General features: G+C 44.0%; 2 protein-coding genes and 1 pseudogene across 3 annotated transcripts; 1 reads left to right on the forward strand and 2 right to left on the reverse strand.

Annotated features, from left to right (window-relative positions):
• Positions 1-5,753: 5,753 nt before the first annotated feature.
• Positions 5,754-6,899, reverse strand: LOC307113448 (hyaluronidase-3-like; annotated as a pseudogene). The gene has a single exon. The product of its transcript is annotated as a hyaluronidase-3-like (transcript).
• Positions 6,900-114,603: 107,704 nt separating this feature from the next.
• On the forward strand, positions 114,604-931,728 carry CACNA2D3 (calcium voltage-gated channel auxiliary subunit alpha2delta 3; the record flags this gene model as incomplete). The annotated part of the gene is made up of 38 exons (XM_079795466.1): positions 114,604-114,725; positions 115,363-115,444; positions 282,644-282,760; positions 346,203-346,262; positions 421,643-421,805; positions 466,315-466,446; positions 475,570-475,630; positions 475,724-475,874; positions 487,598-487,672; positions 532,354-532,443; positions 541,279-541,392; positions 625,562-625,640; positions 635,380-635,513; positions 682,865-682,882; positions 701,926-701,997; positions 703,313-703,393; positions 712,005-712,079; positions 738,434-738,517; positions 746,524-746,595; positions 746,855-746,916; positions 748,331-748,398; positions 752,231-752,276; positions 752,433-752,530; positions 755,205-755,298; positions 758,852-758,947; positions 760,475-760,596; positions 763,533-763,613; positions 828,957-829,018; positions 829,996-830,040; positions 838,957-839,019; positions 843,888-843,958; positions 857,399-857,474; positions 860,638-860,690; positions 862,196-862,251; positions 873,358-873,469; positions 929,161-929,271; positions 929,458-929,545; positions 931,636-931,728. 38 exons carry the CDS (start codon positions 114,604-114,606, stop codon positions 931,726-931,728), a joined length of 3,279 nt encoding a protein of 1,092 aa, XP_079651592.1.
• On the reverse strand, positions 782,066-791,287 carry LRTM1 (leucine rich repeats and transmembrane domains 1; the record flags this gene model as incomplete). The annotated part of the gene is made up of 3 exons (XM_079794962.1): positions 782,066-782,499; positions 788,056-788,652; positions 791,188-791,287. 3 exons carry the CDS (start codon positions 791,285-791,287, stop codon positions 782,066-782,068), a joined length of 1,131 nt encoding a protein of 376 aa, XP_079651088.1.
• Positions 931,729-1,153,433: the final 221,705 nt, after the last annotated feature.

Consider the following 1,153,433-nt stretch of genomic DNA (forward strand, 5'->3'; position numbering starts at 1 on the left):
GTTAACATATTTTCAAATAAGTTTATGCCAAATTCTTATGGATATTGCCTGCAGCTCCCTAATAAAGCCCAGCTGTAGACCTGGAAACTTAGTCTTTGAACATTTGGAAGCAACTCTGCAGGCTCCTTCCTTTGCTTGAGACACATCTGGCCACTGAAAAATAATGTGCCTTTGTGTCTAATCCTTCGGGCCTTCAAAGGAACTATTTCGTGGAGTTGAGCTTTAATGTATCTAAAGGTTCCCCAACAATCTCTAAGAGTGAATACACCTCCTGAAAGTCACCCATAGCTCCCTCCAAGTCCCCCATGAGCCATTTGGCAGTACTGCCTTAAGGTATGGCTAAATATTCCTCTCTGTGTGTGTTTAACTGGAAGCAGATAGGTTTTCAGGTGGTAGTTAGTGTCTCACATGGGTCAGTTGCATAATACCTGTTCCCGATATGAAACTAATTAGCCACTTGGTATAAAAAAACAGACTAATTAATCACTGTAGTCCTGCTACGCATAGGTAACTATCTTGGAGTATAAATAACTCTCTAGACTTTTTTCAGTACGTGAGTATCAAGTTTCATATTTTACAAAAGTGAGATTATACCCTACACACTGCTTTTAAACCTGCCTTTATCAAATACTACTATATTGTGGACTTCTATCCATATTGTATCCTTATAAAGGGCTACTTAGGTTTTATTATGTGAATTTCATATATTTTTATTTACATAGTTTTCTTCTGCTGGACTTTTAGGTTTTAATCCCAGGTATGAGCTGGGATTAGGGTCAGCCTTGTTTATAGAACACTCCAAAGGGTGGTGGCTTAAACACAATGCTATTCTTTCTCCTAATGTACCAAAGCAGTCCAGAGCAGGCGGGTGTGGCTGGCCGGCACCCAGAGACTCGGCTTCTTCTACCTTTCCGCTCTGTCATTTTCCTGGAGAGCTTCCATCCTCAGGGTCACTTCTCGGCCCCCAATGCCTCCAGGAGCTCTGAGCATCACGTCCAAGTTCTAGGTCGTGCAGAGGAGAAAGGAAGGAAGGGTCCGAAGGGCTCCTCCCCAGGTAAGTCAGCTGCCTTTAAATAGCCTCCCTCAAGTCCCATGCAGCACCCCCACTTTCCTGTAGCTGGGCAGACTCAGCTGCAGGGCGGCTGTGAAGGGGGGTCAGAGAGTTCTACTGCTAAGGAAAAAGGGAAAGAAAGGGTCTCGAGTAGCGACTAGTGGTTTCTGCCACACCAGTTTTTTTGCCCTTAAAATCAATGCTGTCATCTATCTCTTCTAGCTAAATATTTTCACACATCCATGATTATTTCCTTAGAATTTATGTTGAGGAAATAATTGTGTCAGGTCAAGGGTAAGCTCATTTAAAAATGTTATCTATTTTTTGTTGTTGTTGTTATCACAAAAGCAATGCATGGTTCTTGAAAAACAATCCAAACGTGGTAGAAACATAAGCTGTTTTAATACATAGTGCCACTCTGAAATGTGGTGCCAATCCACATTCGTTAGCAGTGCTCAGAGGGGGCAGTTCCCTCTATTCTTACCCGTTCTCTCTTGCCCTGTTGTCTTATCAACAAATCTGATAAGTAAAAAACACGTTAATTTGTACTTATTTGATTTCTCACCAGTTACCTGCTGAGATCCTTTGCCTAGTTTTCTAAGTGCTCATTTGAAAGATAACTTTCAAAGGTTCCTTTATAGATTGAATATTTGCTTGGTGATTATCATATGTTCTAATATTTTTTCAAGTTGCACTTGCCTTTAACTTTATTTACAGTGTTATTGTCTTATAACATGAAAACATTGTATACACTCAAATCTATCTTTTCCTAGAGGGCTTCTCTATGGTGTAAGTGCTACCACTTACAAGAAACAAATACTTTATATTTTCTCGGGGAACATGAAAAAGTTCTGTGTTGGATTGGAATTAAAGTCCAAGTGTTGAGAGCCAGCCATGTTAAGCAGGCAGTCGGTGAGGCGGTGGTCTCCCTGCCTCTCTCCCAGCACAGGGCCTGTGCCCATTACCTAAGACAGTGATCGGCAAACTGCGGCTCACGAGCCACATGCGGCTCTTTGGCCCCTTGAGTGTGGCTCTTCCACAAAATACCATGGCCTGGGCGAGTCTATTTTGAAGAAGTGACGTTAGAAGAAGTTTAAGTTTAAAAAATTTGACTCTCAAAAGAAATTTCAATCGTTGTACTGTTGATATTTGGCTTTGTTGACTAATGAGTTTGCCGACCACTGATCTAAGACAACCCGAGTGTGTTCCATCAATAAAGCCTCCCCTTCCGCAATGGTTAGGTTTCAGAGGACTGATAAGTAAACAACGTATTTGTTTTACTAGAATTCTATTTTTTCTTTAACTTACATTATGCCTAATTTTAGGAAAATATTTCACAAACTAGACACCTAAACATTTATTAATTCAAATTGAGCCTCCCAGTGCCTGAGAAGCAGTGTGGAATTGTGGGAAGAACATGAGCCTAGAAGCCAAACAGCCTGAGTCAAACTCCTACCAGCATTTATTGCTTTTGGAGCTCTAGGCAGGTTACTTGACCTGGATGGGCCTCAGTTTATCTGGGCAGTTAAAAGGATTAAAGAAGATAGGCAAAGTTAAAACACCTGACACCACAATTAGCTCACAGTGATGGCGACCATCAACAGACGTTTCCCTAATCTGCCCAGAAATGAAAGCATTTAAGTGTATTGGTAATTGGTATTATCTTTGGTACTAAGAATTTCTTTACAATAAAAATAATCACATGGTGTTTATTTTTGTGTGTGTGGGTTCACATTTTCAAATATTAAAGTAGCCAGAATATAACAGGACCTCCCTGGCTTTCCCTGCTCCTTTCTTTCTGCCATGGGGTCAGTCTTATATTCCCAGAACATCCTCTCTCCTCTCTCCACCCTCAAAATCAATTCCAGTTAATGGGAGGTGAGGGTGGGGTGGGGCAGATGGGTTAATACACATTACCCAAGGCCAGGCAGCCATCAAGCCATTGATTCCTTCTCTTGACTTTTAAGAATTAAAATTGTTCAGATCTCTCAGACTGAATAGGATCTTACACATCCTCCAGGAGGGGAGGGCCAAGAGTTTGTGTTTATGCTCTGGCTAGACCTGGAGAAACTGAAGCCCAAAGGAAGAAAGGGCTTGTGGGGAATTTGCAGTTAATGGCGGGGCTGAAACCAGGGCTGCAGGTCCAGGTGCCCCTTCTGCCCCCCACATCCCGTCCTCCACGTCCTTCTGCGCTGACGACCTGACACGGTGAGTCGCTCCCAAGCTTTGGCATCAGAGGTCAAGACATCCATTAGTTGCAGCCTTGAGAAGAGCCGTTTCGTATCCAGGGGGAATAATATGCCAGATGAATAGGAACATTAGTGATTTTCATTTGCTGCGCACTAATTTCTCTTGAGAAAGGTAAGCAGACTTTTTAAAGCCACAAGCTGGCAGATTTCATTCTGTGCTATTTCTGAGGTCTTGGCAGAAGAGCTGACTCTCCATCCCAGATCTCTGAGAACGCCACAGAATCTGGTGCAGGGTGTTCCTGTGAAGTAAGATTTTGACAAGCATCCACAGTATCTGGGCGATATGGAGGGGAACGGGAGCATGTGCTCAGGCCCCAAAGTCCACGTCGGCTTCCATCACTGGGCTCATGAACAGCCAAACAAAGGACTCCGGGAAATCATGGGCAGGGTTCTTGCCGGTGAGGTGGGTGTGGAGGGAGCGTGGACGTGAGGCCTGTTAGACGTGGGTGACCTGCCACGTGCCAGCCAGGGTCTCCCAGCTGTGGAGAGCATTGTTCATAAATATCAATTACCACTTATCCATCGGGGCCTGGCAGGTTCTATGAGTGTCCAAGCAAAATAGCTTTAATAATTCCATCAGTGGAATTCACTCACCTGGAGTTTTAGTTTAATCCCAGGAAGCTCTTGTAATGTGCATTTGGGTGATAAGTGGGTGGGCTGTGGTGCATTTGGGAAAACTGGTTTGATCCAAAAATTTATTAGTAAATTTAGAATAGAAAAAATTATTCTGGCACTAGACAATTTCCTCTGGCTTTTTCTTTTGGAATGCCCAAGCAGTTTAGTGGGTAAAACGCTCTTGGACACAATCCAAAGTTCACATTCGCTGTATTAGAGAGAGGGGCCTCTGACCCACTCTCCCTGTGCACCCCTGTCCCCTGTGTCTTATCGAAGTGCCTGTCTTCACAACGATGAATGTTAACCGAGGAGCCGGAGCCCCAGGTCCTGTGGCTGGAATTCTAACATTTCAGGGTGCGTCCAATGAGTAATCTGTGTTTCTCTGAAAGAGTTAATGTAGACTGGCCAGTGTGCTCAGTGGATTGAGCATCATCCCATGCACCAAGAGGTATTGGTTCAATTCCCAGTCAGGGTACATGCCGGGTTGTGGGCTCGATCTCCAGTAGGGGGCATGCAGGAGGCAACCAATCGATGTTTCTCTTTCATTGATGTTTCTATCTCTCTCTCCCTCTCCTCTCCTCTCGGTCTAAAATCAATAAAAAAACACATATTTAAAAAAAATAGTTAATGTGCATCGCAAAAGAGACTTGCTCAGAGAAGAGGTGGGGACAAGGGAGTTCAGGAGAACAGCATGCTATATGCTTCAAGCACGAGTCCTCCCAGCAGGCCCCTGGACCTCATCTGAGCCCCGTGGAGAGGGCGGCAGGCACTAGCCAAGCAGTCGCTTTCATTAGGACTGAGGCCTGTGGCAGAGGACAGAGGACAGCACAGACCGGGACAGGAGTGCCACAAGGAGCTGCTTTGACATAGTGAGAGCTCCAGGGAACTTGGCTCTGTGTCGGCACCCAGAGGGAATTGCTCTGGGCTCTCTTCAGCTAGCACCCTGGCATGGACAACAGTGTTCCCGTGGAGGGCAGCCAGCAGCAATGGTCGGAATGAGTCTGGCCCTTTCTTGGTTTTGTGGAGAGTTGACATCAACTAGGGGCTCAAATAGAACCAAAGGGCTGTTTGTGACTCAGGCAAGACACCTCAGGATCTCTCAAAAGTAACTAGACAGGACTTAGTGTGGACAGGGGCCAGAGAATTTGGGGCCCTGTTAGTGAGACTTGCTCAGAGCCTGGGGAGGCTCAGGCTCGTCTGCGTTCTCTTCCTTCCTCCAGAACAGGAGCCACCGAGGAGTGTGAGGGACATGGGCAGTGGTGACGGGGCTCTGGGGTTCTCCTCAAGCTGTCCTTGAAGTTGCCTGCCCCTTTCACGGCTGCTCCCTCTTTTTCTCTGCTCCTCCCTTTCCTTCTGCACTGGCCTTTTGATGTTGCTGTTGACGATTCTCCTAACTGTTCTTTCCCATCGCACTGACTCAGTTTCTCACATCCGCGCTGGTGCTTCTTCGTCATTGTGGATCTTCTGTGTGTGTGTGTGTGTGTGTGTGTGTGTGTGTGTGTGTGTGTGAAAGAAAAAGTGGCTTTCTGATGCAAGCAAAGGACAGATAACAGTTTAGCACATACAGACCTTGGCCAAGATCTTGGGGCCCACCTGCCCTTGGACAGGTCTCCTGCCACGTCTCCACGGATCCAGTGGTGTGTAGGAACAGAGCCCTGGGCTGGCAACCCTGACCCTGGGGAACCCTGTCTCTCTCTGGGGCTGCTTCCTTGTTAGGAGGGATCAGCTAATCTCATAGGGCCTCTGCTTTGAAATGGTGTAAATGTCTTTTTCTGGCCGCTTTCACTCCCCAGGGATCCCATGAAAAGTAGGGTGTGTGCCTGGGAGGACTGGCTAAGCTAAATACAACAAGAGTGGGACAGAATCCTCCAGGACTGAGAAATGGCAGTGGGGACAAGAGGGTCACAGCAGGTGACACCCGGCTTTGTACTGTTTTCAGGCCCAAGTTCAGGTCTAGGCTCCCAGCAGGTGGGGTCTGCCCAGCCCCAGTGGCAGGGGTAGCTGAAGGCCTCCCAGGCTCCGAGGCTTCCACCTGGCTGCAGGTGCAGAAAGGCTTCCAGCGGTCCTGGGTCTCGCTGGGCACAGCACCCGTAGCGGTGGCACCGTGCCGACTGCAGGCTGTGGCCACCCTGGTCACATTGATCACATAGGGTCCCAGTGTGTCCACCAGGGAGTCATGAAGATGCCAGCACTTCTCCTGGAACAGGAACCTCCCAGAGCTCTGGTGTGTGAGGCAGGCATGGGCCAGGACAGGCAGGGATGTGGGTGCCCAGCGCCTGCCACACGGAGGGCCTCCTCCAGGTGGCATTGGACAAATGCCTGGTGGTGAGCAGGCGGCAGCCTAGGTGGGAGGTGGATGCTGGGGAACAGGGCTCCGGAGGTGGCCAGAGCCAAAGCAGTTGGGTTTTGTGGGCAGGGGTGGCTGGGTGGCAGTGGCCCGTGTAATTGGAAGCCATACTGTGCCAGCCATTGCCACAGGCCAGGAAGCGATAGAAGCCCCAGAGCCCATGGGGCTGCAGTGTCTGGCCCAGCCACAGTGTGCCCTCCATCAGTGCACGGGCTGCTGTTCAAAGCCAGTACAGACCTGTGGGGCTGCTCCTGGGGGTCTAGGTCGGGGAATACCGGTTGTGCTCAAGCCCATGAGGCTGCCTGATAAACCCGGGGGCGTGAGCCGGGGGAGGGAGTAGCCCCAGTTCCAAGCCCAGAGTGGACACTACTCTTCCCAGTCCAGCACTGCCAGCTCCCAAGCTGCGGTGGATCTGGTAGGCAGCCCGTGGCAGGTGGCGGCCAAGGAACAGCCTGAGGGACACCCCATTGTGAGCTCTGCCTCTGGGCCCAAGGTAGGAATAGAGGTCGAGCTGGTTCTTGTAGAAGATGGTGATGTTCTGGCCATGGGAACTCTGGCCATGGTTGGCTGTGATGCCCAGGGCCTCTAGTGGCAGGTGCATGCCAAAGTGGGCCCCTACTGTGTGCTGAAGGTACATTCTACAGCACGGAGAGGGAGTGTCCAGGGGCCTGCAGCAGGGGCTGGCCACTCCCCAGGCACAGGGCCACCCCAGCACCAGGGCTGGGCTAGCTGCATGTTCACGCCCCAGTAATGGAAACGTGTTGAAGCTGGATTTCAGGATGCTTGGTGTCATCATAGTAGATCTTGATGCCAAACCCATCCCTGCCAAGGTAGTGAGCCCTCTCTCTATTCGAGTATTAGGCTGCTCATACTTTTGCTCCCTAATCTTCTTACAGCCTCCCCATTCAATGCACTTAAGAACAGACTACTGCCAAGCAGAGTAACAGGACATGTGAACAGTTTTGCAAAGCGCCTCATGAAAGAGTAAAAGAGGTTCATCTCTAATTCCTTGGCTATTGGAGGATTCTCTATTCCATACCCCTTTGCTTATGGCTCATTTTTCACATTCATTTAAAAATTTCACATTCTTAACTCTTTAGCATTTCTCCTTCCAGACTGGAATTCCATGAAACAATCCAATACTCTCAGGTTTTCCTTATGAAACAGAAGCAGTAGCTACTGTTTGTTTAAACTTAGAAAAATCAATGATTTTAAATTGCAAATTCAGTTAAAATTTACTTTGCAGTAATGTTGTAGGATAATATTGCCAGAGTTTGGAAGCAGAAAGCAAATGAGGCAGGAAAACAAGATAATCGAGAGGATGATAGAACAGGATCTCTGATTAGTGAAGCACAATTACACGGAATAAATACAGTATCGATTTTGTGTAAACATCACCCACAGAAGGGGAAGAAAGGAGGGTGCTTTGTCATCTTTCCTTTTTCATTTATATTTTTCAAGATATTTTCAAGTTCTCTCAACTGTATTAGTTTTTTGAAAAAATACAATTCTGATTGAGATGATTGATATTGCTTTACATGCTCCAGCCTTCCTTCTTTGAAAATATATTTCTTCTGAGCCCCCATAGCTCTGTGCCAGGTCCACTCTTAGCCTATTTTTCACTGTCGGTCGGCATGATGTTATAGGTATTTGTTGTGTTCATGTCTTTACTCCTTTGCTGAATTGTGAATTTATTCAGAGTAGACACATACTCTCTGTGCTTTATCAACAGTGAATTCCTTAGTGGCATGAGTAGGTGGAGTTCTTATTTTAAGAATATGTTTTTTTAAATGGAATTATAAAGTAATTTTATAATGAGAAATTTTCATGTGGAATGCATGTCTTGGTGACTCTGAGATAAAGAATACATACTCCATTTATATCTTTAATAATTTTTAGGAGAAAAACATGGATCTTTCCACTGTAAACTAGTTTTTTTTTTCTTAGTTACTTATATTTGTTTATTGTTCTTAGGGAATATGTTAAATTTACACACACACACACACACACACACACACACACACACACACACACACAATTGAAAGGAGTGGGGATCCCACTGTTCCCTGTGAGAGGGGAACAGATGTGTCCCCAATTCTAGCATTGAATAGAAAGGTTTGTTGTTCCCAGAGGGCTGGGGATCACAATTCTCAAGGGATGAGTTTGGTGACAGGGGCCTCTTGGTGCTTAAAGGCAGGAACCCCCTGGGAGAAGGGAGGTCTGGATGTGGCCCTGGTTGACCAGCAAGCCCACCCAGCTGTACTTGTCCAAATGAGAACACAAGAGAATACGGAAATGGTTCTGTCTCTTTCTCTACTTTTTTGGTGTTGGATGAATCTGAATCTGTCTGAGGATTCTTCACCTGGTTTTTAGCATAGCTCTTTTGAACTCAAGGAGTCTTTGGAAATTTTGTTGTATATGCGAACTTAAAGAAAGATTCTTGGATATTCCTTTGGAAGACTGTTGCTAGGGGAGGAATTCCTAACTTCATTTAAATTATACACTCTGTCTTGTTGTTTCTTAGATAGACAGTAGGTAGAGCAGAGGCAGGTGCTCAGGGCCTGTAGCCAGATCAACTTTGGATTAGGCTCCACCACACACTTGCTGTGTAGAGGCCAATTTACCATGAAGCTGGTAACTATTCAGTTCTAGGGTGTCTTCCTTCCCAGAGGGGCCCCAGCTAATAGTTAATTAGTGAAGATGACTGTCTTTGCCAGTCTGACTACCTCTTGGCCTCCCTTTACTTTGTGTGGATGGTACTGGAACGGCCCAGGTTATTTTCAGGATCTGGCTAAGGGCAAGTTCAGTAAAGAATATGCCATTTTTCCCTGGCCGGGTGGCTCAGTTGGTTGGAGCATCATCCCATACATCAAAAGGTTGTGGGTTCAATTCCTAGTCAGGGCACATATCTAGGTTGTGGGTTTGCTCCCCCTTTGGGGCTCCCCACGTGGGAGGCAACTGATCAATGTTTCTCTCTCTCTCTCAAATTAATAAAAACAGTTCCTTAGGTGAGGATTAAAAAGAATATGCCATTTTAACTGCAATTTGAAAATTCATTTTGAAATGTGTCAATAGAACAAGTGAGAAGTTATAGTCTTCTGATTTGAACAAAGGTGAATTGTCCTTTTTTTGTTTGGTCATCTTTAAATTTAATTAAAGAACTGAAAGAAAATTCATAGAAAGATAGAAATGTGAAATAGAAGTGACAAAGATGAACAATAAAATCAATAGACACCGAGAAGCAAATTATAACAAATTTTCAGATCATTTAAACTCATTAATTAGGAAAGAGTAATTTTATTCACTCATTTAGAAAGAAATATTGACTAGAAATAATGAACAGCACATGTTTTGATAATGCAATTAATGAAGAGGAGTGAATATGAGCATATTGGGAAAAGATTTAAGCTATTTGCTTATATGACACAGATCAAAGATCACATGAAATTCATAGGTCACTATAGTTAGGCAAACAGGTTCATGAGTGTTGTCAACTCAGTGATGTTGATTCAAGATTAGTCATTGACAAGAAAAGTTAAAATACTTTAAAATCTTATGGCTCCTATATGAAAGAAACTTGATTGAGCTTTTATCCGAATTTGACAATCCTAAGGACTTACCTTGTAGCATCTGTAATGAGTTGTGAAGCTGGAAGATATTTCCCTAACTATATCAGGGATCCTCAAACTTTTTTAACAGGGGGCCAGTTCACTGTCCCTCAAACCGTTGGAGGGCCGGACTATAGTATAAAAAAAACTATGAACAAATTCCTATGCACACTGCACATATCTTATTTTGAAGTAAAAAAAACAAAACGGCAAAAACACCCGCATGTGGCCCGCGGGCCGTAGTTTGAGGACGCCTGATCTATATACACTGAGTGGTCAGATTATTATGATCTCTGAACCCATAATGATCTGGCCACTCAGTGTATATCCTATATAATAAAAGGCTAATATGCAAATTGTCCCCTCGACCAGGAGTTCGACCAGCAGGGAGGCCGGCCAACTGCCCATGTCCCCTCCCCATGGCCAGGCTGGCCGGACCCCACCCATGCACGAATTCATGCACCAGGCTTCTAATATATATATATACAGTATATGCACTGAGTGGCCAGATTACTATGTGTTCAGAGATCATAATAATCTGGCCACTCAGTGTACATAAAACCCTAATATGCAAATAGACCGAATGGCGGAACAATCGAACAACTGGTTGCTATGACGTGTGCTGACCACCAGGGGGCGCACTCAGAACATGGTGGGTGTCAGCAGCAGGCAGCAGAGCACGGAACATGGTGGGCATCGGCCATGGTGGGATGGTGGAGCAGGTGAATGGGGCACCAGACCAAGGCGGGGCGCCGGTTGCTGTCATTAGGGCGAGCCTCTGGTGGTTACTGAAAATTCTTTGCTCCCACATGCCATGGTCCCATCAGGCGCTCACACCTGTTGCTGGTGTTGGTGCCGGCCCTGCTCACACCTGCTGCCGGTGCTGGAGCCATCGCTCGCATCCGCTGCCAGTGTCTGGTGCAGGCTCCGATCACTCGGTGCCATCAGCGGGTGCGAGCAGCGGCTGCCATCCCAATTGCCCCTGAGGGCTTCTCTACCTCCCCCTGATCCTGAGAGGCGATTGGGGCAGCAGCCATCGCTTGCACCCGCTGACAGTGCCGGCCCCACTCGAACGCGCTGCTGGCACTGGGCCCAATTGGTCTGCGCTGTCAGTGGGTGTGAGAGGGGCTGGAGCTGTCAGCGCGTGGGAGTGGTGGCGGGAGTGGGGCTGCTGGTAGACAGGGGACTGGAGGCTGTGGCGGGAGGGGCCAGGCGGTGGCTCGGAGGATGGGCTGAGACCAGCCCTGTGCCCACCGCAGCCTCTTAGCCCACAGTTCCTTTCAAGGTGCAGGAATTCGTACACTGGGCCCCTAGTCAATAATAAAAGCAAGTTTTGATCAACCACAATACAAGAAAGATGAATTATCTTTCGTTCTCTTTATATAAAATATGTAGCCAAAAATGCAAGAAAAAAATATGGTAGAGTTATATCAGGCAGATGACAAAAATTCCTGTGATTTTTCCAATTTTATGATATTTGTAATACTTTTACATTTGTAATTTGTGGCAATTTCTTTCCTCATTCTAAGTCAGTAGTTTTCAACCATGTGCTGTCAAGAATTTTTAAAACATGCAATACCTGACTATTTAGTTAGGGGTACTGACCTCTTTTTTTTTAGATTATCAAATTAAAAAATGACAACAACCAGCACAACAATAGCCATCAGGTGTGAATGCTCTGTCTTGGGCCATAAATATATAGGTTATATAATAGAGCTGCATCTTATTGGTCATGTCACATAACAAGGTTGCATCTGATTGGTTAATTCTTGGTACTAGAAATTCTTATATACAAATTTAGACACCTGATTTTTTAAAAAGTCACTTTGGAGCAAAAAGGGTAGGTAGCTCATTATTATATATTTTGTTTAGTAAATAAATCAACATTATACCAAGTTGTTGTTTTTTTTGTCAGATTAGTGCAGGGTTTTCTGCACTAATAGCCTCCCAAAGCACAGCTTTCTAAAGCTGGCGAGGGGTCAAGAAAGGAGGCAGCTTGCACGATTCCGAGGACCAGAGGGCTGGTTTTCCACTTGGATTCTTTGAGTCCAAGCATCTGCTGAAATTTATTTATAGGTTTACAGAAAGGGTCTTGGTTATTCTACAGCAGAAGCCCAGTGTCCTGGCTTTGGTCCAGCTTTTGAAAGCTGAAATGTTTGACTCTTTTTGTTTTATTTTAAGACTGTGCTCTACTGGTGGAATCAAATGAGGAAGCAGTGAGTTGTGAGCACAATGCTTTTTTTTTTTTTTTTTTAAATATAGATGACTTGGTCAGAAGTCTGAAAATCTTTCCCAGAATCTCCTCTTGTGCTGTGAATCTGTTTCTGACACCTAACATCTCACCGACAGACTGTCAGTTCTGGGGGCTTCCTCTTGAACAAACCCAGATACAGACTCTGAGCCCCTTCAGGGCAAGAACCTTGAGGGCAAGTCCTAGAAGCAGCAGGGTGCCTAGTACTTAGTAGGTGCCCAGTAAATATTTCTCAAGTGAATGAATGAATGGTGAATGAATGAAGGACCATCTAAGTCAGTGATGGGCAACCTTTTGAGCTTGGTGTGTCAAACTTCGCCAAAAAACTGAGCATAACTCGGGTAGTGTGTCACTTTGAGGAAAAAACTAACTCCAAGACTCTAGTCACAAATGTTTCATCCTCAGGAGCAGCAAATGTTTCATCCTCGGCATGCGGCCGCGTGTCATCAGAAATGGCTACGCGTGTCAGTGCTGACACGCGTGTCATAGGTTCACCATCACTGAAAGTCAACAGCATTTTCAAGATGGAGAAGGAGGCCTCTCTATCAAATAAATTTGTATGGTATTTATTTAAGGCATACTAAGGAAGACTCTGTTAAACGAGGTTTATTTAAAAAATAAGTGTGTTTTGAGAGTAAACCAGTTCACATGTTGATATAGAATAAAGTGCTTTGCAGCTCTAGGTGCATTTTCTCAAATGGGAAACATTTAAATACATGTCAAGGTAATTGAGATGTTTGGTAGAAGTTAGTAGAGGCCCATAATTTAGCCCATGGGATTTATAAGACAGAGAGCCTGGCCTCTAAACCCAGTTCTGACATATATAGGCTTGTGGTCTTGCCTAAATTACCTAAGCTCTCTGAATTTTCTCATTCCTATAATGGGAATAATAATAATGACTTCATAGTGTTGTTGGGAAGAATGACTTAGATAATGCTTGGTACAGAGTAAGTGCTGAATAAAAACTTCTCTGCATCCCCCCTCCTCCCTCTTTTCTTCCCTGCTAAATGACCTGGGCATTGGTGTTTTCTCCTGCTCACTTCCTCAGTTGATCTTCCCCGGAAGCTAGTTAGAGTCTGGGCAACTTTCTGGAGGTCACTGTTCAGCCCTACCTGACAATAACATTTTTGCATAACCTTTGGATAGTCAAAGAGGAAACACATAAAGATTTATATCCCTATGTTTCACGCACGGGTCCGGCACTTACAATTTTGCTCATTTAATGAGTGACCATTCCTTTCCCACACCCTCATGCCCCCAGGTTGGATTTCACCAGCATTTCAAGCCCTCTGGGATTGCTCTGTGCTCCTTGTTCTCCTTGGAATGCAAGCCTACTTTTATTTTCCTCTTCAGAGATTTTACTAGGTGAGAAATTGACATTGAAGACAGTTTCCTAAGGGCTTGGGCCTTGAAGGTGACTGACTTTTTAAAATCTATTTGTGACTTCGAAAAGCCGAGCAAAACTCACCCTAATGGAGAGCCCACACACTCTCAAGCGGCCCTTTCTCCTGGCTCCTCCATGACAATCCAAGGTTAAGCTCATTCGTGATGATGGCTCAATTTTGCTCATTTTGTACATTATTTATGTAACATGCGGGTTGTGAGGGAGTGTGGATGTAGATGATTCATAGGCACAAGCAGTTGGAAACAGATTGCAGAACACAGCTCCTTTACTGGGGTGTCCCCCACCCTCCGCCCCCCAGGCTACTTCATATGCTACTTCTTGCATGCCCTGCAGTGCTACTCAGGCTACATGCAGTCCTTGCTTTTCCCCCTGCCCCCCCCCCCAAACCCCCATGGAGCAGGAGGCACACTGACCCTTTAGACACTCAACCTGCAACAGATTCTGGGGACACACCCACCTCGCAAGATGGAATTCTCATGAAAAAAATCTAAACCATAAAAAAGCAGAAGGAATTCTGAAAAAGTTATGATGACTACTTCAGTGCCTATTTTTTGAAATATCAAGTTCTTAAAAAAAAGTTTCTTATTTTTGTGCTGTTGCCCCTGCTTTTCTCGGCTGTGCCTGGCACCTGCCTGTTGGGAAGCCCGATGCCTGGCAGCATGCTGTTTTCTCATGGCTAAACGGCAAAGGAACCTCTTCTCAACGTTTTAAAAGTTTTGTCTCACCTGGAAGACCTGCTTTCAGGGGACATTCAACATTGTCTAGTACACTGGGGAGAACACAGACTGTGGATTTAGACAACCTTGGTCAGGTGACCGGTTAGATCTGTGTATCAGTTATCTATTGTGAAGGTAATGCCGTGGAACAAAACCCGCCAAAACCTCCGTGGCATACAAAGCATTTATTGCTCATGCTTCAGGGGTGGTCAGCTGAGCAACTCTGTTGATCTTAAACAAGCTTATTCAACACTAGCTGACCACTGATCCAGGACGGCCTAGGCTGGGGTAATGGGGTGTCTTGACCCTGTGCCACATAGCCCCTATCCTCCAGCAGGCTAGTCTGGGCATACTCCCTTGGCTTGGCAGATCAAGAGTGAGAATAGGCCCAGTCACACAAGTACTTTAAAGCCTTGGATAGTGCATGATATTTGCTAACATCTCATTGGCCAAAGAAAGTCAAACGGCTGAACCCAGAGTTGGAGTAGATGGACATACATATTTACATGGCAAAGGGCTTAGAAACAGGAAGAGGCGAAGAATTGGGTTATTTTTATAATATACTACACTGAGTGACCATGGGAAAATTAACTGACCTCTCTGAGCCCAATTTTCCCTTTCTTTTGAAATAGAGCTCATGACCCCTAGCCATGAAGCTTGTGTGAGGATCAAATGAGAGAACTGGGTTGAATAGGTGTGATTAATGGCTATTTAGGCTTACAAAAGTGCTATGAAACTTGAAACTGATATTAACCAGTTTTCCAGGCTAAGGAGGATAAATACACATTTCCATTAGCAGATTAGCTATTGCATTAGTCAGGGTTCTTTAGAGAAATAGAATCAATAGGATGTATCTCTCTCTCTCTCTCTCTCTCTCTCTCTCTCTATATATATATATATATATATATATATGTATATATGTATATGTGTATATATATATAGATATACAGACTCAGATATATGTATATATCTGTGTCTGTATATCCATGTCCATATCCATATTTATATCCATATCCATATCCATATCCATATCCATATCCATATCCATATCCATATCCATATCTGTCTGTACAGAGATATTTATTTTAAGGAATTGATTTTAGAGGCTTCGTGGGCCCAAAATCTGATGGGGAGGCTGGCGGGCTGGAGATTCAGGAGAGAGTTGCAGTTCAAGTTCAAAGGCAGTCAGTTGGCAGAAGTCCATCTTGCTCAGTGGAGTCTTGGTTCTTTTAAGGTCTTCAGCCATTTGGATGAGGCCCACCCACATTATGGAGGGCAATCTGCTTTACTCAGAGTTCACTGATTTAAATGTTAATCTCATCCAAAAACTCTCTCAAAGAAACATTCCGCATAATGTTTGACCAAATATCTGGGCACCATGACCTAGCCAAGTTGACATACAAAATTAATCATCACAGGTACTAAAGATATGGGTCTATAATTAATTGTGCATTTAACATATTCAACGAGTATTTAACGACTGTTTACTATTCAACGAGTATTTAACGACTGTTTACTACTGGACTCTTTAACGACTCTTTACTATGTGTTTACTATGTCCATTGGAATATAGCAGTAATAAACAATTAGCCCTGCCTTGAAAGGACTTTTTGCATGTATTATTTCATTCAATCCCCACAAAAACCTGATAGGCAAGCATTTTTGTCCCTGTTGTACAGATGAGGAAGACGAGGTTTGCAGAGATCAAGTTAGCTGTTCATATAGTAAATGCAGGGCCTAAATCGAGTTCTGCCTGATGCCAAGCCCAGGCTGCTGGTGGCTTCGCCTTTCACTCGTGCCTTGTACTGTGGCTTCTCCCAGACAGGAGCGTGGAGGAGGAGCAGGACAGAGTGAGCCTGAGGTCAGCCTAGAAGGTGACATCAGGGGAAATTTGGGAGAGCTTTGCTGCTCTCTGAGACACACATGCCCACTTGCCCCTGCTGGCTGGTATGTGCGGCCAGTTCCTGAGCCTCTGGGGTATAAGCGCAAACAGGCCACCAGCGTTATCCTGGAGTCTGCAGGTCTATCCTGCAAGTCCACCTCAGCACCGTCATCTTATAAAGGGACAAACGAGTGTGTCTGTAGGTAGAGAGAGGGAAGATGTGAGCCCTTTGCAGGAAAGCCACCTCTCATCCACTTTGCTCAGGGACATGCTCCGGGTATGTACAGACACATACATATAATATTTTCAGATTTTATCTACTTCCAAACTGCTCACAGCATGGGGTGCAGATGGAGCTATATGCTAATGGGTGTGACGAAGCAAGCTCCCCACATAAGGATTGCACCATGCATGTTTAGAGTAAGCTATCTGCTAAGGGACTTCTCTCCCTAGCAGTTAGCTCTGGGCCACACATGGCTATGCACCCATGAACCCTTGGCCTGGGGTATGCTGGCCAAAAGCCTGACCTGGCCCACAGATGAAGACCCTGTGGAGGTGGGGGGGAAGGGGGCGCTTTATATAAGTGGTTTTTAGACAGATGGAAGATTTATTTTATGTAAGAAGCAGTCTTTCTTGAGTAGAGATGTAGGTTCTTTTGTAAACCTGTGCTAGAAAAATCTTTGTTGCCGCCACTGCTGCGTTTCTAAATGCCCCATTATTTCCATGATAATTGCTCATCGGAGTGTTGAGCTGCATCTGGGCCATTTATTGCTTATACAGAGGCGCCACTCAGTGCAAGTTCACCCCCCCCCCCATCCCCCGCTTCTGATGATGCCACCCGAAGGGTCTTGAGCCAGGTGGAAACTGGAGCAGTGGTTTAGAGAACGGACAGGTGGATGTTCACAGGTGGATGGGGCAGTGGGGAGACTGAACAAAGCCAGCTCAGAGCAGCAGTTTAAAGGTGTGCCCATGGATGGTGCAGCTTCTGGAACCATTGAGCTTTGTATCTTGGCCTCGTTAGAGTCCACCATTGAGAGAACCCTCTTTCGTGGCCCGTAGCTCAGGGACCTTAAAGGGAGGAGAGGCCGGTCTCCTGGATATGCTTCAGCTGAAGCATTCTGCGTGTAACAAGGAAAACACCGGCGTGGGTCATGTGTTTCCTGTGCAACCGTAATCAAGGTGAATTACTTCCGCTGGCTGTTTATCAGTGATAAGCAAGTGAAACCGGGTCTTCTCCATCAGGAATCAGGTTATGTGAGCTCGCTGCTCTGTAGGATGAGATTTTCCCAAGAAAGAACAAGGAGGTTGGAACTAGTTATGTGCCGAGAGGAAGGAAGTATGGGAATGGGTATTCACCTTGGGTATGGGTTTTTGTAGGCACTGGGCCAATTTTGTTCATCTCTGCATAGTCAGTGCACTGCACTGAAAGGCACACGATAAACTACATGTTTGATAGATGGATGAGTGACCATATTTAGACCAGCCAGAATGGAGGCAGCCTCAACCAAAATAGTCCTTACCAACTGTCCACAATACAGCGTGTGACTCAAGTTCCTGGGGACGAGTATCTCAGGGAACAAGGAGGGTCACCGAACTTCTTGGCTTTTGTCACTGGTCCCTCCCCGCTGCCAGTCATAGAAAATTGAAGTACACGTTTCCTTCTCTGGCTTGTCCATCTGCATCCTTGGAACTCTGCCTTCCCCTGTGAGTAGCCCGTTGTTTCTCATCTCTGCTTTTGCATGCGTGTTGTCACCTCTGCCTGGAAAGTCTCCCCCACCCACCTGGTGGCCTCTCATGTGGCCTCCACTCCCAGGTCCCCTGCTTCTATATGGTACTCGGGTGGAGGGGGCCCTCAGGCTCCAGAGCCAGCCTGCTTGGATTCCCACGCTGGGGCTACTTGTGACTTTAGCAAGTTGCCCAAGTCACCTAATAATTCTGGACCTCCATTTTTCATCTGGAAAACAGAAAATAGTACACAGATCAGAGGATTGTTATAAAATTAAATTACTGAGCACACATAAAGTACAGAACAGAGCCGGGACACAGCACTATGTGCCCGTCAACCACCATCTCTATGGTTCCTTCTCTTCTGTACCCTAGAGCTGCTTTCTCCTTTGTCACCCCACACCACTTTGTTCTGTCTCTTTCCAGCTTATCGCCTTGGCTGGCCCACTTCCTTATTCAAGAGCTCTCAGGGGCTCCTCAGTACCCACCTAAATGCATTCAAAACCCCATAGCAGAATTCAAGGCTTTCCATTTTCTAGGCCAATCAATTTTGACAGCGTGTTTTCCCCACACTTCCTGTGCCACCTCATCTTCCTGCCTAAATGTGCTCTCTGTTCCTAAGCAAGTTCTGGGCCCTCTCCCTTCTTGTTCCAGCAGACCTGTCCTTCTGTCCTTCCCCCACCTCCAGGCCTGTCCTTCTGTCCTTCCCCTACCTCTGCCTGCCCAGACTTCTGTGCATGGGGGTGGGGTGGGGAGCAGCAGCCTGCAGGCCAGGCTGGCCTTCCTTGATCTGCAGGCTTCACATACTCTTGGCTTGGTTCTGGAGGTCAGACTGCACTGGCTTTCAGAAAGGCAGTGCATCCTTGGATCATATTCCGTATTTCACTTGTAGAAAAGTGAAACCCATCAGCTTTCAAGCTTATAAAAGGTTAATGCTCCCTCATCGCCCACAGTGTCCTGATTTGCCCGACTCCTTGTGACGCTGGTTTCATTACATGGAATTTGGTTACTGCAAGGGCCAGCAGGGGTCATCTTGAGGGATTTTCACTTAGAAAATATGAAGGAGACTGCTTATGCTATGGGGGGGTGGGGGGAGTCACTGAATCTTATTGTCCCTGAATACATATCGCTTTTAAAGTCACCATTTAATGATTCAGATGTAGCAGAAAATAATTATCATATAATGTTAGCTGAAAGAAGTCAGAATGCAAAGTCGCATTAACAATATGATTATAAGTATGTATGAATCTCATGGGTTAGGACAAGAAGAGGCTGTGGGCAAGTGACAATGGCTTGGTTTGTTGGGGATGTGGGATTAGAGACAACTTTTTCTTCTTTTTATAATTGTGTTAAAGTTTCTACTATCATGCAAAATTAAAATATCATTGGGATATTATATTAATAACTAGTGCCCCGGTGCATGGATTCGTGCACATTGAAAGGAAATTAATTAGAAGGTGGCTGGCGGGGCAGGACCGGGTGAGACTGGCTGGACACACTCTGGAGCCAACCTCCCGTGGTCCCTGCCCGACATCCCCCAAGGGGTCCCAGATTGCGAGAGGGCAGTTCTTGGGTGATACACCCTGGAATCGGGCTCCCTCCTCTCAGGTTTCGGGGTGCATCACCCAAGAACTGCTGCTGCCAAGTCACCACAGCTCAGCAGCTCCTGCATTGAGCGTCTGCCCCCTGGTGGTCAGTGCACGTCATACCTACTGGCCTGTAGGATGGTTGGACGGTCACTTAGTCATATATATATATATATATATATATATATATATATATATATATATATATATATATATATTAGAGGCCTGGTGCACGAAATTCATGCACGGGGGTGGGGGAAGGGGAAGGGTCCCTTCAGCCCAGCCTGCATCCTCTCCAATCAGGAACCCTCGGGGGATGTCCGACTGCCTGTTTAGGCCCGATCCCTGGACCGCAGGCTCCTAACTGCTCACCTGCCTGCCTTCCTGATTGCCCCTCACTACCCCCCCTGCCAGCCTGATCACCCCTAACTGCCTCTGCCTGCTGGCCTGATCACCCCTCACTGCCCCCCTGCCAGCCTGATCACCCCTAACTGCCTCTGCCTGCCAGCCTGGTTGCCCCACACAGCCTGCTGTTCAGTCGTTTGGTCATCCCTCACTAACCCCCCTGCCGGCCTTGTTGCCCCACACAGCCTGTTCGGTCGTTTGTCTGGTTGTTTCGGTCATGATGGCCCCTGTTTTTTTATATATATGGATATATAGATATAATAATCAGTGCATGACCAGTTTGAGCCCCAGAACTCTGCATCATCTCATTTAATCCTCCCAGTACATCTGTAAGGCAGGATGTGTAATCCCTGGTAAATGGGGTGAGGGAGTAAAGGAGTCTCCCCGAGTGTCACAGCCCCCGGGGGGATAGACAAGCAGTCTGCACCAGGCCCCTCTCACTTTCAAGCTGTCCTCTCAACCACTGCTTCTTTCTTAGTAGAGCCAAACCAAACAACTTTTTGTGAATCAGTAATAAAGCTTATTATAGAATGAGCAGAGAATACTGAAAAGGACAAAACACTAAGATAAAAAATAGTCTGCGGTGTGAACTCCTGGAAACCCATAGTTGACCTTTTGGACATACCTTCCAGGGCCAGTAACTCCTGTTAGGGCTGTGTTTCTCCTGCAAATCCTTCAAAGGAACGTGGAGGATGCTTTTCTTATCTGGGAAGTGGAGAGGAGGGAGAAATACTTTGTTCTTAAGCCTTAGTCTTGAAACTAGAGCTTAGAAAATCATAAAACTACTGGTGGGTGGCAGAATTTCCTCTCTCGACAGCTAAGATAAGAATGACTGAGGAACTGCAGTTTCGGATGGAATGAGCTAATGCCACCAGCAGAATTAGGCAGTGTCAAGGGCAACATTATGTTCGCGTGGCTGTTCTAGCTCTCATACTTCCATGGTCTAGGGAGTAGATATCTTCCAGGAACCCTTGAAAATCATTTTAACTAAAAATTGAGCTTTAAACAACATATGCATATCTGGCATGAAGAATGGAGACCACTTCATCCTAAAAACTCTATAAAATTATAAAGCAACTAGGTGGTACTCAGAGACTCATGGTTTCCCTATATTATTGCTGCTATCAGGAGATAATCAGACTTTACTAATATTTTAATTTGATTAAAATAATTAATATCTTCCATACAGTTTAGGTTTATTTAAAAATAATTTCTTTATTAGTTCAGCAACAACTGCAATCTTCACTGGGCATTTAGTTCTCTCATACTGACAAATTTACAATGAGTTTGTGTGATGAGAATGCTACTGAGCCGATAGTTATCTTTTATTCATTCATTTATTCATTTATCTAATTCATCTAGTAAATATTTATTGAAAAGTGACCATTGGGAAATCCCTCCTTCTGCATTTGTTATAAAATTATAGTCAAGGACACTGCCTGCTATGTATATTAATGTCTATGTATGAAATCCATGTGAAAAGTTTATTTTAGAATTAAGTTCCAGAAAAACACCTTAGCTTACTTGAGTTATACCAAGCTTTCTCCTGTCTGATAATAGCCATTTATTGTTGTGTTTCCCATTTTTCTCTGGCTGCCAGAAAGTTCAGAAGATGCCTTTGATCTTAATCACAAACATCATACAAACTTCATGATTGGTATATTCAGCCCCTTCTCCTTTTTATGGCCCCTATTTTCTGCTGTATTAACCTTTGTATGTATCTGTTCCTTTAATACCCCTCCTCAATTCTTTTTAAAAAAATGGTGAGGGGGGGGTATAAATTCAAGGCACAATACTAGATATCCTCCTCAAATGCCTATCAGTTGGTACTAGAAAAAGGTGATGGTTGCACAACATTGTGAATGAAGTAAATGCCACTGAATGGTACACTTTAAAATGGTTACTTTTATGTTAGGTGAATTTTACCTCAATAAAAAATTGAAAAAGAAAAGCATATGGGTGAACAACGAACTTTGATGCTGCTGCTGCTGCTGCTGATGGTTCCAGTTGAACACAGATTGTTTTCCATGATGGCCAGTGGGAACCATGGGAAAGTCATTCAGGGAATCTGCCTCGTTGCTTTAGAAGAACAATGATTATCATTGGCACCTGTAAAGGCAATGGCCCCACTGGCTTTGAGAGAGTGAACGCTCTTCCCTAACTTCATTCCTTATCTGGACATCTTAAAAAATAAAACAATAACAGAACAGTTTGTTATTTTAAAACTATATAAGCAGAAACATTCAGTGTGGGAAAACCACAAGATAATAGTAGTAATACACCCATAAAGTCACCCATATTTCCAGTAGCCAAGTAGAAGCACTGTTAACTTTTTGTGTGTACCTTCTAGACTTCTGTATTGATCTACCAATGCATGCATTCAGTCATCCATCTAGCTATTTTTTTTTCCAGAGAGTCGTCCCCAGGACACATCTCATGATTAAATACATTTCGAAAATGGGTCACCCTAACACCTCCTCTTGGAGATTCATGATGTGCATTAGCATATTCAAAGATTTGAGAAATTTACTAATAAAGAAGTTCATTTCACTGTGATTTATTTAGAGTTTTTTCCAATGTACTTGAGCAAGGAATTCTTATTTTCTTAACTCGGGGAACTAATGTAGTGTTTCATGGAAGCCAAGGAAATTGAGGAATATTTGCTCTTAAGTCCAAATCATATTTAGCCTATGTAGTTATAGTAGAGCGACTGTCTGAATTGATTCTAGGGTGTAAATGTCTCTCCATGTGAGTTACATTCTCCTAACACACAATTTTTAATGACTGCATAGTATTCTATTGTATGGGTGTCCCATGGCCTGTAGAATCAATGCACCATTGCTGGAAGTTTGCATCTTTCCCATTTTGACTCTCAGAATGAACATTATTGTTGTCTATTGATATCCCATCATATGAAGCTTTGTTTACTTGTGGAGTAGTACCTGCACAGATTCTCATGAGTGGTTGTTTTCTTTTTAACCTCTAGTTTAAGGAACATGATAGTGGGACACTCTGGAAAGAGAAAAAAAGAATAAATAGTAAGGGTAGAGACAAGGGATGGTTTTGTTGCTGAATTGGATTTTTTACAATTAAAAATTTTTTAAATATCTTGTGTGTCTGTGCCCATAATTCTGGCCTAGCTTCTGGCCACTCCAGGAAGGGCCAGATGTTCTGGGGCTGCTGAGCTTAGGTTTCTAGGGTTTGTACATCTGGAACCTCAAGTAAGGGTTAGGAAGCTCATGGAATGTGGGAGCAATTTGTGAGGAGCGTGGAGTCAACCTTTCTATGAGCATGTTCCTCATTCTTTTTTTTAAATTTTCTTTATTGATTAAGGTATTACATATGTGTCCTTATCCCCTCTTTGCGCCTCCCCCCACCCCCCGGCTCATGCCCTCACCCCTCTGTTGTCTGTGTCCATTGGTTATGCTTATATGCATGCATACAAGTCCTTTGGTTGATCTCTTCCCCTTACCCCCACCTTCCCCTACCTTCCCTCTGAGGTTTGACGGTCTGATCGATGCTTCTGTCTCTGGATCTGTTTTTGTTAATCAGTTTACCGTATGTTGTTCATTATATTCCACAAATGAGTGAGATCATGTGATATTTATCTCTCTGACTGACTTATTTCTCTTAGCATAATGCTCTCCAGGTCCATCCATGCTGTTGCAAATGGTAGGAGTTCCTTCCTTTTTACAGGAGCATAGTATTTCATTGTGAAGATGTACCACAGTTTTTTAATCCACTCATCTGCTGATGGGCACTTAGGCTGTTTCCAAATCTTAGCTATGGTAAATTGTGCTGCTATGAACATAGTGGTGCATATATCCTTTCTGATTGTTCCTCATTTTTAAAGTGCAGGGTAAGCCCCACTGGTTTGGAGGAGTTCTTGGTGGTACTGGAGGTGATTTTTAAGGTTGCTTTCCATGGGAATGGATCACAAGATGAGAAAATCATTCCCTTTTATTTTCTCTTTTTAAATCCTCACCTGAGGATATTTTTTCCGTTGATTTTCAGAGAGATTGGAAAGGAGGGTGGAGGAGGAGGAGAATGAGGAGGAGAAGGAGAAGGAGGAGGAGGAAAGAGACAGATGTGACATAAACACATCAACTGGTTGCCTCCCACAGGCACCAAGACTGGGGCTAGGGATCGAACCTGTAACCCAGGTACATGCCCTTGATCAGAATAGAACCCTTGAGCCTTTGGTGCACAGGCTGACATTCTAACCACTGAGCAATGCGGGCCAGGAAAGTCATTCCCTTTTCAATTCTTGCTCAGTCTTCCTATTTTTTTAAGGAGCCAGTCTCAGTTTGGTGCAGGGATATCCTCAATACCTAACATTGACTTCTCTTTCTGACAAGAAGAGAGCAGCCCTCAGGGTCAGAGTCCATGCAGGCTAAAATTCAGTGCCATTGTTTTGTTTTCACTGTACTTATCTTTAAAATTTATCTAGTTATCTTCTGACTAGAAGCCCGTTGCACGAAGTTTCGTGCAATAGACTTTTCCTTCACCTGGCTGCCGGCACCAGTTATCCGCCAGCAGCAGTTTTCCTCTGGCCACCCGCCGATCAGAGCGCCTCCCGCCAGCACGATCGGCCACCCTGAGAGGAACTTCAATCAGGAGGCGCTCCGATCTGCAGGTGGCCAGAGGAAAACTGCTGCTGGTGGAAAACTGGTGCTGGCAGCCACGCAATCGGCCACCCCGAGTTCCGCCACCAGCGTCTTCCACTGGCCCCATGGGTCCTTCTGCAGCGCCGGCCGTTTAGGCCGGCGGGAGGAGCGGGGGGCGGGGACTCGCGAGTCCCCGCCCCCCGCTCCTACCGCCAGCCAATCGGCCACCCTGAGTCCCGCCCCCCGCGCCTCCAGCTGGCCCAATCGTGGGCGTAGCGGAGTGATGCAATTTGCATATTACCTTTTTATTATGTAGGATAAGAGGCAAGATATCCTGATAAGGTTTCTTTAAAAATAAATGTAAGAAAATGGAAAAAGCAAGTAGGCATTAAGAAAAATTATAAATACCTAGAGGCCTGGTGCATGAAATTCGTGCACCCAGGGGGGGGCCCTCAGCCCAGCCTGCACCCTTCTTGCGGTCATGGAGCCCCCAAGGGATGTCCGACTGATGGCTTAGGCTATCAGTAGGACATCCTTAGTGCTGCGACAGTGGAGGGAGAGGCTTCCACCACCGCCACTGCACTTGCCAGCCATGAGCCTGGCTATGAGAGTGACTGACCAAAAGGGGGCAGCTCTGCATTGAACATCTGCCCCCTGGTGGTCAGTGTGCATCATAGCAACCAGTCATTCTGCCATTCGGTCAATTTTCATATTAGCCTTTTATTATATAGGATTAAGAGTATAAGTGATACTCTGATATGGCCAATGACATGAGGTTTGGGGGGAAAGTGATCTGATCCCCAGGTCTCATGATCACTGGCCAGAGTGAGCTCTTTACAACTGCCTCTTTATGATGATCATTCATGGATCCATGTCTGGGCCCTCAGACTGGTTTTCTTGCTTCTCTCTTATCTGCTTTCAACTGTCTGGGGAACTAAGGGAGACTTCAGACAGTAGGGACATGTATTTGGGTCTTAAAAGTAAGTGAACACATTTTCCACTTAATAGAGAGAGGGTACAGAGACCCTCAGGGTGGCTGACCTCCTGCAGAGGTCACAGTCAACCTTTCCGTCATCAGAAGGGAAATTGCTTCTAATGGGAAGCAATAGCACTTGCAGCCAATAAATACAGAAGAATTCATTGAAAAGCAGTTTGGCCAAGGAAACTATCTGGGAATTGGAGAAATATTTCTCCTTTCTTCTCTGGTATTTGGGGCAGGAAATAGCCCTCACAGAGCCCAGCAAATAACTGCAATAAAAATCAAAGCCCATGCACAAGACTGAGGGGAGATGTCAGCTTCGAGAAGGGAGAGAGAAAGGACTAGAAGTGGAGCGGAGCAAAGAAATGTAGGTTTAAGCCCATGAGGCACAGGTGGGATTTTTATATTAAGCAAGCGAAAGACTTCAGGGGGAAAAGCAGGCCAATTTTACTTTTTATGACAGAATCAATAGAATTTAATCAAGTTTTGAATGCAATCAGAGTGAGATGAGAAATACCAAGTAGGTCTTTGTAGGCAGTTACCAGAACATAATCGTGTCCGGAAGCGATTAGGGGAGTGATGTTCCACATTTCCCTCCTGGCCCGCCGGGGAGGGAGGCTCTGAAGTTAAGGAAGGGTGACGTCCCTAGAGTTTGGATGCCCAGTTTTATGTTGATTTTCTCTTCTCTGTAGAGGTCCCCTGGGGGGAGGCTTTCAGCTTGGAAAGGAAATGAAAGAAAGATGTCCTATTGGAGGAAGGTGGTGAGGTCTGTCACAGGTCACTTTGTGGGACGCACAGACTCTCATAACAGAACACTCAGCTGGAAGGTGATGAGAACTGGGGACTCCACAGTGGTTGGGGTTCAAGGTCCTTCATAATCCCTCTGAACACCCTGCCCACGTCACCCCCAAATAATTCAAGTCCCAAACAGACTGCTTCCCATGCTAATGCCACTTCAGGCTCCCCAAATAGTCCCTCCCAGTGCAGCCACTCAAAACAAGAGTGCCGCGCTAGCCCCCAACCAGGTGCCCCTCCTTAACACCCCTCTCGATAGGAATTCTGGAACCACTCCTGGAAGGTGATCTAAATTCATTGATCACCCAAGAAAAAATGTGAAACTACTTCCTGACAGTGGTTCGGGTGGCTACTTTAATTATATTGGCTCTGACTTAGGAAGCTTTGGTGCCAGGTCCTTGGGGGCATAGGGCTGGGTTGGAACCGTGTGAGAGTCTAAGTGGATGACACAGATACCTAGTCAATAATATAAGCCAATCCAATCAGGTGGTGACTCCACCCCTAACCCCACCTGACCTGGTGTGTGGAAGTCAGAGGAGCTGTTACTCACTTCGGTTGGGACGTGGGCTCCGGAAAAGAAGTGACAGTAATGAGTGGTCGTTGTTTCTTCATTGATTTTAACACCTCACGGTAGTCTCAAGCCACACAACCCCCAAGGGAGGTGTTATTACTTCAGGCACATAGTAATTGCTCAAGAAACATTTGTGAACATTTGGATGAATGGATAATGGAATGTCTCCTGTGAGGAAACTGGGCCTCATGGAAGAAATGATTTGTCTGAGATCACACAGCTCATAAATAGCAAAGCTGGAATTCAGACCTAAGAACCTCATTCTCTTTCTATCACACACAGCGTTTGCTGGGTGGTGGAGTGGAAGGAGCTAGAAAACTCAGACAACTTGATAGGAGCCGCCAAAGGCTGGGATTTTCAGAAGAGAGAGTAGTTTTCTCATCTTATGGGCAAGTTCACATGAGCCAGTGAGCACACTGCTAATTTTCAAAAATATTTGTCTTTAAAAAAACAAAAACAAAAAAAAACGATGGTACTCTATTTTCGATTTCTCAGCAGGTAGCCCTAAGTGCCACAATCTGGATTAGCCCTTTAAAAATAGTCTCCTTTCAGCCCACCTTGTTTGAATATTTGATTTAGAAACAACTAATGAAGTCCGTTTGCCATATGGGTAAGTGAACTTTTTTTAAGTAGGTGTTTTGCATCCCTGCAGCTCCAGGAGCTGTTGTCATAGTAACGTTTCCCCCTCGACTTGCAGAATGCACAGTCCATGGAACCAGTGGCAATGTAGGTCACAAGTGGAAAGGGGTTTGGTGGCTTTCCCTCAGTGCCCAGTTTGGCATAGCCGGGGATTGTTAATGGGGGGCGGTATCCAGAGGGGCTGGCATTCCTCAGACTGTTCTGTACCAGGACTGAGTTGGAAGAGGAGGGGGCGGGAAACAGGAGGCGCAGAAACAGGGGAGGCAGGCAGGAGCTGTGCTCCTGCCAGGAGGTTGGAGGGCCCAGGATGATGTCCCAGGTCGCCGCTGAGGGAGGAGGATATGTAGCATTATGCTAAGTGAAATAAGCCAGGCAATGAAAGACAAATACAACATGATCTCACTCAGTTATGGAAAATAAAGAGCATTATAACCTGATGAACAAAAAGATAGACACAGAGGCAGTAAAGCATCGAACAGACTGTCAAATTACAGCGGGAAGGCTGGGGAGGGTTGGGGAGGGGGGGAAAGAGATCAACCGAAGGACTTGTTTGCATGCATATAAGCTCAACCAATGGACACAAGACACTGGGGTGGGGTGGGGTGGGATGAGGGCATGTGACAGGGGGTAGGGGAGGCTGGGGAAGGTCAATGGGGAAAAAAAGGAGATATATGTACTACTATGTGTAATACTTTAAACAATAAAAAAAACAACAACAACAAAGAACTCCCTGCCCCTGCTGCCTGGCGGGAGTGGGCGCCCCCTGCAGTCCAGACTCCATTCAGGGTTGGTTTATGAAGGCCCACATCAATTATCAATATAAAAGTGGTGGCTGCAGGAGACCTGATCTTTCTATACCGGCTGGAACTGTGTTCAAGGAGCTTTTACTGATCCATTCATTTGTGTGGCAAATGTCTACTGGGTCTCTTCTCTGCCCCGGTGCTGTGCTGGCCGCCCAGCTCCGTGGGGGTGCAGTCTGTGCATCCGAAAAGGGCACTGTGATTGGAAGGACTTGAGCTTGGTTTAATGCACTATTGTTGCCATCTTGAAATTCTTAATCATTTTTGAACCTGGGCTTTCCATTTTCATTTTGTTCTGGGCCCCACACTGAGGGTACAATGTTCGACCGAACCAGACACAATCCCTGCCTTTCAGAAGCATGTGATACAGCGGGAGAGACAAACATGGACCCAAAGATGACACAGATCCATGTAGAATTACAACCGGGAGCTGAGCCACGAGGGACAGGAATGTGATGCCAGGAGAGAGGATCATTTTACAGCTATATGGTTTTACTGGACTACGTTCAGAATAGAGACGGTTTAAATGATAGTCGAAAGGATTTAAGTTTGTGTTACTGAAAGTGAGAGTGCTGTGGGAGACTAATGTAGGCTTCTGGGAGGAGGGCAATTCCCCCTCAGGGTTATAAAGATTAGGGGACGTCCACCTGTCAGGGCAGGTGCTTTGCATGCAAAACTTCTCTCTCCCTCTTTCTAAGAGTTTTTCTTCTAATTTTTACTTTCACATAATTTCAGACGTACAGAAAAATTGAAAGGATAGTATAAAGTGTTCCCATATACCCTTCATCCAGGTCATTCAGATGTTACATTTTACCACGTTATCTGTCTGTCTGCTTATCTATCATCCATCCATCCATTGTCAAAAGGAAATTCAGAGAGCTTTACTAGACATGAATAGTTTATTGAGCAAGAAACAAAACGTTCATGAAGATGAACAAACTCGAAAGTGGCACGAAGCTCAGAGGCATGACATTACAGGATGGCTTTTAATGTGAAAATGGGGAAGCTGTTTAACCTTTAAAGTGATTGGTTATTTCAGTAGGGTTTTCCAGATGAAAGGGGTTGTTAACAGTGATTCTTATATCATTTTAGGAAGGTGACTTAAGTTTTGTTTATGATTATTAGAGGCATTTACAAGAAACAGCCTAAGTTTTGCTTACAATCATGAAATAAGCTAGATAAGGTTTGCTTATGGGACTTAACTTGCTTTTTTTCTGCTAGGAGGATCTTCAAACCTGGTCTCCATTTTATTTTATTTTATTTTAACATCATCCATCCATCCATCCATCCATCCATCCATCCATCCATCCATTTAATCTGTCTCTCTCCCTACTTTTTAATCGTAAGTTGTAGATGTGATATAATGCCCCTTTGCTGCTAAATACTAAAGTGTCTATTTCCTAAAAACAAGATTACTCTTATATATCCATAATACTGTTATCAAAACCAGGAAATAACATTTATGCAACATTACTGCCTCTGTACAAATCTTATTCAGGTTGTGCCCATTATCACAACAATGTTCTTTATAGAAAAAGAAAGCCCTGTATCACATGTTGGATTTCCTTGGCTTGTCTATTCAGTCTGTTTCAGTATAGATTAGTTCCTAGTCTTTCTTTGTTTTCCCTGACAGTGGCATTTTCGAGATTACCGGTCAGTGTTTTTTTAAAAAAATCAGGTGTATTGAGGTATTATCTTTATGCAGTAAGATTCACCCTTTATATACGCACAGTTCCCAGGCCAGTTATCTTATGGAATGGCCCTCCCTGTGGATGTGTCTGTTACCCCAGGGCTAGATTCAGACTATGATTCTTTAGCAGAAATGCCGCGGGAGGGATGCTGCTTTTTCTCAGCGCATCATGCCAGGACGCACATGGTGTCAATCCCTCCTTTACTGATGATGCTATTGGAGACTGTGTTACTCCCCAGACTTGCCCCACCAGCGTTCTTATCCATGGGTGAATCTTGCTGGAAAGTTATTAATATGGGGGTTGCCAAATGGTGATTTTTCCAATTCCATAATTTCTTTTACATTTCTTGTTGTCGTTCTGCTGTAAGGAAGACAAGCTTTCCCCCAACTAATTAATAAATTAATTGAGTGTGGGCTTATTCATTCTTATTGTATTCAATGGGTTATACTCTTTAATTACCATTACTGATTGTGATGTCGACATTGTCTCAGATTTGGCCCCTCAAGCTGGGCCATGTTTCAACATGTTCCTCCTCATTCTTTGAGCACTTCCTTACTTTCTGCCATCAATGTTCCAAGGTCATCTTGTACCTGCCCTGGTGTCCTTCATTTCCCCAAAGAAGGCTGCACATCTCTGAAGGTGCACCTGTTGCCTGAAGTCATTTTGATCTTCAGATTCTTTCCAAATTGGTGTGGTCGGACCTAGTGGAGACTGGATGTAAAATTTTAGTCAGGATACTTACCCGGCTTGTTCTCTCTTGGTTGAATTTGAAGCAACTTACCAAAAAATTCCTACAATAAAATTTATGAAATAGGATTTCAAAGGGGGAAAAGAAAAGGTGAATAAGAGGAAGAAGAGAATGATGCCAGCCACAAAAGTTGCTGGGTTTGCCCGGAAAAACTTGGCACTCAACATCCTGGCAGCTAAATTACAGAAGGAACTGCATGGAGAGAAGATGCTGCTCACAAAACACCTCTGGGACTCTGCAAAGGCAGGTTGGCACGCATTGCACTGTGGGAATAAAGAGCCTTTCGGGATGGCAGTCCATTCGGGCAGATGTGGAATGAGCTGCGGAGAGGAAGCAGCAGTGCCAGGATTTGTGTGTGTGTGTGTGTGTGTGTGTGTGTGTTTTAAGTACTTTGGGGTATGTTCTAGCTTTTGGACCAGCACTCAGCGGGATCCACAGTTAGAAGAGAAGTGTTCTTTAAGGGCCCTGCAGTCCCTCCTTCACTCATTCACTGTCTCGCTCAGTGATGTGCTGTTGAATATTTACTAAGAGATGTGCAGCCATCAGGCCCAGGGGAGGCAGAGACACCTAAGATCCAGACTCTGACCACTGGGTCCAATAGCCCCGGAGGCCTGACCCCGAATGGTAGGATCCCGGGTTAAACACTAACCATGATCTGAGAGGTGCTGTAGGAGTTGAGGGGCAGCTGCGAGACTTCTCTTCCAGCCGGGGTTGTGTGTGTCAGGAAGGCGCTGCTGTGTTGTTAAAACAGGGAACTTCAGATCTGCAAAGGGGCTGTGAGAGGAGTGCTGGCCAGAGGCCCCATTAAGGGCTGGGATTTCTCCTACCCTCTTCTATCAAATGACAGTTCACCCACGAGGTCCAAATGACAGGGGACCTCATGGTTTGGACTTCGTGGGTGAACTGTTATTTGATAGAAGAGGGAGGTCAAGAGAAAATGTGCAAATGAAGGGAGTTGTCCATGGGCGAGCAAGTATTCCATAGTTCCTTCACTCATTGATTTGTTTATTTAACAACTATTGTTTGAGGCCTGTTATGTTCTTGGCACTGTGATAGATGCTGGGTGTACAGTGGTGAGCAAAAATGTACTCAATTTCTGTCCGCATAGTGCTTGAGATCTAATGGGAAAGACAGACCTTAATGAGATAATAAACAGTTTGTTCTAAGTGCCATCATGGAAGGTACCGAGCCCTTCCAGAGCAGGAGGCCAGGCCTGGCTGCCTTCAGGAGGTGACAGTTAAGCTGGGTCACTAGATGGGGCAGGAGAGGAGCATTCCAGGCAGAGGGAACAGTGTGTGAAAAGCCTGGAGGGCTCAGAGAACATCTGAAGAGAGTCAGGCTCATGTGGCTGAAGGGCAGAGAGCGAGGGGCCATGATGAGAGCCCAGAGGTTGCAGGTGTATGGCAAGGGGTCCTACAGAGGAAGGGAGGAGAGAAGCATGGGGGTGGGGAAGAGCTGAACTGATCACATCACAAGGCAAGGGGTAGAGGTGTGAGCCTAGACAGATAACTCTAAAGATGAAGAAGGTGGGGACAAAATGATGAAATAATAGGAATGCTGGTAATAACAATAAAAATAGCATCTCCTCTTTGTTGAGTGGCCCTTTGACAAGAAAACAGACCCTGAGATCTTCGTGTTAGAAAGCAGGGTACAGGGAAGGCAGGGTTATTGTCTATGAACACAGAGCTGAAAATAACCTAGGACTTGATTCCATTTCTTACTGTCTGTCCTATGGAAACACTCTCTCTTGTATGAGGAGACACACCCAAGGATATGTATTGAAGCAATGCTTATAGTTAAAAAACAATCAGAAACAACATAAATGTCACTATGGGGATGGGTAACTTGGAGTACACCCTCACCATGCTAGGCTGTGCAACAGTGGGAGAAAGGATCAGGTCTCTGGGCTACATGGATTGTTTCTAAGACGTATGACTGGAAGGAGGTATGAGGCAGGACAATGCGTCAGGATGATACCCTGATATAAATGGAAAAAAAGCGCAGTTCTTAAAAAATACTATCCTTTATCCCTTGTGAGTATGTATATAGTACTTAAATGCCCAGAAAATTGGAAGACTTTAGAGCAAACCTAAAACAGCAGTTACCTGGAGAAGGGGAGGGTCCTAGGATTAAATAGCATTAAGGGGATTTCAGCTTTATCTATAATGTCTTAGTTTATTATGGAAACTTCTACACTAATAAAAGAATAAGATGCAAATTGACCGTACCTTCACGACACCCACCAGCCAATCAGGAGTGAGTACACAAATTAACCCAACAAAGATGGCAGGTTAATTTGTATATGTCCTGCCCTGCCCTCGGCCACTCTGGGCCTCTGGGCAGCGTGGGAAGGCAGAAAAGCGGCTCCAGGCCAGAGCGAAAAGATGGCTCCGGCCAGAGTGAAGGCGGTGCTGGCAGCCAGGGGAAGGAAGGCCTATTCTTGCACAAATCTTCATGCATCGGGCCTCTAGTTTAAACATAAAAATAGGACACTGTAATAGACCCTCAAGTACCTGTCACCCACACATTCCTACTTCATGGATTATTTTTAAGCTCATCCCAGACATTGTATTCCATTCATAAGCATTTCAGAAAGTATCTCTAACAGATAAGGACACTTTAAGAAAAACATAACCATAATACCATGATCATACCTAAAAGTATTTATAATAATAAAAGCATAATATGCTAATTAGACCAGACAGCTGAACAACCTTCTGGACATCCTCCGGACGACCTTCCGGATGAAGTCGGGGCTGCGAGGGCTGAGGCAAGCCGCCACAGCTGTGAGGGCCGAGCCCCTTGTACGAATTTTGTGCATCGGGCCTCTAGTTAATAATAATTTCACAGAATTATCAAATGCCCAGTCAGTGTCCACATTTCCCTGCCTTGTAATTGCAAGTTGTTTGTTCATATCCGGATCCAAATAAGGTCCAGATGTTGCAATTAGTTGATATGTCTCTCATGTCTTTTGGTGCATTTTTGCAATCTATCTCTGGGATAGACTGCTAGGAGTGACTTTGTCAGGTCAAATGATAAGGGCATGTGTGATTTTGCTAGATGTTCCCGAATTCCCCTCCACAGAGCTGTAGCAGTGTGCCCCCTGGCCACAAGAGAGCCGGCCCGTTTCCCAGAGCCTCCACAGCAGACTCTATTGTCAAACTTTTGGATTTTGCCAACTTGATAGATGAGAAGTGGTATTTCATTGTAGTTTTCATTTCTTTAAATTAAATTTCAAAAAAAAAGGGCTTAGGGAGGATACTGAGTCTGTAGAGGAAAGACGCAATTTGCATAGAAATAATACTATCACCTACAACCATGCAGTATGTATGTTATTTTATTTTACTGAATCCTCAAACCATTAACAAGAAATGTGGAGTCATATTGTCTTTTAAAGGGAGGAAACTGAGGCACGCAAGGGGTGAGTACGCGCGTCTAGGGCCCCATGGCCAGGAAGTGGAGACCAGATCTGAGCCACAGTCTCCTGCTTGGGGGCTGTTCTGCTCACCTGAGGACAGCGCAGCCCCAGAACGTGAGCATCCCCGTGACCCACTCCTGCTTTCCTGTTTGGGGACAACTTACAGGGCTTCTGGCAATGGCAGTCACCTGTCCTGGGGGCTCGGAGGGTCAGGAGGAGGACCTTGCGGGCTGTTCCTTGACCACCAGCAGCTGGTTTCATGGCTGCTGGTGGCCACGAGGGCTCAGGCTGAGGAGGATGCGACCTGGGCAATGGGAACTCGAGTTCTGAGGAGCCATGCGTGCAAACTGTGCCAGTGCTGGTTTGGAACCCCTATTCTTAGGATATTAGAAAATCATGCTTTTCCTTCTCCGTGTGTGTGTGTGTGTGTGTGTGTGTGTGTGTGGTGGTGGTGGTGATGGCAGTCTGTTTTTTTTTTTTTTGGGGGGGGGGAGCGGGTGAGGAGATGAAAATAAAACAAGAATGGATTTTAGCAAAGAGGAACTAACTCAGAAACATGCACCCATCAAATCCAGACTTCTGAATGAGTGTCCTGTCCCACCTTTGATGGGCTCACGTTGCTACCCACACGAAGTATCTAGTTTTGGCATCATGTTACTCCAGCGAGTGAGGGTGGCAACTCTCAGCCCAGCCACTCCTCAGAGGAGGAGCCTGAGCGCAGGCTCCCCAGGGCTCCCCAGGTGCGGAAGAAGCCCGGGCAGGATGCAGAGCCTTCGGGGAGTGGTAGCCAGGATCCTCCACAAAATGGAATTGGCGCAGAGTTTGACTAATAGAGGGAAAAGGTCCTTTTCTTCATCTTCCATCCTCACTCCTCAGCACCGGACTAGGTACCGGGAATACACAGAGATGGACACAGGGAGGGGGAGAGGGAGACATACGATTGGGTGACTAAACTGAAAGGAAGTCACGTTTCTCCTTTAGCACACATGTGTCCACACACGCACCCACCCCACACAGTGCAAAAACGTTGAGCTGAGCCTCGGAGGAGATGGATTTGAATACGGTACAGTTCCTTTATGGCTCTGTGATTTGGGGCAAGTCGCCTTCCCTCTTTAAGTCTCAGTCTCCTTATCTGGAAGACGGGGCCCATGATACTTCTATCACTGTGGAGACAAAAATGGCATGGTACAGAAGGGCCAAGTGATGTGGGTAGGGCAGTGCTGGGGCACATAGTCAGTGCTCAGGAAATGCTGATAATATTGATCCAGTAAGCCTCAGGGACTGCTAGAAGTGAGGGTATCGTGGAGGTCCAGCTTTCATTCTTCTCATTAAGAATGGGAGGTTTGGGTGGGGAGGAGCACTGTGCCCTGCCTTGCTCTGATTAGGTGCCTAGAACCCAGCTCGTGACCCCATTTCACTGGACCAGGCCAGCCCTGGACCTTCACGCACACTTGTATCTTCTCAGCTCACGCCAATTTCCTTTCTGTAAGTTCCTAACTCACAAATCTTTTAGAAAACAGAGCAAAGAACTGCCTCTGTGCCTTTGCCTATGAAATAGATTTTGAGTCCTTTGCTTTTCTCTAATAGGTGGGTTTTAGGTGTTTTGTCCACCTCCCATGTCCTATCGACCATGAATGTCTGGAAAAACATACTTCAGGATTGTAAAGAGAGAGGCCAGTTTAGTAGAGATTCCTCTACCCCTCTATGTACCTCCACTCCTCACAAAAAGATAAACAACAATGACCCTTCCGCCACCAAATCTAAAATCCTGGCCTCTGCCTTCTCCCAGGATTCTGGGAGAAAGAGCTAGAGAATTTCTCTGGGCTCTGGCAGGAGTTCACATTCTTTCGTTCTTTCTTTTTTCCCCCTTTCCTTCCCTTTTTTTTTTCCTCCAGTAGAAGCTCAATAATTCTTTTTGTTGTTGTTAATCCTCACCCAAAGATGTTTTTCCAATCATTTTTTTTTTTTGAAAGAGTGGAAGAGAGGTGGGAGAGACACAGAGAGAGGAACATCGATTGGTTGCCTCCCACATGTGCCTTGACCAGGCCCAGGGATTGAGCCTGCAACTGTGGTATGTGCTCTTGACCAGAATCGAACCCGGAACCCTTCAGTCCAAGCACTGACACTCTATCCATTGAGCCAAATCGGCTAGGGCTCAATAATTCTTAAGATCCAAATTTAGAAGTTTGTATGGAGAGCCCTGAGAAATCAGTAGTAAGACAGCCAGGCTTTCTAACCGCCCCCCTCCCCCCAAGCAATCTAATAAAGCTATTGCACAGTCATTTCCCAAGGTCAATTTTCAGCTTTTAATAGTTTTAATGAGCTATTTAAGAGGCTCCTCAACTTGTGTGCATCCAAGCTTGCCCACATTTGGGAGTAGGGAGGAAATGAAAGGAAGATAGATAGAGGATGTGGAGTAGATAGAAAATGTGGGGTCAGCCCTGGGAACTTGGGCACAGGAAGGGGACCAGCTCAGGTTAGCATCTCTCTAGGATGTCCCAAGGATGCTAATGGGAGCACTGTTTCACTCTTGCTATCTGGTCTAAATAACTCAGGGACATAAGAGTTAGTCACCACTTCTACCTCCAAGGAGGACCCCTGAGTGCCCCCTATACCTTGGACAACTGCAGGGAGGTGAAGGAGAAGGCGGAGTTAGAGAATGACCATTAGGGCAGTGGAAGAGATGAGAGAGAGGAGCCGCGGGTATATAATAAGTACGTGAATTTGTTGAAGGGGCTGAGGAGGAGGAAGGAGAGAGAAGAAAAAGAAGACAGCCCCTCATGGGGAGTGATGCCCCAAACACAACCAGGGGCTGGTATGAGGTGGTCTGTGCTACTAATTACCATGGTAATCATGGCAGTGCTAGTGATAACCAACACTATCCACCCACGTTGACTGTGGCTGAGCACGTTGTAGGTAGATCTTCAGTCTTTCAATTTTCACCACTGCCACGAGGTGGGTTCTCTACTGTTCCCAGGTTACGGCTATGGAAATGGAGGGGAAGTCACTGGTCCAAGGTTACCCAGTTTGTAAGGCTGACTTGCATCCTGACAGTCTGACTCCAGAACCCAAGATTAGCACCATAATCCTTATTTTGTACATTACCTGGGGGCAATATGAAGATTTTAGAAAGATCCAGATACCTACCCAAAGAAGGAAAGCCCTCCTCACAGTCAGAGCCACCTGAGCGGTGTGTTGTATGTGGCAGAGGCAGAAGCCATTCTCTCTCTTTCCATAGAAGTGGAGTCACAGCCAGGCCTTGGCTGTCCTACCTGCAGTTAGATGTGAACAGGTGACCTGGCTGTTGGCCATGGAACCTGAGTGGAGCGATGTAGACCAGCCATGGGTGGCAGCGGAAGTGAGCCCTCCATACTCTAACCTTCCTGCTGGCTGGAACCTGCATGTCTGTCCGTCTACCCAGCATCAGCCATGCTGCGGTGACAGTGTCGGAGGTGGGAGTGTGAATGGAAGGAGAGGTGCCCACCTCCTGCACTAGGCATCTTGGCCCTGTCATGTGTGAGAGAAGTAAAATTCTTTCTTTTACAGGCCACGGAATTGTTGCGCCCTTGGTTACAGCAGCTTTCCCTGAGTATTAGAGTGTATTTCCTTCTGATTTCCTTCCTTATGAATATTTCTACAGTCATTTTTTTCATGCACTGACCCCCTTAGTTCATTTCCTCATATTTTATGATCCTTTGTTGGGAATGGTGAGCCCAGACTCACCATCAATTCCAGAACAATATTAACTAGAAATGGTCAAACCACACACCACCCCTTTCCATGCCTCTTCTTTGATTCGGTCTCAGGCACTCGGTGGGCAGAATGCAGTTCCCACAGTATCATCAGATGTGTCTGAGGCTCTCGGGACTTCAGGACAATGCAGCCATCTCTCTCTGCTATGTGCAAGACTGAAACCGTGTGCTATGATGTCCAAGGCCCGGTCTCCTGGTTTCCTCATTATGAGCTTGCCCTCAGTGTTAAGTCCTAATGAGGGCCCAGTATTCCTATTTTATAAATTAGGACTGAGACTCAGAGAGGATGTGGTTTTCTGGGCCTTACACATGGTCAAGAACCCACACCTGGTCAAGGATGGACTGTGAGGACCAAAACTTGGATGCAGCTCCTTTGATTCCAGTATTTTTTAGATATTTAACAAATTTTTCTTTTTCAAAATGAATGCATCCTTTTTGTACACACTATCAACACAGCAGTTAGAATAAGCCTTTAAAAACACAAGTCATAAAAAGACAAATAACCCAATTTTTTAAATGGGCAAGGATTTGAATAGACTTTTCTTCAAAGAAGATATACAAATGGCTAATAAGCACATGAAAAGATGCTTAGCATTATTAATAATTAGAGAAATGCAAATCGAAACTACAATGAGATACCATTTTACACCCACTAAGATGACTATAATTTTTTTAAAAAAAGGCAGCAGCAAGCATTGGTGAGTATGTGGAGAAAATGGAACCCTTATACACTGCCATGGAAATGCAGAATGGTGCAGCCGCCCTGGAAAACAGTTTGGCAGTTCCTCAGAACGAACCGAAAACATACATCCACACAAAATCTTGTACACGCATGCTTATAGTAGCATTATTTATTATAGCTCAAAAGTGGAAACAACCTAAGTCTCCATCAACTGGCTTCCTCATTATGAGCAGATAGAGAAAATGTGGTATGTTCATACAATGGAATATTTTTTGACAATAAACAGAAATGTAGAACTGATACAACATAGATGAACCTTGAAACTATGCTAAGTGAAAGAAGCCAGTCACAAAAGGCCACACATCGTATGATTGAAATTACATAAAATGTCCAGAAGAGGCAAACCCGTAGAGACAGTGACTGCTAATGGGTATGCACTTTCGGGGGAGGCATGAAAATGTTTTCAAGTTAGATAATGACGATGGTTGCACTACCCTCTTAATATACCAAAAGTCATTGAGTTGCATACATTAAATGGGTGAATTGTATTGTATGTAAATTATATATCTCAAACCTATTAAAAAGTGTAACTTGGATTCTCTCACTCTTTTGCTCCAAATCCTCCCAAGGAGCCCCAATTTCCTCAGACCCACATCCTGATGACTCATATCACCCTACAGCGCCCCAGGTGACCTGGCCTCCAGTGTCCTCACCTGCACAGTCATGCTGGCCTCCTCGCTGTGCCCAAGGTGTGCCAGCATGTTCCTGCCCCAGGCCCGTTGCCCTGTTGTCTCTCTGCTGGCAAAGCTCTTCCCAGGTGCCCTCCTGGCGAGCCCCTTAATCTGTAGCACCTTGTCCTGGAGGCTTCCCTCTCTGTGTAGGCTCACAATCCCACCCTCTGGCCCTCCTCACCATGCTTCCGCTTCATTATTTTATTTAACCTCCTATATGATTTATTATTTATTACATTTTTTTTTGTTTGGATCTCTGTTAGAATATAAGCTCCATGAGGCCTAGAATTTTGTCTGTCAGTCACTACTATAGCCCATCACCCAGACAATGCCTGGCACATGGCAGGTACTCAATAAATATCTGTTGAGCCGAAACCAGTTTGGCTCAGTGGATAGAGCGTCGGTCTGCGGACTGAAAGGTCCCAGGTTCAATTCCGGTCAAGGGCATGTACATTGGTTGCGGGCACATCCCCGGTAGGGGGTGTGCAAGAGGCAGCTGGTCGATGTTTCTCTCTCATCGATGTTTCTAGCTCTCTGTCCCTCTCCCTTTCTCTCTGTAAAAAAATCAATAAAATATATTTAAAATAAATAAATAAATATCTGTTGAACAAATGACTGAGAAGATACGGGGCCAACATTGTTGACTATTCCCAACTCCCTTCTTCCTTGCCCACTTCCACTGATAGAGGCTGAACAAGCCTGCCCTCCCTGTCCCAGTTTGCTTTCAGTTGTGGGCATCCATAGCACCAACTCAGGAGAAGGCTGCCAGGGAATTTCTAGTGAAATGTTTATTCCCCAACAGAAGGAAAGAGGCCTGGTCTGCATCTGCCCTCTGCTTATCACCATTGAATGCTGGGAGGTGAGAGTATCTTTTTAAGAATTTGTTCTTTTTCATTATCTTTTTATAAAGTTTGAAATAGGATTATCCTCTCTCCACACCATTTGATAATCTGCTCTTTCCCACATCATGGGTCATGGACTTCTTGTCTGTCATTCTCATCTCCCGGGGGGGAGAGCTCACTTTGCCACTGTCTGTTCACTCATTCAGCACTTATTTAGTGAGCACCTACTGCAATGACTGCTGGGCAGCACAGATCAAAAACAGCGGTGTGGGTGGGGGTCCAGAGAGGCTGGGAAGGAATGATGAAGGGCTGGTCCTGGTGTCTGGGAAATCTTGAAATCTGACCCGGGAAGCCTGCAGGGAGGGATTTCAGGGACTGGTCCAGGAAGGAGGAGCCACTCAGTGGTCACAAGGCCACAGAGGCCACAGGGGACCTTTCTGATCAAACCCTCCCTGCTTTGATTGCAGACACTGGCTCTAGGTTTGCCTCCACTGGGAGCTGTCTTCTTGGCAACAACACATACCTCTGGGAGGAGTAAGCTGGGGGGTGGTTTCATTCCGGTGCTTTGTGCATAATGCAAATGTAATTAATCATGTCTATGGTGGTTTATAATTTAGCATTTTTTCATTTTTAGCAGCCTAATTAAATTCATTTAAGCTTTATAAGTAGTTATTTTAGAATTTTGCTTTGTACCCCCACTGGTGGAGTGCTGAGAACTCACCATAAATATGTCTCAAGATGGCTACTGCTGTTTTCAAAATGAAGCTTAAAGGCTATTCAAGTGAAAAGTATTATTATGCTACTACATCTTAAATTAGCCATTATACAAACTGGAGACCTGTTCCTTGTTTCTTTCTTCTCAAAAGCCTTAAAGTTCCCTGAAGCATGGGCACGGGCGCTCCTGGGAGGTCTTTACCCAGGGTGGGTGGCACACGGGATAGTCTGTGCTCTGGGACACAACTTGGCCGAGTGTTCAGCTGTCTGATTTGGAAAGGAAACCACACACACTCTTCTCTGTCTCTCAGACAAAAGCCCATTTCCGGAGGCATTGTGTGGAGCTCATTTTAATGGTGTAGTAATTAAGTTAGAAATATGTGGTGCTTATCCCTTTTATGAATGCTCTACAGGCTGAGTTTACAAATTTTCTCTTAAAGTCAGAGACACGTTTAAGATAAGGATTCAGAAAAACTATATTAATAATTTAAAAAAATGCAAAGGAGGTCAGCAACATGCCATCTTTCTGCCACAGAATTGTCAAAGATTTATATCCATGATTAGCACTGGATGGTCGCGACGTTGGTAGAAGTTTACATAGGTTTTATCTTTCTGGGAATAATTTCATAGGAACAAGAATCTGTATTTTGGATACTTTTTTTTTCTTTTGAGGGTGATTTTTGTGAAACCTTTGAACCAGAAATCCCATCCCTTTACCTGCAGAGGGTAAGCATGTATGTAGCTAAGAGGATTCTCATTCATCCAGTTATTACATATAGTAATACATAAACTGTATAGTAATTATATAAAGTGAATTAAAGTGATAATTCACGTTAACTCCCCCAAAGAGCCATGTTGGAGTGACAGATAAACCTCTTTGAGAAGAAAAACATGGGTGCCCAAAGGTCAGCCCAGAATCAGAGAGCTGGGTTCCAGGCCCAGCCTCACACCTATTGGGCACTGTGTGACCTTAGACAAGGGGGACTGATCTCCTCCCTTTCTTCTTTTCGCTGCTTTTATTTGTTGCAGAAAATATCTCATTTGCTCTCTTGTTCATTTTCTGGCCCCACACTTGAGACATCGGCTTCTCAAGCATAGGGACCAGCCAGGGCTGTGGACCACTGTGTTTGTGGAGCTCAGACTGACTCCCTGACCTTTCTGAGCCTCAGTATCCCCAAACACAGATAGGGACAATAACAATCCCTGCGTACCTGTGCTATGTGACTTTAATACATGGAAAGTGCTCAGAACAGTGTCTGTAAATGTTCAATGGACAATGAATAAGGATCACTTTTGCAGTCTCCCAAGATCCTGAGAATAACTTGGTAGAGAGTCAGGTTAATGGAGAGAAAGGAAAGAGGAGGGGTGAGAGCATCTCTCTCTCTTTAAAATAATCTATATATATAAAAGCCTAAGTGACCGTTATGACCGGTCAACCAGTTGCTATGACACGCACTGACCACCAGGTGGCAGATGCTCAACGTAGGAGCTGCCCCCTGGTGGTCAGTGTGCACTCACAGTCAACCTCTCGTGGCCCTTCCCCCTGGCTGGCCAACCTCCTGAATCCCCTCCCCCCACCGCACCCCCTGACTGGCCGGCTAACCTCCTGGGGTCCCTCCCCATGGCTGCCCGACCCCCCTCCCCCATAGGCCTCGATCGCTGGCCAGGCCGAGTGACCCCACCCATGCACGAATTCGTGCACCAGGCCTCTAGTGTAAAAATATCAGGTTTAACATGCAGAGCCAAGAAAACTGACGATGCCAGATACTGCATTTAAATTGCACTGTCCTTTGAACACCCAGCAGGAATAAATTGCTGAATGCAGGAGAACATCTCCAAGGGGATTTTCATTTCTGCAGCCTTGGACACTAAGTCCCAGCTTGTTCTCCATCCTGGCTTAATTCCACTCTGCTGGGAGCGGAGGGTGGGAAGGCCACGTCTCTCCAATAGTCCACGGTGACTCAGGACTTCCAGGAACTTGAGCCCATTGATAGTCAACTTCATGTAGAACTAGTTCTTCAGGTAAAGGCTTTGTGAAGTCATGGTATCCCATGTGAAAGGCACTGAAGATCTCACCAGCCTTGCTTAGAAAAAATCCCCCCCCCTATGAACATGAGTAAGGAAGGTCACCACTTAAAGCAAAATTAGGTGGTTTTTTTTGTTTGTTTGTTTTTCATTTGGTTTCCATAATTTAAGCAGTAGAGGGCTTTCTGACCAAAACAATTGGGTTAGACGCTTGCATCGATGCCCAGAGGAGGAAGGAAAGAGGAGTTTGGCCTTTCACTGAGGCAGGGGTGTTGGAGCTGAAGGGGACCCAGAGACCTCATTCCCGTCCATTAGTGGAGCAGGACATTGAGACCACAGAGCAGTGTCTGGTCCAAGGGTGTTCAGCTGGTTTGGGCAGAGGGGCCACTCGTTCCCAGGTCCTCAGACATCAAGCTAGTCCTCTTCCCACCAAGTCCAGCTTCCCAATCTTACAGGTGAGAGAATGACAGCAGGTGAACAAGCCTACCTGTGCAGAAAGAGCCTTAGCCCGAGAGGAGCGGCTGGAAGTACCTCAGCACCTGGCCTCGCACACCTGTGTCCCTAGTGCTGGAAACGCATTTAGTATTGGCAGTCAGTTCACCAAAACACCTGCCTTGTTACGCCCTCAGCTACACTTAATTTTATTATCATTTTATTATTTAACTTTCCAGTTGTATCTAAGGATAATAAAATTTTATTTTGATATTAGGCCCAAGTGGTGTTAAAAGTTAACATTAGAATTCTCCTTGTCCTTTAGAGAATCCAGGGCAGTGCTCAGGGAAGACCATACATTTCATTCCTGGGGATGGTGGTAAGGAAGTGATGGTGTTGATGATGGTAGTGCCCATGACGGTGTTGTTGGTGGTAGTAGTGGCAGTGATGGGGTTGGTGGTGATGGCAGTCACAGTGGCAGTGAGGGTGTTAGACATGAACTTGAATGTGGTAGGCAAGATGAAAAATCAGATCTTGGGAAATGCAAAGGCAGTTATTCTGGTTGCTTTTCCAGAATTTGTCTTTTCCCTGTTATTTCTCTCTCTCTCATTATCCCCTCCTAATTCTTGGTATTACAGATACCTCCTTACTTCAGATCTGCTTATTATGTCTAGAATAAAAACATATTATTAGGATGGCAGATAATATATCTTTGCTTTGCTTTATAAATCAGGACTATGTTCTATTGTTATGAGGCAGATGCCTGCATCCTATAAAACACAGTCTTTTCAGAGCAAGGCTCTTAACTCTCCAGGACTTCTTTTCAACTTGTGTTGTGCTGCACATGACCTAACAAGCTGCAATTGTAGGACACCCCAAATGGGGAGACTGACAACTGCCGTAATAATGACCCACGGGAGATGCCAACCTCCTGTCACCATTCCTTCTTCAGCAATTTTAGCTCCTGGGGGATGAATCCTGCCTTTTTCTCCTGCTGGCACTAATACTAGAAAAGGTTCAATCCAAATGGGCATCAAGTTGGTGTATTTTTGGAGACACTGACAGGGCTGTTATCATTGTCAAGACCGACTGTTAGCATTGTGTTTGCATGTAGTCTCTGGTTGCTGTCTTGTTGTATTTTTTGTTGTTGTTTTCAGAGCTGTGTGGGTGAGTACATTGATAGCATGCTGATCACATTTCCAGCCTGCCATGGGGCTGTGAGGGAGCTAATAGACTGGATGAAAGAAGAATGAGCCAAAGCAATGTTGACAGACTAGGAAGCAACCTGGCCCATGACAGAGACCAATGCAAAGCCTAGTGCTTGGGTACGAATGACACATTGCTCAAGGATGGCAGGTAAGAGACTCAGGCCAAGGACCTGGGAAAGATTCATGAGTTGTCACAGTAACCCCAAGGTGAGATAAAGCTGCCAAGAAAGTGACATTGGGGTAGGGGTGGTAGAGTGAAGAGGAAACAGCTCTGTTCTGAGTAGCCTTCAGCGAGGGCTTGGGTTGAGTTTTCTTCACCACACTTTACAAATAGGGATTGTAGTAAAGAGAGAGGTTAGGATGGTGGGGCTGAGGTAGGGATATGAAATATTATATGAACCTCAGCTGAGGGATCCTAGGTGTCTGAAGCTCTGGTGAGCTGTTGTTGGTTAAAACATATTCCATTATAACTTACAGAAATCTTAACTAGCAGTGGTTGGTGATAAAAATGAGTATCTCATAAAACCAGATGTGTGGAGGTAGGCCACTCCGGGGTGAGCAACAGGAGCTTAGTGATATCATCCAAGACCCAGGCTCCTTCTAGATTTAAGTTCTGCATCATTGGCAAATTGGCTTCTCATCCTTAAGTTTGTCACCTCATGGTACTAAAATAATTGCCATTGCTCCAAGTACCACTCGTCACACAAGCATATTCAAGGCAGGGAGAAGTAGGCAGGGTAGAGCCAGGGAGCTCTTCTCAAACACATTACACACTGCTGTCATGAAGCAAAAACTTTTCCAGAAGTTTCCTAGAAGGCTTCCCTTATATCTCATTGGCCAGGTTGTGTCATGTGGCCATCCCTGTGGTCCTTCAGTTTCAAAAACTGACTAGACCTCAGCTCTGTGGCTGGGGAAGGGATGTCGTTCCTTGAGCATATTGCTGTCCAAATCATAATGAAGCAAAATCGGTGATCTCTAGGTCCAGAAGGAGGAGGTGTGGGAAATGGCTGTTGAGTAGGCAACTCCATGTACCTGCCACTGGGCATAGCTTACTTTTCTTTTTCTTTTTTTTTTTTTAATATATTTTATTGATTTTTTACAGAGAGGAAGGGAGAGGGATAGAGAGTTAGAAACATCGATCAGCTGCCTCCTGCACACCCCCTACTGGGGATGTGCCCGCAACCAAGGTACATGCCCTTGACTGGAATCGAACCTGGGACCTTTCAGTCTGCAGGCCGACGCTCTATCCACTGAGCCAAACTGGTTTTGGCTTACTTTTCAATATAAGAAGGTATTTCTTCTTGGTATGCCAAAGAGGGTTTTGTTTGTTTGTGTTTTTTTTTTGAAACTCAGATGTAAAATTTGGGCAAATGTGTACCAATTGGTAGAATTTATGAGGAGGCCAATTTTTAGTCTAATTCAAGTCAAGATTTCCTGATAACTGTAGTTTTCCAGAAATGGAAACTGCTCTTCAATGGAGATGTGAAGCAGAATTGGCATCTACCTGGGAGGGATGTGGTAAAGGGGATCCTAAAACCCATGGGGGTTAGCTGGCGGGGAGAGGGCAGGCATTTATACTGACCCATGAGTTTGCTTCCAACCCAGAGAGCCTATGATTGTAGTAATTAGTTTTTCCCCTTTGAATGTTCATTAGATAATTATGCTAATTGGAGATAATGTTTCTACTAAGCAAGGTATAATTGAAGTTGAACCGTCTGTTTCAGCTTTAGCATCAGTGTATGAGATATAGAGTTTGCCTTGGACTTGGGCCTGTACTTTGTAGCCGTTACTTTGAGCAGGGAGGACACATTCTCTTCCCTGAGTTAGGTTATGGCTATCGTGCACCCTGGTCCACTGACTGGCATGGTAAGTACCAAATCCCATGGCTCCATGAATCTTATTAGATGGAGGCAGAGTATCAACTGGGCAGAACCACCCTTTTCCCTTTTATTTTATGCCCAATAGGGCAGCAGCAACCCCATATGGATCAGGGTATCAAGGAGAAAAGATGAGTACATCTAACTAAGATAACTTACTAAATTTCTCTCCAAATGAGAGATTTCTAGTGATTTCCAGGGTTTGTGGCAAACACAATCTCTTGTCTAAAGTCTCTAAAAGTTTCTTGGACGTTGTTGTAGATTTCCTTGTTATCTCTTAATAAAAAGAAGGAATGGACTTGGAACAGACACCTTTTGAGCATGCCCATCCCCTCTCATCTTTGCAACCTGTCCTGTCCCTTCCTAGTATAGTCCCAATGGTTCAGTTTATCTTAGGGGACACTGCTTCCCTCTCCCCAGGAGAACATGAGTGTTCACCTGGCCACTCAGATTCTTTCCTCAGGAAATTTAGAATTGGGACACGGAATAGCTAATCACTTTCTGTTGGATGTTTAGTATGCAAACAGCTTGGTCACCACCTCCTACCAGCGGCTCAGAGGAGCCTAAAGCAGAGCTGCAGAGAGACCACGTGGCCAAAGGCACAGAGAGGCTGAGGCATGGCTGTGTCTGGCTGTGCAATCTTGCCCTACATTCAATGGGAGAAGATTACACATGTGCTCAAATGCCAGGAGCAAAGGATCATTGAGGGTCATGCCTATAGTTTGTCTGCCACATTACTTTTACTTTAACTTATATTTTTTACAGCTCTCTAGTAATGCCTGAATTGGAGTGGTTGGCTTAGGGTAAGGCCAAAATGGCACCTTGAAATGGAGACAGCCAAGCTCACAGCTCAGGGTAGGGCTTGCCTGATCCCCACTCCCAGATGCAGGAGGAGGCTCTGGACCAGAGAGAGGGAAGCATGGATCTGCTCACCTTTCTTTGCCCCTATTTTGCTGGTTTCCCCACCTGGGACGGAAGTCCAGAAAAGGGCCCGAGAGGTGGCACGAGTACCTGCCACACCTGGCAGCAGGCAGTTCAAGATCTAGGAGACCTTGGGTATGGTGCACATGGTGACTAGCTCTCTGGGGGATGGAGTGAGAGATGGGAGGTGTTAGCTGCAGATTTCATCCATTCGTGTGCCGAGTGGAGAAGAGGAGGCGAGGTAGAGAGTTTTACTTCTTGCTTTGGTCACTAGACCTCACATTTAGACAACTTGGTGTAAGGATCTGAGTCATCTTTTTTGTGGCTGCTTAGTATTCCATTGGGTGGGTGGACTGATGGAACTTGATCTCTAGGGCTTTGGAGGCATGCCAACCTTTGTTTGAAGTGCATCTTTTCTGGAGGACTCCAGGGTGGGCCCAGTCATGTCATGTCATCTGTCACTGTGGAAGTATGCACTCTAAATATAAGCCTCTTCCAAACAGTCTTTCTGAGCGTGGTGCTTGTGTATTCCCAAGGACTCCCACAGCCAAATAGGCCTCCGAGGCCTTCCATTAGCAAGGATGGCTCCTGAGAGTCTCCATGGAGGTCCTGGGGCCACTGAAGGGAACGCAGCCAGGCCCCGGCCATTCCTCCAACCACTGAAGAGCTCCCTGCGTGTGAAAAGGCAGGTATGTGAAACCTTGGTGGACATCCCTGCATTAGCTCATCTTCCACCCATGAAATGAGGTGTTCTTTCCTTTCTCACGGCTTCACCTTCTGCCCTCTACACTTGCTTCCGTTTCATGTTTGGCTTGGTCTTTTACTGTGCACCCTATGATGGCTGTTGTCTGTGTCATTCATGCCACTCCAGGCACAGGAGATAGGCATTCTTTCATTTCCCCTTTGCTTTATTCAGTTTTAATAAATAACCTTTTCCCTCATGTGTCTTTTTTCCCTACAAAATCCCAAATCATATAATGCGACGTCTGCATGCAGCTCAGTTCCCTTTCACGGCTCTCCTGCTTATTTCAAGTGGCCATAGCTTTGACTTCATTATTGGTAATGCTTGTCTTTGTTTACGGAGGTTTCAGTGTACACCAGGCCTGTGCTGAGTGCTTTGTAGGAGGAAGCTCCTTGAAGCATCACCACAGACAACCCTGTGGGATATTTTGTCATCTCCTTTTACAGAGAAGGAAACCACGGCTGAGAGAGGGCCTCCCTCAAGGTCACCTAGCCAGAAAGGCGTTGGATCTGAAGCCAGGCCTGCTTAGAAAACCCAGGCTCTTGAGTCCTCTGCCTCGTGGAATTCCTGCCCTACCTCCTCCGCAGGTTCACAGTGGATCCTGCTAAGAACAAGGTTACGGACTTCTCAGGAGGATGAGGAGAAATTGGAGAGCCTCCAGGGAAGGTCCTGCAGAGCGATCAAAACCCTGAGAGTAAGACTGGTGAGAAGGCTCAGAGGAGGAGAGTAATTTAATCTGGAGAAATACATTCCAGGGGCTAAATTAATGGCATTCCATGATGTCTTCATGAGTATCAATGAAAATATTTTAAAAACAGGAGTCAGTCTGCTAGTTTATAACACAATGTCAAAAGAATGACTTAACTATAATTTTAGTTAATGAATTCAACAAATACTTAGTAAGCAACCACCATGGAAGAGATTTAGAGTAAACAAGACAGGCAAGGAGCTTCCTCTGGCAAGACTTGTATTTTGGTGACAGAGGTGGGAAGGGAGGAAAGAGAGACCAATAGTGAACAGGAAAATCATACACAAATAGGAAGCCATACACAGACATTCCAGTCCATGACACATGCCATGAAAACGCCAGGACAGGAGGGCGGGGAAGCACGTCTCTGAGGATGGGTTTCTGTGAGGAGGGACGTCTGAGCTGAGACCTTAATGTCACGTGAAGCTCTGGGGCAGAATGTGCAGGTAGAGGAGACATACAAATAGGGACAAGTTTGGCAAATACAGGAACAGAAAGCAGGCGGGTGCGGCGGGGGGCAGAGGAGTGGGGGGTGGGTCCATGGGAGATCCAGCTGGAGCTTCATCGCTCAAGGCCTCAAGGAACTGATGGGCAGAGAAGCCCCAGGTGTGAAGGAGCCCTCCCCAGTGGTCAATGAGGATGGGTCATAGGAGGCCCGAGTGAGAGGTGTCTGGGGGAGAGACGCTTGGATAGATAGGGTGGGAGAGGTGGAGAGAAGTGGACCTTTGGGGTCTTGTATTGTTAGCAATATAGGAAATCATGGTGGATGAAATGTGAGGGTCGGGTGGGGGTGAAGGTGAGAGGAAGAGAAGACTTAAGCATGACCATCAGGGTTTTGCAAAGGAGAACCAACTATTAATTTTGTTGTCATTTTACTAGGACAGAGAAGTTTTGAGGGTGTTTAGCTGGGGAGTTTGTAGGCTGATACTCCTGGGTCATCAATTCTAGGTAACATTTTGGGTCTCTGTTTATTTTTCTAGGGAGAGGATTCATACCTCTTCCCTGTTTCTTGGAAGGGAAAACCTCCCTTCCCACCACATTTTGCAAGCACGTCTGGTTCTTGGCAGAGTCCAAGGTCTCCTGACACCTCCACCAGGGCTCTCCAGTGTGTGAGCTGTCTCATGGCAGAGGCAGGCAGAGGTCTGAACAAAGACTGAGTCCATGCCTCCTAACCTGGACAAAACGAGGGCCTTTGCTATTTAGAGATCAGTTCTCAAAATTGGCAGCCTCAGCTCCAGCCACGTTGTCGCCGTCTCTCTGTCCAGCCCAATAGAAGATTAAGCAGATCTGCTTCTAAGAAATGTCCCCAATACACAAGTGTCTATGAAATGCAAGTAAGATCCAGGTGTGACTGGAACTCAAATTAGGCAGCAGTGAGGTATGTGTGCTGATCTATTTTGGGGTGCAAATCACTAGGATTTGGGGCTTTGGGAAGGTGGTAAACTCCTCTGGGGTGTGTTGCATAATTGTTTTCTCAGTAAGCCCTGAATTACAGTCTGTCAGACAAGATCTTGAACAGAAATCTCTATTGTGGCAATACCGCTATGTAACTTTTAAAAGCAGGAGTTCAAAGTATTAGAGTAACCAAAGGTGAAGTGAATATGTGTATCTTTTCAGTTTTGGCTTGCTGCGCTTCAGGCACACTTTTATGGGCCAGTCTCTGAAGGTCAGCGAAAGGAAACAGAAGAGAAAAAAGAAATTCCTAAAAAAAAAGCTTGTATTAGGAAGACAAAACCATAATGTTTCTAAAAGTGTGGACTGAAAAAGTGGAGATTTCCTTCTGGAAATTTTCTAATGAAATCAAAGAAACTTTATAATGACCTTTCCTGTATCCTGGCAAGCAAAGGCACAACATGATGAAATTATTACAGTGATGATGCCCTCCACCCAGAAGCTTAATGTAATGGAATGGAAACTTAGATGGTATCTATTGCTACATTCCTTGCAGAATCATACCTGCCTCAAGAGCTGAGGCTGTCTTTCATGGAATGGTGTACTTTGAGCCAAATCTAAGCTGATAGAATTTCTAGGACAGAGAAATGTCTTCTCAACCAATCTTAATCCACCAGAATTTTTAGATGTACTTTTTTTGTGTGTGTGTTGAGGCAGGTAGTTTGTCTCAAAGAGACCCCTGCTTAAAGGAATATATGTTGATGCAACCATGAATTACATTATCAGGTTGGTTGGCTGACTGAGTGGTTGGCAAAGATCTGAAAGAATGAGCCATTCACTAGTTAAGTTTTAAAGAATTAAGGAAGGCAAAAAAGTCTTGAGGTTGGGGGGCAGTCTGAAAATGGAGAACCTTCTGTAATGAGGAGCACTGGGGTGGCTATTTGGGGCATAGGAAACCAAGCTAGTCTCTTGGTCTGGCCATAGTTGGACTGGTCAAAGCGTTGTTTTTGCAAATTGCTTAGTTTCCTTTAAAAGGACGTGGACACTCGGAGTTAGACAGTTTGTTTAAAGCTTTGGGCATGGTGTTTACAATCCAGGAGTGTGGATTGGGGTCTTACATGTTCAAATGGAGAAGCTGGGGTCTGCTGCTAGGTGGCAGTCTCCCAGGCATGGGCTTGCAAAGCACTTAGAATTCAGTCACTTCCGAAGAGACCCTTGCTCCCAGGAAGAGATTATTATCCTCATTCAGGTCCTGGAGAGGAGCTAGTCCATCTCCATTTCTCCATTTCCAGCATAGCTAGCCAAGTTGTAGAACTGTGATGAGTGAATCAGCAAAGTACATTTTGGGAGTAAAATATTCACTACCTGAAAGTGAATTTACCTCTAAGAAAGGATAGTTTCTCTTGTTCTCAGAGCTTGTACAGTTTTCACTGGATGTATGGTTAGTTTTAGTGCCCTAGCCACAGAATGTTGGGAAAATATATTATACTCTAGGGACCCTCAGATGACTAATATCAGTGACTCCTAGAAAACTCTAGGTATCATTGGCGTTATAGTAAAAGATAATGAGAAGAAAACAGGAATCTAATTCTTGTTAGACGTTATCTCTAGACTAGACTGGTGAGTAAACTGGACCTACGAGTAAACTGCAGCTTAACTGCTTCCCCAAACTAGAAACAAATGGAACTAGGGTTTGAAGTCAGGTCCATCTGACTGTAACACCAGCCACATTTCTACTGTCCTATGCTTGATAAGAACAAACTTCACTAAGCTGGCAGCTATGGCGGGGGCAGGACAGGAAGGTGCTTCTGGCATCTGGGGAGGGAGGTATTCCTCTTCATTCCTTTTTGAGACATTTAGTAACATCCGTGTTCACCACATCAGTGGGAAAAAGCCCTTTGTTTCTTGCTCCCCCCATCTGTCCAAGTAGGCGGTACAACCAGATAACTTCCCAAGACCCTCCTGGCCCCGACTTAATGTATGTCTGAGCAGAGGGCAGCCAATGGGCAGTTCTGGCTGTGTGTTAGATATGGGTTGGGTTTGTCTTTGTATCACAGACTGGCCAGGTGGCCACCAAATCTCTTTCCAGGCGTGCAGCTGAATTGTATTTCCCAGCCCCCTTGCATCTGTGTGGGGCCATGTGACTAAGTTCTCTCCAGTGAATGCAAGGGCAGATTGATGTATCATTTTGAGGCCAAGGCAGCTGAGAGCAGTTATGCCTTGTCCAGCTCACTCTGTTCCTTCCACAGCAAACTTGGAGACTGTATGACAGGGACAGCAGCATTCCGAGATGGAAAAGCCTGCATTTCTGAGTCAGTGCTTGGGGGAGATCTGCCAAGGGAGCTGCCCAACCAGAACATCTCTGCATTAGACTTTGCATGAGTAAAAAATACAACTTATTGTTAAGCCACAGGTATTTGGGATTGCTTGTTATAACAGCTAATGCTAATTACTCCAACTAATGCAGCCACCCAGTATCCATTCCTTTTTCCCATGGAAACAGCATCATTCTCTCTCCATATACTCCAGAGGATATATAAGTAATACAGACCTGGCCATTCAGAGCTTTGCATCCCCCCAGCCACAGAGACTAGTTTAGAAATGGGCATTTGAGCCAAGCAGAGCCTTTGGGGAAGGATCTTTTCTGCTAGATTTGGAGCTGTGATTAGAGTGCAAGCTGGCGAGGTCTACCACATGAGGAGAGAGTGGCCAAAGAAGAAGGCAGAGCCAAGTGACAGGGAGAGAAAGATTGGGATGATCTGTCCTAGGGTTCAGTCACACTGGATTTGCCCCAGGATATTCCAGTTGCCTGAGCCAATAAATTCTCTCCCTCTTTTCATTAAACCATTTGTTTTTTGTTTGTTTGTTTGTTTTTGTCTCTTGTCACCAAAAGAATTTTGACTTATATAGGCAGCAAAGATGAGGAAGGACTGGATGAAAATAAAACAAAAGCAGCTCTGGATTCAGTGACGTGCTCACTATCATAGGTTCATTTTGCAATCAATTTTCTAAGTCATCAATCCTTATCCACTCAATTTTAGAACAAGTGAATGAATGAATGCCCATGGAGATTGGAGCCATGGAGAGAGTGAACTATGATTCAGCCAAAACAATAGAGCAGTTAGTGAAAGGTCTCAGGGTTACAATATTACCTGTTTTTTTTAATATGACTTCAGAAAATGTGTTGTATTAGAACAAATGATTATAATTTTAACTTACATAATGAATATGTATTGCAATACAGGATGTACAAATAAATGCAATACCTGTAAATTATGTGATGGTTTCTTTGACAATCAGCAGTGGTCTATAGTGTGAATTCTTCCTGAACGCTGAGGTGCAATTATCATTGCAGGAGTGATTGTGCCATTAGAGTTAGGCTCAGTTTGGAAGTGTTTGTAATTGTCAGAGAAGAAAAGTGGCCTTCAAAAGGTAGAAAATTATATGCACATTTCAATAAGCATTTTAAGTACTGAGTTCTCCTTGGCCCATTTTCAAATTCATATGAATTTTCATCGTTCCATTCTCAGCCAAATCCAGAATGAATGAATGACTGAATGACTGAATGAATGAACAACAAAGTCACATAATTTGGGATTTAAAACTCAATGCAAATTGGTTAAACTCTAAGAGAGCAAGAGTCCTTAATACTGAGAAGTCCAGAAGACCAGATGCCAGGTCACTATTGATCCAGATAGTAAAATGACGTCCTCCAAGATCCATTTCTCCCAAACCCTCAGGTTTTCTTTAGGGAGCATCATCACCATCTGCAGGCTTCACACAGCAGTCCTGGCAGCCAGCTTCTCTTGGGCAGCAGCAAGGTGGTTACAGGACACTTTACCAAAGAAGGTATGTAGAAGGCCAATGAGGACATGGGAAGATGCTCCACATCACATGTCCTCAGGGAAGTGCAAATTAAAACCACAATGAGATAGCACTACACACTTACTAAAATGGCCAAAATCCAGAACACTGACAACACCAAATGCTGGAGAGGTGGTGGAGCAACAGGAACTCTCATTCATTACTGGTGGGGATGAAAAATGGAACAGCCACTTTGAAAGACAGTTTGGCAGTTTCTTACAAAACTAAGCATACACTTACCATACAATCCAGCAATCATGCTCCTTGGTACTACCCAAAGGAGTTGAAAACTTATGTCTACACAAAAACTTGCACACATGTCTATAGCTCCTTTATTCATAATTGCCCAAACTTGGAAGTAATCAAGATGTCCCTCAGCAGGTGAATGGATAAACAAACTGTGGTACTTCCAGACAATGGAATATTATTCAGTGCTAAAAAGAAATGAACTATTAAATCATGAAGAAAAAACGGAGAAAACTTAAATGCATATGATTAAGTGAGAGAAATCAACCTGAAAACGCTACCTACTATATGATTCTAACTATGTGACATTCTGGAGAAGACAAAACTATGCAGACAATAAAAAGTGGAGTGGTTGCTGGGAGGTCGCGGGAGTGAGAGGTGTTAGGAGGGGTACAGAGGATTTTTAGGACAGTGAAATGAATCTGTATGATACTATGTGAATACATGTCCTTATACATTTGTCCAAAGCCATTGAATGTACAAAGAGTGAACCATAATGTAAACTATGGACTTGGTGTGATAATGACCTGTCATTAGGTTCATTGATTGTAACAAATATCTGACTCTGCTGCGGGATGTTGATAGTGGAGGAGGCTGTGCATGCATGGGGGTGAGGGTATATGGGAAATCTCTGTACCTTTCATTCAATTTTTCTATGCACCTAAAACTGTTCTAAAAAAGTCTTTAAAAAAGTAGCTCCAGGGTTTAGTATCATTGCAAGGCACTCTCTGCAGGTGGAGAGAGAAGGTTTCTTGCACTGGTGTTGCCAGAAGGATTCAGTGATGCCTACTCACCCCCTTTTGTTTCACTGGCCAATTACTGTAGCTTGAGGGTCAGGAGTTCTGGTTTGCCCAAGCCCATGTGGGCCACAGGCTGATGGGGGTTCCAGGCTCACCAAAATCACATGGCTGAGCATGGAGGAGGGTGGTTTTCCAAAGGAAATAGGGGGAGCCTATCCCCCTATTTGGAAGACAGTTTGGCAGTTTCTTACAAAAGAGGGTGATTGAGTGACGGGTAGCAGTTCACAGATATTGTCTATAAACAGGAAGTTCATTTTCTGCAGTGACTCTGAATATCCCCCCCACCTTAGCATTCTGTAGCATTTCTTTGAGGAGACATTTGTTTCATTTTGGCACATTGAACTGGTCTCAGAGGGATGTAGAACATCCACAGTGAATATTACTGAAAGAAAGAAAGGTAAAGAGAGAGAGAGGCTATTGGTAACAGTAGCACTTGCTGTGATAGTAAGTCCCCATATTTTTGTCCCCACAACAGAAGTTAGTTCTGACTTCTCTACAGGTGCTGGGTTGGCAGGTGATTTTTTAGTCTGATTCAGAGATGCAGGTTTCTTCTGTCTTGTGCCTCAGCCAAAGGCCTAAGAATTCTTCACTTGAAGACAGTAGATGGGAAAAAGAGTGGGGCATAGCCTGTAGGAGATTTGTATACACATCACTTCTGCTCTCACTCTCCTGGGCAGAACTCAGTCACAAGGCTATGCCTTAACTGCAAGGGAGACTGGGAAATGTAGTCCAACTGAGTGAATTGAGTGTGTGTGTGTGTGTGGGGGGGGGGGGGGGGGAGGGTGAAGGGGGCTGGGGCACCTAGAAGGAAGGAAAGGGAGACAATGAAAGAAATTCCATTCACCTAGTACCATGGTCGGCAAACTGCGGCTCGCAAGTCACATGCGGCTCTTTGGCCCCTTGAGTGTGGCTGTTCCACAAAATACCACGGCCTGGGCGAGTCTATTTTGAAGAAGTGGCGTTAGAAGAAGTTTAAGTTTAAAAAATTTGGCTCTCAAAAGAAATTTCAATTATTGTACTGTTGATATTTGGCTCTGTTGACGAATGAGTTTGCTGACCACTGACCTAGTACATTTGCTGGTAAAGAAAACCTTTATCTAAATTAAAATGTATTACTGAGACAATGGGTGAGAGTAGCTGCAGATGACATGGCACAAACATAGTAATTCAAAACTTGACAAAGTTGATCTATATGGAGCTGACACGCACAAATGGCAATTTCACATAGTTTGACTTAATGACAACTTGACATGGAATCTGGCAAATGGTGAAGCCAAAAACATATTGGGGAGCACCTCCCATTGAATGTCCTGAGATATTTATTTTTGAGACAACTTTTTTTGAGGTATATTTTACAAATGATAAAATGCTGGCATTTTAGGTGTATAGTTTGATGAGATATAACAACCCAATTATATTTTTGATGAGGACAATGTGCAGGGAAGTAGGTCTATGCTACCACTATACAAAGGGGAGTGTTGAGGGAATGTCCGGAAACTTCTGTAAAACAGATTCTTTCTTTGAGTTAACTAATAGTGAAAAAGGAGTTTGTCCAAAATAATTAGAGGATTGCTTCAGTTTGCTTAACCAGGAGAGATGTGACGTCAGCCTTTGAGTAGCCAGAGTAGGTCTAGGCTCCAGAATGAATGTGAGGAACAGGCTCCTGATAAACCACACACTTTTGTCTGATCCTGGGCTTTGGTGTCTGATAGATCTGGGGTTGAGTTCTAACTCTGCTACTTTCAGTTCATGTTGACCTTGGGTATTCTGAGCGTCACTTTTCTCTTTTGCAAAATGGAACTAAAAAGGGCACCTACCTGACTGGGTTAGTATGAAGATGAGAAGAGATAATGCATGAAAGCACTTAGCACAATGACTGGCACATAGTAAGCGCTCAATTTGCATTAGCTACTATTATGAATTATTTATTAGAAAAATACCCGTTCTTGGAAAGTCTCTGGTTTTGTACAGCACATGCCACTGAAAGGCTCCTGAAGAAATCATGCTCCACTTGACTGCTGCATCTTTTTTTCCTAATTCACCATCTTATTATTTTTTATGAGATGTTTGAATTCCCCGTGGAAGCAAGAACCATAGTAACAAGCTTTCAGCTTCATTTTGCTTCTGAGGTGATCATTAATGGAGTTATTTTGATACCTTTTTATTTTTTACATGACAGCCTTAGACTGTAACTACAAATGCCTTTTCAAAATTCCGTGATTTATTTTTCTGTTCAGCTGAACTGCTGTGTCTTCTTCTTTCTATGTTTTTGATGAATGGGTGATGTTGTCCTCAACCCTCCTGGGCACAGCAGAGCCCACCCGATGGCTCTCATCACGTGGAACTCAAGAGAAGGAACCCCTAAAACATGCAGCACAGCCTCTGCTTCCGGGGCCCACGTGCACCTGCGAAGGGACTAGTGTCAGGGAAATTTACAAAGTCAGCCTCTGATTATAAAGATTCTTCCTGATGGAGGAGAAAAAAAAAAAAAAAGAAAAAGAAAAAAGCACATTCACTTCAAAGAACTCCCGCCTGATTGAGGGGAGAAAAAGTAGCCTCTCTGCTTTGATCTTTTCACTGGGAGAACAACATGAAAAGAAAAGAGAAAACAAGGCTCAAAAGATGGGCTTTTGTTGAGAGCATCATTAGGAGTGTTTATTGGCTGCGGCAAACCCAAGTCCCAGCCTGGGAGGCGGAGGGTTGGTTCTGGGCCACACTCCTTTCCAAGTGAGGGAGCCGGCCCGTGGCTCTCAAACCCCCTTGACCGCTGGTGAGTTCAGGCTTTAGAAATAAACTGGGATTTTTTTTTGAAGGCTTTGGTTTGTTTTCCTTTGGTGAGCATTGTCTGATTCTTTTCTACGTTTGAAGAGAAAGCTCTTCAAAAAGCTGATGAAAAGGCTTTTTGCACATCAGCTTCTTCACAACAACATTGGGATGAATTAAGTGCAAACAAATCAGGATTCAATGAATTACAGTTTCCCTTTAAAATACAGAGTTGAACAGATTTAAGGTGACGAGGGCAATGTATTGCAAAAGCATCTCTTCAAACCCAGAATTCTGAGTGGCAGTCAGCAAGCTCGGAGCATGGACACCACTTCTCAACTGGGGTGTCTGGCCTCCATTCCTTACAGGTAAACGGTCAAATTTTGATGAATGTGTGAAGTTAATTTCTTCTACAGTGAGGAAATTCCCAACACAGCAACACTGAGCAGACAGAATATAAAACCGAGGGCACAGCTAGCTACTGCCTGCTAGGAGGAGGTCAAAGGTGCCATTTAACTGTACATTGGCACCAAAGACAGATTGTGTAATTTGGGGAATGTATGAGATTTTTGCTTCAGGTGCATATAAAAGAGTGTGGTCAGGGCAGGAAGCAGTTCTACTCAAACCCTTCTGCTGTGACTTCCATGAAGCTGAAGCTCAAGGGACTGGGTGCCTGCCCATTGCCTAACACAGCGCTAGCACAACAAATCATAAAAGGTGACATGGAAGAGAATGAATGAATCAGTCCCACATTGACAAAGGGTGTTGATATTTGTCAGAGAAACAGAACCAAGAGGAGATGTTTGTGTGTGTGTGTGTGTGTGTGTGTGTGTGTGTGTGTGTGTATAATTATGATACACCCTATATAATAAAAGGCTAATATGCAAATTGTCCCCTCTGGAGTTCGACTGGGAGTTCAACTGCTCGCTATGACATGTGCTAACCACCAGGGGGCGGCACTGAATGAAGGAAGGCCCCAGTCAGCAGCCAGGGGAAGGAAGGCCCTGGCTGGCAGCCAGAAGGCCCTGATTGGCCCTGATTGCCAGGCAGGCCTAGGGACCGTACTCATGCATGAATTTTGTGCACTGGGCCTCTAATCCTATATAATAAAAGCCTAATGTGCTAAGTGTCTGGTCATGCAGTCATCCGTTCAACCAATCAAAGTGTAATATGCTAATGATATGCTAAGGCCCCTCAACTGCTTGCTGTGACGTGCAGTGACTACCAGGGGGCAGACAGTCAACCCGTCAACCAGTCGTTATGATGGGCACTGACAACCAGGGGGCAGTTGCTCTGACTGGTAGCTTAGCTTGCTGCTGGGGTCTGGCCAATCAGGACTGAGCAAGATAGACCAGACACACCCTGGAGCCCTCCCGCGGTCCCTCCCAGGCTGGCCAACCTCCCATGTCCCTCCCTGGCCCTGATTGTGCACCAGTGGGATCCCTTGGCCTGGCCTGCACCCTCTCGCAATCCAGGACCCCTCAGGGGATGTCAGAGAGCTGGTTCCAGCCCAATTCTGCAGGCCAGGCTGAGGGACCCCACTGGTGCATGAATTTGTGCACCTGGGCTTCTAGTATTACTATAGAAGGAGGCATTGTGATGAATTGGCTCGTGCCATTTTGGAGGCTGATCTGCCTTCTGTAAACTGAAGACCCAGGAAAGCTGATGGCATAATTCAGTCTGAGACCCCCAGGCTTGAGAACCAGGGGAGCTAATGGTATAAATCCCAGGCCAAGGGCAAAAGAAGATGAATTGAGATATTCCAGCTCAAGCAGTGAGGCCAGGGGAGGGGGATAATTCCCTCCTTCTGCCTTTTTTTCTATTCAGGTCCTCACCAGGTTGGATAATGCCCACTCACATTGGAGAGGGCATCTACATTACCAAGTCTACCAATTCAAATGCAAGTCTCACCCAGAACTACCCTCCCAGGCACAGAATTAATGTTTAATCAGGACATTCCATAAAATTGACACATAAAATTCACCATCACAGTGACCAAGAGACTAGACTCTATCAAAAGGCCCCCTCTAACTAGGCCTTTTGATCACTTATCCAAATGATCACTTAGTAAGTTATGTAATGTCTAATCACTGGGGTATACACCTGAAACTAATATAATATTATATGTCAACTGTAATTGAAAAATAAAAAATAAAAAGAGTAACCTGTCTTTTCCTATCTTCTATGATGTATACACTGAGTGGCCAGATTATTATGATCTCTGAATGCATAATAATCTGGCCACTCAGTATATATATATTAGAGGCCCGGTGCATGAATTTGTGCATGGGTGGGGTCCGGCCAGTCTGGCCAGGGGGAGGGGACATGGGCAGTTGGCTGGCCTGCCTGCTGGTCAAACTCCTGGTCAAGGGGACAATTTGCATATTAGCCTTTTATTATATAGGATATACACTGAGTGGCCAGATTATTATGCGTTCAGATATCATAATAATCTGGCCATTCAGTGTATGTTTTCCTGCTTTGCTTCTCCTCTTGGCCTACAAGCTCACTGAGGACTAAGTGCATGTCTCACTTGGTTTATCCCCCTAGAATGCCTAGTGCATGACATGTGACACTAAATGATTCTGGACTCATGAAAAAATCCAGGCCATCATCCATCATCGTCTTCATCATCATCTTTTTCTTCTTCTTTATTGATTTCTTTCTTTTTTTGTTAATCTTCACCTGAGGATATATATTTTTTCCATTGCTTTTTCAGAGAGAGTGGAGGGAGGGAGGGAGGAAGAGGAAGAGAGAGAGAGAGAGAAAGAGAGAGAGAAAGAGAGAGAGAAAGAGAGAGATGTGAGAGAGCCACATTGATTGGTTGCCTCCCACAGGTGCCCCACCAGGGCAGGGAGGCAACCTGCAACCAGGCCTTTGACCAGGATCAAACCCATGACCCTTTGGGCATGGTCTGTCACTCTAATCACTGAACAACACCGGCTAGGGCCATTGATTTCTTTTTATGTCAAGATAGGGTTGTGCTGATTTCTAAGTACTTTTCTAGCAGGCCCCCTGGAGGTGCATATTTGTGCTGTGCGTCTGTCTGAGAGGAGTCTGTGTTGGCCCCTCTTCTCTAGCACTTGCCACTGGTTCTGTTGGTTCTCTGGGCACATCCTTAGGCCTGGGCACCTTGAGGTGCAATGCGGAAACATGTATCAGGAAACAAAAGCTAGTGTCTAGTAGTTAAATCACTTAGCAAAAATGACTAGTTCAAACAATATCCAATAAAAAGAGGGTCTAAACGTTATATTGAGTCTTGTTGGAATACTCTGTGTTGACCTGTTGTGGTCAATGTTTTCTGTGGAGAATGGCCCCATTCTTAAATTTCACGTTAGTCCTTCATTGCTCTGAACAAGATAGCAGAGAACACGGCATGTGAGGAGGGTGAGAGCAGCCCAGTAATGTCAGTGCAAAGAAAGATCTATCTTGCTGCAACAGGTCTTGCCTTTGAAAAGAGCCACAGATACCTTTATTGCATTATTTCTGATTCTTTCCTGGTTTTAAGAGCTCCTGTCTCTCTACATTCTCTCTCCGCCTTTCTGTTAAAAGCATGAAGTGGAGATTCATGGAGCCCTGGAGCCAGCTCATTTGTTTTGAGATAACTCTTGTGAATACACTTTGGGTGAATAAATTGAAATAACCAATAGCTATTCAAAGGGAGAGAGATGCTTTGAGCTGGGTCTGAAATGAATGATGTTTGGGGCCCCTTTAAGGAAAAATTATCCTAGAATCACACTCTTACCACTACCAAAAAGTGGACTTTCACTGATTATATTATAATATTACTTAAACATAGATTGCAGAAAAGTAAATAAAACTTCCTAAGTTTGTAGTTCTTATAAAACTATAAAATAAAGAACAAATTTACAGGTTACATTAAAATCAAACAGTAAAACCAATAAAATTTAGATTACGGTGAAAGATGATGTAGTTTTTCTAGAATGAAATCATTGCTCAAAACAAGTTGCTGACCACCTTGGCTTTTGGGTGCGCCATTCTTTCATCCCTAGCCCTGGACAAAGTAGTGCCATTTGTTGGCAAGACAAATGGAAGGACAAATGCAAACTTGGGTCTTGGCTTTGCCTTGTACAGGTTAGTCATCCAGGTGATACAAAAATGCTCATACTAATATTTTTATCATTAACATGAAAGCCCAAATTTAAAACTCCCCTTTAGAAATTTCACAGGTACCCATACAATTATTCCAGTAACCCAGTAAATATGAGTTTAGAGTTAAATCACTTAGTTCAAGCTTATAATAAAAAGGCTTTGATTATAATACAATGACCTTTCAGCATTTTTTAGGATGATTTTGTACTTTTTTAAGGAGTTCATTGAGCTTATTTATAGTTTATCAAATAGGGAATGCGTGTTTCAACAGTAGCATAAAAGGCCTTGAAGAAATTCAACATCTCTTTTCCTTTTATTTTTGTCTTTGTTTTATACAGTCAGTATAGGCTTGGTTATGTGGCAGTAACAAACAAACCCCAGAATTGCAGTGGCTTAATTTAGCAAAGGTGCGTTTCTCCAGGTCTAGTTGGGAATGGGCCTCTGCTCATTGTGGTCACCTATGGGCTCAGGCTGATGAGGTTTCAACTTGATGTGTGCTTCTACCCTGTCTCTGACTAGAGAAGGGGATGTTATGACTCATGCTCGGTTCTCTAACCTTCAACCTAGAAGACAGTCACCACTTCCATATATAAACCATTGGCCATGGGAAGTTATGTAGGCATCCTAATTTTAAAATAAGTGCAGTCTATCTTGTGCTCACAGAGGGGAGAACCAGAATGTTTGTGACCAGCCTCAGTGCCCCACTAGCTCTTCCTTGATCATCTCTCACTCGTTACAGATGCAGGACCTGCCGGGGGAGATCCTGTCTCTGATGTATCCGGTAGGTCGTCTGGCTTTGCTCTCTCTCTAAAAATGCCTCTGCCTTCTTAGAGAGAAATGGTTTATGCAACATAGGGAGGTCAATGTATTACCTTTAGGAAAAAAGGGAAGAGGTGCATAGTTGAGCAAAGATTGAACAAAAAGTGCAAATTTTATGTTTAAAAGTAATTAATAAGAATGATACCATCTTCCTTCCTGGAATAAAGCTTATCTCAAATGGCACTGACAGCAGGGCGCTGAGCTTTGGCATTTGAATCTTGTAGTAGATACTAGCCTGCAACAGGGCTCCCAAACCCTCTAGGCGTACATAAACTATTTAGGAGTACTTGGTAAAAATCACTTTTTTGGTGACTGTAGTTACTGAGAAAAGACCTCCGTGAGTATTTAGTATTTTATTTTTAAGTAGCAGTGGGGATCAAAGATAATTATGCATGTAGTTTGTATTTAAATAAGGCACATGAGTGGAAATATCACTTAATTTTCCTCTCAGAAATCAGTTTTCAGTTGTGATGTTGAAATGTGCTATTAAAAGTACCTCATGCTATGATAATTAAATATTATGCTTTCCAAAGATGCTAAATGATATCTCCTGAGGGTCTTAAGATTTGCAAGTGTCTATATTTTATATAATGGGACTTAAAAATGAGCAAGATCAACCAATGAACTTGTAGGCATATATGCATAACCATGGACACAGACAATGGGGTGGTGAGGGTGGGACAGGGGGAGGACAGGAGCGGGCTGGAAGAGGTTAATGGGGGAAAAGGAGCATCTATGTAATACTTTCAACAATAAAGATTATAAAAATAAAATAAAAGTTAGATATACTCTCAGGATATTTTATTCTATCATATGACCAATGATACATCCTTAGCTGTCTGGATACAATCGATAAAAACTAGCTATGTTTCTCTTTTACAACATAATGTATTCCTTTTGGCCATTATATTAAAAAATAAAAATAGATTATGATTAGTATAAATTTAGATAAAAAACACAGTTATTGCCTTTAATTAAAGTAAAGTATATAGTGTAGATCAGGAAGTACTGAATAACATTAAGAATCAAACCAAACCAAATTAAAAATCTATTAATAATTTTCCTATGTAGGAACAGTTGTTTCACATAGTATTTTTCTTATCAATCTTTTAGGGGTGTGTGTGTGTGTGTGTGTGTGTGTGTGCGCGCGCGCACCCACACGTGTACTTCATAAAGTTGGGATCATGTATAAGGAATTTTACGTTTTACATTTTTCATTTAGCATTAGAATATTTTGGGTGATGGTGGTGAGAAATGTACCAGGTCCCATTCCATAACTTTTTCCCCCAGATAATTATGTGCTCTGCACCCGAATCCCAGAACACTGTTCTGCTTGGGATAAAGGCGGTAGTCCTTACCTGCAGAATGTATACAGTGGGATGCTTTTGGAAGCAAGTGTCAGAAAACCTGGCTTCCCTTGGCTTGAACAACAAGGGCATTTATTATCTCACGTTATCGGAAGTATTGAGGTAATTGAGGTTAGGGTTGCTTGATTTAGTGACAACAATATAGTAAGGACGATAGTTCTTCCCATCTCTCCTCTTCTCTGTCCACCCAGATGGCTTCATCCCATGGCTGTCAGCAGCACTGAGGTCAACAGGCTTCCTTCTTCTTTTTTTTTTCTTTTCAAAATATGTTTTTATGGATTTTTAGAGAGAGGAAAGGAGAGGGAGAGGGAGAGAGACATATAAACATCAGTGATGAGAGAGACATTCATTGGCTGCCTCTTGCATGCCCCACAATGGGGATCCAGCCCACAACCTGGGCATGTGCCCTGGCCAGGAATTGAACCATGGCCTCCTTGTTCATAGGCTAATGCTCAACCACTGAACCACACCGTCTGGGCAACAGGCTTCCTTCCTTATGCTTAGAGGGAGAGAGAAAGACCTCTTATTACTTGGGGGTCTGACTGGTCCAATTTAAGTTATCTTCCTACCCTGGTACCATTAGTAGTTGTCTCATGCATTGCTTAAACATGGGATCTGGAAGGATTTACTGGAACCCATACCTGGAGCTGAGGATGGTGTCATCTGCTCATGTATCACATGGGCTATAGGGGAGGAGGCTCAATACCTAAACAAAATTGGGATTCTATTGGGAAAGGTGGGATGGATGCTGCATAAGCATCCAACATTGTCCAGCGAATGGGCCCCTCACAGTGTCACTCCTGCCTACTCTAGTCACATCTCCACGCTCACTTTGCACCATGTTTCTCCATGTCTTTCTTTTACTTTCTTCCTTTTAGCTGTTATTTTTTTAAATTTTATTTTTATTGTTGACACTGTTTCTATTGAGGTGGTTGTATTCTCTACCTCAGGTCTTTTGCACATGCTGTTTCCTCTCCTTTTTCTTAGTTAACTGCTACTCATCCTTCAAATGTCAGCTCAGTTCCCACTTCCCCCAGCGAGGTGAAATGTTAGGGAATTAAAGAGTTTGTATGTTTTGAACCTTTAATATATGTGAAGAGTATTGTTTGTTGAAATGTTATTAACTCACTAGATTTCAAAGAATTAATTTCAAACTTCTATAATAATACAAATACAGATGGTCATGGGGGGATGTATAGAGGAAATCCTTTTTGTACAGAAAAGAACCACTGGTTAATATTTTCCTGTATCCTTTAACACTCTTCGTATTATTTTAATGTGTGCCCCTATCTCATTGCCTGAGCATACCAGATCTAACCTTAAATTGTTACGACGTTCACTTTCCCCCCATCTCTTCCTATGATTAAGTAATGCTCAAATGACCATCTCTTATACACAAAATGATATAAATCCACATTCCAGGTTATGTCCTCCAGGCAGATTTCCAGAAATAGAATGACTGGGATCTCCACTTTTAATGTCCGGCTTTGAAAGCCTCTGTGAATTCAATATTCTAACGGTGTGTTGGCTCACTGCGATTCTGAAATGTGATCAGACCAGGCAGAGGAGCTGAGGTGTCTAGCGCAGGGCACGGCATGGATTCTCTGGGGATGCTCTGCCACAGTGCCTGGTGTGGGGCATCGGGACGAGTTGTCAGCTGGGTTTGTAAAACATGGGGAAATTTCTTGCTGAGACCCCGGTGTGTGAGAACCCTGGGAAACCCAGGTGAGGTCCGTGTCAGCAGCTCGCCTTTAAACATTGGACTTGGAATATGATCAATCAGCAAGCCACAAGGGAGGAAGTATAAATAAAACATGTCCCTCTCAAAGAGGGCAAAGCTGCAATTTGCCAAGTGCACTGTAATTGTTTCTGGTTAATTATCTCAGTGGTGAGCTGGGAGCACCAAAGGCCCACATTTACATCCACCATGTGGATAAAAATAAGGCCAGTCCTTGAATGGTGATTCTGATTTTGTTGTTGAGATGTGGAAAGTTCCCTTAGATAGTAGGAGACGGATGGTGACTTCGGATAGCTCCACTTTTTGGGTCGCCAATTTTTATCATCGTTATTGTAAGTAATTACAGTAATATAATTATTAACAATAACTACTAATAATTACAATAATCCTTACTAAATGCAGGCGCGGAGCTAAGCACTTCGCATGCATTAGTCACTGAATGCTCGCAAGTAAAAGGGAAGCTTACTTTCCTGATTTTGAGATTTGGCAACTGAAGCTTTGAGCAGTTAAGTGGCTTGCTCAAGGTCACACAACTGACATTTAGCCACTGCAGTAGACAACTCGGTTCCTGCCTATATTTCCTGTGACCACTTTTACCAGTCAGTGCGCCTGTCCCCAGTGCTAGAGGGACTGGTCTTAGTAGTTCACACTTGAAGCCTTTCTGGGGTGTTGTCCTTCAGAGACTGGAGCCACTTTACCTGGAAGTATCTGGGTGTAATCACCCCACCCTGGAATAGCCCAGAGCTAATAACCAGCCAGGGAGAGGTACACATGCTCAGCAGCCGTGTTGTATGTGGTTCAAATTCTGTGATGCAGTTTATTCTCTCGAGTCCTCTGTAGGATCAGGCGATGGCTAGAGTGACCTAAAGCACTCTTGCTTAATTTCTTCTTCCCTGCCCTCTCCTCCTCCCCTCCCTCCCAGGAAGGTTCTCCTGCAATCGCTCCCCTAATAAATGTCTTCTACACAAATTGCCTCTCAGGCTCTGCTTCTAGGGAGCCTGACCGGACACAGCCACTGTGTTAAGTTCGCTCCCGGTAAGTGTGTTGATTTGCTGAAAGAATCCTTCCCACCGAAGCAGTTACCACCTTGCCTTGTTGTGTGACCTTGGGCAAGTCCCTTCCATCTCAGGGCCTAATGTCCCTTTTCTGCAAGATGAGAGGGCTAGATTGGATGGTCATCTCTAGTCCTGAAAGCCAGTAATTCCAGTTTCTAAAAATCCATTTGTTTGTAGAGAGCTCCATGGCTATGCCCACAAAAAGGACATTTGGCTTGGCAGTTTGCTCCTGGTAGTACGACTCTCAGAGAGTGTGAACTTACTCCTCCCCACCCCCTCTCTCTATCCAGACCACAGGGGGCTCTGGAAGAGACAGGAGGCCACTGGAGGCTTGTGTGTGTGACCTTATGGGCTGACCTCCTTCCAGTGTTCCATTCAACCTGAAATGTCTTTAGAAGGAAATGGTATTCCCGAGGCGAGGCAACATGGACAGCCTCCCACAAGAGAGGCAAGTCCCTGTTTGGGGTGGGGACAGATGAGCACAGAGAATAGATCGTCAGCTTTATCAAGATAGAGGTCACTGGTGACTTTGACAAGAGTGCAATTCCCCCGACTGGAGTGAGTTGAACAGAGAATAATAAGAAGGGAGGAAGTGAAAATAGAGGTGGGGATAGGCCATCCATAGAAAGTGGGAGGCAGTATACACAGCCCAGCTAAAGGTTGGTGCACTAGATGTGGGGGTGATAGGGTCCCTCACATCTAAATGGTTTTCTAAATCCAGCATAATAAGCCAAGAGGGAAAACTGGATGATTTAAAGGGAAAGGAGAAGTTCTGAAAATAGTCTCAAGGGCTGGGAAGCAGATTTATTAGGGAAATTGTTAGGCAGTGGTAAGATACAGAGTTAATGTAGTTAAAAAGAGACCTGTTAACGTGGTCTTTCTCTATAGCCGAATTTAGCTGCTCAGGTGCAGAGTGGGGGTGGGCTGGGTTTAACTAGGTTTGGGGTTTTGCTTAAGTAATTTGCTAAAAGGGGTAGGGAGGTAGGAAATTGGGTGTAGAGTGAAGGAATTAGTGTAGTGATGAGCTGTCGTATCTAAGCAGAGAAGTGAAGACAGAAATGACATGATGAATAATAAAAAAGCAAAAAGGTTAATGGACTGGAGCTTCTGGTGGGTTCCAAGAATGTGGGTTATTGAATGAGTGAACTGGAAGCTCGGGAAGTGATGTTCAGCAAGTAGGATGGATGAGCTCAGATGTTGAGAGGGTACAGATATTGGAAATGACAAGGCCCATGGTAGGCTGAGGGATGTGGCTGAGGTGGGGTTGAGGAAAGGTCAACAGAAGTAAAGATCAAGGAACAGTGCTAGGATGCTAGGGGATCAGCTGTTTAGGTGTTGAAGTCACAAGAATGATGAAAAGAGTAAAGGTGGAGAAGAAGATGATGAACAAGGTGAAGAGTCAAAATAGTATAAAAAGTCAAAAGAACCTTTAAAAATCTCTTAAAAATGAAGAGAGAGGATAGTATGGGCTTCCCAGAAGTTGAGGTTTTTTGAGAGAGAAAGGAGGGGAGCAAAGAGGACAGGTACTCCGCCTTTGGAAGATAAAGCAGTTCTCACCAGAGGGACATGCAAGAAAGCTGTGCTCTTGGGGATGGCCAGCTTTCAGAAGCAGGCAGTGCTCTGTGGACTCCCTTATCTCCCGACCAGACAGTGCTGCCATCAGGGAAAGAGCAATTGAACAGGAAACCACGCTAGAGGGCTTCTATCAGAAGATCATTTGTTAGGCTGTTGTGAAGATGGAATATTAGTGCTCGGCATCAATTCTAACCTCCTTCCAGTGTGCCTTCCTGACCTGCAAAGGCTGGAAAGTTGAAGATGGAATTTCCCAGACTCCCTTGCAGCTAGGTTTCCAGATGTGACCCAGCTACCATCAAGCATGTATTCTCAGGTGGGATTCAGGAAGTAGAAATGAGCAATAGTGACAGAGCTCTGTGTAGGGGCTTGGGGGGTGAGGTGTTCACTGGCTTTGTGTCTATTAAGAGGCAGAGTACAGGGCACACAGTTTGGTGATGCAGATTGCAGCTGGCTGTGCAGTTGTGGAATTGGCAGAAGTAGTGGAGACTTCCTGACTATGGTGGCCCTCTGATCATGGTTGTGTGGATATGGGATCAGCAGTTGTAATGGAAATTTCCAGATCAGGCAGTGCTTCCTTGTCATAGAAGAGCCAGCCAGCAATCTTTTGGGCAGTCCAATTCTGCAAATCTAGAATACTTAAGTTGTTTTTTTCAAGTATCTAAAGATTCTATAAGCCATCTAATACCCTGAAATAACCCCCTTCTTTTTATAATTGATAGAGTATGTTTTACACTCTGCAACTGAACCCTGGTGGGTGTACAGGCCTAAGTTAGATAGTGGAAGTGAAGATGCCCTTTAATATAAAGTAGGGAGCTCAACATAAACCACTGGTGCTAGGGAATAAGAATTTCCCACGAGCAGCTCTTCTTAAGAACTCACTGCATGCCAGGCATCTTCTCAAATTCTCGCAGAGGCCTGAAGAGCAGACATGGTTCTCTCTATCGTGAGGATGAGGAAATTAGAGCCCAGACACGCTGTTTCCTTTCTAATGTCACACAGCTGGGAAGTGGCAGATCAGGTCTGCTAAACTGTCAGTACTGCACGCTGACTGCTCTACCTTGGACACAAGGACCTGGAAAAGTTCCTAAGTACAGAAAAGTGATTTTTTGTGTGAAGGAATATCTCTAGGGGCATTTTTCCCTCTTAAAATCTTTAGTAACAGCTGCATATTCTTACAGCTTCTCAGAGTCCTGTCGACAGTGTAGTGAGGAGACAAACCATGTGGGAAACATCTAGAAAAAAAAAACTTTAGTAAAACTGGAGCAACTTTATTATATGCAAAACTAGTCATGATTCTGTTTTGTCCATCATATTAAATGAGAAAGAGTCCTCAAGGGTAAGGATTTGAAGATGAGAGAGAAAGGCTGTTGGAATGAGCTCCCAATAACAGGGATGAAAAGAGGGAATCCTTTCAGCAAAAGAACCGCCTGGGAGCTGCCATCAGAGGTGCTGAGCTTGGCTATTCGGAGGGTGATGCGATGGATGCTCAGATTAGGATCGGAGTTGTAGGCAGAAGAACAAAGGAGTCATGGGCTGAGCGAAGAAGGGGGAGACGGAGGGGAAAAAGAGCCAGCACCCCTAAGAAGGTGCTCTGTGCAAGAGGCGCCATCTCAGCTCAGAATGAGGAGAGTCCCCAGCAGACTGCAGGGGGAGGGGAGGGGAGAAGCCACGGAGGAAAGCGGGTAGGAAAGGAAAGCAAAATAATGAAGCAGAGAAGGAAGACACCGAGAAGAAAGGCACTTGAGAGGTGGTGGAGCTTTAATTGGCTCCTCTCAGCTTTTCTCTGTCAGAGAAAACTACGATTCCGACGCGTCTGGTTTGGCAGAACAGCATTTTTGTTCCCAGCCTGGATCTGATTGTCATGAACCCAATTCCACCACAGCCTCCGGGGGCCCCCCATGTCTTCCTTGAAGGCAGCAGTTTCATGTCACTCAGCTCTTGCTTTTCTGTTTCTTTAGCTGCTAATACCACAGGGACTTGGGACCAGGATACATTAGGCTGGACCAGCTTGCAGCCTTGGGATTTACCCTTCCTCTCTGAACTTCAGCTTTCTCATCAGTGCAAAGAATGGCAGTAGTGCCTGCTGTGTAGCTTAAATGAGATAATGCGGTAGAAGGGCCCTGCAGAGGGCTTGGAACATGGGACGTCCTCAATAAATGCTAACTCTTGTTACCATTATTTAGCACCCTATGCTTTCCCTCTATACTCTTCGCTTGTGAGACAGAAACTATGAAGACTTAGAGAATCTGGGTTTCTACTTGGCTCTGTCACTTACTTGTTATGTGATTTGGGAGAGTCTCTAGACCAGCGGTTGCCAACAGGTGGTCCACGGACCACTGGTGGTCTGTGAGGTCCAAAAGGTTGGCGACCGCTGCTCTAGACCACCCTGGGCCTCAGTTTTCTTATCTCTAAAGAGCACAGATAAAAACGTTAAGATGAATGATGTCTATTCTTGACAGGATAGTGTAATTTATATTCGGGTGGAGATACTCTCCCAAAGAGTGAATTCCTCCCTCTGTGCAGGTTGGAGCTGTCTTCATCTGGGGCTTTGCGTTGAGCTAGCGGAATCCACAAATCATTCAACCAGGCTTGTTTGTGCCAGGCATGGGGTCAGACACCCAGGTGACAGTAGGCAAGCCAAGCCCTGAGCCTTGAAGGGCTCATGTTTAGTGGAAAAAATAGGAAGAAATACAAAGAAGTCCACTGTGGTGCAGGCAATGATGGCTGATGCACAAGACAGAGACAGTATAGATGATGGACAGACCCACCTGCTGCGGGGGTGGGGGAAGGCTTCACAGAGAAAATGAGGGAGAGTCCCTTCCCTGTTCACAAAACTAATAGCATGTTCAGTAGAGAAAATATAGAAAAAATGGAAAAGCACACAGAAAGAAATCCTGCTTTGGTGCATGTATGTTCTTCCTGTCCTCTGCATGGTATGTGTGAGTGTGTCCATATCCAGTATTGGGGTTGCATCTGCATACTATGTTGTTTCTTGTTTTTCAATTTTAGCAAAATGCCCTGAATGTGAGTAGGAGCTGGTTTGAAGGTAAACACCGAAGACAGGAAAGGGGTGGGCGACTTTCTGAGCAGCTGGGACAGCATGGGAGGGAGTGACTCTAGCTTTGTACTTGAAAGTTGGGGCATTTCTTTCCTACTCACAGCGTACCAGTGAGGGGAAATGAGGCCTCTGCTTCCACATATCTGAGTTTCAGAGTGTAAGGTATCTAGCAGCATCTGGCTCTCTATTTACTCAGCAATAGTGAAAAACTTAGTTCTGAAACCAAAATAGCCAGAACTCTTCAAGTGGCCCCCAAGAGAAGTGAGATGAAGGCGCTTTGGTGTAATAAGAGATTTGAGCCTCGGTGTAATAAGAGATTTGTGGTGTGCCAGGCCTGCCGTGCCCACAGCCATGCTTCAGGTGAGACTCAGGCTGTGTGCGTCCCAGGGGGCCACACCTGTGATTCCAGGCACTGCCTATTGGACCATTGAGCACCACCTGAACTGTGCCATCTAGATGTGGGCTGGTCCCAGGGAGGCCAGCTCACCTTTGACATGCGACACTTTCCAATAGGGGCATTCCATCATTTAGGGGTTCAGAGTTGGGTCATGGGGCTCAGCTGATGGTTTCAGTTCCCCACCAGGCCCACCGCGTTCTGAGAAACTCCAGTGAGCCTGCGGCCATGGGGCCGTTCCTGCAGCTAGCTGCCTCACTCCCTGCAGCATCATTGCACCACACCCCATCGCTGGGATAACCCATGTCTGACTCTTCCTTGAAATCTGAATGACGCAAATGCAGTTGCCTTTCCTCACCTGCTAGTGTTGTGCTGGACTGGCTCATACCAGCTCACAAGAGCTGGTTGTTAGATTTTCAAGAATTCTACCAAGTGGTTTTTAAGCACAACCATTATTAAACATTACATTAGATACACTTGCAACTAAATAAATTATATTAAAAACAAAGGCAATAGATATTCAGAACTCACCACTTCCTAGTTCTTTCATGTGCTTCCTCTTGGGGTCATTTACATCTGTCTGATATGTGTCATTGTCGCTGTGGCACCTCTCTCCCCAGATCCACTTTCCGGTGACTTCACACTGTTAGCCTGAAATCAGGCCTGGCCAGAGCGCACCTCAGAACTCGGCAGGTGTGACAGGTCAAGACTTTCCTCCTTAAGATCTGGTTGTTAACATTTACTGCACACCGCTGCCCTCAGGCGCTGGAGAAGGCGGCTTCCTAGCGGGGTGCAATGGAGAACAGAAGGCACCTCAGTTCCACCAGCAACTCAGCAGCCTGCAGACTGGAAGCTGGTCAGCATTCTCACCCACTTACTAATAACAGTCCTCCTGCAAAGGTTCTCAGCCTGTTCCTACCAGGCAGAGACACTTGATTCACCCACAGGCCTATCATCATTACTGTGTTTCCATTTGACTCTTTACAACTTAATTAATCTGGAGCAGCCAGGATACCATTCCCTCTCCTTCCCCCTCCCTGCCCCGTCCCCCTCCCCCTCGCCTCTCCTCCCCCTCCTCCTCCCTCTCGCTCCCTCTCTTCCCTAAAGCACTGTCTAAGCCAGTGATGGGCAACCTTTTGAGCTTGGTGTTTCAAACTTCGCCAAAAAACTGAGCATAACTCGGGTAGTGTGTCCCTTTGAGGAAAAAAACATTATTTCGCGATATTTATAGTTTAAATAACATAAATGTTTCATCCTCGGCATGCGGCCGCCCTAGCGGCCGCTTGTCATCAGAAATGGCACTGACACGCGTGTCAGAGGTTCACCATCACTGGTCTAAGCCAAACCCAGACAAGTCCTCAGTGCTTGGGCCACTTTCAGCTAAGTGCAGATGGAGTGAGGACCAACCAGCTTTGTGGGGAAACAATTCCACGCTTCCTCTCACCCCTACTGAGACACCTCTGCCCTGCCAACTATGAACCAGAGGGATGCGGGCATTCCACCTGCTGGCTCCCTCCACCCAGAGGAATAGGATGACATTACTTGTGATGTCCTGGAGAATGTAATTAACTGGACTATTCCGAACTCCATATCCACAGCTGGGCTGCCAGAGTGGGTGGAGACAGCAAAGTGCCAGCAGCTTTGAAATAAGACCCTGGTTATTGCAGAGCAGTAACGTCCCTGAGCAATGAACAGGGAGGCTCAGCATGCTGTGTCCAGTCATCCTGAGCTGCTGCAATGGGCCAAGGAAGGGCACAGACATAGCCCAGGTATGGAGCTGGGAATGGTGGGAGATACACAGAGATCTTTCTGGTGCAGTGGAAAGCAATTTGCTTTTATTTCTGAAATAAATTCACAGATGCCAAGTGACCTTGAGGCTTGGCAGTACCTTTTGCAAACAGATTCTGCAATGCAAGAGTCCTGGCCCAAGTGGGAGGGGCCTCCGTGTGCAGGTGAGGTCGAGGTGATGGGCATTGTTTGGAGCAACAGTCAGGGTCGGCATCCCGGCTCTGTCCTTACCATCTTACCAAGCCTCAATTTCATCGTCGCACACAGGGATAAGAATAGTAATTCTTGCCATATAAGGTCATTTTGAGAATTAAGTGAAAATGTAAAATGCTTAGGAGAGGGCCTGGGACCTTGCAACTACTCAAGAAAATATTGGGGTTGGGGGACAGGGATGGAAGAAGGACACTTTGCACTGAACTTTTTTTTTTGTACTGGTTGAGTTTTTTAGAGTATGTGTTTATAGTACCTATTGTTTTAAGGTGAGAAAAAAATAATGCTACACAAGCAGAGTTTTAATGGATTGGGAAAAGGCTGAGAAAGGTCCACAAATCTCCCTCTTCTCTAAATATCATTTTACCTCATCTGTGAAATGGGGCAATAATAGCACCAACACCAGGGGTGTTTGTGAGGATGGGGTCAGCCCAGTGCCTGGCTTGCGGCCCTTGCTCTGAACTGTGCCTGTCCTCGTTAGTGAAAGATGCATGACCTGAGACCCGCATACGGCCTGTTTGTCTAGCCCTGGGTCTGCCTTCCTCACAACAGGTGGATCCCTGAGGAGGGAGGACAGTCCTCAGCGGGGGAACGCCTGCAGCCGGTCCTGGCAGGAACCTCAGGGCTCAAGGCTGAGTCTGAGCCTCGTTGGCAGGATGGCTCAAGTCTCCAGTGTTACCAGTTCCTGGAAGGGGGTCACCAGGCAGGTGCTGCTGGCTTCTCCTGACTCTGATTACCTGCAGGCAAGGATACGAGCGTCAGGAGGATTAAGGGGGCTCTGGGATCTTTTTGTGTGGCAGGGAGGAGAGGTCTGGCGGGAAAGGTAGGAGGCACAGACTACATGTGGGAGGGAAGACTTGGACAGCTGGAAAGCTTTACATTGGAAGTCACAGCAAACCTACTACACCCTGCCCGAGGGAACTGAAAAATCCAAAGGCTTGTTAGTTTCAGGCTCAGTTGGATCCAGGAGCTCAAAAAAAAAATGTTACCATTTCTGATCTATGTTCTCTGTGTCCACTTCTTCTCAGGCAAGATGACTGGTCTGCACCCTGGCAGGTTCAAGCCCAGTGCGGAAGGAGGGTTCAATTCTTTCTCAAGCATCACCACAGAAGTCTTACCACATCTCTGACTTATTAGGTTCCAAGCCAATTCCTGAACCAGTCATTCCTGCCAGAGGAATTTGATCAGAGATTGATTAAACTCCACCCAAAACTCTTGGGCTACAGTGGGAGAGGAGAGAGTTCACCAGAGGGAATTGGAGGCACCATTAGCTGGAGAGGGATAAAGAGGTGGAAACCCAGCAGTGTCCGCCACACGGGCCAGCCCAGAGTCAGGTGTTCATGGTGGACTGTCCATCTGCTGGGCTCTTTGATCCTGCGGCTTTGGTCTGTCTGCTGGCTTCAGGGTTGGCCTCAGGTCATAGCACCACCCTCCACTCTGCAGAGGTAGCCAGGGACCTCACTCTCCTAGCCTTCCAGGAATGGCATCTTCACTCTTCTTCCTCATGTGTCAGTGGGGGCTCATGCCCGGTTCTCTGGGGGACACAGTGCCGAGGAAAAAGGCTGCCCAGTAGTCCTGGAGGGTGGACTCTACCCCCAGGCTTTGTGACTTCTCTCCTCAGCCAGGATCCCTGTGCCCAGACTGGGCAGAGAAGCAATAACACCTCTTCTTTCATAGACTCAGCTGGCCTGGCCCTGAGTAGCAGCAGTGACCAGTGGTGACAGGTCCTCCTTATGCGTTCCAGTCCAGAGATGACCTGAACCCTCAAAGGGCTCTAGTGGAAGGAGAGGAGTGCTAGGAGGAAGGCTCACGTACACACGAGATGGAATTTACAATATTTCTCACCATCCTGGTGAGTGGGAACTGGGAGTTAGATTTGATTTGACTGATAATGTGATCTTTACATCAGTGTTTGAGTAACATTCGGACTTACCTGGCCAGGATTTATCGAGCACCTTCATTAGACACCACACTGGGTCAGATGCTTTTACATAAAGAATCCTATTTGAGGGTCTTTAGAGATGGTGATGCCATCTCTTTTGTTATTATGTTCCCTTGTTTCTTAGTCCTGGTAGAAAGGGAGTTAGTTATTCTGTACCACTAACCAAAATCTTTCCCTTTCCTCTTAGCCTGTCCTCAGTGGGGGGTGGAGAACAATTCTTTTTTTTTTTAATTAAAAAAATTTTTTTACTTACATTTGACATTCAATATTATATTAGATTCAGGTGTACATAGTGAGTAGATATTTATATAACTTATGAAGTGATTCCCCTGATAAGTCTAGTATCCATGTGGCACTATACATAGTTTTACAGTATTATTAATTATACTAGAGGCCCAGTGCACGAAATTCTTGCACTGGGGTGGGGGTCCCTCAGCCCAGCCTGCACCTTCTCACAGTCCAGGACCCCTTGCACCGCTGCTTCTGGCTGTGGGAATGCACTGACCACCAGGGGGCAACTCCTGCGTTGAGCGTCTGCCCCTTGGTGGTCAGTGCGCATCATATCGACTGGTTGTTCTGGTCATTCTGCTGTAAAGGTCGCTTAGGCTTTTATTATACAGATTCCTTCTGCTGTAGTTTATATCCCCATGACTAATTTATAACTACCAATTTGTACTTCTTAATCCTTTCACCTTTTCCACCCAGTTCCCAAACCCCCTGCCATCTGGCAACCATTTGTTTTTTCTCTATAGCTATGAGTTTATTTGTTTGTTTCTGTTTTGTTTGTTTGTTTATTTTGTTTTTTAGATTCCATATACCAATGAAGTCATGTGGTATTTGTCTTTCTCTGCCTGACTTAATTCACTTAGTGTAATATTCTCTAGATCCATCCATGTTGTTGCAAATGGTAAAATTTTATTTTTTATATTCCATTGTATATATGAACTACATCTGCTTTATCCACTCATGTATTGATGGACACTGGGTTGCTTCCATATCTTGGCTATTATAAACAATGCTGTAATGGACATAGGGGTGCATATATATTTTTGAATTAGTGTTTTGGGTTTCTTTGGAGAAATAACAAGAAGTGGAATTGCTGGGTCATCAGATAGTTCTATTTTTAATTTTATTGGAAGAATTTTCATACTGTTTTCCTTAGTAGCTGCACCTATTTACAATCCAAATAGTGAATGAGGGTTCCTTTCTCCACATCCTTGCCAACACATGTTTGTTGATTTATTGATGATAACCATTTTGACAGGTATCAGGTGATATCACATTGTGGTGTTTGTTTTTTTATTTATTTTTGTTAATCCTTACCTGAGGATAGTTTTTCCATTGAATTTTAGAGAGAGTGAAAGGAAGGAGGGGCAGGGGAGAGTAAGAGAGAGAAAGGAGAGAGAGAGAGAGAGAGAGAGAGAGAGAGAGAGAGAGAGAGAGAGAGAGAGAGATATCAGAGAGACACATTGATTAATTGGCTGCATTCTGACCAGGACTGGGGATTGAATCTGCAACCTTTTGGTGCTCGGGCCAACACTCTAACCACTGAGCACACTGTCCAGGGCTCAGTAAGGATGAGTATTTTTTTCATGTCAATTGGCAGTCTGTATGTCCTCTTTGGAGAACAGTTTTTAGTCTTACTCATCCTGTTTATATTTCTTTGTCTTTCTCTTCTAGGCTATAGAAGCAGGGTCCGGTTATGGGTTGAATTGCTTCAGCCCCATAGACCCCGATAGACCTTGAGCTCCTTGGAGGCCCTGCCTCATCTCTGCTGTAATCCCCAGGCCTGCACAGCATCTCCCTCAGTGTCTGTGGGACAAGCAAGCAGGTGCAGTCTGTAACCCTGATGTGGTGGCCTCCCAGTGTTTTTAGGCTGCTTTCCTTGGGGGGTGCTCCAAAGTATTTTCAATATTATTTCTTCCTAGAAATTAAGGAAATGACTACATGTGAGCTCAGCTGGCTGTCTGCACTTTCTCTTTGAGCAGAAATTCCTTTGATGTGTAAACTGCCCCAAATACCTTCCCCATTTTGTGTCTCTCCCCCGCCCCCTCCCCACACCATCTGAGAAACATCTCCCTACAATCACTCCCTGGCCAATAACACCAACTGAGAATCAAAGAACATTTTTAATGAAAAAGACCCTTTAGGTCCCTCTTCCTGCAAATCCACTGCAATAATTTGAGACTGTTCGTGACATTTAATCCCTCCTAGATATTCCAGTGCTAGAGGGAGGCTGTTCTTGCAACACAGTCTCAAATAGTAAAATCTTTTTACATTTCACCTGTGACCTTTCCTTTCATAGAATGTCAACAATATATATAAAAAAATGTTTGAAGTTTCCAAGACAGATTTTGGTGCTTGGGTAACCAACATTCTTGCCATTATTTGCATTTATTATTCAGAAAGTGTCTTTGGAGTACCTTTTTATAAGGTTAATTTGCAAGTGCATGCCTCTTTTGTACTTCATGCTATCTGAGCATGGCACACACTCTAAAAAACCCTTTCACATTGTGATACGATTAAGAGGGATTTCTTAAATTAAGCATCTTGACAAACTGCTCTTCCTGGGCGAAGCATGGAATGAGTGGCTGGCATTTGAAAAACAAGTTAGTCAGGAACAAAGCAAGATTCACTTCTGCATGGAGGAGTAATAAATACCCCTTGGCAATCGTGTTTGGGAACCTACACCTAAGAATTTTTAAGTACCTACGAGTGCCAGAATGTTGTCTGCCTTATCTCATTTAATCCTCATAGCATTCCTGCAAACCAGGGGCTATCGTTCCCATTTTACAGATGAGGAAAGTGAGGCTCAGAGATATCAGTTCACTGTCCTTGGGTTAGTAAATGGCAGGGCAGGGTCCTGCTCTCAGCACTGCCTGAAGGCACAACCAAGGCTGTCTCCCCTTTGTTGCTCTGTCATTCACAGTGGAGGTGGTGATTGGGTGACATGAAAAGTCCCACCCAGCCCAGCCAGTGTGGTTCAGTAGATTGAGCTCGTCCCATGCACCAAGGGCTCACCTGTTTGGTTCCTGGTCAGGGCACATGCCCATGTTTCAGGCTACATCCCTTGGGGTGGGAACGGAGAGGTGTGCAGGAGGCAGCTAATCAATGTTTCTCTCTCACACAATGATGTTTCTATCTCTCCCTCCCTTTCCCTTCCTCTTTCTATAAAAAATCAATAAAAACATTTTTGAAAGCCCCACCCAGACCACCTGAATTAGAATGGAGGAGGGTGCACCTGGGCATCTACTTTTAGAAGCCCTCATCATCTCCCATGATCCCACGTGCAGCCCGGGTTGGTGGAGAAAGACTGCCCTGGGAGATGGGTATGTAAGTCCATGGCAGCCCTTGGCCAAAGTGAGGAGGTGTAGTTTGAAACAGTTATATCTACCCCTGTGGACCTGAGTGTAATTATGCTGCTTAGGCAGGGAGAGAAAACCTAAATAGTTTGGAGTTTGGGCCCAAGAATCGTAGGCAAGATGTGCTTTCTGTCAGGAAGAAAAGCTTAATAGACATTATTAGTTTTAGTCCCCAAATCTCCTCTCCCTTCTTCTGGTGATGGCACACCAATTGTGTTTGGGGAACCAGTCATCCCTGCCTCACTATGAATACTTGAGGTGCTGCAGACATGGGCACATGACCCAGGCCTGGCCAGTCAGGACGTGGTATCCTCCAGCTCAGTGATTGGTTCAGGATGGGCACATGATCCACACCAGCCAGTCACATCCAGTCAGGCAATCTGAAGATTTTTTTGCTTGGATTTCAAAAGAGATGCACTCTTTCTTTTTTTTCCTGTTAGACTTGGGTCTGCAGGAGCCTGGAGCTGTTGGGAGCTTTCTTGGTTTCACAAGGGAAGAGCTTCTCTGAGAATGGAGCCAACATCAATAAGACAGGGCTGAGCGATAGAGGGAGACCAAGCCCTGCATTGTTTGAGCCTTAAGCCCAGCTGAAGCTATGCTTATCTATTTCGGGTATGGGAGATAATAAAGCCCCCTTTTTGCTTAAGAGGGTTTGGGTTGCGTTTGTTTGTTTGTTTTGTCACATCTAAAAAGAGTTCTAACTGGCCCAGGATGTCAAACATCAGACTCACATAAGTTTAAATAAAGGAAATATGTCTTTCTGGTAGTAATTACATCTAGCCATTCATCCCATAAATATTTATTGAGCTGCAGCTATGTGCCATTCACTCTCCTAGGACCGTGGTCGGCAAACTGCGGCTCGCGAGCCACATGCGTCTCTTTGGCCCCTTGAGTGTGGCTCTTCCACAAAATACCACGGTCTGGGCGAGTCTATTTTGAAGAAGTGGCGTTAGAAGAAGTTTAAGTTAAAAAAATTGGGCTCTCAAAAGAAATTTCAATCGTTGTACTGTTGATATTTGGCTCTGTTGACTAATGAGTTTGCCGACCAATGTCCTAGGAGATTCAGAAGCAGCTCTCAAGGGACAGATGGCTGGATTGAAAGAAGCAGAAGAAAAAGGTAAAACAAGCTGGGAAGGGAAGATGCCCCCCAAAATGTAGATCATATGCTAGGGGCACCCAGTGGGGAATGCTCACACCCAAGGGAAGCTTCTCTTCTAAACAGGATTATATCATCCTGCCTGCTGGATCCCAGATGCTCAGCTCAGTGCCCGGCACAGGGTGAGCACTCAGTGAATCCTTAAAGGATGAGCGGCTTTGTAAGGGTATAACACTAAGGAGTAGGATAGTTGAAACCTTGAACCAGGCCTCAAGGCAGAAAGCTGAGAGATCACAGACCCACCCCTGCCCATAGTCATGCTGACTGGGTGGTCTGGTGGGAAAGGGGATGCTTTACTGTTCAAGAGTAGAGGCACGAACTCAGTTCCAACTGCATGTCCGGTACCAACTGATTCGTTTAGCTTATATGGGAACCGCCCCCCCCCCCCCCCCCAGGAGTGTTCTTTGTCCTTGGGGTTCTTGATAGTCCTTTTTTAAAAAAAATAGAAGTATCATTAGTGATTCTTTTCCTGATTATAATTTTTTCATGCTTACAAAATTTTCATGGATTATCTAAAAGTGTAAAGAAGAAACAAACTCTCATAATCCTACCACTGAGGAATAACCACTGTGAGTGCGTGCGCACACACATACACAGAAGCAGACTGACTTAATTCACTTTAACGTTATGTCATATCGTTCCTTGTCAACAAACAGAACGTCAGGTAATTGTTGTAATGGCTGCCGAGTGTTTGTAAGGATGAACCAAAATTAATTGAACCAATTTTCTGTGGTTGGACACTTAGTTTGATTCCAGTTTTACATTATTATAAAAATGCTGAGTGCATGAACATTCTTACAGTGAAAACATTGCACATTCTGAATCATTCCCTTTGCATAAATTCCTGGAGGTGGAATGGCTGGGTCAAAGGCATGCTTTTAAAGCTCTGTGACACCCATCGCCAGTCTGACTTTTGATATTTACTCTCAAAAGAGCCCAGTCCTCTATCCTCTCTCCAATCCTGGGTGTTCCCAGGATTCTTTCACGTTTGTCCATCTGAAGGACAGGGAGGTGTACAGCTTAGCCAGCAGCATTGGGCAAGGGGGCATGTTGGTCTCACCTGTCCCTTCCCGTAAAGCTCCCTGGCAAGGAAACCTTTCTCCCAGACATGGGTCTGACCAGGCAGCAGCTGCCCCTCCAGCCCACACACTCCACCGCCTTCTGAACCCAGCCCCTAGGTTTGGAGAGACCAGGAATGTCATTTTCTCCATCTCAGGTTCCCAGAGAATTGCCTCCTGCTCCCATTAGGACCAGGCCAATGTTCCTCTGGGTGCTTGGGATGCCAGGTTCTTGACCCAGTGTGGAAACAGGACTGGGAAAGCGCAGGTCCTGTTAGCTGACTGGGGAGCACTGGGATTATCAGTCTCTTGGGGCCAGCAGGGTCTTTCGTCATGCCACAGTCCAACCGCTTCGAAGACACCCAAGGAAATCAGGGATGGTTGTGGCAGGAGTTTTGTTAGAACATAGGCTAGTGTATTCTTGCCACAATTACTGTTTCCCCCCTCTTCGTCCCCATGAAAATTTAATGCTGCACTCTCAGCAAGGAGGCTGCTTCTTAATTGCCGGGCACTCCCCCAACTGAACCATCTCCGGGGATGCCAAAAGATAACCAAGAACAGACCCAGTGTGAGGAATAAGCCCCCTTCTCCAGCAGGGGTGCTCCTGGGAGTCGCTGCAGATTGAACCCAGAACCAGAACCCCTCGTTCATCTGACAACTAATTCTGAAGGCCTGCTCTGAGGCACCCCCTGGGCGAGCTCAGAGCTAGTGCAGGAAGATCACTGCTCTTGGTTCTCTAAAGGCATTTTCCCCAAATTCCTAGAGCTCAGTCATACTAAGGCAAAGTGATGCAGTGAAAAGTTCCAGGCCTTGGAGTCACGGGGACGTGGGCTCCATTTTTGTTTTAATGTTGCCAACACCCATCATTTCTCCTCTCTGAGCCCCAGTTTCCCCATCTGTGAAATGGGAATGGGAATGATCCCAAACTTCATAGAATTGTGAGGATTCAGCAAAGTGATGCATGCAAAGTGCTTAGCACAGAGCTTGGTGCACAGGGCACTCAATAAATCTTAGCTCTATTTATGATTATAATCTGCAAAGTGGAGAGAATAATGCCAATCAAACAGAGCCATTATAAAGGTGAAATGAAACGAGGCTTGTTAAGCACCTGGTACCTAGAAAGTTCTCATAAAATGGCAACTGTGGGGCCCTTTCTTCATGTTAGAACTGCGACTCTCAAGGGGTGAGAGACATGGAGGGCCAGGAAGACTCGGCTCTAAGGGAGCTATTGAATTTTTGAAACTAAAGTTGCAGGTTTTGACTTCTGGCTGTTGTTAATCCTCACCTGAGGGTATTTTTCCTTTGACTTTTAGAGAGAGTGGAAGGGAGGGGGGACAGACAGAGAGAGACATGGATGTGAGATGTGAGAGACACATCAACTGATTGCCTCCCACACACAGGGATCAAGCCTGCAACCAAGGTACATGTCCTTGACCAGAATTGAACCTGGGACCCTTCAGTCTACAGGCTATTGCTCTATCCACTGAGCCAAACCGGTTAGGGCTGCAGGTTTTGACTTTCAAAGGCAGTCTCCTCTTCTTGAAGACTCTCCAGTAAACGTGCCACAGGGAGGAAATAATGGCTATTTAAGAACATGAAATGTCTATAGTTGCTTTTTGAATGACAGGGTAGTGGTAGAATTCATCTGGAGAAAAAGAGAGGAGAAAAAGCTTTGGGAGATGAGAGAAAAGGGGCCCCTGACCCAAGAGCCCAAAGAGACTTCAACCAGTAAGGGACAGTCTTGGTCAGGGGACAGTGGATGGATTTTCAGTACCTGCCCATGCCCAGCATTCAGTTTGAGGTCCACCTCCCACCCTGACCCCGTGCTGTACTTACCTTCTGCTGTCTCCAGATTTTATACAGGTCTGTTATATACAGAGCACTTGGGAAATAAAAGGGAGGTGAGGTGGCCTTGCTTATGCTTGGGAGAAGGGGCTGCAGATGTGAGCTCTGAGCAGGAACTAAGAGAAGGAGGGGACGGGAACCTGTGTCTTTGAGTTCTCAGGGGAAACCTTTGGACCTGTCACCAACAGTGGGATGACAGTGTGAGTTATCTTAGTTGGATATTAAAGCAAAGGATGCTTGTCCCTGAAGGCGGAGGAACTCAGATAAACCTCAGGAAGATTTACTTATTAAGTAGGTTTCTAGGAAGATCTCCTGGAATCCAAAGTACTTGAAAACAAAACAAAACAAAATGCAACATATGTATGAGTATCTGGAGAGTCCATGGTGCCAGTTCTTTTTGAGAAGCCAAGGCTATTGGCGATTTCTGCCACAGTAGAGAGATGAGCTTTGACGACTCAAAATTGTGTGTACACCAGCCTTGAATGTGGTTTCCAAAATGCCTTTCCAGTCCCAGAGGGACCAATTTGGCACTTAGGGCACACAATTTTTTGTGCCAACTCAGGCTTTGGCACTGTAATCAATGAAGGGGAGTTTCATGATGAATTGCAGCACAATCTTGGGGTATAAATTACCTGTCACTTAAAGCACAAACTGGAAAGTCCTCCTTATTTTGCCAGTTGGTTATGTAAATATCCACCAGCCCTGTCCAGATATGAGCCTCCTTGGGGCAAATGGATATTTGTTTAAGAGACAAGAATGTCCTGGATTTCCCCCCTTCAGTAATCTGGCTGGATGATTTCCCCCATTTGGCACTGCATGGAATTGTTAAATACATTATTCGGCAATATGGGAAGAAAGAAGAGGGAAGAATATGGAAGGTAGAGAGAAGACTTATGAATCTATGACCTTCAAATTAGGAAAAGGAAAATGGGAGAAACAGAAGCAACATTTAATTTGAAGGAGGGAAAGGAAATAGAAAGAGGGATTATTATGCATGAGAATGTGTAACAATCATGTAGAAATAGCTGCTATTCTGTGAGAACCTACTATGTGCTAGTGCTGGGTTAGGAAGTATGCCAAGTATGGCAAGCAAAAGCAGGCCTGGTCTCCATTCTCATGGAGCATACCTACCTCTGTGGTCTACACCAGTGGGGTACATTCCCATGGCAAAGTCATTTTTACTAATAGGATGGTACCACTCTCTTCCCAATCTTTCCCCATTAGTCATTCTGGAATCTTCTCCATTCTTCCATCCCATCAGACTCTCCTGCTGCCTCTGGTCTTTGCACATACTCTCCATGGCTGGGGTTGCTCTTTGTCTGGCTATATCCTTTTCAACTCAGCTGAAATGATTCTTCCCCGGCCCCAGATTAGATTCAATCCTCTTGTTATATCCTATATAATAAAAGCCTAATATACTAAGTGTCTGGTCATCTGGTCGGCCGTTCAACCAATCAAAGCATAATATGCTAATGATATGCTAAGGCTGCTCAACTGCTTGCTATGACGTGCAGTGACCACCAGGGGGCAGACAGTCGACCAGTTGCTATGACGTGCACTGACCACCAGGGGATAGATGCTCCGACCGGCGTAGGTTAATTTGCTGCTGGGGTCCGGCCGATTGGGATTGAGCGAGATGGGCTGGACACGTCCTGGAGCCCTCCTGTGGTCTCTCCCCAGCTGGCCAACCTCCCGCATCCCTTCCTGGCCCCTGATCATGCACCAGTGGGGTCCCTCAGCCTGGCTTGCACCCTCTTGCAATCCGGGACCAATCGCTATGGCACACACTGACCACCATGGGGCAGACGCTCAATGCAGGAGCTTCCCCCTGGTGGTCAGTGCACTCCCACAGGAGGAGCCTCCGCAGCAGTCGGACATCCCCTGAGGGCTCCTGGACAGCGAGAGGGTTCAGGCTGGGCTGAGGGACTCCCCCAAGTGCAGGAATTTCATGCACTGGGCCTCTAGTATTACCATATTTCCCTGTGTGGTTTAATTAATCTTTAGTGACCACTGGTCTCAGGTCTGTCTCCCCCACCACTCTGTGAGTCCATAAAGGCTGGGATGGAGTCTGTTTTATTCTCTAATGCTTAGACCTGGGCCTGGCACATGATAGATACTCAATAAACACGGGGAGGTGAAATATTTTTTCCTTACAGCCCAGCAGTTACAGGTCTTAATTTAATTTTTGGCCTTAGATTGCCCGACCTTTTTCCCCGGCTTCTGTGACATATAGGTATTTATTGACGCATTTAGATTTACCCCAGGACTAAGGCAAAATAAAGGAGAAATTCTGCTAAAGAAATAGGCGACTTTTCTTCTGACACAATGAACAGGTCTTAAGAGAATGGAAAATTTTCTTCGAGGGGAAAAGTGGAGCATTGGTAAAGATGTTGCTCTAAATCTTAGATGTGGAGAGACACTCCATTTTAAACTCAATAGTATTACCTTTAGAGTACAATGCTTTCTGAAGGCTTGAAGCCCAAGGACACTGAATAAGAGGAAATGTAAGCAAGTAAATATGCTTTCATGATGCTAAATTCCTGTGGTGTTGCTATCACTGCAGGCAGATGGGTTTCTACATAAAGTGCACACATGTGAGTGCCATGTTGCACGTAGATTTACTGGTCGCAGGAAAACTGACCACTGCCATAGCCTCCACCACAGAGAGCCAACAAAATGAAGAAAGGTCTGGTTTAATGTGTTCCAGAAACTGAAACTGCCGGCGAGTGGCCTGCAAAGGGTGCAACGTCCCTAAAATGATAGTCACTCTCTTTGTGGCTGATTTCATTAAATTGAGTGGTTGCTAATACCACTGAGACTAACCCAGTGAGACTCTTAGGAGCATGAAAAGAGGTTCACGGGCATTTGAAGGCCCACAGGCCAGGATTGCCGACCTAACTCTGCAGCTTACAAAGGAGGGAAACTTGGGCAGGTCCCTCATCCTCAAGCCTCACTTTCCTGTAAAATGGGTTTGATATCAGCCCCTAGGATTGCTGTGTACACGCCCACAGGAGAAGCTGCTTTGTTCCCTCTGCTCAGGGTGGGTGAGGACCACAGGTCCCACCCTAGACAGTCCAACAGGGGCCCTCTAGTTAAGTTCTAATTTTCAGAGGATTGACAGGGTCAAAAAACCATTTTCTTTCACTGTTGAGGTTTGGTTTATTAGATGCAGGGGCCTGAGGGGATTTCAAGGGCCATTAGGAAGTTAAATACATAATGTCTTGGGTACAATGCAAAGAGACTTCTGCGGATCAAAATTTCCTCCATCTAAATGCACTTAAGAGCATTGGGGGCAGGCGTAAAGGAGATTAGAATGAGAAAAACATTGAAAAGAAGTGGGGAGAAGCTCTGTGCCAGGATAACCAGGAGAGAGAGAGAGAGAGAGAGAGAGAGAGAGAGAGAGAGAGAGAGAGAGAGAGAGAGAGAGAAAGAAAGAAAAGCTGCTTCACCCACCAAGACCAGGAGACTCAGAGTCCACACCTGTGGCTCCACTTAGGGGTGGTGAGGTCCAGGATCTCAGGCTGCACAGGGTGGCTAATTCTCCTGCGTCTCAAGCCCATCGCTAATTGACCTGCAGTTTTCTTTATTTCCTTGTTAATAGCTTTTCTTCCCAGCTCCATCTGGGACCCTCCCAGCAGGGCACCTCCCAGCTCTGTCTGCCTCTTCAGCCTGCAGTCCCTCACTGGAGTACGAGGAGGGAGAGGCGGCCTTAGGTAGGATGTGCCCGGACTAGACCCGCAGAACGCCCCTGATGGCAGCAGCGAGTTTTCCTGGGAAGATGCCTGCCCCTCGCTCCCAGGTCCAGTTCTAAGAGATTAGGAAGCACTATCCCTGCTTTTAATAAATGAAGGAGGCAGAGCTGTCGACACCCCATAAAATACAGAGACTGGACAGCAAGGCGACTTCTGCCAGCCTTGGACTATTATTCATGGGTTCTCTGATGAACACATTCTTCCTGAGAATCTACTGTGCGCTGGGCTCTGACCAGCTCCGTGTTGCTGAGTTCTCATTGGGCCTGCCATGGAAGTGTGACTTGCAGGAATCTCCTTCAGGGTACATGCATCTTACCCCGAAGTCAGTGAAATGGCAGGGCCCAGGGAGGTCAGGAGTAGCTCTGGCTCCCACAGGGACTATTCCTGGGATTTTTCTTGGGGAATCTAATTCCTTTACTCCCATAAGGTTTGCATAACAGTGACTTCATTCTGATGAGGTGGGGGAGGGGCTCCTGGACCTAAGTCCATCAATACATCTTAGCCCTGGCCTAGGGGATTGGAGTGTGACCAGCCTGGGCCAATCAGCACCACATCCAGGACCATGATCCCTCAGTTGGAGGAGAGAAGCTTTCTTTGACCCAAGTGGGAGACATTAAGAAGAGATACTGAGCCTGGAGGCTAAGGGAAGTGGGGAGAAAGCCGGCCTCCAGTGGCCGACCCGGGGTTTAATCATTTTATTTAGAGCTACCCACTTTTTTTAAATGGAAGGAAAATTTAGATCCTTATCATAAATGGCAAAATAGTATTGTTTGCCATAAATGAGTATGTTAAAGACAAATTCATATTATTAAATTATGGTTTGGTTCTGTTCCTAGCTACAGTTGTCGAGCCTAAGGCTTATTCTCTTTTTCTTAAAATTGGATTCTAGCAAGTTATTAGGGAGAACTCAAAGACAACCCCCCAAACAAGGCTTTCTCCTTGAGTGATATCAAGAATTGAAAGAAAGTTTATTTAACATTTCCACCTTCCACTAGAACCATCTCACAGGCTGCCCGAGGTTGTGTTCCACAGGTGAGGCAAAGCATCTGTACTTAGTCAAGATGATAGAAACACGTGAAATATGGTAGGTTCTTAGAAAGATCTGGCCGTTTTGGAGTAGCCAGCCAAGGCCGCACTCTACAGCTGGTGGCTGTGACTCAGGAGCCCATTTTCACCACCTTTGGTGTACACTTTATTAATTTAGCAAGTATTGGCGTAATGCCTGTGAAGGGCCGGCTTTTCTAGAAGCTTTGGATTCCTCAGTGAACAAAACAGACAAGAATCCCTGCCCTCATGATACTTATGTTCTATTTCAGACAGAGACAATAAATAATTAGCATAATAAATGAGTAATCATATTATTTTGCCCCACAAAATCTTTATGAAATAGGAGTATTATTAAATGACTAGAGGCCCGGTGCACAAAGTTCGTGCTCAGGGGTGAGGTGGGGAGTGGTGTCCCTCAGCCCAGCCTGCACCCTCTCCAATCTGGGACCCCTCAAGGGATGTCCAACTGCCCATTTAGGCCCTATCCCAGTTGGATTGGGCCTAAACGGGAAGTCGGACATCCCTCTCACAATCCAGGACTGCTGGCTCCCAACTGCTCACCTGCCTGCCTTCCTGATTGCCCCTAACCACTTCTGCCTGCCAGCCTGATCACCCCCTAACCACTCCCCTGCCAGCCCAATTGCCCCTAACTTCCCTCCTCTGCCAGCCTGGTCACCCCTAACTGCCTTCCCCTGCCAGCCTGGTTGCCCCCAACTGACCTCCCCTGCAGGCCTGGTCCCCCCCAATTGCCCTCCCCTGACTACCCAGTCACCCCTAACTGCCCTCCCCTGCCAGCCTCATCGCCCCTAACTGCTCTCCCCATCTTGTCTGGTCCCCCTCCCCAACTGCCCTCCCCTGCAGGCCTGGTCCCCCCCAACTGCCCTCCCCTGCAGGCCTGGTCACCCCTAACTGCCCTCTCCTGCTGGCCTGGTCCCCCCTAACTGCCCTTCCCTGCAAGCTTGATTGCCCCCAACTGCCCTCCCTTGCAGGCCTGGTCCCTCCCAACTGTCCTCCCCTGCTGGCCATCTTGTGACAGCAATCTTGTGTCCACATGGGGGCAGCCATCTTTGACCACATGGGGGCAGCCATCTTGTGTGTTGGAGTGATAGTCAATTTGCATATTACTCTTTTATTAGATAGGATCTTGTCTATGATAAAATTAAGGCTCAGAGAGGTTAAACAATTTGTCCAAGACCACAGAGCTAGTGTAGGAGCAGGAACAGAATCATGATTCTTAACTCTTAGCCCAGTGTTCTTTCTATTAAATTATCACTCCTGGGAAAATGAAGGACTCAATAGAGTGCCTGGCACTGTGTCTAATACTTAGGGGCATTCAATAAATATTTGAGTACATATTTGTTGAGTTTTTTGCTGCCTGGCACTGTTCTAAGTCCTAGCACACAAAACTGACAGGCCCTGCCCTAATGGAACTTAGTGTTGAGAGAGAGAAATGGAGAGGTAGTCATCAAATATTATATTAATATTAAAATTAACAAAAATGTTAAGAAGTACAATTTGGCACTTAAAAAATAGTCATGGTTGCCCTGCCGGTGTGGTTCAGTGGTTGAGCATTGACTTATGAATCAAGAGGTCACAGTTCAATTTCTAGTCAGGGCACATGCCTGGGTTGCTGGCTCGATTCCCAGTGTGGCAGCTGATCAATGATTCTCTCTCATCACAGATCTCTCTCTTTATCTCTGAAATCAATAAAAATACACTAAAAAATAAATAAAAAATAGTCATGGTGATGTAAAGTGTAGCATAGGGAATATAGTCAATAATATTGTAATGACTATGTATGGTGTCAGGTGGTACTAGACTTATTGGGGGGATAACTTCATAAATTATATAATGTCTAACCACTAATATAATATTGAATGTCAACTTTGAAAAAATAAAATAAAAATGAACATATTGACTGTATAATATACAATCTAATTAGATCTTAGTATATAAGCTAAGCTTTAAAATTGCTTTTAAAAAAAAAGGAAAGAAAAAGAAAGAAAGGAAGAAAGGAAGGAAGGAAGGAAAGAAGGAAAAGAGGGAGGAAGGGAGGGAGGGAGGGAGGAAGGAAGGAAGGAAGGAAGGAAGGAAGGAAGGAAGGAAGGACTCATAGACACAGACAATAATTTGGTGATTACCGGGGGGGGGGGGGGGGGGGGAAGGGGTGGGATGAGGTAGAAGAGGGAAAAGGAGGGATAAATGGTGATGGAAGGAGACTTGACTTGGAGTGGTGAACACAAAATATAATATACGGATGTTGTACTATAGAATTGTACACCTGAAACCTTTATAATTTTATTAACCAATGTCACCCCAATAAACTCAATAAAAATTTGTAATAAATAAATAAAATAAAAAAATAAATAAAAAATAAAATTGCTTTTCATTTATTAAGTGCTTATTGAATGCCTACTAGATGTTAGGCAGAACTATAGTCCTGTTAACTTTTATTCTAGGAAAGTGATTTAGCCCTTTTGTCACATATTCCTCTTCTGTATACTATTAATAATGGACAAGCAAACTATGCCAAACATTGGGCTTTATGGGGAAACTTTGTTTGGACCCCTATCTTGTATAGGATTTATACCTTCTTGGTGCTCAAAAGTGTACAGAGTAAAAAGGGAGTGTCCAATTGTACTTGCCTTTTAGACAAAGGAACACATAACCCCACCATGCCCATTTGGTGGATATGGAAAGAGAGACAAAAGGAAGGGAAAGAATCTTGCTAGGCTCTCTCAGAAAGTTAGCTATAGAGGGGGCTTAGGTGGTCTCACTACCAAGAGCTCTGCTCTGTTTCCCTGGCTGGGCCAGGGGTGAGCAGGAGTGGAGAGTGGTGGATCGGGAGATGTGTAGCTTAGGATACTAGTAGATCACCTCTTTCTTAGGGTTTAGGTTATTTGATTCAAGCAGTCAGCCAGAGGGGTATGTGTCCAGGCTAAGAGCACAGTCTTGAATAATGTTGACTTCCCTGCTCTGCCACTTGCCAGGGCAAGGACTAAACCCCTCATGATCTCGGCTTCCTCCTCTTACAGTACTTGTCCCCATCCAACGAGTTGTCCCCAGGACTGGATGATGTTATCCAGGGCAAGCAGGCAACATAGTACCTGGCTCGGGTAAGTGACAGTGGATATTAGCTTTCACTGTTATTCTTTTATAAAATGTATTTTCTCTTGCATAAAAGTAGACTTGTGAATTGTACTTTTGTGGCTGAAAGCATGGCTTCTTCAAAACATCTACTTAATAGGTGCGAAGGACTCCATAGATTGTAAAACGCTGTCTTGTACTCTGCATAATGAAGCAACCGGTTGCTGCTTAGTACAGCCTCTCTCAGGCTTTCCTTTCAATTGCAGCCTTCTAATGTAGTGGTGATTACATGGTGACTGTGAAGGCTGAACTGAACTCATCTGACCTGCTCCTCTCTAGCTAAGGACTGCTGGGGTTTTAGTAGAATTCTTCCCATGAGCTGGCAAGGGCACAGCCCTACTTTGGTTGGCTGGTCTTTCAGCATGAGAGTCCTTGCTGGCTTCCTAGCCAGAGCTGGCTCCCTGGGGAGATCGACCAGGTTGTTCCCCATCCCTAGTGGGGCCAGTTGAGGCACAGCTCAAGAGTTCAGCCTGGTTCCCAGCCTGCCTTGCCCCGGCAGACCCGTGACCCCACTCAGGCTCCCAGGATAAAGGCCTGGCTCTAGAGCACAGAACAGACCCCTTTGGCCTCCCGGGAAGTGAGCTGGTGAGTGAGGATGGGGGAACTCTCACTGAGAACATGCATTTTTCTGTGGGTACCGCTTGATTGTAACTTTTAAATATGTTAACATTTAGTTTGTGGGCTTTTATTTGTACTCTTGGTCAGTTCCCATGAGTTTAGAGCCAGGCTTACACCCTGACCCCCAATAAAATCTCGTAGACCTATTGGATTGTTGAGAGAGGGGTACAATCTTAAGGTAGAAGAGACAAAGAGGTGGCACTTTTATTATATATCTGTTGTGATCTCTACCTTGGCATCCCTCCCCACCAGCTCGTAGATGCATCACCATGGCACCAACTGCCTAGACAGTTGACTGAATTAGTATGGAGACCATATCATCTGAAATAATTCTGAATTAGCTGCTAGATAGAGCCCAGGCATTTCAATATGCATGTGTCCATGGGAGAGATGCTCTGTCAGGCATGAATTTATTGGCTAGTGTATTAGTTATCTATTGCTATATAACAAGTTACCCCAAAATTAGTGGCTTAAAAAACCACATTTATCATCTCAGAGTTTCTATAGTTCAAACATCTGTGTGAACGGAGGTCTCTCACAGGCTACAATCAGGTGTTGGCCAACACTGCAGTCATGCCAAGACTCCGTATCAGAAAGATCCACTTTCCCAGCTCACCCACATGGTGGTTGAGAGGGTTCCATTTCTGGTGGGCTACTGGACTCACTGGCTATTGGCAGGAGGAATTCCTTAGTTCCTTGCTCTGTGGGCCTCTCCAGAGGGCAGCTCAAAATAGCTTGTTCTATCAGAGCAAGAGAGAAGACAAGGGAAGGAGTATGAACAAGAGGGGAGCTGGTTTCATAAGTGACAATCCATCACCTTTGCCACATTCTACACCTTAGAGAAGCAAATCCCCTATATCAAAGGGGAGGGGATTCCACAAAAGTATGAATACAGGAGGCAGAGATCACTGGAAGCAATCAGAGATGGCTGTCCATCATAGTTAGTTCATTCGTTCATTCACTCAGTCAACCTAGATCTTCTCAGGCACTGGGCACTGGCGTTCTCACTCATAACACTGAAGCAGTTTATCTCAGGTACTGAGATCACAATGTCACGTTACATGGGGGATTTTTAAGGATTAGAAAGTTAGTTTAGTATTATGGCTACTTTCCTAATTTATTCACCTTCACTCTCTTGGAGGGAGATCACATGACTTCATTATCTTGTGTGTAGAAAATCCTCTTCCCGATGGAAAATAAAAATGTTTCTCTGATTCACTGTGTGAAGCCAAGGCGTCTATTGAAGGAATAAAAATCCACACTACATACATGACAACTGAATAAGGAGAGGAATCTGTTTAAAATAAATAAGATGATGTAGGTTGATTCACCTAACCAAATTATGGTTATTTCATTAACTCTTCAATCGAATTCCAAATCCTCATTCTATTTGCTGAGGTAAATTTGTTTAGCACGAAGCCTTGACATCCTTTAAAATAATTACGCTCCTAAATGAAAGTTTAATTTTTAATCATCCGCTTTGCTAAAAGAGAAGCAAATGAGAGGATAATATGACAATTTAAAGGATTTGCAATAGATCCCTGAGCGCTGGAGAGACATGAATTTCTCCTGAGTGCTGCTGACTAGTGGAGGAATTTTAAATATGGTAAATGTTTGCTTCTTTAATGGAAACAAAACCAGAGGCAATTAGAAGCCAACAGAGACGAGGAAGGTCAATGCTCCCTGATCAATCGCTGACCTTAATGGGGGCTTCGATCTTCGCCCCACCCAGTCCTCTCTTCAAGGGAACTTCTGGACTCGAGATTCAGGGTGGTGCAAATCCCATTAGAAAAAAGGGCCATATCCCAGCAAAACAGAATAAAAATCAATTTCATCTAGAATGAAAGAGCTAGCCGCTCCTGTATATTTGCAAATAATGAACTTGATACAATAGACTAGTTAGTTTGTTTCAACCAATGGCTAAATAGTATGACTTTGGTTTGTTTGCTTTTTTTATTTTAATCCTCACCCGAAAATATGTTTTTATTGATTTTTAGAGAGAGAGAGAAAGGGAGAGAGAGAGATGTGAGCGAAAAACATCAACTGGTTGCCTCTGTGAGCCCTGATTGGGGATCAAACCCGCAACCTCGGTACCTAGGTGTATACCCTGACCAGGATTCCAACCCACAAGCTTTTGTTGTATAGGACAACGCCCCAACCAACTGAGACACCCAGCCAGGGCTGGCTTGTTTGCTTTTAAATCACTTTCCAGCAGTTGAATGTAACGTCTGCCAGCTCCGGTTAGGAATGTGAATTTTTGTAAGAGATGTTTCAACCAGAATTCCCAAACGATGAGTGAAAAACAGAGCCTCTCTCAGTCACTCTCCCGATGACGGGTCTGGTTAAGGGGGCTTTACTCCCTCTTCGTTGTAAGTCTTTCAAAAACCGAGGTTTTTCTCCCTCTCCAGAAATTGTGAATTGTATTGATGCTCTTTACCTCCTCACATTCCTCATTGCTTCACATGGCAGAGGACACATTTTAACGCCAAGTGTGCTTATTTCCTTGAAATCAAATGAAAAAGGCACAGAAGGGAAAGGTACTTGAGATTCTGTTTCGCTGAGCTGTTTCCCAACATCGAGCTCAGAGGTGAGGGCTCATTTTGCAGTGGCTCTGACTTTTAACCTGTATCTTGTTTGTTTGATTAGCTGTCTCTGACCCATTTAAAACTAGTGAGAGTGCAGTAACATTCATAGTTGTCAGTCTTTAAACGTTCATGCATGATTTTTTAAAAAAGCTTACTATTATTATTATTTATTGTACCAAAAACCATATAGCACTGGTAATATAAATCAAAAGGAAAGAAGAAGTTCATCCACAATCCTATTTAAATTTATTTCATCATTCAAGGTGCCTCCCAAATCTTGGTTATGCATAAAAGTATTTTTTCACACAGTTGTAAAAGTAGGATAGATAAGGGTTGCATTTTACTTTTAAACTTAAGGTGCCATACACATTTTTCATTACTTCATTTTAGTCCTCACAACTAAAATGCTAACATCTGCAAATATTCCTTTGAATGGTGAGACCATTTTCATTTATGATTATGAACATTTAGATGAAATATAGTATATAAATATTGTTACAAAGTGTATTTTTATGGCATAATTAAAACATTTTTTTTTTTGGATTTTTTCCTTGGTATAAAGTCCCAAAAGTGAGGTCAAAGGGGCAAGAATATTTTTATATTTTCTAGCAAATTTGTGTCCTTAATGAGTTGCACTCATTTGCACTGCACATTGTCACCATATCAGTTTTACCTGTGAGCACCGGGAATTCTCATTTAAGTTTTTTCCTCCCTGGATGGTTGGAAAGTGGGTGCATTTGGATGTCATCGCATCAGTAGACAAATGCATGTTATTTCCTAGTCTTCGCTCCTGCTCTCTGGGGGAAGAATGCGAAGATACTTCCTTAGAGTCTTAACTCATCTCTTAAACTAATAATTAGGAAGCAACCCAAGGAAATACTATTTAGACATGTCAGCATAAGTTAATTCCTCATGTTCTTTCATGTTCTTTTGTCCATTTTTAGCTGTGACATTAGAGGCCGAGGAAGCCACAGCTGGGACTGAAGGGGGCCACAGTGTTGCCATTTCCAAGTTGTTCATCTGGGGCCCTGTCATTCCTCTGTGTCTTTGTTGATGCTCTTCATTGAGCCTGGAAAGTGCTGTGCTTCTGTCCCCAATTTAATGACTGTGGTAGGCAGAATTCTAAACATGGCTCCCGAGAGGCCACTGCTGTAATCCCCAGCAGCCATTGAGATGGTGAGGGATCACTCCCAGGATGATGCTCTTTTGTATGGCACAGTTGACTTTGGTGGGTTTATCTGGGTGGGCCTGACCTAATCCCATGGGCCCTATTAAAAGCAGAGAGTTTTCTCTTCTGGTAGCAGAAGGGGATTAATAAGTTTGAAGCACAAGGGGCATGTGACACACCGTGGCGGGTTTGAAGATGGAGGAGGCCACGTGCCAAGAAATGTGGATAATCTTTAGGAGCTGAGAGCAGTCTCCAGCTGGCAGACAGCCAGGACATGGGGACCTCAGACCTACAACTAAAGGAACTGCATTTGGCCAACCCAAAGGAGCAGGGAAGTGGATTCTTCCCCAGGGTTTGTGGGTAAGAGCCCAGCTGGCCTTAATGTTGGCCTGTGAGACCCTAAGGGGAGAACCCAGTGGGGCCCACCTGGATGTCTGACCCACAGAAGTGTGAGATAAATTTTCAACTGCTAGGTTTATGGTAATTGGTTACTACAACACTAGAAAAAGAATGCAATGACATAGAAAGAAGGTTGTCAGAAATGGTAGAAATGACCTCTCATCAGCTTGCTGGGCTCCATAGATTCCATGGGAAAGAACTGTGACTGATGCCAGGGCAGCCTGAATGCCTCTGCTGCCGGGGCTTCAAAAGTACTCCTTTCCTGCTACTGCTGGCTCAGTGGTTGGCTCCCCAGCCTGCTGGCCGCAGCTGTGTTGGTTATATAACTACAGAATTGTATGTGTTTAAGTATCATGTCAACTGGGGATGTAAAAAGTGAACATGAAGTGGGTCCATCTTTCTATGAAGATGAACGCTTCGGGATGACTGGGTCAACGGTGGCCACTGAAAAACCCTATGGAATTAGCTGGGGGTGGCAGCTGAAACACCAGAAAAGAGTTGTAAAGTTCTAGAAGGCTTCTGCACTCAGATTGAGCTGTAAATATGTCTAAACTCTCCCTTGTGGTAAAGAATTTGAAGCTAGAAGTGATACATAGTGCATGATGAAGACAGCTGACAGGGCGTTCCCCTCAGCGGCGTCACACCCAAAGGAACAGCCTCAGCCTGCATCAGAAGAGTGGTGAACGAAGAAACAGGATTCCCTTTTTAAGTTAAAATACAATGTTTCAGGCATTACTTTTGTTGTATTTGATTATTACTCCCATTGATTAAATTTTTTCCTGAACAACTATCAAGTACTTCTGATTATGTCAGATAAGAACTTCCGTTGTAATATCACAGCACACGTGTGTGCACACATGGCTGGTTAAGCCGTTTACATCTCAAATTATGAAACACGATCACATTTTTATGAAAACCACATTCCTATAAAAACAATGGGAATACCACTGGTAGTTATATTTGAGCGGTAGGGTTATGGGTATTGCTTATGTATATATTTTCTATAATACAAACATATTACTTTTGAAATAAGGCAATAATAAAATAGTAGCTCTTCGCTATCTTTCAAAGTCAAGGTCTAAAAAAATCCCCTCCGTGATGTTTTTCTGGATTCACATGAAGCTTCATAAATTGCGTATTTCTCTATGTTTTTATAGATCCTTACTTGTACTTCTGGCTTCGCACTTAATTAGTTCTGATATTTAGCATGGCCAATTGTGCTTTTCCCACTTGTCTGAGAGCAGGGACCATGACTTATGAATATTCATATTCCATAACATCAAGCACAGTTCCCACCCTTTAAGAAGTGTTCATCCAATCAATGAATGAATGGTGTGCTAGTGTAGTCACAAATATATCAGAAACTGAAAAAAAATGAAAGCACTCTTAGAGCCCTTCGGTAAGAGGTTTTAAAATCATACTCTGACCTACGTCACCCAGATTATGTGTTTTAGCATCTTTTTTTTTTAAATATATTTTATTGATTTTTTACAGAGAGGAAGGGAGAAGGATAGAGAGCTAGAAACATCAATGAGAGAGAAACATCGACCAGCTGCCTCGTGCACACCCACTACCGGGGATGTGCCCGCAACCAAGGTACATACCCTAAACCGGAATCGAACCTGGGACCTTTCAGTCCGCAGGCCGACGCTCTATCCACTGAGCCAAACCAGTTTCGGCTGTTTTAGCATCTTATAAATACGGTATTGTCTTTGCTTTCAGATTATATAAAGGCCTGGAGTCGAGCTTTTCTGGGCAAAATGAGAACAGCTTTATGAAAAGCAAAGACAAACTCACACCAGTGTTCAGGCCCCACACTGATGTTTGCCAGGCTCTGGAAGACTCTACCTATTGGAGGTTCTCCTGACATTTCCCTCCTAGACAGCCTGTGAGCAAGCCCTCTGTGCCTGTAGGGGGGCATTTGTGAAGCGTTTCCGAGTCTGCACCTCCTGCAAGCCGACCAGGCTATGTCCTCATTTTGTTAGTGTGATTGCTGAGAATGGAGTGGTCTATTAAAAAGTAATGGTCACCGCTGCCTGACGGATTTGCTTCTTGCAACATTAGTGTCATGGTGATGGATTAGCAGAATCTCCAAAGTGGAAAGGCATGTTTCCGCAAATATTTTGTATAAACATAAATTCACTTGCGAACGTTACTCATTTTCCTTTTATTTTTAACTTGCTATCCTTTAATATTTGCCATACCTCTCTCAGCACATGCAGCCCTTGCTGGATCAGTGACTGTGGGAGGGCCAGAGAACCTATGCCATGTTTATTGAGTTTTCCCTCTGCTTCTGAGCTGCTTGTAGGAGGGGAAGAGAAGGAAAAACAAAAACAAAAACACAAGGCAGGACCTAGCAACCTCACTAGGCTAGAAAAGCTCTGAGAGGCATCGTTTTTGCTAGAAAGGTAAGTCTGTGTAGTGATTTGAAAACTCTCTGCCATGGGGGCCTCTGGGGAGGAGAGGTGGGAGAGTAGAACAGGCAGAGCAGAGAGAAGTTTTAGGGCAGTGAAAATACTCTGTATGATATTATGATGATGGGTATATGTCACTGCACTTTCGTCAAAAGAGTGAATCCTATGTTAACTATGGACTTTGGGTAATTATCATATGTCAATGTAGGTAAAAAAAGGCACCATTTTGGTGAGTGATGTCGGTAATGGAGAAGGCTATGCATGTGTGGGTATTGGGGATACAGGAGTAATCTCTCTACCTTCTTCTCAATTTTGTTGTAAAACTAAAACTGCTCTAAAAAAGTCTTTAAAAAAAACCAACCTCCATTTCATTTCATCTTTCACTGTAAAATTAAATGACTGCTTCTGTTGCCTTCCAACATCTAGAAGGACCAAATCAAGAAATGATTTCTCCCACTAAGGCTGAACTCAACAGATAGCTGAACTATCATGTGTTTCCAGGGTTTGGGACCAATACACTTTCTATTAAAGACTTCATAAAATGCATTTAGCTGGAGATAAGGTTTGTCTGCCTGGGAGAGGAGATACATTCAGAAGCTTGCACAACAGGCCAACAAACCTGATAAACTCAGAATCCCAAGAGATTGGGATGCCACTGGGAGAAGGGCTGAGGGTAGTGAGCTAAGAAGTATTAGGGACCTGGAAAGAGGAGACACACACCAGTGATGACCCTTTCTCTATGTTTGTGGAACCCTGTTTTCATTATTCCTGGTTCTATAGATACCCATCTGCTGGTTTTGCCTGCCCAGGATTCATTCTGCTAGTAGCTGCTCTCTGATCTTCTTTGAGGAAGGATCTGTTTACTACTTAGATTTAGGTCTGGATGAAATTGACTTCAACTCTGACCTCAAGGATGGGCAGGTGACCCAGGGCTGACAAGGAAAGCCACACCCTCTTCCAGTCCAGTATAGAGATGGAGCATCAGCCACTCAGCAGATATTCAATTATTGTACGTTGAGTCATTTAAGGAGTCTTCCTTCTATACATGGAGAACTTTCTTGGTTGCATCATATAAAAATCTTTCTAGCAATACGCCATTTATTATGCTTCATATTCGTCTCTTTTGTTGTTGTTTTTCAATATTAGAGAGTTTGTAATGCAGTTGCATTAACACACACACACTAGTGTAGCAGCCTGGGGGTGGGGGGAGGTTTAAAGATAGTTAACCAGCTGGGAGAAGAATTCATTGTCTAGCTTAATATTTAGAGATATGTGAAGGCAGGGTACTTTTAGTGGTTGAGCATTCTAAGATAAATGAACCTTATAAGAAATGAGACTTGCAAACTGGAGTCCAATGAATTGCTTCAACCAGATCTGGTTAGCTGTAAACATCATTAACTTAAAATGCTTTCTCTTACCCCTGTTGTCTGTGATAAGATGGGCCTCCTAAGTGGGAAAGTGCTGTTCTGTCACATTTTAACTCCTTCTGGGGTGTTAGAGCTAGCTGAAATCAGGCTTCCTGCAAGCTACATTAAGCTCGTGTTCCTTCAGGCCAGAAGGGAAATTGTGATGTCTCTTCCGGGTTTAGAGATTTTCAAGCCAAGGCAGCTTTCTTCCTAAAATCAGGGCTTTAATAACAAATATAAGAAGATATAGATCAGTCTACTTGTATGCTATTTTAAAGGCATTTTTTCCTAATATTTAATGCCCTCCCCATTACATTCTTGATGTCCGAGATCAAGATTTGCAATATGTAGATGTTAAAATATGTGTGATGTTGAATATAGAGAGGGTGATTTTTGTAATGAGTTCTTTGTAATGAGTTCTTCTCAAATCACTCTTTATATTGCCAGAAAACATTTTATGGACCAAGTTTCTTTAAGTCAATAACATTAAAAAAAAAAAAAGGAAAAAGGAGAAAAATGGTGCTGATAATGGAAACTCTTCTAGATTTTAAAAAGACTAGCTTTTAGAAATGAAATGATCAGTTGGTCCTTATGTGGATCCTAGTTGGAATAAAAATATGCAAAGATACCTTTTGGGGATAAATCAGATAAATTTAAATATGGTCTAAGTATTAGATGATATTAAGAAAGTATAGTTAATTTTGATAGAGGTGAAATTTTTTTGGTTATGTTAGAAATACATGCTGAAGTATTTTGGGATGGAATGTCATAATGTCTAATCTATATATATAAAAGCCTAAGACACCGAACAACCGAACCACCTCAAATATGTCAACCGGTCACTATGATGCGCACTGACCACCAGCGGACAGACGCTCAATGTAAAGGGCCGGGCTCCCTCCTGTCTGGATAGGGCCTGTGGGGATTGGGATTGGGCCTGTGGGGATCTGGCCTACAGGGATCGGCGCTGCGGGGACTGGGCTCCCTCTCTCTGGATTGGGCCTGCAGGGATTGGGTCAAAACTGGCTATCTGACATCCTGGATTGTGAGAGGGTGCAGGCCAGGTTAAGGGACCCCACCAGTGCACAAATCCATGTACCAGGCCTCTAGTTTATTTTTTAAAAGGTGAAACAAGAACAGCAAACTATTTATTAAATCTAGGTTATATTTATATAAGTTTCACTAAATAATTCTCTGTTTTATGTGTTTGAAATCTATATATATATATATAAAACCCTAATATGCAAATAGACCAAACAGCAGAACAACCGAACAACTGAACAACTGTTCGCTATGACGTGCACTGACCACGGGGCATTGTGGAACAAGGCAGGCCTCGCCTGCAGCAGGATGGTGGAGTAGGTGAGCAGGGGCGCCAGACCAAGGCAGGGTGCTGGTCACTGTCATTGGGGAGAGCCTCTGGTGGTTACTGAAAATTCTTTGCTCCTGCGTGCTGTGGTCCCACCCGACGCTCGCACCTGCTGCCGGTGCCTGGTACGGGTCCCAATAGCACCTGGGGGCTTCTTCACCTCCCCCTGCTCCTGAGGGGTGATGGGGACAGTAGCCGCCGCTTGCACCCACTGCTGGCACTGGCCCCAATCGCTCCGTGCTGTCAGCGGGTGCGAGTGGGGGCGGTGGGTGGCAGCGGGAGCAGGGCTGCCAGCAGATAGGGGACCGGGGGAGAAGGGGCTGGGTGGGGGCACAGAGGATGGGCTGAGACCCGCCCCTGTGCTCACTGCAGCCTCGCAGCCCACAGTTCCTTTCAAGGTGTGCACTGGGCCCCTAGTATAATATAAAGGCACTTTTTTTTTAAAAGGATAAATAAATTTTTAGTGGATTCCTTTCCTATACCTATTTTAAAAAACCAATATGGACACCATCTCTGAAGGAAACTTTAGAATAAAACTACAAATATAAATTAGGTAGATTTAACACCGCTGTAAAAAGTCCTCTGCTGTTGGAATATAAAATTATGCAGCATTTATAAGTAAAAGTTCATGAAGCTCTCTTAGTTCATCTATGTTCTGTGGGTGGGTGGGGATAAATGAATAATAAAAGCATTGCCTGTTGAAGGAATAAAATGTCAACTCATAAATTAAACTCCATGAAAATTATTTAAAGTACTTGTAAGTATAATAGGTTCACCAGAAATGGTTCTCATTTGCATGATAGCATTTCCTATAAATGAGTAGAAAGTAATATATGGTCATTGTAGAAAACACAGATAATCCATAAAAAGAAAAGGGTCCCATAATTTTACTCCCTGTTATTAATATAGGATATTTCTACACAGCATTTTTATAAACATAGGAATAGCTCTATCTTCCTTCTCTCCCTCCCTCTTTTCCTGATCTCTTCCTCATTTCCTTTCTCCCTTTTTCATTAGACATGGGATTGAAATGGAAATGAGAACAGAAACAGGAACAGTGGCCACACCCAAGAGTGGAATCCACTGTGAGGAAAGCACTCCACTCCTAGAATAAAGCTGTCTTTACTTTGGTAACTTATGGTATTTTAAAATAAGTTTTTAAAGAATTCTTATATGAAAGGGTAATTAGCCCTTTGTCTGAGAGATGAGTTGCAAATATCTCCAGTCTACCAGTTGTCATTTTTCAGTGTTTCACAACTTTATTATTGCAATTGGTCACATTTATGAAGATTTTATAGTTAGAAATAGTTATAATACAAAAAGACAGCTATCACAATGCAAGGTGGTCCATCAGCATCTCTTAGAAACAACAGTCTTATTGCTGGGCAACAATATGGTACAGAGAAATCTCATAACCATAAGTTTTTTTTAATTGAGGCATAATTTACCTACAACAAAATGCACAGAGGAGTTTTGGCAATAGTATTCACCTGTGCAAACACCATCCAAAACCAAATATAGAACATTAGCATCACCTCCGAAAGGGTCTTTGTGTCCTTTCTAGACAATGACACGATGCCTCCCCACTAGGCAAGCATTTTTTGATTTGTCATCATAGATTAGTTTTTGTTTGTTTTTGGACTTCACATATTTTGGAACCATTATAGTATATACACTCATTTCATTCACTCATAATCTTTTTGAGGTTTATTCATGTTGATTGTTGCATGTATTAATGATTCATTTTTTAGTGCTGTATGTAGATTCAAGTTTTCTTACATTTGCATTGTTTCCTTGAATTATATCTTTAACTATTTGTTCTATTTTCATTGTCTTGGGTTTCTTCTCTGAAGACTACAATCATATGTTTGATCATCTTGGCCTGCCTTCAATATCTCATTTTCTAGCTAATATTTATTTATTTATTTATTTCCATTTTATTTTGTTAGTTTTTGTAAGTTTTATTCTTTATGTCCCTTACTTTATTTTCTGCAGTATATATTCTTCTTCATGTCCCTTCAATTTTATATTGATTTCTTTGGTGATTTTATCTTCTTCATCTAATTCTTCCCTGAGTTCTGCGAGCTTATGTTTCATCCCCTCCTGTTGTCTTCATCATCTTTTCCCCAAATGCTTGTATTTTTTGTTGTGATTTTCCATCATTGGAGGGGGATTGCTTCTTATGTTTTTAAAGTTCACAGTGAAATATTTGGTAACGGTTTTCATCTGCTCTATGGCAACATTTTTATGGTGAGTGTTTTTTGTTCTTTGATGAATTCTGCTATTTTACATTTTTTTTTTTTTTACATTTTAAAGAATAGACTCTGTACTGATGTTGGCCAGTTGTTTCTTCTCCTCCCTTTCCTACCCTCCCTTGTTCTACCTCCTTCTCTTCATCTTCTCCCCCTTTCTCCCTTTATTTCTTCTTTCATTCGTCATTGAATTAGTTGATTTTCTAGATCCATAACTATTTTCAAGAGCTTTAAGTATGTGTTTATGGGTAGGAGGTCTGGGGATAAACTGAGTTAGCTTTCCTTCACAACCCCAAAACTTGTCCCTTTTCTGCTGCCGTGACGATAGACTATTCAATGTAACATGGCTGTGTGATTCCTTGTGCAGTACCATATCTTTTGCTTCAAGACCATGAGTCTTGGAGAGCTTCTGCTTTCAATTTTGTTCAACTTAAGTTCTGCATCCATTGTTGCCACATGGATGGAGTATCTGCATTTAGGAAGTGCTTTTAACTCTCAGGCACTTGTGATTTCTGGTGTCTGCTAATGCTGGGACCCCTCACCTCTCTGCTCTTCTGTCCCCCCATCCTCAGCTTCTGCAACACCTGCTCCTGTGGGCAGTCTGTACTTGTATTTTGTACTCTGCAGACTACACCTGCCTTCAAGTTTTGATGAAAATGGAGTTTATGGATAAAAAATATCTTTGTTGATTTTTTGAGTTCTCTGAGAAAGGAAAATGGCTGAATTGATAGAATTATGTTTATACCAGAAGTCCCTCTTTTCTCTGTGGGTCCAGACTGCCTGCATGGTTTCACAGAGACTAATAATAATAAAAGTACAAACCCATCTGTTACTGTAAATGTGACTTTTGGCTATCAATTTTTATAATTAATATATAGGTAAGGGCTGGAAGAATGACTTATAAAATAAAATGTAAACATTATAAACCTTGACAATGTAAAAATTGTTATATACTTGCCAAATATTTCTATTTGAGGTAGAGAGAACATAAGAGGGAGAGTAAATACACAGATTGGAAAGTAACTTCCACTGTGGTATGTCCAAGGATGCTGGCTAACACAGCATTGGGGAGTAAAGTTAACCCAGTGGACAGGAAACTCGACGAGGGCACAGCCTGCTTCACACACTCTCACGTCCTCGGCATTTAGAATCACAGCTGCATATGGTAAGGGCACCACAAAAATGGCTATGCTGATGACTAAGCAAATAAAAATGTAGAAATATAAATTATACCATTTAGAGTTACAATGATAATCACAAAAATAACTAAAACCAGAAATTGTTTAAAGTCATTTTCTTTGGAAAGAAAGAAGACTTCACATCTCATTTTTTAATTTTCTGTATTGGTTGAAGCCTTTTAAAAATTATGTTTACATATTGTTTCTATCATTTAAAAGAAATGATTGAATAAAAAAGAGGGGGAAAAAACTCAAAGCAATCTCACTGAAATAAGTATATTTGAGGAATTTTTAATTGATTATGTGTTTTCATTGGTAATAACTATATTAAAGCATTGGATTATTATTTGAATATATATATTATATAAGTGAGCTGAGGATTTAGAGGTCCTCTTTTCCCAATAGGAAGTTATGTTTAGCTCTTACTGCCAACCTTAGTTCATGCTGAGAGAGAGAGAGAGGGAATTATTGACAATGAACACTTAAAGCAGTGGCTAATCTCATTCATATTTATATTTGCCCTTGGAATGTGTGTGTGTTTATGTGGGTGTGCCAAAATAGATAGATCATTTATCAAACTAAATTTTTTAAAAATCTTATTTAAAAATTGACTTATTTCCCAAAGTGTAGTCTTATTGAGTAGTGGGAGGCATTGCTGAATGGCACTGGGGATGGGGAAGCTGACCTGGGATGAGAAGTTGAGAGTGGATCATTAAAAAATTGGCTTCAAATAGAGGCTTTACCATATATATTTGAAACCTGATTATATTATGCAAAATTTAAAATATCATATTTATACCAGGGTAAACAATTTACTTTTTTGAGTATTGATATTCCTGGAATTTAAATATCTTAGGTCTACAAAACATGGTTATTTAAACAAATGTTTTAAAGTATAATAGAAATTCACACGATTGCAATTCATCATTTCAACAACTGTTGTTATCAGTGAAAGAGGGAAAAGCCCAAAATGCACACACTGCAAGGAGGTCAGGGGGCACTGCCTGGGCCACACCGCCAGCTGGGCCTGCTGACGTGGTCATCTTTCTCAACTTGGAAGACATGTATCACTCCCTCCTGTCAGGTCTCAGCTCTGAGGAGTGACCTCTTCTTCTCTTGCTCATTCATTAGCACTGACGGGTCTTCCTTTCCTGCTTTATCATGATTTAAAAAACAGGTGATCACACACAAGTCATCTTCCTAGAACATCTGTGATATTGGATGCTGATTGTGTTAATACCTCCAGATATACTAACTTCTACTCTCTACACTTTTTGTAAAGATTAAAACAAACAAAAATGTTGAAAATAAGAAGTGAAATGTTTTACTTTTATTTCCCAATCCTGTTTTCTAGAGGTAACCAGCATTAGTAGTTTAGCAAGTGACTTTCCAGTTCGTTCCACGCTTACACACTCAGGATAGATATAATTGTATACATATACTAGTATACTAATGGCCTGATGCATGAAATTTGTGCAAGGGGCTCGGCCCTCACAGTCCTGGCTTCAGCTGGAAGGTCATCCAGAGGGTTATTCTGCTGTTTGGCCATCTGGTCTAATTAGCATATTACTCTTTTATTATTAGAAGATACTAGTGGCCCGGTGCATGGATTTGTGCACATTGAAAGGAAATTAATTAGAAGAAATATTTTAATGTCGCTATTTTCCCTTTCTCTATAATAGCAGTGTCAGAGATGAAAGAAAATTAGTAAAATGTATATGAAAATAATATATAAATTGATTAATAAACAATAACAACATGATATAACAACAACAAAGACATGATATAAAAACAACATTGATAAAAACAATGACTGATAAATTGATTAAACTTATTCTAATATCTCCCTGTATACCACATTAAGAGTAAAAACACTTTCAGAGTGCTTGACTAATTTCCCTTGTGAGGAAGGATTTACAACTTTAATGTTACACGCTCATCGAACTCGAGAGAAAGCAACACATAACTGACCATGTCTGAAAACGGGTTCAGGTAGGAATATTCCTACTCTGTCTAGAGTTTGTCCTTGTGACTTATTAATAGTCATTGCAAATGCTGGCATCATGGAAAACTGTCTTTGAATTAATTTAAATGGGAGGCCAGTGTCAGACAGGGATGCCAGCTTCTTTTGGTTTCAGAGATACGTTGTGCCAATGGCTGGTCTTCAGACATATTCTGTCGACGACGATGCTTTCTTTCAGCTTCGGAATGTCAACAAAAACAACCAAATTCATGATTGACAATGACAGATCAAAACACACATGTGCGATTGGAGCCAGCGAGAGCTTTATATGTATTGCGAATGTGTGAGTTAACATCTATTTTTAAATTGCCAGTGCGCATCATATGTACCGGTCGGTCGGACGGTTGGATGAACATACGGTCGGTCACTTAGCCTTTTATATATATAGGTATATACCCCATACTTGCATCTATGCCTATATCTATGTTTTAAAAAAAAAGAAATGGATTTATACTACACATTGTTCTACAACCTGTTGTTTTTTCCATTTAGGACTTGCACTTATCATCGACAGCTTGCCATATGGGCACTTCAGTTCATAGAAGTCACCTTATCCTTTTTTTAAAAAAAATTAATTATGTTTTGAGAGAGAGAGAGAGAGAGAGAGAGAGAGAGAACATGGATCAGTTGCCTCCCAAATGTGCCCTGACCAGGGATCAAACCCGCAAACCTGGGTATATGCTCTGACCGGGAATCAAACCCATTGAACCCGCCACCTTTTGGTGTACGGGATGACGCTCCACAACCATCTGAGAAACACCAGCCATGGAGTCACCTTATCCTTTTTAATGGATTTATGACATTTCCTTATGTGATAAACTGTGATTAACTTAACCACTTCCCATTTGGTGGGCACTTACAAACCTTGACTCCCAAAGAAATTAATCTGATCCTGGAAATATATTTTCTTACACCCCTGACCTCCAGAAAGCACCTGCCCTCTATGAAAACAGGCAACTTTGGATGCAGATAATTAGAAGGTGTGTTATGCATGAACACTTGCTTCTTTTTCTCCATTTGGCTGGGTGGTTTAAATGTAAATCACAACGAAAATAGTAGCCTCAGCATATGTTGCAACTGTTCACTTAAGAGCTCCTCATTTTACATGAGCATTCTTCTCTTACCCAGAGAATGGTGGCTGAGAAGTTGTGCCATTAGGCATGTGAGTGTAGCTGTGTGAGTGTGAAGCCACTGTTCTTCAGGGTAGAAGTTGGTTTAAAGCAGCGGTCGGCAAACTGCGGCTCGCGAGCCGAGCTGCGGTTTGCCGCTCTGTTGACTAATGAGTTTGCCGACCACTGACCTAGACTCTCAATTCCAATAATTACAGGCTGTTGTTGTTCCTTGTGATTAAACCCCTTCCTACTGCCTTTTGCAGACAAGACAGCTCCAGTGTTATGATTATTGCACTAACATGAACACTTATGTATCCACATACATGCACACAGAATCACATATACAGGGTGTCCCCCCAAAAAATGTGTCCACACTTTAACAGATGATAGCTCAACTTTGAAAATGAAATGTACTTTAATAAACACTGTCTTTATAATTACTCAAAGTAAGTGTATACATTTTTGGGGGGCACCCTATATATACTTACACCTATAATCATACATATAAAGCAGTCACACACAGTCACATACAGACTCACACACAATACTGATACATTATACTGATACATTATACATTTACACCAAGTCATATTCTGCACATACATACATATATGTGTGATATACTATGTATGTATGTACATACACGCACAGAGAATTACTTTATTTAGTAAACCATTGTGGGGTTCATAGTGTGGGGGTTAGGCGTGGGCAGGGAAGAGCTGGAGGAGAACAGTCTTGCGAGCTCAGTCCCCACCCCTGAGGAGGGGTGGACAAGCCAGTTCTGACCTCTGTGGCCACAGGTTCTAGTCTTGGGCGAGCTGCTCCACAGCCAGCTGCTCCTGGAAGGACCTTCCTCTGGGCTGGGCCTGTGCCATCGCCCAGGACAAGCTTCTCAGAGTTGGGAAGGGCTCTTAGGTGGAGGGGGCACATCTCATACAAAGCACCTGCATGCCCACCCATTGCCATTTTCTGTGTTGGGGACTCAAAAGCCCTGTTTTTTGTTTTTTTTCAATTCAGTGGAAGAGTTAGAAATGTTTGCAAGGACCATCTAGTTTGGTTGAATTCAGCTGAAGCTGCTTTAATGCCTGTTCCCTGCTAGAGGCGTTAACAGTGAACCCCACACCACTTCAGGGCCATCTTCCCCCAGGGCTGCGTTTCAGACACACCCAAACTGCTCCCAGGAGTAGAACATTCTTCTGTGGTCGAAGGGGTCTCCTTGGCACATACCTGCACCCTGAGCTCCTCTGAGGGGCTAGGAATAATGTCACTGTTACACAGTAAACAGAATTCTGGAGAGGACAAGTAAGTTTCTTCCCCTGACAGCTTAAAAAGCAGCACTCAGCACGGCATTTCATAGTGTTTTTAAACTTGAGAAATCTCCCCTGTCTCTGCCTCTCGTCTTCCTCCAGCCAGCATCCTCCCACGGAGATGTTACTGAGGATTTCTCCTCAGAGGAACAGCTTCCTGAGTGGTTCCTTCTTGGCGAATCTAGTGCCTTCTTAAAGGCCCTGTGTCTGGGGTGAGGTGTACTAGCGCCCGAGGAGGAAGGAAATCAGCAGGACCTTATGAGAAAGGTCCTGCTTATGACGTCCTTTCTAGTCATTCCGCCCATGTTTACTGAGTCCCCATAATACTAAAGTCCTTGCTGAAGACATTAGAGTCAGAATGATGAAGAACCTTGGCACATCCCATCCAATGGGGAGGCGCAGTGTAAACAAATCGATCACTCTATCAGCAGTGATAACTGCTAGGAGGAAGATGCAGCAAGGTGAGGGAACAGAGAGGCGTTGTGTGAGAGCCAGTGTATGTTTTTCTCTTTTACCTGGAGTGGTCAGGGTCAAGTTCTCCCCACGGAGGAGACATTTCAGCAGAGACCTGAATACAGTGAGATAAAGCCATGGAGCCATTTGGAGGAAGAGTGATCCAGGCGGAGGGCACAGCACATGCAAGGGCCCAGGTGGGAGCAAGCTCAGCATTTTGGGAGCTCCAAGGAGACTGGCTGGAGCACAATGCGCAATGGGGAGAGGAATGGAAAGTGAGGCTGGAGCGGGCCAGTCAGGGGCCTTGGGAGCCTTGGTAGGGAGTCTGAATTTTAATTTAAAACAGAAACCATGGGAAGATCTCTAGCAGTGGAATGCCTATGATTTGATTTTTTGTTTTTTAAAAAGGAATGTATTAGAAGGAATGCCTCATTAGGAGTCAGTCAAAGGATTCTACAGAGGATATGATGGAAGTCTGGGCCAGGCAGTGCGATAGGCACAGAGAGATGGGTTCTGTTTGAGTGTGTGTGTGTGTGTGTGTGTGTGTGTGTGTGTGTGTGTGTGTTGATGGTCAAGCAGGGAACTGGGCTTCAGCCAAGGGCTCCATGGCTTTGGCACTCTGAGGCAAAGTGAGAGCCAGAGCAATGCTTGCAGAATGAAAGTAGGAACCAACATTTGTGGAATATTTAGCTGCACTAGCCCGTTTCATTCTCCTCATGTCTTCGTGGAAATGGCTCTGTGGTTACCGTCTTTGGCCATTGAGAAAGGGTGGCTCAGAGAGGTTGAGTGACTTCCCCAGCTAGTGTGAGGGTGATCCATGACCTGGACTTAGGTTTGTTTGACCCCCAAGCTCTATACTGTACTTTGAGTGAGAGAAGCCTTGTGCTTGCAAAAGTGGTGATACAGATCCCCACTCCACGTCTTGCCCCAATTTGAATTACTGAATCAGAACCTCTGGGGGTTTGAGAACCACCTCTGTAGGGATCAAGGACTTCAAGTGTTTCTCACATTTCTTCCCAACGATCTATCCCTCTCTCCACGCCAGCTCAGGCCCCAGAATCTGAATTGTTACAGAGCTATGAACATTTGTATTCTGTTGCTTTGAATAAGTACTAGTATCTCATTCACATGGCTCAAAAATCCAAAATGACAGAAAGTGACAAATAAACATTGAGAAATGTCACTCTCAAACTCATCCCCTCTACTTTGTTCTTCCTAATCCCTCCGCAGGTAATAACTATTAGTAGTTTCTTGGTACCTTCCATTGTTTTTAAACAAATAGGTATCATTTCCCCCTTTCTTACACAAAAGTAGCATGAAGTATACACTGTTTTGTACCTCACTTAAAAATTTAATAAAGCTAAAGATCTTCCACATCCATATGTAGAAAGTATCCTCACTTTTAAAATTGCTGCCTAATACTCCATTGTGAGGATACACCAGTTTCTTGAACCAATTCTGTACTGATAACCAAGGGTTGTTCCCAATCTTCTGCTCTTAGAGATAATGTGATGATGAATAACTCTATATGTATGCCATTTAGTAACTGTAAGATACATTCCCAGAGGCAGGATTGCTGGGTCAAAGGTTAAAGCATTTGTCATTTTGCTTCTTTGGGGTTGAACCATTTTGTATCCCTACCAGCAACATCACAGCCCTGTAGCTGGTGTCTTTGTAATCCACAGTAGTAGAGCTTACGCAGTTAGACCCAATATCCCCCTCACCATCCAGACATGAAATTCTAGGACAGCATAACCTACTCAAAGTCAGAATTAAAGAAAAAATCAAAATGATGCTTTATCTGGTAATATAAAATAAAATAAATAAAAGCAATTTATCATAAAATAAAAGGTACTTCACTATGTGAAATGCTCATGCAAGACTGCACTGCAAGATGTAAGAAGTCATTAGATGCTTGTGCCTACATTTGGACTAACTGGATGCCACACCCCAAGTGAAGACTGACACTGATGTGCTAGTGATTCAGGACCTGTGAGCACAGTTGCCATTGGAGAAGTGATTTTCCAAAATGGTAAAACAAACAAACAACCCCCTTGGTAAGGTTCTGAACAAAACAGAAGACAACCTTCCCTTTTATTTACACAGTAGTTGCATTCCCGGAAAACTCAGTGTTTATTAAAACCATGCAAACACTCCTTTGTGTTTATATATAAAATGGGCTTACGTTCTCGATTCAGGTGATTATAAGCAGCCTTTTCTCCTACCCCAATGTCCAGTGGGACATTTGAAAGTCCCATGGGACACAGAACAATTCTTCCTTGTGTGGCACTGCCCTACCCTCATCCACTAAATGCCAGGAAGACCCCCAGCCATGGTGAGGAAGTGAAAAGTCCCAACTGTTCACTGCCTTCTCCTGCCCTGAGAACCGCTGCTGTGGGGTCTCCTCTGGAATCCATTCCATACACCAGGATTCGGTGAAGGTTTCTGAAAAAGTCATCTCCGTTTCATCACGTTCTCTCTGTTCAGACCCCGATGGTAGCTACTCATTGTTGCAGGATAAATGCAGCATCCTCAGCTGGGACAGCGTCTGCAGGTTCATTAGCTGGATTCAATGCTTCAACTGAGGGTTGGGTATTGAAATATAGGACTTTTGTTTGGAGTAGGGAATGTTTAGTGGGATCCATCTTAAATGTCTTGTGCATAATGCTCTGTTGAAGATAGTCTGTGTGTAAGTTTCAAATGCTCAAGCTGCCACTCTCCTGTGACGGTGATGCCCTGTGTTAGGGCTCCTCTCCTGGCTACTCTCTAGTTGCCTGTGACGTTTTAATGCCTGGGTCGGGCTGGTGGACCCTAATGACTTCGTGATAAAATGTTCTCATGACCTTGGTGCCCAGGTGGCTCTCAATATTGTGTAGCAATCCAATAGTTGTTCAAATATGACTAAGCTGTATTATTTTCTTGTGCCTCAATTTTCCCATCAGTGAATAGGGATAACGATAGGACGGCTGCTACAGGTACTATTTTGTCATATGCTATGTTTGACCCCTTGTCAAAGTTTATGATTATGCATTTACCACGGTGGCTTTGGGAGCAAAGCCTGTCTCTGCCTCTATATATTAACTCTGTGAAGGCAGGTCTCTGAGCATATCCTACCGTCCTATCACTGGACAAATCAGGGATTGCATGCGGGGTGTTATGTAGATACCTTATAGGTAACGGATTGGAGTCTTTCACTCACTCATTTATTCATTTGTGGGGAGGAAAAGACTTATGGGCTCTGACAGGAAAATTACTTTTCTTCCAGCCCCCCCCCCCCCCCCCCCCCCGTTTAAGCGGCAAAGCCATCCCGACTGCTTGCCCTGGGGTCAGGCGCACTTGGCTTCATTGGGAACTGCTAGCATGCTTCCAGAGATGGGAGGTGTGCACAGAAGCGGAGAATTCATTATAACCGGTTAGTCATCCGTGGAGATTGTAGACACTGCCCGTGGGCAGGGCGCACCTGGCGCTTCCTGGGTGGGGCCTGTTCCCCGCGCTGCGCCCCAAGGTGGGAGCTGGAAGGGCCCACGGGAACCTGGGGGGCGGCGGCGGGGGCTCAGTGGCCCATGTCCCCGCGCTGCCAACTCTGAGATCAAGCCCAGCATCTGTTGGGGGAACTTTTTCCAGGGACTGCTGGGCAGGATCCTCGACGACACCACCGGGCGGAAGCCGCAGCCCACCCTTCCTTCCCTGAAAGCTGAGGGTGCTGAGGTGGCAGGCGGGGCCAGGAGAATGCGGGCCCAGGTGCCCAGGCCGCCAGGAGACCCCGCGAGGTCTGGAGCGCGGCTGGTCCAGGATGACTCAGCCTCGCTAGGGGCCGTCCTGACTGCGGGCCGGCGCGAGCGTTCCGCAAAGTTCCCACTCACGCCCCAGACTTCGCGCGGGGGTCAGGGGGCCCTAAAGCCGGGTCCCGAGGCCTCGGGAGAGCCTGGTTCTCAGGGCGCCGGGGGTACCCCGACTTCTTTCACCTTGCCTTTCCTCTGCGGGCCGCCCCAGTGAGCCTCCACCGGTGGCTGGGGTCCGAGTGGGTAAGGGGTCCCCTGGCTCTCCGAGGGATCTTTCATTTCCAAACCAAAGGAGTCTGCCCGTCCGGAAGGACTTGGCGCCCAATTTGCTCCCTACCCGCTCCCGACACCCCGGCCCCGTCACTCCCGCAGCCCTGCGGACGCCGGCCTGGCCCATCCCAGTGCCAGCTGTTCGCAAGCCCTCGCCCGGGTTCGGGCTCGGCGCGTCAAGGCGGCTCTGCTGCGGGCCCGCCGGTCCCCGCGCCGGTTCCCTGCACCGCGGCCGCGCGCCGCCCTCCGCGCCTTCCCCGCCGGCGCTGCGGGCCCAGGAGCGCCGCGGGCGGCCGCGCAGCCGTGCCCCCGCCGGAGCCCTGAGCCCCCGGCCCCGTCCCCACCCCACCGCCCGCGGGCGACCCGGCTCCTTCTTCAGACTTTTGCTTCTTCGCCCGCCTTCTTTCAGGAAAACTGCGCGGCCGGGTGGGGGTCGCGCTATCTCTAGGCTCGGCGGCCCCGACCCGCCGCCCCTGCCCCGGACCCGGCGCGCCGGCTAGGAGCTGTCACCCACGAAGTGCGGGGCGCTGCGCCCGCCTCGGCCTCCCTCCGGCGCCCCCACCCGCCCCGGCCCGAGGCGCGCCCCGGCGGCGGACTGCGGAGTTGGAGGAACTCGGCGGCCGCAGTGGCCGGGCGGGGCGGGGCAGGGCGCGCTCGCTGCGGCCAAGGACACCCGAGTTGGCGAGTCCCCGCCCGCGCGGCGCCTCCCACCCGCCCTCCGTGGCCGCCGGACTCCCCGGGTCCGCCGAGGCGGGGCCGCGGCCGCCGCTGCGAGAGGCGCGCTTCCCTCCTCCTCCTCCTCCTCCTCTTCGCCTGCTCCCCCTCCACCTCCCTCCCTCCTCCTCCCCGCCCTCTCCCCACCCCGCCCGCTCCTTTTTCTGCTCCTCAAGTGAGCTGGGCGCGCGAGGCAGGCGGGCAGCGCGGAGCAGGCAGCCCAGCGCGCAGCCCACCGCCGCCCCGCGCAGCTCCCGCGGCCGCTCGTGTCGCCGCCGCCGCGCGTGGAGGGAGCCCAGCATGGCCGGGCCGGGCTGGCCGCGCCGCGCCTCCCGGGGGCCCCGGGCGCTCCTGGCCGCCGCGCTCCTCTACGCCGCGCTGGGGGCCGCGGTGCGCGCGGAGCAGCAGATCCCGCTCTCCGTGTAAGTGCAGCTCCCGCGCCCGGGGAGGGGACCCGCGACCCGCTGTGCTCAAGTTTGGGCGCCTGGCAGGTGCGGGCGGCAGGTCTCGCTGGCGTCGGCCTCGCCTCTCGCACCTGCAACTCCTTCCAGGAGCGGAGCGGAGCGGAGCGGGCGGTGAGGTTGGGGTGGGACCCTCCAGCCCCGACCCCCGGGCTGGCGAGTGGGACCTGGAAGAGGCTCACCTCAAGTGACAGCGCCAACTTTGAAGCCTGTTTACTGAACCCAACTTCCACGGGCCGTTTGTTTACCCCCATCGTTGCTACCTTCACTTCTTTTGGGGGAGGGGGAGGGGTGGGCTTCTTCCGACTAGTATGGGCCAGGTGATACCCATTTGGCGTGGGTAAGTTCTCGGGCAATTATTCAAATAAAACCCAGTGATCTTTTTAGACAGCCTGGGAGACTTTGCCCGTTTTGAACTATGTGACCCCCGGAGCCGCCTCCCGCGCCGCGCTCTGCAGTTTGGTGCTTTTTCTTTCATTTCCCCCCCTCTCCAGCGTCTCTCTCCGGGCTCCTTCAGCCACAGCCCGCGGGTGCGTGTGCGTGCGCGTTGGCTGTGACACGGGTGTTCCATTGGTTCCTGTGCCCTTTTCCCTTGCAGGGTGAAGCTCTGGGCCTCGGCTTTCGGCGGGGAGATAAAATCCATTGCTGCCAAGTACTCCGGCTCCCAGCTTCTGCAAAAGGTAAGGTGTCTGTGGTGGCAGGAAGCAAGCGAGGATTTTTCCGGCACAGAAAATGGAGGCAGTTTTAGTTTTCCAAACAAACGTGAACCCCCCGGGGAGCATCAGTTAGCCGAGGTGTCCCTGACCCCCGGTTTCTTGGCAATGCCCTGTGCGGTGACTTCTCCCTACCAGGCTGGTTATTTTTAGATGACACTTGATTCTAAACACAAAGAAAAGCAGGGTACTCACGGGCACTGTCCTGGCTGGGGCTCTGAAACTCAGTGCTTCTGCACAGCTCTCCTCTCCGTGTCGGTACTGCTGCTTCAGAACGAGAGCAGATGCTCCTCCAGCCAAAAAAAATGCTAACTTCATCCAAGGGGCCCACTCCGTGCCTACGTGGTGGCGCCTTTCACCTCGCCTGCCTGTGAGTCTGGGGTTCAGTGGATCAGAGAGAGACGCTGCCCTATTGTTTGTCATCCCTGCAGTTGTACAATCCCATTATTCCCCAATCGTCGAGACCCAGGGCTGGGATGCATTACATCATTACAGATAAGGAGAATGAATATGGTTATCTTTCCACTCAGCTGCACTGCTGGGTAATAACCTAGGAGAGTGGTCCGCAAACTTAAGAAATTGGTCTGCGTCCATATAATTCTGGAGAGTAATGAGAATGGAGAATTGATTATTAGGCTTTTATCAGGAGCGGCATCAATTTTAATCCAGACAGACAGCATTATGTTTAAAATTACATTGTGAGATATATGGTCCTTTGCCCTCCTCTCTAAGAAGAGAAGAAAGAAAGAAAAAAAAGGTCTGGGAATGAGAGATTAGAGGGGTTAAAAGAGTTTCAAGTTAACAAATCAACAGGATTAATCCAAGTATTCTCTTAAAAATAGAAAACAAAATTGGCCTTGAGGGGATAATTCTCTGAAAATGGGTGCAAACAGCTTAAATTGTTAAGTTAACTTTTAAGCATTTTAAAATGTGCTTTTTGGGCCAATGTAACATATGTGTTATGCATGCTGCCTGGTAACCAAGTACGTATTTTATTTATGGCATACCGCTTCAGAGAGTAGCATTTTTGGGGACAGTATATGAAACAGTTTGTCACATGAAATTTAAATATCGTAATAAAATGCCAGCCCATAATAGAATGTTACTCTGGTTTAAAAATTGCCAATAGCCATACTCTTTTAAACGGTGCAGATTGTTTGCTCAGCTCCATTATTTGGGAAAGGAGTTCATTGAATTAAAGGCAGTTGATACAAATTTGAGGCTCTGATGTGCCCTTATTGACGATGGTAATTTACATACATGTGAACCTCCTCTCAGTAAGAATTGCTTCTTTTGCTCGTATTCTTTTACTCTGGACCAGTCTGTACCCTGCCTTGGCGTTCTGCCCATGTGTCAGATGTGTTATGTGAAGAGTTCTGGACTATCGCATTGTCTGTGTATTTTTCTTATGCTTTTCAATAAGAGAATGTTTGTATAACTTTAAAGAAATAGTTCTCATCTGCATGTTGTAGTTGAGTTGTAGCAACTCTGAAAGCACTACTTCAGAGCCTGTGACTGTTTTCTTGGTTGTGCTTATATATCCTCTCTCTCACATTTTGTAGGAGCACATGAAATATATATATTTTTCTTCTCTCTGAAGTGAAAACACACACACACACATTCAGACACACTGCACAAAACCCCATCAACCATATTATTGGCTTCTCTATAATAGCAAATTGGAAACAGTTAAAATGCTCCTCTTACCTTCTCATCAGCATCCTTTCTGATAGTGAATTCACAAGCCTAGCTTTGCTTTTGTCATGTTTGCAGCTTGACAATTGTATAATTATTTCCAGCTGTTTATGGCTTTGTTGTCAGTTCTTGCTGTTGCCTGGCATTTGGTAATCTGATGCGAGGAAGGTGAGGTGTTGCTTAGCATTAGGTTCCAGGATGGGTATCTGCTCTGGCTCTTGGATTGCAATCACCAGCCATGGAGTCCAGAGGTACCCAGGGCTTTGGCCTGCTAGGCAAGTACTTCCATGAATGATGGGCAGGGCACATTAGATAATGCACATTGGGGAGCATTTTTGCAGTTATCTTTTGGCTGTCTTATTCCATTGCCCCCAACTATGACTATTTTAATAATTAGCAAAGAACATTGATTTAGAGAGTTCAGAGGATGAATGAGAAAAGATCTGAGGTGCTCAGAGTGTGGGAGGCATAGCATCATTTGGAAAAGCAAGGAGTCGGTTGCCTTTCTCTTCTTTATTTTCAAGTTTCTGGCCGTTTGCATGAGAAATTACTTCTCTAAGTCAAAACTCTATGCATCCTTCCATTGCAGCATTGCATCTTTAACAGTTAAGATACTCTCAAAATGACTGAGAAAACTTGGTTGAAAAATGCATTAACACTGTATTAAGAGGACTCAAAGGTGACGATGCTGTGTTGCATAATAGACTGTAATTACATGTTTAAGGCATGGACATTGAAACTTGAATTTCAGTTAAGTGAGGTATACTGCAGGCCACTGTATAATTTTATGTACTCTATTGTGTAGTTTCTCTAATTGACATTTTATGCTGTGATTGATGTAGTATGTTCATTTTTTATCATGGGACTTTAGGACTTTTTGCACTAAGGCAAAAACTTTATAAAGTAGTTATTGTGAACAGAAGTTAAGTAATAATTGGCCATCTATTTTAACGTGTTTGAAGACAGGGAAAACTGCCATTTTGGTAATAGGTTCTTATCAGGTAACTTAATGGGAGGTAGCAGAATTATCACTGACTTCAACATAAATACGCATATTTAATAATGTGCCTCATTGTTGTGGCTTTTTAAAAAGGAGAATATTTCATTAATTGTTTCTATATTTCATACCATCGCTCTTGCTACTTTAGCTTATGATAATGTATTAGGTATTGACTGCCAGACTTCTCTTATTTTTTTCTCCTTTTTGTCTTTGCTGAGCACAGGAATAGCAATCTATTAGTTCCTTACAAAGAGGAAATTTTTTATTTTATAAAATGCAGTAGTCCATGTTTTAGCAAAGTTGTGTGTTTCCAGTACAGAATGGGGGAACGTGGGGCTTGGATGTTGGAGCTGGAGTGAATCTTGAGAGGCTTTCCCGTGGTTTAGGAGAGCGGGCCCTGGAAGGAAGGTGCTGGTATGTGGCTGTGTGCCTGGATGCTGCCTTCCTGAGCTGCAGATACTGCAGGGGTTTCGATTCACTTCACCCTTTAATTAACTTTTCTATTTGACATATTCATGCCAGGATTCAGCTCCTCCATCTCGCTTCATTTTCCCCAAAGAATGTGCTTTGTTTGGGTTCTTTGGGGAAGGAATGGCTTCATTACCCCACTAATACCGGGATTCAGTGGGAGGCATTCTAGTCGGTCAGATAACCTAGGCTGTTAAACTCCCGGATCCCCAGCCCTAACATTCACAAGAAAGGGCATTAAACTGGCATGATTCTCATTTCATCCTCCTTGGGGACAATTTGGTAGGAGCTGGGTGTTTCATTCTATTTAGTCCTGCATTCAGGGAATGCATGTTCATGGGAATGAAGGGTTCCAATTGCATTTTCCAGAATTGTGTGGATAAATACACAGCAGAAATATAGGTAATGTGTGTCTGTGGCCTTAATGCTGAGAAAGAATTGGCATTTACCTTGGATGCCTCATGCAGCCCTTCTTGGAATGTACAACTAGGTTTTTGTGTTATCAACTATTTATTGAGAGAGCGGCTTTAATACACAAACTTGATGTCTCTTTCCACAGGGCAGAGTCAGCAGAGTAAAAGGCTAGCTCTTTAAGCCATTTTGATAATTATGACTTTTTTATCAATGTGGGAATCGATGGACTTTTGAATAATTAAATAGGAGTAGACACTTGTCAGGAATTGGGGAGCAGTGCTTGCTGCCCTTAGGAAGCCTGAAGCTCGCCCTACAGATTGCTTTTATGGGGGAGGTACCACTTAGCTGAGAATTTTTGTTGAATAAATACAGTTATTTGTCATCCTGCAAGATTAATGCATTCACCCGATGCTGCCGATGCTTTAAGTCACGGCACCACTTCAATTACTGGACTTTTCCCTGGCAGATTATTTTTCAAAGTCTTGAAATCTCGGAAACGACAGTTTTCTTTTACTTTTTAAAAATATATGTTTTTATTCATTTTTAGAGAGAGGAAGGGAGAAGGAAAGAGACATCCATCTACTACCTCCTGCATGCCCCCTACTATGGATTGAGCCCACAACCCGGGCATGTGCCCGAACTGGAATCTAACCGTGTCCTCCTGGTTCATAGGTCGATATTTAACCACACCGGCTGGGCGGAAATGACAGTTGTCAAACTTTGAGGGCAGTTTATTGGTGTCATTAGCCCAATCGTCAGGACATTAGCAGGGCAGGGTAAACCAGTTAAAATTCAGTGTGAGCATCTTCCCCAGGCATATATCTACTTGCATCTATAAACTGGTACATGGTCACTTGCTGTTCAGAGAAAGTTCTTTTTTTTATGGCTTTGCTCAGTTTTGGTTTGAGCCCCTTTTGTTCATTTCTTTTTTTTTCTCAAAAAAATTTTTTTTTTCTGCCAGGTATACTTCTGCTCTGCTTTTTCTCTCATTAGGAACTGCTACAGCCTCTTGCTCAGATTTACGCATGCTGGTCAGATAAGGGAAATGAAAATACAGGCATGGTGCTCTTGTCAGAGGCAAACTTCAACTTTTTATTTCCACGTGCTAATCCATTGTGATCAATTACTATGGTGATATCAAACTGGTTTTCTTTTATATTGTATTTTATCTTATTTATTCTAATACCAGGGTGCTGTTAGGCAAACACATGAGTACCACACCACCTAATTAATAATTATGAAATCTGTCAGGCACAGGCAAGCACAATTAATGTTTCCAGTCTGTGATAAAGACATAGCTGTGTATCAGGATGAATAAAACCATTACCCTGAGCACCTACCCGGTGGTGCATTGTATTCAAATAAGTGCAAGTTTGGGGTTCAGCCTTTTTCTTTTTCAGTTTTTGATTGATCCTCACATGGTGTTTAATGCTCCCACTTATGCTGGTCAATGAATGGCTTGGGGTGTTGGGCTTACTTAGAGAAGCGTGCATTCTCACAGGGATCCTTTGCCTCAGGTCTGTCATTAATCCAGATTTCCCAGTGCGGGTGCCCACTAGTGGCCCTTTTCTTTATCCAAGCACGCACCTCTGAGGCCTTTATTTCAGGCACCGCCCTCGTCTTTTGCATTCACAGTGCTTGTTGGAACGGGCTCCGGAGTCCACAGGTTGTGTGTTCCTGGGACACTATGATGTGACTTAGAGGTTTGCTATGGCTGAGACTGAGAAAAAAATGAAATCGATGTTATAAATGCCAATCTATGAATTCGCATATGAGATTCCCCCCCCCCCCCCCATTTTAAGGTAATTTTTATACAAGAGACACATGGCCTGTGTTTCATCTCGAGGGACTCGAGTGATGCTTTTATGCATCATTCAACGAGAGAAGCTCCTCAGACCTGGCAACACATAGAATCCTCATCAGCCCTCTTTGGTCCACACAGCTTCTCCTTCAAGGGAAGAAGATGAGGTAGAGGAAGAGGAGGGTGCTTGCTGTCCCTGGATTTTCCCGAGTAGTTAGAGACCAGCAGACGGAGGGGGGTTGTGTCTGAAATGTAAAGCCAGACTTAAGGGCCCCTCTTTGACACAGTCCTCTACCTGGGCCACACCCCACCCTTGGCAGGCTAGGCATCTGCATAGCTGAGGTGTTTTAGGGGATTTCTACCTGCACAGCCAGCACATCAGCTTTTCAGGAAAAAGTTACTTTACAAATACAACTTTGAAAAGGGTCTAGTATGTTTTCAATACTAGTAAATGGCAAACATTTCCATTTTCACTTGTTTTGAACAACCCTTTCTGGGTGCTCATTCCAAGGCAGTTTAACTGTGGCGTTACATTTATAGGGTGTATTAACTTTATATGTTGCGTAGCTTCCCAGTTACCCCCAATCAAGATTATGAAAATAACTCAGAAACCAAACGATTAGTGGGCATTTCAAGGCCAAATTGGAAAGGAGAGCATTATCTCTCGACAAGAAATAGTTGGCTATTTCTTCACGTTGTGCATCTGCTGATGGAAAACTGTACCCTCCCAAGGTTAAAAGAGCTGCTATTCATGTAAATGCCCTGGACAGGCAAGCTGGGCAGGGCTGTGGATGGTCTTGGGTTATCCATTTCTCGTGAAGCCACTGCCAGTCGATATTCGGGGCTTGCACATGTCATTGCCATTATACTTATTAAGTTTGTGTGTGCATGAGTGTGCCAATAAGAACGGATGCTGCTCATAACAGAATGTGCCAGATGCTGCCTGCTGACAGGAGGACTGTTCTTGTCCTCTGTGCTGCTGGAGAGCAGGGCCTGAGGGAGCACACCAGGGAGCTAGGACAGAACCGAGTGACCCGGTCCGCCAGGAGTGCATTTGTCCAGCATCTGAGATTTTGTAAGCAGCTGGAAGCTTAGGATCTGCTTAGACCAGGACCAGCTACATAATTTGCAGGGCCCAGTGTGAAAGGAAAACATGAGACCTCTTGTTAAAAAATTATGAAGACTTTCAAGATAATAATAGAGCATTAAAGCAAGCCGAGGACTCACTGGGTCCGGGAAAACCCACTGTGTGAGAGGCTGTCCTCAGTTTGGCTTTCCCCCTGCTGAGTCACTGGTCCTCTCAGTCTAATGTAAGGTTCCTGGCTGCATTCAGTTCAGGGGGCATCCTTTGCTCATCTTTGTTGTAAAGGTGGAGAGCATAGAGCATTTTCAGAGATACACATCTTTGGAGACACAGTGTGGTTAAAGGTCAGGTCACTGGCCTAGGAGCAGTGGCATCATCCTTTTATGTTTTCTCTAGGCATTTTATCTTAATCTATAATAATAAAAGCGTAATATGCTAATTAGACCGGGCAGCCCAACAACCTTCCGGGCGTTATTCTGGATGTCCTTCCAGATGACCGGACGAAGCCAGGGCTGTGAGGGCCGAGCCCCTTTGCATGAATTTTGTGCACCGGGCCTCTAGTCAAATACTAAAAAACAGCATTCTCTGGGCGTCCCTGCATTCCAGGTACTGTGATAAGTACTTTACATATGTCATGCCATCCAGTTCCCCCAACAACCTAAGGAGGCAGGGACTACCAGTCACCCCATTTTACAGATTTAGAAGCTGAGGCTTCAGAAGTTAAGCAGCCTCCCCAAGGTGACCAGGCTGAGCTTGCCGAGTCCACGGTGCTGTGGACTTTCCTCTTTGTGTGCTCTTCTTTGACCTCAGTTCCCATTTGAAAAAAATGTGAATGTACCTGCACTTCTCTACCTCCTGGGTGTTTGGGAGGATTAAATGAGATAACATCTGGGAAATTACTTTAGAAACAATTAGAGCCTAGGATAACAGCTGAGAGGACGCGGCTTGGCGTCAGAACTTGGATGTAAGTCCCAGATCTGCCATTTCCTAGCTGGGTCACCTTGTTTTTTTTAACATTTCTGAACTTGTACTTGCAAATGTGAAAGGAGATCAATACCTTTTACCTTACAGGCTGTGGTAAGGATTCAATAAAATAAAATATTCAATAAAATATTCAGAGCATCTAGCACAGTGCCTGGCACATAAGCGCTTCATGCCAGTGAGTTGTTGAGGTGATGATTGTTTGCATGACACAAATACCAGGTCCTCGGATAACTCTATTGAGCACTCATGGGGCGTGGCTCCACACATACATGTGGACTGATTTAGCAAGCAAGGGCATGAATGGGTGAGTGCTGGGTGCTGGAGTATAGGCAGGTGAGCCCACCTGGCACTTGATGGGGAGGACCCCGTGAGACCAAGTACTTCAGAGTAGGAGGAGGCAGCAGCAGACACAGCCTCTGTCCAGATGCTAAGTCTTCTGGAGGTCAGCACCCTTCTCCCTGAGGGCCGGGGAGTTGCTCAGAGGAGCCCTTCACACAGGGTCTTCCTGTCACTCCTTCCTGGCTCAGCCTGCTGTGTAGGTGGTGGGCCAGGCCGAGGAATCATCACCTCAGTGTGTCTGCTGCACTGCCCAGAGGGACAGCCCGGAGCACCCAGCAGCTTTTCCTGCTGTAAAGAGCACCCAGCAGCCACTGCAGATATGCATTAATCCAGATATCCTCTAGGACAGCAGGCCGGGCATTTCCTCCTGTGAAAATTCTTCTTGCTGGCTTTGGGGGACACTGAACTTCTCCCGCCTAGCTCCTGGGGAGCAGTGGAAGAGGCCAGCCGGGGAGCAGGCATCTCGCTGGGGCAGGGAGTCTTTCCTCCAGTCAGGGAGGGAGATGCTGCACTGCACGCGGGCCACCATCTGTCATCAGGAGACACTGAAGGGCATCCATGTTCCTCGGTTCTTCCCGCTGGCTCTGCCCGCCCCCTCTTCAGAGCTTCCTTGACACGTTCTGTTGTTGTGTTTTGGCCTTGGAGCATCTGCCGTCCTCTGCTGATCTCCTTAAAGAGTTTGACTGAGTGACACTTGCCACCCCTCTTTGTGTAAACATAGGTACCAGCATCTTGAAATCGTGAAGGGGATACTATTGTAGTCGCATAACTTTTAAAAGTGGTTTATGCATCAAGCCGTTCTAATGAGCACCCAAAGTCAGAAGTCAATAATGAAAGAAAGCGAGGTTGCACCATTTTTACCTTGGTTTGCTCATCAGCAAAACAGAGCTAATAATGAAAGCCCCTGTGTCAGAGGGCTCTGGGAGGATTAAATGATATAACACATGAAGAGTTTAGAATGATACGTGGCACATGGGAAGCTGCAGCTCACCAGCTACTCTCTCATTTATAGAGTCTTGTTTCATTATTAATGAGGAACAAGAGATGCCTGGAATTGTAGTCACTTTGATCCCATGATGAGTTCATAAAATTAAGGCAGTATGTGTCACCCACACTTAATGTGATGGGCACAATGGCAAACAATAACATTTATTATGTCCCTGAGGAGGTAACATTCTTTTTGCCTCCCCTCTCTTTGCTGCCCCCCCCCCCCCCGCCAAATTTCCTCATCCTGTCCCTCGCTCAGTAAAAGTGCCCAGTTGTGGGATTCAAGTTTGTTCCTGCTATACCATTGTATTGTAATTTGCAAAGCAAGGTGAGAGTCAGAAACACCAGGCAGGCTTTTGGTGTGTCCCTACGCCATCCATACTGCCTTTTCCATTGCGCTGCGTTGAGGCAGAGGCGGAAAAATATTGTAGGAAGGAACAATAGGTGTGGGAGGCAATAAATCCATTGAAAGTAGGAAGTCTGGCCACGAGTCATAACATACAGCTTTGCTCTTAGCTTCCTACCAGTTTCTATTATCAGGGAAACTTCTGTTAGCACAATATAATTGCATCATGTACAAACAGCTCGGTAGGCAGAGGGTTTTGCCCCACTGACCAATAAATGGTAGTCGCCTGGCTTCTGGGATGGTCATGCTGAAGTTTGAACGTTCTTCCTCGGTGCTGGTCTGGGCTTCTTTCGGAATGTTACACTTTTGCACACTGGCTGAGGGCACACTGCAAGGGGATCACTATCAGGCAATCTTTAAAGGTGCATGGTATGTGTGTGCGTGGGCTAATGTGTGTGTGTGAGTGTTTTAATATACATGGGTTGTTTCCTTTTGTTGATAAAAACTGGTAACCCCTTGAAAATCCCAGGGTCTGTGTCCAAGTATCTCAGAACATCAGGAGTCATCTGGTCACCCTGAAATAAGAGGTAATCCTCTCAGGAAAGGGCTCAGAGCTCACTAACCTTTTTAAAATACAACCAGCAGCACACATTTCTCAGAACAGGAATTTCAGAATTACAGACCCATGTTGGATTTCCTACTTCAACAGCAAGATCTTCAGGTTTTTTTTTTCCATGAAACAAATACCCTATGAATGACAGGAAAAATACGTAAAGTTAGAAATTAGAGTTCATTGATTTTAAAAGTCTTTAAAGAGAGGTGGTTGGTCTTGGAAGGGCAGAACTGCGAAGGTGTGAGAGTCTGGATCAGAGTCAGACTAGTCTGGGTTTGAATCTGATGCTACTGCTGACTAGTCATCTGACCCTGACAAGTCAGTCACTGAGCCTCAGTGTTCCTACCTGTCAAATGGGCACAGTGGTACTACCTTCTAGGGTGGAGTGGAGAGGTATGACTGAGGAGCCGCACACAGGATGCTTAGCCAGGAGTGGCTCCTAGGAAGTGTTTAGAAAAGGTGGGCTATCGTTACTGTTGGTTACTGTTGTTAGGATTATTATTCCACAGTAGCTGCTGCCATGTAACAGGGCATGTTGCCATTGAAGATAGCAATTTGTTCACGTGGGAAAGAGCTAATAGGCCATCCACAGGCCTCGTTTGTGACCTCCACTAACACTGCCCAGCACAGAGCCCCATCAGTGCTCCTTAGGCAGTAATCCCAAAAATGATGCAGGTACTTCGTATTTTGTGCCATGTACTTTATTTGTACTATTTCATTTAATTCCTCACAACTACTTCTGAGGTTGCATTTTCTTTTATTTGTTTATCCTCACTCGAGGATATTTTTTTCCCATTGATTTCAGAGAGAGAGTGAAAGGGGGGGAGGGAGAAAGAGAGAAAGGGAAAGAGAGAAACAAACATCCATGTGAGAGAGAAACATTGATTGGTGGCCTCCACTTGCACCCTGACTGGGGCTGGGATTGCACCTGCAACCCAGGTTCATGACACGCCCTGACTGGAAATCAAACCAGCTACCTTCCCGTGTGCAGGCCAACGCTCTAACCCACTGAGCCACACCAGCCGGCTGAGGTTGCATTATAGAAGTGCAGGAATGAAGACAGACAGCGTGACTTTGCCTCAGGCTGCATCACTCCTGGTGGCAGAGGCAGGTTTGGAGCCTGGGTCATGTGAATCCTGGGCACCTGGGCTGGGGTCCGAGGAAGGGCATCTGGATACCTCCCAGGACCAGCATTTCCCTGAGCTTTCCTTACAGCCTGGTGTTGGCTCCTCCGGGTGGTTGTTGGAGGCTTGCTCCTGCTCTAATCCTTTCCCCAACTGAATTATTAAATGTTTGGGTACATAGTCATTTGCTTTCATAATGCAGAATTAAAAGGGCAACGGCTGGACCGAGGGGAGGGCCCAGTAAGCCCTCTAGCTTTTTACAGTTCTCTCTTTTATTACAATAAGATGATGCTACTGATCTTTTGATTTCAGCTCATTAGGTCTGACTCTTAGAAGCCTTTCTGAGAAGCTCATTGAATTTGGTTAAATTTCCTTTTGTGCGTTCCCCATTATGGTAATGGATGGTTCTGTGGGAGAGCCAGCGTGGGCTCTGGGACGTTGGGACAAGACTGATCTGGCTTTGAGATCCAGCTTAGCTTCTTTTCAACCAGGCCTCAGGACCCTTATCTGTCAAATGGGGTCACGGTGAGGATTCGCTTTGTTGACATGTAACAGACTTAGTGCAGAGCTGGACATTCGGAAAGTACTTCGTAAATTTTAAGTCCTTGGTCCTTGCTATTTCCATTCTTCCTCTCTCTCCTGAATGTTGGATGATGCTCATTTTTTTATTTCCCTCTGGGACGCTACTGTTCTGTTTTTCCGCATGAGTGACAGCTAGCTTGAAGGCCACAGCCCTTGCACTCACCAGGGTCAGTTTTATTTTGCATGGAATGAGTCTGGCAGATCCGTCCATGCCCTCGGCAGGCCTGGGGATGGATGATATCCTGAGGACCCCTTAATCTCTCTCCGTGGGGGGGGGGTGTTGAGAAGGAGGCAGGTAAGCTAGACCTTAAATTCCCGGTGGGGGGGGGCAGGCTTGTTCTTTCGGGGAGGAGAGGGTCCTCTTTGGCACGTGGCACAGAGCTGTCTTCGGGGTGGGCTTCAGGGGCTGTTGTGGATGCGAGAATGTACAGATGAACAAGGGAAGGGCGGAGGGGAGCCTTTTCCCGGTGCTCACACACTAGTCATGAGAATAAGAAAGCTGTTGAGCACAGGCCAAGATCAAGGTCCTGCACATCCCTTTCTTCATTTAATCTCCAACGCTGGGTCTTATGGGTCCCTAGCATCAGGCGTGGATGCCACCAGAAGTCGGGGACTGCCTCCCAGCTACAGCAATCCAGCTCTGAAGCCCTGCGAGCCTGTCCCTCACCCACAGCCCCTGGGTGCCAGCAGGGACTGCCAGACAGCCTAGCCAGCTGGTCCTCACTTCTCCCAGCCGGCAGCCTCCTCTCGTCCCAGGAGCATCCCAGCCCATCTCGGTCAGCACCCTGAAAACACGGCCAGGTCTCCCCCAGAAGCCTCCCAGCCAGGCTGAGGGGTCCCGGTGCCTCCGCAGCCCCAAGGCCGGCAGCTGCCACGGGAGCACCGCAGTGCTGGGCGGGTGCACGCGGAGCACCAAGCGAGACTGATGGGGCCGCGCAGCCGCCACCCTCAACCTGGGGGAGGCAACTCTGCACAGGCAATTAGGAAGCGGCTGCAGCTAATTCCACGGAGCGCGCCAGTGCCACATTCCCAGTGACATTCTGGAGGAACGTGGATTTAATTTCTGTCCCCGTCACCTTCATGTAGGGCCGTTACCTGGCCTTCTCCGAGGCCCTGCCAGCTTCAAGATGTTGCACGTTGTTTGCTGAGCATGATTTCACCTTCTTAGTGTGGCTTCCTTTGATTTTGTATTTGTTTATTTATTTATTTTTCACATCACTGGGACTGGGTTTCTGAGTGTGTGCGTTGCAGGCAATCAGAGCTACTTCTTCGTCTGGTGCACGTACCTGCAGCATCCACAGAGCAGCGCTACCCACTCCTGGACCGCATCCTGGCTGCGCCCTACATGGCTGTGCCCGGCGCCTCCGTGTCAGAGGAGACCTTGGGAGAGGCCGTAAATCCAGGCTGGGTGATTCACATTTGCGTTTGCGTCCTGCAGGTGCAATTGCCTGCTCTCTCCCCCAGGCCTAGTCCCAGGAGCTGCCTAAAGCCTGCACCAAGCACAGCCCCTCCGAGATGAGGGGGAGCAGCTGGCTGCAAAGTGGGAATTAAATTATATGGGTTTAATGGGGGGCAGTTTTGCCAAAAGATGTTTAGCTCCAGCCCTCCTTTCTCCCAGTGTCAGACCCAACAGAGTATGGCGTGTGGAGGCCTCTGGAGGGTTCCTGCATCCAGCTCCTCCCTGGGACGTTATTCTATGGGGTCTGGGGGGCTTCCAGGATGACCTTTGCTCTGCGGAGCACCTCGGGTCATATCACACCTGGAATTTGCCCTGTGGCCTTGCAGTGACCAGAATCCTATGCTCACGGCTGCCTTCCTGCTGCGCCTGGCTACTCACTCAGACAGGAATGGGAATGAGAGACCTCAGGGCTGGAGAAGGTCGTCCTGAGAACCAGCCCCTCCCCTGTGGGTTGGGAGACTCGCTGGCCTGCCCCAGGTGTCACAGTGAATCGGGAAGGCTAGCCGGGGTCCTGCATTGAGCCCACAGCGGGAAGGAAGGCACCATGTCAGAGGACAGAGAGGGGCAGCCTCTAGCCCCCTGTCGCTCTGCTCTTGTCCCACACCTTTCCAAGCTCCCCTGCTGGACTGCAGGAGAAATTGGTTTGCAACCTTTCCTGGGATTACATTCTCTTTTAAGCCAGACTTTTACCTATAGAAAATGTTTCCCCAATGTATCTCTTTTTAACAGCCAAAATATTTGTCCCAGCGTGTCATTGGGGGAACATTCTCCTTATGAACACTACCTGCATATGAGAAGCAAGTAGAAGACAGAATAATTAGCCAAATGTTTATTAAGCACTGATAACCATCTGGAAACCTGAGGCCCCAACTTTCTCCTTTTGCACAATAGAGGTTCAAATGACCAAATGCTTCATTTGGGGTAGAATATTATGGTTTGAGAAAATCTTTAGCCGTCTTCACAGACCTTTAACCTAATGTTGGAAATATTTTCTTCCTTCCTCCCCTCCTTTTCTTCCTGCTTCACCAGATACCTACTGAATACTCAATGAGGCGTGCAGAGCCTGTTGGGTACCAAAATCCCTTTGCTGTTGTGGCGACCTTTCCCATCCTCACCCGGCATGCCTCAGGGACAGCACACTGCTCCCAGTCCCCAAACACACCAGGCCGTGCCATGCCTCCATGCCTCGGCCTGTGCTGTTCTTGCTGTCAACACTGCCCTCCCTGTGGCCCTTGTCTGGCGCTGGAGCCTGACTCTGGAGGATGCCAGACTTTAGCATCAGAAATATCACCCAGGGAGCTGGCTAAAATGCATTATTCCAGGGTCCTACCCCAGGAGATTCAGACTCAGTAAGCTTGGCCCAGGGCCCAGGAACCTGTATTCTAACAAACTAGGTGACTCTGATGCGGGTGGTCCATGGACCAGGCTTTGAGAAATGTTGCTTATTTCTGATTGTTGGGAAGGCTGCTGGCTTGCCCTAAAGAGACCCACTCATTCCCTGTCTTTCCTGCTGGGAGGAAGCAAGCACACCTTCCCATCATGGTTTGCTTCTGCATCTGTGTGTGAAGTCTGTGTTGTCCTGGGCCAGAGGCTGTGGCTGTTCGGCCTCTGACCCCAGCCCGATGCTGGCCCTGGATGCAGCCTTCCTCAGTGTACCTGGCATGAATGGAACTTTGGAACAAGTCAGGCATTTTAAGTCAGAAGGTACCCAGGAGCATGTCTGATTGTTGAAGCAGTTTATTTAGAAGTCACTGAGCAGACTTGAAGTGGCCGTTCTCCAATTTGTGAGATGGAGGGGAATTTGTTGACCTGTCACCGGTGGCTTTTCTTCTCACCAAACAGGTGAGAGGGACCTGTGGTTACTAAGCCTTTCACAAAAGAGGGTTAGTATGACAGGCGTCATCTGCTTCCCATAGAAGGCTGCTCCTGATCTGCCTGGTACAAGAATTGCTCCCCCAGGGGGTGTATTGGGCACAAAACTGCATTCCCCCCCCCCCATGTCAGCGGCTTTTAAACTTTTTTGACCATGGCTCACAGTAAGAAATACATTGCAACCCACTGCACACAACTTCACATGTGAAACACAGGTTTTATGGAACATTACTTAGCCTTACTCTCTGTAGTGTAGTCTGGTCTGTTCTATATGATTATACTCCTTTCTACTATTCTGTTGTGTTGTTCTGCTCTGTTCTATTCTATTCATTTTAGAAGGCTAACTGCGAACAGTAAATTGATCCCGCAAACTAATAAATGTGCTAAGAAAAAAAGTGCTGTAAATGTTACTAGGGTAGATTATAGGTTGGTTCAGTTTTATTCTGGGAACTACAGCATTGATCTTTGAGACTAAAGCTGTGTTTCCCCCAATTAAAATGCTAGGTGGTGATAGCTAACATTTACCAGCCAGTCACAGTGTAAGTTCTCTATATAAATTGTATTTCACCTTCTCAACAATCCCAAGAGAGAGGTGCTCTGATGCCCCACTTTGTAGATGAGAACACTTAGGCTCAGGGAGGACCCTAACTCCAGGTCACATTGCTAATACGTTGGTTCTTGAACTCAGAGCTGTGTGGCTGTGAGCCTCTTTGCTTAACCTGTGTTTGCATTTACCTCTCTCTTCCTGTTGCCAGCAGCCACCTTAGTTGGTCCTAAATGTTGCCACTGGGTTCCTATGTGGACAATATGGGGGATGGCACAATGGGGAGCCATGGGAGGAAGTGTGAGAGAAAGGGAGGAGAGTGGAAGAGGGAAGTTTGGGAAGCACAGGGTGAGCTGTGGTCTTCAAAACTTCTGATATTATACCTAGCACTTACAGAATTTACAGAGCGTTTTTACATTTGTATTCTATTGGCCACTTCCTATTACTGTGTCCACTGCATCTGGCATTTGTTATTGTACCTGCTAGGCAGTTTGTTTTCTCATCTCTTTCTCTGGCCAGGTCATCTTGGCATGCCCAGGACCTGGCCCAAGGAGAAGTCTCACGAGCGTTTGGTGAATGTGCGAGTGCATGAAGAGATTCTTTATTTTAATCCTTACAGCTAGCCCATGGTAGTGTTCTATGCTAGTACTGCATTTGAGGAACTGGGCCCGAGATTATGAAGCTAGTGATGGAGGAACACCACCCCTGGGTGCAGATATGACTGTTATGTTCCTATTCATTTGTTTTTGGAAAATTAATTTGGTTATCCCACCTCCCCAGAATTTACTTTCCTACATCTGGATCTGGGTTTGCTGAGCTTGGTTTCCTAGGTGTTTTTTGGTTATTTAGGTGTGATGTGGCTGGACCAGAGGTCACAGGGCTAGAGAGGTCAAGGCCCTGCCTGGGAGTCTGGGTCCAGGTTCCAGCTCTGGCTGCCACACGGCTTCTCCCTGAGCCTGCCCTCCACCAAGCTCCAAGGGCCCTCAGCGCCGACTCAGCATAGCCAGGGGGGCGGCAGGCCCTGCCTCAGTTCCCAGTCTGCTCCACTGGGAGAAGGGTGGCACTCTTCATTCAGTGCCGGTAGCCATCTGTCCTACCAACATCTGCTGCCCTTGCCTCTGTCTGCACCAGCTCCTGCTCGAGTAGAGGGAGGTGGGACACTACTGGTCCTACCTCAGGAATGTAGTGGGGGCAGTGACTCATAGCAGAGCCAACTCTGGCGAAGACAAGACAGATGTAGCTGAATGGCCAAGAGAAAGCAGGGCCGCACCATTGTTGGCGGGGGCAGAGATGACACCCTCTCTCAGTACATTCTCCTTTACATTTTTGCCGATGTTATTTCCCAGGAACTGTTGTACCAAAAGCCCTGTTTTTAGAGTTGTGTCAGGGAATGGAGTCATCTCTGAATATAAAAGGCAAAAATAAAAGGGACTAAAATATTTGACATATGATGAAGTTCTGTGATATTTTAGACACTGAGTAAATTGGTATTTATATAACCTGATATATTCATTTCCCCTGATCCACCCTCCCTTGAATGTTGACTTAATAACATGCATGACTAAATCACGTTAATTGCTTTAAACTGCCAAAGTGGAAAAAAAAAAAAAGCCAGCATTTGTTCAACAAGTGTGCCGTGTTCTTTCCTGCTGGAGCCGGGGAGGAGCTGAAATCTCGGGGGAGGGAAGGCTGATACGGACCAGAGCAGCTCAGGAAAGGGGGCCTGTACATCCCGAGACCACAAGCTGACGGAGCCAGACCTAAGCCGTGGAGCTGAGGGTTAAGCTGCTGGCACCTGGCTATCGGTTCGAATCCTGTGGATGGTAGATAGCCTTGAGCAGCTGCTTAAATTCTTATTTCACATTTTACCCTTTTGTAAGTGATCCCCATCTCACTGGATTGTTGTGAAGGTGACGATAGAGCATGAATATAACATTTAGCTCAGTGTCTGGCAGTCATAGGAATTCAGTGAATGGCAGCATCCATTGTTTTAATTCTTACCATTACGTTATGCACCTGCCCTCTGAGGTATTGCCCCATCCAGAGGATGTCAGCCCCCCTAGAGCAAGACCTTTGCTTGCTCGTTGCTTTATTTTTGGCTTCCATAATAATCTCTGTAGTAAATATTTGTGGAATGAGTGAATGAGCGCAGCAAATGAAGGAACTTCAGAGGCTGAGAAAACTGAGGCCCAGAGAGGTCGGCCAGATTGTAAAGGACAGAACAGAGATTCACGCCAGGTCTGCTTGGTCCTCAGCCATGGCCATCAACTAGTGGGGGCTTGTTGGCTCCCCTCTTTCATGCTACCAAAATTCCTAGGGGGAATACCATCTGTCCCTGCGATCTGAGGGTTAAGTGTGTGTGTGTGTGTGCGCGCACACTGTGCATGCACATTTTCCAGCATGGCATCCGCAGAAGGTGGGTTATGTTAGATGTAGCCTTATGATTATTTAGAAACTAATTATTTGGTCAGTTTTCATTCTGGTAAGCTTTAGCTCTTTTTAAATTCTTTTTGTTAATTCTCACCCAAGGATATTTTCCCATTGATTTTTGGAGAGAGTGGAAGAGAAGGGGGAGAGACACACAGAGAGAAATATCAATGTGAGAGAGACACAGCAATTGGTTGCCTCTTGCACGCACCCTGACCAGGGCCAGGAATCGAGCCTACAACTGAGGTACGTGCTCTTGACCAGAATTGAACCCGGGACCTTTCAGTCTGCAGGCCGAAGCTCTATCCACTGAGCCAAACCGGCTAGGGCAGCTTTCTCTCTTGGAGAAAAGCTCTTGAAGAGCTCCTGTGTTCTGAGTCACATCGCAGAGTCCGACCAGGATGCTGAAATAGCCCATTCCCATCAAGGCCCCATTCGAGGTGCCTTTTTAAAAAAATATATTTTTATTGATTTTAGATAGAAAGGGAGAGAGAGATAGAAACATCAGTGATGAGAGAGAATCATTGATTGGCTTTCTCCTGCACGCCCCCTACTGGGGATTGAGCCCACAACCTGGGCATGTGCCCTTGACTGGAATCAAACCATTCAGTCCACAGGCTGACGCTCTATCCACTGAGCCAAACCAGCTAGGGCTCGAGGTGCCTTTTCTGGGACTTGGTAGAGGAGAGCTTTCCCACTGACCCTCGTGTGTATGCCGTCTTTCTCCTGCATATTGCAATGGAGATTTAAACCTCCCTGCGCACTGCAGAATCCCTCCGACTCCGGGTGCACTGGGCTATGGAGCGTCACCGCGTCTCCTCTTTCTCAGGTCTGTTTTGCAGGCAAGACTACGGGGTTAAGTGAGGACGAGAGGGAGCAGAAGGGCTGGAGTGTGAAGAGGAGCACTTTCTGTTCTTTTAAAAAAAGTCCTTGAATTAAGCCCTTGAATAGTGCAGTATAGATCGGAGAGATGATGGCTATTATTACTTTGCTTCTTGTGTAGCAGGTATTAGTCCAGGATGTCAAAATACATCAATAGCATGTTTCTTTTTCCATTTCTCCACTTCACGTGGAGGGGGAGGGGAGAGCATTTCCAGAGGGAATATCGCTGCCTCAGAGCGTGCTGGGCCCAGGCAGGAGCACGAGAAAACAGTGTGCACTTGACAATGTCTTTCATTTACTCATCATTCATTCATTCCTCACTCAACAAACATTTTTGCATCTTGCTACTCCATTCCAGGTGTCATGTTTGGCTTTGGCGGCTTATAGACAAGCAGGCAGAATAAGATGCAGTCCACACTCTCATGGAGATTACCACCTCCTGCAAGAATCAGGCATTTCTCAGAGAATTAGACTAACTCATGCAAGTCTCCCTATGGTGACCTGCTCTGGTCCAGAGGAGGCTTTGCAGAGGGGATGAGTTTTAGCTGAGACTGGAGGAAAGCAGGAATTCATATGACATGGAAGTAGCAGAAGGGACCCTGGACCCTTTGTGATGCTTCCTCACCCATCCTAGCCCAGCTCCACCCTCACCTGGGCCTGTGCTTCAGCTCCTTGTATGAATCTAGGACTCAAAGCTCATCCCATACTTACTTCTCAGCCTTTGCTTCTCTTTTTCCTACTGCCCTAATGTACCCCCTCACCCCAGAGCTGCCTGTAGACTTCTCAGTCCTTGTGCCTGGTTCTCTAACTCATCAAACGGGTTTGAGCTCCTGCTTGGCGGGTGCTCAGTGCTGGGCCCGCAGCTGCTGCGGCCTTCAGGAAGCCTTTCCCGGTCTCTGTCCTCCTCTGCCTTTTGCACCTCTCTGTGCTCATCATAGATGACCTTGGCTTCTAATCACTCTGGTACCACCATTGGGTCTTCTCCTCAGCTCCACAAGCTCTTTGAGGCCCTCATATCCCTTTCATTTTTGTTTCCCTCAAAGCTTCCTAGGACAAAGCCTTGTGATGACAATGATGATGACGATGATGATGATGATGATGATGATGATAACAACACCCTGATGCTTGTTGAACATTTACCACAAACCAGATGGCGTTTAAAACACCTAATACATATGAGCTTATTTAATCCTCCCAACAGCCCTGCGAGCAAGCTCCTCTGTGATTATCCAGAGTTAACTGAAGAAGTAAACTGAGTCATAGAGACTGTTAATTAACTTTGCCAAAGTCACTTGGCTAGAATGTGATAGAGCCAGGTCTCCCGCTTGGGCACCGTGACTCCAGTGTCTTAACCATCACACCTCACCTTCTTCCTAGCACGGCCTGCACCTGCCAGGTTGTACATGTGAAATGATTGTGCTGGTTAGTGACATACAATACAACGCTCTGGCAGAGTGCACACAAGTACAGCAACCCTGAGTGGTAAAGGAGTAACTTGCTAACACTGGCCCTCCAGGTGCCGCAAGAGGTAGGGTCCTGACTAGGTTCCTGTGCTCTGGAATTTGTTCCTGTCCCTCGAGGTAGGGGGCAAGGTTGATGCATTGGTCGCACCAGCAGCCCTGCTGGGCTCTGACCAGATTCCTTTTCCCTGGTTGGTTTTCTTCCCAGGACTGAAGAAGGCCCTAGACCAGGTCCAATTGTGTAGGTCCTAGAAATGCCAGGGTCATTACTATAGGTGCAAATTCTTTGTGTGACCACAGGGCTTCAAAAGCTGGCAGAGACAGGAATTTCCTCTCACTGCAGTGTTCAACCATAGACGCTGGATGAAGTAACAACTGTGATAAACTATAACATTTTAAATTGCCAAGTGTTGTCTATTTATTGTGGGCATTCTTGGAAATACAAATAAAAACAACTGCTATTCTGGCCTGATCACTGTTAATATTTTGGTGTATTTCTTCCAGACTTTTTTCCTTTGAATATGTTTACGCATATATTTATGCATATATATACGTATTTACTTTACATAAATGGGATCATGTTGTACCAACTATTTTATAATGGCAAGACATTCGAAGTGGATTTGGGCAGTGTAGGGACAACTTAAAATAATTCTTTTTCCTACAAAATAAAATTTGTCCTATTCTTTGAAAAATTGGAAAATACTGAATAATACAATAAGAAAAACTTATTTCTCACCTTAAAATGCAAGAATAATAACTGCTTTAATGTTCTGCCACATTTCTTCTAGGCTACTTAAAATTAGAATCAAACTATAGATATGACATTATTTTGCCCCCTCTCCCCCTAACTTTCTGGCATGGACATGCCCCCATTTCATTTAGTATTCTTCAAAATGATGTGCTTTCTGGCTATAAAACATTTCACCACGTGGATGTGGTGTAACTTATGTCACCTTCCCTCAATGTCGGGCACAAACATTGATGCCAGATCGTCCCTCCTCTCCCCCCCCCCGCCCCCCCCCACACACAAATACTGTGTAAACAGTGCTTTACTGAACATCCCTTTGTCTCTGCCTGGTTCCAAAATTTGGATCATGTCCCTCAGAGCCATCCTTGCAGGGGACATCACTGCTAAAGGGTGTGAGTTTTAGTAGCACTCTCTGTTCTTGCTGCTGCTATGTGTGTGTGTCTGTGTGTGTATGTGTGTGTGTCTGTGTGTATGCACATGCTCATTTTCCTCTTTGTTTCTCTCCTGTAGCATCCAGCTCTGTTCCATGGTCCATGGCTTAAGCTCATCTGATAGCATTGGTTGGGCTGAATTTATTTTTTCTTATATGTGCTATACAATCAACACAGGGCTCAAAGCAAGACTTTGGGGTCAGGCATATGTGAGTTCAAATCCTGATTCTGCTGCTTACTGGATGTGTGGACTTGAGCAAGTTATTCATCTGCCCTGAACTTTAGTTTGCTGAGAGAAAAATGATATCTAATTATGAAGTTACTAGTGGCCCGGGAATTTGTGCACGGGGGTGTGTCCCTCAGCCCGGCCTGCACCCTCTTCAATCTGGGACACCTTGGGGGATGTCTGCCTGCCGGTTTAGGCCTGATCTCTGTGGGATTAGGCCTAAACCAGCAGTCAGACATCCCTCTCGCAATCCGGGACCACTGGCTCCTAACTGCTCACCTGCCTGCCTGCCTGATCGCCCATAACACTCTTCCTGCCAGCCTGCTCACCCCCAACTGTCCCCCCCGCCATCGGCCTTCTTGCCCCCAACTGCCCCCCCTTGCTGGCCTGACTGCCCCCAACTGCTCCCCCTTGCTGGCCTGATCACCCCCAACTGCCCCCCCCACCAACCTGCTTGTCTCCAACTGCCCCCCCCCCCGCCAGCCTGATCGCCCCCAACTAACCACCCCCCCCGCCAGCCTGCTTGACCCCAATTGCCCTGTCTGCAAGCCTGATCACCCCCAATTGCCCCCCCCCTGCTGGCCTGCTCACCCCCAACTGCCCCCCCCCCCCGTTGGCCTGATCACCCCCAACTGCCCTCCCCTCCTGGTCTGATCGCCCATAACCGTCTCTGCCTTGGCCCTGCCACCATGGCTTTGTCCGGAAGGATGTCCGGAAGGTCTCCTGGTCTAATTAGCATATTATCCTTTTATTAGTATAGATTGCGAGGATAAAGTGAAGTAGTATGTGCCAAGTGCTTAGCATTGAACACATAGTAAAGTCTCAATAATGGCAAATGTTCATTTGTACCATTTATTCCACTTCACTTTGTAGCTTTTAGGACTGTAGGAATTTGCTTCATATAACAAAACTACTGTTCATATTAATAGAACTTGAAAATAATGTAGAGATCAGTTGTGTGTTTTATTACTGTCTGTGTGGTTTAGAGAGAGGTCTTAGGGTATTGAGTGTCATTTAGGGTGTCGGGCATCCTGTATCTGTTTACAGGGTCCCCAAAGGAGTTTGAGATTTTGGATTGGCTTCTAGCCTAAAAAATCTGGCTTTAAAGAGATAGACCATGATCTAAGTGTTGGCTGGGAGTGCAAGCTGCCTCCTTAATCTCCCAAATGCAGTTGTTTCAGCAATCAAATAAATTAGAATTAACAATGACTAATTATAAAATGAGGTACGTTGCCAATTTTGTAGCGGCATCTAAACCCCAGAGTAAAGGGAGATATTTGTAGACATGACTTGTGCTGTGCACAATGTCAAGAGGCCAGGGGGTTGAGTTTTGATAATAAAAACATCCACGATGCTATGTCTGGACTTCTGGAACCTGGATGCCAAACTAGAACTGTTTACCACTAGCTTGAACAACATGGGCTGTAGCCTGGCCGGCGTGGCTCAGTTGGCTGGAGCGTCGTCATCCCCGTGCACTAACCGTGCACTGAGAGGTAGCCGGTTCCATTCCCAGTCTGAGCACATTGCCCAGGTTTTGGCTTCGTTTCCGGTTGGGGTGCATATGGGAGGCAACCAATCAATGTTTCTGTCTTACATCTCTCCCTTCCTCTCTCTCTAAAATGTCAATAAAGACATATAAAGAAAAAAACACCCTAAGGGCTTTTGTAGAATTGTGCACCTGAAACCTATATAATTTTGTTAACTAGTGTTACCCCCAGTAAATTCAATTAAAAATTAATAAAGAGAAAAACAAAAAATATGGGTTCTTGACACTGTAAAGAAAAACATACATTTTTTTCTTTCAGGGAAGTGTTCCCTTATCCATTTAATATCACTAAAATTTATAAGAAAGAAGAGGAACAATTCTAGGTGCTTTCCGAATGCTAGGTAGTGGGAAATAGCAGAGCCCAGTCTGCCACTGAATACCGCCATGTGCAGGGGCTCTCCGGGGAAGGGATAGGAAAAACACCAACAGAACAGCAGGGGAAGAGACTAGACTTCTCTGTGAGTCGGAGGGTGAGGCTGGAGGATGTGATGGTTAGTGCATGTTCCTGTTTGTGGGCCGCCACGTGGCTGTGGGGAGATGGAGAGCGGCCTGGTGTGGCCAGGTGACGATAGCGTCCCTTCACCTGGTCCCTTTATGTGAGTGATGGTCCCTTTTCCATGCCACACAGTGCCCTCCTTGTGTACAGCAGGGCTCCAGGGAATCTCTGAGACTTCTCAAGAAATAAGATGCTGGTTGCACCCTCTTGGAAGGGGGGTTGCTTTGGGGATGAAGTGACTCCAGGTGGCCCTTTGTACATTGCCTTGGGGGCTGAGACCTTGATGTGGGTCATCAGCTCTGCAGCCCTGCTAGGGACCTGTGTGGCCACTTCGCTGCGTGGAGAGGTTTGGAGGTGGCCCAGACTCCCTAGAATATGCTCAGTGCCCTTGCCTTACCTGTAAGCTGGACCAGCAAAGCCCACCATTCAGAGCACTTGGGTCATTGTCACACCGCTGCCATGGGTTAAGCAGCTGAAGTCCAGCGAGACAGAAACTGACCGCACAAAGCCAGACCGGGCCCTGTGATTCCCACCCTCGAGTCCCCTCCAGGTGACCGATGCCCTTTGAGGCTGGGATCGGCTGGCTTTCCAGTCCTTTCTCTTCCCACTGATGCTCTGTTGTTCTTTGATGTTATGCAAATCTCTTTTCTCTTGTGGAAGCACATCCGGCTGAGACAGTTTCTAGCCTGGCGGGGAGACATCGCTCCTTTTTCCTGCTGAGGACAAGCCCAGAACCCTGTTGTTAACGCAGTGGGAGCCCCTTGGAGCAGACAGGAGGCTGTAGCCCCATTTTCTCTGTAGAGGAATTCTGACAGGGGGCTTTGAGGAGACCTGGCCCCAGGCTCTCCTCCTGCCAATGGCTGGGGCTGCAGTTTGCACCCCCACCCCCCACCCCCTGTACCCTGCATTTCAGAAGCTGCGGCATTCTTCATCGGAAGTGACTTTAATTGATAGAGTTTTCTCTGGGCAAAGCGGTGTGATCTTCCCTGAACTTACACTGTTTAATTTAATTCTACCCACATCCTTCTGAGGTGTCTCTGCTCCTATTTGGTCTGTCTTGCAGGTGGGGCAACCGAGGCCCCAGAAGCCAAGTAACTGGCTCAGGGTCCCACAGTTAGTAAGCTTGAACCTGGAGAGGCAGAGGCAAGAGGGTGACTTAAATAGCTTGACCTGGAGCCTGAGGAATTTGAGGAGACACAGGAATTACAATAACAGCAAATGATGTTGGAACCTGTAATTAATTGCTCACCACTGCATGAAAGCATCAAACTCGCTCACTTAATCCTCCTGAGGACCCAAGGAGCAGGTGTGGTCGTCCCCATGGCCCCGGCCAGGAGCTGTGCTTGGAGAGGGCAGCTGGCAGGCCCAGGTCACACGGGGAACAGTCCGCAGGGTGGGTTTGTACTCCGATCTGTCCAACTCCAAAGGCCTGACTTCAGCCCCTTGCTATTTTGCACTGGGCTACACCCAAGTGCTTTCCTTGTCCTTGAGGGCTCTGGGCTCCCCCCTCTGGTAAATACAGAGTAAAGGAAGTAAACAGAGTAATAAAGTCTTGATTCATCTTGCTGTGAGAATAGTTCATGTCGCAGAGTATGTTTAGGGAGAGGTGTGGCAGGAGAATTCTTCCAGAAAGGTATGGCGCCAGCAGGAGTGGTATCCTCTGTGCCCTCTTCCCCCCAGCTGGGCAATGGGGCCTCCTCACTCCCTCACAGGACAGGGCAGCAGGTCACAGGGTCTCTAGGGTCTCTGTGATGGCATCTGGCTATGCACCCAAGATCCTTCTCTGGAGCTTTGGGACATCATCCCTTGGAGGGCACTTGACCCTGGGTGCCCAGCAAAGTAGGTGAGGGCTTCCCTGTCCCATGTCTTCTTTGGTCCCCACACACAGCCGGACCCATGACTTTCCCGCCAACGACTGGGATCTGTTTCCCTGGGGGTCAGGGAACGTCCCACCCATGGGTCTTTGTGAGCCACCCGAGCCTCTGAGTCACTTGGGGAGACCCCAAAGGACTCCGCATGGGGATCAATGTTGTGGGCCCCTCTGTCCTCCAGTCGCCTGGTTGGCCCCCCTTTCCCTGCCTGCGATTGCTGCAGTTCGTCACAGGGTGGCAGCAAGAGTCAGATGCGGAGGCTGCACTGGGCTCCCTTGTAGCCAGGACAGAGCCTCTGGCCTCTGTGGCTCCTCCCGCCTCTTCCCAGGCAGGACCCAAGCCCGGGCTCAGCATCTCTCATGGCCTTTTCTTGCCTGCATTGCAGGTTTGGGGAAGAATGAAAATTCCCCCTTTTAGTGAATAATGCTAATCATATACTTTGATTTCTAATTAGTCCTTTCTGTATCCCAAACCCATACTGTTCCAAGAGAACCAGTGCGCAGCTACCAACAAAGATACAAAATCAATTCAGGGAGAAAGCTGGCTTGAGGGTACAGCTGTGAGTCCCCTGCATTGTGTACTGGCTCTGCCACTAGGGCACGTGGCTTCGCTCTTCATCTGTAAAATGGGAAAATCGATAGCTTCAGGGTTATGAGGGCAGGGCCTTCAGTGATTGGGAGCCAAACAAGGAACACAAGGAGAGGAGCATTTTGTAGGGCAAGGATGACAAGCTTGGTTCCAGACATGTTCAGTTTCAGGTGCCCACAGGACATCCCAGTGTACCCGCTGGTGCTCTGTGGTTTACCAGAAGTCCGGTAAAGGGGAAGATTAATTTGGTGCCTGACTCTTGAGAAAATGCACTTTGTATTATTTAAGTAACATTAGGGAGTCTCTCTTATTTATAATGTTTTTATTTATTATTTTCTTTTAGTTAAATTGAATTTATTGGGGTGACATTGGTTAATAAAAATTATATAGGTTTCAGGGGTACAATTCTATAATATAACATCTTCTGTATATTATATTGTGTGTTTACCACCCCAAGCCCAGTCTCCTTCCATCACCTTTCATTCCTCTTTTCCCCTCTCCGACCTCCCCCCAATCCCCTTTCCCTCTGGTAATCAGCATACTGTTTTCTATCTATGAGATGTTATTTTTTTCTTAATCCCTTCACTATTTTCACCCAGACCCCCTCCCCTCTGACAGTTATCAGTCTGTTCTCGGTGTCTATGATTCTGTTTCTATTTTGTTTGTTAGTTTATTTTGTTCATTAGATTCCACATATAAGTGAAGTCATATGGTACTTGTCTTTCTCTGACTGGTGGAACTCTCTTAAAGAAATCAATTTTTCCCTCCCCCCTTTTATCCCTCCCTCTTTCCCTCCTTCTCATGTATATATGGAGACACATACAAACGTACAAAGAATAGAAGCAGATTTGACTTTCTATGGGAAAGTTCAGTTTTCAGGGTCTGCTTTTCTATGTAGAAAGAAAAAAGAATGTTGGTCATCCCTGGGGAGAAAAAATAAAACAAAAATATGAAAATCCCCTAAAACTCCGGAATTTGTCATTTTCTAGTTTCTCCCTTTTAGTTCTTACTTTAGGTGTTAAAGGTCTAAGCTTTTGGGAAATGCTCTGAGGATTTTTAAGGAAAAATATAATGGAAATGAAAGGCAGATGGGATAGTTTTATTCTGGGGCAGGAGGAGAATGAGAATGAATGAGACCCAGGCATGGGCAGGGTTTAAACAGGCCTGGGTACCCCATTCTGGTCTTGCTTCTTCAACACAATGTGCCCATAGTGCCTAAGCTGGGATGATTCTGATGTAGTTTAGAAATGTTATGAGGGTTCACCAAATAATCTGGGACATAGTAAATTCTCAATAAATGGTAACATTATTATTATTTTTATTATTGTAATTATTATAACTCAGTTCCCTTATGTGGTAGAGCTAAGGTCACATTTTCCAGGGAGAGGCACAAGTCATATATTACAACAAAAACATTACAGAGGAATAAACAAAGTGATGATTACAATTCATTTAGGATTGGGGAATATTCTAAGCAGAAATAGCTGTTGAAGTAGCTATAGAATTGGTGCTTCATATGTGATGGATTAATGGATAAGTGGATGGAGGAAGGGATAGGAAAAGGGATGGGTGAATGCATGAATGAATGAATGAATGAATGAGATGGATGGGAGAGGTATATAGACGGAAGGATGGGTAAATGTGAGGAAGGAGGGAGGGATGAATGGAAGAGGGGTGGATAGATGGATGGTTGGGTGAAGGACTAAATAGATGGATGGGTAGATGGGTAATTGGGTAGGTAGTTGGTTGGAGAGAAGGGTGAATGGTTGGTTTTTAGGTGGATGGATGGGCAAATGAATGGATGTTTGGAAGGATACTAGTAGATGTATGAATGGATGAGTGAATGGATTACTCTTACTGTGTTTTTGCAAGATTTGTCTACACAGGTTGAGAACCGCTGCTGTAGAGCCTAAGACCATCGGAAAACACAGATATTTACATTACGATTCATTAACAGTAGCAAAATTATAGTTATGAAGTAGCAACGAAAATAATTTTATGGTTGGGGGTCACCACAACATGAGGAACTGTATTAAAGGGTTGCGGCATTAGAAAGGTTGCGACCACTGGTCTACACCATTCTAACAGGCTCTTTAGAGCATTGAGTCAAGTTTGCCTTGGGGTTGGTTACTTATGCCCTTGATATTTGTCTCAGGACACTGAGCTCTTGGTGGTCAGGGACCCCCTACTTCACCTCTGTCCTCCATGTGGCCTGGAAACAACATGTAGTGGTCAGTATTATGCTTGTGGGAAATGACATTAAATGAAACATTCCCCTCTCAGGAGAGGGACATTGTCCTGTGGCTAAGTTTATGCCAAATGCCACAACTGGAATGTTGTGGCCATTGAGCTTGTACCTGTTTCTTTAAAAACTGCATTTCTATCAACAGGTCCTCTTATTTGGTAGGACTTTAAAATGGTGCTCACTTAAAAAAATCCATTAGTGTTTGGCTTCTTTTCAAAACCTCTTCTGATTAAATGCACGTGAACCCCAATCTCATACAGTCTAGCACATAGTAGGTGCCTCCGATTTTGTTTGAAGCGTAAATAAATGTTTCTCAGAGGTTGATCATGTATCCACATTGTGTCCCAGGGAAGTGGGTGGGGGTGAAGGGGAGTGGACAAACTGAGAAAGAGGTGAATCACCCAAGGCTGCAGAGAGAGAGAGGCAGAGGCAAAATAAAACTTCGGAATGTAATTGTCCTGTCTTCTCTGTTTAATTTTTAATAGTGTTTATAGAACAAAAACACATGGGGAAACTATTTTAAAGAGACATTTATAGATATTTTTAAGTGCAGCCTGTGATTGATCTTTTTAATACTAGAAGAATTTTTATCTAAGTATGAGGGAAAAAATGTGTGGTTATTTGCCTCGGTGCTTACTTCCTGGGAGCATATTGCTGAGGTCGACCCTCGTTGCACAAACTGTCGGAGAAGCAAAGAGGTCCCTTGGGAGGGAGCTTAATGTACGTTGGACTCATATAGGTGGTGCAAGCGATGTAGCCAGGAACCCAAGGTCTTAGGAGAGCTTCATCACCCTCTGTTTCCTCACGTGCTCGTTATATTGTGTAAATAGGCCATAGGTCCACTGAGACCCCATTCTTTTTGGGAGAGAATGCAGGCCGGTTCTTCTGTATTCAGTACCCACAGGCTGTTCAGGGCCCGGGGGATTGGATTATAGAGACACATGGTAAGTCTGTGACTTTGGGAAAGTTAAGTCTCTACTCTGGGCCTCAGTGACCACACCTGTAAAATAAGGTCAGTGTTCTTCTGGGGAAGGTTAGGATCACATAGGTAAGCACTGACCTCTACGTTTCATACAGAAACACAGCAATGCCAGCAGCCTACCCGAATCCCTTAGTTCAAGACAGTGACAGGAGATAGGAAAGGCGAAATGCAAGGACTCCAGGTTTGAGGGGCTTGTGGAATAACTTAAATCTCATTTATTCAATAAATATTATTGAATACCTGCAGTGTGTCAGGCACTGTGATCATGCTGTTGTTTATGAATGATAAAGATGACAAATGTGGTCTCACTGAATTTAGTTGGGGAGGGGCTGAGGAGTTGATTGGGTAGATGCTAAATAAAGGAATCCTACCTAATAAAAGAGTAATATGCAAATTGACCCTAACTCCACTGCACCCACAAGCCATGCCCACAAACCACACCCACCAGCCAATCAGGAGCAAATATGCAAATAAACCCAACCAAGATGGCTACAGCCACAGAGAGCAGGAGGGAGGCTTGGATTTCCCTGGCAACAGAGTTAGCCAAGCTTTCCAGGCCTGCCCTTGCTGGCTTAAGCCTCCACTCAAGGCTACAAAGTTTCAATTATAGAAGGTAAACAAATCCAAACAGAAATGGCGGCAGCTACGGAGCTGGAAAGAGCAGGAGGCAAGGATTGCCCCCAGCAATGGAGGAAGCAAAGCTTCTGCAGCCCTGGCTGGCCTAGGCCTCCACTACAGGCTACAAAGTTTCAATTATAGAAGATACACAAACCTCAACAGAAATGGCTGATGGCCACTGAGTGAGCAGGAGGCTTGGCTCCGCTCCAGGCTACAAAGTTTCAATTGTAGAAGATACATAAATCCCAGATACCAGGGCCTCTGCTTGGGTCTCCAAGGGGTGTGGCCGGCCTGCAAACCACCACAGGCCCTTCACCCAGGCCGCCCCACACCCCAAGGGAACCCCCACCCTGATCTGGGACACCCTTCAGGGCAAACCAGCTGGCCCCCACCCATGCACCAGGCCTCTATCCTATCTAATAAAAGAGTAATATGCAGATTGACCATCACTACAACACACAATATGGCTGCCCCCATGTGGTCAAAGATCCTGCCCCCATGTGGACACAAGATGGCCAGCACAAGATGGCCAGCAGGGGAGGGCAGTTGGGAGGGACCAGGCCTGCAAGGGAGGGCAGTTGGGGGCAATCAAGCCAACAGGGGAGGGCAGTTTGGGTGGGTGACCATGCTGGCAGAGGAGGGAAGTTGGGGGTGACCGGGCCTGCAGGGAAGGGCAGTTGGGTGGGACCCAGGCCTGCAGGGGAGAGCAGTTGGGGAGGACCAGGCCTGCAGGGGAGGGCAGTTAGGGGTGACCAGACCTGAAGGTGAGGGCAGTTAGGGGCAAACACGCTGGCAGGGGAGCAGTTAGTCATCAATCAGGCTGGCAGGGGAGTGGTTAGGGGGTGATCAGGCTGGTAGGCAGAAGCGGTTAGGGGCAATCAGGAAGGCAGGCAGGCAAGCAATTGGGAGCCAGCAGTCCTGGATTGTGAGAGGGATCCCAGATTGGAGAGGGTGCAGGCTGGCCTGAGGGACAACCCCCACCCCCGCCGTGCATGAATTTCGTGCACCAGGCCTCTGGTAAATATATAATGATTAATGAAGAGAAAACTTAAAGGGGCTGAAGTGCATTTTTTGAACTTTATAATATGACCCACAAATTGATTGTGTGTGTGTGTGTGTGTGTGTGTGTGTGTGTTTGTGTATAGCAGTTGTTTTTTCCTATATGCACATTGTATTGTTTTACTTTTTTTATTTAAAAAAATGGTAGTTCTGCTGCCCTGGACTGTGTGGCTTAGTTGGTTGGAGCGTCGTCCTGTCCACCAAAGGATCGCAGGTTCTATTCCCAGTCAGGCACATACCCAGGTTAGTGGGTTTGATCCCTGGTCAGGGTGCATAAAGTAGGCAACCAATCAATGTTTCTCTCTCACATAGGTATTTGTTTGTTTGTTTGTTTGTTTTCTCTCTCTCCCCTGTCTTTCTCTCTAAAGTCAATTAAAAAAAGAAGTTCTAACTCACTAAGTTGATTTTATTATTTATTATCGGGTTGCTTGTTGCCTGAACAGCACTTAACCTTTCCTGCTGGGTTTGGCTGGTACACTCCTCATGCTAAAGTGTGATGCAGTCTGAACTCGTTCAGAGCCTCCGTTTTGGCAGCATGGACATTCAGCCAGTGAAGAAGTAGAGGCTACGTAATGTGGTAGACTACAACCAATACTGATTTCTAGACCCAGCCCAGCTTTGCAGCTGCCAAATATGGGGATTTGTTTCACTATATGACTACAGATCACATATGTATTTCAATCTCTAGAATAAATGAACCAAGTGGTTCTTTTAATCCACATGCCTAATTTGAATGCTATTTCCCATCCAAATCATTGTTTTCTTACTTCAAATTCAAACAATTTCACTAAGGTTCTATGTACTAGGTTTTAAAAAGCAGAAAAATATATCTAATACTTCTGTAGCATTTGATATGTACAGGCACTAATCTAAACACTTATATGACATAGCTCATTTACTACTCCTCGTAACCTGATTAGAGAGGTACCTGTTTTACAAATGAGAACCAAGCACAGATTAAGTAACGAGATTAAGATCAAGGTGATGGAGTGAGGTTCGAGCCCAGAGCTCTTAGTTTAAACGCCCAGGATCTTGTCACAGGTGTGCAGTTCTATAGTGTCATCAAAAGAACCTGCTGCTGTGATCTTTTTCTTCCTCTGTGAGGTTGATGTTATGTTTCCTCCATTTCAATCATTTGGTTTTACCTTCATGGGTTTATCTACTATTTACTGTTTTCCTATCAAATGACTTACTTTTTTCTAACTTCAATAAAATTGTTTAGATAGAAACGTAGAAGCACTACAGATAAATATCAAACCATTATCACCTGCCATAATGGAAGCAACTGCTATGAAACAAAACAATGGGATTGGAATCCAGCTGGATATTTTTGCTTGTGGAAGGCTCTTTGCTTGAGTCCTGTTCTCTCTTAGAGAGGGACTTAGGAAAGGTGGTTTTATTGGTCAGGCTATGCTGGGCTATGCTGCAATAATAAGTACACCTTGGAATCTCACAGAGCCGGCTGGGGGTGGACAACACCCCAGGGCAGTGTCCATCCTCAGTCCCCATTCAGGGCTGCAGGTCACTTCCTGTCTGGCTCCCGCAGCACACCATGTCCTATCTGGTTGCTGCAGAAAGGGGAAGAGAAGGAGGAGAGGGGACACACATAACTTCTGCTCAGATCCATTGCTGAACTAGTTAGCCTCAGGCTAGCAGCAGGGGATGTTGGGAAATAAAAAGGGACACACGGGTAATTTGTTAGAGGTAACTTTGCATAATATAACATTGAGGTTTCTTTTTTCTTAACATGGGCAAAAGAACTAAAGGCAAGTTGTAAGGAGGAAACCTCCTCTGTGGCATGGGTGGATGTTATTTAATGTTGGGTTATCTGTCAGTCCGGTCTGCAGGGAAACCTGGGTAAGCAGGTCCTGTCACCAGAGCCAGGACTATGGGACAATTGAGGAAGGTCATTCAGGAGCAGGGCGGCTTCCCGGAGCTAATATTCAACCTGAATTAATTTTGTTTTAGAAATAGTTATCTTCCAGAACTTTTATTTGCTGTAATTTAAAAACACATACAGTGTCGCTTTATTGTCCCACTAATCTACTTTTCATGTGATCTTACTAAGGTTTTGCCAAACACAGTATTATCTTTAGGAACATAATTACCAATATTTGTTTATAGTTTGCTTTTTGAAGCTATGCAGCCTGACTTACGTGCTTATGTTCTATCCCCCTAGCTGAGTGAAAGCTCCATGAATACAGGGAACTTTTCAGTCCCTTCTTTGCGTTGGGTTGAGTCATATTGGCACAATCTGAGTTAGTGATCTGAGTACAAATAGCTTACCTATATGATGAACCCAGGAACTCCAGTAGGGGAGTGAGGACATGAAAAAGAAGACAATAAAGGGTGCTTTATCAAGCCAGTCACCGTGTGGGCACCTGCCGTGTAATATGCTGGGGGCTCTGGGAGACAGTGCAGTACACACTCTATGGAATGATCAAGGGTGAGGAGCTGGGCATTTACACAGGGATGCCTGTTAGCCTATGTTTGAGAGCTGCTCCTGGGAGCGGTCATTCCTGGCAGTTGGGTGGACGTTCGTGGGGCATCTTGCCTCTGCTACACCCAGAGTGTCTAATGGTCAGCCTCTTTGACTCCCAGGAGCCAGACTCCGAGATGGCCCTCATTGCCCCAGGTCTTCGTGTTCTTATAGCATCTCCTTCACTGAATCAGGGCTGGCCCTTCCTGGCAGAGGTGACGATGTGTGATCTCTGAGGCGTGGGCTTTGCCTTGGTCTCTAGGATTCCTTGCTCGGGCGTAGCCCATCACTGTGCTATCAGGGGCCCATGGAGGTGAGGCCGCTGGCTCAGAGGTAACATTGATTTGATGGCCAGATGAGTGAGCCACTTTGAAAATGAGTCCTCTAACCCAGAGAGTTTCATCTCATGGCACCCATAAACTAATTACCAAAATTCTGCAGTTCACCAAAAAATATAATATCTGACAAAAAATAGGTATAATTTTGATTCATTTATATAAGACAGCTATTGTTGTGTTGACTGTTGTCATTTTTTAATTTGACAATCTAAGGGAAAAGAGGTCAGTGCCCCTGACTAAATAGTCAGGTATTGCACGTTTTAAAAATTCTTGCAGCAGACCAGTTGAAAGTTGTTGCTCTAACCTTGTGCAGCCTTAAAGTGAAGCATCCCCAGCTGAGATCGCATGGCAACCACTTGAGAGACCCACACGTGAGCTCTGCTCAGCTGAGCCTCTCCCCAACTCCTGACGCACAGAAGCCACAAGAGACAAGAAATGATCATGACTGTTTTCACCCACTAGGCTTTGGGATGACTTGCTATGTAGCAATAGGCAACTAACATACTCACCAAAGCCGTGGAGCGATTTGCAAGTCAGCAGAGGTCTCTCGCCCTGTGCTGGAGGGAACCACTCTTCAAGTGATGGATGCTGGACATGTTTTATCAAAGATGGTGACTTGGGTGGGAGCAGAAAGAAGACAGGGGAGACATTCTCTTGCAAGGGCTCTTTCCAGTTAGCGATTTCCTGAGAATCATTGCATTCAGAAGTTCTTTGGGAAGTGGGGAGAAGCAATATATAATTTTGAAGAGAGCTGCCTATTTCAGAAGGAAATTGCCACGCAGGGTGGGAAACAGAGCAGCTCTGGGCCCTGGAAGTGCCGAAGATCGTCCCCGCGCTGTTGTCTGTAATCTCTGGCTCCTGCCGTCTGGCTGCTTAGAGCTTTGCGATTCTTTAGCAGGGCCTGGGGCGGCATTAGAAGCCCCCTGGCTGGCTACTTCAGTGTCCTTTTATTTGTCTTCTCTAGGGGGTGTATTTTTCATACCTGTTAATTTAGGTCCTTTGTGAGTTGTTTCATGGCAGACGCCTTTTGTGGAAATGTTGTTCCAGGCCGGCTGGAAAGTGTTTTCAGTATCGATTCCATCTTTGAACAATATACCGGAGTTCACTGCTTGCCAGGAAAAAAGGACTCATCTCGAACGTTCAGAACAGTGTGCAGTGGGCGTCCTGTGCCAGCCGTCCCAGGCAGAATCCTGTGGTGTATCTTCTGTCCAGGACAAACCACCGTGTGCTCTTTACATAAAATCTGATCTCTCGAATAACAAGAGTGCAGATGCAGAGCTGGCTTCTCGGAATCAGATGGCTGCACTCAGTCTTCCAGGCGGGGCCGTGTTTTTCCTGTTGCTGTTTTTGAGGTTTGATCGAGGCCCCACACATATCTCTGCTGGGCTTGCTTCTGTGCTGTGTGAGGCGGTGGAGAGAGGACACTTTGTCTTGGGGAATGGGTTTCATTTGATCACCCAGCAAGCACTCCTAACACTTTGGTGCTTGAGCTTGTGTCAGTCCCACCATTTGCATCAATGCAAAAAGAATAGGCTATCTGTGATGGTCACTAGTGATGGTCACAAATACTGCATTTGCCTTCCCTCTGGGCACGTGTTAACTCTCACTTGCCATGCTGTTAAGGGTGGCAATATCACTTTCCATTGGCCAGTGGGATGTAGGTGGATGTGATGTGTGTCACTTCTGGGAGAAGTCCCCGAGTCCCGTGTCTGATCACCCTGCATTGCAACAGCATTTATTTTAGATGGTAGAAGCTCTGTCTAGACTCTAGCCCTTTGTTTTAAATCATCCCTCTGAACCAAATCCTCTTCAGGTCATCCTAATTTTCTGGTGGATCCAGCCATCACTAAACAAGTACATGATCACTCATGAACATTTGGAAAATGAGGGAATATAGAAAGAAGGAAAAAAATCTTAATTTTATACCCAAACACCACTGCTATTAATATAAACATTTTTTTTCAGATTTCTTTCTTGCTCAGTGCAGATTTTTTAAACTTGATTATAGTCATTTGGTATGTATAATTTTATGTCCTTTCTCATGGTTGTTATATCATCCACAGTGTTATTACACACTCTTCATAAGGGTCCCTTTTAATAACTATATAATAGGGGATACAGTTTAAATGAAAAAACTTAAGCGATAGAATCAGAAAAAATTATCTTCCTTGTAGTTGCAATATATCCACTATTAGAGAAGGGAGGGGGTAAGTTAAAAAAAATTAACGAATTTCTCACTTGTGCCTCCCATGTACACTACCAGGCTTGTGCTGGATGCAAAGGCAAATACGACGAGTCATCATGTTCTTATGGGCCTGCTGCTGATAAATAAATGTTTATTCTATATGTAATCTTCTTGGGACTAGTTTGGTTTTGTTACCACTAAGTTCTTTGTCTTACTTAGCTCATGGAGCCTGTTTTAAAAAACAACACTCACAAAAATTTTTCTTCTCTATGAGGAGGACACAAGGGGAGTGCGCTTTATAAAAAAACACACACAAAATTTTGAATGCAAAACAAAGAATAGCACATTATTTAATTTAACAGTTGAAAGTGTCACTTATGTAACAAACATACCACAAACATTACAAAATCCAGAACATAACATAACATTATTATTACTATTTTATTTTAATTAACTGCTGACATGTTTTATAATTATAATAAAAGAAAGATTTATTTTTTTCCTACAGTTTTTGGCAGAATGTTCATTGATCTGCTTTTCATCCATTTTATATGGAGAGAATAGAAATATGATTCATTCTTTGTTTTTGGCAGTTCTTCACATGGGATGCCCAATAGAATAATTTGGAAAGTATTAAGAATCCCGAAGCCCAGGATGTTCCCTAAACTACTTACTTCAGAATTGCTGGGACCCAGGCATTAGTCTCTTTTGTAAAAGCATGGGGTGAGAACCATAGTTAAGGATGGATGATGGAAATTAGACTTTTATTACTGATGGTTCAGAAAAGTTTCTTTCAGTTTCGCTACTCATTACTGGTATTGTCATATATATTTTCAGTCTTGTCATATTTGGGAAAAACCCTACCAGTTTCTTTCATACACGGTTTGTGAGATTTTAGGCCATTTAAGTTTTCTGTGCAGTGACTAATCTTAAATGTTCTTGCAATTGAAGACACTCACTGACCAGTTTGTCATTGGTGCTATCATTCTCCAGGCCTTTTACAAGTTTTATGCTATTTTTTTTTTATTGAGGTCAGTATTTTGGGCCAAAAGAGTAAGAAATTGAGTGGCCTGAAGAAATGCGATTGGATGAGACCATTTCCGCTGAAGGGAGAGTGTGAGCAAAGTGAGGTCCAAGAGGCGAGTCTTGTGTGAATTGAGGACAGTGGGTGAGTGGAGCAGCTGTGGGCAATGCCACCAGGAAAAGGAGAAGTCTGGGTGCAAGTAGGAAAACGCCACATGCTGGCCAGCACTGGGGAATGGACAGCCTGCTTTTAAGTTCAGGGATTGATAAGCGTGTGAAAGACAATATCATGCAGTGTTAAGAGTATTCCCTTCAGAGGCCCCTAGTTCTGTCAGAATTACTAACCAGCAATGCCTCTAATGGAAATAAGACATGCAGATGGCCCTCTGTGCCCAACCTCCATAGATCTCCATCTCAACTTCCTCTTCACTGCATCCCAACAATCCCCTCCCCACACCTGTGCCACCTGCTGGGAAGAGGAGTGTGACAGAAGACAAGAGGGAGCATTTGAGGTCACAATAACTTTTGTTAAGTTGACAAAAGCATACTTCATGGCTAATCCATCTCTGCTTTTGTACATGAATTAGTAACTGAATGTTACATGTGCTGGTCAAATCGAGGCCTAAAAAGGAAAAAATAAGAGCTACTGATGGCAAAGTTTCAGCCCTAGGACCTTAAGAAACAGTTCAAACTTTTGTGCCTTTTCTTCAATTTCATTGTATGAGAAATGATTGTAGCTTTTTGAGACTGTAGCCTCACAGCCTGTGGAATATCATGATATTGAAAAGCATCATTCTTGGGTTGCCATCCTGTTTCCACTGAGTTCCCTGCCAGGAGGCTCCTTTAGGAAATTAGCAAAAGCTGAACCAGAGCCAGCCTCCTCAGGATTTCTGAGTCTCATCAGTCCCTGACATTAAGACAGCGATGATTGCTCCTCAGGGAGTAGCCACTGTGGGTTTTTATACCATCCCAACCATGGGTTCAGAGGTTCATGGGCTCATAATTTGGGTGCACATTCATGGCCATGGTCATTTCCAAGATGTATGGAGCCCCAGGAATCCTGGAGGGGTTCAGGTCAAGGCAAAAGATGGAATGAGTCTTAATCTGCAGGCGAGGATGTGGGGCCAGAGCTAATCTGTCACTCAGGGGTGTTTACTAAGTGGGTTCATCTGTGTGGCATAGAGATGCTTCAGTTACTATTGCTAAGTAACAACACCCCCCAGAACTTGGTGGTGAAAAATAAGCATTTTTCATACTCATGGATCCTGGGGTCGGGGATTTGAACACGGCAGAGTGACTTGTTTATCTGGGACCTCATCTGGGAAAACTTGAAGCCTGAGGATGACTTGGTGGCTGGGAGTTGGAATCATCTAGAGGCAGCTTCAGTTATGTATACATCCTGGGACCTTGGCTGGGCTGTCAGCTGGAACCCTACATGTGGCCTCCTGTATAGTCTCTCTGTGTAGGATGGCTTGGACTTTCTCATAATGTGACAGTCGAACAAGGAAGTGTGTTACTTTAGGATGTAGACTGAAAAGTCGGTTGGCATTACTCTGCAATGTTGTGAAGGTTCAGTCAGTAAAGGTCGACCCAAGTTCAAGGTGAGGGAGTGATAAGGTTTTAAAAAGAACATGTAGTATGGGAAATGTCCATCTTTGGAAAACACAGTGTGACTCAGAAGGTCCCAGGTGCTTTTCTCCTGAAACATATAACCTAGTGGGCAAGGCCGTCAGGCATTGAATTATTCAACAAATATCTGTTGAGCACTTGCAATGTCCCAGGTTCTGTCTTAAGCTATGGGGATTCAGAGATAAATAAGATGGACATGCTCTCTGACCATGGAGCTTCACTGCTGGTGGCAGAAACTGACAAGAAATAGTTAAAATGAATATGAAATGTAATGCCAAGTGGTGGTAAGTAGTAGAAAGAAAACTAAATCAGGTAAAGGTAGAGGGAACAATGGGAGGCACTATTTTAGATAGGGCTGTTAGAGAAGGCCTCACTGATTAGGTACATTATAGGCAGGGGAGAGCAAATACAAGGTCCAGAGGCAGAATATTGTTGGCATGGTTGAGAAATGGCTGGGAGGCCAGTATGGCTGGAGCAGAACAAGTGAGAAGAATGGTTGAAAATGAGGTTGAAGTCTTAAGGGTCAGATGTTGTAGGGCCAGGCTGTGGTGATGACTTTGGATTTGATACTAAGTGCAATGGGAGCTTGTCAGCTTTTGCTGGGTTTTGCTGCAGTAACAACCAAATCTCAGTGACCTACAACTGCAACTGTTGATGATAAGTACTGTGAAGTAAAATCTCAGGGGAAGCCTTAAGGAATGGCTGCAGTCCACCTTTCAAATTTTCAGTCAAGACCCACACGGTTACTTGACCTTCAAAAGCTGACTAGCTTTGCTGCACATCCCCTTTATCCCAGGATCTAAGTGGAGGGAGTCACCTTTCTCTGGGAGAGTGTTGTCCTAGTGGTGGAAGGAAAGAGCGATGGTAGAATCCATGATAGCACATAAAGCTATTTCTTTGAAGTGAGCATGCCACTCCTCACATTTCATTGGCCAATGTCTGTCACATGGCCGAGCCTGATATCAGTGGGGTGGGAGTGCCAGCCCTCCCAGAAGGAGGGGTAGAAAACAGTTATAAACAAGCACACTCTGCCTCTGAGACCCATGGAAAGTTTTTGAGTGGTAATGACATCTAATTTGCCTTTTCATAAGATCCCCTGGAGAAACAAATGTAACACAGCTACTGAACCGAGAGAGAGGTAGGAGAGTGCTGTGGTGCTGTGGTCCCCAGAGACCTACACCCTGAGGATGTGTCAATGCAACTACACACCCAGCCTTCAGGCATGATGTCAGGTGTTCCAGGAGGTGCTCAGCCCTTTCCTACACAGACCACAAGTTCTAGTTGAGGAAAAGACTAGTGAACAGTCAGTTTCAGTATAGTATGGTTGGTTTCTAGATAGAGGTCAGCCCAGAGGGCTTTGGTAATACCGACGAGAGTGCCTAACCCAATCAGGAGGTCAGGGAAAGAGGAGATTTCTTGGTGGAGACTCAGCATCAAGTAGGAGTTAGCTGGGTCAGGAGGAGACGCTGGGGAGACAGGAATAGGATACGCCTGGTAGAGGGACTAGCATCAGCAAAGACTCTCAGGTGAGAAGGATGCTTCATGTCACCTTTTCTGTGTGTTAGGGGAATCAGTTGAGGCCGAGGTGTCCCCTGTCTTTTCTGTGGGACTTTATACCCTGCCCTCCCAGTTCTTTTTGTCCTTCTAGGAGCTCCACAAGTTTATCTGGTAGGCGTATTGATTCCACATGCATTACACCGGCAAGTTTCAAACTTAGGAAACTGCCTACTCTACAGAAGTATGGAGCAAACAGTTCCCTGTCATGACCGGGGATTAACACACTGGGCGAGCTCCCCCTGAGATGGGACTTCTGCCCACATTCTCCTCCTCCTAGGCACTCAATTGGAATTACCTTTGTCATTTTGGTCTCTCAACTTCGCAGTTTCCTTTCAGATTCATGTATCTGGCCTTTGTTCAGACAGTGCCTAAGCCTTTGTCCTCCGGGGTCACTTTTTAGGTTATTTAAAAGTTCAGGCAGGGAAGGTATGACAATCTTCTAGTCCTTGCTGCATTTCCCGGAGGTGGATACTTTGTGCCAAGGCTTGGCGTATCCTTACCTTCTGCCCTCTGTGTGGTGTACAGAGGCGTGTTCATCTCCTGAACAGTGAGAGCCCCAGCCCTGCCAGTTCCAGGCTGTGAGGCCTCAGACAAGCCACAGACCCTGTCTGTGACTTAGGTTGCTCTTAGGGTCCTTGTGCGGATTTAGCGAAATAAAGCGTGCAAAGCACTGAACCAGGGCCTGGGTAAACAACACGCATCACCTGTTACCACTGCTTTCACCTTTCCTTGAAGTCGAGTAGAGCAAGGAGCCAGAAAACCTGGTTTTTAGTCTCAGCTCTGGCTCTTAAGTAGCTGGGTGACCTAGGGCAAGATGCTCTTCTTTTCTGAATCTCATTTTTCTCTTCTGTCACACAAGATGGATGAATGAGATCAGTCTTCTTGAACAGAAACTTCAATGGCATTTGGGGAGGCACAGTTCCTGGTTGTGTGGGATAATTCATGGTTGTGTGGCATGATTCCTCATTGTGTGCCCACACTAAATGCCAGTGGCCTCCCCCACATTGTTACAAATCCAAATAGCACCCTCTCTCACCAATTATTTCTGGCTGTCCCCAGGAGTTGGTGATAGTACTGCCCCTGGTTGAGAACCCCTGAACCAGCTCATCCTGAACTCTAGGCTGTCTGACGTCCTGTACCAGTGGCAGAGTGAGGATCCAGCAGGGCAGATAGACAGGGCAGTTCCCTGGGGCCTCCATTCCTGTGATCCCGAGACAGTTTCATTTCCTCTGACTCAGAAGCTTCTTGGCCCCCACATATGGAGGAAGCAAGGGGTTTCCAACAGATAAAAACACAAACCTGATTTTGTCCTAAGGATCCCTCTTTGTCCCCTGGTCACATTCTTGGCAATTGATATATGATGCCCTCTTGGGAAGGTGGAGAGGCAGCCATGTGATCACTGAAAATACATTTGACCTCTACTGATGTAACTTGAAGTATGTGACCTAGAAAAAGGATCCACAAAGAGAGGTGCCTCGAGTGTTCTGCTGAGAGAGGAGCTGGGCGTGCAATGACCGCAGCTGAGCACCTGCAGTCCTCGTCGCCTTGTTTGCCAAGAACCGTTGAGATGGGCAGGGGCTTTGTTCAAAACCTTGAAACTCGCAGTGTGGATCCATGTGGAGCTGGCCGCGTTTCCTTTTAGCCTGTCTCAGCATTTCAGAAAGGAAGGTCAAGGCTGGAAATTTGACCTTGGTGGACTTTTCTTTTCCAGCTGGTGCTTTGCGGTCCTGAGGGCCATTGGCAGCCCGAGTCCATCATGTCCCTTTGCCCATTTGTTCTCCTGAGGTTGACAGCCCTAAATTATAATGCCGCTTGCCGAATACCATTAATCTTAAGCAAGCAACTTACTGCAAGTTATTAGCCGCTCACCTTGAAATTCTGTGAATAGAAAAGAAAAGTACCCTACTGTCCAGAGCCCCTTATTAATTGAATATGTGCTGGAAGAATACAGAGAATGCCATTAACTTCAAGATAGGGGAGTTTGTTGCCCCCTTTTATTTTTGTATTTTATCCTTGGATGTTCTTCTAATTAAATTACTCAAATTTGGTAACTTGGGGGAAGGTTTTCCTTTCTTCCTCAATACCTTCAATCCCAAGCATTTTAGTTAAGAAGCTGTTAGTGATGCCTCTGCCTCCGTGGTGCTTCATTTATAGAAGATGGATTTTCAAGAGTTTTTATCAGATAATTTTCTGAACCTTTGGGAACATTGCTAATGAGTTTTCCTGAGATAGTTTGTGCATCTCTTTAGTGTGGAGAGATGAAGATTGCCGACTTAATAGTCTGAAGAATCCCGACATCTTTATTTATATTTGAATGATATATTTTAGGTCATTTCTCCTATCAAACATATCCTGGTGAAAGTTAACATTTTGGGGGAAACTTTTTGAGTTATAACATTACCTGGGTTACAGGATTTTTTTTTTAATTATAAAAAGTCTAGTAAGATAGTTTTGAGAAAGAGAATTGTGATTCAGTCTTTGAAGTTTCCCTCAATCCCTATATAGAATTAGAATTTCTACTTACACAGTGTCTGCTGGTTCCTGTTTTGCACTTCATTCTCTCTACCTTGTTTTCTTACTGAGTTCTTCCATCATCTCTTTGAGTTGAGACACCTGTGTTCCCCACTAGATTGTAAACTCTCCAATAGTGTTTAGATGTCCTCAAGTCAGGCACATAGTTGGCCCACAGTAGAATGTTTTCAGTAAAGGTTTGTCAAATGGGAAAATGTGTGATTTCCTTAGCCGTACAAAGGCATTGGTATGCACCAGAGTCAGATTGGACCTGATAGCCTTCAACTCTGATGATTCATCCCCAGCTTTCCGCCTTCCTCTCATTGAGATGTGGCATCTCTGTGGGTTCCTTACACCCCCTTTACCAGTTGTCATCATACATAACACAGTCTGAGGAGACATACAGTGACAGCTCAAGCTTGGGAAAGAGTACATTCAAGATGGTGGTAGGCTCCAGTGGTGTCTTGGTGGGAGGACCGTGCTCAGATCTGTGGGTTATTGATTAAGTATGGAGCCAATTTTTAGAACCAGAGAGCGTGGGAGGCAGGGAATGGGGCCTTGAGCTCATGCTGTTCATCACCTTCATTTGGTGGTGGGGGAGATGCCCCAGAGTGAGGTTCTTTTGTCACCGTTGTTAGCTACTTAGTGAATAGGAAAAGAGCAAAGGGAAGGCCATACATTATAAGCATGGTCATCTGGGCAACTTCACTAGGACGCTACAGCTTCATACTCCCTAGGGAACCACTGGTTCATTCCCTACAGATCACTGGGGATAGGAAACAAACAAAGGGGGAGATGAGCATATGTGCAGTGAAGTCGAGGTGACATAGGGAAGGTGCTTGCCTGTCAGTCTAGCATGGGAAAGGGATCATTGGCTAGGAGGGTGAAGCCACTGCAAGCGTGTGAAATCTTGGAAGGGTAAAATCCCCAGTCACAGAGTTCCTTCTCTCTTGAGCTCTTCTTGTGCCCTCTCGCTTTCTTGTTCCATGACCCACACTCGCTCCCCTCCTCCACCACCACGTGGCCTTAAGCAGCTGCATGGCCCATAGCCATGGGGACCCCAAATGCAATGGACTGTAGCTGGGAACACACGCTAAGCTAGCCAGAGGCTGGACTTCAGTCCATCTTTTCATTTTGCCCTAATTTCCTTCACTCCTTTTTTCATCTTCATTTCTAATCCTTTCTCTTCTTTCCTATATTGTCCTTTTTAGTGAACCCTTCAATAGAGCCAACACAGGACTGTTATGTTTGACTCCTTATGACAGAAGGAATAGATCTTGAGAGGGGGGGAAAGTTAAGGCGAACAATGAAAATGAGGTCAGTGGGAGCCTCCTGCACAGAATCTGGGACACTGTAGGTTCTCCATAAATGTTTGTGGAATGAATGAGTTTGTAACTTTCATTCATTTGTGCTGACATTATTTCACATTTACATAATGGCGAGAAGGTTCTGTTTTGTTTATCCATGCAAAAATATTCTTTGAATTTTCTCTCATCTGATTGGGGTGCTTGTCTTTTAAAATGTGAATAATCTAGAAGTAATGTTGCATAAGTCAGGGTGATTTCAGGATGGGAGTTGTTTGCAGTTTTTAAATGGAAATCCCAGATTTGGAATGCAAGAATGCTCACCTCCCACGATGCCTTGGGTGCCCGGGAGCTGCTTCGTGAAGCCTGGCTCATTCTATTTACAATCCAAACGAGACTCCAGGCATGTTTGCCAAAGTCCGCAGCCTTCTCAGCGCTCCTGCCAGTGTCCATGTGGTTGGCCCAGGAGCACCTGGCCAGGGCTCTACTTTCAGAGCAGGATTGTGCACTCGCTGGAGTTTGCTTATACAAATGAATTCACAAACTGATGCAAATTAGAGAAGAAAGGAAGGCCCCTTCAGGTGGCCTGGGCCAATGCTCCTGGACTCCCAAAGGCTCAGCAGAGCAGATTTTGGGGCCTTAACCTTCTTTAATTTCAGTGCCAGGGAATCTGATGTAAGTGCTTCATCCCGAGGACTGTATTCTGAACCCTCACTGTCCTGGCAGGAAGTCCTGGACGCTGGCTTGAATTTCCCTCCCAGTTTTTGTATGCACTGCCTCGCACCCAAGATGATATTGAAGTGGACAGTTCAGGATGGTCAGGAATATGATCAGGAATCTGAACAGACAGACGGGATTGCTTATTGTGGGAGACTTGTGAGCTGTTAGTGTGTTGTGGAAAGAGAACCCCGGAGCACCATTGGTCTTAAAAACACAAAACTGAAAAGCTTAAAAACAACACGAACAAAAACACAGTAATTCAAATTTCAGCAAAAGAATCAAGGCTGAAAAATAGTGCCTGAACCAGTAAATAGAATAGCAGCCTGACCAAGGAGCTGCCTTGCTCTCTGGGTGGCAGGAGACAGACCCAACTCAACCAAAGGGGGTCTATTTGGGGGATATAAAGCTTTTTCATGGACTCCAAAGACTGAAAATAATGCCCCGTGGTCCTTGGAAAGGACCCGAGTTACATTTTGTTCAGTGGGCCATCATTTCTGATTCTCCTTCATGCATTTATTATACAGTTTATTGTTGCAATTCTGTGAGCTGGACACTTGTCCCCATGGAGTTTACCATCTACTGGGAGAAGCAGAAAATAAATAACAAAAATATAAAAATAAGTACAATTGTGACATACAATAAAGAAACAGAACAGTAATAGGGAATAGTGTGTGTGTGTGTGTGTGTGTGTGAGAGAGAGAGAGAGAGAGAGAGAGAGAGAGAGAGAGAGAGAGACAGAGAGAGAGACAGAGAGAGAGACAGAGAGAGAGACAGAGAGAGAATGGTGATAGTGGTGATGTGGGGGGGGGGCATGTTTTATATCAGGTGGGAAGGAAGACCTCTCTCTGAATGTTAATGGCAAAAGGGCACCAGTTGTTACCTGTGAAGTTGGACCTTGGTTTAGCAACCTTGGTTTTTGAGTTTGGCTAAGAAAATAATTCAGAGCCAAGGAACTCAAATATAAGCAGAAGTTATTTAGGAAGTCACAGGGGGAGAAGTGAGCTGTGGGAGAAGTGAGGCCGCTGGACTGCATGGGCTCAGGAAACAAGTTACAGAGACAAAAGAAGGCCCTTGGAGCTTAGGAGAGAGAAGAGCATGCTCTCACACTGGGTCTTTCCTCTTAAGGGTTTTTATCTGTTCTCTAAAAGAAGGGATTTTAGGGGAGGTCTCAGGAGGATCTCAATGGAATATCCATCAGCTTTCCAGGTATGTCCTTTCAGGATTGTGGTCTCTAGTAATTGGCCAGTGCTGATGTCAATCATGCCATCATCCTACCTGGCCTTGCTGTTTTTCTGGGCCTGGAGCTGAAATACAACCGAGATCTCCATGTTATCTCTAGTTTGACCAAAACTCTGTCTCTGTGGTCAACAGACCTGAGGCTTTATTCCTAAGATTATTTGATGCAGTGAGAACCTCATTGTCCTGAGGGCTTAATGTTCAAGGGAGTGGTCGTGCAAGGGCTTGTATGAGTGTCCTATGAGGCTATTCTCAGGTCCCCTTGTTCCTCCTCTAAGGGGGTTTACACATGACTAGTGATGCTCTGCTCAAGTCTGTCTAACTGCCTACTCTAACATAAGGAGGTGGCATTTTAGCCAAGATCTGAATGGTGAGATTGAGTTATCCAGGTAAAGATGGGAGGGAGAAAGTGGCCTGGGAATGGGCTATTACAATAACAGGCTTGGCCAAGAGACCCACTGAGAAGGGGACCAAGACAATTTGCCCTTCAGGCAGAGTTTTCCACATCAGATCCATTAGGAGCACAGTTTGCCTGTTCCTAGTACAAAACAGGTTATAAATAAAATTCAAAGCACAATTAAAAGTTAAATAATGTACGTGACAAAAATATCCCTGCTTAAAATTCTGGGCATCTGAGACACAGTTTGGAATTTCAAAATATTGCTGCTGTGGACCTCTTCGGTATTGATAATTTTGTCCTCGGAGAGTCAGGAAATATCCCTTTCCCCTCCCCCTCCCTCTCTCCCTCCCTTCCTCCCTCCCTCCTCCTCTTCAGCAATATCACCTAAGAGCAGATCAGTGAGTAAACCTTTCTTCTATTGGAATCAATTTTGCTCAGTAAAAGCTTTTTATATGAAGGCCAGCAAGTGTCCATTTTAAAGCTCCTATTCTATTTAAGAAACCAAATTTTGTCAAACCTGAACTCAGCTGGAAAGATCAGTAGATTTTATTATTTTTGCCACGTCAATAGATTTGTCTTTCTTTAGACTTTGTCAGATATTTTAAACTAAAAATATAGATGGAGTCATTTTAATAAAAAACCTTTTACTGAATGATTGGAGACCTTGCGTATTGATGGAAAGACTGGCCAGGCCATCTGACTATGATTGCGGGGAAGGGGGAGGGCATGTGGATCAGAAATTCCTTAAAGGACCTTGCAGTCTAGAGCTTTGAGGATTATCTATTTTAGCATGTTTGTGGAACTGTTTTTGAGCCCTTTGTTTCCTTTTCAAAGATTGTAAGCATTTCTTAGGAATAAATGAACAGTGAAGTTATTGATGAGGGCTTTTCTGAATTCTGTAACTGCATTGTAACTTACATGTTGATACTTGTCATGAGAGATCAATTAGTTTGCTGTGCCAAAGCGATCTTGAGGAGGTACTGTGAGAGGAGCCCAAGCAAGAGCTTCCGTGACTTCTTCAAGGAATGAGCTGAGGAGGCTCTAGGTACATCCTGGCAGGCCTGGCACTTGGTGGTTGCAGTTTCTTGGAGGCGGGGCTTATCCCTGGCAGTGGGATGTTCATGCTGGGATGCATTCTGACCTGCCAGAGGCCATTCTGACATACAGCAAAATTACTATCGGAGAGGAAGTGTTACCGGGAAGTTGGGGTATCATCTTCCCCACTGAGTACTGAGGGTGGAGTTCTTACGATATCTGGAGAAAAATAATTTTCTGAGACTCGCATGGGAGGATGAGTGACTTTTATTTGCGTGGAATCACATCGCTGTGTTTCTAAAGTCCCATTTCCCTTAGTCCAGTCCTGGGAGAAGTGCAGCTGGGGGTTCAGTGGAGCTAAAAGCAAAGCCAGTGTCCAGAGTTTCCATCCACGTTGCAGCCAGTCCAGCTGAGCATCAGGCTCATTGTAGTCAATTCGTCCATTGTGTGTGGAGCCATTTGGGCAAATGCAGGGGAGCAGGAGCGTGAGAGCCCCACGAGCCAGGAGTCAAGCGAGAGGAACAAAGAGGAACCAAGAGAGCACACTTCTCTGTTCAGAGGATTAAGTATCCCAAACCTTCCCACACTTGCAGTGGCCACACTTACTCTGGCCACTGACCTCTTCCCAGGTGTGACTGACAGCAAGCACCTTTGCTAGTCCCCCCAGCTTTATTGGGCATGCGTCTATTTCTCCCCTGTCCAATCCCTTCCTCCAGTGATCTGCAGGGAATAGACCGGTAGCTCCCTGAGGAGTAAAGCTGTAGCTTCCTGACAACGTGGCCCAAGTGACATAATATTTGGCCTTCCCTTTGCTCCTTTCTTGTTGTTAATACTAGGTTAATTACAACTGTATCAGAATGGCAGGTTGCTTACAAATCTCCGTATTCCACTTACGAAGTATTTTATGTCCAAAACTGTTTAAGAAATGATCATCCAAAAATGAAGGTTAAAGAAGTGCAGATGATCCAGTAAGGTGGGACTCACAAGTAGCTTAAAGGTTTAAAACACGCGGATATCCAGCCAGAGTCTGAGCAACAGAGCTCTTTCTCTTCCATGCAGAATGCTTCCATGCAGAATGCAGACGGTCAAGGACTGGTGGCTGTTAAAGAAATGCAGGTTACTCCCGTGGGGTGTTTTCCCATGAACTTTGCATTATTCTAGGCTGAAATCCTGGGTTGCTGGTGTCTTTCCCTATGCATCTGTCCTTCTATGCCTTTTTCTCTTGTTCTGTCCATCTCCCTCTCTCTTCTCTTCTTCCGGTCTACTTGCCTCTCTGACGTTCATTTCTGTCCTGTCCTTGAGAGTCTTTCCTTCCTCAGCCAGAGTCCAGAGAAGATTATGCTCTGTCCTTCCTCTTCTCCTGACCTGTGGCGTACCTGCTAAATGGCCAGTGAGACAGCTCTCTGGCTTCCATGAATGGCCTCTCTTCGGAGAAAGCACCGCGGTCCATCAGACATGCCCAGGGCACACAGGCCTTTGCATAGCTGAGGGATCCTTGGTGATATTTGCCCTGCGGTTCTGCCCTCCAGTGCCTGTCATTAGGCATCCAACACCTCCCCTCCTCCCTTCCAAACCTGCGATGCTGTTTACTCTGCCTGGGCTGCCAGTGTAAACCTATGTTGAAAGGTGTTCATTTGATTTGGCAGGAAACATGCTATTTCTATCAGGCCTGTATGCTTGTGTTCTGCTGAGCGTTTGACTTGTAGTCCTTGGCAAGCTCTGGCCCTGCACACAGCACTGCTACATGCTAGTTGGACATGGCAGAATTGTGGGGTTTTTCTCTTTGGCTTCTAAATATAGAGCTCCCGCTACATACTTTGTACATTAAAAGGTGGTTTCACTGTCTGAATGGCCCTTTAATGTAGGTTGGGGTGATGTAGATCCAGTTGGGCAATGTTTTTGGCACCTACTGTGGGCTTATTAAGGGGTGGGGAACCTTTCTTCTGCCAAGGGCCATTTGGATATTTATAACATCATTCACAGGCCATACAAAATTATCAGCTTAAAAATTAACCTGCCATATTTGGTCAAACATTTAATTAACTCACCCCTAATGCCTTGACAGGGCCAGACCAAATGATTTCTTGGGCCTTATATGGCCTGCGGGCTGGGCGTTCCCCACCCCTGGCCCTAGTACCTATTATTGACTACATAAAGAAGGCGGCTACCAACTCTATATAACATATTTTGCAATTAAAACCTCACGTTCTATAATAAAAGTGTATAAGTTCAGTTGAAACATGAAATTCCTGATATTTGACCATTTTTTGACCTGCAAAAATGGCAATTTCATATGGCTCAACTTAGTAGTATTGAATAGGAGGAGTGGGCTTGGTTTAAAAGGATTTGCTGCCCTATTTCATTAATTCATTTATTCAAGACACATCTATGTTTCCTATGCTTAGCATTTTGGGTAAGTGTTGGCTGGGGTTACAAAGAGAAATCAAGTCTGTTCCCTGCCCTCTAGCCAGGAAGACACTCAACCAATTTGAGTGCAAGTGTCAGGCGTTCTAAGGAAAGTCTGTCCATGTGTCAGGGCCCTGAGGGATGACTGACCGTGAAGTTCTGGTTTGCCTGGGACTGTCCCAGTGATAACACAGAAAGTCCTGGGCAAACTGGGACCGGGTTATGTGGGCATCCTGCAGTTGTGGCTCCATACAAAGATAACAGCTCTGTTAACAAGTTTATGCCTGGAAATAAAGCCACCCCTCCAACCTGGAAGAGGCAACAAAGCCCATTAGCAAAGGAAAAGCTCTGTGAAGTCTCAGTGGAGGAAGCTGTTAAATTTGTTTAACCAGGATTTCTCTAATTTATTTGACCTTGGAACTCCTTTTGTATTTAACATCCTTTGAACATCTTTGGGTTCTCCTCTCTTTGTACTTTGGGGAAAAATTGCATCATTCTCTATCCTAAAGTGCACATTATTACCTTATATTATTAGTCTGATCCATGATTCACGCAACAATTAGTATTAAAATAGCCCATCACAAGGAAATTTAGCAATAATGCAATCTTGGGATTAAAAGGTTTTTCAGAAGGGTTGCTAATGTGTTGTGGAGGGCTGTGAGTTACCGCAAGGCTATTTTTCCTGGCTGACAGGCAGTCAGGCTGGCTGCTCACCTCTTTCTACAAGTGTGTTCTTTGCACCAAAGTCTGAGCCAAGTTGTTATGGAAACGGAAACAGTCTCCCCGTCTGAGAGCAATGCCTTGCTAATAATTAGAGAGCACGGCTGAGCAAACTTTAGTGGAAATGATTAATCTTTGCAAAGTACAGGTAAGCCTAGAAGATTGAACAGGTGTTTTTTGGCCTTTGCACTTTTCATCCCTAGAAAATTTTAATTTGGAAAGAGCTGAGCAAGCTCAGGTTTTGAGTCTTTCCTTACTTTAAAAAGGAAAGTCATCCCTAATATTATGGCTACTGGCTTTATATTTTTAAAGGACATCCCTTAAGCCTATAGAATTTTTCAGACTGTGGTTTGCAACCCTTTTTGAGCTTGTTAAAATGCAGATTTCTGGGCCTCTCTCCAGTTCCATTGAGTCCGAATATCTCAAATATTCTGTAACAAACTCTCTGCTGAATTTGATGCTTGCACCCTGAAGTTAGCTTTGCTCTAGGAATCGGGAAACTTTAAAGAGCCAGATAGCAAATAGGTTGGGCTTTGCAACTCTATTGTAGTGTGACACTAGCCATAAACAATGCCCTAAGAAATGGGCATGACTGTGTTCCCATATGACTTTATTACAAAGACGGCAGTGGCTGGACTCGGCCCTTGGCTGTAGTTTGCTGACCCTGCTGTAGGATCTGCCAAATACGGCCCATGTAATGGGACTGCTACTTTCAAAGGCATTTGTGCAAAAAGTCAACCACCCTTCTAGATATCTTCTCTTCTCACCTAAATACAGACAAAAGGAGAAGAAACCTCTGCTGGGGAAGGGGAGGGAGGGAGTTAGGAGTGATCAGATGGAAAACCATTCTTCTGTGGTTAGGAGTTTTAAAGTGGGTTGGACCTTCTTACCGCCCTAGTAATTGTGGATGAGATGATTTCCTGGTTTGGGGGCTAGGACAGAAGTGAATTGGTGAACTTGAATCTGTTCTGAAGAAAAATCTCAGGTTTTTCTTGAAGGAGGAGATGGAAGTTTGGTAGTGATGGGAGAGGGGTTGATTTGAAAGGTACTGTTTCCCTTCTTTTTCTCTGCCCAACTTGCTCCATATGGCTTTTTTTTCCTTCCTCATTTCCTCCCTCCCCCGCCCCCCCCCCACCCACACAAATTCCTGCTCTGTCTCTCAGGCTTGGCCTTTGGAGTCAGAGTTGGATTAGTATCTATGCCCTGTATTCATAGAACATTGGACTCTTCTCTGGGAGTGCAAATAAGTTCAGCAACTTGAGATTTTCTTGCCGTTTTCAAATGCTGCCATGGTACATTCTGTGTTACAGTTATGGTAGCTAATTGTTAATAGCTTTTAGAAGGCTTTTGGAGTGAAAGGGGGCCTTGTCCTTTTTTTTGTTTTCTTTCCAATTTGAATGCCTTTAATTTATTTTTCTTGTCTAATTACTGTGATTAGGATTTCCAATGCTATTAAATAAAAGTGGTAACAGTGGACATCCTTATCTTGTTCCTGATCTTTTTTTCCTTTATTGATTAAGGTATTACATATGTGTCCTTATCCCCCTATTGCCTTCCCCCACTCATGCCCTCATCCCCCCACCCCCCGTGTCTGTGTCCATTGGTTAGGCTTATATGCATGCATACAAGTCCTTTGGTTGATCTCTTCCCCTTACCCCCGCCCTCCCCTACCTTTCCTCTGAGGTTTGATGGTCTGATCGATGCTTCTCTGTCTCTGGATCTGTTTTTGTTCGTCACTTTATGTTTTTCATTATATTCCACAAATGACTGAGATCATGTGATATTTATCTTTCTCTGACTGGCTTATTTCGCTTAGCATAATGCTCTCCAGTTCCATCCATGCTGTTGCAAATGGTAAAAATGCCTTCTTTTTTACCACAGCGTAGTATTCCATTGTGTAGATGTACCACAGTTTTTTGATCTACTTATCTGCTGATGGGCACTTAGGCTGTTTCCAAATTGTGCTGCTATGAAGATAGGGGTGCATATATCCTTTCTGATTGGTGTTTCTCGGTTCATGGGATATATTCATAGAAGTGGGACCACTGGGTCAAATGGGAGTTCTATTTTTAATTTTTTTGAGGAAACTCCATACTGTTTTCCACAGTGGCTGCACCAGTCTGCATTCCCACCAGCAGTGCACGAGGGTTCCTTTTTCTCCACATCCTCTCCAGCACTTATCATTTATTGATTTGTTGATGATAGCCATTCAGACAGGTGTGAGATGGTAACTCATTGTTGTTTTGATTTGCATCTCTCAGATGATTAGTGACTTTGAGCATGTTTTCATATGTCTCTTGGCCTTCCTTATGTCTTCTTTAGAAAAGTATCTATTTAGGTCCATTGCCTATTTTTTGATTGGGTTGTTTATCTTTCTTTTGCTAAGTTGCATGAGTTCCCTATAAATGTTGGAGATTAAACCCTTATCGGTGATAACATTGGCAAATAGGTTCTCCCATGAAGTGGGCTTTCTTGTTGTTTTGTTGATGGTTTCTTTTGCTGTACAGACGTTTTTTATTTTGATGTAGTTCGTTTGTTTATTTCCTCTTTAGTCTCCATTGCCCTAGGAGCTGTATTGGTAAAGATATTGCTTCCGCATATGTCTGAGATTTTGCTGTCTTGGGAAGTATGGCTTTGGGGTGAAATGTTCTGACGATGTCAATTAAGTCCATCTAATCTAGTGAATCATTTAGGATTGCTGTTTCTTTACAGATTTTTTTGTCTAGAGGATTTATCCAGTGATGTCAGTGGGGTATTAAAGTCCCCTACTATGATTGTATTGTTGTCGATCTCTCCCTTGATATCTTCCAGGAGTTTTTTTTTTTTTTTTTTTAATGTATTTGGGTTCTCCTGCATTGGGTGCATATATGTTTACCAGGGTTATATCCTCTTGCTGTATCGATCCCTTTAGTATTATGAAGTGGCCTTCCTTATCTCTTGTTATGGCCTTCACTTTGAGATCTAATTTGTCAGATATAAGTATTGCTACCCTAGCTTTTTTTTTTTTTTGGGGGGGGGGCTTGTTCTTTATGGGTTAGAACTGAGCATTAGAGAACACTTGTACATACTTTGTTGTGTTACGTTGGGTTTGGGGTTCAATTGTCCCAACTGCATACATCCAACCAGATTATGAGCTTTTCCGCTTCCCTTGTTTGAATATTCTGTTTTTCCAAATGGTTTGCTTAGTTTCAATTTTTTAAAAATGTGTTTAAGGATGAAATAGTTCCTCTGGACAACAGATATGAATGCACAGACTAATGCTGCTTTCAGAACGTATTTCTGTTCACATCCTCAGGCTTTTCTTCTTTGTGTCACAGCAATTCCTTGCTATTATCTTATTTTCTGATTTCGTTTGAAGGGATAATGATGGTGGCCAATTTGTGCATTTTATAATGTTTTAATTCAGTTCTTCTCATACTGAAGCTTATGCTGGGAACATAATGGCACACACACCTGAGTTGTTCTCTTTGATTCAGCCTTAAAATCTATTTCCCACATGGTTTGAGTCGGTATATTGTGGGATCATTAGTTTGTGTAGCATTGCGATGTCATTGTCAGCTCTCTGTTACCAAATACAAGAGCATTTTCTTTTGACATATTTATATCCAGTTCCCAAACTACTTTGTATTAATTTATGTGCTTTACATTTATCACAGGTGATTTTAACCATTCTCCTGTTCATTGTTGTTTATTTTTTAACAACCTTGGCTTTATATGTATTTTGAAATACGAGCATTTATGCTTTGCTTCTCTTATGTACCATTTTCCCTCTTGATTTTTTTTATTCCTTTTTTCTAAATATATTTTTACTCTTCAAACAAAAAAAAAACCCACATGTACTCAGTGCTTTCTGCAGGCATCAAATATTCCTCCATCTGCATGGGCTTGTGCATAGCCTCCTCCCTAGATGCTATGTGTTTCCTTTAGTTGGAGGTGAACAGTTTTGGGCAGCTTAGTGACGGCTTGGGGAGCATGGAGTCAGGAATCAGAAGAGCTTAAGTTTTGGTGTCCCCAACTCCCTGTCTGGGTGACCCTGAGCCTAAGGTCCCTTCTCTGCAATACCTCCCTGGAAGGTGTCATGCATGCCAACTGTCTAGTTCAGTATATGTCTGGCAGAGTGCCCATAAGCGTGAGCTGTTACCATGATAACGAGAAGGTGGATGAATCCCTTCCCATCACTTAAGGACAAATACCACCTATCTGAATATGCCAGTTCCCATGAGCCCTGTCCATTTCCAACCTGAAATGCTGAGGTTGGTTACATTTTCAGCCTGCAAACTCAGGTTCTTTATCTGTGGCTTGCTATTTTGGGTATTGGACCCAGAGTGATTTCATAGGAAGGATTTGGCAGGATGTTGGCAGTTTTCTCGGTGACAGAAATGGTAGGTGGGACATTGCAGGACCAGGTTGCTGCCTGTCCAGGAAGTGTCTCTCAATCTTGCTGTGCGGTGGGGGCTCCTTGGACTTTTTGATGAGATAGTCAGCTTTGGAGAATTCTTGGCCACAGAGAAGAATCATGTCCCCACACTTGCTCCTTCCCATTGTTAAGCTTCCATGAGAGTTACGTTTTTAGGAAACATTTTTACTTTCATCAGAGAAAACCATCATAACCTGGTGATGATGCTATTACTGAAGTTGACAGAGGGCCTGAGACAAAGCCGTGTGACAGGTGTGGAATATCCTACTCCAGGCTCCTGTAATTGCTGCGGAGACAATGTTTTCTTAATTTCACTGGTTTCCCGGATGATTGGATTCTTGCTTCTCTGTCCCCTACTGTTATCTTTAACTTTAAGAGAATGTTGCTGCTTTTGTAGCTCATGAGCAATGTATATTCTAAAATTTCAGCTCTATGAAATTGGTGGAAAACTAGGGAAGGAGAACTTTTTAAAAGGATTACCTTCTTTAAAAATGTTACCTTATTTCCACTGATCTGTCATCTGTTTCCATGGAAATAGAATTAGGAGATAGTTTCTGACGATCATTTTCAGTGCTGGCTCCTGATTCCCACTCCAGTTTCCATAGAGATGGAAACAACACTGGTGAAGACAAGGTAAAAAGGATTATAAAAGTGAGCTGCCACGTGGATTGTGGTCCAGACCTATTCTGGCGGTTGCTGCATGTTCAGTTTGGTCATGACCCTCTGTGACGCTGGTACTTGCTGGAAAACCAGTGGTTATTACTCAGAAAATGGCCTTCGTCCTAAGCTGAGAGGCTCTGCTGTTTTCCACACTTCTCTTTGTCTTCTAGAATCGGCTTTAGAGCCAGCCCCAGCCCCATGGATCCTGACTCCCTGCCTCCTTTTTAGAATGGGCTTGAAAGCAGTTGAGACAATCAGGCGTTGATTGCCTGGCAATGCTGGTATCTCTGGTCTCCCAAGGTGGACAGGACAGGCAGAGAGAGACGCTGGCTTTTGTGTGCCAGGAGTCCGGCCTCCCTGAGTCCACACACTGGCAGGCACTTTCGCATTTTCTGTCGCTTTCACAGGCAGACACAGGAACAGAAAGGGCAAGGTTGCGTGGCGCTGTCACGACCTGCGCTTTGCTCTTTCTGAGGGCTGTCTTGGTTGTTTGCCTGGAAATGATGAAATTGGCTTTATGCTTTCACTGAAGTCCAATCAGCCTGTACTTTTCACAGAGCAGTTAGTTGGGAACCGATTGATGCCATTCACAGAAATAATGTGTCAAAATAAAAAATGGTGTCCTTTGAAGAAAGCAGCTTTAAAATGAATAAGGATGAAATAGGATGTTCGCGTGGGTGTCCCCTCCTTTGGATCCAGGGTTTTTTGTTCTGGGCTACAGGACCCCAGAGTCTGGAAGGGTTGGGCTATCCCGTGAGGGGTTGCTTTCCAGAATCTCTGGATTCCTGTGATGGGAAGAAAATTAGGGGACAGTCTTGAAGGTTCCTTTGCATAGCAAGCATGCTTCTGGAACTTGAACACGCATGCTGATTGGAGTTGGTGGCCTGTGGTGCCTGTACCGTCTCTGCCTGCACTGCCAGCCCTTTGAGGGGAGAAGGAGAGAGTAGTGGCTTGAAGCTCCCCCCAGAGAGGCTGCACATACGTAGCTCATCCTGGGAAGGTCATTTGCTCTTCATCAGAGGGCAAACCCCTTTGTGATTTCGAAAGAAGAAAAAATGGGGATGCGAAACAGCCATGAAACACAGAGGATTAAACTGTGACTGAAGGAGGGGACTTGACCTCATGTGTCTCTGTCGGCACCTCAGGAATTGCATGTGGATTGTTGACGTGCAGAAAGATCTGGAAAGCTGGGATTCAGGCATCCTTGCTCTCTTCTTGCTCCCCTTCTATGGGAATCCTGCTGCTACCCAGCTCTGCCCCAGGCTGACCTTGACTCTCCAGGGTGCTTGGCTGAGCCATCTGCACCTGCACCCCTCCTGCCCGATGGTGGAGGAGCCACATCTGGTGGAATTCTCTGAGATCCTCCAATTTCCTCCTCTGGGTCTGCAGATTGGACCCATCTTATGGTCAGGGCCATTTCCCTCTGTGTTCTGGGTTTTCTTAGCTTTAGTTTCTGAGATTTTTTTCCCTTCCTTTTTTTTCTCCGTTCTGTGTTTTAACTTATGTTCTTCCTCCCCCCTCCACCCCGCCTTGCTTTTTTTTTTTTTGTTACACCTTAATCAGGAAAGGAAAATCTTCTAGAAACGTGGATGTAACATGAAGAAAACCTTACATTGACGTAGTAACTACATATCTGAGACCTCACTCAAAAGTTCCAGGAGGTGGGTGGAGTGAGCGAGGCTCAGTTTACCAGTGGGACCGCACACAGGCTAGTTGTCTGCACACTTGCTTTGTGCCAGATGGGACACCAAGTGTGTGAACTCACTTAGTGCTCAAGATCCTGAGTGGGCACACCACTAAGGTCTGTCTTGGGAGTGAATATGTTACCATCTGCATTTTACATATAGGGAAACTGAGGCTCCTGACTGGAATCAGCCCAGTTCTGTGAACCGCAAGGCCTACACCCACAGCCAGTGACATTCATGACCTCGCTGCTGACACTGGAGGCTTCCCTCAGTCCAAGGAGACCCGGCCACAGAGCCTCCCAACCACCAGCTGCTCCCACTCGCACATGGAAGCACTCTATGTGGTTATTGTCTTCTCTTCCTTCAAGGCCCAGGTCATGTGTCCTTCCTCTTTGGAGTCTTCCAGGAACCATGTCTGCCTCCTTCCTCAGCAGGCCTGGTTGCTCCCCTGCCAGTTGATGTGCAGGGGTGTGCTTGGTCTGTGACCTTAGAGCTGGGTGTATTGTAAGCACTAATTCTGTACTTGCCTGCTTGACCTCCTGGCTTAGGAGGCCCTTGAGGGGAAGGGCTGTATCTTCCGCCCTAATATTCAGCAGGTGCTAAGTACGCAGAAGGAGGATACCCAGTGGATATTAGCTCTGAGCAGAGTCTGTGAGCTGGTGGACCATCTGGTTGACCCAATAGTGATGAATAACAAAGGCTTCTTAGGGTCCCTATCCACCCCCGCAACCAGGTATGGCTGGACTCATCCCTCTTCTCTGTGACTAGTGGATGGTTCCAGCCTGAGTGGAAACAGCAGAACAGCTGACATTTACAATATTCACCGTTCACTTACTGTGTAAAGGGTTTGATTGTAGGGTCGTTAATCAAGCTGTCAGGTGGAACACGAAGGTCTTATTTATTATATAAGAAGGTATTTTATAAAGAAATTGAGCTGTGGTAATGAATAGGTATTGGGCACCAATGATGTTGCCGCTATCAATCAAGATATTCATATTTAGAGGTAACAGCGACCATGAGGGATTGTAAAAGTGAATAAACTTCCCCAAGGATGAATTATACCATTTGATGATTAACTTTCCATTAAGTACACTGGCTGTTTACAATTAGACTTTTTAGAAAAGTTAGAAACAAATCTGTATTTAAACAACAGTTACGATTGAGCATATCAACAAAGAGACATTGCTAATACTTTAAATTAATTATGAATAAATTATTGTGTATAAAATGTATTCTCCTATTAAATACTAGAGGCCCGGTGCACAAAATTCGTGCAGGCGGGGGGGCGCTGTCCCTCAGCCCAGCCTGCACCCTCTCCAATCTGGGACCCCTCGAGGGATGTCCTACTGCCTGTTTAGTATTTAATAGGAGAATACATTTTATACCCAATAATTTATTCATAATTAATTTAAGTATTAGCAATGTCTCTTTCTGTTGGTATGCTCAATCGTAACTTGTTTAAATACAGATTTGTTTTTGTATTTGTTTCTGCCTAAAAGGGCAGTTGGACATCCCTCTCACAATCCAGGACTGCTAGCTCCCAACTGCTCACCTGCCTGCCTTCCTGATTGCCCCTAACCGCTTCTGCCTGCCAGCCTGATCACCCCCTAACCACTCCCCTGCCAGCTTGATTGATGTCTAACTGCTCCCCTGCCAGCCTGTTTGCCTCCAACTTCCCTCCTCTGCCAGCCTGGTCACCCCTAACTGCCCTCCTCTGCAGGCTTGATCGCCCCCAACTGCCCTCTCTTGCAGACCTGGTCCCTCCCAACTGCCCTCCCCTGCTGGCCTGATCACCCACAACTGCTCTCCCTTGCAGGCCTGTTCCCTCCCAACTGCCCTCCCCTGCTGGCAATCTTGTGCCGGCCATCTTGTGTCCACATGGGGGCAGGATCTTTGACCACATGGGGGCAGCCATCTTGTGTGTTGGAGTGATGGTCAATCTGCATATTACTCTTTTATTAGATAGGATAGAGGCCTGGTGCATGGGTGGGGGCCAGCTGGTTTGCCCTGAAGGGTGTCCCGGATCAGGGTGGGAGTTCCCTTGGGGCGTGGGGCAGCCTGGGCGAGGGGCCTGTGGTGGTTTGCAGGCCAGCCACGCCCCCCGGATACCCAAGTGGAGGCCTTGGTATCTGGGATTTATTTACCTTCTACAATTGAAACTTTGTAGCCTGGAGTGGAGCCAAGCCTTCTGCTTGCTCCGTGGCTGCAGCCATTTCTGTTGGGATTTTTTTATCTTCTATAATTGAAACTTTGTAGCCTTAAGCGGAGGCCTGGGCCAGCCAGGGCTGCAGAAGCTTTGCTTCCTCCATCGCCAGGGGCAACCCTAGCCTCCTGCTCTCTCCAGATCCATGGCTGCCGCCATTTTTATTGAGATTTATTTATCTTTTATAATTGAAACTTTGTAGCCTTAAGCGGAGGCCTGGGCTGGCCAGGGTGTGTGGAAAGCTTGGCTTCCTCCGTCACCGGGGAAACCCAAGCCTCCCTCCTGCTCTCTCTGTGGCCGCAGCCATCTTGGTTGGTTTAATTTGCATACTCGCTCCTGATTGGCTGGTGGGCGTGGCTTGTGGGTGTAGCGGAGGTATGGTCAATTTGCATATTACTCTCTTATTAGATAGGATGTCCTAATCTATTTCATGAGCTTGGAGAATCACGCGATTTGTTCCAGTGCCACAGCTGACGGGGCAGGGTTAGGATTTGAATTCATCACCTGTACTTGAAAATGTTTTTCAGGTGCTTCACCATAAACTGTCTCATTTACACTTTAAACAATTTTGTGGACTGACCCAAGTCCCTCATGTATGTTATTGACATAGGCGTTGGAGTCGATTCCCTCTTCTGTCCCAGTGATGTTGTGATGGCGTCCCTCATGGCATGCTTTCAGGGGGTATGGATGGCTGTCCTGGCCATAGTAAGCTGTCTGAACAGGTGAAATATTTATTTATTTTTAATCCTCACCCCTGAGGACATATTTTCCATTGATCTTTAGAGAAAGAGTAGAAGGGAGGGTGGGAGAAAGGGAGGGAAGGAGAGAGAGGGGGGGGGGGAGAGATTGTTGTGAGAGAGACACATGCACTGGTTTGCTTACCACTCACACCCAGGGTTGGGGATCGAACCTGCAATCAATCAAGGTACATGCCCTTGACCAGGAATCAAACCCCAGACCCTTCAGTTCGAGGGCTGATGCTCTAACCACTGAGACAAACTGGGCAGGACAGGTGAAATATAATTTTTAAAATGATATTTCAGTGGCTTTAAGCAAATACCTAAATTTTGAAACTGGTTTTGATACCTTGAATAATCTGATGGGCCTGGGAATGTGTTTACAGGCAATAATATTTATCAAAGTTAGCCTTTATTTTGCCCCAAAGCAGAAGTTATAATTTTAATGCAAATACTTATGTTTTCTACCCAGGACTGATGAACAATGAGGGGTTTTGGGTGAGTCACTTAGCAGCACAGCCTCTCCCAGCACCCACTGAGAACTCATCAGCATTCAGTAGCCCTGCCAGAGTGGAAAAGTCTATTTACTTTAAATGAGATTTTGCTTGATTGCTATTTTTATTTTGAAAATCCAATTTTAGCTTTTTGTCTCACATAATAATGAGTTTTTTGATAAATATTGTCACCCTTTATTGTAAGTGTAAAGGAGAGGTAACAGCTTTGTGCAATGAGCTAGTGCAACGAAATCCGATGCTAGGAACCCGTTTGTCATTGGCACAAACAAAGGCATTTCTTCTTCTTGGACAGGAGGAGGATGTTGATGGTCACTTTGGAGAAATTTGATGCTACCTTTGAAAATCCAGAGACTGAAGTCCGAAGTGAATGTTGCCACCTTATTTGATTTGAAGTGGTTAAAATTGGATGACTTTCACCATTAATTCTGGTTGGGTTTCACTTTGCTGTGGCTGAGTGCCCCACGCACGCTGTGGAGGATTAAGGGGAAGGGGTCCCCTGGTGATCACTTCCTTACTGTGGGTTTCCTTTGGGATGGCAGAAACTGCTTATCGTGGCCCAGGACAGAAAATAAATCCCAAAGGCGCCATACAGCTCAAGTGACAATTTGAAAATAACAGTCGGAGCAGTGCATAGAAGCTGAGGCCCAGATTCACTTAATAAACAGAGGAACTAATCTGTCAGGCATTGGATGGAAAGCCTATTTCTAAGTTTATTTCACAGCACATTATGACAATATTTTTTAAAATCACGATTCATCTCCATTTAAAAGATATAATCTACATATACTCATGGGAAATACTCAGAGACAAAGCTTTGCGATTTTTCCCCCCTGAAGCTGACCTTCTGTGTCCCCCACCGACCCCCAGCCAAGGGACATTTTTCACACTGTGAAATGTAATTTATTGGACCCGAACAAAATTGGAATAAAAGCCATCATCGTTATCAGTGAATAAGAAAGTGAGGGTTTAGGAGAATCAGGGCTAAGAAATTCATTTATTTTGCTGTTCAAAAATAAATATGCTGAAGGAGATGCAGGGAGACCCCTAATTCCAAAGTATTTGCACCCATTTCTGGTTTACAGTACAGAGTGTCAGTTGAGAGTGATGGGCAGTTGTGGAGTTTATGTTGGCCCACACACCCCCTCCTTTGGCTGAGGAGCCTGGAGCCCAGAGGGGAGAGGTCACGTGCTGAGAGTCAAATGGCTGGCCAGGGGCAGGGCTGGGTTTGCATCCTGGTCTATATACTTGGTGACTTCGCTTTCGACTCTCTTAAACTTTTCTTTTGGGAAGCCCATCTTTTTTTTTTTTTTTTTAAATACCACAGTGTATTGTGTTCTTTCAGTGTCTAGTTTCACATTCGCTTGAGTCTAAGAGGAGCTGCAAAATAAATGATCTTCAGTGGGGACTTCAGCAGTGACTGATGGGGACAGTTCTCTCGTCTTGAACTTGCTTCTTTTCAATTTAGGGAACGTGGAATTGCCTATACGACAGAGTCACCGGCCTTTCCCAGGGCACCTGTCCCTATGCATTTGTGATGGTCTTCTTAGATGAGACTCAGTTATCAGAGGTCAAGTTCATGGCGGCATTGGCTTCATGAACACAAGAACATGTCGTCAGTCTCTGAGTTCAGGAAACAGATGCTCTCACAGAGCTTGGGGAAGTGGAGTGGTCAGAGATTCAGGGTGGTTGGGGAAAGCCAGAGCCCTAAAAGGTTGCGTCTGGACATTTGCCACCCACCTGACAAACCTTTGAGGGCAGGTGCTGCCTGGGTCTTTGCTGCCTCCCCAGGATACAGGCATTTATCCCCTATTTGAGAAAATACCACCCACTCCTGTGATTGTTCACTGTGTACCGGGCTCTGTACAGGCTCTGTGTGAAGGTCTAGGACCTTTTATCTCCAGAGCACAGAAATGAGGTCTGAGTCACTTGTCCAAGATCACCCACCCAGAGACCCTCAGTCGGCTTTGAACCCAGGCTCTGCCCAGCACCCGCAATATGGGAACAGGACATGTGTGCTCTGGGGCTGCCCCCTTGCCCACCTCATCTTCCCTTTGCTCTTATGTCTGATTCCTACATGAAAAGAGCCATCACATGTACAGTACGTTATGCTTCACACGGGTTATTATTAAACCTGGTGGAATTGAACCCATTTTGGGAGATGAGCTCCTCTCCTAACCACGATGCCTGTTCCCCTCCTTTCCTGGCTCACAGTTTTATTTTTCCTTTGATTCAGAGTCGTGAATGTGGGTGAAAATGGAGGGAGGTTTTCTCTGGAACTGGATCCCGAGTTTTCTGGAGCTAATAGCAGAATGCTATAGTGTTTCTGTCTGTCAGCAACATTCAGAGGCGAGAATCACAGCCTCTAGCAGTTCCGGTGAGGAGAATGGCTTCTAAGGGCCAGTGACTTAGGTAGTAGAGCCTAAATGGAGAGAATTCTTCTGCAGGGGCCCAAGACAAAGCCCTCTGTGCCCGGAGCAGGAAGGGTTTGCATATATTTCCTATAGGTTCTATTCATAAACGTTGGGATTTTCTGTTGACAAGGCAATAATGAACCCACTGGTTTGGAAGGTGAGGTAATGGGAAGCCTATTTTACCAGCCAAGCAGGTGCTATGTCAGTATCACAACGTTGTGATTCTTGTGCTTGTTAGACTGTAGTTCTTCCAAAGGCTTCACAGAGTCCAACGGTTTCCTCGTTCTGCTTTGTCCTGACATAAGCTCTAGAGGATCCACAAAGAAACACTTGTGCTAGAATTAAATGACTTTCCTGTAGAAGAGAACTTCACAAAAAGCTTTTTGAACAAATAACTTGGGGAAATTCTACTTTCTCAGTTTTTTTTTTTCTTGGTGATTGTGCACTAATATACACTGAGTGGCCAGATTATTATGATCCCTGAACACATAATAATCTGGCCACTCACCGTATATCCTATATAATAAAAGGCTAATATGCAAATTGTCCCCTCGACCAAGAGTTCGACCAGCAGGCAGGCCGGCCAACTGCCCATGTCCCCTCCCCCTGGCCAGGCTGGCCGGACCCCACCCATGCATGAATTCATGCATCGGGCCTCTAATATATATATTTTGACTGGCCAGATTATTATGCATATTATGCGTTCAGAGATCATAATAATCTGGCCACTCAGTGTATTTAAGGCACTGAGAAATCCTAAGAAAGAAACCTGTTTCATTTTACCCTGGTATTTCCCAGCCTTTGTTATTGGATTTTAATTTGCCTGAAGGGGTTTTAGATACTTAGAAGTCAGTCACATAACATCTAAGGGTTGAATTATATTTATTTATGAGCATATTAGCCTACAGATTAAAAGCCAAATCCTTTAGACTAGGGATCAACAAACTTTTTCTCTCATGGGCCAGATCGTAAATATTTTGGGCTCTGTGGGCCATGAGGCCTGTTGCAACACTGGACCCTGCCCTTACAGCATGAAAGCAGACACAGATAATACATGAACGGATGGACATGGTTGTGTTCCAATAAAACTTTATTTATAGAAACAGGCAGACTAGATGTAGTCTGTGGGTCATAGTTTGTCCATCTTGTGTCAGACCCCTGGTCTCCGGATCACCCTGCTGCTCTCCTGTGTCATTCCTTCTGGCTGTAAAGCACTCTTGATTCAATAACTGCTACTCAATCTCCAAAACTTGGCTCAGGCACCCTTCCCCCAGAAGCCTCCTTGGACTCCCAGGACAGCCCCATGTCTCCCCATAGTCTCAGTGGCCTCCTCTATCATAGCCCTAAGCAACTAAGCTGTCATCACTCATTTCCTTCACTGCCCCCACCCCACTGGGAGCCCTTAGGGAAGAGGCCTTATTGCTAGTGTGTAGCTTCAGCTCTGATGCAGACACTCACTGTGAGCTTGTGGGATGAATATGATGTGATAACTTGACACAGCATTTTGTTTTTGTTTTGTTTGGGTGAACTCTTAGAGTTAATAGTAAGTACAGCAGGAGGAAGCGCTCTTTCCAAATAAAAATTTCAAGTATCCCCCAAGACACGGATCATTTGGATAAATCTGAGGATGAATTCCACATCCTCCCAGGATCTGTGATTCTCTGGTGAAGGAAGGAAGAAATGAGGTTCCTGTGCACTGTGGTAAATTATGCATAAGGAACAGAAAAGCTGAGTGAAAATGATAATTTAGGGGGCAACGGGGATCCATTTGAAAGATCTGAAGGCGTATTTTTTCTCCTTCTTTCTCCATGTATTGCAGATTAAATGATATAGACCTTTTTTCTTTTTTCACCCAGGCCTTTAAAATATTTTTTTTCTGGCAATTTCTCTTCATATTACTTGACTGCTCTAATTACATCTCTAGTTTTAAGATAATAGAACTGCATTTTTAATGTGCTCTCTACAGTATCTCGATTTATGATGTGTCTTCTTTCTTACGCCTTCTAAAAAATTTTAACTGAGTTAATATTAAAATAAAGTAGGTGAATTAAAAGGGAAGGAGCCTTTAAAATCTCAGATCCAACCCAAATGCTCACTCAAAGGCTGGCCTCTCCTTCTCTGAGGCCAAAATAGACTTGCTCTCACCTGCCTTCCTGCTGGGAAGCCCCACTGACCTCCAGGTGTGCCCATGACCCTGAGCTGGCCTGGTGAGTGAGGAAAGGAAGGAAAAGACTGGCTTGATGTCCCATAAGGTTTGAATTGCATTCCCCTAGAAGAGACACCATGACTTTCCCAGAGTCCAATGCTGAGAGTCCCATATCTCTCAGCAATTTGTCCCCCTTCTGCTGCTGTCCCCAGGAGCCCTGCAGGGTGCAGTGACTTTCAGAGTCCTAGCAGGCAGAGCAGGGCTTATCTCAACGCCACTGCTGACGAATGGGGTCACTGGACATCTTGGCCTTCAGCCTCTGGATGACTCCATCTGTCTGGAGTGATTGATTGACCTCCTGGGTTATCTTCAATATTAGCCAACAAAACTCCATGTACACAGTTGACTATTAAATACCACCGTGCCTATCTCTCACTCTGATCTTAGGGACTGCATAAAGGAAATTGCAGAGATTTAAAAGTCTTGACAATGGAAATACTTGGTTAGCACAATCGTGTTATTCATTAAACACAGGCCCTTTCTTCAAGGAGGTCATATATGACTAAAGGACGTGGACACACAAACCCAGGACTGTGGGACTGGGGGATAATGACATGTATAAAGCACTGTGGGGGTTTGAAGGAAGGCATCACTGTCTGTCTGTCTGTCTGTCTGGAATAGGGACTAGACAGTCAGGAAGAGGTTCCCAGGTGAGGTCATGATTAACTGGGGTATTTAAGGATGACCTGGTATTCACCAAATTGAAGAGCAGGGTGCCAGGAGTTCCTCCTAAAGAGAGTAGAATTCCCCGAACATGGCCAGGTTTGCAGATACAGAATTAGGGGAGTAACAGGGGATGTGCTTCTCCAACCAGACACTCAGCAGAATATTTAGTGTAGTTGTTTCATACACATGGAGCTCATCATATAGATTCCTAAACGTAAGTCATGGTTGCGATTCTCCCATCTTTCTATTGTTACACTAACTTCTGTTAAGTATAAAGATGAACTTAACAGCCAACCAAACAACTGAGTAGCAGGAGAGGCTGTGTAGGAACCATCAGGAAGGGACAACCCTGCTGAGAGCAGTGATGTTTCAGCACTGAGGACAGCGACACAGCATTTTCCAACTCCTGGACCTGAAAAGTCCTTTGCTGATGATTCATAGGTGTTGAATGTGGTAAGGAATGGCATTTTTTGCAGAGTCTGTTTTATCATGCCTTCAGGACTGCACCCAAGCTTGGTCAGGCCACCATAGGTTGGACTCTGATACCCCTGTACTGGAGGCCAGGTGCCTCAGGGTCACATTCTCTTGGTATAGACCTCCTTGGCGTTGGGATCAGACCACAAGGGTTCTCTCGAAGCAGGTGGAAGGCCATGCTCGCTGTGTTTTCTGCCAGGCAGTTGGCTCAAGGTTATTGTGTTTCTTGCAGTTCCTTTACACATGAGGAATTTCTGTGCCTTTTCCGGGTCATAGGTAATGATCACAGGGCCCCTTCTCTAATAGACCTGCAGATCCCAAATTTACAAAATGGCTATTTTTTCTGTTTATTAGTGGATTGAGACTAGTGGTGAAATTCACTGCCAAATTCTGTAGGATATAGAGCGTCACTCATTTAGTACTTGGCAGGTCACTCGGTGTCATTTGTGGTGTTTGTCCCCCAGAAACTCAGGATGATGGACTTGGCCTTTGACTGACTTTGGCAAGTCTGTAGAATTTTCTCCACCTCCCCTTAATGTGTCCAGCCTCAGTCAGAAGTGAAGCTGAGGTATCTGAGCCTCCAGCCAGACTTTATATTTTATTGGAAGCATTAGCTAAAGCAACCCCTTTACATTTACTTTGGAAATGAGGGCTCAAATGTATTCAAGAATTTTTTTGGATCTTTGTGACTGTAAACTCTAATTTTTTCATTCCAACTTAGCCAGGCTGTTGACTGGAAAGCTTTTGTGTGTGGAGTTGATTCCGCAAAGAGACTGAATGGATGCTCATATTTGCTTGTATAGTCATAGCTAGAAAGATGCTCTCCGTGAAATGAGCCCAGTGATTCTGTGTGTGGTGCCTCTGGTCTGAATGGGCTTGTTCCTTGAAAAAAAAAACCCACACAAAACTGCACGTGATATTTGAAAAGAAACTCCCTAGAGTTAATTTTGCTCATGGACCTTTGTGGGTCACTGCTGGGGTTGGCATAATGAGGGCACGCTTTATGAGTGTGCCACCTGTGCAGTCATGCCAGACCCTGTGCTCAGAAGGGCCCCTGTTTGGTTTAATGTTCTGTTGCCAACCTTTTGAAGTTCTTAATTTTAGAACAAGGGGCCTCACATTTATATTTTGTACTCAGTTCTGTAAATTTTGTAGCTAGTTCTGACATAATCTAGTGTGGAAAGGGAATAACAACTGGAGTACAGGGACATTGTAGGATCCATAGAGGGTACAATGGATTTTAATAGGTGTCCTATCCATTAATATAGGTTGTATAACTGTCCTCCACAGTACATCGTTTTAGCATAAGGCCAGGACAGAAAGAATGAAAGTTAAACACAAAGGCAGCAAGTGGTCTTGTGACTCATAAACCAGTCTATTTCTCACCCCCCACTCAAGGTCTCTGTGGACCCCACTCAAGGACAGTTGTGCAGAACTCATATGGAGCCATAGCACAGCCTGCTCTGGCGGGTGGAGGGCAGCCCATACCCCTATCCCATCTTTTGAGATCTAGAGCCCAGGAGGCAACTAGCAGGGCTCACAGTCCTGTTGGGTGGCAGCAGGTGAGTGTCCCACATAATGCTGAGCAGGCTGGCAAGCTGGGCATCTCTGGGCATAGGGTTGGCAAGTTACTGGGGTGAGGGATGCTTCTTGCCCAGCTTCAGAAGGGAGTTGTCTGGAGCTGTGGGAGTTTGGAGAGACCTGCTGGAAGCCCTTTCCCACTCCACTGGGCACGAAGGAAAGGCCAAGTTAGCCAGAGGCCTGATCCCAGCAGCTGGACCTCACAGCCAGCTGCTTACTGTCTGCTGAGTTCAGGCCCTCTGCACCTTCACCTTAGATGCTTTACAAAGCTAATTGTTTATTCTTATAATATTGATGAATACACACAATTTTCTACCTTTTAATTGTTACATACAATAATCCATCCTCATAAATGCTTTCCGCAGTATTCCTAACTGGAGGTGGGGTTATTACAAATTATTAGCAACAGTTAAGGTGAGGTACCCAGAAAGAAAGGGGAAATGTTTCTTAAAACCTCATCCCTGTACAGAAGGCAGAAAGGCAATAGGCGAATACAAGGTTTAGGGCCTCCTGCCCATGGTTACAAGGTTATGTTCAAGATAAGTGACACCTCTCCCTGCCCTGCCACCAGCACACACACCACTTTGTTCCTTCTGAAATCTAGAGATTTCAAACCTCCCATCACTGTCACCTTTGGTTTTTAGCTTCAGCTTAAATCTCTAAGCATGTCACTATCCGAGTTTCTGTCTTTAGAAACCTTTGAATGTGAGCCTCAAAGTGGTCCTCCCAGTGTGCTTTCTCATCTTCTCTTGCACAATGATGCCATCGGCAATACACCATTCTGCTCCCAGGAAAAGCAAATCTCTTTCATCTCACTTCCCTTGTTTGATGATATGGGACTAATCTGGAAACATTTTAGGGCCCTTGGTTGTAATGGCAGAGGTGTTAAGGTCCAGTGGACCGAACACAGGGCTGGCATCAGTAGAGTGGGGTTCAGATCCTGACCCTGACACTTGATGGTCATCTGATCTTGGGCAAAACATTTGACCTCCTTGGGCCTCAGTTTTCTTGTCTATAAAATGGGGATCTCAGTCTAAAATAAAAGAAAACTCTCCATGACTGTTCTTAGGACCATGGGGGGCAGTGTCATAATTTGGTGTAGTTTACTTCTTCTTCTTCTTTTTTAAATGTAGTTTTATTGATTTCAGAGAGGAAAGGAGAGGTAGAGAGAGAGATAGAAATATCAATGATGAGAGAGAATCATTGATCGGCTGCCTCTTGCATGCCCCCTACTAAGGAACAAGCCTGCTACCTAGGCATGTGACCTTGACTGGAATCAAACCTGGGACCCTTCAGTCCACTAGCCGACCCTCTATCCACTGAGCCAAACCAGCTAGGGCATGGTGTGGTTTGCTTCTTGACTGAAGTTGGTGGAAGCTGAATTAAACATTCCCTTTATTGCGTTGGATTTGTTTTAATTAATTATGGTAACCCCATTCACGGACAGTTGTGCAGAACTCATATGGAGCCATAGCACAGCCTGCTCTGGGGGGTGGAGGGTAGCCCTGGAGCGTGGACGCAGCCATCTCCGTCCTCTGAAACAGAAGCAGAACTTGCGCAGCTTCAGTGAGCAGGGACAGTGTTCTGGGACAAATGTGCAATCTTCACTGTCTTTTTGTAATGCGAGAGCACATCAGATTAATGATTTTAAAATGAGTATTTTTCTGCCTTCTGGCCATATTTAATGTTCTAACATCTTTTATCTTTTTCCTTTTTTAACATCATCGACAGCCACATCATCATAATACTACTCAGTTTAGTAATTTAGGTTTTATACTCACGCTGAGCCAGCCAAACCGTTAAATGGGCGTCGTAATCGGGTATCCAGGGAGCTCCTTGGAAGATGTGCTGTTTTCGGTCTGTTTCCACATTGAGCTGACCGAGTACGTGGGACTTGGAGACACGTTCTCTGTTCATTGGTGTGTGTTGTGTACTGGTGGGGATCCAGCCTCCTCTGTGGACAGTGTGACTTTGGAGAGCTGGGTTTGGGTGTCAGGATTTAGCAATTGGGGGAAGTTATAGAAATTATATAACTGATATTTAGGGATAATGTTGGATTTTGATACCTGCCTTCTGTTTCTTATGTTACTATGCAATATACCTAACCTGCTATTTCTACCCTGAATATTGAAGTGGAGGGTCCTTGGATACAGCTACATGGAGGGGGTTTGCTTGAGGGGATTTGGATTATTTTGGGACCCGCCCACTACCTTCTAGTGCATTCATGCTCTCCCTGTAAGTTTTCTTTAGACCGTCTTATGCCATCCAGAATCATAAAACCTGGGAAGCTGTTTTTTTTTTTTTTTTTAAATTCCTTGTCAGTCAGCAGTGCTGAGTGATTCAAGAGTGGGTGGTCGTTCATCCTCCCACTTCCAGAAAGTTCTTTTAAAGACTGCTTGGGGGTGGAGGGGAAGACTTTAGCTTGCTTTTTTTTTTTTTTTTAACACAAATGATGTGTTTTGAAAAAATATATCACCGTGATGAGTTTATGCTAAGGGAAGTGCTTGCTGTTACAAACAGTGCTTATTTTTCTTTCTGCAAATTGGCATTGGCACTTACGTTTCTCCATGCCCCACGTGGGTAACAACTTTTGACTGAGGTGGGGCTCATGCCATATGCACATGAGTCTTCGGTACCAACATGGAAACCACATCAATGCCCAAACAGACTCTTGGGGTATTTAAAAAATCACGGAGGACACGGCGAGCACATGGTTTTGAGTGTCGGAGCCTCAGTCAGGTCCCAGCACCGCCACCACTTTGGGGTCTTGGGCAAATGACTCTTCTCTGAGTGTGTTTCTTCCCACACTAAGTGAAGTGTGGAATGAGCACAGTAGGCAGGAGGCTGCCTTAGCTCCCCACCAGCTTCCCCCACAGCCAAGGTCTGTGAGTGCGCACACCATGCTGGTTCTGGCTGTTCTCTGGGGACCTCCAGGTAACTCAGGTGGGAGTAGCGGTATGACAGATGCACCCCGATGTCTGCAGCTGGTGTGAGGGAAAGCCACCTCTCATTGAGCAGGTATTATGGAGCCAGCAGACCTGCTTACCCCTACGGGGAGTTGTCACTAGAGAAGGGGCGGAGGGATCTAAGAATTATGGGCAGTGAAATAGTGTTAGTTAGTTGCAGCCCCATTGGACTCTCCTTCCAATATCCTTCCTCCTGTGACTGATGAGGAGGCTATTCGTGATTATAGTAAACATTTACTTAGCACGTAACCTTGGCAGGCTTTGTGTTAAACGATTCACATTTAATCTCTACAACAACCCTCTGAGGAAGGAGCTGATATGATTGAACCCATTTTTTTTGGATGAGGGCATGGGGCTCGGAGGGATGAAGTGAGCTCCCTGGTCACGTGGTGAATTGGGGAGGCTGGTTTCAGCCCCGGTGGTAGGACTTTGTGACCCTTGAATTCAGCAGCTGTGGCTATGGCTGTGGCTATGGGACGGAAGCAGGCAAGAGTGTATTTGTACACCTCCTTGCAAGTTGAATACTGCAGCCAGCAGCTTTTCCAGGGGCCAGTTTTTCTGGAACTAACTAACTAGCTAGGGTTTCTACCCTGTTCCTGATGGTGACCTCAAAACATAATGATAATAAACATTAGAACCCTAATTTCTAGGCACTATCGTAAGGATTTTGCAAACATTATCTCTTGGGTCTCGATAACAGCCCTATTAGATAGGTAGCGTGGCTATTCCCATTTCCGGATGAGGAAACAGAGCTACTTACCTTAGGTCTTGGGACCATCTACCTGGACAGCCTGTCCCTAGAGCTCCCACCCATGACCACCAGTCTGTGCGCACTCTGGAAGGACCCCCAACCTGGAATGGCTGTTGCAGGGCTGATTTAGAGTGTGTTGCTGGGAACATCTGCTCCATGGCCTGAGAGACCTGGGTTCACATTTGGTTTCCCCCACTTACAGAGTATGTGGCTATGGGCAAGTGATTGCTTTTCTGTGCCTTGGTTTCCTCTTGAGAGCTCAGTGTCTGACCCTCTGTCAGCCCACAACATACGGGAGCTATCCTTATATTCACGATCAAGGAGCAGGGGCACAATAGTGGAACTATCGCCCAATGGCCAAAGCCAGAAACCCACAGCAGTTTTCTCTCCTGCCTCTCTTCCACGTCCCCATCTTTGCAGCATTTTCCCTGGAACATTCCTCCTGGCTGTCCCTTCCTCTCTACCTGATTACCACATGGATTAGGCCCTCATCCATGAATCTCTTGCCTGCCTACCATTGTATATCCTCTGATTCACTTCCCACATGGCCACCAGGTTACCCTGCCAGCAAAGCACATCTGACCCAGTCATCTTGCTAAAAAGTCCCAAATGGCACATGGTAACTTACTGCCAGCTTTTTTTTGAACCTTAGAAGGTATTGGAATCATTGGGGGTCTAACATGCAAATTTGGGTCCTACACCTAGAGATCTAGTCCTGGGCCTGGGTCAGCCCAGAAATCTGTTGCCTGGCCGTTGCCCCAGGTGATTCTGATGCGTGAGATCTGGGCTGGAACACTGACCCGTGAGGATGTAGTTCAGGTTCCTTAACAGCCTCTGAGCCTGGCTTATTTCTGCCTCTGTGTCTTTGTGAGGCCACCCCTCTGTCCCCTGCCTCTGCTTACCCTTTCACCTGGCTTCGTGTTTGAAGACTCAGCTCTAAGAGAGACTGACACGAAGATGCAATGACAGTGTGAAGCACCATAATATCTAGTATTCATCAAAGGCTTATCATGATGATAAGCTTTTACAGGTCTTCACCCATTTACTCCCATAGCCCCGGAGGCCAATGCAGTGATGGTCTCCACTTTTATGGAATTGGAAATCCAGGTGTTGGGAGCTTGAGCTGCTTACCCCAGGGAGGAGCCCAGGTAGTCCAGGTCTCGGTGTGTCATTTGGGGTGTGTGGTGGGAGTGCCGTCTTTTGGATTTTGCAGCACTGGCTTGGGTTGTCACATCACAGTGATTGGAGGACACTGCTGACATTCAGAGTGCAGAGCTCAGGGATGATGGGCATCCTGAAGTGTGTACAACAGCCCTGTTTATGGGAACAGCATCCCACATCCCTCACACCCAGCAGGGAATTCTGTTGGACATTCATTCGTGCAGGTGAAAACCCTGATCATAATGATTTGAGCCTAGAATGTAAGTTAAACACACATTGTTTTATTTCATGGTTTTAATAAACAATGAATTTTTCTAGAGCATGGCTACCATAAATCACCAAGAGTTATTCATTGTTTTTGGAGTAGTCCCAGCATTGACAGCCACATTAATAGCCATTAAGACTCATGTCAAGGGGATGCAAAGTACAGCATAGGGAATATAGTCAGTGTCAGATGGGTAGTAGACTTTCAGGGTGATCACTTCGTAAGTTATAAATGTCTAATTATTGTTGTGCACCTGAAACTAGTATAATATTTTATGTCAACTATAATTGAAAAGTAAAAAGGCACACCTGTGTCTGCCCATGTTTGTAGCTGTTGAACTTCTGGCGATTCTACAGAGATTCGACTGTTTATGTTTTTAGTATAGTTGTGCCTTAGTGCTTCACTACTGAAATATATATTATTTTATTATAAACCGGTTGCCTTTGATTCTCTCTTATATTATAGGTCAGGAATATGATATTATGTGAGTTTTCAGGATAGTAAAGGAGACATCACCAAATGATTATTGAAAAAGGAGGTGTTTGGGTTCATCAGATTAAAATCCACTTCTCTAAACGTCAGGTGGGAGGGCAATGAGTTCTCAGGAGGGGCATCGAATGGATGGATCCTCCTAGGAAAGTGGTTGAAACAAAACTAGAGCGTGGACTGCCTTTGCTAGACCTCAGCTTGCCTTCTGCCCACACATCACAGCCCTGCTGGTTCTCTTTGAGATGTTAATTTGTTGCTATGAAAATTATCTTGTCACTGACAAAGGGAATCTGGAAGAATCAGCTCTTCTGATAAAGTGGTTCCTATGGTATCTGCAGGGCTTTGTCAGTTTGTAAGTTATGAATATGTATGTCTCAGAAAAAAATTCCTCATTTAAATTGCATTTTCTGTAATTTCTCACTTAATTTCACATGGAAAATAATGACATTTCCAGCCTTTGCCTAGGTGAATGTCTTCAGAGATGGCAATTTTTGCTCAGAGGCTGAAAGGTCACTGGGATTTACTGAATCGCACGTGGATGCCGTCCTGCTGCTGCACTTGTTTTTATATAAAATAACGTATGTGCCCGATAGAGTATTGACTGAACATAAATGCCAGACCTGATTATGGTAAATTAGACCTTTTGCATTATTTATGAGATCCAATGTAAAACGTGTTTCCCTTTCCCCCACTAATGTTTGTGTAAAAGCTGTTGTAGGACTTGTAACAATTTAAAAATTTATTATACAAATAAATTTGTTTATGTTTTAAGGTCAATTCTAGCCCAGGTTTCCTCATCCCCACCCATGAATTCTTCAGGCAGAAAAGGTACCTGTTACAAATGTCACTGGACATGTCTTGGGTGGTCTGAGTCCCGGAGAAGCTGAACGTGGGGATGGCAGGCAAAGTCTTCATTTTGGCCCCACGTCGGCTGGTCCAGGCCATGGTTATTGGCGCATCTGTAGGAAAGTGTTGATATCTACAGCATGTCCTCATCCCTTCTCAGTTTCTAGGGAAATATGTAATGCCTGACTCCAGTATGGATCCACCTTCATCATTTTTTCCATATAAAAACTTACCAGAAGTGTTTTGCTATTTCCCTCTGGTGTTATACTGATCTCTTGAGGGAAGCAAGCAGGATGAGCTCACAGATGAAATGTCTTCCTTGAGCTGTGTGTGTCGATTTTTTGTGGCAAGTCAGCATGGTAACATCTTACACTTGTTTAGACTCTTAGTTTCAGAACTGCTTCTACATATAAGCGTCTATCTTTAATCTGCAGGCTGCTGTCCTACACGTGGATATGGGCTCTGGGGGAGCAGGGCTGAACAGGGGGGGTCCCTGAGCCCATTCTTTCCACATTCACACCTCCATTTCTTAGCTTTCTGCACATTCTTTCACAGGTTATTATCTCTCCTACCCCATTTCCTCACCATCTCCACCCTGAAGTTAAAGGTTTCTCTGCCTTTGGTGTTAGAGACTCACTCAGGGACTGGCTTTGATTAGTACAGTGACATTGTACGTGTCTTTGGATATATTCACAATGAAAGTCCAACAGCATGTGTGAAGTTCCAAGGAAGGAGAGATCTCAGAAGCTAAATTGATGCCTCTTTCTTGTCAGACTTTTCTTTTTTTAATCTAAAAGGCTGGTTCTGTCCTTTTCCCGAGCATAACAAGGAAGGGGTGAACCGCCGCTTTTGTGTGTCTCTGCCTTGGTAATGCCTACAAGAGCCCCCTCCTGATAGGCTCCGTGTGGCTCTGCCCTGCGACCAGGACCACAAGAGGTCTGAGGCAGTGAACCCACCACACCTGAAAGGCCCGACTCCTGTTTGCTGGCTTAGCCTTTCCAAGGGCACTTTACTGTGTCTGGAACCCTCTTCATGTGAACCCACTCAGCCTGGGGTGAGGCCAGAGCCTCTGGCTTCCCGTGGCCCTGGGCACGTCTGTTAACCAGCTGGAGTATTGGATGGGCCTGCCACTCTGTGGGGCTCTATTTGCTGACTTAGACCATTTGCTCACTTTTTTATGCTTCAGTTCCAGTACGTTTGGACAATGAAATTAAATTGGCCCGTTTCTAGCACATTAATTGGCTTTGTTCTCCCGCTCTGGCACGGAGCCTCACGTGGGATTATTTAAAAGGAAGACTCAGCTGGGAGCACAGAGGAATTCGAGGGTTGGTATCTGTCCTTTCAAGGCCCTGGTTTTGCTGTCAGGCCTGGTTGGCGACATCATCCTCAACCCCAGGCTTAGTGAGGCCCCTGCAGGGCATCGTCCGGTTGGTGCAGGTCACTCATCGATGCCTTTATTCTTCAGCTGACTTTCCCTTACTGAGTGATGGTCACTGCCAAGAGCTCCTAAGTGCCTGGCTCCTTACCTTTGCTGTGGAATGGAAGCCTTTATGAAATGTATCCATTTCTTTTATTCCTGGCCCCCTACTTTTTCTGTCCTCCCTTTTTCCTTTTAAAAAAAAAATCCTCATCTGAGAATATGTTTTGAGAAATGTCTCTTGCTTTGTGGCTGATGTAGCTAAGACCCAGGGAGGGAAGGTTTGTCCAGGGACACATGCGTGGGGGTAGCAATCCATTCTGCAGCCTCTTCCTCCCATCCGAGGACTTTTCCCACCCTAAGGCGCCGCCCCAGGCCTTGTGTTACTGTCTTTCAGCATTTCAGATCGGTTCTAAGCCTTATGTTGGGCAGTTGTTGATTCCAGAGCAGAAATAATTTCTAGTTTTCAATAATTTAGAACAAAATTCTTTGTATTAAGTTTCTGTTGCTGTAGCCCCTCAAATTATTACACCAACTAGGAGAAAAGTAATTGCAAAGACATAAGAACCATATTTGTGAAGTTGGATAATTTACCACCAAAGAAAATACACGGAGGGTCTCCTCACATAAAAGGCTGAGATGATTTTACTCGGAGATATCAACTTGATCTCTAGCTTTTGTGGCAGATACCCAGCTGGGAGGAAAGCATCAAGAGAAAACAAAACGTAAGAGATCTCTAGCATATGCTTGTGGTTTTCTCATTTCAGTATCCATTCCTGCCAATTATCAGAGTAGGAGCAAGGCTACAGGGAAAACTATTGTAGGGTAACTCATACCATTTGATTACTTAGGATTGAATAGTCATGAAATTATACTGACCCATAGACTTTTCTGATGTTTCCCCATTTTTTTTTTTCATATTTTAGGCAATGCTTAAGAAAATAAGATTTCTCTTGGTGAGATTTTAAGATTTTTGAGGTGAAAATACTGTGGGTTTTTTTTTTGTTTGTTTTTTACGTATAATTCAAAGTTATATTATGTGGTACAGGCAACTTGCTAAAATGCTTTTGTGGATTATTTAGAATTACACTAATTCCATAGCCATTGGGCTATAGATACCTATTGAGTACTTGAAATATGGCTGGTATCAACTGAGATGCCATGCTAATATGAAATAGACATTGAATTTTGAAAACAAAGTACAAGAAAAAGAAGGTAAAATATGTCATAATTTAAAAACAGTGATTACATGCTGAAATGATAGTACTTTGGAGTAAGTCAGATAGATAATTGAAATTAATTTTATCTGTTTCTTTTTACTTTTAAATGTATTTACCAGAAAATTTAAATTACACATGTAATTATCATATATTTATTTTGGAAAGCACTGAAGAGTAAGATGAGAATAATTAAGGAAATTTTGATCAATTAGAACAATGATAGGGAAGCTTGACTTATTTGACACTGAAGAATCTTGTTATAATGTTTGAAGCAATAGTAACAAAAGGAGTGAGCATTGGCTCAAGAATCATAGGACTGAAACATCTAGCCTAGAAACCAACTCTGGCGTTTGTGTTCAATGTAAAGGTGGCCTCAAGTCACTAGGTTAATGCAAGATTATTTAATAAACAACCCAAGTGGTTAACTATTTGGTAAAAGATTTGAGTTTGAACCTGATGTTATAATACACCCTAAGATAAATTTCAGATAGATTAAGAAAATAAATGTAAGACACTAGACTACTAAAAAGAACTAGAACATTATCTAGTCAAATGCATATTTGATCTCGGAATAAGATCAGTAGAAAAAAAATTATGAAGATATGAGAACAGGAAACTCTTCTCAGTTTCTGATGACTCCCTGAAGCTACAAGTCTCAGAAGACCACATTTAATGGACATCAGAACACTCTGAAGTCATCTGGCCTTGTCCCTGCCAGTCAGATTTAACAAATGAAAATATGCAATACCCCGTTAAATTTCAGATAAACAACAAATAGTTTTTAGTATAACCTTGCAATAGTTGGGACTTACTTTTACTAAAAAATGTTGTTTATCTGAAATTCAAGTTTAATTGGGCATTCTGTATATTATTTGGCTATACGAGGCCTGGGATTGGCAAACCCAGTATGCAGAAGGAGATGGAAGGGGTAGGAGTTCAGTAGTCACATGTCTGAATATAGTGGAGAAGGGACCAGGAGCTTAACTGCCCTGCAAATAGGCTTTCAACCAATTGCTCCCTTTGTGCCCTGCACCTCATTTCTGGCTCCTGGAATATGAGGTACTTATTGTCCAGGATACAGCTGGACCCCTCATGCTGCAGGCAGTTAATAGAACAGAGGAATCCAGCCATAACTCCTAGTTACCATGCCTTCTTCATTCCATTTTCTAAAATGAATGAATGTTGTTTGCTGTAGTCCCCCTCCCTATCCCTTATCCTGTGAGTTTCTATACCCACTTTATTCTTTTACTGTTTTTTAACGTGGTTTCATGAAGAGGAGAAAAGTTCATGTAGTCTAACTACTATGATTAGTAGAAAGGGAACCTTAATGAGAACACATATTTCAATTATTTCATTAATACATGGATTCATTTTTGTTGAAAGAAAAACAATATATACAAAGAAAGAATTCTGTTGATTCCTCAGTTTCTAGTAGACAGCCCCAAACTTTGCTCACCAAGGGGTCTCTGGTTGAATAGGAGATTATATGGTCAAGTTGGGCCTGGGGGAGGGTGAGTGTTTAAGTGCAGGGAGTGAGCTCACCAGGTAGGACGTGGGAGGATTGTTCATGGTCAGGGTTTGCATCATTGATTGAAAAGTTATGGTAACTCTATTGGGACGATTGAGGGAGGGAAAGCAGGGGATTGTGTTGAGAGCAAAATCTTCATTTACAACAGGATGTCAACTGATACTGTCTATAATTAATAATATGCCTATATTGCTACTTCTTGATATTTAGCTACATGGAGGCAAATGCCAATGTAAAGAGCTACAGGAGTAAAAAGTGGTTGAAAGTGGTTGCCTCTGGGCCTGGAATGGGGCAGAAAGTGGGATAGAGGACAGAAAGGGAGGGAAGGAGGATTGGGTAGAGGTTGTCTTCTTTAGTTTAATGGTCAACATTGGGCTCCTGTCATCTGGAGGCTCCATTGCTCCCTAGGGACTGTTAGAGCCCTTGGTAAAACTTGCTCTGCCAGCAAGCCATGGACAAACAGTGACCAGACACAAGGACCAGGCCAGAACAGGATGTACATCACCTCTGTTCCCAGAATTTGGTCACATGGCCTCAACTTCACTGCAAGGGTGGCTGGGAAATGTAGTCTTTTTGAGTGCCTAGGAAGGGGAATGGGCTTAGGTGAGCCTCTGGGCAGTGTCTGACACAAGAGCTATTGTGTGCGAAGCTCTCACTGTGTGTCAACATATTCAGCCATTTACATACACTCTCTCACTAATTCTGGGAGATGTGTTCTAAGGTCTCTATCTTCCTCACCAGGAAGTGAGGCTCAGAGACATGGCCATTTGCCAAGGTCACACATCTCAGCTAGCAACTGGGAGATCTGGACTTGTTCATGATCTGGTACCACTGTATCCTGGATGGTCCTTTACTTTAATTTTAATCATTTATTTTTTTAAAAAGAGCATTGTGAGAAAATTTATAACCATGTTTAAAATCTCTCTTGGACCCATTCTTATGTTCTTTTCCATACTGTGTCTGAGGTTTGAAGCAGTGTATTTCTATCCCTTGCCCAAAATCATCGATAACCTTCCTGGATGAATGGAAGTTGGTGTAAGATTCCTTGTGGCAGTCTTCCAGGCCAGCAGTGATGAGAAACTTGCATTTGTCTGCATTACCTGGGAAATGACAGAGACCAGGCTCCATGCACCATTGCACCATATGGAGAGTGGGCCACGGAGCATGGTCACTAGTGAGGAGAGAGCTGATGGCACGAGGGGAAATTGACAAATCACTCCGCTCTGTAACTTCATCACGGGAGCCATGAGATGGAGCCACTTGGTGGAAAGCATTTCCACAAGATTACTTTGGGTTACCTTCCCGGTGTGTCTATTCTCACGACACTTACCCACCTGCCTGAAAAGTGATCTGCAGCCCAGCTGGCTGAGTGACTGTCTAGGTGTGAATTCTGCTTTCTTCCCCTGTCAGTTGAGTCCAGTGACTCAGAGCCCCTTTTGAAGTTGAGGTAACTTGATGTTATTGACTCAATTTGGTGATGCATTTCCTCTACTATTTTCTAAAACGCCTGAGTGGTGAGTGTGTTCTGTAACTTCTCTACTTGGCTAATCTTGTTGGCCAACTGCCCTTTAAGATGTTGGTGTTCCTCAGGGGCCTTCTGGGGAGAGCTGGGTCCCCAGATGAACCACTGACTGGCTTGGGAAGGCTCCCATTGTGTGGGAGGCATTGGTCTCAGTGGCCTCTGCTTTGGCCCTGGATAGCCTACAGCCCTGACCAGGGACTTGGGTGGCACCATCCTCCACTTTCACCAGGTAGGACATTTCTGGTCCTAGTCTCAGAGGGGCCTTGCTGGTGCCAGGCCTCTGTTACTCACCAGTGTCTGCTCTTGGCAGTGAGTGGCAATTTGAGGCCCTCCAGTGGGCTTTTCTCTGCTTCTTTCATTATTTTAAAAATTCTTTATTGTTTAAAGTATTACATATAGTATTACATATGTTTCCTTTCCCCCCATTGATCTCTCCCCTGCCACCTCCACCCCCAGCACATGCCCTCATCTCCCTAGTGTCTGGGTCCATTGATTATGCTGAAATGCATGCGTACAAGTCCTTTGGTTGAGCTTCTTTCATTTTGAACAGACATATCCACTCTGGTCTATACAGATCTCCTTTCCTTGTTTTAGAACATTACTGTGTGGGTGGTAATACATTTTTTCCAATTATACTGATATATTTGGAGAACGTTTGATTGACCATATTGAACCAAGGGCTTACACAATTTTCAGAGGATTTCAAATTATGCATTGAAACGATTGGAGACCCCTGAGGATGTCAGTGAGAGTGGGAGGTAATTTTCGCTCGTAGAGAAGCCCTTTAATAAGGTCACTTGTCCATCATGCCTCATCCTCCTGCCCCTTTGTTTGCACCTGGTGATCTGCTGCAGACTAAAGCTCTGGTTGGAGTTGTGTGTCAAGGGACATGAGAGAACTTTCTATAGAACCCGTAACTAATGAAAATACAGGTCAAAAGTAATTATTCCCGTCTCTGTTCTGTACCAAGTGAGGCTGAGAGGAGTTCACCCATTAAATTACATTTCAGTGTTCTGTTCCAGTGTATGTCCCTTTGCAGTTTTAGTTAAAGAAAGCATAATGTGAAAGGCTTTTAAATCTGATGAAAGAAAGACAGGAGCCTTAGTCATTTATGGTAGAATCTCTCATCTCATCATCTGTTCCAAGAACAAAGATGTTTTTAAAACCTGGATGTAGGCAGTCTCTTGTATTATATTAATGGAACACAACCTTAATAGACTCCTCCAGAGGAAAATCTAAAGATATAGTAGCTCTCCCCAAACCTCTTTGATCTTAAACTTTTTATTATTTTACTGTGTAAATTTTCTCTGCCTTTTTGCCTTTGTCACTTATCAAATATCTAAGGAGTTTGTTTAAAAAAATAAAAATTCCTTTAGAGGTGAATGCTGCAGGTGTATCTCTTTTGCCTATGTGGATTTTTGATCATTGAATTTGAGATGTACTTAGCATGTGTTTATTGAGTATCTACTAAGCACCATGCACTGTTCTAGGCCTCTAGACTCCATCAGTGAACAGGAGAGAAGAAGATCCATGCCTTGGTGGGACCTATATTCTAGTGCGGAGAAGACAGATAATAAAGATAAGCATAATAGTTAAGAAACACACAAAATTTGTAGCATGTGGTAAGTAACATGGAGAAAAAGAGTGGAGAGGTAAGGAAGATTAGGAGAACCTGGGGATGTAGGGTGGTGGGGATAGGAATGCATTATCTGAGGTGGCACCTGCGACTCCACTGGTCAGCCCTTGACTTTCCATCATGTAAAATTAGGATGCAGGGAAATGACTTCTAAATTTTTTGAACAGTGAGTTATCATTAAAACTTAACTAAACAGCTGTTGTTTCTTAGGTAGGTGTAAGACTGTCTAGTTTATTTCTTAGTAGGAGAATTAAAAAACATAGTAAAAACATCTACACAGTATGCAAAAATATATATCTCATGATGTCGGATAGCTCATATTGATCTAAGAAGAAATGTTTGTGTTTTTAATCTGGGGTTATGTCAACTTGGTCGGACATTGGACTTCTGTGTCTTTTTCTTGTCTTTTCTTTTTCTTTTTCTTAATCCTCACCCGAGGATATTTTTCCATTGATTTTTAGGGAGAGTAGAAGAGGGGGAAAGACAGAAACATCAATGTGAGAGAAACACCCCAATTGGTTGCCTCCTGCATGAGCCCTGACCAGGGCCCAGGCCAGAGAAGAGCCTGCAACCAAGGTACGTGCCTTTGACTGGAATCAAACCCAAGACCCTTTGGTCCACAGGCCAATGCTTTATCTACTGAGCCAAACCGGCTAGGGCTGTGACCCGGTTTTTTCATCTGTCAGAGAAAGACTGAGTGTTGGACATGAAAAGACTATGAAATGCAGCTCATTGTGTCCTGGAGTAAGGCCTTGTGGGATTCCCAGTAATCCACACAAGCCTCTCGGGAGGATTTAGTAAACCCATAGGCTTCTGTCTCCAGGGGCTTCTGCCTTCTGTTGTTTTCATTATGTGTCTTCCTCCCAGGCCTGCCTGTCCCCTGAAGTGTCACCCATCCAGGTTCACCCTCCAGCCTTCCAGCCTGTGCTGAGGCTTTGAGCCAGGTGGAAGAGAGTGGGTGTGAACTCCAGTCATTCTTGATAGTGTGTAAATGACTGATAGGCTGCGTCCTGAGAAGGGGGATTGACTGGGTACGGATGATTTAATGGAGGGGTATGTTAATAGAACTAGATATATAACGATGGGGGGACCATTGAATATTATTCAGTGTTTAAAATATATAATGCACTTGACTGGGGCATCAAAAGAGTATGAAGAGGGGCACAGAGAAAAGAAAAAAACAAACAAACAGAAAAGGAGTACAGAAAAAGTACCTCTGTTTTCCATTTCCTTGGTTCTGAATCCTCACCCAAACAGGAAATAACTGATATTAGTTTATTCATCCTTCTCTATATATTTTTATGCACATGCAGTCATTCCCAATATATATTCTTGTGTCCTCTATTTTATGTAAGTGATAGCACATTATATATGTTGCTAAAACCCTGCTTCTGTCCATTTTGCAAGTCTCCTCATATTAGAGCACACATACTTTTATGTGCTTTTTTCCCCAGCTGTGCAGTAGGGCATTTATGAATGGGTCAATATAATTTTAACCACACCCTTTGAGAGACCTGTCTTTTGCTGTTTTCATGCTACCCTGAATACCTTCCCAGACATCGTTTCACCTGTGGATACCTTTGTTTCAGAATAAATCCCTACAGGTGGAAATGTAGAGGTAAAGGCTGATTGTGCTGGTAATGTTGATATATTTTGCTAACTTAACCCTTAGAGGGGTTGCACTAATTCACACCCCCTCACCAACCATGAATAAGATGCTTCCCCACAGTCTTGCTGGGAGGTTGTGCTAATGAACTTGTGAACATTTTCCCACCGGATAGGTAAAAAGGGATGCAGTTTTGAGAAAGGGGGATTTCCTGAATTCCCCTGTGTCCTCTGGACTGTCAACTCCTCTCTCTTCTACATGTTCCCACAAGAGCAGGTGACTAGCATCTGGGAGCCTTACTCCTAGGAGACACCAATCTGCTTGGTGCAATATGTTTTCCTTATCTTTGGATGCAAAACTCAGACCCATTTATTTTTTTACAAACTGCATACTCTCCTCTGACTGTCTAGGTGTTCTTAATTGCTGGCTTAGTTGACAGTGACTCAATTCGCTAGTTTTAATTTTCTCTGTCATCTATGAATTAATGCATAATTAATGAAAGGGAGCCTGTTATTTAAAGATACTTACAAATTTCTTTGTAAACATATATTTATAAGGTATAAATTATTTTATTAATTTTCATTTTTTTTTTAAATTTAGGGGTTATATTTCTTTTAAAAAAAATGAGGGCTGAGGTACACAGAAGCAAAGGCACCATAGAAGCCAGATGAATTTACTTGGCTTGTATTGGGGGGAAACAACTTTACTCTACCTTTCCAGATTCTTTCAGCTGGTCTAATAATTAAATCAACATGAAATAGATTAAGAGAAAATTGCCGAAACCAGTTTGGCTCAGTGGATAGAGCGTCGGCCTGCGGACTGAAAGGTCCCAGGTTCGATTCCGGTCAAGGGCATGTACCTTGGTTGCGGGCACATCCCCAGTAGGGAGTGTGCAAGAGGCAGCTGAATCGATGTTTCTAACTGTCTATCCCTCTCCTTTCCTCTCTGTAAAAAATCAATAAAATATATTTAAAAAAAAAGAGAGAAAATGACTGAATTTAATCACAGATGTACATATAGGAACCCCACATACATGTGAGAGTCAGGGACAGAAAGGTGAAATGAAGTATATGTGGAATCCTAACTAAAGAATTAGGTAAGAGGCCTGAGGTTTCAGAGGGGAGAACGGTAATTTGCAGGACGATAAGAAGAGCAGATGTTCAGTAATTAGAAGTCTGCCCTGCCCTATAGCTAGGTCATAAAAAATTATTCCTGATGATAACTCTTATTCTGGGCAAAGCCCTAAATTTAAATTCTTAAAGGGAGAGGCAAAAGTTTCTCTTGATCCCACAGGATCTTGACTGTCTTTAGCTCAAAATAATCCACATACCAGAGCCACATCCTGGGCTGGTTCCTTCTGATCCCTATAGTAGGAGACTGTAGGGAGCACTATAGAAATCTTGACTCCACCCACCTCTGTCTCAGGAAGGCATCCCCCAGACACCTTGAAGCCTTACTGTTGAAGGCTCAGGGAATGAAAAAATATCCTCAACCACAGTCATGAGATCAGCTAACTTAGATTTAAGAGCCTCTGTTTTGTCCTCAGACAGGTGTGCGGGCAGGGAGTGCTCAATCTTGGGCTCCAGGCTTTAGTCTCCTCATCTGTGAAATGGGGCTGATGATAACCCTGCACATGGATATTCCACTGGGATTAAAGAGGTGGTGTGTGATGCAGTTAGTGCAGTGCCTTAGATCATCAGGCCTACAAGGCACCTCAATAACCCACCCTATAGGTTAGCTCTTATATTTTCACTAGAGGCCCGGTGCATGAAAATTCATGCACTGGAGTGGGGGGGGGGGCGGGTCCCTCAGCCTGGCCTTCCCCCTCTCACAGTCTGGGAGCCCTCAGAGGCAGGAGGCGACCCGGCGATCAGGGGAAGGTGACGGCCTCATCACCTCTGCTGCTGCCACTGCTGGCAGCACAAGCCTTGGCTAGCCCTGATTACCTGAGCCTCAGGTGGCCCTGGGCAGCTGGGCAGCTGACATCCGAGGCTTGCCTGTGCCTTGGACCTGACCTAGGCAGCTGGGAAGCCTACATCTGAGGCTTGCCTGTGCCTTGGGCTGGCCCTGGGTGACTGGGCAGCTGCCATCTGAGGCTTGCCTGCACCTCGGGCTGGCCCTGGGCAGCTGGGGGGCTGAGGGAACTGGGGGACTCCAGAGGCAGGCGCGCAGAGCAGCTGGACCCGCCTGGGGGTGGGCCTGGCCATGCTGCATGCCTGTCGCCCCGGTGGGACTGAGGTGACTTGGCACCGCCATCTTGTGGCTGTGGGCACCACCATCTTTGAGGGAGTGGCAGTCAATTAGCATATTTCCTCCTTATTGGCTGTGGGTGCCGCCATCTTTGTGATAGCATGATAGTCAATTAGCATATTCCCTCTTTATTACATAGGATGGTTCCTCACGAAAGGCCTTTGACCTGTGCCTCTACTATGGGCTTCTGCATTGATGATCCAAGTCAGAATATCCACTGCCGGTTTTCCTTGTGAAGCCTCCAGATGACCCGCGTCAGGGCCTGGAAAGAGGGCCCAGAGCGAACAAATGCTTCCAACAAATGGCTCTTGGCCACGGAAACTGGGTCACATTTCCTTTCTTTAGGAAAATGCTCAGGTCATTTGCTTCCTGAAAAACCTTATTTTTCACTCTTTTGAAAGGTTGTTAATGGGATAGTTTAAGTAGAAATAAGAAAGCCTCTTTTCTTCAGGTCCTTTCTGGCTGTATTAATTAGTATATTTCTATAATGTTAATGTGGCTATTTACCAGCATGGGTTTGGGCCATTAAAGGCACCCCCTCCTGCCCCAACCCCTGGGGAACATTGGTAATACAGGAACAATTGCTCCCTGGTGGTGTGCCTGGGTCACAGTTCATTGTTCTTTAATGGATGCCTCCATCTGACTGCTGGTGGAGGATAAGAGCATTTTCTCTCCTCCGTGGCCCTCCCTGGAGGATGGTTCCTTTCCCTGCAGTACACAGAGGATGTAGGCTGAATATAGAAGTCCTAGTGACCCTGTTGCTAAATGTAAGGGGTGGCCTGCTGTCTTCAGGCTGCTGAATGCACAGATCAGATGTGGAACCACCAGCACCAGATCCACCCTGCTCTGCTGGGGACTGTCTGAGCCTTGCCATTGCCAATGGAAATACTGGGATGAAGGCGTTTGCTGAGCTCCCCTCGCCCCTGAGGGTTAAGCTTTGTTGGCGTTTGTAAATCTAGAGACGCCTCTGGCAAGAATGAATCTGGCATTTAAAGATTCTCATGGGGAAATTCCCATATTCCAGATGATTCTGACCGAGTTCATCAATTCGTTAAACCTGTCACGTACCCGGCATTGACATTTTATCTATTGCACGTGTTTCCAAGTGCCTTTCTTTTGATTGGTAAACACACAGAGGAGCCGTAAAGTGCATCTTTACATCACAGCCACCAAGAGAGACAAACGGGAGGCCCAGCCTCGCTTGTCTCTAAGGGACACAGTCTGGAGCCAGAGGGCAGGACCTGGGCAGTACGCAGTGGGCTGTCACTAACGGTGAGTTGGCGAAGTGAGTGGATTTTATCCGCTGCGTCTGTGGCCCTGGACCAGCCAGTACTTTCTATTTCAGGTCGTCCTTGGAACTACCCAGGCCTCTGCGTTAGAGCTGAAAGGTGTGTGGGGTTCGCGCTCCTGTTCTGAGCAGTTTACAGTTACCTGGTCATGCAACCTCCCAGAGTGTGACAAGGCTGCCCAGCCCAGTCAGAGGGAAGCAGCTCTGTTATGCTCCTATCCCATCCAGTGTCCAGAGGTGACGATACCCGACCAAAGAACTTTGGTCTCTTTGGTCATTTCATCGAGGTGCTTTTGTCTTGTCATTTGGTGCTCAGATGCTGACGCCAACAAGGGCTAGGATGCCGGAGCCAGGCAGACCTTCTGTCCTTTGGCTGGAGTTTCTCCAACAAGCCTGATGGGAGCAGATAGTCCATACAATACAGTGCCCGCCTAGAGGGAGCCTCAGGTGTGACCTATGCCAAGCATCTAGCCATCAGCTGAGAGGCGGCTGGGGCCTCTACCAGCCCCTCCCCTGACTGTGCGTGCTCCCTGTTCTCCCTCTGAGCTGAAGTCAGCTCCTCAGAGCAGCCCCGGAGCCCAGAGTTGCTGGTGGTTTCTGCCCCCCCTCCCTCCCCCCCCCGCCCCCCCTCGCTCCATCACCCTTCAAATATTCTTATAGGTGTGGACGTGGTCTTTGGATTTGAGAAGCCAACACTTATCTTGTCTTTGTTTGCTGGGTGTGCCGTGCCTTGCCTGAGACCACCCTCCTTCCACGGGAGCAAGGCTGCTGAGGGTGGGAGGTGGGGCAACACATTCTTTACTTTTTCATTTCTCACAGCCTTCCCCATGTGATTGCCAAGCTCAGGTCCACAGCCCAGTGCCCGTGGGTGTGAAATTGATTTCCTCTGGTCTCAGTTGACCAAAGAGAAATAAGGATAAGGCAGGGAGGCGTTCATACATGTAAATATATTCCATGCAAGGGCCGAGCCTTTTTATTCTGAGCTGGCTCTTCTTTTTTTGATTTAAAATATCCTTGATGAAATGACCGTAATAGAAGATTGTGTGTGTGTGTGTGTGTGTGTGTGTGTGTGTATTTCCTCTTTAACGTCCTTACTTTGTTAAATAAAAACTTGACAGTCCCGTGCTGGTTCCCCAAATTAGGTAGTCCTCCCCTTTTCTGGGTTATGTACAAAACCCAAAAAAAGAGCTGTGCATTCTTGTGTGGCCACCCCTGTTCACTTTCCTACGTTTAGTTTCTCGGGGAGCGGGCGTGGCGCAGTTTAAGAAGCCCAGCACCCACCCTTTGCAGAAGATGTTTTACAATTACAGACGCAAAGGCTTTTAAAGTTGGGATTTTTATATTCCAAACTAACAGCCTTTTTAATGTCCATTTTCTCGCAATGGTACATTTCGGCGATTTTAAAAAATTCGTATTTTGATGATGTTTAAATATTCCAAATATGTATGTACTAATAAACAAAAGCTAATAGTTGCATAATTATTAAAATATCCTACTTATCTTTAAGGTTTGCACAGACAGGTTAAGCCGTTGTTCCCCGAGTGTGTGGGGGTGGGCTATGAGCCCCAGAGTGCCAGGGCTACAATTGAACTCTGGATTAATGTCAACATTTTAAACTAATTAGGTGAGGAAAAAGCATTTCAAAGAAAGCGTAATGGCTCCTTGCACTCCCGCTGGAAGGCAGCACCAGCATAATTGTCTGGTTGGAAAAGCTTTCTAACATCAGTGATTTAACTGAGCATATTTGAAGGAAACCCAGGAAAAATACTTTATTTTGTGTTTGTCAAAACTAAGGCCAGGTGGAAGACAGCAGTCACGGTGGCCGGGGATGGGGAACCTGCTCACTGAGCCGGGATTGTTTGGAGCACCTGCCCTGGCGGCTTGGCGGGTGCTGTGAGGACAAGGCCAGAGATGTTCCAGAGGGAGGAGAGGAGAGCACGGTGCGTCACCCCAGGTACTGACAAGTGCCTGGAAGAGGGAAGAGAAGACAGTGAGGACCTTGGGTCGGGAAGTGGGGAAGGCCTTGAGGAGAGGGGTCCCATCTGGGCTGTGAGGAGGGCCCACCTCTGGGGAGTGAAGGGAGGCATCTGGGGGGGGGGGGAGAAGGGGAGGCTAGGGGAGAGGTCGCCCTGAAGTCCGAGAGAGGCAGGGCTTCTTTCCGGTGTGATGGGGAAGCAAGTAGAGGATTGCTCAGCAGGGCAGTGACTAAGAGGGCAGGTGGGGTCTCTGGGTCTCAGGCAGAGAGAGCCTGGCTTCTGAGCGCCCCCCACCCCGTTGTCGGGCGGCCTCAGCCAGTGGCAGCGTTCCTTTTCCTGGTTCTGTCTGGCCGCCCCACACCTGCCCTGGGCTGGGGAGCTGATGGACACGGAAGTAAACTGAGTAATAGCCACCCCCAAATACCAACTCCTCATCCGGGAATTTGTAAATGCCACCTTATTTAGGAAAAGGGTCTTTGCTGGTATAGGCTAGGATTTTGAAATGAGATTGCCCTGGATTTTTTGGATGGGTCTTAAATGCCGTCGTAAGCATCTGTATAAAGGAGAGGCGAAGGGAGTTACAGACACCGGAGGAGAAGAGGAGGTGAGACAGAGACAAGGAAGGCCAAGGGATGCCAACAGCCGCCGGAAGCTGGATGAGGCAAGGGACAGCTCTTCCCCAAGGGCCTTTAGAGGGAGTGTGGCCCTAACATCTTGATTTTAGACTTTTGGCCTCCAGACTAGGAGAGAATACATTTCTGTTGCTTTAAGCCCCTGGTTTGTGGCAATTTGTTACAGACACCACAGGAAACTACTTCAAGCCCTAGGGAGAAAGGGAGGGGTGTGTCATCTCCTCTCTTCTTTCGAGCTCCCAACCCCCAGCATGGTGGGTGCTGATGGAAGGGGGAGGGAGAGGGGTCGTAGCTTGTGGATGAGGGTGGTGGGCAGGGGGCATTTGGCAGCCTGGACTGGTGCGTGCCCCAGCGGCTGTACCTCCCCTCAGCTGATGTTTCCCATGGGATGTGGGGCCAGTGGGGTCAGATGTCCTAGTTTTCCCAGACAAGCCTGAAAATCTGATTTTTAAACATGACCTTTGGTGCAGAAAGCTGGCTCAAGTGTGTAGCCTGCAGGTCTGATTTGGCCCGAGGGTGAGGCAGAGGGCTCTCTTTCGTAACTTCTGTCTTCTAGTTTTGATTTGTCCCAGAGGTTAGCATAGTCATCTCCACCCTCGTTTTTAAGAGTCTTATTGGGATTTTAGTCAGGATATTAGTTTCTCGCGCTGCTGTGACAAAGGACTACAAATTAGTTGCTTAACACAGTAGAAATGTACCAGTTTACCGTCCTAGGGGTCAGAAGTGCAGAACAGATTTTACAGGGCTACCACCACGGTGTTCGCAGGGCTGTGTTCCTGCTGGCGGCTCTCGGGGAGAGTTTGGGTCTTGCCTTTCCCAGCGTCCAGAGGCTGTTTGTGGCTCATGGCCCACTTCATGGCCCACTCCGACCTCTGCCTCTCTCTTCATGTCTGATTCTCGGACTGTCACCTCCCTCTCTCCCCTATGAGGACGCTTGTGACCACACTGGGCCCACCCAGATAACCCAGGGCAACCTCTCCATCTCAGGACCCTTATCTTAATCACGTGTGCAAAGTCTCTGCTTCCGTGTAAGGTCACGTATTCATAGGTTGCGGGGATTAGGACATGGACATGGTTGAGGGGCCATCACAACCCCTTCCGTCGTCAGTCAGTAACCGGTGTTTACCTGGAGATCTCCAAGGAAAACCCTCCTGGTTGCCTCGTCTCCCTCTTACCCATTCCAGTTTGTGCTGGAGCTGGTCAGTACCAGCTCTCTAGAGCTGACTGTAAAATATCTGATTATTTAACCAGTATGCTATACACCTGAAATTGAGACAATATTGAACGTAAACTGTAATTAAAAAATAAAATTTAAAAAAGAGCCAATTGTGCCTATCTCTTCCCAGTTTAATGTCAGTGACTTCATATTGGTAGCTTGACATGGGCCAGGGTAGAGGATTCACACCACAGAAGTCAGCAAATGCTACATGCAGGCCTTCCCAGCACCCCCCTCCGCTCTTCGTGCTGGAGAGCTGGATGCTAGATGCTCACCTGCGCGCCTTTGACCTCACCTGTTCCGTTCAGGCTGAGATTCCTGTTTTCTGGGGGGACCCTGCCCATTTTTCTGTGGATTGTCATCTCACATTCCGGGGTGGGGAGGGGGGTGGGGATGGGGAGGATGGATATGGCTGTCCAGAAACGTTATGGATATCTTGGTATGGAGACCATTATTGACTGAACGCTGTAGTTCGGATAATAAACCATGTGCCCTTTGGCATTTTCTTCCTTCAAAGGAATCAGGGATTTTCGCTCGTTCCTGGTTGGCATTGCGTTCCTCCTTTCCTGGCATAAGGCAAACATTACGTATTTGCTGGCTTTAACCTAACAACCTTCTTCCTTCATGAGCATTTGGGGCTAATTGCCTGTGTGTTCCACTGTGAGGGGGCCGCAGTGTCCCTCCCAGTGCTTCGACTCTGACGGACGTGTGCAGTTCAGCGAGAGCTGGGCGACCACACTCCCCAGTGACCCCCAGAGCTGGTGGGGCAGGGCTCATCTAGAAGGAAGTGTGCTGACAAGGGGTGGCAATTCATTAAGGATTCTGCTTAAGAGAACCATCTTTCCTTACTGACTGAGACATTATCGTAGAGTAACTATTCTCACAGAACCTCACCCCTGTTTTTGCACTTGGCATTTCATCATGCTCACCGTGCCTTTTGAATCTCTAAAGTTGTGTCTCCTATTCTCTTTTCTAATGGAATTTCAAGCAACTTTTTGATTAAGAACTTCCAAACAATGGGCTATTTAAATATTAAAAAGCTATGGTTTTCCCATTTTTATGTCAATACCTAGTTAATTGTTTCTTGGTGACTGCTCTGACGGTTTCCTCCAGCTTTGTTTACAGCCAGTCTGCTGTGATAGGAACAGTATTTTCATTACATGCATTGCAAGCATGTTTGGAACATAATTGCTCCTATCGGTTAGGTTTGCAGTAAAGCCTCATTAATTAGACATGTAATTATTAGCTAATATTCCCTTCACAGCGGAGGATTTTCAGTAAGTTATTTAAAAGTGAGGATTGACCAAAATCGTGCTAAATTCACAAAAGCTCTGATACTCAGGTAGCCTAGAGTGACAGGTGATTAGCTTAGGAAATCGAGCCCCCCTCAGATGTGATAAGTGGCTCCCAAAGGGCTGTTTTGTTGGGAGACAAGGCCCAGGGTGGACTTGCCCTTCTGTGTTTTCCCACGGTGCCTGGAGCCTCTTCCGGGCTGAGCGGCTTGGAGGCTCAGCAATACAGCTGAGCTGGCCTTGCCTGAGCAAGGCTTTAGGTGGGTGTGGAGACAGTGAGAGGTTGAGGTGAGGACATTTGCCATTCAACCAGCCAACGTTTATCCTGTCTGCTCCATGCCAGGCACCAGATGAAGCGCTTTAAAGTGCACGTTCTCATTTTGTTCTCAGCCTGGGATGCAGTCTTGAATTCATCCAGTAGGTATTAGTAGCTACCATGTGGCAGGCATTTTACTGGGTGCTGGAGATACAGAGATCAAAATCAGTGAAGCCTGCCTCCATACACCACACAGTCTAGTCTATCAAAATGTTAGCTAGGAGAGGGTGGGATCGTGAGAATGGTACGGCCATGACCAAAAATTCCATTGATTATTTTATTTCTATTTTGGATAAGCAGCATTCTTTATGGCTATAGTTGACTCTCCTGTATGTATTTAAAGCTGACTAATTCAGCCTCTTTCACAATTGAGTATTTTTCCGAGGTACAGTTGTAACTTTGAGCTTCTCACTTGGTAGTTTAAATGAGCATTATTTAAGTTGTTTGAGATATGAAAACTTATACCTAAATGAGAGTCCATCTAAACTGAAATCCACTGAAATACATTAATTATTAAATGAACATATTATAGATTCATTTCTTGTATTTGTGAGTTTTTCCTAGCAAGATTTTTATAAAGATATGCTGTTGACATATTCAGCAATTTATAATTCTAGACGAAATTATTTTCTTATTGATTCATTTATTCACTCACTTATGTATTTTGCAATTCTGAGAGCACACACCTGACCTTTCACAGTGTGCTTAGAGTGAATACCCTTTCATGTACAATGCAGAAAACTTGCAATCATCAGTCCCTTTACCTCCTGTTATAGTTGTCATATGTGCTGACAATGCTAACATTTTTGCTTTAAACAGTCATACATGTTTTAGAGTACCTAGGAGTAGAAAAGGCTTTTTACTATTTTTCTTCTGTCATGCCTGAACATTCAAGTTTCCCTCTATTGACATTTACCTTTGGCTTAAGAACTTAAGTTTTCTTGTAGAGCAGGTCTATAGGTGACAAATTTTCTTCGTGTCACCCGTGATTGTCTTAATTTTGCCTCAATCCTTGAAGGGTAGTGGACATAGTATTCTGGGGCGACAGTTCTTTCTTTCAGCATTTAAAAGATGTCCTTCTTCTGTCTTTTGATCTCCATAGTTTCTGATGAGAAACTCAGAGGTTCTGATGAGAAATTTGTGATGATTAAAATCATTGTTTCTTTTTATATAATGTATCATTTTTTCACAGCTGCTTTTGAGATTTTCCTCTTTGTATTTTGTTTTCAGCCGTTTGACTATGCTGTGTCTAGATGTGCTTTTCTTTGAGTTTATCCTGTTTCCGAAGCTCTGAGCTTCTTACATCTGTAAATTTAAGTATTTGGACAAATTTGTCAATTATTTTTTCAATATATTTTTCTTCCCAAATCTCTTTCTGGTATCTTGTCAGGACTCCAGTGACCTTTTGTTGTTGTCCCAAAGGTCATGAGGCTCTGCTCATTTCCCCCCAATCTCTTTTCTCTCTGTATTTCAGAGTAGGAAATTTCTACTGACCTTTCTTTCTTTGTAAAATATGTTTTTATTGATTTCAGAGAGACAAAGAAAGAGGGGAGAGATAGAAATATTAATGAGAGAGAATCATTGATTGACTGTCTCATACATACCCCTTAATGGGGATTGAGCCCACAGCCCAATTCCCGTACAGGGAATCGAACTATGACCTCCTAGTTCATGTGTTGATGTTCAACCACTTAGCCACACCAGCTGGGTCTATTGATCTCTCTTTCAGGTTCACTTATTTTTTCTTCTGTCATCTTCATTTTGTTCTTGAGTCCTTCTAATATGTTTTTATTTAAGACTAGGGGCCCAGTGTATGAATTTTTTGTGCACCTTGAAAGGAACTGTAAGCCGTGAGGTTGTGGTAGGCACAGGAGCAGGTCTCAGCCCATCCTCTGCGCCTCCACCTGGCCCCTCCCGCCGCACCCCTGGTCTCCTGTCTGCCAGCAGCCTTGCTCCTGCTGCCGCCACTGGCCCCACTTGCACCCACTGACGGCACGGAGTGATTGGGGCTAGCTCCAGCAGCAGGTGCGAGCAGGACCGGCGCCGTCAGTGGGTGCAAGAGGTGGCTGCTGCCCAGATCACCCCTCAGGAGCAGGGGGAGTTGGAAAAGCCCTCAGGGGTGATCAGGTCTGGCAGCTGCCACTTGTACCCACTGATGGCACTGAGTGATTGGGACTGGCACTGGGCACCAGCAGTGGGTGCGAGTGGCAACTCTGGCACCAGCTGCAGGTGCGAGTGGGGCTGGCGCTGGCAGCAGGTGTGAGCGCTGGGCAGGACCGCAGCGGGGTAGCAAGGAATTTTCAGTAACCACCAGAGGCTCGCCCCGATGACAGGGACCAGCGCCCCACCTTGGTCTGGTGCCCCTGTTCACCTGCTCCACCATCCCACCACGGCCAACGCCTGCCATGTTCCACACACGCCACCTGGTGGACAGCGCATGGCATAGCGACTCGTTGTTTGGTTGTTCTGCCGTTCAGTCTATTTGCATATTAGCCTTTTATTATATAGAATATTGTGTTTTTAAGTTTTAAAATTTTCATTTGGTCCTTTATTGTGTTTTATATTTCTCTGCTTAGTGTTCTTATATTTTCATTTATTTCAATTGTGTTTTCCTTTATCTCTTTTTAAATTTCAGTATAGTTGATATACAATATTATATTAGTTTCAGGTGTACAATATAATGACGCAACATTTATGTATCTTACAGTGTGATCACCAGTCACTGTGCAAACTTACCACAATATCATTGACTATAGTCCCCTTCCCTTTTTTCATCCACTCCTCCACCATCTTCCTTCTGGTAACCATCAGTTTGATTTCTGTTTTAGTGAATCTGTTTTTGTTTTGTTTGTTTGGTGTGAACTATAGTTTTAATAGTGCTTTTTAAAGTCTCTGTTTGATAGTTCTCACATAGGAATTAGCATCTGTTGACTGGATTTTTTTCTCAAGTAATTTTGGATTATATCCTGAACATTCTGAAAGTTATCTTGTGTAAACTCTCGGTCTAGTTAGAATCTTCTAAAAAATGTTGAATTTTTTTGTTTTTTTATCAGGAAATGAATCTAATTAGATTCCAACTATAAACTCCATTTTCATTTCATTGAATGGTGGTTCCCATCTTAGCCAGCCTTCTAAGTTATAGAATGCTGATTTGTATCTGTCCTTTGCATGCATAGTTTATGGGTCATTCTGAAGCTTCTCTGGGTTATTCAAATCTCAGCTAAGTTCTCTAAGCCTTTGCTACATGGGTTTGAGTCTATCCCATATATGCATTATTCAGGCTGGAGTTTTGCAAGAGGACAAAGAAAAGACAAACTATTCAGCTATTGCCTGGGACTCTTTCAGTCACCTTCCCTACACCCTTTCACCAGTCTGGAGAGAAGTCATTTCTCTGAGCCAGCGAAGCTTGGGTGAAGTGGAGCTTACTTGCATGTTCTTGGTCCAGCTTGTTCCAGGGACTCTCTGTGGCTCCACTTTTATTTCAATGTAAAATGTGTGTGATTACAGGATGTCATCCGACCTTTCAGGACTCCCAGGATGCAAAGAGATTTGGTCCATTCTCCTAGTTTTATAGATTAGAAGATGGAGACATGTTGAAAGATCTAAATCTTGAGCCTTAATAGATCTCCACTTTGGTTTCCATGGTGGGATGGGGTGGCAGAAACTGAGTTCAGAACCTAGCTCTGTCACTTACCTGGCCGTGATCTTATGGAGAGTTCTGCTCACTTTGAGTTTTTATTTCATCACCTGTACAATGAGAATAATACTTGGCTTGCACTGAGAGTTAGACATATGGTATGTAAATTACCTATCCCAGGACACCACTAAGTGGCGCTAAAAAAGATTGAACAAATATTTCTTTTTTTCCTCTTTAATTTAATTTAACTTTTCCCATCATCTTTTATCCACTCTATGCCCTCTACCACCTCCACCCATTCTGCCTCACCCTTTGCCTCTAGCTATCTGCCTGCTCTCTATGACTCTGACTCTATTTTGCTTGGTAGTTAAGTTTTGAACAGATATTTATTGACTCTGGCAGACTCCTTGGTGGGAACATGGGTTCTGTCTTTGAGGAGGTAGCCAGAGTCTAGCAGTGATTTCTTTAGCAAGTTTATAGAAATTCTGGTCTTTTATTTCAAGTCCTTTATTTCATTCATGAAATTCAGACCTTGAAGTCAGAAACCTGAGACCAAAGACCTGTGACTTACTTACCTGCAACTTTACTCTGTTCCCAATTTTTGCTCTAGTAGGTCCCTATGGATCTTTACTAAGATGTTTGCTGTGGTGACCAGATAATACCTTCACAATCTGAACTGAGAAATGACAGAATCACTTTCACAGGCATTATTGACTGTATTGTCAAGGGTGGAGTTGGGTTTTTAGTTTGGGTTTTCACATATGGGCTTTGCACATACCAGGGAGTGTTGATATAGTGACTTGGTGCTCTGTTGCTTTTCTCTCCTTGAGGGGCTCACATCTGTTTTCACAGAAGACCCTGAGGTCTGTGAGGAGGCCGGTTGCACCTGCCGATTCGAGTGTCTTAGAAAGGCTGGGCCCTGTGTGGCTCCCGTGGCAGAGATTCCTGTACTTGCAGAAGCATCAGGGCTGAATCAGACGAGCAATACTGCTGGGTCCAGTCTGGTGAACCTGGATTCCCTTTCTCATTTGGACCTTTTGTCTCATGACACAGGATTCGATGTTACCTGATCTTCGGAAGGCCTAAAGGGCTAGTGATTTCTAGGGCAGATTTGAAAGTTATAGGTAAGTAAAGGAAATTTGGAGCCTTTATGGAGTTTGCTGGATCCCTTTCTGCTTTTTCCTTCTTTCTTGTGCTTTTTTATTCACATGGCAGTTACCCAATTATAAAACCCCCAGCATTACCCCTGAATATCAGTTGTCTTGGCAAGCTTTTTATATAGTTTAAACTGGAATCCATTTTATTATATCTTGTTCAGAGCACTCTTTTCAATAGAGAGGGAAATGTTAACCATTTGGCTGGCTGCAGATTACAGAGACCCCCCTCACCCCCTTCCTTTCTCCTCTGGATGGAACTTTGTGTCTGTTCTTTGTCACTTCAACAGGATGCCTCTGAATAGCCCAGGGCAAAGGGAACATTGCAATAATGGGAAAGTATTATGCAAGCTGAAAACTTGTCCAAAGCTAAGTTTAATTATGAGTAAAAACATTAAAAAAATAAATAATAAATGAAAAAACACACCTATTTACTATGGGACTGACTATAGAAAGGCTTGTTTGTGTATTTTTTTTGCCCTGCAGTTTAAAGTATTTTTATCTTATTAGTGTTCCCAGTTTCCCAGTTTCTGGTCCTAAAAACAGACATGAATTTAAAAGGTAGCATAGTTTTATTGTAGGAAATTATGCCAGATTTTATTTTTCCTCCTTTATTGCCAGTGGAGTATTTTCTGGCCTCTTCTTTAGGCTTCCCCGGAAAGATGAAGCTCCAAGAACCTGTGAAATTCTCCTTCCTGACCTCTATGGGCTGAATGTTTGTGTCCACCCCTCCTCCACCCCAATTCATGTCAGAGTCTCTTCCCCCATCCTTCTCCCCAGGTGATGGTATTTGGAGATGTGGCCTTTGGGAAGTAATTAGGTTTAGATTCAGTCATAAGGCTCTAGTCCTCATGATGGGATTAGTGCCCTTATAAAGAGACCAGAGTGGCCTGCTCTCTCTACCTCCCCACTCACCTTGCCAAAAGCATATAGCAAGAAGGTGGCCATCCTCAAATTAGGAAGAGGGCCCTCACCAGGCACTGAATGTACTGGTACTTTGATCTTGGACTCCCCAGCCCCCAGAATTGTAAGAAAGAAACATCTCTTGTTTAAGCCTCCCAGTTTATGGTGGATTTTGTTATAGCAGCCCAAACTGACTGAGACACCGATTTACCTTACTAACATTCACCAAAGTGTTTCCCAAATCACATAAGAATTATCTAAGCCAATACATATTTAAATTGGTAAATTGTAAGGGTCATTAATTTCTGAAAAGGCATAATAATTTTTGTAGATAATTTTGAAGAGTATCCTATGATCTATAAATGAAAAGCTCATCTTAGCATGTAAATAGTTTCTGAGCCACAGTTAGACACAGGAGATTCTAAAGGCAAACTCTGCCGGACTCTGTGGGAGACAGGTTGCAAATGTTTAGCTTCATTAAACATGTTATACTTACAGCTCAAGAAATGCCATAAATCTGTATGAGAGATTATTCTGGCCACATGTCACCTCCTCAGTCTTATAAAATTCCTCTCATCTTGCCAAAGAAGCTAGATTTGACATTTTTATTTCAATATTTTATATAGATAGATGTGGATAAGTCTCTTTGCAAAAGGAAGAATTAGAAATGCTAATTCATTCAATTGAGCTGTAAACGTTTTCTCTGCTGCTTAATAAGGCAAAATACATAAAGATTAATTAAATGATCTAAAATTTCCAAGCTTCTTTTTAATTGTGTAAATTGAACCTGTTGCCAAGAGAGCTCCAGCTCTGGAAAACATGATAGATGGTGATGGGGACACATGGTGACTTGGATGGACTCCATTTCTAGTTTCTGCCTGAGTGTGCTGGCCAGTGTGAAGTTTACAGAAAATATCCACTCTGCCAGCATGTAAGCCAGGGCTCAATGGTCAGTGGTTTCATGTGATGTCTTTAGGGTGCCATCACATTGAGGTGACAAGGGGGAAGCTCAGTGGTTGAGGGTATGGGTCTCTAGGGAATGGGTGGCTCAAATGTCATAGCTGCCAAATATATGGGTGTTTATAAGGGTTTCTGTTTATTGAAATCCAAAATGCTGTAACTTGCTGGGTAGAAGAAGTTCTTAAGCAGGAATTAGAAAGCCTACCTTCTGGTCCTTTCTCTGACAGCTAACCCCATGGAACCAACAGCCCACCATTTGTAAGGTAGGGGCAATGTTACATGTTTCTACCTTTCAAGGTAAAGGTAAGGAGCCCATAGAAGTGACTATGATAGTTAGAGCTCCTTGAAAAAATTGAAAGCAATATATTTCTTCACTTGTTGGTTGATTTGTCAAATACTCGTGAGCATCTACTAGCAAAGCAGGACAGCCTGTGAGTAAGAGGCTCACACATATGTATAACTAATGTGCAGATGTGTTGTAAGTATGTTTTCAGATGTTGCTATAATGTTGTCATGAAGCTGAAAGGGATTTTTGTTCAGTTTCAGATGTATATTTCCAGTGTGTAATAAAAGTCCCTGGCATGTACTAGTGGTTCCATACATTTGTCGAATGTAAGAATGAATGGTTTGCATAGGGGACCATTGACTAGAGACCAGGTGTCCCCTTCCAGTTCACTCTCCTTTTCTTTTAACACTTACCACTACCTGATCTTTTTCTGCCCCCGCTCCCATCCCCTTGGAACTTAACTCTGTGAGAACAGGGTCTTAGTCTGTTAGCATTCATGCTTGTAAATAAGATTCTAGGGCCTGGACTAGCCTGCCACAGTGTGGAATGAATGAGTGACAGATGGGCTTGTGAACAGGAAGCCACAGACTATGGATAGTATATAGGAGGTTACCGGGGAGGCAAGGGTGAGCCCCACGCACAGGGCAGGGAAAATGGCACAGGAACAGCTTAACCAAAGGCACAGAGCCTCGAGATACCATAGACGGACATATCCTGAGTGAATACTTTATAAGGGGCTGCCTTGCCTTTTCGGCCTCGGTGACCTTCTGTTTCTTTGGAAACACATCCAATAATACAGCCCTGGTTAAGCAGGACAGTGGCTCTTTGGGTCCCACTTTCTGATAGAGTATAGCGGCGTTCATTCTTTGGGACAGAATTCTTATAACTTTAGGAAAATGAGCAGTCTGAACATAGTGGACTGCCTAATAATTTAATCTAAGGAGGAGTGTCTGCAAGCAAGAGATCTGGACGCTTTCTCAGATCAAAGGGATGCTTGGAATCCTTAGTATGGAGGATTTAAATTTTCTATTTGATTATCACAGTTGGTTTTCACTTGTCTTGTATGCCTGAGTTATATAGGAACTGATTCTATTTGGAAGACTAAGGGTGTGTTGACTATTGGTATAAATAAAACTAAGCAGGTTTTCATGAACATTTAGGAGAATACCTATTCTCCCAGATCTTGGTTTCTAATACTACTAGAGGCCCGGTGCACGAAATTCGTGCACTGGGGAGGATGTCCCTCAGCCCAGCCTGCACCCTCTCCAATATGGGAACCCTTGGGGGATGTCCAAGGAATCGGGCCTAAACCTACAGTTGGACATCCCTCTCACAATCCGGGACCGCTGGTTCCTAACCACTCACCTGCCTGCCTGATTGCCCCCTAACTGCTCCCTTGCTGGTCTGATTGATACCTAACTGCTCCTCTGCAGGCCTACTTGCCCCCAAATACCCTCCCCTGCTGGCCTGATCACCCCCAAGGCTTTTATTAGTATAGATATGACCCTGCACAGAAAATTTTACTAACCCTGCTTTACAATAAGGGCTTGACGATTGAATCATTAGGACCAGACCCCAAGATTTCCTTTCTTTGAATAGTGGAGGGAACAATTATCTTGTCTTTAAGTTGCCCCAAAAATAAAATGAGATAATGACTTAGAAAAGTATAAAAGCACCATATAAAGACAACTCTTTAAAATGAAAAACACTATTTTTATTCTCCCCTTCCTTCCTTTACAGCTTTTATTTAAAATTTGAAATTTATAAAAATTTCACTCCAATTTTCATTTCTTTACATTCAATATTATTTTGTATTGGTTTCAGGTTTTATATTAGTTTCAGAATAGTGGTTAGACAATCATATACTTTACAAAGTCTTCCCTGATATTTCTAGTACCCACCTGGCATCATACCATCATTACAACACTATTGACTATATTCCCTATTTAAGTGACAATGGGTTTACAGGTTCCTTTCAGTCTTTCTTTTGTGTCGCTCGTCCTTCCTTTTCTTTCTCAATTCTTCCCTCATTTTCTTTATATAGTATCTCAATTGGCCATCAAAGCTCAGTGAAGGCACTGGGACACGCTTCATCCATTTTACAGACCAGGAAACTGAGGCCAATTCCAGTTGGCTGTGGAACTTGACTCAGCACACAGGAAACCCTCAGAGCCATGCTCTTTGCGCTTCCTAAGGGGCAGCTGCCCGGCAAACAGAATAAACCTTCCAGTCAGGCTTCCAAGCCTCTTTCTCGAGCACCTCTTCATTGCGGATGCTCCACATTCTTTCCTCTCCCCGTCCCCTGCCCCCCATTCTTTACTGCCCCCGCTTCTCCGGAGCAGGTGGAAGGCTTCGCACTCACTGCCTAGGCATGCTCTGCCATGTGTCAGGGCACCACGGGCTTGCTTTTGGGTCAAGGCAGGAGCAGGAGTCACTGCCTCTGAAGTGTGAAGGCCGCGTGAGCGAGGCCGTTAGCACTGGGAGCTTCTCTGAATCACATCAGTCAGTCCAGTACCCTGCAGTGCAGCACCCCTCCACTGAGGTGGCACCACCCCTCAACCCCCGCCTCAGGGGTGAGGGTCCTTGCCCCTCTGCCCGGGAGTCCTTGTATGCCCCTTGATCCCTGGCTGGGCTCTAGTACCCACCTGGCATCATACCATCATTACAACACTATTGACTATATTCACCGGTGTCTTGGGGCCACTGCAGAACCTCTGTCTCTCTGCAGATGAGGCAGATCCCCTTGGTCTCCGTGAAGCTATGAAATCTGTGGCCAGAGGCCAGGTCTGGGTCTCAGCAACCCCATGCCTGCAATGTTCCCAGGGACCCCCAGGAGCGGCGGGCGGCAATGCTCCCAGGGACCCCCAGGAGTGGCGGGTGGCGATGCTCCCAGGGACCCCCAGGAGCGGCGGGCGGTGATGTTGCCAGGGACCTCCGGGAGCGGCTAGGCATGTCTGGCCTTGCCTCCCCGGGGCGGCGATGCTCCCAGGGACCCTGGGGAGTGGCGGGCGACGATGCTCCCAGGGACCCCCAGGAGTGGCGGGCTGCGATGTTGCCCGGGACCCCCAGGAGTGGCTAGGCGGTCTGGCCTCGCCTCCCAGGGGTGGCGATGCTCCCAAGGCCCCATGGGAGCGGCTAGGGAGTCCGGCCTCGCCTCCCTGGGTAGGCGTTGAACCCAGACCCCTCCTGTGCAGTCTGGTGCTGCCCACCCCACCGCCTCCCCGGCTATGGCCTGGTACCTTGTGGGCAGTGTCTGGCCTGCTACCCCCGGAAGCAGGCCATGGTGCTGCCCGCCCTGCCTTCATATGCAAATTAACCGCCATCTTTGGTGGGTTAATTTGCATACTCACTCACTCTGATTGGCTGTGGGCATAGCGAAGGTATGGTCAATTTACATATTTGTCTATTATTAGGTAAGATTTCCCAGTAAAAGGAACCAGGGCTCCCTAGAGAAAGAGCAGATTCTAGGACCAGGGCATAGAATTTATAAGATGAGCCTGGAGCATTTGTATTATCAGAAAGTAATAAGCAAGTTCTCATGAAAAAAATAATAAAAACACAGTGGAGAGTGTATGCCAAAGAGATATAGAGAGCCCCCAGTGGCTGAAATGGAATAATTTCAGTAACAAAATAAATAAAATAAAGTAGTGTTAGATTGTAACCCAAAGTATGAGTATCCACGGTCTGTAGAAATGGGGAGTAGACAAATCTTCCAGGCAGAAGAATTCCATGTAATGTGTGCAGCTGCTCTGTCTCAGGGAGGTGGAGCAGAACTCCATTCCTCACCTGTTGACTTCCTTCCAAAGAGTACAGGATGGAAAGGCAGAAAAAAGAATAAATTTATAGTGGAGCAGGTTGCCAACCACCATGTCAACCAGGTGATGAAGGTTAATGTCAACAGTGATGAGTCACGTGATGTGATGAGAATGGCACTTCCCTCCTCAGAACCCATAAACTCCAGTTAACCATGAGAAAAACATCAGAGAAATCCCATTTGAAGAACATTGCACAAAATACCTGACCAGTACTCCTCCAAACTGCCAAGATCATCAAGACAAGGAAAGTCTAAGAGAAAGTATCACAACCAAAAGGAAACTAAGGGGACAGGATGACTAAGTGTGACATGATATCCTAAATGAAGTCCTGGAAAAGAAAAATGACATTAGGTAAAAACAAAGGAAGTCTAAATAGAGCATGGATTTTAGTTAATAATAATGTATCAATGTTGGTTTCTTAGTGTTGACAGATATCCCATGTGAATGTAAAGGATAGCAATAGGGGAAACTGGGCAGGGGATAGGTACGAAATCTGTATTATCTTTGCATTTGTTCTATAAACATAAAACTATTCTAAGACAAAAAGTTTATGTAAAAATACCCACTGAGCTAAACTCCAGGTTATTGTCACTTTTGACTGAATAGCAAGATGCCAAGTCAGCATGCCCATGTGTGTTCTGTGGATGAAAGTTGAGGGATGGCTTAAAAATCTTAGCTCAAATACAGACCGTGTTCATGGAAGTCTTCAGGGATGTGGAAACTTCTTGCCAGGGCAAATTGGGCGACTCTTAAACTAATGCAAAGCTCATTTGAAACAACCATTCTTCCAAGCAGGCCAAACCAAGCAGGCTCTACAACATAGCAACAAAGCCACACTGTTCTGGGTTCAAATCCATCCACATGGCACACTAGCCAACAGATTTTTGCACAAGCGGTTTTACACTCTGAACCTCAGTTTCCTCTTCAGTAAAACAAACATCACAGTAACACTGCATCATTGATGATTTCCAGGATAACATGAAGGCGATACTAGTGTATGTAAAGCAGTTTAGCACAGTACTTGGGACACATTCACTATTTCTTAGATGGCAGCTGCCATGGTTGCTGATAACTTCTTTTATTTTTTTTTAACTTGTAAAAAATATTCCATTGACTCAGGTCTAATGATTCTGCTTAAGGATAGTAGATGATGCCAGTGGCTACTTTGATCAGATTGCAAGCCTAGGAGGAAGGTCTTCTCTTACAAAATATGTTATCAACACCTCTGTTTCCCCTTGGAAGAATTAATTGTGTTAAATAATGTGTGTTAGACATTGCCATACTTCTTGCAAGCTGCTCATGTCCCCAGGAGGAAGAACACATCTGGTGTGGAAGGGTTTACAAGGTTTGCTGTGCAGGGGAAATGATGCATGCCGGAGCTTGGATCACTTGGGACAGAGGTTTGGAGTGGAGAAGAGGGTTCAGAGAGGAGGGCAAAGGCACCCAGTTTACCTCCCAAACCCACCCACATCCACCAAGGGAGGACCCTAATGCTATTTCATATTCCCTGCTAATCTAAGTATCCATGTAGTTTGGATTTATCTAAATTGTACCAATGGAATGGAGGTGAAACACATTTTTACAGATTATCATGGTAGCAGCTACCTCTGGAACTTGACTTCTATGAAGAGGGATTCTAGCTGACCCACCAAGACTATTTAATAGACTCAACTTTTTAATTGCCTTTCTTTTCTGCCTCTCAGGAATTATTAATCATGAATATTTTACCTCAATTGAAAGCCCAAGTGTTTGTGCTGTCAGCACGTGTTGCACAGAGCAAAGCATCCCAGCTTTGCCTCAGTTGGCTACATCTCCTTGGATACATCTCCCCAAAGCTTCATGAGTATGAATTAGGAAAAAAAATGGCTTCATGCATCAGTAGGATTAGGAAATATAGAGTTAAGCCAAGTTAAGAAGCAGATTTCTGTAATACAGGACTTTCCAGAGCCTTGATTTCCCTGATGTGCGTTGTGATTCTCTGAGAGTGCGCAGTGTGGCTCATCTCCAAAATCCCATGAAATCTGCCTTCTGAAGAGTGTCTGCAGCCTGATACTGAGGGGTCGGTGTTTGAAAGTACAAACTTAAAAAAACACTGCTCCAGCCCTAACAGGTTTGGCTCGGTGGATAGAGCGTCGACCTATGGACTGAAGGGTCCCAGGTTCGATTCCGGTCAAGGGCATGTACCTTGGTTTCGGGCACATCCCCAGTGGGAGGTGTGCAGGAGGCAGCTGATCGATGTTTCTCTCTCATCGATATTTCTAACTCTCTATCCTTCTCCCTTCCTCTCTGTAAAAAAAAAAAAAAATCAATAAAATACATTTTTAAAAAAACAACTCTGCTCCATACTATTTAAAAAAAAAAACAGTTTCATACTATTTTTCAATTTCTTTGTACTCATTAGACTTGTCTTTCTTATGTCTACAAGCCATCTTTAGCATAATTTACACATTATTAATTTTTCCTGCATATTATTTCCTCAATATATATGATTGTAATTAAAAAAGTAGTATAGTTGAACCTCTGTAGAACTTGGGTTTTATTTTTGTCACATAATTGCCTGCATTGGCATTTGTGGGTTGTCAGTCACCTGTGAATAGTAAGGGGGCAGAAGCAAATTGCTGCTGAGCCCAGAGGTACAGCAAATCACCTCAAATGATTATGCAAAAAAAAAAAAAATCCAATTGGGTCTTATAATTGCTTTCTTATGACCATCCCACTATGTGGACTTACTTTAATAGAGAAAAAAAACCTCAAAAGATTAATGCGCTTGCTAAGATATTTTCTTTCCTTTGGCATAGAGCTTCTTACTAGTAAATCTCAAAGTGATCTAGTTTTTATGGTATCAGTTTTTATATGTGAGAGTACTTGGTAGAGATGTTGATATAATTAAGCAAATATGCCCTGCTTTTTCTGAAAAGGAAAAGTGCTAAAGTACATTCCCATTTTAAGTCTAAAAGAAAAAAGCTTTGCAAGAGCTGCTGAGAAGACCCCGGAATGTGAGAGAGTTACCTCCCTAATGCAGTCTGAACCACTGGTGATGGGCCAGCCGGAACGTGGTACAGTGATTCAGTTCAACTCTTTTCTTCCTGTGGTTCAAAGAAATTAATTTTCTTATGCCCACCAAAGTGTTGTTTACCCAAAATGTAAGCCACAGCACTAATAAACTCATTTGAGGTCTTTAGATTGTTTTGAATATTTTATTTATTAGCAACAGAGAAACCAACCATTGTGTTTATTGATGTCAAATGGGAAAATATTGGGGATGTGATGCTCATAAATTCATTATCAGTCATTCTTCCTAAGGCTTGTCCAATATTATTATCTGATATGTAAAATGGGGTGGGAATCTGGCCCTGTGGCTAAACTATAGACACAAGGCAATATTGGGCAGCAATCATTGAGTCAGCTAAGTCCTACCTCTGGGGAGGGGCTTGGCTTGGAATGTGGTCAATGCCTTTCCAAGGCTCTTGAAGAACAGGAAAAAATAGGGATTGAATTTTTAAAATATATTTTTATTGATTTCAGAGAGGAAGGGAGAGTAAGAGAGAGATAAACTTCAATGATGAGAGAGAATCTTTGATCAGCTGCCTCATTCACGCCTCCCCCCCCACATGTGCCCTTGACTGGAATCGAACCCGGGACCCTTCAGTCCACAGGCCAACACTCTATTCACTGAGCCAAACCAGCTAGGGTGGGATTGAATTTTTTTGGAAGCATTGCTTTCAAACTATAAGCAAAAATGCCTTTATTATATTAATTAAATGTGGAACTAAATCAGTAGGTATTTACAGAGTAACCATTAAGTCAAAGGAAGGGTGTAGAGCAATGAACCTAACTCTTCTAGCCTTTTACAATTTTATAATTCAGGTGGAGCAATGGGACATAAACGCATGGACAAAGTTCATTGCCTATGTAAGAATCAAAGAATGCTGAAGCAGCTCCAGGTTTTCAGTAACTGCATTTGAAGATCATTATCATGTCTATTGTATGATCCCAGTTGCCAAATATGTCCAAGTCAAAAGGTCTGGATGAGAAGAAGGAAGGTTGTGGTGTGCTGAGTAGGCGTGGGAAAGACAAATGTGGTTCTTCCAGGTGTAATGGTTCAGAATCATAACTCTACTTCCTAAAAATCAGATAATCTGAGCCTTGATCTAAATAATGGCATAGGACATAATCTATACTAAAAAAAAAGGGTAATATGCTAATTAGACTGGGAGACCTTCCAGACGTCTTTCTGGACAAAGCCATGGTGGCGGGGCTGAGGCAGAGGTGGTTAGGGGCATTCAGGCCAGGAGAGAAGGGCAGTTGGGGGTGATCAGGCTAAACTGGCAGTCGGACATCCCCCGAGGGGTTTCAGATTGGAGAGGGTGCAATTGGAGAGGGTGCAGGCTGGGCTGAGGGACACCCCCTCCCCCCCGCATGAATTTTGTCCACCAGGCCTCTAGTAGGATATAATGGATAAACATCAGGACTTCAAGGAAAACATAGTGGACTTTGGGGCAGGTTATTTGAGTGTCTAACTCTTACGTTATTCATTATTAAAATAGGGATAATGAAAGTACATATAAGTATAATAACTACCAATCTGGTTTCTGTGAGAATAAAATCAGATGACACTTTTAAAATCAATCCACTTTATGCTAGCTAGGCATAGCATAAATGTTTCACTAAACATTAGCTGCTATAAGAATCACTGTAAACAACATGTGTAGAATTTTATTTGGGGCCAGAAATAAAGTTTACCGACTAGAGAATAGGATCATATAGTTAAAGAACTTAATATCTAATTTTAAAATATAAACTATCCTTTTGGCATTTGTGACAAACTATCCACGACTATTTGGAGTGGTTCAAGATGTTAATGGGGCTCTCTGAGTAAGAGGGAATTTGGAATATTCAACCCACCAAGATATGAGAAAAGAATTGACTGGTGACGGTCATATTAGGTGGACTTTTTTTTTTTTTTGGTTGACATGAAAACCAATCCAGTCAGGGGTCACAAAGTAGAATGTGGGGGGCGGGGACTGACCGGTCCTATTGGTACGTTGTTGCAGGTCAAAAGCCCAGCAAGTTAGGTTGAAAGATCAGTGATGATAAGCAAGTCTGTTTTGTTCCAAGCTACCCAAGAGAACCGTAATTACCAGACATAGTAATGCCTGTCAAAGGTGGTTACTGAAAACCCTCTGCTGCTTCAGCATAATCAGAACGACAGAAGTTGCAGGGTGATTTTCCATTCTGAGAGGCATCCACTCAGAATGCTAATTAGGTGAAGGCGAAGGAATAGGGATCAGCCACTGGGAGATGCATTTCCCTCCGGTAAGTGAAGCTGAGAAGGGGAGTAGTAGGGAGAAGAATTTGACTTACCTGTGTTATGGCTTATGATGTGATTCTCCACATGGATTTCAGGCTCCTAATTCTTTCCTTCTGTTGGTTTTGGAGAGAGATGCTTGGAGCAGCCACAGCAGAGGGGAGGCTGGCCTTGCGCTCGGAAACTTTGCAGGTGCTGTTGTTCTTGGAAACATCTTGGTACAAAGAAAGAAATCACTTAGGATCCAGGCCAATTGTTATCTTCCAGCTCCTTGGGAAAGCTCTCTAGAAATAAAGGTTGGAGTCTTTATTCTTTTGTCCGATTCTGATTTCTTCTGGTGACCACAAAATGGAACTTGAATCCAAAGGCAAGTGGGCCCCCTTGGACATGGGGCTAAGAGCTGCGCTTGGGATCATGTCATATCTTTTATTTGCTGTCAAACATTGTCTCTGAGAGAAATCTAAACATTTGTCTAGAAAATCTCAGTGCTGTTGTCGAGGTGCCCACGACTGAGGGCTGCCTTCCTGTTAGGCACCGTTGTAAGCACTTCAGAGCAAAACTTCACATAATCCTCATAGCATTCTGAGTGCGGGGGCTCTATACTATCATGAGCCTATGTTAGATTGAGAGAAAGTAGCCCAGTGAGGCTAAGTGTGTTGCCCAAGGCCACATAGTCTCTATGTGGGGCTACCAGGGTTTCTACCCCAGCCATCTGGCTCCAGAGTCCGCAAAGAAAGCATATTAATGACAAAGGGGCTTTGGGGGCAACTTTGAGATGACAAAAGGCCTGCAGAACAGAGTCTGAGCAAACTGGGCCTCATGGAGACCACATTGGGCATGCCCAACTCCCACTGCACCCAGACACTGTAGGCTGGTTGCCAACTGCATGCTGCCCAGATGGCTGTTTGGGAGGTGGTCGGCAGGTGGAGTGGATGGCGGGCTGGCAATATCTAGGAAGCTTCTATGGCAGAGGGCGCCATGGTGGGGCAGTCAGTTGGACCCTGGGCTCTGGGGACACATGCGCCAGCTTCTGAGTGTACTGGTAGTGGTAGCTGGTTAGTTGTTCCAGCACTTGCTTTCTCTGTGTGTGACCTTGGACAAGTTATTTTAAGTTTCTAAGCCTTGGTTTCCCCACCTAAAATATGATGATAAGACCATCTGTAAAACAGGGTTACTGAGAGGATTAAGTGAAGGAAAACATGTAGAAGCTCGAACACAAGGCCTGGAACATGTGAAGTGTGCAGACTGACAGAGGTGGTTGATGTTGTTTGATTGCCACTGGGGCAGAGAGGTGGTTGCGAAGATAATTGACAGTAAAGCACCGTCTACCAGTTGTCAAAATATGGAAGTGCTCTTAGGCAATACGCTTTCTAACAACAGAGAGACCGGAGGAGATTGGTTGCAGGTGAATTGCAGGCAACTTCAACACCGCCTGAACGCCAGTTTCCGATCCTAAATCAGGTGCCTGAGTTCAGATCTCATCTGAGATTGTGCCCTCTGCCTCCAGTTCTTTTATTCTCCAGCTCAGCAGTGCTTTTCCTTCCCCCGTGTTCTGTGGAGCCCTGGGAACCCCAGGCTGCTGGGCACTTGATTCACTGTCAGGCAGGTACGGAATTGGGGGGTGTGGAAAGACTTGAGACTGAGGGGCCCTTAGATGCTTGGCAAATCCTAGGCGATGCCAGGTGAGTCAGGTCAGAAATGGAGAGGGTGCTCTTGATTACAGTCTTCTATTGTGTGTTCACATGGTTCCGAATTATTTTCAGCCCTCTTTCCTCTTGCCCTTAGCTTTTCATTGCCTTCCTGTTCTTCAAGCCGATTGTGGAGCCATCTCCAGCGCTGGAGAGCAAAGGGGATGAGGACGAAAACTGGAGCCTTGCTGATGGCTCAGCTCCAGGAGGATCTAACTGCCTCTTTCACATTTCAGTGCAAATAACGATGTTGTCTTCCTTATCTGCATTCTTAAGGCTGATGAAGCATTTGATAGCTCTGACTAAAAATCATCAGTTAATTAGGATCAAAAGGGGAAAAATAAATAAAAAGAAAACAAAGCATTCTCCCTCGCCCCACCTGCAGCACACCTCAGGGAGGTGGGGGCTCCAAGTCCTTCTGATTCTGGGTTCCAGATCCCAGCTTGAAACTGGAGAGAAAATCTTGAGCTCTGACTCAGCTTTGCACCTGCCTACCAGCACAACCTTGGACAAGTCCTAACCCCTCCAAATTCTACTTCCCTTAGCTCTGTGGACAATGACATTTACCCTCCTTCCTCACTGGACTCACAGAGACAAATCAGAATGTATCGGAGTCTCTTTCCAAATTGTACATTAAAGTTTTGATTCATACTTCTCCACCCCCAACCCCAGGTCACAGAGCTTAGCACATTCATGATGTAGAGCTGTGGTGCCTATAACATACTGTCAGCTGGAAATAGTATGTGGAAAAGGTGCTTTTAACATGTGACACTGTGTGTGCGATAAATCATGTGGCGAAACCTCTGAGTGTCTGCTTCCCCTCTGCAAGGGGTACAGGTTCAGGTGACAGTACTCCCCCACCCCCTGCTGGAGAATGACCTGACAATTCATTCCAGCACTTTCTCCTAGAGTCTAAGAGTTCCCCTCAATCCTTCTCAACCGAGGGCGCTGTGGGGAGGAACTGGAGAAATCATAGCACTCAGCTGCTGAGAGAAGTAGCCCCAGTGGCTACAGATGAGCAGCACCAATCGGGGCAGGGGTGGGAAAATGCCCGCACCCGTGACCTGGGAGATGGCTGGGAACCAGAGCAGCTGGCATTGGAGGTGATCTTGAAGAACGGTGTTTCCTCTTTGACTTTAAAGTGAACTGAAAGCTATTAGTCGAATGAGATTATGTTCAAACTTTGTCAACTATGAAACACAGTACATATTCATTGTTATTAAATCAAACTATCAAACGCTTCATTAGCTTTAAAAATAACATCGTTTGTGCCAAAGATCCACTGGCTGGTGTCTTCCCTGAGCAGGGACCAAAGTCACCGCTGTGGCCTCAGGGTCTGGAGGAATGTCCTGGTCATAGTGAGGGCTCAGCAAAGATTTGTTCACTGATTGGTTGAAGGAAAAAAGAAGATGCATCTATTGAATAAGCCAGTAATTTTCAAAAGTACCCATCTATATTGACATTTGAGCCATTTAAAATGTGTTGGGTGGGCCATACCTAGGGTAATCTTTTGTCCTGATTCACCCAAGACTGTGCCAGTTTATACCAGTTTCTTGCATAATTATTTTCAGTCCCTTTCACGTTCAACAGTGTCTTCATTTGAATAACAAATTACATATATGGTCATAGCCTACAAGTAGCAGGCTTGTCGAAGAATGCAGGGTTGTTTTTTTGTTTTTGTTTTTGTAATGGTTCTGAATGAGTGGGTGTGCATGTATGTGTATTTGTATATAAGTGATCATTTCTTTGGAGACTCTCTGGCTGGAACCATCCAAACGTACCTTGTGCCAAACAGAAAAGTAGAGTCCTGGCTCTGAGCTTGGCTCATACTTGAGGGCTAGGGCCTTTGACCTTAGGCCAGGGGTGCCCTCCCATCTTTTATCCAGAGCCTCGTATTTTGCATTGCCTCCCACTCCCACCCTTGAGGTGACAATGGCACTTAACAGTGCTTTTCCTTTGGAACATGAGTATGGCAATAATATGGAGCACAAATGATATTAAGTGACCTGGCTCCAAGGGACTAGTTAGAGAATTATCAAAATGATATTGTCGTAAAGTGGTTTCACTTCTAAGGTAGGACAACAGTGTGAAATTTGAGGATCCACTGGGTTACAGGAAGCCCTGTGTTTTACTGTTCCAGCTCTCCTGTTGAAGTCTGCTCGCTCCCAGTATTTAAGCCCTACCTATTAACAGCTTTGGAAATAGTCTCTCCATGCAGTAAGCTCTCCAGGAATCCTTCTTAATTGGGATCCCAAAATGTATTGTATATATGTAAAGTGCCTGGATCCCGGTGACACCAATTTCTGTTTTTGCAAAGCTGTCTTTTTGGTACAATAATCTCGTATAAAATTTTTCCCCTCTTTGTACAGTTTTGCTAACAGACAGGCAGAAACATGCAAGAAAAACCTCTGCCTTCTTGCAGGGTGGCCTGATGAATAGATTGGAAAACTAGCCCTGAATGTAGGTTGAGCTTCTTGTAGTGGATTTCACCCTGAATTTTACTTGAGAATAACTGAGCATGCTCTAGATCAGGGGTCCTCAAACTTTTTAAACAGGGGGCCAGTTCACTGTCCCTCAGACCTTTGGAGGACCGGACTATAGTTTAAAAAAAACTATGAACAAATTCCTATGCACACTGCGCATATCTTATTTTGAAGTAAAAAAACAAAACGGCAAAAACACCCGCATGTGGCCCGCGGGTCATAGTTTGAGGCCGCCTGCTCTAGATACACATGGACTTACTGGTAGAAGATGTCAGCCCTGCCTGTCACGGAAATGTGATGGGAGCCTGGAATCAGTTGTGAGCAGGGCGTTGTCTCATTTCGGTGGTCAGGTGCTGTGGGCCTTGGCTCTCTCATGTCCACTAGGTTTTATTTTTGTTACTTATTTCCTTTATTTTAAGCGTTTTAGGGGCTTCTGTAAAGACTTAACTGGCCAGTGACTATGTCACTAGGACTTTCTTAACATTAGATCTTTTCGTCTCTAGCAGTTTCTCTCACCTCTTCCTCGTGTCTTCTGTGCAGGCTGACCCCTTGGGACACAGAACTGCCTTTCACTGCTCTCTGTTGTGTTTTCACCCAGGGCCAGGCATCTGTCATCTGTCCTCCGCCGTCTGTCTGTGCTGCCCACCCCCCTGCTCCTTTGTGCTGCTATCTGAGTGGCACTACTATGTTCCGACTGTCCTAGAGCCTGCTGTTGGCTGAGGGCCCATGGTGGGGGGAGAGGAGAGGTGTGGGGGCAGCAGGCAGAGCAGAGCAGCAGTGGATCTTAGCTTCCAGGCTTCATGGGTCTTACCTTCAATCATTTCCAGGCCGCAGCAACCTGTCTGCATTTTCTGAGGCTTTGCAGGCCATTAGACTCACATAACTTTTGCCTTGCCTGTGACCCTGCGGTTTTGGCTGTGAGGATTTAACTGAATATTCTCACTGAATCATTCTGTGCCTGTCTTGTTTACACACATCTCTGAAATTGGACCTTCAATATTGAAGATTCAAAACCGAGTTTGACCAGCTCTCTCAAGTGCGATTGCTCAGAGTGTCTTCATGTCGGATGGCATTTTGAAATACTATATCGATGCTGCATTTTAAAGGGATGTCTTAGCTCAGCGCCAGGAGCCTGGTGTTAATTTGTGAATAAGGGGTTGTGAGTGGGTCTCGTCATTCCTGTTACCCATTTTGATTCAGAGGATTTGTGTGTTTTTATGTGTGAGTGCCTTTTGGAGGATTTCTTGGGTAGCGAGATCAGGATAACTTCAGTTTCTAATCCGGGAATCTTCAGAGAGCCACGCAGGGATCTTGTTTAAAAGGCATTTTCCCGTGTTTCCTTGGAGAGTCACTGGCTCGCCTGGGCTGGGCTCAGACGTGTGGAGTTTTCCATTTTCCTGGCCGACATTGGCTAGCACTGTTAGAGACACTTGAGAAGCACTTCTCCGAGGAGGGCTGACACCCATCAGACAGCAGGTTTGGGTTTGCCAGGAATGTGTCTGATCTGCCGAAGGTCATTTTCCATTTCCAGATAGAAATGGGGGTTAAGTGATGGTTCTTTATCTCACAATCCACTGCTTCCTTCCATTTCCCCTTCCAGGAGCTGTCCGGGGGACCAGTGAGAACTGCCAAGGAGCTTCTAATAACATATTGTTGCTTTTTGGAACAATAGGATGTACTTACTCTGAAGGCGTGCAATGATGTACCCACCAAATGCAATCTTCTGTTGGCTTCCGGGTGGTTACATGTGTGTGCCTGTGTGCTTTAATGGAGAAGATAAGGCCCTGGGCCAATTACTTAACCTGTCTGAGCTTCAGCTCCCCAGTATGAAAATGAAGATGATAAGTGTACCTAATGCTATAAAGATTGAATGCTAAACATTAAGAATAGAGCCTCACATGTATAAGTGCTATGGAAGGGTTATTTGCCAGTAGTATTATTGATATTATTATTGTTGCTAAATTATTGAGTTAAAGTAAAAATCTTTGTCAGAAATGCATAGGAATCAAGAAGAAAGATGGGAGAACCCTCTACACAGCGGCTTGCACGCTCTGAGGGAGTCGGTGCAATTTCTGGGACGAGCACAGCCCTTATCTGCAGTGGGGAGCCCTTATCAAGCAATCTGCTGTGCAGAGTGTTAATAGGACATTTTCCTGTCCTCCAGCCCTGGCTCAGAGGTGCTGCCAATTCCAGATAAAAGCGCTGGAGTAATCTCAGTTGACTATTGTCTGCCTCCTTAATCTGGCCATCAGTGAAATTAATATTTGGGTGTGAGGGAAGACAAACATCTGTAACTTTCCCCTTGTGGAATGGCTGTTTGGTTTCTCTTGCACACATTTTTCTCTCAGGTCACAACTGTCTAAACCTGATTCCCCCCCCCCCCACCCTCCTCTTTAAAAATGGAATCCTGTTTGATTTAATGGTAATGCTCAGAGAGCGAAGGAGAGTTAAGAGTCATCCTGGCGTTAAAACCTTCTAAGCCTTAAAGTAAATATATTGTTGTTATCTTGAAACTTTCCAAACTGAACTTGGAATTCACTCAGGCGTCTTACAGAGCTTTGAAATGTAAGAGGTGGACAACTAATGATCCTGTAAATTCCTAACAACATCGCGGCCAGGCTTGCAGCTTAAATATAACAAAACGAAACCCGGCGCAGGGGCGCGCGTTGGCAGATGTCCACGCGAGTATTAATCAACTTGCTCTTCTGATTGCAGAAGATTTATTTTCGAGGAATTTGGTGTCTTATCATCATCTCTCCTCTGAATGATTGCGGCAGCCTCCTGACTGGTCTTCATGCTCCTCTCCCCTTTTTACCTCAATCCATCTTGCACAATTCTGGGTCACCTTTTCTAAAACAGTGTTCCCATCAGCTTGCTCCCTCGCTCACAAGCCCCTGTGGCTCCCCACTGCTTCTGACAGAAGTATAATCCACAGATTCTCTGTATTCCAGGCCCTTCTGTGTCTGCTTCCCCTGCCCCCAGCCCTCGTGTGCTAGAGACAACTCTGGTCGGCCATGGGCCCCTCTAGGCTTTGCCCACATTGTTTGCTCTGCCCAGCAGCCCCTTTCCCACCTCCACGGCCCGGTGCCCTGGTATTGTGGGACCCCTTGGCTCATCTCCAGTGCCTTTCAGAGGAGCCTTTTCTGAACACTCTGCCCTCAGATGTAATCATCCCACCCGTCTTGACTGGGGTGCATGGATGTACAGAGGCACAGAGAGGTTAGGAACTTACCCAGGTTGCACCCATGTGTTCAGCGTCATAGCTGGGCTGAGCAAGGAAATACTTAATGGACATGCAAAAGCGTAGCTGCAAATAGGATGCCCGCATGAAATGTAGGCTTTGGGAGGACTTACCATTGGAATGCAGCCTGGAGGAAGGCTGTCTGTGCCGAGCCCTGCAAAGGGAGGGCCCCAAGCCTGAGGTCAACAGCACCTTTTCTGCTGGACCTGCCATCCAGTCATTATGGAGGTGCCCATTCTCTGCCCTGGTGCTGGGAAGTGCTGTGCCAAGCCTGGCTGTAACGGGAAGAAGTCCTCCAGACTAGACAGCCACCCTTTCTCTCACTGTGCTGAGCAAGGGACCATCTGACAAGGAGTGTGGCAGCTGCTGGGGTCTTCTTATTTCATGTCGGGGCTCCCTGGCTGTGGCAGAGCCTGCTTATACATCAATAGGCATCGGAGGGAGGGAAAAGAAAGTAGGTTTCTTAGGCTTGGGGACTATTGTGGGTATCCCCAGGTTTATGCTGTTTCCTAGAGGGTACACATTCCCCGCAGGAGCTGGAATATGGAGGGTGACACATACAGGAGAATCTCACACTAGTGACATTGCGCTCTGTGCCATCAACAGGACATGCAGAATTGTCTTCTCTGCCAGGGACCACCTTAAGAGCAGCAACTGCAAAATAAGCTGCTTTCTCCCCGCACCCCGTCCCCCCGCACATTTCTCACGCAGAAACTGTGGAAAAAAGAAATGAGCTTCTCTGGTTAGAACACCATGAAACCATTGAAGGTAGTTTTCCATGTTTCATGTTCTATATTTTTGGCCAACGCTGACCCTTTAAAAGTCTGCATTTGGCCCTTCCTTCATCCACTTGGACTGACTTTTAGGCTACAGTAAGCAGGGTCTCGTTATGTCCAACAAAGCAGAAATGCAGATTCGATGAGTAATTATTAAGAACTTTCCAGAATATTAGCCGTTTCAGTCCCTGCAGTGACTGGTGATGGAATAGTCCATTAGACGTTTCTGTTCCCAGCAACTCCTGAGAATTGATTCCAATCTGAAGCAGCCAAGCGCTTTGATCAATACCATAATTACTCTTATTGATGGATTGTTGTACAATGGTAGCCATCAAGGCAGTCCGTCAGCTCCGGAGGCACCCGGACTGTCCCCTGCAAGCTGTAATGTACCGCAAATATCTGATTCAAATCAACTTACTATTGAGGCCAGGATGACAAGCGTGAAATTAATTGTTCCACTCCATGTAAGACCTGCATTCTTCTTTGGAGAGAGTAATTGTTTGCTGCATGTAGCGCGAGAGCTGGGGGAGCCTTGCCTCTGCAATGTTTATGGACTTAGTCTCCCCTGCGCCCCCCTCCCCCCCCCCCCCCCCGCAGCTATTTTTCCTCCTCTTTCGGTGTCAGCAGTGTTGTACAGCTGCTCTTCCTGCTGCTGTTTGTTAGTGGGTCTTGTCATGTCAGAGAGAATGGTTTTCCTCTAGAAAGGGTGACTGCCGCTAGAGTACATGTTTTTTCTGAAAAGCTTGTTCATAAAAAGAGAGGGTTTGTTGGCTGACACAAAAGCAAGAAGACCTCAAAAGCACTTCCATGAATGTAAGAAAATTAGGCAAATGGCAGGAGTTGTGATAGGCTAATTCAAGAAGTGCTCCTTTTGCTGAGAATCTTCTGAATAGACTTGGCCTTCAGAGACCTGTGGATGGAGGGACAACTAGGCCACCTCATGTGAAGTCAATGACAACTGAGTAAATTGGAAAATGGGGACAGTCCCAGCAGGGGCTGGCCATTCAGTCCTCGTCAGCCAGCTGACCATTGGATGAAATCAGGATCTCAGTAGAACTTGAGAAAAGTGTTGTAAAATGTTTTTATAAGAATACCAAGTACACAAACTCACAGCAGGTGCAGGAAGGGAAAAGACTGTAGAAATGGAGGAGCATCAGAGCATAGAACCCTTCATGGCCCCCAGGGGTGGATGGATGTCCTGCTGGAGGTGGGACTCTTAGATTCTAGGATTAGTCAGAAGCTAGGACTTCTAGGTGTGGCAATGCCTTTTGATTTAATAGTTGTTTATGACAGCATTTCCAAGTTAGATCCGATGGGAATGGATTGCTGAAAAAGGGATTCTATGGACAACTGATCCTATAGCCAGCCAATATATACTGAGCACCTGCTATGTGTAAGCATTATTTAGGCCCTGGGGCTAGCTAAGTAAATGACATCCTACACCGTTGAAGCTTACATTCTTGGGGGAACCTTAAGAAAACAGATAATAACTGTATACTCAAATATATAAGGATGGTCAGATGATATTAGGGATGACACTTTATAGACGGTGGCAACTCTGTCTGATATTAGAGAATTAAGACCAAGGATGAGTAAGTAAAGTGGGTTTGAATCCAACCCAGCTCAGGGGCTTAAAGCCACCTTCACCATTAAACCTGGTTTGTCTTTGAGATGTGCTGTTAGCTGAGTTTCCTTCTACACTTTGGAAGGAGGAGAGCTCATGCTATCAGCATTCAGTACAGGGGAAAGAAGTCTAAAAAACCCAAGTGAGATGTTGGAGATGGCTTTAGAGGTACGTGATTCTATTTCTGCTCAGTCATGTAAGTATTTGAAAGTATTGATTGAACACTTTCAAAACACCTGAAGGAACCAGGAGCGATGAATAATAAATAACCTACAAAAGCAAAACTTAGAGAATTGTAAAGCTCCAGATAATACTACTTAGGGAGGAGGATTCCATATCATCCAGTTGCATGTAACCTTGTTAACTCCTATCTCCACCATAGGGGACCAAGGTGGCTGTAGTATTAACCTGCTCATCATGCTTTCCTAGCTCCCATTTTGGGGGATCATCTCCTCCTTCCTTTTGAGGCTAGAGCCCTATAAGCTCCAGCCACGAGGTGGTAAGGATGCCCAAGCTCAGCCCACCAAGGTCACAGACCACTCTGGACACAGGAATTGCCTCGAAAAGGGCTTGTGACTCAGACTAGGTAGGCCAACCAGAGCTTTCCTGGACTTCTCTCCAGGACCCAGTGAGAACAATGCTCTTCCCACCATTGTGTCTAAGCTGATAGGATGAGAGTCTGGCATGGTGACATGGACGAACAGGACACTGGAATGGCCTGCTTAGAAGGAAGTCAGGCAGAGCTAAGAGCTGTGCTGGAGAGGGAAATAAACACAGCAGGTGTTGAGACAATCCGCAGTTGTGGCTCTTGATTCTTTAGATTGCCTTGTTTAATCTAGTATACAAATCTAATGGGGGGAAAATCTTCTAAAAACAAAAAAAATTGAAATATGCTTCCACTTCATTAAGCCACGTTGTTGAGATTTCGTCTCTCTTGTCTGGAGAGCAGGTGGCAGTGCTCTGAGTGTGCAGTGGGCTTGAAAGACTTCTCCCAGGAGGGATGTGGAGCTGGAAACCGGCAGCTTGCTCTCGGGAAGCACTTCCTGTGAATGCAAGTTCTCTTTGGTGACTTTTATGATGACTGCATCATAAATATATATCATAAAGGCCACCTGTGAAGGAAACACACAAAATTAGAGCCCATATAGTTAAAACAGAAGCCTGCCAATACATTTATGTAGCTGCAAAATAGGGACTTCTGAGAAGAGAGACAAAATTTGCAGCCGCTTAAGCCAAGCACTGCCTTCCAGCCACTCAGCTTTTGCGATGCTCAGGAATTTTATGGACCAGCTGCTCTGCTGAGAGGCAGTGATATATGGGCAGGGGAGTCTCGAATAAATATGTTTCCTCCTTCTTTTCCTTGGGATCCGGGATCTGTAGCCCTTGCTTCTTCCAAGAATTGAACCCAGTAACGTTTGATGTTTATAAAAGATGAGTCAGCTATTTATTTAGTTACTTGAGCCATTTCTCATATGGAATCAGCATGTGACAAATTTGTTTTCTAACAGAAACTATATATTTATTGTGTTCATGCTCAGATGTCACTCTTTGGAATCTTTCATATTCATCTCTTCTTTCTTTGCAGACCAGGCCCCTAGAATCGAGTGCCTCAAATTTCTGCCTTGCCTTACAAAGCCCTCGGTGTTTGTCTCTTTTCCTATTATGTCTCCTACTCCTTCCCTGAGTGTTCAGCAAGGCTTTGTCCTCACTGGCCTTCATTTTCCTCCTTAAGGAAACCAACCTCTTAATGCTGAGGACCTTATTGTTCACATTCCCTCTGCCTTGAATACACTTCTCCCAGCCTTTGCTCTCCTGGCTCACCACGCATGTCTCAGCTCACATGTTATCTCCACAGAGCAGCTTGCACTGAACAGGTGATCCAACATCCTTTGCCCAGTAACTAACTCCATAGCATGTGGTCCGCTCCTTCTCTCCATAATAACTTTGTCTGAAATTTGAACTCATTTCCAGCTTGTTCTCTCCTTCTCCCCACTTCTCTGATATAGAGGGGGAGGGGGAATGCAATATTGAAGTTTGGAACTCCACATTAAGTTGGATGCTTCAGTGTTCTCATTTAATCCTTACAGAGGCCCGAGCAGCCAACAGTACTAAAGCCCACCTTCTTTCCACATCTGGAGTCTGGCTTCACTTGTTGGCACCTGAATTTCTTCCTGGCTCTGGATACCATGAGAGGATCAGTTGATTTTGTGATTACAGTTGACTCTTGAATAACACAGGGATTAGGGGCACTGACCCCCATGCAATCGAAAATCCATGTATAACTTTTGACTCCATAAACACTAACTACTGTTCACTCTCAATTACACAGGGGATTGGTTACAATATCCCCTATGGATACTAAAATCTGTGGAATGCAGGTCCCTTATACAGAATGGCATAGAACAATGCATGCAGTTGGCCCTTCACATCTGTGGATTCTCAACTGTGGATTAAAAATACGGGTTTGATCTGTGGTTGGTTGCATCAGCAGATGCAACACGTTTAAGTGGACCTGCACAGTTGAAAACCCTGTGTTCAAGGGTCAGTTGTATATGTGTGCTGCCTTCTTCCCCTTTAAGCATGGTTGTAGGACTGCTGAACCCTTTGAGCCTTGTAGAGGGCTTAGCACAAAAAGGGCCATGACTCAGACCAGGGGCCTTAGGGCCAAAGATGAAGGTAGGCAGAGGGGTTTCCTTGCTGAATCACTTACTCTTCCTGGTCTGGATACATGATTTTGTGACCACAGAATTCCTTCTGAACAAATTTGTGTTTCCTCATGGCTCGAGAACATTTAGAAGTTCTTTGTTCACTTATTCTTTTGCAGGGGCTGAAAGAAACGTAAAGTCTTGTGTACTTAGTGATATGGAGTCTTAGATTCTCTCTCACCCTACCCACAATTTATGGAAATTGATAGTCAGGGACATGGTCCAAAATATACAAATGTGCTTTAAAGGGCAACATGCTGAAATGTTGGAAGCATCCTGTACTTGCCCCCTTAGGAGGCACAAATCCCTCCATGGTGCTTGAATCTGGCCCACCCTAATAGGCCAGGTGGCTTTTTGCAGCCCCACAAGGGTCTGTCTCTTTGGGGGCTGTGACCTCAGTGGAGGTGGAGAGGGGCTTGGGGGAAGGGAGCACGAGTTTTGATTTTTTTGCTGCTGCTCTCTAAGGAATTCTTCTATATTTCACTTTAGTGTGTTCCCAGAACCCGTGACAGCCTGTATAATTGCTGGACCGACATAAATCTATAGCAACGATGGGTAGTTTTGCTGACGTGCTTGCTCCAGGCTGCAAGACTCGGCAGACCACGTCTGCATATCATATCACAATCTCAGGCCTCGATGGGACAGGGAAGGAAAGCTATTTATTGTGCCTCCAAGGTCATGATGTGAGATTGTGGGGGTTGGGGCAGGGGAGTCACAATACAAGGAGCATTATTTGGCAGAGAGAGGTCCCCGAATATCTGTGATTTAAATGCGCCAGTTAAAACCCTGACTGATCAGAAGTCTTTCCTCAGAGTTTGAAAGTTAAATAATTAAATGTGCTTAGGCTTTCAAAACAGATATTGAAAAAAATGAAAGACCTTATCAAATTACTTAAAGGATTTTGAACTTTGTTTTTTAAATGCATTCGTTTGGCCTGTAGACATATGCTGAGCACCCACTGTGTGCCTAGTGCCGTGATAGGTGCTGGAGACACAAGAATATGATGAGGCAGGTGGGTTCCTTGCCAGGCAGAACCTGTGATCAGCCAAGAAGGAGCCATTATCCCAGTAATTCCAGTTCCCTCCTCCGCAGCCATGTGGAGAGCACCCTTTCTCCCTGTCGGTCCTGTCAATGGAGATGATTCTCTTTTCTTTTTCTCATTTTTGTTTTTCTTTCTGGTCTACATTTTTAAACTCTGTTTTCAATTTTTGATGATAATTTAAGAAACAAACTCAGGAATCCACTTGCTTTGTGATTAGAACATTACAGATAAAACACAAGCTCCATTAGACTTCCCCCACCCTAGATACCCACTGTGATAGATTTATAGTCTGGCTTTGCAGAGGATTTTTGCTGTACTTCCATTGTGTGTGGAAAGTGACTACTGTTATTCTAACCCAAATGCAGCACATGCTATGCAGACATCATTGTGCAACTTGTGTCTTTTATTCCATAGTATATTTTTACATTAGTTCATGTTAATATCTGGAAATGAAATGGATTAATTTAAATTACTGAAAGCTATGCTTATTCATCCTCCTCCTTTAGAACCTTGTATATTGGTGACGGCCTACTGACCCAGAAGAGTAAAAGTAATAGATAGAAAGAGTTTGGGTGTATTGAGTGCTCAAGATTTGCCTGATGGTTCTAAGTCTCACATGGATTATCTCATTTAATCATGAGAGCTCCTCCGTGGGCTAAGTACTGTTTTTATCATCATTTTATAAGAGGGAAGTTGAGGCATGGAGAAATAAGGTAATTTTCCAAAGGATACACAGCTAGACATTGATGTCAAGATTTGAAGCCAGGTAGTGCAATTCCAGAGCCAGAGATTTCTTGGTTCTTTTGAGCATCTGTGGTTTCTGGGACTTTAGATGCTGAATGCTACTAATGAAGCAGTGTGTGACAGGATGGTACAGGATCACTGAGGGGGCGGTGGGTGGTTTGCATGTTTGTCACCCATTGATTCAGGGAACACCTGTTGAGCACCTTCAGCGTGCTGGGTTCTGTGTGAGTCCCCAGCAACACAGCCAAGAGACACAGCTGTGCCCCAGGAAGCTCCCAGTGAGCTAGGATAATGCTGTGACCACCTACGGAAGCCATGCGTGATGTCTGCACCTGGTCGAGTGCAGATCTTGTCCCCTCTGGGGTTATGTATTTTGTTTTGTTTCATTTTCTTGCACATTAGTAGCATTTGTTAAACTGCATTTTTAGTGTGGGTCCATCGGCACATTTGGAGGAGTCTAGCCTTTCTGTGGTGGCATTAATGCCTTCTGCGTTCCTTCTGTCCGGCAGCATGTCCTGGACCCTGGCGTTTTATCCCCAGTTGTTGCCCAGTCACAATATGACAGATTTGCTATTCATCCAGCTCAATCATAATTAGCATAATTGCCTCTGGTGCCCACCCAGATGTGGTGGGTAGTGTCCTCCACTGATTACAAAGATTGCTTGCCAGGCATTTCGGGAAACTGCTCTTACTTCCTGTCCTCATATCACTTCTGTGGGTTGATGTTTCTGCTCTTGTGTTGAAAAACAAAGTAAGGAAATGTTCAGTGTGTCTTGTATAATGATGAAGGATAATCAGTGCCTGTGATTTTTTTTCTTTGACAATCAGGAGAACTTTTAAGGACAGAAGGAAGTCTAAACCACTTGGCTTTGAATTCAAGGATGCATTAATTGTCCTGAAGGCTTAGATGAAAGGAGTGTGTTTATTCTTCTCTCTTTACTTGGACCTAGAATAATCTTTTAGTTTAGGAGTGAAAAGGTTTAATGGGTCATTTTTTAAATTTTTTTTTTTGCTATCAACAATGAAGTGGAGCTTATAGGAAATGTTGGCCAGATTATCTATCTATCTATCTATCTATCTATCTATCTATCTATCATCTATCTTCCTATCTATTTTGAGAACTCTTAGGTAAATTAAATTATGACTTTCTACTGTTTAGTTTGTTGAACCATAAACTATCAAGCTCTCTTTCATTGCTTAAAGACCACATTTTTATTTTGTTTTATTGTTGGTTAATCCTTACCTGAGAATATTTTTTTCCGTTGATTTTTAGAGAGAGTGGAAGGGAGGGGGAGAGAGAGAGAAAGAGAAACATTGATGTGAGAGAGACACATCAGTTGGTTGCCTCCTTCATATAACCTGACCAGGGCCTGCGATCAAGCCTGCAACCTAGGTATGTGCCCTTGACACAATTGAACCTAAGACCTTTCAGTCTGCAGGCCAACACTCTATCTACTGGGCCTAACCAGCTAGGGCAAAGACCACATTTTTAAGAGACACATTGTCCTTCTAAGTAACTTTTTTCTCATTTTGCTATACATATAAGGGGGAAATGAAAAAAATACATATATATAAAAGAAGAAAGCATATTTTTTCTCTTGGGATAGAACCCACTTGTACTTTGAGGAGGTTTAAATTTCAGACTGACCTAATGCCTTTTGAGGTTCAAGTTTAGTTTGCTCTTAGCAAAAAAAAAAAAAAAAAAAAAAAAAAGCACCTTCCTAGTTTAAAGAGGTGGGACATTTAAAGACTTTTAAAATACTCAGAAGGCTTCTTGGATATTAAATAGCTCTCAGAGAAAGCATTTGATGAATGAAGGACACAGGAATTAGAAAAATATGGGCCAATTTTTCTTTATATATAATCATATTTAAAAGCGGAAGAAAAAGTTGTTAGGTCTAGAGAATTGGGACTTAAATCAGTGGCTCTTGGAAAATTTTGGTTGTTGCCAAACACAGAAAATGGACCAGTTCAGTCTGAGCTTTATAGAAGTGAAAACTCCTTTAGATGACAAATGAAATTAGCATGTAAAATGTTGGAACATGCCATCTTGGTAATAGTTCTTATAATTGGAATTGAATTGTCTGCCAGCTGCTGTCAATAATATTTACTGGGTTTCTATGGCTATCATTCCAGATAACTGAAATGGAAAATAAGGTTGAGAGAGATGAGATAAGACATCAAGGAATTCTCTAAACTTTCCTAAGAGCACTCATTTCCTGAATTAGCTTGTTTTGGATTTTGGAGTTTAATGTTGTCTGAGGTTAGCTCTGCCTTTCGACTAAAGGTATTCGATTACAGTTGTGGAGAACAGAGGGCTCTGATGCTGCACAGCTGGCTCACAGTGGGCACTCTCTTATAGGAGCAACAACAGCGAGGGCCTGGGAAACATCTTGCTCATGCATGTCACAGGCATTTTGTCCAGGTCATTTGCCATTAGGGTCTTCATGTAAATTGACATGTGCTGAGTGGGCGAGGGGTGCCTGAATGAATGACAGCAGGAGCTGCCTCGTCCATGTGGAAGACACAGAATTCCAACTGGAGGGAGTGACGTGGGCCATCAGTCAGTCAGTGCCTGCCCGTTCTTACCTTAAATTCCAGTTTAAGGGAAGGGCCGCCACTGGGAAGGGCCAGGTGATGGCATGGATGACATCCGGCGTGACCAGGCCTCCTGCTAGCTCTCAGGCACCATGGATATGTGACTGGTTCACTTCATTGTCATTTCTGCGGTACCAAGTGGCCCAATCAGCAGAAACTTGAGCACATGTAAATGGTTTCATCCTCTACACACCTCATCTTAGCTTTGACCTGAGCATGGACCACGGATGGTTTACATTTCAGTAAACTTAGTGTGAAATGGGGGAGAGGGGGAATATAACTAGCACAATTGTGATGTCATTGTCATTTGGGCTTAAGGATGAGGCTAACGTAGGCAGTAAGAAGAAAATGTGACTTTATTAAAAAAAAACAAAGATTGCAGGTGTGTTCAGCCAATCTAAGTATGATGTTGTGACTCAATGATAGAAGTTTGCACACACGCCTTGGTGTACTCACTCATACCAGGTGGTATTTTCACTTTTTAAGGCTTGAGTGTTATAAAATGATATTGCCAGTATGGAATGCATACTCCTTACTAACCCTTCACAAATCCTCTTTAATGACAGTGACTTGTTGGAGTGGCAGAGGAGGCTATGGCACCCAGAAGCTCCTGTTCTGGGTACTCAGTTCACTTTAAATAGTTATTTCTAGGGAGTTCATAGTCTCTATTGGAGGTGCTCTTGGACCCTACCCTCCCGCCACTGGGATGAGAGCTTTGCAAATTTCAGAAACGTGGTCAGCCAGAGTAGAAATATATTACTTTATTTTTCAAGAACTAATTCAAGGTATCCTTCCAGAATGGAATAGAATTTAGTCACTGTTTTTTGGGAACCCAAAGTTGGATATGAGTCTGAAATCATGTGATGGCTGGTGATCAGGGAAAGAAACAGCCAATCCCTGGCTGTTTTAAGTTTTACTTAAATGTTAGAAATCATATCCTAAATGGAATATACCTGGAAGGTACTTGCAATGTTTGATGGCAATGGGGCCGGGTTTTCTAAGTCATTATTCTAGACCCCACTTCCCTGAGTAATTTTTTCCATCCTAAACATGGGTGATTTTCAAGGGTTTGCAGTTCATTCATAAACCAATTTTTTGGCTTAATCTAATGGCACAGAAAGGTTTCAGCCTGGAAGCAAGAAATGTTTTGGGGTATTTTAAAAATAATGTTTAAAACATAAATCTCTTTGGTTGCTCCAAGTTAAAAATGATGAAATAAAAAGAAGAAAAAGGAAAGAAGTTAATGGTCTGAAACCTAGGCTTGGTATGTGTTTATACTCAGAACAGAACAGTGTGCTGGCTTTGGCAATTGGGAAATATTAATGTTCTGCACTGTGGTATGGGAATTTGGAAAAGAGGTTTAAAGAAAAGGCTCAGATGACAAATTTTTAATAAGAAAGAGGCTGCTGCCTGTGTATAAGAAATCCTGCTTGTCTCTCCTGGGTGGGACAACCTTTATATGATGGCCATTCAGGGGTCACTCCACCGCTGCTGGTATCATGGCATGTGGCTGCCCTCCCTGAGCTGCGACCACCTGGTGGCCACTAAGCTGACGTGTGACTGATCTCACTTTGCCTTCACAATAACCCTGTGAATGAGGGGCAGTTCTTTTCACCATTTTAGAGACGAGAAAACAGGTTTGGAGAGGGGAAAGGAACTGCCCGAGGTCACTCGGTTGGTGAGTAGCAAAGCTGGGACTTGAACCTGGGTCTTTGTCTGTATTCTAACCATTATGTGATAGGACACAGGAATCAACACACTCGGAAACAACGCACCTTGGAGGCAGTGGTTCCGAAACCCTTTGTGTTTTGTTTCATGGATTTGATTGATGAAAGGTACTTAAAAGTATGTCAGACACTTAGAAAAGTGCCTGGCCCCTGAGGAAATACTTCAGAATACACGGTAGCTGCTGTGTTGTTGTTGTTTAGTAATAATAACATTAGTATTGATCCGATTTTGGCCTGGGGAACAGACAAATAAAAGCTTTTGTCAGCTTGTTATACCAGCACCAGCAGCAGTTGGTCTGAGTTTGAGGCTGGACAAAGTCATATGTGGACACCATTTCATTCAGTCCTGGTGATGCTTAAGCTTAAAAGTGGTTTGGAAATTGCCTTATTGTCCCTGCATTTAGCATCCTCCTCAGGTGCCCTGCAGATTTACTGGTTGAAGCAGCCTTTAGCAAAATTACCTATGTGCTGAATTTGCAAATATGAATGAGAAAAAGAGTCTCTTTCCTCTGCTTTTCTTAGCCTCCACTTTGGATTATTTTGTTTTTGTGTTGTTATCGTGCAAACCTTACTTTATTTAAATCTAAGATATAAAAATACTGTGTAATGAGTGTTATAGTAATTAATTGGCCTAGTCCAGCCATTATCTTGGCACCTTTCTTGAGTTGACCACATAAGTCGCTTTTCCGCATTGCCACCACTTAACAAGATGTTGACAGTCCTCATTCCTCAAACATGGCTTTGCCAGCATCCACAGGAGGCACATGTCAGCTGCCAACCATGTCAGCCTTCTATTCCTGCATGACAATTTACCAGAAACTCAGCGGCTTAAAACAACTTCCATTTATTACCTCTCAGTCCTAGCGCTCAGCGGCCCAGGAGGGCTGCCTCTGGTGAGATCTGCTCTCAGTGTTTGGCATCTGGACAGGCCAAAATCCAGGTGCTGTCCTGGTTGGGCCTCGGTCTGGAGGCTCCGGGAAGGACACTCTTCCATGCTCAGTCAGGCTGTCAGCGGGAATCTGATCCTCACGGGCATGGGACTGAGGTCTCTGTTTCCTTGGCTCTCAGTGGAGGATGTCTCTCATCTCCTTAAGGCTGCTGCCCTCAATGCTTCATGTCGCTCCTTCCTCTTCAAAGGCAGCAACAGTGCATGGGGCCTCTAGAGCTTCCCATCTGCCTGGCTTTCCCTTCGGTCTCCAGTCAGAGGAAGTTTTCTGCTTTTGGGAGATGACTTAGTTTCATGTATTGTTTTTGTATAAAATCAGGAACAGCAAGCTACCAAGAAACCCTGGAGAAAAGCAGAAGGGCTGCATCTGAGTTGCATATTTTGAAGTAATTATTTGTAAACCACAGCTGGTGGTAATAGCACCACAGTGGATGGGACCTGAGAGATGGGGCTCCAAGTCTTGGTTCTGGGACCATGTGTCTGGAGAGCCTGAGCACATTTTCTGGGACTTGATTTCGCCATCTGTAGAATGAGATAGCTTGGTTTTTAGGGTCAGCTTGTTTTCTTTGTCTCTCTTCCCCTCGACTCTCCCACTCTTATTCTGTCTTCCCTGGAAGATCTCTGTAAATCAACTGTCCTCCTCTTCCCCACTGAGCCTGGATGCAGTCCTAGAATCCTTTTGATGCGGCCCTCCAGACAGTCACCAGCAATCCACTGGAGTTGGCCTTGGAGCTGAAACCTGTGTGTCATCCCAGCACTTGGAGGTCTCATGTCATCCTGAAATGCGGTGATTCTCTGAAATGAGGAAATATCAGCTCCCTTGCAGCCAGTCAGAGAAGAGCCAGTTGGCTTTTGCTTTGCTTGTCATACAGACATCTGGGGAGCGAGTTCAGTTTCCAAGCCACAAAATTGAGGTGTGCAGAAAAAATCACTTTCTTTCTCTCTAATTGAACTTCATTTCTAGTTTAAGTCCCTGTTCTGCCAAGTTGTTGAAATGCAATCCCAGTCAAGTCATGGTACTCCCTCTGGCTCTCCTTGGGGTTGTTCCAAGTTCCACGGGCCCTGTGGCGCCCAGGCCTGGGGTGGAGGGGCTGCTGGTCCTTTGCTGTCACCTGTCTGTGATGGCAACTATGGAGACATCCTGGCTCCCAGTTGTTGGTTTTGTCCAGCAGAGGCTACATGAATGAATTAACCCCCAGAATTCAGTAACTTAAGTCATTTTCTTGCTCAAAGTCCTCCATGACTTGGGCAGTTACCCAGGGCATCCTTCACCCATGCATTGATCAAGGAACTAGCTGTTGCTGTCTTGTTTCAGCACATGGCCTCTAGTTTCTCTGGCGAGAAGACTGAGCTGGAAGGTCACTGGGTGACTCTTAAATGTGTTGGTCTGGATGTGACCAATTCCTTCCCATATGTACTGGCCAAAGCTGGGTACAGGGACCCACCCATCCAGAGGGAGAGGCGTGTGTGTGTGTGTGTGTGTGTGTGTGTGTGTGTGTGTAAGAGAGAGAGAGAAAGAAAGAGAAGGATAGGGAGATGGATGTCAGGTGGGCATTGCCAGTAGCTACCACAATTGTTGGCTCATTTTTAGTTGATTCCCCATTTCCCCATCCTCCCTGTAGTTCTTGAGCAGGTTGCCAGCTCTGTGCTCTGCTCACACTGCTTTCAGCCAGTGATGGAGGCTTTCTGTTCTTCCTCCACTTGTCCGGGGTTGGGCAAATGCTGGGCCTGTCTGTGCTCTTTAGCACACCTGGACCACACATGTATATCTTTTGCCCACTTTCTTGACAGCAGGGGAATGCAGTATTTACACCGAGCTGATATTTGAGCCATTCATTCTCCGAGGATATCGTGTATGCTTGGAAAATCAGACAGATGCTGGTGATTTTGACACCACTGCATGTGATTGAGACCCACTCAGAAGCAGCCTTTATGCTGGAGATCTGTTGTTATTTGAACATATCTTACTAGGGATTTTGTGACTGGTGTACCAGCAATGCCTGGCAGTGAGATCCCTGTAGGGGTGGCAGTAAAGATGGTCACAGAGATTAGGAAGGTTTCTGGTATTTCTCAAATTATGTATGATTTGACATCAAAGCCCCCAGAACTGAGTGGGAAAAATAACTTTCTTGTTCTTTTTAAAGAAAACAGTACTGGTTATAGAAGCCTTGTGGAATCCTGCTGGCTCCTACACTGCGGTGGGAATAGGAGGTGCAGGTTCCCTTGTTTTCAGGTTCCTTAAGCTTATCTCTTGTTCCCATCATCCATGTCTGACTTGGCCAATACCGGATGGTGAGGACTCAGGGCTCCTTGCCAGGGACACTGCTTGTCCTCCCCTGAGAGCTTGCCAGCATTTCCAGTCTGGGCCCTGGTGAGCAGGTGAGTGGGCAGAAGTGGCTCTGACTGCCTCTGACTCCATCCTTCCCAGGCTTAGTTTATCCCGAGTTCTAAGTCCCAGAAAGTTCCAAGCCAAGCATTGGACTTGCTCGTTGTGGGTCCTGCTGTGATTCAGCCTCTCCTGATTAGCACATGAAAGTATTACTCTGCTTCATCACCTCACATTTTCAGTCATTATCCTGTCGTGGTCATTGAAACATGTCACTTGAGAAGGGAAAGCAGATTTTTGTGGTTCCATATGCCCAACACAAGGACATCTTTTGGTGAGGAAAACTGTGGAATTTGTGAAGGTCTTAGGTTTGTTCTTTCCTCTCATCCAGCTGAGCTTATTGGCTGGAAAGAACGGTTGGCTCCGTCTCGTTACTCTTGGCTGCTGGGCTCTTCTTCCTTTCTCAACTGTTCATAAGTTGAAAAAGGGAGGTTTCTCTTCCCCTCTCTCTTTCTTGGTCTCTCTACCTCTCTCTGTCTCTCTGTCTCTCACTCTCATGCCCTCCTCCACCCTCTGATCCCATCCCAGCTTCCCTGATTGATATCCCAGTGCTTTCTTTGACCTAACAAATATCCAGATGAATTAAATCATTCTCTGTGCCTTATCTGTTCCTTTGTCTTTCTGTCATTTAGTCTATTGGAAGCGACCTTCTCTTATGAAATCTAAATCTTTCCCATTTTAAAAAATCATCTTGTATAAAGTATAAAAATCTGGAAAACAAATATGTATTTCTATATTCATAGAATCATTTCTATATAATTAGAACCATCCAGGAAATATAGAAAGTATAAGGCAGAAAAGTATAAAAACCCATAACTTTATCACCTGACTATAACCATTTCTATTTATTTTCTTTTGACCTTATTTTTTTTTCTTTTTAAAAATCCTCTGATGAATTTGTCTGTGTGTTATCTTTGTTTTTTGAGGCCAACTTCAAACACAAGAATCCTCAGACACTTTCCTGTATAGTCACTCCTGACTAAAAGACATGACCTAGCATCCTTAGAATGTTGGTTTCCCTGCTCTTCATTGTATACTCTGGGTCATCATATTAACAGATCATCAAAAACAGTGATTTACAACAACAAATGGTCACTACCTCAGAGTCTCTGTGGGTCAGGGATGTGAGCATAGCTTAACTGGGTCCTCTGCCCCAGGATCTGCTACAGGCTACAATTGAAGTATCAGCTGGGCTGCAGTCTCATCTGAAGGCTTGCCTGGGATAGGTCTGCTCCCATATCACGGGCATGCTTGTTGGATGGAGGATCTCAGTTCCTCGCTGGCTGTTGGCCGGAGGCTTTCTTTAGGTGTTCACCACGTGAGCCTCTCTGTAGAGCAGCTCATTACATGGCAGCTGGCCTCCCTCATAGTGAGCACGTGAAAGAGCCAGGGAGGCAGGCAAGAGAAGAGCCAGATTCTTTTATAATCTAATTTGGGAAGTGGCACCACATTACTTTTGTCATATTCTATTCATTAGAAAGAAGTCACCAGTTCCAGCCACACTCAGGGGAAGGGGGTTACACAAAGGCACTAATCCCAGGAAGCAGGATGGACCACTGGAGGCCATCCCAGAAGCTGCCTACACAGACAGGCTTATTTATGAGCCTGCTGTCTCTCTTGCACTGGACTGTGTTTCGTCTTGAGCAGAACCCTGCTCGATCATCTTCATAGCTCTTCTCTCCACAGCTTAGTCAGATAATGCATCGTACACCTGAGGCACGCACTTGGAAACCTGTCTTGCTGTGACCATTTAGGCTTTCATAGCATGTGACCTCTGCCCCACCCCACCTCTGTGCCTTTGCTGGATAATTCTTCTCAGTCCTTCCAGTCTCAGCTGATGGGCCATCTACCAGGGAGGCAGTGCTTAACCTCTTTTATTCCATCAACCACTTTGACAGTCCTAATACTTACTCTTTCTTAGAAAAAAATACTTTCAAGTGCATAACATGAAATGCATGGAATGATAGGGAGACCCAATTATAATGAAATACAGTTATCAAAATAACCCTCCATATGTGTAATACATGTGCTTATTTATTAACACCTTAAATATCAAGATCCAGTATCAGGTTTAATTTCAAAATGGTGATGAAAGTAAATGCCATTTTGAGATATGGACAACAACTTAACTGTGGTAGGAAAATATCTGATTTCTATTAGTGATAAAGTTAGCTTCTTCTAATATAACTTTTATTCATTATTCAAAAATCAAGTGAGATAGCAGTGAAAATCCAGATATGATTCTTTTTGGACATTTTGAACGCTGATTGAGAACCCCACCTGCAGAAATGGGTTAGCTGCCTCCCCATACCCCTCATCTTCTTTTCTTCCCACATGCTCTACCTCGCACCGCCCCCAGGTTAAGGAGTCCTTGCCTGACCTCTTGATGGAGAGTGGAAGGGGCAGCAGGGTTTCCACTGGAAATATGAGGATGACCTGAGAGAAGAGCAAGAGCAGTTTGATAAGAAAATGAAAGAAGACGTGATGGATAAGGTTGTCTGTGTTGATTGCGTGGCTGGGAGTTTTGTGTTCTGCAGCCGGGAATGGAGAGACCGGGGTCGGGTGAGAGGTAGAAATAAGACTACTGGGTGTGTGGGAGAGAGAAAATGCGAGAGCTGGGGAAGGGGGGTATGGAAGATATTCTTCTGTGTTTATCTATGAGACTGAGGTAAAAATTCAAATCTTGTGTTTTCTAGCTGTCAACTGTTGTGTCTTTAAACCTGTCTCTCTGCTAGAGCTGATCATGGAGTAGGTGTCCTGGCCTGGTTGCTCACTCATGACCATGTACTGTGATTATGTGTGTAGACCAGGATTGACGTACCAAGGCTCTCGGGCCAAGTCTGGCTGCCCACCTGTTTTTTTTACAACTCCAGTTTCAAGTTCCAGGCATCATGCTTTTCCAGATGTTATAGTCCTTAGGCTCTGCCCCATGGCTTGGAGGAAGTGCTTAGAGACAAAGGCCCATGGGTCTCCCTGAGAAATGTCCTGCACCGTTCCCTTCTGTCCTTCAGATCAAAACCAGCCTGCAGGAGTATGCCACTGCCATTTAAAACTTCTGCACTCTTCTTGTTTCTTTAAACCAGGCGAGTATCGCCAGCCCAGCTACAGAGCCAACAGAGTCAAATCAGCATTCTTCAGTGTACATGGATCCTGTAAAGATATCTAATTCGCTGTTCTAAATGAACTTATTTCCTACTCCCCAAAGCTTCGCTCCTCCCCTGCGAGGCTCCAGCGATGAAGAGATTGGCTATGTCACTTTGATGACTCATTTAATTTCCAGTTACACGAGGGGAATGCACAAGTGCAAGGTAAGGGTGAGATGCAGATTCTGACTCAGGAATTGAAACATCACAAGCAATTTCAACAGCACCTCTAGGCCATGGCTACGGGCAGCTAGTTATGACCTTGGCTGAGGTTGGACCAAACAGCATGGCCCAACTATGATGCATATCTAAGTAGAGCTGAGTAATTTCCCAAGGGGACGGTGGATTTATTAAATACTGGAATGCTGACAAGCTCTGTCTCTCTCTTTCCCTGGTAGCGTGCCCTGCCTGGAGATGACCTTGACTATGCCCAGACTGCACGTAACTTGTGCCTGGCAAGTGAGGACTTTCAAAGAGAGGCCTTGTCTGCAAGAGGATGTTTGATTTTCTAGAACTTTCCTTCTCCATCATGCTGTCTTTAATATTAGAAAGCATTATGTAGTGTGAGTAACACTACACATCCAGGCTGGATCATCTAAGCAGAACTCCAGATTAGTCCTAAGAATGGAAACTCTTTGAACCCTAGCCTCTTGTGCATGGAGCTGTCTCTGCCCTCATACCCAGGACCGAGGACCTGACTTTGGCTTGATTTTTGAGGAGTTGCCTCAGTTACTCAGTGTGGACAGAGGGCCGTGGTCAGGGTATAACCAGAGTCATTCATTTAGCTTTGGTTTTGGGGTAGTCTGAAGCAAAGGTTCCCCAATTGGCATTTTATACCCTGAGTTTTCAATAGTAGAGGCAATCCAGGATCAGCTCCACCCATAGAGTAGTTTTAACAGTGGTTCCTTTGATACATCAACCACACCTAAATGAAAATAAGAAAGATGACTTGTTTGTTTGTTTAACACTCATTGTTGAGTGCTTCGCCTCTTGTGTCTCAGGCTTGGCACTGGCGTGCAGTGAGGAGAAACACACAGCTCTAGTCCAGTGAGGGGACCCAAGTAAATGGTAACTACAAAGTGTGAGGCGCTGTGGAGTCCATGAGCACTGTGCAGAGAGAGAGAGAGAGAGAGAGAGAGAGAGAGAGAGAGAGAGAAGCTGGCTTGGGGGGCAGTCAGGACAGGCCTCAGAGAGGTGACATGGAAGCTGAGATCTGATTATGTCACCATCTTGGCTGTGCCTGTCTCTCAAGTCACACTGACAGTTTCCCCCTTGAGCGTGGAGGTGACACTCCTTCCAAACTACCTTTTCTCTTCTAACCGTAGTCTCTTGCCTGTTAGCCTTCTCATTGCTGTTCCCTCTGCATGGTTCTCTCATTCCCTCTCATCCTCATCTTTCTTAACATCTTTCTTTCCAGCTGCTATGCATCCTTCGGGTCTCAGCTTAGGCACCCTTCTTCTGGGCAGCCCTTCGTGACCTCAGGTCTGGACTGGGTGCCACTCCCAGCCATGGTCTGCACATCCCACACTTCCCTCGTCATGGGTGGGGCTTTCTTGGTTTCCTCCTTGTGAGCTCCCTGGGGGCAGGGAGTGTGGACATCTCATTCATGCCTCTATCTCCGAGTCCACTCTAAGAGTGGCTGGCACACTTAGACGTGGGTCAGTGAGTGCTGGATGGCACTTTGGCTCCTAGAAAACTTGGAGCTGAGAGGGGGCAGGTAGCCGCCCGGGGACTGCAGGCAGCCTGACCATGCATGCAGATAATTCACCCTTTCAGGTCTGGGAAAGCCGTGTAGATTAAAACAGCCTCCAGAGCAGTGCCCCTCCCCCGGCTTTGTGCTCACAGAAATGTTTCATGGTTTTTGAAATAGGAAGGTATCACTATTTTGTGTAGATCCTCACACATTTTTGTGACTCCTAATCTTTTCCCTTGTGCATCCACGTGGCCCAAAGGCACACTGTGTCAGACCAAGGGGGTGGTGTGCAGGGAGGCGTGGCAAACCTCCCCCTTCCCCGAGGATGGGCCCGCCTTTGGGGAGGGAGGGGAGACCCCAGGCCCCAGAGCTCACTCAAACATGGCAGCTCTGTAATGAGGTGATTCTTCATTCCCTGAACTGCTGAGAACTGCACACGCCGCTGTGTGCCCGTGGCCGTCATGTGGAGACACCCACAGAATGTCCAGTTGTGTGGTTGTTTTATCGATGGCCTCCCTCCTCTGCAGACTCTGGCTGGGGAAGTGAATTATATTTTGTTGTGTAGAATTAAAGCTTCCAGTGAGGGGCTGAAGCTCTGTGCGATTGCAGTTTGTTAGGAGTTGAGGAGAACCGCGTCTGTAGAAGTCCCCGGCAGTTAGGAATGGATACGTGTCTCTGGAGATGTGTGGTCCCAGTGGGTCTCATGTGACCGTGTGACGGGTTTCTACCATGTTGTCCTGTCCTGTTCACACTGCTCACCAGATAGCACAGCATGAAGGCCTGCTGCCCTGTGTCAGGGAGTAAACTAGCACTCCCCCTGCTTCTTTCTCTCTCAACATTTGAAATATTAAACAGAAAGGCTTTATTCTGTAGTTGATAACAGGAAATCAATGTATGACTAACAAAAGCAACTGTGACAACAAAATTATTGATATAGAAAGCTTTTCATCACATATGTAAAAAAATACCTCACAAAATGGCATATATACAGGGTGAGGTTTTACAGTTGTTTGTATGGAAACTAACACAATAATTAATAAATAATAATACAGGAATAAACTCTGTGTTTTACATACTCACAACTGTAAACCTACTTTTGCCCCACCCTGTATGTTTAAATTGTTTTGGTGTGTGTGTGGGGTGGCAGGTTAGTGGAATTATTACCAGGCTTTCTAGTTCTATTTACCTTTCTTTTTTTTCCAATAAGAACTTATTAGTATTTTAATCTATACTAATAAAAGGGTAGTATGCTAATTAGACTGGGTCAACCGGACATCTTCTGGTCCTCCTTCTGGACAAAGCCATGGTGGTGGGGGCCAAGGCAGAAGCAGTTAGGGGTGATCAGGCTGGCAGGGGAGCAGATAGGGCGATCAGGCAGGCAGGCAGAGTGGTTAGGGGCAATCAGGCAGGCAGTCAGGTGAGCGATTATGAGCCAGTGGTCCCGGATTGCGAGAGGGATGTCTGACTGCCGGTTTAGGCCCAATCCCGCAGGGGGTCCCAGATTGGAGAGCGTGCAGGCCGGACTGAGGGACCTCCCCCCCCCGCCCCCCGCCATGCACGAATTTCGTGCACCGGGTCTCAAGTAAGCTAATAAAGGTGTAGTGAAATAGCCTTGGGAGTTGAGTAAGGACAAGCTCTTTATGCCACCTTATAAGCCTAGATTGACATGCTAATAGCCCCTCTGGATAGTAGCCATTGGTTAGTGACAACCATGAGATGGGAAGAACAGATGTGTTAACACTGAGACACGGGCTAGGGTGCAGGTCATTCTGGGGCTCTGACACCCTCAGTGAGTGGTAGTATCTGCTTGTGCACTAAGGAATGGGAGCGGAGACACCTTCCTGTTAATGTCATGTACATTTCTCAACATCTAAAGCGATCCAGGAGAAGAAGCAATTGTGCCCAGGGATGCACTGTCTTCGGTTCCCAAGTCTTCAGTCTGTGTGCTGGGCTCAAGGACACAGCGGTCACTTAGATCTTCGCGAGCTTACAGTGTAATGATTCATAAGCTATTAAACAAATAAATATTTGAACATTACAAATTGTGATAAGTGTTATGAAAAAGAAAACAGTTCAAGGTGAGAGAACAAGAGACATCCCTTTCTCTAGTAATTAGCCATCTCAGATGAGCACAAACTCTCAGTTTGGGCTTTTTTTCCCCCCAGTCAAATACGGTCATTATTTGCTGGATCACAAATTACATCATGATAGTTAGCACTGGCTGTGCTTGTAGATTAAAGTCCGTTATCAAACGGAGATATGTACATGAGAAATAGGACTTTATTTCTGAGGGCAAATTTACCTTGTGACTAAGTTTTGTACTGAAGGATGTGGCTTTACATGACACTAAAGTCATTCTTATCTTTAAAAAGGGATTGATTTGGGTTTTGGGTTAGCAGGACTTAGAAATGTGATTCTAGTTTTAGGATATAAATTGCAAAAGTTCTGTGAGAAGAAGTCTTGTCCAAAGAGAATAAATAGAGAAGGCAGAGCTGTGTAGTGGAGAAGAGGCCAGTCTAACTTTCCCAAATTCTGGGCTCTATTCCTGGACCTGCTGTTGACCTCCCTGGAGTAGGTCCCTCCTTGTTACAGGGCGAGAGTTTGTCAGCGTAGGAAGAGATAGACTTTCAGGGTCTTCCCTTCACTGGTACCTTACAATGATGCTAGCCGGTGTTTTTGGTCACAGAACATAATGTGAAGTTTGGGTTTCTGGGTTATTTTATCTGTGTGTTAAACACGAGAACAAGATTCTTAATGGGTAAATGTCTTGAGTTTAGATACTTCACAGTAAGAGCAGATAAACTATTTAGAAAGTGTTCCTAGCAAGGGGAAGAAATTGCTTTATGGCTCACTCTGGGTACCTGGCTTTCATCGCACAGAGTAAGGTTCTGGGGATATGATTTAATCAGCGTTATCAGAAAGCAAGTGTTGTGTCTTTGAGCAGTTCTGAGAGTTGGGATAAATCTCGGGTGTATCACACTCCTGCTGTACAATTTGAAAGCTGATAATGACTGTGTTGTTCTTGATCTTCTAACATCAGAGAGGTTTCTATGTGTAGACATATCCCCAGGGAAGAGATTTCATTACTACTGTTCGGAGGTATATATTTACATAGATATCTGTAGCATAAAATCTTTTCCTCTTTTTTCCTTTTATATTAAACTAGAGGTGGGGTGCACGAAATTCATACATTGGAGGGGGGGTATCCCTCAGCCCAGCCTGCACCCTCTCCAATCTCTGGGACCCCTTGGGAGATATCCGACTGCTGGTTTAGGCCTGATCCCACAAGAATTGGGCCTAAACAGGCAGTCGACATCCCTCTCACTATCCAGGACTGCTGGCTCCCAACTTCTTGCCTGCCTGCCTGCCTGATTGCCCCTAACTGCTTCTTCCTGCCAGCCTGATTGATGCCTAACTGCTCCTCTGCCGGCCAGATCGCCCCCAACTGCCGTCCCCTGCCATCCTGGTTGCCCCCAACTGCCCTCCCCTGCTGTCCCAGTTGCACCCAACTGCCCTCCCTTACAGGCCTGGTCACCCCCAACTGCCCTCCCCTGCAGGCCCAGTCACCCCCAACTGCCCTCCCCTGTAGGCCTGGTCTCCCCCAGCTGCCCTCCCCTGCCGGCCATCTTGTGGTGGCCATCTTTGACCACATGGGGGCAGCCATCTTGTGTGAGGGTGTGAGGGTCAATTTGCATATACCTCTTTATTATATAGGATTTTGTGCTGGTGTTAACTTTTTAGTTCTTAGATATGTGCCACAGTTAGGTGTAATGTTACATTATGGGAAGATGAGTAAAGTGTAAATGAGAACTCTACTTCCTTTGTAACTTTGCTATAAATCTAAAATTATTTCAACATAAATCTACTTAAGGAAAAATATTTTTATTACAATGTCTTCCTTGTATGGATATTGAATACATTCTGAGCAGTAACTTCTCTTAAACACTTTCAGGGTCAGAATAAATTCTAAAAAAATCAATTTTGTTGGAAGAAAGCTCCTTCAATACTAGAGCTTCTTAATAAAAGTCATCAGGTTGCTGCCCCAGTAATTCTTCTAAACCCAGAATAACAAGAAGATGTTTTTTGCAGCATTATTGATACAAGTAAAAGATATTCCCAAATAAGAGACGTTAAATGAATAAAGGCCCTTCAACATCCTGGAATACTATCAGCAATAACATGATAGTGTCTAATATATTTGATATTAATAATGTTCTTCACATGTGGAAAAAGTAGGTCATAGAGGAGAATGTGAATAAAATATATACCTACATATTCAGGAAGGTAGAAAACAGCCTGGCAGGCTGTGTACCAAATACAAATTGCTGTTTATAAGTAGCTTGTGGGTTATGTGTGATCCTTATTTATATTTTGCTTATGTTAAGTTCTTATGTTACTGCCATGAACATGTATTATATGTTTAAAAGAAAAAAAAAAGTCATTGCCCCCCTCGTAAGCACAAATTTAAAAATAACCTTACAAGAATGATGACTTTTATCTTAGGCAGTAAAAGTGACATGTCCATATGAGAACACTGTCTGAATTTGGTCTCTTAAAATTAAACCTTGCCCTAGCTGGTTTGGCTCAGTGGATAGAGCATCAGTCTGCAGACTGAAGGGTCCCAGGTTCGATTTCAGTCAAGGGCACATGCCTGAGTTGTGGGCTTGATCCTCAGGAGGGGGTGTGCAGGAGGCAGCAGAACAATGATTTTCATCATTGATGTTTCTGTCTCTGCCTCTTCTTCCTGTCTCTGAAATCAATAAAAATATATTTGGAAATAATAAACCTTAAGCTTCCTTTTTCTTGAAACACACTATCTTTTTTTTCCTTTGATTTTCTTTTTTTCCACTGAAAGCTTAAGCAGTTCATCAGAATCTCCTGTCATTTTAGCCATTGATGTGTTCTGTCATAAATGATCTGAATCTGTACTTTTTTAAAAAAGAAATGGTAAACATTAACTATCATGGACTAGAAAAAACTGTCTCTCCCCATTGACACAGAACAGAACCTGCCTGGAGAAATTGTTTTTTTGTAACTTTTATTCATGGGCTGTGCTTTTTACTTGCTATGGCTTAGTGACATGTTTCTGACATTTCCTAAAACCCAAATTCTGATCAGTTCCTGGAGCCAGGGATGATTGGGGGAGAAAGTGACACCAGGGAAGGAGTGTGCTGGACAGATCTGTAAAACTGTCTATGGAAGGAGCATCTACATTCATTCATTTATTCCTCCATTAATATATTCATTTATTTACTCAACTATTAAGTGTGTTCAGGTTATGTGCAGGGCACTGTGTTGGAAGTTGCAGAACATAAAACACAATCCAGGAAGGGAGATAAGGATGCAGATAATTAGTAGAGTGATTATTGACCCCAAAAATAAACTTTAAAAAAAGCATTCATTTAATAAAGAGGCCAGAAAATAAACCTTTCACATATATGGTCAATTGACTTCAACAAGGGTGCCAAAATCAACTGGGGAAATAATAGTCTTTTCAACAAACAGTGCTGGGAAACCTGGGTAGCCACATGCATAAGAAAGAAATTGGACCCTTATGGCACACCAAATATAGACACTAACTCAAAATGCATTAAAGACTTAAAGATAGGGGCTAAAACTATAACACCTTTAGAAGAAAACATAGTGCTAAATCTTTGTAACCTCAGAGTTGGCAATGTATTCGTTGAGTAAATAAATGAATGTATTAATGGAAGAATAAATGAATGAATGTAGATGCTCCTTCCCTAGACAGTTCTACAAATCTGTCCAGCACAACTAACTCAATAATATAAAGACAATTAACCCCATTAAAAAGTGCAAAGTACCTGAATAGACATTTCTTGAAAGAAGATATGCCAATGGCCAATAAACACATGAAAGTATTACATGAAAAAATGCTTGAAATTATTAGTCATGAGGGAAGCATAAACCTAAACCATAGAGAGATACTACTTCATACCCACTAGAATGACAGTAACCAAAATGTCAGATACTACGTGTTGGCAAGGATATAGAGAAATCAGAACCTTTATACATTGCTGGTGGGAATGTAAAATGGTACAATTGCTGTGGGAAACAGGCAGTTTCTCAAAAAGTTAAAATGTAAACATAGCATTACCATATGACCCAGTGATTTCACTCCTAGTTGTATAATGAAAAGAATTGAAAGAAGGGGCTCAGATATTTGTACACCAATGCTCATAGAAGCATTTTTCACAATAGCCAAAAGATGGAAGCAACTCAGCTATTCATCAACAGGTGACTGGATAAAGCAAGTGTGGTAAATACATACAATGGAATATTATTCCACCTTATAAAGGAACAACATTCTGATAATGCTACAATATGGATAAACCTTGAAAACATTTTGCTAAGTGAAATAAGCCAGACACAGAAGGAGAAATTTTGCATGATTCCACATATACAAAGTATCTAGAGTAAGCATATTCATAGAGACAGAAAGTAGAATAGAGGTTATTAGGGACAGGGGAGGTGGGATTGGAACTTTACTGTTTAATGGGTAGAGAGTTTCAGTTTGGGATGAAAAAAAGTTCTAGGAGTGGATAGTGGTGATGGTTGCAATGTGGTGAAAGTACTCAATGCCACTGAATGGTGCATTTAATGGTTAAAATGACAAATTTTACGTTATGTATATTTTACCACACACACAAAAATAAGTTATACATTCCTCTCTTAACCAAGATGAGTATGAGAGGAACCTTGAGTTTTTCCAAGTCAAATTTTTACTCCAAATTCTCTTGCTTTAGTTAATATGTTTAATTTATTGGCAATTACAAGAATTTTATTATTCTTTTTTTTTTTAACAAAAAGGAGTTATAAATGTGTTAACATTAAATTTTTTAAAACCTCCTTTACCCTCCCTCCCACAAAAACCCCAAAAAAACAAACAAAAAATCATCAACAAAAAAACCAACACATTAGTTTGTAATAAACGAGGCTTGGAATAATTGGATATCCATATGTAAAATAAATGAACGTTGACCTTCACATCTTTTTAGAAAAAATAAATAAAAATGGATCATAAGCCTCAATGTAAATTATAAAACTATAAAACTTCCAAAAGAAAATATAGGGAAACATTTTTGTGACTGTGGATTAGGCATGAAGGTCTTAGAAATGACACCCAAAACACTATCCACTAAAAACAAGAACAAATTAAAATTTATCCAAATTTAAAACTTTTGCTTTGTGAAAGACACCATTTAAAAAGTGAAAAGACAAATCATAGCTTGGGAGAAAATATTTGCAATTCCAGCATATAGAAGCCTTGTATCTAGAATATATAAAGAATGCTCAAAATTCAAGAATGAGAAAATGAACAACCCAATTAAATTGGGCAAGATTCAAAAGACATTTGCTAGAGAAGATATATGGATGGCAAATAAGCACATGAAAATGTACTTAACATTATTAGTCATTAGAGAAATGTCTGTTAATACAGTGAGATATTACTACACACCTGTGAGAATGACTCATATTCTCTCCCTCCCTCAAAAAAGCGAAACAACAAAATCTTACAAGACCCAATATTGGTGAGGATGAGGAGCAAATGGGACTATCATACGCTGCTGGTGGGACTGTGAAATGGTGCAACCACTTTGACGGTTTCTTATAAATTAAGCATGTACCACCATATGACCTACCCATTCCACTCCCAGGCATATACTGAAGAGAAATGGGAACTTGTGTTCACACAAATGCCAGTATCTGAATGGTCATAGCAGATTTATTCATAACAGCCCCAACCCATGGAAGGGTGGTGAGGTCAGTGATGGGAAGAGTTGGGGTTTCCAAGGTTCTGTGGTTCTGATGGAGGCTTCAGCTGCTTGGGGGTGCAAGGAGGCCTTTGTGAAGGCAGTGGTGCCCCAGGGCAGACCTGCCTTGTAAGGAGACAGGTAGGTGATGGGGAGTGTCGAGCACAGAGAACATCCAGATGTAGTGATCTCTGCAGCATCCCCTCCCCAGGTCCCAGGAATTACTGGGCTTTGACAGAGAGGAAGGGGTTCAGTGTGGCTGGAGCACAGGTGTAAGATGGGTGTGATGATGGATGAGGGGAAGATTGCTAGAGCTCGGGTGGAGGAGATCCCATGGGCTGTGTCTGCCTTCGTCAAGCCTCGGAAGGGCGTGAGTTCTAGGATGCTCATTGCAGGAGCCAGAGAGAGGATGGACTCAGAGGGGTAGGACTGGGAGGACATTGGGAAGGTGCTTGGCCACTGAGGTAGAGACATGGGTGTGAATTGGACTTGGTGGTTGGAATGGTTAGAAGTGAACAGATTCAGCAAAATCCAGTGGGGAGATGCAACCAGACCTTTTCTAGAGGGTTTTTTGCTTTTTCTCTCCCCTTCCCTTCTTTCTCTCCCTCCCCAGCCACCCCAGGCCAGAAGAGGCAGTAGGTCTTGTTGCTTTCTTATTCCTTGCCCTGGCCTTCACCACACAGATCCAGGCCTGTGGGAAAGGAACCTTACTAACGTAAGATGGATGGGCTTGGCCGAGGGAACTCTGCGTTTCCCAGGATAACATTTGTCTTTATTTTAAATCATTGAAACAGCATTTAGGCGAGAACAGGGATCCAGGCATGCTTTTATCCAGCGTGTTTTCCAATTGCCGGCATTATCCTCTAATAACGGGATGTGTACTCGATATGATACAGAGGCCGCTGGGCTGCAGAGCAGTCATTAGCTTCCCCTCAAAAATAAAAAGAGAGGCTGCTGTTTGAATAATGGTCCCTGGCTGTTTTCTTTGTACATGGGCCATTTCCTTAATTAGGTTTCAAGCTTCATCTCTCTTGTTTTTAACTAAAAAGCCAAGTGAGAAAGAGACAAATTGTATTGTGGAAAAAAGGAGAGGAATGTGTTCCATGCAAAGTAAGGGGCAAATGAGTGAAACGAGATCAGCGGACTCCCCGATGGTCACGCTGACTTGGGCAGAGCTGGGCGGGTGTCTGGGCTGAATCCAGCATCTTTTGAGGCCTGAGGGTCCTCTGTGCCCACCCCAGGGGATACCCCCCTCTTCCTGTTTGGAGTTGTGATCCAGAATTTGTCTCTCGGGTCACCTTTTCCTTCAGTCTACCTGGTGAAGAGTGCCTCTTCAACACATACGCTTAGGAGTCAGACAGCCTGGGTGTGAATCCTGCCCTGCTGAGCACCAGCTCTGAGAACCTGGGCAAACCAAGGCATCCTCATAGTCCCAGGCTGTTCTTTGGGAAAATGGAGGTGATAATAGTAGCCAACTTTTCTGGGTGGCTATGGGATTAAACTGCTTACCTTTTATGTGAAACACTGAGAGCCCTGCATGGGACACGGGGGTGTTCAATTAAGCTGCTGTGGTCATTATTGTTATTACTAGAGGCTCGATGCACGAAATTCATGCAAGGGCTCAGCCCTCACAGACCCGGCTTCCTCCGGAAGGTCATCCAGAAGGACATTCGGAAGGTCGTTCAGCTGTCTGGTCTAATTAGCATATTATGCTTTTATTATTATAGATTACTAGAGGCCCAGTGCATGATTGAATCATGCACGTGTAGGGTCCCCTACACGCTTTCGCTTTTCGCGGTGGAGCTGGGTGCCTGTCCGCTGGTGCACCAGGCCTTTCAGAAGCCTCCGGCTCGGCGGAGGCTTCTGAAAGGCCTGGTGCCAGAGCAGACAGGCACCCAGCTCCCCCACTTCTGATGGTCCGCGGCCGCTGAGGGGGGCTACCCTGCTGTTGAGAGGCGCAGGGGGCGGGACACCCACCCCCTGCACCTCTCAACGGCCACTGAGGGGGCCTGCCGCGGACACCTGGCTACCCTGCCGTTGAGAGGCGCAGCTGGGTGTCTGCGGCAGGCCCCCTCAGCGGCCTCGGATCTGGCCGTTGAGAGGCACAGGGGGCAGGAGTCCCGCCCCCTGCACCTCTCAACAGCAGGGTAGCCCCCCTCAGTGGCAGCGGATCAGTGCCTTTCAATGGCCGGATAGGCCACCCCGAGTCCCGCCCCCCCCAGCCTCCTGCCGCCCAATCGTGGGCGTAGCGGAGTGATGGTAATTTACATGTTACTCTATTATTAGATAGGATTACAGATGACTAGAGGCCCAGTATACAAAATTCATGCATGGAGGTGGTGGGGTTGTGTGTGTGTCCCTCAGCCCGGCCTGCACCCTCTCCAATCTGGGACCCCTCGAAAGACATCCCTCTCACAATCCAGAACTGCTGGCTCCCAACCGCTCGCCTGCCTGCCTGCCTGATTGTCCCTAACCATTTCTGCCTGCCAGCCTGATCACCCTCTAACCACTCCCCTGCCAGCCTGATTGATGCCTAATTGCTCCCCTGCCAGCCTGATTGCCCCTAACTGCCCTCCCCTGCAGGCCCGGTAACCCCCAACTGCCCTCCCCTGCTGGCCCAGTTGCCTCCTACTGCCCTCCCCTGCCGGCCTGGTTGCCCCAACTGCCCTCCCCTGCAGGCCCGGTAACCCCCAACTGCCCTCCCCTGCTGGCCCAGTTGCCTCCTACTGCCCTCCCCTGCAGGCCTGGTCGCCCCAACTGCCCTCCCCTGCAGGCCATCTTGTGGTGGCCATCTTGTGTCCACATGGGGGTGGCCATCTTTGACCACATGGGGGAGGGCAGTTGGGGGTTGGAGTGATGGTCAATTTGCATATTACCTCTTTATTATAGATGATTAGCCCCTGAGGGAGAGTTCTGACAGAGGACTTAGGACAGGTGGGGAATTGTTGTTTCATAACCCAGTCCATAGTGAGGGGAAGGGAGGCCACATGTTGGAGTCATAGATTACAGAGAACATTGACACCTCATTTATTTTTCCCCCAGAATATCCTGTTTTCTCACCTGTTGTTTTTAACTTCTGAGCTCTTTGAGTTGCTAAAGTTTGTGGCACCCTTTGAACCTACTGACTATGGTAGGAATCACTGTGAGTTAGACTGGGGCCTTGGTGCATACATTCCATCTTCTCAAATGAGGATTTTTAAAAAATTAATGTTGAATGTTAAAAGAAATTTAAAAGCTGGACAAAAGGAAGGATCACAAAACAGCTTTCTTGACCTACCTAGGCGAGAACTATTCTTTATTCCCTCAGCAAGCCTCCTCCTCACCTGCCCTCCTGCTGCCCAAGCATCGGATATAGAGATAAAAACCAGAATCACTGTCATTAAGAACTCAGATTGTGGTCCAAATAGCATTGGTATCATCTGGGGCTTGCTAGAAATACAGAATCTCTATTCCCGTTCAGATCTGAATCAGAATCCTTATTTTAATAAAACTCCCCATGAGATTTGTGTGCATATTAAAATGTCAGGTGCTGTGATATCTCCCACTCACTGGTCCATTCTCCCACTGAGCCAAAGAGTGAGTCCCAGTGAGGCGCACCAAAGCCGTGCCCTGGGGGACGGAGGAGCTTCCTCCAGGCAGTGACCCCTGACCAGGGTATTGACTGAGGAGTGGGAGTTGCCAGGAGAAGGAGGAGTGTGGGCAAATAAAGGGAGGGAGGGACTTTCCCAAGAAAAAACACCGATGCACAAAGACAGTGATGGCAAGATCATTTGACCTGCCTTCACTTTTCCTATTTATCATTTCCTGAATTCTTTTAGCATTTTCACAGGGCATGAGCTTGGGTCATATGAAATAATTTCTGAACAATGCAGAAGTACCTTGCTCCCCAAAACACTAATATATGAAATATGGACTCATAAACAGATGGAGAGTTATTACCACTTTGCAATAAATGGATTCAATTTTCAAATGGATTCCTTGGGAATAAGAAGGCAAGACTATGGGTGGCTTTTGAATTCCTCCATCTGGGTCTGGACCTACACTCTGCCATTTGTGGGAGGAAACGGGCCAGTTAGAAGCCTCTGACTCCTAATCTGTTGACATGTAGCTTTGGAAATCGCCCTTCCTTGTTGGGAAAACTTGGTTTGTAATGAGAGTCATGAAATGCACCTACCTGAGCTATATGTGGCTCCATAATTTTTGTTGTTGTTAATCCTCACCTGAGGATATTTTTCCATTGATTTTTAGAGAGAGTGGAAGGGAGGAGGAAAGACAGAGAGAAACATTGATGTGAGAGAGAGACACATCAATTGGTTGCCTCCCACACGGGCCCCCACCAGAGCGGGGGATGAGCCTACAACCAAAGTACATGCCCTTGACTGGAATCAAACCCAGGATCCTTCAGTCCGAGGGCCAATGCTCTGTTCACTGAGCCAAACTGGCTAGGGCTCCATCATTTTTTTTTTAAGTCAGTGCCTTATAGCCTCATTGAAATGTAATGAAGGGGGGGAGGAGGGGACAGGGCCACAGGCCACACTTTTGCTCTGGGGCTATGGGGTGGCTATCCTCAATTTCATTAGCAAGGAGAGTGTTTGCACAAGTGCCTTACACTGGAGAGCTTCTTCAGTAATGTGTACATCATGCTTTTAAGGTTAGGTTTATTTGAGGTTGCATTTTACTTCTTTTTTTCTGGTTAACCTTATGTTACCCCTTTCCCCCCTACCCCCCCCCCCCCACTGTGTTTAATGAAAGATGAATGAATTAAAGGAAGCCTGGTAATAACATGGAAATGGAACATCTTAAAAAACATTCAGTTCATGAGAGAGATCCTGGAACACAAAATGAATGCAAGAAAAGGCAGATAAATTCAGGGCTTGTTTATTAACTACAATTCACCTTGAATTCAGAAGAGGGAACTTTTTCGGTAAAGGATAAGTGACAAGATTTGAAAAGGGTCCCTCGGGGAAAGAGGATTAACAAAAGAAGACGTTATAGAATGAAATAGAAGTGAATTAACAAATCGATTTTCTGTTAAGGGTTAGAAGACACAAGATTTATTTGGGAGATAAATATTTGGTAATTGAAAGCTGTCAGTGTTTTGTTTGTGATTTTCCCCCAGTGGAGCTATGCCCCATGACAATCTTATGGCTGATGAACACGGACTGGTGTGGATCCTATAAAAAGGCTGCCAGATCGATTTCTCCCTTGGTGTTTGTCTCTGTATGTCAGATGCATTTTTTTTTCTACTTTAGAAATGTAAAGGATTTCCCCTCTAATCAAAGGAATTAGTTTATAACTTAACAAAAATAATTTGGAATAGAAGCTAAAATCATTTCTTTTTTTAAATCAGGGGAAGTTCTTTTAATAAGAGCCTGGTATTGGATTTTTGTTCATTTCACATTTACCTCCCAGCATTCCACCTGAATTCTGTGAACATGTTTCCGTTGGTTTCAGAGCAGTGTCCTGGGACTCATCCTATCTGTTGACAGCAGAACATGGCAGTTTACCTGATGAAGGTTTTATGGGATGTGATGTCCTGTCGGCAGGTGATAAACTTGATGTAGAAAATGCCACAGGCAATCTGTGCTACGTGGCCCGTTCTCAGAAATGGCCCTTGCCTGGATTCCCGTATCTGACCCTTCCAGAGAATGCTGGGTTGTATTGTTGGACTCGTCAATTCACAAAGGATTATTGATTTTCCGATGATCTATAGCTTCTTTGCCTTTGGGATATAGGCTGTGCTACAGAGCAGGGTGTGGGTGGAGGTTGTTAGAAGACAAAAGTGACCATGTGTTTACCTCCTCCCCCCTGACTTAATTTTAATCCCCTACTATTTTTTCATTCAGGTCCCTTTCTTGCTCTTTCTTGCTATTCATGTAGGAAATGGGTGTCTGATTATGTATTTGGCTTTTGACTCTGTTGGTTTCTTGGTACAAATGTTAACAATAATGTCATTGTCATTAGTTCTTATATCTGATGGCCCATTGGGTGAATGGGTCTCTTTATATGAAGTTGTAATTATTTATGTTCAAAGGTAGAAAAAGGGAAATGAAACATATTTAACAAATAGACAGATTATAATTACAGATCTAATATTATACAGGTTTTTTACATATATAATAATTTTAATAGGAATTATTCAATGTTACTAAAATTGCAAAGGTACTGCATTTATTACTTAGGCTTTTCCAAACAAAACTTGGTTATTTTACCAATTGAAATAGTCCTTCATTTCCTGCACTTGTTCTGGTTTTCTTTGTTCTGCTAATTTATCCCCCTGTACCTCATGAAACATGGCATGCGCACATGGACACACACCTTTCTGGGAGGATGTAGAGAGCGATGTTCCCTTGGAACTATGTTGCTTTTGGATCAACCCATGTTTGGAAAAGATGAGTCATGTGACTCAAGCAGGCAGCCATATGTCTCCCACCTGACCATTGTTTAAGATTCCTTATGTAGATTACAGAATATGGAATTCAAGGGAAGAAAAGAAAATACTTTCCTAAAATTGAACTACAAGAGCATGTGAAACAAATAAACAGGCAACTTGAACCTTTCTTGTCTCACTTTGTCCCTATTTTGGTTCCGGGTCCATCTACACCAAACTCAGTGTTCTGGAAACCCTGCGCATTGTATTCAGTTTTATGTCAAAGCTGTGGACTCGAGCAGCACAGTCTCCTCTCCCAGCATGATCTTTCAGTCAAGGCTGCTGGCCTTACCACTTCTCTGCTGAGAACAATCCCAGCCTCTCTCAGGCGCAGTAACACTGATGTGCACCCGGGAGAGTCAAGTCTCTCTGTGAGAGCTAAGGAATGGAGACCTGGAAGAGGCTGGGATAGCTCAGGAGTCTGTTCTAAACATGACTTTGGTTCATGGAGAGGATTCTCTACCATCTTTCGGGCATTTGGAAGGTGTTTCCCCCCCCAGCAGAATGTGTTTCTCAGAACATTACGGAGCTTCCATGGAAGAATTCCGAAGGGCCCCAAGTGCAGAATGGAAACAGCACTTGCTGGATCTCCTGATTCTCCATCTTGAGTGTAGTTGTTCAGGCTGTTCACCAAAAGCACCCCTGCAGCTGAGCATACACTTTCATCCACACCCCTCTCCCCCATCAAGACCTTGTAATAATTCTCAGTACTCAAAATGAGACGGTCTTCCCCAAAGTCCAATTACACAGGAGGGAGACCCTGCTGTTGTCCCGTGAGCTACGGGCTGGATTGGCCTCTGGTGTCAGATCTCCATGACCTCACCCTCTCCTGTCTGGTCACTCCTCCTTCATCCATTTCCCTCTTCTCCTCCACCCAATTGCACTTAGGGTCCTTTGCTTGGGCTTGGTTCTGGACTCGTTTTTCCTCCTCTCCTGCTCTCATCTCCTCCTTTTGCCTCTGTTCTCTGTTATTGTGAGTGATCTCAGTCATGTGCAGTGTTCTCTTTATTCTACAATCCTCCCAACTTTGGGTGTGGGTCCATGCTATTCCCTTTGCCTACTAGTCATTTCCCTCTAGTCTCCCCTCTCCTCTCAGCTCATCCTTTCAGTATCTGTTGTAACAGCAATTCCTCAGAGAGGGCTTTTCTCTGCATCAAATTTGGGTCCCCAAGACTTCAGGGAGATGGTCATTAAGATTTGTGTTATGTGCAGTCAGTGTTGAAAATGATTATTTCTCCCAGGCTTTTGCAACCCCTACACTTTGACATATTTGGTTGGATAATTCGTTGTTGTGGAGAGTGCCCTGTGCTTCATAGCGTGTATAGCAGCTTCCCTGGCCTGTACCTACTATGTACGAGCAGCACTCTCTCCTCCTCCCCTACTTCCATTGTGAAAACCAAAGATCTCTTCAGACACTGCCAAATGTCCCTGAGGGACAAAATGGTCCCTGGTGAGAACCTAGTCTCTGAATGCATTGTCTTTCTTTTTCAGGAGAAGCCCATCCCAAGGGCCCAAGGGCATTGGTGTGAGGGCTTCAGTGACTGGACCCTTGAACACCCCCCTTCCTTATTCTGGTGGTCTGAAGGATGAGTTCATCCTTTTTTTTTTTTTTGGTACTTAAGCTCCTTGGGAAATAATTTGAAAATATATCCCATTGTAATGTATAGGATATGTATGGGATAATCTCATGTTGATTGTAAACACACAATTACACTTAAAGTCTTACTTTGTTTTTGTTTTTTTAAAGAAAAAATCTGTAAGGTGTGAACCAAAAGGTATTCCCTGGTGTTTTGAGGAATTGGGATTAATATTTTTTTTGTGTGTGTTTTTTAAATCTCTTTGCTTATGTCTACTTCTGATTATTCTTCCTGAAGTGATAATATTTTGCTTTTATAATAAGTAAAGACTCTCATTTACCATCAGTTATTTTAGGAGAATTATAAGGAGAGGTTGGAACATGGGTTATGGAACCAGCTTGCCTGGATTTGAATCCCACTCTTCTCTTTCTATTTTTCTCCATATTAGACTTTACTTTCCCCATTTGAAAAGCACTATCACAAACGTTTCTTTTAGAAAACTGGAAAGTTTATGCAAAATTCTGCCACCATAACCCAGCCATGGTCAGAATTTTGATTTGTGTTTTTACATGGCTTTAATTATAAACGTAACGCACTTCACTTAGCATTCTTTCATGAACAGGTTTCCATGCTCGTACACAGTTACGTGTAAGTTGGATGAAATTATTTTTTGACGCAGTCATCTAGTAGCTGTGGGCAATGGCCAGGCTTGTTGAATGGGCTACTTAATTCTTGTCTCCGGTGTGTACCTCCTGAGTCAGTCACATTTGTGGTTTGCATATTATCAGACATTCTAAATTTATTTGAACTTGACACTTTATATATATTTTAATCACTTGCATAAAACACGAGTATATGCTTTTTGTGAAGAATTCTAATAAGCTAGTATTATATAGGGAAACATCATAGTTCCCCTTTATTGTGCCTTAAGACCTTGGCTCCAGATAAACACTGTTTCCAGTTTAGTTGTTTACCCTTCCCTGATCCACTTGAGAAATTGTTATTGACAGAGGCCCCAGAGAACCTCATAAGCTGTAATCTATACTTAACAGAGCAAAACCATCTGCCAAAATTATCGCAGAAAATGTCCATAATTTGATGTATGTGTTTAATATACAGAAAGCTTCCATTGGATTGTAAATATATGCTAATGATCAGACAGAACACGTGACACAGACCAGCAGTTGTCAACAGGTGCGGAACATCCTGCTGCTGTACGTGAATGGGGCAGATGCTCTGTTACTGTTCACACATCACGTGACCTTTCCTGGGACCTCTTGCTGTTCTTGGGTAGTGCACAGGGGGGCTTAACCTGGGTCCACAGCCTTGGGGACAACTCAAGGGGCATGAACCTAGTGGGGGGAAAACGACATCAGTGTTTGCACTGACCTCTAACCAAAATGTATTCCTTTATCTTACAAATGGTAATAAGCCGCAGCAGTGCCTGTGACTTTGTCACCAGCAGAAACCGCAGATATTTTCATATCATGTCATAGTTGAGGCAGGCATCTCTTTGCTGTTGCTGCTCATCCTTGACACCCATGGTGATGGCGGTTAATACTTACCACAAAGTCTTGTTATTTAATGCACTGATGAAAAAACACATACATTACAAATTTATGCTTTGAACATTTTAAACTGAATTTCATTGTAATGGGTTTTATGCCTGTGTGTTTGCTTTTCCCATTTAAAATATCATTCTGACCCTGGCCGCGGTTGTTCAGTGGTTAGAGCATGGGCCCACCCACTAAAGGGTCACAGGTTCGATTCCTGGTCAAGGGCATGGAGCTGGGCTGCAGATCCCATCCCCAGCCCCAGTCAGGGTGCATGAGGGAGGCAACTAATCGATGTGCCTCTTTCACATTGATATTTCTCACTCTTTCTCTCTCTCTCTCTCTTCCTCCTCCCTCCTTTCCACTCTCTCTAAAAAAAAAAATCATTATGAAAAGGGTCTGTGGGCTTCACCAAATGCCAGAGCAGCCACTCTCCCAAATCCCCCAAAATTCCCATCTTAAAAGCATATTATGCATGATAGTAAGAATAGGGTGGCTGTATTGATTAATTTCCTTATATTTTCCTAAATACATTCAGGAGACAAATACTGGTAGCATAGGGTGATTGTGTGTGTGTGTATGTGAGAGAGAGAGAGAGAGAGAGAGAGAGAGAGAGAGAGAGAGAGAGAGAGAGAGAAAGAGATTATTAACATTTCCTAGGACTCTAGTATTTTTCAAACCAGCATAGGAAAAAAACCCTTTTCAAGAGTAATTTGTGGGCTTCTCTCAATCTGCTTGGCATCCTCATCTTCAGGGTCTTGTTTCTATGTCTCCCAACCCCAAGCACATGAGGAATCCAGTGCTTTTGGTCTGACATGTGGGTCTTTAGGGAATGCAGCCTAAGGGTCTGAGACCCTGCGAGGCCAGGGGACACGGATGCCTGGGACCCTGGTGGCCAGGGGAGCATCGGTCCCTTCTGGTCCTGAGCTGGCTGCTGCCTCTCAGTGTTTCATTTCACGGTGGAGATCACAGCAGCGCCTGGTTCGAGGGTTAGTGATAGCTTCCCGGAAGTAGTCCCCACACTGCCCAGCACCCCACTGCCTTGCGGGAGACCATGTTATTGTCTCAGTCTCCTTACTTGAAGAGGAATGAGGAGGAAGATGTTTACTGACATTTTGTATCTGGGTGCCAGAGGGTCCAAAGAAAGGGACTCAGTGGGTGATTTCACATAAAGACATAGATTTCTGACTTCTTGTTAAAAAAGGAAGACTGGATAACCACAGCGTGCCCCCCAGCCACAAAGATCAGCCAAAAAGTGACCATCGTTTTAGGATGAGACGAAGGTCTGCTGTTCGCCACAGGCCCCGGCCTGGCTCGATCCCCCTCACCTGAAATGACCTGTCTGTCCTCTGGAGGTGTTTGAGTTTGTTGCTTCTGAAATGGATTATTTCCAAATTTCTTTCGGACTAACACTGTGATTTTAAAGGTATTGGGAGAAGTCCTGTGTGCTGGGCTCAGTGAAGTATGTCAACAAAATTATCTAGTTCTGAAGTTGGTGACATTTAAATTCTTGGGAAGCTCAGATTATGTTTTGCATCTCAGCATAGGGATGGCTGTGCTATAGCACCGTCACTTTTTGGTACTGTTATGGCAGATAAGTGGGCGGGGTCACCTGCCGCTAACTCCAAGAGTAGCTGTGGCAAGATGGGGCAAGAGGATGTTTCCGTGAAAATGCTGATACCAAGGGTTATTTTTCTCTGCCCTGATATCAGTAGGAGGGAACAGAATCTTCCCAACATGTTTATAAAGGTTTCCCAACAGGAGAAGGGAGACCAGTCTTCAGCTTTTCCTTCCCACAGGAGGGCGGGCGGGTTCATCACTATTAGGCATGATCTGACTGATACCGCTGTAATTAACTAGTTATTAATCACAGGAAAGGAGCAAAGGGAACATGCCAGACATTACAGGCATGTTCCCTGCAAAACGTCAGAGGGAGGAGATTGGACAAAGGGAAAAGAGACACATGCCCAGTAAAGTTGGGATGACATAGGTAAGGGATGTCTGTCAGTCACACCTGGGAACAGAGGTCATTGGCCAGAATGGGCATGGCCACTTCCAGCAGCAGAAGATTTGGGACACTTAACCCCGCAAACAAAGGAGTTTGCTCTCTTGGGACCTGTGTGACTTTGGGCTTTTGGGGCTCTTTTGCTCCTGCTCCCCTGCATTTGCCCACATGGCCCATAGCCATGTGGACCCCACACACAGTGCACTAATAGACTGTAACTAGCCTCATGATGAATTGGACCCAGCTCCAACATGGAAAGGAAACCCTGGACACTGGCTTTGCTTTTAGCCTCACTGAACCCCCAGCTCCACTTCTTCTGTGACTGGACTAAGGGAAATGGGATTTTGGAAACACAGGGATGTAATTCCATAGAAATAGAGCTTTTTACCATGTCTCATCCTCTTGGGCTTGGGGGTGGGGACGGCTCTGGGAAGCCTTATTCCAGCGGTACCCCATGAACCCCACTCCCATTAGCAACTGGGAAAGACGAGGCATGTTTTTCTCCAATAACATCACCATGGTTCTCTACATTCCCCAACAAAAAGCCGGGGTCCAGCAGTGTCATAAATTGGTGTCTCTCTTTTTAGTTTGGAATTGATGGAGTTAAAGATCCATTCAGATGCAGGGTCTTAACACTCATTCCAGCTTTTGGCTCAGTAAGTACAGGAACCATTTGAGCAGCTGCAAATAGCATTAGCTCTAAGCTTGTTACAGATCTTGCAGACTCATTCATTGATTGCCTTCGATTTTCAGGACATCTTGGCTATAGAATTAAAAAGACTTTAGTTAAGCCAATTAACTTTCCTGGGGCCTGGGCGACTAATATCGTATGCTGGAGAAGGTCATTGATGTTAATCAAATAGCACTTTTATTTGAGCTGGGATTAAGGAAATCGTACAAAAGGTCTCAGAATTGTTTATAATGTATTTCTTTCTGTGTTGCACTAACTTGCCCTTTAACACCTGGGCCTGACCATAATTATATCCACAAGTACTCGGGTGGTATTACCCTTCCTCTAGCCTGCAGCTTGATTGTACCAGCTCTGAAGTATCCCATCTTGCCAGTGATTCCAAGCCACGTTTTAATCGGAGGTTTCATCTGACTACAGTTTATCAAGCTTTTTATACTCAAGTGTGGCGGTAAAGAGTGTGGACTCTGGGGCCACGCTGCCTGGGTTTCAATCCTGGTTCTGTGACAGCAGGACAGGCAGCTAACAGACCCGGGGTGACTTAAGCATCTATTTCTTTCCATAGTGTCGACTTAGAGCCTGGATATGGCTCTCCAGCTGCCAGTCCTGTTTCCTGGGCTCCCTAACGCTGGGTCAGTTCCTGCCTGTGGAAAGTGAGCAGAGCTGATGCCTGTCCCTTCCAGGCCATGGAGTTCAGCAAGCGGGTGTGCCTTCTCCACTCCCAATACCCCCATTTGCTGGCTGAATGCAGAAGGCTCAAGGCCTGCGAGGAGAGCAGGGCTCATGGGAGGATCCTGGGTCCCCGAGTCACTATGTGGAAAGCCTCTGATGACAAGGATCCACCACGTGGGATGGTTAATAAGAAATAAATCTATATTGGGTGAAGCCACTGAGATTTGGGGATATTTTTATTATACCAGCTTCTGTCCCCCTAATGAATACAACCACTCACTGGTGATGTAACCTTGGATCCTCCGGTGTGTCTCTGTTCTCCCCGCAGGCCTCAGTTCTCTAATCTGTAAAATGGGGGGAAATAGTATCTATCTCACCCAAAGTTAGTGTTCAATAAATGCTGGTTGCTCTTATTAATAACAATTTGTTATTATTATTGTCATCATTGTTGTTAACCCTTCAGATTTTGGGGGAGCAGGAAGGATTAATTACTTTAAATGGGAACATCAGAAAAATGTGTTTGAAAAAAGTGGCCTGCAGAAAATAATCTATACCAAGTAGTACAGGCTTTGTCAAGTAATGTTTTATTATTTGCAGTTTGGCTGTAGTTAAATTTGGTTGGTGTACATAAAACACACCCATAAATGATGTGTACAATGAGATTTTTCTTCTCTAACACACATGGGCCTGTAATCATTCTTTTGGGGTTTAGTGTTGTGAGGATGTATGTGCCCAATAAATAGTTATATTCAGAGCCTCAGATCCCCCCCATACAGTAATCCATAAAATACCCGGGAATGCGATTTTTTAATAATCACTGAGACCATTTGATTTTGTTCAGTAGACAGATAGATCTCCCCAATTTTAAAGCAGTGTGCTCTGCCACCACACTAGGCAAGGATGGCTGTATCAACAGCTGGTTGAGTAGCCTGTCTCTGACTTAATTTTCCTTATAGAATGGGGAGTGCGATGCAGCACTCACACTCAGTTTTATCACCATAGAGCTACATTTATCAGTGGTATTTGTTCAGTTGACTGTGTTGAACAGTAAAGCTTATGAGACTCATCAAGAGTTTTTTTAAAAGTATAGACAGTAAACCAGAAGAGGAGGGCTATTCATCTGTTCCATCAGCACCTGACAATCTGGAAGTAGTAGAATCTCTCAGGGGGCACCCCCTGCGGAGCCCACTGCTCTGAGAGCAGCCTCCCTGGGACTCCAGAGGAGGGCACTCCACACAGTGAGCTCGGTACAAGGGCCCCAGGGACACTGGTGCCAGGGACCCCATAATTCATAGAGTACTAGAAGGTACCTTGATAAGTAATTTAAACCACACTACTCTCCCCACCACTCCCAGCTAGACTTTCTTAATCGCTCTGCCCTCTGTGGCAGCTCATGTCCATGCTTCTCACCCCATGGAGTAAGAAACTGATTTCAAATTCCTTGAGTGCCACAGCCCTGCAGAAGGTGGGGCCCAGCTCTCCCTGCCTCCTCTGTTCTTTGGGTTGTAATTTAATACCCTGTCCTCCTTCCTCTCCTGTCATTTCTAAACCAAGGTCTCTTCTTCTTATGCAAACTGTCTCTTGTCCTGATGGTTTTGACAGTGAAAAACAGCATTCTTCCAGGATTTTTCTTCAAACTTAACTAGGTCTGAGAGAGCAAAGAATCACTAGTGGGTGTTTTTGTTTTAATTTTGACCTTGGAGACACTTGATCAGAACACCTGTGTGACACAGAATTGTTTGTACAAAATGGCTCTTCTCATTTTCAAATATTAGAATAGCCTTCTGTGACCTAGAGTTCCATGAGTCTAGTTAGGTAGACTTATGTTGTTATGGTTAAAAAGGAGCGTTCTTAACATCAGCTTAAAGGATTTAGAAATATATTTACTTGGAAGCATAATTGCTTTGGAGTGTTGTATTTGAAGTGACACTGTATGCGATAATTGAGTCGAGAGGAATACTGAGTACATTTACGTCACAATAAGAAAATGACACTGCCTATAAGGTGAGACTCTAAGAATTGCAGATGATTCATTTGTGTGGCAACATCTTTAGTAACATATCTAAAAACCACCATCCTCCAGCCCTATAGACACACACACAAGTGTAGGCTCCTATCATCCAATTTCTGCAGAAGGAGCCATCATCAGGGTTGCTGTTGAAGACCCCTCAGGACCTTGTGAATGTATTTGGAAACTGCCAATCCCTGAGCAGCATTGAGAGCTAGTTCACCTGTTAGGCTGTGAATGTTGATTGAGACTTTCTTCTTATTGTTGAGGCAAGAGAATGACATTTTTCAGGAGTTATAGACCAAAGGTCAGAATTTATTACTAACCTCCGCCATCACCATCACAATTTTGAGCACTTTGTGTCCAGCATTCTGTTGGGTACTTGACCCACTTGACCTCATTTGATCATCCCAACAACAGTCTGGGGTCTAGTATCATCCACTTCACTGATGAAGGAAAGGAGGCTGATGGAGGCCAGGTAACTTGTCACATAGCTAGTAAGTGAGGACATTAGGACTTGAACTCAGCACCTCTGGCTAGAGAGTCCTTGGTCTTAGTACCATGTCAAATTTCCTCGAGAGTGGGATGCATATTGATGATCTTCCTTTGACTTGAGCTCTGGCGGGTGATTCTAAATCAAGGAGGAAGATGCTACCGGGCTCCAAATCAATAGTATTCCAGCAAAATTCATGCGGGTCCTTTTCCACCCATCCCATTGTGGTCAGCCCTCTTTGCTAGAAATAAGACAGAGAAGACAAAACAAAAACTGTCTCTCGTTCTCCCTGATGGAGGGACATACATACTTACATGTACATGTACAAGGAAGGGGATTACATGCAACCTGAAAAGGCTGCCCCTGCTCCTGTGGTGCTCACTCTCCCATCAAGCTTGTTCAGAGTCCAGCCACCTTGTGTTGGCTCAAGCCTGTCTCATTAAAGTAAGGGGGTACTCCATCAACCTCGTCTCCCAGGAGGCAGGGAATTGTATATACTTCACAGTCATTCCCTTTTCCAGGGGCCTTGCCTCATTTATTGTTTTACATGCCTCCCTGGGACTCTTTTCCTACTCATTGACTGTGACATCCTTCCTCTTCCTAGCCAAGTTTTCACTGTTGATAGAACTGTTGGGTTGCTCACAGTACCTGAGACTGACCCCTCCCTACTCAGGAAGAAATATAGGTCTGTGCTTTATAGACTGTTATACATTCAGTAGAACAGACAACACTCTCTTGCCTCTGGCATAAGTGATTTACCTGCACTGAAGACAGAAGTGACATCAGGGGAGACATACAGGACTGCTCGATGGAATATCAGGGCTCAAGTTTAGATTGAAATGATTCATGTAGCTCTGCTCCAATTTATTTATTACTTTTTTAAAACCCTCATCTGAGAATATGTTGTTTTTTATTGATTTTTAGAGAGAGAGGAAGAGAGAGAGAGAGAGAGAGAGAGAGAGAGAGAGAGAGAAACATTGATGTGAGAGAAACATCAATCAATTGCCTCCCATACACACCCCAACTGGGGATTGAACCCACAACCTAGTTATGTGCCCTGAGCTGGAATCAAACCCACAACCTTTTGGTGTATTGGAGGACCCTCCAACCAGCTGAGCCACCCAGCAAAACTATTACTTATTTTTTTTAAAAATGAACCAAAATTTAGCTTCTTTTTAAAAAAATATATTTTATTGAGTTTTTAAAGAGAGGAAGGAAGAGGGATAGAGAGTTAGAAACATCGATCAGCTGCCTCATGCACACCCCCTTCCGGGGATGTGCCCGCAACCAAGGTACATGCCCTTGGCCGGAATCGAACCCGGGACCTTTCAGTCCGCAGGCTGACGCTCTATCCACTGAGCCAAACCGGTTTCGGCCAAAATTTAGCTTCTTTATACCCCAAGGGGAACATATGTATTTGCTAACACCCCCCACCCACCTGGCACATTGAATGAATGAAAATAAAAGTGATTTCAGTTTAGGTTCCTTTTTTGTGTTGGTGTGATTCTTACTTAAATGGTTGGTTTAATGAACTTATCTCTGCACTGTTGCTATTTTAGAGAGTAAGACTGACAATTGAACCTTAAGGTAGGAACACAAAGCATCTTCTGCTCATGTTGAGGGCCTGGGTGTAGCCAGTCTCCAGGTACTTTTGCAGGAACAGGGTTTATTGGTGATCTGGATCAGGGATTTCAACTGAAGTGCCACAGGCTTAGGGGAGGGATGGAGAAGCAGGCCATTCTCTCAAATCCTGACTTTGAGGCAAGCCCCACCTGATTCTGACTAGGGGCTGAGCAAGTCCTTGCTTTGCTATTGCTGTTCCTGGATATGCTGTCAGCCCTTATCTAGTGATTTAATTCTTCCCACTTTGGAGATGAAATTGCAGTTTTTGATGAAAAATTTGGCCAAGAGACCATGTTCAGATGCACTTTGGCTAATGATCCCCCTTCATCCGTTCCCTGCAGAGGGCATGTTTCACTGTGCTGAGTGTCCTCAGAGCCCCCCCTTTCATGTTTGGGGTTTATACCAATTAACTGTGATTGGTCAGAAGCCTCCTGGCTGGAGCCCCTCTCTGAGGCTGTTCCAGGTGAGTCACTCCTAGATACGCAGTCATCACGTAGGAGAAAAATGACCCAAATGTATGAACAGCATTAAGTGTTCTGACAGTGACGTAGTGCTTTTCTCTTCCTGGTGTTTGTGTGAAATGATCTGGCAAAGTAGATGCTGCAGAAATAATGCATTTCTGTGCCTCCCTTCGCCAGTGATGAATGTTCTTGGCTCATCACGAGATTTCTTGCCAAATGCTGATTCTGCTAACAGAAGGAGTGGGGGCTTCAGAGGCGCTCCTGAGACAGAGGGAATAAAGCGTTCCTCAGGCTCGCCTGCCTTCTGTGTCATGCATACTGAGAGGTGCTCTTGTGAAGGGCTGTGTTCTGCCTTCTCCCTGGTCTTGGCTAAAGCCGCAGGCTGGGTTGCTCAGGTGTCCCAGGCTATGGCCCCAAGCCCTGGGGTTGGGGGGGGGGGGGAGGGAGGCCCAGAGGACAAGGGTGGCAGAGTGAAGAGCATTGACATCATCATCATCCTGTTGGATTTGTCTCTTATATTAAGAGCTTCAGTTCAGGAAGGCATCAGTACGAAAACACAACACTTACTAGAATCATCTGCAGCAGAAATTCCAGGAGGGAAAACCAGGGCCTGTGAGGATTGGAAGGGCCTGTTATGTGCCAGCACTGTGCTGGGGGCCTTCACAGACATCCTCCTAGTAACCCTCTCAGCATTCTGAATGAAGAACCTGAGGCCCAGGAGGTTCAGCGATTTCCTTGAAGTGACATGGCCAAACTCCCAAACTGCTACTGTGTCTGACTATCAAACTTCTGCATGTCTCCTGGGAGCCCACCTGTCATTCCTGTGACTCTTCTGGTCTCTCGCCGTTGCTGAGTCCCAAGTTCTGGCTGCTTCCACCTCCCAACTCCTTGTCTCCATCCAGCTTTACTCCCTCCTACCTATTCTGCACACTAAGATTTTTCAAAAGGACACATATGATCATCGAGTCCCCATACTACCCAGAAACCCTTCAATGGCTCTGGCTGTTGCCTGTCTCCACACCCCACCCTCCTACCCTAATCAGGATGAGGTCCAAACCCTTACATCCTAGAACACTACCCTTGATGGCCTGATTCTGCTCACTACTCTGACATCATCTCTCATTAGAGTCCCCCACCTTGACCATCCATGTGCCAACAAAGTGAAACCGGGTAGTTTCTTGAGCCCCAAGCAGCTTCTTGTCCCTGGACCTCCATACCTGCCTCTCACTCTGCCAGGCAGGCTCATCCCCTATTATTGTCTCTCCCATCTTCCCAGCCTAGTCATCCTTTAAAGGCCCAGCAATATGGGAGTCACTATGTTGCCCACCCCACTGGTTCAACCTACCACTATGTTGTACCTTCTTTGCCTCTTTACTCAACAGAACACTCCTGACCATTAGAATGCCAGCCTTATTCAGTTCTGCTTTACTTATAATTGCGCTGGGTGTCTAGTACCCCGCCCAGCATACCAGAGACACAAAAAAGATGTTTGCAGAACAAATAAATGGGGCACTGGAGACAGTATTCAAATCCAGGCTGGTATGAACCTTTAATTGGGTGGCACAATGATCTCTTCCATGTTCATCTTCCCTTCTGGCTTCCTTTGTGTTTTCAGGGACCTGCTGATACTTTCCTAACTCATTTTCCCAGTGGAAAGAGGACAGCTTTTACATGAAACAAGTACTTGCTAAGGCAGCCCTTGAAGCTGTAGGAAACAAAGCCATTGCCTGCACAGCTGTGTGGGAGGCCCACCTGGAGGGAAAGGAGCTTGAGGTGTTTTGCCTCCAGCACGGTCTTGGTACCTTAGAGAACAAAAGAGGATTTGTAGCCCAAACACAGCCATGGTGTCACTTATAATAAAGGCTCCAGGGCCACCTTCTGAGGGGGCTTGCTCATTTCCCTCAGGGTATTTTTATTGTCAAGAGCTGCATCTGCTCCTTTAAAGCCAGCTTCAACCTCACCCCTCAGTGGCCTGTGGTGGAATATCGCCCACTTTTGGGACACCCAGTGGGCGCTGGCCACATTGCTCTGGCTCACTTGGAGCAGCCTGGGAGCAGTTGCAGCCCCTGTGAACTGACCATGTCTCTAGTTTTTGCCACTTGACTCTCTTAGCAAGTCCAAGTTTTCTTCTTACAGTTCCCCATCTGCACCATTGGCCACAAAAACCAATGAAACAGGAGTTTTATGGCGGTGAAATGCAGCCTCAGAAACAAGCTTGCAAATATTTAGGCTGTCAATCCTTCACCCTTTACTTCCAAGTTCAGATGACCAAGCGACTAGAAGTTAGCCCTTGCTAGGTTTAAAACGCACCCTAACCATTTGCCTTTCAACATGACTAAACCTCTCAGTGCCTCAGTTCCCCATCTGCAACATGGGGATAATGCCAGCCTCCCAGGGTGGCTGTGAGGATGAGACGAATTAATTTGTGAAGAGCTTCCGGCGCCGTGCTGGGCCTGGGATAGACGGAGGACTGACTCATTGTACCGACTTCCTCAGGCTCTGCTAATGAAGACGTGCTGCTTAATTACACAGTTTCTAATTGGGACCACGTTCCCCTGCAGGAATCTGTTTATGAGGTGCCCATATGCTACTCTACATACAACTACAACTTTTATATTTTCTAATTTCCAATGTGTGTTCATTGTAAAAATGAGAACACGCAGGTAAGCAAGGAAAGAAAGGAAGAAACCCATTTGTAATTGTATAGCCAGCTGTGAACACTTGGCACTTCCTTCTAGCAGGGTGTGTGTGTGTGTGTGTGTGTGTGTGCGCGCGCGCGCGGGCGCGTGCTTTTGTGTATGCAGGTTAGTAACTGAAAATAAAAAGCACCGATTACTGTCTGTACCATATCGTATCACACTGCATGCACAATTCCTGCCTCCTTCCATACACGTTTGGGATGGCCATGTGGAATTCTCTTGTACTGTTGAGCTTACTCCCTCCAGTTGCTGGAGGTCAAATCGCTTGGTTTCACACTGAGGCACGCTTTTAAAGGTTTTGATGTTGCATTCTAAACTGCTAAGGGCTTGCGGTTGATTAATGACTATCCTGGGTTAATCTCTCTGTTCTTGAAAATCCTTTGATTCCAGCAAAGTGTAATGTTTCCTGGTAAGAGTAAGGCATTACGTTGTTCTGACTTGATTCCAACAGGCATCAACACATCTTGAAAAGCAGGGTGTGTTTTTTTTCCTTATGGACTAACTTCCTGGGGTGATGAGAAAGTAGCATGAGCTTGACTCAGAGTAGAGAGGACCCATTGTCATGAGTCCTGAAGGGAGGAGAGAGGGAGACAGGCTGGCAGAGGAATGGATCCAGTGGATGGCTATGCTTGTCCCACATCTGGAGTCCTTGGCTTGGCAAGACCTTCATGCTGAGATTGGTTAGCTAGGTTATCAGGCACCCAATAGTCCTGGGAGGCTGACAACTCCCCCAAAAGTCAGTGGCTCCTTTCACAGAACAGATTCAGAAGGAGAGAGGACACAGGAAGATCTTGGGGGATGGTGAGAAATGAATTGACTCCCTTTTAGAAGTCTGTTGGGAGAGAAACACATGCAAGGAACAGATATGGCCAGAATAATGGCTCCCCTATATAAAAATCAAAAGATTCAGGTAAAGGCTAATTGTAAAATCCATTTTATTTTTCTTTATCTTAAATCTCTAGATCAACGTTAGTTTCAGAATTACTTAAGACAGAGATTGATTTCACTGCCTCTGTAAATACTAGACGGACATTAGTTTTGTTTTGTTTCACTCACTTCTTGAACTTTGTGTTTTTGGTAGTGAATCAGCCTTGGCTAGGAGTTGGTCTCCGCTGCTGGCTTTTGGAGCACATCTGGCGGGCAGCAGAGAACCCCCAGGATTTTTGGCTCCAAAGACGTTGGCTTGCATTTGAACTTAGGGAAAGTTTCCAGTAATTGCCATTGAAGTTTTCTTCATACAGCAGAGGACGCTGTTAGCTTGAGCCAGGCGTGGGCTGGCTGGAGTCCCACATCCCAGGCCGATCCAGTCACCCTCCCAGGGGGTTGGGAGGTCACACTTACAGAACCATAGGCCAGTGCAGCTGCATTGCCGGCTTGTTGCTTGTCTTGTAACACCACAATTGTTCTTCAACAAGCTTCACCCAGAGAGGTCCTGTGAGTGTCTGTTGTGGGCTGGTGGGTGGCCACGGGGACCTGTCCTCACCCCCTGGACCACAGAAGTTATAAAACCTGCAGAGAAGAGAGAGCACTGGGTGCTCTGGTCCTCAGAGGGAGGGCGCATCCTCCTTGTCTTGGGGAGCCAGGACACCCTTGGTGAGGCGGAGGGGAAAGTTAGAAGAAGGAATATGGGTTTTCTAGGTGAGATATAAGAGAGACTCTGGATACAAACACATAAGATTTTTATGGATGTTTCCAGGAAGCAGGGAGAAACATGTCACTGACAACTCAAGGTCCATTATGGGACCACACAGAGCAGCTCAGAGCATCTTATAAACAATGCAGCAGGTGTCTGTCTTGGTCCAGACTCAGGTGGTCCGAAATAGCACTTTATTTTGTTAGAATTACCTTAATTCTGAGAAATGCCAAGCCCTTGGGCCTGATGTCCAGGTGAGAGGCCCAATGCCCAGGCTGAGGGTCCCTTTTTGCCTGTTCCAGAGCCCAGTGGTGGGCCATGGGGATTCTGTGTGGCCAGAAGCCCCCAGACTCTAGGAATTTCATTTTAGTGTTAAGGATCAGAGGAATTCTCTCTACATTCATTTCCTTAGAGTCACTCCCTCTGTCTTTAAACTCTAATTTTTTTTTTAAGACACAAGTATTCTTGCCTCAAAGGACGTGGGAATGTGCTCTAGGAAGGGAAGTGTTTTCTCACCCACGTGTGCATACACACACACACACACACACACACACACACACACTCACTCCCCCTTCCTTGGGGTGAGGAAAAACTGAACCTCCATCTAGTTTACATTTTTGAAGATGAATTTATATTTTCTCTCTATAAATTTATATCTTAAAAATGATCTCATTTTTAAAAAGTCATTATATTTTTCACTTCAAGAATGACTGTCAAGGTTACTAGAGTCAAGGTAAGATGCAGAGCCCTTAGGATCTTATGGTGAGAGGTTTGTTAACTGATTTAGTTCTCCCCACAAGTAAGAGTCAATGCGAAGCCCCCAGTATTTTCAGTTTCCAGCCTCTATATCTGCATAAATGGAAGTGATTCCTGTTCACACTAAAAGTATTTGGAACTCCATTTACAAAATATTGAAGAGATCGATCACTAAGACCTTTTGCTTATATAGATTATGTTTATTGATATTTGCCATATTAGAAATTAAAACTAAGAAATTTAAAAATTATTCAAAACGTAAGAAATTCTTACATGTTAACATACATAACATATTTTATGAAAAACAAATGTATTTTCTAAAACAGAAAATTTAGAGGATTGGCCTTTTTTTCATTTTTGCAAATGTCTCTCATGTTTGGTGTAAGAGGAGAGGTGATTTTCCTCTGCTTCTGGTTGCAGTCTGTTGTGATTTGTTGAAATCTATGAAGAAAATCTGGCTTCACATAGATATGGTGTTGGAAAAAGGGGCACTGCCTGGGTCCATGCAAGGGTCTCAGAGACCCCACAGGGGTGCTGGGACCACTCTGAGAACTGCGTAGGCAGACCAGTTACCAGGGCATGAGATGGGTTTTAAACGAAACATTGTTTGTGAGAATTTGGGTGAACTGTGGGTCAAATCAGTCTCTTATGGAACAGAGGAAGAGATTAAGAAATCTTATATAAAGTGTTGTTTTTATGGTTTTGTTGCACATGCTCCTTCCGTGAGCTCGGGGAGGGTACATATGACGTCCTCAGTAATTGACTTGAATTGCTGAAATCCATAGCAAGGGCTCCATTGCTATAAAGTGTTTTTAAGATGCTCTGCCATCACTTTCTTTAACTTCTGCTCCAGTTCAGGAGATGACATGCGTTCTCCATAAAGGATCAGAGTAACTATTTTAGATTTTGTGAGTCCTCTGGTCTCTGTGTGACTACTTACTTACCTTGATAGAATATGTAAACAAATGGGCATGGCTTTGTCCCAACAAAACTTTATTTATAAAAACAGGTGATGGCCTGGATTTGGTTCAAGGGTTCTAGTTTGCTGGCTCCTACGATAGTTATACATTAGAGTCCTAGCCTTCAGACTATTTTGCCCTAAGTCCTCAGTCTTCAGCCATGAAAAATTTAGTGATATTCAAGGAAAAATAAAACAAAAAAAGGTTGAATTTCTTCTTTTTTACTATATGACACATCTGGAATAGTTAGCTTCCAGTGGTGTTGGCTGCAGGCAGTCCCTCTGAGGAACCGTTGACTGTGGGCAGATTGGAAATAGAGTGTTGATTCCAGGAACTGAAGAGGGTGGATGATAGAGTTTACTTGCTTCACGGTTTATTCTTTTCCTGGGTGCTAGTTAAGCTTCTGGAGAGTCAGAGCCAATTTTTACATTTCTCCTTAGTTGGTTCAATAATTATGAAATACAGTCTCATCTCCCCAAATCCAACAGAGACAGTCATATTGTAACTTTACTTTTACTGACTCCTTGTAGGTAGAGATGCTGGGAAGGAACGGGCGAGGTGTTTTGCAGTATCTTGAGCCTTCATTGTTTCCCTCCCTTCTTACAGAAATACAAAGAGTATGAGAAAGACGTTGCCATAGAAGAAATCGATGGCCTCCAGCTGGTGAAAAAGCTGGCAAAGAACATGGAAGAGATGTTTCACAAGAAGTCTGAAGCAGTGCGGGTAAGTGCCTCGGCTTCAGCTCTTTATGGTCCGTAGACACAAGGCAGTTGCAGGGAACTGGCTCTGGTGAACCCAACTCTCAGAGACCAAAGTTGACTCAGTTTTAATAATCATCTCCAGAATCACTTTGTTATAAAGGGACACCTCTGACTTTAGCTTCTCTCACACTTAATTGGCCACAGAAATTTCCACAAGTTATTTCTGCTTTAAACCTGATGACCCCACACATTTGCTTGACCCTGAAACTTTTCTGTACTATTTTTTTTTTATTGATTTCAGAGAAGAAAGGAGAAGGAGAGAGAGAGAGAAACATCAGTGATGGGAGAGAATCATTGATCAGCTACCTCCTCCACGTCCCCCACTGGGGATCAAGCCCACAACCTGAGCATGTGCCCCGACCAGGAATCGAACCTTGTGATCTCCTGGTTCCCAGGGCAATGCTCAACTGCTGCGCCACTCCATCTAGGCATTTCTGTACTATTTTGATTCAGTAGGAAGGATTGCAGATTAGTAGGTAAGAGCATGAGTCTGACCTGGGTTCAGTGCCTGCCTTTGTCACTTCCTAAGCTTTGGCCTTTGGAGAAACAGCTTTCCTCATTTGTAAGTGGGGAAACAATAAGAGGTGTGACGTTTAATCAAAGTTATGCTTTAGAGCCACTTAGCACAGACCCAGGCATATACACAGTGCTCTGAAATGTGTATGTCATGTATTTGAAAATAGATGTACAGGGCCCTTTGCAAGCACACTTGATGCCACAAAGTCTAGGCTGACTGGTCCTGTGAGGGTGGCTCCTCCTCCCCGTCTTAACAGGAGAGAGGGCTTGTGTGTCAGGTTGGGGTTTGGTTTGGAGACGGCTTCATCATTGTGATTGACCTGGCCTCATTGTCAGCTGTGCAGCTCTATTGGCCACAGTTGTGAACCACATGGCATTTGGAATGAGATGAGGTGGCCACTGAGAAACCTCCTGGATGTGGGTTCGTGTTGAGGCCCGGGGAGCAGAGGGTGTGACTTTCACATACTATAATGACACCCCACTTCTTGAATAGGAACGGTTAATATTTACCTGTGGGACTTGTGGGAATCTGGGGGGCCGACACCTCCAATCCCGATGTGCCTGTGGTTTGCAGTCAAGCATTATCTGCAGCGTTGTCCTAGAAGATACTCAGTGCCCCGGGGTCCTTCCTTCTCCATGCCAACCCACCAAGCAGCAGCCTTCTTCTCAAAGGGCCCAGGAGAAAAAACATTTTAGAATTCACTCAATCACTGCGATGCCCCACGCCTCACGGTCTCCCATTTCCAAGTGCCCATCCACACCCTCAGCAACCTACCTGAGCAGGGTCAGAGGTTCTAGCGCCTTCCGAGTATCTTCCTGCCAATAACTGATGCAGCGCCAAGTGCTCATCAATGGTGGGCGGCTGGGAGGACACAGGGATCTAAGTGAGAAAACGGGCTCACAAACAGCGCTGGTTACTACATTTCCATGGATGTACATAAAATATTTATGAGACTGGAAATAGCAATTTCGAAAACTGCACTAACACCTTTAGTCTGCGAAGGCAGTTAAGTTAGTGCTGGGGGGAAAAAGGAGACCCCGTCCTCCACAGGCCTGCCGTCCCTTGGCTGTTAAGCAGTGTTGATCCTTTCTGTCGCTTCTGGCTTGATTTCAGCGTTTTACCCCATCGCTTTCCCCAGTGATTAGTTGAATCAGAGTGATTTTATCATACTCATCCCCTATTTGAATTACTCTCCACTATGCAATTATCCTATCACAGAAAGTCCCATTTTCTCCCCGTCAGATGTCTGAAGCAAATGGGAAACCTAAAGTGGCCTGCCCATTACATAACCTCTGTCATCTGGTTGGTAATGGACTATATGTAACTTTTTTTTCCCTCCAGGCCAGCAAATTACAAATAACCTTAGCTTTAATAATTGCCATTAACATAATGGGGGCATCATGATGGCATCACTTCTTAACTAATACTGTCTAGCATGTTTTAATGCCATCGGCGGTTTAAATCATCTTTCCAAATCCTCTCGGAGGCTGGCAATAGGTTGTTTTGACTTAGAACCAAATCAAGTTTGATGCAGCCACACTGCTCCTTGCTCTCGCGGATAACACTTGTGCCTTAAGCCTTACCTCCCAACTTCTTTGTTCAAACGTGTTCATGCAACCAAGTCCTCCTTTAATGCTGCTGAGCGGTTTATCAAGTTTTAAGTCCTCTAAATGGACAAGGAATGGAATCAATTTGCTTTCAGTTCATTAACATTTCAAGCAGATATTTCACATGCTGGACGGGGAGGAAGTGGTGGTCGGCCGTCCTCTGCCGCCTGACGACTCCCGTGGGCCTTCCCACGTGACACCTGGCAATGCTCAGCTTGTCATAGGTCAGAGCTCCTGTGAAATACTGACGGAGGCACAGTTGATACAGCTCCCCTTTCTTCTGTCTTGCTGATGGTGACCAATTCCTCTCCCTGATTTGAGAAGAGGGAGAAGGCCAAGGATGTGCATCCCATGGCCTTGGCTCTGTGGGCAGGCTGCCCAGCCTTCCCTTTGTCTTTGCTATCCCAGCCTCCACTAGGAGGACCACAAACCATCATCCTGCTGGAAGGGCCATCTGAGCCCCAGGGACCTCCGAGCGGGCACAGTGCCGTGTGTAGCTGGAGGAGACTGTAGGAAGTGACCAGGCCGCTGCAGGCATCTCTGCCTATAGGGACCCACTTTAGGTACAGATTTCAGTACTGCCAGGGGAGGTGATGGTCTTGTGATTCCGAAATGGCCCACAGGCTCAAGGTGAGCAGCACAGCCCACAAAGCGTGACCAGGAAATGACAACAAGAAGGACTTGGGAGAATATATAAATGAGTACTAGGGTCCGCCAGAATGGTGTTCAAAGGGTGGATTCTCCAGAGCGGTTGTTGCCTTTGATTGTTGGAGCAGCTCTGGGGCGGCACTCCCTTCGTCACACTGATTTGGGCCAGACTTGTAACTTCCTTTGGTCTTGGTCTCAGGAGTTCCCGGTTTCCTGGGAAGGCACTGATCCACGTGACTTTCGAAAACGGGCAGGGCAGAGTGCAGGCCTCCCTCCAGAGAGAGGGGATTATAGGATGGTATCTATTCTGGCCACATATCAGCCAAAACATTAAGTACTTTATTTGTTGTTCAAATGCAATCGGGACAGCGAGGAGACCTACAAAGCAGGTTGTAGCTAAACTCACAAAGTGAGGAGGAGTCTGTTGTTTTCAAACCTTGGATAAGCTATTGAGTAAATTTTGGAGGCCCTCAGAAGCTCATACCTGGACATAAACTTCATCCTGTTTCGCTTATTTTTTTATTTATATTGATACAGTGGTAAATCCGGCACTCGAAGAAAGAGTGTTTTGCTTAAAAATAAACGCGCTTGCTCCTGGGGAAAGGCTGGAGAGACTAGATTGCATGTGAAGCCCCCTTCCTGTAGCCGCCCGCTGTGCACTGCAGCGCTGTTTCCCATTACAGCTGTACTGTGGAAAGTAATTGCTGTTGTACAGTAATTCAATTTCAGGGCATTCACGCATCGCTTCACCGATAGGGGTTTATCTGGAGGGACCTGGGACTTGAAGGCTTTTTATCGAGAAATGCCACATTCAGCACAACGTTTTTCCTGGGTAGCGACTACCAGCATTTGCATTTAATAAACATTTACCTTCCCCAAAAGATGGATATTTTCCCCCTGCAGAAGAGATTTACACCAGTCTTCCAAAAAGCTAGAGGGTACTATTAAAGCGACTTTCTCTAGATGTTTTTTGATGAGTGTGTGTCTACATATGTATTACTATAAAACACATCTTTGTTTTTATGTAAATATGTATACACCGAGGCATGACAAGCAGGGTATGCCCAGGGAAAGCATGCTCTGTACCAAAAGTATATGCTATGGAAGGAATTAAATATATGCTGTCTACAGGGCTATATGAATACTTCTGGTTTAAAAACCATCTATATCACCCTAGCTGGTTTGGCTCAGTGGATAGGGTGCCAGTCTGCGGACAGAAACTTCCCAGGTTGATGACTGTCAAGGGCACGTACCTGGGTTGCAGGCTCTATCCCTGGCCCACATTAGGCTGTGTGCGGGAGGCAACCAATCAATGTGTCTCTCTCACATCGATGTTTTTCTCTCTGTCTCTCCCCCTTCCTTCCACTCTCTCTAAAAATCAATGGGAAAATATCCTCCGGGTGAGGATTAACAAAACAAAAACCATCTATCTCTGCAGGCAAGGTGAAACTGTTGGTGCAGACGCTTTCAAAAGGACCTCCATTAAGTTGGAAATGAAATCAACCCTTTTGTTTATAAATTTATACATTAAGTAAAGGTTCTTAAGACAGAACTGATCCTCCCTGTATAAAGGGACTCTTAGATTGTGAGGACTCTTTGGTTATTAAGTCCAAAATGAGCTGCAGAGGTCTTAAGAGTTGAATCTAACACGCATTGCTAGGGTGGCCTCAGTGGAGGTGCTGTACATACATAAGAACATTTCCCGCCTTGTGTTCACGTGCTGATCTCATGTCAAATTTTCAAAACTTGCTCCTTGAAAGGGGAGTAAATTTGTTTCTGAGAAAACCAAATGTTTTAAGTCACAAGTGAAGAAGGAAAAGACTATTCTATTTGCTTTTCTCTCTCCCTCCCCGTCGCCTTCTCTCCCTCTCTCTTGGTGCAAACTGGACTGCAAAATTTCCTACATATATGTAAGAGAATTTGGAGGAGAAACCTCAAACCAGAAGACACAAAAAATAGCAGCAGTCTGGCCACACCAGTTCTAATGAGGTCAGCAAGCCATGCTTGGCTAATGGTTGAGGGTAAGACCACATGGAACCGCGTGGTCTTCCTGGAGTTCGCCCCAAATGGATGGGGCTGGGGTTTCCGCTGGTGTACTCCGGAGCCTCACAGGGAGGCCCTCGAGGCTGCTGTCCCACCCACACTGACAGCAGCTCCCTGCCTCCCGAGGGGGACGAGCTTCTGCCAAGGGAGCCAGGGAGGACCGCTGGGCCGTGTCTGTGCCATTTGTCTCCTAGCTCTCAGAGACCCCCCTCTCCCACCACCTCGAGTACTGGAAGTTGGCTGGCTTGGTGAAGAGTATTGAGTGGTCCTGCCGTTCTTGGATGCTGACCCATAGAAAGAGTTCTTCTTTGTGGGTAGTACCGCTGTGCCAAACCTGCCCCAAATTCATGGATTTTTTTGTCCCATTCCCAAATATTTGACTCAACGTTTTCCATGTTCAGAGCCATATAGAAGACGTAGTTTGGAGTTTTCTATGTAACTCACCTCAACCATGTTTTTTTTTGTGTTTTTTTTTTTTTTCCTTAAGCTTTTTGTTTTGTTTTTACCAGTTATACACTACATGGTTATTATAAAAGAAAAGAAATGTGAAAAAAATGATCAAGGAGAAAATAGAGATAACAGCACAACATCTTTCAGTACTTTTTGCTTTTAGCCATCTTAATTTCTATTCTTCCAGATGTTTTTCTGTTTGGGCATGTGCATATGCATACATGTGTTTATATTAACTTCTAAAACGTTGGATTATAGTTTCTTGTAACCAGCTTTTCTTTTCTTTTTAAATTGTACATGTTGTAGACATCCATCCATGCTAAGGAAGACATATTTCTATTCTTTTGCATGACTGCATAAGCGTCTTCTCTCGGGACGTCCCAGTCAAGCAGTTGTCTCTTGGTGAACATTGATGTCACTGACAGTGTTTCACCATTATAAGCAATCATATGATACACGCTCCTGCAGAGAAACTTCTGTCCATTTCTCCCATGCATTTATTGGGATGTGTTTCTAGGAGTAAGATCAAGGCTTTTGGTACCTTGCCGGCTTGTCCCCCAGGCAGCATCCGCTCACTCATGCCCCCACCTGTGTGGTTGCAAAGCTACCATTTCTTAACTTTTTGCTCTGGCATCTGACTATCGTTAGTCTTTTAGTCCTTGTCCATCTTACAGGCAAAAGGCAGCTCACTTTACGTTGTTTCGGTAATTACTCACTGTGTGGCACGATGGCTCTCCGGCCCTGCACCAGGGTTTGAAGTAAACCACACAGTGTCCCAGAGTGTGGGCCTGGGTGCAGTGACATAGAGAGGGCCTGGTGCTGGCCGCCTGCCATCTCACAGAGAGGCGAGTGAGCCAGGCATAAGCTCGGACACACTTGGACACCCTACCCTCTCCCTTCCTGGAGCATGTCATAGCACAGCCTGGTGGGTGTGTGAGGGGCTGTGGACACACTGACCAGCACCAAGCTGCCTGGATTTGGGGTGCCAGTTGTTGGGAGGAGTTGTCAGTGGCTCAGCACCTGAGGGTTGTGGTACTCAGGTGTCTTAGACCCCCACCATCGGAGAAAGTCACCAGTCCCAAGAAAACGTGAGCTGGGGCAGCCCCTCTCACCGGGAAAGGACCTTCCCAGGTGGCTCATTGTCGGGACATCAGACGGAGGGCCTGAGTCACTTTGGTTCACTTCTCCTATGGGACCATGTAGGAGAATTGACCATTTTGTATAGGTTCATGGGTCACGTCTTCTTCCTCTCCTCCCCTCCGCCACCCTCCAACCCCCACCTGCTGTCCTCCTTCTCTTTTTAATAAACTGCCTGCTAATACCCTTCCCCACCATTTACACTGTACTCTTTCTCTTCCTTGTCTCAGCTTGTCCCCACTCTAGCCCTAGTACCTATCACACGGACTGAACCTCCAGTGAAATGCTCATGAAACATTTGTTGACTGACTCACAGACCTTCATCTTGGAGTCAGGGTACCTGGATGTCAGTGATCACAGATTACAGAGAATTCCCGAATGATAAAGGGGAAAGAAAAGGACTCAAGCTTCACTGCAGAGCAACTGTGGGGGCTCATGGGCTTTCTAGACCCCTCACTGTCTGTCCATTTAAACGAGGCTTCTGTGTGCTGCAGCCTGCTTGGACTCTGGCTGTGGGCTTTAGTTCAGTCCTCTCCACGTGGACCTGCTCCTGGAACTGGGTGAAGGGAGGAGCTGAAAAAGGCAGATACCAGCCAGCTGCTCAGAGTGGAAATTAAAGGTTAATGATTTCCATAGATTGAAATCAATCCTTCCTCCCTCCTCTTTCCTTCCCTCCTTCCTTCCTATTTGGTTGGAACTGATAAAGGAAGACTTGATTCCTGGGCAGGTGAGGGAGAAGAAGTCAGTGTTGTGAGGCCGTGACTTAGCAAAGTAGCCTCGAGCACCCTGGTGTTCTCTGTGCCTGACTGAGTGAGCTTTTGGTCACAATGCACAGCTGGACTCTAAAGCTAGGGTGTGTGCCTCTGGGCTGGGCAGATGTTTCTCGTCATGTGGCAGGTGGTAAACAGGCAGCCTACTACTCCCAAGAGATGGCACAAATCGATGCTATGAGCAGGTTTGAGAGGCTTGCCATAAATCTGAGAGTGATGTCATGCAGGAGAGTTTCGGAGCGATGCTGAGAGTAGTAGATGCTGGTGGCATGGCGCTGTCCCAGCTGGGGCATGGCTGGGCCGGGACACTCACCTAGAGCCACCCCACCCCACCCCACCAGATTGTCCATCACAGCATCCTGCTGGCTCCCTTTATACATGTCTTAGACGTTGTGCTTCCTCTGTTTAGCTCAGTGCTGACTGGCAGCTTGCCAGGCTCTGCCTAGAATCCCAGTATCATGAGGCAGGGACCATGATGGTCATGTTTCCCCTCATGGCCCCAGGGCTCAGATAGTATGCTTGGTGAGTATCCATGAATGAACCTGTCACGCTGGTAATGGTGATGTCAGGGGATGAGCGTCCCATGCTTGGGATGACCATCTGGTCACCAGGACACAGGGCTGGGTAAGGTCCCAAGCACTTCCCGTGTGTCTGTGCCTGTCCTGCCCACTGTTCCCGATGAAACCATCCATTTGTCCTCTGCCTCACACGTGGAATTTGGATTGTGCTGCACCATGATAAAGAAAATGAAAGAATTACTTTTTGCATCCAAAGTAAAATGTCATTTAAAATCATATTTCCCATTTTCATTGCCTGTTTTTCTTTTCCATTTAAAAAATCCATTTTGAAAGATTTCCTGTCACTTTGGTTAAGACAGCGTGGACCAAGCAGCCTAGGGAAGAGAGGCGGTGGCCGCAAGACCATGTATGAAATTATAGTGCAGGTCCCTGCCTTTGGCCCAAGTAACAACTACGCCCCATCAGGGAGCCCATTGGGAGGTGCGGCCTCACCTGCTGGGACTGGAAGACCAAGGTGTCTTCTGCAGGGGGAAGATATGCAGCACTGTCTGGACCAGAGTGGATGCATCGGGGATGGGGTGGGGATGGGGAAGCTCAATAGCAATATTGCAACAAGGTGCTGGCTTTTCCGAGTATTGCGTGGTCATTTCAGCTCAGCAGGCCAGGTAGAAAACACTGCCAGAGGAGTTACACTCGGCAAGGTAAAGGAAATCTTAAAAGGTTTATGGGTGGGAGGAAATTGGTGCTTCACCGAAGTCTCACCCTCAATAGGTCCAAATGACAGAAAGAAGCCATAATAATAATAATAATAATAATAATCCTATCTAATAAAAGAGTAATATGCAAATTGATTGTCACTCCAAGACACAAGATGGCTGCCCCCATGTGGTCAAAGATGGCTGCCCCCATATGGCCACAGGATGGCCGCCACAAGATGGCCTGCAGGGGAGGGCAGTTGTGGGCAGTTAGGGGTGATCAGGCTGGCAGAGGAGGGCAGTTGGGGGAGACCAGGCCAGCAGGGGAGGGCAGTTGGGGGAGACCAGGCCTGCAGGGGAGAGCAGTTGGGGGTGACCAGGCCTGCAGGGAAGGGCAGTTGTGGGGGGGGGGGGGGGGGACCCAGGCCTGCAGGGGAGGGCAGTTGGGGGGGACCAGGCCTGCAGGGGAGGGCAGTTGTGGGTGATCAGGCCAGCAGGGAAGGCAGTTAGGGGTGACCAGGTGGCAGAGGAGGGAAGTTGGGGGAGACCAGGTCTGCAGAGGAGGGCAATTGTGGGTGATCAGGCCAGCAGGGGAGGGCATTGGGGGGGGGCAGGCCTGCAAGGGAGGGCAGTTAGGGGTGACCAGGCCAGCAGGGGAAGGCAGTTGGGGGCAACTAGGCCTGCAGGGGAGGACAGTTAGGGGCGACCAGACTGGCAGGGGAGGGCAGTTAGGGATGACCAGGCCAGCAGGGGAGGGCAGTTAGGGGCAATCAGGCTGGCTGGGGAGCAGTTAGGCATTGATCAGGTTGGCAGAGTGGTTAGGGGTGATCAGGCTGGCAGGCAGAAGCAGTGAGGAGTAATCAGGCAGAAGCAGGCGAGCGGTTGGGAGCCAGCAGTCCTGGATTGTGAGAGGGATGTCCAACTGCCCGTTTAGGCCCGATCCCAGTGGACATCCCTCTGGGGATCCCAGATTGGACATCCCTCAAGGGGTACCAGGCTGGGCTGAGGGACACCCCCCCACCCACCCCTGTGCACAAATTGTGTGCACCGGGCCTCTAGTAATAATAATAATAGGCCACTGGCTATAATTGAATAAATTACTGGCAACAAATGAAAGGTTTTCAGAAATACTTTGAATGCATAGTTAGTATGTTTAACCAAGGATGTGTTGGTGGTGTGAGTTGTCTCTTTTTAGCCTTTGCTCAGTTTTCTACATGGAGGTAAGGAACAGCTGGCCCTGCGCTGGCAGGGAGGTTATTTACGTTTTCTCAATTAGGGATTCATTGGCATTTCGTTTGCACTGCATTCAGGGGAGGGATGACGGCCCTTTCGGTAATCAGAGTCTTTGTTAACAATCAGCCGGGATATTGTTGATTGCACATCCCAGGCTATGCTGGCTGCTTGAGCAGACACCACACAAGGCTTTGTACCATCGGGGCAAAGGTGGACTGTTTTTTTCTTTTGTTATTTTTAATTGAATTTTTGCATGTGAGCCAGGGAGAAAAGCCATCGGGAATAGACTTAGAAAGCCTCCCTCACTGTGAAGCCCGTGATCCCCTCGCTGCCCATCACTGTCGGATGGGTTTTATAGAGAGGACTTTGTCCGGGGGCCCGAGGAGCCTGTGGTGGCCATCAGAGAGCAGACCCTTATCTCGGTCCTGATGGGGAGTTTGCTTACAAATACCCAACCCCCTCGGCAAGGGGGAGTCTCCTTTTCTCAAGCGGGTGTCTCTGGAAGAACCTCAGGTTGGGCAGAGGTACTGGTCTCGGCACTTTCACCAAGAGGTGAGCAGACGGTGCCAGCTGCAAAGGGCCATAGAGGCAGCCCCTGCACGGCCAAGCTTGCAGCTTTTGGGCCAGCTCTGCAGTGGTCTCTGTTGAGGATTTGTTGAGTCATGCAGGCTGTCTCCATGAGGACTCCCCCCACCTGGTCCGTGCACCCCTCCCTGGCTGTGCTGGGAGCCTGCTGTTGCAGTCCCCGAGGCCATGGTCTGGGAACAGTGTGGTTCTCATCAGGAAATCAGGTGGCCTCTGAGGCTGGACATGGTGAAGAAGGTTTATCCCTGGGAAGTGTGTTCAACCCTCTTCCCTGGGCGAACGTGAGCACAGAGTGGAGTGTGGCCGTTCACACTCGCAGGACTTATTTCAAGGGCGATGGGGAGTCAGAAGCAAGCATCTGCGTCACAGCTAGAAGCACATGGCCCCCAGGCCAGTCCCGGCCACAGAGAGGCTTCACTGGGCCCACGTGGGCTTTGACAAGAATGAAATCACATATAAATATACCCAGATTTAAAGCTTGAAAGATTGAAAGGGGTAGCCATCCTGGGTCCTCATTCCCACAGGACAATGATCAGCATGAACTGTCCAGTTTGCTGATTTCCATGCTGTTCCCCAGTCATTTATTTTACCCCAAAAAGCATTGAATTTACAACTCCTGGATTAGTCAGACCAGGGCCACAGTCTCTTCAGGGACAGAGAGAGAGTTTGAGTGTTTGAGGTTTGAAAGCTCATAGGGGGGATCCTCAGAGCTTTTACAATGCACTCAAGGGACAGTAAGCTGGAGTCTTTGTCATTGTCATCCTCGGCACATTAACGAGTGCTTCTCATTTGCCAAGACACTATGTGGTGCATTACATATAGTATATTATCTCCTTGAAGTGTTACAACCTTGTGAAGTTCTTGGCTGGGAGGGAGGAGAAGAAAGGTCATTCACAGGACACAGGATAAGAAAGGATAGGGCAGCATCTCTCTCTCTCTCTCTCTCTCTCTCTCTCTCTCTCTCTCTCTCTTTCTTTCTCTCTCTCACGTTTTGAGAACCACCACATGAGGTTGTTTCTGAGATTTTCTTCACCTTTAACATTTTAGCGATGTAGCCCTTGTTTTAGGCTCTTACCATTAAGTCCTATTTGTTTTATTGTATTCCATCCCCCCCGCCCCCGCCATTTCCGAGACCTGATCTGTGTAAATAATTACCAGTCTGGTCTCATTCACAGAATCAGGAAGCAAAAATCACAGTGGTACCCTCTCTCACAACCCCCTCCCCCAGAACACACTTTCCTGCTAGAATGATGACTGAGACAATATCTCTCACCAGGGGAAGGGGATGAAAAATGCTCAAAGTGGTTACATTTGAATATGTGGCACTTATCTCTCTGTGCAGGCCCCTCACAGAAAAATAATTCATCAAACTTCGCTCAAGAAAAAAGAGCTTTCATCAACAACAACATCAAACACTCACCATGGCAGGAACAGGACAATAAAGGAGTTATTTTAGCAGAATTAACAGGAAGAAATTAGCCTCGTATATCCTTCCTTTTTATCACAGTGTGGTGCATTTACATATTTTGAAATTTCACATTTGCATAGTCAATGATTTTAAATTAGATTCTCACATCTCCTCTCTGATGTTTGTCATGTGTATAACTTGTCTTAATAACTGAGTTGTTCGCATTTAAAAAATAGTTATCTAATCAACAGCCTAACCCAGTTACCTTTGCAATTATTTAACAGTTTTAATGAGATATAATTCACGTATGATACAATTCACTCATTTCCAGTGTACCATTAAGTGTTTTTTAGTACATCCACAGAATTGTACAGCCATCACCCCCAGCCAACTGTAGAAGATTTTCACCGAGCCAAGGAGAAAACCCTGCACTCATTAGCAGCCACATCGCATTCCCTCCAAAATTTCCTTCCTCCAAGATTAGGCAAACCCTATTCCACTTTGTGTTGCCAAAGATTTACCTATTCTGGACATTTCATGTAAATGCGGTCACGCAGTGTATGTGTGGTCTTTTGTGACTGATTTCCTTCACTCTGCATAATGTGTTTTTCCCTACGCTCTTTTATTTAAACTTTCTTTTATGGTTGACACTATTAGAAATGTCCCCATTTCCCACCCCCTCCTTTGCCCACCTCCCAACAGCTCCCGCCCCCCTTCCCTCTGGCCATCGCCACTCTGTTGTCTGTGTCTATGGGCTCTGCATATATGTTCTTTGGCTAATCTCTTCACCTTCTTTCAGTCCTCCCCGCCCACCACCGTCCTCCCCTTTGACAGCTGTCAGTCTGTTTCATGTATCCATGCCTCTGGTTCTATTTTGTTGGTCAGTTTATTTTGTTCATTAGATTGCACATATCAGTGTGATCGTTTGATACTTGTCTTTCTCTGACTGACTTGTTTCACTTAGCATAATAATATCCAGGTGCATCTATGCTGTCCCAAAAGATAAGAGCTCCCCCCCTCCTTTTTTTTTGGCCGCATGTATTCCATTGTGTAAATGTAATAAGTAGAAGCATATATTAGAAAGATTAACATAATTAAAATGTCCATACCACCCAAAACAATCTATAAATTCAATGCAATTTCTATTAAAACACCAATGGCATATTTCACACATCGAGAATAAATATTAAAAATAAATTTTAAGGAACCCCAAAAGACCTTGATAAGCCTCAGCAATTTTGAGGAGAAAAGAACAAAGTTGGAGGTATCACAATACCAGATATCAAACTATACTACAAGGCCATTGTAATCAAAACAGCCTGATACTGGCATAAGAACAGGCATATAGATCAATAGAGCCCATAAACCAACCCACATCTTTATGCTCAGTTAATATTTGACAAAGGAGACAAGAGCATACAATGGAGTAAAGACAGGCCCTTCAATAAATGGTGTTGGGAAAATTAGACAGGTACATGCAAAAAACTGAAACTAGACCACCAACTTATACCATATGTAAGAATAAACTCAGAATGGATAAAAGACTTAAATGTAAGTCACAAAACCATAAAACCCTGGAAGAAAACATAGGCAATAAAATCGCAGACATCTCTCTTAGCAATATTTTTGCGGATGTATCTCCTAGGCCTAGGGAGTATTGCAATATCATCCCAGTGCTCTTCCTCCTTGCCCTGAGCCAGGCAGGCAAATGGCTTGATTTCAGACAGCATCTTCCTGCTTCCTGCTTATAGCAGGCGATTACATAACACCAGGCTTCCATGTGAGTATTTCCAACATGATTTAGCAGGGAGATGCACGATTCTACGGTGGACAGCTGAATCACTGAGAATGCTTTATAGTTTATTTCACTGTCCACAGGAGTAGATCAAGCCGCGGAGTCCGTCCTGGTCATTAAGATGTAGTCCAGCTCCTGCATTCAGAGCTTTTGAGTGCCTTAATTGAGCACTTGTCTGGCCTGATGGCTGTTGGCAGGGCTGTGCGAGCGCTCCCCAAGGGCAGACAACGCCAGTAAATCGCAATCACAATGGAGCACCGATGGAAGAAGTAAACAGTTCTGAAACCATGCTATAAATTGTCATCCAGTGATGATTCTGTTTTATTATGGAGGTTAAATTACAGCAATCACCAATGCACAAAGGCTCTGCAGTAAGAAAACATTTGGGAACAATGTTTTTCTCCTATGGCTTGGGTGATGGGTGTGTAGGAATAAAACACAGTGAATTGTTTACTGTGGACCAGAAAGGAAAATATGAACTATAGCCCACTGTGAGGTGTGCACTCTCTTTATCTTTTATGAACCAAGCAGGTTGTAAGCAGGTTGCTGTTCCCACAGGAAAAGATGATAAACTTGACCGAAGACAACTTCCAGCTATGTTTTTCCTCTCTCTCTGTCTCCTCTCCACACACACACGTGTGTGTGTGTGTGTGGTTGTGTGTGTGTGTGTGTGTGTGTGTGTCTGTCTACTGGGGCTGGGATGGGTTAGGATAAAATTAACCAGGGAATGATGCCCACCCCAGTGATTAACAGCTCACAGATGCAGTCTTTCTGAAGTTCCCCAGAATGCTATCCAAGGCCTTATATATTTCATAGCCACTTGATTTAGTGGTGAAAAGATGGGTTTTGGAACTGTCCAAATTCTGGTTTACATCCTGACTCTACCTCTTGATAGCTGTGTGACTTAGGAGAAGGTCATTTCTGTCTGATCCTCAAGATTATCAGCTGTAAATGGGAGCAGTGACTTGCCTCACTGGTGTGGGCCCATAAAATGCGACCCCATACTAGTCACACAGTGCCTAATAATTGTCCCTGCCCATCATTATTGTGCTGCGGAAGCAGCAATTGGTAGCATCACCACAGATATTCTGGCATCCCCAAAGCTTTAATATTATCTCTAACCGTAGAATTATTTTGCAGCCTTTAGAATATATATATATATAAAAGCCAAACGACCAGAACACCGAATGACTGGTCGCTATGATGTGCACTGTGGCTGGCCAACAGGCCCGATAGGAGGGCGGCCCCTCCCTCCGGCCGGCCCCAGTCAGATTGGGGGCCCGGCTGGCCGGCCAACTTCCCGTGGACCCTCCCCCCTTTCGGCCCCTCCTCCCGGCTGGCCCCACCTCTGATCACCTCCCCCCACCCTGATTGGGGGCGGGGCCCACCAGACAACCTCCCATGTCCCCTGCCCCCTGCTGGCCCAGCCTGATCAGCTCCCATCAAGAGGGGCCAGCCAGACCCCACCCGTGCACGAATGCATGCACTGGGCCACTAGCCCTATATAATTAAGTGGGAATATGCAAATTGACCATCACTCCATCACAAAGATGGCTGCACCCACAGCTGAGGCCACGTTCCCATAAGGAGCCTTAACGAGCAATCAGCAGGGACCTGAGGCTACGCCCTACCTCGCCCCCATGGGACTTGACGGGGGACCTCAATGTGTGACTCCTGTCCTGGTGCTGGGCTAGGGGACCTCAGGCTGCTCCCCCCACCCTGGCACCAGGCCATGGGACCTCAGGCCGCACTCCCCACCAGGTGGGGCTTGACAGGGGACCTCAGGCCGTGCCCCCCGCCCTAGCACCAGGCCAGGGGACCTGAGGCTGCGCCCCCCTGCCTGGCTGGGCTTGACAGGGGACCTCAGGCCGTGTCCCCCACCTGGCGGGGATTGACGGAGGACCTCAAGGCACGCCCCCCACCCCAGTCTGGGCTGGGGAACCTCAGGCCATGCCCCCCGTCCTGGCGCTGGGCCAGGGGACCTGAGGCTATGCCCCCCTGCCCGGCAGGGCTTGACAAGGGTGGGACTGGCCGGGTCTGGATCTAGCCCAATGCAGGGCGGGTGGCCAGGTCTGGGTCTCACGCGATTTTGAGGAGCATGTGGGTGGGTGGGGACTTGACTCTGGGTCCTGTGGTGTGCCCCAGACTCTGACAGGAGGAAGGTTTTCATATACATTTTACTAATTTTCTTTCATCTCTGACACTTCTATTATAGAGAAAGAGCAAATAGCAATATTAAATTATTTCCTCTAATCCCCTTTTAATGTGCACAGATTTCGTGCACCGGGTCACTAGTTTATACATAAAAGCAGCCATGTTAATGCTGGAAGTTGATGTTGTTATTGCAGAGAGCTTATCACCCTCCATTATTTCTCACTTCATTTACAATGAAATTAACGCCCATTGGCAAGGCCATTGCATGATCTTGACCCTGCCTGCCTCTTTCAGCCCCTCTCCTGCTGAGTTCTCACATCTACCTCCCACTTGTCCCTTGAACGTTCCCAGCCTGTTCTCTCTGCAGTGCCCTTGTGTTCTCTCTGAGTGACATTTTCTTTGCCAGAATTTGGTCCCTTCTTGTTATTCAAGATTCAGCTCAGATTCTTTTTAAGGCAACCTTTTTGGCCACCTTGCCCAAGAGAGGGTTCTCTCCCACCCTACACAAAACCCCTTGCTCCCTCCTTGCCCTCCCTCCCACTGCCCTGTCATTTTCTTTCACATAGCCTTGTTTATGCTTTGTCTCCTGGAACTCATCAGTATCTGAAATTACCTTTGCATGTATCTGGCTTTAATTTCCTCCCCTGCTAGAATTTAAGGCCCTGGAGGAGGACTGTGACCCATTCACCTGGGACAGAGCCTGCTATAGCACAGACACCCAAAAAGTATCTGTTGAATGAGAAATGCATGTTTTTCTGCTGTGCAGATCAGATCAGAATATTTTACCTACAAAAGCATTAGAAACTCAAGCAATTTAAATAAATCCTTATTAATTAATGGCCTTTTAAAGTATTAGGCATTAATACTGTTCTTTGTGAGTTGTAAGATGGACTCTAATGAGTAGAATTAAAACTACGGATGATACCGCCAGCTCTGGGGAGTTACAGGGTGGAAAGTAATATGAACTTTAATAGTCAAACTTTAATTTTCTCATGGCTTTAAAGAGTATAATTTTGCAATGACTTGTAAATACTTATTGAAAATTAATTATGAATTTTACATGTATTTATTTAATAATACTGTAGAGTTATTTTTAAGGGAAATATTTCTCCAAAGGTGATGAGTCACAGTGGTTATCTCACTGTTGAGGGTGACAAAAGACAGAGAAAAGTGACAACATTGAGAGATAAATGATTTTAGAAAACTTAGATTATAAACAAGTTAATCCTATAGAGTAAAAAAAAACACTTAGAAAATTTCTCACCAATGTTATTTTTTTTGGTTTGGGCTGATAGTGTTCCCCACTCTCAATGCTTTATTATGAAAATGTTCAAATATGCAGCAAAATTGAAATAGTTTTACCATAAAATCCATATACCCATCACCCATTTTCTACCATTGACATTAAGCATTCTCTCTAAAGCCATCCCTTTATTCACTCACTAGTATACTTGTTTTTAGTGCATTTTAAAGGAAATTGCAGACTTGTTGATGATATTTTCAATAATCCATTTGTCATTGAAAATGAAACATGTTTTGTAGAAATTGGGCTGATATATGTTTAATATATTTAATGCCAAAATTCGAAATGGTGTTAGTAAATTATTCGGCCTTATTAGACAGCACTCAGTGTCTTCTTGGGCTCTAACCTTGTGTTTGATGTGACCTGCTATTATCACGTGCACTATCTTAGACAGACACACTCTTGAAGAATTTTAAAGTATGAGGAAAGACACAGAAATCCCTCCTGGTATTTCAGACAGGAAGAGCTTTAACACAGAGAATTTAAGGCTTAGAAAACACTTGGAAAGACTGAGGAAACAAATATCGGAGATCATCAACTTTAGTTTTTAGGAAACTGGGAAGTGCAGAGATCCCAGGCTAACACCCCACCATGATTTCAGCTGCCTGCAGCACTGGGGTGGGGAATTTGCTGGAAGCCATTGGCAAAGCCTAGAGCTGCTCTCAGTTGAGGCCCAACTACCTGTTTGTGACTCTGCCCCAGGAAGACACTGCTGCCTGTTCCTCAAGCTCTTGCCCATCTCCCAGAAGAGCCTCTCACTGGCTGAATCTAACCTGAACCCTGCCTGGAGGATTCTGGGAAATGTAGTTCTGGGGCTACCAGCTCCTGAGATACAGGGCCAAGCACATTACCAACAATCAGCACCAGGATGTTTAACAAATATTATATCAGAAGCCGATGGGAAAATTTTACACCTAGGATAGTATATCTAGAATGTTGAGAGAGTAGTCCTTTGCAATTGTTTAACAGGAATTATTTAACAGTCAGTCACTTTAATGGTTATTCATGGAATGTGTGTAGTATTCTAGTGTCATTTGGAGATACAGATAATAGTATTTTGCTATTGCAGATGTTCAGAATTAAAATTCATGACTTGTACTCTGTCATTTTGAATTTTAATAAATTTACACTGACCAAAACAAATGTGATTGGATGGATGGATAAATAACTGGTGAAAAAAGAGCTTATATAATGATACCTCCCAAAAACATGTGTTTTCAAATGGCATCTTAAGGGTCTAGGACTGGGGATCCTTCCAAAATGCAAAGGAATGAAGTGGAAATGATAGACTGACAGACATGGGGTTGTGTTAACTGGGCAGGAATGTCTGGCTTGGAGCCCCGGAAAATCGTTTATATCTCTACCCCTGTCCCTCAGGGTTCCCCGGGATTCCATGTTAGAGCTGCAAAGTCAGGTTAATGCACATTTTGGACAGATTTGAGCTCAAAGTACACCTGATCCTTCTGGCATTGCTGTCTGCTACATTCTGTCTTCCAAGTATCTGTCCCTCTTGCTCAGGCAGCTGTACCCTATTTTCTTTCCTCATTCTAGGCCATGGGTGGGAGTGGGGATGATGGACACATGACCCAGGTCTGGACAGTTTGCATAGTTCATCTCTCTGCCTTAGTCATTTGTCTCAGGATGGGCTCTGGACCTGGGTCAGCCCAAAGAAACTCCCATAAGGGCCTTGTTTGGGAAGATGAGAAGAGAGGCACTCTCTGCACCACGCTGGCTGAGCTGCTAGGATAGGGTGTGGAGGTGCCTCAGCCGTGCTCCCTCAGCCCCATAGGGAGAGCACCTGCCTGTGAAAGCCCACCCTGATGCAGGCCATGTGTGCAGGCTCTCTCATGTAGTCCTGGAGGCACGTGGTGACAGGACTTGACACTGAATTCAGCTGTGGATGTAGCTAGCTTTAGCCTGGATGTTTTACTTTTATGAGCCAATTACAAATTGGCCCCTCTTACAAATTGAGTCCATTTGCAGTATCTGTCATTTGTAACTGAATTTGTCCAATATACCCCTCATTAAAAAAAAAACACAACACACACACAAAAGCCGGAAACCATCCAAGCTTTTACCATGGGGCACCTCTTCTCGACATGGACAGATGTTTCTGCATTGAGACCTCTCTCTTTGGTGTCCTCCTGGGCTATCCCCCCAGAGCCAGCTTGGTGCCCTTCTCTTTAACACCTCACAGAATTGTAAGCTCAGCCTCACTAGAGTTGAGTCTACTTTGAATGAATGAATAGCTACTCCCTCTGCTTTCAGGATTTACCACTGGGCTGTGACTGCTTGAAGGTCTGTGAAAGTTAGGGGTCCCACTGAACCTCACCTGCATGAGGGTCCTCTGCACAGGCCACCTCGGCCTCAAAATTTCTTTAAGGTTTGCATGTGTGCATCTTGGCTACATTGTGAACATCAAGCTAACGGGATTCGACTGACCTTCTCTTGTTTGATGCCTCTGGCTGAGATCACACATACAAAATCACATTTTCATTTCCAAGTGCTAGTGTAAAACCCAGATCATCTACTAAACAACGCCCAAGTTGAAACAGACATGACTATGTGTTGCTTCCAGCCCTTTGAAAGGGATAGGCAATGTAACTAGAAGTTTGCAAGAACAAAGCTGTGAAAGAATCACTGCTGTCTTATTCATGTCTGTTTCACCAAGTTGCTTTGTCCTACCTTGTGTGTGTGTGTGTGTGTGTGTGTGTGTGTGTGTGTGTGTTCCATCTGGGGCATTGGCCTTGTTTCAGAATTGCATGATATAGAGAGAGGTCTGTGTTAGTGCTACGACTCAAATCATCGCCAGGCTGTGCGATTATTATGAAATGTAATGCCATTGGGAAAGTCGTGTTTGTTCCAACTGAAGTTGACTTTTGGATTTCTGTTTTTCTGGTAACGGATGCTGCACTTTCCCTCCTCCCCCCCCCCTTTTTTTTTCTGTACAACATCCATTACTCTACTTCCTGGTACTCTCCTTCCTGATTTTCTGTGGGAACCTGCCCTTTCCCATCCCTTAGTCCATACGGTTTACATGGAGCAGACCCCAGGTATGAGCAGAAGGCTAGTATTGCTCATATAGGGAGGAAGTAATGGTCTAGTCAGTAGGTCATGATTCTTACCACGATACAAGCTCTGCCTCATCACTCCCTGACCTCACTTCTTGCCATTTTATTCACTGTGCTTCACCTCCCACTTTGTCTGCTGTCTCTTCACCGGGTCTGCTCTTCCACAGACAGCCACGTGGCTTGCCCTGCACTTCATTCTGGTCCCTGTTCAAATGTCAGTTCTCAGAGAGACCTTTCCTGGTCATCCTCACTAAGATAGCGTCTCTGGCCTTTTTTGTCACTTGAGCTAACACATTCCCTATGTTGTGTCGCACCTTGGAGTTAGAAGTTTGTTCCTCACTGCGAAAGAGGTCCAGGAGAGGCTGCTACCCCTGATCAGGCTCCTTCCGTGTGTGTTCTCGCTTCCACCACGCTTCCCAGCACTCAGACTCCATGGTGGCTGATCCAGCCTCCCCAGAGTGGAGCCCCAGGCAGATAGACGAGCTACTGTCTGAGCAGAGCTAGTGTCCATGGGCTCCCAGCTGGGTACTTGATGGAGATTTCGTGGGAGGCTTTATGGAGAGGATGAGACCTGAAGGTGTAAGGTAGAGATAAATTCAGGGTGGAGGCACCCACTGATTCCTCTGACCTGGAGGGACCAGGCAAGTTGGTTCACTGAACATCTGGTACACGCAGATGAGATGGCATAACAAAGGGAAGCCTGGGAAAGGGAGCTCGGCTGCATCCCCTTCCCTAGGAGGTCTCCTCCCGGGGAGGCAGGAGCTGTTCGAAGCATCTCCAGCAATTGATAAGCACGAGGTACTGAGAACTCTCTCCCTTCATCTACTGATCCTTATGGGAGATTCCAAATCTGTACATTGGCTTAGCTCCTGGTATGGCAATTGCATTGTGTATGTAATTAACTGCATTCCTTCTCTCTTCAAGCTAGAGTGAGGTCTTTGTTAATTTTTTTTTTGTAGTCTATAAATACTCAGCATAGTGCCTGAGTCAATAATAATAATCAATAATTGTTAAATTAACAAAATAATAAGTAACGGTTATTGAGTATTTGCAATGCCCAGGCATGGTTCTAATTCCATTATTTATAAACTTACTTAAGCATCACAACAATAATAATAAGGGGGGAGGTAGAACTATTTTCCTGCCTTATAGATGAGGGAACTGACTCACAAAGCTCTGAGCTACTTGCCAGGGATCACTGAGCTAGCAAGTGGATGAGCTTGGACTTGAGCCCATCAAATCTATATAATATTTGCTTTATTAATAATAAAATAATATAAAAGTCATGTAATGTTACTGTGTCACCTAAACATATATCAAGAATGTTCATAACAGAGTAGCATAGGCTGCTTACCCACCTAATGGCTCTTGAACCATGTGTAAGTGATCCGATTTAAAGATGAGAAAGGCAGTGTTAAGATCCAAGAAGCTTACCGACTGGAGGAAGTGACAGGAATCTATGCACAAAGCTGTCCTATGAGGCCATGGGACTGACTGTTATAATAAAGACATCCAATCCTGTTGAGACATACAGGAGATGTGATTGATGCTGGTCTGTGAGGCAGGAGAGACTCTGAGACCAGGTGCCCCGTGGGCTGCCTGGAGGGCCGGAGGGGAGCAGGTGTCGGTGACGTAGGAGCAGGACCTCCCCCTGTGTGGAACTGATGCTTCAGTACTTGGAGCCTTGTGTTCCCTCCAAACCAGTTGATTAGATTTTAAATTACTGACCAGTTTGAACTCTGAAAACGTTGGATCCTAGGAGATTAAACTGACATCAATAAAGAGCGTGTCTGAGGTGGCTGGCTAGGACCACTTTGAAGTTGACAAGGTGGATAATGGCTACCAGTAAAGGTGAAGAGGTGCCTACTGAAGCCTCACTTGGGCTGGAACCACCCAGTGGGGAGCCTCCAGGCTGTGACTCTCTAGTAGTCTGGGGCTTGAGGATCTCCGGGTCCAGGCAGCCCCCCTGTGCAGCTGTGTGGACCGACATCACCACACGTCAAAACCATTTGCTATCTGTCCCTGCTGTTCAGGGTGATGGTTTTTGGATAGAAAACACCTGAAATATATTTAATGCGTTAAAGAAGTTTCTTCTTGGGAAAATGTATTCAATCCAGAATAGTGCTTCTAGACCGTCACTGAATTTAAGAGCCCCCCCCCCCCCTGAAGTTTGTTAAATTCAGATTCATGGGCCTTGCTTGGAGGGTGCATTCAGTAAGCTCAGAGAAGGACTGGGGAACTGCCACTACCCACCCTCACACCCCAGGCAGACTCCAGCCCCGAGGTCTAGGGGTCTCCTTCTGAGAAGCCTGGAGCCAGATGATAACTTCTGAAGGAGGGCGGGTTAGATGCTTCTCTGCCATGCAGGCAGAAAGTATTAGAATGTCTCTTTTCAAATACCCATTGTTGTGTGTGTTTTATGATGTACATAGCAGAGCAATAGTACATTACGATAATGTACATAATAGTGATATTTATATAATGTGTATATAAATGTACCTATTTGCAAGCATATGCTCACTGTTTCCTGTTTTGCTGATAAGAATATCCTTTTTTTAAATTCAGGCAGTTAGTTTAAAGGAAGTTTTTAGGATTCATCTTGCTGAAGCAGGCCAGGCGTGCCGTGTCACAGATAATGAGAGGAGGGAATGGTAATGGAGCAGCATACTTCATGTGTAACGTGTGAATAACAAGTGTTGTTACTAAGGTGCACTGCAGGGCCCCTCCCTCTCACCTCCCTGTTTCCAGGAGCACCCTGGGCTCATCTTCCTGTAGGTGCAGCGGGGAGCACTTCATTCCCTGGGATCTGGACCCCTGATTACATATGTGCTGCTTCAAGTCAGAACCTCTTCATTGAGCCTTGTGTCCCCACCCGCATCAGCGCCTGCCTGTCCATGTGTTGGGTGACTGAATGAGGGTGGGAGGGAAGGACTCTATCCATTGCTTTCTATCATTGCCCTTGGCATGCTGGGGACCATAAAACAAGAGCAAATTGTGTTTTGGCCACAATAAACAATAAACCATTTATCCCTATCCTATTCTTTTCTGGCTAATATGCCCCCTGATCAGAAGGTTTTTCTTCCCCAGGGGACCTCTCTCGGGATGAAGATGCAGACTCACTAGACCTGGTTTGGGTTCCAGCTCTCCTGCTGGTTATCTCCGTGGCCTTTCTATATGCTCCTCCTCTGGGGTCTCATTTCCCAAACAGTGAATGAGGGAGTTGGAGTGACCCAAACTCCAGCTTTGCCTTCATAATTCTTGCCTAATCTGAGTAGCACCTATAGAAATGATAAACAGGATGTTCTCTTTACATTGACTTCCCTTTTTCTTACAATTATTTTAAAGGCAGCCTTTAACTCACCAGTGCTGAAGGAAAGCCATGAAGAAGAGACTTAAGGAAGTAGAGTCAACCCCAAACAGGCTTGCTCAGTGCTCATTCATTACGATGGCCTGCAGGGTTGAGCCCGAGGCCTGTGGTGAGATGGGTCCTGATTGGAAAGGGGTTAGAGATCCAAATGCTGGGCTGAGACTTTCCTGCTCCTCATCTTCGATCACGAGGCTTGAGGGAGCACTGGAAGAGAACTCTCCTCTCTCTCTGAGGTTCAGTGTTATTTAATAGGGTGTCTAGTGGCCACCTACCGTCACTCCCCAAAGCACCTGAAGCCCATATCATCCCCACAGGCCCCTCCCTCTGGCCATGGAAGATGCAGGCCTTTTCTACCTTAGATAGAACATGATTTGTTACTGGGCGTCTCTTGTTGCTTATTTTTTCCTTCAAAATTGCATGCTTAGTGTTTGAATCACAGCTTAGTGTTTGAATCACAACCAGGTGTCTCTTATAGCTGTTTTTAGTTTAAATAAACATAAGGGGCCAGAAGGACTTCACTTGTACTATGGCATCTGTCCTCCCATGCCAGGTTTATCTTTGACTTTGCGCAGTATCCTCACATGGTGGGAAGAGAGCGAGTCAGCTCTCCAGGGCCTCCTCTTATAAGGGCACTTATCCCATTCATGAGGTCTCCACCCACATGACCTAATCGCTCCCCAAAGCCCCACCTCCAAATACCATCACATTGGGGATTAGGTTTCAACATAAAATTTTGCATTCTACACAAACATGCATTCTAGAGCAGACAGCTCTATGGGTTTTGATAAACGTGTAATGTCATGGATCCAGCATTGCAGTGTCATACAGAACAACTTCACGGCCTAAAAATCTGCTGTGCTTCCCGTGACGAGTGATCTTTTTGCTGTCTCCATAGTTTTCTCTATTTCTGTATATTTTTAAAAATTATGGTAAAATATACATAAAATTTACTATTTTAACCATTTTGAAGGGCACAATTTCTTCACATGCATGTTTAATTGGGGTTTAGATTCAGGCAGGTGGCTGACTTTGAAGCCACAAAGATGATGAGGAAAATGACAAAGCCAGACACATGGCTCATGCCTGTGGTCATGCCGGATGCCCACGGAGCCTTGACTGCATGGAGCCTGGGCCACACTTTTCACATGCAGAACGTGTTGACTTCTCATGCGAGTACTAACTAACAGGCAGATGCTGTTACCACACGAGCAAGGAGAGGGAGACCGGACGTTGAAGCCGGAAATGGCAAAGCTGGGATGAAACCCCTGTGGCCCAACTCCACATCTCGGCCTCTGCACCCGTGCACTTTCCTGCCGCTGTGGCTCCTGATGAAACTGCGGTGGCAATGCTCTCCTGAGGGTGTGATGCTCACGCCCTTTTATTCTGGAGACCAGCTGAAATGGAGACCTTTTTGCTGCCTTATTAGTAGGTCCTTTAGGTGATAACTGCAGATGATGCTTCTATTTATCCGTTACTTGTGTTTCCATCAGATTTGATAGACACCTGTAATATATACCCTTAATACAGAGCACGCTTATTTCTATGTTAAACGCTAGAAGTTTGGGGGACACAGAGGGAAGAATGAGATTATGCTGTGTCGGGATCAGAAATAACTTGTTTTGGCTGAATGTTTTTTTGTTGCTGAATTTTTTATTCAGAGACATTTGTCAGGTGACTCCATGGACCTGGCTAGATGACACAAGGCTCCTTCTGCCGCATCCCAGATAGAACTGCCCACACACACAGCCTCTGGGCCCTTCCCTGCGCTGACTGGTCTATGGGGCCTGGTACACCTTAGGCACTTAATAACTTTTTATTTAATTAAATTTCACCGTAGAGAGCTATATGTTTTTCAAAGCAGGCACAGGTACAAAAAGTCATCTCTTACATTAATTCCACTCCAATATGTAAATGCAAAAAAGTTAGTGTTTCTTGAAAGGAAATTCCTAGACTATTTTGCTTTTGGGTTTGTTGGAATGATGAGTTGATTGCAGCACAATGCTTCATCAAGATCACCCAGAGTGTTAGCCAGGAATAAACTCCAAATTTTCACTGTACTCCAGTTCCCTACCATAGACGCCTCTGTTGCCCTGTTAATGGGGTCAACATAGCCAATTATTGTTCTTTTTGGAATTTGGCTCTTTGTTCTCAGCCTGAGTACATATTAATCATTTTGGTGAGGTTTTTTTACTTTTATTTATTTTTAATAGTTTTTTTTTTAAATTGATTTTCAGAGAGAAAAGAAGGGAGAAGGAGAGAGAGAAACATCAATGTGAGAGCTCAGCATTGATCAGCTGCCTCCTTGCACACCCTCAACTAGGGATCTAGCCCACAACCCAAGCATGTGCCCTTGACCAGAAATCAAACCAGCATCCTCCTGGTGCATGGGACGATGCCCAACCAACTGAGCCACACTGGCCAGGGCCTTTACTTTTTATTTCATTGGCTGGCATTGTGACCAAAAGAACTGTGACCCATGATTCATTGAAACATTTTAACTGCAAGATAAAATATTTTTTAATTTATAGAATCTCTATATTAAAGTCAAAATGGGTAATTTTCTAGTAATGTTATTGCCAGTGCAATGTTATGTTTCAGTTATAAAATGCTTGATTCTATGAACTTGCAGAGACATCTATTTCCTTTTAAATGGAAATTCGAGGCACATGATCAGGAGCCTCTTGTTCGTTGGAGAAATGCCGCTATTTCTTTACCCGGAACACGTTTTTCTCATTCTGTGGATTATTGCAAATAACATTAAAATTATTTGCTCATCTTTCTTTTCTGTCAAGAAGAGAGATCCTTGTATTAGAAACACACCTAATTGTAACTGTGGCTTTTTCGATTAGCATCCTGCAGTAGGAAGTAAGAGGCTGCCCGTGCTGTCACAGGGAAGGAGAGAGAAAATGAGGCTGGGGTGGTGATGAGGATGGGGGTGGCGGGGAGGGAAAGACAACAAAAAAGAAAAGGCTTTTCAGGGAGTGGGGTGCTGAGTTTCTGAGCTGTTTCCCCCCTTGCAGCTATCAACTCCACAGTCACACTGCAGGCCCCAAGAAGGGGGCCTTGGGAGGATGGATGGAGAAGGCAGGGAGCGCCCACCTACCCAGAGCACACTGAGCCTGTGGATTGAATCTGTCCAGGCCCAGCCTCCTGCAACCATTCGTTCTGAACATTGCACTTTCTCATTAGGAATCTCTCATTAGGAGACATTCTTAAGAGGAAGCTCCTTTCAGGAATTCCGAGACACAGACTTCATGGAGCCCATCGTCAGCACCAGCCCCATCTGTCACTCCTCCTCCCAGCAGCTCCTAATGGCTCCCCTGGCTGAACCAAGCTGTTGGCTCCTTATCTTTTCAGAGCATTGCTCTGTTTATCTTTATTTCGCTCTGCTCCTTTAATTTTTGCCTGTCTAACTTTTCATTATTCGCTTCCTTATCTGTAAAATCACCAGTGAGTTGCTTTCCTTCTTTTTAATTAGTTCTAAGCCCGCTTTGTCCACCAAGCTTCCTGAAAAATCACAGCACCCAGGCATTCATCATGGCAGCCCATAGCTTCCCTTTGTTACGGGATGGTCCGCCCAGGCCCAGCATCTCTTCTTTGTTAGGATGGATGTCCTGCTCTGTCCAATCATGACTCTTCAAATTCTTACCTTAGTTTTCTTCAGAATTCCTCCCTGTCCCTGAGCATCAGAAACCTCTGTTGTTCACCCCCTGTTCAGGACAGTTGCTTACCTTCTACGGTGCATGGGTATGAGCTGGCTGCCATGGTGTGAATTCTCTTTAACACCTGCCTTGAACATAGAACCCTTTGGTTCAGATGTTGCCCAGACAGCTGTGCTGTGTTTTGGCTGTGGGTGGGCCTTTGACATTTTATGACCAAAGTAACTGACTTCAGTTATATCTTCAGCCTGTCTGCTCACCAGGGTAGACTTAGCTGATTGCCTGGTGGGCAGTGTTCCTTGCCCCCTTCCTTTCCAGTCTCTATCCCTTCACAACTGGTATTGTGAGGGGATAAAGAAAGAGTAAGACCTTTGGATGAGAAGTAGACCACCTTCCCTCCTCCCTTTAAAAAAATAAAATCTGAGGTGTTCAAATAACTGTACTCTAGAAATTCCAAATGGGTTTTCAGTTGCTCAGTGTTATGTTAGTTATTTTATTTGTTTAAATGGATATTTCAGATAAGTGTAGGATTTTCCTGATTGATGCTAGTCAGTTTTCTATTTACTTTTTATTAATCCAACCTTCATTAAGCATCGATGACACTTCAGGTTCTGTGCCAGGCCGGGAAATAGAGAAGTGAACAAGATAAGCATGGTCTTTCCCTCCTTCAGCTTAAGGTCTGTGTGTTGGGGGAGTTAATGTAATTGACCACAGAGGCTCTATGGCACAGTGGTAGAGTATATTAGATTCTACTAACTGCAAACTAATTCACACTTTCACATTTTATACATACTTTATTGGGGCACAGTCAGAAAGTTTCAGGATGACTGGCTCAACATGTCTATTATCAACCTAGTCATATTGCATCCTCTTGCTCACATCCCAGGTAAATGTTCTGCAGGAGAGATACTCGAAGCATCGAGCCTTGTAAAATGTCATGAATTCTGTGGGATCTATGTCTTGAATGTATTCTCTCCCTGTCTGCCTACCTGAATGGTATTATATTAATATTTCCCTTGTGGACTTATTAATGACTTTTAACATCCTTTAGTTGTGGCACAATCATTTGGTAAGGTATACAGAGGTCGTTTGCCTCAGGGTCAAATGTTTCCAGATTGCTATAGATTTGGAGTTGTTGAGTTTGATTTCTAAATATTTTGTCTCCTTTTTTCTTGTCACATAGCCATGGGTGATTCTGGCTGCTCTTGGCTGCTATTTTCTATTTTGTTAGAATAATTTTCAAACTAAGAGTCAAAAAGACCTTTAAATGTTTCTGTTCTGTGCTTTGTGCAATCCTTTTTAAAAAAATATTTTTATTGATTTCAGAGAGGAAGGGAGAGATAGAAACATCTGTGATGAGAGAGAATCATTGATCAGCTGCCTCATGTACATCCCACACCGGGGTTCGAGCCCACAACCCAAGCATATGCCCTGACCATGGAATCGAACCATGACCTCCTGGTTCATAGGTCAATGCTCAACCACTGAGCCATGCTGGCTAGGCTATGCAACTCTTTAGTTCTCAATTTTATCTTCATGTTTGAATATTCTTGGTAACAAAGGGTAGTTGGGATGTATCACTTTAAAGAACGATTAATCTCTACAGTGTGTGCTTTCACCTGTAACAAGGTGAGATATTCTTTCAACAAGCTGGTTGGTAGCCTCCTTTTTAGACTCACTATCATGGCCAAGCATATAAACGTTGTAAAGTAAGAGTTCTTGGAAACTGAGCAATGGCTCATGTCCATGCTCACAGCTCTGTCCGCTGCTGGGAACTTTTCTAAAGCACAGTCCAGTTATATCATTCCTCTCAACTCCCTTCTAGCTTCCCACAGAATGGTCCCATGCTACTCACCTAATTCACCTTAACTCATGTCAGACCCCTCTCTTTAGAGCAAGCATGTCAAACTCGCAGCCCGTGGGCCACATGCCTCATTTATTTGGCCCATGTTAGCCTTTGAGTTTGACATGCTTGCTTTAGAATCTGATCCCCTTTGCTGTGCTTCTGCTGGAGCCCAAAGCAGGTCTCCCTCCCCCAGGCCCTCATGGCTCTGGGTGCTTTACTTTTGATGTCTGTAGCGCATCATTACATGGATATATGTAGTGTTGTTATTATCCCAGTCATGGCAGGCCCTTTGCACTTGGCACAGTGGAAGGTCATACAGCATGAGGGTGAGAGCATAGCAGGTGCACCTGATTTCTCCTCTGCCTCTGCCTCTTGCCCCCTCATGGTGCAAACTATTTCATATGCACAAGGCACTATTGAGTCATTTACAAAGTAGAGGCGATGGTAGCACCCACCTCATAGGATCCTTGTGAGGATAGAGGCCCAGGATCCAGTAAAATTAAAGATAGTGGTTGTATTATTATTACTACTCTTAGTGGAAATATTACTATTACTCTTACAAGTTATTCAATATATGTTAACATGATTTGAATCTGAAAAATTTGGTGTGTGCCAATCATAGGCATAAACCTGGTTGATTACAACTTACAGAATCACCAACACTTAAATCAACATGTGGAAAGATCACAAACAAGAAAGCAGTGACCAGTAGGTTATTAAAGGCTCCATCCACCCAGACCAGGCATCTCCTGGTCACTGGGGCACAGTGGAGCCGACTGTGGATGGCACTATCATACATGTTTGGTGTGTGACTTTTAATGTGTTTTTATTGATTTTTGGAGAGAGAGAGAGAGAGAGAGAGAGAGAGAGAGAAACATCGATGTTTGAAAAACACAAATCTGCTGCCTCCTGCATGCACCCTACTAGGGATCAAGCCTGATACCTAGGCTTGTGCCCTTACCAGGAATCGAACAGGTGACCTTTTGGTGCACTCAACCAACTGAGCCACACCAGTCAGGGCCAAATATATCACATTTAAATGTGAATGGGTACGAAGGTGCTGGTACTTAATTCTAAGGAAATATGCACAAAAGTTAGAAATAGCCATGTGTGGAAGCTTGGGATACAGTTGTGGTAGTGAATCCTGATACGTTCTGGCCAATAAGTCTGGTGGTTTCTAGTCATCACAGTGAAGTCATCACATGCAGTTAACTTACTGATACAGCCGCTTCCTCCAAGTCAGACATGGCAGGACAGGTAGGGCAGCAGAATTCCTACTAGTTCTGAAAGAAACAGAGATCAAATCTGAAGTTTCTAGGAAAGGGAGCCGCCCCTCAAGGCCCATCACCAGCAGCTGAGTGCAGTCTTGGAGCCAGACTGACGTCGGCTGAGTCCCACCTCTGCCCTGTCCCAGTGGTGTGATGGCCTGGTTCAGCAGGTGCGGGTGTGGGAAGGTCCTGAATGGTATTTTTACAAAGTCACCATCCTACTCCCCCTTCACAGTAGTTTTGCTGGTCAGCCGAGTTTGGGAACCACAGCTTTAAGCAAAGTTGACACAAGAGGCAGGACTTTTTGGTGAGTATGCTAGAACCAGCAATGCAGTGGGCCAGAGTAATGTATGAAAACACCAGTCTCAACTTCGGAGCCTGAATTGGCCCCTCAGAAACCTTCCCCTCTCCCCTGGCTGGCTTCAGGAGGGCAGGGGAGTGGGGTGATGAGATGCCAGAGCAACAGGCCAAGCCACCTCCCTACAGACTTGGGCTCTTGGCCATCCTGTCCCAGCCTGAAAGTTAGCCAGCCAGCCTCGCAGCAGAAGCGGGGGAGGGAGGGCCTGCAGAGGCCCCTTGGGTAGTATTTGGTCCTGGAAGAAAGAGAACTACTCTTCCATCTAGAAAGTCTTTCTGCCAGGATGGCGTTTTATCATGTTTGCCCAGGACTCCCGTTACCCCTAATCGCCTCCTTTGTGTAGCTTTAGCCATTATTTTCCTTCCCTTTTGGTGTTTACTCTGTCAGACACTTAAGGGCTGTTATCATGTCTCTTTCGCCAAGCTATACACACGCAGGGTCTTTTCATCTTTGCACATAAATCTTAGCCTTCCAGCCCCTCAACACCTACCCATACATGCTGTGCACTGTTTGCTTTGGATTGCGTCTTGGAAGTGGAGGAATTTTCCTCCTTGGAATTACTGGCATTGATGTGCACTTTATAAGTCGGCCACAAACACACTCACGGAGGGAATTACGGAGACAGAATCCGGTTTACTATTGTTCTAAGTGCAGCACAGGGCCTCTTAGCCCCCTGATGATATCTCTTTAAATTGAATTTGAGACGTGGGCAAAAGTCAGCAATGACTAGTGTTTCCATTACTTTCCATCTTATAGAGTATGGAAGTTCTTTTAAGGCCTATAACCAAAAAAGAAAAACAATGCAAGTATAATAAAAAATGACAAACAGTGCTGTGACGAGCTGCCAGTTTAACGGGGTTCCAGTGCTTTCCATCCCTGGGACCCTCCTGAGTATCTGAGTCTCTTTATTGTGCATTGAGTTTCTTTATTGTGCAATACAGGGTTTTCTGTCAGTGCTTTTACTTCTCAGCAAAGCCAGTTTAACTCATGCAAAATCAGATAAAAGGGAAAAAAGACACAACTGTTTAAATATTAAATTTAATTCTACTTGTCATTCTACTCAGTGGCTGGACTGTGAGATCTAAGGCCTGTCTGCTGGACCCCTCAGGCTGCTTGGTTCTGACATGCCTCTCCTTGCCTTTGAATGGGACTCCAGGATTTGATGATAATATCTTTTGTACAACATGGTTCATAAATGTAAGCCAGTTACCGCCTCTTTTACTCAACAGCAATAACAACTGAAAAATCATTTGCAACACCAGAGAGAAAAATGACTATACTAGACTTACTGAGCAATGGCGTATCAGTGCCTCTTTCTCCAACAAAATATTTACTGAGGACCTCTTCTGTCCTGAGTATACTTCTGGGCAGTGGAGATCCTGTTGGAAACAAACTTTACAGTTGTGTGTGTGTATGAAAAATAGTGATAAGTACGCTTCAGAGGATGAAAAATACGAGAGACTGATTGGGTGGTGGTCTCTTTATATTGGAGATCAGGTCCAGTCTTTCTGTGTATTTGACAATGTGACATTGGGGTCTGCATGACCAGGATGAGATTGAGGAGATGGGCAGGGGTCAGGTTGTATATAGTTTTGCAGGCTAGGGCTGGGAGTATGGATTTTACTTGAAGTACGACTGGAGGCCATTGAAGGGTTTCAGACAGTAAGAGATGTGATCTGATTTATGTCCAGTTACCCCAGGTGCTATGTGGAGACCAATGCATAGGGGGTGAGGGTAGAAACAGGCCAGCTAGGGGGCGCTTGCATTCACCAGGGGAGAGATTAGGGAATAGGGTTGTATTGGTAGAGATGGAGAGAGGTGTGGTCAGGATACATTAGAAGTCAGTCATCAGGAATTGCTCATTGGTTGGCCATAGGGCAGCATGTGCAGGCGATGCTGAGGAAAGGAGAGTAACACATACCTCCTAGACTTTGCTTTATAGCCTCCAGTTCAGCTCTGGCCACCTTACATTTGAGATGTCTTTTAGACATGTAAGTGGAGATGTAAAAAAATGCCACTGGCTCTATAAGGGTAAGAGTCCAGGCTGAAGACGGAAGCTTGGGGGGACTGGCATATAGGTGATACAGTAAGTCATGTTAGGGGGCTTCTACAGATGTGGGAGAAAGGAAAAGAGCCTGGTTGGACTGCTACCCCTTCACCTCACACACGCTGGTCATACTGGAAACCCCACTGTACACGTGCAGATATTGTCCTGCTGCTCACTGCTCTGCTCTGGCCGGCTGCTCTGAAGGCTGGCAGGTCACTCTGGAGTTGCTCAGTTCTTGGTCAGTCAGATATTCAGAGATTCACAAGGACTGGCTGGATCAGCCACATCTGGGTGTGATTTCCTTACAAATTGCAGAGGCACCTTCTGAAGTGCTCTGGTGTGACTTCCTCCAACATCCAGATCGGGTGGGCACTCCCAGATGAAATCTGGACAGCTCTGTCCAGGGCCAGGGTCAATACAGTGTAGGCGGGTTGTCATTCCCCAGGGAGCTGGTGGAGGGAACCTGAGGTGAGCTAGTGGGGTGGCGTTCCTTAAGGTCACTTAGTTTTCCTTTTTGGTTATCCCTGTTGGGGTGGGCTGCTATCCCCTATTGCTGTCATATTGTATGTGAATTCAAAAGCTGTCTTTCAGTCTCACTTTTCTTCTTTGCTGAGAACTTCCAGAGCTCTGCACCAACTTGAGGGCTCAGGTCACTGCAAAGACACTGCTGATTCTGTTTTTTTGTACCTAATGAATCAATTGGCATCGAGGTCTAACCTTGACACAGTGAGGTGAGTTATGCATTGGCAGCCACGCTCAGGCACCGCGTTCCTGTGAAACCCTATATAAATAATGTGGCTGGCTCAGAGATGCTCAGCATAGCAGGTCTGTGAGTGGCTTTGAAGAATAGAAGGCAGATGGGATGGTGGCCTTAAAATATAGGGAGTGCTCAGTATTAAATGCTAATAAATGCCCCCCCCAAAAAAAATACTGAAAATTTTTTGTTAGTGCAAATGGACCATATGAATCTATAAAGTCCACAAGAGTGGTATTAATAAAAAATAGTTGCATTCCTGCGGCCTTTCAGGGGTGGCTTGCACTCTTGACTCAGAAACATCCAGCACCTCTTATTTGAGCTCATGTCACTTTTCTCCCTGGGTTTTCTGGCAGAGCACATTGGCAAAAGCACAGGTGCAGAGGTTTAGACCATTTGCTTTGTCATCCTAGAGGGCCCCTCCTTGTGGGAGGCCAGGATGGAGGGCTCACCAGGAGAGGTGACCACTCCTGGCTCCTGCTTCCCGTTGGTTGCTCCTGATGTGACGTGCCCAGGAGTACTGACTGTGGTCTCTGCCAGGCCGGGAACTCCAAGTGCAAGACCACGTCTTGTTAATCACTCTGCTCTCAGGGCCATGGTGCTGCTCAGTGTACCGGTGGGAGGGTGGGGTGGCAGGGAGGTAGCTCAGTGAATGAAATGTGGCCAGTGGGTACGGTTCGCCCTTTAGGACCCTGGAATAAACACATCATTATTACATGGATTTAGGTATATTGAATATCAAATCTTGGCCTTGGCATGTAATAGATATAATCTACAAATGGCTGTTAGAAATTGAGGTGATCCCACTCACATCTTTTATAAAAATGTAACATGTGCAGCACCAAACGATGGTGAGGATGTGGAGCCACAAGAACTCTGATTCGTTGCTGGTGGGAATGCAAAAGGGTGCAGCCACTTTGGAAGACGGTTTGGACTTTCCTTACTAAACTGAACAGCAATTCAGTTGTGCTTCTCGGTATGTGCTCAACTAAGCTGAAAACTAAACGCTACACAAAAAACTGCACGTGAATGTTTATAGAAGCTTTATTCATAATTGCCAAAACTGGGAAATGACCAAGATATATTTCCATAGGTGAGTGGATAAATGGTATATCCAGACAACAGACTGTTATTTGGAGATTTAAAAAAAGAGCTGTCAAGTATGAAAAGGCTTGGAGGCACTTTAAATGCATATTGCTAAGTGGAAGAAGCCAGTGTGAAAGGCTGCATATTGCCTGATTCCAGCTCTATAACATTCTGGCCAAAGCAAAACTATAGCGACAGTAAAATGATCCTGGTTACTAGAGGTTTAGAGAGAGGGCGGGATGATTCGGTGGAGTACAGGGAATTTTTAGGACACTTAAACTATTTTGTGTGATACTGTAATGATGGATGCATGTCATTTTACATTTGTCAAAACCCAAAGAATGTACAACACAAAGAATGAACCCTAATGTAAACTATGAACTGTAGTTAATAATATGCATTGGCTCATCTGATGTGACGTGTCCATCATACTAATGCAAGATGGAGTAATAGGGAAAATTGCGTGTGGGGGAGGTGAGGTGGTATTTGGGTGTTCTCTTTATTTGTCTGTCATTTTTTCCTGTAAACCTAAAACGGCTCTAAAGAATAAAATCTATTTTTTAAAAAGTAAAATGCTATGGAAACATAAGACATTGCAAGGAGAGGGCTGATCATGTCTTTTTTTTTGCCATTGGATTTACCAAAAAAGAAATTAAAGCCTTATGTATATCTCAATCCAGAATTCATTAAATTGTTTCTTTGTAAAGAAGAATATGCGGTTTCATTTCAGTAAAGGAAATGTTCTACTTTTGAGGCCACAGCTGCAAGAAGGACTGATTGTAACATTTTGGCATTAACGTTCAGTGTTCAAGTGAGTCGCTCGGGTGGGCCAATCATCTTCTCCCTGCCCTGGTTTCATCATCTGTAAAATTAGGACGATAATGCCTGAGGATACTTAAAATCAGAGGCCTGTGGAAGGAGAAGAGGGGCATCGCACGGCCCTTGAGCAATCTCCTGAAATGTGAGGCATCCATGGGAGGGCTGCTGGGCCAGGCGCCTCCCCGCTGGCCCGTGGCTTCCTCATCTGAAAAGCGATCGTGTTGTTCCCTCCAGCCCTGGTGTTCAGTAATTCCTATTCCGGTACTTAGTGTGTGAAATTACCAATGAATCAACAACACGGCAAATTGGGTATCAACCGGAAGCAAGCTAGAAGGCCAATATTCAGTTATTAAAAGGCAAGAGGTAATGGGAAAAGTCTGGGAAACAAATAAGATAATTAATTTTAATAGTTTATACTTGGTATTTGCTGGACATGTTTTAGGATAATTTCCTTCTCATGACCTCATTTTTTTCCTTCCATAAACATTTCCTGTATCCCTCTACTCAGCCATCCCTTTATTTTGTCTGAGGAGGCCCCCGGAAACAACATAGGGTGGAGGGAGAGAGGAAGGAGGATATTTCATATATTCATAACATGTGCATTATGGGAGAAATGACCTTTTAGTAAACTGAATGTATTGCACCAGATTAGAGAAACTAATAGAAAAGGATTCAGGGTCTCTCCTCAGCTTAGGTATTCAAGGTCAAATGGGAAGTATCACTTCTTCCATGATTGTGTTGTTTAACATCAGGTTAGGAATAAATCAGAATGTATGGGATTAGTGAGTTATTATTTTAAATATTCTCTGGGCCCAAGGCCTGGGAGGTGAACTTTATGGGAGAGGCTGCTTAAACACTGAGCTGGTCCCTGCAGTGTAGAATTGCTCGGGTGTGGGTGGCGTTGTGGCGTGTGTTACCGCGTAGAGAAATAAAACACCCTGGCGTGTGAGGCACAGCTCAAGTGAGTGGGGTAGAGGATAAGCTGAGGGGTTCGGGCAGATGCAAAATGGAAACACTATAGCTCAGGGCTAGATTATAAAGGGTAATTCATGTCATGCTAAGGAATGTGGGAGTATTTCCCAAGGCATCTTCCTCAAACACAAGTTCTGAGGGATAGTCTGTGGAACTGAAGGGCTTCATGGGCAAACGTATGAGCAATGGTTCTTGAGCCTTTATAGCTGCATGATGCTCAGTGGTTCCTCACAGGTTCCGCAGTAAAGCCGAAGCTGGCATTTCTCAAACATGGGGCATTGCAGACAGTACCACTGTGTGTGAAACTCACCCCTGGTTACCTGGGTGAATACCAGAGAATCCCTGCAGATGCTGGGTGCTGCTGCAGGCCCTGGGGCACAGAAGGTTTGACAGGGAGGGATAAGCTTGGTCCTTTGCAGTAGCAGGTGGAGGATGGAGGGGAGGAAGGACATCAGTTAGAGCACCACTTCGAGAACCTAAGGCTGTGCCATCACAAGCATTATGCGGGTCCTAGGTGTGTTTTCAGACACCAAGGTCAGGAATCAGCCAACTGCAGCCCTCAGGCCAGATCTGGTGGGTCCACCACTTGTTTTTATTAATAAAGTTTCATTGGAACACAGCCACACCCATTCCTTCCCATGTTGTCTTTTCACTATAACAACAGAGTTGAGTAGCTGAGGTAGAGACCATGTGGCCTACAAAGCGAAAAATATTTGCCATCTGGTTCCTTACAGAAACTTTTGTTGACCTCTGATCTGAGCGGTTGATTGGATTAGTTTTAGTTATGCAAATGGAAGAGAATTATCAGGGATTTTCCGTTCCAGTTTCTTCAAACAGATGAATGCAAACAAATATATATACAAACAACATTCCAAATGCCAGATTCTAGGAGTCAGCCCTAACTTGAAAGCATCATGAAAGGGGCAGACACGGGCATCATCCTTTTCGGCTCTGAAGGTCCAAGAAAACTGAAGACCTGCTTTCGTCTCTGGTGGGCTGTGTATCCCTCCCATGGTGGGACCCAGCTGCAGGGGACCAAGAGGCCACTTCTGTCCTCAGATGTTGAGGCCTTAAGCTATCAATCATTTCCCTTGGCACGACCTCAAGCTGTCACAACCCTTAGGAATCCAGCTGCAGTTTCTGGTTCCTCTGAGCCCAGTTTCCCCAACACACTGTTGATACTGGCAGACGTTGTCTGCTCTCTCCCTTGGAGACCAACTTTCTACACATATTTCTTGGGGCACATATATTTATATAGCATGTATAATGTAAAGTCTTGTAATGATAAAGTATGTGGTTACCCCAAAAGGTAGAGTGGAGGCATTCAATTCCATCTCTCCCACAAAACAGATTTATGTGGTCCGTTCAACGCCTGGCTACCCAACACCCAGTACATGCTTTATTTTATTTTATTTTTTCTCATGCGTAAGCGATCTAAAAATTTGAAACTGTATTGTTTCAGTGGTGTTGATATGTTGGAGACTCTAGGAAAGTTAGTTGTAACAAAATCTCTAAGAATTGCTAGTATTTGTCACCTTATGGTGTTAGCAAGTGTTTAAGAGAATTTTCAGATAGCTGCACAGAAAACATAAAGAGGTAATGTTTCTTAGCTGTGAAACATGCCAGGGAAAATGTTCACGTCCAATCATGATTTGAATATTTGTTTTTACGGGAAGTTAAGCACCAGCAGCGAGTTCCACAGCTTATAAAGTGGGTGGTTGTAAATGAAGTGCGAAGGTTGCTGGGGGCCCGTGAGGTGAACTGGAAACAGCCTGCCTGGCTGGCTGGCAGCTGGAGACCAGAGACCTGAGACCATCTGTGGGTCCGCAGAGCAGGTCTGGCCAGTGCACTGTGACTGCCTGTCTTCACATCCCCAAGGCGGCCGCTCCGGTGTTTAATGCTCATCTGAGAATGATGAATTTTAGGTCCAATTCAACTTCCAGGATTTTGCTTACGGGAATATCCACTTCATTATTTTTCATTTGAAAACCAGAAAGTAGAGTTTACCTTGTGATTTCAGCAGGACAGAGACCTAGATTATAATCACTGACATCTCTGATGTTTGAAAAATTCATTTTTTGAAAGTGTTTGAAGCAGCTGATTGCAGAAATCTTTACATGTAAAAGTAAGGCTGCTGTAGCTATTAAAAAGACGAGGCTGTGGTCTGGTTCTGCTATGAGCCAACTGGCTATGTGACCCTGGGCAGAGCCAGAGCCTCAGGTCTTTCCCGATTTAATGGAAATGGTAGTATTTACCTCCCAAGGCTACTGACCGTGATCAAAAGAGACGAGTGGGAGGGATCTAAGAGATGTAAATAAAGGTTTTGAAAACGAAAAGCAGATTGTCCTCTGTGGGAATTTTATGTACGTGAATGTGTGTGTTTGTACATACACATACTTTACTCACTGTAAATGGGCCTACATGGGTTATGAAAACTAATCAGTAACATGGGCATAACAGCTCCTGTGAGCTAAATGATATGATGTGCTCTGCATTTCCCATAAAATATCCCCAGTCCTTGCAGCAATCCCACGGCTAGAGGCATGCCACTCTGTATTATTTTTCTATTGATGCATAAAAACAAACAAACAAACAAAAAACACAGCACCCATTTATTATTATTGTCTGTAGGTCAGAAGTCGTGACACAGTGTAGCTGGCTGGGTTCTCTGCTCAGGGCCTGACTAGGCGGAAACCAAAGGGCCGGTGAGGCCGCAATCCCATTTGAGGGTTCTCTTCCAGTTTCAGGTTGTTGACGGAATTCAGTCCCGTGAGGTGCTGGGACCGAGGTCCCTGTTTTCTTGCTGGCTGTTGGCCAGGGGTTGTTCTCAGCTTCTCCAGGCCCCCCTCGGGTCCTAGCCACATGGCCTTCTCACAGAGGCAGCTTACTTCTTCAAAGTCAGCAGGGAACCCATCTCTCCCATTTCTGCTTCTATAACTTCTTATATAACGTAACCTAACTGAGGGAGTGGCTACCCCACCATATTCACAAGCCCTGCCCACACTCAAGGAAGAGGGATTATGCAAGGGTTGTTGACCGGGGGATGGGATCTTGGGGTGCCATCTTTGAAGTCTACTTACCTTACACCCCCATTTTGCAAATGGGAGAAGATTCTCAAAGAAGTTACATTCCTAGCTCCGAGTCACAGAGCCAGTAAGGGCAAAGCAGGATTTGATTACCACCAGCCTCCCAGGCAAGATGTTGGGGGAGATGTCACATGTCTTCAAGAAAGTACTGGGTGGGGACAACTGCGGTGTGGACCAAAGCTCCTCAGAGTGTGGGCTATGGGCTGGTGTTGGCTCAAGGAACTGTTTGTTATCGCAATGAGATAAGAACAGAAATTGAGAGCAAGTGTTCAGAAATAGGTATCACAATATGACATTGCTGTGACATCAAGCATACTCTACTTTTGTGTTTTACGAAAGTATTGGACTCGGATGGATTGCAAAACACACAACAGAAAAAAACGAAAACCAATAAACCCCAAATTCGAACCCTTCACCACTTGCAGTGTGAGGAGTCCTGCTGGCATTGATGAGGCCCCAGTGCCTCCCTCCTCGCTCCAGAGCTGAGAACGAATCCACGGGAAGAAGACCACCTGGGTTACAGAAGTAGCTGAGACCTTGGACAGCTCTTTCTGGCCTTTGCTCTTGCACATTGCCACTTGCTCAGCGAAGCCTAAAAATGCTCCCAGTGAATTTCCGAGGATTCGGGGTGCCTTTTGAATCAGAATGTTCAGAAGCCCTGCTGGTCATGACTATGTCATTGGTGTTAGAGGTTTTAGAGAAGCTGTCCTGCTGGTCTACCGAGCGGTCAAGGTGGTGGATTGTCAAGGTTGTCCCAAGGTTCTTTTGGTGACAAGTCACCAAACCCCACAGGAAACGGCACTGGTGAAATGAGGATTTGATGGTGCGGCAGCAGAGGTGTGTGGTGGAGCCTGACAGGGAGACATGGGACCAGGCCATGAGCAGGAACTGGGGGAGCCGCCCTCACTCTCACCTCTGCTGCTCTTCCTCCTGCTCCCTTCTTCTCTCAGCACCTGGCTTTCTCTGGGTCTCTGGGCACATTGCAGTTGGTGGCAGTGGTAGCTCCTTTTCCAAGTTCACGTGTCTTCTAATGTCCCACAGAAGCTGACGAAAGTCTCAAGCCTCTAATTCCAAATTCTTGAGGAGCTCCGTTTGGTCCCACCTCCATTCTTGAGACAAGATTGTTTAGCGCAGTGGCAGCTGGGCCCCTCAGCAGGGTTTTTGGCTCAGAGTGGGAGGCTGGCTGGGCAGATCCTGCAGAATGCCTTTTACACCTGCCCATGTCTAGACCTCAGGAGGACACATTAACATTCTCTCCATGTAGGAAATGTTGATTAGCTACCTAAAAAAAATAATTAGTGAAGACCTTTTTGATATTTTGTAGCTCAATCACATCTGAAACATGGCCCTGTTTTTATTAAGACCAAATATCAAAACAACAGGGACACAATTTTATCTTCCTGAAAAATCTCTCCCTTCAGAATAGAAAGACCTTGGGCAATGTCTAATTGTTTCTGTGCCTCTTAATTTGATGGCTTGATAAATGTTTGTAGTCTTTTAAGAATGTCTATGGAAATTTCCTGTCCCTGACACAGATCAAGTTGTTTAAAAGATGGATGGCGATTTTATATTGAATTGTGATAATAATATCTCATTTGCTGCTACTTAAATGACTTCTTTTCCTCTGAATACACGTAGGTCAAGTTACTCCTTCAGTTCTAAAAAATTCTGTGAATAAAAAAGAATGGCAAATGGAAGAAAGCCAATTATACAACAATTTTAGACTTTTGAAGATCATCACATTTTACAATATTGATTATTTTTCCCTTGATTACAGTGACTCTCTCCAGCTGTTTATTACAGTATAGATCTTAATTCACAGAATACATTTGTTCTCAACTAAAAGTAAGTGCAAGGAAGTGGAACGAGGAAGGAGGTGAATGAAAAGTCGAATTTTGACATCAATGAATAACCATCGAGTAAATAATCATATTTGGCTTTTCTAAGCATTGTATTTGACTAATAACATATTGACCTCCTCTTGTCAGAGAAGCTCGGATTTCTTAATATATGCCACCTCAGGCATTTCCCATTTATTTTTACAGTGGCTTGAGAACAACTTTGTGTCATTTCTGTCTGATAGGAGAGAAATGGGGAAATGAAGTGGCTGGCAGCAAGCACTGAGATTTGTGGTCTGTAATTAGAGTGAAATTTGTTTCTGCAATCTGAACTCAATTCACCAACTTATGTTGTTGAACCTTTGACATGGCTCAGAAGTTAGACTTTGAGTAAAGTGGGGCCACCTCAAATACCCTGTAATCTCATGTAATCTTGGCTGAATATTTAGTCAACAGGCATTGAAGGACTTCTGGGCTCAGTAAGCTCCACTCTGGGTCCTGAACAGTCAAACCAGTTCTGGACCTTTGGGGGTTTCTATTCCGCATCTATTTAGGATGTGTCTATAAACCTCTAAAATACAAGGGTAGAAACTGTGGGATGACAGGAGGGATAAGCAGATAAAGATGTTCTGAGGAGGTAACCATTAACTCAACAAATGTGTCAAATGGAAACTGGACACTGCTGCTTTTATATTTCTGCAGTCATTCGTTCACTCATTCACTCATACATTTAGCCCATATTTAGTGAGTAATTATTATGTGCCAGAGGTTAGATAGACAGTCTGCTATCCCAGAGTTCAGCCTGATAAAAGAGGGGTGGGCCAGGCAAAGATGAGAAGGGTCATTCACTGTCGAGCAGCCACTGATGGAGTACCCCCAGACAAGGATTCTCACTTATGCCCTGAACGCAGCTGTGGACAAGTCCACGGTATCCAGGCATAGAAGGGGGGAAGGATCAGCTCTGTGGCTGATGCTTACAATGCAGCACAGGCAAAGCATCTCTCTCAGCTGAGTACAGATTTGTCAAACATTCCAGTGGAAGAGATCTGGGACCCCAGAGTAAGGAGCCATTTATTCTGCTTAGGAGGGTTCAGTAAAGGTTTCACAGAGCAGGGGATGTTGGATAAGGGCTTTGGAGGGAGGAATGGGGGGTACTGGGCAAGAATGAGATGAGTCCAGGCAGAGGCACACCATGCGGAGGAGACAACCTGCTTGTTACTGGTTTGGAATCCGCCACGCAGTGTGCAATGATTATGGCGTGGGCCTGACTTCTCTCACTACTCTGCACTTTATCTAGATAACCTCTCAAAATGAAAGAGGAGTTAGGCTTCCCTTCTGAGGATTAGAAACCCTAGGGCTAGAAAATAGTTTTCTCTGAAACTTGGAAAGCAAATGTAAAATACATTTTTCCCCTTGTCAGAAAATGTTTAAATCCATTAGGATGCAAAGATTAGGGGCTTCAATTGGATTCACAGGAGGTATGCCAGCTCCACATATGTGCTAGATTATTTTTTTGAAATGATTTAGGCACTTTGCCCATAAACTAGAGTAAGGCTTTTGATACAACTGAAAAACTGGGGGAGAAATCTTTGAGAAGGGCCTATGCATTTCACCTTGGCAACCACTAGCTGAAATATTCAATAGATATGGTCCCTGGATTTTGGACTCGGCTTTTCTTAACTTTCCTTCTTTTTTCCAGATGTCTCTTGATGAGAAAAAGGCAGCTGCTTGTTTAACTCCATACGCATTTGTATTATCTCAAATGATCTAACAATTATGGTTAAGAGTCTTACAAGAGGCTACAATGCTGGTAAAGAGAAAACCGACCTCAAAAAATGGAAGGGTGCTACAAACACAAAGCCAAGAGCAAAGAAAATGGAGACAAAGCAAAAGCATTTTGCATGTAAATGTGGCTGGGTTCCAGGCACCTGCCAGGTGGAAGTTGTTAAGAATGATAAAATGGTTATTCACTTTCAATTCATCCCTCCTCTCCTGTTTACATTTGATAAACTGCCAAGTCTAATTCTCTCAGTACCAACTTACCTTTTCTAATAATTTTCTCCAACAGCTGTCCACTCAGATTGCTTAGAGTTGGTGTTTTTTTTTTACTCCTATTAAATATTGTTCAGTGCACTCACTTACTTGATCCTCCACCAAGGAAGACATTTCTTTGAAGACAATTAAATTACCAAAGGGCAGAGAACTTCTATGAATGTCAGCTCCGCTCCCAACCCGCTGTGGGCACTGGGATTCTCTGGCCATCAGTACTCAAGGGCCCATACCTTGTTTGAGGTGGTCTCACCATATTGTCCCTGGGGACATTGTTTCCAGGCTCAAGTGGCCTTGCTGAGAGCCAGCCGTTAGAGAAAAGGAAGCTGAAGAGTCTGGTTCTGACCACCCATCACTGGATCACAAGAAGTCCCTAGTTCAAGTTCAGAGTAAAGGTTCCTGGGGAATGCAACCCATTCAAAAAGGGTCAAAACACAGACCCAGGGAGTTAGGGCAAGAGCCCTGACCACAACTCTGTCCCTTAACTCGGTGCCTACAAGAGCTCAACTGAGTTTTGTAGTAGCTCCTTTTTAGATGAACCTTGCCAGCCGGTCTCCCCACATTACACTTGCCTTAACTGGACCAGGGTCTTACCTCATCATCGTGGTTTTCCCAATGTCCTGGGTCAGGTTCCTATTGGCCCTTTTGGACTTTACAACACACTTTTGGCCTTGAGCTTGTAAAATGTTCCCTGCCATCTGCATGGTTGAGATGCCTGCCCACCTTGACCTCTGTATTGGTCTGTCAGGTGATTCAGCATCCACTGCCTGGCTGTTGCTTATAATATTAGTTATCAGCAAAGTGGGATGTACTATTGATGGTTTTCATTGAGTACCTGTAAGTTAAAAACTATGATTTATTAAACAGCATCAATTAAGTGGGTTGTCTTAAAGATGTATTGGTAAATGAGGGAAATTATACAAGGTGCAAAATTTTGTTACACAGAACACGTAGGCACAAGTTGATATTCTTGTTTTGACTTATTAACAGTTATCATTTAAATACTTATTTGAAGTAACCACTTCTGAGTTGCCTATAACATTCATCACATCAAACAGTGGTTGTTTGATTGCATATTTTCCTCTTTTACTATTTTGTGCAATCTTCAAGAGGAAGGACTATGTATTGTTAATCTTTGCTTAAGAAATAATGGTTGAACTTAACTTCTGAGAGATCCAGAGAGGGAAAGAAAGCCCAGGTAAGTCACTGATCTCTTCTGGTGCACATACATTTTAATTTTTAGAATATAATTGGCATATATGACATAACAAGTTTATTATTCATCATGTGTATTCTGAAGCAAGCTAATATTTGGGGGCCTGGTTCCCTTTTAACATACTCTTCTTTCTGTGTTAATTACCCTGCTTAGTTTCCTTCCCTAATCGTGAAAGCTTAATTAACATCATAGAAATAATCACACATATGTATACATGTAACATCATTATCTTAGGGCTATGCCAGATCATTGAAAAGGTTGTCTTCCCTCCCTCCCCCAAGGCTTAAGGAACATTGTTTTTTTTTAAAACTTGTAAAATAATTTAATGACACAAAACATTTTTTTAAATAGCAGTACAGAATAGGACTACGTTCATTATTGATGGCTGTGATTAGACTTGACAGTGATGAGGAGCCGTGGCTGTGCTGGGGAGCCTTCTGCATGGCATTCCATGAGGTACCTTCTGCTCCAAGCAGCTAGTGGTGGGACAAGTCGGGACTAAGTCTTAGGCACCTTTTAAGGTTAGTTCAAATTCTGCCTCTCCTCTCTTCCTGGCCTCAGTAGTGGGAAGTCATCCTTCATCAACTCTTAACCCTCCTATTAACTGGATGCCTTAATTAAAAATTGGCGAACAGCATCAGGGGAAGTAATTCATTATTATTGCTGGAGGTCACTGCACATTCCTAGGGGGCAGAGACTGTCTTAAGTATTTTGTACCTCTCTTCTGTGCCAGGCCACATTCTTTGTATATAGTGGACACTTAATAAATATTTGTTAACTAATTGGTTTCATGCCTCTTAAGATCAGATGTTCCTGATCTCACTCACATGTAGAATGAACAAAATAAATTGATGAACAAAATTTATCCAGACACATAGAAGCATAGAACAGACTTTTGAATTTCAGAGGGAAGGCAAGGAAAGGTGGGTGGGTGGTTGGGAAGAGATCAACCAAAGAACTTGTATGCATATATGCGTAACCCATGGTCACAGACAATAGGGTGATGAAGGCCTGGGTTGGAGGTGGAGGCAGGCTAGAAGAAGTCAATGGTGGAAACAAGGGGACATATGTAATATGTTCAACGATAAAGTTTAAAATATAAAAATTAAATAAAGATCCGATGTTCTTAATTAGTTTAATAATTGAGGGTATTTTTTTTTCTTGATGTAGCACACAAACAATGGGAAAATCTTTGTGGAATGTGGTGGGGTAAAAATGAATAGTAACACACTGTAATAAGCCTTTCAAAATATGGCAAATCCATACTTTTCCTCCATGTGGTGTTTCCTTTCCCAAGGAGTGAGAAAGATTTTAATTAGCACTATTTTATTAGCTCTGGATTGACCTCAAATTCTGCTAGAATAATCTCCGAGTCCTAATTCTTAGACTCTAGTAGTTGAATGTTGACAATACAAAGCACTTCTCAGGATCAGGTTAATATATTTAACTTACATTACCTCAGTAATATTTATTTAGTGTTTTTAATCACAGCTATTTGCAAATGCCAGTAATTTTGCTAGTTAATCTGAAATGGGTTGTTGTGCTAAAGGTGCATAAAAGATCTTAATTAAGAACCAAGTAAGTCTGTAAAGCAGATTTAAATCTCCACACAGACTTTCCTGGTCTCACCGGTGGGAGATAGGACTTCCCTCTGTTGTTGGTGATTGGTGGTCCAGGTCACGCTGGGAAGGCAGGATGCACATGCGAATTGGTACCGCTGAGTCACTGCATGCTTTGAGAAACAGGAGACAACGATATATATTTAATTTTACCCTAATTAACAAAGACACTTTTTTGGGGATAACAGTTTTATCAAAATATAATTTACATATCATATAATTTACCCACATAAAGAATAAAATTCAGTGGGTTTTAGTATATTTACAATTGTGCAATCATCATAACAATTGACTTCAGAATATTTTCATCACTCCCACAAGAAACCCAAAACCTTTAGCCATTACCCTAAATTTCATCATGGTCCCCATCCCTAGACATTCACTAATCTTTCTGTTTCTATGGATTTGCCTCTTTGGATGTTTCATGTACACAAAATCGTGTAAGGTTGATCTTTTGTGACTGATTCCTTGCATTTAATATAATGTTCTCAAGTTTCACCCACGGTGTAGTGTGTATCAGCACTTCATTCCTTTGATTGCCTCATAATGCTCCATTGCATGGATATACCACAATTTGTTTATCCATTCATGTGGACGAGCATTTGGGTTGTTTCCACTTTTAGCTATTATGACTAACACAGCTATGAACATTTGTGTGTAAGTTTTTGTGTGGACATAGATTTTTCTTTTTCTTATGTGTATACCTAGGAGTTAAATTACTAGTTCACATGTTTAACCTTTGGAGAAACTGCCAGACTGTTTTCCAAAGTGGCTTTGTCATTTTACAGCACTTGGAATACGTTTACTGTGATAAAATAGGATCACATTACCCGTAGGTGTAATTTCTGCATTTGAAAAACGGATCCATTAATTCACATTCCTGAGTTTCTCCCATTGATATTTTTTTCTAACAACTTTATTGACATTTAACGTCAATACAAGTCACCATTTTCAGTGTAGAATTCAGCGGCTTCAGTAGAATTCCGGTTGTGCATGTGTCACTGCAGTGTGGTGACTGGTGCACATCGCAGTGTGTGCATCCTCATCACTTCAGGAGGCCGCCTCCCGCTGCCAGGTATTCGATCTATCCTCACTCACTTCACTTTGTGACTTGCGGGCCCAGGTGGTAGCTGAGCCAAAGGGCTGAGAAAACTTTGTGACAAATAAACATAAAATTGAGAAACTTCTTTCAGTTTCATTTTTTTCAAGCCCCAGTAGGTTCACAAGCCCATTCCATCATTTTGAAACCTAGAAAGCTCCAAAAAATTGAAATTTTTTTCATAGATCATTTAATGAAAAAGCCTAACCTAAGCTGACATGTGTATAATATGTATAAAGTTTATTTTAATTAGCATGAATAATCACATGTCTTACTACAGAAATAGAGTATTTGATTATGTAGTGCTGCCCTAGGCCTCACTAGGGATGCTCTGTAATGAATATGTGATACATGTTTCATTTTATCTTTCCAAAGTCTAAATAATCCAGAACTGTCATAGCAAACCTAGACCAAGGGCGCCAGATGCCGTCGGGAGACCTGTGTCTGCTTTCAGAAGCCAGCACCTCAGGGCCTTTGCACTTGTACTTCTCAGAAAGCTCTTCCTCCAGATCAGAACTTCTCTGGCCTCTTGCTTGTTTTTAGAGGCAGGGATTCCTTTCCTGACCACCCAAACATGCACGTCCCCTCACTCTCTGCCGTGTCCCCTTGTTTTATAATTCATGCTTACCTGATGTGATCCAACACATTTCTTCCCTTGATTGCTGCCTATGTCCCTGCTAGCCTGTTCTGTTGCTACGGGGTTGATTGTGCTTGGTTCCTCCTGGGGGTAGAGTGGGACTTGACCTAAAAGATGCTGCTGAGGAGCGGCTGTCAGACACGTAAGGCTGCTGCTCTCCCAGCACATCAAAAGTAAATGTTTGGTCTTGATTCTTGTCCCACCTCCTGTTGCCATGGAGACGGAGACAGGGAGTTCTCTCTGTGTCTCCTGGCCCGAAGGGAGGACAGATTGGCAGTTAGGCAATCATCAGCCTTCAGATTGTTGTTGTTTTTTCTTCAAAGGTAGATTTTCATCCCTGTTTTGGGGACAGGAAGAAAGTTGTCACCAGAACATCCGTCTCCTTTTCACTTTTCTCCTCAGTCTGTAGATGAATAGGTGGCAGGCATACTTTCCGACACAATGCAAACGATCTGAGGATGCATAACTTCCTCCAGTCTAGTCCCTTTGCCCCTCATTTTACACCTGGTTTTAAAGCATAGCACGGCAGGCAGGCTTCAGTCAAGACATCACAGCCTCAGTTTATTTGCGTGTTGGATTAGTATCTTCTCTTAAGGACCAGTTGAGAGCTGCCAGTGGCTGTGGTTTCAAGGGCCTGTGTCACTCCGGAACGATCCACGTTGGCATCTGTGGTCTCATCCCCATAACTCAGTCGCTGGTTCACTTCAAGAATCTCATGTGTGCAGTGGGGTCGTGGGCTGGTTGCCTCTTGCGCATGCCCCGACCAGGTATAGAACCCGTGACCCTTCGGTCCATGGGCCGATGCTCCAACCACTGAGCCAGACTGGACTGGGCCTTCCTAGGACTCTTAATTGGCTCAAAATCTTTTAGTGACTTTGTAATATTAAAGGGAACTTAAACACCATTAAAGTCCAAATAAATGTTATGAGTTTGCTCATATGTAGTATTGCTGATATTCAACTGCTTTTGATTCACAGAGTGGAAATTTACCACAACTCCGAGTCTATTTCACAGTAAAAGAAGGGTGTGGGTGTTCACAGAAGGGGGAACGAGGAATGTCGGTGCGTTGTGCTGAAATGAGGACTCCGTTTTGTTTGGTCCTGTAAGAGCATCGGGAAGGTACAGGACTCCAACCTGCAGTAAGGAGGGTGTGAGAGCAAAACAAGATGAATGTACAGAGCAGGCGCACAAATGAGACACTGCATAGAGGCCAGAGGGAAGTTACGTTTTTGCACTGGTTTACTTTTAAGCAAAATGGATTTAGTCTTTCATTAGCTCTGCCTTTGCTTTGTTAAAAAAAAAAATCCATAAGTCTTTTACCACTAGCATGTGTTCATATATCTGCTTATTACATTGTCATTTTGAAATAAAGTTATAATTAAGAGTTGACAGAGGAGAAAGAGTTGAAGCTGAGAGAATAAAGTCTATGAATAACTTTCCATCAAAATTCAAACCTTCTATGTAATTTAGTTCATTACCTGGGCATTAAAAAAGGGACAGGCAGTTTATCCTTTAAGCTAGCTTCTCATCCTTGGAAATTTAAAAATGTTAAGTCTGGTTCCAGAGGATAAAAATGTCATTTCTTGAATGCAAGAGGAAGGCATGTATGAGAAATAGGAAAATAACAAAAAGATGAGTTTAAGGCACACACTCTTCCTTCAGAACCAGCCCCTTGGTTAACTCAGCAACCTGTGGACTCAAGAGCTCATGCACAAAATATTATGTCATGAGGGCTGGTCCCCTTACTGCCCATGTTTTGAGTTGAAGCTGCCATTTTTCTTGAAAGTGTCAGCAAGATTCAGATTGCTAGCTTCAGGAATTTATTTCTATGTTGTGGGAAGAAGGCCTATTCTGAGGACATTGAACAAGGAACTTGTGTAAACTGTGTGGGGACCAAGATTCTGGGAACAGTCTTATTTATTATTATTACTAGAGACCTGGTACATGGATTCATGCACTGGTGGGATCCCTTAGCCTGGCCTGTGCCCTCTTACAATCCAGGACCCCTTGGGGGATGTCAGACTGCTGGTTTTGGCCCAATCCCTACAGGCCAGGCCGAGGGACCCCACCTGTGCACAAATCCATGCACCAGGCCTCTAGTATGCATATAAAATCTTTGGTTAATCTCTTCTCGCCCTCACCCCTTTCCCATTCTCTCTGAGATTCATCAGTCTGTTCCATGTTTCCATGCCTGTGGTTGAGTGTCTGTCCCCTGGTGGTCATTGCACATCATAGCTACCGGTTGAACAGTTGAAAGGTTGCTTAGGTTTTTATATATATAGATTATTATTGGTTTAATTGGAAATAAGCTTCACACCAAGTACATGTGTTTGACTTTATCTTAGAGCAGTGATTTTCAATTGGTAGGCCACAGCACACTGGTGTGCTGCAAGAAATTTTAAAACATGCACTCACTTTTGTCCCTTAGATTGTCAAATGAAAAAAAAATGACAACAGCCAACACAACAATAGCTGTCTGGTGTGAATGAGCCAAAATTATTCCTATTTTTTTGTCAGATCTGCAAAATATGTAATTTTTGGTGTGCCACAGAACTTTAGTAATTAGTTTGCAGTTCTGTGAGATGAAAAAGGTTGGAAATTGCTGCCTTAGAGGAGTAAAAGCCAGCTTGGTCCTATTTCCCAGGGTCCTTCAAAAGGTATATGTGACCCAGGACATTTGGATTTTTTGTTTTTCAAGGATCCCAGTATGTTCTGAAATGAAGAAATGACAAACACAGTTGAAAATTGTTGTATATTTTAAATATTTACATTAACAGCCCTGGCCAGTGGCTCGGTTGGTTGGAGCATCATCTGGTGCACCAAAAGGTTGCAGATTCGATTCTGGGTCAGGGCACATACCTAACTTGCGGGAATATAAGGAAGGCCACCAATCAATCTTCCCTCTCCTCTCCCCTCTCCTCTCCTCTCCTCTCCTCTCCTCTCCTCTCCTCTCCTCTCCTCTCCTCTCCTCTCCTCTCCTCTCCTCTCCTCTCCTCTCCTCTCCTCTCCTCTCCTCTCCTCTCCTCTCCTCTCCTCTCCTCTCCTCTCCTCTCCTCTCCTCCCCTCCCCTCCCCTCCCCTCCCCTCCCCTCCCCTCCCCTCTCCTCTCCTCCCCTCCCCTCCCCTCCCCTCCCCTCCCCTCCCCTCCCCTCCCCATTCTCTCTCTCTCTCTCTCTCTCTCTCTCTCTCTCTCTCTCTCTCTCTCCCCCCCCCCCACCCTTTATAGAATCATATCCTTGGGTGAGGATTAAAAATAAAAAAAATTAATGAATACATAAGTACACTCACAAATTGCTGCCTTTTGGTAAAGAGTGCGTAAACAATATAATTGGGCTCTTTCCAGGAAAATTAAGGATACAGTAAAGAAAAATGATCATGTGGCATGGGCCGTGTGGTCCAGGAAAGGGATGCAACTTTAAACAAGGCCTCCTTCCAGTGCCATGGCTTCTCTGTGATTATACCTATAACCTCTTTAGGAGACAATGTGGAGACTCTAACTCGCAGGCCCTGTGAATTGGAGGCCTGGGCCCATTGGCTTTCTGGCTCCCAGGAAGGGTCCTAGAGCTATCCGAGCTGGGTCTTCAGGCAGCTTCCAAGGAGAGTTCTTCTTACTGCTTTCGTTAAGTGGCATGTTTTCATCTTAAAGCCTTCCTTAACTTTCCTCCTCTCCCTCCTTTTTTCTAAGTTGTTTTTTTTTTTTTATAGGGGTCTAGATTTATTTCCCCAAACTTCCCTCACTCTGATTTCTCTGCTCCCTGCATTTTGACCCCTGCTCCTACCTCTGCTCTGAAATGATCTTACACAGTCACCTCTTGGCTCACTCAGTCATGTTTGATCAGAAAAACAAAACAAACAAAAATAAAACCCTTTAGGTATTCCAAGTAGGCAGGGATTTAATCTACTGAATTAAAAGCTTTCTTCATCATTAGAAGAACTGGGGGCATGAGGGTCAGGGAAGCTGCTGCCCCAGTTCATAGACTGGGGAAGTGCCCCAGACACAGGGAGCCACCACTAATGGCCTCAGCTGTCAACAGGCCCAGTGGGTAATTCCCAAGAGGGCACCTGGATGGCACTGGCAAAAGATATCTGTCATCTGCAGATGCCCACATACTTGACCACCACTTTGACTGGAGAATATTGGTGTCGCACCTGCCATAGAAGGGACGTTGTAGATGGTGGTGAGGATCAGCAGCCTCCACCCAAACATAACCCTTAATCACCAAGCTTTCTATCATTGCGTGACGCAGTCCTACTGTGATATTTTGCAACTCCTGCCCACCCTTCTTTTCTCAAATGTTCTTTGAGCTCCAGCTCCCTCTCTGACCATTCCTGGATATCGCCTGGCACAGTACCGGGCAGTGGCTAATAGCACCAGAGCTTATGACTATTACTCTGCCTTCTCCCTCATTCTCTAGGTCCTGTTGGCCTCTGAGTCTTGTAAATTCTCTTTCCTAAATAGCTTTAGCAAGCCTTCTCTACAGTCTTTCTCTTTATTGCCTTGGATCGCCATTTGATAGTTTTAAAAGTCTAGATAACTTCAATAATATTCAGCCACTTAAAACATTATGGCCTTCTTTCTTGCTACCCTCCATCCCCATGCAGTCAATCCATCCTCTAAATACCTCCATACACTGAACTGCCTATAATTGCCTGGATGCATCATGTACTCTTTTGCCTTAGGGCCTGTTACTGGCATCCTGGAATGTCTTTCCTTTGTTTTCTGGGCTAGCTCTTGCTTTCAGGTCTCAACATAGATGAGAAGCCTTCTTGTACCCCTGGTCTAGTCGGCCTCTCAGCGGATGTCCACAGTATCCCTTGCTTCCTCCTCTTGGAACCTTTGTCACATTGAGTGGTGGTTGCCTGTTTGTCTCTTTCTCACCCTAGACTATAGCATCCTCAAAGGAAGGAGTTGCATCTTATAAACTCTATATTCCCAGTCAAACACAGTTCCTAGAACTCTTATAAACTTTATATTCCCAGTCAAACACAGTTCCTGGAACTCACTCAATAGGATTCACAGACATTTAATTTTTCCGCAGCTGTATTTTGAGCATTGGCCCTGTTCTGTATGACATTTTAGCATGAATCAAGTCACCATTTCATTGGAGTTGGGGTGGGGATTGCACAGTGGAGCCATGGTTCTCAAACTTAATTTGTTCTGGAAGGCTGTTTGAGAAGTGATTTGCCTGAAAACCGAATCATTTTTTCCCATTAGAAATAATGTAAATGGAATTTATTCGTTCCAGACCTCCAAATGATTCCTTGTTTTAACCTTTCTTATATACAGTGCATGTCTAATATACTGTTTAATCTATAAACAAACACTTCTTTCCTTACATTTATCAAACCAACTCCTACTTAATTGAATTACTTTCAGCACTCATTCCAGGGGTGTCTTTCAGGAGGTCAGTGTGCAGCATCTTTGCTTTTTCACATGTCATTGCCTCTGAAATGCTGTCACCAGCTAACTGCTTTTTGTTTATAGAAATCAATAACAATTTTTATACCTCTTCAGTTGCCTTTGATCATTGTTTCTTTCACACCCTTAGCAACATTAGCATTCTTGATGGCCTCTTTATGTTTTAAAAGTGTGCTAATCATCCATTTTGCCAGCAACAAAAGCAAAAGCAAAAAAAAAAAAACAACAAAAAAAACCCCCCACACACATACAAAAAAAAAAAAAAAAGCCCACAAAAATATGCACAACACAATTTCCTCAGATATTAACCACATGAGGTTTTTCTCCTTTGTTTGTGGCCTGAGGGATGCTTTTTGTCATGCTGATGTATCAGCATAAAAGGGTTGTCAAGTCAAGAACTGAAGTTTCCTTCAACAACCAAGCCCTTTTTTTTCTTGAACAACTTGGTTGAGAACCAAATTATTCGAAATGGGAGATTATTTGAGAACCAAGACTTGACTGTATCTCTAAGAAGGAGTCATTTGCGTGGCAGAATGAATGATGAGGAGTGGCAAACATATGAGGATCTAGGAAAGGAACATTCTAGGCCAAGAGAACAGCAATAGTAACAGAGACAAGAATGTGGTGGTCTGGATTCAGAAAGATGGCTGGGAGGAGGAGGAGCTGAGATGCAGGGTCAGATTGTGAAGGGCCTGTGGGTCGTGGTCATGATTAATGGGAAGTGATTGAGGGGTTTCAACAGGGGAATGATGATATCAGAATTATTCCTTTTTTTAAATGTATTTTATTGATTTTTTTACAGAGAGGAAGGGAGAGGGATAGAGAGCTAGAAACATCAATGAGAGATAAACATCGATCAGCTGCCTCCTGCACACCCCCTACTGGGGATGTGCCCACAACCAAGGTACATGCCCTTGACCGGAATCGAACCTGGGACCCTTCAGTCCGCAGGCCGACGCTCATCCACTGAGCCAAACCGGTTTCGGCCAGAATTATTCCTAAAAGGCTCTGCCTGGCAACTGTGTAAAGAATTGATTGTAGGGCCTGAAGAAGAAACTGAAGACCTGTTAGGAGGCTGGAGTTTCCAGGAGGAGATAGCTATGGCTTTGATTGAGGTTGTTCCAGGGGAGGTCATGCTAAAAGTTGTAAAGAGGGTCTACAGGACTCACTGATGGCTTGAGATATTTGTGGAATAAGTGGCATTAAAGCAAATGGTTTCCCTGCTACAATCTATGTTTCAGGTTTATCTCCTTCCCTGCTACCAGATTAACTTAAAGATGACTTAAATTTCAGAACTGATCCGGTTGCTTTTATGCCCAATCAGACCTCTTCAGCTCCTCACCCCCATTGTGCACAGAAATTGTATTCCTTAGCCTTGCTCATTGCCCTTGCTCACCTGAACTTCATTTGCCTGCCTTTTTGCACCCTTTTCTTCAACACCACTGACCTTCCCCCTTTCAAACCAGCTGCCACTCTGTAGACACATGAGGCTCCTCTTACCTTGGAGCCTTTGCTGCTCATTCTCCCATAGTTTCCCTGGGCCACTTGGCTGACTTCCACTCATCCTGTACCTCAGGCTCACTGTCGCATCATGTATGAAACCTTCCCCACACTCGTGCCCCATGCCCTGGCTGAGTTGTCTGCTCTCTGCTTTGAGTTTTCATAACACTTGAACTTCTCTGCCCTTTGGTTTCCCCATGTGTAAAATTGGGATGATATCTGTGCTTTCCTTCATAAGACACTTGTGAAGATTAACTGGGTTAATTGACTGAATCACTAAAACAGTTGGCACTAGGATAGGAAGTGTGAACCCCAATAATTGAGTGCTATTTGTCAACTTATGTCACCTCCTAGGATAGGCCATGTCACATTGTCTAATCTCATCTCCTTCCAGCTAAACTATGGATGTGTTGGTCATCTTCCTGGCCCAAACCTCTAGCATAATTCTTCTCACATACTTAATCATCATCATCACCAATGTCATCACCATCCACAATAATAAGAACTTGACATTAATGGACATTTACTATGTATTAAGGACTTTTTCCCAGACTATTTTCATTAAGTAGCTGGAGCCAAGATTTAGTCAAGTTGTATGACCCAGAGCCTGCTCTCTGGACCAACATGATATGTTCCCTCCCAAACTGAAGTTGCCTAGCAAGTATCTGGAGGCATAGAGAGAAGGAAGTAATAAAAAGGAAATTAAAATAGCATTTTCCCTGCATCAGATTTAAACAAAAACCCATCCTGAGTAGGTAAAGTCTGAATAGACGTGGAAATTGTTCCTCATTTTTCCATAATCAAGGAGAAGGGTATATTTTTCCTTTCCTGGCTGTGATTGGGGTCCAGGGGCGGGGAGCTGCCTGCTACACTCGCTGGTCTTGCCACACTCACCATCCTATCACACTCTAAGTTTCACAGTGCCATCCATCAAGGGAGCTTGTGTTGGCAAACAGCTTACTCATTGTGCCTGTGGCATTCTGAGGACATCAGTCAAGCCTTTCGATACAGGCCCTTGCCTCAGTTCATTTTCAGCCTCACTGATCACAGATTTTGTTGCTGAAGCTGAGAAAGAGAGTGCTGGATTCTGAAAACCAGTCCTTAAGGAACAGGTGCTCAGCCTCGCGTTTGAGAACACAGGCTTGGAGTCCTTTCCTTGGCAGCAGAATTAACTTTCACATAACCTCCGTGTAACTGTGAACTTGAGGAGTTCTTCCAAGTTCCCCATCTGAGAGCCAAGTGTGGGAGGCACAGACTCTGACGTTTCCTTGTTCCAGGCAAGCTGTGCTGTGCCTGAAAACCTTGCCTCTCCCCCAGCCCCATCGCAACAATATCTCACACTCGTGCAGAACTGGAGGAAATCGTTTTTGTGTGTGTTCTCATCAAATTCACACGTGGAAGATCAACTACAGAGGATCTTTTTTTTTTTTAGTTCATCAGATAAGAACATCAAGGCCCAGAGAGAACAGATTCTGAGTTGAGCAGCTAGTGAGCTGGATGACCAGGATTCAGGCCCTGTCCTTGGGCTCGGAGACGGGTCTGGTCCTATTGGGCCATAATGCTTAAAAGACCAAAAGCTTCTTGAGGGCCAAGATGAAGTCATTGATCTCTGGTGTCCCACTCAGTTCTTGTTGCTGTTCTGGTTACTTCATAGGTTCTCAACAAGTACTTGTTAAACTAAATTGAACGGAAGTGATGGACATCTGTCACTACCACCAGGAATGGAAACTGTCATAGGACAGACTTTCCCACCCCGACTATCATCCTCTTACCTTGGCTGTGCCTTTTCTTGTCCTGCCTGTCTTACTGTAGGCAGATGTCCCATCTTTCTTAGGTAGTTGGACTGTACCTTCAAAGCTCCGCCATTGCGGGTTCCAGTCCAAACCTCTGAGGAGGTGCTGGAAAGGATCTAATTAAGGGCTGGAACAGAATTGTGTTCACCATGGTCAGAGCCCTCAGGGATAGATGGTTTCCAGTGTGTAAAACAAATGTTTATCCTCAAACTGATATAATGTCAGAGTCCGGTTCATCCTGAGCTGTCCCCTTGGGAAATGAATGACAGTTTCCATTGTCCACAAAAGAACTAGGTCAGCTGTCTCAGAACTGAAGGGCCCTGAGCGGACTTTCTAAGGTTTATGGTTAAATAGCCTCGATTTGATAATCAACCCTAAACCATTCCCAGAGGGTTACCTAAGCCGAAGACCATTCTTTAAAACGCTGCATCACTGGGAAAAATTGCTTGGGCTGAAAGACAAGGTTGGCTTCTTTTCCTGTCTCCTCCCCAGCTGCCTTGGCCCTTGGGCAGCCTTTTCAGCAAAGTTCGGCTGTTTCCATCTCCAGAAGCTTTGCAAATGCTGCACTTTGGGCCACTACAGCCTCAGATGTAGAGCCAGCTGGCTTTGGTTTGGAAACAGGCCATTCATGTTGATAACAGGTATTAATTTAAGCAACCTCAAATTGATAACTGGTATCTCCGGTGGAAACAAAGATAATTTGGTATTGATCGTGATTGTGTCTTCTGATGTGGACTCCAGGCTTAGTTTGTCTTGTCAAAGGCCGGTGTAGCCTCATGTAATCTGAAAGAGACAGGAAAGGGAGGAAGAGAGCTCCCACCCAGACAGAGATGTGTTTGCTCTATTGCTCTGTTACCTGCTTTCTCTGGAAACTTCATAGATTAGCTTTTCTAATCCACTTTGAAATGTTTGCTATTTCTAAAGCCAAAGCAATCTTTGTGGCTTTCAGGCAGAAGGTCATTTTATACAAAATGTTCATTCGTGTGCAGCAAAGCTTATTTCTTTTGAAGGAACAAAGAAATAATGGAGACTCCTTAAAAGTTGTTTTTCTCTAAAGAAACGATCATCTTGATAGTTGGTGAATTATATGGGTCATTTCGATTGGAATTGCAAAGTAAAAACACTTGTATCAGGAAGGATTACTAAATATCATTAAGCTCTCAGACAGGACTCTACAGGCAGTTTCAGCATTTCAGAGCAGGAGGGGAAAATTAATTGGATTTCTTCTTGTCTAATTGTGTCCATCTCTCCAGGTTATTCCTTTGCCCTGGTCTTGCCTGATGGTCACCCAGCCAAGGCTGTGGCCTCCGTGTAGGTCTCTGAGGTCCAGCTGTTTTCCAGAACATTTCTTGCCTCCAAAGCTTTGTTTACAATGTTTCCATGGACTGGAACAGTCTGTCAGCATCTTTCCTTCTGGAAGAACCTCCATTCTCCTTAGGGCTCAGCCTAAAATGTCACTTCTGGGGAACATCCTGACCTACTGCCGATGTTCTTTGTCATTCATCCCTTCACATGAAATAGCTACTTGCCTTGTGCTTGTCCCTCACCCTTCTGGAAACCACCTCCTGTTGTCTCATGGATCATGGTGGTAGGTTCCACATTATTGAAATCATCATTCAATAACTCTAGCAACAAAAGCAGCAAGGATTAATCTACACTGTTACAGAGTGATACAAACTCTATCCTCAGTGACAGAAGAAATGAAAATGTAAATTTTAACATCTTACTTTTTGTTTTTTTTGAGCTTAATGGTTCTTAAACTATTGTTTCCTGACCTTCATACGAGAGAAGAGTGTTTGAAATTAGTCCTGGGCACACATCAGTCTCATTTTGCCCAGATTCCTGGAGACATCTTTTGATGTGCTGATGTGCTGTGTTTATATTTATTTTAATGAGGATGGAGATTTTTCATTTTGTTTTAAAGATCCACTGAGTTTGAAATCTGTGACTATAGAAAGGATATAGAAAGGATATGGGTGTTCTCTGTCCTCACCTCTGTAGATGGTCAGCATGCAGAGGTCAAACGTGTCAGGAACCTTGGTGCTAGGAGAGCATTAATCCCATGTACACAGTGTTGTAACTCTCATTCCATTAAATGCTAGCCCTTACGACAAAAGGCACTAAATCCAGTGTGAGGGAAAGACGACATGCCACACTGGGTATGCTTGTGGTGGAAATTGTTACTTCTCTTTGATCACTCCTTTGGGTTATTTTCCTTCACACTTAGCTCTTATTGATTTGGTATTAATGACAATTCAAAACTGTCTCCAAGTTAATCATCATGCAGCTTAAATCCATGTTAATGATTATAGATTTTTCCTGGTTATCCCCTTAGTGGAGTTTAAACAGTATTTAAGAAAGAATTATGTATTCATTCTAGAAAAAAATGGCAATAAAAACCCTGGTGTGAGTATTAAATGTATTGTTGCAAAACATTCAATGAAAACCATTAAACATATTAAGTGCTTTGGCATTTTCCAATATTCCATTATAACAGCATTTACAAAGCAATACTTTTTAGCTTTAGCATGAGAAATAAAAACGTCTTTTTTTTTTTTTTTTTTTGGTTTTAATATTTGTTTTGCTTTAAGAGTTTTGTCCATAATGAACCCCCCGATTTTGGGGATATTTATTGAAACTTTTCTCATTTGTGCACAATTTGCTCATCCTGATGGAACCAGTAGGAGTCCAGCAGTAGGTCACTGAGGCTGTGTGATGACATTTCCCATCCCCTCCCACGCTCATGGCATCTTCCCGTCGTTCCTCCTAGAAAGCCAGAATGACCAGGAACAAAAAGATGAAATACAAACAGAACAAAACATCATTTTCTTCTTCTGATTCAATTTTCACTTTGACCTGGTGTCCTATTTCCCCCTGCTGGACCACGACAGGAAGTTTGACCTCTATGGTGTCTTTAACTCTAGTCTTTATCCCAGTGTTTTGGAAGAGGAGATGGAAGACAGCATTCTGTAGTGTTGTAGGGATAATGTGGGGTTGTTGGAACAAGAGATACGATGCGATTTTAAATGAAATGCTTTAATATCCCTGCTAGTCCCCTAGGCAGTGGTGACTTCACCATAGCTATAAATACTGTCCATGGTCCATGACTTCTAGCATTTGTTATTTATAAAGGTAGCTTTTGTTTATATTTATTTCACTGAAAAGGAAGAGTGATTTAGAAATATAAAAGTCAATGAAAAGTACATCAACTCGTGAATTACAACATTGTGCATTTAGGTGCTTTGTTCTAATTCCAGGGTGTATATTCCAGTGTATTACATTTATATTGAATAAGGAAATGTTTCAGCATTAAAGGGAGAGGGAAGAATTTTGCATTAAAGGGGCTGTGGGCAAAACTTTTGTTTTTCCTTCCCTCGCAGCACACTTTTGAATACTAGTCTTTAAAGCCATTTTTATTTCCAGTGTTCAGTTTTAATTAAAAACCACAGTCGTAATTCTATAGCCCATCTGCACATCCAAAAGGGAAATTCATGCAAGAAAAAATTAACTTGTTATTATTAAAAGCACACTGCCTTTCTAATAGATATAATAGAATAACAGTTTTCCTCAGGCTCAGTGGCAGCTTTTTATATAATAACTAAAATATTAGCACATTTAAATTGATTTTTTGTACCTGCAGGTGATAATTAAACTTATTTTTAAAACATACTTAATTTGAATTAGATGATAGAAATATTTGTGCAGGAAAGAGACATTTTATGCTATTAATTTACTGGCAAGCATCAGAGTTGAAGTTGAATTGTCTTGATTTTTTAAAAAATTATTGATTTTATAGAAAGAGGAAATGTTCTGCTCATTTATGCATTCATTCTTGTATGTGCCCTGACCAGGGATTGAACCTTTAACCTTGGCATATTGGGACAATGCTCTGACCGACTGAGCTACCTGGCCAGGGTGTCTTGATTTTTAAAAATGATAATTCAATTTATTTTTATTTTATTACCAGGGGAACCTCTATCCCCAGAAGTCTGTTTTAGGCAAGTTTATGACACATGATTTTCTTCTTAGATACAATTTTTTAACTCCTTTATTTTTATACGAGTGTTTCAGAGGAAAGATAAACAATCCTTTTTCCTTTCAAAAGGTACACAGTTCTTGATGTCCTGCTTGTCAGTACTATTGTGAACAAAAGCTGATCCTATTCTTGGGGTTTCCCCCGGAATGCTCTCATAAAATATAAGCCTGTCTCCCACCGGCATCAGGGTGCAGTTGGGATAACCCCACGGTTGATTGCAGGAAGGGTATATCCTTTCAAATAGCTCTGTTCCAAAGTACTTATTTGTTTCACATGGGATAATGATATGTATAGTTGACTATCTTTTCCTGAATCTTATTTCCTAAGCTTTGCAGTGAGTGTGATCAGAAATATGATTGTGATAAATGAAGAAGGCATGCAGCAACTTAACTTGAAAATGAACATTAAACTGACCAGAAGGGTTCAGAGTCTCTTGTACTCGCTGCTCCACACAGAGAGTGGTATTCTGGCTAATCTCAGTGATTAGTACAATTTCATTGAATTGTTTCCAGTGTGTTACCTGTTTATACCACATGCCTTGCATTGTAGTATTTGTGATTGAAATACATTTCATAATATGTTATATTTGGTCATTTTATATGGTATGAATGATATACATATACATACAAACACACAAATATAAGTAAAATATTATATAAGAAATGCATTTTATACTATGCTCTGTCATAATTTCTATTTGCCTATTATTTCCATCTTGTTCTCTTATTTGTTGGTCCTGTACTGCTTTTGTGTTTTTCTACATTTCCAATTCTTCACTTTTTTTTTCAATATTATCTGTCTCGGTCATTGTGAAATTAATTTGTTCCTATCTTTTGATCATTTGTACATTTCATGGACATTTCTGGATTCTCAGAATGCTTAAGCACCATGATAAAAACAACTTATATGTGTTTAAGTAAATACATAATAAAAATGCATGACTTTTAGATCATGTAAATGTTCAGACATGCATAATATTTATACACATTCAATATGTGACTGATTTTTATGATACATGCATACAAATTTTAAATCTATTACAAAGATTAAAAGAATAAGCTCTCAAGAAAACATTGATTTGATATATCACTGCCAGTCACTCATCTGTCCGGGTCCACATCGATCCATTTGCAAATTGTGTCTTGTGATCCCAGGTGGCTGACAAGCTTCATCGACTGGGACAATTCGAAGAAAACCGCAACCCATTGAAAGCTGACCCAGTGTAAGCTTTGGGCCAACATATCCAATCTACGTAGACTGTGTCTCTTAATTTTCTTTTCCTCTGTTTCTCATCCTCTCCATTTTATGTCTCTCTTCTATAAAGTACTTTACGTTATATGGTGAAAATACATATGTACCCAGGTTTTGAAAAGATAAATGAGAGTTGACGCACCTTGGAGGACTGGTGGAGCTCATTCAGCAAGGCATCAGGGGTGAGGTACGATCTGGGCTCAGTGGTGTTTTTAGCCAGTGGATCAGTCACCGGGAGAGCTTGTTAACACAGACCTTCCAGGCCCACCCCCAGAGCTCTCAATTCTGCAGGACTGGAGGGGGCCTGAGAAGGTGTATTTCTAACAAGCTCTCAGGTGAAACTGATGCTGCCAATGGGGGACTACACTTTGAGAACCACTGCTCCGGGGTCACCTTTTCATGTGCATAAGGTGAAGAAACGACCCAGAGAGGGGAAGGGTCTTGCCCCAAATCTCACAATGGTAGTGTGTTGCATGGCGGCTGGAGTTAGAACTCATTCTTGGGTCGCCAGCCCTGTCCTGCTTCTTGGGGGCTATTCTTCGACGGACCAGAGATGGAGAAGCCCCTTCCTGACCATCTGCAGGGCGTGGGAGGTGCCAGATTATCCAGCTCTCCCAGATTCCTGTCTGCGACAGCACAGTCTCGGCTGGCCTATCTCTTTCCTTGTATGCCCCTATGAAGAGAGAAGACTTTAGTGCTCTATACTGGAACCCAAGGTTACCCAGCCATATTCAGCCTCTTCATTTCTATGTCCAATTTAATAATCATTCATGGAACATTTGTCTTTGGATTTGTGATCATTTAGAGATTAATACCAATGTCATCATTTTTTATTTTTTTTTTGAAACATGGCCTTTTAAATTCAGGTCTGTATTATGTCAAGCGAAAGCAAGTTAAAGGTAGCATATAGGCTACAAGATTAATCATGGGAAAAACAGAAATGGTTGCATTTTTATTTGGATCAAAAGATTTTGCTCTTAGTTCAATGAAATTTCAGTGAAATATTATTTAACCAAATGAGTTTTCTGCAATATCTTCTCGTTTGCATTTTCATGGTGGGGAATAACTTACTGACAAATTCAAATGAAAGTAAAATGATTTTGGTTGTTGAATAATTGTTAAATGGAATTTCATTAAGTTGTTTTCATAAGAATATGAAGTAGTTGGCCAAGAAGAATAATTGTGTATTTAATTTCAGTGATTTTATTATTGGGATGAAGATTGTCAAAATGGCATTGATGTCCCATAATAACTGTCACCTGATAATTACATACTGGAACTGGGTGCAGAAAAAAATTGACCTTGAATGAGGCAGGCAATTAAAATAAGTAGTGTTTTCCAAAGCATTGGGGAAGTTAGTCCATTTAGAATTGAAGTCAATTCAGTTCAATAAATCTTGACTAGGGGCCCTCTCTGCCTAAGGAATGTACTTTCTAGGTAGGTTTTGGAGTCCATATCTGCCTCAAGGGCCAGTGTATTTTATACAAAAATGGATGTGGAACATGTGTGTCTTTATACACACATAACAATAAATATCTGTTGGAAGAATTATGGTTGAATAATGAAGGCAAAAGCTGGATTTTGACACTGATGTTACTATTTTCAGTGTCATGGGCATAAAGGTACCAGTCACAATGAAGCCTGATATACTCTGTCATTTGGGGGCAACGGAGAAAGCTCGGTCTTTTCACATTGTGGGAATGGGGTCCAGGACACACTTGTAATCCTTCCTGTTGCTTTCTATCTTTTCAGCGCCTGGTGGAGGCTGCGGAAGAAGCACACCTGAAACATGAATTCGATGCAGACTTGCAGGTACGTGATTATAGTTAGAATTAATTGTTTTCTGCCAAAGGAGGAGCACTCAATGTACCAGGAATGCCAGGGTTCAATGGCTGGGAAAGAAAGGCTTTGAGAGGATGACACTGAGTTGGGATAAATGTGCCTATTTTTTGATAAGGCAGGATAGGGAACCTCAACCATTGTCCACCATGATAATTGCAGTGGGATAACACAAGCTCATGCATATAACCAAGATTTTGATGGATTCCCCCCCAATTCCGGGGGAGTTAATCAGCCAACTGACAATAATCACCAGAACTCTTAATGGTAAATTGATAAGATAGATAGCAGAATATAGACACTTCCTTGACTTAAGTGATTGAAAGGAATGTTGTGATGGATCTAATGTTAAATTGACTTTTAATTATATTTAAAAATTCAATCATTCACAGATGTGGGATTTGAACATCCACTTAATAAATTTCTTGTAGTAATCGCATATCTAATCATGGCACTCTGTGTCTGGTTGAGAAGGCTTTTGATGTTGTCTTGTAGAGAGAAAACATAGTAGAAGGGGGCAGTGAATTGAATAATACGTGGAGGTTCCTTTGGGTCTCTCCTAGAGGAAATTTTATCTGTATTGTCATTCCTGAGTTGTGTAGCCTCTCCTTACTTCTAGAAAAAACAGAGGGAGTAAACCTGAATCCTTAAGTCTGTGTTTTGATAGAACATAACTCTTTTAGTGGTCACAATTGGGAAATAGTGGTATGTGAAAAAGATAAAGACAGAAGAAAGAAAAGATAGTGATACCTAAGATAGGCTCTGGCTGTATCTCTGTCCCATGGGTCTACCTCTTGTCATCATTACTGTCTACATTGATTTCTTTTTGCCTTGTGGGTAAAACAATGAACACTCAACTGTGGTAATTGAGGAAAGTTTAATAAAGGGAATATTTACAAATGTGTGGTAAATGAAACCAACAAGCTGTAGTGTTGTACCCCAGGTCAAGCCACACTCCTGGTCTGAAGGAGCCAGGGGACGGAGAGGTTTCTAATAGCCAGGGAGAGTAGCTGTATGGAAAGGGTACTTGATAGAGGGGTGCAGCCATGATGATCTGGCAGTTTTTGGGAAAGATACCCCAACAATAATCTCTAGCCTTCTTATCTCTTGCTGGTACCCACCATTGGTGAATCCAACTGTCAGTATAGTTGACTTGATTCAGCCTTCTGAGGCATTGTACTGGGTGGAGGAGGGTGATGAATAGGTCCGGAGGGGAAGCAGAAAATGTCAAACCTACTATCTGGGGTTCATTTTTAGGCCTAATCCCCAACATATGAAGCAAATAGAGCCTGTAATATAGCCAAGCACAAGAAGTTGCAGGGGGAGGTGGAACTGTTCTAGTCACTGTTGGTAACATTGGGGAAGCCAGCCCAGGTTTCTGAGCAGAGCTGAAAGAGAAAGAACAGAGAAATCAGCTGAATATAGCAAGAAGGATCGTGCTTCCTATAGCTACAACAATGAACACTCAACTGTGGTAACTGAGGAAAGTTTAATAAAGGGAATATTTACAAACACACACGTATCATGTGGAGGCTCCAGGAAGATCCAGGGCCATTTACTGGCCACACTGACTTCCGTGTGCCTGATCTTCAGAGGGTCTGGATTTTCTAGAGTGGCCATGGCGGGTTTAATGAAAGCATCAGGGAGCACCTTTGTAAGTGTGACGATTGTAAGGATCTCTTGAATGTGTTGCCAAGGGAAATTGTCTTCCTCTCCTCAGGAGTTCCTGAAGCCTTTTCTGGAATATTCTGATACTAAATGACAGAAACTCATCTCATATCAACTTAGACTATAACATTGAATAAATTAAGAATCAATGAGTCTACTCTGATAATAAATAAACAGGTAGATAAAAAGATAAATGCATAAATAAATGAGAAGGGAAGCTCTTACGGTCTCATGACAATTAATAACCATGGAAGAAATGATGGAGTTAGAAAATTATGGTATTGATTGATTGAGACAAGAATCTTCAATTGATACTAAAATTATCAGATAAAAGTTTGATGAAGAATAGGACATTGACAGTCTTAAAGCATCCACCCCCAAATTACTCATTAATCACAAAGGAGAAAATATCAACTTTATTAGGGGAAAATCTGGCAGACACTATCTTGAATAGGTAACCAAAGTTAACGTCATCAGTGATGAGACCAAATGACATCAGGAGCCTCCAGATGTGATGACCAGGACGGATGCAACATCGCTCATGTAGAATTCTTTCACAGTGTGTCCCAAAGGTGTAGCCCTCATCTAATCATGATAAAATGTCAGCAGAATCTGGACTAAGGCATATTTCACAAAGTAACTGGCTGGACAGTTCAAAAAAGTCAAGGTCAAGAAAGACAAAAAAAACATTGAGGACCTGTTCCTGACTAAAGGACCGTAAAGGCACATGACAACTAAATGCAACGTGAGATCCTAAACTGGATTCTGAACCAGAAGCAAAGATTTGAATATTGACTATGCATTCAATAATAATATTGCATCAATGTTGACTTCCCTGATTTTGAGCCTTGTATTGTGTTTATGTAAGAGAATGTCCTTGTTCTTGGGTTTCTCTGGACTAAATATTTGGATCCATTGGTCCAATTGGAAGGAGCGAGTTTGCAGGAGGGCAAGAAAGGATTCTTGGAAGTCAGGACTGTTTTGTAAAATCTGGTGTTTGTGTCTCATAGTCAATTTTATGCTGAGACCAGTTGTCTAGTCAAGGCAGATGGGCAAGGGAGGGAATGCTTTAATTGACTTTAGGGGATTTCTGTTCTTCAGCTGAGGAAACATGTTCTGTGGTTTAGTGCAACTAACCTTGATCTGCTCTTTTTTGTCTGTCTGGAGCTATTGTTATCTCCCCAGAGTGTTCTGACTTCCTTCCCATTATTGAAGCTTCACAATAAAACCCTGTTGTAGCACAAGTGGTTCCTTGTCAAATGCGGTGCTGTAAACACGAATGCAGCATTGGAGCTCTCTGGAGAAAAAATAGAGCACGGGAAAATGAGTCTCTGGAGTGTTACAGCTTTTGTTTTCTTGGGAACAAGGGTAGGGAGCCCTGTCGTCTGTTTTGTATGAGTACACAAGAAATATCAGAGGCTCAGTTGTGGTCTGAACACAAGAGTAGATGTTGAAATAGCCAGTCAATATTGCAGAGTGTCATTCACTACCCAGACCTCAGACCTCCGTGAAATCTCTGGGTCAGAGTAAACCGCGCGCGCTTTCGTGGAAACCTGGAAAAGAGAGGCCTTCCAGAGAAGGGATGTGCCCTGAAGAATGCCTGTCGGCTTCCATGAAGGTTTTGAAGCTGCAAAGCGGCGATGCCATTAAGCACTCGTCTGTTACCAGCTTGGGTGTCAGCCCCGTTGCTATGACTGGGGTAGCAGGTCTGTGTACGGGCTCCGAGTTTATTGCTACGACGGTCCATTAGAGCTGATCAATTGTTAATCTGGGTTCTGCTGACCTCTTGGCAACCCCTGGCAGTGGATTGTTTATATCAAAAAAATTTCAGACTGCCATCTGCTCACCGTGAAATAATGCTGAGTAGGTCCCCGCACTATTAGCTCAGTAAGAGCAAAGGGAGCTGCGAGGTTTTTTGTGTTTTTTTTCTTTAGAAAAAATGTTTTTGTGGAACTTCCTAAACTGTGTCGTTTCATGTTATATAGTCTTAGCCCGTCTGCTCTCCAAAAACCAAAGGGATGATGCATCTGCCCGTTCTTTTACGTCAGCTTGGAGATTTTGTGCCACTGTACCTTCATGTATTTTAAAAGTGAAAGTTTTGTTTTTCTTGGTAGAATCTTCGGAAGTTATCACTAGAAAGTTATGTTTCCTCTGTTGCCAGCATTGTATTTTTCATTTGTCTCTCCCGAGGTTTAACACTTTCCCCAGGGGTTTATGTGTGGCCTTGAAGTTGGCAGTCCCTTCTGTAAGGTCCCTAAGTCTGGCATTAGGTTGTTAGTTCCTAACAAAAACTGTGTTGGGCAAAAGCAAAATGCAGCCTTTGAAGGGCAGCATGTGTGAGCAGCCACAGTGCAGCATCTTCCATAGGAAGCAGGGCTGCCCGGTCGTCACTGGCTGCAAAGCTTGTGTGGATGCTGGTGTCATCCTAGCCCCTGGGTGTCCCCTTTAAGATGCCCTCCATGGATTCTCGATCGGCCTTCTGTGGGTTTTGTTCTTTATTCCCTGCTACCTCCATTAGGGCAACTTTCAGTTATAATTGATGTCAACAGAGGCCCTGTTAAAGTAGCATTTTCCCTTTTTTAGTTTATGTTTTGAATGAACATAGGTTTTTAATGTACAGCACATGTGAGGTTAATGATGGTGATAAAAACAGAGCTTTAGACACTGTATTAATTATCACGCATGATTATTTTAGTGTTTCACCCTCATTATTTTGATGGCAAAATCTACCTTGGGCCTGGGGCAGGGTGGTGGGGGTGGATCCTAGCCCTGATTATCCTAGCTACTGATGGATTTCCAGAAAACTAGGTCTGCATGTGCAGTATAACTCAGAGAGACTGTCTTCCCCCTCTTACTTTTCCTTTTTTGGGTTTTTCCACCAGCCATGAAGAAGAAGACAAAAGTTTTTTTGACAGTTTACTAAAAACTTGCTTATCTTTGAATGGCAAACATATTTACTTTGAAAACTGCCTCAAATAAGTAACAATTGCACAGCACTGGTGCACAGTGGGGAAAATTGTGGTTTTGAATTGTGTATCCTGCAGAAGCCTTTTCCATTACAGCGTTTTCTATAGTCTACTAGAGACCCGTTGCATGAAAATTCATGCACTGGAGGGTAGGGGAGGGGGGTCCCTCAGCTCGATCTGCCCCCCATTACAGTCCGGAAGCCCTCAGGGGAAGGCGATGCCCCCATCACACCTCTGCTGCTGCCACTGCTGGCAACACAAGCCTCTGCTGGCCCTGGTTACCTGAGCCTCAGGTGGCCATGCGCAGCTGGGCAGCCGACATCCGAGGCTTGCCTGCGCCTTGGGCTGGCCCTGGGTGGCTAGGGGGCTGAGGGTGGATCCGGCTGCACCATGTGCCTGCCACCCCCCATTCCCCACCCCCCGCAGGGCTGAAAGGACTGGAGGACTCTGGCAAGGCTGATGGGACTGGGCGCTGCCATCTTGTGGCTACGGGCACCACCATCTTTGTGATGGTGTGATGGTCAATTTGCATATTCCCTCTTTATTAGATAGGAGTTATTAGATAGGATTTTTCTTTGTTGTTTGTAAGTGATAGGAAAAAATGCCTGGTGACAGTCCAAGGGATAACGAAGTGTGAGTGGACACAGAAGGCTCTGGAATTAGAAATGGAGGGTGTTGTTTTTTTTTTTTTAATGTATGTTATTATTTTTTATTTTTGTAGTTTACTTTCAATATTATTTTGTATTGGTTTCAAGTGAACAGCAGAGTGGTTACACAATCATATACTTTACAAAGTGTTCCCCCTGATATTCCCAGTGCCCACCTGGCTCCATACATAGTTATTGACTCTGTTCCCTATGTGGTGACTGTATGGAGACAGCTGACTGACTTTGTGCAGTAAAGAAGAAAGATGGGGGCTGCACCTATAGGAGAAATAAATCAGAAGAGAAGGAAATGTTCACACTCTTTGTATTAAAATCAGTCTTTTTTCCTATGGGGCATGCCTATGGCTTTTTACATTTTTTTTTTTCCTTTTCCTCTCTTTTTATCAGCTTGGCAGGGGCGGTCACATTTCTCTGCATTTTAAGATCTTACATTAGGTGTTCTTAGTTAGGACTTGCCACTTGTCATTAATTCACAACACCGATGTGTAAATAGTTTCTGAGGAAACTCTGCGTGTGAGCATTTTAAAATAAAAGTAATTTTTCATTTGTTACAAACCATACACACACACACTGTTGTTTTTGTTCATTTAGCTAGAACATTATCACTTTTCATAAGGCCTATGCCGTGCCTTTGAGGTTTGTGTTATTCACTTGTTTGGTGATCACATGCTATGCACACTGACTATTGCTCAGCAGCTTGATCCGACAGAGGGAGCTTTTGCCTGGTGACCTGGAAATTTAGGTTCTAGTTGTTCCAGTCCCAACTGGGTCATTACATGCTCAAAGATCTGTTGCCGTGGTCTCTTTGCTCAGCTGTAAAATGACATATTTGTAGAATCTAGATGATTTCTAAGACCTCATCCATCTCATGTCCTGTAATTCATTCAACAAAGAGTTATCAGTGGCCTCCTAAGGCAGCACTATGCTGTGGATATGACCATGAGCTCGGCAGATGCTGTCTTTGTTCTCACAGAGCTCATTGAATGGGAGAGAGAGATGATAAAAACATGGCAACAAAAATAATTATTAGATTTTGACGATGGTAAATGAAAGGAAAGAGGAGCACAGGATATTATAACAGTGCACGACAGGAGACCTCTCCCAGTCTGGGATTCCAAGGTACATTGGAGCAAATCCCTGAAGAGCTGCCTTGATTGAGGGAGATTCTAGGTTCACCTCTATCACAGTTAGAAGAAATCTCCCCAGACACAGGGAATCCATATTATCTTTATTTTCCTTAAGTGAAAAATTAAAATGATTTTATCTACATAATAATCTTGATAATCTCTAAAGATACTTTATTTTTGCCTTTTATGATGCTTATTACTTCCTATCCTGTTAATTTTATTCCTGTAAGTGCCCTTTTATAAAAATTTAACATTATTCAGAACTCAGTACATGTTAGGACCTCTTTTAGGTTGTGGGACATCCACAAACTGAGAGGTGACCCTTCAGGAAAATACTAATCTACCTTTTCAGTTTAATTTTATTTTTTTGGATACAGCACAGACTGATTTATTCAATATTTATACAACACATAGTGGATGTTGTAGTCTATGGGCAAGGAATCACCTCAAGTAACTATATGGATAGTACACTTGAATTCAGTCTTGATCTAGAAGAGGAGTTTGCAAACTATGGCCCTTGGGTCAAATCCAGTCCAATGCCTGATTTTGTAAATGATGTTTTATTGGAATAACGCCATGCCCATTTATTTATATCTTTTCCTGGCTGCTTTTGAGCTGCAATGGGGAAATTGAGTAGTTGTGACCGGCACCATAAGGCCTATGAAGCCTCATGTATTTACTATCTGGATCTTTTGCTTTTGGTGCCAGTCTGCCTTTTGGTGCTAAGCTACCTTTTGGTGCTAATCTACTTTTTAAAAATATGTTGTTTCAGTTGGTGCTTTAAGGATTAAAATAAGCATCTGTAACTTAAGTGTACAGTGTATCTAGACTTAACTTAATGTGTCAAGTACCATTTTACCTGAAATAAGAACTTTACAACAGTGTGATTCTGTCTACCACCATCCTTTGTGGTACTGTCATACTATTTTACTTCTATATGTTATAAACACTATAGTAAAATGTTATTTTTGTTTTATTTTTTTCTTTAAACATCCATATCATAAAACATTAATTGCGAAATAAGATAGTAATATATTTACCTATACATTTATCATTTCTGGTACTGTTCCTTCCTGTAGATGAGAAATTCCCTCTGTTAAAATTTCTCTTCAGCCTGAAAAACCTCTTTTAGCATTTGAACATTACAGGTTCAGTAGCAACAACTTTTTTCAGCTTCTGTTTATTTAAATATATCTTTATTTCACCCTCATTTTTGAATGATAATTTTGATGGATATAGACTTTTTACTTGACAGTTTTATTTTTTCTTTTAGCACTTTGAAGATATAATCCCATTCTCTTCTGTGCTTTAATGCTTCTGATGAAATGTCAACTATCATTCTTTTCTTTGTTTCTCTGAATGCAGTGTATCATTTTTCTTTGCTGCTTTCAAGATTTTTCTCCTTATCTTTGATTTTCAGTATACTATAAAGTATGTTAAGTTAAAGATGTTCCTAGATGTTATTTTCTTTGTATTTATTCTGCTTTGAGTTTGCCAAGATTCTTGAATATTCTCACCATATTTGAAAAATTTTAAGTAATTATTTTCTCAAAATCTTACCTATTTCTCTTTATATTTTCTTCTGAATCTTAAGTTGCATCTATGTTAGATTGCTTAATATTATCACACAGGTCTATGTTCTATTAATTGGTCTCTAAGTTCACTAACCCTTTCTTCTGTAATCTCCAATCTGCTGTTAAACACATCCGGTCAATATTTTATTTTATATATTATACTTTTAGTTCTAGAATTTTTAATTCAAGTTTTTATACTCTCCATTTCCTGCTGAAATTCCCCTTATGTGCACCAGTTATATTTATGTTTTATTTTATGTCCTTGAACATACCTACAGTAGTTTTTTATTATTATTATTATTCCTTCTCTGCTAATTCTAGCACCTGGGTCATGTTTGTATTGTTAACTGCTTTCTTCTTTTGAAGTACCTTTTTTTAAATGTACCTTTTTGCTTCTTCACATACCTACTTATTTTTTGTTCTATAATGGACATTGTGGTTATTCTAACTGATTTTTATAAATTTCCTTATTGTAACTTAGTATTGGTTGATCCATGTAGTAGGTATTCTAAAAATACCAAATTTATTGAACCTAATTATATTGGTATTAAGAAACCATTATTAAAAAGTTGAAAAGAAAATAATGATAAACCACACAAAACAGGGCAGCCCACAGTGATTTGATCTTCTGCATCACATAAGCTGTGAGTACAATATTGTCTTCTTTGTTCCAAAAGAACCATACAAGGCCATCTTCCCCCTGAAAGAAAGAGAAAAATGAATTTTTAAAATAAAATCTTGAAATGTAAACATTGTTTCTCAAAAGTTTATAATTTCTACAGATTAATTGTATTAGTACCATCCAGATAAAGGTATTAATATTAACAAATTTAAAGACAAAAGTGCAAGAGCTCAACCAAATAACTTGTATGCATAGATGTATAATCTGTAGACACAGATGATAGGGTGGTGAAGGCCTTGGGGAGTGGGGGCAGGGGCAGGCTAGAAGAGGTCAATGGGGGAAAAAGGGGGACATATGTAATACTTTCAACAATAAAGATTTAACAAAATAAAGATAAAGTGCAATTTTATAGCAATGAGAATTTATTTGGCTTTCTTTGCATATTCATTTTACTTTATAGTTCAGAAAGAAATAATGGCATTACTTATTCTTCCAAAGTTACCTTTTATTGCACCTGTACAACATTCCCACATTAGCAACCCTCTTTTTAGAGGTTCTTTAGAAAGACCCTTTTTTAAAACAGGTGTGAGTTTAGAAACTCTGGATCATTTATCTCTAATGTCATCAATAATGAACAACCTAGTGTTTTCCTCATTGCCCTCAAATTTCCTGTTATAGCATTCTTTTATCGTGAACATGCATACTCAATTTGAAGGCAATGCTTGTTATAGAATTCTGAATGATTGCTTTAGAAAGCACCTTCTTTCCTACCAAAAAGTCATTGGTTCTTATGAGATTCTTAGATTTCTTAATTGGGCTTTCTCAAAGCTGGGAATATTTATTTTAAATAAATATTTGTTTAAAACACATTTGTTTTAAATAATATATTTTAAACACAATAAAAACCACAAATTCAAATTTTATTAAATATTCCAATTAAGAAATACTTTTTATGTTCAGTTTTATTGTTTTCATATGCACATTGTGATTCTGGTGTTTCAGACCTCAGCCAGGTTGGAATGGGGCATTTTAGGACACCAGACAATGTTTGCATATCTACATTAATTAAGTAAACAGTTAGTGGTTCCATTAATCATAATATTCAGAGTCCCATGGTACATTTCCAGAAACTGTAGTGTCTTTCATTAAGATGGCTGACCACAGAGGTCACAGGCAGCCCCAGAAATTGCCTCAGGATCTTTCTGCAGCAACATTTGAAAGCAATGGAAATGCCTTTCAGTTGCTGATTTTTCAACTGAGGATCTTGTGATCTAGGGATTTGCCAATTGCTATTGAATTCTTTAAACTTGAATCTGATGGCAACCCAGAAAGGACACAACTCAACAAGAAATTCCCTAACCTCAATTTAAGCTTATTATTAAAGTACCTGATATGTACACAGATGAATTAATTCTTACTTTTTCTACTTTCAGGTTTGTTTGTGATACAGGCTTTCATAATATATGCACACACCTGTGATATGATAATCCTAATTCTTCCATTTAAAAATTCTTTCATGAGTAACTATTTTAGGACATTTCTCTTTGTTGGCTAATGAGCACTAATAGGTTTGGTAACAATGATAAGAGTCATAGGTGGTTCTATAAAACATGTATTAAGTGCAGGCAGTGGCTTAAGTGCTCCACAGGCACTATTTCATTTTTTCTTCTCCTCACAATCCTGCGAGATGTGCACTGCTATTATCTCCGTTTTACATATGGAGAAACTGAAGACTGAGAGGCCACATGCTGGGCCCAGGGTCATACAACAGTGGGTGGAATGAGTCAGAATTTACAACTGGGTTTATCTGGCTCCAAAGACCAATAAGTTACGTTGGCTCATGGAACTGCAGTTTACAACATTAATCTTAATTTGCACTGGACAAAATCTTATAGGGACATAAATTTAAGTTATCCTAGGCTTATTTAAAAGGTCTATGAAATACTTCAAAATGAAATTTTCCAGAATCGTAAATTCTGACGCAGATATCTATGAAATTAAAAAAGCTCAATAAAATACAATGATTCAGTGGAAATGATTACACATCAGTTTACTGATATTATTAGAAACGTGTATATAAGGGAAACACTCCCTCATTGGGCAACTGGATCCATCCTCTAACTACAGTAACACAACTAGGTTTAAGAATAAGATCTGAGCTCCCCATCGCTGTTTAACCTGCTCAGCATTACGTGTGGATGAATAGCCACCCCCAACTCTTTCCTTCCTGCCTGTGCTCCTGTCTCAGTCCCCACCCCCCCAAATAAGATTTATTTATTTTTCTGTCTTCTCCAGCAAAACATAAGCTCCACAAGAGAAGCACATGACAATTAGTCAGATGTCCACAGACATTTGTTAAAATTAATTGAAATGTGTGATGGTGATACAATACTAAGACCCACAGCCCATCACCAGAGTTGTGCATTGTCAGTAACTCAGGAAGCTGATTCTTTCTTAAAATAAATACTTATGCTTTACCAGAAGTGATGCAGTTTTTGCAGTAATAATCAAAGACTTTTTCATAGACTAATGGCAGCCTTTTAGTGGAACAGTTGGCTTTTGCTGTTACTTGCAGTAAATTAAAAAATTTGCTAATTTTTCTCATCCAAATGATATGTTTCTGCCCTTTAATATGTGGTTACAAATATATGAATATACTAATTATGAACAAGATAATGATGTTTACTTAATATGATATTAAATAAATAGCTGTTTAATTATTTTTATTGAAAGAGACATGTTTATAAAGAAAACATCTTTAAAATTAGGAGAAAAATTAGATGGGAAACAACTCTTGCAACTTGGATTTCCCTCTTGAGCAGGTTCCCACTCACTTCCCAGCCTTCATTACCAGAGCTGGGGATTTGGAGTGTCTGTGGCGGGGGAGCCTCTTCGATACAAGTGGGAGTTTGGAGGGAGATATAATCAGGCTCTGAAAATGAGTATTTACAGCAAAAAACGGATGTGCGTTGGGGTCCTATCTGAATTTTGTATCTAGCAGAAAGTGAACTTCTTTTATGATCATCTCCTTAGAATATCTTTAAATGCTACCCTGTCAGCCTCTCATGGAAAATCCTAGAATTTACATTTCACTTGCTCATAGAGAAACAAAACAACATCAAAATAAACAAACAACCTTGCAAAAAAAAAAAAAGTCCTTTCTCTTGCTGGTAGTCATTAACAGAAGGAAAAAAAAATGATTTTCCTCCTTGGAGTATCACATTAGTAGCCAGGTGCCTTGAAGTTTTGCTAGCCCTCTATCTGACCTTGGGAAAGTCATGTTCCTTTTAGACTTCATGTTCCCTCAGGTAAGTGAGGGTGGGACTGAGTGATGTTCCTCCCTGACCCAGAACAAAGTCTCTGAGGTGGTGATTTATTTTCCTGGAGAGAGAGCAGTTCTTTTCCCAGAGGGGTTACACTCATTTTTTTTTTTAAGGAAATCCAGCAACTTCTACAGACATAGCATTGTCCTAAGGGAAACATCTCTGAGAGTGAAATTCTTTTTCTATTCTTTTCTCCCTCAAGATAGATATAAACTTCCTACTTTAATACTGAAAAGGGGAAACTTCGAGGAAAGATTGATTGATTGGATCATTCATAGACTCTCCTCCCGGTAAATAATTTTATCAGTTTAGATGGAAAGGTATTCTTATGAATAATAAAGGACATTTGTGTGTGTGTGCATGTGTGTGTATGTGATGTTAAGAACATAACTGGAACTGAAATGACTTGTTTTACTCCAAACCTTAGTTTGCTGTATAGTTAAAGAAATTCAGAACCAAATTTAACCTTTGCTTTGACTTACTTGGAAGTGATTATGTCATGCCTATAAGTGTATTCTTAATTTATCTTTTTTTCCTAAAAGGTTTCAGGTGACAGGACATACAGTCACCATGAAAGTTTTTTCCCCTGGGTTTTAAAGCCTTTTGTCAACTTGTTTTACATGAGACTGGCTGACATGTAGAGGTTGATCTGATTAAAAAGGAGCAAGACTGGAGAGGGAGAGGAGGAGAAATTACAGGTTCATAGTAATATTTTCCGAAACCCAGGTCAAGAGAAGAGAGGGCCACAGACAGCTTTTGTCTGGTCATAATGGCCCTTTGATTACAAGGAAATAAAAGAGGATTTCTTATGTCTGATTATCTTGCTGATTAACATTCTGGATGAGGTAGATATTAGCTGTTGAGAGAACATCTTCTGAAGACAGAAAAACACAAATTTAAATACCGGCTCTTTTTTTCTTACAAATTTCTTCGCTCATTGGCGTCTCCGGTTCCTCTTCGTATTATTAAGATGACGATGCTGTTCCTGTAAGGGTGCCAGGCCTCCCCGGGCTTCTTTATCTACATGAAGGATTTCACACTGTTGGAGGAGATGACCCCAGTTGGGCCTTATCATTATTTTGGCCAACACTCTTGCAAACACAGAGTGGTTGATTCCATTTATAATTGCATCCTTAGCCTCTGCCTCCTTTGAGGACTGTGAGCTCCGTGAGGCAGGGACCACATCTGTTTTTCGGTGTTGTGACTGGCACTTAGGCACACAGCTGGCACTCAATATATATTCGAGGAAGGACTGAATGACTGAAGGAAAAAATGAAGGATCATCTCAAGATTTAGACACCCATTAGGAAGGAGGTTAAAAGCAGTCTTGGCCAAAGAGAAAGGTAATACAATGCTGCTAGCAGAATTGATGGTAACTTCGCAGCAGGAAGGTGTCCAGGCTGGGAATCTGAGGGAGCACAGGAGTGGGTGTTTCTTTGTCCACAGAGGGGCTGAACTCTAACCAACTTTGGCCACACCTGCCTCTCCGGGGTCGGAGGGTTGGGGGGAAAGGTGACCTTGGGAGAGGCTCCTATCTAAGATGGCAGAGAGAACAGAAGACCTAGAGCAACTTCCCTTTGGAATTGTCAGCCAGTTGGGGAATGCTAGGCCAGCTAATTGTTCCGTTTGGTTTCCTTGTTGTTTTAAACTTTCTGTGTCGGAGGAGGAGCATGGACAAGAGGCTGCTGCTAGGACATAGTTTATGTTCCTCTTCCAGTTTCAATAATGGCTTTCAAGGAAATCTCTTGTAACTGCCTTAAGCATTCTGTCTTCATTATTAAATGCCAGCCATTTATTATATTCTACACTTTTTTTTTGGCTTTGTGTGCCAATTTTTTTCTGGGACCTTCTGACTTACAGGGACACTGAACTGTAGGGCAGGTGGTTTGGGAGACACGCCCTCCTATGTAAATGTCCAGAAACACCACCACACTCTTAGAAATGTCTTAGCAAGAAGGATGTCTGGAGTCTGGGTTCTTTTCATTCAACTTTCAAAGGCATCATTAGCCATTAAAATCAGCAAAGTCCTCTTTGGTTTGGGGCCATCTCAGTTGTACTTGACAGGTTTCCTATGCCCCAACCCCAAGGGCAGGGTTTGACCTTGAATCTCAGTCATATCCCAGCCAGGCCCACACCCTGTCTCAGGTCATGATTTGAGAGGCGTTACAGGATCTTGACTCAGCATTACAAGGTGTGCCTTAAACTTGAGGCTGTCAGGTGAGGTAGGATTTTGAGGGCTATGACTATCTCATTTAATCCTGGCATCAATCTGGGGGAGGTGATGGTGGGGCGGGGGGGAGGAGAGGTAATGTACTATATTATTGTCCTTACTTCAGGAGTGATGAAACTGACATTCATATAAGTTAAATAAAATATCCCAAGTCACATGGGAGGATGTGGCAGACCTATGATGAGAAATTAACTGATTTTAATTCCATGAACAGCACTTAAATATTACACTTTCCAGAAGGCAGACTTTGTTTGTGAATGTTTATTTCCCAGGTCTTTCTTTGACCTGATATTGGCGGGTGATTGGAAGTTGTAATGAATTAGAAAAGCAGAGACACTATCAGATGAGCCAGGTTGGTGTTGTTCTTACCTTCTTGCACATGGGGCTACACAACGTCTCCTGCACTATGATGCTGTCCCGGTGTCTCCTGAGGTCACCCTTTACAATCCATATGATGTTCCGCCAGGAGGCAGGTGCTCTGCTCCCAGGTGAAGCAAGAGGCACCTTTGGCGAGATGACTGTGCAGTGAGCTTGCTGGTGGCGTGTGGGAACATCTGTAATCTGAAGCACTTTTATACCAAGGACCCTGATTGATTTATTGATTAATTGGTTCATTATTTTCTTGAATCTAGCTGCAGAGAAAAAGAGTCTAGAATGTTCTGACAAGACTGGCGGCAGCAGGCAGGGAGCCGGTAACAACTGGAGGAGCCTGGCACAGCCAGTCAGACACGCCGAGCTCTCTTTGCTCCCTTGCTCTGCCTTTTGTTCTATTGCCTTTCAGTTTAATGGACTAAAGACGGGCAAAGGGCAGAGCAGGTGACACTGCTCTTGAGCAAGGAGGGTCCTGGGGCCCGTTGGGGGTGTCTGCTGATGGGATTCACGTTATTGTTTTAATCCTCACCCGAGGATATTTTTTTCAATTGATTTCTAAAGAGAGTGGGAAGGAGGGAGGAGGGGGAGGGAGAGAAACATCCACATGAGAGAAACACATTGATTGGTTGCCTCCCACACTTGTCCCTACCGGGGCTGGGGAACCTGCAACCAAGGTTCATGCCTTGACTGGGAATTGAACCCGTAACCCTTTGGTCCAATGGCTGATGCTCTAACCACTAAGCAACTGTCCAGGGCGGGATTCACATTATTGATGTACATTTTTCCAATGTGGCACAGGCCAGCCCTGGGTTTGAGACGTTCACCTGGACTCCATGGGGGTGGGGGAAGGGCTGTTGGTGTGTTTGCTTTCCTGGGAGAGGTAACTGATCCCTCTCCTGGGAGGGTTAGAGGGTTGGGCTCGGGAGCACTGGAGATAAGGATTTAATGAATACATATGAGAAGAGGAGATTCAAGCCACTGAGCCTCGAATTGCCCTGGGCCCTTCCCATTTCAGGATGTGAGATATTTGGGGGAGTAAATCTCAGAGGATCACGGAAGAAAAGATGTCCGAGAGGCATCGGGGAGAGAGATATGCCTTACCTGTGCTTCTAACAGCAGGTGGGTGGGCCGTCCCACTGAGAACCTGAGGAAACACCGCTCGGTGTTGTCCATTGTCTTTGTTTGTATAATTCACTTACAGCTTTAAAAACGATGATTAGCCCTGCCCTCTGCACATTATTCCACGTGGAGGTGAGGACATGCTTTTGATTTATTCTTTGCTTCTAATCGTGGTGTCTGAATGTCAGGGTTCACTGGCTGGAGAGAATGAGCTTTGCTTTTGTAAAGCAGTTAATTGAACCCGGTAGTGATTACTGTCAGACACCCCGGGGCTGTGCTGGTCCTCCTGTGTCCTCCTTCGGGGTGTTTTTCGGCGCCCAGTGTGCCAGGACACTGGAGGTTTTCCAGAGGGAAACAGCACACTGGGGTTTGTCCCGCAGACCCCAACTGCGGGCGTTAGTAACCTTTCCTGGGTTTGTACCCGTTTCTGATCCTCGAGACTTCAGAGGGCAGTCATTCGATTCTGAAATGTTTAAGAGCATGTTTGCAATACAGACAGCAGACGCAGGGCTAGACCCTAGGACTGACACAGGACTCCTCCACATCAGTCACAAAACTGCCACAATAAAACCTCCTCCAGATCGATCTACCGCAAAGCAGCAGCGGCAGAACAGGCCGAAGAGATGGCAGCCCACTGACAGGAGTGGATTGCATAGACAAAATGCTCAATCCCACCGCTCTTCACGAAACAGTAATTAAAGCGGTGGAATACCACTCTTAGCAATCAGCTGGAAAAATAATCATGATGGTGATGATGATGATGATGATGATGATGATGATGATGATGATATCCAATGCGGGAAGGGCCTGGGGAGACAAGATTCCATGGTGCAGCCACCTGGCAGGAGCTTGTAAACTGGAGTGCACAGACCCCGTGGGCATTCAGCTGCACACCTCACCTCTACTTACAGGAATACTGGCTCATGTGCACCAGAAGCCAGCATCGCTTGATTTAGCAAAAATCCACAGGCTGCCTAAAGGTCCACCGGTACGGGAAAGGCTGGTGAGACTATGGCCGATCCATGGAATGGGACTCTAGGGAGTAGCTATAGGAATGAGGCAGACCTACAGGTGATGCCCAGAACATGTATTGTTAACTGCAAATCCAAGGCAGGGTTTAGAGTTATTTTTACAATGTGATATAATTAATGTTAAACAGGAAAGTGATCCTCATATATTGAGAACCTATATATTTTTGTTATTACAGGGGAAAGGTCTGTGTATAGCATCTCTTCAGAAGGGCCTGAGATTAGCAGGGTGGTTAAAGGGAGTCTTATTTAGGATGCTTATTTGATTTTTACGAGGACATTATTTGGGATAACCAAAATTGAATTTTAAAATGCTTTTTAAAGGGAAAATGAAGAATTGGTTAGTGGGTTAATATCCATTAGTGTCTGCTTCTTGCCTTAAAGTAGCCACAGAGGAAAGCCAGAGATCAGGGCTCCAACATGGAGTGCTAGCACCCCATTTTCATTCTCTCGGGCTTAGAACCCCATTTCTCCGAGGGGTTCTGGTGAATATCAGGCGGATCTCTGTGTGTCTTGCCCCCCTGCTTTCTCAGCCCCAGCACAGTGCCTGCCCGTGGACCTGAACTTGGAGGTCTTAGTGTGTCCATGTAACTGGCAATAGATGATTGCCCTCTGCCTTGTAGTCAGAGGTGCCCCAGCTTCAGGTCCGGAGGGCTCAGTGTATAGGCCCGAGGTCCACATAGGCTCTGCTAGGCCAGTCGTCCTGAGCAGAAGGCCCTGTAGCCTCAGCCAGCACGCCCAGGCTGAGGCTTGGCTCTGACCTTTGTGGTCCCGCAGCCTGTGTGGGCGCACAAGGCCCACACTCAGAAGGGGCCATGTGTGGTTTGACGCTTTGCTGTTGCCATCTTCAAATTATTAATAGTTTTGAACAAGGGGCCCCGCATTGCCTTTTGCACTGGGCCCTACGAATTATGGTTAGAGTGACTTACGGGGCCCACCCTTGGCCAGGTGATGAGGAGAGCTAATGAGAACCCTGGACCCTGCCTGGTTGGAGGAGTAGGAGATGAGACGTTCCCACAGCTGTTCCTTCCCCTGCTTGAAGCAGCCTCAGCTAATGAAGGGACGTGGATTTAGAAGTCTGAAAGTTCTGAATTCAACACTCAGTGTGGCCTTTTAACAGGTGGACGAGTTCTTAGGTAAGTTACTTAACTCTGAGCCTCAGGTTGAGGATTATAGAAGAGAGGGATCTAAGGTGGTGGTCGGCAAACTGCGGCTCGAGAGCTGCAGTTTGCCGCTCTGTTGACTAATGAATTTGCAGACCACTGATCTAAGGCATCAGGCTCAGAGCTGTTTAGCACCTTCTCCTGTGCTGCTCTTCTCTTTTTCTGGAATTGTCCACTAGCATCCTTGTCGTCTCCTCTCCCACCCCCAGCTCTGCACTAGTGGGACAGCTCTAGGGATACCAGGAATGGCCAAGGCCAAGTGGGTTTGGGTTTTCCTCTGAAATGTAGGTAAATCCAGGCACATTATCATTCATGGGGGAGCCCCAGTATTGCTGTGGTTTCCGTGAACAAGCATTGAGGTGTGAGCAACTCCGGGGCGCCAGGTCCCAGGTCAGGCACTGAGGGTGGGGGGAGGAGGGGGCAGCCCCGGCCCTGAGGCAGTTCCGCCGCAGTTGACCAAAGAGGAATCTTATTTGGGATGCTTATTCGATTTTTACAAGGAAATTATCTGGGCTAATCAAAATTGAATTTTAAAATGTTTTTTTGAGAGAAAATGAAGAAGTGATTATGGGGTTAATATCCTTCATGTCTGCCACTTGCCTTACAGTAGCCGCAGAGGGAGGGAAGCCCAAGGTCAGAGCCTCCAACATCAGAGCAAAGCCTGGGGAAGAGCTGATTCCATGAGTGACCTCACTGACCTTCCGGAGGCTGAGGTTGGAGATTGACACATGGGCTCACTGGTAGCCCAGGTTTCATCAGAGCAGTTCACATCAGCATGTTCCTAGCCTTGGAGATACCGCCACTCAGGGTGCATGGGAGGTTGGTTGGTTTGCATGGGAGTTGAGCTGTTGCTCCTGGTCAGACAGTTCAGTTGAGGACCAGAGCCCAGGTGTGCGTCCTGGGTAACTCTGCACACAGATGTCTGTCTCTGGCTCACAGGGCCAAGAGGAGAGGCCAGGGGCATGACTATCACAGACTTGCTCGTTGGCAGACACATTCTTATTTGTAATCTAAAGATGTAGGATATTTGCAAAGTTGACCTCAGGTACCAAACTCTTATTTAAAGCATACTGATTTTCCAGAGTGTCATAAGCTAGCAGTGATTTTTATAGCTCCAAGTATTTTGATCCTTTTCAGCTTTCCATCTTTGCTATAAACTGTATTTTATGTGCATGTCATAATATTTGCCTTCCCACTCCTTTTAATGGGTTCGGATATTTTGGAATCAGTTACTCAGTGCTTTTTGTTTTTTCACATTAAACGCACCACCAATTCTTCCCTTAAATATTTTAAATATTGGAAATAATTTCTTAGGTGACATAAATTACGATGCACAGCCCGCTGAGTTATTCTTCCCTGGCGATGTGAATGATAGTGTTTCGGCTTTCCCACCGGCTCTGTCACTAACCCATCATAGACACCAGCCCCAATTAGTGTGCAGACGTGAAACCAGCCGAGGAGTGACGTGTGAGCGCAGCAAACAGCGGTGGATGCTGGGTCCTTCCCCGAGGAACAGCTGAGTTTGTCACCTGTCATAGCTGAATGCCTAATAGTTCCATTTGTGTATAAATGCACTTTGGCATTTTTTTCCATTTTATACAGTAATTTGTAACCACAGTTGGCAATGATGTCTGCTTGCAAAATCTTACCCTTTGATTTCTTTTCATTCAGTTAAATTATAAAATCCTTTCTTGATTCAAGGATAGTATGCTTTATAGCTCCCTGTTAACATGCCCACTTGTACCATCTCTACTTTTGTGTCTTCCTTTACTCTTGATTTTTTCCTTTTCTTTTGTCTCTCTTTCCCCTTTCTTTATCTTTCCCTTCTTTCCTCTGTCCTTCCCTCCCTCCTTTCCCTTCATTTCTTTATGTCTTTGTCCCCTTTCTTTGCTTTGGAAAGCGTTATGGAGAGTCAGAACTGGGAGTGTTTACTTACGTGCCTGCTGTGCTCAGCCAGGAGGGACTGGGAATGGTTTCTGGCCCATCATTGACCTTGCAAGTGCCAGAAAGTCCTGCACTTGTGGATTATCAAGACATATTTGTTGACTAATAGATTTTTTATAAAACAGATTTTTCAAAGTGTGTAGCAGAGAACAGTCTTTAAATTAGCAAACATCCAGGACATGTTTGCTTCCCTTGGCCACCCATCCAGAAAGGAACTGTTCATTTGGTTGTTTAAGATGTGCATTGTTAAGATCCTCTTACATGCCTGACATTGTGTTTGGTGTGTTTTAATCCTCCCCTGAGGATGTTTATTTATCGATTTTTTTAAGAGAGAGAGGAAGGCAGAGAGAGAGAGGGAGAGAGAAAGAGAGAGAGAAGGAGAGAGCGAGAAAGAAGAGAGCGAGAAAGAGAGAGAGAGATCGGTTACCTCCCATATGCCCTTGGACAGGGGATCAAGGAACCTGCAACCTGGATATGTGCCCTCACCGGAATCAAACCCAAGACCATTCAATGTACTGGACAACACTCCAACCAACTGAGCCACACCATCCAGGGCCCAACGTAGTTATCTTTAAACCGAGATACTTTTCAAAATGAAAGAGGAACTATTGATAATTACTCTTGGACAACAGTTGTAAAGCAGGACTACCCTAGGCCAATGGTAAGATTGGCAGATAAAATATAGGATACCCAGTTACGTTTGAAATTTAAATTTGGCTGTTAGTCCTGTGTTTCTCATTGTTATCCTGGCAACCCTTTCTGTAGTCATAAACACATGAGACGTGCTCCGTGCAGAATGGAGCTTGTAGTCTAGCCATCCTAACTGCAGGTTATTGACCTCAGTCAGGTGTTACACTGATTACTTAACATGGCCCAGCAACCCTGGGAGGGGGTGGTGCCGTCCCACTTCACAAGGAGGACTAACAGGAAATCCATCCCCAAGGTCAGACAGGGAGGGCCTGGAGGCTGGGGTAGGGAGTGGGGAGTCAGGACCAGGATCTCAACTCCCACCCTGCTACCTGTGAAGGCTTCCCCGTGCTCACCTGACCCTCCCGCCTTCTGACCTGCATGCGCCAGCAAGGAGCTCCTTTTGCAGGTTTTTAAAGAGATCCTGCCGGGAAGTGAAGTCTTCAGCATTTTTCCTCCATGGCTGGATTTTCCAGGCAGCAGGAGGCAACCAGCTGTTTTCACTGTATCGAACCCAAAACATGTCACGCAGAAAAAATGTCAAGTCATTTTGAAAAATGTCTGAAGCATAATGTGCTTGACAGGGGTGAAACAGCATTGGCCATAGTCACGTAATTACTACCTCAGTGTTTGTTTACCATACAGCCCTTTCTTCTTCACTCGAATTAAATCAATCTGAGCAACGACGCAGCTTTATACAACCCAGGTCTCAGCGTGGACAAGTGAGATTTTCTCAGGTTCTTCATACGCATGATCCTAGCCAGGTTAACGAAGCAATGTAACAGCTTCTTCCAGGTTCTTATCTTCAGACTAAACTCAGACAGACATATTGAATTAAAGTAAATGAAGGTCACCTATTTCTCCCCCTCCCCTCGCCCCAACAAAAAATGCTAAGTTAGGGTGAGGCACTGAGGTCCCAGATCTGATTTGAATCTAAGCTGCAGCCAGACACCATAACATCGTCAGCCACTAGATGTCGCTGATGATTCACACCAGTGCCACTGCACGCCCACTTCAGTCCTTGACACTGTCAACCCAGAGTTAAAAATCTGGGTCTTCCAAGTATTTGTTTTTTCTACCTTTTTACTCCTTCACATCTTCTTTGTGTTCATCCAAATGGGCCTTCTTTCTCCCGTCCATGATCTTTTTTCTACCTTTCTAAAGTTGTCAAAGAAGAAGTTGAAGAGGATAAGAAAGGCTGTCATATTTAAACCATCTCACTCTTTGTGTATGTTGCTTTTTTCAAATTTTCGTGAAACTCGTCAGACTTCATTTCCTTGGTGAATTTGGTTAGTGTGTACTAACTCAACTTATCTAAGTTACTGTAGATTTCCTACATCCCGTGAAGTTGATTTTCCTCTAACAGATCTCTGCTTGATTTGCTTTGAACAGGGAGGACATCTCTAGCACTGGGATTTGCCCCTGACAGTAGGAGGGATCAGATGCCTGTTGTGGTCCCAAGAGGGTGAATCTTTGGTCAGCCATTCTGGCTTAGAAACTGCCGCTGGAGGGATGCTCCTGAAGGAAGGTGGGAGGGCTGGACGTGGAGGTTAGTTCGAGGCTGGGCAACAATTTCAAAAGCAGAAAGACTGGCAGCTGCTATAGATTTCCACTCCTAATGAGCTACATTTTTTCCTCCAGAGCATGGCTAATATGGGATGGGATCCTCAAATTTAAAAAAAGAAGGAATGTTTAAAGGGAGTAAGGTTAGCTTTAATCAACCAAAAAAAAAAAATCATAAAACTAATTTTTAGAAAAGCTTGAGACCCATGGAAAGTTCTCTTGTAAGTATTATAATGGCAAGCCATTTTCGTTCTTTCTTTCTTTCTCGGTTTTTTTTTTTAAGAGAAGTTCCTACTTTTGAAATAGCAAACCACCCGGGTGGAGGGGGGTGTTAGAGCCCTGCATTGGACTAGGAATTGGCTGTAGATCCTGCCTTCACAGGAGAGCCCTGCTGCTGGAGGCCCTTCTCTAAGAGTGGGCTCAAGGCTTCTCAGCTGTAGCTGACGTTTCAGTAAGAGTGGGATGAGACTAATAGATTTCCTGGGGGTTATGCCATGATGGACAACTGTATGGTGAAGGGCAAACTCTACTGTTCAGCTCCCATGCCTACTTTGGCATCCAGCAATATGAAGCCTCCTAAAATGTAAAGTAGCTGTTTTTTTTGCCAGGGACTTTTCTTGGATGGTGGAATGAAGCATTTGCTTGAGTTAATTTTTAAATAGTCTTTTATGGATTTCATTATATTGCAGAAAATTTAACATCCATGAAATAAGAATAATGTAATCTTAAGAGGTTTAGATTTCCCAGTCACTGGAAGAAAAAGGCAGGCCTTTTTAAAGTTTCCCGATTAAAATCTGACATTCTGTTTAGAATTTCAGGGACTGAATATCCTAAAAATGTCTAGTTGACTGTGCTGTGGATGGAGATGGGGGGAAAGAAGCCACAATGCAGTATCTAAACACAAAACACTTCCTGAGTTTCCCCACAGTATGAATTAATCATATTTGATACTAATTATGTCCTTGCTATACAACAACTTCCTGTGTAAATTGTGGGAAACCGTGAGAACATTTCCAAGCCCAACGCCAGTTTTACATTGAGCTTGTATATGGGAATTTGTTATTTGCTAGGTGTCTCTTACAATACAGATTATTCTCTAAAGATTTACCAAGGTGCAGTGTTGCTAATTTTTCACTTTCAGAAAAAAATCTGTTATTGTTCCCTCCCCTTCAATCAAAGTGTTCAAAGTATTGGGATTGGGTCAACAATACAGTTTTGATAGAGTTGTTAGGCTCGTTCAGAATTATTTGTGTATATGTTAGTAAGAGCCCCGGTGAATTGTTTGACTTTTGTAATTTATATCTTTTTGTCCCCAGAGCCAATGTTTGGAATTCACACCACCCAGTAATCATTTAAAAAAAATATCTTTGATTGAAGCTCCTCTTCCAAGTCCACATACTTGGAAGTTGGCCTGATCCTAGACCTGGTTTGATTTCTTGTTGGGCCCTGGGTGTCCTAGGTCCCTCAGATATGCCCAGGGTCTACCCCTGTAGTAAGTTCTAAAACCAGTTGGACCCTTGAGTTTCCTCCAGACCCATAATGACCGCAGCAAGACCAGCTCTTTTGGACTAGAGTGAGTGCTTTAAATCTCTGAAGACACTGTCAGTTGAGGGTTCTTACATGTATTTGATTATTGTGGGAATTTGCTTGAGAAATAATTCTTTCATGAAATAACACATATATATTTAAAGAAACCTAACCTTGTAGTTTATCAGCATATGTACTCATAAAATGTATTGATTGAAAAGGCTGTTTCTACAAACCTCATGTCCTGTAGGGGACTCTTTAGATAAACTCTAGCCATAAAAACCATGATGAGGGCCTATGTTACTAATATGGAAGATGGTCATGCTGCATTTTCAGGCAAAACCGTAATTAAAATAGGAATTGCAAAATGCTCTTTACTGCTGGGGTCCCGTTTTAAAAATGTGTGTGTTCATAGATATACATCTAAAAGCTCTGTATCACCAGAATAGTAGAATTACAGCTATTTAGAATGTTTTGGTCCTTCAGGAGCTTCTTATTTTTATGATGAAGATATATTTTATTATCAGAAAATAAATAAGGAAGCTCTTTCCTGTTGGGGAGAAATGAAGGTCGTATTTCTTTTAGATTTCTCAATTTACTTGGTGTTTCCAGATGCTGCTATCAAAATATAACTGGAGCAAAATATGCAGATGCATTTCTGGAACCAAATGAATTCTAGAATACATCATTCTCCAAAATATTGTAATTCATTTTAAAGAAGGAAGAAGTAAAACATGCTCTTTCCTAACTAGCTGTGAGTTTCCCCCTGAAAACAAAAGCACTGACATCACCTTCTCAAAGTCTTCAGTGCCAGTAGACCCATTTCTCGATTCTTTCCACCCAGGCTCCGTTAAGATTCTGTTAAGGTTTTATCAGAACATTACAAATATATTAGGAATGTGAGGCTTTCAGCATACACATATTGCTGCTGCTGTTTATTATGGATTTTTTTCTAAATTACCTCAGGCATTAATTTTAAGAAAGCCTGCCTGGATTCAATTTATTTTAATTAAAATATAAAACGAGAATGGAGTAAAGGTTGACATTTGGGGAAGTTCCCCTAACATGTCTGCATTGTATCTTCTGGTTTCCAATTGCAGATGAAGACCAAGGATTACTGGGTCTTGCTTGATGCCGTAGCCTTTTTCACCATGCCATTTTCTTGGGCCAAAATAATTAAGTGATGAAATTTTTTTTATTAAAGAAAATCAAAAGGTTTTGATTTGGGTAAGTAGGCACATTTTAATCAGTATAGTATGAGCTGATGTTTTGATTCAGAGCAAGAAATGAACACAAATCTACTTGTGAAATGGATGATAAAATGACTTTGTGTTGAGCTTAATTTACCTTTGGAAGAGGAGCAACAAATATAGGTCATGGAACAATGACTGTTGCTTATCAAAGTTGTGTGTAGCTGGGTGTTTATGTACTTATTCAATGTCTGTCTCTCTTTTTAGTTGTAAGCTCTATGAGAATGGAGACAGCATCTGTTATCCTCTTTATTGCTGTAACTCCAGGTACTAGCCAGCTCCTGCAACTAGTAGATGCTCAATGAATAAATATCAACTGAGTGAATATATTCTGGAAATAATAGACTTGTCATCTTCTAATATGTCTGCCAGGAGTTAGTTTTCCTTTGAACAAAGAGTCTTAAGCTTTCATAAAATTAAAATTTGAACTATGAAAAGTGATGTCTGAATCCATTCTCCTTAAGAAACATTAGAACAAAACTGATACATCCAGTTACAGCCAAGATGGAATAGCCTCATTATACCCAGGTCCTCCCTCTTGCAACTAGAAAGGTCTAGACATCATATAAAAAATGAGCATAGGAAGAACTTGAAAGGTAGAAGGAAGAAGATGGACTGCCGGAGGACCTTCAGACCTGAGGGACCACCTGGTTGTGGCTCCCCTGGGTTTCCTATTACTTCTCATACATCATGGACAGAACACTCCAGAAGCCTCCCACCTGGACGGCTAACAAGCACAGATGGTAAGGAAAGCCCGTTCCCTCAGGACTGGGAAAAGGATGGCCTCACAGCAGAAACCTTTCTGGCAATATTCACTTTCCACCAGCCAAATACCAATGGAAAAAATCACCCCCCACTCCCTTATGTTTTTAGCAGGGCCAGGCAGAGTGCTGATCTCCCACCCCATGGTCCCAGCCAGCAGAATCAAGCAATGGTGCTCCAATTCCCCCACAGAGCTGAGCCAGGGGCTGCCCTCCCACCCCTGCCTGGCTGAAGCAGGCAGAGAGTGTCAGCTTCCCTCCTGGGTGGCGTTTGTGTGGCTGAGTGGGGACCTGATATTCCATTCCCTGCTTGGTGGACAGCAGTGTTCCTACTCCCCTGCCTGGGCTCTGTCAGTGGGGTGTCCCGAGTGCCCAGCATCAACATGACTGAATGAGCAAATTGAGGTTCATCAGCATTTCTCCTTTCTTTCACTCTAGTAGGAAGCTTAACCTCCACACTTCCCAAGTAAGCAGCAGCAATGAGACTGAACGACATGGTGTAAAGCAGAGCTAGTTGGTTCTCTGGTTTTGGCCCATCCCTTTCCCCCACCAGTGCTGCTGAGGTCCCATGTGACATCAGTGAGACTGAACAAGGTGGTGTGAGGTGAGGCTATTAGTACTGCAGTGTCCTCAGCCCCTGTGAGTGGGACCCAGTGAGGAGCTGAGCCTTCACCTCCACCTGGCATCAAAGAAATGGTGTGAGGTGGTGAGAGGCAGGCTGTACTCTGTTCCCCTTTCCCTTGGGGTTAGTAATACCCAGTGGGGAACTGGGCTTCTGTGTCCATTTCAGCAACAAAGAGGTGTGTCACCTGTCCCCTCCCCCACTCCTCCAGTGGCAGTCTAACAGCAAGTTGGGCTTACAAGTCTTCCCAGGGCCAACAGGGGGATGTAGTTGGAGCCCCACTTTGACTGGGAAGATGTGAGCAAGGCTGAAAGGCAAGCTGCACTGCCATCCCACCCAAATGCAATAAAGTAATGTGACTCAGTGCACCACTTTTGCTGAGATAGTGTCGATATATACTCATCCAACCTATTGCTCCACCTCCACAGGAGGAAAGGCTGCAAAATGAGGAGATTGAATAGTCCCATAATATCCAGTTGTTCAGGATACCATTGAAAACCAGGAGCCAAGAAAAATCACAACTTGAATGAGAAAAGACAATCGACACAAATAGAAAATTCATTGATTATTGGAATTATCTTACAAGGATTTTAAAGAAGCCATCATAAAAATACTTGAACAAGCAATTATAGTTTTTTTTTTTCTGAAACGAACGAAAATAGAAAAAAAAAGTTATTAAAAAAGAATGAAATGGAAAAATGACAGAATCAGTGAACTTGGAACTTGGGCACAGATGAAAATTAAATTATCCAGGCTGAAAAACAGAAAAATAGATTGGGGATGGCAAGAACAGATCCTGGGGTGGGGGTGCATCTGTGGGAAAATAAAAATAAGAACTAATATTTATATCATCAGAGACAAAAGGAGAGAAGAAAATGAGATTGAAAATGTATTCAAAGAAATAATGCCCGAAAGCTTCATAAATTTGGTGAAAGACATAAATCTGCAGAACCAAGAAGCTGAAGCTGAGTAAACTCCACATTATATAAGTCAAAACAATTTACGTGAAGATACATCAGCATCAAACTTCTGAAAACTAAAGGTAAAGAAAAAATTAACTTATTATTTATAGGGGAACACCTATTTGAATCACTGCAGATTTAACATCTGAAACCTGAAGCCAGAGGAAGTGGTATATTTTTTTCATTATTGAAAGAAAAAAACAACAAAAACAAACACCTCTCAGTTGTAGCAAGATTATCCCTCAGGAATAAAAGGAAATAAAGCCCTAACCAGTTTGGCTCAGGGGATAGAGCGTCGGCCTACAGACTGAAGGGTCCCAGGTTCGATTCTGGTCAAGGGTATGTACCTTGGTTGAGGGCACATCCCCAGTGGGGGGTGTGCAGGAGGCAGCTGATTGATGTTTCTCTCTCATCAATGTTTCTAACTCTATCCCTCTCCCTTCCTCTATGTAAAAAAAAAAAAATCAATAAAATATATTTTTAAAAAAGGAAATAAAAAAGTACTGATTAAATAAAACTAAGAGAATCTGTTGCTATCATATCTACCTTTAAATAATGTCTAAAGGAAGCTGTCTAAACAGAAATTAACTTCAGAAAGGAAAGAAGAATATTAGGTTGGGTCAAAATAGGGGTTAATATAATAGACTGTCCTCATGAATTTCTTAAATTGTCTTTTATGGTTGAAACAAAAATGATAAAATCTATTGTGTTGCTTAATGTATGTAGAGGAAACAGTTAAGAATTTAAAAATGAGGTGGTTAGAGAACTAAGTGCAATTACATTTTCTATACTTCACTAGAAATATCTCTACTAGTAGACTGTGATACATTATGCATCCATATTGTAATATCTACAACAACCACTATTTCAAATTGGCAAGTCTTCTCCTTGATACTTTTTCAAAACATGGTTACACACCGGTGTATGTACCTTACAAATGTAGAGTTGGTTTATGAGACTTTTACATAAATGCTTCCATATTCTACATGGCATTCTGCAATGTGCTTTTTTTATTCAATATATTTTTATTGTAATTCCTCATAATTACTGTGTTAGATATGAATACACCACTTTATTTTTCTGTTGCTTTACTGAGAGATTTTTTTCAAGAGTTTTTTCCAGTTTAGCTACAACAAACAATTCATAATGGACATACTTGTTGGAAGCCCTGGTATACACATGTATGTTTCTGTTTTTGAACTTTTGTAATTGAAATAAAACCCCTTGGATGTCTACCCCTGTTTTGTTTCCTTGGCTGATTCTGGCCTATATGCGAAGTCAGATTCTCATAGATCCCATTTAGCAGGGAAAGCTTTCCTGGAAATGCAAGCTGCTTGAGGATTAGATGTGCTCCTGGATCATAATAGGTTGTCACCAAGGAGTTTAGATAGACATTGCTGGTCACTCCACCTAGACCAGTGGTGTTCAAGAAATGTGTGGGTTAACTTCTTTTTAGTTTAAAAATTTTAATTTTTTTTTCTAAAAAGAAGAAAAAAGAAAATTTCCTTATAACCTAGGATAAATGATTGCCTACAGTTCTGTTTAATTGAGGATTCCTGGGGCCACTAGAAAACATGCTCCTTTCTTTGTTTTCCTGATTAGTTACAGCATGGATGGACATGATCCCTTGCACCAGTCAAGATGGTTAAACACAGCCAGTCAGGAAAACAAGGGCATGGTGGCCAGGTGCCAACACTGCCTCAGGTAGCACCGGAGACAGATGCTTTGTGATTGAGAGTGTTTGCAGGTTGGTATGCCATCATTCATTGGTCAGGATGGACAGAGAGTATGGATGCTAGACAGCTCATTGGTGGGGTCGGGAGAGAATACACAGACATAGATATATACACAGTATATACACTGAGTGGCCAGATTATTATGATCTCTGAACGCATAATCTGGCCACTCAGAGTGTGTGTGTGTGTGTGTACTAGAGGCCTGGTGCACGAAATTGGTGCACAGGGGTATGTGTCTTTCAGCCCAGCCTGCAAGCCTCTCCAATCTGGGACCCCTTGAGGGTCTCACAATCCAGGACCTCAGTCTCCCAACTGCTCACCTGCCTGCCTTCCTGATTGCCCCTAACCACTCTGCCTGCCAGCCTGATCACCCCCTAACCACTCCCCTCCCAGCCTGATTGATGTCTAACTGCTCCCCTGCCAGCCTGTTTGCCCCCAACTTCCTTTGTCTGCCGGCCTGGTCACCCCTAACTGCCCTTCCCTGCAGGCTTGATCGCCCCCAACTGCCCTCCCTTGCAGGCCTGGTCCCTCCCAACTGCCCTCCCCTGCTGGCCATCTTGTGGTGGCAATCTTGTGTCCACATGGGGGCAGGATCTTTGACCACATGGGGGCAGCCATCTTGTGTGTTGGAGTGATGGTCAATCTGCATATTACCCTTTTATTAGATAGGATAGAGGCCTGGTGCATGGGGGGACGGGGGGCAGCTGGTTTGCCCTGAAGGGTGTCCCAGATCAGGTTGGGGGTTCCCTTGGGGCATGGGGCAGCCTGGGCGAGGGGCCTGTGGTGGTTTGCAGGCTGGCCATGCCCCCCAGCTACCCAAGCGGAGGCCCTGGTATCTGGGATATATTTATCTTCTACAATTGAAACTTTGTAGCCTGGAGCAGAGCCAAGCCTTCTGCTTGCTCCGTGGCAGCAGCCATTTCTGTTGGGGTTAATTCACCTTCTATAATTGAAACTTTGTAGCCTGGAGTGGAGGCCTAGGTCAGCCAGGGCAGGTGGAAAGCTTGGCTTCCTACATCGCCGGGGGCAACCCTAGCCTGCTCTCTCCAGCTCCGTGGCTATCACCATTTTTCTTGGGATTTATCTTCTATGATTGAAACTTTGTAGCCTTAAGTGGAAGCCTGGGCTGGCCAGGGTGTGCAGAAAGCTTGGCTTCCTCCATTGCCGGGGAAACCCAAGCCTCCCTCATGCTCTCTCCATGGCCACAGCCATCTTGGTTGGGTTAATTCGCATAATTGCTCCTGATTGGCTGGTGGACGTGGCTTGTGGGTGTAGCGGAGTGATGGTAATTTGCATATTACTCTTTTATTAGATAGGGTATGTGTGTATGTATATATATATATATATATATATATATATATATATATATATATATTAGAGGCCCGGTGCATGAATTTGTGCATGGGTGGGGTCCGGCCAGCCTGGCCAGGGGTAGGGGACATGGGAAGTTGGCTGGCCTGCCTGCTGATGGAACTCCTGGTCAAGGGGACAATTTGCATATTAACCTTTTATTATATAGGATATTCACTGAGTGGCCAGGTTATTATGCATTCAGAGATCATAATAATCTGGCCACTCAGTGTGTATGTGTGTGTGTATGTATGTGTATATGTATTATATATATATATATATATATATACAAATTTTGTAGGGGTTTTATTAAGGAAAATATTGGAGACAAGTAGAATTATAATAAATTAGTGATGATTGAATGGCTAACTGAAATTTTTTCTGAAGACAAGAAAGGCTCTGTTAACTCCATGGGAAGGATTAAAGAAGGGGGCAGAATCACTCCTTTTTTACTATAATGCTGTCTGCATGAGGAAAATTGGTTGGTTTCTAAGTAAATTATTTTAACTTCCTTGTGGCTTACTTTTTAAATATGATTGTAAAATAATTTGGAATCTGGAATGTAGATGGTTCAACTACTAAATTGTGTTTTATGATATGCCTTAGGTGGGTGATTTATCTTTATCAGCCACCAAATAAGGGACATGAGGACTTTTACAAATAATTTTCAGTTCTGTAAACCTTCCTGGAAAAAAATGTTGCTTTGGGAAATCAGGATGACCTCTTGTTGATGATTTTCAGAGCAACTCCCTGAGAGAGGGAAAGCTCTTTGAGAAATCAAAGTATAATTAATGCATAGTTCTTTGTTTAGAGGAGAGACTGAATTGAATATTATTAAAAGCTTTTAAGGTGACCTGTGTTTTGTATCAAGGGCATTTAGATGGCTAAATTATGATAAAGGGAGTATTGTATTTGTCAGCTATTATCATTCTAAATTTGCATAAAAATAATCATAATAGTGAGAGACATTAAATGCATTAATTACCCATTAAAGGGGCAATTTAACAATCATTAAGGGAGGCACTAATAGATTGGTGATCATCTTTACAAATGATGTGCTTGATCTAAACTTTATATAACACCAAAAGGATTAATCTGCCATTTTCACTTTGGTAAAAAATCTATATATATACTAGAGGCCAGGTGCATGAAATTCACCCATGGGTAGGGTCCCTAGGCCTGCAATCAGGGCCAATCTGTGGGGCGATCAGTGGGGTGGTCGGGGGCCCCCACTGGCACCTGGCCTCCCTCTGCAGGGCAACTGGCGGGGCAATCGGGGGGGGGGGTCCTCGCTGGCGCCCACCTTGGCTGGGCTGGGGTCTGCAGGCTGAGGGCCGCTCCTGTGTTGAACATCTGCCCCCTGGTGGTCAATGCGTGTCATAGCCACCAGTTGTGCTGCTGTTCTGTCAATTTGCATATTAAGCTTTTATTATGTAGGATACACACACACACACACACACACACACACACACACACACTAGAGGCCCGGTGCACGAATTTGTGCATGGGTGGGGTCTGGCTGGCCCACCCCAATGGGGGCCCATCGGGCCAGGTCGGCAAGGTGGGGGAGGGGCCGTGGGCGGTTGGCGAGCTGGCCTGGCCCCTATTGGGGTGTTGGGGGCTGATCAGGGGCCAGCTCGGCTGGGGGCGGGGGCTGATTGGGGCCCAGATCAGGCTGGTTGGCTGCTGCAGTGCACATCATAGCCACCAGTTGTTCTAAGTCATTCTGGTTGTTCCACCATTCTGGTCACTGGGCTTATATATATATAGGTGTGTGTGTGTATTTATATTTTAGTTTTCTGGTAGCTTCTGTTAAGAATTAAATGTTGGAATGAATGAGCAAGCATACATATTGTGCTTGTTCCATAACTTTGCATAAGATACATGGGAATACCAGTATCAAATTGTTGATGGATCCATATACTCACCTGCCATGATAAGAAACCTTGCAGTGTCTCAAGTTCAACAGTTATAGAAACAGCCTCATCATTCTCCCAAGTGCCCCACACAACTGATCCTATGACAGTTGGGGATGCTCATCTTTCATCTTCTGGACATCACAGCTAGGAGCCTGGATTCACCTTGTCCAGCCATCTTGTGTCTTATTTCAAAATATCTTTGTCTCCAATAGGGTTAGTGTGCTTACAAATGAAAGAGACCCACTCAAGGTAGCCTGTATAAAGGAGACTTTTTTTTTTTAAACCAGGATAGAAAGCTTGTGGAACCCAATGGTAGCAGAATAACTAGGCCTCCTGAGGGCCTGGGGTAGAACAGAGGGGAGTTCCTAGCAACCTAGGCTGTCTCTCTCCCACCCACTGGCATCCGCTGCTTTTCTTTTAACCTCTTTGCAGAACTGGCTTCTCTGCTTTGCCAGGAATGTGGGCCCCAGTCCTGAACTTATGTGCTTTTCTCAGGCCAGTGCTACCCACTAATGGACTAGGGAGTTTGTGTCCCAACTCCAGATTCCTAGAAGGGAGAAAGTGTGGCTGTGTTTTGATCATGCACCCACCCCTGTTTCAATCCGCCGTGGCCAGAGGACAGGGGCATGTCATAAAGCGTGCCTCAGGGGAGGCAGTTGCAGAGAAGGCTGGTGGCTGCCCTTGACCTCTGGCACATACACTTCCTTCACCAAGGAAGACCAGGTTCTGCTCTGGAACCCGAAGGCTGGAACTGGCTCTCACTGTTTTCCTCCACTTCAGCTGCCCCTTCCCCTCTTCCCTGCCACACAGCTGTCTGATATGCTTCTCAGTATAACACATACATCATGTCACTGTCACATCTAGTAAGCTAAGGTCTTTCTGATTCCCACACAGTCCAGGCCTTCTCTTGCATTCTAATGGCTCTCTAACCTTATCTGGCCAGCCTCATCTTCACTACACTGTGGGCCATTCCAGCACCCAGCAGAGTTGGCTGGCTGGCCACTCCTTTCTTCCCCCGACCTGGACCTGTGCCTCTGCCTTGCTCCTTGTCTGAGGTGTCCTAACCTCTCTCCTCTCCAGTTACACAGATCTGGCTCAGCCCAGGCAGACCTGGGTTTAAGCATCTGGAGTGGGAAGAGTCATGCCTAGCTTGAAGGATTGGTGTGGGAAGGAGCCAGCTCTGAGCTTCTCTCCTGGGCCTGACAGTTCTGTTAGGAATGATTGCAGCAGCAGCAGGTGCTTTTGTTAAAGGCCCACGTGAAGCCCCGCCTTTCCCAGGAAGCCCACCTGAATCACGCTCACCCTTGCTATCTTCAGGCTGCCTCTGTCTCCTTAACACAGTCTAGCAAGTAACTGCTCCATAGTATACACTGCTGTTCCTGAGTCCACTTGCTGGACTGCAAACTCCTTAAGGGTAGGAATGGTGTTTCCGATTTTTTTTTTATCCATTGTGTTTAGCACTAAGTAAATGCTTTTCTTCATTATTAGACAAATGTGATCTAGTTCCATTCAATAAACATTTTTAAATTCCTTTTTATGTGTCAGATATCATTCATTGCAAAAAGTATCCTTGACCCAACAAAGGCCCATGGAGTGAATAAATTGTGAAGGATGATATATTTGATTGGCATTGTAATGACACAAAATCATTTACTTCCAAGTCTCTAATTATGCATGGTTTTATACTGGCTCTTGAACAAAGAAACCCACAAAGAACTTTTCCCTTTGCTTGAATCTGCCTAAATTATTGACATGGACTTAAGTAATGAACCCATCATGGTAGACTTTATAGGGTGACTTACAGAGGCTGTTTCAAGTCCTTCTCCTTTTCTTCTCCATGATCCCTCAGCCTCCCTTGTGTCTGTGGATGCCCATGTGACCTTGTTCTGGTAAAGGGGAATAGGCAGATGCTCCAAGAGATGATTTCTCTCATCAGTTAAAAACACAAAGATTTTCCCTGGCGGCTGTGGTTCAGTTGGTTGGAGCATAACCCCATAGATCAAAAGGTTGTGGGTTTGATCCCCAGTTGGGCACATAAGAGGCAGCTGATTGATTTCTCTCTCTCTCTCTCTCTCTCTCTCTCTCTCTCTCTCTTTCTCTCTCTCTCTCTAAATCAATACAGAAGGTAATATACATTTTTAAAAAAACACACAAAGATTTGTAAAGAGAAGGATTTTCTCCTTCTGCCTTTTTCCTACCTGGAAGGCAGATGCTGTGCTTGGGGATGCAGCAGCCATTCTGTTACCATGAGATTGAAAGCCATAAGCTAAGGACGGTGGACTAGGAAGATGGGGAAAGCTGGTACCTCAGTGATGTTCTTGAACAACTGCCCCTGCCCTTAAGTACCTCCTTCTGTTTACCATTATTCATGAGAAAAACAAAGAGTAATTGTTTAAGCCAAGGCTCATTGGTTTTTCCTTTCCTTGAGGTTGAATGCACTGTCAGAGGACTGACATCGACACAGCAGCATCAAATCATTAGCTGAAGAGTGATAAAAATCAGGCTGCTTGGATGATGTAGTTAATTCAGTTCCTCCCTAAGTCAGTACTTCCTCATCCATTAATCCATCCTTCATTAATCCAATCAACCATCTGTATGTTCGTTCAATCCATATGAGCAGGGCAAGGCCTATGTATGTGCAGCACTGGGCCCGGCACTCTGAGAAAAAGGTTCCCAGGGTTCCCATCTTACCTGTGGCCAGCCACTTCATCAGTTGCTGCTGAGACGAAGGTCAGAGACCCAATAGGGGAAGAACTTGGGCTTTTGGTGGATCATGAAGCCATCCCACTATTTGCTAGCTGATTGGGAACTTGAACATGAACCACATCTTCCTGAGCTGCCTTGTCAGTAGATCAATACCCACCTATCATGAAGGGCTGCATAGGTCATGTAAAGATGTAATATATGTTCTGGACACAGAGGTGCTGAATGAAAGTCAGCAGGGAAGGAAGCTAAGGGAAACTGTTGATGAAGAGAAGCACCTCATTTTTTTGGTTAAAGAGACGACATGAGTCAGGGGACAGGGACAGCTTTCTGTGCCAGAACCAGTCTCTAGGGAATCAGGCTACACCAGGAATTCTTCCATACCACCAGCCGTCTGCCTTTCCTCGGGTTGTTTAGTTTTACGGTCTCAGGGCCTGTCTGTGTGTGGTGGTGAGGTGGGCAGGCAGGCATGGCAATGAGAACAGTTCACTTTAGGCAGTGTCTTAGATTGTGGGAAATGTGTTGCAAAACTCTTGACTGGAAGGCTCCAGTTTTTGTATACTGATCGCTATGTAAGGTAGCCTTGTCTAGGACTGCTGATTCTTCAAGGTTTCTTCGCTTGAAGAATTTGGAAGCCGGGAGGGGAAGGACCACCTTCATTGGGGATGCTTTCTTCCCCACACCTACCTGCCAGCCTGCCCAGTGTTTATCAGGAGGAGCAGAGGAAGATCTGCAGACAAACCGCCTGGCATGCGCCCTGCCCTCCATCTGCAACTGGCCTGCAGGGACTGGCGTCCTTTCCTCCTAGGGTCGGTCACAGTGTGTTCAGCCTTCATGTTTGTCTGTTGCCATGTCTTGCCTTTAACACAGGCAGATAGAAGAGATTGGGAAGGAAAATGACTTTCACGGTTTTCCTCCTTTCATCTGAGTCATGGGTCACAGATCAAAGTGGCCACAAAGTCATCTTTGCTTTATAGAATTCTGTTGCAAAACATGCTGTTTTGTTTTGTTTTGTTTTGTTTTGTTTTGTTTTGTTGGGGAGAGCAGGCTGAAGATTTGGTTGTATATCCTCCAGTTCTCTTTCCTTCTGGACTTCCTTATCATGTTGTTCGACATTGGCAGTAGACTTGAAGCTACAGGTGGTGCCTGATTTATCCCCACAAGGCGAGGAAAGAGTGGAGACCTGGCCACCTTTAATGTAACAAAACAATGAGCATGACACACTGTTTTCCCCTTTCCATCTGTTCCCATCTTCCTTTGGCTGCTTCCTCAGTGCATGTTGTTGGTTGAAACTATTAATCAAGGTTCCCAACTTCCGCCCCTCAGCTAGAGGGAAACTCCTGGCCCAAAGCTGGCCTGTCAGCCTCCCCCAAGACTTAAATTTGAGCAGAAAGTCCCAGACACTTTCTCTGGTGTTTTCCTGACCATGGCAATGAATAATTCTTGCCACTTGGAAATCCACAGTGGCCTTTGTTCCTTCTTTCTCAAGGTGTGTTCTCCAGTCTTCTTGTTGATTCTGTGAGGTCCCAGTGTGCTTCCAAAACGTTCCCTCTTGGTTTAACCCTTTGCACTCGCTTGCTTTTTTCTCGATTCCTTTATTCTAATGCTAACCATGTCAAGTCACACTCGACATCCAAGTGCAAAAGGTTAAATTGCCGCAGTGAGTACTTTTTGATACCAAAGAATCCTGGCTAATGCAGTTGGCCTTTTCATAAACTAGCCTATTCCTCTTCTTGCAATTTCTGTCTCATTTTGTCTGTGGATAGTCCCTCCTGAGATGGTAAACACCTCATGGAGACCAAGTGACAGTGATTAGGGCTGAACCTAGTGAGCTGAACCTCTTCTCTCCAGGAGGCTCTCAGAGCTGCCAACAGCATGTAGCTCTTGCTTTTGCTGGTTTTAAGTGAATGGTTGGCCTGAATTTTGAGGCACTCAGAGCTCTATATTTCTGAATAACATGGCTAATGAGTCCTTACCAAGAACTTAACTCATTGTTCAGTCAGTACTTCTTTCAGGTTTTCCTTATTAGAAATAACGGAATTCCTTTTACTGTTGATTTAGAGATAAAGATTCTTTCTTGGGAGACTCTACCTCTCCCAGGGAAGCCCAAATTCTACGTCCTCCATGAAATAATCCTCTTGTCATCTCTCCCCTCCGCCCACACAGAGTGAGCGTCTGCCTACCATGAATGAGCCTGAACCAAATGCGCAAGAGGACCCAGACTCCAGAACCCACCTAGGCTAGGCATGGGGCAGGTAGGAGTCCAGTAGGCCAGGTGTCCAATGACAAATGATAGCAATTCTGAGCCTCAGGTGAGGGCTACAGTGGCAGGGAAAGGGACTGTGATCTCAGACTGCTGTGCTCCAGCCATTGTGGCCACGTGCACAGGTAGTTCTGCTGTTGTCAGAATTGAACATCCATATTTGAAATGAACGATCCCATTACTAAACAAATTGAAATTTAAAACATTGTGCAGACCTCACTACTTAGGCCAAAGAAAACATGCCTGCAGACTGAACATAGACTGGGATCTCAAGAATTTTTGACCTCTGTACTACTTAGGAAGTAGGTCTGAGTTATAGTAATTAACAGAAAAAAAGCAACTTGCAGAAGAGCATGCATAGAATGCATGTCTATCCATGCCTATATATGTCTCTTTATCTACCTGTAGACATGCATGCATGGACTGTATCTATACACATAAATATGTACGCACATGCACACACATTTATCTATGAATGGGGAGAAAGTGGAGAATCCACATCATTATCGCCAGAGGGGAGAAGGTGGGGACATGATGGGATACTTATAATTTTCATATCTCTTTTCTGTAATGTGTATGTTTTTAGTTTTAAGCATGTCTTTCTTTCCTATTTAGGAAAAACAAAAGGATACAATGAAAATGGGAGGAGAGCAGGGGCCTGATAATGCTGTATTACCTTTAGCCCCTCCCCTAATTTGTAGGGAAGGTGTTTACAAGGCCTGCTTATTGTAGAGCTCCTTATTTTGGTTATGTCTCCGGTACCTGTCATAGAACTTCCCCTGTACATAGGTGACCATCAGTGTGCTCTGAGGGGACTGATGCATGATGGAGGCAGGTTGATAGAAGCAGCTTTGGCAAAGAAGAATCCAAGAGCAGGCTTGGATTGCCTGCATTGATGGCATAATTGTCTCAACATTGAGTTTCACCCACCTGTGTTCATAAGAAGAGATAATTGCATGTTTTGCTGAAAGATGTCTGCCAATCTGCAGGTTTTTGTTTTGTTTTGTTTTAAATATATCTTTATATATTTCAGAGAGGAAGGGAGAGGGAGAAAGAGATAGAAACATTAATGATGGGAGAGAATCATTGATCAGCTGCCTCTTGCATGCCCCACACTGGGGATCAAGCCCACAACCTGGGCATGTTCTCTGACCTCCTGGTTCATTGGTTGATGCTCAAACACTGAGCCATGCCAGGCTGATTTGCCATTTTATAAGATGCATCAAGTTTTATGCTTTCTGTGCCTCCTAATTTATCTGCTATCTTTCTTCTTTGGACATCCACACATGATCAGAACACATGCCATTACCTGTTCCAGTTCTCAGTTCCAAAACTTTGGCCAATTTGATCAAGAACAATAATGGGTGGGGAAAATCCATAGATCATGGAGAGAAGATAGACCTCTGGTTGCACAAATGGGCACCATGAGGCCTGGACAGGGACCTGACTTAGGGAAGCATCGCAGGTGGTTGAGGGAGACCGTAAAGGAGAGGCCAGGTGTCTGGGCCCATCATAAGTCAGGACTCTTCCACACCATGCTGTTTCTTTAAAAACGTTTAGAAAAGGGCAATGAGTAATATAACAAACACCAAGATTACCATCCAGAATAAATGGATGTTTTACCTTTTGTCCTTTTCACTTTTCTGGGTGTCTTTTTTTTTTTTTTAACTTTCCTTGAGGAGTACTGCTTCCCACACCCCAAAATCTTATTTGAAATGTAGTCCTAATAATGGGATTCCTGAACAATGGTATTTAAGGAAGCATCATGACATCAGAATCCAATGAGGGTGACTTCTTCATGTCTCCAACAGTGCTGGGCGCCTGCAGTGTGTGGGTTGTGACTTGTCTGCCCTAACATTCCCTCCCAGCCCCTACGAGGCTTCTCTGCATCACTGGAGTGGAGCCTCCTGGAAAGGAGACTCTGAACTGTCTGAGCCACAGACGAGATTTCTTCCACATTGCAGATTCTCCAAGGTGGGATCTGGGAGGAACATTGTTTTAGCCCAGCTCTGAAATCTTGGTTAATTACACAAGAGGCACTTTTTTCAGCCAACGAGACAGTCCTTGTTTTTGATTGTTGTGAACCAGACATTCCAAATTCATTTTTCTTTGATCAGTGTTCCACAACGTGTCTGAAGGCGAATCTGCTCCAATACACAATAGATGAAAACCACCACTTGAATGGCAGCTGCAGGTTTTTGTTTTTCTTAAAAATAATCTATCTGAAGGGGGGAAATCTGAGAAATTGTATGATGCCAAGGGAAAATATCAGTGATGGATTCTTCGCCAAAATGATTAAGATTGGGAAAATACGAAAAAGAAAACAAAGGATAAATCCTGGAAAAGGAAGTTGTCTGAAAAGAACATCAGCAGTTGCAAAGACTATTTCAGGGAGGGTGTTGGTTCAAGTCTGAGAACCTCAAATGGCTGTGAGAGGAAGTTTCCAGAAAATGAACTATTTCCAGTGTTTTGTTTTCATGTCAGTCAAACGGAGTATACACAGGGCTTGTAAGCCAGACCACGGAAGTGAAGACTCCACATCTCATGTGGTATGGTGGGGCCTCTGTGGCCGAGAGCTGTATAGAGCTTTTGTTTGTTTAGGTTCTCGTTGGCCTTGAACGATAACAGGGGGCATCCATCTGTGGCTCCTGCTGACACTCTGGCAAGACACTACTAGGTTCCCGTTAAGTCACAGTTATACATCAGGGCAAACGTGGGCCCGAGAGCCCGACTTGTCTATTCTTTTGAAAATGACGCTTTGACATTTGTGAAAGGAAGCTGTGAGGGTTAGTCTTTCTTATAATGACACATATTACTGTGAACCAACCTTTGAGCTATTTTACATAACATTTCTGGTCATCTCAGGATAAATAATTCTAACCTTGGCCTTGGAGTACTTGGTAATGGATTCAGGTCCTTCATAAATACTTCTGGGAGAGGGTTTCAGAAAGAACCAGCTCCTGCTGAATTTAACAATAGAAAAGGCCTTGTTTATTGATTGTATTTGTTTTGGCTGTGGCAGAGAACTCAACCCAAAGTAGCATAACAACAAGAACATTTACAAAAAAGTTCAAGGGAGATGTGGCTTCAAACAAGGTGGGTACGGATGATGTCGTAAGAACACCTGCGTCCCGCTTGCGTGTCTTCATGCTTCAGTCCCATCTGCCTGGGTTAGGCCATTCTTAAGCAGGCTGGGCACCAGCCCCACATCTTCCCAGACAACTAAGGTGGAAGAGAAGAATTTACATCTGAAAGCTCAACACACAAGACTCAGAACTGAGGCTGGTTGCCTCCGACTAACCCAGCAAATGTAGCCTAAGTCACGTGCCCAGCTCTGAGCTGACCACTGGGCACTGGTTGCTGAGGTCTGGATCAGGAGCTGCTCCCCTGGGAGAGGAGGAACCATCTCCTCCAGATCCTTAGGCCAGACCCTGTTTCATCCAGGGATTTGAACAAAGTCCCAGGACCTTTTGCTGTCTCTCCATTTCTTCTTCCTGTATGTTGTCTTCATGCTCAGGTCCCCAGCTGACCTCCAGAAAACTGGAGATTGAAACAAAAGGTAGGACAAGGGCTCTGAAAAAGGCCCACACCTACCGATGTTCTTTACAGAAACGTGCCAATGAACTAACAAGTGGAGAAATGAGTGAGCAGTGCTCATGTTCCCTCCAGTGCGATCCGTCTTCACCTCTTTGGTCATCACTGAACCTTATATCAAACCACCCAAGACCTCCAGTGTGTTTGGGAACCAGGTGGTCCCAGCTGTTTCTATTGCCCAGAACTCCGGTCCTGGGACAGGGGCCTCACTGCTGCATTCTTTTCTCATTAGCGTGTCTTAGTTTTCTAACTGCAGGGTGAGCTGTGTTCTTCTATTTGTCAGGGGAGCCATACGTCATCTCTGCAGAGATTGGTTCATCTTCAGTTATTTTGTGTCTGTTCACATCTCCATTTAACTCAAGATGAGTTCAGTAATGAGTACTTTGCAAGCATATCGGTCTTTATCTCATTTGTATTTATTTTAGAGTGGTCAATATCACTCATCAATTGGTCAGTGAAAAACAGGAAAACACAAACTGCTTTTTAATGTCATAGTTGAACTGTATTTTTAAATCCTTCAGTCCTGCATGCTGTGTTAGACTATCATGGAGCTGGGGAGCTGGATTCCAGAATGTGATTAGTCACAGTTAATACCTCTATAGAGTGAACTGTACAAAACACAGTGAAGAGAGCTCTGGCTTCTTGTGATATAAACAGTATAAAAGGAAAAGAATTGTTCCTGTTGGCTAATACAAAGCCATTAGCTAAGTATAGGAATTTGTCTCTATGTAGGGTGAGTCAAATTCACTCCATTTAAAGAACATGGTGTGTTCATGTTTTCAGTGAAAAAGATGTGCTAATTTAGTGTTTAAGTTTTGTTTCAAATTTGCTTTTCTTTATGAAGGAAAGTAGTAACCTCAGTTCCAATTCTATGTTGCTCTGTTTCTACAAAGATATACTGCACATAAGCTCTGCTATTGGTCTCCTCTCTCTGGCATTTTGTCTATAAAAGCAATAATTGGAACAACCAATTGTTTGTAGAAGAAATAGTTATTAAAATATTTACTTATGTAACTTGTGTTTTTATTTTTTCCCTTCATAAGCTAAATCAATGTATAACACAGGTTCACAGTTGATAGTTGTGCCACTGCTTGGCTCTGGGGAGCTGCTCAAGTCTTTACCTGAGTTAGTTTCCTAGCTCTGTCTCCTTTATTCCAGGCTGACAGTCTTTCTGCAAATATAATTGTCTTAAAACCTTGTAGCCTTCCTTGAATGTCAAGGGAATCCATGCCAATACCCAGGAGCATTCTCCACAGATTCTTCCTGGGTAACCCTGTCTCCATTCCTGGGTCTGCTTAGATGGGCAATTGGATCCATGAGTCACATGCCTAATCTCCCTCCTCTTTCTTATCTGGACAGGCCAACAATTTTCCAAATCTCCAAGATCTGGTTCCATTTGTTTAATAATTTCATCCTTGATTTATCTGTTTTGTTTTTGAAATTTACTGTAAGCAGCAAGGAGAAACCAAGGTCACACCTTGCACATAATGTTTTGAAGGTTTCTCAGCTAAATTTCCTCTTCCCTCTAAGAATCGTCAGTCTGTTCCATTTCCATGCCTCTGATTCTATTTTATTCACCAGTTTATTCTGTTCATTAGATTTCTTATTTGTTTATTTTGATTTTTAGATTCAGTTGTTGATAAATATGTATTTGTTGCCCTTTTATTTTTTATATTATTGATCTTTTTTTTATTCTTCCTCTTCTTAAAGAATATCCTTCAACATTTCATATAATACTGGTTTGGTGATAATGAACTCCTTTAGCTTTTTCTTGTCTGTGAAGCTCTTTATCTGACCTTCAATTCTAAATGATAGCTTTGCTGGGTAAAATAATCTTGGTTGTAGGTCCTTGCTATTCATCACTTTGGACATTTCTTGCCACTCCTTTCTGGCTTGCATAGTTTCTGTTGAGAAATCAGCTGACAGTCATATGGGCACTCCCTTGTAGGTAATTAACTTCTTTTCTCTTGCTGCTTTTAAGATTCTCTCTTTGTCTTTAGCCCTTAGCATTTTAATTATGATGTGTCTTGGTGTGGTCCTCTTTGGGTTCCTCTTGTTTGGGACTCTTTGCTTTCTGGACTTGTAAGTCTATTTCTTTCAGCAGGTAGGAGAAGTTTTCTGTCATTATTTCTTCAAATAGGTTTTCAGTATCTTGCTCTCTCTCCTCTTCTGGTACCTCCATAATCCAGATGTTGGTACGCTTGAAGTTGTCCCAGAGGCTCCTTACACTATCTTCATCTTTTTTCTTTTTGCTCTTCTGGTTGGGTGTTTTTTGCTTCCTCATATTTCAAATCCTTGATTTGATTCTTGGAATCCTTTACTCTACTGTTGAATCCCTGTATAATATTATTTATTTCAGTCAGTGTATGCTTAACATATGACTGGTCCTTTTCCATTTTTTTTTGGGGGGGGGGGCATTCTCATGAAAATCCTTGAAAGTCTCATTAAGTTCCTTAGAGGTTTCTAGAAGATTCTTGAGTAACCTTATAATGGTGGTTTTGAACCCTATATTCAGGGGTTTCTTCCATTTCTTTCATTTGTGACATGTTTCTTTTTCTCCGCATTTTGGCAGCTTCCCTGTGTTTGCTTGTATGTATTGGGTAGAGCAGCTATGTCTCCTTGAGTTGGTAGAGTGGCCTTGTGTAGTAGGTGTCCTGGAGGGCCCAGTGGCTCAGCCTCCTCAGTCATCTCAGCTGGGCCTTGTAGATGCACCCCTTTGTGTGCTGTGTGCACAGTCTTATTGTAGTTGAGACTTTATTGCTCTTGGTGTCACCGGGAAGAATTGATCTCCAGGCCAATTGGCTGTGAGGACCAGCTGCAACTACTGTGGGAGAGCTTCTGTGCAGGAAACACCCCTATGGAGCAGGACTTGCTTCAGTGGGGCTTGGGTGCTCATTGAGTCTGCCCCTTGAGTGTGTTGCTTATGGATGTGTAGAGTTGTAATCTGGTATGGTCTGACACTGACCACTGGTTACACTGGCCCTTGGGTCTCCAGGATGGTGCAAAGTCAGCCACTGCCTGGGGCCACCCAGCAGGAGTTACAGAGAGATTTGAAGGTCCTCCTCTTTGTATTAGGTTTGGAAGTGCCCTTATGAGGCCCAGCTGTGAAGAAAGGCAGGCTGATGCTGGTGCCATGTCTTGGGCCTTTTATTGATAGTTTTGGGGCTCCCTGACCCAGCTGCAGCTTGTTTGAGATTTTAGCCTGAGCAAGGACAGGCCATTCATATGCAAAAGCCACTGCACACAGCTGGGTGGGTTGTAAATTGGATGAGGCTGGGTCTCAGGAAATCACCAGGGCAGAGCAAACAGAAATGGCTGCCAGTCAGCCCGGCAATCTGCGGACGTCCCAGCATAGGAACAATGACCCCTGAGAGCACCTTCTTCTAGGAGAAATCCACTCCCTAGTTCTTGCCCAGATGCCAGACAATCCAGTTCCTCCTCCTATGCATCTGTGTCCTCCAGAGCCTGGCCCTGGCACTGGAGCTCAGAAGAAGCAGGACCTTGTAAGTTTAGTTAGTGGGCCAGCCTTTTAAGAGAAATAGCTGGGTCTCCAGCAGCCTCTGTGTCACTGAGCCCCAGCCCACACTGGTTTTTACAGCTTGTAGTCACAGGGACTTCTGTTCCCAGCTCTGGGACCCTGGGCTGGGCGTCTGGTGTGGGGCTGGGACCCCTTTCACCTCTGGGCAGCCTCTTCAGAGATATCTCCCTCCCGATTTAAAAAGAGGCACACTTGGGTGTCAGACCAGCCTGATCTACACCTCTGTGCCTCCTACCAGTCTCAGTTTTCTTTCTTTTTTACTTCTCTTTTTTGTAGGACTTCTATTCAGCCAGCTTTCAGCAGTTCTGGATGACGGTTGTTCTGTATTTTAGTTGTAATTTTGATGTGGTTGTGGGAGGTGACAAGTACAGGCATTTGCCTATGCAACCATCTTGATTCTCAAAACTCTCTGCTTTTAAAGAGCTTGCCTGACTGGGTCAGGCCCAAATCTGCTAATTAAAGGTCACCTGACTTGAGATTTCATTTTCATCAGCAAAATACCCCCATATTAATGTTTTATTGAATAATTAGGGGACAGGAATTTTGGATGGGCCATATTTAGATTCCTGACCACCATAGTAGGTGTTATATAAACTTATTTGTTTGTTTGTTTGTTTATTTATTTATTTATTGTACTGAGTCAAGGAGAAAGTAGAACATTTAAAAAAGTAAAGTATCAAATTAATTGAATTTTACCTCTGCTAATTTCAGGCCCTTTTCAATACGATATCAGTGTGACTCTGGTTATACTGCCTATTGTTGTGACTAAGAAAACCACAAACTAACAGAGAAAAACAAAACAAAGAAACCAGTAAATTATGCTGATGTTGTTGCCTTTTTTATTTTTGGAAGGAAGAGAAATCTGCTGATCTGGGCCAACTTTTTCCCCTCAATGGCTGGCACTGCTCAGTAACATTACAAGTGTTCTTCATATATAGTGTTTATTTTTTGGGGGGTCTTGGGTAAAAAAAAAAGTTACTTTAAAAAAAGAAAATGGATTTAAACATGTGGAAAAGTTTAAAAGAAGAAGGTTAGTATGATTGATATAAAATAGTTGTAAAAAGTGAACCACCTCATTATAATGTTGTGATTTCTGAACCATATTGAGTTTCATTAGTTGCCCAACATTGTAATTATAAGTGTAGCTAGAAACATGGGTGCCCTTCAAAAGTTTGGGATGGTTGGTTGGGATTTTGTAGGCCATCCAGTGTTGAAAGGTTTGCTTCATCATTTTGTGGTGTTATCTTTGGGTTGAGAAACAGGAATCTTCCAAAAAGAAAAGTTTAGAGAGTCCTGGTAGATTTTGCCATACTGCGGCTTACAGCCTATTTGCTGGAAGCACCATGAAGTGTTCAGTACTGAAAATCAGCTTTAATTAACTTTTAAATTTAAAAATTCATGTGTTGTTTTAGAGTGAGAGGTCCCAGGCGGGATTTTCCCTGTATCAAATAAACAACAATAGGAGTTCTGGCTGGCAAGAGTTGTCTGCCTCAGTTGATCTGTCTCCAGGAAAATAAGTTCAAAGCAGAGTACCAAATGGCATCTAAATGAGGGTCTAACCAATTGGAACTGGCAAGAGGCACCGATTCTGTGGGTGCTCTTGAGAACCCACGTGGCATCCTTTCTGTGCTGTGAACTTTAAACCTGGGAAGAGTCTTGGAAATACATCAATGCTTCCTGAACCCGTTTGGACTTGTGGAAGGGAGAAGGAGGAAATGAAGGAGAGAGAGAAGCTCAGTTGATGAGAAGTGATATTTATGGGGTGAGCAATACTGGGCTTCAAATCTTAGCTTGAACGAGATTTGGGCAAGTTTCTTGATCTCTCAAACTGTGGCATCCATATCTGGAAAATAGAGATAATAATAATAGTAATAATAATAATAATAATAGCTGATGTGGACTGAATATTTGTATCCCCCATCAAAATTTATATGTTGAAATCTAATCCTCAATGTGATAGTGTTTGGGAGGATTTTAGGAGGTGATTAGGTCATGAGGGATTGAACCCTCATGAATGGAATTTAGTGCCCTTACAAAAGAGACTCCAGAGATCTTCCTCACCCCTTCCACCATGTTAGGACATAGCAAAAAAGACAGTCACCTAGGAAGCAGGCTCTCATGAGACACAGAATCTGCCAGTGCCTTGACCTTGCACGTCCCAGACTCCAGATTTGTGAGAAATAAGTTCCTGTTGTTTAAAAGTTACCCAGACTTATAAAAGACATTTTGTTATAGCTACCCACATGGACTAAAACAATACCTCTTCTCTACTACATTAAATGATGCATAAAAGCATTTAACAGAGCACCTGGCATGCAAGTACTTAGCAAATGTTGGCTGTAATTGAAGGGAATTCATATAAGAAAGAAGCAGGAAAGATTAAGAGTGAAAGAAAGAAAAAGAGAAGGAAGAAATGGAATAGGGGAAAGTGATACTGTTGGAGGCAAACAAAAGAAGGAGGTGATCTAGTTTATCAGGATCCAATGCACTTAGAAGAAGAATTTAAGTTTAAATGGACATTTCATTGCCCGAGAGAGGTTGAGTTCTAGGATGAACACTATCTACTGCTTAAACCCTTTGGATGTTGAGTTTCTCTACTTTCTAAGTGAAGCTTTAAGGGACTGACCAATGCAACCCACAGGATGCCCCTGTAATCTCGTGGTGATATTAGTGTAGCCTGGGAAATATTTTTATAACCACCAATATTTTTATAATATAATAAAATATATTACAAAATAAATTTTATTTGCCAAGTAACTCTACACTAAAGATGTTAGCATCAAACTTTTCACTCCAACACTGAGCACAGACTCCCAGGAGGACTGATTAAAGAGAAATCTAAGTGAAATGCTACTTTGAATAGTGGGTCTCCCTGGAAATGAATGAAGTGACTCAGGGGATAGAGATTGCCTGGGGGAGCCTGGGACTGAGGGGTTGGCTTGTGCTCCTCCCCAGCACTGAGCTTTCCTCCCGGAGTCACTGCCCCTGGGTCTGTCCCCATTGTGAGTTGCAAAGGAAAGAACACACTCCATGAGCAGCTGAGTTGGGTTTAATCTGGGGTGGAATACCTTCAAGGTTTCCTGTGATTCTGGTTTTTGGAGAATAATTGAATTACCTCCCTCAGCAAAATGGCAAATGGTGTGTAAAGTCTCTCACAGCAAGGGAAAAAATGAGAATAAATGCCTTTTTTCCCCTCTCTGTTTTGCTTTGAGATTTTGGTACAGAAATACATTCATTTAGAACAAATGAAGACATATCCTTTTAAGAAAGTTGGCCAACATGCTTGAGAGGTCTCATTGCTTTCTGTGGGTCATGGGGGAGTTGTGGGGGCCTTCATACCACCAAGATCGACTATTATTCTCTACCTGCAAACCAAAGAAAAACAACGTTTTCAGTTTATAACTAAACCCTTTGCCTAGATTTGAAGGCAGTTTCATAAATTTTTAAAAATTCAATAACTTTTTTCTTTTCACTCTTCAAGATGTACGTCACGATACATGGGGATGTGGACACCTCTCTCAAGTCTGGCTGTCTAGAAAGCAGTAGATGGAATGGTCTGGGGGATAAAAGAGTAATTTTCCTTCTGTCCTTCTGAATTCTTCCAAATGGCTTGATAATCAAATTAACATGAGACAGATTAACAGGAAAAAAATGACCTAATTTATTACGTGTGAAAATACGGGACCCAAGGACAGATGGGCCGTTTATGGCTTCTATGCCATCTTGAGCTAAAGAGAAGGGGGCTGTGCTTTGGGACTTCAAAAGGCAGAAAGGCAATTCACATGGAGATAGGAAAGAAAATGTTTGGTAAATGAATGTTTGCTGGGCCATCTTTAACAATGGGGCACAGAGAGGACTTGGAGCGAATGGGCCTTGCTAGGTTCCTCCCTGTCTATCACACTAGTTCATATTAAACTATTCTTATCTATGATGCTGACTCCCTTCCTGGAGCAGGTCCTCTATCTAAATTATTTTAGGCAATGAGGACAAAGATCAAAGTTTTTCTTGAGGTTTTTTTTCTTAAAAATAACCAGCTTAAAATAATCAATATCCCAAAATAATCAATATCCCCAAAGGCATATTTTAGAGTGGCAAGCTCTGCTTTGCCTCAAGAGCAGGAGAGTGGCTGGATGCCCTCATCAGGGAGCACAGAGGGGAGGCTGGGCCTGCTGGGAAGGTCAGTGGAGACCAGCCCAGGGTTCATATTGTTCACTGTGGGATGATCTCTTCCAATCTGATCTCTGTGGTTCAGGGAGATCTCTGCACTTCAAATCTGTTGACCACAAAAATATTCTCAGGGTACATTGGGTTATTAGGAATGATAACAGCTAATACACATATGCAAAGTGATTAGATAGGAACCTGCTATAGTACCTCTTTGCCTGTGAGGAAATAACGATCCTCAGTTATTTGAGATTGGGATACTGAGGCCTAAAATGGATTAGTAGCTTGACCAAGGTCATTGCAATAACACCTAGTTAGTGGCAGAGCAGGGATTTGAAGCCAGGCAGCCCTTCTTTAGGTTACCCACCATGCCAGACTGTCCCCATCACAGAATGTGGAAAACTGAACAGACATCCTTTCCCCCATACCAACCTTCTTCTCTTATTGTGTTTCCTGTCTCAGAGGACAGCCCACCCACCACCCATTCACTTTCACAAACCAGAAATCAGAGAATCATCCTTGACTTGCTACCTCTTGTGCCCGCCCCATGAATTCTGTCCAACCTCACATCTGGGAACTCTCACCTGCCCGTTTCTCTCCACCCAGTGGCCACTAGCTTGTTTAAGTCACTTTGTCTCTTGCCTGGATTTCTGCCTCCCTCTCCTTGCTTGTTTTCTAGTTATCTCTCTTCCAATCTCATCTCCATGGTCCAGGGAGATCTCTGTACTTCAAGTCTGATCCTTTTGGAGGGTAAATCTCTTCAGTGGATCCTCCATCTCATGACGAAGAGCTGCCTTCCCCACAGTGTACACCCCTGTACATGGTCACTTAATGTGTGCAACTTTCACAGGAAGGGACACGTGACCGGCAGTGATTAAATTATTCTGCTTCAATTAATCCCTCTGACAACCTCAGGAAGAAAGTCTCATGTTAGTGTTAATATTCTAATTCTTGATTATCTTCATTTTTAACCAAGGGAGAGTAAGTGGCTGTAGTTAGCTAAAATTTAATACTACTGCTTATTCTTAATGTGTTTTTATGTTTTTTTCTACTTTATGACTTATGATACAAGTTTTCCCTAGTAGAGTAGTAATAACCAAGTTACCTTTTAAAAGGACTATCTTATATAATCTTATATAATAAAAGGCTAATATGCAAATTGTCCCCTCAGGAGTTTGACCCCTGGCTATGATGTGCACTGACCACCATCGGGTGGCGTGGAATGAGGGAAGGCCTCAGCTGGCAGCTGGCAGCTGGGGGAAGGAAGGCCCCGATTGGCCCTAATGGCCTGCCAGGCCTAGGGACCCTACCCATGCACAAATATTGTACACCGGGCCTCTAGTATTTAAATATTAAAGTAAAAGTGTAATAAAATTATTAATAAAAACACAGGAAATATAGTACAGCAAAAACTGATCATGGTACAAGAAAGACTGGAGTTTGGAAAACCTTAATTAGAGAGCTTTCTGGAACCTGTTCCTTGCCTGTGTTGTCAGCCTCAATTCTCCCATATTTATTCCATTTTGGATTATTTCTTAAAACTAATGGTGTCCTGAGATGCGCATGGGGCCCACCTTCCTCTCTCTCCCTTCTTGGAGACTCAGAACTCAATAGGAGAGGAGGCTTTGTATTAGTCCATGTGTCCTGAAAGCACGTATTAGTCACTGATAGGCATTATTTTACTAAATAGTGTCATTTGAAGCAGAAATTGTTTGAAGGGTGTTGTTAAATATGTGGACAAGCAGATGATTGAGTTGTGCATTTTAAGATCTTACAGTAATACTTGCTCACTGGGCAACTGTTTGTCAAGCTTTTTACAGTAATTTATTCAATCGAACATCATACCGCTTTCAGAAGCTGGAAATCCATCTCTGCTTAGCAGGCTGTCTTATCTTTGGGGGATAATTTTATAAAACCCTAGGGGCATTTTCTCTCCTCTCGACTGTTTGTCAGAATATGAAAGTCACAGGAGCCTGCTCCTCCCAAACTCCCCTTACACAGGCTCCCAAAAGCAGAGTCCATCATAGGGTTTAAAATGTTCTCCTAGCCCCTGATTTCCAATACCAGTGCTCCTCCCAAAGCAATTGCACTCAGAGTGTTGGCCCTGAGAATGCGTTCTTTGACTTCTCGTCTTCTTGTGTTTTCGTTTGGGGCAGGGAGAGGGGCTTAAACAGCAGACATTGATTTTCCATAGTTCTGGAAGCTGTCAGTCTACAATCAAAATGTCAGCAGCCTGTTTTCTTCTGGCACCTCTCTTGTTTTGCAAGTAGCCATCTTCTCCCTGTGTCCTCACTTGGTCTTTCCTCTATACATCCCCCATGTCGCTCTCTTTTTGGGGTTTTGAAGACAGAATGCTTTTGCTGAGATTGTTGCTGCTTGGCAGAGGCCTGTGGATTTGCAGCCACTGAGCCTGCATCCACATGCAAAAGCTTCTCCATTTGGGGCCACCTCATTATGCTTTCTCCTCCTCTTTCACTGACCTGCTCCACCACCAGCATTGCTTTCAGTCCCTAGGCAGTAAGAACTGAAACAGGGACTTATAATAGAAGAAAAATCATATAAATTGGGCCACAAACAAGTTATAGAATTTAAAATGTGCATGAAAATTTTAAATTTAAACATGCAACTTTCAGGAATTTAATGATTGTCTACTGGGGCTGCTTCCTGATTTCCAGGGACACTTTAGTTTCTTTTCCATGCGGGGCAGTTTTGGTAGGAAACCTGGACTTACGTTTCCATATGCCAGGGTGATAGATGGTGTTAAATGCCTGGAAGGCTTGGGTACAAACTCCAGAATCTGAAGTGAAGGGAGCTGGGAGGGAACCCCTCGGGTCATCTGGTGGAAAGGCCTCCTTGACAAATGGAGAGACAGAGGCTCAGAAAGTTGAAGACTCATCCAGGTGAAAAAACAATCCAGACAGAAAATCCCAGCCTTCTGACTCAGGCCTGAGATCACTCTTCCTGTGATGACCACAGGAATCCCTGGTCCTGGGACATTTTCTGATCCTGTGTGTGGCTCAGCCTCTGTTGGGGGGAGGCAGCAAGGTCTGGGAATTCTCATTCCTTGGTGGCCTCTGGGAATCCCTGGAGATGGACAGCACTTCTGCTCTTGCTTCCAGGAAGGGAAAATAGAGGTCAGACATGAAAACCTGGCCTCTGACGAGGCCGCCTCGAGGTGATGAAATAGGAAAGACATCAGATGAGAAGCCAAACACATGTTTTATCTTCCAAAGCTTTGGGACAATCTCCAGATTCCCCCACACCTTCACTGCACTCTGGTGTTTCATCTGCACAACCAAAGTGGAGTTGTTCTTTCAAAGTGTTTCTAGGAAGCCCGCAGGGTTTCTCGAAAACCTCAAGCAGATGGTAAGTTATGTGATCTTCATTCCCACCCTCTGGAAAGCCTGTGGCTAATATTCCACAATGGCACTGGAATCTGGGGTGGCTTCGAAGCGACCTGGCCTCCACGGCTTCTTTGGGCCAGATCAAAGACTTCTCAAAACAGCCCAAGCATGGGAAGCGATTGGTAGATTGGTAACTGTGCTCCGTTCTTCCACAGCTATTTGCTTTTGCAATCCCAGCCTTTACATCTTTTTCCAAAAATTGCCCATGGCAGTCATTCTCCGGAGCGGTTGAAGAGCTAATAGACATTCTCATTTTGTTCCACCCTGAGACTACAGGCGACTCTGTTGCTAGATGAGTTTATCTGAATTCCATTTGCTTAGACCTTATGAATTGAATACATTTGAATTAATGTGTAGTTGTCGGAGGAGAGGGAAGTTATACTTTGAGGGGGTAAGCGATGTTTGTGTTCATTTATAGAAGTGGGTCTTTAGGGGTGTAAACGTACTCAACACCATGATACCATATCGGCTCTATTAGTTTATACAACGTTTTCATTAAGGGACGCTAAAATAAACACATGGGGATTTCTAAAATGAGTTTTTCCTTTTGAACAGCCAGATATTTATGTTTCTTTGGGTTGTGTTGGCAGATAAATATGTTTTCCCTTTTAAAGGTAACATTTGGGAGAAATATGCATCAATAAGAATGTAAGTTATAATTAGAGTTCCCCTCAAATTGCGTTTGCTGTATTGGGTAACTCTCTAATAGTGTTCCTTCCCATAATAATTATAACAGAATTGGGATGTCAGGAAAGAAACCGATACTCCTGACTTAGTTGTCATTTCAGGGGCGTGGGGAGGGGAAGTGGGAAGCATTTGGCTTCTTTGTAAGTGGAAATTTTATTACTGTATTTGTATTTCTAAATGACTATGAATGGAACTGTGGTGGGTAAACTCATGAATGTTAATATGACTATAGCTTCTGCTTACATAACACTTTGGTGTTCTGTCCTTTATTACGCTCCTATAGACGTTGATGGTTCAACAATTGGAGCTTTTAAACTAATGGAAGGCTTTCAACCAAATAGAATGCCTTCATTACTCCCAAGCAGGGAGATCTGAATGTGAATTGAGGTGGTTTCAACTAATCTGAGAAAACATTTTTATAAAAAGACTAATACCCATAATTTATATGTTTATTTTCAGTTTTCTTTGACTTGAATAAATTAGGGCAGGGATTTATATCATTTTTCTTCTTTTCAGTTCCCAGCTGCATTAGTCAGTATAACAACCTGAAACCTCAGGGGATTAACACATGGAAATTTATTTATTGCTTATGGAAAAGCCCCTGTGGGTCCAGTTTTCCTGGGACCTTCTCTTCCAGTGGGTGACTCAGGGACCCAGGCACCCTCCATTCTGTCACCTGGAATATGTGGCTTCTGGAATTGCTCCAAGGGGAATACAGTGTGGGCTACTTTTCCCAGATAGTGTAGGTAGAAAGTGACACGTAGCACATCTGCTCACTGCCCATTGGCCACACTAGCCATGCCCCACACCAACTACAGGAGCAACTAGGGAATATCGAGATGACACGAGGCCCTCCTATTTGCCTCTCCAGGGATTCCCAACACAACACAGGTGCCTAGCAAATGTTAACTGAGAGAACAAATGAATGAATAATGAATCCTAGTAACAACTTGGCAGTCATTTTAAATTGCCATTCTAAATTGACAGAGGAGGGACTAAAAATGGCTGGAGGAATATGAACTTTAAAGGGTGTTCTGTGTACATTGACAGCTACGGCAGCTCATTGCTGGTTTAACCTTTTGCACTCGGATGTTGAGTGTGACTTGACACGGTTAGCATTAGAATAAAGGAATCGAGAAAAAAGCAAGCAAGTACAAAGGGTTAAGTCTAGATATCTCTGCTATGCACAATGATTTTTTTTTTTGAGGTACTGACACATGGGGCCTGAAAATTTTCATTTTCGGATCCTAAAGGCCTCTGAAGCAAACAGCACCTTGTAGTCAATTAGGTGGAGGTGTGTCAGAGCCCTCACAGTGTGCATGGTGGGAACAGAGCTTGTTAAGGTTACAGAGAAGGTTAACCTCCGAAGCCGTTTTCTCTCTCTGCAGAGCAGTCCCCAATCTGTATTGTCAGCACAGAGGAGCTTATCCATTTTCTCCAGGGTATTATCTCAAACGAGGTGTCAGGGCACTAAATGGATTTACTGTCTTGTATTATTTCTTATTTTGATGTTTAATTTTTTATCCCACCTGTTTATTGTCATGGGATGTTAAAACAATAACAAAAAATAAACAGGGAAGGCTGAATGAGAAAAAGATGATAGCCTCACAATTTTTTATCTTGTTTCTGAGTAGTTGTTGCAGAATCCTTAAGGAATGCCGTGTTAATTTCTAGTTTTTGCTTTCTTGACTCTTGACATCTCATTCCCACAACTTACTATAATTCAGATAATAGGTCAATTCTCTGAAACATATTCAGAACATTCACTACATGCAATCCAATGTATGACATAGATACGTCATAATAGATGACTGCTTTTCCATGATACCTTGGTAAGTTACAATTTTGGAAAGCAAATCCAGGTCATCAAAAATGGCATAGGTGTTGGAGTTGGTCACACGAGGTTGCCAGTGTAATTCTGCCACCTTCTAAACTGTGGGACCTTCAGACAATTGCTCAGTCATGCTGAGCTTCAGTTTCCTCAGAGGGGAAGATGGGTAGGCAAGTTTGAGGAAGACCTTAAGAGGTGTAAGCAAGGAAACACTTTGTACTTGGACACATCACCCTCAATAACTAGATAGCCCTGGGTGTACTGAAAATGAAATAACATTTTTTCTAGATTTTGAAAAATTCTAGATATGTCTAGGAAAGCTTATATTTTCTGTTTCATTCTCCACCCTGTCCCCTCCCCACCCCAAGGATAGTTAGTCATTGTTAGAGAGTGGGAATTTTTGAGCATTACTGAGGCCATGGACTATGTCCCAGATAGAGTTGTCAGTGCTGACACCAGGCCAGGCCTTGAGATACGGTCTCATGGCCCCTTCTTAGCACGTAGACCTTCTTTCGTAGAACACTGTCAGCTTTCTGAAGAACAGGATGACCCTGTGAATAACATGGATGTCAATGGCATGACTCTGACGTTGCTTGGGAAAACTGTTTTGTCTTGGATTGCTTACTCTGCAAAAACAGGATGTGGTTAATGTGCTTAAAAGTAGTCTTGCACAAAGGGTCGGGGCTGCTCTCTGCCCTCCCTGTGTGGAGAGAGAACAGTCTCCGGCCGGCAATTAAAGGCTCCCTAAATTTTAATTTGGTCTGGACTCCAGTGGTCTTTACTCGTGTTTGCTCCACAACAGTCATCTTTGGAAAATCCAGCACTGCACGAGGGACACATACACATTAGACACACTGGTGGTACCTACACTTGTTGAGTTATCACATTTTTTTTCTTTATCAGAGAAGCAGTTGTGTTTAAGATGCTAGGAATGGAAAAGACAGTATAATATATTACCTTGGAAACCAGAGATGGATGCCACCTCTTTTTGAGGTGTCTATGCTGTGGCCTTGGATATCTCTTCCCCTAATTAACTTCCTGTGAGAAACGCAGAAGTAAATCACCGGAGCAACCGAGCCACTGTGATATTAAATGCTAGAACATTCTAAATTGTAGTAATAATCATGATAATGAGGCCACATATTCTCTGCCTGTCTTTTAATTGCTTCTTAACTCTTTTAAGTGGGAATGGCAACGTTATTATGATGTGGAAATGAGGGGAGATAATTTATTTCTTACTTCAGTTGGGCTTTGTGAAGAAACTTTTTCTAGTCTAATGAGAATTGTGAGAGTTTCTTTGAAGAACAACTTAGATAGATAATTTTAAATATAGTTTAATACTACTAATATACAGCATAAAATATGGATTTGTCTTAGAGGCATGCGTAAAGCATTATACTCTAAAGCCCAAGTACCCTAACTGAGTCTTGTTCTTTCACATTTTGCTACTCAGATTCAAATTCATAGGTAATTTTTTTTCCTTGAACCAAGGAAGTCCAGTTATTGGACAGTACAGGAGCTCATTATTGGATAGTTAGTCTTGTAAACTGGTGTTCTGTTTTGGACCTAAAGGACATATGTTCATATTCCATTTATAGTTCTTGAGTGTCTTCCATGTAACAATTGACTTAATCTTACTGATGACTTCATATAGTGTATGTTAGCCCAGTAAGTTTTTATAAAAACCCTCGATAGTGTAGTATAGACATCGTTTGAAGTCTCTGCCAGGCTAATAATGACTCTCCCCAAAAAGTCCTTTATTCATGAGGATGGGCCCCAGTTTATACCATGTTTATACAACCATGTTTATACAACTTGACTCCCTTCCCCTCCCACCTTCCATGTTCCAGTTGATTGGACCATGGGTGGTGTTTTGACATATGGTGGACCAATTAGATTTCCTCTCCCAGGATCTAGAAATTAGATCGCAGTTTCCTTTAGCCTGGGCTAACCTCTGAATAGAAAGGTGTAAACAGGGAGAAGCTTTAGGTATTTCTCTTTGTTCTGTAAATCAATGGAGAAAATTAGAAAGGGGAAGTGAGGGAACTGGACCCAGGGCCCTGATGGCTTTCTTGATTGTAGTTCCAGGTCTTTCCTCAGACCTGGCTGTGTTCAGTTCTTTGAATTCCATCAAGCACTCTAATATCTTAGGATACCTTTTATCACTTCCAAAATAACTAACATCAGTAGTTGTTTTTGTCCCTATTTTGTGTGTGAAGGAAACTGAGGTTCAGGGAAGCCGATCTTATTGCAAGTGTTGATGGTAGTGTTTCTGAACTCAAGCAGGACTCTAGCAACCCAAGTCAAATTAAAAACAAATAAACAAAAAAACAAAACCAGCACATTTTTTGACTTACCTACCTGGGCATTCCAAGGTTAGTGTTTAACCGTGATTGCAGTCAAGGATTGTACCAGAATCATTTCATCAAGCCTCACTCTTTTCTGCCAACTCTTGGCTCTGTTCGTTTGTGTGGATTTGTCCTCAGAAGAGTGATCTCTGCATGTGGGTGGAGCAAGTGGCCACTGGCAGCCCAAAGCAGCAACATTGTAACTTGTGACTGTTGATAAAGGGCTTGGGGAGCTCAGTCTCCCAGCATACACAGCATTGCCTGAAAAAGAAGGACTCTGATTGGCCAGCCTGGGTCACATGCTGGAGAGTGACTGACAGGGCCCCTTGATTGGCACCTCCCCCTATATCAGAGATTTGGGGTTCCCTTACTAAAACAAGGGAGAAGAGATGCTGAGCAGAGCCATGCAAAGCAACCTTATTCATCACATTTACTTTTATTCCTCTGCTTGAGTAGAAGTGACAGATGATACTCATGTGTGACACACTCCATATGAAACTTTTATCCACCAGCTGGTCATCTCCCTCCCACTCAAGAAAATCCATCTGGATATAGGTGATTGGGTGTGAGCTTATTATTCAGATAACCTTAAACCTACTCTAACTAATTAGAAAAGTCAGTCCGTTGAAAATGTGAGTACTCCCACCATTAGTGAGAACAAGTGTGACACATTTCACAATTGTTGAGGCACAAATACTGGAGACCCCTGCTCTTGGATGGATGTTATGAGGATAATTGTAACAACACCTTTTTTGACACATGCCTACCTATGTACTAGTAAAGCACATTTGCGTGCCTCCCAATAGCCAGGCAAAGTTGCAGGCACTGGGGTTCCAGCTATGAACAAAACAGAGAAAGTCTCAGTCTTCATATGGATCTCATGTTTCTAATGGGGGAAGATGGACATAAACTTATGAAAAAATAAAAAGAACTTCAGATATTGAGTGCAATCAAGAACATAAAACAGGGGAGTAGGCCTATTGTTGTCTAATTTGGTAGCCGCTAGCTGTGTGTGTGGCTATTTAAAGTTAAGTTAAAACACATGTAAATGAAATCAAATTAAAAAGTCAGTTCCTCAGTCACACCAGTGACATTTCATGTGCTCAGTCACCACAAGGGGCTGTTAGCTACTGCATCAGTGCATATATAGAACATGTCCATCATTGCACAAAGTTCTATCACACTGGAAAGAGGCAGTTAGGGTTATTCAGAGAAGGCCTTGCTGTGAAGCTGACATTTATACTAAGACCTAAAGCCTGCCATGCAAAGATCTTAAGGAATAGCATTCTAGGAAGAGCTAACAGTAGATGCAAAGACCTGAGATGGGAATGGGCTCGGCCTATTTGAAGATCCAAAGTCTCTGATTTGGAGGGGCAGGAAAGAGTTAGATCAATATGACCTTTGGTTGTATTCTACACAGTGGGAAACCGTTGCTTGAGTTATTGAGATAGTGACAGTTTTACTTAATTTTTAAAGAATCATTCTGGCTGCTGGGGGAAGAGAGTGTCAATAGTAGAAGGAGCACATAGAAGACCTCCAGAATCGTTGGACGAAAGTAAAAACTGATGGAAGGCCCAGCCAGGCTAGGGTGTCCTTTAGCCTGATGATAGTTTGCTAGGGTTCAGGGCCCTGACAGAGCCCACAGAGGGGTTCCCAGCTGCCTCAAGAAGTTCCCTGTCACAGTGTTAGACTGAGCAGTCAACCAGACAAACCCAGAGGAGCCTGAGCCCTCAGACCCTATGTGCTCCCCGCACTGTCCCCGTCTCTCAGGAGCAGAGCCTGGGTCACTGTTGGCTGTCCTCAGCTACTCTGAGCTCCTGCTGTGTCTTGAGGACCACTGCAGGGCTCTGCTGTGGTACTTTATGAATTCCCTACATCTTCCTTCAACAATCCCAATGAGTACTTGTTATGTGCCCGGCATTGTATTAGATGCTGGGGTTACAGTGGCACAAGAAGCAGCAGCAGTGGTCCCTGCAAACATATATCTCACAATGTAGAGTGGAGGCCGTTGAAACTAAATAATCACTCAGATAAGTGTGCTGTGACCTCTGGGATAAGTGCTGTGCATGAGAGGCCTATGAGACTTCAAGGGCACTCAATAGGAATGGCCCCAATCAGGGAAGTCAAAGGTGGCTGCCCAAAGGATGTGATAACTGAACTGGATCTAAGGGGGGACGGGGATTATGAAAGTGTCAACTGGAGAAAATCTTCTGGACAGGAGGGAACAGTATGGCCAGTGGCCACATGGACCTAGGATCATGGAGCGATGGAGCCACTAATGGGGACCAATGAGGTGAGCAGTTCAGTGAGGTGGGCAGTTCTAGGTGTGGGTAGGAGCCAGAGCTAGGAGTCCTTGCCTGCCATGATAAGGAACTTGTCCTTTGTCTTAAGAACTTTGGGAAATCCCTGGAGGATTTCTTGTAGGTCAGTGGCCAGTCAGGAAGCTCACACTGAGGAGATGAGAGTGGGGGATGGGGAAAGTAGGTGTTGAGGGAGCACCTGGGAAACTATCCCCAGTGAGTGGGAGATAATGGTGTTCCTGCTTTGTCTTTCCATACGTTTCCCTCCGCCCTCGGTCTGCCAGTCAGCTCCACCACAGTAGTGACTGCTATTATTTGTCGAAACCCTGTTAGGCTAAAGCATATGAAATTACCAATATATGACCATTATTATACAGTTCAAACTAATACTGTGAGTAAGGCAGTGAACTGAGTGCTTTTTATCCTTTATGTGTTTGTTACTCAACACGATTCCACTATAATGCGGGTGGTTGTAATCCCATCATATGGACGAGGTAACTGGGAGATTTTGGTTAAGCAGCAGAGCTGGGATTTGAACCCAGCATGCTTGAATTATATACTCCATTCCAAGGCTCTTAAAGTTAAATGCCAAGTGGCCAGCTAGACCTGCAGACCGCTGCAGTCCAGGACTGCATAAGTAGCTTGTTAAGTAGGCCATTAATACTCATATTTGAGCATTCTCAGAGGCCAGAGACTCCAGATGGCTGGGAGAATGATATTCATTATCTGCTTTTTAAAGGAACGGTGGTGCTTAGGGAATTATAAATGAGTTAATGTAACATTAATACCTAGAAATATTCTGGAACAGATCATTAAAAAGTCAATTTTCACATATGAGGAGAAAATGGGATTATTGAGTAGTAACAGATAGCACCAGAGAGGGCCACGGAGGAGCGGGGTATATGTCACATCCCCATAGGATGCCTGTGCACTGAGAACTTGGTATTTGCTGGCCTCATTTGGAGCTAATATTCTTACTAATTTTTATTTTTTAATCTAAGTTGTAAAAAGTTGGCCGCCATCCCAGAGCACGGAAGGGGAAAATAATAAGGAAAAGAGGAGAGAACCAAAACATATTAAGAGCCTGCTCTGGGCACTGTGCCCGTTGCTTTTGTACGTTTTATCCCACTCAATCCTCAGAAAGGTCTGAAGAGGAAGTGTGGCCATTCCCTTGCACAGAGAAAGAAACGGAGCCGTAGAAAGTTAGAGTGCCCTTTGGAAGCAAGTATGCTTTCAACCCTGGGCATCGGGCTCCAAAGCCATCCCTTCCTCTCCTTGCCATCCCTGGCTGGCTTGTTGCTTCATGAGTGGGACACGGTGAAATCCAGGCAGGGGGCGGGATGGGAATCAGGAGGCCCATGCAGGTTCCTGCCCCAACTTGGCACTAACTTCTGGGCTGGGAGAGGGAAGGCTCCTCCCAGCTGGTGGTGGAACATGAAGCTGTTTCCCTGAGTGCAGACCTGGTTACTATTTGTTTATTCGCCCTGCCACCTGACTGAGGATCCAGGCACTGTTCTTGGTGCCAGGGATGTAGAGGTGAGAAACGTGTGGTGTCTGTGGGATGGTAAGATACTCCTGAAATCCAGGGATGCATGGGTGCCTGCCTGCCCTTTGGTGACTCACCACCCAAAGCTAACCCTCTCCGGGTTTCCAGGGAAGGAAATCTCATGAAGAAAGGCCCAAGGACCCACTGATTTCCTGAGTCAGGAGAGGAGATCAGAGGAGGTAGGATAACTGGGAAGGAGAAGGCTTTGGGGGACTGGGAGAGAGAGCCTTGGGCCTGCAGATGGGATTGAGCCCTTAACCATGGTGCCCTTTACTGAGTTCTTCCCCGTGCTGGATGCTTAAAGGAGTTCATAGTTGCTTCGCTTTATAGGTGAGGAAATAGAGGCACATAAAGATCGGGTAGAGAAAGATAGGTGATGATTGGGCCAACAGGACTAGGTAGGTAGAGACTGAAGCCAGTAACAGGGCCGGGTGAGGAATGCACACAGGACAAGAACCCAAGGCCGGAGGGACACTTGCACGTGAGGCCTGGCAATGCGGAGAGCAATCTTCCCGATGGGGTCCTGGAGGGCCTTCAGCAGCAGGGTGTGATGCGTGTGCTAGTTAAGACTCCGCCTGGAAGTAACAGAAGCCCACTCCGCTTAGCCAACAGCAAATCTGATGAAGAAAAAGGCAGAGCTTAATGTAAAGACTTCAGGGAGTGGTTGCCTCAGGCAGCCCCAGGCGCTGGCTCAGCCTGCCTCTAATGCCCTGAGTGGAGACAAACCTGTTTGAACCCTAGCAAAAGAGCAGGGAGTCTGGAGTGGGATGACATGCTGGTCACTGGAGGAAACCCAGTGGACAAGGTGGGGAGCAGCTGGACCACAGGGCCTTTCAAAGCTTGGGGAAGGGTTTATTTGGAGGGTGTTAGGGAACCCCTGGAGAGTGACACCACCCAATTCACTTGTCCAAGCAATCACTCTGGCTGCTGCCTGGACGGATGGTGGGGGACGGGACGAGGACACAGCTGGGAGTCCAGCTGACAAATTGCTGCCACAGTCCGTTGAGAAGGACAGTTGTGACGGTTCATTTCATGTGTCAACTTGGCGAGGCTGTGGTACCCAGTTGTTCGTTTGGTCAAGCACCAGTTTTGATGTTGCTGTGAAGGCATTTTTAGGTGTGACTAACATTTACAATCAGTAGGCTCTGAGAGAAGCAGGCCCCCTCGTCTGTAATGAGGGGGTGCCTCCTCCGGTCAGCTGAAGGCCTTAACAGCAAAGACGGTTCACTGAGGAAGAAGCAATTCTGCCTGGCGAGGGTGAGGGCAATGTGAAGACCCTGCCTGTCCCAGCTGCCCGGTCTGCCCTGTGGAATCTGGATTCAAGGCTGCAACACCAACTCTTAACGAAATACCCAGCCTGCCAGCTCGCCCTATAGAATCTGGACTTGCCAGTGCCACAGTCAAATGAGCCAACTCAATAAAGCTCAACCGCTCCCTCTCCCCCGCCCCCATTGGTCTGTTTCTCCGGAACATTCTGACCAATCTGGGCATTTATTGAGTGGGTGCTGGCTTTGCTAATGGCTCGTGTTCTGGGTTCCACCCTCAGGCTGAATTTTATGACTTGGAGAGAGACTGGGGTTCAGTGGCCAGTAGGTGAGCGGAGAAGCACAGGCCCACCTGCTGTGGAGTTTACAGCTGGGTGGTTCCACAGCACACACACAGAGGAAACAATTAGCTTTCCAGGCGGGATTTAATTAAATGTGTGGAGCGCGTACCTCCCGCCCCTGAGGCAGGCGGCTGCAGTAGGCCCTGTAGTTCTGTTATGCAACTCACCTCGCAGGAAGGGAAACGGTAGTCACCCCAGAAACTCTGCTTCTCCGCCTGGGCTGCACCCTGGAATCACCTGGCTGAGGCCAGAGAAACACCCCCTTGATATTTAAATAGAATTGCTCTGAGATCTGGCCAGATGATGTGAAAGCTCCTAGGCTGGGGTTGAAAAGTATTGCCCTAGGACCGTGGTCGGCAAACCGTGGCTCGTGAGCCACATGCGGCTCTTTGGCCCCTTGAGATTTTAGCAAAGGCCAGCTTAGGAGTATCCTAATTAAGTTAATAATAATGTACCTACCTATATATTTTAAGTTTAAAAAATTTGGCTCTCAAAAGAAATTTCAATCGTTGTACTGTTGATATTTGGCTCTGTTGACTAATGAGTTTGCCGACCACTGCCTTAGGACATCTGGATTTTTGAGGTCAGCTGCCTCTCACCTGTAAGAGTGAAGAGGGAGCAGGGGAGAGGTCAGGTGCCTGTGTTTTATAGATAGAGTTTTATTCGGACTCAGCCACACCCATTTGTTTATGTATTGCATTTGGCTATTCTTGCTAAAACAACAGGATGAAATGTTGGGACAGAGACTGTTTGCCCTGCAAAACATAAAATAGTTACTATCTGGTTCTTTCTAGAAATAGCGTGCCAACCTCTAAACTAGGGCTGAGGAGTGCTCAGGGCTGTGGGGGGTTTGCTTCTGCATGGCGGCAGGTGTGCAGCTGGGCCAGTGAGAAGGCCTTACCTATTGGATTCTAGTTGGTAGAGAGGTGGAGCAATGAATTATTTTCACTGGCGTACCCCTATCAGAACTGAAAACTGCCGTGTTCTGTGACAATGGCATTGCAGGAGAGGGCCTCCGCCCGCGGGGGGATGCCCAGCCAGCCCTTGGGGAAGCTGCGGTTCCTGGAGGTATCAGAGGGCTCCTGCCTTGTCCCTCATCTTACGGTGATTTGTACCGATCAGCAATTTGGGTCACTTCTGGAGTCGCGTTCACCCATTACTCTGTACACTCTTCTCCCTGAATGTGACTGGCAGTGCAGCGGTATGACCTTGGCCTCCAGCTTCCCTTTCCCTGGGCCATGGGGGACGCTGTCTACTGCATGATCTTCCCTCCCTGCTGAGAACGCTCCTGGTACCACATGGCCTGGAGAGCTGACTGTGAAGACAGGTCTGCGGGAGAGATCTGGTAACCCAGTGGTTCCTGACATTGGTCCTTTGGTCGGTCAGTCAACCAACAAGGGCCTGGCGATACAGCAGTGCCTAACACGGACGTGATTCCTGAGTTGCTGAACTAGTCTTGGGGGAGACACCATTGATAAAACAGTCACACAGGTACTTGTACAGTGACCCCTTGGCAAGTGCTTGGGAGGACACCAGCATGATCAGCTGTGTCTGCGCAATGCTGCATTCAGCATCTCTGCCCCCCGACCTTCAAACTTAACAGTATAGTCTCAAGGAGTTCAAGGCCCTGCGAAGTCCTGAAATGGAGAACCCTCTTTGCCTTTCCTTAAACTCCAGCTCTCCATGCATTTCCCAACCTTTGCTCACCATGGCACACATTTTAAAAATCGCTCCTTGAAAGTGTTCCGTGGCGTGGCTCTCTGTTGCACACATCATGTTTTGGAAATGCTGCTTTGGGACACTGCCCAGAAGTGCTGCACCCAGGGGTGCACAGAACCAGCCTGGGGACGCCCCAAAGAGAACATGTCACTGGTACCTTTTACTTTTACTGTATATTTTGTACTTTGTTTTAGAATGTTCATGTTAGTATAATGGTTGGTAAGCAGTACATATGTTATAAATAAACATGTATCTAGGAGATACTGCTCAAAAATGTTTTTTCAAAGATTATTTATTTAGCGCAGGTTTAGGCTCACAGCACAATTGAGAGGCCAGTACGGAGAGAGCTGCCCTCTGCTCCCACACATCACTCACCAAGGGTGAACCTACATTGACACATCACCACCTACATTGACACAAGCCCATCGTTTACTTTAGGATGTACTCTTGGTATTTTATATTGTCTGGGTTTGGAGAAGTGTATGACACATATTTATCATTATGTCATACATAACTATTTTCACTGCCCTGAAAATCCTATCTTCTGCCTATTCATTCCTCTCCCCCACCACACCCCTGGAAACCACTGATCTTGTATTGTCTCTACAGTTTGCCTTTTCCAGAATGTCACAGAGTTGGGATCATACAGTATGTAGCCTTCTTACATTGGCTTCTTTCAGTTAGTAATATGTATGTATATTCCTCATGTCTTTTCATGGCTTGATAGCACATTTCTTTTTTTAATATATTTTTATTGGTTTCAGAGAAGGGAGAGGGAGAGAGAGATAGAAACATCAATGATGAGAGAGAAAATCATTGATTGGCTGCATCCTGCAAACCCCATACTGGGGATTGAGCCTGCAACCCAGGCATGTGCTCCAACCTGGAATCAAACCGGGATCTCCTGTTTCATAGGTTGACACTCAACCACCAAGCCATGCCAGCCGGGCTCATTTCTTATTAGTTCTAAGTAATATTCCATTGTCTGGAGGGACATAATTTATTTGTCCTTTCACCCTTTGAAGGACATCTTGGTTTGTTCCAAGTTTAAATAAAGCTTCTATAGACATCTATGTGCAGGTTTATGTGAGGACATAAGTTTTTAGCTCTTTTGGGTAAATGCCAAATAGCATGGTTGCTGGATCACATGTTAAAAGTATGTTTAATTCTGTAAGAAACCACCAAACTGTCTTCGAAAGTGGCTGTATTGTTTTTTATTCCCACCAGCAGTATAAGAGAGTTTTTGTTGCTCCACATTCTCACCGGCTTTTGGTATTGTCAGTGTTTGGGATTTTGGCCATTTTAATAGGCATGTAATGGTATCTCTTTCTTGTTTTAATTCACATTTCCCTGATGACATATGATGTGGAGCATCTTTCATATGCTCATTTGCCATCTGTATGTCTTATTTAGTGAAGCATCTTTTAAAGCATTTGGCCCATTTTTTAATTGAGTTTGTTTTCTTATTGTTGGGTTTAAATGTTCTTCATATATTTTGGATAACAGTGCTTTATAACATGTGTCTTTTCCAGTCTGTGCCTTGTCTTCTAATTCTCCTGACATTGTCTTTCATAAAACAGAGGTTTTTCATTCCAATGAAGTCTAGTTTATAATTCTTTCATGGATTTTGTCTTTGGTGTTGTACCTGAAAAACATCACCACACCCAAGATCATCTAGGCTTCTCTTGTTATTTTCTAGGAGATTTATAGTTTTCATTTTACATTTAGGTCTATGATTCATTTTGAGTTATTATTTTTTTTGTGTGTTTAAGCTCCATGTTTAGATTCTCCTTCTACTCCTCCTCCTCCTCCTCCTCTTCTTTCCCCTCCTCCTTCTCCTTCTTATTTTTTTGCATGTGGATGTTCAGATTTTCCAGCACCATTTGTTGAAGAGACTATCTTTGCTCTTTTGTCAAAAATCAGTTGACTGTATTTATGGGAGTCCATTTCTGGGCTCTGCATTTTGCTTCACTGATCTATTTATCCATTCTTCCACCAATACCACAGTGTTTCTATTGCTGTAGTTTTATAGTAAGTCATTGAAGTCAGGTAGCATCAGTCCTCCAACATTATTCCTTTCCTTCAATATTGTACTCAAAAACTTCTTAGCAAAAGAAATGCTTAATTCCTTCCAGCTTGAGGTTTTTTATTTCTGTCTCTTGAAAATCTCATAACACCCTAATAAAGGGATGGCAAATTATAGCCTGCAGGTCAAGTCCCTTTTGTAATTTTGCACGTTTTGTTACATTAAGTTTGACTGACACACAGCCCTGCACATTTAGACACTGTGCCGCTGCCGTGCTATAAGGGAAGTCGAGGTGTCGCAGCCACTTCCCTATAGATTACAACTTCTAAAATACTTACTATCTGACGTTTACAGAAGAACTGTGTCTGCACCTGCCCGATGAGTCTGTTTTAGGCACTCACTGAACCACCTCATTCTGAGCCAGTGCTGGGCCGGGCTTTGGTGCCCAGCACACCCACCACTTTTGTATGCCACAATCTGTGCCCTGGATTAGTTTCCTCTGTACCCCATTACACTTAGTAGGTTATCAGATCTACTCACAATATAATTGATTTGCTCCTACTCCATGAGATTCAGAAATACTGAGGTGACTTGAACTAAGCATATCTTTTCTCGATCATGTGGACAAAGCCCCTGAGCCTCATAATGATAGCAATGAATTCCAAGGGCTGAGGAATGATTCTTCTTGTTTGCACCAAGTCAGCCTTTTCCAAATCAATAAGGACAAATGGATTTGAGAGGAGAAGCAGAATACTAGTACACAGTCGCGCGTGGGAAATGATGAGTGCCACTGAACAAAAGCCTGCTTGCCTTTCCATCCTTCCTTCATTTGCATTCTGGGCTGTGCAGATTGTTCCATCCAATGGCCTGGCCTCCGGAGGGCCTGTGCGTGAACCATGATTGCATTGGCCTTTACCATGCAGGCTGAGGCTTTGTTTTGTTAATTTAACATCCAGTTATAATGAAACAATAGCATTGAAGGCTTGAGTTTAAAAATGTTGATAATATTCTGGGAAGCACTTGGGTCTGTGGAACATTAAGTCCTCACCCAGCATGGAGCCGTGAGAGGAAACCCCGCTGACATGTTACCTCGAAAGCAGATCCTATTAGGAGGAGGGCCTCCCCTTGGTGTGGGCAGTTCATGGGCCCGTCAAGGTGTTTCTGCCCGGTCAGGTGCTCCCTGGTTAGTGTTTCCGCAGGAAGGTATGGTTTCTTTTGTTTCTGGGTGTCATATCACAGTAAATCATAATATGGCTGGGAGTGGAATTTGATAAACTTAGTTTTGTTTCTGTACAGTTTTTGAATTAAGAATTGTTCAAAAAGTGACAGGTCTTTTATGATTAATTTTCTTATTGAGGCATACATTTCTATATAATAAAATGCAAGTTCTTTTGCATACAAGTCAGTGAGTACTGACAAATGAATACTCTTGAGTAGCCCACACCCCATGAAGACATAGAACGTGTCCAGCATCCCAGGACATTCTCTTGTGTTCCTTTCCAGTAGGTCCCCTCCCAGAGAAGTCCCTGAGTGCTGCCACAATTGCCTTTTCTAGCACTTGATATAAAAATGGGATTGCACACATGTACGCTTGTGATTCTGGCTTCATTCACTTACAAAGTTTTTGAGATCCATGCATATTTTGACATCAATGGATAGATCTTCCAGACAGAAAATCACCAGGAAATAGTGGCCTTAAATGGCACACTAGTTTAGATGGCTTTAACTTATATCTTCAGAGTATTTTACCCCAAATAAGCAGAATAAACATTCTTTTCAAGTACACATGGAACATTTTCTAAGATAGACCACATGTTAGGACACAAAACAAGTCTCAATAAATTTAAGAAGATTGAAACCATATCATGCATCTTCTCTGACCACAATTGTATGTATGAAACTAGAAATCAAATACAAGAAAAAAAATGAAAAATTAATTCAGTAAAGTAACAGGGTACAAAACAAATATTCAGAAGTCAGTTGCATTTTTATATAGCAATAATGAACTATCAGAAAGGGAAACTAAGAAAACAATTCCATTTACAATTGCATAAAAAAATACCTAGGAATAAACTTAACCATGGATGTAAAATACCTGTACTCCGATAATTATAAGAACTGAAGAAAGAAACAGAAGAAGGTACAAATAAGTAGAATCATATATCTTGTTCATGGACAGATATAACTAATCCTATATAATAAAAGCCTAATATGCTAAGTGTCCTGTCGTCCATTCAACCAATCTAAGTGTAATATGCTAATGATATGCTAAGGCCACTCAAGTGCTCTCTATGACTTGCACTGATCACCAGGGGGCAGATGCTCTGACTGGTAGGTAAGTTTGCTGCTGGGGTCCGGCCGATTGGGACTGAGCAAGACAGGCTGGACACGCCCTGGAGCCCTCCCACAGTCCCTCCCCAACTGGCCAACCTCCCGCATCTCTCCCAGCCCCGATCATGCACCATTAGGTCCCTCAGCCTGGCCTGTGTGGTCTCGCAATCCAGGCTGAGGAACGCTCCCCCCCCACCCCCCGCCCTGAGTGCAAGAATTTTGTTCACTGGGCCTCTAGTATCATTATAATGTTCATACTACACAAATCAATGTATAGATTCAATGCAATTTCTATCAAGATACTAATGGTATATTTCACAGAACTAGAACCAATATTCCAAACATTTATATGGAACAACAAAAGACCCTGAATAGCCACAGCAATCACAAGACAGAACAAAGTTGGAGGAATCACTGTTATCAAATACTGGATATTAAATACTATAAGGCCATAGGAATAAAAATAGAATGGTACTGGCATAAAAACAGACATACAGAATAATGGAACAGAATAGAGAGCCCAGAAATAAACCCATGCTTTATGGTCAATTAATATTTGACAAAAGAGGCAGGAACCAACAATAGGGTAAAGATAGTCTATTCAATAAATGGTGCTGGGAAAATTGGGCAGAAATATACAAAAAATGAAACTAGACCACCTTCTTACACCATACACAAGAATAAACTCAAAATGGATCAAAGACTTTACTGTAACACTCAAAATCATAAAAGTCCTAGAAAAAGACACAGGCAATAAAATCTCATACATCTCTTGTAGAAATTTTTCTTTCCTGATATATCACCTTGGGCAAGGGAAACAAAAGAAAAATTAAACAAATGGGACTACATCAAACTAAAGTAATTTTTGGACAGCAAAGGGAACCATCAACAAAGTGAAAAGACAACACACTGAATGGGAGATACATCTGACAAGGGGTTAGTATGAAAAATTTATACCTGAATAGACACTTCTCCAAAGATAACATACAGATGGCCAATAGACCATGAAAAAATGCCCGTCACTAATCAGGGAAATGCAAATAAAAACCATAATGAGATGTCACCTCACACTTGTCAGAATAGCTATCATCAATAAATCAACAAACAAAAAGTATTGGCAAGGATGAGGAGAAAAGGGAACCCTCATACACTGTTGGGGGAATGTAGATTGCTTCAGCCTCTGTGGAAAGCAGTATTGAGTTACCTCAAAAAAACTAAAAATGAAACTGCCTTATGACAGAGCAATTCCACTTCTGGGACTATATCTGAAGAAACCCGAAACATTGATTCGAAAGAATATATGCACCTCTGTGATTGATTGCAGTGTTTTTTCAATAGCCAAGATCTGGAAAAAGCCCAAGTAAAAAAGCTGTGGTACATTTACACAATGGAACATTACTTGGCTGTAAAAAAGAAGGAAATTGTACCCTTTATGACAGCGTGGATTGACCCAGAGAGTATTACATTAAGTGAAATAAGCCAATCAAAGAAAGACAAGTACCATATGATTTCACTTACATGTGGAATCTAATGAACAAAATAAACTCATAAACAAAATATAAACAGACTCATAGATACAGAAAACAGACTAACAGACTGATAAGTGTCGGGGAGAGAAGAGTTGGGAAGCTGGGTGAAAATGTTATTAAGCAAAAACAAGCAAAATCATAGACACAGACAACAGTATGCTGATTATCAGAGGGAAAGGGTGGTTTGGGGAGGAAGAAGAGGGTAAAGAGGGCCATAAATGATGATGGAAGGACACTTGACTTGGGGTGATGAACACACAATGCAATATACAGATGATGTGTTATAGAATTGTACACCTGAAACCTATGTAATTTTAACACTAATGTCACCCCAATAAACTCAATTAAAAAAATAGGTTTCTGAGTTACAAAACAGGAAAGGCAAAACCAGTCATCACAATTGACGAGTTAAAACGGGTATTATGGAAAATGTTGCTTCATGATGATGAGAGGAAAAAGGAAGCCTGTCAATGACTCTTCCCAGACAACAGTAATGTTTACAATTATCTTCTGAAAATAAAGAAGTAAACCATTGTTTAATATTAAAAACAAGGGGAAAAAAAGAAAATTAATTGACTATATTTGTGGCTTTATTTCTGGACTCTCTGTTCCATTGATCTGTTTATCTCTTCTAAGGCCAATAGCATACTGTTTTTGCTTAATTAGGTTTATAGTAAAACTTAAAATCAGGAAATGTGACTCCTTGGACTTGGTTCTTCTTTTTCAAAATTGTTTTCAATATTATAGATCCCTCTTACTTCTATGTAAAACTTAAAATGCACTTGGCAATTCCTAGAAAAAAGCCTGTTGAGATTTTGATTGGGATTTTGTTGAATTTATAGATCAATTTCAGAAGAATTAGCACCTTAATACTGAATTTTCTAATCCTTAAGCAAGCTATCTCTCTGTATTTATTTAAACCTTTTAAAATTTCTCACAACAATAAATAGAATGGGGAAAACACAGGTTTACAGATGTTTGAATGGAAAATAATACCACACTCTCTCTATATAAAAGCCTAAGCGACTGTTCAACCATTTGACCATTTGACAAGTAGCTATGATGTGCACTGACCATCAGGGGGCATATGCTCAACACACAGGCATGGAAACATGGAACAGAGTGATGAATCTCAGAGGGATGGTGGGGGAGAGGGGAGGGTGGGAAGCGATTCACCAAAGATCTTACATGCATACTAGAGGCCTGGTGCAGGGATTCTTGCACCGGTGGGATCTGTCGGCCTACCTTGTGGGGATCAGGCCGAAACCAGCAGTCCAACATCCCCTGAGGGGTCCCGGATTGGAAGAGGGCACAGGCCAGGCCGAGGGACCCCTCTGGTGCAGGAATCCGTGTACTGGGCCTCTAGTTAATAAGTAATAATACAAGAATAAACTCTGTGTTTCATGTACTCACATCTGTGAATCTACTTTTGCCCCACCCTGTATTGTAGTTTTCAGCATATAGGCATTATATATACGTTTTATAAAAGGAATACCTAAGTATTTCATCTTTTTTATACTACTGTAAATGTTACTTCTCCTTTCAATTGTTCTTTGTTGGTACATTTACTAACTGATTTTTATATATTGATCTTGTATCCCATGATTTTGCTAAATTCACTAGTTATAGTAGATTATGTGGATTCTTCACGTTTTGCAACATAGGTAATCATGCTGTATATAAATAGAATATATCCTTTTCAATCTCTATGACCACTTATTTGTTTGTTTTACTGAATTTGCCAGGACCACTAGTATGATGTTGAATAGAAGTGATCTGACATCTTTGCCATGCTCCTGATCTTAGAGGACATATTGAGTGCTTCATCATGCATATAATTTTAGCTGTAGGTTTTTTTATAAATTCTCTTTATCAGATTGAAGACATTTTATTCTATTTCTAATTTCCTGAGAGTTTTTTAATAAACAAAAGTTGAATTCTTTCAAATTATTTTTCTGCACTTATTTGGTCATGTGATTTTTATTTTATTTTATTCTGTTAATGTGGTGAACTGTGCTGATATTTTCAAATGTGAAACCAACCTTGAATTCTTGGGATAAACACAAGGTGGTCATCTTTTTAAGTATAGGTGAATTTGATTCAATATTTTGTTAAGATTTTTACATCTAGTTTAATGAGGGATATTGGTGTATAATTTAAAAAAAAATTTCTTGTTTGATTTTGGCATCAGGGTTAAGCTGCCTTCATTAAATAAGTTGAGACATATTCCCTTTTCTAATTTTATAAGAGAGTTTGTGAGTTTTTCTTATATATTTGATGTAATTCATAATTTATGGCATCGGAACCTGGAGTCATTTGTTTTAGCATGGCTATTAATCTTTGTGTATATAGGGCCAGGCATATCTTCTTTTGATAATTTTGGTAATTTCTACTTTAAAAAGAAATTTGACATTTAACTTAAGTTATCAAATATCAGCATAAAGTTGTTTGTAATAATTCCTTATCTTTTCATTGTCTCTAAGATATATATTAATGTTTCCTCTTTCATTCCTGATACTAGTATTCTGTGCTTTCTTTTTTTTATTCACCCACCTAGCTAGGGTTTTATAATTTTATTAACTATTTTATTTCATTTTTTATTTTTTTAAATACCATTTAAAAAATATATTTTTATTGATTTGCGAGAGGGAGAGGGAGAGAGATAGAAACATCAATGAGGAGAAGGAATAATTATCGGCTGCCTCCCCCTACTAAGGAATCGAGCCCGCAACCTGAGCATGTGCCCGTGACTGGAATCGAACTTGGGACCTTTTAGTCTGCAGGCCAATGCTCTATCCACTGAGCAAAACTGGCTGAGGCTTATTAACTATTTTAAAGAACCAACTTTTGATATTATTGATTCCCCCCTTCTGTTATTTGCTTTTAGTTTTGTTGCTTTTTGCTTTTATTTCTATTATTTTATTTCTTCTTTTAACATTGAGTTTCATTTATTCTTTTTTTATATTCAATTATTCATTTTAAAATGTGCTTCTTTTCCAAAAGCTTTTAAATCTATAGTTTTTTTGTAAAGTCTCTTTTAGCTACATCTCATACATATTGACAATTTTCATTATCATTCATTTAAAAATATTTTCCATGTAATTTTCTTTCTTTTCACATGTATTATTAAGTACTGTGCTATTCAATTTCCAAATCTTTAGGGTTTTTCTAGGCATAAACTTTTCTTAGATATCATTGATAAGTTTTATATCATTATCATATATTAATTTCTAAAATTAGCCTATTGTTACCAGAGACAATACTATGCGAATTTCAGTAATTTAAAACTTATTGTGCCCTGCCGGTGTGCCTCAGTGGTTGAACATAGACCCATGCACCAAGGGGTCACTGGTTCAATTCCTGGTCAGGGCACATGCTCCTGTTGTGGGTTTGATCTCCAGTAGGGGGTGTGCAGGAGGAGACAGCCCATAGATGTTGATGTTTCTCTCTCATGGATGTTTTAATTTCTCTCTAAAAATCAATGAACACATATTTAAAACCTCACTTCCTGGCTTCTTTTAAGATTTTCTTTGACTTTTTTGCTGTTTGAATATGATATGACTAGATGGAGATTTTTTTTTTTTAAGTCAGGTGCTTGGTGCTCTCTGAGTTTCTTGGATCTGTGGTTTGGTGTTCATCATAATTTTAGAAAATTTTCAGCCATTATTATGTCAAAAATTTCTTCTGTTTCTTACTCTCTCTTCCTTCTGGTATTCCTATTACACATGTTCCATCTTTTGTAATTGTCCCACAGTTCTTGAATGTTCTGTTTCTTTTCTTTCTCTCCATTTTTTACTCTTTGCTTTTCAGTTTGGGGAGTTTCTATTGAGCTATTTTTAGGTTCATTGATTATATCCTCAGCTGTGTTCGGTCTGCTGATGAGCCAGCAGAGGCATTCTTCATTCTGTTACAGAGTTTTTGGTTACTAGGGTTTCCTTTTGATTCTTTCTTCGAATATTCATCTCTCCGCTTACATTATCCACTTGTTCTTACCTGTTTTCTATTTTTTTCTATTAATGTCCTGAGCATATTAATCACACTTGTTTTAAATCCCCAATCTGATCATTCCAACAACACTTCCATCTGCCATCTTGCAACCTTGTAAGATAAGAGCACATGCTGTGGAAATAGACTGCCTGTGTGTGAACCCTGACTCTGCTTATCAGCTGCACAGTAATCTTTGACAGGGCACCTGAATTCTCTATGCCTCAGTTTCCTCATCTGTGAAGTGGGAATTCTCATAAGATCTTTTTCATTGAGTTGTTAGGAATATCAACACATGAAAGGAGAATTAACCCATAAAAAGCACTCAGAATAATGTAAGCATTCTATATAGACTGAGTGGCCAGATTATTATGATCGCTGAACGCATAATAATCTGGCCACTCAGTGTGTGTGTGAGTGTGTGTGTGTGTGTGTGTGTGTGTGTATTAGAGGCCCAGTGCATGAATTTGTGCATGGGTGGGGTCCGGCCAGCCTGGCCAGGGGGAGGGGACATGGGCGGTTGGCCAGCCTGCCTGCTGGTGGAACTCCTGGCCGAGGGGACAATTTGCATATTAGCCTTTTATTATATAGAATATACACTGAGTGGCCAGATTATTATGTGTTCAGAGATCATAATAATCTGGCCACTCAGTATATATATACTAGGCACGGTGCATGAAATTTATGCACAGGTAGGGTCCCTAGGACTGGCCGGTGATCAGGGCCGGTCAGGGCCTTCTGGCTGCTGGCCACGGCTTTCCTTTCGGCTGCTGGCTGGGGCCTCTCTTCCCTGCTGCTGGCTGCCAGCCAGGGCCTTCCTTCATTCTGCGCTGTGCCCTGGTGGTCAGCTCACGTCATAGCGAGTGATAGAACTCCCAGTCTCACAGTCGAACTCCCAAGGGGACACTTTGAATATTAGCTTTTTATATACATAGATCCCATGATGATGATGATGATGATGATGATAATGATATGATGATGCAGCCAATTTTAAAACGTGTCTGCCCACTCGCATCTTGAGGGCCTTTGCTCTGCTGTCCCCTCCGTCTGTGCTGTTGCCCGCACAGCTCCCTTCCTCCCTTCATTCAGCTTGTGTGCGAGTCCCTGGAGCAGTGAGACCTCCTCTGAGCCTTGTATATAAAAGCACAGCCCTTCCCTGCTGTGTTCCCCATGCCCTGCTTTATTATTTTTCTTTAGCAAGTATGACTATCTGACATATTACCTGTTTACTTGTTATTTTTTTTTTTTATTCTCTCCAGGCTCCTTCAACTGAAACGTAGGCTGTATAAGGAGAGGGTCTGTCTTCAAATTTTCAAAAATTAAAATGGTTTTAGGGCAGTTTCCTCTATATATGCAAAAGGAAGTACTGTGCAGCTCCTTCCATTTTCCCCCCAAGAATATTGTATGACATTGAGAAACAGTTACATACCGCTATCACACCCCTGTGAAAGCTGCCATAGAGGATACGGAAGACTAAAAGGGACCACATGACCAGGGTAGGATCCACAGTGTGAGGATGGCCCGCAGCTTAAGCCTAGGTCTGCCTGAGCCCACAGCCCCCTGCCTGAGCCACATGTAACGTTTCCTGGCCTTCTCTTTCAGTACGAATACTTCAATGCCGTGCTGATCAATGAAAGGGACAAAGACGGGAACTTTTTGGAGCTGGGGAAGGAATTCATCTTGGCCCCAAATGACCATTTCAATAATCTGCCTGTGAACATCAGTCTCAGTGACGTCCAGGTGCCAACGAACATGTACAACAAAGGTAAGCCTCAGGGCGCTCCTTCCAGGGGCGGAGAGGAGGTGGTGAGGGTACAGGGCTGGCCGATTTAGGACATTATGTTATTTTGAAAACCACAATTATACTCTGGGTATGTCAGCCTGGATAGGTGCAGTGTGTGCTTGATCTGCCTGGAGACTCCGGCTTGCTACTTCCCCATGCTGTTTGCAGGAGCTCTCTGACAGCCAGTCCAGGCAAACTTGCTTCTGTAAAGGGCCCACTAGTAAATATATCTGGCCTTGAGGGCCATCTAGCCTGCTCACAGCTACCCAACTCTGCTGTTCTGGCACAAACGCAGCCGCAGGTGACAGGTAAGTCAGCGGATATGGCTGTGTTTCAGTAAAACATTCACCTTCAAAGAACAATGGCCGAATTCGACCTGTAGGAGGCCATCCCCTGACCCGTGGTGTAGTCTCTCTATCTCCTTCCTCTATTCCTTGTAATGGTAGTTAAGTGTTCAACAACACCGGGGGTTGCAACAGAATCAGTTGTGGCTTTTCTTAGAGTACAAAGCAGCAGGGACCTCACGGGGCTCCCTGTTTTCAGGCTTGTGGCCCTAAAATCCAGCCTTCACAGAGGGTCTAGGGTTATTTTCCCCAAATTCCCATATGCCCATTGGAGTTGGGATTATCCTGGCCAAGGACTGGGCTCTGGCAGCAGATGGACTGTGGTTAGACCCTGGGTTTCAGCTCTGAATGGCTGTCACCTTGAGGGCCCACCTTCTCTCCTGAGACCTTAGTTTCCTCTTCCATAGAATGTGGATAATAACCATGTCTACCTCATGGGGTGGTTGTGAGGACTTGACAGAGGGTGTGAATAAAAGTTTACATTAACGATGTTGCCCTTGTCATCATCACCATTACTGAGTTGGATTTTGCTCTGCTTTGTCACCCCTGGGAGGCTCCTAAACAAAGAGCCATTCCCTCAGAAAAACACTTCAGAAAGCGCTGGCATCTTCAAAGTAAAATTCTGCCCTGTTGCCTACCATTGAGGTTTCAAAAGTATCAGGGGCCAGTGTCCATCACCCACCCAGCTCCGTGTCACCTACAAGAGCACAGTGGTCCAGAGAAGGCTGTGGGTTTGATTCCTGCTCCTCCCCTCGCTGGATCCTGAGCCTCAGTCTCCCCCCGGGAAGAGGATGCCAGCTCCCTCAGAGGGCCATTGTAAAACGATGTGGGTGTAGCCTTCGCGCAACAGCGGCTCATGAAAGAGCTCAGTCATCTTAGCTGCCATCACTATTGTTGGGAAATAACATGACCATGAGTTGCATTTCTAAATTCTTCTAGGTCCCTGTTTATAAAGACTGGTCAGTGATTAAAGAATCTCCTCCTCGCTGTCTCTGAAGCATGCTTCTCGTGCCTGTGCTTTGTGGCTGGATACCTGATGTCTTCCTTTCCTTGTTTACTTGTTACCCATCCTTAATCCTCAGTGGAGGCAGGACTCTGATAGCCGATGGACTCTGGTTAGACCCTGGTTTCACCTCTGAATAGCTGTGACCTTCCATTCTTCATTCATTCATGAATTATTCCCATGGTTTTGGGGAACCACATGGTGAAGCAGACCCAGCCCCTCTCCTGAGGGGTTTGCACTTTACTTGGGGAACAAACAGGTAATGAGATCATTCGTTAGCGGTCACCTTTATGGAAAGCCAGGGGCAGTGGGAGTGCCAAGGAGGGGCCCTGTCACTCGCTCATGTGGCAGCCACACATTTGCCATTTTCTCTCTCTCTCCTGGAGAAAGCGATGTCAGTCTGAACCACCTCTACTGGGCTCTGGCCTGGGCCACTTGACCTAATCTTCAGTTTGGCCTCTTCCTTAGAGGGCAGATTCCTGAGCACCGCAGCCTTAGTGGCTGAGCTCACATCTCTGGTAGGTTGAGTCCTCTAGGGCCGTCTTGTCAGTGAGGAAGGAAGGCCCCTTTTGTGCATCGTGGCTGGAAGAAAGCCATCCTCTCAGCATTAAATACACACTCAGCTGAAGATGAAAAATTAACAAGATTTTACAGAGCAATTTCAGACATAAAACCATTCAGAACGATCTTTTAAAATATGACAGCTGCTTCAAGGTTGCTGGAGCCATTAGCACCATTATGGAGAGAGATTTAATTGCACTGTACGCTTTAAAGGCATAATTGTACCTTTCGGTGGCAACAGCACATGAGGGACCAGTACCGCCACTGATCACACGGGCTGTGGTGGTGGCTCTGAGCCTCATCAGGTGAATCCAAAAAACAGGCAGTTCACTTGAGCTGTGGAGGTAGGTGATGATGTTTGAAGTCATTCTCAGCAGCGCTGAGGGGTCTGCCTACCGCCCCCACCCAGACTCACTGGTCCCGGCGGTAGGGTCAGTCAGGCTCTATCCCTTGTCTAGTCTGCTAGGCAGTGAGGAGCTGCCCAGGGGAGGGGGTTCAGGAAAATTCCTGTCTCCATTCTACCTAATTCAAACCAACCCCAAACCATCTTTTTTCTTTCCGAGCTACAGAGATGTATTTTATGTTTAGAGGATCCTCCAGCTCCAATCCAGTTATTGATGACATGTACTCAACACACATGCTCAGAACTTGGTCCCTGGCTGTGATGCTCCTGGGTTAGGAATTTTACTCCCCACAAAGGAAACCAATGCCGGGTCACGCTCTCCCATGGGGCAGCTTGGACCCCGGGGTGCACAGAAGAGTGGTTTGAGACTTGCTTGGGAGCTGCTGTGCGTGGGAAGCGCTGTGCCAAGCTGGACCTCAATTTTCTGGTGACAAGTCCCACTTACTCGGCTGCCTCTCTGGGCATGAGGTCCGAGAGAATAGGAACCTGGTTCCTCAGGATCCCCTCGGCTACTCTCAGGTCACCTTGCAGGCTGGGAGTTTTTGCCCAGGCTGAGACCCCAGGCCTTGGGTTCCACCACTGCAGGTCCATTGCCCGCCTTCCTTCTGAAGCATAAACTGTTCCGGGCACTGCTAGGGGGTGGGGACAGGCTCCGCTCCAGTGAGACCGCAGATCCATCTCGAGTCACATCCTTCTGGTTGCCCTCTGCCTCCTCCCCTTTGCACACCATGGCTCCCCGCCCAGTAACTGCACTCAGTTGAGATCCCCACACTCGCTGGGGAGAACTTCTGACTTATGTAGCTCGCACATGTCAACCCTGCAAACATCCTGAGAGCAAGAATTGCAGAGGCTCTGACTACCTGCCTGGGAGAGAAAGGGGGAGAGAGCAGGGAGAACAAACTAAATGTTGTCTCAGTACAATATCTCATCTCTTCCTTCGTGCGTGCCTTCCATCCTTCATTCATTCATCAGACATTGTCTGTGCCAGGCTCTAGAGATCCATCCATGACTAGGACAGACATGGGCCCTGCCCCGAGCAGTGGCGGAAGACAGGTACTGAGCAAGGTCTGATCAGCATGACAGGAGTTGCAAAGGCAGAGTGCGGCGCTGACCTGGTCCTGGGACTTAATGGCAGGCCTCCCTGAGATGAAGAAAGAAGGAATTAGGCAGGTAGGGAGTCATTGGTAGTGAAGTGTGTCCAATAGAAAGACTAAACTATGAGCAGGTATCCAGGTGGAATAGTGTAGGGCAGGGACTCTGAGAGTGAGGAATTGGGGTGTCCGGGAGGCTGTGGAGGGGGTAAGGGTGGGCTGGCCCCCAGCGGCAGCAGCAGGAGCGGCTGCCCCTCTATAGGAGTCAGAAAGGTAACTATGGGGCCCAGGAGGGCTGGCCAGGTGGTGACGGGCTGTGAGAGCCATCAGAAGATCATGCAAGCGTTGGGGACTGGTACAATCTGATTGGCGACAGGTGAAGGAGAGGACAGAAGGGAGGGAAAGAATCCAGGACACAGAATGAGAAAACCCGGTGGAGAGGTATGGTGCCTGGCCCGTTAGATGACCAAGGTGAGGGTTCTGAGGCTTGGGCTCCAGAGAGCAACCTCCATCAAGAATATTAGCTTTGTGCGGGCAGGGACCTTATCTTGTTTTGTTTTCTGATGATTTCTCAGCCCTAGCATGGTACTTAGCACATAGTAGGGGCTCAATAAATATTTATTGCAAGGCAAGTGAAGGAAAGAAGAGTGCAAATTAAAACACTTTGTTTTTATATGTATGAAGAAAAGACACCTGGAATAACTCTCCGTCTTGATTCCCCCTCCTCCAGCAGTAAAGGAGGGCATGGGGACAGGTGGCCTGCCCGACAGGCATAGGTGAGGTGTGAATTGCAGGACACAGCCTAGGCCCGTGGTCTGCAAACTGCGGCTCGCGAGCCACATGCGGCTCTTTGGCCCCTTGAGTGTGGCTCTTCCACAAAATACCACAGCCTGGGCGAGTCTATTTTGAAGAAGTGGTGTTAGAAGAAGTTTAAGTTTAAAACATTTGGCTCTCCAAAGAAATTTCAATCGTTGTACTGTTGATATTTGGCTCTGTTGACTAATGAGTTTGCCGACCCCTGGCCTAGGCCAACCCTTTATCTTCTTGTCAGGGAACCTAGTCAGACAAGACTGGGCTGAGTGTGGAGGCCCAGCCCCTGAAAATGAAAACAGGTTCAGGGAAAGGGACACTCATCACCACCATCACAGAGTGAGGAATCGGTCTGTCTATTACAGTCCAATAGGTTCTTCTAAAAGTCCAGGCAAGGGCAGTGGACTATGTGGTGGACTTGCGCCTGTGGGAGCAGAGCTAGCTGCAGTGAGGGGGACTTGGGCCCTGTGGGAGCAGAGCTAGCTGCAGTGAGGGGGACTTGGGCCCTGTGGGAGCAGAGCTAGCTGCAGTGAGGGGGACTTGGGCCCTGTGGGAGCAGAGCTAGCTGCAGTGAGGGGGACTTGGGCCCTGTGGGAGCAGAGCTAGCTGCAGTGAGGGGGACTTGGGCCCTGTGGGAGCAGAGCTAGCTGCAGTGAGGGGGACTTGGGCCCTGTGGGAGCAGAGCTAGCTGCAGTGAGGGGGACTGGGGCCCTGTGGGAGCAGAGCACGCTGCTGGGAGGTGGACTTGGGCCCTGTGGGAGCAGAGTGCGCTGCAGTGAGGGGGACTTGGGCCCTGTGGGAGCAGAGCTAGCTGCAGTGAGGGGGACTTGGGCCCTGTGGGAGCAGAGCTAGCTGGAGTGAGGGGGACTTGGGCCCTGTGGGAGCAGAGCTAGCTGCTGGGAGGTGGGCTTGGGCCCTGTGGGAGCAGAGCTAGCTGGAGTGAGGGGGACTTGGGCCCTGTGGGAGCAGAGCTAGCTGGAGTGAGGGGGACTTGGGCCCTGTGGGAGCAGAGCTAGCTGCTGGGAGGTGGGCTTGGGCCCCTGTGGGAGCAGAGTGCGCTGCCGTGGGGATGGGCAGGATCGCTCTTTGTGGATTTGTCAGATGTCTCAACCTATTTTTCAAATGTTGGGTTTGATAAAATGCAAAGTGCATTTTGCCAAGCACTTTTCCCCTTAATTACATGTGTATATTTTAAGGGGAATTTAATCCATATGTTTCTGATTCGTTTACACGGAAATCATTAAAATGTTTTCTAAGAGTTGTTTGACGTGTAAGAAGGCTCATGGACCTTTAAAAATGCTGTGTTTAAGTTCCTTTTTCTTCCCCTTGCCTGTGTGTGTGTGTGTGTGTGTGTGTGTGTGTGTGTGTGAGAGAGAGAGAGAGAGAGAGAGAGAGAGAGAGAGAGAGAGAGAGACGGCAGGGGGGAGGGAGAGATATTCGGGCTTTGAATGGTTTGTTTCTCCTGGAATGCTGAACTGGACCATTTAGAGGTGGCTCGAATCATGCTTTCACGTCTGTGTCCCTTCACTCACTGAACCTGATGGTGATATGGCCTAAATGGTGATCAGGCCTGACACCCTGCTCTGGCCCTAGAGGAAGATGCTACGGACCTCCGGCACAGCACAGGGCCCTCAGCACCTGCAGGCCTGCCTCACCTGGGTCAGGGGAACTTTCCCAGCCCCGGTCCACCAGTGTGAGGACAGCAGGACCAGGTGAGACACACACAAGGTAATGCCACTGAAGGGACTCCACAGTTGTCATCCCAAAGTAGTCATCATTTTTCTCTTGCAGTTTGAAAACTATATTTTTGTGTCACAGAATAACTATCTCTGCTTAAAAAGTCACGGTTTGAGCAGCTGACTTCAAGCTCCTTTGCCAGTTCTTCACACTTGTGTTGCGTGTGCACGCACAAGAGCCCAGCACAGGTCTGCATAGAGGTGTATGTGTCCGTGCACAGGCTTGTGTCCATACTTCCTCAGGAGTGGTGTTAGTGGAAGGGGGATGCTATGTGGCCCCTTAGCCCTATGCTTGGGCTTGTGTTTAACCCAGAATGTGCATTTGTTGAATGAATGAATGAATGAATCAATCAATCAATCAATCAAATCAATGAATCAAGGAGTCGATTGCTTATCAAGAGCAATGCTCTGTACTTAGCCCCTTAGCTGCAGCGTCTGATTTACCACTACCCCATGTCTTATAGGCAGCAGCAGGGACACCATCTTCCCCAGTTGCTGTGAAAGAATTCCAAGACAAACCTTGCACAGCTGGTGGTCTAGAGTTGGGTCCGGACATAAAGTGGGGTAAATCTCAAATGCATGACTTTAATGAATGGCTCCCTAGCAGTCGAGTGGGAAGAAGTTGCTCCCCCTGAGCCTCTGGGAAGCACTGAGGTGTTGCCCTGGCCCATTCACTCAGGCCTGACCCCGGCGGTGCCCATCGTCTCCATCGGGTCTGTTTCCCGGTTTTCCAGAAGCATCAGCGAGTCCTTGGAGTGTAGCTGGCCTGGACATGGATCAGTTCTATGAGTACCAGCCTGGTAGACCAGAGAAAAATGTCCCAATCTCTGAGCCTCAGTTTCCCCATCTGTAAGGTGTGAAGTGTTTTTTTGAGCACCCAGCACAGCGCCTGGCACATGGAGGCACTTGATTGACACACATCATCTCCTCAAGCCAAACCAGTTTCCATCTCTCGACTCTCCAGGGGGGTTCCTGACCTGGCCCTGCCCATCAGCATTGTTTGTAGGGTGAGGTGTAAACACTCTCACAAATGATGCCAGTTCACTGCCCTCTTTCACTGGCCAGCCATCTCCTCCCCCTTCATACAGGATCCCAGGACTCCAACTCTCCATGGCCTTCTCTTGGGCTCCTCCCTCCACCCCAGCCTGCTCTCCCTGCTGCCCTAACCAGACTCCCCTTTCTTGAGAGCCCAGCTCCACCACGGATACCTTGTCCCTCGCTGTGGTCTCAGCCCTCCTCTCCAGAACAGCCACCTGCCCCCTCATGGATGTCCCCACAGTGCAGTGGCTTCACTTTCCCTGGAATGAACTGAGATTGTTTTCCTTGGAGACAGAGGCTGTGATTTTCTCATCCCCTTGGGAACCTAGCAGAAGGCTGGAATAGAAAAGTGCTTCTACCAATGTTTGTTGAACTGAATTTCATATTACTGCATTTCTACCTTGAACCTGCACTACTATAATACCACCTGAATCCACATCACTGCATCACCACCTGGATCCTACATCACTGCATCACTACCTGAATCCCACATCACTGCATCAACACCTGAATCCCACATCACTGCATCTCCACCTGAATCCCACATCACTGCATCACCACTCAAATCCCACATCACTGCATCACCACCTGGATCCCACATCACTGCATCACTACCTGAATCCCACATCGCTGCATCACCACCGAATCCCACATCACTGCATCACCGCCTCAATCCCACATCACTGCATCACTACCTGAATCCCACATCACTGCATCACCACCGAATCCCACATCACTGCATCAATGCCTCAATCCCACATCACTGCATTTCCACCCAAATCCCACATCACTGCATCTCCACCTGAATCCCACATCATTGCATCACCACCTGGATCCCACATCACTGCATCACCACCCAAATCCCACATCACTGCATCACCACCCGAATCCCACATCACTGCATCACTGCCTCAATCCCATATCACTGCATCTCCACCTGAATCCCACATCACTGCATCTCCACCTGAATCCCACATCACTGCATTACCACCCAAATCTCACATCACTGCATCACCACCTGGATCCCACATCACTGCATCACCACCCGAATCCCACATCACTGCATCACTACCTGGATTCTCCATTACAGCATCACCACATTAATCTGACATCAGTACCAGAATCCTACATTGTTACATTACTATCTGATTCCCATATTGCTACAGGTCATCACAAATGAATCATTATTTATTTCTGCTTGTTGGTCTGTCAAATCTACTTCTATTTGAATTTGATTTTTTTGTGTGTGTGCTTGCTGTTGAAGAGAATAGTTTTAGATGTATTCTTAATGAGGTTATACTGCCTTCAAGTTCTCTCAATTTGTTTGTATTTTAATATCTTCCTATTTTTCCAGAATAATAAAAATCATTATGGAGGCTTGCAATTGGATAGGAGCTGAATGTAGGCCGGGGAATTCTACAAGGAGGGGCCAGGACAGTGAGGGGCAATGTGAGAGCTGGACCCATTGCTAACAGGGGTTTGTGTGTGTTGTTGGTTTTCCTGGTGTGTCTACATTTGTGAAATATACATTTGTCACATTAATAGTAGAGAACCAGAATGTGTAGGTGATTTACAGTATGTACGTAAGGACTTAGAAAGCAGTTCAGGTAGCACTTGCTTTGGATCTGTGCTGTGATGGGGAAGGTGAAGGCTGGGCCATCTTCAGCACCTGGAAATCACAGCAGTGTGTGGGCAGCCTGGGCAGGCAGTGGGGGAAATAGGACTAGAACCTCTGTGCCCAGACTGACTCCGCCAGCCATGAGATGCCACAGGGCCCTGAGAATGAGAAAGGGCAGCTTTGCTGAGAATGTGGGGGCTGGCCCTCCAGGGAGGTGAGCAGATTATCCTGCAGGTGGCCCCAGGCCTCCTCTGCCCCCTCCCTGGGCTGCACCAGGTCAGCCATGGGGCTCGTTCAAGGGTGTGTGGTCCAATGATATATGCGTTCCCTCAATGCTGACCTTTGCCGCCACAAAGGTTCTGCTGCCTGCTCATCTGTAAAGCAGACATTATGATGGCACCTACCTCATGGAAGTTTGTGAGGATTAAATGAAACAGCACACTATGTTCAGCCTTTAGCACTGTGGCTTGTGTGTGGTAAATACCTACTAAGCGTCACTTCTGTTAATGATGATAGTGAATACCCCACAGTGGCTGACCTATGCCTGGGAGTGTGTGTGACCCTGAACCAGGTAACATTATTTTTCCTCCTGAACGTTGGAAATCCTTTTACCACTGGACATTCAATGCACAGAAAACAGTGTGGAGCCAGAGCTGCTTGCGGGTGTCAGAAGCCGATGGGCGCCTTCTGCAGCAGCCGGATGCGGATGCTCACCCGCCTCCCCTTTGCTCCTCATGCTCAGACCTGGGAGCCTCCTTGTGTTCAGGTCCTACTGCTGGGCCACAGGGCTGCTGAGAACCGTGGTGTCCTCAGTTAATTGCTGTAGGGCTTCCAAATGACGCTCTTGGCTTTCCTTCTTCCAGGGACTCAGGGCTCCCGGGGGTCCTGAGGCCTCAGCAGTTCGCTGGTACTAGTCGTGGCCGGGCCATGAAGGGCATCTTTCTTTCCACTTCTCTTTCTTCTCTCCCCTGCTCTAAGCTAATGGGATCTTCTATCTAGAACACACAGCCCCTCTCCCTTGGAGGCTCTCCCCTGTGCATGAGCTCACGGCTGCCTTCCTCGTCAGTATTCTTCCTTTGGATTACATGGATGCGGTGTTTATGAGGTGCAGGCACAAGCATGATCTGAGACAGTATAATCCTACCCACAAGTCAGTGAAGTAGGAGAAGCTGTATTCCCATTTTACAGATGAGGAGACTGAGGCTTAGAGACTTGCTCAGGATGACTCAGCTAGTGAAATGGGCGAGTCAGCATATGACCCCCCCACACTTTGATTTCAGAATCACCGGGACATACTGCCTCTTTGTACCGTGTCCTTCGTGCCCCCATGTCCACCACCCTGTGGCTGTGCCCGGTGTTCACATAGCTGTGTCATGCCTATTTACACACACACTTTACTCGTGTGGCAAATGGAAGGCCCTGTTTTTGTCAGATTGTGCTATTTTCTTCTCAGCGTGTAAAAATCCATCATAACTGAAAACTAGTCTTTTAAAAAAAAAATAAACACTCCCAATCTCTTCCCCTGAGCAAAATAAATGCTGTAGCTGAAAATCTTTTTAAAAAGGTAAAGCAAACTGCATCACAATGTCAGTGGGTACCAGCTGCTCACACTTTGGGGATATTTCTGTCGGAGGTGAGACGCTTCCACATTTAATCCTACAAACCTGCCAGACAGGAAAGCGTACCAGGCAAGGGAATAATGATTTGCAGTGCAACACGGCTCTCTGCCTCCCTGGCGTCTGTGCGTTTAGAAGTGAATTCCTACACCATAGTGACTGGGGTGACAGGCACGGAGCTGGGTTCCACACCACCATTATATATTGATTTAATAGATTTTCACAAAACATCTCCCGTGTGCCGACATTAGACGCTAGCATAGGAAGGTGCGATGAATGGGAAGACACCGCCATGCGCTCCTGGGGCTCCCAGGCCAGTGGGGAGGCAGAGGGGAGGTGAACATACAGTGAGCACTCGGTGCACCCAGAGGAAAGGCCGTGGAGGAGGAGGCTATGGGCCTGCCAGGCTGTGTCCCAGGCCAGCTCAGTCTGGGCCAGGGGCGAACTAGGGGTGGGGGTGGCCATGGCCAGAGGACACGTTCTTGAGGAAGATGAGCTTGGCTGCCGTCTGAAGGGTGGGTGGGAAATAATAACCAAGGACTGGAGCGGGGTGGGAGGAGGGGGGCTATTGCAGGCAGAGAGATCACAGTGCATGGATGTTGCTAAGCATCCTTGAAAGAATGTTTTGGGGTGAAATAAGGGAGGGAGATGCTATGTGAAATCTGCCACTCTTGATCCACTGTGTCCACAGGATATTCAAGGAATACAAGTCTGTACCCCAGAGGAAGCCATTGCATTGTATGAGTCAGCTTGCCCAAACTTGCCTGATTATGGCGTGCTCTATCAAGGAACAGCATTAGCATCTCGGAGGGCACAGGCATTTCCTGGGAGACCTGAGTGAGATGGAGCTCCGAGGGCTCAGGTGGAGAGGTTCAGATGTTCACCAATAAGGGGCCAAGATGCCAAGGAAAGCACATAGGACATTGCGCGTGTTTGAAGGGCATTCATAAGTGGTGTATATGCAGAACGTTTCTCTAGTAATATACAGGACATTAAAGTACTTACGTTTTACGTTCCACCCTCGGTTCAGTGTAAGTGTTTTCCCATGGACAAGTGTTGCTTTTTTTAGGAGTTAAAACCCAAAGAACAAAAGCACTTGATTTACAAAAGCTGCTCATCTACAAGTATTTTTCAGGTACACAGCTATCCGATAAAAGGCAACACAGCGGTGTGTCGGTTGCTAATGGCTTTCCAGTTGACGGTCCTCTCAGCTTGCGGTGGGCATGGCTGACACACTCTTGTTTGAGGCAAAGGACCATGGAGTAAGTTGTTTATGTGCCGACACTGACTCTGCTGAAGATTGCCTTTAGTGTCATACTGTGCCCTTGGGTGGCATTAGTTATTTTCATCCAAGTGATGTGGCCTGGGGAGGGAGAAATGGTTCCCTCTAAAATGATTCCATAATACTCCAGTCACCTGTGGGCAGGTGTCATAGACATGGGTATGCCCTTCCTCAAATATGAGGAATCTTCTACCCTTGGGATAATATAGATCAGTGCTTCCAGGGGTCAGACTGGAAATGGGATTAGAAGCGAGGTTTGCTGGTCTCAAGCCAAAGGCAGGTGGCCATGCGTCTTGCTTGTGTTCTCATTGGCATTGCCTCAGGGTCCGTGCATGATGGCTTTTTGAAGCAGCTGTTCCTGGGCCTCAGGGACCCTCTAGAGGGGAGGGAGGTGCCTGAAAGAGGCTCAGGGCTGAGCGACGAGGATGTGCCCCAGTTCGTCCCTGTGGCTTGACCGCCTGTCGCAGGCCCCTCTTCAAGCCTCGCCTGCATTGGTGACATGAGTCACGGGGATGGGGCCAGAGGTTGCATCTTCACCACCCGAAGGATGCACAGGTAGATCTTGGGGACAGGACACCCACTCTCAGCTGTGTTCTCTGCTCAGTGCCCCCAGTTCCTCAAATGCCTGCTTGTGAAAGCTGTGACAGCCTAAAGCCCACGCCTCCCTTACTTCCGGTGGGTTTCTAGTAAAAACGGCTGTGGCTTCCTTGTTTATCTTTGGAGACATCCTTCTCTGAGCAGCATGGCAGCTCCATCTTATAATCTCCAAGGGCCACCGTCGGGCATTCCTCCACCGTTCGGAAGTGGGAGAGTGATTTTCTACATTTCCAATTGGATTCCTTTTCCCCTCTCCCTTCAGGGGGTAGAACAATTCTTGGGTGGCCTCTACCTCAACAACCACTGCCTGGTCACGTGTGGGTCATACCTCCAGGCAGGTAGAGGCAACACACTGTGACTTCATCTTCTGGCAGGTGGATTAACCCACATCTCAGAGAAACTGAAGGCATTGAAGTCTACATGGAGGGACTCAGAGGGAAAAGTCTTCCAGTTCCAAATCTGTGGTTTCTCACCCGAGCTTGGAAGCAGAGCCTCGCAGTGGAGTCCGCGAGGGCGCATCCTCACTGGGGTCTGCTTGACTCAGGGCCCAGTGCCGGGTGCAGGGAGGCGACCATCCTTGTCCTTCACAGACTTTCCGGGATGGGTTTGCCTGTGGGGTTTCCCTGCTGTTAAAGGCAGAGTGGAGGAGGGAAGTTGCAGGACCAAGTCTTTCGGTAACCCAGATGAAGAGGTGGTGAGGGGCTCTCTGTTGGGGTGCAGGCTCAGGACCAGTTGGGGTGCTGGCGATGGTCTAGCATTAGGGAGAGCATAGGGAGGTTTCCCAGGCAGCAGAGGAGCCCCAAGAAAAGAGCAGACCAGGTCAAGGCCTTGGGACATGCGCCCAGAAACGGGTGGGGCTGGTTTGCTTCTGCACAAAGCAGACTTTAAAGACTGTCCGGGGCTCAGTGCCCTGTCAGCTTTCACAGCCTTTCCAGAAGGTCCTCTTGGATTTCAAGAACAGGTTCTCATAGTGTCTGTTCTGATCTCCTTGGTTTTCTCCAGTGGACTGGCAGCATGGGCCTCAGGCTCCTTCCCCACCCCTTCTCCCATCATCTCCTGCCACAGAGTATCTGCTTGTCTCAAAGGGACCGCTTTATAGCCTTGTATTCTTTTCTTATTTGCCAGTTTACTCCCTTATTTCAAAGAGGATCTGAGGCAGGTGTGTTGAAGGGCCAAAAGGTCTTTTCTTCTTTTGTCCTTGTTCCTCCCTCCGTTTTGTGAGCGGAGTGTAGCCAATGACTGAGGGACCATTCCTTTGTGCCCAAAGGCACTGGCTTTTTAAGTACAATTTTGGGCCATAGTATTGAATACAAGGTAGAGCACTAACGACTAGAGCTCTCAGTTTAATGTGTAAGAAACACTGTTTTAGCTCACGTAGAAGCTTTCTTCTGCTCACTCTTTTTCTGCGACAACCCCAGCAGGTATCAGCGTAAGGTCCACTAAGACATGCCTGTCTCCCCAGGATAACCGAGGGCCCCTGGGATGCCGCCATGCTGTGCCCGACAGAAAGGTGCTGCCAGGTGGCCCAGCTCCACGGGCTCCCTGGACGCCTGCAGCACCCACAGGGCCAGGAAGTAGTGCCATCTGCTGGTCGGTGGGGCCGTGGATGGGCTCCCAAACCAATCGGCCTGGGTTAGCATCCAGGCTCCACTATTCAGCTGTGGTGTGATTTCAGACAAGACACAGAACCACTCAGCCTCAGGGAGAATAACTACCCACCTCAGCGCAGGGCATTTTTTAAGGACTGGATGAAAGAGAGAGAGAGGAGAGAGAAAAGGAGAGAGACAAAGAGAGAGACAGAGGGAGACACAGAGAGAAAGACGGAGAGACACAGAGAGAGACAGAGACAGAGGGAGAGACACAGACGGACTCTGACATATTAATAGACTCAGAAAGACAGCATCAAGCACTGTCATTGCTGTTGCTCACCCACTCACAGATGGGAAGACTGAGCCTCAAGGAGGTTAAGTTACCTGTCCAAGCGTGAATCCAGGTCCAGCCCTCTGAAAAGTCAGCTGTCTTACTCATGCAAGGCGAGCCTCCCAAGAGCGGGCCCGGGAGCAGCGCCCGCTGCTCCTCACTGACACTGAGGAAAGGATTTCATGGTCAGCCTGCTCACAGCCCTCTCAGTGTCGCCATGGCTAGTTCTTACCGCCGTCCTGCAGCCAGTCTGGCCTCCAGCCAGGAAGCCTCAGTGTGGCTGGGTGTGGCTTATTACTGGAGCAACATGTGCGGTTGGTGGCTAGCCGCTGCTCCCAGGCCCCTCCCAGGGCCCCTCGTCCACCCAGTCTCTCCCTGCAGCTGAAGGGCTGGCGTCCCAGGGGAGCCTGCTGCAGAGCTGCCATTTCTGCCCATTGTGGTGGGTTGGCACCTGCCATATGGCTTGCAGATCCTGAGTGTTGCTGCCCAGGTGTAAAGGCACTGTGCTCCCTTGGCACCAGTCTGACTGGCTCGTTGGCAGCGACCTCCCCAGTGAGTAAATGTGCATCTCCTCTGCACCCCTGAGATCTCTAACTCTTCTCTTAGGGGCATCCCGAGAGCCTCACAGTGGGGCCAAGACCTCCACCTTGCCTCTCTGAATGCTCCCTGTGGCTGTCTGGTCTTGGCCCAGTGTTCCTGCTGCCTTGACCCCCTGCTCTAATCATACCCTCGGGGTGAGACCTCAGGGGCTTCTGGGCTTTCCCAGAACTACTGGGCCAGGACCCCACTCAGTTGAGGGCGGAGCCTAGGGTGGCCCTGAGAATCTTAGCAGAGAGGACCAGGACAGCCACCTGCACCCCAGGTTAGAAGTGCTCTGTATTCCTGGAGACCCCATTGTGGGGGTGGATCTTCTGGGGTCCTCCTAATGAAGGGCAGTGGGCTCCCAGAGCTGTGCTGGATGGATCCTCTTCAGGGAGTGGCCTGGTCTCAGGGACTTCTTTGTTAGAAACTGGGTGGACGGGGTGGGGGCTCTCTCCCGGGCAGGTGCAGAGCCAGCGCAGGGCTCCTGTGTGTCTGGTGGTTCTGATCATGGGCCTGCGGTCCAGTCCTGCCCCTGCTGGATGTTGACCTCATGAGTTCCTGAGCCTCTGCCAATCAGTGCACTTCTACAAGGCCTTCGTCCCCATGGTGTGGGGCCAGGAGCATCTGGGAGCATGGAGAAGAGTGGTGGGGGGAGGGGACACAGAGTGAGAAGAAGGGAAAGAGGAAAAAGGGGAGAGGAAAAGGGAAGGGAAGAGGGGGAGGGGAGGGAGAGGGTTTTCGCCAGACTCCCTCAGCCTCCGTCACCTGGTGGGTTATTTTTGTGGCTGGTATTATTGATAATCTGACAGCAGAAATGTTCTCTTCTTATCCTGACACATTTCAGTCTAGAATTTCAGATTTCTTTCCCCCTGTAGCTCATTCTAAGGAGTTCGCAGAAGAAAATATGACTAGAAGTTGTTTCAACTGTCGAGATATGAAATCCCTTTGTCACTCTTTCACCCTGTTTTCCCTCCCAAGTCTCACTGGAGTTGATAAAACGGAGGCAGGGTTGGTGGTTACTCTTTTATTTATACAGGAAAAACCATCTTCATCCTTCAGGTTCAGAGTCACATAAGATATCTGAAATTGACATTTACCAGCTAATGTGAGGCCATAACAAATACCCTGTCACCTGGAGCTAAAAATAGCTTAGGAGATGAGGGTAGAGAACTAAGGAGCCCTCCTGGGTGTGGGGGCCATTGAGCTGACAGGTGGCGGGACATGGAATGCGGGCACCTCTGCAGCTCATCTGTATGTAGGTCAGCTCTTCCATACCCAGGGTTTACCCTAAAGAAGCTGCTCCTCAGGGACCCTTTGTGAGGTAGAGGTCTGCCTCCTGGTGTTGATAGTAACTTTGCCCAGGAAGGAGCCGGCCTTCTGCCCAGATGCCATCCTGCGGACACTCCCCTTCGTCCTTAGGATCTCACCCTGCTTTGCCTCCTATGTCCCAGCCTTCGGAAGGCATGGGTGGCCCTGTTCATAGAATCAGAATCTAGAGACGAGCAGACCCACACCAGGGTGAATTCCCGGTGAAGTCAGACATTTGAACAGTACGGTGGGGAGTCTGCTCTGAGCTTCCCCCCTTTTCAGACTGTATGACAGCAAAGTTCGTCTGTTCTTCCCATTGTGAGCAGCCCCTCTTCTCAATCAAGAGCTTAGTCATGGGAGACACGGAATGCACTTTCAGGTTGTGCCAGAAGGGCTTTATCCTCCATTCGCAGGCCTGTGGCCTGCATTTCTGTCCAAAGGATGGCCAAGTACGGAGAAACTGTTGCAGAGAATGTCGTCTCTGGAGGGATGTGGTTCACATTAGCTCAGCTGACAGAAATCTAAGTCAAACATGCCAAGACCTGAGTTTACACGGGGAGTGAGTGCTGACTTGGTTGGTGAGAAGTACAACCATCTGCTGGCACTGAATGGCTTAAGGCAAGGCCTCTGGGGCGTGTCCAGCCTCGGGCGGCGGTGGGAGGACACCTGGGGCCAGGGGATTGCCATTCAAGAAGAGAAGCGAGGAGTGTGCGCACATCTGCGCTGGTTTGTTGTGTCTGCGTTAACAATGAAAACTCTAGGTGGGGGGAAGCCATACTGTGGATGTTGAAATGGCGACTTGTGAGGAGGCTGGTTTCATGAAAGCAACAGGTAAAATTCCTAATGGTTCAGTCACCCTCCCCATACCTGTTCGGGAGGGCTGAAGTCCATTACCCGTGCAGCAGCTGATAGTTCACACGTGCCTCCGTGCAGTCTCCCAGCTTCGCTCACATGGATCATGTGAGGCTCCAGAAAGGAGGTGGCTATTCGTCAGAGGCACCTCTTCATCCCGAGAGCTGAGAGGTTGGCGTCTGAGCCCAGAAGCCAGAGCACTGGCCTCAGGGTTTGGTCCTAGAAGCAGCGGAGGCAGGGCCTTCACACAGCTCATTTGTCAGTGTGTTTGGCCCGAGCACAGCAGTTCACAAAAGCCAGCACTGACTCAGTCCCCAGCCAGCATCAGGAAAGTGCAGGAACCAGAAATGCTGTCCAGAGAGGACCTGGGGAGACTCCAGGGACCAGAGGGTGGGGCGATGGTTCTTATCTCCGTCCACTTAATGATCAAAATCACTCCAAGCTTCTTTCTAAAAAGGAAAACAGCTTTATGGGGGTATAATTCACATACAGTTTCCATTTGTACCATTTCGTGGTTTTTCATATATTCACAGATATGTGCAAGCATCATCATGGTCAATGTTAGAACATCTTCATCATCCCAGAAAGAAACCCTGCAGCCTTTAGGGGTTACCCACCTATCCCCCCAGCCCTCCCAGCCCTAAGCAGCCATGAGTCTACTTTCTGTCTCTATAGAATTGCCTTTTCTGGACATTTCGTATAAATGTGACCATATAATATGTGCTTTTCCATAACTGGCTTATTTTACTTAGCATAATTTTTTAAAGTTTCATTAACATTGTAGCATACATCAGTATTTATTCCTTTTATGGTTGAGTAATATTCCATTGTAGGCATACACTACAGATTGCTTATCCATTGGTCAGTTAATGGACATTTAGTCTGTTTTTACCTTTTGACTATTATTATTGCTATAAATATTCATGTACCAGTTTTTGCATGGACATATATTTTTATTTTTATCGGGTATGCACCTAGGAATGAAACTGTTGGATCATATGGCAACTCTATGTTTAACCATTTGAGGAGTGGCCAGATTTTTTTCCGAACTGGTTGTACCATTCTCAGTTCACTCCAGAAATGTGTGAAGATTCTGATTTATTTACATTCTTGCTAATAGTTGTTATTTTCTTTTTTTACCATAGTCACCCTTGTTTGTGAGAAATAATATTTACTTCTTTTTTAAAATATACTTTTATTGATTTCAGAGAGGGAGAGGGAGAGATAGAAACCTCAATGGTGAGAGAGAATCATTAATCGGCTTCCTCTTGCATGCCCCACACTGGGGATGGAGCCTGCAACCCGGGCATGTGCCCTGGCTGGGAATCGAACCATGACCTCCTGGTTCCTAGGTCGACACTCAACCACTGAACCACACCAGCCAGGCGGGAAATAATATTTCATTGTGGTTTTTATGTACATGTCCATGGTGACTTATGATTTCATGTGACAGGTAGCTGGTGGCAGGATGAAAAATGCCGGTGTCTTAGCTCTCTGGGACGAATGCCCCGCAGCTGCCAGTGTGGGGAGAGAGCCTGAGTTCTTGGCTGTAGCAGTCCAGAGCAAAGTTTCTGTCTGGTTGAGCTGGGAAGGGAGAGGGAGGAAGCAGGTCTTGGTTCAAATACAATAGACTCCTGCTTTTCTGACTGACACTTAGTAAAATGGATTGAATAAATGTTTCTTTCCTTGCAGTGTGTCCTAAGGACCATTTCTAGAAACTTCAAGTGATTGTTTTAGAAATAGCTTTGCCAGTTGCACTGCGGAGCAAGTCTGAGGAGCTCCTCATCTCTGGTGGTAAAAGTGGAAGCTCTTGGGGTGCTGCCTGAACATCCTCTGGGAAGGCAGAGTCTGAGGCATGGGTAGGGCTTGGAAAACCCCAGGAGGTTGGGGTGTGCAGCAGGATGAAGGCTATCAGTGCAAATGAGTGGGAGCATTTGGATGTGCATCATAGCCCTTGGGCTCAGTGTCACTTACCCGTTAGTTTCTTTTGTTGTTGTTGTTAATCCTTACCCAAGGATCTTTTTCCATTTTTAGAGAGAGTGGAAGGGAGAGGGAGAGACAGATAGAAATATCTGTTTGAGAAAGGCACATTGATTGGTTGCCTCCTGCATGCACCCCAACCAGGGCCAGGAAACCTGCAACCAAGGTATGTGCCCTTGACCAGAATCGAACCCGGGACCCTTCAGTCCATGGGCCAACGCTCTATCCACCGAGCCAAAATGGCTATGGCTGGATTAGTTTCTTGATTTATAAAATGGGGATGAGAATGATTCCTACACCAGAAGGTTGTAGTGAGGGTTAAATAAGTAACACATTAAAGCATATAAATATTATAACACATAATATAACAAAATATCATCCTATATAATAAAAGCCTAATATGCAAATCGACCGAATAGTGGAACGACCGGTTGCTATGACGTGCACTGACCACCAGGGGACAGACGCTCAAAGCAGGAGCTGCCCCCAGCCCACAGGCCCCAACCGGTGGTGGCAGTTGGGGGTGGGGCTGGTGAGTGGGCGGCACCAGGCCAGCCATGGTGGGTGCCAGCAGGGGTCCCCCAATTGCCCCACCAGTCACCCCGCAGATCGACCCTGATCGCCGGCCAGGCCTAGGGACCCTACCTGTGCACAAATTTTGTGCACCAGGCCTCTAGTGTAATAATAAAACTCTAATTATTGTTTGGATTGGTAAATTTTAAGCTTAAAGGGAAAAAAGGACCATATTCTTGTAGTTGATTATCTTACTGTTTCTTCTAAGTAGGATAGGAAAGTTGAGCTCAACTGGTATAATAGTAACATTTTTGAAGAACATATGATGCTCTAAGCTAAGTGTTTTAAATGTACATCTTTAATCTTCACAGCAATTCTATGAACTTCAGCTCTTTTTTTTAGATCATAACTTTATAGGTGAAGGATGGAGTTCAGAGACATCAAGTAACTTGCCCAGGGTCCCACAGCTTTTTTATATACTCAACCATATGCAGTATTGACTGATTGTGAAATCCTTTGTAGGAGATGGACACCTGAAAGATTGTGCTGTGTTGGCTGTGGGAACAGATGACACGCTCTAGCCGTTGGTCCAATTCTGATTCCTGCAGCCTGTACCTTCCAGAACAGGATGTTTACATACCTGCTGGCTATAGATTGTCACCTCTGACACGCATGGGGGATACACTCGGGCTGGGGGTTTCAGGGCTTCCTAGTTACAGGTACTCTTGGCCCAATTGCTTCTTGGATAGGGGTGTATGATGGAAGGGTGTCATAACTCCCTTTAAGTGACAAATTAAAAAGCCCTACTTAATCCAAAAAATGGCAGTGGTTCCTCTCATTTCAGTCTTGTTTTGGGCTGCCTCTACACCCTCCGAAGACTCCCCCACTCCCCACTCTGTGCAAGCAGAACTTCCGATCATGCCTGCATTGACCCGCTGCAGTGAGGAAGCTCATCTCTGGGCCTGGCAGTGAGGTGGGCTCTGGCAATGACAGACATTCGGAGGAGAACAGCCTATGGAGTTCAAGAGAAGCCAAGTGGAGGCATGTGTGTGAAGTCCAAGTGGGGAGCGCCAGATCTCATCGCTCAAGGGCAGAAGGCAGAAGGATTGGTCACCGAGGAACTCGAATTGCTTGGGTGGGACCCTGACAAGAGCACTCTGAGGCAGAGGAGATAATATTAGACATTTGCAACATTGGCGAGAAAAGGAAATTTGGTCAGTTTGTCACTGAAGGAGTCAGGTCAAGTTTCCTGTTCAAAAGCTAAAACGCCTCCGCAGGTGGTCAGGCCTGAGACCAGCAGACCCCGAGCTGCCCCCTGTTGCAGCTTGTCCTTGGGTGGCTGTCAGTGCCTTTCTCTCTGATGTGCCCACCTGCCTCCCTGACCTCATTTCTACACCTGCCATCCAGTTCCTGCCAGCACAGGGTGGCCTTCTGTCTGTCACTGTGTGTTCCAGACCCATTTTCTTGTCATGGTCTGTGCAGACTGCCCGCCCCTAACCTGGTCATGTCAGACTAAATCCTGTCCACTTTCAAAGCCACCAAGCCTCCTTGGGGGCGCTGCCAGGTTCCTGAAAGCCTCCGGAATCCTGCCAGCCCTCTTCCAGCTCTCGCACAGCTCGCTGGGGCTATGCACGCAGGGCCCCGGCCTCTCTTGCACTGTCCGGGTGTGCTGGCTCCGAGCTAGGGTGTAGCATGGCTGGTGTGTTTTCTCTTGAGCTCAGTGTAATGACTACTGGAAAGAGGAGCTGCACAGGTACAACTGGACGTACAGCTTGAGACATTGTGGTTCTGAGGAATTTGGGGAGGAAGGGCTATGGTGTGGGTGCCTTGTTCTCAAGTGGCTAGGAATGGAAAATTGTGCGCGTGTGTGTGTGTGTGTGAGTGTGTGTGGAGAGTGTGCAAAGATTGAAACAAATGGGATAAAGTGTTGAAAGTGGGAGAATCTAGAAAGGTGGATAGGTGGTCTTCATGCTGTTTTTAGTCTTGCAGTTTTTCTGTAGGATTGAGAATGTTACCAAAAAATATTTTATCTCCAGCTGCTGTCCCCTACCCCCAATAAAATCAAGACAAAACAATGGTCATCCTGGAGTTCCCTCCATCCACACACACACACTTTTGCACACACACCCCACAGGGAGTGTGTTGGCCCCCCTGCAGGACGCCTTCCATCTCCACCCTCCCTGCCAGGTCTGCTGGTGGCCACTGAAGCTGGTGGTCCAAGCTGCCATCTCTACTTGCCTCCTCACTGACTGGTCTTCTTGCTTCCATTGTAGTCTTCACACCTTGTAATAGTCAAGGGGTTCTTTTTATAACACGAATCAGCTCACATCACTTCCCCATTGATAACGTTTTTCTCAATCTGACCTGCTCTCCCGCCGACTCAGACCTCATCCCCTCTCATTTCCTTCTGCTCTGTTGAGGCTGGTCTTGCTGTGGTGGGTCACTCCAAGCTCATGGGGTTCTTCCCGTGAGGTGCCCCTTTTGCCTGGAATGCCTTTCCCTCTGATTTTGCATGGCTTCCCCTCTATTCATACATCATTAAGATGTGACTTCTGTTTTATTCACTTTTTGAAGGTCTCCTCCTCAGAAATGCTTTGTCTGACCATCTTCTTTTAAAAAATGACCCCTTCTTCCTCCCTTATCCCCAATTCTTTTTTGACTTCATTTTTTCACTGTAGGAATGATCATTTTGCCACTAAAGAAATTATCCTATGCTTAATTGTTATCACTCCGATAGCAGGTAAGCCCCAGGGGGCGGGGCTGTGGTTTGTCTCTGCTGTGTCTCCATAGCCTGGAACAGTGTTTCTCAGGCTGTGGTCTCAGAAAGGCAGCCATCAGCCTCATCTGGGAACTTGTTAGAAACGAAAGTTTCTCGGTCCTTTTCTGATCTATTGAATCAGGTACTCTGGGCTCCCGGAGAGAGGGGAGGGTGCGGGGGTGGGGGTGGGGGCAGAGAATCTGTGATTTACAACTCCTCCAATTGACTCAGGTGCGATTTCAAATTTGAGAATTGCTGCTTTCAAATAGTGATTGAGTTAAGTTCTAAGAAAGACTTAAGTGAACAAACAAATATTTAGTTGCCTGCCTGAGTTATAATGCTCACTTTCTGTTGCCTTCTTGATTCGGAACTTTAAAATTCTATTCCACAAAAACATAATTTTTTTTCACTATAACAGTGTGAATGTTTCAAGTTTGGGCTTTCTGAGGATTAAAAGTTAAGATGTAACTTCTGTTTTATTCACTGGCCCTGGTGCCTCCTTTGTTGTAGGCTGCTGCTGCCTTCCTTGCTTGACATTTCTGATCATGGCTGTTGTTGGGGAAATAGTATTGGCAGCTCCACATCTATATATATAAAAGCCAAAGCGACTGACTGTTCGACCAGTAGCTATGACGCACAATGACCACCAGGGGCAGACACTCCGACCGGTAGCTATGATGTGCACAGACCACCAGGGGGCAGACTCAATGCAGAAGCAGCCAAGCTGCAGTGACTTGGCAGCTGTGGTTCTCAGGTGACAGATGATGCACCCGGAACCAGAGAAAAGGGAGCCCAATTTCTGGATGCATCGCCTGAGAACCACCCTCTTGCAATCTGGGACCCCTCGGGGGATGTCAGAGAGCCAGTTTGGGCCTGATGCCTGCAGGCCAGGCCGAGGGCCTCTAGTTACGATAATTATAGAGATGCCATTTTGTGCTGCTGAGTGTTTGTGGAGAGAATATAGGATGTGTGAGCTGGTGAACTGGCTCAGCCAGGATTCATGTCAGGCCTCACTGACCTGCTAAGAATAGAAGTGGGTGGACAGGTCACCTGTCAGGATGCTGAGTAATGCCTGGTGTGAGCAGACCTTTGCTCACAGACCAGGCCAATTTGTCAGTGTCAGCTCTGAACGCATTCTTGTCTAGAGAACAGATGAAGTGGCCAGCAGGTAGAATGGCCAAATGAAAGGGACTAAAAGGTTATTTGTTGGAAAATTAGAATTCCAACTTCCAGAGAATCTCTTGGAGATGTCACTGCTCAGAGCTATTTACAGGGGAGCGTCTGCAGCTGAGCTGTATGTATTCCATCTCATAATGTGGGCTTTCCACCTGAATGGCCCTCGAGCAGAAAAAAGTCATTAAAACACCCAGTTCTCAGCCCCTCCCTCTAATCCTAGTAAAGGTCACTGAGCTGATGAGGGCAGTTGTGTGCAGTGAGGGCACCGTTGCATGCAGCGGGCTTGGGCATTTCCCAGTGTTAGCCTGCTCATCAGATTAGGGTGGCTTTAAGTGTCCTCTGTGTCCCTTTCTGTGCTTTCTGGATTTCTGCAGTGCACACTTCTTTTTAAAGACCATGTGGGAGTATTTGGAAGTGAATTTGGTTGGGCTGGGCCACTCTCCATGTGTGTATGAACAGAGAGGTCCAGAGAGCGAGCAGGATAATCTCCAGGACAGTTTGGAGTCACCCACTAGGGATCATCCAAACTGCACTGATTGAAACTCCTCCAGACCCCAGCCTGTCAGCAGACCAGTGATGAGCAGTGTGTCCCCCTGTCGCTCCTGTCCCCTTGCTCACGTGGCTGCTGCTCTGTGAGCCAGCTGAGGGTAGGTGGTTGGAGCTCTGCATTGAGTGCTCACAGGTGCCCAGCAGATGCCACTTAAACTCACTCACCTGTGCAGTGGGGCCATCACCACCATGCTTTGGTGAGGGAGACGTAGTACTAGCCCCCAAAGAGCCTGGCATCTATAATAATAAAAGGGTGATATGCTAATTAGACTGAATATCCTTCAAGGCATCATTCCAGACATCCTTCTGGATGAAGCCATGGCTGGAGGGAAGCAACCCAGGTCCCGAGTCCCGGGTGCCTGCTGGCGGCTGGAGGAGGGAAGCCTGGGTCCCGGATGCCAGAGGGAAGCCAGAGCTGGCAGCAGGCGGAAGGAAGGCCTACTCTTGCATGAATTTTCGTGCATCGGGCCTCTAGTGTATTAATAAATGCCCAGTAAACGGCATGACTTGATAATAGCAATCATCTTCTTCCAACTGTAGCAGTTAAGTATTGTTATCCTCATCTTATGGACAAACTGAGGCAGAGAGAGATGGAGCGAGGGAGGGGCAGACAGCACAGCGACCTGCAGAGACGGATGCTGTGTGTGGACGAGCACCTGTGAAGAGGTCAGGAACTGGCCATGTGAGAGACCAGGGTTCCCTCGTCCTGGAACCTCGTGCTCTGGCTCCCAGCACAGAGGCCCAGCACGTGGTGGGAAAGAAGTGGCTCTGGTACTTGAGGGTGTGGTTAAATCTTCACTCCCTCATCGCCACGCTGTGTGACCTTGGGGGATCACTTCGCCCTCCACCCTGCCCTCTGTAAAACGAGGGAGTTAATGGAACCACCGCATAGGAGTCACTTACTTAACAACCATTTATTGAATACTTACCATGTGCCATTCACTTGCAGGGACCATCCTGCCAGGGAGCTCTGGGCACTTTGCCCTGTATCCAAATTGATGGCTTAGGCAAAGACTTGAGCCGCAGCGAAGCTGAGTCCTGGCCAGATGCCTGGGGATCTTCCTGGAAGGAGAGGGTGGGTGGCCTCTTATTGTCAGGCCATCCTGAGGCAGCTCCCAGCTCCTCCTGGGTTCTGACGAGGATGAGGAGGGGGCTCTCCCTGCCCCTCCGAGTAGAGCTGCAGGCCGGAAAACTGCTTAGCTGCCCTCTAGATTTGGCTCCGTAACGGGGGTCACACCGGCCCCTTTTGTTTGCTGTCATTCCTTTGGTTGTGTGGGCCGAGAACCACAGGGAGCTGACTGGCACCGTGGCCTCTGAATGTGTCTAGGTAAGCAACGCACTTGCCACATGGAAAAGTGGCTCCTTGAGTGAGCCAGGCCTCGGCTCCGCCCTCCTTTGTCTGTGCACCTGAGCCCTATAGTGCTGAGCTGCAGTCTCCCTGTGCACTGGGAAGTCTCATCACTGTCCCCATGGCTCTCTGACTCCTGGAGTTGCCAGCCTCGTAGGGAGAAGGGAAATAAACAAGTAAACACACAGGAATGCCTAACTCACAATGAGTCAGGGGCTTCTTGGTAATTGGTTGTAAGCACTCGGCCAAGGGGTCCGTGGGCTCCCTCCCCGCCGCCTCCAGCCTTTGCAGCCTGGGTTCTGGAATCTCAGAGCACCGTCCAGGTGCACCGTCACGAGAAGTGAAGAGGCTTCTGGAGAATCTGCCGGTGTCCTGAGCACGTGGACAGGGAGGCCTGGCTCCTGGGCTGAGTCTCAGCTCTGATGGGGCAGCACATCGGGCAGTGATAGCAACAGGCTCCCAAGGACGTGCTCTGCCCGCCTGAGGCCGAGGTCATGGCTTCCCCACAGCCGGACAAGGACTGCCCGGGGAGCAAGCCTTGACTGACTCTTCCTGGGGAAGATGCTAGCCCGTGCCACGCAGCCGAACTTGACCCATCTCCACTCCACTTTCCCCGTGTCTCCTCCGCAGCCCTGTCCCAGGCAACCAGCTCCGCCCTCCGAGGCCTCTCCCACTAGGAGGATAAACGCGTGGCAGTCATTCCCACAGGGAGCGTAGGTCGTTCCTGCAGCCCAGCTCAGAGGTGGGAGAGGAGAGCAGCAGGCACGTGTGGGGAGGCAGGCCTCTGCTGAGCACCCTTCCTGAGGTCGCCCGGGTCCTCGTGGTCGCCGTGGGAAGAGGACCCAGTATCCCTGTGGTGCAGGGATTCAGGCGGGTTCACACAGGTAGGAACAGCTTCACGGGCACTTGCCAGTCAAGTGGGCATTTGAACTTGGGCGGTTTGACGCGAGGCCCCTGCTTCCCGCGGTGGGGCAGCGCTGGGGCAGACTGTGATGGGGAGCACGTGGTAGGCATGGCGGCTGCTAATGGCAGGGGTGAGGAAGCTGAGCTGGGGGCAGCACCTCGGACTCTTTTTCTGGCCTGGGTCAGTACCTGCAGTGACGTCCCTGTTGGTGCAGAGGTCTGTGGGGAAGGGCACCCACGCCTTCCCTATGGCCAAGCCCAGGCCTGGGCCGTGCCCTCCTCATGTACTGTAATCCCAGCCAGGCATGCCCCCTCCCCCCAAGCTACGTGACCACCCTTTGTCCACCTGGGAAGTAGAATCTGGGGGTGTCCCGGGCTCTGGTCTTAGACCTGCTGAGAACTGGCGTTGGACAGGTCGCTTCGCCTCCCTGGCCTTCCAGATGATCGAAGGGGCTGCACTGCCGCGGTCCTCACTGTGGGCTGCCCTCCGGCACCCACGATGCTTGACTTAGAGCCACATTTGGCAAGTTAGGTGGTATGGTGGACACTCATCTCAACTCACCCATCTGTGAATCAAATACCACCACACTATACCCAGGACCCTCGGCAGTTTTCTTTTTTCTCCATCGCTTTCTTCCCCTTCCTCAGCTTCCCTTTAAGGAGCCCTCAGTCCTCAGTAAAGCAGTCCCCTCCCAGGTAAGGAGAGAGAGCACGCTAGTGGCGATGGCGCTGGCAGCCTCCAGAGCGGAGCTATGACGCCCCTCTGACCTTGCAAAAGGGATCTGAGGGTCCAGGGGAGCAGGGAGAGAGGAGGCCACGTTTCTGCTGTTCCTCGCTGCTCCCTCCAGGGAAGACTGTCTCCTCCTGACAGACGAGGCCCGTGTCTGAGAGATGTGCTGTCATCCCGCGCTGCTCTGTTTCCATTCCCCTGAGCGTCCCACCAAGATGCGCAGGGTTCCCAGGGTCCTCCCTCTGGCTGTTCCAAGCGCACCCGCGTGCGGTAGATCTGAGGCCACCTCTCAAGGCTGCCGCTGCATTTGCTCACCGGGGCCCAAAGGGTTCACATGCTGTATCTGGGAATTGGTTTTTACTTAGAACTTTTGGAAATGTGACCCCGCCCCGGTGTTTGCTTATTCTCCTCTTGCCTTGGTTTTTGTCCATAGATGTGGTCAAGAAGAGCTATCGGGAGACCCTGAGCATGCTACTCAGCAGCATAAGCTCAGCTCCCCCACCTGTAAAATGGGGATTATGTCTGTACTCCCCCTAGAGTTGTTTTGAGAATCAAATGTGTTACTATCCATGGATGTCTGGGCACATCCTGAGTGCTCAGTGCCTGTTGACTGTGTTCAGGTTCCGCTCCCTGCAAAGGTGTCTCCTTGGCAAATTACGCTGCCTAGTGCCCCCGTGTCCACATTGGTAAATGTGCACAGAGGACCTATGTTACAGAGGAGTAAGTGAGCCCAAACACGGAACACGCTTAGCCAGGCAAACAGAAAGCGCTGCACACGTGGCCAGTCTCCTTATGTTTAGGGAGGTGTGTTTTTAAAATTGAGCCAACTTTTCTCTTTTCCTGTGTTAATTCTTATTCAAATAAAACCTGGTCAACAGTGTATGGACCTTTTCCAGGACCATCAATATTGTGGACAGTCTGTTGTAGTTTGAGTGTGTGAGAGAGTGTGTGTGAGATACGAGTGCATGTTAAATGCTTTCCTTTGCTCCCGGGGCATTTGTACGGTTTTCACCTGTTTCCATCTGGACACTTGATTCTCTTTGCCTTCCTCTGCTTTGACTTCTCAGACCAGAAATCTCAATCCAAGTGAACACATGTATGATGGTGCGAGGTTAAGTGTGTGCGTGCTTTAAATATTTGTCTCACTTTCCAAAGCTTTATCTTTTCAAAATTGGTAGCCTGGAGGGTGGGGCAGGCATCTCAGAAATTGTAAGCAGGAGGTATCTCCTCCACCTGGTTAAGGAAATTGCTAAGAAAGAAAAATGTTTAACCTTGGAGACCGATGAGATGTGTTGGGGAGCAATCTAAGAATTGTCCAGCCTGTGGCCGGGCATCTCAGGACCAGGTGTGCAAACCAGTGCGGAGCAGGCTCAAGGGCTGTGCTGGAGGGATGGACCACTGTTCATGTTACTCAGCTTGGAAACCTGGGGGGCGTAGTGAAGTCACCACTGGCCCAGTTTGCAGATGAGCTGCTGTCTCCCCACTGGGGGATTTCTGCAGAGAACGAATCCTGCAAAGCAAACCTCCTCTCGTTCCCTAATCAGGTGGCAGCGGCTAGTGAACAAGTGGCAGTTGTCCTTTCCCCTGGGCCTGCGAGGCAGAGCGAGCGTCTTGGCAGTTCTTGGAAATAACGATCTCTTACAAGAGCATCTAATTCAGAAGCAGCATCAAACCCCTGATGCCTTCCTGGACCAAAGTGTTTACGTTTCTTTGCTCGTAGCAGACTGATGATGGTACATTTTCACCCAGAGTGAGAAACAGCAGGGAACCGCGGAGCTGCTGCTGAGTTGTATCTATAATTGAAATACCAAATGTAAAACTCAATTTAATTTGCCATCATCTCCCCCTACAATGGGTGTTTTGAGTTTGTTCGATGCCATTCTAAGACATAAAATGGTTCTTTTTACCTGCCCCTGCTGTTTCATATTAAGTTAATGTGAGAAATTGTATATCAGGACTCATAACAATAATCTATATTATTGGCCAAAAATATCCATTTAAAGAAATAAATTGAAGGACATTGTAGTGGTTGAATAATGTTTCCCTCAAAAATTCATGTTCATTCAGAATTTCAGATGGTGGCCTTATTTGGAAATAGAGATTTTGCCGATGTAATTCATTAAGGACCTCAAGGTGAGATTATACTAGATTTTAGGGTGGGGCCCTAAATCCAATGACAAGTGGCCTTAGAAGAAGAGAGGAAGGCCAAGCCTCAGTGGCTCATTGGTTGAGCATCAATCTATGAACCAGTAGGTCATGGTTTGATTCCTAGTCAGGGCACATGCCCAGGTTGCAGACTCAATTCCTAGTAGGGGGCATGCAGGAGGCAACCAATCAATGATTCATTCTCATCATTGATGTTTCTATCTCTCTCTCCCTCTTTGAAATCAATAAAGAGAGACAGAGAGAGAGACAGAGAGAGAGACAGAGAGAGAGAGAGAAAGAGAGAGAGAGAAAGGCCCTGCACACAGAAGTAGAGCTGCAGTTATGCATAGAGGAGCCCAGGAATGCCAAGGATTGCCAGCAACCGCCAGGAGGTAGAAGAAGGACATGGGCCAGTTTCTCCTTCAGAAGCTCCAGACAGAGCCAGCCCTACAGACACACTGATTTCAGACTCCTGACTCAGAAATGTGGGAGAAGAGAATTCTATTGCTTAAAGCCACCCAGTTAGTTGCAGTTTGTTATGGCAGCACCAGGAATCTACATAGGAGCCAGGGCTCTTCTGGGCCCTGTTAGACAAGTGTCTCAAGTTACCCTCCCAGGGCTACCTAGGAAGGGGGCACCAGGGTCCTGAGAGACAGAGAAAGACTGAGGAGCTTTCCTGAATTCAAGGAGACAGAAGAGATAGCACAGCTAATGAAATGTGTGTCCTTGACTAAGGACATTGGTGGGGTAGTTGATGAAACTTCAATAAGACCTGTCGATTAGGTGCTAGTTATCAGTGTCAGTGTGGTTTTGATTATTGGACTGTGGTGGTTCAGTAGCAGGTTAACATTTGGGGAAGTTAGGTGAAGGGTATATGGGAATTTTTTTTCTTACAAATTTTGCAACTGTTTTAAAGTTTGGGAGTATTTCATAATGGAAATTTAAAACAGTGATACTGTTGGTTTTACAGGAGAAAGATGGGTGGGAAAGAGGTCGGAGGCATTATTTTGGACATAATAAGAATGGCGAGCTGCCTTGCGTACATTTCTATAGTAACGACACAGGCATCGTTTCTCAGTTCACCAACATTTATCTCTTTACACTTGTGAGGAAGTTAAATTTATTTTCAAACAAATCCTTCCAACTACTCCGGGCACTAAAAATTCCACCCATGAAAACAGGCTTCTTGCTTCTCCGCATTGGAAATGCATGCTTCACTGCTGTTACAGGTGAGGGAGGTGCGCATGCCTGGGAAATTGACAAATGGAATATAAAGTGAGGGTCTAGGTGTAAAGGAGTGCACACAGCACAACTGCATTTTAATAAAAACAAAATGCCTTGCCACAGACAGACAAGGGGGGAGAGTTTCACATCAAGATGTTAACACAGTTATTGATAGGATGAGGGGGACTTTCATTTTCTTTCTGAGCGTTTCATTTTTTTCAAATATTGAGGATATCTTTGTTAAGTAAATGAGAAGTTATTTTTTAAGGTAAAGAATAAAACTATTTTTAGAGCGTGATTTCCACTCTCTTCCCCCCAAACAGAGCTCTATGCCGGTTTAAGATAAAAAGCCCCAAGTGGAAACTCACACAGAATACCTCTATTATTCCACTCTCTTACCGCGTAGGCCGAGGCTGGAGCCCTGTCGCTGTTTCAGAGGTGGCCAGTGTGACAGCACGACCTGTCTGGTGGTCTAGTCAGTGTCTGAAGCGTCCAACTGAGGATTCGTTCTTGGCTCAAAACATAAGATATTAAAAAAAAAAAAAATACTGTCTGCATTTTGTTTACCAAACGGTCTTTCTTATGTTTCTTCTTTGGCACAATTAAATAGATTTTAGAATTTGCAGTAGTGGGTCCTTAATGTATTCATCCCAAGAGGCCTTGGTGCATCTGTTATATATTTCCATATTGTTGTTGCTAATAGTTTTGGGGATATTTTTAAGCATTTGAACTTTTTTCCTCTTGCTTTAAAGATGATGTCTGGAGAAAGTTAAGGACCCGGAAAGTTACTAACTTTTTGTACCCCTCATTGCACCATAGTCAGCTACTTTCAAGACGAAAGGGCCCAGGTTTTCTTGTCCTTTTCCCCCCCTTTTCCTTTTCTTCTAAAATAGAATTTTCATTAATCAAGAGGGATTGTATTGGCCTTCCTGGTATGAATTGATACTGATCCCATATGTAATGAACTGTGCTCATGCCTAATTCAATTGTAAGAGATGAGATCTCCATAAATACATGGCAAACACATAATATGTCTTTGAGAACAAATATTGAACAACTAAAAATTAAATCAAATCTCTGTTTTAAGTAATAAGTTCTCTCTTAAATATTTCTGCCCTTTATTATGGGCTATTGTTTTGGAATGTGCTTATTATCTTCTCTTCACATTTTTTGTTTTGTTGTTGAGTCTGCCTATCTCCTGACCTCTCAGTGACCACGCCAGCCTTCTTTATTTTGACCTTGTACGCTTGACCTGACATCATGGATGGTCCTAGCTTTGGGACATTCCATGAGTAATATAGCTTTCAGTTCTTACAAACATCTCATTATATTCTAATCATGTAAATGCTATAGAAATATCAGCAACTTTAAATTTACAGGCCCTTTAATTCACATACAAAATAGAACCAAGCTATTTAATAATAATCACGCAGACCAAAGAGTGAAATCATGGCAGATTAAATAAAAAAGCTTAATTGGATACGAGCTGCATAGATGGCTTGTCTTATTTCTATTTAGCCACTGTAATAAAATTAGTCATCAAATGTGTTAGGACTCTAAAATGTTACTGGAGGTTTAATTTATTCTGTACCTCTGGCAGTTTAAAATATGTTCCAAACAATTAAATCAGACCACCATCATAATATAAAAATTTTACCATCTTTATTGCTAGCTCTTTCTAAATAAATTTATTTCTAAAATATGAAAATAGCATTTGGACTACAACATTTTTTAAGAAAAGAGTTCTCAAACCTTGACTTAAAAGCATTCACTTATTTAAACAATGCCAGCTAAAATTTGGAAGGAGTTCTGTCCTTGAAGGATTTTGGAGATCAACTTCCATCTCTGAAGGCCTGTCCTTGTCACACATCATTTTTGTAGCAGTCAGCTTCTCTCTTGCTTCAGTTCCTGTTAAATATGTATGGCCTGTTTGGTTTTACTTTAGTAGAAATGGCATTTTATTCTTCTTCATTGTTATTTGTAGCATTATCAGCAGGTCCGGAAGCATTATTTCCCATGAAGCACTTCTTTTTCTCTTCTTTGATTTTTCCTTTCATCCCTAGTGATCTGTCTTTTGCATTAAACTTTCCTTGATAAAGTTCCTTCTATCTGTCATGCAATTTTAGAATGCTCAACATATTTCTTGTACCATAGTATGCTATGAAATGCTTCACTTGGGGTATGGTTCTGTCAGATTTAAATTCTTTAACTGAATTAGTGCTTGGGGAAGTCCTGAGTCACATGGGCTTTGTGGCCTCTGAGATGACTCTTTGGGTGTCTGACCATATTGGGAACTAGAAGATGTTTCTGGTTTGGTGTCCATACCTCCTCTTCCCCCTCATGGTACCCTGAATTTCTTTTAGGACCCCATCTTTCATGGCTAGTGGGCTTGCATTCAGACCCAAGGCTTAACAAGTTTAAGCAATCACTCAGCATGCCTCATCCCACTTCTGTGTAGACTAGTTCAGGGACAGGTCTACAATGGCCAGAGCCCATGGAAAGTACGAAAACACTTGAAGATTTCACATCCTACCCAGGAGAAGCGTGGAGGAAAGATGGCTGGCTGTGAGTGCTGCAGCAATTTCCTGGCGCTATTCAGAGATAGGCTTCAGCTGCTGGGGCAAGGGCTATAGGTTGAAAGGCCAGGGTGTGTGAGAGGAAGGGTCTCAGGATGGAGCCAGTTCAGTAGGATTCAAAATAGAAAGAAAGTTGGAAGCCAGGTCCTTGGTGGAACCATTGCTAATCTCTGGATCAGCCTGCCCTTTAAGCCATTCCTACTCCTCATCTTCTGAGTTCTGTGGCCCAGTATTTCTTAAAGAATTTTGAGTAGGGGGGTTGTTTCCTTCAATTGGACAGATGCCCAACTTGAAGAAGTAGAGGTTGCACTGACATAATTATAGTAGAAACTCTTAAGTAACCTCAAGTTAAGCACTATAGTGGATCAGTTAATGTTCTTCATTTCTTCTCCATCAGTGAAACACTTAGGCTGGTGTCTAGGGCATGCTGAATGCCCATAGCTAGTTGACTGCATACAATACTCAAAAGGCCATGGTCCTACAGGCAATGATTGGCTAAGTGTTAAAAGAAGACATTTGATGTATTATTTTAAAAATGAGTTTTTGCTCTTTTTCATTTTGGTTAATCAACCAACTGCATGATCACATCAGAGATACACGTATGCATACAGAGTCAACCAATTCTATGCCTTATGAAATGGGGTGAGCTCTCAGTGGGGTGCCCATCCATTCTGGTTTGCCAAAGACAGACCCACTTTACAGTGGTAGTCCATATATAGTAATGAAAAGCCCCCTCTGTCCTCAGTTTGATTGATAAGTTATATGGGCATCCTACTTATAAATCACTTAATAGAATTGAACCTATGCACTTTGATTTTTCATGAGCTGTTTGTGACAAGAGGAGGTACCTTTAATCACGGGTCCCTGCCACTCGAGTTAGGGTGCACCAGCTACTGAAGATCCATGAACTCAATCATTTGGTCTCAATTAATTGGTTCCAACTACTATTGCTTAACAAGCCAAAGAAATAGTTGACAAAAGAATTTGTAGGTTGAGTGAAGTCTGGTGGAAAGATGTCTGGAGCGGCCTTGTTAATAATTCTTGGCCAATATTATTGGAAGTTGGCATTATTCCTAGTGTGCATCATGCTCTTTGGGAATTTGAACTTCCAGTGATAAAATCCGGGCGGGGGGGGGGGTGTATGACCTGTAGATATTCACATGAAATTGGGCATCAAAAGCAAATTCATCTAGTGTTCTAGCCATGTGAGCCCTGTCCCCTTGTGCCATATCCATCAAAGCCACCTAGGCAGGAGTTTGGCTTGCTCCTGGAGGCCTGTGAGAGGGCACGTCTTCCCTGCCGTTACTTGCAGAGAACATGCCTGCTTCTTAGAGCACCTTTCTGCACCCTCTCAGTCCTACTCCTGACTTCTGCTCGCAGGCCTAACTAGGGGTGTAGAGCTAGATGCCTTTAGTCTGTGACCACATCCACATTTTCATATCCTTGGGGCTGAATGGCTTCAGGAGTTTGTCAGCTTCTGAGCAGGAAGACATAGAGGATTGTCTTTATACAAGGACTGTGTTCGTGTGTCACCTGCCACCCCCACACAGGCCTAGACAGTGCTAATGTTTGCGTGTGAGTTCCCTGGGAGGGAGCCTGGGAGGAGACCATGAGCTGCTGCTTTGAGCCAGTGGAGCTGCATCCCCAGCCTGTCACTCATGGGCCACACGTATGACTTCATCTCTGCTCAACACCTGTATAATTACTTAATGCTTTTCTTTAAATTAACTCCCTCTTTATTTTTATCTAAATAAATGTAGCCTCATTCTGCACAATAATCTGAGTGCCCATAGGTTCAATGTGTAAAATTTCTCTAACATCATGAACGACATAATCCCTAAAGACTTAAAAGTTTCTTTGTGTGCTATCTGGAAGCACTTACCTACGCTGGGTTGTGGGGTGTGTATGTCTTTGGAAGTGGTGAGGGTGGGGCATAAGTCTCTTTTCACCCATTCCTTTCTTTTTAGTAAAGAAGAAACCAAGATTTCTCTATTCTACTACCCTACTAGCAGCTACTTGTAGCCCAGGTAGCAGCATTCCATTTGACCAAGGAAGGCACAGCTAGGCCATTCATTAAGGCATCACTCCCTTCCTCATTTTACCTCTTCCAGGCACAAAAACCAAGGCTCCAGGTCATCTCAGAGGAAGAGAAGAGGGGAGATTGTGTCTCCACTCCCAGCACTGCGATGACTCCGTCCCCACCACCAGTGTTGCCTGTGAACTCAATCACAGCGTAGGTGTGGACAGGACCTGCACTGGCACGTGGCACTACAGCATTCTTGCTTCCTACTTACAGCTCACCTCAGTCTCCTTTCTGTGGGACCTTTGCCTTCAGTGGGCACATCTTTCCTTCTTCCCTGCTCCGAACTCCCCTTTCTTTCCCATCCACCATCTTTCTCACCACAATTCAATTTTGTGACAGCTCTCAAAAACGGGGCCCCCTTCCCATTCCTACCTGGGCCTCTCTGCAGACCCAGGCTCAAGGCTACACGCTGTCTCTGCAATATAAATGTCACAGCAGGTAGGGGAGTTGGCTCTCTCTTGGCCTGTGGGTGTTGAAAGCAAACAGCAGTTAAAGTTGGTCCATTTCCCCTTTTGAGTGCCCATAATCCACGTATCTCCTCCCTGTGTGCGATGTCTGGGCCCACAGCAGCAGTGATGTACAGGCCTGCTGCCTGGCCCCTCTTTGCAGCCCTGGCTCCCTCAGCCTCCCACCCGGTGCCTGCTGCCTTGTCCAACCCACAGCTCTGCGTCTTCCCACCAGCAATATCCTTGACAGCTCCTTAATTGCTACACACATTTGTACAGTTCCCTGGCAATTATATTTCAGACCCTGTCAAGGTACCTGCTGGCCTCGGGGCTGTGTTTATATTAAATATCAATAAAATGCTGATAGCATCGGCACAGATGGCAGGCTCGCAAAATCATATTTTCCTGGGAGCCAGGCCTGTCCGGAAGATGGAAGGAAGGGCTGTTTAAATTTCTTTCTCTCTCCTGAAAGGTTGAAAAGAGAGGAGACTGTCTGAGTATCGGGAATGGGTTCTCACTGAATGCTGGCAGCTCTGTGTTCTCTGACTGGGTGTTGTCCTTGATTATGTGTGACTTGTCATAACATCTGTTTTCTTCAGAATTGTTTCTTTGTGGGGCCCCCTATGGACCACAGGGCACAGCTTCAGGACCCTCGACATTTTTAGGTGCTGTTGACCGAATGGGTAGGAGTGCATTTGGCTGTACTTTGAGGGAGAGTGCCCTGCTCTACTCCGACCAGCATCTTAGTTGAAAGGACAGCCTATTTTCTCACTGGCTGTGTGGTCTTCCCTCACTGGACCTTGGTGCCCTCACCCTTGAGACAGTGTGGGCCTTCCCAGTAGCGGTGAGCATGATGGAGAATGAGGGGTGTAGGGCCACTGGCACTGTGTGGGCACATAGAAGCACCAAGCAAGGGAGCTCGCTTCCCCCAGGGACTGTACGTTCCATAGGGTTAAAATCCATGTCTGGTTAGGCCCAAAGTTTTATCCCCAACTCCTATCTCAGTGCCTGGAAACATAGTAAACACTCAGCAAATATTTTCTGAATGAATGAATAAATGCACACTATATCCACAACAGGGGCTAAGTGCTCCTGGGATATTAGAAAATGTGACACGATTTATACCCTTTATATATATACATCGTGTCACGTATACATATAAAATATTTATTTGAAAATATTTATTTATTAAATTGGTTGGGGTAACATTAGTCAACATGAAAATATAGGTTTCAGGTGTGGATTTCTATGTCACAAGATCTGTATATTACACTGCGTGCCCACCACCCAAAGTCAAATCTTCTCCTGTCACCTTATATTGGGCCCCCTTCTCCCCCTACCTTCTTCCCTCTGGCAATCACCATACTGCTGTTTGTGTTCATTAATTTCAGTTTTATATTTCACATATGAGTGAAATTATATAGTTCTTAGCTCTTTCTGATAGACTTATTTCATTTAGCTTAATGTTCTCAAGGTCCATCCATGTTGTTGCAAATGACAATATTTCATCCTTTCTTATGGCTGAGTAGTGTTCCATTGTGTATACTAGTAGCTACCACATCTTCTTTATCCATTCCTCTATTACAGGACACTTTGGTTGTTTCCATGTCTTGGCTACCATGAATAATGCTTCAGTGAACATAGGGTTGCCTATACTTTTGCAAATACATGATTTCAAGTTTTTCAGGTATAAAATCATATTTTCCTGGGAGCCAGGCCTGTCTGGAAGATGGAAGGAAGGGCTGTTTAAATTTCTTTCTCTCTTCTGAAAGGTTGAAATGAGAGGAGACAGTCTCCTTTCAGGAGAGGGATTGCTGGGCCGTATGGTAGCTCTATTAATTTTTTGAGGAATGGCCAGACTGCTTCCATAGTGGCTGTACCAGTCTACATTCCTACCAGCAGTGAATTAGGGGGTGTTTTACAATAGTGAGTACCAGCTTAACTGCAATTTATCAAGTGCTGTTCTAGAGTCAGAATCCCCTTGGTAGTGTTCATCTTCACTCTAGACCCCAAGTCCAAATGCCCCTGGTGACGGAGTAGCCTCACTGGCAGCTTTGCACAGAAATGCTGAGGCGGATGCGTAAGGGGCTCTTGCAGAAGGGCTCTCGTCCCCAGCATTGCCTTGTCTTCACCCACCATGTCCCCTTCAACTCACTGTCCCCAGCATCAGGTGCAGAGCTGCCATGTCAGGGCCCTAAATCTGCCTAATCCCAGTCCCCCTCTCCAGCGACCTCCCACTTTATTTGTTGACAGCTGGGGCATTCAGCCTGCTATGAGCCACCTGTTCCCTGGTGTCCAGACTGTACGTTTCTAGCCACCCCGTTCCTCTTCCCCCTCTTCTCTCTGGGAGGCTCCCCTCAAGTCTTCTTCCATCTAATAGTTTGGACAAGGAATTTAGCTCATCCCTACCTCAGAAAGGTGATGTTCTCAGGCAATGGATTTCAGTGCTCCAAGGATCAGTTTTATCATCTGTAAAGTGGGGCTAATGAGAGTTGTTTATGCCTACCTGGAAAGGGTCCTGCATATTGTGTGCCACATTGTAAATGTTCCAAAAACGACAATCTGCTGCTATCATTATCGTCATCATTGTTTTCATTTCTATTATATACTTTTCTTCTTCTTAAGACTGGGGAATGGTTTATTCTGGGAGAATAAAGAGTGACCAGGAAGATGATTTGTAGTATGTTAAGGGAGGAGGACGCTTTAAAGTTCATATATTTAAGGCAAAAAGCAAACAAACAGAAGACTTTAGTCATTGATGTGACCTGGGAATGACCCCTGAAGCCTAGCACACTGAGAGTCCAGAGCATTCTCTAGATTTGCCAGGCTGGTAGGGGTGCCTGTTGACCATTCATTTTGCTTCCCAACTTCATCTAGAGAGGTTCAGCATTGGGCCATGAGTTCTCCTCGTCCCTCCTGTCCCAGAGCTGCCAGAAATTGGCTCCAGCTTTGTGAATTAAATGTGAAGCCTGCATTTAATATCTAGCACATCACTGAGTTTAGAGGAACGGTAAATGTTTGGCAAATAAACCTACTTTATAATTCAACACACATTAAGGGCTATTTTCCAATACATATAAGTACTTGATAATTAGCATAGAAACTATTCATTATTTAATCTATGATCTATTTAGAATGAATAGGAGAGATGTCATTTACTTGCTGAAATGGGAGACATGAAAACTATCCAGCCATTCTCCTCTTGAATCTGATCCAACATGCAGTGCTAGGGACAACTCCCGCGTGGCTCAAGCCCTCTCCCCGGGCTGGGTGCGAGTTCAAATTCAGGAGACACACACTTTCAAAGATCTTAGAAAAGCCCAAGGTCCTTCCTCCAGCCTTGTTCAAGGCAGGAAATGCCTTTTTTAACAAAGGACACACTTCAAACCCAGTTGAACCTGAACTCTGTCCTTTCCCTTCAAACAATGGTTTCTGGGTAATAGTAGTTCTATATTAGCCTATAATCTCTCAAATATACTCAGATTCTCTAGAAATGGACCCATCTTTTGCGACAGACAGAAAATGGCAAGTTTAAATCAACCCAGTACTATTAATTCACTGGAGAGTAAATAATATTGAGGGAAAAGATGGAGTGTCTATCAATGACTTTGAGGTCTGGAGAGGAAACTCCATGAAGATCCTGGTTGCTTAAAGTGGTGTCCTGGTAAGAGGAAGCAGGCTATGCTCACTGTAGAGTTCAGAAGAAAAGGGACTTGAATTGAGGACTGTGAGTAAAAATTTGTGAGAGGCCTTGGCGCTAGTGGAGCATAGGTCAGGTCTCTTAGGAACGTATGCTTGGCAGAAAACCCATGCTCGCTGTGGCCTGCCCGCCCTCCAGCCCATCTTGCACCTCTCCCCTGGCCCCAGCGACACTTTCTGATTTCCTGTTTCTCAAAACACCGGTTTCTTCCCAGCTCAGGGCTTTTGGAAGCGCTGCTCCCTCTGCCTAGAAAGCTCTTGTTGGCCACTGCCTTTTGGGGCTGATGCCTACCCAGCATTCCAGTCTCTCCTCAAAGTGGTCATCTTTGACCATCCATTTTGAGTCACTCCCCTTCCTTCTTTCCATACAAGTAGCTTTCCATTCCTTTTTGTTGCCTTTGTGACACCCATTTCTACTGGGAATTCTCCTTTATTTGTCCATTGTCTCCCCTCCTCAGACTGAAATGTCAGCTTCACAGTCTGTTGGCTCAGGGCTGAATGCCTGCTAGAGTAGATGCTCCATGTTCCTTGACGGATCGATGAATGAAAGATTCATGGACAGGGCCTTGGCTGATAATTTGAGGAAGGGTGGATGAGATTAGGAGAACCCCACCTGGATAGTCTTAGAACCGCTGAGCTGCCCCAGGGTTGGGGCTCATCATAGAATTGCATTAGACCAGTGCAGTACCCTCTGAGGGTTAGGATGCCTCCCACCTTATATGCCTTTGAGGGAGGGCCAGTTCTATCTCCTTCTACAGATGAGGATGCCAGCTCAGGGAAGTTGTCACAGTGCACAGCTGTTAGCTAACAAGTGTTCAGTGAGGACTCAAACCCTAAACTCCAGTTCCAAAGCCTGAGTTCCAGACTGGTTCGCAGCTCTGTGAGGCTGCTGAACAGGATCAGCGCTGTAGGGAGGGTGCTGCCCAGGGATACCTGGTGTAGGGAACAGGGACACCCACTGTTGGGAGGGTGCTGCCTGGGGACACCCTCTGTAGCGAACAGGGACAAAAGTTGGGAGTTCTTCTTATCTATTCATTTACTAATGCACAGAGTAAATAACAGCCCCCCTTTGGGGAGCGTTTTGTATGTGCCAGTGGCTGTGCTAAGTGCTTACATCCATTGATTTGCTTGAACCCAAAGGGCTGACCATATCCGGTAGGACTCAGGAGAATGGGACTGGTGACTGAAAGATAATGACCAGAGGGGCTATTCCTTCAAAGATAAAGAACTGAAATGGAAAGTTGTGTGACTGCATGTAGGAGGGAGTGTGCGGAGAGAACGTTAGCCATGTGTAACATCAGGTGACCCCCCTGTACCAACTGCCAACCATGGGGGAGAGCAGTTATTTGGGGGGAAATAAAAGAAGGAAACTGCAAAGGTGATTTTTTTAAAATATATTTGTTGATTTCAGAAAGGAAGGGAGAGAGAAATAGAAATATCAATGATGAGAGAGAATCATCGATTGGCTGCCTCCTGCACGACCTGCACTGGGGATCGAGCCCGTAACCCAGGCATGTGCCCTTGACCAGAATCAAACTTGGGACCCTTCAGTCCACAGGCTGACACTCCATCCACTAAGCCAAACCAGCTAGGGCTGCAAAGGTGATTTTTGATGGGTTATATACGTTACAAAGACAGATCAGAGATGTGTGAGATGCTTTTCAGATACCAATTGCAAATTGATCACAGAGGTGGTGTGGGACTCTCACTCTCTAAACATCTGCTAGTCATCTATTTTACTAAAAGCTGAACATCTGATAAATTTTTGACTGGCATCAGAAGGGATTTAATCTCTCAAGAGATAGCAGAACCACTATTCCTGGACTTTGTATTGACCAACATGAATAATAAGTTGATGTGCAATGGGCAGGAACATTGGATAAAATGACTGTGTTATGTGGCATTCACTATAGTGAGCACAGAAGGCTGAACATTGACACATACACTAGACATTAAGGAAAATATTTTAACCCAACTGTGTACATTACAGGTTGGACCCATTGACATAAGTCAGGAAGCTCATAAAATTATAATACAGACATAAAAATCTGAATTGTCCCCATAAAGAAGAAAAAGAAGTCCTTTAAACATCCTTTGTAGGGTAAAAAGCCTGCATTTATTAAGCTAGATTTAAAAAGGAATACACACAAACTATGGAATATGGGTGTATTGTAGGATAAGTAAGTGAGTACCTGTACTGGGTTGCACAGTGGCCTCCTGTATGTCCTGCAGATGTGAGCTATTTTGGAAATAGGATCTTTGCAGATTTAATTAAGTTAAAGATTTTGAGATGAGATCATCTTGAATTGAGGGTGGACCCTGAATCCAATGGTTGGTTTTTTCAAAGAAAAGGAGAGGTGATTGGGCAAAGGCATATAGAGGGGACAGGCCATATAGAGATGGAGGCAGGAGTTCGAGTGCTGCATCTACAAGGCAGGAAGCATCAAGGGTAGCTGGGGGCACCAGGAGCTAGGAGAGAGGCATGGGACACACTCTTCCTCAGGACCCTGGGAGGATCCAATCCTGCCAACACCGTGATTTTGGCGTTCTGGCCTCCGGAATAAATTTCTGTTTTGAACCACTTAGTCTGTGGTGTTTTGTTACAGCAGCCACAGGAAGCTAATACAGTACATTAAACCCCTAAGAAGATTAAGGGTGGAGGTGAAAGCTAAAGCTCAAATTAATCTAAGACTCTTGGAAAATCCTAAATGAAGCCAAGGGGACTTTTAAACAAATTTTAAAACACAACATAGTAAGCCTGCCACTAAGGAGGATGCTGTCATTTTTACAAGTGACCTTAAGAAAGCAAATCTGCTCAGCAAGCATGGAGGGAACATCAGGCTGGGGAGTTGTCCACACCCCGGTGTAATGTCTACCTCCTCAGTCAATGCTGAAAAGGCTGGGGTCCTGGGTACATGGGGTGCATGACCCTTTGGGCTCCTTCACTTCTGCTTTCTGGCAATGAGCTGGGAAAATCATTTTTAACTGAAGTATTTTTAAATCCCAAATACCTAGATGAATGCCCCACTTAATAATAATGACATCATTTTCCTGTTTTTCTCTTCTATCTCTTAGGTGATGGTAACAATGGACAGCAATTCAAGCTATTTTTTCTTCTATTAATTTGCTTGCTAAGCAAGCTTGTGAAATCAATACACTGATTATTTCACAGGCCAGAGGAAGTGTTATTTAAGATATTTGATGAAATAGGTGTGTGCAGCAGTCTCCATTTTAACTAGATCATATCTTTTAGTGGTTCTGATTCTCCAGTTCACCACGCCCTAGGAAAATTGAGGCCCCCTTTTCTTGAGGAGGCATAATTTCATAGCAAGATCTGAGGTCCAAATGAAGTGGGCAAAGTGATCCTCAGACCACCACCATTTCTGAATGCACTCACCCTTCCCCAGGTGGTAATCTTAGGTTCCCAGGACCGCCTGGAGGCAAAGACCAACTCTTCCCACCCCCAAAGAAACCACTCCCAAGAAAAAAGAATCCTCTGGAAACTGTTTGACTCCTTAACATGTTGAGACAGTTAGCTGGTGAATTGGAATTTTTGCTTCTAATTGTGAAAGGTTTTTATATGACACTGACATAATTGAGGCCATTGATGGAGGAGGCAAGAACCATAGATTTTTTTTCCAGTGTCATTATTGTCTTTGCATCTTTGAGGATTAATTTAAGGGGCTTTTGTAGCAGAGAGTGAGTCAGAATAATTTTTGTCAAGCTTGGACAGGAACAATAAAGGGCTCCATTTTCCAGGATTGTAAAGATCAAGTCTTTCTTGAAATTACTTGCGGTAAAAGGTTGAATTGGTCATTTTCACTCTTCTAGCCTGTGATGTGGTTATTATTGTTCACATGAGTTAGAATGAGAGTCAGAATCCCAATTGCCTATTGAGTCCTAGTAAGTGATCTGAAAAAAATAAGGCAGCCAGAGGTAAGACAATAAGACAAGACGCCATGCATGCCCACTGGGTCAGGAGCCATCGTGGGCTCTGCTGGGACCTCTCCAGATGAACATGTTGGGGGAAGCCAGCTGAACATGTGGAGGAGGGCGGGGGGGATGGGGTGCACTATAGTGAGCAAGTCAGTGTATCTAATTTATATAAACGTTTCCGACATGATTTATCTCATTGTCTTACCATGAGGTTGAGGACTGGAGTGACCCAATCTCTCCTCATCCCCTCAGCTGTGTGTGAGGACGAGTAATTGGAATAAGGATGCCACGGTGGGATTGCTGTGGCTTGGAGTCCCACAGGGAGCTCTGGGGAGGGTGTGGGACTCCAGGCCAGTGCATACCTCCATTGATGGCTTTGGGAATGCCCTTGGCCACTAGTCCTTTTCTGTCAATTATTTTAACCTTCCAAGCAGCCTTTGATGGTGGCACTATTACCCCCATTTTACAAATAAGGAAAACACTGATCAGAGGTTTTGTCACTTCCTAGCGGGGTACCGTTAGGAGGAACCTAACCTGCTTTGCTCAGTTTCCACTTGTGTAGCCTGCAGGGTAGCGAGGAGGCAGCCTGTCTTGGAGGGCTGAGGTCGGGTGGTAGGAGATAAAATAGCCCAGTGTCTGTCCCACAGGAAGGACTCAAAGGTTTCTCCTCCTCCTCTCCCTATTGATTAATATGCTCATCCTATTGTTAGTCTTACCCTCATCATACTGGGACTGGACAATTATTTCCCCAGTTAGAACGAAATGTTGCTTAATGTGGTATCATTTTGAAACAGGAGCTTCAGAAATTAAAAAAACTAAAAGTGGACAGTCATGACAGCCTCGCTGCTCCACCCTGCTTCCACCGGTTTTCGAGAAATCTTGTCCGTTCTCCCTCGGTGTCCTTGCCCTTAATTCTTATCTGTGGACAGAGAGCAAGGGGTTATCTTTGGGCGGCCCAGGGTGAGGAAGAGGGATTTGCTCCTGGGATAGCTGGTCAGAGAGTAGACAGCTGTCTGTAATCTTCGTTTTAATCACCCATCCAGCCAACCAGCCATCTCCTCACCACTCCATACGTCTTTGGAGTTTCTGCCACGTGCTGCTCAAAGGAGTCCAGCAGAAGAGCTTAGTGTGGTGCCTTCCCTCCTACGCTCACGCTGCTGAACAAAAGAAGTGGAGAGATTTACTTGCACAGTTCCAGTTTACTTAACTATTTTTTTTAAAAAGCAAACTTCTAAGGCTGAGGTGGAGAGACTTTGAATGAGACTGTGTTGGCTGAGGTAACTACAGTGAGAAGAAAACACACACAGGTTTTTCCTATTGTTAAGCTGAGCTCGGGCTCCGGAGGGGGGAAAGTGTAAAAAATGCTAAGAAGGTCTCTCTTTGCTCCCTTGAGAACTGTGGGCTACGCGAGATTGAAAGTTACAAATAAAGGGATGTGCCTTTCAGGTAAGGAGCCATCCGGAGGGCTCCCGGCCTGCTGGGAGGGCTCCCAGGATGGGGACACCCTGATGTATGGAGTTTCCAGGGAGTGTAACTGTCTTCTCGGCTTTCTGCAAGGTGGCCTCATGCTGGTCAACGCCAGCTATGCAATGCCAGCCAGGTTCTGTCTCAGTTTGGTTTGTAACCACCCCGCTCTCTCTCTGTCTTTTTTTTTTTCCCTCCAGACCCAGCAATTGTCAATGGTGTTTATTGGTCTGAATCCCTAAACAAAGTTTTTGTGGATAACTTTGACCGTGACCCGTCTCTCATATGGCAGTACTTTGGAAGTGCAAAGGGCTTTTTCCGGCAGTATCCAGGTGAGTATCCTGCATGGAGGGTTATGATTCAGACAAAGGGACATGTGATATGTTCCTTCAGGGTTCACGGTTAAAACTGTCCCCCCTTCCTTTCGGAGAAAATGAAATGTTCTAAAAAGCAAAACAGAGGAACAGACAAAACAGAAACGGACTCATGGATACAGAGAACAAACTGATGGTTGTCGGAGGGGAGGGAGGTGGGGGCATGGGAAAAATAAGTGAAGGGGATTAAGAGGAACAGAATTCCAGTTATAAAATAAATAAGTCATGGGGATGTACTGTACAGCACAGGGGAAGCAGTCAGTAGTGGTGTAATAACTATTTGGTGACATTTGTTTATTACTTGCCATGGTGATCATTTGTAAGGTATTTAAATGTCGAATCACTGTGTTGCACACCTGAAACTAATATAATATTGCATGTCAACTATATGCCAATTAAAAAGCTAGTAAATCTATTGTCAGGTGCAGGACAGGAATGGCCATATGGCATCTGCACCCCCTCGTGCACATGCACCAGGCATCTTTCTCAATACAGTCATTCATAGAGCTGCCCCAAGTGGGGAATGGTGGTGTGAGACATACCGTATTTAAACTTCATCACAAGAGTTTGCTTTTATTATTACGATTATTGTTACTATTGTTATAATCGGAAAAAGGAACAAGTCATCATTGGAGGAGATAAGTTCTGACTGAAAGGTGTAGGAAATGGAAAATTTGAACTTGAGTTTTCCCCCTCTGGCGCCAACTGCCCTTGGAAGAAGGGGCCGAAATGGCCAAAGCGCCACGGATGTCGGGAACCTATCCTTAGGGGCCACCAGCAGCACCTTCCAATGAGTACGTTTGTCAGAGTCTGGCCATCTTGCTGTGAAGCAGGTGTTCATTTGGGAGCCTTCCCAGGCCTCTACTTTGCAATAGGAATTTAACTCTGGCTTGGTTTGAATTTTAATTAAAAAGGGAAGTTTTAATTTTGCTTACAAGTTGTGAAAACAGGACTCGAGGCTGCAATTGTGCCAGGAACACAGCTGTACAAATTAACAAGCTCAACCTAAAAGAAGGGAAAAAAACACCCTGCATAATCTTGGAGCAATTAAGTGGAGTCTTTTATGTTTTCATTAAGTAAGACTAGGCACCTGATGTCTTCCCGCTCCGAGGCACAGAGACTGCCAGCCTCCGCCCTGAGGAGCTGTTTGCCTTGCACACAGCATCTGTCCCCTGAGACTTGCCTGCCAATGTCTGCTTTGCCAGATTATTCACCATTTCCCAAGAGCTGTGTTCAGCAGGGCATGCATGTTCCTCCTGCAGCTCACAGGAATTTAAACAATAAGTATCTTATTAAAGATAACACTATAATAAACAGCGGTCTGTTAAAGTTCCAGTATCACCAAGTTGCAGTCTGCTTTGAAACACGCAACAGAGAGTAAATTTCACACAGATGTGGCTGAAATGAGAGCATGGTGGGTGGCTGATCCATTGAGGAAGCCACAAGGACATCTCATCATCTTGCCATGTGGCATTTGGATGAAGTGGAGCAGATAAGAAGACACCAGAGGTCATCTGTTGTCTCCACCAGCAGGAAGCCCTCAAACTATGGTCATGAGGAAATTTGAAAATAAAGGTGTATGAATAATCTTGGGCTGCCATAGCAAAATATCATAGACTGAAAGGTTGAAACAGACATTTATCCCTCATAGGTATGGAGGCTGGGAAGGCCAAGATCAAGGTACCAGCACACTCAGTTCTTGGTGAGAGCCCTTTTTCTGGCTTGCAGATGGCCACCTTCTCCCTGAGTCCTCCCATGGTAGAGAGAAGAGGCTCTGGTGTTTCCTACTCTTCCTAAAAGGCCACTAATCACATCGTGGGGCCCCACCCTCATAGCTTCATTTAAACCTAATTACTTTCCAAAGGCTCTACCTCTCAATACCATCACATATACAGAGAGTTAGGGCTTCAACATATGAATGGGGGGAGGGGGGTTGACTCAAACATTCAGTCTACAATAAAAAGGAATTCTAATAGAGAGTTTATATAATAGGTGAGATTAATAACATACAAGATTTTCATTAGTCAGAGCAGTTGACTCAGAAATAGTTCTTTTATGACATTTGTAGCAGAATTTTGACTTTGTAAAATTTCTGCATCTTTTCTATGTTAATGTAGACATAGGTCACAGTCCCCCAAAGGAATTTCATTGCCTGATAAATGTCACAAGGTCACTCAGTGCTGAGTTCTGAACAGAGAGCATATAACATGATTATTGGAAAAAGGATCCAGGGGCATTTTTTTGCTAGGATGTTTTTCTTTTCAGGATGCATCTTTCCATGTGTAGAGTGGTATAATACTACAAACCAGTTATCAGCATGCATGTTCTTAAGCAGAAGGGATGTTTCTGTATTCTTACAAAAGTATATCTTGAGTTCTTGCTTTGTTCTGAGCTCTGTGGGAGGCCCTGAGGATAAAATGGGGAACTAGACAGAAAAGGCCTCTGCCCTTGTGCAGGTCCCTCTTGTTGGGACATGCATTCATCAGGGATTTTGATTAAAAGGGACAGAAACCCAATTACAACTAGCTCCAGCAAGGGGCACATTTATTGGCTCATGTAACTCAAAACCCAAGAGTTGTGCAGTTTTGAGGCACAGCCGGATTCTAGAAGTCAGCAATGCCATTTGGATTTTGACTATTTGCTTTCATTCTTCACCTCTACCTTTCTCTGGAAGGAGAATTTTAGTCAGCATTAGCCTAGCAGCATAACTGTGATGATGTTGGCCACTTCTGCATGACTTCACATAGGCCTCCACAAGTTCCTCTTACGTGTATGGGCAGGTGGCAACAGTTCTGTCGTGCTGTCTGAAAGAACTGTCTGTGACCACCCAGATGCTCTGTATCTAGTGTCTAATGTGGTAGCCACTGACCACAGGTGGCTGCTGAGAACTTGAAATGTGCCTAGTGAGACTGAGGAACTAAGATTTGAATTTTATACTTTTAATTAATTAAGTGTAAAATGAAATAGTCACATGGGGCTAGTAGCTACTGTGTTGAACAGTATAACTCTGTAGAAAAAGACTTGTGTAATCTGATGCCCAGTTTTCAAGGTACTACTGGCATTGCCTTTTAGTGTCTACATTACTGAAGGGTCTCACTGAACAGGGAACTTCAGATAAGCTCTTCTAAACAACAACAACAACAACAACAAAACTGTTAAAGGGCCTCTGGGCTCTGCAGGATTGTTTACTCAGGGCTCCTGAAGCTCTGTTTACTTCAGTTTCATCCCTGAGAGCCTTTGGGAGTGCTGTGAATGTAACATTCATGCTGATGATAGCGATGGTGGCCACTGTTTGTTGAGCTCTCTGCTGGCTGTTCATACACGCATTGCTTGCTTTAACCCTCACACGATCCTCTGAGCTGGAGCTCCTGCAATGCCCATTGTGCAAATGAGAAAACAGAGGCCTAGAGATGGACTGACTAACCCACGACATACCAACAGGGTCAAAGGGAGTTGGCAATGATGTTAATGCTTCAACCACCTCATTTTTTGTTGGCTCTCATGGTGGTTGTTACCCTATAGAATATGAACTCTGGCCTACAGTCCTGAGGCATCAGGTTTTCAATCCCTGTCTCCTTTACTGGGATACCTGCCCCAGGTGGACAGAGCCATTTGTTTTGTCCATCACTTGTCACCAGCACCAAGCATATCACATTGTAGGTATTCGGCATGTATTTGTTAAATGGATATATTACTCAGTGGATCAAAGTCCAGCACGTCTACCATCCCCCATCACACTGGTATTCGCAGCCTTCCTTCCCCAGAACAATAGAGCTGCTCCCTCTCTGGGAAGCTGGCCACTGGCTTCTGTCTAAGGGACTGAGTGACCGAGGAGGGAATGGGCATAAATACAGTGTAGAGCCATGACCCCCTTCTGCCTCACCCCCCATTCCCCATTGCTCCCTCTTCTCCAAGTCCTCCTAAGCTTCTGTCCTTTCTATCCCAATATGCACCAAGTCCAGGACACTGGGTGCCCCCTTCAGTTGGTAGTTTACCTCATGATGCCTCATGACCACCATGTTATGGTTAAAGGGTTCTCCAGGCTCATTACCTCCCAGAAGGTAGAGTTGTACCTGCACAGTGAGTCTATCCTGAGAGCTTTGTCAGTTCTGCTTTTTCAATCCTGTGTGTGTCCCAGTTTCTATCTGGGTGGGGCCTCCAGTGCTGATCCATCCTTCGTGTTCTGGCCAATTCTTCCCTTTATCCACAATGATATAGCTAACTGACAGTGATTTGTAGCTGTCCTTCAATACATATATAGGGAGAAAACTATCTGTCATAGATCAGTAGCTAATCGAACACAGACAACAATTAAATGTATTCATGATGATAAGAAGCTCAGTTCCTTCCCCAGTGTCAGACTCTCCCCATCCCAGAGCCTCATCTCAGGAGCTTGATGATCACAAAGGGAACTGATTTTCTGGTCTTTGTCATGATTTCTGGGCCACACAAAGGTGAAAGCTGGTTCATAGTACAGCTTCTAGGAGGGGGACAGATGGCTAACTAAGGAGCTCTCTACAAGTTTGGATAACTAAAGAGCTCTCTGCAAGCTGTTGGCTAGTAACATGTCAAGAGTAGGTTAAAGAGAAAGATAAGTATCACATGATCTCACTCATTTATGGAATATAATGAACAACAAACTGATGAACAAAAACAGATCCAGAGACAAAGAAGCATCGATCCAACGATCAAACCTCAGAGGGAAGGTAGGGAAAGGTGGGGGTAAGGGGGAGAGATCAACCAAAGGACTTGTATGCATGCATATAAGCCTAACCAATGGACACAGACAACAGGGGGGTGAGGGCATGAGTGGGGTGGGGGTGGGGGGATAATGGAGGAATAAGGACACATATGTGATGCCTTACTCAATAAAGAAATTTTAAAAAAAGTAGGTTCCCTGCACAGCATTACTTTGTGTTTATTCCCTTGCCCGTCTTCCTCACCGAGGGTTAGCAGTAGGTGAAGTGTGGTTGCTATTGGAGGATTGTCTTAGAAGACAATCCAAATTCGATTACAACTCAATCATATTAAGCTAGCATTTCTTTGTATACCAGCTATTTTAGATCTAAAGTTATATTGGGAGGTATTTATTTAAACTTAAGATTTGGGGCTGAGTAAAAAATATTGAGGAAGCAATTGGGCAGAACTTACCCAGTTAGGGATAAACCAACATCTGCTACTTCTTGATTTTCCTTCCTTTCTTTCCTCATCTTTCTGGGCTTTTAGTCTCAGATAGGGAAGAGAAATCCCAGGTTGCAATGTGATAGTGTTTGTCAGGTGGTGGGTTGTGGAGATAACTTAGCGGCTCCAGGGAAGTTTTGGGGAAAGGGTTTGGCACTAAGGAGAGAAAAAAAGCAATGGGCAAAGATTCCCTTTGTTGAGGTAGAGGGCAGAAATAAATCGAGAGGCCAAAAAGATATTTGGAGTTTTACTGTGCTCTTTGTTGTAGTTCTTAGTGCTGTTGGACTGTCTTAAACCTTCTGTCACGTGAAATTATATTGGCAGCATGTGGCTCGGCTTTCAGACGATGCTGGATGAGGCTATGCTATTCATGTGCATGTGCTGAAGGAGTACATGAAGTCATATGTTGTTTTAGATGAAATTAATTTCACTCTAAATATTAGCTTTAATGACTCCCGGGGACCAACTATGGGGTATATGAATGTTGTACAATATTTTAAATTCAGTCAGATTTGAGCATTGGGGTCTGCAGTAGAGATTTTGACATTCTTTTGAGTCTCACCTCAGGGATGTGTTGAATGTTCTGGAGACTGTCCTCTGAAAGCTGAGGAAGGCAGCTTGGCAATCACTGGTGCCGCTAATGAAGCCGCGAGGCCCGGGGAGAAGCAGCTAAGTCTGCTGAACTGCATCCTTCCTCCTGTCTGGAGATTCATGCCCCATCCAGCCTGGGTGGGTCCCCAAAGGCATGTGGCACTTCCAGAAGTTATGTGGCTCATGGGGGCAGTTCTTGATTAACAGACAATTCCCTGCATCACAAAATTCCCTGCATGTCAAATGAGCCAACTATTATTATCTCTGGGATTTGAAGTTACTTGAATATTTTCAAAATACCTACCTGTGCAAAAACTTATATACTAAAAAGTTGATATGTCCTTGGGGAGATGGTACCATCTGGAATAGAGTTTCCTGAAGTTTCTCTCCTAAAAACATTTTGTTGTGAGACTGTTTGGGGGAGAAGGGGCTCAGTGGTCAAATTAGTTTGGTGAATGCTGCCCCTGCTGTTCCAGTCCCGGAGATTCAGGATGTGCGGAAGCAGGTTAAAGGCCCTCAGGTGTCCCTCCATGGCATGGAAACCAGGTTTATTTTTATTCACTTAACTCATGCTAACGTCCTGGAGAACTTCTCATGGGACACCCTATGAAAATGCCTGGGCATCAAGTTCTCGTCCTAACTAGAAATCTCAGGGAAAGCTATCGAACTCTTGAGAACCTTGGATTCTCCGCTGTGAAATGAAGGTTTTGATCCAAAGGTCAGTTTTGAGCAAGTTGATCCCCCAAAGCCCATCCAGTCCGGACTTGGAGACCAGGTTGACTTTTGCTGTTACACCCAGGGCAGCGGTGCCTAGGACTGCCTGCATCCTCACTCAGTGTGCACTGATGTCCTGACTCGGAGAGCCTGGGCCTCAGGTTCCTCCTGCTACCAGGCTCTTTCCTCTGCATAAACATCTGTGCACTGGGCACGGCCACACCAGTGTTCCTTCAGGTCCTTGAACTTGACGTGTTCTTCTCAGCCTCAGGACCTTTGCAAACATTGCTCTCTATACCTGGGGTATTCTTCTTCACACCCTGTGGCCACTCCTCACTTAGGTTTTATGAGTCTAACCCATTAGTGGGTTTAATAGTGTCTCTACCACAAATGCATGCCCACTTGGAGCCCCAGGATGTAACCTTACTTGAAAGTAGGGTCTCTTAGATGTAATTAGGTAAGTTGGGATTAGATCATACTGTATTTGGGTGGGGCCTAGGTGACTGGTGTCCTTATAAGAGGAGAAGACACAGGGACACAGGGGGAGTCAGCCATGGGAAGATGAGAAAGAGATGCAGCTCTAAGTCAGGGAACACCAAGGACTGCTGAGGCTACCAGAAGGTAAGGGGCAAGGAAGAACTCTCCCCTAGAGCCTTCAGAGGGGGCACGGCCCTCAATGTTGCACATCTGTCTTCCATCTCTGCGGGAGCGTACACTTCTGTCAAGCCGCCCAGTTGGTAGGCCTTTGTTACAACAGCCCTAATGCGCCATCATTCTGTTCTCGGCTTGAAGAGCCTTCTTCATCTTCAGGATTAGAGCCAACCTTTATACACTAACATAGCCACAGGTATAGAGCCACCATTATTCACTAACTCAGGTTCTTCTTCCTGTTAGAGCCACCTTTATACACTCGCATAGCCTCGGGTACTGTCCTTCCTGACATCTCTGGTTCTTGTGGTTTCATTCCTAGTGTCTGCTTTTCTGCTAGATGTGAGGCTTCCTGAGGGCAGGAAGGGCTGGGCCAATCTTTCTTAGTCACTGCTGTCTGCCCTTTACTGGTCAGAGTGACTGGGAGGAGTGACAATCCCACTTGCAGAGAAATGATCTCAGACCAAAGGAGAGCATGCAGTGGCATCAATTCCCGTCCCCCAGGCCCAGACCTAAATGCTGGGCAGGAGGAGAGAAATGACCATGTTATTCAGGTAGAGCACAGTGATGGGGAGGGTGGATGGCAGACATGCTCGCCATCGAAGAACACTACACACAGTTCAACTCCAGAAACACCCACTGACCGCCTACCATGAGTCAACACACTGAAAGATAAATTCTCTTTATGTTGGACTCAGACCAATTCTGTGTGGAACATTACCTAGCCTCACCAAGGATGTAATTGCCTATGTGTCAAGACTGTATGAATCTAGCTGCACTTGGCTTTGTACAGAGCTGTGTGTCAGATGTTTTTAAAACAAATTGCATTCTTGTCCTTTAGTGTACAATAGCATGCCAGCTTTATTTTATCTTCATTACCTAATGGCCTTCCATTGGCAGTGGCTTCTCATACTTTTTTCTGATTTCTTACAGGGAACTCATTAAATTTGGCACATTTGCAGATGGGAAATGTAGGTACAAGGAAGACAGAACAAAATGACTCATTGGATTACAAACTGCCATCTCAGAGTTATCTGTGTAATAACATGGGGGCGTTATCTTAAGCACATGCCTCTGAGCCCAGTGTGGTCCGGAAGGCTGACCATTATTAATTGGAAAGGAGACTCTCAATGCTACAATCTGAGTCACGATGTTCTCATAGAATATAATTTTTGTAGTGTTCTTAACTCCAAAGTCTATGTTTCAAATCCTCCATCTCTGAGCACCACTGAGAGTTGAAAACAATTATTTTCTATCTTATTTTTAGGCAGCAAAAACTTTTTTTAAAAGTTTTATTCTTAAAAACTAAGTTGTAAACCGAGAATGTCAGCTGTCTGCAAACCATGAAGCGAAAGGTGTTGGATCCCATTTTACACCTGAGAAAAGCTCTCCTGGCCTCCAAGCTTGAAATTCATACTTCACTGTACAGCACAATTAGGGCCATTTTATTTTATTTGAAGGCCAGGCCACAATTCCTGATTTTAAAAACAGGAGTCAGGAAAGAACAGACCTATGTATATTCTGAGATAGAAACATATCAAATGCTTGCTACCTCCCAAGCTATAGACATAACTTACCCAGGTCCAGGGATGCGCCCACCTCTGCTCAGAGACCTGTGGATGATTCCCCAGGTCCAGCAATCTGAGGGACAGTGAGAAACGACGTTGGCTAACTTTATCATTAGCCACAGAAGGGGCTGCAGCCCCGTCCTTCCTCAATGGACAGCGCTTTACTCAAGGCGTCACCACCTCCAGCGGGCCTTGGCGCGAGTGCACTCAGGCTGTTTGCTCCCACAGTGGGTGACGGAGCACGTGATGAGCTCCAGGGTTGGTCTTCGCATGTGATTTTTCACCCTGTCCACTCAGTCAGCAAAGCAGAGCGGCCTTGAAGTGCTATGAATAAATATTTGAAGTTGCTGGGTTTCTTATAACTCCATTTTTCTTCTAGGGATTAAATGGGAACCAGATGAGAATGGAGTCATTGCCTTTGACTGCAGGAACCGAAAATGGTAGGAAATGGTCAAACCTCTCAGTTAGTTTTTAAAAGGAAAACTTGCAGAGAGGGTCAAGATTCAGTTTCCCTGTCTGTCCCCCTGACCTAGGTACATCCAGGCAGCGACTTCTCCGAAGGACGTGGTCATCTTGGTTGACGTCAGCGGCAGCATGAAGGGTCTCCGCCTGACCATCGCCAAGCAGACAGTCTCGTCTATTCTGGACACGCTGGGGGACGATGACTTCTTCAACATCATCGCTGTGAGTGCGGCTGCTTTGTGCTCTCTGTGCACTTTGGGTCCCTTTGATCTTTTAGTAGCAACGGTTCACAGCCTTATTGCTTTTGTGTGTAGAGCGTTAGATGCCCAGGATGAGGACCGGTTAGTCCCCTGTGAGCTCAGTGAGTGGTGAGGGTGGATGGGGCTCGGGGAGACTGGGATGCTGGTGAGCAGTTTCTCTCCTAACCACACAGACAGCTGCTGCCATCTGGAAGGGTAGCACCAGGTTTGGTTTTCCTGGGTTGCCAGCCTCTGCAGAATTAGACCTGGCAAGGTTTTCCTTAAACTGCTAGGTTTTCTCCTGTGGAAATTTACTTTAAGCTGGATTCCTCTGATGACAGCGATAGTGATAACAATCGTGATGATAAAATGAGGAAGAAGTGAAGAGCCGTCGTACACTCACTCACAGAACACTCTATCTCATCTTCAGAAACCAAAGTGGCACGTGTTAAGTGCCTACTGTGTGCCATTTACTCTACTCTTCATAGTTGCATTCTCTTTGTTGCTCACCGCTACTCTAGGTGGTTCGGGTGGTTTGGGCATTTTCTCAGGCAGAGCTGCTTGGATTGAGAGTGTCAGTAAGTGGGCTGAGGCCACAGCGCTGGGAAGTGGGAGATGCAGGAGCCAAGCCTGGCAGGGACATCCTCTCTGGCAAGAACCGATTCAGCTGCACATCTCCATGTCCATGTGCTTCCTCTGCTCCCCAGTTCTCTGGTGTGATTCTCGTCAGGTCCCTTATGTCCCTGTCACTCTTTTCCCAAAGAGGATAGCCACAGTGAGCCTGGTCCTTCTCCTGGAGAGCTTAACCAGGTGCTCCTGTGTGGGGCCACCTGGGCTGTGCCTCATCACCTCTGTCTGGGACATAGAGGGCATGTAGCAGGCAGGGAGGCAGCATGGTGAGGGGGACGGAGCTTGGGCTTTGGAGTTGGGGCTTAGTTTTGAATCAGTTCTGCCACATACAGTTGTGCATCTGGGGGCAAACCACTTGAGTCTGATCATCCGCCCACCAGCTGTGAAGCTGATATAATCACGTGGCCCACAGGGTGCTCCCGGATTTCCTGGGCCAGTGCACAGAAGGCCACGGTCAGTGGGAGGGTGCTATTTGAAGAGCGGTGTATCATGCTGTGAGAAGGCTGTTGCTGTTGTCTGCTGGGCTCCCCTGAGCCCCTGAGCAGAATGTGTCATCAAGGGGCCCTACTTCTGGCAGCCTCCTGCGTGACACCTGCTTTTATTCGCTAGGCAGAGGGCATGGTGTTTAAGTGGCCTTGGGCTTGACTGAGTGTCCTCCTGCCTGTGTGTGCTTGTGATGGGACTCTGAGCAAAAGACACAACCGCAGGGCCTCATGATTTAGAGTTCAGATTTTATAGAGCCCCGAAGAAGAAAGGGAAAAGAAAGAGAATCATAGATTCCATGAAAGTGGAGGTCAGTCTTGTTCATTCATTAAACTGTCCTTGGTGCCTAGAACAGTGCCTGGCTAATAGCAGGAGTTTAAATATTTATGGAATGAATAACACCAGCAGCTACCTTCCACAGAATGCCCACTGTGTGCAAGCCCCTGCTAAGTGTCCTATGTGGACTACCTCATTGGATCCTCTCCCAGCTCTGTGCTGGGTGGCATGGAGACAAAGGCACCAAGAGGCAGAAATGACTGGCTTAAGATCGCGTAGCCAGAGAAAGGGGCACAGTGAGGACTCAGAAACAGTCTGGCTTTACCTCCCACTTCCTGAGCACAAGAGAAGAGGATGGAGTTGAGGGTTCAGCCACTTTCTTGTGAAACTCCATGGCCAGGGGCAGGGTTTTTCCCCAGGTGACTTTCAGATAGTAGTTGCCTAGCTACCAGTCATTGAGAATATGCAAATGAAGCCTGAGCCCCACACATCCTGAAGCATTTACAGATAAGAAGCAGCTAATTTGGGACTATCTTTCTTATTAATCTTTAATTACTCATTACAGAAGTAGCAGAAATTTGCATAATAAGAAGAGCTAACTAATTACATCCTGAATTCTTATCAGTCAGAATTTATTGTTCTGTTAACAAAACCAATCGATTGAAATAATCTCTGTAAATTCATTAAGATATACACACAGTGTCAACTCAATAATGAAGAGAGGGTGATTAAGATAATTAAAAGTAGACATGCCAGTTATTATAGAACACTTAAGAAAAAAAAATTATTTTATACCCCAAATTGTCTCTTTATGTAAAGAAATCTATTAGAAATCCCATTAACCCTCTCTACACATGTCTTTGTTAGTTTTCAACATAAATAATCAGCATTAGAACTATATACATAATTATTTCAGTAACTGGAAAGATACTCTGAACATTTTTACATGAAGTATCTACAGTAAAATCATGAACTCTGCTTCCCTAAAAGATAAAGGAACGGACCAAATATGTTAGTGGATTTATATCAAAAGCCTGAGATCACAAAATGAATCACTACTTAACAATAACTTTTCCACGTTGATTTACTTTAATATAGATAACATGTAAATTTTTTAAACAATTCAGAAACGTTCCCATTCCCTTTTCATTTGGCACATATTCTTTCAAATTTTTCTGCATACATGAACATACATACATAACTTTTCTACAAAAATAAAATCACATTTTACAGAATATTCAGCAACTTGCCTTTATAACTCATATTATAATCATGTGTATTTGCAAAGCAGGGCATTCTGTCACCTGTAGTAGACATTAACTTTTTAATCCATCCCCTTTGCTGGGCATATGCTGTTACTGATCTCTTTTCTACAGTGAATGGAATCCTGCATGTATTTTTGCAGGGTTGGTTGTGCTTCCATTAAGTAAAATCTAGATGTGAAATTGCTATACCAAAGGACATGCCCATAGTTAGGTATTACTGGAATACGCTAAGTAATGTTTACACACTTAGAAACTGTATTAGTTAGCTCCAGCTTCCATAACAAAATATGACTGAGTGGCTTAAACAACAGAAATTTATTTACTCACAGTTCAAAAGGCTAGAAAGCCCAAGATCAAGGTCTGGCAGGGTTTGGTTTCTGGTGAGCATTACCTTTCTGGTTTGTAGACAGCCACCTTCTCTCTGTGTACTCACATGGCTTTTTCTCTGTATGTGCTCAGGGAAGAAGCGGGGCGGGGTGAAGAGAGAGAGAGAGAGAGAGAGAGAGAGAGAGAGAGAGAGAGAGAGAGAGAGAAACTCTCATGTCTCTTCTTATAAGGGCATGATCCCCTCATGAGGGACCCACCCCCATGACCTCATCTAACCGTAATTACTTCCCAAAGGCCCCATCTCCAATGCCAGCACATCAGTGTTAGGGCTTCAACATAGGAAGTTAAGGGGACACAAACATTCAGTTGGTAACACCAACATTTCGAGGGTTTTTAATATTCGATTGGTACTAATTGGAATATCTTTATTTTCATTCTCTTGAATTGTCTCTCCCAACCCTAAGTATATTTTACCAATTTGGCCTTGCCGAATTGTGGTGGTGGTTTGTTTTGTTGCCTTGTGTTGTGCTTTCTCCATCACCTTCTCCTGTTTCCATCGTAGCACGATTGCTGCAGTAACATGGTGCAAGCTTTTCTTCCGTCTGTCTAAAACAGTCACTTACCTCTGTCTAGAGGGGACCCCCACTGCGGGCTCTTGTATGTGCAAGGGGGTGAATGTTTGAAACTCCATTGAGAATTCGAGAACGCCCTGCCAATCTGTCGGAGTCCCTTGTTCTGCGGGCTGGATTTCATTTACGGGAGAGGACATTATCATTTCACCCTTCATTGCACTGTCAGCTTTCTCTTGCTTGCCGGGTAGATGTTTGCGGAGGAATGTCAGTGTTTTAGAGAGAAAGTGCAGAAAACAGTCTTTATGTTCAGTGTTGGAAGCCCTTGTGCATTGTGGGCATTTGTTTGTACAAACCTAACTCATCCTTACGCTTTGATTTTCAGCGCCATTGTGGGGACAGGAGGAGTGAGGTTGAAAGGATAGAAATGGCTTTCCTTGGCCATTCCGGGCATCTTTGCATTAAATTCATTGATAAGTGCCTCTTCTGTATTATATGGAAAAGCTTTCAATCCAGGTCTTGCCAGAGAATACACATGAAAAGATGACATTAAAAATGGTTTTAGCTTTCATGGGCAGGGTATTACAGAATCTACCTAAGACTGATGAACTAAATGATTGAATTATAAAAGGACAGTTGAAATGTGAGAGTGATTTTGTGCATTCCAAGCTAAAATGTAAGGTCCAGCCACTGGTGCATGAAGAGATGTTTCCGACAAGAGAAAAGGCATCTTTTTCTGATTCACTTTGAAGTCGAACTCCAAGCCATGCATTAAATGAACAATATTATCATAGAAATGAGGGTGATAATTCAGTTTTGTCCAATGCTAAAATTTGAAAAATGATTTTACAGGATTCTAAAGCCATGCATTAAATGAATACAGCATTAACCGGCTGATATGGTTAAATCAGCTTAAATGCCTCATACAGCCCATGTTTATGAGAAGAGCATCGTTTGTTAGTTCACCCCAGAACTTTCTGTGCCCTGGTTTTAATTTGCAGAATTTTCTTTCAAACCATCTCTCCAGTGCTTTGCCTGCTGTGGATTTGCTTTTTAAAGTAATCGATTCCGTATTAAAAGTATGAGAACGGTATTTTCTTTCAGTGCTCATTTGTTCTATTCTACTAATTATGTCCAGGCGTGTTTCAAATTATACAAGAAGCTTTTGTAATGCAAAAGCTCCCTGGGATTCCTTGTGTTGGTGAAAATACTGTGGGCTCATCTGCTTCTTTACATAAGCCCTACACATTTCCATTCTGAAGGTTATTTAATCAAAAGTGCACCAATAAAACCATAAAAATATTTAATGGCATTCCAGCAATTCCACATCAGTTTTCTTGTGTCATGTGAGCATGCCAGCATTTTAATTCTGTGGGTTTTTTGTGGAATTTTGGATTCTCCAAAACATCCCCACATACTTCCTTTACTTGTTTATCTGTTGTTGTTTTTTAAGGTAGAGGTTCTCCTCTCTTTTTCTTTTCTTGTCTCAATATCAACTCTTTTTTCATAGGCTTTGTTCTTTTCTATCAGTAAACTTCTCTACAACTTTGCCTCTTGTTTCTTAGTTCTGATTATTTATTCATTGTACAAATACTGTTGAGTGCTAACAGTTAAGCAGTGGGCATTGATGTTTTGTGGGAGCCACCAGGGGGCAGGTGCTCACAGTAGCGTGATCAGTGCGTCTTGAGAGGGGCAGCAAGGGAGGCCTGGAGGGCAGAGCTGGGGCACGCAACCAACTGCGGACTCAGTGATGGCTTCTTGGCCGAAGTGATGACTAAGTGAACAGGAGTTCGACATTAGCCAGACATATGCAATGAAGCAGGGCAGGAGGAAGGAGCATTAAGGAGGAAAGCACTGTCTGCAGGTTATAGAAACTCCTCTTCCACCCCAGGAGGTGCAGGCTTGGTCGGGGTGACTGTGGGAGGTGGAGTAGATGGGTGGGAGCAATGATGGAAAGAAGGGGCTGGAGTGAGAGTGTCAGCCCAGATCCAGCAAGTGTGCTCAGCCACAGCGCAGACCTGGGATGTCATCTGGAGACAATGGACGCAGAAGTGGTCTCAGCTGCACAGGAAGATGTTGAGAGGGTCCCTTAAAATCTCTATCTTCCCATGTCTTTGCTCATTTTCCTTTTTAGGCAACGGATGACCTGTTAGGACTGAAAGCTCCATTGCTTTCATTGATCAAGTCCAGCTTCTAAAATGAAGCAGGGTTCAGCATCCTCAGTATCATACAGAACCCAGTCAGCTTCCTCCACTCTCTGGCCTCTGAGCTGTGACCCACACAAATCAGCGTGGGACATGATACCACACCAGTGCTGGAGCTGCGTGAATCTTGGTGGGCGAGTCCAGTTCATTGGTTCTTTGTCTCAAAAACGTTCTGGCCATTCATTTAATGCAACTTAAAACTTGCCCTTCCTATTTGAGATCATCATTAAAATTCCCATTGAGGAGTTGGCTGTATCTTTAAAACAGGAGATATTGAGAATGCTTACAGAGATTGGGCAACAGAAAGATAAAGGATGGTGATATGTCAGAGCGTAGAGTGTGGTGGTTGCACAGAGGAGAGGGAGGCACAGTTGCTGTGAGAAGAGACTGGTGGGATGTAGTCCAAGACTGAAGGAGATTGGGGATTTATCTCAAGCCTGCTTTTGTTTTTGGATGGATCACTGCAGCATCACAGATAAGCACATTTTATTCTGAAAAGGAAGGCAGACATTATCTTCAGAGGTAATGAGCATATTCTTTTACTGATGAAAGCAGGAAAAAAATGGCTCATGATCATTCCACAGTGATGATCATGGGGAAATTTAGCCAGTATTTTATGTCCCTGGCACATAGCAGGTGCTTAGTTAACATTCATTGAGCAAACGCAGGAACAAAGGGTTGGTTCCCTAGCAAATGCCTTCCTGGAAGGGGACTGGGCAATGAGCTGGTTGCACTGTATTGGCTCCGGTCTGTCAGAGACCCGAGTCACCGAGAGGGTTCAGAGGGTGGCACAGAGAGGGGTAGTGTGTGGCCACACACCTGGTGATTTCTGTCTCGGGTATTTAGACAGTCGCATGTGCCTATTGGTGAAGCACTTCTCTCCAATAGTGGAGTCTGCTCTCCAGAGGAGGTCAGGCATGTGAGATGCTCCCCAGAGTGGGCCACTGCCATCACCCCCCACATTGCTTCCTACTTAGCAAGTGCCAGCAGGGGGTGGAGGGTACACGATGGTCTTTGTCTCCATGGAACACATATCACACTCACAACTGTAGTTTCTTTCTTTCTGTGCCTGTGTGCCAGATGCTTTCTTTCTGTTTCTTATATGCCAGGTTCTATGTTGAGTCTTTACTGAGTCATCTCATTTCATCTTCACCGCGAGATCATGGGGAGGTTCAGTTCAATCCCCAATTTCTCCAACACAAACATGAAGGCTCTCAGTTAGTGTGTGGCAGAGCCAGGATTTGAACCCAACCTGTCTGCCTCAGTTTCATTAGTTCCTATTGCCCTAGCCTTTGCAAATCAGAGGAGGTGATCCAATCAGACTAGAGGAGGGGATCCAATCAGACAAAGAGGAGGGGATCCAATCAGACAAGAGGAGGGGATCCAACCAGACTAGAGGAGGGGATCCAATCAGACAAGAGGAGGGGATCCAACCAGACAAGAGGAGGGGATCCAACCAGACAAGAGGAGGGGATCCAACCAGACAAGAGGAGGGGATCCAATCAGACAAGAGGAGGGGATCCAACCAGACAAGAGGAGGAGATCCAATCAGACGAGAGGAGGGGATCCAACCAGACAAGAGGAGGGGATCCAACCAGACAAGAGGAGGAGATCCAATCAGACAAGAGGAGGGGATCCAACCAGACAAGAGGAGGGGATCCAACCAGACAAGAGGAGGAGATCCAATCAGATAAGAGGAGGGGATCCAATCAGACAAGAGGAGGGGATCCAACCAGACAAGAGGAGGGGATCCAACCAGACAAGAGGAGGGGATCCAACCAGACAAGAGGAGGGGATCCAATCAGACAAGAGGAGGGGATCCAACCAGACAAGAGGAGGGGATCCAATCAGACAAGAGGAGGGGATCCAACCAGACAAGAGGAGGGGATCCAACCAGACAAGAGGAGGAGATCCAATCAGATAAGAGGAGGGGATCCAATCAGACAAGAGGAGGGGATCCAATCAGACAAGAGGAGGGGATCCAATCAGACAAGAGGAGGGGATCCAATCAGACGAGAGGAGGGGAGAAGGAAACCAACAGTGCCTGAGGCCCTGTGTCTATATGGCTGTTTCTGAGCTCTTTAAGGGGAGAAAGTGCTTTGTCCATCTCCTCACGGTGTGGTTGGTGGGCTGGCTGGATCATCTCCAGGGCTGCTTGGTCCCCCTCCTGTTCTGCTAAGAGACTCTATCCATGTCCCAGAAATTTGAGGAACAACTTACAGCTTTGGGGGGAAGGGGACTGGTCGAGTTTCTCTTTAGGTTCAATCCTGGCCGTGCAAAGGCAAAAAAGCAAATGCCAGAAGCAGACTCCGTGTAGCCAGTGACAATGTGCACTGCATCCTTTCTTCCTTAGACTACTGCTCTCTGGCTGTTTAAGTAAGGATGCAGGAGAACCATTCATAGCACTGAGGTGCCCAGGTCTGCAGTAGTGAATTAATATGGCCATCCCACATCACTGTTTCAGAGAGTAGAAATGTAGGGAACATCCATACAAATGCGGAAGTGAAAGAGAGCAGTTAGGAGCTTGGAAGCAGCTCCACAGGTAGGACACCCTTGGTGTCCCCCAGAGGAGCTCTGATGTAGGAGGAGCTCTGGGGTAGCGTGGTGAGCTTGCACAGCCAGTGGGCCCCCTGGCGCAGCTGCCTGGGGTGCACCGTTCCTGCACAGCTGAGCCAGCTCCCTTTGGTGCTACAGACCAGATTGCTCAGCGTAGCTTTATCCTGATGCAGTCAAGGGAAATTAGTCAACTGCAAGCTTGGATGATGCCACTAACAAGCTGGCGGGGGTTCAGAAGAGCAGATTCCTCCTCTGTGGCCCCCACTCACACAGCGACGGCGAGCATGGTTTTGATTACTGCACATGTTCCTCCCTGATGAGGGCGAGAACTTCTTGGTCTTCTTTACTTTTAAGTCCTCTCCGCAGCCCCCCACGGGCACAGGCCTTTGCATTAGCAAAGCAGTTTCAGGTCTGTTGCCTCATTGGATCCTCACAGGGGCCCCTGGAGGATAAACAGATGAATTAGTACCTTCTTATGCATAAGAATCTGGGATCAGAGAGGTTTAGTGACTTTCCCAAGGCCACACAGTGAGTACACGGCAGTGGTGGGAACTAGATGTGTGTCCTGACTCCCAGATCAGAGGGTACACCACAAGAATCAACTGTGAGAGTGTGTATTAGGCAGAACAAGGATGAAGTGTTTAAATTTATCTGGGAAATGGAGTTGGGAAGTTTTTGGCTGCACGTTATTAAACAATTGAATAAAGGCTGCTGCAGCATCTAGGTACCTCCTGTTCTCAGGGAGAGCCTGAGGGCTGGCAGCGGCAGTGGCTCAGCAGTGTCCTCAGGGACCCACAGTGGCTCCCTCTTCCCACTCTGTCTCCCTTGAACTTTGCTCTCCACTTTTCATCTTGTCCCCTCATGGTTACAAAATGACTTGCAACTGCATAAGAGCATCCCGAGTGAGAAAGAAGGCATGGGTATAGATGAGTTTTCCTTTCATGAGGAGAAAATAGTTCATTGAAACTGCCCAGAAAACTACCCCTTCAAGTTTCATTGGCTGAAAATGAATCACTTGACCAACCCTCATGGCAAGACAGGCTATGAAGGCATGCATCCAGCAGAGGTGACCGGATAGCTGGGATTGGTTCAGACTGTTATGCGTTAGGCTTTAGGAATAGACATATTGTCATCCTAAACCAAAATCAAACAGCAAGGGTAGAGGCATAGGGGAGGGCTGTTTTATTTTCTTCAGTCCAATATGGACTGAAAACTTTGGGGAAGCTCTTCTTCAGGTTGGACTGTGCCCTCTCTTTATGGATCCTGAGATGATGTTCTGTTTGGTCTTGAAAAGTTACACTCCCATTTGTCAATGGCGCATTTCAGAACTGTATGAATGTATTTTTCTCTCCATGCTTCATCAGAAGAGATCTAAGCTCTAAGACCATGGAGCTATACTTTTTCAAATGCTTTTGTATGTCTAGACCAGTTGTCGGCAAACTGCGGCTCGCGTAGACTAAATGTTACCGTGTAGTTGGAAGACCACTGGTAGACTAAATGTTACCGTGTAGTTGGAAGCTGTGAGGATTAGGCAATTGTGGCATATTGTGTGCAAAGCGGTAAAGGGTAGTATATGACAGTGGTCGGCAAACTCATTAGTCAACAGAGTGGCAAACCGCGGCTCACGAGCCGCAGTTTGCCGACCACTGATCTAGACTAAGAACAAAGGTTAAAGAAGGAGCAAAAGCCAGACTGATGATAAACATAGAGGGTTGGGGATCAGAGAGGAGGCACTGGGGCGTGGCCGTCCTGAGGTCAGGGGCTGTGAGGTTAGACTATCTGGGATTGAATCTGGACTCCAGCCCTTATGTATGACTTTGGACAAGTTGCTCATCCTTGCTCTGCCCCAGTTTCCCTATCTGTGAAGGGAAAGTAATTGGAAGTGCTTCCACACGAGGCTGAAATGTCATGTGCATGAAGTCTAGCCTGTGTGTAGATGAAGTAGGTGTTAGTAGTATCACTACTCCGATTTGCTTGTAAGCACCTCAGCACGTGGAACCTGATGAGTCTCCACACATGTAGCAGAGGCTGCAGGTCTGGACCTCTTGAGTCATCTCTGCAGTGTGTCCAGAGCAGTTGTCCCAAGCTCATCGCTTTATTTCCCTCACACCCCTGCTCACAGTCCTCCATGGTCCTCTGTGCCCTCAAGTTTAAAGTCCAAACTTGTTAGCTAGGCTTTGCATGAGATCTGGGCCTGTGGAGATGGTTCTGGTTCCTTCCCTCAGGGACCCCGGGCTAGGCCTTTGGTCCATGTAGAAGTGCCCTGACACTCTCATTGAACATATTGTTCCTGGGCACCTGCTGTGCGCTCAGCCCTGTGCTGTCACAGGGAACACACAGAAATCAGACATGGATTCTTGCAATGTGGTCCCGCCTTGTGGTGAGGGAACCAGGCACCAGGTAACTAGGATTTGGGAGGATTCAGGGGAGGGGCCACATCTGTCCCCCAGGCTGCTTCCCAGAGGAGGCAGGAATGAGCTGAGCTGGAGGATGAGCAGGAGTCAGCCAGCAGATGCCAGAGTGAGGAAATTAGGGCTGGCTGTGCTAAGTTCATGGGGGAGGTCTACTGAGTTAAGGTGCTAGAAAGGTCAACAGATGCCAGTGTCCAGAGCCTTGCCAAGGCCTGGGCAGGTTCATCTGAAGAGCAGTGGGAGCTGTGAATGGGGTTGAAGGGAGATGACATAGTCAGATTTATAGTTTGGAAGGACCAGTTTAGCTACAGTGCAGAGAATCCTGCTTGATAAGAAAAATGAAGAGAAGAACACTCAAATTTCAACTTCCTAGTTGTGAGCTTTGGACAAAATCAAATGGCCTTATTCTGTGTATTCTGGGATCAAGCATGATTGGAAGGCGGGCGTTGGCCTGTGTGGAAGCTGGTGTCACTGTGCATGAGTAATGCTGTGACCAACACCTGCGCAGCCCCCCAGAGTGCCCAGGGGACATCAAGGCCTCTCCTCTATTCTGGTCTCATACACCTGTGACCCACACATGCTTCCCTGGCTCCATGAAGCCAAAGGCAGGAGCTGGAGGTCTATTCGCCCAAGTCTTGGATGCCCTTTAGATCTCACATGGGCCGTGTGCTATCAGCCATGCCCAGGGAGCCCCGGTGTTTGGAGCTACCCCTGAAGGATCATCATTTAACTGTGTACACCCTGAACACTGCCAGACCAATACGTGCTCGAGAAGTTTCTTCTTCAAACTAGAAAAGAATCAAGGCCGTCTTTGGCATATAGGCATGATTTCTCCAGGGGCACCAATGGGAAAAGCCACCTTGGGTGAATGAATTGAGCCTGTGATCATGCTGCTTTTCTGTTTGTGTGTGTGTGGCCTTAAATTATTACACTGGACCCTTTAAATGCTTACTTGTTTCCTCTTGGCCTTTTCTTCCCTCTGCAGTATAACGAGGAGCTTCACTATGTGGAACCTTGCCTGAATGGAACGTTGGTGCAAGCCGACAGGACGAACAAGGAGGTGAGGCCTGCTGCTGGGCGGGTGCGTCAGGGGGCCTGGCACACCCATCTGCCCATGGTGATCACTTATAATAATTATGTCTTAACCTTTAGTAACTCATCAAATGCACTGCTCTTTCATTGCGGGCCTCAGAATCCTTGTGTGTGAACATTTAGGAAGAGGCAGGATGAAATCATGGCAGTACAATGATTGCATTGATTTCAGGTGCTTGCTAGTGCCGAAACAATTACATCGGTTTTCTCTTTCTCTTGCTCTAAGCACATCCTCTGTTGTACTTGGCACCTGGCTTGACACCATTGAAAAAATATGACTGTTGCTGAGATTTTAAAGAAAATTTAAGTCACTTGGTATATTATTATTGCTTTTTATAATTGATTAAATAATTGTTGAGGTAGCTATTGGGGTAACTTGTCTCCCAGGTTAGAAGGTAAACTTTACAAGGATAGAGATGATGTCTGCTCTCTGCTGTATCTTTAATGTTCCAAGTATTGCCTGCTCCCTAAATATTATGGAACAAAAGGAAGACAGGTTAAAGAAGGACCTTCTAGGAAAACACCCAGAATAGATTTTTATAAAAATAAATGTTGTTTCTTTTTGGCCATCTTTAAATTAGTCAGTACAACCACCACCACTACCAATACTACGCCTACAGGGCAAGGTGAGAATTTAGGCTGAAGGTGTAGCTGCAACGACAACAATGTCATACATCCTGGGACTCATAGCTGCTGTTGCTCACAGTTGTTTTGTTGTAACTGCCAGATAGGTACAATAAAATGATGCACCTGCCCTGGAGAGCAGACCCATGAGGTGGCCAAGGATAGCGGCCAAGGTAGGCCTCTGTGAGGCACTGTGCATGCGCTGGGAGACCCCCTGGCCCAAATGGGAGTGACACTGGTGCTTAAATGCAGATGATAGAAGCACCTGGTTTTGGCATCTCTGTGGTAGTGAAGGACAGAGGATTTAGAACACAGGTGAGAAGGAAGACATTATACCAGAATTGACATCCAAGCTTCAATTTGAAGGGGAAGAAATACCATAGCAAGCTTTGTTCTTAGGAGAGAGGAACAGGTACATTGTAGATCCAAGAACAAATGTATCTAGCGAATGTTGATTTATGGCCTTTTTTCTAGGCTATGGTAGGAAAAAATGACATAAACCTACAAGCGAATTTTCCTAGGGACTTTCCCTTTGTTTGGTCTTTGCCTGGGTCTGGATCGCATCCCTTCCCCAGTATAGCAGCATTGGAATATCTCCAAACCTTAAACAGGTGTCCAGTGATGGTGCTTATGACATTAAAATAGAAAAGATACTTCAGCCCGGCTGGCATGGTCAGTTATTGAGCATCGACCTATGAACCTGGAGGTCATTGTTTGATTCCCGGTCAGGGGACATGCCCGGGTTGCAGGCTCAATTCCCATCATGGGGCATGCAGAAGGCAGCTGATCAATGATTCTCTCTCATCATTGATGTTTATAGCTCTCTCTCCCTCTCCCTTCCTTTCTGAAATCAATAAAAAATATATATATTTTTTAAAAGATGCTTCAAATGATTAAGGCCTTCCTTTAGGTAACTTCCCAATGAACAGAGTCAGTTTGATATTTGGAGATATAAAGTCTTATGATTGAAAAACTTGTTAGAAAAGGTGGGCTAAAAACGTATTTAAAATTCTCTTTGATTGTATGGGTATTGAAGACGGGAATAGTTTTGAATATAAAAATTAATCCAGACTCTGATTCTGCCAATATGGAGTAGCCACATTTCAATTAGACTCTCCCCCTTACAAATAGAAGTCCCTGTACATAACTTAATCTAAAGACATGGAGGTGAGCTCCCTGGATTTCCATATTAATTCCCATATAACTCGAATAGAGCAATCCAGATGACTCCCACCTGAACCAACAATAGACACACACACACACACACACACACACACACACACACACACACACGTATATAGAAGTTTCAAGAAAAGCTAAATGACCAGAAGAAGGGTGGTGTATCTAAGAAAACCTTTGAGACAACACCTTTCCTATTTCAGCCAAACACCAATGATACAACTCTAGACAACTCTCCATAGCTTCAGTGGGGCTGAACAGAGAGTTGACTTTCCATCCCACTGATACCCACATGGTTTTTGTGCTACACCTCAACAGAGAGACAAACTGCTAAGAAAAATGATAAAATAAGACTGAGTCTCATAATATATAGTCCAAAATGCTCAGAATGCAATAAAACATTTCTTATCATCCAAAAACTAGGAAAATCATAATATAAGTGAGAAAAGACAATCAACACAAGCTAATATTGACGTGAATCAGATGTTGAAATTATCAAATTGCTTCAATGAGCAATTAGGAATTCTCTTGAAGCAAGCAAAATAAAAAATAAAAAATCTCAGCCAAGAAATAGAAGTGATAAAAAAAGCACTAAATGGAAATTATAGAACTGAAATATACAGTTACCAAAATAAAAAGCTAACTGGATCAGCTCACCAGTAGAGTGGAGATGACAGCAGGTAAAATCATTGAACATTAGGATAGATCAATAGAAATCACCCAATCTGAACAGCAGAGAGAAAATGGACTGGAATGAACCGAGTCCCAGGGACATGTGGGCAATAACAAAAGGGCAAGCAGTCATGTCATGAAAGTCCCAAAAGAGCCAGTAGAACTCGATAGATGTTTGAAGATGTATTGGCTGAAAACTTCTCCAAATTAATAAAAAGCATAAACATATACATTCAAGAGGCTAAGCAAATTCCAAATAGGATAAACCCAAGTAAATCAATGGCAAGACACATAATAATTAAATACAATTAGACAAAGGGAAGAAACTTGATAACAGCCAGAGAGAAAAGACATGTTACTCAAATTACTCATTTGAATGACAGTAAATTTCTCACGTGAAATCATGGAGACCAGAAGGAAGTGGCATAGTATTATTCAAGTACTAAAAGAAAAGAACTGTCAACTCAGGATTCTGTATTCAATGAAAATATATTTTATGAATGAAGGGGAAATGAAGACATTCTCAGCTGACTGAAAGCTATGAGAATTTGTTATCAGCAAATCAGCACTTAAAGAATGGCTAGAGAAGTTCTCCAAGCATAAAGGAAATAATAGAAAAAGAATTGAAACTGCAGAAAGGAAAGAATATTGGAATGGGTAAAAATAGGAGTAAGTATAATAGACTTCATAATTCTCAGGAGATTCTTAAATCATATTTGATAGTTGAAGCAAAAATTATAGTATCATCCAATGTGGTGCCCAATGTTTATTGAGAAAATACTTAAGACAATTATATTTTTAAAGTATGGAGGGTAAAGGAATCTAATTTCTACATTTTGATGGAATTGATACATGCTGACACCAGTAGACTGGGACAAGTTACATATTTTTAATAACTAGAGCAACTATAAAGAAAACAATAAAGATGTGTATTCTTATAAAGCAACTCATAGGAATTTAGAAAAGAGAAACAAAGATGAGATTCAGAGGAAATGAAGAGGAAAAAGACATAAATTGGCAAATTTAAGCCTTAACTAATTATCTTTCACATAAACACAGCATTTAAAGGATAGAGATTGGCCAAGTGGATAAAAAAATGATCCAACCAGTCACTTGAAATACAAGGACATGGGTATGTTGAAAGTAAAAGGATGGGAGAAGGTATACAATACAAACATTAATAAGGGTGATTATATTAACTTCAGATAACATCATCTTCAGAACAAAAAAAATTTTATTAGAGACAGGGAAAATACAGAATGATAAAAGGATTAACCCACCAGGAAGACATAACTATTCAAAAGGTGTTTGGACTAAACTACAGAGCTTTAAAACACATGAAGCAAAAATTAACAGAGCTGTTGATTAGTGATATTGAGCATCTTTTTATATGTCTACTAGAGGCCTGGTGCATGAAAATTCATGCACTGGAGGGGGATCCCTCAGCCCGGCCTGCCCCCTCTCACAGTCCAGGAGCCCTCAGGGGTGGGAGGCAACCTGGTGATCAGAGGAAGGCGACACCCCATCACACCTCTGCTGCTGCCACCGCCAGCAGTGCAAGCCTTGGGCGGCCCTAGGCGGCTGGGCAGCCACCATCCGAGGCTTGCCTGTGCCTTGGGCCGGCCCTGGGCGGCTGGGGGGCTGAGGGGACTGGGCACCGCCATCTTGTGGCTGTGGGCGCTGCCATCTTTGAGGGTGGGGCAGTCAATTAGCATATTCCCTCCTTATTGGCTGTGGGTGCTGCCATCTTTGCGACAGCGTGAGGGTCAATTAGCATATTCCTTCTTTATTAGATAGGATTGGCCATCTGTATGACCTCTTTGAAGAAATGTCTACTCAGTTCGTTTGCCCATATTTTAACCAGATTGTTTTTGTTGTTGTTAAGTTTATTATATATTTTGGATTTTAACCCCTCATACATGTATCATTGGCTAAGTGTCCATTGATAGATGAATGGAAAACAAGATGTGGTACATCTATATGAGGGAATATTATAATTCAGCCATAAAAAGAATGTAATCTTGTGATCTGTGACAATATGGATGGACCTAGAGGATATTATGCTAAGTGATATGTCAGACAGATAAAGCAGTTACCACATCCTTTTGCTTATCTGTGAAATCTAAAAAACAAAACAATTAGAGAAAACAAAATATTAGATTCATAGAGAGAACAAATTGATGGTCACCAAATGGTTGAGGGGTTAGGGAATGCATGAAAAAGGTGAAAGGCAATAAGAAGTACAAATTGCCAGTTATAAAAATAGTCACAGAAATATGAAGTATAGCATAGGGAATATAGTCAATAATATTGTAATAACTATGTATGCTGTCAGATGGGTACTAGACTTATTGGGATAATTACTGTGTAACATATATACCAGTAAATGTCCAATCACTATGCTACATACTCAAAACTAATATAATGTTGTATGTCAACTGTAATTGAAAAATAATTTTAAAATAAGTAATACAGCTTGGGGTAGAAATAGAAAAAGCTACAGTTAGCCCTGGTCAGGTAGCTCAGTTGGTTAGAGCATCATCCCAATATGCCAAAGTTGCAGGTTCAATCCCAGTTCAGGGCACATATAAGAATCATCCAATGAATACATAAATAAGTGGGGAAAAAAATCAATGTTCTTCTCTAGCTCTCTAAAATCAATAAATAAAAATTTACAAAAAGAAAAATCTACAATTACAGTAGGTTCTTGTACACTTCAGAGTCTTTAATTGATAGATTACTGAACTGAAATCAGCAAGGATAGAGAAGAACTAAACAAAATTATTAATCAATAAGATATGAATAACATTTATAGAATTCTTTATTTGCCAATAGCAGCATGCATATTCTTTACATGTACCCATGGACCATTATCCAAGATAAAACATATCCTGGGTCATAATACAAACCTTAACAACTATAAAAGAGTTGACATAATTCTAAGTATCTTTTCTGATAATAATGGAATCAAACTAGAAATCTATAACAGAGTGATGACAGAAAAATATTCAAACACTTATAAATGGAGCATTCTTCTAAATAATCCATGGGTCAAGGAGGGGGTATTTATATATTTTATATATAAATATATGAAAATGAAAAGACAACGTATCAAAATGTGTGGGACAAAGCTGTTACAGATTTTAGAGGGAAATTTGTAGCACTAAAGGCCTACATAAGGAAGAGGACAGCCTCAAATTAATAATCTGTCTAACACAATACACTAGAAAAAGAAAGAAAAATAAACCCAAAGCAAACAGGAAGAAAAAAATAATAAAAAGCAGAATCAATTAAATTGAACCAGGTTAACAGTAGAGAAAAATCAATGGCAACAAAACCTGGTTCTTCAAAAATAAATCAATAAAATTGATAAACCTCTAACAAGACTGGTGAAGATAAAAGGAGAGGTTACGCATCACCAATATCAAAAGTGAAACGGAATATTACTACAGATACTGCAATTATTAAAAACAATACAAGGACATTACAAACAACTTTATACTCATGAATTTGAGAACTTAGAAGAAATGGGCCAAGTACTCAAAAACTACAAGCTATGAAAATCCAATCAGGATGAAACGGAGAACCTGAATAGTCCTATAAATATTTAAGAAATTGAGTTCATAATTTAAAGTTCAAGAAAATGAAAAAAAAAAGGTGAGTTCCAGATTGTTATGCTGGATAATTCTACCAAGCATTTAAAGAATTAACACCAATTTTACAGAATCTCTTCCAGAAAAAAAAAGAAGAGGAGGGAAATATCCCCGACTTATTTTATAAGGCTAGTAGTTCCCTGATAAACCAAAGTACAGAAGAAAACTACTGACCAGTATTCCTCATGAATGTACAGCAAGAGTCCTCCACAAAACGTTAGCACATCAAATCTAATCTATACTAATAAAAGGGTAATATGCTAATTAGACCAGATAGACCAGATGTCTTCCAGACATCCTTCCAGACAAAGCCACGGTGGCAGGGATGAGGCAGAGACAGTTAGGGGCAATCAGGCGGGCAGACAGAGGGGCTAGGGGTGATCAGGCAGGCAGCCAGGTGAGCAGTTAGGAACCAGCAGTCCCTGTTAGGGATCAGGCCTAAACTGCAGTTGGACATCCCCCAAGGGGTCCCAGATTGGAGAGGGTGCAGGCCGGGCTAAGGAAACCCCCCCCCCCCCGTGCACGAATTTCATGCACCAGTGCACTAGTAATGTATATAAGGAATTATACACCATCATCAAGAAGGTTTTAGTCCAGGTATGTAAGGCTGGTTCACCATCAGTATCCAAACAATTCATGTAATTCACCATATCAACAGGCTAAAGATGAAAAATCATATCGTGACATCCATTAACTCAATAAAGGCATTTTTAAAAATCCAACACACTCACAATTAAAAAAATTAAAAAGAAAACTTTCAGCAAAACAGGTACAGAGGTGTCTTCCTTAAGTTGATAATGACCACCTACAAAATCCTACAGCTAATATTCCTCTTAAGGTCAGAACAGGCAATGATGTCCATATTCACAATTCTTATTTAACATAGTGTTGTAAATTCTAGCAGTGTGATAAAATTAGGAAAAGAAATAAAGACATACAAGTCAGAAAGGAAGAAATTGAACTATCTTTATTTTCAGATGGCATGATTGTACATGTAGAAAATTCCAGTGAATGTACTAAAAAGGCAAAACAAAACAAAACAAAAACACAAAAAAACAAAAACTCCTAAACTAATAAATGAAATCAGAAAAGTCACATATACAAGATAAATGCACAAAAACCAATCATATTTCTATATACTAACAATGAATATATGGAAATCTAAATGGACAACAGTGTGAGGTTGAGGGGTAGAGGTGGAAGAAGGCATAGAGGGGATAAATGGCAATGGAAAAGATAAAATATATTTTTAACAATATTAATGTAAGAATAAAGAAAAATAAATAAATAAAAATAATACCACTTACAATTGCTCCAATGAAATAAACAATAAAATGTGCACAGGTTCTACATGCTGTAGATTATAAAATGCTGATGAAAGAAATCAAAGAAACCCTAAATCAATGGAGAGACTTACCATGTTCAGGCATGGGAAGACTCAACATAGTAATGATGTCAATTCTCTTCAAATTGATCTGTAAATTCCTATTAATCCCAGCAAGGCTTTTGTAGACAAAGACAAGGGCGTTCTAAGATTTACATAGAAAGGCACAAGGCCTAGAATAGTAAAACAATCTTGAAAAAGAACAAAATAGGAGGAATCAATCTACCCAATGTTAAGGCCTAGTAATGAAAACTGTGGTATTGGTGGATGAGTAGAATATAGATCAGTGGAATAGAGGAGAGAATTTAGAAATATACCCATATAAATATGCCCAACTGATTTTTGACAAAGGTATAAAAACAATTCAGTGAAGGAAGGATATTCTTTTCAACAAATGGTGCCAGGGCAGTTGACCATTCATAAGTGCATGAACACACACACACACACACACACACACACACACACACACACTAAACAAAACAACCTTAATCTTGACTCACACCTCACAATTTAAACAAAATATAATTCAAATAGGTCAAAGACTTAAATGTGAAATATAAAACCATGAAACTGTCTGAAAAAAATATGTGGGAGACAATCTTTGGTCTCTCCAGCTAGACAAAGAGTTCTTAGGCTTGACACCAAATGCATAATTCATGAAAGGAAAATTTGACATAATGAATCTCATCAAAATTAGAAGAAAATTACACAATGTGAAAGACCCTGTTTTAAAGGATGAAAAGGTATATGATTTGCAAATATCTTCTCCCAAACCACATATTTGATAAAGAACAAGTACATAGAGAACATAAATGACTCTCAAAAAACAAATGATCCAATTAGAAAATGGACAAAACACATGAAGAGCTATTTTACTAAAAAAGGACATATAGATAATAAGCAAGTATATGAAAATATATTCAATATCATTAGCCACTAGAGAAATAAAAGTTAAAACCACAATGAGATATCATTACACACCTATTAGAAGGACTAGAATAAAAGACTAAAAAGAATGAAAAACAATAAATGCTGGTGACCTGTAGAGAAATTGGCTCACTCATACCATACATTGCTGATGGGCATGTAAAACAATGCAGCTACTCTAGAAAACATTTGGCAGTTTCTTATAAAATTAAACATACAATTAGGATATGACCAAGCATTTGCAGTATTGGGCATTTATCTGAGAAATGAAAATTTATGTGAACACAAATACCTGTACACAAATATTCATAGCAGCTTTATTCATAATAGCCCCAAACTGGAAAACAACCCAAATATCCTTCAGTGGATACAAATATCCTTCAGTGGATAAATAGTTAAACAAACTGTGAAATAAATATATATATATATATATATATATATATATATATATATATATATATATATATATATATTTAGAGGCCTGGAGCATGAATTTGTGCATGGGTGGGGTCCAGCCAGCCTGGCCAGGGGGAGGGGACATGGGCGGTTGGCTGGCCTGCCTGTTGGTCGAACTCCTGGTCGAGGGGACAATTTGCATATTAGCCTTTTATTATATAGAATATGCAGTGAGTGGCCAGATTATTATGCATTCAGAGATCATAATAATCTGGCCACTCAGTGTGTATACACACATACACACACACACACACACACACACACACACACGCATTTTAGGGGGTGGGGAACAAAAGTAGATTTAAATTCACAAAAGCATTTAAGTTGTGAGTACATGAAACAGTTTATTCTTATATTATTTATTTATTTGTATTATTTGTCTTCTTATAGTTATTATTCCATATCCTTACTTATTATTTATCTTCGAGGTAATGGTAGTTGGTAATTTAACCAACTTTTTCCCAACCTCATATATATAAAAACAGTACTTAGCAATTTTTAAAAGGCTATTGATTGCTACACCCAGTAACTTAGATGAATCTTTAAATCTTTAGAGAATTATTCTGAGTAAAGAAAACATCAATCCCAAAATAAAATATACTACATATAACCTTCTTAAAATGACAAAATTATAGAAATGTAGAACAGATTAGTGGTTTTCAGGGGTTAGAGGTGAGAGTGGGGAGAGGTCAGTGGCTGTAAAAGGGCAGCATGAGGGATCCCACGGTGATGAGACCATTTAGTATCCAACAGAATCAATGTCAACACCCTGGCTGTGATACTGTACCATAGTTTTGCAAAATATTATTAGCGAATACTGGTTAAAGGACATATTACACCGTTCTGTGTTATTTCTGAAGACTGCATGGGAATCTATAGTAATTACCTCAAAATAAAAGTTTGATTAAAAATAACCTGACATATATGAGGAACTCTTAAATGGGGGCTTTATTAACTCAGTGTGAACAGTTGAATAGTGTGTGTTAGGTTGCTTTAACTGTATGTAAAAAAAAATAGTGATTGAAGTTAAAATGTTCTTACTTATGGCTCATTATATTTGGAGAAAATCTCAGAAGGCAAGGCATTTATTTATTTTTCATTGAAATCTTGGGATATTTTAAAACAAAAGTGAGCTTCTTTGGCTAATTTGAACCATTTCCATTTTTATCATCAGATAAATGTTAGGTCATATAGATTCAGGACTCACTCTGTGGCATGGGACTGAAAATAGGAAAATCACAAAAGCAAAATGGGAGTATATATCAGCCCACCTAACTGCAAAGTTCTGGGGTGGAAAAGACTGCACCCAAAGTCTTAAATACAATGTCAGGAATCGTGCCTCCTCTCTCCTGCCACCTTCCCCATGTGTCTTCTGTGGACTGGATTGAGCCTGTCTCTTCTGGATCCGTAGTTGCATCTGTAGAAGGTGAAGCAGCTCAGCAGCAGCCTGGTCAAGGTGTCTGCAACTGTGGTTAGCAAGCAGGCACACCTGTGCTGAACAGACCTGCTCAGTGTTCCAGCAGGAAAAAGCTGGGCATCTGGGCCACTACCTAGAAGGTAGGTGCTCAGTAGGAGCATGAATGAATGAATAGATGAGCCACCTGGGAGAGGATTCTCTTTGAAAACTTTTGTTTGTTTGTTTCAGTAGATGATCCAAAAAACGTTGAAAACAAAAGCATGAAGCTCACTCATTATCTATCTATACTAATAATAGAGGAATATGCAAATTGTCCAGGATGCCGTCACAGTAATGACCAAACAGCAGGCTGTGTGGGGCGACCAGGCCGGTAGGGGTGCAGTAAGGGATGACCATGCTGGTGTGGGGGGGCAGTTAGGGGTGATCAGGCCAGCATGCAGAGGCAGTGGAGGGCGATCAGGCTGGCAGGGGGGAGGCAGTTAGGGGTGACCAGGCAGGCAGGCAGGTAAGCGATTAGGAGCCAGTGGTCTAGGATTGTGAGAGGGATGTCTGACTGCTGGTTTAGGCCCGATCCCCGGGATCGGGCCTAAACCGGCAGTTGGACATCCCCTGAGGGGTCCCAGATTGGAGAGGGTGCACTGGGCCTCTAGTATATATATAAAAGCCTAAGCGACCATTATGAGAGCAATTGACCAAACGACAGGTCTACTGGTCGCTATGACATGCACGGACCAGCAGGGGGCAGACACTCAATGCAGGAGTTGCCCCCTGGTGGTCAGTGCACTGCCATAGCCAACCTCCCGCAGCCAACCAACCTCCCACTGTCCCTTCCCCCAGCCAGCCCCAACCACTGGCCAGGCCAAGTGGGCCTCTAGTGTTAATATAATTGAGACAATCTGAATCAGACTGTGGGTGAAATGATCTGATTCCAGGCTTGGCAATCCTCACTAGTCTGTCTAGTTCAGGCCAAATCGCCTAAATGGCAGCTTGGGAGCCTTCTCATGTTCCTTGTGAACTGGGGACAGAGGATGATGACTTCTGTATGAACCTGTGTAGAAATGGCACAGTGCACACTGATGCCAGCCTTCCACCCTCCAAGTTTAAGAATTCTGACTACACTGTGCCAAATCCTTTGGGACATTCATCTTTCACTTAAAATATCCATGTTGTATCATGACGAGTTTTTATGATGGCCAAATAGGTGAGAGACTTTCTTTTCTATACTTTTTCAACTTATGACTATTTCCCTGGTGACCACAGTGATGTTACCTCCAGTTAATAAAAGGGCATGAGAGGGCATGAGAAGGTGACATCTGGGATGATTATGTCAATGCACCTTTAATCCTATGATAGCTAACTCTGGCTTTACAACATGCAGGTGACTGCCCAAAAAATCACAACTAGATAATTTTAATTAAAATAGTATTTAAGCCCTAACTGGTTTGGCTCAGTGGATAGAGCATCAGCCTGCGGACTGAAGGATCCCAGGTTTGATTCCTGTCAAGGGCACATGCCCAGGTTGTGGGCTTGATCCCCAGTAGAGGGCGGTGTGTGTGTACAGGAGGTAGCCAATCAATGATATTCTTTCCTCATTGATGTTTTTATCTCTCTCTCCCTCTCCTTTCTGCTCTGAAATAAATAAAAATCTGTATTTAAAAAACAACTATAAAAAAACAGTATTTAATTAAAATCATTTAAAAATTTGAAAGAGGTGTGAGAAAATCTCAATGAGCATTGGGGTAGAAGAAAAGATCAGGGTAAAATTGCTGGCCTCATTCAAACTAACTTGTCCTGGTTTGAAGATTTCCTGTGACTTTGCTTGAAATAGCCCATGACGCATCATCCCTGAGCAAGTGAGTTTAAGGCTCTGAGTTTTTGTTTTTGGCTTTGAAAAGTATTGTTTACTGTCTGGAGAAAATTTTGTTTTGCTGCTTCATGTACCAAATAACTCACTTTTGTTATTTTTCTTTAAGTAAAAAGAAACCATGACAAATTGGGTGAGCCTGGAGCTCAAATATAGACTTCAAACCAGTAAACTGGCATCCTAATCTACTTCAGACCTTCTGAACCATTCATCAGCCCTCCGAGGGAACCTCCTGTGGTCTCTCTGGGGCCGGGGAGGAAGGAGAGCCATGTGCTTTCCCTCTGGTTTATAATGGCGCTGTTCCGCAATCCACCGAATGGCATGGCTCTGTTTAGGATTCATTTAGAAACCCACGTAACTCTCATCTTCCTGGCAGTTTTGATCATTTCCCATGGGATTCCTGAACGTCCATGAATTAACAAAAGTGCACATCTGAGTTGTGGGATTTGCCCCGGTACTGGTACTGCTTCTTCCAGCTTGAGCTGTGTTACAGAGACAGCCCCGGTTTCTACAACTCCCCACCTCTCTTGGCGTCATGGGCCTCCAGTGCACAGTGTGCCAGTGATAGGGGAGTGCAGGGCATGTTGTGAACTGTAGGCAGAAAGTAGTGCTTCTTGCCCGGCTGGTGTGGCTCGGTGGTTGAGCATTGTCTCATGGACCAAGAAGTCCCTGGTTTAATTCCTGATTTTGGGCTTGATCCCCAGTACGGGGTTTTCAGGAGGCAGCAGATCATTGATGCATCCATGTTCCTATCTCTTTCTCCCTCTTCCTTCCTCTCTCTCTAAAATTAATAAAAACATATTTAGAACAAAAAAACAAACAAACACAGTAGCCCTTCTGCACACCAGTGAATGAACCACTAAGGGAGACAAAGTTTGCAGAACATTAACCTACTTGTATTCAATTCAAAACGAATAAGAGGTAGTTAGAATTGCATTGCTTTTAAAATGTCATGAGTACATTAAAAGTAACTGACAGAGAAAAATATTGGGAACAACTTAAATGTAAACAAATTCTTCTAGATTCAGTATAACTTAGCACAATGCAGCTCAAAGCAGAAACAAGGTAGGTTTATGTATATTACCATGAGAGAATAACAGGAGGAAAGGAACCAAAGGAAGGAAAGAGGGAGGGTTGGAAGGAGGAAGGAAGGAAGGAAGGAAGGGAGGAGGGAGGGAGGGAGGGAGGGAGGGAGGGAGGGAGGGAGGGAGGGAGGGAGGGAGGGGAAGGATTTAGGAAGTTTATTTGATACCTTTCTTTTTTAAAAAATTGTGTTAAAAACATTGTACATGAGATAGCATTTGACAAATGGTTGTGTGTCCCATGCAGTACTGCTAACTATAGCAGGTCTCCGGAACTTACTCATCACGCAGAGCTGAAACTTTATACCTGCTGAATAGCAAATGTCTATACACTGAGCCCAAAGTACTTTTGCAGTCAGAAATATAATATTTTAATATCAATTTTCTATTCTTAGAATTAATACAAATGTTTTTTTCAAAAACAATTAGTGTGGGTCTGTAAACACTAACCCATGAGATGAGGATGGCCCTCCTGCTAATTTCCAGAAAGCTTCCTTCCTGATTTCTGCTTATTGAGGGTAAGAGATATGGCCATATTTTAAATCCATGTCACCCTATTGGCTTACATGAATACTGCTGCTTTACAGTGACTCCAATGATTCATAAAGCAAATGTCTCCTAATTCCTGTGCAGGAGCTTTGTAGAGAGGAAGTTACCAAAATGATGACCAGAGACTGTTGCCATGGGAGATGTGTTCCAGAAACTATCCTCAATTATGTTCCCCTTTACATTCCATTATGTATTTATATTAATTTGATTAAATTCGCTTGTTTGAAAACAGTCAAGCAACCGCTGGGGAACTATCTAGATTAGTGAATATTTATCAATGCACAATCTGGGTTAAAACCATTAATATAGTTTAAAAATTTCTGTTGTCGCCGAAACCGGTTTGGCTCAGTGGATAGAGCGTCGGTCTGCAGACTGAAAGGTCCCAGGTTCGATTCCGGTCAGGGGCATGTACATTGGTTGCGGGCACATCCCCGGTAGGGGGTGTGCAGGAGGCAGCTGGTCGATGTTTCTCTCTCATCGATGTTTCTAGCTCTCTGTCCCTCTCCCTTCCTCTCTGTGAAAAATCAATAAAATATATTTAAAAAAAAAATTTCTGTTGTCTTCACTTTAGTATAGTGTGCTTTGTGAACCCTGTATGAGTATAGATTAGGGGTCTAGAACCAGATAGTAAATATTTCAGGCTTCGTGGGCCATGTGGTCTCTGCTCTAACTACTCAGCTTTGCCATTGTGGCATGAAAGCAGCTATGGGCAATACAGAAACACATGGGTATGTGTCTGTGTGCCAATAAAATTTTATTTATAAAAATTGGTACCGGCCTGTGTGGTACTGAACCCTAGTGTGGACTGTGGACAAGACTAGAGGAGAAGTCTGTTTTCAAAAAAAGAACTTACATTGGGCTCCGGTAAAATCTTTCTGGAAGGGCCTGGAAATTGGTGGTGGAGAGCTAGAGTAGACGAGCTAATACTTCTTCACTCTTCCCCTGTTCACTCTGTTGGTAAATGAAGCTGGATCACAACCTTGGGCTGACTTTCAACCTTGCATGGATTTGCCAGTTAACTGATTTCTGATTTCTTAGTTCACTTACATTTAACCTGGAAGCCATCTCTTCTTCATTAAATACCTTCCCTGCACAAAGCAGAAGGCATTTTCCCTGCGTCGCTGCCTCTTTCTTATCTTCAGAGAGAAGATGTTCTTATACTGGTAATATTTCAAGGATCTGCCTTAAGTTTCACAGCTTTCTTGGGTATTTGCAGCGAGCTTGTGCTGGATCGAGTTGGATTGACTTCATTCAGCAGTTCGCTGGGTCCTCCAAGGGAGCACCCAGCACAAGTCAGGGAGCCCTGGCTTGGAGTTGATTTCTCCTGATCCTTCCCTGGGGGCCAGAGGCTGCCTGCCGGGCTCTTCCTCGGATGGGTTTTGGAAACTGCAGGTAATACACTGTGTTGTGAGGCACCGAGGGAGCTGCTCATCAGGGAGTCTCTGCTGTATTTGTTTTGGGCTGCCCTCCTGCACTGGCTGGACGAGCCTCCTACACCGTGGCTTTGCTGAGTGTCCATCTAATGAGCCTTGTGTGGAAGCTGCGGGTCTTATAGCGAGCAGGCCACCCAGTGCAGCCTGCACCCAACCTCTGGAGCCCTCCCTGTCATCGCACTCCCGGGAATGGTGCTGTGCTTGCTCTTCCTGCTCGCAGGTTGCTTCACTTCTGACTCATTTTCACTGATAATTAAATGTCATTTTTATTCTTTTCCGTGATGCCCAGATCATGTGCCCAATGTCTTTCACTTGGAATTGTGTGATCCAGAGTAGCTAGCCAGGAGCCACTCTCACCTCATCTTCATCACAGGCATGCCATGCTGGATGAGATTCATCACATTTGACTACAAGCATTTTGACTTAAATATTTTCTAAATTCCCATTCTGGTCATGGAGGTGGAGGATGATCAAGACTGGGCATCTGGGCCTAAGAATCCATGGGTAACATTAAAACAATGTATAGATTCCTGATTCCACCTAAAATAGACTGGATCAGAACCTCTCCTCCTGGAGGAAGGATGTTTTAACAGGTTTCCAGGGAAATCTGTTGCAGTAAGCCCAGGAACCTACCTGTAGACACTGTTGGAGTCTAGTATATCCCAAAATCTTGTGCTCCAGTCACCTACAGAAGTTAGCCATCCTGCTTGGACTTGTTTGAATGTGGAGGTTCATGAGCACGAACCTCTGAGCTCTCCTTATTGCTGACAGTCCAAGTCTTGGGAGCCTGAGTTAATGGTATGACTCATTGTGGGAGTTCAGATAGTGTTTTCACAGTTAAGAGCTGCCTTCTAAATCCTTTCTTTTTTCCCCCTGATATTTGACATCAGTTAATCAAACTAATAGTTGTGAAGGACTCTATATGCAGTTCCCAGTGAAGAGAGAATTTCTGTGTTCTTATTTTAGTCGTTCAGGGCACTGGGAAGTAAAACCAGGCGTTGGTGAACATGGGTAGACATTTAGGTAGAGATGAAAAAAAAGTCTCTGAGTGGAGACAGTCTTCTAACAATGCCAGATTCCAAGCCAAGGCCTCCATCAGGACTGGCTACAGATTTGCGGGGCCTGGTGCAAAATGAAAATTCAGGCCCTTGGTTCAAAACTTAAGAATTTCAAGATGGCAACAGAAGAGCATTGAACCAAAGGTTGAACCCTTCTAAACACAGGTTCCTGTGTGAGGCCAACCTTGGAATCTGTCCCAAATTTATTAGCTCTGAGAATAAATATATCCTCTTTTCCTACCTGTTTATAAGATGCTGTCAAGAGAACATTTAAGTAATAAGGAGAAAGGGTCCTGAATTATTGTAGAGATTTTGAGGTAGGTAGACTGAGTTTTAGGATTCTGTCTTTCTTCTTATTATTTTAACTCATACTAAACTGGTTTGCACCTCACTTATGATGTGAGAGCTTATCTGACCACTAGGGGAGGCACCTCGTCCTTACTCACACCCAGAGCAGAGGGGACCTGGTGGGAACCCTTTAACAAACCCCAGCCCCATAACCTGGGATTTCAAACTGGAGTTGAAGCAGAGCAGGGGCTGCGTTGTTTAGACATTCCCGCTGTCTGAAGTTGAAGGTGTTGGTGGGTGGTCCCCCTCTGTTCGGTGTCACTATCAACAAACGTGTGGAAAGAAGAAGTAACCGGAGATGCAGGCAAGCCTCAGTGAGCTCTGCCTTAATTGGCGAGTCCGTTGCATTTGTAGCACAGGCAGAATCAATTAGGAGCTGGGCTCCGAGACCCAGACAACGCTGGCCCTGCCCCGCCGCCAGCACAGCCCTGGCAAGGCTCTAGGACTGCTGAGTTACCCCCATTGCTTGCATGTCTCTTACTTTCCAAGAATTCCTCCGACCTGCCAGGCTCTCTTCACTCCATCTATCCAATCTCTTCCTTTCTTTCAAGGGCCTGCCCCTCCGAAGTGTCATTGGAGGTCTGTCTGTCTCCCTTGAAGGCATGGACCCTCTTTGCTTCCACTGTCCCCACTGCTCCAGGCCCAGGGTCAGGCATCCAATGTGCACTTGATAGCGTGTCTGCCTGTCTGTCCTATGGAGCAAACTGTATTGCTGGCAGGTTGGAGGGTGGCTTTGAGGCTAAGATCACAAAATATGGATTAGTTCCCCAAATACAGACCTGCCAAGAAGAGGGGCTCATCCATAGCAGGGAGGCTTGTCTGTGTAATGATGTTTTCACATTTTTAAAAGATTTTAAAATTATGTTTTAATATATGAAATAATCAAGAATATGGATAAGCAATAGGAAGAACATTTTAGAAGTCACATTGTAGCCCTATTACCAGAAAGCTCCAACTATATGATTTTTGTGTTTATCCTGAAGACTATCATATCAGATACATATGCTTTAAAAAATAAGGTGGGTTGTGTATTTTGTTATTATAAACAATGCTGTGATGAGCATCTGTACATAAATATTTGAATATTTGCTTGATTAATTCTTTAGAATACATTTAAAGAATTGAAATAGGGTCAAATAATATTTAACTTTTGCACACATGTAAGGCTCTTTATATGTATTAGTTTGTTCATTGATTCAACAAATATTTGTGTGCCAGGCACCATTGCTGTTGGGGGTATAATGTGAACAAGACTGACGGAGTACCTTCTCCCGTGGAGATGCTAAGTTCTGGTGAGACAGATCATACCAAAGCCATTGTTAGGCCCCCACGTTAGACCCTGGTGATGCCAACATCACGCCTCCATCCCAGATCACAGCCCTGCCTATTCAGGGGGTCTGTGGGTTGTCAACCAGCAGCCTCAAGTTTCTTGCACCCAAAACCATATTCTTCGCTTTAATTCCCCAAACTGCTTCCCCCCGAGTTGTCCTCAATTTAGCAAGCGGCAGTTCCAGAGTAAGATTCAAGGCCAAACTGCATTCTCCTCGTTTCTTCTCCTTCCCTAGAGGATGGGCACCCAACTGCCAGCAAGTTCTGCCACCTCAGTCTTCTAAACAACTGGGATCTGACCACACTCGGGCACTTCGCCATTCCCACCAGGGGCTGAGCCACATCCTGCTCCCTCAACTGTGGCCAACAGCCTCCTAACTGGCCTCCCTGCCTCCACCCTTCTCCACCCCTCACTCCTCCCAGCATCTGGTATGTTCTCCACTCCGGGCAGAATGATGCTTTAGCTTTTAAAGTAAAAGCCAGGCCACCCCATCTTGTGTTCAACCTCCTGCAGTGGCTCCAGGTGGAATAAAGCCAGCGAGGGCCCGCGGTCCTGCTCACCGCTCATCTCTCAGTGCCCATCGCTCTGTGACCTCCCCTCACCCAGCTTCAACTTCTCCTGCTCCACGCTGTTTCTTGGACCCAGAGGCCTTGCTGCCCCCCTAAGGTCTTGGCACTTGTGTTTCTGGTGCTTGGGGGGATCTTCCCGATGGCCATGTGATGAGCTCCATCACCCCCTCAGGTCTCTGCTCCAAGGCTGCCCTCAGAGCCACCTTCCTGACCTCACTGTTGAAACTGCAGCCGCGTTACCCTCTTGCTCTGTATTACACTCATTCAGAGCCCTTCTCAGTCATAGTGTCTCCCGCACACACTGGAATACACCTCCACGAGGGCCTGGCTCATGGCAGGTACTGATAACTACTATTGAGTGAAACAAGCAAAAACGGAAATAAAAAGCCAAGAGCTGTAAAAATGCAACAGGATAAGAGAGTGACTTAGGGGGGATGAAGTGGTGGTCAGGGACCTTCTCTGAGGCATTGAGAGGAGACCTGGGTGAGAAAAGGCCATATCCCAGGGGCCTTGTCAGGCGGGCTGAGGTCCAGCCTTGTCCATTCTGATGAAGCCACTGGGATGTTATATTGTTACAGAAGACTGGAGAAGAACCAAGCAACGCTTAGAGAGATGGAGTTACACTTTATTGTTATTACGCGCGGGTCAAGAGAAAAACTGTATTTCAAATTCTGGGCCCCAACATGGAGGAACTTTTCCTATTTCTATGTTTTTACCTTCTTTGTCTCCCAAATATGGGGTTTTTCCGGTCCCCTTTGCAAGTTCTTAAAGAGCCCTATGTGCTGGGGCTTTGAGACCTCGACCAAAGGCTTGGCCTGGCGCCAGCACTGATAACTTCGTCTGGGGAAGGTTTATGGCCTCTCTGGAACAGGGAGTAGTCTTATTTAAGCAAGCAAGCATTTACAGAAGCCAAAATAGCAGGGTTAAATTTTCAAACAGCAGTTTTTATATAAGATAGATGCTTCAATATAGGGGAGTGGTGGGATGTGATGTCTGTTTTTAAAGAATCCCTTACATGTGAGGAGAAGGGTCATGTCAGATCGGAATAGAAGCAGGTGATCCCAGGAGAGTCCTTCTCTGAGTCTAGGTGTGTGAGAGTGGTGCCTTGAACCAAGATCATGCTAGTGGAGGTCGTGAATAGTGAGTGGGTTTGAAGATAGACTTCCAGTGGATTTATTGTGGACAGAGAGAGTGTGTGTATCCTTCAGGGGGACTGTGCTAGCTCTAATCGTCATGGGTGCGATGCCCATGCCCTGGTGAGGTTGACTTTTCATATGTGCTCTATGAATACATACCACAGAGTATCCAGGCACTCTATGAATATACACTGTACTATACATACCATACACTATGTCACTATATGCAGATGAGTGTCAAAGGGGAATAGCCTGGTTACCTTTGATGGTCCTCCTCTTTCCTTCAGGTAGAGTTTCTAATTGTTCTGATGTCCACATTAGGAAGCATAGGTAATCCCAGGGAGAAGAGGATCAACCAGGACAGGTTATATCACCCCCAAACTTCTCCTGGGAAGAGGAAAGATGAGAGCTGGGGTTCAGCAAGGAATATGACTCTTTCTCTATGCAAATAATAAGTTAAATAGGGAGGAAAATGTGGAAGGAGAGGAGTATGGTAACACGTGAATAAAGATGCAGATGTGATTCTTTGAGTGACAGAAAGGGACACTGAGGGACCTGAAGGGACCAGATATGTGAAAGGATGTAAAGAACTGTAAAGAACTGGACTGGTGCAAATGACTGATGCAACCTTTCTCTAGCTAATCATAAATGAATTCATGATGGTGCTGATTTCACTAGTGGGTGATTTGTATATTCATGGATCAACAGGACAGATCGCTCCTAACATTAAAATATCTGTTGCCATGATTATAACTAAATTTGGGTTCATAAAAGCAATTTCAGAAACAGGTAGGATGCATTCAACAACATTTACATTTTATCCTGCTAAATCAGAATAAGGCTCATTTACTCTACTGAAACAATTACAAAAAAAGCTCTCAATCTGTTTTAGGCGTGAACCGCAGTACTGTTAATTAGGAAGACTGCATTTGTTTGCAATGAGCTAGTAACGACTTTTGAAAATCTCTGAAGGTTTATAGAAAAACTATTACCAGTGTTATGAGGTAAAGGTCACTGCCTTGAAGTTTTGAAAAATGACTTTAGACATTTACTAAAGATCCATGTGCAGGAAGAAAGGAGAGGACCACCTGCCGGAGGCCAGGACCCCCCCTCAGATCTTCACATATCATTTTACAGGCTCTCCTTTTACAGGAATATGAGCCAAGATCCCCCCCTGCCACACACACACACCCCCTCGGGAATTACTCAGGATCTGCAGGGAAAGAGGGGCCTTATATTCACAAGTAAATAAACGTCAGGATGTTACCAGCTTGAAAACAGATCCAAAGGTCCATTTTTGAAAACAAGGGATGTTTGAGAAAAGGAGGACTCATATTATTTGTATGAAGAACTGAAGAATGGTGATGTTGAAAGTCTGTGATGGAGTCATGATGGTTGTTCAGGAGAGGGAAATAGTAAGCATGTGCTTATTAATGTAAAAAAATTCAAACCTGTAAAAAATTGTTGTGAGTTTATTTACCTAAGCCAAACTGTCGACGATTGCCTGGTAGCAGAATCTCAAGGTGTTAAGATAATGTTCCGGAGAATGGTGTTTTTTTCAATCTAGTTTTATACAAAGGAGGAGACTTAAGTGGGTTACATAAAATCCAGTGGTGATAAATTAGGGAGGTGGGAGAAAGAAAAAGGGGCGGGCAGGGCAGGGAACCTCTGGGATTGGATAAAAAAGTAAAATGATAGACACACACTTCTTTTACATAGGTGGGTACAGGATAGTTAACAGTTGACAAGTAATGAGATCACTAACAATGAGGGAATTTGTGGTCTGTGCCCTGGGGCCATTTAGTGTATCCTGAGGGGTCCAGAAAAAGGGAAGTTAAAAGTTACCCTGATATTCCACAGTTATGATATCTTAGATGCAAAAAGACAGTAGGCTCAGTAAAGATCAAAGTTGATCTTTGCCAGGGAAGATACTGGCCTCAGACATGACTACCCACTATAAGCTGCTTTTTTAATGAAAAGGTTTTCTTTTCAGACCATCCTTCGTGGTTACTTTAGGTCTCTTGAGTTTGCAAGGCCATCATCATGCACGACTTACCTGAGTTAGTCAGGTTAGCGCATGGCCCCTTGTCCCCATGCTTTACTTAGTTGAGTTTTTAACTTGAGGAGTAAGTGTCATCAAGGTCTGTTGATTGAAGAGCCACCAGCCACAGGACACTCTTTCCCATGGCCTGAGCTCCCTTACAAGTTGCATTCTTGTCACCTACATCCATTGTCCCCTTTTGCAGAACCCTTAGTTTGAAATCTTGTCAGGGCCATACTCTGAGAAGTCAATGTCTCTTTTTCTCTTTCATAAAAGAGGTTGATGAGACTTTGTGTCCAGCGCTCTGAGAATTCGGAGCAGGGAAGAGTTCTTGGAGGCACGTTCATTGTAGTGTGGTCCATGAGTGCACCGGGCACCTGCTTCTCCCCATTGATTCTAAAAGCTGTCCGATGACCAGCGGCACCAAATTCGTTTCTGTTGCTTGCAACCAAAGAATGCGGACACGCTGGCAAATGAACTTTTTAAGGAGTTGGAACTGTATGCACAATTTCCACTTCAAGTATGTTGCTGCCCTTTGCATAGCTTCTCTGAAGGGAGGAGGATGAGTTGCAGCTTCCTGCTTCTAAACCTTAGTGTGTGCCCACGAGTGTGGCCCCTGAATAATGTGAGACTTGGGTCTCTCACGGGCTAAATCTAGAAGGCCGCTGCTAAGGAATATGGAATGTATCAATGCCTCACGCTGTATGCTCTTTAAGATCTCAGAGAAATTCACGCCAGGGGGTTTGTTGGCAGAGTTCACTGACTTGAATTTCTCTGAGATCTTAAAAATCATACAGTGTGAGCCATGCTGCTGTAGTAATTTGCTAGGGTTGCCTAACAAAGTACCACAACCTGGGTGGCCTAAAACAGCAGGAATTTATTGCCTAAAGTGACGGAGGCTAGAAGTCTGAAAATCAGTGTCCGCAGCGTCATGCTCCCCCTGAAACATGTAGGGGAATCTGTCCTTGCCTCTTCCTGGTCTTTGGTAGTTTGCTGGCAACCTTCAGCATTCCTTAGCTTGTAGCTACATCGCTTCCATCTGTCTTCGCATGCTGCTCTCCCTGTGTTTCTGTCTTTCTTCACATGGCATCTTCTTCTAAGGCAGTGGTTCTCAACCTTTCTAATGCCGCGACCCTTTAATACAGTTCCTCATGTTGTGGTGACCCCCAACCATAAAATTATTTTCGTTGCTACTTCACAACTGTAATTTTGCTACTGTTATGAATCATAATGTAAATATCCACTAGCAGGGTCTCCTAAGACCATCAGAAAACACAGATATTTACATTATGATTCATTAACAGTAGCAAAATTAGTTATGACGTAGCAACAAAAACAATTTTATGGTTGGGGGTCACCACAGCATGAGGAACTGTATTAAAGGGTTGAGGCATTAGATAGGTTGAGAACCACTGTTCTAAGGTGTCTTAGTCCATTCAGGCTGCTATAACAAAAAGACCATAGACCAGAGTGCTTAAACAGCAGACATTTATTCTCACAGGACTGGAGGCTGGGAAGTTCAAGATCAAGGTGCCAGCAGTGGTGTCTGGTCAGAGCCCACTTCCTTGAGTAATCGATGGCCGTCTGTGGGGAAGGCATGAGGGAGCTTTCTGGGGTGTCTTCTCTAAGGCTCTGCCCTCATAACTGAACATTTCCCAAAGGCCCCACCTCCAATATCATCACACTGGAAATTAAGTTTCAACATATGAATTTTGAGGAGATGCAAACATTCAGTCTTTAGCCTAAGAAATACCAGTCATATTGGATTAGGCGGCCGCCTTACTCCAGTATGACCTCATCATAACCTAACTAATTAGATCTGCAGGGGGCTTCCAAATAAAGTCACATTCTGAGATACCAGGAATTAGAATGTCAACATATCTTTTTGATTCACAATTCAAGCCATAACACTGGCTGAAACGCATACTTCTGTGGCAATGATAAGAAGTTTTAAGGCCCTCCCCATGTACCTTGTACTCACCTTCTAAGCTCATTCAGTATCAGCCACTGTCATTCATACTAGAGGGGCATGGGCTGCCTTTCGGACACACTATGGTCTTTTCAGCTCTTCTCTGCCTGGAGTACTCCTTCTCTTCTTTAGGGAGACATCCTTGATCACCCAACTCAAGGTAGCCCATGTTCCCTAGTTCACGCTTCCCACCAGACCCACTCTACAGAACTCTCATCACAAATTATTTTTATTTTTAAATTTTAAATTGCATCCCTCTCTTGACCCCACCAAATAGGACACAAGTTCCACGAGGCCAGAAGCCTTGTCTAATTCTCCCAGCATCTATAATAGATGCTCAATAAACACATGTAAAGATCCCAAGAAAGTGTGTGCTAGCCCTTTATTTGAACAATGTGAATTTTAGTGTCTGTTAGAGTCAGCTAAGGGAATTGCCATGGAGTAAGAACTGATGGGCAATTGTGTACCAAGTACCAACAACAAAGTAAAGGAGAAATTTACTTTGTTGTTGAATATGTGAAATTTTATCCCAGCTCACTTAAATGACTTTGTTTTCCAAGATGCCTTCACTTTGAAACTGATGGTCCTTTGATAGTAGATAAAAGTGCACTTTAATTCTGAAATGAGAACCGAGTCCGGTCAATTTCTCCAGTCTTGGAACAGTCCTCCTTTCTTGATTTTTAAGGCAGAACAATAGCATAAAACTAGGAAAAGGGGGCTTATCATGCTGTCTAGAATCAGTTGCTCTTCTCACTTGACCATGTCATACAGATCCCCCCTCTCCTTTTATATAGTTTCCATTCACTGGTCCCATAACAGCAACCAGTGCATTCTCCTTATGAGCTCCTTTTGCACTTGGGGAGGAGTGCTGGAGAGCAGCATTTCTGGGCTGCAGGAGTCAGTCTGGTACAAGGAGGTGCAGTGGTCCACAGAGGAAGCCTCACTCAGCCCAGGACTCTGAGGCACATGAAGAGAGTCGCATTCACAGAGGCCTCCTCTGCCCCATGCTGCCTGCACTGTGCTCCTGCAGACACAGCCCCGCACAGCGCAAGTGGGGGACTGGATCCCTGGGGCCTGAACCTGAGAAACATAGCCTGGACCCTTCGCTTCACCCCCTCCCCAACCCCTCTTGGCATCAACTCTGAGCATAAAAGGCTACAGTGAACACAATTGCTTGGTCTCTACATCCTTTAAAACAAAAGGCACTTGCCTCCCAGTTCCTCCATGGACCTCTGCTTCACGCTTGCGTCCACTTTGCTCTAATGCCATTCAGACCTTAACTCCCTGGCTGGGTTTTGGGAAAGAGCATGTTTAGTTTGCCTTTGAGGTGAACTTAAAATTCTTTCCCATGTGGGCCCGACCAGTATGGTTCAGTGGTTGAGCGTTGCCCTATGAACCAGAAAGTCACCGTTTGGGGTGTGCAGGAGGCAGCCAATCAATGCTTCTGTCTCATCATTGATGTTTCATCTCTCTTTCCCTCTCCCTTCCTCTCTGAAATCAATAAAAATACATTTAAAAAGTATTTCCCATTTTAGTCCTTGGAACCAGAGGAGCAAAGTGGACAAAAACCCAATTTTAAGGTTGTCACTAAAATAATATTTGTTATTGCCATTGAGATTAAACACTGGAGAAGTTCCAGGGCAGAGTAATCTGGGGCTGTGCAATGGGCATGCTCACCTCCCCATGGATTTCTTTCTCCCTGGCGCCTGCTGAGGGCCCCAAATTCATCAGTGCACTCAATAGCTGCTCCAGGAGCACAGTATGGCAGGCTCTTATTGTGGAATGGCTCCTGGCATGCGGCTGTTTTCATTTGGGCTCCCTGCATCAGAGTAGTCCCCTCAGATCCCCCAGCCACACACCCCAAATGGTTTAAAGTTTCCACAATACCACCGCATACCTATCAGAATGCCCCCCAAATTCTGCTAGTATTAAATGCTGGCGAGGATGCAGAGCAACTGGATTTCTCATAGGTTGTTGGTGGGAACATGAAATGGTGCGGTCACTCTGGAAAACAGTTTGACAATCGTTTGTAAGTTGAAACGACATTTACTACACGACTCAGCAATCCTGGGTGTGGACATGTAGCCCAGAAAAATGAAAACATGCCCATAAAATAACCTGTCTAAGCATGCTCATAAGAGTTTTCATTGTAATTGCCCAAACTAGAAACAACCCACATATCCTTCAGTTGGTGAATGAATAAATAGATGGTGGTATATCCATTCAGTGGTGTTAACAGCAAAAGACCTATTGATGTATGGGGCAACTTGGATAGATGTAAGGCCATTATGTTGGTGGAAAGAAACCTTAAAAGGCTGCGTACTGTATAGTTCCATTTATATGACAGTCTCAAAATAAAATCTCAGCAATAGAGAATGATCAATGGTTCCAGGGGTAGGGGATAGTGAGGAGGTGAATTTAAATGGGAAGGTAGTACAGGGGATTTCTGATTATAGTGGTGGTTACACCAAACTATTCATGTGATAAAATTCCATAAAACCATGCATCAATAAAATAATGTGTGTGAAAACTGGTGAAATCTAAATAAGTTCTGGAGTTTAATTGATAGTATTATTTGGCTCTGAATTTCCTGGTTTTGATAATTATACTATTATATATGTATATATATTCATTAGGAGAAGCTGGATAAAGGGTATCAAAACTCTCTGTTACTAATTTTGTAACTTCTCTGTGAGTCTACAATTACTTAAAAATAAAAAGGGTTTAACAATTCCCTTAATAGCAGCAAATAATTTCTGACTATTCACTAGTGTCTGTTTTCTCAGTACTGTACATCTATAATCTCTTTTGACCTTCCCAACCATCATGTCTGATGTGTTATGTGTTCCCCTTTTTATTGGTGAGGAGAACCCCAATATCATAAATGTGATAAAGAATAATAGGGCTAGGATTTCAACACCAGCAGCCAGGCTCCAGAATCTGTGCATTTAACTACTATGAGGTCCTTTCTCCCGTACCAAGCTCTCTAATACAGACACCATCCCTGCTGGGGATCTCAGTGGTGTTGCTGAAAGACGTGGCTTCTGTCTTTGCTGCTTACTTACAGTGAACATGGCTCTTGCAAGTTTAAAAGTGTCATGGCTCAAATTTCTTTACACAATAAAGTAACATGAATGAATAAAAAGAATGCATAATCTCATATGGACATGTGTTATCAGAGACTCCCTGGCAATGGATGTGGATTGCTTGGAGTAGGGGGTGAAGCACTGTGGGGAGGTGCAAGGAACTGTTGACTTCGAGGCTATTGAGTTGTGATCTGGACTCTGATACTTTCTGGTGACTTTGGGCAATTTACTTAACCTTTTTGATCTGTTTTTCTTATCAACAAAACAGGGACTTTTGTCCCCTGACTGAGCAATTGAAAGGGTCTTATGGACTGAATTGTGCCCCCACTCCCCCACCCCCCAGATCCATATGTTGAAGCCTTAACTCCCATCTGCAAGCTAAGCAGAGGGGCCTTAGGAGAAACCAACCCTGATCACCCATTGCTCTTTGGACTTGCAACCTCCAAGCCTGTGAGAAAATAGAGAAAATATATTTTTGTTATTGAAGCCACCAAGAGGGTGGGATTTTGTTGTGGCAGCCTCCCACATGTGTTCTTTTCCCATCACCAAGCAATTCTCCAATTCTCAGCTGTCTCCCCAACTCCCTCTGATACTGTCTACCTACAATAGTGTCAGATCCCACAGATTAAGGGCTCAGTCCCACAAGATTGTACTCCTACCCACTTCAGACACCAATTTTAAGTCCAGGTTATAACCTGTGCTTCTGATGGATTGGATATACAGGGGAGGCTCCCATGGCTCCCTCCTCAGATCTGATTACTTTCCCAGAGGGGCTTCCAGAACTCACCGAAACAGTTCTCTGGGTTTGTACCCTCCACGTGTTCACATGTCCATCTCCACGAGTTCACCAACTTGGAAGCTCTCCAAACCCTGTCCATTTGTGTTTTTATTGAGGATTCATTAAGAAGGCATCTCTGGTGACTGAGCTCAATATCTAGGCCCTCTCCCTTCCTTGGAGGTCTTGGGAGGGGGCAGCTGCTGAAAGTTCCAACCCCCTGCTCTTGGTTGGTTTCCCTGGCAACCAGCCCCCACATCCTTTGGTGCTTTCCATTATTCACCTCATTAACATAAACTCAGGTGTGGTGGAAAGGGGCTTGTTATATAAATAACAAAAAGACATTCCTTTCACTTTGTAGCTCTTATCATTTAGGACATCCCAAGAGTTTTAGATCTCTGCCAGAAATGAGGATGGACGAAGACCAAATATATATTTCTTATCATAAATTACAATATCACACAGCCCTAGCAAACACATACAGGATCTGAACATATTAGAAAAGTAGGAAGTGCTGCTTGCATATCAAGTGACAAGAGTGTGGGTGGCAATCTAGCGTCCAATCACATTCCTTAGAAAGAGCAAGTGCCTCTCTTTTTCTATTGGCCACATGGGTGTTTCTCAAATACATATTTGAGGAAACAGCAGCTCCATGACAAGATGTTCATAGATGTCCTGGTGGGAGCAGGGAGGGTGAGAAATGACAGATTAAACAAGTCTGCTGCATTAATAACCTTTGAGAGTTTTCCCTTGGAGTTGACCACTGGCTCAATCTGCAGGGCTGAGCAAAGTGTGAACACAGCCATGCTGGACTGAAATCTGTGTTAAAATTGTACAGTGGGCAGGGTGTCCGTGAGCGGGGATTGCTTAGAGTTGAGCTGGGTGGGCATGACATTCCAAGAGTGGGGATTTCGTAGAGTTGAGCTGGGGTTGTGGGTTATATAACATTTCTAATTGTTGACCATTTCTCAGATTGTATTTCTTTCCCAGGAAGTTACTTGAAAGATCTTCGATAAGCAGCGTTTAAATGACTCCCTAAATTCTCTGCCTTTCATTGTATGTCCCACTTCTGCAATGACTTCCTTCACGGACAGCATCTCCTTAGCCAGGGCTCTTTTGTCTCTGTCCTCAAGATCCTCAGGATGCCACTTAGACTCTAATCATTCAGCAGTGAAGTCATCTTTCTTCTAAAGGGCTGACCAGCAGAGCCATTTTATTAATTTAGTAAGTCTTCTCTTGTGCTCAAATGAGACGTTCCCATCAAATTAGGAACATGGAATGATGAGACCTGGGGCACATGGGTATTCAGTCTCCTCTCTAACTTGGTACCAAGGAATGTCTGCACATTTGGACAAGAATTGCCAGCTCAGGAAAGGCAGTGTTTCATACCTGGGGCTCCCTTGAAAGTGACATTCAGATCTTGGCAGGATGCAGAGGGAGAAGACTGGAAAAAAGAAATGCGGTGCCTATTGCAGACTTCCTATTTAAATCATGTGGCATTTTCTTTGTTAAATGAATCCAGGAAGGACTACATTTAAAGGATGAGATTTAAAGAAACTGTGCCTTTATTGTCTCATCCCAGGCTTGACCTCCGTCATCCCCTCCCTATACTCTTCTTAGGGCCCCAGAGGGAGGGACGTGGGACTCAGAGTGGGACAGGGGACTGACCAGGTGGCTGCCAGGTGAAGGAGAATTTTTTCTTCTGTACTGGCCAGGTATTTCCCGGTCAGGGGACCTTTGCTCTAGGTAGGCTGCAAGGCCCTTTGCCTCCAGATAGATTCAGGAAACTCTTCCCAGGACGCTTCCAGGCCATCACATGAATCATTTTTTGGTGACTCACAATCATAGCCCACCCGGAACCAGAAGTAGCCTGAAGACCCTGAGCAACAAAGGACAATGCCAAGTAGACTTTGTGAAGGTGAAGTTGCGGGGGGGGGGGGGGGGGCGATGGAGGAAGGGGGCTCAGGGAGGGTCTGAACCCCACACAGTGGACCTACTCCAGCTCCTGCCTTTGTTAGCTTTATAAGGAACACTAGAGGCCCGGTGCACGAAATTCGTGCACTGGGGGGGAGGTGTGTCCCTCAGCCCAACCTGCACCCTCTCCAATCTAGGACCCTTTGGGAGATGTCCGACTGCCTGTTGGGATTGGGCCTAAACAGGCAGTCGGACATCCCTTTTATAATTTGGGACTGCTAGCTCCCAACTGCTTGCCTGACTGCCTGATTGCCCCTAACCACTCCCCTGCCAGCCTGATTGACGCTTAACTGTTCCCCTGCCGGCCCGATCATCCCTAACTGCCCTCCTCTGACAGCCTTGTCACCCCCAAATGCCCTCCCTGCATATTCCCTCTTTATTAGATAGTGTTTTTTCTTTAACATATTGGACAGTGTACCTGCTTGTAGTCTTGACAAACCAGTAAAAATGTAAACCCAAACTAAAGGTGTCATAAAATAAACTCCTTAAACAGGCATTTCATGAGACCTTGGAAAGGTGATATCATGTGGTTGTTGGGCTTATATTTGAATAAGTAGAAGGTTTATAGGTGATTTCACACTTTTTCATATTTTCTAAAAGTTTCCTTTTCTTTTATAAACAATAGACATGTAATCAACTGTCCATCTTTCCCTCCAAAAATTATTTTGAAAGGGCAAAGTCAATTGGAACCAAGTCTGTTAAGTAATGTAGGTATCAAGATGGAAGGTTTTTTCACATAGAGGTCTACTAACACTGTACTTAACCATTTTCCCACAAACTTTTGGCCCATTTTTTCCCTTCTGCTAGAAATACTCCTTCCAAGATGCCTTTTTCCTCTTAATAATCTCAATCCTCTCTACCTATGAAAGTTCTACTGGGCCCTTTGAGGGTTGGCCAAGTCTCTGTGGCCCTCTCCCCATCCTTGCAGCCAGATCTGCTTGCTCCTTCCTCAGTGTTCCCACAGTGCCGTGGACACAGCTCCAGCACAGTCCACACATGCAACCTGTTGTCACCATTTCCTGGGAACGTCCTGTCCTATTCTCTTTCCCTTTATAGGGGAATCAAGCTGGAGTTTTGCAGGTTGGGAAGAAGCTGGCAGCGGCTGAAAGCGGAATGTGCCTAGAGGGGCGCAGATGCCTCCCAGCCAACAGTCCTACGGCCCGGGTCATGGCTGGGAGCGGATCGCACTGGGGAGGCGCGCCCACAGCCCTGGCCACAGCTGGAAGCGGAACACGCTGAGAGCGGTGCAGGCACCTCCCAGCCGACAGGCCTATGGCCAGGGCCACAGCTGGGAGCGGATTGCGGGAGCGGATCACGCTGAGAGGGGCGCAGGCGCCTCCCAGCCGACAGGCCTCGGCCCTGGTGGCGGCTGAAAGTGGAGCAGCAGAGAGGGGCACGGCTGCCTTCCAGGCCCACAGTCCTGGCTGAGGCTGGAAGCAAAACACGCTGAGAGGGGCGCAGGCACCTCCCAGGCGACAGGCCTCGGCCCTGAACACGGCTGGGAGTGGATCCTGCCAGGAGGCGCGGCTGCCTCCCAGGCCCACAGCCATGGCCTTGGCTGAAAGCAGAATGTGCTGAGAGGGGCATGGGCGTCTCCCAGCTTACAGGCCTACAGCCCTGGCCTGAGAGGGGTGCAGGTGCCTCCCAGCTGACAGGCCAACGATCTGGGTCCCTGCTGGGAGCAGATCACGCTGGAGGGCGTGGCCGCCTCATAGGCCCACGGCCTGGGCCAAGGTTGGAAGCAGATCTAAGCGTGGGCCTACAGTTTTGGATTGGCCTGGGTCCGGAGGATGTTTTTGACAGCCGCACGCCCTGGCCGGTGCCCCGTGGGCGACTGCGGCGGCGGCGGCGGCGGCGGCGAACCGTCCGGGGAGTGCGGCTGGGTCTTTGACAGCCGCACGCCCCGGCCGGTGCCCCGTGGGCGGCGGCAGCGGCGGCGGCGGCGGCGGCGGACCGGCCGGGGCGTGCGGCTTGATCATTTGCGTAGGAGCGCGAGTGCCTCCCAGCCGGACTGTGGGACTCTGGAGGGGCTGGACTGGGGTACTCTGGCGGGGTTGGACTGGGGGACTCTGGCGGGGCCGAGAACACTGGGCGCCGCCATTTTGTGGCTATGGGCGCCGCCATTTTTGTAGCGGAGTGACGTCTAATTTGCATATTACCCTTTTATTAGATAGGATTATCCAGATGTCAGATAATTAGCACATTTTGCTATTTTTCTCTGCATGATGAAACTAATGATTTTCTTTATAAAGTTCCTTTAATTTCAATTAGAGGTGAATAGAGATGTGCTAATTAAATTCATGAAACCTCCTGCATACCAGGCTGAGCAGCAGATCCCATCCCCACCCCCACCCCCCACCCTCCCACCCTAGGGCCCTGGGAACATTCCCTAACAATTGGGAAGACAACCAGCTGTGGGAAGGAAAAGGCCAGCTAATTAGTTGGAGGATGCCTGGTGGCTGATCACCGCACGGGAACCAGGTTTCTGAGTGAGCTGGAGTGACTGGGATCACTGTAGCAGGTATAACTGGACAGTAGTTCTTGCCCTCCTCAGACCAGCGGTCTGTGTGCTGAGGAACAGCCCCTGAGTCCCAGGGGGCTGGGAACAAAGAGAGTGTCTCAGTGAAGCACTGTGACTGTGGACTGCCTCTGTGGCCAGATGTGAACAAGAACAGCACAGGGCATCTGCAGGTGGATATGGATAAGAAACATTGTAGACTATTGCCCACAGTAAGGGGATCAAAGGAACAGACCTTAGCACGGTTGATATTTAGCTGATCTGTGACTTTGCATCATTAAGACCTTTTACAATATCCATTCTGTTTATTAATTTGCAGTTTCATACTGCACATTTATTTATAAGGAGGCATTTTCCTCAGCAAAGTAACTGGGTATTCCACAGAAGTTTATCTTTATTCTTACAATGATAGTTCATTTAAAATTTTTCCTTTGTTCCTGGGTCATAAAGTTCCTTCTTGGAGAGAGTGCTGCTGTTCTGTTCACCTTGCCAGTGAAGCCTGATTTTCCTTGACTGGGAGCGTGCATGTTGTCTCTAAGGCTCGCTGTTGATTTCATATCCCGTGATTGAAAATCCACCTGTTAATTTCCTGTGGATTGTTGCTGTTTTGCTTTGTAGCGTGTGAATGGCCCTAGGCTTCTGTCCCTCTGTTCTGTGAGGTCCATGGCCCACCTGCTCCTGACCTGGAAGTCTATGTTATGAACCCCGCAACCTGCCCTTCCATCTCAGCTCTGAGTCTTTGTCATCCTTAAACAATCATGCTAGCTAATAATTTTGTTGAATACAAGCCCTCAATGTGGCCTACAAGTTCCTGCCTCCTCTGGTTTCTTCCTGGCTCTCCGGATCCATGGTGCACCATATTCCTTTTCCCTTTCCGTGCTCTGGCCCCAGGGACCCTATTAAACTCATTTATATGTGCTGTTTCCTCCTGCCACAGGGCCTTGGCACATGCTGTTTCTCCACAATTCTCATGCCCTAGCCCTTTTGACTTTGTAATTCCTGGGCCCTCCCTTAGTGCTCCTATTGTGTACCACCAAGGTACCACAACCCTTCCTGGCACTTGTTAGTCTTGTGTATCGGTGTGCTGGTCAATTGTGGTCTGTCTCCCCCGGCTGGTATGGGAACTCTGTGGTCAGAGACTAGATCTGCTTTTGCTCCATTGATTAAGTACAGTGTGTGACATCAGATTGATTCTTAATGAATGAATACAAACCAGCAGGCTTAGGATAGTGGGATAAAGGTGCACCATCAGAAAGGGAAGGAGAGACCTTGGTAGTGAAGCTGTGGGGTAAATACAGTCAGACTTTGGTTCATTCGGTACAGATGGGATTGGAGCGCATGGATGCCCTTGGAGGCCCCTTCCTCTCCTGAGCCAGGGAATTTGAATTCTTATTATGGCCCTGGCCTAGCGCAGATTCTGCCTTAGTAGAACACACCCCTCTGGCCTCTTTCATCAAATTCTTATAACTCCAACCTTTCTTTCCCTTCCCATCCTTGGAGTAAATTCCTGAGCTGTGTCTGGAAAGTACTTCCTCACCTTATTTCCTTGTCCTTTAGCCCATCATGTAATCAGAATAGAATTCCCACCACATTGTATGCCCTTCATGAGTTTCTCAGACTGTTCTTTACTCCTCTGCCCCTCCATTGGCCCCTCTTTGCTCTTTCTTCTGTCCTTCCCGCTTGTTTCCCAGGTGTGTACCCAAGGGAAACACAGAGGCTGCAGAGCATGAGTGGTCAAGAAGGGGCTTGTATTGGGCTCTTAGGAAAATGGACAATTCTAGGTCAGGGGTGGAAAAGGAACAAGATGAGCTGGGAACATCATGCCTGTTGTGACCACAGGAAGCTGCTGGCCACTGACTGTAAAAGGACGTGGATGCCAACCTGAGAACAGGCTCCCACCGGCCACAAATGACCAACAAATTGAAACACAAAATATGTGCTACAGTTCATGCTGACACTAAACAATGAAGCAGGGAAAATGAGAAGTTCATGATGATGCGAAAAAAAAGAGAGGAAGCCCCTTCCTCTTTTGGACCAAGTTTTATATTTAAAACCAGTAAACAAACCAAGAGCAGCAAACATTTATCCAACTTGCCTCTGCAAATGGTTCCTCAGATCACTAAATACTGTAAGAGGAGAAGCTCCTATTTCTAGAAATTTCTGGGCATTTTTTATCTAATAAATAGGGATGATAGAATAATACATCATTCCCAATGAGTTAATGAACCTAGGCATTGAGGACCAGTGGCTGCCAGAATCATAAGGAGACTACCAGACACTAGTCTGAAGGGAGTAAGAGCATCCTCAGTGAAGTGCATGTCAAATTGATACCTGCTTGCCTTTCTGCCTACATGCGGGCAGGCATGCATAAGTAGTCAAAACTGAATCGGATCAATTTACTAAAATATAGGGGTCAGAGGGACATGTTAAATGTCATCCAAAGAATGCGATGAGCCAAACTCAGATTCTGGGGCATTCTTCATGAGAAACAACTTCGTTACTTCAACAAAAAATTATCCTATCTAATAAAAGAGTAATATGCAAATTGACCATCACTCCAACACATAAGATGGCTGCCCCCATGTGGACACAAGATGGCCACCACAAGCTAGCCAGCAGGGGAGGGCAGTTGGGAGGGACCAGGCCTTTAGGGGAGGGCAGTTAGGGGCAATCAGGCTGGCAGGGGCATAAATCAGGCTGGCAGGGGAGTGGTTAGGGGGTGATCAGGCTGGCAGGCAGAAGAGGTTGGGGCAATCAGGAAGGCAGGCAGGCAAGCAGTTGGGAGCCAGCAGTCCTGGATTGTGAGAGGGATGTCCAACTGCCCGTTTAGGCCCGATCCCAGTAGGATCGGGCCTAAACGGGCAGTCGGACATCCCTCGAGGGGTCCCAGATTGGAGAGGGTGCAGGCTGGGCTGAGGGACACACACCCCCATGCACGAATTTCGTGCACCGGTCCTCTAGTAAGTAAAATAATGGTGAAGGAAGTCTAGAATGAGATACTTAAGTGAACCCTCAACCAATCACAGTGCATGGACCTTATTTGAATCCTGATTCAGACGATGTGACTGTGATTGACACAGGTGAAGTGTGTACTGTGCATTTGTTTGTTAAAAGTCTTTCTCTTTCAGAGATATATTATATTGTCATAGTCACAAATTAAATAAGATGGTGCCTGGGATGTGCTTCAAGATAATCTGGATTGAGGTGTATTAATTACCTATTGTGTGTGACAAATTACCCCTCCCCCCCACTCCCAACCTCCCAGTTTAATAGCATGTTACACAACATCTATCATCTCGCACGGTTTCCGAGGGAGAGAAAGGTGGGGAGTGCCTTAGCTGGGTGGTTCTGGCTCAGGGTCACACACAGGCTTCACTGAGGACATTGGCCAAGGGCTGCAGTCATCTGCAGGCTGGCCTGGGATGGAAGAGCTGCTTCTGGGCTCATTCATGTGGCTGCTGGCAAGAAATCTCAGTTCCCTGATAGCAGTTGGTTGGAAGCTTAGGCTTCTCCACATGGGCACCTCCTAACAAAGCAGTTGGCTTCCCATAGAGCGAATTATCCAGCAGAGATCAGCAGAGCAGCCACGATGGAAAACCAGAGTCATTTACCACCTAATCTTGCACGTGGCATGCCATCACTTCAGCTGTGTTCTCTTGGTCACAGAGCCAGCCCTGGTGCAGTGTGGGCGTGGATGGCAGGTGGTGAGGGTCAGGGAGGCCAGCTTGGAGATGGCTACCACAAGGGAGATGGAAATAGGTAATGGTGGGACATCAATAAAACAAGATTTGCCATGAATTGATCATAGAAATTTTCTATAACAAAATGTGTTTTTTTGGGGGAAACCACAAAATAAATATTTTAGAGACCCAATGCTTAGATTTAAGCCCCCACTCTACCTTTCATTAGCGGTGAGCACCGGACAGTGAGGCAAACCCTCTGAACCTGTTTCCTCCTTTAGAACATGAGGGCAGTGAGGGCGTCGTGCCTCCAGGTAGTTGTAAGGCTTGAAGGAGACACCAGTCAGGAGTCTCAAGCAAAGTGGGATGTAGAAAGCACCCAATAAGTATTAGTTGTCAGCAGTGTTATCTTCTCTTTTGCCCCGTCTCTCTCTTTTTGCTAAGACTCAAACCATCCCAGGACCACCAATTTTTTGAAAACACTTTCCTTTAACATTTTAGATGCATATTATGATGTTCCTCGAAAAAGGCACCATTTATTTGTCTCTTTACCATGCATGTTCCCCCCTCAACATGCTGCAGAGTAAAGCACGTGCTCAGTGTGTGTGTGTGTGTGTGTGTGTGTGTGTGTGTGTGTGTGTGTGATGTCTGTGTGATGTCTTTGCTGCCCAGGCCGACAGCACAGCTCTCAGAGAATGTGGACTAAGCCCGTGGAAGGCAGCACCTCTCTCACAAGCTCTGTATAAGTTGACTGAGCCATAGTTCTTGTCTGTCCAGCTTCCCCTCCCTCCTCTGTCCATAGAAATTCACTTGGTGAAGGTCATGTAACACTTAGCCCGGTTCTTGCCATCAACCTCAAGTTCAGAAATGTGCATATAGTCCAGGCCTGAGTCAGCCAAGGACCTCCTCTCTGGCCACCTGGTTGATTTAGACCCAGACATAAAATCCAAGCTCTGCTAATCAAAGTCTCTCAGAACTTTTTTGATAAAAATTTTGCCGAAATTGGTGTGGTATAGAGTTGACAGATTTAGAAAAACAAAAAATAAACAAACAGCCCTAACTGGTTTGGCTCAGTGGATAGAGCATCGGCCTGCGGACTGAAGGGTCCCAGGTTCGATTCCGGTCAAGGGCATGTACCTTGGTTGCGGGCATATCCCCAGTGGGGGGTGTGCAGGAGGCAGCTGATTGGTGTTTCTCTCTCATTGATGTTTCTAGCTCTCTATCCCTCTCCCTTCCTCTCTGTAAAAAATCAATAAAATATATTTAAAAATAAAATAAAATAAACAAACAGATAGCGTGCCCAATTAACTTTGAATTTCAGATAAACAATAAATACAATTTTAGTAGACTATGTGTTGTTTATCTGAAATTCAAATTCAATTGGGTATCCTGTATTTTGTCTCCAGCTCTGACCAGCAGGCAGACTAGTCCAGGAACATATAAGACCTGTGACATGGGCAGCTGTGTGGTCAGGAGCCTACTGATGGAATGCAGGACACACAGAACCAGGTGCTCAACACAGAGGACCCAGCCTGTGAGCACCTTGGAATCCCTGGTCCCTGCCTGCCTTTCCAGTCTTTCACATGACTTTCCTTTTGTTATATATAGAGGTGTGAGTGTGGGGAGGGGGGCCTGGGGGGCTGCTTTTGCTTTTAAAAATTTGATTTGGATACTTTAATAGGCTAAAAAAAAAAACCAAAAAACAGTGCTATTGCTGCCCTGTTGCTAAGACCTACACTTTACTGATTTCTTACTATATGCTGGACTATGTCTGAATGTCATTAAATTGTCAGAGTAACTCTATGTGGTATAACTACAGAAATATTGACCCAATAGCTTCCCTTCTATGAAGCTGTTATATTGATATTAGTATACATATGCACTACAACCCTCCGATGTGTCTACAAAGATGTTTATTGTAGGAATGCTTGAAAAAATAAGACTCTGAAAACCTAACTTTTCATCAGTGGGGGCCTGGTTAAATAAATGTTGATATATGTCTAAAAATGTCACAGCATTCTATAGGGTATTTGCTTATTCACAGATTTGAATGAGATTGGAAGAAATTTAGGCAATTAAGGCTAATACTCATATAATTTGGCAAAATACAGAGATCACTAAAATAAATACATTTTAAGTAAATACAAGATTTATAAATCTATATGAATCTTACAAGTGATCATACAGAAGAAGTTATACTTTTGCTGTTCTGGGACACACCTTTGCCAAGCCGTCATGGAAATAAACGTGGCCTCCCCTGAATGGGGCACTATAGGGTGGATCAGAGCACATCCATCAACCCCCTGGACAGACTCCGAATGTGTGTCCTCAGCACCCCACACCTCCCTCGCTGGGCTGTAGCTCTGTGTTTGGTGTGAAGGCCATCACCCTGACTGTGAGGGGATGCTTTGATGAAGATGAGCCTGCACAGCACTCTCCCTGGACACTCACTCTAAGGTCACATCGCTTGGAGTCCAGGCTTCCACGGAGCTCGGAGCCTCGTTGGTAAAGGACTGGCACTGTGACTTCTGTCTGCTCTCGCACACTGCAGCCGAGAAAAGCATTCTTCTTCCAAGAGACACATTTGAATCCAATGAAAGTTTTCATAAAGTTTATAAAAGATGAACTTGGACGTTGGGAATTGTCAGAAAGACATGAAGGGTGAGGCCTGCTGTTTGCACACACGCCCTCGCGCCCAGCCTGGACACAAAGCAGATGCTTCCGTAGCATCGGTCTCTCAGAGATTCATCGAGCCGCTCCCTCAGACACCGGACAGGGAGGACACTGAGCTAATGCGAAGTGGCAGCGAGTCCCTGGGACCCAGCCTTGCCCCCTGAGAAGCGAGGAACGAACGGACCGCTTTGGTGGAGGCATCTGTTCCGCTGTTGATATTTCCCGATTGGAGAGAAGCGCCAATCCCGGGCTCAGTCACCATCACACATGGCCCAATTAGTGTTCTTGCCGTGGAAATGAGCTTGTAGCTAATCTGACTACCTGGTATGAAATAACACTCATTGTTCACATCCAGGAGATCGATCTCCTCCCTAATTTGGCATTTGCATTAAACAGCTGCTACCCTCAGACACTTCAATTTGTTCTAGACGACATGAAGGAGAGACGGGGACCGGCGCAGACGAGGCCCCACCCGTGTCTGCACTTTCTCCCCTAAATTGCAAACATCTGGGCTGCCTCTTGAGCACCAGCTTTCTTGGGCCATTCTGTTTTCATGTTTGAGAAACACCGTGTCACTGTCTGCTTTTCCCACTGGAATCAAATGAGAATCAGATTCACCGGAGCCCAGGCTTTGAGGTAGCAACATCGCTAGATGGGTGCCTGTCCTGGAAACTCTATTAACTGGGCATCGCCCTCGGTCGCCGTTGCGTGTGTACAAAATAGGCAGTAAAATCCAGCCAGGGGACTGCTCAGACTAGACTGGCGCCTGGGGAGTCATCCCAGGGTTGGGGCTGGGAAGGTATTGCCAGGAAGAATGATATGAGAACCCCGAGTCCATATTTATATTAAATCATCTGTGGTCTAGTATCCTACTCAGGCCAGAAGACAGGGGCACACCCCCTCCGAGCCTCTGGCAAATGGATTTCTGCTGTTTGGGTTTGGTGCTCAGTGGCAATGGGACAGATCACAGGCTTACTTAGACATTTCAGTGAGGAATTTGACATCAGAGTGAGATGGACGTGACCATCGGGACACTGAATTAACTGATGTAAGCGAGAGGCTCAACAGGGCGCGCTGATTCTTAGCTTCCTCATTTTAGTTTGGTGCAAAGTCACTTCATACAGTCGAGCGCTTCTGATGCACCCGCGTGCTGATGAACCCCAGGAGGGACGGCGGACTCCCGGACAGAGCTCCTGTGCTCACACGTGCTCTTGTTCCACTGGGCTTCATGTACACATCACAGACTCAAAAATAAAATGATTAGGGATTTCATGACGGTGACAGCAAAACGTTAAGCCAAGCACGGGACCTTCTGAGCATGGGATGGTGGCTTTGCACAGGACCAGACAGGCTCTGTGCCCTGCATGCTGGGCTTTATAGGAACTTTGAAGGCTGTGCCCCGGGTGCTGGGGGGCATTGCTGCTTAGGGGTTCAGATATGGGGCTCAGTACTTGGAAACCCACCTTCCTCATGCTTGTTCTGCCGTCATGGGCAAAAATTTCACTATTCCGAGTCCCCATTTGCTTATGTATGCAAAATGGGAACATAATCGTACTTTTGGGGAGTTAGGATCTGTGAGGCAATGCAGTAAAAGCAGTGCCTGGCATGCAGCTGTCAGTGGGCCAACCTTGCTGCACTGGAGGACTTGGGTGGCAATGTCCCAGAGCCTTTCCAAGGCTGAGGTGCCACAGTGCCCTCATCCACACCTGACGGGTACGAAACCCAGGTGTGCTGGACGGGAGTCACCCGATGGGCATCACTGACAGGGGCTGTCAGCCTCCCCCCACGTCTCCCCAGGAAGGACCGCCGCTACTCAAGGGGTCTTGGATGGGGGACGGTTCTGTCCACTTTCATGTTAATTCCCTGCTCTTAATTGGCAGGATTCAAACATTCCCTGTAATTATAGAGACAGGAAAAAACATGGTTGCTGTTATCACCGAGCGTGTTATCACTGTTGATTCAAGGAAATCAAATGCTGGTAAGGGAGAGGGTTATTCCAGCAGGACCCCTGGCGGCCTGGATGTTGTGCGTGTTTCACAGAGATAAGCGGCCTGGCTGTGCGGTTGGCACTCGGGCACACAGAGCCGTGGCGCTCGCGTTGCTTCACCTCCCCAGGCAGTAAGCCGCCTTAATTGCTTTGGAAGCCAGGCCTGGTCCCGGGCAGCAGCATATGCTGCATGCGTGCCTGAAGCAAAGATAAAGAGCCACCCTCCTCCTCCTTTATTGAAGTTTAATAATAAAATGGAACTGTCACCACTTCCAATAAATTGTTTATTTTAATTTAGAAAAATAATGAAAACTGGCCACCTTCTGGCACACAGTTGCTGAGGAGCGTCTGCCTGGCTCGGGCCGTCCCGAGTCCTCTGTTCTCTGGAGCCGGCTCTGGGAGACACGCAGGTCTCGGTGTCCCTGACATCAACCACGTGCCTCTCCCCGTCTAATAAAACCTGGACCTGGAAGGGCAAGATGAGTCATTTTTCAAGGTGTATTAGATTGTAAAGTTGCAAACCAGGAAGATGGCAGAGAGGAAGTTTTGTAGGATGTTTTTTAGTATTGCTTATAGTGAGTATGAAATTCAAAGTCTCCCGTTTGCCTGCCATCACGGTCTTTCAGATGACTTCTCTTTTCCTGTGATATCCGTGAGAGGTTAGTCCAGCCCCCTAGCATTGGGGGAGAATGAAGGCTCCCAGGAAGGAAGTATCTTGCACAGGCTGATAGAGAGGGCAAGTGGCCCGTCAGGAGCTGGAATTCAGGCCACGGCTCCCACCTGCTGCTCTGAGGCACTGCTGCTCCCACTCCCACTCCCCTGCAGGACCTGTCCCATCCCCATTCCACAGGGGGCAATACTAAGGCCTGAGAGCCAAAGCTACTTGCCTCGGGGCCTCATAGCTGGTAAATGGTGTAACCAGAACTAGGAAGTCTCCTGAATCCTAGTTCAGCATTTGTTTTGTTTCCCGGGGTTCCACAGGGTCTATGTACCGACTGCTTCCATGCAGTGATTATAATATGATCGCATTAAATATAACAATTTTTGAATCTAGAGCAGCCACAACTGGGAGCAGAGAAAAGGGAATCCGTACTGATGAGGAGGCTGCAGGGCCGTCAACAGGCTTCTTCGTTCCCTTTCAGACACGACCCTTAGAGGCATGTGATTAGGATTCTCCAGCAATATCTCCAGGCCATGATAGTGAAAGTGCACCCAGAGCATGCTGGGTACGCAGTGCCTTGCTCCCTGTGTGAAAACCATAAGATGCAATGATAGTGGTTAAGAGGGGGCAGAGGGAGTGGCATAGATGAGATGAGGAGGGTCATTGTAATGCAGGGGGAGCTTCAGGGAGGTACTGTCTCAGCCAAGTTTATGTGACGGATGTGGTTATCAAGCTCCTGTCCATTAAGTGGCCCAAATCCTGCTAGATCTGGTCGGGCAAAAAGCAAATCTGTTGGCTCACATACCTGAAAATGCTAAGCATAGCTGGGTCTAGGGGCTCAGCCATGTTCTCCTGATGCCATCTTGCCCCCTCCATCGTGGGCTCTGCTCTGAGTGGCTGTTACCTTCCTCAGGTGAGCTCTTCCTGGGCAGTGGCTAGATGGCGGCAGGCAGCACCAGCCTCCCTCCCTGACCTGTCATCTCAGTGGAGCACCTTCTTCCCCACATGTCAGCGGAAGCCCAGGGATTGGATCCTGTGCCCATGCCTGACCTCGGCCGATGAGGTGGAATTCACAGATTGGACGGGCCTGATACATGGGCCCACCCCTTGATCTGGGAAGGAGGGAGAAAGGTGTTAGCCATACCTACGCCATATAAATTATGAGCGGTGGGGGAGAAGGAAAATCAGAAGAAGGGGAATGGATGCTGGACAAGCGGAAATCACACGTATCCACTGGCTACAAGCCTTAGGGTTTCCTCTGACTGACAGTAGGTCAATGGCTTGGTGAGGAGGAGGTGCTGTGTCCAGGCCAGCAATGTCTGATAGAACTAACTATGCAATGGTGGGCATGCTCGTTCTTCCTCGCTGTCCCATGCAGCAGCTACTAGCCACATGGGGCTATCAAGCCCTTGAAATACGGCTAGGGAGAATGAGGAGCTGAGTTTTTAATGTTAGGTAATTTTAATTGAATTTAATGTAAATAGCTCCATGTAGCTCATGGCTACCTTGGTGGACAGAGCAGCTCCTGGTGGAAGCCAATCAGGGGAGATGTTTTTCTGAAAGGCAATATGGGTTTTCGTGTAAAAGGAGAGTTGGACCGAGGGTTTAATGCAGCTTGGAGGACCAGGGGAATGAAGCTGATTGGGTTCAGGGTATGGAGGAGGAGCAAAGGCAGCTTGGATGAGAGGGACGTGGGAGAGAAAGAAACAAAAAGCAAGTTCTTCATCTGTGATACCATTTGGAAACCCTTAACCTGAGGAAATGTTTTTCCGTCTAATATATGGACCAGATTTGTACCAGGAAAAAACAAAATCACAACTGACCTCGTTACAAAAGCAAATCCCATGACATGTTGTTGCATTTTACCCCTAAGTATCCAGTAATGAAAGCAACCATTGCCTGGAGCGCTTTCTCCACAGGACACGCAGATACACATGGATTAAAAGGAAAACTAAGAAGGGCTGCTGTCTTATTAAAAAAACACAATACTGTGTAAACTGTGTGACTGAGCACAATGAAATGAAGTTGACAGAAATGACATCAGTGAACAGAATGAACTTGTCAAAGCAGGCTCTGGTCACTGCTGCGGGAGCATGGGGCTGGTTAAAGAGCAGCCTCTGCAAGCGGCATGCTGGGTGTGCGTGTGTGACACTCGCCAATCCCGAGTCCTCTCGGTGGCCAACCCCTACAAGTAGGTTCCAGGTGGTTGTGCTTGGTGAAGGTGGACCGATCTGTTCTGATCGCCCTGACTCTTCTGTGGCCAGGATGCCTGGGCTTCCTTAGACCCACGTACTGCCCGGATTTGTTCACGAGGTGCTCATGTAGGGCGTGCCAGGTGCTCAGTGTCCTGCTGGGCCGTGAGCACCAGGCAGGAAGGACAGAGAAGCCCAGAGCTTGGTTCCTGGCAGTGTGGTTTTTCTGGTTCCCGGGCCTTTAGCATTTCTCTCCCCCATCACACAAGCATTTGACAATCTCCTATAGACTTGGCCACAGCTCAGACACGGGGATGAAGAAAGAGCATTCTGGAGCCAGACTAGCCAGGTGTATGCCAAGCTCATGGCCAGTACCTGACATACAAAATACTAAAAAAAAAAAAAAAAAAAAAAAAGCAGTAGGTGTATATGGGAAAGAAGGAGGGCATTAAAGTGGGTGGAGCTGATGTGGGGAGGAACCTGGGCCTGACACCTAGGAGGTGAGTGGATTTGGGCATGGTGCTGAGCCTCAGTCTCCCCATTTGACAGGTGGGGTGAGGAACCTCACAGGATTGTTCTGAGGACTCAGTGACCTGGTATTTAAGAATCTAACATGGAGCAGGCTTTGATAACCAGAGCTGCTCTGAACATGAGGGCGTGGTTGCTGTGCGGGCCAGGTGGGCCGGGGAAGGTCTTGGGGGTGCATGAATAACCCCAGGGTGAACGATCCACTTTGAATCCAGCCTTGATTCGTGTTCGGCCTGGGTGTCATTAAAGCTGAATGGCCTTGAGGATCCCACTGAAGCCCTAGTCCCGTTGGCCAGCGAGCCTGCAGTCCATCCCCGTGACAGTGGCCTGGTGTTTCCTGAGGGGGCACAGGTAGAACAGTGTCTTAGAACCATTAGCCATGACCCAGGGCCTGTCTCTATGACCTGTTCAAATTCTGTGATCAGTTTCAGGGTCCCATGGCAGATGAACCATGAGTGGGTGTCACCATCTCAATACTGATGGCATGCTTGGGGCATTGTTGGGTACCAGGGCATGGTAAGAGAAAAAGAAAAAAATAATCCTAGACCAGGAAATCGCCAGCAAACGTTTTCCACGAGCCCACCCTTCCTGCCTCCTGGTGACTTCTCTGATCCGTTTTCCCAACAGACAGGGAGTGGATGCCTTTGGGAAGAGAAGAATTCCCTTCAATAGAAAATAAATGGTTTCAGAATGGGTCAGCTAAAAAATAATGCCAGGCACCTAGTCTCTGTGGACAGAGGCTGTGGTTCAGTGGACATCACACACACTCGACATGTCCCTGGGCATGTGCTGGGCCCCTCTTGCCCATTTGTTGGGAGCAGCAACATGTGGGGCATTTCTCATAACAGGGCAGACACTAATGGGTTTTCTACTTTTTGTTTCAGCACTTCAGGGAGCACCTGGACAAACTTTTTGCCAAAGGCATCGGGATGCTGGATATCGCTCTGAACGAGGCCTTCAACATTCTCAGCGATGTAAGCTCCTCTCAGATTTGCCTTTCTCTCGTCCAACAGACTAAATGGGATTCATTTTAGTTGTGGACCAGCATTATGATTAGGCCTGGCTGTCACTGAGCAGTGTCCACGGCACAGGGTGGGAGGGTGAGGTGGCCAGCCATGTGTGAGGTCTGGGGAACCAGGTCCAGTGGGGAGGCCAAACCAGCCCCCTGCTGGGCAGAGTGGTGGTGCAGTCTGGTCGGACCCACCAGCCATGCTTTTGGACGCAAAAATATCCGGACACCTTATAATGAAGACTTCTTTTCACCTGAGAAACTCCATGTCTTCATAGAGTAGACCCGTGAATGTGACTATGTTTCGAGGTTTAGAGTGTGCTATCCCTCTCCTCCCTTCTCTTCCAGCCCCTTGGAAATCCCCAATAAACAGCACCATAGTCAAGGCTCCAATAAGTACTGCAGGGAAGGATTCTGTGTAATCAGCTGTGTCTCACACTTTGAACAAAGAGTATTTTTCTTCAAGTAGCACCTGCTAGCATCCCAGGCAATGCGTTGGTATTGGGCAGGTGATTCTTTTCCTTGAATCCACCTGTGTGAAGCTAGAACCACATGCGACTTTTGTGTCCCCATTGCTCTGGGAGGGTGATGGGGAAAATGATGAATGTCTTCGTCAATGCAGTTCCTGGATCACTTATTTAGATAACATGTATTGTATGCTTTATAATGTCAGACAAGACAGTAGGGAACAGAATTGGCAACTGTTTGCCTTAAATTACCTTGCATGTTAGTGCGAAGGTCAGCACATTTTGGCCCATGAGCCATATCCAGGCTGCATGTGTGATTGAAATGCAGCTATGCCCACCTGCTTGTGTAGTGTCTGTGCCTACTCACGCACTACATCGGTAGAGCTGGTTAGTTGCACTAGGGACTGCATGGCCTATAAAACCTAAAATACTTACTATATTGGCCTTTACAGAAGATGCTTGCTGATCCCAGTTCTAGTGAGCAAAGACAGATGAGGTACATTTCCTATGAAGAAGGATAGCACCATTGTGTCAGCATGATGGCATTTGCTGCTTTATACAGTGAGGCCAGGGAAGGTCTCTCTGATGCGGTGATGTTGCAGGAGAGACCTGAAGGAAGTGAGGGAGTAGCCATGTGCATACTTCCGGCAAGAAGCTTCTAGCAAGAGGAACAGCAAATGCAAAGGCCCTGAGGCAGGGATGTTTGGTATTTTTACAATACAGCGAGGAGACAAGAACAAAGTGAGGAAGAGAGATCATGCTAGGGAATGAGATCGCGGGGTAGCAGGAGCCGGATCATGTGGAGCGTTGCAGACCCTGGAAAGGATTTTGGCTCTCGCTCTGGTTGGGATGGAGTCATTGGGGTCTGAGCAGAGAATGGCACATTGGGTTTCAGCAGTATTTGGCTGGCTGTTGTGTTTAGAAGCAACTGTAGGTGGGCAGAGACAATAGCAGGAAGGCCATTAAATCATCTGGGTGACAGATAATAATGGCTTGGATCAGGGAGGCAGCAATTGAGATGTTAAAAAGCAGAAAAATAGAAAGCACGGTATTTCAAACAGCAGGAGTTTAATGCTGAGAATTGGTTGCACTGGGGATGGAAAAGCTGAGACCAAGCAGGGAATGATACAATCCACAGATGAATGCCAGCAGGAGGCGCTCCACTCTAGTGCAGGAGGGACAACAGGAGGGTGGGACTACATCAGAGCCTCCTCACTGTGGCCATCCAGAGGGAGCAGAACCAGGGAGGGAAAGGCCTGGCATGGGGAAGCTAGTGCTGGGAGGAGACACAGCCATTGCCAGAAAACGCCACGCCCTTACAGCAGAGAGAAGGGAGAAATCGCTCAGAAACCTGGCTTCTCCTTGGTGTCCTCCAGTATTCTCCTGCACATGAACTTTGTCAAGACTGCTGGGGAGACTTGGAAACGTGGTTTTCAGGAAAAAGGCATGGGGTGAAGCTGAGAGTGAACAGGCACTAAATGGGGTGGCCACTGTGTTGAGGTGTTGCCGGAGCTGGGAGGCCTGCAGAGGTTCAGGGCCTCACTGCACTGAGCCCCCAGGCAGCTGGGTGGGGCCGGCTGGGCCAGGTTGCAGCATCCAGCCAACACTGCACAAGCCCTTTGTGGTGATCAGGCATGCCCAGTTCCCAAACTTGACTTGTTCCACTCAGCTACACTGCCCTCTCAAGCCAAGGATAGGGCCTGATTCTAGACTCCCTTTTACCAGTACAGCTGTTGGCACCCAGAAGGCCATTTAGGTCTCAGCAGTGAGCCAATGCCACAACTGAAGAGGAGAGAAAAGTAAGAAGGGAAGGTGCCACACCAGCTTCTTCAATGTAAACCCAAGGCCATCCCCTCTCAGTCACCCCAAGGGGCTGTCAGCTAGGGATAATTAACATTTATGCAAGCCTCGTTGTTTAGGACAGTGCACTTCTGTTAACACCTTATTAATCACTTGGAAGCATACCTGGCCTGAGCAAAGGGCCAAGCTGCACCTTTAAGTTCTGGCTTGAATCCTAGATAGATGCCTTCTCTGGGCTTGGAGATGCGGAGCTCTGCCTCTCAGCAGGCTCTTCTAGTAGCTAATATTGAAAGGACGTGGCACGATCGGAAAATTGGCTCCCTTTTCATCTCAAAAGCCTCATCTCTGCAGCAGGGGGAGGCTAGTTTGATCCGGGGACTCCCTGTTTGGAGACCTGCCTGCAGTGCACTTCTGTTCTTTTGCTCTTTGGCAGCGGTGGTGCAGGACTGAGAGTTAGAAGAGGCTTGTCCTGTGGTTACGTTCGTGGCCTCTGGAGTCAGGCAGGCTGGGCTGAGAAGCCTGATTCTGTGGCCTTGAGAAAGCTGTGCTCAGTTTCCCCTTACTTTCCTCACCTGTGAAATGGGGGCAGGCATAGACCCCGCATTGGCCTGATGATTTGTGAGGTCCAGTGCCAAATGAAATGCAGGCTCCTTATTGGAAAGTTAATAAGAATTTTAAGAGCGTGACAGCAGTGTTAAGCCAAGTGTATGACCCTGAACAGCTGTGCATGTCACAGGCCTATGAAGTTGGGCCTGGTAGACGGAGGTTGAGAAGTCAGCATGGGGAAGCGGTGCCTGGTCCCCTCTCAGTGGTGCTGGGCTCAGTGAGCAGTGCCATCTCCGTGACTTGGGACACTAGGCTGCCTCAACTCTGCCAGGCTGCCTGTGGCTTCTAGGAGTAGCTCCCTCTCCTGATGCTTTGGTCCTAGTCTCAGCCAAGGCCTCAGGAATATTCCTTTGTTATTGGTGGGGAGAGGTCCTCATCTCTACTGGTTGCTAGTAGAGTAGGTTTCTTGCAATATCCTGAGAAAAGGAATTTTCTGAGACTTGTATGCAAGAATGAGAGATTGTATATATATATATATATATATATATATATATATATATATATATATATATATATATATATATATTTCTGTTAATTCAAACCCCTGAGTTTCCAAGGTCCTATTTCCCTCAGTCACGCCATAAAAGAAGGCCCGTTTTGCTTTCAGCAGAGCTAAAATCAAAGCCAGTATCCAGAGTTTCTGTTCCATGTCAGTGCATAGTCCAATCCAGGCTAGTTTTAGTTTGTGTTTCTCACTGCCATTCATCAGTCCATTGCCTGTGGGGTCCACATGGCCATGGGCCATGCGTCTATAGAGGGAACATAGGCCGAAGCAAAGCCAAAGGGACCAGAGAGCCAAGAGCAAGTGAATAGCATGAGCTCTTTTGTCTGCAGGATTATGTATCTCCAGATTTTCATGGGCTTCAGTGGCCCTGTCCATTCTGGTCAATGATCACTGTTCCCAGGATTGACTGACAGCAAGCACCTTCCTGACGTCGGCCCGACTCACTGTGCACGCACCTACCCTCCACTTTGTCCAGTCTCCTTCCCCAGCAATCTGCAGGGAATGGGCTGGGGGTTCCCTGGGGAGTGTGAAATTGCAGCTTCCTGGTGAAGCTGCCCAAATGACATGCCTCTAATATCTGGCGTCCCCTTTGCTCCTTTCCTATTTTTAATAACTAATTACAATGGTATCACTTTCATCTCCTCTCTTCTTTTCCTTCTCCGGTTCCTTTTCTCTTCCCTTGCCTTCCACTTACCAATTTTGTTCTCAGACACCTCTAAGCCAGTGTTTCTCATTGCATGCCCAGTTGAATGCTGACCTTCCAAGATACTCCCACATAGGTGCTGTGATCAAGGTGAGGAGATACGCAGTGCACTTGGACATGTTAAAGGCCTGGAAGTCCTGCAATGAACTGACCTTTTCAAATATGTTTATACCAGTATTCAAACGTAGTGACCCCAGGAACCCTTTATATCATTGTCATACCCATAGGATTAGAATCTTGCACAAGTCACAGTCCAAGGAGCACACTTTCAGGCATGGGATCTTTGTGTACTCCAGGGGGGTAGATTACCCTCCAACACTTCTACCATCCAGAGACTTCACCAACACATGGCAGATTTCCCCCCTTGAATCCTGGCGAGAAGTATTTTTGAACCAGGGAAACCTTCCACAAACCTACCTGCTCTGACTCACCTGGAAAAGTCCTCTAGGGCCTGGCTAATCAGAGCAAGTTATGGGCCAAATGTAAATCCGGAAAGTAAGAAACAGAAGGTACAAAAAATGTTACAAAATGTCCCTACTTGAGGTTGGTTGACAGTTGGCACCATATTTTTTTAATGCACATTTATCTCATAGAGAAAGACATTTCCATTTTATCTCTTGCCATTGGGCTTTTAAATAGACAAACACTTTGAAAAACACAGAGGTGGTTAATCTCTCATGAAAATGAAACTCTAGCTATTTTCCCCTTCACCGATATGATCTTTACGTGATGTACTTTTCTTCCTGTGTATTATGCCTGCCTTTATAAGCAAATATGAAATAAAAAGTTATTTCTCAAACACACAAACACACCTCTCTCTCTCTCTCTCTCTCTCTCTCTCTCACACACACACACACACACACACACACACACACACACATATACACACCTGAAATTGTGACTGTGCCTGGAACTTAGAATAGCTCAGAGGTAACTATAACCAAATGCAGTTAATTCTGTTTTGCATTTACCTGCCTTTCAGTTTCAGTATTTGCTCAGATGACTTAAAGGCTTGCAGTTACTGTACAAACAGCTTTGAAAGGAGCATTCAGATACCCTTGTAAGACCCTCCTGGCTGTTGATCTCTGCTGCCTTTGTTAGATTCTGTAAGAACACAGAGCCAGTTTGCTACAGTAGTTAGCATCTACCTTGTCATGTGACAACTGCAATTATCTTTTTGGCGATGAATATGATCTTTGCAGTGATTACCTTTAAAAATTTTTTTCTTAGCCAATTAAATAAAATTCGGTGACATTTCAAAGACTGTTAATCACAACCAAATGCTTTAAATGTCAGGATGCATTGAAATTTTCTCTGCTAACTGATGAATCACTGAGCTAATTGTAGTTCATCATCAGGCCCTTGTCACTGTTATTATTATGGAAAACACTTTCATCACTCTTGCTATTCAACAAAAAGAAAGTTCTAGACAAATATGAAGAGAAGAGATAGTACTCATCAAAGCATTTGAATTTAATTGCGTTCTCCCAAATTCTCCAACTGCAGATTGCTGCAGAGAATACCAAGGATGCAGCCAGAGAGGAAAATGATGTTTTTAAATAAACAGCTCTGGGCATTCCTTCTTCTAGTCTGCGTTATTCAGATATCTTCATTTCCCCCCTCTTTCTTGCCTTTTATTTGGGAGAGTTTTTCCAGGATGTTTTCAAATGAGTTTCACGAGCAACATCCCCAAGCTATCCTGTATTTTCCCTTTCTGCAGCCTCTGTGACTTGAAGCATAGATCACCTTCATTCAGTGGCCTGCTACTGGGTTTATTCAGTGGCTTCAAGGCTGTGTTGGATGCAAGCTCCCCAAAATATCTCCGGAACAACCTGTTGATAAGACAAGGCTACAAGGCTGTTTTCCTTCCTGCAGGAAGGAGCCAAGTGCACTCTGACCATAAGATCTTAGCAGTGTCTCATATGGGAAAGACAAAGTCCTTTATTGAGACTGATTGAAGTCTGATTGAAGGAGTGTCCTTTAGGTGGAGGAGAAGGAAGAGGCTTGGTTAAGACCCAGTAAGAATCCTAATATTATAGTGTACTAGTAGGATTGGTAGATGCAGCAAGGGGAGGATTTTGAGATGGGAGTTCAAAGAGTCTTAGGTATGAATTGTCCTTTGATGCTTTCTATTGAAGAGTTGATGGGTCTTTCAGGAAGTTCCTGGAAGAAGTGATAAATAATGTTATTTGCAATTTTTATCTCTCTCAGCGAGAGTTTTCTGAAATATTGTTATGTCAATAAAGACGGTAGAATAGTAGTTATGCGAAGCTTTGTGGTGTGATGGTTTTAGTTGTCAGGATTTCTACCTACTCATTTGTGTCATGGGCCATGTCTGCTCATTAATTCAACGACACCTGTCCAGTCTGAGATGTAGGAGTGGCTGCTAGGGCCAGGACTTAAATGAGGTCAGTGTCTAGGGCACAAAATGTAAGGAGGACTCACTCACTCTCAGGATAGTTGCCCTGGTAACGCCAAGTAACCCTGGAACCCTGGACAGGATGGAGACAGGAAAAGGAAGGAGAAGAAAATGGACATTTGTGGAGTCCTACCATGTACCCCTATCTGCTCAAGATCTTATTGGGAGGCCGTAGAGTGTGCTGAATCTGGGAGTGGATTCGGGGGCTGGACTACCTGGGTTCAAATCTCGCTATGGCAGGTAGTAGCTGTGTGACCTTGTTAGCTAATCTCTCTGTGCTTCAGTTTCCCTGCCTTGTAAAATGGGGATAATGATATTACCTACCTCAGAGGCTTAGTAAAGGTTAAATATATACTTATAGCCCAGCATATAATGAAATTTAACCTGTGTTGTAGCAAGCATGTAAGCATGGTACTCCCATCATATAAATGAAGAACAGGACACTCTGAAGTGAGAACTCACCCCAGGTACATAGCTTGTGGTGCTGGGATGGGGTTAAGCACTTTCCACTATCTCCTGATACACCATGCATGTTTCCAGTTGGCTTTGCTCTGTCCCAATGTGGTCGCAAGGCAAGTCATTCCTTTCTTCCATCCACCCATTCATCCATCAATTATAGTCTTCTTTCAAGTTACTACAACTTCAAATTCTACATCAGAATTCTAAGTGCATGAAGTCTGAGCGTTAAACTTTAACTTGAATGTTTTATTAGCTCTTTGGTTCACCAGGAGTCAGCAGCCAATCCAAAAGAAGCTTCTATCCCTTCCCAGTTTCATGGTCAACAGTTTGAACATGCTGGGCACAGTCCCACTGAGTGCCATTGTATATACTGTTTTTTAAAAATACGTTTTTATTGATTTCAGAAAGAGAAAGGGAGAAGGAGAGAGATAGAAACATTAATGATGAGAGAGAATCATTGTTTGACTGCCTCCTGTACACCCCCTACTGGGGATCAAGCCGGCAACCTGGGCATGTGCCCTCACCAGGAATCAAACTGTGACCTCCTGGTTCATGGGCCAACACTCAACCACTGAGCCACACCAGCCGGGCTGTATGCACTGTTTTTTTGTTTTGTTTTGTTTTGCCCTCTCTGGAATGCCCTACCCCAGACACTCACTTCCTTCAGAAGTTACTCAAGTGTCACCTTCTCAGTGAGGTCTTCCCTGACTACTTTTTCTAAAGGTACCCCTTTCTCATATCCTATTCCTTTTCTGTTTTCTTTTCCCACCTCTTAGCATCACCTTATCAAACATATAACAAAATTTACTTATTTACTTTGTTTTTCTAGGTCTCCCCCAAATAGAATATAAACTACACGAGGGAAGGGATTTTTGTATGTTATATTGCCAGCACTGTGTGGACTTTTAGTAAATAATTTTTGAATACGTGAAAAAACTTTATAGATTATAGTAGATGGAGTTTGACGTCTGAAGGTAGAGACTTTTTGTGGTTCCCATGTCCTGGCATTGTCACATCATTGTAGGGTTTTTAAAGGACATGGTGTTGCTTGGAATTGCAGCATGAATGACATTCATTGAGGGAAGTCTTCACTCCTGACTCAGGGAAGGACATGAAGCTCTGGCAAGCCCAGTCTGCCCCTCCCCGCCGCCAGCCTACCTCTCACCAAGGCTGGGACTCTTCAATGTTATGTAAAGCTGAAAGCTGAGGACATGTAGGGCTCTGCACACGAATGGGCACAATCTTGGAATTTCAGCATGCTACACATACTAACATGCATAAACTAGTACAAACATGTTACAAGCTTTCAGCTATATGTTTAAGACGAACCCTAAACCAAGGGTGCTTAAGCTTCTAATCGGAATTGTTATGATCCTGACTTTATTCTCTATATGTCCAAAACCTACTTGATTTTATTGCATAGAACAGCTTGTCCCCATTAGACCCATTCAAACCAGACTCAGATTTTGAAAGAGATGTTGCCTGGCACACAGTCTGCCACTCATATAATGTGTCCCTGACAGGCCGTGCCAGCTCCTCTGGGCTTATGTTCTGAAGGCTGTCCACACTGGGAGGTGAGAGAGGTTAGATGTGTTCGAATCTCACTTCCCACCTTATACCTGGTTTTCAGAGATCCCTTCTGTGGTCTGTATGTCGTTCCAAGTTGTCAAAGCGTGATCCCTGTGTGGAGAAGGCCTTCTTGAGCAGGTTCTGCATTGGTGGTGCCCGTGCGCTCCCTTCCGAGAGGCTCCCTAAGCCCACGGCCTCTTGCTTCTGAAGTCTCACAGATACACAGAGCTCTCTGATGAGTTGTTTTATTCTGCACTCACTTCTTTCCACAGTTCAACCACACGGGACAAGGCAGCATCTGCAGCCAGGCCATCATGCTCATCACCGACGGGGCGGTGGACACCTACGACACGATCTTTGCCAAATACAACTGGCCCGAGCGGAAGGTAAGTGGAGGCTGAGCCGGCCACGAAGTGCAGTCCATGCAGAATCTCTGTTGTGTGGAAACCTCCGGATCATCCACAGATAAGTAGATTTAATCCCATAATGGCCTCTGGTTTCTCAGCCTTGTGTTTGTTGGTTCACCACAACGGAACTATGGCTTTCCCTCTTCTCAAAATGAAATGTGTTTGGAGGAGAGAAGAGCCCCGTAAAGACATGTTCAGTGAAAAGATGCGCTGTGACGTATGCTTTGTCCACTTGGGGCAGTGCTTCTCCCTGTTCTCCATGAGCCAGAGTTGCTTGAGGGGCCAGCACTCGTGGATGGTGAGGTCAGCCCCGTCAGCCCTGGCAGCCCTGCGGCATCTCCTTTATGATTCTGTGTTGCTGTAGCTCCTTGTTGAGCCCTCGTGACCACCCGGAAGCTTCTCGCCATCCCTCCCTCCCCCAGTGCTGTTCCCCACGCATGTCCGAGTATGTTCTCTATTCTAATTACTTCTTTGCTCTCCATGTTGACATTTATTTATCTGTTGAACCCATGTGCTAGGATTGGATATTAATATTTTTGGCGCCTTTTGAGTGCCTTAACCCAGAGGTTCCTCAAGCTATTAGCCATTTTGAATTTGCTGGGGACAGCTCTCAAGTTATGAATATGCAAACCCCCCTCTACACCTACTGAATCAAAATCTCTGAGGTTATGGCCCAGGAATCTGTGTTTTCAATCAGTTCCTCAAGTGGGCACCAATCAGCAGGTGGGCAGCAGGGGATCACTGTCTTACCTAAAGGGTGGCATTTCAGCAGGGAAATGAAGTCACTGGGATAGGGCGCTAACCTGGGGCATCACAAAGTGTTCTCCTACCCTCTGTGCCGACAGCCTTGCTCTGGCGTCCTCTATAGGTGCGTGAGACCAACCAGAACAAGTGCATCCTGCTTGTTCTGCTTTGTATGTTTAATTTCTGGGAATTGAACTAACCATGCACACTTGGTAAAAAAGAAACAGAAGGCAAATGACAACTGTGCTCAGCCGTATCTGGGGAGCAGGGACCCTGGGGAGAGCAGGGACCCCGGAGGGAGCGTGAGATTCGGTCCATGTTCCCTCACTGACTCTTGGTCCCCATGTGTCTATGATAACATTGGCATCTTACCTCACCAGGTGTGAGTCTGGTTTTTAAACGTACACACCTTTGTACAACCTGGTTCCCAAATGGTCACCACCTCCTTCTCTGGGGCTTACCCTTAGAAATAGCCATCATTTCTGAGGCTGGAGGAAAAGCTAGCTGAGCTGGGCGTACTAAGAGAACAGAGGGCTCTGACACGGCACCTGCCTAACTTATCCAGGGATACATTTGGCTGAACACAGCTTCCTCAATAAGCACTGACTTTAGAATCCAATCCTGAATCAGATGATGTTCACTGGGAAATAAACAAGGTAACTCAGATGCTGTATTTCTGGTGACGATTTCCAGGGACAGGTGGAAGCCAGAGATCATTCCCGATAATTGTATGTGACGTGAAAGGAGGAACAGGCTGGGTGGACGTGTACACCTGCAGCACACAGCACAGTGCTAGGCACGTGGCTGGTACCTAATGCTCAACCCTGAGGGCAGCTAAGTGACGGGGCCGGGAGGGAGGCCACAGCACCAGTGAACGGGGGTGCAGTCAAATAGGAGGTTCACGGATGCCATGGCATCTCACAGCAGGTTGAAGGGTATTTTGACTAATGTAGGACCATCTTAAATAAAAGAAGAAAGTGAAGGGGCCTTTTAATAAGCAGCTCCATCAACACCAAATGTGTAGTCATATGAGTCTCATGCGCAGAATCACGTGAATCCCTCCCGCTGGGTGATACTTGATGGAGAGCAGTTGCTGGAATATTCTATGTAACATCATGGCATTGCTTGCAGAGAGAGGCAGAGGATGAGGGCTGCACAGTCATAATTCTTCAGACAAAACACAAATTTTAACATGTCTTTCCAAAGGAACAATATTGACTTTAGGCCAGGTGCTTCCTAGGATTGATTGGAACCAGGGTCCTGGAAATTTCAACGTTGCACAAAATCAGTTTCATCTACTTAGAAAGTACTATCAAGCAGAAGCAGATTTCTTTCTGTAGCAAGAAGGTCTTTTTCTATGATTAAAAATTCATAGCAGGACACCTTTCCTTTCTGGAGAGTTCCATAACATATACTTACATATGCATGTACACATACATATACACACACACATACACACATACACATGCCCTCAGGGTTGAGCATTAGGTACCAACCACGTGCCTAGCACTGTGCTGTGTGCTGCAGGTGTACACGTCCACCCAGCCTGTTCCTCCTTTCACATTACATACACTTATCGGGAATGAACTCTGGCTTCCACCTGTCCCTGGAATACACATACAGTCTCTTCTCCATGACTTCTCCGTGAAGATGCAGGTAATAAATGTATATAACACCCTATGTGGTTGCACCCTGTGTTAAAGTGAGATGATGGGCAATGTCTACACAGTCAGTCATCTTTCTCTGTTATTTTGAACATTAGCAGAGGGTTGTGTCATGAGGTGGTTGGTAAGCTTCCAGATGACAGAAACAGGAAATGGGTTCAGGAAGAGGAAAAGTGACCTGAAGACTAGAGCCTGATTCCCATGAGAGCGTCTTTCTCAAACTTGAGAAAGCGAGTAGCAGAACCTCCTGGGGGCTCCTTCCCACAACCCCTGCTTACCGGTCTCCAGTGATGCTGATTCCGTGGGGCCCCGTGGGGCCTGAGAGTGAGCATTCCTAACGAGTCCCCCGGGGATGCCTTTGCTGTGGGAGGAGCAGCACCGTGGGAAACTGCTGCCATAGAGCCCAGAGAGTGGGTGTGGTTACTCCGCGGGCTCTGCCACTTTTGCTCCCCTCTGTCAACCTTCACAGGGACCTGTCCCCTCAGTCAGAGCCAGTGCCCAGGTATACGTTTCTTGGCCCATACTTTGCTTAAAATATTGCCAGTTACTGATCATCATTTAAAAATCTGGCTGTAGTATATACAGTTTTTAAGTTTTAGTTTTTCTTGTAAATGGATACACTTGGCACTTGGGAGCCAACATTCTCCTATGACAAAAAACAAACAAACACACACACAGACACACACACACACACACACACACACACACAAAAAAAAAAAAAAACACACAAAACAACTGGCTGGAGCTGAGAAGTGACTGCTTCCTTAGACGGCAAATGCACGCTCTGTTTGGCCAAGACCCTCACCACTCCATCAATTCCTCTGAGCCCACTTCACCCATATGCTTCCCATGCCCATAGGGATGTGGTGCTGGTCAGCAGGTACTTGCTGTTTCCCAGGTGGGGCTTGTATCGCCAGCCTTGGAGGACTTGTTCCTTTCTCTTGGGCCTGCCCTGAGCTCTCCCCTTTCTGCTCCAGCTGGAAGCCAGCTTCTATTGCCTGAACCCTAAACTTCTGACTCCCTCAGAATTGTCCTAAGGGAGCGTAGCCTCATGGCCAGGACTACTGTTGTTTTGGGCCTGTTTTTCATCCTCACTGGCTTGGTGAGTCCTTGAGGACAGGTTTGTATCTCTGAACAGTCCTTCCACCCTGCACCATATCCTAGTATCCCAGCCCTGCTGAGAAGCGTGGCCTGGCCACCCTAGCCTAGTGCTGAGATTCTGTCCCCTGGTGTTTACACCCTGTATAATCTCCTCACCTTGATCGTGGGCGACACCTATGATTTGCTTCTAACCAATAAAATACGGTAAAGATGAGGGTGTCGCAGATGTAATCAGGCCTCAAGGCAGTAGATTTTGATGTCATCAGAGGAGTTCTATTGAGGGTGGGCCTTATTTAGTTGAAAACCCTTAAAGAGGGCCTGGACACACCCTGATGGGCAGAGACACTCTTCTTGCCAGTTTGATGAAGTGAGTGTCTATTTGGAGAAACCCTGTGACGAGGACCCGAGGGCAGCCTCTGGGACCTGGGGCATCCTCCAGGCGACAGTCACAAAGAGCTGGGCCCTCACTCTTACGGCCACAAGGAGTTGTCTCCTGCTGACAGTGAATGAGCTTGCAGGCGGCGTCGACCTCCAGATAGAAACAGCCCAGTCAGTACCTGGATTGCAACGTTGTGAGGCAGGACCAGAGGGCCCAGCTAAGCTGTGTCCAGACTCCGGACCCAAAGACACTGAGATATCAAATGTGTGTTCGTTTAAGCCGTTACTTTTTTGGTAACTTGTTATGCATCAAAAGAAGCAAGGAAAAGGGAGAAAGGAAAGACAATTACTTATATAGAAATACTATAAACATCCAAAACCTAATGGCTTAAAGTAGCAATTTTATTATTTCTTGCAATTCTGTGCGTTAACTGCGTGGCGAGTCAGCGCCGCATGGTGCCAGGTGCAGTCTCTAGTTAATCTGGGACCGTGGCTGGGCTGCCTCCATTCTGTTCACCACGTGGTGCCTAACTCTCCAGGGCCACCTGTGAACTTTCTCTCCTCAATATAGTACCTGGACTTCCTTACAGTATGGTAGCTGGGTTCCCAGAAAGGGAGATGGGGAGAATGTTGGGAGCAGGCCAGAGGAGCTCTTGGGGCTATCTACCACCTAACCAGGGCTTTGCATAAGGCAACTGATTAGTAAATCATTTTAGAACGAGTGGGAAGAAGGAATGCATTGCTGGTAATTTAACTACAAATCCATGAAGGCAGCAATTGCTGATGCAATGTGTCCCTTGCCAGCATTGTATTTCTGAGTGCAGAAATGAGGAGCTATTTATTCATTTATTGGGTGCCATTTACCTTTGCTTGATATCCATTGGTTTGGGGCTTAATAGCAGCTCTTGTACACTTGGAATAAAATATCCACTTCTCAACATGAAAGGGACTCATTCCAGGATCTGCTCAAGAAATAAAGTTGCCTACATTTAAATTAGAAAAACAGTTATACCTGCCACCTATGTAGTTGTTCTTCCAAGTGAACTATAATAATAAAAAAAAAAGCTCATGCAATTATTTATCACTACTTCCCCTGGTGTGCTAGGTAGAATGGATAGTAAGAAATGGTGAGGAAGGCCCAAGCTGATGGGGCTCGGTTGGCTGGGCGTCATCCTGTGCACCAAAGGTTGCTGGTTTGATTTTAGGTCACAGCCTGGGTTGTGGGCTTGATCCTCGTTAGGGGGTACGCTGGAGGCTGCTGGTCCATGTTTCTCTCTCTCTCCCTCCCCCTTACTCTCTCTCTCTCAAAATCATTATGAAATGGTAAGTGATTTAAAGAAAGGATTGCAAACTAGGCCAAATCTGATCCATTGCCTACTTTGTGTGGCCTATGAGCTATGAATCAATGGTTTTTCACACTTTTAAATGGTGAAAAAAAAAGAACCCCAAGGAAAATAATATTTCAATATTAATGTGAGAAGTATATAAAATACAAAGTTTACTGTCCATAAATAAAGTATTCTTGTAACACAGCCATCCGCATTTGTTTACACGTTGTCTACTGTTGAAGACTTGTGACCGAGACCCTGTGGCCCACAAAGCCTGAAATATTTACTATCTGGCCCTTTAAGAACATGTTGGCCAACCCCTGATCTAAAGGCATCAACAGGATGTTGTTGGAAGTCTCTGAGATGCCCTCAGAATTGTATGCATTGGCTGACTTCAAAATGGTGGGGGCAGTTTCTCCCTATGTTCCCATAGTTTTTCTCTACTTGAATAACAATACTGGCCACATATTAAATGGTGGAGGGATGGAGACTTGATGGCAGATACTTCTATTTATGCTATAGATATGTCTCCTCCATCTTTGGAGCCATTCTTTCAGATTTTTTGAGTCCTTTCTGTCCCCCTCCTTCTCCTTCAGCACTGCCTTCGAAGGAAAGCGAGCTGTGGCACCCAGCCTGGGGCTGCCCCCAGTGCCTGGAAGGTGGCATCTTCATAAACGCTATCCGTAACTGCCCCTGGAGCACTGTTTATGGTGACATGGCACATGGCAGAGTGTCACAGCTTTCAGGTCACTGGACCAACAGGGGACACCCTGGAGAGAATCCAACTTCCTCTTTTCCCAGACCCAGGAAAGCAGAGCCCCCCTGAATACAAATAAAATGGAACCCTTAGAACCCACATCACAGTGGGGCCAGAATGGGTCTACTCATGGGTTCATGACTCTTATTTTGCTTTGCCTTACACAATGACCCTTCTGTGCCTGTTAATGGCCCTGTGCTGTCCTCCTCCATGTGGGTCTGTGATGAGAGACATGGGCAGCACTATATTCCCTTTGCCGAACTTTACATCCCGTGACTATTTTGTAACTGCCAATTCGGACTTCTTAATCCCTTCACCTTTTTCACCCAGTTCACCAACCCTCTTCCCCCTGACAGCTATCGGTCTGTTCTCTGTAACTATGAGTCTGTTTCTATTTTGTTTATTAGTTTATTTTGTTTTTTTTAGATTCCACATATAAGTGAAGTCATACAGTATTTGTCTTTCTCTGTCACCACACACCTGTTAGACTGGCTGTCATCAATAAGTCAACAAACAACAAGTGCTGGTGAAGATGTGGAGAAAAGGGAATCCTTTTGTAATGTTGGTTTCAGGAATGCAAATTGGTGCAGCCACTATAAAAAACAGTATGGAGGTTTCTCAAAAAATTAAAAATAGAACTGTCTTATGACCCAGTGATTTCACTTCTGGGTATATATTCAAAGAAACCCAAAACATTAATTCGAAAGAATATATGCACCCTTATGTTCATTGCAGTGTTATTTATAATAGCCAAGATATAGAAGCACCCCAGGTGCCCATGAGTATACGAGTGGATAAAAAAAAAGCTGTGGCACATTTACACAATGGAAGAAGAATGAAATCTTACTATCTGTGAGAGCATGGATGGACCTAGAGAGTATTATGCTAAGTGAAATAAGTCAGATTTTCAAGCGGTTTTACAAAGCATTTCCTTTACCTTCTTTGAGCCAGGTGAGAGGAGAAAGGATTTACCTGACCACAGGCCGCTGGGGTAGGAGTTAAGACTGTACTGCTTGGAGATAAGAGGTCTCCAAACATTCTCTCCCCACCCACCCCACCTCCACTCTGGCTCTGTCTGTTTCTCAGCCCATAGAAGGAGATTAACATGGGGGCTTGAGGGTGGCAGAGGCTGTTGGCAGAGGAAGTAGAGGGAAGGGATCAGCTATATGGGGGGTAATTCATTCAGTTACCAGACTTTTTATTGAGGGTCCCTGTGTCCCCATCACTGTACCAGAGCCCAGGAGTAGGGGGCTGACCTGTCAGAGGAAGGAGCTCCAGAGAGCAGAAAGCAGATAACAAGTGAAAGGACCAATGAATTAGAAATCATGGTAAACCTCCTGAAGCAGACAGCAAGGGCCAGAGGTGGAGAATGGGGCACAAGGGAAGCCCCTCTGAGGGGAGAGCAGGTAAGTGAACGAGCTGGGCGGAGGGGCAGAGGGAACAGCACTTCCAAAGGCCCGAGAAGAAGGTGGGCGTGTGAGGAGCTGGAGGAAGAGCAGGTGGCTGGATGGGAGCGTCATGGGAAAGGTTGGCAGGACAGCAGGGGCCAGCTCCTCTGGCCTTTAATGGTCACAGTAAGAGGCTGGGATTGTGATCCAGGGGTAGTGGGGAGCCATGGGAGGTTCTTGATCAGGGAGAGGCCTGAGCTGATGGTTTTCAGAAGTTCTCTGACTGCTGCATGGGGATCAGGCTACCTGGCGTGGGCCTGAGCTGTGTCTGCAGTTTGGGTATTGACATTCTTCATCATAATTGATTTCAGTGGGTGGGGACTAGGGGGCGGGTTTCTTTTACTTCCTGTGACTGCTTCCAGGAGGTCCTGGTTCTTCCTGCTGATTTCCTTCCCGGCTTGCTCAGTTGGGTGGTGACACTTCTCTGTCTCTCGCTCCCTGACTGAAGTCCCGTTTGGGTCTGAAAGTTTGGGGTGAGTTTGTGTCGTGGCTGTATTTTTTCCAGGGTGAGAAATCCTAAAGCTGTCTTAGGAAAATGGCAGGAACATTCATCTCTCGTGGTCAGTCAACAATGTGACAGGAAAAGGCATTTCTGTCACAGCAGTGAGAGCTCACCCGGGCCCCCCTCACCGCCGAAGGGAGAGCCGCAATGGTTCGCTGTCTCCCAGCATATCTTTAATTACTTCTGCAGGGATAAGACATCCTGTGACTCGGGCGAGAACATGACGAGACAAGTCAGGAGCGGGGCCCACTGGTGCGTGGCTGCTGCCAGCCACGGAGAAATCAGCTCCTGTCGGGCACCTCCCGCAACAGCAGCGCAGGTCTCTTCCCCACACCCAGAAAGCACGCGGGGACCGTGCACATTCCCACGCGCCCCCCACTGCCCTCAGTAGATGGATATCAAAGGCCACTCGGCGGGGAAGTCCCCCCAAACCCAGCCCCATACTACGTAGGTGCAGAGCCAAACACTTGACTTGCTTTCTCTCCTTTCATCCTTAGCCCTGCCCAGGGGGACACTCCTGTCACCATTCTCGTGCAGGGCACGGAACTCCGGCTCAGGGACATTGTCACTTGATCCCACAGCTCTGAGCTGGGGGCTTTGCTCCTTAGCCACGTCGGACTGTCTCCACACCTGTGGTCTCAAACTGAGGGGCTGATGGTCTGGGGCAGTGGCGGGCGGCGGGGAGGGTTGTAAATAGTGTTTCCTGAGTTCCCTTCTCTGCAGATGTGCCCTGGAATTGGCACTGTGATAGGAGGCTCAGGACCACACTTAGTGAGCCCTGAGGGTTTTCATGCCCCTCCATGGCCTTGTGGGTAACGACTATTCATCTCAGCTCAGGTGCTCTGGGAAATGCCACTGGGGGCAGTGATGTCACCACTGGAGCAGGCAGGGCAAAAACCCATCAGTTATTTTTTAAAAAAATATTTTTATTGATTTCAGAGAGGATGAGAGAGGGAGAGAGAGAGATAGAAACATCAATGATGAGAGGAAATCATTGCTAAGCTGTCTCCTGTAAGCCCCACACTGGGGACTGAGCCCGCAATCGGGCATGTGCCCTGACCAGGAATTGAACCGTGACCTCATTGTTCATAGTTTGACGCTCTAACACTGAACCATGCCCGCAGGGCCCCACCAGTTATTTTAATCAGAGAACTTAATGTTAACCAGAAAGGGCAAAAAGAGAAGTCTAGAGTGACATGGAAGAAGTGACTTCAGGAAACAGCCACCACCCCTGTGGCTGGTCCAGGAAGAGGGCAGGAGAGGGGCAGAGAGGGGAAGAGGTTATTAAAGTTCAGAGGGACCCAGACCTCTGAGGAGGGCACCCTGGTTGGAAGGTGCTGGGGTCTCTGAGCCCAGGGCAGAGTGCTGTGGGGCCGGGACCCAGGCTTTTGAGGAGGGATGCTCTAAAAGGGATGAGTGTTGGAAAAACTGCAGAGTGGATTCATTCAGTTCTGTTGGGATAAACTGTCTCTGCTGGGGCAAGCAGCCTGGCTGGGCTGATGGGCTGAGAACAAGAGGCCAGCAGGCAGTGAGGTGGCGGGAGCAAGTCCCTTCTCCCTCCTCCATCCCTGCAGCCTCCTCCTCATGACCCTGTGGGCAGAGCCTGGCCAGAGCAGCGGGCAAGGCAGAAGCTGGTTAGAGTCCAGCCCAGCCTCACAGAGACGGGGGATCTGGGGCTGAGGCCTGGTCATAGCTGGAAGCTTGCTGAGTGAGTTCAGCACTATTTGCAGGCTAATGGCATGTCCAGTTCTTATTTCCTGGGTTTTATTTCTCCTGGACTAGGAGTAGGGCACTTGGGGAGTGGGCGGGGCAGGGAGGCATGCTGCCTGCTGGAAAGAGGGTGGTGTCTGGATGCTGACAAATCTGTCCCCCTGCTTGTGATGGGGCTAATTACATACAACTTGCAGTGTTGGTGTTGTTCAGAACGAAAGAGGATGTGCTACCACGCTCAGTGCTGGGCCCAAAGTGGGGGGAGCATGCAATGCTGTGCCATCAACATTGTCGCCATGATGGCCAACCACTGGCATAGCTAAAACTTTTGTTTAACGTTACAGTTAAAATGTAGTTGTATGGGCTGAATTCAAGATGGCATAGCAATATATTTTCAGGTGCAGAAAATAGAAAGTACTCTTCTTATCCCTGAATCTGGATTCCTCTTATGCGGTGTCTTGGTTGGCTTCTAAGAAGATTATTCAGCTGCATTTTAAATCATTTCTAGGCCTTGCCTTTGCCTGTTTAATGAATAAATATGTATGCAGTGTCCTTTATACCTACACTTGTAGCACCTATCAAAATGTGCTGAGATCTGTTTGCCCATTCAATACCGTTAATTAATGATACATAAGAGCTAGTGTTTCTCAGTTCAGAGGAGCAGCCTATCCGTATCAGTGAAATGCAAAACCGAGATTGAAAAGTAGTGTTGCTTTTATATTAGCATCCCTGTACTGGAGTGGCGGCCAAGGCTCCGACTGCCTGGACTGGGTCCAGACCTGACCGTTTCTGAGCTGTGTGACTTTGGGCAAGTGGTTGGATCTCCTTGTGCTTCCTTTCCTCCTCTCGGAAACGAGGTGGGGGTGGGGACAAGAGCTGTGCTGCCCTCCCAGGGTTGTTGAGGGTGGCCAATGAGTAGTGCCTAGAGTCTAGCAGGTCCTTGGGGACAGCAAGTGCTCAGTGAATGTCAGTGATGGGGAAGAGACTGTGGTCTGTGGATTCTGGGCCAGGCTTGGCGGATGCACCTGCGTATCCTCCTCAGGCAGCCTGCCCTGCTGTGAAACGAGCATGGGACTGGGCGCGGTGGGTTTGGGAACACAGGTGGCTGGTTGAGGGGGTTTGGAAGTACTCAATCCTTTTTATTTCCCTGAGAATATGAATATGAATATATATATATATATATATATATATATATATATATATATATAGTGGTTAGCTTTATTTATTTTTTTATTGAGGTAACATTGGTTAATAACATTATGTAAGTTTCAGGTGTACAACATTATAATTCTACTAGAGGTGCACAAATTTGTGCACCAGCGGTGTCCCTCGGCCTTGCCTGTGGAATCGGACCGAAACTGGCTCTCCGACATCCCCTGAGGGGTCCCAGATTGCAAAGGGTGCAGGCCAGGCTGACGAACCCCACCAATGCATGATTGGGGCCAGAGGGGGACACAGGGGATTGGCCAACCGGGGGGGGGGGGACTGCAGGAGGGCTCCAGGGTGTGTCAGCCCGCCTCGCTCAGTCCCAAATGCCAGACCCCAGCAGCAAGCTCACTTACCAGTTGGAGCATCATCCCCCTGGTGGTTGGTGCACATCATAGTGACTAGTCGGCCGGTCCACTGTCTGCCCCCTGGTGGTCAGTGCAAGGCCTTAGCACTGTGGTCAGCAAACTGCGGCTCGAGAGCCACATGCGGCTCTTTGGCCCCTTGAGTGTGGCTCTTCCACAAAATACCACGGCCTGGGCGAGTCTATTTTGAAGAAGTGGCGTTAGAAGAAGTTTAAGTTTAAAAAAATTGGCTCTCAAAAGAAATTTCAATCGTTGTACTGTTGATATTTGTCTCTGTTGACTAATGAGTTTGCCAACCACTGCCTTAGCATATCATTAGCATATTATGCTTTGATTGGTTGAATAGTCCACTGGAGGACCTGACACTTAGCATATTAGGCTTTTATTATATAGGATGTCTGTATACAGGACTGCGTGCTAACCACCAGAAGTCTGGTTTCTGTCTGTCACCATACGTTTGACCCCATACATTTGACCCCATTTACTGGTTTAGCCCTCCCCACCCCTCTTTCCTCCTGGTGCCCAGCAGTTTGTGGTGTGTGTCTGTGAGCTCATTTTTCTCTTAAGCAGCCTCACATTATTTCCTTATCTCACGTGCTCCCTTCATTAACCTCCCCCCACAGATGATTTGAAGGGAAGCTCCCAGCAGCCTGTCTGTGAGGGACACTGAATGGGGAACTGGTCTGGCCAAGTAAATGCAGGTCTCTCTCTTCTAAGAGGGCTCGGCGCCTCTGGCAGCCAGAAAATGCCCCTGAAGTTCACCATCTCACCCGCTAAGCTGTGCCCACTTTCCTGCAAGCCCCTGCTGGATGGGCCAGGGAGGGGACTTAGCAGGGTGCAGAGGAGGGCAGAAAACACGTGCCATCCAGAAAGGCGCCCACTGTACAGGGAATCTGCCAGCCGACTGTTTCCCTGGCCCTTGCCACTTTTCCACCTACATGTAAATTGTGATCAAATCAGATTTCTTCCCAATTCTCAGATTTGTTTATCAGAAGTAGGCACTCCACACAGAAGCTGGGCACTTTGGAAACTACAGGTAAATTGTGCCAATGAATCCCTAAACCTCCACCGTCTCCCCACTTTATGCTGAGGTTAGGCCCAGGTCCCTAGAGAGGCGCACAGATCTGGTCTGATGGTGTCTGCTCATTGGGACTGTTCTCCACTGCCCGCCTCGTGCCCTCTGACAGCCTGCTGCTCTCTGATGAGGTCTGCTGTTTCTGCCCCCTCTGCCTGGACACTTTAACCCAGATTTCTACATTGGCTCACTTCACCCCTCCTTCATGTCCTTGTTCAGACACCACTTTTCAGTGACACCTACTGTGACCATCAGATTTAAAGTTACTCCTGACCCTGACCGCCAGCAATCTTAGCTACTGCTTTCCTTTTAGTGGTAGAGTTTTTCTCTTGTAACATATTAGATAAATATCACAAGGAAGTAAATTGTTTGTTGTCTCATCCATTGGAAGCATGATGCTATGAGAACAGGGTGCTCGATCTGTCTTGCCCATTGATGTACCCCAAGTGCCTGTCACACACGCATGCTCAGGGAGCCTTCCAGAAGGAAGGAGTGAATGCCACCCAGCACTTTGCCAAGAATCTCATTTGATTCTCCCAGAACTTTTAGAGTATAGGTATTCATAGTATGTCTCTTTTATAGGAGAGGAAAGTGACGAGAGCAGTTTAAGTAATTCTACTCCAAAGCCCTAGCTTTATCCTGCACTCTAAAACCCCATCCTGGCCTGAGGCCTGGGGTGGCAAGAGCCTGCATCGAGCTCCTGGGAAGACAGAGAGTGCTCAGGGGAAAGACTTCCAGGTAGTGGAATTTCCAGCACCCTGACTATCTAGACAGCAGAGGTGTCATTATCTCTGCAATGCTTATCTTCTCCAGTAGACCCGAGATCATTTCTGGTTTGGTTCTCCCCAAAGCTTAGTACTTGACACAGTGCTGGATGCATAGCAGGTGCTCAGGAAACGTTGTGGAAGGAGGAAGGAACAAGAAGATTTAGGTCAAGGGAAGTTTTCCACACCCCCTTGCACATCCCTGCAGCCTTGTGTTGTCAGTGCTACATGCACAGAGGAACTGAACTACCCTTAGAACTTGACCCCAATAGCCCAACAGGAAGGATCCCCAGCCCCAAACCTGACCCTGAGCCTTGCACTTCTGGCACTTTGTGTTTGTTTCACAACACTATGTCTTCTTCACAGAGGAGCCATTTCTTTTTTAGCTAACTTTGTTGTGGGAGAAATCACCTTTATGCCTCATAAATGAAGCTCCTTCTTCTAGCAGATTTTGGGGAATCAAATATTCTCCAAAGGCTGACTCTTGAATTGCCTCCTCCAACACCTGGGATAAAACCTGAGTCTTCCTATGCCAAATGCTGTTGGCCATTGACCTGTTATCCACCCAATTACCTTTACCTTAGTCATTTCCATATAAAATTGAAGGGAGGAGATTTACAGGGCTTAGTGAACATGATCCATTACTTCAGCCCAGCACCTTGGGCCTTTCTCTCAGCACAGAACCTCCCACAAAAGCCTTCTGCCTCCTCCCAAATTTCATCTACACTAATAAAAGAGTGAGATGCAAAATTACCATACCTTTGCGATGCTCACCAGCCAATCAGGAGTGGGTATGCAAATTAACCCAACAAAGATGGTGGGTTAATTTGCATATGCAGGCGCAGGGTGGCCAGGGGCGGGGCGGATGCTTGTGTCATTGCCATGGCAACGACACAGGCGTTCTGCACTGCCCCAGCCACTCTGTGCCTCTGGGCAGCATGGGAAGGTGGAAAGGTGGCTTTGGGCCGGAGCAAAACGGCGGTGCCAGCAGCCAGGGGAAAGAAGGCCCATTCGTGCACGAATCTTCGTGCATCAGGCTTCTAGTCGTGTAATAAAGATCTTGTCCTGTCCTCTTCACTCCTCCGGGATTCCTATCTTGAAAAGGAAACAGCTGATGGTGGTGACTAATGAGACCTCTTTCGGGAGACACATATGAGCTGCGTGTTGACTGTCCAGCAGGAAGTGGCTGCCTGGAGAGCCTCACTGGGAGCAAAGAGGCACACGTGGAAGTCTGTGCTGGACACACACTGAAAGTGAGATGGGTGGGGATGGCCACACACCTCCTCGGTCCACATCAGACCCTGGAAGGAATTTCCAAGGTCCCCTTTGGTTTGGAGAGGGTTAACTGGCTGGGGCAGCATCTGGTTCCTTTTGGGTCAGAAACCTGAATATTTGGTACTCCCTACCCCTGGTTCTATAAATCTGACCCTCAGAACTCATGGACACTTTCAGGCTATTAATATTTGGATCATTTTTATTGTGCTCACATGATTTTTTTTCTGTGCCTCAATGAGACAGAGATAAAAAGTGATGGCTTTAGAATTTCAAAGACTGTTCTGGTTTAGACTCAGGATGGAAGCATGTCTATGTGAGCCAAAGAGAGACTTTCCGAAATGTGCTTTCTCCTCACAAAATAATTATCTTAGCCCTCTTAAGAATACTGATGCTTTCCCTTCTTCTGGACTTAGGAAATGGCCTGTTAGGAGCTCTTCTGATTAATAAATTTCTAGCCCCCCCCCCCCCCCTTCAAAAAAAAATACAGCAAGAGTTGCCTTAGGCCAGGGATTGACAACTAGAGCTCTGATATCAGGAGAAAGGGATGGTTCTTAGATATGGGACTCTCTGATTCGGTCTCTTCTAGGCAGAACACTTAAGAATTCCCTTGTTGCTGCCATTCACTGGGGGGTGTTAGAAATCTGACATCGAGGTTTCTCCAGGCCTCAAGGAATTCTTAGAGGAACAGGCATAGGGCTCACACAGATATCTCACAGTTTGAAGTTCTGACTTGAGCTTATATATTTAAATATGATTTTATTAATTTTTAGAGAGAGAGAGAAATCAATGAGAGAGAAACATAGATCAGCTATCTCCTGCACTACTGGGGATTGAGGCCACAGCCCTGGCAAGTGCCCTGACCAGAAATCAAACCTGGGAACTCTTGGTTCGTGGGTCAATGCTGAACCACTGAGCCACACCAGCTGGGCTATATATACTTCTTCAGCAATACTGACACCATCCATTATAGTTTAAAATGAGGTATTCATATTGGCTTTAACTTATTAACTCTTTACACATTGTCAATTCCATAAGGTGGATGCCATGTCTTTCTTGGTCACCAATATATGCCCAATACTCTTTGTATTAACACAGAAATTGCATGAGTGAGTGAGTGTGTTTGTGTGTGTGTGTGTGCACCTGTGCATGTGACTGCAGACTGAACACAGACCATGTGCTAGCAGGGCTGGAATGACTTTCTGGTATGGGACTTGAGTCCTTCCTCTAAGAGCTTATCTGTGATCCCTGGGAGGTGAGGAGTGTTAACCAAAACAAAGATGAGTATAAAGTGAGTCTCGCCCCCCCAAACCCCTACCCCTGTCCTGATAGACTAAATACTGTGCATGGCACCCTGCAGAGGTTTCAAAGTGCCTGACTCTTTGAAGACCTGAGGGTTTAGGAAGTCCTCTTGGATGGGACAGCCAGTTGTTCCATTAGGTGCTATTGGTGGTCTTCTCTGTTCCTCATCCCCCTGCCTCCCTCACTCCTCCAGGTCTGACCCCTGCTGCTCCGTTAACCTCCAGGGGAGGAGCTTCTGCACTTGCTTCTCTCCTGAAGCCAGCGCTGTGCAGGCTCACTGGTCGGTGTGCTTGGTGGAATGTGTCCAAGTACGTAGATGATGCAGGAAAGGAAACTGCTTTTCCGTGCTGATGTGGGACAGGAGAAGCAGTGGGGGTATCCCAGAGTCGGACAGTCTTGGTGTGAAGGACAGAGAAGTACAGTGTGATGTCAGCTTGGTCTTGAGCTCTGATCTCAAACAAGCCACGCAGTTTCCCCCGAGCTTCTAATTTGTAAAATGGCCTTAGTAATAGTAACTCCCTCCTAGTTTTCATGCAAGAACCACGAGAAAAGGTACATGGCAGTACCTGTGGTCCACGGAACCAGTGAGGGAAATGGGACAACAGTCTTGAGGAAGGAGAAGGGAGTGTCTGAGGCAGGATCCCTGCAAAGGCCTAGAAGAAACGTGGGAGCTGAGAATGACGAACACTTGAGAGGAATCCTCCAGCCCTTTCTGGAAGCATCCCTCTCTGCCCTGGCTGGGACCAGATTTCTCATTGACTTAATTTTAAATGTCACCGTGACTGACCACCGTCTGTTGTCCCGTTGCCTGGGTGACCTGCCCAGGCCATTGCGGGAAGCGCTGCGGCCTCAGTGACTATGGCGTGCTTTAGGGACAGTGCAGGGACTCCTGTCATCCTCAGCCCCATCTGGGCTGAGGGGCTGGTGTGAGCGAGATGTCCAACCGCCCGTCACCAGGCCTCTCGGAGTTCTATCTCTGTGGTGACGGGGCCTTCAAGGCGCTGAGACTTTGATCAACCTGCGGCAGAGGGCTGTGTGCATCCCTTCCTGGATTTCTTCTTTTAAAACACAAAAGGGATCTGGAATTGATCCCAGATAATACATCTGCCTCTTCACTGCACTTCAGAGGGGCAGGATGACAAGAAAGGCGATGAAGACAACTAAATGCATTTATGATTTATGCCCCTGTGATAAATCAATGGATGATTTCTCCCCAAAATGTGGTCACTGCCTGGTAACTCATACCAGCTGACACATCTGTGAGATGCTCAGGGGAACGGGGGCTGAGCCGCTCCTCGCCATGTGCACACCAGGCCTTGAACCCGCACCCCTGGGATGGGGATTTGGACATGAGAGAGACGGGGCCGTCCCACACAGTCAGGAAGATGGCTGCTCACTGCCACCTTTCCCCCGGGAGCCCGGGTTTTCCTTTCTGCGGCCTGATGGTGCGGTTCTGCTCGGCCTGCCTTGGTTCATCTCCAGCATTCCTCTCTGGGCTTGCCTTCTTGTGTGGTGAGGGAGAATTTTCCATTCCCTAAAGGTGATTTGATCAGGCCAGAGTCCCTCAAAGCAAGTGGGGCGAGTGGAAAATCACATTAACTCTTTCATTAACTCCAGCTGTCGGCACCCAGTTCAAGATGGCAAGGAGGTTTCGTCTCCAGGGCCAGCTCAGGCCTTCGGAGGTAACTTGGAGCGCTGCTGTGCGAAGGGCTGTGACAGCTCATCTGTCTGGAAGAGGGACAGGCTGTGTATGGCCACTGAGGAGTGTCTGCCTTGCGTAAGAAGCCAGTGGCGGCCCTCATGTCACGTGTCTGCCATCCCTTTTCTTCATGGTTACTTTGTATCTCAGAGGCCCAACCTTGCCTTTCTGAACCTTGGAAGCTGTATCTACATCTTCCAAAATATTCTATCATTAGACATTTTCAAGGATCTATTGAACCATTTTTGGCTGCTTGACAGTCCCAGAGCAGCTTCCTTCCCGACCATTCTGTTAAAGCATCATCTGAAGTAACGTGGGCTTTGGGGGCGGGAGGCGGGGGAGGTCACATTCATTTTACAAGTTACCTGCAAATGAAACTGCCTGGTTGTGCCTCTTATTTTCCTCTTGTTGAAAAATGTCTTTGTTGCTCCATTTTTGCCTTTCTTTACAACAGACTTGAGCAATTCTCAGGATGCAGTTTAAAGAGTTAGGCAATGTCATTCCTTTTACCTTGCCTTCTGGAAAAAAGCGTCAAAGCCATTGCCTGGGCCTGGTCTGGAAGGTGGGACCCCTGAGGATGGACAAGGAGGCACAGGCGGGTACAGAGGCTGGCGCTCTCTCTGTGAGGCCAGCGAGGTTGCTGAAACTCCTGTCAGAGCAAAAGCTCAGCAAGGAGAGGTGGCTGAGATGGAGGTGCTGGCCACGGGCTGGGCGTAGGAGGCTTCTTCTGAAACCCCTGATGCTGGGACCATGTCTCCCTGCTCCCTGCAGACTATTGTATAGAAAGGAAAAAAGCCAGCCAGTAAAGGTTTCTCATTTGATGCCGCTTCTGATCCCTCACATTGCCATTGTCCCAGCCAGAAATAATATACCTGCAGCTGTGTTTCCGTAGGACAATGGGGACGTCTAATAATATATTGGGCTGATCTAAGCTGCCTTTTCTCCAGCGATGCCCCAAGGGGAAGATGGATGTTCCAAATTCATATTATCTGGTGGTGCTAATCAGAAACCATGGCTGTGGAAATGACTTGTCCTGTTTGCTCCTCTTCTAATAGGAAATCATAAATTAACACAAGCTTGATAGATTCCACATAAGGCCAGGATGAAGCCCTCACATATTTTGTTGGATGTTACATAATTAGGCGACTTCTCAAAGGAGTTCTAATTATGCCTATGGAATAGGCTCCAGATAATGAAATGCATCCATCTCACTGGCCAGCCGTCTGTCGTTTAGCACAGAGATCCTAGTCACTCCTCTGGGGTTCAGCTTCAAGCTCAAAGCATGAAGCTTTATTTACAGCCACAGAAATTGGAAATGAAATACAAAGTTATTTTACAATGTACTTCTTTACTTTTTCTAACAGAATCAGTTTTCCTTAGCTTTATCTACTGGTAAATGGCCATGTGTAAAGGAGCTATATTAATCCCGAAGCATAAAGATTCCCCCACAAATGCATTACAAAAGCTCATGATACCAAAAAAATGCCAGAGATAGGAAGAGAATAATGACAAGGACAAAGGGAATGAGTTCTTTGATTCTGAATTTCATTATCTGCAACATTCGTACTTAGTAAGCATTGGATAGATAAGCAGTGGGTAAGTAGACGGATGGAGGGATGGAGGGATGGATGGATGGATGGATGGATGGATGGATGGATGGATGGATAAGTGAGTGGACAGTTGGATAAGAGGGCAGATGTGTGCTTAAATGGATGGATGACTAATTGGAAAGGGATGTAGATGAAAGAGAACTAACACAGGAAAGTCTACTTTTGAATGTGTTATTCTGTATTTGATTGTTAGCGAAAATTATGAGGAAAAAAGAGGGGCTCTTTGTTATGATAATTCTTTACTTATAAAAGAAAAGATTCTTTAAATTTTTTCAATAGACAGCTTTGAGAGATAACAGTAACGATGTAGGGAAAGTAGACATGGAGGAAAATAGAAGAAATATCTCTGAGACAGACTAGGTAAGAGATATCCTTACATTCCAATTGCATAAACCACAGGAGAAAAATTCATTCTTTATAAATAATAAGATAAAAGTATAAATAAGTCCTTGGTAACTAAACAGAGTTAGGACAAAGCTCTGCTTAAATTTCCCTGAAATGTAGATTGCTCCATAGCACAACAGTGAATGGAACTCAAGCTAAGACGGGGCCAGTCGGAATGAAGTTTATGGAGTGTTTCTGCCTCAGTTTCTGCATTTAGTAATGAGGTTGCCCAGTGGGAAGAGGAGACTTCCCATCCTGTTGCTGACTCAGCCACAGGGAAGATGCAGAGCTGCCTCCTGGCTTTTCTCCCCGACTCGAAGCCATCATGACTCTCCTCCGAGGGCCATAGGCACCAAAGGCATTTTTGCTGATTGCTGTGAAGCTACGTCATCTCCAACGTTGTCCCTTGAAATACATATAGAAAGGAAGGCCTGGAAAGATGTTAAACAAAGGTTTTTTTTTTAAGACAAAAAATAAGTCTTGTTTTATGACCCCATGATGCAGGGAGACTGGGGGGTTACCTGGCAGTGTGAGGGAGCCTGGACCTGCATTATCCCCAGCCCAGTTGAAAATATTTTGTGCCATCAAACACCTTCTGTCTGGCCAAGCACCTGGGGCAGCAGAATCTTTATAAGTACGTGTCCACGTGGTTGGTGGCCGAATTCCAGTGGGACAGCTGTGGGCAGTTCTCTGGCGCTAGGTTTGGATTTTTCTCCCTTGAAAAGAGCCTTTATGAACTCTGCTGACCAAAGGGTTAGTGCGTTCCTGTTTTTAGCAGAAGCAGTTCACTGTGGCTTCAGTTCCTGAAGAGCAGGTCCCCTCGTGTTGGTCGTTTATCTACATTCTGGCTGGCACAGAATGGCTGCATGAACATTGCTCCAAAAACCCCTGAATTGGATCCGTTCATAAGATGCGCACATGAAAACGAGGCTTCAGTGAACTATGTTTTCAAACATAATGTTGGAATCCTAGATCCCAAGGATTTGAAGATAACTTAAAAGAGTGAAAGACATGAATCCGTTTTTAAGACTAAATATGACATCTGCAGGTCAGTTTTGTTTTGTTTCGTGCTAATCGATGCATAATCAGTAACCGCCTTCTAAGGCAGAGGCTGAGAGGAAGCAGCGAGAGTAAGGCCAAACGCCATTGGTAGGGAACATGTGCTTGCAATGATTAGATGAGCGTGTTTTTATTTTATTTCTGTTCTTTCAAAAAACAGCATTCCTACTTTCACTCAATGACACAGTGTTGAACCCTGAAAACTGATGTACTGTCTGTTATCAACAGACCACTCCCTGTTGAGTTACATGAAGAGACAGTCTAGTTTGAGGAATTTTTGTGATAAATATTCGGGCCATGTATTGAAAGACTCAATAGCAGAATTGACATAAAAAAAAGGTATTTTTTCCCAAAAAAAATCCAAGGGCTACTTATAGCTCTCTATTATTCTGTGTTTAAGGAAAGCTTCTATTTTAAGAACAAATAGCATCAGTAGGCCTCAAGATTCAAGTCCAAAAAAGCAAACCCCCTGAGTGTGGAAGGAATGCTTTAAAAACGTATATCGAATTAGGTCCAATGAAAAAAAAATAAGTAAGTCAATCAAACATATAATGCCTTGAGTTCCCACTCTGGTCCATGCTGAGTCATTAGCATGTGGCTGAGAGAGGAAAGACCCTGGCCTGCCTTCCTCCTTCACACAATAAAACTTCATCAAGTGCAAACAGCCTGGCAGGTCCGCAGGCGGGGATCCGCCAGCAGGGGTGCTGCTAGGATGACTGGTCCAGCGCGCTGGGCACAGAACCAGGAAGTTAATGTGTGGGTAGGCTCTGTATTGTTGGGAGGCACTCTTGGGCTTCTGCTGTGTAATTACAGTGACAAAGGCTCAGTCACTGTTCACCAGGCTTATCCTCAGGTGTAGAAATGCACTGTGAGCATACTCTCAGTGTTTGCTTGGCAGCAGGGGGAATTCTTTGTCTTTTAAATGAAAAACAAAATCACTGCTGCTTCTAGGGTTACAAAATAAGTATTTTCACTGCATCAAGTGCCTCTCCAGCTTCCCCTCATACCTGGGCTTTTTCTGGGCCGAGCACCACTCTCCGTGCCCCAAGGGCCTGCTATCTGGCACTGGATGTTGGGCACAAGGACCCACACAATCGATGCGGAGCGAGTCCACCTGTGTGCTTGCGGTGACCACCCTCCTGTGGCCCACAAGGCCCTGCTGAGGTCTGGCCTCCAGTCTCCCTCAGGCCTCACCTCACACCTGGGCTTTCCTGTGCTAGGGTCCCACTCTCCCTCCCCAGGGGCCACAGCATATGCTGCTTTATCCCTCATGATGCCCCTGTTCCTCACTCAACAACAAACACACCTTTCAGATTTCAGCTCAGGCCTGCCGTCCTGTCCCCTGTGCCCCAGCGGGGTCATATTCTTTTGTCACGCTTTCCCATGGGACAACACCCCCCTTTAATGTCTGTTTCTTACCTTCTCTTCAGTGGTTTCATCTTATTGTTTGGCTCCTTTGCTAAATACGTGTTCCACGTGGCAGAGTCCGGCCCTCTCCACGGGCATGCTACCATGCTGTGTCCAGAAGGCCCCATGCTGGCCTAATGCTCTGCTGTTAGGTCTTGAAACCTTTAGTACTTTTTGAACAGTGTCCCCCACCAATTTTATGTTGCACTGAGCCCCGCAAATCATGTAGTCGGTCTGGGGCCATGTCTGATCCTGTTGGATCTGGAGGACTTGGTCTGGGCTCAAGAAGCCTTGTGTAAATGAGCATTTCGGAGACAAAAGATGATCTCCCGTCATTAGGACATGAAGGATACAGGGCCTAATACCCAATATCAAGTCAGGATGCTATATATTTTCTTGGCAGCTTACTACTTAATCTGATTCTTTTCAGAAAGCTTGGCACGTGCAACCAACATTGAATTTAAGAGACGTGCATATTATGATCTAAGAAAAAAAGTTGGTTGTATAAAAGGAAGTATAAAAATGGGCTGGCCTGTTGTTAATTTTTTGTCCTATTTTTAGAACCAAAAGGGTGAAGTTTAGAGAGCAAAAATGCTAATCATCTTGCAAAGCGTGCTGTAATGAGCTGGGGCGAACACTGCCTTGGGGAAAATAGTCTCCAAATGGCAGAGGCAGTAGAAGCAGAGGCTGGGGCTCCTCGAGGTAAATACTAGTATAAGCGCTTTGCCCTGTGCTCCTTCAGGGCCAAGGAAACACCCAGCTAACAGCGTGGCCAGTTGGAACTTCCATCACTTGCTCACACAGAACCTTGGCCGAATGTCTGCCGAGGGGTTCGGGGAAAAGGCAAGACTTCACCATTTTTGTCCAGCGTGCCCATAAGTTTTCTGTCACTTTCTGAGTTGGACACATTTTCCCCCTTCTCCCTTGCCCACCCCAAAGGTGACTGCCGCAGATGGCCGCGTTGGCAGGGTTTTCCAGGCCATGCCGGCACAAGCTGTTAATAAATTAGGTGCACAGAAGTGTGATGGCAAGGCGCTTCCTCCCGGAGTTCACAGGCCTTCCAGAACATTTATGTCTCATTACAGCCGTACAGCAGTTTATGCCCTAATAAATCAGAGAGGCTTTGTGGAGATGGGCTGGGCCCTAATGAATCTTTCTGTTGGCGTTTTCCTTCTACAGGCGCAAATAATGGAGCAAAACCGCCCCATCTGGCCACTCTGTAAGGGAGAACACGTAGCGGGAGCTGTTTTCTCGAGCATGACAAAGGTCACTGCAGGTAGCAGGAGTGAGGGGTGGCAGCCAGGGCTGTGAGTGACAAGGTGGAATGAAGCCATTTAGGAGCCTTTATCACTGTGATTACAGGCATTAGCTGAGCTGTCAGGGCCCTGTTCTCCCGCCTGTGATGGGCCCTGGGTCTTCACTGATTTTTCACATTTAATTTCCAGACCTGTTGGCTGTCTGGCAGGCACTGCGAGTGGACACACACCCTCAGCGTGGCCTGTGGGCCTATTCACTTTGATTTACGTTCCATTATCTTAATAAGGTGCACTCTCCACTCACTGGGAATGGTTGCCAAGCAGAGTGTGTGTGGGGGAGGCAGTGGGGGGGGCGGGGGGCAGGGAAGGATCACTTTCTTTCTCTGCTTTCCCTCACCAGTGCAAAGAGATGTGTGATGAAAGCCAAGTAAATATGGAAATTATTATTAATTATGTTGTGATGGACAGAAATGTATTATTCTGGCTAGGAAATCAACTTGTCTCTAGTGGAGGTTTACCAGATGTTAAAAATAAGGAGGAATGTGCGTGCGTTCGTGTGTGTGTGTGTGTGTGTGTGTGTGTGTGTGTGTGTGTACGTGTGTGCGTGTGCTCGCGCGCACGCATGTGTTGTGGGGGGGAGGGGGGGTCATATAAAAACCAGTGCTTAGAAATAAGTGAGAACTTTGTTTTGGATGTTTATGCATTTTCACAAGGGAACCCATCACCCATTTTAGAAGTCAACAAATATTGATCATTTCCTTTGGACCAGGTAACTGGGTTCTCATTTCACTGGAGGAAAACCTACCTCTAATTAAGCCAAGGAACCATCTTGCCTTTCCCTGCTTCCCCATCGCAGCTGGTCTGTGCTCCAGCCCTTCCTAGGGCTGTGGAAGCTGGGAGGTGCCCTGGCTGCACGTCTGTGTCTACAGAGAGGCTGTGGGAGCCTTTGCAGAGAGGAATGTACCCGCTGGGCCTATTCCGTTCCGCAAAGGCTTTCCTGGTGCTTCTTCAGTCATCTCTTTGCTGCCAGGAAGGCAGAGGAGAAGGGAGTTCGAGATTTATCCAGAGTGACAGGGAGGGCAGAGCTCCTCCCTCAGCCTGGGCTCCTCTCAGGTTTACAGGACACCTCCCTTCCAGTTTCCCCAGCCAGTGGCCAGGTGAGGGTCACGGACTCTGCATGGAATACAGCTGCGCTGGGCAGGCACCAGGGAGGTTTTGGCCTCTCTCCCAGCAGAATTATGCAAAAGTCCGCAGAGAGAGGGAAGGAGGGAGGAGGCAAAGTCACTCCCTAGCTGAAAAAGCCCTGGAAATGTAGACTCAAAGCCAAGTGCTGCTTGCAGATTAGGGGTTGCCAAGGCCCAGCACCCCAAGACTCAGGGAGAAAGTGGAATCCTGCAGGAGTTAGTAATTGGCCACAGGTGGGGTTCCCCATCTCCCCAGCTGTGATGGGAAGGTTAGTAAGACCTGATAGGGTCACAAAAGGACAGTAATGTCTTGACTGAAGTGATTGTGCTCTGCCAAAGGAAAAGAAAATTGGCCCTTCAGAGGGGTTCTCCAGGTACCTGGAAAGTTGTCCTATCATCCTGCTTTATCAGGGTCCCAGCACCAACTGAGGCACCTGCCCTGTCAGACTTCTCTCGGGGCTGAGTGTGTCCGGAGAGCTCGTTTGGTTCTGAATGTTGAATACACAGTGGCTTTTTTTTTTTTTTTTTTAAGGTTTCCATTTGAAGGTGGCTGAGCCCTGGAAGGTAATTGGCACCTTCGCTGTTAGAGCAAGTAGTGCTGTTACTGGCTAGAGTTTCTTAATTAGGTTGACCACTTCGCAGTTCTAGGTAAGAGGATCTAGAGAGAGAGCAAGCTGGGGGTGCTGTGTGTCCCAGGGGATGAGGCAAAGAGGAGGAAGCAGCCAGGGGGTCTCACTTGGTTCAGTGCACTGCCCCAGCGCCATGTTCTAACCCTACTAAGGCCTTTCCCTTCCTCTGAGATCTTGGACAGACCCCAGAACTTGTTCATGTACCCCATTTCTCTTCCCTAAAATCTGCCGATGGACACTCTAGCCTCACCTTAGGGGGTCGTTTTGCAGAAGAAAAAATGAAAGATAAAAAGAGTTTGTTGGGAATTGTCTGTGCTCTCCCAGGCTTAACTCAGCAGCACATTTATGGCTTGGTCAGGACTGAGGGTCTGTCCTGGGCTGCATGCTTGGCATTGCCAATATGCCAGCTAAGCCACTTTCAAACTAGATGACCTTGTGCAACATGCGTAAGTCATCTGTGCCCTGGCTCTCCTGTGTGCGAATAGGGATTGTCTTGCTAATTCTCTCTTAGGGTTGTTTCTAGGATTAAAGCAAAGAATGCCTGTAACATAGCACTGTGGCTGGCACTAAGTCCATACTCAATAGATGACAGCTGTCATGACCATGATGATAATGACAAGGACATTGTTACTTGGGGAATGGAGAATCCAAAGACCAGGATGATAGTTTACAGATGACAAATAGGTTTAATTTCATATGCCAAGTTCTATCAATGGGAGACTGTGTTAAGCAAGATTCTGAGAATGCATATGGGCTCAGTGAAGAACACTGAAGTCAGTTAAGGATATTTGCCTTTGGAGATAGAATCAAGGAGGATGACACACCATGAATTTGCTATCTCCTTAACATTCCACTGCTGCCCCAAATAGCTGTGTAATCTGGGTTAAATCCACCTCTCTGAGACTGTTATTTTTTTAACCTGAAACATGGGAAGGTTGGACCACATCATTTTCTTGGAGGTGTTAAGCTGGCTGTTAGAAGGGGTTTAGGGTAGGGAAAATGATCTTTGAATAGATTTTGGAAATGCTTTATCTAATCTAACAAGTTAAAACAGATTTCCTTATCACAGGACTTGTCAGAACCTTTAATATGCTTAAAAATTCCAAGTGGGGACATTCTTCCCAAATGTACCTGATCATGAACACATTTGTTTTTATAACAATAGCAACTTGTGAGACTAGTGTTGTACAGAATGGACTTTGAGAAACTAGATTATCCCCATGGGCCAATTTTTTTTTTCTCTCCAAAGCCTTGAAATCTGTAAGTCTTAAAAACTCAGATAATTTAATGACTGCCTCTCCGCACCATGAACTTTTCACATCTTATCAAAAAATGCACGCTTAAAAGCCACATTTAAATGATGATTCTTCATTGCTTGGAACAACTTTGAAAAATACCAAATGTTATATTTGGTAAAACACTAATCCTTAATATTTAGAACCCCTTCATTCTGAATCCCAGGTTTAGTTGTGAGTCATTCTGATACGTTTGGCTCCCTCTTTGGCTAAAACACTTTTTCCCCCTCAATATTTGACCTCCCTTTGGGGGCTGGTTTGCACCAAAGACCTGTGGGATGAGAGACACTCTCCCCTCTCTACCTTAGACTCCAGTTGCCTGTCATCCTGTCTAGGCTGCCTGAGAGGCAAGGGAAAGCCCCAGTATTTCTCACACTTGCCCGGCCAGCCTCTGTGTCTTTCATGCAGGTGAGGTTAGCAAGGTAAGCAGCCTGATGGTACTTGAAATCTGAAGGTTTGATTTATTATTGGTCATCCTAATATATAACAACCCTGGGTCCGTAATGACTGACTGAAGGCTCAACCGAACACCAGAAGTTAGTCCTGCAGTCAGTGCTAGGTTGCTGTGGCGACCCAGCACTGACTGCCACTGGTGTGGGTGCAGTGACCCAGCACTGACTGCCGAGGGGGCTGTGGATCAGGCCTGGAGAGAGGCCTGAAGAGAGAGGCAGGGTCTGATCCGCAGCCTCCATGGCAGGTGTTGATCAGTCATTGCCTCTCTCTTTCTCTCTGGGCTTACCAGCAGCCATGCTTCTGTTTCTCTCCAGGCCTCCACAGGGGCTGCTGATAGTCCCACCTCTCTGATCAGGCCAGGAGACACTGACTGGCATAGAAACCAACCACTCAGAACCAAATCTGGGTGAACTATAAGGAGCCAATGGCTGCCTAGGAGGCAGAGCTTTTGATGCTGACTGGCATAGAAACCAATCAATCAGAACCAAATCTGAGTGAACTGTGAGGAGCCAATGGCTGCCTAGGAGGTGGAGTTTTTGACGCTGACTGGCATAGAAACCAACCAATCAGAACCAAATTGGCCGGCAGGGGAGGGAAGTTGGGGGCGATATCAGGCCATCAGGGAAGGGCAGTTGGGGGCAACCAGGCTGGCAGGGGAGGGCAGTTGGGGGCGAGATCAGGCCAATAGGGAAGGGCCATTGGGGGTGATCAGGTAGGCAGGCAGAGAGGTTAGGGGCAATCAGGCAGGCAGGCAGAGGGGTTAGGGTCAATCAGGCAGGCAGGCAGAGGCAGTTAGGGGTGATCAGGCAGGCAGGCAGGTGAGTGGTTAGGAGCCAGCGGTCCCAGATTGCGAGAGGGATGTCTGACTGCCTGTCCCACAGGGATAGGGCCTAAACTGGCAATCGGACATCCCCTAAGGGGTCCCGGATTGGAGAGGGTGCAGGCTGGGCTGAGGGAACTTCACCCTCTGTGCACAAATTTTGTGCACTGGGCCACTAGTTAATAAATAACTTTCTCTTTTGTGTCATCCCCAAAGGTCATTGAAACTATATTTTTGGTCAATTATGCTGTACAGTAGCTTTGGGTAATTGGTCTCTTTTAGCAAGCAAACACTTAGAACATGCTTTGTGCTTGAAATATAGATATGGTCCCCAATGTTCCTTTTTTCTACTGGATGACATAGAACATTAGTTTCCCAAACTGGTCCCATGGAGTTCAGGCCCCTGCCATTCATTCATTCATTCATGAGTGAGTGAAAGGAGGGAGATGAGTGTTGGAGGTTAAGACTAAAGAGGGGAAGGAGGATGGAGATTTGAGAAAAGAAATGAGTGCTAATTATTGAGGAAAGAAATGAGTGCTAATTCTCTGCCCCATTCTCCTAATTATTAATCAGGAGAATGGGGCAGAGAATAGATCAAGGGAAAAGTAGAGTATGTTTAGCAATGGGAGGGGCCACTTGAGATTTTAAATTATAATTTAAAGTGGACTGGTCAACACCAGTTGTGTGTTTTTCTGCAGCTGTACTAGCTGCTTGGGTACCAACACAGAGGAGGTGGGAGGTTGTATCTAACTAGGGGTACAGGACAAGTCATATGGAAGGAGAATTAATGGAATTGAGAGTGGGTTCAGGAAATGAGCCTTGGAATTGAAGGTGGGCAAGGAAGGAAATGAGGATAAGAGGCAGGTGATAGGCTGGTTGCCTGAAAATTGAGTGCAGAAAATCGAGGTTTTGGAGCTAACACAGTATTGACAATAATCAAGTATTGACAGTAACAATGACTTTTTGTCAGGCTAGACCAGTGGTCAGCAAACTGCAGCTCGCAAGCCACATGCGGCTCTTTGGCCCCTTGAGTTTTTAGCAAAGGCCAGCTTAGGAGTACCCTAATTAAGTTAATAACAGTGTACCTACCTATATAGTTTAAATTTTAAAAAATTGGCTCTCAAAAGAAATTTCAATCGTTGTACTGTTGATATTTGGCTCTGTTGACTAATGAGTTTGCCGACCACTGGGCTAGACCACGTGCCCTCCTGTTGCTGCCATCTCCTGACCTCCTCACACTCCTGGCTACTTTAGCATTGGGCTCACTGCCTCTCCATCTACCATCTTCCTGTTGTCAGTCTTGGTGACATTAACGTCCACACAGATGGATCATTCGACATCCTAGCTTAATTCCTTAATACAATCCCTCCCAAAGGTGATATCCTCTGTCCACCTTAACCATCTTCTCCCTTGGTTATATCCTAGATTTTGGATCACTTTTTATTTATTTAAAAAAATGTAACTTTATTGTTAAAAGTATTACAGATACCCCCCTTTTTTTCCCATTGATCCCCTCCACCCTGTACCCGACCCTCCTAGGCCTTCACCACACTATTGTCTGTGTGTCCATGGGTTATGCATGTATGCATATAAGTTCCCAGGTTAATCTCTCTCCACCCACCTCTCACCCCTGCCTTCCCTCTGAGATTCATCAGTGTGTTCCATGCTTCTATATCTCTGGATCTATTTTGTTCATCAGTTTATTTTGTTCATTAGATTTCACGTATAAATGAGATCATATGATACTTATTTTTCTCTTACTGGCTTATTTTGCTAAGCATAATACTCTCCAGGTCCTTCCATGCTGTCTCAAAGGGTGAGAGATCCTTATGTTTTATATCTGCAGAGCATTCCATGGTATACATTTTCCACAGCTTTTTTATCTTTCATAGAATGCTGGTAGATCTTCTGCAGAGGTAGTCTTCTCTGGAACATGTTCCTGGAAGTGCTGAGTTTGAATCCCAGTGTGACCACCAGCTTCCCATCCATTACTTCCCCAGGCTTCCCTTTGATAAATGGATCATGCAGAGTGGTTGTGGGAACTGTGCACTAACATACGTAAAAGCCCTGACTCAATGCTTGGCTTATAGCTACTCCTCAGTAAATGTTAGTCCCTTTCTTCACCTCTTCCCAGCAGCTTGACATTGGACTTAAATCACAAACTCCTTCTGTTAAAGAAATCATGCTCTTTACACATAACAGAGCCAATCAAAGCAATGGTTAATGGAGGTTGGAATAGATGCATTGGTATCATTGCCAGCTTGTGCCTGAGTCTTGGTAGGACCTTGATGGATTCTGACTCTGTACCTTGGTACAGTTGAGTTTCTCAGTCCCTCATGCACCAGGGTGCATGTTGTGAGGTGGTGAACAGGGGTGCTCATGGGCCGTACATGCTGGGCTGTTGGCAGGACAGAAGAGTTCAGATAAATGAGCCATGTGGACAGAATCTGGGAAAACAACCTTCTGCTTCATCTTGATATCTAGGTCATCAGGATTGTTCTTGCAAGGAGCAGAGACCAAGCTCACTTTCTCTAAGGAGTACTCCTGACATTCTGTTAGCCAGAGAAGGTCAGAGGAGCACTGCCAGCTGCCTGCCAACGACAGGGCACAGTGGAGTAATTAAAACTAAAAATAGACCTCAACTGGAATTACTCTTGTAAGTAGAGGGAAAATAGATTGGCCAGAGCTAAGACTTTTGTGGCCATCTCCCTTGCATTTAACTTTGACCCCCAAAATGGCTAAAGCAGAGAAATTATTTTTGGTACCAGGTAGGTTGTCTGACATCCACACTGCATTAGTTCTGGTCCCGCATATTTAGGGAGCTAGTTATGGCATTTAAAAAATTTTTTTTTTTACTTTATAAACTCAAATGATGTGAGGTATTTGAGAGTCAGAAAGGAGTTGATATATATATATGTGCCCTTGAGCATAGATCCCCCCGCCTCAGTTAAATAAATAAATGTTGTCTCAGGAATAAAATTTATCCAGTTTACTTTAAAAGCTTGTGTTGTTTTGTTTTGTATCCTAAAATATGCAACTTTACATATTAAAGTTAAAATCATTGTAATGTTGAATGTTCTTGAAGAGGAATTGGTAACAGTATTTGGTACCATGAGCCTCATAGCCACTTACTAGAAGGTTGGAATGGCTTCTTTTGTACAAGGAAGCCTAATTTTTGGTAGTTCTATAGGATGGTGAAAAAAAAAAAAGGCAGACCTGAACATATGTGATCTCTTCCAAGTTTTCTTTTCTCAAGGCCAAGAGCTGTAAATGGCAAGATTGATTTGATATTTGAACTAACAAAAAGTTTTGCTCTCATCACCTGAGCTTATAAATGGTAATCTTCAATAAAAAGAATTGGCCTCTATTTCAAGACAAATATATTTAAATTATCTTCAAATAAGCATCAAGATGTAACATACCTTCAAAAACAATGTGTGAATTATGAATGGTGTAGAGTGAATAGATGAAAATTCCATTAGTAATGGTTTGAAACAATTTGATAGATTTGAAAAATTGTCTTTTGTAGCCAAAATGCTTTCTCTTTTATTCTCCTGTCCCAGGAACATGTTATAAATTATGTTTTATTCTTATGAAATATTAATTTTTTATCCCAGTTGATTCATTATTTGGGTAGAAAAAAATCCAAACTTCTGAACCAAAGAGAATATTAAAATCATGTTGTAGTGGCCATAGGAGTGGAGTTTGATTGTTTAAGCCATGGAAGGAGGAGGAAAGGACAGAATAAATTTAGTCTTAAAAATAGATGTTCATCAGAGACAGAGAAAGGTAAAGGACCACAGTATTTAGAAGGGAAAGTTGAGTTACCTTTAGAATCTAGAATGATAACTTGGTGATTGAGAGAGAAAGAAAGTAAGAGGTGAAAGATTCATAGGACAAAAATGCTGATTTTTTTTAAGGCGTGGCAATAGAAGTAGGTAGCTATAGATGGACTCTGTTTTTGAAGATTTCTGTTGAATATAATTATCTGAACTGAAGGATCAGAAAAAAGTTCTAGGGACTTACATCAGGGGGCTGGAGGGGCCAGAGGGAATCCCAGGATTGAATGGCCTTTCCAGTTTGGCTGGAGGGGATTCCAAGAGTGAAGTGGCCTAGCTATGGCAAGAGTAGAAATATCTTATGCTTTAAGATTATGTGCTTGTCTGAACCAGTGTGGGAAATCTGAGTGAAATTTTTTCACTGCTGTTAATTTAAATTCTAAAGCCTACTCTTAATGAACACTGTTAACAATAGAAAGAAATATTTCAGTTCTTCATCTTTCATGTGGGAATAAAGATAATTTTCTCAGACAAATCACTTTTGTAAGCAGGGGTTCATAGGACATGATTGGGTGAGGATGGAATTGTAGAACAGCTTGCAAATTCATTTAGAGGTGAAAAAACTATTTACTAGTGGGGGGTGGGAGGGACGGGGATCACCAACTATGTCCCTGGATCAAATGTGTAGATACTTCCAAAGATACGCCTTCATATAATTGTGGAAAAGGAGAAGCTGATAATCTTGCTCAGCTCAACGTTTCCTTTTTATTTTAAGGTTTTGTTCTGTTGGCTGCACAGATGTTTCTAATTTTTCCGGGTGTGTTTATATGTTTGCAAGTTTCTGAGGCTGTGCTGATGAATGGCATTTTTACTGAATTTATATGTAGCTTTCAGATAGTAAAAATGTGCTTAAGCTTCTTCAGCTTACCCTGACCCCCAGCCTGGGTCTCGTCTGAGGAAACATACTCGACTGTCTTAGTATCCTCAGGGTTTCCCTGATCGGTGCCTCCACATGCTACTGTAATTAAAATACTGAAGTGGGGAACTGGCTTTTGTGAAGTTAATGGCAGGACCGTAAGAGGCTGGATTCACTCTCGATGGGTTTCCCTTGGATGGCAAGGATTGGCCCAGCAAAGGTGGTCCTCAATGAGCATCCCGTTACATCATCTTCTACAGAGAAGAACAGTTACTTCCAATGACAGTAGAGACCTTTGAATGGGATGCTTGGGAGGTTTGAGGGCTTTATAGCCATTTTGTTAAATTTCTTAAATGGAATTATGATCAACAGGGGGTAGAGGTGGGAGAGCCCTTCCTCTGGCTCAATTCCTCCCCAGGTGTTGTGAGCACTTACTCCCTGTGTTCCAGGTGCTGTGCTGGCCACGAGGGGAGAGTGGGGGAGCGGGGTGGACAACGGCCCAGGGAATGGGGGAGATGCCCTGGTCCGTTCTAACTGGGAGAGCTTTTTGTTTGTTTGATTATTATCAAATGTCCTTTTCTATACAAAACCTTACAGCCATAGGAAATTCTTTTTAAAAAAATATATATATTTTTATTGATTTCAGAGAGGAAGGGAGAGGGAGAGAGAGAGATAGAAACATCAATGATGAGAGAGAATCATTGATCGGCTGCCACCTGCATGCCCCCTACTGAGGATTGAACCCACAACCCGGGCATGTGCCCTTGACCGGAATTGAACCTGGGACCCTTCAGTCCGCAGGCTGACGCTCTATCCACTGAGCTAAACTAGCTAAGGCCACAGGAAGTTCTTATCTGAAATTTTCCCTTTCTATTCCAGTATATGAGACAACCCAGGGGTGAGAGGGAACACCAGGCGAGGTCCTGACTGCTTCTCAGGTGTTTCATCTAGGACACCAGGTCACCATGTGTGCAGACACAGGACAGTGAAAATAGAAAACAGAGGCAAAGGCTGAAGAAGGAGGAAGGTTGGACAGGCAGGAGAAAGTGAATTAACACTTAAATGTCTATATGCTCCAAGCTTTTCATCTGTGACCAGCTTAGTCTCAGAGACAATAGGTGACTTGCCCAGAGCTACAGAACTAATAAACTGGGACTCAACTCAGAATTTTAATTAACATTAGCATAATTGCAAAGTTTTTGTGTGTTGTGCTGTGTCCTCATTGTCTCATTTATATAAAACACCCCACCGCAGGTGTGCTCATACACACACACACACACACACACACACACACACACACACACACCAAAACCCCAGTAATATAATGATAACAAAGAAAAGTAGTTCACTAAAGAGTTGAGAAGAAAATGGAGAAGCAGAATTAGTGTGTATGTGTGGACCAAGAGTTCTATGTTTTATGTTGTTAGAACATTGCCAATGAGATCAATATGGAGTAGAGTCAAAGAAATTTAAGTTCAGGAAGGAAACGTTAATGCTCGCAGAATGGGCTTTAAGTATACCCTTTTCCATAAACATGTCTGGAAACCTGAAAATGCAGATTTGTTTTTTCTCACAAGGCCATCAACAGCGATTCCAAAGCAGCAGGCAGGGCAGAGCCAGGGTGCCTGCTGGGTGTGCACTGCCTGTAGACCACATGGGGACGAGCTGTGTTCCCACCAGTACCCCCGCCCTGTGCACAGCTAGGCCAGCCCGGATGACGGCTTTGAAGCTGAGCTATGAACTGTAGTTTCAGAGTTGCTTAAATTGTATGACAGTGCAGTGACATATGAACATGAAAAATGAAATATGAAATATGAAATATGAAAAGTGAAATATGAAGTATGAAAAGTGAAAACGGAATCCCGGTTATCTGGCAAAGGCAACTAGATAAAGGTCCTTATAAACAAACCAATATAGATTGTATTCTCTCCATTTGCACTCTCTCTAGAGAGTTTCTCACTGACAGGAATAAAAAGGAGAGAGAACTGGAAATTCATTTTTCTAAAGTAATTTTTAAAAGCATGTTATTATTTATTTTAGAGAGAGAAGAGGCATGAAAGATAGAAACATCAATGATGAGAATCATTTATCAGCTGTCTCCTGCACGCCCCACACTGGGAACAAGCCTGCAACCCCAGCATGTGCCCTGACCAGGAATTGAACTGGTGACCTCTTGGTTCGCAGGTTGACACTCAACCCCTGAGCCACACCGGCTGGTGTGGAAGTTCATTTCTGAACACTCGCATCAGATTTCTACATGAATTTCAGAGATGCCAGCAGCCTAGAATTGCTGGGAGATAACTTGTGTGGGCCTTGAACCCTCTGCTCCCTGAGTAAGGGCTCAGGGAGCCAGCTTCTCTGTGTGGATCGGCTTGCTAGGTCCTGAAATAAAAACACAAAGACACACACAGACTAAACCCTTCCAAGTGGACGTGGGTAACAGTGCGAAGTAGTGGTCACAGCATGGATTTGGGGTCTGACCAGCATTCGAATGCAGACCTTGCTACTTGGGAGCCCTGAGACCATGGACAAGCTCTCTAGGGGGGTTTCTTCATCTTCCATGAGGAAATACGATGGTGGGGGTTAAATTAGTGCACACAGCACATCTAGCAGAGGGCTTGGGCATGGAAGCTTTTCCTCAATGTTTGCTACCAACTGTTCTCCCGCTTATCCCAATTCTGTGTCCACCACCACTGTTAGTTTCTTAGGCTACTGTAATGAAATACCACGAATGGGGTGGTCTAAACCCGTGGTCGGGAAACTGCGGCTCGCGAGCCACATGCGGCTCTTTGGCCCCTTGAGTGTGGCTCTTCCACAAAATACCATGGCCTGGGCGAGTCTATTTTGAAGAAGTGGTGTTAGAAGAAGTTTAAGTTTAAAAACTTTGGCTCTCAAAAGAAATTTCAATCGTTGTACTGTTGATATTTGGCTCCGTTGACTAATGAGTTTGCCGGCCACTGGTCTAAACGAATGGAAATTCATTCTCTTAGTCTGAAGTCAACCGTCAGCAGGGCCACGCTCCCTCTGCAGGCTCCAGGAGAGGGTCTCGTTCTTGCGTCTGGTGGTTGCCCACAATCCTTGATGTTCTCTGGCTTGTGGCAGCGTAACTCCAACCTCCACCTGTCTTTACGTGGCCCTCTTCCTTCTCTGTGTCTGTGCCCAGATTTTCCTGTTCTTACAAGAACAACAGCCATTGCATTAGAGGCGGCCTTAATCCAGTATGACCTCATCTTAACTTGATTACATGTGCAAACACCCTTTTTCCAACTAAGGCCAAAATCACAGGGATCAGGGCTTTGCAGAATCCAACCCATAACAAACAAACACCATCTTTATCTTAGGCCCCAGGGAGCCTTGCCTGCATCCCAGGTCAGACGCATTTTCTACAGTCACCTGCTTTGCCAGCTGCATATCTTGTCCTTGTCATCTGTGATTGGATCCTGCCGATAGCTAACATTGGTTTAGCAACTTCTTCATGGTATCTGTTCTGTCCTGTGTTCCCTTGATGTGTTTTGTGGTTGAGTAAATTTTGTAGATACCTGATAAAAAGGCAGGAGATACTCGTACCTTCCTCGTTTGCTGTGAGGCTCAGGAGACAGCATACAAAATTGAAAACTGTTATTAAATGTTTGACATGTTCATAAACTTCTCCTCTGTGTGGAGAAGCTCTCAGCTGATCACAGACACAGGGAAGCAGCCCAGTGGGGTCAGTTTGATGAAGGGTCCTGGCTGTATGGTGAGACTCAGCCAGATAGGAGGAGGGTCTGCAAAGCTGCCTTATCCTTCACGCCCCTCTGTTTGCTGGCTGCATGCGTCCAGCCTGCGTGGAGTATTGGAATCTGCAGAGACATCTGCTTACCTTCAAATCCAGAAGACAGAAAGCCCTGACTTTGATGAAATGTCACCTAAACGTTCTATTGACTCCTGCATGTGTGTCTTAGCATCTGGGCCAAATATGGAAAGCAACAGCCTTCCAGAGCAAAGGCCCATGGCCTATCTCAGGACTGCTCAGCCTCTGAGAGTGCAGAGTGCTATGGACTGGCTCTGAAATATGCCAAAGAACAAAAGCAACCAAAGCAAACAAGTTAGCAAACAAACTAGCAGAAACACCTGGAATGAATGAATCAGGGGTCCTCCAAGTTTTTCTGCAGTGTGCCTACCCTACTATTGTAGCATGAAAGCAGCCATAGACAATATGTGCACAATTGGGTATGGCTAGGTTCCAATAAAGCTTTATTTGTAGAAACAGGCAGTGGGCCAGATTTGGCTCATGGGCTATAGTTTGCCAACCCCTGGAATGAGTCAGTCAATCTGATTTTTTTTCCTTCTGGTGTCTAGAAACTATTTCTACATTTCCTTCTATATTCTAGAAGCTCATTCCTTTCTCTCTTTTTTAGACACTATATAGCACAGTGTGTAAGAGTCAGCTTCTAGAGAAAAAACACATGGGTTTAAGTCCTGTTGTTGTTGTTGAGGTGCAATGTAAGCCTAACCTCTCTTTTCCTCTGGGAAAATAATGTAGTGCATATGAAGTGCTTAGCATGGTGGCTGACTCATAATATCTCCATGAGAACTGTTGGCAGCTGGCTAGCACTACAAACAGTGGCAGAAAGACTGTTCATAGATGCCACCTCCGGACGGATATTTTGTGTTTTGTGGAGTTGTTTTCAGTTACTGTTGCTTGATTCCCTTCTCCACCTCGTTAGGTGAAAGTCATCACATTCTTCTGTGCTTTCATCCTGTAAGTATTAACAGATACCTGTTCGTCCTTGTGGTCTGTGGGATGCTGCAGGGCAAGGATTGCCCTCACTTCTCTGTATCCCAACCCATCACCCCCCACCCCCAAATAGTGACCAGCAAGCATTTGCTGAATTACCTGGCTAGGTCAGAAATGCTTTTTCCTGCGGTGTTTTGAATTGTCCTATTTCTCATAGCAGCACTATATTAATTCAAGTCAGGAATAGAGCAAACTCACTATTCAGCTAGACCAGGGTTTCCAAAGTAGACCCTATGGGCCAAATCTGGCCTGCCACCTGTTCTTGTAAATAAAGTTTTATTGGAACACAGCCATGCACATTCATTTACATACTGTGTGGCTGCTTTTTCACTATGCAGCTGAATCGAGTTCTTGCAGCAGAGACCATATGGCCCACAAAGCCTGAAATATTTACAGAAGAAGTTGGTAGACCCGGGCTAACTCTTCCTCAGTACCCAGACTAACACTTACTAAACTGCAGAGGGTTCAGACAATGACTCAGACTGTGCACAGAGACAGAAAGTGTCTTCCCCCTTAAGGTCTGTGGTCAAGCATTAGGGTAATGTCCAGATGGAATCTACAGGCCAACAGGGGATCCAAGAGAGTTTCAATTACTAGGCTCAAGTTAAATGTCTCACCAGTTCTCCCTGTGGGTTTCAGACACACTAAAATTTAAGCTTGGGACATGGCTGCTGTTCCCAAATTGTGTACCCAGGCACCCTAGGGCATGGCAGCAAAATCCCAGCAGCTCTGTAGGATATTTTAAATGTCCAAGGGGAGCCCACTCAACACTGACCTCGCATGAAACTGTGAGTTCGGGTGGATCATGCTGCTTTTTTCCCAGTGAGGTCACATCTTTGTGAGGATGAGTTTGGGGCAGTGGCTGGGATGGAAAAGGCAAATACCATGTGAAAATCAATGTGGGACAGGAAATGGGGGTGTTACTCTCCAGTCTGGTTTCAAGGCTTGAGAGCTCGCGCCTGGTCCATCAGGTGTAAATATGGTTGTTTAAGGATGATATAAAATAATATTTTTTCAAATGCCTATTAAGTTAAGATGTAACTACTTACTTAATAAACAGGATGGCTGGGTATTTTGGCCTGGGGTTGTTGTGAACCGGAAAAGGTCTGGCACCTCTGGTCTGTGCTCTTTATGGCAGCGCATCTGTGTGCCAGGAAGAAGCACTCAGTATATTCTGATAGTCAAGTGGGACTTTTTCTTGCGTAAACCATTCCCAAGTCTTCTTGAAAGGAAATGGAAATTCTGATATATACAGTAGCAGGGAAAATAGGAAATCGATCATCTTAAAACTAGTTGGTTAAGATGTCCCAACGTTTTTGAATGGGTATCTAAACCAAAAGGAGTCACTTGGATTCGGCTCCATCAATCAATAATAATTTAATGCCTATTCTATGTTGGAGCCCTGCCACTGAGCAGAAAGACATGCGCTTCCGGGAGTCATTGTAGGAGTCACTTTGAGGAAGCAGCCTGGCCTTCTAAAGGCTGTGCATCTCTCCCACACCCCGCAGGTTGCATTGATTGTCAAAGGGGATCTTTAGCTGCTCCTGCAGAGCAGTCACCCTGGCATGAGATGCACAGGATCCCTGGAAACTCTCCTCCAGAGAATGATCCTTCCCTATACAGACCCCCGACGGCATCCTTTGTCTCAACCCCTTGCCCAGGGAGGGATTTTTCCAACCCATGAGAAACACTCGGTAATTTTTTGCCTTTAACCAGAATGTTCTTAGTCAGTGATATGCACTGATACCCCTCTCCGTTTTATTTTCTCCCATGTTCTATGAGCAACTTCTTAGATTTCATATTTTCTTATTGTTTACAAGAATCACACTGGCATTTAAAAACGGAAGAAATGGATTAGCAGATAAATCCTTAATTAATGGCTGTTTTGTTCCCAAGAGCATGGGGCTCTTACTCCTTTCTTTCCATTAACTGGTTGGACCCCCGTTATAAATATCCTATGTCTTCTAAATTACCTGCTGATGTTCGCCAAATAGAAGCCATTTGTATCCATAAAGAGACTTTCATTTATTTCCTTCTCTCCTCCCTCTTCTCCATAGTCATTGTTTTAATTTGTTACCTTTTTCACTTGCTCCTTTTTGTCTTCCTTTCTTCCCTTCTGTCTTTCTCCACCCCTCATTCCTCCCATGAATGCCCAGGCAGTTCAGGAAGGAGGGAGGGAGGAAGGACAAGGCCCAGTCTCAGAGCTGTTAGGAGCATGGGCATTGGACTCAGTGATGTTTATGTTTGTTCCTGCTAGTATTTCCCCTGCATAGCTGCCTACACTTCGCCAGCCCTCAGTCTCCAGCCTGCATTATGGTGACAGTAAAATGGGCTCGAAGGGCAGCTAGAAAGATTGAATGATGTAATGTCCATAAAGCCATTGATATAGTTCCTGACACAGAGAGCTCCAAAGTCTTATGTGCCCTCACTGATGCTAATAATGATAGTGACAGTTGTTAAATCTCGCAGTCAACTTACAATCTTTCCCCGGCTTTTCAAGCAGCCGTGTTTGACACAGTTGATCTCTCCCCCTCCTGGAGGTTTCCTCTCTTCACTTGGCTGCCAGGATGCTCAGGTATCTTGTTTGCCTCCTCTCCCCAGCCTTTCCCTCTCAGTCTGTTTTGCCAGTTCCCTCTCCTTTCCTTGATCTTCAGTGCTCCAGGGCCAGTGCTTGGTGCTTTCTTCTCTATCTACGCTCACTCCCTTGGAAGGTGATCTTATCTGGGCTCATTTGTCTCAATGTCATGTACCTGTTGACAACTCCCAAACGTACAGGGTGGGGCAAAGGTAGGCTTACAGTTGTGAGTATACAAAGCACAGTTTATTCTTTTAAAAAAATACGTGTTTTTTTTTGTTTTGTTTTTTTTTTTTCATTTCAGAGAGGGAGAAAGAGATAGAAACATCAATGATGAGAGAGAATTATTGATTGGCTGCCTCCCACACACCCATAATGGAGATACAGCCCAAAACCCAGACTTGTGCCCTGACTGGGAATCCAACTGTGACCTCCTGGTTCACGTGTCGACAGTTCACGCTCAATCACTGAGCCACACTGACTGGGCACATAGTTTATTCTTATTTATTAATCATTGTATTATTTTCCATGTGTACAACTATAGACCCACTTTTGCCCAATTCTGTATATTCCCAGGGTATACATCTCTTCTGATGCTCAGACCTGTACATCCAACCTGTGTCCCACATCTCTCTCTGGTTGTCGAATGAGCATCTCAGGTTTCTATCCAAAGCTCAGCTCTTCATCTGCCTCCCAGCCTGCTCTCCTCTCAGCCACCTCACTTGTGTTTGATGGCAACACTGCTCTAGTTGCGCAGCCTTGTCCCTGGTGCCCTCTCTCACCCCTGCCCCATCCAGTCAATCAGTAAATCCTGGACGCTCCACTTCAGATATTCCTGGACCCTGACACACACACCCTCCCCCACTGCCAGCACCCTGGTCCACTCACCTGGCTACTATGTTAACCACCTACCTGGTCTCTCTGCCTCCTTGACACCCCACAGTCGCCAGAGTAATCCATGGAAACCATATGTCAGTTTCCTCTGCACATGGTCCTCTGCAGGTTCCCATTGTCTCAGAGTAGAAGCCAAGTTCTTCCTACTTGCCCTGCTGCACCTGTCCACCTGCATCCCTGACTTCTTTTCCCATTCTCCTCTCATTTCTGTGTCTCCAGCCTGGCTGGCCTCCTCACTCCTTTGAGATAAGCCAGTACTTTCCTGCCTCAGGACCTTTGCACTGCCTTTTCCCTCTGCCTGGGACACTTTTCCTCCAGATGTCTGCAAGGCTGACTTTCTCACCTCCTTTAAGTGTTTGCTCAGATCTCCCTTTCTCCATACAGCCTCCTGTGCCCACCCTATTTAAACTGCATCTCCCCACTGACTCTGGTTTGATAACTCCAGGTATCTCTTAATTTGCTTTGGCTTTTCCCCTCCATAGTATTTTCACTTATCACCTTTTCACATACTACACAATTGAACAACTTATTTGTAAGGTTTGTTGTTTATTCCTGTCCAATAGAATGTTGGTAGCACAGAGATGGAGATCTTTCTAGTTTTCTGACTGATGAATCCTAGGTGTTCCGAACAGGGCCCCACTCATAATAAATGTTCAATACATATATGTTAAATCATTATCATTACAATTTGATTATCTGGCTAGTGGTATGAGTATTGAATCGTCATTGTTATACAGATGATTAATTGGACCAAGTATCCTTTTTTAATGCAGCCTGTGATTGGATAGAAGAATTGTATCTGATTGAGACAGAAATATGAATCATTTGAAGTCATATGGGAAATTAGAAAAGTGTGACCTCATAGGTGTAATTTATCAGGGCAGGATGAATAGATTTTGTGTCATTCGAGGGTTTCGTGTTGCTTTTTCATTTCCACTGTGCTTCAAATAAGAAGGAAGAACGCTAAGCTGGCCCTGCAGGGACTCAGGCTAGTCTTCTGGAGAAAGATACCTTTCAGGAGGTAATGCAGCAAAGCCCCACTCAACTGGGGTTGGCCTGTTGTCTCTCCCTGTGAGTAATTCTATTTTATGGTATTGAGTGGCTTATAAACAGCAGGAAATCTGAAGCTTGTCAGTGTAGCTTTCCTCTGTTTTTCGATGTGTTTAAAGACGGCATTACAAATATTTTAGCCCTCTACCCTCCTGGGCTGGGACATCTGGATCCTCTGGGATGCCATAGCAGTCCTGCGACCTGGATGACCTGCAGAGGGACAGACTGCGGGTACACCAGGGTAGCTTCCGGTCACATGTGGCTGAGACTGTCAGTTCAGCAAGAAGGGGAAGAGAGAAGGTGTGTGATGGAAGCCTGGCCATGCTTGGCTTGCCTTGCCGGGAAGAGGTTATCAGAACGCCAAAGGAAGGTGCCGGAAGTATATTCCCAGCACACAGCTTAGAAAGAAAAGCAGTTATAGTAATCTCTAGCTCAAAGGCCCTAGTTTATCAACATGAAACTGAGCAAAAGCTGAATTCCTTCAGATCCCAGTGGCATGAAGAGGGGCTGGCTCTCTCGGGCCCGTGAGAGGTGGGCGTTGCTGTCTTTGCCTGCACGGACACTTTTTATTTTATTCAGTGTGCTTCATAAGGTGTTCACGTTAGCAGGGTTGTTTTTAAGCCTCAAGAGCTGATTCTTGGGTGAGAATGCAGTGGAGGGCTCCATCCATCTTCCCTTATCTTTTATTTTTGACTCTGTGAATACCCCACCAGTTGCCATGGTGTACTTCATCACAAACAGCCGATAACCAGTCAAATTAATAATGTTAATTTGCACTGATCCTGTGCTCAGGTTTGTTTTTCTCTCTGCCCTCCTAAGAATTCCCTTTAAACCCAGCTTGTCCAGGGAGGAGAGCGTTTCAGGAGAACGCCAGCACACACGTCCCCTTCCCTTTGTCCCGTCTGCCGCTGGGCTGGTCACGGTGCCTGCAGAGGGAGCGGGAGCTGACAGCTGTGCCGGCGGCCTGCGTGCCGGGCTGTGGCTCCCACAGGCTCCCGGCTTCCTTTCTTCTCGGGTCAGAGTCAGATGACTCTCCAGATAGTCGTTCAAGCTGAGTTTCCATTTCAGCTCTGGGTTCTCCTGACATTTCTTAGCAGCTCCCTGCATGCAACACATCAGCAAGCAAGATGGACTCCAGCCCAGGTCCCTGCTTTAACTCACCGGCAGCCGGGACGGGCTGCAGCCCAGGTACCGGCTCCTTTCATTCTGCAGGCAGGTTCCGTGTCTCTCGCAGCCTTTTTGGAAAGAGTTACTCTTATTTCACAGATGTCTGTGCCTGGCCAAACCTGTCCAACTCTAACCCGGTTATCTATCTTCCTCTGCTGAGAATTTACCCAGCCACGGCCTGAAGTAAAAAGTCGCTGAGGGCCGGTTCCCACAAATGAAACTGCCAACACTTCTGAATGAGGGTGTGTAGATGGGAGATGTGGCTGCTGCACTTCATGGACTAGTAAAATATCATGAGAAAAAAGAAGTGTGTAGTGGCATAGGGTTGCAGATTTTTATTTTGGTTGGTCAGGATGTTAAGGTAAGCAAAACAGAACAACTGTTATTATCTAACATCTTAGAGAATACTGGACATTTGAACACTAAAATTTAGGCAGGCCCAGATGCGTGGCTCAGTGGTTGAGCCTCGACCTATGAACCAGGAGGTCACAGTTCGATTCCCAGTCAGGGCACATGCCGGGTGCAGGCTCAATCCCCACTGGGGGCCATGCAGGAGGCAGCCAATTGATGATTCTCTCTTATCATTGATGTTTCTCTCCCCCCCCCCCTCTCTCTCTCTCTCTCTCTCTCTCTCTCTCTCTCTCTCTCTCTCTCTCTCTCTCTGATATTAATAAAAATATTTTAAAAAATAAAATAAAATGTAGGCAGGATATTATCTCAGAATAAAATATAATCCTTGAAATAAACCCATTTGACTTTATGGGAAAGTCTGCACACGCCTGCTGTTTTCCTCATTTTCCTGGGACCGGTGAGGACATGTTCTCATAGTCCTGCTGCTCTGCCTGACGGTGTTGGTGACCCAGCTAAGGGGAAGGTCTCGGGGGCCGCCTCTCAGCTCCCATGACAAGACAGCTGGGGATGCTATCTGGTCAGCACACGCCAAAGACCAGCAGCTGCTTTGGGAAAGACTTGTAGGCTGTTCCTCCCTTCCCTTCCAGAGGACCATTCCTGCCCGTCCCTCCTCCTGCCTGCTTCCCTACCGATTCCGCTCTCTTTTCTTTCTTGGTATATTGTTACATCTTTGTTATATTTTTTGTTTGTTTTAGGAAATGATGGGAAAAATCTAAGGGGAAAAATAAAACGTTCCTATAACGTATCTCCGAGAGAACACAGAGCTAAAATCCAATGTTGTTTTTGTAGCCTTTTTTCTATGCCTGTTTCTCACAAAATGAGGATCCTACTATATACTTTTATATTTTGATTATTTCTTCCTTTCTATTACATCAATGCCACTTTGACATGCTATGAAATGCTTTTTAAAAACAATTTCAGTGAGTGAGGAGCAGTATTCAAGTTTAGGTTTTCTTTTTGTCTTTGCTTTTTAAAGAAAATTACAATCTGTGCATAGCACCCATTGTTTCTAGGATACATAGACTGGTTCCGAAGAGGAGCCTTTGAAAGCGAAGGCGACCTGTTTCCCATTGGCCTTGGGGAGATCCTCCAAGTGCACATGTCCCTGTGCAGCAGGCCGTGGCACCTGCCCACTACCCACTAGCTGTAGCTAGAAAGGAACTTTGAAAACAACCTTAGCTATTGGATTTATCACCTTGATTGTGATGATGGTATCATGGGGTTTGCTTATGTCCAAACTCATCAACTTGTACACATTAAAGGCATGTAGTTCTTTCTATATTATACCTAATAAATATACATACCTTGGCCAATCTGATTGTAGAAATTCTTTCATTACTAGTATGGTTTTATATAGTCATTTGTATTTTCTTCTCTGTGAGTGACTTATGAAGCCCTTTGCCTCCCATTGTTTTAAATCAAGAAGGAATTCATATTTTTTCTTGTTAATTGGTATCAATCCTTACTGATTTATTTTTATACTAGAGACCCAGTGCACGACATTTGTGCAAGAGTAGTTCTTCCTTCCCTCGGCTGCCAGCACCGGCTTCCCTCTGGCACCCGGGACCTGGGCTTCCCTCACAGCCCCGGCTTCATCAGGAAGGTCGTCTGGAAGGATGTCCGGTCTAATTAGCATATTATACTTTTATTATTATAGATAAGGACACTACCCTTTGTCATCACCCACAAACATTTTTCTCTTTTTCTGTTTGCCTTTTGATTTTTATGGTGGCTATTGCCATGACAAAATTTTTAAATGTTGTGAATTCGGATGATCAGTTATTGCCTGTCTGGTTCTGCTTTGGCTAATGTTCCTGCAAAGGATTTTGATTTCTTATTCACTTTTTTCCTGCCTCTCTTTCTCTTTTCTTTCTTTGCTTCTCTCCCTACTGTGGTCCAGGGGCTGGGAGAGAGGAGGGTAGCCTGGCCCAGGGTGAAGAGTGGGTGTGCTTCTATTTGGTATTTTTTTCCTCTGGTTTGACTTGTCTACTGCTCTGATATTTGCTTTTCCTCACCTCTCTGTGCTTTTGACTTCTAGTAACTCATTGTAATCAGATAAAAATCTTAGTAGCTTCAATTGTAGCTGCTGAGGGCTATAACTTTACAAATAATTACTGGTGCTATCTGTGTATTGGGCCATCGCCTCCCCAGATTGGGGTGGACTCTTCTGGCCTCCAGAGTTCATCTTGCGATGGTTGGCGAGAAGGTTTCCTTCCCAGGAGCACTGGCATTCTGCTGGCAGGGGGCGCGCCTACTTCCTGCCACAATGACTTAAAAAAACTGTTGTCAAATGCCTTTGAGGCGCAATGCTATCTGCAAAGCACAGAAATGTGTTTACCTTCATTCATCAGCTCATTGTCTACTTCATTCACCAGCTCATTGTGTTTGCTTTTCTTGGTCCTAGGGTGTTTCCTTCAGAGAGGTTTTGTTTCTCTGGTGATTTTATTTAGCCTGTGATTTACATGCACACACCTTTACCACATCACTTGGAAATACCATTTTTCTGTGGTTCCACTTCATGAAAGACCCACTCTGCCCACTAAACTCTGCAGATCGCGTTTTAAAGGATGCAATCTCTTAAGTTAGCCAACAATATCATGTTAAAAACCATCCTTTGCCCGGCCAGCATGACTCAGTGGTTGAGTGTTGACCTATGAACTAGGAGGTCACGGTGCGATTCCTGGTCAGGGCACATGCCCGGGTTGCAGGCTCGATCCCCAGTGTGGGCGTGCAGTAGGCAGCCAATCAATGATTCTCTCCCATCATTGATGTTTCTATCTCCCTCTCCCTCTCTCTTCCTCATCTGTCCACATTTCACACCCAAAGAGAATGTAGGTAAGAACAGGCTCACACCCCTCCGTGGGGGCCACCCCACCAGCCTCAGACTCAGCTCTGTCTCACTCTGAAGTTTGTGGGTGACACGACTGCTTTCCTCTTCACCAAGGCCTCCTGGGAGGATGGACGGGTGCCAAGGGTCTGGGGAAATAAGAGGACCCGGTGGGAGAATAGCCATGGTTCCGGTGAGGTCATGTGGCTCTTCTTGCCTGCTTCCCTTCCACATTTAGAGGTACGTGACCAAGCTGTACTGGCCAGTGCATGCTCTTTCCCTGGGCTGGGCTTAGACCACTCTGCACCTGGGCTGGGCTTAGACCACTCTGGGGAAGAAATGGCCTCACAGGAGACAGTGGCTCTGTTTTTAACAAGTGATGGAGGCACCTCCTGCGAGAGTGGAATCCCTTGGCATCTTCTGTGAATTCCCGCCTGAGACTCAGAGAAGAAAAACAAGTCTTTGTGCTTCCAGCAAGGCTCTTAGCACCCGCAGCTGCATTTCCTCAAAGCAGGTGGAGCCGAACAGTCTTCTATTTGAAGGTGGACTCTCGGGAGCTGTAAGCATCAACTCTTCCTAATCCCACCAGGTTTAAGGGACAAGGAGAGATTCCGAGTTTGTGGAGGAAAATCCCTCCATCGCATTGTGTGGGAATCCTGCTCACGTTTATCCATGCTCACGACCCTTTCTTGTAACCATTTTCCCCTCTCCTGTAACTGCTTTCCCCTTTCCTGCAATGTCCCTGACCCTGGCTCCAGGGTACCCCACTCCGAGGGCTGGAAAGGATGGAGCAGTGTGCACACTTAGCTCATTTTTCATGCATTCCAGAGAGAGGGAGTTGGAGCAAGAGCGCTGCAGGCAGGAGACTTCTAGTCCTTTCCTGACTACCCTCCGTGAATTCAAATCATTCCGTTAATAGATGCCAAAGTCACTGCCGGGAAGGGGGTTGGGAGAGAAGAAAGAAGAATATTTGCTAAATATCTCTAAGGTATTTAGCAGTGAATTCATTTTTCCCCTATCCAGACTTAACATTTTTTCTTCTAGAGTCTCGTTTCACGGGTGGGCATGGTGATCTGCATTCTTGGCCTATCATTCATTGGTATTTTTTTAAAATTATGCACAATATGTTATCTTAACACTTTCCACAAACAGAAACTCATGTTTATTGCCTCCTCGGAGCTCTCTGCTGTCATTGTTGCTGCTCTCTGCTTACCTTCATTTAAAACCATCAACTGCAAGCCCAACAACATCTTCAAACTTGTCAGATCCCAGGACGATTGCTTGCTCAGGGTGCTTCCCAGGAAACTGCCTGTGGATGTGGAATTAATAGCAACCATAGCAGATCTGTAACCAAGGCGTAGTCTCAGGAATGTGAATAGCAAATTAGGGGGAATAAGTTTGGACATCAGAATCTTGGGGGAGGTCAACTTATTGACACACAGGGATAGTGTTGTTTGTTTAGAAGATGAGTCACAATTCTGTCTTCCTTTGAACTCTTTCAAAAGAACTGGCTCCCAGACAAAGGGAAATAGAATACAGCGAGAGTTGTCTGTTTTCATAAACTTTCAACTCGCTTTGTTGCCAGTCCTGTTTTTCAAAGTTGCCTTAGACAAACAGAAGACATGTTTAATATTCGGCCGTGGATGATCCGATACTCATTTTGATATGTTCATGGTCCCTGTTGATTTTGAAATGCTGAACACAAACAGTTGGCATTGGGGAGGGCGAGCCAAGGATTCCGCAGAAGCTCTGCCTCCTGCTGGCAGTCACCTCGGAGGAGCTGAAAACGCCGAGTAAGCAGAATCCTTATAGTCGGAATAAAACATGATTAGAACATTCGGGGAAGGAGATGCAATGTGACTGGGGAAAATGTTAACTGCATCAAAACGATAAGTACATCTGCCTTACACTTTTCATCTCTTATGATGCATTTTATAAATTGACACGTGGACAATGGCCTGCATGAATTCTCTCAGCCTGTGTTTTCTTCCAAACATAACCGTTTGTGCAAGTACAAGGATGCACGGGAGAGCATGAGAGCTTGTACAGATCACTCAGAACCACGCAAGTGCAGGCAGCTCAGCCCGGGTTTTAGTCTGGAATCAGGGATTATTGAAACCATAGGAGGCGTTTGGATAAGAAGGGTGCAATTACTGTTGTTATTTAAGATTCTTGACCGTCCACCCTGTGCTTCATTAGAAACATAGAAGACCCTGAACTTGACCAAAGGACTTAAGATGAAACTTAGACAAAGGCATCAATGTGGGGCCAAACCCAAGGGTGTGAAAAAGAAATTCAAGTCATAGGGAACTGGTGGCATCTGTCTCCAGTTTATAAAGTTTTGTTCCTTCCTTTTGACCTCATGCCAGAGAATGGGTGATAGATGCTTGGGAGGGGCAGCGGCAGGAGAGGAGCGGGAGGGGTAGACTGGGCAGGTGCTGGAGGAGTGAGAGAGACAGGAGCCGAGATGTGAGCTCTTCCTTGTCGTTATGAACCAGAGTCTTCCCCTCCTTTGGAAAACAACTTGCTTGTTCCTTCAGCCACTTGTTCCACTTCCAAACTGCCCAGTAAACAGCATTTCCTTGTGGCCTCTTCTCTTCTCCCCTGTAACAGTGTGTGTATCCCTTTCTGCTTTGTCTCGTGTTTGTCTTGCCTTCCCTATTAGACTAGTAGCAATTTATTAAAAGGGGTTGCTCCTTTTATTGTTTTAGTTCTCAGCAGGGGTTCTTTTGAATTGAGATTTTATGAACTTGTATTTTAGTTCCTGCTCTGTTCAGTGCCTTTGGGTGAGCTATTGGACCACTCTGCGCCTCAGTTTATAGTCTACATGGACTGAAGATCACAGTATTGACTCCATCCTGAGCTGCTGTGAGATGAAGCGAGGGGCTGCATGGAGAGTACTTAGCATGTGTTAAGCAACATTAGCTTAGTTTTTCCTCTATTCCTGTGGTCACACCACATAGCAACAGTGCTTATTAGATGATTTATTCCCTTGTTGAATTAATGACCAAACAAATATGCCAACCCAAACCTTCATAGTAACCATGATGTGAAATTGAGTGTTTGTGTGGGCAACCTGTGTGTGGCTCAGACACACACAAAGTGTCACCAACGGGTTTCCTTAGGTAACAGAGCCCACTCCTGGCCTTAATTATCTACCCACATCACCTAATCACAGCCGGGACAGCCAAGGCTTAGAGAAGCTAACAGATTTGGCCAGATTCACTCAACTCATATGCAGTAGATCTAGAATTCAAACTCAGGACAGCCTGACTCCCAACTCAACCTCACCTGCCTAACCCCATGCGACACCTCAGATGTTCCCTCGGTGAGTGCTAAGTGATCATTAACATTCAAGTGTGCCTTTTCCCACGGATATTTATTTATCTGTCCATTTATGCTCTTCAGTTGATTTCCTCTCACTCCAGGCTGACTGTGCTGTCCAATGTGGTGGCCATGGCCACACAGGACTACTGAAATGGACATCGCAGTTAAACAAGTTTAAAATTTAGTTTTTAAATCAAACTGGCCACATTTCAAGTGTTCAGTAGTTACATTTAGCGCCTGGCAGCCATATTAGCATGGATTTGTGATATTTTCATCATTTTGGAAAGCTCTATTGGCCAGCACTGCTCCACAGAAAGCCTCAAATAAATGACAGTCAGGATGCTGTTTTCTTTCTCCTGACATACATGGTTATATTCTTGGTGCTTTGTAACTGATGAGACATCGGATAACTAGTTGGTAGAAGAATGATAGTAGTTATGCTATAAAAAGCTTATGTTTTGAAATCATTGACTTACTATGTGTTGGGCTCCATGCAAAGTGCTTTCCATGAGTTTTTTCATGTCATTCTTATAGCGGCCCCGGAGGCAGATGCTTTGTCTGCTGTTTCAGAGGGTAGGAAAGACACGTGCCCTAGGACTCGGAGCTGTTCAGTGGAGGAATGTGGACCCAACACCAACCTTCTGGACTCCAGAGCAGTGGCCCTGAACCATTGCACTGCCTTCCCAAAAGTCACAGCCTGATCACAGGACACATGCATTGTCTGTTCTGGTCTCAGAAAGCATGCGCTGTCTGACCTAACAGCAGGGGCAGCAGAGTTCTCTGTTCTAACTTTCAGTGGAACTGGCCACAGCTAATGAAAGAAGTTGGGTTCTTTTCATTGTGCTAATGTGCCTCTGATTCTTGAAAGAAACCAGCTTGGCAACCGAACTGGAATATGCTTCTAGGCTTCAAAAATCATCTCTGGTTCTTTATCTCTACAATCAAAAATGTGTGCAGCCCACCAAAAAACGATCATTTTGTGTTTGAAAGTGGATCAGAAACCAATTATAGGAGAAACTGCTTGTGTCATCAAGGTTTTGAAACCTTGATGATCTTAAGTAAAATAAAATGAGCCCTACTATGTGAAAGATGCCTAACAGCTGTTTGCAACAAGTGGTAGGAATTCTACTGGACTTTGCTCCCCATTCTCTCTGTACCCAGTATAGCTAACTCCTGATCACAGGCTGTGCTTTAAAGATGTGAAAACCTGTAGTAAAATTCCATTCGCTATAAATGGTCATTGAAAAGTTTTAGGTTAGACAAGGTTCCATGAAGTTTGTGTTATTTGAAGTAACCTGCCCTCGATTCATTCTAACCACGTGATACAATTGACCTTTGAGAACTTTACAGGTCTAATCCTACTCTAACAAATTAAATGTCAAAGTAGTTTCAAAATCTTGGATAGTATTACATTTCAAAATAGTGTCTCCACAATGAGAGTGGTGGCCTGTTACTCAGATGTTTTCTTTAGGACCGAAATATTCCTGAAAGCATGTAGCTCAGTGATGGACATATTGCATGGGTTTATCAACATTCTCTATCCTCCTACCTGGTTCTGATTGGAATTTTATATCTCCTGCATGACTCCTATCTCCGCAAGGGACTGTTTTTTTTTCTCCTCAATACTTAGGAGATAGATGTCACCTGAAAAGCGGTAGAGTTTACGCACTGCTCATGTCTCCCAGTCAAAGTTTCAGGATGAGTGTCACTCACGCTCCAGGTTCAGAAACACTTGAGTCAGAGAGAGCGTGTTTGTTTGCAGCACTTGAACTACTCAAGGAATCTCCCAGTGACTGGATGTGCAGTCCAAACCCCTACCTCCAGCCCCAGGTAATCACAAGAGTGATGAGAAACCCTACATGCGCTCTTTCTTCTCCTAAGCTCACTTTAATCTTGCCCTTTGAAAGGCAAGTGGTTTTGCTTGTGCAAACAGCTTCATAGAAATGTCAAATCTGGCACCCGCCATCTCTGCTGAAGGGGGAGACTGGGTACAAAGGCTCTGTGCTCAGGGCCAGCTTTGAAATGGCTCCAGCTGTATTGCCAATGCAAATGCAGAGGGGGGGAAATTACTGGAACAAATTGAAAGGTTATTCAGACTGGAATTTAGAATCTCAATAAAAAAGGCTGTTAGAAGCCAAAGCCCTCGGAGTAACCGGATCATTTAAAAATACATCTTTTCTGCATTAACTGTGTGTGACAGCCGATTAGAAATGCTGCAGTCCAAGCATGTTCCTTGAGCATTTGTAACTGACTTGGGAGGACGGCTGAAATCTTCCACCAGGGGCAATGCTGGGTCCCCAGTCCAGAAGTAGTTTCCATTTCTTAAATTTCTTTTCCGATTTTTGATACCTGGCAAATTGCCTTTCCCCCGTGTTGCTTGCTGCAGCCTCAGTGATCTCTATAGGCTACGTGCCTTGATAAAAATTTTGTGAGCTAGTAATTTTCCTTTTTGATGTCACAGAGAGCAGTTCCTGATCTCGCAGATGTTGGGGATCAGAAATAGCACACAGTTTACTGCTGTGGAATCCCTTCATCAAGATGTGTTTTAGGCCGAGACATGGGCATAACTCACCTAATGTGAGGAAATGGATCCACTGTGGGACTCCCTTCCCATTGTTTAAAAATCTTTTATTTCACTACCTTTAGAGAGAAGTGACCCCAAGCCAGTTGTTATTGATGTGCATAACAGGCCCCTCAACCCCCACTCCAGAAAATTTGTTTCCTTGAACCAAGTGGGAGATACTTTCAAGGGGAAACATCCCTGTAGACAGTGGAGAGTGAATTAAAGTCAAGGTGACACGCATTTCCTGTGGCTCCCAGTGTTCTCATGCCGGCTGGGCACAGGGCTACCGAGACCCTGGAGTTGTAGCCGACACAGCCTCTGCACTGTTACCTGCATAGGTCTTCCCACCTGTTCATTTCTAAAAGTGACTCGGTCTCCAAAAGACTCAGCCATTGTTGTTAATTTGCGAAATATTTCAAATGTACCAAATACCCACTATCTGGAATCAGCAAATACTCCCATTTTGCCATATTTATTTCAATCGTTCAGCCATAGTTTACGTCCTCACTTCCTTTCTCCTTCTCCGGGTGTCACATTATTTCCTTTTCCAGGCAGCGTTAGCTCTCGGCATTGCCCAATTATATTTGTTTGTACCAGAGTCTTAGGAAGTACATTACTGAATGACAGTTATACGGTAACTTCCTTGTAGCTCCCTGCAGACTCCGCATTTGAGAACAAAAACTTGGCTTCTTCCAGCTTGTTGTCCCCCAGCTTCTGGCGACATGGTGAGTGCTGCAGTGGGTCCCTACAAGTTTATTGTCGTCATTGTTTGTTTATCTATTTGTTTGTTTGGAATGAGTGGATGACTCCATATTTGAAAATTCCGTTTACTCAAGCATTTCAGACAGAGTTTCAAATATCAAATCTCTCTTGCCATTGATGACCAATTCTAACAGGATTGTGATTATTTAATTCAATAGTCTGAGCCTTCCAAATAATATTTCTATAACTAATACTTTCAAATTGGCTCTGTTTGGATTATCTGACATAACTATAAAATAGCAGGGCATCTTCCTCCTTAGAAGTACGTAAGTTGCTTCACATAATGCGCTGTTCCCAGCTCAATGAGCTTGCAATTTGCTGTGAGGATTTGTGACTGAAGTCCACTGTCTTGCTCAAACCTGAAAATAGACAAGCACTTCAGTGATACTGAAGGTCATCTTTAATGGAGGGTGACTAGATGATGACCACGGTGCCCTTTTCCATCATGCAGTTGCCATGAAAGAATAGCCTGATCTCTTCTGGTTTCTCTGCCTCCTTTGAGATAGCATCACTAGCTCACACACATGTGTTAAGCAACATCCTTTCACACACTGCAGAGCCTCATTTCTGCATTGAAGTCCAGTTCTCCCACATGCCCAGTGTTTCTCTGAGTAGTAGCGTGCCCATCAGGACCCAACGATGCATTATTTTATTGTATCCAAGTGAAGCTATTTTTCTACACAAGGAGATAGCGTTCTTCATTTTCTTCAGCTAAAATAGAGCCTGGGTAAGGCCACATACGGGCTCTGTTCCTGGGGTTGACATTTCAGTAGAAGGTGGGCACAGGGTGCTTCACTCCCAAAGAGGACATTTTTTTTCTTGAACGAGTGGCAAATCTCAATCATATTTTTTACCATGAAAAAAGTAATGCGTGACGCTGCACGTCTGGCATGGCCAATGCTTGCCTAGAGTTATGCATCCTTCACCTCTTTCCCTTCATTTCAGGAACACCCTTTAGAATGCAAGTGGGCCGGGTGATATTAGCAGTTTGATTAAAACCTGTCTGTATTTATTAAAAATGTTACCTGTTTTCAGACTTTGGTGCTTGGACTTTTGTTTGATACTAATCACCTCATGACCCAGAGCCTGATGCCCTTGAGACCAGCTGCCCATGAGTGACAGGCCTTGGGAGACTGTGCCTTTCCCCGAAGCTCTGTGTTTGGTTCCCTTAGAATTCATCTTGTGACTGATGGTCGGCGGCACTGTGGGAATGGATGCTCTTCAACTTTGGCCCCCCACTCCCAGGGTGAGAGCAATGGGAGGCTGGAAAACTTAAAGCTCACAGAGGGGAACATTTTTGTGCGGACTGTGCCAGAATCCCATGCTCTGTGGGCTACATAATGGATTTTGTTCAGAGCCCCGCGCAGGCCAAGCATCATGATATGGTTGGGAAACTTTCCATCAGCTACTGTGAGCTCCATCACTCTGGTCCCTACCTCCGTTTTTGGCTTCTCCATTTTTGGTCCCGTTTTGTGAAGTAGCCAACCATCCAGATGGGGATTTCACGCTCTGCTGCTCTGCTGCCCCAGCTCCTCCCTTACAAAGGCCTCCTTTCAAAGCCCTTCATGTAAGCAATGCATAGACGGTGTATAAAGGGGAACAAGTGAAAGAAGCCAAGAGCCAGCAACTTTCTGAAAAATGTTGTCATTAGAGCATTTCCATGAAGGCCCAGCAATTCATTAGGCTGAGTCCAGGCAAAAGCCCATTCCCCCCAACATATGCAATGCATTCAGACCTAATTGGCCATGATCCAGTCCAGTTTTAAGGGTGACATTCTTGGCATTTTGGAGGTCAGAGGAGAGATTTGCCTTGAAGTTTGTCATGTGTGTTTCCCATATGTTATGTTTAAGTTTATTACATTCATTGGATGTGCCATTGCCTTTTAATTTCTAGATAAAAATCAGATAAGTTTGCCAACCCTGGCTCATCATGCCATCAATCCAAAGCCTCAATGCAGGAGCTATCTACACCTTGTTCACGTGTATAAGAGGGATTCACAGAGCAGCCTACAGTGTAAATGGGATTAAGACTGACTGGAAAAGAACCTTGCCAGTCTGTCATCTCTGGCACTTTCTTTGCAGTCCTAGTACCAGGGTGTGGCTAATGCCTCCAAGGCTTACCTGGAGGCGATGTTATGAAAAAGTCATTGAGTAAGGGCAGCTCTCCAAAGGATTCTTGCTGACCTGTTGCATTCCCATGGTCTGCGTACCCCAGAGGTTCACTGTGTGGGATGGTTGGAGTGAGGGGACTCCTGGAGTACACTGCTGCCCAGGTTTACATTTGCTTGTCTGACTTCAGCAGGGTAGCGAGCATGGTACGTAGCATGTTGTATTTGTCTATCAGAGGGATCACTCATCTGATGGAAAGGCTCTTCCGAATCCTGTTTTCATTCCCTTTTTCCTGTTGGAGTCGGATCTCAGCTATAATAATCAAGGCTTGGGTGGGTAACTTCAGGTCCACCTGTATCCACAGAGAGGCTGTAGATACACATTATTTAAAGCTTTGAAGTACTGCCCATGTTGAACAGTAGACAAGGGTTATGGCCTGAAAGGGGTAATTGTTTATTTGAAGCTAAAAGTCAGAGATGTGGGAGACATAATTTAAGGAGCCTGGGGGCCTTATATTCCTTACCTCAACTCAAACATATAAAACAATCAAGTGAAACTTTTCTGGGTTTGAAACAGAATAATCCATTCAAATTCACTAATGTGTAATCTCTGAGAATGAGAAGTAGCTGGACGGTATCACATTATATATACAAAGGTGTTATCTAATTTGATATTGGGCCACCTCTGTTTTGCATAGTATAATAAAAAATGGAAACTTCAATTCAATGAGATAATTTTTAAGGTTTAGATTAATAGCTGGCTTACCCTGTAGAGCTACCAAAGACAAAGTGACAGAAAATAATCCAAATAAACACTTTTTGCAAAAGGATGGAATTGAATAAGATCCTTTTGATTGGAGACTTTGGGATTACTGCCAAACTGGATTTGGGGTTGTTTATAGTAGGTACGTGTTGATTGAGCAGAGACTCATGAAAGCTGAATATCCCCCAGCCTTCGCCCAAGTATGCGAGAGGTAGAGGGCTAGGGCTATTTGGAAAAGAGACAGATAACTAAATCTTTTAGAGAAGAATGCTTTTAAATGCACGTTTGTAAGTTATGCCATAATTTCAATGCCCAAATCTCTGGAGACCCTAGAATTTCCTCCAACACCTGAGTTCATGGTGAAGGAGTGAGGTCCTAACAAGCTTACATAGACTTTTAGTTACTCGTTCACTTTTCACGAGCCCAGTTTGGTTTCTTAGTGTTATATCTTAAGATTCCCTCCTTTTCTATGACTCCATCAGTTGAAAATATATGTTGTTTTCTTTTAGTTTTCCACTGATTCTGGTATGAAGAGATGAGACTGATTTTAAATAGGTATTGTTTACATCTATTTATAACCCTAAAATCTGACTTCACACCTATCCTCAATTTTAAACTGCAGTTGCAGACGGCTTTTTAATTTTTTAAAAAGAAGTTTAGTGCCTAGCATATGGTAGAGATGCTGTCTTCCAAAAAGAAAATGTGTCTTTGATTTTAACAACAACAACAACAACAACAAAAATGGGCAGAGATGTGCTAGACAAAAATCACAGAGTGGATTCATTTGTTTGCTAAACATGCATTGAATAAGTATTTGTTGAGCAACTGTTATGTATCAGACACTGAACTAACACCCAGCCAGTGGATAGCACAGATGAACTGTGGTGAGTGAGGAGTCAGGAAGTAAATATGAAATCTCCAAATTACGAATTTTAGAGTAAATTGTGGTAAACATAATGGAGGGAAAGTAAATGTCTCTATGAGAGATTTGTATTAATAAGGTTAGGCTAGACTATGTTGCAATAACAATAAATAATAAATGTACATGGCTTCATGAAAGCAAAGGTTTATTTCCTCTTACATTTCAATATTATGCAGGTTCACTAGTTCTCTTGGGAGGTGACTGTCCACCCTCCTTAAATTATTGGGTACCACCAACTATAAAACGTGGTCTCCATAACTGTGACAGAAGGGAGAGAAAGATTAAGGAATATTACATAGACATATTTTTGGCCGGCTAGAAAGTGGGTATATCATTTCTGCTTATATTTCATTGGCCAGAACCTAGCCACATGGGCCCAACTTTACTGCAAGTGAGACTGGGAAATGCAGTTCTCCTGAGGGTCCAGAAAGAAGGAATGGATTGGTGAGCATCTTGATTTAAGTGGAAGACATCATTTAGAGCAAAGGCTCTGGTAATATATCTCTGTAGAAGTACAGTAATTAGAATATTAAATGTAGCCACATTAGCAGAATGTACATTCTTCTCAAGAGAATATGGAGCATTCTTCAGGATAGAGCAAATGCTTAGTCACAAGTCTTAAAAGATTTAAGAAGATTGAAAGTATACCAAGTATCTTTTCCAACCACAATGGAATGAAACTAGAAATCAATAGCAGAAGAAACATTGGAAAATTCACAAATATGTGGAAACTAAACAACACACTTTTGAACAACCAATGGGCCAAATAAAAAAATCAAAGGAAAATTAGAAAGTATTTAGAGACGAATGAAAATACAACATGCCGAAACCTATGGGGTAGCAAAAGCAGTACTAAGAGAGAAGTTTATAATGATAAACACCTATATTATAAAGAAAATCTCAAATGAATAACCTAACTTTGTATCTCAAGGAACTAGAAAGAAAAAATAATAATCCCAAATTTAGTAGAAGGAAGGAAATAATAAAGATTAGAACATAAATAAAAGAAATAGAAAATAGAGTAAATCAATGAAACCAAGAGTTGGTTTTTGGAAAAGATGAATGAAGTTGACTTTTAGTTAGACTAAGAAAGAAGACAAATAAATGAAATCAGAAATGAAAGAGGAGACATTACAACTGATGCCACAGAAATAAAAAGGATTATAAAAGAGTACTATGAACAATTATATACCATCAAACTGGGTAGCCTAGAAGGAATGAACAGATTCCTAGAAACATATAACCGATCAAGACTGAGTCATAATAAAATGTCTGAACAGAGCAGTAACTAGTAAGTAGATTGAATCAGTAATCAAAAACCTCTTAACCCAGGACCAGATGGCTTCACTAGTGAATTCTATTAAATATTTAAAGAATTAATGTCAGTTCTTCTTAAACTCTTCCAAAAAAAGTAAAGAGGAGGATACACTTCCAAACTTATTTTGTGAGGCCAGCATTACCCTGATACCAAAACTAGACAAGGACTCCACAGGAAAGAAAACTATAGGCCTCTAGCTCTGATGAATATATGAAAAAGCCTCAACAAAGTCCTAGCAAACTGAATCCAATAGCACTTTAAAGCAATTATGCACTATGATCAAGTAAGCTCTATCCCTGGAATGCAAGGATGGTTCAATATATACAAGTCAGTGTGATATACCACATTAACAGAATGAAGGCTAAAACACATACAATCATCTCAATAGATACAGAGAAGACATTTCAAAATTAAATACCCTGTCATGATAAAAACTGTTAACAAATTGGGTACAGAAGGAACAGAACATAATAAAGGCCATATATGACAAACCCACAGCTAACATCATACACAATGGTGGAAAGACTGAAAGCTTTGCTTTTAAGATCAGGAACAGGGCAATAATGTTCACTCTCACCAATTCTGTTCAACATAGTACTAGAAGTCTTACTCAAACCGATTAGGCAAGAAAAGAAATAAAAGGCATTCAAATCAGAAAAGCAGAAATAAAATGATCTCTCTTGGCAGATGATATAATCTTATGTGTAAAAAACCCTAAAGACTCCAACACACACACACACATACACACACACACACACACACACACTGTTAGAACGAATAAACAAATTTAATAAAGTTGAAGGATACTGCCCTGGCCATGTGCTCAGTTGGTTGGAGCATCGTCCTATACAACAACAACAACAAAAAGTTGCAAGTTTGATCCTGGTCAGGACACTCACATCGATGTTTCTCTCTTTCTCTCTCTCTTCCATTCCCTCTCTCTCTCAAAAAAAAAAAAAAAAAAGACATATTCTTTGAGTGAGGATTAAAAAATAATAAATTAAATTTGCAGGATACAGAATCAATATACAAAAATCAGTTGAGCCCTAACTGGTTTGGCTCAGTGGATAGAGTGTCGGCCTGCGGACTAAAGGGACCCAGGTTCGAATCCAGTCAAGGGCATGTAACTTGGTTGCGGGCACATCCCAAGTAGGGGGTGTGCAGGAGGCAGCTGATCGATGTTTCTCTCTCATCGATGTTTCTGACTCTCTAGCCCTCTCCCTTCCTCTCTGTAAAAAATCAATAAAATATATATATAAAAAAATCAGTTGAGTTTGTATGCACTAGCAATGATCTATCTAAAAAGAAAATTAGAAAAACAATCTCATTATAGTAGCATCAAAATGAGATGCTACTATAATGGCTGGTTTGTCTCGGTGCATAGAGCATCAGTCTACAGAGTGAAGGGTCCCGGGTCCTATTCTAGTCAAGGGCCTGGGTTTCGGGCTCGATCCCCAGTAGGGGGCATGCAGGAGGCAGCAGAGCAATGATATTCTCTCTCATCATTGATGTTTCTACCTCTCTCTCCCTCTCCCTTCCTCTCTGAAACCAATTAACAGACACACACACACACACACACACACACACACACACATATATATATATATATATATATATATATATAGAGAGAGAGAGAGAGAGAGAGAGAGAGAGAATAAAATACTTAGGAATTTACTTAACTAAGGAGGTGAAAGGTGAAAGACTTATGCATTGAAAACTAAAGATTGTTTTCCTCTTCTCCCTTCCCTTTCAAATGCTACACAAGGAATATTAAATTTGTCAAACAAAGCCTTTGTTTTCATGAAAGGAATAATAGGGACAATTTTGACAGCAGGAGAAGCTGCCTTGGGGAGAAGGCATAATATTATGGTGAGAACTCTGGACAGTAAAGTCAAATTCCGCTGCAATTACTTATAACCACATGCAACATCCTAAAACTCTCAGTGCTGGTTTCTTCATCTGTAATATAGAGATCACCATCATAATGAAACCCACCTGGATTAGTTTCCTTTTTCTGTTCTAACAAATTACCACAAACGTAGTGGCTTAGAACAACTCAAATTTATTAACTTGCAGTTCATAGGTTAGAAATCTGACACTGGGCTCCCTGGGTTAAATTCAAAGTGTCAGCAGGGCTGTATTCCTTTCTGGAGACCCGAGGAGATCATTTGTTTTCTTGTTTCAGATTTCTAGAGGCCACCCCGTTTCTGGGCTCCTGGTCTCCTTCCTTCTGCAAAGCCAGCAATGGCCCGTGGAGTCTTTCTCACATCACAGCTCTGATCCTGACACCCTCTGCCACTCTAAAGGGCCCCTGTGATTGCACTGGCCCAGTGGGATAATTCAGAATAACCTCTCTAGTTCAAGGTCGGCAGATTAGCCATCTTAATTCCATCTGCAGCTTTAATACCCTTTGTCACGTAACATAATATAATCACAAGTTCCAGGGATTAGAATGTAGACATCCTGTCGGGAGAGGAGGGCAGCATTATGCTGCCTACCACACTACCCCACAGGGATGTTGTGATTATTAAGTAAGGTGACTCCTCTGGTGGCTTAGAATAGTGCCAGTCACATAAGCAAACGCTCGATAAATGTCAGGCATGACCCCATTATGCCATGCCAGTAATGAAATTGTTTTGCAGAGGGACAGGCTGCTGGCCTCTCTGTCTCGAGGAAGAATCTGATTGCTACCTTGCTCAACGCTAGAAGTGATGATAAAAGGACATAGATAAGAATAAAAGTCAATTCCTCCTTGGGGCTTGCCCTTTGCTTTTCAAAGCCAAAGCTCAGGGTCTGAGATCCCTTTGGAATTAGGTGATTCTTCAGCGAAAACATGTGGCTGATGCAAAGCCAATTTTATGAATAACAAGAATGAAACAAACTGGGCAAGATCCAAGCAGAACGTTATCCTCACAGAAAAGTGGCTGGTAGGAAGGTGAAGAGCCACCCTGCCCTGGATCACGTTGTATTATCTGGTGAAGGAACTGGAGTCCAGGATGCAGTTAACATAATAGACTCAGGAGTTGGACTTCCTTTTCTTCCCAGTAGTTGGGTGACCTCAAGCCTTAGTTTCCTCATTTGTCAGATGTGGATAAAAACAGCACTCACCTTAACATGAGATGAAGACTAGATGAGCAGACACAGCCCAGAGCTTGGCACAGGGAGGGCCCCACCGTGGTTGCCAGGTGGGGATGCTCTGGAATCTTTCCCATGCACTAAGGGCCTCGCTGGAAATAATTAGAGCTGAGAGAGCCATTCTCCTGCTAGTCTGAGGCCAAGCTAGAAGGATTATGAGTGTTATCTTCAAAATTTTATTCTCATGTAGTTAAATCTAAGTAAATGTTTATTCCATTAAACTTTCCTCCCCAGATTGCATCATATGTAATTACGAGATGAAAATGTGGTCTGGAGAATGAACACAGCCATTGTTCAAGTTTTACATACGTGATGATGGTTTTTGAATCTTCCTCGTAGGGAGGAGGCTGGCTTTGTTGGTTGAGGTGGATTATGACAATTGGGCCAAGGGACAGACAGCAGAGAGCCCCAATTTCTTGGTTGGAAAGAAATATATTGCAGGAGTAATATCTTGTCTTAGGCTGTTTTCATCCCATAGGGGGACTAACTGAAGATAAAGACAAAGATGATGAAAGACAAGATGATATTTTATTGTCACCGGGCCTGGAAACAAGAGTGCTATTGTTTGCAGACAGCCTTTGTTCACCTGTGCGAGATTAGCAATGGCATTAATTTATTCAAGATTAAGTTCTGAAGGAGTCATCGAAGCTGAGCTCTTTCTTTTATCCAGCACGTGCACTGACTCTGGGATGCTGTGCTCTGCGGCTGAGGCATCCTCTGAGCGAGCTGTCCTGTCAGGATGGCTGACCCATTAGACAAGCCTCAGAATCACCTTTTTCTGCCTCTTAGCCACATTCAGGATTCCAACATAGGCTTGTGTTCTTTAGATTTCTTTCTTTAAAAAAAAAATCTCACCTGAGGATATGTTTTTATTGCTTTCAGAGAGAGAGAGAGAGAGAGAGAGAGAGAGAGAGAGAGAGAGAGAGAGAGAAACACATTGATCGGTTACCTCCAGTATGTGCCCAGACTAGGGATCGAATCCTCAGTCTAAGTATGTGCCCTGGCTGGGAACTGAACCTGTAACCTTTTGGTGTACGGGACTACGCTCCAACCAACTGAGCCACCTGGGCCAGGGCTATTCTTTAGATTTCTAATGGTGAAAGCAACGGAAAATAGAAATAGGTAAAGTCAGTGGGTTTCAGGTAGGGCTACTGTGATTCAGTCCCCTCTTCCGGGTTCCCTGATATATTCACACTTTTGACAAGTATGTTGCAACCCTAGATTCTTTCCTCACCAGGCCAGTTCATTAGCTATGGCTCATTTAAACTTATATTCATGAGGCTGATGGTTGCACTGGGTTGTCATAAAGACTGTTAAAAACAACCTTTTTATTTTGAAATAATTTTAGACTCACAAGAAAAACATGAAGTGTAGAGTATTCCTTTGTACCCTTTCTCCTACTGATACAATCTTAAAAAGGTATAGTCAGTTAATTTTTTAAAGACCTTATAGAGTGAGGTTTCAGTTATAACATGGGATATGGTACAAAACAACTTAAGTGTGGGGCTCCATGATGTTTTTAAACAAGGACCACTCCAATGTGAATGAACACTGTACCCCCAGCACCTGCAGAACCTCTCCCTCAAAATGCCTCTTCCAGTCACGATGTCCCCCAAACACAATTACTCTTCTGACTTCTATCATCATGGATTAGTTTTACCTGTTGCTGACCCTTATATAAATGGAACTATCCAATATATACTCTTCATGCTTGGCTTCTTTTTGCCCAGTGTTATATCTGTGAGATTCATTTGGGCTGTTGTGTGGTGCAGTGGTTTGTTCTTATCATCGCTGTGTGGAACCCAGTAGAAGGGATAGATCATCATTTTTTTTTTCTTCTATAGATGGACACATAGGTTATTTCCAATTTTGGCTACTTCAAATTATGCTGCTATAAAATTATTCCATGTGCCTTTTATTGCACACTTGTGTATACATTTCTGTGGGGAATATACCTAGGAGTCAAATCACTGGCTCATAAGTTATGCATACGGCAGGCATGAGTATGCCAAAGTTTTCCACTGTGATTGAAACAATGGGAGTTTTGTACTTCTGTCAACACTTGATATTCTCAACTTTTTAAGTTTTAGCCATTTTGGTATGTGTGTGTGTTAGTATCTAAGTGTCATTTTAATTTTCATTTCCTTCATGACTAATATTATTCATCTTTTCATGTTTTTTGGATGTGAGAGAGAAATATCAATCAGTTGCCCCCGACCCGACCTGAGATTGAACTTGAAACCTGGGTATGTGCCCTGACTGGAAATCAAACCAGAGACCTTTCAGTGTATAGGATGATGCTCCAACCAACTGAGTCACAGCAGACAGGGTTACTTGGAGGTTTTCCTTATAGATTCAATCACTTTAATAGATGTAGGCTAGTCTGATATTTAAATCTCTTCTTGAGTCGGTTTTGATAAATTGTGCTTTTTGAGGAATGTCTTCATTTATTTCAGATTCTCCTATTTATTGGGCTAAAGTTATATGTGATTTCCCCTCATTTTCTTTTTAATATGTAAAAGATCTGTGGGACTTTCTGTTTTCCATTTCTAATGTGGTTAACTTGTGTTTTCACTCATTTTTTCATTAATCCTTCTTTTAAAGAATTTATCAATTTTATTTGACTTTCAAGAAGCAACTCTTGGCATTCATCTGTTTTCTGTGTCATTGATTTCTATTCTTTTTATTTTCTTCTTTACACTTTCTTTGGGTTAAATTTGACATTTTAATAGCTTATTATAGTGGATCCTTAGATCATTGATTTTCAGCCTTCTTTTTTATTATATGCATGTAGAGCTGTTAATTTCCTTTGAGTGCTTTAGTGATATTCCACATGCTTTTAGATACCATATTTTCATTATCATTGAATTTAAACTATTTTCTAATTTTCATTTTGAGCTCTTCTTCATCCCATGGATTATTTAAAGTGTATTATATAATTTTAAAGCAATTTGGGTTCCAAATTTTCCAGTTAATATTTTATGATTTTTAAGTTATTGCAAATGAGATATTAAACAGCTTCTGTGTGGTTTTCATTCTCTCAAATACAGTTAGACTTGTTTTATAGACAAGCATTGATGTGTTTTGGTTAATGATCCTTGAGTACTTGTAAACAAAATGTATCCTAAAGTTGATGATTACACTGTTCTATGTATATGTAGGCCAAACTGACTAATTGTAATATTCAGATCTTCTGATTGCTTTGTTTGCTTATTTTATCCATTAAAAGAGATGAGTTAAAAAATCCCCCACTATGCCCTGGCCAGTGTTGCTTGGTGGTTAGAGTGTCAGCCTACACACCAAAGGTTCATGGTTTCCATTCCCAGTCAAGGGCACATATCTAGGCTGTAGGTTCAATCCCCAGTTCCTATAAGGATGTGTGCGGAGGCAACCAATCTATGTGTCTCTGTCACAAGATGTTTTTCTCTCTCTCTCTCTCTCTCTCTCTCTCTCTCTCTCTCTCTCTCTCTCTCTCTTCCTCTCTCTCCCTCTCCCGCTCCCTCTCTCCTTCCCTCCCTTCCACTCTCTAAAAGTCAATGGAAAAAATATCCTTGGGTGAGGATTAACAACAAAAAATCCCCAACTATGATGTTGTATTTCTCTATTTCTTCTTTTAGTTCAGTCAGTTTTTGTTTTATATTGTGTCTTTGTTATCAGTATACAGATTTAGGGTTGCTATGTTTTCCTTTTGAATCAGCCCTTTCACTATTACATCTATTAAAAGATAAATAATGTTATTTAAAGTTACATTATACTTACAAGATTTCAACGTTAAAAAGGTGGTATCTTCTTCCTAAAGTATTTCTTTGAATTCTGCTGATTTAAAAAAAAATGCCTAAAACTTTCAATATTGCTCTCATTTTAAAGGGTATTTTTACTAAGTATAAAATTCTAATTTGACACAGGTTCTTTTGACCCTATGTCAGATTTTTCAGCCCAGAATCCAATGTATTTTGTTCTCTCTGCCTTTTATTTTTTCTGTTGAGAATACAGTTGTCAGTCTTATTATTGCTCCTTAGAGTGTACTGTCCTTTATTCCTTTAGCTGACATCAACGTTTTTTCTTTGGTTTTTAGAATTTTTATTATGACATGTTTGTGAAACACTGAGTTAGATTAGTCTCTGTGGACAACTGCTGGGCCTTATTCTTGCTTCCAGTGGTCATTGACTCTATTTTCTAGCTAGAGCTTGTAGATGAAAGAATATCTAATGGAAGTGGTCATTGTTGAGTGTTTTGCCTCCTCAGGGGAATATATCAGATTGAAACAGAATATTTAACTTACCACAGTGAGGTCTGGCTCTTGGCTGTACATTGTCACACTTTTCAGCAAGTATCGCTGCCTTACAGAAACAAAATTAATTTAAATTCTCTTTAAATGCATCTTTGGGTTTGATTTCCTAAATTGAAACTGTCAAAAGATCAACTAGCAGTGTCATCACATGGAACGATAGGGAAATGTGCTTTAAAGACGCTGGGTTCATTTGATCTCTTACAGAACTGGGTTGGATATTATCCTGCAAGAGCCGACTTGGCAAAAAGTAAGATAAAAGAATCTGAAGAGTTAGTCAGTGACTGCATGTCAGTGTGTCTTGTGATTGTATATAATTCTATATCTACATGACTGCATATACATCTCTAACCATGAAACAGACACTGAGAACCTATGATGTTTTATCTGACCCATGGCACTATTGCTGCTATAGGCATGGATTATTGCCACTGGATTCTCTCACTCTTGTGTCACAGGATTGCCGGAGCCTCTATATCAGAGCTATTGTTTAAGGCTCTATGTAACCCCAAAAGTTGTTGAAGACCATGTTGTGTTGATACTGTAAGGTGTCAAAGGAAGATAAACTAAAAATGCTTTTCCAGGTCACAGTCATTCACATCTGCTCTTTCTTTGAGGTCACAGTGGGTGTTCTGATTTTGCATTTGATCCAGAGCATGCCCTGGAGTTGTAGTGGTCCCAGAAGAGTCAGAAGTGTCCTGGTAAATATGAAGCGAAGGATCTTGAAGAATCCTGTCTTTTTTGGGGGGACCGGGGGGGGGGCGGGCAGTGTGACACCCATCCTAGGGTAATAGCTGAAAACCCACATCTCCAAAAGTTTTGGTTTTCAGCAGGACCAGGGTCTCTGAGACCGTGTGTTGAAGTGCCTGCATTCTCAGAGTCTAACTGAGACAGGAATGTCCAGAGGTAGGTATGCCCTCCATGGAGTCACTGGGGTGTTTAGGCAAACACTTCAGTACAAGCAAAAGCATGTATGGCAATGGCGTGGATCGAAGTTGCCTCCGTGTAATTGAAACTGACTTAGATTGGGTTCCTTCGGGCTCTTTTGTCTTCCTTTCTGAGAGCAGCATTGTCCTTCTTATCTTCATTTATGTCTGTGCTTCCTTAATCATCTTCAAATGTTTGTGGGTTGATGTTCACATGTCCCCATTCTGTTTTTTAAATCTCGTTGGTTGCCATCTTTCTCTTACAGAGAAAGGAAGTGTTCTGTTTAGGCTACGTGTTTAAGGGTGAAACATGTTTACAGAATCTTCATCTGTCTCCCCTGAGCCTGATCTATTGGATGACATCACTCTATAATTTTACATGATTTGGACAATGCAAAGTGTTCAGGGCAGAATGTTCAGGACGGCAAATAGAACATGTTTTTGTAATTAGCTAGAGAACCCAGGCTATAACTTGTGATTCTTTTTTTTTTTTTAATGTACTACAAATCTAACGAGAGAATGTGGTCCTTGCTGATCTATTATTTGATGGCCCAAGACGACTTTGAGGGTATTTGGTTTCTTGAATATTTGTGTGTGGTTGATACATGAGTCTGGAAGGGGCTTTAGCCTTTGAACTCTGGGTTAAGAATTTTTATATGGAGGAGTTGATATCATTAATGATAGGGATTTTGGAGACACTTGAACTAAATCCCTTAGTGTCTGGAATTTTGAGATAGTAATGGAAGGTCATTAATTTCATACCAATGAGAACCTAATGAATAAATATTTACTTGGACTTGCCCCCCCGCATGCTTTGTTCTTGTTTTTTATTATTGGCTATGCTGTCTTGTTCTTTCCATTGGAATTGGTTAGTCAGAAGCATCCTTAAGAAGTCCCACCGAATGGCTGAGTACTTCTATTCGAGATACCGTTCACTGCCTGCTGACCTTCGGGGCATCATTTTCTAAGACTTTCATATCTTAGTCATCTGAGCTTTATTGGACCCTTTAAGCAATTAAGAGGATAGAACATAGAAGAAAGAATCTCATTAAAGATGTATGAAATGTCAAAATTTAGCAAATCTAAAATCTATGCTTAATTTTAGGGGAAATGAGAGCTTTATTTGGCTTGTTCAAAGACATCAACAGAAGTAAAGCCAGTCAAGTGAGTGGGGAACTCCCTGGGACCATCCCCACTGCTCCTCCCTCTGTAACACTTGGGGATGTTTGGGGAAATATAAATCATTGGGTAAAAACATCATGTTTCTGCCCCTCTATGTGGGATACTTGCACCATGAGGGCCTGGACTAATAAAAGGGTTAACCTGAGTGTTGAACACTGTTTAGCTGTCTTGGGACATTTGTTCTGTGTTCATGGATTTAGTAATTTTAATGTAAATAGGCACCCCAGCAGCTGCGTCCCCTTAAGCATATTTTATTTAGCAGCTGAGTTATCCACGTCACTTGGCAGCCATAGATTTTCAATTTTTCCTTGTGCCAAGAGGGCAGCTGGAATAATTTGAGTACTCATTAATTTGGGAGAAATATGAGCTGTGTGAGGCAGACAACACGCGTCTTCTGTATGGTGTTGTACAAGGATAAGCAGATCAGAGGAGAAGCAATTTGCCCTATCCCAAAGGGGCCTTAGAATTTAATAAGCTGGTTATGAAAATTCTATTTCTTTGCAATTCGAAGCATCTAATTAGAGCCTGTAATTTCCCTCCTATAACGAGAGTGGATGAAGGTTAACGTTAGGCCTCCCGGGCCCTTTCACATTCATTTACAGAGAGAAATCAGGTAACGTTGTAGCTAATTAGAACAGCTTATTAAATATTTAGTCCCCCATCTTGATGGAACTTGAAGAACACATGGATGTTGTTGGGGGATGCAAAATGATAAAGGGAAGTTAAGTTTAATTTTTAATCAAAGGTAAACTTTAGGCAGAATAATGATTTTAGTCCTGACTATCTCAACCCGATGGCCAGAGAGGCAATTGCCTCCAGTCGTCTGAACTGTCAAGACAAAGAAAGATGATGTCAGTTTAACTTTATCACTGCACACATTTCCCAACTTCATACAGCTGGGATTTATGCATCTGCGTCAAGTACAAAGAACTCGATGATTTTTATCATAGCAGTGACATAAAAAAAAACCAACTTCTTGATGTTTCAGAATCTGGGTTTTGAGTTTGTAGGATATGAGTGTGTTTGGGGACTATCCTAAGGAGGTGCATCATCCATAGGTCTTTCTCCTAGGAGAGGACTCATCGGGAACTGGGTAGTATTGTATGGAATGAAGTCTGACCTTGCCATAGATTGATAGCCAAACTCCTGCTTGCTGAGGATGATAAGTTACTCTTCTCTTGTCATAACGCAACCCAAATTATCTTCCTAAAGTGAGATTCAGTTAAGTCAGGATGTGTATGTCAGCAACCAGTCCTTCAGAATCAATGCCATGACTGGTCTTCCCTTGGGGCCTGACACAGGGAAAACATCTTCAAGGGGAAATCAGTTCATGGGAAGCTCCCAGGACTTCTGTACCTTACCCGGAAGCAGGCTCTTAGGAATCCAGAATATTATAACAGTGCAAGGATGAGCAGGAAGATGAAAAGCTTTATAAAATTAGAAAGATCCCAAAGAGTGACTTTGAGGCATGCATCCCTGGCACTTTTCTAGTGAGGAGATTTAGCTTAGCCTGTGAAACCCTACCACTATTCCAGTTGGTTCATTTGGGGGTGCTTGAAGCATCTTTGCAGATCTGTACAAAATAAATGGCAACTCCCAAAGACCATCTTACTTTGCTACATTGGCTTCCATTTGCCAGTTATTACAAAATGGTTTCTGACGGCAATAATCCTTTGAAAATCGCCTGTTATTGGGGATAATAGCTGGTTGTCAGAGCATTAACCACCCTCGACTTCACTTTGGGCTATTACATAACAAGAGAATGAACTGCTGGTGAGTCTGCCAGGTGTATTAAATTAGATCATGCATTATAGAAGTTCTGCGATGAGGATTAGCATTCAGAAAAGACTATCAGAGGTTGCCAAACTCATTATCTGCCGAGGCAGAGGCTGGCCTCTGGCCTGGGGATGCAAGGCTCGGGTTGGAACTAGTAAGCCACTACCTCTGGTCCTTCTCTGCACTAGCACAGAGACAAACAAGAAGCACACTAGCATTTATCTTCTGCTCTTTCACTTCTGAAGAAAATCAAAGTGCACTGCATTAACCATAGTCACTGCAGAGCTGAAATGACAGTGGCTTCATTCATTTTCTTGTTTCTTATCAGCAGACCTATCCCCTGGGAAGTCTTCTATGGTCATAGAACAGGGTGGAGTCTGGGTTTTGTTCTCATTCCTTTAGGACAATAAATGTGGACAGTGGGCCTTCAGATGCATGGCCTCGGGGAGGCTCTGCTGCAGGTCTCAGGCACCCACGTTCACTCTGGGTGTTGACATGTCTCCTTGTGCTCGAGACATCTTTCAGGGCAGAATTTGTCCAAAGAGGAGAAGCGTGACACCAAATGATGGCTGAATACCAACAGAAGTAAGCTTTCAGCTACAAACATGCAGAAGAATCAGGGCTTGCCTATTCTCACTAGTTCTGGGCGATCCTCCATGTAGCTATTGTAGAGTCCATTTTTTATGTCCTATGGAATGATACTGCTCCTAATTTTCAGTGGAACATCTTGTGAGATCTGTTTAATAGCGTATCACCTCTGTGATGCTTAAGTTCTAAACAATATTTTCCTACCTGAGTGATATCTGGGTGGAATTAGCTATTTGCATCAACACTGTAACCCTAGTTCCTTGTACAGAGCCTGACACATAGTAGATGCTCTGTAAGTATTTGCTGAATGGAAATGAATGGAAATTTCTTTACTGTCTTTTTCTGAAAATAATATTTTCTTTTTTAAAAATATATTTTATTGATTTTTTACAGAGAGGAAGGGAGAGGGAGAGAGAGTTAGAAACATCGATGAGAGAGAAACATCAATCAGCTGCCTGCTGCACACCTGCTACTGGGACCGGAATCGAACCTGGGACCCTTGAGTCCGCAGGCCAGCACTCTATCCACTGAACCAAACCAGTTAGGGCAAAATAATATTTTCTTGTAACAAAAATATATGTTCACTGTAGAAAATTGATAAAAAAGCAGATAACAGAAAAGAAATATGTATCACCTATTATCCAACTGCCAAACAGTATGGCATTAGATATATTTTGCATACATCTTTCCATTATTTTTCTCTGCATGTGTATTTTGATTTTTTTATAGCTTGGAAAAGACTGTACATAGCCTTTTTGAATCTATTTTGTTCATTTAGTGATGTCTTTCCAAGTCATTAAGTGATCAACTTTACCATTTTTGCAATGGCTTCATAAATGGTCATTGCATGAATGTACTATAATTTGCTTCTGTGGGCGCATTTAAGTGGTTGCAATTTTTCTCTCATATGAACAGTGCTGCAACATATATTCTTTATATTAAATCTTTGTTTCACTGTATGATAATTTCCTTGGGCAACATGGAGAGGCAAACAAGAAAACATCTGGCAAAACTTCTGAAAAGACAAATTAATCTGGTGGTTAGAAACGAAGGTAAATTGGGCTTTCACAGACTAGCAGGCATCTGTACTTTCCTTGAACTGTGAAGGATAATAGCATCTTATGGAAATCATCAATGGGTAAATGTTTAGAAGCCATAGAATAGACTATGGACTGTTATATTAGTTCTATTTATACATCTTAGCAAAGTAAAAAATTTCAACTTCTTGATAAAAACAATTCCCTAGACATGATTTCCTATAAGTGGAATTTCCATGTCAAAGGTTATGGCCAAGTTATCTTCAGAAAGCTTATGCCAATATATGTTCCTACCAGCCAAAGGGCTATTTCCCAATACTCTCCTTGTCATTAACAAGTCATTTTCATGTAGATAGCAACAAACAAAAATACCCCAAACTCTTGTTTTTATTTAACTTTGTATTTGTCTTTGTGCTTAAAAATGAGATTCAATGTTTTATTCTTTTGTTTGTTTGCTTTTGTTGACATGAGTATTTCCTTTTCTGTGACCTACTGGTTCATGTCCTTTGATCTATTATCATGTTATCATGTCATAGTGTTGCAGTTAGAGAAAATGATCTTTGGAGTCCTATGTGCCTTAACAAAAAAGGGTTCAATAGCTGCTACTTACCTGCTGTGTGATCTGAGGCGGGTTACTACCCTTTCTAGGTCTCAGTTTTCTCATCTGTTAAATGGGAATAATGATAATGTCCCCCTCATTGCAATCGTGTGCAGGTCCTGGCAATGGGCCAATGCTCAACCTCCTTAATTTTAATGTTTGAGAACTCATTTAACCGCTGTATTTCTCTTAGCATGTTCCTACCCATATTAAGTGATGGGTTGTCCCCATTTAGTCTGTGCTTATACCTTTTAATTTCCTGCAATAACCATGTATGTCATGTGCCATTGAGTCGGCTGCATGTCCTGGTGACCCTATGAATGAGGATTGTCCATATTAATTCATTTACCTGACAAATATTTGGGGGCAGCTCCTATGGGTCAAGTGCTGGATTAGGAGTTTGGGAAACAGCAGTGAACACGATGGCTATTGTATCTCTACCATGAACCTTACGCTTCTCTATGTGTTGTAAGAGAGTGTGTGAGTGTGTGTATGTAGCAAACAGAACATAGCCATGTGACAGACAAATAAAACTTTAAGTTGCACCAAATACTATGTAGGAAATCACTAGGGTCTCAGACAGAAAATAAAAGGGGGAGTTATTTTAGATAACATGAGGAGAAAGGGACTTTGGGAGGTAGAAAGTTTTATGATGCGACCTACAGGATGGGAAGGAGATAGCCATGCTAAAATGTTTCAGTGCAGAAAGGGTGGCATATGCAAAGGCCCTGTGACAGGAAAGAACTCCATGTGTTCAAGAAATTGGAAAAAGACCAGCCTGGAGGAAGGGGGTGGGGTGGGAATTTGGCAATGGCATGGGGGTCAACCAGAGGTGGGAGGTAGAACAGGGGAGGGGCCAGAGTACGGGGGTGGGGGGAGATGATTCTTATTCTAAACTAGAGGCCCGTTGCATGATATTCGTGCAAGAATAGGCCCCTGGCTTCACTCCCAGCCGCCCGGGAGCCGGCACATCCCCGCTCCCGGCCGCCCGGGAGCTGGCACATCCTGGCTTCTGTCTGGAGCACCACTCCAGTAGCTCCCTCCGCAGCCTCCCTTCCCCTCATAGCAGGCTTCACACTGCTTTGCGCTTGCATATGCAAATTAACCTCCATATTTGTTGGGTTAATTTGCATGCTCACTCTGATTGGCCGTGGGCATAGCAGAGTGATGGTTAATTTGCATGTTTCTCTTTTATTAGGTAAGATTAAAAGGAAGGCCCTGCATAACTTTGAGCAAAGGAGGGACATTTCTGATTCCTATTGTAAAACACTCTTTCTAGGACTGGATAGCAATAGAAGAGCTCACAAAAGAGGTCTCATGGATTATCCAGGTGACAGGTGTTTGTGGCTTAGACAAGGTATTACTGGAGGAGATGAAAATCAGAAGAATTGCATTGAGCAATGAGCTGCAAAATAAGTTATGCATGTCTGCATTCCATGTTATAAATCAGGATCACCTTTCACACTGGCTCTCATTATAAGTCACCCAGTGCTCTGAAAGAGTGGGTTTCCAGGCCCACGGCAGATGCTCTGGCTCCTTCATCCAGTGGAGTGTTGTGCCCTCAAGACAAACGTACTTCTCCAGGAAGAGCTGCAATCACCCCGGGAGGGATGTTTATGATGCGAGATTGTGGAACTTCCTTCAGCCATAGGTCTGTCAGCTTTGGCCAGTCTTGAGGCTCCCCACAGGGAGACACGGAGTTTGAAAAAGCCACCTCAGTTCCAGCACAGTGTCTAACTGGCTCTTCCCTTGATCTGCATGAAAAATCCTGACCTCAGAAGACCAATGAACAACAAACAATAAATCCATGAGGACGAGGAAACAAAACAGATTCTAGCTCTCAGACTGCCAACCTTATTTCAGTTTGCATATGCTTTTCTGTTCAAATCCATGCTCTTCTTGGTTTATATGTCACTGATCTGTCTGCCGCCTCCCAGAGCACCCTTTCTCATCTACCCTGCACATTCTGGATAAATCTTCTCAGGGTTTACAGCTTCTCTTCATGGTATGAAAGCGCCTTGGGGACAGCCATAATCTGTTTTCCTGTGCCACCTCACCTTCCTCACTGCTCATCTGTCAAATGCCTTTTTCACCAACTTATTTGCATGACAAATACTACTTAAATTTCAGTTGTTTTCTCTTACCTGTGGGATGTTGGGGGTAAAAGAAAAAGGAATAAGGGTTCCTTTCTAAGAATGAGTCCTTTGGCCTTGAGTATGCTCTTGCCCAAAGCTAAGAAAAGGAATACTATGACTTTACAATATTAGGGTTTGACAAAATCCAACACCCTTTCATGGTAAAAGCTCTCAATAAATTGGGTCTAGAGGGAACATGCCGGAATATCATAAAGGCCACATATGAAAACGCACAGCTAACACTGGGGACACAGGGGGGTGTCTGCTCTCGCCACTCCTCTTCAGCATAGTACTGGAAGACCCAGCCAGAGCAGTCAGCGAAGAAACAAAGGCATGCAAAAGAAATAAAGGCATGCCAATAGGAAAGGAAGAACTAAAATTGTGTATTTGCAGGTGAGATGATATTATATAAAGAAAACCCTAAAGATCCACTGAAAAACTATTAGAACTAATAGAATGAATTCAGTAAAGTTGCAGGATATCCAATCAACATGCAAAACCAGTTGTATTTTTATATACTAACAACAAAGTATCTGAAAAAGAAAAAACAACAATTGTATCTATAATAGCATAAAAACGGTAAAATACTTAGTAAATTTCACTAAGAAGGTGAAAAATCTGTATACTGAAAATTATGACATGGACAAAAGAAATTGCAAACACAAATAAGTGGAAAGGTATGTTGTGTTCCATGAATTCGGTGAATTAATATTATTGGAATGCCCATATTACTGTAATAAATCTACATATTTAATAAAGTATCAAAATTCTAATGGCATTTTTTACAGAAATAGAAAAAGATAGGAGCCCTGGACAGCCATAAGATTCCTAGTCTGTAGGATTAAAACATAACAGTTGCTTAGGATAAATTATATTTCTTCCCGATTGAAGACTAGATATAAGTCCCCCCTGGAATTCCTCTGAAAGAAGATAATGGTCTCCCCAGTTCCTCCAGAGCTTTCACGTGCCTTCCTGCCCCATCATCTGAGGCTACTACTCATAGATGCCAAAATAGTGGCCCTCGCCCACAGGGCATGCTCCCATAGTGGGTGTTCCAGGTCTTGGGAACACACTGGAACCCTGGAAGGGGCAGAAGTTGGTGTCCAGGAAATGAGAATCTATAGATTACCAAACCCCACAAATTATTCTGATACACAAGCCCCTCCCCCACACCCCAGGCCCATGTCCCTACCTGTCTGCCTCTTGGAGAATCACAAGTAAATGGAATTAACACTGTCCTCGACAATATCCTTGCAGTTGTCTGATGAGTCCTTGACTGTCTTATTGACAGTGAGCCCCGGAAGGTGGTAGGTTAGGTGACAGCAGAAACTGCTATTTTCAGCTAATTCTTAGTGACAGGGAGGATTGGTTGGGAAAATAGAAGTGACAAGAACCTTGGAAGAAAACAAATGTGCTAGCTTAGAATTCACAACAGCTGTAGGTTTTAATGAATTTGAGAATGATTTGGACAGAATTCCAAAATTCCAATCCTTGACCTATGACCTTCTGCTGTGCTGATGCAGCAGGTCGGGCAGGGAGTGAGTGCTTTCTTCAATACAGGCTGCTTCTTACTCTGGGGCTTTGACCCAAATCCCAGTGACAATTCACAAGGGCCACATCTGTGCCCAAGGCAAATAGGTTCTGTTCCCTGATCCACACCCTTGAGTAGGCGGCAGAAGAAGGCAAAGACAGATTCATGGGTGAGGAACACTAAGGAAAAAGGACCTTGTCTCTCAGGTCCAGAGAAAGGCAGGCCTGGTCATGTCTTCAAACTTTGCACCCTTTGTTCTTTTCCCGTACATTTTCTCTTTAGGGTCCAGGCAAAAAGAACCATTGGACGTTCCCTCTTATAATGAACCTAGATAGCCCTGGCCAAGTTCTCAGTGCATCTTAATGATTCTCCAAAGGTTAATAGAAGTAGCCATTGTTACACCTCCGATTGTGTTAGGAACTGGCAATCCCATTGTCCCTGGTAAAGACAAATACCAGTGATGACTTGTCAAAACTCTCCCCTAGGGAAAATCCTATTCTTCACCCACAAAAATCAATTTCCTCTTCAATAAACCCTCTGGGCAGTGTGAGAGAGCATCTGTGGACAGGAGATTCAACTTTCTTCAGCCCACTCTGTGTGGTGTTATTGAAGAAAAATTAATCTGAAACACAAGTGGAATGCAACCCTAGCTTACTGGAATTCATGGCTTCAGACCTGTCTTTTTATCTGTTATCTCACTTAGTATTAATTACAGTGAGTGGGATGCGGGGGCGGGGGGGAGGGCGTGATCCACCTGCTATAGGTATAAAGCACAGCTCACAGGGTTTAACTAACTTACTCAGATCCCTGCGCTAGTACTAAGTGTGGAGTTGGAGCTACGTGGAACCCAGGTCTCCTGATTCCTGGCTGTTTTGAAGGTAACTCAGGATTTGTTTTAATCTGAGATGGTAAGGCACGCAGACATGGGGATGACTGTCATGAGGAAAGAAGTTTATTATACTCATAGGCTCCTAGAAGCCAGGGTCATGCCATACCACAAAAAGCCACATGGCAGTACCAAGGCCAGATATGGACAGAGAGGGGGGGTATTGGTGGGCTGAAGACTTCATTGTGGATCCCCTGAGAAGAAAGAGGCAAAGCAGGGTAGGCAGGTTTAGGATTGAATATTATATCCGGTTCTGGGGAGTAGGGGCTGCCCCTAGTTGCCCGTTGCCAGGCCCCCGGGTGTAGGACAAGTGAATAATGGCCCAGGCTGTGAGCACCTGAGTAAAGGAGGTGGCTGAGGCTTTGGCTCTGGATTGGTTGGTTTGTCTATCTAGGTGCAGTTGTAGGCAAGTTGTATACTATCCCCAGGGATTAGCCGAGCCTGGGAGGGGCCGTCCCTCCACAGTAGCATGGCTCCGGAGAACAATAGACCATCAGAGATACCAAAAAATAAAAAGACATGGTCAGTGCACTCACTGATCTGCCCCCTGGATGAATTTTATCACCCCCACTTTGAGGGCATTGCTGCTTGACTTCATACCGATCTACTACATGGTGTGTAATCTCCTCTGTTTCCCTATGCTAAACCAGGCCACAGTCTCTGTGACCCAGCGACCCCCATCTCCTTCACTTTGACCATGAAACTGAACTCCCATCCCCTCGCTGGGATTTTTTTCTGATTTGGGATCTTTTCAATACCACACACAAGGCATCAGGGACTGTGCTCGAGAGAGCGGAGATTATACAGATTCTCAGAGCGTCCCCAAGTGACAGTTCATTTTTCATAATGATCTATGATATTCATTTGTTGAAATTTTATTACTTTTGTAATTTAATTCAATTTTCCCCATTTCATTCCTGCTCGGGGCAGCGTTATCTTATTTGCCTCTCTCATCCTCCAGCTGAGGATGTTTCTCCTTTTATTGTGAGCACGATGGCATCCAGATTAAAGCCGCCTGCTCAATGGAACTGTTTCCAGTGGTGTCAGCCTTCCCTGAGCCCACCTCTGCTTGTGCAGCATTTTCAGGAAGACACCTGGTGCCAGTGATTTATCAAGCATTTTGGAGAATAATCAAGGCCTGACCCTCATCTTCCGCTTAGAGATTAAAGATCATATTCAGAAACGTTTCCCTGCACCAGCAATCATAGAAATGAGCAAATAATACTAGAAGTGGGTTAGGAATATCTTTTATGAAGATACATATGAAGAATGTATTGAGCAACATCAAATTGACTTTAAAACATAACGACATCAGGAGACATCTCCCTAAGGCTGAAGCCATGCACCATTTTTGAGAAATCCTGGAGGTATTTTAGGAAATGATTGAGTTGGGCAGTGAGTCGGAAGGGTCAGGAGCCGGTGAGAAGACATGCAGGTGAGTCCTCCGGCTCACTGGCGGAGCTGCCACTTAACTGAATTAAAATTCAGAACCCATGGGTGTGGGCCCCTGTAGATACTGGAGGACTCTTTTTAGCAAATTTCGTTTATATCTATAACCCATATAACTTGTAGGTTTTTAAAGGTAGAAATACTGGGTCTATAGTTAAACGTTATTTTAAAATAGAAGCTTGCTTTCTCTCTCCTATCACAGGAAAGACTGTGATTCCAGAGGCTGCTAAGCGCCCCGGCCCAGGCCCTTTCCCCAGCATCTGGGGGGAAGAGTGGGCTTATTGTAATCTTAAGAAGCAGTGCTTTTCGTGTGAACACCAGCTCAGCAGCCACAGGCATCGGGCACAGGTCTGCCCTTTCCTGCTAGCCCAGGTTGGTCGATGTCTGATAGTCCTGCCTTGTTGGATTGACATAGCTTCTTTCAAAATGCCATCCTGAGCCAGTGCCTCTCTTTTTGTTTTTAACCACCCACTGGACTGTTCAGCCTCGACCCTGACACTCAATAGAAGCATCTTTATTGGGAATGGCTCCAGTGTTTCCTTTTCCCCCCTTATTTGTTGATTGATTGATTAAATCAATTGGGTGACATTGGTTAACATTCCAGTGATTTTTAATTCCCAGTCCCGCTTTCCTTTGCTCAGGCCTCCTTTTCTTTGTGCTATTTCTGTTTTTCTTATGTGTTGGACTTAGACCACCTGTGTCAGACCCACCATGAGCACTTTTGGAAAATCTAGATGCCTGGGCTTAATCTGAATCTCTGGAGGGTGGGTGCTGGGGGCACCACCTTTCACATGTGATTGAAAGCCCCTAGTGATTCTGATGCCCAGAGAAGTCTGACAGCTCTCTCCACCCTGGCCAGAGCCACCTTCACCTCTCACGTGAAACATTTCAGTGGCCTCCTCCTCCTTAGTGTCTGTTTCTACCCTTATCTCCCTGTGGCTGTGGTTCTCAAACTTGGCTGCACATTGCAACTCCATCAGGAGATTAAATGTTGGGGTGTGCCTGATTTAATTGATCTGGGATGGGACCTGAGCATTCAGAGTCATATCATCACCAGGGCAGCCAGGATGATCACAATGGTCCATGGCTATTCTCCACATGCAGACAGAAGGGCCTTTTACAATTTTATATGTTGCTCATGTCAGGCTTCTGCGTAGTCCCCCTGTGGTTTCTGTTTTTGCTGGGGGAAAAAAAAAAAGCCCACTTGCCACAAAGGCTCACGTGATTTGGCCTCTGTTGTCTGTCTTAAGTTCATCCCCTACGGCCTCTTCTAGCTGACTCCACCCATCCCTGTTGGTCTCTTTTATACCCTTGAGCATTGATATTTCAAGGACTTTGTACCATCTGGTCCCTTCGCCTGGAACATTCTTCCACAATAGCCATATGTCTTGCTCCGCCACCCCATTTGGTCCGGATTCCTGCTCAAATATCACCTTATCAGGGAAGCCTTCCCTCCCTTCCTTCCTAAAACAGCCGCCCCATTGCTCTCCATTGCCTTACCTTGTTTTATTTTCTTCATAAGCATTTAATCCAACAAATAAACAAACGTTCTAGGTGAATTTGCCATTTATTATCTGTTTCACTCTCACAAAAATCTAAACTCCCCGAGGACAGGAAGTTTGTTTTATTTATTCATCGGATCCCCAACACATAGTAGGTGCTTGAAGTTACTTGTGATGGATAGTGAATTGCTGCTCTTGGACTGTCTCAAAAACATGGGCGTTGGTGACCTGCCACTCATTACTAGGGACCTGTGAGTGGCAGCAGCCTGTTCTGGCTGTGCAATGCCCCCTGATAGCTTTATTGGCAGCTGCTTCTCCTCCCCTATTTTAATGGTTGTAGAAAGGAGAGAATTTGACTCATGACCCCTGCAAATAAGACTACCTCTGTTCACCAAAAGTTGGAAGGAATGACGCCCCCTCAAGTTTTTGCTGGAAATTGCATCTATATGAGAAAGAAACATAAATCTATTTTTTGGAAAAACTGGGTTGTTTCTTGTTTGTTTCATTTGGGAACTTTTATACTAAGTAGATTAAGTTAAGTGACTTTGAAATGTCCACATCTTAACATTTTATTAAGCCTAACTGGGTTTAGAGAACATTTAAAGACATCCAAACTTAAATGGAAGATCAAAATGAACTAATAGGTTGATGCAGACATTTTTCCACCCTGCCTTTGTGCCGGTTAATGAAAGTGGTGCCTTCGTGCCTGAGGACGATGAGCGCAGAGGCCTGGCTCTCCGGGGAACTCTGGTGTGTCCTGACAATGGCCCTGGCTGAACTGTGCAGTGATGCCTTTTCATGGTACGCACCTGGCCCTCAGGACCACCCTCCATCTGCTAAGGCAACTTGCCACATCAGAAAAGTGGTTGGACTCAAGGCAGACTTGTGAAAGTTTGTTTGATGGCACTTCCTAGGGAAAAACTCTCCAACCCTTGGAAATAAAATCCATCAGGCAACAGGATCTGTCAGTGATGGAAATGAAGAACAATTTAAGTCTGTTACACAGAGGTTTCACACTTAGTTAATTGAGCAGTGGAATAAAGCGGCCCACCCGGGAAGGTGTGAGGCCACATTTAATTTCCACGTATCATCTCTTCTGTGTTTGATGTTCGCTGCCATGTTTATGCTTCCTATGTCCTTACAGAATGGTTCCCGAAACAGGGGCGTCCTTACTTTCTTTTTATTTTATTACAATTATTTTTTAATATGTTTTTGTTGATTTCAGAGAGAGGAAGAGAGAGGGGGAGAGAGAGATAGAAACATCAATGAAGAGATACAATCATTGATCAGCTGCCTCCTGCAAGCTCCCTACTTGGGATTGAGCACAAATCCTGGGCATGTGCCCTGACCAGGAATTGAAATGCTACCTCCTGGACCTAGCCTGTTTGGCTCAGGGGATAGAGCATTGGCCTGCAGACTGAAGGGTCCCAGGTTTGATTCCGGTCAAGGGCACATGCCCGGGTTGTGGGCTCGATCCCCAATGGGATCCTATAGGAGGCAGCCAATCAATGACTCTCATCATTGATGTTTCTATCTCTCTCTCCCTCTTCCTTCCTCTCTGAAATCAATAAAAAATATATTAAAAAAAAAAAGAAATGCGACCTCCTGGTTCACGCGTTGACTCTCAACCACTAAGCCACACCAGTCAGGCGGGATCTCTAATTATTAAAGCAATACTTATTCAATTGTGAAAACATTCAAATGAAATTGAAATTTCTGAAGTAATAAGTGTAAGTCTCTTTTTAGAAAAAATAGGATTCCATGTTACACAATATCCTACAACCTGCTTTTTTCCCCCTTACAATTTCTGATGGATGTCTTTCTACATGAATACATAGCTGCATGGTGTTCCCCTGCATGAATAGACTATACCTTTTTAGCCAATCAGCTATCATGACACACTTAAGATTTAACAGTTTTTGAACATTACAAATAATAGCATTGAACATTCTTGTATTTTATCATTTTAGTATATTTGTGAAAATGTATAAAACGGAGTTACAGGGCTTTAAGAGGTGACGCACTCTACAGTCCTCCTACCCCTTCCTGTCATCCTTGTTACCACCTTGGCCCCCAGAGGCATTGTATTTGTTATCCAGGCTATCAGATAAATGCCTAGAGGTAGAATTACTGGTTCTAAAACATTACAGCTATAAAATGCAATTGCTATTGTTAAATTGCTCTTCAAAATATTTATTTTGGATGAAATCTCTCTTCTTTTTGTTGCCAGTTGAAAGGCAGAATTGTGAGAAGTCCAGGGTGTGAGCCCAGCATCGTTTGATTATGTTTATTTTATAGGCAGAGATGCAACAAGTCGTTTCCACGCCATTTCTACTCAGATAAGGAGGCCAGTCCCCTGGGAGCCAAGGAACGCACATCAATGGAAATATTAAAGATGATTCTGATTTTCTTTCACAAACCAACAAAACAAATATACTGCCATAAATCCCTTAGCAACATACCTGACCCAGGGGAAGGTGCTGACAGTAGAAGCCACAATGGTGGTGGTGGTGAGAGGGTGGGGGCTGGTTTTCATTATTGTGATGATTGTTAGCACAATTACTCTTGAGCAATGCAATCATGTCTGGTCTGAAGTCTGGCACAATCCTACTGGTTTTCCAAATGGGTTGCCATCTTTTAAAATCAGGAATTATGGAATGATTCGCGGCATTGTTCTGGAGTTTTAACTATGCCTCTGAGAGAACTCAGTTTATCCTGTGGCTCTTCATCTGGAGAGCAGAGGAGGTTTGGCACATACAGGCACCTTTACCCAAGACCAAATGGGTTGCTTTGTGTTGGGTCTTTTCCACTTTGCCTACAAGACAGACTCATAGCTGCATTTCCTAAGAACCATCTATTATGCTTTCTGCTTGGTTAAGAGCTAGTGGGCATGCAAGTTTTTATCAGTCTAGGGTTTCCCCTTTAAATAGCTTAAGTGGGAAATGGATGGCAAGGTGTTATGAAAGCAGCCTGGGTCGGGTCTCAAGAGCCTGGAGTCCAGTCCGTCTCCTGTGGGTGCTGCCTCTGGACTTCGGAGCTGGGTGGGGATTTCTGTGTTGGAAGAACCAGCGTCTGCATGGGGATAAGAGGAGACACCAGTGTTACTTGAGGTCTCGGGACGCAGAGAGAACTCTGATTAGATCAGGACTTGAAATTAATCAAATCCCTTTATTTCACTGGGCCTCGGTTTCCACTAAATCAGACATCAGCTAAATGCCAACAGTGGGCAGACAGGCAAGTGAACAGGGGACAGCTCTGTGTTGGAGGGTCAGTGGTAACCACCTTGGCTGCACAGACCCCAGTGGGAATAGTGGGAGAAAGAGGGAGGAGAGTGAAGAGATGCCACGCTTCCCGGCTGGCTCCTCCACCAGGAAGCCCCCTCGAAAAAGCTGTGCTGGGTGAAATGACTGCCTCACCAAAGGAAAATGAGGACAGACTATGGCTACATAACAATAATGTATATTTTTAAACACCTTTTTAGTTGGAAATAAACCATCACTTAAAAACTAGTCTTCAAGTTGTAATTTCCAGTTAAGCACATACTCCTAATTACAATAAAATCTTCATTTTTGGCACTCAGATATTTGTATTCACTCATGTCTTGATCTGTGATGTTATGAGCACTGTGCTCCATGGGGCCATGGCCAGGGGCAAGAGACCTAGCCCCCTTTTTTCCCTCATCAAGTGGATAGTCTAGTGGAGATCAATCTCACAGAGGTAACCACACAGATATTAGTCAACCACAGTGGAAAAAAGACTCTGAAGGAGCAGCGGGCATGCCTAACCTGGTCTGGTTGTGACTGAAGGACTGAACTAGGCCTGCCAGGAGTTTTATTTGAACTGTGTAGTGTGGACCCACATCTCACTTTCAATTTGAATGAAAGGGCTTTAACACTTTTAATTCTTTATCTTTCTTCTATCTAACTCTCAAGTACCACTTTGGGAGGTGGATTGTGGTTTATTTAAAATAATTCTCTCTGATTATTTCACTTAGCACAGTATTCTCTAAGTGCATCCATGTTGTTGCAAATGGAAAGATTTCATTATTTTTATGGATGAGTAATATTTCTCTCTCTCTCTCTCTCTCTCTCTTTCTCTCTCTCTCTCTCTCTTTCTCTTTCTCTCTCTCCCCCTTCCTCTCTATATCTTATCTCTCTTTGTTCACATCATATCTTCTTTATCTACTCACTTATCGATGGACACTTGCTTCCACGTCATGGCTATTGTAAATAATGCTGCAGTGATATATGGGTACATAAAGGGTGGGGCAAAAGTAGATTTACAGTTGTTCATCTGGAAAATAATACAATACTTAATACATAAAATACTAGAATAAACTCTGTGTTTTGAGTACTCACAACTGTAAACCTACTTTTGCCCCACCCTGTATAGCTTTTCAAATTAATGTTTTTGTTTTCTTCAGATAGATACCCAGATGTGGAATTTCTGGGTTGGATAGTAGTTGTATTCTTAATTTTTTTGAGGGACCTCCATACTGTTTTCCATAGTGGCTGCACCAATTTACAATCCCACCAATAATGCGAAAGGGTTCCCTTTTCTCTCTATCTTCTCCAAATACTATATGATTTCCCTTATGTGGCAAATCTAAAACACAAAACAAAAAAACAAACAAAACAAAACAGTAACAGACTCTTAGATACAGAGAACAAACTGATGATTGCCAGAGGGGAGAACAGGAGAATGGGTGAGAAGGGTGAGAGGGAATAAGAGGTACAAAGCTCCGGTTTAAAGGTAAAAGTCATGGTGATGACATGTACAGCATAGGGAAAATAGTCAATATTATTGTAATAAACTTTGCATGGTGACCGATGGTCACTCGTATTGTGATGATCACATCATGAGAAATACAGTGTTGAGTCACTGTTGTACACCTGAAACTAATATATAATGTATGCCAACTATAATAAAAAACAAACAAGTATTCTGCCCTCATGAGAGAGAGTTAGGAAAACAATAGAAAAGAACAGAGCCGGGGTTTTACATGTGTTGAAGCCGAAACCTTAGGAAAGCTTGAGAGGGTCCCCACTGGTCTCCTGGCTGCAGGCTGCGCCCAGTTATTTACCTCCTAAGATCAAGCCAGGGACCACAGATGGCAAGAAGGTCTGCAGCCTGTCCTCACCACGGGGGGGAAATGTTGAGGGTCCTTCAGTGGCATTTTTATTCCCAAGAAGAGCACACTCTGCATTTCCTGTGTGGATCTGGGCCAGACCTGGATACTCCTTGTCCATATGTGTGCAGCAAACCAGGCCGGTAATGTTGCCAGTCTCCCATTTCACGTTGTTCTCTGTCGCGAGCTCCACACCGAAAAACAACCACCACCAGTGCCACATGGTTTCAAAGATCAAAGGCCCCAGTTCTGAATATATTTCAAGCTGACTGTACTTCAAATGTTTTAAACATGTTCCTCCAGATGGGAAGCATGGGGCATTAACGAGGTAAACCACATGTGCGTGAGCCGGGATGTGGTCTGTGCAGGACAGTGAAAAGGGAACTGCGCTGATCCGTGTGTTTGCCTTCCCCTCAGGTCCGCATCTTCACGTACCTCATTGGACGGGAGGCGGCTTTTGCAGACAACCTCAAGTGGATGGCCTGTGCCAACAAAGGTAGGTCCCTCTGATGGGCCTGGCTCCCAATGCCTTCTCCTTGGATGCGCAGAAATCAAGATAGTCATGAGGAAGTGGAGAATTCCAGGAGAAGGCTGTGAATCCTAAGATAAGGTCTGGGTGTTTCTAAATGATTTTTTATAAACTTGTAACAGCTTCTCCCAAAAGATGCTTATAAAGTTTGAGGACATAGTCAAGCAGAGTGGCTGAGCCTCTCCACTTTAATGCTCAGTAGCTGAGGGGCCTTGGGAGAGTTACTGTGGCAGAGCCGTTTACTGTGCACCAAATATCCACCTGCTTGCTCAGCATTCCTGGTCTCTTGAGCCCCAGGGGGGCCTCCACATTGGTTCTGGCCAATAGTCTGTAAGGAAAACCAACCTGGTCATTTCTGGGATAATGCATTTAAGAGCTGGTGCGGTGGTGTCTACGCTCTGGCTCTTGTGAACTCTGAAACTACATGATGGAATAGTCATGAAATGAACAACCTCCATCAGCCTGGGGCCCTGAGTCACCACATGGAGCGAATGCCTTTCCACTCCCCCTGTCCGCTGCCATAGGCCAACCCACACTGCATACATAGTGTGTGTGATGAACCTTAGTGTTAAGCCACTAGGGTTTCCGGTTTCCTATGTTCCCATAGCATGACTTAGCCTACACAACCAATTAAGTCTAGTTTGAGTTAAAACAAAGTTATTTTAGTTGCAAGCAACCAAAGTCGTTCCCTGAAATTAAAAAGAGGAGTGTTTTGGAGAGAGAGGGGAGTGACTCAGAATCTAGACGGGGGAGGGAAGCTTGTGTCCCAGGAGGACCAGGGATCTGTGTTTTTGTGTGTGTTTTTTTTCCCTTCTTAGTTTCCTTCTACATTCTGTGCATTCTTCCTCTCTGTAGGTAGACCTTCTCTGCTATGGTAGACCTTCTCTGCTATGGCATAGGCATATTCAGAAATTCCCACCCTATGCCATGTACACCCATCTAACCACCAAAAGGGATTATGACCCAGCTTGGTCCAGCCGCCCCCCCCCCCCCCACCTCCGCCTGCTGATTTGGGTATGGGCAGAGATAAGCCCACAGTGAAAAACATATGCACTCTGAGGGGCCCAGCACTGGGTGTGGTGGGAAGTTCCCAGAGAATAGGGGCATGGCCAGGCAAATAAATCTCAGCCTGTCTTTCCCATTGCTTGGCATTGTCTTCAATTATCTGCTTCTACTAGCAACAATATTTTAAGCAAGTCTCATTTTCCTCATTGAACAAGTAGAAACCTGCATGGAAGTCAACATTTCCTTGAAGCTATAAATAACATATTCTATGATTAATTTAGTTTATTGGCTGGCTCCCCTCACTATAGGTATCAGTAATATGATTATCTCAGAGCTAATGCATTTGGCTCCATTTCAGGGGACACATGGGAGGACCGCGGGCATGAGGGGGTGGAAGCTGATGCATCCTGTTTCCTCTGGGGAAAGGATCCATTCTTGAAACAATTTTTGGAGCTTTGTTGACATTTGCAAATCTTGAATGAGCTCCACTTTTCCTGTTTTTCTTTTCCCCTTTATTCTGCGGTCTTGAAAAAAAAGAGTTCTTTTCCATTTTTTTTAAAAAAATGTTGCTGTTATTCTTGCCACGTTGAATTGCAGTTCTCCCATCGGCTAGGATGCAGTTAGTCATGGGTTATTGTTTTTACCACTGTCTGTGTCCAGCTGATGAAAATTACTCGAATTGAAGTCTTGTCTTAATCAACTAATATTACACCATAATTTAGTTTTAGTCATTGTTTATAAGAATCTCTGAAGCATCCTTTTGAAGATAGTTTAGTCAACTTGGAGTATTTCAGGGTCTGGCTATAGCATACAGCCCTTTAGATTTAAAAGTTCTGCGTACAGACACATGGAAAATCCAAGGAGGTAATAGTAGCCGCTGAGCTGGCCGGGCCTTGGATTCCATAGTGATTCTCCTTCCCTTCCTGTCTAAATCCAGTCATTTCCTTCCCTGCCAGGGCCAGGCCCTCTCAGAAGTTTCACCTCCTTACTCTGCTTCTCTCCTGAAGGGCCTCGGGAATAAAATGTCATTGTTTACCACTCTTCAAAGTAGCAGCTGCCATCAAAACGTTAGGTTCCAGTCATCTGTGCCCATATAAACACTGGCTTCGCGTTGCGTCAGTTATGGGGTTTTAGACCACGTAACATCAGTGAGCAAGTATTCTTCTATGGTCATTAATTAAATCATTGTTTATAGTCTCAGATTGTTATAGTATGGAGGCAGCATAACATTTTTCATCTCAAGTGACATGAGGTCCAGAGGGGCCCCCCTTACATATTTTCATCCTGACTCAGACAAGTGCTTCAGTGAAATGAGTCATTAACATTCAGGGGCCCAAGCAGACTCGGGGAGAGCCCAGGGAGAAGCTTGTCGGCGGCCGGGCCGGGCCTGGCCACGGTGGCCCTCGGGAGGAGCAGGAGCTGGGCCCACACACCTTCCCCAGTCAGGGGGAGAGGAGCCACTCTCCTTACAGAATTTCTTGCTTGCAAGTCTGGTAGCCATGGAGACTGTTCTCAGCCATTGGACCTCAGACATGTCCCCTGGAAATGGGTATCTGGGGATGTGTATGCCCCTTGCAGGAGTTCGCTGCCTCCTCCGATCTACTAGCAAAACCAGAGGCCTGGAGCTCATTGGTTTGTCTCATTTTATGCACAACTAGGTCCTATCTTGAGGGAAACGGCCCTAATGAGGCAAAGCAGCAAACCATTTACAATCCATTAAAGTGATCATTGCCACTGTACAGTGGCTGGTGGATACACAGTTCCGAGTTCATACTATTGGGTAAATAAGTGAACTGGGAAAACTGAAGAGAGGGGCCGACGCGCCCTGATATGCCATAAAGCCATGATGACCTTCTCTAATGCTCAGTGTGCCAGGATTTTAAACAAGCACCGCCCACGTCTCCTTCGGAAATCAGCGAAGGGAGTGCTTTCCAGCTGTGCAAACAGAGGGGGCCTCACTGTTTGGGCTCTCAACCCATCAGTCATCGTTAGGGCGAATGGACATGCCACAGGAGTCTCTCTTGGTTGTCTGCTCCGCTTGTCCCTTTCTGATAGGTTAATGGTCATTCTGTCCTTATGTGAAAGCGAGCTAGTGGCCTGAGCCCTCCTCAGAAGTTCAGACCCACAGCCCTTTTTCCATGAAAAAATTCTGACCCTCACGCTACCTTTGTTTCCAAGGGTCTTGGCCCCTAAAAGATAGCTTCACATTTATGAAGCCAGAATGGTGGTAGGTGAGGGAAGGGGAAAGTGGCCATCAAACTTTCACTATTTTGGAACAAGTGGAAGAAGACACAAATGGCGGTTATTCAGAAAAGTTTGTGTAATATTTTTTGTACCCTTTGACCAATATCTCCCCATTTCCCCTAACCCTCAGCCCTGGTAACCACCATTTCATTCTCTGTGTCTACAAGCTCAGCTTTTTTAGGTTCCATATGGATTCCACATATAAGGAATATAATTCAACATTAGTCTGTGTCTGCCTAACCTCACATAGCATAATACCCTGCAGCTCCATCCATGTTGTCCCAAATGGCAAACTTTCCTTCTTTCTCATAGCTGAATGATACGCCACTGTGTGTGTGTGTGTGTGTGTGTGTGTGTGTATTGACGGACACTTAAGTTGTGTACATGCCATAGAACATGAAGATGCTGCCCCTGTTGTTTATAACAACTAAGGATGACCAACTAAGTGTAATCCTCAGTGGTTATAAGGATGACTGTGCAGGGAGAGTGCAACAGTACTTTTGTGACTTATCTCTCTTGACCCTCACTAAAGCTCTATTAGGTGCTTGGGAAGAAAACTGAGATCTAGTTTTCTTTCCTAAAAAATATATTTTTATTGATTTCAGAAAAGAAGAGAGAGGGAGAGGGAGAGAGAGAGAGAGGGAGGGAGGGAGGGAGGGAGGGAGGGAGGGAGGGAGGGAGGGAGGGAGGGAGAAACAACAGTGATGTGAGAGAATCACTGGTTGGCTGTCTCCTGCACGTCCCACACGTGCCCTGACAGGGACTCGAACCATGACCTCCTATTTCATAGGTGAATGCTCAACCACTGAGCCACACCGGCTGGGCAAGATCTAGTTTCCTTGCCCCAGGTTACCAGCTAGCAGGTGGCAGAGCCTCACTTCACCAGATTGTGAGGTTACCTCTCTTTGGGAAGAAGTCAGTGGTGTTTCATGGAGGACTCCTGCATATCTTGCAGAGTTTGAGACTCTAGAAAAAGGAATGTAGAGGCGGAGGAAAGACTTTGTCAGCTAATAAAGACCAAGTGGGATTTCTACCCAGCGTGTGTGTTCCAGAAACGGCCCTGCCTCCACTTGTGTGGGCATGTGGTTCAGTTTCTGACGTTTTACAAAGCAGGACATTAAGGCTCTGAGAGGAGATGAGGCAGTTTGGGGTGTGGGTGCTGCGACAGAGCTACAGACGGGCCAGCATTCCTAGCTCCGTCATGTGATCCTTTAAATGACCTTTTCTAACATGAAATTTAAAATGTAACATTATTCACAAAGGAAAAGGCTTGTTTCTGAATTTGAGAGTCTGGCTGATTCTGATGGCATCACACTGGAGACCCCCACTCTCTGGTGGGCACGTGCCCACTGAGGCAGTGGGTAGGGCCCTGGCCTCATGGTCATTCCCTCCTGGTCAGTTCTTTCCAACTCACTGGACATGTGCCCTTGGGCTCCAGGGCCCACCAGACCTCTTGCTGGATGTCTGTGAAGGTCCGAGGGGAGGTAGAGGTAGGAAGTTGTTTATAATTGCATATCTTTTTTCAGAAATAAGTGCTTGGTCAGTAGCATGTGATGCTGATGGGGAGGAGGAAGATGAGAACACTGTTGTCCAGAAGGGAGGCAAACGAGGTCACACCATCAACTTCACTGCCCACTCCACTGTCCTGAGGAGACTGAAATCTGAGCTTTGTCACATTGAGAGGGGAGTGTTTGTAAAGAGAGTGGTGCCTCATAGCAAAGGTGAACGGGAACTTGGCGTGGGAGATAGATGGCCAGGGTCTCCCACTGAGGAGCCAACTGGGGCCCTCAGCTCTGACGTCATTGCAAAGCAGAGTAATGAATGATGGAGCATCTCATCTAAAGGCACCTTTTAGACAAGGGACTCCTAAGAAATCTAGAGGTGAGGGTGGTGGAATCTCAGAAATACAAAGCACCAGGCTGCGTGTGGTTGATCACAGGGAGTAGTTGTAACCCGGAGTTCACAGGAGGCTCTGCGAGGGAATAAAGTACATAAATAGATGTTACGTAGAAAAATGAGAAGACCATTTGTAATAGGTGGCTAATTACAGCATTAATTACTCCTTGGTAATTACCGAATGATTGCTGATTCTGTTTTCCTACATGATATATGACGTCCAAAAAGGCTCATTAAAGAAGAGAATAAACATTCAAGAGCTAGAATTTAAAAGAGAAAAAGGGGGAGTGGGGAGGAGGGAAAGGAGCCAGTTCAGAGAATGCAGAGGGAAAACAAGGGAAGCGTCTATGGTTACAGCCAAAGCGTCCAGCCCTCAGTGACTTCCTGTTATCCATCAAAAGTACATTTGTTAACTAAAACTTAGCTGAAAACATTTGAAAGCAAGAAAGAGTCTTTCAGAAAGGTTGGAGATTTTAATGGGTTGGAGTTAGATGATTAAATTTGCATGAAGCTTTGCAGTATACGTTATTAATATTATTTTTATAATCTCAGCTTCTCTTACCTTCTATTCATCTGCATGCCTGGTCTATATTTTGGAATATAAATTAGAGCTATGGCCTGGGTTTTGAGTAGACCTTTGGTGCTAATTATTGAGCATTTCCCAGGAACCTCAAGGAGAACCATGCATTTCCCCACCCCATCCTCAACTTGTCCTGGCCACAGAGGTGCAGACAGCCCATTAGGGGCGACCTCCTGGGGAGGACCTCTGAGCAGCCACGTGTGTCTGTTGTTTCTGAAACAGAAAGAAGCAGTGTCCTCAGTGGTCAAGGGCAAAGGTTCTGGAATCTGATGAACCTGGGTTGGAATTGATCTGGGACGAATCACTGAGTTCTCTGCTCTGGTTCCTCCTGATACAGTGAGTGCATGAGTTGCCCAGGCACACAGGGGAAAGGTGGATGCCAGTAAGACCCCAGTGGGTGTCCTGCATTGCTAACCCATATGCGGGCTCTGGGAATTCTGCTCCTGACAAGACGGGCACCCGTTTTTTGTAATATTTCATGGAGCTAATATTCCAGTGAAAGAGAACATAGTAAACAAGCAAGTCAGAGTTCAGCACCAGATTAATCTTCTGAAGCAAGTGAAGGCAGGGCGAAGTGAGAGGAAGTGAGTTTAGACAGCTGAACCGTGCATGATAAACAAGACCCAGCCATGGAGAAACTGGATGAAAGTTGTGCCAGGCAGAGGGGACAGCAGGAGCCAAAGCCTGAGAGGGGAATGAACTTGGCCTGTCAGAGGAGGAGGAAGGCCAGGGAGCCCAAACAATGAGAGCAATGGTGAGGAAGCAAAGGGAGTGAGGTCATCCAGGTGGGGGGCAGGCAGCTGAAGGAGAGTCTTGGCAGTGTGGCTAAGACATTTTGATTTTATTCTCACTCTAAATAGAACCAGTTTTAGGATCTTTAGCAGAGAGATGAGGATCTGCTTTACACTTTCAGATGATCCCTCCGGCTGCAGGATAACGAGGAGGGGTCTGTGGGGAGGCTGTTGCCATACTCTGGGGGAGAGACTCTGGAGTCGGGAGTGAGCTGGGGCAGAGGAGAGGGAGAAGTGGGTTTCCGATTTGTTATAGAGATAGGGCCAGAAGATCTTGCTCGTGGATTAGCCATGGGCTGGGGTGAGCAAGGGGTGACTGTCAAGGATAGCGCTTATGCTTTTGGCCTAATCTGGGGAGTGGCGCCATTTGCTAAGATGGGGAAGAGGCAGTCGGGGGAGGATTGCGTTTGGTGAGGGAACTAGGAGTTGGCTTGGGACGAGTCCAGTCTGAGAATCCTGTTAGTCATCCTGTGGAAGTGTCAGGTAAACCATTGGCTGTGGGTCTGGAGCTCTGGGGAGCAGCCAGCTTTTTGTAGCTTCTCAGAATGTTGACTGTGACCAGCAATGCCAAGTGAGGATGATCTCAGCTCCATCCCAGTCCAAGTGTGTGGTGGTTTTTCCTTTCCACTCCCTCTATGCTAATGACCTGTCTCTCCCATCCTTCTCCTCACATTCATTCCCCTTCTTCTCTTGGCCCTATTTTGGAAAATCCAAATCAAGGATTTTTATTGTTGGCTTTGAGGATCAAGAAAATACAGACAACCAAGAAGAACTCCTCCTGAGAGTTTCTGTCTTTATGTACATTTCACACAGGAATCCCAAATAGGAATTATTCTTCTCTGAGAATCATGCACCCATGTTCCCTAATAGTCCAGAATCGTGGAGCTCTCCCCTCCTCTTATCACCATGGCAACACCTCCCTTAACTGTCCTCTTTGCCTTGATTGTCTAAGACCTTTCCCTCAGAACCACGGTTTGTCCACTAAAGTAAAAATGAAATATTTTCTTTCTTATTCAAGCACTGATTGCAGCTACTGTGCCTGGAGAGGTAATTTTGGATGCCCCCTTTCATCCAGCGACCCTCTTTAAAACTTGTCTTTCCCACCAATTCTGCAAGAGGGGCCGCCTGGGAGCGTCCCAGTGGATCCCCTGACTTTGGTGCCTGACCTCTGATGGAGGTGAAGGTGCTTATGGGCCCCACTTTTGGGCTGAACCTTAAAACAGGAGCTCAGTGCCTGCTCCTTCAGGGCCCTGTTTCCCCTGGGATGGGCGAGGCTCTGGCCCTGGCAGGGAGGGTGGGGGTGGACAGGAGTGACAATGCATGTTAATTACACTGTGCAGAGCTGTCATCAGGAAGCCAGAAGCCACATGGTCCCGACCTGGTTTGGGGTTGGCACATCAAATTCAAACCAGCTGGGCTTTGTTTGGAAGTGCCCTGGAAGGGTCCGGCCCTCTCTGGACAACAGAAGGGCTGGCATTTCCTTACCCGAGCCCTGTTAGGCACTGTGAGGTTCTGTAGACGCTGTAGCCAGTGCTGCGACAGACCTGGCTCCAGAGGAAAACACACCCTCTCTGATGTGTTGGCACCAGGAGCTGGCTGGAGCCTCTTTATAAGGGTCCTCATTTAAAGGACGGGGAGGAAACATGGCATGTCCATCCAGTGTCCCTGCTTAAGATCCTCCATGACTACCTGCCTGTGGGATGAAGCCTAAGCTCTTCCCAAGGTCCTGTGTGAGGGTGCCCTGTGCATTCCTCTGATCTTATACCACCCACAGTGCCCTCCTGCCCAGCTCCTTACCCCAGTCACTCCAGCTATTTTCAGTTCCCAGCAGGGGCCTGAGCCTGCCCTTTGCCTTTATTTACACTCCTTGCTTGTACACTCTTTAACCCCTCTTCCTCCAGCTACTGGTCCTCATCCTTCAGGGTTAGGGGTGCTGACCCTTCCTTGGGGCTGCCAAGTGTCTGGCTGTCCCTGCTTTGCTTTAGGGCAGCGGTCGCCAACCGGTGGTCTCTGAGGTCCAAAAGGTTCGTGACCGCTTTAGGGCAACACTGATTGTGCTATTCTGTGGTTGTTCTACTCAGACTCCCCAGGCCCAGAAGGTGGGGGTCCCACCCATTCTGTTAATCCCGACTTCTCCAGGGCTAGGTACCAAGAAAGCCTTCCATAAAGGTTTGGATGAAGGGCCCCAGTTCACCCCTTTCCTTCCAACATCTCCCAACCCACCCACAGCAAGGCCACCAGGAGCCCACACTGAAGAGGAACATAGCAATGCCCTGAACTAGAGATCGAAACGGCATCCCCATCCGGAGGCAATCGCATGGTTAGAACTTACCTGTTGCTTAGAAACCAGGTCCACCCAGCATATTTAAAAGGAAGGTCTGGTAACCACACAGGGGTATGAGCTGGCATGTCAGCCTCAAACTCATAAAGGGCAAAATTCTGTAAAAGCAAAAGGCACAGATGAAGAGACTCCCAATCCTGGGCTCACCTCCTGTATTTGCCGCTGGAAACCTGTGGGAACGTGGGAGAGACACATACCCACGGTCTGCCTTGGTCTTCTCTTTACAGGGAGCACAGTTTTCTCCACCTCATCGTGTTGTTAAAAATAAATAGGACAAAGCCTTTCAAGTGTTTAGTAGCAAATTTTGTGTCCTTTAGTAAGCACTCAAAAATTACAACTATTATTGTTATAGTGATAAAAATGGATAGCCTTTCAATTTTGAGGTGTATAGTTTTCCCATTGGAAATAAATCCACCAACGTAAAAGACAAAAGGTTACAAAATGGCATGTAAAAGGACCCTTCTGCATTCCTGCCAGGGAAGGTCTGCATGTGCATGCATAGAAAAAAGTCTGGGGAGATGCTCTCAAGCAGCGGTCGCCAACCTTTTGGCCCTCACGGACTATCAGTGGTCCACGGATCACTGGTTGGTGACTGCTGCTCTAAAGGGCCAACAGGGGCTTCCTCTGGGGAGTGGGTTTATGGTTGATCTTAATTGTATTCCTTTGCTTGCTGATATTTTCTAGCATGAACATATGACTCATGAAGTGGGTGATGGCAGAGGGGAGATCTAAGGTTTAAAAAGAAAGAGAAGAGGAAGAAATTAGCTAGAGGCCAAGAAGGCGTGACAGGTGTGGGCTCCCCAGTTGCCGGTCTTCCTGTCTGTTCCTGACCTGGTTCTCCCTTGGCAGGATTCTTTACCCAGATCTCCACATTGGCGGATGTGCAGGAAAATGTCATGGAATACCTCCATGTGCTGAGCCGGCCCAAGGTGATCGACCAGGAGCACGACGTGGTGTGGACTGAAGCTTACATCGACAGCACTGTGAGTCACGGGCCCCAAGGAGCCTGAGGGTTCGTCCCTGTGTTCATTTCAGATGACAGCAATTGGGTCACTCATCCTCTATAATGGGGTTCAGTGATATTTTCCTTCGTTGTACAGTTTGCAAACAAAGTTGGTGAAAATGTAACCAGCATTCTGGAAGGTGTCTGATCAGCACAGAAAGCTCACTTCTTGAGTGTCTTCTCTAGCTACTTGTTTCCTCCCACGTGTGTACAAATGCTGTCATTGGAGCAGTGACGATGGGCGTGTTAGATTCAGTCCCCCATCTGAGAGGCCCAGTCCTGGGGATCAATCTTTGGGTCTGAACTTGGGAAGCTGGCTGAGTTTGGCTCTCATAGCAAATCGGAGCCACGGCAGAGGCCACAGCTGTGTTTTCTTCCTGTAGATGAGTGAGAATCTGCTTCGGTGGCGGTGATATAGGCCAGGGATTGCTTTTGGAACTCTAGCCAAGGCTCATTCTAACGCTGAATTCTAAGCACAGAATTCTGATGCTGAATTAGTTTAAAAGGAGGAACTTTGCCAATCACCAAACAATGGCTCCATGGCCTGGTTGCTTGTGTATTTTCAGGGTGATTTTTCATAGTGATAATGGGTCTGATGGGAGTGGCGTTTTTCATTAATTGATTGTAAATGTTCGCATAGGGCTTCTCTCCCATCGTTTTTGTTGGGATTAACATCACATTAATCACTGTAACCCAGACATAGCTGTTCTCCAGAGTGGTCTCAATGGCTGCTGTGGGCCGGCTCTTCTCTCCGTGAGTCTCATTCCTGTGGCGTTTCTGGCAGCAAAGGCAGATGCAGGCTGGGGACGGCACGTGGGAACCCAGCTTGGGGGGCACTGCAGCAGCCTGTCCCACCTCGGCCTCCAAGTCACAGTGGGACCATGGAAATATGAACTGGTGCTGAAGGGGTGTCCCTTCCCGAGGAGAATCACACTGAGCAGAGGAGGGTGTTAAGCTGAAAACCCTCTCTGGTTGACAAGTTGATCTTGGGCCTGTATCACTGTCAGGGTCCGACACCAGCTTGATTTAGAATCCTGGATGACATAACTAAGCCGCTCATTTATGTTGGCACCATAGTAACAATAACAATAACAATAACAATAGCAACAACAGTGATGGTTTCATCCCTTCTTCCATGTGGCTGAGGAAGGCAGGAAAAGAGCATGAAGAGGAGTGTGGCTAGCCGGGATCGAAGCCATCAAGTCACCCAGTGGTTTTGTGTATAAACCCTAAACAGCCAGTTTGGTCGGTCACATTATTTGTTCACCAGTTTAAAAAATATAAAACAAAGTCTCTATAATTAAAACATTACAGTACCAGCACCTGGATAGACAGACAGATCAGTGGAATAGAAGATCCCAAAGTAGCCCCACCTACATATAGAAATGTAGTGTGTGATAAATGTGGCATTGCAGATCAGCCGGGGCTAGAATAGACTTTGCACTGAATGCCTTTGAGAAAACTAGATAGCCATTTTGAAAAAAAGTAGTTCTATTCTTAACATCATACCCCCACCCCACCCCCAAAAAAAAATAATCCCAAAGGGTCAGAGATCTAATGTGTAAAAAATAAAACCATACAAGCATTAGAACAAAACATGGGTTGCTTCCTCTGTGACCTGAGTTCAGAGAAAGGCTTTCTAACAATGACTCCAAAATCCAGATGCAATAAAAAGAAAGATAAGTAAGTTTGACTACTTAAAATAAAAACAAAGCAAAAACCAACTTTTAGTAAGTTGAAAACTATTATAAGCGAAGTCAAAAGGCAAATGATAAAAATAGGAGGAAATATTTGCAGCATACAGGACACACACAGAACTAATAAGCCTAATATGTAAAGAACTTTTTTAAATGGAAGGGAAAATCCCAAAATTCCAGTAGAAAAAAATGAGTAAAAGACATGCGCATAATGAAATTAATAAAAAATAATAAATATGGCTTTTAAACATATGGAAGATGTATAACTTCACTCATAATAAGAAAAATGCACATTGATATGTAGTGAGATACCATTTCTTAGCTATCAGGCAAAAACTAAAAGCGTAACTGTATGTACACTGTGTTGGCGAGGTTGAGGGGAAGGGGCATTCATACATTGCTATGGGAAGACAGACTGGGCAATCCCACTATGACCCAGCAATCCCAGTTATAGAAATTAACCCTGAAGATGAACCCCAGAAACATAAAAACACATACATTCTGTTCATTGCAGAATTGCTCAGAATTGCAAAACACTGTAAGTTATCTAAATACCTAAACATAAGAGATGGATGGATAAACTGTGGTACTTCCACACAATGGAGTCTTTATGCTAGAAACAAGAATGAGGACCGTTTCTATTGGTTGATATGGAATGATTTCTAGGATATATTGCTAAGCAGAATGAGCAAAATGCAAGAGTATGAATAAGGTGCTATCTTTTACATAAGAAGGAAGAGGGAATAAGAAGACATGTGTATCTGCTTATTAAAAAAAAACACAGAAAGAAAAATCAGAAACCAATAGAACTGGTTACCTCAAGAAGTGGGAGGAGTGGGAGAAGAAGGGACAGTGGAGGGGGACAGACATCTCTGAGTTATCTTCTTGCATGGTTTTGACAAAGCCTGTTTCCAAAAATTGAAAAGTAAACAAAATGGGGCAAAACCAATAGTGAATGCAAACAAAAGCAAATGAATTTAACTACATTTCAAATGAGAAAAAAAAAATATATATCCCAAAAAGTAGGGGAAAGAAGCAACCTTTTGAATATAGTAGTTGCACACTTTATTAAATTTTGAACAGTACGTTGACTACCTTCAGGCTAAGGGGGGAAGAAGAACTGTAAGTAAATTTTAAACTTTTGGTGTCATTTGTAGTAATGTGGGTATAGCCATTCTGAATTTATGTTGTGAGTGTGGTGGATTAAGCACATGTGTAAATGGGGGGAGACAAGGCAGATCTGTGGGATGAGACTGGATTGAAGGTATCAGCATTGAAGTACCACTTTGCAACCATTTTTGTAAAGAGTAGTTAGGGCAAAGGTCATCAGTGAATGCTAAATCTAGGGGAAAATTTTGAACAGAATCTTTCCATTGTCTCAAAGAGCCTTCCCATAGGTTTTTGACAAGTTGTGAGGGGGCAAAATAGTATCGGCAAATATCAACAAAATCTTGAGTGGGTCATCAAAATTAGTGTCACCCATGAGGAGCGTGCTTTCGGAAAGGACACATCACTCAGATTATTCTGGCTGGGGATATGTCACCTGGAGATCCTGGAGGAAGCAGATTAAGCTATGTTTTGTTGTTGTTGTGTTTTTTTTAACACACTTTATTTAAAAAAAAAATATATATAAATATATATATATATATATATATATATATATATATATATATATATATATATATATAATTGATTTCAGAAAGGAAGGGTGAGGGAGAGAGAGATAGAAACATCAATGATGAGAGAGAATCATTGATCAACTGCCTCCTGCACACCCCCTACTGAGGATCAAGCCCACAATCTGGGCATGACCCCTGACCAGGAATCAACCCTGACTTCCTGGTTCAAAGGTCAGTGCTCAACCACTGATTCACTGTGGCTGGTCTTTGTTTTAATATAATGTCTTGCTATAGATAATGATAATCACTTAAATCAATTGTTTTATATTTATTAATTACATACATACAAACATACATATGTTCATGTATGAACTCTGACAGCAGAGGCAAAGGAAATGGGGAGCAGCTCTAGATGCGCAGCTGCAATGGCAATGTCTTTGAAGGCCTGTCCTTTATCTTAAACATTTACATGAAATTTGCTTTCTGTGCCATAATCACCTTTACTTACTTGAAGATGAAATAATGGTTTAAGTGGCTCATTATTGAGTAAAATGGAATGCCAGGGTAACAGAGCTCTTTATTCCACCTCTTCCAGACCCTTTGCCATACATAAAACTAACCCCCAGACCATGCTTGTCCCTGAAATGACAAAGCAGCATCACCTCCGTGCTTTCCAAGCTTCTGTGTACCTTTGCAGACAGCCTGATAAATACCTCCCTTGTAGAGTGCTTTGAGGGCTCTTTCTGAGCCTGGTGGTCTTGAGAAGCCTGTTGGGTCGGTGAGGACACAGGGGAGTCAGCCTCCCTCTTTCATAAGCCTGCTCAGTGAGCAGAGGCAGCTGCTGCTCCCACAGGTGCTTCTGGGCTGGGAGGCAACAATCTCTTGAACCTCATCTGGGCCTGTATTCTTCCAGGATGAGGGCAAAAGCCCTCTGTCATTGATGTGGGGTCAAAATAGGATTTGTATGCTGAACTTGTCTGCAGAGTCTAAATTCTAAGATGAACCCACCAACTTTGGAACCACTCAGAAAACGATGGGGGTGGGTTGTGGAGGTCAACAATTGCAAGATCCTGCCTGCCCTGTCACAGCCAGGACAGTCCAGCCAGCTTGCAATCACGAGACCAGGTGCAGGAGCACTCGGCATTGGCACTGGGGACTCCACTTAAAATATTTGATGTCCTAGTGGGATCGACACCTATGGATTATTTTTATATTTCAACATATTTAAAATCTACCTTAGTATCATAGCTAAAGGCATGCATTTAGAATAAGAATCGCCTCAGTTTGAATTCTACACCTCAGTTTGAATTCCATGCCATACCAGCCTTGTGACTGTAAGGAAGTGGCTTAGCTTTGTTGTGTATTGCTTTCCTCATCTGCAACCCTAAAACCTGCCTTAGGGTTGACTCTAAGGATTAAATGTCTGTGCATGGAGAAAATGCAATAAATACTGCCTATCATCATTCCCAATCTCAGGAAATCCAGTGGGAATGTTTCTCCTTGGTTGTGGGAAGTTATAAAAAAAACACTCTTCTTTCTTTGAGCTGGGTCTCAAAGAAACTTCAGGGTAGTTACAATATGGCTTCTACCGTTTAGATCAAGCACGTCACACTTGAGGCCCACGGGCCGCATGCGGCCCACAATGAATATTTTTGTGGCCCACAATGAATATTTTTGTGGCCCAGCCAATATAACGGTATGTAAGAAACGTTTTCATAAAAAATTTGTAACTTAATTTTTACCATATCCTGTTATACATAATTATTAATAACGAACTACAATGTTCGCTAATGACTGATAACAATAATCGTGTTGCATTCATTTCCCTTACGTGCCTTACTGGCAGGCGCACCATTTCTCTCCACTAATACTAGCAGCGAACATTTTAGCAGCCGATGTCACGTCATTAGTCTTGTACTGACTTGTTTGGTGTGCGCAACAGGAAATATTTTGCTTTTGGAGAACAAAAAAAATAGGTTTATTTGCGTTATGCTTATTAATTTGTACAGTTATTCAGTGTCTGGTAAGTTAGTGTTCAAGAAAAAATACGAAATTTTATTAAGATGTCCTATTATTTTATGTTAATGATTACTCATTTGTTTCAGCCCTGTGTATTCAGCATGTCTCGCTCAAAATAAACCCATGTTTCTATGAAAATTGAAGCTTTTGTTTTTTTGGCGGCCACATAAACTTAACCTTGTTTATTTGGCCTGTGTTAGCCGTTGAGTTTGACATGCTTGGTTTAGATAATAGAATTTGGGACTTAAGTATGATGAGCACCTTGAAAGCACTGTTCTTCTAGAGATAAAGTTGAATCCTCTGGAGTTCCTGTTGCTGCCATTACGTGTTGTGGTCAGGCATGAATGTGTGGCGTTGGTGCCCGGGGTCAGTGTCCCTAAGGGAGGCTGCTTGTTGTGCTGCACCAGCCCAGGAGAGTCCCTCAGCCTTACGGAGGTGAAAGCTGGCTGCCTTGCCCAAGGAAAGGGAAACGTGGCAGGAGCCCTCATCACTGGCCGCCCCTCAACCGTTTCAGTGCCCTCTCTGCTCTGGAGCAGTCTGTGGCCCAGAGCACACGGGGCATTCGGTCTGGAAGCCACGCTGGCACAGATGCCTACACAGCTGTGCCCCCAGCCAAGTTGCATGCTCAGAGGAAGCCAATCCTCTACATCCCTGACCTACTGATGGCAGATGTCATTTTGCCATAGCTGTATACATCAGCTAAGTGTTACTTAAACCATTGAATTCTGCTCATTACCCTGTAATTACTGCTGTAAAAAGGAAGTTGTTACTTCTGTGACTGTGTTCATGAATGCCTTGGAAAGACTTTAAGAGAAAAATTACCGGTGTGCTAAGTATGGGCAAAGCAATCATGAAAGATGGAGAAAATGTCTTCCCTGCACTCAAGGATACTGACACTTAACTTTTCCCTCTTCCTCCCTCTCTCCCTCCCTCCTTTCCTTCCTCTGTTTCTTTCTTCCTTTCTCTCTTTCTTCCTATACAGTAGTTTACCTTGCTTAGTCTGTTTCATCCTAGGTTGCTGGTGTAGACCTGGTGGCTAAGGTAGCCTCTGCTCAGTGTCTTGTTGCCGTTGGTAGCCCACAGGGGCTGTGTGCTCCGTGAAGGAGAGTGACGCTCCGAGACGCCGAGAGAAGGGCCACCACCTGGTGTGAGAGCAGCTGGGACTCCCAGCTGGAACTGCCAACACACTGCGTGTGGGTCAGCATCGCCGGGACAGCTGTGTTAGTTTTCTGTTGCAGAAACGGATTACCACAAACTTATCTGCTTAAAACAACACAAGCATATTATCTCATGGTTCCCATGGGTCGGGAATCTGGGCACAAGCTAGCTGGGCCCTCAGCTCCGGGTCTCACAGGCTGCCATTAAGTGTTGGCTGCACTGCAGTTCTCATCTGCCCTCCGGGCCCCTTCAGATTGCTGGCAGGATGCAGCCCCTGGCAGTCGCAGGACCATGGTTCCCGTTTTCTTGTTACTGTCCCCTGGGGTGTGTTCTCAGCTCCTATAACCCACAGTTCCTGGCCACGTGGCCACCATACAGTTCACACAATGCTGTTGACTTTCTTCCAGGCCACCAAGAACCCACCTCATTGAACCTTCCCCTTCCTTTAAAGGCATCACTGACTAGGTCGGGCTGACCCAGCATAACCACTCTTTGAATTAACTCAGAGGCCAATGATAGTAACCTGATCATGGGAGTGATATCCCATCAGACATCCCAGGGGAGGGGATTTAAGAGACATACATTCGTTGAGGCAGAAATCCAGGGAGCGTTTTAGAGTTCTGCCTACTGCAGTAGCCTCTGTTCTGTGCTGTGGTCTGAGAGGGAAAGAAAATCCAGAAGGAAATGTCACCGCCGCCTCCTCCTGGGAACGTGGGCGGCCATGGCGCTCTCCGTCAGAACATCTCTGCTCACCACTGGCTTCAGGGGCCTGGCTCTCAGGGGCAGGGTCATCTGAAATTGGCTTTGATTCCTCCAGGAACCAGAAGACCTCTGATTTACGTAATTCCTACCAAATTCCAAGAAAATAGGTCTTCATTGACTATCTAATGAATTTGGACACTTGATCCCTCAAGTTTGCTTAATATGGTCTTACAAGTCTTCTTTCTCCTTGTTTGGTGGTTAAGGCAAAAGGAATTCTGTTTGCTTGACTCATCAGTGATTATGGCTTTAAACCCAGCAGCAACAAATATAATTATGTAAGTGATTTAATGCTTAAATGAATAGCTTAAGACGACCTACCAGTACAGGGCTTTCCCTTTTTATTAATTATGCATTGATTCATACCGTTCTGGGTCTGAACAAGCTCAAGATAAGCGTTTGCGAACAGAAGCTGAGTTTGGACTCTTGCACACGAAGAGTCAGGGGCTGCGTTTACCCAAGCCTGACCTAGAATGGAGACTTCCTTCAGCGCCCCTCCCTCTGCCCTCCTTGCTACTACCAGTCTGATTAGATATCCTGTTTCCTGCCTGGCTGTTCTATTCAATTTGCTTTCCTGGTGAAGCCCAAATAAATGAATTAATGTTCACAACATTAATTATGTTTCATCTCATCAAAGCTCATGTATTCATTGACAAAACAGCAAACACTGGAATTCTGAAATTCATGGGCTTCTTATTTGAATACAAGTCACACACAGTCATCATCTCTTAGGTGCAGAGCAAAACAATCGCTAACAAAGGAATTTGTTCCATTTTGCAGGCAAATGGCTTGTACTTTCCAGCTCTGTCCTAATCACCTTGGGAATGCCTCGCACCTTGCTGTGCAGGGCAGAGCCTGCGTTAAACTGAGGACGTGTCATATCCCAATCAGCCCTTCCAGGGAGTTTGTATAGACCACAGTGACACACAGAAGAGGAGCAAAGAAATCTTTTAGAAACAGTGGGAATGTGACCATTTAAAATAATGAGAATTCATTACTGGAGCCCTCCTGCACCTACCCTTTGCTGGTAATGCAATTCAGTCTGCAATTTGTAGGAACTTTCAAACCAATTTAGTTGCATTTGCAAATTGGACCTGTGTCCCTCCTCCTCACCCCCTACTAAGTCCAAGTTGGAGAAAATGCTTTGCATTTTATAAATTGCACATTTTTTTTTTGGTTTCCCATCTAGAAGAGCAGCACCTAGGTCATTTAGGAGGCGTTTGGGTAATTGCTTTAAGCTACATCTTACTGCCTAGAAGCAATTACTCAGGAGGTCAAAGGCATCATAAAGAAGTTGTTGGGGCTTGGAAACTGAATTTACAGTATTTTCCCAAGACACCGCTGCATATCAAAGAAGTTCAAATCGTCAAAACAAAAAGACACACGTAAAGAGAAACATAAACCGTCCTGCTGGGCTGTGGAACAGAGAGTGCCATCTGCATCACATGGCATGGAGGAAGCTGATTACGCTGGGACCTCTATTTCATAGCAGATGGGTTCATTAAATTTAATAGCCTCCAGAGCCTTTAGAAACCGTGTTAAAAACATGTGGAGCATGCTGTGACACTTCACTTCTGGCCCTGCAGTCATTATAACTGGCACAGACTATAAATATTACAGTACTTTATTTCCATTGAAACAGATTACTATTATAATTATTTTTTTGTTTTGCCAGGAGATGATGATGTTAAAAATAAGTGCATCCCTGTTTTCTGGTACCATTTATATTCATCTAACTATTTTCCTCTTCCATTTGGTTCTATATTTTTCTATTAGTTTTTTTTCTATGAGTATCCTTTTTTTTCTGTGAGTTAGTGATATAAAACATGCATCAAAAGCATAAAATTATTAACTTCAAGGAAGATGTCCTAACACCCTGTATAGATGACAGTCAACTAATCCAAAAGCTTCGAGCTGAAAATGAAAAAATATATTTCAAGTGGGTGGGTTTTTTCCCCTCAGATTTTTAGATTTATTGTTGTCTCTGCTATCCTATATAATAAAAGAGAAACATGTAAATTGACCATACCTCCGCTATGCTCACCAGCCAATCAGGAGTGAGTATGCAAATTAACCTGACAAAGTTGGCGGGCTAATTTGCGTACACAGGCGCCTGGCAGAGAGCAGAGCAGGAGAGCTGGCAGAGAGTGGAGCGGCTTGGGGAGTTTGGCTCTCCAAGCCGCCAGATGGAGAGCAGAGAGGGAGAGCTGGCAGCTTGGAGGACTTGGCAGAGTGGGAGGCCATGAGACGGAGACAGAGCAGGAAGGGAAAACCAAGAGCACGGGGAGCACCAGGAATTCTTGGAATCGTAGTTCTGGTGGCAGACAGATCTCCTAGACACTAGAGCAAAGTGAGCCTGGAGCAAGTTACTGTTGCAGTGGGGGATGGTGGAAAAGCAAAGGTGAGAGACATAAGTAAAATCAGAGTGTCTAGGAAAAATTAAAGGGAAGATATCCTAAAATTTCCAGGAAATCTCCACCAATGAAGCAAAGGAAAAAAAAAAGCCTCTATTATTCTGTGAGCAACAAACCAAACTGGGTTGGGTCTCAGACAATTCGCTCATATGATTGCAAAGACAGACAGAAACTCCCGGATTGGAGAGGGCTCCCCTGAGGGCTCCCAGATTGGAGAGGGTGCAGGTCAGGCTGAGGGACCCACCCCCCGTGCACAAATCTTCATGCACTGGGCCCCTAGTTATGGTATAATAATTTGCAGTTGTCTATAATGAAAGGACAGCCTCTAGAGATAGACTTAAGACCTTATAGAAATGGATAAGACCATTAAGTCTAAATAATCATTTAGTATGAAAGATCATTTAGCACTCCTTCTTTATAAGCGACAGCACCCTACTCAAAGTAGCCAAGGTCAAAAAGGGGATTTGTTGATTCTTAGAACCAAGACACATATGTAGTTTTGTCTTAAGGTATGGCTAGATTTAGGGTTCAATCCCATGTTATTTAGACTTCTCCTTTGAATCTTACTAGCTTCCCAGGCATGTTCTCCCTAAAGGGTGGCAATGAAGGCCTCTACCATCCACTAACTTTCATTATCTTTATAGTCCCTTACTCTTATAGCATCTATATCAAGCCTATGATAGACCTGTTTGGGTCAAAAAACCATACTGAGAAGTTAGATGGAGCTACTAATTGATGGCCTAAATCTCAGAGTGGGGAAGAAACCAGTCCCAAAGAAAATTGATCCTGGGAGGACTGAGAGGAAACAGAATCCTACATAGAATTTGTTTGTAGAACTCAAAACTAATCCAAGCCAAAGATCATGTATCCCATTAGTATGGTAGTCATTATGATACCATGTTTACAACCAGAAGAACCCTTTATCTAGTCAAATGTTTCCATGGCCCCTTCATGTATAAAACATATAGAGGCAGAGCTGCTCTGGTAGTCATTAGAAAGGGAGTATGGAGTACTGAGGGAGGCTCTGAAGCACTTTTATTGCTCCTTCCTGGCACAGCAGCGTCTAGGTAGTATTCTGGGTAATTGTTGAATCTCAGGGTGGTATTCTCTGGTGTAGGTTATCTTCTGTGCCCCTAAGTTTACAGCAAGGTCCTGGTCTGGGTCCAATTAGGAAAGATGGTAGAAGGATTGGGAGGATGTGTCCTTGGTTATAGTAGAAAACCAAATTGAAAAAGTTATTATAATAATAATATTTTATAATATTTCTGCCTTATTTATCTTCATTACTGAAGATAATCAAAAGTTTATTATCACCATACTTATATCACCTCTTAGGACACATTGGCTGTAGGGAGAGAACACACTTAAACTAGGAGAAATTTTTTTTTAGGTGAACTATATTAGATGGATACAGGAACAGCCTCAGCAGGGACAAGAATCATCAAGAGAGTAGGAAACCATCATGAGCAAATAACTGCTCTCTATTCTTTCTTTCTGGAGCCACACAGCCTCCTGCCTGTCCTCTAACATGTCAGTTGTATTTCTTTAAATCTATTTATATTGATTTCAGAGAGAGTGAGAGGGAGAGAGACATAGCAATATCAATGATGAGAGAGAATCATTGATCGGCTGCCTCTTGCATGCCCCCTATTAGGAATGAAGCCCACAACCTGGGCATGTGCCCTGACTGGGAATGAAACCGTGACTACCTGGTTCATGGGTTGATGCTCAACCACTGAGCCATATCAGGCAGGCAGCTGTATTTTTTTTTTTAATTTTCTGTAGCCCAGTTCTCTTATCATGGGGAACACATGTTCTCCTCCCAAGTCTACTTTACATGATGTCCTAGTTCAAACCCAGTAGAGTTGAACTCAGTGTTTTGGTATCCGAGCTCATTTACCAGCAAATTACATAACTTACTCCTAGCCCATGGTTCCATTGAGGTCAGATGCCTGCCACTTAACCAATCAGCTGTGGCTAGGGAAAGGTTATGTGACATAGGTCATATGATAGAAGCAGCTCAGCCAGGGTTGTGGATAGCAGAATCTGTAAGAAAGAGGTACGGTAGAAGGAAGTGGGTAAATTGGAGTTTGTAGGAGTTGGCATTTCTAGACCTCTGTCTTTGCACCTATGGCTTCTGTAAGTTATATTCCAAGCTGGACTATAATACTAATAACTCTTAGGAGCATGTCTTCTTTCCTCTTCTTTGAGACCTAGGCTCATGGCTTACTTTTAGCCCTGCCTCCCACATCTTTGACTTCCATCCACCTTCCTGCTACATGGGTGGTGGGAATCCTTCTCTTGTGTCTTCTGAGAACAAAGAGAGGTATTTTGACCATCAAAGCCAAAGCTCTACTGCTGTTCCCCCTTCACAGCCCAGATATTTGGGCAACTTAGATTCTTAGAGCTGATTCTCATGCTTTGACATGGTTTAAACTAAAATGAACACATTCCTCTTACTACCAGCATGAAGAATAATTAAAATAATCCCAGAGAATCAAGCTGTGGTTTGATATCAGCTGCCAATTTCTCTTTTCTTGCTGTATAAAGAATTTCTTCCACGTAGAAGAGTTAATTATTTTACTCTTATTCCATAAGGATTACTGTGCCAATTATAAATGTATTGTCCATAGGGCCATGGTTCAAAGATACCATAGATAAGAACATTTCACCTGATTTGTGCTCTTAAACTGCTTCTATTTGAAAATAGTGCCCTGGATAGTTTGGCACAGTGGATAGAGCATAGGCTGGGGACTGAAGGGTCCCTGGTTCGATTTCGGTCAAGGGCAAGTGCCAGGGTTGTAGGCTCAATTTCCAGTGGTGGGTGTGCAGGAGGAAGCCAATTAATGATTCTCATCATTGATGTTTCTATCTCTCTCTCCCTATCTTTCTCTCCCTCTCCCTTCCTCTCTGAAATCAATAAAAATATATTTAAAAAATAAAAAGAAAACAGCAAGGACCACTCTCTGGCTGTCTTACATGGAAAGATTATTCCTTGAAGGCCTTTCACACCTGTGTATCAGAAATATGCAATCAAAATCTCCTTCAGCCTCATTCTGCTGAAGATGCCCAATACCAGTTCCTCAGGGGGGAAATTCTCTCATGTTCTGAACAATGAAAGGAAAAGCAAAGACAATCATTTATTCAGGCAAAGGGAACAGGTTTTCAAATCAATTTACATTATGTTTTATCAAAAAATGTGGAACATCAACATCTTTGCCAATTGATGGAAACTACTATTAGACACTCTTGTATTTGGTCTCTCTTCTGAGATGGTATTCATTATGGTACCAGCTGAGGAGATCAAATTAAAGATGGCCTGAGATGAAGCAAGAGCTGAGTACCCATCCAGCCTATCAGTGGTTCTCTCTCATCACTGATGTTTCTATCTCTTTCCCTCTCACTTCCTCTCTCTGTTTCTCCTTTACTCAGCCCACTGTTAAGGAGCATTTGTTTCCATGTGGAGAGTCCTTCCTTAGAGAAGACAGGATTTACACGCACTGTTTGTTCATCTATTGATCTCCCCATGGTATCCCAATAGAAGGGACCCATGGGCACGACTGCAGTCACACCTTACAAGGGCAGGGCCATCACTAGACCAAATTAGATGACTTTTCTGTCTGCTTCTGAAAAACATTCCAAGGCCCAGTTTGAAAGGGCTTCACAAATGATTGAGCTATTTTAACTATCAACCAATAAGTTAGAGGATCTAAAGTGTGAGTGGGATCCCCACTGGCTCAGAATCCTCCAGGGGAACCTAAATTCTAAGCATTTGAATCACTTGATAACCTGATTCCTATTTACCTCTCAGTCATGCTGGTCGGCGTCCTGTTGCTTTAACACACCAACACCTTCTCCCTTCTCTAGGCTTTTGAAGATGCTTCTCCTTCTGAACTGGAAACATGGCTCTCCCACTCTGCTTCTCTACCGAGGGAGAGAATCCTTCCCATTTTCCATTTCTCAGCTAAAGTGTCACCCTCATGTGCCAATGACTTTCCATCTCAGATACCTATGAGTTTCCTTCATAGAAGTTATAGTCGTTTATAATTATTTCAATTAAGAATTTTGATTTTTCTCTTTAAAAATTCTTTATTGTCTGTCCGGCCCCCCCCCAACAATAATGTAAGGACTGAGGCAAAGTCTGTATTGGGTCCCTAGAACCACACATTCATTATTAACATAGGGAGGCTAAGTGGCTTGTTCTTAATCACACCAACAATTTCTTTTTACTACTCATTAGAGTTTGTTTTCCCCACTCTACACTATACTTCTCTGAAAAAGGTACAACAAGACACCAAGAATTAGGGAAGAAATAATAAAGAATATTGGCTACAAAGTAGATGGTGGCACCAAGATAGAGTATAAAATATTTTCCCTGAAATGCAACTGTCTCATCTGTCTTTCCTTTTTTAAATCCAGCTGAATGGTCAAGTTCAGGTTTGAAGCAACCGGTTTTCTTGAATGCCAACCTCATATACTCAGTGGCAGTCACTGATATTAGATGGAAGAACAGGGAACTTTCAGGGGTGAACCAGATTTTGCAATGTTCCCTTTCTATGCATGTTGTTAAAAGCAATATGTTGGGGAAAGGGTTGATTGCTTAAGGCACATTGTTTATGCTACATTACTTAGGTCTGATGGAAAAGTTCCTAACAGTGGTTTTCTTGCTAAAGATATGGTTTATGGATGAAGAGTGGAATGTGATTTTTTTTGGTAGAGCATCAGCATAATTTAGGTGGACTCCAGAGAAACTTGATATTGGGAGAGGCCAGGGAAAATATTCAGGTCCATGGAGCTTCTTTAGAATTAGCACTCAATTCTCCATCAAAATATAGATGCTTTCTGCTTTTAATTACCATCCTTATTCAAGCCAAGTTAATTACTCTGGACCAGACTGGAAAGGAATATTCCCAGAAAGTCTGATATGATAGAATGGGAGTGTGTTTTCTGAAGAAGATACTGAGAAGTCCTTAATGAGTTAGTGTTTCAGGATAACTTTTGCAACAGAATACTAAGGGAATAAGAGGGGGGAAATAAGAGATTTTTTGGCAGCTGTTCCCCATCAGAGTTCTTGACAATCTGCTTCTTATTTAGTTTTCTGTTATGTAAAAGCATGGAATTCTCAAGTTAAGAAATATTGATCACTGCATGACAATACACATGTAACGAAACTGTATTGTGTTGAAAAAGCTCTCCTTTTAAAGTGAGATTACTAACTCTCAATTTTGTTATTGAAATGTGTGGGTCGTTTTACTTAGAAAATAATGTGGTTTTCTTAAACATAAGTTATTTAGAGGTTAAAATAATCTTAATTTTAACTATTAATATTATTAAGAACAGATTTGCAGGCCAGTACAACTGAATGCAAACAAGAACAAACTTGGAAAAGCAAATCAGTGGCTGGGAATGCCGAAAGGCAGTGAGGTCTGTCTTGGCCACAGTACAAAGCTTCACAGCAGCCCCTCGCTGTATTGGCAGAGCCACACATTTTTGTAAGGTCTGTTGATTTCCCCAGACTTCATGGAATCTAGATCAGGTTTGTCAATCTCCCATTTCTCTTGCTATGACAATCCAGCCTAGGGCTGAATGAGGAGCACTCAGAGTATATGGACTTCAAGGCTCTCCTGTCCATCTGGATTGCTCCTTCTCTAGTTGTCAGCAAACATGAGGGTTGACTCGTTGGCCGTCATTGTTCTAGGAACACGTGTGGAACCAGATGTATAGTTACCGAGTTTATTGGCCAGACACCTACTAAGCTGAGGGCCAGTCCCTACATTGGGCACTAAGGTGTCATAGCTTCCAATTTCAGGAAATTTGTAGTGAACAATCCAAGCCAATCATATATTTTTATATAATATAATATAAATTATTATATTATTTTTGGTAGATATCAGTGGCCTTCAACATTGTGTGGTGAAAACTACATGTCTTCTTCCTCACAGTCTTATTACCAGGATGTGGTAGAAAGAAGTCTCAAACACATTCTGCCATTCACGCAAACATTTATTAGCAGCATTCACAAAAGCCAGCCAAGTGTTGTGCGAGCTTAAGGAAGCCCAAGCTCTTTGTCTTGTATCAGAACAAATGCATTATTTGCAGGAGTCAGTTTACCTTCTATTTGGAGTCAGGTGACTGGAAAGCCTGAGTCAGCAGCTTAAGACTGTTTAGGTCTAGGGCACTGTTTCTAAGGATAAAGGCCACTGAGCTCCTAAAGTCCAAAGTCCTTATGTGGGTTCAAACAGAGAAATGCAGGGACTCTGCAATCTATTCAACCAACCCACACAGAGTGGGCACCTCCAATTTACCGATAAAAAATCATGTCTTATGTCCAATAGGGTAACTGACAAAACCTCTTTGTTGGTCACAGGTAAATAGTATACTGTATATTACCTTTTGCTTGAATACTAGTTGAAATGTATATTCTCAATCAGGGCAATTAACCACTTCTGAGATACAGATTAAAATTATGTATATCACACATTTATGTTGAAGTCTACAGTAAACCACATGCCACATAATAACAGCATTAAACTGTTTACAATCAAGGCATCTTCTTTGTAAAGTGAGAATAATAATATTGCTGATCTCATAGAGTTGTGAAGATTTAAAAAGACACTATTGCTTAGCACCATGCCAGGTACATGGTTCTCCATAAAGGCTAATCCTTATTACCTAGAAATTCAAAATAACATTATTACAAACTAGAGACCCGATGCACAAAGATTCGTGCAAGAATGGGCCTCCTTTTTTTTGGCTGTCTGCACCGCCTTCACTTAGGTCAGAGCCGCCTTTCTGCCTTTGCTGCAGCCATGAGCCACCTTTCCGCCTTCCCACACTGCCCAGAGGGTTGTCTGGGGCGGTGCAGAATGCCTGTGTTGCCGCCATGGCGACAACGCAAGCATCCTGCCCCCAGCCGCTGGGCGCCTGTGTATGCAAGTTAACCTGCCATCTTTGTTGGGTTAATTTGCATATGCACTCCTGATTGGCTGGTGGCTGTCGTGAAGGTATGGTCAATTTGCATCTTTCTCTTTTATTACTGACACCCTCAGGAGGGGGATAGAGAGGGCCGTGTGTGTATTTTCTTTCCCAGCAGAGAGGCATCCCTGAGTCACCTTCACTCTTTGCAGCTGTGCTCCCTACAATGCATGGTGTGCCCTGCCTGGAATCTCCATTCCATGCTTGGGAGTGAAAAAGAAAAAGAAAAAATCTACCAATGTCATTGCCTCTTATTATCTCAGAAGTCTTCATGGCTGCATCCTATGGAAACAACTAGAGTAAGGAGTCATCACTGTGCTGGACTCCACCGCCTTCCTAATCTTGATGACCAGCCGGTATGAACCAAGAAGATTGTGGGGAAAGGCTGAGCTAGGAAAACTAACCATGATCTTCAGAAGCATCCTTCCCACCAGGGCAGTAGGCCAGGCGCTAGAATGCACCCAGATCTTGTGCCAGGTGTGTCTGTATCCCTGTCAAGTAGCTTCTCTTATCTCCATTTTCCAGACACAGAAGCTGAGGCCCAGGGTTATGGAAGAGTTTGCCCAAGGAGATGGGATAATTAGTAGAACAAATGGGATTCAGCCCTAGGTTGCCTGCCTGGTGTGCGGTCTGTGCTCTCTGATGCGATGCTGCTCTTGGGAAGGTCTCCCGACACATATGTCTGTGCTCTGATGAGGAGCAAGCCCACCAGACGGCGTGATGGAGGGCCAAAGCCTTTAAAATGCCTGGTATGCGATTAGAAATGTCCTTGCCGTTCCCACAAGGCTGAGTTCAGTTGCTTCCACTGAATACTGAAAAGCCCATGGTGCCTGCTTTGAGTTGTGAAGACACTGGGGCTTGACTTGTCCCAAATTATGTTTCCCATGGTGTTGGCAACCCAAGATAGGAAACTTTAAATTTTGCAGCATGTACCTCTCCCATGGAGAGTTCTCTGTGCTGTATTAAATGACAAAAGGAAAACGCAGCTCATCGTACTTGTAAAAGAAGCCGCAGCATTCCTGGGTTTAAATCTGGAGGCAAAACAATTCTATTTAATGGGCTTTTAAAAAGCCTGGAATTTGCATTTTGAATGTGTTATACATCACAAACAGGATTTTGATGGTGCTATCACAGCTCACACTGTAAACACATCCTATCATTTATGTAGCTCCAACTGCTGTCACTCTGTTAGAATCATGATATGATATACACAGAGCTTCTCTCCTGAGGGAAATTGAATGTCCTGAATCAAACTCCTGGGGGCACTGGGAATGACTTAGAAAGTCTGGCCACCTTCATGGGTAATCAGGCGAGTGAGGCAGTATGTTAAAAGGTAGATCAAAACTTCAGATGTGCAATCAAACAAGCCACGGTGTTCTGAAGGCAACCACAACAAGGCGTTTGAACTTAGGGAAGGAAGGTGAACCCTCACATTGTAGGATTGTGCTCATGCTCAATCTTTCCAAGTGGCTGTCCAACTAACCTTAGGGCTAAGAGTTGACATGTCTCAGAAACTCTGCCTTTCCTCAGAACCTCTGCTCCAAGACTGCTGTGGAGGGACCAGGAGGGGAGCAGTGATGTCATCAGGAGTTTTTTAAACGAATTTTACTGCCCCCCTAACCCCCAATAATCAACTTTTAGTTGTTTTTCTTGTCTTTAATTAAATTTATTGGGGTGACATTGGTTGATAAAATTATATAGGTTTCTGTATATTGCATTGTGTGTTTGCCACCCAAAGTCAAATCTCCTTCTGTCACCATATATTTGACCCTATATACCCATTACTATCCCCTGCCCCATCCTTCCCCTATGGTAACCACCATACTGATGTGTCTGTGAGTGTTTGCTTGTCTTGTTCGTTCATTTGTTATTTTCAGTTTTATAGCCCACATATAAGAGAGATCACATGATTCTTGACTTTTTCCTTCTGACTTATTTCACTTAGCACAATGTTCTCAAGATCCATCCATGTTGTTGCAAATGGCAGTTTCATCTTTTCTTGTGGCTGAGTAGTGTTTCATTGGATGTGGTTTTCTTTTTTAAGAATAGATGGTCAAATTTACCTTCTTCCCTCCATGCCCAATCACTGCCAATGTTCACTTCCAAATCAGAATTCCTCCAGAGAGATTTGGGGCCATTAAAGTGTGAAAGAGAGGCCCCAGGGCAGTGCCTAGAATGAAAGAGGGGGATAACACAATTGCCCTGTATAAGAAAAGAGGACAAGTGAGAAAAACAGCCTTGCCTTCTGAGGTAAGAGAGGGCACAGCAGGCTCAGCAAGGTGGGGGGAAGGAGGGGCGGAGAGGACTGAATCCAGATGGGCAAGGTGACTTGGTCTTCTTAAGGGCAGGAGTAACTCTTATTTACTAGGAATTTTATGTTATTTTTTCTGCTGCAATGTAACCCCCTACACCTTATAAAAGTCCATCACATTTTCTCCAAGGCATCAGAGAAGGGGTTTGGGGGTGAAACCATAGAAAAGTTCCAATTTTCTACATCTCTACCCCCTTAGTAAGGTCAAGAGGGGTGTGCATGTAGGGGGGAAAGGTGTAATTCCCAGACAGAATGAAGGTAACTATATGGGGGCCACTAATGGAAGATGAGGGTTATTTTAGTAAGGTTTGTTATGCAGACTCAACCTCATGCAGAATCCAGGGTGATAAGTATATTTCCCACAATTAGGACTCATTTTCCTATTCCTGTGATGGGAGAGGAAGGGGGGCACCTTCCAAAAGGGAAAGTTATACCCAGTCTTTAGGCAGTAAGGGAGGGGGGTAGAGAGCTTTTCCCCAGTATACTGTTTCTCAATTATTTCCAGGGTCAAAACAATCCTATGCCAAAGTGGCATATTTTACAGCCGCATACTCTGACCCCCTCCTGGTAAAATAGCCTCCCCTTGGGGGAACCTGATTTAATTCTTATTGTAGTTGAATCTACTTGCCTAGCACATTCATTCTTCAAGTCTCTGCGTCCCTTCCCTGCTCTGGCTTCATCACCCAGTTGTACAGTGTAGTTATCTTTAGTTTACCCCTTGGTCTTCCCAGTTTGTAGCACTAGAGCACAGAGTAATACCTAAGGCTTATGTCCACTGTTTTTCTCTGGCCCCGGGGCTGATGCTTAATAGATATTTAGTGGGTAAGTAACTAGCAAAGAACTATATTATTAGTTATGATATGTTCAAAACTAAAAAAAAAAAAGTGTGAACGTGATGTTTGTCACTCAATTATAACCCAGTGGATAAACACTTAGCAATTTCACATCCATCTCATCCATTCGTGTTCAGAAAGAAACACGACTGATTTTACATATGGAATATTAAACTGGGGACACATACAGTGACACCTCAAAGAGCATGTATCTTATTTATCTTTGCATGTGGCCGGCATCCCCAATACTCATATGAATGCTCATTGTGTGACTAAGTGAATGCGTTTATGAATCTATGACTTAAACTTATCTTTTATTATATTAGACTATATTAGATTTTCCCATTTGGAGATGTGGAAGCATTGTTATTTGAAAAAACTCTGTGGTTTTATTTTTTTTTAATTTTTTAATTTTATTTTTTGTGTGGTTTTAATTTCCATTAACAAAAGGGAAGATGAAAACAACCGAACTTACCATCGCCACATACTTGTCTCAGAGCCTGTCTCTTCTTGTGGGTGTTGCATGCACACATATTTGAATGAGTTTACAAAACTCACAACACATTAATGACAATTGCCTTGAGTGTCAGAGCAATTGGATTCTGGAATAGCTCATTTGAGTTAGTTATGGGTAATGAGCTATCAAAGTAACAATATGACCTGAATCTCTTGGGTTACACCACCTCATCAGCCCAAATCCATTGCTTCATAAAACCTTTCTAGGACCTATCATTAATTGACTTAGGGCACCATTAGGATTTTTTTAAAAAAAATAAATCATCACGAATTTTCATTTTATCTTAAAAAATAGATCAGAAATACAAATAGTTTCTATCTATGAAACTGGAAGGTAGCTATTAACAGTCCTCTTTTTCTTTAGCAAGTCTTATGCCTCATTGTTGGCTCTGATGGCAACCATTGCCAACTGCCCTGTCCCCTGTAATTTTTTAGCCATCTGATCTCTTGTGTCTACCATGACATAGCTGTGGGATGGGCTTTGAAAGTCCTTTTTATCTTTGTGCCAGTGTTGGGCATTCATGATCTAAGGAAGGTTGTTCAATCACCTCAATGGTGAATCACCATCTACCATGCCTCAGTCTGGGCTGATTCCCACTATGAGCTTTGCCCGGACATCTCTTGTCTGATTGTTCAGGAAAGTCCCACTACCACCAAAGTACAACTCAGTGTCTAAGTGTGGGGAACACTTAGGGTACACTGCAGGGTACACTGACACCTCAGTGCCCTCAAGGCTCCCTGTGTCTCTGTAGTGACTGCCTCCCTCTTAGTAGCCATTGTGGGGATCAGTCAGAGATGTCTCCAAAAAATCACTTTTGAAATTCCCTCAGTCCTGAGGAGGGGGACGCCTGGGGATACTGAGGCACTGACCATTGTCTCTCTGTACTATCAGTGACTACCCACCCCCGGATTTCTGAGCTCTCGACAACTGAGTGGACATTGGGAAGAGAAACACTGGAATTTGAAAACAGAGGTTCAAGCCTGCTCTGCTCCTCATGGCCATGTACCCCAATATAAATCACTTCCCTTTCCAGGTATCAGTTTCCTACCTATAGAGTCAGATGTCCCATGGACTGTAATGTGTAACACAAAGTTGAGGTGGTGACACTGTGGATTTTTTAAACATTAGCATTGTGGTAGCCATTACAGTAAGGAATAGGGGACTGAATTTGCCCCCTGCAAGTATTCCCAGATGCTTAGTTCTAAAAGGTTTCTCCATCCATTCTCAGTGTCTAGTATATAGGAAACATTTAATAAGCTTTTGTTGAGTGAAAAAAAATACATATCATTCCCTGGGTGCATGGAATAACTGATTGAGCAATCAATAATAATAATGATAATGATAATAATAATAATAATAATAATAATACCACCACCCACATTTATTGAATACTCACTATTGGCCAGGCACAGTTCAAAGAGCTTGACACATAACTATAGGTCAAACTACCTCTAAATAATGTAACATTAATATAGTTAAATCTAAAATTAAATACAGCATTAACTGTAAATATACAACAGCCTTACAAATAGGTGCTGTTGTTATCTCCATTTGCAGGTGGTGAAACTGAGGCATGAAAGGCTGAGCAACTTTCCCAAGTATCCATTTGAGGCATTTGATTTTCAAAACAACAACTGTCCTCTCCGCAGTAGAATGTAAATGTTTTTTAACATAAAACCAGCCCGGTATTTGAGCTTTGGGGCACTCACTGGATGCTGAACACCCTGGGTGGCTCTCAGATGAACACCGAGTGAGAGATGCTAAACCCCGTGTGATAACCAAGTGGAAACACTGACACTGAATCGTCATTGTGGGCTTGGGTCTGAATAAGGCTGCGAGCACATCCGTGACCGAGTCCTCCCAGATCGCTGTGCCCTGCGTGTTCAGTCAGCAGGCTGGGAAAATCCACGTGGCGATGGCCAAATCACACTGTTTTGCCAAGCAGGCTCCCCCCACACCCCACCCCCCCCCACCCTTAATTGGGAAACCTATGGTTATTTGGATGGAAATTTAATCTGAGCCTCTGATTCATTTACTCATTAAACTGCTATTTAGTTCTAGCTATATGAGCTGCCAGAGCTTTCTCTAAAGCTCCCCTAAACCAAAGTGAATTATGGACACATTCAGTGAGGCCAATTTGAGTCACATCTAAGCGAACCCGAGCTGGGGCCAGAAGGCCCTGCAGGACAGGCTGAGTGAGTGAAGGCAGGCAGACCTGGCGGGCACCGGCACCATTCCTCTGTTTTGAGATCCACTCCTCTCTTCTCCCAAAGGATTGCATGATGGAGTCTTGGAAGAGTCAAATAAACTTCTCATATATAATGAGGAATGTTTTCTCTTTCCTTTCTAATAAGGCATTTGTGTCACTGATGGGGGCGGGGGTATGCCATGCTGGTTAAGGAAACAGCCCGGGAGCCGGAGGGCCTGGGTTCCAAAGCTCTGCCACTTAGCAGATGTCCCCCCGGGACTGTTGGCTCAGCCCTCACAGTTTCGTCACTTATAAAAGGGGATGATAATAGACTCGCCCTGCTGGGACATTGTAGGGAAAGCTGATGTCCTGTCCTCTCCCCGGGACCTGCCTTCGCCCCTGTCACCGGCAGGTTTTGTGGCAGTCCTTGTAGCAGGACTGCGTGCTGCTGCTGCAAGCCAACACGTTCACATCCACGTGTTGTTTGTCATCCATTTCAGGGTTGCAAATGTGAATGTTCCCAAGTGAGTACATGGAGAACTGAGTATAAGAAAATAGGGACTGGGGTTGGGGGGCTGTGGTGACCTACAGCATGCACACACCATTTAAAGGTATTCATTTTCCTTTAGAAACAACTGTTGCCCAAAGGAAACCACAGATAATCTTCTGGGGCTGAAAACTCCTTATGTCTGACTCTACCATTCACACCTTTTCCTTTTACCCCTTCTCCTCCTGCCTCGAGCATCCACCTCTGTCTTCCTCAGTGATTGAAGCCCCCGCACCTCCCTTCCTGTACACAAGGTCTCTGGCAGCTAGAATAGCAGCGGGACAAATCTCAGCATCTCTGCACTTCGAGCTCACCCCTCTGTCCGCGCTCCTACCGCTGGGGCCTGGTCTTGCTACCACTGTACAGCCTTCCCTGTGGAGTTGGCCTTGCTGTGTGTCCTGTGGTCCTGGGGCAGCAGCCCCATCTAGAAAGGGCTTCTGCTTCGTGGCTATGCTCAGGGGTGTCTCTGTTGCAAGGCAGTGCCATGCAGAGTGAAAGAGATTGTGGCATCTCAGGTTGTCTGACCCCAAACTCAGAACCCCGGATTCTATGGTATCTCCCACTGTGTACTGTTAACCAGCCACTACCTCCAGGGACTTGGAGATTTCACTGTCTAATCTTTATTCTTATGTTTTTATCTACCTTTCTATTATGGATAGTCTAAGAAGTTCCTTAAAGGGAAGTTTGTTCTGCATTGGCCCATGCACCACAGGGTCTCAGGGTTCAATTCCCAGTCAAGGGCACATACATGGGTTGCAGGTTCAATCACCAGCCCCAGTCAGGGCACATGTGGGAGGCAACCAATCGATGTGTCTCTTTTACATCAATGTTTCTTTTTCTCTCTCCCCGCCCCCACTCCCTCTCTCCCTCTAAAAATCAGTGGAAAAAATATACTCAGGTGAGGATTAACATAACAAAAACAAAGAGAGGAGTGTGTTCCTCTGAGGTCTGCTCGCTCAGCAGAAAGGCTGTGCAGTGTAGATGATTAGGAAACAGGTCCTGGTCAGTTGATGCTGCCTTCCCTCCATCAATAAGACCTTGCTAATGGCATTATTTGGGGCAGGACACAAGGCTGTTCAGGCCCATCTCTTGGTCTCACTCAGTTTTCAAAAGGAATATAAAGAATTGTCAGAAGGCATAGGAACCATCCTGGACCAGGTGAAGGAGGACAGGTATTAATTGTATTCAGAACAGTTGCAAAGACAGAAAAATGGAGATGAAGTAGCAAGGAAGAGAAATGCAAGCTCAATTCACATGTGATTAGACATTTTCCATTTTTAGCCTCATGGCTTAAATTTGCATAATTCTTTTAAAAAGAAAAATTAATTATTTATGGCTGTAGCTTTTAACCAAACTGTGCATTTAAAGTAATCACTCTGGGTAATTTAAAATCTTTTCTGCAAACAGTTTATGCTCATTAGGATGAGAAAACTGTTGGTTTATTCAATTAAAAGGACATTATTGCATGTTTGGATTCTCTCTCTTTTTTTCCCACTTCAAAATAGAGGGCAGTCACATCGAGACAGATGGAACTTAATTAACTTGTCTCAAAAACTGACCAGATTTTGCTTTTTTTAAAAATTTAAAGATGGTAGATTCCAATAGCCTTTCAAAAGCCAAACCGGTATTTGAAAATACTGACGAGGAGTCCTACCCTTTCCTCTGACAGGCAGTGGGTACAGAGAATATTTGCTCCCTGCCAGCACGAGTCAAAGACAAAAACTGCATCTCCTTGGTGCTTTGAAGGTTTCACCATTCACTGCAGTTGGGCTCTCCCAATGAAGCCTACCATGGTCATGGATGTTACTGTCTTCTACTTACTGGCTGGTTCCCTTAGCATCTGCGATGCATGGCACTCTCTGGGAAGAATGCACCTGTGATCTTTTCCCAGAGCATGCACTCACGGGTGTGTAGGTAACCAATGCCAAGGTCCATGTTGGGACCTCCTACAGCTGGGGTGAAGTGCCTGGAAGTCACAGACCTGCTTCCATCCCAGAAGCAGGACCCGAAGCTGACCTGAGCAGCCTGGGTAGCTTGGTGCCAGGAGATAACCTGGTGGGGGGAGAAGGGGAGGGGGGAGGGGGTGATGGATGGATCAGGAGAGACCAGGCATACTCCTGTCCGGAGCTTGCTTTGTGAAAGCTGCTCGGGTTCCTGGACCTCTAAAATAACGTGGCTAAACTGAATAGCTGCTTTTTTCCCCTTCTTAATTAACAAAGCTCTTTTATTAAATGAAATCCTAACAGTCATCATATGTTAAATAAAGAGCAGCTCTGATTAAATTGGGCCCCTGTTGCTCAGTCTCTTGGGTTCACAGAATTTGGGGCTCATGAAGCAAATTTCCTGGACCACTGGTACAGATAGGTGACAACCGGTTGTCTTAGTGAATCAGATCTCTTTGGTTGTGCAGGAAATCCAGCTCAGCCAGACTTGTGTGCTTAAGGAGAACCTACTGAATCTAAAACGGAAGTGTCAGAGTGCATGTCCCTTTGTGTAAGCATGACTGGATCCAGGTGCCCAGATGTTGTCAGGAACGTGCTTCTTGCCACCTCTCGGCTCTCTTTTCCTCTGTGTGGATTTATTCTCAAGTAAAACTCTTCTCCCTTTGCTACGTCAAGACTGCCTCAACAGTGCCGGGCTCAATTCCTACTAGCGGAGCTCTTTGCCCCAGAAGAAGAAATCTCTCTCCTTATGGTACTAGCTAAGGTCCTGGTGCTGACTCTCATGGCTTCGGCTACAAGTTTCTCTCTGCCTGAACTAATCACAGTGATCTGCAGGATGGATGGTTCTGATTGGCCCTGGGCAGGTCACATGTCACCCTTGGGTTTGGGGGAGAATGGAGTCAGCCCCAGTCCCACCACAAGACCTGAGAGTAGGGGCTAGGTTTTGTCTCACAGGTGAATCAAAGTGCTCCTACCAAAAGAAGGGGCAGGTTCTGTTCAGGCAAAAAGCAGCTGTTCCCTCTAGTTCCCTTCCACATCTGACGACCTCAGAGTCTAATCACATCCTACTACTTTCCTTCCGCATCTGTGGAGATTCTGTTCAAGTTTGGTGGTAGAGGACTTGTTCCTCTGTGGAGAATAAACTAATGCTTGTATAAAGGGAAAAAGGACATGTGAGGTCGGGGGGGGTGGTGGTGTCAGAGGAAAAGACGATAGGAAATAGTAAATGCTGACCCATTTCATCTCTCCTGAATGCAGTCATCTTTCTAGGAAGGAAATGAATCAATTATTTTTGTCCTGTTACCATAAAAACTTGCCTGTCCCCCTCTGATATCTCCTGAGCAGGACTGAAGTGGGAGCCAAGACTGTAACAGGTTTTATTCCTCTGCTTCCTATGCTCTTTGCAGCTGTTTGGCAAGACTTCCTTAAGCTCATGTTTCAACCAACTTTTGTATAAATGCCCAGAATTCATGGCTGATTGAGCTACTTGAGCTTTGCAAATGTAGACATTGACGATACGTCTTTGCTAAGGTTTAATAGTGAGGTGGTTTTCGCTGTATGACCCATATATACAAGACCATGACTTCAAGTGTCTTCCTGAGAGGAGCAGGGTTATTTGGGGGCTAGACCATAATCTTGGTAATGATAGGACTAAGTGTCTATGAGCCCTGAGCTAGAACTGAATAAAAGACTTGGTATCACACTCAGGAGCCTGTTGTCCTCTAGGCCTGTAGAGTGTGGTGACCTTGCAAAGAAAGCGAAGTTGAAACCTTGGCTCTGCTACTTACCACCCACACTAACTTAGGTACAGTTTCCTCTATAAAATGGAAATCATGGCATCTACTTTCTATTACTATTGCTGCTTAATGAACACCTCACAACAGAGTGGTGTGAAACAACCACTTTCAGACATTCACAAATGCTGTGGCAGGAATCTGGACAAGGGACATTAAGGTTAACTAAGCTCCACTCCAAGACATCTGGGGTCCTAGCTGAGAAGACTCAAAGCTCAGGGTGCATTGATCGCTGAGTACTAATATCACCCACAGGTACCTTTATACACACGTCAGGTGGTTAATACTGGCTGATGGCTAGGGCAGCAGGTGAGCTATCAGCTGTATACTTACACCCGCCACACCTACATCATCTTTCTATGTGGTTGCTTTGCATGGGCTAATTTAAGCTTCCTCACAGCATGGGGTTTGGGTCTCCAGAGCAAGGCAGAAGTGCATGACATGTTTATAATCTATCTCTAGAAGTTACATGGTGCCATTTCCCCCACATTCTCTAGATTGAGGCAATCACAAAGGTCTTACCAATTTCAAGAGGTAGGGACACAGATCCCGGTATTTCATAGAAGTGACAACATTATATTGTAAATAGAACATGGCCTGGGAAATATTGCTATGGCTCACCCTGGAATATGCAATCTTCCATATCTGGTAAATTATGCAATTAATATCAATTATAAGAATACCAGAGGCCTGGTGCATGAATTCGTGCACAGGTGGGGTCCCTCAGCCTGACTGGCGATCAGGGTTGATTGAGGGGGGCTGACCAGCTGAGGGGAGGGACTGTGGGAGATTGTACTGCCAGGGGGGGAGGGACTGCAGGAGGCTGACTGTGGGAGTGCACTGACCACCTGTGGGCAGCTCCTGTGTTGAGCATCTGCCCACTGGTGGTCAGTGTGCATCAAAGCAACTGGTCGACTGGCCATTTGGTCATTTGGTCATTCGGTTGCTTAGGCTTTTATATATATAGATTATAATCTTACATTCTTATGATAAACACTATTTGATCATGTTTTTTTTCTTATATTGCTAAATTCAGTTTGCTAACATTTTGTTAAGGATTTTTGTTTCTATATTCACAAGGGATTTCAGTCGGTAGTGGTTTTTCGTTTTTTCTTTTAATTTTTCAAGTTTGATAATACTAATCTAATAAAATGTGTTAAGTATTTCCATCTTTATCTTATGACCAAGTTTGTGTAAGGTAGCTGATTTTATCCTTGAATATTGTTAGAAGTTATTTATGAAAGCATTGGGCCTAGAGCTTTCTTGAGGGAGATTTTAATTCCAAATTATTTTTCTTTTGTAAATATGAGGCTTTTTAGATTTTATTCTTCTTATATCACTTTTTCTCATTTGTCTTTTAAGGAATTTGTCCATTTTATCTAAGTTGTTGAATTTATTGGCATAAGGATTTTCATAATCTTCTCTTATTCTTTTAATGTATTTAGGATATATGGTGATATCGCCTCTTTTATTGATGATATTGGCAATTTGTTATCAGTCTAGCTGTACACTTTTTCAGGTGTGTTTTTTTAATATTTTTATTGATTTCAGAGAGGGAAGGGAGAGGGAGGGAGAGAGAGAGAGAAACATCAGTGATGAGAGAGAATCATTGATCGGCTGCCTCCTGCATGCCCCACACTGGGGATCTAGCCTGCAACACAGGCATGTGCCCTGACCATGAATTGAACCATGATCTCTTGGTTCATAGGTTGATGCTCAACCACTGAGTCACGCTGGCCAGCATCAGGTATTTTTTTTAGAAACTATTTTTAAAGAACCAGCCTTTAGTTTTTACTCTTCTGTTTGTTTGTTTTTCTGTTGCATTAATTTTGCTCTTTTTTTTTTTTTTAGTATTTTCCCCCCTCTGATTATATTGTGTTTAATTTTACCTTTTTCCCCTAACTTCTTAAGGTGAAGCTTTTACCATTGATAGTAAACCTTTCTCTTTTTCCATATAAGCATTCAAAGGTATATGTTGCTTCCTAACAACTTTTTTAGCCACATCTCACAACTTTTGATATGATGTGTTTTCATTTTCATTTGGTTCAAAATATTTTCTAATGTTGCTTGTGATTTGTATTCACTATTGGCCTATTAGCTATACTTCTTAGTTGTGACTTTCAAGTGGTGTCTCTGATGTAACAATTTGCATCTACAATTTCTCACAGTCTACTTTCTTTATAATGGAAGCAATTCACAATAGTATATGCCATGCCTCTTTCCATCGTCTGTGCTATTATTATACTCTTTACTTCATATATATTATCATCCCAACACAATGTACTTTTTTCATTTTGCTTAAAACAATTAATTAAAAAGTGAGAATAAATATCATATTTACCCCAATTTTTTTCAATTTCTGGTATTATTTATCCTTTTGTATAGATTCAAGTTTCCATCTGGAATCATTTTTCTTTGGCCTGAAGAACTTTTTTTAAATCTTTTCTAAAGTGCTACTGTATATGTGGTTCAAAATACTTTCTCAGAATTTTGTTTTATCTGAAAACATTTTATTTTACTTTATTTTGGTGGGATATTTTCACTGAATTCAGAATTCTACATTTATATTTTTATTATAGTACTTAAACACAATTGCTCTATTATCATCTTTCTTGCATTATTTCTGATGAGTAATCAGTGATAATTACCTTTCTTTCATCCCTTATATCTATCTGCTGTTATTGTATTGCTCGTCCTTAAGATTTTGTTATTATGGGTAGTTTTCAGCAATTTTATTGTAATGTATCTAACATTTTATAATGTATTATAAAAAATAATATGCATTGTTTTTGTGTGTGTTCATCTTGCTTGAGATTCATTAAACTTAGCAGATTGGCATATTTGTAAATTTTATCAAATTTAAGATATGTAGCCATTATTTCTTCAATTATTCTTCTTTACTTTCCCAATACCACACAGTTCTGGACTTTTAATTGCACATACATTTATCTCCTTGATATTTTCCTAATGGTTACTGAAATTCTTCACCTTTCTTTTTTCTCTCTACATTTCAGTTTCAATAACTTTTATTGCTGTCTTCAGGTTCACTGATATTTTCCTCTCAAATGTCTAACTTGCTCTTAAGCATCATCCAGTGACATTTTAAATATATACCTTTCAATTCTAAGAGTCCTATTTTGTTTTAATTTATACTGTTTTTTACATTGATTTTAGTTTTTATTTCTCTCTTTAAAATGTTCAGTTTTCATGTATATTATTGATTACATTTCTAATAGCTGAGTTATAGTCCAGGTTTTCCAATTATATTATTCTTGGGTATATTTCTACTGATTGTTTTTCTTTTTATGAGGTATAGTTTTCTCTTTCTATGGTGATAGTGGGCATTATGTTGTTGTGTGTCTGGATTTTATTGTTTTCCTTTAAAAAGTGTTGAGTCTTACTGTCAATTAACTTATGTATTCGACTAACCCTTGCAATACTTGTTTTTAGGCTTTGTTGAACATGTGTGGTGTATCTTTTACTCGAGGGCAAGTTTAGTTCTAAATCCTAGGCATGAACTTTTAGGGGTTTCTATTGAATGCCCCAAGGTGTTTAACAAAGTGATCTATACTGGCTGGTTGAAACTTGTAAGTTCCCATCCATGTTTGAGGCCTAATAGATATTTATTTTTCGCTTACAGCTTTACAACAGTTCTCTCCTCCCTCCTATAATTGCGCTTTGCCCAGCCTCATGGAGTCTCACCCTGTATATGCTCATTTATTAAATTAAAGATTCAAGAGATTTATGGATCTCTTTATCTGTATAGCTTTTCCTCTCTCGTGTTCCACCTTGCCAATTAAAGCCACCCCAGGCTTCAACTTTGATTCATTCCTTTTCAGTTCAGCACAACCACCAGGCTCTGCTTGGGCTCACCAGCCCTTCTCTAGGGTCTTATAAACAACTCCAGAGAGAACATTGCAATGATCTTGAGTCTAACCTCACTTTTTGCCTTCTTTTATAAAGCAAAAACTGTGCTAATTGTTGACCAATATCAAAGGATTTTTTTGTGTGTGTCCAGATATCAAGTTGTTTGTGTCAGAAGGGCTAATCCAATACTAGTTATTCCACTGTGACCATAGTTGAAAATTTAAAATATAAAATAATGATGGTGATGATGATGATGATTAGTTTGTTTATCTTCAAGATTATCTAATGAAATTGTTCCATTTGTTTATTTATATTCAACATTTAAAAATATGTTGAATTTGAATTAATTTTACCAGATAAGTGTGCTTATCTTAAAAAATAAACTTTTAAAGACAGTGACAATGTATTGGATATTACATTGAGATAATTTTTATTTAAATATGATACTATATTAAGTCAAATTTTATTGTGAGATAGCCCTCTTCTTATGCTCTTTAAAAAAAATGTTTAACCATGGTACCTAACTTAATGTATTCATTATAAGTGGTCTTATACTTTTATACTCAGGTCTTGACATTTGGATTCCTCTAGTTTTTAAGTGAGAACTTCAGAAGCATATTGGCCTCTTTGAGATTTGGACCCAAGTGTCACTGTTAAGACCTGACTTTCTTAACAAAGAGAAAAAAAAAAGTTACTCTGTTTTATGACTTAATTGTAAGTTAATCAAGACCATAAGAAAAATTCCAATGGAAATACACATGGACTTCAAAATTATAGGAACATGTGTTTGGCAAAATGTGCTTTAAAGATTGCCAAACCCCAGATTTAGGGGTTGGGGTGCAAAATGTAGTTTGAGAGATCAGCAGTCCCAGCATATTAATAGACCTTCTCTTTTCTAGACATGACCAAAACAAGTCTGAAGTAGTAGGGAAATCACTGTGTCAGCAGGCTTAAGAGGAAGGATAAAGTCCTCTCCTCCTCTGCTGGCAAGCAGACAACTTTATTTTTACTCTGTGTTCCCTTTATTATCCATGCATAGATTATTCTACATTTTCAGTAAAGGACCAATTGGATTATTTGAGTTGTTTATACTGTTGGGTCAGAAAACAAGGTTTGGAGTCAGTCTCAGTTTTTCCATTTTTATAATATATACAGGTGATTGCATTTGACCCCTTGATTGTCATAAAAATTTCTCATAAGGATGCATTAGATCCCTTAGATCCTGGCCTGGCTTACAGTGAACACTCAGCGTGTGAAAGCTCTCATTGTTAGTAAATAGGCTCCTGTCTTGAGTTGAACAGTTCTTAGATGCAAAAAAGAGAACTAATATTCAACACATGGCTTTGGCATTTTTTTCTCTGTTCAGGTGAACATAAAGTAGATTTGCTGTTGGGCCAAGGTGAAACAATATGTAAGAGAAGGAAATGTTCATAGAGTTTTTCATAGAAAAGAACTCCTCTAAGACTAGAATCACAGAACTGGAAGTTTCCTGAAGGATCCCCTAATTGAAAACACTAACAGAGGATTGTATGTCACTCACAGCCCGCACCTTTACCCTTGGCTATCTATATGATGTGTTTACTCATGTGAGATACGGGCTTAATGAATGAAAGAACTACGTAGTCTTCTGCTTTTATTTCATAGCTTATTAAGTCTGTTGTATGACACAGGAAAATGAAAGGACCAAATTGACTCTGAGTTATAGAAACAGAAATGAAGTAGAGATAGAGATTATCTACAATGAAATATCTAATTTACCAGGTTGGCCACTAAAAAATATAGCTCTGACATCTTGAGTGTGTGGAGTGTGTTTTGCCTTCATTTCTGGCCCCTCCAAATTTTTCGCATGTTATATGGTGTCTATGTATATACACTTTCCATTGCAGATTTGCAGGGTGACTTGAGATTCAATCATTTTACAATTAACAAAAGATGTGTGTTGTGGGGAGGGTCTTTCTGGTCATCTTTCTTGGAGATCCAATATTACTAGTTAAGTTGCTATACAGATTTCTTTGTGTCTCAACAGTTTGGCAGATCTGAAAATTTTCTCTTGAAGACATCTGTTGAGTGAAGTAATGGTTTCATTGCAGACTCTTGAGTTTTCATTATAGTTTTCCTCTGAGGGTTTTTTTTTATTAAAGTAAAGTTGACATACAATATTATATTAGTTTCAGGTGTACAACACAGTGATCTGACATTTATATTCCCTACCATGTGATCACCACAGTAAGTCTAGTACCATCTGTCACCATACAAAGTTATTATGATAATACTATTCTTCCTTAGCTGTACATTACATACCCATGACCTATTTTTCTTAAACTGGAGGTCTGTACCTCTTATTCCCCTTCACCTTTTTCACCCATCCCTTCTCCCTTCTGTATGGCAACCATTACTTTGTTCTCTGTATCTATGAGTCTGTCTCTGTTTGTTTTATTTAGGTTCCATATATAAGTGAAATTATATGGTATTTGTATTTCTCTGTCTGACTTATTTCACTTAGCACAATATCCTTTAGGTTCATCTATGTGGTTGCATATGGCAAGATTTCATTCTATTTTATGCTTAAGTAATATTTTAGTGTGTGTATGTATCCATTCAACTATTGATTTTTGGATCATTGTGTTTCCATTTTCATTTGTCTTAAGATATTTTTATATCCTCCTTGATTTCATAGTTAGCCCATAGGTTGTTTAGTATCATGATTAGCTTTCTACATGTTTGTGGGTGTTTCTTTCTTTTTTTCAGTTTTCTTGTAATTGATCGCTAGCATCATACTGTTGTGATCAGAAAAGATGTTTGATATTATTTTAATCTTATTAAATTTATTGAGATTTGTTTTGTGGCCTATGTGTGTCTACCTTGGAGAATATTCCTTGTGCACTTAATAAGAATGTGTTTTCTGGTGTTTTTTTTTTTTTGGTTGGAGTGTTCTATAGACATGGATTAAGTTAATCTGATCTAATGTATCATTTAAGGACAGTATTTCCTTTTTTTGTTTTCTTAGTTTTTTTTTGTTTTGTTTTGTTTTATTTAAGGACAGTATTTCCTTATTGATTTTCTACCTGGGTGATCTATCCATTTGTGTAAGTACCATTAATATTTGTACTATAAATTTCTCCCTTTATGTCTGTTAATATTTGCTTTATGTATTTAAATACTCCTATGTTGGGTATGTAGATGTTTACAAATGTTATAACCTATTGTAGAATTTATCTTTTAATCATTATGTAATACCCTTTTTTGTCTCTTATTATAGTCTTTGTTTTAAAGTCTATTTTGTCTGATATAAGTATTTCTACCCCAGCTTTATTTTTGTTTCCATTTGTATGAAATATCTTTTCCCATCTCTTCCTTTTCAGTCTGTGTGTCTTTCAGTTAAAAGTGAGTCTCTTAGACAGCATATGCACAAGTCATGTTTTTTTATGCATCAATTCCCCTATATCTTTTGATGTGAACATTTAGTCAATTTACAGCTAAAGTAAGCATTGATAGGTATATACTTTTGCCATTTTATTAATTGTTTTCTGGTGGATTTTGTAGGTTTTCTCTGTTCTTTTATTCTCTTGGTCTTTTCTGTGCCTTTCTTTTTCTCTTGCTCTATTCTCTTGTACATTGATGACTAGTGATATGCCTGGATTTCTTTCTCTCTATTTTTTGTGTGAGTATTAATTATAGGTTATAGGTTTTTGGTTACCATGAGAATCATATATTATAACCTATGTTTATAGTAGTCTATTTTTAAGTTGATGGTTGCTTATGTTTGAATGTATTCCAAAAGCAATACATATTTTTACTCACACCCCCGCACCATGTTGGATGTTTTTGACAATGTATTTTACAGCTTGTGTGTGTGTATTCCTTTTTATTGTAGTTACACACATGAACCTACTATTTTAACCTTCATGCTAGCTTTTTAATTGATTGAGCTACTATCCTATCTAATAATAGACAAATATGCAAATAGACCGCACCTTCGCTACACCCAATCCACGCCCACCAGCCAAGCCATGCCCACCAACCAATCAGGACGAATATGCAAATTACCCCAACAAAGATGGCGGCTAATTTGCATATCAAGACAGCGTAGAAAGAAGCCAAGAGCTGCAGAAGGGAGCAAAGCTGCGGAGAAGCAAGCAAGCCAGGGGGAGGAGAAAGGAGGAGCGGAGGCGGGGCCGGGGGAGAAGGAAGTTGAGCAGGCGGGGCCGGGTGAGAAGGGAGGAGCGGAGGCGGGGCCGGGGGAGAAGGGAAGAGTGGAGGCGGGGCCGGGGGAGAAGGGAGGAGCGGAGGCGGGGCCGGGGTAGAAGGGAGGAGCGGAGGCGGGGCCGGGGGAGAAGGAAGGAGAGCGGGCTGTCGGAGAAGGCGAGGCGGGGGAGAAGGGAAGAGCGGAGGCGGGGCCAGGGGAGAAGGGAAAAGCAGGTGGGCTGGTGGAGAAGGCAGGCCTGGGGAGAAGGGAGGAGTGGAGGCGGGGCCAGGGGAGAAGGAAGGAGAGCAGGCAGGGCAGGGTAGAGTGCAGCAGGAAACCCTATTGCAGGATTTTTCCTGCAACGGGAGCGCTAGTTTTTAATAAAAGTTTGCCTTTACCAATGGGATTGTTTTTTCTCTATATTTTATTATTTTTAGTGGTGGCCTTTTTTTTTCTGCTTAAAAAGGAGTCCCTTTAACATTTATTATAATACTAGTTTGGTGGTAATGAACTCTTTTAGCTTTTACTTCTCTGAGAAATTTCTTTTCTCTTTTTAATATATTTTTATTTATTTCAGAGGAAGGGAGAGAGATAGAAACACCAATGATGAGAGAGAATCATTGATTGGCTTCCTCCCGTACATGCCCTACTAAGTTTCGAGCCCACAACCCAAGCATGTGCCCTTGACCAATGCTCTATCCACTGAGCCAAACCAGCTAGAACTGAAAAATTCTTTATCCTTCCTTCAATTCTGAATTATAACCCTTCTGGTTAGAGCATTCTTGGCTGTAGATTTTATTCTTTTGTCACCTGATAGTCTTATTGGGGTGGAGGGGTCCCTTATTTTAAACTAGCTGCTTTTTTGTTGCTGCTTTTAAGTTTCTCTCTTTGTCTTCAACTTGTAGCATTTTAATTATGATGTGTCTTGGTATGGAACTCTTTGGATTTGCCTTGTTTAGAACTCTCTGTGCTTCCTGGATTTGGATGGCTGTTTTCTTCACCAGGTTAGGGAATTTTTCAAATAGGATTTTTGTCCCTTTCTCTCTTTTTCTCTGGTATCCTTATAATGTGAATTTTGTTATGCTTGATGTTGTTACAGAGTTCCATTAGTCTATCCTCATTTATTTTTATTCTTTTTCTTTTTGCTGTTCTGATTGGGTGATTACTTCTACATTGTCTTAAAGATTGCTGATCCATTCATTCCTCTGCATCATCTCATATGCTGCTGATTTCCTATAATGCATTTTTTTCCAGTTATTTTGTTCTTTAGTTCTGATTGGTCCTTTTTTACATTTTCTATCTCTGTTGAAGTTCTCACTAAATTCATGTATTCTCCTGAATTCATTGAGTATTTCTATAACCATTTCTTTGTATTATTTTCTGGTATATTGCTTATATTCATTTTTGTTTAGTTATTTCTCGGGAGGTTTGTCCTGACCTTATTCCTTTGTCTCTTCATTTTGGCTGTCTTTCTGTGTTTGTTTCTATGTATTAGGTAGATCTTCTATATCTCTCAGTCTTGAAAAAAAAATGGCCTTTTGTAGGGGACATCTTGTGGGTCTCAGTAGCACAATGCTCCAGGCTCACTAGAGCCAGGTGCCCCAGGCATGTCCCTTTTGTGGATTGTGTGTGTCCTCCTCTTATAGTAGAACTGTAATCACTATTGGTGTTCCAGTGGGTGGGGCTGATCCTAGATGATCTGGTGTGTGGGGTGGGCTCTACAGATAGGGAGCTGTTTTGGTGCCATTCAGGTCCCCTATCAGGTATGTTGGTTGTGGAGCTTCTTAGGTGGGGCTCTGGTGGGGGTCAAATCTGGCTGGGAGGTGTTTCTGGTCTGGAGCTTCTTGGAAGGGGCTCCAGTATGGGCCAATGCTGGCTGCCACTTGTTCTGGGCTTGGAGCAGCTTTAGAAAGGCTACATTGTGAACCAAAGAAGATTCCTGCTTATGATGAGCTTGGAAAAGGCTATAGTGTGAGCTGAGACCATCTGATGCTCATGCTGAGCTTGGTACTACTTGAGAAAGCCTGTGGTGGGAATCAAGGCCAGCCGCTATGTGTGGTGGGTCTGGAGTTACTTGAAAGAGGCTATGGCCAGTGCAAGTGGCTTGGGTGGGGCTGGATCTCAGAGGGATGGCAGGGCAAGGTGAATGGTGTTACGCAGGTTAATAGAGAAGGACAGATTTGGTGCCTGCCCACACTGGGCCAGCCAAGTAGAAGGAGATCACAACAAAAGAAATAATGGTGCCAGCCAATGCTTCCGTCTACAGAGAGAGTTTCCGCTGATCCCTGCCCCTCCTCTGAGGGTTTTTTATGCCTCCTCTGTGGGAGAGGGGAACTCATTTATCTATTTTGAAGGGTTTCAAATTCTTTGGCTCACCATATCCCATGGTAGGTCTTCCTTGGAGGGCTTTCTGGTCATTCCTGAATTTTCTGTTTCTCTGAGACTGTGACATTCCATATGTGCTCTCTGCTTTTAGACATCAAGGCCCATGTCTCTTCCCGGTGGCTTCATATCCAGGTTGTGGGAGGCTGAAAGAAAGTACTAGTACCTTCCTCTGTTGCACCCCTGTTGGTACTTCTCTTACTACCTCCCTTTCCTCCCCCAACCTTCTCAGTAAAATGTCTCCTTATATGTCCCCGCATTGGCTCCAAGTTCATAGTCTCAGAGGAATTACATGACATGCATAAATTATGAAACATTTTTGCAAATTAAGTTTTAATTAAAACCAGAAGCTTAGAGCATCCAACTGGAAGTAGTCACAATGTTGAAAAGTGACACTGGTAGGGTGGGAGTTCAGGAGAAGGTCTGAATGGTTTTGTATCCTGTTCAGATATTTCCAAAATGAATACTGCAGAAAAGAACTTTCTTCCCTATCAGATTCTCCTTAATGTAAACTGATCCCTGGACTGCCAAGTGAACCAATGTGGTTTCTAAGCAGGAAATACAAATGCATCGCCGCGGTTTTATCTGGACTTTGCCAAATTTCCTTTGATTCTACCAACCTGTGTTCTCACAGGGAGCAAGCAGGACCATGGGCTCCCCAACTCCAGATAATTTTTCTGCAAGATGACCACCCAAAGTAAGGGTGAAGAATGACAATTTTAATTGGAAACTTATTTTTCCAATACAATGCAGAGTTCAAGCCTGATGAGAAATGACTTCTTATTGTGAGAATATTCAGAACATTATAGTGAGCAAAATGTCTGGGGTTTTCCTCCAGCCGATAGGCTTAGCTATATGTAATGTGAGAATTGTTACATATAGCTAATGGTCTGCCCATTAATAATCCACATTTTTCAGCATCCCCAGAAATGTCTGCCATCAAGTGAGTAATTTATGCAGCCTTGCCTTTCATCCAGGCATGGCTCTGCTGCTGCAAAACAAAACAAAACAAAAAAACACAAAAAACAGATTTTTTTCATCCAAAGTTAAGTTTGACAAATCTGACCTTTAGTTATCAGTCCACTTCTTTTCTACTAAATGACACGAGGTAGCTACTCTGCAGTGGGCCAACCAGTAGAACTAGTTGTTCAGAAATTTTGAATTTGAGTATTCTCTCTGTCTGTAACTTATTTGGACCATGGAAAAGGCCTATCCATATAATCTATTTTTTTAAATTACTGGAAGAATTTTTAAAACAATAATGTATAGTGTTGACTTAGGGGTGGTGAGATGAGTATTAGAAAGACAGAATCCTGGTCAGGGTGTAAATTAAGAAAGCTTTTCTTGAGGCATTTGACTAAAATATAGAAGTCCTTTAACTAGTAATTCAACCTCTTGAAAAGTTGAGAATATATACAACAATCTTATCTAATAAAGAGGGAATATGCTAATTGACCCTCACTCTGTCGAAAAGATGGTGGCACCTACAGCCAATAAGGAGGGAATATGATAATTGACTGCCATGCCCTCAAATATGGCAGCACCTACAGCCACAAGATGGCAGTGCTCAGTCCCCTCAGCCCCGCCGGGGCGGCAGGTGTGCGGCAAGGCTGGACCCACCTGGGCGGGCCCAGCCACTCTGTGTGCCTGTCTCCGGAGTCCCCCAGTCTCCTCAGCCCCCAAGCCATCCAGGGCCAGCCCAAGGCACAGGCAAGCCTCAGATGGCAGTTGCCCAGCCACCCAGGGCTGCCCGAGGCTCAGGTAACCAGGGCCGGCCAAGGCTTGCGCTGCCGGCAGTGGCAGCAGCAGAGGTGTGATGGGGTGTCGCCTTCTCCTGATATCCAGGTCGCCTCCCACCCATGAGGGCTCCCAGACTGTGAGATGGGGCAGGCCAGGCTGAGGTACGCCCCCTTCCAGTGCATGAATTTTCATGCACCAGGCCTCTAGTTTCACTATAAGGACATTTTTTGCAAGGATGTTTATTACAGTGTCATTCATGTTAGTGACAAGGTGAATACAATTCAGATAGCTAATAACAAGGAATTCAATAAGTAATTTATTATATATTTAAATAATTTAATACTGTACAGTCATTTAACATGATGTTACCTGAGGTCAACAATGGATATTAGCATCATAGGTGGCATTAAATGTCTTCTTTGCCTGTCTTTTATATCTAATTTTCTACAAGGAACATGCATTGTTTATGAGATTTTTTTTAAAGGAACACTTTAAAATATCTGTGTGTTGCAAAGATATATATTGTTTTTTAAACATATTATTGGAAAATGAGTTAAAGTTTCATCTATACCCCAAACTAGATGTTGATAAATCACTAATAAATTATCTACAGAAGAGTTTTTCAAACTTTTTCATCTCATGGCACACATAAACTAATTACAAAAATTCTGTGGCACACCAAAAATTATATTTTCTGCCCATCTGACAAAAAAGGTATAATTTTGATTCATTCACACTGGATGGCTATTGTTATGTTGGCTGTTGTCATTTTTTTTTATTTGGCAATCTAAGTGAAAAGAGGTCAGTGCCCCTGACTAAATAGTCAAGTATTGCATGTGTTAAATATTCTTGTAGCACACCGGTTGAAAATCACTGGTCTAGGGTCAGGTAAGATAACACCCAAACTGACAAAAGCAAGACAATTTGGAATACATAGATACCATTCTCTCCCCTGGCTTGAAGGACTTAAGGGATATGGAACAAAAATTTAAATGGGGAATTGAATAATTTTAAAATAGAAAAATCAGTTAAATTTATTTTCTTTTATTGACCCTGTTTTGTTCTCATCTTGCACTCTGAAAGTTGTCTGTCTCTGCCACTGCTCCCATTCTTCCCTCCGTCATTGGCAGCACCGTGACAAGGGATTAATGGAAGTCAGGATGTATTTATCTCATTTAGTCCTCACACCAATCCCATGAAATGGTGTTGTTACTGTTGTCTTACAGGTGAGACATTCAGAGCTCAGAGATATGTTGCTGCCCAAGTCCTCACAGCTAGGAAGTGGTAGGGTGGGATTTGAAACGTAGCCTACCAAACTCCAAGGTCTTCCCTTATTTCATCCCTTCCTTCCTGCTTCCTTTCCTTTTTTCCTCCCTTCCTTTTCCTTCCTTCTTTTCTTCCTACCTCCTGTTTTCTTGTCTTCTCTCTTTTTTTAGTTTATTTTCTTTCTCTCCCCATCCATTCATCCTTCATCAACATTTCCTTTCCTTTTCTTTTTTCCCTCTTTCCTTTGTACTAAATTCTTACTAAGAGCCAGATACAGCACATGTCTAGTCCCTGGTGATAAAACTATGAATAAGACAGATATGGCCCTCAGATGGATCTTAAGTTTTCAGGTGGGGAGGTAACAAATAAGATTACAGAATATAATAAATGCTAAGACAGGAATAAACAAGACGATGTCATAGAAAAACACTTGGGGTTGATATAGGGGCTCCTGTTAGAGGAGGTGCCATCAGAGCTAAAATCTGATAGATGGGTAGGAATCAGTGAGGTGGGGTTGTGGGGGGAAGGGGCGTCAGGGACATGGCCAGGGGACGGAGCATCAGCCAATCAGAGAAAGCCACACAAAGGCTTTGAGGCAAGCAAAGGAGGCTTGGGCAACAGGGCTGGGAAAGTAACAGGCTTATACTGTCAGATCATTCTGGATGCAATAAAGAGAAAGGACTGGAGGGAGGAATAAAAGTGAGGAGGCAGGTGGGCAACAGTGGTGGCTCGCTGTGCGATGGTGGGAGTGGATGAATCTGGGACAGAATCTACGCTGCCAAATCTCAGCTCATCAGAGACCTTCCCCTGCTTGGCGTAGTTTTTGGAGTTGGAGCCAATTAGCAGAACTTCCTCTGATATATAGAGAAGTAGGGATTTTATCCACATTGCTTAATGAAGAAGAATGGAAGATTATAAATGCAAACATGTACAAGAAAAAAATGAACACAAAGAACCTTTGCAGCAAGCAGGGATGTATTGCTCATTCATAAGGCCTGAGGCAAAGGGCCAGCTTTACAAATAGGATAAACATATGTAGGCCAGGCTTTTTTTGTTCTACACAGTTGGCAGGAAAATACTTTGTTTCCCATTTGGTCTTTACATATTTTATAGTGAAATGTGTTGTTTTGATCAATAGATCTTTAATTGGAGTTTATTTTTAAAAAGGAGTCCAGTCAATTCCAGAACTTGGTTGAGCAAAAGAGCAATGTGTGTCCTCTCAGTTGTCCCCATGGCTCTGGGTAGAACTCTGAGATAGAAACGAAGTATATGAGGAAAGTTAAAACAAAGCATGCCCTTCCCTCGTGGAAGCGCTGTCTCTTTTTGAGACACCTTTGTATCATTTCAGGGACTCAGAGAGTGCTCCGATCTCCTTCTACTCACCTGCAACCCCCCACAGCTCCTTTCTGGCCACCTCAGCATGCAGACCTGGAGCTGAAGGAGTCCCCGATGATGCGGTTCCTGGATGTGGGCTCTCACTGCCCTCCCTTGGTGGCCTTGTCTGCCTCCTGACAGGGCTTATACTGCCTACCATACACCTCTGCCTGCAAATCTCAGAAACATCTTAAAATTGCCAATTTTATACGGAACTGAACTTTGTATATTTTTCCTCAAATATGCTTGTCCCGTAGTTTTTCTCTTCTCAGTAAATGGCTGTTTCATTTCTGCATTTACCTGGCCCACATACCTTGGACACATCCTTGATGTCTCTCCTTCGCTCAGTGATCATCCAGTCCATCATCTCTACACTCAAATAGATAGAGACCACTGCCTGCAACCTCCACCACCAGCACCTTGGTCCATCATCACTCATCTAGATTATTTAATAGCCTTTTCACTATTCTGCCTTCTCCAATCCTGTCTTTGCTGCTTTCTGGCTCTGTGACCTTACAGTTATAACTTCTGCAAAACTGTGATGATAATAGAACTTGCCTAATAAGGTTTCTTTGGGTTTTCAATAAATTAATATAGGTAAAGGACTTAGGATGTTGCATAGCATGTGATGGCTATTATAATTGGCTGTCATTTCTACTATACGCAACATCCTAGTGTGTGGTTTCCATCCTCAAGATAACCTTATAATTCAGAATGGCTACTAGGATGCCAGCCATCATAACTCCCTTCCTGGCAGTAGACTGGAGAAAATCCTTTTATTTACACCATTTGGAAAAGCCATATCCATAGATATCTCATTGGCCATGTCTGAATCACTTAGCCATACCAAGCTCTAATAGAGACATTTAGCTGAGCCTGGCTAAAAGTTGGGTTTCTGTTACACAAAAAAAGGGGGGGTAGAATGGCAGTTATTGCAATTGGCAGTAACTGTGAATAGGATGAGCATGGTGTTATGAGGGCATATGATGAGGGCATATGATATGTGGGGTCAGACAAGGCTTCTCTGTGACAGTGACAACTGACCAGAGAAGTGGAGGTGTTTGCTAGGCAAGGGAGGTGGGGGGGAGGGTCGCTGGAGGAGGAGAGAGCATGTGTCCCTGTCTGTGACAGGAGAGGGCATGGTGAATATTTAGGCTACACCGTACATCCTATGCTACATGCTGAGAGAACTGACAGGCTGGATTCTCTGTCCTCCATCCAGACTCTCCCATAAGAGGTGGTGCCAGGATTACTCGTTGCACCTTTCTCACATGGGAGATGCCCAGATGCAATGGCCTGAGAGGTTCCCTAGAGGCTTCAGGGGCATAGCCTGGTGCTAGCACCCTTGGTCTACATGAGAAGCAGCATCTTGATCCTGATGGTTAAAGCAGAGGTAGGCTGCAGACAGACTTGACTTTGGCCCTTAGCACAAGCATCTCCTGGCTGGGTGAACTTGTACTTAGCCATTCTAAATACATTTGACCATTGAACAACGCAGGGGTCCTGAGTGTTAACCCCAAAGTGCCCCACCCCTGCATAGTCAACTATCTGCATATAACTTTGGATTCTCCTATTAGCCTACTGTCAACCAGAGCCTTACTGATAACATAAAATTTCAAGTAACACACATTTTATTTTGTATATGTCATATTATTACATATTGTATTTTTACAATGAAGTAAGTGAGAAAAATGTTATTAATAAATCATAAAGAAGAAAAAGTAATATTTTATGTGTTTATTAAAAAACACGAATAAGTGGACCAATGCAGTTTAAACTCATGTTGTTCAAAGGTCAAATGTATTATCCATTTCATCATTTATAAACTGAGGATGATGCTAATATTTAACCCAAAGGTCTGCTGTGAGTACTAGCATTACTCAAAATAGTAAAGCACTTAGCCAAGTGCCTGGTCCACTGAGAATATTCACTGAAGAGTGGCTGTTTCTATTATTCCTGTCACCTTTATCTTCATCACTTTCCTCTCCTTCATTCTCTCTTGAATGACACATTCTCAGTCTTTCCGTGTTCAAACATGAAGTGCCACATGAATGCATCCTGCACCCAGCTTTTCTCTAGGGATGTGCAAGCTGGCTGCACACCACGACTTCTTTCTTTTGAAAAAGTGACTGGAGGGTGTACACAGTTGGGTATGGAATCATCCTATCTGGGGACATTTGACTTGGAAGAAACCTGAAGTTACCTGTGCAGACTGTTTTGTAGTGAGTGAGGAAACAGACCCAGAGAGGTGAAACTTGGGTAGGCAGTGCCTGACAAGGTGGCCTTGAAGAAGGAGAGGTCTTTGTGGAAGAGAAGTTGCCTCCCCTCAGACCCCATGGTGATGGGGAATTTCCCATGTTGGTTTTATGCACATCCATGGGTTGGTGAGACAATCTGAACATATACAGAAGCCTGTGCCAGGCATATGGGAGTCCAAGCGTTTCGCACCTATTCTTGTGGCAGAGATATTTGTTTTCTTCTTGAAAGCCATCTACTTGGGTTATCAACATGGTGTGTGGGGGTGCAGTGGGCTGTGGCATCCAGTCAGTTACCTCAATTATCTTTCTCTGGCATCCATCCTGGGTATACCCTAGTAATAAGGCGCCTTCCTTAACAGGTGAACACCAGTCACAGGCACAGATTAGAGAACTTCATGGAGACTTACATACAAGGCAGATATCCTCCTCATGCCCTCATGGAGCTCGTGACCTCGTGGGAGAGAGACATGAAACAAATAATTACATAAAAATTATAGATGTGCTCAGACCTTCCGAGATCATCATGTCCAGGAATATGTTTTACTATTCCTCATTTTTTAGCCCACAACAGACATTGCTAATTGGTTGTTACATTCTTTCTAACAAAACTCAGACATAACTTCAGAATCCTTCTCAACATGTGAGAAGGTTGATCTCCTCCAGACAGCCATTACTAATCAGTCAGACTTGGCCCTCAAGGCAACACCTACGGGCCATCCAAGATCTGGCCCATTCCCCAGCCCCCCCTCCACCATTCCTTTTTACAGAACAGCACCTTGTCCAATGGCTGGAAGGCATGGGCCACAAGACTCCAGCCAGAGGCAAAGGCAGACCCAGGGTCCAGGGCCTGGCTCCCAGCTGGGGGCCCTGCATACTGCTTGCGCATGTTGAGTGAACGGTATGTCCTCCAGGGCTGACTCCTAAGCAGTAGCATCTGTGGCTGCCAGTGATCTGATCTGAATTTGTTATGTTCTATTCTGAGGCTCCTTCTCAGTGGTCCAACCTGTTTAGGGCATTGCAAGCTGTAATTTATGTTATTTAAAAGCTCCGATAGGAAAGCTGCTCTTTGTTCTCCGATAGGAAAGCTGCTCTTTGTTCTCTATTTCTTGAGGAAAATATATGTTTTGTGGAAAGTTTGAGGGCAGCTGTAGCAGAGGACATCACCACAGAGGCCTGGTCTCTCATTTTCCTTCCCAGGATTTCTTCCCATTTGCTCAACCGGGTGAGGCAAAAAGTGGTGTTTTCTGCTCCATGAAGATCAAACTTCCAGAAAAAGAGCAAGAGAGAGAGAGGGAAGTCTCCTTCCAGAGAGGCCTGTCAAGTCCAGCAGTTTGTACAGGGCTTAACTTTGGTATTTATTTTATAGTTCATCAAACACTTGTAATTCTCACGGCCCCCCGTGCATTTCATATGACATAGCTGTGATTCAGCGCAAATGCTTTCCTAAGGAAACACACATTCATCATTCCCCTAATGTTCGCGTCTCCAAGGTTTCTTTTCCGTTGTGTGAAAAGATGTTTAATATTTAAGAGACTTTTCTTTAAATGATTCCTCATTTTAAGCTCGATTTCTCACCTCCCCATACATTTTTTCCCTCGACCTCTTGAGAAGCACTGGAAGAACTCGTGAACTTCCTTTTGCATAGTCACAGCCATAACTGGGAGGGAAGAATCCAAAGAGCATGCCTGTATTCCTGTCTTCTTAAGTTGGAAGACCTTTCAGGATAAAGTTGCTTGGAAAATATGTGTTGGAGAGGTTGAGGTCTGCCCTTCTTGGACATTCTTCCACATCCTAGAGAAGTCTCTGAGACCTGAGACATCTTGTTGGTCTGGATTTATCCTTCTGCCCTTTGCTGGGCTCCTATAGAGGGTCAGGGCTGCAGGGTGGGTTCAAGAAAGCCCTGGTCTTGGTGCATGGGAAGAGAGAGCATTCTTCCAAAGGCAAAAAGAATGGGGGGGCAGAAGATCCAAATGGGGGCCCTAGGATGTCTGGTTTAGTTGTCTTGCATCTTCTACTATTTCTGATGTTATAAACATTAGAGGCCCAACTGGTGTGGCTCAGTGATTGGTTGTTGACCCAGGAACCAAGAGATCATGGTTTGATTTCTGGTCAGGGTACATGCCTAGGTTTCGGGCTGGATCCCCAGAAGGAGGCATGCAGGAGGCAGTTGATCAATGATTCTCTCTCACCATTAATGTTTCTATCTCTCTATCCCTCTCCCTTTCTCTCTCTCTCAAAATCAATAATAAAAGAAAACATATTGAAGTCTAGAGACAGGAAGTCTGTGGTCACAATTTTCAGGTGTTTGTGGCCTTTGTTAATGTATGAGTTGCGTTGAATTTGTGTGTTTTAAAGACAGGCAGTCCACCTTTGTAATTTATTATCTATGGGACATTGCACAATTACATAACTTCTAATTTTCTTTTGTTTGTCATTTGTAAAATGGGGATAATATGAGTGCCTAGTATTGGGTTGCTGTGATTTTATTTGATAATACAAAGAAAGGGCTTAATACGGTGCCTGATGATGAATTCACAGTCAATAAATGTTAATCTCTAAGAAAGAAGTTTGTCTTAAAAATGAATTTTTATATTTGGTATTTACATGCAGATAACACTAATTCTACTCCAGATTAGAAAAATGCTTTTTAAAACACTGTGTACTATAATGTCACAAATACTGTGGCATTGAGCCTGATAGTCTCCATGTAGAAAAATAGACAAATACATCTTGTAAATGTTCATCTTTTTGCACGTCTCTGACTTCAGTTCCTTGCCTATGCCATTGGGAAAGCGATTATGCTGGATATTATGCATTGACTGACTGCCTTTTTGTTGTTCTAAAAATATCAGCTTTACTTCAAAAGCCCAAATTCTTGTGCATGCTTCCTTAACCACCAAAAAAGAGAACGGTTAATGTGCCACAAAGCAAGGAAATGGGCTTTAAAAGCATAACCTACTTCTAATGGTCTTACCTTTATGTACAACAGGGTTTCTCAACTTTGGTACAATCAACATGTGGCCCAGATAATTCTAAGCCCTGATCTGTAACCACTAGAGACCAATAGCTCTTGCTCCCTCCCCTCTCCCAACCACAGATGTGTCTGGTGAGCCCTCCTCCAGTGGGAACTGATGGCTACAGGAAGAAGGGATTGGGTCTTGGAAGTGTATGTGTTTTGGGCTACTGGACAGAACCTCATGTCCAGCTTTGCAGGGAGGTTACCAAACTGCCTGGGCATGGAGATTCCCAAAATGCCTGCTCACAACGATCTGTTGACACTACAGATTCAGACAGCAGATGCAATAATCAGCACCGAAGCTTTATTTTGGGAAATGACTTGGCTTTAGTTTTATTTTCCTCTTTTTCTCCCAATTATGGTCTTTTCATTTGCCAATGCAGCTGAACAAAGTTTTACAGTTAATCTTCACTTCTTATATAATGATTGCTTTTTTTTCTTTTTGTTTTGTTTTCCCCTTATTTTTCAGCTCCCTCAGGCACAAAAGGTAAACTCTTTTCCATCACATTCCAGTCATCCCCAGAGCTCACGAGCTGTGCATGCCTCCATGGTCTTGTGCGCTCAGCACTGTTCGTGACCAGTGAAATGGTTTTCCTCTTACAACTTCAGCAGCCTGGAGTTGGACAGGAGCAAAAAGGCCAACTGAGTCAGCTGTCCCCTGTCACCCTGCCAAGTTAGTCCCACCAAAGAACCCTATAGTGGACAGTGGTTTGGGGCAAATCTCTGCCCAACCATTTTGCTAAGAATTCTCAAATAATAGGTCAAGGGTAAAGTTTGGCACATTCCTTCAAACATCGCATTCCAGGTCTTTCCTGGGGTACTTTCCTAGAGAGACAGATCATGTGAATAATGAGTAAGGCCCAGTAATCAAGTTAAGATTCTGGGCTCTGGAGCCAAATCTCTGCAAACTCCCCTTGGGTTTTGCTAGCTGCAAAACCAACAGCTTCGTCTCTTGTCTTGTCACCCATACCACCCAGAGAACATTAGAACAGAGTTCTTACCAATGGCCAGACCCTTTCACTGGTCCTCATTGTCTGTCTGAGATGACCTGGATCCACCATCTAGAATGTTCTCTGTCCAGAAAGACTCCATGTGGTTGCAGTGCTGGCTTTGCTGTGTCGTCCCCATGGCATGTCATTGTATCCTAAGGACAGTTATGGCAGAAAACATATCACGTGATGCCTGCTGCCGTGTTCTTGTCTATTTCACAAACCTGAGAAAGATTTCCAGGAGACACAGTGATTTCTGGGGGCCAAATGAAGGATGGTTTTGTTTCAGGAGTTGAGGAAGGGTGCCAGTCCGAAATTTCAGCAGTACCTCCCCGACTCTCCAGTTTGGAGCAGAGATAATTTGGTTTCTCCTCGTTGAGAGAGATGGCACAACTGCTCTACAAAAGACAGTCTGTTCAGACCATATGGACAACCAGAGGCCTAGAAATACACAATTGCTCAAATGTATTTGAGTATTTAAACAAGGCGAGACATGCTAGTGTGTGACTTGGCTTGTGGTGATGTTTGATTACACTCCAGTGCCATCACAAAAGGACTGAACACTTCATTAAAAGTTAAAAGTATTTGAGTAGAGCAACCACTTCCAGGATAAATATATGGTCAGAATTCCAGAGTATCTGGAAGGCTTAGCATCTTTGATAGGTCACGCTTTCCTAATTGCCCACATTTGAAATTTCTTTGTAAAGAGATTTAATAAATTCAGTGCCTAAAAATGGACTGGCCCCAACTTACTGGCATTTGTTCATCAACTTTCCACTGATCCATATACAAAAGGATTCTGTTGTAGAAGATTCCTTGTGAATTTGAATTGCCATCAGCCATGGAAGTTTAAACAAAGTTCAAAAGAAAGCAGCGCAGGATATGGTAAGAACAATTGTTGCTGGGACATCAGATTCTTCAACAGCACTTAGTCCACTGAACTCTTTCTTCTGTCATCATGTGTTGACTCACATCCCATGCCCTGTGAAGGGAAGCACGTTATTGTGATCATAGAAAGTTCAGAATCAAGGAAGATTCCCAGTGGCTTCCCTGTTTCCAAAAGATGCTGGGCCATGCAAGGGCCTTGTTCTGCAGCCCTGTATAACATGAAATAGCTTTTCCTCTCATTGCTCACCTATAAATTGTCTTCCCTGTTAAAATAATATTAAAAATTATTAAGAACCCTGAATGAAATGGTTTCAGAACTCTTTGGGGTAGTGTCTGAGCAATTCAGCTCTTTGGAGGAGATTGAATATAAACCTCTGGGTATCTGGGCTGGAAGAAGAGGGCTGTTGATTGGAGGCCCACTGCGGATGGCAGTCATTCTCCTTCAGGACCACCAGTAGCCATTGGTCGTGTCTGAGCATCCTTGCCCCTCACACCCTTCCTTGCCCTCCCCAGGGTTACCACAGTGACACTTTCAGAGTCCTTTACTGGAAAGATGAGGTTCTTACAAGCATTAATTCCCCTCAAATAGGTTGTCTTGCACGTACCCAGCAAAGAAATATGGTGGGCTCCATTCCCACCTTCATTCACTTGTGACCATGAGCAAGTAACTTAAGCTCTCTAAGCCTTAGGATTCTTGTTTATTTAACAGGAATGAGAGACTAACTTTGCAGTTTGGTTTTGAGAGTTATTTCTCTCACTTGTGCCTAGCACAGAGCTTGACATATGCTGGACACTCACAAAATTTAGAGTTCCTGTGACTATTTGCTTGTCAAAGGATGCTCTAGAGCAGGTCAAGACAACAGTCTTGTATTATGATGAAGTCTGGGACCTCTGCAGTGTTCTGTGGTTCTGACTCAAGCCTGATGATAATCAGGAGATGAGAAAAGAGTCCAGAAGATATGTTGGACTCCTCCTATTTCGTTAGAAACTCTGTGTATTACCTGACTGCTCCCTTTACATGAGTCAGCAAGACATGCTGATTGGGTTTGACACCCCACAAAGCAAATGCTTCAAGAGACAATTGTTTTTGAGAGATTTCTTCCTAACTTTTTTGACATTACCTGTAGATTTCACCCATCCGTGGACATGATTATAATGAGCCCCTTCCAAACTCAGGAGTTTGTTGTTCTGGGATAAGAGGGAGGCATCTCCAGCTGCTTCGTCTTTGGCCTGCTTCTCACACGAGGTCATGAGTGCGTACATTGGACCATATGGTGTCTGTATTTGTGCCATCTTGTATCATCTGCAACTGTTTTCTCTATAAATATTTTAAATTGTTATGTCTCTATAAACATGCTTATTTTCATCTCTTTGCTGATCTACAATTTAAAATGTCCTATTTGGGTATCCTTCTTACGTGTAGCAGCCACTAATGAATATTACCTATAAGTTATGGTTTTCATGAGTCTAATATTTTGAGAGTCTTTCAAAACTTATCTCCTAGCCCTTTATGACTATTTTCTGGAACAATAGTTTGCAAACAAATGGTTTTGTTTTGCTTTTCCCTATGATTCCTCAGCATCTCTAAGATCATTTATGGACCATGAATTTCAACCCTTTCTATAACCCAAATGTTGACACACATGATCAATGTTAAACGTTTTCACCAAATACATAGGTAGCATCCTGAAATGTTGGTTAAAAATCATGTAGTGTGCAGACCCGATGCCTTCAGGCCATCACAGATCTCTCCTTTTTGGTGGAAATTGAACAGCTTTCTCCAGTGTATTGATTGCCCTTGAATTCAATAATGAAAAACCATCCATATGTGAGAAAGATTTTTCCTTTTTTTCTTTACATGGTACTTCTTGACTTCAACAAAAATATCTGGGCGATCCCATTTTATTATAATAATATAGTAGAATTACCCAGCGCCATTGCAAATGCACATTCAATAGTCATACCTGGCAGGGGGTGGGGGGAGGCCCATTTTTCAAGCTGCCTATTCATTCGAGTAGATTCTGTCTGTAGAAACTAAACAACAGCTATTCGCTCAGTGGTGAACTTAATCACTGTAGAGGGGCCTTGCATACTGAAAGGCAAAAATACTCATTGGCTGTTTATGTGGGTTAATTTTTGCACACACTGGTATCCCTTGCCCTCATTTTGTGCTGCTTTCACATGCTTTTGGAGTTTGTCAAAGACAGTTTCTTGGAGGTTTTGAAGGTGCTTTATGTGTTGCTGGCCTGGTATTAGTTAATATCAGCCTGAGAATTCCGAGCAGGCACAGCAGTCTTCTCAAAACCAGAGTTAAAGACAACCACACCTCTAATCCTGTTCGGAAAAGCAATTGATGCATCCAGGGCCTCACAGTGTGGCCAAGGATCCTGCTTAATAGCCCAGCTGCCTGTTTTGTTTCCTGTTAGGAATAGCTTAACTTGCTTCTTGAACAAACACAGCAGGGTTCAAGATCTGTTGTTCTGCGCCTGCTGGGATAGTCTGTGCTGCTTAGCTTGTAGGAGGACTCCGGAGTGCATAAATTAGCTCCCTAAATGGAAGTCAATTTTTAGTTTTTCTTTCAGGATGAAACTGTTTTATTAATTTCCACCCCTCAGTGCAAATGGGATCCTGAATTCATTTCTTTGTTTCCTTGTTTATATTAAATCTAGAGGAGTAACTGGAAGCATTCATTAATCTAAAGTATTCTTCCCTTAAAATTCTCTCTCTCTCCCTCTCCTTCTCTTGTTCTTCAGGTGTAAACTTGTATGAGCAGAATTTGGACTGCCCTTATCTCAGTGTAATCAGATTTCGGCAATTGTGAGGCATTATTTATCATTCTTGGCCTGATATAACTCCTGTACTTTGAAATGTTGAATTAACCATCATTGAAAATAGAACATTGAAAGTGCAACGCTGCTGTTTTCATAGAACTGAAGGTCTAGTGATGTTAGCATTTCCCTGCAGTTAGAGCCCCAGCAAAGTCGACCTAAATGAAGTGCAAGACTGAGGTGATAACTGTTTACATTTGGTTCTGCTTTAGGACTCATTTGTTTTTAACCTTCACTTGTGTGTAAACTACTACATCTTGTTGTGAGAACCCTGTTTTCCCCTTATCATGCACCATTTTATAGGAACACATATAGGCATGTTTCATACGCGTTCTCAAGCTAGGGCTGCTAAGCTTGACGAGACCCCGAGTCTGGAAGATGCTTTTTCCTGTGATTCTTAAGCACTTCTAAGATCATTTATGGACCATGAATTTCAACCCTTTATATAACCCAAATATTGACACACCTGATCAATGTTAAATGTTTTCACCAAATACATAGGCAGTGGTGGGCTGCAGCTTAATTTAGGAGATCCATTCTGTGGATGGGCATGGGAACTGGAAACCAGGGCAAGTCCAGTCCTCAGCTCTTCCCATGGCCAGTGGGATGGACTCTGGAAGTAGGAGTTACAGCATAGTGCTCAACCGTACAATGATCACAGAGCCAAGTACTTTGTCCTCAGCTGTGGTTCTGTATGAGTGTGTCAGTGATAGTCCAGACAAGCTGCTCTGCTCTTGAGGTAGTAAGTGAGCTTGGCAAGTTTCTTACCCATGTGAGTGTGGGCCACGTGGCCCTGTCCAGCTCTGTGTTTGAGACCATAAATAAATGAATGCAAGACCCTCTGGCTCAGATGCATGGCTTCCTGATGGTGGGATGGCCGGCAGACAGTACACAGAGGCCAGCTGAAGCCCGTGGGCCGATGAGAACACGAGCTCTCTGTGGAGGCGGGGTGCTGTTTGCATTCCTTATTTAAAAGAAAGAATTTGTTAATTTTAAACAACCTCATAATGTATATCTACTTGTATGTATGAAAAATATCCAAGTTTTACCCTATTTTTATATATATTTGACCTTTTATTACACTTATATACTATTTTGTAATAGGGGAAATAGCAAGGAAATAACAGAGATTCAATTTCATTATGAAAAAATATTGTTTTTAGGTTTTACACTCTTAAGGATGAAAATTAGTTTTTAAAAAAGTCTTCAAGAAAACATTGCTAGTACATATGAAGAATGTTCATACTTACATGCTTTGACCCAATAATTCTCTTTTGGAGAATCTTACCTAAATTGGTCAGTGGTTTACAAATTTATTTATTATGAGGAAAAGAAGAGCCAACAATAGGAAAGTGGTGGCAAAAGTTACCGCAGTTCCAAGAGATAGTATATTAGGAAGCAACTACAAAATTATGGGCCTAGAGGAGATTTAATAATATGCCTGTTCCACTCACACCTCATTGGAGAGCTGGCTGGAAGTAAAGGCAACCTTGGGCTTAAAACTGAGGAAAATGGAGCTGGTGAGAACAGCATTGCCCACAATGCTATTCAGAGAGTCTGGTCACTGCATGGTATACCGCATGGTATAGCCCTCTGTGCTGTGCTTACACGACAGAATGGGCTAGTCCACCCTCGTGGCATAATCAGGAGAGCCCAGCAGTCTGAGGCCAACGCCAGGGTCGGCTGGAGGTGGAGGAGAGGCCCAGCCCTGCCAGCTGTCCCTGGTAACCTGGCCCAGATGCTATCACGATTAGCCCTGGTATTCTCATGTTCATAATGGGGTGAAAACATCCCTCTTTCAGGCCTCTCCTGAGAGGGAGGCACGTGAGCAGACAGCCAGGGCCATCCACACCCAGTGTTCAGCTCCAGGCTGTGCTGGCTGTGGCAAACAGTGATGCTAATAGGCTTATGCCTTGCTTATTAGAGAGAAATGGATAAAAATCAAGCAGAAATTGTTTGAAAACACTGATATAGCCTGGTGTTCTTAGAAAAAAATAACTAGTTATTTGTAAAGACAAAAAACCCAGCGCTTTGTAGTCCCAGGCTTAATTTTTAGTGTCTTAGGAATTCAAAGTCTTTTTTCAAAAATTCTCATTGGTTTAAAATATGTGAATGTTTTCTACTATTTCTTTAAATCAAGCAAAACCAAGAAATATGACTCTCTTGAGGAGTTAAAGCAATTGAAGCTACTCATAACATTGCTAAAATGAAACTGCCTTTTCTTTAGAAAGTCAAAGAAATATCTGAATAAAAGCTGTGGAATTTTTTTAAAAAAATGTTTATTTACAGTTGTTCTTACATCTCAAAATAAATATATGCATCCTTCTTCCTTTTATAAGGGAAGGAAGGCAGAGGATTGAGAGAAGATATTTCAAAAAAGTCCAGATGACTTGTGTGACATCAAATGTCAGCATAACCCATGTTAAGTTTTGGGGAAGTCCTGAGGAAGCCAGCCCAGGACAGGCCACGTTTTGATTCCCTTGCTGCTGGATGTAGTCCTATAGGTCATTCTTATTGACCCCAAGGTGACCTTGAACTCAAACTTGTGTTGCCGTTTTGGGGTCTCCTCTGTATTTATTGATAAATGTAGAGCACTAGTATCCATCACATGATATCCTAGATACATTTCCAGGAAAAAGTAGTATACACATCTACACTTTATTGGTCAAGACACTGGAGGAGAACATCATTTAAAGGACAACTGCATGGAATACCTCAATGAAGTAAAGAGCTATGCAACCCAGAACATGTGATCCTGAGTCAAGAATGTATTTTTTTCTGACTTCATTACTATATTTGCATTAGTTCAGAAGAAACAGAATAGCCTTACCACCAATCAGAGTCAATACAAGTCCAAGACTAACTTGACAATCAAATCAATGTCAAAATGGAAATCTAACTCAAGTCTATATCAAATCAATGTCAAATCACCACCAGTAATTTTCCTCAGAATTTATAGGTCCTCAGAGGAGGGGATTTTCTGTGAGGCAGATGGAGTAGGTAAACAGCACGAGTGACTCAGGTGTAGCCTCTCATTTCTTCACTTTTTTTTGACATAATTTTTTGGGTAGGAACAATTTTTATTTTCATCAGCAGAATTTGTCTACCTGTATCGTCTCTGCACATTTTAACTGGGAAATTGGTCATTTTAATGAAGCAATTGCCTTTTCAGTTTTTCTTCCTAAACTCATCCACATATTTCTTGGTCTGGTTCAGTGCCTGATCCTTTTTCCAGTCACATTACTTGTTGGTCAGACCCCTAATTAATGGATATGTCTTCATTACAAACGCAAATGTAGCCGAGTGCCATGAGGACTGGAGGGATGGCTCTGTGTGAGCCTCCAGACGTCTCATGCCAAAGGATTCAACTGAAATGACCCTCTGGGTAAATTGAAGCAGTTGAGCAATCATGCATAGCAACACTACTAAGAAGTTCAGAAACAGAGAGTTCGATGTTTATCCCTTCAAATTAACGAGAAGGATTTTGAAAAAAACCCAACCCTAGTTTCACGAGGTAGAAAAATGTCAGGCAAGGGACTAATGCCATGGTATGGATTTTCTTTTTCCAGAAATGACTCACTAAATCGAACCACTTGCTGAATCACGAGCCCTTTGTGTGTGGATGGGACCCAGACACATTTTCCCAGACCCGGGACACAGGAGATGATTCGGAGCTGCTGCTTCTGAAGCATCTGTCCCTTCTTCCGTGACCCTCTCCCTCCCCAGCAATGTCCTTCCCAATGTGCATCCTTCCCACTGCCGTTACTCTTGGCAATTACAACTCTCACCTCCCCAGCTGCTTTCTAAAGCCATGATGTTCTATCATGGGATAAAGGGGAAATATTATTCTATATTGTTTATGTTATATGAATGGAGAGGTGAACTTCTCTCCCCAAGCCTAGAATGTTCCTTGTGAGATTAATTGCACTTGACAGATGTGCCAGGCACTGTACTAGGGCGTTTCACATCTATAATTCTACTTTATCCTCCCAAGAACTCTGGGGGCTCTTTCTATTTTCAGGGGATTTGCTTGGTTGCCTTTATCATCACATGCCATTTGTCACAACATGACATGTGTCATACCCCCCAACTCAGGAAGCTGAGGACAGTGTGTTTAGGACAGGGGTTCTAGAATCAGATGGCCCAAGGCTCAAATCCTGACCCTGACAACTTCTGTGACCAGGAGCAAGGTACTTTGCCCTTTTATCTTCAAAATCTTCACCTACAAGACCTTTGCAAGGTCTGTGTCAGGGTTAAATAAGACTACGTAAATATAAAACATTTGAAGCAATGTTAGGTTGTAGCAAGCTGTGCTTGGCAATAGATATGGATAGATGGGTGGGTGGATAGATGGAAGGAAGGATGGATGGAAGGAAGGAAGGAAGGAAGGAAGGAAGGAAGGAAGGAAGGAAGGAAGGAAGGAAGGAAGGAAGAATGGAAGGAAGGAAGGATGAAAGGAAGAATGAGTGAATAAAAGGATAGAGAGATGAAAATGACCCCAGTTTGAACAGCCTGCTCTGGGATGTTATACAGTCTATGTGCTACTGTAGATCATTTCTCCTTTTGTGCTGCTCTCCAAGGAGGTGACAGTGTTTAACTAAGCTGTTTTAAAAAAAGCTCTGTGACATCAGCTGGACATCATGAGCCTTCTGCCCTATGGGTGGCAGCTGCCTGCAGGAATCAGCTTCCCAGAACCTACTAAGCAAAGATACAAGGTGAAGGAGGGAACAGAGGCCGCCCACCATGAAAGCTGCAGCAGTAGCCTTAGAGTCTGTTGGAATGCTGGTTCCAATCCTCTGTGACTCCTCGTCCTCTCTGGGCCTCACTTTTAAGCTAAATAAAAGGATTGGATTGGAGTAAATTCCTTCCAAGAGTATCTCCTGAGCGCTTCTTATGTAACAACTCCACGCTGAATGCTATGGGTGAAAAGAGAAAGCATCCCAGCTTCTGCCCCTGGGGTCCTCAGGCTCCACCGAATCCAGCTTCCCTTCCAGCTGCATGTTCAGTGACTTTGCTGCATTAACAGTTTGCACAGACCTGGTCCTAGATGGTATCTTAGGCTGTAGAGTAAATATGATTATCTTTGTAGTGAGGTTGGAGAACATCTGGTTCCCATTTCCACTTCGTTAGGGAAGGTTTATGGAGGAAGCGGCATTTCAGGGGGTCTTTAAACAAGGGGAAGGCTTTGTCTCAGCCCTGAAGCTCCACACTTGGCTTGGTTTTCAGGCATCTATTGGAGAGGTGGCTAAACCACGTTTGTGAACATATAAATGTTCGTCCGCGATGGGGGTGGGGGTCAGCTATGTGTCCTAGCTCATCATGAACACTGGCCAAAGCCTAATGCCCCATGATAATTCTCATGTTCATTATTTTGGGGAATTCTTTAAATAAGCATGTTCTACCTTAATAAACAAACACAGCCGTTTCCCAAGACAGCTTTCAGACATGCTCATCTGTCATATCCTCCTGCCAGGGCTTTACTTATATGTGTCCCTGGTCAAAGGCAGCATCCTCCTCTATGTACATGTTTACTCATAAGTACATTCCCTGCCTAATGACTTACATCTTAGAAACTCTGGGGGGGAAAGGAAACAAAGGAAACATTTTCCCAAACAATAACAACTTTATTAGAAGACAGTTATTTGGAGAGTCTCATACAGATGTTCCAACATCAGCATTATCATCCACCATGCTGTCTTCAGATTGTTAAAATGGCAATGAGAGAACCGACAAATTCAGCGATTTAGTTCATGCAAGATGCAGGTAAAGTTCAAAAAGGGAAATCTGTTTATTTTTGAATTTAGACAACTTAAAACATAGTGAATCTCGTAAGAATTAAGGATCTCCACAGAGACATAAGAGCATGGAACAGACTGACGGATTTCAGAGGGAAGGTGAGGGTGGGAGATGGGTAGAAATTAACCACTGAAGAACTTAGGTACATATATGCATAGCCCATGGGCACAGACCTGGAAGGGTCTGTGGTGAAGGCCTGGAAGGGGCGGGTGCTGGGTGGAGGGTGACAATGGGGAAAAAAAAACAACAAAAAAAAACAAAGGGGACATTTGTAATACTTTCAAAAATAAAGATAAATTTAAAAAAATATATATATATATATTATTCTGTCTGATGAATTAAAAATAGATTAGAAGGAACTGGATTAGAAATGAAGAGACCATATAAAAATCTGCTTCTAAAGACCTTTTCCCAAAAAATGTTTAAGAAAAAAGAATTGAGGCTTTTGATGAGGATGTAGATTTAAGATTGATATAACTGTTTGGAGCATAAGTGATTAAATCTATTAAAAATTTCAAGATTTAAAAAGAATGCAGGCTCTCCAGATCTCAGGTGCAAATAACAGTGACTCAGTAAGACAAGGAGATGCCTTGGCTGAAGCAAGATGACATTTATGGCCCTAACCAGTTGGGCTCAGTGGATAGAGCATTGGCCTGCGGACTCAAGGGTCCCAGGTTCAATTCTGGTCAAGGGCATGTACCTTGGTTGCGGACACATACCTAGTAGGGAATGTGCAGGAGGCAGCTGATCGATGTTTCTCTCTCATCGATGTTTCTAACTCTCTATCCCTCTCCCTTTCTCTCTGTAAAAAAAATAATAAAATGTATTTTTGAAAAAGATGACCCAGTGACTACACTTTACTAAGACAATCACATACCAAGCAGGGAGCATGTCACTTGAAGGTTTACTTATTCCAAGTTCATGCTTATGCTCCATTGCCATTGAGGATTCAGGCATTTTGCAAAAATGTTGAAAAATGCCAGTGCAAACTGAGAATCTAAATAATGTCCGTTGTCCGTAATTTGTCTAGATTTTAAAAGAGAAACAGTTCATCTGAGTAGTGTTAGAAAAGACAGACGCTTCATAGCTTACATGGAAAGAACCAGCTCTTCAATTAAAAATAATAATGCCTGCTTTTTCTAAACCTCTTGCTATAAAGAACATCCAAAATACTGATAGTCATATGTAATATGTTGAACCAAGAATACAAAACTTTATTCTGATAGCTTTTTCATGTGAAAGTGTTACAGTTGTTTTTTAAAAGGGCTGTTTTGATCTTTATGCAAAAGGGAGTTTTTTTAAAAAAGAACTATTATCATCATTATTATTTTTTTGCATTAATATTCATTGCAAGCATATGCTATTGGGTGGTTTTATTTATAAAATGCTTTCTGTAGATAAGTATTTATGGGGATTTTCTTCTTATTAAAAACTTCAATCATACAGAAAAGAGATAAGTATAGAACACTTAATCAGAGATATACACGATTTAGAAGTCTTTTGGTCTTATTGTAGAAAAAAACTATTCTTTCTTACCCTTCTCATCTTAAAATGGTTTCTTAGGCTACTGAGTAAACTAATTTTGACATTTGCAGACATGTGTAAAGCCTCTCCTTTAAAACTGACCAGCAGGTTTCATGATCAGCTGGGGAAATCTAAAGGAGAGTAACATTCAGGGTCAGATAATGTTACCATTAGCCAAGCAGGTAATGTTAATGATCCTGAGCTCCCTTTTCACACATAAGATGCGCCCATAGGATTTTGTTTCCAGGTTTCAATGGGTTTCACCTGTGTCCTTCTCTGGAGCTTGCCTGTTTCTCCACCAGGGGGTGTCTCCGGAGCCAAGGCACTTCTGCATATACCCCAAAACAGAAAGTACACGTGAGGACAGGTCATTGAGTGTGGTTCTTATTAGATTCCCCCCTGACATCTCTTTCCGGTATTGAGGATCCGGGCTCCTGTGATGAAGGCAGGGATGGGAGGTTTGGGGGAGGAGAAATAGGCAGGCATTGAAGGGATAGGTACAGAGGACTTTTGTGGCCCAGGAATAGGAGGGAAGGCCCAGGGAATTTTTGCATGTGTAGAGGGTTTCTTCATAGCCACATCTTCTGTTCATGTGTCCCTGCCCTTCTCCCTGATGCTCCCCCCAACTAATCTGTACAGACTGTCCTCCCTATGACTTTCTACTTCGTTGCCCTGGAGTGTGAAAACTGGAGGACATGGGTGCCATCTGTTTCCATCCTGTCCCACTGCCCCTCCTTCGGCATGTGATGCCCAGAGATAGGCCCTTGGGGATTCCCAGGTCATTGGTAGACTTTAAGCTCATGGAGAGAGGAGAGGAGAGAATGCCAAGGAGTTGGCTTCCTTCCATTCAAGCTGCATTTGAGAAAGTGAAAAAAGAAAAAGAAAAAGAATCTCCCCTTTCCAGCACTCCTGTGTCACCTTCGCAGGTCCTGCTTACCTGAAGAACCAGTGCTACGCCTTTTTAACATTTCATCTGCTATTGAAAGATGTACACAGCTGTGTTTTTCCACCTCCTAGTACTCTTATTTTCCTATCAAGATGAAGGTTATTGGCAGAACTAAGAGTTGATACAGTCTATCTTTTCTTCCACTGGAGAGGAACTAAGTGACATTGGCTGCCATTTAAATACATTTTTATTGAAAAGGCCATACTCTGAAAAGGGCTTATCTCCCAGGCCCTTGGGCCTGCAAGTCCCCCCACCTGCTACTAGACGGCGGCGGTGTCTTTTCCTGGAGTGCAAGTGGGTGTTCACCTCAGGTGTTGGAAGGAAGGCACTGCAGAAATACAGCTACATGCATACGTCTATAAAATATGTATGTATTATGTCATGCACTTACATGGTGTACTCTTAAAATGGTCAATACATTGATCAATTTTAGTAAGAAAAGGAAAACATAGAAACGTAAGAGGAGCAAAGTACAGGAGGAATGTGATATTTGAGGAGAGTGACTGAGTTGGCCTTTGTTCTTGGCTTAGCGCCCGCCCCTTCCTGAGCCACTTCCCCATTTGTGCACAACCTTCTCTTTGAGCCCAGGCCTCCAGGGCTGAGCAGACCTGGCAGAAGGCTCTGCTGAAAACCACCTGGCAGCTCTTAACTCGCTCAAATGCCTTCTCAGGGCCTGGCACCCAGCTCGCCCTCTTTCTCTGGGGCTTGGCACTCACCCTGAGGAGGCTCCAGCTGCAGGACAAACCGAGTGCTATGCCACTGGCCCTGGCAAGCTTTCTCCGAGGGGAGAGGTGAGGAAGGCACCACAGCAGATCCCTGATCTAAAGGGCCTGCTGGGCACCAGTGATGCTGCGCCCGTCTCCCTGTCTGTCCTTTCCCCGCGTGTTCTCGCATCTTTGTCCTGGTGCAGCCCCAAGCAGACCAGTTCTGCAACCTCTAGCTAAGGCTTTTTCTCAAAACAGGCACAATTCCATTAATTATGATTGTTTTACACAAAACCCTAATGACAGTAGTTTTGCATACCATCATAGAAATTCATTATTTCTCCAAATGACTATCTATTGCCATTCAGTGTCTGGGTCCCCCAGATGCTTACATTTCGGCCTTGTGGGAAGGACCACCTCCATGGGTAGCTAGAGCTACCTGGGTCATTTATGGCCAATATTGGCACTTGCACAACTCAGGGCTCTTCTGTCATGAGTCACAAATCCAATCCATGCTCATTTGGGCAAAACAAAACAAAACAAAAAAATGTACTGCTTCAAATGACCCAATCATGGCAAAAAGCATGGGGGGAGCTGACCTTAGGAAGGAGGACATCCAGGGGCTGGGACTCTCTCTCTCCTATCTTATTCTCTGTCCCTTTCCTTTCCCCCCATAAAACACACACACACACACACACCTCATCTCTCCTCCTCTCTCTGGGGTGACTTTGTGTTCTCAGTGGCTGCTCTGTGGGGGAGGGGAGGCGGGCATGGCTGTCAGTCTCACATTCTTATAACTGTCCACAAAGAGGAGTAGAAATTTTTTCCTATTAGTCCAGGTAGGAAAAAAATAAAAAAGCCCAGATAGCCCACCTTGAATCATTGCCTAATAATAAACCAATCAATGTGGCCTAGAGAGGATGTGCATGTGTGTGCATAGGTGTGGATACGTGTGTGTGCTTGCGTGTGTGTGTGTAGTGCTCTGGTTGGCTCAGCCTGGGTCTGATGCCCCAGTCACGAGCAGGATGGGAGAGCTTAGCTGCCAAGAGAAACTTGTAGGTGGAAGGGGTGAAGAGGACTTCTCTAAAGGAAGGGGGTGATATTTACAAAAGATGAGAAAAAAGGGACTGGGTGATTTTTAAAAATGTCTTCATATATTCTTTCATTCATAAATAATCTTAAGTATAAAACAACTGGATGAATCTGTCACTTAATCCCTGACAGGTATCACTAAAAGCCAGACAATTTTACTTTAGCTCCCCTGTGCCTGCCCTGGCCAGCTCCTTGCCCTCTGTCTCCTTAGCCTTTGTCTCCCCTGGCAGACTTGGGTTCCTTGAAGATAAGACTATGTCTCATTCCTAGCTGTCTTCCAGCACATGGCATGGAACTTGGCACATAGCTGATGCTCAGGGAATGTTTCTCAAGGGAATCAATGAATAATAATAATTGGGCCGGCAGCAAAACTGACAGACCACAACTGTGGTGCCATTGTTTTATCTGGGGCCACACCCAAAGTGGTCTGCAGTGTCATCTATGGGAAGCAAATCATGAGGAGTAGAGGCCTGGCATCGCTGCCTGTACCTCGCACATGAATCCAAATGCATATTCATATGGGCCACATGCATGATTAACTTGGGAAGCTAGCAGGAAGCAGTCAATCTGTTGAGCAAGCTTGTGTTTTATAAACCAGGTGTTCGGTATTATTATTCATCATTTCCTTTGATACTAGAACAGTCCCCATTATGTAGCACAGGAAATGAAGGCTATGGAATAATATACACGTATTATACAACAGAGCCCCACAACCAAGCATTCTGGAGGCCTGTTCAAAGCCTGGGCAAGTGTAATTGAATGGTAGTTCATTTTAGGGTTCCCACTTGGACTTGAGTTAATGGGATTTTGCTGAGATGGACCATGGTGACCCCCCTCTCCCATTCCTACACTTTGGAAAATGAATGTTGACTCTACGTCTGCGTTTTTCTTGGAAGCCACGCGTATGAATCATAAGCAGCTCTTGCCTCAGCAGCTGCTACAGGTTAAGGGGCCAGAGAAAAGCAGGGACCCCCTAGCGTTTGGGGACAGAGGGTGTCTGGCTGTGGTTGGCTGCATAACTTTTGCTTGGTGGTCTGGAAAAAAACTTTTGCCACTGGCTTCTATTTCCTATGGCATGAGTACTGAATGCCTTTCTATCATAAAATATTTACAGTGCAAATTAATTTTCAAATTGATGTTCCTGCTTCATGAAATGTTTAAGATTCAGAAAAGCCAGACCTGTGGAGGCTGGGGAAGAAGAAGCTGGTGGGTTCAGAATAACATGAAGAGCATGCAAGTGATATTTCCAAGGCCCAGCCAGCCCTCGTGGCCATACTGATGAGCTTACAAACTGGGGAGGTCCAAGTTAGGGCTCTTGCCAACCCTGTCCCAGCCTGGGCCAGAGCTGCCCCTAGGAGAGGAGTAGGTGAGCTCATAGCATAGTGGCTAGACTGAGCTCACTGCATTCCCTCTGTTTACCTGGGGCTGGTTACAAATGAGTGGTTTTGGTACAGATAAAATATGGGGATTTCTTTCTAGGTAATGATGATGCAGTCATTACCTTTGGAATTAACCCCTGCATGGAGTTGACACTGTTTTTCCGGCTTCATATTGGGAAGTTAGGTTCTCATGATCTTGTGTTTGTAACAGAACAATGACCAGTGTCTTAGAATTGATTTTTACTGGTTGCAGGGGGGAAAAAGCTTCATTTCTCATTATTGCCAATGTTATGTTTTTATTTCATGCGTGGTATATATGTTAGCATTGCTTGAAATTTTTATTTGGGTTGCAAAGTGGAAGTTCCCCAGGATTATGAATCAACTCAAATCAGTTTTTAACAGCATTAAGAATGACTTAAGGAGTTGGGATATGGGAAGATTTCTGATTCTGAGAGAGATGTTTACTGTGGGTTGGTTCTGCCTTCGAAAATGGCCTTGCGTGTCCTCAATGGCAGCGATATTATACCTTACTTTTAGCAAGAGGTTGGAACCCAGTTTTTACAAACTGTTTGACCTGGTTCCTGGCAATAATAACTGTCAACATCATCTCATAGTTCATTTGATTTAGTTATTAATTATGATAATGTTTTGTTTACTTATTCTAACAACCAAATTAGGCTGCCCCAAATAATAGACTACATGGTTACCGTGTGTGTTAGTAAGGGTTCTCCAGAGAAACAGAAGCGTAGGAGATACGTATAGGGTGTCCCAAAAATGCATTTCCAATGGGTTACATCTGAAAAGAAAGAAACATCTATTGAGTATCAGAAAAAAGCGTGTATACATTTTTGGGACACTCTGTATGTATATTGTTCTATATATTTTTTTTCTGTATGTATTTAGAGAGAGAGATTTCTTTTAAGTAACTGCCTCACACAACTGTGGGCTGACACTTCTGAAGCCTGCAGGGCAGGTTCTCAGGCTGGGAGTCCAGGAAGGGTCCTTGAGGGATCTGTTTTTTCTCTTAAGACTCTGAACTGATTGAAGAAAACATCCCCATATTATGGAGGGTAATCTGCTTTCTTAAAGTCTACTGATTTAAATGTTAATCACGTCTAAAAGATTGTTCACAGCCACCTCTAGACTGGTGTTTGATAAAACAACTCGGCACTGTGGCCTAGCCAAGTTGACACATAAAATTAACCATCACACCATGAATCCCCAGTCTTTGAGGGACCATGAGACTTTTGTCTCATCTTGCTTATTATGGGGGAATATAGGCCCACTTTAATATGGATGTAAAAGTAATAAAAACATGGCCCCCTCGATTCCTATTAGGAGTCTGTCCCAATGACACAAGCGTCTCTTTGGCGTCATGATTATTGATGATGGAAAGGATTGCTGTATCATAGTGCTTCTTGAATGATAATATGCATACTAATTACTAAAATAAAGGTTCAGATTCAGCAGGTCTGGAGTGGGGCTTTGCATTTCTAACCACTCAGATACTGCTAGTCTTTGTATCATAGTAGGTGTTGTGGGGTCCTATAGCTCAAAGAATCTACTGGGCCCTAACCGGTTTGGCTCAGTGGATAGAGCATCGGCCTTCGGACTCAAGGGTACCAGGTTCGATTCCGGCCAAGGGCATGTACCTTGGTTGCTGGCACATCCCCAGTAGAGAGTGTGCAGGAGGCAGCTGATCAATGTTTCTCTCTCATCGATGTTTCTAACTCTCTATCTCTCTCCCTTCCTCTCTGTAAAAAATCAATAAAATATTTTTTTTTTTAAAAAAAAAAGAATCTACTGGAAGAACAGGGCTGATGGAAGATGGTCTGGGTTCAATGACCCTTTCTCAAGAGAACAGCCAGTGTACAGGGACATCAGTCCATGGGAGCCTCTAGATTTTAGGATATTCTTTTTATAACACCTCTTCCAGAGAAGACTGAGGAAGCTGTACCTGATTTTGCTATGGAATTAAAGCTACGGAGAGGTGCCCAAATATCAGAAAACTCTCTAGAATGAAAATAGTGGAGTCTCCTTCACAAATTGCCTGACTTGAAGCTTGAATGGGCTATGAAACCAGAAAGCATCCTTCTCCTACCAGACTTGCCATGCCAGTTTTGCTTCCTATCAGCAGTGCCACATGCCCCGATCTCATTTTGGACTCTGCTACTTGCTAGCCATGTGGCCTAGAAGGCAGGGGAAGGAACTGGCATCCTTTGAGCCCCTTCTTATGCCAGGTACCATGCTGGGCTGTTTCACATTTTATCTTCATGGCAACAATACTGGGGCATAATTGGCATTATTTTATCTGAGGACATGGAGGCTTGGCTAATGCAGTTAATAAAGACTCAAGTTGAGAATTAGAACAGGTCTGTCTTGAACCAAAGCCTCCTATGGTCCAGGACTCTGTTTCTCCATTTGTGTTGTGGTCCGGCCTATTTCCTAGCTGTGTGAGAAGCAGATGTGCGGTGTGTCTCTGCATTTGTGTGCAAGTCAGAGGATCACAGAGCGTGTTCTGCGCCACATTTCAAGGGTTGTTTCTTCAGGAGAAATGTTTAGCTTCTTAGCAGTGATTTCAGGGATCAGATGATCAAGTTATGTTGTTTTTTTTGGGAAGGGGGGTTAAAATATATTTTTATTGATTTCAGAGAGGAAGGGAGAGGGAGAGAGAGAAAGAAACATCAATGATGAGAGAGAATCATTAGTCAGCTGCCTCCTGTACTCCCCACGCTGGGGATCGAGCCCACAACCCAGGCATGTGCCCTTGACCAGAATCGAACCTGGGACCCTTCAGTCTGTAGGCTGACGCTCTATTCACTGAGGCAAACCAGCGAGGGCTATGTTTTTGGGTTTTTTTGTGTGTGCTTTTCAACTGGGACTGGCATGCACAGATCTGTAGAAGTCCAAAAAGGTCTTGACTCAACTACATTGGGGAGAGTAAATGCTTCCATTCTACTTTTATCAACAGGGCCAAGTATAGAACCCCTTACCTTCATGCTTTCTGATCCTCAATTTCCAGCATACAGAGAAGCATTAACATTGCACATAATGAACATAAATGTCTACTAAGTAAAATTGTAAAATCAATCTGCGTTAATACAATAAAATGAATCACTAAGACTCAACAAGGCTTTATTTGAACCCAAATGGCCTAATGCAGTGAACTGATCAGCTGGAGCGACTGACTTTTGTTTCCCCAGCCAGGGGCCCAGATCCTCATCCAAATCCTGGCTCTGCACTTCCTCTCGGGCTGAGGGCTTGAGTGGGTGCAGGTCCACTCCCAACGCCCCTGGCCTGTGAAGGAGGGTCAGCCACGGAGATGGCTCCGGCCCTGTGCTTCCAGGTCAGTCTCAGGTAACTGGCTTTTCTCTCTCCATCCAGCTTGCCGATGATCAGGGCCTTGTCCTGATGACCACAGTCGCCATGCCCGTGTTTAGTAAGCAGAATGAAACCGTGAGTACAGCTGCTTGATGCCAGGAGGGTTGGTTTCTGAGACCTCTCTGGCTCGAGCTCTGGTGGTCTTCATTTATTGATTTATTTTAAGGCCAGCGGGTTTATCATTTTCCCTCACATTTAATCCTGCTGTTAGAATCATGAAATCAAGCAGAGATGGGAGGAATTCAATCAGGCACCATGTTACAGGGTGCAGCACTTTTACAACATTGAAGTGTTAAATGACCAGAGGAAGGAAAACCCCAGAGAGACTCCTTGATGATGGTGGATGGCTAGTCTCCAATTTGAAGTTGCCAAACTTGTATTAGCTTCCTAGGCCTGAGATAACAAAGTCCCACAAATTGGGTGGCTCAAAGCAAAGAAGTTTATTCTTACAATTTAGGAGGCTAGAAGTCCAAAATCAAGGCGTCAGCAGGGCCATGCTTTTTCCAAAGGCTCTAGGGAAGAATCTTTCCTGGGGCCCAGACTTTCCTTGCTTTGCAGCAGCACAAGTCCAACCTTTGCCTCAGTCTTCACATGGCCTTCTTCTCTCATGTCCTTTCCTCTTCTTAGAAAGACATCGGTCATTGGATATAGGGTCCATCCTAAATCCAGGATGATTTCACTTTGAGATCCTTAACTGATTATACCTGCTAAGACCCTGTTTCCAAACGTGGTCACAGTGTGAGGTTCTGCGTGGACTTGGATTTAAGGAAAACAATGGGCAGTAGCCATTTGTATCTTCTTCTGGAAAGCATTTCTGACACTGGAAAGTTTCAGCACATCACAGTGACCTTGGAAACTGGGACCCCAAAGGCCTCTTTCTTCACTTTAGTTCTTGATTTCAACTGGCTGCTTAACAATCTTTGGGTTATTTCTTCTTTCTCTGGCTATTGAGTCTCTCTCTCCTGGGCACCAGATGGTAGTGTAAATTGAGAAAGCAGTTAACACACTATAAGTCTTTCCTGTAGAAAGCTTCCATAAGAGAAACTGATTAATGATCACAGGCCTTAGCTGCTGAAACTCTAGTGCTTCTGCACATCAATTCTTCATTTTTAGGAGAGAGAAGAGAATGAGGTTGTCTTGGTATGAGTGTGTGTTGAGAGTTATAGCTGTTAATGTTTGGCCTGAGAAGCTACCAGGCTTATCTAGTAACATTTTGGGTGGGGGGTGGGGAATAGAAGAGGGTTCCTCTTGGACACCTGGGTTAATCCTCAATTTCTGTCATTTTGGAGAAGGCATCAGACAGTGACCTATGGCATGTGGCTTCTCAGAAGGTTCTAGTTCTTCTGCCAAATTAACTTACTATTGTTATTGTTTAATGTTTTTTCAACAGAGATCGAAGGGCATTCTTCTAGGCGTGGTTGGCACAGATGTCCCAGTGAAAGAACTGCTGAAGACCATCCCCAAATACAAGGTAACACGTCACTTATTTAAGAGTCAAGGGCCAAATGTTCAAGACAATTTCACATAGTAACTATTCAAATACAGAGTAAAGAGGCCGACATAGTTCCCTGACTACACATGGTTGAGACCATACCTGCCTCCTCTTCCCCAGCACCCAGCAGACTGGCTCCCTTGTCTTCATTTCGGGCCCTCTCATAGACTGACAGGGGTTCCCTTTGCCCCCCGTGTGGACAGAGGCAAGCTTTCTTAGCCAGGAATGTTGGCTAGTTGGCTGGCTGGCAGGGCCCCTTTCCTTACTACCTCTTTCCTGCTGAGCCTGATTCATCACAGTTGTGAGGGGCTCCTGGGCCTTCCCTGTGCTCAGCGTAGAGTTCTGGAGTAGCCACACACAGGGCCCTGCCTCCGTTGCTGTGGAGCTGCATGTGGACAGGTCTCCAACTCCTGTCTGTCCAATATGATAACAATATAACCTGCTCGTAGACTTGCGTGAAGCATTGACCACTATCATTAATCGAAAACAATTATAGCACACTGGTCACGGGGACCGTTGTGACAGGCAGCCTCCTCGTACCCACAGCCCTCTCTACATGGGATGCTGCCTGCATGGAGCTGCTCACAGCTTTCCCACCCCAGATTCAGGCACCTGTGGGCTTCGTGTCCACTGAACCTTTGCTAACTTAGAATGCCCTAGAGAAAGCCCAACCACAGTCTGGGATCCTTGGCCACCTTTAAAAATGAGTTTTTCTAAGAATTTTTAAAGGCATGGGAAAGGCTTATGATCCAAGGTCATGTGTGTCAGGCAGGATTCTTAAGTCTGATGACAAGCACAGCCCCACCTTTTGACAGAGGGTTGGGGTAAGAGCAAGAGAATGGATCAGCCAGTCACTGGGCATCACAGCAAACTCTTGTCCAAACAAGTCAACTGCATGGATGACTTGAATGATCAGTTCACATTTCAGAGCATTGGCTATAAAATGAGAAGTGCAGAAAATGGCTGTTAAAAAAATCATTATTTTGTGGTCCAAGACAGGGTGCCTCATGGTACAATATTAGCAGGTAACAGTGGCTGAGAACTCGATGCTGTGCAAAGTGCATTCCCCATGTCACCTTAGCAAATCCTCCCCAGGTAAGGGCTGTGCTCCTGGATCCATTCTACTCATAGGAGACCCAGGTTCACAGGGGGAATGTTCACAGAGTGCGGGGCCAGGAAGTGGTGGGCGTGATCTCAGCCTGGTCTGTGTGACCTCTGACCACGGTGCTGAAAGGAGATCTCCACCATTCACATACCACTTCGTGATGTGCTGCCACACTCGTAGACCATCTGTACCATTCTTTACTTAACCATCACTTGTAAATCAACTCAGAACTTTCTTCACTTAACTCAGTTTTAATAGGGAACTCCCTTTAAAAAGTAAAGTCAGTTGTAGAGGACAGTTGTTTAAAAAAATCATGAAAACAAAATAATAGTATTAAGTGATTGCTTGGTAATCCAAGGTTCTGAACTTGAGGTCTGGTCTCTCCTTTTTTAAGGTAGTAGTCAAGGCAAGTGCTAAAGCTGCACTAAATGAAACTTTTTTTATATCTTTGGAAGGATGAGAGGAATTGGAAAAGGGCTCACTTGCACTAAGTGGTTCTGGCTAGTAAGTTTAATCCTGGGCCCATATGCCACCTAAATTATCTTGCTTACATTCTGTTTTTTTTTAATATATTTTATTGATTTTTTACAGAGAGGAAGAGAGAGGGATAGAGAGCTAGAAACATCGATCAGCTGCCTCCTGCACACCCCCCACTGGGGATGTGCCCGCAACCAAGGTACATGCCCTTGACCGGAATCGAACCCGGGACCCTTGAGTCCGCAGGCCGACGCTCTATCCACTGAGCCATACCGGTTTCGGCTACATTCTGTTTTTCCTAAGAAAGCAAAACAGTCCATGGGAACATGATGGAGGGCTGAGAAGTGAGATCCAAGGGGGTTGTTCATCCTGGAGTGGTGGGTATCCTTGCCCCTGAGGCTCCCTTAGCTCTGGGCATTGGTGCCATCACCACCATCCAGAAGCCCATGCTGCACCCCCACCTATCAGCCAGGGCTTCCCAGAGTCCCCAGAGGGTTTGGCTCTCTCAGCACTTCCTGGTGGGCCCTTAGCACCTGTTCCACCCCAAGAAAGGGAATCTCCTTTGAACAAACAAGGCAGCTCTGTTCCCATATGCTGATGCCATTTTGATGATCAAATTAGAGAGCCACCTGCACAGGAAAGAGGAAATAAACTCTAAGCTAGAATCAGGTGTCCAGGCTCACAAAAGGTGGCCTCTTTGGCCAAAGAACTCTCCTGCTTGGGCTTACTGAGATGATGGAGGCCTTCTACCTACTGCCCCGGGGTTCCTGACAACCAGCCTCACCCCCATCAAAGCTCTTACAGTTGGGGTTAGGGGATCTGGGTGATCCAAACCCACATCAACAAGCATTGGAAACTGTGGAGCTCCCGAGAGACTGAAAGCTAAAGGATGAGGGAGAGATTTGACTTCCCTAAAGATGCCCAGAATCTCTGGCTCACTGTTTAAGGAAGGGCATCCCACCCTGAGAGAATGTTTCCAAGCAATTCTCAAGCCTCATATTTCATACTAGAGGCCCAGTGCACGAGGCCCAGTGCACAAAATTCATGCACTGGAGGGGGGGGGTCCCTCAGCCAGGCCTGCACCCTCTCGCAGTCCAGGAGCCCTCAGGGGATGTCCGACTGATGGCTTAGGCCCATTCCCGCCATCGCCACTGTGCTCACCAGCCATAAGCCCAGCTTCTGGATGAGCGGTACGCCCCCTGTGAGAGCACACTGACCACCAGGGGGCAGCTCCTGCATTGAGCGTCTGCCCCCTGGTGCTCAGTGCACATCATAGCAACCAGTCGTTCCACCATCGGGCTGAAACTGGCTCTCTGGTATCACCCAAGGGGTCCCAGATTGCGAGAGGGCACAGGCCAGGCCGAGGGACCCCACCGGTTCACGATAGGGGCCAGGAAGGGATGCGGGAGGGCTCCAGGGCATGTCCGGCCCATCTCACTCAGTCCCAATCAGCCTGCTAACAGCTGTTAGCAGTAAGCTAACCTACTGGTCGACTGTATACCACCTGGTGGTCAGTGCACGTCATAACGAACAGTTGAGTGGCCTTAGCATGTCATTAGCATACTACACTTCCTTTGCTTGAACGGCCAACTGGACGACCAGGCACTTAGCATATTAAGCTTTTATTATATAGGATGACAAGATGTAGAAACACAAGTTCAGGGCCACGACTTGATACATGCCCAACAAATCAAGAAACTATGAACATAATATGAAACTGATAACAATCACCCTGTGAGTTTATTTCTCAAAGCTTCCTCTACCGGGGAAGGTGCTATACTCTTTGTCACAGGTTCTCACTTAATAAGAGGCAGACACTGCTGTTACCCTCATGTTACAACTCAAGAAACTGAGGCACAGAAAATGGAAATATCTCACCAAGTTTCAGGGGCTAGTGAGCCATGGTTTTACCCACTATTTAGTACCCTAAAGCCATTAAGAACAATAAATGACAATAATAGTAATCATAGTTTAAATAATAGGTGATGATATTAACAATAATGGCTAAAATAAAATAAAACAATGTAAGGTTTATTGAACTTGCTACTGTGTGGCATGGTAAAAATTCTTTACATGCACGATTCCCACTGAATCCTTATTAGGCTCCCATGGAGTGGGTACACCTTGGCCCCATTTTTAGTTGAGGAAACTTGAAATAACTTTCTCAACATAACTCACTAGTAAACAATGAATGAAGCAAAGTGTAGCAGGAGAATAGAGGAAGGTCAGCTCCAGGAATTAACCAGTGCCCCTGACATACGTGCACTTGTGTTTTTTGCTTTCCCAAGGGGTAGGCTGGGAACAGGAGACACAGGTAGGACATACTTACACCTAAGTCATTCCTCCTCTGATTCCCACAAACACCTTGGGAGAGGCCCAGCCAGGGTGGAACAGGCCCCTCCAGGGAGCAGAGTGCGGCTCACGCCTTCCGTCCTGATCCACACCTTGTACTAGTAAAGATGAGTCAGCGCTTGGCTTGTGGGGTTTTCCCTGAAGATAGAATTCTTTCTTTTCCCTTCGCTGCATAGATTTTCCCACAAGGCAATCAGACTTCCTGTAATTTTTATTAAGAATTCCAGACCCCCCGGCAAAAGTTTCCAGACACCACAGCCTCTGTTAAGGTAACGAGCCATTTTATAATCGGCTTCACTTCATTAGCCCAAAGCCCTGCACGTGGAGTGGAGGAAGGGACCTCCTTTCCGGCTGCGGGACGGAGGCTCCTGGCCTCCAGAAGAGCGGCTTCAGGACTGAGGCCCCCTGAGCAGCCCCGAGTGCTGGACCGCATGTGTCCTGTCTGTGTTCTGTTACTCCGCAGGACTGCACAGGAACATTGGCTCTATTTCAGATGAAATAAAAATGAGACATTTCATCCATATATTGATTTGTGGCCAAAAACAAATGTTGGACATTGTGACATTATAAGCTTTCAGTTTTTTGAGAGATTCACCCACAGAATGTCTTTGAGGATTGGCTCCGAGTTTGTCTTCGTACATGTACATTAGGTTATATCCATGCGTCACCCACCAACCAGCAAAGCGTTCTGATGTTATTTTCCCAGGCTGTTCTCCTGGGAAGGATTTTCACCAGATCGTTTCGGAATGTCAGGAAGACCTTCTCAGGAACAGCCTCGAGAAGGACGGAGTATACACCTGCCGTCGCAAGTCAGCCTCGCCTTTTCAGCTCATTTCTAGCATTAGCTTTTGTTTAGACTTTAAAGATGAATTAGATAATATTTGAGTAAAAAAGTGAAGAACATCTTAAGTACACACAGACCTTAACCGGAGTACCTGCTACGTGCAGGACATAATGCCAGGGGTTGCAGAAGTCAAAGATGAGCGGGATGGCTCCTTCCCCACCAAGAGCCCATTCTGATGGGGAGGCACTGGCTTATCTGGAACAGGGCAGAGGAAGGAGAGGGAACCTGCGAGCATTGGGAGACAGGTATTAAATCATCAAAGCCCTTGACTGATGCCTTGGTAATATATAATCAAACTCACAAGTAATTGGTTATTGTCATTTTGTTAAGTGCAATACAGGAAAAGTAGAGGGCATTAAGGGTGTAGTTTCATGTGCAAGGGTGAAGGTAGCAATGGAGAAATGCTCAGGGTTTTATGGACACATGATATGGAAAGGAGGAAACAATGAGGAAGGTCAGGAGAGACTTTTATTATTATTTATTTATCATTGATTTCAGAGAGGAAGGGAGAGGGAGAGAGATAGAAACATCAATGATGAGAAAGCATCTATTGGCTGCCTCCTGTATGCCCCCCACTGGTGATGGAGCCTGCAACCTGTGCATGTGCCCTGACCGGGAATCGAACCGGTGACCTCCTGGTCCATGGGTTGATGCTCAACCACTGAGCTATAGTGGCTGGGAAGGAGAGACTTTTAATAGGCCATGATGATCCTGAGGCTGAGCTTACAGCATGGATGAGAATTAGCTGGGGGAGATGGGGCGGAGCAGTGCTCCAGGCCACTAGCACTGTGTGAGTAAAGGTCTGGGAGGGAGAGAAAACCACAGGGGGGTTGTTGTCACTGCCACGTGCCCTGAGAGGCAAAGAGTGGAAGGAGGCAGGGCTGGGTGGGTAGGTAGGGACCAGACCCCAGGGAGACCTGATGGACACTCCCATGGGTTTCATCTTACACAAGAAGAGGTCTTTAGCGGGTTTTACAAAGGGGAGCAACAGGGCCAGAGTTGCCTTTGATCAGTCTTGAGGGGACTTGGTTGGGGCCAAGCTTTGAGGCAGGAGAATAGTTAGGACAAGTGTGGAAATCTATTACATTAAATCTACATGGGTGGAAGGGTGGGGAAGCAGAGTTGAATGTGGGTAATTTCTGGAGTAAAAATTAGTGATTACTTGGATCAAGAAGTTGGGAGTGCAAGAGAGAAACAAACCTAAGGATGATGCTCTAATGTCTAATGTGGGCATCGGGGTGGGTGGTGGTGCCACCATCGGAGAGAGAAGGGCAGGAAGAGCCACACGAAGGGGGAGAGTGCCGAGATGCTCTGGGTATGGTGTCGATGCAGTGCCTGAGGGATATCCAGGTAGAAATGACCAACACACAGTTGGGTACATGGATCTGCCACTGAGGGGAGGGGTTGCGGCTGGAGCGTAGATCTGGAGATAACAGCATCCAGGTGGTTTCTGGAGCTGATTGGGGAGGGAGAGCTAAAGCAGACCAGGGCACTGGAGAGAAACTAGGGAAAATGAGTGCTTGAGCAGTGGGTGGAGGATGAGAAGGAGAAAACCCGGGAGCCTGGACCCTGGGAGCTGAGGGAATAGTGTGAAGGAAGAGGGGGCATTCGGCTAACACAACCAGAAAGATTCAAGCTGTCTCTAGGTTTGGTAATTAGGATGCCATTGGCAACTGTGGGGAAAGGCGTTCTGGTGGCATCTTGGTGGGTGAGGCAGATTCTAGTCAGCCAGGGCATAAATGGGCAACAAGGAAGAGGTGGCCATGACACAGTGAGTGTAGTACGTTGGGTGGGGAGGTCAGCTCAGCCCCTCATTCCAGGGGAGAGAGCAGAGTTGAGGGTAGCTTTGTAGGATCTGTGCTCAATTCAATGTGTTTTATTGTTCTCCCACTTCCTCCTTTTACTCTTCCTGGTGTCCCTGCTCCCTTTCCCTCCGTCCCAACCACCCCTCCACATATTTTGACCCACATGGCGTAACCTTGTCCATCATGGAACCCGTAGGGAGACAGGTATTAATCATCAAAGCCCCTGACTGATGCCTTGATAACGTATAATCAAACTCACCAATAATTGATTATTGTCATTTTGATAAGTGCAATATAGGAAAAGTAGAGGGCATTAAGGGAGCATATGCAAAGAGTTCTATCCTCTTTTTAGTATTAGTTCCGACAAGCAAGCCAAGACCTGAAGGAATGTACATTAGAAGGCACTGACTATATTAGCTGACTATAAAATATCTTTTGTTGGGCCTAATTTGGAGTTCAAATTTCCAACGAAATACCACTTTTGCTTTTAATGGGAAAAGTCAGACTCCCCTAGTGCTTTTTGACCCCTCCAGTCCGTATTAAACTGGGGCATAATAATGGTAATTAATGCAGTGTTGACTGTATCTGACATTTTTCCAAGAGACAAGATGAAAGAGACAATATACATCTCAAAGGATAGGAAATCTCTGGTTTATCTTTCTCAGCATAATGAAGTATACTTTTATCATTAGACTCAAGTAGAATCTAATTAAAACTTGCTGTGCAAGGTAACTCCAGGAGAAAACGCCTGTTGCCCTTGACTACCACATGCATATCTGCTTTATGTAATTAATGCAAAGGAAACTTTTAATTGCCAGTGTTAAATTCTCTGAAGTCAATTTCATGTCACCTTGACAATAAGCTAAGAAGCAGACTGGGTCATTCTTGGTTTGTAAACTCTGTTGTCTGGATCGTTTAATAGTATCATATTCAATAATGTGATCAGCAGAGGATTTTAAAGAAAAGTAATAGTGAGAGCTCAGAACTATGAAATAACTTGTCGGAAAAAATGTAGGATTTTTTTCTTCTCCCCTTTTACTGCTCTGGCAAAAGTGGGTTACATTTTCTTTGAGAGAGAGAGAGAGAGAGAGAGAGAGAGAGAGAGCGAGCGCGCGAAAGGGAGAGATCAGTATGGGTTTTATGCCAGAGGCCATTTTAATACATGAATGATTTGTAGGTAAATTTATTGTAGCCAATGGGTGCAGTCAACTGTGTAATAGAAATATTGTCAAAAAGCCAGGATTATTATTTAAATAAGTGCAGTGTTAAATTTGATTACATACTTTTTAAAGCTAATAAAACATTTCATTGCTCTCAAACTATTTCCCATAGTCCCATTTAGTCAGAAAACATAAATTAAGTGAGGCTCTGCATAGAAAATTACCCAGGCTTTGTGTGGATGGAAGCGTGCATGGAGAAGCTTGGCAGCCTCACAATTTAAAGACAAAGGGATATAAAAGGGGCTGGCAGGCTCCTCTGCAGGCTAGGGGTGGGGGGACACTTTCATCCTTGAAGAATTATAAAAAATGACTGCCTAGGAGAGTGCGTGCTTGAGGTGGCCCCTGTGGGTGTGGAATTGCAGGAAGCCTACATGTGCATCAGAATGAGGTCACCTCTTTCCTTATCACAGAAGAGAGAAGACACCCAGGGTGATAAAATTCCGTGCACTTGGACAAAAGGTCTTTCCACCAACATTAGCAACTTTAAAAAAAAAATGTAATTGTTTTTGTTTTAAATAAATCAAAGTAAAGCCTTTGATGCCAACGTGGGGGTGTGACATTTTAAATTGTGCTATTTGCTGAGCTTCTCCTGTGGCAGGTCTTCATTTCCACCAAATGTCAAGGATCAGCGCCTCGCATTCATTTTAATGAAATATTGTGTTGATAAGGGTTATGAATGCCAAGTTTAAGCTGTAAATTACTAAACGCCGGGCTGCTTTATGCTTTGTGAATGCACCAGGGAGCAAGCTAATGAAGGTTTCTCTCTCTCTCTCGCTTCCTTTTACAGTTAGGGATTCACGGTTATGCCTTTGCAATCACAAATAATGGATATATCCTGACGCATCCAGAACTCAGACCACTGGTAAGAGAAAGGCTTCTTTCTGTGTTTCTTCTTTTATGATTTTAAAAGGTTTTCTTCAGAGCTGCAGGGATGACACTTGGCAGCGGTGTTCACTTTAAGCTCAGTTGATAATATTATCTCCTAAAGGTGGTTTTCACAGTTAGTAAATAAATATGTTGGGTAGATACAGTTACTATCATGCTTGTATATATAAACTAGAGGCCTGGTGCATGAAAATCATACACTGGGGCCGGGGGGGGGGGGGGCGGCGGATGGTCCCTCAGCCCCGCCTGCGCCCTCTTGCAGTCCGGGACCCCTTGCTTCTAACCGCTGTGCTTGCCAGCCTTGAGCCTGGCTTCTGGCTGAGCAACGCTCCCCCTATGGGAGCGCACTGACCACCGGGGGCAGCTCTTGCACCAAGCGTCTGCCCCCTGGTGGTCATCACGCATCATAGTGACCGGTTGTTCAGTGGTTCGGTCCATTTGCATAGTAGCCTTTTATTATATGAGATCCATACACATCTATGTACATTTATTTATTTATTTCATTGCTGTGAATATATGGAGATTTTTTTAAACTCTGGACTGTTAGAAACACATCACAATGGGTACCTTTATACAACAAATGGTCTGACTCTCCAACCTGAGACTTTTTGCAAGTTGCATTTGATACAATAAACTACACCCAGGATCCCTGGAAATTCATTACCGTAGGACTTGCCCCCAAATTACATTGCCTAAGCCCAGTGCCTCCGGTATTGAAGGGATTCAACAACACCTTTTTCGTTTCCATAAAACAGTTGAGATTTTCTCCATTTCCTGCCGAAGCCATATCTGGTAGCATTGTCGGTGACCCAACCTGTAGACCATTTTCTTTCAGCAATATTTTCACTTTCTCTGCAGTGAGTGGGGTTAGGCCAAATCCAGGACAGATCACAGGTTCACAGTCCTCCACGCTCCCTGGGGGGAGGCTGCCTGGAGCCCCGTGTTGAGGAGGATTCTGAAGGGCAGCCAGACAACTAGATAGGAGGCCCTGGTCCCCTGGCGGCATCTCCTGTGGGCGCCACAGGGGCGAAGATAGCGAGGGGGCCATGTCTTTGCCATCTCTGGACTAGTTGGAATGTGTTGAAAAAAGGGCAGCCCTTTTGGTTTGTGTGTTTAGTTCATTTTACAGAAGTTATAAAGGTATAAAGAGTAATACAGTAAATGCTGCTTTTGGAAGTTAAGAAAGTGTAGGTTGTTTCCTGTAGTAATCCACATGTACACACCCACATATTTACACGTACCCAGACTTCTCATTCTCTTTCATCAAAATCAGCAAAGAGCGGCAGTGCCTGCTACGCAAATGTTTGTTGGCGAAGCTTTGTGGGGACCAGTCTGCTCCTCGCTTGACTCGTTGTTTAGAAAAGTTCACATTTGAGCTCCATCATCATCCGGCTTCGCTCTAATTGCCCCGGTATTAATGGAGTCATGGCCACGTCATGTGGATCCCATATGCATGTGTTAAGACGGGAATTACAGTAACAGTTGATTTCCACAATCTTTTTATCAGAAAACGATTGGGCTAACTGGTTAGCTGGTTCTAAATGTAACTCCGAATTATTGAAAAGTTTGATTGAAAAAGGTACTAACTTTCTAAGGATATTTAAGTCTGGAAACCTTTAGGCCTAAAAGCTTACACGTTGCCCATTTCTGAGCCGCCCAGTTGGGATTGTCTGTGGGGAGCAGGACGAGTTGTGTGTTTGGTGCGGCTCAGTCTGGCTCCTAGTGCTTATTTATTCCAAGTGGGAGTGGAACCGAGTAAATGAAACAATCAAACCTGGATCTTCTGCCAGTGAGTGAATTAGTTTCCTATTTATCAGCTTTTAAAGAAGGGACGGAATGGAACCAGATGTCAGAAGTCACCGAGGCACTTACGCGCTCTCTGCGGCAACAGGGATGAGCGGCTCCCATCTGCACAGACAGCCACAGGTCTTTCTGCTCGTTTACATCCTCTGGTCGTGCGGCAAAGGGTCTGTTTGCAAACAGTCCAATGATGCTCTTTTGAGAGCTGTGGCCTCTGAGAGGTCAGTGGAAGGGCTCGCAGAAATCAGGCCAACCAGCCAGCACCAATCTCATCCTAACAGTGCAAATACAGACCATTTCTGCTCTCCTTGCTGTTGAAACATTGTACTGAATGGTTTTACCAAAAGTGGTAACCAGGGTCAAGTTCCCATCGATGGGGTGGCTCACCCAAATGCCCCAATCTCACCTGTGAAAATCTAACCCCGATGAACCATATTGTAGTTGACCTGTGATAAGGACCTAAGGAATGGCCAGGCAGCTTATCTGCCTCTGACCCCGAGGCCATGAGCTCTTTAGAGGAGGTTTAGAGGATTACATGAGCATGCCCATCTGAATGGGATCGATATGTGGATGTTGACTGTGCCTCAAGGTTTGCATTTTCATCCGGGGAAAGAGAGAGCAGGGAAGTGGAAGGAACTCAACTTCAGCAACACAGATGTTGCCCTTGACTCCTAGTCCTGCCACATCCCAGCTGTGCAACCTTGGGCAAGTCACACGCTTCTCTAAGCACCCATTTCTCTCACACTCTCTCTCTTTTTTTTTTTTTTTTTAAGGGAGACCCTTGATTCTTGATGTTGGAACTTTTTTAAAAAAATGTTTTATTGTATTTTATTGATTTTTTACAGAGAGGAAGGGAGAGGGATAGAGAGTTAGAAACATTGATGAGAGAGAAACATTGATCAGCTGCCTCCTGCACACCCCCTACTGGAGATGTGCCCGCAACCAAGGTACATGCCCTTAACCAGAATCGAACCTGGGACCCTTTATTCTGCAGGCCAACATTCTATCTACTGAGCCAAGCCTGTTAGGGCAGCATCCATTTCTCTTACACTCCTGCCATGACCATAGTGTATGTACCTCAGCTTGGTTGTCAGAGAAAATGAGATAATGGCAGCCAAGAGCTCTGTGTGACAAAGTAGGCCCAGGACATGGTGGGGACAGTGGTGGTTAACCTGGCACCTGTGTGTGTTTTATTGGCTCTATGGATATGAGCTCAGGTGCTATAAAATAGCTTGGGAGGACATGGTGGTGGTGGATGCTTAAGGGGGATCTTTGATTATTCATTTGGTTCAGATTATTATGGTAAACACTAGAGGCCCGGTGCACGAAATTCGTGCACTCGGTGTGGGGGGTGGTCCCACAGCCGGCCTGTGCCCTCTCACAGTTCGGGAGCCCTGCAAGTGATTGCCCCGCAGAGGGAGGCCCTGCCCACCCACCACAGTGCTGCTGGCTGGGCAGCCTGGGCCTCCCTCTGCCGGGGTGACCGATCATGGAGACTCCTCCTGATCGATCTCACTACAGAGGGTGGCCTGTGCCTCTCTCTGCTGGGGTGATGGCGGGGTGATGGCAGGGCCCCCCTGACCAATCGCATCCCATCCGCCTTGGCTGGCCTGGTGACAGTGCATGTCATAGCATAGTCTTCCGGACGGTTGTCTGGGCAGTCATTCCGCTGTTCAGTCATTTGGTCAATTTGCATATTGTGCTTTTATTATTATAGATTGGTGAGGGATTGTGGACACAGATACACACACACCCAGACAGATACAGAGTCCTGGAATCATGCAATGATTCAATCCTCATTTCTGTCTGCCATCAACTCTGGGAAACCTCAGCTAAGCCTGTCTGTGCCTGTCTTTCTGTTGATCCCCTCTCAGTCTCTCTCTGTCTTTCATGTCTCTCTCTCACATAGGCACACACACACACACACACACACACACACACACACATTATCAGTTTTCTTGGCCAACTCTTGTCTTGAAGATAGACAACAACTATACGACTAGTATAAGGTTCTATTTGAGCCCTCTCTTGTGACGAAATGAAAGTCTTGGTTGCTGTGGTTTGTTTTTAAAGTAGCAATAAGGATAGTACTAGAGGCTACAGTAAGAGGAGATGATGCTAAGAGTCAAGCTACAAGGATGGACTACTCTTGGCTTTGGCGTGTACAAGTCATTGGTTCATCTCTGGTTTTTTTGTTCATCTGAACAACAAAAGCTGGAAGTGTTCCCTTGCTCTACCCCTCACCACCAGCACACAGTAGGGTCCCGGGAAGTGAATGAATGAAGGCATCCTCCAAACCCTGAAACTGTTTTCACTGTTTCTCACTTTTGGTCGTCCGGATGATGTAATTTGTGAGCTTCCCCTGGAAACCGGCGTCTGCACCAGACGTGATCCACGCTGGTCAGAAGCTTCACACATGGCTGGGGAAAACCAGCGGCCAGCAGCTCCCTCGACTAGCTGAGGATTCAGGCAAGGAAGCCTCATTCCAACCTGATGCGCCTTCTCCAGAGCCCAGCCATATAATAGAATCCTTATTATAGATGCATGTTCCCCTCAGTTCTGGCCGAGGCCACCAATTAGCACATTGGCTGTGAGTGTGGGGCTGAGGCCAGCGTGAGAGGGTGGAGCAAACTCACTTAAAACAACTCAGATTCTCTCTCCCTCTGCCACTGAGGCTGTTTCCGCCCCTGCAGCTGGAGGAAAGAAGTGGGTTTCTCTGAAGCACAATACCAATATTTTTCTAATTTGTCCAATAAGATTTTTCCCCTGAACTTAATGTTTGGCTTGATTTTATCCAGTGTTTTCTTTAATCTTGTATGATTTGGGTGTGAATCATGAAGTGTCTCCAAAAACAGCTCAGATGTAGGGGCCTTACTCAGCCGACTCGCTTTGGTTTAATTGGCAAAACTGCTAAAGTAACACTTTCCCGTTGATAACCGGGCCACCCTTAGTCTGTCCTCAGTTATTTCTCAGCCACTCTGTCCTGCCACCAGCTTGTCACTGCTGGGAAGCTGACTGACATGGATTCCACAGACAGTTTGCCTGGTGCCTGGGGTGCGGGATCCTGTTGGATTAGGGGCTGATGTGGCATTGGGGGGGCCACGGGTGGGGGCCCTACCTGTTCTCTGGGTGGGGAACAGGACAACAGCACAGCAAGAGGGATTCAAGTTAGAGCTTAGGGAGTGCTTTTGAGTAGTTATTAAGCATCTGGAAATTTTTTCTTGGTCTCAACCACTCTAATATTCAGATTAAAAATATTTCACAGTAGAGTTACATATAGTTACTGTCTAGGTCAGTGATGGCAAACCTATGACACGCATGTCAGCACTGACACGCGTAGCCATTTCTGATGACACGCGGCCGCTGAGGCGGCCGCATGCCGAGGATGAAACATTTGCTGCTCCTGAGGATGAAACATTTGAGAAATAATGTTTTTTTCCTCAAAGTGACACACTACCCGAGTTATGCTCAGTTTTTTGGCGAAGTTTGACACACCAAGCTCAAAAGGTTGCCCATCACTGGTCTAGGTTGATTTGCTGTGCACTTCCTTCTTCCCATGTCTTTGAGAGCTTAATGGATTTTTTTTTTTTTAATGTGGAACCCTGAATATGTCTTTCTTTTGCCCAACAGGGCATCGAGGGAGATAAGACCGGGAAGGTGCCACCTTTAGCATGACCTGATGTTTTGTTTTGAGATTTTGGCGATCCCCCTCCCCCTCTCTCTTCCCCCTTTAGAAGAAAGGGCATCTGAGTTGATTTCCTTCCTCAGGGAGGCCTGGGATGTGGGCTGGTCACACCACCAAGAGAGAACAAAGGGGGCCCAGGACAGGCAGGGCCCACGGAGGAGCCTGGAGCGGACACAACCTGAGACCTGCTTCCAGGAGGCCACGTGGGCATCTGCCAAAGGGTGTTGTGTGTCTGCAAGCCCGGGAGGTGGGGAAGGATGCTGGCAGGTTTCTGTTCTGGTTGAAAATTTGCCAACCGCATGGGCCACTGGGTGTGCTGGTGGAGGACATGGGAGGTGGGAATCGGGGGGAGAAATCTTCATTCATTCCTTCCACGTTTGCTGGAGGTCCAGGCCTGAGCAAGCTGCTCGGAGTGGCTACAGAGATGTGCTCTGCCTCAAAGAACCCCAAATCTAACAGACAGATAAGATTTAAGACTGGGGGAGAATAAGGAACTATAGACACTACCAACATTTTTTGTATTGCTGATCTTAGTATTTTCTTTTTAACATGTGTTGATTCCTTGTTATGTGACAGACACTGCTTGAAGTGTCTTGCATGTGTTAAAGCTTTTAATCAATGACTCATTTCATGGCAAGCTTAGGATGGGGGTGGGTGGAGAGGCCCAGGGCTCCTGGGAAGGGTGTGTGCGTCAGGCCTGGGAGGAAGATGGGTCTAGGAGGCACCTGGAGTCAGACTGTAGGCACCTTTGAGGGCCAGGCTGAGGAGCTGGGCTTCTCTGTGCGGAAGGCAGGCAGGCACCACAGGCTCCCTGCAGGAAGCGGGGCACTAAATAAACGAGAAGATGGTCAGTAACTAGAAGTGCCGGACCCAGAGCTCTGAACCAGCTCAGTTAGGATGTGCTCCATTCACCCGCTAAGCGGGTTGGTGCTTCCTGAGATGGGAGGCACAGTGGCTGGAGGGTGGGAGTGACCCAGAGGCCTGGTCTCTGCAGCCACGTGGATGAACAACAGGGTAATCACTAGATAATTATAGTTAAAATCTGTCTACACTGGCGCTGTTGCTGAGAATATAATGGGAACCACAAACATGAGCTGCTGAGCTGCTGGATATTTTAAAATTTTCTAGTAGCCACAGCTAAAAGTAAAAGAAAAAAAAATAGGTGAAATGAAGAATATATTTTATTTAACCCAATAAATTCAAAATCACATTGTTTCAACATACAATGAATACGAAAATGATTGATGAGATAGTTCACATCCTTTTTTCATACTAATCTTTGAGCTCCAGTATGTATTTTACACCCACAGAACGTCTCAGTTCTGACCAGCCGCATGTCAGTGCTCAGGAGCCACGGGTGACAGCACAGGTCTAGGGCGTGGCCAGCTATTTGGGGCCCTTCTGAACAAGATGCTGGATTATAGGCGCTCCTCTTTCCTGAAAGTGAATGAGAACAAACGTTAGCACCGCCACCCGTCACTCTTTCATCTGGGGAGTCTGTGCAAACGGTTGGTGGCTTCTTAGCCTCCTCCACTGTGACCTCATCCGCCACAATCCCCCCCCCTTGCCCCAGGCTGTGGCCTCCTGGGAGTGAAAGCAGAGAGTTGTCTGGAACTTAGGGTATCAAGTCAGTGCCAGGGCAGATGGGCAGGTGCTCTCTCCGGTGTGGCCGCGCTTCTCTGACTGTTTCAGTCCTAAGCCGTGTCAGCCTCCTTAACCAAACTGTGCGACACAAGCCAGGGGGCAGGAAGCCTCAGCCACTGGGTGAGCCTGGGCTTTCAGGCTGTTCCATAGGAATACTGAGACACACACCACCTCTCTTGTTCTGTAAAACTCAGGTTAACTCTTTAGGGAGCTCACACTCCGCAGATACCTGGGTCATCTGTCTTCCTTACCTATTTCAGAGCCTTCCTCTCCCCTAAAGTCAGCATTGTTGGCAGTCTAGCCCTGGGCGCTCCACGGCCTGAGCTTTGTCTAGGGTCACTGCCTTTCGCTTGTGTCGCTCCCTGACTGTCCCTGCCCCACTCGGGACACTGATCCCGCTGCTTGGTCCTTGCGAACACCAGGCAGTTGTGTTTTCATGTCCTTTTGTAACTGCACTGGGTTACAGATGGACCCTGGCACAAGGTCCACTACACAGATGACATGTGGACATGCTAATAAGCATTCCTTTCATATGGATTAAGTGGATATTCCTATGGACACATGTAAATGTATGTTAAATGCTACATGGACAGTGCATATCGAACACCAGTTTAAATAGAAGCCTAAAAGGTAGGGACACTATTAAAATCCTTGTCAAAACCCACTGACTTGGCTCAAGCAATGGGCCAGGCGAGGTTCAATGTGACTTTTGTATCATCATGCAGATCCTCTATTATGTAAGGGCCTTCTTCCATCCCACATGTAATAGTTTCCTTTTGCTGTATAATTCTTGAATCCACAGTGCTTCAGTTAACCTTCCTTCATTTCTTCTGCCCGTCCACAGCTTCTCAATGCAAAGGCTAAGGGTTCTTTTGAGTTCAACAGGTGTGGGTGTGACCCCACCAGTGGCTTTCCTGGACCTCTCCCCCAACTCCTCCCCCCTCATGTCCACTTGGAATCTGGCTCCCAAGTGCTCCAGCCCACCCTTCTCTCTCTGTCACTACCCCCTGATCAGGGCACCTGCCATCCCTCCTAGATGACTTCAGTCCCCTTTCAGGTCCTCTCTGGGCACCTGCCCCACCCCACCCCAGCACCATACACTCAGCAGTCAGAGGGGCCTTCGCCGACATCACTCGGATGCTGTGCTTCCCTTGGCATTTAGAGTAAAACACAAACTCCCGGCATGACCCCAGCTGCGCACTAGATCTGGCTCCATGACCTGATCTGCCGGGCCTGTGTGGCTGCCCCCCATGCTCCCCTGTGCTCCAGCCAGCTCTGGCCCTTTTCCATTCCCCAGTGGAATCCTTGTGCCTGCTCTTCCCTCTGCCTATAATCTCATCCCAGATATACCGTGACTGGCTGGTTCTCACCCCCACGTCTCATCTCAGAGGTCACCCCTATACAGAGGGGTCCTTGCTCCCTGACCAAAGGAGCCACACTCCTCCTCTGTCATTCCCCGTCATGTCCCTGCTTTAGATTCCTTGGTTCACTTATCACTCTTGGGAAAGATCTATATGCTCAACTACCCGCTGCTGTCCCCTGTGAATTCCTGGGAGATGGTTCTGCACAGAAGAGATAGTCAGTAAATATCTGTGGCATGATCCTGATGATGTTTGAAGGATGCTGATGACTAGATGTCTGGGTACCAATTCCCTACTATAAATTAGAAGTGCAGGTGCCACATGTTCGCCCAGGAAACAGTTCTTGAGTCCTTGCTACATCAGGTGCAGAAACAAGGCATTTGTTCAGTCAATACTACATGGACAGTGCATATCAAACACCTTTCTTTTGGCCTCTCCCTCTGCCCTGCTGGCCTGCAAGTATTCATCAGCTGTTCCTGGGGTCGAGCACTGTGCTGGCCAATGGAGACATAGAAGCAGGTGGAAGGATGCTTGCCCACAAGAAGCTCACTGCACCAAGCCAGAGTCCCCGACAGCCAGAGGGGCCAGGAAGGTCTGTGGGCTCATAGGGGAAGAAGTTGTCTACTTTGCTCAAGGAAGGACACCCTGTGATACAGGAGGACTTCCCAGAGGAGGTGGCAAGCACACCAACTGCATCCTTTTTCCACTCTGGTAGACACTTCTTCCCACACAGCAGGGGCCCCACACTGTCCCCAGGGCGGCTGTCCTCCAACCAGACCGGACATGACTTCTGCCTCTGGTCTCAGAACCAGGCGTTCTGCTGGACCCAGCCTGTCAGGGTATGTGGGGTGGGGATGGTATCCTTTACAAACCTTTCAGGGGCTCTGCATGTTGGAATCCCTTCCCAGCCTCCAAGCCCTTCACTCAGGCTGCTGAACTGAAGGAGGATGCCCAGTAGGTGGCGCCCGGGCACCGCCGTGTGACCGTGCGGAGGCTGCGGTGCCTGCCAGCACACATTCTCTGAACAGGCCTGGTCTGAATCCATCCCATTTAGTTTAAAAGAAAGAATTAACGGATGCTTAGTAAATGTATCTGCTCAGAGGAGCGTGTTCCCGGAGAGAAAATAAACAAGACTGCGTGACCCCCACGTAGCGAGCCTGTTCCTTTTGAAATACATCATTTGGCAAAAGAGAACACAGAGCCTCACATGCCTTCCTCTTGATGACATTGTTGAGGGCACTGTTTGCACTGCGCGGGTCTGGACACTTGAGTGGAAGCATTGCTGCCCGGAACTGGGGACGCTTACCCCTCCTGCGTGGCGCCTGGATTTCTGTCCAGGCTGTGAACCTCAATAGCTCCTTAGTCCCCAAATTCTGTGGCCGGGTGTGTACTTAGGCACTCAGGGCATAGATGGGGTTAGCAAGGGGCTAGCGGTAATGCCCACGGGCGTTAGGGGCCAGATGTGATGCTGAACACCCTGTGTGCTTTGCCTCCTACGTCCTGACAGCATCCTGAGTGTTAGTGTTTTATCTCAGAGATGGTAACTGATGCTGAGCCCAAGACGGTGTCCGTTAGAAAGTACAATGGGGTCAATCATCAGGGGGAAAAAGATGACTGTGGGCGTTGTCATTTTCCATAAGATTAAACCTATGCCATTGGGAGAACTTCCCTCAGTTCTGAAGCTGCGATGTGCGAGGCTCTTTTACAAGAGGAAAGCTGGGCTGGAGAGCCTCCTGGCTGCTGCCTACAGGTCTCCCCTTGCTCTGGCCCGTCCGCCCGCACGCAGACCTGTGTGGAGCACAGCAGTGGCTCCTTGGCCCTGGGCTGTGGGTGGGGCCTGCTCCTGGGGGCCACCCAAAAGAAGTGGAGAGGGGAGAGGAGGGGTCTGTGTCTATTCAGCCCTGTGTCCCCTGAGACTGGCTGCACACAATCTAAAGCCACAAAGCCTCCCTTGCTCTCTGTGGACTCCTGGGACTGCTCCTTCCTTTGTCCCTTCGTGCAGATGGGAGAAAAAGGTCCCCACTGCTTCTAGTTCCAGGTTACTGCCATTTTTTTTTTTGTAGTTTTCCACGCCCTACCTACACCATTACAATAGCCCCTTTATTAAACTTTCCTTAATTAGCCAGCTTGACTATGCCATGTGCTTCCTGCTGGGCCCTGGCTGATACAAAGGTATGAGTAGATGGAAGGCTGGTTTTTCTTAAATCTTTACTCCGTCCAGAGAGAAGGAGGGACAACAGGATGAATGGGAGGAAAGAGAAATAATGGAAAGGCAAGGGTAGTAAGAGAGGAAATGAGAGAGAGAGGGGAAGGGAAGGAGGAAGAAAGGGAAGGAGGAAGAGAAAAGGCAAAAGGAAAAGACCCTCTATCAGTTCCTTTATTTATTTACTAGAAGCCTGGTGCATGGAATATGTGCACTCGGGAGGGTCCCTCAGCCTGGCCTGTGCCCTCTCACAGTCCGGGAGCCCTCGGGGGATGTCTGACTGGTGGCTTAGGACCATGGGGAGCGGGCCTAAGGTGGCAGTCAGACATCCTTAGCGCTACCTCGGACACGGGAGAGGCTCCCAACACTGCCACCGTGAGCCCAGCTTCTGGCTGAGCAGCACTCCCCCTGTAGGAGCACACCCACCACCAGGGGGCAGCTCCTGCATTGAGTGGCTGCCCCCTGGTGGTCATTGCACATCATAGTGAATGGTCATTCCACCGTTCCGTCTATTTGCATATTAGCCTTTTATTATATAGGATGCTTTATTATATAGGACTCCTGCTTGTTCAAGGGATAAGGAATTGGTCTCTGTTGCTTACAACCAGAGCAGCCTAGCTGATATACCCTCAGGATCCACAGTTCTGGGAACCACTGCTGGGTGTGGCTCTGACCCCTGCTCCAAAGGAGCTCATAGTCTGCACCTCTTCCCTCTCCCTCCCCACAAAACTTTCCTCTCTATCTCACCCACCCCAATACCCCCAGAGGTCTCTGCTCCTCCCACCAGGCCTCTTGCCCAGGCCTTAGAGTTTGAGCTCCACTACATCATAGAAATATCCTGACACAGGCATTCCCTCACTCACGGCAAGCAATCTGAAGACTCCAGGCAGGTTAGTCTGTTCACCCTGTGCACATAAGGCCTGGTAAGGTGCCTCGCAGAGGAAGTGGAGTAACAAATAAATGAGGGGAGAACACCCGCATATAGGAGATTGACCACACAATGACAGTATGTTATTAAGCACCAGGGTAGAAATGTAGCATTTATAAAAGGACATGGTGTCTGGCTGTGGAAGGGGTGGCTGAGAAGGCTGCAGGGAGCTGGTTTGCAGCCTGTAAGCGGGAGGTCACAGTGGGTGACGCAGTCCAGCACAACCAGGAGCTGCAAAGGGCCCTGAAGACACCACGTTGCACCAGAATGTGCCTCTGGAGCCCTCCCTCCCTCCTGCCGCCTGCCTCCCTCCCTCTTTCCTTTACTGCCCTCCCTCAACCCCCTTCCTCCCCCCTCCCTTTCGTCATCTGGCATGTATTTATTGAACACCTCTCATATGCCAGGCATCCTATTAGATGCTGAGGATCTCATGATAAAACAAGACAGGCATAATTCCCCCTGTATTTGGTGTATGCAGTCTCATGGAGAAGATATGTGGTTTTTTGTATGTTTTTTTACAGCTGATTAGTAAACAAATTTTGGATAAACTCTCCAGAGGAAATGGGATCTGAGAAAACTAAAATGTAGGAAGAGGCATCCCCTTAGTTGGATAGTCAGGGAGAACCCTTCTTTGGGAGACATTTTAAGCTGACCCCTGAAGTCCCGAGGGAAGAAAGAGAATATGCTGTGCCAAGGCTGTGAGACTGGTCCGGGCGGAGGGAACCGGGTCTGCAAACCCTGAGGCGTGGGGATGCTCAATGTGTCCTATCTGGAATCTGCTGGTAGACTTAGAACAGACTTCCAAAGCACGAGGGAGAGCGGCATGAGGTTTTATTGATACGTTTCTATTTGGAAACATGCTTAGCGAAGCAGCTGCTGCTGCTGCCTGCCCCATGCCTGCCTGTCTGCCCTCAGTCCTGACCATTTCCATCCATGCCAGCCTGCCTGCAGCTGCCAGCACCTGGGCAAAGACATTCTCTGGCTCCTGGGGCCCGCTTCTCTCAGGCGTGCAGCAGGCCAGATGTGCTGGGATCAGCTTCCCTCCTTCAAAGACTGGTGAGCACTGGCACCGCGCAGGTGGGCTAGCTCCAGGTGCCTGCTCCACCCTGGCTCCCAGAGCCCCCAGTGCTAAGGTGCTCGGGCTGCCCCTTGTGTTGGGTGCCTGCCCTTCTCTGTCTCTGAGTCACTTTGCCATGGCCCTGCAGGCATTTCCTGGGATCCCATCTCAAGTAAAGTCCTTGCTGTTGAATTCTGGGGTTAGGATCTGCTTCACAGAGAAGTCAAGCTAAGACACCAGTGTGTCCATATTTCTCTGCAGAAATTGATTTGCTCTGGCCTAGAGCCTCGACTCCAGGCCTCCGTGCACCCACTCGGACCTTCTCATTAACACGGTGGCATTAGGCACATGATCCACTCTGTTCCAGGCCCCTGCACAGGTTTCCACCTCATCCCAGCCTGCTTGGAGAATGCACATCTTTATGCCATTCATCACCGAGAAGGCACTTTAAGGAAATTTGGTTTAGAGATAGGATTCTCTGCTGCTTTGTTGTTTGGCAGAAGAATTTGATGAGGACAAAGCTCCTCTTTGCACTGGACACACTCTGACCTTTGTTTCACTAGATTAATTTCATATCTAGAGTGCCCCATCTTGGATGATGAATTAGCAATAAAAAGCTCATCAAAATGTAATTACATGCAATGTGTTGAATAATGATCTCTTAAAAATTCCTATAGATTTGTCTGCACCTCCTTTCCCTGGTGGGGGAAATGAGGCTCAGCTGCTAGCTCCCCCCAGAGCCCCCCACACTCAGGAATGCAGACCCTCGCCATGCCACTGGACTGAGACTGGAGAGCTGGCTTCTGTCATTGCCCAATGTCATCTAATTGATCAATTACTTTCCTCCACGTGATACAATACACATCTTTATATAATTTAAAGGACCATCTCAGCGGGCAGGAATAAGCAGGAAATGGAAGCTCAAGGCAGAGTGAAGCCCTCACCTCCTCCATCTGCAGCAGCCTGTGGGGACAGAGAGTTATTAATTAAAACGGTAACTGCCCGAGGGTAGCAGTATGGAGGACTCCCGGGATGGGAGCTTTAAAGCTTCCTTAACTTTAAACTCCAGGAAAGAGGGTTCCTCCTTAAACCCAGAAAACAGAGCCACCTGCACCTACGAGGAGGCTCCACTGAGCTGTAGAGTGAGGTTAGGCCTCCCGGCCCCGACTTGTTGCTCTCCAGAGGGTTGGACTAGGACTGGGAGAAAGCCCAGCTTTACCCTCAGTCTGGGCTGACTGCAAATATCCCAATGATCCCAACAGTGAATGCCCAAGCTCATTTGAATATCTGAAGAATTCAATCATTTGAATGCCAATGCATGTTCCTTGGGGAGTTTACATTTCAGAAAGACAGTGCATCTGAATCCCCATGAGAGCATTAAATTGCTATCTAATTAGCAGTCCCAAATTATATATATTTAAAAGATAATTAAAGGTTTGAAGGCTGTTGGAATAACTGGTTATACATTTAAATGAATCACTAGAAATTTGTTAGTAATGTGTGGAGTTTTCTTTTATTTCTTGCTTCCTCCTTTGAAGTTCAGTAGACCCAACCTCGCGGGGTTAAGTCTGGTAGTGGGAAGATAAAGGCAGCTGTTTTTAATTATTGCAGCTCAAACCTCCAAATAATTATAAGCAGCTGTCATTTTTTACATAATCCTAAATGATAAGACCCAAAGAATGCAAATAAAAAGGTTGAGACCGTGGCTTTTTGGCCCAATAACTGAATGCCTACCACACTCTGAATTGACCACTGCACTTCACCGAGGAGGTGCCTGGCCATGAGCTCTTCAGCAGCTGCCACAGGCACGTGTGTTTGGGAACACACCTCCCAGGTGCCACTTCCACATCCTCGGTGGCATCCTTAGGGCAAAGGAGGCACTCGCACATTTGGAATATTGACACAAGAAAGTAGTTTGGCTCAGCCAGTCAGGTTTTTAGCTGGAAGTTCTCGATCTCACTTGCCTCTTTCTCTTTGGGAGGGGCTCTACCCCTGCCCTTGACCTAATGACACCCTCCGCCCCACACACATACACACAATAGATCGCATGATAGGTCATTTCGTAGCTGGCATTCCTTTGGCCTGGGGCTGCGGATTTCACAGGACTGAATGCTTTTGTGCACCATCTGGCCAGGGTCAGAAATCCCAAAGGACAGGCTGTCCTGCCAGCCCCACCCAGGTAGCTCTGGGGTCAAGTCTGAAATTCAATGCTTTTTGTACCTGTCGCTCCCTGGATGGGTGGAGATCTCCTGAGGAATAAGTCAAGAGGGCATTGGCCATAGGCACACAACTTCTCCCTTTGGGGCCAGAGACTATGAAACCACCCACCTCCCCCCCGCCACCCCCCCCCCCCCACACACACACACAGGGAATGGCAAAAGTAGTGTTACAGTGTTGAGTATGGGAAACACAGTTTATTATTGTGTTATTATTAATTATTGTATTATTTTCCATATGAACTGTAAACCTACTTTTTCCCCTCCTTTATGTATGTGTGTGTGTATATATACATATCCTATATAATAAATAGGTGATATGCAAATTGACCCTCACACCCTCACAAGATGGCTGCCTTCAACCAGGCCTACAGGGGAGTTAGTGAGGGACGACCAAACAACTGAACAAGCAGGCTGCATGGGATGACCAGGCCAGCAGGGGAGCAGTTGAGGGCAACCTGGCCAGCAGCGGGGGGCAGTTAGGGGTGATCAGGCCAGCAGCAGGGGGCAGTTAGGGGCAACCAGGCAGGCAGGTGAGTGATTAGGAGCCAGCGGTCCAGTATTGTGAGAGGGATGTCCCCCAAGGGGTCCCAGATTGGAGAGGGTGCAGGCTGGGCTGAGGGGACCCTCCCCACCCCCGTGCATGAATTTCATGTACCAGGCCTCTAGTGTGTGTGTGTGTGTGTGTGTGTGTGTGTGTGTGTGTGTGTAATTTTTAATGGAAAGATTCCTTTGAGAGGTAATTTGAAACTGTGCTCAGTGTGGAATTATAGGTTGCCTGTTGATGACACCACAGATCACCTTGCCATCAGCCCCTTCCCGTGCCCTGGCAGGAGACATGTCAGGCAGGCGCCAGGAGCAACCTCAGGTCCACAGGTATCTGAGTCTCCACAGAGCAGAGCATCTCTGAGGATAGGTGTCTGGGGTCAACATCAGCTCTACCACTGTCAGCTGTGTGACCTTGGACACGTTAACCTCCCTGGACTCAGTTTCCTTCGCTGAAAAAATGGGGACAAAAATAGTATGAACTACATGGGGTTGTTATAAGGATTAAATGAGTTCATGTTCACAAAATGACTAGATCAGGCCAGGCACAGAGTAAGTGTCATACCTGTGTTTGTTAAGGGAATACACACCCTCATTTGTCCATTTACTCGGTTCGCTCATCCATCAGATATTGTGGAGAACCTACTCTTTGCCAGCACGCTCCTGGGCACTGTGAGTCAGCCCCTAATTAGCAGGGCAGTGTGGTGGGTGTGGAGGCGGAGGAGGATGCAGGGGGACCTGAACTGATGGAGGACAGGCCAGTGCGGGCTTCCCCGGGGAGCTGATGTCTCCACCGAGTCCTGAGGGGCCACTTGACTTCTGAGTTGAGATGAAGAGGTTGGAAATAGATGGAGCAGTGTGTGCAGAGGCCTGAAGGCAAGAATGGTAATGACCTTTCTGCAGCTGGCTCAGTGTAGCTAGGGAGCATGGTGAGAGGCAGGAAGTGGTGAGAGAGAGGCCAGAGCAGCAGCACTCCCCCATCAAGGAGAGAGGTATTATGGGGGCTGACACTACCTGGTGGCTGGAGGGATGGAGAGATGTGATTCACTTTCAAGAGACACTTACTTAGAAGCAATAGATGTGGCAGTTTGCTGTGTGCCGTCTGCTTTGCAAGGCCCACTGGCCTTTTTCTCTGATTATACTGGCCTGTTCCAGCCTCTGTCCACATATCTGTGATCACAGACAAATATAAGACCCAGAGGACTCAGTCAGCCTTACCAGGGGCCTTTGGTTTTCCTCTGAGTCATGAGTGATGCCAGAGGTCTCTTGGGCTTAGTCAGACTAGCATGCATCCCGAAATGTGTGTGTGTGTGTGTGTGTGCGTGTGTGTGTTTTAAGATATATCAGTAGAACTGAGGATCACATTTAAAAATATCAAAAGGAAACATTTTGCTTGGTCACCAGTCCAGAGGTCTGGATAGAACCAGGATGGATGAGAGCCTACTGAGTTTGGTGGTCAGGAATGGCTAGGGCAGAGAGCAGGCGGCTTGAAGGGATGTCACATGCGTGTGTATGCTGCAAAGCCCTGTGTCCTGGGGGAGGTGCAGAGTGAGGGCCGCCCCAGGAGGAAGGGAGAGAGACTCTAGCTGGAAGAATCAGAGAAACTGTCTTGGAGTAGGTGGCCACAAAGATGGATCCCTGCCTGTCTTCTCTTCTTCACAAGGACCTAGAAAAAAAAATAGCAGAAAATGGAGGAACAAAATAAAACTATCGTGCCAAGCAGCTCCCTAACAAAGCTGCACACACTCCCTCCCACCTTCGCATTTGATGAAGGCATAGCGGTCGGACATAGGGTGATATTGTCACAGGCATCCACCCATCAAGGATTGGAAGGAAGGATCCCTTTCCCTCTTTTCTGCATCTCTCTTCTTACTTCACTTGCAAATTCATTGCCAGCTTCCTGCCCTTCCTGTCATTTAGCACAAAAACCGTGAAGTTGAGAGATCTCCCCGCTCTCTTCTGACCACCATCCCTCCAAGCTGGGATGGTGAGACTGGAGTCATTTCCCCAGTGATGGGCTGGGGAGGCACATGTGGAAGGTTACTGCCGGGAAAGCCACCCACAGGAGGGCTCCCTCTACAGCAAGTTCCAAGGCTGACACATGGCGTTTCAGTGTTGGTTGATACTATTTTCTGATTTCACTTACGTGAAAAGGAAATCCATTGTCTTCACAGTTTCTAAACTAGAACTTGTCTGACGGTTTCCACATACTCAAGGATGTTTGTTTGTTTGTTTGTTTGTTTGTTTGTTTGTTGATACATAGTTAGTTTCTCAAAGGAATCGTGCCAAATAAAGTTCTGTAAATGCACACAAAAAGTTGCTTGTCAAATGTCAGAGACAAACTCCCAAATCCTAGATGTAATCTCCTAAGGGCAGTGGTATTTGAAATCTTTATATGAAACAAGGAATGTAATTGGCACATGGCACATGTCTGTGCTCAAGGACTGGGTGCAAGTCTGTTTGAAACTTTGACATTCCTTCTGAAGGCTGTCTTGCTTGCATCCACTTTTTCTCAGGAAACTTTAGAGCGGGTTTTGTCTCAAAGTGTTCTAACGTATCTGAAGAGCTGGCTCCCGGGTGCCCGCAGACACCGTTACTTTGTCTGTAGCATCCACGTGCTTTTCCCTTCTCTGCTGAGAGCTCATGGCCCCTTCGCCCCAGTCAGCAAAGGCCCCTCCCCTCCCTGCGTCAGGGTCCCCTGTCCCTGTCCCTTTGCTGACACAAGTCCCTCCCACCTGGCCCCTCAGCATGATTTTCATTTTTATGGCTCACTTGCTGTCCTAGGACAGACTGGCTTTTGGAGAAGGGGGATTGAAGCCCAGCCGCCGAGCAGTAAGCCGAGTCTGACCCACAAAGTGGTGGCGGGGCTGGCCACCTCCTCCCCACACACAGTGCCTATGACTCACGGAGACTCAGAGGACACTGATTTAAGATAAAGGTCATTTGGGTTTTCAAAGCGGCCTGTTAATTGTTGTTTCTTTAAAAAATACCAAAGCTGTTTTAGATTTACAGCGATCAAAAGGGTTTTGTAATCACAGTAAGAGCACGAAGGACGTTTCATCTTTGAGACACTTAAAAACACTAATTAATAAGAGTGTGGTACCTTTTAGAAAAAGGAAAAGGCTCCTTGTCTCGACATGCCCCGTTGCCTCTCCCCCACCTTCCGGGTGCTTCCGGACACACCCTCGTGGCCTGCTTTCCCTCCCGCGAATCTGGGCTTCTCATCTCCCCTTGAGCAGGAAGGACTTCAGCTGCGAATTCAGAATCGTCAGCATTTCTCTCCTGGCCTAGCATCTCTGTCACCCAGGCACGCATCTTCTCCAGGGGAGCCCATTGTGGGGTCACGCACGAGGGGCAGCACGACTTTCATGGACACCCGAGCTGCAGGGGTGTCACCGGGCCCTGCACGGCTTCTCTGAGCCAAGCGTTGGGTTTTGGTCACTGGGTGTCGTATAAATAAGACATCGTACTTTGGGCCTGTGACTCGCATGATACTTAGCTCGCTGCACTCACTCAGTATGACCTAAATAAAGCGGATGCTTGCATCTTGGCCATCAAGGCTGGTTTCAGGGCAGCCTGAACGAGTCCGCTGTTAACAGAGACAGGACTGGCTGGTGAGAGTTGGCGTCCAGAGTGGTTCTGCAACCATCCCTGAGCCTGCTAAGCGCAGTCCATCCATCAGTAGCTGCCTTGGGGGCTGAGGACACGCGTTGGCAAGGAGACCACATCCAGGTGGCAGTGCGGAGGGAGGTGAAGACCGGAGGCTCAGAAACCAGGCAGAGTCGGTTTTGAATCCGAGTCCCACTGCCTATTAGCCTGTCACCAAGGGACCTACATCCCTGGGCTCAGCATTTTCCCAGCTGGGAAGCGATGGTCCCTCCATTGGAGCTGGAGAATGAGATGAGATATGTCCTAGCTCAGTGCCGGCACAAGAAACAGTCACTCTTCATGACAACGAGAGGTTACGAGGGCAAAGCTGGGCAGCAAAAATGGTTGCTTTTTTTGTTTGTTTTTTGCTAAAGGCAGTGACTTTAGATTGTCAGATTGTTTGCTACATTTTATAAATTTCTTGTTAGAGAAACAACGAACTTAGAAAACTGAAAACAGTGACTGCTTCAAAGTACTTACACTTGGGAAAGAGCAGAATATCGAGTGATGATCCCTGCATTGTGGGAGTGAGGGCAAAATATTTTTTCATTTCTTGCACTTTTCACTTTTTTTCAAATTTTCTTGAAAAAATATTTTCAATTTTTTTTTCTCAGAAGAAAAATACAAAACACAGCAATACGCAAACTGCTTAAATTGTAGCCAGGAGAACTGTGACTGAGACCAGCTACTGGGAGCCCCTTTTCCTGGTTCCCCCTCCACTAAGGCTGGACATACTGTGACAGACACAAACCTTGATTTGCAGACTGTAGGAGAGAAGGCCTGTCTGGCCACCTGGTCAGGAAACCACGTCCTTATATGAGAACTTTCCCTTTGACCTTGAGAAGAATTGGCCACCTTGCCAGGCTGAACTGTCTATTTAACGGAATAAAAATAGTAATAAACAACTGTACTGGTAAAACCTATTTTATTCTGTGAATGCACTCTCTTTGGATGAGCTCAGTGATGTAGGGGCTGCCATATCTCAGCAATGACATTAGCAGTTAAGAGTGCTGGCTCAGCGGGCATGTTCTCAAGCCCTATGTGCTAGGACATACTGTGTGCTCAGCCATGCTTGTACCCATTTGCTTCTCCACAGCCCTGTGAGCTGGATGCTGTTACCTTCAGCTTAGAGGCTAGCAGGTGCGCACTAGCCCCTGGGGAGCTCAGACAAGTCCACACCAGCCCAGAGGAGCTCAGAAAAGTGCACACCAGCCCAGAGGAGCTCAGACAAGTGCACACCAGCCCAGAGGAGCTCAGACAAGTGCACACTAACCCCAGAGGAGCTCCGACAAGTGCACACTAACCCCAGAGGAGCTCAGACAAGTGCACACTAACCCAGGGGAGCTCAGACAAGTGCACACTGGCCCCAGGGAAGCTCAGACAAGTGCACACTAACCCAGAGGAGCTCAGACAAGTACACACTAACCCAGAGGAGCTCAGACAAGTGCACACTAACCCAGAGGAGCTCAGACAAGTGCACACTAACCCCAGAGGAGCTCAGACAAGTGCACACTAACCCCAGAGGAGCTCAGACAAGTGCACACTAACCCAGAGGAGCTCAGACAAGTGCACACTGGCCCCAGGGGAGCTCAGATAAGTGTACACTAGCCCAGAGGAGCCCTGACAAGTGCACACCAGCCCAGAGGAGCCCAGAGAAGTACACACTGGCCCAGAGTACATGCCTGTAGATAAAAACCTGATAGGAATGGGAGCTGGACTCTGGGCCCTGGTTTTTGACTGCTCTCCTAACTGGGCTGATTCACTGGTGGTGAATCATGATGTGCTGCTCAAGGGCGCGAGATTATCCTTCTCTGACAGCTTCTCCATGCCTTCCCAAGGCTCACCTGGGCCTGGCTCAGCGCCTGATAAATATTCAGTGTCCAACAGTACTTTGGGGTGTGTGGGTAAACAAATGAGCAAGTGAGGGCATGAAGAGATGAAGGAATTAAGTGCCCAGTGGCCATCAGACCCCACTCTCTTTTCATGGAGAGGAGAGGCCATGCCTTCTTTCCTTCTCTGAAGTGGCTGTTAGGCCTCTGAGACAGGAGGAGGCCAGGACCTCGGGCGATGTGGCCAAGGTGTTCACCAGCTGAGGACCGTGGCTGCCCTGGAGGAGAAACATCTGCCCAGACAATGGCTGGCTCCCAGCCCGCGGCCATACCCTTTCTGCAGATGGCATTAGCTTTGGGCAAAGCTTCTTCCTCTCCAGTTGTGGGCCTCCCACCCCATCTCCTTCCTTCCTCTTGGCAGCACGGAGCAGCACGTACCGTGTATCAATTATTAACACACACAATATTTGTTTCACAGAGGCTGCATGGATGTGTGTGGCTGATTTCCTCTGGCCCTTCCCAAAAGAACACAGAAAAACCAAAGGCATTTTGGGGGTTTTCAAACCAACATGAACATGGCCACCACTGTAGCCCATCCCATTATGATCCCAAAGTGGGTCTGCAGGTAGCACAGGCACTCATATCCAGACAGTCACCACTGCGGGAAGGCCTGGCCCTCCGCACGCCCCCAGATGGTTCCAGCTTCCTCCTCAGATGGGTGCCCCTCTGGTCCCATCCTCCTAGGCCACAGGCTGGCTTGTGTGTTCACCACATCTGGCCTTTATTTAAAACTCCACCTCCAAGTATTTCATAGCACAGAATATCTTTCCTTATTAAATTCTCCCCCACATATTTTTTTCATAAAACAGGCACCAAAAACTACAAACCTACCTGTGGCTCTCAAAGTATCTGTTTATAAACCTTTGGAAACCGTTTGCAATTCGTTAATCACATTTTCAAAGGAAGTTACAGATTACAGATACACTAACAAATGCCATATACGGTGCCTCGGCCCCGGTAACAAGATCCTCACGCAGGGAAGAGGGAGAGGGGCTGGTGGGCCTGGGGTTTGTCCCAGGCCCAGTCCCATGGGAGAGGGGAGAGCTGGCCTGGGAGATTTGAGAATTTGGTTCTTTTTCTGTCTCTCTCTGTCTGTGGCCACACACATATGTCCTCTCAAGGGGAAAATAGGTGCAGAGGATCAGCCTGTTTCAACATGTAATTTGTCTCGATTAGCATTAATGTAATCGAGGGGTTCCCTATAGGAACACCAAATCACATGTTCCTAAATAATCATTAAAGTACCAAAGTTTGTGAACAGTTCACTTAAAGCGTACTTTTAAAGTAGTTCATTTTAGAAGAAAAAAATAAAGAAACACTCTATACAAGTCGGAACCCTGTTGACTACCTATGCTTGAAATTCAAGCCAGCTTTTACAAATCTTTAAAAAGGGAAGGAGGGTCATGTGGAGAGAACGTATCAGTACATGAAACATCTGAAAGAATATGGATTTCAGGCACAGCTTGATTCAGGTGTGCATACCTGGTTTCAGGACTTGCTTCATATCTATTCTCTGCTTTCTCTGCCCCAACATCATTTCCAGGAAGTAGTGGCCGCTGTGGCCACGAGGAGCTCAAGTTCACATCCTCCCACCTTAGTGATGCTGGCGGATGGAGAGCCTCTTTCTCTGGGCAAATCCAGGAAAGCATCCCAGATAGAGTCTCAGTTGGGTTGGCCTCTGAACCAATCTCCATGTCCTGGAGGGATCTGGGTCTTCCTCCCATGCTCAGGTCACTTGCCTACCTCTGAACCAAGGAGGTCTTACCTCCACTAGAACTACATTTATTAAGAGTAGGGTCAAGGGGTTCCCTATAGGAAAAAATGAAAGATTACCATGTAAGGGGGAGAGGGTGATGGATGGTGACAATCTATAGCACAGGTGTCTTCCTAAAGAAGGTCCAATCTCTGGCCATTTAATATGTTTCTTAATGGGGGACATGACAAATTATGCTAGCGCTTACTCATCATTCCCAACCTGTTTCATGTATGCATCAGACCACTGGCTTTTCCTTTTCTCACCCATATTAATCAAAGGAACCTTTGAGAAACTAACTATGTATCAAAAAAAAAAAAAAAACCCAAAACACACAAAAAAACCAATTAATCTCACCTGGTTACATACTATATTCTAAAAGAGCTCACGCATTACTAAAGATCCACATGGAAAGTGGTTCAGATCTGTTACACGTGCCGGGTAAAGGACACATTGCAGAGGGCCATTCCTACAATGGGGTTCCGGAGGGAAGACCCCAGCCCTGTCTGTTTCTCAGTGAAATTCAATTACAGAGATTTGCTCGACTGTGGTGGCTCATTGATCTATATGCTGGGAAGTCTTACTTCCCCTGACCCTAATCTCTTCAAGTTTCATGAATGCCAGGAATATAATGTACTGCATTTCTTGAGTGCTTATTTAAACAATGAAGAAAAGCCATGTTAGGAATGGTCAGAAATCCAGGGTTCTCTGCAGTTCCACTTGTGCCAGGTGCCATCTAAAAGGACTTGGGTTCTTTAGCACAAGTACACATTTTTTTACCAGGAGTGTTTGAGTCCCAGCTTGGTATATAATACTTGGTGTGTAACATACACATCAGGCCCTAACCAGTTTGGCTCAGTGGATAGAGCATCAGCCTGCAGACTGCAGGGTCCCAGGTTCGATTCCGGTCAAGGGCATGTACCTTGGTTGTGGGCACATCCCCAGTAGGGGGTGTGCAGGAGGCAGCTAATCGATGTTTCTCTCTCATCGATGTTTCTAACTCTTTATCCCTCCCCCTTCCTCTCTGTAAAAAAATCAATAAAGTTATATTTTTAAAAAAGGCACACACCAGGTGAAGACATATGTGTGTGATTATCTGACATTATCCTCTTCAACAAATCTTTCGAACTGTCTATGGTTTGCAGAACAGTGACCTGCAAAATTATTGCATGGGTCCCCTTCATTTCATGGAGATGAAATATTAGCCAGTTGCATACAGTGAGCCTATGTCTTCACCAAGAAGGCCAGGGCTCTCAGGAATCATGCTAGATACATATTAAGGGTTTGTTTTGTGCCTGGAAATGTGTTCCCCACTTCACATGTAGCATCTATTTAATCCTCTCAACCTCCCTTGGCTGTGGAGGTGCTCTTATGTTTCCCATCGGCAACTGAGAAAAAGGGAGCTTGGAGCAGCTGGACACCTTGCTCAGTCACATGCCCGATAAGGGGCAGGACCACTGTGCTCCCCTCTTCTAACGAAGACAGGTGGATACTTTTTCTGAGGCTGAGGGGGCATATGGTGCTCTGGACCTTGGGATTTTTTTTAAGTTTCTTTAACAGTGGTTGAAATAACAGGAGGTTTAGCCATGACATTTTGGTCAGGGGCTGTGGTAAGTGGGGATGTCCTCCCCCATACTGGCTATATGATCTCATCTATCTTGTCAGTTGATGTGTTATTTAACGTGTTATAGCTGGTTTTCCTATATGCATGTTGGTCAAGGACTTGACCTTCCAGAGGCAGAAGGTGATAAACTGGCAGCAAGTCCTTGGGGAAGAATGTCCAATAAATGAAGGTTGAATAAATGAATAAAGGAGCATTTTGAAGTGACCAAAGGAAGTACTTCCACCAAAAAGACAGTTTAGATCTAGCATTAGGCTACCCAAGAAATTGTGACGGTTCCCCTTTAACAGTCGGAATCTGGGCTGCATGAACTTCTGGAGTGCCTGGTGGCTCTGTGATGGCTCTTACTAAAATGGGACTTGGACCATTAGCACAGGTAACAATGGTCCAAGAATGTCTGAATCCCCCATCACACCTCCTCACTGAGACTTGGGCGACAGCCCCTGCCCTCGTCCTGTTCCTCCCACTCAGCTGGCCTGGCTCTCCTGAGCAGAGAGCTGCCCTGCATACACGGACTTTCCATAACAGGATCCAACCGAGAGTCTGCTATCATTTACAGCGGCTTCTGAGGGAACCACTGCCCCTCCTCTTCATCTGGAGCGGGTCTGATGTCATAGCACTCACCGTGAATGCTGTTAATCGGAAACCTGTGGGCAAGGAGGGAAGGCCGGGAGCAGGGCTCCTCAGGGCCCTGCCCCTTGGAGGCGAGGTGGCCTTCCCGGAGGTTGGGGGTGGGCAGTCTCCAGAGATGTCTTGGGGTTCCAGAAATGCAATAAAAATGAAGAAGCCAAGAGGATTAGGGGACCACCTGACCCTGCTTGTCCCCACAGGGGCTCTCGGTCTGGTCTCTCTCCCTTAAACGTCACTGGGACCAGGTTGGACCTGTCTGGTTCCACCTGTGGACAGTGATTTTCTCCATCACGTCTTATGTGCCCTCAGCACCCATCTCCATAGTAGCCAATGTTCAAAATGGTAACTTGTGGTTTCAGAGTCTTAGAATCTTACCAATTAAATCCAAAGGTGGCCAATTTAGAGAGAAAAGCAAACAAGAACAGACTACATACATATGTTTCCCCCAGTCTGACGTTAGCCACATCTTACTGTACAGGGGTCGCTTCTCCTCAGCCTGCAGTAGAGGGCAGACTTTCCCACATTATAAGAGCCCACCAGCCAACATTGAAGACCAGAGACAGGAGTGTCCAGACCAGGAACATCCGGTTGACTAAAGGGTGGGCTTGCAGGTGACTAATGCCAGTGATTTAGGGGGGGAAATCCTGACACCACATGCCCAGTTATGAATGCACTCACCCACTTTTCCAGAGAAATGTCCGAATGGCCTTTAGATCTGGCAGCGATTCCCAACACCCACATCCAGCCCGAGGGAGGCAGTGTGCTGAGCTCAGGACTGCCGGGGCCACTGGGGTGGCAGGAAGAAGTTTTTGTGTGTCTGCACAACGTTACTAGGATGTTGAACCCACCTGTGGAGATCGGTGCTTTTGTAGCCTAACCAAGGGTATGGAGTACATTGAGATAGGCGGTAGACTGGAGAAGCATAAAACATAGAAGGATGCCACTAGGTGTTTGGTACCATATGTAAGATGCCCTTTCCTGTGTTTTAAACAGGTGGTTTTAGAGCTTTGTTGTGAAGGAAAGGCTCTCCCCCATCTCACATACAAGCCCTCTGAGGAGGGGACACTCTGATTTGCATCTGGTGATTTAGAGCCATGAGGTTCACTAGGTAAATTCATATCAAGCAAAGAGTGGACTTGCATATTCTCCCAGCTCAGGGCCAATGTTCATAAACGTCTGGCCTCAGCTTTCCTGCCTTTCAAACCTCTAGGCCTGGTACCCGGCTGGGCCTCTCATTGACGTCCCTCCATTCATGGTCCCCATCCTCAGAATGGGATTCGGGAAGATAAAGGTTGCCCAGCTGGTCATCTCATGGAAGTGTTTTCTCTTTCTGTCTCTTCCCCTTGCTAGTATGAAGAAGGGAAAAAGCGAAGGAAACCTAACTACAGTAGCGTGGACCTCTCCGAGGTCGAGTGGGAAGACAGAGACGATGTGGTAAGTGATTTGTTTTCAAGCCTGGTGAGGAGGGAGCTCCATTGTACCCACTTCTGTACCTGGAGGCTGCCCCAGGAGCCAGCAAGAGGCCTACCAGAGGGACACCTGGCCACCAGAGGGACGCGGAGACAATGGGCCCTTGTACTGAGTTTGGAGTTTATAACTCTCCCGCTGGTCAGACTGGTGCCGACAGGCCAGCCACCAGCCTGCTTTGCACAATCTGCAAAACCACCCCCTGGTGGGCTCTGGTCCCTTCTGCAGCTGATGAATCCATACGCCTCTTCAGTGTACTTGGTGGGACCATCCCTGTCAGGGAGCCTGGATGGGGGACTCTGCCCTGGGCAAAGTCAGGGTCAGAGTTCAACTGTCAGGATTTCATGTTTCTGCTCGGTGGGCCACCCCCTTTCCTAGGCAGGAACAGCCTTTCCTCCTTCACAGGCCATTACAAAAGCCACATGCCCATTTCCCACACCGATTCAGACGCTGGTACTGCATCCAGAACTTCCCTAGGCCCACAGCTTAGCCCCACCAGCCTTTGTGATACGTCCTCATTAAGTCAGACTTAGACATGGCTGCCTTCGTGTGAATGCAGGCAGGTGCTCCTTATTTAAATCATAAGTACCCAGGTGTTTCTGTCCACATTCTTGCCCTTCACCTTCTTCCCACTGTCTCCTATTGCCTCTCTGCTAAGGCCATGTTCTGCCCGCATCCTCCCCGGTTTATCGGGGTCCTCTCTTAAGTGTCACCATGGGGTTGGCATTGTTCCCATCCCTCACTCTGTCTTGCTCTCCAGAGGGCTGTTGGGGGAGCCATTGAAGTCCCCAGGCTGGGTTCTCATGCTTCCAGAAATGTGGCCGGCCTGGTAGTTCTCTCGCCGTAGCTTTCTTCTCCCGTCTTCACTCCCTGGACATCTCATCCAGCATAAACCGCTGATTTTCTTTCTTGCTTACAAAATGCCAAAACCATTTCTGTTTCATAATGTAACCTATTTTCTTCTACATTTGCACCAAGTCTTTGTAAACCCAGGTTCAGACAAAATGATGTTGCTGTTTGATAAGAAGCGACTTCCGCATCTGCACTCTTTAGCACACACGCAGGGGTAGAGTTTTACATTTTCTCATCCTTACACATTGTCATCAGGATTCATGTCAGGTTCTTTGGATTGTGCTGCACCTAATGTATATGTCTTCTCTTTTCAACCTGCGATCCCAATAATCAGACTAGCCCAGCCCTGAGGAGCACAGCCTGGGTTCAGATCTGCTGCTTGCTGGCTGCTGGCCCTGGGTCAGCAATGATCCTGTCTGCACCTCAATTTTGTTTCTTGTCCTTTAGTTTTGTCCCATTAAATGAGTCAAATGATAATAGTAACTACCTCATAGAGCTGTTTTGGATATTAAATGTGTTGATATGTTGAACGATATAAATGAAAGTGCCCATGTGTGGGCATGGGGAGCGCTATGCGTGGCAGCCACTGTTATTGTCATCATCATCGGTCCTCAGGAGACCTTCTCATCAGCCATTGTCCTGTGGACTTACAGTTGCTAAACTGTCTCAGGAATCTCTAAAGGGTGCCTCCCATTGTTTCCTTTCTCTTCCACCTTTACTTTATCTGTTGTTTATTGTGCCTTCACTGGACCTTCAGGTTTTCTCTCCCAGAAGGCATGAACTTGTCAACATGCTTCCCCATCCCTTCCTCATTCCCACTTAAATGAATGTGGAGGGTGGACTTAATGATGTTGGTTCTTACTCCAGAGCCCCATGTCCAGGACGCATCCCTCTGCTGGTCACTAGTCACTGCTCTGCTGACACTCACTTCTCCTGGGTCTGTGACTTGAGGACATTTATTACATGGCTCACTCTAGTCATCACCTGTGCCCCAGTTAGTTTTCAGTGAGGTGCTATCTCCTTTTACTAAGGATGGTTTGGAATATGCCCTTATTTCCTTGCCTCATCCTCCTTTCTCACGGGAGCTGCAGCGTGTCGGGTTCCCATCCCTGTGTGTGTCCTTCACCTTCATCCGACTCACAGCTCTTTGGGCATCCACCCGAAGAGTTCCTGCATCCCCAGCAAGTCCAATGCTCTTGCTCTGCACAGATGGGTCTTTGGGCGTCTCTTTGGTTTGAGTATCCTGTCTTGTCTTGTCACCTTGGGAGACAGTACATTTGAAATGTGAGTTTCTTCACTATCAACATGCTCAAGTGGAAAAGTCCAAGTCGCCATTTCTCTCCCAGGGAATTGCACTCCACTGATTGGAGAATTCTGGAATCTGCACCAAGCATCTTTGTGAAATCTACACAAATTCCCATATGCCCATGTGCCTACCATTGGTGTTTGCATGAAGTAGCAAAAGGCGGGCTTTAGGTTAAGACCTGGGAAAGACCAGCCAATCAGAAGCCATTTAGGAAGAAGCAGCGCAAGGCTGCCTGGCTGCAGAGAACTTCTTGGAAGAGGCAGCCTCCTTGTCTGGGCAACTAGGCTTTCGTTGAATGTAATGACCACGTTTATAACACAGATCCTATGTACTTCCAAAAAAGGTGTGAGGTCACATATACTATTTATTATTATTATTATTATTATTATTATTATTATTTATTGCTCACATGTACTATTTAAACAAATGCAAAATAAGACTGGATAAAATTTTAAGATCAGAAATCATTTACAGGAGAATGAGTGAGACTTCTGGCTCCAGGGTGAGCCAGGCACCATGTCAACAATACGATGAGTAGGACAGCTCTGGTGGGCACAGTGAGCCAGGAAGTGAGCCTGACACATACAGAGCTCAGACTGAATCCCGGTGCTGATCACCTCTTAGAAGGAAGCGGTACCTTTAAATCCCCAGAGATGCTGAAGGAATTGAGGGTGATTTTTATCTTATTCTGATTATCTTTTAGTCGTTCCCAGACTTTCCACCATGAGCAGGATTATTTCTATAAACAGAAGAAAGCTGATATCAGTAGGAACTCCCACACACTGAATTCTCCCTACAGGCGGTGCTGTGCTAAGTGCTGTGTGTGGAACAACTTGTTTATTCCCCATGACAATCCTGAGACATTGATGTGATTGCTGTCCTCGTTTTACAGCTAAAGAAACTGAGGCAAAGAGTTGCTGTAATGGCCCAAGAGCACTGAGTGTGGATTCCATGCCAGGCATCTGGCCCCAGTGCTCTTGACCACGTTGGTATGACTTAGAACATTGGTTCTCAACCTTTCTAATGCCTCGACCCTTTAATATAGTTCCTCATGTTGTGGTGACCCCCAACCATAACATTATTTTCGTTGCTACTTCATAACTGTAATTTTGCTACTGTGATGAATCGTAATGTAAATATCTGTGTTTTCCGATGGTCTTAGGCGACCCTGCTAGCGGTTCTCAACCTGTGGGTCACTAGCAGGGTCAACCTAAGACCATCGGAAAACACAGATATTTACATTATGATTCATCACAGTAGCAAAATTACAGTTATGAAGTAGCAACGAAAATAATGTTATGGTTGGGGGTCACCACAACATGAGGAACTATATTAAAGGGTTGCGGCATTAGAAAGGTTGAGAACCACTGACTTAGAAGGAGCCCCTGAATCCAAGAGTCCATGAAGACACCCTGTATCAGTGCCTTATATGTGTCATCCTCCCCTAAGGGGTACAGAAAAGATGGGGTGTGCCTGGCACATAGCTGCTGAACAAATGCTGCGGTGGTGGTGTGAGTACGGCCCCATCTGGTTCTGCCTTGAGTCCAGCTGAAACCCCTTGTGTTGCAGTGTAAGCCCTACCCCCCTCCCACCCCTGCAACTCACTTCTTCTTACTTGGGATGATGCTGATGGAAAGATTTCTCTGAGTCCTTTCTTTCCAAAGCCCTAGCGACCTCTTCTCCTGCAACGTATTTCTGAGACCTTTGGCTGTTTAGTTTGTTCTTTACACCCATTCCTGTACCTCTTTAGCTCATGGTTGAGCCTTGGGCCCCAAAACCAGCACAGCATGCCTGAGAGCCCAGGCTGAAGCAGGGAGAGAGAGAGGATTTTGTTGTACACGTGCTCTATGCCCAAGTCTGTTTTCACCTTCCGGTTGAAGGCTGGCTCAGGAATAACAGACCTGTTTACCCACTGTCCTCCCTTCCCCTTGAAGCTGTTGCCTTGGCCAGGGTCACACCCATTGGGGCCAGAAGCGTATGCCGCCTGTGCACCCGCAAAGGTGAGGCTCCTGTTCTGATGCAGATGATGAACCTCCGATTAGGAGAATGAGTTCTCTTTCTAGAATTATACACAAAACCTAAGGTGATCAGGGACTCTCTGGGGAAGCTTCCTTAATGAGCTCTGACACGAGTGGAACTGGAAGTGTGGCCACCAGTCATCGTTAGTCAATGGGTGCTTTGAGTGGTCAGCAAAGTTGCCTCAGCTTTGGGGTGCAGGTGAAAGAGATAGACCCTCTGGGGCTCTGGATAAGGCAGGGCCAGGGAAGGGGGTGGTTCCAGATTCTTGTTTTCAGCCTGCAGAGGTTTGTCCTGTATCTTATGGACCACGCTGAGGTGAGAGCTGCTCTAATGCCCACTGCATGGGCTCACTAGCAAATGCTGGCTCTCGGATAGGGAAACATAAAGGTATGTCATTGACGTTTTAATTTGCCTTTCTTTGACTGTATGTCAAGTTGAACATCTGCACATGTGACTTTTTAAAATATATTTTTACTGATTTCAGAGAGGAAGGGAAAGGAAGAGAGAGATAGAACATCAATGGTGAGAGAGAATCATTGGTAGGCTGCCTCCCACTGAGGATTGAGCCTGCAACCCGAGCATGTCCCCTGACCAGGAATCGAACCATGATCTCCGGGTTCAGAGGTTGATGCTTAACCATTGAGCAATGCTGGCGGGGCTGCACAGATGACTTTTTGATGGCTACATAACACTGACACGAGCACACCCCAACTCCTTTGGAGGCTTCCCTCACCAGGCCATCTTCATTGCTCCAGTTGCTCCTGCTGTAATCCAGGTGGGGGTGGGTCCAGGGAAATCAGACACTCGGGCAGCACCGCTGACCACGCCCTTCCTGCTGGGTGGGGGCTGATAGCATTGTCACTCCCCTCCTCTTTCACCTCCTCTCTGGGTACCACCTCGGAACCCAGACCCTGGGGCTGGTGGTACCCCTGACTTACCATAGCACTCGGGCGAGCAGTCCCCTTCTCCAGCCTCACTCCCCTAGGCTGGAAAAGTGACATTGCTGTGCTCCAGCCCCACAGGGCTGTACAGTCCCTGTTCAGCCTATTGAAAAAGCACCAACCTCCTCCGTCCTCTGGCAGTGAACACGGAAAACCAGCTTCCCGCCAGCCCCAGGCCGCAGGGCCTCAGCCTGTGGGAGAGCCTGCTGGGACATCAGACCTCAGACTACAGCGTGGTCAATGTGTAAAACATTTCCTTTGATTAAAAAAAAAAAATGGCCAGAAATAGCAGTAAATTATTTTTCTATTAATACTACACAACTTTTCTATTAATGCTTTAAATTTGTCCAAATGCTTTCTCTCCTGATTTGAAAAGCAGAAGTAACAGTGTGGGTTCAGGGGGCAGAGAGCCTGTGTGGCCGTGGGTGAGTGTCGTAACGCCGTGCCTCAGTTTCCCCACCTGGAAAGCAGGGATAATAATGATCCCTTAAGAGATGATTCTGAGACTCTTAAAACCTGTGCCCGGCATATAGTAAGAGCTCAGCGTCTGTCATATTACCCAAGCCTTCTAAGCCTGCTACACGGTTTAGACAGCACCTGGCGGGACCCCGCGGGTCTGGAAGTCCTCACTCATGACACTTCCGGCGGGATGAATTAAGTCAGGAAACTGAGCCACAGCGAGGTCACGGGACAGTGGTGTGTGTCTTGGTAAAGCCTGGCACATGAGCCGTGATGTCCTGTGTTACTTCTCTTTCCCGTGGCTGGCTCTTTTCAGACGCTGCCAACCCGGAGGTGGCTACAAACAGCAGTTCTCAACCTGAGGAATGAGGGGGTGGTCACCAAATTCAGTCGGTTGTTCCTGAGCAGCAGGGAACGGCAATGGGGGATCTGTAAGACCCGGAGACACCAGGCTGCATCAGAGAAGCTGTAGTTCTCACGTGGCTCACCACCAAGAAAGGCTGAAAAACACTCGTTTACAGCACAGGCATCGGTGCCAGGCACACTAGAGTTTGAATCCTGATTCATGATGCGATTCAGAGGGGTCTGACGGTAAAGAAAGTGAGGGGGGTGATAAGGAAGATGCTGCTGCTGCTGGTGGTGTCGATGGAGGGCAGCCAGCGTTGACTGAGTGCCAAGGGGGTACCAAGCGCTCTCGTCAATATTAGCTCCTCTAATCTTCCCTAAACCTCTGTGAGATGGGTGCTATCATTAAATCCATTTTGCAGAAAGGAAACTGAGGCACAGAGGGGATAATTGATGGGTCTAGGATCACAAAGCCGGTTCCAGGGTCCATCCCTTCACTACAGTGCTATCCTGCCCCACAGGGCAGTGTTCAGTAAGTGTAACCTACTTTCATTTGTATTGAAGAAAAGGGGAAGACCAGACTAATCGTCTAAGCATTTGCCTCCAGAAAGGGTCCATGACCCTAACCCAGGATCCTCCCAGGCCCCTGCCCACTGCTCTGTGCTACAGGGAGGTGGGGTGGGGAGGCACGGAGGGTGGGGAGGCTTACCTAATCTCTGTCTTGCCTGGGGAATGTGAGAGGGGAAGGTCCCAAATGACTTTAGGCAGGCACCAGAAAGAGGAAAAATGAAAACCATGTTAAAGATAAATGGAGCCGTTCTTAAAAGTTAGAAAGTAGACTTAATTAGGACCAGCTCTCCCCATCCAAAACCACAAAAGTTAAAATGGGAAAATATTTCCAGAAATGCCCATTATGTGTTGTTCAAAAATATCTAGAGTAAAATATATATTTATATATGTTTTATTTTATGCATGCCTCCAGATAAAAATTATGCTTTTACCCTGTCTCACAGAGGATGGGAATGCGAACCCAGTTCTAGACACCCCGAATCAAATTGAGGTTGCCTGCAAGCGTGGCAGTTTTCTATCACCTAGATCTCATTCAAGCTCCTCAACGAAGAAAAGAGGGGCAAGGATGCAAAAAGCAAAACAGAAAGAAAACCCAGCACAGGGCTGAGAAGGAGCCTTTCCTGACAGGCTGTGGCACGTCAGCATCTGCTCCTGTTCCATTAAATGGCCTTCCCTGTCGTCTCCCATTGGTGCCCATGACGGCACATCTTTCATCACTGTGTCTGCTGTCCTTCTCTGAACTCACGGAAGGGCCACACGTAATTAGGAGAGGTCAGCCAGGGGTGGGGGAGGGAGCCAGGCTCCCTGCTCCGAAGGGACCTCCAGAAATCAGATAGAAGGTCGCCCTGTTCCCTGCCTGTCAGTGTCAGCGAAGCCATTAATTGGCCCTGATTTCTCCGAGAGCATTTGGTGATGATTCATGCTATGAAAAGCTAATCCCTGGCTTCCAAGTGGTTGGCCTCGTGTGTGTGTGTGTGTGTGTGTGTGTGTGTGTGTGTGTGTGTGTGTTTGAAACTACTGTGTAGGAAAACGCCTTTAACGCACATTTTGAAAAGTTATTTCTCCATGACAAACCATTGCCCTTTTGGGGAATGGAACTTATCCCCGGAGATATCCTTGCTCCTTGAGTGTGTTGGGGGTTTGTCCTTGGACTCCTCAACATTGCATAGGCTTTTCTGCCGGTGTTGCCTGAGGTTTACTCCAGCAGCCCACATTGAAGATGAGAGTCATTTATTTATTTATTGCAGTTAGCCTCTCTCCCCTTGTCCAACACCCATTGGGTGTTGATTCTGCAGAAGCCCTGTTTCCAGGTCTGAGTGCTACACGCAGACGCACCACGAAAGCAGCCACAATGCGGCCAGAAGCAGCCCAGATCTGTCTTGCCTCTGCTTTGCACAGGCCTCCATTCCGGAGGGTGCAAGGTGTCCCTATGGCTTGGTAACCCAGGGGAGAGCTAACACTGTTTTCTTTTATCATTTTAGTTACGAAATGCCATGGTGAATCGAAAGACAGGGAAGTTTTCCATGGAGGTGAAGAAGACAGTGGACAAAGGGGTACATTTTTCTCAAACATTCTTGCCGCTTAATTTAAAACAAACCCCTGTGAAAAATTAGCTTTTGAAAGCTCTATCTGGAATAAATATCTTTCGCTGAGATCATTTTTCTCTTGTCTTTACTTATCTCAAACAAGATTCATGTAGTACTGTTAACCTGATCATAGTGTGTCCATTTATTTTTATTTATTTCTGAAAACGTCACCTAGCAGACTAACCATGTTTTCTTTTCTCTACGACCTTTTTTTTTTTCAATCTAGAAACGGGTTTTGGTGATGACAAATGACTACTATTATACAGACATCAAGGGTACTCCTTTCAGGTAGAGCTGACCATAATACATGGACATTCCATCAGACCCATCAGTTGTGTTTGTACAAAACCTGCTGACACTCTCAGAGCTCATCATCTGAAGATAACCAGGCACCCTGCCCAAAGGCTGGAGCGAGTGAGGAAGGGCCTCTGCCCAGGCTGCTTTGGTTTGGGGTTTCCAGGAGGGGGAAGATGGTTCAGGCTCCCGCAGGGCAACTCACTCAAGTGTCTTGGCTTTTGCATCTCATTATCCAGCAAATAAGCTTTGGGGGTTCCAACTCAGTGGGGAGAGACAAGTTCAGAGGGTTACCAGGGTCCTTCACCATCTAACTTGCTGCCTAGTGAGTTTCATTTCACCTTTTATTTCCATGACCCAAAATTAAAATTAAAAAAAAAGAATCCTTCAAACCTGGAGGTAGCATACCCATCACCACATGCTGTACTTCCATTTTAATTTCTCTGCACTGTCCTTCTGTGCTTGTTTACCTTTGAATCCTGTTATTTCTCTTTGTAACAGTCCTGGAAAATGGCTTTGCCTCCTGCCTGCTTACAGATGCGTACGTGGCATTCTGACGTCTCCCGCTGCTGTTCCCGCAGCGTCGGGACACCTTTTGTCAAAAGTGATTTCAGTGGGGCTGTTTCCTGTTCCCGATCGGTTGCCTCGCAGGGCTAAGGAGAGAAAGAATTTACTGGCTTTAGATTAATCTGAAAACTAAGTGATGGATTGCTGTCACATAAGGCCAGGGATCATGGGTAGGTTCCATTGGAACCAGAGCAACCCAGGGAACACTAGACTGCTAAGGGTGTTGGCCAAACGAAGAGACGGTGTTTTCAAAGCATGGTCTCTTACTTTAGACAAATGCAGAAAGTAGCTTACATCAGGCCCGAGATGGTGTGATAACCCTGTTAGGCTAGGGAGAGAGTGGAGCAAAGAAGCCCACAGAACAGTCATGTGGCTACACTCAAGTGGTGGTAGAAGTTTTCCTTTTTGCCCTTGGGAAGGGGTTAATTTGCCCCAGTCCCAAACTCTAAGGTCTAGAGAGGCCCGCCTCTGGCTGAAGGCAGGGCAGCAGTGCAGGGGTGCGTAAGGTGGTAGTGAAGAGCCGGGCAAGTGACCCTTTTGAGGGCGTCCAAGAAAAGGGCTTGCGAGGGGGCTGCGCAGCTTGCCACACCTCTTTGTAAACATGCGAGAGCCGCCAATTGCTGCGGGCACTTCCAATCAAAAAATGTACTTTGAAGCAGCTGATTGAACCTAAGAAAAACCAACACCAACTATAATCAGTGGGGTTTTGAAAATAAACTGTTGGAAAAATTGTTTACAGAACATGAAATGGCAATGTGAAAATGAAAAATAAGAAGTTAGCCCACAAGTCTATTCCAGTCGATGCCATGGGTCTCAAGGTCTGCTTTGTTTCTCTGCACAGTCTAGGTGTGGCGCTCTCCAGGGGCCATGGGAAATATTTCTTCCGAGGGAATGTAACCATTGAAGAAGGTAAGATGCCGCTGTGCTCAGTCTTATACTTACGTGGGAAGGAAGCCTGGGCGCCTACTATGAGTTCACTGAAGAACTTGGGCGTCTGTCCAACACTCTGGCCAATCCCTGGACATTTGACTCAACTAATTGCCACTTGATGTCACTTGCTTTCCAACACTGATTCCGAATGGTGGGAACCCCAACCAGTGGGCCTTCCTTATGATTTCATTTATTTTTTTAAAATATATTTTATTGATTTTTTTACAGAGAGGAAGGGAGAGGGATAGAGAGTTAGAAACATTGATGAGAGAGAAACATCGATCAGCTGCCTCCTGCACACCCCCTACTGGGGATGTGCCCGCAACCAAGATACATGCCCTTGAGTGGAATCGAACCTGGGACCTTTCAGTCCGCAGGCCGATGCTCTACCCACTGAGCCAAACCGGTTAGGGCTCATTTATTTATATTCTGCTTTAATCCACAGAGGTGTGGATGCCACTCATAGGAATCATCCTCTAACTATATGCTTCTCACCCATAAAAATCAGAATCAAGAAAAATATAAATTAGTGTAAAAACTCAAGCCAAGGGGAAAAAATGAAAACAAAAATATGCAAGCCTTGGTCTCCTACACATTTAAGCCACAAATTTCACTTGTGTTTCATGGCAGCCCGGGTCCAAAGGGTTCAAAGGGAACTGTGCTCATTTCAATGATTTCCATAGGTCAGAAGGCGTAAGTGGCCCCTTCAGATCCCCAGACCCTCTGGTCTTCAGAAAGCACTGTAAACTCCTAGTAATTGGTAGCAGTTGTTATAGCTCTTTAAGACTAAAACAGTTGTCACACCCTTACTGTCCTTTTCATCTCCCTACAACCTGGTAGCTCAGAGAAGTTACCTTTCTATTTCAGCAGCTCACAGAGAGGGGTGGGCTGGCCTCTGAAGGGCTTCACTCCCAAAGTGGCGGCCTTGAGTGCATCCCTTGCTCAGCCTGGGTGTTCAGCTTTGCATCTCCACAAAGAAGGAGTTGGGCCGCCAAACCAGTGCTCTGTCTGGGTGTCCCCAGGGGGTATGGCCAAGGGCAGAAGGTCTGTTTCAAGTCAGGTTTTAATTAAAGCTGGTTACAAATGAATGAGAAGAACTTCCAGCAGCTGGACCACCTTGTGGCTCAGATGTAGCTGAGAGTGAAGCATGAGATGGGTTGTCATGCAAGAGAAAACGGGCAACTTTGTGACATGGACAAAAAAATAGGATGTATTCTCCAAAATTATTTTTTTCAATTCTAGAATTTTCTGGCTCCATGAGCTCTGTGTAGCTCTGTGTATATCATTGCCTCTGAAGCCAGAAAATATATGTCTAAGCCATCTGAAGTCAAGCCCATGGTCAGAAAAATCAGAGAGATTATGAATAGATTATTGGCCTCTCATGTGTCCATTCCCTTAGTCAAATCCTCAATACATGGTCTGCAAGTTGTTTTGCATGGTCTTTTGGATTATTTTTTAGTCATTGTCTTCTCCCTGTATGTCCCACAGCTGTTAGGCTGAGAGTCAGGTAGAGATAATTTCAGAGCTAACTGTAACCACCGTGCAAAAAATTAGTCTGAATCCTCAGCAAGGGGGAGAGTGTCTGGTTATCCACAAAAATGAGGTCAGATCTTCCTCTCTCTGTTGGTCCTCTATGAATAAGAGGGCTTGCAGTCCTGCCACCTGTGCTGAGTCACAGAGCCTGAGAAAGCTGCTTCCCCTCGGCCTAACTAGGAGAGGCTCTTGTCATTACTAAGGGCCAAGGCATGATTGGTATGCTGTTTCATTCTTGGGGAAGGAAGGAGAACCCTGGGACGGACAATCTCACTTCTGTAGGATCCTCCATAAGGAATGCTGCCCTAGAGAATGTAGGCATTTTAATGTGCTTTGCAAATGCCAGGTATTACAAAGATGGTGAACACATAGACTTGGCTCCAAATGTAAGGAGTCGCTACTGAGGTTGAAGTCGTGGACTGTACTACTACCTGCTGAAATCGCTCCTCTTCTGAATCTCCTTGACACTTTCTCTGCATCTTTAATATCTATTGTACATAATGATTGTTCAATAAATTAGAGACTATCTCATTATTGTCAGCATTAGCAATCATCAGTAGGTGTAATTTTGTCAGGAGGACCAAAATAAGAGGTGGAAGAATTAGAAAATGGTTCAATTTATTTGGTGCCCTAGGAACTCCAAGAGGAAGCAGTAAAAAAGATCTTTCTTTCAGGGTCTCATGTATAGGTTCTATGAAATATAGCCAGACGGCTTTGTGGATCAAAGCCGATGAGAAAAAAAAAACACAAAAAACTAGAAAAAATAGAATTGGCATCATTAACCCCATATTCCATGAAGGCAAGATCCCACATGAGGTCCTTCGCACTCATAATTCCTTCTGCCAGGAGCACTCTCTCCAGGTATCTACATGGCTTTCCCTCACCTCCTTCAGGATTTTGCTTAAAAGTCATTTTCTCAGTGAAGACTTCCCTGACGTCCATGGGTAAAACTGAAACTTTCTCAACCCTTACTAGCTCTTGTCTCTCCCTACCCTTGTTACATTATCTCTTTTTCTTCATAGACCTCACCACTAACTAATACTCTATGTATTTTAATTTTATTTACTTATCTCATTCCTGCCACTGGAAGGTAAATATCAGGAGAGAAGTGATTTTTGTTTTGTTCACTGCTATATTCTTAGGGCCTGGAATAGCACTTCACTCAGTGATCATATGAAATGAAGGGAAGAATTGTTCTAGGAACCAATTACTATCCCATTTAATCCTCTCCTGGAGTCTATCTGTTAGGCATGTTCACCTGTGTCTTCTGGCTGATAAAACTCAGAGTTGAAGTGACATTCCCAAGATCATTCAACCAGTAGGTGCTGGATCCAGGATTTGGTCACTTGGATAATATATATGATGATATTCTATCAAATGTATCCCCTACTTCCTGAAAATCAAGCAGGAGTGTGTGTTGATTGGTCTAGTATTTTTCTGTATTTTACACATTTGTATTTGAGAAAATTGGAATCCTGGGTGCAGTGAGACAGTGCTGGTCATTTGGGAAACTCTGACATCCTAAAACAGGCTATCGGCACCATGGGAGTCTCTGAGTTCATCACTCAGAAGTATGGCTGCTGATAACCCACTGAAATGAAGTCTCATGAACGCACAAGGAAAGAGACTGATTTCACAGAGTTGGGGTGTTCTGGACCATTCTGTGAAAACTCCCAAATTCTCTGTTAGCCCCTATTCTCTCAGCTACCTTTCCAGACCGATGACTCATTTTTACTTAGGATTCTGTAACAACTGGCCATGTTTGTTGGTCAGTTGAGTATTGGCAATTTCATATCATTCAACTTATAATTTCACCCTCACAACCACCCATCAGTTAGAGACTCTTATCATTATTCCTGCTTTGCACATGAAGAGACAACATTTAGAAAAGTAAGGTAACCTGCTGAAGTCGCACAGGAGTTAGGTGGCCTGGCTCAGTCCCCAGCTCAGGCTGCATGGGGATCCAAAGGCAGTGTTTCCACCATCACACTAAGCTCCTCTCCCACGACTCACTGGTGCATCATTCCTCTGCAAGGAGTTGAGGCTTTCCTGGGATACACAGCCATGGAAGGTTTTGAGGAAGAAGTTTTTCCTGGAAAATAACTTGTTTCCTTTGATGAGAGCCCCTTTTCCGAGGCAGATATCTTTGGGGTTGATGTCTACCCTTAATCACCCCAGGGCCCCGCCCAAGGACATTTGAAGCACATGAGAGGATGAGGAGGGTCAGTGCCCCACACAGATGGCATTTACTCATTAATTTCTTCTCCTTGACCTACAGGCCTGCATGACTTAGAACACCCCGATGTGTCCTTGGCAGACGAATGGTAAGAATTAAAATCCTTCATCAGTACTGGTATTTGGTGCTTGCTTTGTTCTCAAGTTTTCTATACTCTCGTGCTCAGTTCTCCTGTTTCAAAGGCAAAGGACGGTGATGCTGTGACTATTTACATGCTCTTGTCTGGGCCATCTCATGTTCGTAGGTCCTACTGCAACACGGACCTGCACCCAGAGCACCGTCATCTGTCTCAGTTAGAAGCGATTAAGCTCTACCTCAAAGGCAAAGAACCTCTGCTCCAATGTGAGTGTGCTTCCAAACGCGGTGTGTGCCTGTGGTGGTGGTGGGGAGTGAATGCAAAACCGTCGGTCGCTTCAGTTTTCCAGGGGAACTTTGCTTTGGCAGAGACTATCAGTCACATTAAATCCAGCCAAATGTCTGCTTCCTGTAGGAACAAGAGAAGGAATGTGGGTTATGGAAAGTCATGTAGAATTCCCAATCCCAGATTAACCCTTTACACCAGATTTATCCCCATACCAAACCATTTAGTCAAATAACCATTTAGTCAAATACCTGAATAGGAGGAAAATGTTACAACTGGGAAGGGACTGTATATATCTGCTCATCCAAGCTCTTCTATTTTATAAATGGTAAAGCAGGGCTGGAAATAGGACTTGTCTTATTCAAGGTCATAATCTAGGTCTCCTGATTCTCTCCAGGGTGGGATTGCCACACTGACATGTCGCCTTTTGTGGGGTATGCGCTGCTCCTCTCCTCCCACCAAGTGCCCTCAAAGGGAGCTCAGTGAGTCAGAAATGGCAGACAACTCGTGCAGAGGGAGGGGCAGGGAGAGCAGCAGCAGGCCTGGCGCTCACCAAGTGCAAGATCAGATCTTATTTTTTTTTATTTCTTTATTGATTAAGTTATTACATATGTATCCTTATCCCCCCATTACCCCTCCATCCCCCCTACTCATGCCCTCACCCCCCTCTTGTCTGTATCCATTGGTTAGGCCTATGTGCATGCATACAAGTCCTTTGGTTGATCTCACCCCCTTACCCCCACCCTCCCCTACCTTTCCTCTGAGGTTTGACCATCTGATCGATGTTTCTTGAACTGTTAGTTGCAGTGGCTACAAACTGGGCAGAGGGAGACTCATCCAAGTTGAGCATGGCCCCTGCCCTGACCCTTAACAGATATCACTTATTCAGTGATGTGAAATGTTCCTTGTCTTATAGAATAAGCACAGCAGCCCTGGGAGGTGTAAGGAGATTGTCCAGACCCTAAACCATATCTTCATGGAATGGATTAACTTTTCTGGATATGCTCTGATAGAGAAAGGGTCAAATGGACATCCTAGGAGCCAAATTTTTTTTCTTTGACTTTTTGCAGGACATATTTTTAAAAGTATAGAAATTAAATTTTAAAATCATTTACATTTACCATCAAGTCTTAATATTTTGCCATACTTGCTTCCTGCACATTCTTAAGGAATAAAACATAACAGATAATATTGAATCCCGAGTACCCCTGTCCTGTCCTATTTATTTCCCAGAGAGAATTGCCATCCTGTATTTGTTCGTCATTCCCATACATTTTATGCCATAACTATATACAGGGTGGGGCATGAGTAGGTTTTCAGTTGTTTGAATGGAAAATAATGCAATAACTAATAATAATACAAAAATAAGTTGTTTCAAGTACTCCGAACTGTAAGCCCACCTTTGCCCACCCTGTATATAGGTATCCATTAAAAATATGTAACATTATTTTCTATATTAAAATATAAGATGTCTGCAAAAATGTGTACACACTTTAACAGGTGATAGCTCAATTTTGAAAATGAAATATATTTTAATAAACACTGGCTTTATAATTATTCAAAGTTTTCGTATAATTTTTTGGGACACCCTATATATTTTTCCATGTTTCTTTTCTATACAATTTAGGTAGATGGTATACTATACATATTATATATTGTGTAATATTATATGCATTATTCTACAACTTGAGTTGTCACTCATTGTAATTTTGAGATGCATTTTGTGTTGCTTATTTAGCTCTGATTCATTTGTTTGAATTACTATATAATATTCCGCTACATGACAATTTTTCAGTTTATCTGTTTTTTTGTTTTTGTTTTTTTCTATCCTTCTTTGGTGATGGGTTATTTATTTATTTATTTATTTTTACTTTAAAAAAATTTTTAAATCTTTATTGTTGAAAGTATTTTATATTTCCCCTTCCCTCTCCCCCCATTGACCCCTTCTAGCCAGACCACTCCCCAAGCTCCACCTTGTTCTTCCCCCAGCCTACATGAGACTCACCTGCTTTATGTGATAATGAGTTGTCCCTGTTGTGAGGTGATTGGAGGGCTCTAGGATGCCTCTGCTGGACTTGGGATATCCCCCTGATTCCTTAGCCTCTTCCCCGGAACTCTGCCAAGAGTCCCTTTGCATAGGGACTTATCTCCCCCTCTAAAATGAAGGGGGAAAAAGGTTTTTTAATGAAAGAAATCACAAAATAGAGTCCCAGGAGTTAGGAGGTTAACTTCTTGCAACTGACTGAAATCAGGGCCATGAAGACCCACAGGCTTTGACAGGGGACAGAAATGGGATGAAAATAATAAACTCTCCAAGGACTGCCGGCTTCTGGTATCCACACCCCATGGTTGGCCTGGGGTCTATGGCATGGACTACTAGATGCGGGGAGAGAGAGAGCAGAACACAGAAGTGTGAGGTTCCCAAGACTCTCCATTTACTATTGTCTCACCCAAACACTTAGGGGGATCCTGCATTGCTGGCAAGTCAGGTGTCAGACTGTTTCATATTTTCAGCTGATGGGAGGTTAGTATATAAAGCAACACACTGTGTGAGAAAGTGGCCTGCAGATACTGCAAAATGAGTGCTGGGTGCTTCTCGTGCCCCAATTTGGGGCCCGGCCAGAGCCATCTTCTCAGGCCTGCCCCTCCCGACAGGTGATAAAGAACTGATCCAGGAGGTCCTTTTCGATGCTGTGGTGAGCGCTCCCATTGAAGCCTATTGGACCAGCCTTGCCCTCAACAAATCTGAGTAAGTGGTTGCACGTGTCCCCCTTTCATGGCCATTTCCCCACAAACAGTCCGAAATATGGTTATAGTTTAAGAACTAAACTGTTTGAGGAGCTTGGTGTTAAAGTTCTTTAATTTTCCCCAAAGCTCCAAACCACAAGAGCTAGAGCAGATTAGCGGCTGGGGCTTGGATGGCAAGCTACTGGGTTTGACATGTAATTTGTTTGAGTTTTAACATTACATGAAATTCAGTATGCGGAGGTAGGGTGACACTTCCGAGGGGGTGGGGGGCAGAAGGAGCCTTGTGCTTCCTGCCCTGCTGTGGCTGCCTCTACTTCGCAGGCTGGGAAGTTGGGATTCAGGCCAGGTTTGCTGGTGAGCAGGATAGGAAGTAGGAGCTCTGCTTCTTTAGGGTGTCAGATGTAACCCTGTGGCTCTACTCCCCAAGTGGAGGATGCCGGGGGATGGGAGCCAGCAAGGGGAATTGTTATCAAAGACTATGGTGAGAACTGTCTCAGCAGCTTATTATTATTATTATTATTATTATTATTATTATTATTATTGCTACTATTTTAAGTAGGTGTTTAAAGATTAAAAATAATAAGAAAATAATTTCTTTTTCTGATATCTTCACATCAGACATTATTCAGTTCTCCTTTTCTGCTCTTCCTTTTTTTTCTTCCTTTCTTTTGTCTTTCCTTCTATATATTCTCTTCTATTGTGTCCACTATTCATTCTGCTCTCATTTCCAGTCATTCATTCATTCATCAAATATTGATGACTATGTTTGTTATATGTCAAGGATGAGGCCAGGTGCTGGTGAATGGAGGTTACTCCATTAAACACGGTCCTTGCCATCATGACACCTGTGGTATATAGTGTACTATATTAATAAGAATTGTGATAACTGTTGAAGAAAAAATAAAGACATAGAGATTGTAATAAGACCTAGAGTAGAGATGGAAGACAGGAAAGGCTTTTCTGAGCAGGTACTAGCTCAAGGGTTGGGGAGCATTCGAGGGAATTAGAACAGCATGTGCACAGGCCCTGAGGTAAGAAAGCACTTGATGCATTTGAGGGATTTAAAGAAGGCCGATAGAAGGTCAGTTGTAACATACCTGGAGATGAGGCTGCAGAGGGTTCAGGTGGTTCAGGACCTTGGGAGTCAAGTTAAAGGTTTTGGATTTTATCCTCAGAGTACTGGAAAATCATTGAAGGGATTTAATAAGGGCATGATTAGATTTGTATTTTTTTAAATAATTGGTCATTATTAGAGGGTGGAGAGTTTTCTTTTAATATATTTTATTGATTTTTTACAGAGAGGAAGGGAGAGGGATAGAGAGTTAGAAACATCTATGAGAGAGAAACATCGATCAGCTGCCTTCTGCACACCCCCTACTGGGTATGTGCCCACAACCAAGTTACATGCCCTTGACTGGAATTGAACCTGGGACCCTTGAGTCTGCAGGCCAACGCTCTATCCACTGAGCCAAACCAGTTAGGGCTAGATTTATATTTTTAAAGATCCCTTTACTGCTGTGTGGGGAATAGATGGTAATGGAGTAAGAACAATAGAGGCTCCACAGTATTCCCAAGGATTTGCCACTCAGACAGGGCAGCGGCAGAGGGCACAGGGAGAAGAGGTGTCCAGGTGGCATGCTTCAGAAGTAAGGCCCCCAGCACTTGAGGGGAGGGCAGCTGAACTGTCAAGGATCATTCTCAGGTTTATGACATGAGTAACTCAGGGCCACTTCTTAGGACAGGCAACAATGCAGAGCAGGTTTGGGACTGGATTGGCCAGAGTTCATTTCTAGACATTTTAAGATTGCACTGACTAAAAGTCTCCTAAGTGGAGATGTGAGGTAGCTGATTTTTTACATGAGCCTGAAGGCCAAAGAAAGATGGCCATTCTCATTAGATTTGGGGCATTTTTGGAATGATTACCTGCATGGGTTGTTCCTGGAAACGTTGGGAGAGCATCAAAGCCCTTCCTGGGATTGCATCCTCTAGTGCAGTGGTTCTCAACCTTTCTAATGCCGCGACCCTTTAATACAGTTCCTCACGTTGTGGTGACCCCCAACCATGAAATTATTTTTGTTGCTACTTCATAACTGTAATTTTGCTACTGTTAATGAATCGTAATATAAATATCTGTGTTTTCCGATGGTCTTAGGCTCTACAGCAGCAGTTAACCTGTGGGTCGCGACATTAGAAAGGTTGAGAACCGTTAGCAGGGTCATCTAAGACCATCGGAAAACACAAATATTTACATTACGATTCATAACAGTAGCAAAATTACAGTTATGAAGTAGCAACGAAAATAATTTTATGGTTGGGAGTCACCACAACCTGAGGAACTGTATTAAAGGGTCGCAGCATTAGAAAGGTTGAGAACCACTGCAAGTCTAGTGGATGTGGAAATGTTTCTTTAGGCTTTCCTGAAACTCAAAATCCTGTGCAGAGACTGCTGATTCACTCCTAACACATGCTAAAGATTTCCAAAATGGTAGTTTGCTTTGCAGTCCACATCTGTAACTGATTGGGCAGCCTGGCTCTCCAATTCTGTATTGGCTACAAGCAGAAACAAATGCATTGTGTTGGTTTTTATTCACCCCTTAAATACTTAAAAGTAGTATTGACCACTTTGGCTACCATCGAAGATCAAGTAACCAAATGATCATATACTGCAGATGACATGGATAAGGCTTCCAATCCAAATGTTACTAGCATCTAGGGCAGGGAAATAAATTCAATAATCAGTATTCTCTTTATACTTTTATTGAAAATAAATGTATGCCTTGGCTGAGAAAACCATTTGGTTTTTTTAAAAGGAGTATGCATTGCAAATATCCTAAAGAACTTGTTCAAACATAAAAATAAACTTGAAAGTTGAAAAATAAATGTTCAGTGACTTTTCAAATGACTTCTCTTGTTAAGGCCATTCTTCGGGTTCCTATGAATGGCATCCACAGGGCTGTTTGAAGAAGCCATTTCTTTACTCATCTCTTTGGTGCTGGAGGTGAGGATAAGGCCCCCTGCTCCAGTAGAAGTTACAAGTTGGTGCCCCCAGATGGTGTTGAATTTAAGTCCTAGACATTTCCAGGCTGTGGGATGCTGCAGATTTGGTTCAGTGCCTCACTTGCTTATTTTTTGCTAATGACAGTTCCCACTAATGGTCTCAGGGCCAAAAACAGACTTTGTAGCATCAATGCAGAAAGCTTGCTTTCAGGACTTGCTTCCTCTCTTTAGAGTTGCTCCCATTCTGAGCCCGCTGTCTCTGACCTTGCACCCAGGAACTTGAGGTAAAGGTGTGCTTATTTAGCTTTGGGGATGCATTTTCTCATGATGCTTTTGTTGTCATGGAGTTCTTAGATTTCTTGCAAGAATTAGGATGAAAACTTTTATAACTGATGAGAGTTTGCATCCTGTGCTGGTATGTACGTTTCTATAATTTCTTTTCCAATTTCAGGTTGTGAAAGTGCTAGCTCATAAAAGGTTCCATGAGTCTTAAAATGCAAAGGCGATTATCTGTTTACCATCCAGAAGGACCCCTGACCCCTGCTGCTCTGTTTCAGGAATTCTGACAAGGGCGTGGAGGTCGCCTTCCTTGGCACTCGCACTGGCCTCTCGAGGATCAACCTGTTTGTTGGGGCTGAGCAGCTCACCAATCAGTAAGTCGGGTGGGGGGCGGGGTCCTCTGTGGGGCTCAGAGAGATAGAGATACTGAGGCAGGAAGTTCAAAGGGAAGCTTATTTAATTTCTTGATCCCACCACTGTTGAAGTGAAATCCAGGCCACCCCAGGCCTGTTGATACTTTGCCTCTCCGTTCCACCACGGGGGCCCCAGCATGTGTATTCACCTGCCCATTGGCCCTTCCATAACCCTTTGCTCCTCAGGCTTCTTGGCTTCTGTCCACCAGCCTGGCGCCCTCTCCCACCCTGGTGAGTCATTTAGGAACTCTGGACATGGTGTGGCTGCTGGGGGGCAGCCAGAGGGAGGACCGCTCGTCCCTGACAAGTGGCTTCGGGGAGTTCAACTGTTCCGCATGCAGCTCTGCAGAGGAATTCCTGTTCGTCCCTGTCTGTCCGGGAATCAGTGCCCATTTGTTTGTGTGCATTTTGAGAGACCTCTGTGTGTCTGCACTGAGCCCCACGCCAGGAGTAGGCAGGCTGGGGTCACTCGGTTGGACCATGTTTCCTTGCGCTTCCAAAGAGACCCAGATGGACAGTGTGTAGGGCTTGCCGAACCCAGGACCCAGATTCCCTAACATCGCTGCTCAGTTCTGTGTCTCCAGAGAGCCATGGGTCCTTAACTCTTCAAACTGGTGTTTGTCCAGAGCTGGTGTGGACCTGGGATGGTATTCCTGAGCCCATTAATAAGTTTGCTCCATTTCTTTTCTCTGAAGCAAGAGACCTTATTAGGCCAGAGACAAACGGAGCCTGTGATTCAGAAAGTTTGCAAAGTGCATGTGTGGGTGTTCAGAGGTTCCCGGAGAACCTCACACCACTGATGACTTCATGAAACCAAGTCTGCTGTGTGGCAGGTCCATCAATTTGTAGACGTTTTGTGGACCTGCTTCTAATTCCTGTTCAAGGACTCTCATCCCCAACACCTCAAGCTTGTCACTTAGGAAGTTGACTATAGTTGTGACTTGATTTTTTCTAAACCCTCTTTCACCCTTTACCCTTGAACAGTATTTTTGCAGAGGGCAAGTTCCTAGGAAGAAATAGGAGTGTCCAGATGTATACCCTTTAGGACCCAGAGAGGCAAAGGGGGACATAGGGTAGACTGTCTAATGCTCAGAGAGGAAGGCTGATGTTTGTTTTGAGATGAAAACAAACAAACAAGAAAATAACAACCACCAAATGTGGCACCTTGCCAGTCTGTTACCTCTGCTATCACGACACTTGAAAGACGACCACATGAGCTCAGAACTGCTGGGATGAGCAGCTGGCTGTCTCACTCATTCCCTTCACTCTGTGCATCTGAAAAATTGGGGTAATGATCTCCCTGAGTTATTGTGAGGGCCAAAAAATTATAGATTAAAGCTGCTTTGGGAAGCTAGAAATACCTACAATTATGAGTTCTGTTCTCAGTGGCCAATGCTCTTCTTATCCAACAAAGGCTGTTGGGATGCACCCGTGTCCGGCTTCTCCTTGCTGAGTGGGCATGCTCTTCTTACTCCTTTCCATTTCAAGGGACTTCCTGAAAGCTGGAGACAAGGAGAACATCTTTAATGCAGACCATTTCCCTCTCTGGTACCGAAGAGCTGCCGAGCAGATTCCGGGGAGCTTCGTCTACTCCATCCCCTTCAGCACAGGTGGGTGTCCTCGTGGGAGGCCTGGGCATTGCCAGCAGAGTATGGGGGATCGGCCTGCATGCTGAGCAGAGCCAAGGTCAGCCTTGGGAGCCAACGCTGTCAGCCCAGTGCTGAAGCAGTGACCTGTTCTATATGTGCAACAGCCCCAAATAAAATAAAATAGAAATGAAGCTTTATTTTTGCTTAACCAGGTTTCAAAAGCAGGGTTGTTATTTTGTACCATGTGGAATTTGAATGCAAACTTCTCAATAGATTTTGTTTAATGCAGTCATGGCCCTACTTTGAGAAGTTTGGACAGGCATAGCATCCTTTGTCAAAACCTTCAGCAAGTCACATCACTCTGGAGGCCCGTGTTCCCCAGGAGAAGGGCCCTGATATAAGTGGACGTGCAGGAGTAAGGATGCAGACTTAGCACAGCCTCAACCCTCCTGACAGAGGCTGCAGTGGCCATTGCAGGGCATGTTGCCAATGATTTTTCCAGTCCTAGGATTTAATGATGCAAAAAAAAAAAAAGAGATAAGGTCACCAAAAAAGGACTGCACACTGTCTTATTTCAACCAGCTTAGAAGCAAGCCAATCCAGAAATCTCTCCAATTGTCCTTGGCGTGTTCTTGTCTCATGCGTGCAGTAGTGTGAGTGCGAGGCTCTGTGCATCGTAGAAACGTCAGCGATGAATGTGAGCCAGCTCCATGAACTTGGACGTTTCTGGACATTCAGTCGGTACTTATGTTTTATATCAGGGCCTCTGTATGAACCTCATACAAGTGTGCCTAAGTCAGCCTCAGTGGAGGCTCTGTAATGCTTAGTGTCAAAGCCCCTCATTTCCATGAATGAAAACACCTCAGAAAAAGTTCTCTCGAAGCCTGCATAAGACATGTTGACAGGAGTTGTCTAATAATTAGTTAAATGGACTCAGTAAAAAGAGGGTCCCTCATTAATGAAGATATTGAAGAAAAGGTGAAAATTTATTATAGAAACTACCTTGCTGGATGGGATATGCAACAAGACTATCCATTAGATTCCATTTGAACTGAGATTCTTGGAGTCTGGGCTCCTTTGCTGACAGGCCTGTGTTAGCCACACCCATGCACATGTGTGTTCTCAAACATAAGCTTCCAGATGACCAGAGCTCTCTCTTTTTGTTATCAGCATCACACTTTATTGCTGAAAATATTAACTAAGACCGTGGATGCTCTCATTCTGCTGAACACCTACCAATATTGTCTCCTTTTATCATGCAGTCTCATAAAACTTTCTTTTTTATGGTCCTATCAAGAAAAAAACCCACAGAATTTAGCTTCCTAGATAATCTGGACTGGAATCTCGAAGTTATTCTTTGTGACAAAGTAGCTTTTGCCCAAAGCTGGACAGAGAGGAGCTGTGGGAGATGTGAGCATCCCACGAAAGTGTGTGTATGTGTATGTGTGTGTGTGTGTGTGTGTGTGTGTGTGTGTGTGTGTCTGTGTGTGTGTGTGAGAGAGAGAGAGAGAGAGAGAGAGAGAGAGAGAGAGAGAGAGAGCCTCTCATTCAGTTTGCTCGGTTATTATTCCTACAAAAGAATTCTGATTAATGAAGGCTGTTGCTTAGTTGCCTTTGGCAGGTGGGGTTTTCACTGAACTTTCAATGAATTCATAAATGCAAAGGGATTTATTTACCTTTTTCCTGGTGAAGTTCTGGATGACACAATACCCTCGGAGATGTCGCGGCCCCTTTAGATTCGGGAAAAGGTTAAGCATGACCCGTGTTGCGGTGGAGCCCCTCTCGTGTTCCGACTGTGTGTTGAAGACCTGCGGACACTGGGGAGGAAGCTGGTTCTCATTACAGCTGAGACTTGGGCCAGGAGAAATTCTCCACTGCTTTGGTCACAGGGGTGTTCAAATACAGGTCTGCCTTCTCCCTGTTTCCCGAGTCAGTCGATTCCATTTAGCTGACATTCATTGAATGCCTTTTATAAGGCAGGAACTGGCGAGGACTGTGGGCTCAGCATCTTTTACTCCGTGGGCTTGAACCAATGTGAGTGATTGACAATCTCTTCATACCGAGGCCTTACTGTTACCACAGTCAGAAGACTTTGGAGTCAGGATTGTATTCCAGCTCTATCCCTGTGTAGAATGGTTTTGCTCAGAAAAAGTCGGACTTACAGTTAGAATATTATAAGTCAGTCAAGTTGCAGGCAATAAATCAGATCTAAAATCCTCAACTCGAAAAATAATTTTAAAACTTCATCTCATGCCGCTCTCTGTGGCTATATTCAGAAACATAGTCCTATATAATAAAAGACTAATATGCAAATCGACCGAACGGCAGAACAATTGGTCAGTGGGGGAGGCGGGGCCGGCGAGCGGGCGGCGCCAGGCAAGCTAAGGCGGGTGCCAGCGGGCAGAGGGAAGGGACAGCGATTGGGGCGGTGGCAGAGGGGCGATGGGGGGGCAGAGCCAGCTGCTTGCCAGCTGACGCCCTCCCAATTGGCCTGCTGGTCTCCTCCTGCAGAGGGAGGCCAGACTGCAGCTTAGGCCCACTCAGGGGAGCAGGCCTAAGCTGTCTGTCGGACATCCCCTGAGGGTTCCCAGACTGCAAGAAGGCACAGGTCGGGCTAAGGGAACCCCCAAGTGCACGAATTTTCGTGCATCGGGCCTCTAGTATAAATATGATTACCGATGCAAGTAAACACTGCAATTAGTAACCACAAATTAGAGAAAATGTGGCCCCTCCACGGTGGTCAGTCATCCCAGTGCAGGTGGTCAGGACTCACTTGGCGTTGATGCCTCCTATGGGGCAGACTGGCTGCCCAGCACCTGCGCAGGGAGCAGGCCAGCTCTGGGCTCTGGGACACCAGCCCCAACACCATCTGCAGCATCGGTGACTGGGAGCCAGTACGATGACTCTCTTAACATGTGCACTATAACTCCCTCCATTTCTGGCTTTTCTTCTTGCAGGAACAGTCAACAAAAGCAATGTGGTGACAGCGAGTACCTCCATCCAGCTCCTGGATGAGCGGAAATCCCCCGTGGTGGCAGGTAAGCAGTGGATTTTAATGAATGAATATAAAGCAAGTGAAGCATCCACTTATCTCGCCACTCAACTACTTCTGTGTGACAGAAAGTTGGTTTTCAAAGGAAAAACAATTTTAACTCACTCACCTTTCAGCCCGGTGTCATCTCCTCCAACCCAGGGTTCTGACAGCTGGTTATATTTGATGTGAACACAGGACTTGTAATCATAAACCCCAAGACATTGTTGGCTGTGTGGAGGCTTTCCAGGCAGTAGGTCGCATGTACATTTAAAGTAAGCACACTTCCACATCCTTAGGATCACAGTGGGCATACGAGGAGATTGTGGGTTTGTTTTCGGCAAATACAAGCCGAAATGTGCCCTTCTCCCGTGAGCCTGAGATTTCATCACCCTAATCCCCTGGAGGAATTAGAGTTAAATGTATCTGCAGGTGCTGGGTTTGAAAAAGCCAAAACATTTTATGATTGAGAGTCTTAAATTGTCACAAAAAAAAAAGAAGAAAGAAAGAAAGAAAGAAAGAAAGAAAGAAAGAAAGAAAGAAAGAAAGAAAGAAAGAAAGAAAGAAAGAAAGAAAGAAAAAGAAAAAAAAAAACACACAACCCTGTCTCTGGCTTTTCCCATCTCTCTCGCTCTCAGGAGTGTCAGTATGGCTGGCTGTGGGCTTTCCACAAGCCCTCCTTGGAGGACAGCTGCTGAGAAAAATGGCACATCATCTATATTTGATAAATCATTGTTGAATCCATCGGTTGATGGATGGGTGATACCTTCTAAGCATCATCCTGATATTGTCTAGATATACCAAAGGGAGTCGATAGTTTGTATGGAGGGTGACTTTGAACATCAACTTCTGTGTCTTCCCAAAGGGTTGTGGGAAGGACTGCAAATAGAGCAGGCATGTTTGAAGTGGTTGTTCTTTGGCTGGGAAACACTGGGTTTTCTCCCCCCACTGTATTTCCGACTTAGCCTATGCTTATATCATGATTATATCAGCAGGCATTGAAAGATTTGGGAACAGTTGCCCTGGATGTTTATGGGTTGTTGGGCATAGCAAGGAAGACAGTCTTATGTATCTGACCTGTAGCTCATCTCAAACAAGGCAGACCTGTAACTAATCAGCCAGGAGATAAGGACTCTGAGGATTCACGGCTGCTGTCTTCAAAATTTGTCACTTAGTGTCTCATGTTCCTTGAGGAAAGCAGGAGATAGGATTATTATTTTAACTCAGCAAGATTTATTTGTGCTTAAAGGAGGTCAGACTTGCCAACCTCCAGGCCGACCCAGCCAGCTAGGGTGCCTTATCTCCCGCAGCTGGTGCCACATACAACACCTGTCGGTGACATGGTCTGACCTAGGTTGTCTGTCTATTTGTCTGAAATTTCTTTTAAAAATTGTTTCCTTGGGTTTCTCACTCAGTCATCACAAAGAATGCTCTGTGTTGACCCTAAGGTGACTGTACCCATCCAAGCCACTTCTGTCTAAGTTCGTAAACTATGCCCAAAAGTTTCTAAATATCTTGCATTTCCTAAATCTGTTTGGCTGAGTAAGGATGAAACACGGACTCAGCCTGGGCATTGCACATTCAGTCTGGAGAAGAACGTGACTTCTCCAGAGGGTTTGCTGATCTGCTGTTGAGATTTACACCTTGGCCAGAGGCCACAGGCAGGGTTGGTCCACCTTGAGTGGGTGGAAAAGACATCCTCCTGCTTATTGCTACGCAGTAAGTGTCAACTGAGCAAAAGATAAGTGTCCCCATTTTCAAAAGATAATTCCAGAACAAGATAAAGACACAAGGTTATCTGAGGAACTGTGTTTAGTTCTTACCTTTTAAAACTGGTGATTATTAATCTTCCTTCTTATAGTGTGTTTGGTAAACATAAGATAAAACAGATTTGCTCGGTTTGATCTTGAAGGCTGCCAGGGATGCAGCACCAAGAAGGCAATGACCTCAGGAGGACCTTTCTGTCTCCACAGGCAGAGGGGCCCCTCCAGCACACCCCCAAGTTTCACGGACTCTGACTCACCCATCATGTCACTGTGTGATTAGGCTCCGTAACTTTCTTCTGCGTGTTTTCCTCAAATTAAGTAGACGTTGTTTACCACTCTAAAAATAAAAAAGGGCCATTTTAATTGGGGAAGAAGCCTTGTTTTGGCAGGTGAGCGTGGCATCTGTGAGCAGGCTTGTCCCCCACCAGCGGATGGGATACAGCCAACTGGCAGTAATCTGGGGTTTCCATAAAACCCTTGCTTTAAATTGAAATTTATCTGAAAAGGAAGGTGAACAATTTTGCAAATAATTATCAAGGACTCCTTTGAAAGGCCTGCATGGCTCCCATGCCCCATTGGGCATTCTCGTGCGCGCCGGCTACATGTGTCTATTTGGAGTAGAAAGAGATTCTTGTTTTGTTTTGTTTTATTCTCTTTTTTCTTGTTTTCATTTTTAAACAAAAACATTTAGATACTCATCTGTCAATGACATCTTTGAAGAAAAGGCAGTCAAACCGGGCAGGATTCCATTTCTATGTCAGCCCCGGTGCATAAATGGGCTCCATCCATCTTCTTGGCCTATGACATTGCTTACAGTCCTTCTCTTGAGGAATCTGCCAGCTCCCCAGCTGCCACTAGTATGCTGAATTCTCTTAATTGCTTTCCCACTGCAAAGGGAGATGTGGTCGGACTTTCGCTTTGACCTACCAAGTCTCTCTGGCCCGGGAACCTTTGGTATGTGTCAGGCCTCTAACCCATTTTTCTATTATTCCTGAATGATTATAAGCTGGATAGAGCTTATAATTCCTATAAGGTCCACATGGATTTGTTATTCACTCTATAACTTAATAAATGTTCGGTCTTGGGTCTCTGAAGTTCAATCTAAAATAAGATCGAGATCATTACCTTGCTCACCTTACTCTGGGTTGACTTGGGGATAAAATGAAAAACTGAACAAGAAAATACCTGACTATGAAGATGTATACAAATGTAAGGATTTGGGATAACCCATTTTTATCTATATGTCCACAGCATATCTATTGATTCATTGATTTATTCAATAAATATTTCTGGAATTCTTGCTTTTACCAGGCACTCTAGATATAAATAAATAATAACCAGGCCCCGTAAATGACATACCCTTCTTTGCCCCAGAGACTAAAATACGTTATCTTTATAAGCCATGTCTACACAGGGCAAATGAATTGAAAAGCTAACCAATGATCTAGAAGGTCGTAGAGGTCAAAGACTTTGTTCTTTTCATCATGTGGCCCTCGCTGCATAACCCAATGGTATCTGAAGCATAGCAGACCAATCCTTGGTAGGAAGTCTATAGATTGAATTGAGCCTATAGCAACTGTTCTGCTCTTACTTAGTTATTATGACTTGAGTTCCATAAATTACCTAGATAATGGCGTTAATTCTCCACTTCACTCTCAATGGAGAGACTGGGCCCTAGTGACTAACAGTCATAGGCTCTGCTTCCTCCATGCTCAGATGGAAATGACCTGGAGAAAAAAGGAAATGTGCAAGGGTGGGGGGTGGGGAGAACTGAGCCAGGTTGGAGGTCTGACTGTGCAGGGAACTGCCTCCCTTTCCTGAAGTGCTTGTCTGGCCTCGCTATTCTCCTTCTAGACCTTCCTTTTGACAAATGCAACATATCCAGGCTTAGTCTTTGTTATCAGATTGCTGGATTTTTAAAATAATAGATAATGAATGTCTAATTATTTGCAGTTGCTTTACAATGTAAATTTTAACACATCAGATTCTCAAATCTCTTCTAAAAATGTTCCAGTTTGATTTCTTAAACAAATTGTAAACTCTCCAAAGGTAAGGACTGACCCCATCATCTTGTAACTCGCAGTGCTAAGTACAAGGGCTCATGTGTGGTGGATTTGTCAGAAACATTGGCTGAAAAAATGACTCCGGAAGAGGGGACTCATTTTTACCTGCTGTATGTAGGCACATAAGCTTGTGACATTTACTCTCCAGCCAATGGAGCAGAGCCCAGGACTATTAGTCACTGGGACCCAGTCTTTCCATTGAGAGTGGAGAATTAATACCATTATCTGAGTAATTTATGGAACTCAAGTCATAATAACTAAGAAAGGCACTCAGCAGTCAAAACACCAATCCTCATCATGGTGATATGCGACAGACCAACCTGGGTATTTTAAGGAATAAAAAAACCCACAAAACTGTTTATTATTAATGGCAGTTGTGTTAACCCAGAAGTTACCTCTGCATTAACAGATGTCTTTTCTGAGGTCCAAGCATAAAACATGATGCTTAAAACAGCTTATCTCATTAGCATCAGAAAGATATCATAGTATTAGAGGCATTCGTTTTTTACTGAAAATTTTAAAAACAGATTTATTGAGATGTAATTTGCATGCCACCTCTTTACCTGTTTTAAGTATAAAATTCAATGGAGTGAGGGTGATGTTTCTGACCTGCCAGTCTGTTCCTTTGCAAGGAATACAGACCACATTACATATACTAATTCATTCATTGGGGGAAATTTGAAAAAGTGAGTTATGTGGTCTCATTTGCATAATTCTAGGCAGTGTGATAAAGAGAAATGCTTGGTGATAGGACAAAGGATTCCATTTTAACCAGCTAAATAGGAAAGAGATTGATTAACATCACTGACAATTAGCTATTGTCAGCTATGACTTATTTAAATTGACTGTACTAATATGGACCCCTATTTAGAACTGGATGAATAATACCGGCAAAATGGTATAGGCAAACATTCAGCTTGACACCATTTCTTTGGTGGGGTTTTACATATTTGGTATATACAAGTTAATTAGTACATTAGGATCATGTATCCAGTCTGCATGGATAAACCTCTACTAGTACTTTGTTAGATCTGAGCAAAGGGAGTCTTCTGTCTTGTCAGAAATTAATACTTACCGATGAAACCAGTAGTTCTTAACCAGGAGCAATTTTGCCCTGCGGGAGACATTTGACAACATCTAGACACATTTTTTATTGTTCCAACTGGTTAGGAAGGATGCTACTGGCATCTAGTGGGTAGAGGTCATGAGTGCTGCTGAGCATCCTACAAGGCACAGGACAGCCACCCACAACACAGAAGTATCTCATCCAAAGTGTCAGTAGGTGCAAGATTGAGAAATGCTGTATTGATGGACAGGCAAACTCCAATTCTTGCCTTCATATTCAGTGGTTTCCTTTATAGGCTCATTTACAGAAAGATCTTGTTTCATTTCTTCATTTTGTAATTCAATCATTCAGTAAATACACATCTAGCACCTACTGTGAACCTAGTGTTGGGGATACACCTATGAACAAGCACCCTAGGGAACACTGTGGACTGTGGGGGGCGGGGGGGCTGTTGGTTATACAATGAGAGGGCACTATTGCCATCCCATTTCCAGAGGCTGGGGTGACAGCTGTCCCAAGAACTATGCCACCCAAATGCTGCAACACTGAGCGAGACCCAGGGCTGCCAATGGAGAGCTTCCATTTGTGTGGGATATGGATAAATATTGCATGAATGGAGGAAGGGAGAGAAAGGGAATTTCCGATAATGGTAAAACCTCTATAAAAAACAAATCAGGGTAAAGAGATGAAGTGTGGTCGGCAGTGGCAAAGGCACATTCATGCATACCTGTGTCTGGGTGTGTGGCAGAGACAATGTCCCTCCAGATTATGGGTAGGGGCTCAGGGAAGGCATCGTAAGGAGGTGACATGAGCAGAGTCCTGAAATGATGAGACGGAGCCTTTATGCAAAGATCTGTGGGAGGAGCATTCCAGGCAAAGGGAACAGACTTCTCCAAGAATTTTGAACAAGATCCTTCATACATGTTGTGTCTGTGTTCCAGGTGGGTACTCTGAGACACAAATGAGTCTCTCAGGTTTGGGGGCTACTTACTAGGATCTAAAAGCAGGACTGATGGGCAGATGGCAGGTGACCTGGTTAGGTGGGGAACACAAGGCAAATCTTTGCTCTAAATGTCAACTATGAGATGGGGGTTTTATGTATTTGGCATTTGTTTTATTAAGCTAAGAAATGGGTGCGATGTAGGGGCAGAAGGAGGTCTAAGCCAGTAGGATTGACAACAGCAATCTTCATAGACCTGGATGAGTGATGCAGCTCCCAGTTATGCTGTATTACAAGTCTGTAGCTAGAATTTGAGTTCGAGTTGACCATGTAGATCTGCTGCTCTGCACACCACCATAGCCAGTGACAGGAGCACGGTGAGGATTACTGCTCCAGGAATAGAAATAGTCCAGAGTGCTGAGAAACTGGATCCTCCATGCACCCTCTCCAGGGCACTCACTCCCAAGAGTCACCATCCTTTTATAATCATGAGTCAAAGCCCCAACAAGCCCTTCTGCGAAAAATCAGCAGCAGAATTTTAGGGTAACAGTTCCTCATACCTGCCTTGTGTGTTCTGTATGGGCAAGTTAAGACCCCTCTTCTTGAGGTCATGGTGAGATTTGAACATTAAAACCACTGGGAACTGAGGATTTAGAAGTGACCACAGGGCCATTGCTCCCTCTTGTTCTGGGCCTGAATTCAAGTTTGAAAAATGAGGTTGATTGTGCTTTGTTTGGATTTCTAACAGCCTGGTATTAAAGATGGATATTTGTTTCATGATTAACCAATAATGGGATATTTCTTACACTCAGATTTGGTCTGGATTTAGGGAGCCCCTGGGGTTCCTGGTGAGAGATATAAATGATCATTATATAAATAAAATTGTTATACATATGAAGTACTTGGTAAATGCTCCTAGTTGAGTGCTCAGTAATGGTTAGTTGATTTTGTAAATAACATTTTATTGAAAGAAAGTCATGCCTGCATTGTCTATAGACACCTTCCTGCTGAAATGGCAGAGCTGGGTAGTTGGATAGAGACTGTGTGGACTCCAAAGCCAAAAATATTTGGTACCTGGCCCTTTACAGCAAAGAGTTTGCCAATCCTGCTTTAGATGAACATACATAACAGTCCATAAAAACATAAAACGCCGACGTGTTTGCTTCTTTCACCATCTTTTTCTCTTACAAAGTGAAGTGGATGTTTTAATCAGAGGCCGTCTAAGTAGATGTTGAAGACAGAGCTTCATGTATCAGATGCTGTCCATCAGTGGTGCCTACTGTTTTTGTGTATGTGGTTACACAGAAATCCCAATCTAAGATCCTGAGCTTTCTAAAAATACATGCTCTCATTGTCAGTCAAGACAGTGATTTACTTAATCTTCCCTCCAGTTTATAAACCTCTGAACAGTGTAATCAGCATAATGCTTGGTAGAACATTGGAAATGCCCTCACATGCTTTAGTGGAAAACAGCTTCTGGGATTTTCTTTTCTTTTTTTTCTAACATGGCTCATGAGAGATTTGGGGGGCTGATTTAGCAGCCTCTATCCAGGCAAATCTCCTGGTGACCTTGTTGGGATTTTGATCTCAGTTACGATTGGAGTATATGTGACTCATGCTAAGTGAAAGGCCATAAAGGATAAGTGAGCTGGCATGCATTTCCCTCCTGGGAAGGAGGGACAGCATGAGCAGAGTCTGCACCAGGAGCATAAACGCGTCGACAGTCTGTGCGTAGATTCCCTTGCTCACAGAAATGCTCTGGCCCATCTGTGCTGGGAGAGGGACAGCTGATCAAAGGCTTTCTATTCCCATGGCCTCCCAAGGTTTGCATTCACCGAGAACCCCTGGGTTCTCCTCTGGGTGAAATGATCTGCGTGAGGTCAGGATTAGTGTCTGCATGTCATTCCTACTTCAAGGTCAAATTAAATGTGACCAGGCTCAGGCAGATTGGAGTGTACAGTTGTCTTTGAAAATGAGAAGAAATTTCAGAATGAAAATGTAGTGCGTGGTCATTTTATATGCTTTTACTTTATTAGCCTTCTTCCTCCATCTTCCAGATGTTTTGCGGATATATCCAGGTTTTTAAGCCAGAATTATTTTTTTATTATGTTAATTTGTATTATGTATTTGTCACTCTTTTATGCTAAATGCCTTTTCCTTTTCCTGTTTCCCATTCTCTCTGGAACCCGCTCCAATCAGGTTTCATCCACAGTGAAACATTTCTCATCAAGGGTAACAACAGCTTCCACATAACCGAGTCCAAAATTGAACTTCATATGTTTGTTTTTCTTGGCCTGTCAGCAGCTCTTGGCCATGTTGGCCATGTTCTCCTTGAGGTATTGCCTACCTGGCTGCTTACCTCTCCTATATCTCCTTTGCTGGTTCCTCATCTCCCTAATTGTTAATGCTTGAGGGCCCATTCATGGCATTTAAATGACAAGCCAGAGCTCTCTCACTTGACTCTTTTTTGACTACTCAACAGCTTCACTCCTTCTCAGATAGGCCTATCAAATGCAATAGAGTCCAAGCTGAAGTCCCAGTTCCACTTCTACCCTCACCTCTGCTCTTCCGCTGCAGTCTTGCTGATCTAGGTAATTCTAGTTATCTAGTCATTCATAAGTCCACAGACCTTGGAGTCATTTTTTAACATTTATTTGGGTAACATTGAATATGCTCAAAAGTAGACAGAAACAGAAAAAGAAACTCCATGTGTCTTTACCCAGTTCCAGAAGCTATCAACCTTGTGGCCATTGTGCCCTTCAAACCCCAGTATACTTCCACACCCCCCATATTAGTTTAAATGAAATCTTGGTCATTAAGTCATTCATCCATAAACATCCCAGTATACATATTTAAAGGATAAGAACTTCTTTGTGTTTTAATATAGCAATACCATTACCACACCTAAAATAATAATTTCTAATTACCTATTACTTAGTCAGTGTTTAAATTTATAATTGTCCCAAGAATATCATTGTCAGTGTTTCACTCTTTGTTTACATCAGTACATTAAAGTCATTCTTGACTCTTCCCTTTTGCTCCTACCCACAACCAATCTGTAAATCCCGTTGTTTCTTTCTTCAAATTTTGTGCAGAATCTGACCATTTCTCGGTACCTCTGATACTACTCTGCTGGGCTAGTTCACCCTTATCTCTCCCCTGAATTGTTTCAGTGGCCTTCCAACTTGTTCCCCTTCCTTCTCCCACCTCTGGCCCCTTCAGTCTATTCTTCATTACTTATCTTTTAATACAATTGCTGTGGCTATTGTATTAAAAGATAAGTAATATCACGTCACTCCTCTGTTCAAAACTCTTTTGACTTCCCAATTTACCCAGAGTTAAAAGCCAAAATTCGCACAATGGTTCATGTATTAGTTAATTGTTGCTGTCAAACAAATTATTTCAACACTTTACAACCTTACAACTACAAACACTTGCTGTCTTACAGTTATTGTGAGTCAGGAATCTAGGTGAAACATGAGGTCAGGGAAGCTATATCCTGCAGTTCAGGGTCTCTCACAAAGGCTGCAATAGAAGTGTTGCTGGGGGCTGTGGTCTCATCTGAAGGCTTAACAAGCAGAGAAAATGCTTCCACATTCACTTATGAGATCATCAGCAGGATTCAGTTCCTCCTGGGTTGTTAGACTGAGGGTCTTAGTTCCTTGCTGTTGTTGGCCAGAGGCCTCCCTTACTGCTCTGCCACATGGATGTCTCTACAGGGAAGTTCACAGTGTGTTAGTTGACTTCCATCAGAGCAAATAAGAGAGTGTGAGCAGGATGGAAGCCAAAATATTTTGTAATATAATCTTGGAAGTAATATCCTATCATGTTTGCTATATTCCATTTTAAGATATCATAGCTTATCTTTCATTAAAAAAAAAAGAAACAGACACATAGATGATAATATCTATTAGCAACTTAAAGAACAAGAATTAGAACCATAAACTTTTGCTTTCCAATTTTTCCGCTATCCATTTTTTACATCAATAGAACTTAGAAAATCTTTAAATGTGAATATCAAGATTGAGGAATCACAGATAATTCAAAGATTATAATATACTGGATCAATTATAGATTCACTTTCAATAAAGGTCTTTTACTTTAATTTTGATAACAAAATACTTATTGATGAAATGGACCATGAAAAAAATTTTATTAGTAGAGGCATTTTTCCCTCAAGTTCACTAGATGCTGTATTAATCAGGATGGAAAACATTAGCATGCAGTAACAAAGATCCCTAAAGTCTGGAACTTAATACAATGAAAACTTACCTCTTGCTTTCAAAAAGCACACTTAAAGGTATAGGTTACTCTCATAGGTAGTTAGCCTATACCTACAGATGTTAACTCTATATTCTAGGCTCCTTATTCTAGCAATTAAATGCTTCTACCCTGAAATGACACAAACCACTTCATTTATATTTCTTTGGCAAAAGTAAAAAAGAAGAGCTGATTAAACCAGGGCATGGATACCAGGAAATGGGAATCATTGAATGTCATCTCTAACCTCAGCTCCTTCCACTTCTGCCCTTGCCCATTCAACCACAGCCATAGCTTTTCAAACACACTAAGCTTGCTTCTGTCTCAGGGCCTTTGCACCTGCTATGCCTTCTCCCTGGGACAATTTTCCTCCAGATATCTTCATCACTTGCTTCATCATTTTTCCCAGGTATCTGCTCAAATACTTTTCTCCATAAATAAAGTGGAAACATTTCCTTTCACATATCTCCAGAACTCACTACCCCTCACACCTGTTTTTTCACCATCTGATATATTTTTAATTTCTTAAAGTTCTTCCTCTGCAAGATGCTAAGTTCCATGGGGAATATACTTTATATTTCTTGTTCTCTTCTTCATCATTGGTACTAGAAAATGGCCTGGCATGCAACAGGTGCTCTGAAATTTGTTAAAGTGTTGACTTTGCATTGTTTGGTAGCCAAATAGCAAAGCCATTGAGACTTCACTCTGACTTTAACTGTTTGTTTTTTGTGATCATCACTGGCATGTTAATGGCATGACTTCCACCTTTTTAAGTTCTTCTCATTCTCTTCCTCCTCTACCATTTCCTCTTGATTTCTATAATTCATTTCTTGATTAATTAAAGTATATCTTGATTTATTTTTCTTCAAAAGCAATGTGTAGATATTGTGCTTCCTGAGCCCTTGCATATCTGAGAATTGCAATCTCAGTTTGGTGCCTGTTTTGTTTTTATTAGTTTAGTTCCTAGACTTTAGAGTTTTTAATTTGTTCTTTAAATTTGAAAATTTTACCAGAATCTATTTGGTTCATTTATTTCTCTTTCTCTGATTTGGGCTGATTGAGACTTACGAGCACCACACACTAACCTAGACTAACTTTTAATATTTTTTCATTAGTCTTTCTTATATGAAGCTTTCATTGATCTATGTAACTTGAGTTTTTCTTTAGCTCATGAAAATACCTTCACAGATTTTTTTTCCCTTCTGTTACACATGTTCTAATCTGTTTATTGAGAAAACCAGTTATTCATATATTGGTTCTTTATGATTGCCCCTTCGTTTCTATCATCTATTTTTTTCATCTCTTTCTTTTCTTCTGTATTCTGGGAGTGGGTATTCCATAGTATGTATTCTGCGTCACTGATTCAATATGTTGCAGGGTTTCTTTCATACCTCTGATGATGACTGTGGTATATGTTATTCATTTATCACTTATTTATTTTTATATTTGTATTTTGCGCATTATTTATTATCATTAGTCATCATTATTTTAATATTTATTATTATTTTATGGTTGTCTGAAATTATTTACTTCTTCATTCCCTGTAGGGCAGTGGTTCTCAACTTTTCTAATGCCACAACCCTTTAATACAGTTCCTCATGTTGTGGTGACCCCAAACCATAAAATTATTTTCGTTGCCACTTCATAACTGTAATTTTGCTACTGTTAATGAATCGTAATGTAAATATCTGTGTTTTCCAATGGTCTTAGGCGACCCTGCTAGCAGTTCCCAACCTGTGGGTCGTGACCCACAGTTTGAGAGCCACTAGCAGGGTCGCCTAAGACCATCGGAAAACACAGATATTTACATTACGATTCATTAACAGTAGCAAAATTACAGTTATGAAGTGGCAACGAAAATAATTTTATGGTTGGGGGTCACCACAACATGAGGAACAGTATTAAAGGGTCGCGGCATTAGAAAGATTGAGAACCACTGCTGTAGGGGATCGCATATACTTGCCCATTGCCCCATCCCTTGCAGTACCTTCTTACTGGAGCTGTGTGCTCTGTGCCTCATCACCTCTGAACTTAGCCATATGACATGATTTTGTCAATGGAATGTGCATTGGAAATGAAAAAACTTTAAAATTTGCATTGGAATATATTTTAAAATAGATCTTTCATGTTTCTTATGCATGTTAAGGGCAATGTTGCCTTTCTTCCTTTATTTTTTCTTAAGTATCTTTTAGTATACTTACGTACTTAAGTATCCTAATTTTAACCATCATTAAAATATGGGTGTTTGCCAATGAACAGGGTAAATGGCTTTCCCTCAAGAGTCCTTCTTGTTGGCTTTAGAGTCCCCCTTGGAGACTCAGATGGAAGGCTAATTGATATACACAGCCCCTATACAAATGCCCAGTGTCTACAAGTCTTCCATTTAGTGTGGAATTGTAGGATTGGTAAGGGATTCCCCTCTTGCTGCTTGGTGGTCTGACTGCTTAACCTAGATAAACCAAAGTAGTCTGTAGTTTTCATTCCTTGTAAACAACAGTCGATAAAAACTATAGTCTCTAGTTTGTATGTATCTTATTGCCCCCCCTTCTTTTTTTCATATTATTACATGCTACATTGTAGAGACATGAATCTCTAGTGGATGAAGACAGCAAGGTCTTGGTGGCAGATGTGGTAGCAGTTAAATGTCCTTGCATGCTCTACATGTAGGAGGAATGGTCTCCCTCTGGTTTTGAAGCCATGTCTCAGAGGAAGGAATAGCAGCATAAGAATGGAGACTTTAGACTATTTCTCTCTTCCTTTACATCCCACTCATCTGTCGGAAGATCACATCTTTGCTTTGCATAATGGGCATTCCTCCTGGAGACTTGGATATGATTGACCAGTATTTTTAATTTCTAGTAACCCCACAACTTTTCTTCTGTGTGTTCATGAAGATTTCAATGGGAAACACTACTTATTAGCCATGTCTATTTTATTGTTTTCTCAAATAATACAAGGCGGTGCAGCTGAGTTTCTTCCCCTTCCATCTAAGAACATCTTTTCCAGCCCCGCAGAGTCTATGTGCTAGGAAAACCCTCATTTCCCCATTTTGCCTTGGCTTCTTAGGCTGGCTTTCTGGGTGTTGGTGGGACCAGAGCTCTGGCAGGGACATGCTGGTTGGAGGTTGGGTTTCTTTTCTCTTCCATGTTTTAAGAGCTGGCAGTGCCAGGGAAGGAGTCCAGCTCTGACTTCCTCAAACTTGTCACATCCCAAAAAGTGCCCAGAGTTTGGCCTTAGGAAGATCTGCATCTGAATGCCTACTCCACTATTTATTACTTACTAGTGCCTTGAACAAGTGACCCAAACCCAGTGGTTGTGTTTCTTCATCTATTATGTGGCAGCAAAGTGCCCCCATGTTCTGCTCAATATGAGGCTTAGAAAAAATAACAGTAATATACTTGGAAACCAACCAGCACAAAATTGTGTGCTCAGTCAATTTTTATGGTGGTACTATAATTGTCTTCATCCAAACAATTAATATAATAACGTCATAGTCTTGACATTGTGGTTCACACAGAGTGAATAAAGAATGGCGGGACTGAGTTGAACCATCCATACTAACTCCATGCTCCTGCAACTGCATTTACCAGGCCTGTGATTAATTACCTGTGTGACTTTGGGAAAGTTCCTTTCCTTTTCCATGCTTCTTTCTATTTCCCATCCTATATAATAAAAGCCTAATATGCAAATCAACCAAACTGTGGAATGACCAGTCACTGTGACATGCACTGACCACCAGGGGGCAGACGATCAATGCAGGAGCTGCCCCCCCCCCAGCCAGCAGGCCCCAGGCCAGCCAAGGCAGGTGCCAGTGGAGGCCCTCCCTCCCCTGGATCACCTCGCTGATTGCCCCACAGAGGGAGGCGACCGGCAGCGGCGGCAGGGGACGGGGCCAGCAAGCAGGCAGCGCCAGGCCGGCCAAGGCTGGTGCCAGTGGGGACCCTGATTGCCCTTCCAGTCTCCCCACAGATCGGCCCTGATCGCTGGCCAGGCCTAGGGACCCTACTCATGCACGAATTTTGTGCACCAGGCCTCTAGTTTATAAAATAAGAACATGGGGGTAGCAAGTAGGTTTAATCTGATATGTCAACTTCAATTAATCAGAAGAAGGTACTTATAAAACAGTTTTAACCTTTTGCACTCGGACGTCGAGTGTGACTCAACACGGTTAGCATCGGTAGCAGCTCGAGAAAAAAGCAAGTGAGTGCAAAGGGTTAACAGGATTCTGAGGCCTTGGCTGGGCTCAGTAGATACACATTCTATCATCTACTAGCAATGTCTGAAATGGGTAGGGAGGTTAGTCACAGCTATCCCGAAATTTGCCAGATGTAGACTAAATGCTTTCAACAGACCTTCCTAATTCCCAATCCGCTGGTCTTTTTTCTGGGTCTGCTTTACGGCCCTTTGTAATTGGGTGACATCTTATTCATTGAAATGAATATTCAGTGTTGTCAGAGTGAAGAATAGGTATGGACACTGAAGGAGACTGGTGGATTATGAAGCTGCTTCTTTGAATGGGATGGGGGTTTCTTTGATACCTCAATGCAATTTGAGTATTTAAAAAATAAAGCATTTCATTAGAAGGGAAAACAGGCTAGTTCCCTGAAGTTGCACGTCACAACCCAGTCATGCCATGTGGGGTTGGAATATCATTTGCTGGTAGGTTTCTGTCTAATAGCATTAAGCAATGGACACACTGGTGGGTTTGACCAGACTGGAAACATTTATTTCCCGATCTGCAACAGAATGTTATAGCTTTCTAACCATTGTATACTTGTATTAATGTTTGCTCCAGATCAATTCTTTTATATGGATTTAGCCACTTCCTTTGATATTTAGGAGTTAAGACAAGAGTGTCTCATTTCTGGGGTAACTTGGTTAACTCAAGTAATGAGATTTGATCTTCATGAATCTTTAGGAGATGCTGTGAATCACTTTTTAGTCTTCCATTTTTGTAAGGAAAGAGAAAACCTCCATTTGTCCATTGGCACTTTATCATTGTAAGCACAAGATTCTGCCTGCAGGGACAGGGACCTTTGCCTTAATTTTGAAAGCTTTTCCGATATAGATTTGATACTTGGTCTCCTTTCTCCACAATCCCCATGGCAGGGTGCATTCTTCATACTCCCTCCTGTTGGCCTCACTTCAGAGAGCTACAAGCATCCTTGGGTCCTGCTCTTATGAATCTGTGATTTCTGGCAAAGCAAAAATCGCCAGTCTATAATCACACTGTTCCATGAAATATGGTGAAAAAATTCTATTGTAGATGGTTTTCTCAGAAACAGTCAACACTCAACGTGCTTTTTGTTCACAGTGCACCCTCAGCAAGACTCTTGATGGAAGGCCATTTTTATAGGGGAATCTATGAATATGACAAGACAGCGGCAATAAACAGCTGAAAGTAATCTGTGAGGCGTTTGCAAATTACCCCTCATGCGCTGTAGTGGTTGCAGAAGATAATTTGTGGTTATCGCAGAATACCCTGCAAATTGGGTCTTTCATCTGCGATGTTTTTTACGGTTAAAACATTTCATTTCTCATATTAACAAATGATAACTCTGCATTTGTTAATCTAAACAATTTGATTTATATTTTTCTGTGCTGAGAAGCTGTTGACATTTCAGGGTAAGTAATTATTTTCATTGCCAACTGCCGTTTGTGGTGATTGTAGGCAAAAGATAGAAATCGGAATGTACGTATGCACCATTTTAATCATTTTTCTTAAAGACTGTTTATAAAGCAGGAATCTGTTTGCCTGAGTTATCATCTGTACTTAGAAATCTAATAGGACACGGGTGTTGACGAGTGAGGGTTCTAGCCACGTACAGGGTTTTCTGTGCTGTATTGGATGCTCTCCGTGTGATCGCTGCGGACAGGGCACAGGGCTGCCTGCAGTGTCACCAAACCTCTGGCAGAGCCCTGAGCGCTGACAGTCTGAAATCACATCAGTGAGAGGAAATGGATTATTGGCCTCAGTAGATCTCAGCTTATATAATATCTGTTCAAGTATCTCCCAGGGTGGTTGCCAGGATTACATGACAGATGCTCGAGAGAACACCTCGCACTATGCCTGGTACATAGCGCAAGCTCTGGAAACATTTGGTGAAATGGGGACGACATGAAAAAGGATCATCTGAATTTCCTTTCTCATACTGCTTTCTTGTCCAAGGACTCAAAGTCCAGGGCAAGAGAAAGGAAGATTTTTTTTTACTACATCCTTCAACCGGATGTTCAGCCTTGCCAACTGAGCCGGAAGGAGACACCAGGACTGGGGTGGAACAGCTGGCTTTCTCTGGGGTCTCTTTTTGATCTTAAAATCCATGCTAATTTTTCAATCCACTCTTTAACATATCCAGGTTTATTTTAATATTCAGGAAAATTAACATCAAAGTTTATACTTTCCCCCCAGAAAAATCATTTAGCAAAATTGCTGCTTCGAAAAGATGGTCCATCATTAGCTTGTGGGTGTGCGTGAAGCCCACACTAGCTGTGAAGCACTGTGGGCAGGGGTAGGTAGATGGCCTCTGTGATGATTAGGGGCAGGTTGGTGTGTGTCCTGCAGGGTAGGCTGTGGTAGGTTCATCGTCTGCTTTCCTCAGCTCCTTATACTGCTGGGTAGAGCTCTGGCCACATCAGACAAGTCACCACGCCTGCATGTTCAGACCTCCCATTCACATTTCAGGTCAGGGAATGGACTACTGATTTAGGACTCAAACCAATTTTTCCATGGCCTGAAGGAGTGAATGTAGAGCCAGTACCCTGAATGGCAAATGTATTTTATCCTTTGAACCAACTTCAATTGATTAGTTCTGGTTGCCTACAGTGCTGTCTTAAGAAGGCATCTGTGGTACATAGAGGCTCAGCTGGGAAGAGTGCTGGGATTGATTAGCAATGTCTGTCAAGGTCTCTGGAGGGATAGCTTGCTCTCTAGTTGCCATTGTGTGCTTTTGATGTGTCTTTCACTCTTCTGTGTAAAGTGGTTTTTTAATACTAACAGGTGACTAAGTATGAGACGGGCCATCATGAGAGAGAGCAGGTAGATTCCACTTTAAGAAAACCTGGCATGAGAAAATGCAAATTTACAAAATGCATAAATCTGGAGCTCATTATTGTCATTACAGAAAGATTCCATGAAAGGTTCCTTTAAATAGCGAGCTCCCCTACTGCATTAAAATGATGATTCAATTTACAGAAATTCACTTTGCATGCAACTCTTCAGGACCGTGTCTGTGCAGTAAAGCAAGCCCCACCTGATTGTTTTAAACCACGGCCTACATGCTGTTCAGGGTGGCTGCTGCCACATATCTCCAGTCTCTTGATAATTCCCACTCTCTTCAGACTTCCTTTTTCCTTCCTCTTCCAGAGTGTTGAGTAGACAATCTGGGTGGTGGTCAATAGCTGCTGGCTCCCACCCCACCGCGGCTGCGTTTCATTAGTGGGTAAACTGATTGCTCCGCGTGTGTTTACGCGTGGGTGTGGCTGTCCAAGTCTGCGCACTCGTGCACTCTGGTGTGGATGCAGATACACACAAGCCCTTCCCTCGCTCTCAGCCCACCCTAAATTCATTCCTGCTGTGAGTTACAAATGGAAGGTTCTACTCGCCTGGTGGATATGGCCTTTCAATGAGATGTGCCCCGGATTCCAGCTCCCCGTCTTCTTTGTGTTTGTTTATATGTTATTTACCCTCGCATCTAAAACCTTCCCCAGGCCCTGGGCCCGAGTCCCATTACGCAGACATGAAACCCTCTTCTTCCTCTGTGGCCTAGAAAGCCCCAAATGGTTTTCTAATTTAGAAAATTAAATATAATCTGACTCTTGTGGCAGGCTACAAAATTCCGGACCAACAGACGCTCCCATTAAATATGTAACATACACAACATCTAAAAGTATCACCAATCTAGCATGAACTTGAATTATAGAGGCATTCGGTGCCCCTTGGGTAAGATCACCAGCCTCTTCCCAGGCGCTCACAATTGGGCAGCTTTCCAATGGACCGTAAAGCTCCTAGGAATGCTGACTGGCACACGTGTTTGCCTTTCTGTGCTCTGTAAAAGCAACTTCATGCCGGGAAGAGGACCTTAAAGAGATGGTAGCCCCCTTCCTCTGTGCACGGCCTTCTCCCACATAGAATAAGTCTAATAAACTTCTCAGGCACAGAACACAAGTATCATCTCTAGTTCATCTACAGTAATTAAAAAAAAAAAATCTCAACATAAATTTCTTCTCCGAAATATTTTTTAAAGACACATCCTTTTTGTTTTCTTTTGGAAAAAGCAAAATGAGGCATGAACAGTGGACATATCAGCCCTCCTCAGAGACTATCTTCTGGCCTAAAGTGATTATTCCTATTTGAGACGACAGCGCTCAAGCTGGTGGGCTGTCAAGCAGCTCTTTTCCTTCAGTCTTCGCAGGCTCGATGGTTTGAGCCAAGGGTGCCTCCCGGTAATGGGCTGCAATAGCTGCATAGGTGCAGCCATAGATGGTGGCCACCAGCATCATGAGACACAGGATCCCGCACAAAACCCCGGCGATGATGACCGTGACCAAGGCGCGACGCAGATTGGCGGGCCTGGGCTTGGGTTTGAGCTCATACTCTGACTGGTCTTGCTCCTCCACACTGTGGCTCTTAGGAGGCCTCAGGACAGCCTGCTGGGCAGGACTGAGCGGCTGCCCTTGCCAGGACTCCAGATCTGGAGAGGGTGAAAGGCAGGGCTGGTACAGCTCGTGAGGGATTTTAAGGAGGTCCTTTCCCTTCCAGGTGTCTGGTGACGCACAGACGACACTGTCCATGACTCCCCCTTAAAAAAAAAAAAAAGCAAAAGCAAAGGATGATAACAGAGCCTGACACAATTGATTAGTTCTGAATTCCAAAGCCTCAACCTGTGAAAAGTTCGGCAGATGGAATTTATAAAGCACCTTTTCTCCCCCCTTGAAGTCAAAGAACTTAACAACTACATTTTATGATTTTAGGATTTCTAAATTGGCCAAATGCTGAAAACGCCACACTAAATTGGCAATTATGTCTGACCAAGAATTCATTAGAAGCCAGGTCACCTTTGCCTTATAAAACGCCAAGGGCAAAGCGATGCGAAGCTGACAAGAAGGGGCACTGGAGGCCAACCTGAGGGCACTCACGCCCCTAATGAAGCCCTCTACACAAACAAACCTATTGTACAAGCTCCCATTGGACATCTTAAAAAAAAAACAACACAATAAAAATAAAACAAACCTCCTTTGTTGTGTTAATTACAAAGACCCTGTGTGTCTGGCAACACTCTTCAGTGTTGCCAAATGGGAGGTCGTGGTCTTTGAGTGTTTTGCATATCTGAAGATTTGGTAGTTACATTAGTTAAATGTAATCATGGATTTAAGGTAATTAACATGTCTCTTCATGCTTTGAAACATTTAGAACTTGGAGTATGGAACTTTCCAGTGGCTTTTAGACTCAGTTTCTATTCTCTGTAAGGTGACTGATTTCCTGAGATATGTAGACCACGTGCCTAGTAATTCTTTTCTTGAAAGAGCACCGGGCTAACGAACAAGTTCCTTCCAGCCAAGCTTGATCACTAATTTACTATGTGACCTCGGGTGAATAAACTTCTCTGACTGCAACTTTTACCATGAAAATATCTATTTGTATCCAACTCGATAGTGTATGAAGCACTGATAGATTAGTCCTCTCAACTCCGCTACAACGGTCATTCTTGTCCAAGGTCACCCAGGTCATAAGGGGACAGAACATCCAAACCCAGCTCACTTCCTTGATCCCAGATTTCCCCATTATACTAGGTGTCTCTGCTTCCTCCCCTCTCTCTATTTCCTCCTTCCTGCTGTGTCCCAAGGTCAGCGGAGTTACACAATGACCTTCAGTAAAGCCTTTCTTTGCTGGGGCCTAGACCCACCCCCATGACCAGTGGCTCGGTTCCCCTGGCTGCCCTGAACTCTCCTGCTCCACCCCCAAGGATGGCTGTGAAGCTGGACACCACTCTCAGGCAAGGGAGACGGCAGGTTCTTTGTACATGCCACAGGTGAACTCTGAAATAACTCGGGAAAGTCACACGTGGGAGGCGGTCACTTCAGTAGGAGTCAAACCTTCCCTTTTGTGGTCCTACGTGGCCCCATTAGTAGATGGGGCCATTCTGCAATGCAAGGGTTATCTAGCCCAGGTCACATTGGGGTTAGAGGCTTTGAAAAAATTCACCCCACACCTCTTTTGCTACCGCTGCTTGAAACTGAATCTGAAACTGCTAGCCTCCTGGGCCCCCCTGGCTTCGTCAGTAACCTCCTGAGCCAAGAGCCCCAACTCTAAAGTAAACAGGTGTCAGAGGAACGTCCTCCTTTCTGACGGATGTGCAGGTGGCCAGGGGTGCAGGGTGGCTGCTCCAGAGGAGCCCAGGGTGCAGCCAGGCTGCGCTGCGATTAAGGATCCCTGCCTCATGCACCATTTTATGCCGTGCCCCGGGGTTTGTTGTAAGGCAGAAGGCCAGAGAGAGAGAAATGGGGTGTGGGGCTTTGAGAAGAAGTAATGGCACGCAACCTGGCCAAAGAGCACTGAGACTGCCACCAGGGGACAAAGGCCCGCCTACCATGGGACCGGCAGCCCAGCAGCTGGCTTCTCCGAGACCAGGATGGCTCACCCAGTCACTCCAGGCTTAAGCACTGTCTTTCCCTGGTTCCAGGCTTCCTGCTGCTCAATATTAGAGTGTGGGGCATGGCCTGGGGACCCGGGGGCGAGGAAATACACACACTAGAGCCCAGGACATGGCTGGAAGGCAAGGGTTGTGGCCACCAAGAGCTCCATGGCCTCCTGTGTACCTGTGTCCTCAGCCCAGATTCACGTCCCAGCCTTCCACCCGGGAGGCATGTCTGCTGACAGCTTGAGGGTCCCACACCCTCTAGACTCCTGGAAGCTGACATGGCAAGAAGCTCCAGCTTGCCAAGCACTCGTTATTCCCCATCTGGCCACTGGTAGCTCTTAACCACTGTCTTGGAAGAAAGTTGATTTAAATCTTGAGTCTGACCATCATTTAGCTGTGCAATTCTAAGAAAATTAATTGACCATTCTGTGCTCTGCCTGGTCATCTGGAAAGTGGGAGGGGGAAATAATGAAATTCACCCCATAAGAATGCTCTGAGGACTAACATATATCAAGTTGGATAACATATATCAAGTGTTTAGCACAATACCTAGTCCAGAATAAATGTTTAATACAGACAGCTATTAGCGTAAAAGTGATTTGTTACTTATGAATGGAGAGGGAGGAATACTAATGACAAAATCTATGCACATGTTTTTGTGGGGAAGACATTATTAAGTATTCACCACAGCATGTGTTTTGGCTGGGGCCCACAGGAAGATGAAGTTTCCCCACCCTCTGTGGTCAGGTTGGGGCCGTGTGACTGAGTTCTGGCCACTGGAACCAGCGAATGTCACTTCTAGGCCCCAAAACCCCTGCTTAATCCTCCAAGCACTTTGTTCCCATTTGGTGTTAACTTTAGCGGCCACGTGGTCAAGTTGGCAATGTGGAAAGTTGGAAGGGGCTTAAGTCCCTGAAGAACTGCACCAATCCCAGCCCCTCCCCCAACTCCCTAGGACTCTGACACGAGTGCCTTCTATTGTGTGCATCACTGAGATGGTTGTCAATCAATCAGCCTGTCCTGACTAACACTGCTGGAGTTTGTATCTATTAATGCTTCTTTTGTAAAGGAGGTCTTGACCAGTGTACCTAGCCCTTCGTTTTACCTTTATTCAATAAATCAATAGTCAGATTGTCTTCTACATCTAGCATCTATTTGCGGGGGAGGGACGGTTTCCTAGTTATTTTGGGTCCCCCAGATCTTGTGACCCCCCAAATCCATTTCACCTTCTACAGAAGGGCTGTTGTCTGTGCCAGGCAGCTCTGCCGTGAGGGAGCGTTGAACTGAGTCACGGAATCAGAGGACCAGAATAGGTCTCAGGAGCTCCTGGCTCAGCACTGTCAGTTTCCACCTGGTGACCTGAGAGCTGGTGAGGGGCATGGCTATCCAATGATCACCAGCAAGTTTGTGGCAGAGCATCCCTCCCTCCCATGTTCCTTCTAGTGTCCTGAACCTAGGAACTATCTTCTTTCTTTGTCATGAAATATTCTTCTTTGGTAAAAACTATCTTTTTATGGAGGTTTGGCTCATGTTTACCATTTAGTCTAAAACACAATAGCTGAAGCCACTTCACCTCTAGATGTAAGAAAGATTTTTACCACCATATGTAGTCCCTGTTGTAGGTCAACTCTAAGATTAGCTGCTTAGTGATAAGCTGTTTGCTTCTACATTGTTGAGAGGGATTCTCAAATCGACATTGTGTACTTGAACTCAGGTGAGCTCTAACCTGCTTCCTTCTGTGCTCTAAGCTGCTACACCATCCAACTCGGCTGACTCCCTAATTCACATCCTTAGCTCTGCTGTCTCCCTGTATCAGAGAGGCTCAAACGTACATCCACCTATGCAACAGCTTCCCGGGACGAAATGTGCATCTCAAACTTGATCTTACCCCAACTGAGGTGTTATTTATTCTCTCTCACACACACTCACCCACTTCCTCCTTCCCCATTCCCCAGTCTGCCCCTTGTCAGCTATTGGCATCCTTTATCTGGTTATTCCTGCAGGACAAAAATTTGAATTTTCCATGATTACTCTCCTTCATCTTCCAGTCCAACCTGTTAGCAATTTCTATCCGTTCAGTATTTCAAATATCTCCCAAGGTTGATTACTTCTCATCAGCCTGGTCTGGGCCACCTCCACCTCTTCCCTGGATGACCAATTCTCCCTCATTCCCCTGCTTCTTCTCTGATAGTCAGCTCTCCCTAGAGTCTGCAGAGTGACCTTTTAAACTGTAATCAGATCACATTGTTCCTCTAAATAAAATTCAAGAGATTTTTATCTCGCCTAAAATAAAATCCAAAGGCCTCCGCCTGCTCTTCAGGTTCCTACCTGATGGGCCCTGAGTACTTGTGTTATCTTATCTCTGTCGTCTCTCTCACTCCCTTCCTCTGCTCCAGGCACTCTTTCGTCCTTAGTCAAACCACGCTCACTCCCGTCAGCCGGTCAGGCCCTCTGCACTGCTTCCTCACCTCCACTTAGCTCACGGCTGGTGCCTCCAGAGCAGGTTCTGCTGGCCCATGTCTCCTCCTTGGAGAGGCCTTCCCTGGCCTTCCTATCTAAAGTGGAACCCCATCCCATCTCTCCCTCCCCTTCCCCTGCCTCAGTTTCCCTAGCACTAACTGCTTTCTGAACATAGATATTTGTTATCTTATTTACCATCTGTTCCTACCACCAGGTCATAAACTGTGATGATAGGGATTTTCTTGTTCAATTGCCTTTTCTTGGTGCCTAGAAAAGTGCCAGGCATATAAGAGGCACTCACATATAGGGATGAATAAATGAACCACTGCGATGTAGAGGGAGGACCTAGGGCCAAGACTCAATGCCATTCACTCTATTCTCTTCTGAGCTTCCAGTCTGTCATCTTAGGCAAGTTGCTGAGCCTCTCTAGGCCTCCATTTCCCATTGGTTACAAGCTAGTATTGACAAACTTTTCTATAAAGGGCCAATGGCAAATATGGTGAGCTTTGCTGTATATATCCTGTCAAAACTATTCAAGTTTGCCCTTAGAGTGCAAAACAGCCACAAAGAATAAATAACAAATGGGCATGGGTGTGTTCTAATAAGTCTTTCTTTACCAAAACAGGGGTGGGCTGGATTTGGCCTTCGAGCCGTTGCTTGATGACCCCTGGGGGATTTCCAGATTACCTCATCTTTAATATTCTAGGATCACTTGCTTTGATTTTGACATCTGGTTAAAGAAATAGTCACTTTAGAGAGGGGGCCCTGTTGCACCCAACTTCAGTAGCTGGTATTTGCTAACGCAGAGGGACCCCTTTAGAGAGGATGTGTAGCTGTCGGTGGGTGGAGGCAGACACAGAGGGGAATGTCCCAGGGACAGATACCAGGCCACAGGCGGATCACATTTGAAAACTGAATTTGATTCCAGTTTGGAGGTCAGCAGTTATTCAAATGGAGACCAAATTTCCCTCCTTTGTAAGGGCCCACAGTTTCCTGATAAATAATTTAATGCTGTTGTCACTTAAAAAGTGAAAAGTTATCTCCATGAACTGGATTTGTAAAATGACTTTAAGAACCTGAATGTAAACCTCTTTTAATGACTCATGTCTCCGCCATACTGTGACATGACACCAATGAGGACAAAGCTTCTACGGGCCCCTCGTGCACCCCTCAAGGTCCTCTCTAATACAGAGAACAGATGAGGTTTATCCCAGGCAAGTAACACACAGACGGGCTATCCAAACAGACGTTACTCACCTTTATAGATAAATTTCTCCAGCCAGAGTTTGAGACCCAGCAAGTGGCAATTGCATTTCCAGAGGTTGTCCTTGAGAAAGAGAAGCTTCACGCTGGACATGGATTCTAGGAGCACCCGATCCAGCTGCTGAAGCTGGTTTTGTTGGACCGCAAACAGGGTTAGGTTCTCCCAGCGCTCACCCAAGGAGGTTGGAAGGTGGCTGATGTTGTTGGATGACACATCGAGCTCCCTCAGCTGAGGGAGGGAATGGAAAAGTCCGCTTTCCAAGGAATGTAGGGAGTTCTGGGTCAGGTTTAAGACCCGCAAGTGCTGAAGTCCATGGAAAGCTCCTGGGGCCAGAATGGAAAGCGAATTGTTGCCCAAGTTCAAGGTCGTGAGCTGTGGCACTGACCTAAATGCAGAAGCAGAAAGCTGGTGTATCTGGTTATCTTGTAAATGCAGCGTGAGAGTCTGAGGAGGTAAATCGGGAGGGATTTCAGCCAGACCCTGGCGGCTGCAGTCTACAGAATTCAAGGACGCTTGACAGCGGCACTCCTCAGGGCAGCCGCAAGCCACCGGGAGCAGGAAAACCACACTCGAGAGCAGGAGCAGCTCACCTAGGACAAACAGAAAGGAACTGGGATAGGAACCAGCTTGTCAGTGGCGCCATCATTTCCTCCCCTGTGGAACACAGGCAATGCGATTCTGAGCCAGCTAACCCCTTGCACCACTTTTCATAGACTTGGTGCATCCCCAGTGCCAATTCCTTCTGCACCTCCTGTGTTAACATTGTCCGAAGCCTTGGAAAAGACACTTTCTCAGCGGCTCAGAAATCAGAACATGGGAGGCTTTAGGATGTTGAATAGAAAGGTGAAAACATCTTTCGGAGGCACGTGCCCTGGTAGGGAACAGCAAAATCACCCGGGCCAGAGTGTGACAGGTGATAGGGAGTTCAGGTAGTCACATTTCTAAAAAGTGTGCCCCATCAGTGCGAGCCGTGAGAACTTTCTGTGGGGATGGAAACACCCTACATCTGCTGTCCAGTATGGTAGCCACTGGCTGTGTGGCTACTGAGCTCTGAAAGGTGACAACGGTAGCCCAGGAACTGAATTCTTATTTGCATTTAATTTTAATTAATCTAAATGTGACTAGCCACATGGTGCCAGTGGGTAGCACACTGGATAGGACAGTTCTAACACATTCCTACAGACTAGCTGGTGTGGCTCAGTGATCGAGTGGCGACCTAGGAAACAGGAGGTTATGATTTGATTTCTAGTAGCAGGTGTGCAGGAGGCAGCTGATCTATGATTCTCTCCCATCATTGATGTTTCTATTTCTCTCTCCCTCTCCTTTCCTCTCTGAAATAAAAAATATATATATTGAAAAAATAATAGTAGCCCTAGCATCTATATATAAAAGCCTAGCGACCAGAATGCCAGAACAACCGAATTGATGGGTTGCTTTAATGCACACTGCGGCCCTGATCACCCCCACCCCACCCTGATTGGGGTGGGGCTGGCCGGCCAACCTCCCACAGCTCCTCCCACCGGCCAGCCTGACCCCAATTTGCCCCAATCGGGGTGGGCCAACTGGACCCCACCCAGCCAGAATATATATATTCCTCTTAACCTTATAAATCTGGTTCTACTATTATCCCCATTTTGAAGTTGAGGCACCTGAGGCACAGACAATAGCTTCAAGAATAGCTTTGAATCACTGCCCAAGGTCACACATATAAGTAGTAGAGTCATGATTTGAACCCAAGCAGTCTGCTTCCAGAGCCTGTCAGGGTTCTTACCTACTGTGCTTTGCTGCCTGTCAAATACTTTTACACACACACACACACACACACACACACGAACAAGCACATGCATAATACTGTTTTTTATAGTGGTTTATAATAACCTACATAAATATAATCATCAGCATGTTTTATTCTGCATTTTACTCTAGTCACTCAAAACTAATCTATTCATATGGATACATAGAGCGCTAATTCATTTATTTTAACTGCTGTATAATATTCCGTGGTGGGGCCATGTCATTTACCACTTAGATCCTCCCTTACTGATGAGCATTTGAGTCATTGAAGTTTTCCCTCATTAGAAAGGATGCTGCAAAGAGCATTTATGCACAGAGCTCCCTGGCTGTGAGAAATGTGGCCGTGAAGAAATGTGGAAGAGGGTCTCTGGAATCAGGATGGGAGTTTTCTAAGTACTGCTAGATTCTTCTCCAGAGTAGCTGTATCATCCCTTCTTTTCTGCTGAGATTTGAATTTCAAAATAGGGTAAATATCTGACAAGGACATTTTGTCCAATTGATACAGGAATTCACAAGGCCACACAATAATATTGAAAACTCAAAATAATTACCTACTCATAAAAAGTGATCTTGAAAGAGGTTTGTTTGTTTATTTTGGGCCTTAACTATGGAAAATAAAGCCTGGCTGTCAAATGTGCTGGAGCCTGTCCGTTGAATTCTCTCCGGATGTGAGCAGTGCTTTGGGGCAAAGGAAAGGTGTCTGGGGAGGTTCTGCTCAGTATAATTGAGCTCAGGGGATGCAGGACATCACAGCCCCTTCCCTCTTCCAAAATAGAAAAGAGCAAAGCCCTCGTTTTCCTTTCTAAATTTTGCAAATAACCTAAATGATTCCTTTCAAAGCCAAACATCTTTCCACCCGAGATTAGTCAACAATCTGCACTTTAGCTGTGGGTCTCAGGCGTTAATTGGTTGTAGGAAACCAAATCTTCAGCAAGAGAACAAGTTTTCCCCAGAATCCACTGACCTATTAATGGAAGGCTTATCTTTCCAAGATTGCAGCCAGTTAGTTCATTCTTTCTTTTGTCCCACTCCACCCTCCTCCAAAGGGGATGACCTGTGGACTCCAACTTGAAGCATGGTGTTTTGTATGAAATGGCCAATGACATGGCAACTGCATGTGTGATCATGCCTGGGCACATTCATCCCCATGCCTGCCTCTGACCCAACGTGGCACACATACATTCTCCCTCAAAGACATTTGTTTGATCTGTTTGGTCTTTAGAGACAGACAACGTGAAACTAGGTTTCCCACCGACACCTTTTGGAGGGGATCCCATGCCTCCCCAGGGGACTTCTCTAAGGGGCGAGGGGATGGACACAGCGTGGCTCACCTTTCATGACTACAGGCGTCCGTGTTGAACCTGCAGCCCTTCTATTAATTAGCAGATCAACATGCCGAGAGCATGGCCAACTCGCAGTCCAGCTTTTCATTCGCTTTTCCTGCTGCCTGCTTGTGCTTTCTTCAATGCAGAGACAGTTGTGGCTTTCAGGAGACCCTTATTCAAGCAGTCCTCTGCCTGTCTCCATCTGGCTGGGATTGTTTTCCATTACAGGGTCTTTTGACTGCGCCCCTCTTCTTTCTGAAAGTGTCGACCTCCCCGAGATCATCCCTGCCTGTCCCATTCAGATGACAAGCCACAGAAAGAACATTTGTCAACTCGGCGAACAGCTGTAGCATTCAAACATGACCCCGATGGCTGGGGCTTTTTGATTAGTTAATCTGCTTGAAGTCCAGGGCACCAAAATAAAACCGCCTGCTTAATCCGGTCGTGGTTTCTGAATTCTGTTGACTTAGTAACTGTGCTGTGTCAACCCTTGGCGGGTTGGGGGACGCTCACCGTGGATCCTTGAGCTGGGGGTCTGGCAACGGAGCCAGCAGAGTGTGTAATATGAGGACAAATTGGCCTGCTGGAGGCTGACACGGTTTCCACAGTGCACTTGTTTGGTCATCGGAGGCTTATTCAGCCAACATCCGTGGGGATTAGCTGTGTTGACAGGGCCTTGATGCCCTGAAATTCATAGCCACGGTTTCCTTTCGTGCACATCACAGTCTATTCTCCCTGGTGCCACAAATACTTCTCAGCTGCTTCTCTGCCTGCTCCCCACCTCCCCCTCCTACCACCTCCACCCCCATTCAATTGACCTTTTGGTTCACATGACTTTGGAAATACTTTTCAATCTTTCAACGTTTCCCTGATTTTTCACCTATAAAACAATAAAAATGCCCCTGTGAGCTTCAGGGGGGTCAATGAACTGTGACTGTTGTCTAATGGAAGCTGTTGGGAACTTTCCCACCGGGGACCGGAACGTTTCTTTGAATGTGCAAATCCCCTGACATTTGCTGGGGTGGGGATGGCCCAAGCTGCCCTTCAACATGCTGAAATGCTCTGTGAGGCACGGCGACTAGTTGGAATGATGAAAACGTGCTCTTCTTGAGGTGGCGTGGACTCCCTGGCCTCAGCCAGTGTCATGGGGCTGCAGAGTGTGGGATTTGGAATCAGATGAGTCTGGATTTGAATTTGGTTTCATCATTCATCAGCTCTAAGTCTCTGGGCAAGTGACTTGTGCACCAGGAGCCCTGTAGCCTCATCTGTAACATGGGAAGAGCAGTGGTCCTCGCTTCACAAGATTGTTTCAGAGTTAAATAAAGCAATACGTGTCATGGCCCAGAGTGCCTTCATGCATGCTCACAATTACCCAAGAGGATGTCTGCCAGGACCGTCATGCTGCTGCCTTTCAAAGGCCAACCTTGACTTGACAGGTAGAGGGAGGTCCTGACAACAGACCCGGAGCCCTACCCCCTCAAGCCACTCCTGTGGTACCCAGGGAAGAGGCCCCTGTGAATGAAGTGAAAAAATTGGACTCTGACTATCCTCAATAGCCTCGTCTTCAGCCAATCCCCCTCCTGTCTCAGAGAACCCAACGTGCTCACCGTGACCCTTCCTGAAAAACCGCTTTACTCATCCGCCACCTTTTGTCCTCCTACACCTTGGAGCATGGGAGATACAATGGGGGGAAAGTCAGGCGTAGGCGACAAGGAGCCATTAAAATCTTAATATGGGATAAATGGCCCCATCCTTCCTCCCTTCTTTCCCACCATCTGGTCTATTTTCAGGGGCAGATAATTTGATTATCATCATTCCTTGGTGATACATGACTATGGACGGTCCATATATAGCCTTAGGTCATTAATTCATCACAACATAACAAACACCTGTGAACCTAACACTCACTCTAAGAACTAGAAAGTTACCAATAACTCAAATCAACCTGTATGTTGCTGACTTTTCCAGGGGTTAGCAAACATATTTTGAAAGGGCCAAATAATAAATATTTAGACATTAAATATTTAGAGTACATTACAATCTTTGTGGCAACTACTCCACTCTGAAATAGGGAGAAGCCAACGATAGACAATCCATTAAAAAAGGGCATGTCTGTGTTCCCATAAAACCATATTTACCAAGTCAGGTGGAGGGTTCAGTCACCCCACAGACCATGATTTGTGAACCCTGCTCTAGTCTTTTATGTAGTCCCTGCTGTCACTGCTCCACCATCATCACCTGTCACCCACCCCGACTTCTATCACCAGCTGGAAGTGTCTCCCTGTCTCCTCATCTATAGAATGGGAGATACAGGATGATCTTTAGGGTTCTGTTATGTGCAAAAGCTTTTCATTATGGTCAGAACGCCTGAGTGGACTTGAAAGGCCCTGTATTTACAGACTTGAGGGAGTTTGAACAAACAAGGATTTTGAGTGTCTCTTTGGGTTATAGCCGAGCTATTTAGCTTTGTTCTGCAGGGCCCAACTGGGGTCCACATCTTGAAAGATGAATACATGGATGGCACAGCTGGTGCAGGAGGCCAGGGCACCTGCAGGGTAACTTCAGACATCTGGGAACACCTGCAGTTAATGCCAGGCTGATGGCTAAATGAGGAAGCACACTTCCATGCTGCTTATACCCTAAAGCTGTGTAGTCTTAGACAAACCACAGAATCTCTCTGAGCCTTGGCTTCCTCATCTGTAGCATGTAGATAATATCTTCCTCAAAGGATCCAGGAAGGCGCTAGCCAGTTTTGCTCAGTGGATAGAGTGTCGTACTGAAAGGTCCTAGGTTCGATTCCAGTCAGGGGCACATGCCTGGGTTGTGGGCTCGATCCCCAGTGTGGGGCGTGCAGGAGGCAGCCAATCAATGATTCTCTCTCATCATTGATGTTTCTATCTCTTGCTTCCTTCTCCCTTCCTCTCTGAAATCAATAAAAATTTAAAATAATTAATAATAATAATAATAATAATAATAATAAAGGATCCAGGAAGGATGAAGTGATATATATTAAGTGCACAGCTTAGGTCGTGCACTTAAGTCTGGAAGAGACCTATGCAGCAGACGATCAAAAGTGGCAATTTCTAGTAGCAGGTTGTATTCTTGGACCTCAAAGAGTCTAGACTGGCTGCTCCCACCTAAAATGTGAATACTCTGAGAAGACGCAAAGAACCCCCACAGCTACAGGTTCCTTGGAGCATTGATTTACTGCTCAAAGAGGTCCTTTGGTTCTCTTTTGCTCCTGCTGACTCTAACTGTTGATTTTGAAGTGGGCAGTGCACACTTGGATGGAGAAGGACTTTGCATGCAGAGGCTGAGTGATTAATTCCATCTGACCTCAGCCCAGAGAACAAAGGGAGGGTTGTGATCTGCATGTTAATGCCTGCAGCATCTTCTCTCCCTCCCTTCCTCCTCTCCCTCCCTTCCCCCCTCCTTCCCGCCATCAGCCAGATCCCAGAAGTATCAAGTCAACTCTGAATGCAAAAAAGTAGGAGAGATGCCAGATGTCAGGTCAGGCCAAGCCATTCCCCAGAGGGGAGGATGCCAAGGTGAGGGGTGAGGTGCTCCTGGTACCAAGACTTAGTCAAGAACCTTGTTTCCCACACAGAAACTTGCTTCAGACACACCCTCATAGATTGTGGTTACCATGACACCGAGATTGCAACAATTTCCTAGCTTCTCTATATTTCCAATATGTGTATAATATATAGACATATATTTCCTATACACTTTCGCCCATGTTAAGTCAGAATGTTTCCTACTATAAATTGGTCTACTTAACATTTCACTTCCCTCCAAAAAAAAAAAAATAATAATCAACAATTATTAACTCTTAAAATTGTTGATCTCTTAAAATTCAGCAAATAGTATTTGCTCCCAGGTAATGTTATTCAGTTATTTTCAAAGAATATATTGGAGTTAAATATACTCACCTGGGAGGATACTCATAATAAATTGTTCGGTTAAATTTGAATGGAAATGCATATTGTATAATCCCATTTATGTTGGGAAAAAAATGTCAGAGTGGAGGGGTTAACCCTAAAAAATATGCATTGGTTTGTCTGAAGATGAAATACCCTGATTACCCAGGGGGCAGGAATAATTTAGAAGAAGAAAGGAAAAATAAAATGTTCTCTTTCTACCTCTGTATATTCAACTTGCTACAACAAACATGTATTACATCTATAATCTTAAAAACATAAAGAAGAAAAGCTGGCTTTTGTTAAGTAGCAAGTAAAGGTGCATTTTGTTTACTAAAATATTTGAGATCGCTTATTTTCCAGGGACTGGCTGAGTTATATGTGTAAACAGAGCATACCCAGAGCTTGATGGTGTGTCTTTCTCTGCCCAGTGATCTATATGCAAGCAGACCATATAGTGCACACGAGCATGTCATCCAGTGCTGTCATCTGCTTTGGTGGAATCATGGCAAAGTGCTTTCCCATCACTGTCACTGGGCCCCCATCCAAAGCAGGTGCTGTGAGGATCTGATGCGAGGAAGGTTGTCAAGCTGAGGGACAGCTGCAGCCTGGGATAGTAGGAAGGAAGCCCTGGCACCACATATCCACACAGAAATTTCATTTGGTTGTGGAGGAAATAGGGAATTTGGAAAATATTTCCCTAGGAATTGTGGATGATCAAATGGCACCAGGTATAAAATTTATAAAGAGCTATTTACAAGAAGAGGTCTTCCTTCCTTCCTTCCTCCCTCTCTCCCTCCCTCTTTGGTCTTATAAAACATATAGCAAGAGAACTAAGAATTTATTTTAAAACATAAACATATTGATTTAGTGCTTGCAGTGGGTCAATATTGCTAAGGATTTGTATTAAAGTAATGTAATTACTCTAACAAACCCCAAATATCAGTGGCTTAACTTAACAACAGCTTACTCATTGCCCTTAACACAGTGTACTTCAGATGGACAGGGGCCAGACTCCATGCCATCATTCATGGATCCAGACTCTTTCCATCTTGTAACTATGTCTTCCTCTTAGTTCTCAGATTTCTCTCCATCAGCTGGCTGTTGGGGCCAATCCTAGTAATGGTACTTATTACTTTTGCTTATATTTCATTGGCCAAAATGAAATCACGTGACCATATCTAACAGCTAGGAAGTCTGGGAAATGTAGTCTAGCTGTGTGCCTTGGAAGAAGAGGAGTCATACTTGTTGCAAAGCATTAGCAGTCTCTGCCTCCACATTTTATTAGTGGTTACCTCACTTAAAGGTGACAGCAGCTTATTAGGCTCTAAGCTGATGATGATTTCTTATGTTTCTTCCCACTGTAGTAGGTTCATAAAACAAATGCTGAATGAATGAATGACAAAACTGAGACACAGAAAATTTAAGTAACTTACCCAGTCTCCAGCATATTTATTACGAACATATGGATTGTGAGTATCCATGTTAGGTACAATATTCAGAGAACTTATACTTTAATATAGTTTATGTCTTAAGGTCTTCTTTTTATATACAATACATTCTTTTTGACAGTAAGATGCAAATTTAATTATCCGGAAGCTCTAGCTAACTGAGAAGAACACCATTTTCTTTTGAGAAGTTCAGTGGAGAATCAAGTCTCTAGTGAGAAGGTGGGAAGAGTATGTGCATCTCTCTATTCTTTCTAGCCTTCTTGCTAAGGTAAAAATTCAAGTTCAAGGGCTACTTGTGGTCATTAAATTTACTTTACATGACTATCTGTAGAGTTTAAACTCCCTTTACCTGGCCTCAAGGTGTCTGATAAAATTAGTAGAGCAGTGGATTTAAAATAAAATTAGTGGAGTAGTAGTTATGAAATGTGTGCCTTCAACCTCTTTAAAACTAAGGAAGACAGTGGCCAAAATGTATGATACTTGTCCATGGAGCCCAGAGCTGAGCGAGGTGCTTTGGGAACTAGTAAAGACATGGCATGCTGGCTCTTGGTCTTCAAAGAACTTACTAGTTTGAAGAGTGCTATTTAGCAATTCTTACTTATTATATCAGATTCTATGATGATCATCTCATCACCTTGAACCTGAAAGACTGCATATGACTTTGTTGGACACTGACACTGTCCAACTCTCCGGAACTAAGTCTCGGAAGTCTTTTGGCTGGTAGCAGAAGCAGTCTTAGAGGCAGATTTGTGGGGGGTTTTTTGTTGTTGTTTTGGTTCAGGTTAGAGGAAGTACAGACTTCCTATTCCAAGTTCTCCCCAACCTCAGCCTTCCAGCACTTAGCTTGTGTGCATACAGGATGCATGTGAAGATAAAGATGCATTCAGATAAGTATGATTAAAGGTAATTAGTGAGCTCATGCAGCCGGTGGAATAAACATAGACAGATGCTGGCTGATATTAAGCTAATGAAAGAAACAAAAGGATCAAGAAACATGGCAGCTTAGGAAGCCTGGCCAAGGCCTCACACTGACTCGTTTTACTTAGATCTTTTGATTGACTACTTTCGTCCCTGCCCCAAAATATAAATTGGAATCAAATTCATGTTTGATTGTTTACTCATGTTATACATAAAATGAATGTTTTGTGCAGTTCTTCTTGGTGAATCTTTATTTGCTTTTGTGCTTTTATTATAACATGATAGTTCAGTTTCTGAAATAAATGACAATGTGTTTTTCATATTTTCAAATTATAACTTAGTGGATGTGTATTGTGGTGCAATAATAAATCTGGGTTTTGCCTTTTTCTCTTTTAAGTTTGCTCTATGTTAGCTCTTTGACATGTCTAGCTTAAAAATGTTCTGGACAACACAATTATCTCAAGCAGGACTTACATTCTGACCCACCAAGTACCAACCCTGAACTTTAGGGAATCCTTTTTGTTATTCCAGCCTTCATCTGACCCACTGTTTCATGTTAGAACAGTGTCCCTGATATGAAAGCATGGAATATGAAGTGAAACCCTCTAGGTTCAATGCTGCATCCAATTTTTACTGGCTCTGTGACCTTGAATAAGTTACTTAACCCCTCTGATCTTCAATTAATCATCTGTACAAAGGAACCCTGGCAAAACTGTCAGATTTGTAGGGAGGGCTAAAAAATATTTTTATGCAAGAACCTTAGCAAAAAAAAAAAATGCCCCTGCACATAGCAATATATATTAGCTGGTCTATCCTCTATTATTGTGTCTGTATGACATATATCAACTAGGCACTTAGGCTGTATCTATTTGCACTGATCTGTTTGGAAGAAAAACAAGCTAGTTAAATGCAAAGGAGCATTTTGCTTGTGTAACAGAGTTCACCGGTTTTTTGGATTATAAAACATGCATGGAAATGTGTATTTTCCTAGCATCAGCTGCAATCTAAGTGAATTTGTGCTCTTCATATCTCTGCTTGTCATCAAAACAGTTCCACAAACAAAAGAAAGTTTGCCTTTGGTGTCATGTGACTGAACCTTCATGAGGGACTTTTGTTAGGAAAGTAAAGGCCCTGCGTTGCTTCCATGCAGCCTCCACCCCAGTTTAAAAGGGCAGCCTCCCATTTTGGTGCAATTGGGAACATTCTCATCCTTTCATTTAATCCACGAATCCCATCTTGGGCCACCTTCTGTGTGCTTGTACTGTTCGTTTTAAAGGTTTACCTACCGATCTTTCCACGGCAGTCCCTCCCTGGTAGGAGGCCCTTTCTCCATCCTCGCCTAATTAGAGAAAGCATGTAGTCATCTCCCCAGGGCTGTTTAGCTTTCATCATGAAGCATGACTATCAGGGTTTCGAGGTTGATAGGAGTGGAAACATTTGTGTTCAACAAGCAGGCTCCTTCATGTGTTGTCAACATTTCATTTGTGATTCTAATGAGAGCCGAGGAGAAAATAAACTCAGTGCACGGCTCTCCACGGCCACAGCTGATGTTTATAAGTTCCGATCCGTGGCTCCAATGAGCTTCCCATGAAGACATTTGGGAAGGCAGCTGTGCGCTGCTGCTGTGTGATCAGGAGCCAGGATGGTTAGATCTACCGAGGCATCCCCAAGAATGGGCAATGTAGGTGCCGATGTGTATTTGTTGGTGTTTTAAATGTCCCCTGAAGGTGGAAACACCCTTATATAAAAATAGGGTATATTAGAGGGACTCCCATTCCTGACCCCTATCTCGTCTGACCTCCTCTGAAAGTCTACCAGAGATTTCACTGTGTGTTTCTTTATTAAGAAGGCACCTACTGAATGTTCCTTAACTGTTAAGCTCTGTGTTTGGGGTATTATATGCATGAAAATAAGACAGCAAAATAAATCGACCTACAATCCAAATGGCCCCTACAATCTAGCAAGGAGACATTTATGATGCGGCCACTCCCAAATAAGAAAAACTCAAGCTGTGGGAGTGCGGGGAAGAGGAGCCCTGGTGCCATGAGAGAAGACAGGCAGGGAATGTGACTTGGGAGCCTGGGGCAGCCGTCCGGTGGAGGTTATCACCTGGCTGCAATGGGAAAATGGGCAAGAATTCACTGCAGGGAGAGGGAGGGACAAAGGCCATCCAGGTAAAGACATGGCATGTGTAAGGCTGAGAGGGCAGAGAGATGGCACAGTGCCCTGGCAGCCACGGGGAGTCCAATGAGACTAACACAGAAGGTGAGGAGAGCTCGGTGAGAAGATGCTGGAGAAGAGGTGAGGAAGCCGGCTGTTGAGCCTCCCACCCCACCTCCCACTGTAACTGTATGATTAATATTACAGTGTCCTTTGGCAGCTCCGCCATCTCTCCATAACTGGGGAGATGCATCTTGCTGCCCTCCATAAGGGTGTAGAGAGGATTGCAATGTAGCAAGCATTACAAAATCTCAGTACATGTGTATCAAATCCTGAGCTCTTCCTACAGTTTGTGGTTGTGAGCGAGTCCACTCCGCACGTGCCTGGGGAGCGGCAGGAGGGAGTTGTCCTCCCAACACAGTGAGTGGTCCAGTGCCATGCAGGAGGAGCCAGCCCTGCTGGGCTCAGAGGCTCTGTTGCTAGGACAGAAGGTTCCCTCTTGAGTGTTCAGGTGTATGTTAGTGTGGATACCACAGCCAGCAGGCCAAGGGTAGCAAATAAGTGCTTGGGTGCTGCAGTTACCTGCTTTCTGGGGGGCCTAGTGGCCCCACCCAATAGCCCCAGGGAGCCCAGTAGGGCCTCGGAATTCTTTCTAGCCCTGTGTGCCAAGCAGTCAACAGCTGACAACTGCTGGCCTCCTGCTAGCATAATCCTAGTTGCTGTTCCTGAAGTAGAACCTTGTCATTTGCAAATTTGTCTGAGAAGTCTGGAATGCAAAGCCAAGGACCATCTTGGGAGAATTGCAATGATGCGCTAGGAAGCTACTACCGAGCCCCACCCCCCAACATCTACATGTTGATGTAAACTTGGTGTTTCTCCTTGTCCTCGTGAAGACAGTCGTTTTCCTCCTGTTATAAAATAAGTTAATTCTTTATTTATAAAAATGGTCTTCCAAAACGAGAAACAAAATTGCAGGACATGTTGAAAGGGGTTAAGTTGTGACCTGTGCACTTGCACAGGATGCTCATGGCTCCCACAACAGATGTGGTTCCAGAAAAGCTGAAGGGTGGCACAGGCATCTCTTGTTTCTGAAATTGGGCACACCAGGCAGAGCTCCCGTGATCGCCAGGGTTTGCTGGTTGGGTGGGTTATTAGCCCTGAGCCTCATGTAATTTCTCCCTGAAACTCGCCCAGCAGAGCATGGTCATGGGCTTAAGAACCGGAAGTGTCTGAAAGGGTAATAAATGTTGGACGGCAAACTAGGACCAAGAGGAAACTGTGAACTAGCTCCCCATTGATTTCTCCACCCATCTGTCACATTTGGGGTGACCTGGCACTGAATTAGCAGCTTGTTCTAGCTCCCCATTAATTTCTCTATGCATCTGTCACATTGAGGTGACCTGGCACGGTGAATTAGCAGCTTGTTCTGTTTAGTTTCTCTGTCTAGAAATAAGATTGCTCTGACTGACAGAGTCCCTAAATTCTCAAGGTGAATCAAAACATCTCAAACTCATGGAAATCTCAGAAAATCTCAGACACAGGTGCTTTACCCAGAGGCAATCAGGAAGTCCTCCACCATTCCAGGAGTGGAACTATAACTTCTTACATCTTACAGAAGAAAAACAAACAAACCTGATTTGGGGTGAGAGTGAGTCACTAACCAGAGATCAGTTTGTAAGTAATAGGGCGGGAACTTGACCCTGCCTCTGTCTGATCTCGAAGCCTTTTAACTCCTTTGTTCTTTCATTTCATCTTGTTCTTCCCGGCCCCTTCCCCTTCATCAGGGGAAAACAAAGGAAGGGCCTAAAAGAGACTTAGCCCAGACAAACAGACTTGATAGAAATGACCTTACCACACCTACCCATGCAACTGCTGACCTTAGGTCTTCGTGCTCAGTGCATCTCCATGCCAAGGGCCACCTGGAGAAGAGGAGGGCCTGGCGCCTGGCTGCCGTGCCTACAGGTGGAAAGGGTTCTGGGCTGAGGTGAGGGAAGCGGGCACTTTGTGCATGGAGCTAGCACTAATCTGGTCCATCCCTGGAACGCGCTATCAGTCAGATCTGGGACATATTTGTCACGGCTGCTCCCCTGTTCAGAAGCTGCCCCCGCAGGCCCACCCTCTCCTCCTAGCTGGGCAGGAAGGGCGGAACTCCCTTTGATCTCAGGGCCGGTAGCAAGAGAAGCATGGCCTTTTGTGGCCCTGCTCCTGCCCTGCAGCCCGGGTGAGTGTTTGGACAGCCACACGAACAAAGCCCCTTGGCCACGTTTGCTTAAGAACCTCCCGGCTCAAGACAGCAAGCCCTGGAAGGAATCCATGTAGAATGGCAGCCCCTTCGCACTGAAGAATTCTCGGTGCGAAGAGGATGCCAGGACTCAGGTCTCAGCAGATGATCAGCCGCTCAGAGAGAGGGCAGGAGGTGGACAGGCTGAGCCCACCTGACGGCCATCCCACCGGACAGCCGGACTTCTGTGCAAGAAAGAACCACACAGGCCCTAGCCAGTTTAGCTCAGTGGATAGAGCGTTGGCCTGCGGACTGAAGGGTCCCAGGTTCAAATCTGCTCAAGGGCACGTACCTAGGTTGCAGGCTCCCGGCCCTGGTTGGGGGCATGTGGGAGGCCACCAATCAGTGTGTCTCTCTCACTTCAGTGTTTCTCTCTGTCTCTCCCTCTCCCTTTGGAAAAAATATCCTCAAGTGAGGATTAAAAAAAAAACATAAAAAACAAACAAACACAAACAACAAAAGAACCACACAGTCACCACGTGGGTTTTCAGTCTCCATCTACAACTCTACACCTGAATAAAAGACATCGGCCCAGAAACAAATCAGCCTGCTTTTGAGATACAGTCACAGTTTAATAAGTAAGACAGGGAGCTCTTGGGAGACTGACTTTTCTACTGATCCTCCTTCAGAAAGGAAAGTTTCTGCATCAAGTAATTCTGAATAGGGGGTGCTTGTCTTTTAAAAATATAGTCAGCTTCCCTGTCGTGCAGTATACTTTGATGTATTAAAATACAGTTTGCCCCCTCCAATTACCGCCTCGGTGCCTAATGCTGTAAAATTAAACTATTCCTCGCTGATGTTTTGTGAAGCTCCACCAGCGTTTCAGACGCAGACATCTTACAGAGCTTCAGGCCATATGTTTTATATGCTGTCGGGGTGAACTCTGACTTCGGTCCCTAAAGCCCCACCCCCCACATTTTTTTAAGCGCAGCATTTTCAAAAACTTTGCTACAGGCTGCTCCCAAATTGTGGACTGTTGGAAGTAAACCTCTCTGGTTGTGTGGGTGTGAATCCAAAAAAAGTGGTTTTATGCGAAGAATGACACACAAGAATGTTTCCTGAATATCACTTTTGCATTTATTCTGTGCTAGATCGTATTGTGCTTGATACATTTTCCACCATTTTTGGGGAGAGGGGTGGGGACTTAAGGGAGTAGAATATTTATTTTTGAAATCCATATGCAAAAAAAGGATATGCCTTTATGCATAATGAGTTCACCCCTGTAGCAGGGAGCCAAAGGTATGTTTGCATTTTAAGAAAGAAGTGGATGTAGCCATAAACGCCGATCCTCTTAACAAGACTAACTTTGTCATTTAATAAGGGAGATTATTTCATAGATTTAAAACCAGTTAACACATTTAGAACCTGATAAGACAAGGCAATCCTGGTATGTTTCCTGTTCTCTGGTGATTAAAGCAAAGTGAGGGCTGGGCTCGGGGAGGTTTTCCATGGTACAAGTAATGCTGTGAATGTTTCTCCTGGTAATGCAATTAGGAAATATTGGCCCCAGTTAATGTAACTTAAACAAAACATGTTGTCCTCGTCAAACTTGTTCAAGTTGTTAAACAGGCAAAGCCTTGTCCAAAAAGTTAAAAAACAGGGGCATATAGTGTTTCCATGGAAACTCTGTTAAAATACTGATTTGTGGATATGATCATAATCAGCCCTATAATCTAATATGACTGAATTAAATGAAAAAGAATCTTGGTTATGAAGTAAGCCCCCTGTGTAAGAGTATTCTTACACATGCAGAAACCATATGGGTCCTGACGGGCACTCTTTTCAAACTGCTTACTGGTGTGGGGATGGAGCTTTAAGATTCCACTTTCTGTGTGTTGTTTTCCCCCCTTCCCTTCATTGTTCATCGTCTTTCTAATGCTGGGATTATGTGGGTGAGCAGTAAATAAAGTCTTGATGGCATTTGGAGTTTTCAGTGTGTATCATTGCTCCCCCTAAACACACACATTGTTTTCATTGTCTTTTGTGACAAGAGAAGATAACCCATAATATTTAATGGCTTGTGGGACGTTACAAGATTAAGTTTTATGAATATAATAATTTCTCCCTGCTAATGGGATCTTGGTAGAATTCTAACTATGCAGTTTCAAGTGGATTCCTTTGCCCCCTGGAGGGAAGGATACTGAACAGGAGCCGGGGTGAGTGTCCCTGGAACCCCGAGCAGAGGCTCAAGGCCGTGCCCTGGCTTCCCCGCCACCCAGGTCGGTGGCTCTGTTTGCACCTGTCCGAGTGCAGTAAAAATGGAAACTGCTCACCATGGGATAAACCTCAGCTTGTGGAATGGCAAAGACCGCAGTCTTTCGGTAAACCAACTTGATTTATTTAAAATTCTGTTCCACCTTGCAAAGATCACAGGTGGCATTTGTGGGACCAGTTTCCGTATCGCAAAAATATGTCCTCAGTCACGTAAGAACTTAAAATAGAATGGCTACTGCATGGTTGTTAGCAAGAGCCTGGCAATCATTGGTGCCTTAGCCATGGCGTCCCAGAGCATGTGCAGAAAGACTTGTGTGACAGCTGGCAGTGAATGCCCCCCTGCACAGGTGTGTCTGCATATCTCTATCACCCAGGTCCCCTGGTGCTTGGGGCATGGGTCCTAAGGTCTGAGTCTCACCTCTGGACAGAGACATGCTAAGCAGAGTAAGACAGAGCTCAACGATTCAGACCCTGCCCCGAGGAGCAGAAACTGACTTCTCCCTGAGCTCTCCCATCCTCCTCCCAGAGTGGCTGCATCTTCTAGGTGTGCACACCTTCTGATTTGGGTACAGAGAGAAACAGACAAGGAGAGAAATAGGTTCAGGCCAGAATCTGGTGTCAGGAGCTTGAATCTGCTGATTATTTGCTCCCCTTAATGATTCATTTTTTTAATTTCTAGTTAACTGGATTTTATAGCAAAGTAACATATGAATATGGTTTTTAAAAATTAAATAGCACTTACAAAGCTTACAAAGCTTCCTATAGGCAACCTAGAGGCAACCACTTCTACCATTCTTAGCATCTCTTTTTCATGAGCAAGTTGAGGTTTTATTTGTTTTCAGATATTACTTATTTACTTTCTTTAACACCTGAGTGCTTTAGACTTTTTACACCAGTCCTTCTCACTCTCTCTCTATTTCACCAACATAGCTATATACCTATGTTATAGTTTTTTATTAATTAGACAATGACTATATTATTCAGACCATCTATGTATATTCCCTACTATGTTACATAGAGTGCTATTGTGTATATTTGTTATATTTTCTCCTGCAATGAAAAATCCCCATGTCCTTTTATTTGCTCAGTTTTCCTTCTACTCACCACTATTTTTCCCCATATGTTTCATCAAATATCTAAAATGCCTGTTACTATTATTTTCTAAATACTCAGTATTTCTGCCTATGTCATCATTTCTTGGAGAGACCTTGCTCCCTGCGCACTCTGTCATCCTGTCCATCTGGACAATTGCTTTCCAGACCCGCTGGGCAGCTGGGCTCCTGAGACTCCCCTTCACTCTCTCTTTCTGTGGTCATAACCCTCTCTCCCCTAGACCCTACCTTCCTTTTCCTGCCTAATTCCTCATTTTGGATTTCTAAGAAAGGGAGGTAAAAATCTTTTTTGTCCTTGTAGCTCTGAGAATGTCTTAATTCCATTCTTACACATGAAATCATGTGGCTGGGTATAGAATTCTGGGCTGGAGATTATTGTCTCTCAGAATCGTGAAGGCATTATTCCATTGTCTTTGGAATTCCAGTGTTATTGTTAAACAGTCTGATAGCACATTCTTTGATATGACCAGGTTTTCCCAACCTCCATCTCAGAAGCTTTTAGAATGGACTCCTTATTCCTAGTGTCCTGAAATTCTTTGATGCCAAGGGTCCCCTTGTTTATTTTGTTGGGCATTTTATAAGCTCCTTTGATTTAGAAATGTATGTCCTTCAGTTCTAGGAAAATTCCTTACGTCATTTTCCACAATTTTTTTGTTTTATTTTCTGGGGGAATTTTTGTTTTCCAACTGTTTCTACTCTTAAATTTATTTGTTTATGGTGACTCTAGGCTTTTAAGTTCCCAAGAATCCTTTTTTAGAGCAGCTTGTTCTTGTTCGGAGGACACAATACCTTCTTTGATCTCTCTGAATATATTGACTGTTTTTTCTTGTTGTCTGTGCTGATAACTCTAGATCATTTTTTTGTGTGTGTGAGTTTTGTCCTTCTTTGTCATGTTGAAGGATATCTACAAATATGTATAGCCTTAGTTCTTATTTAAGACTAAGGCATTAAAATGCTGATTAAAGATTTCTCTACAAATGGACCTCAATGCAACCCAGTCAATTTAAAGACATGGCCTATAAGATGTTAATAGCTCTAAAGCTTACTTGGGGGATATAAACCCAGCTGTCAGCATCTGGGATCTGGACAGGGGAATGGAGACTAGGCAGTCTCATCAGAGAGTATGCAGGTTTTCATTTTCTCAGTTCATCTCCTCATTCCTACTTCATCTGGACATCAGCATTTTTCAGGAATATATAAGACTAGAGGCCCGGTGCATGGGTGGGGCCCCTCAGCCTGGCCGGTGATCAAGGCCTATCGGGGGGAGGGAAAGGACCACGGGAGGTTGGCCATCCATGGGGAAGGCGGGGGCTGGCCGGCTGAAGGGAGGGGCCGCATGAGCTTGGCTGTGGGAGTGCACTGACCACAAGGGGGCAGCTGCTGCATTGAGCATCCACCCCCTAGTGGTCAGTGTGCATCATAGCAACTGGTCGACTGGTCATTCCAGTCATTCCGGCCATTCACTTGTAACGGTCACTTAGGCTTTTATATATATAGATGATAGTTGTGGCATATGCAGCAGAATATATTTGTGGGGAACTGCTAATCTGTGCTTTCCAGCCAACCATGGCAGTGATTAGAATTGCTAGGGGATCTGTCCATTTAAGCATTATTTTATAGTGTGTTGGTCTTGAAAGTAGCTATGTGGGCCAGTATTCCCTGTCCCCAGAAGCCGTCTTTCATTAGACCTCAGTCCAGGCATGTATCTCTCTCTGAGGAGCCTGTGAATGTCAACAGAGCATGGACAGTGCCTCATAGGTGTAAGGGATAGAGAGAGTCTCTGAAGAGGCCTGGAGTCCACTCCGGGCTTTCCTGTCCATTAGCTCTGTGACCTGGGCCAGTTAGTTAACATCTCCAAACTGTCCTATCACTAACTCTTAGCCAAGCCCAAGGGAGTCTCAAGCTTGTCCAGTCTGTCACACCCTCTCCAACAAGTGTAAGTGTGAAATGCTTCCCTCTCACAACTGTATTAATGTCTACAGCCACCCTACCCTTTCTCAATATCATAGGCCTCCTGGTATGTGATGAGTATTGTGGGGAGTCAGACATGATCAGGCAAGGTTTGCCGTGTGTAGAGAAGTTACTCCCTCTGAGCCGTCAATGGGCAAGGCAACCGAGCTGGGGGAGGGCAAGGGTGCTCTTTGGTGGTGGGTAGTCCTCCTTGCTGGAGTGATGGAGGGGCTTTATCCACTGTTCCAGCTCCTTCTCCACACAGAAGTCCTTTACCACTCCATTCGCCCAGCTGTTTTTCAACAGCAGGGAGATTTGTGCCCTGCCTCATTATTTCATTCCCTTGATTCTAAGGGGCCACGAGTAGACACTTCTACTCAAATAAAAACTAATCTGCATTGATGTGCACGCACTGAAAGGTCCCCAGTTCTTCAGACTTCCACCTCAGGGTCTTAGCCTCAAATATCATTTTACCCAGGAACCTCTGGGCTTGGGTGGGCCCCCCTTTTAAACTTCCATGTCATCCTGTACATACATGTCTTTAAAGCACTCACAGTGGCCACTGGTTGTGTGATATATGTGTACCTGGAGAGATTTTAAGCCTGAGAGCACATGAGCTGTACTCCTCACATGTCCCAGCACAGAAGATGCTCAGTCGGCATCTGCTGAATGAAGAGAAACACAGATAAGGGAAATCCGTGAAGGGTAGAGGCAACGTGAGGATGCATTAACAGCAGGAGAGAAGACGAAGCCTCCTAGAAATAACCCTTCAGTGGATAAGAAAAGTGAAATGTTTGATTTAACAAAGAAGGAAAGCAAGCTCACCTGCTCCATGCCTCGTTCCAGAATACCAAATACCAACAGTGGCCATGGAGCTTAAAGAATCAGCTCCAAACCCAGGAGGAGTGAGTATTCTGCCCAACACTGGAGAAATAGGCTGCTTTGCTCTCTCCTCCCTTGAATGAAAATAATCCAATCTTTTATTAAACACTTGAAACAAGGAAGAGATTAAAGGAAGAGTAAGAAATGCAACTTTGGGAGGAGAAACAGTTTATTTAAAAAATCCCTGGGACCATTTAGTCCCCAACTGAGATTACTCTTAAGGCATGAGCTCAAGTGTGGATGATCTTGAGCTGTAGTTGCAATACTCTGTTGATAAAAATAGTTAAGCATTGTGAGACATTAATCACCCTGTACCATAGTGCACTTAAGATGAGGAAATCAGCAGCTCTTTGCTTTTGCCTGCTCATAGCAACAACCATTCAATGAGGATTTTGATGTTTTGTTATAGGAGCAGGTGGGGGTGGCAGAGAGAGAGAGAGAGAGAGAGAGAGGCAGAGGGGCGTTCTCCAAGAGGACTTTGTGGATCTGGCCAACAGAAGGGTCACCATTAATCCTTTCTGGAACTCCATAAGGAGAGTGATTGTCCATCCTAGAAGAATATTATTATACCAAAGTTATCAATTATTGAACCCTCACTATGTGCTAGGCGCTGTGCTAGATCTAACTTTATCATCAAGCTTTTACAAACAAGCAGAGGGAGGTTAAGCCTGAATTCTAATTCTGAGCCCATCATTACTCCATGCTGCCACTTGGGTTTTTCAGTAGACTAAGGAACAGAAAAGGGGTGGAGCAATCTTTCAAGAAGTGCTAAGACAAACCTAAAAAAAAAAACAGAAAACAAGGAATACAAAAGCTATAGCTAGGACCTGCTGGACAGGGAGAAAGGAAGGGAGTCTCGGAGCCAGTCTGGGCTCCCAATGTAGGGTAGGACTCTGCAGGAATCACTGGACCATTTTGCCAAAGACCTACAGGAGACTATCATGTCCATGGGGTAGCAGCATGGATCCATAGCATCCTGAGTGCCAGGTGTCCCCAAGGTGCCAGGTGCCCTGGGGAAGGACCCATGTACAGTGTGGAGATGGTGGAGAGGCGGGTTTTGCTCTGGCTGTACCCAATGAAACAGAGGGTCCTGCCCCATCAATCAGAACTTGACCTAGGGGCCTAGCTAGTTTTTCTCAGTGGATAGAGTGTTGGCCTGCAGACTGAAGGGTCCTGGGTTTGATTCCAGTCAAGTGTATGTACCTAGATTGCAGGCTCAATCCCTGGCCCTGGTCAGGATGTGTGTAGGAGGCAAACAATCTATGTGTCTCTCTCACATAGATATTTCTCTCCTCTGTCTCTCCCCCCTCCCTTCTACTCTCCCGTCCAAAATATCATCAGGTGAGGATTAACCAGAGAGGGAGGAAGGGAAGGAGGGAGGGAGGGAGGGAGGGAGGGAGAGAGAGAGAGAGAGAGAGAGAGAGAGAGAGAGAGAGAGAGAGAGCTCCCTAGCTCCTTCCACCATGTGAGGACCCTCTATGGGGACCAGAACTTGACCTAGGAACAGAAGCTACTCTAGGTATTCCAAGTAGTAAGAGCCTGAATACAGGGAAGCAGAAACTTTTATAATTACTGACGGGTGGAGAATGTGGGTTGGGAAGCATGAATGCAGATGGTTCTCAAGAACTTGCTTGAAAGCTCTCCAGACTTCACATCTGCCAGCACATCTGCCTGTAACTGCCTCCAGACTAGCATGACCTCTGTCTCAATCCAGCACTAGCTCTCTCATTTGGCAAACTTTAATCTAGAACCATCCATGGGTGGGGGACTCTGGGAAATAACAGTCCTAGCTTCTCTTCCCTAAGGCAAGACAGGCCTCCTAAGGAGGAGGTGGTGATGTCCACTCGAATATCACTCAGAAATACCCTGGAACTTCCTGTGACCTCCAGTTACCATGGCCTTCTGTTTGCCCCACTGTCACCCCATTTCCCCTGCCCGTCTTGGTGAGAGGGGAGACAGGAAACTTCTTACCTGGGAAAATTTAGGTGTGGTGCGAGCCTCAGGTCCACTCCAGGTGACCGCCCCAAGAGCCCACCAAGCCGAGTAGTTCTCTCACTGTATCCACTCACACGCTGCCGCAGTAAACACTGAAAACTTCTTGATAATGGTTAATGGTAAGAAATGAAAATACTCCTGAACCCTCCTGGGGACGCCTGTGCTGGCCTTCTTCATTATCCACATTGTGGTTTCTGAGAGCAGTTAAAGGGCCTCTGTGTGCTCAACCGGTCTGGGAAAAGGTACCATGCTCCCTGTAATCTCCTACCATGAGCAGCAGCATGGTCCTGCTGACCTGCCCCTGGACGGTGGCCATGGTCGCCTGGGGAGCTGCCCTGGGCCATGACGAGGCTCCCCAGGAAGGAGCACCAGGCTTCCTTAGTGATGCTTGACACGAAGTCAGGAAGGTGGCCACGCACACCCCAGATTTCTCCACGCAGTGCTGGCCTCAGCTATTGTGCTGGACTGCGTGCGAGGAGTTGCTTAAAGGATGGGTCTCTGGGCATGCAGCTAAGTTGCCCAGCCCCTATAGGAAGGAGCCACCAGCTGCATTTATCAGGGCGCCATCCATTGCAAGCAACAAAAACCAAACTCAATGTGGCTTAAGCAAAACAGGCCAATTAAAGGAAGTCTCATGATCGAAATGGTTGGGGTGGGTGGAAAGTCACTGTTTTGTAAGTAAAAAGTCCACAGCTGCAGGTACAGCTGGAATCAGGGCTCAGCTGAGGTCACCAGGTTCTTAGTCTCTTGCTTCACTTGTCTGTGTCAGCCCTGTTCTCAGGCCGGCCGCTCCCGGCAGTGTCCCCAGCTCTCCTCCACCAGCTTGGTAAACTCAGTGGAAAGAATCCTCTGACTTCCTGAAAGTCTCAGTTCAAAGTCCTGGGCCTGGCTCTCATTGGCAAAGCTCGGTAGGTGCCCATATGGCAGAGGAGTGGATGCATTCCTGTGCCTGCTGCGTAGGGGGCAAACTCCACACAAACCACATGGAGAGAAATTGAAGGCAGGACAGCCCCCTAAAGGAAAGGGTGTACTAGTAGGTATGGGTAAGGGAGGGCAAGCCCCCCTCCCTCCTGAAAAAAAGCATGCATGCCCAGCCGGCTAAAGCAAAAGCTTTCTGTTTCGCCAGCACAGCCGGAGTTAGAATTAGTGCAGGCCATCTCTGCATCAACCCAGTCAAATTGCCCACCTTTTTGGACTTCCGGTCGCTCATTTGTGCAATAAATAGGGTTGGTTTTAGGTCCACTCCACCTTTCCACCTCTACACTTGTGCACATTGACCTGTCTACACCTCAGCCAAATAAGGTAGATTGGTTAGTTATTCCAGGCCAAATTGTGTCAGAGAGCAGCAACACAACACAAAACAAATAAAAACAGCCTGAAAAAAATCTCCCAACATTGTCGGTTAGGGACTCAGAAATATTCAAAACTGGTTTTGAAGAGACACGCTCCCCAGAAGTGACCGTGGTCTCTGCCACAGACAGGCAGAGCCTGCGGGAGCCCAGACGGAAGGTTGCTTTTGCCTAAAATTCCTTTGGAAACAGGGCCCCACCGAACTCATCTGGTATACCGCGCTCTGGGCAGAAGTAATTATTTTTATGAGGCATTATTCATGTCTAGTCTACCTGAGGGCCACCCCAAATAATGCTTCTCCAGCTATTAAAGGCTTTATCAGGCACGCAGCGTCTCGAGCAGTTTCCTTTAGGGGAAACGAAAAAGATTCCTCTTGAAGTTTACCACCTCCAGGGGCAATTGCTGCCCCTTCCAGGGCCACGTTAAGTGGTTGGCACCTGAAAAAAGGGCAGCCTTTCCCTTTTAAGTGCAGCCGGAACATGGGAGTGAAGGAAGGGAGCGGGAGAAGTGTTTCCATGCGGCCGAGGCAGCTTTCTTGTTTTGCTGTGAGCTGGCAAACCTCAACATGCTCAAGCAGCGTTTTGTCAGATTTCTTAAATGCTGAACGTGGCACTGGCCCAAATGAATGTAGATGTTATTTTAGTGCTAGGAGAGATTTATTTTAATGTACAGATGCAGCCACTACAAAGGCCCTTTTAGTCGACTGGGGGCTCTGTTCCTGGCTCTTTGAGTCTCTACAAGCCCCCTCCTCGGACTGGGGAGCTGGTGTACGCTGGGACATTGCCGAGTATCCCCCTTCCCTCTCCGTCTCCCTGGGCAGTGACAGGAGTGCTGACAATAATTAAAATTAAGACGCTTTGTGCAGGGAAAAGCAGTTTGCAAGGGTCCCTTCCCTCTCCCTGGAATTCAGAGACCGTACGGCTTGATAAAAGAAAAGGCACCAACAGGGAGCTGACTCGCCCAGCTCCCAGCTCAGCAGAGCAGCCCCAAGGGGCGCAGCTCCTGATCGAGGACCTCGGTGCTCTGGGTGCGGAGGGTGCTGTCAGGGACTGTTCGCCTCCGAGATGGGAAATCCATCAGTGGGGCTGAGCCTCAGATACCAATATCTTGCACCTTGATTGAAGCCAAAATAAACGGGAAAGGAAGCACAGAGGAAGCCATGGCCACATGTGAGGCTTGGCCCAGCCAAATCTATGCTTTCAAGGCAAGACGAGAGCAGGGCAGCCACAGACAAAGTCGGGGGCCGGGGGTGTTGGAGAAAAGGGGCAACAATCACCAGACTCCGGGGCAGAAGGGAAACTGGAGCCGGGACAGTTCTCGTCCCCACCCCACTCAAGGCCCCTCTTTATAATAGTGTGTGATATCCCCTTTACTATCCCAAAACGAAATCCGTGGAAAATATAACCTGTTTCTCTACAGGCTGCCAAACACAAAACGAAAGAAAGATCTATAGACTGCTCCAACTAAAATAGCAAGAAATCAAAGGAGAGTCGTTTATAACAGGATAACATATATTTTAGTGTGTGAGCGCTTGGGCACAACCACGAGAGAGACAGAAGGCAGTAGCCAGATGCTGTTTGGACATCTCAGCCACACACCAGGCCTCCTGGCTGAGGGGATTCTCTGAAATAGTCGGAGTTGCAGGCAAAACAACATGTGCTCATCTCTCTTTCACAGGACTGTAGTTACTTTTCTCGAAAATCCCACGGGCAAGACGTACTTCGTATTGAGATGTAAACAGAGGCCTAGACGGGGGGCGCATGCTTTCCAAGGCAGAGCCCTTGAAGCACGGAGGGCAAGGGGCCACTCCTTCTGGGGACCATCTCCATCTCGTGAGCCGGAGGCCTTCCAGTTACTGTGACAAACTACAGACTTCCCAAACAGCCCCCTAGGGGGTGATGCAGCCCCACCGAGAACCACGGGGGAAACGGGCAGCAGACTTCTGAGTCAGGCTGTGGGCTCAAATCCCAGTTCCACCAGTCCTAGCAGCTGTGTGGCCCCAGTTCAGTTACTTAACTACCTGCATGTTATCTTGAAAAGGGAGAGAACGTCTTCTTTCTTCCAGAGATTGCAGGCAGCTTCGGTGGGAGATATGTAATCAGGCCTGGCCCACTGTGCCCCCGTGGGCCGCCTGTGATTAGGACCAGCGCCTGCAGCCCTGTGTGCCCAGGGCCATGTCTCCTGGGTGTCACCTGCCTCCATAGTGACAAAGGCTGTGGCCTCTGCTCTGCAGCGCCTGCCGGGGTACCCGCTTGCTTTGCTCCGCCACCTTGTTTCCAAGGACCCTCTTCTGGCTCCTTCCTTCAGAGAGAGGCAGCAAGCATGGCCTGGAGGCTTTGCGAGGTGCCAGTCCGCCCGCCCTTCGTGCTCCTTTTGGCCTCCAGGGAACTGATCAGTTCACAAAAGTTGGATAGAAAAAAATTAACATAAAGCAAAATGTGTGAGAAACTATGTGGGCTCATTCATCTCCTATTAAGCAGATATTAGCCTTTTCTACAGGGATGGTCTCATTAAATACAATAGCCTCTTTTTTTTTTTTTTTTTTTAGTAATTTTCAGGTGACTCCCTTTGTCCACTCATTTTAGACATTTGTTTTTTAGCTTGTGCTTAGAAGTCAGGAAGGTCTGGTTCCCGCAGCGTCCCTCCTGGCTTCCAAATTGGAAATTTCTGTCACGAGTCTTCCAGCGTGGCCACTCAGAAACCTCCGTGTCCTCGGCTATAAGACAGAGGTGGCAGTGACAATCTCCACCTGGGAGGATTTTGCCAAATGTCCCGATTCAGAAACTCCCCACAGAGTTGGGAATGTTCTGGGCAGTTGGGGTTATACCAGGTCTAGCTTGTATTGGACTGGATTGGACTCCCTTTTAGTGAAAAGAAAAGATGAAGGCTCCCACGGTGGTTTGAAGCCCAGGGCCTCTGCAGGAGGGACCTCAGCATCCTAGCAGACAGATGGGTGAGTGACACAGTGTCTCAGTCTCGGAAAAACTGGGTGGAGACTCAGCTACAGGACATGTAGTTTACTCAAAGCACGCCTGTAATGTACATTGCTGTTCCCGTGTGTGTGCGCACATGTGACATTTCTTGACTGTTCACTACATGCCTGACACTATGCTAGGCCCAGGACACACATGAGCTCATTAAAGTTGCTCCTCTACGGTGCATGTGACTCCTGCCCTGTTACGCAGACGAGGACACTGACTGGGAGGCACACGGCCTGTATTGAGACAGGCAGGACTCAGACCCAAGTTCACTGGACATTTTTTTTCAATCGGGACGGAAGTATAAGGAAACAGACACAGATGGCGACTAAGAAACTGCTAACATAGTGGGGCCTCATAAGATTGCTGAGCCCTCCCCCTGTAGAGGTGGGACTCCTGAAATCCCCCACCCCTGGTCCAGACAGGATCGGGCCAAGGTCATGGGCACCATGGAGGCCCCTCACAGGTGGGCAGATGGCGCATGACATGGGTAGAGAGGAGAGACTGGTCATTACAGTGGGGGCCTAAGAGGACCCCGCCATCTTTTCCATTTGGAGACTTTGGTGCTTGCTGAAGGCCCGATTCCCCGAGCGGGGGCGGAGTTAACATAAAGCTGAGGAGTTCACAGCTCCCCCCTGGCCTATGGAGAAAGCTGCTGGGGCACCCAGGAGCCGCTCGCAGGATGTTCCGAGAGGGCTCCCAAGGCTGTTTGCATCACGGGAGAGGAGACGATGGAGCCCAGTGCCCAGGTTCTGTGCCAGGACTGGCCCTGAGTGGATGTGGGAGAGGCCTAGGGCAGGCATTGGATTGGACTCCCGAGGTCGCCCACCTTTGTTAGGGGGGTCACAAATGAGAAAGGGCTACAAACCTCAGTCCACACATCTCAAGTGGGCAATCAACGAAGCTTTATTTCAACTACAAAGAACTTCTCTCATGAGCCTCCATGATCCTGGGGGAAGTGTTCTCTGAATCTAGTGTCTCTTCTCCCCCAGGGCCCACCTGAGGCCAAAGGGTGGGAGGAGGCATTCGGTCCAATCAGGTAGCAGTTCCCGAGTCAGGCAGCCCTCTCTGGCCCTCTGTCATCAGTCCATGGTCGCTTGGCCAACCCCTGGGCCTCACTCTGACAAGCCTGCAGGGAGCTTCACTGGGTCTGACTCTGGCCTCCACCAGGCTGTCTGTTCCCAGCACTGGCAGGGCTATTAGGAGCCAAGCTCCAGGGCCCTGCAGCTTCCCAGGCCTGCTGGCGAGAGTGGTGTATTGGGGGGTACTCCCCTCTGCTCTGGATGTCCCCTCTCCATCCCACCCACCCTGATCTGGGGTTTAGACCCCGGGTAGGAGCAGGAAGATGGGCACAGGGGTCCCTCCGGCAGCCTCCATCACTTTGGCTTCCCTAAGCTCCCTGTTTTTCCAGCCAGGCCTTCTTTCCTGTGCAGTCTCCTTCGGGGGCTGGAGGTCAGGTGAAGAGGGTAAGAACTGACCCAGGCAGTTCCCCAGTCCTCCCTCCAGTCCTGAGATTCCCAGGAGCCTCAGCTTTTGAGACTCCAAAATCCAGCACTGACTCCTTTGTTCTCCGAGTTCCTGTGTGCCTCCCTTCCCTGAGGCCCTAAGCATGGAATGCTTTAGCTGAGGGAATGGAGAAGAGCCAGGGGGTGCCAGTAAAGTCTGGCAGGGATGTTGGTAACAATTGCGTTTCAAATTGTTATCCCTCAGAAAGCATGAGAGGCAACTGATTAACTGCCTAGTGTCTGGAGTGCAGTGCATTTGCTCATTCATTCATTCATTCATTCACTCATTCAGTTTTGTTTGAAAGCCTGCTGGGCACCCAGGAGCCTTTGTAAAGGATAAGGGTCTGAGGTGAGAGACATTGAGGCCAGGCAGCCTGGCTCATCACAGAGGCCTCTGTCGACAGAGAGGTCTCCTGGGGGTGGGTCTTGAGAGAAGGATTTGGACTTCCCTTCCAAATTAGCCAAGGAAGCTCCTGCCCCGCCCTGACAGCCCACCCTCCACACGCACGGGAACCTGACCAGTGCAGCCTGTTTGAAAGCCTGTTCAGGAGCCCAGATGAGAGGTCCGGTGTTGCCAAGGGCCTGTTTGGGAGTATTCACTTAATGACAGAAGATGGCTTTCCCATCCTTGACATCTGCCTGATTAATTTATGGGACAAAACTGGTATCCTTCACTCCAAAGCTGATTCCCAAATATTCTAAGCTCCTGAAATTCCAAGAGATGGAGAGAAAAAAAAAGTGCTTGATTACTCCAAAATGCTGTCTGCCCCTCTCATTAATGCTCCCCCACTCCCCTCTCCCTCCCTACTGACAATCGCCTTGTGTGCAGCTGTTCCAGGAGGATCTGCCTTGGGCCCACAAAGGTGTTTGACTTAGAGACAGGTCTCTAGGCGGTCAGAGGGGACCAGGCCCAGGGCATGCTGGACGGGCCCTAGCAGTCTGCCTTGGCGCCTGAGTGCACTCAGCACGTGGTCGTCCCTCGCCTGCTTCTGCTGTCCTTTCTACGGGCATCTGAAATGGGACACTGGATGGAGGTTGGGACTGGTGGTCTTGTTGACTCACCATCAAAAGGGCAGTTCTGCTTGTGATGAGCTATCCCCCAAAGAGTCAGCAGTGTCTGTTTGCACCTCCTTGTTGGGTCCTGGCCATTGTCTGTAAAGACTAGGCAGGGGCAGCTGCTTCACTTTTATCAGTTGTGAGAGTTCTCACACTCACCAAGTTCATTCCCAACTTGGGGTTTTGCATGTGGCCTAAAATGCTCTCCTCACCCTCCCTGTTCACCTGGTCCCTAGCTCCTACAGGTCCTGCCTCTTTATTGAATAGGTCCCTAACTCTACCTGTAGGAAAGGCAGTGTCTCCTCAGAGTCACCTTAAGGTGATGGTCCAATCACCTAAACATTATCCTATATAATAAAGAGGTAATTTGCATATTACCTCTTTATTATATAGGATAATTCCTATGACCCTATTTATAAAACAATTTTCATCAGAATCAAGAAAAGACAGCAGCAATTTGAATATTCTTATAAGCGGTGCAAATATTCTGGATCCTTTAAATAGAGAACAAGGTATGACTTACCCTGGAGCCTCCAGTCTGCATTTTGTCTGACAAAAGAAAAAAGAAAAAAAAAAACCCACAGAGAGCTTGCTAGAACTCACAGCTGTGGAAACCTCCTCAGCCTCACTCTGTGAGGTAAAAGCAAGGGTGAAGATCACTTCCTAGTAGGGAGAGTTTAGGCCTATCAATCACTTCTCTCATCCTTGGTCTTCTTATATACAGTATGGCTGGGATTTCTGCCCACCTTGCATAGGGTTTTAAAGGTTGGCTATAAAGTATCTAAAGCTTCTAGCAGATGCCTGGCACATAGTAGGGGGGTGGTTAATAAACAGTATTAACAAATGTAATTATCAATACTACCATTGTTATTATGTGATACTAGAGGCCCGGTGCACGAAATTCATGCACGGGGGAGGGGGGGGTCCCCTCAGCATAGCCTGCACCCTCTCCAATCTGGGACCCCTTGGGGATGTCCGACTGCCAGTTTCCGGCAGTCGGACATCCCTCTCACAATCCTGGACTGCTGGCTCCTAACCGCTCACCTGCTTGGTTGCCCCTAACTGCCCCCCCTCACCAGCCTGCCTGGTCACCCATCACTGCCTCTGTGTGCCAGCCTGATCACCCCTAACTGCCCCCCTGCCAGCCTGGTTGCTCCTAACTCTCCCCCTGCTGCCGTCCAGGTCACCCCCAACTGCCCCCTCCTTGATGGCCTGGTCACTCCTAACTACCCCCACCGACATAGTTGCCCCTCACTGCCCCCCTGCCAGCCTAATTGCCCCCAACTTCTCCACTTGCTGGCCTAGTTGCCCCCAACTGCACCCCCCCCCCACCCACTGGCCTGGTCACCCCTAACTGCTCCCCCCGCCAGCCTGGTCGCCTCTTACTTCCCCCCCCCCTGCTGACCTAGCCACCCCCAACTGCCTCCCCTGCCGGCCTGGTCACCCCACGCAGCCTGTTTTTTCAGTTGTTTGGTCGTCCCTCACTAACCCCCCTGCCAGCCTGGTCATAGGCAGCCATCTTATGAGGGTGTGATGGTTAATTTGCATATTACCTCTTTATTATATAGGATAATTCCTATGACCCTATTTATAAAACAATTTTCATCATGGAATACGTAATTCTGAGATGTGTCTAGTGAGTAGACAAACCTGTTTCATGAAACAATTCATTTGCAAGCAACATCAAAATGTTGAAATTGACCAAGCTAAAATGACAGAGCCCTGAGGTTGGAGGATGGGCAGTACCTGGCATGGTGTAGATGGGATTGATGTGCTGATGGCAAAACTCAGGGTCCAGGCTTCACTTAGGAGGGTTTAGAAGTAAGACCACACCTCTCCATGCCATCCCCACTTCCCTTGTTCAGTGAAAAGTCTGATTGTATGAACACCCCCAATTCCTAACCAGTACCCCTCATGGAAAGCATGAAGACCCCCACCTTTCCCTGCAGATCTGTTCACTTCTCACATTTATTTCTTGCTGAGAACCTTTTTGTGGCTCTCCATTTTGCACAGGACTGAGCCCACGCCACCTGGATGACAAAGATAGGTCTCCTGAGAGAGAAAACTGTTTGAGAACAGCTGACATCCCCATCAGCCCAGCACCCAACCATCCCGTCATTCATTCCACATGTGTTCACAAGGACCTGCCTGAGCTGGGCACTTTTCTAGGTACAGGGATACAAGTACAGAATAGCCTCTGACATCAAGGAGCTTACCTTTCGTCAGGTGGAAATGAAACACGATGAATAATCCATAATATAATTTAATGCCTAATTTCTGCAAGTGCTTTGAAGAAAAATAAAGCAGGTTTGACTAATGACAAGAAGGTCATCACCCCTAGCCAGTTTTGCTCAGTGGATAGAGCGTAGGCCTGCAGACTGAAGGGTCCCCAGTTCAATTCCGGTCAAGGGCACATGCCTGGGGTTTCGGGCTCGATCCCCAGTAGGGGGCATGCAGGAAGCAGCCAATCAATGATTCTCTCTCATCATTGATGTTTCTATCTCTCTCTCCCTCTCCCTTCCTCTCTGAAATCAATAAAAATATATTTTAAAATATATTTAAAATATATTAAAAATATATATATATATTTTAAAACAACACTTTAAAAAAAATAAAGAAGGTCATCAGAATATTCTGTAGTCCTAGCAAAGTCATGTTTATTCCTTACTGCTGTGAGGGAGAACTCTACCTTGTCAGGGTCTAAGGAGTGTCCCAGAAAGGGAAGGTCAGACAGATACGGAAAGGGTCCTGGGGTCTGGGCCACTCTCTCCAGTGTGGGAATCTGGTTGACATCTGGCTACTTTAAGAATGGTGGAGCTCTCAAGTCTTAATAAATCAGCAGTTGCTTGGTTAAGTGGCCAATTTTCCTAGTTGAGCCATCGGTTGTCCTAAGTAGTCTGTTGTTCAAATAAATATGTTTGGGGGATGTTGCTCAAGTAAATCATGAAGTATTTTTACTTTATAGTCTTATCTTTCTAGGCCAGAGTTTTCTGGAACAAATAGTACAGTCATATTGATGGAGGCAGCCTCACTTACCAGTCCTGACATGGAGCTGCAGACCCAAATTATCTCCATGCTCTCAGGGTTAAGTGTGCAACAGAGGTCACCCCAGGTCATTGCCTGGGGTTTGTCGTGTGGCCCTCCGTGTAGGGTTGCCAGATTTAGCAAATTAGAACATTTTTATCTGGCGACCCTCTCGGAGTGCTTTGGATTTTACCATAACTTGTCTATATATTAAATCAACATTTTCAGCCTGTCCTGAGGTGTCAGGATATCTCACAATATCCAGATCACGTTCCCTCCAAGCATCAGCTGAGCTGAGCTGAGCTGAGCTGAGCTGAGCTGAGCTGCTCCCTTCACAGCAGCCCAGAGCGGTTTCTCATTCGCCACTGGAGGACCTGCGTCTGGGAGCCTGGCTCCCTTGGGTGGGCTGAGTGTGCGTGGATGCGTCCCTTTCCTTCTCTGTGCCCTGGGACATAATGAGCTGTAGAGTCAGAGGTGCTGGACGTGTGCCTCCAGCTCCGGGAGCCACCCACGTGGATGTTTTAGTGCTGCTTGGCCTCCGGTACTGTCACATCCAGCATGAAGGTGTTGGCAAATACATGTGACCATTCCATTATGGGTTTTGAAATGTTTGGAAACCTGAACCTTGATTTGGTTATAATCTCTTCAGTAATTGTTATTAGGTGGCAACCTAATAAGAAATTGTTAACTGGGGAGCTATAATTTGGAAGCTTACAATTTTCTTAATGGACATTGATTGGTGTAACCCTGATTAAAATACAATAAAGCCTGAGGCTTACATGTTTTATTCTGAAAGGCTGAAAGGACGAGGGAGTTGACTCTAAAAATGTATTGGCTCCGAAAACTCTATTGAAATAATATTATTTGAAGAGTTTTGTGAGCATAAAATGATCTGACAAAAACGTTTCGATGCCAGCTCCATGGGCCTCGGAAAGCGGAGGGAATATAGGTTTCTGCAGATGAAGCCTGGAAAATGCTTCCAGATTACCTCAGGGGTGAAAAGAAAATTATTATTCCATCCCACGGCCCTGCTAATTCTTTTCAACGTTGATTCTGTCAAATAATTAGAACCCAAACGGAGGAAGCATTCATAATTGTCATTTACGATACTTTACCGAAGATGACTGCTCCCGAGAGCTCTGGCAGGGCAAAAACAAAGTGATTATGAAAGAAATGTGTAGGCAGCGGGACCAGGCCTTCCTCCACACATTCCCAGAAGCCCAAGCCAGACAGAGGGTGGGGATGGTTTCCGATTAAAATGGGCCTCCGAAGCTGTGAATCTTCAAAGAAAATCTTCTGCTATCGCGTTGTCAATCAAGTGATAATGAGCCCTGTTTCCCCTCCCTCCTCTCAGCACAGACATAGATCATGGAGCTCTTTGTGACTTAAAAGCATGTATAAGAAAGATTACCACCCCCCATACCACAGGGAATACTTCAGAAGTGAACTATGCAATCGGTTAGGGGGTTATATTTAAAATACCTCCTCCCCTCTTGTAATTGTATTTCTTCACCCGGCAGAGGCTAACATATGAGGTGAGTCTGCTGCTGTGAGAATGTTTCTCTGCACCCCCCCCCCCCCTTCCTACCCCTAATTTTTGAAATAATACCATACCTTGGAGATTAATGTTCAGGCTTTACCGAGATTATAACAAACGGATATTGCTTTGATCTCAATATTTTTCAAAAGGTGGTTGCTGATCATTCTCCCTCCCCTGTAATCTTTTAAGAAAGCCTCTGGCCTCGCCAGTCTGACACCCAGGAGGACATGGGCCCAGCTGCCTTTGCTTCCCCCTCATCTTCGCGAGGATGCTCTGTTCTCAATTTTGCTCAAATTAGTCCCAGGATTTCAGTTGTCTTTTTTTGTCCAACATTCCATCATGCAATTCATTAAAATCTTCACATGAAATATTTAACAGATGAGCTATGTCATAATTCACATTACAGTTTTAAATGGTTATTCATGTGGTAAGTCATTTATCCTGGACATTAGCAGACCTCTGGAATGGCATCCCATTTGATGTAAGGACGGTTAGCGTTCTTTTCCTCAAGGCTCCAGAGCGGTGGCCTTCTTCCAAACCCCCAGCGAATCGTGAAATATTCCAAAAGAGTGACATTCAGATGCATTGTTAGTTCTACTCGCAATTAACTGTTTTGAAAACAAACAGAAGAAACATTTAAACAAATGTGGCTTGGCTAACAGCTATTGCAGTTGACCGTTAATTAAGGCAAGTTGGAATCTAAATATGCCAGGCCTTGTTACTATCACCGCTAGCGGGCCTTGCCATGGTACACGAAGGAAGGAAAATCTGGGGGCTCTGTCAAAGGGGGCCTGGGGACAGGGTAGGAGGTATTAACCCCGTCCTAGAAAATAGCCCCTACCCTGCTTCAGAAAGGGGACCAGTAGGAGCTCATTTTCTGCATGAGATCATGTATGGCCAGCATTTACTTATAGAATTGGGGTTTTAGGCAAACTGGCTCCACTCCCAAGTGATGAATTACATGAGAAATCCTTAGCAGGTATTTTATTTATTACCTTATTATAGTTTTATTGTCTCTACCATATCCCTACCCATGGATTGGACTCTATTGGAAGAAAACCCTCCTGCTTATGGGCCACCAGCCCAGGGCAGCTCTGGGACCTGTTTCTCTGCCTGTGCATGGAGTGAAATAATTGCCCACATGCTGCGAGCACTAGCCAGCCAGGTGAGAAGCTTTGTGGCCAGGCAGCCTGGCTGCTGAGCACGCGGAGCTGATGGTGCTCGCACTGGGACAATAACCCTCTTAGTTCTCTACGCTGGCCTGTCTAGCCTTGCCCTGAGTATTCGTGAATGATCGCAGTTTCAGATGGCGTAAGTGGTAGGGTGTGGGTGCTGGAGCACACTGGCCATTGGTCCGAGAAGGGAGACACACCCATCCCCAAAGCTTTCTCGGCTAAAAGATAACCGTCTTCCGTTTTTCTGCCTCATTTTGCCGGCGTTCATGTCATCCTTTCCCCTTTCTTCATTATCATCATTTTGTAGAGTGTTTACCCACCAATGTTACCCCCTGAAGGACGTGGCCAGCAGCCGACAGTATGGCTTTTTCATGGATGAATTACGGTTCGGTCTCCATACATTGGCATGAAAGGTTGACTTGGTGGTGAAATACAAGAAAAAAGGATAAACGTTCTAGGAACAAATCATGACTTGGATGTTGACAACCCTATCAAGCCGTTAGAGTGTCCAAATACACATCATTTTATTCTGTATCATTTATCCGCATCCCACAAAAGTTCTGTTTAGAAGGAAAGCCAGTGTGACTCTCTTTGTACAGACAGACAGGTGAGTTGACATATCCAAGAGCACAGAGCAGGAGCCTTAGAAAAAGGGTTCCAAACCAGTTCTCCTGGTAGCAACACGTTCCTGGTTATAACCCGTGGATGGTGGCAGTGTCCGGCCTGAGCGCTCCACGGGCATGTGAATACCTGGGATGGCTGGGGGGCTAGGCGAATGGAAGTGGGGGTGTTTGTGTGAGCTTGCGTACCAGGCATGGTAAGCGCTATTTTACAAACCGGATTTGTACTCCTAGGGGTATGTTGCAACTGGGGACTAAGCCCACAAAAAATTATTCTTAAATGAATGCAATATGAAAAAGTTATTTTATTTCTAATTTTGCATGTAACATTGTTCTTTGGTGAGTCTCGGATTACACTCGAATGCATGTCTATTAACCTGATATGAGATGCATGCATGATTTCATCTTGAATGCATTTGAATATAATAGCACTGGAAATGTAATTTGTATTCTCAAATTTTCTAAGGCAAAATAAATAAATCTTGGGGGTGGTAGCCACATTGAGCATATTGCATTGATTTCTTTGGGTTTCTCTCAAGCTAATTACTAACTTCCCCTTGCAAATCCAGGTCTTCTCACATGGGCAGTTCTATCTGACCTAAATCCACAGACCTAAGTCATCCTCCTTTTTCCCACCTTCAGGGAGTGGGTAGCATGCAGACGTTACCTTCCATCCTTGAAAAGCGCCAGGCCCTCTCTCTCATCCCTCTTGTTATCACGGCTCACGGTCTAGGACGACTCCCTGGTGCAGAGCAAATGTTCTAGATCTGTGTGGTCCAGTGCAGTAGCCACTAGCCCCCTGTGGCTACTGAGCACTTAAAATGTCACTCCTGCAACCCAGGAACTAAATTATTCATGTTATTTCCTGTTCATTTAAGTAGTCACATGCAGCCAGTGGCTACCAGTTTGGGCCGCGCAGGACCAGAGCATGTGATTGAGGCCAGCTGTCTGTCCCAGTTCCAGTGCAGTGATCAGTACATTCTGCTAATGGAATGGCCTCTCTGCTTTGGTGCTTGGGTGATGCTCTGTGCTCCTCCCCATCAGCTCTAACAGCTGGACTGCGACCCTCTCCTCAGTGATCGGACTGCCCTCCCCAGCCTCCACCCCGGCTGCTGCATCCCTTGTGTCTTCATCTCATGCCCTCACCGCCCAGCACATACTGGGCTTCTGATAAACCTGGGAGGAAGGAGAAGGAGATTCAAAGTAGGTGGGAAGGAAGTTAGGAAGTTGGAGAAAGATGAAGTCTGGGAGTTAGATACCTCATGGGGGGCCTGTGGTCTGGACTGCAGAGATGAAAATCTTAGAGGATTGCGGTGAGTCACAGGAACAGGCACCTGAATAACCAGACGAGACGCTGGTGCTCCAGGTGCCTGAGTATTCCACGTGCAAGGCTCTGGGGTTTGGGGGAGGGCAGTTCTCCTAACATTGATCCTGCTGTTTCGCTGGGTTCCAAAGACCATCGCTGTGTTTCGGGGTCACTGTCCTAAGAGAATCACCCAAATGTATTGGCACATGGGGAACGATCTCCAGGGTCTATCCTGCTCCTGGGAGGTGAGTGAGGTACCACCAGGCTCTGTTGTGGGAATGGGGCTCTGCCCCTGCCCTCCTGAGAAGGGTCCCCAGCAGGGAGCCTGGGAGGGTCCCAATGAGACGGAAGTGGGGCGCGCCACCGACTTCAGGGGAAATATGGTGATGATTTGCTGGACTGTCTGAGACATTTCAGACCCAGGGATGGTGTTTTTATTTTCTGCTTTCTCTTTGGGACTTGGGTTTCACTAAAGCATTTTCTGTCTTTGTTTTCTTTATTCAATTAGCAAGATTGACTTGAATCAGAATGTACTGTTATGGCTTGAAATGTTGTTGAAAGAACAAAATGGACGGGCGTGACGAATACCTCAGGTTCCATTTGGAGTGGGGAGGAAGAAGAGAGTGGGACTTGCCGGAATCATAATGATTGTTTGCCCGATAAAAAATGAGACAAGAAAAAACCGTGGAGGAAAAGCAGTGAAAGGAAGATACATGTCTGTTTCTTGAAGCTCATCTATATTTTTTGGAATAGAGCCCAGGATGTTTGTTTGGGAAGGGGGTATTTTTATTCCGGCTTTTTTGGTGTGTGTTTTTCTGTTGTTGTTGATTTTTACTTCACATCATTTTCATGATGAGATAATTAACCAAATGCCCAAGTGGCCGTGGCTGCCGAAAACTCATCGCATTCTCCTGGTCCCCCGCCATCTGGGCCATGTCTCAAGTGCATCCTTCCCAGGCTTTCCTCGTGGACTTTCTGAAACGGAGTCTGAGGTCCTGCCACTTCTCTGCTTAAAGGGCCCGCGTGGCTCCTCAGACCCCACCGCAGCAGGCAGCACCCTTTTCTGTAAAGGGCCACAGAGCAAGGGTGTTAGGCTTTGTGGCCATTGGGTCTCTGCCTTGTCGCAGACAGTGTGACCCGGTGAGAGTGGCTGGGTTCCCATGGAAGTCCAATTGCAGAAAGAGGCTGGGGTGGCCCTGGAGCTGACCCCTGGCCTCCGGGATCCCTTCAGATGCCTTGGCCTGGCATTCTAGACCTCTTGCCATTTGACCTCAGTCTGCACAACCACAGCCTCACCGCCCCCCATTCTTTAAAACCTCAGAAGACACAGGGTCTTTTAAAAGGTTTCACCCTTTTGCCTGTGCTGCTTCTGCACATGAATTACCATCTTTTCTCTGTTCTTACTCTTCATATGGGCTGGATCTCGGTGCATTCCCTTACAGGAAGCTCTCACCCACTGCCCAAGGTCAAGGCCGCCCCCCTCTGTGCTCCACATCCTCTGTCTAAGCCTCTGATGCCCCCCCTTCCCCATGTGGCTACTCCCCAGTGAGATGCCGAGGGAGCGTGTGCTCTCATTCCCCTAGTACCCAGCCTGGAGTTTGGCTTGGAGAGTCCCCTGAACAAATGGTCATGAAGTTGACCCACCAATGGGCTGGTGAGTCTCGGAACCATAGGGAAGTATAGTGACGTGTAGGTGAGAATGTGCAAACCCAGCCAGGCGGTGGGAAGCCAGGGGCCAGCGTGGCTGAGGGGATATGAGGGTCAGGGAGCGAAAACAGAGCCAGGTCAGAACCTAGAGGACCCGTTGCACCAGGACCGTCTGGGAGCCCGCTGGCATCCACCTCATGGCCCAGACAAGGGAGTTCAGGAGCCAGGGAAGCCGTGTCTAGTTTAGGGCATCGGGACCAGGGAGAGGATGCAGCCTGCTGGAGTGAGATCAGAGGAAGCAGCCCGCATGATTAATGGGACGGAGGGACTGACTCATGAGGAAAGATTAAAGCGCTCCTTGGAGCTGGGGTACAGACTGAAAGGGGCAGATGATAGCAGGCTGCAAGTATGAGATGGATAAACACCCAGGAGGGAGCCACTGGCTTCATTGGGGCGGTGAAAACAGGGCTCCATCCCAGAAGGAGGAACTCATGCCTGTGGAGGAACTCAGATGTGGGGTGGACCCGGGGCAGTGGGGCTGCTGGAGCTGGAAGCACCATGGGGTGACTCTTTCAGAGAACCCTCTGCTCTCATCCTGCAGGGTCTCAGGTCTGCCTTGGTGCTGCCCTTAGCCCTGGGAAGCGGCCTCAGAAGTGCCCGCCTGCCAGGCTGGGAGGACTGACTGGAGAGGGCGCAGGAGGGCAGCTACAGGGAGCGGTGCCTCTGGGACAGACAGACCCATGTCCCTCCCTCTTCTGAGAGACCAGAGAGTGGACGCCAGGGCAGTGTGGAGGCCCTTTGCTCCGAAGCCAGGTTGCTTCTGCCCTCCCAGTTGTGGGTTGAACCCCAGATACTCATTCCAAACCCCCTCCTCCTGAGAGCACAGGGCCGCCCTCCCCTCTGCCTGCCTCAGGCCCAGCCTGCACCCTGGCCCACAGCTTCCTCGGAGGGCTCCTCCCAACAGGGATGGGCCTGGCAGACATTTTGGGAGGCAAGATTTACTTGAAACAGCATTAAACAGCCCCCGGGCTCCAGCATCAGCTGCCCTCGGGTATTCTCTGTATTTTCTCCAGGGCTGGGCAGAGCAGCTGGTGTCGTCTGACATCACCGTAGGCTGTTGATAACCAGTTCACCAAGGCCTGTAGTAGAGAGGCGTGCTGGACACTGGGTGACATTCGGATCACCTGGGGTGCTTTTCTTAAACTACCTGCAGGGTCTCAAGCCTGCCTTGGTGCCCTCCCAGCCTGGCAGGCGGGTATTTCTGAGGCCGCCTCCCAGGGCCAAGGTCAGCCCCAAGGCAGGCCTGAGACCCTGCAGGACCTCAGGGAGCTTCTGGTCCAGAGGGCAGGATGGAGGCGGAGTCTGAAATGGCTCCTCTCACCGACTTTTCATTCTGCATGCTGCAGCCGTGCGTGGTGGGATCCTAGGGTTCACCTCTCATTCACAGCCCTGACATTAAGGTGCAAAGATAGAGGACGAGTCTCTCCCAGCCTTGACTCTCAGGGCTTCCTTCAACGATGTCTTTAGAAAATAGCAATGTGCTTGATAGTTATAAGGGTAACAGCCCAAGACCTCCATGAATCTTGCAGTTCCTGCAGCCAACACAGCCCTGATTACCCAAGTGGGGAGTCCAACAAGTTTTAGGAGTATCAAGTGAACTCTTTTTTTTGTGTGTGTGATAATTGCGTATTTCTTTAGATAGATATTATTACTCAGGTTGAGGTTACTTCATATATTTAAGTAAAAGAAAAAAGCATGGAAAGATAACAATACTGGTAGTATTTAGACATGGCAAAAATTGTTGGTGTGGGGAGAGAGTGGGATTGTTTGCAAGGGACTGAAGTTTGCAAAACTGCCCTGGAATAAATGGTGTCCCGCAGGGAGTCCAGTATTCCCAGCGGAGTCTCATTCTTTCTTTTCAAACTCCTCCGAAGCTTTCTCACCACCCGAAGAGACTTTTTGCCCTGACTTGAGCACTTTCTGGAATGGTTCAGTAGGTACTTGGTCTTGGCTTCATGGAGAGAAATAGTGTGAGCTTGTTTCTTTCATAGTTCTGAGGTTCTACCCAATTCCACTTCCCAAACTTGCACATCACTTCTTCCCTTTCTGGTCCTCTCGCTAGGCCTGGCAATCCCTGTTGCTGTAGGGAGCTTTGCACAGACAAACAGAACGTGTGACTCCCTCAGTTCCTGGGGAGAGATCATGGAGATGTGAAGCAGTGACTCACTTCCGGAGACCAGCCTTACGACAAAGGCTTTTAAGCTTCACATCTCACTAACACACGGATAGTACACATTTTAGAAATGCCGGTTTCTAAAACGGGAACTCTTGGAGAAACAGTGATCTTCTGAATATCATTTCCCCCCCATTTCTGTATTTAGCTTGTGTTGGGGAAGAGGTAACCACAAATGATGAATTTTAGAAATACTCAAGTCACCTGCCTCTAAGAACCACCTGCCCCGTGCTCAGTTTGCTCTGTATCAGGAGTTCTGTGAGTGCAGGTCACCTTGGGAACCCCTTACCTGAAAGATGACATGTCATTGCTGTGCACATCACGTAAATGTAGTCTGTGCTCGGTTTTATCTGGTGTGCTTTATCAGCTTCCTCCCTCACAGGTAACCCTCAGTGATAACATTGCAGAGTTGTGGAAAGGGATCTCTAATGCCCTGTTTTCTTCCTAATTGCTCCCAGCTGTCGGCATTCAGATGAAACTCGAATTTTTCCAGAGGAAGTTCTGGACCGCCAGCCGACAGGTGAGTTACGGTCGGCACGGAAGCCTCGGCGGCGCTGCTATGATACAGGTGCTCACACGCGGGTCCCCGGAGCCGCACGTTGCCAGGTTTCCGATGAATGTTTGTAAAATGAACCACCAGCTGCTCAGATTACTGTTCATTTCACTGTGGAGCAAAGGCTGTCTGCATGTCAGACGCCCCGTGCTGGGAAGCAGGGACTTAGCTCCTATAGACAGTTATGATTCTGAGAGCAGGAGAGTGACCTTCCAGAGGATACATGTTTTCTTTTACTATCGGGGACTTTGGTGAATTGTCAGTGACTCTCTTCTAATCTTGTCACACCTGGCTGTTTACCTGTGCACTCCTTATTGCACTTTGGAAGGACTCCGCATAGCTGGGTTTGGCAAGGCGCCCATCTACCCTCTTGGGTCAGAGGGCTTCTCCGTCTTGGAGAATCTAGGGGTGTTCTCTCCTGGGCCTGTGTTCTAGGTACTAACTTCAGTGGTATTTGTCCAGTCATCTGGCAGAAATGGCAACACATAAGTGGCCTCCGTGCTAAATGTTGGATGACAGACCCTTTCTTAAATGAAGACACTTTAGGAAACTATAGACTAAGAACACAGATGGGAGTTTGTAAAGAAGTCACTGGTGATTCATTCATTTAAAGATAAATAATTACATAATTATATTTCTTGTTACTCAAAGATGTTTGAATTCTTAAGATGATATCCATGTTAAATAACAACATAGATTAAAATGAAAAAGAGCCAGCCCCCGTCTCCCCCCAATTATCTTTTATATTACCATTTGGAGTTGGGATGTTGGTATTGATCCAAGAGAGGGCAGGTAAGACTCAGTGTGGAGAATCCTGTTTAGATGGAATTTGGAATTTGTATAATAGGCAAGGACTTCGGTGGCTTGTCCTTGAGTAATTAAGTGGCCATAACAGACAAGGGATGTCGCAGTAACACATTTCCCCTTGCTTTCCCCTCCCGCAGTGCGCCTCTCTGGATGGCAAATGCTCCATCAGCTGCGATGACGAGGTAAGAAGGCCTCCTGGGGAAGTGATGGAGGGTCCCTTCTCACAGAGGAAATGCTGCTCAAACAGCCTGACTGACGAATTGATCTGAGCCAGTCTCCAAAACACCCAGGGATACTTGCTTTGTTCCTTTTTTTTTTTTTTTTCTTTCTTCCCCCAATCAGATAATTTATGAGAGCCTGAGAAATGTGCTTTACATGTCGCATGGCAGCACTATTGGAATTCTGACATTTTATAGGAAAAACTACAAATTACTGCCATTTGAAACTCACGTTACAATCCTCAAACCTTTTCCCCTATGTGCCATCTCTGTTTATCTTCCTAACAACCCAGTGACAGGGGTAGGAATGGTTATCCTGTTTTGCAGAGGGAGAAACTGAGGAGCAGAGAAATTAAATGATGTGCTTAATTTCATGTACTCAATGAGCTGAAAACCTAGGAAGTGAAAATTCAAAGTTTTTACTCTAGCATAGTGCTTCCCTCCTACAACTCTCCCCCCATTTCTCTCTCTCTCTCTCTCTCTCTCTCTCTCAGAGGAATTTAAATCCCACGCATGAGCAATAGAAGAAAAAAGTGTATCACTGCCATAAGTCTGTCTGTCATACTTATGTTTTTACAGCATTCAACTCCACACACCCTCTGCCTCATGCTTTAGAGCAAGCAGATGTGTAGTGGCCTCTCCCTTTGGCTCTGGTAGCCTTTGTCTCCTGTGTTAGCTAAACATTAGTCAACACATAAACTGGGACTTATAAATAATCATATATTTATATTCCTGCCGGTTACCACAAGGATTAAAGAAATCCTAGCCAAACATAATTTCAAACAGAAAACATAGAAGTATATTTCAAAAAACATAGGCAAAGGAAAAACAAGTAGAGAACTGTAGAAGGGAGGAAGTTAAAACATACAATGATCAGTCCCCAGAGATCTGGCTGCCAGTTTTAAAAAAAAGAATCATAGTTGTGTGAGTGAGTCAATATCCAAAGAGTAAAAGCCAAGCAATCAGCTTTTCAGAAGAAGCCCAACTTCTTCTGTCAGATAAAAAAAGAATTTTCCCATAGCCAATAGCAAAGAGCTTCCTATGATGTTTTATGACCAATACCCTTTCAGTAAGTTTGGGACTCCCAGTCATAGGATAGACATGTGGCCTCAAACCTCTTCCCTTCTTTGGGACATTTAGTGCCATATTGGAGTTCTCAGCTCAAAATAACACAGCTCAATAATAACATTAATTAAACTGTTAACTTGTACAGTAGGTACAATTACTAATTTCAGTTTGCTGTAAGAAAACTGAGGACAGTCAGTTGGTTAGTTGGGTGACTGTATGGATGGTTGGTTGGCCATAGTTGTTTGGTTGGTTGATTGGTTCGTTAGCTCATTGGGTGGGTTGCTGCTTGGTTGGTTGATTACTTGGTTACTAGTTGGTTGTTTTGATGGTAGATGGAAAGTTGGTTAAACAATTTGATTAATAAAGCCTAAGACAGTAATTTTCTTACAACCCACTTTGCCTCTGTGCAGCCTCACATATAAAAACAAGTAGAAATAACAACTAGAATAGTCATCAAATCCACAATTAAAATACCATATTTTTTTATTTTTTAAATGCTTTTATTGATTCAAAGAGAGGAAGGGAGAGGGAGAGAGAGAGAAACATCAATGATGAGAGAGAATCATCAATTGGCTGCCTCCTGAATGCCTCCCACTAGGGTATGAGCCTGTAACCTGGGCATGTGCCCTGACAGGAATCAAACCGTGACCTCCTGGTCCATGTGTCAATGCTCAACCAGTGAGCCACACCAGGCAGGCGAAATAGCATATTTTTTAAAAAGTGGAAATGGATTTCTACTTAGAAACATCCAATATATGTTTGTTGTCCAATGACTGATTTCACAGGTGGCACAGTGTGGCAGTTAAAGGAGCAGGCTATGGAGTTCGGATAGATTCAAACTGTGACTCTAACAGTAATAAGCTACAAGAACTAGGGCACATTTTTGAACCTCTGTGCCGCAGTTTCCTCAGCTCTGCATTGGGGATAGAAATAGCCACCTCACAGAGTAATGGTGAGGAGTGAATGAGATGATATATAAAAAATGCATGGCACGGCTCCTGGCAAAATTCTAAGCACTCCGTAAATGTAAACTATACACCAAAAATATCTATGATTTCCTTCTTGCCCTCGAGTAGCCATTCACCTGATTCTAAAACCTCAGGCAGCAGTGGCACATGCACTTTAGGCAACTGAACGTTTCTCCTGGGCACAGTAAACACAGGTAAGATGCCCTCCTCACTGATGATCATCTTTAGCAGGCATCGGGATAAACGCCCATTCAAATGTCATTTAAAGTTTCACATAGCTTGAAAACTAAGCATTGCATTTTCTCTGATTTCTGAACTTGGTCTGATGCCCAAATGTCCTCATTCGGCTTTGAAACTAGCATCCATTTCCCATTTTGACTCTAATTTTTGGCTTCAGGAGACCAGTTGACTTAGTTTTAAATGGAAAAGCCAGTGAGGCCCCTTTCCAACCTTTCTGATGACTCTTCCCATGTGTTCTTCTCCTTCCATAACTTTTGATTAAGCCTTCAAGACTGTGTCCCTCTTCTCTCTCACCTGCCCTCAAGTGATCAGGTCCCATAAAATCAGCTGCGGGGGCTGATTAAATTAACATGCTTATGGCTTCTTCTCTGCATTGAAGATCTGGCCCAACCCCCTGGACTTATAGCCGTGCTTTGCCTTGGACTCACTCCCGCCCCTCTGTCTCACCCATCAGTGCACTCCATGGGCCTTCGCTGAGTGCCCTGGTCTGGTGGGTGGAGTCGGGATGGCCAGATGTTACCATGTCTTGTAGAAATGCATCTTTGGTTGGTCCAGGCAGTGCTTGAGCCATGTGCCTTAGAGGGACTGCCTCTGAGCCTGACTGGAGACTTTTAAGGAGCTCCATTCCACTGAGGGTGAATGTTAGCTTCAGAGAGAGCACAGAGGCGATATTCATATGCTCACTCATTCCTTCAAGACATGTTTACTGAGCCTGCATATGTGCCTGCCACCTCTAACCCCTGGGAGTCAATGGGAAGCAGAATCAGAAATGGAACCTCGTCCCATGGGAGCTCACTGGTTAGCAGGGAGACAGCATGTGTGGTTATCAACTGAGGCAAGTGCTGGGAAGTCAACTAATGTGGGTGGTCAGGGAAGACTTCTCTGAGGAGCAACATTTAAGTCACATGAAGATGAAAACGGAGATGACATCTCAAGGCATGAGAAGCCATTTACAGGCAGAGATCACCACATGCAGGGTGCTGAGGGGGCAAATATGGAAATAAGGTTGGCATTCAGACAGAAGGGAAGAAGGAGGGCCATGCCCACCTGTGTGTTTCATTCATGGAAACCATTGTCTCCTCACTCCTCTCATTTTCTTCTCCCACTCCTTTCCACCGTCTCCTGATGAAGGTACAGTGTTTTGCAAAGACATTGGAAGATGAGAAGTTTTTTTCCTACGGAGGCATTTGGAGAAGGTGTGAGGGTAGCAAGAAGGTAGAAGATTTCATATTAAAAATCAGCTGCCACCTTCTCTTGTTCCAAAGGAATAGAGATGAATAGTCATGACTAGACTTTTAGACATTTCCTCTGGAATCTGAAAGACCTCCTTGATGTATGACAAGCTGGGGGAAGAGCTAAATCAAGTAGCCAGGTGCCTACATCTCTGCACCCACCCAGTCCAGCCAGTTGAATAGCTATTGAGGGCAAGGGCACCAGTAACTCCCACCAGGCACTTCTGTTCAAAGTGACCCCTTTGCAATAAATTTTTCAAAAGACAATATTTTGATAAGTGAACAAACAAAAAAGAAACAAACTCATCGATACAAAGAACTAATTCATGGTTGCCAGATAGGAGGGGAGTTGGTGGGCTGGGTGAAAGAGGTGAAGAGATAAAGAATTACAAATTGGTAGTTACAGAATAGTCACAGGGATGTAAAGTACAGCATAGGGAATATAGTCAATATGTTGTGATAACTATGCATGGTGTCAGATGGGTACTAGACTTATCGGGGTGATCACTTCATAAGTTATATAAATGTCTAACCACTATACTGTACACCTGGAACAGATATAATATTGTATGTCAACTGTAATTGAAAAACATTTTTAATTATTTTTAAAAGACAGTATTTTGATATGATAGTTGACCTATGATGAAAAGATACCTCAAGTGATATGAAGTAAGGGTCAGTCTGTTCCACACTGGATATATTGTGAGACCTGGAGAAAAGGGAGTAAGAAATGTCACCTTAGGTGCCTGAGATGTAAAAACTCAGGCCCCACCCTCAGATGTAAGAGCCCAACCCTCTCCCTTTTCCTTTCCCTTTTTTCTCCCCTCCCCTCTCCTCCCCTCCCTTCTCCCCTCTCCCCTCCCCTTCCCTCCTATCCCCTCCCCTTCCCTCTCCCCTACCTCTCTCTCTTCACAAATGAAAACAACAGCCAGTATAATGCTGGGCTTCTAAGCAATCATTGTTCAGCCTGCACCAATCAAAGCAAACAGAAGTCAACCCCCTCACCATCCCCCCAACAAAAGACAGAACAAAAAGCAACCAAGCTCAACCAATCAGCCTCCACAGCATCTTGCTATGAACTATGGAGCAAATTCCCTTTCTAAATGTATAGCATTAAAATACTTGATGGCACACAGTAGGTGACCAATAAACATCATTTGCTGAATGAATGTGGGCACAAGTTCTTTGAGGGCTTCCTATGCATGCTGCACTTCACAGGTGCTCAGCACTGGGCACTCCCCTCCCACTTAATCTTCTCAGCAACCCCAGGAAATAGGTGTTGCTATCTCCATCTTTCAGATAAGAAAACTAAGACTCAGTGTTAACAGATTTTGCTCATGGTCACACTGATACCAAATGTCCGAGTCTCTGATTATCGAGCTAGTACTTGAGCCTCCGGGGGCTAATCCCACCTTTCTGTTAACACAAGCTCAGTGCTGCTTCTCAGCCCAGGCTCCCTTCCTCACCAGCTTTCCTCGCTGTCTATGATTTTACCCAGTGAACATGACCTGGTTCTGGGCTTTGTCCTCAGGTTCTGACTCATCTGCCTTTGTGCCCTGGAATGGGATTTCTCTGAGCAATACTGAGTCACCAAATAATTGAAGAAAGATGTCCTTAAAAAAAAAAAGAACAAAAAACTTCTCTTTGCCTCTCTCCCTCTCTGTCTTATCTTTCATTTTCCAAACAACCTCACCCCTGGAGTAGGTGCTCACAATATCTGTCAAAACTTAGAGCTAAATTTCTCCAATTTCAGCTTGGACAGGGAGATGGGCAGACACCTTCCAAGATATTTGGCTTAATTTGGGGGGAAAGTAGCCTAGTGAGGGAAAGCTAAGAAAATGTCTCCTCTATTTCCTTTTGTTGGGGAGGGATATGGAAAAGTCTATTGAATATTATTTATTGTAAAGAGACATAGAGGAAGCAATTGGTCAGACTGGAATCTGGCTGATTCTGTACCAACTATTCCATAACCCAGCATCCTGCTCCCCTGATTCCAGTGAGCTTATTTCACTACACCGCACTTCCCAATAACAATTTAATCCAAGTGGTTGTTGGCAGGGAGGTCTGTTCAGGAAGTCATTGTGGTGACTCAATTTACCTAACATGAAAGTGTTGCCTATGAAATGTAATAGCACCTGTCAGAGTCAGCGACCCAGGTCTGCATCAATGACACAGCACCCTTACTTTTGACCTGTGATTTTCTCAGTGACTTGTGAATTACAACATTGGCAGTATCTGTTCTTGGTTAATAGTGTGGCCAAGTCTATTAATAATCGGTGTAACCTTGAAATACAAACTTACTCATAAACAGTATGGTTTCTTCTCTGCCATTACTTCCTGTCATGGAATCCTAATTTAAGGAGGGGAGATATGAATTTAAAAATAATGTTAAATGGAAGTATGGTCCAAGAAGTAAGTGCCAATTGGTAGTCAGTGTAGAGCTAATGCGCTGCCCCAGCGCTTACCAAGGAGAGCGTGCCTGCTATGCTGGAGCCAAACTCGAGGTCCTTTGGAGCACGGGGAAGCTTAGGCATATCGTTCTCTGGAGCCAGACCTCCTCCTGTTCCTCTTCCCATCACCAACTAGTAGGATGTATACCAATTGGACCAAATTAGGTGGATCATCAAGTGTATTTTTAAACTCTAGCCTATAATGGGCTCTTTTTCTTTCCTAGATTGTTCCTTAGCAAGTGGTAGGGACGTACAGAAAATCCCCCTCAGCTCTGTTTGGACAAAGTCTCTTGATTTCAAATATTAACTCAAAAAGCGTGTGTTGCCTGGACGGTGTGGTTCATTGGTTGAGCAACAACCCATGAACCAAGAAATCACCAGTTCGATTCTAGGTCAGGGCATATGCCTGAATTTCGGGTTCGATCCCCAACCTACTGTTGACTAGAAGCCTTCCCAATAACATAAACGATTGATGAACACACACGCCCAGTGTGGTTCAGTGGTTGAGTGTCGATCTCTGAACCAGGAGGTCACAATTTAATCCCCGGTCAGGGCACATGCCCTGGTTGCAGGCTCAATCCCCAGGATGGTGTGTGTAGAAGGCAGCCAATCAATGATTCTATCTCATCATTGATGTTTCTATCTCCTCTCCTCTCCCCTCCTCTCTGAAATTAATAAAAATATTAAAAAAAGAAAATACATTTATGTATTGAAAAAAATCTGCATAAAAGTGCACTGGCACTATTCAACCCATGTTGTTCAAGAAGCAACTGTATAATGTTTCTGATAAAATTATAAAATATCACAATATAGAATCCTTCCATTTACATTTGAATTTCTGAGGATGATCATAAGGAGGCTCAAAGAGGTAGAGTTTGATCAATTTTCCCAGGAGCTTCTCCTTATCCCTTGCTACTGAAATCATTCTCTTTGGAAGCATCTTTCGTATTATCTGTGGTGACTTTTTTCTTTCCGCATATGTTACCTCTGACAGATCCTAATGGGCCGGTGGCTTCCTGTGTGATAGGAGCTGATCTCCAACTGATCTTTCATGGACTTCACAAAATCTTGGCTTTTTCTCAGGATTTTTAATTGACTTTATACTCTATTTTCCTTGTACCTGCCTTGTGTTGTCCAATATTTACAACATTAGACAAACAGATAGATATTAACCAAAGATATAGGTCTAATAGCAAGAGCACTAATTGGCTAGGGATGTTTGAGGAGGAAGTAATTTTATAATTAGGGATGGGGGTGGTTCATGATGACTTTTAATTCTTTACACATCTGGAACGATTTGGAGAGTCAATATCTGAATATGGAGAGTGCGCCTATACTCCGTGTATATTTACTGATTGGATGGAAGTTAACCTCTCTTTGACTCAGTGTCTAGATCTGCAAAATGAGGACCATGACATTCAAATCAGCAAGGATTTGGAGTTGTCTAATATGACCCAATGTAAACTGGATTAAAACTCATTGGAGTACTAGTGTAATGTAAAAAAAACAAAAACATTGCTGTCTAAAAAACTTTCTACAGTGATGGAAATGTCCAAAAGTAGACTCATTAGCTACACCTGGTATGAAACACTTGCAATGTGACTAGTGCAACTGAGGAACTGGATTTTTCATTTTAATTCATTAACTTACAATTAGATTTAAATCTGCATGTAGCTCATGGCTGCCATATTGGACAGCACAGCTCTATGATGTCGCTTCCATAATGTTGTCTCCAAAAAAATGGACAAAGTTGGTCAAGCTTCCCACCAGGGCCAGAGTAATATCCATGCAGCTAAGAGCTTCTTCAAATAGCAGGAGTGTGACCAGGTTACCCAAGCCATTCATCTGGCCCCTCTGAGTAACGGAGAGAAACCCCACTGCTTACCAGAGCCACCCACTCTTTCATAGAAGGTGCTCACAAGCTTCTCATTTTCTGCTAATTCCCCACCACTGCCTAGTCATCAGGGATGAGTCTCTCTGAGCAGCTCAGTGCTGCACCTTTTGTGCCTGATGAAAACCAACTCCATGGATAGTTAAATGTCCCTGAAAACACCAGCCCTGTGGTGGCCTGCAGCGAGGGGGAACTCAGCTCAGGGTAAAGATATGTTACAAATTAAATGCTGCAGTTGGTATGTAAAGCTGCAATAAATAGAAACTGAGTTACATCAAGGACGGAATTAAACCTTAAGTTTAAACTCCACAGCACTGTAATTAAAACTTAGCCTGTAGCAAATCATTCACTTGAGATTAAAGTAGTGTGGGGGAAGCAGAGGTTTGGGCTTACCTTGCTTTCCACAATTTATAAGTCTGAGCTACCAAAAGCTAACAGCCCTGCCCCCAAATCCAGGTCCCAATTAAAAACACAGTTTGAAAACCTTTAGGAGGCCTGAGGGGCCCCTTTAACAGAAGTCTGCCCCTTCCCCCACCCCTGCCCAAGTCTATGAACAAATTAAAAAATATTGCCTGGTCCCCTGATGGTCTTCTGAGCTGACACGGTGTTTTCATTAATACATCATTAGAGGAATGACATTGTGCTGGTGTTTTGCTTTCAAACCAGCCTGCACTTCAACCACTAAGAGTACAGGCTTGGGGCCTCTGCACACTTTGTTCCTGGGAAGTATTATCCACATAAAGAAAAAAAAAAAAAGGAAGACAAGCTGTAATTCATAAATTTTTAATGCGTCTTCTTTTTCTCCTAATCTGGGATGTTCAGGCTTGCTTGGTGTTTAATTTTTGTTTGTTGGTTTTGCAAAGTAAACACCGGGGTTAGATGAACCATGGCCTTAACTCCTAGAGTCAGCAGGCCGTTCCAACTCTCCCACCACAACCCAAAACAGGTTTCTCTCCCATTGGAAGTGCGTCCTTTTGTGCGAACACAGTCCGAGGATACAGAGTTGAAACTGTGGTATTTTTATTTTCTAGACTGTGAACTGTTACCTCATAGACAATAATGGATTTATTCTGGTGTCTGAAGACTACACACAGGTGAGAAATTCCTATCAGCTGAGAGTAAGGAGCTCGGATGTGCTTGAGTCAGGGAATGCAAATTGTGGTGTTAAAACTTTGAGACAATGATCTATATTTAAGAGGTAATAGCAGGAGATTATAAACCCTTATTTCCATCCCTTTAAGAATGTCACAGCCCACTTCTCAGCAGGCCCCAAAGAGTTTTTACCTCCCAGTGGGGGTCTGGGGGTGGGTGGGGGCAGTACAGAGCCCAAGGTCTGCTCACTCACTCATAAAATGTTCAATTTATAGAACTCTATGCCTCAAGGGTAGAGGTGCCTTAAAGAGTTTGGGCAATTTTAAGGAGGTTTCCTCCTTTTGATATTTTATCTTCATATTTATATATACACACAGACACCGATATATATATATATATATATATATATATATATATATATATATCCCAACATAATTATTCTTTATAGCTTTCTTTCTGGTTTTTGCTTTTTAAAAATTAGTAATCTGAGTTCAAGGATTAACTTGTACTCCCAACACTGAGGGACAAGGATCCAGAGATAGACAAAGAATGTTCTTCATTTGAGGGAGCCGTGTGCAGTGCAGGGGCAGGAGGGAAAGAGATAGAAAAAAACAAAGAAACAAACAAGCTATGGGGCTGAGCATAGAAGTCTCCAGTGTATTCAGAAATCAAAATAAGAGTTAAAATTCATGGCATTAAAACTTTGTGCATTAATTTTATTTTTTTTGCAATTAGAAGTCAAATTAACATATTAAAAGAAGGTACAATACAGGCAGGGGTAGCAGTGCTGTGCAATGTACAGGTAAAGGTCCTGGTGAGACCTCTCTTTCTTAACTAGTTTTGGGAACTTGTGCACATCACCAAACCTGCCTGGGCCTCCTGGCGGGCTCTGTGAAAGGAGAATGGTTGACTACATCTGGTTTCTTCTAACTCTAATATTTGAGGATACTGACATTTTTATAATGAAGTCCCATTTAAATAATTTGAAATTCTTTAGTAGCCAACAATACAGTAGACCCATTATTGCTTAATAAATTAATTAATTGTCCTTAAGTGTGGCTTCGTAAGGTCAGAGCTTAATGCTCGTTAATGTATAAATACAGGCCGGAGGTAGCATGTAGAATTGTGCTTGCTTCTTTTCCATCCATGAGATTGCTGTGGGATTTTTAAATGCACCTTTGATGGGTGAAAACTCATACTGTTGACACTCAAACTGCCCACACCCCATCTCCTCAGAGGCTGAACATCATTGGACATTGGCTAGTTAATGGCTATTAGATAAGAGGAATAAGCCCACAAAACAAGGCGAGTCTCAGAGGGAGCCGGGAAGTCCATAGGCCAGTGGTAATACACCTGTTATGCTGGGAGGAGAAACAGTAAGATATTCAAGGTATGGTGATGCACAGAAACTAGACTTTTGGTGGTGAGCATGCTATAGTATCCTATCTAATAAAAGAGTAATATGCAAATTAACCATCACTCCACTATACCCACAAGCCACACCCACCAGCCAATCAGGAGCGAGTATGCAAATTAACCCAACCAAGATGGCTGCAGCCACGGAGCGAGCAGGAGGCTTGGGTTTCCCAGGCAATGGAGGAACCAAAGCTTTCTGCACACCCTGGCAAGCCCAGGCCTCCACTCAAGGCTATAAAGTTTCAATTATAGAAGATAAATAAATCCCAACAAAAATGGCGGCAGCCACGGAGCTGGAGAGAGCAGGAGGCTTGAGTTTCCCCCGGCAATGGAGGAAGTCAAGCTTCTGAAGCCCTGGCCTGCCTTGGCCTGTGCTCAAGGCTACAAAGTTTCAATTATAGAAGATAAATAAATCCCAACAAAAATGGCTGTGGCCACGGAGCAAGCAGGAGGCTTGGCTCCGCTCAAGGCTACAAAGTTTCAATTATAGAAGATAAATAAATCCCAGATACTAGGGCCTCCCCTTGGGTCGCCGGGGAGTGTGGCCAGAAGATAAATAAATCCCAGATACTAGGGCCTCCCCTTGGGTCGCTGGGGAGTGTCGCCGGGGAGTGTGGCCTGCAAACCACCACAGGTCCCTCGACCAGGCCACCCCATGCCCCAAGGGAACCCCCACCCTGATCTGGGACACCCTTCAGGGCAAATCAGCTGGCCCCCACCCGTGCACCAGACCTCTATCCTATCTAATAAAAGAGTAATATGCAAATTGACCATCACTCCAACACAAGATGGCTGCCCCCATGTGGACACAAGATGGCCACCACAAGATGGACAGCAGGGGAGGGCAGTTGGGAGGGACCAGGCCTGCAAGGGAGGGCAGTTGGGGGCGATCAAGCCTGCAAGGGAGGGCAGTTAGGGGTGACCAGGCCAGCAGAGGAGGGAAGTTGGGGGCGACCAGGCCTTCAGGGAAGGGCAGTTGGGGGGGACCCAGGCCTGCAGTGGAGAGCAGTTAGGTGTGACGAGGCCTGCAGGGGAGGGCAGTTAGGGGCAAACAGGCTGGCAGGGGAGCAGTTAGGCATCAATCAGGCTGGCAGGGGAGTGGTTAGGGGGTGATCAGGCTGGCAGGCAGAAGTGGTTAGGGGCAATCAGGAAGGCAGGCAGGCAAGCAGGCAAGCAGTTGGGAGCCAGCAGTCCTGAATTGTGAGAGGGATGTCCTACTGGGATCGGGCCTAAACGGGCAGTCGGACATCCCTTGAGGGGTCCCAGATTGGAGAGGGTGCAGGCTGGGCTGAGGGACACACACACCCCCTCCCCTGTGCACGAATTTCATGTACCAGGCCTCTAGTTACAGATGCTAAATTATAATGGTGTATGCCAGGGCTGACCAGCAGCCCCTGAATAACGGATGAACAGATTACGCCCTCACAGTTTCACTGTGAAAGAGAGGGCTAAGGGATTGCTGGCTCAAGGGTCCAAGCAGCCTTGATTGCCTGCCTTGTTAGCCTTTTATTATAATAGCAGTTTGAGATAAAGTTTATCTCTAAGATACAATCAGTAGGGGAAGTAATTTTGGAAGGACACATGTGTTTGCAGTGTCCTTTAAGCAAAGGCACCCAAAGATGAAGATGAAGGATTCCAGTAAACACCTGGGGGTCTTCAAATGCACAGACTTGTTTGGAAAGGTCAAGGAATAATTAGGGGCGCCGCCTTCGACACTCCCCTAAGTCTCCCCTAAGTCGGAATTCCGATAAACAGGGCAGGCGGCCTTCCACACACTCCCCTTTTCTCAGAATGTCCTTTGTACAAACTTTCCAACCAAGTCTCTCGTGCTCCCCAACAGGTGTACACCTGAAACTTACATGTTATGAACCAATGTTAGCACAATTTTTTTAAAAAAAAAGAAGAATCATTGATGGAACAAGAACCCAAATTAATAACCAGTGAGGAGGAGCTCTGTCCTTCTGCCAGAATCACGAAGGGCCAGGACAGGAGCCCGATCCTGGGGGATGGAGGGTGTGGGGTGTCTTCCAGTGTGAGTCCTGGACCAGCCAACAACGTGAACCATGAAATAGTGACTAGCAAAGCCATGGCCTTACACATGGGCTCTGCTCCCTGCTGGACCTCTCCGGGGAGGAGGCCCGCCGCCCTGTCCCGGGAGCCTGCCTCTGCCAGGGCTTGTTGGATGTTGTCTGGTTTCCTGCACCCCAATTAGGATAATTCTTCTTCATCTAGGAACCAGTTCCATTGGCACTGGCCCACTTACACACATGTCACACCAGTGTCCTCTCGCTCCTAGCGGCCTCACATGCCAGTTTACCAAGTGTCCCTTAGTGGAAAGGCAGTGCTCAATATTCAGTCAGAGAAATGTTTCCTATTTCTGTCTCCTCCTCTCCTGACTTTTTGGCAAAGTGCATGTAGGCTTTTCTGTCTGAAAACTCCGAGGAGCATGATTGAGGTCACTCAGTTGCGAATGGGATCGGGATTAAGTTAACACAAAGCCTATGGACCGTATTAATTCAGGCTCCTAGAGTAATGCCCTCCACCCAACCACACATAAGTTATAAATCCTCGGAGCGGCCACAGTAAAGAGAAGGGTTCTCTCCTGGTAGACACTGGCTGGTGCCAGGGCTTTGGCTGGGAAAGGCTGGTCTGCCATACTACATGCCCCTTCCCTGAGGGACACTGGAGGGATGAGGGCTGCGGGAGGACATTGACCCTTCATTCAGAGTTAGCGAATCTCGACCAACAACTAGATTTTTGAAAGAATCAACTTGGGGTGGGAAGGACTGCTAGGCCTCAGAGGCCCTGAAGACAGCCCCAGGTAGGGGAAGGGTAGGCCATTGGAATCTGACTGCCAAGCTGTCTCCTCAAGGGGCTGACTGTCCTCTTTCATTGACATATGCACTGCCTGCCCACGGGCAGAAAGAGAGTTTCTCAGAAAGTGATTTTGAGAAAGGACATGTTCTCAGCTATAGGAAATGGTAGAGGGCCGATGAAGAGAGCTGCTATATTTCCCTAAACAGGTCATCCAGGAATTATAAACAATTCTTTTATTAATGCTTAGGAAGCCCCTTCACAGCCTGTTTCTATCTGTATGAAGTAGTGTTTTAATCACAAGGGATTGCGTGCAGATTAATGCTTCCTCTATCCAGGGTAGTTGGTGTGTGTATGTGTGTGTTGTGTGTAATTCCAGCACTCAGCATGTGCTATGTACTGCAACATCCCCCACCCCGCCCCTGCCACGCATTGCAGACCATTCACATCTGCTTACTAGTTTGCTCACACCGTCTAGTGACTATGAAGACCTTTCCCACTTTTATGTAAAACCCTGAAAACCTGCCTTTTGCTCCTGTCGGCTCCGGGACGCAGACTGTGTCCATTTTTCTTCCTTCTCTGGTGCGTGGGCCCATTATTTCTCTACACTTCCTCACGGGTCTTCTTTTCTTCCTCGCAGACTGGGGACTTTTTTGGTGAGATCGAGGGAGCTGTGATGCACAAATTGTTAACAATGGGCTCCTTTAAAAGGTAAGATTTTATGGCCCCCTGCGCCCCCCGGAGAAAGTTTGCCTAAATAAAATAAAACAAACCAAGGTCAAATAAAGCAAGCCTGGACTTGACCCCGTGGCTGCTTTGCACTTGTGTTCATGCTCCAGAAGATCTCGCTGAAACCCGATGCCTCTTCGCGAGTGTTAAGAGTCTTAGAAACTCAGCTCACAATGAGTTTCCTGTTCACCCAGCCCAGAGTTTATTGGAGGCCAATGTTGAAGTTGGAGCCTGCACTGGGACACAAGAATATCAGTCTCAAATAAGCGATTGCAAAAAAAAAAAAAAAAGTTTTCACCTGGTCAAAAAGGGGTGCATTTTGTCTCCACTTGACAAGCCAGGGAGATCTGGACCTCAGGGATGGAAAGTGATATTTAGAGACTTGATGATATAATTGTATGAAATCAAGTGAAAGGTCTCAACACTTGCTCCCAGCTGGAGGTAAGTTTAAATCTGTTGCTAGAAGCAAACCCAGATGGTGCCACATTCCACTGGCGGCATATACTACTCAACTGGGTCCGGAGAGCTCTCGTGGACCCTGAGTAAAGCTTCCTCACAGTCCGTCCCAGGATGGCAGCCCTGCTCTTGGGGCACCAAAGCCTATGGGAAAAGCCATCACCCCCAAGAGATCAGGGTGCCAGGAATGTCCCCCAGGTGTCAACCTGTCTCCCTTCCCTTGGCCTCCCAGGCCTCTGGAGGGATGCCTTCATGGGCATATTTGATGCTGCTGAATATATAATTGCAGGAAATACAAGGATGGGCCTCAATGCACCAGTGGCTGCTGGTGGGGAGGGCAGTCTCCCCGTGGATCCCTCTCCTGCAGCTGAGTGGCCAGGAAGTGTTAGCTCGGGAAATCAGACTTTGAAGCCAGTCAATAGGACCATCTGAGCACTGTGCTGAAAGCAGGGAATTCAAAACTGATGGCCCAGTTTTTGAGATTCCATAGCTTGTTTGTGCCAGAAGGAGGGAAAAAAGAAATGATACAGAAATTGGCCAAAGTCCAGCCCTTCTGCAATCTCTGACACACTTGCTCCCAGGAGCAGACTGCTCACTCCTGCTCATGCTTTCTCTGGAATTCAAGAACAGGCTTTAACTTGGGTGCCAGGAGTCGTGGTGCACATGCGTGAAACTGCTGGGAGCCGGGCTGGGATTGCTATGGAATTTCTCTGGATGTCTTAAAGCGTCCAGGGCACTCCTGGAGTGTCTGCTGCCCAGGGCACCACTGGTGTTGCTATCTTTATGTGGGTGTGTACATTTGTATCGTGTTAGCATGTTTTCAGCTTGGGAGTCGGGGGAGACCAAAGAGGAAGAGTAATCACACACCTGTTTCTCATCTGAAAGCAGATTTTTTTCAACTTCTTTAACAAAATCTGTTTTTTTCTTTTCCCTTTTGGATATTTCTTTCACACAGTTTGGTGGGAGAAAGAACGGTTGTAGAGTGGAATTCTAAATTCCTAGTCTTCTCCTTAATGTGGGTGAAGTGTGGTTGACATGAAGCTAGAACATTCTCTCGCTATGAGAGAGTACCTAATGTATTTGTGAAAAGGGAAGGGCTGGGGACTTTTTTTCAATGTTAACAGCAACTGCTATCATCTGGGAGTGAGCTGACAGACCTCCTGAGCCTATTGGAAGGGGCCCCTCCCAGGGACCAGGAGAGTTTGGGATTAGGAGTCGATGGATTGGGTTTGAATCCAGGCTTTGACTAGCTGCATGACTTAGAACACGTTACCCCTCCAAGCTTTGGTTTCCTTTTAGGGAAAATGGAGATGATAATGCTAATTACTTCCATGGGTTGCTGTCCGAGTTAATAAGATAATGGTAAGCATAAGGTTCTGACACGGTGCCTGGCATATATCAGGGCTCTGTAATTGCTGGCTGCTGCTGTGACCTTGGTCGCTATGGATCTTGGCTCAGCCTTGGCCCCAGGTGATGCTTCCGCTGCATCCACGCCTCTCACAACAGGCTTCCACCACACCTGGGATGGCGTCTCCAGTGCCGGTGCCCTGCAGTCCTTGAAATCAGACATCCCTGCCCTGGCCCTTTGCAGCACACAGTGCTTACGCACAGCACAGGTGGACAGCCCCTGCATTCGGAGACCTGTGTTTCAGAAGCAACACCTACGAACCAACTTACAGGATGTAGCTGCAAGTCACCGTCAGTGGTCTGGGACAGAGGTCGGGCACATGTTAATCTGAGACCCACCCCCACCCCAAACTAGGACACATGGAGGTGGAGTTGCTCTGGCGATGTGGCTGGGCCCAGATAAAGCTCAGGAATAGGTCTCTGAGATGGCCTTTGATCTTAGCATCATGATCAGTGCCCGGATGGCACTAAGTTTTTTCTTTGATCTGCTCATGCCCAGTCCTAAACAAATGAGTTCCATATACAAGAACCCTACAAACCATCTTTTCCAGAAAGAGCGCTCAAAGAGAAGAGCACCCTTTCCCTTTACCAACCTCCCATCTGTGACCTCCTCTGGCCCCTGTGTGCTGCCTCTCCCTGATGCTTGCCCGTGTGGCAATGGACTCTTTCCTGGAATGTTGGGCCACTTGCCTGGTGACCTGGTGGTCATTCGATCTAGCAGTCCCATTGGCGGGAAAGGGCGCCCACTTCTGCGTTGCAGGACCCTGTAGAAGGAAGGGAAGCCACCGACTTGCGTGAGCAAATGACCAACTTGAGGAAGTGTGTGCAAACAATCTAGGAGACACGATGGTCACTCTTGGTCATTTAGCTGAGTCTCTGACATGACTCTGGCCGCCCCCAGCTGGCATATGACATAGCGTCCAGGGGCCAAATAATATACCAGGCGCTTCAGCAGTGTGACAATAATGACCACCACGGCGACCTTCCCTGAGCACCTTCCACGCACCAGGCCTGGGTGGCACCTGAGAGATCTTACCACTTGCAGTCCTTTCCAATAACCCTGTGAGACCGGTCTAGACAGGACTGGCTGCACAATCAAAGGGACACAATGCAAAATGACCCCGTGGGGCCCTTTGTTCCCAAAGTGTCAAGAATTTCAAGACAGTGACAGCAGAGCATTGAACCAAGCACAGGGCCCTTCTAAGTGAGGCTTCTATGCAGTGACACAGGCCAGTGTGCCCATTTAGCCAGCCCTGGGTATAAATATACCCATTTTATAGATGGAAATAATGACGTTTGGACAGGTTAGGAACTGGCCCTAAGTCTCTGTGTATCAGAGCTGGATTCAAACATTCTGTGGTCTGAGCACAGAGAGAATTTTCTAGCTTCTGTCCTTGTCCTGGTTCTACGTAAAATTAGCGCCTGAAGCTTCCTTGAGCTCCTCTGGGAAGTGGAGGATGGCCTAGGAGGATGCTGTCTCAGCAGTGTCTTATCTGGGCAGGCAGGGCTCTCAGGATGGGGGGCCCGCTGAGTGATATGATCCCCCAGATTTCTTCTAGCTGAAGCTGACAAACCATTGACCCAAGCCATGTTCCCAGGCTTCACGCATTTTCTCATAAGATACCGTATGCCTGGTCAGCTTTTTGTATTTCAAACAGAGAGCTTCAAATACTCCTTCCTCCTTATCACGGAAAGTAAGTGAACTCCCTGAGTGGTGACTCATTTAGGGCTTTTCATTTTAGCTGTTTTGCTTTTTCGCACATGTTCATGTCTAGCGAGTGCCTTACGTTTATGTTTCTCAGAATCCACACTCTGTGGTTCCCTTCATGTCATCGGCAGTGACATCTCCCCTCTGACAACTAGTGAGAGAAAATCTAGTTATCGCGCTTCAAAATATTTTCATTGTAATTCATTTACCCCTCCTCATTTCCTTGCCCCAAGTGATGCAAATTCAATGTGAAATATGAAGGGAAAGTGGGGAAATGGACATAGCCAGTCGCAGGAGAGTATCCAAGGCTCCTGACAGGGCCTTGGTGATGCCTGGACTTGAAATAAGACTCGGGTTGAGCACCAGAATCACCACCATGAGGCCTCAAACAGATTCCTCAGTGTCTTTGAGCCTCTGTTTTTTTTGTTTGTTTTGTTTTTGTCACCAACATATGGACCTGGTGGTGGGTGGTTTTGTCAACCAAAACAAGACCTGAAAATGCCGTGCAAATTAGAAAGCTTTGCAATCAGGAGGTAAAATCAGCTCCTGGATAAGAGTTCCCAAAATCTGAGAACTTCTTTTTTTTCTCTTTATTTTAGTCACTAATGACACCCCAAAGGTGGTTACTGCACAACACTTACCTCCACAGCACAGCATTCAGGGTGGGCGTATGGCCCTGGCCTCTACCAAGCTCTTCTAGAAGGTTTTCAAACACACCTATGCCGGGCTGCACCCAGGAAATTCATGTTCAGTGCAGGGGAGGAAGCCCAGGTGTCGATGCTTTATAAAAGCACCCACGTGATTCCCATGTGCAGGCATGGTCAAGAAATACTAAGTTGAAGATACCTGGTTATTAGTCTAGATGCTGGCCACTTCAGAGCTGCTTGAATTTGGGCAACTTTAACTCACTACATTTCAGTGTTCTCTGTAGCAACATGGAACTGAAATGTAATAATGCATGCATTTAACAAACATTCTTGTGGTTTCTGCCAAGGGGTCTTCCCTTGTTCTTTGTGTATCTAATTAAGCTTGAGGAAGGAAAGGCCAATTGGGCACACCTGGCCTTTGGCTTGCGGAGAAATGAACCGCTTGCTAATACTTTGTTTTTGCCTTGGGATCTACTGATGGTTCCTATCTCTCTCGGCTGTGTCTTTTCCATTTTTTTTTTTTTTATGTCCTTGGTGCATCATGCCTAGGCTTTCACCCTCATGAGACATTCATACGCTCCCTGTGGGTCTGGGGAATGTCCTCCTCACCTTGCCCTCCACACTTTCATTAATGGAGTTGGCTTGTATAGAATTCCCTGGGGTGGCTCCTTCTGCTATTTCCCTTGCCTTTCTAGAAAGGTGACCCATCAGGTAGAATTCAAAGTTTGGACCATGTCTACCCTGTCTCTATATGATGGAGCTGCCCCGGCTCAGTGACAGATGGTGACTTGGGAGCTTTCCCTGTCCTGGGTAATTACATTACAATTCAGCAAATGCCCTGGCCTTGGAGTCTAGAGAGTGTTAAAAGAGAAGTCTGTTATGTTTGGATGTCTGCTTTCCTTTAATGCCGACTGCCCTGCTGATGTCTAATACTCAACAACTCATGTAATGAATGTAATGGCTTTTTGGCTTCCTGTTGACCTGACCGTGGCCACAGAAGTATGCTTTGTCAAAGGTGGTGTCGAAGGGACAAGAAGACAGATTGGCTTGGACAACTGTGTTTCTGGGCCAAGCCTTCTGGAGTGCAGAGACTCTGAGATTTCCATGCACCGCTCTTTAACATCCTAACGCTGCTGCTTGAGGATGCCTGATTACAGCAAAACAATAGCTGCCCTCATCTTCCTCATAATGACAGCATGTCTGATGCACTGAATACTATCTACAGGCAAAGCAGTATTCCAGCATTTCCAAGCATTGCCTCAATTAATCCCATAACAACTCCATGAAATAGCTGCTACCATTATATCCACTTGACAAAAGAGGAACTGGAAGTAGAGGCTCCAAGCATTTTAGTAACTTGTCCAAGTTCACGTACAGCAGTGAGGGAGGGAGATGGAGTTTGAACTCGTGTCTCTTGGATTCCAGATTCTAGACCATGGTTGGTTCATCACTACTTATCCTTCCCATCATTGGAGCAGACTAAGTATCTTCTGCAGAGATAGTTATTCACATTCAGGCTTGTTTGGCTTCAGGAGATAGTGAAAGAAAGTTTCTCAACAAAACGTGGAGTCCAATGGATCAATTAGTAGCTGGCTCTACTAGAAATGATAGGAAATCACAAAATACCAAGGAGTTAAAGAACATAGGAATCTTTTTCTCTTTTATGTGAAGATAGTCTGAAAATACTAATTTGGGGGCCTCATGTAGTCATCATGGATGTATGATTACATCTTTTTTCTCTACTTTCCTCCAAGTTGGCTTTTAATTTCAAGATTACTTCATGGTCCAAGATAGCTGCTGAGAACCAGCCATCAGATCTGCACTCTAGGTTGGCAGAAGGAGGATTTAGGAAGGTCCAAAAGGCCAAGTAAAATTCGTTATTAAAATCAACTTTAATAAATGTATTTTATTAATTAAAGGTGTATTTATTAAAATATTTACTCCCATACAATACATCTGCTTGATCTCATGGCCTTACCTAACTACACAGAAACCTGGAACATGTGCATATTGAAAAGTCAGAGTTCAGCTTGACAGAGAAGTGAATGGATATTGGCAAACTATGATCATCTCTGCCACAGCCAGCCTGCCCCAATTTGCTCCAGACCACACAAGTCCTTTACATATTGCATCTGGCCTCCTGCGATATCCACTCTGAAAAGCTTCCAGAGTTGAGGCTGTATTCACAACTTCTAGTTTCCCCCACACTCTACATGCCCAGCATAATCCTGAACACAAATGGTCATAGCCACCATCTAGCTCTTCGGTCCATGATGCTCGATCCCAGACAATGAAAGCAGAATCACTCAATAACGCCTATTGGGTTTCACTCATAATATTAATGGCAACACCAACACTCCTAGGTACTGAGATACTGAGCCTCAGGTATGAGCAACACACTGTGCTAAGTGCAGCGCAGGCATTACTGTGGTGTAGTTGCTGAGAAATGTAGACATGGCTTCATGAACTTGGCAGAGCCCAAGGAGGCTCCCCCAGCACCCAAGTTTATAGCCTCAAATGGGCTTTGCATTAACTCATTCCCCAAGCAGACTTCAGCTGTTTCTTTCTGTTTCTTAAACAAAGAAGCAAAAGAAATTTAATCTTTTCTTTGTGGGATTAATCATGATTCCATTTTCCCCTTCTCTTTAACAAGCAAAGCTAATTTTCATGGAAGAGGCAGGTGAATGGGCAAATGAGCGGCTGGCTGGGTGCACCTCCAGGGCCCCCAGGCATGTTATCCTTTGACCAGGATTCTGGAGGCTTCGTGGGCTCTCCGGGGCCACGTTATTTCAGAGGACACTCTGGTCTTGGCTCTGGGTGACTTGCATTTGTTTATCAAATCACTGCTGCCCTCAAGGTGATGAGAAATTCTGTTCACCCTTGAGGTCTGCAGGTGGCACCTATCTAGTTGGTGAGTGAAGCATGTACCTGTATTAGTCTGCTAGGGCTGCCACAACAAAATATTGGGTGGCCTATTTATTTTCTCACAGTTCCAGAGGCTGTAAGTCCAATATTAACTTGTCAACAGGTCTGGTTTCCCCCGAGGCCTCTGTCCGGGACAAGATGGTCTTTATATCCAAATGTCCTCTTCTTAGAAGGACTCCAGTCAAATCAGAGTAGAATCTACCCTAAGGGCCTCCATTTAATGTAATCACATCTCTTAAGACCTCGTCTCCAAATGCAGCCTCATTTTCAGGTGGTGGGAGTTAGAACTTCAACTTATACTTTCTGAGGGACACAGTTCAGCTCATAACACACCCCTAACTATGTCCAGACTGGTACCCGGCCCTGGGAGGAGTTGCCGGTTTGTATGAGTTCCAGTTCCTGCCTGTAAGAGGAGGAAAAACAAACCCAGGAGAAATAATTAGCAAGTGGGTGCATCCCATTCTAAAAGTTACAGCTATCAACCCTGGCTGTCTATCGGAACTCCTTGGGAAGTTTAAAAAACAAACGAACGAACAAACAAACAAAAAATTGATACCAGATCCCTAACCCTGACCAATGAAATCTTGGGGGAAGGGTGATGCCTGGGCATCAGCACGTATATACTTTAAAAAAAAAAATACCTTTCCAGGTGATTCTAAAGGGCAGGCAGGGTTGAGAGTTGCTATTGTAAACAAATGGCAACCAGTAGGTTTACAAGTGGCCTTGGAAATGGGGAGTAAGTGTACATCCCATTTTCTAGACACTTCCACTGAGACCTGTTCACAGGAGACTCTGAGGTTATCCTGTGAGGATCCTTGCTTGAGAAGCAGTTTAAATGCACCGCTTTAAAGAACAAGAGACCTACAGCGAAATCCCAGCCGCCCCACTTGGCAGTGCTGTAATAACCTTGGAGCAGTGACCTCACCTCCTGAGCCTCGCGTCCTCGCCTATGAAACATAACCATGCCCCTGACATCAGAGCGAATGCAGAAAGTAATTGCTCATATCTTAGTGTTGCTGCTTTTATTACCTGAGTGAGTCGCTGACGTGATCAGTATCTGCAACTATATTTTTTTTAATATTATCAGCACCTGCCGATGAAAAACACGTGGTGCTGATAGACCCTCTGCTTAATCTGTAGAACGAGTGAGGCTTTTCTCAGGGCCCCCCCTCTCAGGGGTTCTGCACTGGACCCTGAGTGACCCCAGCACCCTGTGCATGGGCACCTGGCCATGCAGCCACGTGACGCTAATTCGCTGCTAATGACAGGTGCTCACACCAGATTTGTTTTAGTGATTTCCAGTCTCCGCGTTCACGGCAGCGGGGCCGGCTGTGCACACTCAGCACCTCCGCTGTCGGCCGTGCTCTGCTGGTCCTCAAGGACAGGGCGAGCTCTGAGGACGGGGTGACCGCTGCCAGAAGGGGAGCAGGCAGAGCACCTGTTTGGCCCTCAAATCGCAAGACTGGGCTTCCCGCTCCCCTGGCTTTCAGAGAGGTCAAGAGCAAGAAGGCTTCCGTGGCCTCAGCCCCTTGGTTAACAACGCCCTGTTCCTGCTCCATGCCCACCACGGGTAAGTCGAAAGCAGCCCCAGAGAACACATTTCACAGCTCGACAAAGAATACGTAGTTTCACATGCTACCCTAGTGAGTAACTTTGCTTCTCATAACTTTAGATTCCGAAAGGCTTAAGTTCACCCCACGGCGGGTCTCTAGGTCAAATGCCTCCCTGTCCTGCTTTTAGGGCTGTATTTGCAAACATTAAGTTAATTCCAGATTGGTGTTTAGGTAACCAGTTAGCCAAAGTGAGCTAACTCCCTGAGTCATTGCAGGTCAAGTACCTGGCCTCCTGGGCACATAGTAGGTGTTTCATAAATGCCAGTTTCCACAGTTACTATCAAGCCTACCGTAGCTGAGCTCATGCCTTTGGAACTCACCCTTCTAATTCTTAGAAGAAATATTTTTCTTGGTCGTGGTGTTTGTCTAGTTGGAAAAGAGCAGAATCAACAGAGGAGTTTAAAACAAGTCCTAAGGCCATGGACCATCATCTGAGGCTCACCTGCTGCCTGAGCACTGGGTGCCCTGGCTGTGAGTTTCTCCTTCACAGACCATATCTGCCTCCCGTCAAAGTTTCAAAGCAACCCGGCTGGGGAGCCCAGCGATGCGGGTGATAAGGTCTGGGGCTGCAGGCCAGGGTTGCAGGAGCTGCCGGTGAGGTCATGGGGATGCAGGCATGTTATCTGTCTGAGGATAAACTCCCCCTGCTGAGGGCAGCAAAGCAGCACCAAGCTTGGGCTGGGCCCAGTGCTCCAGGCTTATTTTAGAGCCAAATGAAAGCAGGCAATTATCATGTTCTTTAACTATAATCAGCCCAACAGGATACAGGTAGCCACAAAATGGAGTTATTTAAAACAGTAACAAAATCACTTCAAAAAGGGTAATAATCTGGAAGTCTCTCTTTCTGTAACATCTAGTTAAAGCTGGCTAAGTGTGGAGAAGGCAGGGGAGGCTGGTTTTGTGACCTCCTCGATGGCCACGGGGGTCTGGGATCCGGAGAGCTGCCTGGAGAAATGAAAGGTGGGAACCCTGGCCGGGAGGCTGCCCCAGAGCAATTGCGTTTGGCCCGACATGTAAACTACGGCCTTTGAAAGTGATCCCTGGAGAACCCTGAGCTTCCTGCCATCTGGCTGTCAGGGCGGTTGCCATGGCAAAGGTTCTCACCGGCAGGCCAGCTGGTCTGCCCTGGCCCAGTGACCCCACCACAGCCCCTCAGCTGGGGTTTGAAAGTTGACTCTGGACATTGGTAAGGAGACCTTATCTTGGGCAGCACTTCTGTGACATTCCAAAGAGACTCTCTGGGATGGGGCACAGAATTCCAAGCATTTCCTGGAATCTGTCAGAGCCTGCTGCTGAGCAGAGCGAGGTGGGTACAGCTTGGCCCCCATCTGATTCTGGCCCTGCCACAGGTGAGGTATGTGAACCCCGGCATGTGGCTAGGCTGGCTGAGGTTTGGCTTGCATCTCTGAGAAATGGGCTGGTTAGGAATCTATCTTGCAGGGTTTAGAAGAGTACCTCGCTCGTGGTTGTTCAAAAGAGGCTCAAAAGATACTGGCTGTTGTTCTCCTAGCTCTCAGCTAAGAAGCCCAGGAGCAGAAGTTCCTGTGTCACCTCTTAATGACCCCACACAGCTTCTTGGGGTGCCTGGCACTGCAGTGACTTGTGAATTTTACACCCTGTCATGTGTGCCAATGAGCTAAGAAAATGAGGAGGCCTGTCCATCCTCCCACCAGCTGGAAAAAGCCTGAGTCAATTCCCATCGCAGTAAACACCAGCCCCCGTAATTAATAATGGCAGTGAACACCACACACGTACATGACAGCAGCCCTGCCCTCTGCCGGGCGATTCCTCTGCATCGTGGCCTGTGCTAATTGCAGCGCGTGTAACCTCAGTGAATCATCGCCACCACCCTGAAAGGCAGCCGTGATTCTCAGCCTTTACAGATGAGGAAACTGAGGCACCAAAAAGGTATAAAAACCACACACACACACACACAAAACATTGTGATAAGTAGATGAGTTAGGATTCGAACTCTGGTGTCACTGACTTCAAAGCTGGCATTTTAACAATTAGGCCACACTGCTGTCACTTGGGAGTTTGGGAATCAGAAGTTGTTTGCTCCATCTAAAAGGAGTTTTAAGAGCCCAAATGCTAACAAAGAAAGAAAAAATAGGCCTTCTGTCATAAGGATCATCACAGGCCTAGGTCACCACATTTCAGTATACTTCCTCATGCCTGAGCATTTGAATCCCTGGAATATCTCCGTGATTCATTTCATAAGAGAAAATGAAGCCCCAGAAGAGGGTAAGCAACCTGCTCAAGATCCCACCCTGGATAAATGGCAGAAGCAACCTCTAAAACCAAGGCCCAGGCCCTCGCACGTTCCACTCAACCCCAGCTCTGGCCAAAGTCTCCACCGTACAGACAGAGTTGGGCCAAGGAGAAGGATGAAGCCAATGGTAATTCTTGGGAAATCCTGTAGAAATACCATGGGCGAGTCTGCTGACTGTGGCACGGTGGGCCAGGCAGGGACCAATTAGAGTAGTCCACTGTGGTCCACAGTCGATTCTGGGGCTGGATTACCCTCAGGGCTGCTGGTGATGGCTGTGAGAAGTTTGTCTGGGGACTTCCCCAAGCCAGAGACTAGGCTGGTGGCTCGCTGCCAGCACAGCACTGAGGATGCTCCGCATAAAGCATTGCATTATTTTGGAAGGGGATTCCTGTGGGGTGAATTCCTTGCAGTCATATAGAAGTTCCCGTAGCATTGCGGTGCTAACATGTCATCAGGCAGCTGCTGTGTAATCCACGCTGGACTTTAAGTGTCGCTCCTGAGAGGTGCCCAGCATGGGGGAGGGGACCTGCGGGGAGGATGGGCTGCATGTCTCCTTGGGGAGAGGGTAATTTGCTCCATCTAATAGCAGTTAACTTGCTACTAGAAACTGTCATTATCCTGTACTTTGTAGAATTGTTGGTGGGAAATTAAAATACCTGAGACAATTATAAAGTAGAACTTCTGAATATAGGTCATAATTGGGACAAAAGCTATACCTTTATCATCAATGGAGGAAAATATGTCCATTTTCTTATGTCATAAACAGCACTGATTTCAAAAGTAAGAATATCCTCACTGTTATGGTGGTGGTAGGGGGTGGGAATTACAACCAATGAGCCAGATGGTTTCCAACACATTGTCAAAGTGCTGGGCTGGTGTTGGTCCAGGCATGTCTCCTAGTGTTTGAGAGCGACAGAGGATCCCAGTGTTCCTTAATCCAAGCTGGCCCTTCCCAGCTCCACTCCACCTTGGAGACATGGCCAAAGGGGATTCCATCCAGGGCTCTGAATGCAGTTCAGAGCAGCCTATTTCCTGGAAGGGGGAGGGGGGTATCCTGGTTTACACACAGCATCCTTGACAAACCAGAATGACTATCCCATCAATATGGGGGGTTCTCCTATCCCCTCACCACCCCAATAGCTTTATTCCCTGTGTTATTCAATTTCCAAGTGTCACAGACCAAAATGAGTTTGTCCACCCAGCACTAGGAGGGGCAAACACTAAACACTGAGAATTGCAGTGGAGAAAGATGGGCGGTTTTATTATGAATGGTGCCACCCAGGAAAACAGAACCACAAACTCCAGGGTTCAAGTGGGTTTTTAAGGGTATGAGGGCAAGTTTCCATTGGAGGACCTTGGAGCTTGGCCACTTCTAGTGAGGGGCATCAGTAGGGGACGTTCCTAGACAACAGACCCTCTGCTTCTGAAAGAGTTCAGGTGTGCAAGTTGCGGTTATGTCCTGGCCCTTTGGTTTCTTGGGAGATGGGGGCTGGGGTAGAAGGAGTGCGGCTTTGGTTCCAGTGCAGCTGGAGGCCAACGTTCTCTCCTCTGTGCTTGCTTCGGCTGCACGATGTGTCTGTTGTCTCTGAAAAGCAACTCAGCATCTCAGAAAAGGAGCATCTTGAGCTGGTTCTGTGGTTATACAAGAGCAACATGCCTATGTCTCCAGTCCTGGAAGTTGCCACGTTTCTGGTGTGAGGGCTGAAAAAATATAACGTTCCTCCACCTGCTAAGTTCTTCTAGCTGGGCTAATAATCCAATGAACAGAAGCAGATTTACAGGAGAAATGTCCAAAGTTTATGCTACGCATGTTCATCCGGGGTCTATAAGAATGTGACCTGAAACGCATTGGACAGTTGAGGTTTAAGTGCCATTCTCGACAGTGAAGAAGGGGACAGGAGTCTGTGAATTCCAAGGGGAGGTGGGTAATGGACAGGAAGAGGGGAAAGGGAGGACACAGGGCAAACAAATTCCTGCTAGGCAACCCAGAAACAAGGGGACAGAGCTCCCCCCTGCAGAACGGCTGTTGCCCGGATCCGTCCCGTCTTTGTTACTCAATGCACACAGGCTAAGGCGAGAATGCTGATGCCCTTCCTGAAGCTGGCCTTTCCATCTGAATTCCCTTGGGCAGGAAAAAAGCAGGGTCAAAGGTTCTTTCTGAGTCTTTTGTTCCTTAAGAAACAGCTTAAAATCAATATCCCCAAAAGCACATGGTGGGGTGGCAAAACTCGGGTCCCTTTTGCTGGCCTGTCGTCCTTGCTAGGCCTGCACTGATGGGCGTTCATCACTGCTACCCTGACATAGTGTGAGTGACAGTTCGCCTTGCCGAGCACAGCATCACGTGGTTCCTGTGTTTTCCCACTTCCTGAAGCTCCTTTCCATTCTCTCCTGCAGAATTACCCTCTATGACTACCAGGCCATGTGCAGGGCCAACAAGGAGAGCAGCGACGCCGCCCGGGGCCTCCTGGATGTAAGTACAGCCAGTCACCCAGCAAGCAGCTGCACCCGGCTGCCTCCCTCCGAGCAGACCTTTTCCGTTGGGGTAATCAAGCTATCTTTTCCAAACCAGCAATGTTTGAAAGTATTTGCTGGTTTTCCTGGTTGAGCAAAGTCACTTCTGTTTAAAGCCAAATTCAGTGATTATACGAATGACAAACACATCTAAAGTCTTTGATGGGTGACTGCAGCAGCCCCCTTTTGATGGGTAGGAAAGGGGAGAAGTTTTGAGGATTTTCTTATTATGATATAAAAGAGAATTTGGTTTGGTTCAACGGAAATCTTCCTTTTGGTTTGTAATAGAGCTGTTAGCCTACGAACAAATTCACTTTTTTGTCACTTTTAGTCCTCACCAGAAGACATTTTTTCCATTGATTTTTAGAGAGAGTAGAAGGGAGGGAGAGAGAGAGAGAAAAAAAAAACACATCGATGTGGGAGAGACACTTGGATCAGTTGCCTCCCACAGGCACCCCAACTGTGGGGAGTGGGGGTGGGTGGGGATCGAACCCAGGTAAGTGCCCTTGACTGGGAATGGAACTGTAGACTGATACTCTGACCACTGAGCCACTGTAGCCAGGGCCAAATTCACATTTTGAAAATAGATCCTCACCCCTAATCATGCTGCCACTGACCTTTACTATCACTTCCCTGGTGCTGTTTCCATGGCTGATGTTGAGGATCAATCACCATAGCTATTATAGCATTAGAAAATGGCTTTCTGACTGCCAGAGATTAACTGCTATAATTTACTCCCAGTTGTTGCTTTTTTCATTTTTTTTTTTTAATCCTCACCGGAGAATATGTTTTTATTGACTTTAGAGAGAGAGAAAGGGGGAGGGGGAGAGAGAGAGAGAGAAAAACATCAATGTGAGAGAGGAACATTGATCAGTTGCTTCCCATATACACTCCCACTAGAGATCAAACTCTAAACCCAGGCATGTGTTCTGACCAGGAATCAAACCTGTGACCTTTTGGTGCACAGAACGACACTCTAACCAACCGAGCCACCCAGGCCAGGGCTACTCCCAGTTTTAAAATATAATTTATAATGTGCAAGCAAAGTAAGTTTGGCCACCAATAACTTGAAAACACACATACAAAAAAACCCCAACACCCAGATATAGATACTTCAATATAGTCTAGCATATGTATATAAACATAACCCTTGTATGTTATTATTTTGTAAATTCCAAAAATTAACCTAAAATTTTGTTTGAAGCACAAAATTTAAGAGTCATTTTGGTTTTAAAATATAAATACACGCCTTCTCATTTGCAGATGTACAATCTTGCCAGGGGATTATTTAAAAACTAAATATTTAACATGGGTCTCAAACACTGAGGGCACAGGAAATGATTCGAAGCTAGAAAATTTTCAAGAGGCCACTAGGAACTAAGATTTGGACATTTTGAAAACACTGCTTTTCAGTGAGAATCAACCTTTCTTTCCAAACTCAACTTCCCTAACCTTAGCATGACTATTTCCAGACTTAGAAAGTTCCCAAGATATGTTTTCATCATTAGGCTTAAAAGCTCAATGGCTTTACCCTTCTGAATGATAATGTGCATTTTAATGTTTTAATCTCGTATTTACATAATCCATCCCTTTCCCCCTACATTGAACCAGTGTCTGGCAGGAAATGCTTGAGTGTTCCTCCCCCTGGCCTCAGGGTGAGCTGCCCCCGTGCCTGCCCCTTCCCTCCTCCAAAGCCTCCTTAATCCTTTTCTTCCTTCTCTCCTCCTGGACCACACTACCAAGGACCACTGAAAGGTCACTATCCATCCCAGCATGTACAAAGACAGAACTGTCCCATGGTCAGGTAACCTGGGTCTTTTGAAAGAAAGATGATTATTTTTCCAAGCCCGAAGAATTGTAATGGCAAAACCACAGGACTGCAGGGTTGCATTTGGTTTTAGGAAATAGTTAATAGTTCTTATCCTTATCTGACCCTTATCCTGAGGGCCCTGCGATTCAGGAAATGACGGTGAGACACTGTCAAATCAGAGCCAGAGATGCTGTCTGAAATCTGAGTGGGCTGGGAGCGACCCCAGTAGGTTTTCCTTGTTCTGTTTATTTCCTGGTTGGTTTGAAATAGGGAAGTTTCGAGAATGGTTCGGGGTATATAAATTGGTTCTTGTTTTATGTAAAACCAGATAATCACCCCATGCCTAGTTCTAGTCTTTATCATCAAAATGCTCAGAAGGTAGGATTAAACAGACCTCACTTAGGAAAGCGGGATTTGGAATTTCAATTCGCTGATATCTAAATGCAACCACAAAGGATTCTGAGATTTTTCCGGACCTGCCATCTGGAGCCCAGGCTTTGCCAGTGTCTTTGCCTGTCTTTCAAATCTGCCCACCACTCACATATCTGACATACCTGGGTACAAAGAACTGACTGACGGGGAGACGTGGTACTTTCCAGAATCCAGGAAATTGAATTATCCACATAGGAAATTTCACAGAGTAAACAACCCAACTGCTTTTTTTAATTAAAATATTCTGAAATAAAGATTAGGCTGTCAATGCCTTCTTTTATAGAGTGAAGGGGATTTTCTGCAAGGATAAAATCACATGTTTATATGGTTATCTTTTTTTTTTTCAAGTCCAAATATGTAAGTGTGAGAAAAGGCAGCTTAAATCCTACATAATTCATGGGCAGCATTAAAGTCAAGTATATGCAATTTTTTCTTGTTTCCATGAATGACATACAGTGACGGCGAGCGGGGAATCACCTTTCCAAGAAGCAGCCGCGTAAATTTGAAATTAGTCCTGTGATTCCAGCGCCTCAGCATTAGGCTGTGCAATATTAGTCCCTAGAGAGTAAAGGTTTAAGCATCCTTTGCTGAACTTCCTTCTTCCTCCCAGAGATAACCCCTGTATTAGATCAAGTTTATTTTACTTGTAAATCACCTCTCACTACAGGGGAGTTCAAAGTTTTAAAATGTCAGTTTTGGGATACTATTTTATTTTCATTTTTTTAGCTAGAGCACCACTGGTTCTTCACCTGATATCAGTATCAATCTCCCTCAAAGAATAGTATTGTCTTGATGTAAAGCCTTAGGCTAAACTATAAATTTTATGTGTGATACACTTTTTTTTTTTTTTTTTTGGAATGACCTGAATTCTTTTCTTTAGCCTTATAATGCTTTCCTTGCTGCCGTGAAATGGATAATGACAGAACTTGTCTTGTAAGTACAATTGCTACATTTAAAAGAATATGACTGCTTTTCTGTGTATTATTAAGTGAATTGGGAGACTCTACTTCATGCTTTCAATAAACATTAGATTCATAATACTTTGAGATAATCTCATTGAAAACCTCGAAGTACCGAAAGCTGAGACCAAAAATTATCTTTTATTAAGTTATTCATGGTCACTGCTTATGCCCTTGTATCATTGTTTAGCAGACGAACAGCTTGCAATGCACAAACCCAATTTATTTATTGTGGTCACTGTTAAATTTAACATAGATGTCTGGCTGCTGTTAATGCAGCCTGGGTGGGCTGTGGTCTGAAGAACAAATTGCCAGGGCTGTCCACTGTGCTACTCGGATGTCTTGCCATGGATAGCCATGGATAGGGGTGGGGCCAGTGCAGTCAGGGGCCTCGGGCTGGGGGCTTTTCTCAGGTGTGATTTAATTGTTGACCCTGTCAAATTGCCGTCCTGTTTGGAGGATGCTTCCGTGACCCAGGTCAGGGTGAAATGGCACAGGGGTGAAAGGCTTGACTTTCAGATGAGATGATGGATACATTACAGAAACACTGCATCTCACAGGAAGAGGAATTCCATGGATGGCATGGAGGCCAGATCCGCAAAGCTGCACCAAACTCTCTCATTCTTATTTTCCTCATTAAGGTTCCAGTTCTGTGGGTTTAGGCAGACTTCTTGCCATTTGGTGAACAGACATTCTCTTCTCTATTGCTTTCATGTAACCTACATGAATTTAACAATTTATAAATTCAAGTGGGGAGAAGCTCTGCATGTACATAGGAGACAGAAAATGCCATAACAGATAACTGTGGCATTTTTATTGAGAGTAAGTTGCTGGAGAGACTAGCTATGTGCCTGAAAAAGAAATGGTCTGTGTCCATTCATTTCAGAGGAGGATTTATATTACTTTTGCATTCTTTATGAGCATTTGAGAAATTTCAATTTTTTAAAATTTGCATTGTGGTCTAATTTCATAAAGAGAAATTTGTCCCATCTGTCCCCCGACACACACACACACACACACACACACACACACACACACAAACACACGTAGCTGAACAAGCTTGCATTGCAGTATAAATTTTGAAAGCTTCCTTTATTGCTGCAGATCATAGTCTGTTATAGGATATTTTATTTGTATTTCTGAACCTGGGCAGGGGGAGCCCCGTTAGAAGTTGACTTTTTACTATGGACTCAGACTACAACCAAAAACTATTTTGCCTAGAAAGCAGAATATTTCTCAGCAGAGTCCTCGAGGCTAGGAAAACCTGATCCCAGGGTCTGGTTAGCATTGGTGATAAAATAGCCTTTCACATATGAGGTAAAGCCGGTGAAAGTGGGGCGGTCACTGAACCAGCCATGTCGCTATCTCCAGATTGCGATGCCTTCTTTCCAAGCAGGTGAGCAATGCTGGGAAACACATGTCACTCTCCATTCAGGGTGTGGATGGCAAAGTAACATTGTGCTTCTCTGTCCCTTTTAGGTTCCTGGTGGAGTTTAACCTCTGCAGCTGGTGGCACTCGGATCTGACAGCTAAAGGTAAGCAGCCACTGGCGTCTGCTTCCCAGCTCAGAGTGATGAACCCTGGGTTCATTGGCTGCTTTTCACCAGGGATGTGCTCGCATGAAACTGCTCAGGACAAAGTGATGAGTTTTCGGCTCTGGCAGCAAAGGCACCCTTTGTGCTAAGTGCAACGCCATCCAGTCTGACAAAAATTCCGCAGCCCTCATTCAGCCCATGTTGAATATGCACTTTGACCTGTGTCCTTTACTAAGGCTTAGAGGCCATACATTGCACAGGTGACATCATCAAGAAGCTGCTGGGCAGTGCTGAAATCTGAGGGAGACAGACACAGTGCCTTCTCAGGCTGAATGGAGAGATAACTGCTCTGTTTTGTTTTAATTACCTTCATAAAATATAAATCTAATCATATTACTTTCCCTGCCCCCAAACCTTTAATGATTTAAGTGGTAATTAGTAGAATCTCTTACAGGCATGAGTTGTGGAGTTAGGTCAGTATGCACTTGAGTCCTGGCTCCAAGGTTGGCATTTGACAAGCTGGCTGATCTGGGTAAGGCTCAGTTTCCTCACAGTAAGAAAAATAGTTGGTGCTCAATCTTTGCTTACTACATACCCTATTTTTTTTTTTTTTTTTTTTTTTTTTTGGCCAGGTATGACCATTATAGTCACTGTCATCATAGCTTTGTAAATTACACTTAGGCCCATTTTTCCTAAATTCAGAAACTCACTAAGTTCTTGTTAGAGTATGAGATACAGCAACATATGCAAGGTTTGATGCATGGATATACCAGCATGAATAACAGTGAATGTGACCCAAGAGTGTTCAGATTGGCTCTGTCCTGGGAAGCTGACAGTCCGTGGACCAGGCCCAGATGCTCTGCCTTCATCCGCACACACTGTCTGATGACACTTTGGGCGTGGGCTTGGTCTTTGCCCCTTCCTGCTGGGTTGGTACCATCTTCAAAAGACAGCGAGTGCCCGTAGTCCCACTTCTACAAACATAGCCTTAAGGAAATAAACTGAGATGGGAACAAAGGATTCTATGTAGGATGATCATCAGCAGGGAATTTGGACTGCAAATACCAGCAACTCTATAAGTGATGAACAACAGGGACATTTTGTTGTTGTTGTTAATCCTCACCTGAGGCTATTTTTCCATTGATTTTTAGAGAGAATGAAAGGGATGGAGAGACACATATCAATTGGTTGCCTCCCGCACAGGCCCTGACCAAGGCCAGGGACTGAGCCTGCAACCAAGGTATGTGCCTTTGACTGGAATCGTACCCGGGACTCTTCAATCCTAGGGTGGACACTCTATCCACTGAGCCAAACCGGCTAGGGCTATGGGACATTTTAAGCTAAATTTCAACTCGTTCACAGGAAGGTATAAAAAACTTTTTAAAAGATCCTGCTCCTGCAAATGTTTACCAGGTTTGAAAATACTCATGAAATCAATTAATACAATAAGAAAAATAATATACAAAAACTGTGTATACCCCCCAAAAGCATTCAGTGGTGGGAGAGGAGAGTGTAGCATTAAATAGGATCAACAATCAGTATGCCAATGGCGAGCCAATGAGCAGAGACCAAGATATGAATTGAAAGGAGGAGACTTTTGTACCCCCTAAAGAATATGGCACATGATTTGGGAAAGAGAGATGAGAAGAAACCTATTAAATGGGTGCTTGTTCTCTTTTTGTAAATTTTATTTTCGCATTTGACGAGCTTTTCCACAATTTTACTACTTGTGGTAAAAATAAAGGTAAATGAGATTAAAAGAGAGAAAAGGAAGATCAATGGCGGTTCAGAGAACAGTTGCAAGTTAGTTGAAGGGCTGCAGTCTCTGGAGCCCCGGAGCCCGGGGACAGACACCAGCCCTCCCCACCAGACCGCGCTCTGGAGGCGGCTTCCCCTGAGTGCGGGTGCTGTGGCTTCGAGTCAGGCACCTTCCTCTGCCACTCGCTGGCTGCCAGGTTCTGGGTGAATCACTTGGTCTCTGTAGGCTTTGATTTCCCCGTTGGCCAACAGACAACAGGAGACATAACGTGGTTGTGGGAGATGAATGAAACGGTGGTGTGTGCAAGAATGGCAGGTGGGCCTGGGCGATGGGTGGTGCTCATGTTTTAGGGGGTGGTGAGCGTTTTGGCCAAGGGGCCTGGCTAAGGAGTGTGCTCAGTGTGGAGGGCAAAGGGCTGTTGTCTTCTGTGATTTATTTTTGGCGTGTCTCCTCACACCGTGTGCCTGCCTGTCCCCAGCTGTGGGGCTTCATGGTGAGGATGATGATGTGCTCCTTCCTCATGCCAGCCTCCATTCCCACTTCCCCATCCTCCCCTGGCCTGATTTCCTGCCCCACACCTGCCAGCACAGGCATCAGCCCAGGCTCTGGTCTGGTCCTTCAAATCTGACAATTAGTTTTTGAGTCTCTGTTGAGTAGTCATTTGGGAGGGATTTCGCCTCCCACGGGTCATTGCAACATCTGGAGACATTTTTGGTTGTGGCAACTGGGGCTGGGGGTGCTACTGACATCTAGTGGGTAGAGGTCAGGGATGCCACTAAGCATTCTCCTACAACACACAACTGCTGACAACAAAGAATTATTGAAAATGTCAATACAGCAGTCCCCCCTTATCTGCAAGGGATATATTCTGAGATCCGCCCCCCCTCCCCCATGGATTCCTGAAACCATGGATAGTTCCAAACCCTATATAATACTATGTTTTTCCTATACATACATACTTATGATATAGTTTAATTCATAAATTAGGCACGTCAAGAGGTTAACAATAGCTAACAAATAAGAATAATTATAACAATATACTATAACAAAAGTTATATGAATGTAGTCTCTCTCCCTGATAACCAAGATGGCTACTAAATGGCTGATGGGCTGTAGCATATACAGCATGGACACCTGACAAAGGGGTGATTCGTGTCTCAGGTGAGATGAAATGGGGCGGTGTGCGATTTCATCACACTGCTCAGAATGCTATGCAAGTTAAAACTTACAAATTGTTTATTTCTGGAATTTTTCATTTAAGATTTTCGGACTGTGGTTGACCGTGGGTAACTGAAATCGCAGATAAGAGGGGACTACTGTGCTGCCACTGTTGAGAAACCCTAGTGTAGACCAAGGGGTGTAGGGTAGGGGACGGCGGGCTTTGCACTCATGATGCTTACAGAAATGTGTGCAGGTTCCCTGTGTCACCTCCCCTCTCCCATGCGCACCAGGACCAACAGTGGGCAGCATTTCCGCTCAGAGGAACACAGCGATGCTTCAGCTCTCTGCTCCTGTTTCAGGAACTTTATAAAAAGGTCCTGAATAAATAATTCCAAGTTACCTCACTCCACTGCCACACCATGAGACCTTTCCCCACAAACTCGAGATAAAGACCTTGTCCAGTAATCACATTGTAGATGCATGTTGGGCTCATGTGTAGTGCTGCTCTGTTAGCAGAATGCTGGCATCGGATTATCTTCAGACCCTTCAACATACCTGAGAGGTGGGGGCTGCTAGATCTGTCACTGAGCCTTTCTGAGGCACCCAAGTCAGACAGCTAAGAGAAAATGGGTTCAGACCTCACCTAAGACCTGCCACCTCCGCCAGACAGCGGAGCGAGCCCCCTGGCCACCTCGGCTGCTGCTCATGAACTGTTGCATTCAGGCGTAAAGCCCTCTGCTGGGCATGGCTGTGACTTCCATTTTAAAGTTGAAGAAACGGAATCAAATGAGGGTGAATAAACTCCTCTGTGGAGCTGCTATCATATGGATATCTTTGTTAAATGTAATTCTTAGACTCAGTGTAAGGAGAGAATAGTTTTGAGCACATGCTACATTGACCGGCAAGGTCTCTTCGTTCGGAACGTACCATTCCCTCCCTAGCTAAGGACCCTGAGCTGAGAGACGTACCTCTTTGTTCTGCTAAAAATGGAATCCATAATTACACTGTTCATCTGCTTCGTTTCCTTAATGAGGGGGCTGTGGAAGCCATTTCTGCTGAGTATCACAAAGGTATCATTTGGGCGAAGTTGCACAAAGAGAAGGGGCTTGCCAGCACCCGGTTATGAATGGGGGTGCACCCGCAGAGACAAAGGGAGAGGAAAGCTTTTCAAATGGCAACTCTATTCATTCCCAATTGTCTGCACGTAATTACTGTGAACTCGAGTCGGTTATTCTCATCAGGGACACTTGTTGCTAAGGGGAAATTAAAGATATTCAGTTGTGTGGGGGCTTCATTGTGAGCGAGTGATGGGTCATGGCGGCCTCGGCTATAGACGTCCAGTGTAAGTGGGGTGGAAGGGAGAGTGAAGTGATGGCAAAGAGTGTGGCAGGCTCCAGGATGTGGTAGAATAGGTATCTGGGCACTACCACTTCCAGCAGTGTGACTGGGGCAAGCGTCCGCATTTCTCTGAGCTCCAGGTTCTTGGTCTGTAAACAGGAGCGCAGCAGGCCTTGCTCACTGGGTGATGGTGAGGGTCCCGTCCAGGCACAGGGCCCAGTGTGGTGTTCGGCATGTAGTGAGCACCTAATGAGTGTTGGCTGCGAAGGTGGCAGTGATTTTGCTGTTTAAGTCAATAATGATCAAGGGGAGCAGTCACTGTCTGTGGGATCAAGGCAGGCTACGTTGGCTTTCTGAACCCCAGTTTTCCCTCCTGGAAAAAGAATCAGCCTGGCTTAGCTCCATGGTCCTTGTGTGCCTACACCTGTGTAAGATAAGGAGTTTAAATGCCTGAGAGTTAAAATAGTACTCACTAGGTTGCTGGAGGCCCGAGTTGTTGGTTTGCAATTTCATAGATAAACTAGTAGCCCGTTTGCACGAAGATTCGTGCAATAGACCTTCATTCACCTGGCTGCCTGCACCAGTTTTCTGCTGGCACCAGGGACCCAGGCCTTGGCTGTGGCCACCGCCTTCTGCCTTTTTCAGGGTCGGGGCTTGGCCCCGGGCAGGGCGGTGGCCTTGGGCTCGGCGGCACCCAACATCCTTGCTAAGGATCGCAGGAGCCGACCCCCAGTGGTTTCCTGCGATCCGTGCAGGCTGCCCACTGGTGCCCAAGGCCGGGAAAGCCTCCGCCCCAGGCTTTCCTGGCCTTGGGCTCGCCGCACCCAGCGTCCCTGCTACCGATCGTAGGAGCCGACCCCCAGTGGTTTCCTGCGATCGGTGCAGGCTCCCCGCTGGTGCCCAAGGCCTGGAAAGCCTCGGCCCCTGGGACCCCCAGAACCTCCGGGAGCGGCATGGGCCCGGCCACGCCCCCCCGGGGTGTCGATCGCCCCAGGCACCCCCGGGAGCGGTGGCATGGGCCCGGCCACGCCCCCCCGGGGTGCCGATGGGTCCGGCCACGCCCCCCCGGGGTGCCGATCGCCCCAGGCACCCCGGGGAGCGGCGGCACGGGCCCGGGCACGCCCCCCGGGGTGCCAATTGCCCCAGGCACCCCCGGGAGCGGCGGCATGGGCCCGGCCACTGGGCACCGCCATCTTGATCTTCTCAACGGTGGATATGCCACCCGGAGTCCCGCCCCCAGCCTCCTGCCGGCCCAATCGTGGGCATAGCGGAGGTGCGGTCAATTTGCATGTTTCTCTATTATAAGGTAAGATAAGAAAGACTGGCAAATACATGTGGTGTTTTCCAAAGTATTCCAGACAAAGGTCTTCATAACAAACCACGTTATTTAGATTAAATGTGGCTGTGGTTTTATATGATAACTAGAGGCCTGGTGCACAAAATCCGTGCACTCGGGGCAGTCCCTCAGCCTGGCCTGCACCTTCTCACAATTCGGGAACCCTCTGGGGATGTCGGACTGATGGCTTAGGCCTGCTCCTGTGTTGAGCGTCTGCCCCTGGTGGTTAGCACGCATCACAGCGACTGGTCATTCCACCCTTCGGTTGATTTGCATATTAGCCTTTTATTATATAGGATTCATGTGTTTCCCAAAAGCACATCAAGTAGCCTCTGCCAATCCATAGCCATGTTGCAAATAGACTCAACGGTTTATCACCACGTCAGTTTGGGTGCCCTAAGTTGTCAAAGGAACAAACATTTCATCCCCAGAAAGGACCAGAGCCCACTGAGTCTCGCCATTGAACTTGCTGGACTCACTGCATTATAACTGGGCCCAGACAATTAGAATTAGAGATGGTGCAATTATTGGGCGTATTTCAATCACGTGCGCTGCCTATCTCAGCCTGCCCCAAAGACCTTTCTCCCTTTCATTCATGGGCCAAACTTCACAGAGCAGTTAAGTATATACGTGCTGGAGCCAGAATGCCAAGTTCAAAGTTTGGCTCTGCTACACACTGCACTGGGTAAATTTGGGCAGTTTTCTCAGTCCTCTCCTCTATTCACTAATCTGCAAAACAGAGATGACAATTGCTGCTACCTCATAGTTGTTGTGTTGTTGTTTATTTGTCTTGTCTTACTGTTAAATAAGTTAATCCATGTAAAGCAGAACAATACCTGGCACATAGTAATTTCTTAATAAACTTAGCCATTACCATCAAAAGGTCATTAGATGCCATCTGCCTGCTTGTACCAACTCCACTTATCATCTGTGCTATTGTTCACTTAATCTTATTTCATTTTATCGGACTCATTATTTTTTACATTTAGATAATGTGATTATTAAAATAGGAAGTCAGTATTACTTGCCATACAGAGAAAATAATTGTGAAAATGAGAACCATGGAAATAAAAGAGGTGTCACCAAATTGTAGCCAGATACTCTGAGCCTTATGTTTGACCTCCCAGGGTCAAAAGAGAAAAGAGCAAATGAGAGAAAGATGACAAAAGCTCCTGAGCATCAAACAAGGAGGCCCTCCTGACCAGACCAGAGGCATTCAAACAGAACGGGCAGGGAACGACCTCCCCACCTCTGTGTGTGTCTGTGGGGCATGGGCCACCTAAACTCACCAGGCCTTCTACCTGGAGGCAGACAATTTGCCATTGGGATTGAGATTCTCACATTTCTTTTGTCAATTTTACTCAGGAGAAGTATTCACTATTCAGGAAGCATGCCATGACAGTCTCTGTGAGCTGGCACTGAGGGCACAGGGGGGCAGCGTTGGGGTCCTGGCCCTTCGGGACCATGACAGCTACCAACGCTGTACCTTCAGTGGAGTCAGGACTCAGGGAGGCAGCTGGCTGCTTGCCTTTGCTCACCAAAGGATTCAACAAAACAACAGGTGCAGAAGTCACGGTGGCAGTAAACATGGGCACTTAAATAGCATTCCCAGTGTGCCAGCCACTTTCCATTATTCGTTTGATCCTCTAACAACCATGTGAGGTTGATACTGTTATACCCATTTTTCAGATGAGAACATGAAAGTGTAGGTAGAGAGATTAAAAACTCATCTGAGATCACGCAGCAGTGGCAGAATACACAACCCCAGAGTTTGTGTTCCTGGCTACTACGCAGTTAGCCCAACACCTGGCATGTGGATATAACAGTCTATACGGGCTAGCATTTCATAACGGTTATATGTGTGCCCACGCATGTATGTGAAGTGTGCATGTATGTCTCCCTGCTGAGAACTATAGTTCATGTATTCCTCAGAACGACCCTGCGAGTTAGCCTGGGCATCTCTGTATGTCAGTGACCAGTTCCTGCAAATCACATGCTCTGTATTTTAAAATGCTGATTATGGCTCTGGCCGGTGTTGCTCAGTGGTTATAGTGTAGACCCATGCACCAAAGGGTCATGGGTTCGATTCCCAGTGAAGGGCATGTACATGGTTGCAGGTTCGATCCCCAGCCAGTCAGACGTGTGGGAGGCAGTCAATATACATCTCTCTTCCACCCTCCCTTCCATTCTCTCTAAAAATCAATGGAAAAAAAATCTTCAAATGAGGATTAATAACAAAAAAAGCTGATTAGGAGTCTACTTCCTTTTGTTTTCAATAGGAAACAATTACAGTCCACAGCACTTCAATCACAGACACCAAATTAATTTCCTCAGAATAATTAAAGCTCAGTGAAAAGCCTATATTATAAAACACCATCACATCAGGATATAAATGCTTAGAGCATGGCTTCCTGATCACCCAACAGTTATCTTATTGCTACCAAGCAATTGTTCTGCATTCAGTAACCCCACGATGGCTCACTTGTGCCAGAGCCTCCCAGATGACATTCCACAGAACATCTCCCCATGGCTCTGACAGCCAACCAATTTGTTGTGCTTCGAATATAACATGAGACTTTGTTCACACTTCATTTTTTAAAAATCCTACTGAGTTTTGCAATTGTAAATATAAATGATATATACATATAGCATATATTATAGATAATATATATTTAGAAATATATGTTTATAATTTATATAAGCATCAGCCAAAAACATTGTACAGAGTTTGGGTGCTGGAAACCTGTAGGTATTCTACTGGGAAAATGTTAAGGAGAAGTCTTATAGTGAAGATGCCTTGTACAACTGGCATCTCCATTTTACAGATGAGAATACTGAGGATTAGCTAGAAGCGATGGAGTGGGATTTGTACTTCAAACTTCTCTGACTTCAGAGCCTTCAACCTTAACAACTATGCCATAGTATCTGTCATCCATATATATATATATATATATGTGTGTGTGTGTGTGTGTGTATGTATGTATGTGTGTGTATATATATATACACACACACACTAGAGGCCCGGTACACGAATAACATAACGAATTTGTGCACCAGTGGGGTCCCTTGGCCTGGCCTGCACCCTCTTGCAATCTGGGACCCCTCGGGGGATGTCAGAGAGCCAGTTTCAGCCCAATCCCCACAGGCCAGGCCAAGGGACCCCACCGGTGCATGAATCCGTGCACCGGGCCTCTAGTATGCATATAAGATCTTTGGTTAATCTCTTCCTCCCTCCTCCCCATTCCCTCTGAGATTCATCAGTCTGTTCCATGTTTCCATGCCTGTGGTTTCTGCTCCTGCATTGAGTGTCTGCCTCCTGGTGGTCAGTGCGCATCATAGCTACTGGCCGGTCAGCCTGTCGCTTAGGCTTTTATATATAGAGATAACTTAACTTTTCAATTACAGTTGATATACAATATTATATTAGCTTCAGATGTACAACACATGATTAGACATTTATATAATTTACTAGGGGCCCAGTGCATGAATTCATGCACTGCAAAAGGAATCGTGGGCCGCGAGCCTGTGGTGGGCACAGGGGCAGGTCTCAGCCCATCTTCTGCGCCCCTGCCCGCCCCTCACACTGTGGCCTCTGGTCCCCTCTCTGTCAGCAGCCCTGCTCCCACCGTATCTGCTCCCATGAGCTGATGGCGTCATGCTGCTCGCACCTGCTGACAGCACAGAGTGATTGGGGCTGGCGCCAGCAGCAGGTGCAAGCAGGGCCGGCACCATCACCAGGTGTGAGCAGCGGCTGCTGCCCCGATCACCCCTCAGGAGCAGGGGGAGGTGGAGAAGCCCTCAGGGGTGATCGGGGCCGGCAGCTGCCGCTTGCACCCACTGATGGTGCCAAGAGATCGGGACCGGCATCGGGCACCAGCAACAGGTGCGAGTGGCAGCTCTGGCACCGGCTGCGGGTGCCAGTGGGGCCAGCACTGGCAGTGGGTGTGAACGGGGCCATCACTAGCAGCGGGTGCAAGCAGTGACTCTGGAGCCCCGCCTTGGTTTGGTACCCCCACTCACCTGCTCCACCATCCTGCAGCGGCCGATGCCCGCCATGTTCCGTGCTCTGCTGCCAACACCCACCATGTTCTGCACACACCCCCAGGTGGTCAGCACACATCATAGCAACCAGTTGTTTGGTTGTTCTGCCGTTTGGTCTATTTGCTTATTAGGGTTTTATATATATAGATGAAGTCATCACCCTGATAAATCTAGTACCCATTGGACGCCATACATAGTTATTACAATATTATTGACTATATTCCCTATGCCGTATTCTACATCCCATGATTATTCTGTAGCTATCAATTTGTACTTCCAAATTCCTTCACCATTTTTGCCATCCTCCCAAATCTCTTCCCCTCTCTGGCAAGTGTCAAAATGTTCTCTGTATCTAGGAGTCTGTTTCTGTTCTGCTTATTCGTTTATTTTGTTTTGTGGATCCCACCTAAGTGAAGTCATCTGGCATTTGTCTGTCTGACTTATTTCACTCAGCATAATACCCTCGAGGTCTATCCCTGTTGTTGCAGATGGCAAGATTTCCTCCTTTTTTATAGCTGAATCATATTCCATTGTATATATGCACCACTTCTTTATCCATTCATATATTGATGGACACTTCAGTTGCTAGTTGCTTACATATCTTGGCTGTTGTAAATTCTGTCATCCTTATTTTAATATCACAATGGCCTCACTCGAATGCTAGCATTGTTTTGTTATTATTATTCACTGTTACTACTATTATAATTAACTGACACTTACCTAGCATTCATGATGTTCCAGGTACTGCACTAAATACTCCACACATATTATTTATTTACTTCTCACATCAACCTCTGATAGAAACCTATATTATCCCCAACTAACATATTTAAAAAGTTGAGACTTAGAGAGGTTTGGGCACTTGCCCACTGGACATAACTTTCTTAGATAATTTAATCAACCACAAGGCCTTCACCAAGTGCCTACTATGTACTCATTTACGTACAGGGTTATTTAGTGCTGTATTACTGGACAAGGCACTTCATAATAGTAGGATTAGGCTCATGGCTTTGGTTCAAAGGCATTACGTATTTTACTAGTCCATATTTCAATTTTGTTTCTGTAATAAAACCATGCAATTGTATCATGACCTTGGTCTCACCCCTAATAATATGGTGTAACTTATATTTTAGACCTTTATTTAGATATGCATATGTGTTTGTTGCTAAGTTCAAGTAAGGCTGAGTTCAGTTGACTGATGTTGTCCCAGAAAGTAGAATTCTTATGATGCATAAATGATAGCTGATCAGGCCAACGCAACTGCTTGAAGAATTATAGCTTATAGAGTTGCTTGGCAGATGAAATCACTGGACTAATTAGAAAATAATGCATTATGCTGTGCCTAGAAAACTCGCAGAGCAGTGGGAGCAGAGCAGCATTCTGAGTTCCTATGGGATGCCAGTCACAATAAAGCCTGTGCCTTGTGTTCCTTATCTCTTCCCCCCCCCCCTTTTTTTTCCTATCCCTACAGCCCAGAAATTGAAACAGACCCTGGAGCCTTGTGATACTGAGTACCCAGCGTTTGTCTCTGAGCGCACCATCAAGGAGACCTCAGGGAACATTGCTTGTGAAGACTGCTCCAAGTAAGCCCCCCACCTCTGCTCAGTGAGAACTTCCCCAGATGGGCTGATGCGAGGGGCATGCCCAGGATTCCCCAGACAGAGAGGGAAACATGGCTGCCCTCTTGTGTGAGGAAGTATTTCCATCAGCTTGGAAGAAACATCCGTTGGTTTTATTAGAAAGGTCGCTGAGAGTTTGGGAGGCATTCAGAATGCATCCTGGAATATGGGAGGTTTTAGTTCTGTTTGTTGATGGTTGGAAGAAGTCCTAATTGGTGTTTCCCCAATTGACAGTTGGCAATTTCGGCGACCTGTTCCAGGTGTCTTTACCGAAAGCACAGAATCTTCAGATTCACTGAAGTCTGATGGATTGAAAGTGATACTTGGTGGTTCACTATGGGTTTTTCTGATTACTAATACGGTGGGCCTGTTTTTGAAACAGCTTTATTGGTCATTTGGGGGTTCCTTACCTTTTCATTCCTGTGTTTCTACTGGCAGTTCTCTGTTGGGTGGTGAATGTATTCATACTGATTTGGGTTTTCTTTCTATGTTTTGGAAACCTTTTTTTTTTTTTTTTTTTTTCAGTTATATGGTTTGTATATGTCTTCCTATTCCTGGGTCTGGCTCTTCACATTTATGGATGCCCTTAGATGAACAGAAATTTTCTTTCACTTTTATTTTATTGTAGTCTAATTTATTCTTTCTTCTATTATTTCTCTATTTTGTACCTTGTTTCAAAAATGTTATAATGCTATTCTCACGTATTTTTATTCTGCATGCTTGTAAAGGGCTGCCTTTCACATTTAGGACTTTAAACCCCCTGGTGGGGGGAGAGAGAGAGAGAGAGAGGGGATGAATAGGGGCATGAGGTAGAGTCTAGTTTGGTCTTTTCTATGTACTTGGCTTTGTAACCAGCACTTTATATTGAATAGTCTTTATTTTCCAATAGATTTATTATAACACCTGTGCCATGGGCTGAATTCCCATCTATATGCAGATCTGGTCCAGGTTTTATGGTTTGTCAATACCTCTGTCAGCACCCTGTCTCTTTAATTATTATGGCTTTATAATATGGCTTGTTATTTAGAACAAATATCATTTCATTATTCTTCTTCATAGTCGTCTTGGCTATTCTTCCCTCTTTACTCTTTCATATTAATTTTGGAATCAGCTCATTAATTTCCATGACTTATGCTAGAGTTTCAATTAAATTTGCTGTTATATATTTATTTGAAGATAATTGCTATCTTTTATATTGGACCTTCCTTTCCCCTTATAAACTAAATATATCTACTTATTTATGTCTTTCTATGCCTTTCAATACAGTTTTATAATTTTATGTTAGATTTATACTTAGAGAGCTTATAGTTTTTCTTGCTAACATAAATAGTACATTTTGAAACTACATTTTCTAATTGATAATTGCTAGCATATGAGGATATCACTGATTTCTGCACATTGAGTATCTTATATCCCACAAATTACTAGATGCTGTTTAAGAGCTGACAGTTTGTGTATTGATTTTCTTGGGCTCTCTGCATAGACAGTAATATCGCTTGTGAAAATTTTTCTTCCTAATCATTATACTTAATTACTTGTTTTATTACACCGGAATTCTGATACATAGAAGCAATGAGAGTAGGTGACCATGTCTTATTCCTAATTTAAAGGAATTGCTCCTAATAATCCATGTTAAGTATAATGTTTGCTACAGGGTTTTTAAAGTTGTAGTAAAATAAAAATAATATAAAGTTTACCATTGTAGCTGTTTTTAAATGTACAATTCAAGTGCATTAAGTAACTCACAATGTTGTGCACCTACAACTGTTATCCATTCCCAAATTACTGTAGGTTTTTGGTAGTTAACCATTTACTAAGTTAAAAAAGACCTCTTCAAGAGTGTTTGGTGCTGCTGGCATTATTACTTGAAACTTGAATGGATGTTGAATTTTATTTTAAAAATTCTACATACATTACTAAAATAATTTTAATTTTTAATATGTTGACTTACATGGATTACAGTTAAATTTTTTTTCAATCATGACACATATATGCCATAAATATCTTTAATAGTAGATGGGTTGTCGAATGTGAAAATGTACTTGCTTTCCCATGATGGACTTTCATTGTCAGGATTACAAAAACCAACACCATATTTCAAGATTCATCTGCTCATATTAGATGGTGAGCTGCATCTGTGCTCAAAAAGGAGAGCAGGCTACACTTTTCCTTTCTTGTACTGTCATTTGGCTTTGCTCTTACCTTCATTTATCGTCACAAAGTTACTTGGAGAATTTTACCTCTCGAATATCTTAACATTTTGTGTAAGACCAAGTTATCATTTTCTGGTAGGTTTGGTAAAACTCATGAAACTATCAGTGACTGATGGGTTTTTGTTTGTCTGTTTTTGTGTGAGTACATTTTCAACTACTGCATTTGTTTCTTTAGTGGTTAGCTATCTCTCTGGAATTTCTGTTTCTTTTTTAAATGACTTTGGTGATTATATTTCTTAGAAAATTGCCTATTTCATCTCACTTTCCAAGGTTATTGCATGCATTTGGTCATAGTATTATCGTTTGATTAAAAATGCTATCTTATTGCTGATTTTGCCCCCTTTTAAATCAATCTCTTTCTCTCTCCCTCCTTCTCTTTCCTCTCTCCCCTTCCCACTTTTCTCCTCTTCTCTCACTCTTTCTTGCTAAAGTCCCACCCGCCCCATGTTTCATGTTTTGTTTCTCTTTTCTAAGAACAATCATTTAGATTGTTTGATTCTTTCTGTTGTTTCTTTGAATTTTTATTTTATTTATTTTGCTTCTTATCTGTATTATTACCTTTCTTCTGTGTTTTGGGAGTTTAACTCTGTTTGTTTGTTTTTCTTCTAACATTTTGTGTTTGCTGCCTACTTTTATCAGCTTCATCCAAATATATATAATTTCTTTCTGCATTCCAGTTTATCTCCATAAATTTAATATAAGGCTTTCATTATTATTTAACTCCAGCAATGTTATAATTTTCACAATGTTTTATCTATAAATTTTTAAATAGTTTTAAGATTTCCTAATATGTGGGATTTGAGGCTTTTTATCATTATTGATGTCTAATTAAATGGCATTGTGATCTGTATAACACATGTTTTTGAGTATGTGTGGAGACTTGCTTTGTATTCTAGTACTTATCTATGTATTTTTGAAATCAAGTTTCATTCTCTAATAGCTGGGTACAGGGATTAATAAATTAATAAGTAACTATTGGCTCAAATGTATTACTTTGTTTCAAAGTTTTTTAAATGGTGTCTATTTTGTTTTATATTTTAATTGTTTTCAATTAGAGTTTACATTCAATATTTAGGGAGTGTCTGTTTTAGATGGCAATTAATCTCTTACCAGACTGAGGGATTTTTTAACTCATTCATGTCATTCAATTCATTTTGCTTTCTATATTTTGAAGCAGCGTTGCCATGGACATCTCTGTTCAGGATTGGTACAGCTTTCTAATAAATCATTCCTTTTATCATTATGTAAAGCCTTCTGTATGAAAGTGCTTTATGCTTTAATGTCTATTTCGTTTGCTAATAGTATAGGCATAGTAGTTTTCCTTTTGGTAACATTTCCTAGGCATATTTCCCACCCCCTTCCCTCCATTTTCAATTATTATTTTTTTTGTCATTTTGCATTAGGATTTGTCTTATAAATAGAATATATCTGGATTTCAAATACCTGTCTATTGTTAGTAGAGTTAAGTCTGGATTTATTTCCATTTTATATGTTCTCTATTCTTCATTCTTTATCTTTGCCCTCCTCTTTCTTCTTCTTCCAATAGAATGTTTACCAATTTGTTTACTCACCATTGCTTTTTTCTTTTTGCCATTGCTTTTTTTTGTTTTACAGTATTTTGGAAGTTTTTTCCAAGAATGTTCTGGGAGTGATACATTCTCTCATTCTTTGTCTAAAACACCTCATTTCATAGGTACTCTGCAGAGATAATTTAACTTTATACTATCTAAATTGAAATTTTTAAAGATACTATTCCATTGTCTTCTGACTTTTAGTTTGCACCTTTATAAATAGGCAGGTTTTCCCCTCTCTGATGGCTTTTAAGGCGTTACCCTCTCTTTAATCTTCTGAAGTTTCACTGAAGTATGTCCAGATATAAATTCATTTCTGTTTTTTATGTGCTTTATCCTGGATAATGTCCTTCAGCTTATATTAGAGTTCATTAATTTCCTTTTGATTGTGTCTAGTCTGCTGCTTAGAGAATGCATTGAGGTTTTAATATAGATGTCTTTCCTTTTATTCTAGAGGGTTTATTTGCTTCTTTTAAAAATCTGTGTATTCTTTTATATAGAGTCTTATTATTAAATTTCCTATACTTAATTATAAAGAACTTTTAAGGTTATTTTAGCAGTTTAAACTTTTAGGGCACCAGTCTCTTGCTTCTTGTGTCTGCTTTCTTTAATGGCAGATTTTTGCCCATGTGTTTTGTCATTTTTTACTGTAAACTGATCTTTACTATTAATTATTATTATTGTGGGAACAGAATAGAGCTTGAGTTTCTCTTCATCAGAGGTTTATATCTGGGCTTCAATCATGTATCCTATTGATATTGACTGTGCCTGGGAATCGTTGTTATGTAAGCTTCTGTATTTAGGAGTTTGTGCATCATATAATTACAGTAAATATTTTTCCTAAGCAGCATGTACTTTAGGCATAACGTTTGATTTCTCATGCTAATAGCAGAGCCCCAGACAACACCACTTAGCTATAAATGTACAAGTTGGGCTTTTAGTATCTTATCTTGTAAGTATTTTTTTTTTTTTGTATTTAAACATGCATTTTTAGTTTTACTATTTCATCCTGCATGTCGAAGTGTTTAGAGCAGAATGGCTTCCACACTTGCCAAACCGCCATGTCACAGTTTCTTTCCCACCACGGACTTCTGAGAGCAGCCACAGCAAGCACGGAGGTAGAGTTCTTTAGTGCAGGAGCGGTGGGATCCGAGTGTGAGTCCAACGCTAGCCTTGCTGACTGTGTGACCTCCAGCAAGAATCTAACTGCTCTGGATCTCAGCTTCTCCTGGGAAACTTGGGCCATAATAATAGTAAGCATAGCATAGTCTTGTTGTAAGATGGATATCATATCCCCAGTCATCATAGCTACAAACTCCATCAGGTGGCCAGTGTCTCTTAGTGAATGATAGGTGATCATATTGAGTGGATTGTTAGGTTTCTTATTTCCATTCTAAATGAGAAAACAAATAAACCAAGATAGATAACTATTAGGGCAAGTCACAGGTTTCCTTGTTGACTTGTAATTAGAAACTGACATGGGTGCAGTTTAATTAAAAGAAGTGACCTAATGATTTCATACTAATGAGAAGACTACCTGTCATTCAGTGGGAGGTTGCTGCATTCCTGCTGTGGCCAGAAACCGCTGGAGCCTTGGGCAGTGCAAGGATGACCATGATAGAAAGGTGATGTTGAAGGTGTTTGCACCACCATGACCAGCCTGTCTCAGACCTAGAATTCCACGCCGGCTTGAAGACTCCCAGGAGGCTGGGGAGTTGAGTGAGGCCTGCTACCACGTGCTGCTGGCCCCAGGGAGAAGACACTACAGGCTTTGAAGGATTGTCCTTTCCAAGCTTTACCTCCAGACCACCACCCAGCAGCTCAGTCAGATACTACAGAAGCAAAACAACAAAGGCTCAGGGGTCTGAGTGGGGAGAGGAGAAGGGACTGTGCTTTCCCTTTCTTTTTAAATAAGCTCTTTATTGACATTTAGCACATACAGAAAAGTGTACAAACCACATGTTTGCAGCTTGATGAGCTTTCACAAGGTGGACACATCTATATAACGTACACTCACTCAGGCTAAGAACTGAAAGAATAGTCAAGCCCCCCTGCAGCCCCCGCCTGCCCCCTTCTAGGTACAGCCCCACCTGCCAATAAGATAACCACTCTCTTGATTTCTTACATCACAGTTGGTTTTACCTGTTTCTAATGTCAACTTGTGAGATGGCAATTTAGTGAATAAGATAGGAGAGCTGATATATGATTGATGGAGGGAGGTTTCTAAGGAGTTCACTTGGAAAACAAGATAGGGCCTTAGGAAAAAAATTAAACATACTTTAGGACTTCGGTGAACATTACTGGTTTTATAAATGATTTTTTATTTTTCATTTACAGCTGACATACAATATAATATTAGCTTCAGGTGTACAACATATAATTAGACAGTTATATAGCTTACAAAGTGATCACCTCAATAAGTTTAACACTCACCTGGCACTACACATAGGTACTACAATATCATTGACTATGTTCAATGCTATACTTTACATCCCCACAACTATCTTGTAACTATCAGTTTGTATTTCTTGATCCCTTCCCCCTTTTCACCCATCCTCCAATTCCCTCCCATCTGGCAACCATCAAAATATTCTCTGTGTCTATGAGTTTGATTCTGTTTTCTTTATTTTGTGTTAGAGATTCTATATATAAGTGAAACGTATGGTATTTGTCTTTGTCTGTCTGACTTATTTCACTTAGCAAGGATCCACCCATGCTGTTGCAGATGGAAAGATATTTTTTATGGCTGAGTAATATTCCATTGTATATATGCACAAATTCATCTATTGATGGACACTCAGGTTGCTTCCACATCTTGGCTATTGTAAATAATGCTGCAAGGAACATGTGGATTCATCTGTCTGTTTGAATTAGTGTTTTGGGTTTAATAAGATAAATGCCCAGAAGTGGTATTACTAGGTCCTCTTATCTTTTGTTATAGCTTTTGTGTTAAAGTCTATTTTGTCTGATATAAGTATTGCTACCCTAGCTTATTATTTTTTTGTTTCATTTTCATGAATTATCTTTTTTGTCCCTTTGCTTTCAGTCTGTGTGTGTCTTTCTATCTACAGTGAGTCTCTTATAGACAGATATGTAAGGGTTTTGTTTTCTTATCCATTCAGACTCCCTGTGTCTTTTGATTAGAGCATTTAAACCATTTACATTTAAAGTAGTTATTGATAGACACATTGTTATTCCCATTTTATTATCCACATATTTTTTAAATTTTCATTTATTGATTTTAGAGAGAGGAAGGGAGAGAAAGAGAGAGAGTGAGAAACATTGATTTGTTGTTCCATTAACTCATGCATACATTAGTTTCTTCCTGTATGTGTCCTGACCAGAGATTAAACCCACAACTTTGGTGTATCTAGACACTGCTCTAACTGACTGAGCTATCTGGCCAGGCAATTATTCATGTTTTTTTTTTTTTTTAATCTTTCTTTTTCCTTTTCTTAAAGAAGTCCCTTTAACATTTCTCATAATGCTAGTTTGGTGGTGATGAAATCCTTTAGCTTTTTGATGTCTGGAAGTTCTTTATCTGACCTTTAATTCTGAATGATAGCTTTGCTTTTTATCACTTTGAGTATTTCTGGCCAATCCCTCTGGCCTGGAAAGATTATGCTGAGCAATCAGCTGACTGTCTTATGGGTGCTCCCTTGTAGATAACTAACTGCTTTACTCTTGCTGCTTTTAAGATTCTCTGCATTGCCCTTTGCATTTTAACCATGTCTTGGTGTGGACCTCTTTGGGTTCATCTTGTTGGGGACTTTCTGTGCTTCCTGGATTTGTATGGCTATATTATTCATCAGGTTAGGGCAGTGGTCGGCAAACTGGGGCTCGCGAGCCACGGGCTCACCAGCCGCGGTTTGCCGCTCTGTTGACTAATGAGTTTGCTGACCACTGGACTAGACTAAATGTTACCATGTAGTTGGAAGCTGTGAGGATTAGGCAATTGTGGAATATTGTGTGCAGAGAGGTAAAGGGTAGTATATGACAGTGGTCGGCACTCATTAGTCAACAGAGCAGCAAACTGCGGCTCACATGTGGCTCATGAGCTGCTGTTTGCCAACCACTGGGTTAGGGAAGTTTTCCATCATTATTTCTTCAAAAAATTTGTCATTTCTTGCTCTCTTTTTTCTCCTTCTGGTACCCTATGATGTGAATGTTGTTAAATTTGAAATTGCCCCAGAGACCCCTTAAACTATTTTCATTTTTTGTATTCTTTTTTCTTTTTACTGTTCTGACTAGATGTTTTCTGCTACCTTGTTTTCTGAGTGCTGATTTGATTTTCTGCTTTATCTAATCTATTGTTGATTCCCTCTGATGTATCTTCATTTTAATTATTATCCTATCTAATAAAAGAGTAATATGCAAATTGACCATCACTCCAACACACAAGATGGCTGCCCACATGTGGACACAAGATGGCCGCCACAAGATGGCCAGCAGGGGAGGGCAGTTGAGAGGGACCAGGCCTGCAAGGGAGGGCAGTTGTGGGCAATCAGGCCACCAGGGGAGGTCAGTAGGGGGCGATCAAGCCTGCAGAGGAGGGCAGTTAGGGGTACCTGGCCGGCAGAGGAGGGAAGTTGGGGGCAACTGAGCCTGCAGGGAAGGGCAGTTGCGGGGGACCCAGGCCTGCAGGGGAGAGCAGTTGGGGGGGACCAGGCCTGCAGGGGAGGGCAGTTAGGGGTGACCAGGCCTGCAGGGGAGGGCAGTTAGGGGCAAACAGGCTAGCAGGGGAGTAGTTAGGCATCAATCAGGCTGGCAGAGGAGTGGTTAGGGGGTGATCAGGCTGGCAGGCAGAAGCGGTTAGGGGCAATCAGGAAGGCAGGCAGGTGAGCAGTTGGGAGCCAGCAGTCCTGGATTGTGAGAAGGATGTCCCAGATTGGAGAGGGTGCAGGCTGGGCTGAGGGACACACACACGCCCATGCACAAATTTCGTGCACCGGGCCTCTAGTATTCTATATTTTAACTGGTTCTTTTTTATGTTTTACATGTTCATTTTTATGTTTCCTATCTCTCTAGAGGTACTCACTGAGTTCACTGAGCATTCTTATAACCAGTGTTTTGAACTCTGCATCTGGTAGATTGTCTCCATGTTGTTTAGTTCTTTTTCTGGAGTTTTATTCTGTTCTTTTATTTGGGAAATGTCCTTTGTTTCCTCATTTTAACCACCTCCTTGTGTTTTTTTCTATGTATTAAGTAGAGCTACTACATCTCCTGCTCTTGTTAAAGTGGCCTTATGTAGTAGGTGTTCTGTGGGACCCAGTGATACAGTCTCCCTGGTCACCTGAGCCAGGTACTCCAGGTGTGTCTCTTGTATGAGTTGTGTGTGCCTTCCTATTGTAAAAGACTTGATTTCTCTTGGTATGTCAATGGGAGGGACTGACCCTCAGGCTGATTGGGTGTAAGGACTAGCTGTGACTGTAGTGGAGAAGCTGTTGTATAGAGGCTCACTCTATGGAACAGGATTCACTTTGGTGGGGCTCTGTACCAACCAAGTCTGCCGTTTGGGTGTGTAGTTTGTGGAGGTGGTTGGGTGGTGCTCTGGTGTGGTCTGTAGCTGGCCACTGGATATGTTGGTCTGGGGCCTCTTGGGAGGAGCACTGGTGCAGGTTAAGGTCAGCCACTGCCTGTGCCCCTCCTGGAGCCACTTTGAGCTTCAAAGTGACCTGCAGATATTTCTACTTGTGCTGGGTTTGGGATTGCTTAGCAAGAGGTACAGGGCATCCCAAGGCAAGATGCTGCTTGTTTGGGGTTTGTGAGCCTTTGAGAGAGTTTAGGAAATTCTGAAGCATGAGCCAGAGAGGCCATTTGTATGGCAAAGGTACTGGCAGTGTCTTGGGTTGGCCTGCAAGTTGGGTGGGGAAGGGCCTCAGGGAATCAGCAGGGAGGGGTGAATGGTGTTAGCCAGGTTGACAGAGACTCAGATATGGTGCACACCTGTGCAGGCTGGGTGGCGAGAGGGCTCAGCAAAGGAGCAATGGCAGCTGTCTGCACTTCTGTCTGGGAGAAAGCTGCCTCTCCAATCCTTCCCCTGATGTCAGACAATTCAGTTTCTCCTGGTTGTCCTTGGCACCTTTAGACCTGCTGTCCCATTGCTGGAACTCAAAGCAAGTGAGTCCAAGTAAGTTTGTCACTGGCTCTTTAAAAGGAACACTTTTGACTCCAGCAGTTCTACATCTCAGTCACAATCCCCGTTGGTTTTCACAGCCAGAAGTTATGGAGACTTCTCTTCCCAGCACTGGACCCCTAGGCTGGAGGACCTGGTGTGGGGCTGGGTCCCCAAGCTCCTCAGGGGGGACCTCAAGAGCTGAGATATCGCTTCTGATTTTTTTAAAAAATATATTTTTATTGATGTCAGAGAGGAAGGAAGAGGGAGAGAGAGATAGAAACACCAATGATGAGAGAGAATCATTGATCGGCTGCCTCCTGCACACCCCACACTGGGGTTCGAGCTCCCAACCCAGGCATATGTCCTGACTGGGAATTTAACCTTTACCTCCTGGTTCATAGCTCAGTGCTTAACCACTAAACTACTGCTGTTAGGCTCCCTCCTGATTTTTAATCACCATACGTGGGTTTGGGACTAGCTTATTCCTTATCTCTGCCCTTCCTACCAATCTTAATATGGTTTCTTCTGTATATTCTTAGTTATAGGACTTCTGTTCAGCTAGACTTCAGGTGACTTTCAAATGATGCTTGTTCAGTAGTTTAGTTGTAAGTTTGTTGTGGTCTTGAGAGGAGGAAAGCAAAGTATTTACCTACTCCAATATCTTGATTGGAAGCCTTCAGTGAATATTTCTCGATTGCCTATCAGATACCGGACACTAGGATATAACAAATAGTCTCTTTGGAGGCTTGAGAAGGATGGAGCCCTCTGCTTCTTGTCTTTTGCATATCCCTTTCTGTTTTTCCTTTGCTCCATTTTATGAAATAAATTTACTAGAAAATATATCTGAGTATTTGGCAAAGTATTTATGAAGATAACATTTTGCATTTCGTGTGACCTTTGTATGCTTAAAATACAGTATGGTAAGGAGAAAAATACTGATTTTGTCATCTCCCTCTTCTCAATGGCCAGTTGATTTTTCAATATAACAGCCATTATGTTTGATAGAAACCAGAAATCCAAATTTGCATCCTTTACATCTGAATCTGGTAGAAATTTGTCAACCATTGCAGAATTAGTTCTCTAAGACAATTACTAATTTCTGACTAACTTTGTAGGTAACTTCAGGCCAGGGGCAGTGACATTCAAAAATAACACAGTTCTACAGCATTTGGCTAGGAGTGAGTTGGAAACTGAGTTTGGTGAAAATTATAGTATTTCAGAAATTACGCACTAAGATCTCTTTCAAAGAAAAACATCTCGCCTCCCGCAATGGAACATACAAAGCGATGGCCATTACAAACCATCCTCAAGGCAGCGATTACTTTCCTCCACAAGCGATGGCCAACCAGAGAACCGCTTCCCATGGGAACAGTCTCTGTGCTCTTGGACGGCCCTTAACAGTCTTCCCATCTCCTAGAGGAGTCTGATGGCCTGGGTGCCTGAACACCTGGCTAGAATTCAGGAAACCGTGTCATGTGGTTCTAGCGTATAGTCAAAGTCTTCTTGGTCTCCAATGATCTTTGAAGACTAGCTGCTCCCAACTCCATTTCTGTGTCCTATTTCCAGAATTCCTTGATGGTTTTCTGTGGAAAATACATCAAGAGGTGACTCAGGGGCTCTAAATAGAAACCTTTAAATTGGCAACTCCAAAAAGTGGACATTTATCTGACTATATTATGGAAAGATATATTATAACAGAGGGACAGTATGCAATGTTTAAAAAAGGATTTTCAAAAATATAGGGTTCATTAAGAATGCAGGAGCCTAAAAGAAAATAAGAATTTACATAAGAATGTCATTAGGGTTGGTGGCTTGGCTGGTTTAACCAATCATTTTCGTCATTCAATATCCCACTGATTATTAAATTAATCTGTTATTCAAACAGCAATCAAAAACAACTCAGCCCATATTTTCTGGGCATTTGTGACTGTCAACAAGTTACCAAAACTGGATATCTAAAAAGAATGTAATTTAATGTTTTACTATTTTCAAATACATTACTCTTGTTCTTGATACCCCTTCAACCTCGGCTGAGAAAAGGGTCTACAAATGTTTCTTTGGAATGAAAATCAATCACTGAGTTAAATACTTATAGCCAATTAAGAAAAAAATATTTTAACCAATCAATCAAATGTATAACATGTGCAATGCCAGAGCTTTAAAAATCTTGTCACATTTCAACGCAGACAAGATATTAATTTCTAAGACAAATCCGTGGGTTTTCTTAGTGTGTCTCTTTTTTTGGTAGTATCACTCATCACTTTTCACATGAATTATGTTGCCATCAGTTTCACTTTGGGATCTGAACACAAGTTTTGCTCATCTTTCTGGAAGCCCCCAAAGCTGTGGCTCCACTTCTCTTCTCTCATCACTTCTCCCCACGCGCCTTTCATTTACCCGCTAAGCGGAAAGAAAGTAATTGGTCTCGAAGCTGTGTTGACATATTTCGTGGGCTCCAGTTCAGAGAACCATAGTTCAGGGATTCCATTTTCCTACAAACTACTCCAGTTTCCTGTTGAGGTCTCACGCTGGGTGGGCCATTTACCACAAGTCTTCAGACTGTTCTCGGCAATGCCCTGCAGGTGTTCTTACCAAGTGGGCCTTCTGGAAACGACCTGGAAAATGGACCCACTGAGCAGTGGGGACACGGTGTCTTCCTTGAGTAAAGGCTGAGAGGGTGGGCTCTGGATTACCACACTTGACAGTACAAAGATTTTTTTTTTTTTTTAAATCCTCACCTGAGGATATTTTTCCATTGGTTGTTTTAGGGAGAGTGGGAGAGAGAGGGAAAGACAGAGAGAAAGAGAGAAATATTGATGTGAGAGAAACACATCCATTGGTTGCTTCACACATGTGCCCAGACCAGGGCCCAAACCGGGGAGGAGCCTGTAACCGAGTTACATGCCCTTGACCGGAATCGAACCTGGGACCCTTAGGTCCACAGGCCGACTCTCTATCCACTGAGCCAAACTGGCTAGGATGACAGTGCAAAGATTTTAACCAGCTATTCCAACATTTTGGGTTTGAGTCTGCTCATCTCTGCAGGGGACATAATACCTGTCTCATAAGATCTATATGTGGGTTAAAAAAAAAGTATAATTCTCGTACTTAGCACAGTGCCCAGCACAGAGTAAATGCTTGAGAAATGGGAGTTATTTTTATAGAGCACAATTCACAAACCCATCTATGTTGACTGGGATGTAAGAAAACCACAGGACTCCATTCAGTCCCCTCTGCAAGATTTCTTAGCCTGGAAGGTAAAACTAATGGTTTCAATCAGGAAAAGTAATTGGTGAGGTGTTCTGCTCCAAGGAAACTGTCCTAGATAAAGTAGATCTTGGATTTTTACCACTTCCTGGCTCTACTTGAGCTGTTGGTTCATAAAAAAAAAAAAAAAATTGGAATTCTAAATTAGGGACTGCACATTTAACAGTGATCAGATACTTTATTACGCAAATTACATACAGAGTTTGCCAGTGGGTGTACATTCATGTCATGAATAATATAATTTGTAGGCGTTAAAATGTAACAGTTTTTAACCACTTAATTTGCAAGTATACGCTAATTTGTTGAAATATTTTTGTATCTCCTGCTCCATAGATTCTTGCCAAACTACTGTACTCAATCTTGTTTAAAACATGTAAATAAATATGATTCAATTTCCCATGAAATAATCATTGGCCCTTTCAAATGGGCTTAGTTCACTTTTAAACAACTCGACTTTCCACTCTCCGATAAGATTAACACCAAGGTTCAAATTCTTCCTTTTGGAGAGTGAGGGCTGTGCGTTTATTCTCCTCCGGGGTTCCCATTGGTGTCGTTCACTCACTTGCACCTTGTGATGGTGGCTGGTGATGGCAGAGCAGTGGGTCACCCAAATCAAGTTACACCGTGTCACGCCCATGCAGTGGGGGAAACAGCCTCCTTCTTCCTCTATGTTGTTGCTTCCTGTTCTGCATCTCGGAAGTGGTAGGAATAACGACTGGATGCTAGAAGTGATTTCTTTCCATGACAAAACATTTAAAATATGACTATCAAATTTAAAAGCTTTTCAACTACGTGTCCTGTAACATTCAGGACATGCCACGCATCCAGGTTACATCCTTTTTATATTATGGATCCGGAACTAGGTTTGAATAATTCTGTGCTCTTCCAGTGAACAACCTAGTTAGGGCTGTATGTTTGTGGCGGCTAAAACAGGCAAGGAAAGGTAAACGCTTATCTTAGGAGTTTTGTTTTGAGCTGTTGAAATAGTGTCAGAGGCGAAAATGTAGTCCAAAAGTGTGAGAATAATTGGGATGAAAACCTTTTGACTTTTGGACCAATTCTCAATCTCAGTCCAATGGATCAATGGAGCGCTTTACGGGAGACGGGACTTCCCTGATTCTCTTTCTTAGATGCTCAGGGGGAAACAGGGCCCTTATTTCTAGAAGCAAGGATGATTACCACTTTGAGGTTCCACATAGAATGGCCGTTGTTGTGTGAGTGTTGCTATCTTTACAGGCCCTTTGATAAGCAGTGTTTGGAGAGGTTTTAGTACAGGAAATGTTGTAAATTACTGTTTTCCCTCACGAGTCCATGATGCAAAATGAGAGGGGCGCATGTCTATAATGACTAGGCAGGTCTCTACCTGCCATGAATTAGTCTCACAAACAATTTCCCATTTGTACATTTCTTAATGTGTGGGAAAGCAGGGTGGGAGCACAAGTAAGTTTGGCTGGGCTCACAACCCAGGGAGGCTTTCCTCTTCCATGCTGGAGGGTAGGGGACCAGCAGAACCCAGGACTATTTTTAGAATGTTTATTTGCATGTGGAGTGGAGGGGTGAGAGCTGTACCCACACTATTGACGTTTGCTAGCTGCATTTCTGCGGTGTATTGTCTTCGTCCCAATGGCTGTTTGTGCTGCGACGCCCACCATCCCTACCTCAAAGAGCAGTCTGTGTTCCTCCCTTGGGCTGCCCTGGGCTGCACCTGAAGTGGCTTAGCAAGTTGCCAAAACCCTATAGATGTGTGTTTATTAACTCTCCAGCTTGCCCTCCATTTGTTTAGCTTGGAAAGAGTTCCTGTATTCCTATGGGTATTAAAAACCCATCTGATGTATTAAAGGAGCTCAAAGGATCAAAGCAGAATGCTGCTTGAAATGCAGCATATTGAATATAGACATAAAATCTCTAGACACAGACCACTTTTTCATGGGGCATTTTGTATGCTCAAGAAGGAAATTCATTTTTTAATGATCAGCATTTCTTTGGGATCTGGAGTTTCTCTTTTTCTTCAGGTGACCTCCACTCCCACCTTTTTAGGATAACTCAGGATCTTGACAAGAATCCCCTTGGCAACCTAGGGTAGAGGCAGGCATTAAATCTCAATATAGTTTTCATGCCTAGGAAGACGTAGCCCAGGAACCTTAACAAACTCATCGGCTACTGGCTAATGACCAAGGTCTTTGTGCATTTGGAAGAAAAATGGGTGGAGAGGGTACGAAATGAGGATCAGAGTCACCCATGATCCACAGTAATTAAAGGTGTGCATGATCAAAGTGAGAAGGATGTGGGAGAAATTCTCAGGCTTGAATCATCGTATCAGAGGCCACAGTGACTGCCACACTGACTTTTAGAAAACCAATTATATTTTTCATGAGTGATTCCATTTCTATTGAAGTAGGTTGCCCCTGCAACCTTGGGTTATTTTTGGTGACTCCAAGCTTATGTGAGAATTCATCTGTGATATCCATTTATTGAATGCCTACTTTTTACCAAGAACTTCATGTCTATCTCCACATTTATTTTTCTTTCCATGTTTTTCAATTCATCTGCATTCACCACGTAGGAACCTGAGGCTCGAAGGAGTTCAGTCCCTTGACCAGAGCTACCAAGTGCATGATCTGAATTGGGTCAAGGTCTGCCTGACTCTGAAACCTGGTCAAATTCCTGTGGCATCAGTTAAATGCTTCTCTGTCATGATACCAAGTCACCTATGTAGCCACACATCAGACTGGGTTCATCTCACCATCAGGGTTTGCTTTGGAAACTGACAATTCCGCTATTCACTTGACCTATAGGAAGATATGTACAAACATCCAGTTTGGCAAGAGCCATGCACTTCCTGATTGTCAGTTTCGTGCAAATGTCTATCAGACCTGCTAGGGGGTTCTCTGGCAGCCTCAGATTAAGCATCTGTTTACTTGTCTTCTTCCCTCACTCAAGCAGATGAAATAGGCTGGAACAGTGGCTAAAAGCAGTTCTGGCTTTGGTGTCATATGAACCTAGGTTTGCATTCTCAATGCCATCACTTCCTCATTGGGCCATCTTTGCCTGTAAGAGACTTACTCCTCCTAGTTGTCAACTGCTTGACTGTAAAAAGAAGATGCTAATAGTACCTGCAGGGGGTTGGGTTGATGTGCGCATCACAAGGTACAATTATAAAAAAGGCTTCTTCCAACATCTGGCATTTAGCTGTTACTCAATAGCTGGGGGCGGGGGTGGGGGGGTGGGGGAGTCAGAGTCAGATATTGAATTCTTTGTAGATGGGGACATGTCATGTTTAATTCCTATATTCCTAGCGCTTAACATAGGGCCTTGTATATAAAATAGTGGTCAGGAAATTGTTGATTGAGGCAAAGTTTCCCAAGAGAATCATAACCTTGTAAAGTGTGAGCCACAGGGGAGGGTGTGTGTGTGTAATTCTAGTAGCTGAGACACCTGCTATTTAGTGTGATATTTGAAAACAAGTATCTGTTTTGAAAACAACTAGAAGCTCCGATTCCCAAGAGCCGAAAGAGAACTTAGTGATTTTCCTTAGGAAAAGAGAAGGTGGTCCCTGGAAGGGGGAGACTTGTCTGAGGCCCCAGAGGGAAGGAGCTGCTGATGCCAGATCCAGGCCCAGCAGGCAGCCTGCCATTCAGGAATCTGTCTCTGCTTCTCTGGCATAGCCAATAATTTTTAAATAACTATCAGCTAAGGAAAGCAATACATAAATAAATACAGGATGGGACAAAAAGAGACTTACAGTTGTGAGTACACGAAACAGAGAGCTTATTCTTAGATTATTATCTATTAATTATTGTATTATTTTCCATTGGAACATCTGTAAACCTACTCTTGCCCCACCCTGTATTATATACTGGTACACAAACATGGTAAATAACTTGAATGCTTAGTACATAAGAATATATAATGAGAACTTATTCTCCCCCCACCCATGATCCTGCAACTTCTCCAGAGGGACAGAGCTTGTGTCCAGTCCTAGTCGAGTCCCCAGGGATGCCTTATGCAAATATAAGCACACAGGTCCATTGAATGTTTCACCACTTTTTTTTTTTTTACAGAAATGATAGCATACTATACACACTTGATATATCTGAGACTATATTCACATATTATATAGGTTTGCATATATATATATATATATTTTATATATATATATATATATATATATATATATATATATATATTTAAATATATTTTTATATATATATATTTAAATATATATATATATATTTTTTTTTACCTGCAATTCCATTTTGGAGGATGTTTTCATTTAACACAAATTGGACTTTTGTTGTTCCAAAATGTTGGCTACTTGAAACAAAATAGAAGTTAATATCCTTGTGTAATGTGTAATTTATGCATATGATAAATTGCTGGAAGAATTGATGGGCCAAAAGGTATGCATGTTTTTAATATTGACAGAGGCTACCAATATATGTTCTGGAGATATTAAATTGATTTGATCTTCTACAAATTTATGAGAATATATGATAGTTCTACTCTTACAAATACAATGTCTTACCAGAATGTTTTGCCCTTTGCCAATCTGGTAGATGAAAAATGGAAAATCATTGTTGTCTTAACTTTTCTTTTCATGACTGAGGTTAAATATATTATGTTTGATATTTATTTCTCTTTTGGTGTACTCTCTAATTATAGCTTTCTCCATTTTTCTCTTCTGTTGTTAGTCTCTTTTTTTAAGGATTTAGACTTTTATATTGACCTAATGTAATAAGAAAACTATTTTCCTATTTATTTCATTAGAAGCATAGTTTATTATAACTATTTTTTTTCATTATAAAGTTAATAAATGGCTATTATGAAAATGGTAGACAATTATCTACAGTCTCTACCATTTATATCTGGAAGTAAAACTACTGATGAAATTCGGTGTATTTGCTTCCATTCTTGTTTTCTATTTTGTTTTTCAAAATTGGCACAATATTATAAATGTTGTTTTATAATATGCCCTCTTTTAACTTGAAATGTCATAAGCATATTTCATTGCCCTTAAATATTTCCACAACATAATTTTTAAAAATAACCACACAGGGCCCTGGCCAGGTAGCTCAGAATCAACCAGTGGATGCATAAATAACTGAAACAATAGCGCTGGCCAGTGTGGCTCAGTTGGTTGGAGCATTGTACTATACACTCAAAGGTGGCAGGTTCAATCCCTAGTCAGGCATGTATAGAAGGTGACCAATCAGTGTTTTCTATTCTCTCTCACATCAATGTTTCTCTCTCTCTAATCAACAAATAAACATAAAAAAATAACCACACAGTATGCATATTTCCTTGTTTCTTTAACCTCAATTAAGCTGTTTGTAATATTTGCTATATAAGAAATGCCATCATACTCCTAAAGCTGTGTATCCATGCAATGATATTTTTAGTATCTGTTCCGATAAGTAAAATAGTTGGGAACGATTCTTTATTAAGATGAATCTTGATAAGGGTTAGTTACACAGTATAGATATTAAATGTTGATTTTTCTTTTGATTCCTTTCTATGTTGCTCATTTGTGGGCATAAGAAATGACTTACAGGTACAGAAGATAGTAGGTAGAAATTGATTTTCCTGACCAGCTTCCCCAGGAAAATACAGTGCCGACTGAGAGTGGAAGTGCAAGTGGTGTGAGCTGCTATTTCTCATGTTAAGGTGATGTGAGATGCCTGTTTGTAATTTAGCCTAAGATGTAAGAAAAATAGGAAATTCAGCAGTGATAGACAGGTTTATACATTTAATGCTTTTGTTAGTAATTATTTATAAATCTCCTTACATTATTGTTCTTAAGTCCAGTTTTAAGAAAAGGTATTGACTTCTAGCAGGGTGCCAAGTTAATTATTTCAAGTTAATAATAAGCAACATTAAAATGACATTACACAGGCGTGTTGAGGGGTCACAGAAAAATGAGCTTCAGAAACAGTTTTTGAATGTGTGAGCATGGCTATAAGTACAACTAATCAGGAAAATTAAAGCAACATGAAAAATTGTTGGGATTAATGAACCCTGATTAAAACAGGATGAAGTGCTCAGCGTATATAAAAAGTCACACAGTTCTCAGAGCAGGCCTGTGGGTTCCAGAATGCTTACTTCAGTCTACAGTAAATCTCTCAAATGAATTATGCTAATGCTATTGATTCCAGCCATTTCCTGACTGGCCTATTCATCTATTCTTATGTCATTGCTCCATTATAAAAAGCTCTGGCTTCAAATGCATGCCTATCACGCTCTAAAAACAGAAATGGTTTTTGGGAAAGGAGGCAAAACACATAATATGCAACCTTGTTTTCTGTGTTTGGAGACTGCAAACTAGAAAAGGAGAGTTGAATGGTTAATATTTAGGATAATTCTAGAAATGCTTTCAAACTTTGCCTCTGCATGTTATATGAATAGATAAATTCAGATAAGAACCTAATAATTCATGGGCTAGAGTAGAGATTAAAATATACTGGCCCCAGTGATGGAGATTAGTCAAGGGAAAGGCATTGAATGTACATTAGCTCCAATTCTCCACTTAACTTGGCTGTTGTAAATACAACAATTCCATCAGCTGTTTCCTCAACAGTGGTCTCAAGTTGTTTTAAAAAGCAGAATTGGACAAGATCAAAATGATGGCTGTTCTTCTGGGGGCATCTGTACCTGTGGGAAGTTTCATGAGACCATTTGCTTAGACTATTAAGCACATAATAAGCCAGTTAGCCATCCTGTGAATATCTCCTATCTTGATATTATTAGACTATCCCCTTGTGATTTATTTTTAAGATGGTCACCAGGAGCAAAGGGATTTTACTTTTCACTTTTTAAAGTGATGTCATTTTCTACATTTTTTTTTTCTCTTTCAGAATATTTATCAGTAGTTCTCAAACACAGGAGGACACTCATCAGCATCATCTGGGGTCCTTGTAGAAATGTATGTTCCTGGGCCTCGCCCTGGACCAACTGATTCCTGGTCTCCAGGGGTTGGTTCTGGGAATCTGTGTTTTGGCCAAGTTCCCCAGGTGTTTCTGATGAACAGCCAGGCTGGGAGACTTCTGCAGGATCTCCAAGGATATAATACAATAGGAAGTGACAGTACTTTCCTGGACTTCATTGCCAAAAGCTTGATTCTCTCACTTTTTTTCTTATTGGCATAAACTAGGAAGAAGCCAGAAATAACTAAGGGGAAAAAAATTAAAATTAACCAAGGGTAAAGTAATGCCAAAAGTTTCATCGGCAACTCAGCCTCCCCAAAGATTCAGAAGATGATTGTAATGATGTCCCACCATTGGGTGTTGAAGGTGTTGTTATAAATGCACCCGGCTCGGAGAAAGATGGCCAACCTAGTGTTTAAAGTTGAGTTTATGGAAAATGAGTGACAGTTACAAAGGGATGAGTAATCATAAATGAGCTGTGAAGCAGGGCTTCGGGAAGACCTGGACAGAAACTGTTAGTGGCTCTTTGGGGAGGAAGCATTTCAGAACTCGCGTCCTAGGATCTTGGAGAAAACAGGTAATACCTCCCTGCAGGAGGGTGTGCCCACTACAGACCAAAGCCAGGATGCAGGCAGTCAGTTATCACCTTTAATTTAGAAAGGGAGAAAGTAAACGGGGGGGGGGGGGGGGGGGGGAGGATTTCTCCAGGTTCCCTACCTTGATTTTTGAAGGAGGAGACAAATGAACTGCTCAGTGCATCATGGGAGAGATTTCCCCTCTCAGTTCAGTGTGCTTCTTTTCTTTCTATAAATCGTCCTTTGCAATGTCACTTTCCTCCTCTGAAGTAGTCTTTTTTATTCTAGCATTAAACATTAAAAAAAAAAACACTATAAGTTACCACCATACTGTTTTTCAATCAAAGTAAATATATTTTGCCCACCTGGTGTGGCTCAGTGGTTGAGCTTTGACCCATGAACCAGGAGATCGCTGTTCGATACCCAGTCAGGGCACATGCCTGGGTTTCAGGCTTGATCCTTTGTAGGGACGTGCAGGAGGTAGCCAATTGATGATTCTCATCATTGATGTTTCTGTTTCTCTCTCCCTCTCACTTCCTCTCTCTGAAAGCAATAAAAACATATTTTTAAGAAGTACACTTTATTGAATGCATTTATTTATGAAATAATGTGTTCCCTGTACACACCTGTGGTGACAGACATAGTGGTAAGCACCAGGCATTAAAAAAACATATAAATTGGGATCTTGCCTTTAAGCTTGTAATCTAGTTGCATGAATTTCCTGAGGAGTCATTGCATCCCCATAACAACCTGTTTTGCCTAATTTCTAAGACTCTCCTTCCCTCTCACTAACATCCATATTGAGGTAGTTGCTTCTCAAAGTCTGGCTGTTTTGTCCAAATAGACATGAAAACCTCAAGCAACTCAATTATGTTCATGTTGGAAAAATTTGGTCATGCTACCTAGAAGAAACAGAGGAAAATGCATGAGAAGGTCCTTGAGTGTGTTCATTTTATTTTAAAACTTTTATTTTTGTCCCCCTTACGTTATTAAGGTGAACATACCAGTTACCACTTTTCATTGTAAAATTTTCATGCTGGAGACATAGCTTGGGTTTCTTGAGGCCATGTCTGTCCACTGAGTTTGAGAAGTGCTGCATGAAGATGTAGTCACAGGTATGGCATGAGATGCTGTATATGCACATGCGAATATCCATCAATAAGAATTCAATAAAATGTTATGTGTGGATATATGAATATACATCTATAGGCATAAAATTAAGTGCTGCGTGTGTTTGAGAATATTCACAGATATGAAATGTGGTATATGAATAGATTAATATGAATTCACAAATAGAAAAGGCTTTTATTCCTCATTCCTCTTAGAAAGTTAGAATTCATTTTAACCTGTTAAAGTTTCTGGGAAGTCCTGTGATAAACAAGCGTGTTGAGCTCATTTTAACCAGAAATTCACCAAACATTCATCAATATTTGGCAGAATAGTTTCATAATACCCGTCTTGAGAATCATTCTGTTAGGCTAATAATTTCAATTACAGATTGAATGAGAAGTCAATCATGACTCTTGAGATATTTATAAGCTATTAAATGCCTTGGACATAATGCTAAGATAAATGAAGGAGCCAGGATACTGGATATATCCATAATTATCTGTATATCTCTATCTCTATCTATCTCTATCTCTATCTCTATCTCTATCTCTATCTCTATCTCTATCTCTATACTACATCTATATCTATACCTATATCTATATCTATCCCTATACTTATGTCTATCTATATAGGTATAGATATACTAAGTATGTAAATATTAATCTATAGGTGCATTTATTTAGCTAGGAAGTTTAGTTGGACAGACTAGACTAGAGCCTTGTGCCATAGAGAAGGGAGTCATCAACTGTCTGACTGGGTATGTGAATTAGAGTTGCTACCCTCATCTGTTCAGTTAAAAAAAACAACAGGAAGGACATGTTGGCTATACAGAAGATTCTTCTAGCACATTCCCAATACATTTCTTAAAAATAGAACCACAGAGAAACTTAAAAGAAGTATAAGGGCTCATTTCTTCTTCCTTAGGATCCAAAGAACAGTGGTCAGACCTTTGCAATAATGTTCGTTCTCAGAACACGCCCGAGCCTGCTCTACTGTGGTACTCTTTTATCTATCACAGGTGATCATTTGGAAATCGACTAAAGGGAAAATATATAAAAAGGGTCAGAATTCAGAGAAAAACTTGACACATAAATTTCTTTTTGATCTTTTAATAGACTATAAAAGATTCATTTTTAACTTTTTTATGGTAATGCAATAAACATACAAAATATTAAGAACAATAGTATAATGAACTCAGGTGCCTATGACACATCTTCCACAATTGTCAACATTTTACCAAACTTGTCTCATATTAACCCCATCTACATTCTTCCTATAATTATGAAATCATTAATAGTGGTACTATTATTATTTTCCTAGAGCATATTAATGCAGATCCCTGACAGCATATATTTTGGCTGATTGATTGATTGATTTTAGAGAGAGCAAAAGAGAGGGAGAGAGAGAGAAACATCAGTGATGAGAATCATTATCAGCTGCCTCCTGCACCCCCGGCCCCACCCCCTGCCACTGGGGATTGAACACGAAACCTGGGCATGTGTGCTGACCAGGCATCAAACCCTGACCTCCTGGTTCATGTCATGGGTCAATGCTTAACCACTGAGCCACACCGGCTGGGCCATATTTTTCAATCTGTAAATAGTTTAGAGTCCATCTCTAACAGATAAGGACTTCAAAAAAAATTTTAATCACCATCATCACACCCTGCAAGATTAACAGAAATTTCTGCATATTCTCTTATACCCTATCTACTAGTATATTCACAATTCCCCAAATGTCTCCAAGTGTTTTCATTTTTGGTTTGTTTGAAGCAGAACGAAATGAATTATACACATTGCCTTTAACTAGGAGGTTATTTGTTCTATAGAATGCCCTATTTTCTGCATTTCCCTGATTAGTGATATCGAGTGCCTTTTCATGTACCTGTTAGCCATATATCTGTATGTATTCTTTCAAAAAGTGTGTATTTAGTTCCTTTGCCTATTTTTGTAAAAACGGGTTGTTTGGTTTTGTGCTATGTTTTGCCTATTTTATAAAAATTATTTTTTAATTGAGTATTTTGAGTGTTAATATGTTTTGCATTTCTAGGTACATGTCTTTTATAGGAATTTGTGATTTGAAAATATATTCTTCAAGCTTATGGCTTGTCTTTTTATTCTCTTAGCAATATCTTTCACAGAGCAGAAATCAGTTAATTTTGTTGAAATCCCATTCATTGATTTTTTTTAATGGAACATGCTTTTGTTTAATTTCTAAGAAATCTTTGCCTATCCCAAGGTTACCAATACTTTTTTCTATACTTTATGTTAAAAAATTTTTACTCTTCTCTTTTACATTTACATTTGTAATTCATTTTGAATTATTTTTCGTATATGATGTGGAGTGCAAATTGATTTTTTTGGCATACAGATATTTCGTTATTTTACTATCATTTGTTGTAAAGACTATTATTTCTTCACTGAGTTGCCTTTGTACCTTTGTTAAAAATCACATGACCATATGTGTGTCTATCTGTGTCTAGACCCTATATTATTCAGTGGATTTATGTATCTATCTTTTCTCTAATATGCCATTTTTATTATTGTAGCATTCTATTACGTTTGGAAATCGGACATTAAAAATCTGTAACTTTTTTATTCTTCAAAATTACTTTGTCTATCCTAGTAAATTTACCTTTCCATGTAAATTTTGGAATAAGCTTGTCAATTTCTATAAAAATTTGTGCTGGGGTTTTGCTTGAAATGGGAATGACTGTGTAGCTCACTTTGGAGAATAAACATCGTAAGACTACTGAGTCTTTCAATGTGTAGACAAGCTATGTCTTTCCAGTTATTTCGGTCTTCTTTGATTTCTTTCATCAGTGTTTCATAGTTTTCAGCTTACAGGTTTTTCAAATGTTTCAGTAGAATTATTCCTAACTATTGGTTGTTTCTTTGCTTCTATTTTAAATGATACTTTTTCATTTTGATTTCCAACTGTTCATTGCTAGTATATAGAAATATGATTGACTTTTTCCATATTGATCTTATATTCTGTCACCTATGACTCTGAGTTATTAATCTTACTTATTTTTCCTGTAGCTACTCAAAGATGTTCCATGCAGACAAATAGTATCATACGTGTACAGAGACAGTTATTATACTTCTTTCTTTCTACTGAACAATCTTTATTTCTTTTCTGGCCTTATTGCACTTACTGGTACCTCCAGGGAGATGTTTACTAGGAGAGCTTGAGCAGACAGTCTTGTCATGTTCTCAATCATAGAGAGAAAGCACTTGGAATTATTATTATGTATAGTGTTAGCTATTAGTTTTTGTTGTTTTTTTTTAGATGCCCTTTATTCGGTTAAGGACATTTCTTATTTTTCCTAACTGATTGAGCTCTAGTTATTTATTTATATAGGTATTTCTCATGGAAGAGGACAAAAGTTTGTCAAACATTTTTTTTAAATCTTTTTGTTAATCATATGGTTTTCTTACACTAGTCTGGACATAGTGTATTACATTGGTTTTTAAATGTTGAACTCTCTTGCATTCCTGGAGTTGTCCTATATTGCTTGCTGTATTCAGATTGCTAATATTATGTTATGGTATTTTTGCTTTGTTTTAACATGTTCTATTGATATGTAATATGTTCTTTTCTTGTAGTATTGTTGTCTCGTTTGGGTATCAAGATAATCTGGCCTTCTAAAAAGATATACGAAATCTTCTCTTACATTCTAGAAGCTTTTGTGTAGAATCTATTATTTCTTCCTTTAATCTGTAGTAGAATTCTCCAGTGGAGACTTCTGGGTTAGGAGATTTCTTTGTAGAAAAAATTTTAACTACAAATTTAAGATCCTTAATCGATATAAGACTATTGAGGTCAACTTAGTTCTTCTTGGGTAAGCTTTGGTAGATTGTGTCTCTCAAGGAATTTGTGCAGTTCATCTGAGTTGTCACATTTATAGACATACTGGTTTTTGTTTTTTATTCCCTATTATCATTTTCATATCTATGAGCAATAGTTTGAGTCATCTCTCTTTTATACTTGGTTATAGGAAAAACAGACTAGAAATTTATTGGTTTTATTGATCATTTTAAAGGGCCAACTTTTATTGACTTCTCTATTGATTTTTATTCTCAAGTTTATTGTTTTTCTCTTAGCTTTATTACTTCCTTTGTTATCCTTGTTTGAATTTTCCTCTTCTTTTTCTAGTTTTTTTTTAAATGGTGAAAACTTATATTGTTGATTTGCAACATTTTTTCTTTAGTAATATAAGAATTTAATACTAGAAATCTTGCTTGAAGCACTCTTTAACTGCATCCCATAAATTTTGATCTGAATTGTGTGTTTTATTTTTTTAATAAATGGTATTTTCAAAATATTTCAAAATATTTTCTCATTTTCTTCACAATTTCCTCTTTGACTTTAGGGTTATTTAGAAGCATGTTGTTCAATTTCAAAATATTTGGGGAGTTTCCAGAAATCTTTCTGTCATTGATTTTAAGTTTAATTTCATTATTGTTTGGGAACATTCTTTGTATAATTTTATTATTTTTTTTAATTTATAAAGATTTGCTTTAGATCCTATAACAAGATCTAATTTGATGAATGTTTCACATGCACTTGAAGAAAATGTATATTGTGCTGTTGTTGATTAGAGTGTTCTATACATATCAATTAAGCAAACTTGTTTAAATCCTTAACAATTTTCTACTTGTTCTGTTTATTCTATTGATGACCAAAAATAGACTGTTGCAGTTTTCAACTATAATTTATATATGGTTTGGGTTACAGTTGTTGATTTGCCTATTTTTTTCTTTAAGTGTGTATTAGTTTTTGCTTCATTATTTAGATATTTGGTTGTTAGGTACATACATATTTAGTATTGTTAAGACTTTTTGGTGAATTGACTCCTTAATGTTTTGTGACATCCCTCTTTATACTTGTAATATTCTTTGTTCTGAAATGTACTTTGTCTGATATTAATACAGGGATAGGCAAAGTAGGCTTATAGTTGTTTGTATGGAAAAAATACAATAATTAATTAATTAATAGTAATACAAGAATAAACTGTGTTCTGTGTACGCACAACTGTAAACCTATTTTTGCTCACCCAAGCTTCCTTTCGAATTATATTTTTATGGTATATTTTCTTTCAGCCTTTTTACCTTGAGCTTATCTCTGTGTTCATAATTATAGGGTTCCTCCTAGGCAGGATGGAGTTGGAGCAGACTTTGTCTTATCCAGGATGTCAATCTCTATCTTATAATTGGCATGTTAGGCCATATATTTTAAAATAGTCATTGCTATGTTTGGCTTAAAATCAACCATTTTTTTGTGTGGTTGTTTTCTGTTGCTTCTTTGTTTATTTTTTCCACTACCTTCTTGTATATTGAGTGTTTTGCAATTCCATTTTTTTTTTCTGCTACAGGCATATTTTTAATACTTTTTAAAAAGGATTTTGTAAATGGTTATAGTAAGGTTTACAACATACATCTTTAATTTCTCATGGTTTACTTTAAAATAATATTGTATTATTTCATGAGTAGTTTGCATATCTTATGATTATATGCTCCCAATTCCTCTCTTCCATTTTAGGCCAATCAGTATTTCTTCTGTTGTTTTCTGGCCCAGTCTCTCTTTACTCAACTCTGGGATTCCAAATAACATGTTTGACTGCTTGATACTATGTCATTGCTTATTGGAGTTTTGTTCATTTTCATTTCAATCTTTTTTTTTTTCTATTTTTCTGTTCAGTTTGGATGGTAGCTATTGAGTTGGCTTCAAGTTTATTGGTCATTTCTTCTATTGTATATAATCTGCTTTTAATACCATTCAATGAATTTTAGATTTCAGGTATTTTATACTTTCTCTTTTTAGGATTTGCATTTCCTTCTTTTATTTAGTTTTCATATTTCTGCTGAAATTACTACATCTGTTTGTTCAACATATATATGGGTTAGGCTTATTAATAACACACACATACACACACACACAAATAAATCTCATCTAATAATTCTAATATCCAAAGTGGTTAATATATAAAAAATTTGTACAACTCAACAATAAAATAACAACCCAATTCAAAATATCATCTATTAACCACTTATAGAATATATTATCTGGGTTATATATTGGTCTGTTTTTAGTGACATTTTTATTCTGACTGTCACATTTTACTATTTCTTCACACACATAGTAATTTTTGTATATGTTTTGTTGTGAGTGGTACAGTGTAGATGCCCTGAATGTTATCTTCCCCTGAAGAATATTAAGTTTTATTGTACCATGCATTTAAATTACAAGTAAAATTTCTTGCTCATTTAGTAGCTTGGTTTTAGGCTTTAGTAGATGAGTGCTTCATTTTTGCCCCTAGACCAGAGATATAGTATTTATACCTAAAAAATGTTTACACTAATTATGTATAGAATTTCTATGAACTAGTTGGAAGGGGTATATGGTGTCAACCTAGGTTAATTTAACATTCAGAATTTTAAAAATAAAGTGTAGTTGACATACAATATAGTTTCAGGGTCACTAAATATAGAGGTATTTATATTATTTTTTTTCCAAAATACCCTTATTGATTTCAGAGAGGAAAGAAGAGGGAGAGAGAGTTAGAAACATCAATGATGAGAGAGAATCATTGATCGGCTGCCTCCTGAACACCCCCTAATGGGGATCGAGCCCACAACCCTGGTACGTGCCCTTGACTGGAATTGAACTCGGGACCCTTTAGTCCACAGGCTGACACTCTATCTACTGAGCCAAACCAGCCAGGGCTATATTCTTTATTATGTGATCACCACAATAAGTCTAGTAACCATCTGTCACCATACAAAGTTAATATGATAACATTGACTATTTTCCTATGATTGCATCACATATCTATGACTTACTGTTATTTTTATAACTGGAGGTTTGTACCTTTTAATTTCCTTCACTTTTTTCACCCATCTTCTAACTTCCCTCCCCTCTGGCATCCATCAGTTAGTTCTCTGTATCTATGAGTCTGTTTTCTTTTTACATGTTCTATATATAAATGAAATCATACACTATTTGCCTTTCTCTGTCTGATTTATTTCACTTAGGATAATACCCTCCAGGTCCATTCATGTTGTCTCAAATGGCAAGATTTTATTCTTTTTATGGCTAAGCAATATTCCATTATATATGTACCACATGTTCTTTACCCATTCATCTACTGATGGACATATAGGTTACTTCCATGTCTTGACTATTGTACATAATGCTGCAATGAACATAGGGGTGCATATATCTTTGCAAATTAGTGATTTTGTATTCTTTTGATAAATATCCAGAAGTGGAATTGCTTGGTTGTATGGTAGTTCCATTTTTATTTTTTTGAGGAATCTTATACTGGTTTTCATAGTGGCTAAACCAATTTGCAATCCCAACAAGAGTTCCCATTTATCCACATCCTCCTGAATACTTGTTATTTGTTGACTTCTTTTATAACTAAAGGCCCGGTGCATGAGATTCGTGCACTGGGGGGTAGAGGGGGGGTTGTCCCTCAGCCCAGCCTGCACACTCTCCAATCTGGGACCCCTAGAGGGATGTCCAACCGCCGTTATAACTGGAGGTTTGTACCTTTTAATTTCGGTTAAATTAATGGTGGTTGGACATCCCTCTCACAATCCAGGACTGCTGGCTGCCAACCGCTCACCTGCCTCTGCTTGATTGCCCCTAACCGCTTCTGCCTGCCAGCCTGATCACCCCCTAACCACTCCCCTGCCAGCCTGATCAATGCCTAACTGCTCTCCGGCCAGCCTGGTTGCCCCTAACTGCCCTTCCCTGCTGGCCTTGTCACCCCTAACTGCCCTCCCCTGCAGGCCATCTTGTGGCGGCCATCTTTGACTACATGGGGCAGCCATCTTGTGTCTTGGAGTGATGGTCAATTTGCATATTACTCTTTTATTAGCCGTTCTGAACGATGTGAGATGATATTTTGCATTGGGTTGTTATTTTGTTGTTGAGTTGTACAAGTTTTTTATATATTAACCACTTTGGATATTAACTACTTATAGAATATATCATTTGCAAATACCTTTTTCCATTAGGAGGTTTTCTTTTCATTTTTGTTGATGCTTTTCTTCACTGTGCAAAGGCTTTTTAGCTTGTTGTAGTCCCATTTGTTTATTTTGCTTTTGTTGCCCTTGCCTGAGGGGACATATTCAGAAAAATATTGCTAAGAAATATCCAAAAGTTTATTGCCTATGTTTTCTTCAAGAAGTTTAGTGATTTCAGGCCTTACATTTAAATCTTGCATCCATTTGAGTTTATTTCTGTATATGATATAAGAAAGTAGTCCAGCTTCTTTCTTTCTTTTTTTTGGTATGTCTGTCCAGTTTTCCTAATACCAGCTTTATTCTTCTTTCCCAAGATTTCTTTGGCAATTGTGACTTTTGTGGTTCTATGTAAGTTTTAGGATTATTTGTTCTAGTTCTGTGAAAAAATGCCATTGGTATTTTGATAGGGATTGCATTGAAGCTGTAGGTCTATTTGAGTAATATGGACATTTTAAAAAATTTAATTCTTCTAATCCATAAGGATGGCATTTATTCCTGGGTATTTTATTCTTTTTTATGTAACTGTAGATGAGGTTATTGCTATCTTGACCTAATACTTTATTATTAATATGTAGAAATTCAATAATTTATTTCTGTATATTAATTTTGAATCCTGCAACTTTAGTCAGTTCTGATAGTATTTTGGTGGTCTTTAGGGTTTTCTATAGTATTATGTCTCTAAAATCAATAAAAGTTTATTTTTTAAAAATATGGTCGCTTAGATTTAGTTTTAAAAATAATGTATGTCTGTAGTCTAAAGAATAGAAAGTTATCATTCCATGGTTTTTGGTCCTTACTAAAATGTAATTCCTAGTCATTGTAGAAAATTTAATAGAAAAATGTACAAAGAAAAAAGTAAAAATCACATGCAATCTCAGGACTGAGGCAGGGAGTTTGCATGCTTATACTCTAAAGCCAGGTGGCCTGTGTTTGAAGCCCAGCTCCAGGTCTCATTAGCTAAATAACTTCCTGTAAGTTATCTAGTTTCCTCATCTGTAAAATGGGTGATAAGTAGAAGTATTTAAATGACTATATTTCCTTTCAGTCCTACTTTTTTTTTCTATGCAAAACTGGCCTCAGGGTTAGCCTAATTGTTTCTCCCCCTTAGCATAGTAGGGTGGATAAAATATTTTTTTTCATGTAATGAAAGATGTGCAACCTTTTATTTTTATTTATTTATTTATTTATTTATTTATTTATTTAAATTTCTTTATTGATTAAGGTATTACATATGTGTCCTTATTCCCCTATTACCCTCCACCTCCCATTTATGCCCCCACCCCCCTGTTGTCTGTGTCCATTGATTAGGCTTATATGCATGCATATAAGTCCTTTGGTTGATCTCTCCCTCTTACCCCACCATCCCCTACCTTCCCTGAGGTTTGACGTTCTGATTGATGTTTCTCTGTCTCTGGATCTATTTTTGTTCATCAGTTTACGTTGTTCATTATATTCCACAAATGAGTGAGATCATGTGATATTTATTTTTCTCTGCCTGGCTTATTTCACTTAGCATAATGCTCTCCATCTCCATCTATGTTGTTGCAAATGGTAAGAACTCCTTTTTACCGCAGCGTAGTATTCCATTGTGTAGATGTACCATACTTTTCTAATCCACTCATCTGCTGATGGGCACTTACGCCGTTTCCAAATCTTAGCTATGTTGAATTGTGCTGCTATGAAATAGGTGTGCATATATCCTTTCTGATTGGTGTTTCTAGTTTCTTGGGATATATTCCTAGAAGTGGGATCACTGGGTCAAATGGGAGTTACATTTTCAGTTTTTTGAGGAAACTCCATACTGTTCTCCACAGTGGCTGCACCAGTCTGCATTCCCACCAGCAGTGTACCAGGGTTCCTTTTTCTCCGCATCCTCGCTAGCACTTGTTGTTTGTTGATTTGTTGATAATAACCATTCTGACAGGTGTGAGATGGTACCGCATTGTCGTTTTGATTTGCATCTCTCTGATGATTAGTGACTTTGAGCAGGTTTTCATGTCTCTTGGCCTTCCTTCTGTCTTCTTTTGAAAAATGTCTATATAGATCAGTTGCCCATTTTTTGATTGGGTTGTTTATCTTCTTTTTGTTAAGCTGCATGAGTTCCCTGTAATTGTTGGAGATTAAACCCCTATCATTGATATCACTGGCAAAGATGTTCTCCCATGCAGTGGGCTTTCTTGTTGTTTTATTGATGGTCTCTGCTGTGCAAAAGCTTTTTATTTTGATGTAGTCCCATTTGTTTATTTTCTCTTTAGTTTCCATTGCCAAAGGAGAGGTATTGGTGAAGAAATTGCTTCGGCATATGGCAGAGATTTTGCTGCCTGTGGATTCCTCTAGTATTTGTATGGTTTCCCGTCGTATGTTTAAGTCCTTGATCCATTTTGGGTTTATTTTTGTGTATGGTGTAAGTTGGTGGTCTTCTTTAATTTTTTTGCATGTATCTGTCCAATTTTCCCAACACCGTTTATTGAAGAGACTGTCTTGACTCCATTGTATGTTCATGCCTCCTTTGTCAAATATTAATTGAGCATATGATTTGGGTCGATTTCTGGGTTCTCTATTCTATTCCATTGATCTATATGTCTGTTCTTGTGCCAGTACCAGGCAGTTTTGAGAACAGTGGCTTTGTAATACAGCTTGATATCTGGTATTGAGATCCCACCTACTTTGTTCTTCTTTCTCAGGATTGCTGCAGCTATTCGGGGTCTTTTGTTATTCCAGATGAATTTTTGGAAAGTTCTTTCTAGGTCCGTGAAATATGCCGTTGGTATTTTAACGGGAAGTGCATTGAATTTATAGATTGCTTTGAGTAGTATGGACATTTTGATATTGTTGATTCTACCAATCCATGAACATGGTATGTTCTTCCATCTGTTTATGTCTTCCTCTATCTCTTTTTTCAGTGTCATGTAGTTTTCCGTGTATAGGTCTTTTACTTCCTTAGTTAAGTTAATTCCTAGGTATCTTAATATTTTTGGTGCGATGGTAAATGGGATTGCTTTTTTAGTCTCTCTTTCTGTAAGTTCATTATTGGTGTATAGAAATGCCATAGATTTCTTGGCATTAATTTTGTATCCTGCTACCTTGCCGAATTCATTTATTAAGTCTAAGAATTTTTTGATGGAGTCTTTAGGGTTTTCTATGTACAGTATCATGTCATCTGCAAATAAAGACAGTTTTACTTATTCTTTTCCAATTTGGATGCCTTTTATTTCTTCTTCTTGTCTGATCGCAATGGCTAGTACTTCCAGCACTATGTTGAATAGGAGTGGTGAGAGTGGTCATCCCTGTCTTGTTCCTGTTCTTAGGGGAAATGGTTTTAGTTTTTGCCCATTGAGTATGATGTTAGCTGTGGGTTTGTCATATATGGCTTTTATTATGTTGAGGTATGATCCTTCTATTCCCACTTTGCTGAGAGTTTTTGTCAAGAAAGGGTGTTGGATTTTGTCAAATGCTTTTTCTGCATCAATTGATATGACTATGTGATTTTTATCTCTCAATTTTTTTATGTGATGTATCACGTTTATTGATTTAGAAGTGCAACCTTTTAGAAAGCAATTATTGATGGTCAGAATCTGACTTGTCCAGGTCATTTAAATTAAATTTTTAAAAATATGTTTTTATTGATTGTAGAAAGAGAGGAAGGAAGGGAAGAGAGAGAGAGAAGCATCGATGTGAGAGAGAAACATTGATGGGCTGCATTCTGCAGGACCCCTACTGGGGATCAAGCTCAGAATCTAGGCATGTGCCCTGAACTGGTGACCTTTGGTGCATGGGATGACACTCATCCAATTGAACCACTCAGGCCAGGGCTAAAATAAGATTTTTAATTCCGCAGTGAATTCTTTATACGTTGATGTCTGTTCAGGCCGCCTGATGGTTGGTTACAATGCTGTTCTATTTTGCTGAATAAACCTAACAATTCACATGGGGATTGTGGAAGAAAGTGTAACACTAGAAAGTGGGAGATTGCAACTATGTCCAAGGCTATGTCAGTTTTCCCCCTTCAATCCAGGAACAAATTCTCTGGTCTCAGTTTATCAGTGAATTGTTGCATTACTACTGCCCAAACACTTTTCCACATGGAATTTTATTGTTTAATGGATAAGATGACAGGCTGTAAAGTCTGACAGCTTAAATCCAGACCGTGGTTCTGATATCTATCACCTGTGCTATCTCAAATCAAGATGGGACCAAATAACTCAAGTTCTCTAAGCCTCAGGTGTTTCTTCTATAATTTAGGAATGATGCTCTCTACCTTCTAGAGTTGTGAAATGAGTCAAGTTTTAGGTAAAAGACCTCATACAATGACTGCATATGGTGAGTGCTCAGGTAAATGGCTGATGATGTGGATGATGAGGGTGGTGATGATGATGATGGTGATTAGTTATAGCATAATGGTTAAAAAGAGAAGCTTAGAATGAAATATGCCTGGTTTTGTGGAGTTTTGATACTTGATGGGTCTTAGGATTTGGAAAACTTGTTTAACTTCTCAAAGCTTGAATGTTTTCATCTGTACAATGAAGATGATAATTCTCTGAGTTGGTGTGAAGATTAAAGGAGAACTGCTTAGAAAAGTGCTTGGCGCTGAGTAAACACTCCATAAATGTTAGCTCTTCTTCTCATTATTTATAAGAAAAGATACTAATAGTTCCAGTGAAACTATTTAACAAATTCCTTACTTTTCTTAAGGGCTTAGAAGAAAATGGTTCATGTCATAATTAAGAGGATTTATTGAAAACCCTAGTACAAAAATAAAAACAACTTTGAAAAGCTAAAATAATAGTCAAGTTTTGAAAATACCTTTTGTTGTCAGTTCTTTGGAGATTTTTTTTTTCTGAGATGAGAAAGAAAACTAGGTCCCTCTTGCTTTTCATTCTATGGGGCTCCCTCCCCGCCCCGCCCCCCGGCCCCATATTTCAAACACAAAATAACATAACATTTGTTGCCACCTGCCTTGGGCTAATATGCCAAAGAACTTCCTGCCCAAGTTGTTGTCAAGCTCTTGGTCCACACCATCAATCTCAGCAAATCCTTGGTGGGGCTGAGGATGAGTGGAAGTCATTATTATGGCTCATTTCCACTCTCTGTCTGCAGTATAATAAATTCCACCGCGGGACACTGGGCCCCGCAGACAAAGCATCGTTTGAGCTTTTTGTGTCCTCTCCCCATCAGCGAGGCACAAATGGAGCCACAAATGGAACGCCATAATGTGTCCATTGTATACATTTTTGAATAAGTAACTATAACAAAGAAAACATGCTCATCCCATTTAATCTCAGCTCTTAACTGTGAAAACATGGCACATTTCCCACGCTGGAGAAGTGGGGCAGGAGAGGCCTGCACCCGCCTGGTGCCTGGCAGTCCTGCCGAGGTGTACCCAGTAGGTACAGTGCTGCTGGCTTCTAGGGCTCAACTCCCAAAAGCCTACGTTTTCCTGCTGCACTTTGATCAGGTAATGTGGTGGCCGGCATAAGGAAGCTAGGAGCGCATCACCTAGTCCCCTTTCATTACCTAGTCCCCTTTCATTACAAATAACAGAAGGCTCATCTCAAGCAAGTGTGAGCAATAAAGAGAAAAGGCGAAATGCAGGTCTCAGGGAAGGCTTAGTCTCGTGTCCCAAAGATTAGGACCAAGATGGGGATGGCGGGGGATGGGAGGTGGGGTCTACTTGCACTTTTCAGCAGCATTTCCATGCATGAGCACAGAAAAGCTCCCAGTGCTTGAAAGGCTGAAAGTGTCCTTGATTTTATATGTTGTCAGTAGGAGAAAGAGTTCTGGGTTTCAGTCTGATTGGAATAACAGGTCCAGTGCCCATCTCTGAAACAGTTGCTTTCTTTGGTGGAAGGAATTAGACCGATCACTTAAGCCCAGGTGACATGCCTGTGCAGGGCCAGGCCTTTAGAAGCACCTGGGCTGCCTGGAGGAAGGGTGGATTCCTGAACAAAGAGGAGGTTATTGGGAGCAAGAGAAGGGAGATGGGTTATCAAAGGAAACCGATGTAGAGGGCAGGGCCCTCTTTTTTCTGAACTCAACCAGCAGCAAAGAGGTTTAGGTCTTGAAGAGTTGTCAGGGTAAACAGTTCTGGGCTGCTTCAAGCTTGTACTATATTCTGTACAATTTATTTGCCAGGGAGCTTCTGCTTCTCTGAATTATAATTTTATCTTTCACTCCTTTCCCACTGTTATTCAAGAAGCTTAAGTTCTGAGCTGATATATATATAAGGCCTGTGCCTTGCTCTCAGAAGCCTGGTAGGAGACAAAATTACTCAAATTTAAAAACGAAATAGCTGTCTGTCTGGTTATCTAGAGAAGGGTGGGGGGCAGGGAGAAAGCGAGGGAGGAAAGGAGGGAGAAAGAGGAGAGAAGACACTAGCCAGCTTACTCACTGTATTGTACTGTTTTGTTGAGTAAACAGCCTCTACCACCACCAACCTTAGAATAAGCTATATCAAGCGCCTCCTGGGGGAACAGCAGCTTAGTGTCCAATCAACTGAAATGGGAAGCATCTGCCCTCTTGACTTCTGTGTTGAACTCAAGATTTGTTTTCTTTGTTCTGTTCATGGTCTCTTCATGTGTGACCTGCGCCTCCTCGCTGACATCCAGAGGGGCCACTTGTTGAGCCTCGTGTTTACTGCTTTAGAGGATAACTGTTGCAGGTGCTCCCCTGGGGGGCCATGGAGAACTTTCTACAGGTTTCATAGCTCACAGTTCTCAGACCATTCCACGTGAGACCTGGAGTGTGGGTGACTATCCTTCCATCCTTAGCCAGTAGATAGTACCAGGGCGGGAGCGGCTATCAGCATTTTATCCACACGCCTTTAGAAGTGAACGTGTTTTAAGTGGGTGACATAGGTACTTGCAACATGCCACACTCTTCCTTAGTGAGAGTGTGCTTCATGGAGAAAGGAACATTCAACAAGCCTTTTAGAATCCAATTGGGACTCTCAAAGGGTTGGGGAAGGGGTGATCTTGGCACCAGCAGCATGAGAATTACCTGGGAGCAGGTGAGAAAGGCAGACTCACTGGCCCCACTCTAGATCCCCTGAACAGAAGTACACGCCAACAAGACCCTCAGTCATTTGTAAGTGCCTTAGGCCTGAGGAACGCTCCCTGGACCAGTAGGTCTCCACCTTGGCAGCACATTGGAATCGATCACAAAGCACTAACTGCAGAAGCCTTGGCCCTACATCCAGGGATTCTAATGATTGGTTTTAGTTGTGGCCCAAGCACACAGGCGAATAAAATAAAAGAAAAAGCTCCCCAGGTGATTCCAATGAGCAGCCCAGGCCAAGAAACGGAGCTCAGTCTGGGTCTTGGCACAGAAGGAGAAGCAGCATGAAGCATTCAGGAGCCCAAGGTAGGCTCGCACGCCTGGTCCTCAGGGAGGAAGGTGGCTTAGTGCGTGGACGGGTGAAGGCATCCGCGGGGAAGAGAGCCAGCTGGTCACACAGGACCTGGTGTGCACCCTCAGGTGCAGCCCCTGGTAGAGGCTAAGGAGGTCGTGGAAATGTGTGAAGGGGGAGGTGGAATGATCAGCCTTGAACTTGGGAAGAACTAGACCACCTCGGGAAGAGAGATTGGGCCACGGTAGGGAAACCAGTTGGAAGATATGCCAGACATGAAGCAGGATGGCACGGCCAGCTATGCAATTTGCGGGCCCGGTGCAAAATGAACATGTGGGCTGCTAATTTAAAAAGCAGGGAAAATTGTCATTAACGGTACTGATAGGTAAAACACTCTTTTCCTTCCCCTGGCCTCTCTTTTGTTGTTTTTTTTTTTTTAATTTAATTTTATTGTTTAAAGTATTACAAATAGTACATATACCTTTTTCCCCCCATTGACCTTTCCCCAGCCTCCCCTACTCCCTGTTGCATGCCCTTATCCCACCCCGCCCCCAGTGTCGTGTCCATTGGTTGTGCTTATATGCATGCATACAAGTCCTTCGGTTGATCTCTTTCCCCCCCCCTCCCCAAGACTCCCAAGCCTTCCCGCTGTAATTTGACGGTCTGTTTGATGCTTTATTGCCTCTGTATCTACCTTTTTGTTCATCAGGTTATAATGTTCTTTATTTTCCATAAATGAGTGAGATCATGTGGTATTTTTCTTTCATTGACTGGCTTATTTCACTTAGCATAATGCTCTCCAGTTCCATTCATGCTGCTGCAAATGGTAAGAATTCCTTTTTTATAGCAGCACTAGTAGCCCGTTTGCACGAAGATTCGTGCAATAGACCTTCATTCACCTGGCTGCCTGCACCAGTTTTCTGCCGGCACCAGGGACCCAGGCCTTGGCTGTGGCCACTGCCTTCTGCCTTTTTCAGGGTCGGGGCTTGGCCCCGGGCGGTGGCCTTGGGCTCCTCAACATCCTTGCTAAGGATCGCAGGAGCCGACCCCCAGTGGTTTCCTGCGATCCGTGCAGGCTGCCCACTGGTGCCCAAGGCCGGGAAAGCCTCCGCCCCAGGCTTTCGGGCCTTGGGCTCGCCGCACCCAGGGTCCCTGCTACCGATCACAGGAGCCGACCCCCAGTGGTTTCCTGCAATCGGTGCAGGCTCCCCGCTGGTGCCCAAGGCCCGGAAAGCCTCGGCCCCTGGGACCCCCGGGAGCTGCGGGAGGGGCGGGATGGGCACGGCCAAGCCCCCCAAGGTGGCCAATCACCCCCCGGACCCCGGGAGGGGCTGGAGGGGCCGGGCCACGCACTCCCTGGTGGCCGATTGACCCCCGGAACCCCCGGGAGGGGCAGGAGGGGCCGGGCCACGCCCCCCCTGGTGGCCGATTGCCCCCAGGATCCCCGGGAGGGGCAGGAGGGGCAGGGCCACGCCCCCCCAGGTGGCCGATCAACCCTGGGACCCCCCAGGAGGGGCGGGAGGGGCGGGTGGGGCCCAGCCACGCCCCCCAGGGTGCCGATGGCCCCAGGCACCCCCGGGAGCGGCGGCATGGGCCCAGCCACGCCCCCCCGGGATGCCGATGGGTCCGGCCACGCCCCCGGGGTGCCGATCGCCCCAGGCACCCCAGGGAGTGGCGGCATGGGCCCGGCCACACCCCCCCGGGGTGCCGATCGCCCCAGGCACCCCCCGGAGCAGCGGCATGGGCCCGGCCACGCCCCCCGGGGTGCCGATCGCCCCAGGCACCCCCCTGAGCGGCGGCATGGGCCCGGCTACTGGGCACCTCCATCTTTATCTTCTCAACGGAAATGCCACCCGGAGTCCCGCCCCCAGCCTCCTGCCGGCCCAATCGTGGGCATAGCGGAGGTGCGGTCAATTTGCATGTTTCTCTATTATAAGGTAAGATAGTATTCCATTGTGTAGAAGTACCATAGTTTTCTAATCCACTCACCTGCTGATGGGCATATAGCTTGAAATCTGGTATTGATATCCCACCTACAATGTTGTTCTTTCTCAGGATTGCTGCAGCTATTCGGGGTCTTTTTTTTTTTTTTAATTCCAGATGAATTTTTGGAGAGTTCTGTCTAGGTCTGTGAAATATGCCATTGGTATTTTAATGGGGAGTGCATTGAATCTATAGATTGCTTTGGGTAGTATGGACATTTTAATTATGTTGATTCTACCAATCCATGAACATGATATGTTCTTCCATCTGTTTATGTCTTCCTCTATCTCTTTTTTCAGTGTCCTGTAGTTTTCCGTGTATAGGTCTTTTACCTCCTTAGTTAAGTTTATTCCTAGGTATCTTAATTTTTTTGGTGTGATGGTAAATGGGATTGCTTTTTTAGTCTCTATTTCTGTAAGTTCACTATTGGTGTATAGAAATGCCATAGATTTCTGGCGTTAATTTTGTATCCTGCTACATTGCTGAATTCATTTATTAAGTCTAATAGTTTTTTATGGAGTCTTTAGGGTTTTCTATGTACAATATCATGTCATCTGCGAATAAGGACAGTTTACTTCTTCTTTTTCAATTTGGATGCCTTTTATTTCTTCTTCTTGTCTAATCACAATGGTTAATACTTCCAGTACTATGTTGAACAGGAGTGGTGAGAGTGGGCATCCCTGTCTTGTTCCTGTTCTTAGGGGAAATGGTTTTAGTTTTTGCCCATTGAGTATGATGTTGGTTGTGGGTTTTTCATATATGGCTTTTATTATGTTGAGGAATGATCCTTCTTTCCTACCTTGCTGAGAGTTTTTATCAAGAAAGGGTGTTGGATTTTGTCAAATGCTTTTTCTGCATCAATTGATATAACTATGTGGTTTTTATCTCAATTTATGTGATGTATCACGTTTATTGATTTGCGGATATTGTACTATCCTTGCATCCCTGGGATAAATCCTCCTTTGTCATGGTGTATGGTCTTTCTGATGTACTGCTGGATCCGATTTGCTAGAATTTTGTTGAGGATTTTGGCATCTATGTTCATGAGGGATATTGGCCTGTGATTCTCTTTCATTGTGTTGTCTATATCTGGTTTTGGTATTAGGGTGATGCTGGCTTCATAGAATGAGCTTGGAAGTGTTCCTTCCTCTTGAATTTTTGGAATAGTCTGAGGAGGATAGGTTTTAGTTCTTTTTTGAATGCTTAGTAAAACTCCCCTGTGCAGCCGTCTGGCCCGGGCTTTTGTTTGCTGGAGGCTTTTTGATGACTGCTTCAATTTCTTCCATAGTTATTGGCCTATTGAGATTTTTAGATTCTTCCTGACTGAGTTTTGGAAGGTTGTATTTTTCTAAGAATATGTCCATTTCTTCCAGGTTGTCCAGTTTGTTGGAATAGAGTTGTTCATAGTATTTTTTAACAATACTTTGTATTTCTGTGAGGTCTGTTTTTATTTCTCCTCTTTCATTTCTGATTTTGTTTATTTGGGTCCTCTCTTTTTCTTCTTGGTGAGCCTGTCTAGAGGTTAATCGATCTTGTTTATCCTTTCAAAGAACCAGCTCTTGGTTTTGTTGATCTTTTTTTTTTTTGGTCTCTATGTTGTTTATCTCCACTCTGATCTTTATTATTTCCTTCCTTCTGCTTACACTGGGCTTTTCTTGTTGTTCTATTTCTAACTCTTTGAGTTGTAGGGTTAGGTAATTTATTACCATTGTTTCTTGTTATTTTGGTAGTAGGCTTGTAGAGCTATGAACTTCCCTCTCAAGACTGCTTTCGTGTTGTCTCATAGATTTTAGATTTTTGTGTTTTCATTGTCATTTGTTTCCATGATGTTTTTTATTGCTTCTTTGATCTCTCTGGTAACCCAGTCATTGTTTAGTAGCATGCTATTTAGTCTCCATGTGTTTGATTTGTTTGGATTGTTTTTATTGTAGTTGATTTCCAGTTTTATGCCACTGTGACCTGAGAAGTTGCTTGATATGATTTCTCTCTTCTTGAATTTTAAGAGACTTTGCCTATGACCCAATATATGGTCTATCTTTGAAAATGACCCATGTGCACTTGAGAAGAATGTATATTCTGTGGCTTTGGGGTGAAATGTTATGACGATGTCAATTAATTCCATCTGATCTAGTGAGTCATTTAGGATTGCTGTTTCTTTGCTGATTTTTTGTTTAGAGGATTTGTCCAATGGTGATAGTGGAGTATTAAAGTCCCCTACTATTATTGTATTGCTGTCAATCTCTCCCTTGATAGCCTCCAGAAGTTTTTTTTTTATGTATTTGGGTGCTCCTGTATTGGGTGCGTATATGTTTACCAGAGTTATTTCTTCTTGTTGGATTGCTCCCTTTAGTATTATGAAGTGGCCTTCCTTATCTCTATGTCCTTCACTTTGAGATCTAATTTGTCAGATATAAGTATTGCTACCCCAGCTTTTTTTTCATTTCCATTCACCTGAAAAACCTTTTTCCATCCCTTCACCCTCAGTCTGTGTGCGTCTTTTTTCTGAGGTGGGTTTCCTGTAGACAACAGAGATATGGGTCATGTTTTCTTATCCAATCAGTCACCCTATGTCTTTTGATTGGGGCATTTAATCCATTTACATTTAAAGTTATTATTGATAGGTACTTGTTTGTCGCCATTTTCATTCTTTACCCCCGTGTTCCTTCTTCGCTTCCTATTTCTTCTTTTTACAGCAGACCCTTTAGCATTTCTTGCATTGCTGGTTTGGTGGTAATAAACTCCCTTAGTCCTTTTTTTGTCTGTGAAGCTCCTGATTTCACCTTCAATTTTGATTTATAGCCTTGCTGGGTACAGTATTCTTGGATTCAGACCCTTCCTTTGCATGACTTTGTATATTTCATTCCATTCTCTTCTGGCCTGATGTGTTTCTGTTGAGAAATCAGTCCCTATTCTTATAGGGGATCCTTTGTAGGTAACTTTCTGTCTGTCTCTGGCCGCTTTTAAGATTCTTACTTAGTCGTTGGTGTTTGCCAACTTAATTATAATGTGCCTTGGTGTTGGTCTTTTGGGGTTCATTTTGCTTGGGACTCTGTGAGTTTCTTGGATTTGTGTGTGTTTTTTCTTCCCTACATCAGGGAAGTTTTCTGTCATTATTTCTTCAAACAGGTTTTCTATTCCTTACTCAGTTTCCTCTCCTTCTGGCACCCCTAATATGTGGATGTTGTTTCATTTTGTGTTGTCCCAAAGTTCCCTTAGGCTCTCCTCCTGCTTTTTAATTTTTTTTTTCTAGAAGCTGCTCTGCTTGGGTATTTTTCCCTACCTTGTCTTCTAGCTCACTGATGTGGTCCTCGGCTTCTTCTAGTCTACTGTTGATGCTTTCTACTGAGTTCTTTATAGCAGCGATGTCATTTTTCATTTATTCTTGGTTCTTCTTCATTTCCTCTTGGTTCTTACGCATATTGTTGAATTTGTCTTCCATTCTTTTAAGCCACCTTAAGACCATTTCTCTGAATTCTTTCTCTGACAGGTTGCTTGCCTCCATTTCATTTACTTCCTTTTCTGGTGATGCCTCCTTTTCTTTCAGATGCGGGCTGTTTGTCTCCCCATGATCTCTCTTCTCCAAGTGTCTGGTTATGTAGTTCTCTCTCTCCTGCGTTGATTTAAAGGCACAAAATACAACACACAAGGCACTGAACACAAATGTATTCACGATACTAATAACCCCAAATAAAGGTGACCACTAGAGAAAAGAGAATTAGGGGATAAGAATGAAAGAAGAAGGAGAAGGAGAAGGAGAAAAAGGAGTGCAAAAATGAAATTGGGAAAAGGAAAAAAAAGTGAGAAAAGAAAGAGAATAAAAAAGGGGAAAAAACTATATGGTGAGAAAACTCCAATAGAACACCCACTAATCTCAACAAATGCAAGCAACAAATACCTAGAGATGAATGCAAACTACAAACAACAACTAATATCAAACAAGGCAAGGGAAAATAGAAGCAAAAAACAAAATAAAAAAACAAAAAGAAAAAGCAAAACAATCTCACAAAGTATAAAAAAAACAATATAATCAATAATCAAGCAAATAACAAAAGGACAGAGAGAAAAAAAAATTGGATAGTGAAGAAAGAGAAGAGAGAGGTGTATATGGACTTAGAGCAGGGGATTGGAAACTAGATATATAAGTAGGGTGAAATTTTAACAGCGTGAAAAGAAGGAATAGGGAAAATCTAAAGCAGGAATAGGGTAAGAAAAACAGGACAACAAAAGGGGAAAAGTGAAGAAGAGAGTGTTGGCATAAAGGTAATGTTGAGATAGAGTAAAATGATGCTAAAGGAAAGATGAAAATAGAATGTAGAACACTAATCCCAAAATAAAGAGAAAATAAAATGGCACTTTTTTAACCTTTTGCACTCGGATATCGAGTGTGACTTGACACGGTTAGCATTAGAATAAAGGAATCGAGAAAAAAGCAAGCGAGTGCAAAGGGTTAAAAAAGGTAAAATAGTAGTAGTAATAATACTGATTAAAAATAAAAATGTAATAATTAAAAAGGTAAAATCAAGTGAGGAAAAAAGAAAAAAATTTAAGTGAAAGATGAAAAAAATAAAAATGTGCAGTAGTGAAGGTCATTCACTTCCTCTACTGTTCTGTTTGACACACCCGTTTCCTAGTCAGGACAATATTGAAGTTCCCTGCGTTCCACTGTTCCTCAATGTTGTAAGCCACAGTCTTGATTTTCAAGCAGGCAGTACTTCTTTGCTTCTTATACTCCTTTGTGTTTACACAAGAGTCAATTTGTGATTCAACCCCTGGGTGGCAGTGTTTCTGGATTGATCTCCGGGTCTATAAGTCCTCTCTAGCTAGTGCTTAGATTTTGTTTCCCCTGTGGCAATTAGTATTGGTTTGGGGGAATGGACTGCCCCAGAGCTGGTTTTCTGATTGTTATTCCCGCTCTGATCCCCAGGTTCAACAAAAACAACTTTCCCCTGCAGTCTCTTAGAGTGTCCCCAATTGGATGATCCTATGTATTGGGCTTAGTAATCAAAAGCAAGGATTTAAAGAGACAACAACAACAACAAAAAGACCCAGAGTAAGTGTGCAAACTCCGGTGCTGCGCGCAAGTCTGTACAGTCTTTTTTCCCCTTGGCTCTAATCAGCCAGCACACTGTTAAAATTTTTAGGCTGCCCTTTTGTGCCCAGTTCAGCTATGGGTTGCTTTTTAGAGTTCCCTTCTGTTAGCAGCCCTGAAGATCCCCTTCCACATTCGCAGATCATGCTAGCCCCAATGGCCGCAGGGTTTTTTTGTTTGTTTTAAAATATATTTTATTGATTTTTTTTACAGAGAGGAAGGGAGAAGGATAGAGAGTTAGAAACATCCATGAGAAAGAAACATTGACCAGCTGCCTCCTGCACACCCCCCACTGGGGATGTGCCCGCAACCAAGGTACATGCCCTTGACCGGAATCGAACCTGGGACCCTTCAGTCCGCAGGCCAACGCTCTATCCACTGAGCCAAACCGGTTAGGGCAACAGCCGTGGGTTTTGTGGTGCACAGACTTCCCCAGATCCTCTAGCTCCCGTTGTGCGCATCTCTCTCTCCTGCCCGGATCACAGACCTCACCTTATCCTAGGCGAAATCTGACTTTTCCGTGAGAAGGTGCAGAACTCCTCCAAATCTTCGTGTTCACGCTGCTTGGGGACCGGTGTTCCTTGGTTCACAGCTGTTCACTGGGTGTTGTTGTAGATTCCTGGAATTTTTAGGCTTCTGATAACAGCCTCTCTCCCCTTCAAGATGGCCTCCGTGGCCTCTCCTGACCAGCCGTACGTGTATAAATCTATGTCTATATACTTTTGCTATTGAACACTGTGCTCCTCCACTGCAGGGACACTTACTGGGTCAATACAGACCCTCATAGGCACCCCTGGGTCCTGCCCCCATTACTCTGTGGGGTGTGCAGCTTCTTCTGCCACGGTGCTGAGGTGCCATGTCCTGCTTGGAGGGGTGGACTCCATCTCCCCTTCCCACAGGCTCACCACCCCAGCTCATGGTGGGCAGCCACTCGACAAAGGATTTCCATCTTAGCACCAGGACACACTCGGTACCTGCTGGGTCACAGGCTGCATGTGTTGGGGTGCTGCCAGCTGCTGTTACCTGAACCCCAATGTTTTTTTTTAGTTCACTTGCCTGGGTGCACTGGCCCAAAGAAGTGCCCGAACAGGAGTTCGCAGGATATAGAGGAAAATGGTTTAATTTTGAATTGGCCAATATGGAGACGGGAGTGTAGGCTCTAAAGACCCGACTCCCGATGTGTGTGGGTTACAGATTGTAGAGGGCAGAATCACAAGGCATTGTGGGTTAGGGGTTCGGGTGGTGCTGGGAGCAGAATGGTTGCAGGTGAGGATGATGAAACATTTCTTAGGGTCTTGAGGACAGTTCTGAGGTCTGTCCCTATGTCCCACTGTCTGATCCCAGGGGAAAGTAGCCAGGGGTCATTCCACCTTAGGACTCAGGAGCTGAAACAGAGCTTAGGTCAGGATGTCATCTTTATTGTGCCGGAGGTCCTAGCCTATGACCATTAGCCAGGTCTGGGCTACTGTCTTCTGCTGCCTTGAGGGTTGCTGGTTATCCAGGGGAAAGGCTGGATCTCTGAGGGATATCTAGATATAGGTAGATGTAGAGATAGAGATAGAGAGGGAGATAGACATATATAGACATAGAGATATAGACATAGATATGGATATAGACATAGATATGGATATAGACATAGACATACATAGACATAGACATAGACATAGACATAGACATAGACATAGACATAGACATAGACATATATAAAGAGCGAGATGATTTTAGAGCTAGGGTTTGAAACTAAATTTAATCAGTCATAGGACCCTTGGATTCACTGCTGCCATGCCTCAGCCCATCCCATGCCTGCAGCCAGGCCTCTGAAAGGGCTGGAGGGTCATGGGTTTGCTGGGCAGGGGCAGGAGCCATGCAGTTCAGCACCTCTTCCCTCCACCTTCCCCCACACATGCTCTATTGTCCCTTGGACTTCACTTAAAGACACAAAATCAAAGATAAAATTAAAAATTTCAAGCCGATCCAGCCTGCAGAGCTGTAAACGCCAAGTACAAGCCTTTTGAGTGTAGGTCCCCTGTGACTGCATTAGTGCCCGGCCCACACAGCTGCCCCGAAGAAAGGGAGATGGAGGGATGGACGGGAGAGGGGTTGAGGAGATGGTCACATCAGCACAAGGTGATGTCAAAGAGGAGTGTCGATAATGACTTCAAGCTCTCTGCTTGTGTCACTCAATAGACGGTGGCACCGCTAAGAGGTACAGGGAAAGGGGAAATGAGTACTGGGAGTGAGGGCAGGGCACAGTTTAGGTACCTGTGAATACTTCCTTTGTTCCAATACTTAATCACCCCTCTTTTTTCTGGTTTAATTGCACAGGCTGGCACTTTCTGAACAATGAGGAATAATAGAGGGGGCGTGAGCCTCCACTTCTGACTCTAATTAACTCTGTGTCTCATTCTGAAGCCTGATGCTAAACTGGGTTCAGAATCAAGACCCCATTTCTGTTCTCTTCAGGACGGTTTTCAGGGATGGGATTTTTGTCATTTAGGCCCCTATTGAACAGATCCCAGCCAGGTATAGGGCGTCTTACGTGAATCTGTTTACTGGGAGGACAGAACAGTTGTCAAGTGGGGGTTCCCATGTAGTCTTATATTGAGGCGAGGACAAAGTGACACTAGGCACCACAGGTTTTAAAGAGAAGAGCCTTTTAGCAGGCACCAATTTAGAGTTGGAAACCCTCCCTGCAACACCCCCTTCCCGCCCCCCCGCCCCCAAGCTTATTTGAGGGTAGACAGCTGGCCCACCTTTAGTCTGCCATGTGAAGACTGGTGAGGGGCCTAACCAAGAAGAGATGGTTTATGGAAAGAGGTTCATCCCTCCAGGGGTGGTGTTTCCTGCTGGGAGCCTGATGGGCAGTGGAGGATGCTCCTAGAGACGCTTTCCTACAAACAACAGAATTGATAAAATCCTTTCAGGAGCACGTGAAAGAAGGGAAGCCCAGCTCTGGTGGGATATCTGCTAGGCAGCAGTCTATTCCTGGCCTCTCTCAGCGGGACAAAGGAACCTGGGGGGAGAGGTCAGGGTTTGGAGAAGGGGCCACACTGAATTGGCCTGTGGCTGGGCCAGCAAAGGTGCATGCTTCCCAGGGTCAGGTGGACAAAAGGGAAGATGGAAGATGGCTGTCATCTTGTGTAAACCCGGTAAGAGGGCGGCTCTCCAGGGGAGGTCCACCCTGAGGGCAAGGGGCTGTGGAGAGTGACTGCTGAGGGCGGGAACTGCGTGGGTCATGGAGGTGGGGCCGTGTTGAGGAGTATCATGTCCTCTGAAGAATCCGTGATAACCTCACAAGGAAACCTCAGGGATGCTGGGCCACATGCAGGGTACCACAGGCCAATCTGTGATGTAAGGAAACAAGCCATGGCCCAGAATTCCACTGTGGCCCTCCCCCCATACATAGGAAACGTGGCCAGAGAATTCCACTGCCCCCCACCCCCCCGCCGCCGCATACATAGAAAATGTGGCCAAGAATCCCACTGTGGCCTGGTACACAGAAAACCTACCTCTCTGCTGCTCCACTTCCCAAACTACTGAAGAAGCGAGAACCTGGAAGCTAGAAGGAAGAAGAGTGAGCACAGAGCTTTGAAGGAGATATGAGATTAGAGTATTAAACTAGACCTGACAGGTTTTATTAACCTAAAGTTGTCAGAAAGTTATGGAATCTCTACAGAGATACCATTTCGAGATGAGAAAGCAGGATTCAACACAGGAGAGTGGAAAACAGAGACTTGGAAAAAAGGAGAATTGTTTCGTGTTTCTATTTCTGTTAAGCTGAGACAGCTCAGTAAGCTTGTTCATTTGAATTCCTAGGTCATTCCTCACTGGGGCCCGTTGTGTTACTATTGCAATATCCTGGTGAAGTCTGTTTATTGCCTTTCATTTAAGATCTTTGCGCCAATATTCATAAAAAAGGGATTATTCTATATCTGTGCCTCAATATTCATAAAAAAGATATTATTCCATAGCTTTTTTATATATATATATAATCTTGGTTTTCGATCAGGGTCCTTCATAAAAGACATTTGAAATATTTTCTTCTTTCCCTGTGCTCTGAAACAGTTTCAATATTTTAGAACTACATGCTAACGTGAAGTCCCCAGGCCTGCCGACCTTCATGGTGAGCAGGTGAGGCCCTGCTCTGCGTCCCTTCACCTGGTTTGGTCTGAGCTGCTGTTCCCCCTCGCTCCCTCCTGCTGGTCCATGGCATGGCTATAGAATTGTGCTAGGAGACATCCTCAATATTTAACTTGTAGTTTGAATTTAAACATCCCGTCACCAAATGTTCGCTCTTCACAACTTTGGGCCTGGGTCAATGTAGTGCATTTTGGGGCGTGTTGGGGGACAGGCTGTCCCCACCTTCAGAGAGAATCAGATCCTGTTGGAGATCCATGGTAATGGCAAGGTACCCCTCCCCCCGCCCCCGGGATCCAGTAGCACCTAGAACAGGATCAGTGCCAAATTCAAATAAACCCCATGGCTTCCTCATTGTCCTTTATTTTACCTTGGGGTAACACCTGGACAATTTATAAATGGTGAAAATCTATAAAGGGCCAAAGATTTCCAAATGTTTTAAGGTTCTGTCCTGCCCTGACAATGTTTTCAAGCCACAGTTTTGTACCCAATCAATGAAAAGCCAGCCAACCGAGTCCCCCAAATGTGTGTCCTGGGGTCCTCTGGGAATCTTGTCCGTGGGTCCCTCCCATCACACGTGCTTTTCTGGGGAAGCATTAGGGGAGCGGCCTGGTCGCTTTCCTCATCTGGACCGCAAAGCCTCTCTCGGTAGATAGCATGATGCAACTACTCTCCCTCGCCAGGGAGGCTGTCTTGAAATCCCATCATTTCCCCTGCAGTCTTTCTCAGCCTGCAGTGAATGGGGAAGGGAGGACTGCGTTATTTCAGTTCTGGCAATGGACTCATCACAATTGCTTCCCTCGCTCCTCCTCTCTTTCCCTGGAGGGCCTAATTTATTTCACGCATTTTGACCCCTCCCTGCTTAGCAGTGACCGCTGAGGTGCTGCCTGGAAGCATTTCCCTCTGGCCGGTTCTGGCCCCCCAGGCAAACCCTCCAGGCCACGGTTCTTCCCCAGGTGACGTCAGCCTGGCTGCGGGGCCCAGCTGGATGGAGGTGTGTTTTATGAAGTTCAACCCTGCACCCTGGGCCATAAATACACGTTGTGCACATAAATGTACAGCTAACATTGCCCAGACCCCGCCGCAGCACCATGTTAATAAGCAGACAGTAAGTCTTTAAAATATGGAAAAGCAGTTAATCTTTCCGCTGGCAAATCCTTTGTAGGGGGTTGTTTTCCTTTGCTTCGGTATCGCTGCAGGCAGGGCTTTTCATCTCTGAGGATTTAGGGAAATACAGAGAAGTTTGCTGTGGGGCTTCACTGACAACCCTTGGGGAGCCTTCCACCCAGAGGGTGCGTGTGCTGCAAACGGTGGTTGTAGAGCACCCCTGTGGCTCAGCATCTCCTTGGAGCTGCCCTCCAGGACAGACAGAGGTCTGCTGCCCGTGACGTGGACCCACAACAGGCCTGGGTGCCGGGGGCTTGAGCTCTGCCCCTATTACTCTAGGAAGTTACTCAGCCTCTCTTTTCCCCATCTCTAAAATGGGCACAACCGTGTCTTATTCATATCGCTTCTGTTAAGAGTACTTATACTCTCTGAATCCCAGTGTTCTCGTTAGTAACATGAGAACATTGATACTTTTTGCCTTTAGCATAATGTTCCATTTCTAAATGTTCTAAGAATATATGAACATATCTATAATAATAAAAGTGTAATTTGATTAGACCGGATGTCCTCCCTGATGAAGCTGCAGGGGGGTGAGGTAGGAGGGAGCGAGCCCCTTGCCTGAATTTCGTGCATCGGGCCTCTAGTTCTCTGTATAAAGAACCTCAGCGTTACAGATTCAGTTCAAGTGTCCCTTGACAATTATTCTGCCAGTCTTCTCTCCCCTCCACTGCCCCCCTCTCCCCTACCCCACCCCTCGCCCTTGCTCTTACACTGATGATGTTGTGGAAGGATCAGACTTGAGGGTGAGGATGGGGGCTCAGCAGGCAGAGGGTGCCTGGAACCCATGCAGGCTGGCTTTGCTGAAAGATGCTGGGGCGAGTTTGTAGCTTGCCTCTCCCCCTCCGAGCAGCCATGACTTTCATCTGTGTGTCTCGGGCAGAGAAGGGAGGTTGCCAGTGCTGGATTTAAGGATGACGTAGGTGAGACCCATCAGTCTGGAGATGACATGGTCTGTGCTTTATAAATATTTAGTGTCACTCGGTCCTTCAATTCCTTCTTACTTTTTGGAAGATGCTTCATATGTTCCTTTATATTTGTGTTCAACTCACTCAAGTCCTATTGTTTAGTTCATTTATTCTTTCTATGTGTAACATAGGTCATGGAATGCTTACTGGTTTGTTTTTTATTCCCAAACATCTGATAAGTCTTACCCATCCCGTCTCTTTTTCTCCTTCTCTGGAACAAAATTACATATGCTTAAACAGCCATACCTTATTATTAATTTTACAACATACTTTTTTCTATTTACTGTGTTTCGGATATCCTTTCTTGATAGTAAGTAGCAATCTGCTTTACCCTTGACCCTTTATCTGGTGCTGAGTAGACCAGAGCCACATAGTGTTGCTTATTCAATCATACCCGTATTGATGGACTTGCAGGTGGGTTTTGTATTTTTTCTCCTCTCAATGAACAATGCTATCAAGACCATCTTTCCACATGGCTTTTTGGGGTCATGAGCAAGAGTTTCTTAGAAATAAAGCTACTGAAAAAATAGGATCTAAATTATTTCCATTATAATAATACAAATGGCTGTAAAAGTCACATTCCCACCAGCAGTGTCGAATAATCACTTCTTCAGACTCTCCTCCATGTGATAGTAGAACAGACTTAAAATGTAGCCAATCTGCTTGTGAAAAGTGCATTTTATTATTTTATATTTCTCTAATTTTCAGTGATTTTATATATATACTAGTAGCCCATTTGCAGGAAGAATCCTGCAAGCGGCCGCTGTGGCCGCGTGCGCTGCCGCTGCTGCCGCCATTGTGGCCACTGTGCCTGCACCCACATGCTGCTGCTGCCTGCCCCGCTCCGCCCTGCCCCGCCCCACCCAGCCCCGCCCAGGCTTTCCCTCTGGCAGCCACCTTGCTTTCCACTTTTACTCCCTCTTCCTTCTAAGTTGTCTTCAGTCTTCACTCCTCCCTCCCTTGGCGTATGCAAATTAACTGCCATCTTTGTTGGGTAATTTGCATACTCTCCCTGATTGGCTGGTGGGCGTGGCTTTTGCTGGTGGGCGTGGCTTGGTTGTAGCAAAGGTGCGGTCAATTTGCATATTACTATTTTATTAGGTAGGATTTGTGTATTTTCACAACCATTGTACTTCCCTCCAATTATTAGTTCGTTTTTTATGTTCAGTAAAGCAGTAAAGTTTGGTTATTTTCTTCAAAAAGAGGTGTCTTTTACTAGAATTAACTTTGTGCATTTCCTAGTGATTATTGATATTGTCATTGGTTCTTTATCTCATATTTTTTCATTAGGCATTGCCAGTGTCAGGGAAAGGCTGTGGTTCTATACTCTGATTATGTAACTGGTCAGCTTGCTGAGTTCTTTTATTAGTTCTAACAGTTGGTCAGTGAGTTCACAGGGGGTTTATATTAACATAGTAGTATCTGTTCTTTGGTTGATTTGGTAGGATTCACTTGTGGGCATTTTTTCAATGAGCATTTCGGGTTTTTTTTATGGCTATGGGTCTGCTTGTGGTTTTTACAGCTTGGCCAAATGTTGACAGTTTATATTTTACCCCCAAAGGTGTGTTTGCTCTAGTTTTCAAATTGTTTGCAATAATATACATAATAGTCACTTAAAATGTTTTAAATGTCTATCTTCCGAGTTTTAATATGACTTTGTGACTTCTTGGTCAGGAACACCCAAAGTTGGTTTATGTCGATGTTCTTTTAAACCAGAGTCTAGTTCTTTCAGCTATCTTCACATTTTAATGTGCATTTTATTCTCCTGCTTTTATCTTTATAAGTTTATTCTGTCTTTAGTTCCGTAAGTATTTACTGAGAGTCTCCGTGTCCCAGGCACAACTGTAGGTGCTGGGGATAATGGATAACCATGGGCAGACAGCTGCAGCCTTCCACCTCTGGAAACCAGTCTGTTGTGAGGAGCAGGCAGAGGGAAAGGAGGTTGAGAACTAAGTGGCGTGGTAAGGACTCCAGTCTTATTAGAGAGAAATGAGAGTAGAGAGAGGGAGATGGTGGATTATTCTTTTTAGGAGTTTTACAATAAAGGAGGACAGAGAAACAGGGCAGTAGCTAGAGGTAAGGTTAACAGGAAGCTTTGTTTTTCCTGAGACAGGAGATATGACGGCATGTTTGTAACCTGAAGGGCATGGCTAGTAGACAAAGGGGACTATCTGTGCAATTATTGCCTTTATCGCCTCCTTCTATCAGTCACCTCCTTACGTATCCGGGGACCAACCTTGGAGAAGGGCATCAATACTTAGCCCAGGGTACAGAGGGAAGACCAGGTAGAGGGGCACAGGTGCAGCTTATGTCTTTATTTTGCCAGCTTCTCAATTAAAAAATGGAGTTCATTTATGTGCAAATTTCTTTTTCCCATAGAAGTACTTAAGATCAAACTGCACAGATTTCAGTCTGGGTTGCTCTTAAATTCTTAAGCATTAATTGAATGTGTTGTTTAACCTTAATTTCTACTGCTTATATCTTTTTGCTATTCATTTCTAATTTGACCATACCATGAAGAAGGATATGCAAGTGATGCGTTCTGCTCTTTGGAATGTGTTGAAGTTTCCAGTGTTTGAAAATAACTTAGGGGGCCAAATATATGGTGACGGAAGATGATTTGACTTTGGGTGGTCAGCACACAATGCAATATACAGATCATGCATCATAGAAATGTACACTTGAAACCCAAATAATATTAACCAATGTCACCCCAATAAATAAAAATAACAAATTCTACATTTAGATCTCAAGAGGTTTTGTTCCACATTTTAATAGATCATGCATTCATTGATCACTTTGGTATTTCTAATCAGTTTGAACACTATGATCATAAAAGTTCAGGTCATTCCTTGCTATACTATTTCACTATTTTAATATGAAAAATTACTCAGATTGTATAAACTGTTTTTATTGCATTTTAATGATTTGCCTTTGAATATTTGCATTATAATATTAACCTGTTCCTCTCTTGTGTTGTTAGCATGTTTCTGGTAAAATTTTCCTGTCATTTGACATCTCATCTGACGTCTTTTCCACGTCATTCTGTTTTAGGAGTGTCTGTTGCAAACATCATAATGCTGGTATTTTGTCAATGCAATTTAGGAGTTTCTGCCTTTTACTTTGTGAATCTAATCACCTCACATTTGTTGTGATTGGTAATAATTTTAGACTAATATTGTCAAATTTTTCTGTACATGTGTATATTACTTACCATGCTATTTTTAGCTATTATCCCTAAATTCTAAAATATAATTTTCTATCATTATCTACAGTTACCTAGAATCAATTTTCCCCTGGACCTGACATACATTTTACTTCATGTTACTCTGTTTTCTTCATCTTAAGTATTCCCAGGGAGAAGCTGCTGTCATCCTCATTCCTCTTTGAGTAATTTGTTTCTAGAGAAGATATTAGGATTCGTCTATAGCTTTAATGATTTGAAGTTTCATTCATGCTAGAATGGGCCCTATGAAAAAAAAAATTTTTTTTTCATCAATTGGAAAACATTCTCTCCCTTTGGAACTTCTATTTCATGTTTATATCTCTTTCTCCTTTATTGCACATCTGGTCGATTCATTTGGCTTAATTTTTAAGTCAACCATTTGTCCTTTAAAGGATTGTGTGATCTTGGTTTGGCATTATTCTGAGACTCTGTTAACTTTTCTCCAACATGGAAATCATTGGTTCTCTGATGGGAGTCACCTCAGGTAGGCTATTTTAGTCCTGATAGGCACAATCCACTACAGAGGCCAGCTGCTAAAGCGATGTCTTTGCATAGGTGAGAAGACACCTAGTGCTAAAAGGGGAATGTAAAGCAGATATTTTTAAAGTTTTATTGAGATAGTTAGCAAGGTTTAATTTTTTCCCCCCTCAGGCCAGGTGTAGTTGTGGGGAAGGGCAGAGAGCAATTATCCCAGAGAGTATATGGCGGTTAGGCATTGGGGGAACATTGCTGAACAGTGGTGTGCCCTGTTCCCTGCTATGGGTGGGAAAAAATAAAAAACTATGTCATGTTCAATGAACAGGCACTGGGCATTTGTAGAAAGGAAGCCGGTTGTGTTGTAATCTCAGAGGCATTCTTGGATATTACAACATATGAGATAACAGGGATCCATCCCCTTCTAATTTCCCACAAAACAGCAGGATGCTTCTTCATTGGATGATTTTTGTAAAGCATGGGGATACACTATAGAACAGCGGTCGCCAACCTTTCGGACCTCACAGACCACCAGTTGGCGACCGCTGCTCTAGAAAACAGAACAAATTTTCTGAGAGAAAGATGAATGAAAGTAAAATTCATGGAGGAATTGAACATTTTGTTAGGTTACAGTCTCTTTCATCCTGCTAAATTGAATTGGATGAAATATCAGGAAAAGTTAAGTGACCGGGATTCTAGGCCTGGGGTTAAATACTTACCTACTCTGTTGGCTCTGAAAGAATCTGGGATTTGGGTCTCTAAGTTGTTCCTCCAAAGAATCAGTATTTCTTGTGAAAGGAGTGTTTTCATGGCGGTGTCGCTTTGTCATTCCATTGTATTGGGCAATGAAGAAGCAGGTGTCAGTCAGTAAGCTGTACCGATGGACCCAGAATGTCAGAGCTGCTGTGGACTTGAGAAGGGTGGGACTTGTTAAAGGTGGTGTAGGCACTGGGGGCCAGCATTCATTTCCTCCAAACACCATGCCGAGCGGTATCTCGAAGGGTTTAGGAAGTTCACTTCACCTTTTGTCATCCATGTGACACAGCTTCAGTCTGTCTCTGAGGAAAGGAGAGAAAAACAACTTAGAAGAACATCAAATGCAACTTTTGATAATGCTTAGGAAGAAACGCAGGCTTGGAAAAGCCTAACCTCTTAGACCTTGGAAATCGAGGTAAATTAGCCAAATCTGACCCTGATGTTTTGTACACATAAAACTCAGTCTTCCCAAGGTGAGTCTTTTGAGCTGTGTATGGCTCTAGCAACAGGTTGGCTATAGAAATAGACTATTGTCTTCTTAGTGAAACTTGGTGTTTGAAAGTGAAGAGCCGATGGAAAAGGCAACTTTAGGAAACTTGTTTTCTAAAATATAGTAGTTACCCCCAGGGAAAAGATTTCCTCGTGGCTCTTTACAAGAGGAAAGGTAAGTGAGCCCACCGTGTCTGTGCCTCTTGTTCCCCAGGTCCTTTGTCATCCAGCAAATCCCAAGCAGCAACCTGTTCATGGTGGTGGTGGACAGCAGCTGCCTCTGCGAGTCCGTGGCCCCCATCACCATGGCGCCCATCGAAATCAGGTATATCCTTCCATGTGTAGGCCCAGCTACTGCTGCTGACTCTGGTAAGGGGATCAACAGTCGGGAAACCTGGGGGAGGAGTAAATGATATCTTCCCACTGTTGGAGACAAAGAAATTGTCAAGGGATTTTAGTGCTGACGCAGAGTAGGGGGAAGTACCGTTTTGGAAATTTGCCTTAACTACAGTCAACATAACGAATCTCTTAAGTGTGAGCGTTTAAAGGCCCAGAAGATCAGAAGGCGTCCGGAATCTTGCCATGGCTTCCATCCTGAGGTCAGTCTGATAACCCTTCCTGTTCTCTTCCTCCCTCAGATTTGCCACGAGAATTTCATTATAGCTATGTAGTTTACCCGTGAGAAAACCATCCCTTTCAGGAGAATCAAAGAAGCGTCTACAGGAAGGCTCCCTGCTCTCAGCCCTCGGTGCCTTCTCAGCCTGGGCTAATAGCCTGTTCTCATGTCCATGATATATTCAGAAGCTTCCTTCCTATCTTTTCTGCCATGGAAGGGCTGTCATATTATCATCACCTGCTATTACACACGAAGTGGCTCTGATCATCTTAGTTTACTTATTTCAAATTGTGGTGAGAATTATTCCCCCTGCTTATATTTACAAGCCTTTTATTTACAAGAACTTTACGCAAAGCAAAAGTGGCAATGTTTATACCAGACAGAGGGTCCCAGTGTATGGAGGGGGATGACAAGCCTCTAAACCCCTAGCCATATGGAGGCACGACTATAAAGGCGCTATACTTCCTGCAATACTGTGAGCAAAAACTTTAACAAAAAATATTTTTTTTAATTAAGTTCACACACACCCTGAAAAAAAAAGAAAAGCGTGCCTAGACAAATTAATATATGGAAACTGGAAAACTAGTTTTTTTAAATGCCACCAAAGCCATCTGAGTGTTAATCACAACTTTAAATAGCAAGTGATTTTAATGTTATTAAACTACTATCTAAATCCTAGAAAAGACTTTAACATGTAGCATAGATTTTAAAGTATAGCACCAATAAGAACTTGGGATTTATTGAGAATGTTTGCTTCTATATTCAAATGGGAGTTGAAGTTCAATAGCAACATATTATACATATGCTGGAAAGACCTTTGATAAAAGTTAATGACCACCCATGATAAAAGCTCTATATAAAATGCAAACAATAGTTCCCAAAACACTAAAATCACTTCAGTCAAAACTAGAACTTTATACTTGGACAACTAGAGTCATGAGAGTAAAATCTTCTAGAGTTAATAAGATAATTTGCTTTGGTTACTTGATACAAGACATTTAAAAAAATCAGTATTTTTTTTCTGTAAGTTTCTGGATGTAGTAAGATGAGGTCAATGGAACAGAATAGAAACTGTTATATATGACAAAGGTTCAATTCAAAAGGAAGAATATAAATTAGACTTAAGTAGAAATCCTAGGGATTGCAGAGAACTTCCTATCTGAGACAAGAAAGCTATGGAAGAAAATCAGATTTACTTAACTATGTAAAAATTATAACTGTTCTATGGAAAAAGATTAAAGTCAGTAGCCAATTTATAGAACTTGAAAAATATACAAATCAAATTATAAAGAGCACTTTTAAATTGGTAAGTCCAACAACTACATATAAAAATAAACCATGAACGATACAAGTCAGTGGGTGATCTGATTACATAGGTAACAATGAAATATCTAGCTATAGCCATGAAAGGCAAAAATACCCATTAGGGCTGCATTTCCAAACTGGGCATTCTACCACAGGCAGGGGCAAATATCACTGTCTGTTGAGCATTCTTTGTAGCAGTTGAGAAAATGAGTGCCCATCAATAAGAAAATAGCTGAATGAGAGAGTTAGAATAATGGAGTTGGAGAAACTTTCATCAGTCACTGGATAAAAAGCACGCTGCAGAAAGTAATAAATAATATTTCATTTTTGTACAACAGCCTTCCTTCCCCAAAATAAAAAGAAGAAACAAAACCTTTCATAGCCAAAGATGATCAGCCCCCTTAGATGTGATTTTTTTAACTTACATTCTGATGCGGGAAAAATTAGAAAGCCAATATTTTGCCTTTATAATATGATCCCAACAGACATCTGTACCAATAAATAGTCCTTTACCCCTTGAATATTCTACATAATAGTATGCAAAGAGTAATTTTGAATATGTTACACATTTACAACTGTAATCAGAGATTCCCATCGCTAACTTGATGAAATTTAGACGAGTGAATTTCCCTGAATTATCTAGGTCCTAAGAGACTTTGTTCAAACAATTTAAGAGTGGGGAGAAGGCTGGGGACTTGAAATAGCTTGCCCAGTTTAAGGCATCTTGGACTCTGTCTCTGCTCTGACCCGCCCTGCCTTTCCCTGCAGGAAAATGCGAGGGAATGTGGGGGTGCACCCAGCCTCCAGGCCAAGATGGTCCTTATCCTGTCCCCTCTGCTTCTGCTGCTCTTCTTAAGGTGACACTGACCGAGATGTTCTCCTGGCATGCTAAATAATGGATAAACTGTGAACCAAAATATGGTGCGAATAGGAGACATGAAATATAGTCCAACCATCAGCATCTCATGATTTTAAACTGTGCGTGATATAAACTCTTAAAGACATGTTGACAAAAACGTTATCTTTTTACTTTGCCAGTCATGTAAATGTGAGTTTGCTACATGATCACCACCCTTCATCAGAAACGGGGCTGCCAGTAGGCAGTGTCCCTTCTGCTTGAGACCCATTGAAACCAATTTAAAACTGTGTACTTTTTAAATAAAGTATATTAAAATCATAATCTCCTTGCTTGGGTTTTATCAGCACTCTATCACCAAGGACACAGACTGCAAAGTGCATGAAAAAGTTACCCATTCCAGACACCAGGAAAGGGTGGTTGTTGGCAGAGACTTTATGCTCTAAAGCAGATTCTAGGCAAATATTTAACCATTGTTTTGATGCTCCAATCTCGGTTATAAAAATATTTACAGAAGGAAATAAAAATATCATCTACATGGGAAAATTTATGACATAGAATCCTGAATTTTATTGAACTGAACTTCAATAGAAATCATAATATGGATGAGAACACATGCTCTCATAATATGCAAGTTTTGAACTATTTGGCATTGGGAATAAAGAAGTCATAAATCCTAGGAATTCATTGTGAGAAGGCTTGAAGAAGGAAAGGAACAATGACTACAAATGACTCCCAAGCTTATTGCTTGAGCATTTGGCTTCTGGCTTTTCCCATAAACAAGAGATGAAATTAGATCTCAAATATTACAAGATGTGAAACTACCCAGACCTGTAAGCATTCCTAAAACCCTGCATCCTGGACCAAAGAAAACAGATTCCATTGTATCACAGTTACCAAATAAAGTGAAATAATTTCCGTGCGGAGGTAGGATCGAGATGCCTTGCTTTGTAGGACAGACATCTAAAAGCCATGTGGAAAACACCCCTTAAACCCTTTTTTTAAAAAACACACTATGCCTTTGATATTTTAGAAAAATTGATGTGATCATACTACTTTATACTAAAATGATTCCAATATTTATAGGACTACAAATACTACATTGAGGTACTTCTTTAAATTAACAATATGACAATGCTATAACTTGCCAAGCTGCCAAAATTTAACAACAATGGGGTCCTGATATTGTGACCACTGTGGTCATTAATATTGTTCACTTCTGTGCACTAAATAAATGAATGAATTCTTGTTGCTCACACAAATTTTAAAATGCACAATATTTGCACTAACCAATTATAATGTAATGATTTTACAAAAATAACATTTCATGACCAATCATTCTCCATTAAAATTCCAAAGTACTGGCAACAATAAGTCAAGTATATTACATTATAATGCCCATAATTTCATGTTAATGATGTAAAATATGTGCAACATGAATATTTATAATTTCACTCCCTATCACATTCTAAAGAGTGGAATGGTATCATTTTGAGTACAATGTGACATAAAGACAGCATAGTTGAGTCACACTGTTGACCAGGACATTGTCAAGCATCACCATCATGTAAGTGACCCCCCTGCCCAGTACCTCAATATTTCCTCAATGACTTCAAACAACTGGCCACTCTATTGAATTGTGTCAAAAACAGAAACCTTGCTCTCTCTCTACCATACTCTTTTCTTCCGACTGACTCAGCTCTGAAGCTGCCCTCCTCCGAGTTTTCCCCTCAGCCCACTGTACAGGGAGTCTTATGAGCTGAATGAATATAAAAACATGACCCAACTATATGCTGTTTACAAGAGACCCACTTCAGAACAAAAGATACACACAGGATGAAAGAGAAGGGATGGAAAATAAATTGTCCATGCAAATGGAAAAGAAATAAAAGCTGGAGTAACAATACTCGTGTCTGACAAAATAGACTTTAAAATGAAGGCAATCACAAGAGAGAACAAAGGTCACTACATAATACTAAAGGGATCGATCCAACAAGAGGATATAACCCTGGTAAACATATATGCACCCAATATTGGAACACCTAAATATATACAAAAAACTTCTAGAGGACTCTAACAGAGAAATCGACAACAATACAGTCATAGTAGGGGAGACTTTAACACCTTGCTGACTTCTCTGGATCTTTCAAACAAAAACTTAACAAGGAAACAGAGACTTTTAAAGGACACACTAGATCAGATGGATTTAATTGACATTTATAGAATATTTCACCCCAAGGCAGCAGAATATACATTCTTGTCAAGTGCACATGGATCATTCACAAAGATAGACGACATGTTAGGACACAAAACAAGTCTCTACAACAGGGGTCCTCAAACTTTTTAAACAGGGGGCCAGTTCACTGTCCCTCAGACCGTTGGAGGGCCGGACTATAGTTTAAAAAAAACTATGAACAAATTCCTATGCACACTACACATATCTTATTTTGAAGTAAAAAAAACAAAACGGCAAAAACACCCGCATGTGGCCCGGGGGCCGTAGTTTGAGGACGCCTGCTCTACAAGTTCAAGAAGATCGAAATCCTATCAAGCATCATTTCAGATCACAGAAATCAACTACAGTAAAACCACCCCAAAATATTCAAACATATGGAGGCTAAATATCATGTTATTAAACAATGAATGGATTACCAACGAGATCAAGAAAGAAATCAAAAACTTTCTGGAAATTAATGAAAATGCACACACAATAACCCCAAATCTCTGGGACACAGCAAAAGCAGTCCCAAGAGGGAAGCTCATAGCACTACAGGTGTACCTCAAAAAACAAGAAAAATCAGCAATAAACTATTTAACCCTACAACTTAAAGAACTAGAAAGAGAACAAGAAAAGCCCGAAGTAGAAGGAAATAATAAAAACTAGAGCAGAAATGAAAACATAGAGACTAAAGAAATAACAAAAAAAAATCAATGAAACCAAGAGCTGGTTCTTTGAAAGGATAAACAAAATTGATAAACCATTAGTCAGACTCATCAAGAAGCAAAGAAAGAGGACCCAAATAAATAAAATCAGAAACGAAAGTGGATAAGTAACCACCAACACCACAGCAATACAAAGGATAGTAAGAAAATACTATGAACAGCTATATGCCAACAAGCTGGACAATGTAGATGAAATGGACAAATTCCTAGAGAAATGTTATCTCCCAAAACTGAATCAGGAGAAATCAGAAAACCTGAATAGGCCAATAACAAATGATGAAATAGAAGCAGTAATAAAAAAAAAACTCCCAGCAAACAAAAGCCCAGGTACTGATGGCTTCATAGGGGAGTTTTACCAAACATTCAAAAAAGAACTAACACCTATACTCCCCAAACTATTTCAGAAAAGGAACTAAGAGGAAGGAACACTTCCAAACTCTTTTTATGAGGCCAGCATTATCCTAATACCAAATCAGATAAAGACACTACAAAGAAAGATAATTACAGGCCAATATCTCTGATGAACATAGATGCTAAAATCCTCAACAAAATGTTAACAAATCACATCCAGCAATATATTAAAAAGATCATACACCATGACCAAGTGGGATTTATTCCAGGGATGCAAGGCTGGTACAATATTCACAAATCAATAAACATGATACATCACATAAACAAATTAAAAGACAAAAATCACATGATCATATCAATAGATACAGAAAAAACATCTGACAAAATCCCATGCCCATTTTTGATAAAAACTCTCAGCAAAGTGGGAATAGAGGGAGCATATCTCAACATGATAAAGGCCATATATGACAAACCTACAGCCAACATCATACTCAGTGGCAAAAACTAAAAGCATTTCCCCTAAGAACAGGAACAAGACAGGGAGGTCCATTTTCACCACTCTTATTCAACATAGTACTGGAAGTCCTAGCCACAGCAATCAGACAAGAAGAAATAAAATTGGAAAGGAGGAAGTAAAACTCTCATTATTCACAGATGATATATTATTGTACATAGAAAACCTAAAGACTCCACCAAAAAACTACCAGATTTAATAAATGAATTTAGAAATGTAGCAGGATACAAAATCAACACTCAAAAATTGATGGCTTTGTTATACACCAATAATGAATTCTCAGAAATAGACACTAAATGAACAATCCCATTTACCATTGCAATAACAACAAAAAAATAAGATACTTAGGAATAAACTTAACCAAGGAGGCAAAAGACCTGTACTCAGAAAACTACAGGACCTGGAAAAAAGTGATAGAAGAAGATATAGACAAGTGGAAGAATACACTGAGTGGCCAGATTATTATGATCTCTGAACGCATAATAATCTGGCCACTCAGAGTGTGTGTGTATGTGTGTGTGTGTGTGTGTGTGTGTGTGTGTGTGTATTAGAGGCCCTGTGCATGAATTCGTGCATGTGTGGGGCCCGGCCAGCCTGGCCAGGGGGAGGGGACATGGGCTGTTGGCCAGCCTGCCTGCTGGTTGAACTCCTGTTCGAGGGGACAATTTGCATATTAGCCTTTTATTATATAGGATATACACTGAGTGGCCAGATTATTATGCGTTCAGAGATCATAATAATCTGGCTACTCAGTGTATACTGTGTTCATAGCTTGGTAGAATCAAATCATTAAAATGTCCATACTACCCAAGGAAATCTACAGATTCAATGCAATCCCTATTAAAATACAAATGGCATATTTCACAGAGCTAGAACAAATACTCCAAAAATTTCTATGTAATAAAAAAAGATCCCGAATTGCTGCAGCAATTTTGAGAAGAAAAACAAAGTTGGAGGAATCACAATACCAGATTTCAAGTTATATTACAAAGCCACAGTAATCAAAACAGCCTGGTACTGGCACAAGAACAGGCATATAGATCAATGGAATAGAACAGAGAACCCAGAAATTGACTCAAGCCATTATGCTCAATTAATATTTGACAAAAGAGGCAAGAGCATACAATGGAGTCAAGAGAGTCTCTTCAATAAATGGTGTTGAAAAATTGGACAGATACTTGCAAAAAAAGGAAACTAGACCACCAACTTACACCATACACAAGAATAAACTCAAAATGGATAAAAGACTTAAATGTTAGTAGTGAACCCATAAAAATCCTAGAAGAAACCAAAGGCAGCAAAATCTAAGACATCTCTTAGAGCAATATGTTTACAGATACATCTCCTAAGGCAAAGGAAACTAAGGAGAAAATAAATGGGACTGCATCAAAATAAAAAGTTTCTGCACAGCAAAAGAAACCATCAACAAAACAAAAAGAGAGCCCACTGTATGGGAGAACATATCTGGCAATGATACATCTGATAAAAGGTTAATATCCAAAATATATAAGGAAGTCATACAACTTAACAAAAGGAAGACAATCCAATTAAAAAATGGGAAAAGAAACTAAATAGACACTTCTCCAAAGAGGACATACAGATGGCCAAGAGACATATGAAAAAATGCTCAAAGTCACTAATCATCCGAGAGATGCAAATCAAAACAATTAGGTACCATTTCACACCTGTCAGAATGGCTACAATCAATAAATCACCAAATGACAAGTGCTGGATGTGGAGAAAAGGGAACCCTAATACACTGCTGGTGGGAATGCAGACTGGTGCCACCACTATGGAAAACAGAATGGAGTTTCCTCAAAAAATTAAATATGAGTCTGCCATTTGACCCAGTGATCCCACTTCTAGGAATATATCCTAAGAAACCAGAAGCACCAATCAGAAAAAATATATGCACCCCTATGTTCATAGCAGCACAATTTACAATAGCTAAGATCTGGAAACAGCCCAAGTGCCCATCAGTAGATGAGGGGATAAAAAAAAGCTGTGTACATTTATACCATGGAATACTATGCAGCAGTAAAAAAGAAGAATCTCTTACCCTTTGAGACAGCATGGAAGGACCTGGAGAGTATCATGCTAAGTGAAATAAGTCAGTCAGAGAATGACAAGTATCACATGATCACAGTCATATGTGGAATCTAAGTAACAAAATAAATTGATGAATAGAATGGACCCAGAGACATGGAAGCATGGAACAGTGTGGAATCTCAGAGAGAAGGCGGGGAGGGTGGGTGGGTGGGAGGTAATCAACCAAACACCTTGAATGCATAACCCATGAACACAGACAATAGGATACTGAAAGCCTGGGGTGGGGAGGCGGGGATGGGAATGGGGGAGAAAAGGGGACATATGTAATACTTCCAACAATAAATAATTATTAAAGAAAAAAAAAAGAATAAGATGGCCATGCTATGTTGCCTTTTATGTTGCATGGATAGCCTTAACTTAAATATAGATAACAAATTATTTTACCTAATAATGTAATTATTTCTCAAGGGGCTTAGGCTAATATTGGTTTAACTATGTTTTCTTTATTCGTTTCTTTAATTAACAAGCTTTATTTTTTAGAGCAGTTTAGGCACACAACAAAACTGATGGAAAATACTCTCAAAATGTTCTTCATGCTCACAATTCTCATTTAAATGGATAACAATGAAATTGTAAAGATAGTAAGCACATTTGTTTTCCATTAAAATAAATAAATAAATAAATAATAAATAAACAAACAAACAAACAAATAAATAAATAAATAAATAAATAAATAGAATTCGTGCTTGTCTGATTAACCCCTGTGATCCACACAACAAACCTAGGGAGTGGATGTGATTGCAGGTGAAGAAACAAGGGCAACAAGGGCACAAGGAGAGAAAGTCACTTTCTCAAGGTCAAAGTGGCAGAACTGGAATTTGAGCCCAGGCTATTTGGCTTCAAAGTCTGGGTACTCAGCCAATCGAATGAATGAAGAAGGAGCAACAATCTTATATTGCTACACCTCAGCATGTCCCATCCACTGACATTCAAGCCGGTCAGCTCAAATGTAAATCAAATTATGTAAAATTCTTTCAACTGTTTTGTGTATTTAAAAATTTTATAATAAAATTCTGGGAAAACAAAGTTTCATCTAAGTCTTATGTACTCCAGGGTAAAAAATCCAAGTTCTGAAATTCTATAAGCTTTTTGCCTGCATTCCGATCCAATGTCCCAGCCACCCTTGCTTCTACTTTAAAAATGCTTGTTTCCTTCCCTCATTACTTTCACACACCAGCCTTGTTTCTGCCTCAGGGCCTTGGCACTGGCTGTTCTTCTGCCTGGAATGCTCTTCCCTAGGGTCTTCTTGTAGCTGGCACCTTTTTTATCATTCAGGTCTCAGTTGATGTGTTACCTTCTAAGAGAGGTCTTTCTTGGCCATTGAAACCAAATATTCATCCAGTAAGTGCCTATCATGTAACTCTATTTTATTTTCATTGGAGCCCTTATCATTACCTACACTGTTCTGTTTCCTTCATTGTCTATCTTCACTGATCAAAATATGTTTTATTAAAAACAGGAATTTGGCCCTGGCCAATTTTGCTCAGTGGATAGAGCGTCGGCCTGCAGACCAAAGGGTCCCGGGTTCGATTCTGGTCAAGAGCACGCATCTTGGTTGCAAGCTCCTTCCTGGCCTGGGCCCTGGTCAGGGCGCATGGAGGAGGCAACCAATTGATATGTTTCTCTCACATCGATGTTTCTCTCTGTATTTCCCTCTCTCTTCCACTCTCCCTAAAAATCAATGGAAAAATATTCTCGGGTGAGGATTAACAATAAATAAATAAAATAAATAAAAATAAAAACAGGTATTTGATGTCTCAACTCTCATGCCCCAGTACTCATTAAATGCCTGTTTGTGATTGAGTAATTGTTACAACAACCACTGTGAAGTAGATAGAAACATATCCTCATCATACACATAGAGCTTAACTTCCATGGCCTCAGTCACCTTATTTCTAAAGCAGGTATATCAATACCTACACCATTGTTGAGCAATTCCAGGGCTTGCATTCAAAATAGCTTTTTTGAAATCACTACCTCAAAGAGATATCTGTACTTCATCTTTATTGCAACATTTCTACAATAGCCACAAGGAAATAACCTAAGTATAAGTCTACCAATGAATGGATAAAGAAGATGTGGGATCCCCAACTCTCCAAGGTTTTTGTCTTAAATGAAAGTTCTTTCTTTTTTATTATTATATTTAGTGATTTTTACAGAGAGGAAGGGAGAGGAATAGAGAGTTAGAAACATGGATGAGAGAGAAAGTTTAATCAGCTGCCTCCTGCACACTCCCTACTGGGGACGTGCCCGCAACCAAGGTACATGCCCTTGACCGGAATCGAACCTGGGACCCTTCAGTCCGCAGGCCGACGCTCTATCCACTGAGCCAAACCAGCCAGGGCTGAAAGTTCTTTCTTAGTAGGGTTTAGTATTCAGTGAATCCAAAAGATTTGAAGTACAGCTCTGGGTTAAAGCCAACCAGAAGAAGTCAATCTGCCCAGACCAAGGAGTGATAATAGTGACAGGATCAATAAGAAGAAAACAGGAAGCTACATTTGTTATGTGCTTATAATGTCCCCAGCATGTCACTAGCACTTGGTTCACAATGGCTGCTGTAGAGGCAAGTGTAGGGTACAATTACTTGATCTGGTTTCAAAACCCTCCATCCTACCCACCTCTGACACCAACTTGACAGGAGGAACCCTGACCTTCCTTCCAGCTTTTGCCATCTCTCCTAGGCATTTGTGCCCACCATGCAGCAAGCCCAACCCCGAGGTCTGACTGTGTGGGTCCCATCCCAGGACTAGAGAGGAAGTCCCTTAAGGGGAGGAGAGACCCGTGGTTCTATGTTCCATTGCTCACACAGTGGCTGGGGGCAGAGTGAAAGAATGCAAGGTCCCTTGAGTTAATCACCTAGTCCCATCCACCTCTCTTTATGTCCTACACACCTGGTCCCTCCCTTACCATCTGCTTCAAGCCGCTATCACTCCTCACTGAAGGGACAGCCTCCCAGCCAAGCTGCCTCATCTCCATCTCTGGAGGAGCCAGGATGTGCAAAGTAAATCTTCGAGTTATACTGATGGGAATTTGAGTCCTGGCTTTGCTGTTTACTGAGTAAGCTCCATAGTTTTAGGTAATTTTCTTAACCTATCTGAAATGTGGTCTTCTCACCTGGAAACAGGTATAATAAAAGGCATCCTTACAGGACAAGTATAGCAAGAAAATGTCATGTAGGTCAAGTGTAAAGGTGGTGCCTGGCACACAGGAAGTGCTCACTAAAATAATCCATTATTCAAATCGATTTTATACAATCAAAATAACAGTCATCTTGGATTATTCCATTGTTCTGTTTAAAAATCTCAAGGGGCTCCCCCATGTCCACAAAAAAAAAAAAAAAAAAAAAAGCTCAGCCGAAACCGGTTTGGCTCAGTGGATAGAGCGTCGGCCTGCAGACTAAAAGGTCCCAGGTTCGATTCCGGTCAAGGGCAAGTACCTTGGTTGCAGGCACATCCCCAGTGGGGTGTGTGCAAGAGGCAGCTGATCGACGTTTCTAACTTTCTATCCCTCTCTCTTCCTCTCTGTAAAAAATCAATAAAATATATTTAAAAAAAAAAAAAAAAGCTCAAAGATCTTAGCTTGTGGTCATGCTCTGACTCACCATATCTTCCCAGGATTCACACGAGAACCAGCTCTTGGGCATTCCATCCATGCTGCCCACAGACACAGTATGAGCACAGAGGTCCTTGTCTGAACCTCACATTCCTCCCTTTCCAAATCTCAAATAAAAATTCCCAGCCACATGGTGGGCATCTTAAGTGAATGCAGACCATTACCCCACGGAAGCGTATGAAACCCATTTCAGTGAAAGCACGTGGCAGGAGGCCTGACAATCACCACGAAACCTCTCCTAATGAATTGCAGTTTGGACATGAGACTGTTTTTTGGTTTCAGAAAGAAGGAAATTATTCTAAGAGCTGATGGGAGAAAATTAGCTTGGTGTGGGGAAGGGGAAGATGCTGCTATTCATGAAAGGACAGGTCTTTGGAATAAAACGTTTAAACCCGCCAGAATTACAGTGCAACCTTTGTTTGTAAACTCCTACAATTATGGGTTTAGATTAATTTGAGTTGAGTCCTTTCCAGTTACCATTAACCTACCACTTGAATCCATTATGCAATCATGACTCAGTAAGTCCTTCAGCATACCACTTTCAAACACGATGGGAATTAGACAGACTTTGTAAATATTTGAAATTGCCAGTTTAAAATTAATTTGATTCATTTGCTTGCTGGTTGCCAGCAATTTATGAGAGTTGGAGCTTTTTCTGTAATTCTAGATACCATTCATGAGTTTTTTAAACAATTCATTTGGAAAAATCATAGGGTGGAACTTGGTGTCTCCATTGTTATGAGTATTTCCATTTCTCCAATGCCTTGCCAATACTTATTATTATGTTCTTTTTATTATAGCCATCCTAGTGGGTGTGAAGTAGTATCTCATTGTGGCTTTGATAGCATTTCCCTGATGGCTAATAATGTTGAGCATCTTTTCATGTGCTTATTGGCTGTTGGTATATTTTCTTTGGAGAAATGTCTATTTGGATCCTTTGCCAATTTTTAAAAATTGGGCTATTTGTCTTTTTATTGTTGGATTGTATCAGTACTTTATATATACTAGTTATAAGTGCCTTCTCAGATACATAATTTGCAAATATTTTTGTGCATTCTGTGGGTTGTCTATTGTGTTTGTTTGTTAAATGGTAAACTATGTTGCTTCCTCCCTAGAATTCCTGGCATCTATCTAGCCTACAAAATTTTTCACATTTCTCTGTGGATGTTTCCAAGAATTTTAAACCTCTTAGGTCCAAAACTGAATTTTGTATCCACTTTTACTCTATACCAAATTCACTTTATAATTATAAGTCAGCCAAATGGTCAACCAAGGCAGACACCAACTCTTTTAAAGCTTTTCTCTTCTCATCATCCACCTCAGTATTCTGTCAAAAACTAAGCAATGTTTCATTTCTGTATGCATCCAGATCTTTGAAATCCTGATCCATCCACTATCAAAGCCTAGTTCATGTTTTAATCCTGCATCTTCTAGACTCTTTCAACAGCATAATTCATACCCTTGCCTCTAGTCCAGCCCTTCGAAATGCTAACAGAATGATGGCACTCCCATGAGACACTACAGACTAATGGAAACAAGTGCTAATTCTGAACCCAACTTTCCTAATTTAAATCCTGGCTCTTCCTTTTAACTTCTGTTCCTAAATTTTGCATCTGTAAAATGAGGAATGATAATAGTTCCTATTTCATAGAGCTGTGTGAGGATAAAAAAAAGCATTATACCCCACTCCTGCCCAATCCCCTGTCCCAGTACAGAGCCACAGACCAGTGCTCGCTCTGCCCCAGGCACAGACATAGCCTTTGGCTGACACAGGCTCTGCCCCCTGGCACGAAAAGAGTCTTTGGCCAGCATGGGCTCCCACCCACCTACACAGTCAGAGTCTTCAGGCTGGTGCATGCCCTATCCCCGGCCCAGGTCAGAGCTGCTGGTGCAACCTGGTGTGCCCAGCCATAGGTCACAGAACCATGCTGAATGTGCACTGCCTTAGGTGCCAGGGCTGCACAGTGAATTGGATGCCAGAGGGTTCCCGGTCCTCAGAGGGAATTGCACACCAGAGAAACTGTGCACGCATCTCCATTGACCCTGAGAATCTGAAGTGGACAATGGAGGGACCAGAACCAGTGGGAGAAGGGAGTACAGCTCAGAGCAGTGACAATAAAGGTGTGAAACTAAAGGCAGACCCAACCACCCATCTAGCAAGTCCCAGATCATTGAACTGCTAGGGGCTTCAACCCCTCGGACCTCAAGCAAGGAGCCCATGGCCATAAAGAGATAGGAAAAAATGGGGAAACAAAGAAACCCTCAAAAGAAAGAAAAGGAGGAATCACCAGAAAAGTAACTAAATGACATGGAGGCAAGCAGTATGTTGGAGAAAGAATTCAGAGTAAGGGTCATAGAGTTCCTAAATTGGTTAGATCAGAAAATTACCAACATATTCAGAATTAACAGGAAATGAAGAATGATATAGCTAAAATAATAAACACAATAGAAGGTTTCAACAGTAGACTAGAAGAAGCAGAGGACCGAATTAGTGAGTTAGAAGACAGGATAGGAAACACACCCAATCTGAACAGCAATTGGAGAAAAAAGTTAGAAAGCAGGAGGAGAGCTTAAGGGAGTTTTGGGACAACATGTAACGAAGTAAAATTCGTATAATAGGGGTGCCAGAAGGACAAGAGGAGGAGCAAGGATTAGAAAACCTATTTGAAGAAATAATGACAGAAACTTCCCTGATTTGGGGAAGAAAAAAATCACACAAGCACAGAGTCCCAAACAAGATGAACCCACCAAGACATGTCATAATGGCAAATGTTAATAACAAAGAGAGAATCTTAAGGGCTACAAGAGAGAGACAGAGAGTTATCTACAAGGGAAATCCCATTAGATTATCAAATGATTTCTCAACAGAAATACATCAGGCCAGAAGGGAATGGAATGAAGTATACAAAGTGATGCAACGCAAGGGACTGAATCCAAGAATATTCTATCCAACAAGGCTATCATTCAAAATTGAAGGGGAAATCAGGAGCTTTGCAGACAAAAAAAAGTCTAAGGGATTTTATCATTACCATGCCAGCAATGCAAGAAATGCTAGAGACTGTTGCAAAAAGAAGAATTAGAAAGGGAAGAAGGAACACAGGCATAAAGAATAAAAATGGCTACAAACAAGTACTTATCAATAATAGCCTTAAATGTAAATGGGTTTAATGCTCCAATCAAAAGACATTGGGTGGCTAAATGGATAAGAAAACATGACCCATATATAAGCTGTCTACAAGAGACCTACCTCAGAACAAGGGAATCACACAGACTCAAAGTGAAGGGATGGAAAAATATTTTTCAGGCAAACAGAAATGAAAAAAAGCTGGGGTAGCAATACTTATATCTGACAAAATAGACCTCAAAGTGAAGGACATAATAAGAGATAAAAAGGCCACTTCATAATATTAAAGGGATCAATAAAACAAGAGGATATAACTCTGGTAAACATATATATACCCAATGCAGGAGCACCCAAATACATAAAAAAAAACTTCTGGAAGATCAAGGGAGAGATTGACAGCAACACAATCATAGTAGGGGACTTTAATACCCCATTGACATCACTGGATAAATCTTCAAGACAAAAAAAAAATCAATGAAGAAACAGCAATTCTAAATGACTCACTAATCAGATGGACTTAATTGACATCTTCAGAACATTTCACACCAAAGCTACAGGATATATATTCTTCTCAAGTGCACATGGGACATTTTCCAAGATAGACCACATATTAGGACACACCCTAAGTCTCTACAAATTCAAGAAGACTGAAATAATATCAAGCATCTTCTCAGATCACAATGGCATAATATTAGAAATTAACTACAATAAAAACAATAAAAAATTCAAACACTTGGAGGCTAAATAGCATGTTATTAAACAATGATTGGGTTACCAAAGAGATCAAAGAAGAAATAAAAAACATCCTGGAGACAAATGATAATGAAAACACAACAATCCAAAATCTATGGGACACAGTGAAAACAGTCCTGTGAGGGAAGTTCATAGCTCTACAGGCCTACCTCAAAAAAAAAAAAAAAAAAAAGGAAAGGAAAGAAAAACTGGTAATAACTTATCTAACCCTACAACTTAAAGAATTAGAAAGAGAGCGACATGAAAAGCCCAGAGTGAGCAGAAGGAAAGAAATAATAAAGATCAGAGCGAAAATAAATGACATGGAGACCAAAAAATTAATACAAAAGATCAATAAAACCAAGAGCTGGTTCTTGGAAAGGATAAACAAGATTGATAAACCTCAAGACAGGTCACCATGAAGCAAAGAGAGAAGACCCAAATAATCAAAATCAGAAATGAAAGTGGCAAAGTAACAACTGACCCCACAGAAATACAAAGGATTGTAAAAAAAAAAATACTATGAACAACTCTATTCCAACAAGCTGTACAACTTGGAAGAAATGGACATATTTCTAGAAAAATATAATCTTCCAAAACTGAATCATGAAGAATAAAAAAATCTGAATAGGCCAATAACTATGGATGAAATTGAAGCAGTAATCAAAAAACTTCCAGCAAACAAAAGTCCTGGGCTGGATGGCTTTGTACAGTAGTTTTAACAAACATTCAAAGAAGAACAAAAACATACCATCCTCATACTATTCCAAAAAATTCAAGATGAAGGAACACTTTCAAGCTCTTTCTATGAAGCCAGCATTACCTTAATCCCAAAACCAGATAAAGACACTACAAAGAAAGAGAATTACAGGCCAATATCCCAAAATCTAAAATCATTTCCCATAAGAACAGGAACAAGACAGGGATGCCCACTTTCACCAATCCTGTTCAACATAGTACTGGAAGTCCTAGCCATAGCGATCAGACAAGAAGAAGAAATAAAAGGCATCCGAATTGGAAAAGAAGAGGTAAAACTGTCATTATTCACAGATGAAATGATATTGTACATAGAAAACACTAAAGACTCCATCTAGGAGTCTACTAGACTTAATAAATGAATTTGGCAATGTAGCAAGATACAAAATAAACACCAAGAAATCTATGGCTTTTTTATACACTAACTAGTGGCCCGGTGCACGAAATTCGTGCACATCAAAAGGGCGACTCAGAGTCAAGTCCCCGCCCACCCACATGTGCCTCAAAATCGCGTGAGATCCAGACCCGCCCTCCACCCCATTGGGCTAGATCCAGTCCCACCCTTGTCAAGTCCCGCCGGGCAGGGGACATAGCCTCAGGTCCCCTGGCCTGGTGCCAGGACAGGGGCCATGCCTTGAGGTCCCCCGTCAAGCCCCGCCAGGTGGGGGACATGGCCTGAGATCACCTGTCAAGCCCCGCTGGGTGGGGGCATGGCCTGAGGTCCCCGTCAAGCCCCGCTGGGTGGGGGGCATGGCCTGAGGTCCCCTGGCCTGGTGTCAAGGCAGGAGGCACAGCCTGAGGTCCCCCAGCCTGATGCCAGGGTAGGGGACATGGCCTGAGGTCCCCTGTCAATCCCCAACAGCAGGGAGGTGCAGCCTCAGATCCCCCGTCAAGCCTTGCTGGGCAGGGGGCATGGCCTGAGTTCCCCTGACCCAGCACTGGTGGTGTACCATGAGGTCCCCCATCAAGCCCCGCTGGGTGGGGAGCATGGCCTGAGGTCCCCTGTCAAGCCCAGCCAGGCAGGGGGCGCAGCCTCAGGTCCCCTGTCCCAGTGCTTGGGCGGAGGACACGGCCTGAGGTCCCCCGTCAAACCCTGCCGGGCAGGGGATGCAGTATGAGATCCCCTGGCCTGGTGCTGGGGTGGGGGCATGGCCTGAGTTCCCCCGACCCAGCACTGGGGGTGTACCTTGAGATCCCCCATCAAGTCCCGCTGGGTGGGGTGTGCAGCCTGAGGTCCCCGGCCTGGTGCCGGGGTGGAGGGCACGGCCTGAAGTCCATTGTCAAGCCCCACCTGGTGGAGGGCACAGCCTGAGGTCCCCCAGCCTGGTGCTGGGGTGGGGTGAGCAGCCTGAGGTCCCCTAGCCCAGCACCAGGACAGGAAGCGCACCTTGATGCCCCCCGTCAAGCCCCACCAGGCAGGGGGCATGGCCTCAGGTCCCCTGACCTGGCGCCAGGGCAGGGGGCGTGGCCTGAGGTTCCCCAGCCTGATGCCAGGGCGGGGGGCACAGCCTGAGGTCCCCTGTCAAGCCCTGCCAGGTGGGGGATGCGGCCTAAGGTCCCCTATCAAGCCCTACGGGGGCAGGGGAGGGTGTAGCCTCAGGTCCCTGCTGATTGCTCGTTAAGGCTCCTTATGGGAACTTGACTTCAGCTGTGGGTGCAGCCATCTTTGTGACAGAATGATGGTCAATTAGCATATTCCCTCTTTATTAGATAACAAACTCACAGAAAGAGAAACTAAAAAAAAAAAATCCCATTTACCATTGCAACAAAAAATTAAGATACCTAGGAATAAACTTAACTAAGGAGGTAAAAGACCTGTACTCGAAAAACTACAGGACATGGAAAAAAGAGATAGAGGAAGACATAAACAGATGGAAGAACATACCATGTTCATGGATTGGTAGATTCAACATCATTAAAATGTCCATACTACCCAAAGCAATCTATAGATTAAATAAAATCACCATTAAAATACCAATGGCATATTTCACAAACCTAGAACTCTCCAAAAATTTATTTGGAATAAAAAGAGACCTTGAATAGCTGCACCAATCCTGAGGAAGAAGAACAAAGTTGGAGGGATCACAATACCAGATATCAAGCTATATTACAAAGCCACTGTTCTCAAAACTGCCTGGTACTAGCACAGGAACAGACATATAGACCAATGGAACAGACCAGAGAACCCAGAAATTGACCCATGCCACTATGCTCAATTAATATTTGACAAAGGAGGCAAGAGCATACAATGGAGGCAAGACAGTCTCTTCAATAAATGGTGTTGGGAAAACTGGACAGATACCTGCAAAAAAAATGAAACTAGATCACCAAATGACACCATACACAAAAATGAACTCAAAATGGATAAAGGACTTAAACATAAGATGGGAAACCATAAAAATCTTAGACGAATCCATATGCAGCAAAATATCAGACATACACTGAGTGGCCAGATTATTATGATCTCTGAATGCATAATAATCTGGCCGCTCAGTGTATAGCCTATATAATAAAAGGCTAATATGCAAATTGTCCCCTCAACCAGGAGTTCAACCAGCAGGCAGGCCAGCCAACCGCCCATGTCCCCTCCCCCTGGCCAGGTTGGCCGGACTCCACACATGCACCAATTCATGCACCGGACCTATAATATATATATATATATATATATATATATATATATATATATATACACACACACACACACACACACACACACACACACACACACACACATTGAGTGGCCAGATTATTATGTGTTCAGAGATCATAATAATCTGGCCACTCAGTGTATGTCATAGCAGTATCTTTACCGATATAGCTCCTAGGACAATGGAAACTAAAGAGAAAATAAACAAATGGGACTACATCAAAATAAAAAGCTTTTGCACAGCAAAAGAAACCATCAACAAAACAACAAGAAAGCCCACTGCATGGGAGAACATATTTGCCAATGTTATATCCAATAAGGGTTTAATCTCCAAAATTTATAGGGAACTCATACAACTTAACAAAAGAAAGATAAACAATCCAATCAAAAAAATGGGCAAAGGCCTAAATAGACACCTTTCAAAAGTGGACATACAGAAGGCCAAGAGACATATGAAAACATGCTCAAAGTCACTAATCATCTGAGTGATGCAAATCAAAACGAGGTACCATCTCACACCTGTCAGAATGGCTATCATCAACAAATCAACAAACAACAAGTGCTGGCGAGGATGTGGAGAAAATGGATCCCTAGTACACTGTTGGTGGGAATACAGACTGGTTCAGCCACTGTGGAGAGTATGGAGTTTCCTAAAAAAAAAAACACCAAAAAATATACTGCCATTTGACCCAGTGATCCCACTTCTAGGAATATATCCCAAGAAATCAGAAACACCAATCCCAAAGGACATATGCACCCCTATGTTCATAGCAGCACAATTTACAATAGCTAAGATTTGAAGAGGTCAATGGGGGGAAAAGGAGACATATGTAATACTTTAAACAATCAAGAATTTAAAATGCTAAATAAATAAAACAAAAAGCGCTATAAAAAGTGCCTGATATATAACAAGCATTCAATAAATGTTAGCTAATGTTATTAGAATTAGTTCCTCTTTTGCCATTAATTAAATCTTTCCCAAGGCTTTGCTAACTTATGGAATGAAGTTGAAATGTGTTGCTTTAGTACATGAGACACTCAATGATCTGCAATTTGAGCTGAGAAAAAAAGTACTATGACCACAAAATCCTTGCAGCGGTTTTATATCTTTATTTTTCAAAATGTGCTATGGAATTTAGAATTATCAGGTGTAACTTCTTTCCAGGTGTTATTGCTTTGCTACTACTGCAGAACATGTACAAAGAGCTTAGTCCTGACCTGGCAGAATGCTTAGCACTTTCTATGCACTATAAGCCTTAATTCCCACAACTCCCTTATAAGGCAGTTAGTATTGCTATGCCCAGCTTCATAGCAGAGATAAATGAAGGGGTAAGTCTATTGTCCAAGATCACACAATTAAGAAGTAGAAAAACCTGGATACAGTCCCAAGTCTCTTGGACACCACATCCTAAACTCCTGGCTCCGCCTCAGAGAGTTTCTGAAGGGATGTCCATAGACAGACATTCTCAAAGGCAGTGTGCGAAGGAATTTCCAGTACTTATTTCATATTTGTAATTCCTGAATGGAGCACATCTTCCAGCTGGGAAGTCTATACACTGTTATCCAGACATCTGAAAATTCCTGGGACAAAGAAATTTTAAATGTAGTTTCTGAAAGCTATTGCTAAACAGAATCATTTCTCCTTGGAGGCTAAGTATCTTCCTTTGCTGGCTGGACTATTGCTGATTGATTCATTTGGTGGAAGCAAGCGGGTCTTAGACCCAGCTTTCTCCTTCCCCAGATAGCTCCTCACACATGGTGAAGGATCAGGGGAGAGTATGAGTACTCAGGAGAATCCTCCTCCTCTCCAAGAAATAACTCAAGGTACCTGGGCATTGGCGAGTGCCTCCGGCTGCCATCGTAATAAGCAGAGGCAGCGCATTCCTAACTGCATGTACAGGAGGTCTTCATTATCCGAGGATAATTAGTTCTGGAAAAATGCTACTTAAAATGAATCCATCAAAAAATAGGAACTAAATTTTCAAAATAAACTGTAAAAAAGTTACTTGAGACTTTAATATAAAAACAAAGCTAGCAATAATGAAAACAAGCTTAATTGATTTAATGTTTAACAAAACAGATCATAATAGAGGGATAAATTAAAATTCTGCCCTCTTAGAAAATATACAATATGAATTGAGTGTGTGTATTTTTTTCCAGTTGTTCTGATAAAGCTGTATAATAGAAAAATTCAACTTGCCTTGAACTTTGCAGTATTATCATAAACTCTCTCTTTTTCAAAATTATTTAAGGATTTCACATTTCCTGAATGTCTTCTTTTTAATCCTCACCCAAGAATATGTTCATTGATTTTAGAGAGGGGGAGGGAAGAGAGGGAGAGGGAGGGAGGAAGGGAGCGAGGGAGGGAGGGAGGGAGGGAGGGGGAGAGAAAAAAAGAGAGAGAGAGGGAGAGAGAGAGAGAAGAAACATTGAGCAGCTGCCTCCCTCCCGGGGATTGAACCTGCAACCTAGGTATGTGCTCTGACCTGGAATCGAATCCGCGGCCTTTTGGTGAATGGGACACATTCCAACCAACTGAGCCACACAGGCCGGGGTGTGAGTGTCTCTTAATTTTTGTTTTTCAAATCATTCTCTTTCAAAGCTCCAATTATAGCCTCAATGTGGTTGATTTCCTCTTTTAAGTCTGCCCAGTCCTCCTTGGTCCATGGCTTTGAGTATGGCTAACTTGGTTCTTCAATTTTCAGGGACTCCAAGAAATTTTGCATCCTTTGGGGAATTTGCAATTTCATTTTTTTAGTCATTTGCCTTGCATTTGCTTTGTGTTGTCTGGTATTTACATTGCACAGTCAACATGAGACAGACCAACAAAGATGGTGACTGGATGGCTTGGGACAGCAGCTGATGTTAAACGGAGAGGGCTGTGTGAGAGGGGAAGCTTTTAATGGTATTTCTGTGCTATGCCTTTGTTTCCTTATGCAAATTCATAATTTTGGCACCTCTCCGATACCGATTTTCTTACTGGCATATGGCTTTCCAAATACCAGGCACAAGATTCACTCTGGACTTGGAGGAGTTAATATTACCTAGAGTTTGCTGAAATCCAAACTCCTTTTCCTGGCCCCTGTGGCCCAGCAGAGTCTCAGTAGCAGCCCCCACATTCTACATCTTTATCCTCATATCATGCTTTCTCTCCTTGCTCACTCTGCTCCAGCCACATCAGCCTTCTTATTCTTTGCCGAGCCTTTTGTTCATTCGATCTCGAGTGACCTTCCCATGGCCAACTTGTCCTTCAGGTGTCAGTTCCATGTCAGCTTCTTAAAGAGACCTCCACTGACCACTCCACCTCCAGAGAAAGCTTTCTCTTCAACCGCCCTTTTGCAACCCTCCTGTTTCTCTCCTCAGTAGCACTTAGTAAATAGCAATCTTATTTGTTTCCTCTCTTATTTCTGTCTCTGAAGCCAGGACGTAAGTTCCCGGAGAATAAGGACTTTGCTGAATTCTCTTTAACACGCACAGAGCCTGTCTTAGTCTTTGTTGGGTGGAATGCTGCACTTCGAAATTGGTACATGGGGAGAGCTTGAAGTGAGATCACTCAATTTCTCTGATTTGAAAAATTTAATCAAAGCTCTCCCTTAGGTCCATTGAAAGGATCTTTGCCTTTTTTTTTTTTCTTTCTGAGATGCCGAAGCCAACTGAAACATTTTAGATTGTAGGGAGGACTTCACAGGAAATTTCCCAGGGTCAGGGATTATATACAAAGGAAGTTATTAATTTATACACACTCCGCCCACCTAAGGCTTTTGCCTCATTATCAAATTAATCACTCATTTTCCCACTGAAGGGGAAGAGGGACTTGGGAAGCCAGGTAAACGGTTCATTTGGACATGATTTTCATAAACTTCTTTTCCAAGGGCTCTCAGGTTTACTTAAAGGGCAATTTTCCCAAAATTTTAAAGGCTGAATAAAATTGGGAATATCATGAGAAAAATGTTTCATTGTAACTCGTGGGCCATAACTGGATGATCCAGATTCTGGTTGGTGCCAAAGGGAGACAGTCCCCAAGTCCTTGGAACAAAAGAATGATAAAACTAAACAAGATACAGAAAGATCAGGAATCCACGCTTTCCATTGCTAAGACCTCAGAAACCTATAAAAGCAGTTGTTTTATGGGAACACTTAGCAAAGTATTGCCCAAGTCCATTTTAAAGGCTCGAAATCCTTTGACATATGGCAATCATTATGTGTGCTCAGCTGTCTATCTTGCACAAAGCTTTCTTCTTCCCTCCCCCAAGGAAAGCGTTTCTGAGGCCCTCCATTTACCCTATTTTACAAGAAGCACTTAGCAGTGAGTGAGACTCAGAAGCAGTCTCGGGAAGAACAGTGCTGGCTAAGAACTCCAGGAGCACCAGAGCATTTTGTCTCAAGATGGAAGCCTCGAGGCGAAGCTGTTTCACATTACAAGGGGGCATGCATTCCTGGTTGGGGTTTTTCTTTAGAAAAAGGTTTAATGACTCAGATGTCCGACGCAGCAACATGAAACATATTGTCTTGCTTGGCCTTTTCCAAAAACAGGAGGATACCTGGGTCTTGTTGACTTGTTGGGATGTGTTTGGCTTTCTCAAAGATCAGGTGATGAAATGATTAAAAAAAAACAAAAAAAAACCCACCACGTCAAGGTGGACTTTTCAGCATGCCTTTGTGGCTCCCTTCTGTTTCTGAAGCTTTGCTGTATTTCTGAGTCCTGGCGCATTCAGGAGAGGGCGCTCCTGAGCTCTTGGAGGAGCAGGTGGTCCCTTTCCCCAAAGCCCTCTCCTCTGCTCTTCCTGTGGGAACAGTTGGCATGACATAGCCATACCGTATTCTTGGGAAAACCTCCCCAGTCTGTTTTGATGTGGTTCTTTCTCAGGAAAATCACCCAAAATGTCCCCAGGGAATAAAAATAGCAGAGACCAAGTATATAAGGAAATGTAGTCCAGGCTTAGCTCAACTATGGAGGACATAGTATGTTCTCTACATTCCTTCTGGATCTTGGCCCAAACCAGGATGGGCGAGACCTACAAGAAACATATGATGCCCCATTTTAGAATTTGCCATCTGTCCATAAAAGCCCTCCTCCATACCAAAATGCCTGGAAACAAATTCACACGAAACAGTTGCTTTCCCAAAATGTTGAGAGCGCCTGTTGAGAGAGCACACACGACACGCTTTCGTTCTCTGCTGGTGGGAGTGTACATTTCTGCACTGTTCTGGCTATCACCGCAGCCTATTCAAATGCATGCTTTTTTGATCCAGTTAATTCTACTTCCTACAGCTCTTCCTAAGGTTATAACAACAACAACAAAAATGGTGGGGCCAGAGAGGGTGATTTTCTGATCTTTTTCTCATCTTCTGTCAAATTCAGACTCCAGGAGAAAAATAAATGCAACTCCAAATAAACCTGAAATATAGCATGGTGCTTTCGTGAAGATTCCGGGAGCAATGGGAAGGGGGGAACGGCACTGTGCAATGGGCAGCAAAAGGATGAATCCTCTTTGGGCATCCACCTCTGGTAACATGCATCACGTTAGGTGATTACACCCGACTCTCCCTCTCCAGAAGCATCTCCATTCTTCAGCCACCTCCTCCAAACTTCCCCTGGTTTTCTCTCTTGAGTAATTTCTTATCACTTTAAAGTTAAATTTAAAATATTAAGTTAGCTCATTTTCTTCTTCCAATTCTTTTCTCTATCAATTATCCTTTTAGCACAATGAATCAAGCAGTAAAACTTTTAGAATGCAAGGGGTAAAGGCTGTGAATGCTCACAAAAAATCTAGACTCGTCGCTCATCACTTTTTAAAGATATAAAGATTGAGTATGTATATGTTCTTTGTAGCATTATTTCTAGTAAAAATTTAGAAACAAACAAAATATCTCTTAATCAAGGATTATTTAAATAAATTCTACTACATCCTTATAATTGAAAGTTGCAGTTGTTAAAATTGTGTTTTTAAGTGATTTTTCATGACTTTGGATATGTACATGGTACAATATTAAGTGGAAAAATAAAAACAAGGTAAAATTAAACATTATTTTGCAAGTATGATTAACTATATGCATAGGAAGAAAAAAGAAGGAATTATCGCAACATATTTTTGGACTATGGGATTATGAACACATTTTTTATATTAAATTTTTTGTACTTTCCTAGTTTTCTATTTTTCATCATTTTCATTGAAGTCCTTCCATGTGCTATACCACTCACTCTAGGTGCCAGAGATACAGGTATTAATAAGCTGCATACAGTCTGTGCCCTTTTGCATAAAAGCATTTTTAATGCAATACAGTCTTTGAGAGTAGTGTTTCCAATTTAAATTGTTATAATTTTTTACCTATGAAATCCTCAAATCTGGAGATTACTACACCAATAATCTTTTAAGGAAAAACCTATACACATTCAATAAGTTTCCTATTTTATAAATATGTACTCAACAAATTTAAATAATTGAACATGATTCAAGCATTTCTAAAATGCTTAAAGTTAACAATAATTATCAGGAGGCTGAAGATGAAAATGTTAGAGAAACATGCATTTATGGATGGTTTTTATTTGACTATTTTTCTTCATAGAGGAAATCCTCTACATGTCTACAAAATCAAAACCTATTTCTCCAGGGACTTCATTCCCAGTCCTGGAGTGAGTTATGATTGATCTAGAAAGTTGTAAGTCTTTTTTTGTTTTCACGAGATGATTGTCCGGATGTTAAGATTTGCCATGTTTCTCAGTCTTTATCCATGGCATGTAATCCTCATCCTGACTTCATTTCTTTTTAAGTTTCAGCTTACTTTGGAGGTTAAGTGAATTTCATTTGATGGGATAAGGCAAAAATCTTAGAAAGATTAAAGAAATTACTCTTACAGTGACAATTTTCCATAAAACAAAACAAAAACAAAAAAACTACAAGAGCCTAGAAGTAAGAGAAAAGGCATTTGAAACTCTCCAATTTATCAGAGTTAAAGATTCAGCTTGATTCTGGATCTGAGAAAAGGAAAACTACATTTTTAAAATGTATGTTTTTCCTTAAAAAAAAAAAAGTTAAAACAATCACAATTTCCAGAAGAATTGGATGTAGGATACAAAGAACATTTCCCTGAACCATTTGAGAGTAAATTGTCAACCTGATGTCCCATGACTCAGTAGTGGCTTTCCTAGGATGCAGGATGTTCTCTACATAACCACAGTAAAACCACCCAAATCAGGACATTAACAAAGACACACCACCATCACCTCAGCCTCAGGCCTCATTCAAATGTCCCAATGTTGTAGTAATATCATTCATGGCAAACATTCATTTCAGAACCACACATTGGATTTAGCTGGTTCTTCAGTCTGAAAAAGTGGCTTGATCTTTCCTTGACTTCCCTGCACCTGGTATTTTTGCAGCTTGCTGGCCAGTTGTGCTGGAGAATGACCTCAGATTGGGTTTATCTGGTGTTTCCTCAGATTCGGGTCATGCATCTTTGGCAGGAGTACGGAAGTGATACTGCATCCTCATTATCTTCCTTCAGGGAGCACACACTTTCAGTTTGTCCCATTATCAATAATGTATGCTTTGATTACTTGATTAAGGTAGTATCTTATCCACTGAAAATAATAAGTTTCCTGTTTGTAATTAATAAATACTTTCTAAGGAGGTACATTGAAACTGTGTAAGCTTATTTCTCATTAACCTTTCAATTTATTTATTTTCATCAGTATGAATGAACAGTCTCTTATTTAATACAAAGGGTTTATAGTAAGTTATTGTTATTTATTTTAATATTCAAATTGGTCAGTGCCACTTACTGCCAGTGTCCATCTGGCCTTTCCCATTCTTTTTCTTTTAATATATTTTTATTGATTTTAGAGAGGAAGGGGAAGAGAGAGAGAAATAGAAACATTAATGATGAGAATCAGTGATCAGCTGCCTCCTGCATGGGCCCTACTGGGGATCAAGCCCACAACCTGGGCCTGTGCCCTTGACTGGAATCGAGCCCGGGACCTTTCAGTCCGCAGGCCGAAGCTCTATCCACTGAGCCAAACCAGCTAGGGCTCCCACCATTCTTCAAGCACTTAATTTTAGGCATGAGGTGCTCCAGGTTCACCTTGCCCTTTCTTGACTTCATCCCAGGAATGTCCTTTCTCAAGGAGCCTTGTTTCTTTTAGAGGAGCAAGGTGTATAAAAGCAAAGATCTGAGTGCAAGGCGTGCTCACTGGGGTGTTGTTCTGACCAAGTCCTGTCAGTGGACAGAGCTAGGGAATAAATGTATGTATGGTATATAAATATACATGAATGTATTTATGTAGACACATACACATATAAATATGCCCACACATGTGGGAACATGCACTTGTCTAATATGTACACATATATGAACACACACATACACGTGCATTATATACACATGTATGAACATGCACATGCATGTGAACACATCTATATGTATTGAAATCTATGCGTTCACACATCCAGTATCTGCAGTTTCAACCCACCATCTCAGGCTTTATGTCTCCAGAAAACTAGTTTTCTCCCCTTTTATATTTGTAACTCCCTTTGACAGAGATTATCCTAAGAGATTTACTTATTTAATCTATTCTCGTATGTAACCAATCTCTCACTGGAGCCACTGCCGCCTACCTCATTCATGCCTCCCTCCCAACTGGGCTCTGACACCCTGCATCAGGCTGACCCACAAGAATGCCCCCTCACTCTGCGTGGGCTCTGCCATCTCACACCATGCCAGCTCCGTGTGAATGCCCTCCCCTATGGACTGCCACGCTGGCATTCCTCTGGGGGAAGCCACAGCAGAGGGACACCACCCGGCTCTGACGCTGCCTCTGCATGTCCAGGAGAATGTTTGCAGCGAGGGAATGCATTTTCCTTGTGTGTTAAATGAAGTGATTGATATCAATTTCAAATACTAAGCCAAAGTAGAGAATATCTGTATGTCTGAAGGAACACATTTTACAGATGTGACATTATAAATTAGGTATAAAATCTCTGGTCACCGGTGTTTGCCAAATCCCTTACCGGCCTTCCTAATTCTTTTTGTCTGCCTAGAGATTAGGGTGATCTCTTTAGAAAAGGAGAAAGTCTCCCACTGAGAACCTGGTGATGGTGTCCCATCCTCTCAGAATAAAATGCAAGCACCAGATTGCAGACCGCAAGACCGTGGCCAGGCCCCTGCTTGCCTTTCCAAGTCCAACTCTTCCCACAGGCCCTGTTCCTCACGGCCGGCCTGCAGACCTTTCTGTCCCATCCCATCCTCAGAGCCTCTGTGCTTGCTGCTTTCGTCTGCAGACACTGGCAAAGCTGACTTCTCACTTTTCAGTTGCCAATCTACATTCCCTCTCCTAGGTGACTTTGATCTTGGCTGAAGGAACTGATCCACCCCACCATTCTTTCAATTGAATCACCTCATTGTAGAGGCTTTGAAGTCCTGACCAACAGCTGAAATTGTTTCTGTGTGTCATTTTCTTATTCATTTCTGCAGGAATCTGGATTATCCACCGGTAGGTGTGAACTAAGTGACTGCATGAATAACCCAACAACATTTGAGAGCAGTGCAAGAAGAGTGGGCAGTCAAGCACTGCCCACTGGCTTTGATTGCCTGGCTGTGTGTCCTTAGGCAACTTGCTTAACTTCTCTGGGCTTTAGGTTCCTTCACTCAAAAGTGGGACTGAGCACCAGCATAGCTTGGCACGTAGTAGAAAGGCAATAAATCTCTTCTCCACCGAGGGGCCTGGAACAGTGAGATCAGCACGGGGCTTTGCAGGTCCCCACATCCTGAGCTTTATCATCTTGGTTCAGGCACATTTGGGTTTCTGAACCCAGTGCCCCCAGAGGTCCCATGGCTGACTATCCCTTTTGATCTTATCCTGTGTTTTCATTTGAGAGTCACCAGCAGCCCCATCAACGAAAGAAAAGCTCTCTGTGAGCCACACCGCATGAAAAAGCAAGCTTCAAAATGAGTTACAAAGGAATCCGTGTTCCCTGGTCCTCATGGAGAAGAACATTTCAGGGCCAAGAGAAGTATCTCTGTTTGAGGTTTCAGGGTCTTATCGACATGGCCACGGCAGAGATCATTACACAGGAGAACGGAGCAGAGAAAGGGAAAGAAAGCCCAAGCTGGGCTGTCACTCGGGATGAAAGGCCGTTCTATCTGCTAGCATGCAGCCCGTGGTGAGAGCCCTGGGTAGCTAGATGTCAGAGCTGCAGACAGGGAGGATGACCTCACTGGAAAAGAGAATGGCGGGCCTCCCTAGGATTCGAGAATATGTGTGCTAGACAAATGATCTCCATTCAGCTAAGCTAACTTACGGATGATATAAGCCCAATCAATTCCCCATTTTTCATGCTAATAGATGCAGAGTCAGCGTGGGGAGGGGAGGCGGATGAGGGTGGCTGCTGGCCAGTTCCCCTTCAGAAGATCCCATTAGCCAAGGGAATCGCTCTGTAAAGATTTTCCTGTCCCAGCAGAGCATCCAGCTTTTGTGAACTTGAGCAATAGTCTTTGCAACAAAACGCTCAGTTATCACACAAGGCACATCGTCCTACGAGTTGCCTGTCCAAGAAAGTGACTGATGACTCCAAACAGCAGGTGGGACTTAGGTTTACAATCGACTCCGAGTTGAGGGCCCCCAGTCTCAGCGCTGAGGACCTCTGTGCCTGATTCATGGCCACTCTTCCCATCTCTGATACTTGATACTGACTGCACAAGGAGCTGGCAAAACAACAACACTTGGCAAGATAGTCGGAATATGCAGTTTTTTTCAGTTCGCAAAGTGTTTCCACATTCATGATCTCATTTGTTCCCACTCTGTGAGGTAGGCCGAGAAAGTATTACCATCGCCTCTCCTCTCAGAGATTAGGAAATGGAGGCTCAGAGAGGCTAAGCGACTTGTCCTAGGACCACAGCAAGGTAATGGGAGTGCTGTGATTGGAACCCAGGCCTATGACCAGAGCCCATGCCCTCTCTGCTAATCCGGGAGTGATACATCTGTTGGTGAGGTTTATGCTGTCAATATACAGGGCTGGCACAAGTAGGCTTACAGTTTCGTGTACACGAATTTATTCTTGTATTATTTATTATTGTATTGTTTTCCATACTAACAACAATAAACCTACTTTTGCTCATCCCTGTATTTATTTATTTATTTAATCCTCACCCGAGGATATTTTTTCCATTGATTTTTAGAGAGAGTACAAGGAGGGAGACAGAGACAGAGAGAGAGACAGAGAAAGAGAAATATTGATGTGAGAGAGACACATCAATCAATTGGTTGCCTCCCACACTCACCACCCTGACCTGGGCCAGGGATTGAACCTGCAACCCAGGTATGTGCCCTTGCCAGGGAATGATCCATGGCCTCCTGATCCACAGGTCGATGTTCAACCACTGAGCAACACCGGCCAGGTTCAAATATAATTTTTTAAAGAATCAAATGACTATTGCCTGAGATCTCAGATGTGGCTGGAAAACAAAATGATGAAAGTCATCGTGGTTTAAGAGTCAAACGGCAGGTCCCTGGGGCAAGCCAGATGGGCATTTCAGGGCCAATATGCTCTTGGCTCACCAAAAAGCAGCCTCAGCATGGCCATGGCCTAGAAACTTAAAAGGAGGAGCTCTTTCAGTGAACTGGAAGTCCCAGGGGGAGATACTGGCTGGGTGTTTTCTTCCCCAGACATTCCTTTGTTCATGGAATTACCTACCCTTCAATATGTTGGCAAGACCCCCCAGGCAGTACACTCAACACATTCATTATCATAAGGGAAAGATGCCTGTTTGTTTAAAAAGTCAGGTTCTTTAGCTTCTATAAGTCTTACAACTTCCTAAAGACCCCCAGGCTCTTTGCTGAGCTGAAGAACCAAATTAGGCTTAATATGATCTAATGCAAAGGTCTGAATTATGCCTTGAGTATACTTTCTGGGAGATGAAAGGACCAATATGCTTATAAAGTTCTATTACTCTTTAAAAAAGACTTTTAAAATGTTGGAAGTACCTCCTGGCGAGGGAAGGGATTAGATGCCCTGCTTTCAGTTCATTACTTCTAATATAAACACTCGGTATTCCCCGTGTTCAGCATCACTTGACTGTCTTTATACAGACTGAGCAGATGGAGGGCCCTGGGCCATTGTCTCTGAAGTCAGTTTAATGACTCAGGCAAAGTGAGATGTTTGTCTGATTAAAGGTTCCATCCGCTCTTCAAAGCCACACCTTCTTCCATTTGGGAAATGACAATGTTTATGGTGCCTGTGCCCAATTGGTGGACGGATGGAGCAGGTAGTAAGCAGATCACTGCGACCCAAAATACCAGTTGCAGTTAAAGAAGAGGCCCGAGTGGTCCATATGCTGGCATATGATGCAAGCCTGATAATATATAAACCTTTTCGGATGCTATCAGATACAGACATCGGATGCATCGGTAAAAATAAGTATAAAGGCATGCTCCTTAGTTTTTAAAATATTTCTAATTTTTAAAAGTAACATTCTCAGTACAGAAATTTGGAAAGTTCAGAAAAGCAAGAACAAGAAAAATCATCCATGATCTTGCAACCCAGAAATCAACACTACTATCTCCTTGTTGTATGTTCCCATTATTCTCCACGTATTTAATAGAAGCACTTAAAAAAATTGAGATCCTACAGATTTCATGGCTTTCTTTGTTTTACTTCAGATATTGTGAACATCTTCCTAAATTAACGAATATACACCTATTTCATCACCATTGATAATTGTACCTATTACATAGATGTACCATTTATCATCATTTAAGCATTGTGAAGTTGGTGGACTTTTAAGTTATTTTCAACTTTTCAGTAGTATAAAGGGAGAAATAAAAACTAAACTCTCTGTGCAGGAATCTTTTCTGATGATTTTCTCAGTATAAATTCCTGCAGGATTACAGGGGCCAAGGCAGTGCACATTTCAGATTTGACATTTACTATTAAATCACCGCGTCACAGTTTGAAAAGGGAATATGTTTGGGTGCTCATCTTTGTATTCTGATCCATACAACCTATCATTTTAACACATTTTTCATCAATTTTAGAGGCAAAAAAGGACTATATCTTGTTTTTCTCTAATTGGCTTAAATAACGATGAACCTGTTTTGACTCTGTGAATTGGCTGTAAATAGTTCCCCCTCCCCCACTTATTGAAAATTTTCTTTATTGGTTAAAGAATTTGTCAAGTTGTAATATTCATCTATCACATATGTTTGTCGTCATTTACTTCTGCTAATAGTGGATTTTTATGTGTCAAGTGTACATGCATATATTTTTATAACTACATTTCTTTATGGTTTCTGTATTTGTCCCTCTGCCGAGGAAAGCCTCCTCCACCCCAAAGTGAGAGGGTCATCCTTATTGCTTCCATTTTTTATAGTTTCCTTTTATAGTTCATTCATATTTTTTAAGTGAAAAATGGCAACATACCTTAAAATTCCATAGAATTATTGGTCAAAAAGGCAACACGGAGTCCTACCATCTCTTTCTTTGGCAGCAGAAAGAGAAAACGGCATGATGAAAATGGGGAAAAGACCAGACTGGCTATGCCTTCCTCCAGTACTAAGATTTTGTCCTCTTCATAATTAACTTTTAATCAACTCTTTTAGACAAAAATCACTTGAACATTGGTGACGGATACATTTTAATCTATCAGCAAGAAAAGGTGTCCAATGTGAGCATGAGGAGCTAAGAATTACAGTGTTTAGACCCCTTTAATCCATCTGAGCAATTTAGGCAATCGTCTCAAGACACTCAGACTTCAAACGAGGAGCAGGTCAGAGAGAAAGCGGTGCGTTTGTGGAATACACTGACCTGCCTGAGACGCCTGCGGCAACCTAGTGAGGACATCCTGAGAGAAGAGGACTAGAGCTGCACTGGGAAGATTGGGTGGAGTGAACTAGAGGGAACAGAGGGAGAAGGAAAGCGAGGCAGGGGACCAGAGTGAGGAAAGGTGAAGAGAAGAGGGCCTGGCAATGACGAAGTCCATTTTTTTGCTGGTGGCTCATATTTCACCATGTGCTTGGATACATGTTCCTACTTCTCATCTCTGAACCTAGGTTTCCTCACCTGTGAAATGGGGACCAATATGAAGAATTCACTTTAAAAAAATCCAAGTAGGACTTAAGTAATAGGAGAGTATAGGTTTACAGCCTTCAGATGTGACTTAATCCAGGAACTTAAATGATGTCAATAGGACCTGGTACTATCGATCTTCAGGTTCTCTGTCATCTCTGCTGGCTTCGTGTCCAGGCTCCACGTGATGGCAGGCTGACAGACACAGCTCCCCACCCACATCCTGTTGGGTTCAAGTCCCGGATTCACTCTGATTACATTGAGTCACATGCCTTACTTACTACGAAGCAATCACTTTTGAGTGCGGTCGGAGTGATAGAATTTCCTGATTGGCCAGGCCTGAATTAGGTGCTCTATCCTTGGAGCCAGGAGTGGAAGCCAACCTCCAACCAGAAACCCAGAGCCCGACGGTCATGGAGCATGTGTCCCCAGAGGAAGTGAGGTGCACTGCTCCCTGGGGAAGGGGCCATCGATGCTGGCCAGGCTAAAACAACACTCCTTTGGACCAAGGATATTTTATGATACGGCAGATTAACCTTCAGTGGTTGATGGATTAGGTATCATCCATCCCATATTACAGGTGACAATAGAAGTTCAGAGGGATTCAGTAACTTTCCACCAAGTCTCCCAGCTAGTAAGAAACACAATTAAAACTCACACTTGGGCTTTTGACGCCAAAGCCAAGCCTCCGTGAGAGAATATTTCAGTCAAGGCTTCATTCCACAACAGGACTTTTTAGGATCGAGCCTGGGCCAGGCAGCTCTCTGTTGGCTTTTGACCAGCTGACCGGACCACCCGTGGCCATCTTCACCCCGTCCCCACTGGCTTTATCCTGAGAACAGACTGAAGGAGCGGGCAGCTCTGTGCCCGCCATGGGTCGGTAGGGATTAATGACCCTGAGAAACTGACCTGACAGGTGTGAAAGGAAAATTTCTGAATGTAAACTGCCTTCTGCCACATGCAGTCATCCGTGAGTCAAAAAGAAGGAAGATGACAAATGGGCCATTTTCTGCCCCCTATGCCACAAAGGTGATAAATCTGGTTTCTCTCTCAGTTGATATTGCCTAATAAAAAAATAAAGCATTTCAATTACACATTTCAATGTGTAATGGTTGGTAGGCCCACAACGGGTCAAATCTCTTATCTTTCCTAAGGATCCAATTCTAATACACAAGCGAGCCTAATATGAAAATACTGCCCTGGACTGTGGGGCCTTCTTGTTGCCAAGGACACAAGCCGTGAGGTGCTGTTATGGTGTCAGGGTGCAGTGGCCAACAGCACAGAGTTTACAGACAGGCTGCAGAGCTACCACGGACCAGCTCTGTAATCTCCCTGGGCCTAAATTTTGTCATCCGAAAAATGGGACTATGTATTGGTATCTTTCTCACATGGTTGGCCGTACAACCACATGTTTTTTCACTCTATTGATACTTATTATGCACCCAACACATGCCATGTACTGACTTAGGAGGGGATACAGAGTAGGTAACATAGTTTAGTTGCTGTCTTTTTACAGGTGTGGCTTATTTAAAATGCTGTTAGTATTACACCACACACAAAAATAAACTCAAAATGGATAAAGGACTTAAATGTAAGACGGGAAACCATAAAAATCTTAGAAGAATCCACAGTCAGCAAAATATCAGACATATGCCAAAGCAATATCTTTATTGACACAGCTCCGATAAGGGTTTAATCTCCAAAATTTATAGGGAACTCATACTTCTTAACAAAAGGAAGATAAACAATCCAATCAAAAAATGGGCAAAGGACCTAAATAGACACCTTTCAAAAGTAGACATACAGAAGGCCAAGAGACATATGAAAACATGCTCAAAGTCACTAATCATCCAAGAGATGCAAATAAAATCAACAATGAGGTACCATCTCACACCTGTCAGAATGGCTATCATCAACAACTCAACAAACGACAAATGCTGGCGAGGATGTGGAGAAAAAGGAACCCTCCTGCACTGCTGGTGGGAATGCAGACTGGTGCAGCCACTGTGGAAAACAGTGTGGAGTTTCCTCAAAAAAATTAAAAATCAACTCCCATTTGACCCAGTAATCCCACTTCAAGGAATATATCCCAAAAAATCAGAAACACCCATCAGAAAGGATATATGCACCACTATGTTCATAGCAGCACAATTTACCATAGTAAAGATTTGGAAACAGCCTAAGTGCCTGTCAGCAGATAAGTAGATTAAAAAACTGGTACATCTACACAATGGAATACTACACTGCTGTAAAAAAAGAAGGAACTCTTACCATTCACAACAGCATGGATGGACATGGAGAGCATTATGCTAAGCGAAAAACCAGGTGTACCGGTTAATAATATGGATTTTTTTCAATAGATGGAGTTACACATATGTTCATATATATGTGACTTGATATATATGCTATTTTGTTGTATTAACAACAAGCTTCAAAACTTCATATGTCAAATTTTCTGAAGGTGTTAACATCATAGATATTTTTACGCTTAAAAATGTCGAATTTCGTGCCAAAAAAAGAGCATTTGCAGGAATTTTAATTCATTACTTTATTTTGAAAAAAAAGTGCTTCTGAAAGTTATCATATACTTTGGGAAGCTTATGGTGAACATGCTCCATCTAAAGATACTCGTGAACACTGGCTTAAATGCTTTAAAAGTGATGATTTCAATGTGAGAGACAAAGCATGTCCAGATCAACCAAAAAAGTTTGAAGACCAACAATTAAAAGCATTATTGGATGAAGATGCATGTCAAACTCAAAAACAATTTGCAGAAAGATTAAACGTTGCTCAGCAAACAATTTCCGATCATTTACAAGCAATGGGAAAGATTTTAAAGGAAGGAAAATGGGTGCCATATCAACTGAATGAAAGACAAATGGAAAACCGAAAAGTCATCAGTAAAATGTTGCTTCCATGGCATGAAAGAAAGTCTTTTTTGCATCGAATTGTGACTGGCAATGAAAAGTGGATTTATTTTGAGAATCCCAAATGCACAAAATCATGGGTTGATCCAGATCAACCATCAACATTGACTGCAAGGCCAAATTGCTTCGGAAAGAAGACAACGCTCTGCACTTGGTGGAATCAGGAAGGTGTGGTGTATTATGAGCTTCTAAAACCAGGTGAAACCGTTAATGCTGATCGCTACCAACACAAATAATCAATTTGAACCATGCTTTGATCATAAAACAACCAGAATCGGCCAGAAGACACGGCAAAGTAATTTTGCTTCATGATAACGCACTATCACACACTTCAAAACCAGTTAAAGACACGTTAAAAGATCTTGCCTGGTAAGTATTAACCCACCCGCCGTATTAACCAGACCTTGCTCCTTCAGATTACCACTTGTTCCCATCGATGGCACACGCACTTTCTGAGCAGCACTTCAAAACGTATGAAGAAGTGGAAAATTGGGTCCCTGAATGGTTTGTCTCAAAACAGGAAAAGTTCTATTGGGACGGTATCCACAAATTACCTGAAAGAGCGGGGAAATATGTAGCTAGCGATGGACATTACTTTGAATAAAGCACTTTTGATGTTTCTCTTGAAATTATCCTGTTTTCTTTTATTACAAAATCCACATTATTAACTGGTACACCTGTAAGCCAGTCAGAGAAAGATAAATATCACATGATCTCACTCATTTGTGGAATATAATCAACAACATAAACTGATAAACAAAAGTAGATCCAGAGACAGAGAAGCATTGAACAGACCGTCAAATCTCAGAGGGAAGGCAGGGGAGGGTGGGTGGTAAGAGATTAACCAAAGGACTTATATGCATGCATATAAGCATAACCAATGGACACAGACACTAGGGGGTGAGGGCATGTGCTGGATGGGGGTGAGGGGAGGAGTGGCCGGGAGAGGTCAATGGGGGAAAAAGGAGACATATGTAATACTTTAAACAAAAAGAATTTAAAAATAATAAAAATAAGATGCTGGTAAGCATAAAGGTGGTACTGAAAATTCATATTAACCAATGAAACTCCCCTATAAATCTGAAATTTACTATGATGTGTTACAAATGAGATATAAGTGGTGATATGAAAATGAGCAATAAGGAAATGTGACTCAGTTCTAAGATGAGTGGGAATTGCCAAGAAGATGAATCCCCACTCACTGTAGGAACCAGGAATTAATCCATCGACATGCAGATGGATTGTGTCTTTCCTGACCCTTGCCCTTTGCAGTGTGCCTGCTGCTCATCCCATCAACCCGGGAGTCTGTTTTTCCACATCATGAATCTGGGCTGGTCTTGCAACTTGGTCTGATTCTCCTTCCCAGGCAAGGAGACAGGGCAACGGAATAAAAAACCAAGAGACGGAGTGCCCTCTGCGGCCCTGGATCTGTCTCTTGCTTCAACAGTGTTTGGAAGGAACAGACCCAGGGACGCCCCTTCTTCCAGCCTCCTACCCCTCTCCTGCTCTTATTCACTCACCACCTTCAGAACCACCTCCGAGACCAGCCAACACACCGGTTTCTTTTCTACCTTAACTCCTAATTGTCCAACAACCATAAGCTCCCAAATTCGTCAGAATTATTCCACTGAGGTGGAGGCTGCGGTCAACCACCTGGCCAACGTGCATCTGTTGGTCTCCCACACCTACCTCTCTCTGGACGATGTGGCTCTCGAGGGGGGGACGGGGGGCACTTCTTCCGCAGGTTGGCTGAGAAGAAGCGGCAGAGCGCTGCGTGGCTCTTAAAGTTGCAAAACAAGCTCCGTGGCCACATTCTCTTCCAGGACGTGCTGAAGCCTCCCAAGAGGAGCGGGGCAAAACCCAGGACACCATGGAAGCCGCCCTGGCCTTGGAGAGAAACCTGAACCAGGCCCTTTTGGAGCTGCAGGCCCAGGGTTCTACTCACGCAGAGCCTCAGCTATGTGACTTCCTGGAGAACCACTTCCGGGGTGAGGAGGTGAAACTCATCAAGAAGATGGGCTACACCTGGCTCAATTCCACAGGCTGGCCCACCCCCAGGCTGAGCTGGCTGTGTATCTCTTCGAAAGGCTCACCCTCAAGCACCACTAGGAGCCTTTGGAGCCCAGAGGCCTTTGAGAGGCCCCCGCATCCTCCTGGTGTCTGGCTTTTACCTGAGCCTCTCCCCCAAACTACTAGCCATTCTTTTAACCACCCTGAAGCCCTCTCCCATGCATTGGACCAAATGAAACAATAAAGCTTTTTGTAAAAAAAAAAAAAAAGAAAGAAAGAAATAACAGATAATAGAAATAAATCCAGAGAGCATTAGATAATGAGATTCTCAAAGATGAGCTTTATTCAAAAAGATAATACTTAAAATGTCAGCAGGCAACAGGAAGTTATGAAATAAAATAAATAGAAACAAAATTGAACTGTAGAGTCACTGAAATTAACAGTTTGACAGCATATTAAGCACAACTGAAAAGCGGAGTGGAAAACAGAACCCGTGAGAAAACCAGAGGGACGCCCGGAGAGACAGAAAAATGGAATGCAAGCCCTTTGGCGGAACAGAAAGAGGGAACGCTTCCTAACCCTTCTATGAGGCCAGAGTAACCTGATAGCAACACCTAGCAAGGACATTACAGAAAGGAAAATTACAGGCCGGTCTCTCTCATGAACATAGAGGCAAAATTCCTAAGCAAAATATTAACAAGACTGACCTACTAATTATGGAAAAGATAACACATCACAGCCAACTTGGGCTTGTTCCAGGAATTCAAGGTTGCTTTAACATTTGAAAATCAGGCAATGTACGCCATTATATTAATAGAATAAATGGGGGGGAAATGAGTGTCTCCATACATGTAGAAATGTGTTTAATAAAATTCAACACCCACGTACGATTCAGAACTCATAGCAAGCTTTAAATAGGATGGGAATTCTGTCATCTAATAAAAATATCTACAAAAGATGTATATTCTCATCGATAGAAATGTTAAGAACTTTTTTTCTGGGCTGGGGAAGGAGATAGTGATGCCCATTAGCATGGTTCTGCTCTAATTGTCACATATCCTGGTAGTGCAAAGAGGCAAGACAAATAATCAAAATGCATAATGAGTGAAAGAACAAAGCTACTATTATTTCCAGATAAAATAATTATAACAGTTATAGAATCCAAAAGAATCTATAAACTATTAGAACAAATTTATTAAGATTGCTAGATATAAGGACAATATGAAAGAAATATGTTGTTTTTCTATCTAAATTTATTGAAACACAAAAAATCTTAAAAACTTTAAAAAAAGCTTACAAAATAATTTAAAGTTTTACAAAAATAATTCTTAAAATTGCAAAAATAATTTAGAACTTTATGGTTTATAATGGCATTCAGAAACATCCAATACCTGGGGGCGAGGCTGTCAAACAATGTGTAAGATATCCACACGAAAAATCATACAATGTTACTGAAGATAAAGAAGGTCTAAATAACTTGAGGAATACACATGTTTACAGATCAGAAGCCTCAGTCTTCACAGAGGTTATTTGTAATCGATATAGTTAATGGAACACTGTCAAAATCCCAGCCACCTTTGTAGGAATTGACAAACTGATTCTAAAATGTCTATGGAAATACCAAAGGCAAAATTAGTCTAATGCAATGATGATGGGGAAAAAGTGGAAAGAATAGTTCTACAACATTAAATGTATGGTTAGTAAAACAGGGTGGTAATGACACAGAATCATCAAATAGAACAATGGCACAGGAAAAAAAGAGGCCAGAAACAGACCTCCACATATGTAGACACTTGGTTGAGGCCAAACTTGCACCACAAATCAGTACGGAAAGGACAGTTTCAATAAGCTGGGCTGCATCAATTTGCTCTTTATATTAATAAAGACCTTTACCCCTATATCATGCACACAGAAAAATCAATTTTAGGTGGATTGGAGAAGTAAAAGTGATAATAAGACAATAAAGCTTCTGGAACCCATATAGTAGTCTTCATGACCTTGGAGTAGGGAAAGGGTATTTAAATGGGTGCAAAAAAACACAACCCTACAAACAAAGAGTGATAGACTGCCCTCCATCAAAAGACATCCTTACAAGAATGAAAATGTGGCATAAAGACTGGGAGAAGATATTGACAACATATAATTGACAAAGTCTGCCAACCCTATGAATATATATATATATATATATATATATATATATATATATATATAAATTAATAAGACCACCCAACAGAAAAATGGGCAAGAGGCTCTACTTCATCAAAGAGGATATCCAAAAGGTTAATAAGCCTACAAAAAGATGTTCAACATTTTTCATAAAAAAGAAACTATAAATTAAAACCACAATAAGGTACTGGGGCACATCAATCAGAATGGCTTAAATTAAGGAGTTTTATAATAGCAAGTGTGAGAATGAATGAGAACTAATGAGGACATTCAGATGCTGCCAATTGGAGTAAAAATTAATGCAGCAATTAAAAAATAAAACTTCTTGGCATTGATCACTGAACCTGAACTTACACTTACTATATGACCCAATAATTTCAGCCCTAGACATATCGTCAACAGAAGCGTGAGCAAGTATGCACCAGAGATATGCACAGGAATGCTCATATACCTGTTACCCATATAAGCCCAGAGATAGAAGTCTATCAGCATTAAGATGAATAAATAAATGGTGGCATATTTATAAAATGGAATATCTGGCTTAGAACCATGATAATGTCCTTACCATGGCAAGGACATTGAATCAACCTGGATGAATAGCCCAAACTGCTGAATGACAGAAGCTGTGTCCTAAAGAGTCTTTGTGGTATGGATCTTCTACACAGGGGGTAAGGGGGGAGACAGGCAAAACTAGAAGGTTTAGGAATGCATGCTTAGCTGATAGATCCATAAAGGAAGGCAAGGAAATGAGTTCCACAAAGATCAGATCAGGGTCTCTCTCCTGGGGTGGGGAGAATAGATCGGGCACAAGCTGGGCCTCTGGGGGCTTGGAATGTTCTGTTGATATGGTGATGGTTACCTGAGGTTTCACTTAGTGATAAATCACTGATCTTTACATTCCCAATGTACACAATGTCTTTTTTATTATTATTACTGATTTCAGAGAGAGGAAGGGAGAGGGATAGAGAGATAGAAACATCAATGATGAGAGAGAATAATCAATAGGTTGCCTCGTGCCTGCCCCCTCCTGGGGGTGGATCCCGCAACCCAGGCATCTGCCCTGACAGGAATGGAAATGTGACCTCTTGGTTCATGGGCTGAGTGACACTGGCTGGGCTACACCGTTCTTTATGTACTACATTCTGCCATGCAAATGTTACAAATATGCCAGCAATAATAGGATGGGTGAGAACCACTGATTAGCCTAATGGAGACAAAGAAGGCAAAAAGTATTCGAGATCAGGACATTTCTAAACTTTCTTGCTCCTATACCCCTCCCTAAAAAAACTTTAAAAACTTATATATGATCTTTTGCCTTTTTAATCCAACAACTAACATTTCTCAACATGTTTAAATAGTTATAGCATATTGAAACTATTAAAATTTTATAATAGAAATGTTTTACTATTCTAAAATATATCCAATGAAATATAAATACATTGGTGATTTGAAACCCACCATTTAAAATATAAATGAACAAGGTCTTTGACCGAGAAATTTTGTATTTTTCTTGAAATGTTTTTCCCTTCTCTTTTCTATGGAATTTAATACTAATGCAATGTTGTTTTTATGTTTACAAGTCTCTTACTGATTACCTATCATAATACTCGGTGACACAAATATGTTTAAAACCTAGAATTTAGAATTTCCTGTGACCTTCAATTTATAAATAAAACAATCTTCTGGGTGAAATTTTCATTATGTAGTACTAATACATAATTGATTAAAATATATTATACATTTTTATTAAATATTATTAGATAAAATGTATGCTTTTATTGGTAATGCATATCTTAATAAACCGAGTAGGGGTGGGCTTATCATGCATTCATGAGTGAAGTTTGAGACTCTAAGTTGTCCCTTTGTTTGGCACCCTGAGACATAGTACACCTCGGGCAGCACACCACACTAGGAACAAGGTGTGTGAGAGGCCGGCCCTTCTTTTGTAATGGAGCAGAAGAGTGACTGTAAAAGGGCAGGTGGGAAAGAGACCTGCATGATGCCTTTTCTGAGAGCTGCCAATGCTCCACACATGTCCATGCCCTCCATGCCATTACCTGGAACCCGGAGCCTGCTCAGTCCACACAGCCCACATCTCCATCCCTTCCCAGCGCACGTCCTACCGTGGCTCTCAGAGTTCCCCCAGCAGGATTGAGGCTTGATAAACACACGTTTCATAGGCTGCCTTTCCTTCCCTGTCTCCTTCCCCCACTCTCCCACAGGTGTTTCCTGGGATCGCCTTCCAAACTAACGATTTGTTACTGTGCCCGCTGCTGAGAGAACTCAAACTAAGACCTGCCTCAACTGCTGGTGTATCCTCAATTAAATCAATTTTAGCAGAGGTTATAGTATAGGGTGTGGGAACATATTCTAAAACTCCCTGTGCATACATACCCCTTAGGATGCACTCATGTACTTTAGGGGGGTGCACAGAGCCATGTTGGAAGCCACATAGAGTCATGGCTTTAGGTAAGTAGGCAATTCCATTCTGTTGTGATTTGGAGGGACTGATCATAAGCCTTTGTAAGAAGACAGCATATGGATTAATGGACACTGAGGATATGAACATACTTCATAAATTGTAAATAGGATTCTTATTTAGACACTGGAATGGGAATCCTGAGGTCTAGATTATAGTCTAACTAATAGCCTAGTGCACAAAATTTGTGCACATTAAAAGGGAATTAATTAGAGGAAATATTTTAATATTGCTATTTGCCCTTTCTCTATAATAGAAGTGTCAGAGATGAAAGAAAATTAGTAAAATATATATGAAAATCTTCCTCCTGTCAGAGTATGGGGTGCACCATGGGACACAGAGTCAAGTCCCCGCCCACCCATGCACACCTCGAAATTGTGCGAGATCCAGACCTGGCCGGCCCCACCTCCATCAAGCCCCATTGGGCGGGGGGCGCAGCCTCAGGTCCCCCACCCTGGCCTGGCACCATGCAGCCTCAGGTCCCTGCTGATCACTCATTACAGGAAGCCTGCTTCTGCTGTGGGCACAGCCATCTTGTGATGGTGTGAGTGTTAATTTGCATATTATCTCTTTATTATATAAGATGTTGCCCAGCTCTAATGTTGACTTACTATATGGCCCTTCTCTTTCCCTTTTCCCCTCAGTTTTGCAATGTGCATGATGAGGTAGTTAGACAACAATTGGTTTATTTTCATATACTTTTGACTTTATTCTTTTCATAAGCCTGAATGAGCATGTGTTCAAATGCTTCAATGAAGATAAGTATTAGAGACCATTCTGGCTCAGAAGGCAGAAGCTCTCTGTCTCCGAAATCCTGACTGGTTCTGGGTGGTGTGGTTCCTATTTGAAGAAATCACTACCCTGTCCCAAATATGAATCAAAACTACATCCTGAACTTCTGGGTAATGTCTTTATAGGAATGGGCCATTGCTAGCTCCATTCTATGGGGCATCTACACTAATAAAAGAGAAACATGCAAATTGATCATCACTCTGCTACACCCACCAGCCAATCAGGAGTGAGTATGCAAATTAACCCAACAAAGATGGTGGCGGCCACAGAGCTGGAGTGAACAGAAGGCTTGGATTGCCCCCGGTGATGGAGGAAGCCAAGCTTCCCACCAGCCCTGGCCGGCCCTGGCCTCCGCTCAAGGCTACAAAGTTTCAATTATAGAAGATAAATAAATCCCAGATACCTGCTTCCAGCCAGCCCTGGCCTCTGCTCAAGGAGGAGCTGAAAAAAAAGAAAAAAAGGATGGGTTGGGAGCTTGGGTCACGGGGGGTGTGGCCAGCCTGAAAACAGCCCTCAACCCCTCACCCAGGCTGACCACACCCCCATGGGGTGAGGTTCCCCGCTGGGGGGCTTGGCCAGCCTGCAAATAGCCATCAGCCCTTTACCCAGGCTGGCCAGGCACCCCAGTGGGGACCCCCACCCTGAAAGGGCTGTGGCCAGCCTGCAAACAGCCATCAGCCCCTCACCCAGGCTGGCCAGACACCCCACCGGGGACTCCCACCCTGAAGAGGGTGTGACCAGCCTGAAAACAGCCCTCAGCCCCTCACCCAGGCTGGCCACACCCCCATGGCCTGATCCCTGTAAACGGGCAGTCAAACATCCCTTGAGGGGTCCCAGATTGGAGAGGGTGCAGGCTGGGCTGAGGGACACCCCCACCCCCCGCCCACCCATGCACAAATTTCGTGCACCGGGCCTCTAGTAGATAGATAAAGACCATAAAACATAAACTTATAACATCATGTAACATAAGAAAACCATAGACTAAAACCATTCCTTTTCTTTGCATATGAATAAAGCCTCAAATTCTTAACACCCTCTAGTTTCTCATCCACTTAAGTGGCTTCCAAATTTTTGTACCAGCAGCTTTCTTCAATTTAAAAATAAAAAAGGGTAGAGATCATCACATGTCATAAGTTCAATAAATATTTGTTGAACTAAAGATCCTCAGAGTTTGTTTCCCTATTTTGGTTACAGCTATTTCTTAATATATCCCAGAATTTTCTTCAGTCCTAATTAGTAGTTTTTAATCTTTCTTGGGTCAAGGATCCTACTGCTAAAATCTTCTAAAAGCTATGCATTGCCTCTCCAGAGAATAAACACATTTGTACAAATATACACTTTTATCATATTCTCTAAACATGGACCCAGAAAATCCTTGAGCCTCAGGTAAAGCACTTCCGTGGTAGTCCTAGAATAGCATAACTTCTCTTGATTGGCACTGACTACCTGGAGGGAAGTTCTAAAAGGGAGTCTAAGGTTAATGCACTTTTGTTTTTTGTTTTAAATTTCTTTATTGATTAAGGTGTCACATATTTGTCCTCATCCCCCCATTCCCATCCCACACCCCTCCCCATGGATGCCCCAACCCCCTGTTGAACTTAACCATTGGTTAGGCTCTTATGCATGCACACAAGACCTTTGGTTGATCTCTCCCTTCTCCCCCCACCCTCCCCTATCCTCCCTCTGAGGCCCGATAGTCCGATCGATGCCTCCTTGTTTCTGGTTCTGTTCTTGTTCATCAGTCCATGTTGTTCATCATTTCCCCTAGATGAGCGAAATCATGTGTCACTAGAGATATACTTATAAGAATTGAATGTGCGACGAGCAATAATAGTTATGCTGACAGGCAAATGAATCAGTCTGTAGTGAGTTTCTTTCTGGACCAACAGTTCTTTTGAGACCCAATATCAATGTCCACCAGTTCCTTATGAGTACATGTCGGCACTGACCCCTCAGCTCTGGATGGTGGACAAATGGTGGTAATGCAGGTCCGACTCCCTCTGGTTTGGTCTCGGCTGGACCCAGGGGCACGGCTTCACCCGGATCCAGGGGCCCACGGCCTCACCCGGACCCGGGGCCAGGCTCACCCGGATCCAGGGGCCCACGGCCTCACCCGGACCCGGGGCCAGGCTCACCCGGATCCAGGGGCCCACGGCCTCACCCGGACCCGGGGCCAGGCTCACCCGGATCCAGGGGCCCACGGCCTCACCTGGACCCGGGACCCAGGCTCACCCGGATCCAGGGGCCCACGGCCTCACCCGGACCCGGGGCCAGGCTAATGCACTTTTGGAAGGAAGGAAAACCATGTGCCCTGGAGGGGGTTGTGGCAGCCCAATGCCAGGTATTTGCCATTGTCTTCTAGGTTTACAGCTCCATTTCACAAACATATTTTTTTATTTCCTCCCCACCCCCCTTCTCTACATCTTCCTTCCAGAATTTGCCCTGAATGTCACGGAGGGCAGTAGAGATTTCAGAGTAAGAGACAAGAATACAGGTTCCACAGCCCAGCAGAACAATCCACTGTTTGCCTCTTGCTATCTGTGCCACCTCTTAGAGGTTATTCAATCTCTCACTGCCTGTTTCCTCATGTGCAGAATGGGGAATGTAAAATCATCTTAGGGGACCCATCTCATAGAAGGAGTTTCTTGATGATTGAGACAATGTAATTCACTTAGCACAGTGAATGCCATCCCAGCTATACGTAGTAAACATTCATGCCCGGCCAGTGTGGCTCGGTGGTTGAGTGTCAACCCATGAAACAGGAGGTCACCATTTGATTCCTGTCAGGGCACATGCTCAAGTTGCAGGCTCTCTCCCCAGTAGGAAGCATGCAGGAGGCAGCCGATCAATGTTTCTGCTGATCTGTTTCTATCTCTTCCTCTCTCTGAAACCAATGAAAAAAAGACATATTAAAAATAAATAAATAGACATTCAATATTTTCTAACTCACCAAATACCTTTCTCTCAAGATAGAGTTTCTCATGGAGGCTTAATATTTCCCTGTTAATAAGATTCAGTATTTTCCTCTTCCATGCCCATCAATGTGTTGATGTTGCCATTATTATTATTATTATTTATTTTCTCAAAATAATTTGTGTAAAGAGGTGTCTTATCATTACAGGGCAATGTATAAGGTGAAAATTGTAGGTAATTGAAATAATCCTTGAAAATGTTATAGAGCCACAAGAAAGCACAGAAGACATGAATTCGGATATCAAACAAAAACTATAATTATTTTGTAATTCACATGTCTGTATATCTAGGCACTCAACCCTAGTAGTAAGTAGAGAATAGTGGAGAATTCAAAAATGTTCTCATGTTCCTATAACATTAACTCCATTATGTTTCAATATTGAGCTGCAATAATTTTTAATGTAATTGTAGAATCCTATCTGTCACTCCGCCAAGCACATACAGGTGATGAACAAGTATTTGTTAAGTTGACTTGACCTAAATAACCAGGTCATTGAGTCTGGCGTTATTGATATCTCAAAATGGCTCATTTTTGGAACTCATCCTTGAGAGGACATGGATCCAGAAAAGGGTAGTAGGAACAAACATAATGTATCTTGTTCAAGAATAAATTTTGTTCATGGATATGCCAAAGGACTAATATCTTTAATGTATCAAGAACCCAAATAGAACAAATTAAACCACCCAAAACAAAGCTAAAAGATCTGATTTATTAATTTACAGAAAATGAAATACTGATAGATCGATCACATATTAAGTAACCAAAGGTGAACTAAGTCAGTAATATGCCATGTTGACCTATCAAACTTGTAACAATGGAAAAGAATTATGTTACTCAAGGTCGATGTGCTCATAGCATGTACTTACAGGCACTTTCCTCTTCAATCACTGGGATTGTGAAGTGGAACCAGCTTTCAGAAATGTCATCCATTACAAATGCCTTAAAATGGTCATATTTTGATTCAACGAATGTACTTCTAACCTGTGGAAAGAATTGGAGAAGTGTACAAACATGAGTGCACAAGGATGCTGACCACCAGTTCTACCCTGCACTGAGCCCTACTGTCCACCTACAGCCGGCCTTGCCCTTCCTTTCAGAATGAGGGAGCCTTGAACCAAGGGATCAAGCCTATCCTGTGCTCCTCCCTCTAGGCCACACCCCAGGTCCATCTCCCAAGGGCCACCTGGGCCACCCGTGTGCTCTCCCGAGGTTTCAGGGGTGGCTGTTTGCAGGCAGTGTAGACAGAATTTGAACATGTGGACACAGGAGGCCTCTTCTTGTATAAGATTAGCTGTGTTTGGGAAGGGGCCCAAGGGTACAGGAGCTCACCTTACATCACTGTGTTCCAGCACGGAACCCAAATGGTCCAAGGAGTCTAAATTTGAACCTGACCCTCCAGGTCCTTACAAAGTCATATTTATCTAGACTGGAGGATAAAACATTTTTTTTTATTCTTATTGAGCACCTTATAGGCTGGCTTCACAACTTTAAAACATTTAGCCACACACTGTGTCATCCTTCATGATTCTCTTGGATGGACCAGGCCGCAGATGCACAAGTGTTAAGAGGAGGCTGCCCATTTCAGTCTCATTTTGACGTAGAAACTAGAAGCACGTCATGCTAATTGACATGGAAAGATGTTTTAAGCTGCACTAAGAGGACGGGGTCTAAAGCATTTGATTCGATTTGTGTGTGAAGAGGGGTGGAAGAGTGAACATCTGTACACTCTTTTAAAAGCAAAAAGACATGAAAGGCATTCAGCACGATGCGGACAGGTTATCTCAGTGGAATGGGAGGGTGGCAGGATTTCAGTGATGCTAAGTACTTAATATTTGCTCATTTGAATTATTTTCTAATGTTTCAACAAGGAACATGTATTATTTGTGAAATAGGGGAAATAGTAAATGAAAAAAAGCCAGCCTGAGGGGTAGCTTGCAGCCAGTTTTTGTAGAGGAGTTAACCAGGGAGGACATCTCTCCTCTCCCGCGTGTGCCCTAAGTCCCCTACTGGACGTGACCACCTGAGCCACAGGCTCCCAACTTTGCACATCACTTGTCATGCTCTTCTTTCTTTCAGAGCCGGGCTTCAGTTCCTGGACCAGAGGAGGAGACCCTTAGGGTGCCCCTGGGATTCCCAGGGGTGAAAGGCATGCCTGAGCTGAGGTCCCCCATTCTGACCTGGAGCTGCTGGCTCACCAGTTAATGTATGCTCGCTCACACCGTGACCCATCATTGGGGCAGAACTCCTTTCAACAGAGTCAGTGTGGAGGCAGCAAAGGTGAGAGTAACACCAGAGACTTTAATTAAGTTCTCCTGGGATGGGGGTGTCTGGGAGTCGGCGAAGGGGAATGGACCTGGCTGGGCTGTTTTCTTTCCTGGGTGCTTACAGCCTTCATAATATCGCTTAAAGTTAAAACAATATACAGAAGCTTAGTTAATTTATGTCCACTTCCTACACTCTGTTTAATTCATTAACTGTTTCCTTAACTTATTGGGTGATTGTGAACGCTGGCCAAAGAGTTTATTGTCCGGATGACATTTCAGCTTTTCATTACCACTTTTACTTTGAAAAAATACAATGTTAAACTGATCACAGATGAAAACTTTCATTAGTGGAAAAGGGTTAAAGAAACCCACACAGGCATCTTGTAACTTTTCGGCACTCACCGGCCGGTGCCCATTCCGAATGTTAATTGCATGTGAATGATTGGATCCACGCTCCTCTAAAGGGGCCTCAGAGCTCATTCCAGTCTATGAAATTCAGAGTGCTGAGAAACAGTTGTGTGAAAGTTCTCTGCCCAACACAACACACACAATTTTGTGAGCCGATGGCTCCGAGTCAGCTGGCTTAGTATCTCTAGCTGAGAAGGGTGAGAGCCAGCAAGACTAATGGGAGAATAAGGAGCCATTTTTATGAGTTTCAGAGAGAAAAGAGGGAGGGAAGGTCAGGAATGTATGAGAACAACGTGATTGCCTTTTTCATATAGGTTAATCTGCGGAGGGGCTGGGTTCGGTTGCAATGCCTTGCGAATTCCTATTGTTTCAATAACACCTAACTACAACACTACTGCTTCTGTGACCTTGAATCACATCGCTGTCTTTACTTCTTCATCACTTTCACTTCTCAATCTGCAAAATAGGCACCACAGTAGTACACACACCTCATGGGCCTGCTGTGAAGCAGAGACAGAAAGGTGACCGTAACACGCTTGCGCATAGGAAGGGCATGTCACAAGCACCCACTAATGAGAGCTTTTTTTTTACACTGATTATTGGAAATAATAAGAAATGGTCTAAAATTTAAGAAGGCTGAAAGCCTAGGTCACACACACCCTGATCAGCTCAAGATTAGATCAGCATGTGCCAGACATGACTGACGGTGTCTCAGTCACACCCCCCTAAAGCAGGCTCTTTCTGTAGCAAGTAGCAAGTAAAAGTTCATATGAGAGCAATGGTTCGGATGAGAGGCAGGCCTAGAGCAGACGCTGCGAGCAGCCACGTTGCTGGGGAGAGTGAGTGTCCTCACCAGGCAGCGATGATGGATCTGTGCCATGGAAATAGGCAGGGGGGGGGGGGGGGGTCCAATAATGCTGCACAATGCAGAAGCTCGGTGATTAATGATCTACCAAAGACCATGCAGCCACCGATGATTAATCTTTATTATTTTCATTGACGATAAGAGCGTTGCCAATTCAGTTGGAAAAGACCACTGCAAAGGGGTGTGAAACCTCGGAACAGAGATGAATGCTACATGCCCAGAAGCCAGCATCCTCCAGCAAAAGAAAGATATTCATCATAGAATTACCGTCACCCAGAGAAAAAGCCTCCAAAATAAAGGCTGGGAGGAAACTAGCTTTCTCACAGGTTTATAAAGCCATGCCCAGAGGGACAATGAGGGCAACACTGTCCTCTGAAAATAGAGGGCCCAGAATTAATGAGACACTCAGCTTGGGCCAACGGGTCAAAAATGACACAGGAGGTTGTGGCGGTCATTGCTATTCACATGCCTGGAGAAGCAGCCCTGGGACGATGGGGAGACAAGCCGAGAGGAGACCTGGAGTAGAGAACACTGCTCAGGTCCAGGTTTGGGGACAGCACAAAATCTGGGGGTGTGAGAAAATAACCTTATTTACTGTGTAAGGACAAGGGTCTGAGGCAACTAGATTTTAGTCGGAAAAGTAAATATTCCATGAGAGCGAATGGTCGAACCAGCTGCCTGTGAGAAAAGACTGGGTGCAGGGGCTCTCATTTCTCCCCAGATGGAGAAGACCAACCTTTACTCGCCACTTGTTCAAGATATGACTAGAAAACAGAGAATATCCAGTGTGAGGCCAGTTGTTGTACTGGGGTCTGGGTACCAGCTCTGAGGAAGGAGGATGCATTTATATTAATCCATGGAATAAATACTTACTAAGCCATAGCTTGCATTTATATAGAAAACGAGGCAAATGTAGAAATAAAGGACCAAAAATCTGATGGCAGTTTTATTTGAGCTTTATGTCACCCCATTCATTCCTATTATATGTATTTGCCTAGTGTACATTATTGATATATCACTTGGTAAACAATAATGTTTGGGTCAGCCCAGTCAGTGTGGCTAAGTGGTTGAGCATCGACCTATGAACCAGGAGGTCATGGTTCGATTCCTGATCAGGGCACATGCCTGGGTTGTGGGCTTGATCCCCAGTGTGCAGTGTGTAGGAGGCAGCCGATCATGATTCTCTCTCATTGATGTTTGTATCTCTCTCTCCCTCACCCTTCCTCTCTGAAATCAATTATATATATATATATATATATATATATATATATATATATATATATATAAAATAAATAAGAAAAAGGAAAAAAATAATGTTTGGATTATAAAACATTTAGTCACCATCTCTTTGCCACCGAGACTTGGAGAATCCCAGCTCTAATCCAGATGCCTGCTCATCTGATTTGAAAGGCACCCTCTGAGTCATCTAAATTATTTTAGAATCAGTTATATTCTCATAAGAACCTTTGCCAAAGAAAAGGGTCCAGGCTGAATCTTATACCTTACACCCTTGGAACAGTCATTGTTGGATGTTTTAGTTGCCTCAGCTGAAGGCTGAGATGCATGAACATAATATCTATGCTGTCCCCACATGATCAGTTGACAAAGATAACTTTGCTAGTTGCTCAAGGACTTCAGGTGAAATTCTACCAGGACAAACAAATCAACCCAAAACATCTGACATCCTCAAAGGACAAGTGTCTAGATTACGTTCCTAACTGAGCCAAAGATTCTTAGGAAAAATAATTTTTACTCTCACTGAACTATTGAGGTAAACTTAAGACTGCACAGCTACCTGGGGGCAGGGGGCAAAAATTCCCCAAAGCTATAGAGATACAAATTAAGCATTTTCTCTCATGGAAGAGGTGGGAAAATTAGATCTTCATTAACAAGCAATAATTTGCACCACAAAGTATCTACATGATGGAAGGAATTTATATATATTCATCTATCCCCCCTCCCTGTTTTTTTATTTGGCTTTGGGCCTAAAAATTTGCCACACATGTTGAAGATTTGGGAAACAGCATCTATTGCCAGATTTAACATGTGGACATAGGCAAAGCACAACAGCCTTTGTTTGCAATTCCATTTGAAAAGTTGGGCACTTAAATTTATACCCAGTATTATGTCATGAATTCTTATTGACATGTCTAAAATGAATTGTAAAGAATAAACTTCAAGGCAATGAACCTCCTTGTTTGTTAAACATTGCTGGATATAACATATATATAGTACATATATAATGCATATATACATATAAAATTGGCTAAAATATATATAATAACTCACAGTTCAACTCACAGGTTTGGCTTCCCCCACGGGGTGGTCAGTTGGTGAAGGGGCTGACATGGATAGTTCTTCCACAGTCTCTTCTACATCAACACCAATTCCTTTCCCAGCTAGTGTCCATCCATTTTCTGGTGAGTATTCTTGACATTTTCTTTATTAACTTCAGAGACATTTTCTCTGAAATATAGGGAAAGAAACTGCAGCAAGCGTGATTCCCTTAAAGAAACAAGTTTTGTTTTTATCCCTGAAAAGGAGTTTCTGCATATCCTCTGCGTATGCAAAAAGGTTTCAATGTACTAGTGACAAAATGGGGGACTTTTGTTTTCTTTGCTTTTTCATTGCTATACAAGAAATGGTGTTTATTCCAAGCATCCTTATACTGGTCATCATTTCACTAGAGCTTTACAACAACCCAGTCAAGGACCCATCTTGGATATTGCTACGTGTCCTCTAGGGAGGAGGAAATGGGGGCACAGCAAGGGTCAGGGGCTTGCCAAAGTCTCAAGCCAGAGGAATGAACAATTGGTAAAAGAATTAATCTCCTGGCGAGTAGCTTATGATACTGACCAGGTAATGACCTATCAAGGTTCCAAAATTATAGTCAGTCTACAGTAAGGACTCTACCTTTCTCAGGCTGCTCTGGCTCCTCTCCGAAACACAGGGAAGCACACAGGGAGCCTGGAAAGTGCTGGTTTCCTGGATGTGTTGCTTGAGCATCACCATGGATGCTCTGCGATGCCATGGAAGAGGCCTCAAGGAAGTGGTGATCTGACAGATGCAGCCCCCAACTCTGAAAATAAATAGTTTCAAGCTTTAAAATTAACAGCTTGCATCTTTTAGATTTGGGTTTGTATAGGAATTTCTATAAAGTTTTGCTTCATTTAATCAACAGTGCTTCCATTTGGGGGTTGTAGGGGCATCAGATGTGTATCAGGCCCTGTGCTTGCACACGTGTGCAAGAACTGATGGCCAAGAGCTGGTGTAAACAAGACAGAATTGTCGCTGAGCCCAAAGCATACTGTCTGGCAGGCCATTCATGCTAGCCACATATGCAATTAAAATGTTTCTAATTTTTAAATGTTCTAATAGCTACATTTAAAAAGAAATAGAAAAAATTTATTGTAACAGTATCTTTTATTTACTTGATATACCTACAATCTTATTTCAATATGTAATCAATATAAGAAAATTTTAATTAGGCATATTTCGCTACCAACTCTGAAATCCAGTGGGCGTTTCACATTAACAGCACATCCCAATTTGGATCAGCTGCATTTCAAGTGCTTAATGGCCACATGTGTTGATGTCTGTCATATTGGACCACATAAGTCTAGGCAGGATATGGAGCAAAGAGGAAGGAAACTAACACATACAATAATTACACAGAGTGACTGATACCACTCATGGAAAGCAAAGGTCTGGGAAGGAGAATCATGGTTGAGCATGAAGAGAAGTGCTGTGGAGGAGCTGGCCTTCCTGACGTGGTGACTGTTGAGATCTGTTTTCCCATATCTAAATTAGAAGAGAAATGACATCTATCGCTTCTTACACTTCTTTGTGGAGATCAAGAAAATAACCTAAATAGTTGTAATAATAATAAGGAATCAAGTTTGAAATCACTGGGATAGCTGATATCACTTTATTTTTCCAAAATGTTAGGTCTAGTCGGTCCGTCCAGACATGTGGGTAAAGCATGACATGGAAAAGTTCCCATCACATGGGAAATGTTTGCTTTGGATTTCAACACACTAATTCCGGAGTTTCCTTTGGATTCTCTGGGGCCCAGGGAAAAGGTAGGACTAGCTCTTGAAATCATGTGCCACCAAGTGACATAGGGCTTTTCCTTGAAGGCTTGTCCCCAAGTACTCTCAGCAGATGGAAGATTCAGTTCATCCCAACCAAGGGCTAAACCTAACACTTGAAGGGTTCCACATTCTAGGGCAATTGCCTCCCTCTGTTCACCCCATTCCTAACCCATGCTTGATGTTTAGAAGAAACAGAATTGCTGAGATTCCCTCTTTCCTCCTGATTGACCCAGTATCTCAAAGATTAACACAAAAGATAGGATGCAGGTGTGGATTGGATAATCCCTATGTCCACCCCCTACACTCTGCTGTGGGACAAACAGCACATGTCTGAGGTCACAGAGCTGCTTGGGCAGATTCAAGGTTAGAATAGAGCTTCCCCCCTCCTGATCCATGGAACTTCTGCAAAATTAGGCAATCTTCTCCAATATTCAGATGAAGGGTACAGCCATCATATCTTACTGTAACAAGTGCAAGCATCCACTCTTTTGTAAAGAATATATTCCCAGGAAGTGTCACACCTCAGAGTTAGAGATATCTTATTTTTGTATTAAATTAATTCTTCATTCTTCTTATTGGTGCTTTATCATTATATTCCCAGTGGAGAACGGAAGGCTGTTAGGCGTGAAATTAAAGTGCTCAGAAGTGTCACCGCGAGGGACAAATAACTGCTCATATAGATGTTTGAAATTAATATTACATGTTTATGACATGAGGTTTCTAAGAGATGATACAGTGAAAACAAAGTTTCTCAAAACTTTTGTTTTTCTAGTTCCATATTTGAAATGTGGAGGCACTAAAAACTGTATTAAGATTTCTTAAAATTCAAACATGTTAGAAGTCAACCAAAGTTTCTAAACTGCTGGCACTTTCCTTCCATTCAGCTTTCTGAGAGTGAATTTTATTCTACAAAAGCAGAAAGCAGATTGCTTATAAATGAGTCACCATCTCACCCATATGCTCACTGTCCGTGGTTTTGTAGGTTTTGTCCATGTGGGTTCAATTTCTTTGAATCCTGTGTCATTTTATGAGGTTTCATGGCCATTTATCTAGGCATTCTTTCATCATCAATGTGTCAATACTTAGGATCCCCCTCTTTGTCACATGAAGGACTGATTAGCGAGTGTCCAGCCCTGAGCCAGCCAGGCCGCCCCAGCCCTGGGGACTACATTCCTGAAAGAAAGAGGATGCTATACCAAGAGTTGCTGGGCACAAGTGATGCTGAACTGAGGAGGGAGGTCACAGGCTGCCAAAATCACCGGGAAGTACTTTAAACTGGGCGGAGAGCTTGTCCTTGCCAGGTGATATTCAGGCAGGAACCTGAACAATGAGCAAGACTGAGTTTGGCACAAGGCGGGTGGAAGAGCACACGAGGCCGAGGGGCTAGCAATGAGCAGAGGCCAGAGTTGAAGGCACATTCATGGCACAGCCAGGGTCGTGGGGGCAGGGTGTGGCAGAAGATGAGGTCAGGGGCTGGGTCACTCAGGGTCTCCAGGGCACAAGAGGCTTCTGTGATGTGTGAATCCAGTGGGAAGCCACCAAGGCTGAACCCAACTACTGATTTAAAAGGATGGCTCAGGGGTCAAAGTATATCAGAGACGCTTAACCCTGGGGAGGTTTTTTAAATTGCTGATGTCTGGACTCTACCACCCGAGCCGAGGTCTGTGATAGGGTCAGTGTGTCTGAGGGCACTGCAGGTGAGGCCCGTGTAGCCGGAGCTGGGGTCCAATTGAGGAAAGTGCACCGCGTGGGGCCTGGTGAGACTGCTCTCCCTCCTGGTTGGGCTGCATTTAATACAGAGGAAACCAATGAGCTTAGACCTCTCACCTGATGCAGGTGTTCCCTTTACTCTCAGTAAGTCAAGCACAGTAACAGGCTGGTCAAAAGCCTCAATGCTGTCACCTGAGTTTGACGGACATCAAGGGTGGGGAGAGCCTAAGTAATAGAAGCAGCTTGTGATAATAATTATGCCTCAGCCAAAAATAACACGGCCCAGCACACCACACCTCCAGTGTTCTCTCGGTTGGAAATATGTCATTTGCTATGTACACATCAAAATATTCCCGCGAAGGCCCTCTCAGGGAAATGTTTGGGGCCATGTGGAATTAGTTAAGCCCCACAGCGCTGGGGACTACTGTGCTGCCGAGCTGCCTGAGCCGCCCTCTAACTAATGAACCATGTCATTAATTACAGACACCTCCAATAAAAACGCCTAGGAGGCAAGCGTGATATGTACGATAAATAAAAAGGTCGTAATTGGCGAGGGGGCCAGCTCATTCTGAACCAATTGTCTCTCGTTTTCCCGGGCTGTAATTGGAGACATTAATTTGATTTATCACACGGGGCTGGGAAAGATCTTGCAGTTTGCAGAGATTCCAGCGTTGTGAAATCCCTGACCTCCCAAAGTGCCTTCACCGAGGGCGGACAATGCATTTCAGGTCGGGTTTATTACCGAAGCGACTGTTTCCAAAGGGAAAGATAAACTGCAGCGAGTAACCCTCACAGAAACCTCTTCCATCCATTTTCCAGAATGACACTTAGGTTTCACAGGTAAGGGTTAATGAAGCAGCCTCGGTTACTACCAACAACATCAAATGAAAATCATTGAATGACTTTGATGGTGGTAATTGTCAAGTTCTTGAACCTTTTGCACTCGGATGTCGAGATTACAATTACTCTTTGAATTGTATCAATAATTTGAAATATAAAAAAATCCAAATAAATAAGTTTGTATGAAAAGAAACTCCAGTTTTTTATTCTACTGCCGTGCTTTGTAAAATATGGGGTATTTAAAAATTTAAATCCTGAGTAGAATAAAGGAATCGAGAAAAAAGCAAGCGAGTGCAAAGGGTTAAGGAACTGTAATGTTCTCTAAGAGAAACCAACCTGTGGTCAGTATTTTGAAAAAGATGTGTAGGTGTCTGTCTTTCCTTCTTTTCTCTCTCTGTGTGTGTGTGTGTGTGTATGTGTGCACATTTGTAGTTAACATTTTGGAGAGACATATATAAATGTATGTATGTATATATTTAAATGCACATTTATGTATTTCAAATAAATTATTTAATTCCTAATTTCTTTGTCTAAATATTCATAGTAATTGAAATTAGCCTGTTAAATGTGTCATTGTGGCAACAACAAAACCAATTCTTTGTAATTCTCAGACGATTCTCATTTTATAAGTAGGACATCAGCAATTAAATATCAATTACTTACTGGTCATAAAAAAGACACCATATTACCCTGTGTATTCAAAGTAAAGACCCAGTCGGTGCTAAATTCAGAAACAAATATGAGTTATTGAATGCCTACCGCGGGCTGGGAGCTCGGCATCTGGCCGCACTTCCGAGTCCCCTTTCTCCACTCCACACAAGCACAAGCTTGAGTTCTGGGAGGGCAGGACCGTACCTACTGTGCCTACAATGTATTCCCAGTGTCTAGCACATCATAGGTGCGCAATAATATTTGTTGAATGACTGAGTGAATAAATACCTTGGGCCTAGGGCTTCCCAGAGTTTGAGAGTGACCAGGGATATTTTAAAAAATTTTTTGATTCCTTGTATATTGAAAATGTTGAAAAAATGTGCCATAGTACTTAAGAACTTTCTATGTAGTCTCCTGCGTCCCCCTCCCTATATTTGGATGCAGGAGCGAAGGTCTAAATGTGCTACCTGCGTGAGTAGTAGGTCTCACCCGAGTCCTCATTTCCCTGTGTTCTCCCCTGCACCTTACCTGCCCACCACAGGCCTGACTTGCACCCACCCAAGGGGGTTTCCGGGCAGGACAACATTATTGAGCAATGGTCCCACAGCCCTGTCCGTGCCCCAGGTCCCGAGCCCAACTTACCCTGCAGGATTTGATTAGGAGAGTCTGGAACACTATCACCATTTATAGGATAGTTTTAGCCAAAAAGATATGATCTGGGTTTGGTTGAAAGTTCCATTAAACAGATGTACTGGGAAAAGCACGGTGTCAGCGATTTGCCGAGGGGAGTAGGAACCTCAGGCCAACAGAGTGGGGACCAGGGTTATAACCGGGGAGATCATCCAAGGGAGGACCCTTCTGAAACTGAAACATGGAATTATTCATGACACCAGGAGAGCAGGCTCGACCAGGGCTGTTGTCTGAGGGGGTCATATGGTGCTGTTTATCTTGTTCTTTGGTTTCTTTCCATGGGGTGTGTTTTTCTGCCTTCCTGAGCACAGAACATCACATTCGTTTGTTGGAGCATGAACCACCCCCCCTGAGTATCTGGTGAAAGTCATGACCCTTCTCCCCGGGAACATGCTCAAGTGCAAAGACCCACGAAATGGTGCTGATGATGTCTAGGGGTTACCAGCTATCTGACCCCCCGTTCCTGGATCTGAAATCAAAGACCTCCTGAACCTGGGTATTTCTTAATGATTTTCCAAATGAGACTTTTACACCATAGTGCGGCATTCCACTTCCCCTGTATTTTCTTTCCTTCCCCTTGCTAAACCACAATGTTACCTTAGCAGACAGAATATTAGACCAACATGCTGAGCCCATGGATGCCAAGCCGGTGGTTTTCCAGAGACAGGAGCCACATGAAAGCCCCCCCGAGCTGCGTCCCTGTATTTGTCACTGTTTAGTGGTCAGGAGACTGGAGAAAAATAACAGCCAATAGGTAGACACTCTAAATTTACAAAGGGGATAAAAGCGACCCAAAGATAAAACGCCTTGCCACTTTTGGAAAAGAACAAATACTTGAATCTGCCGAGGAACCCGGTTATTTTCATTTCGGGTTTTATTGGAGGATTGTATAATTTCCAAATGTACAAGGAAGGTTAACAAAATAGTAAAAGCAAAAAAAAAGATCGGGGGAAAAGGTCACTGTCTCAGGGAGGTCTCCCAAGATCGTGGGGAACTTTTCCACTGGGTTGAATTGGGATCAATAATTGCCTAGAAAACGTCTCCCGGAAGCCCAGGGGTATTTAATTAACAGAATCCCCATTCACAAGCAAAGTACTGGGCGGCTCTGCCAAGTGCCTGTGTCATGGAGGAGAAGGCGGGGACACGGACTGGACCAGGAGTCCACTAAGAAGACAACCCATCTGTGAGTTTAGCTTTCTGTGCCTTTTGCTGGAAATATTTCTAATGGTCATGAGAAATCTCTAGAATCACACATGAGGGCCTCCTTCCTGGCTGTAACCTTAGGGCTGAATGAATCTCCTACCCCACCGTTCCTCCTCGGCTGGGTGACCTCATAAAACAAACAGGAGATGGGCAATTGACTGCCCTCGTGACAGGGCCATGCTTGCAGGAGGAGGCCCCGTGAGGGCCCCATGCTTCCTGCTGCCTCGGATACCTTCTGCTCTTGGAAGGGGGCCATCTGGCTGCAATTCTGTCAATAATTGAAAGACAACCTCAGTTGCTGGCTAGGTATGTGCGTACGTATGCAGGGGCCACAGGGAGGGACATCAGGGCTGACAACCTTCAACATGCCCCTTCAGACAACACCCAGACAGTCAGAACTGTAAAAAAAAAAAAAATAAAATAATAATAATAATAATAATAATAATAAATAATAATAATAAAGAGGGACACTAGAGATTTTCCAAATTAAAATTATTTGGTCCTTCCAAACAAAACAATTTGATCACTTCGTGATTTAGCCTATCACTGGATCAAAAAGCATATGACCATTTTGTAACCCTTATGGAATAACCCTATTCAAATAAAATCTTTAGGCAAACCATTATGGAGAACTAGATATATACATGGTGTCAACATATTATCCTACAGATACTTGCAGCTCATAACTGTGAAACCTCTCACTGTCATTGCCGTAAACAGAGGTTGATCTTGACCTATATCATGATGGGGGCGCCAGACATGAGGTGCCCCTAGAGTCCCTAACAAAGTATCCATGCCAAAAATGCTAAAGGAGTCTAAAACCAGGAAAGAGGAGATAGAGGAACAAGTTTATCAACACTATGAACCAATTAAATCCAGGAAGTGGAATATTCTACAGGACAAGTGGCTTGATCTCTTTAACAAGTTTAAATGTCTTGGGGATATTAAAGAAAGGGTAGTGGTAAGGTCTGGTCTGATTAAAAGAAACTTAAAAGAATTAACAATCAAATAAAATACATGGCTTTGATTGACTCTTAGACTGAACAAAACAGTTGTAAAAGACATTTGGGGACAATGTGGGAAATAGGATCGTAGACTGGGCTCAGATGATATGAGGCAATTGTTAATACTGTTAGGAATGATACTGATATGAAGTTATGTAGAATAATGTCTTTCTTTGGGATTCATACTGAACTATTTTAGGATAAAATATCTCAATGCCTATAATTTACTTCAACATCAGAAAAAAAATAGATGACTCAAAATGGCAAAATGTTAACATTGCTAAATATAGGATATGAGTTTGTAGATGTTAATTATATCATACTCTACTTTTCTGTTTGTCTGAAAATTTTTATAATAATAAAAAAAAGGAAAGTGGGGAAAGAAAACAAGAGAATTTCCCTAAAGACGGTCAAGATATAGAGAGGGCAGCTAATACGGACATCCTATTACAACCAGGGAGGAATGCCAGAGGAAACAATGAACCATGTGGCTCTCATGACACAACCCTCCTCTCCCCTCCCCTCACTGCATGAAACTTTCATGGCTTCCCACTGCCCTGAGGGTAAAATCCAAACTCCAGAACAGCCTTCAGGGACCTACACCAACAGGCCCTACCTGCTTCCCCAGCATCACCAGTGCCTCCTTTACCCTGTCACTGGCCCAGACACTGTGGTCTCCTCTCAGGTCCTCTGTGCCTAGGATTTCTGTCTTTACCACTAGCCTTTGCACATGTCCTTCCTTCCTTGTAGAGCACAACTCGCACCTCCACCGGCTCTGCTCAACCCTGGCTCCTTGCATGTGCCTCATCCCCATTCACTTCAGCACAGGCAGGAGAGAGACACAGACCACTTCTCCTGAGATCTGCAGAATATCAGAACATGAAGAAGTGCTTCAAAAGGGTAACAAAACTGTATTCTTTAAATGTTTACACTTAAAAAATTGGTTTATTTAATGCACACATATGTACTCACACCACAGCAGGGCCTCAAACAATGTTGTTTGCTTCAACGCTGTTTTGTTATAACGTTGATGAGATACCCTAGGAACTTAGCTTTTGTCTATGTAAATTTGCCTATAGTAAAAATTTTTTTTTAATACGTCATTTCACTTAAACTTGCAGAACCTATCTATGACATTATGTGAGGGCTTACTGTACAATGTATATGCATCATCATTTGACAACAAAGTCATCAACACCCATAAGATATACCCTGCTGTACTGTCACCGCCAACCTACTTTCTTGTCCCCACTTTGGTCTGCAAGCTACATGAGGGCAGTATGTTAGTTTTCTATTGCTGTTGTAACAAATTACCACAAACTTAGTGGTTTAAAACAACGTAAATCTTACTGTCTTACAGGTCTGTAGGTCAGCAGTGTGGTATGGGTCTCACCAGGCTAACATCAAGGTAGAGGCAGGGCTGCCTCACTCTCTGGAGGCTCCAGGGAAGAGTTTTCTCCTGGAGATTGAATGACTAGTTGGTAGATATAAATTGAGGGCCATTCTCAGCTTCTAGAGACTTTCAAATTCCTTGGCTAGTGGCCTTTTTCCTCCAGTTAAGTGCCAATGGCAGAAGGTTGAGTCCTTCTCATGTCTCATCTCTTTGTCTGAAGCTGGGAAAGGTTCTACACTTTTAAGGACCCATGAGATTAGGCTGAGCTCCCCTGAAGAACTCAGGGCAGTTTCCCTATCTGAAGATCCATAACCTTAACCACAGGTAATACTTTTTGCCATGCAAGGTAACATACTCACACGTTTCAGGGATTAGGAAGGTAGACGTCTTTGAGGGCCATTATTCTGCTTACCACAGGCAGAAACCAAGATTTTCTTGTTTATGGTATTAAATGCTTTAGATACTATTGTTATTATTATTCTGCATTACTGTTATTATGATCCAGCAAGTTAAGTTCAGATGCTTTCCATTATTTCTCTTTTTTTGTTTTATTTTTTGGCAGATCTCTACTAATATTGTCAGATCTCATTCCATCTCACACTATGAGGTAAGATGGAAATGCAGGTGACATTCAGGAGAGAGTCATTAGAGCCCATCAAAGAAAGGGGTAAATCCATGAATGGTATAAAGTTGGGATTCAAAAGCAAGCTGAGTTCCCAGGAATTCTAGAGAAAAATACCTAAAGTTCAAACATGAAGGAGTAGTTATGTTATTATATAATTTAGAATTGTAGAGAAGAAATGGCTAAAAGGATTAAAAGTGTTTGATCTGAGGATTGAAATAGGGGAGGCATAATTTTCCTTATGAGCTCTTCCATAATTTTTTACACATTAGCCACGTGCATGCAATACTTTGACAATGATTTAAAAATTAATAAATATATATACTCTTTTAAAAACATCTCTATGTTAAGAGTATAAAAATGTAAAAATGTTGTGTTGACTACAATCCTGTTAGTTAAAAATATATATAACACATATCCATATGCAGTTAAACAAGATATATGCTGAACATTGTTATATTTCTAAGTGTAATCACAAGAAACTGAAAAAATATGGTAAATATGGTTACATGTGGGGAGAAGCATTTGGGAGGGGTGGGAAAGAGGCTCTCTCCTTTCAGTTTGTATCTTTCTGTACTGCTTGGGAAAGACTGCATGTATTTCTTTATCGTAAAATTGGACAAGGTCCATTTCAGTATAGAGACTTCATATATTCTTTTATTAAATTATTTAATTTTTACCTTCTCTTTGTCTTTAAAAAATTGATAAAAATTCTATCTACAAACTATATGATAAATCCACGAAATACAAAATATAAGTCTAATAGAAGAAATAAGTAAACCTTGCAATAATTCCTAGAGAAGACTAATAAAGTTGATAAACCTAGACTAAGAATATTTTTTTAAATAAAGGAAAGAAGAAAGAAAACAGAAACTGATAGGAAAGAGGCAGTATCACAACAAATTCTGCAGACACTAAAAATCAAAGAGTATAATAGAGCAAACTGCTTTAGACCAATAGATTTGGAAACTTAGAGAAAATGAACAAATGCTATAAAGTATACAAATTATGGAAGCTGATGAAAGAAGGAAGAGAAATCTGAATGGCTTGATATTTATTAAAGAAATGGAATTCATTATTTAAACTTTCCCACTAACAAAACTTCAGGCGCAGTTGATTTCAATGGGGAATGTTTCCAAAAATTTCAGCAAAAGGTAAACCAATCTTATACAGATGCTTCTCCTGTCTAATTCTGTTTATTAGGTCAGCATAAACTGATTCCAAAACCTAAGTATTTAAAACAATAATTACTGAACAAACTCATTAACAAAAATGTTATAAAATATTAGCAAATAAAATCCATTATTTGGGCCCTGGCCCCTATGGTTCAGTTGGTTGGGTGTTGTCCCATGCACCAGGAGGTTGTTGGTTCCATTCCCTGTCAAGGGCACAGGCCTGGTTTCAGGCTTGATCTCTGGTAGGGACATGCAGAAGCCAGCTGACCAATGTTGTGCTCTTACATAGATGTTTCTATCTCACTTTTCCTTCCTCTCTGTCTAAAAAAAAAATCAGTAAACTATTTTTAAAAATCCACTAGTGCATTAAAAGGTAAAGGATAGCATCACATATCCAAGAAGAGTTTTTCCACATATATGAGAGTGTTTTTACATTTGAAAAATAAATCAATGTAATTCTGCACATAAACAGAACACAAAGAACTAATTAAATCATTTCAGTAGAAGCATGAAAAAAACATTTGATAAAGTTTAACAACTATCAGGCTAAAAACTTTTTGCAAGTCAACATTAGAAGAAACTTCCTTCATTGGATTATAAAATCTAAAAAAAAAGAAAACTTATTGTAAGCATTATAGTAAATAGTGAGAAACTGGAAACATTTCCCCTGATATTGGGAGAGAGGGAGATAGATTTTTTGATAAAAATGAAGGAGGTAAATGTATATGTGCTGATTGGGAAAAGGCTCCAAGACTTATTAATTTTTTAAAAAGTTAACCTGACATATATAAGTTAAAACTATACAAAGCATAAAAATAAAAACAAATATTTAGTATAGCTTTAAACATTCTGGAAGGATATATCCAAAATGTTACCAGCCATCACTTCATGAGAAGGGTGGGGATAAGGGGGTGGGGGGGAACCCATGTTTGTATATATGAGGAACAACACATTTTTCTAATCTACACTAATAAAAGAGAAATATGCAAATTGACTGTACCCCCGCGACACCCACCAGCCAATCAGGAGTATGCAAATTTACCCAACAAAGATGGTGGGTTAATTTGCATATGCAAGCGCAGAGCGGCTGGGGGCGGGGTGGCTGCTTGCGGGCACACTGGCACCAAGTGGCCTGTGTCCCGGGGACAGGGGTCCTCAGGAGCCAGGCTGCTCTGAGCCTGTAGGCCTGTGCGTAGGCCCAGAGTGGCTGGGGTACAGGAACGACCCCCCAGCTGCTCCGGGCCTACGCGCGCAGGCGCAGAGCAGCCACGGGCGGGGTGGGAACACCCCCGGGACCCAGGCGCTCTGAGCCAGCACGCGCGCAAGGGGCCAGAGGCGGGGCAGGAACGTTCCCCGCAGCAAGCGAGCAGACAGCAGGGCCCTGCTTGCCCCTGGCCATGGCAGCAAAGGGCAAGCAGTCACCTGCAGTGAGCGAGCAGACACCAGGGCCCTACTTGCCCCTGTGGCGGCGAGCCAGAGAGCAGACAGCAGAGCCCTGCTTGCCCCTGGCCCCGGCCACTAAGGGCAAGCAGGCCCCCACAGAGAGTAGACAGCAGGGCCTGTGGTGGCGTCAAGCAGGCAGGTCCGCAGAGAGCAGGGAACCATGAGGAGCAGGCCTAAGCCATCAGTAGGACATCCCCTGAGGGCTCCCAGATTGGAAAGGGTGCAGGTCGGGCTTAGGGACCCCCCTGCCCCCATGCATAAATTTTGTGCACCGGGCCCCTAGTATGTGTATATGTGTGTGTGTGTGTGTGTGTACGCGTGAGTGTGTATGTGTGTGTGTGTGTGTGTGTGTGTGTGTGTGTGTATGTATATATATATATATATATATACATACACACACACACATACATGTACTAGAGGCCTGGTGCACGAAATCCGTGCCTGGCGGGGGGGGGGGGTTGTCTCTCAGGCCAGCCTGCACCCTCTCCAATCTGGGGCCCCTCAAGGGATATCCGAATGCCCATTTAGGCCTGATCCCGGTAGGATAGGGCCTAAATGGGCATTCGGACATCCCTCTCACAATCCAGGACTGCTGGCTCCCAACTGCTTGCCTGCCTGCCTTCCTGATTGCCCCTAACCACTTCTGCCTGCCATCCTGATCACCCCCTAACCACTCCCTGCCAGCCTGATTGATGCCTAACTGCTCCCCTGCCAGCCTTATTGCCCCTAACTGCCCTCCCCTGCAGGCCTGGTCACCCCTAACTCCCTCCCCTGCTGGCCATCTTGTGGTGGCCATCTTGTGTCCACATGGGGGAAGCCATCTTTGACCACATGGGGGCAGCCATCTTGTGTGTTGGAGTGATGGTCAACTTGCATATTACTCTTTTATTAGATAGGATATATATATGTGTGTGTGTGAATATACATATATATATATATATTATTGTTTAAAGTATTACAAATAGTAGTACATATGTTTCCTCTTTTTTTTTTTTTTTAACCAATTGACCTTCCCCAGCCTCCCCTACCCCCGGTACATGCCCTTACCCACCTCCCAGTGTCTTGCGTCCATTAGTTATGCTTATATGCATGCATATAAGTCCTTAGGTTGATCTCTTACCTCTCTCCTGCCCCCCAACCCTCCCCAGCCTTCCCACTGTCATTTGACAGTCTATTTGATGCTTCTCTGCCTCTGTATTTATTTTTGTTCATCAGTTTATAATGTTCTTTATTATCCATAAATGAGTGAGATCATGTGGTATTTTTCTTTCACTGACTGGCTTATTACATTTAGCATGATGCTCTCCAGGTCCATCCATGCTGTTGCAAATGGTAAATGGTAAGAATTCCTTCTTTTTTATAGCGGTGTAGTATTCCATTGTGTAGATGTAAAACAGTTTTTTAATCCACTCATCTGCTGATGGGCATTTAGGCTATTTCCAAATCTTAGGTATTGTAAATTGTGCTGCTATGAACATAGGGGTGCATATATCCTTTCTGACTGGTGTTTCTGTTTTCTTGGGATATATTCCTAGAAGTGGTATTACTGGGTCAAATGGCAATTCCATTTTTAGTTTTTTGAGGAAACACCATACTGTTTTCCACAGTGGCTGCACCAGCCTGCATTCCCACCAGCAGTGAAGAAGGGTTCCTTTTTCTCCGCATCCTCTTCAGCACTTGTCGTTTGTTGATTTGTTGATGATAGCCATTCTGACAGGTGTGAGATGGTACCTCATTGTTGTTTTGATTTGCATCTCTCTTATGATTAGTGACTGAGCATGTTTTCATATGTCTCTTATTTGACAAAGGAGGCAAGACCATATAATGGAGTCAAGATAGTCTCTTCAATAAATGGTGTTGGGAAAACTGGACAGATACTTGCAAAAAAATGAAACTAGACCACCAACTTACACGATACACAAAAATAAGCTCAAAATGGATAAAGGACTTAAGCATAAGATGGGAAACCATAAAAATCTTAGAAGACGCCATAGGCAACAAAATAGCAGTCATTTGTCGTAGCAATATATTTAACAATACAGCTCCTAGGGCAATGGAAACTAAGAAGAAAATAAACAAATGGGACTAAATCAAAATAAAAAGCTTCTGCACAGCAAAAGAAACCATCAACAAAACAACAAGAAAGCCCACTGCATGGCAGAACATATTTGCCAATGTTATCACCGGTAAGGGTTTAATCTCCAACATTTACAGGGAACTCATACAACTTAACAAAAGGAAGATAAACAACCCCATCAAAAAATGGGCAAGTGACCTAAATAGACACTTTTCGAAAGAGGACATTCAGAAAGCCAATAGACATATGAAAACATTTTTCTAATATATTTTATATGCCTACATAACTTGAAACAGTAATATATTCATGTAGTATCATTATAGTAAAATAATATTATATCATGTCCTGCTCTAAAAAGAATGTTATACCGACTTAGGGGCTTCTAGACAATTATTACTTCTCTGATCTGTAAAAATGTTTCCATGTGGATATTGAGTTTGGTGGAGAGAACTGAAAAAATCAGTTGCTCATTTATGTAAACTGGACAAACAGAACCATGACAATGGCATGTCTAAATGAGGGCACCTCCATCCCAGGAGCACTGGGGCATCTGGAGTATGCAGGTAGCTGTCCCTGATTGGTCTGGAATTAATTCTATTTTAACCAGTGACTATCTTCAGTTCTGATGGTAGCAAGAGACTATGAAAGCCAGAGCAGGGATGTATAGAATTAGATATTTGGGACAATCAGGTAAAATAACAACACCCTTTGGCCTCATTCACCATAGCCCAAGAACATAGTCTAGGAGCAAATTCCTATCTTCTCACAGGTACTACGAAAACTCTCTCTGATTGGTCCAGATGAAAGCAGATTCTAGCCTTGAAGGAATCGGGCCATCCTTGCTCATCACTAGTTAGATTTGGTTTCAGAGGCCAGAACACTGACAAGAGCTTCCATAATTAGTGTCCAGGCACAGAAATTATAGGTTTTCCGTCTTGGGGTACTGGGAGCCAGAGGCATAAGGAATGCTGGAAATCCATGTTCTACACAGAGTCCATGTTCCTGCCTCCCCTTCCCAGGCTGGGGTGATAGGCACAATATCCCAAGAAGTCCCTGCTGGACAGCCAAAGAAATGTCTCCTCCATCCCCTTCAACAACTTCTAAATACAAGTCCAATTTTTATTGGACCTGTATCCATTCATCAAATGATTAATACTGAGTAGGGTAGATAAAGAGGAGAAAATGCCATCATCTACAAAGTGTGTTTGAACTTTTAATGTCACTGATATGTGCATTCAGGAAGGTGTGTCCAGATTACAGGATGACTTCTTAAGATCTTAAGTTCAGAGGGAGCCTTAGAAATTAATCTTCTGTCCTCTCAACTGTATTCTGCCAAGAGGACAGGGTTGAATGAAAATACTTTTCCAATTCTTCAAATTATGGACATAAAATGGAATACTAGAGCCAATTATCCAGGTAATTTGATATGAAGGTTTTTTGTTTTGCTCTTCACTGCTTGTGGGGATGTGGGCATTATATGACCCCTCACTCTCTAACCTAATAAGTCTGTAAATCACAAGAGTTTCCTACGTCATCTGGAGCTGCTCTGATGAAATTCATAAGTTTGGGAACCAAAACACTTTACCTCCTGAATCAAAACCCACCCTCCATAAGCAGAATAGATCTCTTCCTAGATTTAGTGTCACAACACATTTCTGTTGTGTTTGCAAGATATGTACAAATCTGACTCACCATGGTATTAGATCCTGGACAAAGCGTGTGGGTCAAATGACTTATCCAAGAGCCATCCTAAGGCTAAATGTTTAAGCAATAAGAAACAGCACAGGAAATTGGGGTTGGTCTTCCTGGGTGTGAGTCAACTTTGTGGTGATCTAATTGGTATTTCTAGGGGGATGGGGCGGTCTGACCAAATGGATCTAGACAGCCTTTTCCCACTGGCAACCGCACAAAAACTAGATGACATAATTCACAGAATAGGAAATTAGGAGCAGATAGGAAATGCACACAAGACTACTGTATTTCTTCCAAAGGGAATGCACATATTGAACAGATTACTAAGGAGGATCCTCAAAGTTGGCAAAATCAATTCATTCAAGAGATAGAAGCAGAGTCCTGGAGAAGCTGAAGACTAGAGCAGAAAGGCAAGGAGCTTAAAGAGTGGAATATGACAGGGGCTCATTTGGTCATCTCATGCCTAAAATTTCTGTCGCTCCTGAGTTCAATATTACTGCAACTCAACATTGACATGTAAGCTAATGGGTCTTTGCTGTCTGATCATCCAACATGAGGCTAGTGACTTAATTATTTTCCATTGCCTATGGCAGGCATTATTTTCATAAATTTGAATGAAAGAAATTAAGTTGAAGCAAGTTCCTTGTAACCACCCAGAAGTTTAGACTTATGGAAACACTTTAGAGCAAAGCAGCAAGAGTAGGTTTCTTATTTGTCTGTCAAGTCCAGCATATCTTTAGGAGAGCGGTAGAACTGTTTCCTTCTCCCTTGAACCAGGGAAAAATGTATTTTTGGAGCTTTATGACAATGCTAAGCTGGCCAAAATTTACTCAGCAATGTCCACGGGCAGCCCTGTCTTTCAACACGTCCTCTTTTTCCTTCCTTGAGAAAACATTGAAAAACTATAGAGTGCCTTGTAATAGAGACATTTTTTTTCCCCTTGAAAGTTAGGATGACAAGTGTAGCATTTTCTCAGCTATCCCACACCAGTGAGAGACAAAGTGAGAATGACATCCATTGCACAGCTGGAATTGCAAGCACTAGAATTTCCCACAAGGACCCTCGTGTTGCTTGCCTCTGGGAAGAGCTGTGACACTAGGCACGCATGATCAACCTCAGCCCCTTCCCAATTGCCCCCTTTGAGATCAGCTCAAGTGAGGATGCAAAGAAACTTACCCTGATGTGTGAGTGAAAATGGTGTGGGGTCCACTTTCCCCTCGCATTCATACCTCATCTCTGGTGTTGTTCCTGAATAGCACATAACTGTAGAAGAGGGGAAGCGAATCAACTATAATTTCCAGGTCCTTCAATTGTTCAGCCAGCCTTGTTGAGTTTATCGTAATTGCTCTGTGAATCCTCTCTTATTTCCTGAAATTCCCCCAGAGCATCGCAGAGGAGTCATTATGGCTCAGATCTGGAATGGTGAAATATCAAGAAAATGAACTCAACCACTAGATTAATTCTGGTTCTACTAAAGAGAGAGATTTATTTTTCATTGAGATATACTTGACATATAAGATTGTATTAGTTTTTGGTCCATGATATAATGATTTTATATATATGTACATTGCAAAATGATTACCAAAATGTTTTGTTAACATCCGTCAAGAAAAAAATTTTTTTTGTGTGATGAGAACTTTTGAGACCCACTCTTTCAGGAACTTTTAAGTATACTATAGTCACCACACAGTGTACATTATATCACCAGGATTTATTTATCTTATATAACTGGACGTTTGTACCTTTTGACCACCTTCACCCATCCCCCATACTCAGCCTTTGGGAACCATCAATCTGTTTTCTGTATCTATGTTATTTTTGTTTGTTTTGTTTTAGATTCCATGTATGTGATAATATACAGAATTTGTCTTTCTCTGTGTGCCTTATTTCACCTAGTATAATGCCACCAAATTTCATCCATGTTGTCACAAATGACAGAATTTCCTTCTATTTTATGGATGAATAATATGCCATTGTATAGAAACCACATTTTCTCTTTTTTGGTTGTTAATTCTCACCCGAGGACATTTTTCCATTGATTTTTAGAGAGCAGAAGGGAGAGGCAGAGGCAGAGAGAGAAATATCCATGTGAGAGAGACACATTGATTGGTTGCCTCCCACATGCACCCCAACCAGGGCCGGGTATCGAGCCTGCAGCCAAGGTATGTGCCCTTGACTGGAATAGAACCCGGGACCCTTCGTCTGCGGGCTAACATTCTACTGAGCCAAGCTGGTTAGGGCAGAAATAACATTTTCTTTATTAATTAATCTATCCATGGACACCTATGTTGTTTGCATGTCTTGGCTATTGTAAATAATGATACAATAAACATGGGAGTGCAGATATCTTCTTGAGTTACTGATTCCTGTTCCTTTGAATAAATACACAGAAGTGGAATTGCTGGGTCATATGGTAATGTTATTTTTAATTTTTTGAGGAACCTCTTTTTCATAGTGGCTACACTAATTTATATTCCTACCAAGAGTGCACAAGGGTTCCCTTTTCTCCACATCCTTACCAATACCTGTTATTCCTTGTCTTTTTTAAAACAGTCATTTTAACAGGTGTGAAGTGATAGCTTATTATGGTTTTGGTTTGCAATTCCCCAATGATTGGTGATGTTGAGTATCTGTGATGTTGGTCATTTGCATGTCTTCTTTGGAAAAATGTCTATTTAGCTCCTCTGCCCATTTTTTAATCAAAAAAAATTTTTTACTATTAGGTTGTATAAGTTCTATATTTTGGATATTAATCCCTTATCAATCAGATATAATCCTTTATAATAAAAGCCTAATATACAAATTGACTGAACAGCAAAATGACCAGTCGCTATGATGCGCACTGACCACCAGGGGGCAGACACTCAACACAGGAGCTGCCCCCTGGTGGTCAGTGTGCTCCCACAGGGGGAGCACCACTCAGCCAGAAGTGGGGCTCATGGCTGGTGAGCCCAGCAGCCGTGGCGGGAGCCTCTCCTGCCTCCGCGGCAGGCGGACATCCCACAAGGGGCCCCAGACTGCCAGAGGGCGCAGGCTGGGCTGAGGGATCCCCCCACATTCACCTCCCCCCGCCCAGTGCATGAATGTTGTGCACTGGGCCTCTAGTTTTCAAATATTTTTCCATTTTGTGGGTTGTCTTTTCATTTTGTTGATCGTTTCCTTTGCTGTACAGAGGCTTTTTAGTTTGATGCAGTTTCACTTGTTTATTTTTGCTTTTGGTGTCAAATCCAAAAAAACCATTGCCAATACAAATGTCAAGAAGCTTACCCCTTATGTTTTCTTCTAGAAGTTTTGTGATTTCTTGCCTTACATTAAAGTATAATACCTTTTGAGTTGACTTTTGTATATTGTTTAAGATAGGGGTCCAGTTTCATTCTTTTGCATGTGGCTCTCTAGTTTTGCCAGGACCATTTATTAAAGAGACTATCCTTCCCCCATTATATATTCTTGGCTTCTTTGTTGCAAATTAATTGACCATATACGCGTGGGTTTACAGGCAGTCCTCGGGTTACGTCAGAGATCCATTCCTACAGCGCTACGTAATTCGATTTTCCCCGTTAAGTTGAAACCCACCTACATAAGCACCTACATCACTCACATGGAGCACATACACAGCAGTAATGAAGTGAAACAATAAAAAAATTTAAAAGAAATATAATTCCTGATCTTTACTTGTGGTATATAAATAATAAAAAACATAAAGCACATATGTACATACGTCGAAATGACAGAACTTTTATTTTTTTTAATAAATAAATGAATGATGGTGACATAACCACGAAATGACGTAAGTTGAGTCTGATGTAACCCAAGGACTGCCTGTATTTTGTGGCTTTTTATTCTGTTCCTTTGACCTATGTGTCTGTTTTTATGTCAATACCATACTGTTTTCATTACTATAGCTTTGTAGTATAGTTTCAAACCAGGAAGTGAGATAACTCGTTTTTTTTTTCTCCAGACTGCTTTGGCTTTCCAGGTTCTTTTTTTGCCCCCACACAAATTTTAGGATTGTTTATTTTTTTCTTTGAAAAATGCTATTGGAAAGTGCTGCTTAATTATTGGAGCCAGAGGGCTCACCAGAGAGAGGAGCTTGATAGAGGAGGGACCATTCTATTCCCTTTGAGGCTGATGCTTAACTTGGGAGGTGGTATATTTAGTAGTTAAAAAAATTGCCAGAATCAAGCCAACTAGAATGCTTGTGTGATTAGGAGAAATAGAGCCTTGTAAAAATACTTAAGCACTCTAAGATTGATTTTCTATTTATAAAATTAAGGCATTAACTACTTCACAGAATTGTTCTCAGCATTAAAAGAGATAACTCTTAACTGCTCAATCCATTACCTTCCACATAGTAATTTCTCAAAAATTCTCCTGGTCATTACCAGACCAAAACACTGGAAAAGAAAATGGGCTTTTGAAGGAGCAACTCTTTGCTTTGTTCACACCTGTCTGAATCAGATGTTTTAAACCCTAGGTGGGTGCTCATGGTCTGACACTGAGAAGATTTTCCAAAATCAGGAGGAACTGTACCTGATGGGTTCCATGAACAGAGTTCAGCATGTGGAGGCCTGAGGTGCATACGCTGCTGGTGCTGTTTCTCCAAGGCAGCCGCCGTGCAGTCCCAGGCATGATCTGCAGCCTGTCAGAACTAAGAAACTGCAGGGCCTCCCAAGTGGGGTCTCTGATAAGAGAGAGTAGTTACAGGCTCATGAATATGATTAAGCACCTTCCACTTACTCTCAATAGAGACTTAATTAAATACAATGAATATTTCCTTGACTGCCTCTGCCAAAGTTGCAAATGGTTATTGCTGCAATTATTAACAAGAATAAATGACTCTAGGAATGATGTTAGGCATTATAATGATGGCACTTGCAAAGGCTTAGAGAAGGCAATTACAATACAGACAATGTTAGTCTTTCTCCCTTCTTCCCAAACTGGTGGTGGAGGCTAGCTATTGATAGCTGCATCCTTACCTGTTTAAGAAATCCCCTCTCTGTTCTACTGCCTGTAATTGAAGGGATCATCCTCCAATGTCAGAGCAACACCTCGAGAATGAACAGCATTCAGCGTTAGCAGTGAGGTGATAGTAAGGGTCATTACTATTTCTTTGTTTATCTCTTTTCAGATGATCTACAATAAACAGATCTGCAGCTGAAGTGCTGGCTGACGAAGATGTGGATTTAAACACTGGCTGTGCTTATTTTTGTTACATACCCTTTGGGTCTCAGTTTTTGCATCTGTACAATGGAGGAAATGGCACCTGCACACTGTGAGAATTAGATGAGACCATAAAGATATAGGGAGTGCTTGGAACAATGCCAGGCACATGGGAAATGGTCAGTGGATGATAATCATTATTATGTTTTGGTTAACTAGAGGCCCAGTGCACAAAATTCGTGCACTCAAGGGGGGGGGATCCCTCAGCCTGGCCTGCACCCACTCGCAGTCCAGGAGCCCTCAGGGGATGTCCGACTGACAGCTTAGGCTCACTCCCCAGGGAGTGGGCCTAAGCCATCAGTAGAACATCCTTAATGCGCCGCAGAGGCAGGTGAGTCTCCCACCACCTCCGCTGCACTGGGCCAGCTGTGAGCCTGGCTTCTGGCTCATGTGCTGAGCATCTGCCCCCTGGTGGTCTGTGCACATCATAGCGAGCATTGAATGACCTTAGCATATCATTAGCATATTATGCTTTGATTGGTTGAACTGATGACCAGACACTTAGCATATTAGACTTTCATTATATAGGATTTTTACTTGAAGCAACAAGCATATATGAAGGCAAATATAAAAATGAATACACTTTACAATGTCAGGTAAGAATACATTAACAATGCATTAGGAGGTAAAGGAGACAGACATTTCATTCCCTGAGAAAGAGATCGGATACGGCTCCAGCGTGATGACTGGCAGCTAACCCCGCCTTTCCCCAGGAGTAAGCTTACTTGATCACCACACAGTAGATCTGAGTGGGCATTGCCTTCTCACTGGCAGAAGACACTGAGCTCAGAGCCCTAAAGATTAGTCCCAAAACTAGAATGGGCACTACAACCCAATGCCCTTTCTTCAGACCTTCTATGGAGAATGCTGCCCGGCAGGTAGGGTCGATGGTGAAATTGATGTACTATAAGGGGGCGAGAGGCTGAGGTCCAGTACCCAGGTGAGATTGTCTTCCCTGGGAGGCCAAGGCACCTTTCATTAGCATAAAGGCTCTTTGGATGCCAAGCCTTGTGTTCAAAGTACTGTATCCACCCAGAGGGGGCGCCTTTTGCTAATTCAAACAAAGGACGGCTACTGGCTAGCTGGGCTCTCAGCCAGGCTGGGCCCTCTGCTTCTTTTCTATGGTTCCCTCGGGATACAGAATGCTGGTGCAGGTTTTGAGATTTTGTGTGTGTGTGTGTGTGGGTGTGTGTGTGTATAAATTATATATATATAATTTTATATAAATATAAAATTATATATATGTAATTTTACATCTTATCTTTAACTCATTTTATTGGATTTTATCTAACATGGAATGCTTTTCTTATCAATTAAAAGACAGGGTATTTAAAATAATTATTTTCATCCACATGGTTCTTTATTATTTACAATTCTCTTTGACTTGAGTTTATTTGAAAACTTAGATATCTCACTTCTCAGACCAATATCCAAGTAGTTTCTATAAATAAAAAGGCTGGAGTCACTTAACCTAATTTCAAAGACTCCCCTACATGAAGTTAAATGGAATAGTCTGGAGTTTTCTGTTATTAACCTGTGATTTTACTTTAAATAGCAGTATTATGTTGCCATCTTACTTTATTATAATTTTTTAAAAAAGGTTCTGGGATTACTCTTGAAATGAGCAAAGTTATAATAATAAATGATAACTATGAAGCATGCTAAAGCTTCTCTAAATTCTGCTTATTTTTATGAACACTCGGGATGATATTGTTTGGTTTTCTAACCTTATCATTTAAGACCAGCTGAAGCCACAAGGGGCTATTTGCAGTCCTGGGCGATGAGGCCATTTATCGTGGGGCCTGGCCAGTCTTGACTTGGCTGGGAATGGGGTCATTCTGCACTGGGCTTCGCTCTTGATGAAGGATGTTGATGTGAGTCAGACTTCTCTTAGAAAAGGCATGAAACTGTGTCTCCCACTCTGAACATGTACTTCCTCCTTCAAGGAGCTGAGTGTCTGGCAGGAGCACTGAAGTGCATCCAAGTTCATTTCACAAAAGGTTCCTGTTACTTGTGTGACTGAACACCTAAAGGGCAGGTCCTGGGCTGGGTCTTACTGTTGTATTCCCCACCCTACTTGGCACTGAGCTTTGTAATAGGAAGAAGCCAATTAATGTTTTCTGAAGTGAACTGAAATAGCTACTAACCTCCAGTAGACTCTAACAACAACAAATGCAATGGAAAGAAAGAAGGGGTGAAGCATTCCTTTTAGGGGAAAGTACCATTTGTCCATTCATTCACTCATTGATTCCTTTCCTGTCTTATATCTGAAAGATCTAATGACAATGATGTAGGAAAATTTGAAGGATATAATGCATGAGCTAGGACCTGTAGCACAGGTAAGATAGGGTACAGAAGGAAGAAAGGGCAGAGGAATAGTATTGGTAAAGGCACAGAGGCTGGACTCTCAAGGTTGGGTTTGGGGAGGTGAGACAGGTGTCCTCTGGCTGGAGCTTAGGGGTCATAGAAAGAAGCAGTTGAACAGAATCTAAAAAAGGAGCCTCAGTACAGTCGTGAGGCTCTTGTTCATAGTCCTGCCCTCAAGGGACTGGAGATGAATGAGGGGTACAGTATAGTCCCCCAGAAAGTACAAGCTTCTGAAGACAGGCAGTCCTGGGTGCAAAGGCAGCTCTGCACACATGACTTCCCTTTTCTCACTCTTCATGCATTTGTAGAATAGGGTGGTAATGATGGTGCAAGAGTATAGTGCAAGTTAAACATGGCTGGCATAGACAATGACCACCATGTCATACATGCTCAAAAAAGGCAGCTTTCTCTTTGTCCCTATTCCTGAGCAATGCTGACCAATATAATTGTCTTTTGACAAAGTACAAGTTAAAGACCATATCTTAGATATATTTCCAAATAGCAAAATATTTTATTTAATTTTTAATAACCACAGCATTTAGTCAATCGTTTCCGGAGCAATCTGGATATTTGTCAATGAATGATATTATGTTTCTCTTCTTAGCAAAATCCTGGCCTTATTGTTATTTGTCCTTCACTGTGGCTCTTGAAATATATCAGTATGGCCCATGCCCACCCTCCCTGATGACCACCACACATAGCCTCTCTGAACATGTAGAAACTTTCACGCACACCTGAATTATATTTTAAATTGGCCCTATGTGCCTTCAGATTTAAAAGCTGAAGGTCATTTGTAAGTGCCAATTTCACGAACATTTAGTGGTCGGTTTTTTTCCACATACATTTGGAAGTAAGAGCAGAAGACGAGGGGAAATGCCGTTTGTTAGATGGGTGCATTTACCATTATATTTTAGCATTTTCATTATCTTTTTCAGAAAGTTTTCACTTTTCCTTAAAGGTAAAACTTGGGCCCAATGTGAAGTTTTGTCCTCAGTGACCAGTGTAATCTTCATATTTGTGTTTCCCTATATCTGAGTTATCATTAAGTGGAAGTCACTCCTTGGCCACCTTGTGATCAGGTAAATGCCAAATGCTTTATGAATATTTTAGCCATTTATATAATCTGAAACAACAGCTGTGATCATTAGTGTTGTCACCAATGCTTTGATTCTCTTCTTGCCAGACATATGGCAAGACTGAATGTCCCTGTTTCCTGGAAGTTAGGAGAACCAAAGGAACTTGCTTCGGCGAATGAAACATGAGTGTGTCACTTCCAGGTGGAAGCCTTTAAGACCCAGGGAGTAACTTGCTCTGTTTCCTTCCCTTGATGAGGTGACTAGTGATGTTCCAGATGGTGGAGGCGCTAATAGCCTTGCCACCCACATGGACTAGAATCCCCAGCCATGCCAAGTAAGACATGTGGCATGAGTGAGAAATACCCTTTGTTGTTGTCGTTTAACTTTTTATTGTGAAATAATTGTATATGCACATGAAGTTGTAAGAGACAATACAAAGAGATCCAAAATACTTTCCATTCAGTTGTCTCCCGTGGTAAATCTAGCATAATTATAATGCAAGACCACAGCCAGGGAATAGATGTTGATAAAACCCACTGATTTGATTAAAATTCTATCAGATTTATACTCACTCATGAGTGCATGCTTGTCTGTATTTAGTTCTGTGAAACTTTATCACATGTGTGGTTTGTAGGGCCATCACCCAAGTAAGATGCAGGACGGCTCCTGGACCAAGGCTCCCTGGTGCTGCCCTTTTATAGCCACAGCACCTCCCTCCCTTCTCCCCTCTTCCTAAGCCCTGGCAACCACTGATCTGTTCTCCTTATCTACAAATTTTACATTTCAAGACTATGTAAATGCAATCATACAATATGTAATCTTTAAAACTTTTTATTGTGGTAAAATATATATAACCTAAAATTTGACACGTTAACCATTTTTAAGTCTACAAATCAGTGGCAGTAATTACATTCACAATGTCGTGCAACCAACTACATAACCTTTTGAGACTGGCTTTTTTCCCCCTTCGTCATGATCCCCTGAGGTTCTATTCAAGCTGTTGTGTATATCAACAGTTCATTCCTTTTTATTTCATGATATGGATGCACCACTCTTTGGTCACCAATTCACCCACTGACAGACATTACAGTGGTTTCTGATTTTCGCTATTAGGATTAAAGGTGAAACATTTGTGTATAAGTTTTTGTGTGAATAAGTTTTCATTTCTCTGGGATAAATGCTCAAGTGTAAAGTTACTGCATCACATAGTAAGCACCTGTTCAGTGTTGTAAGAAATGGCCTTGCAATACCATTTAATATCCCCAACAAAACATTTATTGTTTCAGCCATGAAATTTTGGGGTTACTTGTTATTGTAGCATAACCTACCCTGATTAATATATCAGTAAATTATTTTCTCATCTGCAAGGTCATCATGGAATCAAATTTAACCTCAATTATGTACTAAGAGGTGACAATGAGATATTTATTTTATTCAAGTATTCATTTACTAATTCCTTTACTCAATAGCTATTTGCTAGGCACACGCTATTCTTGGGAACATGTTGGGTGTGGAGGATACAATACTGGGAAAAGCACTTTTGTTGGAGCTCAGTGTCTACTGTGAAAAGTAGACAATAGACATAGACAAGGAAAACAGTGCTATGAAGGAGTGGCACCTGGTGGCATGATAGTACCAAAGCAGGGCACTTACATGGCCAGGGCTGGGAAGAGAGGATTTGAGTGGGTAGAGTTCCCTGAGAAAATAATGCTCCAGCTGAAATCTTAAGATGAGTTAACTAGGAAATGAGGGAAGCATGCAGGGTGGAGACAGAGGACATCCTAGCCAGGGAGATAGCCTGGTAAAAACCTTTTGGGGCCACAGAGGCTGGGTAACTCATGAATTGAAACACGAAGGTGGACAAAGTAGTGAGAATATGTGTCAAAGAAGTCTAAGATGAGACCAGAATGCCTACGGTCCCAGAGGCCTCTTCAGAGATGGAGATCTTGAAGGTCAGAGTTGTGGGGATCTCTGAAAGGTTTTATCACTGCCAGTCGCATGAGCATATCTGAGCTTTTAAAATATCACTCTGGTTACTGTGTGGAGAGCAGATGTAAGAGATGTGTGCAGATTGCAAGCACCTGACATTCAGGGGTTCCATAAAGACAGAGAGAAAGCTGCCCCTCTCCCAAACACTTCCCATCCTCCAAAAACAATAAAAATGAGATGATATTAAAGAGAAGAAAGTCAAGGAAAAGACAAAAATTCTTTACAAAATAGACCTGAATCTATTGCCGGCACTCTACGCATGGTACATAAGGGGGACATACAAAATAAATAACAGGATTGCAATGAACACTTGTTGGTAGAAATAATTTAATCGAAGCAATGCTTAGCCTGTGTTTTATAGAGTGAGCCTGCTGGGTAGAGCACATAATTAGTGGATATGAAGAAAAGACGGATATTGGGTGTGTTTATACGGGAAAATGGGGCTCAGCTTAGGGTCCTGTTGCTCCATAAATTCACTTTGCTTCTTCTTTGGGGTTTCTGATAGAAATGTTATAAATCAGAGAGTCTATGTTATTTCTCCCGATGAATGCTAAACTGAGCCTAAGCAATTCTCTTTGATCAAAACTCAGAAAAGATATTGGTATGATAACACCCAATGCTCAGGTATATTAAAAAAGGGGGGCGGGGAGGAGGCAGAGGAGGAGGAGCAGAAGAAGAAAAAGAAGATGACATGGAAGTTTTCCATCTGACATTTGGCACTTCTTCATTTTGACACTTGACTGCTGAGTGTCTGTGATGCTAAGGGGGAGCTTACAAGAAGACTCTCAACTTGAATTTAGTCTTTGAGTTGAGAGTTGAGTTGCTACTACTTAATCTAGATCCCTATAAAAGACTATAGCCAATACATAGAACTGTAGTCACTAAAATAGGAGATAGTACCACCCCCCAAATGGAAAGAACACTTTTTTGTTTCCCCCCAATAAGTACCCTGTTCCCATTACTGCCCTTGGATGTTTGAAAGCACACTCCCAGCATCCTCCTCAGTGGGCTTCAGAAGCAGAAGAGGATAATCACACGCCAGAAACTGACAGGCTGTAATTCTCTCTTCAAAAAATAGTTTGCCAGGAGAGCTGCCCATGCTGGTTGCATTTTATTAGCTTCCACTCACCAAGCAGCTATTTGTGACAAAGAAGTCTCCCATCCTTAATTGGATTTGGTTTCAAGCAAATGAACTGGTGCCTTGTCACTTTCCGCAGACAGAAGTGGTTTCTCAAGGCAGAGATTCTGGCTGTAGAAAGGGGAATTAGAGGACTGGAGGTGGTAGGGGAGGGCTCTGGAGTCTGAGATGGAGCATGAGGGGGTGAAAGAATGTGTTGTACTTGGGGCATTAAAGCCACTTGGAGCTGTGAAGCTGGGAGCCTAAGTATCTTGATTTCAAGGACATCCATTATTTCTCACCCATTCATTCAACACTGAGTGCCTACTTTAATGATTCAGATGGGTGTGTGTGTTAAGACATGAGGTCAAAGAGCAAATGGACCCCAAATCATCACAGACCTTGGGAAGACTCTGGCTTTTTCTCTGAGTCAAACTTGGAAACGTTGGATGGTCAAGATCTGAGAAAATGTATAATCTGGTAGTTTTGTTGGTGCCATATGATAGGGCAAAGTGTGGGAGACTAGAGCTCTAAATGAGAACGAGGTGGTCGTGGCATGGTCTGCAGCAGAAGGAAAGTGATAGGAAATGGCTGAATTCTTGATGTAGCAGGATTTCCTTTCCAGAGCATTGGATATGGGATACAAGAGACAGGGTAGCATTTAGATGGTTCCAAGGATTTGGACCTGAGCAGCTAGAAGGTAGCAGTTATCATCAACTGAGGAAGGCAGAAGGTAGAGCAGTTTCTGCAGAGAAGAGGAGTGAGTTTTGGACATATGGAATTTGTGATGTCTATTAGACATCCAAGAGGAGACCCTGGCTTTGGAGTTGGGAGAAAAGTCAGATCTGGAGAAGTTGGGAGTTGGTGGCAGACAGCTGATATGTGGGATCACCAAGGGGAGTACAAACAGAGATGAGGTGAAGACCAAGGGCTGAGCCTAGGACAGTCCAACGTTAAGAGCCAAATGAGGTCAGACATAGCAGAGCACACATTATACATGTGTAACACATAGTACATGTTTGATGAATGTTACCCATAGTGGCTATAATTTTTATTATATTTATTGTATCAATTGCACCTGATTATTTTTGTATTGATCTAACTTACAAAGTGATGACTCAGATATATTTTTTCCTGCTCTTCAAGAGTGAGAATTCAGTGTCCCAAAAGTTCTTGTTGTGTTACAGAAGGACACTTGTTTAGGAGGAAGGTTAGGACTGCCTGCAGTGATCACTAACCATTGAACACATGTTTGAAGTGTAGCCGGTTCTGTGCTAGGACTTAGGAAGAGCACATAGGTGACTAGAAGGACACAGTTGCTGTCCCCAGGGTGTGTGTAGGCTGGTGGGGGAGACCCGGAACTGCGTATTAAATGTTATGGGGGATAAAGAAAAGTAATTTCAGAATAAAGAGAAAGAACGTTTAATCATGTGTTCAGGGCTTAAGATAAGGTGGTTGGTAGGTGTGGGTGAGCATGGGCATTTATTCACATGTACAGATCAGTACATAGGTATGCTCATTGGCTTTTGGAACATGTAGAAACCTAAGGGATCTAAGCATCAGCTGACTGAAGTAATGAACAGCTGAATAGGGGTTGCAGAGACCAGGGTGGGAACAGAGAGGCAAGTTCAATGGTTTGTCAGGCTGAAAAAATCCTGGGAAACAATAGAAAAGAGTTTTCAAAGAAAGGACTCAGGTCCCACCCAATCCTTTGATGTTCTGCCAGCTTCCTTCAGAATGCCACACTCATTCACCTTGACCCGGACCTCTGGCTTCCACCAGCATGAGGAAAGTACTTTAATCTGCTTAAAAACAGGGTCTTGGAAAGGTGAGCAGGTTCCAAGGGGTTCTTGGCAGACAGTCCTTGCAGGCTGCCAACTGCAAAGGCAACTTGGGGTCTTGCTGCTCTTGGCTGCCACAGTGGCACCTCAGTGAGGTCTAGAAGCCTGCGCGTTATTCTTAAATTCTGAGTCAAGGGAGGGAATTGGATATCAGGGTGGAAAGTCGGGTTCCCATTGGAAACTCTGATGTCACAGTCAAATTTGCTACTGTTCACAGCTGGGGTCCCCATTTGACAGCTGAGGCTGGAAACAGAATCCTTTTTGAAATCAGAAAAAAAAGGAAGACATCGGCTGAATTTCAGGAAATGCCCTAATGATGAAATCTGGGAAATGGCAAATGTGCATAACAAGGAAGTGGTAGAAGTCCCAAAGCTTGAGTCACTGAGAACCGCGTTGGAGACATCGCTGGAAAAAAGTTGGGGGAGAGTGGCCTTCCTTAGTGGAAAGTCTATGAAGTCCCCCTAATGTTAGTGGCACATTTTTCAGAGTCCTTGACAGGGATGCTGCTTTGTTTTCCTCTGCATCACACACTAGGAATTAAGCACCGGGCAAACTTTCCATTTTGCTCATGTCACAGCTGTCATTTTCTCTACAAGTAATGGACAAAGTTCCCCAAACAGCTTCAGGAACAAAATGTGACAAATATGATAAGGAAAAATAACCAACTCTAGTTAAGTGCAGATCAAGTTTACAAAGTCAGACACGTATATTACCCCATTCGAATCCCAGTCTTTCTCCTGGGTGGGCTTTCTCCTTTCATAGACCAGATTACTAAGATGTGACGAGGTTATGACTAGTCTGGACTTTTGACTTTCAAATTAATTCTTATTGATTTCTGATCCCGTACTCTGCCTCTCAAGATAATTCAGAGAACAAAATCCCACTTCTCATTGTGGTTTTTTTTTAAATAACTTATGGAAGGTGGTCAAATTATTAATGGAAAATTGACAGTTTACTAGAAGATAAAGGTACACCAAACTGATATCAGACAACTACCCAAATAAAAATAAAAACTGTTTTGCCTTAAAACACAGTCTTGCCCTGGTCAGCGTGGCTTAGTTGGGTGGGCATCATCCTGTGCACCTAAAGGTCACCAGTTCAATTCCCAGTCAAGGCACATGCTAGGTTGCCTGCTCAATTCCTGGTGGGGGGCATGTGGGAGGCACCTGATCAATACTTCACTTTCAAATCAATGTTTCTTTCTCTTCCTCTTCCTTCCTCTCTCTCTCTCTCTGACAAAAAAAAATCAATTAAAGTTTTATTAAAAAAACAATAATAAAACAGTCTTTTTGCCTTGCTCTGGAATCCATAAAAGATGTGGTCCTGGTTTGCTCCAAAATTAACATCCCTCCTGAGTCCTGAATTTATGCTTTTATACCTCACCTTGGATCATCAATGACCTCTTTCCTCTTGTGCATCCTCAAGTTTCCTCTAGTGGGTGTTCCCTCTACCTAAAACCTCTTCAAGTAGCTACTACCCAAAACGCACTCCTGCCTCTCACATTTCTTTAATTTCTGAACTTCTTTACAAATTAATCACACACCATGTCCCTCCTGCACAAATACCTTTATTTTCTCCTTAATGCCTTATAGACTAGCTTTCCCCCTATACTCTCTTTAGATGCTCATGGAAGGTATGTGTGACCTCATCTCCATCTGAAGAGATGACCACCACGCCTTTTTGAAACCCCTGTCATTTGGTTTCTGGAACACAGTAATTGCCTGGTTCTTCTTCTGTTTCCCTAATTTTATGCTCTCTTATAAAGACACATTTTAGAATGTCTATTTCCCAGCAAGTTTACTGATCTTAAAGATGTGTACAGGACCATCTTATTCCCAGGATTGACTTTTACTACTACATCATGTTCCCCTAAATATAGGCATTTTATGCTAACACTTCTACTGAAATTCAGACCTTTGCATTGAAATGCCTATAGAAAAGACACACAAGAAGATTTGTCAGCCGCTTTTTAAAAAAATGTTTTTTTTAAGGTACCCTTGGGTACCTTCAGGAAGGGATAGGGAGAGAGAGAGCAACATCAATGATGAGAGAGAATCATGAATTGCCTGGCCCCTGGAAATTGAGCCTACAATCTGGGCATGTGCCCTGACTGGAATAGAACCATGACTTCCTGGTTTATGGGTCAACACTCAACCCCTTGGCAGGCACTTTTGATTCACTACACCTAAAACTGAGATTATTGTCCATGACCCCACCTTGGTAACATCATTTCAAACTCCTTGTCTCTTGGGCTTGAATCCTTGAGACATTATTAATTCCTCCTTGCTCACTTCTCACACCATGCTGTTAACTTTTCCATTCTGCCTCTGAAAGGTGCATACATTCCTTCCTTTCATAGCATCTTTAATTGTTTGATTTTTAAATTATAGTTGACTTTTAATATTATATTAGTTTCAAACCAATCTATAGATTCAGTGGAATTTCTATCAAAATACCAATGGCATTCTTCATAGAACTAGAACAAATAATCCTAAAATGTATGTGAAACCACAAAAGACCCTGAGTCCTCAGTAGCCAAAGCAATCTTGAGAAAGAACAAAGTTGGAGGTATCAAATTACCTGATATCATTGTATTTAATCCAGTTATTAATTAACTGGAAAGGAACAAAGGAAAGGCTGGATATTATAGACATAGCCAGTAAAGTATGGATGACATAAGAAAGATAGTTGCCTATAGGTTATACCTGGGAGCAGTTCATTGGCCAAATGGATGTGGCCTCTGCAAGTGCATGAAATCTAAAATACATAAGCTCCAGAACAAGGGAATTCCCTCTCTTGCTGGCTTGGGACTCGTGTTGCAGGGGGTGTGCTCTCACACACAATGGACTAACGGATTACAGCTAGCCTGATGCTCTACCAGACTCAATTCCACCATGGAATGGAAACTCTTGACACGGGCTTTGCTTTTAGTTCTGCTAAATCCCCAGTTGAACCTCTTCCAAGATTGACTTAAAGGAATTGGAACTTTATAACCTGAGGGGTATAATTTCACTCAAATAAAGCTTCCTATCACATCTTATCCTCCCGTGGGTACCTTCAGAAATTCTTATTCCAGTGGTGACCTAAGAACCCACTTCCACTAGGAATGGAGAAAAGGCAATCCATGCAATTATCTGATAACAAAACTATACTGCCCAGCTATAGTAATCAGAACAGCATGGTACTGGCATAAAAAAAAGACACATAAACCAACAGAACAGAATAGAGAGCTCATAAATAAACCTACTCCTATATGGTCAATTTGACAAAGGAGGCAAGAATATACAGCAGGGTAAAGATAGTTTCTTCAATCAATAGTGTTGTAATAGCTTCTTGATTGCTAACAGTGATAGCCAACAGCTCCTTTTTTAATAGGAGTTTACTGTGTTGAAGCACTGTGCTGAGCGTCCTCTGGACATCCTCAACCCTGTGAGCTAGCCACTGCTGTGATTCCTGCTTTATAGTGGGTAGACTGAAGTCCAGAGGGGAAGTATTTCCCCATGGTCACACCATGCTCATGACTCAAGTTTATTTCAGCGTCAATGCCTGAGCTTTTATCCCCAAAGTATATTGCTTCCTAGCATCAACAACAGAACCAAAGCTGTTCATCCTGATAGTTAAAAACTTGACAAAATGCGGTCCTTTTCTTCTACTCTAGGCTACTGCTTTGCAAAAGATGATCCATTTATCTTCACAGCTTTCCTTCCTCTCGTATCATCCTTTGAGACCCTTCCCAAAGTATACACCTTTCAAGATTTCACAAGTATCACCACTCAAAATCAATCTCTCCCCCATGCATCCTGCATGTAGTTAGTCTCATCAATGGAGCAATGATTTTCCTGCTTAGTGTTAGCTGAGTGTACAGTACATGTGTCCATCTCTTCCATTAGTGTTTCAAAAACTGTAATGTTACACTCCTCTCTGATATATTCCTGAGCCCCCAAACCAGTGCCTAGTGCAGTGCGGGCATATGACAAGCCTTCAATATGTTTTGGTAGAATTGAATAGCAGGCTTGTATGTGATTGGGATTTGGGTTAGTAATGATGGTACTAGGTGAGTGAGGTGTTAACTCTGGACCATCTACTCCTGAGGTACACACAGATCCCAAAGGGTCTCCAGACTAATTGTCTGTAGAACATACCCTGAACTGGTAGGTCAAGGCTCTCTTCTAACCTGTAACTGGAGATTAGTGTTCAATGTCCATAAAGCATTGTATTCAATAATGTATATTAATTCCCTCTGTTCTTCAGCTCCACCCCCAACCAAACGCGGTTATCAGTGGCAGTAATAACAGTGACAAAAGCTATTATTTATCAACTTCACAGTTGGAATCTCCATTTGATTTTCAGAACCATCGGATGGAGTAGATACTACTATGATTCCTTTTTGCTGGAAGAGACTATGAGGTTCAGAGGGCTAAGCAACTTCCCAGGATCACTCAGCTAGTAAGTTGCAAGCCAGATGCAATCTGACGCCCACACGCTTAACCACGGAACCACACCACCTCTCTAGAGGCCTGACTTAATAAATGTTAGTTTCTTTTCCTCCTCCCCACACAGCCAGCAGAGCTCAGTCGCAGCAGCCGTGACCCCCCGCTTTGTCCTTGCGTGCCTGTGCACGGCCAGTTTACAGCCGGCCGGGCTGCTCCTGTGAAGATGTCCACTCACATCCTGGTCATCATTAATCCCCTCCTCAAGCGCCTGGGGAGGAGGGAGCAGGGGGAACGGCCCTGGCTCGGTGCAGGTTGGGCTCCATGGGAGATGGGACGTGAAATCTTGGCACACCATTGGCCATGAGTCACTGGGAGCCGGAGCTATGTACCAGAGAGGATGACAGGAAACCACAGGCCCTGCTTTTGCTCTTGCGGTGACAATCTTTAGAGAGGCTGCATGAGTGTAGTGGTTCAGCTGTTCCCCGATGGCTGCCTCCCCGTCAGCGTTGGGCTGTGTTTGTCTTGGCCAGCCGGCACGTGGAAACCTTCCTGGCTCAGTCGGCACTACTCAGGGAGACACATCCACTTCCTGAGCCTCCACTCCCCGCTCTGGCTGCTCCTTCCTGCTGTTTGAAGACAGGTTTATGGGCAGTTGGGACACAGGGACTCTTCACCGTGGCAGCAGCTTCTCACCAAGCCAGCGCCTGGTCTTTGAAGTGGTCTTGGTTCCTGAGTGAACAGAACATTTACACACCAGCAACAAATACCCTTTGTTTGTCCTCCAGGTTCACTGTATCTCGATATAAGCTGGTGCCTTCAACCTCACCCCCACCCAGGAGTCCTCCACTCTCGTGCTGACATAACTCCTCTCTTTGTTCATTACTGTTGGACTCAGTACACAGGTCACATTCATCTTCTGAAAAATTCAATTTCTGTCTTTTTCATTAAAAACGTGTCCCATCAACTTATTTAGCTGTCTGTATTATATATACACTGTGCTGTATGGTGCTCACAAGAGGGAGAAAGACAGTCCAAGTCATCAAGAACCTGGGGGAGATGTGAATCAATATGTGAAAAGTTGAGTAGTATTACGTTATCGTAAAAGCGAGTGTGGAGTTGGTGCTGAAGCAAGCTTACACATGAGTCCTGTATCTGCTGTGGAATTATTAGACAAATCCTAGTATCCTCATCCATAAAATAGTGGAATGTGCATCTCTCTCTCAGGGTTGCTTGTGAGGATTAAATGAGACAATGATCTATCAAGCAGTTTGCAGAGTGTCTCACACTTAACTACTACCCCCAAAATGGAAGCAATTATTACTTGTCATATTTAGGATGTGGAAGCATGCGCAGGATATTAGACTAATGTATAAAAGCCTCTTCTTTCAAAATGAAACTGGACAAAATCAAGGTAGAAAGCAGCTTCAGGCACCCACCCAAAGCAAGGGCATATGCCTCATGCTAAAGCAAAGTCTTTGCTGAGATACTAGTATCTATGAGGGTTACCAAGCTTAAATACTCGTATCTTTGTAAGACTTGGTCTGAACTTATCCCTTTGGGGTCAAAGACAGGTGGTAGAAAGCTTCTACTTAATTCAGCTTCCAAACCTCCCATCTGCCTCCAATCAGATGACCATTCAGCCTCCCCATATTAAGAGTACACCAAGGCAGGGTCCCATCACAGACCGACCTGCAGTGACTTCATACCTGACATGACCACCCCACAGAGGTTCCAAATGGATGCTACTTCACACAGTAGGTTTTTCAGAACATGAGACTATATTTTAATATGTTGCTCAGAATTTTGATTCTACTTCTATCTCTACCTGGAAATTCACAGGTTTGCCTTTCATGTAGCTTGGAAAACACTGAATGATAACCACGCTGGCTCAGATGCTTTGAGGAGAGGCTTGCATTCTGGCCTGGCTAATTTGAACACTGAGTCACAGGGACTTACTTCTAAACCTCCCCTAATGTGTCTGCTTGGTGCCTTATATATTTATGCCCAAGGCTAAAATCTGTTATCATTTTCTCTAGATCGTTTTATGCATCTCTAATAAAAGCAAGTTGGTGTAGTCTAAACATTTGAATTTGTAGCAGCTGTAAGCTTACCTATTTGACATCTGTGGATGAAAATTCTTCCTTGGAGGACATATCAAAAGGCAAGGTACTCAAGTCATGAAAAGTACATAAAAACATTTTTAAGCAAAAAGACTAAGCTCAGAGAGCATGTATCTTTATTCTTTAAGATTATGACCTGGTCCAGATGTTTTCTACTTTGTCCAACATTTTTAAAAATATATTTTTATTGATTTCAGGGAGGGAGGGAGGCAGGGAAGGGGAGAGGGAGGGAGAAAAGGAGGGAGGGGGACAGAGAGAGAGAGAGAGAGAGAGAACACCAATGATGAGAGATAATTATTGATTGGCTGCCTCCTGCACATCCCCTACTGGGGATCGAGCACAACCTGAGCATGTGCCCTGACCAGGAATAGAACTGTGACCTCCTGGTTCATAGGTCCATGCTCAACCACTGAGCCATGCTGGCTGGGCTGTCCAACATTTTTAAGCTCCTGTTCCGTGGCCATAGGTGTACACAATGTATACTTGACTTTCATTACAAATTTCCTGCCATTAATAAGGCTTAGAGTCAATATAAAAAGGCATTGAATATGTTCTAGGCATTAGAATCTCCTTTTGGAACATAATTCTCTGATGTACTTGGAAGTTGTTAGCTTGTTTAGAATATGCACCTTGAGGAAGCCTAATATTTTTTCCTTGATTCCTTCTTTCCTTCCATCTATTCATCCAACCATCTATTCATTTCTCCATTCAACATATTTATACATATTTATGTTAAGCATCTATTGTGGGCCAAGCAGTGAGCTAAGTATTAGAGATATAAAACAGAATAACACATAACCTGACTTTTGATCTAGAAGGGAAGAAAAGATGTAAAGTTAAACCGGGAAGATGATGTAACCAAAGCATGAATAAAGTTCATTGGGAGAGTCTGTATGAACAGATGGGGAACAACTCGCTTACAGAGTCAGACAGATCTGGATTTGAGACTAACTCTACCACTAACTAGCTTTGTAACCTTGGCACGTTATTTAACTCTGCTAAGACTTGTTTGCCTTGTCTCAAAAATGGGGATCATAATACTTCATAGACTTGTAGCAATGATTTGTGAATGAAATGAAATAATCATGAAAAGCATCAATGCAGTGCTCAATACTTAGTAGGTATTGAACCTTTCTATTATGAGAATTAGTGATAATGTTTGGGAAAATCTTACAAAATAGTTAACATTGGCTTTGATCTTGAATAATGAGCAGGAATTTGCCAGGTTGAAAAGGGGACACAACATTTCAAGTAGGGGAAATACCATGGAGTCATGAATGTATGTGACATGTTAGGTGCCAGAAGATGGTCAGTGTGATCAGACAGAGAGTATATGTGTGGTGAAATTTGTGACTGGACAAATAGGATGGGACATTTGGAAAAGGACATTGTATTCCACAGTAAATATCATGCTTTATACAGTGAACAATGGAGTGTAGCATGATCCTATTTAATCCAGAAACAAGGAGACTGAATCTGGAAGGAGGGAGAAGGATAAGAAGCAGTTTCTTAGTCGTCAATTAGCTTCCTAAGGTCCAAAGCTTTAAGCTTTGTTGTCCACCCTCACAATACCAGAGACTCTCAGATATTTTCTAGTTTAGGCTAATGTGTTTAGCAAAAGATTCAGAAGCCCTCCTATCATGGTCTTCTCTGATAGAAGTAATGAAGGGCTTAGAACTAGGAAACTGGAGTCTCCTTCTTAAATCATTATGGGTAAGCCTAATGAGATAATGGTTAAACAAGATGATCTCCAAGGTTACTTCCTAGTTCTGAATCATGATTCCAAGTTACAAGGGTTCACCAACCACCTTAATTAAGTAATAAATAGACCCAAGTTCACAGTTAGCAAATTGCAGAGCCAGCATTTGAATCGAAGTCATTTAGATCTAGACTCTGCTCTTAGTTGTTTTTTTGGTTGTTTGTTTTCTTTGTTTGTTTGTTTGCTTGTTTTCATTTACCTTACACTCTCTCTCTCTCTCTACTATTATATTCAATTACTTTGCCCAGGACAATGAAGACATTCTCTGTCTGTTGTCATTTGTAATTTAAGGACTTCAATTGTTCTCAAATTCAGACTTAGAATTTAATTTGGGAGCAAGTGGGTTTTGTGGTCTGTTTAATTAGAAGTCTAGAACATGAAGTCCTGAGCTTCTCTTCCTTCAGGCCAAGTGCTGGCTATGAATGGCATCTTGGGGCTAAACCCCACTCAAAAGATGGGAGTGTTTACAGCAAAATTTTTCCTGGACTGTGGGCTGGCCTCTAGGCAGGAGGCTCTGGAGAGGAAATTCATTAGCCTCGTCGCTCCTTTTGCCACAGTCAGGGTGGCCAGATTCCATTACTTTACAGCATTGGTGAGGGTGAGTGTGTGTGCATGTGTGTGAGTATGAGAGAGAGAGAGAGAGAGAGAGAGAGAGAGAGAGAGAGAGAGAGAGAGAGAGTGTGTGTGTGTGTGTGATCATCTGCCTGTAATGATGGGCATCAACTTAAAGCAAGGCTTCCTTTTCTCTTGGAAGTTCAAAGTGCAGAGGTGACATATCCTGTTTTAAATTGTGGATGGAAATTTCAAATACTTTAAACAGTGCTTATTATCAAAGGGCAAAAAGGGTATGATGAAAGGCAATAACACCTTATTGGCTTAGAGGCACCTCACTGGCTTTACAATGCTTTCTTGGCATGGAGTGTGAATGTTATTGGCTTTGAACTCTCCCCTGAATTATGCAAAGCTTTTGTCCCTCTCTTCACTGCCAAATGTTTCTGGGGCCCCTTCAGCAGCTTCTTACTGAGTGGCCACACTGCCTGAGACCATTGGGCAGCTGTAAAATCTGACAGCCAGAGTGAGGGAATCCAAATCTGTTTTTTATTGCATAGTCACAGCGGCCGGGTAACTCCACCCGACCAGCTGTAGATCACTTTTATGGACAGCGAGGGACATGTCTTCTCGGTCGCATCTGCCTGGAGCATCTTCCTGGACGACTCCAGCTGAGGAAGGTCCAGGTGTGGCTGGGTGTTTTTATAACACCCCTCACACAGGAGCAAAGCCCACTGCCCCACACATCCTGGCCTTTGCTAGCAGCTCTTCGGTCGTGAATTTGCTACCTCAGTCTTTGGAATTAAAAAATAGACTTAAAAGGTAACTTTCTGGCCCAAGCACATGGCTCTCCTCCTGATGCTGAATTCGCTTCATTACCCCAGCTCTTTAGTCTCTGACTTACAGTAAATAATTGTTCGCAGCTGTTGCGAGTTGGTTTATCCTCCAATAAAGGTCAGGATGGCTGAGTAGACATCAGAGGAAAAACTTCTGAAATTTGGTGTTTAGACTAACTTACATCTATGTTTATCTCTTTTGTGTTTGTTGTAACTAAATAGGCAAGTGTGGCTTGCGGTTAAAGCAAAACCAGGCAACCTGGATGTCATGGCTTTCTTTCTAGCTCTTTAATTCTGACACACGTGAAATTCCCTCTGTCCTCCGGTGCCTCAGTTTCCCCAGCTGTCACACTTAGGTCAGTATGTAACCGTTTCTCTCACAGATTTCCCAAGTGGGCTCAATGGGGGATCGGCTTGCCCATAATTCGTGCAACCAAATACTGGAAACGAGTTCTCTTTATAAGACCGAGGGAGGACCAATCCATTTCCACTGCTCCACAGGCCTCACCTAAAGCTGAAACCTTCACGGGACTGCTGGAGCTACAATGCAGAGAGAACCACTCCGTGGGAAAGCTTACCTTTAACGCCAGCAGGCCAAGAGGCAAAAAGACCCCACATTCCAGCAGGAAGTAGGATCCATTGGTGCGTTTCCATTTACCAGGGAACAGGGAAGCCTTCTGCCACATACATTGGCAGATGGGATCTTGGCTTGGCTCGTTGGTGGGGCCCACACAAGCTCTCCAGCTGTGTCCTGGGATCTCTAGGGGGAGGCAAGAGACGTCCTCCCAGGGATAAAAATTTATTGGGTTAAAACCTAATGAAAACACAGCTTTCTCTGGAAACACCAACACCAGGAGCAAAAGGATAAGCAAAGATGATTCCAATGAGCGTTTGCCCGTTGCGATGGATGACTAGGGAGAGAGGAAGACCTCAGCAAACTATAGGCCGGAAACAGAACAAGAAACATCTGACACTTTCTACAAAGGCAGCTCGTGACCACCCATTGAAGCCATTACCAGCTCATGCCTAGAATACTTCTATGGGGTCGCTGATTGGGCCTCCTGACCTCAGTCTCTGCTTTGCTGAATTATCTACTCCGACATCAGGCTAATTTGGATACAGACCAGGACCATGATATAAAGTGGAGCCTTGTGGAGTCAGACAGACCTGGAGCTCTAAGAGTTATTTACCTCACTGGGCCTCAATTTTATCACCTATTAAATGAGGATAATAATAATATGTGCCTTGTAGGGATCTTATAAAGATTAAATGAGAGTATGCTTGAGACGTACTTGGTACACTACCTGACACATCAGAATCCTTCAATAAGTAGTTATTACTTTTCCTAGTCCCATCACTGCCCCATGTACAGCCCTTTCATGGCCCCCATGCCTCTGGCATAAAGGCCGAGCTCCTTTTTACAACCCATGGCTCCAGCTTGCTTGTGGACCAGTGCTGTGCAGTAGAACTCTCTGCAATAAGGGAGTGGTCTCTGTCTGCGCTGCCCAGTATGGCAGCCACTGGCTACAGGTAGCCTTTGAACACTTGAAAAGTGGTACTGTGACTAAGAAACAGAATTTTAAATGTTATTTAATTTTAATTCATAATAATTTAAATAGTCACATGTGGCTATTGGCTTTTATATTAGACAAAGCAAGTGTTAAGAGTTCTGCATGTCCCTCAAAAGGCATCCACTCTAGCCAAATGGATCTTTTCACCTCTTGCTTTCGTGCCTTTAAAGCAAGGATGGGGAACCTTTCTTCTGCCAAGGGCCATTTGGATATTTGTAACATCATTCGTAGGACATACAAAATTACCAGCTTAAAAATTAGCCTGCTCTATTTGATCAAACATTTCATTAACTCACCCCTAATGCCATGGCATAGCCAGACCAAATGACTTCATGGGCCGGATGTTGCCCTTGAGCCAGACGTTCCCCACCCCTGCTTGAAGTTGAAACCCTCATTCCTGCAGGGTGCTGGGTATGGCTGTGTGGTTTGTACACTACAAAATGTGCCCAGGTGAGGAGGAAGATGGGACCTGAAATTGACTCATCAGTACTTGGCTCATCAACCTGTGTGTCCAGGTTTGGGGCTGCATCTGTAGGACGATGGGCTGTTGTTTTTCTAATCACCTATCCAGAAGGGGGCATCGCTGAAAGGTGCCTTTATGTTAGCAATGTTCTTATGCACCTACCCTCCTAATTACCTCTCTGGCCAAAGCCATCTTGCCTTATGAGACCAGCCCAAACTCCTGTCCACTCACTAAGCTTCTTGCTCCTCTGGACTTCCAGAACTTTCATATTTGAGACGTGGTGGTTGCCATGGTTAAGAGTTCAGTTTCTGAAGTCATGTGCCAAGTTAGAATTTCTACTCTGTCTCCTAAATTTGATTGTGGGCATGTTATTTTATCCCTCAGGGTACTCCACTATACAATGGAACAACAACAGCACTTCTCTCATAGGGTGGTTTTAAGAAGTAAATGACAATGTGTTAGGTTCATAGTATAATGCCCAGCTCAAAGTGCGTGTGGATTGCATGTTTATATACTCATTCTTTCTTCAACAAATATTTACTGAGCATTTATCATAGGCCAGACACTTCGTCAAGCTCTGGAGAGCCAATGGTGAAGAAACACAAATAAAATTCCTGCCCACCTAGAGGTATGTGGGGGGTAGAAGTGATGTGTCAAATGATGACAAAAACTGCAGAACTTCAATGGAGATAAGTCCAAAGGATAGATTCCTGGTGCTATGAGAGCCTGTGGTAGATTTTGTCCTACTCAGGGAGATCAGAAAAGAATTTTCTGAGGACAGGGTGCTTAAGCTGCTATTGGAAGGAGGACAAGTAGGTGTGGACTAGTTGAAGAGGAGAGGGAAGGGTGTTCCAGGCCTGGGGAACAGCATATGCAAAGGCCTTTGCTGGGTGGGACTGAAAAGCCCCCAGAGGGAAAGAAACAGAAAAAAATGGAATGGTATATGGTATGGGTATGAGATTAGGCTGTAGAGGTCAGAGGGGCAGGGTCTTGTAGGGGAGGAGGAACAGAGGGATCACTGGTCTCTTTTGCTCTCCACAAGATCTCTCTGGCTTCAGCGTGGAGAATTGATGAGATGGTACACAGGATAGACACAGATACATCTGGAAACTACTGCAGCCATCCAGGCGAAAGATAGTGGTGTGGAAAGAGACCAAAAACACATCTGGATTCATGAGCTCTTCCTATTTTTCTCTCATCCCAAAATCAATAATATACTAGGTTTTTTATGGTTAACATCGGTCTGTATTTCTATTCCGTTAAGTCTCCCATCACTGTCTAAAAGGCTGTGCCCTGTCATCCCAATCAGAAGATAAAATCTTGGTCGGCAAGAATCATTTATATTTATGGTATCCTGCTTGTGGTAACTGCAAAAGGAATATTTGCTAAGGTGTTTTCTAAATTTCACATACTAGTGAGAGAGACAACGGTATGAATGGCTGAAACATAAAAGGGTTGTGGAGTATGTGATGATAGAAGTCTTTTTCTCTGTGTTGCAAAGGAGCCCTGCAAACCCCCACCTGGGACTTGTTTTTCAGATGTGCAAGTCTTACCTTCCAGAGTGAGTAAAACCAGCATAAGGGTCCTTACCCCCCAGGGTACTAGCAATGAAAGGCATGATCTAAGCCAGCTTCATGTGTGCTCTACACAAAGAGGTTGGTGTTATTACTGATTGAAACAACACTAAACAACCAAGCACATTCCTCTTTCTCAGTCTCTTCTCAACTTCAAACTTTTACTTTAGTGTTTTGTTTTCAGGGAAAAGCAGCAGCAATCCAAACTCAAAGTGACTTAAGCCAGAAGGAAATTATTCTCTCAAAGAACAGGTGGCCCAGAATCTTGGGTGTTCTGCAGCAAAGTCCAGGAGCTCAACCATGTCATCAAGGATGGGATCTTTCCCAGTCTGTTTTGTGTAGCACTAGCCTCAAACCAAAGCTGGTTCTCCTCAAAGTCATAAGGCAAGCAGGGCAGCCCAGGCAGGATCTGGTTGGCATGGCAGGGAAAACTCTAGAGCAGCAAATGCAGTAACATGCTTCCTTGCTCATCTCCAACAGAAGAAATGGAAAACTTCTCCCCAGGCCATAAACTTAACCTCATCCCCTTCAGCCTGTTTGGGCTAAAATGGCCACATGACTGTTCTCTGACCAAACACAATCTCTATGAAAAAATGCCATGCTCTGATTGGCTTAGAGTAAGATTCTGCCCCTGGAATTAGAGAGCCTTCCTGAACAAAATTGGACATGCATTCACAAGCAGAAAAGGAAGAAAGGTATTGGAAAGGCAACCAAGTATGCCTTCCTAGTATGAGCAGCTTTCTAGAAAAAATGAGATGACTTTATAACTCACTCAAGTTCCACTTCATTTATCCATCCATTTGCCCATTCACTCAATGAATATTTATTGGGTGCTTATCCTGCACTGGGCTCTAGGCAAGCTTATTGAGGCACCTCAAGAATTTTTCAAATACCTCCGCACATATTTTTCATGCACTTGCCACATGTGGCGGCAAGTAGCCACATGAAGAGACAGATGTATTCACGTGGCACATTTTTAAGAATCCATGCTCCTAACACTCAGTTCTCACATCCAGATCTTCATAAATCTGGATTCCAAGGGGACCAGGTCACGATATCATTTTGGGCCACTGTCAAGGAGGATTTACGATGGTTGTTTGCATGACCCAACCATATGTTGTGGCTGAAGAAATACTCTGGTTAGCCTGACTTGACGTATGTATTGATGACAAAGAATGTTACACCACACCACAGGAAAAAAACAACATGAAAACAACTCCCCGACTTTATCAGCAAACTGGCTGTAGAAATAATGGCCTTCTTGGTAAAATCAAGAGATGATTAAAAATAATTAATGATGCTTCTAGAGAAAGATCTAACAATCGGAGGATCTGGAAGCCAGCTGTCGTAACAGCTCCTGAGAAGGTGCATTTTATTGGCTCTGTGAAACGTGTGTCGTTAGCCCTACAGCAAAAGGCCAGGAAAGGCAGACCTGACCCAGAGATAATGCTGCTTCTCTGTTCTTACAAACTTTCAGCACAGAGCCCAGATCTGCTGGGGAACCACAGCATGATTCGTTTCCTCACCTTTCCCCTAAAAGGTCTCTGCACCTATACTCGGCATTCTGATTCTAAGATTTGTCGTGTTCCTATTCCTTCTGAGCTGTTCTCACTTTCTAGAACAATCTCCCCTCCTCTCCCCTGCAATTGGTTGGTTTCTCTTCACCTCTCAAATCTCAACTTAGTCGCCTCCTTCAGGAAGCATTCCTGGAAGCCCTCTTCCCCAGGCTCAGGTGGATGCTCCCTTTGGGTGTTCCTCAGCACCTCCCATCTGTGATTCTGCTTGCATGGATTATGCGTTGGTGAGAACGAAAACTCTTAAGTCTTGTTTGCTCTTGTAACGCAGCACCCAGGACAGTGCCTGGATGACAGTGCATGATAAGGAGTAGAAAAATATTTCTCAGTAGATGGCAGGTGGATAGATGATGGAGAGGTTATAAGTGAAGAATAAATAAGGCCCACCCTGACATCTCAACTTAGTCACGGTTCCTTACGTTGACAAGTAACAGGAACCAACTTGAGCAAGCTTAAGCAAAATAGAGAATTTACTGACAGGATATTAAAAGAGTTCTGAAACTCAAAAATCATTGGGTTACAGGAAAAACAAGGACTGGCAACTGGACAGCTTCTGAAAACCCAGACACAATTTATTCCCCCTGTCTAATCTCCGTTTCTTTTTCCTGTGGATCAACTTCATTCTTTTCTCTGCTCCAGCTTCCTTCTCTCCGTCCTCCACACGTGTTAGAAAAGGTTACCCAACAACTAGTTGTCTCTTTTTCTTGAAAGGAAATAGGCCAGACTAACCAGGTATCTGTAAATCCCAACGCTGAAATCCTGGAAGGACGAATCTGATTGTTTCACTTTGGGCCAGATCTCTACCTGCACATCGGACAACTCTGACCCGGTGATGGGGTCCCATAGCACACACACGACTACCAGAGTTGACCCAGTTCTTAGAGAAAAAGTGTTTTCAGGTTGAGCAGACATTACAATTGACCACTACAATGGCAGAGAGACTCCTTAGGTGACCCCCATGATCCTATCACCTGGTGTTCATGACCTCGAGTGTGGCCAGGGTTGGGGATGTGCTTTTAACCAATGGAATATGACAAAGGTGACAGGATATATGTGATTACAGGTATACGAGTAGGTAATATAACATTGTAGCGTCCATCTTGCTGCAGTCTGTCCTTTAAAAATATATGTTATTGATTTTTTACAGAGAGGAAGGGAGAGGGATAGAGAGTTAGAAACATTGATGAGAGAGAAGCACTGATCAGCTGCCTCCTGCACACACCCTACTGGGGATGTGCCCGCAACCAAGGTACATGCCCTTGACTGGAATTGAACCTGGGACCCTTCAGTCCGCAGGCCGACGCTCTATCCCCTGAGCCAAACTGGTAGTCTGTCCTTTAATTGCTCTCAGTGGTCATGTTGGGAGACCATACCTGCCAAGGAACTGAGGGTGACCTCTGGTAAGCAACCATCAAAAGACTTAGATCCTCAGACCTGTGGCCATTAGGTACTAAATGCTGTCAGCAAACTGACTGACCTAGGAAGCAGATGCATCCCCGGTCGAGCCTCAAATGAGATCACAGCTCCAGCCAACACTTTGATTGCTGCCTTGTGAGATTTTCAGTGGGTGGAACTGCCTGGAATTCTGACCCATGGAAATTGTGAGGCAATACATGCATGCTCTTTAGAGTTCCTGAGTTTCTGGTGATACTGTTACATGGCAATAAAAAACTAATAAACCATACAATATATTTCCATTAAAAATACAAAAGAAGGTTCACAGGCTCTCACTACAGACCTGTAAGGTAAGCTCTGAATTAGGGGCAAACTATTCTAGGTGGTCAAAGAATGGCAGAGTAGCCACTCCTGACAGTCAGTTGAAGGGCTGTCCTTAGCCTTAGGCAGGACGTCCCCATTTGCAAGGTGGAAGAGATTTAAGCTTGATCTCCAGCCCCTTCCAGATGCTATGCTGTGTGTTCTGTTAGGGAACTTGCTCTCGGGAGATCGAATGATGAGGCCACCTGGGGGCTTTGGACATCATATTTAAGATGCCAACCTCAGGAGTTCAAGACAGCAGGGAGCCCAGAGGCAGCAGGTAGGCAGCCCAGGAAGGACTGTGAGAAGGGCTGGGAGGAGGGTGTGGGGCTTCCTGGAGGCTTCTGTTCTCGGGCTGTGTCACAGTGTAGCTTCCTCTGCCTGAACCATCTGTGGTCTCCAAGTTCCTGGTTTTTGATGCTGCTAAGTTGGGAGTGGGGGTTTTAGATGTGGTGCCTACCTGCTTCAGGGAAGGAGCCTTCATCTCTCACCCCGACTTGAGCGACCACAGGTGGCTAGTGCACTGACCAGGGAAGTCAGACGGTTTCCTGACACAGAGTAAAGAAGGGCTGTAACACTGTGCATATCCGCATGATTGTCCCAGACTTTACTGGTAAAAACTGCCTGTGATGTTTGTTCCAAAATTCAAATTTCCAGGCCTTTCCCCTGAAACTCCTGGTTCAGCAGCTCGAGGCTGAACCAGGAATCAGTGCTTTCAACAGCCCTCTGTGACTGGTACCCTCAGGGTAGTTTGGGAAACCTCAGTAGATTGGTGTTCGTGGTGTTTGTACAATGTGATGTCAATAGTTCTGACTATATATTAGAGAGACCACTGTGGCCCAAGACTGGAAAATGATGCCCGATTACTACATGGAAAGCTCATAGAACCCCCGCTGCAAACGATCTGTTGATGCATTTCCCAAATGGGCAGGGTTGGGGATCTGCTCTAACCCTCCCCACTCCCACCCACACACCGAGGAGCCCTCAAGGAGATGGTCTACCATCAAAACTCTTTGGAAAATTGAAATGGTGCTCCCAGACAGAGTGCACCTGAACCTGCATAGTGTGGGAGAGATCAGCCAAAGCCCTGCAAAGCCCCTGGCTCTTTTTGTTGTTGTTGGGTGTTTTTTGTTTGTTTGTGTTTACTGATTTCAGAGAGAGGAAGGGAGAGAGACAGAGGGATAGAAACATCAATGATGAGGGAGAATTGAGCCCGCAACCCAGGCATGTGCCTGACCAGGAATTGAACTGTGACCTCCTGTTCAAAGGTTGATGCTCAACCACTGAGCCACACCATCTGGGCAAACCCCTCACTCATCCTCCCCTGTTTGTCCTTGTTTCCTCTGGACCAGGCATCCCAGTAGGGCTGGCTTCTGTCTTTGTTTTAATCTCTTATTCTTCCTAGCCAATCCACCCCTCCAAAATGCAATCCTTAAGAAGCCCAACTGCTCACATGCAGCCAGTCTGCTTCAACGCCAAGCAATTCCTCATTGGAAAGGGCTCACAGAAGCAGCCCCACCTCTCCTTGACCCAGGAGTGAGCCCGCTGTGATCTGGTAGGACAGTGGGGGGCATGCCTGACTTCCAGGGAAGCTCTTTTGGCTTCTGAGCTCTCATCTCCCTGGCTTTGCCCCTCCATCTCTGGCGAGTCCTGATGGCTGCTGACTGTGGCCCCTGAGACCAGTCCAGCCCTGACATCATCTACTGAAAGGTCTTGGCCAAGGGCAGGCAGGAATTGACAGGCCCTATTGAATCAATGGGCCTAGTGCTGCTTCTGGCAAAGAGGAGCTCCAGACCCTGTCAAGCCACATGCTTGTTTGGTCTCCAAGGAGCATGGCTTACACGAACACATTTTTGAGTCAAAAATAATAAAAAGGAATGGAATTTCTTTACTCCTATCTTTCAAAACAAGAAAGAAGATGTTGGTCCTTGCAATACTTACTGCAATCCCATTTCTTAGCATCTACCTTCCCCAGACCTTGCAACCACACCAGCCCGACTCTTTCTCTCTCTCTCTCTCTCTCTCTCTCTCTCTCTCTCTCTCTCTCTCATACACACACACACACACACACACACACACACACACACAAAACCACATGCTCATAAAACACACACATGCAGGTGGATACAACATATACATCCAACATGCACATGTGCACAAACCCCTGCTGTGTTCTGAGAATGGCACCTTCCTTCCTCCCTCTTCCTCCCCTCACTGAGTGTTTCATTATCGAGACTGACTCAGCCTCTAAGTCCGCCTGTCTTCTTACATTCTTACAGAGGTGCCCGGGGGAGGGGGGAGGAGGGAGAAGCAGAAACGAAGGGTCCATAGGGTTCTCTCTCCTGGCAGGGGCAGAAGATGGCTCTATGAACACTCCTCACTCCATGTGTCACATTACATGAACTACTATTACACGCAGGTGAGAAATCATGTACAGCCGGCTGCTTAAAGACAGACCTTTCCAACACCCTTCAGGTGAGAAAACTGTTCCCCGTCGCCCCCATAGACTGTGAGCTCTGTGGCAGGTGGCCTGTGCCTTGTGGTCTGCATCTCCCCAGCACCTATATCAAGTGTCTCACTTGGATCAAAATATCCCAGAAGGAATTATTTATTGGGTAATTATTATGTCCAGGCAGGTAATTTACATATATATATATACACACAGGTACATAAATTAATATTTGCTCCAATCCACGTTATTGAATGAGTTCTAATATATTAATAATAGCACTTAAGTACTTATCTAGACCTTAACAAGCACTGTTCTGAGATTTTAACAAACATTAACTCATTTAATTTTCACAACAATGCCATTAGGCAGGTCCCATTATTATCCTCTGTTTACATGTGGAAGATGTAAGCTCCAGGGAGGCTCCACCCCTGGGCAATGTGGCAGAGCCTGTAAGTGATGGAGGCCTGTGGGGACCCAGGCCGGTCCTTAGTTGAAGCTCACCCGCCTCTCCTGGCATTGTGAGTCCTCACGCAGCCTGTGGATCTGCACAGCTTGACCTAAGTGTTGACCCAGCACTTCCTACCTGCATGAGCTGGAGTCATTTGCTCCATCCAAACCTCAGTTTCCTGAATTGGACAAAGAAGATAGTAATGATTTTAAACTTAAAACTTTCTGTGAGGACTGAGTTAATATATCTTTCTGGAACAAGCCTGGAACATATTAAAACTCTCATGAATAGAACTATTATTATTAACATTTGCACCGTGTTGCAGACAAGAAAACAGAACCAGAGAGGTTAGCTCACCTACCCAAGTGACAGAACTCATCAGTGGAAGATATAAGGTGGAAGGAAACCTAGGTTGGCCTGCCTTCGTTCTTTAAATCCTTTTATCTAGCAACCCTTGCCATTACATTGAAATCCAGAGTGTGAAAGTACCGCAAATTGCCTCGACAGTTCATTTCTTCTAAGCGAGTATCCCTTTTGTGTAAAGCCAGCTCCGCTGTGACATTGGACACTCTAGGATGTGTGTTCCCAAATCTGCAGATTATCAACAGAATTAGATCTAAATGTCAGATTACATCCTGTCTGATGTTTGGCCTTTCCCAAAGACACATAAAATGGACATTTTTGTAGACTGATTTTCTATTTTCCAAAGCGTTTTCCAGACTCTTTATTCTCCCAGCCCTCAAAGTCCTGCATTAACCCATCTCCCTTAAGGACATGGGCTATGGTTCAACACATGTGGTCTCCAGCCCACCTTCGCTGGACAGGGTCCCTCGGGCATTCTCTGTAACACATGAATCCCCAAAGGGCTGAAACTCAAGTGTGGAACACTAAGGCTCTGAGGGGTGTGTGTAGTTCATGAAGTGGGTGGCTCATGTGAGCAAAGGTATGTCCCCCAAACTCAGATCACTACTCAAGGGGCATAAGCTGAGTCCAAATTAAAGACCTGTTTTGCATTTTGGGATTGTAAATTCATCTAACTCTTGCCTTCCTACCTCTAAATGTGATACAGATTAAACTCGCAATTGTTTCAAATTAAGCTCTAAATTGTTCCAAAAATATATTTTCTAAATGATAAATTCTTAGTTACATGGAAAGCAAGAGGTGCTAAAATCAAAGTGGCATCTTTGTATTGTTCTTTTACTTTTGGGTGTTGATGTTAAAAGAACAGCCGTATTTTTCAACAACTTTAGAAGACATGATTTTGGTAAAAAGTTTTCTAGTTCAGAGAATTGTCTTCCCCTTGAGTAAAATTTTAGTGATACCCTATTTTCATGTAACTAATTGATAAATACCATGTTCTTATAAACTACAATGAAAAATATTGTTAGTACATAGAGTAACTGATTTTGCTAAGACATATTATATGTGAACAGTCTTTGAGCTGCAGTAGATCTACATAACGTTCGCACTCAGAAGTAAGGGCCATCTGAAACAAGAGAGCCCAGTGGGCGCCAGAGCATGGTTTTTATTAGGATTGGCTGTCTCTGTTTTGGAGGGAAATGTAACGATGCATACAAATTGTACTGCATTGCCTTAAAAATATCACTTGCTTTAAGAAAAGTCCAAATTAAAAGAAAACAAAAATAAATTAACACATAATTTTCTCAACCAGAGATGGAGTCAACCCTATTTTTATTCATCGGCATGTGTTTTAACAAAGTATTTTAAATTCCCAGCTCTCTTAAGATGTCCTGGTACGTCCCTGGGCATAACTTTCAAGGATACAGCTACATGAATGTGAGCCTCTAATATTTTATGATTCAAGAATCCTAAATACGTTGTGTGTTTTTTTAAGACAAAAAAAAAACGAGTTCATGGCCCATTTCCTTTCTCCCTTTAAGAAGTACCCCATTACCCCAGGAGGATCCGCAAAAAACAACACTCAAAAAACCCAAAAAGTGCAAACTTGTAAAATATAAGGGCATCGGTGGGATATTGTATTTTAAAACAAGCCACAGAAAAATCTTCGTGTGATGTCAATAATTAGTTCCTGATATATCTGTTGTTGTTTTTCAAAAACTAATCTTCCTGTACATAATATAAGCTTAATTTTTAAAAAAGAGAAGTCCTTCTTAAGCTGTGTACTTCAGGCATTTTTGGATCCATTACATTATGAAATACTTTTTTCTTTTTACATTTTTGGTAGTATAGTCTATAAAAACATTACTTTCATTGTTGCAGGGGGAAAACTTCCTCCTTAATTCCAATAATCATTTTGTTAAAACTCAATGTTTGTTGGAGAAAGGATCAGAATTTTTAAAAGCTCCACCTGACTGGTTCCCATGGCCCAGGCACTCGTGTCTGTCTGTCTGTCTGTCTGTCTGTCTGCCGGGATCTGGGGGCACCAGAGCCGGAACAGAGCCCGGCGGGGCCGTCTGCTCCCTACACGCTGACCACAGCTGCCTTGGCGAAGTTTAGTTCCACTCGTAATTTTCTGCCTCATCTGGAGCCCAACATTTCCTATTTCACCCAACCCATTTAGAAGAACACTGAACCCAACCACAAGGTTTGCTCACTTTGACATTTCTTAGAAACCCAAGCCCAGTCTTACGAAAAATATGGGCACCTGAGCGAAGGGAAGCCTCGGAGGCAGGGGCCAGCGGGAGCTCCCGGGCAACATCCCCGAAGCTGTGGCAGCGTTTCCTTCCATCACTAGTGAGGCAGGTCTCAGGACCGTGCAAACGTTCACTTCTTCACAGCTACTAGTACTTCTACAAAGCTGTGGCCCAGCTCCGGGCTATGGGTGGGCAAACTGACCCAGCCTTTTATTGGAAAACATGAGACCCTTCCTGACTTAAGCTACGGAGAAAACTCAAGATAGCAAACAAGTGCAGGAAAAAGAAATGGTAACAACAGAATAACTGAGTCTGTGGCAATAGATTAGTCTCTTTTTGGGTGTGTACAGTTTCAACTGGGTGTCCACCCCCCCCCCCCACTCCGCCCCCGGGATTAATTTTCCATCCAGCGTGAAGTGTCTTAAAGTAGAGAGCAGATGCAGGTGACCTCTGAGGTTCCTTTCAGCTTCTGGGGCTTGGAGCCTGCAGTTTCAATTATCTTGTTCTTGAGTGGATTTGCTCATTTCTTTATTAAATGTATGACACGGCAGACGAGTTCATGGCCCTGGGGTTTATCATTTCCTTTCCCCCTTTAAGAAGTACCCCATTCCCCCAGGAGGATCCGCACAAAGCAGGCATCCAACATACTCTGAACTGATTTGAAATTCCATGATTTGATCACTTGATAGTTAAGTTCTTTACAAACATGCGATACCCAAAGAGGACGAAGGATTTGGTCTTTAAAAACAGCAAAATATTTTTAAATGATGTTGATCTATGTATCCTGACATAGATCTGTAAGCTATAATCTTGTGTGTGTGTGTGTGTGTGCGGGGGGGAGTGTGGAGAAATACTTGAACAATATGATACCACTTCAGGTGTTTAAAAGAGAAAGCAACCCTTAAACTATTCGCTTCGTTAGGCATGTATGTATCTGTGAATGCAAATGCATACAAAAACAATAGAAACAACAAAAAGGCTACACAACACACGGACCACAGCGGTGAGCTCCAGGAGGAAGGTGAAATGGAGAGAAGGGATTTGATACTATTTGACATGTTTGTATTTGTAACAACCAAACCCGATTAATCCAGTGCTTGTGTTCTTTGAAAAGAAGCAAAACATTAGAAGACCAAACAAATTTCAATTCGCCAAGGGGATTCAGACAGAGAAAATAAAGTTGCACAGCTTATAAAAGCAAGGTGGAAACACACAAAATGCCTCTTAAAACGAAATCAGAGTGATGTGGAAGGGCAATGTCGGGGCACTTTTTAAACTCTGCGCGCCATTCAGATGTGTCCTGGAAAAGTGACACCAATGAGCAGAAGTCACCCTCCTGTGCACCAGATGGGGAGGCAGAGCCGTTCAGAAGAGCTACCCATTTTACAAACAAATCTTAAAAAACATGTTTTAACATGGAAGTCAATACACAGATGTGTACTTACACAAAAAATAATATTCATTATTTTTATAAATTTCCCTTTGGTGTTGAAAACAGGTAAAAGAGATATTTAGGTCATAAAAGAAATTTTTAATTTTTAAATATTAAAAATATTTTTATAATAATGGCTTTTGTGGAGATTTGAAAATTAGCTCAATATTTGACGAAAGTCTCCTCATTTGAATGTTTAACAAAATATTTATAAGGAAAATTTTCATCTGGATAAAACAGAATGTTTTTCAATCAAGTTAATATTATCCCTTTTTCTGTATTATTTTGATTAACATAATATTTTATTGGAAAATATTTTAGGGTCACTGCAGAAAATCAGGATGTACAGAAAGCAGAAAAGAAAAAAATATTAAAATACTCATAATTTAACCAGCAATATTAACTTTGGATTATACCTTTGCTGATATAATGTATATATGCATATATGTATCGATATTACAAAAAATGATACTTCTTGCAAAGACCTTTCAAACTTAATGTATTGGGACAGTCTCCATACCAATAAATCATTAAATATTTTCTTTTTAAAATTTTATTTTTCAATTACAGTTTACATTCACCATTATTTTGTATTAGTTTTAGGTGTATAACATAGTGGTTAGACAATCATACACTTTATTTCAAGTACCCGCCTGGCACCATACACAGTTCAATATTTTAAAACTCCGGGACAAGAGTGCCTCCTGTCCATTAAAGTGCTCTCATCAAGAATGTACTCAAAAAAAACCATTGATTGATTCGAGGAGCAATCACATAATAACTTCATCCCTTTATAAAGCATTCTCAAATCACTTCATCTGAGCCTCCCAAAATCTGGTGAGGGATGAAAACCAGCCCTGCTAACCTCCAGGCTTACAGGTGAAACAGAGAAGTGTGAGCCCGGCCACCGCCTCCCAGGCAGGCCTCCTGACGTAAATCCCTGCCCCAGTCTCCACACCTCCTCCCCGGTTCCAATGCAATCTCCTCAAAACTGCCCAGCACCCTGCACACGCAGCACTTCTCGCCTCCTACCTTCTTGTATTGTTTCTCAAAGCACACTTTTCAGCCTCTCGGAATTTCCTGTTTTTAAAGGCTTATGTGTTTCTTGCTGTCTTTTCGAGGTCAGCCACACCACGTCGGTTTCCAGCTGTAGCCCAGCACCCAGCACAGAACCCAGTACATAATAAGTGCTCACTAAAGGCTTGCTGAGTGCCCATTCCACCACGGCCTCCCTGGCGGGAGCGAGCCCAGTGCGGGGAGATGTGCAGAGAGAGGAACGCGCACATCTGCTTAGGTTAATTGGAGTAAAGAGACCCAGGTTCTTCCTCTAAACTGAATCAATGCACTGGTTGGATTAGATTAAATTTCTAACTTCAAACTTTGGGGCAAATCAACAACACAAGATTACATAAAAAGCAGATACAGCAACCATTATTTGAGCGAAAAAGAAAAACCAAATAAAAAAATTTGCAACAATTGATATTTTAAAACAAGTCTGTTCAGTTAAAGGGGAAAATTCAATCAATAGTTTTATTATCTAAATAAGCAGATGATGGCATTTTTAACCACTTCCCAACCCTTTCTATGTATTATAGAAAATGTTGGGGTACATCTTCGCAGTTTATTATTAATTACTCTCCCCGTTTTATAAAAAGGACCAATGGGAAAGCCCCCTAGTGGCCAGTTACTGATTACTTCTCTGCTTGATAGTCACATCCAAAATGCTTAACTAAAAGCAGATCTGCACTGGGCTGCATTCCTACTTCAGCACGATAGTGAGAGCATTTTAAAACCCAGCTTTTCTCACAGATGGCTACAGTTCTACATTTGAAACACGTATTCTCTTTTAGGAAGACTTTGTCTTTCTATGTTTGCAAATACAAGATCTCCTATATAAAGCTAGGGGAGAACAAAACCGCATTTCTATTCCAAGGTTTTGCTTTTTCCTAGCCACGTGCCCCCCTCCCCCCAGAAACATTCACCCAAAGAACCTGTTATTATCTATTACTACACATTTCACATCAAATGTTTTTATTATCAATTTTCTCCAACTTGAATATGCCTCAGTAGAATAGTATAGCCTAGTTTTAAGTTGATATATTTGAAAATGATTTGTTTTTGAAGTCTAAGTTTATTTAAAAGAATAACTGACTTTGTTTTTAAAAAAATACTGAAACTAAACCATTATTTGACTAGTGTTGGGGTGAATGTGGTATCACCAGGAATTATGTCAATGACAGAAGTTATATCTCAAATCTTAAAAACAAAATGATAACTCTCATAATTCTCTCTCTCTCTCTCTCTCTCTCTCTCTATATATATATATATATATATATATATATATATATATATATATATATATATATGTGTGTGTGTGTGTGTGTGTGTGTGTGTTTATGAAATAAGCCCTTTTCATTTTGAAAAATAATGTTAAATTGTACACATTTAAATATCTTTCGTTAGTATTTTTTCTTCTAAGACCCATTCTCTTAAAAATAAAATGCATTATCTGAAGCCTTTCCTGTGATGATGGAATATTACTGTTTCTGCATTCAATGGAAACATTTTAATCATCCTTTCAAAGGAAGCAATAAAAACAAAACACACAGCTCAGTCGACTCTACCTTTGTATGAAGTAATTCTTCTTTCAAGATTCGCATTTCAGCCCCACACTAATCCAAGTCCGTGGCATTTCAGTCCATGTAAATGCAAACACAAGACAGTGATGAAAACTAAGTGACGGATGAATTTTAGTTTGTGAGTCTGGTACTCTTCCATCCGTTTATAGAGTTGCTTTTCACTAATCTCTATTATCTCATTTCATTGTACTCTTTTCAATAGATGAGTGACTTTGATCATTTTTCAAAAATGGAAACACACGTCAGCCATTTATCCTGCTATTTTTCTGTCTTTTGTACAGAGCTGTGCAAAATAAAAGAAGGCACGTCTCCCTCTTTCCAAAACATAGCTTGTGTTTCGTTGCTAAATTTTTATACATCATGGTTTCTAGCAGCTTCTTCTGATGTTATCATTAGTGGAATGGGAAGCTAATTCTGGCCATGTATATTATTGGGAGCAAGATTATTCATGTACACAAAAAGGGGAGATTTTCCATTCAAGTATTTGTTATTTTCCAAGTTATGGAGGGTATTACACACTTTATTTATTTATTTTTGCAATGGTAAGTGAGATTTTTTAAATAAATATACTAGTATTTTTAAATTTTATTTCATTTTTTCCCCATCCCTATTTATCTCCCTATACCCTCTTCCACCTCCACATAACACACCCCAACCTCACCCGGGCATTCACCACACTGTTGTCTGTGTCCATGAATTCTCTTTCTCTCTTTCTCTTTCTCTTTCTCTCTCTTCTTTTTTGGGATATTATACACTTTAAATGGGGGAAATTTTAGCCATCATTTGTGATTCAATTAAGGCAAAGAACCAAAAACATCTCTTTGAATGTTCCTTGAACTCAATGAGGTGGTGTCCTCCACCTCCCTCTGGGCTTTTGGAGGAGATAACATATTGCTATGAAATACTGCTTGACTTGAACAACTTTATTTTGGGCTTTAGCTGGGGAGGAAGTGGAAAATTTTAAACATGTTAACTAAACGGATTAGCGAGGTGGCCTCTCTGTGCTTGCTTTGTGTGAACGAACGGTCAGCCCCAGTCCCATACCCCTGTCCCGCCCCCCTCCCCCCTGCAGCAGCCAGCGCCCCGCACCACGCTGCACGAACAGACAGACAACAGGCCTTGATGTCCTTGCCCTAAGAATATGTAATCACCCAGAGTTAGAAGTGGAAAATGGGAGCCTCCAATCATAAGCTCATATAAGGCAATTTCAGTGTCAGCGTGGTGGACTGAATAAATATAGAAAGGATTTATTATGAAGTTCTGTAATGACGTTGGCACCAGCAGCACACGGCGGGGCTACACTGGATCGCCAGAATCCAGGAACTAGCACAAACATTGAACCACTGTGTTCTCAGTGACAATAACGAGAGTGGCTTGACGATGGGCTGGCATGGCCACAAAAGACACATACTGGCATGTTTCGGAACATAAATGATAGATCTGCTGCGGGGAGTTTGTAATTATTTAATCAAACCCAGACTGCAGGACCTGGAGGGACATCATGTGTCCTCCCAAGAGTGGAAAAAGGATGGAATTCAAACACGGACAGAGTCCATGGGGACCAAGAGAGGCAAGGGGCTACTTGGGTATGTGCTGTCCCCAGCAGCCAGGCCCCATCCCAGTGCCCCTCCTCTGGGCCGTGTCACCCCCAGTCTGGGTGGGGAGGAGGCCAGTTACCCGCCATCCTCTTGGTGTACTGGTGGAAGTGGAATCAATTATATTTCCTTTCATGGAATGAAACTTATGTCCTGCTTTGAACAAGAAACCACTTACTTGATCCAACTCTTTCTCCAAAACACACATACACACACACACACACATACACTCACGCACACACTGACAAAGGACGTGTGCTAGCTGCTTGCTTTATGTACACAGTTTTAAATCCACCTCCATTCAAACCCACCACCCACGTTTGGAAAATAAGATAATGGGGGTGCCGTGGTCACGACAGGTCCCACGATGCTGGATGTTGGGAGACCAAGGTCTACGATGCAACTCGACTTGGCTCCTCCAATCAGCTTTTAATCTCACCACATGTTGATGGAAAAAAAGGAAAGGAAAGGAAAGAGGCTTTCACACGCAATGATGTGTGTTTTAGTGGAAAGAGAACAAATTATTAAATTAAATTAGCATTACATTTCATTCCTAGCCCGTAAGAGACTGGGGAATTTAAATAAGGTGCTCCCTTAGATTAAATTGTTGCATGTAGTAAACTTTAAGTTTCTATTTTAAAGCCCCAAGAAGTGGACTGATGATGTCATGAAAGCACAGGGGTTTTTTGTTTTGTTTTGTTTTTTAAGGATATTGAGTTAAAGCAAACTGGCATTAGGGAACCTGAATTCAATGTGATCTTGATATAACTTGTCAAAGTATTAATTCCTAAAACTTTCTCCAATAGAAACCCTTCCTTCTGGATATCAGATTCTTCATTCTGCCAGACCCCGGTTCTGTTTTTCAATCTTTCTGCGCAGACATGCTCCAGAGGGTGGATGCTATCAGTGAGCAGATGGTAACTTGTCCCTCCCTTTCCCTATGGAAATCCCACATAGAGCGTTCAAACCAGAAATGCCATGTAACTTTTTAAATGATCCAAATAGATATGTTTTCTCTAAATATGATGTTTTCTTGTTTATTAGCTAACTGGCACATTAGTGCGTTTTTATTGTAAATAAAATAAAAGAAGAAATGAGAGCCCCCCTCACTGCCTCCCACCCCAGATCCCACTCTTTAGCCCCAGAGGTAACCCCCTGTAATAGATCGGGTGTGTAAATTTCCTTCCCTCATAGGCTCTTTGTACGGAACAAATTTCAGAAACAAAAATATGGAAAATATTTAACCTTCTGCCACGATTATTAGGTTTTGATGTTTAAGAGGGAAGAATGCCCAAATACATAAAAGCGGAAAATCCCCAAACAATTTGGTAAAATATTCATTGTAGGTTCCTTCCTTCTAAAAAGTCCCCCAAAGGCTTGACAGACGTACTTTCAAACACATGTAAAGACATCTCTACTTTTAGAAAATAAACTAAAACTGAGGTCAACTCCTTAAAAAACACACAACAGAATCTTTTATCAGTTTCCAAAAGGAGGAAAAAGAGTTCGAAGGAAAAAAATTAAACCACCATTTCAACCACTCACATCTGATGTTCAACCAGTTTTGTCTTTTTCTGTTAGCAGTGTACTGGCATCATTCTTAAAAAGTTTTGTTTTGGGGGCATTTTTAACCCAGTCTCTTCCATGATATAAATGTACATTTTAAAAAAAAATGTTTTTAATTGACATTTTAACAGAATAATCATCTTCACTTTATTTTTTTATATAACTTCAGTCATCTTAAAATAGCTTATATAGAATGTATAATTAAATAAAGATGTGGACTTATTTTAAAGGTTGCAGTCAACACTCTAATTTTGTTTTATAAATGAATTAAGAGGAATTCAACCTCGCAGAAGAGGTAGGGACGATGATGATGAACAGTCGGCTCATGTATAAAAAGATCAAGCGAAGATGATAATGAAATTATCCTGAGAATCTTGCATCTCCCCTCTCCTGCCCTCTGAAGACGCCTGGGAATTTCCATGCTCATTTTGCAAGCGTGTTCCCTGACGAATAACTTATGGTTTGCAGTTGCTAGCCTGTGCTGCGTTTCTTTAAGGGCATTAATTACCCAGGGTGCCATTTTCTATTGCCTGTCTGAGTAAGCTCGGGAACCAAAGGGCATTTTAAGTGCACCTTTAGGCTATGCTTTATCTTTACATGATGCTAAATTCAGAAACAAAAGACAAAACCAAAGTGAGAAACTACCAGCCATTTGCCCGGCACCATGTCCACAAGGGATCCAGCCAAAGGATTGAACGTTCACATTTTATTTGCTTTTGAACTGAGATCCTCGTGCAAAGAGGGAGAGAGACAGGCAAGAACTCTATTGCAGGAAGACGCATGGTTATTCGACTTCGCAGGGTGCTGTGGATGAAATGAAAGATACAGAGTGGGACAAAAGTAGGTTTACAATTGTGAGTTTGTGAAAGAGTTTATTCTTGTATATTATTTATTAATTATTATATTACTATACGAACAACTATAAATCCACTTTTCCCCCACCCTATATAGTCTCTGACTTTGAGGAATGCATAACCTGGTGCAGAAGACTGGACCAATTGCATAAGATTAAAGAATAATTCTGACAAGAGTAATAAAATAAAATTCATATTATAAAGTTCCAAAGGAACTACACATTCAGAAGAATTTCTGTGTTGCTGGGATTTTTCTGAGTGGCACTCTTTGTCTTTTTTTTTTTTTTTTTTTTGGTAGGGAGATGGTATTAAGTGATAGTTCGGTGATCCGTAGTTCAGCCATAATTCCCTCCTCCACCCCCCAAAAAAAATTTAAGTTTACTCTAAATAGCTTCATTGCAATCATTCACCCAACAAGCACTCATTGAGCAATTACAATATTCCAGCAATGTATTGGTGATGGAGTGACAGCAGCAAGGGAGTGCAAGGGAGGGGAACCAGGGGGAGTATTGAGATGGAGAGAACTCACTCATCAAGTTTGGGAGGCAGGAGGTAACAGAGGAGGTAACTTGGAGATGATGAGAAGTGCAGTGACTCTTAGAACTGAGCAAGGGGAAGGAGGAAGGGAGGGCCAAGCTCAGCTTGTGCAGAGGAAGTCTGATATTCAACTCAATGGGAAGTAATATTGCAGTGGTGTTATAGGAATATTTCTTTGTCCTCTTCCAGAAATCCTGAATGTGAATGTCACTTGCACATTCATTCATGAAATGGATGTAGGCTCTCTGTGGATAGGGATTTCTCCAGGGCATATCATTGCCATAACTCCACACAGATACCCTCATCTCTCTCTGCGTTTTATGTATCTCTGTTATTTATCCCTTTAAAAAGCCCTGGAAGGAGGTACTGTTGCAGTTCCATTTTTAAAATGAAACAGGCTCATAGAGGTAAGGTAAACAGATCAAGGTCACACAGTGAGAAAGTACTGGCAGAGCTGTGATTCAAACTGATATGGTCTCATTGGGTATAAACCAGGCTTTCAGTATTCACCACAATATTACACTGCCCTCCTAGCTCATGTAGGGTCAAATGTCAGCATTGTGATAATCTACACTAATAAAAGAGAAAGATGCAAATTGACCATACCTTTGCAACACCCACCAGCCAATCAGGAGTGAGTACGCAAATTAACCCAACAAAGATGACAGGTTAATTTGCATACACAAGTGCTGAGCCACCAGAGCAGGATGCTTGCATCGTCGTCATGGCAATGACGCAGGCATTTTGCACCACCCCAGCAGCTCTGGGCCTCAGAGCAGTGTGGGAAGGTGGAAAGGCAGCTCTGGGCTGGAGCAAAGGTGCCGGCAGCCAGGGGAAGGAAGGCCCATTCTTGCCGAATCTTCATGCATCAGGCCTCTAGTAAATAATTATAATACAGCATGGCCACAAAGCCTTTCTCGTGCTAAACAATAGTTATCCAGAGAAAATTTCCTCTCATCTTCTCAGAGATTCTGCCTAATGATGATTGAACACCTAGAAACAGCCATCAGGGACGGCATGAATGACCTCAATATTCAACATGATGATGTTGGGAAGAACATGGGAAGTGATTGAAATCTGTGCAGGCAGAGAATGGACAGGCATATACAGATAATTTCTATGGAGCAGGTACAGAGCTTTACATCCCCATAGATTTACTGTAAGCATTTTATGTGCCAGATTCACAGAGAAATAACCCAGACAGGGCTTTTTTTTTTCTTCTATTTGCAGAGTCTATTGGAGAGGCCAGACAGACACATAAATAGACAGAATAGGAGATCAAATGTAATTGCCCAAAATTGACTAATTCTAAATGGGTGGCATAGAGAAACTATTCTGGAGAAGAAGGAATCTGAACGTGGCTTTGAAGTTGGAATGGTGGTCCAAAGGCACAAAGGACAGTATTCCTGGCAGCAGTAACCAAGATGAGCAATGGCCCAGAGATAGCGAAGATCATTGGACATTTGGTGATCTCTGCACTTGCTCAAGAGAAAGAAAATACATAAGTCTTGGAGGGAGGAAGGAGGAGGAGGAAGGGGGTGGACTATGAAGCCAGGGCCTTAAAAAACCATGAAGATTTGGATTTTCTTTTGTAGGCAATGAGGAACCATGGAAAGCTTTGGAGCAGAAGAGTATCTTATTCAACTGTATTATTAAATGATGATTGTGCAGCTGGAATGGAAGAAAAACTGGAGGCAAAGCCATCCAATTGAAAGCCTACTTCAGAAGACCAAGCAAGGGTAAAGGAGGGTTTGACCAAGGTCAGGGTCAGGGGTCTGAAAGAAGATGTGCAGGAAGAAGTCTCCGTGGGAGGTGAAGCTCACAGGAGGCAGGAGCTTCAGTGGCAGCCATCTCTCACGTTCAAGGCCAGGATGAGAGTCCCATATCTACTTTGTGTTTTGTAGGGGCAGGAAGGCAAGGGCCTTGCTCTGGGAGAATGGGTCAGCAAGCTTCCGCTCTGGGAAAACTACGCTGACATCCAGCGTTTTTCTAGGACCTTGACATTGACATGACCCTGACCGACATTTTCCTTTCAGTCATGCTTGTACTTTTCCACTTACGTGAGATGCAAGCCCAGTTCTGTGGGGATTCCAGGAAGCCTGAAAGGGTGACATCATCTCCCGTCTTATGATACATCAGGCATGTTATAGCTCTGTTTTCAATCCTAGAATCTGGAATTTGGGAAGGACCTTAACCATCCCATCTGACTCCCCTTGGGCAAAAGAGAAAGGTATGCAAACAGACCATCAACCCATACCAAAGAGTCTGTGAGGGGATGCGAACACAGATGTTTGATCTGTGGGGGACCAAGATGTTAGCCTATGTCTGTCCAATGGCTGCCCTGAAACCACAGCTAGAACAAAGAAGCCCGAGTTTATTAGGGTGTATTCTGGGAGTGAAGCAAGTTGGCACTGCATTCTCTCAGACCAATAAAATACTAAATTGCCATAGAAATAATACCTTGTCATGAAAAGAATCCCGAGTTAATACTTCCGTATTAAATTAGGCTAATGCTGTATTAGGCTAATACGATACTGTGCTAATCCAGAGAGCCAATGAACTTAGATATGCATATTAGTACTTAGTTGGATTAAAGCCACCTATAGCCAAACGCTCCACCAACCATAAGCCTGATGTTCATTGTCTTTTATGGCAAATGTCTCCTCCTAGTCGAGGTCCTCCTCATCCACTTTAATTGGCATAGTCCCTTGGTGGCAGGTCTTCATGTTGTTAACTTAAATTTGAATTATATTCAAATTCAAAATAAAACATTTTGCAGCAAGTTCAGATTACTCTGAGGCTCCAGAGGGAACATCTTCATGCCTAGGAGACAGCGGAGCAGGCCGCCAGTACAGTACATGTGGTTGAGCCCTTGCTTGCCCCGTCCAGATGTTCTGCCTTAAAGAATGTTCCTGTGTCTGCAGCACCCCAGCCTGATTCAGGAGCTCAGTGTATGGAAGGAGGCAAAAGGGCTCATTTCACAGACCCGCAGTCACATTAAGCAGGCAAAGGATTGTGAGAGGGGTAGAGTGACTGAGGCTTACTCCTTTCCCCTCACGGATGTAAATATCCATCCAGGCGTTCCTTTCTAAGCCCTCCTCAATCCGTCCTGGGGGGAGGGTATTTGTAAGGATAAGGACATTATTCTAAAATCTGTCAGTCTTCATGTTAAGTGGATTCTTGCATGTTCACGCCTGTGCTTATTTTTAAGTGAATTTCTGTGTGGCTGTAAGTGCATTCTGAGACAGGGAGATTACTAAAGGATGAATGGGAAGGAAAAGTCTGGGCTTGGCCCTTTCTGAAATAAGGGAGCTCCTTGGGGGCAGTAGCCAGCTGTCCCATGAATAAATGGTCTAGGCTGGTTAGAATGGTCCTGGTAGCTGCATCATCTGCAGGAATCACTTTGGTTAGTCCTGTCCCAAGTATGGTGTGTGGACTGGCTCAGTAAGCATCCTCTAGGGCTGCATTAGAAATGGACTGTCCCCAGCTCCACCTCAGACCTACTGAACTCGCTTCTGGGCCTGGGGCCCAGGAATCTGCATTTTAACAAATTCTGCAGGTGGATTTTATGTTTGCTGAAGTGAGTGCAAGAAGCATCAATCTACGATGTGGGGTTGTGCCACACTCTCAAACTAGGGGTAACACCAACTTGACCTGGGACTGTTATTCCCACAATAACCTCTTTCACCTTCAACCCTTGTGTCCTGGAAACAACCATAAAATGGAGCCCAAGTTCACACCCTTTCTCAGCTCCTGATCGTCTTTCACAAGTTGCTGGGATATTTTGGAATTCTTAGTTTTAAATATAGGGCTGGAAATGTAATGTGCAGTTAAGCATAGACTAATGACACCCACAAATGTGCTGGAAAAGACAAAGAGTCAACCAATAATCTTGTCTCTTTCAATAAGGTCTTTGGAAAGCATGTTCAAAGATTATCTCATTTTCTTTGCTCAAATATTTAGCTGAGTAAAGGGTAGAGCTGACATCTATTCCCATTTGATAGGTAAGGAATCTGAAGCTCGGGAGAATATGTTCTGAGAAGAACCCTTTGATCTGTGCTTTATCATGTTTTTAACACTTTCCGGCAGAGCACGTTGCAAAGGTCCGTAGTCAGAAGGAAGGTCCGTGTGCTGATTCAGATTAGTCTGTCCTCTGGCATTCCATCCATGGGAATTTTCAACCTCAAATGAAGGGGCGGCTCAACTCCCACCCACGCAACAGCGACATTAGCTGGACCTCTGCCACCCCACGCACCAGGACCTTCGTCAGTGGATGATCCAATACCCAGAGGAAACCCAACAGTGTTTTGATTTTAATGATTCCTAAGGTGTCCTAGTTAAAATGAGGCTGGGCAACCACTTAGCAGATGGTTAATACTTAGACTATTTAGTCATTCGAAACAATGCAATTAAGGATGAATCACGGCTCAGTAACCTAAACAAAATCAAATTAACAAATGGGCGGCACTCCCTTTGGTCTGGGAGGCTAAGGCAAGCCTCCCACCTCCCAGTGCCCTGAACCTTGTGTGCAGCTTTCAGGCATCCTGACTGACTTCTTCCCCATTTTACCATAGACCTAGTTGAGGTCCATGGGTGCAGAGCTGACTAGTGGAAGGAAAGAGCATCTGGAAGGGACTTGCTATGTATGATCTCTGGGCACTGACAGTACAGGGTAGAGGGTAGGAGTGCAGACCTTAGGGTCAAACAGACAATCTGAGTCCGGTCCTAGCCCTTACTAGCTAGATGACTATGGGTAAGTTATTTAACCACTTTTCCTATTTAAAATACGGAAATAAGGATAGTACCATGTGTATGTATTTATATGTAATATATATTATGTGTGTATGTATGTATGTATCTAAGTGTAATATATGTATACACCATATATATATATATGTATATATATGTGCATGCATATATATGTACATATACATATATATATATATATATATACACACACACACACACACACACACACACTTTATACCTTATCCAATAAGGATATTTACTAATTTATTTAGATTTTCAGTCAAGTCTATTAAAGTAGCATAACTCATTGCCAGACCATTTTCTACAATACATCTTCATTTCTGATTTTCCTCCTGATATCGACCTATGACAATGAGTACCTTTGAAACTCTAAAGATTTCAATGGGGCCATATTCACTTGGAGTGTGAGAAAATTCTACCCAGCTTTTTAGAAGTGGGTTTATGGAAGCACGGTGACTTTCCCAAAGTTGTGCCATTTGAGACAAAGGCATGAATGGGATCTGTTCTCATCCAGTGTCAACTTCTTTTTGAGACAGAGAGAAGCCAGCCTCCCTCACCTGGAAATTGAGATATGTTCTCAACAACAGTACTATTCAGTAGAGTGAGTTATAGATATACTTTTAAATTTTCTAGTAGTCAGGCTTTAAAAAGGAAAGAGAAACAGATGAAATTAATTTTAATAAGATACTCTGTTTAACTCAATGTATCCAAAATATTACCTCAACATGGAATCAACATGAAAATTTAGTCATGAAAAATGACATAGCATTTATTTTGTACTATATCTTCAAAATCCCGGGTGTGTCTTATCTTTATAGCACAGTTTAATTCAGATGCTCAATTTTCATTCATAGTTGATCCATAGTTAGATTTCACAATATTTATGAGTGAAAAGTAGATTTCCATACCAAGTTATTCCAAACATACTTAAAAGTAAGTATCTGAATGGAGTTTTCATTTTTAAATGAAAATTAACTAACATTAAAATTCACGTCCAACTCATCAGTTGCACTAGCCAGATAGCCACACTGAAGTGCTCAATACTCATATGTGCCTGGTGAGCCACCCTAGCACAGCTCTAGACTCTTCTAGCCCTAAAATGTTAAGCCTTGAGAAACCTTGCTACCATCTCCTACATAAAGTTGATCTAAAAATATGACAGAACGGGTAGGTAGCTTGCCTGGAGACATGAGAGATTCACAGTGAAGAGAACTGGCATAGATTCAAATGCTTGTGCTTGAGTGAACTTGGACAATGGTTTAACCTGCCTGCGCTCCAGTTTGCTCACACATGAAATGGGCATTACTTCATAAAGTTATCAGAATGCTACAATATGATGGTAACTGTAAAAACTGACTCCAGGACAGGAAGAGCAGGTGCAGAATAAAATGTAGTCTAAAGGGTTCTGGACAGATAACCTCAAATTTCTGATATCATTTGACAAACGTAAGTCTTCTACGAAGTGGTCATCTCTGATAGTAGCAACACGGTAATTGCCTCACAACCCTCTCTCTAGTCACGCCTTTGGGACCGTTGGAAAAATGCCACTGATACTCTGCAGTTGGAAGTGGTTGCTTTTGCACATGCTGTTCCCTTTCTCTAGAATGCCCTTGCTGGTTCCCTCTTTTCTGCCTGACGAATTCTTACTCATTTTTCAGAACCTACTTCAAGTGTCCCCTTGGGACTCTTGTGAATAGAATTATTCAGTGCTTTCAAGCATTCTCTGTTGTTTTATATTGAAAGTAATAGCAGCTAAAAGGTTAGGTGGTGCCAGTACTGCCTCCTTCTTAGGTAAGTTCACGGGTGGGTTGCTACCAACTCAATTTACTTTAAGGAAAAATGCAATTTCTAAGAAGGTGGAGGTAAGGGGAGGACAGGGAGTAGCAGTAATAATAATGATGATAATGTCTGGCACTTTACACGGATTATTTTATTAATCCTAAGAACAACTCTATGAGAGAGATAATGTGTCTCCCCTTTAGAAATGAGGAAACTTGGCTGAGCCAACCTGATTTTAGAGCTCTCCTCTTAGCCATCATGCATCACAGACTTGCCATTTTGGAGAATGTGAAGAACATTATTATTGCCTTCTCCAATCCAGTCTCCTCTTCCCCTCACCAAGAGAACCCCAGTTTTGTTTGTGGTATCATATCCACCCACTTCTCCATGCCCAGATGGCATGGCTCAGTTGTTGAGCATCGATCTATGAACCAGGAATTCACTGTTTGATTCTGGTCAGGGCATATACCGGGTTGTGGCTTGATCCCTAGTGTGAGGTGTGCATGATTCTCTCTTATCATTTATGTTTACATATCTCTCTCCCTCTCCCTTCCTCTCTGAAATCAATAAAAAGATATATTAAAAACAAACAAACAAACAAAAAACCCACCGACTTCTCCAGACTCCCTTGCAGCTAAGGATAGCCACATACATAAGGCTTTTGGGAGAGACAACCCTGTCAGGGCCTTTGTTCCTTGCCTCTTCTCCTGTGTTCTAGCCTGAAATTTGCAATTCATGCCTGGAGGCACAGCAACCATCATGGGACTGTGAAGTTAAGAGCCACATTCTAAGGATCACACAGGGCAGGAAACCAGAGGAGCCAAGATCTTTGAAACTTTGACCAGCTACACACCCCCTGGGCTGCTGCATCCAGATTTTCCATTAGGTTATCAACAGCTAAATCTCTATTTGATTCAGCCACTATAGCCAGATTTCAGCTATAAGCAGCCAAATGCAATCTAGTAAATGGAGTGAATGTGGAGCCAGCCAAGAAACCCAGCGAGCTGCATTGGATTCTTTCCTCTTCACAAACTGTTACCTGTCAGAACCTCTTTTAATTTGGCATTTGCTACCAGACCTATTTTTATCATTTCAACTGATTGGGCAAGTTTCCTATCCTCCTTCCAGAAACTCATTTTGTCACCTCTGTGATATTTTTTAGGAAGGAATATTTTTTTGGCTGACTGAGGTCATTCTTTTTGTTCTGTCTGCAGAATTTACCAAAATAAATAAATAAATAAATAAAAAGCACAGAGATTTATCAAGTAAAACTAAAAATTACTTGATCACAGTGACAAGGATTACTGCCTCTCCTTTAGGACAAAAGTCAAGTGGCATGAAAACCTGGAGTTGAGTTTCCAAAAGCAATCAGCTAGGCAACTAAAAGTAAAGTCCTACGACAGGGGTTGGCAAAGTACAACCTGCAGGCAAAAACCTGCTTATATCAATAAAGTTTTATTTAAACACAGACATGCCCATTTGTTTATATGTTGTCTTCAGATGTCTTCCTGCAACAATAGCAAAACTGAGTAGTTGCAACAAAGGCTGCATGGACTACAAGACATGAAATATTTACTATCTAGACCTCCACAGAAACGTGTGCTGACTCCTCTCTTTAGAAGAAAGACAAAACAGAGACCAAACAACAATAATAAGAAACAACAAGAGTCCCAGCCTCGCTTTATCCAGCCAAGAAGAGTGCCATTGAGATCCTTTTCTAAAAGGATCCAATTCTAAAAGGTGCATTTAAACTTTCCATTTTGTGTGTGAGGATGCTGAGGTTGGTAAAACATTAAAATAGCTCCTGAGGTCACATCTCATAATTGATGAAGCCTAAATTTTAACCCAATTCTGTCTGGATTAAAAAACCACTATTTTAATCATTAATCATTAACCATCACATTATATTCCCCTTCTTCTGCTTAATTCAGTACCAGTGGTAAATACTAAAGAGGAATGCAGAGAGCATTTTAAATTGAAAAAATGACTATGTGGGAGAAAAAGAATATCCACTTAGCTCAGAAAGGTCCACAACCTGGAGATGAGCATATATGCCCCCAAGATAAGCAGAAGAAGAGATATAGGACCCAAAATGGGTGGATTAAAGTACCAGTGAGAATGGAAGGATATCATTTCTCTGTTCAGACTGGGTTACTAGGAGCGTCATGTAGATGGCCTACTCAAATAGCTCTCCTTTCAACAGGGGATGCACGTTGGAAAAACCACCATTAGCCCTCAACTGAAAGAGGAACCGTCACCAAATGAGGGTGCTGACCTGGTGGGAGGCACCTGAGGGTCTGAGTCACAGGACCTTCACAGCCTAGGTCTGTGCAAGTTATCAGTGACTCTGATAAGCAAGAGACATGACTTCATGCTTGAAAAAGAGAGAGGTGGATGGCAGATGTTGAGATGCAGGATCTGTCTGAGGGCTGGGGATGTGCAGCACATGTTTAGCCTGGGGATGTGCAGGACATACCATAGGAGAGCACATGTGGAAAGAGCTGGGTGTGTTTGAAGACTTAATGTAAGTCTAATGTGAGCCCAAGGTGGGAGGCAGCCCCTGGAAAACCTAATTTGTTCTTTAGTTTCATGAACTGAGGAATGATATGCAGGGAATGGGAGGTGACAGTTCCATCTGAGCAGGTGGAGGTAGAGATGTGAGTGGTCTGGAGACCAACAAATACACACCCATTCAAAAAACTTGAGAGCCTTCCATATGCAACGTATAATGATGATATTGAATATACAAGGGATTTTACTTTTAAGCAGGGGCTATCAACATTAAACTCATGATGAGACAAGCATCTATATACTAGTATATAAAACCCTAATAAGCAAATAGACCAAAGGCGGAACAACTGAACAACTGGTTGCTATGACGTGCGCTGACCACGGTGGGAGTCGGCCATGGCAGGATGGTGAAGCAGGTGAATGGGGGCACCAGACCAAGGCGGGGTGCCGATCGCTGTCACCGGGGTGAGCCTCTGGTGGATACTGAAAATTCTTTGCTCCTATGCACCACGGTCCCACCCTGCGCTCGCACCTGCTGCCCGCACCACCCCGCTCACACCTGCTCTCTGGTGGTTACTGAAAATTCTTTGCTCCTGCTGCCAGCGCCCGGCACTGGTCCCGTTCACCCCTGAGGGTTTCTCCACCTCCCCCTGCTCCTGAGGGGCGATTGGGGCAGCCACTGCTCGCACCCACTGACTGCGCCGGCCCCACTCGCACCCGCTGCTGGTGCCCGGCCCCAATCGCTCCATGCTGTCAGAGCGAGGCCGGCGCCATTAGTGCCTGGGAGTGGTGGTGGTGGGAGCGGGGCTGCTGGCAGACAGGGACGGGGGGGGGGGGGGCCGGAGCTGCGGCAGGACGGTCCGGGTGGGGGTGCAAAGGATGGGCCAAGACCCGCCCCTGTGCCCACCGTAGCCTTGCGGCCCACAGTTCCTTTCAAGGTGCACGAATCCTTGCATTGGGACCCTAGTATATTAATAAGCATGGGGTGTGCCAATGAAGGAAAAAAAGACAAAATGATGAGGTAGAGTTTAACAGGACCCTTAAGTTAGACTGGTTCTCTGTGAAGGACTCTGAGAAAGTGACATTTCAACTGAGATCTAAGAGGCCAGTGGGAGACAGCCTCTCAACACATGATGGAAGAACATTCCAGGCAGAGGGAACAGCAAGATCAAAGGCCTGAAGGTGGGAAGAGCCACTTGAGGACCTGAGAGGCAAGTGTAGTTGGAGCTTCTTGCAGGAAAAGGATTGTCAATTTTCATGTAGGGAAGAGAAAGATGCCTCAGGGCATTTAGACCACTTTAAGGAGTTGGATTCCCATCCAAATCCAATGAAGAGCCATTGAAGGGTTCTAAGCAGTGGCAGGGTAGGTTCCTTTGTGTTTTTGGTGTTGGCTGCTATGGGGATTAGAAAAGGCAGAAGACCAGAAGAGACAAGGTCAGCTATGAAGCTACTGCAATAGTCCAGCCTAAGGGGGATGAAGCCATTGAAGAATGGCTGGAAGACCTGGGAATTGAAACCTGGAGAAACAAGTCTAGGTGAGAAATACAGTCTTGTCTTCAGATCTCTAAGTAGCCTGGATGTGAACAAGAGACTAGGGTCCCTCAGTCTTACTAAGGAAAGAATAATTAACAATTGCAGAAAGCTATTGAGGAGGAGGTTTCTACTCAACACACAGAACTTCCAAGGAGGCAATAGTCTGGATGCTGCTTTTCAAAGCATATTGTAGATCAGGGCCTCCAAAATCTTATTCTGTGGCCTTTTAGATCCAAGAAATTCTCCGTGAGAAAGCAGTTCTATAGTTAACTAAATAAGTCATGCTGCATACACTGGACCCTCAGAGAGTTACCTCGTATCTGATCGTACTCATTAATAGCACTGAGAAGTCCTGCTTCTAAGAAACTTATTTAGCAGAATGAAAACCACCACTTCCCAAACTTATTTGACCCTGGAACTCTATTTCTGTGTAACTGCTGAATATTCTGTTAAACTACTGGCCCATGAACGCACTTGGGGGAACACTGCTGAAGAGAATTTATACACAAGTTCAAAGATGAATCCTCAAGTGTCTTCCAAGTCTATAATCTATCATTCTGTGTTAGGCCTTACTTTATTCTCTCAGTGCCCATTTATAAGACAGATATTCCTGATGGGACAGCAGTTTCAGTGTTGAGGATCCTATTGCATGTAAGTAGTGTTATGAGACAATGTGGATTTAAACTTGGGCCCTCCCATTTACTAGCTGAGTGATCTTGAGTCATCTCTTTAACCTCTGAGAATACCAGTTTCCTCATTTGTAAAATGAGAAAAATACTAGTACCAACCACATAAGTTGCAAGAAGAATGAAACAAATGCCATACATAAAGGCCAATAGACACTCAATAAAAGGAAGCATGGGATCAGTCAGCAACAGTCCTGGGGGATACCATTATCCAGAGAACCAGTGGTTCTCAAACTTCAGCGTGCATCTGCATCAGCATTACCCTGAAGACTTGTTGCAACATGGATTATGGGACTCTACCCGAGAATATCTGATTCAGTACGTCTGAGGTAGGGCGTGTGAATTTGCATTTCTAACAGATTCCCAGATGCTGCCCATGCTGCTCATCCTGGGGCCACACTTTGAGAACCACTGAACTAGGTTGGTGTTCCGGGTACCCCCATATATTCTCTATCTGGCAGACAGGATCAGGCTTCATTTGTAGGTTGTTAATGAGAGAAGCCCAGAAGGACCATATTCTTACGCAATTTCCTTCCTGGAGCCACAACTTGCCTCTGAAATGGAGCCTCCCTCTTCTACCTCACAAGGGCATCAGAGTGAGGGTTAGGGGGATAGGAGGCACAGGGAGTGGAAGCACATTCAGGGGTGGGGAATCGCACTAGCCCACATATCTTGAGGGTCCTTTGGTACAGCTGCTCCGATTCAAAGACTATCTCCCATTTACCTTCCAGGCCTGGCTGGGCTCCTGGAAGAGCAATTAAATTTTGGTTCCATTTTCAACCATTCTTCACCCAGTTGGGAGCTCCTCTGGAAGACCTTTCTCCTCACTGAAAGCTCCTAAAAACAAGTCCATTTCTTGGCTTTTTTTTCATTGTCCTCAGGAGCTTATACATTGATCTATATATAGAGATCCCCATGCTTTATTCTCATATTCAAAGTGTTTATGCAAGTTCTGATAGTTTTCCTGGTACCATGTTGCAGGCATAGGCCTAGTAGAGATGATCTGATGGGAAATGATATTTATGGACTATGATGTTTATAAACAGCTGGCATTTATATAAACAAGGGAACTTGGATTTTTAATAAGGTAATCGCTTCAAGTTTGGCACTCAAATAGAAAACATACCTATTGTGTGTGGTTTTGCACATAGGGAATCTCATTGAAAGTACTTGGCAATATTTTTGTAAAGTGACTTTAGTCTATGGTTAATTCTCAAGTAGACATATGTGATATCGCAATCCTATCTAATAAAGAGGGAATATGCTAATTGACTGTCACACCTTCACAAAGATGGCGGCACCCACAGCCAATAAGGAGGGAATATGCTAATTGAATGCCACACCCTCAAAGATGGTGGCACCCAGTTCCCTCAGTCCTGCCGGGGTGGCAGTTGTGCAGCATAGCCAGGCCCGCCCCAGGCGGGTCCGGCCGCTCCGTGCCTGCCTCTGGAGTCCTCCAGTCCCCTCAGCTCCCCAGCTTCCCTGGGCCAGCCCAAGGTGCAGGCAAGCCTCAGATGGCAGCTGCCCAGCCACCCAGGGCCGCCCGAGGCTCAGGTAACCAGGGCCGACTAAGGCTTGTGCTGCCAGCAGTGGCAGCAGCAGAGGTGTGAGGGGGGCGTCGCCTTCCCCTGAGGGCTCCCGGACTGTGAGAGGGGGCAGGCCAGGCTGAGGGGGCAGGCCCCCTCCAGTGCATGAATTTTCAAGCACCGGGCCTCTAGTATTTAATAATTCTCCCCGGTGTACTTTCATTTAAGGAGTGATATGAGGGAATGTCATCTTTATGATAAGTTGCCTTGAAGGAGTCTGCTGTGACAGTAGAGCCTAGAAGGGTAGAGGCACAACATGCAGTGCCCAGAACAGACTGCTGATAGCAGCTCCTCACCATGGGCATGCCATCACCTGCCCCTGTCCTTCACCCCCAACTTGCCCCCACAGTTTTTCACAGGAGCCTTGGAGCTTCCAACAAAATGCTAACATTTTCTTTTTAAGTAATTAAATCGATTTTCTGGGAGATCTGATGTAAGTGGCTCCTACCCCTCAGACTATAAGTTCAAGAGTTGGAAGAATATCTTGTTCAAGGCCAAAAATATCTCTCAGAAAATGTAATTTTTACTGTACTCTTTGCCTTATTCACCAGAATCATAGAAAATTCAGCTAAATACCAAGTATATGATAGCTATGTCATGAGAGTTTGTTATCTTATAATATGTAAACAATCTTTATTTAAAATTAGAATATTAGTGTCCATTTACTGAGCACTTACTATATGCCAGGAACTAGGCTCATCATTTAACATATTTATTTAATCTTTATATCAGTTCTAAAGGCATAGTATTATTATCTGCATTTTACTTTCCAGGGAAATTTGGGATTAGAGAAGTTAAATGACTTGCCCAGAAATACACAGTAAGTAGGAAATCTGAAATTCAGACCTAGTACTGTCTCACCCCAAAGCCTGCGCTCTTGACCACCATGAGGTATTGCAAGTAACACCTATGAAGTTAGTGTCATTAGCACTTCCTTTCACATATAAGGAAACTGAGATTCAACTGTCCTACCCAAGGTCACAGAGCCCCCAAGTAGTACAACCAGGAATTGAACCAAGGTCTGTGTTAGGACATAGCAACTTCTTTGACCATTATGACATACTTCTTCCCAAATTAAAGCTAAAATATTTCATAGAATTATAAGTTCCTACTTTTCTTGTTTTTATTTCATATGGCCATAAAAATCTCCAATAATAAAAGATATTTTTCTTCAATATTTATAACAAGAGATGGTAGAAAGGCACATGTTTGTTGTTAAGTTTCAGACCCTGATCTCAAACCCAACCCTAGTTACCTACCAATTGTATATAGCTTGGGAAAGTTGTTGAGACTCTTCATCTGAGTTTCCTCATTTGTGAAGTGAGTGGTGGGCATGGTAGGTGTTGCTCAGAGAAAATAGTTTTCTCTTGAGACAATGAAATGAGATGCTGTTTGTGATGTGCCCGGCACATAGTAGAAACTCAGAAGATATTTATGTCTTTCCTTTGCAACTCCATTGGTTTCTCATTATTTCCTCACCATCTTCTCATATTCTGGTAAATCATGGCTAGAGTTTTTCATAAATGGTCTTGAATAGCTTCTTTAGGAATTGCTTCTTTTCCAAGTTCTGGAGTTCCCAGGAGACGCACAGTCCTGTAGCCAAGCTCATGCATTAAGACTCATCCATGTGAGTCATGGCTTTTCTCTCTAAGACCTGAACATGGCGAGTTCATTTCAACATCTTCTTAATCCTATATCACTAACAATAGTAGAATCAAAAAACCCACGTGTGATGGAGACCACAAATCTATTTACCTGCTTGGATCAGGAAAGCACACTACCCTTGTTGGCTCTGTCATTAAACTTCTGGGGAAACACTTTCCACACCTGGAAATATAAACTGGAAATCTCATCATGAAATATTTTCCAATAAATCCCAGGCTTCACTACATTGTGATCCTCCAAAAATGTTGACCTTGCTGTGTTTTTGTCTGGACCAGAGTCAAAAGCATCTCTTAAATGAGAAACCATTTTCAGAAGGGCTAAAATGGTGGGGCCATTTATCTTCATCGCCACTGGATCCTTTTCATTCTGCTCAGCCTCTATCTCTAGCATTAAAGAAAAATTAATGCTTAATTGACTTGAGGCCAAGTTGGTGGACTACAGGAGGAAGAAAGTGTATGACACAAGAGGTTTCAGTCAGTGAGAGCTTAAAAGGAGTGTAGGAGCTGAAAAAAAAAAAAGCCTGGAAATTATACTTGTCTATTTTTTTAAAAGACAGGACTGAATACATTTCCCAGGCTCTTGATTTTAATTAAAGTCAAAGGAACATCTCAAAGGCAAGTGAAACAAACAGCAGGCAAGACATTGAGGTGGCTAAGATAAGAAACTATGTAGAATGTTATGGAAAGACAAAACCAAAAGCAAAGAAAGGAAAGGAAAGAAGATGGGAGAGGAGGGGAAGGCAGGAAGGGCAGGGTTGAGGGGTATTGTGGGGAGGGAAGGGCAGAGAATGGCCGGAAATTGGATTTGCCAAGCCCAACGAGATGAAGTGAACTTGATTTCCATCAGCAATTTTCACAGGCCTCCTTTAAGCACTGGTGCTCTTTAATTTCCAGATGGGTCACAAAAGGTAAGTTAGCTGTCTGTCTAAGGATGTACACTGACAAATGGTAGAACCAAGACCAAACCATTTCTGGTTCCAAAGCCCATGCTCTTTCTAACCTATCCCCTGGCCTTGGCTTATCATTTATGCATTTCAATTTTTAGTGGTAGACAAAGGGATTAAAAATAGCTTTATTGCTATTTCTCCCTATAAGAGCAAGGCATGTTCCCTGTAGCAAAATTAAATAATACATATGTTTTCCAAATAATAACAATAGACCTCAGATGGGTTGTGCTTGGTCTTTGTGCCAGGTCTGGGCCACATGCCTTGAGGAGTTAACTTCTTTCATCTTTATAGCTCCATGGAGTAGGGCAATCATTTGGGACATTTATTTTTATTTTTATTTTTTTACACAGGAGGACACTGAGGCTCACTCAGGCTAAATAACATGCACCACCAGGCCATGCAGTTTGAGAAATGGGATCGGGGAGAAGAAGCCAGTGGTGTGACTACTAAGTCTGCTTTAATTCCTGCCCCCATCTCAGGCAGTCCTACCCAGATGTCATTAGTAGAACATTTTGCGTTCCTGACAGTGAGTTGTTAATAGATATTGATTTTTAAGTTATTTTAATCCACCCTTTGTTTTCTTTTTTTACATTTTCCCTCAACAATATCTGTGAAACCACATTTTTAATGTGCTAGTTTCAGTTTTTCTAATATCCATGAAACTAAACACACATTAAAATAAATGAAAAACAATAAAATAAAAAGTAAAAATATTAATCTGCAGACCACCCACAACCAAGTTTTACGCTTTGCCAGGGGTAAGAATATTTCCCTCCATCACCACTCAGAAACACCCCCGCTAATGAGGTAGGGAAAGGTCAGACCACACCCAGCACTTCTGAGTGGGGAAGAGGCAGGACCAAAACCCAGATCTCCAGGCGCCCACTCCAGACTTCTCCCTCTGCACCACCAGCCTCTTTTGTGCCCCACCTCTCTTGCCAAGAATCCCAAGTATGCAGTTGGGGGCTTCCAGAAGCTTGAATGTACAGCTGATCCTGTCTTTATTTAAAATGTTGGTCTTTTTTTCATCGTGCATTTTTGCATTAATCTTGATTCTTTAAAAATATTGCATCAAAACATTATGCAATCTGATTACTAAGTTTATTAAAATGTTTTCATATATAATCCTATATAATAAAGAGGTAATATGCAAATTGACCCTCATGCCCTTGCTCAAGATGGCCGCCCCATGTGGTCAAAGATGGCCACCCCCATATGGTCAAAGATGGCCACCACAAGATGGCCGGCAGAAGAGGGTAGTTGTGGGCGATCAGGCCCGCAGGGGAGGGCAGTTGGGGGGGACCAGGCCTGCATGGTAGGTCAGTTAGGGGCGACCAGGCCCTCAGGGTAGGGCAGTTGGGGGTGACCAGGCCAGCAGGGGAGGGCAGTTAGGGGAGACCAGGCCTGCATGGTAGGGCAGTTAGGGGCAACCAGGCCCTCAGGGTAGGGCAGTTGGGGGTGACTAGGCTGGCAGGGGAGGGCAGTTAGGGGCGACCAGGCCAGCAGGGGGGTACAGTTGGGGGCAATGGGGCCGGCAGGGGAGCAGTTAGGTGTCGATTAGGCTGGCAGGGGAGTGGTTAGGGGGTGATAAGGCTGTCAGGTAGGTGAGTGGTTGGGAGCCAACAGTCCTGGATTCCTGGATTGTTAGAGGGATGTCCCAGATTGGACAGGGTGCAGGCTGGGCTGAGGGACACCTCCCCCCCCCCCCCCCCCCCCCGCCAGTGCATGAATTTTGTGCACTGGGCCTCTATGTTTGTCTTTATACCAAAATAATAAAAAATATAATTTTAAACATATTTTGATGGAGAAACGGGCCCATGAATATCATAGCACAGCCCTTATAAAGCTGATTACTTCCTACCCACCACCTGCTTCTCACTCAGGGCCCTGGGGCCCCATGAGAGACCAAAACTGTATCAAAGAACATGTCCAACTGCAGCTCAGAGTCCCTTGGCCCTTCAACTGCAAAACATGAATGCATTTAAAAGCTTTATCTTGGTGCATAATTTTTTGAGAAATTCTGTAATATATATATATTTTTTTAATTTCCTTTTACTTACTGATGCTTATAACCCCTCTTGCAAATCTCCTCAGCTTCTCTCTCTGGGTCATTTTGGCCCCCGACCTTTCATCCCTAACATTATAATCAAACTACCTAGCCTAAGCATTATTGGTTGCTGCTTTATTTTTTAAAAGGGGAGGGGGACCATCCAACAAACCAGATGTGGCTGTCTCCAGTTTCAGCTCTTAAGGTACAATAAGTTGCAGGTTTCTTATAGTTCCTCGGGGGTAAATCGCAAACACGAATTAGCACATCACCAGCCCAACTTCCTCTTCCCAGCATGTCTGTTTCAGGTTATAGTGAACGACGGACTCAAATATCAAAGGCATACTGCCCCTAAATTAGCCAATCAGCTCTAAATACAGCTGGAAACAAGAGCAGGGGATAATGTTTTTCAATCAGCGGACAACCCTTTGAAAGTTTAATTATAAATGGTAACCGTTTATTTCAAGCTAAATGAATTTTGCCACGTCTATGTTGGCCATACACATTGCATGCCACCCCAGCCTAATCTCTATCTCTTACTGCCTGCAGTAGGGGGAGTAAAAATTACATAGATCCCTGTCCTCTAACTTCTTTTCTCTTATTGTATCATTTTTGAAGGGAGTGGCCGGTGCTTGTTCTATAATTGTTTGAAGAAATTAATTTTCTGAGCAGCTCTTTCACAAAGAAGTCCATTTGGGTTGACCTGACAAGGCAAATTAGAATCTGTGCCCTTGGAATTGGCAATCCTGTTATCCATCAATGAGGACTGTTTTCCAGCTCAGAGGAAGGAAGGAGTGGTCAGTTGAGATTGGTCCCAGGTGTGAGGACTGAGGATAAACAAGCTTGTTATCTGTTCCTGTCAAGGAGTTGATGACCTCCACCTCAGGAGCCCACTCTGGAGATAATTACAATGAATCATTTGCAAGGCAAGCCCCCAGAAGCCTGTGATTGGGCATGATCCCTCACCCATCTGAACCCCCTCCCCCAACTTAAAGGTCACCACTCCTCAGGAAGGAAGCTATAGTAGCCAGGTGTGGCTTTGTCCCCCCAGAATATCATTGCCCTTAGGAAACTCCCCTGCCCTACTCCATACACGTGCTTCTCTGTATCCTATAGGATGATGTATCAAGACTGGCCAGCCTGGGTCAAGAGCCAGCCTTCAGGTGAACTCAATGGGATTCACGCTGTGGCATGCTCACCAATTTGCAAGATTCTGTGCTCTTAGGAATCAAGCCCTGAAATCAAATCTGAGGTGGAACTTGTGAAGAAATGCAGTCCAGCCTTAGAAAACAGACAGACCTACCATTTAACCAGGTAATGACCTCATGCAAACCACTGAAACACTCTGAGTCTTGACAGTCTTATAGGTAAAATGGGGACAATATCTGTCCTGCAAGGCTTTTGTAAGGATTGCATTATTGCTGACAAAGTTCTGAAAAGATCATAGCTACTAAAAATTAATAGACATGTCCACCATGTTTTCCTCTCCTTTATTGTAATTGCCAAGTATCCCCTTATCACTAGGTCACCAGGCTCCAGGCCAGGGAGACTGTCCCTGATGTTCCCTCTGCCATCACTCCCTGAGGTGACTCCGTGGCACTGGGTCCTGAGGCAATGTGGAGAACGGCCTCTCCCCAGCTACCTGGGACTCATACTCATTTCTTATTTCCTAAAACAATTCAGCAAATTCCAAATCAATAGCATCCAGCAATAATCCCGTCTCCATGAATCCACACCCCCAGGAAACACCTTCTGTCAAATGTGAATTAACAGCCCCAACCATAGAGACAAAACTGCTTGGAACTGAGGGCCACTTCTCTCCACACCCACCAACACCCCCACTGCATCTCCACACTTTCAGACCCGAGGGCTCAGTCTCAGCCAGGTCACACATGGAATCACAGTCAACTCTTCATTAATCAACACCAACCCCAAGTATAGACCCTGCCCACAGCCAGTGACCACATGCTGGGAAGATAGGTGACAGATAACATATGGGTTTGCAGAGGTCAAGGGACCTTCAAGAAAAGATGTGGGTATGATTTGTTCAAAAGCATATAAATCAGCTTGTTTTCTCCTTCCCTCTCTTACATATGACATGTGACATATTGTTTTCTAACAATAAAGACAAATTATGCTGATAACAAGGTCAAGGTACATCATATATTTTATCTCAATTTTGCTTTATAAGAACATATAGATAGCCGAAACCGGTTTGGCTCAGTGGATAGAGCGTCGGCCTGGGGACTCAAGGGTCCCAGGTTCGATTCCGGTTAAGGGCATGTACCTTGGTTGCGGGCACATCCCCTGTAGGGGGTGTGCAAGAGGCAGCTGATCGATGTTTCTCTCTCATCGATGTTTCTAACTCTCTATCCCTCTCTCTTCCTCTCTGTAAAAAAATCAATAAAATATATTTAAAAAAAAATTAAAACAAGAACATATAGATATTGAGTCAATAATAATGTAAATTAAGTTATATATTATTATGTGATAAATATTAATTAAATATCCCACTTTAGGCCAATATAAATAATATTTATTAATGGACTGGGGTCAAAGGTAGGTGCTTTGGAGAACATATTTCGCTATGAACAAAATGTTAGTTATAAATAATAACGTGAAAAACGTAAACTCTTGTACTGATTTTTCTAGCACTTCAAAGCTAACTTTTACTTGCACGTACCCAAAATGCCGTGCTGTGGCTGAGGAAATCTGCCCACCAGATCTCACAGCCACTTGTTCTCATGCCAGAGGAGCTGTGTGATCATATATGTAAAGGCAGGAAACTCAAGGATGCCAGTGACCCATAAATGGCCAGTTAACTAGGAGCAAAATTTCAATAAAAACTTGCATGAAATGAGTCTCATAGCTGTAATAAAATGAGTTTGAAACAATCAAGAAGTGGTATGAAGTCCATGGCTCTATGACAAGGCAAACTTCAAGAGGCAGGCAGGTGAGGCACCCAAGGAAGACACAGAATGTTTTATGCAGCCCACTTCTTGCGGTCACAGCTGTTCTGTATACATGTTCCTGAGTGTTCTCCACTCTAATGCTGAGTCTCAGACAGCAATATTTCACCAAGCCACAGTTTTTAAATGAATCATTACTATTTTTTGCACTTTTTCTTAATTTTACTGGTCTTTCATTTCCCTGGTTAAACTAGTATTTCTTCTCTATTTCTTGTATTTCATCTCTATTGAGGATGGTATGACTGCTAGTTGATTACTTTAACTTTATTTTAGAATCCCATTTTGGTTTATCTGTAGTGTTTTTTAGTACATTTTTTGTATAGTATTTTAGTGGCTTCTCAAAAATTTTAAACATCTTATATAATAAAAGCCTAATATGCAAATTGTCCCCTCGACCGGGAGTTCGACAGCTCGCTATGATGTGTGTTGACCACGAGGAGGCAGTGAGGAACATGGTGGGCGTCGGTGACGTAGCGCTTGGCAGTCGGTGGCAGTGGAGGCATTGCTGGCCCTGATGGGCCCCAATGAGAGCGGGACCACAGCGGGATGGTGGAGCAGATGAGGGGGCAGTTCCAGGCCAAGGCAGGTGCGAGCCAGGGCCCGATCGCCCCGCTGATGGAGACCAGTGGCAGCTCTGACACTTCCATTACAGAGAAAGGGCAAACAGCAATATTAAAATATTTATTCTAATTATTTTCCTTTTAATGTGCACAAATCCATGCACTGGGCCACTAGTGTGTGTGTGTGTGTGTGTGTATATATATATATATATATATATATATATATATATATATATTATCACAATCTGTGGATGCTGACATTTTACCAGTACTAGTGAAATGTAGAAGCCTTAATACTTTTTACTTCCAGTGTTCATAATTGTTTTAAGTATTTCTTATATTTACATTTAGAACCACATTAGATAGTATTAAAATTTTTGCTTCTACTGACAAACATTATTCATAAATCCAAGAGGGAGAAGAAAAATGAATTGTATTCATCCACATTTTTACTTATTCTGTAGTGTGGTGTTTGTTTTTTCTTTCTTGTTATTCTAAGATTCTTCTTTTATCATTTCCTTTCTGTTTGGAGAATTTCCTTTAATCATTCTTTAGGGTAGAACTTCTGGTGATAAATTCTTTTGTCTGTCCTTCATATAAAAATGTCACAATTTCCCTTTCATTCCTAGAAGAGTATTTTTGTTGGATATAGAATTCCATGTTGAAAATTCTTTTCTCTTAGCACTCGAATAATGTTGTGCCATTTCCTTATATCCTCCATTGTTTCTGATGAGAAATTTATTTCATATGAATCATTTTCCTCCTATAGGTAAGGTGTTGTTCCTTTCTTGTTGCATTCATAATTTCTTCTTTATCTTACTTTTCAGAAGTTTGATGTGTCTTGTTGTGAATTTCTTTGCATTTATTCTGTTTTGTATCTGTAGGCTTATGTCTTCTGTCAAATCTGGGAAGTTATCACTTGTTATTTCTTCGAGTACTTTTTAGTCCTCTCTCTTCTCCTCTCCATCTGGGACTCTATGTCACAAATGTTAGATCTTGTATTATAGTTCCACAGGTCCCTGAGAGTCTGTTTATTTGTTTTAAGTCTATTTTCTCTCTATTTCCCAGACTGTATATTTCTATTCTTTGGTCCTCAAGTTTGCTGATTCTTTCCTCTATTCCACTATTGAGTCCACCCATTTAGTGTTGGGTTTTTTGGTTTTTATTTGTCTTTTTTTTTTAATTTCAGTTATTGTATTTTTTCAGTTCTTCTTTATACCTTTATTTCTTTTCTGATACTTTGTTCTTAAAACGTGTTTCAAGAATATTTGTAATTGCTATTTGAAGCATTTTAACATGGCTGCTTTAAAATATTTGTCAAATAATGTTAGCATCTTTGTAATCTCCATATTGGCAACTATTGATGCCAAATAAAAAAGGGCAGTTTTCAGTGCTCAAATATAAACTGTATGCTGGGATATAAGTAGCTCAGCCACATCCTGATTCTGCTGCTATTCTTTTACTCAAGTATTCTTTCCTTTAACCAGTTGCATTGAGTGTCTACTTTGTGCCAACTCTATGCTTGATTATTTAGATTCAACTTTGAAATGGCCAGACAGTGACTCTGCTCCTGAACTAAACATTTAGCAATGAACACTTCTAAACTCTTTCAATTCACTGTGACATCTGAGACAAATCACTTTCTCTTTTATTGTTCTCAGCTTGGGATTTTTAAAATGAGAATGAGTGGGTTAAACTAAAATTTTTCTTTGGGTTATGAAACCCATAGAGAATACTATGAAAGCCATACTCTTTAAACATGTGCATGTATACCCAAAGGCATAACACATATGCATATACTCAATTTTACATATAATTTGTAGGACCCGAGAAAATAATCGGGTTAGAAATACCTCTATTTTCTGTTGTCTAAGGAACCTTTGAATCTGTCATTATACGTTTTTAAATACCATACAAATTGCTTGATACTAATAAGCAGTTATGAGAACACTTCCTAGAATCCAGAAGCAGTTATGAAGAATTCATATCAATTTTCTTCTTTATTCTCATAACAAATTTTATTCACCAGATATAATTTGTAATTAATCTATAAAGGTAGGTTAAAGAAAATATATTTTCTCGTGTGGACTTAGATTAATTGAAAGGAAAACATTGTACCTTATATTTTCAAAATTAATAAAATTCTTCAATTGCATTTTTCTACAGAAGTGATATAAAATAGGCACTGAGAGAGACCAACATAGGTGACATGAGACAAACTACTTGTAAGGGGAGAATACGTAAATATTTATAAGCATCAAGCATTGTTTTAAAAAATTAAGTATGAGTCCTAAAATGTTTGGAATTAACAAGTAGAAAAATAAAAATAGTAACTTAAGAAACTGTCTAATGAAAAATAGGAAAAGATCTTAAATAGAAAATTATAATGTTAAATGGCAAACATGTCTTAAAATATTTAACATACAATAAATATAAATAGGTAAATTTAATATACTGATCAAAAGACAGACTCTCAAACTGAATTAAAACAAAAAACAAAAAGATAATAAGACCTAGATATCCAATGTTTCAAAAAGATAGACTTCAGATAAAAGGGCAAAGAATCAGAGAAAATAAAGGACAGGGAGAAAAAGTGCCACACAAGAATAAAAAGAAAATTTAATATATGTAAGTTTTTTTTTCATCATAGAGAATAAAAAGAGATGTTACATTTGGATATAAATCCAGAAGCAATAATAATAACAGAAAAATAAATGAAGCAACAGATGACATGAGAAAGAGAAGCAAAAAAAAAAAAAATGATTCAAGATTTAAAATTACTGTTTTCAGAAACTGATATATGAAGTCCAATAAAAATAAACTAGAATATAGAAAACATCAATAAAATAATTAAGAAGTTATATATACTAATTTATATAAAAATTTGCACCCAGACATACAATACACACTTTTCCCCTAGAATAAATAGATCAGTAATAAAAAGAAATCATATATTAGAGACAAAAATACATATAAATATACATATATATGTATCTAAGTTTCAATATCAGCCAATGTTCTCTAACTTCAATGTAATAAAATTTAAAATTAATAAAACCGAGTTAGTTGAAAATAAAAACCCGTGTCCATAAACTAAGAAAAAATAAAATAAAACAATAAATCTACCATGTAGATCTAAGGTAAAATGGAAAATAAGAAGGAAAATTTTACAGTTTAATGAAAATGAAAGCAGTACATGTCAGCATTTGCTGGATGTAGCTAACAGTTTCTAGAGTACTATTTATAGCATTCTGAAAATAAAGAAGATTGAAAAATAAATGAGTTAAGTGATCATCTAAAGATGCTAAAAAGAAGAAGAACAGAACAAATCCAAAGAAACAAGAAAGATGGTAATCTGAAGATAAACAACAGACACAGAAGATTTTACAGGTGAGGTAAGGAATACACAATTCCTATTTTATACATATTGTCCTAGAAAGTTGAAAATGAGGGAGGTCTGGGCAGCTCATTTCATGAGGCTAACCCAAATGAAAAGAGCTCAAGACCAAAAAATAATAATAATAATACTATAAGTCAATTTAACTTCTGAATTTATATTTTAAAATCTTAAAATATTACCTATTTTTATTGAAATGATTCAAGAATAATTCAATATGAGAAAGATTAGCAATATAATTAATCTTTAAAAAATAGACTAAAAGACTGTAGGGTCACAATAGAAATAAAGAAAGCAGATGATAATCAACATTTCTGAAAAAAATATCTCTTAGAAAACTAGAAGTATTTTTTCACTTATGAAAAAAATTAGAAAACCAGAAATAATCTGATAAAGTTTATTCTACCAAAATCCATTGAAAATTATCTTCATGAAGAAATTTTATAATCATTTCAGTAACAAGGCAAAACTTACCAATATAGCAACTGCTATTCCAAATATTTGCAAAAGCTGTAAGATGATAAAAATAAATAACAAAAAATTGGATTGGAAAAGACAAGACATAATCTCCATTACATAGAAATCCATAAGAATCAGGAAAAAACCATTAGAATTTGTAAGGGAGTTGAGCAAGTTTGCCAGAAACAAGATTAAATTACAAAAAGTAACAGTGTACACATACCAAAACAAATTTCTATTAGAAAGTGTGATTTGAAAGTAAGAAAATTTACAATGATGACTAAAACTGTGAATTATCTATTAGCTAGTTTAATAAAAAACTGTATAGGATCTTTATGAAAGGTTTTTAAATTTTATTCTACAACATGAGAAAATAGCTGCATAAATATTCCACCCAAGTTTAGGGTAATTAAACTTTGAAATTATATCAATCAAAACATCCTGAATTAAGTTGAAAATTAAAAATCGAGTGAAAATGTTTAAGCATTTTTTAAAATGTATTCTAAACTACATATGGATGCATGAAGGTTCATGGATAGCAAATAGCACAGAATATTTTAGAAGATCGGGTAAGGGGATTATCCTTGCCAGGTATTAAGACATATCGAGAAGCAATAATACTTAGGAGAGTATGGCAATAGAGTAAGAGCAGGGCAGTAGACCAAGGGAACAGATTAGAACAGCCTCAGCTACTTCTGGTGCCTCTGGGAACATGGCATATTATAGAGATGACATCAAAAATCAGTTGGGGAGATTTCATTTTATTTATGGCTGAGTAATAGTCCATCATATAGATATACCACTTCTTTATTTATTTATCTATCAATGAGCACCTAGGTTGCTTCCATATCTTGGCTATTATAAATAACTAGAGGCCCAGTGCATGGATTTGTCCAGGGCATGTCCGGCCCGTCTCGCCCAGTCCCGACTGGCCAGACCCCAGCAGCAAGCTAACCTACCAGTCGAAGCTTCTGCCCCCTGTTGGTCAGTGTACATCATAGTGACTGGTTGAATGGTCGAACCAACAGTTGGACACTTAGCATATTAGGCTTTTATTATATAGGATTATATAGGATGCTGCAATGAAGATAGGGACTGTATATATCTTTTGGAATTAGTTACATGGATGAACCCAGAAGATACTCTAAGTAAAATAAGTCAGACAGAGACAGATACCATATGATTTCATTTATATGTGGGATCTAAAAATAAAAAACAAATGAATAAATAAAAGAAAACAGAAACAGACTCATGGATACAGAGAACAAACTGATGGTTGCCAGAGGGGATGGTGGTGGGAGGATGGGTGCAAAAGGTAAAGGGGAATATGAGGTATAAACCTCCAGTTAATAAAAAAAAAAAATCACAGTGATATAATGTACATCATAGGGAAAATAGTCAATATTATCATAATAATTTTATATGGTGACAGATGGTTACCAGACTTATTGTGGTGATCACATCATAAGGAATATAAATGTTGAATGACTATGTGTACACCTGAAACTAATATATTGTATGTCAACTATACTTAAAAAAAAATCAGTAGGAGAAAGGACTGATTATTTGGTAAATAGCCTCACTCTATGGGAAAATTAAAATTAAAATGCTACCTCACACCAAATAAAAGTAAACCTTATATGGAATAAGAACTAAATGTGAAAATTAAAGGTTTAAAATTAATAGAGAAAATGTAGACAATTATCTTCATGACCCAGGGTAGAAGATTTCTTAATTAAGACTCAAAGCATAAACTCTAAAGAAATTAATTGATGGCTTAGGTATCAGAGTGGAAGATTTTCCCTTAAAAAATACACCATTGAAAACTTATCAGACAGGGGACACCTTCACCCTTGATGCTGTAATGTTATTAATTAAATAATGAGAGTGTTAAGCAGTTACCATGTATCAGGCACTGTTCCAAGTACTTTATATATATTGAGTCGTTCACTCTTCTTGAGTAGTATTGTTATCTCCACTTTACAGATGAGGACACTGAGGTTAAGTAAGTTGTCTAAAAGTCACACAGCTGGGAAGGGGTAGCACTGGGATTTGAACCCTGATAACCTGGCCAAATTCAGAGTTTGTCCCCTTAATTATGGTTACACAGCCTTTCAGAATTTTCCTTGCTGATGCCAAGGGAAGTTGTTTGAATGAAAGGGACAAGGATGTTCAATACTGCAAGGATGTTGAGGAGGGGCCATTGAATCTGACACTCCAGTGACTTCTGAAAGCATTGTTTCAGGGAAGGGGTGAGATGGAGACTTCATTGGGCTTGTGGAGAAGTGACCAGCCAGCAACTCAGTCTTTCAAACCACAGCTATCTCTGGAAAGTTTGAGAAGGACTCACTTTCTTAATATGAGCCACTTTAGTGTTTTGAGTTTGTATTTTAAGAATATATTTTTAAAAATTCTTTAGATAATGCTGCCGATTATGAAAAACATGACAGTGATAAAACTAACGATCCTTACTCCCCAGAACAGACTCTCCAGAAATGTAGGTTGTCTGGCAAGCTATAGCCAAAGCCTTCTAAACAAATTGGTTTTCAAACAAGCATCTCCAACTAATATTTTCCACAACACGCAACCCCATTCTTGTCTGCAGTAAAGCATTGGAATAAAACCATACTCTGTTTGTTGTCCAACTCACATTATAACCTGCTATAAAATGAATTAATATTAATAAATCTCTTTTACCGCACTGATCTCAATGTTTTAAAGTGGTGATTACCACCTGACATGGGGCAGGCCAAGGACCAAAGTAATCTTCAGACAGCATAAGATCCTATTCCCACATGAGCGTTCAAAGAGGAAAGCAAAGGAAAAGGTTTGCATGTTGAATTTGGGCATAAACATGAACATTGTGAGAAGGTTTTCCATAAGGACTCCAGATACTTTGGGATAAAAATGCCCCGAACATTTATTTTATTTTTTGTAGAGTGTCTGGGAATATGAAGGGGTGTTGGGCATGGGTTACGTAATGTGGAATATACCACGTGGCCAACCTTTTTGAAATTTTCCAGATGGGACCTACAGTTTGAAAGGCTTTAGACGTCTTCGTGATGTCCATGTTTTCTGTAATTAAAGTTTCCTCAGGTTCTGACAGCTGAGTAGTGGATTGGCTTTGATAGCCATGTCTGAAGCTACTGAGAAACCCTACAGGCTCATCAGGCTACCTGAGGGGAGGCAGACCTGCCCAACAGGAACTTGGAACACACTGGGAACCAAGAACGCTAGAGAAATGGGTGAGAGAAGCCATAGGTGCTTTTGATATAATTTTAACTAGAAAAACAAGTAAAATAGTTTATGTTGTTGAGAGCCCTTATTCTCAGTTTGGGACCCAAGTTATCAAGAGGGAAGAAACCAGAAGGGAACTCATTCATTCAATACGTATTGAGTGAATTTCTACTTTGTCAGAAAGTACCATGGAAGGCTCTGAGAATAGGATGGTGAAAAAAAAAAAAACAGAGCTTCAAATGTAGTGGGTAAGATGGCCAGATAATGAGATGAAAAAGAGTATAATTATGAGCAGAGATCAATGATATTAAGAAAAGTATTAGATCTCTATGAGAGTACCAAAAGTAGTCAACCAGGTGTTAAAAATGAAGGAGAACCTAGGAAATTTGAAGGAGTTCACTACTTACCTGAAAGTGTTGGAGAGAAGAAGAATCTGAGTTTTCTGCCAGAGAGATCCAAGAAGGGGAAAAGTTGGGGTGGGAGAAGTTGGGGAGTAGGAAGAGCAGTAGTTCCCCCTGCCTGAGCACATTGTCCCAAAGTGATGCCTTATCAACAATATGTTTTAAATACTCTGTTGCCAGGGTCATTAAGACGGTAGAAGGACATCGGGGAGAGCAATGTGAGAGCAAGTGCATGCTCTCCACAGCAGAGAGGCAAGTAAATGGTGTCTCATGGATGTGCTCAACCACCGAGTCCCACAGTGGGCAGGCAACACCCAGGCTTGCTCCTCCATGATGGTAGGTCCTAGCTCAGCCTCTTTTTGATAGAACTCCAATCGGTAGCTTCACCAAGTTGCCTTCCTGGATCTGCAGACCCACCCAGCCATCTGCCTACAACAGTTTTATTGATGTGTCCTGCATACATTTGAAATAAAAGGACCCCAGACAGGTCTTGTCTTTCACCACTGAAACTGCTTCTCCTCTAGTTTCCATCCCAGTGAATGTCACCACTATCCATTCATTTGCCCAAGTTGGAAACATGGCCAGGCAGCCTTCTCAATGTCTCTTGTCTGTCTCACCTCCTCATATTCATCCCAGTGATAAATAACTTTCAAATCCACCCACTTGTATCTCTTCCTCCCATCTCTGCTGTGTTAAGACCACCATCACCTCCACCAGGAAGACTCCAACCACCTGTTAACTCCTAACTGGTCTCTCCCACAGCACCTTTTGCCACCTTTACCCCCACACTGGTCCAGTCTCCATCAGAGAAATGGAGAGAATATTGAATGTGTGACTCTTCAGAAAGAGAGAGAGAAAGAAAGCATTACTGTTTCAATCCTCAGAGCATCTCTAGGATGCCCTCGTAATGACCCTTGGGGGAACTTAGAAATCCTTGAGCTGCTGTTGACAGATGGCAGGAGGCTGGTACTTCAGAGGAATGGCTATCACTGTGTGAACTTTAGTGAAGATGAAGTCCAGGAAGGAAAGACCCCAGGGAGTTGGGGAAACTGGTGCTTTCTGTGCTCAAAGCCTGGCTTTTCTATTATTCCAGAAAGCTTTAGAAAAGTATAATTACCACAACACCACCACTAGTATACTATGGCTGACAGGGTCAGTGCCCACCATATTTCCTTGGATCCCATTATCATTTCCTCCCTTTATCACTTTCTTGCACACAGCTTCTCATGTGGGTGCATGCCCAACAGCTTGCACCTGAGTCTCTTTGTTGGCCGCTGCCCTCAGCCTACTGGAGTCTGTGTGCCTGGTCGCACTAAGATGCCACCTCCCTCTGAAGAGTGTTCACATGTCTCCAGAGGTCCCCCATAGGGACTCTTGGTGTTAACTTGGCTTGATATCCTTACTTAGCTTCCCCCCCCCGCCCCCCCGCCGACTCCTACTTTCTGGGGATTGCCTCTCAATAAGTCACTTTCCCCAAGTCCTGGTCTCAGGCTCTGCTTCTGGAGAACCCAACACCACACGGCACAGGCTAAGCACTTTCTATGCATTATTTCCACCCATCTTCAAAACAATGGCGCAAGACTAGTACCAGACATTTCCCAAATCCACTGATGGTGAAACAGGATCAGAGACTCTTGGTGTCCTTCACAAGGCAGTGCCAGGAGAGCCAGGGTTCCACCCCAAGTCTGACCCAGTGCTTGGCCATTATGCTCCATCATGCTGTGCACCCCACTTCCCTCCAGTTTCCCCCAACAGCACAGTCTCAGGGCAGGTGGTTCACTCCTGAGAGTGGTCCCTGGAGACAGGGGGTGTGGAGAGAGTGCACCAGGGATGGAGAGGAAGCAGACATGAGGGCGTGCTCAGCTGGCCTCCCAATGGGGCTGTCTCCTCCAGCCGCACCTTTGTAGGAGTCATGTAGAATCATCTCAGAACTGTCCAGAAGGGGAGAGTATTTCTCCACCAGCTCTTCCCCATGTTGTTCAAGGGTCCCCAGAGATGTTAACTCTTTCCCACTCCCAGAGCCACAAAGGGGCTTGCAGGAGCTCCGCCACCGGCCCAACCTTGTCAGAGGAGCCCCAGGGCAGAATGTGAGAGAGGCGCTCTCAGGGACACTGGGGCTGAGTGGCTGCCACAGCAACAACTGCAGTACAGGGAGGCTATGCAGCTATCAGGCAGGGCACAGAGAGCTTCCAGACATACCTCCCTTACTGCCTCATGCAATCAATGCCTGCTATAAGAACCCACATTTGTTGAGCATAATATGTAGCTGGCCTGGGATAACCACTTCCCAGGCACCAGCTTATCAATACTTTGCCACACCCAGCGGGGCAAGGACTGGTAGTATTCCCATTTTACATTTGTGGAAACTGAGGGCTAGAGCAGTGACTTGACTTGCTCGTAGTGTGCAGCATTGCAGGGACAGGATCTGGGCCGGTCGGTTCCCAGCTCCTCTTGTCATCCACCACCCACTGCTGCTCCATGGGCAGCAGGTCTCCCAGGCCATGGCAGCCTTCCACGGGCTGGGCAGGCCCCAGCTCCGGCCCTGGTTCTTATGCGGGGAACCCGGCCAGAAATCCAGCCAGGGACCGGATGGCGTCTTATAATTTCCCTGTATCCCCCAAGCTGCCTAGCGCTAAATAAATACTTGCTGACTGATTGACTCATTCCGGCCTTGCTTCCAAGTTTCCCTGGGCCCCTTCTCCAGGCAGCCCAGCCTTTCAAACTCCCCCATTTCCACCAGCTCCTGAAGCCTGGATTTGGAAGTACAGGGAGTGTTGCATTCTCAGAGATATGAGCTGGTGACAGAAGGGGCTTGGCAGTGAGGGTGGGTGGGCAGTGGAGCCGTGAGAGAGAAACGATGGAATGAGATGGGAGAGGTCTTGACACTCCTTGTCCCAGAGGCCCCCAAACACCCTGAAATCAAGAACAATGTGCTTTGACCACTCAGAGGAGATATTCCTGGGAGACCACATATCCGAGTAGTTAAGGATACAGGGTCCAGACCAGGCCTCCTGGGTTCAAATCTGCTTCAACTATCACCTCCCCTCTCTGTGCCTCAGAGCCTTCACCTATAAACTGTGATCATCATAATAACCGCCTTGTAAGGTTGTTGCTTGGGCTAAAATGAATCAGTACAGTGCTCTATAAGTATTAATGGCCACGTCGCCAGGCTTTCTAACCCTGTGAGCTCAATTTTTCACTCTCATTATACTGATGAGCCAACAAGGCTCAAAGAAGCAAAGGTCATGCACCGGTATTAGAGTTGAAATTCAAATGCAGGTCTGGTTGATTCTGAATTCCATGCACTTCTGCTGCATCAGCGTTTAGACATTTCAATCACTTATCTGTTGGCTATTAGCCCAAAATTTGTGAGAACTGTGTATCATTTTTGCCCAGCATACTTTAAAAATATCCACCAGGAGAAAGTTTCTTGGGGGTGGGGGCAGGTTTGCAGTGGGCAAGCAAGAAGAAGTCCAGCTCTCATAGAGACTGCATATCTGTGATTGGATGGAAAGACACTCAAGTCTGGTGGCCCCAGGTGGCCTCAGTGGAAATCAGCTTAAATATCAGGTTGTTGACGTCCCCTTCAGATGTTCCAGTCTGGTCATTTTATAAACCTGTAGGACTTTGTACTGGTTTAAAATTTTTATTCCTAACAGTAATATGTGAGTTCTTGTTTGAAATTTAGCTAACAGGTGCGCCATGTCTAGGTCAAAAGTAGCCTGTTAAGCCAGCAACCCTATTCTCTAGAAGGCAATTGACCAGAGAAATGACATCTTGGCAGGAGGAGGAGGGTATTATGATGGTGCCTGAAGATGTATAGCCATGAGCAGTCTGTTAGTACTTGAACCTGTAATACTGTTACTACCCTTACCTGCTCCTATTCCTCCTCCTTGCTCACATTCACAGAACACCCCCTATTTTTTGTGTGTTACTCACGTTTTCTTTAAAACAGTCCTATGAAGTAGGAAAGTATCCCTCTTTTACACACCAGAAATCCAAGGGACAGAGAAGACCAGTCACTTTCCTATGACCACCCAGTCAATGAGTGGTGCAGTAACCCCAAGAAATCTGATCCCATTTTCTGTGCTCTCAACCACTATCCTCCACTCTATCACTCATGCAGAGCATGAAAATAGGCCTCCTAGTGGTGCCCACCATCAAAATGGGCATCGTACACAGGAAGAGTATCCTAAGGTGGGGTTTATAAAACTTGAGCAAGGAATGGCAAAACAGTTAAGGGAATGATATCAGATTAGACTCTGTTCCTATTACATGCTTGTACTTTCATTTATGCACACCCCATTATGTGAGCTCTACAAAAATCCAGCAAAATGGGAACTGTTCATGTTGATGGATGTGGAAATGGAACCTCAGCAAGGTCAAATGGCTTAGCCAGAACTACTCAGTTACACATATGGTGCAGCCAGGACTAGGTTTCTTGACCTCCAATCTCAGGGCTACTTGCATTCTATCAGAACTGCTTTAAGGCTATAAATAAAGGTATAATTGTTTATTTCAACTGCTTGAAAAATGTAGGTTTGATTAATATTTAGGTATGATGAGACCAACAGATCAGGAGATACCTGTCATTGAGAAGATAGCTTATTACCCACAGTTCCTAAGGAGGGGACATGCTACACCATGCAGGGTCCCACAGGGAATCACCAGGAGGCAGAGGGAGTGAGAGGCAAGAAACTTAATGGATGTTCTCATGGGAAGAAAGAGACAAAACAGGATAAGCAGGTTAAACAGGCTTCGGAATGGCTAGTTTGAATATGTTGGTGGGTTCTGGGTCATGCTTCCTGGTGAGTTGTTTGCTATATCTAGGAATTAGTTAACCCTGGGAGGGCAGTCCCTTCCAGTGTCAACAAAGGGCCCACAATACCAAAGCATCAAAATAAAAAGACATAATACAGTACCTGGAAGAGAATAGACTTAGGGGTGTACCATGAAACTGGGCAGACAGGACACAATTAGGATGGATGGATGGGTGGGTGGATGGATGGATGGATGGATGATGGATGGATGGATGGATGGTCAGATGGACCAACAGATGTACAAGGTTTATTGTCCTTGATGCCCACAGAACTAGTCTAACATGTATAGTTGTTTCATTGCAAGCTTCTCTATTTCAAAATCAGGGATAAATAAAGCACAGTCACAAAATGGCGGTCGTGGGACCCTTGGAGAGACATTGATTCCACTGCTTCAAAATGAAGACTCTGCTAAGTGATGGGGAGGGAGAGTTGTAGGTGTGCGGCTGGCCATCTGGGATTTCACATTAGTTGTTATTACCCATAACTCTGCAGCCTACACATCAGAGCATGGCTGGTTACAAAGCCAGCTCCCTTTCAAAATCACTAAGAAGCTTTTGACCGGGATATCAACATCGGCTCAGAGAGAAGAATAAGGATGCAAAGCTAGAAAACCAAAGCTAGAGAATAAAAACCTTTGAATGGGTGCTTTCATTGGGTTGTTGGCAAGGGGCATGTGCAAGGAAACCAGGTTGGTTCTCAATTTCCCTTTTAATAAATTACAAATAGCTTTTTCTGATACTTAGACACATGGGTCCCAAATGGCCTGGATAATTCATTAGCTCAGATGAAGAAAGCATATTTCTCCATCAGTGGGACCAACGCATCTCCGTATGACCTCCAAGCTCATAACTACACTGGAAAGGGTGCTGTCTTTAAGCCCAATCCTGCTAACTCCAGAATTTGACTCGCCCTAGACCTCTGTGACTGGTGCTTTTTCTTATGTGGCATTTCTATAGAAACTCATCCCCAAGACTAGCTATCAATTGGAGAAGGTTTATTTATCCTATACGTTTGATAATCAATCATCAGATTTCAGCACTTGTTTTGTGGGATTCCATTTCATCACTTGCTACAGTATATATTATTATTCATTATATAAGTTTGTTAACGGTGTATTTATTTGAGTGACTCTCCCACTAAATAAAGGGGCCTTATAGAGTTTTTTTTTTTAATAAAAGGTTTATTTTTACACCAGCTATTTGCTTTCCTATGCTAAACCTCCGTTGAAGGCTCTGAGCGGCATGCAAAGCGAATTCCTGCATTTGGGGCTGGGATGGGCTGCTGGAAGGGTGATATAGCAGCTGCATGGGCCCTTCAGCAGATTCGGTTTTTTTGGCCTGTCAGTCACTTTCCTTCTGCGAAGGGAACAAGACGGCTGGTAGAGATTAGGAATGGTAATGTGAAAGTTTCTACCTACTGCATAAAATTCTTTCAAATTAATGCAAGCATTAAATTGTCAATGATTTTTTTTCACATAAAGCAGATATGAGACTGTGCATGCCTGCTGGTGTTGGTATAGAGTTTTGTCAACATTTCTGGCATAAGCGGTCTAATCCTGGGGGTCAAAAGATGTTTTTTAACCAAATTTTGTTGTTTCAGTTGCTTTTTTTACCCTCATGTGTTGTAACTCAAACATAGATGTTTTTTTCCAAAAATGAAATTTGGCAGGCCATTAGTCCGTAATGTGGTCTAATGCCTGTGGGTATTTTTTAAACATGTAAATGGCCAAGATATTTAGGTTTTTGAGGTTGAAAAACTGTGCACGCACTCTTGACGACTTCTTTTTCAGCTGTATTTAGTATGCATATTTATTGCACATGTGAATTATGTGGTGCACTGATTAGACTGGAGATTAGTTGGGAAAATATACAAACGCCTCTTCACCGGGGAATGTCTAGCTGTCATGAGCTGATATGTCTCCTCGTTCTCACCGGGGCAAACCTGGTCACTCCTGGAGTGCCGAGGCTCTAGGCCATTTCCACTCCTACATGGGGCCAGAAGATGCTGAACATGATAGTATACGCAAGCCTGCTGAGCGGCTCCACAGTAGAGTAGCATCCACAGGGAGAGGGTGAACATCCAGTCCTCCTGTTTCTAGATGCTGTCTCCTGCCTCACTGCCCTCACCTGCACCCATGCCCAGTGGACACCCACCCTGGGCTCTTCCGGACACTGAAGGGTCCACAGAATCCAAAGCAAACACTCTGAGCATAAAGAAAACATATTATAAGCCTAACCCACTGTCCAGATCATTGAAAACTAATAGTTATTACCTCATTTGAAAGTAATTTTTAACAATTAGCTTAGGAAAGTCTTTTATAATTTTTTGCTAGCCTTACACAAACTAAAATTTTTTTTATGCAATCAATTAAATCTGGCAGCATAGCATCAGGCACTCATTAGGCTGGGCTGCTTGAAATTCATGTACAATTTCTTCCTTATGCTGATCTGCAGGAGCTTTTAAACTTGCGCTGGGATGCTGGCAACATCCCCCAAACATCTCAGACACATTGTCTCTCTGAGCCTGAACTTTTTTAATGGTGGTTAAACATGTTGTCTGCTTTAGTTTCCTGTCTATCTTCATCATGAGCCAGCACCTGTTTCCAATAAATTATATGCAGAACTGTATCAGCAACACCTTGGCAACAGCTGCCACCCTTAAAAGCAAGTGCCCTTGAGGACAATACACCTGTGAACACATAGAGTGTTTATTTAGCTGAAAGCCAAAACTCTAAGTTACATAAAGCAATTATCTAAAGCCTAATGTATGCCCATTATTAGCACAAAATAACCCTGTTCTTAAAAACCAATAAAAATCTATTTAAAGGATTTTTCCAAATCCCACTGAAATTTGTACTCAACCAGAGACCTGGTCTTAGCCTGGGACTTAAAATTCTAATGGTGGTCAAGGGAGAGGTTTATATGTGAATTATAATATAATATTCTTAGCTCATGCCAGAATTTGGGGCATGAGCACGCATGGGTGGTACAGCCAAAACTTTAGACTATTGAGCAAGGACACACTTATTTAAAATAATCTTTGTTGCAAGCAACTTAAAAAAAACACACACATCTGACTGCAGTCTACAGGTTAAAAGAATGAATGGATTGTTTCAGTTTGTATTTAAATGTAGAAATGGTTCATCCCAGAATATCCTTCTTTATTTGTAAAATCCACTTTTATCTTATGGTTCATTTCCTAATAGCATTACCCTGAGTTAGCAATATACTAATGAAAATGGAACCAGCGTAAGGTAACATCCATCCTGCCATATAAGATATGGCAATAATGAAAACTGCAGCCAAGCGCAGTAACCACTGCACACAGTTCAGTTTCTGGAGTATTTGACCTGTGGCCATTTCAAGAAGTGGGATTACACGTTACATTTTGTTGAACAACAAATAAGCATAGGGCATAGGGATTGTCTCTCCCCTCTTGAGGGCTCATGAAATCTGAGTGACTTTTTGCTTCGAGTTTGTAATACGTTAATCCCTGTCTGATACTTCCTGTTGACGTGTAACCGATGGACCGACAGTCACGTAGGTGCAAATGTGTTTTAGCACTTCTGTTTGGCTGAATGCAAATGCTGTGGAAGTAACTGCTAATGAGTATTACAGCTTCCTGCTAGGTCCAGTCACCGCTGGTTCACACACAGTACACATGAGTGAGCAGAAACCTGAAGCCAGAGAATGGGACTCGGTGGGGAAACAGCAGGCCTGAGTCTCACAGCAAAATCCGCAACACGTCCGGCCGGCCATGCTTTGCTTCCACCGGCCCTGGGAGGGAGTGGTGATGGGCGAGACTGCTGCAGGCGGAGGAGCGGCTCAGGGTGGGGCCCACCACAGCCCTACCTGCTCTACTGTCCTCTTTGCAATTTGCTGGTGCCTTCATTTGTTTAGCAACTGTTTTCTGAGCACCTATCACAGACTAAAAGGTGGGGAGAGCAAGGGGATTGGACAGATGGTTGTTCTTTCTTGCTGGATTATAAAGGCCTCCTCTGCGTGTTTGAAACATCTGTGATGAGAGACCACAGTTCTAACTAGGACTCTGTCACCAGTGGTAGAGCTGGTCTGGAGCAAGCCACTCACCCTGTCAGCCAGTCTCCACCCTTGTAAAACACAGAGAAAAGTTCTGTGGTATCTACATCAGAGAATTCACGTGAAACCCAAATAAAACAACTAATGCAAATGTGTCCTGCAAATTTCAAGCTTTGAGTCCTTTGCGGGGGGCAGCCCTCTGGCCAGAGTTTTACCAGCACAACAGCTATCTCTTTAGATGGCTTAGCTCGCTAAGTTTGAAAACTCTATATGATTAACTCACAAAATGCAGCCACAGTAATGGTTTTATTATCAAAACTCCATCAAGCATCCCAGGCAGACTAAGTCCCCAATGGATTCACACAATGTGTGAGGAGATCTTTCAGCCAAACTTCACTGGAGAAAAATATATAAATATAATAATAATAATAATAATAATAATAATAATAGAATACTAGGAATAATGTGTTTTTCTTTTCTAACCAATATGGCTTTATGCTAATTCAAGGCTCTCTCTATGTAGATATAAGACTTCCTTCTTTGATTTGTTTTCTTGATTAGACGCCCTCACATATAATTGCATGTAAATGTGAGAGCTACTCGTTTGATTCCAGGCCAGGAGAAACCCAGGAATGGGTTTATGAAGGGAAGCTCATTCCTATTCCCCTGATGATTTATCTTTATTGAAGGTCAGCACATTTAGAGCATGCTTTGCTAACTTACCACGTGTATGGCAAATAAGTCATGAGCACCAGTTTGCACAGAGAATATGATTTGCTATGTTTAAGATAAACTAATTTTTTTTTTAATATTGAGAGGGTAATTTAAAAAACATTTTTAATTCCCATTGGTTTCTCTGCCTGCTTGTCAGACTTCCCATTGGTAATGAAATCCTGCCATGTGTATTTTTACTGCTGGTCATGAAACCAGACCTGGACTTGTGGTTATTTGATAATAACTGTGATAATAAATTCATCCACTAATTTCTTTCCTGTTGTCCTACACGCGTAACGTTAAACCAAGATGTTATGCTATTGGATGGAGAGAATCACTTTCATTCACACATACACACTTTAGAAGCTCTATTAGGCAACTAATTCCTAAAGACTATCAATGACTTTCCTATGTCACTGGAGGATAATCCAAAAATTGGAAATGAGGTGCCCTATAGCCTGGGATGATCAAAGGCTGTTAGACAAAGTGACAGGCTCCGTGGAGGTGGACAAGTGCATTAAGACTGGATTCATAATGATGACATTAAATACAGTAGTCTGTACATGAATTATAACTGGCCTTTGTCTTTAAACGGTCCCATAGATAAATGAATCCAGGACTATCAAGTAAACTATTGCCAAGTTTTGTTTTGGGTTTTCTTTTTTTTTTAAGGCTAGACCCATGCACGGGGTGGGGGTGGGGGCAGGGGGGAGATGAGATCTTTATAACATACTTTCTATTACTTTTTCTATTACTTTCGGCCTGAGAGAATTTATGCACCTCTGGGGGCATATCTCCATGATGTCTTTCCTCATGAACAGAAAGGCTCACCAGTGCCCTTCTGTCAAATTTAAGATTAGGCATCAGATTAAATTCCTTCCCACACATGGCAATGAGACAAGCCTGGCCTTTCTGACCACATGCCTCCAAACAGATCAATGAATCGATAATGATTTGTTTCCCCTCCCTTCCTTTGAAAGCAAGGTAAAGGTTGAAGAGGAATCAGAGTGATTTCTAGGTACAATCCTACCCTGTCCTATTGTGTGAGGGTGATTTATAGAAACACCCCAGGCTGGAGGTTCTGGATGTCCTATTGCTGTACACAAAGCAGAGAGGACAAACGATAGAATACAGCTATGCTTGCTTGTGTGGGGCTTGGCTGGAGCCCATTTTGAACTGCCAGCTCATTGTTTAAAACTGTACACCTGCACAGAACCAGCTGTGGTCAGGAAGTTGATTAGCAAAAGAATGTTCATCAGGTCCTGGAAATCCTATAGAAAGTGGTGTCAGGGTTCTTAAGAATCATATTCCCCATGAATTAACAAAACCCAGTCAAATATTCTGCCTTAGCAAAGAGCAGGTAAGAAGGGGAACTAATTCAAGGGTGGGAGAAGGATACAGGAAAAAAACCCCACTATGAAAACAGGCTCACAGTCAGGCCCAGGCCTTGCTTGGAACTTAGTATCAATATGCTGTAGGGACATGAGAAGATTCAGAAGGTTGTCTCCAAGTGTGACAACTAATCTCTCAGGTACAAGGAGGTAACAGATGGGAAATGGTGTTGGCTGAGAAACAGTCCTGAATGTGAAACTGGGCATCTTGACTGAAAGTGAGCCCTGAGGTTTTTAAAGCATTATGGCTAGAAAGGGGGAAATGGCCCTTTTCAAGCTTCCTGCTGGATGCTGGCTAATCTGAACACAGCAGGCTTAAACTCATTTTAGCTTGCGGGCAGCTGTGGAGGAGGGGGCCGGGGGACCATGAACAATTGTTGAAAGGGCATTTGGGCTCTGGGAAAAGAAACTAAGACCCTTTGTGATGTGGGATGTTTGCAGACCACAGGGCTCTGCATAATCATGTAAAACCTTCTTTGGGGATGGAGACATAGATGCAGATTGTGCTTCCTTTTAGGGGGAGATATTGTGGTTGGTTTGTTTGCTGTAGGTTTTAGCAGAATGGGGGCCCAGGACAGAGGTGCCTACCAGGGGGTCTCCCAACTGTCCAGCGGAGCTGGCCCCTTCAACATGGTGGCTGGTAAGAGGTCAGCGAGGGAGGTGCTGTGGGAAGTCTGTGGAGGGGTTCTGTTGTGTGCATTTTAATCCCCTTCTGCTTTCCAAATGCTTTAGTCATCGCTTGTCAAGTCATTGGCCTGGTTTTAGCTGTGCCTCAGGGAAATGTGCTATGGGACTGGATTCACTTTGGGAGCAGGCAGGATAGCAGGACAGGAGGACAGGCAATTTGGGTAAAATTGGCTCCTTAGTGAAAGAGGAGATTCTGAGAGAACCTGGGAACCCCTAAGATTTAAGTAGGATTCTTATACTTTCATTGTTGAAGAGAAATGGGATCCATAATGCTGGGTGTTTATGAGATAGGAGAGTCAGGTGGTCATTACAGGTAGAGTTCCTGGATACCAACCTGGTACTGTCACCTCCAACCTGTTTGTCTGGGGGCAAGTTACGTAACCTCTCTGCACCCCCGTTTCTGCATTTCTTAAAGTAGAGCTAATTAAAGTACCTATCTCAAGAGGTTTAAATGAAGATTAAATGAAATGATGTATGTTAAGTAATTGGCAGAAAGTAGAATATTAAAAGTGTTCAACAAAGGGTAACTTTTCTTTTATAAACTATAATTTAAATCTTCACTGTTGCAGTAGAAGTAGGCACGCCTGTGGGAGTTGACAAGGAGAATCAGAGAGGGATATGTACCATAGGCAAGGGTTCCCAACCTCACATGCAATGCCTGACACATAGTAGGTACTCAGTAAGTTTTTCCCAAGTGATGAATCATGCACACCAGGTATTTAAGTACCTTAGACTGGAACTCACCTTCATTTATAAAGCTCTTTTAAAAGTGCTTTCTGAAATACCCAGTAGAAATAGTAAAGTCATCCCACTGAGTTTGGTAGGCCAAGAAACATAGATAAACAGACATTCTGGAATACAGAATGTGATCACGTCAATTCTAGATTGTCACCATGCACCCATCCTCACCATGTGTCTTGACCTGTGACGTTGCCTAGAACTCCTACAGGAATTGCTTTGGTTTGACCTGCTTGGGTCAGAGAGGACTCCCTCAGCATAAGGATAAGTAGTGGTCACTAATGGAATTGTAACCTGGGCTCTGGTTTCTTTGTAGGACTCCAGGTGGACATTCTGGAGTGGCAAGGTCAAGGAAAAAATGTAGAGATGTGAACAGTGAACAGGCAAGATGCCACCATACTCTCTCCACGTTGTCCCTGTCAGTGGTGTATGACAGAGAGCTAGAGGCAAAGCAAGGGCTACACATCATTCCCTATCAGAATGAGGGGAAGGAAGAAAGAAAGAAATGCAAAGGGGAAGGGGTATTTACCTTTACAAGGCCAGGCTCAAATATCATGTGCTTAAGAGATAAGTGTTATTGGAGTTGTGATATAATCAAACAAACAATAATCATTTAGCTTATTGTTACTTTATGCCATGAATCTTCATAAAAATAGACTGGATAATGACAGAGGAAAAGGAATTTATGGGATAGCAAATGTTCTTTCTTACCACGGTCACGTTATGGATCTAAAATATGTAGGCTAGAAGGGGAACAATACCAAACCTGCTCAGGGGATAGGAAAGTGCTAGGACATCCAAAGTTGGATGTTCACCCTAAAGGGACTGGTCCAGGCTCTATTTCTTGGGATGGAACTTGGAATAGGTCTTAGATGACCTTTAAGGACTATCTGGATTTTGACATGTAGACTTGGGTCTGGAAGGGTCATGGTAGATCCCAGTTACATTTATGATGTGGATTTAAGTTGTATCTGTGACCACAAATGGTAATTCCATTAACTCCAAATGCATATAATATATAATAATAAAAGCATAATATGCTAATTAGACCAGACTACCATCCAGATGAAGCCAGGGCTGCGAGGGAAGCCCAGGTCCCAGGTGCCGGAGGGAAGCCAATGCAGGCAGCCAGGGGAAAGAAGGCCTACTCTTGCATGAATTTCGTGCATCGGGCCTCTAGTTGATAATAAAGAAGGAATTAATATTTTTAATATCTTGTGTGTGTCAGGCATTGTCCTAAATGCAACTCATTGGGTCCTTTAATAGCTAAGGGAAGTAATCTCTTATTAAATCAATGGTCTGGTCTTAGCTATTATTCCCATTTTACACATGGCAACACTAAAGTTCAGAGAGGGTTTTGATGACAGTCTTCCAGCCAGAGAGAGGTAGAGCTGGGATTATGACTTGGTTCTGCCTAGTCCTTCCTCCCCAGAAGAGAGTCAGAAACTGGCTTGGGGAGGGTGTCAATCATGAAGTTATGAACATTGAAAAAGCAAATGTGAAACTGGGATATGGAAGTATTGTGAGTAAACCCTGAACGAAATTATCCAATGATGTTGCAGACATTTTTCAATATTGGAAGCATACATTTTTTTGCATGAACTTAAAAAATATCCATATCTTATGATACAGAAATTCTAATTTGCATCTCAGTATTTACTGTATACCATGTGTACTGTACAGAAAATTTACAAATGAACAACAGAAAGTATCTGGAAGACTGTTCATTGTAGCATTTCCATAAGAGTAAACACAAAGCTAAACCAAACCAAACAACAAAACAAAAAACCCTAAAGGCCTGTTGATGAGAGAACTGAAAGAAGAAAATTTTCAAAGCCATAAAAGAAAAATTTCTTAGATCTGTGTGATGCGTTTTCAGACTGAGAGGGATCTATTGTCCAGCAAGATGACTACAAAATGATTCAAACTGGGTACATTATCATGAGGTTTGAGAACACCACAATAAAGAAAATGTCCTAAATCCTGCGGTCAGCAAAACAGGTTCTGTATGAAGGACTAGAGGTCAGAATGCATTGGTTTTCTAAAGCAGCTCTGAAGGATTAGGTATCAATTTATCACCGCTGATGTGCACAGCCATGTTAAGAGAAGAGAAATAGTTTTTTTGGAGAGTTTGTAGATTAATGATTACCATGTAGACAGAAAACAAAATACAGGAAAAAGTGAAGCACTTATTACTTCCAAGAAAAACAAAGAGTTTTATAGAAAAAATATATAAACATAGTACATTATATATCTTATCAATGAACAGCACTTACAACAATAAGATGTATTTTTTACACATTATTATATTAGTGTACTGGAAAGATGAGGCACATATGCATAGTATGGGGCAAATGGGGAAGGAGAACTAAATATCTATTCTAGAAGTTCAATCAATACTATCTAAAAGTGAAAAAATAAAAGCATTATGTTGCTATGTGATTATTTTTAATTTTATTGAGGAATAATTGACAAACATAATTTTATATATTTAAAGTGCATAATGTGATGACCTGACATATGTATACATTGCAGAACAATTACTGAGAGTAAGAGAACTAACATATCCACCACCTCACATAGTTAACATAGCAACCTCTTGCTTGTGTGTGTGAGAATGCTATTCTTAGGATCCAGACACCCAGAAATTCACAGGGATTCTTAAGTTAGTCTTTTCTTTTACTTTATAAATATCCATGTCTTTTTATTTTCTATTGAGGTATAATTGACATGTAGCATATTTATTTTAGATGTACAACATAATGATTTGATATTTGGATATGTTGTAAAATGATCACTACAATAGATCTGGTTAACATCCATCCCCATAGTTATAGAAAAAATGTTTTTCTTATGATGAGGACTTCTAAGAACTACTCTCTTAGCAACTTTCAAAAGTGCAATACAATATTATTAACAATAGTCACAATGCTATGCATTACATCTCATGACTGATTTTATAACTAGAAATGTGTACCTTTTGATCTCCTTCACCCAATTGCTTCGAAGGGATCCCCTTGAAATTTAGAAGGATTCTTAAATTAGTATTATGCTATATTGACATAATAAAACTAAGATCAATTAAAAGATTAATTATTTAAATTAATTAACTCAGACTTCAATAATAGAAAGCATGGGAAAGCATATCTAGGTACTGATGTAGTTTACTTTTCCAAATTGATTTAGAAATATTTTTAAGTACATTTATAGTAATCTGTAAATAAATGTATAAAAAGTTAAAGGTTAAAAAACACACATAACTCACCGGCCAGAATATTCACTTCTGGAAGGGCTAGGATTTGGAGGTGGTCATCAAGAGAACTGTAACTTTCTCTAGAATACTTGATTCTTTTACAAAGAGAATGAGTCGAATGACTATATTCTTATGAAACTTAAAATATCCCTTTCTTCACATAGAAGTCTTAAAAAATAGGATCAATTTTGTTCACTTGGGAATTTTGTTCACTTGGTTCTCTAACCATGGAAGTAACTTATGCTTTTAAGATGTATTATATAGTTTACAAAAGGACTTTAGGCTGCCGTATTGATTTAGTTATCACAGAAGCCTGTAAGCCAGGCATTATTGTCCTTTTATCTATAAAACAGATATACACACTGGACAATATGGAGTAAACCCTCAAAGTTCCTCCTGTCTCAGAGTCTGATATTAGAAAAAAATGGTGCTGCCTTTGTTCCCTAAGATGCCTCCCCTGCTCTGTAACCATATAGCTCATTCCTTCTCTCTCTGTGTCTGTCTCTCTCTGTGTGTCTCTCTTTCTGCCCCCCCCTCCTCCCTCCCTAGTTATGAGGAGTTAAGAGGCCATGTTGAGGAACCCCATGTGGTAAGGAACTATGGGAAGTCTCTGGAGCTGATGATATTTTTGGCTGACAGGCAGCAAGGAGCCCTCAGTCCTACAATATCAAAGAATCTGAATTCTGCCAACAACCAAAGTGAGCCTATGCTGAGTCCTTCCCCAGTCAGGTCCCGGATGAGACCACAACCCAGCCAAAACTTTGAAGTCTTGTGAGACACTAAGCAAAAGATCCAGCTAAGCCATACCCAAACTCCAACACACAGAAACTGTAAAAGAATACATGTGTCATTTTATTAAACTGTTAAGTTTGCGGTACTATCATTCCATAACAGTAGAAAACTAGTACTTGTTCCATTGGGGAAATTCAAAATTTGAGGCGCATCTTTGGGAGCAGACTATGTATAAGTATAAAACTAGAATACCCACCAGAATATTGCTCATACTGGGAATGAAGGTCAAGGTGAGTTGCACCAGCCCCAGTAGAACAGCCCTGACCTTTCTGGACCAGGATCCTTTTGTTTTCACTCTATGGAAGTGCTGACATGTCAGCTGGTTTTGCATGTGTGAACAGATCTTACACAGAGGGCTCATGCCTTAGAACATGCACGTGGTGTTTGTACAGCACAAATAATGGTGGTTTGCAGGACCTATGTATATAGGATTTTACTAGAGCAACGAGGCCTTGGAAAAACCTCCCAACCTAGCAAGCTTGTGTTTTCTTTTCAAAGAAATACCAACCAAGCTTAATTTAAATAAATAGAGAAGGTAAAGGCGGGGGGAGAAATGACATAAGCACAGATAACAAAAAAGAAAGTGGCAGGCAACACAGAGGAACCTGAGGGAGTAAGAATTCCACTAAAATGTAAGTGGAACTAATTGTTTCTCACCCAGAAATGTGGCTGATTTACCTCCCGATTGGAAGGAGGCCCCAGCCGTGTGCCTTTTAATTGAAAGGAAAGCATGGACCTTGTACATGTCACAGTCGCTTGCTCAGTAAAGAGTGCTGTTCTCTTTCCAGCACCTGTGGCAAGAATTGGGCTATGCTGTGCTGAATTAGCGGGGGGGGGGGGGGGGGGGGGGGGGGGACGGACGGGGGGGAGGAGCAAAAATACTAGCAAAATAGTATAAAGGAAAAGCTGTAAGAGAAGATGGAAACACTTACAATGATCCAAAAGGGAGACATTAAGGCAAAGAGGAAATGTTAATGTAAGCTAAAAACACTTCTGTCTGGGAAGAAAATGAAAAATTCCCCTAATGGGTGATTCAGAAGCAATAATAAGCATAGTAAAAGTTGAATACAAACCTATTGAATTAAACTAGAATATTGACAGCAATTAGTAAGCATATTGAGTCTTCATTGGGCCAAACTTTTATTCATTCAACAAAAATTAGCATGCACTAACTCTTTTATATTTCACCACAAGCCTATGAAATAACGCTGTAATCTTCATTTTACAGACAACAAGGCTGAGAGAGGTTATGTAACTTGCCTGAGTCACATGCTAGGAAGTAGAAGAGCTGGGTTTTGAATTCAGGTCCCTGTGATCCTGTTACCTCATGTTTAATATAAGAAATCTCAATTGCTGTTCTGATAATAGAAAGTGAATATGGGGCACAGCTTGCATTAAGAAATGCTTGCGTGCAGATGGGAGGAAAGACCACAAGTTCCTCCTGGGGTTGAGAAGCGTGGTGATTGCAGAAAAATGTCCCTGAGGGATGGATAGGATAAAGGCACCAAAGACACAGCATGAGAAATGCTCTCAGAATAGAACAGTAAGGATGGCGGAAGGCTTGACTCCTCTGCCCTTTGATTTTAAAACCCCTTTCCTAACCACTGTGCCAATATTAGAGTGAATTAAAGAGATTGCCTGCAACAGAATAACCTGCAAATCCTATTAAAGTCTAGATGCCCGGGCCCCACTGCAGACCATGTCTGACAAGCCGCCATTGACAGGGATGCACCTTAAATAATAAGAGTCTGTGCTGGTATGTTATTACCATTTCTCTTTTGGGGTGAGAACATTTCAGATTTACTTTACTCTCTTGACAACTTTCAGGTACGTGTGATACAATTCTAACTGTAATCAGAATGCTGCGCATTAGATCCCTAAAACGTATTCTTCCTCACCTATGATTTCATACTTCCTGGTAAAAGGCTGAAAAGCCGATGATGAACCCAAGAAACGACTCATGAAGGAATCTGAGGACCCTTTTCCTCTGACATTTCTGTGGACAGGTTTGATTCCAGTATCAGCCTTTTATCCCAGCATCTTACAAATCCCTCTTCATACAGACCAGGCTGAATCCCTGCAGCCCTCGTGCTTCTGAAGACCTCCCCCAGTGTGTTTTCTGTTATTGCTCCCACCCACAGACACGAAAAATAAAATGGCCCTGTCTCACTACCTTGTCTGGGAATCACACCGGGTCCTGAAACAAAGCCGGGAACACCATTCACAGCAACTCCCTCGCTGCCAGGAGATTGGTTTTCAAAGCGCCTGACAAGCCACATCCAATTCATCCCCAGAACCCACTTGTCAGGGGTATTAAACACCAAGTGTCAGAACCTCCTGGGAAATCTAATGATGAAAAGGACTTTAATGATGAACAAATTCAATCTGGTTAGAACGCCAGCAACAGAAAGGACGCGGAGTGAAGAGGTGCAGACGAGGGAACACAGGTATGATTTTAGGAAAGGTGGGAGCTCAGTTAGACTGATAATGAGAAACAGAGCTGCTGGGGTTTTCCAGACACCAGCTGCTGAGGAGGAGGAGGCTGATCTGGGAATGTCTTTCAGCCAGGAGAGGTATTTTGGTGCTGAGAAATAGTTCATTTTCTATAGGACTCTCCCATCCATGGACATCCATTAGAGAATCATCTTTGCACCTGCATTTGCCACTCAGGTCCTTGCATCTTCCCTGGGGGCCTTCCCTCCCAGCCACATGGTGATTTCTCGTCTTGTTTCCACCTCTGCATTCCTACCCAGTGCTGTCAGATCAAATGAACACGCCCTAGGTCAGGCTCCAGGCTTCTCAAAGCCAACGTGTTAGGCGAGCTCTAGCAGTCGGTGGTGTGATGGTTTCCATTAAGTACTGAATCTTGCCCCATAGGGATGGAGCTAAAAAAATGCATACATTATTTAACAAAAGAGCTTTGCTGATGACTGATAAAATCAAATTAGCTGCTTTGGGCTAAGGATGCATTTGAAACAGAATTTCCTCCTTTTGAAGAGACAGTGACAAATCTATTTGATAGGTCTGCATGTCAAGTATTTTTTTGTTAGAAAATTTAACAGAGTCTGTTGTTAGGCAAGGTGAATAAGACTGGCTTAAGTTAGAATTAGACATTTCCCCTGAAAATGTTTATTTTTGTCACATTATTAAAGCCATATCCACCTATACAATTTTTATTTTAAAAAGTAGAAAAACGTCACCCATAATTGAATATAACTTGACATTTGCAGCATCTTCTTCCCACCTTTTGTCTATGTGAGTGCAGGAGTATACAGTTGACCATTGAACAACAGAGGGGTTAGGCACCCATACCCTGCACAGTTGAAAGTCCACATATAACTTTTAACTCCTGAAAAACTTAGTTGTCCCTCAGTATCTGCGAGGGATGGGTTCTAGGACCTGCTGCGGATATCAAAATTGCAAATGCCCCAAGTCCTCTAAATAAAATGGCATCAATCAATGTATACAATTGACGCTCTGCATCCTCGGATTCCCAACTACAGGTCAAAAACAGTATATATTCATTTGAAAAAATCCATGTATAAGTGGAACCATGCAGTTCAATCCTGTGTTGTTCAGGGTCAACTGTACATACAGGTGGGCAACCATTGGTAAATTATCAGCCATCATTACCTAAAAGATAAATCATAAAAATAATAATGACTCCATTTAATAGGTATATAATATTCCTTATTCTGACTCGATTCTGATCCTTGCTTTGGGGTAATTATTTCACGAAAGGGTAGAAATAGTTTTAAGCTTTTTGATAGGCATTCCCATATGGTTTTTCAGGAATTCTGGTACAACTTGTAATCCCACCAGTAATGTGTAGGTTTTTAACTTAGGTCGGGGTTGGCTATTAAAAACTCATAACAGAATTCATATGTTTTGATATTTTCCAAAATATTAGCTAATTTGTTAGGTGAAAACACTATCATATTGCTCTTTGAATTGACTAATGAAATTTAAGACATTTTAGGCTTTCAAGTTATTAAAAAAAAAAAAAAGGTAACACCTGAAGAGGTTTGCTCTATTCTACTCCTTCTGGTTACATAACTTCCTAACTCACTCAGTGAGTAATTGCGACCAGTGTAACCTAGAGCACGCGTTTTTAAGTAAAGCCACATTACTTTTTGTAACCTGAATAGTTCCCTGGCAACAGGTGATCCACTCTTTCTTGTTCAAGCAAACATGCTACAGAAGCCAAAATTAATAACAATTTTTTAAACATACATCTAACTTTCCTCGTCTCTCTTAAAGAACATTTTTAAAAGAACTACTTTCCAATGCAAGCTATTAGTTTAAAAATCACCCCACTTTCTTCTATTCCTCTTTTACTCAACGGTGGCTTGAAAGCTTCTCTCTTTCTCCATTTATATTCTCCATCTTAACCTGCACCCAACTTTCCATAGCACTTAGTCCTTGCCTTTTACATCACACCCCCTTTCCTCCTGACCCTTCTGTCTTAATTTCCTCTACCCATACTTCAAATTTGGTATCACCAATGTCTAGAGTCATTTTTGCTAAAGAATGAACTCTGGTTGATGAAATGATCAGACAGACATCCACATGCATATTGACACATCCTTTCTTCACCCTGCCTTTCTGAACCCTGTTAACTGTCAATGTATAAAACAAGGCTTTGCAGAATGCCCTGGTGTTTGCATGACAAAGACCCATCTCAAACTGAGTTAGCATTTGTTAACGTCCAGTAAAATAAACATTTAAAAAGGAATTATTACCTGCCCACTACTTTCAAGGTATTGTGCTATATGCTCAATAAACAGGGACGTTTGCAAAGATGAAGAATATCTGTTTCCTGCTCTCGACCTGCCTTCAGCTGGAAAGAGGAAAACCATAAACATGGGGAGAAAAACCCTCCCTTTCAAAATAAATGTAACAATGATGCAATTCAAGAGAAATGCCTTAGAAAGGTCATAGCCTCTAGACTAGTGATATAAAACGGTAATATATAGTCCCTCGCCTGCTCTCTTCAAAGAAAACACAGTCATCCCAGATGGAAAGATAGGGCAGCATGGTCTCCAGCTTCCAACTTTGCAACGTAGTCTGGTCCAGAAAAGGTGGGCTCAAATTCTGGATTCTCAAAATGTGGTTTCAGTGTAGTTAGCAGAGGTGCTGTAAAAGCCTACAATGGAAGACATGCCCATTGCATCCTTTGCTGTTTGAATTTCTACTATGAGCCAGGAACTGCACCATTCACTGGGATATCCTTGCGCACACATCCGAGGTGGATCTTGCTCTCCCATAGTTTCCAAGGAGGAGTTTATTTTGTGAACTGGCCTCAATTTTGGCTCTAGGTGACCTTGTTTTTTCTTACTCACTTGCCCCCCCCCCCCCCCCGCCCCCGGAGTATTTCATGTTTCTTTGTGAAATGCCATAAATTCCTTCCCCAAAGCTGGATATAAACAACAAAAGAATGTTTCTACTTAGTTATGTGTCAGCATTTCTTGCTTTGTACTTGATTAGCTACTTGAGGATAAGGGTTCTGTCTCCCTCATTAGAACATGGTATTTATCTTTGAATTTGTCTTAATACTCCACATTCTATGTAATATATTTCTCAATAAATGTTTGTAGATATAATTATCCCACTAAATAGTTTCTATGAGCACTGCCCTTGATCAAAACCACTGTTCTGTAGTCACTCAGGCAAGAGGCGCTGAAATATTCAAAATAAAGTGTTTCCACAGAAAATATCATGTTTAAACAATCTGCTGGATTATGGATAGATAAGGGTCACCGAAACCTGCTAGCTTGATTTTCAAGGAACAAACAGATGGTCAACAGTTTATTATAATCACTGAGAACCAAGGTGAAAATGGCTTCACTCAAAAAAAATTTTACATATTCTAGCTGAAGTTCAGGATAAATATGAAAAATAGGGCTGTTGCAGAAGTAAATTAAATGATTATATCTTGCCCAGTTTCCATTTGACACCCAAAGGGAAGGAAATTAGAAATGAAAAGGTTGGGCTTTTCTTTGGAAATGATCCTTCCCCGGGTTGACTTTGCAGGGAGTGCTAATGGTGCAATGCCAAGGGGAAAATGCAAGAGCTGACCCAGACTTGATCAACACAGTATTTGATTCAGTGAGCAGTTCCCCTGTCTGTTCTCTGTAAGACACTTCTCCAGGCAAGTTGGGAGTCTGAGGGAGATAGAAGAATGTGAGGGAGGAAAAATGAACAAACACTCAAAAGAGATGAATCCTGGCCCCACAAAATAAATCTGTGCTTTCTTTAAATAAGGAATCAAGGCTCAGAAAGTTAAGCAACATCCCCCAAATCACATAGTCAATAATAATCTATATATATATAAAAGCCCAGCGACTGGAACGGCAGAACGACCAGAACGACTGGTAGCTATGACATGTTCTGTGGCAGCCAACCAGCCTGATCCGGGCCCCAATCAGCCCCCCACTGGCCGGCCCAGCCTGGCCCCCCATCGGCCCCCAACACCCTGGTTGGGGTGGGGCCGGCTGGCCAACTGCCCATAGCCCCTCCCCCTGGCCAGCCCCATCCCCAAACAGCCCCCAACACCTGGATCAGGGGCCAGGCCTGCCAGCCAACCACCCTCGGTCCCTCCCCCTGGCCAGCCCTGCCCCCAATTGCCCCCCCATACCCAAATCAGGGCGGGGCTGGCTGACCAACCACTGCAGCCCCTCCTCCCCCCCCCCCACTGGCCTGGCCCGATGGGCCCCCATCGGGATGGGCTGGCCGGACCTCACCCATGCACGAATTCGTGCACTGGGCCTCTAGTTAATAATAAAAATTAATAGCAATAGGAACAACTGATAGAGACTAATTAAGAAGTTTCCAACTCCTCCACGTGCAATTTCAAGGGCAAACACTGGCTATGGGACCCAAGATGACTTGGTTATATTGGAAAATTCTGCAGGAAGAAATTCACTTATCCACCAAGGCTAATGTAATCATTGGGTCTTTTGTTTTATGACTCTTATCTTTTGTCTCCTTTCCCCTCATGCACTCTAGTTTTTAAAGAAATGAGATGGATGAGATATACCAAGCTTTTACATGCAAAATATGATTTATGGGGTTGTAAGTATATCTTAATTATTATAAAAATTTTCTTTTTATGATAATCATTAATAAATTTTAAATAAATATATTTAACGCTTTAAATAAATATATTAAATTTTTTATCTTAACAAAAGATTTCTATTACCAATCAAATACTCCATTTCATATATATCAGGGCAAATGTCTCTTTAGTTCTTTCTTACCCATAATCTTTTAGCCTCAGTAACTCATTATTAAAATGAAAATAATCAGGCTCTTCTTGAAGAGTGCTATAACAATTAAAGATAATGTCTATAATATGTCTCATTTAGGATCTAATTCATGATAAGCACTTCATGTTGTTAATGTTGATTGTAATATTAATGCACATGTCTTTCTCCTCTACTCAATTATAAAGTCCCAATGGAGCAGCTGTTTTGTTTAGTGGATAGTTATTTCACTGGATTGAGTTTTTAAATTTTTTTAAATATATTTTTATTGATTTCAGAGAGGAGGGAGAAATAGAAATATCAATGATAAGAGAGAATCATTGATTGGCTATTCCCTGCATGCTCCCTACTGGAGATCGAGCCCACAACCCAGGCATGTGCCCTGACTGGGAATCGATCTGTGACCTTCTGGTTCATAGGCCAGTGCTCCACCAGTGAGCAATACCAGCCGGGCTAAGTTTTTATTTTATAGGTACTGTAAGTCTGATGATCTAGGATTTAAGTCCACAGCATTTTCATTACTGAGAATTAGAAAAAGAGGAGGCTTGGGGCTTGCTCAGGGCAGATGATTCTTGAAATTCCAAGAAATGGTAGCCAATAAGAAGAAAGGAGATGAGAAGGTGAAGCAAAGGGAAGGGGCAAAGAGGGGGTGGGGGGGAATACACAAGAAGCTAAAGAAAGAACAGAGCAAATGAAGGCTTTTCACTCTTCACTATTAATGGCAAAATACCTTCTCATCCAATGGTTCCCGGGCTTCCAACAGAGGCTTTCCTCCCTTCATCCTTTGAGCCTCCTCAGGATCTTTGCAGGCAACTCTTCTCCCCCCTCCTCCTGCCACCTCAGGCTCCCCTTCCTCCTGCCACCTCAGGCTGAGCTGAGTCCCTATGCATCCTGCAATCTGCCATGCACCGTGCTGCCAGCTGAGCTGGACGTGTGAATTCCTGCGTTCACTGAACTGCACTGCCAGAAGGTTCTGCACCTCTCGCAGATCCAGGGTGTAAACTGAAGAGTATTTCCCTCCTGGGATGACCTCGCATCATCCAAGTGCTATGCAACTGACCCACAAGCAAACTCCTTGTCTTGGTGACATTTTTGCCATTGCTCAGAATGGCTACAAGCGAGTGTTAAAAGCCACCCTTTGCTAGCTGTGTTATGAAGCGGTTTAGTCAGAGCAGAGTTGATGCACACACCAGAAATGGTTGTAGAGAGCACCCAGTCACCTTATGAAAGTCACTTTCTAGCTCAAGGGGTCCTTGTCCAACTGGTCTCCTGGGCCCGGAGCTTGCTCTGCATGTTGGGAGAGTGAAACCTCAGTGGTAGTGCAATAGAATCCCTGTATGGGAATCACATGTCAAAAGGCAGCAAGGTGGGCTGGGAGAACCACTGGTCTAGAAAGTGGTAACTTGTGTTCAGCTATGAAATGAAACCTAATGCTAAAACAACACCTAAAATACAGCTTGAGCTACCATGATGATCCCCAGTCTAGTTGTGCTTTCAAAAGACTTCAACTGGATTACACTTTTCCCAAGCCTAGTGCCCACTCACCAAACCATTCTAAACTATCCAAGGTCATTGAGTCCAGAAGACCCAATATGGCTCTGGGGGCAATCTTGACATATGTGAGAATGGCTTCTTCAGGTCCATTCATTAAATCAACAAATATTTATTAAACAATATCCCAGGTAACAGAGTTTTAGAAATATCCACCTGAAGCTTTTCATAAGGTAAAGTCTCTTTCCTGTCTCAAAGGAAATAAAAACCATAACAATATTTTTAAACTGTCAACAAATCAGCTCTTCTGTTCTATTTCTGGACATTCTGGTCACTTTTTATCCTTGGACTCAATCATCCCTCTGCCTGTTTAAGGCTTCACTGTTTCATCTCTGAATTCACAGGAGCTCAACACAATTTTATGCAGTTATTATAATTTACCGACAGCCTTTCTCTGGACAGCAGAGTCCAGAAAGCCAGAAACAAGGGCAAACTATTGACTGAATATACCAGCAATAACTCTGATAAAAACTTAGCATTAGAGCCCGGCCAGTGTGGCTCAGTGGTTGAGCGTTGACCCATGCACCAAGTTCAAATCCCAATCAGGGCACACACTCGAGTTGTGGCTCAATCCCCAGTGGGGCAGGGCATTTAGGAGGCAGCCAATCTATGTTTCTCTCTCATCTCATCAATGTTTCTCCCCCTCCCCTTCCTCTCTCTCTCTCTCAAATTAATAAAAACGTATTGTTAAAAAACTTAGCATTAAACAGCTTTATAGATGAGTAAATATAGTCATGAGAAATATGAGAAAATTACATGCAAAATGTGATTGCCACCAGGGATGGCAAAGGAAGTGTATATTCAATAATCAAGAGGGATCAACAGTTGAAATATTTAGAGTACACACGTACAATTCAGGGTGATAGTGTATTTCAATAATCTGGGAAGTGACCCTGTGTCCCTAAATATTACTTTCTTTCGTCTGCATCACCCTCGCACTGTAGATGCAGGTCTGCTGGGCCTTTACACACGTTGCTTTACCTTATCAGGAGCTTTGTGTTTTTCTTTCCCACCAGCGAAGAGGAGGTATTGCTTTCCATCCCTGCATGTCCCCAGGGGCAATTCAGTCCTCTGCACAACACTGTACTCGGTTCTAGAGCTGGGCTCCATTTCATCAGAAAGTGAGGCCCTTCTTTTCGTCTTATTCATTGTCACTTCCCTACTGATGATGTCTGACTCTCAGCTCAGCTACCAGACTAGTTTCTCAGTGACTCTCTCCAAATTGATAAACCAGTGTTCTGGAGAAGAAAATACACCAAAATGCATAGGCTTGATCATTATTTCTTAGCTCAGGGACAGCATTATCACGAATAAGCATTTCCTCATTACAAACATAGAGTCCGTTTGTGTCACTGGGAATTGGAGGGTCCTCACAAAGTCCTCAAGAGAAGGATGATAAATAAAGTGACAGACAGAAGACAGAATGCTCACACCTGGCCCAGGCCCTGGTCCGGTTCATATCCTGCCTTGTCTCTCACACCATGCTTTGTACTCCCTATAGAGACATGAAATAGCATCTGAGGGAAAATACCTTGGGTCAAATAAAACAGCATGGATAAAAAGGCCTCCGGTGTGCAGACCCATTCTTCTCTGGGCCTTGGCTCTAAATCCAAATAATAGCACCTGCATCTTTTCAATGCAAAAGGAAGTTGTGAAGGTCATGAACAAGCTTAAGAGTTTGACCTCAAGAGGCACTTGCTACTTGGAGTATTATTGTCTTACTCGTATATTCAACAGTTATTTTTTAGATGTTCTTTTTGGGGCACAGTGCTAGGTGGGCACTCAAAAGGAGACACAGGTTATCAAGACCTTGACCCTGCCCTCGAGGTGCTTACAGTGAAGACTCAAAGGGGGCACCATCGACTGTGCCTGACCCACCACAATGAATATATAGAGAAATTACAAGAAAGTGTTTAGTAACGTGGACAGCAAGTAATGTTATATCTATTGAAGCTAATAAGAAAAATTCAAATTGGCATTCTATGTCTTATTTTTAATTTATTTTCTATAAAGTCAATGCTTACTGCATTTTATAAAGGTATAATGAATTGGAAACTGAAAAACAACTTGTCCTTAACCATTGACAGTTTGAGCAGCACTTGGCACATACACACATGACTCAAATACAAGGCAGATAAAGACATACGTCTTCAAAAGCTAAAATAGTTCAATGGCACCGAGGGGAGGAAGAATCTGAAAAGTATGGGTGCAGAGGTACAGGAAGCCTGAGAATTTGTAAGACTTCACCTTTCCAAGCTGGACAAAAATTAATCAAAAGAAGTAAAAATTATTGACACTAATACTAGACATGGTCCCTATGTGGTAGTTTAAATATCCAGAAATATCATTTGGTTTATATTTATACTGAATATTAAAAAAATTCTGGAAATCAAAACAGAGTTTCCTCCTGGAAGGAAAAACAGAGGGGTCGAATACAAGCAAGGAAATTCTCAAAAAATACCCACCAATGTCTCAGACCAGAGCAGGATTGGAACTGGGAACATGGAAAGACCCCAGAGTAAGTTCCTCCACGTGCCTTCTAGAGCCACCTTTCCTTCCCCCCTAAGTAACATCTGAGGCCACCCAGGTGGCGTTGGAGGAGTAGATAAATGTGGCAATAGTTTTCTCTAGTCTAGCAGATGGTAGAAGCCAAGCAAGTAGCAATATCGTAGCAGCAAGGTTTGTAACCAAGGCCCGGTAGCAAAAGAGGTCAATAAAACGGAGGAAAATGCCTGTAACCACAGAGAACCAAATCCGTGCCAGCCACGGGGTTGCTCTGAAACTCCACCTCTGTAAGGAGTCTGCTCACACCACAGATGGGAAACCTGGGAATCTGCAGGAAACCCACCCACTGGGTTTCCCTCTTCCGGGAGGTGATACCTGGTGTAGGAGTTTTAACAAAACCAGAGATAAAAACCAGTTAACTGCCACTCGTCCTAAACGGAAACCATCCCCACACGCCACGATATTTTGAATTTAATTTTAAAAATCAACTGGCAATGAATAGTATACAAATAAACATATTACTCACAATTCAGGTGTTCTTGAATATTTTCAGCTGAAAAGGCTCACGAAAAAGGATTTTAAAGTTGGTCAGGGCTGCCACTTAGGGAAAACATTGCTTTTTTGGACGCGAGTGGCGCATGGGGAAGGTCCGCGCCTGCGTCTACAGAGGCGTAAGGCGTGCAATGGGTCACGCCCAGCAGGTGTGGCTAGTGGTTGTGCATCGACCTATGAACCAGGACCAGCTCAGGGCACAAGCCAGGATTTCCGCTCAGTCCTCAGTAGGGGACCTGCAGGCAGCAACCAACCAATGATCCTCTCTCATTGATGTTTCTATATGTCTCTCTTCCTCTCTGAAGTCAATAAAGATATATTTTTAAAAAACCAAACAGGGATTAATCAGAGGCAACATTACGCACAGCAGCTGCTGCCTTTCTTGGGAAGCTGAGAGATTATCGACATCATGTTACAAGAAAAGAGTTCACACATTAGAGATAAACATTATTGTTCTGGCAAACAGGAAGACAAACTCCCCACCTTTAAAAAATAGAACAAAAACAAAAAAGAAGAAAATGAGAGAACTAATAGAAAAATTGGCATGTCTCTACATGGCAATTCTGTTCCCCAATCCCTCCTTTCCCTCCTTCCCCACAAAGGGACAGGTTTTAGAGGAAAGAGTGAGAGGGGGTGGACAGAGAAGGGGAAGAAGGAGAGAGAAGGGTTTCACTTTAGAAGAATTTTAATTGAAAACAAAAAGAAATAACAACTGTAATGAATTCTCAAATAAATTTTAAAGCCCTGGGTGAAATACATGGTCAAAATATGGTAAGAAAATGTAATAACATGATGGATGAGGATTTAGCAGAGTTAGGAAAGAAAGTGAGAAAAAAAATGAATATTTTTATAGAACATAAAACTGCATCTATCAAACAAGTGGCAGTATCCGAGCCACAGGAAACAGGATTTGGAAAACACATGAAATGTAGCAGATAATGACAAAAAGAATTAAAAATGTTAAAAGGAAGAATGGTAGGTATGGAGGAAAAGATTATATATATATATATATATATGTATATATATATATATATATTCTATATCTTAAACATCTTATAATTTAATATATATCAGACAAATTGATAATTGCTAATCATAAATAAAAGTAATATTTTTATTATAATAAAACAAATATGCAGATGAGGAAGACCTGGGTCAACACACTGAAAGGACTCACAGATCCTGAAAAAAAAAATTGATAAACATCAACCAATGCTGAGAAAAAATTCAGTAAAATTATTGTACTGAAAGGATCAAGATAGAATTCTAATACTCTCCAGATCTACCCATGCTGTTGCAAATGGTAAGAGTTCTTACTTTTTTACAACTGTGTACATGTACCATAGCTTTTTTATCCACTCCTCTGCTGATGGACACTTGGGCTGTTTTCAAATCTTAGCTATTGTAAATTATGCAGCTATGAACATAGGGGTGCATATATTCTTTCTGATTGGTGTTTATGATTTCTTAGGATATATTCCTAGAAGTGGGATCACTGGATCAAATGGCAGTTCCATATTTAATTTTTTGTGGTAACGCCATACTGTTTTCCACAGTGGCTGCTCCAGTCTGCATTCCCACCAGCAGTGTACTAGGGTTTCTTTTTCTCCGCATCCTCACCAGCATTTGTTATTTGTTAATTAATTGATGGTAACCATTCTGACAGTTTTTATTTGCATCTCTCTGATGATTAGTGATGTTGAGCATTTTTTCATATGTCTATTAGCCATCTGTATGTGCCAGTACCAGACTATTTTGATTACACTTTGGAGAAGTGTCTATTCATGTCCTTTGCCCATTTTTTAATTGGATTGTCTTCCTGATGTTGAGTTGCATAAGTTCTTTATATATTTTGAAAATTAACCCCTTATCAAATCTATCATTAGTGAATATGTCCTCCCATGCAGTGGGCTCCTTTTTCATTTTGTTGATGGTTTCTTTTGCTGTGCATAAGTTTTTAGTTTGATGTAGTTCCATTACTTTATTTTTCCCTTTGTTTTGTTTCTCTTGCCCTAGGAGATGTATCAGTGAAAATGCTGCTACATATGATGTCTGAGATTTTACTACCTATGTTTTCTTCTAAGACTTTTATAGTTTTTCAACTTGCATTTAAGTCTTTTATCCGTTTTGAATTTATTCTAGTGTATAGTGTAAGTTGGTGGTCTAGTTTCTTTTCTTTCTTTTTTTTTTTTTACAAGTGTCTGTCCAATTTTCCCAACACCATTTATTTAAGAGACTATTTTCCCTCCATTGTATGCTCTAGCCTTCTCTGACAAAAATTAATTGACCATAATGTCTTGGGTCGATTTCTGGGGCCTCTGTTTGGTTCTATTGATCTATATGCCTGTTCTTGTGCCAGTACCAGACTATTTTGATTACAATGGCTTTGTAGTACAGTTTGAGGTATTGTGATACCTCCAACTTTGTTCTTCTTTCTCAAGATTGTGTGGCTATTTGGGGTCTCTTTTGTGTTCCATATAAATTTTTGGAATGTTTGTTCTAGATTTATGAAATATGCCTATGGTTTTTAATAGGGATTGCATTGAACTGTAGATGCTTTGGGTAGTATGGACATTTTAATGATCTTAATTCTCCCAATTCATAAACACTGTATATGCTTCCACTTGTTTGTATCTTCCTCTATTTCTTTGTCAATGTCCTATAGTTTTCTGAGTAGAGATCTTTTACCTTCTTGGTTTCTTTTACTCATAGGTATCTTTTTTTTTTTTTGTCACAATGGTAAATGGGATTATTTTTTAGTATAAAAATGCCATTGATTTCTGGATGTTAATTTTGTAGCCTGCTACTTTGCTGAATTAATTTATTAAATCTAATACCTTTTTGGTGGAGTCTTTAGGGTTTTCTATGTACAATATTATGTCATCTGTGAATAATGATAGTTTTACTCCCTTCTTTCCAGTTTGGATGCCTCTTATTTTTTTTTCTTTAACCACAGTTCTTGTGAAGCATTAAATGTTCAAAGTTTCTCCAATTGGGACGAAAGAGCCAACACCAAACTCCTTGCAGCTCCAGGTGGTGGTAAGTCCACCACAATATTGGCAATTTCGTAGATTTTCCAAACCTCCTCCTATTTGGAAAAACAGTAAAATATTTGAAAAAGGAAAAAAAATGCATTCTTTGGTCCCACTTATTTTTCATGTTTGACTAATGTTGCTACTACACACTTGATATTTTGATATTGACATCTGTTTCATGTTTTGCTTATTCTTAAGTGTTCACTTCAGTTGATGTGAACTTCTCAACCTTTGGGTGACGTCTGTCCTTTGAACCGCAAAATTGCCTGTGGCTTCCCCAGGAACCCATCATGGGAATAACGGGGTTCGTTGCCTTCCTCGGGACCACATTCATTTGTCTTCTTTATAAGGTTGACATTAGTGTTGGAATGCCCTGCCTGCTACTGTCTTCTGGAAACCATCTCACACTTCTTCGCCTGGGCCAGAGGATTAGCTCAGGGCACAAGATTCTCAACAGCACCCATGTTCATATCCCATGAGAGCACCTCTGATCTACCATTTCATGGCCAAGGGCTTACATTCAATCCACCTGTCTATTAGGCTGCAGCTCCCTCCATTCAACTTTAGAATTAAAACAGAGTGTATGTTTTGGGCACTGTGGGTGCATCTCATAGGTGCTTTAGGGTAAAATTTGAGAGATGCATGAGGATGCAAGCTTTAAAAATAATCAAATGTGTGAATAAGGGAGCTTAAACAACAGAGAAGGTGTTTTTTTAATATACAGCATTTTATTAATGGGTTAGTCAACATTTACTCAGAACCCACTGAGTACAGATGTAATAGACATGTGAGAAGATTGCAAAAGATAGAGGAAGATACGTTTTTCTGCTTGCAAAAATCCAACTCATTTAGTCTAATGGAAGACACCACCTAAAGACATATGAGCACAGCTAAGAATACAAATCATATTTTCAAATAGAACAAATTGGAAGCCAGAATCTAGGCAATTTGACAAAGCCTTCAGACATTCTGTTCTGTCATGCCTAGGGTGGGCCTGGTCTTCGTGGTACAAGATGGCTGTGGAGTTCTAGACATTTCATTAGCATTCCAGACAGCAGATTAAAGGAAGGAATAGAAGAGGCCTTCTCTTCCCTTTTTTGGAGACTTCCCACAGATCCCACACAAGATTTCTGTCTAAATCCCAGTTTAGTTACTTGGCTGCCTATAGCTACAAAATAAGCTAGAGGAAGGAGGGTTTTTTTTAACCAGCTAAGTAATGAGCCAGCTAAAAGTCAGCATTCTTAATAGTGAGATAGGGGAGAATGGATCAGTTATTAGGACACAAAATGTAGGCATACACAAGCACATATATACATAATTCTTCTTAGAGAAGGGACCATCACTACTAAGGCACCATAAGTTACCACTTGGGGCTGAGAAGATAAAGCCCAAGTCAGGATCTGAAGGTCTGAGGTAGGGATGAATTTCAAATGCAAAGATTCTGACGTTCGTTGTTATGTCCAAGAAAGAAGTGGGGGGAGTTAAGTGGAGAGAAGATAAGGCACTAAGAATATGTGAAGGGACCAGAGAACTCTAACAGGTGGTGCAGTGAATTCTTAAAAATAAAAAGAAGGAAAGAGGAAAGAGGAAGGGAAGGAAGGGGAGGGGAGGGGAGAAAAAATACTTAGGTGGTAAAGCAGCTAAAAGGGTTTGTACAACAGGGGCGGCCAATATGCAAACCAGCCTCCATTTGACCCTATTTACTGCATTCATGAAGTTCCTTAGAGAGTGTGTGTTGTGGGAGGAGGTTAAATCTAGCAAAAAAAAAAAAAAAAGGCTAAGAAGGACCCTTAGCCAGGTCAGTGTATCCTACAGGGGACCATGTACATGACATAACATTAAGAAGAAGCAGCATTAAGAAGAAGAAGAATCATTAAAACAAACGTGACTAAGCAAACAAGAGAATCCATCAGAAGTCACAAACATCCTGGGGGCTCTGAGAAACAGGAGTACCACATATCATGAAATGGGATTTGGAGCTAATTTCTTCTAGAGCAGAAAAGGCACTTCCATGTGAGTTAAGCTGCTATAAAACTTCCACTATTCTCTCATGTCAATCTCCCAACGTATGTGTGAAGAGGATGAAGAAATGTTTATTTGAGCTTTAATAAAATATAAGCTTTATAATGCAGAATAACACAGTTAAATGCCATCCAGCTGGTGAGCGGTTAAACCAGAACCAGAGCTTGTGCGTGTCACGGCCTCCTTCAGTTAGGGAGGAAGTGTGTGTCATTATCTCATCAGCTGAGAGAGACAGTCTACAGTGACGTGCTCAAATGCATGACTGAGGCTACACTTGGCAGAAGAGCGCCCTGATTGATTAGTAATGTCTGCTCTGGGCTTTGGACTTGAGGTGTCTACTGTCATGCAGTAGATCTGTTGTCCTCCTTAGACCATGATGACACTCTAGTTGCTGAGATTTATAGCAACACTATTAGGTGTAATAGATGTAATAGACCATGACTGTTCAGGCTTGCTAAGAAAAGCAATTTTAATGTTACATGTTTTTAAGTAAAATCTTATTTAATGTGGAACAGGAAATCAAAGAGACATAGCCTCTATGAAGATACCCTAGTTTACTGATAGCCAATAGACATATGAAAAAATGCTCAGTGTGACTAATCATCAGAGAAATGCAAAATAAAACCACAATGAAATATTACTTCACCCCTATAATCAATAAATCAATAAACAACAAGTGTTGGCAAGGATGTAGAGAAAAGGGAACCCTTGTGCTTTGCTGGTGGGAATGCAGATTGGTGCAGCCACTGTGGAAAACAGTATGGAGCTTCCTCAAAACATTTAAAATGGAACTGCCTATGACCCAGTGATCCCACTTCTGGGAATTTATCTGAAGAAAACCAAAACACTAACTTGAAAGAATATATGCACCCCTATGTTCACTGCAGCATTATTTACTATAGTCAAGGTTTGGAAGCAGCCCAAGTGCCCATCAGAGGATGAGTGTATAAAAAGCTGTCATACATTTATTCAATGAAATACTGCCTGACCATAAAAAAGAAGGAAATCTTACCCCTTGTAACAGCATGGATGGACCTGCAGAGCACTATGCTAAGTGAAATAAGCCAATCAGAGAAAGACAAGTACCATATGATTTCACTCATATGTGGAATCTAATGAACAAAATGAACTAATAAGCTAAAAAGAGACAGACTCATAGATAGAAAACAGGCTGACAGCTGTCCGGGGATGAGGTGGGGTTGGGGAGCTGGGTCAGGGATCATGAAATCATCAAAAAAGAAAAGAAAAAGAAAAATCTCAAGGACACAGACAACAGTGTGGCGGCTGCCAGGGTGGGGGTGGGGGAAAGTACAGAGGGTACAGGGAGGATAAATGGTGATAGAAGGAAACTTGACTTGGGGTAGTGAACACACAATACGGTGTCCAGATGGTGTGTTGTGGAATTGTGCACTGGAAACCTGTATAATTTTATTAACCAGTGTCACCCCAATAAAATTAATAAAAAGGAAAAGAAATGATACCCTAGTTTACCTAGTTCAACCTACAATGTCATACTTCAACTTCTATAACTTTCTATAAAAATATCAGCCACCCTTGGGATTCCTTGTGCAGGTGGAATAATAATAAGGCAACATTAAATAACATGGGCAAAGTTTCTACTGTGTACTACGTGTTGTACTGAACCCTTCAGAGATCGGATCTAATTCTCTCAGCAACATGCAAGGTTCATGCTACCATTATCTTCATCTTTTAGGTGAGAAAAACAAAATCTTGTCCAAGATTTCGGTAAGAATCTTGCCCAAGGTCCTACAGCTGGTAACCCACCTCTCACTGCCTCTAGGAGTGAGCCCAGGGAGGCCACGCATGGCCTCACCAATTCACAGGAGCAGTAAAAATACTCATTCCATGTCTGAGTCCTTTCTGGGGACCCGATCAGTGCCAGCATGGACTAATAGCTGTAGAAGCAGCTGGGAGGGTAGGGAAATATTCATTCTCAGGCATCTTATTGGTTTGCTTCCTAATAAGAAGGGAATCTCATAACTGAAATATGGAAATTCAATTCTTTTTCTGAATATATTTCCTTCCCATGGCACTCCAAGGAAGAGACCAAATTTCCTTAGGCTAGAATTGGATTGTGGTAACTAAGGCGTCTAAACAGACAATCACTGTTCTTTCTCCCTGAGGGATAAATTGGGGATTTGTTGACACTTCCCCTCGTGGGTGTTTCAGTCATTGGAATACCATTTTGTCCCTAACATTCTAGTGGGGAGTATTCAGAATGATTAACAAAGACAAATCCATGAACCCCAGTCTGTGGGGATGATGGGTTACAGGCGAGGGAGGCACAACTTCTTAGGGTGCACATCTCTTCTCTCGACACAGCAGTGTGGGGAGATGAGTGCCATCACCTGTTCCCTACCACGATGTGCCCACTCACTCATTCCTTCTGTCTCTCCTTAATATGACCAAGAGCATATGATGTGCCATGCCCTGTTTCAGGCACTAGGATAAGCGCTGGATAAGCCCTCTCAGAGTTCCCAGGTTCTTGGGAGGAGACATACACACTGAACATCACTAAGAATAATGATAGCAAAATGTCCTGGAGGGGTAGAAGTGACTCCCAGAGGGGTTCACCGTACCTGTACAGTTTACACCAGGACCGGAACAACCCTTAGCATAAACCCTGCTAAGGTGATGCAAAGCCCACAGGTTGTGAAGAGACATGACCGTCTTCCTTTTAGAGAGGGGGTCACAGGCTGTGGGATTTATCATACAAGGCGTCATACGGTCTCTTTTCCACCCCTGACCCAAAAAGAAGAAGGCTTCCATCTGGCCTGGCATTAAACATTTAAATAAAAATGATGCAGTCATGAAGACTTAGAAGAGAGAGAATAATAAACTCCAGAGCTTGCCTTGAGAATACGTTTTACCAACAGGATGTGTCATAAATATGAAATGGCAAAGAAAGATGTTCCAGGACGTGTCCTCTGTCCTTTGTTAGCCAGACAGATAATGACTTACCATCAGGAATTTTCCCCCCATTTGAACATGAGCTGCATATAACTTCCATACTTCTGTGAAAAGGGAACCCATAAATCATAAGTTATTGTTTCCTAGAAACTGGGACTACACAAGGGAGAGCCAAACAAAACCCTTTGTTTCACGAGTTTGCAACTTTTTAATTAAATACCACTTTAAACTCACACATGCGTAAGCCAAATGGAACCAATCCATTCTGCTTGGGAGCCTGGAGTCCAAGTTCCCACTTCCGCCACTGTTGCTGTGATGGGATAGGATTCTTGCATTTGTTTCTATTTTTTCCCTCTTATCAATTTAGGTGAAATTAGAAACACAGTTCACAGGACAGGGACTAGTTCTTAACATTTCTTTTATAGTTATCATGACCAAGGACCAGGTTAAACATATCAGATTATAAACCAATAAGAAAGAACGGGTGGGAGGGATGGAGAAAGGCAGGAAGAGAGAAAGGAAGGTAAGCAGGGAGAAAGGGAAGGAAGGAAGGAAGGAAGGAAGGAAGGAAGGAAGGAAGGAAGGAAGGAAGGAAGGAAGGAAGGAAGGAAAGAAAGAAGGGAGGGAGGGAGGGAGGGAGGGGAATGGAGGGAGGGAGGGAGAGAAGAAAGAAAAAAAGAAAGAAAGAAAGAAAGAAAGAAAGAAAGAAAGAAAGAAAGAAAGAAAGAAAGAAAGAAAGAAAGAAAGGGAAGGGGGAAGCAAAGGAGAGGAGAAAGGCAGGAGATTTCTTAGCTGAGGTGCATGTAGACATAAAATACTTTATCTTATCCCCACATATTACTGAGGCAGAATCTCACCAAAACCCTGTCTCCTTCCTCCTTAGCATGCTTCTAAATTGTATTTTCCAATTTTTATAAGGATATGTGACAAATTCCCCACAGAATGTGCACAGAAGGGATGCGTCAATCCAGGAATGACCCCTAAAATCTCCTGCTCTGTTCCCCATGTTTGCTCCTCTCTCTCCTGCTGCTACATGCAAAGGGTCCAGTGGAGGTCCCTGAGACCCTAGAAGATGGTAGAGCCACACGGTGAAGGCCCCTGGGTCCCTGAATGACCTCCTGGAGCACAATGCCCCCATCCTCATTCAATTGTAACCTGAGCAAGAAAGGTAAGACACCAAGAAATCAGGGCTTTTTCTATAGCTAACCAGCCCTGAACAATCTACCCCTGTCTGAATCAGTTTGGGCTGCTGTAATAAAATACCATAAACTAGGTGGCTTAAACAACAAACATTTATTTCTCACAGTTCTGGAGGCCAGGAAGTCCAAGATCAAGGTGCTGGCAGACTTAGTGTCTGGTGAGGGCCCAATGACGGACTGGTTCATCACTGGCTGTCTTCCCTCTGTGTCCTCATGTGGCGAAGGAGGTGAGGAGCTCTCTAGTTCTTTTAGAAGGGCACTGATCCCATTCCTGAGGGCTCTGCTCTTATGACCTAATCAACCCTCAAAGACCCCCCCCCGCTTCAAATACCATCACATTGGAAATGGAAACTCAACACATACATTTGAGGGAGGACACAAGTAACTCAGTCTATAACAACCCCTTTGCTCCCTTGTTCCATCCATGGCAGGTGACATGACAGATGCCTTGTGGATAAATTCTCAGGTATGCTACCCTCAAACACTTATGCCATGTCCCAGGCAATGCTAACTTCACATTCAGAGGACATTCCAGAGATCTTACCTAAGTACTTAAATGGTAATTTATATTATTAGCCAGTTTGTCATCTACCCTTCACCGCAACTCCTATTTTAAAAGGCCTTTGAGAATGAGTCCTTGACTCAAGTCAAGATGAGGAAGGTTTCCTAAATCGGGGCTCAGCAGCTTTTTATTTTTCTGTAAAGAGCCCGAGAGTAAACATTTTAGGCTGCTTGGGTCTCTGTCCCAACCCCGCAGTCCCCTCATCACAGCACAAAGCAGCCTGGACCACACACAAATGAATGGGTGTGGCTGTGATCCAATAGGCTTGGATGCACAGAAACAGCCAGGCTCGGCCCCTGGGCTGTCGTTTGCTGACCTGCTCTAAATCATTCTCACATTTTCACTAAATATGATGGAGGCCACATGTAAATTCCAGTATTAATTCTGATCCCTGAGACATTGGCTCATATTTATTTGTTTGTTGGTTTTAAGCATCACGCCTTGGGTAATATCCGCTATGACAAACAAATCTGTAGGCAGTATTGACTTCCTCTCTCCCAGCACTGCACTGTGCCTGGCACAAGGTACAATGCAATACATTTTAGTTCCTTCCTGCTTTCCTTCAAGCTTGCTCTTGAGGTCTAGACGTGAAGTCAGACCTGAATCCGAGTCGCATTTCTCGGTCCGTGGCTTTGGTCAGGTCCCTTTCTCTTTGTGAGCCTTGGTCTCCAAATCTCTTGGTGAGCCTTGTGTAAAATGAGAGTAACAATATATAACTCATAGGATTTTTTGGAGGGAGAACCAAATAGAATAAAGTATATATTTCATGAAATGTAAAGCCCAGTACAGAGGTAAGAGACTATTATTATAAGCTGCCTCTCCCTTCCTGAATTCTAGATTTACTCTCTTCCCACTTGAAACGTGATTTTTTTTCCCTGACAAATCCCATGGAGGTCCACTAAATCCCCATTTAGCCTCGGCCAGGAGGCTGCTGGGGGCCACAGGCCGCCTCCACCTGTGTTCTGATTGACTGCCAGAAACCTGAGCCTCCTTACAGCCACTAACTGGATCCAGAGAAGGCAGCTTCAGCTGCCAAAAGGGGTTGCTGCTTTAGAGAGATAAAATGCAATAAATATCTTTTTTTGTAATGGGCATTCTCAGTATGGTTTGACCGGCCAATGACACAAGGCACTTGGCCTTGGACCCAATGTTATTTGACATGAGCTCTGGAATGAAGGTCCTATTTCCATCAAAAGAGTGTTACCCCTAGCAGTCCACAGCTAAGACCTTCAAGGTGCACAAAGAAAGACTCATTTTAGGCAAGTATTAAAGTGTTGAAAAAAGATTTGTGGCTGGAATATTTACCCCTTTGTTGCAAATTTTCATAGTTGCTCCATTCAACTGGAAGTTGCCATGTGGATTCCAGATTCCAAAGCAAGCCCAGTTTCACCATCATGGACAATTGTGTGCCATCTAAGAATAGTGCACATTTACCCCTCTAAAGGCAACAAAATGCTCTGGAGCTTCACTGATGACGCCTACATTAAGACTTGAAGGAAAACATTGTAATTGGTTCTTGTCAATGTCATTCAACCTGCCCTGACAGTGTCTAGAACAGTGCCTGGCAACACAAGGGCTCGGCACACTTGCCAACAGACTAAGCCCTATGAGCTGAGCATTGTCCTCTATCTGATAAGGCAGAAATGGTGAATATCCAACAAATGTGCCATAACTCCTTCCCCTGTGCTCACATCTGGCATCAATGTACAATTTTTTTTTTCTTGATGAACCAAAATGGAGCACGAGTAACACCTTGGCCAGGGTAGCTTTACTGAATTTCTGTACCTTCAGAATGGTTGTCCCACTGTTAGTATTTGTCTCTCCCGCAATCATAATAAACTGATCCATCTTCTCAAGATCTCAAACTAAACACTTGGTAGCATCTTTGAAAAAAACCCATTAATATCTAATCTATCAACAAATCCTATGAATTCTAATGCCCAAAATAAAATTTTAATTGCTTCTCTTCAGCTCCATCATTATGGACCCTCATCATCTTGGGTCTTAACTATTTCAGCAGCTTTTGAAGTGCTCTCTTGCTGCCGGGCCAATACCCTAACCTGTTACCCAAACAGCTGATAGAGGACTGCTAGTCAAACTTAAAACAGGTCGTGTCAATGGCTCACTGGTGGACCACATAACCTGTGTGGTTTGGCTCTTCCTGTCCTTTCCAACATCAGCTCAGCCCACTCTCCCCTCCATCACTGCAATGCAATTGCAGCCTGATGGCCTTCTTTCAGTTCTTGGAAAACAGCCAGCTCATGGTCCCACTGACGGCCTTCACACATGCTTTGTTGTTACCTGTAAGTCTGCTGCCCATGACCCTCATTACTAAGACCCGATTCTTCAGGTCATAACCAAACTGCTGCCTCCTCAGAGAGGGCTTTCTGAATCACTCACGGAACCACCTTCCTCTCTGACCCGACACTTTCTCTGAAGACTTGGATTTACAGGGAGTTTTACAAACATAGAAGTTGCAACTTTCAGTAAAAAAAGGAAGCATCCATTAAAATAGCTGCATGGTTGTTTCCTAGCAATCACTACATTTCACAATGTTACATTATTTTTTGTTTTCATGCCACTTCTCTTACTTATTATGCAAGTGACCCAGGCATCCGGGCTTTGTTTATTGGGTGGCCTGTGTTTGCTTTAGGCTTCAGGAATCTAATAAGGGGACACCCAGAAAGATGAAACTAGATCCCTAAATGCCTATTCATTCAATAATCCTAAAATAATTTATAATAAAATCAGAAACAAAGGGCAATTGTGAAGGGTCTTTGTCTGTCTGTCCCCCTTTTCAGAGAGCCTCCAGGGGTAGTTTTCAGACAAGACATTTGGATGAGGTTTGGCCCATGTAGGTCCCATTGTTTGTGGTTCCATTGGAAGAGTGAGTCTCTCTTTCCCCAGCCCCCATGAATTCTTTGAAAATGCCAGTCAATGAAGGGTGTTCCTTGCAGAAGAACTTTGCCCTCAGGGAAGAGTTCCAGACGACAGGTCATAAATTTAGAAGGTCCTTGGTCTCAGAAGGCATTCTGAATGATTTCAGTACAGTGCAGAGGAGAGTGAGAGCGTTGTTTTAACACGGTTTTGCCAGCCCTAGCTGGTTTGGCTCAGTGGACTGAGCATTGGCCTGTCGACTAAGGGTCCCAGGCTTGATTCTGGTCAAGGGCATGTACCAATAGAAAAATATCCTTGGGTGAGGATTAAAGAAATAAAACTGTTTTGCCAGGGGGTTCAGAAAAAGAGAGGTCTGTGCAGGAATACAGGCCAGTGTACCTCTTAGAACATCCACATATTTTTGGTCATCCAAATTATACATATTTTTTACATAAATAAAGAGGATCTTTACTTACCCATTTGACAGGTAGGCAAACTGAGCCTCGGGGGGTGGGAGGGAGAGGGGTGCTACTGAGTACAATGCTAAAGAATACCTTGTAGAGGAGATGACCAGTAGGGAAGTCTCCAAGTACCCCAATATCCCTTGTTTCTCTTCATGTTTAGAATCTGATCCTGATATCTAAAGTGCTCAGCACAACAAATTGGGACCTCTTGTCTTAGATAGAGGAGATGCCCTCAGAGTGAGAGCAGATGAAGTTAAGGCCACCATAACAGAGGGACATGGGGAGCTAAAGTACTTTGGATAATTTCCATGAATCCTGCTTTAGCTGACATTTGCATCCACCCATTCAATATTTAAGGCAGAGAATTGCGTTGAGTTCCTTTTGAGTCTGGTGAAGAGATACAGGAATGGCTCTAGTCATCTTACTTGTTAAACGTTCTTCCTCTTTGCGGTCTGGGACTTGGTTTTGTAGCCCCTCTCTATTCTCAGCATTCAGAATATTGCCTTACATAGTAAATACTCATTACATATTTGTGAAATTGCTATTAATGAATATGATTGATTTACCACTTCACTCTGGCCTGAGACATTCTCTGACTTTCTGGGATTCATATCACTTCTAAAATAGGTTATTTTTCTTAAGCAATAAGCGAACCACCTGTCATTTCTACCATTGAAGGAAAATTTTACATGAGACCATCATTGGTCATAATCTCAAGACGTTCCTCGGTCTCTCTGAGATGGATCGTGTGCAGAACTTGAACATCACGCTGGGTCCAAAGGAGAAAGGTACAAACAACTGAGTTTACAACCCGTGGACCAGAGCCCAGTGAAGTCACTACTTTGAGGGCCCGGGACTGTCATCACTGTCCTTACAAGTCCAGGCTTATGGACTCTTGTGTGGACGCTGCACACCTGCAGCATCTGGCTTGTGGCTGAGAGCTTTGACTACAACCGATGGGATTCAAATCCAGCTTGACCTGGGGACCACAGTAGGCAGTGTGTTGAACTTCTGTGAAGCTCAGTGTTGTTGCTTTTTACTGTGAAATGGGAGAGATTACAGCTACCTCAGAGTGCAGAAGATGGCAGACTTTGATGTACATAGAAATTGCCCGGGGACTTGTTATGGTGCCGGTTCAGACTCAGTGAGTCTGGGAGGAGGCCCGAGATGTTGCATTTCTTTATTTATATATATTATTGATTTCAGAGCAGAAGGGAGAGGGAAAGAGAGATAGAAACACTAGTGATAAGAGAGAATCATTGATGAGTTGCCTCTTGCACACCCCACACTGGGGACCCAGCCGCAACCTGAGCATGTACCCTGACCAGGAATTGAACCGTGACCTCCTGGTTCATAGATGGATTCTCAGCCACTGAGCCACGCCAGCTGGACAGATGCTGAATTTCTAACAAGCTGCTGTGTGATATCAGTGCTACTGTCTAGAGACCACACGCAGAGAAGCAAGGTCACAGGGCATTACATGAGATAATGATAGAAATAAAATGAGGTTATTATTAGTAAGCATTATAAAAATATTAATAATTATTAGTAGGAGCATTTTGGTTGAAACACATAAAATTACCACCAGCCAGGTTTGAATTAGACTGTTTCTTACAGGGTCTTTTTAGGCAAGTTTTGTGATTACATCTGAAACCTCCTTCAGACCCTCCTCATATGCCCCAATGTAACTACAGAAGCCAAGGGCACAGTGAGAAGATATTTTATTACCCATGTATTTATGTATGGGTTTTTGGGGTTTTAAAACTGGCAATTAAAACCTTGTAAATTTGTATTATCAACAAAATAAATGTAGACGGGTTAGTTACTCATTGCTAATAAATTTGATCATTCATTTATAAAACGAATGTTCGCCCAAGAATCACAGAGCACTCTATAAATATTGCTCCAGTAAGCCACAAACCACCTCGACAAGGAAGGCACACAGCACCCCTGAGGAGTTAAACAAACCCTCCAGGGCCCACGGGGGTGGGGTGGGGGGAGGCAGCCTGAATTCCAGCCCTCTGTCCCCTTCCCATACTGGGTTCAGCTTCTGGCCCAGAGGAGCTGACTCTTTGAAGCATGATATCCGTTTGGAAGCATTTCAAGTCAGCCCGCCCGGAGGCCCCATCCTTAGATAGCCCAGGAACCTGTCTGCATGAGCCGAGAAAACCATATTTCTCTCTTTTGAGAAGTTGAGGAGCACTTGCCTCCCCCTTTCCTCTTTTCCTACCCTGCACTCCAGGCAGTTCAGCTACTGTTGAGAAAGGAACTCTCAAACCAACTGGCCCAACAATGGAGCTCAAGCACAAATTAATCAAACAAAATTGCTTTATCACCAGACTCCCAATTCAGGATCCCCTTCTACCCTTCCCCACTGAGGGTCCTCTTCACTTCTTCTCCATCAAAGAACTCAGTCAACCCGCTTGTCATTGTGTGCTGGTGCCTTGGATGGAGCAGGGCTTGGTATCTGGCAACACTGGATATGAATTCCAACCCAAGGCTCCAAGGACCATGGGATCTCATGTGAATTGGGATTTTACACAGATACACACACACACACACACACACACACACACACACACACACACACACATATACTGGGTGGGCAAAAGTAGGTTTACAGTTGTGAATATGTGAAACACAGTTTATTCTTATATTATTACTTATTGTATTATTTTCCATAAAACAATAAGTAAACTTACTTTTGCCCATCCCTGTATGTACACCTGTCACCCATACACCTACACAAATCTCACATATACCTGGGCAACCACCCCCACCATCCACACATGTCCACATACACCCACACAAACTGCCCACATGCATAACTCAGCCACACTCTCCTTCTACCCATGTTCACAGACACTCACATATGCATGTACACACATATATATCATACAAATCAAATGTATAGTCCCAAAGCCTATATTATGCTAAAATTTAAACACCATTTTATGAAGTCAAAATTCTGGATAAATATATACCAGTAAAACTGACCTTCTCTCTGTCTATCTGTCTTTCTCTTTCTTGGAGGGAGGAGAACTGGAGACTGGTCCCTCCTTGGCTGGTGCCATCAGCAGAGCTTTGGGAGCCTGTGGGTCTCATCCCACCAGATACCACATCTACTCCCTCTGCCCAGATTCTCCACCAGATCATCTTCCTGAAACACCTTCCTGTGGCCCATCTCCAGACCAGCAAGATCACTTTTAAGAGAAACCCAAACCTTGGCTTCCACAAAGACTGAATGTGAGGCCATATTTTTTGTTCTCAGCCTCAATCTACTTATCCCACCACCCTCCCTCCACCTTTGCCTACACAGCTGGAGCAAGTTAGAGGCTTATCATCATCCATTATTGCTTAGTCAGCTACTGATTTCTTTTTAATTGGTGGCTGTATCTGTATTCTCCCTCTCCCCATGGTTTCAGCCTCTGAAAGAGCAGCATTCATCCTTCTTGATGAGCTTTATTCCAGTTCTATATGTGATACTGTTGTAATTAGCTAGTTATTAATAGGAAATGAGTAAAAGGGAGGCCAGACATTATAAATATGGCCATTTGGGCAGCTTCACCAGGAAGCTGCAATTTCACACTCCCTAGGGAACCACAAGCCCATTCCCTGGAGACCACTGGGAGAAGGAACTGGACAAAGGGGAGAATAGATGCACATCCAGAAAAACTGAGATGACTCATGGAAGGTACTTGCCTGTCATCCCACCTGGGGAACTATAGATTGGATTGACTAGAGTAGACAGGGCCATTGCAAGCTACACTTCTTCTAGGGCAGGAAGAAGGAAGTGGGGACCTTAGAAGCTCAGGGGTTTAATTCCACAGAAATAAAACTTTCTACAATATCTCATGCTCCCATTTGAGTCTCAAAAAAATCATTTTCTTGGGATATTGCAAGAAGTCCCATGAGCAACCGATGGAGATGTGGAGCTCTCCCCACCTGTACCATATGCAGGTAGGAATTTAATGAGAACTTGAGAGATTCCATTCCTCTTGGCTGCCTCTATCAGATCAACAGGGAGAATCATAGGATTTTTGAGCAGAGAACCAAAAACAGAAGACATAATGGATAGTAAGCTTGCTGAGACATGTCTATGGAGGGGAGAGGATCTAGAAAGCTGCTTAATACACTTCCTATGAAAGGATTTCTGGTCTGCCCTGGGCTTGGAATGAATTATCCCCACTGAAGGCTCTGAGACAGTTGTCACTCTGGCTACCAGCCCTGGGACTGTTCTTTCCTGGGAGGACAAACGTCTGCTATGAGTAATACCACAGACCATTTTATCAGTCTGAGTTTGGCTTACATGTGACCACCCTGAATCAGCTATCCAACCATGAAATTTGCCCCTTTAAAATGAACAATTCAGTAGTTTTTAGTGCACTCACAGTTGTTCAACCATCATTATCATCTAATTTTAGACTTCCATTACCCCACAAAGAAACCCCATGCACAGTACACATAAGCAGTCATGCCCATCCCACCCATACCCAAACCCTAGGCAACCACAAATCGACTTTCATTCTCTCCATGGATTTGCCTATTCTGGACACTTCATAGAAATATAATTGCATAATATGTGGCCTTTTTGTTACTGGCTTCTTTTACTTAGCATCGTATCTTCAAGTCTATCCATTTTGCAGCATCCCTTTTTGTCCACTGTATGGATATACCTCTTTTGTTTATCCACCTACCAGTTGATGGATACAGGCTGCTTCCACTTTTTGGCTATTAAGAATGCTGCTGCTATGAACGTTGGTGCACAAGTTTTTGTGTGAATATATGTTTTCGTTTCTTTCGGATAGGTACCTGGGTCATATGCTAAACTCTATTTTTCACATTTTTAGGAACTGCCAACTATTTTCCAAAGTAGTTGAACCATTTTACATGCCCACCAGAAATGTTAAAGGGCTTCAGTGCCTGCACATTCTCACCAACACTTGTCATTGTCTGTCTTTCTGATTGTCAGGCTTGCAGCTTTCATCTGGAACTTTCTTTCAGAAAACAAGTTTGAAGGGGGAAAAAAAGGGGGGTATCCAGAACACGTAACTCATGAAATTGCCATAGGACTCGCACTAAACCTCCGACTCCTGAGCAGGGAAAGCTCCTTGGAAGAGAGAAGCAGCTGTGCCTGAGAACGAGGCAGCCCTGTGTTCACCTTCTCAGCGCTAAGACTGGCAAATGGTGCACCTTCACTAGGTTATTCCCCACTTTGGTGGCCTCACCGGTAAAATGAAGGTGGTCTAGCCCTAGCCGGCTTGGTTCAGTGGATAGAGTGTCGGACCACAGACTGAAGGGTCACAGGTTCTATTCCAGTCAAGGCCATGTGCCTTGGTTGTAGGCTCCATCCCCCATCCCAATCAGGGCCCGCACAGGAAGCAACCAATCTACGTGTCTCTCTCACATCAATGTTTCTCTCTCTGTGTGTCTCTCCCCCTCCCTTCCACTCTCTCTAAAAATCAATGGGAAAATATCCTTGGGTGAGGATTAACAAAAAACAACAACAAAACAAAAACACACACAAAAAAATGAAGGTGGTCTATCCATTATTCATCAAAATGAAATGTGACATATGTGTGAACATATCTGGAAGCTCACATGAAATGCAATAGGCAATCTAGAAAGTTCCTTTTGATACTATTGTAATTAGCTAGTTATTAATAGGAAATGAGCAAAAAGGAGGCCAGACATTATAAATGTAGTTTTGTAATGAAGTCATGTAGTTTTGTGGCAGATCCGCCACCAGATGAAAGGGAAATTTTGGTTTTTGTGAATACTCTATGTGTTTGACAAGAATGGGTGTTCTCTTGTTGAGTACAAAGGTTTTGTATACACATACACCAAGCAAGTTAAATGTACAAGTCCAGTCCAACTTTTCTTTATTCACTTCTTGATGTCCTTGTTTTTGTTTCTGAGGAAGCTGTGGACAGTTTCACACTGATTGTTCATTCCTCCACTTCTCTCTGTGTTTCTGTCATGTCTTTAGAGCAGAAATTCTCTCTAGTCCTCTTTTTTTTGTTTGTTTGTTTAAAGTTTTACAAATAATAGTACATATGTCTCCTTTTTTTCCCCCATTGACCTTCCCCGGCCTCCCCTATCCCCCGATACATGCCCTCACCCCCCCCCGCCCGCCCCAGTGTCTTGCATCCATTGGTTATGTTTATATGCATGCATACAAGTCCATCAGTTGATCTCTTACTTCCCTCCCCCAGCAGCCTTCCCGCTGTAATTTGACAGTCTGTTAGATGCTTCTCTGCCTCTGTATTTATCTTTTTGTTCATCTGGTTATAATGTTCTCTATTATCCATAAATGAGTGAGATAATGTGGTATTTTTCTTTCACTGACTGGCTTATGTCACTTAGCATAATGCTCTCCAGGTCCATCCATGCTGCTGCAAATGGTAAGAATTCCTTCTTTTTTACAGCAGTGTAGTATTCCATTGTGTAGATGTACCATAGTTTTCTAATCCACTCATCTGCTGATGGGCACTTAGGCTGTTTCCAAATCTTAGCTATTGTAAATTGTGCTGCTATGAACATAGGGGTGCATATATCCTTTCTGATTGATGTTTCTTTTTTCTTATGATATATTCCTAGAAGTGGTATTACTGGGTCAAATGGCAGTTCCATTTTTAAATTTTTGAAGAAACGCCATACTGTTTTCCACAATGGCTGCACCAGTCTGCATTCCCACCAACAGTGAAGGAGGGTTCCTTTTTCTCCGCATCCTCTCCAACACTTGTCATTTGTTGATTTGTTAATGATAGCCATTCTGACAGGTATGAGGTGATACCTCATTGTTGTTTTGATTTGCATCTCTCGGATGATTAGTGACTTTGAGCATGTTTTCATATGTCTCTTGGCTTTCTGAATGTCCTCTTTTGAAGTGTCTATTTAGATTCTTTGCCCATTTTTTAATTGGATTGTTTATTTTCCTTTTGTTAATTAAGTTGTATAAGTTCCCTGTAAATGTAGGAGATTAAATCCTTATCGGAAATAACATTGGCAAATATGGTCTCCCATGCTTTCTTGTTGTTTTGTTGATGGTTTCTTTTGCTGTGCAGAAGCTTTTATAACTTTTTATTATTATTATTATTGATTTCAGAGAGGAAGGGAGAGGGAGAGAGAGATAGAAACATCATTGATGAGAGAGAATCACTGATCAGATGCCTCCTGCACGCCCCCTACTGGGGATGGAGCCTGCAACCTGGGCATGTGCCCTTGACTGGAATCGAACCTGGGACCCTTCAGTCCACAGGCTGATGCTCTATCCACTGAGCCAAACCAGCTAGGGCTCTAGTCCTCTCTCAAGTGCTCTGGTCCCCTCCCAAGTTCCCTAATGCTTTCCCACAGCCGGAGAGCAAAATAATGGCGTGTGAAGGCCTGGGAAGCAACAGAATATTGTTGCGCATAGTGAAAGCTTCAGAGACACACAAACCTGAGTTCAAAGCTCAGCACCACTGCTTCCCAGTTTGTGAACTTGGGGAGCTAGCTTAACCTCTCTGAGCCTCAGGGTAGCTTCCACTCCAGAAGGTTGGGCAAATTCAATGAGATGTAATATGTACAACGCTTATCACCGAGCTGGGATCGGGAATCTGGAAAGGGTTTAGTAAGTGCCAACTTTCATTGATAACAATAAATAACATCAACAACAGCCACAGATGCTAGCCTTCCTGGAATGCGTAATATGCTCTGGGCACTAAGCCAAGTACCTCAGATGCATCAGCTCATTTAATTCCCACAGCAAACCTGTGAAAGCAACGGGATCGCCATCACCATTTCTCCAATGAGGCCACTGGGTACAGAGGGATGAGGCAGCGGGGCCAAGGTCACCAGCCAGCGGTAGCTCTAGGACTGTGCCTCCACCACGAGAGCCTGGGCTCATCTTTTGATGATAAAGTGGGTCATGGAACTGACAAAAAGACACACCGCAAAGGGGACTATTTGTCTCACTTCCCTTCCTGTGGCCTCCCAGAAGTGCCCCGCAGCACCAGGCTCCATGCTGGGTGGCTACTGTGGTTCTTCCTTTGTTTCAGAAAGAAGAGAGTCCGATAGGATCCAGCTGCCAGCTCCCTGCAGCCTTCCTCATGTGTTTCCAGAGCAGCTCCCGGGGCTGGGACAACAGAGCCCTTATTAGTTTCTTGTTCCAAGCATAGTCGCAAACATCTGAGAAAAAGCTGGAATGGAAAACCACGCAAACCTTTAAAATGTGCACAATGAAAAGGCACTGTTGGGACACGTTTATGCATAGCGTGCTACGTTTTCAAAAGTTAACACTCTTGGACATAAGCCCCAGTTTCCTAGTGCAAGGGTTTTTTTGGGGGGTGGGGGGAGAAACAAATATATAATACACAAATATATTCCCACTGTAAAAAAAAAAAAAAAAGACCCAAACAATAAGTATGATGAATAAAATGAGAAAGTTGCTCATTACTCCCCACCTCCAGCCTGGACCCACATCTCTTGGGTATGTGGTAACCACCATCAATAGTTGGCTGTGTCTCCTCCCACGCTTCTTCCTTTGTATTTGAATGCATGTGTATATTTGTGCACATAAACATGTTTTGTTTGGGAAAATATTTTGTTTCTACACAAATGGTGTCACATTGGTTTTCAAAATAGCTTTGTTTGGGTTATTCATTTAACAATAGGTTTGGGAAATCTCTCCACGTTGGTACACACACACATCGACACCATTCTCTATTAACTACTGAAGTGTTTCCCATGGCGTGGTGCTACCGTAAATTATTAAACCTTGACTTTCCTGATGGACCTGGGTCATCATGGTCCCCACGGATCCCTACCTCCTGGTATCGTGCCCCTGTGTAATTGCCTCCCTTTGAGTGTGAGCTGCCTAGGGAATCCATAGAATAAAGTGAAGGTGTTGAGATGTCACTTCTGTGATAGGAGAAAAGAGACTGTAACTTGCCTCTTGCTAGCAGACTCTCTTTCTGGCTTATAGGAGGGCCCACATAGCAAGGAACTAAGGGCAGCCTCTGGCCAACAGCCCACCAGGAACGGAATTCTGCCAACAACCATGTCAGTTTGGAAGCAGATCCTTTCCCATTGGAGTCCCAGATGAGTCTCCAGTTCTGGCCAACACCTTAATTGCAGCCTGTGAGAGACTGGAGCAGAGGGCCTCGCTAAGCTATGCCTGGATTCCAGATCCACAGAAATTGAGACACTAAATGTGTGTTGTTTTAAGCTGCTAAATTTGCGGTAATTTGATATGCAGCAATAGATAACTGGTACAGTTGCTAATTGCTTTCTACCACAAACAGCCTTGGAACAAATGTTCTTCTGCATATAATTAGTGGTGGATTCTAGGAACAAGTCCTAGACCTGAGATTGCTCAGTCTAAGGGTAAGGATATTTCACATAGATAAATGCCAGTAAACTAACCTTTAGTAAGTTACATGCATACAAACAATATGAATGTATGTTTCCACTTCTCTTATGCCATTGATCACTTAAATAATGTCAGTCTGAGAAAATCAATACTGCATTGCTTTGATTGCATTTTCCTGATTAATAGTCAGGGTGAGCGTCTTTTTCAATAAATCCACTGGCCATTATTTTCCTCTTCTTCATTCGAGACTTACCTCTTGATATCCTTTGCTTTAATCCTATTTCAATTCAACAACTGCAGCTATGAATATGAATAATGTATCTGGAGACACACAGTGGCCAGCAGCTCCAGTGTGATGCTGAGGTTAATCACCCCAAGTGTTATCCAATCTCTCCACTGTGCAGTTACTACGTTGTCCCTTGAAACTAATAAGAAATTTATGGGAAGATTCTTAGCAATCATTCAAATATCCTGCTCCTCGTTAAACTATCCCTGTGGATTTTGTGTCCTTTGATGATCCGTGCATGAACAAAACTTTATTATGGTGGATGCAAGATGGTGATTTTCCAACTCCAGCACTCCCTCCACATTTACCAGTCCACATTCAGCCTTCTTTGGTAGATAATATCTCCCCTCTTGCCTGTTTCTGTATTTATTATTTGTATGAACTCACAGTTTCCTGTTTTTTTTCTCTCCTGTTTTATAATTTATTACTGTTCTTATTTTGGTGCCCAAATTTTTCCAGATTTTACCAGTGGAACCCTTTCAAGTTGACTATTATTTCCTTGTGATATGACTGTCTTTTAAAAAAAATCACTACTTTACTTTCTGACACAACAAAATGTTCTAGGTTCATCTTGTAATAACCTGTTCCAGCCCCAGAAACAGCCTTTTCTTTAAGAGTGCTTGGTTTCCTCAGGTGGGCCAAGGTGTTGGAGACTAAGACCTGGGCACCAAGTATGCTTACTAAAATGGACCATTTTAAGTGAGTTTGAACTTTTTTAACCACTACCACAATGAAGACATGGAGTTTTCTTCACCCCTCAAAGTTCCTGTATCTTGCTTGCTATTATACAATTTCCTCTGTCCAAAATGCCCCCATGTCCTGTCTCCCACGCAGTCTGCAAAACCCAGATCAAATCTTCTTTCCTTCTTAGAATTGTATTCAGCTTCCTCAGTCAAGATTCCTGATTCCCTCTTCTTAGTTCTCATAGAACAGAGGGTAAAAGTGCTTGTTTAGTAGTCACAGTGCTCTAGCGAAGATGGGTTCTCTTCCCACTGTGTGTCCTTGGGAACCTCTCTGACCATTGTTTTCCCATCTGTAGAACGGTCACTCTTGAACTATTCTCATATTCATCACCTGCAATCCTATCAGTTTAATTCCCAAAATATATCTCGGATTTTTGTGCTTCTGTACATCTCCACAGCCATCACTCAGGTATTTCTCTCCTGGAGATCTAATCTCTCAACTTCTAGTTTTGGCCCATTATGATGCATTCTTTACAACACAGCCAAAGTTGTCTTTAGAAATGCCAATCAGCACCATTATTCACCAAGTGTTGTCCACTCCAGTGGCTTCTTAGTGTCGTGGTGAGCAAGGCCTCCCTCCCCACATGGCTTGCAAGGACCTTCTGGGTCTGACCTCTCCTTACTGATATCTCACTGAGTTATCCTGACTTGCTTTCAGTGAATTCATCCAATTCTCCATACATTGTCCTGCTCCCTTTTGTTGGAATACTTTCCCCATCTCATCTGCTCAATTCCTCTTCATCTTTCAAATGGTTACATCCTCAAAGAGGCCTCTTCAGACTTCCCCAATGAGCTCAGATTCCCCCACTGTGCATTCTTGTAGCTCTGTGTCACTTTTTTGGTAGCACTTCTCATTTATATTTTGTGATACGTCAGTCTCTCTGTCTAGAATCCAATCCCATGACAGAGGGCACTGTGCCTCTCCTGAGAATGGCACTTCGTGGGTACTATTTGAAAGAATGACTACCCCCTAAGAGTAAAGGGAGATAACACACATATGGCCAAGCACAGTAAGACACATGCAAAAAGTACTCAATGCTAGAGGTTCAGTAAGACATTGCTGTGTAAGGGAGAGATTTTTTTTTTAATCCTCACCTAAAGATATGTTTTGCTTTGTTTTATTGAGAGAGAGAGAGAGAGAGAGAGAGAGAGAGAGAGAGAGAGAGAGAGAGAGAGAAACATGGATTGGTTGCCTCCCATATACATGCCTGACCGGGGATCAAACCCACAACAGAGGTATGTGCCCTAACTGGAAATTGAACCCACAACCTTTTTGGTGCACGGGATGATGCTCCAACCACTAAGCCACCAACTAGGACTAAGGAAGGGATTTTTATACATTGCTTTTATCACTATACTTGCCATTTTCTATTGTGACTTCTCATTTAGATGTCTCTACTATTCCAAAAATACCTTGAAGGTGGAAACCAAGTCAGAGTCCTGCTGTGGCTCCAGCACCAGGTACAGTGTCTGTGCTTAGGAAGGGCTCCGAAAGTGCCTACTGAGTCAATGAGAGGTTAATGAATGAAGTTATTTAACCTCCAGATACTTTTATTTCCCCATGAGAAAAGAAGAAAATATACGCATCTAACTCAAGGGCTAGTCATGAGGGTTTAGCTAGAATTGATATTTGCAAATGTTTAAACAGTATCTGGCAAAATCAAAAGTTCTGTTTGTTCAATGAATGTATATAAATATGCAGTGCACCCACCAGACAAATGTAAGGAATCTGAGTGAACAGGCCCATCACAGAAAAGTTGTGTGTAGGATAGAGGGGAACTTGTGGAGGGGTAATTTCTCTCTTCACCAACATAAGACAGCATCTGCCTCTGTTTTAGAACACTCCAGAGTGTTCATCATCAACCTCCTAAGTTCACATCAGTTTTCTAATCACCCTTTACACACTTTTAAAGACAATTATGAACTGTGAGATAGAATGGATTTTTTCTTAAATTTCTCCCCACTGCTCATTAAAGTCATGGCTATTCAGTCTTGTTTATTTAATCAGACATAAATTGAATTGTACAATATTAAAAACATAAAATTTATAAATGCTCAATTTAAAGTTTCCCCCAATTATTTATAATTATTAGTTCTGAGCACATACGTGGATTTTTCTCACTTCCCCCCAAAATAATCCCTCAGCCCTAATATAGTCCCTTCTCAAAACCTCATTTTATATGAAAACAAAGCTCTATCAATTCTCTAACTTGGAATAAAAATTTGATGAATGCCACATCTTCCCAACAAACCTAGTGACTGGCAGTTGGTCGCTTGGCAGCACGACAGCCAGAGTACCTGAGTCACTTGCATCCAAGAGGCTTGCCCGTGAGGGTACAGCGCTCTTGAATGAGTCAGATGTGAGACCCTATCAGTGACCATTTGCTCAGGGTGATCCTTTCAGTTGTGAATGAGAAACTGAAAGATGGCAGCTGTCTCTTTAATATTCAGTTCATAGCTATGAAGTCATCGACATTTTTCACTTGAACTTTATTGGTGTGAATCTCCTCTAGGAAACGGAATCACGCTTTCAATTCCTTACATCCCTGAACATAATCCTTTTTCTTCTGAAGTAAATAGGGCTGTGTCTTGGGCTTTTTCTGAACGCCTTGTCAAAGCAAAAAACCTTTTCTTTAGGGCCAGCATTCATCAGTTAAGCCTGTCTTTTACTCTAACTGAAAAGGAAAATGGTCCAGCCTTCCAACTGGCTATTCTCTGGTTGCCTTAATTCATGGGAAGCCAAGAAGGGAAAAATTGGTAGGTTCAACAGTGTTGGACAAGGATAAACAGAACCATATCACATTAACTGTAATTTACAGCATTTCAACACATCCCTGCTTCTGCCAAGGCCAGCAAGAGCAGCCCCCATTGGAAAAAGAGGGAGAATGAGGTGGGGCTGGGAGGTTGGAATAGAAAATCTGGATTTCTATTTTCTAAGCCGGAGTTTGAGAATTAGAGACCCATCAGCACTTTCTTGAATGTTTTGCTTATTCATGCTATGAAAATAAATATCACAAAATATTTTCTGGACTCTGCCTTTAGTCTGTTGCTAAAACCAAAGCCAGCGTGCTTCCAAACAGACTCACCAAGGCTCGTTTCACAAGACGGACATTGGCCGGCTGGCAGGCGGCCACCAGAGGAGCTATTGAAATTCAATTCAAAATGATGTATTCTGCATGAAAATGCCCATTTATGAGCATTCAAAAAGATGAGAAAGTTCACAGGAAGATGACAGCAATGACAACTCCTAGGACGGCCAGTGTTTCCTGGAGATGATTACCCCTAAGCACACATGTACTCCCAGAGCTCTGCTGGAGAGTGTGCGAAAGGCTGGGACTGTTTGTGTTCAGATGGAATCTCTGTATGTGAAGCTATTTATTACGGGCTAAGTAAACAAATACATGCAACAGAAGGTTGGTGGAATTTGCAGTAAAATACCCACAGCAGGGTCGACATTGTGGATCCCAAACACCAGGCTCAGACCAGAGCCCAGGGCTAAGGGACCCTTTTCTAATGAGCACTCCCTAACACAAGCAGGGAAAGAACATCTGGAAGTTATGTTCCCTCTGGAGAACCCCAGGAAACACTGATACCATTTTTTCCAGTACATGACCTCGAAACCATTTTTCGAGCTAAAGCGATGGCTCTGTTATTGATATGGAATCTAACAACTCAGCCCTCAATATTGTACTTCTTTAATTTAGTCATCTTTCTCTCCAAGGGGATTGAAACAATCTCAACGATGGCGTGGACTTCATCTCATTCACTGCTGCCTTCCCAGGGCTTGCAAAAGCATCCCCAGAAGCACTGTATGGTCAAAATGCATGTGCCTGGTCACAGGGTTCTTCTAGGAAATTCATCTGCTACTGTTGAATCTATTAGTGAGATAGATAGCACCATAGATTTTAAAAAGAAATTAAGGAAAAGGAGAATGCTCAGCAATTAAAAAACATCTATTCAGAAATATTGTTTCATCCTCTGCATTGGGAGAAGACCAACCATTATAACATATTAGTAGTGGTCATCTCTTAGGTCCACCTCTATTGAACACTAGCAACTGAAGCAGCAAAGTTTGAGAATCATTGGCCTAACCCCGTGGTAGGCAAACTGCGGCTCGTGAGTCACATGCGGCTCTTTGGACCCTTGAGTGTGGCTCTTCCACAAAATACCACGGCCTGGGCGAGTCTATTTTGAAGAAGTGGCATTAAAAGAAGTTTAAGTTTAAAAAATGTGGCTCTCAAAAGAAATTTCAATCGTTGTACTGTTGATATTTGGCTCTGTTGACTAATGAGTTTGCCAACCACTGGCCTAACCTATCCTGGCATTGCTGAGAACCTATGTATAGAAATCAACTCAGATTAGGAGGCCTGTCCTCAGCTTGGCTGACTAATGGCAATTAATGACCACAGGACACAGGTCCTGCATGAAGCCATTCCATAGAGTTGCACAATGCCCCGAAGCTAGGGATATCCAGTCTCCACTGCCACATGGGGCTCAGTGTAACCTTGTGTTTGGCAGGTAGAGGCATCACGCATTCATTTGATAGTAGTAGCTCGGGGCCTTCTTATGCGCTAGGTACTGTCCTGGGCCCTGGAAATACAGCGGGATAAGATAAAGTCCCTGCATCATGGAGATTATTTTATTCTTGTGGGAGAGAAAGACAAATTTTAAAACACATAATAGAAGGTCAGTGTGTGATGGGAGATATGAAGAAAAGTAAATGGAGGAGAAGGTACTGATAATACTGCATTTGGGTGGACTTCTCCACGGAGGGAACATTTAAACAAACACATGAACTAAGTAAAGGCACAAACAATATGAGAATAGGGGCCATTGCCATCTGAAAAGACCCCAAAAGGCTTTTTGGTCTCAAGCGGCATCACACAACGACATAAAAACAATCAGACAAGAACAGTCCATGACAGAGTCACATCTGAAGGCTGAAAATCATTGGAAACATGTTTGTTTCTTCCACTAGGCTGTAAGTAAGGAATATTCTAAAATATCTATGTCTGCCTAGTCATAATAAAAAGCTATGAATAAGTTACTACATGAGACCCAAGTACATATACATTTGCAAGGAGTCTTTACTCTGTACTCCTGAATATTATTTTTAAAATTATTTCCATACTCAACAAAAGAGAGGCAATATGTTTTCAGCAGAAAGAGCGCCAACCTTGGGGGACAGAGAGATGAACAGGGAAGTCTTGGTTCTGTAACCCTTCAGCCACGTCACCATCCATAAGTTGTCTCTGAGTCAGTTTCCACATTTGCAAAATCGAAATAGCCATGCTGGGTTTGTAGGGTTGTGGTGAAAATTATTTATGATAATATTTATAAAGGCCTAGCCTATCCGGCTGATGGTGGTGGTCAGATAGAATTATTTGCCATGTTATACAGAAAATCAGAAAGAAAAAATACTTCCCCTGAAAGCCAAAAAGTAGCACCTAAGGAAACATTTCCTTCACCCTTCCCCTATCTTTAAGTTCTAATCCATCAGCACCAATGCTCACAGACCAGGCCACTTGTGGATGAGGTATAAATGATACAGCTGCTCTTAGGCACACACACACACCCATGCACACACACAGTATATATATATTTCTGTTTTAGACATGGATGTCTGCACACATAATCTTCTTAAACTGTGGAGCTTCTTCAGTCTCAAATAAAACCAACTCACACTAAATGGTGTCACCTCCGACCTGAATTAGGGACATTAGAGGCACAGAATATTTTAATGAATTTAACCTCTTAAAGTGTGTAAATCAACCTTCTAATTAGAAAGAGAACAACCCATTGCTACCTAGAGGAGGATGAACTTCACTGAACTTAACTTTTTTTCAGTTAAACATTCATCCTCCATGCAACCATTTATGCATTTATCCAACCAAGAGCTATCTACTGGGTGTTTGCTATGTGCCAGGCACCAGTTTACAAGCTTAGGTTTCCGTGATAAATCAGACCACTTTGATGCTGACCTCATGGAATGTATATTCTAGTGCAGAAGATAGAGAAACACCATTAAAAATGATTTTATGAGTCATATGAGGTATTGGTAAGTGCTATGAAGAAATTTTATTCAAGGGAAGTGGAGACCAGTGACAGTGCAGTGGAGGTAGGATGGGGTATTAAACAGGGTGGTGAGCGCTAGCCGGTTTGGCTCAGTGGACAGAGTGTTGGCCTGTGTACTGAAGGGTCCCAGGTTCAATTCTGGTCAAGGGCACATGCCCGGGTTGCGGGCTCGATCCTCAGTGAGGGCTGTACAGGAGGCAGCCAATCAATGATTCTTTCTCATCATTGATGTTTTTATCTCTCTCTTCCTCTCTGAAATCAATAAAAAATAAATAAATAAATAATATAATATAATATAATATAATATAATATAATATAATATAATAAACAGGGGGGGGGTGATGTGTGAGACAACAGGTGAAATGGAAGAGTGAGTATATGAAGACCAGGAGGAGAGAATTTTAGGCAGAGGGGAGAGCAAGTGCCAGGGCTCTGAGGAGAAAGTGAATTGGAGTTTTTTGAGGCATAGCCAGAGGGCCACTATGGCTGGAGCCATGAACAAGAAGGAGAGGGAGGCAGGACCAGATCACCCAGGGCCTCATTGGCCATAGTAAGGATTTTATAATTTATTCTAAGTGTGAAAGAAAACCTTTGAATTTTATATATTTGTTTGTTTTCATATATATATATATATATATATATATATATATATATATATATATAATTATATATGTACATATATAATTATGTGTGTGTGTGTGTGTGTATATATATATATATATATATATATATATATATATATCTTTTTATTGATTTCAGAGAGGAGGGGAGAGGGAGAGAGAGATAGAAACTTCAATGGTGAGAGAGAATCATTTATCATTTGCCTTTGCACATTCCCCAAAGGAGATTGAGCCTACAACCTGGCATGTGCCCTGAATGGAATCAAACTGACCTATGACCTCCTGGTTCATAGGTCAATGCTCAACCACTGAGCCATGCCAGCTGGGCTATTTGTTTGTTTTCTAGTAAGGAAGTGATTTTATCTGATTTTCTTTTTTAATATGACATTGGTATGGGAGAAACAAAATCTGTGTGCTCTGTTGCAGGACATGGCAGGGTCTAGAGATGGAGAAGGAAGATGAGAAAACAAAACAGAGAGACTCATTAGGAAGTCACTCCAAGAGTACCCTTGAAAGAACTGACAGGGACTAAGACCAGGGAAGTCGTAGTAGACGTGCAGTGAGAATCAATCAGATTTTAAAGTAGAGGAAACAGAACCTCCCGGTGGAGATGTGGGTGTGAGAAAAAGGGAGAAATCAGGGACAGCTTCTAATTTCAGCCTGAGCACTGGGTGCATTACTGAGATGGGAGACAGGAAAGGGGAAGCCAGGAGTGCCTTTGTGGCACATTAATTTGAAATGCTCCTTACAGATAGAGACGCTGAGCAGGCAGATGGAAGTGAGACAAAGATGCTTAGAGTTCCAGGACGAGCACTCAGTCACTGTGGAAAAGAATTCTTTTTTTTTTTTTTTCCTTTCAGGAAGTAACATCTTACCAACTTGACTAATTGAATTTATCTAGAATTCTATACTCCATGATTACTGAATACAGATTATCTTTTAAGTACATATGGAACTTTTATTAAAATAGACCATATGCTGGAGAAAGAAGCAAATCTCAACAAATTTCAAAAGAGTATATTTTTCATCTCAGTGGACTTGAACTAGAAATTAGTAACAAGAAGATTAGAAAATCTCCAGTGCTTAGAAATTAAGCAACCCATACTACATAACCTATAAATTAAAAAAGGAAAACTATTTAAATGGAAATGAAAAATTACTTTGAACTAAACAATAATAAAGCATGACATATCAAAATGTGTGAGATGGAACTCAAGCAGTGCTTAGAGGTAAAGTTTTAGCTTTCAATACATATATTAGAAAAGAAGAGTGAAAGCAAATTATACGAGCTTCCACTCAATAAATGTATTAGCAAATTAAACTCAAAGGAAGTAAATACAATTACACAAATTAGAACAAAAAGCAAAGAAATAGATGGCCAATGTACAATGAGGAAACCTAACAAAGCCAAAAGTTGATTCTTTGAAAAGATAAATAAATTGATAAACCCAGAGCAAAACTAATCAAGAAGAGAGAGAACACAAATCAAGATTTTAAAAGGCCACACACAACATTGCAGACTACATAGACATTAAAAGAGTCATAATGAGCTATGTTGAATAACTTTATGCCAATAAATTAAACAAGTTCGATGAAATGGATAAATCCCTTGTAAAACACAACTTGTTAAAACTAACACAGAAAGAAACAAGAAATCTTTTAAAGAAATTAAATCTTTAACTAAAAATCTTCCCACAAAGAAAACTCAGATTCCGATAGTTTCATGGGTAAAGTTTTCCAAACATTTAAGGAGAATTAATAGCAATTTTATATAAACCCTTTCAAAGTTTAAAGAAAGGGAACATTTTTAAACTCATTTTATGAGGTCAGCATAACCCTGACACTACAACATGACAAAGCCATTACAAGTAAAGAAAACTACAGGCCCATCTCTCTCATTAACCAAATGTAATAAAAATGATTTCCTGAGAAAAACAAATTTCTCTGAAGATATTCCTTTGCTTCGTGTCTGTTTTGCTCAGCCTAACTTGACAGTTGCGATACCTTCGAGGCTCAAAGAAAGGTTTCCAGAGAGAAACATTTTCAGTGCAATCTTGCATTAAAAAATAGATGCCTATAGTTTGCCTGATATCCCCAAAGGATATATTTATGTCCCAAGGACAAAATTAATCACAATTCCTCTATATGGGTCCAGCCCATTTTTTGGTCCATTTACAGAAAACTATTTAAATTAAGATAGTAAAATGACATCAGCTCCGCTCACCCACATCATTTGCATAACAAATATCTGCTAACACAAAGGTTGGTAACAGTGAGATCATTCCCCACTGTATTCTCCTGATGAGTTGCAGGTGAAAGCAGGCACACACTCACGTACTCGGAAATACTCAAATACTAGAAAGACTTGTAACCACTTGGCACCAATCATAGTGATAAAAAGATGTGATTTTGTTCAAGAACAAAGAGCAATACGCCATCTCAAGTTATTTTTATATGATAACCTGTAATTATTACTATAATAAAAAGATAGTGGTTTAATATTTTCTTGCTTATGAAATTGTCAGATATCTTTGTGTGCCATTTTATTCATCTGAGTACCCCTGAAATATGCTCACTTTGATTTGGCCATTTTGGAAGAGGGACCAGCTAGGCCAGTGGTCGGCAAACTCATTAGTCAACAGAGCCAAATATCAACAGTACAACGATTGAAATTTCTTTTGAGAGTCAAATTTTCTAAACTTAAACTTCTTCTAACGCCACTTCTTCAAAATAGACTCGCCCGGGCCGTGGTATTTTGTGGAAGAGCCACACTCAAGGGGGCAAAAAGCCGGATGTGGCTCGCGAGCCGCAGTTTGCCGACCACGGAGCTAGGCTAACCTATCAGCAATGCAACTAGATAATCAAATTGCTGATTTATTCTATTGAACTGACCTGACATTTCATATGTGCTTACAAACCAGTCAGCTGCAGTTGCTACAGGGCAATGGTTCTCAAAAGTGTAGTCCCCAGATCAGCAACACGAGCTTCACCTGGGAACTTGTTAGAACTACAAGTTCTCTAGCTCAGCTCAGACCCATTACATCAGAAACCAAGTCAGAAACACAGCAGTCTGGGTTTTAGCAAGCTTCTCCAGGTGGTTCTGATCCCCCCTCAAATCTGAGGGCCACTGAGACAACCACTGAGTATCCAAGGGTTATCAAATTCATTCTCTTCTTGCAACACATATGCTATTTGGGGCTCACATATACAACAGCTTCCCCTGAGGCACAGTTTTCAAGGGAAACAAAAGGAAATGCATGTTGGGGAAATAAAAGGCTACAATAATGTGAAGTCTCTCTAACTACTGATAGAGAGTACTTGTCTCTCCGTTTTGGCTGTGGCATAGATAAAATTGTTTATAGACTTAGGCATGGTCTCTGGACACGTTAGCTTTGACTTCACTCTTGACTTACCCAAGAACACAGAATGGCAAGTTAGTGGGGGTGATGGTGCTGTCCATCATCATGACTTGCCTATGGAATGAGGGGTGGTTACAAGACTGGGTGCTGAGGCCTGGGTTTGAAGTTCACCTCCCCCTCTTAAACTTTATGTGCCTCGATTTCCTTATCTGTAAAACAGGAACAATAATTGCTCCTATCTTAAGGGGTTGCGTATTAAGTGAAAGAAAATATACGTACAGCATTCTTAGGATAGGACTTGGCACATAGTAAGTCCTTAATAAATGTTAGCAATTAATATTACTAGCATTGATACTAGTGGATCAAACAAACATAATCTTTTCATAAATTTCATTTTATGATAGATGTATGAGACTGGGCCCTTTCGATAACAAGTGACAGAAACTTACAGCTAGATTAGGCAAAAAGAGAGCATTTACTGGTCTCTGGAAATGGTGGCCTCAGGGATGAATGTAACCAGGACCTCAGATACACCCAAGACCCGCTCTCCTCCCTGCTTCTCTCGGCATCACCTTCATTCTCTTAGGAAACAAGACTGGCTTCTTCCCCACGTGTTTCTGGTTTTACAGCCTCACCATTTCGTGACCAGAGCAGACGATCTGATGAAAACACGCCAAGGATGGCATGGACCAGCCTGGGCCGCTGCGCTTCTCAGGACCAGTTTCCCTGGCCAGGGAGGGACGCCTTCCCATTCCACACACCAGACATGGCAGTAGCCCCAATCGGCCATGCATTTTGCTGAGGATTTATATCCCTTTGAGGTAAGCCTGGAGCAGCCTCCCTGAACCATATGGCTTGAGAGAAGTAACTCACCATTCTGTTCTCTCTTCCTGATGTTGCTGTCATTCTCACCACATCACAATCTGGTTCTTGGTGAGGGTCCCATCCTTCATGACTTTTGTGGAGTTTGACCCCAGGCTGAAAACGGGAAGTGTTTATTTTACCTGACAAAGTACCCATGGCTGAAGGGCTTGGGGCGCTGGCATACAGTACTTTCTCCCCCTCCAGATGGGGCTGTAATTATAATTTAACTGTCTGGGTCCAACTTAAGGTGAGGAAAAGATATATTAAGTTTACACACATGTTATTCCCCCGCCCCCACCCACATCCCTTCAGCTCTCCACATTTCAGACGCAACCACCTTTTGGGGGAGGTGCATGTGTGTATGGATGTGTGTGTACACACCCGTCGCGTTACAATTCTCATTTTGCAAAGTTTATGCAAAAACCAAACACCTGGGTTCAGAGTTTCCTAAAGGAGTCATCTGAAGTAGGTGCTTTATGCCAAAATGTCACAAAGATTTATGTGCTTTCATTTGTGCATTAAATTGAGGACAGGTGGGAGAATGCTCAAGCCTGAGAAAAACTGATAGCTCATTTTTCCCTCCGAAGAGAGATGGCTGTTATGACTACTACTGGTTCAGATAAAATAGATACAGACCTTGTTTAAAAAAAAAAAAAAAAAAAAAAGGAGGGTTCATGTTTGAAAAGCAATATTTCAGCAGTCAAATGATTACCTCTGCGATCATGTTTCTCACAAATGGGGATGCTGACCTGGGATCCCAAGGCGAGTCCAGCCCCAGTTCCAACAGCACAGGCAGGACCATACCCAACAGCCAAGCAGACAGCCGGGCCTCCGTCAAGCTCGCCCAGAGAGGGTCTCTGAAATTGAAGCAAATGGCGGCCTCAACACATTCCATTGTAATGGCTTGCAACAGCGTCAGTTACACATATGTAACCACTCATTTTTTAATTTGATTCTTGTTTCAAACACCTTTTCAGGACCCAATACATCTAAAAAATGTCATCACTTGATAGGTCGCTACTCTATGCCTGGCCTTAAAACAGCGATTGGATGTGCTGAGTCTTCACCTGGATTTGAAATAAGAGTGTGAATTTGCATTTCAGAAAGGGAATACTGTTTGGAAAACATGGCCAAGCCAGGTTTTTCACAAGAGAAATGAGCGCCTGAGAGCCGGTGGCCAGCCTCCCCCGGGAGGGACACACCGCCTGTCCCTGGGATGACCTGGAGGCAGATGGGATAAATCAAGGCGATTCTGTACACAGCCATCCCTTGAGGTTCAAACTGAGCTTCTGAATTAAATATGTATCAGACCATTGACTGATTTCTGAAGCAAGAATTTTCTATTTGGAAGCCAGAGCAATGTTCACACTGAGGGGCCAAGGATAGACCATTAGTCTCCGATTTTGTATGACTTCATTCAATTGCCTGAATGCAAATGAACTTTGAAACTGTAATGGTTTCTGATTTTTTTTTCTTGTGTCAGCAATTACAGTTCTAGTGATCTGTCTGTCATTTAAAGTGACCACTAAATATAATAACCAGATAGTAAGAAATGCTCAACGAGCAACAGGAAAACTTCAAGATAAAGTGCCTATAACTCCCAGACATTTCTACATGAGCTTATTTAACAGTTCAGCTTGTGATACGCATGTGTTTGCGGGAGTGATAACTATGGCTGTTGAAGGGAGGTAGATAAAGGAAGACATTTTATAAATTGGAGATAAATGGTGTTAATAGTTCAATAAGATAAATGCTAGTCTCTGAAAATGAATTCCAGAAGGAATTGCAACACAGGAGCTGACACTACATTTTTTATTTTTATTTTCTTGTATGCCAGAAAAACACACTATCTCGCCCCCAGATTGGAGAGGGGCCTATGAACATTATTGGGATGATACTCTTATTTAATTTCTAGAATGTGCATCTTTTTTGCTTGTATTACTTTTTAGCTAAAGTTTTCATTAAAATTCCACTGCTTGGTGAGAGTTAAACATGGTTACTTTATAATTAAAACAAACAAACAAACAAAAATCTATTCTCCATGGTTTAAAAAGCATGCCTTGAAAGACAGCCCTACCTTAAATTTGCACATTTCTTTGTAATAATGGATCTTAACTGTTTTAACATACAAATAACTGCTTACAGTGTCAGTGAATCCATGGATGGCCTAATGCCCAAATGCTGTACAAGGTTATGGAGTTGGGTTACCACCCTCAGCTCTGCCCTTTGCTTGAGGAACGGTGGGTCCAGAGGCCTTAGTAATGCCCATCGCTAGACACTGCAGGGTTATAGAGTCAGGTTACCACCACCAGCTCTGCACTTTGCACTTTCATCTACACTCTCTAACTTGATCCAAATAACAGTCCTCTGAGAGTCTTATTCCTCAAGCCTGACCTGAAAACCCAGAGCTGACCACAGCCAACTAGTCCAGAAGCTTTTGCTTTCTCTACTCCCTCCAGCCTGACTCTGGTGCTAGCATCACCTTCCAGGTAGGATCATCAGTAAGGCTACACCACGTCTTGCTTGGTAGGCTGAGTATTCAGAATGTGGTGTTCAGGTTACCAGTCTGTATTTCCACAATGCCTCATGGGAATAGCGATATTGCTTTTCTCCACACATCACAAGTTCTCCAAGAGAAAATTCACTTGTGGCTTCTTAGTACCAGAAACAAGCTGTCTCAAACACCTCCCCACCATTGTCTCCCCATCATTGGCAATGAACCCCATCATGACTTAATAAAAACAAGAGCTAATGGTTAGGACGGGCTTTATACCAGGCTCTCCACACTTATTGACTTATTTAATCCTCACAACAATCCTACTGGATAGGTGATATTATTTCCCACTTTCCACCATTTTTTTGTTTTTTAGTTTGCTCATGGTCACAGTCAGTAAAGGTTAGACCAGGACTCAAATCCCAGCTCTGAGTCCAAGACCTGACCACTTGACTCCACTTATCAATAAGATAAGAAAATATACACACTTGTAAATAAACAAACGTGTGTGTGTTTGTGTGAGTGTGTGTGTGTGTGTGTGTTGACCAACAGTTTTATTTCTTTTACTGATGTGAATATGCAACCAAGAAGATTGGGAATACCCCAATCAGTTGATGGGATGTAGAGTTTGAGAAGGAAGCTGTAAGGAATAGAGGTGAAGAGAGGCAGTGGCTGCTGGGGACTCAGCCATGAAGGAAAGCTGCAGATGGTCAACTTCTCTTCTATGTTCACCACCAACAACAAGGTGTTTGGGGATCCCATAGGAGGAGGCTCTGTGTAGAGGTGAAGTGATGGTTCCAGGGGGTAAGGAGTGAAGAGCAAAAAGGGAAGTTCCATGTGATTCTACTCAGCTGTAGCTGGAAGTCTAGAATGGCTCATAACCAATGGCTACTGTCTACTGGGGAACATTAATTGGAGACCATTGCTGTTTACAGTCTCATGATCTATTGTTGTGCTACCTACATGCCTGTATCAGATGGTTTACAGTAAAGCATACAATAGGGGGCTTGGTTCTATGACAGCAAGGCAAACTTGACAAGAGTTGGCCTTTTCCTTTACATCCCTGAAACTGGATGAAGTAGAACACACAGGCAACGACGCCAATCTGTTCACCAGTATGGAAAGAGGCTTCTGTTCCTTCGGTGGTGCACTCCAGAATGTAGTAGATTTGAATTTAAGGATCATGTTGTTCAAACAATATAGATTTTTAAGTAGCAGAATCACCCTCAACATAGGCAGATGCGTACACTAGAAGGTACACTAGGGAACAAGGATAGAAAAGGAAACCTAGGATTCTTATCTCTCAACTCATGCCTACCTAAGGCATGACCCAATTGAAGAGAATGATACCAAAATTGATCTGAGTGGGCATACATGCATTTGACTGAGGTAAATATGTACAAGAGGGATTCCACTGATACCCTCCTAGGCAAGGCTGATGCTGAATTACACATTGGTGTGCTGGACTAGCCAGTGACAGATCTAATTAATTGGCCAGTGCCAAAGTGCCTTGCTGTAGCAGTTTAAAGTCTAGACTATCACCCTCTCTGAATGCACATGTGATTCTGTACCTGTGGACCTGCACATGTACACATACCTACACATACATCTCCAACACTGCAACAAAGGCATTATGTGTGGGAATCCCTAGCTTTAAGGGTGCATTTTTTTATCCTCAAAGCCTGGCTCAAATACTGCCTTCTCTGAGCAGCCCTCCTTACTACTCTCCTACTGAGCATTATCTCTCCTTCTTTATACTTCTGTCCTTGCCATTTCTTCCACTCTGCCTGTTATTATAGGTGATTGGAGATGTGACATCCTGTCTAGGAAGTGAACTCCTCGATCATTAGTGACCCTTTTTTCAAGAATATTTACAAAGTCAATTTTTAATAAAATTTTCATAGAAAATAAAATACCAAATGGGTGAATGAGTGAGCCATTTCATTTATGTGTGAAACAGAGATATAGATAGTGAATTATGTGTGAAAACACTAGTTATGTTAGCATGAAATGCTTTAACCTTCTGAGGGTTTAATGTGGCCAAACCATTTTTGTCTGTGTCCCTAGTCTCTCCTTCCAATTCCCCAACACCAACTGCCACTCTCAGAATGGTAGCATAGAAAACAACTGAATTGAAAAGGAATCATGACACTTGGAATTTGGAATCTATCCTGGTAGAGATGGGAGATGTTGAGTCAAAACAGCATATACCTATGAGGTTTTCTAAAAAACTTATAAGCATAACCCATGGACACAGACAATAGTGTGATGAAGGCCTTGGGAGGTGAGGGGGGCAGATGTAGGGTAGAGAGGGTCAATGGGGGGGAAAAGGAGATATCTGTAATATTCAATAATAAAAATACTATACAAAAGGTCTCTTTCTCTTGCTCACCATTTATTTTATCCCCCTAATTTCCTAATTACCTCAATATCCTACCAGGAAGCAACATTTTCCCAAGGTTCCATTGTGGTCCTTGGAGGAGAATTCCAGTACCACTTTCCTCCATGGAAGTCAAAGGGCCAGAGCCAGACCCACCTTTCACAGACTCAGCATAGAGAGGGCAGGCTCTCTCCTGGGACCTTGAACCTTGATCTCAGAACTCAACTGCAAGAGGTCAGGTCCTGTTTGATCAGGCTGACCTGCCTGTTGCTTTGCTTCCCTTCCTGCTCCCATCTTCCAACAGCACCTGCCTACCTTTCCACCTTCTTATTCCTCACTGAGAACTTCCCAATAGCCTCCTAATACACTCTTCAAGGCTTCAATTAGCCAGGTAAGTTCACGTTGCTAGCAACCAGTACTTCTAACCAAGAAGTGCTTCCCAAAGAAGTGTTCTTTACATGCTCTGGCTCCACATGTCCTGAGATAGTTTCAGCTGCTACAGACAAGAGCACTGAGCTGATAACTAGTCTTGTCAGTAGAAAAAAAATACACACACAAAGAAAAAACTATTGCATGTGAGGAGTTGTGTCTTCTGAAGAACATCACCTCTGCCAGTCTGAATTAAGCTGTCCCTCAATATCACCTGTCTAGCCTGGCCAGTGAGGCTCAGTGGTTGAGCGTCAACCTATGAACCAAGAGGTCATGTTTCCATTCCCAGTCAGGGCACATGCCTGGGTTGCAGGCTCAAACCCCAGGGTGGGCAGGAGGCAGCCAATCCAAGATTCTATCTCATCATCGATGTTTCATCTCTCTCTCCCTCTCCCTCTCCCTCTCCCTTCTTCTCTGAAATCAATAAAAATATATTTTTTAAAAGAATGAGATGTGGTTGTCCCAAGGTAGTTTTAAATATATATAATCTGCCTATATTGTGGGGTGTCTCCTTGCAAACAGTTTAAAAAGTCACTCAAATGAAAATATTTTACACCCCCCTCCACACACACACACACAGCAGCAGCAGCAATAGAAGTTACTTCTGCCACTTTATCAAAGATGGGAAGGTTTTAATCACCATGTTGTCATGGACAAATCCATTCACTAAAGATAATTAATTTGTTTCCTTAATGAACCTGACTCTCTCACTCAATGCCCTTGGGAAAGCTACAGTACTATTACTTAACTACCTTTAGGGGTATATTGAAAATGACTCCATTCAATTGGATCTAACTGGTTAAAGTAGCCAAATCAAAGCTTTAGAGTTCCAACCCAAATATTTCTTTTCTTGGTTCTTATACACATAATTACATATGATTTACAATGACGCACAAAATTTCCGGAAATAAAAGCAGGAATCTTTATTCAAAATTTCACCCAATCCAGAAAAAAAAAATACTCGTATACCCAGGCAACAGAAGACAGATGTCACAAACAGGGGACACGTGAGTTTGCCGAGTCCATCTTCACTATCCCCTAAAGCCCCATAAAGGGCAGGAAAGCAAGGTTTCGGTGGTGCCCAGGGGTAAATAAAGTTCTCAGTGGTTCTGAAACCTTTTGTGTTGCTCTACAGCTTCCCTCCCGGTGATCCTGTGATTAGAAATAATTCCTCACAGTAGAAAGCAATCTGCAGAAGAGCAAGCTCAGAGGGAGGCATGTGTGTGGCAGTGGCAGGAAGAGGACCAAACCATGTGGGGTCTCAGAGAAACATTCAAGGTGAGCAATGTCGTGGGAAACATCTACAATTATGTGCTGGAACTAGAATGGCCATAGAAAGGTCTAGAGCATGGGTGTCTGGCCCTGCCAAGGCAGTAGGTGAGAGTTAATGAAATGTTTGACCAAATATAGCAGGCTAATTTTTAGGTTGATAACTTTTTATAGCCTGAGAATGATGTTATAAATATCTAAATGGCTCTTGACAGAAAAAAGATTCCCCACTCCTAGTCTAGAGGCTGAGGGATTTGCAGCTCAGGACTTGGCCTCTAGGGAAGATGGGAAGGTAGAAGTATTATGTTGGCTCATGAGGGAAGGTTAAGCAACCCAATATTAAACTGCTTATCTAAGCTGAACTTGTGAACTGCTGAGGTTTCTCCATTCTGGATAATAATAGCTGCACACAATTATCAGCTCTAAATAACAACCATTGTTGAAAGGAACCTGGGCCAAAATACTGATTGGGCATTTGCAAGGATTTATGGGTGAAATCAGCTCATGCAGTTGAGCCTGGGCATATTCTTCCTCATCATCACCTTCTCAAAAACAAAACAGAAAAAGAAATGAAAAAGAGAAGATGTTCTCTCCAACTACCAACAGACAGATTGGCTTCTTTGGGTCAAGTTGGATCCATGTTCAAAAAGGAGAGGCTCATATCCCATCTCCCAATCTAAGTAGACAAATGAGAGCCCTCTGTCTTTTATGGAGGGCCTGCAAGACTCCCTGTGCTTGGGTCCTCATGTATCTCTTCAGCCTACTTCACACCTGTCCTCCTGTCACACCTTTGGTATACCTGTCACTCAGCCTTCAGCCACTTTCTAGATCTTATTCTCTTTACCCCTCCATGTCTTGTGTTTGCTGTTTCTCTGCCTGGAATGCTCTTTCCCACAATCGCTCTTCTCTTAGCTCTACATTTATTCTTTAAAAAAAAATCCTCACCTGAGGGTATGTTTTTATTGATTTTAGAGAGGGAGGAAGGGAGAGAGAGAAAAAAAATGATACAAGAGAGAAACATTGATCAGTCACCTCCCACATGTACCCTGAACAGGGATGGAACGCGCAAACTAGGTATATGCCCTGACCAGGAACTGAACCCACAATCTTTTGGTGTACAGGATGACACTCCAACCAACTGAGTCACCTGGCTGGGGCAAACATTTAAAAGTCAACCTCCACAAGGAACACTTCCCTGGAGACTCCTAAGTAGTTCCCATCCTGTTATCTCCTTGAGCAGAGATGTCAAATTATGGCTGAGGGTTAAATCTGGTAGTCCACCTGCTTTTGTAAATAAAGTTTTATTGGAACATAGCCATGCCTATTCATTAACACATAGGCTGTAGCTGCTTTTGGGTGATAATAGTAGAGCTGAGTAGTTGTGACAGAGACCATATGGCCTGCAAAGCCAAAAAGAACTTACTTTCCTTCACAGAAAAAGTTGCCAACCCCATTCCATGGTTTAACACATCCTATATTTATATTCTCTCATTTATGATTATTCTACTCGAAGCTGTATGTCCAAATATGCAGGATCTTGTCTGTGTTATCCCCAACATCCATTACATTGCCTGGCACAAAGACTGCACACAGCACTAAACTAAGCAGGGGGATTGCATCCCTATTTTCAAGACGGAAATGTGGAGTGGGAATGGGAGGAAATATATCTGTGCTGGAGGGGCTTCATTGGAGTTGGGCTACTATTCCTTTTGATGTAGTTTTCTTTATATCTCTCATCTATATTGGTTGGTTTAGAATCTGTCCCTCCAACTGGAATGTGAACTCCAAGAGGCCAGCTGCCATGTTTCCCTGTCTTGTTCACCAGGTGTCAGCAGCATCGTGAACAGTGCCTGGCACTTAGTGAGTGCTCAATAAATATGGTTAGTGACTGAGCAAATGAATGAATGGATATTCTTAGCCTTAGAAGGCTGTGTTGCTGACTCTGCCTCAGAGTTGGATGAAGACAGTGTCGTGTACACTGAACATGACTACAATCATAAAAACCAGCATATGTATTTTTTTCTCAAAAGTACATGGTCATATTTCAGTTATTCATGTCAATAGAGGGATGCTCTTGCTCTTGAAATTCTGAATACCAATGATCTAGGCACTCATCTTCTTTGAATAAAAAAAACCTCTCCTTGTGTAGCTGTGACCAATGAACTTCCTCAGTGGGGATTTCATTTTTACTAAATCAGTTTTCCCCTGAGAAACAAAGAGAAGAGATAGGCAAGATAGGGGAAAGAGTTACAAATATTATAAACCTCAGGCCCAGGTTTGAATCTACCATTTATTGGTTATATGACCTGGGAATAAACTTCGTAACTCCCCCATGCTTCATTGTGCCCATTCAGCAAATAGTGACACAAATATCAACCTTCCTAGATTATTTTGTGATAACGTGTTTCGGAATTGGGAGAGTATGATGCACTGTATAGGTCCATGAGGAGCTGTTCATATCAGCAGCAGCAGAGGCAGCAATAACAATAACTTCAGAACAGAGTTAGTGTTCAAAGAACTGGTATGATAGAGAACTAGTATATAAGCGTACTTAAGAACTAAACTACCAAAGCATAACCCCCATTTCTGCCATTTCCTAGCTATCTGATCTTAGGTAACCTTTGTTGTTGTTATTGCCATTAATAAAAGTTTTGCTCCTCAAAAATTCCTCAGGCCCGAGAGCTTTGTCTGCAAATTTCATTCATAACCTCATAGCTGATATGCGGATGCTCCTAGGAATAAAATATGGGTCAGTCCCCTAGTCAATATCTCAGAACCTTCTCTCTAAACCATCTCAACCTGGAACCTGTTCTCTATCACAGTCTACAAAATGGCACCTTCCAATGATTGTCAGGACTATGCCCAATATACATGAAAAGAAGGGCCAAATGAGCTTAAAGCATTAACACTTGGTCTGGGAAAGGGATAGAGAAGGTAGTCAAGGGGTAGAACCTTTCTTTAAGGTGCCAATGTCGCCACAAATCAACAGTACAGACCCCACTTCATCTCCTAAGATTACACTGGAAGTTGGAACTTGGCTTCGCTTTTCTTGGGAGGGGAACAAAAAGAGGCATGCTGACATGGCTCTTCTCTGAATGGCCTCTTTCTTTCCATCTGTGAGGTCAAGGCCAATGACTAGACTCTCTGAAGGAACAGAATCCAGCTTTGAGACTCTCTGATCTCAAGTTTTCACTGAGCCAGAGCTCTTCCAGGTTGAGTATTCACCTGTCTTCAGTCAGCCTCACTACTGTAACCTTGGGCATATGGATTGACCTCATGGATTTTTCTCCATTCTTTTGAGATCTACTTAAATCCCTTCAGCCTGAGTGACACTTTGAGCAAGTTTTCATGAATGGGTCAGAGGAAAAGGTGCCCGCACCACATACCTAATCAGAGTATATTTTTTTTTCATGTATGCTGCCATAAGCCTTTTTTATTAATATATTTAGTCAGTCTGAGGATTATGCTTAGATATTCATGTTTCTAAAACTTCATCCTAAGGATAAGGCAAGTAGGAATTTGCTTCCAAAGCAACTTACTGTTGCTACCTTTAAATAATTGAAGGTTTTAGCACAGTGATTTATCCTTAAGCCTCTTGGTAATCCCAGCAAACTCTAGGTGTCAGAACCTGGGAGGCAACTCTCCTGCATTCTGCCATGCACCCAAGACCTAGCGTTAATGGAGTCTAGCTAAAAACTAAAGACCATTTCAAAACCGGAGAATGAGACATGGGCAAACCAAGGATCCCACATAAATCCTCTGTGGAACCAGGAAATGAGCATCTAGTTGAAAAATGTGCCTGTTTTTTTCTCTCCACACCCCTTCCTACCATCTCCATGTAACATTAAGATTTAGCCCTAAATAACTGCAGCATGGGATAGAGCCACAAAACACAGGCAGCGAAAATCTTTCCTGCAGTGCACCAATAAAGATAATCCCCTTAATGCTGACGGTGGCACCATTTTTGTCACCAACCCCAAAGGGCCTGACACAGATGGGGAGAGAGTGGGTATCCCAAGAGCAAATGAAGACCCTTCTGGGATTAAAATGTCAGCAGCAGAGGGCACTTCTGAAGCCCCAACCCCAGGCGGGCTGGAGAGACGGTGCGCCTGTTCTAGATGGGGTACTGCCCTCACAGGCAGTCAGAACAGAGCCGTCTGGTGCCAGAAGCCATTCATCAGACTCTGCAGAAAGGGCTGTCAGTTCGGCCTGCAGGCCTCCAGCCAGCCTGTCAGGATCCAGGCTCACAGCCAGAGTGTCAGGGGCTGCGGCTGGTAGCCAACCAGAACTTTGATGTCGAAGGGTTGGCCAGATGGTATGTGAGGGTGGCCAATGGGCTCCGACACCATCCACTCTGCTCCTGGGTCAACAGTCTGAAAGTGAGCTGGCCACTGGAGTATCTCTAATAAAGATGGAGGTAGACATTTTATATTGTTAAAAAAATTGTTCAAATTATTTCAGTATTTGTTTTGTTTAAATTTCCATTACACATGCTTTTCATTATGCAACTCAATTAGTGTATAAAAGATTTTTCTGTTTAAAATTTTTAAATGAACATAATTGTTCAATTTGGAAAGATTACAATGCTTTTATTTAATCAACACTGCAATAAATACATTGCTCTATAATGAACCCCATACTTTTAGGCCATTAACCATTCAATAAATTTGCAATATGGACGGTTCTTTATGGAGAAGAAGATAAATAAAGCTATTGAAAAGAATGTATGACAGCTATGATGCTAAGCAGCAAATTATAGCTTTTTGCTTCTCATCCACTAGAGTTGTACCTTGATTACAAACATATGCGAGTGTAATAAACAGCATACATTTCAATTATTATTTTGAACATGAGGTACACTGGACATTCAAGAAAAACCCCGCACTGTCGGTGCCTCTATACTCCATGGCATCCTCTCACCAAGAAGCTCTTTCGCAGTTTGTCCAAAGATGCATCTGTCGTTTGCCTTATCAAACCAGACTGCGCCTGCCGGGACAGAAATGATCTCAGGCCAGCAGGACCCGCTGGTTCTATTGGGGATCACAATATTAAAGCCACTCCCCTCATATGATGCGCCCTGCCACTCAGAACCATTACCTGTACCCTTCCAATCTCGGGAGATCTTGTGAGGTCTCAAAGCAGCCGAGGGCATGTCTGCCATGGCAAAGAGCTTCCAGGCCCTGCCCTCCATCCTTTCTCCCCACTAACACATCAACTACAGTTGAAATGACAAACTTCCCCATGTGCATCACCCTCATCTAAACACCTTCTGTTCCTTCTAACGCTAATTCCTCTACGGTGCCAATGAACCCTGATTTCAGACAAAGCCACTTAGGGCTTGGAGAGGTTAAGGGTTGGCATCGAGGCCCAGAACCAAGATGAGAATTTAATTATGTCTCTAATCCAATGCACCTGATTATTGGTAGCTATACTGCTAATAGTACCAATAACTAAAATAATGTATTAACATTGCAAATAAGGACCAATGTGGAGTGATTATTATGTACCAGGAATTATTATACCGCATTGTATAGATGAGGAAAGTGAAGCTTAGATGTCTGGGGAACCTGGCCCAAGGTCACAGGCAGAAATGGCAAACCCAGACCAAACTATTCAGCTTCTCCCAGGATATTCTCTCTCTCTCTCTCTCTCTCTCTCTCTCTCTCTCTCTCTCTCTCTCTCTCTCTTAAATCCTCACCTGAGGATCTGTTTTTATTGATCTTTTAGAGAGAGGAAGGGAGAGGGAGGGAGGGAAGGAGGGAGGGAGGGAGGGAGGGAGGGAGGGAGGGAGAGAGAGAGAGAGAGAGAGAGAGAGAGAGAGAGAGAGAGAGAGAGAATTAATTGGAAGAGACATTAATTAATGAAGATTCAGGTGATGGGGCACACACAGTGGTGCCTGAGACACTCTAGGAAGTCAACAGACATTTAGTAGAGGTAGACCAGTAATCCAGTCAGCGGCCAGATTTGTATGTTTCACAATACAATTATTTCAGAGGACTTGCTGTGTGGTAGGTACTAGGGGAGAGAGAAAAATTGTCTTTAGGTTCAAACCAGCTTGTGGTCCTTCTGCATTATGAATCTGCTAATAAAGGGTTGGCAGGCTGGCCTTTTCTATATTCCAGAATATACCAGGGCCCAGATCTCTCTTTTGAGAAGAAGAGCATGGAGTATGAGAGAGAAAAGGAAGTTAGATTCAGACCTACATGACAGATGTGTGAAAGGACCCCTGGCCAGTGGTTGAATCCATGTTTGCTCATTCAGTGAGAGGCTATATTGCACATAGTGAATACAGGAGTTAGGAGTTGAAGAAACCTGGCTTCAAATCCCCCTTGTGCAGTTTACAACAGTGTGTATTTCTTCCTGAGCCTCTATTTCCCCATATGTAAAATGGGAATAATAGTCTTCACCTCACAAGGAATTACCGTAATGATTTAAAATGACATTTCTAACATAAAGTTAAACTTGGCCATTCTTACCAGTTATTTATCCTGTCAGTACATAATGATCACTGTATTATGTTTTCAACATTCCCACACATTTGCAAATTCCCCTTAATAAAATATTAGAAAGGTGATATATGTAAAATACTTAGGATGGCGGAGGCATTTGACAGATTATAGTTATTTAAAATTTTTACTTAGAAATAAATTCTCAATTCCCACTTGGTACCAAGCTCTGCCTATGAATTAATATAAAAAGATTCCTCCTTGTCCTTGAGGAGTTCACAGTGTCCTATATAACTAACCATCACCATTATATGTCTCCTCATATTATTCCTGGGCCCTATCCCTATTTTTGCTTCTATGATTTTTTTAGTACTTTGTATGTGTTTATGTTATAAGCCATAAATAATTTAAAGAACCAACCAGCGTATAATTGAATGGATAGATGGAGGGATAGATTTGTCATCCAAGGGAAATCTAAGAGTATACACAGAATCCCAAGTCACTGGTCAATTAAAATAAAGTGGGATAGCTCAGCATTTCCATGGCTGAACTGGGCTTTTGTTTCTTGTTTCTTGAAAGCTCTACCAATGGCTATCCCTTTAGTCTGCCCAGTGCCTGTTCCTCTGGGAACAGAACCTATTTCCTTGGCCAAAGAGGTTAGGTCATAAACCAAGCTGAGCCAATCATATGACACTATCACTCCAACCACAATGATTGGTTTCTCAATGAGCATATGACCCAAGCCAGGCTAGGGATAGTACCCAGAATTTTCTCCCTGTTTATAGAGCTCACAGCTTAATACAGTAAAAGAAGCACCATATCTTTCTATTCTTTCTTCTTACAAATTGCCTGAAAGAGAGTCAACATGCAGAGTGAAGAAAAAAGATCAGGCGGTTCTAGGCCATCTGAATCCTAGGCTTCAGTAGTCACCCAAGCCAATTCCCTTTGTTTAAAAATTTGTATGTAAGTCTTACCATATACAACTGACTAATGGGCTGATACACTCATTTCACTCTGCCTATTGGCATGCCTCTCTCTCATCTTCCTTGAATGTAATTCTTTCTAATAATTAGACATGGGGGGCTCCAAAGGGTCTGGGCCTCTGTTAGAATCACTGGAGTTTAAGAAAAGTTATTCTTAATCTAGTTGTGATGAAAATGAAAAGCAGCAAGACAGAAACTTATAAAAAATTAAATTATTGGAATAGGCAAGGATTTCTGAAACTGGTCACAAAAAGCACTCACCATAAGATTAAAACATCGATAAATTGGATTTCATTGACATTAAGAACACTTATTCATCAAAGACGCCATCAAGTTGGTGAAAAAAATGGGAAAATATGTAAAAAATGTAGAAATCTAACAAAGGACTTATATCCAAAATAAATATATAACACCATCAAATCAATAAGAAAAGGACCGAAAACACAATAGGAAAACAAAACAAAACACATGGACAAGAGTTGAACAGGGACTTCAAAGAAAAGGACATCCAAATAGCCAATAAGCATATGAAAAGGAGTTCAACAACATTACTTTTCAGGAAAATGCAAAATGAAACCCAGGTGATATATTATTACAGATCCATCAGAATGGCTAAAAATAAAAGTCTGACAATACTAAGTGTTAATGATGAAATGAAACAAAACTCATACAGTGCTGATGAAAGTGTAAATTGATATAACTCTTTATCAAAATGATATTTAGTAATTCCTACTAAATCTAAATCTAGCCTGTGACTCCACAATTCCACTCCTAGGTATATATCCAAAAGAAATAAAAACATATGTCTACCAAAGACATGTACAAGAATGTTCACAGCTGCTTTACTTAAAACTAGAGGCCCAGTGCATGAAATTTGTGCACTGGGGGTGTCCCTCAGCCCGGCATGCACCTTCTTGTAGTTTGGGACCCCTCAGGGGGGATGTCTGCCTGCCAGCTTAGGCCCGATCCCCAGCCTTAACGCCGCCTGGTTTCTGAGTGGGGGGTGAGGGGGAGAAGGGAGCACCACTCAACCAGAAGCCAGGCTCACTGCTCCTTAGCACTGGCCCTGCTCCCCGCCCATTGGTGGGAGGAGGCCAATCAGAGGGCCAGGCTGGCCGGGGGAGGGGCCATGGGAGGTTGAGGTGCTGCCCTTGTGCCCTGTCCCACCTCTGCAGAGGCGCTGGGACTGTGACGCTCCTTCTCCTGCCGCCTCTGTGGAAGAGGCGGGACTGAGCCCATGCCACTGCCTCTCCCACTCCCGCCGCCTCTGCAGAAGGAGGGGCCCGGACTGCCATGGCTCGCCTGGCAGTGCAGGCTCGCTGGCCCCACCTTCCGCCCACTGGTCTTCCGGAAGGTCATTCTGCCATCTGGTCTAATTAGCATATTAGGTCTTTATTATATAGGATTGTCCCAAACTAGTAACAGCCGAAATGTCCATAAACAGGAAAATGGATAGATAAATTGTCATGTATTTATACAATAGAATACTGCACAGCAATAAAAATTATTGATATACACAATAACTTGGGTAAATCTCAAAGACATTATGTTGAGCAAAAGCCAGACAAAAAAGAGAACATGCTGCATGATTCCATTTGTATGAAGTTCAAGATCAAGCAAAGCTAATCAATGGTAATAGAAGCTAGAAGACTGGTTACTCGGAAGAGTATTGACTGGGAATGGGTGCTGAAAATTTTCTGGATGGTAACAAACAGGTGTAAACAATTTATTTGTACAAAATAATAAGCAAAAATGCATGGATCTATACTTTCAGGCACATGACTGAAGCCCCATTTACTAGGTGAGGGAAAATTAGGAATGGTGATATTTTAAAACCTATCTTAAATGTCTTCTAAGAGTCAATCCCTTTATAAGCAGGGATGAACTCTCCAGTGTTTTCTGTGAGGTATTATTTGAAAGCCTTCATTCTCCCACTAACAATCATGCTCCTCACACTTATATGCTTCACTGGACATTTGTATCTCTCAGGTCATTTTAATGGCAGCCCATGTGACGGACAGTTCAGGTGTTTTGGTGCCCACTTTAGAGTTGAGGAAACTGGCAGAAAAACTTGCAAGGGCCTGGGAATAGTCCTGGATTACAGAAACCAGAAGACCAGAGCCAAAATGTCATGACAAGTAGTGTCGAGCTTGTTCTCTCTCTCTTTCTCCATGTCTCTTTCTCTCCTTTGCTTTCTCTTTCCCAATTTTCTCTTTATCCACATTCTTCTATCTCACTTCCTATTTGTCTTCGTTCTACTCCTTCTTCACTCCAGTTTACCATGAATCTACCACTCTACTGCAGACTGAAACTTCTTTCAGATCTTCTAGAGTCCTGTGCTGACTCTCAGTTCTGTATTTCCTCACTGGCATCGTGGCATGGAACACATATAACCTCCTCTCAAAGTCTGCCTGTGGTTTCCATTTCTGACCCCCTTTCTGGGAAGAGCATGCCAATTCTCCTTGAGGAAACCACTTTCCTCTGGTCTCCATCTATCTCTTCCTTTCTCAGGCTCCATAGATCTGTGCATATCTGGCCAGTAAGAGCACTCAATTCCCCTGGATGCAGTGATTGGATCATAAATGAGCACTATGACCCACGCCAAGCCAATGATATCAATGCCAGAACTTTTTATGCTGAGTTGTGATGCTGGTGGAATAAGTCTAGACCTGTTTGGGATCATATTTGCTACCACTTAGGGGTAGATTGCTTGAGAAATAATTCAACACAGTAGTAATCAGAGCTGAGGGATTATGATAGATTATTAACCACTTTGAGCACCTGCATCCAATCATGACTGGGGTTAGACTACTCTTAGTCATCTGAATTTTATAAACCAATAAATGACCTTCTATAATTAAGCAAGTTTAAAATGGCATAGTATATTATTCCATCACTATCTCTAATTTAATTTTTGCTATATGCTTGACTTTGCCAGGTGAGTTTGCAATTTCTCTAACTAAAGAGGCAAAGTCCATTTTTCTACCCCATAAATATAGGCAGACCTTGTGACTTGCCTTAGCCATTTGGGATGCTAGCAGCACAAATGGAGATTTAAAATGTGCTCACGTGATAAAACTTGCTCGCTCTTACACTTCTGTTATTGCCATGACAATAGCCCTGAGCTAGCCTGCTTCAGGATGACACAGCCATGGCCCAATTGTCAACGTGGTCCTAACCAACAGCCGCCTGATCACAATGCAAGTAAGAGAGTTAGCCAAGACCAGAAGAATCACCCAGTTAAGCCCAGTATAAATTCCTGACCCATAGACTTTTGAGCTAAAGAAATTCTTATTGTTTTAAATAATTGAATTTTGGGGTGGTTTGTTACACAACATCGTTGTGTCAATAAATCATTGATAGTTGGTTTTCCATCATTTACAACCAAAGAGTCTAAAAATAATATTACCTTTATGGGCTCCCACATCTGCCTGAATTTTTCTCATTATATAATTTTACATGCTATTTTTAGTAATGGTTTTTTACGGAGCTGTATATTCCTCTCGAACAGTACTGTCCAATAGAACTTATACAATGATGAAAATGTGCTATCTCTGCATTGTCCACATGGTAGCCACTAGTACATGTGGCCATTGAATAATTAAAGTGGGGCTATGTGACTGAGAAACAGAATTTTAAATTTTACCTAATTTGGATTAGTTAAAATTTAAATAGTTTACCTGTGGTTATTGGCTACTATATTGGATAGCATAGCTCTAATGCCTAAACACTTTAAAAGTAAAAATTGTATTCATTTTGTTCATTATCATATATTCAACTCAAGAGAAGGTGATTAATTCATTTGTATAATATAGAAATAAATTCTTCTGACTCCCTTAGGAATTTATCACTGCTGATAAGCAGCTTCTTCAGATCTAATGGGTGAATGATCTTAGCCATTACCAATTTGTATAAACACCATATGCCATAACCCAGAAGCATTCTGTCTGGAGAACAAAATTCTCCTGGTCACAGCATCCTGAACTCCCCAAGATTCAGCACTTCTGTTGGCCAAAAAGAGCCTTCTGGAAACATCCAGACAGACATGAAAGTCCAGTTATTCCTACCACATGTGTTTCTCTTCTCTGACAAACATGCCTTCAATGCTTCCTGCTTCTGGTTGGATCCAGGAGGTCCAGGCAGAAGAGGGAACCAGTATGGTCAGTTAAGTACAGCTTCAAATACCTGCGGAAACTTCGACTGTCATCAAGGCACCTGCCTGATCCTTGCAGTGATGGGAATGGTGAAGCATCTGCAACAATCAAGTTCAAAGGTGTAGTGGAGGAGCGTGAAAGGAGAGAGGAGGGTCAAGTTTCTAGGATGGAACTCTCAATTTCATAGGTGGCCACAGGGCCACATAAGCAACTCAATCCCTAATTTGTGTTACACAAAATAAAGGAGACTCTAAAGTGTTCTGGCATATGTAGGACACATGTTTCCTGACAGAAGATGTTACGGATTTTTTAGAAAAAGCTTCCCAATTCTGTTGATTCTAAGATATAAGTCCAAAATGTTGGTGTAAGAAAAAATGCCCAACATGAAATAAATGCCCCCAAAACATTTAAATAATTGCTTTAAAAATAATTACTGTTGTTTGTAAGAACCCTTAGTCAGCAATGGTCATCTCTCAAGACGGCAGGTAGAGGCTGAATTTTTTTATATTAGTGATTTCTCCTCTTTGTATCTTCCTACAAATACTCAAGCTAGAGGGAAGTCTTTCCGAGTCTATATTAAAAGTCTTTTTAAGCCATGTAACAGAAGTCTCACGTACAAGATGTTTTTCTAATCAAATCTAGTCCCACCTAAATCTAGTCCTACTCTAAGGCTTGTAGAGTCTGTGGATTTGTGTTTCATACATGGTGGATCTCGTTGTCTTAAGTTAACTGGATCTCAGAAGGAAGGGAAGTTTTAGTAACCCAGTCCAAGGGAGTTAAGCTGGACAGAGAAGGGCAGAAAATGAACTTTGGCAAAACAGAAGAATAACCATCACAAAGAAATTGCACACCTTTGAGTCTTGATGAGAAGCATGGATACTGGAAATGCCCCCTCCCCCAAATAACAACAACATTGGTATCACATGATAATATTGTCATTATTAATAACAATCATTGATTGCTCGATAAATACCCAACACTTGAATAAGTGCTTTACAAGATCTCTACCTTGCTCTTTAAAACTCTAGGGATAGGTGTCCTCGTTATGTTCACTTTACAAATGAAGAAACTGGGGCTCAGATAAAAAGAACTTGCCCACGATCTCGCTCCTAGAAAGTATGAGAGTCAAGATTCGAAGCCAGGTCCTCTGGCAGTAGGGCCCATGCTCTCAAACTCTGAGTCATAGGGTAGCAGTTGGTGAGTGCCTTCAAGTCCTGGAAAGCCAAATACCTCTGCAATGAGAATCCCTGGGAAGCTGCGTCAATGTTTTCTTAACTACCCTAACTGCACCTGAAAGCAAGTAAACATTAAAAACTGAGGTTGGGTTTTTTTTGTGTTTTTTTTTTTTTTTTTTTACACACACCAGGAAGTCTAGACACCTGCTTTTGTATATTTTCTGGAGGGGGGAAAAATAGGCTCATTGTATGAAATTCATTTCAACCATTTGGAGAGGTTTGAGTAAAGATGGGTTAGGTTTGCAACTCAGTGGTGAGACATAAATGTTTAACACAGGATCTTCCTCCTCGCCCACCCTTCCCCTATGGATGCTTCGAATAATGCCAAGTCTGTTTTAAGCCCTGCTGATTGACTCAAGAAAAGGATCAGC

This window comes from Cnephaeus nilssonii (assembly GCF_951640355.1).
Source record: "Cnephaeus nilssonii genome assembly, chromosome: 17".
Taxonomy (NCBI): domain Eukaryota; kingdom Metazoa; phylum Chordata; class Mammalia; order Chiroptera; family Vespertilionidae; genus Cnephaeus; species Cnephaeus nilssonii.